The sequence below is a fragment of the Drosophila arizonae genome, chromosome 5, assembly GCF_054131065.1.
Source record: "Drosophila arizonae isolate 15081-1271.41 chromosome 5, UAZ_ARI_1.0, whole genome shotgun sequence".
Classification (NCBI taxonomy): domain Eukaryota; kingdom Metazoa; phylum Arthropoda; class Insecta; order Diptera; family Drosophilidae; genus Drosophila; species Drosophila arizonae.
Genome location: NC_142925.1, coordinates 14,127,152 through 15,144,121, shown reverse-complemented (window position 1 = coordinate 15,144,121; position 1,016,970 = coordinate 14,127,152). Strand labels below are relative to the sequence as shown.

The 1,016,970-nt window shown below is 38.1% G+C and overlaps 149 protein-coding genes, 12 long non-coding RNA genes and 1 pseudogene across 390 annotated transcripts; 74 read left to right on the top strand and 88 right to left on the bottom strand.

The window, feature by feature from the left end:
• Positions 1 to 1,675: 1,675 nt before the first annotated feature.
• On the top strand, positions 1,676 to 8,425 carry Galphas (G protein alpha s subunit). 2 transcript variants are annotated; one of them, XM_018012291.2, is made up of 9 exons: positions 1,676 to 1,772; positions 3,835 to 4,336; positions 5,947 to 6,043; positions 6,222 to 6,342; positions 7,032 to 7,160; positions 7,233 to 7,412; positions 7,475 to 7,599; positions 7,885 to 7,958; positions 8,024 to 8,425. In XM_018012291.2, the coding sequence occupies exons 2-9, from the start codon at positions 4,061 to 4,063 to the stop codon at positions 8,168 to 8,170; spliced, it is 1,149 nt and encodes a 382-aa protein (XP_017867780.1). In that variant the 5' UTR covers positions 1,676 to 1,772; positions 3,835 to 4,060; the 3' UTR covers positions 8,171 to 8,425. The 2 variants fall into 2 exon arrangements, with proteins under 2 accessions (XP_017867780.1, XP_017867779.1); XM_018012290.2 differs by lacking the exon at positions 1,676 to 1,772 and adding an exon at positions 1,773 to 1,914.
• A 760-nt stretch (positions 8,426 to 9,185) lies between these two features.
• Positions 9,186 to 17,656, bottom strand: alpha-Catr (alpha-catenin related). Of its 2 annotated transcripts, none has more exons than XM_089471577.1 (7): positions 17,139 to 17,630; positions 16,377 to 16,557; positions 14,777 to 16,260; positions 14,403 to 14,708; positions 13,536 to 13,742; positions 10,173 to 13,065; positions 9,186 to 9,968 (listed from the first exon to the last, which is right to left on the bottom strand). In XM_089471577.1, the coding sequence occupies exons 1-6, from the start codon at positions 17,172 to 17,174 to the stop codon at positions 12,940 to 12,942; spliced, it is 2,340 nt and encodes a 779-aa protein (XP_089327703.1). In that variant the 5' UTR covers positions 17,175 to 17,630; the 3' UTR covers positions 9,186 to 9,968; positions 10,173 to 12,939. The 2 variants fall into 2 exon arrangements, with proteins under 2 accessions (XP_089327703.1, XP_017867773.1); XM_018012284.2 differs by lacking the exon at positions 9,186 to 9,968 and adding an exon at positions 13,163 to 13,256 and having other exon boundaries at positions 12,925 to 13,065; positions 17,139 to 17,656.
• A 147-nt stretch (positions 17,657 to 17,803) lies between these two features.
• LOC108616843 (heme A synthase COX15) lies at positions 17,804 to 19,800 on the bottom strand. Its single transcript, XM_018012289.2, has 4 exons — positions 19,573 to 19,800; positions 18,987 to 19,101; positions 18,799 to 18,931; positions 17,804 to 18,736 (listed from the first exon to the last, which is right to left on the bottom strand). The coding sequence occupies exons 1-4, from the start codon at positions 19,663 to 19,665 to the stop codon at positions 17,884 to 17,886; spliced, it is 1,194 nt and encodes a 397-aa protein (XP_017867778.1). The 5' UTR covers positions 19,666 to 19,800; the 3' UTR covers positions 17,804 to 17,883.
• Positions 19,801 to 19,878: 78 nt separating this feature from the next.
• thoc5 (THO complex subunit 5) lies at positions 19,879 to 24,181 on the top strand. Its single transcript, XM_018012285.2, has 7 exons — positions 19,879 to 20,209; positions 20,270 to 21,055; positions 21,126 to 21,241; positions 21,300 to 21,387; positions 21,536 to 22,072; positions 22,133 to 23,929; positions 23,991 to 24,181. Exons 1-6 carry the CDS (start codon positions 20,129 to 20,131, stop codon positions 22,373 to 22,375), a joined length of 1,851 nt encoding a protein of 616 aa, XP_017867774.1. The 5' UTR covers positions 19,879 to 20,128; the 3' UTR covers positions 22,376 to 23,929; positions 23,991 to 24,181.
• On the bottom strand, positions 22,409 to 23,307 carry LOC108616846 (uncharacterized protein C6orf136 homolog). Its single transcript, XM_018012294.2, has one exon. The coding sequence runs from the start codon at positions 23,305 to 23,307 to the stop codon at positions 22,483 to 22,485; it is 825 nt and encodes a 274-aa protein (XP_017867783.1). The 3' UTR covers positions 22,409 to 22,482.
• Positions 24,040 to 25,772, top strand: Stoml2 (stomatin like 2). The gene is made up of 7 exons (XM_018012292.2): positions 24,040 to 24,181; positions 24,237 to 24,335; positions 24,402 to 24,609; positions 24,678 to 24,877; positions 24,937 to 25,081; positions 25,159 to 25,274; positions 25,473 to 25,772. Exons 1-7 carry the CDS (start codon positions 24,140 to 24,142, stop codon positions 25,743 to 25,745), a joined length of 1,083 nt encoding a protein of 360 aa, XP_017867781.1. The 5' UTR covers positions 24,040 to 24,139; the 3' UTR covers positions 25,746 to 25,772.
• Positions 25,773 to 25,846: 74 nt separating this feature from the next.
• On the bottom strand, positions 25,847 to 27,814 carry LOC108614951 (uncharacterized). The gene is made up of 4 exons (XM_018009171.2): positions 27,574 to 27,814; positions 26,674 to 26,867; positions 26,539 to 26,618; positions 25,847 to 26,477 (listed from the first exon to the last, which is right to left on the bottom strand). Exons 1-4 carry the CDS (start codon positions 27,613 to 27,615, stop codon positions 26,176 to 26,178), a joined length of 618 nt encoding a protein of 205 aa, XP_017864660.1. The 5' UTR covers positions 27,616 to 27,814; the 3' UTR covers positions 25,847 to 26,175.
• A 134-nt stretch (positions 27,815 to 27,948) lies between these two features.
• Positions 27,949 to 29,828, bottom strand: Fmo-1 (Flavin-containing monooxygenase 1). Its single transcript, XM_018012286.2, has 5 exons — positions 29,465 to 29,828; positions 29,173 to 29,359; positions 28,914 to 29,085; positions 28,314 to 28,849; positions 27,949 to 28,250 (listed from the first exon to the last, which is right to left on the bottom strand). Exons 1-5 carry the CDS (start codon positions 29,647 to 29,649, stop codon positions 28,083 to 28,085), a joined length of 1,248 nt encoding a protein of 415 aa, XP_017867775.1. The 5' UTR covers positions 29,650 to 29,828; the 3' UTR covers positions 27,949 to 28,082.
• Positions 29,829 to 30,534: 706 nt separating this feature from the next.
• On the bottom strand, positions 30,535 to 32,265 carry or (AP-3 complex subunit sigma-2 or). Its single transcript, XM_018012295.2, has 4 exons — positions 32,104 to 32,265; positions 31,781 to 31,872; positions 30,888 to 31,308; positions 30,535 to 30,825 (listed from the first exon to the last, which is right to left on the bottom strand). The coding sequence occupies exons 1-3, from the start codon at positions 32,170 to 32,172 to the stop codon at positions 30,894 to 30,896; spliced, it is 576 nt and encodes a 191-aa protein (XP_017867784.1). The 5' UTR covers positions 32,173 to 32,265; the 3' UTR covers positions 30,535 to 30,825; positions 30,888 to 30,893.
• A 593-nt stretch (positions 32,266 to 32,858) lies between these two features.
• On the bottom strand, positions 32,859 to 35,758 carry Alas (5-aminolevulinate synthase). Its single transcript, XM_018013178.2, has 2 exons — positions 34,393 to 35,758; positions 32,859 to 33,311 (listed from the first exon to the last, which is right to left on the bottom strand). Exons 1-2 carry the CDS (start codon positions 35,630 to 35,632, stop codon positions 32,935 to 32,937), a joined length of 1,617 nt encoding a protein of 538 aa, XP_017868667.1. The 5' UTR covers positions 35,633 to 35,758; the 3' UTR covers positions 32,859 to 32,934.
• Positions 35,759 to 36,862: 1,104 nt separating this feature from the next.
• LOC108617503 (uncharacterized) lies at positions 36,863 to 42,556 on the bottom strand. Of its 9 annotated transcripts, none has more exons than XM_089471610.1 (6): positions 41,985 to 42,068; positions 39,942 to 40,031; positions 39,762 to 39,875; positions 38,986 to 39,613; positions 38,391 to 38,874; positions 36,863 to 38,191 (listed from the first exon to the last, which is right to left on the bottom strand). In XM_089471610.1, the coding sequence occupies exons 2-6, from the start codon at positions 39,979 to 39,981 to the stop codon at positions 37,115 to 37,117; spliced, it is 2,343 nt and encodes a 780-aa protein (XP_089327736.1). In that variant the 5' UTR covers positions 39,982 to 40,031; positions 41,985 to 42,068; the 3' UTR covers positions 36,863 to 37,114. The 9 variants fall into 9 exon arrangements, with proteins under 9 accessions (XP_089327736.1, XP_089327730.1, XP_089327731.1 ...); XM_089471604.1 differs by lacking the exon at positions 36,863 to 38,191 and adding an exon at positions 40,359 to 40,475 and having other exon boundaries at positions 38,238 to 38,874; positions 41,985 to 42,051; XM_089471605.1 differs by lacking the exons at positions 36,863 to 38,191; positions 41,985 to 42,068 and adding exons at positions 40,359 to 40,475; positions 41,856 to 41,872 and having other exon boundaries at positions 38,238 to 38,874.
• Positions 42,557 to 43,126: 570 nt separating this feature from the next.
• Positions 43,127 to 49,848, bottom strand: IntS1 (integrator complex subunit 1). The gene is made up of 3 exons (XM_018011037.2): positions 48,407 to 49,848; positions 47,245 to 48,224; positions 43,127 to 47,180 (listed from the first exon to the last, which is right to left on the bottom strand). Exons 1-3 carry the CDS (start codon positions 49,746 to 49,748, stop codon positions 43,296 to 43,298), a joined length of 6,207 nt encoding a protein of 2,068 aa, XP_017866526.1. The 5' UTR covers positions 49,749 to 49,848; the 3' UTR covers positions 43,127 to 43,295.
• Positions 49,849 to 50,320: 472 nt separating this feature from the next.
• Positions 50,321 to 57,239, top strand: Gprk1 (G protein-coupled receptor kinase 1). 2 transcript variants are annotated; one of them, XM_089471578.1, is made up of 16 exons: positions 50,321 to 50,702; positions 52,795 to 52,982; positions 53,642 to 53,718; positions 53,789 to 53,862; positions 53,927 to 54,028; positions 54,087 to 54,161; positions 54,482 to 54,543; positions 54,901 to 54,952; positions 55,023 to 55,214; positions 55,281 to 55,436; positions 55,500 to 55,826; positions 55,882 to 55,982; positions 56,045 to 56,263; positions 56,351 to 56,557; positions 56,628 to 56,790; positions 56,857 to 57,239. In XM_089471578.1, the coding sequence occupies exons 3-16, from the start codon at positions 53,655 to 53,657 to the stop codon at positions 57,037 to 57,039; spliced, it is 1,977 nt and encodes a 658-aa protein (XP_089327704.1). In that variant the 5' UTR covers positions 50,321 to 50,702; positions 52,795 to 52,982; positions 53,642 to 53,654; the 3' UTR covers positions 57,040 to 57,239. The 2 variants fall into 2 exon arrangements, with proteins under 2 accessions (XP_089327704.1, XP_017866530.1); XM_018011041.2 differs by lacking the exon at positions 52,795 to 52,982.
• Positions 57,240 to 57,609: 370 nt separating this feature from the next.
• mr (anaphase promoting complex subunit morula) lies at positions 57,610 to 60,581 on the bottom strand. Its single transcript, XM_018011040.2, has 8 exons — positions 60,421 to 60,581; positions 59,874 to 60,363; positions 59,563 to 59,801; positions 59,295 to 59,475; positions 58,518 to 59,219; positions 58,188 to 58,451; positions 57,891 to 58,132; positions 57,610 to 57,831 (listed from the first exon to the last, which is right to left on the bottom strand). The coding sequence occupies exons 1-8, from the start codon at positions 60,481 to 60,483 to the stop codon at positions 57,631 to 57,633; spliced, it is 2,382 nt and encodes a 793-aa protein (XP_017866529.1). The 5' UTR covers positions 60,484 to 60,581; the 3' UTR covers positions 57,610 to 57,630.
• Positions 60,569 to 62,060, top strand: LOC149268558 (uncharacterized). The gene is made up of 2 exons (XR_016270570.1): positions 60,569 to 60,943; positions 61,212 to 62,060. It is a non-coding gene; the product is annotated as an uncharacterized LOC149268558 (long non-coding RNA).
• Positions 61,184 to 63,303, bottom strand: Ak2 (Adenylate kinase 2). The gene is made up of 4 exons (XM_018011049.2): positions 63,037 to 63,303; positions 61,761 to 61,997; positions 61,532 to 61,699; positions 61,184 to 61,469 (listed from the first exon to the last, which is right to left on the bottom strand). Exons 1-4 carry the CDS (start codon positions 63,136 to 63,138, stop codon positions 61,254 to 61,256), a joined length of 723 nt encoding a protein of 240 aa, XP_017866538.1. The 5' UTR covers positions 63,139 to 63,303; the 3' UTR covers positions 61,184 to 61,253.
• An 837-nt stretch (positions 63,304 to 64,140) lies between these two features.
• Positions 64,141 to 65,706, bottom strand: PPP1R15 (Protein phosphatase 1 regulatory subunit 15). Its single transcript, XM_018011048.2, has 2 exons — positions 64,592 to 65,706; positions 64,141 to 64,532 (listed from the first exon to the last, which is right to left on the bottom strand). The coding sequence occupies exons 1-2, from the start codon at positions 65,204 to 65,206 to the stop codon at positions 64,323 to 64,325; spliced, it is 825 nt and encodes a 274-aa protein (XP_017866537.1). The 5' UTR covers positions 65,207 to 65,706; the 3' UTR covers positions 64,141 to 64,322.
• Positions 65,707 to 66,278: 572 nt separating this feature from the next.
• On the top strand, positions 66,279 to 68,558 carry Chi (LIM domain-binding protein 2 Chi). The gene is made up of 2 exons (XM_018011042.2): positions 66,279 to 66,427; positions 66,674 to 68,558. The coding sequence occupies exon 2, from the start codon at positions 66,710 to 66,712 to the stop codon at positions 68,447 to 68,449; it is 1,740 nt and encodes a 579-aa protein (XP_017866531.1). The 5' UTR covers positions 66,279 to 66,427; positions 66,674 to 66,709; the 3' UTR covers positions 68,450 to 68,558.
• Positions 68,559 to 70,192: 1,634 nt separating this feature from the next.
• On the top strand, positions 70,193 to 73,440 carry yki (Transcriptional coactivator yki). 2 transcript variants are annotated; one of them, XM_018011043.2, is made up of 5 exons: positions 70,195 to 71,199; positions 72,000 to 72,091; positions 72,608 to 72,763; positions 73,135 to 73,187; positions 73,247 to 73,440. In XM_018011043.2, exons 1-5 carry the CDS (start codon positions 70,478 to 70,480, stop codon positions 73,349 to 73,351), a joined length of 1,128 nt encoding a protein of 375 aa, XP_017866532.1. In that variant the 5' UTR covers positions 70,195 to 70,477; the 3' UTR covers positions 73,352 to 73,440. The 2 variants fall into 2 exon arrangements, with proteins under 2 accessions (XP_017866533.1, XP_017866532.1); XM_018011044.2 differs by lacking the exon at positions 72,608 to 72,763 and having other exon boundaries at positions 70,193 to 71,199.
• Positions 73,441 to 74,113: 673 nt separating this feature from the next.
• LOC108616083 (uncharacterized) lies at positions 74,114 to 75,462 on the bottom strand. The gene has a single exon (XM_018011045.2). It carries the CDS (start codon positions 75,302 to 75,304, stop codon positions 74,222 to 74,224), a length of 1,083 nt encoding a protein of 360 aa, XP_017866534.1. The 5' UTR covers positions 75,305 to 75,462; the 3' UTR covers positions 74,114 to 74,221.
• Positions 75,463 to 76,186: 724 nt separating this feature from the next.
• Rap2l (Ras-associated protein 2-like) lies at positions 76,187 to 79,382 on the bottom strand. The gene is made up of 4 exons (XM_018011051.2): positions 78,949 to 79,382; positions 76,905 to 77,042; positions 76,680 to 76,797; positions 76,187 to 76,502 (listed from the first exon to the last, which is right to left on the bottom strand). The coding sequence occupies exons 1-4, from the start codon at positions 79,081 to 79,083 to the stop codon at positions 76,345 to 76,347; spliced, it is 549 nt and encodes a 182-aa protein (XP_017866540.1). The 5' UTR covers positions 79,084 to 79,382; the 3' UTR covers positions 76,187 to 76,344.
• A 1,032-nt stretch (positions 79,383 to 80,414) lies between these two features.
• Positions 80,415 to 81,385, bottom strand: RpL39 (ribosomal protein L39). Its single transcript, XM_018011053.2, has 3 exons — positions 81,241 to 81,385; positions 81,043 to 81,146; positions 80,415 to 80,536 (listed from the first exon to the last, which is right to left on the bottom strand). The coding sequence occupies exons 1-3, from the start codon at positions 81,241 to 81,243 to the stop codon at positions 80,488 to 80,490; spliced, it is 156 nt and encodes a 51-aa protein (XP_017866542.1). The 5' UTR covers positions 81,244 to 81,385; the 3' UTR covers positions 80,415 to 80,487.
• Positions 81,386 to 81,771: 386 nt separating this feature from the next.
• On the top strand, positions 81,772 to 83,198 carry RpL12 (ribosomal protein L12). Its single transcript, XM_018011052.2, has 5 exons — positions 81,772 to 81,848; positions 81,913 to 81,971; positions 82,051 to 82,124; positions 82,175 to 82,355; positions 82,908 to 83,198. Exons 2-5 carry the CDS (start codon positions 81,935 to 81,937, stop codon positions 83,111 to 83,113), a joined length of 498 nt encoding a protein of 165 aa, XP_017866541.1. The 5' UTR covers positions 81,772 to 81,848; positions 81,913 to 81,934; the 3' UTR covers positions 83,114 to 83,198.
• On the bottom strand, positions 82,940 to 83,745 carry LOC149268557 (uncharacterized). Its single transcript, XR_016270571.1, has 2 exons — positions 83,560 to 83,745; positions 82,940 to 83,496 (listed from the first exon to the last, which is right to left on the bottom strand). It is a non-coding gene; the product is annotated as an uncharacterized LOC149268557 (long non-coding RNA).
• A 352-nt stretch (positions 83,746 to 84,097) lies between these two features.
• On the top strand, positions 84,098 to 91,634 carry sxc (O-linked N-acetylglucosamine (GlcNAc) transferase sxc). The gene is made up of 10 exons (XM_018011038.2): positions 84,098 to 84,261; positions 84,336 to 84,578; positions 85,669 to 85,879; positions 85,949 to 86,132; positions 86,191 to 86,259; positions 86,324 to 86,520; positions 88,762 to 88,957; positions 89,017 to 90,748; positions 90,819 to 90,999; positions 91,126 to 91,634. The coding sequence occupies exons 2-10, from the start codon at positions 84,449 to 84,451 to the stop codon at positions 91,382 to 91,384; spliced, it is 3,159 nt and encodes a 1,052-aa protein (XP_017866527.1). The 5' UTR covers positions 84,098 to 84,261; positions 84,336 to 84,448; the 3' UTR covers positions 91,385 to 91,634.
• Positions 91,635 to 91,733: 99 nt separating this feature from the next.
• Positions 91,734 to 93,679, bottom strand: Not11 (CCR4-NOT transcription complex subunit 11). Its single transcript, XM_018011050.2, has 5 exons — positions 93,522 to 93,679; positions 92,410 to 92,805; positions 92,206 to 92,345; positions 91,979 to 92,144; positions 91,734 to 91,909 (listed from the first exon to the last, which is right to left on the bottom strand). Exons 2-5 carry the CDS (start codon positions 92,653 to 92,655, stop codon positions 91,775 to 91,777), a joined length of 687 nt encoding a protein of 228 aa, XP_017866539.1. The 5' UTR covers positions 92,656 to 92,805; positions 93,522 to 93,679; the 3' UTR covers positions 91,734 to 91,774.
• A 1,690-nt stretch (positions 93,680 to 95,369) lies between these two features.
• Positions 95,370 to 96,759, top strand: EbpIII (Ejaculatory bulb protein III). The gene is made up of 2 exons (XM_018011436.2): positions 95,370 to 95,532; positions 96,308 to 96,759. Exon 2 carries the CDS (start codon positions 96,309 to 96,311, stop codon positions 96,687 to 96,689), a length of 381 nt encoding a protein of 126 aa, XP_017866925.1. The 5' UTR covers positions 95,370 to 95,532; position 96,308; the 3' UTR covers positions 96,690 to 96,759.
• Positions 96,337 to 99,673, bottom strand: Xxylt (Xyloside xylosyltransferase). Its single transcript, XM_018011429.2, has 2 exons — positions 99,534 to 99,673; positions 96,337 to 99,454 (listed from the first exon to the last, which is right to left on the bottom strand). Exon 2 carries the CDS (start codon positions 99,432 to 99,434, stop codon positions 98,037 to 98,039), a length of 1,398 nt encoding a protein of 465 aa, XP_017866918.1. The 5' UTR covers positions 99,435 to 99,454; positions 99,534 to 99,673; the 3' UTR covers positions 96,337 to 98,036.
• Obsc (Obscurin) lies at positions 99,664 to 125,491 on the bottom strand. 6 transcript variants are annotated; one of them, XM_089471574.1, is made up of 38 exons: positions 125,335 to 125,491; positions 125,061 to 125,194; positions 123,640 to 123,758; positions 123,418 to 123,561; positions 123,187 to 123,354; positions 122,953 to 123,118; positions 117,762 to 117,854; positions 115,425 to 117,627; positions 113,703 to 114,023; positions 113,486 to 113,642; positions 113,310 to 113,395; positions 113,099 to 113,234; positions 112,279 to 112,463; positions 111,619 to 112,179; positions 110,689 to 111,549; positions 110,522 to 110,627; positions 110,271 to 110,452; positions 109,352 to 109,426; positions 108,499 to 108,665; positions 108,328 to 108,442; positions 108,021 to 108,260; positions 107,537 to 107,905; positions 107,216 to 107,472; positions 106,946 to 107,157; positions 106,737 to 106,876; positions 106,472 to 106,664; positions 105,417 to 106,409; positions 105,044 to 105,345; positions 104,796 to 104,977; positions 104,558 to 104,727; positions 104,356 to 104,496; positions 104,115 to 104,300; positions 103,239 to 104,058; positions 102,483 to 103,177; positions 102,290 to 102,422; positions 100,570 to 102,221; positions 100,403 to 100,508; positions 99,664 to 100,339 (listed from the first exon to the last, which is right to left on the bottom strand). In XM_089471574.1, exons 2-38 carry the CDS (start codon positions 125,067 to 125,069, stop codon positions 100,199 to 100,201), a joined length of 12,786 nt encoding a protein of 4,261 aa, XP_089327700.1. In that variant the 5' UTR covers positions 125,070 to 125,194; positions 125,335 to 125,491; the 3' UTR covers positions 99,664 to 100,198. The 6 variants fall into 6 exon arrangements, with proteins under 6 accessions (XP_089327700.1, XP_017866912.2, XP_017866913.2 ...); XM_018011423.2 differs by lacking the exons at positions 125,061 to 125,194; positions 125,335 to 125,491 and having other exon boundaries at positions 116,292 to 117,627; XM_018011424.2 differs by lacking the exons at positions 109,352 to 109,426; positions 125,061 to 125,194; positions 125,335 to 125,491 and having other exon boundaries at positions 116,292 to 117,627.
• Positions 125,492 to 126,119: 628 nt separating this feature from the next.
• LOC108616318 (oxysterol-binding protein-related protein 2) lies at positions 126,120 to 130,214 on the bottom strand. Of its 7 annotated transcripts, none has more exons than XR_016270564.1 (10): positions 130,033 to 130,214; positions 129,089 to 129,241; positions 128,936 to 129,039; positions 128,654 to 128,874; positions 128,277 to 128,535; positions 127,355 to 127,552; positions 127,081 to 127,288; positions 126,903 to 127,028; positions 126,376 to 126,529; positions 126,120 to 126,305 (listed from the first exon to the last, which is right to left on the bottom strand). XR_016270564.1 is itself a non-coding variant. In XM_089471583.1 (10 exons), exons 2-10 carry the CDS (start codon positions 129,089 to 129,091, stop codon positions 126,203 to 126,205), a joined length of 1,440 nt encoding a protein of 479 aa, XP_089327709.1. In that variant the 5' UTR covers positions 129,092 to 129,241; positions 130,033 to 130,213; the 3' UTR covers positions 126,120 to 126,202. The 7 variants fall into 7 exon arrangements, 6 of the variants coding, with proteins under 6 accessions (XP_089327709.1, XP_089327711.1, XP_089327710.1 ...); XM_089471583.1 differs by having other exon boundaries at positions 126,376 to 126,593; positions 130,033 to 130,213; XM_089471585.1 differs by having other exon boundaries at positions 126,376 to 126,593; positions 128,936 to 129,016; positions 130,033 to 130,213.
• A 302-nt stretch (positions 130,215 to 130,516) lies between these two features.
• Phm (Peptidylglycine-alpha-hydroxylating monooxygenase) lies at positions 130,517 to 133,575 on the bottom strand. Its single transcript, XM_018011433.2, has 8 exons — positions 133,214 to 133,575; positions 132,114 to 132,171; positions 131,953 to 132,040; positions 131,824 to 131,896; positions 131,550 to 131,682; positions 131,441 to 131,489; positions 131,036 to 131,374; positions 130,517 to 130,906 (listed from the first exon to the last, which is right to left on the bottom strand). The coding sequence occupies exons 1-8, from the start codon at positions 133,388 to 133,390 to the stop codon at positions 130,738 to 130,740; spliced, it is 1,086 nt and encodes a 361-aa protein (XP_017866922.1). The 5' UTR covers positions 133,391 to 133,575; the 3' UTR covers positions 130,517 to 130,737.
• Positions 133,576 to 133,973: 398 nt separating this feature from the next.
• MAN1 (LEM domain-containing inner nuclear membrane protein MAN1) lies at positions 133,974 to 136,745 on the top strand. Of its 3 annotated transcripts, XM_089471579.1 has the most exons (3): positions 134,004 to 134,090; positions 134,204 to 134,254; positions 134,737 to 136,745. In XM_089471579.1, exon 3 carries the CDS (start codon positions 134,743 to 134,745, stop codon positions 136,660 to 136,662), a length of 1,920 nt encoding a protein of 639 aa, XP_089327705.1. In that variant the 5' UTR covers positions 134,004 to 134,090; positions 134,204 to 134,254; positions 134,737 to 134,742; the 3' UTR covers positions 136,663 to 136,745. The 3 variants fall into 3 exon arrangements, with proteins under 3 accessions (XP_017866917.1, XP_089327705.1, XP_089327706.1); XM_018011428.2 differs by lacking the exon at positions 134,204 to 134,254 and having other exon boundaries at positions 133,974 to 134,090; XM_089471580.1 differs by lacking the exons at positions 134,004 to 134,090; positions 134,204 to 134,254 and adding an exon at positions 134,639 to 134,657.
• Positions 136,746 to 137,328: 583 nt separating this feature from the next.
• LOC108616320 (uncharacterized) lies at positions 137,329 to 139,952 on the bottom strand. The gene is made up of 6 exons (XM_018011435.2): positions 139,647 to 139,952; positions 139,337 to 139,502; positions 138,814 to 139,130; positions 138,565 to 138,753; positions 138,362 to 138,493; positions 137,329 to 138,286 (listed from the first exon to the last, which is right to left on the bottom strand). The coding sequence occupies exons 1-6, from the start codon at positions 139,827 to 139,829 to the stop codon at positions 138,254 to 138,256; spliced, it is 1,020 nt and encodes a 339-aa protein (XP_017866924.1). The 5' UTR covers positions 139,830 to 139,952; the 3' UTR covers positions 137,329 to 138,253.
• A 925-nt stretch (positions 139,953 to 140,877) lies between these two features.
• Sox14 (Sox box protein 14) lies at positions 140,878 to 147,617 on the bottom strand. Of its 14 annotated transcripts, none has more exons than XM_089471591.1 (3): positions 147,329 to 147,617; positions 145,329 to 145,530; positions 140,878 to 142,403 (listed from the first exon to the last, which is right to left on the bottom strand). In XM_089471591.1, exons 2-3 carry the CDS (start codon positions 145,431 to 145,433, stop codon positions 141,075 to 141,077), a joined length of 1,434 nt encoding a protein of 477 aa, XP_089327717.1. In that variant the 5' UTR covers positions 145,434 to 145,530; positions 147,329 to 147,617; the 3' UTR covers positions 140,878 to 141,074. The 14 variants fall into 14 exon arrangements, with proteins under 14 accessions (XP_089327717.1, XP_089327716.1, XP_089327718.1 ...); XM_089471590.1 differs by having other exon boundaries at positions 147,353 to 147,617; XM_089471592.1 differs by having other exon boundaries at positions 147,415 to 147,617.
• Positions 147,618 to 149,615: 1,998 nt separating this feature from the next.
• On the bottom strand, positions 149,616 to 150,798 carry LOC108617622 (uncharacterized). The gene is made up of 2 exons (XM_018013464.2): positions 150,253 to 150,798; positions 149,616 to 150,190 (listed from the first exon to the last, which is right to left on the bottom strand). Exons 1-2 carry the CDS (start codon positions 150,649 to 150,651, stop codon positions 149,792 to 149,794), a joined length of 798 nt encoding a protein of 265 aa, XP_017868953.1. The 5' UTR covers positions 150,652 to 150,798; the 3' UTR covers positions 149,616 to 149,791.
• Positions 150,799 to 151,182: 384 nt separating this feature from the next.
• Positions 151,183 to 152,939, top strand: LOC108617479 (uncharacterized). 2 transcript variants are annotated; one of them, XM_089471611.1, is made up of 2 exons: positions 151,183 to 151,310; positions 151,548 to 152,939. In XM_089471611.1, the coding sequence occupies exon 2, from the start codon at positions 151,609 to 151,611 to the stop codon at positions 152,776 to 152,778; it is 1,170 nt and encodes a 389-aa protein (XP_089327737.1). In that variant the 5' UTR covers positions 151,183 to 151,310; positions 151,548 to 151,608; the 3' UTR covers positions 152,779 to 152,939. The 2 variants fall into 2 exon arrangements, with proteins under 2 accessions (XP_089327737.1, XP_017868777.1); XM_018013288.2 differs by having other exon boundaries at positions 151,208 to 151,466.
• Positions 152,940 to 153,493: 554 nt separating this feature from the next.
• HSPC300 (hematopoietic stem/progenitor cell protein 300) lies at positions 153,494 to 155,420 on the bottom strand. Of its 5 annotated transcripts, XR_016270568.1 has the most exons (3): positions 154,922 to 155,154; positions 154,695 to 154,841; positions 153,494 to 153,676 (listed from the first exon to the last, which is right to left on the bottom strand). XR_016270568.1 is itself a non-coding variant. In XM_018013134.2 (2 exons), the coding sequence occupies exons 1-2, from the start codon at positions 155,279 to 155,281 to the stop codon at positions 153,567 to 153,569; spliced, it is 231 nt and encodes a 76-aa protein (XP_017868623.1). In that variant the 5' UTR covers positions 155,282 to 155,420; the 3' UTR covers positions 153,494 to 153,566. The 5 variants fall into 5 exon arrangements, 1 of the variants encoding a protein (XP_017868623.1); XR_016270566.1 differs by lacking the exons at positions 154,695 to 154,841; positions 154,922 to 155,154 and adding an exon at positions 154,169 to 154,688; XR_016270567.1 differs by lacking the exons at positions 154,695 to 154,841; positions 154,922 to 155,154 and adding an exon at positions 153,844 to 154,162.
• A 377-nt stretch (positions 155,421 to 155,797) lies between these two features.
• On the top strand, positions 155,798 to 158,401 carry LOC108617350 (beta-1,4-glucuronyltransferase 1). 2 transcript variants are annotated; one of them, XM_018013133.2, is made up of 4 exons: positions 155,798 to 156,110; positions 156,809 to 157,818; positions 157,907 to 158,060; positions 158,183 to 158,401. In XM_018013133.2, the coding sequence occupies exons 1-4, from the start codon at positions 156,108 to 156,110 to the stop codon at positions 158,378 to 158,380; spliced, it is 1,365 nt and encodes a 454-aa protein (XP_017868622.1). In that variant the 5' UTR covers positions 155,798 to 156,107; the 3' UTR covers positions 158,381 to 158,401. The 2 variants fall into 2 exon arrangements, with proteins under 2 accessions (XP_017868622.1, XP_089327727.1); XM_089471601.1 differs by lacking the exon at positions 155,798 to 156,110 and adding an exon at positions 156,530 to 156,739.
• A 374-nt stretch (positions 158,402 to 158,775) lies between these two features.
• Positions 158,776 to 165,792, top strand: Gpat4 (Glycerol-3-phosphate acyltransferase 4). 4 transcript variants are annotated; one of them, XM_089471581.1, is made up of 8 exons: positions 158,892 to 159,033; positions 160,404 to 160,484; positions 160,914 to 161,123; positions 161,300 to 161,542; positions 162,305 to 162,541; positions 163,936 to 164,172; positions 165,092 to 165,348; positions 165,411 to 165,792. In XM_089471581.1, exons 4-8 carry the CDS (start codon positions 161,417 to 161,419, stop codon positions 165,706 to 165,708), a joined length of 1,155 nt encoding a protein of 384 aa, XP_089327707.1. In that variant the 5' UTR covers positions 158,892 to 159,033; positions 160,404 to 160,484; positions 160,914 to 161,123; positions 161,300 to 161,416; the 3' UTR covers positions 165,709 to 165,792. The 4 variants fall into 4 exon arrangements, with proteins under 4 accessions (XP_017868620.1, XP_017868618.1, XP_017868617.1 ...); XM_018013131.2 differs by lacking the exon at positions 160,404 to 160,484 and having other exon boundaries at positions 158,776 to 159,033; XM_018013129.2 differs by lacking the exons at positions 160,404 to 160,484; positions 163,936 to 164,172 and having other exon boundaries at positions 158,776 to 159,033.
• On the bottom strand, positions 165,575 to 168,472 carry LOC108614950 (fatty acyl-CoA hydrolase precursor, medium chain). The gene is made up of 2 exons (XM_018009169.2): positions 167,647 to 168,472; positions 165,575 to 167,436 (listed from the first exon to the last, which is right to left on the bottom strand). The coding sequence occupies exons 1-2, from the start codon at positions 168,047 to 168,049 to the stop codon at positions 166,004 to 166,006; spliced, it is 1,836 nt and encodes a 611-aa protein (XP_017864658.2). The 5' UTR covers positions 168,050 to 168,472; the 3' UTR covers positions 165,575 to 166,003.
• Positions 168,473 to 168,612: 140 nt separating this feature from the next.
• On the bottom strand, positions 168,613 to 181,855 carry Nipped-A (Transcription-associated protein Nipped-A). Its single transcript, XM_089471576.1, has 21 exons — positions 181,528 to 181,855; positions 181,005 to 181,190; positions 180,750 to 180,947; positions 180,521 to 180,687; positions 180,375 to 180,465; positions 180,176 to 180,314; positions 179,740 to 180,112; positions 179,590 to 179,674; positions 179,368 to 179,508; positions 179,102 to 179,305; positions 178,411 to 179,028; positions 176,964 to 178,353; positions 176,603 to 176,898; positions 174,947 to 176,533; positions 174,599 to 174,882; positions 174,386 to 174,538; positions 171,538 to 174,328; positions 170,936 to 171,472; positions 170,751 to 170,879; positions 169,465 to 170,676; positions 168,613 to 169,356 (listed from the first exon to the last, which is right to left on the bottom strand). The coding sequence occupies exons 1-21, from the start codon at positions 181,762 to 181,764 to the stop codon at positions 168,784 to 168,786; spliced, it is 11,391 nt and encodes a 3,796-aa protein (XP_089327702.1). The 5' UTR covers positions 181,765 to 181,855; the 3' UTR covers positions 168,613 to 168,783.
• A 420-nt stretch (positions 181,856 to 182,275) lies between these two features.
• Positions 182,276 to 191,467, top strand: enok (histone acetyltransferase enoki mushroom). Of its 3 annotated transcripts, none has more exons than XM_089470092.1 (7): positions 182,276 to 182,423; positions 183,576 to 184,456; positions 184,535 to 184,618; positions 184,697 to 185,688; positions 186,136 to 186,355; positions 186,524 to 190,085; positions 190,148 to 191,467. In XM_089470092.1, exons 2-7 carry the CDS (start codon positions 183,597 to 183,599, stop codon positions 191,357 to 191,359), a joined length of 6,930 nt encoding a protein of 2,309 aa, XP_089326218.1. In that variant the 5' UTR covers positions 182,276 to 182,423; positions 183,576 to 183,596; the 3' UTR covers positions 191,360 to 191,467. The 3 variants fall into 3 exon arrangements, with proteins under 3 accessions (XP_089326218.1, XP_089326220.1, XP_089326217.1); XM_089470094.1 differs by lacking the exon at positions 182,276 to 182,423 and adding an exon at positions 182,438 to 182,597; XM_089470091.1 differs by lacking the exon at positions 182,276 to 182,423 and adding an exon at positions 182,644 to 182,660 and having other exon boundaries at positions 190,151 to 191,467.
• A 320-nt stretch (positions 191,468 to 191,787) lies between these two features.
• Positions 191,788 to 195,017, top strand: Rsph4a (Radial spoke head protein 4a). The gene is made up of 4 exons (XM_018013441.2): positions 191,788 to 192,110; positions 192,179 to 192,371; positions 192,427 to 193,345; positions 194,211 to 195,017. The coding sequence occupies exons 1-4, from the start codon at positions 191,788 to 191,790 to the stop codon at positions 194,918 to 194,920; spliced, it is 2,145 nt and encodes a 714-aa protein (XP_017868930.2). The 3' UTR covers positions 194,921 to 195,017.
• Positions 195,018 to 195,392: 375 nt separating this feature from the next.
• On the bottom strand, positions 195,393 to 196,336 carry LOC108615076 (ejaculatory bulb-specific protein 3). The gene is made up of 2 exons (XM_018009311.2): positions 196,055 to 196,336; positions 195,393 to 195,624 (listed from the first exon to the last, which is right to left on the bottom strand). Exons 1-2 carry the CDS (start codon positions 196,245 to 196,247, stop codon positions 195,482 to 195,484), a joined length of 336 nt encoding a protein of 111 aa, XP_017864800.1. The 5' UTR covers positions 196,248 to 196,336; the 3' UTR covers positions 195,393 to 195,481.
• Positions 196,337 to 196,548: 212 nt separating this feature from the next.
• On the bottom strand, positions 196,549 to 201,042 carry LOC108614949 (uncharacterized). Of its 2 annotated transcripts, none has more exons than XM_089470124.1 (4): positions 200,938 to 201,042; positions 198,673 to 198,734; positions 198,415 to 198,617; positions 196,549 to 198,224 (listed from the first exon to the last, which is right to left on the bottom strand). In XM_089470124.1, the coding sequence occupies exons 3-4, from the start codon at positions 198,606 to 198,608 to the stop codon at positions 196,646 to 196,648; spliced, it is 1,773 nt and encodes a 590-aa protein (XP_089326250.1). In that variant the 5' UTR covers positions 198,609 to 198,617; positions 198,673 to 198,734; positions 200,938 to 201,042; the 3' UTR covers positions 196,549 to 196,645. The 2 variants fall into 2 exon arrangements, with proteins under 2 accessions (XP_089326250.1, XP_089326249.1); XM_089470123.1 differs by lacking the exon at positions 200,938 to 201,042 and adding an exon at positions 199,374 to 199,472.
• A 3,424-nt stretch (positions 201,043 to 204,466) lies between these two features.
• Positions 204,467 to 205,588, bottom strand: Mlp60A (Muscle LIM protein at 60A). Of its 2 annotated transcripts, XM_018011919.2 has the most exons (4): positions 205,437 to 205,586; positions 205,189 to 205,316; positions 204,964 to 205,123; positions 204,467 to 204,678 (listed from the first exon to the last, which is right to left on the bottom strand). In XM_018011919.2, the coding sequence occupies exons 2-4, from the start codon at positions 205,301 to 205,303 to the stop codon at positions 204,675 to 204,677; spliced, it is 279 nt and encodes a 92-aa protein (XP_017867408.1). In that variant the 5' UTR covers positions 205,304 to 205,316; positions 205,437 to 205,586; the 3' UTR covers positions 204,467 to 204,674. The 2 variants fall into 2 exon arrangements, with proteins under 2 accessions (XP_017867408.1, XP_089326251.1); XM_089470125.1 differs by lacking the exon at positions 204,467 to 204,678 and having other exon boundaries at positions 204,960 to 205,123; positions 205,437 to 205,588.
• Positions 205,589 to 207,767: 2,179 nt separating this feature from the next.
• Positions 207,768 to 215,193, bottom strand: LOC108614948 (helicase ARIP4). The gene is made up of 8 exons (XM_089470095.1): positions 214,763 to 215,193; positions 210,912 to 213,565; positions 210,253 to 210,851; positions 209,988 to 210,186; positions 209,366 to 209,924; positions 209,161 to 209,281; positions 208,850 to 209,086; positions 207,768 to 208,791 (listed from the first exon to the last, which is right to left on the bottom strand). The coding sequence occupies exons 2-8, from the start codon at positions 213,542 to 213,544 to the stop codon at positions 207,959 to 207,961; spliced, it is 5,181 nt and encodes a 1,726-aa protein (XP_089326221.1). The 5' UTR covers positions 213,545 to 213,565; positions 214,763 to 215,193; the 3' UTR covers positions 207,768 to 207,958.
• Positions 215,194 to 216,360: 1,167 nt separating this feature from the next.
• Positions 216,361 to 216,903, bottom strand: RpL38 (ribosomal protein L38). Its single transcript, XM_018011924.2, has 2 exons — positions 216,745 to 216,903; positions 216,361 to 216,684 (listed from the first exon to the last, which is right to left on the bottom strand). The coding sequence occupies exon 2, from the start codon at positions 216,682 to 216,684 to the stop codon at positions 216,472 to 216,474; it is 213 nt and encodes a 70-aa protein (XP_017867413.1). The 5' UTR covers positions 216,745 to 216,903; the 3' UTR covers positions 216,361 to 216,471.
• Positions 216,857 to 217,740, top strand: LOC149268556 (uncharacterized). Its single transcript, XR_016270281.1, has 2 exons — positions 216,857 to 217,076; positions 217,198 to 217,740. It is a non-coding gene; the product is annotated as an uncharacterized LOC149268556 (long non-coding RNA).
• On the bottom strand, positions 217,470 to 222,357 carry tsr (Cofilin/actin-depolymerizing factor homolog tsr). Its single transcript, XM_018011918.2, has 4 exons — positions 222,190 to 222,357; positions 218,372 to 218,562; positions 217,836 to 217,941; positions 217,470 to 217,777 (listed from the first exon to the last, which is right to left on the bottom strand). The coding sequence occupies exons 1-4, from the start codon at positions 222,190 to 222,192 to the stop codon at positions 217,631 to 217,633; spliced, it is 447 nt and encodes a 148-aa protein (XP_017867407.1). The 5' UTR covers positions 222,193 to 222,357; the 3' UTR covers positions 217,470 to 217,630.
• A 412-nt stretch (positions 222,358 to 222,769) lies between these two features.
• On the top strand, positions 222,770 to 228,474 carry p120ctn (adherens junction protein p120). 5 transcript variants are annotated; one of them, XM_018011914.2, is made up of 4 exons: positions 222,770 to 223,298; positions 224,942 to 225,787; positions 225,889 to 226,445; positions 226,530 to 228,474. In XM_018011914.2, exons 2-4 carry the CDS (start codon positions 224,961 to 224,963, stop codon positions 227,468 to 227,470), a joined length of 2,325 nt encoding a protein of 774 aa, XP_017867403.1. In that variant the 5' UTR covers positions 222,770 to 223,298; positions 224,942 to 224,960; the 3' UTR covers positions 227,471 to 228,474. The 5 variants fall into 5 exon arrangements, with proteins under 5 accessions (XP_017867403.1, XP_089326240.1, XP_089326238.1 ...); XM_089470114.1 differs by lacking the exon at positions 222,770 to 223,298 and adding an exon at positions 223,413 to 223,598; XM_089470112.1 differs by lacking the exon at positions 222,770 to 223,298 and adding an exon at positions 223,608 to 223,846.
• Positions 228,475 to 229,114: 640 nt separating this feature from the next.
• Positions 229,115 to 236,148, top strand: gek (serine/threonine-protein kinase gek). 3 transcript variants are annotated; one of them, XM_018011913.2, is made up of 11 exons: positions 229,115 to 229,274; positions 230,387 to 230,611; positions 230,775 to 231,046; positions 231,110 to 234,010; positions 234,077 to 234,353; positions 234,418 to 234,846; positions 234,914 to 235,120; positions 235,184 to 235,369; positions 235,452 to 235,545; positions 235,657 to 235,853; positions 235,993 to 236,148. In XM_018011913.2, exons 1-11 carry the CDS (start codon positions 229,241 to 229,243, stop codon positions 236,091 to 236,093), a joined length of 4,923 nt encoding a protein of 1,640 aa, XP_017867402.1. In that variant the 5' UTR covers positions 229,115 to 229,240; the 3' UTR covers positions 236,094 to 236,148. The 3 variants fall into 3 exon arrangements, with proteins under 3 accessions (XP_017867402.1, XP_089326223.1, XP_089326222.1); XM_089470097.1 differs by lacking the exon at positions 229,115 to 229,274 and adding an exon at positions 230,015 to 230,156; XM_089470096.1 differs by lacking the exon at positions 229,115 to 229,274 and adding an exon at positions 230,024 to 230,164.
• Positions 229,204 to 230,011, bottom strand: LOC149268555 (uncharacterized). The gene is made up of 2 exons (XR_016270282.1): positions 229,896 to 230,011; positions 229,204 to 229,321 (listed from the first exon to the last, which is right to left on the bottom strand). It is a non-coding gene; the product is annotated as an uncharacterized LOC149268555 (long non-coding RNA).
• A 63-nt stretch (positions 236,149 to 236,211) lies between the features above and the next one.
• On the bottom strand, positions 236,212 to 239,977 carry LOC108617564 (MOXD1 homolog 1). 2 transcript variants are annotated; one of them, XM_018013383.2, is made up of 8 exons: positions 239,409 to 239,977; positions 238,333 to 238,488; positions 237,982 to 238,271; positions 237,627 to 237,922; positions 237,407 to 237,570; positions 236,831 to 237,350; positions 236,603 to 236,769; positions 236,212 to 236,545 (listed from the first exon to the last, which is right to left on the bottom strand). In XM_018013383.2, exons 1-8 carry the CDS (start codon positions 239,721 to 239,723, stop codon positions 236,348 to 236,350), a joined length of 2,106 nt encoding a protein of 701 aa, XP_017868872.1. In that variant the 5' UTR covers positions 239,724 to 239,977; the 3' UTR covers positions 236,212 to 236,347. The 2 variants fall into 2 exon arrangements, with proteins under 2 accessions (XP_017868872.1, XP_089326242.1); XM_089470116.1 differs by lacking the exon at positions 239,409 to 239,977 and adding an exon at positions 238,556 to 238,678.
• A 538-nt stretch (positions 239,978 to 240,515) lies between these two features.
• On the bottom strand, positions 240,516 to 251,762 carry LOC108617368 (uncharacterized). 7 transcript variants are annotated; one of them, XM_089470105.1, is made up of 8 exons: positions 251,364 to 251,762; positions 250,551 to 250,891; positions 244,227 to 245,237; positions 243,839 to 244,169; positions 241,599 to 241,730; positions 241,346 to 241,533; positions 241,097 to 241,283; positions 240,516 to 241,030 (listed from the first exon to the last, which is right to left on the bottom strand). In XM_089470105.1, exons 2-8 carry the CDS (start codon positions 250,832 to 250,834, stop codon positions 240,830 to 240,832), a joined length of 2,334 nt encoding a protein of 777 aa, XP_089326231.1. In that variant the 5' UTR covers positions 250,835 to 250,891; positions 251,364 to 251,762; the 3' UTR covers positions 240,516 to 240,829. The 7 variants fall into 7 exon arrangements, with proteins under 7 accessions (XP_089326231.1, XP_089326233.1, XP_089326234.1 ...); XM_089470107.1 differs by having other exon boundaries at positions 250,551 to 251,146; positions 251,558 to 251,762; XM_089470108.1 differs by having other exon boundaries at positions 251,558 to 251,762.
• Positions 241,901 to 243,719, top strand: LOC108617369 (protein O-glucosyltransferase 2-like). Its single transcript, XM_018013155.2, has 3 exons — positions 241,901 to 242,132; positions 242,225 to 243,140; positions 243,206 to 243,719. Exons 1-3 carry the CDS (start codon positions 241,954 to 241,956, stop codon positions 243,614 to 243,616), a joined length of 1,506 nt encoding a protein of 501 aa, XP_017868644.1. The 5' UTR covers positions 241,901 to 241,953; the 3' UTR covers positions 243,617 to 243,719.
• A 2,059-nt stretch (positions 251,763 to 253,821) lies between the features above and the next one.
• On the bottom strand, positions 253,822 to 263,350 carry snama (something that sticks like glue). 2 transcript variants are annotated; one of them, XM_018009986.2, is made up of 11 exons: positions 263,190 to 263,350; positions 262,187 to 262,362; positions 261,895 to 262,129; positions 261,550 to 261,726; positions 261,264 to 261,409; positions 260,979 to 261,131; positions 260,609 to 260,886; positions 260,119 to 260,474; positions 258,981 to 259,127; positions 258,501 to 258,791; positions 253,822 to 255,932 (listed from the first exon to the last, which is right to left on the bottom strand). In XM_018009986.2, the coding sequence occupies exons 2-11, from the start codon at positions 262,350 to 262,352 to the stop codon at positions 253,967 to 253,969; spliced, it is 3,915 nt and encodes a 1,304-aa protein (XP_017865475.1). In that variant the 5' UTR covers positions 262,353 to 262,362; positions 263,190 to 263,350; the 3' UTR covers positions 253,822 to 253,966. The 2 variants fall into 2 exon arrangements, with proteins under 2 accessions (XP_017865475.1, XP_089326224.1); XM_089470098.1 differs by lacking the exon at positions 263,190 to 263,350 and adding an exon at positions 262,861 to 263,062.
• Positions 263,351 to 263,883: 533 nt separating this feature from the next.
• Atf6 (bZIP_ATF6 domain-containing protein ATf6) lies at positions 263,884 to 267,718 on the bottom strand. The gene is made up of 3 exons (XM_018010003.2): positions 267,543 to 267,718; positions 265,459 to 266,705; positions 263,884 to 265,396 (listed from the first exon to the last, which is right to left on the bottom strand). The coding sequence occupies exons 1-3, from the start codon at positions 267,565 to 267,567 to the stop codon at positions 264,011 to 264,013; spliced, it is 2,658 nt and encodes an 885-aa protein (XP_017865492.1). The 5' UTR covers positions 267,568 to 267,718; the 3' UTR covers positions 263,884 to 264,010.
• A 531-nt stretch (positions 267,719 to 268,249) lies between these two features.
• conu (Rho GTPase-activating protein conundrum) lies at positions 268,250 to 274,212 on the bottom strand. Of its 7 annotated transcripts, none has more exons than XM_089470120.1 (10): positions 274,093 to 274,212; positions 273,573 to 273,932; positions 271,072 to 271,324; positions 270,931 to 270,998; positions 270,504 to 270,674; positions 270,350 to 270,438; positions 270,017 to 270,289; positions 269,364 to 269,955; positions 268,776 to 269,294; positions 268,250 to 268,710 (listed from the first exon to the last, which is right to left on the bottom strand). In XM_089470120.1, the coding sequence occupies exons 3-10, from the start codon at positions 271,193 to 271,195 to the stop codon at positions 268,555 to 268,557; spliced, it is 1,992 nt and encodes a 663-aa protein (XP_089326246.1). In that variant the 5' UTR covers positions 271,196 to 271,324; positions 273,573 to 273,932; positions 274,093 to 274,212; the 3' UTR covers positions 268,250 to 268,554. The 7 variants fall into 7 exon arrangements, with proteins under 7 accessions (XP_089326246.1, XP_089326243.1, XP_089326244.1 ...); XM_089470117.1 differs by having other exon boundaries at positions 273,573 to 273,791; positions 273,980 to 274,196; XM_089470118.1 differs by having other exon boundaries at positions 274,023 to 274,196.
• Positions 272,363 to 288,593, top strand: Wnt5 (Wnt oncogene analog 5). Of its 7 annotated transcripts, XM_089470100.1 has the most exons (11): positions 275,299 to 275,448; positions 275,537 to 275,629; positions 278,141 to 278,572; positions 284,425 to 286,006; positions 286,065 to 286,149; positions 286,215 to 286,395; positions 286,715 to 287,180; positions 287,248 to 287,427; positions 287,716 to 287,818; positions 288,038 to 288,205; positions 288,287 to 288,593. In XM_089470100.1, the coding sequence occupies exons 3-11, from the start codon at positions 278,457 to 278,459 to the stop codon at positions 288,472 to 288,474; spliced, it is 3,069 nt and encodes a 1,022-aa protein (XP_089326226.1). In that variant the 5' UTR covers positions 275,299 to 275,448; positions 275,537 to 275,629; positions 278,141 to 278,456; the 3' UTR covers positions 288,475 to 288,593. The 7 variants fall into 7 exon arrangements, with proteins under 7 accessions (XP_089326229.1, XP_017865489.1, XP_089326226.1 ...); XM_089470103.1 differs by lacking the exons at positions 275,299 to 275,448; positions 275,537 to 275,629 and adding an exon at positions 272,363 to 272,490; XM_018010000.2 differs by lacking the exon at positions 275,537 to 275,629 and having other exon boundaries at positions 275,288 to 275,448.
• On the top strand, positions 278,875 to 282,804 carry LOC108615518 (putative salivary secreted peptide). Its single transcript, XM_018010046.2, has 3 exons — positions 278,875 to 279,034; positions 280,230 to 280,683; positions 282,577 to 282,804. Exons 2-3 carry the CDS (start codon positions 280,501 to 280,503, stop codon positions 282,751 to 282,753), a joined length of 360 nt encoding a protein of 119 aa, XP_017865535.1. The 5' UTR covers positions 278,875 to 279,034; positions 280,230 to 280,500; the 3' UTR covers positions 282,754 to 282,804.
• LOC108615511 (uncharacterized) lies at positions 282,771 to 283,412 on the bottom strand. Its single transcript, XM_018010037.2, has one exon. The coding sequence runs from the start codon at positions 283,365 to 283,367 to the stop codon at positions 282,996 to 282,998; it is 372 nt and encodes a 123-aa protein (XP_017865526.2). The 5' UTR covers positions 283,368 to 283,412; the 3' UTR covers positions 282,771 to 282,995.
• Positions 288,594 to 288,695: 102 nt separating the features above from the next.
• Positions 288,696 to 293,131, bottom strand: LOC108615501 (uncharacterized). The gene is made up of 6 exons (XM_018010024.2): positions 292,760 to 293,131; positions 291,762 to 291,900; positions 291,167 to 291,701; positions 290,028 to 290,920; positions 289,590 to 289,807; positions 288,696 to 289,506 (listed from the first exon to the last, which is right to left on the bottom strand). Exons 1-6 carry the CDS (start codon positions 292,933 to 292,935, stop codon positions 289,230 to 289,232), a joined length of 2,238 nt encoding a protein of 745 aa, XP_017865513.2. The 5' UTR covers positions 292,936 to 293,131; the 3' UTR covers positions 288,696 to 289,229.
• A 644-nt stretch (positions 293,132 to 293,775) lies between these two features.
• LOC108615494 (uncharacterized) lies at positions 293,776 to 296,821 on the bottom strand. Of its 2 annotated transcripts, none has more exons than XM_018010006.2 (4): positions 296,493 to 296,821; positions 296,044 to 296,271; positions 294,235 to 295,965; positions 293,776 to 294,171 (listed from the first exon to the last, which is right to left on the bottom strand). In XM_018010006.2, exons 1-4 carry the CDS (start codon positions 296,546 to 296,548, stop codon positions 293,892 to 293,894), a joined length of 2,295 nt encoding a protein of 764 aa, XP_017865495.2. In that variant the 5' UTR covers positions 296,549 to 296,821; the 3' UTR covers positions 293,776 to 293,891. The 2 variants fall into 2 exon arrangements, with proteins under 2 accessions (XP_017865495.2, XP_017865496.2); XM_018010007.2 differs by having other exon boundaries at positions 293,777 to 294,168; positions 296,493 to 296,819.
• A 446-nt stretch (positions 296,822 to 297,267) lies between these two features.
• Positions 297,268 to 299,561, bottom strand: LOC108614947 (uncharacterized). The gene is made up of 2 exons (XM_089470055.1): positions 297,562 to 299,561; positions 297,268 to 297,488 (listed from the first exon to the last, which is right to left on the bottom strand). Exons 1-2 carry the CDS (start codon positions 299,496 to 299,498, stop codon positions 297,275 to 297,277), a joined length of 2,151 nt encoding a protein of 716 aa, XP_089326181.1. The 5' UTR covers positions 299,499 to 299,561; the 3' UTR covers positions 297,268 to 297,274.
• Positions 299,562 to 300,196: 635 nt separating this feature from the next.
• On the top strand, positions 300,197 to 302,893 carry LOC108615503 (uncharacterized). 3 transcript variants are annotated; one of them, XM_089472112.1, is made up of 4 exons: positions 300,197 to 300,405; positions 300,703 to 302,078; positions 302,330 to 302,473; positions 302,551 to 302,893. In XM_089472112.1, the coding sequence occupies exon 2, from the start codon at positions 300,710 to 300,712 to the stop codon at positions 301,559 to 301,561; it is 852 nt and encodes a 283-aa protein (XP_089328238.1). In that variant the 5' UTR covers positions 300,197 to 300,405; positions 300,703 to 300,709; the 3' UTR covers positions 301,562 to 302,078; positions 302,330 to 302,473; positions 302,551 to 302,893. The 3 variants fall into 3 exon arrangements, with proteins under 3 accessions (XP_089328238.1, XP_017865515.1, XP_089328237.1); XM_018010026.2 differs by having other exon boundaries at positions 300,703 to 302,027; positions 302,330 to 302,893; XM_089472111.1 differs by having other exon boundaries at positions 302,330 to 302,893.
• A 1,624-nt stretch (positions 302,894 to 304,517) lies between these two features.
• On the top strand, positions 304,518 to 308,506 carry TpnC41C (Troponin C at 41C). Of its 3 annotated transcripts, XM_089472114.1 has the most exons (5): positions 306,449 to 306,602; positions 306,723 to 306,837; positions 307,759 to 307,786; positions 307,858 to 308,253; positions 308,316 to 308,506. In XM_089472114.1, the coding sequence occupies exons 2-5, from the start codon at positions 306,832 to 306,834 to the stop codon at positions 308,348 to 308,350; spliced, it is 465 nt and encodes a 154-aa protein (XP_089328240.1). In that variant the 5' UTR covers positions 306,449 to 306,602; positions 306,723 to 306,831; the 3' UTR covers positions 308,351 to 308,506. The 3 variants fall into 3 exon arrangements, with proteins under 3 accessions (XP_017865527.1, XP_089328240.1, XP_017865528.1); XM_018010038.2 differs by lacking the exons at positions 306,449 to 306,602; positions 306,723 to 306,837 and adding an exon at positions 304,518 to 304,697; XM_018010039.2 differs by having other exon boundaries at positions 306,515 to 306,837.
• A 2,450-nt stretch (positions 308,507 to 310,956) lies between these two features.
• Positions 310,957 to 315,797, top strand: TpnC4 (Troponin C TpnC4). The gene is made up of 6 exons (XM_018010041.2): positions 310,957 to 311,105; positions 311,169 to 311,211; positions 311,585 to 311,618; positions 311,701 to 312,099; positions 312,173 to 312,193; positions 315,621 to 315,797. The coding sequence occupies exons 2-6, from the start codon at positions 311,209 to 311,211 to the stop codon at positions 315,623 to 315,625; spliced, it is 462 nt and encodes a 153-aa protein (XP_017865530.1). The 5' UTR covers positions 310,957 to 311,105; positions 311,169 to 311,208; the 3' UTR covers positions 315,626 to 315,797.
• A 2,471-nt stretch (positions 315,798 to 318,268) lies between these two features.
• Positions 318,269 to 319,293, top strand: LOC108615519 (uncharacterized). The gene is made up of 2 exons (XM_018010047.2): positions 318,269 to 318,389; positions 318,460 to 319,293. Exons 1-2 carry the CDS (start codon positions 318,290 to 318,292, stop codon positions 318,651 to 318,653), a joined length of 294 nt encoding a protein of 97 aa, XP_017865536.1. The 5' UTR covers positions 318,269 to 318,289; the 3' UTR covers positions 318,654 to 319,293.
• An 828-nt stretch (positions 319,294 to 320,121) lies between these two features.
• Positions 320,122 to 355,730, top strand: stw (laccase). 3 transcript variants are annotated; one of them, XM_018010005.2, is made up of 8 exons: positions 320,145 to 320,734; positions 346,310 to 346,787; positions 348,656 to 349,416; positions 349,481 to 349,665; positions 350,820 to 351,015; positions 351,081 to 351,293; positions 351,362 to 351,592; positions 351,666 to 353,012. In XM_018010005.2, the coding sequence occupies exons 1-8, from the start codon at positions 320,623 to 320,625 to the stop codon at positions 351,812 to 351,814; spliced, it is 2,325 nt and encodes a 774-aa protein (XP_017865494.1). In that variant the 5' UTR covers positions 320,145 to 320,622; the 3' UTR covers positions 351,815 to 353,012. The 3 variants fall into 3 exon arrangements, with proteins under 3 accessions (XP_089328233.1, XP_089328234.1, XP_017865494.1); XM_089472107.1 differs by lacking the exons at positions 350,820 to 351,015; positions 351,081 to 351,293; positions 351,362 to 351,592; positions 351,666 to 353,012 and adding exons at positions 353,499 to 353,694; positions 354,802 to 355,730 and having other exon boundaries at positions 320,122 to 320,734; XM_089472108.1 differs by lacking the exons at positions 350,820 to 351,015; positions 351,081 to 351,293; positions 351,362 to 351,592; positions 351,666 to 353,012 and adding exons at positions 353,499 to 353,694; positions 353,884 to 354,623 and having other exon boundaries at positions 320,122 to 320,734.
• LOC149268554 (uncharacterized) lies at positions 355,355 to 356,030 on the bottom strand. Its single transcript, XR_016270630.1, has 3 exons — positions 355,889 to 356,030; positions 355,616 to 355,760; positions 355,355 to 355,448 (listed from the first exon to the last, which is right to left on the bottom strand). It is a non-coding gene; the product is annotated as an uncharacterized LOC149268554 (long non-coding RNA).
• Positions 355,901 to 357,030, top strand: LOC108615502 (INO80 complex subunit B). Its single transcript, XM_018010025.2, has 2 exons — positions 355,901 to 356,054; positions 356,110 to 357,030. Exons 1-2 carry the CDS (start codon positions 356,039 to 356,041, stop codon positions 357,006 to 357,008), a joined length of 915 nt encoding a protein of 304 aa, XP_017865514.1. The 5' UTR covers positions 355,901 to 356,038; the 3' UTR covers positions 357,009 to 357,030.
• Positions 357,009 to 357,496, bottom strand: IFT20 (intraflagellar transport 20). The gene has a single exon (XM_018010042.2). It carries the CDS (start codon positions 357,494 to 357,496, stop codon positions 357,035 to 357,037), a length of 462 nt encoding a protein of 153 aa, XP_017865531.2. The 3' UTR covers positions 357,009 to 357,034.
• A 75-nt stretch (positions 357,497 to 357,571) lies between these two features.
• LOC108614946 (BTB/POZ domain-containing adapter for CUL3-mediated RhoA degradation protein 3) lies at positions 357,572 to 359,233 on the bottom strand. The gene is made up of 2 exons (XM_018009165.2): positions 358,734 to 359,233; positions 357,572 to 358,672 (listed from the first exon to the last, which is right to left on the bottom strand). Exons 1-2 carry the CDS (start codon positions 358,900 to 358,902, stop codon positions 357,948 to 357,950), a joined length of 894 nt encoding a protein of 297 aa, XP_017864654.2. The 5' UTR covers positions 358,903 to 359,233; the 3' UTR covers positions 357,572 to 357,947.
• Positions 359,234 to 359,787: 554 nt separating this feature from the next.
• On the bottom strand, positions 359,788 to 363,503 carry LOC108615495 (putative protein phosphatase CG10417). 2 transcript variants are annotated; one of them, XM_089472110.1, is made up of 5 exons: positions 363,356 to 363,503; positions 362,540 to 362,853; positions 361,347 to 362,474; positions 360,723 to 361,253; positions 359,788 to 360,650 (listed from the first exon to the last, which is right to left on the bottom strand). In XM_089472110.1, the coding sequence occupies exons 2-5, from the start codon at positions 362,648 to 362,650 to the stop codon at positions 360,186 to 360,188; spliced, it is 2,235 nt and encodes a 744-aa protein (XP_089328236.1). In that variant the 5' UTR covers positions 362,651 to 362,853; positions 363,356 to 363,503; the 3' UTR covers positions 359,788 to 360,185. The 2 variants fall into 2 exon arrangements, with proteins under 2 accessions (XP_089328236.1, XP_017865497.1); XM_018010008.2 differs by lacking the exon at positions 363,356 to 363,503 and adding an exon at positions 363,108 to 363,262.
• A 2,209-nt stretch (positions 363,504 to 365,712) lies between these two features.
• Positions 365,713 to 377,627, top strand: RYa (RYamide). 2 transcript variants are annotated; one of them, XM_018010034.2, is made up of 4 exons: positions 365,713 to 365,850; positions 376,667 to 376,838; positions 376,906 to 377,242; positions 377,299 to 377,627. In XM_018010034.2, the coding sequence occupies exons 2-4, from the start codon at positions 376,688 to 376,690 to the stop codon at positions 377,378 to 377,380; spliced, it is 570 nt and encodes a 189-aa protein (XP_017865523.1). In that variant the 5' UTR covers positions 365,713 to 365,850; positions 376,667 to 376,687; the 3' UTR covers positions 377,381 to 377,627. The 2 variants fall into 2 exon arrangements, with proteins under 2 accessions (XP_017865523.1, XP_089326501.1); XM_089470375.1 differs by having other exon boundaries at positions 365,719 to 365,911.
• Positions 373,404 to 374,432, bottom strand: LOC108614945 (uncharacterized). Its single transcript, XM_089470373.1, has one exon. It carries the CDS (start codon positions 374,274 to 374,276, stop codon positions 373,458 to 373,460), a length of 819 nt encoding a protein of 272 aa, XP_089326499.1. The 5' UTR covers positions 374,277 to 374,432; the 3' UTR covers positions 373,404 to 373,457.
• Positions 377,628 to 378,273: 646 nt separating the features above from the next.
• Positions 378,274 to 384,418, bottom strand: LOC108615500 (uncharacterized). Its single transcript, XM_018010022.2, has 3 exons — positions 384,329 to 384,418; positions 379,194 to 380,395; positions 378,274 to 379,125 (listed from the first exon to the last, which is right to left on the bottom strand). Exons 2-3 carry the CDS (start codon positions 380,391 to 380,393, stop codon positions 378,973 to 378,975), a joined length of 1,353 nt encoding a protein of 450 aa, XP_017865511.1. The 5' UTR covers positions 380,394 to 380,395; positions 384,329 to 384,418; the 3' UTR covers positions 378,274 to 378,972.
• LOC108615486 (presequence protease, mitochondrial) lies at positions 380,618 to 384,454 on the bottom strand. Of its 2 annotated transcripts, none has more exons than XM_089470350.1 (3): positions 384,329 to 384,454; positions 383,383 to 383,998; positions 380,618 to 383,322 (listed from the first exon to the last, which is right to left on the bottom strand). In XM_089470350.1, exons 2-3 carry the CDS (start codon positions 383,958 to 383,960, stop codon positions 380,796 to 380,798), a joined length of 3,105 nt encoding a protein of 1,034 aa, XP_089326476.1. In that variant the 5' UTR covers positions 383,961 to 383,998; positions 384,329 to 384,454; the 3' UTR covers positions 380,618 to 380,795. The 2 variants fall into 2 exon arrangements, with proteins under 2 accessions (XP_089326476.1, XP_017865485.1); XM_018009996.2 differs by having other exon boundaries at positions 383,383 to 384,214; positions 384,329 to 384,405.
• Positions 384,455 to 384,551: 97 nt separating this feature from the next.
• Positions 384,552 to 387,768, bottom strand: LOC108615487 (presequence protease, mitochondrial-like). Its single transcript, XM_018009998.2, has 2 exons — positions 387,203 to 387,768; positions 384,552 to 387,138 (listed from the first exon to the last, which is right to left on the bottom strand). Exons 1-2 carry the CDS (start codon positions 387,766 to 387,768, stop codon positions 384,627 to 384,629), a joined length of 3,078 nt encoding a protein of 1,025 aa, XP_017865487.1. The 3' UTR covers positions 384,552 to 384,626.
• A 279-nt stretch (positions 387,769 to 388,047) lies between these two features.
• Positions 388,048 to 388,511, top strand: LOC149268553 (uncharacterized). The gene is made up of 2 exons (XR_016270323.1): positions 388,048 to 388,187; positions 388,249 to 388,511. It is a non-coding gene; the product is annotated as an uncharacterized LOC149268553 (long non-coding RNA).
• LOC108615516 (uncharacterized) lies at positions 388,464 to 390,138 on the bottom strand. Its single transcript, XM_018010045.2, has 4 exons — positions 389,271 to 390,138; positions 388,960 to 389,204; positions 388,783 to 388,893; positions 388,464 to 388,714 (listed from the first exon to the last, which is right to left on the bottom strand). Exons 1-4 carry the CDS (start codon positions 389,391 to 389,393, stop codon positions 388,567 to 388,569), a joined length of 627 nt encoding a protein of 208 aa, XP_017865534.1. The 5' UTR covers positions 389,394 to 390,138; the 3' UTR covers positions 388,464 to 388,566.
• Positions 390,139 to 390,280: 142 nt separating this feature from the next.
• d4 (double PHD fingers d4) lies at positions 390,281 to 393,323 on the bottom strand. The gene is made up of 3 exons (XM_018010012.2): positions 392,651 to 393,323; positions 391,563 to 391,829; positions 390,281 to 391,498 (listed from the first exon to the last, which is right to left on the bottom strand). The coding sequence occupies exons 1-3, from the start codon at positions 393,075 to 393,077 to the stop codon at positions 390,708 to 390,710; spliced, it is 1,485 nt and encodes a 494-aa protein (XP_017865501.1). The 5' UTR covers positions 393,078 to 393,323; the 3' UTR covers positions 390,281 to 390,707.
• Positions 393,324 to 393,358: 35 nt separating this feature from the next.
• Positions 393,359 to 394,635, top strand: kune (claudin). Its single transcript, XM_018010028.2, has one exon. The coding sequence runs from the start codon at positions 393,521 to 393,523 to the stop codon at positions 394,322 to 394,324; it is 804 nt and encodes a 267-aa protein (XP_017865517.1). The 5' UTR covers positions 393,359 to 393,520; the 3' UTR covers positions 394,325 to 394,635.
• Positions 394,636 to 395,994, bottom strand: Josd (Josephin domain containing). Its single transcript, XM_089470374.1, has 3 exons — positions 395,831 to 395,994; positions 395,520 to 395,776; positions 394,636 to 395,453 (listed from the first exon to the last, which is right to left on the bottom strand). The coding sequence occupies exons 2-3, from the start codon at positions 395,762 to 395,764 to the stop codon at positions 395,129 to 395,131; spliced, it is 570 nt and encodes a 189-aa protein (XP_089326500.1). The 5' UTR covers positions 395,765 to 395,776; positions 395,831 to 395,994; the 3' UTR covers positions 394,636 to 395,128.
• A 123-nt stretch (positions 395,995 to 396,117) lies between these two features.
• Positions 396,118 to 397,495, top strand: RNASEK (Ribonuclease kappa). 2 transcript variants are annotated; one of them, XR_016270322.1, is made up of 4 exons: positions 396,118 to 396,334; positions 396,435 to 396,554; positions 396,793 to 397,147; positions 397,212 to 397,495. XR_016270322.1 is itself a non-coding variant. In XM_018010049.2 (3 exons), the coding sequence occupies exons 1-3, from the start codon at positions 396,266 to 396,268 to the stop codon at positions 396,889 to 396,891; spliced, it is 288 nt and encodes a 95-aa protein (XP_017865538.1). In that variant the 5' UTR covers positions 396,118 to 396,265; the 3' UTR covers positions 396,892 to 397,495. The 2 variants fall into 2 exon arrangements, 1 of the variants encoding a protein (XP_017865538.1); XM_018010049.2 differs by having other exon boundaries at positions 396,793 to 397,495.
• On the bottom strand, positions 397,109 to 451,015 carry LOC108615484 (guanine nucleotide exchange factor DBS). 9 transcript variants are annotated; one of them, XM_089470344.1, is made up of 18 exons: positions 450,472 to 451,015; positions 442,422 to 442,965; positions 442,270 to 442,360; positions 441,977 to 442,210; positions 441,758 to 441,907; positions 441,585 to 441,697; positions 438,793 to 439,015; positions 438,412 to 438,720; positions 438,126 to 438,335; positions 431,589 to 431,759; positions 407,207 to 407,323; positions 403,982 to 404,077; positions 402,070 to 402,255; positions 401,678 to 401,995; positions 401,412 to 401,609; positions 400,876 to 401,349; positions 398,864 to 398,990; positions 397,109 to 398,739 (listed from the first exon to the last, which is right to left on the bottom strand). In XM_089470344.1, the coding sequence occupies exons 1-18, from the start codon at positions 450,689 to 450,691 to the stop codon at positions 398,636 to 398,638; spliced, it is 3,885 nt and encodes a 1,294-aa protein (XP_089326470.1). In that variant the 5' UTR covers positions 450,692 to 451,015; the 3' UTR covers positions 397,109 to 398,635. The 9 variants fall into 9 exon arrangements, 8 of the variants coding, with proteins under 8 accessions (XP_089326470.1, XP_017865478.1, XP_089326474.1 ...); XM_018009989.2 differs by having other exon boundaries at positions 438,793 to 438,913; XM_089470348.1 differs by lacking the exon at positions 450,472 to 451,015 and adding an exon at positions 448,621 to 448,926.
• Ir41a (Ionotropic receptor 41a) lies at positions 419,521 to 422,872 on the top strand. 2 transcript variants are annotated; one of them, XM_089470361.1, is made up of 8 exons: positions 419,521 to 419,560; positions 419,864 to 420,099; positions 420,186 to 420,345; positions 420,452 to 420,699; positions 420,753 to 420,888; positions 420,943 to 421,562; positions 421,632 to 421,740; positions 421,801 to 422,871. In XM_089470361.1, the coding sequence occupies exons 1-8, from the start codon at positions 419,524 to 419,526 to the stop codon at positions 422,187 to 422,189; spliced, it is 1,935 nt and encodes a 644-aa protein (XP_089326487.1). In that variant the 5' UTR covers positions 419,521 to 419,523; the 3' UTR covers positions 422,190 to 422,871. The 2 variants fall into 2 exon arrangements, with proteins under 2 accessions (XP_089326487.1, XP_017864523.2); XM_018009034.2 differs by having other exon boundaries at positions 419,528 to 420,099; positions 421,801 to 422,872.
• On the top strand, positions 423,893 to 424,408 carry LOC108615521 (kunitz-type serine protease inhibitor homolog delta-dendrotoxin-like). Its single transcript, XM_018010050.2, has 2 exons — positions 423,893 to 424,028; positions 424,094 to 424,408. Exons 1-2 carry the CDS (start codon positions 423,962 to 423,964, stop codon positions 424,282 to 424,284), a joined length of 258 nt encoding a protein of 85 aa, XP_017865539.1. The 5' UTR covers positions 423,893 to 423,961; the 3' UTR covers positions 424,285 to 424,408.
• A 634-nt stretch (positions 451,016 to 451,649) lies between the features above and the next one.
• LOC108615507 (deubiquitinase DESI2) lies at positions 451,650 to 453,845 on the top strand. Of its 2 annotated transcripts, none has more exons than XM_018010033.2 (5): positions 451,650 to 451,950; positions 452,272 to 452,457; positions 452,522 to 452,830; positions 452,891 to 452,979; positions 453,048 to 453,845. In XM_018010033.2, the coding sequence occupies exons 2-5, from the start codon at positions 452,326 to 452,328 to the stop codon at positions 453,127 to 453,129; spliced, it is 612 nt and encodes a 203-aa protein (XP_017865522.1). In that variant the 5' UTR covers positions 451,650 to 451,950; positions 452,272 to 452,325; the 3' UTR covers positions 453,130 to 453,845. The 2 variants fall into 2 exon arrangements, with proteins under 2 accessions (XP_017865522.1, XP_017865521.1); XM_018010032.2 differs by having other exon boundaries at positions 451,655 to 451,950; positions 452,293 to 452,457.
• dgo (ankyrin repeat domain containing protein 6 diego) lies at positions 453,809 to 458,256 on the bottom strand. 10 transcript variants are annotated; one of them, XM_089470352.1, is made up of 6 exons: positions 458,122 to 458,233; positions 457,956 to 458,042; positions 457,717 to 457,880; positions 457,258 to 457,315; positions 456,801 to 457,187; positions 453,809 to 456,738 (listed from the first exon to the last, which is right to left on the bottom strand). In XM_089470352.1, the coding sequence occupies exons 4-6, from the start codon at positions 457,303 to 457,305 to the stop codon at positions 454,216 to 454,218; spliced, it is 2,958 nt and encodes a 985-aa protein (XP_089326478.1). In that variant the 5' UTR covers positions 457,306 to 457,315; positions 457,717 to 457,880; positions 457,956 to 458,042; positions 458,122 to 458,233; the 3' UTR covers positions 453,809 to 454,215. The 10 variants fall into 10 exon arrangements, with proteins under 10 accessions (XP_089326478.1, XP_089326477.1, XP_089326486.1 ...); XM_089470351.1 differs by lacking the exon at positions 458,122 to 458,233 and having other exon boundaries at positions 457,956 to 458,085; XM_089470360.1 differs by lacking the exons at positions 457,717 to 457,880; positions 457,956 to 458,042 and having other exon boundaries at positions 458,122 to 458,256.
• Positions 458,257 to 459,970: 1,714 nt separating this feature from the next.
• Positions 459,971 to 460,941, top strand: Prosbeta5 (Proteasome beta5 subunit). The gene is made up of 2 exons (XM_018010027.2): positions 459,971 to 460,117; positions 460,172 to 460,941. Exons 1-2 carry the CDS (start codon positions 459,971 to 459,973, stop codon positions 460,862 to 460,864), a joined length of 840 nt encoding a protein of 279 aa, XP_017865516.1. The 3' UTR covers positions 460,865 to 460,941.
• Positions 460,376 to 461,859, bottom strand: Lsm10 (U7 small nuclear RNA associated Lsm10). The gene is made up of 2 exons (XM_089470376.1): positions 461,771 to 461,859; positions 460,376 to 461,435 (listed from the first exon to the last, which is right to left on the bottom strand). The coding sequence occupies exon 2, from the start codon at positions 461,399 to 461,401 to the stop codon at positions 460,979 to 460,981; it is 423 nt and encodes a 140-aa protein (XP_089326502.1). The 5' UTR covers positions 461,402 to 461,435; positions 461,771 to 461,859; the 3' UTR covers positions 460,376 to 460,978.
• A 141-nt stretch (positions 461,860 to 462,000) lies between these two features.
• On the bottom strand, positions 462,001 to 462,926 carry LOC108615506 (pre-mRNA-splicing factor Syf2). Its single transcript, XM_018010029.2, has one exon. The coding sequence runs from the start codon at positions 462,786 to 462,788 to the stop codon at positions 462,108 to 462,110; it is 681 nt and encodes a 226-aa protein (XP_017865518.1). The 5' UTR covers positions 462,789 to 462,926; the 3' UTR covers positions 462,001 to 462,107.
• Positions 462,927 to 462,930: 4 nt separating this feature from the next.
• Positions 462,931 to 467,039, top strand: LOC108615490 (periodic tryptophan protein 2 homolog). The gene is made up of 10 exons (XM_018010002.2): positions 462,931 to 463,087; positions 463,142 to 463,254; positions 463,316 to 464,602; positions 464,670 to 465,009; positions 465,082 to 465,227; positions 465,285 to 465,432; positions 465,494 to 465,728; positions 465,793 to 465,954; positions 466,480 to 466,696; positions 466,755 to 467,039. Exons 1-10 carry the CDS (start codon positions 463,070 to 463,072, stop codon positions 466,972 to 466,974), a joined length of 2,886 nt encoding a protein of 961 aa, XP_017865491.1. The 5' UTR covers positions 462,931 to 463,069; the 3' UTR covers positions 466,975 to 467,039.
• A 91-nt stretch (positions 467,040 to 467,130) lies between these two features.
• Positions 467,131 to 479,479, bottom strand: alka (glycine receptor subunit alpha alkaliphile). Of its 12 annotated transcripts, none has more exons than XM_018010014.2 (11): positions 478,520 to 479,479; positions 476,549 to 476,700; positions 474,669 to 474,751; positions 472,763 to 472,862; positions 472,532 to 472,686; positions 472,124 to 472,213; positions 469,576 to 469,731; positions 469,127 to 469,497; positions 468,922 to 469,050; positions 468,740 to 468,844; positions 467,131 to 468,611 (listed from the first exon to the last, which is right to left on the bottom strand). In XM_018010014.2, the coding sequence occupies exons 2-11, from the start codon at positions 476,608 to 476,610 to the stop codon at positions 468,411 to 468,413; spliced, it is 1,452 nt and encodes a 483-aa protein (XP_017865503.1). In that variant the 5' UTR covers positions 476,611 to 476,700; positions 478,520 to 479,479; the 3' UTR covers positions 467,131 to 468,410. The 12 variants fall into 12 exon arrangements, 11 of the variants coding, with proteins under 11 accessions (XP_017865503.1, XP_089326492.1, XP_017865507.1 ...); XM_089470366.1 differs by lacking the exon at positions 478,520 to 479,479 and adding an exon at positions 478,022 to 478,458; XM_018010018.2 differs by lacking the exon at positions 472,124 to 472,213 and having other exon boundaries at positions 468,934 to 469,050; positions 478,520 to 479,467.
• Positions 476,191 to 476,798, top strand: LOC149268552 (uncharacterized). The gene is made up of 2 exons (XR_016270324.1): positions 476,191 to 476,315; positions 476,391 to 476,798. It is a non-coding gene; the product is annotated as an uncharacterized LOC149268552 (long non-coding RNA).
• A 560-nt stretch (positions 479,480 to 480,039) lies between the features above and the next one.
• LTV1 (LTV1 ribosome biogenesis factor) lies at positions 480,040 to 481,832 on the bottom strand. Its single transcript, XM_018013304.2, has 2 exons — positions 481,689 to 481,832; positions 480,040 to 481,632 (listed from the first exon to the last, which is right to left on the bottom strand). Exons 1-2 carry the CDS (start codon positions 481,689 to 481,691, stop codon positions 480,166 to 480,168), a joined length of 1,470 nt encoding a protein of 489 aa, XP_017868793.1. The 5' UTR covers positions 481,692 to 481,832; the 3' UTR covers positions 480,040 to 480,165.
• A 16-nt stretch (positions 481,833 to 481,848) lies between these two features.
• Rbpn-5 (Rab GTPase-binding effector protein rabaptin-5) lies at positions 481,849 to 484,919 on the top strand. Its single transcript, XM_018012871.2, has 7 exons — positions 481,849 to 482,001; positions 482,065 to 482,314; positions 482,374 to 482,903; positions 482,964 to 483,793; positions 483,859 to 483,994; positions 484,051 to 484,167; positions 484,261 to 484,919. The coding sequence occupies exons 2-7, from the start codon at positions 482,266 to 482,268 to the stop codon at positions 484,534 to 484,536; spliced, it is 1,938 nt and encodes a 645-aa protein (XP_017868360.1). The 5' UTR covers positions 481,849 to 482,001; positions 482,065 to 482,265; the 3' UTR covers positions 484,537 to 484,919.
• A 99-nt stretch (positions 484,920 to 485,018) lies between these two features.
• Treh (Trehalase) lies at positions 485,019 to 500,180 on the bottom strand. 4 transcript variants are annotated; one of them, XR_016270320.1, is made up of 7 exons: positions 489,479 to 490,056; positions 488,222 to 488,405; positions 487,275 to 488,153; positions 486,808 to 487,206; positions 485,957 to 486,733; positions 485,626 to 485,709; positions 485,019 to 485,535 (listed from the first exon to the last, which is right to left on the bottom strand). XR_016270320.1 is itself a non-coding variant. In XM_018012874.2 (7 exons), the coding sequence occupies exons 1-6, from the start codon at positions 499,857 to 499,859 to the stop codon at positions 485,627 to 485,629; spliced, it is 1,701 nt and encodes a 566-aa protein (XP_017868363.1). In that variant the 5' UTR covers positions 499,860 to 500,180; the 3' UTR covers positions 485,019 to 485,535; position 485,626. The 4 variants fall into 4 exon arrangements, 2 of the variants coding, with proteins under 2 accessions (XP_017868363.1, XP_017868362.1); XR_016270319.1 differs by having other exon boundaries at positions 485,626 to 485,699; positions 486,592 to 486,733; XM_018012874.2 differs by lacking the exon at positions 489,479 to 490,056 and adding an exon at positions 499,846 to 500,180 and having other exon boundaries at positions 486,592 to 486,733.
• Positions 500,181 to 506,166: 5,986 nt separating this feature from the next.
• LOC108616882 (C3 and PZP-like alpha-2-macroglobulin domain-containing protein 8) lies at positions 506,167 to 509,100 on the top strand. The gene is made up of 3 exons (XM_018012392.2): positions 506,167 to 506,327; positions 507,864 to 508,265; positions 508,341 to 509,100. The coding sequence occupies exons 1-3, from the start codon at positions 506,318 to 506,320 to the stop codon at positions 508,817 to 508,819; spliced, it is 891 nt and encodes a 296-aa protein (XP_017867881.1). The 5' UTR covers positions 506,167 to 506,317; the 3' UTR covers positions 508,820 to 509,100.
• On the bottom strand, positions 508,481 to 516,631 carry LOC149268551 (uncharacterized). Its single transcript, XR_016270417.1, has 2 exons — positions 516,543 to 516,631; positions 508,481 to 516,455 (listed from the first exon to the last, which is right to left on the bottom strand). It is a non-coding gene; the product is annotated as an uncharacterized LOC149268551 (long non-coding RNA).
• On the top strand, positions 509,917 to 511,344 carry Cht9 (Chitinase 9). Its single transcript, XM_018012390.2, has 4 exons — positions 509,917 to 510,051; positions 510,121 to 510,562; positions 510,623 to 510,831; positions 510,888 to 511,344. The coding sequence occupies exons 1-4, from the start codon at positions 509,991 to 509,993 to the stop codon at positions 511,280 to 511,282; spliced, it is 1,107 nt and encodes a 368-aa protein (XP_017867879.1). The 5' UTR covers positions 509,917 to 509,990; the 3' UTR covers positions 511,283 to 511,344.
• Positions 512,617 to 514,366, top strand: LOC108616883 (chitinase-3-like protein 1). The gene is made up of 5 exons (XM_018012393.2): positions 512,617 to 512,771; positions 512,831 to 513,007; positions 513,065 to 513,335; positions 513,395 to 513,603; positions 513,653 to 514,366. The coding sequence occupies exons 1-5, from the start codon at positions 512,708 to 512,710 to the stop codon at positions 514,330 to 514,332; spliced, it is 1,401 nt and encodes a 466-aa protein (XP_017867882.2). The 5' UTR covers positions 512,617 to 512,707; the 3' UTR covers positions 514,333 to 514,366.
• Positions 514,749 to 516,628, top strand: LOC108614944 (chitinase-3-like protein 1). Its single transcript, XM_089470905.1, has 5 exons — positions 514,749 to 514,862; positions 514,918 to 515,094; positions 515,151 to 515,421; positions 515,485 to 515,693; positions 515,744 to 516,628. Exons 1-5 carry the CDS (start codon positions 514,799 to 514,801, stop codon positions 516,490 to 516,492), a joined length of 1,470 nt encoding a protein of 489 aa, XP_089327031.1. The 5' UTR covers positions 514,749 to 514,798; the 3' UTR covers positions 516,493 to 516,628.
• A 264-nt stretch (positions 516,632 to 516,895) lies between the features above and the next one.
• On the top strand, positions 516,896 to 523,430 carry ana3 (rotatin homolog anastral spindle 3). The gene is made up of 4 exons (XM_018012388.2): positions 516,896 to 517,031; positions 517,088 to 517,569; positions 517,630 to 520,652; positions 520,716 to 523,430. Exons 2-4 carry the CDS (start codon positions 517,101 to 517,103, stop codon positions 523,248 to 523,250), a joined length of 6,027 nt encoding a protein of 2,008 aa, XP_017867877.1. The 5' UTR covers positions 516,896 to 517,031; positions 517,088 to 517,100; the 3' UTR covers positions 523,251 to 523,430.
• A 941-nt stretch (positions 523,431 to 524,371) lies between these two features.
• On the top strand, positions 524,372 to 526,226 carry LOC108616880 (uncharacterized). The gene is made up of 3 exons (XM_018012391.2): positions 524,372 to 524,776; positions 525,034 to 525,306; positions 525,367 to 526,226. Exons 1-3 carry the CDS (start codon positions 524,646 to 524,648, stop codon positions 526,058 to 526,060), a joined length of 1,098 nt encoding a protein of 365 aa, XP_017867880.1. The 5' UTR covers positions 524,372 to 524,645; the 3' UTR covers positions 526,061 to 526,226.
• A 2,301-nt stretch (positions 526,227 to 528,527) lies between these two features.
• LOC108614943 (uncharacterized) lies at positions 528,528 to 557,529 on the top strand. Of its 5 annotated transcripts, XM_089470901.1 has the most exons (8): positions 544,921 to 546,384; positions 550,262 to 550,635; positions 550,739 to 551,142; positions 551,291 to 551,419; positions 551,645 to 552,030; positions 552,617 to 553,388; positions 555,232 to 556,008; positions 556,321 to 557,529. In XM_089470901.1, exons 1-8 carry the CDS (start codon positions 545,928 to 545,930, stop codon positions 556,937 to 556,939), a joined length of 3,918 nt encoding a protein of 1,305 aa, XP_089327027.1. In that variant the 5' UTR covers positions 544,921 to 545,927; the 3' UTR covers positions 556,940 to 557,529. The 5 variants fall into 5 exon arrangements, with proteins under 5 accessions (XP_089327025.1, XP_089327026.1, XP_089327027.1 ...); XM_089470899.1 differs by lacking the exons at positions 544,921 to 546,384; positions 551,645 to 552,030; positions 552,617 to 553,388 and adding exons at positions 528,528 to 529,066; positions 537,363 to 538,166 and having other exon boundaries at positions 553,525 to 556,008; XM_089470900.1 differs by lacking the exons at positions 544,921 to 546,384; positions 551,645 to 552,030; positions 552,617 to 553,388 and adding exons at positions 535,841 to 536,630; positions 537,363 to 538,166 and having other exon boundaries at positions 553,525 to 556,008.
• A 148-nt stretch (positions 557,530 to 557,677) lies between these two features.
• On the bottom strand, positions 557,678 to 561,493 carry Mov10 (Mov10 RISC complex RNA helicase). The gene is made up of 5 exons (XM_018012389.2): positions 561,235 to 561,493; positions 561,026 to 561,174; positions 560,137 to 560,936; positions 558,600 to 560,069; positions 557,678 to 558,545 (listed from the first exon to the last, which is right to left on the bottom strand). Exons 1-5 carry the CDS (start codon positions 561,268 to 561,270, stop codon positions 558,292 to 558,294), a joined length of 2,709 nt encoding a protein of 902 aa, XP_017867878.1. The 5' UTR covers positions 561,271 to 561,493; the 3' UTR covers positions 557,678 to 558,291.
• Positions 561,494 to 561,709: 216 nt separating this feature from the next.
• On the top strand, positions 561,710 to 563,704 carry abo (de-etiolated protein 1 abo). 2 transcript variants are annotated; one of them, XM_089470904.1, is made up of 4 exons: positions 561,710 to 562,054; positions 562,108 to 562,572; positions 562,630 to 562,817; positions 562,885 to 563,704. In XM_089470904.1, the coding sequence occupies exons 1-4, from the start codon at positions 561,799 to 561,801 to the stop codon at positions 563,581 to 563,583; spliced, it is 1,608 nt and encodes a 535-aa protein (XP_089327030.1). In that variant the 5' UTR covers positions 561,710 to 561,798; the 3' UTR covers positions 563,584 to 563,704. The 2 variants fall into 2 exon arrangements, with proteins under 2 accessions (XP_089327030.1, XP_017868866.1); XM_018013377.2 differs by having other exon boundaries at positions 561,715 to 562,054; positions 562,108 to 562,817.
• A 17-nt stretch (positions 563,705 to 563,721) lies between these two features.
• LOC108617528 (general transcription factor 3C polypeptide 3) lies at positions 563,722 to 566,726 on the top strand. Its single transcript, XM_018013343.2, has 2 exons — positions 563,722 to 565,695; positions 565,754 to 566,726. The coding sequence occupies exons 1-2, from the start codon at positions 563,857 to 563,859 to the stop codon at positions 566,630 to 566,632; spliced, it is 2,718 nt and encodes a 905-aa protein (XP_017868832.1). The 5' UTR covers positions 563,722 to 563,856; the 3' UTR covers positions 566,633 to 566,726.
• A 162-nt stretch (positions 566,727 to 566,888) lies between these two features.
• On the top strand, positions 566,889 to 571,058 carry Vps50 (vacuolar protein sorting 50). The gene is made up of 10 exons (XM_018013230.2): positions 566,889 to 567,048; positions 567,102 to 567,329; positions 567,386 to 567,703; positions 567,762 to 568,628; positions 568,688 to 569,025; positions 569,089 to 569,254; positions 569,310 to 569,420; positions 569,480 to 569,803; positions 569,867 to 569,979; positions 570,037 to 571,058. The coding sequence occupies exons 1-10, from the start codon at positions 566,983 to 566,985 to the stop codon at positions 570,407 to 570,409; spliced, it is 2,904 nt and encodes a 967-aa protein (XP_017868719.1). The 5' UTR covers positions 566,889 to 566,982; the 3' UTR covers positions 570,410 to 571,058.
• A 55-nt stretch (positions 571,059 to 571,113) lies between these two features.
• On the top strand, positions 571,114 to 573,397 carry Ir54a (Ionotropic receptor 54a). Its single transcript, XM_018009160.2, has one exon. The coding sequence runs from the start codon at positions 571,481 to 571,483 to the stop codon at positions 573,320 to 573,322; it is 1,842 nt and encodes a 613-aa protein (XP_017864649.2). The 5' UTR covers positions 571,114 to 571,480; the 3' UTR covers positions 573,323 to 573,397.
• Lsp2 (Larval serum protein 2) lies at positions 573,339 to 575,628 on the bottom strand. The gene has a single exon (XM_018012825.2). The coding sequence runs from the start codon at positions 575,609 to 575,611 to the stop codon at positions 573,497 to 573,499; it is 2,115 nt and encodes a 704-aa protein (XP_017868314.1). The 5' UTR covers positions 575,612 to 575,628; the 3' UTR covers positions 573,339 to 573,496.
• Positions 575,629 to 576,314: 686 nt separating this feature from the next.
• Ir60b (Ionotropic receptor 60b) lies at positions 576,315 to 581,028 on the bottom strand. 2 transcript variants are annotated; one of them, XM_089470903.1, is made up of 2 exons: positions 579,874 to 581,028; positions 576,315 to 577,964 (listed from the first exon to the last, which is right to left on the bottom strand). In XM_089470903.1, exon 2 carries the CDS (start codon positions 577,873 to 577,875, stop codon positions 576,448 to 576,450), a length of 1,428 nt encoding a protein of 475 aa, XP_089327029.1. In that variant the 5' UTR covers positions 577,876 to 577,964; positions 579,874 to 581,028; the 3' UTR covers positions 576,315 to 576,447. The 2 variants fall into 2 exon arrangements, with proteins under 2 accessions (XP_089327029.1, XP_089327028.1); XM_089470902.1 differs by lacking the exon at positions 579,874 to 581,028 and adding an exon at positions 578,546 to 578,683.
• Letm1 (Leucine zipper and EF-hand containing transmembrane protein 1) lies at positions 579,400 to 584,987 on the top strand. The gene is made up of 5 exons (XM_018012768.2): positions 579,400 to 579,540; positions 581,170 to 582,398; positions 582,464 to 583,522; positions 583,578 to 583,865; positions 583,936 to 584,987. Exons 1-5 carry the CDS (start codon positions 579,465 to 579,467, stop codon positions 584,296 to 584,298), a joined length of 3,015 nt encoding a protein of 1,004 aa, XP_017868257.1. The 5' UTR covers positions 579,400 to 579,464; the 3' UTR covers positions 584,299 to 584,987.
• Positions 584,988 to 589,252: 4,265 nt separating this feature from the next.
• Positions 589,253 to 590,485, bottom strand: LOC108617101 (uncharacterized). The gene has a single exon (XM_018012770.2). It carries the CDS (start codon positions 590,255 to 590,257, stop codon positions 589,586 to 589,588), a length of 672 nt encoding a protein of 223 aa, XP_017868259.1. The 5' UTR covers positions 590,258 to 590,485; the 3' UTR covers positions 589,253 to 589,585.
• Positions 590,486 to 590,948: 463 nt separating this feature from the next.
• On the bottom strand, positions 590,949 to 601,138 carry LOC108617100 (dihydropyrimidinase CRMP-like). Of its 2 annotated transcripts, none has more exons than XM_089470062.1 (11): positions 601,009 to 601,138; positions 594,046 to 594,187; positions 593,843 to 593,983; positions 593,733 to 593,782; positions 593,396 to 593,670; positions 593,173 to 593,319; positions 592,439 to 592,677; positions 591,905 to 592,140; positions 591,569 to 591,669; positions 591,160 to 591,511; positions 590,949 to 591,092 (listed from the first exon to the last, which is right to left on the bottom strand). In XM_089470062.1, exons 2-11 carry the CDS (start codon positions 594,177 to 594,179, stop codon positions 591,013 to 591,015), a joined length of 1,755 nt encoding a protein of 584 aa, XP_089326188.1. In that variant the 5' UTR covers positions 594,180 to 594,187; positions 601,009 to 601,138; the 3' UTR covers positions 590,949 to 591,012. The 2 variants fall into 2 exon arrangements, with proteins under 2 accessions (XP_089326188.1, XP_089326187.1); XM_089470061.1 differs by lacking the exon at positions 601,009 to 601,138 and adding an exon at positions 596,021 to 596,143.
• A 4,899-nt stretch (positions 601,139 to 606,037) lies between these two features.
• Prosalpha4T2 (Proteasome alpha4 subunit, Testis-specific 2) lies at positions 606,038 to 607,304 on the top strand. The gene is made up of 3 exons (XM_018009335.2): positions 606,038 to 606,348; positions 606,426 to 606,655; positions 606,744 to 607,304. The coding sequence occupies exons 1-3, from the start codon at positions 606,250 to 606,252 to the stop codon at positions 607,174 to 607,176; spliced, it is 762 nt and encodes a 253-aa protein (XP_017864824.1). The 5' UTR covers positions 606,038 to 606,249; the 3' UTR covers positions 607,177 to 607,304.
• Positions 607,305 to 608,638: 1,334 nt separating this feature from the next.
• LOC108615066 (T-complex protein 1 subunit zeta pseudogene) lies at positions 608,639 to 610,548 on the bottom strand (annotated as a pseudogene).
• Positions 610,549 to 615,942: 5,394 nt separating this feature from the next.
• LOC108617648 (uncharacterized) lies at positions 615,943 to 618,429 on the bottom strand. The gene is made up of 2 exons (XM_018013493.2): positions 617,413 to 618,429; positions 615,943 to 617,354 (listed from the first exon to the last, which is right to left on the bottom strand). Exons 1-2 carry the CDS (start codon positions 618,215 to 618,217, stop codon positions 616,012 to 616,014), a joined length of 2,148 nt encoding a protein of 715 aa, XP_017868982.1. The 5' UTR covers positions 618,218 to 618,429; the 3' UTR covers positions 615,943 to 616,011.
• Positions 618,430 to 620,433: 2,004 nt separating this feature from the next.
• On the bottom strand, positions 620,434 to 696,465 carry LOC108617333 (5-hydroxytryptamine receptor 1A). Its single transcript, XM_018013106.2, has 10 exons — positions 695,723 to 696,465; positions 659,365 to 659,380; positions 634,875 to 635,103; positions 634,674 to 634,799; positions 633,647 to 633,763; positions 629,051 to 629,123; positions 628,472 to 628,935; positions 627,491 to 627,622; positions 626,691 to 626,816; positions 620,434 to 624,040 (listed from the first exon to the last, which is right to left on the bottom strand). Exons 3-10 carry the CDS (start codon positions 635,094 to 635,096, stop codon positions 623,246 to 623,248), a joined length of 2,055 nt encoding a protein of 684 aa, XP_017868595.1. The 5' UTR covers positions 635,097 to 635,103; positions 659,365 to 659,380; positions 695,723 to 696,465; the 3' UTR covers positions 620,434 to 623,245.
• Positions 649,786 to 650,491, bottom strand: LOC108617339 (dynein light chain roadblock-type 2). Its single transcript, XM_018013113.2, has 2 exons — positions 650,322 to 650,491; positions 649,786 to 650,258 (listed from the first exon to the last, which is right to left on the bottom strand). Exons 1-2 carry the CDS (start codon positions 650,366 to 650,368, stop codon positions 649,955 to 649,957), a joined length of 351 nt encoding a protein of 116 aa, XP_017868602.1. The 5' UTR covers positions 650,369 to 650,491; the 3' UTR covers positions 649,786 to 649,954.
• LOC108617337 (uncharacterized) lies at positions 651,177 to 652,090 on the bottom strand. Its single transcript, XM_018013110.2, has one exon. The coding sequence runs from the start codon at positions 651,956 to 651,958 to the stop codon at positions 651,245 to 651,247; it is 714 nt and encodes a 237-aa protein (XP_017868599.1). The 5' UTR covers positions 651,959 to 652,090; the 3' UTR covers positions 651,177 to 651,244.
• LOC108617336 (uncharacterized) lies at positions 652,754 to 654,312 on the bottom strand. The gene has a single exon (XM_018013109.2). It carries the CDS (start codon positions 654,141 to 654,143, stop codon positions 652,938 to 652,940), a length of 1,206 nt encoding a protein of 401 aa, XP_017868598.1. The 5' UTR covers positions 654,144 to 654,312; the 3' UTR covers positions 652,754 to 652,937.
• On the top strand, positions 667,432 to 668,176 carry LOC108617338 (small ribosomal subunit protein uS11A-like). Of its 2 annotated transcripts, none has more exons than XM_018013112.2 (2): positions 667,432 to 667,540; positions 667,607 to 668,176. In XM_018013112.2, exon 2 carries the CDS (start codon positions 667,625 to 667,627, stop codon positions 668,078 to 668,080), a length of 456 nt encoding a protein of 151 aa, XP_017868601.1. In that variant the 5' UTR covers positions 667,432 to 667,540; positions 667,607 to 667,624; the 3' UTR covers positions 668,081 to 668,176. The 2 variants fall into 2 exon arrangements, with proteins under 2 accessions (XP_017868601.1, XP_089327083.1); XM_089470957.1 differs by having other exon boundaries at positions 667,503 to 667,540; positions 667,591 to 668,176.
• Positions 671,239 to 673,835, bottom strand: LOC108617335 (uncharacterized). Its single transcript, XM_018013108.2, has 2 exons — positions 672,744 to 673,835; positions 671,239 to 672,650 (listed from the first exon to the last, which is right to left on the bottom strand). The coding sequence occupies exons 1-2, from the start codon at positions 673,549 to 673,551 to the stop codon at positions 671,476 to 671,478; spliced, it is 1,983 nt and encodes a 660-aa protein (XP_017868597.1). The 5' UTR covers positions 673,552 to 673,835; the 3' UTR covers positions 671,239 to 671,475.
• Positions 674,260 to 676,793, bottom strand: LOC108617334 (uncharacterized). Its single transcript, XM_018013107.2, has 2 exons — positions 675,784 to 676,793; positions 674,260 to 675,721 (listed from the first exon to the last, which is right to left on the bottom strand). Exons 1-2 carry the CDS (start codon positions 676,610 to 676,612, stop codon positions 674,508 to 674,510), a joined length of 2,043 nt encoding a protein of 680 aa, XP_017868596.1. The 5' UTR covers positions 676,613 to 676,793; the 3' UTR covers positions 674,260 to 674,507.
• A 3,060-nt stretch (positions 696,466 to 699,525) lies between the features above and the next one.
• Positions 699,526 to 701,503, top strand: LOC108615097 (luciferin 4-monooxygenase). Its single transcript, XM_018009337.2, has 4 exons — positions 699,526 to 699,712; positions 699,773 to 700,170; positions 700,239 to 700,355; positions 700,449 to 701,503. Exons 1-4 carry the CDS (start codon positions 699,563 to 699,565, stop codon positions 701,386 to 701,388), a joined length of 1,605 nt encoding a protein of 534 aa, XP_017864826.1. The 5' UTR covers positions 699,526 to 699,562; the 3' UTR covers positions 701,389 to 701,503.
• Positions 701,504 to 714,686: 13,183 nt separating this feature from the next.
• LOC108615070 (putative isocitrate dehydrogenase [NAD] subunit alpha, mitochondrial) lies at positions 714,687 to 716,290 on the top strand. The gene has a single exon (XM_018009305.2). The coding sequence runs from the start codon at positions 714,964 to 714,966 to the stop codon at positions 716,167 to 716,169; it is 1,206 nt and encodes a 401-aa protein (XP_017864794.1). The 5' UTR covers positions 714,687 to 714,963; the 3' UTR covers positions 716,170 to 716,290.
• A 17,191-nt stretch (positions 716,291 to 733,481) lies between these two features.
• Pgam5-2 (Phosphoglycerate mutase 5-2) lies at positions 733,482 to 734,609 on the top strand. Its single transcript, XM_018013450.2, has one exon. The coding sequence runs from the start codon at positions 733,568 to 733,570 to the stop codon at positions 734,441 to 734,443; it is 876 nt and encodes a 291-aa protein (XP_017868939.1). The 5' UTR covers positions 733,482 to 733,567; the 3' UTR covers positions 734,444 to 734,609.
• Positions 734,610 to 736,476: 1,867 nt separating this feature from the next.
• On the bottom strand, positions 736,477 to 739,091 carry LOC149268550 (pickpocket protein 28-like). The gene is made up of 7 exons (XM_089471063.1): positions 738,796 to 739,091; positions 738,462 to 738,725; positions 737,760 to 738,273; positions 737,553 to 737,692; positions 737,266 to 737,396; positions 736,961 to 737,201; positions 736,477 to 736,889 (listed from the first exon to the last, which is right to left on the bottom strand). The coding sequence occupies exons 1-7, from the start codon at positions 739,065 to 739,067 to the stop codon at positions 736,637 to 736,639; spliced, it is 1,815 nt and encodes a 604-aa protein (XP_089327189.1). The 5' UTR covers positions 739,068 to 739,091; the 3' UTR covers positions 736,477 to 736,636.
• Positions 739,092 to 739,967: 876 nt separating this feature from the next.
• Positions 739,968 to 743,352, bottom strand: LOC108614940 (pickpocket protein 28). Its single transcript, XM_089470923.1, has 7 exons — positions 742,805 to 743,352; positions 742,477 to 742,740; positions 741,807 to 742,320; positions 741,602 to 741,741; positions 741,244 to 741,374; positions 740,939 to 741,179; positions 739,968 to 740,304 (listed from the first exon to the last, which is right to left on the bottom strand). The coding sequence occupies exons 1-7, from the start codon at positions 743,068 to 743,070 to the stop codon at positions 740,046 to 740,048; spliced, it is 1,815 nt and encodes a 604-aa protein (XP_089327049.1). The 5' UTR covers positions 743,071 to 743,352; the 3' UTR covers positions 739,968 to 740,045.
• Positions 743,353 to 745,137: 1,785 nt separating this feature from the next.
• prom (prominin) lies at positions 745,138 to 764,719 on the top strand. Of its 5 annotated transcripts, XM_018013184.2 has the most exons (20): positions 745,138 to 745,723; positions 749,959 to 750,026; positions 750,087 to 750,305; positions 753,228 to 753,283; positions 753,390 to 753,622; positions 753,702 to 753,889; positions 754,173 to 754,268; positions 754,948 to 755,159; positions 755,332 to 755,488; positions 756,615 to 757,140; positions 759,161 to 759,452; positions 760,544 to 760,797; positions 761,447 to 761,875; positions 761,956 to 762,201; positions 762,289 to 762,432; positions 762,529 to 762,687; positions 762,745 to 762,930; positions 763,944 to 764,030; positions 764,106 to 764,171; positions 764,414 to 764,719. In XM_018013184.2, exons 2-20 carry the CDS (start codon positions 750,017 to 750,019, stop codon positions 764,517 to 764,519), a joined length of 3,666 nt encoding a protein of 1,221 aa, XP_017868673.1. In that variant the 5' UTR covers positions 745,138 to 745,723; positions 749,959 to 750,016; the 3' UTR covers positions 764,520 to 764,719. The 5 variants fall into 5 exon arrangements, with proteins under 5 accessions (XP_017868673.1, XP_017868671.1, XP_089325609.1 ...); XM_018013182.2 differs by having other exon boundaries at positions 749,959 to 750,305; XM_089469483.1 differs by having other exon boundaries at positions 749,959 to 750,305; positions 764,298 to 764,719.
• Positions 751,222 to 752,517, top strand: LOC108617393 (UBX domain-containing protein 2B). Its single transcript, XM_018013186.2, has one exon. It carries the CDS (start codon positions 751,381 to 751,383, stop codon positions 752,476 to 752,478), a length of 1,098 nt encoding a protein of 365 aa, XP_017868675.1. The 5' UTR covers positions 751,222 to 751,380; the 3' UTR covers positions 752,479 to 752,517.
• An 864-nt stretch (positions 764,720 to 765,583) lies between the features above and the next one.
• Positions 765,584 to 766,267, top strand: LOC108615111 (uncharacterized). Its single transcript, XM_018009353.2, has 2 exons — positions 765,584 to 765,787; positions 765,880 to 766,267. The coding sequence occupies exons 1-2, from the start codon at positions 765,782 to 765,784 to the stop codon at positions 766,189 to 766,191; spliced, it is 318 nt and encodes a 105-aa protein (XP_017864842.1). The 5' UTR covers positions 765,584 to 765,781; the 3' UTR covers positions 766,192 to 766,267.
• A 759-nt stretch (positions 766,268 to 767,026) lies between these two features.
• Positions 767,027 to 769,646, bottom strand: PIG-Z (phosphatidylinositol glycan anchor biosynthesis class Z). The gene is made up of 2 exons (XM_018013308.2): positions 769,351 to 769,646; positions 767,027 to 769,291 (listed from the first exon to the last, which is right to left on the bottom strand). Exons 1-2 carry the CDS (start codon positions 769,517 to 769,519, stop codon positions 767,346 to 767,348), a joined length of 2,115 nt encoding a protein of 704 aa, XP_017868797.1. The 5' UTR covers positions 769,520 to 769,646; the 3' UTR covers positions 767,027 to 767,345.
• A 4,979-nt stretch (positions 769,647 to 774,625) lies between these two features.
• Positions 774,626 to 775,921, bottom strand: LOC108614939 (uncharacterized). Its single transcript, XM_089469745.1, is given in 3 exon segments — positions 774,626 to 775,304; positions 775,348 to 775,403; positions 775,529 to 775,921. Coding segments are annotated over 3 exon segments (897 nt in total). The 5' UTR covers positions 775,864 to 775,921; the 3' UTR covers positions 774,626 to 774,798.
• Positions 775,922 to 776,038: 117 nt separating this feature from the next.
• LOC108616970 (beta-glucuronidase-like) lies at positions 776,039 to 778,834 on the bottom strand. Its single transcript, XM_018012545.2, has 6 exons — positions 778,694 to 778,834; positions 777,385 to 778,626; positions 777,012 to 777,328; positions 776,689 to 776,953; positions 776,482 to 776,620; positions 776,039 to 776,421 (listed from the first exon to the last, which is right to left on the bottom strand). The coding sequence occupies exons 2-6, from the start codon at positions 778,567 to 778,569 to the stop codon at positions 776,255 to 776,257; spliced, it is 2,073 nt and encodes a 690-aa protein (XP_017868034.1). The 5' UTR covers positions 778,570 to 778,626; positions 778,694 to 778,834; the 3' UTR covers positions 776,039 to 776,254.
• Positions 778,835 to 778,918: 84 nt separating this feature from the next.
• LOC108616971 (beta-glucuronidase) lies at positions 778,919 to 784,807 on the bottom strand. 7 transcript variants are annotated; one of them, XM_089469725.1, is made up of 9 exons: positions 784,501 to 784,807; positions 781,224 to 781,630; positions 780,851 to 781,163; positions 780,195 to 780,756; positions 779,983 to 780,126; positions 779,841 to 779,925; positions 779,605 to 779,781; positions 779,408 to 779,546; positions 778,919 to 779,345 (listed from the first exon to the last, which is right to left on the bottom strand). In XM_089469725.1, exons 1-9 carry the CDS (start codon positions 784,502 to 784,504, stop codon positions 779,149 to 779,151), a joined length of 2,028 nt encoding a protein of 675 aa, XP_089325851.1. In that variant the 5' UTR covers positions 784,505 to 784,807; the 3' UTR covers positions 778,919 to 779,148. The 7 variants fall into 7 exon arrangements, with proteins under 7 accessions (XP_089325851.1, XP_089325850.1, XP_089325852.1 ...); XM_089469724.1 differs by lacking the exon at positions 784,501 to 784,807 and adding an exon at positions 782,918 to 783,073; XM_089469726.1 differs by lacking the exon at positions 784,501 to 784,807 and adding an exon at positions 782,918 to 783,073 and having other exon boundaries at positions 780,195 to 780,732.
• Positions 784,808 to 785,180: 373 nt separating this feature from the next.
• botv (exostosin like glycosyltransferase 3) lies at positions 785,181 to 789,912 on the top strand. The gene is made up of 3 exons (XM_018012544.2): positions 785,181 to 785,746; positions 785,801 to 785,926; positions 785,980 to 789,912. Exons 1-3 carry the CDS (start codon positions 785,519 to 785,521, stop codon positions 788,548 to 788,550), a joined length of 2,925 nt encoding a protein of 974 aa, XP_017868033.1. The 5' UTR covers positions 785,181 to 785,518; the 3' UTR covers positions 788,551 to 789,912.
• Positions 788,922 to 792,713, bottom strand: LOC108616972 (ankyrin repeat domain-containing protein 13D). 6 transcript variants are annotated; one of them, XR_016270225.1, is made up of 8 exons: positions 792,382 to 792,710; positions 792,070 to 792,202; positions 791,693 to 792,007; positions 791,298 to 791,629; positions 791,086 to 791,181; positions 790,281 to 791,029; positions 789,499 to 789,867; positions 788,922 to 789,375 (listed from the first exon to the last, which is right to left on the bottom strand). XR_016270225.1 is itself a non-coding variant. In XM_018012550.2 (7 exons), exons 1-7 carry the CDS (start codon positions 792,478 to 792,480, stop codon positions 789,654 to 789,656), a joined length of 1,938 nt encoding a protein of 645 aa, XP_017868039.1. In that variant the 5' UTR covers positions 792,481 to 792,710; the 3' UTR covers positions 789,457 to 789,653. The 6 variants fall into 6 exon arrangements, 5 of the variants coding, with proteins under 5 accessions (XP_017868039.1, XP_017868042.1, XP_089325856.1 ...); XM_018012550.2 differs by lacking the exon at positions 788,922 to 789,375 and having other exon boundaries at positions 789,457 to 789,867; XM_018012553.2 differs by lacking the exon at positions 788,922 to 789,375 and having other exon boundaries at positions 789,457 to 789,867; positions 791,313 to 791,629; positions 792,382 to 792,709.
• A 191-nt stretch (positions 792,714 to 792,904) lies between these two features.
• On the top strand, positions 792,905 to 796,666 carry LOC108617498 (lysophosphatidylserine lipase ABHD12). 16 transcript variants are annotated; one of them, XM_089469731.1, is made up of 6 exons: positions 792,905 to 793,060; positions 793,217 to 793,334; positions 793,943 to 793,979; positions 794,459 to 794,796; positions 795,300 to 795,418; positions 795,483 to 796,666. In XM_089469731.1, the coding sequence occupies exons 4-6, from the start codon at positions 794,711 to 794,713 to the stop codon at positions 796,523 to 796,525; spliced, it is 1,248 nt and encodes a 415-aa protein (XP_089325857.1). In that variant the 5' UTR covers positions 792,905 to 793,060; positions 793,217 to 793,334; positions 793,943 to 793,979; positions 794,459 to 794,710; the 3' UTR covers positions 796,526 to 796,666. The 16 variants fall into 16 exon arrangements, with proteins under 16 accessions (XP_089325857.1, XP_089325859.1, XP_017868799.1 ...); XM_089469735.1 differs by having other exon boundaries at positions 792,932 to 793,082; XM_089469733.1 differs by lacking the exon at positions 793,943 to 793,979.
• Positions 796,667 to 797,150: 484 nt separating this feature from the next.
• ena (ENAH actin regulator enabled) lies at positions 797,151 to 818,658 on the top strand. 9 transcript variants are annotated; one of them, XM_089469723.1, is made up of 10 exons: positions 797,152 to 797,766; positions 807,865 to 808,068; positions 814,386 to 814,707; positions 814,810 to 815,042; positions 815,350 to 815,695; positions 815,950 to 816,666; positions 816,728 to 816,886; positions 816,959 to 817,177; positions 817,243 to 817,363; positions 817,427 to 818,658. In XM_089469723.1, exons 2-10 carry the CDS (start codon positions 808,064 to 808,066, stop codon positions 817,453 to 817,455), a joined length of 2,151 nt encoding a protein of 716 aa, XP_089325849.1. In that variant the 5' UTR covers positions 797,152 to 797,766; positions 807,865 to 808,063; the 3' UTR covers positions 817,456 to 818,658. The 9 variants fall into 9 exon arrangements, with proteins under 9 accessions (XP_089325848.1, XP_089325849.1, XP_089325846.1 ...); XM_089469722.1 differs by lacking the exon at positions 807,865 to 808,068 and having other exon boundaries at positions 797,151 to 797,766; XM_089469720.1 differs by lacking the exons at positions 797,152 to 797,766; positions 807,865 to 808,068 and adding an exon at positions 811,044 to 811,790 and having other exon boundaries at positions 815,362 to 815,695.
• Positions 797,267 to 801,135, bottom strand: LOC149268549 (uncharacterized). 3 transcript variants are annotated; one of them, XR_016270227.1, is made up of 4 exons: positions 800,998 to 801,105; positions 800,022 to 800,220; positions 799,566 to 799,966; positions 797,267 to 799,476 (listed from the first exon to the last, which is right to left on the bottom strand). It is a non-coding gene; the product is annotated as an uncharacterized LOC149268549 (long non-coding RNA). The 3 variants fall into 3 exon arrangements; XR_016270228.1 differs by having other exon boundaries at positions 799,566 to 799,955; positions 800,022 to 801,135; XR_016270226.1 differs by having other exon boundaries at positions 800,022 to 801,133.
• LOC149268548 (uncharacterized) lies at positions 811,780 to 814,460 on the bottom strand. Its single transcript, XR_016270229.1, has 3 exons — positions 814,327 to 814,460; positions 812,351 to 813,013; positions 811,780 to 812,277 (listed from the first exon to the last, which is right to left on the bottom strand). It is a non-coding gene; the product is annotated as an uncharacterized LOC149268548 (long non-coding RNA).
• A 1,485-nt stretch (positions 818,659 to 820,143) lies between the features above and the next one.
• On the top strand, positions 820,144 to 839,667 carry LOC108616967 (uncharacterized). Of its 29 annotated transcripts, XR_016270223.1 has the most exons (17): positions 829,513 to 829,717; positions 829,952 to 830,508; positions 830,576 to 830,698; positions 831,925 to 832,026; positions 832,090 to 832,269; positions 832,345 to 832,554; positions 833,187 to 833,395; positions 833,470 to 833,887; positions 834,011 to 834,037; positions 834,296 to 834,502; positions 834,613 to 835,060; positions 836,477 to 836,636; positions 836,947 to 837,054; positions 837,467 to 837,622; positions 837,845 to 837,857; positions 838,630 to 838,873; positions 839,289 to 839,667. XR_016270223.1 is itself a non-coding variant. In XM_089469708.1 (16 exons), the coding sequence occupies exons 3-16, from the start codon at positions 830,077 to 830,079 to the stop codon at positions 839,332 to 839,334; spliced, it is 2,826 nt and encodes a 941-aa protein (XP_089325834.1). In that variant the 5' UTR covers positions 820,144 to 820,261; positions 821,457 to 821,836; positions 830,027 to 830,076; the 3' UTR covers positions 839,335 to 839,667. The 29 variants fall into 29 exon arrangements, 27 of the variants coding, with proteins under 27 accessions (XP_089325834.1, XP_089325835.1, XP_017868015.1 ...); XM_089469708.1 differs by lacking the exons at positions 829,513 to 829,717; positions 837,845 to 837,857; positions 838,630 to 838,873 and adding exons at positions 820,144 to 820,261; positions 821,457 to 821,836 and having other exon boundaries at positions 830,027 to 830,508; XM_089469709.1 differs by lacking the exons at positions 829,513 to 829,717; positions 837,845 to 837,857; positions 838,630 to 838,873 and adding exons at positions 820,144 to 820,261; positions 821,457 to 821,885 and having other exon boundaries at positions 830,027 to 830,508.
• A 321-nt stretch (positions 839,668 to 839,988) lies between these two features.
• hppy (MAP4K3-like protein hppy) lies at positions 839,989 to 894,042 on the top strand. Of its 17 annotated transcripts, none has more exons than XM_089469703.1 (14): positions 839,989 to 840,107; positions 841,401 to 841,712; positions 875,491 to 875,911; positions 880,962 to 881,060; positions 881,155 to 881,450; positions 883,204 to 883,291; positions 883,394 to 883,457; positions 887,208 to 887,246; positions 889,717 to 891,115; positions 891,187 to 891,313; positions 891,379 to 892,170; positions 892,238 to 892,459; positions 892,553 to 892,679; positions 892,750 to 894,042. In XM_089469703.1, exons 2-14 carry the CDS (start codon positions 841,587 to 841,589, stop codon positions 892,847 to 892,849), a joined length of 3,900 nt encoding a protein of 1,299 aa, XP_089325829.1. In that variant the 5' UTR covers positions 839,989 to 840,107; positions 841,401 to 841,586; the 3' UTR covers positions 892,850 to 894,042. The 17 variants fall into 17 exon arrangements, with proteins under 17 accessions (XP_089325829.1, XP_089325821.1, XP_089325819.1 ...); XM_089469695.1 differs by having other exon boundaries at positions 840,054 to 840,207; XM_089469693.1 differs by having other exon boundaries at positions 840,064 to 840,207; positions 841,227 to 841,712.
• Positions 894,043 to 894,110: 68 nt separating this feature from the next.
• Positions 894,111 to 895,352, top strand: LOC108616614 (ribosomal RNA-processing protein 8). Its single transcript, XM_018011950.2, has one exon. It carries the CDS (start codon positions 894,237 to 894,239, stop codon positions 895,314 to 895,316), a length of 1,080 nt encoding a protein of 359 aa, XP_017867439.1. The 5' UTR covers positions 894,111 to 894,236; the 3' UTR covers positions 895,317 to 895,352.
• A 169-nt stretch (positions 895,353 to 895,521) lies between these two features.
• Positions 895,522 to 912,475, top strand: cora (erythrocyte membrane protein band 4.1 like coracle). 10 transcript variants are annotated; one of them, XM_089469682.1, is made up of 17 exons: positions 895,522 to 895,654; positions 895,980 to 896,236; positions 903,517 to 903,568; positions 903,922 to 904,112; positions 904,186 to 904,631; positions 904,698 to 904,850; positions 904,915 to 905,273; positions 905,334 to 905,455; positions 906,168 to 906,194; positions 906,677 to 906,830; positions 906,892 to 906,938; positions 907,292 to 910,270; positions 910,533 to 910,754; positions 910,924 to 911,025; positions 911,158 to 911,319; positions 911,672 to 911,782; positions 911,857 to 912,475. In XM_089469682.1, the coding sequence occupies exons 4-17, from the start codon at positions 903,969 to 903,971 to the stop codon at positions 911,920 to 911,922; spliced, it is 5,094 nt and encodes a 1,697-aa protein (XP_089325808.1). In that variant the 5' UTR covers positions 895,522 to 895,654; positions 895,980 to 896,236; positions 903,517 to 903,568; positions 903,922 to 903,968; the 3' UTR covers positions 911,923 to 912,475. The 10 variants fall into 10 exon arrangements, with proteins under 10 accessions (XP_089325808.1, XP_017867423.1, XP_017867430.1 ...); XM_018011934.2 differs by lacking the exon at positions 906,168 to 906,194 and adding an exon at positions 905,735 to 905,860; XM_089469680.1 differs by lacking the exon at positions 906,168 to 906,194 and adding an exon at positions 905,735 to 905,860 and having other exon boundaries at positions 895,635 to 895,745.
• An 8,334-nt stretch (positions 912,476 to 920,809) lies between these two features.
• On the top strand, positions 920,810 to 923,989 carry wbl (endoplasmic reticulum protein 29-like protein wbl). The gene is made up of 2 exons (XM_018013471.2): positions 920,810 to 921,024; positions 922,600 to 923,989. The coding sequence occupies exon 2, from the start codon at positions 923,096 to 923,098 to the stop codon at positions 923,873 to 923,875; it is 780 nt and encodes a 259-aa protein (XP_017868960.1). The 5' UTR covers positions 920,810 to 921,024; positions 922,600 to 923,095; the 3' UTR covers positions 923,876 to 923,989.
• Positions 923,990 to 930,910: 6,921 nt separating this feature from the next.
• On the top strand, positions 930,911 to 932,848 carry tbrd-2 (testis-specifically expressed bromodomain containing protein-2). 2 transcript variants are annotated; one of them, XM_089470708.1, is made up of 2 exons: positions 930,911 to 931,074; positions 931,271 to 932,848. In XM_089470708.1, exons 1-2 carry the CDS (start codon positions 931,072 to 931,074, stop codon positions 932,795 to 932,797), a joined length of 1,530 nt encoding a protein of 509 aa, XP_089326834.1. In that variant the 5' UTR covers positions 930,911 to 931,071; the 3' UTR covers positions 932,798 to 932,848. The 2 variants fall into 2 exon arrangements, with proteins under 2 accessions (XP_089326834.1, XP_017864858.1); XM_018009369.2 differs by having other exon boundaries at positions 930,918 to 931,074; positions 931,232 to 932,848.
• Positions 932,849 to 940,895: 8,047 nt separating this feature from the next.
• On the top strand, positions 940,896 to 945,373 carry LOC149268547 (uncharacterized). Its single transcript, XR_016270668.1, has 2 exons — positions 940,896 to 942,657; positions 944,040 to 945,373. It is a non-coding gene; the product is annotated as an uncharacterized LOC149268547 (long non-coding RNA).
• On the bottom strand, positions 944,874 to 946,939 carry LOC149268546 (uncharacterized). The gene is made up of 2 exons (XR_016270667.1): positions 945,231 to 946,939; positions 944,874 to 945,176 (listed from the first exon to the last, which is right to left on the bottom strand). It is a non-coding gene; the product is annotated as an uncharacterized LOC149268546 (long non-coding RNA).
• A 6,282-nt stretch (positions 946,940 to 953,221) lies between these two features.
• On the bottom strand, positions 953,222 to 960,068 carry LOC108616669 (uncharacterized). Its single transcript, XM_018012051.2, has 4 exons — positions 959,663 to 960,068; positions 958,848 to 959,600; positions 958,299 to 958,783; positions 953,222 to 958,222 (listed from the first exon to the last, which is right to left on the bottom strand). Exons 1-4 carry the CDS (start codon positions 959,861 to 959,863, stop codon positions 957,784 to 957,786), a joined length of 1,878 nt encoding a protein of 625 aa, XP_017867540.1. The 5' UTR covers positions 959,864 to 960,068; the 3' UTR covers positions 953,222 to 957,783.
• On the top strand, positions 953,510 to 956,035 carry rib (BTB/POZ domain-containing protein ribbon). Its single transcript, XM_018012050.2, has one exon. It carries the CDS (start codon positions 953,510 to 953,512, stop codon positions 955,751 to 955,753), a length of 2,244 nt encoding a protein of 747 aa, XP_017867539.2. The 3' UTR covers positions 955,754 to 956,035.
• Positions 960,069 to 960,163: 95 nt separating the features above from the next.
• Positions 960,164 to 961,173, top strand: Xrcc2 (X-ray repair cross complementing 2). Its single transcript, XM_018009154.2, has 2 exons — positions 960,164 to 960,986; positions 961,042 to 961,173. Exon 1 carries the CDS (start codon positions 960,206 to 960,208, stop codon positions 960,923 to 960,925), a length of 720 nt encoding a protein of 239 aa, XP_017864643.1. The 5' UTR covers positions 960,164 to 960,205; the 3' UTR covers positions 960,926 to 960,986; positions 961,042 to 961,173.
• Fkbp12 (peptidyl-prolyl cis-trans isomerase Fkbp12) lies at positions 961,052 to 962,079 on the top strand. Its single transcript, XM_018012057.2, has 3 exons — positions 961,052 to 961,209; positions 961,405 to 961,475; positions 961,550 to 962,079. The coding sequence occupies exons 1-3, from the start codon at positions 961,173 to 961,175 to the stop codon at positions 961,766 to 961,768; spliced, it is 327 nt and encodes a 108-aa protein (XP_017867546.1). The 5' UTR covers positions 961,052 to 961,172; the 3' UTR covers positions 961,769 to 962,079.
• mip40 (Myb-interacting protein 40) lies at positions 962,041 to 963,055 on the bottom strand. Its single transcript, XM_018012056.2, has one exon. It carries the CDS (start codon positions 962,898 to 962,900, stop codon positions 962,088 to 962,090), a length of 813 nt encoding a protein of 270 aa, XP_017867545.1. The 5' UTR covers positions 962,901 to 963,055; the 3' UTR covers positions 962,041 to 962,087.
• A 393-nt stretch (positions 963,056 to 963,448) lies between these two features.
• gcl (germ cell-less) lies at positions 963,449 to 968,538 on the top strand. 2 transcript variants are annotated; one of them, XM_018012052.2, is made up of 4 exons: positions 963,449 to 963,705; positions 965,993 to 966,168; positions 966,234 to 967,181; positions 967,241 to 968,538. In XM_018012052.2, exons 2-4 carry the CDS (start codon positions 966,029 to 966,031, stop codon positions 967,893 to 967,895), a joined length of 1,743 nt encoding a protein of 580 aa, XP_017867541.1. In that variant the 5' UTR covers positions 963,449 to 963,705; positions 965,993 to 966,028; the 3' UTR covers positions 967,896 to 968,538. The 2 variants fall into 2 exon arrangements, with proteins under 2 accessions (XP_017867541.1, XP_089328321.1); XM_089472195.1 differs by lacking the exon at positions 963,449 to 963,705 and adding an exon at positions 964,448 to 965,022.
• stmA (Protein EFR3 homolog stmA) lies at positions 968,524 to 973,581 on the bottom strand. Of its 3 annotated transcripts, none has more exons than XM_089472192.1 (9): positions 972,986 to 973,581; positions 971,983 to 972,187; positions 971,774 to 971,927; positions 971,455 to 971,700; positions 971,213 to 971,254; positions 970,773 to 970,903; positions 969,845 to 970,708; positions 969,154 to 969,778; positions 968,524 to 969,094 (listed from the first exon to the last, which is right to left on the bottom strand). In XM_089472192.1, the coding sequence occupies exons 1-9, from the start codon at positions 973,068 to 973,070 to the stop codon at positions 968,942 to 968,944; spliced, it is 2,505 nt and encodes an 834-aa protein (XP_089328318.1). In that variant the 5' UTR covers positions 973,071 to 973,581; the 3' UTR covers positions 968,524 to 968,941. The 3 variants fall into 3 exon arrangements, with proteins under 3 accessions (XP_089328318.1, XP_089328320.1, XP_089328319.1); XM_089472194.1 differs by lacking the exon at positions 972,986 to 973,581 and adding an exon at positions 972,659 to 972,854; XM_089472193.1 differs by lacking the exon at positions 971,213 to 971,254.
• A 2,053-nt stretch (positions 973,582 to 975,634) lies between these two features.
• Positions 975,635 to 1,014,188, top strand: blo (bloated). 4 transcript variants are annotated; one of them, XM_089469690.1, is made up of 9 exons: positions 975,635 to 976,431; positions 992,910 to 993,023; positions 1,005,435 to 1,007,451; positions 1,007,532 to 1,008,114; positions 1,012,238 to 1,012,417; positions 1,012,478 to 1,012,644; positions 1,012,740 to 1,013,168; positions 1,013,239 to 1,013,542; positions 1,013,649 to 1,014,188. In XM_089469690.1, the coding sequence occupies exons 2-9, from the start codon at positions 992,918 to 992,920 to the stop codon at positions 1,013,856 to 1,013,858; spliced, it is 3,996 nt and encodes a 1,331-aa protein (XP_089325816.1). In that variant the 5' UTR covers positions 975,635 to 976,431; positions 992,910 to 992,917; the 3' UTR covers positions 1,013,859 to 1,014,188. The 4 variants fall into 4 exon arrangements, with proteins under 4 accessions (XP_089325816.1, XP_017867537.1, XP_089325815.1 ...); XM_018012048.2 differs by having other exon boundaries at positions 992,743 to 993,023; XM_089469689.1 differs by lacking the exon at positions 975,635 to 976,431 and adding an exon at positions 991,820 to 992,435 and having other exon boundaries at positions 992,743 to 993,023.
• The last annotated feature ends 2,782 nt before the right edge of the window (positions 1,014,189 to 1,016,970 follow it).

Sequence of the window (1,016,970 nt, the reverse complement as noted above, 5' to 3'; positions counted from 1 at the left end):
GCCTGTCTATATATTATATAGATATATACAAAATTATCTAATTAACTTTTTCAGGAAAGAATTCTAAATTTATATTTCATGACTGATACAAGATACACTCGTGTTCCCAAGCTGTGATTAAATCTTCAATTAGTTTTATAAACCAGTTTAAGATTGTATGAAATTTAAATGGGGAAAAGGTCTAAGCATACATATTCAAAATACTATATTCAATCAATATTAATTCTGAAATATTGACAAGTTAGCTTAATGACAAAGGCATATCCCACAAAGTTAAGTACATATGGTATATTTACATAAATAGATACAGTTGTATACTGTGTGCAAAGTTTTGTAGCTAACATATTTTATATAACTGTCTAAAAAGTATCCGGGTCGCAATCTGGGCTAGTGTATTCATATTTTTGTTGTTTTTAGCTAAAAGGTCAGTGCCTGTGCTACATAAAAACAGTTTATCATATATACATATATAATTCCTGTATGCATATAAAAAAAAAAGAATATATATAATAACAACAATAATAAACAGGAATATTTACACACATAAATATATGTATAAGTATATCATATATAAATATTTATACACATATATTGTATATTGTGTAATCATAAATATTGAGATTCGCCAAAAATATAGAAATAGAATTTGCACTGTTCATAGAAAAGTAAATTTAATTTGAAACAATTCAATTTGAAACAAATTTCAATTTTCTGCTGTTTTATGAAATCGTTAACACGAATTATAATATTTATTTTATTTTTGAAATAATTTTGAAAATTGAACTTGTTTTATTTATTACAATTATTGAGAGATTATAGAAAAATTAAATTCCATATAAATAATTTTTACTTGTAATATCTGAAAGCATTTAGAGTTTTGAAATAGAATATAACGGTCCGAATATTCGATATTAAGGTTTCTTATTCTCCTTTTTACAGTAAACCATAATTGTTAATGTACTTTAATTATATTAAATGGATGATCATTATCCAATATTTATAATATAACAAAGAAGTAGACATTAAAAATGACTCAGATTTTGCCTAAGTTTCGCAAGATATAGACAACAACTTGTGGAAAGCGATCCAAGTACGGATTAATAATCTGAGAACGGTTAAAAAAATTAAATTTCAGTGCAGTAAACGCGCCATGTTGATACTTAAGATGTAAATTTTATTGATAAATAATAATTTTAATTAAATCAAATATTTTTCTTAGAAATCGCTATACTTTTGTTCATTTAATTTAATTTTTCCATTTTTACATAAGAAGCAAGTAAATTTATTATTAAGCAATGTGGTAGAGGAAGGCGTAATAATCGATACAAATGCGATAGGCATATCGAAAACACGCTATGTGGTTAACAAAAAATAAAGCAAATGCATTTTTAAAAGCGCAGGTGATATATAAAGTAATTTGGGCAATAACGCTTCGATTTTGAATTTTTTTGTACTATGCTTTCCAGGGTATCTTCCTTTTTAATTTTTTATATTTTCTACATGGGCTAAAACATTGCAATTTTAATATACCTATTTTACCAGTTAAAATAACTTATATTTATTTGCTTATGTCAAATTACGATCAATTAATTTAATTAGCTATTCTATTTAAACTCTATATAATAAATAATTATTATAAATTTGGTTCACATGTGAAGCACGTTTTTTTTTTGTGTATTCTTGGCATCTCTAGAAAACGATAAGTTCATAGTGTAAAAACTATCGATTGTAGTACATCTCTAGGTTGATACATAAAATAAAAATACATAAAAGTGAGTTTTTTAGTTATTGAAGAAAAGTTAAAAATCTGATTAGTTCAATAATGTGGCAAGTCAAGGCAATTATTGAGATCAGCTGTCCACTTAATGTATATGATTAATAACTAATGGAATTTTACACATATGTGTAATCAAGGTAGATTTATATACTTGACATTGCCTCTAAAAATTGATGAAGTTCATATACCAAATGAAAATTTTTGATTTTTATGATATCAAAAAATATACAATAAACAAAATAAATGCAATTTTTTGCTTAATCGAATATTGAAAATCTTGTGTATTCATAGATACATAATTATATATAGTTTCTTGTGCTGAAAAATACGTATAACACGTCTGACCTTTCAATCCTTAAAAAGTTAAAACCACCAAAAAGAAAAAAAATAATAAAACAAAAAAAAAAGAAAACCTTAACTGATTAAATAAATTTGAATAAAACGTTGCATGATTGACTTCAATGTAGACATTTCTACAACACACCAATATATATACATACAAATACATTCGTACAAATATGTATATATGTAGATATATATATTATATATATATTTATATACATATATATGCGCGACACATATGTAAAGATGAGTATACATATGCGAATACATATTTATGAAATTTATTTATGTATTCATGCACGCATATCTATAATTTTAATAGATATATGTGCGAATATCTATATACATATCAGTTTAATATTCTGTTAACATTTTCATTATTTTACCTAATATATAAGAATATAAATTTTATACACATACATTTGTATGTGTGAAAACTACATAACTCCTTTTAAGATACATATACGTATACAAATGTGTATATATATCAAATTATTTCATATATATGAAGTGTATGTATATAATAAATATATGTATGCAAATATGTATATACATATATGTTGTGAATGCGCAAAACAAACCCACTCTTCACCTGTTACACGGCACTGGAACAACTTGTGCTTTAGCATCGTTTAGATAACTTAACATTTATATAGATACAGATACATTTGTATCTACGTGCATATGTAAATATGTCTAAAAAAAAAAACAGTATTATAATATAAAATGTCATGAGCGTTACCCATGCGAAAAACCAATCAAATATATATTTTTAAATGAATATCTTTAGTCCCTACAAAAATGAGTTATTTGCCAAATTAATTGTTAGCTTCTATTTAAATGCAAACAGCTAACAAATAAATACTTTAGATATTTCTCAATTTACTAACAGACTTCAAATGAATTATTTCAAATACTTTGTTTAGGTAACTCCCATAAAACTCTGGTTTGAATGTAAGTTGAGTAAATATCGGAATGTAGAATTGCAGATTATAAATTAAATCCATCGGCCATTGAGAAGTATTCTTGAGGTTACACACAAGTACACACGTGGTTGGCGCAGGGTATCTGCTAGTCGGTCACTCGCTACTATACCATATATACTTTTTGAATTTATCTTAATAAATAGCAAAGAAATGAGAAGCTACGAAAGGAGAGTCGATTTTTTCTCTACGCTTAAATTTTTTATATTTTAGATACCTGAGACAAGTATTTAAGTGCACTAATTTTATTGGTTCTGCACGTAAAAACAAATAATGAGAATAATTATGAATAATTATTAGTAGTAAGATGTTGTTGACCCGATAAAAAAAAAAGACAACTTTTGCTTTGATACAATTAAACATATATCAGATAGTGTTCGAATTAATCACTTGATTTTATATTCAAATACATAAAAAAGGTCAATTTATCTTTAGGTTGATCTAAAATTAAAATTTTTAATTGTTTGCTTCTCATTAACACATTTATCGCATTAAGTTATATTTTACAATATTTTATAATTTCTTAGTGAACGAATTTATTAAAAAAAAAATACATTGAGAAATTTGTAGTTGTCAATGTCAAGTTTAAGTAGATTATTAATGGATATATCATAAGAAATTAATTTATATTTTAAGACTGATGATAATATAATAGTACTATTACTAAAAATTTTATTAAAACAGGAAAAAGTAACATTTTTAATTTTTTTATTTTTTTATTTATAAATATAGATTAATCATAAGCAATCGCAAAGTGAGGACAGCTGAACGCAAGTCGTCGGAGCCGCACATTTGAATAGCATAAACAGAGAGAGAGAGAGAGCGAGAAAATAAATTACGTAAATAATACGAAGACTCTGTTATACTGGAGCAAAACGGAGAAAGTACTAGGGGTGCAGAGTCCCCCGACGCCAACCAAGAAAATCGAGCGACGTGTTGGTGGACTCCGTGGACTGCTATGGGTTGCTTTGGCTCTCCAACTTCAAAACAGTCTGATGTCAACTCGGAGGATTCGAAAAGTCAAAAGCGAAGAAGCGATGCCATATCCAGGCAATTGCAGAAAGATAAACAGCTTTATAGGGCAACGCACAGGTTGCTCTTGCTGGGAGCGGGTGAGTCCGGTAAATCAACTATAGTCAAACAAATGCGGATATTGCACGTCGATGGATTTTCTGAACAAGAGAAAAAACAGAAAATTGATGATATTAAAAAAAATATTCGTGATGCTATATTGGTAAGTCTATTTTTTTTATTTTTTTTTTACAAATTTTCACTTTTTTATTTATTTAAGTTCTTATAACTGGATTTATTAAAAAAAGCTTTTATTCGATCTGGTTAGTTGTAAGTTGATGAGATTGGATGAGATGCGATAATAAGAAAAAGTAAATAATGAATAATTTAACAATGGGCAAGGAGCGATCCATTATTAAGGAAAGAATTGAAGATCTGGAACATATTTATATAGAAGAAGCTTGAAATTATTTTTTTTTTTTTTATACATATATTTCTGCCTCGTATTTTAAAAAAAAAAAAATCAATATCTAAAGTTGGGCGCTTGACTTTCTCTTAATAACTGGAAATTATCTTTTGGTATTTGGGTAATCAATATGCAAACCAATAAGCTATCAAAACTTAGGTTTTGGGTATAAATGAATGCCTTATTTGTTTTATGTTTTGAAATATTTCATTCGAATTTTTTTATTTTGTCTTTTGAAGCCCCACTTAACTCCTAACCAGAGGCTTTCAATGGATTACTATATACATACATAAATCGAGTTGCTGAGCAGACAAATCTAAAAATATTAAACTGCAAGTGTGCATAGGAGCGTGTTATCCTGATAAGAATGTTTATAACTAATAATTTTTTACAATTTTCTAATGAAAGAAATTTTTGTATAATATGTAAGTATTTTTTTATGATTTATCTTTAAAGTAGCTGTGAGAGAATTATTATTGTTTAGTTTTTGTTCTATCCATTTAAAGGGGACTATACTTATGAATATCTATCAAAATTTGTAATATATAATATATCTGTAAATCAGCAAATATAAAATAAGGGTAAGAAATTAAGGTACATATTGAAAGCATTTAAATGCAACTTAATTCTATATTATAGGTATCCGTATTATCTGTGTAGAAATTGAAAATTTAGTACTAAGCTGTTCGAGAAGCTCTAATATTTTCTCAATTTAACTAAGAAATATCTAAGTATGCTATTAATCTATTTTTCTATGAAGCTCTTAAATATTTTGACCAGTCAAATATATGTAATCCGTCCGTCTACCTGAATGTTTGACCTCGCTGATCCTGCGATTGGCTGTGAAACTCAGCAAATAATAATATCGTAGCTTTTCTAATTAGATCTTGGATGTTAAATATATTTGAAAAGGGGTTATATGGAAGATCATGCTGTCTAAAGTATTTAGTATGCCTCCTTCTGGTGATGGTGTCGGAGTTATATGTTGTTGATTGAATTATCAAATGTTGTATGCGGATATTGCTGTTAACTAATTGATATCTTTGATAAACAATACATTGACCACTCAACGTTTTCTATATATATAACCTAAATTGGACTTTTGCTAATGTTTAATGTATCAGGTACAAGGAATTCTCTTCTTCTATCTAAAGTTTCTATTTTCTTGAGTAGAGCTCTTTAACTTGTTTACAGTTTCTTTTTGTTGTAGGTAAAAATATGTTTCAATTAACACTTACTTTTCTTATAATTCCGAAATTTAAAAATTAATAATATATTTTAAGTGTAAAATTACCAGATCGAAATAAAAACTTTGAAAAACCTATATTATATGTAATTCCTAATAATGAACAATCTATTATTTACAGACTATTACTGGAGCCATGAGCACACTAAATCCACCTGTAGCTTTAGAAAAGAAAGAAAATGAACCCAGGGTGGAATATATTCAGGATTATGCCTCTAGTAAGTTAACAACTACCACAAAATGAACATAAATAATAATAATGATAATAATTTGAGACTATAGCCTTAATTTCGGTTTGTTTTTACTCAGGATTCAGCTGTCTCAGCTGTTAAAATTATATGAATTGATTAAATACTTTAGTACTTTATTTTATTACAATAATAATCTCAATTCCAGGTCCTGACTTCAACTATCCTCCAGAATTTTATGAACATACAGAAGAACTATGGAAAGACAAAGGGGTCCTTCAAACCTATGAGAGGTCAAATGAATATCAATTAATTGACTGCGCAAAATAGTAAGTAAAAGTCGATCTGGTGGTACAGCTTAAGAGATATTATTTAACTGTGTAATTATTACTATTTCTGTTTTAATTGATGTGATATGCACCGAAACTGTTTTTTGAATAACTTTAACTTAAATATATTACTCTTTTATTTAGCACAATAAGTTAATGCCAAATTAATGTGGATTATGCGGTAAATGGATCGTAGACAATATTTAGTTTTTGTGAACGCCTTTTTGCAAAGAGTGAGCTAGAAATAACTCTGCTGTAATTGGGTATAACCGCTTGTGCAATACTCGCTAATTATCTGAAACGCAAATCCGCAGCAATAATATAGTCTTGAAGATTAACAATGCATAATGCTTTTAGTTTTTAAGCGAGTCTAAAAATGAGTTGAATTAAAAAAAGAGAAATCAGAGCTGTGAGAATAGTTTCTTGTAAATCCGAAAATATCTTAAGGGAATTCACGGAATCCTCCATTTCTTGGCTGATCGATACTAGATCATGATATAAGCATGTCCCTTACACTGACTATTATATTTGTACTCGTATTTTCAAATGAGATATCTGTAAGATTAGATTTAACCATGAAGAAATGCCAACTGTAATATATATTTTATTATAATGATTAATTAATTATAATTGTTGCTATTACAATATGTATTCATTTGTTTTTCTCTCATTTCTTTATTGCTATTTAGCTTTTTGGACCGAGTTAGCACAATTAAAAATCCAAATTATACCCCCAATGAGCAGGATATTCTTCGGTGCCGTGTTTTGACTTCTGGAATATTTGAAACAAGATTTCAGGTGGACAAAGTTAATTTTCAGTGAGTTGCAATTGAATAAGCACTTTAATGTATTAATTACTATAACTTTGCAAATTCCCTGCCTTCAAATAGTATGTTCGATGTGGGAGGACAGCGCGACGAGCGTCGGAAGTGGATTCAATGTTTCAATGATGTAACTGCTATAATCTTTGTAACGGCATGCTCAAGTTATAACATGGTTTTGCGTGAGGATCCCACTCAAAATCGGCTTCGTGAATCCTTAGACTTATTTAAGAGTATTTGGAATAACAGGTATTAGATGGAATTATTTCTAGACAAATTGCATTGCTTTAATCAATGTTCCTTTTTCATAGATGGCTACGCACAATTTCTATTATACTTTTTCTAAATAAGCAAGATTTGTTAGCAGAGAAAATTAAGGCTGGAAAAAGTAAATTGTCGGAATATTTTTCCGAGTTTAACAAATATCAAACGCCAAGTAAGTAGATAAATAAATTTAATTAGAATATTAAAAATAAAGGAATAAAAATTAAAACTAAAGGCCATGTCGTTATAAATAACTGAAAAATGAATTTCATAATTTTATTTACTTTTTTTTTTTAATATGATAATGAGCAGAAATCAAATTGGAAACGCTTTGATCTATCCCCCCATGTTACCCCCTATATAGGCAAATATCTGTCAATCAAAGTCAATCAATTTAAATTGAATTTGTATTTGTTTTGCCATTGAAGCTAACTATATCGCAATTTCTATAAATTAGGTGACGCAATAATGGAATCTAACGATGACCCAGAAGTAATAAGAGCAAAATATTTTATACGTGACGAGTTTCTGGTAAGTCACCCAAAATAGACTAAAAATAATGATAAATGATTAATTATTTTCAAATAATTTTGCAGCGTATATCGACAGCAAGTGGAGACGGTAAACACTATTGTTACCCACATTTTACATGCGCCGTTGACACAGAAAACATAAAGCGAGTTTTTAATGATTGTAGGGACATAATTCAAAGGATGCACCTTCGTCAATATGAATTGTTATAGGTTATCCCTATCGCCGTAATTCAACAAATAAAGTGAAGAATATATTATTGAATTACTGTTTTAAATATAATTATCAAATGTAATTTGTATTTAAATAGTCCCTTGAAACAAAAAAAACCAACAACAAAAAAACTAAAAAAAAAAAAAAAAAAAAAAAAAAAAACAAAACAAAAATAAAAGCGCTGCATTTAGATCTGGTATGACCTTTCACAAAACTCAACATTAAAGAAGAATAAATAAACATGTTATTAACAATTACAATTGTTTTTATTGATATTGCTGTATATAGTATTTAAAAATACTTTCGATTTCCCAGTTGCTGTTGAGTATATATATCGTATCGTATCTTTTTTCCCCTGACACAAAGCGCATTTGCGTTAATTATAGATGAGTATACAAGTCTAGTCAAAAGTCAACTATACAAGTGGATTGAGTATGCCGAAGCTGACGGAGGCCTTATCGATCTCATCAAAGTTTCTTTTGGTTTTACTCTTCCAGGCATTCTTGTTGTAAGCCAAATCCTTTCTAGCTAAAGCTGGCCGATTTGCTCGATGATCGTTGTTGTTGTTGGCTGCCAATTCCCATAGATCGCTCTGTGTATTGATGTCGCGCTGATACTTCAATGCCTGCTGAGCAATATCCTTAAAGACAAAAAGCACTCTGAAAAAAAAAAAAACAAGCAGAACGATTAAATTAAAATCAGATGGGTTAACGAATGAGGAATATATTAATTATTATTATTGCCAACAGGACTGATTAAGGAGTATGGGATAGTCCCAAGCCGTAATCATGGGTAAGAAGTGTTAATAAATGGATCAATTTTTTTTTAGCTAGATTGGCTTATTACTAATTTTAATTCTTATTCCATTTTGATTTGTTTGTTAAAAATGTCAATCTTAATTTAATTTGGTAATTAAATATTACTTACCTTAGCACTAGTTTTCCGTCAACGTTTTCCAAGAAAGCTTTTGAAACCAAAGGAAATTGTAAATATTTTATGCTCTGTTCATATATATTTTTTTTTCTTATAAATATATTTTAATAAATGAATATTTTTTTGTATGTTCTCTGCATCTTACACTTCTTGCCAAAAATTTGTTTAATAAAAAGTTTATTAGATAAACAAAAGATAAAATAAAAGATATATTTTAATATATAAACAAATCAGGAAATGAGCGAGTGAACGTGAGAGTTGACATTTAAATAAATAAGGAATAATAATAAAAATAATGGAATACGATTTGGAATGACAATGAAAGGCAGAATACAGAAAATGAAAGATTGAAGATACAAGAGATCGTGAAGGTAAGAAAGAGAATGAGACTGAGAATGAATACTGAACATTTGTGTTTCTTGACAAATTTTCATTCCGGTTTCATATTTCGTATTCCCTAATAGTATAGGAATGTGTCAAAAGTAGTCCTTAACAACAATCAGTATAAACAGTTATATGTACATATGTATTTCACATAAATTGCTTTATTACCTTAGATAATTTATACATTGATAGTGTATTGGGAGAGAGTTGTTAATTGACTTTACATTTTGAAAAGTGATATTGGGTCATGATATTCTGGTTAATAATATAGGGATTTCTTGATCAAATGTCCCCCACCAATACTGTCTAGATCGCGCTTCGCCTGACGATTCGATGGATTCTTTTCGGAATAAGCTTTCTTTTGGCCCAGTGGCAGGACAGTTAATTTCGGAAACAGGTTAAATATATTATCAGGTATGATATCTCTGCTGGATTGAAGAATGTAGTAGCTGCCATAATTTAACTGTACAGTTGAAGCATCTAAATAAAATGAAAAATAAACGAAATAAAACATGCATGATATTTAGCAATTATTTTACAATAAGAAACAAATATGAAAGTTAATTTTCATAATTAAATAAAATTAATATCATATATAATTATAAATAAGGTGTATACATTAGACTTATATAACTTATGTTTGTTTATGCTAACTAAAGATGAATATTTATATTTAGTTATTACTTGTAATTTAACTTAAATAGGAGAGAATCGAATGATTGCTTAAATGGACTTTATGTACATGTTCATATGTTTTGAGAATATATACACATTTATATATTTTAGTTTTCTTTTATATATGCGAAGGAAAAAATGCGTTAAACAAAAAAGGGAGAATTCAAGAACAAAAATATTCTAACAATGTTTGATATACTTAATTTGGTATTACGAACTAAATAAGTTAGCATAACTAATGTCATCCACTTCTGAGAGAAAATCAATACCAAAGTTGAGAAAGGGTAGAATTATATTATATATTATTGTAGCTTTTCACTTAACGCTTTTCGCATATGAAAAAAAAAAAAAACAAACAAAAAAACGCAGACCCCATATAATGTCATCTTAAAGAAGAAAACATAAATTTAAGATAATAAAAGGCAACGTAATTGGAGAAAATAATCACAATAACTTCTCGTATTGTCTGCTGGTATTATCGCAGGGCTCTAACACAATCGGTTCAATGGAAGCTGAAAATAATAATAGTGAAAGAAAATCTTGTTAAAATGGCGAGAGAGCTGAGAAGAGGATTTAGTAATCCTTTTGACAACATGGTACACAACATCATTTCCAGTAAGTCCAGTATCTCAACAACCGCCAAAGCTAGAAAATAATCAAATATTTATTTATATTTAATTATGTATGTAGAATTAAGAGTATACAAGTTTTATAATTGGGAAAAAATAACTGACAGCAAGACTTGGTAGCCAATAATATAAACATTATTAGCATGAATACTTTACTGTATTGAATAACTTTGAATTTTGAATATAAGTTTTATTTTTATTTATACTTATTTATTTTTATTATTATATATATTTAAAAAAAAAATACTTTAATTCAACTTATTCAACTTGAAAGCTTGACCAACGCACAATGAAATCTAAGGAAAGACTGTTCTCTTCACATCGACACCAGCTCATTTTATACCAAATCGCGGAAGGATGGAAAAATAGGGTGTTGATAACAAAGAGGGAACATACAGCTGAAAAGCATAATCTTTATAATTAAGTTAGTTGAATTTAGATACCCTGTAAACTTTGTCTTGACAAGGTCTTATGAAACCTATCAAGAATTTGACAAAATTATAAAAATATTTATAAATAAATGAATGCTTAAATGCATCGTAAGTTATTTATATTTATCATATTATATACATACGTAGAACTTATTATATCTTATATAAATATATTTTATATTTATATTATTAAAATATTAGATATGTATAAGATGTACCTGTGCTATAAGTACTTAAAGAAGTGTTGATATAGTTTTATATTTACTTTATATATATGTTTTATCCATTTTTTACATCATTTACATATACGTTTGTATATATACTACATTAGTGAGTAATGATTCTAGGAATTAGGGTAGGGAACTTAGGGTATTTCCTGTTTCAACTTGAGTGGTGCTGAAAACTATTCTGTGGCCTTTCTGCGTCATTTCCACCATATTTCCCATAATTTGTGGTAAACAGTTCAACAAACAGAGCTTAAGTAAGAAGTTGGCAAACATACATTTGTATGTGCATTTGATTGAAAATAATCTTGTGCAGACATTTGAAACATATGTTCGCTTTTTTTTTTGTTTTTTTTGTTTTTGTTTTTTATACATTATCAAAGGAGCTAAAGAAAATCGACAAAGTGACAAAAACATGTTACATAATATAGGCTTTGTTATTAAATATTATTAAATGAAATTATATGGTATATATGTACATATCTATATATAAATGTCGCATAAAATATATAAAATATGAGTAATACATCAATCTAGGAGTTTGTCACATATTCTCTTCCAGACTAAGCTATAGCACAGCCCAGGCGATACTACTTTTTATTTATTATAGACATGTATTACCATTCACTATATATTATTATACACAATTGTAATTTACATTTACTACGATATTTATTGCTACTACATACTCCTTTTTATTACTATTTAGTACAATAACTGAAATGTCTACTACTTTTTTCTACTATTTAGTACTACATACTACTATCTACTACTTTATACTATAATTTACTACTATATATAAAACTACAATAAGTGAACCCAAGCAATTAAGCTATTGCATCCGATTATGAATATCATACTACATATGGGGTTCACAGAAGGTAGCAAAGCCAATGGACGAAGTCTGCTGGCTTTCCATCGACTTCATAAGCCTTTCCAGTTATATTTCAAAATTTCATTTGAGAGCAGCATTTGCAGTCGTTTATCACCTGAGATGGAGATGATGAGCTTAATGAAAAAAAAAAAAAAAACACGCCAATAGCCAATACGCAGTACAATTTGTTTTTATTTCACGTTTTTTTTTTTAAATACATTTCTAATAGCTGGCATACAAATACCAAATCGATTTCAAATTTGAAATTTCAAAAAAGCACATCAACTTATCTTTATTCGATCACTTAAAAGCACGTACATTAATTGTGAATATATAATTGATGGTTGATTGTGTGTATGTCTGTGTGTGTGTTAGTTAGTTAGTTTCTCGCATTAGTAAAATATATAAATATGTATCTTACAGAGTACAAATATGTTACAACATACACTTTGACAGTCGCCTGCCGAAATACAGAGTTTGAATTAGTTAACAAATGTATAGACCTAAGTAATAATGAGAGTGATAAATTCTTTTCGCTATTAGCCATGATCAAAACAATAAGAATGATACACGCGTCCGCCTGGCGTCCCCCTTGGCTCTTCGAGCCATTCCATAATGTCACATGCTCCCCTCGCTGCTGCTGGTTGTTCCTTTCGAGTCGCACATTCCGCCCGAGACGTTGTCATCGCCGCGCACAGAGCCCGACGTGAGTCCTCCCGTAATACCAGTTAAATTTAATTTGTACTGCAAATGGAAATATTATTAATGAGTGAGTTCATTTCTATCAATTTGAAGAAATATAAATTTAGCAATATCTCAGTAGGAAACCAACACCATTTACCCAGTTAAATATTGGAACCGTCAGGTTGGTTCTAGGATCTAAATTAGTTGAACTAAGCCAAAGACATGTCCAGCTGTCCTTTGAGACCCGTAGCCTAAAATATATCTGTTCGTTTAGTAGTGCACTAAACCAGTCTAGCCTACGAATTTGCGATGCTACTACTCTAGTCATACTCTACTAGTCATACTATTCTCTATTTATTTTGTGTGGAACAAGTGAAATTTTGTTTGCCTCTCGGGCAAGTGAATTAAGTGAAGAGTACAATTGTGATCTTACGGACGGACAAACTAGCGTATTTTGCACAAGACAAAACTATCTTTTACTTTGTGAACCGACTCTATATATGGTGATTTGGTAATCGAATCGTACTTACCTTATTTGCGCACTCAAAACATTTCGAGACAACTTTGTTTATCACATTCATAAGATTTTTGGTTTCCCTTATGACGTGATCAACTTTCACAAATGTCGCAGCTTTGCCGACTGTGTGATCTTTCACAGTAAATTGTAGAGCTTGCACACAAGTCGGCACTCTATCTAAAATACTTAGAAGATCCTTCTTGTTATCACTTGCAGGTACCTGAAAATATATACATGTAATTTATACATGTGTTGGATGTATTAAAAATATCATTCGATTAAATAGCTCTTTAATTAATTTTCTTCTAACTTCTTATGAACTCGGCTAGTTTTAGGGTTTAGTAGTGGCTCAGTCTTATTTTGAACCAACAGCTTTTTAACAGCCTTTAACTTGTAGAAGGTCATATTATATCTACATATAGACCATGTTCTCAGTTCAGTGCTCCCTGTTCTGCGTTTGCAGCTCAGTGTTCTCAGCTCTCTGTTCCTAGCTCACGATTTACAGCAGCCTGTTCTTAGCTTTCTGTTCCCTCCTCTCTGCTCTGTGTTCCCACTACTTCCTGTACTCAGTACTTTCTACTCTCGTTTCTCAAGTTGCCCGCTTCCCGTTGTTTCCTGCTCCCTGTTGCCCTGTTTTCTCTTTATGTTCTACGTCCCGTTTTGTGCTTCACGTTGTCTGCCCCATCCTCTTTGTTACTCGTTCCCTCTCCAGATCCCACTCTCACTGCTTTCTGTGCTCTCAACTGCTACATTTTATTCCCTAGTCTTTCTAGCTTCCTGCCTATGCAGCTATGGAGTAGATTGGAACTCTATAAGAATAACAATAAATGTTCGGCATGCCGATGATTTCAACAATTTCTGTCATTCCAAGCTCACACACCTGATATGAAAAATGACGTAAAACTTTATAAAGTCGATTGGCTTCTTCAGCAAAGTATTCAGCTTGTGTAAATAAATCCTGTGTCGTTCTTAGAGAACCGCTGCCCTTGGTAAATTGATACATCAGAAAAGCCATAGCTGACATATTTTTAGCTCGTTTCAAAATATCATTATCATCCGATAGATCGTCCGTCCACTTAGTTGCATCGCCGTTGTTTTTACCCTCCAGCCCGGCGTACTCGACCATTTCTCTCTCATCCGTGGGCGCGGCATAAGGCTTCGATGATTTCATTGTTGTCTCACATTTCTGATAGAGCAATAACAAATCAATTTAAAAATCGTGAACATTTCTAAATTGGTTTAATTTATGCTCACCTCCATTTGGGTATCTATGTCCGCCTTGGTTGTGTCCACCGATGCGAGAATCTTCTTGGCAATCAGTGAGATCTCGTTGATTAGCCATTTCCACATTTCCAAAAACGATTCGAAATTTTCATTCGCTGCACTGCTGTTCGCGTACTTCCACAGAATCTTGGCGGCAATAAATACCTGTGGCCCGTAGATTCTCAGGTTGATTGCCAAGCACTTGGCATGCACCTGCAGGCCTTCCGTCGGTGCGATGTGCTGCAACAATTTGCAAATGTCGAAAATGTGATCGCAGCAGTCGTGAAATTTCGCCGAGCATTGATTCAGGTTCTCCAGATCGTGTGCCATGGCCAAGGCATAAAACGATTTCACAATCTTCTTGCAAACGTTCAGCGACTCGTTGAAGTCGGCGATCTGACTGGACACAGATATAACAAGCTGCTTGCACAACTCCTGCAGACTGCCGAGCATGCCCAGCTCCGGATCCCTGCTCTGGATCGGTGCGCCCACCCCTCGATTATCGTGCTGATCCTTTATCAATAGATTCAAATACATTTCAAACTCGACCTTGCAGTTCTCACAGTAGATGAGTATGCTCTTCCGATGCTCATGACTTATATAAGGCGAGTCAGTAAAGTCATGCGCCTTCTCGAACAGCTTGTCAAACGCCACGGACAGCTCATCCCGCAGGTCCAGACTCTCGTAGGTTAGGTGTTTCTTAAAATTTGTATTCTTTATCATATGACTGCCCACAGTCGGAGCTAAGTTCTTTTCGCTCTTCCAGTCCTCATCATCGAACAGAGAATACAACGCATCAGGATTGTTGTTGCCCTCCTTGTTGCTGTTGCAGTCGTACTGAATCGACTGCAGCTTGAACTTCTTAATGAGGTTTATAATGCGCTTAATTGTCGTATAGATGCTCTCGTTCTCATAGTTCGAATTGCAGCGCGCATTGCGAAAGGCCATGTGCTTTGCCGAGTCGAAAATACTATCCTTTATGACGAAATGTATCAAGTCCATGGCCCGTCGAATTTGACAAAAGACGGTGTCACGATTCTCTTTAACTATCACGCAATCGCTGTGTATCAAACTATTCTTTGACGATGTCAGTAGAATTGATATAGACTTCTCCAGAATTTGGCGTGCCGAGAACATCTGAGCACGTCTGCGCTCCTCCTTAAAAGAGTTACGATGATGTCCCGTCAAGTAAGCCAGTTCGATCATCTCGGTACCAAAAATAGAAAACGCACGCACAAACTCCGTAAAATTCATAACAGACTCTAACTTTTCTAAGCTCTCCGATGCTCGCTTCTTTGCTGTGAGCAACTTCTTGACCACAACAATATCGACGAGCAGTAAAATTCGCGTTATAGACGATAGTAGAGATCTGGCTGCCAATATAATGGCACCATAATCCTTCAAGGGCTCGATATGATGACGAACCTCCATGCCACTCAAAGGCGAAAGCTCACAAAGCTGTTCAATCGATTTTCCTAAAATGAAGAATACAATTTAAGTGAGTCATATACATATTACTTATAGAGTGTATATTAAAGTTGAACATCTTAAAGTATTATATATAATATAATATTTTTATAGAAATCCTTACCTGCATCTCTCGCCTCTCTGGCCGCCTCATACATATCCACTTTGATATCCGTATTTTCCTCTGCAATTATTTCACCAATCGTTATAAATCTCTCCACAGATATACTCAAGGAGTGTCCAATATTTCCAAAAGTTGACATGATGTGCTCGTTGTCAATATCACGTAGTCGAAAGCGCTGATTCTGTAAGTAATAAACAAATGAAATAATATTAGATATAAGAGAGAATAGATATTACTATGCTAGAGATAAAGCCAGACAGAGGCAGTGGCATAACTATGTAAGAGCTCAAACTGCTTTACTCACATCATTTATCATTGCTCAGTGGGAGAGGGAGTAAGACAATATGAAGTTGTGGTAGGACCTGTAGCTTTTTTCTATGGGCCTCAAAGTCAAAAAGGCAATAAACAAATGTGTCTCAAATATTGACGAAAAATGTACAGTCGAGCTAGAATCTATTACACATTTACTTTACCCTCAGTCAATCAATCAATCATCGAACCTTAGCTATAAAAACGATTATATATGAGGTAGGCTATGTCTGGTAAAACACTTAGTTTAAATTGCAAAAGTCTGCGATTGTCTACTTGATATGTACGAGAGTATATATGTATACCATTCGAGTACCATCTAAATTGCGTCTGTATGCTTATTGATATTCAATTAACTACGTCTATATAGAGAGAGGTATATAGATTATAGACTAATCAAATAGCTATTCCATCACATGCAATTTTTATCCAATATCACTTATATCAACTTACGTTCACATCAAGCGCAGCTGGAGGTAGGCCATACATTTTTATAGTGCTAAATTCCGTTTAAGCTGCTTCGTATTTGTGTTTTGGGCTTCGCACATTTATATTTAATGTGTATAAAATTATTGATTTTTCGTAAACAGCCTCTGTGCCTAGACAATATATTTTTGAGTGTTGTCTCTTTAAAATAGTTTATCTATTATTATTAAGCGTCAAGTTTTCTTTAATTATCTATGTACATTTTGTATTAATGTTTTAAATAACGAAAAAAAAAACAACAGTCAACTTCAATTACTAACTCTGATGGTCACAAAACACTTGCGCACCTCTTTACATATATGTATATAGGTATATAAATATACATATATATCAATTTCGTATTGGGATTTGCGCACGAATTTCCTCTGCGCAGTTAACAAAAGTGTTAACAGCAAAGAACAGTTACTTTCACAGGTAACATTACAAAATAACTGTTTAATTTAAATACTTTAATTTTAGGTTAAGTTTTTAAATTGTTTAAATTTTGCATATTTTGTATAGGATTATACAAATATTTGAAGGTTCCTTTCTTATACAGTTAAATTTCATAAATAAATATATGTCGGAATGAGATTATGAAAAACTAATTATACAGGGAATTGTATAATAGCTCTTGCATTAAAAAAAAATAATTTTTTACATTTCTTTATAAAATACATATATTTATTTACAAGTTACAATGTAATCATCAATATCAAACAAATACTATTATTTACTTAGGTATGTACTTCAAAAGCCGAAGTTCATGTGAAAGCCACACGGCAGTGCTTAGGAGTATCAATGAACCAGATTGATGAGCTGTTGCCAAAGGCACAGGTACATAATTTAACAAGGTAGTTACACCTAAGGTAGCTTGGGTCCAGGCCATAACAGCGACCGCATTGATAGCCCACTTTGCACGCTTGGGCAGTTTCTGTCCTCTCATTGTCAGCCACAAGGCTGTGATCAATGATACAGTTGTGATGCCTAAGATGCGATGGTTAAATTGAACCGTTGTTGGGTTTTCTGTAACATTTCTGAGTATTGGCTTAAATTGCAGAATGTCATCGGGTATCCAGTCATCACCCATTTTCGGAAATGAGTTGTAAACCAATCCAGCATCCAGTCCAGCCACAAATGCACCAGAGATTGCCGTCAGGAACACCATGCCTTTCGTTAAGTGCGACAGCATTTTTATTTTAGGTATACGCTTTGCTGCCGACGTCAATGATTCCGCTGGTATCAATTTCGACATCGCGTTCGATAAGAATAACGAATATAGCACAAATGCTGCAGCTAAATGGGAGGCTAGTCGATATTGAGAAACTCGAGGCACATCATTTGGATTATCAAATCTGTTCTCCAATCCGGACTTAACCATATACCATCCCATCAATCCTTGCAGGCCAATTAATGTTCCCAATACCAGAACCATTTTCTTTGTTTTTGCGCAAAAGTAGCCCTTCTTCCAGAAGTATGCGGCAGGCAGTATGAAAAATGCTCCAATTGCACGACCCCACATTCTGTGTATATATTCCATTATATAAATAAATTTAAACTCGTCCACAGTCATTTTGGCATTCTTTCTGAAAAAAAAACATTAGTATTTAATAAAAAATTAACTTGCTAATTTATTATGTTTACTCACAGCTTAAATTCTGGATACTGTTGATATTTCTCAAACTCTTTAATCCATTCATCTCGATTTCGTGGCATATGCTCGCCAATCAAGTTCCAAGATACCATTGAAAGGCCAGACTCAGTCAGCCTTGTCACGCCACCTTTATGAAAAAATGTTAATTATATTTTATGTTTATTATAATACTTTCCACTTACCCAGTCCAACAGCAACGAAGACCATGCCACTGCATCCTAGAAACCATTTGCCGACTGTTTTATTTGGACTTGACTTAACTATTGGGTTCACTGGCGGAGCTGGCGTCGGTATATGCTAAAATAAATGAGAAAATCGAATTAGTAAGCTGATGATCGTAAAAATAATATTAATATTACATAATAGAGTCCAAAATAATTGTAAAAGTAAATAGGAAATCCAAACAACAAACAGCATTAGCTGCAATTATTAAATATAATATAGAATTAGTAGATATACAAGAATTACTTTATATTTGTCGGAACCGCTTTAATTTAAAGTCAACGTTTTAATATGCCTTTCTGTTTTTTTTATTATTTACTTTAGTAAAAAGCCGGGTAGATAGCAAGAAAAATATAGATTCGTTTCGTTTCGCAAGTTGTTCAACAACTTAATTCTTTTGAGGTAATAAATATTTTGGGATCTATATGTGCAGAATATATATTCTGATGTTTCTTAATATTATTCTTTTTTCTTTAGTCAATAAATAAAATTATGAGGGAATTAAAAAACTCATTACGACTTACGTTGGCTTGACTTGCTACTTACTTTGATCTGGGTTTCCGCGACTGTTTGCTGCAATCGGCGAGATGGAAGCATAAGCCTAAAAGCATTAGACCTTTGATACATCGACCGAAGCATTATTGAAAGGAATAATTCTATATTTCACAGAAGGAGGCTTATATATTTATGTTAAAGTCCTTTCATATAATAGGTAGAGATGTGCATAATAACAGCAACTAATGTATCGACTAAACAAAATAATCATTTTGATAACTTTTGTGGCCTGTTTCCACTGCGGATGTATTAACGATATGATAAAACAAAATAAATATTTTCATATTAGTTAGGTATGTTAGTTCTTAAAACTTATTTAAATATAAAGAAAAACAAAATAACTTTTCAATTACAAAACACGACGCCGAATGGCGACTGTTTAAATTCATCGTTTTATATCGATACTAGAACTACCGCACGTGTGACTATATATCGAAAAGGGAATCTTGCATCTCTATAGTCGGCTAGACGCTGCCTCTAATATCCACATTCGTGCTTATAAAAGTATTTTAAGCGGCATTAATTTACTAAATCGTTTGCCGGCAATATGAACATGGAGGATTTATTAAGCACACAATTTGTGAAGTTAAAAGAAGCTATGGATGATCTTTTTGAATTGAAAAGCGCTGTGGGTACACAAAATGAAATTAAGATCAACTGAATACCTAAAATATTTGATTTTTTATAGGGACATGTTTTGGAATTGAAGCAATCATCAGGTGTACTAATGTTTGTAGCCCTGAAGCACGCAAACCGGAAAGTCAAGCGGAATATTAAATCTGGGCGAGATGAATTACATTTACAAAAATCTAAAGTGGATCTGAGCAGATTGCAGTTGCAAAATCTGCTGTATGAAGTTAGCCATTTAAAGAAGGAAATCGTGCGGTGTCAGAAATTCAAGAGTCGCGATACCTACTTGGAATTGTTGTCAGATAAAGAATATGCCTCAAAGTTTGCCGATGAGGGCAGTGATAAGACAAATATGTCCGATCACCAAACGCATTTGTATCGTTTGGAATGCGAATTGCGATTGCGTAAAGAATTGGATAATCAGTATAGCGCCTTACTTACCTCAAAACAGGAGCTATTGCAGGATAATTTGAAGCAGACACAAAAATATCTCTCATTCGCTCCAGCCCTACGCACGCTCCTCGAATCAACCAAGCCCTTGCACGATGCACTGCAGCTGTCCCTCGATGTCGAATGGAAATTAAGCTCAATATTCAAGTATTTGCCACGAGCTCTGTACATATTGTTTATCAATTTACAAGCCCTCCAGCGTACCAGAAAAGAGTTCGCATCGAAAGTGGTTGGTTTCGAGAGTGATCAGCAAATGCAGGAGTTGCTTTTAGAAACAGAAAATACATTGAAGGAACGTCGGCATTTCACCGAGAAAAGTAATTCATGTGAAGCTGTGCCTGATAATACCTTGGATCGTGTCTTGAAATGTCATCCTCTTCATATACATCTAGTTGTAAGTTGAGCTAAACCGTCTATAAGGATATTCAGCATTGCTGAACCATTTTAACTTATTTTTACTTCAGATTGACAGTCCTGATAAGTCTTCTGAGCTGGTATTAATTGTGAGATATTGGGAATTGCTTAAATGTGTAACCGTTCGGGCACAACTAAACAGCACAAACAACTCCAATTTTCAAGGGTTCGTAATAATCCTGTTAGTACTTTATTCAATGTAATTTAAGTTTAATTTTCCTCAGAGATGCCAATTTGGTTGAGGACCTGCTCGGTCATTTATATCCGGATGATACAGGAGATCATATTCCTATTCCAGGCATAGAATATGAGGTGAGACAAAAAATGAGAAACTAATTATTGGCAATTTAGCTTTTACATGGCATCTGAATCTTCGAAATGCAGCAGTAAAAAGACTTTTAAAAAAATAATCTATTGTATTATTTAACATCCAATAACTTGCTCTAATTTATATTTACAGCTGCAAAACTTAAATTTAACCGCGGAGCAGTGCCTGGAATATTTGGTTGAAAATGGATTCGGAAAACCATATTGTTGGCTGCAAAGCATGTGCTCGATAGCAACAGTCAACAAGAAGCAACATTTCAAGCATGAATTCAATTTGCATAAGTGGATTCGCAAAGTTTTTACGCGGATCTTGAAACGTTGGCGATCGTGGCTACGGCTAACTCAGCAAATTCGTGGTTTGACCTATAAAGATGTCGATCTGTCTGCCTCAAAGGAGAATATTTATCCAGATGGCTTATCGTGCAGCCTGGTGCAGTGGACTGCAATCTCCAGTGAGGAGTTTAACATCCAAAACGCTGGATTAATTTACAATTTGACGCCATCGAATGGAATTACGTACACTTCCTATAGGGCTGTAATTGTACGTGGATCTGCCAAAATGGAGTGCTTCATTCGAATCCCCAGCAATTATCCCCTAGATATTCCACTTTGGATCCTAAGTGTACACTGGAATGGACGACACACCTCAATGAACAATGCGGCTATAAAAGTGAGTTTCAAATTATATATGTTGTTGACTGATGCTGAAATATTTCAACTCGTTTCACAGATGATGGAATTTTGGACGAACTCCTTGCAGCCGTCACAACTGAAGAAGGGCAATCGACTGCTATACTCCCAACTGTTTCGTACCATATATAGTTTCGATATATTCCTTGAAACGGAAGGTGCCATGCAGACAGTTCGGGAATACAACAAAGAGAAACCATATATTAGTACATTTACGAAACGAATTCGTTTGCGTCCATATAAGTACATAATGAAGGGCTCTACATTTACATTTAAGCAATAAATAAATATAAGTTTTTAACAACGCCAATATGAATATTTAAACCAAAAAAAATTTATTTGTTTAAGTAATTGCTGACCCACATTTGATGTGGCCCCAACTATTTTAGTTTAATTTCGTAATGGATACAATAAATATTCATGAGGATGAAAGTTGATCTTTTGTGATACTGTCGCCGTCGCCGTAGCCGCTACGGACCCAGTTGGCAACGCTGAGCCGGAACTGTTGTCAACGATTTCGCGACTCTCATCTGGCATTATTTTGTCAACGATATGCTTGCCAATTAAGCCGTCTTCGCCTAGAAAGCATACTGAATATCCATCGTACCACGCCTCCTGATCTTTAAGGACCTCTTGCAGCTGCCACACTTTGTACTTCCAAAATTGAAACATTACTTTTAAGCCCGATATGCCTCTCACTCGCCATCTGATCCGAACCGTACAATCGTCCGGGTGTTTCGTTATTTTAAGGATCTCAAATTTAACATACGCATACTTCAGATGACCAACGGTTCGTAGAATAGCTATTTGCTTAACATAGTGGTACAGACCTACCGTATATTTGCCAGTTATGTTATTTTGAAATATTAGATTTGGGCTATAAATGGAGTAATCCAGGGGTTCGACGAACAGCTTTGGCAACGTACTCTTCAGCACGTTGTAGGCGCGATCTAAGTCCTCGGCGCTTTTATTGGACTTGTTATCCAAAGCCGGGTTATTCTTTGGTTTGGTCTCACGATTTCCATCAGAAGCCGTTTGTGTAATATTGCATTTTTGAATTAAAGGATTTGTGCATTTCACTTGTGTTACGTATAGCCGCCGCAGAATGGACGTCCATGACCGCTGCCTGTGACACCATCCATTTAGACTAATAATCCGGGCTCCACGCATCATTATGATTGAGTTCTGCACAAACAGCGACCGTAGTGATTGCATTACATATGTTTCAGGATACAATTTAGAATAGAACCTTCTTAAAAACTACGTTCTTATTTTAATGACAGGTCGAATAGATCAGTTCTCAACAATTCCGCGTATTTTCTATAAATGACAATTTATATAATATAATCAATATTAAATATTAGCTAAGGTTAGAAAACGAAATTGCTTATGATAAGTACCATAATGATAGAACTGGAATATCTATAATCTATCGATAGGTAGCACACATGATATTGTTGAAGAATATCGATAGCCCTGTGATGGAATGTAAGTTGAACAACATCGGTCACGGGAAATTCCGATAATAAAAGCTCAACAAATTATCAACAATCAATGTGTTGACAACATATGGAATTTGTAGAACATGTAACTGATATAATCAGAATAGACGGTGTAGGTTTTTAAAGCAATAGAGAAAATGAATATTTAAGTAATTTGTAACCTGAGATTTGCATTGAATTTTGAAAAAGTTACTTATTACTCAATTACACACTGATCTCCTATTTTTTCAATATTGTATTCTTGAGGCTGCACATTATTAAAATAATTGTGTATTATCTCAAATAATGCAATATATTTTCTGCAGATCCTTAAAATTGTGGACAATTAAAACTAAGTAAATATTTAAGTACATATAAATATTTACTTACCATAATCATATCATATATTATGAATAGCATCAATATCGATTCGATTGTGACAGTGAAAACGAGGCATTATGTATTGAAAAGCCGGCCAGTGTTCTTATTGAATCACCCTGTGCTTAGGAACATGATGTTAAGTAAATTATATTATTTGTCTAGTACCAAGGTCTGGATATTTGAAAATGTCTAGGTTACTATTTTCAGCGCGTAGATTAATGCCGCAAGTAAGTATAATAACAATCCAAAGATTATGTAAGTAATGATATAATGGTATTTTAGAAAGAACTTTTAATTGCCGGCACGAGCATCGTTAAGCAATTGAGAGGAAAAGCCTCCACGCCAATGAACACAATTGTGATGTTTGTCCCACAGCAAGAGGTAAGCGAAATATTAATTTGTTATATTAAACAATCGAAACTTTTACTATGACAATATTTAATAAAGGCTTGGGTAGTGGAACGTATGGGAAGGTTTCATAGAATTTTAGATCCCGGTCTCAATATACTTGTTCCCGTCGCCGATAAAATCAAATATGTGCAAAGCTTAAAGGAAATCGCGATAGATGTACCCAAACAAAGCGCCATTACATCCGATAATGTCACACTCAGCATTGATGGCGTGCTTTACTTACGCATTATTGATCCGTATAGAGGTATACCTTACTAACTATTACACAATTCATTAGAAAAGTTAAGCACATCAAGTTTGTTCTTTTTCTAGCTTCCTATGGTGTAGAGGATCCCGAATTCGCTATAACTCAACTAGCGCAGACGACAATGAGATCTGAGCTTGGTAAAATGTCATTGGATAAAGTGTTCCGCGAGAGAGAATCCCTGAATGTTAGCATTGTCGATTCCATAAATAAAGCCAGCGAAGCTTGGGGCATTGCCTGTTTACGTTACGAAATCCGAGATATTAGGGTAACTATTTAGTATTTAAATTAAGTTCAAACACATCTGATATTCTTGAAATCGATTAGTTACCAACTAGAGTCCATGAAGCGATGCAAATGCAAGTCGAAGCTGAAAGAAGAAAAAGAGCTGCTATTCTGGAGTCGGAGGGTGTTCGAGAAGCCGAAATCAATATTGCTGAAGGCAAACGAAAATCAAGAATATTAGCGTCAGGTGTGTACAACAGTATATCTATTCAGGCACTGCTTAAGCTTAATTTATGCAAATGTATAAATAAATTATAATTTCAGAGGCTGAACGGCAAGAGCACATTAACAAGGCCAGCGGAGAGGCTGCTGCCATCATTGCAGTCGCCGATGCACGAGCTCGTAGTCTACAAGCTATATCAAAATCTTTAGCACATACGGTAAGAGCAAAATTCAACAAGATGAGACCTATTTAAGAAAGAAAATATGAATGTGCCTATTACCCAATTCAATTCCGGTTCGGTGCATAAATCCAAAAACAAAGTACAAAAATATGCCTAGACAAAAACAAATACTTGGTTAGATGATTTATGTAGGTTAATTCAATATCTTTCATATACTCTTATCTTGTATTATAGGACGGTAGAAATGCAGCATCTTTAACATTGGCCGAACAATACATTGTCGCATTTGAGAAGTTAGCAAAGTCGAACAATACGATGATATTGCCATCAAATCCAGGAGATGTAACTGGACTTGTTGCGCAAGCTCTGGCTGTGTACAATGCTGTCTCTAAACAGGGCTTTGCTTTGCCTCCACAAAGCAATGAACAACAACAACATCTTAAGAAAAATGTAGAATACAATCAACTGAGTGAAGAAAAGAATGCTGTAAAAATTAATATTGAATAAAATCAAATTTTAGTAACAAATCACAAATCGTTTGTGATTATTTGGTTACACTTGTTTATTATAATAAAATATACATATATTTAGAATCAATTTCCAATGAGTTAGCAGCTTCAGAATATTTTGTTTTTATAAAGTTATAAATTTGTTTTTTTTTTCTGAATTTATTCTAATAAAATTGCTGAAGTTTACAAAAATTATAAAAAACCTGTAGCTTCAAAAAAAAAAAAGAATATAATTTTAGATATGTATAATTGAAATTAATTTGTTCGCAAAGCTTTTTTAATAATTAAGTACAAATCACATATGGAATCTATAAACAGGTACTTCCAATTAAAATAAATTTGTTACATTTATTTTGATGTATTGTTTTAAATTTATATCTGCTCAAGTTATTAAATTTGAATATTAAGAAAAATCTAAACAATTACAATTATAAATCCGTGCGTAGATATTTAAGTTTTCTGACATTTTTAGTAGCCGATGGATGACAGCATTGCTCGAGTGAATTCACCTTGGGAATGTTAGTTACTTGATAGACCTCTTTGATGGGTGCTTCAATAGCATTTTCCAAATCTGTTTGGGATATTGCATTCTTCGGATCGGCCATTTGCTTGAAAAAGAATAGATCAATGGCAAAGAGAATTGCGCAGAGAAACGTCACAGCTCCCAGGGAGTAGCCAAAGTCTAAAATATTATCTTGTAACTCCTCAATAATACCAAATATTAGTAGCCCTAAATAAATATCATATTTAGACAAATGCAATTCGAAAGCTAAAGCAATATTAATATATACCTTGTATGATAAAAAATAATACTCCAAAACTTAGTAAAATTATCTCAGTAATGTGATAATTCCTAGTTTTCTCTTTGAATCTGTATGAGAATTGTAAAATATGAATTTTATATATTTAGGTATTTTTATTCTTACCTCGATAGCAATAAGATTGACGATATAAATACATAGCCTATATAGGCGAGATCACCAAAATCATCGGCTTCTTTTGTCAAAGAAATCGTATTCAAAAGCATCCATTCCCTTAGGTTCTTCTTATTGCTCGTTACCAAACGCTCCGAATAGCGGTCGGATAACTTTTTGAGAATTGTTGCGGACACAGTGACCACCTAAAGGTGAGGTAATTTTTAAAAAAAATTTAATATTTAATATTAAAAAATATTAATTAAAATATTTTATAAAAAATAAATAAATAAAATATATTTTAATATAATAATATAATATACTAACACTATTTAAACACTATTTAAAAGAAAAATAGACAGCTTTGACAAATCCACTGACCAAAGAACACATAGATGAGACATGTAGAACAAACTTTTTCACCACCGAAAAAATGTGCATTAGGGACTACTCACCTTCGTAGTTGCTCGGCTCCGTCTCTTACGGCTCGAGCAGTGAAAATACAAGACTACAAAGTCAGTTCGTTGCGAGCGCTGAAACGAAATGGTCCCATTCTTATATGAAGCGATGCTATGCGCTATTTGTCCTACTCTCTCTCTCTCACTCTATCTCTCTCTTTGGTCTCTCAAATCACCGAACTCAGCAGCGCACAAAAATTGAATGTTGTTCGCGGCGATCCCAGCTCTTTCCTCTTGAGTGAAGGGTATACCGAAATCATAAAAGCATTTGTCTTTGGTCAGTGACAAATCTCAATTGCGTATATGGGTGTGGTAGCAGTACAGTATTTTGCAAGTATTTTTCAAGGTTACTGAGCGCATTATTAAAATTTATAATTACTATGTATAATCTATATATAGAATCTATATATTTATAAAACTTCATTGAATATAAGTTTTAGTTATATATACTCACAATTTGAAGAACTTTAAGAAATATGCAAGCAGCAAACTTCATTTTGATTTAACACAGACAGAAAAACTCTGCTTAAGATTCTCTTCTCAGCTAAACAATGGGAATTACATTGTTCTTGACTGCTCGCTAATTAAGAATTTGCACGAGTAGAAAAAATAATATGAATTTTTGTGAGAGTTCCGCCAAAAAGAATTAGAATTTGCTAAATTTGTATTTATTCTATACAAAAATTATAAACCCTATATAAAGATAAAATTTAGAATATTTTAGTTCGATTTAGTATGAGAGGGGAAGGAGGATTAAAACACATAGTTTTCTATAGATTTAATTTTTTGTTTAGTTTTTTTCTGACACATTTTTGTAATCCATTGATGATTTAGTTATACATGTTTTATTTTATTTATTTATGTTTTTTTGACACAATTTTTATTCATTTATTGCTTAAAATTATGATTATTTTCTTCATATATTTATGTTTATTTTTATAGAACAAAATATATGATTGCTTATCAGTTAACTTTAACGAACGTTTCAGAGTCAATTATCTTGAAAATGTCCTCTCGAAAGTGCAGCAAGTTCTCATTGAATAAATTGCTGCTCTCACAATGTAATTTTGCCATAACTGGTTTAATGTTCTCAATCTGCGCTGCATTCGCCAATTCTGTGAAATATTGCATCTGAAATGAAATAAAGACATTTTTATTACTGTGTGGATTAGATTAGTTAATCTCAAGACTCACCTGATTATTGCCTAGCATATGTGCCTGTCGCTTTTTAAAGCCCTGGGCCAATAGACTTTTCACCTTGTTCACTGTTTCCTCGGTCATTTCCTTTGCTGACGGCAATTGATTTTTGCCATAGAAGTAGCTGTAGACAAAGCGTGCCTGCAGATCCATCATCTGCGCGGCGCACACATAGAATGGCAAACCAATCAGCGCCATTGAGGGATTTCGTATATTGATGCACTGCTTATAGAGCATTTGCACCCAATTGTCCTCGACATAGATGCCTGCATTAATGCTGAGAAACGGAAAGGAATACTTATAGCCGGTGCAGTAGAAAATCGTATCGAATTCCTTGTAGGATCCATCCACAAAATATGCGCCATTCTCGTTCAACTCCCTGACATCCGGTTTAGTCGTGACATTTTCAAGGAATATCGAATTCGAAATACCCTCCAAATGGTGGCTAAGAGTAACTTCCTTTGCCGCCTTCGATATGATATTCGATAAGTCCAAGGCACTTGGTCCGCCGCCAATCACCAAAACGCGCTTGCCTGTAGGAATCGTTAGAAACTAAAAGTAAATTTGATAATATAATATCTTCAATCTTAAAAGTACCTTGGAAAACGTCGCTTTTTCGATAATCATGGCTGTGCATGTATTCGCCTTTAAACAGATTCGCATTCGGGATTTGTATATAATTCGGAGTATGATAATGCCCATTTGCTATGATTATTTTATCAAAATAATAATATTTCATAACATTTGTCAAGAGATTCTTGACAAGGACCTTTAAAAAGGTAAATTAAAACAGATTAGATTGTATTCTTTTATAGTATTTTTCTGTCTAGTGATTTATATTCTATATGCTACTTACTTGCCATTTATCCTTCTTCTTCAAGACCCGCAATACATAGGATTGGAAAATTATATATTTTCTCAACTCGAAATGATCAGCATAACGATTCAAGAACAAGCAAATGTCTTGAGATGATATATAGGAATCTATGTTCGCGCCGATCTCAAAATCCGGAAATCCCATCACCTCCTTGGGTAAATTAGTGCTAAATATATGGAAATATAGTATATTTAATTACACTTTTACAATTTAAGGATATAGTTATACTATATGGATATATTCCAATATTAATATATAGTCGATTACATACCGCAAATTCTCATACATACTGCTGTGCACGTCGATGCCATTGATTGTTCCAGTATTCTCGTTATAAATCCATGTGCCACCGATTTGATTTGAAAGTTCAAAAACTGTCGGAATTTGATTATTCTCAAGTGCACGCCGAGCACAGCAAAGTCCAGCGGTGCCAGCCCCAATTATGCACAAACTCATTATTCCAGACTTCGGATCGATGTTGCTCAATGCAAGCGCTTTAATTGAATATTACGATTATTTCCGTTGCCCTATTAATTTATGTATGCATGCGAGCAGATGAGCAAGTAATCTACACCGCAATCTCAAGCTTGATTATACCCGTTTAGGCTTGCTAGAGTGAGTATATTAGTTTTTTGCAACGTTCATCAGGGTAGATAGCTGAAATTCGGGATGCCAGCTCGAGTGTATACGCTCATTGAAGCCGCGGCATCTATTTAATCTTCAATATATTCCCTATAATATTCTGCCCATACTAAAAATAAACTCTTATTGTGTCTTATTGTGTAGCTCGGGTATTAAGCAGTCGGTGGCACCTGTTTCGACTGCTTTTCTTTGTCTGTATTGAGAATGTTCTCGTTTTCAACATCAATAACAAATCGCCATTGTGCGTGCATATATAGCAGCTACATATATGTAACAATCAGAAATTTTAAGTATCTCCAAGAGCTGAATACCGGAACGGCACTTATTTGCCTTAATATATTTAATATATATATATATATTTCAATGGTATATTTATCAGCAAAATATTTTCCGTTGAAATGCAATGATCGACTTGCAGATACTCTGCTCTTAAGAGTTTATAAATATTAAATAATTCAATTGCATTTTGATTATAGTTGGCCAAACCCAATCATCAATCAGCTATTGAATATGTATGAATTTTTTAATTCATGTGAATGTCCATATGTTTAAGCCGAATATTCCCTATATTTGCAAATGCCAAAAAGCCAAAGATCTACAAAAGTGATTCGTAGTGGCGTAACAAGTCAGATGGAAATTAATAAAAAATATTATACTTACTTCCTTATATTTAAATAATTGATAAATTGATTTAAACAATTGATAGGAAAAGTACAATAATATCATGTTTTAATAACAATTCTGAAAATAATCTTTCATATTTTCCAATTTTCTCACATAGTCAAGTGAGATCAGGGAGTGTCTAGACATTAGTGGGGAGTAGAGCTTACATACAATATTTCATAAACATTTGTTCAACTATAATAATTGCTAAACTTGTATAATAGTAGTTATTTCTTTCTTTATTATATGGACAATATATATTAAATTCAGATTTAATCTATTAGTACTTAAATCACTAATTTAATAATAACATTTGTAGCGGCACACCTGTAAGAAGATCAGAATTTAATTAAGCATATCAAATAAAAAAGTAAAGTTCATAAACTTACCTCGAATCAAAATTTCAAATCTTTTATGGCTTGTGGAAGGTCTGGCAGTTTAATGTCCTTGATTTGCTGTGGAATGTTCATGCTTTTGACAACACTAACCGCACGCGCTGGCGCCGCTGAGATTCCTGATTCCTGTTTGATCAACTTATTTTGATCTTCAATCCGCGTGATTATGTCATTCATATTTGTTTGCAGCACCATTCCGCCCATAACGAGCTCCGACAGAATATGATGAACGGCATCAGCGTGAAATATCAAATCCAATTCGCACACATTTTCAAAACACTTATCCAGAGTTTCGACAAACACCTGTATCAGATCCAATATACCCAGCTCACTCTCTGAGGAATCAACACAGAAGACAAAGTAGAGTGTGGCATAGTGTCGGTATATCAGCTTGTAATCGGAGCCGCCAATTAAGCTAAGGGATTATAATTTTTAATTAATCTATAGGAATTCTTTAGTTAATTAGATTTATACATCTGCCGCAATAGTTTTGCTGGGGGTATTAATTGGAGGTCAAAACTATCAAAAAAAAATTTCGTCGCTGCAGATAAGGCTTTTTTTTTATATTTATATTATCAAACAAATTTGATGTATTATATTTTTCATATGATAACAATATGAGGATTAAAACATTAAATACTATAAATGGCTTTTCGCCAATTGATCGAGTTTGGACTTTCCTACAGTTTTACTTCAATTTTTATTTTAATAGTGAATACCTTTGTTGCTAATTGATCAATTTACATCAAATGCATTGATCATACTTGTTTGGGTTAGTTTAACTTTATGTGATTGCTGAAATGACTAGCTGTATGTTCAACACATATATTCAGAAGATTTATGTTAACCTAGAATTTTACTTATATTCTATATTATTGTAATTTTACCTGCCGCCTTCCAGAAAATTGCAAACGTTATCATCGCGCTTTGAGACTAGCTGAAACGTCTCTTTAATGATTTGTTGTTGCAGACTTTCATCCTAGTTAAAATAGAATCAGTTAATTTGTGTACTTTATAGTATAGTATAGTATATGTTTTAGCACAGATATATACCAAATATAAATATATACCAACAAATATTTACATTTTAAAACAAATTCAAAACAAACTTGTATGTACTTCACCCACTCTTATTTTTGCTACGTATTGTTTTCACTTTTTGTTAACATACGAAAGTAATGTACATCTACTCGAAACGCTTAATACTTACAAAATATTGATAGAACTTTGATAGACGAGGTTTCCCATGATTGTTAAATACAAGTATAGCTTTTATCATTTTTAATTGTGAAAAAATCACAAATTAGAGATTCGCAAAATCTTATTGTAACATATGTTAGTATTGATGTTTATTATTAGCGATGACACTAAAACTATCGAGCCGGTAAAGAATCGATAAGCTGAAAGATTTTAACCAAGCCATTTCCACTGTGCAGCATTTCGTTTTTGCTTTCGAGGCCAACTACAGATTTCTCTGCAGTTACTAATTGCTGTAGTATGGCAAGTTTATGGTAAGAGAAGTCACATAAATTATTACTTTTGGGCTAAAAATTTAATAACTTAAGGCTGGCGTTCATTTCGTTTGAGTTTGACTCACGCAAGTATTTGTTTGCATAGCCTAAACACAATATAAGAAACTAAACGCAAAATAATAATTAAACACCGCCCTACTCCAATATCCGTGAGACACGCAAGTGTCAATGCGACGTCTTGGCTCTTAAAGCAGTAAAGGGATAACAAAATTTTGTCTATTGCCTAATTGCCTAATATCAGGCGATGATGACCAAACTAATGTCATAAACAAATTAATTTAAAATTTTGTTTATTAAACAAATTTGAGAACTCCATTGTTTAACCCAATAAAATAATTTGTATGTTTTTTTTTAATCAAGCAATATTTTTACTCTTGTATTTCACTTTAAAACACCAATTATAGTTTTGTTAACATTTAAAAGCAACATCAAATATAATACCGTAACCATTATTTATTGTTAATAATGCACAAAAAGCCAGAAAAAGGGTAAAACAGCTTAAAATGATTTTAAGCTGCGACCGATAATTCTAAGCGCGGGCAGTTGGGAATGCCGCACTCAAGATCTGGACAGTTCTCGTGATGGAAGCAGCTGTCGCTACTGCAAAACATGCATCCGTTGGGCGTTAGCGGCACATTTGTAGAGAGCTTGAGCGTATCCCACACCTTCTTCAAGTCCAAAACTAGAGCGTTCATCATTTCGAAAGTATGGAAGGGTGTTGGAGCCAAACGAAGTTTTTCCTCACCGCGAGCAACTGTTGGATAATTTATTGATTGCATATAGTGTCCGTACTGGTCCATAAGCATATTTGAGATTTGACTGCATATAAGGGGATCTCCAATTTTTATTGGAATAATGTGGCTTGGCGTATCTTCAACAGGAAAACCTGAAATAAAATTAAATATATATTAAAATAAAGTTATTGGAGTTATTCAAAAAAATTAATAGCAGAATATTTATAATATACTTTTAAAATGCATTAGCATTAAACATTTTAAAAGCTAACGTAACAGTTGCATATAACTGCAGTAAATTAGTCTGTTCTTTGCCTGTTACATAGATAAGAACATTCTAGTCGCTGAAACTATAAATATATTTAAAGAAATTGAAATTCTACTATCAGGTGCTGTAATTGATTACATAATACATTTTTACAGGCCACTAGCCAATTTGGTAAATATAGTCTATGTGATTTGCCACGATCTTAGTTGGCAAAGGAAAAGTACTTATATCAAATGTCAACAATGCTCATCAATAATATTCATTATATGTGCAGTTTTACTAGTTAATTTGCTTATTTTTTTGGTCAGATTGGAAAGGAAAAAAAAATATGTATATGCATATTTAAAATTAGGAAAGATATTTAAGTTTCGGAATGCTCACATATGAAAGGAAATGGGCAATAAATTTCTAAAAATGTTCGTGTTGCGAATTTAAATTCTTTGCGATATGCATGACATGAATATATACGAGTATTTATTTTAAATTACATGACGCTTTTTGTAATATTATCTATCAAAATTTTGTTTATATAAATAACAGATAATTTTACTAAAAATATATATATGTATATATTAGCGTCGTCATCGTTGTCAACATTTTTCTTATCAAGCAACATTCTTGTGGTGTAAGCATTATCTGCCTGTTGTAATACTAATATTGAGTATAAACAGTAAAAACGCACATGGCTAAATTTACTCAAGTCATGCTACATGTTCAATATTTTCATATATTGAGCAAATTATAAAACAATATATGTTATTAGTTATGTGTCATATTTTAGTCTCAGAACAACTAAACTGCTCGAATTAAAAGCATATTAAAATGCCATTCCGAACTAATATTTTCAAAAACAGACAGCTAACATGACTCAGCTCGTTGAGCCGAATTTATTTACTTTAGTCGTATGCTAATGCAAATGCTAATGAATGCTGATAGAATATACAATTTTCAAAATGCAAATTTACCTTCTCGTTTGAGCAGATTCTTCAAGTACGAAACATTTCGTTGATGGATACTTCGCAGTTGTCGACCTTCCTCCGAGGCCAGTATGGTCACAGCTTCAAGTGCGCCACAGAGAACAGTTGGCGGCAATGACGTAGTGAATATGAAGCCAGCAGCATAAGATCGCACCATGTCAACCAGGGCACCAGTGCTGGCTATGTAGCCACCAATGTTGCCATATGCCTTGCCTAGGGTACCCGAAATAATGTCCATTTTAGAGAGCACGCCGTCACGTTCCCCGACCCCAGCGCCATGGTCGCCGTATAGTCCAACCGCATGGACTTCGTCAATGAAGGTAATGGCTCCGTATTCATGCGCAACATCGAGCAGTTCTTCTAATGGGCATATTGCACCGGTCATGGAATGCACAGTCTCGAATGCAACTATTTTCGGTGTCGCCTTGTCCACTTGTTGCAGCAGTTGGCGTAAGTGATTGACGTCGTTATGTCGAAAGATGTGCTTGGGTACGCCACTATTTCTTATGCCCATAATCATAGAAGCATGATTACCAGAGTCCGAGAATATGTGGCAATTCGGCAGTAATTTCGCAAGCGTAAATAAGGTTGAGTCGTTGGCCACAAAGCAAGAGGTAAAGAGCAGCGCCGCCTCCTTTTGATGGAGATCAGCAAGCTTCCTTTCAAGTCGCTCGTGATGCAATGAGTTTCCTGATATGTTACGTGTTCCTCCAGCACCAGATCCGTGCCTTTCCAATGCCTCCTTGACAGCATGTTTCACCTGGGGATGCGCCGACATACCCAGGTAGTCATTGGAGCACCAAACCGTAATGGGTTTCTCAGACTGCGAGGAGTAATCGAGAGCATGGGGAAAAAGGCCATCACCAGCTAAGCGATTCACTCGTTTAAAAACACGATATGAATGATCTCTTTTCTTTTTTAATATTTGCTCGTTGAAAAACTTTTCGTACTGGAAAGTTGAATTTTCTGCAGCTGTGCCAATTTCGTTTCCACGGCCACGTCTTACATCATTTATTGCCGAGCTAGCACCAACCGAATAGCTTTTCGAAGAGTATGACCTTGCGGACTTCACAGAATTTGGAATTGGTGTTAAAAGAGAAAGTTGTTTTTGGGTTGTCTTATTGGATTTGCTGATAACTGGACAGAACACTCCATACGATTGGTACAATATCTCGGCATAATTGCGTAGATAATTTGCACTGAAACGATTCAGGAACGGGCACTGCATAGTTGAGCGAGCGTTTTATTAAATGAACGTTATTGGACTTCGGCGCAAGTTCAAATTATGCAAGAAAACCGAAAGTTGCAAAATATAAATGAGAAAACTAGCGATGACCAAATCAGGCGATATATCGATTGCATCTGACCATATGTGCTCAGATATATCGATTGCTCCCACAATTATTCGTAATATGAATTTTTCTGAATTGGACTCCTCTTAACTTTGCTACTTAATATACTATATTATTTTGTTTTTGATTTTGTATTTTATTATATATCACATCATATTCATAACTTACTTATTCAATTGGTGCCTTAACAAATATTGTTTAATCATTGAGGAAATTGGATTCATATTGTCAACCGAGCAGTAGCTGAGATACTTTAGGCTTTAACGGCTCTATAATTTTACTTTAAAAACAACTTACTTACTGTGGCACTTTTAATTCTAGTCCTGGAGACTTTGTATAAAATACCTTTAATTATAAAATAAATAAATTGTTCTGCCTCAATAAGATTTCAAAACCAATTTTATTTTTTGGATAAAAAATAACTTCTTTACAATACAAGAAATGCAAATTCTAAAAATAAACAATATTCAATTTACAATTTTTAAATTTGTATTTTTTAAATATTAACCAAAATGATCAGCTTTTATCCTTAAACAAAAATTTCTGTATTATAATGATTGCACTTGCATTAAGGATTTTGATTCAATATTATTACATTGAAAGTTTGTTTTTATTTTTGTTTTTAACAATATAATCAATTTTTTTGTGCCTAATTTCTCACTTTTTGTGAAATTCAATATTTAATAAGGTGTACTTCAATTTACTTTTGGAGTAGTGAAGAGCTTAAGCTTTTCCGAAGCTTGACGAAAGTACCGATTTATTTTATTATACATTTATCTTCTTTTTGTTGTGATGCAATATTATTTTAATTTTGATGTGTTGAGTATGTTTTCTATGAAAAATAATATTGATTTTCAATTATGTACTATATCAATTAAATTTGATGATGACATGTGATAAATCATATAGATCTTTTACTGATGAAAAATAAAAGACATTAAATGAAGTAAATGTTTCACATGGATTTTTGTTTAGGGTTTCGGAGGCGTATGTTTCCGAATTTTGCGAAATAGTCAACAACTTGTATGGCTAAGCCTCATATACAGATATGCGTGAATTCTATATTAATCTATATATTTCTTATACTCATGTGTTTGGAAAATGTGTTTGAATGTAGAAAAATAATTAAAAAAATTTTCGTGAAAAAAAAAAAAAACAACTTTTGCGTTACACGCTTTACAGTATTTTAGGTTGATAGCTCGGTAATCCGATTCCTGTACATTGTATTAATGAAATTCGTCTAACTTCACTTAGTCTGAATGCCCTAATAATGAGAAACCAAACCTTGTAAGTACTTAACTTTTAAGAGTATTATTCAATTTTTGTTGTATTTTGGACAAACAATAAATTCGAGCATTTTAACCAACATAGGCGAATGGGGGATATGGGGGAGGATAGAAGTTTTGGAATGATCCAGAGTTTTGAATGGGAATCGTAGCTGTTACCAGTTTCGAGACTGCTGTGGGAACAACAGAGGTGGAAAATAAGGTAGTGTAAGCAGTTCTTGCACCAAATGTTAGCTTAAGAACTTTGCTACTCGTGGCTGTGATGAGCGTTTCATAAATAGAAGTAGACGTGATTAATTGAGGCTGTGGAATTCCCAATAGAGGATTATAGAAGGGATTTATGGAATATGGAAATTGTGACATAGGTGGCACTGGCAAGGAAATTGTAGAGACTTCAGTGACAAATTCAGTTTTTTTCACCTCCCCAACAGACTTCGACAACGTTCTTAGAATACTTTCAGTACCCCTTACGAGAGGTATAACATACGATTCCCAAACTGTATCAATCTTAATGATTGGACGTGTGGTAGTTATAACACTATTAGGTTGGCCTAATATTTCTGGTTTGATTTCTGATTTACTAAGCAATTCGGAGTCAACAGGATTTATCGCATTTGTAACATTTGAGATACCATTCGCATTCGGCTTAGCCTCAAACTGGCCAGAGTTGCTCTCATCGCCGAATTCAAGATCCAAGTTAATTTCGGAGCCTGCCTCATCCAAAATGCCCTCGAAGTCTTTAAAGTTTTTGGCAGGAACAAAATTATCGCGGAACGGCGAAATCGTCTGAGTTACAGTTACAAAGCTTGTATAATCGTAAGTTTGCACTAAAGTTATATGCGAAGTCTCGTTCAGCTTATCATTAATGATTGGCAAAATTTGAGTCTTCAGTTTGGTTTGGGTGAATGAAAACGATTCCGTTATTGTCTCAAGTTCCGGTGTTTCAAGGCTATCTGTATAATGAATAGGCTTCAAGGTGGTAACAATTCCATCCATTGATGGCTTAACCGTCTGAGTTGTAGACTCCAAAATGTTTTCAGTTAAAGGTCCATCGTGTTCCGAATACTCCTCAATATGATCAGTTTTAAGTGTTTTCTCAAATGTCGAGGTTACAGTGACAAATCGTGTTTTTTTCACAAGCCCAGCCTGTAGAAAAAAAAGGTAAACAAAATTCTTAATTAATTGGGTATACAAATATAACAAAAAAGTATATAAAGATAAATTAATTAAGGTTTATAAAAAAATTCTTTAAAATATTAGAGAATATTTTCATTCGCCTTACTGACATAGATTTATATATAAATAATATTTATTAAATACATATTAATAGAAAGCGTATACTTTCCTGAAAAACGTATGGACTTTTGATGGTGGCAATTTCATAGTAGGTATCTTCAAAATTGCTCGGAGTTGAGATTTCGACATTTAAAGTTTGCACGAAATTATTGGGCTTTATCACATCGTTGTCGGGCACAATTGTGTTTTGTGAGCCAACAGCATCCAAATCTCTGTTGAGGTCAATGGTCTTTTGAATTTGCGGGTTGTTCTCAACTGGTTCCACGAGCGGATCAATTTCTTTGAGAGCCTCTGTTTGTAGTTCACTTCTGGCCATATTCGGAGAGCTTTTTCTGATATTCACTTTTGGCTTTGGAGATGATTTATATTGCCAACGGCCTGGACGACGATTCAGCTTCAATGTACTCGGACTGAAATTTGTTACGTTATTATCTTCAGAAATCAGATTCGTTTTGGTTCTATATGAGCGACGAGAACTTGTCTCCACCTGGGACGGCGTGACCTGAATTATAGACGACTGCGTCGATTTATTCCGCCTGAAAAGAATAAATGAAATAAATAATATAAAATGTAATGAAGATCCTATGATAATATAACTATACATAATACATATATGATATATTCATATATGATATATATAATTTTACCTCTTGCCCTTGTTCCTGGATAATTTTCTTTTTTCTCCTGAAACCCGACTATTTTTACGAGTACTCTTGGTAGGCACATGGTTAGATTCGACGGGCGTCTTGTAATTTGGCAGAGATGGCGTCACAGTCTTCAGTACTCGAGCTGAAGTTGTCGAAGTGTGGCGAGGTTTGCTTCTTCGTTCAGTGCTCGAAATTGGCTGATAAATTTGTGAAGTTTTGCCCAACGTTTTGGCAGTTATGATTGCCGTTTCCTTTGATGGGGTATTTGAGCTTCGACTTAGACTATCCTTTTTCCTTTGCAGCAAGCCCGTTGAGCTGCCATAATTATTGCGCTTGGAATGATCGGCACGTGTATTCAAATTAACCAAGCGAAATGTTTCTTCGGCGAACTCCTCCGGCTGCCGCGAAAGCAAAGCATACTCTGAGAAATCAACTGACTTGATTGGCGTATTGAGCAAACTTATGTGACTGCTTATAGCAATCGTAGAATTCGCTGTCGGTTGTTCATTTAGACTTGAGCTCAATAGCGGAGTTGGACTTATGCCATTTTTACTGTCTTTAGTTTCCGGCACATGCGGCTTGGTGTCAATAATATCCACAGGCTTCGCAGGTTTCTGAGGTGTCAAATCTGAAATGGAATTGAATGGGAAATATATGAAATATATGAAATCTTCTTGCTTCTTCTGATCTATTTATATATATGGATTGGTATTTAGACCCATTTCCTATTCAACTTTCAGTTATTTATTGGGAACTTAGATTCCAGACAAACTTACCGAGTAGAGGAGAGCTTTGCGGCGAGAAGACCATAACAGTATTGCCAATAGTTGTTGTAAAATCCAAGAAGCCATAAACAGTTTGTGTTAATTTTGGAACATCAGAACAGGCAGCTGTAACGGAAATTAATTTCATTATAAATATTAATTCTGTAAACAAATATGAAACAAATTACTTACCATAGTTCGCAAGCAAAATAAGAAATAAAAGATACGTCATTTTGATGCATTTATTCCGCTGGGACGCGGCTCATTGGTTAATGATCGTATCTAAAAAAAAGACGTCAATTAAAATCTTTACCTTGAAGCTTTTAATTTTAAATATATCTATTAAATATATAAATATTTTAGAATTTTCTAAAATCTGTATACCCTTTTAAGAAACCATATACCAATTGCTTAAGAATGCCTTAAATATATATGTGTGTGGCGAATATATAATAAATTATATCAACTGGAATTTAATTTAAAACAGACATTTCTGTATTCTGTAAAGAGGCATCAGACAAAAATAAAAAGACTTAAAGGAAACTCTTGTTTCCCGTGATCAACAAACTTTGCCTTTACAAGCTCATGTATATATATTCTGTTACATACGGGTGATAGGATCTATTACTGCATCCATGCACCAACATTTCCATTAAGAAGACCGCAAATCCTGATCAGAAAAAGTTTATTTCCTGATTTCCTCTTGCCTAGGGCCTTCTCGGTCCACTGTAATTTGATAATATAGTTTTTCCTGTTATTACTTACGATGACATTAATGATGCTACATTCTATTATGTGGATCCCTAAAAGATATTTCCCTATAGCATATTTTTGATGGTCAGATCATAGTAGAAGATAGAATGGAAAGAATTTGGGGTGTGGAAATTGAAAACTAACAAACTTATACGACAAGCGTAAGACCATGCACACGTTCTTAGTCCACTTTTTATAATCTTTTAAGTAGCAGTTATTTTTAATAACAAAGAAATATACGTTTTTCCTAAGGCTAGAAATAAAATGGCAACCTTCACAAAACCTGATTTTAAGCCAAACAATGCGGGTGGTACTTAAGGCATGGCTAGTTGCAAACCGTATTCCACAATTGTAAAGCTGGCGTCATATAATTGTTGAGGCAAACCTCTGGCACGCCTCATTATAACTCACTTTAAGACTGTTCGGCCAAACGAGTAACAAAAACTTGAAATTCGAAATTAACAGAGACCTCACACGCACAGTTTGCCACTATTTGCTACCGATATCTCTTGCCATTATCTTATTATCGATAAAATCGATCATTTCTAATGTTTTTTTTAGACATAGCTTCGCAAACCCAAAAGCTAAACACATAACATTTTATATGCAAATTCCAGAAATTCCTTGAAGCCTCCGAATTTTTGTAGCTTTTCATATTTCCCACAAAAACTTTATAAAACTTAATTGACAATAATATAACATACACAATAAACTCTTCGGTTTTGGTGCTAGCACAGATTTGGACGTTACATTATCGTATTAAATGTTTTGAAATAAACAAAATACCGATTCAAACAATTTTTAGTACAGGGTATCTATTCATCAGACACAGTTTATCACATTTTCAACACACACAAAATTTCATTTAATTTTTTTAATTAACACGGAAACAATTATAGAAAACGTCAACGACTTTACTTTCATATTTCAGATTATTTAATTATAATTAATATTATAAATTAATTTACACTTGCTCTAAGCTAGAAAGCAAAACCGTTTGCAACATAATATTACCTAAGTGGCAAAATACATAAGTGAATGTATATATACTATATATGCGCGCACACATTACAGAGAATAACAAACGTACGTGTGTATGCGTGTGTGTGCATGGGTGGATCGATGTGTGTGTGTGTGTGTGCATGGTTCAATTGGTGGTAAGCAACGTACATATGTATGTATTTATGTATCTATGTGTGAATGCAGGTAAATAAACCAAAATGAATTAAAATTATGCACATAAAACACTTGTTTTCATTGAATAGTTAGATTATAAACGAATAAATCTGGTTTAGAGTTGATAATTTAGTAAAAGTAATTCACACTTTGTAAATGACCATGAATGAAAGTTACCTCTCTTCTTACTTTCAACTCAATTAGATTTCTTTTTTTTCTAAATTTATAATATGTATTTAAATAATATTACACTGAAAACACCAATAAAATTTAGAAGAAACCAATAAAAACTGAATATTTGCTTACTAAAGGTAATGTACACAGGTGGCAGCTCCTAAGACACAGAAGAATGCAATGATCGAGTTACATATGAATGTTTGGACATTAGGGTGACTCAAGATTTGAACTAAAATTATTTATATAATAAATTATATATTACATTTCAGAATTGGTTAGCTTAAACAATTTATTTTATTTTTATTTAAATATTTATTTTGTTTTATAATTATATATATTTATATGTTAAAATAAATATTTTACTTGTTAAAAAATGAATGCATGAGTACCCGTATTTTGTTAGTTTTTAGCAAACAAATCAAATCGTTTGTTTTGGTTTGATAATATTGTGCTTTATATAAGTTTTGTATAACAGACGGACAAAGAGACAGCGAGACTGGCAAACAAACACTGAAATGTAAAAATGTTTCTGCCCCAAATTTGTATGCATATCTTTTATGAATATTTTTAAGAATTGTTTATTTTTTTTATTTTGTATTTTGCATTTGGTCAATAACCTTGACTTCGAATCAGCCTACGCAAAACGCAGGTCAATAAAACTTGATGAAATTTACTGAACGAAGATAAATCAATATTATTCCCAAGGTTTGAGATGTGCAAATTTTGCATATGATCATCGTACATAAAGAGAGAGAGACAACTTAAGTAAAATAAGATATAATCGTATAACAGTAAATAAAAGAATAAAATGTTCCCTCCATTAATCCCTTATTCAAATTAGAGAAAATATCAATTTTGCTATCGAGATATCGTGGCACGCCGATATTTTCGATAGCATTTGCATGCGTTTTGCAATCCGATTCGCTTTTTGCGTTACGAAATAACGATATCGTAGTGCGCCGATATTTTCGATAGCATTTGCTTGTTGCGTCCCAAAATAACGCTATGCTCTTTTGCGTATGAATCGATAAATACTAATACGAGTTGCAAAAAAAGAATATGGAGTGAAGTTTTGAGAGTCCACCCTAGTTTATATTGCTTGACTCACCTGTGGAAATTAGAAATGAGGACTTTTCCGACTTTTCTACTGACGTACATTACTCTGAAACAGTCTTTAATACGGTATGTTAGATTAAGTTCCTCTATTTCGCCGTTTTGTCCACCCCCGTATCCATTATTAAATGATCAGAAAAAAAAATCACGCATTCATGTTGCTTGTCTTAAACAATTTACATATATTTTAAAGCGTAAACTCTAATACTTAAAGTCTAAACATTATTTTTTTAACATTCTCAGTATGATAATTTCCATATACATGAATTATATAAGGATCTATTAACATATTTCCATATAAGTAATATGTTAAAGAAATTAAAAACATTAATATCCAAGCTGAATTACTAATGTTTGCATAACTTTACGTATTTGATTGTTTGTATTAAGGCAAGATTTGATGCCAAGCGAAAATGCCACACATAAGATTTCAACCGCGTGTTCTTGCAACAATATGCATATTTCAAGCAGGTTGTCAATCGCGGTGGCTGTTACGGACGAATTCTCATCTCTTAAACATTGAATATAGGCGTTCAAAGTACACTGATTGATATCGGAGTTTCCTGGGTTGTGCTTCAAATGTCTTATCAATATAATAAAGGCAATAGATCGTATCTGAGCGCTGGGCGAAAATATTAGCTCCAAGAGACGCTCAAACAACTCATTGATAAACACAAATCGCTTCGAAGTCAGACATTCCATTTCCTGCAGAGGCCCTAGTATCACTTCTTCAATATTAGATTGCTTAATGATTTTGATTAGGTCCAAAATATGTGGAGAAACATCAGTGAAATTCGTCTTGCTGTAGGACCCAAGAGTCATGGCTGAAAATGAGCTTCTGCAGACATCCTGGGCGTTACTGGTGCCCTCAAAGGAATCAATTTCATTGGCAAAATTTTTATTAGTAGCTGGTTTTGTTTCAGAATGTCCATCTAGTTCATATTCCACCTTCACTTCCTCGTCATCCAATTCTATGCACGTATTCGTTTTGTGCTGGAGTAGAGCAACAGCTTGCACAAGAGCCTGCAGCTTTCCGATAGACGTGTATCTGGCTGCCAATTCTGTCAAAATTCCGACATATTGCTCAATAAATTGCAATGCAGTTGAAGGATTAACATTGATATATGATTGTAATATTTGCACAAATTTCACAAGCATTTGGCATGCCTCCTTTACTGAGCTGTGATGCTTAAAGAATATGAAATAGCACGAGAGGGTTCTTTGAATCTCATTTTTATAGGCATCTTCGAAAATCATTGGCTGCAGCAGTTCCAGAGTTCTTAATATCTGCACGAAACGATGGAAATGATATTCCTCGCGCAATGCTTTCATGCTATTCTGTCCTCTACCTTGCATAACGGAAGATAATACGCCCAAATGGCGAAGGAACAGAAGAGGATGCGATGCAGCCAACTTTCGCAGCAGCAATTCGGTATCAGCTGATAATGTTTCAAAGTCCTTCTTGGCTACCAAACTTCCCAAGCACGTTATCAAATTATTTGCTATTTTGTCAGCTTGACAGCCCTTTAAGCTCTGCAGTTTATTGTTTTGCACATCTGCGCTGCAGTTCTTAATAAACTTGATACGTGGATACATAATGTAAAGCTGTTGCAGGATTTTGTTTTTCAATATATCCGTAATTTGACTCTTCTCCACGTACTCTATTACTTTCACCATTAGATTTTTGTTTTTCTCAGTCAGCTTAAACAAAAGATTCATTCGCGAGCACAATTTAAAGTCATAGTTTCCATTTGTGTCATTCTTAATCTCTGAGATGCCTTCGTATAAAATAAAGTGTACGAAGGCCTCTAGCTCGGAAGGCTCCAACTTAAAGAATGAATTTGGTAGCACATTTTTCGACATATACTTATCTCTGCCTTTCCACAGATTTGGATTTGTAGTCAGAGCTTCAAAATAGTTTAGCACGGTACTGAAATCGTAGTCAAGCTTATAATCCTTAAATAGGCACTTCGCAATTCTTTCGATGGTACTCCAATTGGTTTGATGATTGATAAGCGATAAAAGGAAAAATCTAAACTCCCTACAGGAATTGGAAAATAGAAAACTTTCCTTTAACAGTTTTGTGCATACTATTTCAGGATCTGCCTCGGCAAGCCAATCTATGAATAATCCATTATTGAAAATATTATAATTGACTTTGTCGCTAATAGTTTTATCATTGCTAAGATTTTCAAAGTCTTCAATCATTTCTCGGACTATTTTCTTTGTCGCTTGGAGAGAACTTTGCGATTTACGTTTTATAAAGTATAATTGATACGAACTCTTCAGCATGAATAATAAGCTTTCTAAGAATAGTTCTGTTTTGAAAACCTGTTTCGAAGCTGAGCCTATCTGATTTGACATTCGAATGGTTTGTTTTAGTTTCTTTTCAATAACGAGATAATTATCATTGGGCAACTTACAGCTGAAATATGCTCTTAGCAAAGTCGAGGCACCACGGCTTGTGTTAATATTGATTGTGTCGGCACGTGTATAGTCCAACAATGACGCATTGACAACCTCGCATATTGAGGTTAAGAATTCTGCATTATTTGACATTGGAGAAACTACAAGATCCAATAAATTATGAATTAAATTGCGATAGTTGTTTGTTGTAACCATATGCTGATTCGGACTCTTAAGTAGAATTTGTACGGTCTCCTTTTCGGAATCCCGGTTACTGACGTTTTGAACAGAGTCTGGATCGAATTTGGTTAGATGAAAGACTTCCTGAGTGTACGCATTAATTTTTGGTAAATCGGGAACTGTTTGAGAATGTGAATGTAAATCCAGTGCCTGTACAGTATAATGCCCATTTTTAGCTCCTCGGGCTTGTTGGATTTCAATTAGCTGTGCCAAATATGCTTTGTTAAGTATAGCGTTTTTAACCAAATCAAACTGCTCCAATACCGCAGTATCGAGCATTGCCAATAGCTTGGACATTGAGTTTACAGGTGTGCCGAAATTTTGAACGAACAACACTATTTGATCCGGTGTTAGATCATTCAAAGCTGCTTCAATCAGACGATCGACTGATGATCGAATCATCTTGAGTTTCAGCCAATCCGGTAACAGTTGAATTTGTTCTTGAGGCATTGTTGGCAGGAAAGCTACCGGCGCTGGTCGACCCGGAGGAAACCAATAATCGAGAATTGGTATAGACTCGGGCATATTGCTGCTCGAATATGTTAGGAGAATAATGAATGCATGAATTATGTTTATATGGAGCGGCAATTGCACACCGTCTTCAAACTGAACCATCAATAAATCTGGATATTCTGTCCATTCGTAGGGCTCATGGAACTCTCTCAATTTGATAATGTAATTGTTGAACATTACGAACAAGCACTTCAATGTCTGAATTCGGTTCTCATCCGGGTTAAGATTGTAGTCCTCTTGCGAAATTATTATATGTTGAAACATGGTATTGCGCTCCACAATTAATTGTGCCATATCTATAACATGATCCAGCATTTCGTTAACAGGATCATTAAGTGTATGCTTCGTTATAAATTGAATATACGCCATAATAAGCTCTGGGCAATTTTCGACTTGGCATGCTGCTCGCAGTTGGGGAATAATGTACATTTTGGCCTCCAAGAAATGTGGAATTTGTTGAATTGATTTCAATAGCCATTCGTTTTCATATTTACCAGAGTTTTTGAATATGATTTTCAAACCAGATAAAGCCGCAACTCTAGACTGTTTTACTGTTGAGGACAAGCGCCTAAATATATAATCTAACACTTCACAAACAACGTGATTGTCGTAGGTGGAGTCCATTATTAGATTTCTAATAAAGTCAACCAGCTCCTTATCGCGGCTGTTCTCTTCGTTAATGCTGTGCGCATTGAAGAGCAAAAACTCACAAAGACACTGAACAGGCAGATGGCTGAAGTCGCCTTCGCTGTTCTGTACCAAGTCCGATAGCCAAGGCATTGATTGAGTTGTGCCTTGCCTTTGTATGATATCTAGAAGCAAGTCGGGCTTTCGACAACGACAAAACAAATGCCCTAATTTGTACGTTTGGTTAAGAAACTTAAGTTGCTCTAAAACTAAATTTGGTACTTTTCTTGGCGTTCCCATTGGATCCATTAGCATTAGCTGGGTAATCAAAATTGCGTTTTCTTCTGTGATTACAGCATGTGGAGAAGTTTGCGCCGCCAAATACGTTTCGAATTGAAGAATATGATCCCTTTCAACAGTAATTATCTGAAAGCAAATGACCGAAAACTTGTAGAAAATTTGAATTCATTAATAATTTCACATTGCTTACCTGCAATTCATCCTTGTTCGAAACAAAACTGTTAAATTGATTGGTTATACATATTTCTATTAGGAGTTTCATCGTGGGGTAGTGATCCCAGCAAAATGCTCCAAATGTTGACGGATTGTGGGCAGAAATCATTAATAATATTAGCCAGGCTTTCCAATAAAACGCAATGATCGCCAGCTTTGGGGGCTCGTAGTCCTCCGGCAACTGAATATTTTCCGGATGATGATATTCCGACATGCTAAACAGGAAGTCAATGATGTCGAATTTATTCGCTTGAACTGCTGGGAAATCGGTGGCTTTCATTCCGGAGACCCGCTTTATCACCAGCAGCAAAATGTCAAATGTGTTTGCTATGGAGAATGGAATATCCTTTGTTATGCCTATCAATATAATTCTTAGCAAAGTCTCTTCATGAATGGGAGTTTCCGATATTATTCTCAATATGGCTCCCCTCTCCGGCTCCGATGGCCACTGGTCACAGCGCGAATACTGCTCCGGATTGTCAAGTAAGAGCAACTTATGCAACGCCTGGTGATATTCTGCAGCCTGGATTTTATAAAGATTTGGCACGGTCTCGTACATCCAGGAAACTGAATCCAATTGTATTTGTGACATCTGATTGTAGAGTCGAATTAGCGCTTGATTATTTTTCACATCACGATTCGTTTTCAACGATAAGCTTCCTTCGCGCGCCTGTGGCGTGGCCGACAGAAACATGCAAAGGCAAACAATGTCCACCACAGAGTGAAATATCCTCTCCTTGAAATCAAATTGCTCAATTTGTTGAGTCAACTCCTCTCGTTCACTTAAAAAGGTTTTACAAAACTTCACAAGATTCACATCGAAGCGTAGCATTCGCACAAGTTCCCGTAGAAAAACGCGCAAAGTCCTCAAACAATCATCGCGTTGCAGTAGAAATTCCTGATATATTTCAGCTAGCGTAACTGCCGACTGATCTGGTGATGTCTGAAACATCGTCGCTGTGAAGGGATTTTAAGTTAATAATTAATTTATTAATGTAGAAACAAAATTAAAAAAAAAAAAAATCTTTAAAATTGGTTTGAATTATATCATATAATAAATTAATTAATATTTAATTAAAATCATTTAATGAAATATATCATCTAGGTAGATTTTTAACATTATTTCAATATATACTTACCAAGCATTCCCATGTTATTTGGATTTCTTGTATTTGAGAGTTCATTCTGCACGACAAGCTTCATGATTGTGCTCAAGATATCTGGCTGCAGGTGTATCATTTCCTTGAGACATGACATATAATGATTGATAAGTGGTTTGGTTTTTAGTCGCATTTTGACCAACACTTGGAGCACTTCGTTGTCCTGGGTGTTTTTGCCTTTGATATTGAAACATATATATGATAATAGTTGCTGGGCGAATTTGACCAGCTTTCCATTATGTATCCACAATTCCAGACGAGAAATGCTGAGACAGCGCACTTCTCCTATGCCCGAAGTGGTGCAAAGAAATTTCAGAAAGTTCCTTGTATAATTATCCTGTTGCTGGCGCTTATTTAGCTGATCTCGAATCGCATCGCTCACTAATTTCTGCACAAGACTGTCTGCAAATCTGGACTTAACGGAGCAAATGGCATCGGCTGCTTGATCTGCCTCCAAATATGGACTAGCGTCCAGACTCTGAGTTGAATTGTCACCCGAATCATCGTCTACAGTGAAGTTGTCTCGATGCGATTGCCCACTTGCTACAGTCGTGTTCACGTCCCAGCGCAGCAAACTCAAGTGTGGAGTTCGCGTTTTGAAGGCGGCACAAATATTTTTAACCAGCGGCGCGCAGTAATCGTTGTCTGCCCAAAATCGCTCATTGACAGCATCATCCACGTACGTACGCAGCAATACTTCTGGCCACTGGGATATATCGGAAAATCCTCTTGTAAGTAGGTTTGTAAAGAGGACGTGAAGGTTAATATTATAGCGCATTTTAACATTAGTCTCACGACGCAGAAAGGACAGAAGTGCATAGGCAATGACATCGTTATTGAAGAACTGAGGATGCACTTTGGCCAGGTAGAACAAGGTCAAGTACGCTACGTTGTCCACTTTGGATCTGGATGCATCTCTCGATGTCGCGTGCCTGATGATTCCACAAATAAGGCGTACCACGAGCTCATTGTCATTTTGCTCAATTGCTGCATATATGGTTTCTATGACATTAGACAAATCACAGTCTTCGGCGATTTGTTCCCATATTTCGTAGTGTGGAATTCCTGTTGTGGTGGCCAGGTCGGGGCATCCGTCTTTAAGGCTAACTCGAAATCTCTTACTAGGATGACTTCCGAGACTCGTTGAAGCTTCTCTCTTTCTATCAGTCGAGCTGCCGCTGGAGCCCGGCATTCCTTTTATTGGTAAAATTTTTCCTTTAGAATCATCGCGGCCACTTTTGGTACCGAGAGCAAAGAGTTCGGCACCCAGCAATACTTTCTTTTGGCCTCTATTCGGGGCATTTGTTTTATTTCGATCCATAATTAATGCTCTTATTTATACTTGTGCCGCAACGAAATTCACTCTTTGCGAGAATAAAAACATTGCTCGACTAACTCTTTTGAGAACATGAACTAGTTCTTGAACGTCTAGTTGAATTCTCAACTTTGTTTGTCTAAGGTATTTATTAGTTACATTAACAATAAAATATAAATAATTCCCACATAGTTAAAGTTTAAATAAAATAAAAAATTGGCATATTAGTAAGAATATTAGTTACTAATATTAGAGAATATTAATTAAAATAATTAAAAATTCTGCACATTTTTTATAGCTATATCTACCTTTTTAAAAAAAAAGCAAAAGTTGTATTATACAATCAAGAGAAGTCATATATCGAGTTAACAATCGAATAAAATTTGTCTACCCAAATTATGTTTTTTATTCCAAGCTGGATACAATATTTAACAATTAAACTTAAAACATTTTCAAAAAAATATACATATAACTTGAAGTTAAGTATGATGTGATAATAATGCTGTTGAATTTAATTTATTGCATGATTGTAACGATACAATTATTTTTACAAAGTATTCGCAGAAAGTAACGAATATGCTAAAATACCTTTACAGTATACGCATGAGTAAACGGCATTTGCAAAGTCGTGTTCAAAACAAGATATATATTATTAAGCTCGGGCAGCTAAATTTAATTTAATTTGCTTACAATCATTTGCGAAATAACAATAAAATATTAAGTGATATATATATCATTGGTGCTTACACGATTGAAAAACTCGTATTTGTGCCATAAAATTCATCAATTCACTAAACCAAACGTGTTAAAAACGTAAACACAACACATATTGTACAAAACTACCGAAATGGCAGATTTAGAGGCTGTTTTAGCTGATGTCAGCTATTTAATGGCAATGGAAAAATCAAAATGCACGCCAGCAGCACGAGCCAGTAAAAAGTTGATTCTACCAGATCCCAGGTATCCACTTTAATGTATTTATTCAAATAGGGATACATATATATGTCAATAAGTGTAGAAGTGTGTGTATGCGTGTGTGTGATAAAATGTGTTAATGTGTGTAAATATATACATACCCATTAGGGTAAACATAATTAGAAATATTATTGGACTACTAGATGGTTAGCAAATTAAAATTAATACTAAATCAATCAGCATATACACCTTCAAAAAGAAGTACACACATATACATATAAATATATATACATACATACATAAATATGTATATGTTCATATATGTAAATATATATATATTTATATATGTATGTAGGTATACACACATGAGTATACATAAAAGGGCTATTTTGTTTACATATGTTTATGTGTAAATGTGTACATTTGTATGTTTTCAATTTGTATATACACATTTGAAATGATTTGATTTTTTGAAAAGAATTCAATCAATAGTCTGGCCACGAAATATAATTGTATAAGTAGACATATATAGCAGTAGAAAAAACACAAAACAAAACAAATGTGAATACATATAGGAAAGAAAAGAAAAAACATTCTATATATAGATATTATTCAACTTATATACATACATGTACTGGAATTTTTATTTTAATTAATTTAATTAAACAACAACAAATCCTATAGAGACTCTGATGTCCTGGCAGGTGTCCTGGCCTGGCCTGGTCCAATCTGAATACAGCCCACTGTCAATCGTCTGATCTGATATATTGCTTTGATTAATATAATTTACTATTCTCAATTTTATTAACTTCTGGTTTCTTTCAATTCCATTCATAATGGGTTTACTGAACTTTTGTGTATATCTACATATATATTATATGAAAAAAAAAAAACTTTTTATTACAGACTACTTTAATTTGCGATTTTTACTGCTTACGCCGATGTTATATTGTATATAGATTCTAAAGGTTCGATTGAAGCTCCATGGGGATCTTATTAACACGCTCAATAATAAACACAAAACTCATTTAATTGCCATAACAATTAAAAGGAAATCATTTACTAATGATAATTGATAATCATCTGCTAATGCTAATTAAAGGCAAATGTTTGACTTACGATATTGATAATCATCTTATAATGTCTATAAACCCCTTCGGTTGGCACCCCTTTAATTTAGTTTTCCCTTTATGAAGTGAACTATTTTACTGGAAACTTTTGCCAATGATTCATGTTCAGAATGGTCAGCTTATCTATTCAGTAATACCTATACGCATTAAGTGTAATCTACAGAGCGACTATTATAAATAATTTAACAGCAAATGATTAAAGTCCGAGCTGCGAAACATATGAATGTATAAATTTAGATAAATAAACAGTTGAATGATAACGGCAGAAAGTTGGGATATAACACAAAGCGCTTGATTGAGCCAGTAATTACGAAAGCTTCTACTATAAGTGAATGCAGAAGCAAAGCCATTCAATTTAAAAATAGACTTTTTTACAACCAATGTGGAATGTCAACCCAATGTGGAAGTCTTGAATGCGTTTAATAGGTCACTCACACTCACATTTGATTGAATGTGTGTTTATTAATAAAATTGGGATTCAGAGAACTATATAAGTATTACGCAAAAACCCAGTGAATAAAATTAATAAATTATATGAATTATCCGATGACTAGCTTAAGCTAATCAATATTAGTACAAATATAAGCAATACGAAAACTACAAGCTATACAAGTTTAGAAATGAGATTGAGTGAAATGAGTGAGTCTATATGTAGAGCTAGAGTGAATATCAAACAAATTTTAAGTCAAGCGCTTCTATGAATTACGAGGAAGAAGTTAACAGTAGCTTAACATTTTTTATTTATGTTAAATCCAAAGCCATCCTCTATAAACAACAGAGCAGGCGAAGTTAACAGTCGCATAGCATTATTTATTTATGTTAACTGTTAATGCTTGTTTGAATGTTATGCCTTTAGCAAATGCCAGCTTTCCCGCTAATAATAAGTAAATAGATAAATTCCCTTGAATAGATTAGAAAAGTAGTTGATTTGTAGTTAATCTATCATGTTTCCATTTTGTTTCTATATTTAAATATGATTTTCCCCACTTTTTGATATTTTTTTTTAGTTTTCGCAAAGTTATACAGACAGGATATTATTACACGAGTGCATGCGAAAATCACTGCATTTTGTATCGATAAACGCTTTCATTTACTTTTCCAAAAAGTCTACAATTATTCCTAAATGAGGAGCTCGACGGCTGGAAGCTGGGATGCGGATCTGTTATCAAACTGATCTATATGAACAGATGTAGATGTAATTAATTGGTTTTTTCATTTCATATCCATACACTATTCTGTATTTTAGTATTATTGATATAAACTATGATAATTTAAGTTAAGTTATAAAGGCCTTCGTAAATGATATTTGTTGAGATTTGCATTCCGTTTGAAAGTCAAGTATTAGTCCAGTATGCGGGTTAACTAGTAATAGCAATAGCGTCAGCAACATTTTTTTGCCTATGCACTATAACAATACAGTTAAGATAATGATATTATTGGGTAGAAAACAACCGATTTGAATTCTATAAAAAAAACTACATTTATAAACATTTTATATTGCTAGAGTGAATTACACCAAACCGAAGGGAACATATAAAAGTTATCTTTGAAAACTAACCGTGCGAGGCTAAAAACACGATTCATTAGAAATTTATTAGTTTGTGAAAATATAAGAATACAATAAATTCATTATAAATGTTGTAGGGAAATGGAAGAATTCCTTCCTTTGTACAGAGAAAACTGAAGACCTAAATTAAAATACACAGAGATTGTACATAAACTATATATTATATTCCCACTATTACTCATTAAGTGTATTCATTGGAGTGTATCCTCCGAATATCAAACATATCCCCTATAACTTCTATATTTCTACATAGCGCTGTATTTAAACTGTATAAATCTTCTTTACAGCGTTAGAAGCGTTATGTACAAATACCTTGAAAAGGAAAATCAACTCAACTTTCACAGCATTTTTAATCAGATTATAGGTACTTATAATAATCTTAAGAGATCACAATCTGGCCGATAATAATTAATTATTATTGTAATTTATCCTAGGATACTTGTTGTTTAAGGATTTCTGTGAGAATGATTCTGAAGAACCAATTCAACAGTTGAAGTTCTATGAGCAGGTATTACTATTAAAGAACTGCCAATATATGCAATTTTTATTTATTGATATACTTTTCTTTAAAGATTAAAAATTTTGAGAAAACAGAATGTTTCGACGAGCGAAAAAAGCTGGCCAGAGAAATTTATGATAATTTTATAATGGAAGAAATGCTGGCACATACTTATGTAAGTATTCCAGGCATGATGAAATCTGAAGTTATATGTTCTCTTATATTATGAATAGGAATACTCCAAAGATGCCGTTGCAAATGTCCAAAAGTATATCTTAAAAAATGAAGTTCCTGTGAATTTATTTGAAGTAAGTATACGCTTAGCGTTCGGGGTATATTATAATCATTTTGATCATTCCATAGAAAACATAATAAAAACTATTTACAATTCCCTTCAATGGAATTTTTTGAATGACTCCTATTAATTTAGACATATTCGACTGAAACATAGAAACCATATCTCAACTTATTTTGGTTGCTATTATGTAGGCTGTTCAGAATTTCTTTGAATTAAATTTAACCAATGTATGATTTTTATTTTATTTCCTGTTTGATTTATTCGTATTCCTAGAAATTGAACATTACATTTTTCGAATTTTAAATAATCAGTAATTATTGTTCATTGCAGCCTTACATGGAAGAAATCTTTGGTCAGCTTAAAGGCAAACCATTCAAAAAATTTCTGGAAAGGTATGCCTTGTTATAAATTATTTAAAATATAATAAAACAATTGTATAACTATTATTCATTAACTTCATAGCAACAAAAGCCCTCAAGTTAAGCAAGTTCATTTCACACACAGAACATCGCAACTTTTTTATTTATTATTACTTAATATAATATGAAAGCCTAAATTTAAAATAGAAAACTCAATTTGTATAATCGTGTAGTCCAAATTACATAAATTTAATACTTTTGTAAATTAAAAGAAGATCAGAAGAGAAACTCCGAGTTATGCACTTGGACTTGGACTTACATCACTCCTTAAATTAATGTTTATAATATACCAAATTTGCATTACTTAATACCATTTTGATATTTATACAGTGACAAATTTACAAGGTTTTGCCAATGGAAGAACCTGGAGCTAAATATACAAGTAAGTAAACATACTATATAACATAAATTGGAAGCATAATAAAAGCAAATGCATAATTATACATTTTCAGTTGTCAATGAATGACTTTAGCGTACATAGAATAATTGGTCGTGGTGGCTTTGGCGAGGTCTATGGCTGTCGAAAAGCCGATACTGGCAAAATGTACGCAATGAAATGTTTAGACAAGAAGCGTATTAAAATGAAACAAGGCGAAATGTTGGCATTGAACGAGCGCAATATGCTACAAGCAGTTAGTACAGGAGTAAGTTACCATAATATAATATATAATTGCTGTTGCACTAATATCCATTTCATTTGCTTAATATAGATTGATTGCCCTTTCATTGTATGCATGACATATGCATTTCACACCCCGGATAAGTTATGTTTTATATTAGATTTAATGAATGGCGGCGACTTGCATTACCACCTATCACAGCATGGAGTATTCAGCGAAGATGAAATGAAATTCTATGCAGCCGAGGTAATTGCAAAATCAATATGACAAATATGACAAATGCATTGCTAATTATATTCCTTTCATTAGGTTATTTTGGGCTTGGAGCATATGCATAAGCGCTGCATTGTGTACCGCGATTTGAAGCCTGCTAATATTTTGCTGGACGAAAATGGTCACATTCGAATATCGGATTTAGGTTTAGCATGCGATTATTCCAAAAAGAAGCCCCACGCTTCGGTGGGCACCCACGGATATATGTCACCAGAAGTATTATCGAAAGGAACATCCTACGACTCATGCGCAGACTGGTTTAGCTTTGGTTGCATGCTATACAAGCTGCTAAAGGGACATTCGCCATTTCGGCAACATAAAACAAAAGATAAGCATGAGATCGATAGAATGACATTAACCATGGTAAGAAATGTTAGTTAACACAATTTCCATTTACTAAATTGTTTTCATTCCACAGAATGTTGAGCTTCCGGACTCATTTTCAGCAGAATTAAGGAATTTGTTGGATTTGCTTCTTCAGAGAGAAGTGCCAAAGCGTCTCGGCTGCATGGGGAATGGGTAAAATTGAAAGGTCAACTAAAATGTTTTAATATTAATACTTTTTCCCTTTTCCTTTTCAGCGCTGATGAAGTAAAAATGCATAGTTTCTTTTCTGGCATTGACTGGCATCAGGTTTACATCCAAAAATACACTCCACCATTGGTACCGCCTCGAGGTGAGGTGAATGCGGCGGATGCCTTTGATATTGGCTCGTTTGACGAAGAAGATACGAAAGGTATTAAGTTAAATGACAATGATCAGGATCTCTATAAGCATTTCTCATTAACTATATCCGAGAGGTGAGCATTTGTCAATAGAAAGTCTACTATACAAAAGCATTCCAATTTAATACATATTCTTTGCATTCATAAACTTTGTTTCATTAGGTGGCAACAGGAGGTAGCTGAGACTGTATTCGAAACAATAAACACGGAAACTGACAAAATTGAGCAGAAGAAGAAGTCTAAACAAAAACAACATTTCGATGCAGATGAAAAAGAATCAGATTGCATATTGCATGGCTACATTAAAAAATTAGGCGGATCATTTGCATCATTATGGCAAACTAAATATGCCAAGCTATATCCAAATCGGTATGGTACTATAATCATATTTTATTTCAGTTAATCGAATGTAAATATATTTACCTCTTATTTAAATCAGCTTGGAATTGTATTCCGAGAGTGGTAATAACAAGCCAGAACTTATTTTCTTGGACCAAGTGGAAGATGTTTCATCTGACTTTGTTCACTATAAAAATGAACAATGTATTCAAATTCGTGTCAATGACGGCAGCCGAGATGGCAGAATTATTTTGACAAATTCGGTAATTATATATTTAGCTTAAGAAATGCTAACGAATATCTATATAATAAAAACATCTTTTCTATAGGATGAAATTGGATTGAAGGAATGGGCGTTGTCATTAAGATCTGCCCACAAAATGTCGCAAGATCTTTTAGGATCGATGGCTAAAAAAGCTGGAAAAATCTATGGTAGTGAACGGGACGCAAACAAATCAATGTACATTTTGGGCGGGAACTGTTCTACAAAATCGTCAAATGGATCTAATTAAATACTAGCTCTAATGAAAATTATTTAAAAAGAAAGAAAATAATATAAAACAAAAACATATAATAGGTTTCCAGCTTTGAAACTCATAAAACAAATGCTAACAGAAATCCTAATAAAACACATCTTGTAAAATCACATTATAATATTATGCGTACTGATGAATTTGTAGAAACTGTGTAATAAATGCATAGAAATACTTCATTTCTGTTGTCTTATTTGTTCATAAGTCTCTTAACTGTAATGACCTATATGTAAATTGTAGTAATATTGTTTTTATTAAAACCCTGGATGTTTTAAATGCACACAATCTATAATTATTTTTTATTTAAAAGTCCCCAATTTATATTTAGCTACCTAGCAGCATACGAGCCGATTGTATTTGAAATTTGATTGACAATCCCGTATATGCTTATAAAATCTCAGTTCTTGATTATAGAATATCTTTTTTTAACTTTCAATGTCTGTTCTCTGCTGAGCCTTGCTGTGATTAGTCTATTATTTATCCCCACTTTTTTCTACTCTTTCAAACTAGAAACAGATACGCTAACATAAATAAAGTTTATGCATAATATAAACCGTAAATAAATATCGTTTATTTAGCCAACTGATAAACTCCACCAGAAAACAAAAGTTTGTGTTCGCGCACTTTCCTTTGCAGAAAGTGTTTGAGCTCATCTTGAGTGAATTCAACTCCTCCGCTGTGCGAAGCAAACAGTTTCAGCATTTGATGAATACGATCGATTGGCATACAATCTAAATTTGTAAGCATGCCAACAATATAAGACCAGAAAACCTGGAAGAACATTTTATTAACTCAATGAATTTTCTTTACTTCAGTCAAATTTCGCTTACTTGAAGTTCCTCTTCCCTTTGATCACTGGCCGAAGCCATGGCTGATTCCAAGTCTTCCTCGTCCGCATCTGTAATGTTGACATCATCGAATTGTGTTTTCTCAGTTTCTTTCTCCAAAAGGCCAAAAACTCCCGGTTCTATTTCAGCGATCAGGCCATGATTTTGCCAAAAACTAATGCGTCGTCTAAGCGCTGATGGGGGCACCTTTATAAGGCTGCTTAGTTCTTCCAAACTCCACTCATCTATAAATAAATAAGTTATTAGTAAAAATTTCAAGTGCTATGGGAAAACTCTTACTTTTATTCTGAAAATGGTAAATAATAACAGCCTGTGTTGGTGGCACAGTCATCTCCAACACTCTATCACCGATTTCGATCACAATATTGACTCTTCCAGTCACCGTGCGCCAATTGAGCGTGCGATTTCCCTTATAAGACTCATATGCTTTTGTGAACTTCTTAAATTCATTCTCAAGTTCAACAGGCAACTGCAAGCTCTCCTTATTGAATGACGGCCAAAACTGAGCCGATATAATAAGCGACGATATATCAAACAATGGACCTAGATAATCAGTATATAAAGAATTGTATTTAATTATCATTAAATTTAATAAATTTAGTTACTTACTCTCATCAGAATTCTCATCGCCATGAATATGCGCATTGATGCGCTTTGAATCAGTCACATCTTTCAGCATTACTTCACAACTATGTAGAAGTGACTCACCAAATCTGATTTTCAGCAATTCTAGATTTCGAATTTCCTTTTCGGAATTAAAATCAAGCTGTGATAGTAAACGATCCGCCATCAAATTGCGATATTCAACCATAAATAGTTCTTTACTTCCATAAATATCGACTACCATGGATATAATATCTGCAGAGCGAATCACTTTCGAGTTGTTTAACTCTAAGACATTGGGATCGATTCCAAATGGATCCGGCTCCCAATTCTCCCAATTGCTATATTCATTATTTCCAGCATCTTTGCCATATTTTATGAATTCCCCTTTAGCTAATTCTTCAGAGAGGTCCGTTGGCCCTTCTTCAGTTAAGCCAGTGACAACTCGTCTAACCGTATCGTTGCGTTTTCGTAAATATTCTTTTATAGGAGCTGTGACTATTTCTAATATCACTCCAGTGTTATCTAGATGGCGTATGGCTTTTATTGCTGCAACGTAGCCAGTCAATATATCCATAGTATTGACACCAGGATGCAAAATTCTTGCCTCTAAAGAGCTTCTCAACGATTCAGTTAGGTAGACTCGCATATCGATTTTCTCCATACAAATCTTTAAATCATCTATGGCCGGCGAAGAATCCGGATAATCTGAAAGTTATTGAAATTAATTAGTTAAATATTTATATCCAAGAAAAGAGACAATAATATTATTAAATAAATTACCTATAATTATACTAAAGAACTGACTGATCACATTTTGTGCAAATGTTTCATACATAAAATATGTGAGTTTTACTTTAAACGATTGAACCGATTGGGGAATATTCTCTTGAGATATATCATCTTTCGACTTCCATTCAGTGAATATGCTAGTTAACCATGTCATAACAACGTCGTTGATCCACTAAAAGAAAATATAAGGTTTTTATATAAATTAACAGAACTAGAGGTCAGTGTAGTACATATTTGATGATTATGATTTTCTGTTTACCGTTTCAAGTTGCTTAAGATGACTTCTATCGAATATTCCAACGCATGTGTCGTTAATATGTTCCTTGATTTTCAACTTGATCAACGCTGTCAAAGCGCTGCCAGCCAATCGATCAATCAAGCCCATCTTCAACAGCTTCACATTTGTCGCAGTCACCATTTCAGTTAGCTTCTGGCAGCAGCATTGGTCAAGATCGAAATTGCAGCCAGCACACGGTAAATCAGTAAATACCTCCGAATCTGAAAAAGAGATTTAACAGGACTATATATAATAATATACAAAGTACGTCCTACATATAACAAATGACATACCAAGTGCATTCACCGATAAAGTTAAATCCTTCGTAAATAGACGAAAATGAACGCTGTAAAAATCGCCCACAAAATTATTAAACGATGGCGGCAGCTGCGCCAACAATGCATTATGCAGCGTCTTTTGGGTGTTTTCCAAACTTGACGCAGACAGGGGCTTCTTATTCAGATAGAGCAGCCGAGGTTTTATTAGCTCAAGGCATTCATAGCTATTATATAGCTCATCAATCGCATAAATAAATGTGAAGAATAAAGCATTTGGATCCGAAAACGCTGCTGTATTCACAGGTATATCCAATTTGACTTTGGGTGTTTCGTTTTCGGTAGGCGTAAAGTGTTTCCAAAATTTGGGGACAAGTATATTCCGAATGGTAGATTCAATTTCCAAACTTAAAATAGATGTTAATGTTGTAATAGTTCCCAAGCTCTCGAGATGCCGGTAAACATTCTCAAAAACTTCATCTTCTACTGTCTCTAAAGGAGAAGTAATCTGCAAATTTAAACATGATTTAATCAATGAACAATGTAAATAAACAATATCGCTTACCTCTCCACTCAGAATTGGGAATATTTTTAATACATCCAACCACAAAGCATTTAAATCACACATTTTTGTTTGGCTTAAACAAATCGGTTTGAAATAGATATGATTGTTGTCAATTTATCAATCGAATCATCCGATATCGATATTTGTATGTACAATGAGCTAGTTTCCACTAATATGCATTTACTTCAACTTATAATAAAAATTAATTATATGACTGGGAAGGCCCTAATATATCGATAACAAACAAACGAGAAGAAACTAACTGCGATTTCAGTGAGATTTTTTATATAAGGCGCAAAATCCAATTTCCCTCCTGAAGATAACAAAATAGCAAAACCTTTTTGCGTTTAAGGAAACCATCGGATCCTTCTTCGATAGGCCGTATCCGTATTCGAAATACGTTTATAAATTTCTGATTAACATTACCTTCCATTACTTTTATATCGATCTATTGAATTATTGCGCTAAAAGATATCAGATGATACGCGAATTTTTAGTGCTACGGTAAAGGAAGCATACATATGTAAATATTGATTTATATATTTATTATGTGTGTATACGTATATTTCAAAAGTTTATTGAAGGTCAAAGTCCAAAGACCAATTCATTTATCTAAAAATGAACTTTCGTCACATTCATGTTATCAGCCATGGAACTGATATAACCATACTGTTATGTTTTTAACCTGTATTTATTTTTGTAAAAAGTATACAAACTGTACAGTGCCACAAATAATATAATATACTTTCTTAACAAAGGACTATTGAATTTAACTATTGTTTTATTTTCAGAATGAAGCAACAAACAGTGGTTAATCTCGTCATATAAAGCCGTTATAATTGAACTTTTTTGGAAATATTTCGTTGGAATATCGAGTCAATTGTTGAAAAGACATCACTGGCTTTTTTGGCAGCATCGACCTTGAAATGCAATCCTCTCAATCCATAGTAGTCAACCAATGGCTTGGTTTGTTTATGATACGCCTCCAATCGCTTTTTCAGTGCTTCGGCATTATCGTCGCTACGCTTCATTAGCGGCTCTCCAGTAATCTATTGTGAAGAAAACATAATTATATTTAACTAGCCGAATATTGAAATTCAGATTAACTTACATCATCCTTCATCGGAACTTTAGGAGGAGCAAATTCTTCGTGATATGATCTTCCACTTGCTTGATGAATCAATCGTCCAGTTATTCTCCTTACCAATAGATTGTCATCTATAGCAAACTCAATTACGGCATCCAAGCTTGTCTTTCTTTTGTCCAGCAACGAATCAAGCTAGAAAAAAATAGATTACATTTTAATAATATGTCAATATGTAATAGTATAAGAATCTTACCTTTTGAGCTTGAACAACAGTCCTTGGGAATCCGTCCAGAAGAAAACCATTCTTACATTCTGGCTTATCCAAGTTGGAGTCTATCATATCCACTACCAGATCATCTGATACCAGTTTTCCCTCATCCATAACTTTTTTCAGCTCGGCGCCAAGTTTCGAACCTGATGCGATCTCTGCGCGCAGCATGTCGCCAGTTGATAGATGGCAGACACAAAACTTCTCTTTTAACAAAGGTGCCTAAAAAAATAAAATTAAGTACATTATATTTTGTATACCAATAAAACGATTCCAATTTACAAATTATGCATTTTATAAAAAGTTAAGCATATGCTTTATGTGACTTAAACTGCCAAAGATTCTTTGAGCCACGTCAGTGAGCATTATAAGACTTTAAAAGTAATCTTTATAAATTTGGTATCAATATTTTCGGAATGCAAAAAAGATAAACCATTCCTTTCTGTCTAAGCAAACAGCTTACAAATAAAATAATTATTTATAATTGCAAGCATTAAAAAGGCAACTATCATGAATTCTGAGGAATATAGAGGAAAAGCCAATAAAACCCATAAATGTTCGAGTCCATTAAATAAGTAAATGTTACCTTCTTCATCCGCTATCATCATCTGTTATATATCAGAAACTAAATATTTTAAATTGCCTAATGGAAAATAATTTCATAGGACATAATTTGCGACATAATAAATTTGATGTCGCAACAGTTGGAATGCGATAAGACCGTTATATTATTAATTCGTAAGGCCGTCTATGAAATATTTATATCTTTATAAATTGAGATATTCAGATTAGATATATTGAATGAAAAGTTAAGCAAAAAAGCATTAATTAATTAATTAAAAATTCAATTTTAATATAATTTAATGAAATAGAAAGTTGAACATAAAAAACTATTCTAGTGATTAGGTGCCCTCTATAGACCCAAAAAAGAAATAAGCATGCAGCCTTATCACAGAAACCTACATAAAGACATACACACACACGCATCTGTATTTGTTGCAAAGCATTCCCTGACAAACGTATAGACCTGCCGGCCAACTACACATACATACATGCACTAAATTAATATGTGTATGTAAAGTTAATAAGGTCGAAGCTGCTTTCTTCTATACAACCTGTTGCATACACACACACACGCACATGTTAAATATATTTAATTTAGTGAACACATACAAAGTGTGCACAGTTGGTATTCGAGCGCTAATGTCTGGGTACATAAATTACATAACAATATACATATGTATATGTGTCGACAACCCACCTGTGTCCCTTTTCCAGAGCCTGGTGGGCCCAAGAGAATAGCATTCACACCAGCAGTACTAGGCTCGTAGCGCTCCACAGGAATCGATACATTGGGTGCCATTGTGTTATTATTAGACTTTTATTTTTTCGAATCAACCTTCTTTCATTAAGATTTTATTTCTTAATAACAACCGCGGCAAAGTTCAAGGGTAAAAGTAAGGACCAGAATGAACTAGATAATGAACTGAGAACTGAACCAATCCACGGATGGAACAAGACTGAACTAAGCACGTTTTGTTGAATCGATTTTCGATAGGCACATATAATAAATTTCATTGATATTGTGTTTCCACATGCATTTACTTTTTCACATTTTATTTCTCACGCGATGTCATTTTTTACTATGATTGGGATTATATAAAATATTATTATCTTGAAAATAATTTATAAAATTATAATTTTAATTTTAACAGGTCATATCTCTAATATAATCTTCGGACTTTAGCTGCAAAACAGCAAATTATTTATTTTTATATTTTGTTTTTTTGCCATGTAACCAGTAAGCTTACCGGTAAATGATAAATATCTGCTCAAGACTGCTCAAACAGGCAGGCAATAAAATAGTAAGACAACAGTGGACAATACTTGGCTCTTATCCACTGTTAAATCTAGAGACATTTGCAATGAGTCATCTGTCTTGTCTTTGTAAAAGGTCTCAACATATAGATATTATTTAAATCGTTCTATAGAGAAAGTACAGCTAAAGGGGAACTGGATACTGCATTATAATGAATAATTGTATTATTTTCTTTATAATATCATATCATATACATATGTATATCTGTGTTCTGCACTGAACACAGATTGGGTCATATGATTATTGCTATTGCATTTTATTTATATGATAACGATTTGAAGTACAAGTGGTGGCAATAAAAGCTATACAAAGCAAAATTCCTTTTATGTTTTTATTTAAAAATTATAGATTCTTGAAACACCACCCCCTCTACATTCTATTTTCAAATATTAGTCTACGACTTTGGAGTGTGTACAAAAATAATACTTTAACATTCTATTTATGTAAAAGTACAACAAAAATCTCTTAAGGCAGAAACATTTCCAGTTAATCTTCACAAGTTTAATATAAAAACAAAATATTTTCTTTTTTAACAATTGCAACAACGAAGGTAATTTACAATTTTTAAAATTCATGCAGGGTCATTTTGACTTATCTACATAGATTTCTTTAATGAACAGAAGATTATATACAGGAATTAAGAATTTATTATTATAACGAATCTATCACTATTTTATAACTAAAAACCGATCTTTATAAATTTTATCCCGATGGTTTGAGGTTAGAATAATATTTAGAGTTGGGGCGATGCGATTTATTCTCTGCTGAAATCTTTCACGATCGAGAGCGATCTGTTGCCAACCACCTTTCCGAGCCGCCCGATAAGCGTAATCCCAAGTGTGCATAACATGAACCTTTGGTTTTAAATCAAAGCGTACCTGAAATTATAAAAATTCTTACTTGTATTTCCAAGTTAGATTAATTATTTCAAACATACCCGCTTCCGATGTTCTTGACTATTATCGATTTCAGACATTTTATCCGTTCCATTACAATCTGTGCAACCAATTGCAATCGAATCAATACTTTTGTTATCATCCTCGAAGCATATAAAACTGTCATCACTACATTCGGACAAACTTCTTTGTCGTTGAAACTTCGAATCACTCGCCTCTGATGTTTGGTGACAGCTACTTAGTTGTTGTTTATCCGAGGGATTTGTGTAGTTTTGATAAGAATTCATATTGTAGTCCGAAAAATTATATTCATTCTCAGATTGCGGTTGCATATCAATAAAAAAGTAACAAAATGACGGGGCACTACTAGAATTAAATTCAATCTGCGTCATAGTAGAGTTTTTGGGTGGTGATGTTGTGCAGTGCTGCAGCGCTCTGTTAACAGCATCTGCCATCAACTGGAAAGAAAACATTGCTGCGGCGAGTGGCTGTGGCGGTAAGTCATCTAACAATATATTCGCATTCCTTTCTTCAGAATTGTTGAGTAATCCCTTATCAGATTCTGAAGTAGTTTTCGTACGTCGCGGCGATGCGAAGCAATATTGTTTATGAATTGGGGAGCTCATGGCTACAATCATTTGCAATATATGCAGCATAAAATCAATTGCAATTTATATGTTTGATTATTGATCTCAAATTCACAGATTCTGATTCATCAACATCCAAGCGTATTTGTTTACAAAAATCCATCTTCATTATTTCAGTTTGAAATTTTGAGCACAATCTCAATTTTATATTATCCATGTAAATAGTTATTTATTTAGTGCTTGAATATGTCCAGCAGTTGATTTTCAACACATTTTGTGTTTGTCCTATTGAAGGTATGTACGTATGTACATATGTATGTATATAAGAACCATGAAATTGCTCGGAACGATTGCGAAATATTGAATGCTGAATTTATACGCTCATATTTAGACCATCAGATTGGGTATATTTCCTTGTCGTAGAATTTGTAGTAATATTTTGTAGTATTGGCAATAAACTCCAAAATTTATGACGAGAATGTAAATCACACGTTTTTAATAAAATATGTTCCATACTATTCAACTTGTAAAAATGAATATGATTGATTGTCTCTATGATTGTAGAATTCAGAGTTAATTTCAAAAATATCGATAACATTTGACTATTTTCCACTGGCCGTGTTATTCACTTGAGGCATATGCTAGCTATGAGGGCACATTATTGTTTTGTGTGTTAAATGTCTATATACACATATTTTATATCGCAAATCGTATGTAAATAAAGTCTTACATATATACATAAATAATTTACATTAAATAAAATGCAAATATTTACTATCATTGATTTATATATATATAAATACACTGCGCACAATAGATATTTATATTTCAAAGAAAAAAAATGCTGCACTGAATGCAGTATTGATGAATTATATTTTTATAATTTTGTCATTATTCTGAATATTTAAATTTATTTATTTGTTTGTTTTATTTTTATTTTTTTTATCGAACCAAATTAACTGTTTCGGCGGATTACGGAAATATACATCTATGAGTGCATGGATAATTAACACTCAATATTTGATAATCTCAATAATTATATACTTATACAACTGTTTCATTATATTTCATTATAAATATATATATTTATAGTGCAAAAAATTGCATATTCTAGAATGGTTGTGTGTTCTTTGATTGAAAATGTGACGTTACTCTGACGTAATTTACATACGCATTTTTATTTCGATATATGCTTATCAACTCGATAACATTTCTATCTAATTGAACGATTATTCCCTTTGGAAAGTAGATACATAATTGAAAGTTTAATATATATTTCTTTTTATTTAGGTAAGTCACAAGTGTTTATTTGAAAGTGTTCATTTAATGTTGTTATTGATTCTTAACTTGAAAGCTATTTTTCTAATCAATACAATGTTTGTCCGACACAATATTAAGAAATATCTTTTCAACACAGTTTATTGTTTCCAAATAAAAAAGTTGTTTTTACTAACTACAAAATGCTATTGAAAAATAAACTTTTGTTATTAAGTGATATGATTGTGATTAATGTGAACGAAAATTAATTGTTTTCAGACCTAAGCGAATGTTATTAAAACTACTGAAGTAGGAATGAATCGTAGAGGTTTAAATACTGGAAATACGATGACTTCTCAATCAAATATTGACGAAGGAAGCTGGAAAGGGGTAACAGAAGGCTCAGCAATGTTGCCTTCATCAAATTCTTCATCTATAAATCCGGACGCCAGCAATCAGAGTGGATTTCCACAAGGCGGGCTACCATATTCGGCTAGTGGCAATCCATACCCACAAGCTGGTCAATCCTCACCTGCTGGCAATCAGTCTTTAGTATTTCAAAATACTAATCAACCCGGATCGAATACTCCTCAATACACTTCATCGCCAGCTCCGTCAGGCTCATCGACTCCAGGACCTGTGGGTGTTGCATCGCAAAATATACAGGGAAATTATTCACAATCCTCAACTGCTGGCAACTTCAATGGACCAGTTGGCGGACCATTTGGGTCGCCGTCTTCCGGCTTGGGTCAATTTAGCCGACCAGCAAGCTCAGGCACACCATTTAACAGCGCACAGGCTGGTCATTTCTCCTCGCCGACAGTTTTTGGCGTCGGAAGCCAATTCAATCCCATGCCACCAGCATCACCATTTGGCCATGGTGGAAACCATCCAATGATGGGTGGACCTCAGCAAATGGATAGAATCGATCAAGGCTTTAGGAGACACAACTCATACTTCAGTCACACAGAGCATCGAGTGTTTGAGCTAAACAAACGCCTGCAACAGCGCAATGAAGACAGCGACAACTGCTGGTGGGATTCGTTCACAACCGAATTCTTCGAGGATGACGCCAGATTAACAATATTATTCTGTTTGGAGGATGGACCAAAAAGATATACAATTGGCCGGACACTGGTGCCACGCTTTTTTCGAAGCATCTTTGAGGGCGGCGTCTCTGACCTGTATTTCCAGCTGAAGCATGCTAAGGAATCTTTTCACAACACATCCATAACATTGGATTGCGATCAGTGCACCATAATAACACAGCATGGCAAGCCATTTTTCACAAAAGTGTGTGCGGATGCAAGACTTATACTAGAATTTATGTACGATGACTACATGAGAATCAAATCATGGCACATGACCATCAAAGGGCATCGAGAACTCATTCCACGATCCGTAATTGGCACTTCGCTTCCGCCAGACCCGATGCTGTTGGATCAAATAACCAAGAATATCACTCGGGCTGGCATAACAAACTCAACCTTGAACTACCTTCGCTTGTGTGTTATATTGGAGCCAATGCAGGAGCTAATGTCGCGCCACAAGGCGTATGCTCTGAGTCCGCGCGATTGCTTAAAGACGACTTTATTTCAAAAATGGCAGCGCATGGTCGCGCCGCCCGGCAAAAAGGACCCCCAAAGACCGCCGAATAAGCGTCGCAAAAGAAAAGGATCCAATTCGGGAGGTGCCAACAACACGAGCACACCGCCCGTAGCGAATCAAAAGAGATCGCCATCGGGACCCAGCTTTTCCCTGTCCTCGCAAGATGTGATGGTTGTTGGCGAGCCAACATTAATGGGTGGCGAATTCGGAGAGGAGGACGAAAGGCTCATTACCCGTTTGGAAAATACCCAATACGATGGCACAAATGCCGTCGAGCACGATAATCACACTGGCTTTGGCCATGCCGATTCGCCAATATCTGGCTCAAATCCATGGAGTATGGAACGGGGAGGCAATATTCCAGCTAGTCCTGGCAACCCTTCTGGACCTCAAAACAATGCAAATATAGCGGATATAGATAAAAAGAGCCCCATTGTATCGCAATAGAATAAAATGAATAGTCCGAAATTATAATTTAATTTTATATGTGGTGAAATGTATTTTCATACTTGCATGTAATATATACTTTTTAATAAAGTTTCTAGCTTTTAGGAAATTTCTTATAGAGTTATTCGTTTCATAAGTTTAATTCGTATTTCCTTATAATTTTTTTTAACCTCTACAAACAAAACAGATCAAAGGCTTAATTATCTGGATAATCTTTTAGATCAATTGAAAATATTTTCAAAGCTAGTCAAGAATTCAACATTCCAATCCTCGACGAGTATACTACATATCTTATTCATTCATTAAATTATAAGAATTGTGACTATTATATGAATATAATAAGAATATTGAAGTTAAAGCAGATCTAGATCTAAAATCAATAAATTAGAAGTTGGTATAACACAAGTCAAATCAGGAAGAATCTAATAGAATTTCAGCAATTATTAGCTAATAGCTTGAAGAATTAATAATCATAAATCTTTCAAGTCGGGAATGACCATATAGGGAATTCTTGAAGATCTTTAATGCATATTTATCTTATAATTGTATGCGCATGTGCGTGTATTTGTGTGTATAGTACTTGCATGTGAAATACCACTGAAATTAGTAAAATATTCAAGTAAAACTAAGCTAAAAAGAATTAATTAATCAATTTAAATATAATTTTGTTTTTTGTAAGGAGGGGTCAGAGGGTAAAGGTTTCAGTACGAGCTGAATTTCCCATAGCTCAAAAACTACTACTACAGACAGAGGAAGCTTATAAATACATACATAGGCTTATACGTATGTACGTGTCTGTATGTATTCATTCTTGATATCGTATGCAGCTTTTCATTTATATGACGATGCCTCATTCCATTTCCTTAACATCGATAAGTGCCGATATTTCCACTTAGTATCTAACCAGAGAAATTTATAGCGTGTGTATATTGGAGAGCGTGTAAGATATCGATATGAGTAAGTTAGAATAATAGAAAGCCTAGCGCAGTGCAAGGTAAATCCTAATTGGAAATCTATATTTCTAGCATTGACACATGTTAAATATTTAAATTTATAAGAATACTTTTTTAAATAGTTAATAAAAGCACCCAAATTTATTACCATTTAAAAGGTACCAAGCCTTCAAGGTGATCTGAAAAAATTAGTTGCAGTAAGAAATTGGGATAAAATATAAAATCCAAATTATTTATTTTACCATTTGCAGTATGTTCGTAATAAAATCATTGAAATTATTTCCTAGGCAAACAGTATAGACTGTGTGCTTGTCTTATTAGAAAATGTCAAAATGGCGATTTATTTTGAATCAGCCCAATTAGGAGCGTTTTTATTCCATTCTTATCAGTCCGTCTAAATTGTGTATTTGCATTACTATAATTGATAAATATACATTTCAATTACCTTTTAGAGCTTTTTAAAAATAATACAAAATATTATTACACATAAGCAAAATTATAAATCATAAATAACAATCTGTTTCCACCACCGGCAATCAAATACTTGTAGATGCCACCAGTTGCTTCTCATAGACGATTACAAAAATATGACCAGATGAGAATACAAATAAATTGGTGGGACGATTATTGAACAACTAGTTATTTCTTCTATTTATTTTATATTATTATTATAACATATAAGAAAATATCTTTACTTTAAATACTGAGAAATTTCATTTAATTAGGATGCCACAAATATCGGCTAAAAATATCGATATTTCTCTAAAGACAAACTGTTGAATGATACCCTTTATATAATTTGCTGTGTTATGTTGGCAGTTCTGTCGTGTATGGTATAATATACAAGTATATGTGTATATAAATATTGTTTAAGTCTTATAGTAACACGGAATTTCACTATTTAATAGACATAAGTTTACATATACAAAAAAAAAAAATTGTTTGTGTACAAAAATATGATGAAGTGATCTAAGTGTTTGTTTGGAAACTAATTTACAAATGAAATTGATGACATTGTGTGGCTGGGGTTTTTTTTTATAACTGTATTGTGTACATAAACAAATATTTCGGAACAATGTCTTTAAGTAATAAAAGCAATATTAGCGAAAAGGAAATCGACGATGAGGATATGCTATCACCGACGAAAATATCAACGAATCTTGTTGTACGAGTAAATCAAGATTCTGATGATAATTTGCAAGCATTATTTGATAGTGTATTGAATCCAGGAGATGCGAAGCTTCCATTGCAATTACCATTTCGTATGCGCAAGCTACCCAATTCATTTTTCAATCCTCCGGCACCGCTCCACTCGCGAGCCAACAGTGCCGATTCCACATACGATGGCTCCCAAACCAATATCAACAAGACTGCCCAGCCAGAAATGCAGCCATCTCTCACACAGCAGAACCAGCCATCACACAGCCGTCTGGCAATACATCATATTCGTGCTCGCAGCAGTCCGGCGTCCCTGCAGCAGAACTACAATGTGCGCACCCGCAACGAGCCGAGCGCTAACAACGCCAACACTAACCAAGGGCCAGCATATCCCGAAACTAGCGTCGACTTCGTCAGCGCTAGTACGGCCAACAATATCGATTTAGATGTCATCAATACGTGCATGGGACCAGTACCAGGACCGGACGCTGCTGCCTTAGCTGCCACACAGACAACCATTCATAAAAAGCAAAGATCATACGATGTCGTCAGCCCAATTCAATTACAAAGTCAATTAGGTGCCTTACCGCCTGGCTGGGAGCAGGCCAAAACTAACGATGGACAAATTTACTATTTAAAGTAAGTATTTTGAATTGGATAATTAGTTAAAAATAACTATATTGCCTAATTCTTAAAGTATTTAACTGACTCATAACATCAATAATTATTGTGCCAAATCAACAAAAAAAAAAAAAAAGTAATAAAAAAAAAACATAATATTTGTTTAGTTAACTATCTTTGGCTTTAAACAGATTAGTCGACAGGATTCACATATTTTATATTTTTATTTTCTTATATATATACATAGTTATTTATATATATACATGTATACATATATTATTTCGTCTATCCCTTGTTTGAATGGCTTCAGGCCAATGCATGCAACAGGTAAAAGCAAGCAAACTCGCGTCGCAATACAGAAAATTTTTTTCAATTTATCATATATTTATAATATATACATATAAGTGAAGGAATCTGCAGTAATTAATGAACATTTATTTTTTAAACTAATTTTTTATTTAAAAATTCTTTAATTCAGAGGAAAAATCAACATTAACATAAATTAAAATAATTTATAGAAGGAAAATATTTTAATATGTCCCTAAAGAAAATTGATCAAAAATATTTATTAAAATTTCTTTTTTCATATTTTATATATAATATATAAAATGGGAATATATAATCCAAGATGAAGTCCTTATTGCATGTTTAATGTATAAATTATGAAATCAATAAACTAGCACAAAATATTAGCTTTTGCAACTCAACAAAATGTAGACTGGCGAGTAGTACGTGTCTAAACATACATATATTGAGCATTTAATTTGGCTTGAACAAAGCCCGAGTTTTCTAACCTTGTTTTTATTTTCGATTTGCAGCCACACCTCAAAAACAACGCAATGGGAGGATCCACGAATTCAGTTTCGCCAACAGCAGCAACGAGCTTTAGCTGAACGGATAAAGCCAAATGGTATGTTCATAAATATATGTATATCTATTGAAATATCTATACATTTGAATATTATAAAATATATATTTTTAACTAAAAATTACTCAGTTATTTTAAGTCTAAGAATAAAAATTATAAAGTTATCAATTATCAATTTGAAGCTTTTGTTAACAGCCATTCAAAATCGGTATTGTGCCGAATTTGTTCACATTCTGAAATAAGAAATTCTGAAGCTGGATAACTGATAGTTTCTATTGGAGCTTGGTTTCAAATGGGTTGAACAAAGGCCAATTATGATAATGAATATGAAAATGAATGAATATGAATGTTTCTGCCTAGCTGCAAACGAATAAATTGTTTCGCTCCCGGAATGCCAATGATGTTTGCATTATTACATTAAAGTCTTTTACACTTACATTCAGCAGTTCCTTCGACAGCATATATGTATATAGATGCATTATATATAGATGTTTATATATGCATAATAACGTACCAATCCTATATTAAATATCTCCAACTTGATGCCTTTCAATGCAGATGTTATACAAACGACAAAGCCAACTAGCTCATCGACTATAGCTACTCATCTTGGTCCATTACCCGATGGTTGGGAACAAGCTGTTACCGAGTCTGGAGATATTTATTTTATAAACCATATTGATCGAACGACTTCATGGAATGATCCTAGAATACGTAAGTATCAAATGCTTTGAAAGAAAGACAAAAAATCCAAGAAGAAACCCGATTTGGAATTTAATATATTCGAGCATTTTTTACAAGCGACAGACAGAGAAAAATCTGTGTGATTCTAACAGAAAAATAAATCGAAATCAAAGTAGATTTAATCAAAGTGGGCTAGAATTGAAAATTTATCAACTACTACTTCAAAAAACCAGTTTGAATAAATTTGTTTTAAGCCGACCTATAAAACCCAATGAGGGATTCGCTCAGTGCATAGTTTAACTAAATCTAAATTTCCCTATTATATATTCTTAAAAAAAAAATCACAGCTATTAGTTATTTAATTTAACTACATACTTTGCTTATCTCTAATCTTTTTCTAGAATCTGGACTTAACGTGCTAGACTGTCCCGATAATTTAGTATCGTCTCTTCAGGTAATATCATAATATCACATCTCAATTCAATAATAATAATTACAAAATTTGCATTTCAGATCGGCGATAATATATGCAGCAATATTTTCAATGATACCCAAGCTATCATTAATACACCGTCTTCCCATAAACCAGATGATTTGGAATGGTATAAAATAAATTAATAAAAGTTTTTGTGCAAATAATTTTATTAGATTTTACAAGTTTTATATTTTGTATTAATATAAAATAAATATTTTTGCATATATTAAAATGAATTGTGTTCATTATTTTAATACAATGGTTTTTGTTGGGCTGAAAATTGAATCAGAATTGAATGTTGCTTAATGTACGATGAAGCATTGCGTCTTTCTTCCTTTAGTGATGGAGACTACAGCTATCCCAAGCCCAGCCACATACAACCTCAGTTCGTTAGTGGGAAACACAATTGCTAAAAGTTGGTTAAAAATGTGCTTTGTTTCTTCTCCCAAGATTTCTTATATGTAACTCCGCTACTCAGTCAGGCTTATTTAATTTGCTGCCTGCTTTGTTTCAGGGATGGACTTGAGATCTGCATATTAAATGAGCAAAACAAGCCGCATTCACACATGCATCGCTGACATCCTTGAACACAGCCAAGATAGTGAAGCCATCAGAAAATGAAACGAGGTTCACATTTTGATCCAAGAAGCACTTTCATTGGGTGAAAGAGAAATTTCCATTTAATGACCAAGAATTCCATTGCTTAGAAGCCAGCGCAGCAAAAAACTCTTCCATACTCATCCATGTCGTAATTCCCCTAATGTCGAAGGGAGTAAAGAATTATTCCACGATTCCCCTAATCTATTGTCGTCATACAAATTATATATGTATATACCTTATGAAGATATTTAAGGCCAAAGAAAACAAGTTTATTTGATAAACATAGGCTCTAAAACATGAAAATATGAAAGATCAAAATTATATATTTTGTAAGCCAAATGTAAGACATTTATAATTTCAGTGAATTATTTTATTTTGTGTATAACATTAGTTTTTTTTTATTTTGAGAACAATTATTTTGGAGGACTTTCAACATAAACAGTTGCATTATCTACACCTAGAAATTGGGTTATACTTATTGCGGATAGCATTTTCATCTGGCCCTGATAGAGAACATCGGCGATTATTTTCTCAGCGTAGATCGCTTGTGTGTGATCCATGGAGCGCAGCTTGTGGGCTACTACTTTGCCAAAATTCGTAAAATAATCATCCAATTGATTATCGGCATTCTTAAGAGCTAACGAAAAGAGACGATCGAAATCGATGTTGGAAATGTCGGCCCTGCATTTCCCAGGTGGCGTTGTCTCCGGATTATCATTTGAGACCTGTGAGGATGCGGACGAAGTGCGTTTCCGATTATTCTTGATGAATCGCGCACGTTTATCGCGATTGGATTCGATAATGTGGACTGTGGAGTTAATCTTATCGTTCAGCGAGCTATTGTTGTTGGTGTTGATGGAATTATTAAATGATTTTCTGCTCTCGGATATATTACTATTGTCGGTCGGCAATATAACCTCCACTTCCTTGATTGTTGTCTGATTGTTGGAAGAGTTTACAGGTTGGATGCTGAAATTTGGATCAACTTCTGTTTCCTCGAATAAATTGGCACAGAAATCGTTGGCGCTATTGCTGTTGCTCGGTGATAATTTATTATCGCTTTTCATTTGTTTGGGCAAGCTCTCAGCATCCGAATATTCTTCGAGAGGTTCCGGCTGTGCTACAGTTATATCTGTATTTTGCTGCTGTAAGGGTAGGTTGTCTTCACGCTTGATTTTTTTCTCGGGAATCTCCTCGTCCTTCAGAAACATAAGAGATTCAAAGTATCTCCGCTTGGGGCAATACGGCTCATACTTTTCACCTTTCTTCTTAACTTCATTGTACTTTCGCAGCTGGTGACGAAATGCACATCGAAGATTGTTTATTTTCTGTTTAGTTCTTTCAACGTTGTATAGCTCTCCATGTTTAGTAGCTACAGCAATTAATCTTAAATATGCTTCTTGTCGTTTGTTTCGGTTTCTAAAATCAACTGAATCGGCTTTCCACAAGCACGGATTGCTCTTGTACTCTTCTATGAAATCGTCAATAAAATCCATTTTTGTTTATCAAGCGGACAACGATTATTAATTGACAAAAAACTTCACGTATGACATAAATAAAGAACTGAATATATATATAAATGTAAACAGCAAAATATCTTATAATTGGAGTCAGTATGTACAAAAAATAAGTATTGCATTGCGCAGAATAAAATATCGAATGAAATAGCGTCGATTGTGGGACGTGGAAATGGAACAGATTTACAAAGAAGCAAAATTATGTGGACTCATTTTAATCGATATTCAAAATATATTAAACAATAATATATTTTTTTTCAATTAACTTTGAGTATATAAAAAAACAATTTTAATGCTTGTACTTTGTTAAGCAATAGCATCGATAGGAATTTAATAGTAGGCGAAGAAAATTTGAGAAAATTTGTTTCAATAAACAAAGTAAAAGAAAGAAATTAAAATCATTTGAGAAATTTATTGACGTTAATCTATGTCATATTCAAAATATATGTATGTAAAATGTAAATATTAATCACCAATACAAAAATTAGCTTGCAGTATTTATTATTGGTTTAAAATGAATTATTTTATGATTCTACTGTTAAGGCTAAGCCACAGCCTATTGTGTGGTGTGACTTTTAATTATAAACCCACTATTAAATTTAAGTCTGTTTAATATTACTGGGTCAAAATAAGCACATGTGGTACTAACAATTACACTGCTCCATCAGATTGGTATATAATATGAAAAATTAGCCTTAACTCTTCACGATTCCCACAATTCTATTAAACTCTGAGATATGTTAGAATACGCGTTATTTAATATGATATAGATATTATACATCCATCGCTAATTATGTCGAAAGCATAATTAATTTTATTAATACACAACAATCACGTCCCAATACAAAAACAATGCACAAATTAAAGGCAACCGTCGTTGTCTCAGTTTTTATTTATTTTTTCATGGTGTTCCTTTTAAATATCTCGGACATTAAACTTATTACTTGGTCAGTATATTTTTTACATACATATTTGTGATTTTATTTTTAACTATATTAATCTTACATATTTACAAATTTCTATAAAAGCGTACAACAACAGTATTTCTTTTTTTGTCGTTTCTCTTGTGTTAAATTCATCTCTCGAACAATAGTTGCGAACACTTCATTGACATTTATTCGATCCTTTGCTGATGCTTCGATAAAAGGACATTCCCAGAGATGTGCCAGGGCATTACCTGAAAATTATTCGTTATTAGTTCAAGTAATACACAGATTTATAATATATCATCTTAAAGCGAGTTGTATTTTATATTTCTAAAAACCTCGTTCTACGTCTTCTTCTTACTCAACCGACTTATCAAATATACGAATTTATACTAATTTTTCCCAGTTTATATTAAAATGATATTTACCTTCAGCGGTTGATACTTCTCTTTGACAATCCAAATCAAATTTATTTGCTACAAGTAATATCGGTGCTGGTTGGCTTCCTTTAACTCGAGTAATCACATTTTTCATACTTGAAATATCCTGGTGAAGAAAAGTAAAAGTTTTAGTTGCTTTTGACATTGGCAGCATTATATTTACGATGTTTAAGAATATGTCAAATTAAAATTATTTTGCGCATTTTCACTTACCTGAAATGTTTGATGGTTTGTCAGCGAATACATCACAATAAAGCCATGCCCGTTTTTTATGTAGAGATCTCTCATAGAAGCAAATTGTTCAGTTCCGGCTGTATCCAATATTTCCAAAACACACGGAGAACTGTCAACCTGTTAATAAATATACAAAATTAGTGTTGGTATTTCGAATTATTTTATGTCATCTAATGAATTCTGATTGATAAACTTAAATATTTGTTTATAGACTCAGTGGTCTATCACAACTGATAGGATGAGTCTCAAGGCAAGATGACGAAGTCTGCAGATAATAGAGTCAAGAGTGTTCAATAACTTCAGATATGCTTCTTATTTTATGTGTGTTCAAACCTTGTCATTGCTGATTAGAAATAATCAACTAATAGATGACCTCGAACTAACTGAACAGACATACATATATCCAGAAATATTATTATATAATTTCTCTGGCGCATCCGACTAACTGATACTCTGAACTCTGCGTCCCAGACTACTTGACACAAATAAAAACCCCCGCACACTCGAAAGAACGTAAATCCTTAATCCCGCGATTGCTTTCGCTTCCGTCTCATTATGCAAAATTCCTCATTAAATTTCATCTCAATTTTAGACGTTATCCAACAAAACAAATATTCATAATCTCTGCATACATTGCAGATTTTGTGCCTTTAGTCATAATACTTTTCAATATGTTAAGATAGTGGGATAAGATAAAAAAAAAATATTGTATGATAAGCTGGCATAAAAATAAATTTTAAGTCTATTTGTTGAGATTTTGCTTCCACACAGATGAGCATGGCTCAGCTCAGTTTAAAAAGCTTTAAAGTAATGCCTATGCTACATACATATAAATATATATATAACAACGTGTCCTTCTAAACTTCGGTGATTTAGGGTTAATAAACTCCGAACAAAGCCAAAGTCCATTGAGCTTTCTAGACAACTGTGTTCGTAAGCATTATATCAGACAGATTCAGTTAAATGACTTTCATATCAACATTTTCCATCAATTTTAAGTTTGTTTAATAGAAAAAACTTCTTAAGTGTGCTTAAGTAATCAGTGAGTCAGGACAAACTTATGGTTAGTTATATACATAAATAAACACATATGTTGATATCACATGCATAAAATGTAATTCACTAAACCCAACAAAAAATCACCAGTCGAAAGTGTTTGACTAGGAGATACCCTGCGCAGAGCACACAAATATTATTTTATGTGGAATATATATTCAATATTTAATATTCTAACAATCCTCATTCTGCCTGTTTCATAAATTTTCATAAACTATTGTACCTTTTATACCCTTTTTAAGTAGTACTGGGTATACAAAAATATATTGTGTATTTGGCTAAATAATTCTTGGAAAAGAATCCACAATTAACGCTGAGTTTATACACAAATATGATTTCATTTTTATTTTACATTTTAAAATAATAATTGAATTAGATCTATAAGCAAGATCTCTACAACTTCAATAGGTTCCTTCTTCCTGTTACAGTCAATGTCAAATTAAACAATAAAACTACCCATTATACTGTTTATGTAAACGGCTTTTTAAATTACTGAACTCGTTTACTTTACAGACTGTTTATATACAGTTGCACTTAGAAAAAAATTTTGTATCGTTCTTTATGTCTTTACTATTAATGAGTCATAAAACATGGAAGCTACAGACAAACGGTAAATACATAATTTACTTAGCGGAATACTGAATTAAACTATAATTAATGGTAAAGACCAATAATTTTACAATAATGCATAAAACAGTTCATACTAATTCAATTTATAAGTATTTTTATTTGCTCATGTATATATTTATACACACATACGCACGCATGCACATACATACATACGTCTGTGTGTACATATATATATTGATATGTACATATATGTATATATATATATATCAATATATACATATGCATATAGCATAGATGTGTATTTTTACATATGCTCATGCACAAGTATCTATATAGACATTTATACATACGAAAGCATATAAATTGTGCTGACAGAAAATACATATGTATGACAAACCTCTATTTCCTTTCGATAAAAGTCCTCGATGGTGGGATCATACTTTTCAATAAAACACCCCGAGACAAATTGAACAGTTAGGGCCGATTTACCAACGCCTCCGGAACCAAGCACAACCACTTTAAATTCCCGCATGTTTAATGCACTTGTTTATGATATACACCGATTTATGTTCCAAAATTAAAATTATATTATAAAACGTTCACAAAGATGTATGATTCATGTGGTTCGACATTGTGCGAAATGTAATGCGTTGATCAAACATACACTAAACGTTTTAATTTTACATGCATTAACAATCTTTTTTTATCATTTATTATATTCTTGACTGAAAAGCATAGTTTTCGTGAATATTATTAACTTCGGCCATTGGCATTCGGAGAAAACGAACAATACTCAGACTAGAGATGTGCAATATTTGATGAATCTGAGACGTGTCACTTCTTAGTACTTTTTAAAATATTTAACCAGTTACTCAGTTACTCAGTTACTAAAGATACTTTTTTGTAAGACACACATTTGACTTTACTCATTATTAGTATATTGTCTTTATAAATAATGAATGAATACGAATGGAATTAGGGGTAAACTATTAAAGCTATACTAGCAAAATGTCTACTCTATGACTGTGATTTAGCCGTTAATAGTAAAGCCGGATGCATTATTATCTATCGTAAATATCGAACTATTGGATGTCAAAGTTCGATAACATTGTTTTCCACTTTCTGAGTTGCAATATGATGCAGACACAGCATTAAGATGCATTTATGCATCGGAACGATGAAACAAGTACTAGGATTTAGCAGTTTGTGCTATTTTTTTTTATCTCATCCAGATTTAAACAAAACTTATTAGGCAAACAAACAAAACTTATTATGAAGTTATTAGGCATAATTATATTTGTAAATTTTTTTATTTATTATGAATGCAATTTTTTCTAAATATTTTAATTTTTCCATAACGATAAAAATGTTTTCTTGTCGATCTAGATTTACGACCAAATTTTCCTTTAAACTTCATAAGTCTTTGTAGCTTCTGCAGTTCTCAAGTTCAAAATAAGCTGTAAAATAAATATTCCAATGTTCCACAGCACGGATTTTGGTACCCAGAACTAAAATGAGCATTACATACATTAAATACTGTTTAATGTCAATTCGGCATTTATTTTAAATCGTTTATTTCCATGCAAATATATCCTAGTTTCTGCACCCAGTATTGATGCTTCCCATAGTATTTATAAAACTAATCTCCAATAATTGCTGTTGCTGTATCCAATACACGCATTTCTCCGCATCTTCAGTTTAAGTACCCGCAGTCGCGGAGCACCTGTGACAAGCTTTCGACAATACTATAGGGGTGTATTATTATCGTGCGATTTTAGCATACTTTAAATACATTTATTTAAATTCAGCACTTCAGAAAAAAACTTTTTAAAAGACCATATCCCGAAATAAATATATAATAAATTTAGTTTGTATTTCAAAAATTAATTTATTTGATACAAACTACAAAACTGCAAAACACGGCATTTGCACAAGTTTACAGCTTCAACTTAGTACGCCTCCAGTGACGACGCTTGGCATTGTACCTGAAAATAAAGGGAAAAGTTTCGTTAATATTGATAACCAAAGTAAATAAGTTGTCGCTGCTCAAGCAACTAAAGTCGCGTTTATATAAATATTGAAAACTACAAGTATTCTAGATATTTAATCAAACTTGATTTAAAGAACCAAAAGTCTTTCGTAAGGCTTTTTTTTTCACCAATGTTTGTTTTGACGAAATAATATATACATATATATTTGTACGTCTATACACTGTATGCCGGTATCAATCTCTTTTCATAGGGTGGGAGAGTTTCTGTGGATACATTCTGACCTTGCACTCACAAGTATGTTTATTTGGCAGAATTAGAATTCTAATACGAAGGCTTGAAACAACTTGCACACAGCTGATTTACAATTTACTCTGCTTATCACAGCGCCAATATTCTTGTTTTTACATAGTTACAACGTTATTACATTAATATATCTATACTGTTTAACCTATTGGAAAACTACACCGATTTGAACTTATAGATAGACGTCCAAGACTTACCGAATGGTATTTCCAGTACGTAAGCGAACCCATTGTGGTACAGAGCGGTTCTGCTTCAGTTTTTTAGCAAGCTTTTGCTTGATGCGGAACGATTTATGTGCGGCCTATTAAAGAGATTGTTTTCATTTAGTAAGCAATATTTAAATTTGATAAGTTATTATATGATTGCACTTATTGATGAAGATTTTGTTTACGCACCATTTTAACCTCCGTCGACGACGGCTACACCGGAAAGAAGGTTTAGATTAGGGATGTAAGACAATTCAAAGCAATATATATCGATTGGCAAAATAGAGAAACCCGATGTATATCGATTAGGCTTGTTTTCATTTCACAGTACCATCTTTAGAAGAACGGAACAATAAGAGAAACATACATTAATCCATTTACTTTTAATAATGTAGTTGAAGATTTATTTTCAGGCTTTACAACAATAAATGAATCATTATCTTACTTCAGTGCGTTGTAAAGAAGCATTAAATAATAAATCACGTTTAAGGTAATTTTATTGATTATTATTTAATATATTATTTTCAAACACCTAGTATCATATCATATGCTTTACTGACTTATGATCAGTTGTTAGTTGAATGATGGAAATTGCTCTCTTAAAATATATATAACATGAGTTTCGAAAAAAGTTGGTTATAAAATTATTATTATTATCATGATAACCCAACGTACAATTATGTGTTCTATTCCTTTGTTACCAAATTACTCATTCGATAGTTGATATAACCGGAAACTAAGTATCCCATCACTATGGCACTATCGGACTCTTTCCCTTTACGGCGCTTTTGGTGACGGTACGTTAAAAATTATCATGAATAAAAATCGGGCAATATTTTGATAATCCTCTACTCTTAACAGCTGAAACCATTCATACATAAAGATGCCTCCTAAGTTTGATCCCACGGAAGTCAAGTTGGGTACGTTATGCTCCATATAAATATAAATTAAATCATTCATCCGAGTATATTGTTTATATGATAATTTGTATTGTTCTAGTGTACCTTCGTTGTGTTGGTGGCGAAGTTGGTGCTACCTCATCGTTGGCTCCCAAAATCGGTCCTCTGGGATTGGTGAGTACACAATATATTTAGTGTGTTTTCTAAGCTAATGTTTGTTATAGTCTCCTAAAAAAGTAGGTGACGATATTGCAAAGGCCACTTCTGACTGGAAGGGACTCAAGATCACGGTATGCCTTACCATTCAAAATAGGCAGGCTACGATATCAGTGGTTCCATCCGCAGCCTCATTGATCATCAAGGCATTGAAGGAACCTCCACGTGACAGAAAGAAGCAGAAGAACAGTAAGTTTTTGATGTTTTTGTTTTGAAGTAGGCATTTTTTTTATTTATTTTTTATTGTGTAACGCATAAAGGAACATAAAGTGCAGAGAAATATACCAATTACATAGGTATCTTTAATAAGAAACAATTCTGATTAGAGCATTCAACATGTTAGTCTTATCAGACCGGTTAAATAATGTATGTGATTCGAGTGGAGTAACAATTATAAAACTTTAGTGAGAAAAGGTGAAACAAATGATTGGTTAACGATTTCGTAAAGCTAAATACTGTTTTAATGAAAAGCTAGATATTTAAAAGCCGAGCTAAAAATGCCGGTCAGTTATGCCTGATATGAAAAAAGTATCATCGAATAAACCAATTTATGGTATTAATGTGAACAAAGTGTAGATGGTTAATGAATTAAGAAATTTGAGCCTAAATTCACTTCTCTAACACAAGCTCCGATATAATTTTAATGCATATGCTAAATTGTGCTATTTTTTATTTTTATAGAGATTGTGAGAATGCTCACCAGATATTTTACTCTACTAGTAATTTGATTTTCTCTTGCAGTTAAGCACAGTGGAAACATTTCTTTCGATGATATTTTGGCGATCGCACGCACTATGCGACCAAGGTCAATGGCTCGTGAACTGAAAGGCACCTGCAAGGAAGTTCTTGGCACAGCCCAAAGTGTTGGATGCACTGTTGATGGAAAACATCCCCATGATGTTATTGACGAAATTAACAATGGTACCATGGAAGTCCCAGCGGAATAAATATGTATTCCATTGAAAATAATAAATAAAACTAATGTTTTACCATCAGCAAGATAAAACGTTAAAAATAAATTTTTACAAAATATTTAGTTTTACTTGGATATGTAGATAAATTTCGTGGATATCACATTTCTGAGATTATACAATAATTTATAATTATAAATATATTGATTATTTGCATATAGAGGTCAATTCTGAGTTGAGCCGGTTGCATACAAAATGTAGCCAACAGTCGAGTCGTACATTATTTCGGGGTTTGCTGACATTCGAATGTGAATGTGAGTGTGGATGGGACTATATCTTATATGCCAAACCCCAAGTACTCTGCTTAAAGGCAATGACATGGCCCAAGGGAGCATAATTTTGTGAATAATGAGCCTATGCTGTAAACATATTCATTGTAAATAGGAAAGGGTTATGATTTCAATTAACATTGATAGCAGTACCTTTTGGGATACAACCGTATGAAACACAGCTGGCATACACAATCAGAAGATATTGCTACAGCAGAAAATAATATTGCTAAGGAACAAAAGCTTAAGTACAAAAAATAATAATAATAACTAGTATATTTTAATAATACAATTAAATAGTTTTAATTGTAGCACATAATCAAATATTTTAATAAGCCGTATTCATATAGAAAATGAGAATAAATTCATTCAATTAAATATAAAAATTAATGTATCGAATGTGAATGCAAAAGTGGATGCAGATGTAAAGCTACATTATAAAAAGTAATTTATAACAAAAGTAATATTTGGTATATAATTATTTATATATTTATATTGCTTACATTAGAATTATTATTATTATTATTATTTTGTTTTTTTTTTTTTTTTGCGAATTATTTTCCTTTTTAATATTTGCTTTTACAAATATTAGCTTCAAGTATCAATTTGAAAAATACTAATTATTGAATCAAACTAAAGTGGAAACGACTCGTTATAAAAACTCGTGACTTAAAAAATTTATTGTAGTCACGATTAGTACTTGGCTCTTGAAATTATAAATAGGGGAAAAAAACATTTGTGCAAATATCGATCATCTCTATTAAATAACCCATACTTAACAAATGTATGGTTGACTTTTGTAGCAGCTGGTGGCTCGAAAATTTGTTGTGTTACAGACTTATAGCCAATTGAGAGGTGTTTATTGATATAAAATAGATGTGTATAAATTATTATCCAGTACTCACAGTGATTTTTTGTTGTTTCTTTAGATCGAGTATTTGCAGTGACATTTGATATTTACTGTGGTTTTACTATTGATTTTAAACAAAATTGAAACTAAAATACATATATACTCACATATATGAGGAACCATCCGTAAATAATGAACTCTCAAGGACAGGGACAAACGCAGCAGCATACTTCAACACATTCCCTACTGCAGCAGCAAAATCATTTACCTAACAACAATGTAGTTGGAAAATCTATTGAACACCAATCTCTATCTACTGTCGGTAAGAATAATTGCAAATGTTTTAACTTTACCAAAAATCATGTCAGGTAACTATAATGTACCTGCATGCATCCATCTCATACGTATTTAAGCAGACATTTAAATATGTAATGGAAAATTTTAGAGATGTGTATATGTACATATGTACACAGAATGTGTGCGATGTGTAGGTGTATTAGTGTGTGAAATAGGTATGCTTTGTAAACGTGATAAACTTTGTATAAGTCTTTAACTGTCAAATTGATATAGGGCATGTCGGTTTTTGTATAGAAAGCAATCGTTTTATAATATATACATATATCTATATAATCATTCAATTTTGATTCATATATACACATTTTATGTATCAAAAAGCTACCATGATATTGATGCTTTTGTTTTTACAATAACTTTAAAGAAATTATATCCATTGATTTTTATATAAGCTTTACATTTGATAAATTGCCTTTAACAGTTTTATGCAAATATATTTTTTGGCAAATCATCAAAGACTTCTCAACTGTGAAAACGTCCATTAGAATGCATAACTAACGGAGAAGTCTAACAGTAAATGCTACAAACGCTGAATGTATAAGCGTGCGTATATAGGAAATTTTATTAAACAGGATATTATAACTTAGAGACGATGAAGAAATAGTGCAGCACAGTAAGCTCACATTATCTATTTTATAAAGGCATTCATGAAAATAATAGAAGAAGCTTATGCATCCGCAAAGAAACTAATGAAACCATTGTGAGATCTAAGTGAAAAACTGTATACAAAATTATTGAAATTATTAAGAATTTTAAGTGTAATCGAATTTTATATAACCTGTTAGCAACTGGATAAACAACAGTAACGCATTTGAAGCATAAAATGTAGAATAAACTTCAAGTGTGTTGATATCTATATCTGTTTTTGTATAAACTCAGAAAGCTTGAAGCAGAAGCTTTTGCAGAATGTTTTGCAGAATGGGTTAAAGGTGTACTTAGTCTGATAAAATAGTTTTATTAATTAGTCATTAGTCAACTTGTGGGCATTTAATCAATATATGCATTCTAATCTATTGCAATACTTTTAATACTGATGATGATGATGATTTTTATTTAAGGTTTATTGGAGTTGGCGCATCGGGAGTACCAAGCTGTCGATTATGAAAACGCAGAAAGGCATTGCATGCAGCTATGGCGACAAGATAGCACTAACACTGGCGTCTTGTTGTTGCTGTCTTCAATTCATTTCCAGTGCCGAAGGCTTGATAAATCCGCGCAGTTCTCCACATTGGCTATAAAGCAAAATCCAGTGCTGGCCGAGGCGTACAGGTGAGCCACAATTCGATAATACAATTGTTTTGTAATATTGTTTTACTTAAATTCCAATTATAATTGCAGTAATTTGGGAAATGTTTACAAAGAACGAGGACAGCTGCAAGAAGCGTTAGACAATTATCGCCGAGCTGTACGCTTAAAGCCCGACTTTATAGATGGATATATAAACTTGGCTGCTGCGCTGGTGGCTGCGCGGGATATGGAGTCAGCCGTTCAGGCCTATATAACAGCCTTGCAATACAATCCCGTAATTTCATTTGCCATTTATTCACAACTATAAATAATTATAAACAATATTCATGTAGGATTTATACTGCGTGCGCAGCGACTTGGGAAATCTATTGAAAGCTCTTGGTCGATTGGAGGAAGCTAAGGTATTATTTGCTTTATATTTAGCCCAATATCCAAATTTTAATTATTTGTTTGACATCATCACAGGCCTGCTATTTGAAAGCGATAGAAACATGTCCAGGTTTCGCTGTGGCATGGAGCAACTTGGGCTGCGTTTTCAATGCCCAAGGCGAGATTTGGCTGGCCATTCACCATTTCGAGAAAGCTGTCACCCTTGATCCAAACTTCTTAGACGCGTATATTAATTTAGGAAATGTACTAAAAGAGGCCAGAATTTTTGACAGGTTAGTAAATTGGTTATTAATTTACTTTCTGACAATATTTTCAGATAAGTAAGAAATTCGCGCTGAAGTTATTAACTAACATGTTGGCGTTGTGCATTTCTGTATTTAATGCATTTATAACATTTAAAGAAAAAATTCCTACATTAATCAATGTTTTCTAATCTTTTTAATAAGGTTCGATTGCAATGGTTCGATTGCAAATGTTTTATTACATATGTTTCATTTTCCTAATTTTCGAAGATAGTTTGGTTTAATTACAACAGAATAATATTAATCTTTTCCTATATTGATTTTTCCTTGATCGTTTTATGCAGTACTAGAAAAAGGAATTCAAATGTTTAATATGTAGGCTAAATAGATCGATAAATATTGTTCGAGCGATCGCTTTTATGCGTGCTGTGCAAAATATTATTCCCTTATTGCCTATTTGTGTGTGTGGCTGTTGATAGCTATGTACGAGGGCAGTACGAATGATTTCCAACTATGACGTCAATATGCAATAGGGTGCTATGATAGATACAGAAAGTGACTCAATGAAGCAAGTGAATATAATTGTTTAAAAGCGTGTTGCTGCAATTAAATATATTACTGAGGTACAGGGGCAACCTTGTGGTAAGTGCATAACATTTTATGGCTAGGGATTTAACATTGAGAATTGTCCAGGACGCATAGCCTAGCCTAGCCTAGCCTAGATCTTTACTGCCAAATCGAACATACTAAATCTTTCATATAGCATACATTAATGATTGACGTCACTAAGGTTTCATGTCACGCCCATTGGGCGTGTGCCAAATTGCAAGAAAAATGAAATAAATTTCAATCAACTAAAGCACATTTGATTTTGGCTACGCTATAATATTAATTGATGGGGCGGCCCTCGTATATTTTCTTGGCATTCTATAAATAACTATATACATACTCAAAGCAAATATGGAGTTTTTTTTTGTTTATAGAATTCTGATTCATTCCGTACTTGAGCAGAAAACTGTTTACGCTTACATCAATTATTTGAATATTTCGACTTGGAAAATATATCTGCATTACTTAAGAGTATAAATGTGTAATAAGTTCCTATCGGCCAGCAAAATTTTCGAAACTTTTCCTATATATTCAAAAATAAAGCGTATGCATTTGAGTAGTAGACACGAAGATGCCCTGTAGTCAGGCTCTCGTATTTTATATGAAAAACTAAGGATGCTTAGGCATTTCAATCTATATAGTTTAAAATAGAAACAGATCAATAAATCTATATAGCTTAAAATAGAAATAGATCAATATAGTTATGTAAGTGTTAGCTCTTGGCAAACAACAATTTTAAACTAAACTGAAATTGTTTAATGCAAATTAAATAGTTTAAATAATAAAAAAAATGTTAAAATTCTTCTTGACATGACCTAAAATCAGTTTATGTCACGCACAATCTGTTTTTTATAAATAAAATGTCATTTGGCCATGAAGTCGCGACTACTTGATCGTGCCCACGCATGTCTTTCCATGCAGGGTATAAAAAATAGATTCAAGAACATTTCTCGCATATACAAATTTCATTATCAAACGTTCTCTGCGGTTGTTTCGCATGTCATATGCTTTTTAAAATTTATATACATAAAGTTTTGCATTGCGAAAATGTGTTTGTATTTAATATACTAAATAACATTTGCATTTTGGTGTAAGACCTTTCAATTAGTAATTCATTGTCAAGTTCATATAAAAATTTGAAAATGAATATAAATGCAAATGCAAAAATATTGCTGCTGCTGCTGCTGGTATAAACATGGACTGCCAATGCATAATTATTTATACAATTGTTCGCATTAGAGTAGATAATCAATACGATTTAAGGGAGTATATCACGCCTATAAGTAATAAAAACTATTTGAAACGTTACATAAATATTGTGCGACTCTGTTGGAAACGGTAAATATATTTATATTTATAATATATATATATGCTTTGGAAGATTAGACAGACCTGGCAGAATATAAAACGGATTTACGGTTTATTTATGGATTATCTACGTTGTATTGTGATAAGATTGCCTATTGTCTATACAATTGATATTAATTAATTCATTTCCGAATATCCAATTATCTCAACTCCACTAATTGTTAGCTAAGATCATTTGAAATTGGAATAATCAGGACCTTGGGTCATTTATTGACATCCCTAGGCAATTTTATAAACCAATGGATTTGCATTTCAATATTTCAATACATTTATTTGATTTTGATCTTACTTCAGGGCTGTGGCAGCATATTTGCGTGCGCTGAATCTATCGCCCAACAATGCAGTCGTGCATGGAAATCTGGCGTGTGTTTACTATGAACAAGGCCTCATTGATCTGGCGATTGACACATATAGGCGAGCTATTGAGCTACAGCCGAACTTCCCCGATGCATACTGTAATCTGGCAAATGCACTTAAGGAGAAAGGACAGGTGAATATTTATATTTGACAATTTAAATATACAGTTAAATAATCAATTATTATTTGTAGGTCAAAGATGCCGAAGAATGTTATAATACTGCTCTCAGACTATGCTCAAATCATGCAGATTCGTTGAACAATTTGGCAAACATCAAGCGAGAACAAGGATTTATAGAGGAAGCGACACGGCTTTACTTAAAGGCCCTCGAAGTTTTCCCGGACTTTGCCGCTGCGCACTCGAATCTGGCGTCTGTCTTGCAGCAGCAGGGCAAACTGAAAGAAGCTCTAATGCATTATAAGGAAGCAATAAGAATTCAGCCGACATTCGCTGATGCTTATTCCAATATGGGAAATACGTTAAAGGAGCTGCAGGACGTTAGCGGAGCACTGCAATGCTATACACGTGCTATACAGATTAATCCAGCATTTGCCGATGCCCACAGCAATTTGGCAAGCATCCATAAAGACTCGGGCAATATTCCCGAAGCAATTCAATCTTACCGCACAGCTCTGAAGCTAAAACCGGATTTTCCCGATGCCTATTGCAACCTGGCTCACTGCTTGCAGATCGTGTGCGATTGGACGGACTACGATGTACGAATGAAAAAATTGGTCAGCATCGTGGCCGAGCAGCTCGAGAAGAACCGTTTGCCGTCTGTGCACCCGCATCACTCGATGCTGTATCCGTTAACACACGAGTTTCGCAAGGCCATTGCGGCGCGGCATGCCAATTTATGTTTGGAAAAAGTCCATGTATTGCACAAGCAGCCATATAACTTTTCAAGGGAGCTGCCAAAAGACGGCAGGTTACGCATTGGCTATTTGAGCTCTGATTTCGGAAATCATCCTACCTCACATTTAATGCAGTCTATACCCGGCTTGCACGACCGTTCCAAAGTGGAGATCTTCTGCTATGCCCTCAGTCCGGATGACGGCACAACATTTCGTAATAAGATCGGACGCGAATCTGAACACTTTGTGGATCTTTCTCTCATTCCATGCAACGGTAAAGCAGCTGATCAGATTTACAATGATGGCATTCACATTTTGGTCAATATGAATGGCTACACAAAGGGAGCAAGAAACGAGATATTTGCCCTTCGACCTGCACCGATTCAAGTGATGTGGTTGGGCTATCCAGGCACGAGCGGAGCAAGCTTCATGGATTATATTATAACTGATGCAGTTACTAGTCCCATGGAATTGGCCCATCAGTACAGTGAAAAGCTGTCCTACATGCCTTACACATATTTCATTGGCGATCATAAGCAAATGTTTCCGCATTTAAAGGAGCGCCTCATCGTCTGCGACAAGCAGCAATCAAACAGCGTGATGGACAACGTTGCCGTCATAAATGCGACAGACTTATCGCCGCTAGTTGAGAATACAGCTGTGAAAGAGATTAAGGAAGTGGTCAATGCACATAAGCCGGTAGAAATCACGTTGAAAGTCGCGGAGTTGCCAAGCACCACACAGTTGGTTTCCATGATTGCCACTGGCCAGGTGCAAACGTCTCTCAATGGAGTTGTTGTGCAAAACGGACTGGCCACCACACAGACAAATAATAAGGCAGCGACTGGAGAGGAGGTGCCCCAAAATATTGTTATTACCACTCGTCGTCAATATATGCTGCCCGATGACGCTATAGTCTACTGCAACTTTAACCAACTCTACAAGATCGATCCACAAACTCTACAGTCTTGGGTAATCATTCTGAAAAATGTGCCTAAATCTGTTTTGTGGCTGCTGCGCTTTCCGGCAGTTGGCGAGCAAAATATCAAAAAGTCCGTCAGCGACTTGGGTAAGTAAATAAATTGTAAAACTATATAGAGAGGATTGGATTGTAACGAATTTTCTTCTTTGACTTCTAGGTATTTCGTCTGATAGAGTAATTTTCTCAAACGTAGCTGCCAAGGAAGAGCACGTACGTCGTGGTCAATTGGCTGATATATGCCTAGATACCCCACTATGCAATGGTCACACAACATCCATGGATGTCTTATGGACAGGAACTCCAGTCGTCACATTACCCGGAGAAACGTTAGCTTCCAGGTAAATAGTTAGCTTAAATGTCATCTATCTTAATTCTCCTTTGATATAAACTCAATCACGTTTTAACAATAAGACTTTATTATCAAGATAAAGCACTAACTAAACTCTATATTTCTTAAATTACAGGGTTGCAGCATCACAATTGGCGACACTTGGATGTCCCGAGTTAATAGCACAGAGCAGAGAGGAATACCAGGACATCGCCATTCGGTTGGGCACAGAGCGAGAATACTTAAAGGCTTTAAGAGCTAAAGTATGGAAGGCACGCGTCGATAGTCCACTGTTTGATTGTTCGCAATACGCCAAAGGCTTAGAAAATCTGTTTTTACGAATGTGGGAAAGATTTCATCGAAATGAGGAACCTGATCACATTTCCTTAGAATAAAGTTTTTAAGGTTTAGAAAGTTTTGCCGTGACCGGACTAGTGAAGCGATATTGTGTGCTATTTAGTTTGATTTTCTTTGACATATTTATGCATGTTTTCAATTTACATTATAATATTTCTGTATAAGAAGACAGTAGAATATACCTACTTGTAAATTTACTTATTTTTGATTGGATTGAACATGCTTTGACCTATTATATTAAGACGTTACCTTGTTTAAGTAATGAAAATAAAGTCGCTTGACATTGAACTCCGAAATTTATTAATTGATTGAAACAAAGACGCCATCGATTTATAACCAACCGTGTATTCCGTATTCACCCTTTGAATATGGATGTAAACAAAGCTGTTCATTTTTAAAAGTTTGTTTTATTATTTACAGCTTTAAAATCATTGTTTCGCTAAGGAATTTGCGGTTTGAATGGTATCTCCGGTTTCCAAATGTTTTATTAGGCGATACAAAGCTGCAGCTTCTTTAATTTTACTAAACCCAACGCAAAACGCTTCAATTTCAATAAACAGCACCTGAAACATATAATGTATTATTATAATGTAATTAGTTTTTTGTTCAGTTCTCTTTTTAGTTTTATTCACCTTAACATTTATAATCTTGTTTCTAATCAGGGATTGTAGAAAAACACAAACTAATCGAACCAAGCGCGACTGCATGTACTTGTCCTTAACGGTCTCGCAAGCAGAAATACAATTGCTAATGTATAAGTGAATGAATTCAGTCGGCAGCGGACAAGAAGTTGTTAATCTATAAAAAAAAGATGACTTTAATTACAATATTCAAAATAAAATATATTCAATTTATATACCTGTTAACCACCTCCATTGAATGCAGAGTTATGTCCATATTGACCAAAATATTGAAATATTCTGTTATGTCGGTAGTTAACATAAGTTTCAGTAGAATTTCAATCGAAATGAGTGGATTGTTTTCAACAAGCTGAGGTAGCTATATTAATATAGAAGATTACAATTTAATAAACAATATTTCAAGGAACATAAAATATACGAACTTTAGCCGGTGTCAGTCCATATTGATGTGCAATATTTCTGTTTTGCTTTTGCAGATCATCAAATAGAATTTGCTGATCTTGCAAACTGAGAGGCTGGATGAATGCTTGCTCTATAAGGAGTTTCGTGTTGGGCGTAACATAATTTGATTTATCATATAACACAGTCAGATTTTGATTGCTTAGTTGGTTAATCCATATCAATTCGTCTTCAAAGTCCATCAATGGCGGGGCAATCGATAAGAACATGTTTGCATTGAGAAGTTCTACTTATAACCAACAAAGTAATATTATCATACATATAAATAATTTCTAGTTTGCTAATCACAATTAAGCTTTAGATGATCACAAGATCATCGACAGTTTACACAGAGCAGAGTTTCAATTGCCAATGTCGTTCTGAAATTATAAAACAAAACCGAAAATTTTTAGAATATTCAATTAAAATAAAAAGAAGCAAGAATTCCCCAAGTTATAAGCAACAGGTGTAACAAGCGTTACCTGTATAAAATGCATTGCCCTTCATTTGGCCTCTGCAGCAGCTGTGTTAGGTGCAGCATTGCAGTTGAATGAAATGCTCAACCCAACTCTTAACATAAGCGTGTTAAATTTCGCAGCATACCAATAAATTGGAGCATTTTGAGCCATTATAACAATAATTATATTACAAGCAAAGTATACTGGTATGAGGAACAAGTGCAATTTTCAATCGGTTTACACATGTGATATAAAAAATTTAATTAAAATGAGGACACTACATTTTTGTGGCAGGTACATAATCCATAGATTGTAGCTATTTGGTGTTATTCGCGTTTAGCATAAATCTACGACTACGAGTCTGAAACCAAAAAACTGCTGCAGACATGGTGAACGCAGAGCTCATCCGCACCATGGAATTGATCCCTAGACCAAAAAGGTTTGCCCTACGCGGGTTTCCAGTGCTTTAATTGCAGATACCCCAGCATTTACATACGTGTATATGTCGTTCTGATACATTCATAATGCATGTTTATTAATGTTTAATGTTTACAAAATAAAATGGAAATGACTTCGTCCGCCAGCAATCACTAAGAGCCAAATAAATATTGTATATCTTATCCAAAGTAAATAGTTACCATAATTGATGATTAATTGTTCAGATGTGTAAATTTGAATATTATGTGTACATTAAAAGCTGTTGTGATTTATTTTTGTGAGAATATATTTCAATTGAGTATTTACGATATATTTCTGTATGCGATATAAGTAACGAGTACACGTGTGTAGCTCATGTTGTTTCCACTTGCAAAAGTCGCAGTGAACGAAGAAGCATAAATGTGGAAAATATAGTTTTTTCAATTATTATCGATGTTAAGAAATGCATATTATAGCGCTTTGCGGCAGCTTTCACGATAATAAAGCTGGTGCTCGGAGTAAGTAATGATTGATAAAATTTGCTGGTATTCTTAAGAAACGTATTCTAATAGGTTGTGTAACTGATTTACACTGTTTTTACATTTCATATCTCAAATTGCTAAGTCCGGTTCTCCTCTTAGTTTGATTTGATATATACATTTATATATCTCGTTTCGGACATTATTTAATAGTTATGATCTATTAATGTAAGATTTAAACGAATATTCTTTAATGAATATTAAAAATGTGGTGATTAGAATTTAAAAGTGAAAAATTAATTTTAAAACCTCATTTTAGAGGTTAGCAAACTGGATAATTGAATTTCAATGAATAGCATCAATTAGACCACGCTCATTGCCGGCAAATCAATTATATTTTAAAGATAATATATTGTCTTAATACCAATAATATTCCAATAGCATTGTTATTAAGTGTGGCGTTATTAGAATGAAAAAGTTTGATAGTTCTTAAAAATCAGTCAGGTTTGTCATTTGGGTGTTTATGTATTTTCACTATTGTAGGGTGTGTACCTAGTAGTGCACTGCCGTCTAGAGGAGCTTACTTGCATAAATTGATATTAAGTCAACATATTTTCAAGCGCTGGGGATTTCACGAATTAAAGTGCATAAATAATTAATAATTTGTATTGTTATTTGTACGATAAGTAATTCGATTTGTAATTTATTTACCGTGGAAAAAAATATTTGAAGAAATAATTATCAAGTTTTCTAACACAAGTTTGCAATTCTCTGAAATGCATACGCCATAATGAATAGTGTGTTTACATTGCCGAACATATCACGTAAGATCTATGTAGTCGGGCATGCTTGACTAAGAAATACCTTGAAGTGAAGGCTATAATAAACATGAATTACCCACGTCATTTCATATTGATTTCTAGTTATTTTAGCTTAAGTTAGGGGGACAATTTTATTCCTTTAATTCAATAGTTTATAAGATATTGACATATATTATGTGCAACTATGTATTTCTTTTTTATTTTGGTATAGTTTTAAAGAAAGGATTTAATATATTGAGAAGTAACCTAAGGCGTTCTTCCTGACACACACAAACTAGAGAGAGCTAGCTGGATCTAAGTACGTATGAATATACCTTATAAGATGTTCGCTACGATCTGTTACATACTTAAGCACATATTAATGATACCCCTTGTAAACAATTGCAGTAGGTTCAGAAAATATAATGAATAGGTTTGGCCTAATTGTTGTATTATTATAATTTTTTTGTAGCTTTATTGTTTTATTGTTTTAAAATGTATGAATATATGCACAAATCAAATAAGTCATATCGCCATGTAATGATACCGATGCATCTTAATTTGTGAATTTGTAAATTTGTAATTTAAATAAATGTGATAGATTACAAATACAAAGATAATAATGCATTTCCACTAATCACAATTTGACATTCAAGCGAGACGGCCTTACGCTTTAAAGTCTAAAACATCAAAGTTCATACAAAATGCTTACAAATATATATAAGTATATGTATGTTTGTATGTATCTATAGATATATATTCATAGCTATATATACTATAAATATTTGTTAATATCGACAGACGTATCTGACTGTCTCAGCCATTGCTCAAGTATAAAAGCTAACTTCGTCGGAATCGTCGCCAGTTTGTTAAAGATATTTCGCTACTTCACAACTAGTTGCTCTCGAGTCTGTTCAATTTGTTTGTCGCTGTTGTTATTGTTGTTACTTAAGGTTAATATTACTACCAAAAAAAAAAAAAAAAAAAAAAAAAAAAAAAAAAAAAAAAAAGTAAACCGGCCAAACAAAAGGCTATATTTGAATTTCAATTAGATCGTTTTTCGATTGTGTTGTTTTTATTGTTGTTATTCGAATTTTCGTTGTGCAATGCTTGACTTAGTTTCAATATCAACTTTACTTAGTATACAAATTATGCATATATGCATATATATGTGTGTAGATATATATCCATAACTTGTATGCGTTAACTACTTGAGTAAATGTATTAATATACATATGTATATAAATATATGCTACCCATATATCTATATATGTATGTATACATATTTCTTTATGAGTATGTCTGCTCGGCAAGTTAAAGTAATTAAGTAAGCCGTTAATGAGGCTTAGCCTTGTTAGTAACTAACATAAAAAGTCAACAGAGCACTTATAGACACTCATTAAACTCTGAGCTAGTCACTCGTGTTAAATGAAAGAGCTCATTATTCTTAAATAACGTGTTTCAAGATAGAAAGAAATTAAGCAAAACTAAACATTTGACATTTTAAATTTATTGTTACTTTTTTCATAATTTATTTATAAATAGTTAAAATGAATAAAAAATAGTATTTGTAAATTTTAGAAAAGATTTAAAGGAAGTAAGGATAATATATAACTGACTATAAAAAAAATTGAAATAAAATAAAATAATATATTTATTATTTGCATTTTATTTCAATTTTACTTTTAAGATTTAATTTTAAATACATTTTCCTTACTTTATTTACAGCATGAAGTCGTTCATTTTGTTCCTTGCTCTGGCGATCGCCTGCGTTGCAGCTGACGAAAAATACACGACAAAATACGATAATATCGATGTGGATGAAATCTTGAGATCGGATCGTTTGTTCACAAACTACTTCAAGTGCCTGGTCGATACGGGCAAGTGCACGCCCGACGCCCGCGAGCTGAAGAAATCCCTGCCTGACGCTTTGCTCACCGAGTGCAGCAAATGCAGTGAGAAGCAAAAGCAGAACACCGACAAGGTCATACGCTACGTGATCGATAAGAAGCCAGAGGAATGGAAGGTGCTGCAGGCTAAATATGATCCAGATGAGGTCTACATTAAGCGTTATAGGGCACAGGCACAAAAGGCAGGAATACCTATCTAAATTCTAGTGATATTTGGGCTTTTAAGAATGATCTATACACAAAATAAATGTTTATTTTTGTAAAAAGCTATCGATTGGGAGTCTGGATATTTTCTTTTGTTAAAAACAAAACGTTAAGCTTAGTCCATTCTGTTACAACTTATAGGATAAATGGTATGATATAAGTGCGTCAAGTATGCATTAAAAGTATATTGCTCATGAATATTTTGGTTTTTTTATTCCATTCGGAAAATGGATATGTATAATATGTGTATATGTAATGTGGACTATTCTGTTTTTGATTTTATTTCTTTGGTAAACATTGGAAAATATGATCATAACATTCAATACAGAACCCTTAAAGCTAAGAGAACTCAATTTTCCAACGGTAATCTATGAATCATTGCTTAGCCTTCCTAAAAGGCGAAGCCATTTACGCAACCGTTTTATTACACAGAAAACTCATTTAAAATGATTATTGGCAATCGTAAATGTATATATACTACAATTATATATGCTATGGAGTTAACATATTCCAGATCTAATGAATGAGTCAAGTTGACGTGATTCGCGTTGCCTGTCAGTCAACGCGCTTTTTAGTTTTATATAAATTCCACGAACACGGAAACTACAAATGTATAGACGTGATTGATATAATAATAGATCATTCCTCTTATACATAAATATACGAAATCTATAACTGAATTCCTGGTTTTTTGATTTTAGTGAGAAAATAGTAAATATAGAAACTAAATGTGGATTCAATACAAATATTTTAAAATTAAATATTTTATTTGCAAATCTTTAGCAGCGAAGCTCTGTAAGTTTTCAAACCACCCTCGCATATGCAATCATAATATAATTATACGTCATAAAATAAATCAAAACTTTTGTAGTTTTTTCGAAAGTACTAGAGTCGAGCTTAAAATGTCACTTCTTGAAATAGTTTAAAATAGATAATGCATCATAGATATTAGAATAAAACAAAGTTTAGATATATTGCAGCTTAAAAAGTAAGTCCCCTTTTTGACAGCACAGCTATTAAGATTTGCTTATCACTCACATACTCGCTTTATAACATCAAAAGAAACGTCATTTAGATTTGAAGATTGTAGTAAACAATTTAACTTTATTCATAAGATTTGTATTTATGCTATATCTACAATTTATATTGTTTTATGTTTAAGTCTAAATGTTAATAAGACGATCGCAGGGATCAATGGAGAGTGGGTATAAGAGAGTAGCTCAGACGAGAGAGAGAGAGGCTTTTCCTAGCTATCTCCAAATATATCACCCAAAATACATTAAAGCGCGATTTCGCATGCCTCTCTCTCTCAGTTCCTAAATACGTTATTGTACACGTTCGCATTACTCTGGAATTCGCGTATTGCAATTGCCGTGGTACATTTTGATGTTGCCATCACAGCGGAAATACGCATCGAATATGTTACTGTAGCCGTGATCCTTCCACCAGGTGCAGAGCTGTCGGTTCCAGACACAGTCCAGCCGATAGATTAAAGTCGGGTACTCATAGCCTAGGAGTGTAAAAAAGTCTTGGTCCCCGAGGTGACCCTTGAAGGAATACTTTGTCACTAGACGATTGATTTCATACTGCGTGAGTATTTCGATATACGTACTGGAATCTCGGATTCGGTTTAGGAGTATAAGCACTACGCCGGAATTAAGGCCCGGGTAACCATGACGTTCCTGGCTACGACTAGTTAACAATTTATTATTCTTATTCTTAATATTATTATTATTATTTTTATTTTTGCCTATTTGTATCGGTTGATATGGATTTCCGAAATTCGATTCGGGAAACTGCGTACGATACCGGTACAGTATATGCCTATAAACTGGCGTTAGTTCGGGCGCCAGACCAAATAGTTGATTCGGCAAAAACCGATCAAATTCTGCGAAAAGCAAACGAATATCTGACCGAAAGACAATATCACAATCGAAGAGAATAGCACGACTGAGGCTCGCGTCGGCGATGCGATGCAGGCCGAGCGACATAAAAAAAAGCGAATCACTATAATACGAATTGGGCGCTGAGCTAAAGTACGGCGACAATTTGTCAGTTATATCTTGAATTATATTCGAACAGATTTGTATATTATACATGGAGTAGATCAAAACTCGCTTGAAGCGTCGCACCTTGCGCTGCAGTATCTCCAGCACAGCCACCTCGCTCTCCTTATCCGTGATCACATGTAAATGCAGCTGAGCATTGGTATGCTTGAACAGACTATGTATGAACAGATCGAATTTCATATGCAATCTATAGTTCTCTCTGGTATAGATTACGAATATATTGTAGTTCGATGTGATGGGCTTCAGAATCGAACTGTGGTTCAGTTGAGCTGCCGAATAGTTTAATATATATTGCATTGGCTTCAAGTGCTGCTGATTCGATGTATTTGGTTCTTGGTTACTATTCGCAAAGGCTGTTTGCAGTTTGCTAATGTTTGTCACTTGGCCAAATCGATTCGACAGAAATACGGAGAAGACCTTATTCCGAAACTCATCCGAGTAGGCGAAAATGATTAGCAGGCAAATAAGAAAAAGCGTCAACGACAGCGTCAGCTTTTTTTGCCATTTACAGCGCAGCAAAGGCCACTTCATTGGATGGACTGCGACGCGACGATTTATAATTAATTTAACGCTCTCATGCTCCTCCAGCAATTGAGATTTGCATTTGATATTGAAGTTCGCTGGATATGTTTCGTTTTTCCGGCTGATGTTGAATAACGGGAACTTTGCCATTTCAAGCAGCTGCGTTGTACCTGATTGAGGAATTAGTTTTAGTTGAAGCAGTTAATCTAATATCTATATCATGCATTATCTATGCATTATTTAGTTCACCTTTTCAAGATATTGTCATTTGTATATATGTAGATGATATATTTATGTAGTTATATTCTATTGTATGTACATATATTAAATATATGCTAAAAAACACTGAATGGAAACCTTAAAAATAATACACAGCACATATTTATACAAAAGTATTTTTATTATAATTTAATTTTATAAATGAATAAGTTGTATTTTGCTAAAAATCAATAACAATTAGGACAAAATGGCTAGAGATGTCAAGAAAATCTCAACTGAACGATAAATCGATATTTCCGCTGCGATTTTTGCCTGCTTGCCGCGAAATTAGAAAATATAAACAGCTTAAGAACGCTTATCCAATTGGAATAACGTATTGCCACAGTAACATTCCAATCAGATAAACTTTCTGAAGAAAAACCACATGTTAGAGTGAGAGAGCTGTATTATGAGGTTGTTAACAGTTAAATTAACAAGAAATAAAAAATATACCAAACTTTTACATATTTCTTTCATTAAAGTATTTGATTTTGCGAAAAGCTTTAATTTATTGACAACAACATTTATGATTATAATCTCATTTTAAATTCGTTTTCTTTTCTTTTCTTTTTTTTTTTTTTGTTTTGTTTATTTATGTGCTGAAATATAGAAATATTCGTAGTTAATTTTTTTTGGTGTTATTTTTTTCAGTTTATCTAAAACGTTGTGAGCAATTCCTCTTGAATGCTGTTCGACCGAAGTAGTTGAGATGGTGTGGGTGCGCCTTCAACCGCATAGAAGGCTTTGGAGGTTGAAGCAGCTTTGTTCTTATATTCATGGTATTCATCGGAAATGGTCTGTGAAAAGTAATATTTAAAAACAATCAATAGAAATCCATATCGGTAATATTCAAAACTTACCTTCAGTCGACAGCCTAAGAATACGGCGCGCTCACGCTTTCTAACCATATAATCGGAAGACATCAGCCATCTGTGCTCCAGACAGTCATCTGTGTATGGTCGTTTCCTGTAATTAAAATAGGTAATGTATTAATTGAATTGTGAATTCTAGAAAGATATTCTCTTACGTGGGATGTCGCTTAAAGAGTTGCATAATGAATCTAGTTGCTTCCGGAGTAACTTCCTTGAAGAGATTCTCAAAACGATAGCGCACGAAGGAAATGTTTTGTTGAGTCTCGTAGTCGTCGGCGCCACGGAATGGACTAGTGCCGGATAGAAGCATGTAGACTAGTACGCCCATCGACCAAATGTCGCTCTGGGGGAAGACTGGTTCGTCGTTGATCATTTCTGGTGGCTGGAAGTCCAGCATGCCAGTCGGCGCTATCTTCATGCCCAACTTGTTCACCTTCTTTGCTGAGCCAAAGTCCACGAGCTTCACTTGAATTGATCTAACTGAGGCCATGACAACATTGTCGGGTTGTATGTTTAGGTGGCAATATCCGCGCCAGTGCAAGTATTGCAGGGCATCCAGGAGCTGAGTGATAACGCATGCCACCATTTGCTCGGAGTACTCATGGCGGCTCGAGAAATAGGTCAACACGTCGGCGCCCTGAAGTTTTTCCATCACAAATATTGCGATCGGGACATTCATTGGCTTGTAGGCGCCAAACAGGGCGGGTATGCGCTCGTGCCTTAGGGTCTTGAAGTTATCAAATTCAGCGACCACTGCCTCCTCATTCTCGTCGGTGACTTCAAAGATCTTTGCCACAATAACTGTATCTGTGGATTTCTGGATTCCCTTCACAATTGTGCTGAACTCTCCGCGTGCAATCTCCGAAATGAAGCTGTACTTATCACTGACGGACACATCGGTCACCCAGTTGGGTGGCTCGCGCTCGCAATGGTAGTCCATGTGCACGCGCTCCTCCTCGAGCACCACCTCTTGACCCTTCTCCGTCAGCATTTGCAAGTGCTTCATGGCCTTCGTAATGTGGACCTTGGGTGCATCCGTGCCAGCAGTTGTTGCATTCACGGGAATTCCCATGTCACTCCAGCCGATGCGATTCTTCGACGCAAGTCGAATTTGATAATTCGTGTTGGGCTGCAGTTCGTGCAACAGATAAAATTCGTGATCAATGTTATCGGCCACAGTGGTCCAGGCATCAGAGTTTTGCGTTTTGTATTGCAGACTATAGCACATGACGGGCGAGTGTCCATCGTCGCGTGGCTGCTTCCATCTCAGCAGAATTTCTGTGGCACTCGTTGCCGAAACCTCAGGCGAGTCGGGTGCATCGGGCAGCGTTGCAATTACTATGCGACATCTGGCCACAGTCTGGCCAACCTTATTCCTGGCGACAGCCTTATAGATGCCAACATCGAAGTGACTGGCTGGCTCGAAGCGCAGTATCGAACGGCCATCCTCATCGAAAGTGATCTTGATACGTTTGCTCTCAGTGATGACCATATCGTTCTTGAACCACTGCACGCACGGCTTCGGATCGCCCACCGCAAAGCAGTGAATATGCGCTGGCCGATTTTCTGTAATCGCAATTGTTTGTGGCTTCTCTCGGAAGAAGGGTGGATAGCCCTCGCGCTGAGTCTCGATCAACGCATCTGCCTCGGTATACTCATTCAAACGAGGTCCCAGCTCAGTTCGCAGGCGTCGAATGGAGTACGAATCATTAGCGGAATACATGCTAATACGGCTCCTGGTGCGCTCATCATCGATTTCCTCATCCATTATATCAGTGAAGCGACGTCTTTCGCGGATCACGGGCAGCTGAAAATAATATTGAATGGGTTATTCGTGATTTCTTTACTTTGCTAATACTTACTACTAATACTTACCGACCAATCAACCGAATCGTTAATAGCAAATGATGGAGAACGCCTGTGGGCGACCTTCATGTACTCGCGTAGCCTCACTGGGAAGCTGACATCTCTTAGCTGCAGTAAATAGGTATCGGGTCCATATTGATAGCTGTAAGAAAAACCATAAATTATTAATATAATTATTGACTTTACTTGTAATTGTACTTACTGGCTCTCAGATGAGATGAGACCCAGCTCATAGTCGGGATGCAAGAATTTGGAGACAACTTCCTTAGTTCTGGTTCTTGGTTCGATGAAGGGCTCGGGCGTATTTTCAGGTGTGTACGAGTGTCCAGGAGGATACACCATTTTCGAGGGATGCTGGAAGCAGCCACTGAGGCGACGACGACGGAAGTAGTTCTTGCAGGAGGCATTTGCATACCAATCCCTGAAGTGATCATAATAGTGCCTCAAGCGATCCGTACCAATTTGATAATCTTCATCGGATGCTTTTCTATCGAGCATAAAGAACCACGGATGCTTCAATGCGGTCTTAATATCCATACGCTCCTCGGGGCTGTACAGCAGCAGTCGGCTTATAAAGTCGCGACCATCCTCAGAGATATGGGTCCAAATGGAATCGGAAAAGTCCCAGCGACCCTCACGAATTTTGGTCAAGGTTTCTCTATCGTCGGCGCCCATGAAGGGATTTCTGCCACCGAGCAGAATATATGTGATCAAGCCAACTGTCCACATGTCGTGGGAGAAGCTGACGCCTTCCTTGTTAACGACTTCCGGAGAGACAAACTCTGGCATTCCATAATCCAGTGTGGATAAATTGTGCTTATTTATTTTGCGCGAAAGACCAAAGTCAGATACCTTGATGAAATCGCTGCCTACGACAGAAATCAGCAGGTCTTTGATCTGAAAAGAAAGATACATATTTAATATAAATCCCTATATAATTAAGTTACATAATATTTACCGTTAAGCCCATATGGCCTACGCCCAAATCGTGCATATGCTCCAAGCCATACAAAGTCTGGCGTATATAATTGGCAATGTCTCGCTCGGTGTAGTAGTTCCTCGTAAGCAAATTGTCCCTGACAAGTTCGCCTCCGGCTGCCAGCTCGAGTATGAGCGTTACGCCGCGATCATTCTCATACGCATCGTAGGGGCGTATCAGGTTCCTGTGATTGAACATGTTCATCATATCCAGTTCATTCAACATGAAGGGCCGCAGTTCTGGTCGTCCGTGCATGATCTTTGCCGCATAATTGTCGCCAGTGGCGCGCTCCACCGCGTGATATGTGATGCCCTGAGTGCCGCGACCTAACTCATCGCCAATATCGTATTTGTCCTCATATCGCAATTGCTTCGAGCGTACATATGGATGCCTGCCATAGGTCTTGTAGATATATTGATCCTCATTTTCCTCAATATGCACAGTGACTGAGGTGCTAATGGATCCGGCAATATTTCGTGCGCTCACCGAGTAGAGACCTCCATCCTTTATTATGGAGTCGTGTATGGCAAGAATGTAGACATCGGGATCATATGAGTGAATCTTAATGCGTGATGTTTCAGTTATAAGCTTCCAATCCTTATACCAATGTACTTCCGGTAGCGGAATTCCAGTTATCCTGGCCTCAATGCGTCCATTCTTGCGCGACATGATGAACGTTTCATTGGGACGCTTCGTGAATCGTGGATATTCGGCGATTTCCAGACGAACTCGTTGCCTAGCCTTGCCATGCTCATTGGTCGCCACTGCTTCATACCATCCAACATCGCGATCTAACATGCTGTGGGAGAAGGGATTACTTATTTATGTACCATCGGTAATATCTAAGCAACTTACTTATTTATAAATAGCGTAGCCTGTCCATTACGTGTGTAGCTGTAATCGAATCTTCCGCCGGGTTCAATTAGACTATCGTTAAAGTAGTAGGTCATCTTTGGTTTCGGATAACCATAAACGAACCACATAAGCTCTGTGTTGTGTCCCTTGACGCCATACGAGACCTCATTCTCACGCAGTAAAAATCTAGATATATCAATAAATTATAGTATATTCATAAGTTTGCTCTAAAGTCACTTACTGAGGAGCCTGAGCCAAACCATCGTGAGGTGGACGTTCAATATCAAAGTCCTTTGGAAAATAGGGTGAAGTATCCGGTCTAAAGTCAGTGCCAGGTGGCAGATAAGTGTAAGTCTTCTTAGGCTCCGGTATAAGATTTTGCCTAAAAGAAATAAATCAAATTGTATTAAATAATCGAGGCTAGTAAAAACTTCTATAGTTACCTAAATGTCTGAGTGTATGGACTTGGATCGCTGACGCCAAATTTGTTCTCTACGCGAATTCTGAACTTGTAATCTCTAAGTGGGTCCAAGTTTCTAATATCATAGCTGCAGCCTCGAATACCAGTTCTCAAGGTATGCCAGTCGCCATCTGGTAAGTCTAGTCTTTCCACCTAAAAATATAGAAAACATACATAATTAAAATTTGGTTTCTAAGTAAATAATAAAATTATAAACATACCTGATATGTAACTGGATATCTCGGCGTCAATGGCACCGACGGTTTCCAGGACAAAAGCAGACGTCTATCGGTCATACGGGATATAATAGGACCTTCGGGCAACGGTGGTGGAGCACCGGTTTTCTTGTATTGCTTGAAGTCGCTATACTGCTCGCCCAATGGACGTTGATGAGAGTCAATAACTATTTGAAGAATAAACAGGAATTTTAGAAGGGGGAAAGCACCAAAATAACTACAGTTAGACTTACCATCATAAAATAACTCGGCATGACAGATATCATCTCCATAGGGATTGTAGATGCGACAGGAATAGCGTCCCACATCAAATTCGTTGACATTTTTGATGGATAAGCGCAGAAGACCATTCGATTCCTTTTCAATATCAATTCTATCAGATGGGAATAGTCTTTGATCGTTCTTGAACCATTCCACCTCCGGCTCTGGATAGCCTGTTGCACAAGCCGTAAACTTCGCCGACATGCCATCGTAGACATCGCAATCGCCAATTTTCTTGAGAAATACTGGGGGCTCGGAACGCATATGCTTTTTGCTAAAAGAAAAACATTTTATAATAATTAAAATTGATTGGAGATTTGATATATGTATAACGAATATAATTACACTTCATTAACGACTTCCAGACGACCCTGTGTAATGTCTTTGCCCTCCCTATTCGAGGCAATACACTTGTATTCGCCCTTATCAGAGGCTTGACAATCATTCACAATCAGCATATGATGATCGCCATCATTTTTGATCGAGTATTTGCTTGACTCCTCTATGGGCTTATTATCGAAGAACCACGTGAGCTCTGGATATGGAACGCCAGAGACCGTAACTGGAATCTTGGCATTGTTTCCAAAAGCTTGCTGCTGATCCGATATCTTTTGCGTGAATATTGGCGCCTTGTAGACTTTCCTGACGTTCGCATTGCACTGAGACGAGTCCTCGCCCAAGGGATTGGCCAGCAGGCAGCTGTAGGTGCCGGAGTCGGAGGTTTCCACGGGGCTTATGGTTAGACCCGCGTGCTTTCCATCACAGGTCATCAGCAAACGTTCGCTGGGTGCCAGTGGAACGCCATCCTTGGACCACATGATCTCAGGCATCGGGTTGGCAATGAATGGCGCAGATAGCACCAGTTCTTTGCCTTCATCTGCATTGACATCGCGTAGTCCAGAGACGAATTGGGGCGCTTCCTCTGCAACAGTTTCATCAATTTTCGGTGCTACATAGAGCTTAGCCTTCGAGGCAGTTGAGCCCTCCGAATTTTGTGCTACAATTTCGTACAATCCCGAGTCCGTTGGCAGAGTCTTGTCTATAATAAGGCTGAAAGTGTTGTCCGGATTTTCCAGAATGGCAACATGCTTATTATCGGGCAAGATCTCATGACCATTATGGAACCACTGGAGTTTCGGCTTTGGAAAACCTAGAACCTTAATGTCCATCTTCACTGGGAATCCTTCAACACTCGAGGCATCTTGCAGCTCGGCAACAAATGTGGGCTTCGCTTCTCTAGGGATTACTTCAACTTTCACGGCATTTTCTGCCTCGCCCTCCTTGTTGACAATAACACACTTGTAAATACCAGCGTCTTCAGGCTCCACTGTATCAACACTGTAGTCGAAAATATAAATAATTAATAAGACTATTTGAATAGATAAATTATCTTCGCTTACATCAAGCCAATTTGTCCGTTGGGATTGTTGATGAAATCAATATTTGAGCTAGGCCGCAGGAGTAGACCATCCTTGTACCACTTGATTTCGGGAGCAGGAAAACCTGTCACTTCAGCGCTCAATTTCAGGGGTTGTCCAACAGTGACTGATTGATTCTCGAAAGGCTTTAGGAACTTGGGCTGCATTTCTTTGGCTGTAAGATTTAAATATTGAATTTGTTTAATTTAGAAATATGCAATAGCTATCATAGTAGGTTAATACTTACGCTTTACTGCGACAGCACATAAGGCTACCTTCTGTCCATGCGGATTGGAAATAACCAATTTGTAGGCACCTGAGTCATTCGGTTCACAGTTGTTGATTTCCAATTTGACTAAGCCCTCGGGCGTGGTCGTCATTTTAACTCTATAAAGCAAGGCCGGAGTATTCGTTGATGATATATTAAGTTTAAAAGCTTTCAAATGCGCCAAGTACCTTGGATTTGGTGTGATTTCGTCGCTATCCTTGAGCCATTGGATTGTGGGCAAAGGACTGCCATCCACAGCACATTCCAGGACGAGAGGCTCACCCTGTTGCGCATCCAATGCACTGTTCAGTTTTTTGGTAAAGCTCGGAGCCAGCGCTTGCATAGTCAATTCAAATGGAACTTTAGTCTCACCAATTTCGTTTTTGGCCACGCAGGTGTACTATAAAGACATTGATTTCGTTTCAAAGGGATTCGTTTTGCAAGGAAGTTAATCATACCGTTCCAGCGACATTTTCCTTGAATTTGGGTATTTCGAGTATGCCCTCGACCTGATCTGTTGTAGGGTTTGAGGATTTGACCAGATAGACCTTCTGCTGTGTTTGCTTATCGACAGCTTCAAGATCAATTGGCTTGCCATCCTTGAGCCATTGTAGAGCCGGTGCTGGTACGCCGTGTACGACAACCTTTGTGGTGACCGGGTGGAAGTCGTGAATGGCCTGGGCCTCTGGGGGCACTATAAAGGCGGGCTTTTCAACTGCAATGGGTTTATAATTAGTGATAATATTGTTTTTAAATAGTTTAAGAACATATAGCTTTACCTAGCACATTCAAATTGAACTCTGCATCAGCTCTGCCTTCTGAATTGATAGCAGCTATGGCGTATTTGCCATCATCTTTTGGCGTCACCGATTGGAACACGATTCTGTACTTATCGGCATCAACATCGGCGATAACCTCACAGCTCTCATTGTTGCACAGGTTCTCATTGCCCCGGGTCCAGGACACCTTTGGCTTCGGATTGGCGAGCACGATAGCCTCAAAGCACACCGACTGTCCGGGCAGGCATTTGTGATTCACCAAACCGGTAATTTCAGGCTTGGATAGCACATCGATATAGCCGCTTGTGGCCATCTCGCCATACTTGTTCTTTGCCTTGAGCTCGTAGCGGCCAGAGTCTTTGATGTCGGCTGGGGAAATAAAGAGATAGTTGAGCTCGAATGGGAGATGAAGGCTTATAACTACTAAATATTCTATCATCAATATTTAGATAATTTCTTTCAATGGGCTTATATCAATTCTTACCATCCTTGATGTTTAGGGTGCACGTATATTGTATCAAGCCGTTCTCCAATTCTTTTGTTTCAGTCTTCAATATATTCTTCTTGTCTCCACTAACTGGTACGCCATCCTTCAGCAAAATGATCTCCGGCAATGGATCGGCCGTGAATACGACAACCTCATTAACGGTTTCTCCCTTCTTCAATTTGATATCGCGCAAGCCGCTGGCTGCGATCAATATAGGTTTTCTATACTCAGCAACACCTAGGGAAATAGACAATTAACAAATTATATTAGAAACAAATTTGTCTATTTAAAATCTTAGTCTTACCTGAGAGCGAGAGTACTCCCTTATGGCTCTTCTCACCGACTTTATTCTTTATAACAACCTTGTATTCGCCGGCATCCGCTAGCTCCAGGGACTTAACTTCTAGCTTATAATGTTCCTAACGTATATAATATTATTAGTATTTGAGAAATATAAACGTTTCCTTAAACCAACCCCATCATTTGATATAGCGAAATGTTTGTCAGCTGCGATGGGTTTGTCATCGTGATACCAAATCGCCTCGGGCTTCGGTATGCCCTTAGCAATAACTTCATATTTGAGGGGAACACTTTCGAAGCTGTGTATTTGGAAGACATCGATGTGTACGATCTCAGGCACAGCTAGAAAATTGAAATTCAACTAATTAATATATCGTATTTTATATTCATAGTGCATACACCGGCGAGTTAATACTCTTACTTGTTAATTGCTGTAAAGAATTTATATATACAAAAGAATTTATAATCGATCGATTTCAAAGTCGATTTTCATATCACATACATCAAATGTGTTAGGAGCTAAGTCGTGCCGCCGTTGGTTAAGATATAGTTCTTCTCAAAGTAGATCAGATCACTTTTATATCTATGTATTACATATTATGTGAGATGCAATTTTGGTTAAGATATCTTGCAAGAAAGTCTTCATAAGCATACACATAGACATTCACTTAAGACTAGATTCTATCAATACCCAATGTTTTTGATTCATGCGTTTTGCAATGGGCTTCACCTTCGGATTGAGGAAGCACATTTGCTACACATATATATATTTATTTATATATATATACACAAAACTATACATCGTGAATTTTCGGTCATGTTCATACCATCTCAGTCTTGGATCCTTCATTTCTATACAGATTCTATATACATGTCGTTTAAATATTATGACAATATCATTCACTTTGCTTACCAACTAGCTAAATTTGTACAGCATTATTAAAGAGAAGCATTTATGTAGAGCATGTCATTCATTTTATGTATATTAGTTAGTAGAATTTAGAATTTAGAAATTTTGTTTGTTTTACCCCCTTCCTCAGCTTGCTCTGTTGTAGCGAGCATTGTTTTTGTCACGGTTTCTTCCACGGATAAACAGTCTTTGGCTAAATTTATTAAAAATGTTTAAATTTAATATAGTTTCTTAAATATACTGATAGTTTAAAGTTGTGCAGAATATAAAAAAAACTTTACCCGATAATAAATTAATCTGTCAAATAAAAAAGAAAATTACAGAGAATAATCTCTTTTCCTTAAGATCTCAACAATTAATCTGTAGACAATTTCATAACAGATAACATAACAAAAAAATTATATTAATATAAAGATCGAAAAAATTGTATCATAAAGATCGAAGACTGGCTCTCAGGGGAAAGTATACTGGCTCTAAGAGGAAAGTAAACTTGCTCCAATGAAAGTAGAATAACAAAAGCCTCGAGCTTAAAGCGAAGCAAATTGTGTATGAGATCATTATGTATATGAGTCTTCTTATACAACCTAGGCTTATTTTGGGAAATGGAATCCGATTTATGTATCACTAAACACTACAAGATTAAAAATAATGAAAATGCGATCAAAGGACTATGTGCACATGAGAAACTATTTAAAGGATATTTGGAATTTAGCTAAAAGGTTCTAGAAAATGTCTACGTTCTATAAGCGATTTAAGTCTGTGATTTGTAGATTATTAAAAGTATAATTTGAAAGCAGAAATTTCCCAAACTTTTAATTCAAATTTAAACTGAAATTTAATATTATAAAAACCAGTTGAAATTTAAATTCGAAGTTCAATTAACTTCCTGCCAGATAAACTCGATTGCCATCAGCTAAAAAACATTCACAAATCTCTTAAGAATTAAAATAAATCATATCGAATATGTGAAAAATTGCTCAGTACTCTGCTTACACTTTTCAATACCAACTTAACATTCTTAGCAAAAATATACTTACTCAAAACTTGAACTTTGCAACTTGAGGTTGTTTCGCCGATGAAATTGGCTGCCTTCACCTCGTACGTGCCCGCATCTTCAACTTTGGCAAGATTCAAGGTTAAATAGTAATTTTCGATGCGTTGCGTATCTCTGGTGATCTTAATTCTTGCATCCTCATGAATTTCGTGTCCATTCTTGAACCTGAAATTAGTCAAATATCAAATTAAAGTAAGCATTCTATTAATAAAGATCAACAAATAAAATAACTACCATTTGATAGTGGCATCCGGATTGCTATAGATCTCAACTTCTAGAGTTAACGAGTTGCCTTCCTTGACCTCAACATCCTTGAGAGCTCTTCTTATTTTGGGTTTGCCTGAAATTCAAGAGGAAATGATATCTATATTGATATTCATATATATCCCATATAAACTCACAGTTGACCGTCACCGAGCAGTTGTCCTCGATCTGGCCGTAGTCGTTCATGATCTTGCAGCAGTAATTTCCCTGCATGTTGACAGCGACCTCCTTCATGACCAGCTTATGAACATTTCCTTCCGTTGTCTTAAGGAATTCATTTCGCTTCTCATCGATTTCGATGCCATCAATGAACCACTTGATGCTGGGCACTGGATAGGCATCGATGCCCACGGCTAGCTCTACATTCGTTTCACCTTCCTTGACGGTGATGTTCTGCAATTTCTTGGTCAGCTCTGGGGTGCACTTCATCAGCAGCTGAGTTTCGCTCGTGGCCGATCCGTGCTCATTGACCGCCTTGGCCGTATATTTGCCAGCATCCACGCGAGTGGCACCAGTGATTTTCAGGGTATACGTATTGCCGTCCGACTCGACCTTGTATTTTTTCTCGCTGGTCTTGATCTCAGTTTGATCGTGATACCAAATCAGCTTTGGCTCCGGGAATGCATCAACGCGCACGGACATCTGTACGGTTTCCTTTTCGCCGTGAATATATTCCTCCTCAAGGTGTTTCACAATAATTGGCTTCGACTTCACGGTACAATTCCAATACTCGGACGTCTGGCTCAGATCGTTTGTGGCTCTGATCGAATAGTTGCCAGCCTGCGATAGCTTTATATCCGAAATCTCCACAGTAATCTTGATGGAGCCTTTGCCAACGGACTTTGTTGTAATCTTCACATTACTTTCACCCGATATATCCTTGCCATTGTTGGTGACATTTATATCCGGCTGCGGGAATCCCTCAACTTCGATCTCCATGCGCACTGTTTCGCCAGCTGTACAAACAATATTCTCGATTTTCTTTACTTTTGGTGGAGCTGAAGGAAGAAAATATACGTATAAAATTTATAAAAAGTTAAATTATTATATTCATATAAATCTCTTACCCTTAACAGTCAAATTAATGGAGCTTGTATCCTGTCCAAGCTCATTCACCGCTTCGATGGTATATTCGCCAGCATCTTCAGTGTTTATGCTCTTTATAACCAGAGACATACTCTCCTCGTCTTCAAACATGAACTTGTGTCTGTCGTCGACTTGGACGACTTCACCTTCATGCTTCCAAAGTACAGCTGGCTTGGGGAAGCCCTTGCACTGCAGCTCCAGTATGGCCGTGGCGCCAATGCTGGTGTTCGCCTCGCGATGCTCAATAACCAAGGTTGGTTTCTCCGGTTCCCTGTTCAGGGTCTGAATAGCGCCCTGAACGGACAGCTCGGCGCTGCACGAGATATTTCCCGTTGATGTCTGGGCCACACACGTGTATAAGCCAGCATCTTCGGGCTTGACGTGCTGGAATACCAAAGCTAGCGAATCCTCATCCTCGCCAAAGAGCACTTTGAAGCGTTCTTCGGGATCGAAAGGTTCTCCGTTTCGCTTCCAGGAAAATATCGACTTTTCTCCACTCTGCAAAATCTGACCACTCAGAGCACCAAAGGGATTCTTAAAGTCTGAAAAAGAAACGTAAATAATGAAGTATGAAATGTTATTAAAATTAAATCGAATAGTAAATTGATTTATCTAGTTATGGTGGAGTGTTATTTACGTACCCACAGTAGTTGCTTTTGCCTCGCAGCTGGCTTCGCCAAACTTGTTAACTGCTTTGCAGCTATAGACTCCAGCATCTTCCGGCTGCACTTCGGCAATGACTAACTCATAGAAGCCCAGGTAATCCTTTTCACGTATGATTTGAATTCTGTCATCCGTTTCAAGAATTTCCTTATCGTTCTTATAGCTAAAAAATTGAAAATAAAATTTATGAAATATAAATATAAAATGCAATATGTAAGATATAAAAAAAAATAAAAATAAAAATAAAATATAAAAATCAAATATGTTTGCAAAACTTTGATTAAACATTTTTAATAAAGAAATATGCAGAGCATATATCTAATGCAAGTGCCAGGACTCTCATTGCCTTCTACTTTTCTACGTTTACTAAAAATGCATTGTTTTTATAGCTTAAGGAACTTTATCTTAAAATTGCCACATTCCAATTCTGTGCAGAATCTACATACAAAATTTGGCAGCTTTCTCTTATACTCACCTAGTTTTGCATAAAGAAGGCCAAGTCAGAAGGTTGATCTTAATAGATCTCAATCAAATATGATTAATTATACAAAGGAACTATGGCTCAAACTCAACTAAACATTAAATTTATTTGCTCAAAATTCAAAATTATACTGGAATATTTTAGAAAGTCGCTCACTTTTGATTCTACATTACAGTGATTCGACATAAGATCATATTTTTATAAGAAAATGTTAAGACCCTATTTTATAAGGGAAAACAGCGTAAATTATTAACATCATATAAGTAACGAGAACACAATAGGTTATACAGATTTAAAAACTATATGGTTGTACTTACAACTTAACTCTGGGCTTTGGATCGCCCAAGATTTTGACCATAAACCGAAACAGAGTATTCTCAATCATTTCAGTATCCTTCAAACTAACTAAGAATGCGGGCGCAATATTGGTCTTCGTTTCGTCATGACCACCAACTGTACCAATTATTAAAAAATATATGCTCAATTAAAATAAAAATGAATAAAAATTAAATAGTTTATAAAACTTACCTTGTCCCACAGCCAGCTGAGCGGTAACAGTTGTTGTTTCGGCTGCAGTCTGCGCGCGAACAGTATATGTTCCAGCGTCATTCTCACTAAAAATTTAAGATTTCATTTTATTATCTAAAGAAGTAACACATTCATGATACGTAGTAGGTCAAGGCCACAGATCAACGATAAATCACCTGCAATTTTTAATATCCAAACGATATGAATTCATTGGAGCGCTTGTTTGTACAATGCGATCCGCTAGACGATCATCCAAGGCCTTGTTATCCTTGAGCCACGTAACAGAGCCTGGCTGCTCGTTGAACTGGATCTCAAAATGCGCAGTCTCACCACCTGTAATAAAAGTGAAGATTTTATAAACAATTTTATAAAATTTAAATTTAGTTAACTTACTCTCGACGTGGACGCTCTTCAGCATTTTGTTTATGACGGGCTTCTCAATCGAGCGCGGTGGCAAATCGTCCGAACGTTTATACGTTGAGCTTTGCAAGTAGGACGCACGGCTTTCGGCTCGACTCTCGGCACGGCTCTCGGCGCGGCTTTCGGCACGACTCTCCGCACGACTCTCGGCACGACTAGCTGACAATAGGTGTGAGTGTCCTTCAGTTCTATCTAAAGTTGTTCGCTCACGTCTAGAGCTAATGCCATAGTGCTTGTTCTCTACAGTACTATCGTAGGAGGTGCCCCTATCATAGTCCTTGTACCTACTCGTTTCTTTATGTGCCAGAGGTTAATTGAATGTAAAATAATAAAAATATGCATGTAATACAAATTATAGAATGCGACAATTTAGTTCGGAGAAAACAGATATAGATATATGATATTCAGGAAACTGGATAAGCAAGGATATATATGGATATTATAACGACTACTACAGAGGGCTGCCAGTTGTCAATATCTTATATATTTCTCTGCATCACATGCTAATCAAATATAGATCGGTAAGATATATAAAAACAATTTGTATTTATTTCCATATATCTAAAGCTCTTCTTCACTTATAGGAATTGCTAAAACGCTTTGAACTCCAGTGAATCAGCTACATAAATTTCAGATAAAATTATTATTTCAACAATTAATTTTTTTAATCGAAATTTTGAATAATATAATTAAAATTGGCAGCCCTCTCATATTACTGCAATTAACTTTGGGCTATAAAAAACAAAACAATTTATGTGGATGTTAAAAGAGGCAGGGAAACTAGGAAAAACAATTTGCGGGTGGATAGCTGTTCACCTACCCTTCAACCAGTCGATCTGGTTTTATAGATTGATTGTAGATCTACTCGATTGACCTACAGCTCTTTTCAAATTTTTGTCTAATATCACAATATTTTTAACGATAGATGAAGGATCATTTCGAAATATGTTGGTTAAGTCCGTTTGGAATAAAACAAATTATGCAAAGAGAGGGAATAAAGAATGGTAATGGGACATTCTATACTTTTCCGAAGGTACTTGACCTATGAAAGTTTAAAGTTCAAATCAGCTCAGATTTTTTGAAACATCCTAAAGTTAATGAGCATAATATGTGTTTCATTCCGGTTTTGTACTATTTATGAAAATTGGGTGTAAGAAACAGCTCAGGTTAACTGGTTTCTCAAGGAAACCCTGTTTATACATTTTAAAATATTGCTATTCCACCTAAATAATCCATGATAAATAGATAATTCAATATTACAAATTGATCTATACCATATTAAAAGGGGGAAAAAAAACAGCATCAAAAGCATCATCAAAGACTGGATAAGGAATATTTGGTAGCAGATTATCTACTTTTTCGTGCTTAAATTCAATATAAAATAAATATTTAATGATATACATGTATATATTTTTTATGCCAGAAGGTAGGAAACATTCAACACAAACTCGGTTAATGTTCGTATATATGTATGTTTGCTAAAACGTAAACAAAATATTATAATACTTTTTCGGATGTTTAGAACACAAGGCATCTATTACATATCAACACATATTTCGTATTTGAATCAATCATAGACTGGACTCGTCAGAATCTAGACTTTGGCTTACATCAATTCGTTTTTGAGAACCTTCAATATCGTATCACACACATTTATCGATTACTTTTTCCCGTTATTGGTCAATTGAAACTTACTCTCGATGCGCCGTTTGGTTGCCAGTGAGTAACTGGAATAGTTATCATCCATACTGCAAACACTTCTGCCGCGTGCCTCGAGGTCAACACTTGAGTCTCTGAAATCGTCAGCAATAGATTCAGTATAGTCCCCTTCAATTTCGCAAATATTTACAGGCTCTTCAACAATTTCAAAAATGGGTCGTTTCTTTCGAATAGGCGGATTAAAAATATGTACAAAGTCGCGAGCTTTTGCCTTTTTAACCGTATCTTGGGCGTAATTGGTTGAATCGGCTGATTTTAAGACCGCTGTCTTAATATTTCGTATCTTTTGCTTAGCATTGCGCAGCGATGTGTCTGAGGTTGATACGTCATAGATACCCTCCAGAAAATTCTGTGATTTCTGTTCTAAACTCTCGTTGTGCACGAGCACGCGTTTAATGGGCGGCGGAGGTCGCGGTGGCGGTGATGGTGGGCGAGCTTTAATAATTAGTATTTCTACGGTGGTTTCATACGATATAAGCGGAAGCGGTTGAAAGAAGCCAGGCATTCGAACAAAATGAGGTGGTAAGGGTGGTGGGGGTGGACCTTGTGCAGAACGTTCGCCCCCATTCCTGAAAGCAATATCGGCAAGTCGATTATTCCATTGCGTTAATGAAGCTGAATCGGTTATATTAGTAATGCTCTGATGTTCGTCTCGTTGTTTAGAGGTTTGCTGAACGCTATCGCTATCGTACATCGATTCATTGTAGCCGGGTATGTTTGCCAACTCGATTTTGTTCTTGTTATGGGTGTCATGTGAATGGCTTAAAGTTTCTATTGGATTGCTTATTGGAATTTGTACAGTTATTTCTGTATAAGAGGAGTTGATATCTTCTGTGTTCTTACCCTCGGTTAGAGTTTCTTGTTGATGAGATTTCTCTATCTCACTAATAACATCTCTAGTTTCAATCTTTTGAGATTTCTCTATCTCTCTAATCTCGTCTCTAGTTTCAAGCTTTTGAGATCTCTCTATCTCTCTAATCTCTTCTCTAGTTTCAAGCTTTTGAGATTTCTTTATCTCTCTGATATCGTCTCTAGTTTCAAGCTTTTGAGATTTCTCTATTTCACTAGTTTCTTTAATTTTAATTGGATGTTGTTCTACAACTTTATCAGGCTTGTTTGATTCTATGCTAGAGTCAAGCTTTTGCTCTACTAATGTCTGGGCAACATTCTCCTGAACTTCTACTTTAGACTTTTCTTTTTCTTCTTTCCTATTTTCAGGAGAATCTTTAGACTCAATCGCCGATCTTTTAAATGCGCTAGACTCAAGCAGCACTGCAGGCGCCACAGACTCTTGTTTATCTAGAGTGGATGTTGTTAGTTTAACTTCGCTCTTATTGGATTCGGTTTTCGAATAGCTTTGGCTGGCCACCTTTTGCTCAGTTCGAATCTCTTTTGCTGTACTTATTTCGATATTTTGCTGTACGATATTTTGCTGTATGATATTTTGCTGTGCACTATTTTGTATATTCTGCTGGGCCTTGAATAGCTCGTAAGCTTCCTGTTCGATTTTCTTCAGCTGCTGCTCCTCGAAGAGCAGGCGTTCCTTGGTTTCCTTGCTCAAGAAGTAGTTTTCGGCCACGTCCGAGGGACGTATATCTAAATTGGGCTGATACGCCTCGACCTTGTGGGGCAGACGAAGTATTAGTTCATTCTCGCTGGCAATATTTGCCGAATCTACTTTCAGATCGTCTGCAGCGTGCTCTTGCAGAGTCACGACGTGATTGATATAGGACTGGATTTCATTATACCAAACCCGATGACCCTCCTCGTTGTGGGGCTTAATGAACAGATGCAAATTGTTCGATTCGTCTGGAGATTTGCTTGAGAGAAATAAGCGCTTCTCTTCAATTTGATCCTCAATATTGCACAGCGGAAGCTTAATGATATTTTGCAAAATAAATATCGATTTCTTATCAGAGATTTTGCGAACTTTTGTTATTAAAATTCTAGACTTGAACAGGAAGCAATATCGTTCATGGGTTTTACCATCCTTCTCTGTAACCAAGCAAGGCTCATGCAGCAACAACCTGCCCAACTTCTGTATGTTACCTCTATAGCCCTCAATACTCGATATATATATATTATCATAGGCTCTACTTGGCACGCTAAGCATTAGTTCTAAAGCTCTCTCCAAGTCCCTAACATTATCTTTGAAGCATTGAGATAGTTTAATTAGGTCCTGTGGATTAAACATTAAACCAGTTAATTAATTTCAAATACAAAAAATTATATTAATTTCTCTGTTACAAATTAGGCGTGCATCCATATTAATTTTAGTAAAACAAACACAAACAATTAATATACATGCCAAACCTTAAACAGAAGCTTATAGTCGTTGATTCTCTGAAGTGGAAGCTTCAAGTGCTCGGATAGCGATTTGTCGTCGCCCAGCTTTGCCGAAAGTTCCTGAAATAGATATGCACAAAATTGTGAAATTTCAATATTTTTCTTTTATAGAGGTTTTATAAAAATTTAAAAATATTTCTCTATTCTTATATTAAATGAACAATAGAGTCCAACAAATATAACTTTTAAAATATTACAAAGCCGCAATTTAAGAAAAGTTAAAAAGAAAGTGTTTCTTTCCTAAACAATAAGTTTCTTAACAAATTTATACTTATACAAATAATTAATACTTTAATGATAAATATAAATCGAATTTGCAAATAATGAATTATAATTATATTATATTTAATTAGTTATTATTATTCTTAAGTAATACCTAATATTCCATACTTTATATTTGTGATATATTTTCAACTTTTTCCCCTCACAAATACTCTTAAATAACAAATATATATTGTATATATATATATGGGCAAAATAACCATATATATTGTATATTTCCTAAAGCATTTTCAAATACTGAGCATTCCATATTTTTTATGTTCTTTTTTCCTGCAAAATTACATTATCAAAGCTAGGAAGACATTCAATATATTTCTCAAGCAAAATCAAAAAATTTTAATATAAAACAGCACAATTTAATATATGTATAAAAATATAAATAAAATATATATATTTAAAAAAATTTAAATACCCCTTAAAAATCCTAAAATTGTCAATAAAATCCCATCAATAATATCGAATTTAAACTTTTAGAATTGATGGCAAAGAAGAAGCAGAAAAAAGCCCAGCAATGACATCAAATGCAAAGCAAGCGGCGTGCGTGCAACTGTATGTGTTTTGCTTGTGCGTGTGTATTTGTCTGTGCATGTATATATATATACATATGTGTGTGTATTGGTAAGCTTGATGGTTTCCAACAGCTGCGCTATATGCACAGTAAATACCCTGCTAAACAGCCTGCACCGACTTGAGCAATTATCTTTCTTTCCAATTGCTTAAAATTTGCAAATTAATTTGACAGTAAATATGTGTATAAAATATGAATAATGTCCTAATATTTATAATAATACCATATTACATAATTTCATTAAAATATTTTGAAAGAATTTCACTCATTTCGTGTGGTGTTTTCATGGTCGCACAGACGACACGCTGGGAATACGCTTTGCTCTTGAATATAACCGTAGCTGCCACTTGTTGTTGGCTGAGACACGCCAAGTTGTAGTTGTGTGTGTTGGCCGATATAACGGGCAATGACTTACTTTCTATCCTCGATTCAATTGGAATATGGTGTATTTGTATAGTATCCAGTATTTATTTACGAATGTCCTTGTGTAAAATGGTTCAGATTGATCTGGGTAGACGAGATGATGAATATCTCTAAATAAAAATCACTTGTTGCAAATTCGACATACACACATAGCAGATGTATGCAACTGGGTCATGTATGTAATTGCTTATGAATATGCACACAGACATACATGCATTCATAGGTACATAGATGTATGTATATCCATCTTTGATTATTCCTCCACAAGTACAATTCCTAACTTTGAAAGCTAAATTCGTTCATCAATATAAATTTAGCACTACGCATCTATTCCCACACATTCGCACACACACACGCACGCACAGGGAGATCTATATAGATATCTGCAAGTTTATATATGTATACACATATGCATATATATCTATATTAATTTTAATGAATCTTGCATAACAGTATTAACTTATAGAAAAAACACATCGATTACGTTGTAATATTTATAATTTTTATTTTACAAATATATTTATTTTTTTGTATGAAAATCTTGAGCAAATAATTTTTAGGTACCAAGGAAAGTAATATCCACGTGTAAAGATCACGAAACGATGGCAAACACAACTCAAAATACACTGAAGTGTGCAAAAGCTTTAATAAAGAGAAACGTCTGGATTTAAAAATAAACTAATAGATCTACATACATATGTACACGCACACATGCATATACATAGTGTATGTGACTGACTGTATGTATGTATGTATACATAATATTCTGAAAAGCATTGAACATTGTGTGTGTCTGTCTATTTGACCAAATAAAAATCAAATGTATATATAGATATCTATGACTTACATACATACATATTGCAAATACTGCAACCTATGTAGTTTATAAATGTAAGCATAGGAAAAATATAAATCTATATAAACATATAGACAAATTATACATATGTATATAATTCATTTGAGAAACTTTTGAGAAACCCACACACTCCGTCGAACGGACGTGAGCAAAATGTTTTCTAATTACTATTTATACAATTTTCTGCTAACTTTTTAGACATTTTTGTTTATTAAATTTTCATCGAAAAAAAGCTCCTAGTGAACGCAATAAAGTCTCTTCTATACTCTGTTTTAAATTCTTCGACATTTCAAATGCGTCTATAAACAAATTTGTTTGTGCAAAAATTTAACTTAGAATAATTGAAATTATATGACATATAACAAGGTAAAAAAAATTAATTTTATAAAAAAAAAAAAAATAAAAAATATTAAACAAAGGGTGTTGCAAAGATTGAAGAACATTACACATACATACATACATATATGTATATAGCTTGGAACTCCTTTTACAGGCAGAAAGGTATTCTGATTAGAGGAGACCGAGCGAAATATAGCAAGTCAGAGAGCGCTCAACCAAAGAGATGAAAGACAAAGCGAGAGAACATTCAGTGAGAGAATAGGCAGCCAGAGAATAAGCAGCTAGAGAATAAGCAGCCAGAGAATAAGCAGCCAGAGAATAAGCAGCCAGAGAATAAGCAGCCAGAGAATAAGCAGCCAGAGAATAAGCAGCCAGAGAATAAGCAGCCAGAGAATAAGCAGCCAGAGAATAAGCAGCCAGAGAATAAGCAGCCAGAGAATAAGCAGCCAGAGAATAAGCAGCTAGAGAATAAGCAGCTAGAGAATAAGCAGCCAGAGAATAAGCAGCCAGAGAATAAGCAGCCAGAGAATAAGCAGCCAGAGAATAAGCAGCCAGAGAATAAGCAGTCAGAGATTAAGCAGTCAGAGATTAAGCAGCCAGAGATTAAGCAGCCAGAGAATAAGCAGCCAGAGAATAAGCAGCCAGAGAATAAGCAGCCAGAGAATAAGCAGCCAGAGAATAAGCAGCCAGAGAATAAGCAGCCAGAGAATAAGCAGCCAGAGAATAAGCAGCCAGAGAATAAGCAGCCAGAGAATAAGCAGCCAGAGAATAAGCAGCTAGAGAATAAGCAGCCAGAGAATAAGCAGCCAGAGAATAAGCAGCCAGAGAATAAGCAGCCAGAGAATAAGCAGCCAGGCACTAGGAGATCAGACAGCCAGAGATCAGAGAATCACAGATGAAAAAGGCAGAGAAGGAACATTCTGAAGGTGAACAGTTAGCGAGAGAACAGTCAGTCAGAGAGAGCAACAATTATTTCTCTTTAAAACGAATAATCATAATGAATATAAATAATAAAGTTATTTAACACAACTATTATAATCCTGCCTAAAATATACTTAATACGATTATTAAATACTATTATTCACTTATAATATAGACAATAGATCATTATCATTATTCAGCAGTAAATTTATTAATCAATTCCTTAAGTTATATAATAGAACAATTACAAGTTTGCCTAATACTTATGCTTATTATTGTTCTTAACTACTTAAAATATTATCCGCACATCCAGAAGAAGAAGAGGAGGAGCACTGCACTGCACGACTGATCAGGTGGGAGTCAAAAAACCAACTGAAGCTGCCTTCAAACGGCTTGCCCTTATATAGGGCAACGATACACCCACACAACATCGAGCCCAACAGTCGAGCCTTTGTCTGACTTCGGCTCATACACGATCATTGGGCAGCAATTCTGTGTAGTTTTTGTAGATTTTTCCTTCTACTATTTATGATAATTTGTATACAACAACAAAATACTGTTGCACATACATAGTTAATGTGTTTAACTGCTCTGCTTCTTGCTTTTGTTCTTTCCTTAATATAGTCATATTTTATTGATAAACTTAAATTTCAGATATACGATCTGATGTTAGAGAGTCAAACAAACATATATAGTTATATCGGAATAGTTCTATTTATATATATAATAATTATGTTAAATATATAATATATATGTAACATATTTTTACCCAAAATACTCATTTAGAATGTATTCAACAGAACAAATTTGTTTTTTGGAACAAATTTTAATTGATAACTCAAGTATATTAATTCTCTTTCAATATATTAAAAATAAATTATTGTTCAACTTGCCTTGACAACAGTAAGCGTAGCTTTATAATAATCATATTGCTTTGACTAATAAGCTAATTTCAAGACAATAATATACAATATAATATAATTTATACTAATGTATTCAGTTCGATTTAATGTATTCTAATATATTCCACACTTCTTATTACCTCACACGAATATATACTCACTTTCACTTTCAATTCATAAATAAGCTAATCAAAACATTTATCACTCAACTGCGTATCATCGGGTATATACTCTTCTTCCTTCGCCCTCTGAAGCGAGCATAACGAAAAAGCCAAAAGGCCATACTGAACATAGTCAATAAATTGCAACCTAATATTCATTCATAAACTGCCAGAGCAACATAAGTTCACAATCAAACAAATCTGAGCAGTGTATTGTTTATATGTATATGTATAAAAACAGGTGCAACTGATAAAAGCTTGAGCTTTCTCAATGTTGTAGGTAGTGCGCACATCCCACTCGATTCGCGGTGCGAACATATGTTTTACCAATTAGACGAAAACAACAAGAGCAGCAAGTTTGACCTTCCGATCGAACATTAATCAACGCAACTTACATCAAACTTGGGGAAAAACAAACAAGTTGCAAGAGGTTGCATCATGGTTGGAAAACATTCTTTAAAATAGAAAACACTCGTGCGAAAATGTTCGTACCGATCGCAGAGACAAGTTGTAAACGAGGGCTGCCACACAAGTCTTTAACAATTTTTCATCATATTCATATGAAAATGTAAGATATGACAATTAAAAATAATTTCACTACAATATAAATATACTCATATTGTAGTATTTAATGTACATACTCTTAATGTAATATTGTAAGATAATAATGTTAAATAACACGTAAGTATGTTGCTTTTTATCTTACCCGGAAAAAATTTTGGGTTTCTACATTGGTCGCTAGGAACTCTTGTGCGAGTAACTCGTTACGGCAATATTTCACATGTTTGTCAAAATCTCTTTCCAGTCTTAAGAATGTTTTAGCTATCATATTGGGCTGATTTCTATAGCATTCAAGGCCCTCCTTTAAAACCCTAAAATGAATGTTAATTTTAAGTAATACAAATTTTATAATACACAGATATAGACTCTTGATACTTACATGTGAAATTCGGCAATTTGTATAACATTAGAGAAGATAATGTCTTTGTTGTCGCGAATCGATCGTGGCGTAGTCGGCTTATCAATAGCCTTTATATACTTATCAATTACATATTGTAAGTCTCTTGAAAACTCCTCCTCCGTTTCCAAGAGTTCCCCAATAATGGTCCTGGAACATTTAATATTTATTATACTTTAAACAACTTTTTCATTATAATTGTAATATGATTACCTCTTCTTGAAATCAATGTCTGCTTCCGTGGTTTTGCCATTTTCGTTTTTACTTGAACTAAACGACGATGAATTAACTTCTAATATTTCCATCGGGACCAAGCCTTCCCGCGCATTTAATCCATCAGTGACTCTTATGAAGCATCTAATATATATGAGATAAAATAGTAAATTAGACATATTTTTTTCCTAATATAAATTATTTTAATAGCTTCATACGTACTTTGTCTCGTTGAGGCTTTTTATCGTATTTACGAGTTCAACCAAATCTCCTTGCGAAACGCTTACGGCATCCGGTGTTTGAGCCTGATAACTTTGATTTACAAAAACTAAATCAAAGGTCTAGAGGAGTAGAATATGTGATTATTAATATAATTGAAGCTATTTTCATTCAATAACGGTCCTTTCTCTTTTATTTTTTATTTTATCTTTTCAATAAGTTACGGTAAACAACATTTCTTAGTTCATAAAAAATTAAAGGCGTAAATGCAACTTGTTCTTCTGTCTAACAAAACTTTAAATCAATATGTTCCAGTCGCAGACATTTTGTGTTTTTTATTTGCCTGAGCAACGATTTACATTTTACGTTTCCTTTTTTCATGTTCTCATAAATTTACCGTTAACCGCTCTCTGCTCGATTTCAAATTCATAGTTGGATTTGTCTGAATGCACTTAATAACATTATTTCACTTATTAATATTATAGCACTTTTTCTATTTGTTAATTTGTTTCATTCATTGTCTTCTATATATTTATATATTTGCTAAAGATCCGGCGAACGACTCAATCGACCGCATTCCAAAAAACATTTTATAAAGAATGGCGACTGAAGGCAGGCGCCTTCATTTTGTATGCTTAACTCAAATGCAATAGCTCTCTTTTCATAAAGAGAAAAAAGGACAGCAACGCAACTGTTGATCTGTTTAGAAGAGAGCAGCGGCACACGCAGAGAGCGGAACTCTTCATAATGACGTTGAGAGCGTAAATAAGTTTACACATGATTAACTAATTATTATGAAGGAAGCGAAGCTAAAACAAGAACATAATAATACAGCTGCAACGAATTTAATAGAGAGCCACACAGACATGAGCGCTCTCAAACCGAAATGTAAACGAAAATAGAATAACAATACAACGGCTTCAGCCGACCGTTGAGCTGCACACAAAAGAAGAGAGCAAAGGAGAGCGCACACAAATAAGCATGCAATTGCAAACTCTTTGGCTTTGCCACTGCTGTGGGAACATAGTTATCCTCAGCAACTGCTATAACTGAACTAATGGACTTTTAGAAAATTGTCCTCTTGTAGAGTATACTAGCTGTAAAGTTCGTCTTCCTGTCATAAAATTAGCTTTACTAGTTAAGGCACAAAAGGGATGACGAATAAGTTTTTGCCATTTGTACATATGTATGTATGTGTGTACTATATATATAAATAAATACAAAAGTATTTGCGTACATGCATATGTATGTCGCAATCTTCTGGCAATGACAAACGTGTATACGCTATGTCTGTGAACATGTGAATTTATTGACATACATACACATGCATGTAAAATACACATACATAAACACGTATGTATGTATGTGTGTATATACATATATGTACATACATATGTATATAAATGGCATATGTCAATACTTACTTCATTCATAATCGCTGCATAAAATGAAGGAACGGGTTGACGTTTAATATTATTTCTATGCTAATTAATCAGGCACATATTAGCGTTCTCAGTGCACATAGAACTTTCGTACTTTCACGTATTCCTTTAAGGTTCTGAAAATAAATATTGCGCAACATTGCGTTTTCGTTACACTTACACTAACACTTAATACACATAATAATACAAATTATTTGAATGCATTAAAGCATTTAAATATCCGGGTCACAAGATTTTAATATAAATTTATTTTTACCGTCGCCCAACGCTTTAACGATCTTATTAAGTGCCATCAATCGTCAACGACTTCTAAGCGACTGAACAACTAATGCTGATCGATATTAGCCGATCAAACAAATGGTTTTTTCTTTTCTTTTATTTTGTCTTTGCTAAAGACGAATCTCAAGTTATAAATAATGCACATGCACTATGCATTTATTTATATATATGTAGGTATTGCATACATTTTCATTCAATTACTTCATACATACATACGCTTTCACATGTATGTTCGTATGCTAAAGCATGCATACAAATGTACACACATATACTGAGCACCCATTTAGACAGCTAACTACTGAACTGTATAGGCGTGAATATGTGCATATGTGTGAATATTGACATCTCTGCATACATGCATGTATGCTTGAACATGTACCTACACCAACACATAAGCATATACGTACATATACATTTACGAACACTGTATGCATGCGTATAAACTCAAACAGATATGCCCAAATAGACGTGCACATACACACGTGCATATGTATGTATGTGTAGTTTTGCATTATGCATTTATCGCCGACTGACAGTTTGCTAAGTAGGAGGAAATCAACGATCTGTTTATTAAAATAAGCTATGAAATGGCATAAAGCTGTCTCGGCACCTGCCAGGTGTGTATCGTGAATTAGCAGCTGTATATCCTGAGTACTATAATTCTGACAATTTTATTTTTCATTTTCCGTTTTTATACATGGATATGAATTTAGTAAACAAATTCAACGAATTTGTAGCATAATAAATGCACTCCGTATAACATTGATTCTACTAAATAACTCACATTAACTTTATTTTGTACGATACATAATAACGGCTACTATAGGTACTATATACATTTGCCTTTAAAAAATTGCATTAACATTCTTGTAGTTGCGATCCCAATAGTTGCCATTATAAATCCAAGCTTCACTCTTTGTGTACGGGTTGTAAGCCTTTTTGAACCATCTGAGAAATGTATGTATGCCCATTAAAATAAAATTACACTTGTATATCACAAATATACAAAATAGTTTACCTTGGCCCAAGCTCATCCGAGTTTTTTTCTTGTTTTCTATAGTCCCTCTGCTGTTTTTCCAAACGTGCTTTCTCCCTTGAGGCTCCATCTAAATCGCCCTGCTCCAAACATAATATATCCGGCCGTAGTCGTGCGTCGGTGGGGCAAAGGGTATCTGGTGGTTTCATATTAGACTCCATTACATTCAATTGCAGAGCGAAGTTAGTGAAATGATAATACTAAAAAAATGCATGGAATATGAAGTAGTTTTTAACGAGGATTAGTATATTACAATTGCTGAGGCTCAGGTGCTGCTTTACAAAATGATTGGAATATTAATTATGAGGTAAATATATAGAATTAGGTTTTCAAGAAACTGAAATTTAGAGGAAACTTTACATAAAATTACAGTACATAATTTGAATTTTCTCTTATCCTTACATATCATACATAAAATTTCTTCGAATATTTAATAAAATATACAAAATTTTATAATTACAGCAAGCATTAGAATTAGAATTGAATAGGCTAAAAAAAAGTCTGGTTACCTCGCTGCTATTGGCAGGTCTTGGCTTACACCTCCATAGTAGTATAGAATTGGGCAAATTCAGACTAATATCCGAATCACTTCTGGGCAGCCCATCGTTGGTTTCATTAGGTGTGAACTCCTTGTCCTATAAATCAATAAATTTCATCCAATTTCTCACTTTACCAATTGGTTCTTACCTCCTGTAGAGATAAACTGCGAAAGGAATCCAATTTAAAACTATTTAATTTGGAAAACATTTTGCCTTGAGCAGCATTATGCGTGGAATTACAATGTTTCTCTTCCTCAATTTTCTTCTCCTGCTGCATGTGCTCCTCATAATCTTCCATCGAGCAGCACTTCAAGAACTTTGTCCACTTGCCATAAAGGAATAGAAGTTTTTGCTGACTGTAATGAAAATGTTTGTATAGAATTTTCTTTGAAATAATATTAATTCAATGTTTATTTATTTACTTTTCATCCTTGACAAAGCCTTCTACCCTGTAAAGATCTTTGTCTGAGAGACCTGATGATTTGAAGGTTAATGTTGCCACATGTCCAGTGGCATGGTTTGTGATTTCTATGGTTCCATATTGCTCAATCCAAAGTTTTCCGACAATAATATTGTGCACACAACAATTGACATTACTCCATGTATAGGTTTCATTCCATCTATGAAAAATGTTTATGCAAATATTATAAATATAATCGAAAGTATTTAACTTGTTAAGAAATTCGGAAAAAATGTTTAAGCTGTTTGATTGATGATTATTGATTACTACAAACATTTTGAATTTCCTAAATAATTATTGAATTTTTACAAATTGGCGTGAATACAAAATTGTTTCTGTCTAAATTAGTTTTATAGTAAATTAGATCAATTCAAGGTTACTAAAAACTTTTAAATATATGTGTAATTAATATTCGGAAGAAATAGAAAATCTATTTTATATATATTTAAAGCAGGCTTAAAACTTTTAAGGTTTGTCTGGATCGATAATGGTATATCATTTAGATCACCAAATGCTGTGCGATGTTTGTTTATATCCAGCGGTGCAGACGATTTCCAATTTATCATGAATTTCAATTAAAGAAATAAACCATGCAGAGATGCCAAAGTGATTTGCCACTTAGCTTTAATTAGTTCATTGCTTCTTATGCTCTGGTCCCGTTCAGTTGAGACACTCCCAATGGAACATCTAAATCACTTCTGTTCATAGATTATTTGACAGCGTTATCCCACGGGTAACTTGAAGCATTTTTTTCTTTTTATATTGATTTTGACTCTGACGTAGATATTATTCAACTTAGGGCAAGTCTTACACATCTATCTGTATTATTCTAACTTTTTAGCAGATTTACATTTAAGGTTTAATAGAAAACTCTGTATACTCACTTAGGAAACTCGACAGTAACAACTCCAGTTGGACGTATCTCAACGTTTTTTCCACTGAATTTAATTTTCGGATTTATCGAGCCGTAAAAATTAAAATCGTTGGATTCTGCATGAAATGCAGATATCGGTGGATGGTGCGAGACCTGCTCGCAGACAATGCGATAATTCTCTCGTTGCAGCTCATAGGTTTCGCCAAGGATCGGATTGAACGGCTTGCCCAGTCGGTCCAAGTTGGAAGCCAAGGCCGATACGGCAAATGCTGATGATTGAAGAAGAAGTTTTTTATTATTTTTACGTAATTAACATAATAAAGATTTGCGTAGTGTTTCTGATTCATAATTCTAATAAAATTTATTTTATTTCTGATTTTCACTCACCTGCCACATATTTCATGCGATCCACTGGATTATCTTGGTGGGCAGCATAGGTCAAGACATTGGCATACTCCATATATTCACAGATTCGTTGTAGGAAGCTTAACGGTTCATTCAACTCAACTGGCATGGTAATCTTGCTTAGGTCCTTTCCAATACAATTTTTGAGGACCGACCAAACACTTATCTTTTTTCTGGATAACATTGGGGCTGGAAGTTCGCGACTTATAAAATAGGCTTGTATTATTGGATCGTTCACATACTTAGTTTTATCTATTTACTTACCGGGCAATATATTCATTATCCGCACTTTCTGCCATCTTGCTTAATATAGACACTTTCTGTAGGGACTCAAAAATAAGGCAGCTAAAAGATATGTAGAAATAGATCTGATCAACATTATTAACTGTATAAGTTAATCAAATACTAATCACTAACCATCGATTATATATAGGTGGGAAAACGCATGCAATAAAAACACGCAGCTAAATCTGTAGAGTGTTTCTGTGATCTCAAGTTGTTCTTCCTTTGAGATTATCCAAGTTAAAAAGGCAGGAAGAATGCTTATAACAATGCTTATGTGTTTTATAGCTTTATAGAAAACAAAAATGTAAATGCGGCAAATTTTTAGCTGTTGCTCTCCACTAATATTCGGTCTCACATAAATTATACATATAAGAAAAATCAGGAAATAATCGTACTGGCTTTAACTTTCATGGAATATAGTGAGGACATCACTTTAGAGTGCAGATAGATAGATAGATGTAACATATATCCAGCCATTTTAAACGGCGATGTTTACAGAAAGCCCGCTATAAAATCTAAGCAGGTATTAAAGTTTTAAGCAACTTTTTGGTCAAATAGAAGCGATACAATAAATATAATATTATAATCTTTGATACATTTAAAGCCTGATTTCAGATAACATTTTAAAATAGGAAAGCCTTAACCACTGAAAGGACTCTTAAAGGCCATAATCTAACAAGAATATATTGAGAAAACCTATTAGCCAATTTTAATTTATAATAAATATTTTTTAGCCAAAACAAATATACATATACAGAAAGCACAGAAATATATAAAGCGACATACAAAAATAAAAAGGACGTCAGTATGAGTTCGTTTACTCGACAAATCAATATTTCGTCGCTTTGTTGTTGAATGCTAGGCACAGCATGAAAAATATAATAAAAATATGGAAATATGGAATAATAAACAAAAGCTTTATGTAAATATGCATGAAGCTGTTTTTATTGTTTTATGAAACAAATTTATTTAAATTTCGTTACACAATATAAATTATGGGTTGTACAGAAAATGGTATAAACTTTTTTTTTATTGGTAAAACGTAAATCCAATATTTAAATTCGAAAAATACATACATAAATATTAAAAAACAATTTTCACTTTTATGTTTCTTGTCTGATTAGATTAAACGAAAATTTAAAACTTTGTAAACATTTTCGCTACTGCAAAGGTAGCTGTTATGATTTTTTTTTTATGGGAGCCACTTAATTAAATCGACTCGCGGTGCAAAAGCTGACTTTGCGCAGTTCTAGGCGATAAATTGAAGTAGCTTAGAGATGCTTCAAATTTATCGAACAATACAAATCTTTACCAGTTTGATTTCTAGTAAATATTGGAGAGCACAGTGGTTAAAAATAATATATAAATAAATATATAAAATATTATATAAAAAGAAAAATTAATATATAAATTAATTTAAGAAAAAAGAATATGCTCAATGCATATTTTGAAAAATAATAATAAAAACAAAATAAAATAAATATAGTCGTATTTCATTCATTCAGAAATGGCATTACCTACCTTCTTAAAAAAATCCTCACACCCATTAAAAATCATGAATCATCATATAGGTACACGTGTATATTTTATGTCGTACATTCAATATTGTTATAATGCTAAAATTAAATATAAGTTGATTTAGTGTTTAACAATATGACGTTCAACATCTAAATGTACAAAACATAAATCGACAGATAACATTAAAACTAATCCAGAAAATTAAATGTACACTTTGTAGTTTATGATATACTGGATAGAGATAGAGAGCGAGTGCTATTAATTTACAAGATGCTGGCATCTTTATCAGGAATGTTATGTAGTCCGGTATCTGGATTGGCCCAGTAGTAATAAGGGGGACCTTGGCTAAAGCAATATTTCATATCGAGAGGTTCGCCATGGTCAACGTAGTACATAAGGTAAAAATTGCACATTTCGTCTTCATTTGTCGGGCTGTAAATAAAACAGAACAGAGAATATACACATTAATTAGGCATAAGCAAGTATTTTAATTAATTCTATTTTAGGCTGCAACGGCACTACATAAAATATATGATATATAGTCTATATGAGTAATCTTACCCAATTTCTGTATTACGGTGCCGTGTGCTTTTCATAGTACATCGGGCGGCGACAAAGTCACCCGTTACGATTGGCGAACTATCCTCGACATTATAAAACATTTGCGGTGTCAACGGATCCCTCTTTCCAAGCAGCGTCCACTCCTGAACGCCCCGTGCATTTGACCGAACCCTATATCCAGCAACAACCTTACCCAAACCATGGGTATGCGTGCGATATGCGAAGGGATGAATTGTTTTATTCTCTGTTATCTCACAGGCGGCCTCCATGTGCTCCGTCTTCATGGGAGGAATAACGCCGTCGGTACCTAACAGCAAGGTACCAGCCAATTTCGTGAGACTGTAAATGAAATGAATTCAAATAAAATAAATCTCAGCTCATTTGATAAGAACACAATACACTTACGGCTTTTCCGTATACTGTAGAAAGATGCCCGAATCATCAGTGGAACCATCTAAATGAAATATTAAACATTTAATATAAACAAATTTAATGTACATATTTATTTTCTTACCTTTGAATTGATCAACGTGAGCGTAATGCACCTGCAGGACCAAATATTTTGTTTGCGAATTCTTTCCCACTTTAAATCCGACACCGGGCGGTAGATCCAGTCTGGGCGCATCTCTTGCCCAGGCATATAATATCTAATAAAAGAATAATATAATAATTACTAATAATAAATGTGATATTGATGGATTGGAAAAAAAAATCTCAGTCGAATCTAAAAAGTTCAATAAAGATGTGTAATAAATTGATGTAATTTCTTTTGTGAGCAATTGTCTTACTTGCGAGTGTGACTGAGGTCCACAGGGACTTCCAGTTTCTTCCTCAGTTGACTTTGACATTTCTCCACAGTTCCTGTTAGAATAAAGTTTTAGAGATTTTGTTGACTTTTGTTGATTAACAAAACTTACCAAGTAAGTCTTGTGCTTCCCGGTTCTCCGCATCCATAAAGCAGCATATGATGTGCCGTGTTCATAGTTGCGTTTGGCTTGTAACCAACTTTAATAAAAATACAAATGATTTTTATAAAAAAACCCCGTGGAACTGCATAACATTTATCATTGTAACGTACCAATATAGTATGACGTTGTTGGGTCGACTTTGATAGGGGTGCATAAATACAGATCCGGCTATATAATAAAAATTTCATTATAATTGTTAAATAATTATATATGTGATCAATATTTATTTATTTGTATAAGTTGTTAGCGCGTATGAGCAACAAACTTGTTCTCTAAAGTCAATTGTCTTTTTTTTTCTTACATTAACTTTTAATAAAGTTTCTCAAGTCATTCAAACCTTCTTGTTTCTACTAATTCATTTATACACCCTGTATATGCTATACAATGAATCAAAATTGAATTCATACTAATACATACATAAATAAATATAATAAAATTGATTGCAACCTGTTAATACAGGTAAAAACATCTGTAATTTGCAAAAAAATATATATATATATTTCCTGATATTGCTGTTGATGATTAATGCAAAGTCTAAGTAGATTCTATAATCTAATAGTGTATTTTTTAGTAAAAAGTAGGGATGAGCACTACTTAACTTTGCTACTGTTAAATCTGTGCAACTAAAAAATCTAGAGATTGGAACTCAGCTAGAATAAATCAATTTTTATCAAAATTGGAGACTTGTTGGAACGCAGGCAGTTTTGTGTACTACAGACACCTGATGATGTAGGCCTTGGATAACATGAAATATATTGTGCAAGGAAACGGACGACTACAAAATACATACATACACATATGACTAAATTGTATTTTAAACAATTTTTAATTAAGGGTTTCAATATATATATAAAATGTCTCCAAATTGAGTCCTGTTTTAATATAAAATGATTTTTCGCATATTGAAGTCGTAATAAACTGTTGAATGCCATTTCAACAGTGCCAATATGTTATCTGCACTGATAAGGGAATATGCCAACAAACAAGCTAGGGGATTTCCATCCATATGGTAACGTTTTGCGTCAATTCAAACCAAATAAATTGCATTTTAAATTTATTTTCAAAAATCGATTTTCTTTTATGCTCGGACAGACAAAAGCCTTATCTATTACACATACATACACAAAATATACGCGCGCAGCATTGATAATAATTGTTTTGATTGCAACAACATGAACATATTTACAACATAAAATGTTTTGCTGCTTACAGTTTTTGGAGAAACCGATGGCATGAGGAATGGAAATGAGCCAGTGAGGCTCTCGGTTTTATCTTGGCCATAATTCCTTGCATCTTCTGAATACGTGTGCAATTGACGATCCACCAGCGCAACGGCTGTTATGATATTCCACAGAAGTATGTAGGAAACACATTTGTATTGTGTCATTTCAACATGAATATTTATTTACGTTGCGGAGAGATTCAAGTTCTTGAGCAAATGACTGCTTGCTCTCATTTACTGAGACATATGTTTTTCAAAATTATTTGGTCGTTTTTCGCAGTATACAATGTTCTCTACTAGAGATGAGATGCCACGTACTTTTTGCGCATTCTTATAGCGATGATCCGCTTTCGATTAGGATGCTGCTCAATAAAAGCTATCGATATCCAATAATTATGTTGTCCTAGGCATATGCACTAAGAAGATTACAAAATATAATATAGATTATTAAAAGAATAGCGGTAAAATAGTTTAACTTAAAAATCCGAAAAATTACTGATATAATTTGCTGCTCATACTTATTAAAACTAGAAGCGAAAACTAATGCCCTAATTGTATATTTCAACATACATGGAAATCATTAAATTACACAATAATATTAAAACAGCCAGATTACAGAAATTTTAGGTAATAAAATGATTGGTGTCTTTTATATTAATTTGCTTTAATGCTGGCATTTCGTAAACTTACGATGTTTGAATTAAACTTTTATGATGCGATATACCGATATACCAATGTGTTTATACATATAAAGATATACATCGATATTTTATTAAAAATCGATGCATATTGAGCATCCCTAACATAGTTTCGGAATTTATTGTATTGTTTTAATAGTTAATATCTCAACTTTGCCGATCATTGAGTAAGTTTTACAGATTATTAAATATTAAAGTATTGTAATTTTAAAACAAGTCATTCTAATGATTAACACGAAACTCCTAATAAACATGAACGTGCGCATTAATTGTTGATTAGTCAATTAACACTTGATTGAAAATATAGTCAATAAGATTTTGATGGCGTTTGGTAAGTTAAAATCCGCGATATTCATTCATTAGCCGCAATCTAAACATTAGTAAACAAGCACAGCAGAGGTATACCTTGTCTTTGCCTTTGGAAATACACAAAATCGAAATGCTTGACACATTTTATAAGATCGGAAGGATCTCCATACAGAACAAAATTTGTTATTTTGTAATATGGCATAAAATTTAGAAAGATGTTTCCCTAAACATTTAATGTGAAATATCAACTCTTTATAATACAAAACGAAATTCTCCAATTTACATAAATATGATTATGAGTTCTGGAAATGTTTGTTTATTTTAGTGCAGAGAGTTATAATTAGAATTTATAGATGGAATAGAATTTCTTAATGTTTCAAGACTAACAAATACCCTGGGGGTTATGATATTCAGAAATCCAACTGGTATTTTCCATGTTGGATGTATTTGTAATTTAATCTTAACGCTAATACTAAAATAAACATTATTTATTTATTTTTTCAGCACAAAATGGACGAAAACTTGAATTCCTTGACCGACATTGAAATACAAAGGAAATTACAACAATTTGGATATGCGAATACTCCAGTGACTGAGACAACAAGGCCCATACTTATCAAAAAACTAATGAAACACATTAAAAAGGAGAAACTCCAAAGAGTTAAAGTCAATAATTATGTACTCTACTACAATGATAAACAAAATACACATCCAGCAATTCCAATACAGGAAAATCCGAACATAATTGACAAGGAGCATGAGAACAATAAGATTAATACACGTCTGAGCTCTTCGCTAACGCACCGAAATGATGCGAATGAGAGCATGGGAAAAAGTTCGAGACTATCTATGTATGCGCCACCTCCGCTCATAACGTCTCATTATGAAAATGAAAATGAGCCGCATTCCTTGAGCATTCATAGCCGTAAACCCATATATCCAGCCGAGAAGCCAGCCCCATATTATAAAATATATGATAAATCAAATAATTGCGATGGAGGTGTTGTTAACAGACTCCTTAGCTTTCGCGATGCCTCGATTAAGAAGAAGATTATGTTTAAGGATGGATACTCGACGCATTCATCGAAGACATTGATGGGAAATGGGATCATACAGAAACTGCTGTCGTTTGATCTGCGATCGTTTCTTAAAAAACCAGATGCTAGCCAATATATAATACCGCCTGTACTTATTGGGTCGCTATTCATATTCTTGGCATTGATTTCTGTTCTATATACGGCAAAGAAATTCGACCTTAGCCCCATCACACAAACGGATATCAAATATACCATATGTAATATGAACGACATAGATCTCCGTGGATCAGCTCAAAAAGTGAAATGCATTAGCGAAGATCAGTTCAACAAGGCATTGTATATATGTAAAGAACTCTTTGGGTATCTGAATGAAAGAGCACGACTTCACCATTGCATAAGCGAGGATCACTCTGCGACGCTTGAAATGAATGACTTCAAGAAGGCATTGAGCCGGAACACTGAGATACAAAATGGTAATCTACACAATAAACTCTTAGCTACGCAGTACCTAATTGCGCAGAATCCGCAGTGGATGATAAAGACGATTGTATCCACCTATAACTCAACAGAACCCACAATATCGTTTGAGCTTATCGAACCAAATTTACCACTCAAGTGCCTTATTTTAAAGAAAATGACACGATTTTTCACGGTTATTGGATTGGTAATTCTCACAATTGCTGGATTTTTCCTGATTTATTTCCTGTCCTCCCTTTATCGCATGAAACAAAAAGAAAGTCTACAATTAACGGAACAGTTTAAGAAGGATATCATCAATGAGCTGATGTATCATAGTACACATTCGGAAAATTCGGAGATCATAATCAATCAATTGCAGGACAAATTGCTGCCACCTCACAATCGATCAAAAGTGATGAGTGCTTGGAACAAGGCGCTGCAGCAGCTGGAAGCAAACGATACCCGTGTTCTCTTTGGGATGATAGTACGAAATGGAGAACAACTACGCACAATTACATTGAATAAAAACATTGGCAACAAGGACTTCAGCACATCAAAGAAATGGCAAAGCTCCGCATTTGATAATTCGAATAAAATCGTCAACCCGCCCACATCTTGCCTGAAAATTCGCCACATGTTCGACGCGTCCGAAATAAAGGAACCAAACTTGAAGCAATTGATAGTCGAATCCATATTTGAAAAAGTCGGACCCAATTGCAACATATGCGATATCCAGCTGGACACTCAGTCCTGCTGCGTGTACATTCGTTGCGCTAGCGAGGCTGACGCTGGCATTGTGCACAATGAGATCAATGGATGGTGGTTTGATAAGCGTCTGATATCTATTAAGTTTCTACGACTTGAGCGCTATCTGAGTCGCTTTCCAAAATCTCTGTCCAACTCTTTATATTTAAAATCTTCTAATGTTAACTAACGTTGTATTGTAAAAATTCACTAGAAGTTTAGGATATTCAAACAAAAAATATATACATATTAATTTTTGATTTACCAAAATAATTATGAAACTAACAAGGTTTTTCTTTGGAGTGGATTTAAATCAATTTTAAATTTGATTAAAGGTTATGCTTGCGGATAGATCCGAGGAAGACTAAGCTCAAGCAAAGAATTATTGTACCTGCAGATGCACACTTACTCTTTTACAAATGAGCGCTGTGATTTCGTCTGCTGCTGAGCTCAAAAGCAGAATTTCCCTAGCTCAAAGACACCAATACTTGAAGAAATGTTGAGAACTATGGAGAACGCTATAGTTACTCCAACACTCCATTTAGCTCCATGGAAAATGTCATAGGATGTGAATCGACTGCTTTCCAGAAGAAAATCTGATATTTTTTTACACTTAGCTTACATTTACAGGAATTATAAACATGTCTGGATAAAGTTGATATATAATTTGAAATATTATCTATTTACTTTGGATAACGTGATTTCTGTTAAACACACGCTCTATAAAACACTTGAATAAACAGATTTTTAACAATTTTGAATGTAATTTGAAAAGATTTTTATTTCAAATAAATATAAACAAAGAAAACAATTGCATGACAGAATTCAATAACAAATTTATACGTAACCTAAGAAGTTTAAAACTTATACATTTAATATTTATTATTATTACGTCAATGACATTTGGTTACACAAACATTAAGTACTAAGATGGGCATTCATAAAACTAAATGGCTGTCGGAGTTCAACTTAAAGCATTCAGATTGATCGTTGACTACGGATTTTTAACGTATTTACAAAATTTACAATAAACAAAACAGCCCGGCGCTGCTCATATGCATACACTAAATGTTTTATACAATTTGTATTTCAAGTATTTTTTTTTTTTTTTTTGGTGTCCTGCATTATAACTAACTTATTATAGATGGTACGTAGCAAGTCTCCTGGAACTGATAAATACATAATTCGTTTATCCTCTGTTCCTCCTGTTCCTACACCACTTATTAAAATGCTAACACTTCATCTTCAGCCAACTGTTTGCCTTTAACAGTCTCGCAGGACTCTGCTCATTTTCAGTTATTCAAAATATCCTTTGTGCAAACGGTGACCGAAGGACGCACAGCCAACTACAGCTGATCTTGAATCATAAATTTAATGTTGACTAGCGCCAATACAAAGTTAATTTTGTAGCGGCAAGCTAAGAACTTAAATTGACAATTTGGTATATTATTTGAAATTCTCTTCATCTGGCAAGAAATTATGAGAAGTTGCTGTTACAGATGTTTCTTCATCGCATCCATTGCTTATCGTTCTTATAGTTCATTTGACTTTAAATGAACTGTTTTATGTTAAATGCTGTTAGAATCCTCTGCTGCTGTTAACTTGGTCATATCTGAAACTGTAGCGCCAACTACACATGTTGCTGCAGTTAGCTAAAGCTGTTCCAACTGTTGCTTTTGTTGCTGTTGTCCTAGTTGCTGATAATGCTGCTCCTGCTGCTGTTGCTGCTCGTGCTGCTGCTGCTGCTGAAGTTGTTACGTTTATTGATTCGTTGGCTGATGTTACACTTGATCTATTAAATCATTTTGTTTGTTCTGTTTGTATGAAAATAACATAAATAAAAATATATATAATAATTGTATGTATTATACAAATGATTTTGAGTTTACCTTTTCATTGAATTTGCTCAATTGATCGTCGACAACTGTCATTTTTTGCTTGAATTGCAACCAATTGTTGCTCAATGTGGCGACATGAGAAGTTATATTTTGAAAACGATCCAAAAGGTCTTCCAACTTTGTCTATAAAAAAATAAATAAGTAAACAATAATTGTATTGAAGAACATTATAAACATTATTATATTATACATACTTTATATTCCATTATCTCGCCTTGCAGTATGTTAATTGTTTGGCTTAACGTGTTATTAACAGAAACAATTTGGTTATTCACATTGTTCAATGTATTTTCCATAGTTTCTTTAAATTGGCTAATATCCTTTGTATAATTTGCCGATGAAGAAGAATTCGCTTGAACAGTGGACAATTGACTTATATTGCCCTAAAAATAAGAATAATGTATGATAAAAGAAAATGATTAAAAATAAATACTTTAAGCTACCTTCAAAATATCCGTTTCGAGTTTAAGGCTTTTCTGATCATCGACGTAATTATTGAGGTGTTTCTTTACCACTTCCATATCGGTAACAACGGCCTCCAATTTGGCTCCAAAGTCAGCAACAATCTTTTGATCCTGGCCATAGTTCCGTTGTGCGTTTACGGTTGCTTGGAGGCTGCTTAAATTGGCTCCCAGTAATTCCACGCTTTGAGTCAGATCATTCAATTGATATATAATTAAAGACTGATTTTTTATAAGAAACGACGTAGTCTCATGCCACTGCTGAAGTGTATCCGGAAATACTTTGCTTACGGCCGAAACTATTTAAAATTAAACATAAAATAAATTTAATAATATAATTATAAGAATATGTAAATACAGTTGATCAAAAAATTATAGTACAAGGACTGAAATATCCCTCTTTGCTAAATTTTAAATTCATTGAATTCCAAGCCATATGTGCGTAAAATTTTTTAATCAACTGTAAAAACATGAAATAGTAATAAAAACTTGCAGTGTTTCTTACCTTCTTCAAATTTTTGCTGATAATCGGAGATTTGCTGGCGCAAATCGAAGTATACCCAATACAATATAGACACAAAAAAGACTGTTGCAATGCAGAAAAGCGCGGGACCACACTTGCGGATATAAATTCGCTTCTTGTTATTTCGTCGAATGCTCGCAACACTCATCTAAATCAAAACAAAGGCGCATGACATATGAGCATACACACATGCATACATACATGTGAATTTACATTCAAATAGTTAGCCATAAAAATACAGTTAGATAAGGTTTAATAACTAAGATAATCAGTAATATATTAAGTGTATTACCCATGCGAAATCATCAAGGTCATCGGTTGAGACTGAAAGCAATTTATCCTGTGAATTTATTGTACGGTGGGAGCCTCTTTTTGTCAAGGAGTGCGCAACCAGAGCATCAAGTTCTTTCCTTTTCTTCATTTTCTTTCCTCCACCGGAACGTAGAGGAACTTCAATAAAATGATTGCAGTCCATACTACAATATTTATGTGCAATTACTCTATGGTGTAATTGCTTAAATTAATTTTAACAATTCTGTTTACAAGTTCTATTTGTAAGAACAATCGATTTTCTGCTAAACATGTTCAATGTTTTGATTAATCGATATTTTGAGAACACGATACATCGGACACTGTTGTAGTAGTTTTCGTTGTAGCACGATAGGTGCTAAATATGCGATGATTTATAATAAATTGCCGTTAACGCGGCTTTTGTTGTCTGATGTGATTTTTCCTGTGCTACTCAATATATGTAAATTAATACGTTTATATGCTAATTATGATGATAAGGAAACTATATTCATTTACAAATTCTATTTATTATAACACAATATATATTATTTTATGCATAAATTGTTTTAACCATATTTCACTAGATTATTAAATACTTTTCCTTACGATCCTTTTTAAAACCTAAGAAAAAGAAAATGGCATGCACCACCACTCCCAAAGAAAATATTTTGCCGTTTCCAAATCAGGAATTACTCCAGATATATGGGCATCTCAGATCACGCAATCCTTAGAGATTTGGGGTCAGCCCACAAACTCGTATGGGTAATGTACAGGGATAAAAAGGCAGGCTGGAAGGAAGGAGTGACCTGAGTGACCTCTCTAACAGACAGGCTTAATTTAGGCCCAACAGTCTTGGCGATTCATAAAGGTTGAAGTTACTACCTTACTTTCTAAGACTCCTTACTCCATCGTCGAAATGCTCCTGGCGATGATATTCTCAGAGATGACCTAACTCAATATTTGCTGACGCACAATTGTTGATCTACCGAACACCTCACGTCGTGTTGCTAACCACCTCAAATCACGAGTTGAGGCGTCAACGTTCACTGCTTATGGAAGTCCACTAGAAACGGCAGACAATAACTCACCCGATCTATATGCTACACATTTAATGACACAATTGAATATCCGCTACGAGTGTATAAAAACCCCTTGACAGACGATGGGCGGTTGATTGAACTCTGAAAGCGTGTACATAATGAAAAATAATAATATTGGACAATCAAAAGATGTATCGTTTAATGCAATGCATTTTATTGTTCGTTTAAATGTACGTTCATATTCTTATATATAATATATATATATATTTATATATAAATGTGTATATAATATCTATTTATATGTGTATATATTTTGGTGTATATTTATAAACGTAAAAACATATTATTAAAAATTACACAAAGCTTAAATATTTCTCACATTCTATAGCTCACATTTTGTATACGCTTGAAAACTCATATCTGTTAGTATTAAATTCTAGATGACTACCAGTTGGTTGAGGTGGTAGATCCTCAAAAGTATAAGCCAGTAGAGCTCCATCGTTATCATGTACTGAGTAGTTGAGATCATTATTTGCTCCAATCAAATTACCGCTGTAGTCCTGGTTAGAATATGTACATGGATTTGTAATACCTTCAGATTCCACCAGACTGTTGTCTATACTGCTACTACAAAAGCCAATGTGTGGCGAATGTGTAGATGTTAGGATGCTACAATCGCTGTCTTCGGTCGTCGATGGAATTGGGTTGAATTCTTCATTTTGGAATGTATTCGCTCCATAGGTAACTGGACTATTATGAATTTCAATGTTCATTGTAACTGTTTGTGGCCGCAATGCGTAGAATGGCTGATGGGGTATACTTTCGGATCCACAGTCTTCGGCAAAACACTCCTGCGTATCTGGCACATAGGGGGGTAAGTGATGGCTAGCCGAATGCAAATTTGCATCGTTCACAATATTTTCTTCAGAATCAAATACGGGCTCTCCAATATTCTGACAATCACCAAAATTTGGCTGGACGTGTTGGCTAACGCCCTGACTAATACACGATAAGTTCGTTTCTAGAATTGCGTCTTCAGTTTTTTGCGGATTATCAAAGAATTGAAGAAATGTCAAATTCTCTTGCGTGATAAGGGCATTATTGTTATCCGATACATTTTCCAGTTTAACTATACTATCGCCCGAATGAATACCGGAATCGATTCGATTATTTGTTTGTACAAATTCGGCTGACTGGAGATTTACATAATCCTTTTCCGGTGGGAGTACAACTTCAAAAGTACGGGAGGGGGTCTTTATATCATTATTACATTTTACATTATCACCTGAATCATTTTTTAGACGTTTTGACAACGCACTAGATTGACAAGTAGAGGTAGATCTTTTGTTTTTCCGACCGGCAGTACATGTTCCATTTATTGCAACAGGTGTCGTCATATTCTGTGAATCCTGCTTAACATCGATATCTATATCCTGATTTTGCTTTAAAACGACTGACGATCTTGATTGTTTTTTTTGTGGCCTATATTTATAATTTGGATATTCTATCATATGAAGTTTTCGCAGCTTTTCTGCTTCGATAATATATGGCTGTTTATCGTCCTTGGATAAAAGCTGCCATCGTCTGCCTAGTTCCTTAGAAATTTCAGCATTATGCAAGTCTGGCGTTTTTTCGCATATTTTCCGTCGTTCCATTTGACTCCAGACCATGAATGCATTCATTGGCCTTTTTATATGGCCAGGAGAATGTTTTTTTGTCTAAAAGATAAGAATTATATTTTTAATTTCAATTGGTAAATAAATTAATTTAATATTTAATATAAATGTATATTTATTATAGATAATGATTTAAAAATAACTTAGACTCAAGGTATTTTTTTTCTATTTTAGATTAATTAGATGTTATAACTACTATTTTCAGTTGAAGTCAAATTATTTTAATAAAAACATATATATATATATGTATATATACCCACAATTTATATTCATAAAAAAAAAATAAAAAAAACTTAACTACCATTAAAAGAGAAAAAACACAAACGTGTTTATCAAAGATGTTTCCCTTTCCCACTATAAACAAAAAAGTAAATAAATAAATATAATTCGTGCTTTTTAATTAATTTTGTAAATTGTAAATTGATTTGCCGCCATGTGGCAATCGTTAAGTGGGAAACATGGCTTTTGGCGAAATAAAATCGGAGCAATTGCTGCTGCTGGTTTTTATTGACTCAACGAGAGAGAGTTTATTGCTATTATTATTAGAAGCTTACGACATATTGATACCCTGTACCCAATGCTTATCTACAAATCTATAGATAAGACCGTCATTGTCCGATAATGTTAATCTATTGCCGATATTTCACCAGACATATTGGCAGTACACAGTATCCCGACTTGTGTTTTGGAAGAATGCATTATTATTCACATAAACATCGCAGTTTAGTTCTGGTTTAATTTAAAAAATTTTCTTGATTTCTTGAATACCACACTTATGAAACAATAATTTTCGAATTCTTGATAATTCACTTCTCACGACGTTTGCAAAGAAAATGTATATGATACATCTTTCATATATTATATATGTACATATATGAATCTTCAATATATATATATTGATCTAAGCAAACAATTTAACGGCAATTTTTAAAATATTTATTATTTACTTTAATAATGATTATATTTAATATCCAGTCTTTAAAAATAATAATTAATTATAAAAATAATGAATAATTAAAAAAAAAAACATCTTTAATTAGAATCTACAAGAATAAAAATGTATTAATTAAATTGAGACTACAATTTTTTTTATATATGATACAAATGTAGAATGTGTGGGAACTTAGCCGATAATTATTTAATGCTTTATAAATGAACACATTAAAAAAAATAATAATAAACTAAATTATGGAGCAAATATTAAAACAAAATTCTTTTAATAATTACAATTAATTATATTTATTAATGTTTGCCTTAATGAAATGGAAAAATAACAAATTTATAATTGGTAATACCATAACAACTTTTCAAAATCTTAAAATCTAAAATTATTTCCTAATGAAATCAAAGATTAAGCCAAAATCGCAAAATTGCGAAATTGACAAAACGAAAACCACTTTAAGAAAATTAATAACGGAACAGACGTCATTTAAGCATAATGTGTATGACTATATACAAAATGCACAGACTACATATATTATGTATAGATTGTGTATATCTGTATATATTCTAGTCCACTAAGCGCAATGTCGCACTGCTCGAGTGAACAACCTTTTTATTAGAGTCCAAAAAAAACACACTAGTAATAGCGTTAACTACGACCTTGAAGCAGTTCGTGAACCCCAAGTTCAACCAACCAATATAGCCAGCGGCAATGACGCCGACGCCGACGCCGACGCAACAACAACAACATCAGCAACAAGAGCAGCAGCAGAACCATCCGCAGCATTGTTGTGTTAGCTCAAACGAATGGGATATGAAGCAAATGGAGAGGTGGACGCAGACGTTTTGCTACAGCGGCCATTGACATTACTTTTGCACTTGCTAAAATGTGACTCTAAATTATTGATTTACATTCTTGATGTCTTATATGAATCTAACCAAAACACAAACATGAACGCCAGAAGCCAGACAGTTGATATACTATAATTTAATGGATGCACGCACAGATATACACATGTACGTATGCACGTACATACACTCAAACAAATATATAAAACTACTCTTATACGCTTAATGGGAATGCATGACTTGTGTTTACATAGAAATACATACATATGTACATATCTTTAATTTAAATATTAACACCTTTGCTCGTAAGACACATGCTGCGCATTTTATAATTTTTTTTCTTTTTAAATAATATAACGAAATTACTATCTAAAAATGAACGAAAAATATATGTAAACAAATCTATATATAAAATATTTATATACATACATATATACATATAAACACCTATTTTTCGCACATACATACATACATATGTATACTCTTATCAGTTAAACGTTTCATTGACCTCTTCTATCGGATTGGCATCCGTTCTGCACCTACGAAATTAACAAAGTTTCTTACACATACATATATGCATATATATGTAAATAGAAATAAAGTTCAGACACTCTTAAAGCTAGACAAAAAATTCGGTTCATAAGAACCAGACATTTTAAATGCGCTTAATGTACACATAGTGCATGACGCATTCAGAATTACGAAGTTAGCGGGAAATATATGTACATACATATGTATGCGTGTATTTTAAAGCTATTTCGACAGATAGAAATGCACTAAAATTGCCACTTCAGATAAATGATTAAAAGTATATGAAGAATTTCATATGAAGCAGAAACTATTCTTGGGTATAAATACACTAAAAATGCCATTTAAACTGTCGAATGGTTATATGTATTTATATGTATGTATGTATGCATATACATATGTAAGTGAACGAAGCCAGCTTACAAATAAATTACATTTTAGTTGAAATGTTGACTGTATATGATTAAATATAAGTAGAAGAACGCCATCTTTGGCAGAATCGCTAGACTAAATGTTATCTCAATAAAAATGATTTTCATGCAAGGTATAAAAATGCAATTTTTGTTTAATTTTAAATTGCTTATTCTGATTGAACATGCATACATACATAAGTATGTACGTATGTATTCCTATTGTGATTTTACTTACTTGAGTTGCATCTGAATACGGAGTACTTGAGTTAGCTGGAACAAGTGCAGATCCAAAAACCGTTGGAGATCTTTTAGTTTTAATATGATTTTCATAGTTTTCCATTTTAGTTGTTTATGTGTGGCCAAAGGCTGGCACGCCTTTATTTTTAATTTTTTAAATAATTTATATTCCGTCGTTAGTTTATGAATCGTTTGTGGCACTGTTGGAACGATAAATAAAAAAAATTAATTGGAGTTAGTTTTGTGACTGTGCGTGATCTAGATCAGTTATATTATTAATAGATGCCTGGATCTGGGATCTGGGATCTGGACTAGACAGTTATTTGCATTTCATTACATAAAAATAATGAAATATCTACGTATTTATATTTGCATGAATGTATATGTATGTTTGAATATACATAGGTGTATGTATGAACATTCATTTCCTTTTCAACATTACTGCATGCATTCATATGTATATGTATATGGATATTACATACAAATGTACAAATCTATATGTATATAAATGCACATACATAAATGAGAATGCAAGTAGAAGAACAAGTATGGAACGATTTGTTTATATGTACTTATATATAAATGCGCACATACATACATATATATATACTTTATATATTAATTTAATTCCGTTTTTATGCACTTGCATATATGTATATACATATGTGCATACATATATACATATATGTATATATACATATATGTATATATATGTATATATATTCTATGTGTATATATATTTACATTTTACATATACATATACATATGTACATACACTTATGTGCGTATATATGTACATATGTATGCACAAGTTTATTCATTTTTTCTCTTGATCGCTCAAATGCAAGTTGCGGATATATTTTTGATCGTCCTTATGTACACTTGTATATGTTCATATTGTATATGTATGCAGTTGCCACTTGTACATACTGCGTATGCATGTATGCATTTTGACTCAAGGTGAAACTGGTTCCTTATTTTCTGTTCGCAATGTTCAAAGACTCACGTTCGAGTTTTGTCTGTGGCAATGAGTTTATTTTATTTACATGTACACTCACACACACACACATACACACACACTCACTCACTGACGCACACACATGCAGGCATGCACACATGTGTATATGCATGTACATATGTGCGTTAATACATGTTTAAAAATTTGTATACTCTTATGGAAACATATTTAAAAATCACAGATGCACGAACATACACATAAGTATGTATGTATTTATATTTATGTACACACATAGTCATATATATTTGTGGATTTACTTGCTCAAATCTGTTATATTTTATTATAATAATATTATATGTATGTATGTATGCATATACATTTGTTGTTGCATATGTTTATAAGCAATGACGTTTTTGAATCGCGTATCAAGAATCAAGAAAATATACAAATACAAACGCATGATAACTACGCTTTTCTTTTAATCCATGTACATTGGCATATAAAACAGTGCGTAGATTAAACACAGACAAATCACAATGAACATGCAGGTAAATTATAATTTAAGAATGCTGAGATTTAATCACTTTATACTTTACATACAGCCAATGAATGTATTATTTATACGCAAAAGTATATACGTGCATATATCTGCATTAAGATTAACACTTGTTGCTAAATTAGGGACATTAAAATGTTGTGGCTTTTAATTTGTTTTGTTTAGTTTTGATTTTATATTTGGTTTTAGTTTGGATTTGTATATCATCTGCGTATTAACGTTATCGAGGCTACGACGGAGCAGAACACATATTGCGACCGACTGCTCCGCGGCAAAGTCGGAGCATTCTGGCTCAATTGAATCTTAGCGCCAAGTGCCAGTGCAAGAAGCACAATCACAAAGCAGCGAACTCGACGAACACGAACCGATTGAGATACGAGTTGAATGTGACGAGAAACTACATTCATACGTACGTTCATACATTCATACGAACGTCTGTTATACATAAGCACGTAAATAAATACATACATAGATGCATACATACACACAAATACACTACGCAAATTACTTTAGGTTGTTGTTTTTTTTAACGCTCTTTAGATATACACACACGACGCTGTATTCACATACATATGTACACACGTTTATTTATTTATATTTGATTCGTCAGAATTGTTTTTTTTTTGTCTCTGTCTTTTTATATGTAAGTTCATACATATCTTTATGTTTTTCGTATAAAAATACACATACACATATGTATGTATACTCAAATGTACATGTATTATTGTATAGTCCCTAAGCTTATTCGTTTATGATTTGTATTAAGCGCTGAGGTCGTCGTCGATCGCTTACAGCTGTTCAAATGAACTGCTTTGCAAAGTTGATGTCTTGAGTTCCTGCAGTATTTCCCATATATAAATACATGCATGTATATGTACATACATTTATATTTATATATTATGTTTATACTTATAATTATTTATATATGTACTGTATATGTATATATTTTTAAATATATACATACACACATCCATCAGTTATACTGCTTTGCAAACTTATATTCATGCATACATATATCTGTTTGTATACATATATAAATAAAATCACGCACACATATAAGCAATACAGTGTATTGTGCATTCGCTCGCTTGCATATTGTTGACGGAGAGGCGAGAGACCACAACTGAGAGGATTGTGCTGCTCAACTAAAGTGAACAGTAGCGCAGTGCGGTTAATTATTGGCCCATAAACGACAGTTTTATTTCTTTGATACATATAAAAAATTTCACATTTAACATGTTTACCTTACAATATATGCTTATTTATTTACAATTAAATGTATAGGCGCGTATTTAATTACAATTATACTGATATACCTCATCTAAAATCTCAGTGACAATTAAAATGCGGCCCTGGTACTTTATGATATCAACAGTTTTAGTAATTGTTGCAGCTGGCTTTGCCAATGTGTGCGTGAGCACCAGAGCTCAAAAGAATGCCCATATGGTGTGAGTCTTTATAAATACATATTCACATATGTATATCAATGTGTGCTTATATACAAACATTTGGTTCGAATGAATCAGCTGTTCAATGCGTATTAATCATATGGTTATATGACATGCCCTCGACAGTGTGTGTATCTACATGGTTGTGTATGTACGTATGCATGTATTCAATCATGAAGGCAGTAATGGGGAAATAATATATGTATAAACACATCCAATCTGATAAAATTGTAAATGCATTTGAATGTCTTTGACTCAAAACATCTTATGTTATAAAACTAAAGACTTTTAGAAACTTAATTCTATAATGAGGATATTGCGCACAATAAATTTTATACAAGTCATTTATATACATACATACATATGCATATTCGTAAGTTTATATATTTATGTATGTATGTGAATGTTCCTTGATCATTTTTGTTTATCAATACTTATGTTAAAATGTTGAGAAAATAATAAATAAGTTGAGTGTAAACAATAAATTCCCGTCAACTTGAATACTTTTGTATACATTTATAAATATGTCTGCATATACAAATTTTAATTTATACAAAGTATGTCGGCATATATGTAGGTACATATATAACAATATTGAAGTCAAAATGCATGTATAAGTGCATAATCATTAGGCAATTAGGAAAAATGTACCGAACGCAGCACCAATACATTTTATTTATTTATTTTTTCATTTGCATATTTCATATCATTACCATAACATCGAAAGGAATCGATTTTTTCGACCTGAACGATCATTAAAGCTAGAGACATCAGAATTGTTTTATCTCTCCTTAATTTGAAAAGAAAACAATATTATATATTCTAAACTCATTTTGTGCTGGTAGTGCTTAAAACCGTATTTACATTTGCCTTACAGCTTACGCGGGACTCTGCTACCAGCATGACGGCATTCAATGCTCTTCCGCAAAAGAAACACGGTCAACTTTGCGGAAGCGTCTCCAACGTGTACGGAATAGTGTTTTTAATACGAGTACAGATAAAATGCTGACGTTTGCTCACTTAAATTGCTTAGCAGTACCATCAGAACTACCTTTTGCATTTGCGCTGTAGCATCTAACCTAGAAGTCCGCTTACATTCCGGATAACTAGTTGATCCCTTACCTATTACAATCTCTCACAAGCCAGTCCCTCCTAAGCTTATACATAGTTCCAATTAGAATTTATGTGAAAAGTACGTTTGTTTTTATAGATCATAATTTGAAAAATTATAATTTAAGATTTCTCTAGCACAAAAGTAAATTTTTACCAATCTAGACTGTAAAACAATAAAAGACATATTATTTATATACATTATTAAACCGATTTAACACACAAAGTTTACAGATATTTTTATTAATTCTAATATTAAATACAAAATATTGGCAAACAGAAATTTAAAAGTCTAAAACTAAATACAATATAGTGGAAAAATAAATTTGACTGTTATCAAAAAAAATCATACATAACGTTAACGAAAGCAATAATAACAGGAGACGAATTCAATTCATATTTGTATATTTTTTATCATCTTCTTCGCCAACTTCTAGCATAATTTGCATGATTTTACGTTTAAGCTTTTTCCGTGAAATCATTGAGTTTAGATTACGAAATTCATTGGCTATCAATTCGCCAAATGCATCCCACTGATCACGAACACCTGGCCTCGGAACTTCCATGCAATTTTGCTTTTCTACATGCGTGGAAATTGATGAAAAGCTTTTGCAATGTTTTGATGTAGAATTTTGTTGTACTTCGCACGGTTCAAGTTCTTTTACAACTCGATTATTTGACTGCTCGACACTTAAATTTGGTAATTCTTTATTTTCCTCTATCGGGCTTTCCGCAGGTTCCTGTTCGGTATTTTCATTATAGGATAACTTAATGCTATTTACAGATTTCTGGAAAATGAAAAGGGTAAACAACTATTATTTATTTGATTATTGATATCAATAAGAAATACCTTGCTTTGTGGTTGATAGCCCGGTCGGGGCTCAATGATAGGTCGCAGAAACATTAAGGTTTCAAAATGCTCCCAACGACATGTTTTTGTTGATGCATTTTTCGCACCACCCATTTTTTCCAAACGTCTTTCATATTTCTTTAATTCTGAATTGAATTGATTTCGCAGATTATGCACTTTTTTACCATAATCAATTTTTGAAATTTCCAGTGTTTTACATATCCGATCTATTGCTTTATTTCGACAATCCTTGTTTTTGTACAATTCCGAATAATGGTTCCATAAACAATCTGATGCACGATACAGCTCAATTAGTTTATAAATCTTTTCTCTTGTCCATATTGTTGGCTTGCGACGCTGACGTCCTTTCTGTTTCACAGTTGTAGAGCTGAGTGCCATGTCATTTCTGTATTACAGACATTCCTCTAGCTAAGAATTGGATAAAATTATTCCAAGTAAACTTTTATTTATTGTTACAGTAACATATTTGTTATTGGAGGCACACATTTTATTAGCTGTTTCCACTACGCACATCCATATCTGAATCTACTATGCATATATATCGATAAGTGTTTTCAAGGGCGAATGTATTTTACACATTAAGATTCTGATATTTCATACATAATGTTATTTGTTAATAGCAATTAAATTTGAAAGTCACATTTAGATATTTGCATTAACACTATTTACATTTATTTATATGAATAAGAAATAATCGATGACATACTTGAAATGCGTATCGAAGTGAAATTTATTAATTTTGCTCATATATCAATAACAAATAATATTTTCAAATTAAAATGTATTTAAATGTAAGTAAACCGAAAAATGAACACGTCAGATTTTAATTTTCCGTTAGCGAACAAATTTATGTCGTTCCTCGAAAATGTGGATAGTGTAAACGGCTAGTGAAGATATAGCTAGTGTAGATACTCCATAAACTAAAATCTTACATACTGTAACGAGTAATCGATATATTTTTATCGCACTCCGTTTATTGTCGACAGGATATAATTAAAATATATGAAAGAAGTTTTTATATTATTTACTATTTATGTGTACGTATCGTCTAGTGCATGTGTAAATCTAAAATCAAAATAGTACGATAATGCATTTTCCGTTCTAAAACAATGGAGATTTGTTTATAATCAGAATGGCCGACGCCCACGCCCACGCCCATCGAATATTTTAATGTTCAAAAAATTGTACCTCTGGTAAATTTAAGTGCCTTTAATTGCAACACTGCGTATAAAAACTAAAAGCAATTATATATTTGTAAAAAAATTTACTTGCAGATATAAAAATAAATCCAGTTTTGACTAAGAAAAAAAAAAAAAATATAATAACGAAAGCGTAATGTCACAAATAATTCCAAACACACCCACGCCTCAAATGCTGACGACATCAACAATAGCCCCAGTCGAATCAGCAAAACCTCAACTCACTTTTCCATCTCTAGTTGATGGCGCTCACGGAAATAATCTTCTGGCCCCGGCCCCAGATGTAATACTTAGAGCCTCAACCATATTTGGAGAGTTCAAACATGACTCTCCCATGGATCTCGATAATGTACATAAATCGGTGGAGACTGAGCACAATATGCTTTCGGACGGCCTAGAATATGGTAGCGATTCTAAAATTCGAATAATGCCAACAGTAAAGCTGCTTGCTACTCCCCATGCAGCGGATCCCAAACGAAAATTCGTATGCCCCTATGATAATTGTACGAAAAGTTATGGAAAAAGCTCCCACCTTCGCTCCCATCTGACATGGCACACAGGCATCAAACCATTCGTCTGCACCGAGCCCAAGTGCGGGAAGGGATTCACACGCTCAGACGAGCTGAATCGGCATTTGCGCACCCATACGGGTGAAAAGCCGTTCAAATGCATACATTGTAGTAAAAAGTTTTCACGCAGCGATCATCTGACCAAACACTTGGCCACCCACGACAGACAGCTGAAAAGTAACAATCCGAAACGTTCATTGCCTAATACAACCAAGGTGAAGGGTGCGAAAAAGAATACCTCTGATGCCGATTCGGGCTATCATTTTATGGCAGTAATCAATGGAGGGGGCGAGTCGAACCCAAATCAAAATCAAAACCATCAGCCGCAGCCAGCGCCAGCAGCTGGCTATGACCATGCCCCATTCAGAATTAAATTGGAACGACCCGAGCATAGTGACAAATATCAAATCATAGCCCCATTACCTGATAACCAATTGACGGCTGGCCTCAGTGACAAGCCGGATGTCAAGTATGAGCCTGCCGAGGATATTGCACGCACACTATCGCAATTGCCGCCACAGGACGGTGCCAGTACCTATGGGATGCCTCATTTTGTGCAGGATCGTCCATTTCGCTGCCGGCAATGTGAGAAGCGCTTCAAGCGTCAAGACGACTTGAATCGTCACAATCGCACGCATACGGGCGAGAAGCCCTATGCATGCACTCAATGTTGTCGACGATTCGTACGCAGCGATCACCTGAAAAAACATCAACAGACCCATTTAAAATCGCGATAGCTTCTTAGATAATAATTATATGTATACATATATATATGTTTTAAGAGCCAGTGGCATCATCCGAATAACTGTTAGTTGAATCAGGCACATGTTTGGGGGTAAAAACAGCAACAGCAACAACAACAACAAAACACAATACAATAAAAATTTGCAAAAAATAATATTGATTTTATTATATTCAGAGCTGAGATTCATTATATTAACAGAAAAAATGGTTGTATATTACAATACCCATGTTTTGGCAATATATCCTAAAATATTTTATCCAATTGGATTGTTATAAGGAAGTTCCTGAAGACCTTAGAAAGCGCTAGTATTTTGGATCATCCGAATTCTCTGGCATTCAGTCTACTGTTTAGCCAATAAGATGCCTCAGATTTTAAATATTTATTAGAATCCACTCTCTTTGCATCAATTTATGATTTTCGTCCACTTCGCAGAAGCATATGGGAAAACATAAAAAAAAAGAGTATTTCAGTAGGTAATGACCAACTAGGAGATACCGTAACGATATCTCGCGGTTGAGTCGAATGTTTTTGCCGACTTTTTTTTTTGCAGATAGGTGACATACTTCAGCAGTTGACTCTAATGCTTTTAAAAAATCCTATTAGAACTATCGCTTTAAGGATTTTACTCGTCCAAACTTAACATCTATTCTTTAACGAGCTTAAATCATTCCGCCAAAACAACATATACCAAATGAAGTGCAGGAATATTATTTGAAACTGCATATTTTAATACATTTTATATATATTGAAAATCACAACGTATTTTATTTATTAAAACTATTACGTTAATGTTTCGCCTTGGGTTACACAAGCCTCCAAATAGTCGATGCGGCGTTCCAGAACTGTCAGTTTTTCATTGAGCACAGCAAGACGCGATCGACAGGACATATCTGAAAATATAAAAGAAAGAGTAATATGTTTAGTATATATCAAGAAAATATAATATGGAAATATATTTATTATTTGCTTAAAAATATTATGAAAGTCATTGATTTTTCCAATTCAGAAAAATCAATCATATGAAGGCCATTTAGACCTTTAGAACTGTGACAAATACATTTTTTTTTCAATTTGCCACCTTGCCAAAGAGTTATATATTCAAGTGTATCACTTCTATTTATAACAGTCAGCAGTGTTCCACCTGCAAGATATGCTGATTATTCTAGGCCTTTAGCACTCCAAAACAAGTTTTTAGTTTTTTTTTTTTTTTTTCCATCGAAATTCGATACGCCCCTATTTGTCGGAGCTAACTAACCTTAAGTATCTACGTATTACATTTCAAGTTTCTAGCTTCCCATACTATATTTGTATTTATTTCAGATTTGCTATGCCCACAGTGGATGGAAAGTTGGCGACATCTTTATAATGGGTCTGTAACTTACCAACTTCTCTAAGTATTGTGTTTTCCGTCTTGCCACACCCACTAAAAATATGTTGACATTTTTATTTACTGCAAACATTAAGTTAGGAGCTTCACTAGGGTGGCATTGTCATGCCCCAATGTGGGTGTAAACAAATAATCAGGTGAGGGTACAGTTCGCGTACGGACGAACAAATATTGCACTAGACTACTATAGATTTTTAACGAGCGTGAAAGAGCGACAAAACCTTTTTAGGAAACATTGGATACGGTTGAACCTTTTTATTTTTTGTAAATTTTCTTCGTTTGCTGCCATAGTGAAATGGGATGAAAATATATAGTTTATGCACTGACCAATGGTCAGTGGTTTATGGCAAATCATTAGAGGTACTTTATGGTATTAATTTTGGCTATCGACGCACGTATACATTCCAAAGCTCAATTTTCTAGCACTTCAAATAACATCGGAAAATACTTCTTTCCAATTTTCCGCACCCCTCGTGGGCGTAACAATAAAATTTTAAAGCTTATCAGACGAGGGTACATACGAGTATATATTCCAAAGCTCAACTCTCTCTCTCCCCTTGCGAACAGCAAGACGTGTATTACAGGAAGTCAATATGATCACTTCACTTCTTGAAATACTCCATTCAAAACGCAAATTTAAGAGAAAATTAAAACATGAATTTCACCGACTAAAGGTACAGCAAAACGAAGTAGGAATAAGAGGAATTTTAGACTTTCAGTATTTGACTTAGCGAAAGCTATCGTTTACTTGGTTAATTCATTTATTTCATTATGAAAATCCGTCCGCTTTCAGATTTTTAAAATACACACAAAATACAAAACTAAATAATTACTGAATGTATGTTAAGGATTTTGTATAAAAGTATACTTTGAATATAAAAACTCAAGGCATCATAATATTTATTTAACAGATTGTATTCGTATATGTACTAATTAAATCAAAACCATTGGTCATTATTAAATTGATGATGGCATGTAACTTCTTACCAAATGAATTTAGAAAATCTGTGATGCGTTTTATGCTGGCTGTTATAACTTCAATGTATTCTCGGTTTGCCCAATCTTGATGAATTTGCTTTTGAACTGTTTCTCTATGAGCACCGCTCATTTTAAGGTTTTATCTTAAAATCGTATATGTTTTGTTTACACCTTAATTGGGGATGCTCGATATACACAGAATTTCAATTAGTTATCGATGTTATTATATATCGTTCTGATTCGATAACTGTCAAATTACACTACCGGAAAGCACTGTATTCATTATGTGGACCACAATTTTTTTTTTTTTTTTCAAACAGAAAAGCAAATTCTATCCTTCATATTTCATTTTAAATTATGTAAGAATTTTGCTCAACTCATAATGCAGCCAACAGTAATCAGTAAATAAAAATATATCAAGCATTTAAGATGTATATAATTAAATTATTTTTAGGAATTCATATAAAATAAATTAATTAACTATATATTTATTTTATATTAATTATTTATATGAATATATTCTATCAAGTTATTATAATAAATATTATATTGCGAAGCTGTCAGCTTGGAGAACAGTTTCATTTGCTTAATATATTCCGATCATTCCTTCTAAATGTATTCAATTGCTGCGCCTTTTATCGGCTATCGGTGTTCTTACATGTATCGTTAAACAAATGCATGGAGCTAAAATATAATGTATTTTTTTAAAATACATAACCTAACAACATATTGATAAATAGATATATTACTGCTGAATAAAATTGTATATCTATGTAAATGTATAACCAGTTACCCAAATGTATGTATGTGTGGCTACTTTTTTGGTATTTGTTCGTGAATATGATTTGGTCACACATAAGTTGGTCCTTTGAGCAGTTGTGTACTCAAACAAAGTGAAATATGTATGTAAATGTTTGTACATTTAATTGGCCCCACTTATAGAAAAGTGCAGAATAATGGTAATTAATAGAGTATATAATTACGATATTTAAGCTCCTGCTAAAATATAAAGTGTGAATGTGCTTCTGGTCTAACGTATTTCTGTTAAGGATAAATCAAAATTGTTTGTATACATTACTCCTTTTATACATACATATATACATATGTATTTACAAACAAAGTGTTTATTATGATGGAGCAATGCAATGCTGTAATCATTTCAACATTTCTCAGTTAAGATATACAGTCATACATATGTATGTATATCTATAGGCACTAACCTGCTATAAGCCTACATGCACAATTGCTGAATGGACAAATGCAATTGTAAGCTATATTAGTGAAAATCAATGTAATGTAATAAAATGCTTAAACTGGGAATATTATAATAAAATTCTAAACTAAAAACAATGCTTCCCTCTAATTCATGTATCCACCTTTAGAGACTTTTAGATCTTTTTATTCTACAAGCCGATAAATTCGATAGGTCATCGACAAAACTTTTGATTCTCGACTGATTGAAATTGAAATTAAAATACTGTTCCTTGAGAAACCTGAAATAATTTGTAGACATTATTTAATGCTCCAAGAAGAAATTGAATTTGCTATTGTCGGCTATATTAAGTTGTTGATATTTTGACGTAGTTATGTATGTTTGATAATTAATATCAAAGTTAAATAAGTGATTTTTAATAAACTTTAACTTTTCTAATTTTAGTTTCGTTTACCTCATGGAAGCTTAATAAAGATAATAATTGTCCTGCTGTTCGTAAACATACTATTGTTAGTAAAAGTGTATCCACCCTACAAATCTGTCACTAATGGGAGTAGCAGACACCCAACAAATACTGATGGCGGAAAGACTAAAGCTACCGTTCCCTTGAACTGCCCATATCATTCCGACGTTGGACCACAAATGACAATGTCCACTACGAATTTGGAACATTTCATATCTGAAAGTAATAAAACGAAGTTAACTTTCGCAAATATTGATATCAGCTACGGACGCTGGGATAACCAACACAAGTACAAGATCAAGGATTTTGCCGTTGTAGGCGAACAGTATACAGAATCTTCAAAAATTAGTCTAATATGCCTAGCTACGCAAAGTTCGGTAGAACGGCTATACTCTTTGCCACAAGTTGCCGCGAATTGGATCGGTCCCATGTCTGTGGCATTATTCTCTGCCGGAAATGAGGAATATATAGTATTAAAATACTTTGTCACGTATATGCGGCTTTGCTTTCCTAATGTTAAAGCAAATGCGACATTTCATATTTTGTTTCCTCAGGAATATGAAAACCTTCCGGGACATTTAACAGAACCATTGAATATCCAAAAAAAATTCAACTGTCGAAACCCTGAGAAGACGCTAAAATTCTTATTAAAATTAAGAACTGCGAAAACCTTAGAATGGAGAAAAAGAAATGTATATCCTCAGAACCACATGAGAAATTTAGCCCGCAAGGGATGCCAATCGAAATATGTGTTTTTAACCGACATTGATATAATACCTAGTGTTAATAGTGTTGTACAGCTTAACCATTTTTTTAAAACTGTCGATTGCGAGAAGAATTGCGCCTATGTTATTCCCACTTTTGAAATTGATGTTCGAGCATCGTTTCCACAATCAAAGGAAAGCCTGCTAGCTCTAACGAAAAAGGGATTAGCGAGACCTTTCCACGAAAAGGTGTTTATTTACAATCAATATGCAACCAATTTTTCAAAGTGCGTATATTTTTTCAATGAAATTAAATGAACTAAAGTGCATTATGTTAGTTGTGCCTATCGATTTTTATCGATTTCTTCTTTTCAGATGGTTAACATTAAAGGGAAATGAGACTTCAGTTAGCATAAGCCACATAGTAACAAACTTTGAGTTCTTATATGAACCGTTTTATATAGCATTAGATACTGTTCCCATCCATGATGAAAGATTTACTGGTTATGGATTTACTAGGAATTCTCAAGTAAGTATAAGTTTTGAATGGCGCATAGAAATAAGTTTCAGACTTTTGCTTTAGCAAAAGATGCCAATTTCCGCCTTCCCTTTAGATATTATTATATATGTGTATTAATATATTATTTTTAGGTCTACGAAATGTACGTGGCTGGATACAAATTCTATGTTCTATCGCCCGTTTTTACCTGCCATTGGGGCTTACAAAGAAAACAAGCGAGGCCTGCATGGAGAGAGCAACAGAATAACGCCAATCGAAAAAAGTTTGACAGCTTTAAAAGTGAAATATTTGCACGATATAAAAACGATCCACATATTAAAGTAAAATAAAAGTGTTCAATTTTAACCTAATCGTAAGGTAATTTACATCTACTAACTATTTTCGCAAAGAAGTCATCGGTTCTTAGTTTGTCTGATTGTAATCGGGTTTCTTTACAAAGATTTAACCAAGTGGTTAAAAAGTCTTGCTCGCTATCTGCATTTATCTATCGATAATTTTGCTTGGAATTTCAACGTTTGCTACTGAAGTTAATTGATAAATTCACTTTTAGTGGGTAAATAAAAAAAAAAAACTTGCAAATTGAACATAAGTGTTTTATATATGTATAAATATATATATATTTGTTTTGGTGAGATTTTATTGTTTATTTTGTTTAAAAATGCAGGCTTTCCAAGCAGCTTGTTGATTTGTCACAGCTATTTTTCGATATTCAGTACTTGTGAAAAGTAACGAATAGACACATATCGCTCATCGCTAATGTTCGCTTTGGTTAGACAGTTTAATTTATTTTGCCGACTATTCATGACTTAGTTGATATAAATAAATAAGGAACTAAAATCGAAGTAGAATGTTATACGGAATATTAAGTCTGTGCTGGATTCCGTTAGCGGGATTTGTTTCATTCTTGATCATTTTATCTGCTATCAACAAATCTATTGGAGTGCGAAGGGCATACGTGAAACTCCTTCTAAGGATATTTGAGGTAATTTTACTTAAGAATTATGTGTAAATATAATAATATGTGTACATTTATATGTATTTATAAATAAAGTGTTATGTATAAATAGAATGTAAAACTTGATTGTTGCTCAAAAACGCAATTTATTAAATCATAGTGGATTATAAATAAGTTCATCAATATAGCTTGCTTCAATAATAGTACTTATGTGTTTGAATAACAGTATTAGAAGCATTTGAATGTACGTTTGAATGACTTAAAGCTCAGTTAGCCTCTATAAGTAAATATGTACACAGTATCACTATAATAACGGAATGTTTAGCAATCAACTTTCTATGAGATTGTATTTGATTTCGTCAAAATACAAACAGTGATTCAAAAAAGTTTTTGTGCACCAGTAAATTTGGTCCCTTCAGGACGATCGATAAATGAGAATGAAAGAAGCATAAATCTAAAATAAATAAATATAATTTTTGTATGAAATTACATTATTTTACTGCTTTTTACTTTGTCTAGACAATTATTAAATTTATAGCAAACATGAAATTTCACTATCAATGTATATTCGTGCGGACTGCTGTCTGATAGTGTTAACATTTTTTATACGCCCACGAAAGGTGGGCAAATCGCGATATATTCTATAATATATATTAGATTATAAACAAATTCTACAAATCCATCAACAAATTATATAATTTGCTCTTTGGGGTCAAAGTTTCAATATCCTCCATAGACTCGTTAAGTAATTTTGAAACAGACCAATGTGATCATCGCAGCTGTTTTTGAACCGCAATCGAATATTACGCAATTTGCTAGTGCAAAACGGTTACGTTACTTTTATGGCTCTTACTATTTTTTATTACTAAGATAGTATAATTATATATTTACTCCCAGTCGATAAGTATAAGCCACTTTTTATTGGAAAAATTTTATCTTGAAATATATATTTTTTAGGTGCTACTATGTCTATAAGAGTCAACAATTGTGAATAAAACAACTATGCCGGGTTTTTCATAGAGTACTTAAATTAAAATAAATTGGCTTTTATTTCTATATTAAAAAATAAAACATAAGAAATGCTGTGTTAAGTCAATTGCACATTTATCGGGCTTCAGTTCTAATAGGCTTTAATATCGGTTTGCCGATATGCAAATGCAAGATTAAAGTGAGACAATACTAAGGCATAAAAATGCGAGGGTATAGCAGGCATAGATTCAATTCAATTTCAATTTCCTTAATAATAATAATAGAGGCTCAGAAATGTTCTTATATAGATTTCCTCTAAGGCTTTAAGGCTTTTTGAATGACAGGCAAGATGCAAGTATATTTATGTAGCTTTAAACTTGAGATTTACTGTCTTTTAATGGAAAGAAATGATAAACGCTTCCTTCCAGATGACATGAAAATCTGAATATCTGAAGTATCAGCAGAAAAGAATAATATAATCATTCAGACGGGTAGACCATCAAAATCCGGTAAGTATACCGGCTTGATTATGTTAATGATGAATGAACATGTAGAGATCTCTTTGGGGGTGCTCAAATCAAAAACTCTTTCAAGGTTTTAGAACTATTCACAAAATTGAGATCAGAAATCATCGCCTCTAGAAATTTCAGAATCAGCTGGTTCAAAGTACTTCGATTTCCCAATATTCTCCTCTGGTAGTTTTTGGTATGCATGAGATTGGGGAGTAGGTCAAAAATGCATGAGATCAGAGTTGCATGCTTCTCACATAACTTTAGTTGTACTGGGCTACCTCCTAGTCAAGGATATCCCCATCTCTTTAATAAATTTTGTATAAATTATTTCTGACTTAAAATTTATAACAGACACCGATACGTTTAAAAGATTTAAGAAGTATTCTATTTCGTTTGTTAACAATTTTCAAATTCTTTCGATTATAGTACGGCCGTAACAGCATAGAATCGGCGTCAAATGAAAATCTGAAGAACCCCAATGAAAAGACGGCTGAAGATCAGAACTCACAGGTGGAGCTAGTGAATGGATTAGACGCAAAAGAATCAACAACTGGAGCAGTGCTTATCAACCGGGATGCTGTTTTGCTACCCCAGCCTCAAGAGCTAAATCATGATAAGCCCAATTCAATAAAAAAGGTAAATATATACAATGCTTTTCTATAATCGTACACATTCATTCCAGATAATGGCTATTCAAGTAGGGAATGTTGTTTTTTTTTTCAGATAAGATTGCTTTAAAAATAGAAGATTGCTTTAAAATTAAAGATAGAATGCCTTACAACTTATAACAAATATTTACATTTTATTTTTAGGAGGAAATAAACTTCGATTTTGAAAATTGCTTAGATTATGTGAAAGCTGGAGTCGAAGCGATTATCGAAGATGATGTTACCTCAAGGTTTCAGGCTGAAGAGCTTAAGAACTGGAATATGCTGACGCGAACAAATCGACATTATGAATTTATATCATGGAAAATAACATTGATATGGGTGGTTGGATTTGCAGTGCGATATAGTATATTGATGCCACTGCGCGTATTCGTTTGCTTTGTCGGAGTAAGTATTCATTCGATGATAACATTCTTAATAACAGAGATAGAATTCATTCAGTTAATACCTTATCTGTTGCCCATATTAGAACAAGATATTGTCATTTATACATATGACACTCTCAGAATTTTAGGGGCTGAAATTTAATAAATTGATTCCCACGCTCTTAATGATAATAAAGTCAATATATTATCTATAATGGTAATTATCTAAAGTGGGCGCGTATCAAATGATATTATATTTTCTATAGCCTTACAGCCGCAGCCAATATTATGGACGCTAAATTCTACTCTACAAGAGATAGAGAAAATTAAATAGATTATTACAACTGAAATACATAGAAAAAATTAGGCGTAAACTATGTCTTGTCCGAATATGAACTGAGCCATATAGACTCGAGTTGAGTTTTCCCTTGGAATGTCGCGCAAGCACACAGCCTCCTGAGGTAGTTTTTTTAATTTAACAATTATACATATATTGGTTAGGCTAAGCTGTTGGTTGTTTGATCTGTATTATATGTATAATTATTTTTCGCATTTAATTTGTGAAATATTTTCTTTTTTTTTATTTATATTAGAGTTCTTACAATTTTTCATCTAACGTTTTAATCAGAAATTGAATAGAACCTTTAAAAATTATTATCAATAAATGAGAAAAAGCTAAGGAAAGGGCATGCCAAGACTGTAGCGAATTTAGGAGAGTTCTCGCCCTGGTTGTCATGTTTATATTTATTTCTTTGATTATTAATATTTAACTTTGGTTCAACAGGTTGTATTTGCAGTTATTTCAAATGCATTTGTGGCCCTAGTACCCTATCGATTTTTGCGGCGCCCCTTAGCGGATTTATGTTTTAAAATAACCTTCCGTCTCATATCAAGCTCTTTGTCAGCAGTTATAACATTTCACAATAAGCAATATAAGCCCACATCTACTGGGTTTTGCGTAGCCAATCATACCACGCCCTTTGACGTCGCAATACTCTCTACAGATTGTACATTTTCCTTGGTGAGATAGAAGATTTTTTACCTTTCAACTGCATTTCAGTTTTATTTCAATGCACTTTTGTTTATTTTGTTTCTCATGGTTATGATTTGCTGATGCTCATTCTCGAAAGCGTCAAAATAAATTTCATACTCGGGCTCCATTATAAATGAAAATCATCCTGAGTTAAAAAACTTCGTGCACCAAATTTATAATTTAATGATTTTTTTTTTGAAAATAGCACCTCATTTATATTTTCATGATTTCATGATTGGAAATAGCTTTTGCTTATGTTAATGAGATCCATATACATATGGCTTGTTATATGTTTAATGTTTCGTTTTCCGTTTTTATCTGTTTATATGTTTTTGCTTTTTGTTATTGTCCAACAACAATGCAAGTTCAGTTAAGTTCAAATATAAAATGGGCTTAGTTTAATTGCAAATAAATTGCAATTGGGTAAGTGAGCACAGATGAAAAGGTAAAGTACACGGTTGACAATTGGATCCGAGTTGATGTCATATACTTTTGCAGAAGTTACTAAAGCTAGAACTTAATTTGTTTAGAGGATTCTTTGCTATTCATCTTATATTTGGCTTTGCAGTTCCTTAAGTTCAAAATCAATCATAAACAGAAATGATATAATTCAGGGACTATCCACTTATGTTTGGAAAATAAAACATGGAGTTTTTAATAAATATATTAATATAACAAGGAATATTATTTTCTAAGAAATATTTTAGCTATTCCTAAAATTGGACAGCGAATGCCCAGGCCTAGAAAGGAGAAATAAATATATTTGCTTGAACAATCAGACAGACAGTTGTTTGAGCTTTACTTTATAACCTATTCCTAACGCTCTAATATAATAATTTCTTCAAATATAATATTTGTGTAGTGTGCATTTGTGATTTGTGCAATGATTACTAAAAAAGTTGACTAAACATGTATTGCTTTGCATAATGCCGCTACTAACGACCGTTTCCAGAATTAATTTTACTAATAAAGCATAATTATGACCATCGTCGTAACGTCGCCCGAGTATAATTTGTTGATCTAGTGAGACGTTCGATACCATTTCTATGCCTCTGATATGGAAGTTAGATTTATATTGTTGCTTAGGTTGAATCTAGTGAGATTTTTTCAATACTGATCTGATTTCGTTGGATAGGAAAGCTAACTATCGTAATATAATATCGTTTACAAACCGATACTTTCGCTAATTGAAGTATGTATGTTATATATGCATACATACTTTGGTGATTAATTACAAATGTAAAATATTTCGTAGGCATATATTAAAGTGATGCGATTTGCATTATTTTAATTGACAAGCCATTTAAATTAAACTTAAAATAATAAGCACAATTTAATATAAGATCTAAATTACACACGCCTTTTGTTCTATGCAATCTCAGGTAGTGTGGTTGACAGCATGCACAGCAGCTGTGGGAAATCTTAAGGATGGCGAAAGAAAACGCGCTATTGTGAATAAGGTGCTGGGGCAGTGCTTTGGCCTCCTGTCCAGTGCCATTTCAGCAGTTATAACTTATCATAATGAGGATAATCGACCGTCATCGACAGGTATTTGTGTGGCGAATCATACAAGCCCCATAGACGTACTCGTACTGATGTGTGACACAACCTATTCTCTGGTAAGAAATCAAACGAATTTCGAGGAATTTGCACTCCAAATAATATTTGAAACTTGACAGTATTTGTATGTATTATTTGGCTAGGACACTACGATTCATTTAGCACTTGGCAAAAAGTTGTGAAAAATGATTCATAGTCTATATATTGTATATATTACAACATTAATTTGACAAATATTCAACATTTTATTTTTAGTTTCCATTTTTTAATTTTCCATGCGTTGATTGAAAATGTAAATACATTCAGTTTTGCATAAATTATTAAAAAATGCGAGAGAAGGCATTTAGATTTGTGATGATGCTAGATGAATTCAGGTTTTATAATAATCATGCGAATTATTTGCTTTGAGCTTTTATATACTCTCTCTACACAAGATACAACAAAAATGTTACATGTAGAGGTATCTCTTAATCGGACCGTGCCGACTAATGCAATCTAGCTTGTTTACATGGTTTTCTTGTGATCTATGCGTTAAAATTTCGATTGCTTGGGATTCTCACTCGTTTGCTTGGAGTAAATATTATTTACCAAGATTTTCGCATGATTTCATAGTCAAGCAGAAAAATCAATATACAATAGAAGCATCAGTTCTTGTTGCTATTATTATATTATTATTATTGTTTTAAGGAAAGTAATTCCATTTTTCCAGATACCTTGACCCAAAATTCAGGTAATACCAATTCAAGTTTTATCGGAATACTATGTTATATCACGCCTTCTTGTTATGTCGAAAATGCATTTGTAATTCATTTCAATCAATCATTGTTTATATGAATCATCATTGAAATCCAACCCCTAGACGAAATTGGATAGTCATACTGTTAATACATACGCATACATTAAATTACTTAAATGTTTTATATGAAGAGAACAAAAAAAAAAAGAGAAAAGAATATTGTGTATAATTCTCATTTATAGATTGGTCAACGACATGGTGGATTCCTTGGCGTCTTGCAAAGAGCGCTGGCAAGAGCATCTCCTCACATTTGGTTTGAAAGAGGCGAAGCTAAGGATCGTCACTTGGTTGCCGAAAGACTAAAACAGCATGTGTCAGATCCTAGCAATCCGCCAATTCTGATATTCCCGGAAGGTACTTGCATCAACAATACGTCCGTTATGCAGTTTAAGAAGGGTAGTTTCGAAGTGGGCGGCGTTATATATCCCGTTGCCATAAAGTAAGCATTGTTTACACATTCTATCAGTCAACATAATAATATCAAATTCGCCTTCGTTTCAGATACGATCCCAGATTTGGCGATGCATTTTGGAACAGCTCCAAATACTCAATGATGCAATATCTTTACATGATGATGACGTCGTGGGCAATTGTGTGCGACGTTTGGTACTTGCCGCCCATGTATAGGCAGGAAGGCGAGTCGGCGATAGATTTTGCCAATCGTGTCAAAGGTGTTATAGCCAAACAAGGCGGTTTGGTTGATTTGGTATGGGATGGCCAGCTGAAACGGATGAAACCGAAGAAGGAATGGAGAGAAATACAACAAATTGAATTTGCAAATCGATTAAAATCGGATTGACGTTTCAGTTAAACACTTATTATGTTATTATTTGTAATTTACAATGGAGAAAATGTAAAAATAAATGACTTTTACCAAAACAAACGCAAGATGAAACTGAAAAGCAACAGAACAGAATACTTCCCCAATATCAAAGACTAGAGTAATAAGAATAATATATTTCAAAAGAAAATATCAATTAAATATGCCTGTAAATTGTGAACAGAAAACTCAATTATTCGTAATAATGGTTTTTATTAATTTCTCTCATGGTCTGTCAATGGTGTAGATCTATTTATAATCCTTGTAAATATTATTAAAAATATGTTAATATAGGTATTTGTACATATATATCAAGGCATATAAGGCATGATAGACATATAGCTAAGTGATTTATGTAAGGGATTAAGTTAGTTGTTCCTCCGTTTGTAGAATTACAGCATTCTGTTGCAAAATTGACAATTTTCGGATACAAATTTTTCCAAAACTGTACGCGACGATTGTCCGAGAGATAACCAGTATTGAAACTTTCATCAACTATCAAGTATGAATATCTGGGCGGCTCCATTGCGCTCCATTTCACATAAACATTGGCCTTTGTAGGATTCGATGCTTTCGCAAAATTCGCCCACAATGTCATAACAATGTCTGCCATTTTCTTATCAGTGGGCTTCCACTCCACAACATTGCCCACATAGGGAATACCCCAAACGAATATCTGGTCGAAATACTTCGGCACTCCAATCCAATTCGGTAGATCAGAGCTTAGAGTTTTGGATCGAAACTTAAATATATAGCTATAAACAGTCTGATGCTTACTGACGATGTCTATAAACGTTTCCAATGGAGTTAAATATGCTTTTTCAGTATGAGAATTGATTATATTTGTATTAATTTTCATTTCTTCCTCGCTGTTTTCATCGGAATACATAAAATTAATAGCATCAGAAACGATGGGGAAGTTCGTACACCATTCGTTATTTCCGGTTACTTTATAGATATCATTTACTGCAATGTCGGAAAAGAAGCTTTTGATATCCTCCGTAGTCAGCTCAGTAGAAATATACTCATCTAAAAGTGTAAGAACTTCCTCCATATCAGTAATGCCAACAATCAGTGGCACTTTGTGATAAGTTCCACTCTTGAATAGATTTTCCGGCTGGTTTTCGATAAATGGATATGACGTATTACTTAGTCCATAATCGACAATGGGGCCCCACTGAATAGACGGCAGATTCTCGGTTATTATTTTTGCATCGATTCTCTTTAAACATTGAATTAATAGCGACGTTGGTCTTCGAGCGCATCCGAAAATATTTGATATCCTATCCAAATCATTGTTGAATTCATGGGGAAATCGAACAGGGACGAGGGGATTTCCAGACATTATAATTGCTTTATGAAACGCGCCCTTCGACCACTCCCCCGACGTCATATGCAAAGCCGCACTAATTGCACCAGCATCGTGGCCCATTAATGTGATCCGATTCTCGTCACCACCGAAATAATTGATATTTTTCTTAACCCAATATAGTGCAGCCGACTGGTCCATCAATCCGAAATTTCCTTGAGCTTCGCCGTCTTCCGTCGAAAAGAAGCCAAATATATTTAATCGATACGAAAATGTTACAACAATAACTTTCTGCTTAAAAACCAATTGAAATGGCTCAATGTCAATTGGGCTGCCCGTTGTAAAGTTCCCGGAATGAATCCAAACAATTACAGCATATCCATCGACTTCAGGTAGTCCTAAAAATAGATGCAAAAACATTATAAATACATTATGGAGAAAGAGTGCTGTAGAAGATCGTTATTATATACCGATATCAACTCTGTTACAATTTGAAAAAATTTAAAAATTGGTCAATAAATGTTCAAAGATCTCTACCATCGGTAAATATATTTATCAAAAAATCATAAAATATTCAATATTTTATTTTAAATAGTTCAAAGACTCACCGTCAGGTACATAAACATTCAAATGCAAACAGTTCTCATCGTATTTTTTTGCACCACTCTCATTAGGCATATCTCCCGAAAGAACATCCAATACTTTATCGAGCTGGGCATTAGTTGGGGCGCGCGCTTTTTGCCAACAGCTGGGCGCGAAGGAGGTTGCATTGAAAACGCCTTTCCATGGCGGCAATTCAATGTCGGGCGGAGAGAATCTTGCAGCATGTGCATACCGAATTCCCAAGTATGCTTTAATATTTTGAGTTCGATACATTTTCAGATATGTCCCAGATATAATACCATTTCCAGGTATATGTATATAGGGTGCATCGATGCTATTTACACACGTGTAGAACAAATTATATGTGACGTAGAAATAAACACAAATTAACAAATTCTTCGACCACATCGTGACTTGTAGTATTTTTGCACATGCTTAGAGGGTTTAAGGTACAATACTCAGGAGTTTCTAAGATTCTTTTTTTTTGGTCAATAAAATTGTCAAGGAACGAAAAACAAGCTAATAAACCCTGTTGCTAAGCCTTCGTATCCATGGCAACAATCCGTTTTTTTTTTCATTCATTCTTTTGGATGAATAAAATCATTGCTAAGCCTTCGTTGTCATGGCAGCAATCAGGGCTTTAATATCCCAAATTACAACGCTTTCGTTGCTAGGTCATAAATTGAGCCAATTCTATACCCTAACATAAAGTGAAAGTTCTGAATAGCTTGACTCTTCTAGTGGGTTATTAGAGCATTCGCTTACATACTAATTGAAATTTCAGTTATTCAACAGTTTGTTTACAATGCAAATTGCTTCATTGTTAAATGAATGGGTTATCATTGCTTTAAATATATATAATTATTACTAATACAACTATCCTTTTTTATACATTCATATATATATTTTTGTATATTTTATTTACAATTATTATTTTACAGTTAATTAAAGTAAAGTTGCAGATTTGACGCTTTTTAGGTTCGTACATAAATTCCAACAATTTTTATATTTTAAATCTTAAATCCTAATAAAATTGATTAAAAAGATTTTAAATTATATATATTTTACGTTAGAAGTGGATATCTATATATTAAAATATTAATAGTAATAATAGTTATATATTTAATATTTGAATATTTCATTTACAGCCAAGGATGCCAAGCAGGATCCATGCGACATAAGTTGTCCGTATTCGTGGCGGATTGTATGAGTGCCGAAATTTTCTTCTTTTCAATATTGTCGAAATAGGATATCTTATTCAATCGCAATAAAATAACATCCACAGCTGAATTAACAACCCGAATAGTGTGCTCCATTGTATTATTATCAACCGAAGGCTCCTGCGATGCATCTAACAATTTACTCTGCCTAAATCCTTTCTTCTGCAAAGTGATTATCTCATCTCTGAGTATAGTTTGTAGAATAGAACTCAGTTTGTAGTTCGGCTGAATAAAGCAACGAGCTGTGGCTACAATTGCCGCGGACAATAGTCCAGAAATTCCAATACTTGTTATGAACTCGCCAATGTTTGGTGTCAGCCTGAATGGCACTGGTCGATGCTGATTAAACTGTTCCTTATCATCATTGATATCGAACTTAAAGTATGATATATTCATAAGTCCAGAGTCCTGATGAAGGTACATCATATCTGGATTGAGACGTGTCAAGTTTAGAGCGTGCTCACACAGATATGATAGCGCCAACTGAAGTGTTAACTGAAAATACAATAATAATTTAAATGAATCAAGTTTTTACGATTTTCCTAATAGGTAATCTAAAAAGTTTATTAAGTTTTGTCTTAATTCTACGACGAAGCAACTTACCATTTTTCTAAACTGCCAATAATCCGTGGCCGCAGCAAAGGTATTTAATGCCCATTGCCTTAGCAAAGTCTTTGGTACCATGGTGCACTGAACTTCGGTGAATATTTCTCTTAAAATTGTATGCGAAATGGGAGTTCCTTGGGCTTGCACTTCAGAGAGGCGTTCATAATACCTAACTATTGGCATGTCGTAGTCAATTTTGGCGTTATTACAACACTTCTTAAATATCTTGAGCAGTGAGACACTATTCGGATTATCTTCAGCAAGTCGCATTTGTGGTGAAATTGGCACAACTCGCGGCACAGTTATATTTAAGAATCGTCGACTGGTCTCCTTTTGCTTTTCCAAATAATAGTTTAGCATTCGCTTCAGCTGCAATACGCGTTCCTCACGGCGAGCATCGCCTAGTCCTGAGTCGAGTACTACGAGGTAAGGATATATTTTACCATTTGTACCTCTTATATATAGCCTGCGAGCTGCAGTGTTATTTTTCTGCACTATTTCCACGCGTGGCATGAACCGAGCAATGCGCACATAATAATGTGACGATGACGGAATTAACAGCTCTCCGGGCAGTTCTACTTCGGCAGTTTTCTGACTAAAGTTCGATAGGAATCGGCATTTGTCCTCTATTAAAAAGGACGTCGGTAGCTTTTTCACTTTTGTTTCTAATACTTTTATCCATGTTTTCAGTTTGGAAATCAAATTATGTAACTTCATTGCTCCGGGCTTCGAAAAGTCGAAATCATTTGTAAATTGTTCTTTCATTTTTTGGAAGACAGGATCTTGAAACGTTACTTGTGCCCGTCGTGCCAACGACTCCGATGCAGCCGAGTGCGATATGGAAGAGGCGACAGATCCTGGAACATTTTCTATTCCAATACCGAAAGTTGATCCAAGCTTCTTGACAAAGTGTAGCGTGTGCGGGGTTATGGTAGCATTCACCACTGTGCTGCGATTCTCAAATGCTATGGCATAACATTTAATTAGGCCCTGCCGCAACTGACGCAAAACTTCCTCTGTCCAGCTCTCTCTAAACCAAACCATTTGATCGACAATTCCTTCCAGGGAACTCAAAATTGTGGGGTGAACTTCCCGCTGCAGTTGCATTACTTTTGAACATCTCCACATAGGTGGTGTAGCCTTGATAGGATTAACTGATGGAACTCCCGTTTGATTTCTTCCGCCAACTGATCCCATATTCTCCATAGTCTATGGAAATTAATTTAAATCAGTTTATAGTCCATTTAATAAACCATTTAATAAACCTAATCTCTAGTACTTACTGAAGATGTTAATTTGCCAGCGAACACCGCCTGTTCAGCTGATTTATGCTTTTCCCTCTGCTCAATCTTTAGGGTAAGGTACAGAGTTCGAATCGGGAAATAGACTGCCTGAGGATATAGTCTCCCAATCTATAAAGAAAGCCCATTAAACACAATCCTTTTCATTATATTGTAGCTTAACTTACCTGGCTTAACAGATTCAATATTACGTCGCCCTCGAATTGCTCCAAGCAGCATAGCAGTTGAGGTATCCAAGGTAGCCAATACGATGGCGGAATTCCAGACACGTATTTCTCAAAGGTGCTTATTAGAGTGTCGCTTGAGCTATCGTATGACAAGAACCATAAGACCTTTGCAATATACTTTCTGGTTTTGCTTTCATTCTGATTGCGACAAGCATGCAGAAAGCAGATTAACGCGTTAACACCATGGGAGATTTGTTTATCCTTCAGGTAAATCTGCTCCATATAGTCGCCCCACATAGCCCACGCCTTAGTGAGACCATCGTGAAGCTGAACTGCTGCACTGAACGCTTTGCCAGCTTCCTCAGTGCGTCCAATTTGCGTTAAGAGCAAGCCTTTCAGTGCATAAAATTCAGCATTCATCTCGCCCGTGAAATACTTTAGATTTGTTAATTCAATCACTTCAAGCGCTTCATTTATCTCATTGCGTCCCGATGTTGAGGGCATTTGTAAATAACATTTTACTTGCTGGCGTATTTTCTGCAAGAATATATGAAAATATTATATTAATTGCTTTTGTATTAGTTTAAATTGTATTCTATTACCTGGAAGCAATCCACTATTGGCACGGCGGGTATTGTGTATATTCTAGATAATGTCTCCTGGCACACTCCAGTCAGATTATGTTTCCTCGCTATTTTGCCGAAGGAAATAATAGCTTGTGCTGACGCATGCACTCCCAGCATTGTGCTGCCTTGATCCGACTGTTGTTCCAGGTGCTGCGTTATTATTTGATAGTGATGTTGTCTCCAGGTGAAAATGTCGCTCCAATGTGATAGATCATCCGATATAATGGGTAATCTATTGCGCCATGTTTTCACAATGGCTTTCATATCGTGCAGCGAGGAATTTCTGGACTGCGTTAAGCCCTGATGAATTTGGCTTGCTTCGTGCAATTCCATAATTTGCTGTGAGGCCTGCAGATATGGCAGGTGAATGTGAGATACAATTTTCGGCAAGCGCCGCCATTCTCTGATACATAAGCTGGAGGCAATCTCCACATAGCGCTCCACACTAGCCGCCTGTCTATCCTCTTGATACAGGATTGACAAATATCCTTTGTACAAGTTCAATTTAAATCCATATTGCTTGGAATAACACTGCTCCGTTTTGGACAGTGCATTCTTCATCAGATTCCAGTCGGGTACGCGCCAAGAGCTTTCCAGAATCAAGAACATATTTTTCTCTCTATTCGTCTGAGCATAGTCCAATAAAATGTCCCACTGATTTAGTTCTTTCGCACAGCGCATCCAATGTTCCTCCCATAGCAACAATTCGCTGTTAACATCAATATTTATCTGGCCGCTGTTCAAGTCCTGTTTAAACTTTGTCATGGCTAGGTCGTAGGCACCCTGGGCTTCTTCAAAGAAGCCCATTTGCTCATATGATATGGCAATATTTGTTTCGGGATAATGCCCGTACTTCAGCCAAAGGCCAGCCCAAAGATCTTCCTCGTGCATCGCTGAGTACATTTTGGAAAGGGAATCGTAGATGTTATTCAAATTTTGTATATCCGATTCTGGCTGAGTTACATCCGGATTGCTCAAATCATTGCGCGTAGAGTATTCCATGGCCAAATCTTCTAGCACTAAGATGGCTCTGTGCCACAGATTATGCGATTTACCCAAATATGTTAAGAGATTTGGAGGAATATAAATCGAGGGTGTGCAATGAGTGAGGCTCTCCACAAATGTATTCAGCGTACTGGGACTGCAATCCTTCTGATTTACGTTCGTGCCAGATGACAGGAACGGTATTAATTCCTTCGATATATTAATTCTCTGGTCATCAGTGAATATACCCCAAATACTAGGGAAAATTGAGAGCCACACGCTCTCGGCTAGCTGTGTGTCCATGTGACACAATTGTGATGTTGCTACAAGCATTTGCTCTGTGCGTATATTTCGATTCGCCTCTAGGAATTCCGCTTGCTTGTAGATCAACTCAACCAACGTGTCTCTGCGCGTAGAAAGTATTTGCTGACAGTCCTCTTTGCGAACGGACGTGAATTCAAGTTTTAGATCAATATCGAAAACGTCGTCTTTGTCATTAACACTCTGGACATTCTCAAATGATTCTGGTTGTGAGGACAGAAACGAAACAAATGTATGCTCTTGAGAATCGTTAGAGTTTGTTGGAATCACAGAAGATATACACGGGATTTTAAAGGCCTCATTCGAGCACTGGATCTGTGTCATGGTATTAGCTGTCAAAATAAGCAGTTCGATGCATTGCTTTATCCAATAATGTGATCCGATAGTGTCCCATGCCTGTGAGCAGATTATATACAAGAGCCTGTCGTGAAGTCTGCGGCGCATTGACGAATCGAGAATTTCGAAAAACTTCGCCCGCACATGAGGATTCTGAAACCGTAGACCATTCAGAAAGGCGCCCTCCAATTTGCTTGTTAGTTCCGTTTGTTTCAATACTTCGTCACGGTATATGTAATTGATGATTTCCAAAAACTGAACATTCAGCTCAACCTCATCGGCAAATTTCTTTTCGACGTATTGCATTAGTTTTACTAGCAGTGCCGACTTCTCTCGTATGGATGGAACATGAGCGGAGATATTTGTTTCCTTACACTTCACCCAATCGTCGAGCATTTTGATGATGCATTTTACAATCTTAACTTCCGAGCTTTTTTCGATTAGACTCACTAAAATAGTGCCTATAAATAGTTTTCGTATTTCCACGCTCATTATAACAACTCTGTTCTTAATCAATTCCAAAGATAAGACCAACAGCTCGAGAGCCAGAGAATTGGAATCAGTCGGTTGGGTGCTGGTCGTATTCGTTGTATTAATATTAATGTGATCCTTTGTAAGACGATTTAAAACTCGAATGAACTGAACCAATATGCGGTCTATATAACTTGGATTGTTGGTGGTGCAAGCCTTTAAAATCATTAGGGTTCCGAATAAAGATGAGGCGTTCGGCTGAGGAGTCTTCTCATAGAACGTTAGGTTGTCTGTTATCATTTTGCTAATGGCACTGTACAATACATCAAAATCGTTATGCTTGTGCTGTGCATCCGGCGGAAATGTTGCCATCAGTCGTGTTAAAAATATGTGCATTAAGCGCACAATTCTTGTATTCTGGTGTATAATACACAATGAAAGACCACGTTGAACCGGTCGTATTATTGTCACCAATTGGTCCGAGCTTAATATTGTAGTTAGGAACGTTAGGAAGTCGATTGCAGTGCATATATTATTTAAGTTGTGATGAGGCGTCTCAATTGTGGCCAGAACTTTATCCAGCCAATTGATTTTTATGTCGAAGGGCTGAGGCCAAATTTCGGGACGCATGGCCAATTTTAAAAGCATGATGCACCTGTAAAGGAAATACATTTTTATTATCAAGCTAAAAAATGTTATCAATCTAACTTACCTTCTTGACAAGTTATCTCCCGAGGAAATAATTCCGGGCTGTACATCATTGACTTGACATGCTAAACGAATAAGGAAATTAAGAACTGTATCGCAGAACGACTTATCAATCGATCGAAGAACGTCTTCAGACTTTGTATGAGTGCCCACGCCTATAATAAAATTAATTGTTAATTAAACATTCATTGGTCAGATGCCGTCAAAATACTTTCCTTGTGGAATAGCCTGTCCCGAAGACTCTGTGATTTTTTTCCTATTTTCAGTTGGTTCACTTCCCACTCGCTTGCTGTGGTGGCTGTCTCTTAAATCCTCTTCAGATTCTTCAGCTTTTACATCTCTTTCATCTTGTTTGATGCGATGCAACTCCCATTTTATGATAACTTCTGCCAAGTCCACAGCCAATTTTTTATGCTCGATAGAAGCGTTTGGCGGAAATCCTAAGCGCTGCATATAATTTATGAGATGCTGCACCAATTGATGTCTTACGGGGAAGTAAACCTAGAATTAAAGTTAATATTTAATCAAAATTTACGCAATTGTATTAAATTCTGTGGGTAAATACTTTGTAGTGACGAATAATTAACTGCAGGATGTGGAAGAGCTGTTGTATTGCGTGGCCTTCCTCGACAATAATCTTTTTAGTCCAGTGAGTCAACATCGTGTTTCCGTCTTCCATGCGCAGCGGCATTGCTGGAGTTAGCACGTCCAGAGCCTGCTTCACAATGGGTCTGGCTTCTAGCGCGTGTCCCTTTAGCAAAGAGTGGAAAACTTGCAGTACGATTTTCTTATGAATGGCAAGTCTTGCAATTATATGGGCAAGCAGTAAGTGACCATGATAACGTGCCGTAGGATCCACACAATTCTTGCTGAGTAGGCATGGCCAGGCAAAGGTCATTAGGCGTCTAAGCTTGTTGCCTTGTCTCTTATTGTTAGCATCGCCATCGTGTATGTGCTGCGAGGCACGTTCGACGAGCAGGCACGCGAGTTGCAATAGGGCAATTCTTACTGCATCGTCATACTGCTTGTCGGGGTCAAATACTTTATTGATAAACACTGAAACAATGTTTTTCTCATCCTCTTGATACGGCGTGGGCGGAGCTCCAATTAACTTATTTCCTTCACCTTTGTCAAAACTCACGGTGAAGCAAGGTATTAAAATTGCTGTAATTATTTTTGCTTTTAGAACTTCTGTGAAGGTATTGTTATTGAAGTTTTCAACGAAATGAAAGAATGCATTTCTTTTCCAGTTGACAGTAAAGCTTTGTGCGACTGTGTTTTGCAAAAAGTCCCGCAGAAAATAGACATCCGGTATGAAGTGTAAGCATAAAGCACGCAAAAGTTGAAACAGCAAATCAATATCATTTGTGTTATTCGAGAAATATAGCAAGAGTATTTTTCCAACCAAATGCCACAAATCGCAAGCGACATTTTCCAAGCATGTCGAGTACAAATGATTTCGCCACATGTTCTTCAGAGCGTCAACAATATCGGGTCTTGTTGGAATCCATTGATCATCCTGTTCCATCAGAGTAAATATGATAAGCACAGCCTGATGTTGCACATTATATTTCTGGGTATTATTCATAGCCGTATTCCAACTTAAATAATCCAAAAGGACAACATATTTCGAGTTCTTAATGATTGTTCGAAATGCTTGGCCATTTTTATGTTTTAATAAGAATATAAAGAACCGATTCCACTGCGGGTCTTTCATAATCGAATCCATCATGAAAAGATCAACTGTTTCCGATGGAAAACGTTGCAAAAACATGATCAGAGCTTCGCGATATGGACTTGATGCCTCGATCATCAGATTCTTTTCAGTTTGTAAAACCAATTGGCATAACTTTTCGATATACTTCGATGATGCAGTAATGTGGTAAAACATCTCAATGAGTGTCACAATTTTCTGTTCGTATTCTCCGCCTTTCGATGTTGCAAAGAAGTTCACTGATTCGTTTGTGCACTTATATTGGCCCACAAATATTTCAATAATCTTTGCACAATGCTGCAATATTTGCTCACTAAGTTTCTCATTAAACATTTGCGGAAAGAGTTGGGTAAAATATGATAATCGTTTTATGGCTGGAATAGACAAGTTCCTGTGGTCGCCAAGTTTTAATAGCAGAGGTCGCATTGCAGCTTGTACCTGTAAATTGAAATAATATATGCATACATATTAGTATTTTCCTACTTTACATTACATAATATTACTTACTTTCTCTCTGTCGAGAGTAGTACCAGATATAAATGTTTTCATGCAATTATAGGCGGTTTCTTGCAGCTCGGGCTTATCATTCTCCATTACTTTAAAAATGATGTTTATTATTTTTTCCTTACAGCCAATATCATTAATATAATGACAAGCTGCTAAAGCTCGCAACGCGCTTATTCGTAATGGTATGAGGTTTGTAACATTTTTATAGCAATCCAATTTAGCTAGAGTCGCATCTTCCGCTTCACTTAGTGTAAGTAATTCGTGGAAGAATAATTTGTGGTATGTGTTTGTCAAATCTAAAAAAAAAAGAGATACATGTAATTAGTAATACGAAAATGCTTTTTTATAAGACGCCACCTACCGATGGTGAAGAGGCGTGGCTCCAAAGTGGTACAGAATGTGTTACCATCCATCAATCCGATTTGTGCATTGGCAGGTTGATGCCTCAAGAAGTGTTTTTTAGGTGGTATTATATCAGCTAGGACTTCCTTGTGCGGGTCCATGACCTCGGAGACAGTCTTTTTCTGTATTGCACCGATGTGCTTCAATAACAGCATGGATTCCTCTCTAACAATGGAGTTGGGGCTTGTTATGTGACGCACAAGCTCATGGATCACGTCGTATGTGGCCTTCGCCTGCAAATCCTCCAATTCGTCATTTCGTGAATTTATACTTATGGGTGACAAGCATATCTCCAACATTGTTTTCATATAGTTTTTAGTTATGTCAAGGGCGCCATTTGACACATCTCCCTCCAGATCCATCAGTACAAACATAAACGCTTTTAGGAAATTGAACAAATGCTGGTACAGAGCGCGTAGAGACATATGCTTGCAGAGGAACTGTATAGCCTGGCAGCCGCCAACCTTGGCATACCAGGGGCGATCGTAGCACAAGGCGGTCATTCTCTCTGCCAAGTATTGCATTAGGGGCAGCTTGCAAGCTCTGTCTTTATTTCCCATTATATTTGCAGCAGTGTCCAGTATTATTCCCATGCAAGCTATGCCGGGTTTGCACAATTCCTTTTCTTCGTGCCCCATGCAAGCGGCCAGCGCATCGATTAACACCATGGGATCTATGCCGTTCGACATGAAATTCTTTTGTGGGAATGGTCCCGCCTGTTGAGCAATCGCCACCATGGTATAGTGCCTGACAACGGCTGCCATAACAGGACACACTGAGTCCCGCAAGTCTTTCGTGGCTGAGGCAACCAACATGCCAATAAGAGCTGTTAGATGAGTTCCACGCACGCTCGACGTTTCTATTTTGTTGTGGAATATGGGCCAATTCATAATGTTGCTTTCCACAAAGTCATTGTGTGTGAATAACTTTAGCAGTGTATGTTTTTCATCGTCTAGACTAATAAAGGCAGCTAGAAAACATCGGATTACTTCCCAACTTTGACGTCTATAAAATTGATCGGTGGTGTTTGAGCTCAATGCTTTGAAGGCCGACTCAATGGCATGCTCAACGGGAAACTCAATTGGTTTCTCATATTCTTGGAAGTATGTAATTATTGAGATCTTCGGCTTTTGGCTATGATCGTAATGCAATGTTTGTGGCTCTACCATCATTTTCCGGTTGCCTCCACCAAATTTACCAAGCACACGAAAAGCAACAAGCGCAGCATTGTCTTGGTTTCTTAGCGTTTTCCATAGAGCTTGCATCAAAGCTGCCCTTACTGGTTGTATATGGTCGTACAAAAAGTCTGGTTGCAAATTGTCGACGCACAGCTCCAAAGTCCTTAACCCCTGGAAATAAATTGGATTTCACTAATAGCTTTATATAATTTAATTATTTAGCTTTACCTGATTTATGAGAGTAGGTGAACCGTTCAAGGCTGAAACCAATGGATCCATGAGCATGGGGAGATATGGCAGCAATGATGAGAGACGCACAGGTACAGTCAAACAGAGTTCAACGAAAAGATCCCGCATGTGTTGTTTGTGGAATCCGCTTTGTAAGCGATTCAATCCTTCTAGTAAATTGGGTAATAGCGGCAGGAATTCTTGATAGAGCAGATCATGACTGCCACCACCAATTGATCTGAACAAAGCCCGTAGCAGTAGAAAATAGTTGTAGGGCTCATCTGAAATTAACGCCAACTCCATTGAACGTATAACAATTTTGTGCAGATGTGGCCGCAGCATTTGTTCATTTTCCACAGGAAACAGGCTAACGCTGCCAAAGACGAGCTTAAACAAGCGGAGATATAAGTTTGATCGCTCGACATTTGAGCCCATTTCCTCCATTTTATCCAGAAGGTACTCAACCAACACAGTAGCAAAGAGCGGTGAAGTGGTTGGATTCGCTAAAAATGAGTTCGCTATAACTTGTAGAGCCTGATTTTTATAGATACGCTCCACCAAAAAATCAATTGTGGTTGCAAATATTTCCTGGAAGTTCTGCGAGTGCATCATGAGAAACTGAAAGGAATTTCAATTGAAAAATGCGTAATAAGCAAATAGTAATATCCATCGATTTCTATAAAATATTTACAATGCCACTGAAATGCTCTAGAACTTCCTTTTCCTCTTTGCTCCGTGAAATCAGCCCAGATGCTCGTTGTTGATTAGGATTTACATTAATGGTATATATATCTAAAGCTTCCATTGCAAAATGCACCAAGTCAATGTAGGTGCACAATATCTCAGGACTGAACAACTTTTCCTGCATTTGCATGTTGGATTCGGAGACATGAGTCTATAATAAAAAAAATAAGATTATTAGTTGAACTTCATAAAAATCTATTTAAATAATCATACCTTTGAATTGAAAAATCCCCAAGTAATTGTTTTAACGCCCCCAACGAGTGTTTTCACCAAACTTCGAAATTCAGCTACATTCACAGAACAAATCAATTGTGAGCCAGTCGTTGCTTTCGACTGATCGCTGACCAGCTGATCCTTAAATGTGAAATAGGGAAAGGAATATGAATAACATAAGATCAAAATATAATACAAATATACTCATCGAGAGTCACTTACATCTTTAATCTCTGCTAAAGGAAGAACGGGTAAGTTAAAGGAACCAATAGGGTTCGCAGCTCCACCTGCTGGAGGTTGGCCCTTGCTGATTATACAAAAAGAATTTGCATGAATATCACAAGCAAATACTAAATAAATATAAAGACATACCACTTTTGAATTATTAGAGGTAGCTGAATTTGAGCGATAGTTTCAAACTTCTTCACGAATACTTTCAACAGCGTCCCTAGAACATTTCTGGAACGCACTGGTTCCACTTCACTGTGGTGCCGCAAGCAATCGACTAGATTCAGCAGAAGCTTACATGACATAGTCTGTATGCCAATAGCAAGTGTCTCATCGTGTATATTTCGAGCAAACAAATTTACTGCCTTGATTAGGACATCTAAGCTTAAGCTTTGACGGACATGATGTGCCAGATCAGCCAATGTAGAATACGCTAATGGGCGAATGGAATCCAATGTGACGCCTTTGCCGATTAGTAAATCTTCATCAAACAGCTTTTCAATTGATGGTATGAATTCTAAAAGAACAAAACAGCTGTCAAAATAGGGTCTGTGTTGAGGAAGAAGCAAAACAGACTTACTTTGTCTTAAATCCGTTGCAAATATATGACGCGCAGCAATTAATAGTTCTTTGCGTAAATGAGCTGCTTCCTTGGGACAATTTTCCATCAAATTCAACATGCCATTTGAAACAGACAATGAGTTTGCAACGACAATATCCTGAAATATAATGTTTATATAAAAATAAATGTAACAGCACCGTTAATAAGATAAACTCACTTGATATATTCGCACAATATAAGCCAAAAATGAAAGTGTTTTTACTTGTGCTCCCATGAAGTCAACGAAAACTTCTTTCTGTGTTGAATTTCTAGAGAAATATAAGTATTATTAATTTGCATAATTTGTATTTTATTGAAACTTACCTTTGAAGTGCAGTTGGCTGCAAATTTATAGTTGTAAGTATTAAAGGAATGAATTCAGCGACCTCCTGATGGACCGCATTTTTATATATTTGATACATCAATACTACGATAATTGGCAGCTCTTGCAGAACTTTTAAGGATAATATACCGCGAGGTAGAAGATTATACTGAAAGATAAACAAATTAATAAAGCAAATTCTCAGATTGGTTATATAAAAGCAGTATATACAATCATTTGCTGTGAATTGTGCTCCATTGACTTCTCTACATGTATCGTTTTAACTGAATATGTCTCTGGCAAAAGCATTTCCAAGTCCAGGTCTTTTAAATCGCTTATCCAAATGTCATTTGATGTTTCAAATATTGCTGTTAGATTATTTGGAAGATTTGTATAAATTTCCTTAACAAATCCTAAAAAGAGTTGAATCTATAAAAAAAAACATAATTAAGTAAGGAAGTATTCAGTTTAAGCAAAAGCTCATACCTCAGGATTGAAAGATGGACGGAAATGTTTGTGCAGCTCAATTATTATACGAAGACTGATTAACACATTCTCTTCATTGTCAGTTTTTAATAATTTCAGCATCATTGTTATAATTGACTTAACATGCTGCCTCAGATTCTCTGTTATGGGCAGTCGATGTATCATCTCAAGTATAAGTTTACGAATCTGTAAAGTATAGAAAATATTGTATTAATAAAAGATATTGAATATTATGATGAAATGATATCTTCTTCCTTCGCAACAGGTTTAAGGGGACGACCAAGACACTCACGATTACTAATTAATATTGTGGGCATTCAATTTTAAATGAAACTTGACACATATACCACTGTTACACTCATTTCCCCTCTAGATCTTTCGGATTAAAGAATCCTGCCATTACAGTAAATTACAACACAATACAAATGTTTGTACATAAATATGTATACCCCCATACACACACACAGGCATACATGCACACTTATGAAAATGTGCTGTATTCCAAAGCGAGGAAAATACTTACGTGCTGAATAGTGTTTTCTTGAATAAATTGAGGCTCCCCCTCTTGTAATATACGCATAAATATCTTAAGTGCATTTTCCAAAAATGAGGGATAGCTCGGAGATTGCATTATCATTTCGAAATGCTCGCTCAACTCCTGAGTGGCTTTCAGCTTGATGTCCTCGCTTGCCGACGGATCATTTAATATGCTAAGGTAATTCCGGAAATTGTTAACCGGATTATTTTCCCCGTGTGCCATTTTAAGTGACCATTAATATTATTTTGCAACAAACGAAGTGACTTTACCGGTGTAAACAAGCGAAATGTGTGAATTTTATGCACAGGGCGACTCGAGTAAAGCTCAAGATAGCGTCACCATAAAACGCCTAGGTACAGAGCTGCTGAGTGTTTCGATTACGATAATTTTCTTACATACACTGATGTATCGCACTGAAGCATTTAATTGGAATTAAATAAAAGAAAATGCAATTTATTTAAACCAACTCAGTTTATTCATTAAAAGCAGAACAATTTGCATTTTTTTATATAAGTGAAATCCTCTTTAAAAGTAATAAAATACCTCATAATATTATCGAAGATGCTGAGATTGTTGATTTCTCTTCTCAGAGACATAAATAAATTAAGAAAATAATTAATATTAATTAGGTTTTTATATAATTTGATAGTATATGTACTAATTAAATGATATGAATTAACTAGTAAATATATTCAATTATGCCTATCAAGGTTAATAAATGTTAAGTGTTCCATTCAGCTGTTTCAATCACGTATGTTGCTTGTTTGTAGTTTTGACATAATTTTCGTCGAATTAATAGTGCACTCTTGCAAAACCGATAATTAGTAGCAAATAAAATTCTTTTGTGAACTAATAAATTATACATCGAGAATAAATAACTTGTAAGTGGCATGGCAAAGCAAGTAAAATAATGCCTCTAGTGTATTTGGAAATCTATGGTGCTATAAACATTGTTAAAACATGATAATCGCGTGTGTTTCAGTATTTTTAATTAAAACTTGAGACCTATTGGAACTCACATACTTATGTATTTACATACATATATATATCTTTGAGTATGTACATACAAACACGTAGAGATCGTTGAAACTGTTTAAAGAAATACAACAAATATGAATGTAATGATTCATTTTAGTTAAAGAAAATAAATAAGTGAAAAACAGTTTGGAATTTAATTGCATGTGTCATTGCCATAAGCACGAGAGCTGTCTAAATATTATTAAGCAAGAAAATGCCGTGCGCTAAGTTTGTAGCTGGTTACTATAAAAAAAAACCACCAAGCAAACCGCATACAATAAGTGTAAAGCTAAATTTTAACATTCTGCAGTGTCGTATGGACAAGAAATTATAAAATTTGAGAAAAAACGCTTGTTTTTGTCTAACACATATACTTTAGTATAATATTGTATTCGGTATAAGGCATATGCTGCTTTTACCTTCACATATAAATAATTATAGCCTGTTTTCGCATTCAATAAGTCTTTGGTGTCTCGCAATTTATGCTCGGCTTTAGATTTATGTATCTGTTATTGTTGAGTTCGTACTTTGTTTATACAGAGCCACCTGTGTTGATATATGAACATATTTAAACACGTCAATTACCGGCAAAATGAAAAATATTATTAACAATGAATTAGGTTAAATTAAAATCGACAATAATAATAACCTAATACGAATTATTCAGAGATTATAAGAAATGAAGACGGACAATGTTTTTCATTTTGCAAAAAATAAAATATATATATAAGTATGTATATACAATAAACTCGTCATTGGATATCGTTGGGTGACATGAATGACGTTAGGTGTACTGTAAAATATAAGGTTATATATAAATGTATTTCTAATGAGCTGATTCGATCAGGGCCAGTCCATAGGTATGATCCCTCTGATTTATTTTAATATATATATAATCTGTAATAAATGAGCTTTAAATATTTCACTTATACCTTAATGACCTATTTACATCTATGCACCTGCAAATTTCATCTATTTACACGCTTAGAAATGTTATCTTTTATTTAAATTCTCAGGTAAAGAAAAACATAAGCAAAATGAGGGAATCCGCACATGAAATCAGTATGGATACCTGGAAGCAGTGGATACTTGACGCAATATCCAAAATTCGGTCTCAAAAGCAAAGACCGAGCGTTCAGAGAATATGTCAGGCTATTGGTACACATCACAAGTTCCATGAAGATATTGTGGCTGAAAAGTTGGAGAAAGCCGTTGAGTCTGGCTCCGTTATTAAAGTATACAATAAAGGATTACATTCATATAAAGCGCCGATGGCGAAAAGGCGAATAAAAGTCGATAAGACAACAAATCTTTACAAAGTGGTAGCAAAAGCTGTAAATGATTTGGGAGAATGCGAAGGATCGACAATCAAAAATATAGAAAACTATATTCAAAAATTTAATTGCATTGATCTTTCGCCCAATGTTGATTTCAAAGCTGTAATTAAAGCATCCATAAAGAAAGCCGTCGACACTGGCTTCCTAATACAGGAGGGAAAGTTATACAAGAAGGGTAAATCGCTAACAACGCCCCGCAAATCTGCACCAGAAACTGAAATACTTATCAAAGGCGAAGAAACCTGTACACATTGCTCCGGAAATTCACAGAAAAATCTTAATGGCATTCCAGAACCGCTAAGTTCCTGCAAACAATGTGGAATATCATTGCACACGACATGTGCAAACATTGCCGGCAAATGCAAATCACAATCCTATGTGCTGCTCTATATGCTTGTGACTAAAGGATCTTTATGGAAATGTCAGAAATGTGCTGATTGCGTTGTCTGTAAAATGCGCAATCGCGGCCCGTGTCTTTTGCAGTGTTTTGCGTGCAAAAACCATTTCCATCTAACGTGCCTCGATACGATACCAGACAAAAAACCCAAGCATCCATATCGGTAAGTTAACAGATAACAAATATATTATATATTAATATAATATATATAAATTCAATAAATGGACTATTTTCATTTCAGATGCAAATCGTGCCTAAACGTTGATCACCCAAAATCGTTGAAAAGGGAAGCAACAAACATAAAACTGGAGCATGATAATGAGAGGTAAGCCCAAGAACTATGGCAGTTTAGAGTCTAAACTATATCTATAACATAATACTAAATTTTGTTTCTCTTTTGCAGAAATGTATCGTATTCGAATGTCTCTCAAAAACCACATTCCAACTGCAAGCGGCAGATGATTAAGAGAGAAGAGCGACTAGAAAATCCATCAACGTCCCAAGAATGTGTAAACAATGTTGCCGGCCACAAGCAAAGAAAGAAAAATAGTATTGCGGTTAATAATTATGAGGCTCAGATGAAACAGAAAAAGATATATCGAGATACGATCATTAATCAAATCAGTCGAAAGCGTACATATTCGGACTTATCATCTACGACTACTTCAAGCGAAAGCGACGATGATGAGGATGATGACGATGACAAGAATGCTGCGTGCGATGACCAAGATGAGAGCACGTCGTCCGATTCATGCACTTCCTCCAGCTCTGAATCAGACTCAAGCGATAGCTCGAGTGATAGCTCTGAGTGCGATGATGACAATGATGAGGAGGACTATGATACGGACAAGAGTACATTCAAAGAGAATATATTTGAAAACGAGAAGAACATTGATTTCCGATCATCGTCCAATGACGCAAATAGTTTAGTTGACGCATCTTCGGAAAATTGGGGATTTGCTGCCGTTGCTAAGAATCCAGTCGATGACAAATATATCAAGAATTTTAAAACCATGAGCTATTCAAACCAGCCTGTTGCTAATCAAGCAATCGATGCAAATAAACCTAACAAATACGTATCGGATAAGTCTGATAATGTTGTGAACGGTACTTTACCAATCAAGCGAAGCAATGGAAATGTGGAAAAAAAGAGAACAGTTATCTTAAAATCTATGCCACTGGAATCCACCAAGTTATACATGAAAAATGATGATGATATTCCTTATCTTACCAAAGAAACTGTTTTAAAATGTCGCATGATTGAGGACCAACAACAATTTCCAGAATCACGGAAGAAGCCAGTCGAATCAAGTATAAGCAATAATACGGATTTCAATTGTATAGGAAATCCTGCGGATGAAAATGTGGACACAGTTGGCCCTACTAAATTGTTTGGTATGTTGACAATTAATATACTATCGTATATGTAATTATAATTATATGAATGCTTCATTTGAACGTTAAGATAGTGCCAATAATCCCAATTTTATAGTTTGCTTTATTGACGTCGATAGACAAGTTCTATTAGTTGTCTATTTACAAACATAATTTTTTAAAATCTAACTAAAATTTTATAATTTAACAAAGAAATGAAATTAAGTTTACGTACCTAAAGAAAAAATTTTAATTAAGGGTTTGCCAATGCCTCAGACTACAATTTTGTTTCATAAAAATACCTTTTACAAGCAAGGCAAAGTAATTAGATCTTCGTAACTATACAGCTTCTATTTATATTAATTAAGTTTGGCTAAACGCCAAACATAAAAAGTACCTATTTAAATAGCTGAAAAAAAAAAAAAAGAAAATATGTACTCAATTAAATAATAAATTTTTTACTTATAGAAAATCAACATCTACCACCTGGCGTGAATCAATTTGATGTTAACATATATCAAGAAGTGTTGCAAAAAGCTGTTCTTAAAGTTTCTGCAAACCATTCCGAAATGCCTCTTGAGAAAAGTAATTCTTTGATTCACTGTGGACAAAGTCCCAAATCAATTGAAATTGGAAAATGGAATATTGAAACATGGTACTCAAGTCCATTTCCACAGGAGTATGCTAGGTAAATTCCTAAATTATCATTATTTTGCATTTATTCCAAACTAAAATATCAAGTTGGCAAATCTTTATGTGGAATAATTTTGAGAAATAGTTAAAAGATTAGCTAAGACACATTTTTATGAAATATATTATATCAATATATTGATAATTATGCCTTCTTTCATTTTAGGCTGGCAAAACTCTACCTGTGTGAATTCTGCCTAAAGTATACAAAGAGTCGATCAGTATTGGATAGACATCAAAATAAGTGTATTTGGAAGCAACCGCCTGGAACTGAAATCTTCCGTCAAGGCGATATATCTGTTTTTGAAGTGGATGGAAATGTTAACAAAATTTACTGTCAAAATTTATGCCTGCTGGCAAAGTTCTTTTTGGATCACAAAACCCTTTACTATGATGTGGAGCCCTTTCTATTTTACATCTTGACTAAGAATGATCAGGTTGGCTGTCATCTGGTTGGATATTTTTCAAAGGAGAAACACTGCTCGCAAAAGTACAATGTATCATGTATTCTGACATTGCCTCAATATCAAAGGCAAGGATATGGGCGATTTTTGATTGACTTTAGCTATTTGCTTAGCCGGGAGGAAGGACAGCTGGGTACTCCAGAGAAACCACTCTCTGATCTTGGACGTCTTTCGTACTTTTCATACTGGAAATCGGTTGTACTGGAATACTTGTATAAGTACCGAAATAATCGGACAATAACATTTAAAGATATAGCAATAAAAACGGGCTTAGCTATTTCTGATATTGCTTTGGCATTTGAGTTGCTAAACTTCATTAAACTAAGAAAAAATGACGGAGACATAAGATACCAAATCAATGTGAAAATAGATTGGAAAAAGGTCTTACTACATCATAAAAAGAGAGCTCAGAGCAAAACACGAATATTTATTGAAGCCGATTGTCTCAGATGGAGTCCGCTAATGTCGGTTTCAAAATCACCAAATTTTAATATAAAACCAATATCTAACAGGGAATATTTGAGCCATCAATATATGGAAACTTCAGATGATGATTTTTGTAAAAGCAAACCAGAGGAAACTACAAAGCCTCCAGCAAATTCAACGACTGAATCGTATAAGGAAAAAGATTTAAACAGAACATTTAAGCCGACCAGTGAAAGTACAGATAAGATAAGTCACATTAAAAAGGACTCACACTCGGAAACTACACAATTACCACAAACTGAAGCAAAAAGATGTAAACGTGCCTTTGAAGATATAACAGAAAACTCCGATTCTTCTGACAGCAAGTATTCTAAGAAGTCATCAGAGTCGTCCGAATTCAATATGTTGACTAAGCGAGCGTTGCGTCTTGCTAAGCGAAAGGACAGTATTCCTCATACCAACAAAAGGAAACATTTTGAGCGAGATAATAATGTTGATCATGTGGAACATAATGTTCCAAGTCAAACCGATCAACAGAATACTAAGGAAACTTTAGATAAAAGTTCCGTCTTACAACGAGCTACTGTCCAGGATGTTAATGTTACGAAGCCTGTTAATATTGTGCCTAAGTTGCGAGGTAAAAAATCAAATGGAAAACGCGATGAAGAAAGTAAAACTGGGAGTCAAAATTGTAATAAAATTCCATCGAATGAGAGCGAAAACGCCGAGGTGAAGAAAATCATTCAGGATAAGCAGGAAACCGAGCCAGAGCCCCAAACAGTTGAAAAAGAAAAGACCCCAAATGATTACTGCGCGGAACAGGTCTACGATGCCGTCGCAAAGAAAACGAAGAAGGCATTATTTTCCGAAACCACTCCGTTTGAAATAAAGCCTACTGAGAATACACCTCCCGAATGCAAAGTTGAGCCAAAGCCAACTGAAACTGAAATGGTAATTGAAAGCGTATCAAACATCGAGTCGAAAATCCAAATCCCAGTTAAGGAAAACATCGAGCCTCAGAAAGAGTCCAGCTTAGTGACTCCTGTGGAAATGGAAATTGAAGAAAAAGTTCCCACTAATCCCAAGGCTGCTCCTGAAAGCGCTAAAGTTGCACCAGTAGTGGAGTGTACTGAAACGGCCCCTATTGTGAATGAAGAAAAATTGGAAAAATTAGAAAAGTTGGAGCCAATCAAAGATCCAATAGTTAAGAGCTCAGAGGAAAAACCCATAAAACCTGATGAGGCTCCTATTCCTACAGAAAAAGTGACTGCCGCAGCGCCCACTCCAGTAGCCGCTCCAGTTTCTACTACCCCAAAGCCCTTGGAAACAGTTGTCACAAAAAACTTGGATACTAAGGAGACTAAAGTGGAGAGTAAGCCCTGTGTTATTCCTGAGCAAGTGGAAACGAAGATTCCCGAAGCTCCTCCCATTGCTGTTAAATGCACTCGGCAATTAAATACTGAAGCTGACAAGGTAAATACAACAAACGAAAAGCTGATCCCATTGAAGACAGAAGTGCCCCTAGTGCAAGAGGTGGATACAAAGCAGAAAATAAATAATAAAAAGGCGGCTTTGGAAACCTCGGTAGCGAGGACCGAGAATACCAATACCAATGCGTTGTGTAAAAAACCAGATGCTCCAAATACCGGTAAAATGAATGTTCCAGATAAGGACACAAATAAACCGACCCAATTACTGCAAGTCAAAGAAGAGGAAAAGCCCAATGTGCGCGTCCCGTCGTCCTCATTGCCAATACGGGACAAACATCAACTGAAAAACAACGAACATCCCCAGCTGCAAAACTCTTTAACTTCTCAGTTCCCAATCAATCAAATGCCCAACTACCATCACACTTCGCAGTACTGGCAATGGGACTATTACAGCTATAATCTGTGTAATTCAGCCACCCAGAAAGGTCAAAAACAATTCCACAAAGACCTGGCAACAACAATGGCCTACACGCACAACTTCACACAGAACTTGTACCAGTCGGCGAACTTGGCAATGCAAGCCCATCACCAGATGCACCACCCAAAGGATAAGCAGAAGGTGGATCGAAAAATAAGCGGCAAAAAGGAGGAGTTGGCGAAGGCAGCAGCCAACATTAGCACTGGCAACACGGCAAGAGACGACGGCCATGCACTCAACTGCAATGATTACAATGTCAACCAGGCCAACATTTATGACCAGAAGTGCTCCAACCAACAAAAACAATTTAAAGCAACGGATCATAACCAGCAAATCAAGGCCATAGACAATGCTCAAAACCCTATAGCCAGACACGCGAATGCAAACCAAGCGGAGTCGGGAATTCTGCTATCAAGTTCTTTGAGCCGCGAGCCTTCTGCCGCGCCCACAAAACAGAAATCGGAGCACAGTAGTAACATAGCTCTAGGCGCTACACGAGACGATAAAATTAAAGTAACTCAACCGATTCTGCAATCGGTCAATAACCATTCAAATTTGCAAGTTAGCGGTCAATCTGATGTTAATACCAATATGCCGTACAACTCAGAGTCGGCCTCGAACAATGCACCCATACAGCAGCACTATGATTGTGGGATTAATGTGCAAATAAATATGGATTCGCCAGCAAGTATTGGCAGTGCCGTCAATCATGGATCGGAAAACACAAATGGACTCATGCACAGACAGTTCTCCGACTGTTCCATGCAAAATCAGTCGGCCACGACGCCCATGCACATGTCCATCCAGAACTCACATATCCAGCAGCAGAACAACATCAATATGAATTTAACACCAGAAGGCTCGCCCAATTTGAACATCATCGGCAATGCACAGCACCAGCACCAAAATAGAAAACTAGCAGTACAACAGGTAACATTAATTAACTATGAATTTTTAAGTTACGAACTAATAACAAATCTTGCCTCCTTTAGCAGACGGATATTGTTGCGAGTTCCCCGAGTGCATCACACCGAGAGCCGACACCCAAGCAAATTCGGAATAGTAATTCATCAAATAATTCTCAGCAACGGGACTCTAAGGTTCCGACAGCCGGAACTACGCAAAATACTCACCATCAACACTCTCAGAGTACTGTTTCAAATATATCGAAGGCACAGCAACAAGATGGCATAGGCAGCTTGCAGTTTGCGCAATCGGGAGGACAGCACGGACATCAGCAGAATATGCAGCCCTTGGACTACATACCTATTCCGCAGATTAGTCAAAACTTTTCAACGAATCCATCAAACTATGACATAGTCGGTATGCCGGCTGTCATTCAACAACGGATGTCCCTTAATAGCTCAGTTCATTCTCTATCGAACTCTCATCAACGCATTGAGCAACCTTCGTCAGCATGTGCTGTAAATAATTTTTATTTGCAAAATAATATGCCATCCAATGAAATCGTATCGAACGCATCTCGTATACCAGTGTCAACTACCTTAGGGCCCCCATCTTCCATAGCTAATAATGATCAGTCCATATCATCGAACAGTGGGGGAACGACACCAGCTGTAGTCGGTCATTTATGTAGTCTTTCGAAACTCCAACAGCTTACTAATTGCCTTGAATCTCAGCCATGTAATACGTCCCCGGGAGCACAATCGAATTTAGCACCATCGCCGCACCATCCAATTCCACCCAATTCTATGACACCACCACCGCATTTGATAATGCAGAACAGGAACGTTTCGACGCCTCCAAATATGCTACAGACACAAGTAACTCCCCTCCAATATCATAAATATTATGCAAGCAACATGAACATCACGCCGAGCACATCAACGCAGAACACTAACAGGAACACTCGAAACACACCATCTGCCCCCATTCAGCATACCTCGGCGGCAATTAGCGGCAGTTCAAACAATCGCACGGCGAATGTCCACATCAGTCCCAATCTGATGTCACACTATGGCGCCATCAACAGCTATCGAATGTCGCCGCAGCAGAGTCCTCCTGCTACGGCGTACAGTTCGGGCGGCGAATATCCCAATTCTCAGATTCCAATGCAAATGGGCGTAATGAACATGCAATCTCAGTACCAGGACGCGTGCGTGTTACAGCGAGCTACGCAGCCCAATCCGATGTATCCAACGTACTCGCCATACTTGTCGTTGAACAGCTCAATACGCAGATAAAAGAAATCGTCATCTTACACAAAGTATTATACAAATATAATATTTTCCTGTATTACTTGTGTTGTGAATAAATATAATTTCTGCGAATTCAAATATAAAACTAATAAATATCTATTTATTTATGACTTTGTAACTCATCATAAACTGTTGTGTGTTGTTTTTCTTCTGAATTGTAAGATATTTGGGAGTGAAATGAAGTAAGTTTGCATTGCCATTGCTGCTGAGAGTAGTCCCAAGAAATAAGCCCTATGTAAGCATAGCAGGATCAAATAAAATTTGCAATTTATGAGTTGTTACATAAGGGTATATATATTTTCATTAGTCTTTTTTTTAAGAATTAACTGTACATAGTGGGCTTTCTATTGAAAGTCACTTAGATATACAATATAATAAACCCATAACGACCTGTAAAATAAGTTTATATTATAATGGATGATTTAGCATCTCTACAAAATTTTACAACTGACTCGACTTCATCGGTGCAATCAGATGCACCGCCGAAGACAATATCGAAGAAGGAAAAGGAACTTATAGCCAATAGAGACGTTGTAGATCACGATGAATCGCCGAAATGCTCGAATATAATCACATCTACCAGTACTTCTTCCTCGACTACAATTTCAATTGGCGCCTTCAACTCAGACACCCAATTTCAAAGAGCATCTGGCCATGAGCCGCCACACATTGGCTACGAGCTGAGCGTGGCCAAGTCGATCTTACAGCAATACAGCACATTGAGCGGAGATAACCTGTAAGTGAGAAAAATGATTAACTCTTTTGGGTAAACAATAAAGCCAAGATTATCTGTAAATTTGTTAGATTCGATCATTTAAGTGACATAGTTAAGCGCGTCGTTGACGAACGACCTCCGAATGTTATTGATTTCTTTGAAGAGTTTAGTCGAAATGTACGCGAGCAGAAATTCCATGTGCCGGAACGCTTTCCCCCCAACGCCGTCTTTGCCGACTGTCGCATGTTCCGTCCCGCAAAGCGCATATTGCACTCGATAAAGGCAAGTTTGCTTCAAATAGGTCTATGTCAAGAAATTACCCAATTTAGTCATTTAGCTACCACATAATGCCGAAGGTTCTGACCTCGGCGGAGATGAGGACTTTGGCGAAGAGGCATACACATACGCCGATGGGGACCTTCAAATAGATCTTGATGATAGTATGCGTTTGTTCGTGTCCTTCAATGAACGTGTCGAGCAGCTGCAGTTCTTTTGGAACCAGTGCGGCTTTACAATCAGCAAAGATGATATTTTCCAATTGGCAGGCTCTATTAACCGACTGCAGACCCATCCGTCCATAATGCAATGTCGATTTTGGGGCTGTATTAATGGCTTGAAGGCGTCTTACTACATTGTGGAAGCTTCTCTTACTCGAGAGGAGATCAGCTCACGCCTGACAATGATGGAGGAAGAAATGCGCGAAAAGCAACTGCCTTTCAAGATGAGAAAGAATCAAGAGCCGAATCCTTTGCCCTCACACATAGGTCCCGAGCTAACTCCAGGAGTTTATGGATGGGAGAATTTTTCGCCCGAGGATTTGGAAAAGATGACACCAAAGGCTCCGCCAGTGCCCTTGGCAGAGGAAATTGAGTTCTACGATATACCACCGGAATTAGTGGGACTGGGCTGCAATCGATACTCATACTTTGTCGTCAACAACCTCTATGATGATTGGATTGAATTACCCATAGTGACGCCTAGGCAAATTGTTGTTTCTCGCCAAATCAAGAAGTTCTTCACTGGTGACTTGGAGTCTGATATTGTATCGTATCCATGCTTTCCCGGCAAGGAAAAGCATTATTTACGTGCCATAATTGCTCGTATTACGGCTAGCACTCATATCGCACCGCAAGGTTATTATAGGCGTATGACTAAGAAGGAAAAAGATCTATTTGATGGCGTCAACTTTGACGACGAGGAGGAGGAGCTAGAAGAGGAAGACAATTACAATGAAGGCGAAGAGGATACAATTCAAGGTAACCCATTCGCATTGATCACATCTCCTACTCCAAGGCACTTGTTTTCATATAAATTTAGCCAATTCTGTTGGGTAACGTAACTGGTAGACTAATACAACAGACAACAATAACATGTAAACTAATATTTCTTATAAGTATTTCCTCTAAGTATTTCCTCTAAGTTTTTCTTCTAAGTGTTTTCTGTTCAGTATTTTCTCAAAGAATGTCTTCTACATATATGATTCGTTTAAAAAATTCTCCCAAGTATTTCCTCCAAGTCATTAATATTTAGCTGAACGATCACACACTTCACTTTACTGCACTACACAACTGACCCCACACTGGACAACTGGCCTGAGAGACTGACGAAATGCCGCAGCTGCTGCCCTTTATATAGGGCACCTTTCACTCACACACTAACACACGCTCAAATGTAGAGCCCGACGTCAAGTAGGGATCGTTGCAGTCGAGCTTTAATTGACCAATGGGAGCACCCTCTGCAGCTGCAAGCATTCTCTTTTTCGATTTACTCACAAATACGAAGTGAGGACTGCTGCATACACATAGACAACTCGAATGCTCTTCGGTAGTTGTTCTTCGTCCCTTGCTGGCAGACAGAGAGACAGACTGAGTGACATGCAGACTGAGAGAGAGACAGACACACAGGCAGACATACGAACAGACATATAGGCAAACATATACGCATAGTCAAATCGTAGTACCTCATCTCTCTGCTCAAGAATATATTATTGATGAGGCTATATGTTGATATGCTAAATGCATTATGTACATTAATATTTGTAATTATTAAATGGCATAGACAGCAAATCTACAATTTTTACTGTCCATCTCATTTCACAATTAACACTCTCTCTCTCTTCAGATAACGATGTAATGCTCTTGAAAAACGAACGATTTGAAATAGAGCCCCTGGCAACTCTAGCAACTCCTGTTGCCTGGGTTCATTGTAGACCAAATATTTTAAATCAAGGTCGTATTGTTTGGTACGACGAGGAGAAAGCCCGCAAGGAGCGAGAGAAAGCTCTGGCGATGTATTTGAAGATGCGGCTTATGGAGGAAATGGATGAAGAGGTTGAAGAAGAGGAGGCTGATGGTGAAGAGGAGGGCGAAGAAGAGGAAATGATAGAGGGCTTTAATCAACCAGAGACTGGCCCAGACATTTTGACATCATGTGCCAGCGATATGAGTCCGGACTGTGTTATCCCATGGCTGGTGCGTTTCACGAGCCGATATACTAATCAAAAGGAGCGCGTTTTGGTTATGCAATCGAATATATGGCCTGGCGCATTCACTTTTATTTTCGAAAAGACATGCGAATCCATTTACTTGGGATGGGGACATAAGTTTTGCAGGCGCAACATACCATTTAAGCACTTGCCCATTGTTCAAGAAGAATTTCCGCATTCAGTTGAAGATTTCATTGAGACTACTGATCCCTCGGTTGAGGACGAAATTGCCTACAACGAATGGCTGTTGAGTAAGCAGAAGAGACAAGTCGATATCGGAGAAAGCCTGCATGAGTACGATGGCGAGGATATCGACGACTACGACAACGATGACAATGATGCTTAAGACACTTGAAATAACATGGGTTACTTGTAGCACTTAGTCTTCCAATGTTCACAGAAATTAATGCAAATGGGTCTTAAATAAAGAGTTATCAACTTAATGGAGAGTTCGACTTAGAAGACACACTCAGACACAAACACATGAAGGCGAAATGACTAACAGAAAACTAGCTACCGGCTGACTGTGGGCTTCAGTCCCACTTGTATGTGATGGCTTTACCAACTAATGTAAGATTCTGTTCCTGCTGCTTGAGTTCTGTATTGCTATCGTCTTTTGCTCTTTCCCTTCCCTCTACTGTATGCAGGAGTCGAAAGAGACCTAATTCTTCTAAAAATCAGCTTTCTGTGCCGTACTCCATATAACTGGAACTATATTGCTGTCCACGTACGGTAGAGTTGCCCAAAGCCCTTAGACTTTAGAAGTAGTTGGCATTTTATTTGTTAGTTATACAGCGTATAAATTGCATATATATAAATATCTACTTAAACCAAACTTGCAATTTTATTCGACTTTTGTGTATATTGAGCGTTTCTTTTGATTAACAATTAAATACACGCATTAAGCTTAAGCTGTCTGGTATTTCTTGATTAGCATGGCCCAGACGTCCGGGTAGCGAGCTTGCAGAAATGATGTCAGCTTTTGTGCGCTCTGTGCCTGCTGGGGCGAGCAGTTGCGGCATTTTCTTGTTATGACTTCTGGTAGAGCAGCTAGAAAAGAGTTTTTGATGTGGAATAAATATAAATTAAATTATAGTTATAGTAAAGTAATATAAAGAGTAGTAAAAAGTAAAAGAAATATTCAATGAGGAGAGTTGTGGATTTCCGATTAGGAATTTTGATATCTACATATACATGTATGAAGGGTCAAGGTGAGAGGTTGCTTTCTTTTTTCAATGTTTGAATAGGTACATAGGGGAGACAGTGCAAAATATAGGAAATATATTTGCACATTATTAAAGCTTTAAGAATCTTAATGTCTTGCATGAAATACTCGAAAAATGATAAGTGAGGATGATAAGTTATAAAAGAGCGGACAAACGGACATAGCCAAATTGAGTCAGCTCGTTGTCTTGCTTTGACTTTTTGCTATCTGCCTGTAAAAAAAAACACATATATACCAATTGTAATAACAATATACCTTTAAGTTGTTTTCCTAACTGGTCGCACGGGCTTTTCTCAAGAATACACATGATTTGACGACTGACCACAGCTTGATTGTTTAAGAGTCTATTGATGTTCTTCTCGTCAGCATCGACTTGAGCGGGAATCAGCATCATAAATAAGAAGATTAAAACTAAAATAGATTTCTCTGATATTTTTCTAAAGAACATAACTTCTTTTGTTATTAATATGATAGTGCTAGTGCTAGTGTATTGGATGCTGATGTTTTGTGCGTTCTATTTTGTGTATTTGATATAATTTAGCGCATGCGTTTCAAAGTTCATTTCAGGGTTGTAGTAAAAATGACTAAATTAAGTGGATGTATCAAACTGGATGAGCTTGATAGAAAACTATACATTTTTCTGGAATTGACTAAATATCAATTAAGATTATCATTCATGCTTAAGCTACTCCGCAGAAGTATTGCTGCATAAGAAAATAGCTTTTCATTTTCGCCTAAGATTCTATAACTCAAAGAAAGCAAAACATTTTTATTGAATATGTAATAAATAATAAATAAATATTGGTATAAATACAATTTTGATTTTTAGAGATTTACATATACAAATTACTTTTGATTAAGCTTTGTGAAATAAACCTCAATCGGCAGTTGCGGCAAGTCAGTTGTGTGCGCGAAATCCGTTTTGGTAGCGTTGGCATCGAGGGGCGATATCTTCTTGAATCTGGGAACAATTCTTTTCACTTTTCTAACATTCGTATTGGATATAGTCATAATAGCTGATTCTGAAGCAACAGTTGTAGCTTTGCTTGAAGCTGGGGAGGTGCTCAAAATAACGCTGCTGGCAGTTGTGGAGGTCGGTTTCGCTTTGCGAGATTTGCCAACATCGCTGGTAACATTTTGGGGTTTTACTTCCAGTTCAGGCTTTACCACTTTATCAGGTATGCTGCTTGTGGGCGTGGTATTATAGGAATTTCCATGAAATTTGCGACGCCTTAAGTTAACGAAATTAGTTTTGCCCCGCCTACTTTTGAGCTGCGTCGCCTCTGTCGTGGTAGTTAAATTAACAACTGAGTAGTTCTTTATAAAAGTTGGCAAAGTTTTATTCTTATGAATTTGTGTTAAATTTAGCTTTGCCGCTGCTAATTTTTTGCCATATTTACTCTCGTTGCCTTCATTTTTCTTGAACAAGCTCGAAGATCTTTTCAATTTCGCTTCATCGAGATTTGACAGAGTTTTGGCAGTCGACTGAACTTTGCGGCAATTATCGCAGGAGCTAGTATAGTTTTTGACTAACTTCAAGATTTTTCTTGGCGATAAGTTGGGCAGTGTCGAATTCCAGTTCTTAAAATTTGATGTTGTATTGGATAAAGTCAAAGGTTCAGTTGGACTAAATGTCGCCAATTGAGTGGATTCTGTGTAGAAATCAAGTTTATTTCGAGTCGCAAAAGTTGATTGTGGTACTTCAGCTGTTGTTGTTGTTGTCGCCTTGGTTGTTGCTGTTGTTGTTGATGCTGTTGTTGTAATCAGAGCTCTTGTGGATGTAATGGGTTCGATATTGAAAAGATCCAAATCAAAGAGAGTATTCAGAGTTTCGTTATTTGAGGTCGTTTTGTCTTCTTCTTCTTCTTCTTTCTGGGACTCAAATTGACTCAGGTTTTCCTTTTTGGTTTTAGCTGTCGAATTATGTTCCGGGACATATGGAAGTATGACATCGTCGAGTGTAAAATAGGTATGGGTCACATACGGTTGATAGGGCTGATCTATTTTCGACATGCTGTTGGAGAGAGTATCCTCAACAGCCTGCGAAGGCTGTGCAACATTTATGATCTGGCTCTCGTCGGCAGCAGCAGCAATTGATTTTTGATTTTTCTTGCAAATTGTTAGATTATTATAATCGGGGCCCAATTTGTAATCAGGTTGAGTTTGGTAGTTAGGCTGTATATTGTATGCGGGCTGAATATTGTATTCAGGTTGAATTTTGTATTCAGGCTGAATTTTATAGTCCGAGCTCAATTTGTATTCCGGTTGTTTTTTAAACTCAGGATAGTGGATAGATGGATGATAGTTCTGATCGCTGCTAACCGTTGTCATTGTCATAGCTGTTGAAGAAATCTTCGCGGCAGTCAAATACGAGCGCAGAAATTGCGGTGACAATGGACCATCATAAGTATTTTTATAAGCATTTCTGAAAGAGAAGTCCAATAGAAAATTTTGTAAATAATTGAAAAGTAAACTTAACTTTAAAAAATCAATTAGAGAAAAAAATAGAAAGAGAGGTGAGAGATTAAAGCTTTGCATTTCATCCATCATCATCTAGTTTACTGAATTGATTTATATATAATAAAAAAAATGAATTAATCATATTGAACAAATACCTCAAGTGACTTCCATGAGTTGGAACAATTTCCCGTGGGGAATTTCGATATCCATGCGCATAAAATATATTTCCCATACGTGGTTTTCTTGGTGTTAGTGTTGGATTTCTGTTCGCATACCAATACAGTTTTCTATATGCATTTAAATAGTTTTTTCCCAATTGACTATAAAGAAAATAAGGCTGTCCATCCATGGCCCATAGCTGTAAGAAATTTGTTAAAATAATTCCGTACAATATTTATATTAATTATACGTACTCCTGGACTATGTCGAATATTGTCGCTGTAAGCCTTTGTAATCAGAAATATACTTATTGTTCCTGGAATGAAAATTATAAAAAATTAAAATATATATACTACAATATCAACACACAAAATTCATGGCTATATTTATTTTTTATTTTATTTTAATATTAAAAAAAGATTAGGATTGAAGCTTGATAAAATAGAAAATATTCAACATTTATTCAATAATTACTCACAGACATATTCACTCACGCATACATATTAGCATGCACATATGTACACATCGCTTCACTTTCACATTTACGCATACATACAAATATTGCCAAACTCCCACACACACAGATGTAAAAGTAAAGCTACAGCTAACCATGAAACGTTTTGCTTTCTTCAATCACTTTCTCATGAAGTTATTAAATTATATATAAATAAATAAAAAATATATATACATCACATTTTTTGTTACTTTTTAAATATACCGAATTATAATATTTTCATATTAAATATACAATTTAATCATTCCAATTAATTTTATTCCTTTTTTAGCATCATACAGGGTCATATATGATCATACATATAGAAATAGCGAAATTGGATGTCAGGGTGTAATGACACATAAATCTAAATAAGTTTCATTCACCACACATGTTTTAAACACACACATAATCCAATTTGATATTTTAGAACCATATTCAATAATAATATATCAAATTTACCAATACAAATCTGAACAAAGTTGAATATCTGAATATGCTTGGAAAACATGTTGAACAGATTCAGCTGCAACTACAGCTACTCACTGTTAAAGATTAAAGACTAACGGACGACTGACTTGATGCATTTGTAGCTAACGTGAATACCCTATATAGTTTCAGTTTCAAATTGAAGGGTAGATGGTATATAACAGTTAAGTTGTTTACCTGTTTGGGAATACACAAAATATCATGTTAATTTTGTTTAGATTATTTTATATATTTTATATTATATTTAATATTTTTATTTTTGCTAATTTTATAATTTTTATTATTTTAACCATTCCATACATACCATTTTGCCTTCTACTTATTTTATTATTATCATTATTATTATTATTATAATTAAATTTTTTTTAATATATATTATTTACATATCATAAATTTCTTCAGTGATGATTTCACGATTAATCATAATTTTGCTCATACACACTCTAAGAGAGTGAGTTAAAGAGTTTTTAAGCAATAGAGGGTATCTATGCCTTTATCACTCTCAAACAGAATGGGTTACTGTTCGTTGCTACGAGATCATATGTTGTAGACGCCTTGAAGCATAGCATTACATGCATGGTTAAATTTCCAATAGATATTTTCTATCTCACCTAATACCACAAACTTCTCCTTTTCTTTGTGCAAATAATGCAAGTTTGATGCATGCAATAAAAAACCATTTGAGAAGTAATGTCTAAAAAGGTATTTAATTTCATTTTTATTTGTTGACTTTCATTTAATTTAAATCTTGTCATAATTAATAGTAGTAATAAATTAATAATTATAAATATTAATGTACATAATGCATTTAGCATATCAACATATAGCCTTATCAAGAATATATTCTTGAGCAGAGAGATGAGGTACTACGATTTGACTATGCGTATATGTTTGCCTATATGTCTGTTCGTATGTCTGTCTGTGTGTCTGTCTCTCTCTCAGTCTGCATGTCACTCAGTCTGTCTCTCTGTCTGCCAGCAAGGGACGAAGAACAACTACCGAAGAGCATTCGAGTTGTCTATGTGTATGCAGCAGTCTTCACTTCGTATTTATGAGTAAATCGTAGAAGAGAATGCTTACAGCAGCAGAGGGTGCTCTCATTGGTCAATTAAAGCTCGACTGCAACGATCCCTACTTGACGTCGGGCTCTACGTTTGAGCGTGTGTTAGTGAGTGAGTGAAAGGTGCCCTATATAAAGGGCAGCAGCTGCAGCATTTCCTCAGTCGCTCAGGCCTGGTGGGGGTCAATTGTACAGTGCAGTGAAGTGAAGTAATGTGACTTGGAGGAAATACTTGGAGGAATACTTAGAGGAAATACTTAGAAGACATTCATACAGGACCACACTTACAAAAAACTCGTAGAGCGAATACATAGAAGAAATTCATAGAGAAAATACTTGGAACAAACTCTCAGGGAAAATACTTAGAAGAAATTCTTAGATGAAATCGCAAAGGAAAAACTTAGAAGAAATACTTCGTCTGCTATGCCTCCTTCTAACGGTTACATTCATTTGATAAAGTCATTATACCATACTTACAATAGGTTCAGAGTATACAACGCTATACCAAAGAAGAACTAGGATTAATGGAACTTTCTGCTGGCATTAAAATTACTTTCTCCATTAGAATCACGATATTAATTTTCCACTGAAAGAAAATAGAAAAATCGAATGATACTAGTCCGATTACAAAAGGAAAATTAATTATTTATATTATCATTCTTTTACTAAAGACACATTGAATAATTTCATTTAGATGCAAAATTACTAATTCGTTAATCAATAGCTTAAGTAGCTCGGGCTCTTTGCATTGATAGCTTGGCCAGTTGACGTCAGATTTATACATATCGTTAATTACAATTTTGTCGAGATTCTCACAAGAATTTTCCATTTTAAATTTATCAATTGTATAAAACTGAGCATTTTGTATTCTGGGCTGACTTGAATGCCGGACGAGTAAAGCCGCCAGAATTTTTGATAATTTCAACGAGCAGCCCATTTGCGTAATATCTTCCTGGGCAAATTCGCAATATTCTCGTATTATGTCAACAGTCAAATCCATGATTAGACGCGTGTAAAAATTTAAATAATCTGTTTTTAAAATGAAATAAAAAAAAATTATTTAAAATACATTGAGTTACCACTTGCACTCACCCGTGGATAAAATAAACTCAAATAGATCATTGCTCAACATTTTGATTGCACCTAAAATGCAGCTCAGATGCGACTTTAGAATTTCGCAAACGCATACCTGGTCTAAGTTTTTGGTCTTGAAGATTATTTTCTGAAGGAGAAAAAGTTGTGAAGTTGTTTACTTTACTTTTAATACATCACATGACATGATGAGTATACCAACTAAGTACTTTTTATTCCTCTTTTTTAATTTATCTAGGTGATGTCTATAAATAAAATAAAGTGTTCATCCTGCTTCTACGGAGAATACGTTAAGTATTCTTTTTTTTAATAATATTAATGTTTTAGTTTATGAAATGCAATTTTGATTAGGCGTACGATAGTTTTCAGTTGTTTGATAGATCCTTTAATGATGCTATGCATTTCATAATAAGGGACTGCAAACCTACTTACATCTATAAGAATTGCCATAATTCTTGCTGCAAATACACTTTTCAACGGCCAATCCTCGCCCTTCATTTTCAGCATATTTGATTGGCTTCTCTCTACAAAGTCTTCATTAAATAATTCATTCAAAAATGTCGTATAATATGTGAAGTCCTCTAACGCAGCTTCCTGTGTGTCACAAATGGCCTTCCAAATTGCATTAAATTCCTTCAAAAAGGATTTTTTAGGAGGTAACTCAAGATCTTCATTAGGTTTAGCAACGACGTTTTCATCTTTTAATTGTAAATCAGCTTGAAGCATAGGCAAATTAGTTTTTGTTTCACATCTCTTGAGCTGATCAAATAAATTCTGCTTTATATATGGGCTACAGAACTCAATTAGCTGTGCTACAGCGCGACGAACATCATTGACTGGAAGACCTAATGCTTTCCTGCCTTTGGATAAGATAAATAAGTTACCTTTTGAATCAAAACAACAAAGATTTGATCCAGTCTGAAAATTGGGCAAAGTTTTACTATAGAAGGCTCTAAACATAGGTCTATTTTGTGTACGGCAAAGTTCCTGCTTTGTCGTCGAACTTTTTAGAGTTGACTGACTCGTCAGTTTTCCTAATGTTTTTGTAGAAAATAAAAGTTCCTTATGTCCAGTGAAATTTAGTAATCTAAAATAGAATTAAAAACTCTTGTACACTTTTTCTATACGAATAGAGAGAAATTCAGTATATATACTAGGCCAGGGTTTTTGCCAGCGGCATTTTATTATATTATTAAAGATTTGTTCACATACCTTTTTAGATATAGTCGTTCTTCCCTCATTTGATTCAGAAGTCTTTCCTGCATTTTGTTCACTTTCGAATATTCCTTGAGATATCCTTTCGCCTTCAGCCGCTCCTTTTGCAGCTCAAACAATGAAACTAAATATGTTGTACGATCTATAAGTAATTTCTCCCGCACTTTCAAAAGTTTGAGTAAATTTTCGATATGCGATTTTATTAAATTGTTAAATATCTTCTTCTTATTATATATAGGAAATTAAATAAGTCAATATATATGATTAAAATACATTAAATTAACCATTAAAAGACTTACCCTTCTCTTTGTTTTCGTATGCCTGACTAATTTATTATTCAAAATGTTTTGTTTAAGAGTCTTTTCCTCCGAACTCGCAGTACCAACTTGATCATTGCCTATATAAAGGTTTTATTTTTTTAACATTTAATCTTGAGCATTTAACATTTAATCTTCTTACTATAATTATCTGTCTGTATAGATTTATTAGAATATCCTTTAAATAGATTTATGCATTCACATTCCTTATTAGCTCTTGTTCTTTGACCATTGAAAGCCTTTGAATTCATAACCGCTACTTTGATTTTATTATGTACAGCCGTTATAAAGTTATAGGGATACCTTGAGACTGTTTGTCGGCGTTGAAAACCAAGCCATGTAATACCCGCTCTGCCATCGCAGGTCTTTTCAGATGACATAATTATAGATCAGAGAGATATGTATGTTCAGACAATCTTAAATTAATTGTGTATTTTAAGTCATTTAGTTTATTTAATAACTGACGACTTGAAATGTAATAATCCAAACTGTAATTAGACTAATTAGTAATGTGGTAATGATTTATTAAAAATATAATATTTAAATTAATTATATAATTACCTGTCTAGTCTTAAAAACTCTTAAAATTGAGTGAGTGAATCTTTGGATACAAATTCTTTTTGGCTGATAATCCCCATTCTCAGAACTCATCAAATGTTTCGTGTCAGATGTGTAATTGTTATATGTATGGATGTATGAATTATTTTAATTGGGCAACGATCAAAAATGTTTAAGTATGTATTTTTTGTGTTTTTATATTAAATAACTAGTTTGTATATATTTCATGGCATTCTATGTATGTATTGAAGTAGAAAAACAACTTAATAAACTTGCCTAAACTGTTAGCTTGATGATTGAAGCCTAACGGCAGCTTCTGATTAAAACTGATTAAAACTGATTAAAATTAATGTTAAATAAATTTAGAATTAAATTCAAAGAACTGTTTACTTAATCTAATCAAACTCAACAAATCCATTTCAAATCTTATTTTCGAAACGCATGACTCATGACCAATTGCTATATCAATCAGTCAATGTTTATAAGTAGTATTTCCTATGTATACCTATTCTCGTCCAACATAAACAGCCAACAGCTGAGTCGATATTCGCCATGTGCGTGTCTACTCGTCTGGCAACCGAGTTTGTTTTACATCATCTCAAAATATTCCATTGAAATCGATATCAAGTCTATATAATTTAAAGATCTGCTTTACTGTCATTAAATTCTGACAATAACTGAATTATGGGCTATCAAATAATCTAGTTTAGTTCAGTGAACTCTTTCATTTTTCTTTTTTTTAAATAGATCACACCTGAGCACAGGAGTAAAATGAAAATTCTTGGAAATTTTTCAACAAAAATAAATACAAAAAATATTATACATATTATTCTAAAATTGTTTTTTCTTTTTTATTTGATTTATTTAATTTACAGTCAGTAATGAAAATGAATACAAAAATATTTGATTTTCATAAGATTCACATATATCAGGATAATTATAACACATAGGGTCCAAGATATGAACTATAATTGCACGACTCTCGTCGAAACAATTGAGTTAATCAAATCATAGTTAGCAGGAACCATTAACTTAACTGGAAAAAAGAAAATCAAATTGTTGGTTAGATAGAAAAGGTATAAAAATAAAAATACTATATATATACAAGCATTTCTAAAAATATATATTAAATATATCATATATATTTCTATATATATAATATATATAAATATTATTTCTTAAACATACCATATATAGATCTATACATACATCTATATATACAGATATGTATGTATAGCATATATGTATGTATATGCTCATATTATAATTCAATTCTTAGTGGGCTCAAGATTAATCCTTTATAGCTTTTCCAGATACTCACTCTCTATTTAAATGAGCACCCGTGTCCGTGGACAAGCAGCCAGCACCGCCGCCGAATCCATAGCCCTTGGGACCATACTTGCGTCCGTGGCAATTTTTGCAGAACAGTGTCTTTTCGTGCTCGGTGCAGTTTGTCGAGTCCAAGGCCTTATTGCACATACCTATTCGAGGAACATCACATTTTGGTATATTGTTCAGGAAGAAATTCGTTTACGGTTCTACTTACTGCACTTGAAGCAAGTCTTATGGAATTTGTAGCCACCAGCAACGCGCTCTTCAGCGGCGTAAACCGATTTGCCACAGGCTGGGCATTTGGGTGTCTCTACCGGAACGAATGGCATTGTGTTATACTAGCTACAAAAGATTATGAAATTCAATATTATAAGAGATTCTCAAAAATTTTCAGTACTAAACTTAAATATTCTACTACATATATCTTAGATTTTTTTCTCGCTTTCAACAGCTTTAACATACCGACTATGGTAGACTTGTAAAGAAGTTCCTGTATGTCAAAGACGCTGCCGACTAAACTGGAAAGATTCTGTAGTCTGGTAGTCTATATTTGTGGATGCACACGGCACAACAAAAAATACATTTTGCGTTAGACATACGGCAATAAAGCGATAAATATATAATTTTTTTTGTTTTTGCACCCCTCCCGGGGTTACGTCGGGTACGTAACCAGTATGAAAATAAATCTATTACAAATATACCTGCTTTGCAATAACAATAAAAAGAAATTAATAAATGGTGTTTAATTTATAATTAATTAACTATTACTAATTATATATCTAATTCGAATAGGGTTTTTTAATTACATTTCTCTAGTATATTTACAAGCTATGCAACTGCATATATAAGAAGTAGACGTTGCAGTTGACAACAAATGTCCGACTACCGCATACTCTGCTTGAAGTCATTCCATTTGAAATCTGAGTTCCATTTTCGTGTGGATGACTAAGACTAGTATTAGGGTAGAGTAAGGTAAAACTTTAGTCATTAGTGGACTACCTGCAATATTATAAAAATAGATGTGATCTTTGTATGTGTGCGTCCTTGTGTGTGTGTGTACTTTATGTTTCAAGTTTTTAACTTTAAGTGCGTGGGCCATAAACAAACAGACGAGACGCAGACGCGTGCTGCAAGCGGAGGGCGCATTGCACAAAACCAATATAACTATATATGCATATACATATATACATACATATATATGTATATATATATATATATATCGTGTAGCTATGAGAGGCGCGTATAAAAATATACCACATATTCAATCATAAGTACATATGTCTGTCTGTATATATGTATGTAGAAACAGAAAGAATATGTTTGTGTATGGAAAAGTGTATGCTTTATAAATATAAATAAATCTTGCATACAAACATTCGTAAATTCACCAAATTGTATCAGTATATAGAGGGTACGTACATATGTATTGCTTGGGTGTACATGTATCCATAGAATTGAATTGAAATTCAATTTTTTATTTATTTTTTCATTATTCCTTCCCACTTCCCAAGGGTATACGAAATATATATTTTTTTTAAATCAATTTTGTAATGCAATGAAATAGAAGCCCAAAAATATATTTTTGGGTTTCAGGCAGCACGCGATGCGTCGATTGGGCCAACTAAAGTATACCTTAGAAATCTGCAATATTTACAATAATGCAAATTTGTATACATACTCTGTAACTATCAGAAAGTAGCATCTGCTAGCCTATAAAATGTATGGACAAGTAATTTGGCTCATAGACAGGACGCCAAGACAGATAATTCAAGCCATTTCTGTTTTTGTCTGTTTTATTCTGTTTATTATTGGCCAATTACAAAAGTTGTTCAAATATGTATGCATAATTATATAAATTATGTATGTTTATCTTGCTTAGGATGTTTGATCTTTAGCCACGCCAGATATACCGACACATATGTATTTATTTGATCCATGTTGTAGGCAAGGCTAAAATGTAATCCAAATATGAGAAATATTGATTAGCAATTTATATCTAAATAGGATAATCCGTAAACTGAAATATTTATGATTAGGTACATACTTTTTAAGAATTAGCATCAAAACATTAAACACCAAAATTTTACAGATGTCATGGAACAAACAAAGGTTTTCATAATTTAAAGGAATTTCTGATGTATCCCAAGTTGTTTCCTGTTTATTCATATATATAATATATATATTGTACAGGGATATATATCTTTATAAATAATTTCATTTAAGTCCATTCTACCTGTTCTTCTGTAAAATTACTTGTATGCTATTAAAATGTACCATGTTAAAAATAATTTGATGAGTATAAAAGATAAATTTGCCAAAACCCCATCCCACAATTTCTTAAAATAGCACAATTTAGAGTGTAGTTTAGTAAGGGGGTGCACGACTAGAAAATACCGTGAGTACCGTTGTCATTTAATGGCTGTATGTTTCCAGAACTATATAAATTTGCTTTTTCTCAATCTTCTGTGGAATGGGTAAGAGAAATGACCTCGCGTCAATGTAAATTTTGAGCAGAATAGCTTTACACACAGAAAAAGATTTTGTAGTAATTAATGTGAGCGCAATATTTCAGAAATTCCATTAAATGTTATATACAATTTGTTTAGCGCTAATTTGCAGTAGACCTGTATTCTCTGAAGATAATCTGAATCATATATAAAATTGTGTCAACAAATTATTATAAATAATTTTACTTTAATAAAATATATCATAATACCCGTAGGAAAATTCCACAAATCTGACACACCCTCCACAATAATACGGAAGATTACGACATTAATACACTTTCAGTAGTTAAGTAATAGACTTTATTTACATATTATATATTTACTAAGTTTATATTGTGGGTATACATTTTATCTGTGTGGAATGACAATCTTATTTGGTATTTACTGCTACATTTTAAGAGATTTTTCTAACCTAATAAATAAATAAGTCAAAAGTTATTTAGTGAAATCATCATCAGTATAACTAGATTATTTTGTTTATTGCGAAGTCCATTCATTGATTGAATACGTGCTTCCCATATATTGTTGTTGACGAATTGATTCATTGTTTGATTGATGATTTGCAACTGAGTTCCAGGGTTGTCTGGGAAAGGCATTTGAGTTAATGTACGATCCGGAACTACCGGAACTATAACCAGGCGTTGCATGGAAATTGGAATGATAGGGTGAAAAATTAAAATGGCCATAGGGTGCATAATTGTTTATATGATAGTTGGCTGCTGTTGGTGTGCTCTTATTGTCATAGTAATTATAATATTGGGGAGGGAACGAATGCTGAACGTTTTTACTTGAGAAATATGAGTTTTCTGGCAAATTAGTGTTGGAAGTCATTGTTTGTGGTTGTGATGCATTCGATGGAATATTTAGTGAACTATTATATGTGTCTACAATCGGTAACTGTCCTTCATGCTTGTACGGTTGCTGCGGCGGTTGTTGTTGCTGCGGCTGCTGTTGTTGCTGCACCTGTTGCTGATGTTGTTGATGCTGCTGCTGCTGTTGTTGTTGTTGTTGTTGCTGCTGCTGTTGCTGTTGCTGCTGTTGTTGTTGTTGCTGTTGCTGCTGTTGTTGTTGTTGTTGCTGTTGTTGTTTTTGATAGTTCAAATCTTCAGGCATTTGATGCAGACTCGACGGGATGCTACTTAAACTTTCAACTTGACTATTATTTTGCAATGCGTGAGTTTTAGTTTGCTGTAGATCCTCAAGAATGCCAGTTCTTGCAAATGCTGGATCAGGCGGCGGTTGAGTTGGTAAACCTTCCTTAGTACTGGTTTCATTTGTCTTAGGCACAGCTGATTTATCCGTCGATTTATCTGAAATATATAATATATTTTAATTGTTTAATTTAAATATACTACTGAAGTATCTTACCCTGTTCTGGGGATTTAGGTTTCGGATTATCCGTATCGCAGTCCGATGTAATATCAATTACGTCTTCTTTGCTATTTTTCTCATCATCTGGTTTCTTGGCTGTTGTTCTAATTGCTATTATTTTACCGCTATCTAATTGCATATATATTCCTTTCGCCGATTTTAATACCATAACTCTTTGACCAGCTTTGAGTATTATATTCGATTTTTCTGATGAATTCGTAGGTATGACAACATCTGAAAAGATATATATTGGTGAACGATTTTATCAAAATTATGTCTGTGTATAATTGAATATCTGATTTGCGTACCAAGTGGTAATGTCATTTCTTGAGCTGTCATTCCCTGTCTTTGCCAAACTTCAGCAGGAATCCAGCGCGTTGACCGTCCACCAGTTGTAGTAGTAGTTTTTTTGGTCTGCAGAGGCTTAATCTACAGTAAAAAATTATAAAATAAATAAAACCATTAATTAATTTAGTTATAGAGTAATGCCTGTTTATCAGTTAATCTTCTTACCGAAGCCACTGGTCGCGTTACAACGGTGCCATCAGAATTAATAACTTTATATTGCATTTTCCCAGTTGAATAAGTAAATTTCTGATTATTTACAGAGGCTTTCTTTTCTAGTTCATAACTTCGGTGTGCCTGTCGTTTCTCGGCTTGCGACAGCTTTCTATCCTTTTGATCAACTAGTAAACTTTCGTGCAGGAAAGGATCTTTTGTTATGTAGTTTGAATGTAGCTCAACAATTTTATTGATGATTGGATCCATGTGGGTTGTTTTTGGAATAGATTGTTCCTCTTTTGTTTTCTCTGGCATATCGACCTTATCGATTCCATTATCTTGTGTGGATTCTGTAGCCTTTTGAGCATCACTTTCGACGGGATCGCTGTCATCATCGTCATCGTGACATAAATTAGTTATATCTTTCATAGACAAGTGCGCCTCTGGATTGCATTCATCAACTATTCTGTCTGACATTCCTTGTTTCTTAATCTGTCTATCATATATTTTCTTTTCTAGACATTTATCCATTACGATTCTGTACACATAGCATGGCTTAGTCTGACCGTACCTATTTTTAAATAAATAAACAATTAATATAAAATAAACAATTCAGGATCGTACTTGAACTTACCTATAAATTCTATATACTGCTTGAGTATCATGGCAAGGATTCCAACTGGCATCAAATATTATAACTCTATTAGCTCCAGTTAAATTGATGCCCAAGGAACCCGCTCTTGTAGATATTAGGAAAAGTTTTATATTACAATTCGCATTAAATTCATTAACGAGTCTTTCTCTTTCTTGTGATGAAGTCGAACCATCCAATCCTATTAATATCAAAATAATAACAATTTAATTATGTTTCATTGAAAAAGTTACAATATAATACTTACGAAAATATGAACTGTTTCTCATCCAAAAGCTGTTAGTGCCTGGTACGTAACTGGATTTTAGGAACCCTTCAATTAGATTCAATGTCAACAGACTTTGACTGAACAACAATATGCGATCGCCCTTATATATGCTCTCTTTCATAATGCAAAAAAATATTTCCATTTTGGGTGAACTCGATATTTGGCCAGATATGTAGTTTTTCATGATGTCCACAGCCCAAGAACATGAAAATTCATCATTTCTTTTAGTCTTCAGCGTCTTTTTAGCAGCATCGTTTACAACGTTGCCATAGATCGGTTTACCTGAATTGTTCAATTCATTAGATTTCGAATCCTCAGCACTTTGCTGTTGATTAATTGCAGCTGTGGGTATATTTCGCTCGACTGTTTTGATTTCATTCGTATCAAGATCTACGATTTCGGAGGAGCCAGTTATAGTTTCATATTCTTTTGCCATGCTCGAATCCGTTTGTTTTATAACTTCTACATAGCTCGGCTTCGAAGGTATTGTAGCATCCAGCCAATAATTGCCTTTCGCTTCGGCGTTATAAGTACCATAATTGAGTTGATCCTCTTTATCCGCGCAATATTGCCCACAACTAAAAGTGAAACTAACAATTATAAATTATAAATTTAAAAATTGATTGTATATAATTTACCTTCTATTAGCATAATTCTTATTGATTTCCGTGCTTGGAGGCACATAGGTTCCATTTTTAGGTTGTGGAGTTAAAATTGGTTCAGTTTTTTCGGGGACACAAACGTTTGCATCAATGACTGTACTCGTGGTGCTTTTAGAAGATTCTTCATCGATTTCTAAGTCTAAATCAGTCTCACATTTCTTTAGATAGTTATATAAAACATCGGGATGGTTCCAGATCTTGCAACAGACTGCAAATGCTTTTAATGGATTTGGAAATGCCTTTTTTCGAACCACATCGGTCATGAAGGTATCATAAAGCTTCCGTTGAAACGGTGTCATTCGCACGAGAATAACATATTCCAGTTTTTGCGGAAGAGTGCATTGCAGCACAGTGTGTGAACGTCGCTGAACAAATCCCAGTAGAAGAGAGTGCAGAACGTGCGCTCTGTATCGCATTAGCTTGATATCATCCGGTGTAGAGTCCACACACTGACCATTTTGTATAGGTCTCTCGAACATGTTGCAGAACTCGGTTCGGGTGCCCAAATAGTTCGGGCGAACAAAGTCCACCATGCACCAATATTCCAATAAATTGTTCTGCAAGGGATAACCGGTGAGGACGATGCGTCGACGCGTTCGTATTTGCTTTAAGGCAAGTGAGATACCGGCATGAGAGTTCTTAATTCGATGCCCTTCGTCACAGATGACCAGATCTGGTCCCGGTTTTACCAGTGCTTCAAATGCCATATTCATAAGATCTTTACTTGAATCATGAATATCATTCATCTGCGAGTTTTTGCCTTTTTTCTTACGTGTACTAACTAGTTTCAGTGCCAGCAATCGGAATAGTTCATATCCAATCAAGAGCACGCCACCCCTGTGCACCCAATTCAAGATGACCTTGGCTCGAGCCGTCAGATTCTTCTGTTGATCGTTCAAAACGAAGATATCAAAGTTTCGGGGACGAACATTCAAATCGTTAGACTGACGAGGAATCCACATATTGAACTCACTTAACCAATTTTGTAGTGTATTAATTGGCATAACGCATAAAACCGTCTTGGCGGACGTGTGCCTTAAGAATATATCACAGAAGGAAACTACTTGTAGAGTTTTACCAAGTCCCATGGAATGCGCCAGTATACATCCAAATCCGCTTGACTTCTTGAATCTACGTATAGACTCAATTATATTGTCATATAAAAATCGTACGCCGCCAATCTGATGAGGTTTGATTACTTTCGCTATCTGAGGAGCCAAGTACAGTGTCTCCTCCCCTTCAGGATGTGCAATATTTACAACAACACGGCCGTATTCGTCCGGAATATTATACAGATCTTTGACGTGCATCCCACTGTTTGTGGCATCGTCACTTTCGTTATAATCTTCCTCGTCCTCCGACAGTAATATACAATCATCATCTGAACTGTCGTCAATGGTAACGACCTCATTCGAGGGTTCGGGCTCGGTGCTGGTGTCCTTGTCTAAGACATCCTCAATACTGCAACTTAAACTACTATTTGTATCATCACATGTGACTGATGCCAACTCATCTTCGGGTAGAATACTATCATTATTAACAAAAAAGTTTGGTTCGGAGCTCTCGCATTTCACTTCATTCGATTCTTCCAAATTCAGAATGCGAAAGAAGTTTTTGTGTACGACTTGTTTCCTTATCTCACGCATCGATTTCTGCTGGTCGGCAACTCGAGCCAGACGCTCTGACTCCTCCCTCTGTGCCGCCAGTGTTGTTGTGTCCAAATTGTTTTCATTCATCACATCTCTGATATTTCTTCTGAGATTATTCTTCTTCTCTTCGGCAGCCGTCAGCATGCCCTTCTTATTCGCTGTGCTGTCATCTTTTGTTACCGAATTCTTTCGTTTCTGTCCATGGGCATGAGGTTGGACCTGGGCTTGGGGCTGGACATGAACCTCAGCCGGCGTCTGCACTTGTGCCTGTGCTTGAGCCTGAGCCTGAGCCTGAGCCTGAGCCTGAGCCTGAGCCTGAGCCTGTGCCTGAGCCTGTGCATGAGCCTGTGCCTGTGCATGTGCCTGTGCCTGCGCCTGGGCCTGGACATGCGCTTGGAGCTGGGCATGAGCATGGGCCTGGACTTGCGCCTGGAGCTGGGCCTGGGCCTGAACCTGTGCATGGGCGTGTGCCTGGAGCTGGGCATGGGCCTGAACCTGTGCCTGGAGCTGCGCCTGGGCCTGAGCTTGAGCTTGAGCTTGAGCCTGAGCTTGAGCTTGGGCCTGGAGGTGGGCGTGAGCTTGGAGCTGGGCGTGGGCCTGGAGCTGCGCATGAGCCTGAGCCTGAGCCTGTTCCTGGGCCTGAGCATGTGCTTGGGCGTGTGCATGGGGTGGCGAGGCAACTGAATTTTCTGGCAAAGCTTTTGTTGTTGATCCAGCCATACAATCGGTGTTAATGTTAGTATTGAATACTGTTTGCATTATCTTACATTCACTAATTCTATCGTTTGCATCTATAGATGCATTAGGAGCTTGGTTTTGGGTTACATCTGAATTATTCCCCAACATCATTGGTGATTCATAATTCATAACATTTGAACTCAGTTCCGACGATTTCATTAACCTTTCATGTGCTAAATAAGCTGGATTCGGAACCAGTGACTGGTGATTATCTTCCTCCATATTTATTCTGATTTGTTTGATCTAGATAAAGAAAATAAATTAAATCAGTTTCATTATAAAATATGTTGAGCTCCGTCTTAAATATTATTAAATTATATTATAATTAATAAGTAATCGGTTGATCTCTTACATTTTTCTGAGAACAGCTTCAGTTACTGAAACTACTGATCCAACCCTCCAAACTCTATTTATAAATATTGCAAAAATGTTAATTTGTCATCGAGCTATTATCGTGTTTAAACTGAAACTATTATCTATAAAGCGATAAGAATTTCACGTGTCTTAACGTTTGCCTTTATTGCCCTCTGTTGTTTGTTAATGCCTAATACTCCAGATGAAAATTTCCAATCTACGTGATCCAATATTCATGAGTGGATCGCGCTAACTAATATATATACTTATAAAACGGATTAGGATTAGAATCTTCCATTAGTAATATTATTGCTTTGATCAGATCCTCGAATTCTTATCTTACTTAAATGAGTCTTATCTATCATTTCAGGTATTGTTTCCAAATAAAAAAATAAAATAAAAAAAATTGTCCTGACTAGCTGATGAAACGGCCCAGTGCACTCATTTATCTCTAATATGATCTGAATTGGGATATTTCATGTAAAACCGCAGCTTAAATACGTAAAATGTGTTCAATAAAATAATCATATTCAATTTTAATTGAATATTTGATTTGTAATTCTTAGTTATTAAGACTTATCAGTTATAGCCGAAGATTACTTCTCAAACTTTCTACTTCTCGAAAATTCAAGCTCCCAGAAGAGCCATTAGAAGATATGTAATTCTACTATGATTTAAAAAAAAAAAAAAAAAAAAAAAAAAAAAAACACGAGTGAAAAATAATTAAATAAACATTTTTACTTGCATTTTCTGTCTTGTCACATATTATTTAATTGCCATTGTTAATTAAAAGTATTTTCCTTTGTACTATATAAAAACATTGGATTTCAATGGGCAATAGGCAGCAATGGCAATTGATAAGTTTTTCGAATTTGAGTGGGCGGCAGTGGGCGTGGTTAAAATTTGACCACAATCTATCGCGGATACACAAAAGATATTATATATTGGGTCTGTTGGGAATTTACTTGATTAATTTGGTCATTATTTATAGCGACTTTTGTTGCATTTTGAAGACGTATTATTTTTTTGTTTTGCCTGCAAAGGATGCATGTGTATGTGTATGTAAATATATATGTGATTACTTACACTTATTCCGTTTATTTATAGAATAGTCCCGTAGGTTACTTTTAGATATACATCAACATGTTTCTGGCATTTTTCACACATATGTATGCTCAAAATAATTGATTAATTATTTTCATTCATATTTATAATTAATATACACGTATATATTTCCTTTTATATCTATATATATATATACAAAATATATTTATAGCCGGCAATACAAATTAAAATTCAACTTTCAGTCTACACCTGCATAGTGTGTAGAAATAATCCACATAATTTTTGATACGATTTCCTCTTTCGTTGTATTGTTGCTATGCACATATAATGAAAAATGTCTGCGATGAATCACTGTTAAATTACAATTATCTGATTACTATTTGTTATTCTTTAAGTAATTCTGTTTTTTCACTTTAGAAATATGTATATCCACAGTATTTTAATAATTACATATACATATGTACATACAAACAATGAGTTGAAAAATATCGAGTTATCGCATATCAGTATTTTACTAGAGAAGAGATTTTCCATTCTCACTATGTGTGTTAATTTTGGTTAAGTTCGATAGGATTTCCATCTGTGCTTCAATTCGTTAGCGTGTTGAAAAGAAATAAATAAAAAAACAGCAAAACTATCGATATATTCTTACTCCTTTAACGCAACTTCAAGAAAATCAATTGCCTCGAAAATAAATCGAGGTCGATTATTATATTACAAGTGATTCACCTTAAACATTGCGATTTAACATATATCATATTATTATTATTTCAAATCATTCTTTGCCTTACCAGCGAGCTAAAACTTATTTAGCTAACGATAGATTTTTAAAAAATATACTTAATATGCAATGTCTTCAGCAAAAAATATAATACAAATTTCGAAATTCGTTAAGAAATTAATAAAACGAAAGTAATGCAGAACGCTTATAATATAACTAAAAAGCTATCTATTATTTGCCAGATCAATGCAGAGCCAGGAGGATCTGTTCTATCAGAATGTTATTATACCCACTCGATTGAGATACGCAAAGAGATAGTTCCTATTATTGTCATATTGTAAGCTGTGCAAGCTAATTGTTGATTCCAGAGATTTCATTATTGAGGATAAATTCAAGAGTAACTATTATGTTGCAATATATTGAAGCAGCACAAAATGGTAGCATAATTTGAACTCGGGCGATGGAATAATCCGTCAACTTTTCATATTTTACGCCTGCACATTGGTTCATGTTGCCGATTCAGGTCTCTTGATCTATCGGAACGCCGACATTGAAACTAACCGGCAGTAAACCGCCTATTGTGATTCAGCACTCAGCAGTTACCGTTAAGTCAGAAATCTTAATAAAAACAGATGCTGACTTCCTATACTAGTAAAAATTCAGTATTAATGACAGCTACACAATTAATATGTTCTGTTTCCACTCGTTTTTGCTTCTCTATTGAAACTAATCAAGACATTAAAGGGCTCGCCCTTTTGTCAAGACGAAATCAAAATTTAACTCAACTAATTCCTTATCTGTCATTAACTACAGTTCAGTGAAAAACGTAGTTTACTTTAATCAAATAACACATAATTTGCACACCACACACTAACACTCCAATTGATAACAAAAACTCTTCTTTTACACCACAATTGTATCCATGTGTTTTATTCCATAAAGAACATGTTTAAAGGTAGGGGGCCAATGCAATCATGTACACCAATACAACTTTTCAGATTGAGATGGTCTACTTGACTTCCTTGACTTGCAGGCCTGGTGGCAGGGATTGCTTGATTTTGTCTGCCTTCTCTTTGTCTTGCACCACAAGTGTGTAGAGGAAACGGGAGCAGCGAATCTTGAATTTGGTATTCGTGGGGTTCTTCTTTATTTTGACGGCACGAGCATCAGTGCGGCGTGCTTTGTTCAAAAAATCTTTAACCTCCTTGATTTCGCGCGGCATCTAGAAGAAACGGAGTCGCTGTTATTTATATTATCACAATTTATGCTTACTTTTACTTACATTGAACTTTTTATTAAAAAATTCAAAATTTAAACATGTATTTAACAAGCCAGTAGTAAAAAGGAAAGGGATATTCTCTTGTCACTTCCGGTTGTCAAACGTAGAAGCACCCAGAGTTGTATTGAACGACAACATTTTTATAAGTCAAGATATCGTCAATATATGCAACTTTATATATTAATATTATGAATTTTTATACATATTGTATATAATAGAAAAACATTTTATTTTTACAACAATAATTTCATTTTGTATTAAATATTTGTGTAGTTTTTCATATTCAAAATACATTAATAAATTGATTAGATATTATGATTTGCGAATAAGTGCAGGTTGCTATATTTGTACTACTAACAATCGTTTATTTTTATCGAGCAATAGGAATTAATATGAAGCTGTCTTTGTCTTTGAAAAGAAAATACTGAAATAAACAAAATAACTCTTTGATTCCAGGTTTATTTAGCTATAAAGCCCGTTCTAAAGCTTGACCATGATACATCGGAAATTGTGGAATACAGTTTTATTTTGATGAACATATCAACGATAAACAATCAACTGCGATCACCAAGACTTCCAGTTGGATCATTTTGGGCTTTCTTAAATAGACAGATATTTTATGTAGATAATCAATTGAATAAAGTGGAAATTATATTTTGTCTTCAATAAATCCAATTAAATATTGTTTTTTTTTTTTTTTTTTTTATTATTATTAAAGAATACAGACATTTTAAATTATCATTTTCATTTTCTTTATTTATACTGAAAATACAAATTATGTAGAAAATTCTCATACAAATTGGCGATCTTGACCGGATACAATATAATCACTGATTCATGCACGTGTTTCAATTCAAATGCATTGCACAGAGCTATTTATCCTTGCAGTCTATTGGCGATCAGTAGCACGAAGCTTCTCCTCAACAGCTTCACGAGATGCTTCTGACAAATCAGTAGCTTGTATATACTTCTGGACTCCCACCAAAGACTTCTTTAATGCATCAAAGGAGCTAGAGTACAACATCTTCTTCTTAACCTGAAGTATAAAAATGATTTAGTAGCCAGTTCTTATAGTCAAGCAAGAAAAAAAATACCTTAGCAGTATCGGGACACCATGACATAAGGAACAATTTTTGTTTCTTTGAGCTCTCGGACGTGCCTTGGCATTGGTGCATGTATTCAAAATCAAAGAGGCCATATCTGCAATAAACAACCAATTTCAGAGAATATAGTTTCAGTAGATTTATGATAAGTTATATTTATTATTCTGAAACAGGTCAACAATAAATTTTGGAAATCAGCGCCATAATGCGTTGGATTAGTTTATTCTAACGTATAGCACAAACCTTGCTAGATAAGTTTTATAGACTATTAAATTCCTATTAAACATTAATTTCTAAAAAGTAAACTTTTTAAAAAATTTCTTTAAGTATAAAAGTAATGTAGCATGCATACAAATAAAACAAAAATTAAATACTGTTTAAGTTAAATAACAAATTAAATGTTCTTGTATTAACTAGATTAACTGCTATTTTTATACCTTTATCTCAAAGATAAAGTTTTATTAAGGCATTTCAAAGTGTTGAAGTATTCGGGGTCAAGAATGAGTCATTTTGCACATAGAACTTACCGGCATTCTCCAGGACCGCATTTCTGGATATCTTCTAGAAACTGATCGTATTCGCTATTCCGATCACCAACAGTTTCCACATCAATTTGTTTTTCATCACGAATATAGAAAATTACATAGCGATGTTTTTTATCCTTCTTTATTTCCTCGTATGTTGTTTTGCATACATCCGATACAGTTACTCCAGAAGCCTGTCAATAATAAGAATTTCAGAAGTCTACAATGAGAGCGTGCTAAAGAGAAGTTCGTACACTTGAGAAATTGCATTAGAAGCAATCATTTTATTGAACTATATTCTTTTCTTTTGGAGAGCTACATAAAAATATTATATTTACATATTCTATTCCCATATATTAATAAAATAACAAAAATTTAACGAACTTTCGGAAATTGTGCAATTGCAGTCTGATCATAAATGATGAACAACAATTCACGGAAATTATTATATGGCTCATAAAATGAAGATGTTATCGACCTTGCTTTACAATTTTTCTTGACCTTGTATGGGCATAGAAAGCTTTTATACGTCCATTACACTGATTCATTCGCAATAAAAACAAACAAGCAAACATAAATAGATGAAATTAATCACAAACGATAACTTATTACTACTTTTGATAAGATTTCTATATATATATATATATATATATATATATATATATATATACAAACAAAAGTGTTCTAGTTCTAAGAGTGGCAGACTAGACGATACCCTTAACACAGATTCCAGTAGTATATCTGTCTTTCCTCTATACAAACATCTATACATACATATATTCAACAAAAATAATTTGAAAAAAAAAAAAAAATTCGAAGACAGCAGCAATACATATATATAATCCGCTTGCTTCCCACTGTACGCAGCTGTTGTGCTTTATCCATTATTAGCCCCACACTATGAACGGTTTTATGTGACTGTATTCATGTGTATATATTTTTACACATATATGTGTGTATATATATGTATATAACACCAACATATGTATGTGGCAGACGAAATATACTTTTATGATTTTTCGAATTTTTACATTGATTACAAATTAGTTCTGTCTATGCTATGATAAAAGCGATCAACGTGGAGCTTATATATATATATATACATATATATGATATGTAGTTGTACATACATACATATATAAACAGACAGGTCTAAATGGAGACAATAGTCAACGCACACCAACAATTTTAAATACTTTATATGGGGTCGAAAGAGCTTTCTTCTGTCTGCTACAGGGTATAGCACATGTATTGAGAAAAATTTGATGTATGCTTTACGTTGGCTAATTTGCCGGTAATTAAACAGGAAATGACTAAACTAAACTGATTTTAAAATTTTCACGTACATTAATAAATAATGGAAAAAATTTTCTGTAAGCACATGCAGTAACTGTTCAAAAATTTTATTCCAAGCCGGCATAATCATAAAAAAAAAAAAAAAAAACCATACATACACACATGTATAAAAATACCGAAAATAATTTGTATATGTATACGTTCATTTCTGTTATAAATATGAAAATATATGTATTGGTAGACAAATATATATCCACATACAAAATTGTCAAATACATATACATATATCTATATATTTTTTTCGATATCTATATATATACATTTTCACATACGTATATAATCGCAAATTGTGAAGTTTCGAATTAATATTCCATATATTACTCAGCCTATTCTGACTAATGTCTACCTACAGTGGTTCCAACGCCAAATCGGACAAGACTATTTATTTATTTCAATAAGTATTTTCTTTAGCAGTAAGTTAACTTTTTACCGTTTTCACATTTTTTCTCAAATCTATTATGTATTAGCCCCCTAAAACAAAAAAAAAATTTTTTAATTTCAAATGGCAACATTTTTTTTATTTTAAAAAACTAACAACAAGTCCGATTTTGAGCTTCAACGCCAAATCGGACAAAAGAAAACTGCAAGAAAAATATCCGTTATTTGGCGGAGATTTTCGTTTTTGTTTTGCTTATTGCGTTTCGTTATGTTCTCAAGCTCATAGGCGTACAGTAACACAAATTATTTTTGCGAAATGGCTCCACGTGGGAAGCAAACTGGTGTTGAGGCACGCCAAATAATATTAAAACTGCATTTTGATGGCAAAACTGTTAGAGAAATAGCAGAGCTGGTCGGAAGAAGCAAATCTACCGTCCATGATATCATAAAAAGGTTTCGGGAAGATGGAAGATTGATTAACAAAAGCCAGGAGGGAAAAAGAAAGCGATTAAACTCAAGGGAGGAGCGGTCGATTATAAGGGAAATTAAGGTTGATCCCTTTAAAACCGCAAAGGAACTAAGGATGTCATTAAAAACAAACTTTGGAAAGGATGTGTGTGATAACACAGTGCGCAATACTTTGCATCGGTATGATTTGCATGGCCGAGTTGCCCAAAAAAAGCCTTATATTAGCCCTAAGAACAAAGCGTTTAGGGTAAAATTCGCGAAAGAGTACTTGCTAAAAACGGATGACTTTTGGAATCATGTTAGTTGGTTGTATATCATATTAAATACCTTTCTTTTTTTGCTAATTATCTTATTTAAAGGTGTTGTTTACTGATGAAAGTAAATTTAATTTGCATGGGTCCGATGGTAAGGTGTATGTGTGGCGTAAACCAAATACTGAGTTTGAGCCCAAGAACACAATAGGCACTGTTAAGCATGGAGGAGGTTCAGTCATGGTTTGGGGCTGTATGTCGAGTGCGGGAGTTGGCCATTTGCACTTTATCGATGGCATACTCGATAAATTTGGCTACCTTGATATTTTGAAAAAAAATGTTAAGCAGAGTGCGGAGAAATTGGGGATACTTGAAGACTTTGCTTTCTATCAAGACAACGACCCCAAGCACACTTCAATGCTAGCTAGGCTCTGGCTAATCCATAATTGTCCCAAATTGATCCAAACGCCTGCCCAGAGCCCGGATATAAACGTAATAGAAAATCTGTGGGAAATTTTGGCGAGGAAAGTTTACCAAAACCGGTATAACAATCTGGACCAATTGAAAATGGGATTACTTGCAGCTTGGGACTCCATAGAGCCAGAGATCTGCAAAAAGTTGGTCAAATCAGTTCCCAATCGCTTGCAGGCTGTTGTCGCAAACAAAGGTTTTGCAACAAAATATTAAATATTAAGTTTTTCTCTTATTTTTTATTAAAGTTTTCTTTTGTCCGATTTGGCGTTGAAGCTCAAAATCGGACTTGTTGTTAGTTTTTTAAAATAAAAAAAATGTTGCCATTTGAAATTAAAAATTTTTTTTTTTGTTTTAGGGGGCTAATACATAATAGAGTTGAGAAAAAATGTGAAAACGGTAAAAATTTAACTTACTGCTAAAGAAAATACTTATTGAAATAAATAAATAGTCTTGTCCGATTTGGCGTTGGAGCCACTGTACGTATATATACGTATGTATATATACATGTGTATGTATATCAATGTATCCATTAATATACATATGTATATGTACATACATACAGTCTTTTGCAAGTATACATATTTGGTATGAATATATACATATGTATATCAATACATATGAATGGATTTCAGTATGTATATTTTTAAATGATTATTGTGTGCTTATGCTTAATAAAGCAACCTTTTTTTGAATTATAAAAATTTCTACGTCATCTCAAAAAAAAAAAGAAAATATTTTTAGTGTATACTGAAATTGCGAATACACACAATCACACACATATGAATCATCGTACTTTCAGAAAGATATGCACATGTGTAGATCAACGTACATACACACTTTTAAAGTTATATTAAATCCAAAATTATATTATTATTAACTGTAAAATTCCCTTACCATTTTTCTGCTATATGCGAGTTGCTTTACCAAATTTATAAACCAATTGCAATTTGTATATGTTTCAGTTTAAACAGAAATGCTTTTTAGCCTTCCGACCGCAAAGAAAAACCGGACTAATCAATTTGGGTGGTGGTTCCAATGCATCGATTTACGCATGAGTTGCGAGTCAAACAAAAGTTGGGTGGGACTTCTGCCGCTAGTTGAAATGATGGAAATGGAACAATAAAATAAACTATCGAAATGTTGCCGGCATTAAAACTATCGTAAAGAGAGATTATTTCAACTATTGTTAATTGTAATATTCAAGAATAACTTTTATTATTTCAGAGTCCAAATTTATAGACAAAATTATTACTTTAAGTGATGATTATTATTTGACTTTGGGTACGTCATGACCAATACCAGAAAAAAAGATTAATAGATGTTTTTGCACGCCTATCCTATCGTATGCGTTCGGAAGATCCAATTATTAAAAGGTATCTAATTATTAAAATATATATGTTACTATAATATTATATTCTGATTTTATGGACTGTATTGCACAACAGGAAAATTAAGCATTATTGACAATATTTTATTAAGCAAATAACTGCACTAAAAATGTGAATCTGCACTAATTGCTGAAGCATCGAATTATTATTGGTTATAATTTTGAATTGACTGAAGCATCGACTAAGTAGAAAACTTTGCGCTTGAATTATAATTGCCTTCGTGTTTTCTCAATATTCCCGAATATACATGTATAAGTCCCTGTTTTCACGGAGTCCATATTTTTTATTTCGTGCTATGGATTTAATTGATTTAAAATTTTAATAATGGAAATAATTTTTGCATTACTTGAACTATATTATGGCACGAGTTCAGTTCGCATCAACTAGTTAACATGTTCCAAGTCCAAGTAGTCCCAAAGCGGCGTTCCATTTTTTTCCAAAAGAACTGGTAAAATCGCGTACTATGAAAATACGCGAACAACTTCAATTTGAATAAGAAAGCAGACAAAAGAATAATATTGGTAAAGTACTGTGCAAGTTGTATTAAAGTCGGAAAAAGCCTCGCATACTTTCCAATTAATATGAATGTTATCATATCTTTCTTGTATTTCTAAGGTGAGTAAAAAATACAAAATTTCAAGCTTAAATTATAAGAATGTTTACCTCATATATCAATGGGATGATACACACACATATATTTGTGTGTGTGTGTGTATGAATGGTCACATACACACGTATTCAATCAATGTTTAGAAACAATTTACAATGTTGTCATGAAAAATTGTTGTTAATGGATTAAAGCTCCAAAGTTTGCAATAGAAATTGTATTGAATTAAATTCATTATACATATAAGTATAGATATATGTGCATTAGTGTCAAAGTGGAAGTGAATCTGCGAAAAATCGATATTTTTAGTATGTACATATAAATATTTGTTCATATGCAGCTACAAAAACCGCTTTGTTAAAGTCGGTATTAGTGACTTGAAATTAATATATTCGTGACAAATATTATATAAAATTATTACTGTTAACGAACTTTCGATTGTTTACTGTGTGCATTAACTTCAGAAAATGTATATGTATATACAATGTAGTACATATTTACACACAATCTTATCTTAAAGGGGCGTGGCTTTCTTGAATTATGTGTGCCTCAAACTGTTCGTAAAACTAAATATACATTCATACTTAACGGTAAGTTAAGGTTAATTAAAAAAAAAACATGTACAAGCCGAACTGTCTTAGGAGAAAAAAAGTTTACCTTATTAAATACATATATACGTACGTACATACATATGTATATGCTTACATCTAAATCTTTGGTTTTTTTTTTTTTTTAATACAAAACAAAACGGCTTGAATGCATTGAATGTTCGCTTAAATATGCAGATGTTTATTAATGTATTTATGTATGTTTCTACAAAAATACCAACATGTATGTAATTATATACATACCTACTGACTAACCTACTGTATACGTATTTACACATACTTACATATACACATACTTCCATATAAAATTCACAGTATTATACGACTTCGCCTGAGTCAGACATTATCTTGCCAGATAAGTTTAAAGGTTTATCTTTGAGCTTAGTATGAGGACGTAGTATGTATAACTGGCAATAATTCTTTCAATCTGCGCACCTTAAGTAGAGGCGGCTACTAAGTTACTCTTATATACATAAATCCGTGTGTGTTACAAATAATTGGAAGAAAGTTGAACATTTGCATTAAAGGCATTTTTATCTCAATTAACTAATTGTATGTATTATTAGCACACAAAGTTAATAGAAAACTACTAAATAATTATTATAAGCTGTAATGTAAAATTTATATTATATTTAATAAATAGCATATATATAAGTTAATTATTTCTTATTAGATTTAAAGTAGATAAAAATATACGTATATATATGTATGTGTATGAGTAGCTGAGGAAGCTTTGTTAGTTCTGTTTAATTGGATATGTGAATGAAAATGGAATCTGATCAGAATAATTTCTTGTATAAATTTAGGCTCAAATAACCGATATTTGTTTATTTATAAAATATTTTGTAGTCTTCTTATTTTACTGAAAAAAACAATCAAATATTCAATTATATTCTTCAAATAATATTTTAAATTTACTATTATTTAGTCACCTTCAGTTTGCATAATTACGTATTGATCCAATTATAAAATTATTTAAGTTAAACATCCTGTTTATCAAATTTCTTATTTTCTGATTTTCTTCTTGTTTCTTTGTTTTACAGATTTTATACAAGCTTCAAAATGAATCCCCAGCCGAATTCAAATTTGGAGCAGTCCTTGGTGACGGAGGCGGGCCATATACAAGCCCAATATTCAGCTTTTCAAAACTTTGAGCAATACACCGCTGCCGGATATACAAATGCACCGTTATATATTTCAAAGCCAACTGGCATGGGGACTCTGACCCGTATTAATCCCCATTGCTCTACAATTGGATCTCAAAGTAAAATAGAAGCAGCTTCGCAAGAAGTGACCATTCCCGGTATGGAACCCCATACCTTAGTACCGACGGTTAGGTATATACAAGCACCACAGTTTGATGAAGGAGCTGATTTTGGTTTACCTGGCCTACCGCCATGTGGGCTAGAGCCTCATTATACAGACGAACCAGCTATACCATACGGTTATACTGCAGATTCCAATTATGGATTGCCGGGCGTGAGTGCAAATATGAAGCAATTCGCCTCACGTCCCTTCGACAATAACCTAAATGGATCTGAATCAGCTATTGATTCCCAATGCAGATCTTTTGAAGGTCAAGGCGATTTCAAATTAGTACCATTTGCGACGAGCTCCCTAAACACTGTGCCGCCCAGAGTCGGCGACAAGGAGGACTTCATTGGCGGTTCGGACAGTGATCTATGTTCCACAATGAGGTGGCGTGACCCAAACCTCTCCGAAGTTATAAGCTTTCTCAGTAATCCTAATAATGCTATAAAAGCAAATGCTGCCGCATATCTGCAGCATTTATGCTACATGGATGATCCGAACAAGCAGCGGACAAGAACATTGGGGGGAATACCGCCACTAATCCGATTATTATCATATGATGCTCCGGAAATTCATAAGTGAGTGCTTAAAATCATAGCCCTTATGATAAAATGAAGCATACTTAACAAATCATGATTATAAAACTAATACATTTTTCCATTTGTTTCACTTTTCATAGAAATGCTTGTGGTGCATTGCGCAATCTGTCGTATGGCAGGCAAAACGATGAGAATAAACGGGCAATTAAGAATGCCGGCGGAATCGAAGCTTTGGTGCATCTACTTTGCCGGTCTCAAGAAACTGAGGTCAAAGAATTGGTAACTGGAGTCTTATGGAATATGTCCTCATGCGAAGACATTAAACGGTCAATTATTGATGAGGCGCTGGCTGCTATAGTATGTAATGTAATAAAACCCCATTCGGGATGGGATCCTATCTGTTGCGGCGAGACATGTTTCTCCACTGTATTCCGCAATGCTTCTGGAGTTTTGAGAAATGTCAGCTCAGCTGGCGAACATGCGCGAGAATGCCTTCGTAACTGCGAGAACTTGGTCGAGTCTCTACTTTACGTCGTTCGATCATCCATTGAAAAGAATAATATTGGAAATAAAACAGTTGAGAATTGCGTTTGCATTCTGCGCAATCTATCGTATCGATGCCAAGAAGTTGAGGATCCCAACTATGATAAGCATCCATTTATTATACAGGAAAGGACTGTTCCATCCTCATCGAAAGGTAAGCAATGTAATATTTAGTTGATATATAAACACCATATTTTTTATAAATATGTATAATTGTATTGTTATATATTATTTTTAGGTGAGAATTTGGGCTGCTTTGGCACAAGTAAAAAGAAGAAGGATTTGGCACTGAATGAGTCGCAGCAAGACTATATATTTTCAACGGAATATGCAAAGAATACCCGAACAAACAATAAAACCAACAAGGGATATGAACAGCTCTGGCAACCGGAAGTGGTGCAATACTATCTCTCATTGCTGCAAAGCTGCTCCAATCCCGAAACGCTTGAAGCCGCTGCCGGTGCAATTCAAAATTTGTCAGCTTGCTACTGGCAGCCGAGCATTGATATTCGCGCAACGGTGCGCAAAGAGAAAGGCCTTCCGATACTGGTCGAACTGTTGCGAATGGAGGTCGATCGTGTCGTTTGTGCCGTTGCCACAGCACTGCGCAATCTTGCTATTGACCAACGAAACAAAGAATTGATTGGAAAGTACGCCATGCGCGATTTAGTCCAAAAACTACCATCTGGGAACGCTCAACATGACCAAAATACGTCAGACGACACCATCACAGCAGTATTGGCCACCATCAATGAAGTCATCAAGAAGAATCCAGAGTTTGCGCGTTCGCTCTTGGACGCCGGTGGTGTAGATAGGCTAATGAATATAACAAGACGCAAGGAACAATATACCACGTGCGTCATCAAGTTTGCCAGTCAGGTTTTGTACACCATGTGGCAGCACCATGAGCTGCGTGAAGTATATAAAAAGAATGGATGGAAGGAACAGGATTTCGTTAATAAACACTTTGCAGCACATAGCACCCCGCCAAGCTCACCAAATAATGCTAACAATACTCTAAATAGACCAATGGCATCTCAGGGACGAACGCGTTACGAGGATCGAACAATCCAACGTGCCCCGAACTCATCTTATCGAAATAAAGATGCACCACCTGGAGCTGTCATGTCCAACAACGATTCCGCATTGTTGTCCGAAATGGTTCGAAAACAATTATAAAGTGTATATTTGTTTGAATTTTTTTTTGTTTATTTTACTAGTTATATATACACACTATATAACTCTTAAAATAACTAAGAGGTGAAAAATGAATTGTTTTACTGGGGCTTTATACTTTTCTCTAAGGTGGTAAAGTGAGAACGAAAGCAAAATCTGTTTTGTTAAAATTTGTCTTTTTTAAATTTCTTTTTCTTTTTTTTTTTTTGTTTGGTAAAACTAAAATTAATATACATATCAATGCAAAGTAAAAGAACTAAACAAATATGTGGGAAAAGAATTTAATGAAATTTAAGGATTAAAGATCCAATCATTTTCTTCAATGAAATGGGATTACAAATTTTATATATAAAGGGAGTTTTTGCAATGGGTGGCTAGGGTTACACTACGAAAGAGAGACAAATTCTTAAGTATATTGGGGCTTCCCAGATATTCTTTTCATTTAGTCGGCAACCAAATAAATGTAAATTTCCATAACTTTCATAATTAAATTTCTCCCGATTCCCTTAATGAAATGTAAGAACTGCTATAGCCCACATATGTAAATTCCTCAAATCTCATAACGATTGGATTGTTCGAGATTGTTTGCTTTATAATAAGATAACAGCAATGAAGCTATTCCACTTTTGATTTGATCACCATTGATTCTAAGGCCTTATATTATATCTGAAACATAAATGGGTTGCTTTAAAGTGTGTCTATATTATTTTTTAAGTTTAACGATTATATATATAGAAATACATATATATTATAATTTAATTTAATTTTAATCATAACTTTTCGAATATATCGATGGAAAACTTTCTGGACGCCCTTAGATTAAATATAAGACCCCAAAGAGCAAATTTTATGTTTCCTAAGTTATTGTATTTAAATTGCATTGTTTCTTTTATTTCTTATACTTACTAAGATTAGTATCGAATAAAATAATTATAAGGGGTGTAATTCATTTCACACCGACTGTATGCATTTGACTACATAATAAAAAAAATTAGATTATTCGTGTAGATTTATGTATGTATATATTGTTACACAATTAAAAGCAACAAATTACACTGGGTAGGGCTTATAACCAGAGGCCGTAACGGTCCGTGAGTATTGCATACAAATATTAACTTATACAATTATTTATTGATTTTTACTCTATACATATATATACTAAACAGCAATAATTAATTTGGACTTTTGTTGTAAAAATGAATTATATTCAATTTCTGATTTCCATTATAAACATTTCCAAAAACGAATTATTAAAAACAATTTTATATCAATAATAATTAATGAAAACTTTGCTTCTTTCTGAAGACTAGCTAATATCATTGGGTAAATATTGTATTATATTTTGTTGATCTAGCTTAATGTGGAAAGCATATTTCCATGACAGATGTTAAAGCAAGGCCTATACGCTGAGTGGTAAATCAATTACGAATAATGATAATATTTAACTGATGTTTTAATACTGAAGTTGCTGGTTTTAAATTTCTATCCTTTCAATATTAACAATTCCGCCTATGAATACAAATTATTATCGGTAGATATCAAATCGATAGTAACAATGGGAAATTCAGTCAGCAGAAACATGTTTTTATATGAAATTTTTGTTGTCCTAATTAAAAATATCGAATATATATTTGTTATCGAAAATACTTTTCCAACAGTACTGAAATCGAATATATAATAATAGTGAACTCCATCCCTGGCAGTATAAGTCGGCTTTTACATTGTTTTTCAACTGCCTTGTGGATATGAATTCTCCAAATAAACATTTATAAAATGGAATATGAATCCTCCTTACCTGAGCTTGGTGGTAAATTAATTTAAAGTTAATTAGCAGTTGAATCTCATCTATATGTGCTGCAATAAAACCATATGTATATCTACGTGAACGTAAATTCATATCCAGTGTACTTGCAGACATTTATATATGCATATACCTATTCGTGTGTGCCTCTGTGTGTGTGTGCTTACATATTTATGCATTTGTATATATTGAGTAAGATGAAGAAACATACATATATGCATATATATATGTACATATGTGTATAAATAAACAAATACAAATGTGTGCAAATTCTACGTCACATACTTGTGTATGTATGTATGTATTTACAAAAAATCATACCCAGTGAACATGCATACATAAATATATGCTTATTAGACTGTTCGTGCTGACATAAATACGCACATACACACATTTATACATTTATACAATGAAAACTTTGAGTATTTCCTAGATCTCAATCCTTGTATAGAATATTTGTGATAATTTATAAATAAGTTTGTAAAATTCCATTATAATGTGTATTAGTTTGTGATTCATGCAAGATTTAAAAATGGAAGTACTACAAATGATGAGGTCCCCACCGCAGATGTAATATTCAGAGAGACCCCCGTCATTGACATCGCAATATTAAAACCTTTCTTTTACCTTATCAGCTACCCTCCCGCTGTGTGTTTCCCTCAATTATCATACGGGACGTGTTGCGAATTCGATCAGATGAAACTTTTTATAGCCGTTGCCGAAGTGAATTGAGTATATTGTGGCTGTGGAATGTGTTGCCGTGCCTGCGCCTGTTTACCTGAGTTAGAGATAATATTATATGTTCCTGTGTGTGCCCCCGTTTGATAATGTGTTAAGATTGTGTGGAAGACGCCCGCTTGGGCGTGGCGAATCGGCCAGAAATGTTGGGTATATCAGTTCAGTTCATACATAGTATATATTGTCTTCTTGTTTGGGGATGTTGATCTTCATTAATCCTTTGGTCATCATTGAGTACCAAATTTACAGTAGATATATAAAAATATATAATATATAAATAATAATTTACGATAAATACATCAGATTCAGTGATGAACAAACTTTTATAATATATTAATATATTTAAATATTCTAATACGTTTTAAATTGAATTTTTTCAGATCTTCTCACCTTAAGCTGCAATAAGAGGCTCGAACTTTTGGAGTCATTTTTAAGTCAACCCGATGGTGACAAGAAATTAAACCATAGCCTTAATTTAGAAGATAATTTTAAGGGACACCAATTTTCTCTGGATGCTTTATTGGACACATTCATATTACTCTATGATGAATGCAGTAATTCATCTCTACGGAGAGAAAAAAGTGTATCGGATTTTCTTAAACTTGGTAAGCAAGCAAGTAAAGTAAAGTCTATATGGTCTATGTAGGTATAAATAAATAAAACCACCCATTTATAGTCAATTTGTTAGGTCAATTTGTGATTTGTGTAATTAATAATTATAATTTCTTTGATTACTATACTATATTTTTATTTTCTTTACAATTTCAGCTAAGCCTTTTGTTCATATTGTCAGGAAGCTACGGCTGACGCGTGATGATTTTGAAATTTTAAAAATAATTGGCCGTGGCGCATTTGGTGAAGTGTGTGTTGTTCGCATGCTATCATCGGAAAATATATTTGCCATGAAAATATTAAACAAATGGGAAATGCTAAAGCGTGCGGAAACTGCATGTTTTCGCGAAGAGAGAGATGTGCTAGTCCTCGGAGATCGTCAATGGATAACAAATTTGCATTATGCGTTTCAGGATAATATAAATTTGGTATGCCATTTATTTAAAGTTTTAATTGAGTTAATTTATTTACATATTGATTTCTTATTTTAGTACCTGGTCATGGACTATTACTGCGGTGGCGATTTATTAACGCTGCTGAGCAAGTTCGAGGATAAACTTCCAGAGGATATGGCAAAATTTTATATTACAGAAATGATTTTGGCAATAAATAGCATTCATCAACTGAAGTATGTTCACAGAGATATTAAACCGGACAATGTTTTGTTGGACAAACGTGGGCATGTGCGTCTGGCTGACTTTGGTTCGTGCTTGCGTTTGGATAAGGATGGCACAGTGCAATCAAATGTGGCTGTTGGAACACCCGACTATATATCGCCCGAGATCTTGAGGGCTATGGAGGATGGAAAGGGTCGTTATGGAACCGAATGTGATTGGTGGTCACTTGGTGTATGCATGTACGAAATGTTATATGGAGAAACACCATTTTATGCAGAGAGTTTGGTGGAAACCTATGGAAAGATTATGAACCATCAGAATTGCTTTAATTTACCCGCTCAAGATACTTCACACAGTAAGTTATCTGAAGCATCTAAGGACCTACTACGCAGACTAATTTGTATTCCTGAAACGCGGCTGGGCCAGAAGGGGCTACGTGATTTTATGGAACATGCATGGTTTGAGGGGATCGATTGGGAGAATATAAGAAATGGTCAAGCGCCTTATATACCGGAAGTGTCGAGTCCAACAGATACATCGAATTTTGACGTTGACGACAATGATGTGCGATTAATTGATTCTATTCCGCCTTCGTCTAACCCGGCCTTTTCTGGATTTCATTTGCCATTTATTGGATTCACATTTTCTCAAAATAATTGTAGAACGGACCTGAAAACAGACGACTTGTTTCCTGATAGCAAACCGCAAACATCTGTTTTCGACGAGAGTCTTGGAAACTCAGTTTCGAGCAATAAGCAATCAAAAGATGCAGAAAAATCAAACGAATCACTCAATAAACAAATTAAAACATTAACCGAACAATTAGTCACGTGTAAGCACGAGAAAAACGAACTGTCCGCAAAATATAACGAAATACTTGAAAGACTACAAGTTCAAGAAGCTGAACTAAAGGAAACAATAGCTCAGCGTAATGTCGCAATGATGGAATACTCAGAAGTTACCGAAAAACTCACAGAACTTCGAAACCAAAAACAAAAACTCTCAAGACAAGTTAGAGATAAGGAAGAAGAGCTCGATGCGGCAATCCAAAAGAACGATAGCCTGAGAAACGAACTGCGTAAATCGGATAAAACTCGTAGAGAACTGGAACTGCATATTGAGGATGCTGTAAACGAGGCGTCCAAGGAGAAAAAAATAAGAGAACATGCCGAAGAATGCTGTCGAAAGCTACAAAATGATTACCGCAAATCGGTACCGAATGTCGACTCTACTTCGCCCTCGGGAATGGCGGCATACGAATTGGAACGCGTCGAACTTCAATATGCGGAAAAACTAAATCATCAACAGGCACGGAATAACTTTGAATTGGATGCCCTAAAGGAACAAATCAGCGAATTGGAAGCGGCCAACGCAATGCTCTCTAAAGAACTGCAGCAGGCGCATGAAAAGATCAAATCTACTCCCGATTATATAGCCGACTCAGCAGAAGCGATATTGGAGTTGCAGAAGCGATTCGATTTAGAGAAATCCACATGGTACGAGGAGAAGCAACGTTTGAACACTGAAGTCAGTACGAAATGCAAAAATCTACGAGACTTGCAGGCCGATGAAATTCAAATATTGAAGGAGCTCCAGGTGAAGCGCGAAGCAATAAATCATTGGGAACTGCAAATGGCCGAAATAATACAATGGGTATCAGATGAAAGGGATGCTCGAAGCTATTTGCAGGCGCTGGCAACAAAGATGACTGAAGAAATCGAATATCTCAAGCATGTGGGAACCTTGAACAATAATGCCGTTGATCATAAGAATTGGCGAAACAGACGTTCCCAAAAACTAGATAAAATGGAATTGCTAAATTTGCAAAGTGCTCTGCAACGCGAAATTCAGGCGAAGGCATCCATCGCCGAAGAGCTTAGTCAAACTAGAGCCGAACTCATTTCTACCCAAAAGGAAGCTGTCGATTATAAGAAGCGATGTGAGTCTATCTTATATGACTTGAAGAAGAAAGAGGTCGAACTGAGAGACTTGCAGAAAATGGAACTTGGCTATTCGGAATCCTTTTTGAATAAGGCATCGCATCATAATAATGCCTTCTTCAAGGATATGTCTATGAACACTGAAGTTGTGGAGTCTGAGGAATCCTATGCTAACGATGCAAGGGATAGTATTTCATCGGCCTCTAATTTGTTTCAGGCTGCGAATCCTGGCATGCTTTTCAACTATGAGTCGAAGTATTCACTCAAGCCAGGGAAGGACAACTTAAGTGTGAAAAATGCTGCTATGAATGACGACATTCGATCAGAGCACAGCCTCAACTATGAGGAATCAAAGAAGAAGATGAGCAATACGTCAATTCATCAGTTTCTCGTGCGAACTTTTAGCAGTCCTACCAAATGTAATCACTGTACTTCTTTAATGGTCGGCTTGACACGGCAAGGTGTTGTTTGTGAAATTTGCGGATTTGCATGCCACACTGTCTGCTGTCAAAGAGTGCCGACCATGTGTCCCGTGCCCATGGATCAAACCAAGAGACCATTGGGCATAGATCCAACTAGGGGAATTGGAACAGCTTATGAAGGCTATGTGAAGGTGCCCAAATCGGGAGTCATAAAACGGGGCTGGATTCGTCAATTTGTGGTTGTCTGTGACTTCAAATTGTTTCTGTATGATATATCTACCGATCGATGTGCATTACCTAGTGTAAGTGTGTCCCAAGTGTTGGATATGCGGGATCCCGAATTCTCTGTTGGCAGCGTACGAGAGAGTGATGTCATTCATGCTGCTAAAAAAGATGTTCCATGTATTTTTAAGGTAAGTTTGTATACAATTCTCTTTACCTTCAATTACAATGAATCTCCCCTTTATCTTCCCTTTTAGATAAAAACTTCTCTCATTGAAGGAGGAATCTCATTAAGCACTTTGATGCTGGCTGATAATGAATCTGAAAAGACCAAATGGGTGATTGCATTGGGCGAACTTCATCGAATTTTAAAACGAAATAATCTACCAAATACGGCCATTTATAAAGTTAACGAAATATTGGATAATACCCTGTCGATTATACGAAACGCTCTGTGTTCTGTTATAACTTATGCGAATCAAATTTTACTAGGAACTGAAGATGGATTGTTCTACATCAACTTGGATCAATATGGTAACGATTGAATAAATATTAAACTATATATTGTGTGAATTATAAAAACAATTTATTCTTTCAGAAATTGCACGAATTGGCGAAACAAAGAAAATTCTGCAGTTATGGTACATTGAGGAAGAGCAGATAATTGTTATTCTTTGCGGAAAACAGCGACATTTGAGGCTTTTACCTATAAGGGCTTTGGAGGCAAGCGACGTCGAATGGATAAAGGTCGTGGAGTCTAAGAACTGTATTTCTGCTTGCACCGGAATTATACGACGCTATCCAAGTATTGTGTACTCGTTTATCATTGCGTTAAAGCGACCCAATAACCACACCCAAATCATTGTATATGAAATCAATCGCACGCGTACAAGACACCAAAAGACTTGCGAGTTCACGATCGGATATCTAGCTCAACATCTACAGATATTGTCAGACATGCGTCTAGTTGTCGCACATCAAAGTGGATTTACAGCGTATTTCCTGAGAGGCGAGGCAACAGCAATGTGTGAGTACATTCTTTGTTTACTAATATATTTTTTATTTGTTGATAATATTTTGAATTTCTTTCTTAGCCCTGGTTCATCCAGAAAATCAACTCTGCGCATTCTTGAATTATTCTGGTGTTGATGCAGTTAGAGTAATTGAAATATTGTCCCCAACCGGTGGAACCTTTGGGGAATATCTATTAGTATTTCAGACTCTTGCAATCTATGTGGACTTGCAAGGACGCAAATCACGCGATAGGGAAATAATGTATCCAGCTTTTCCCACTTATATAAGTAAGTATTTTCAGTACAACATTATGGAACTATATAACTAAATTCTTTACTTCTTATTTTCAGCATATTCCGATGGTCATCTGTTAGTATTTTCAGAAACTCATTTGGATATATTCAATACACAAACATCTGAGTGGGTTCAATCCATTGGTATAAAGCAATCGCTTCCCCTAAACAATATAGGAAACGTTGTTTTAACATCAATAAATGATACACCTCTGATTGTGTACTTAGCTAATATTCATACAAGTAAGTGCTATAAATAATAAATCACATAATAAAAAGATGAAGGATTTAATTTTTAAATTAATATAAAATTTTTTTTTTCCAGAGGGACTTTTGCAGTATAATGATGGTGACCAGAAGGGAGTCAGCAATATTAAACGTAGATTTTCTATAAGAGAAATAAATAAAACCGTTAAAAGGTAGTGCCAAGAATTTACACAACTTTTGCAATGTAAAATTGTAAAGCACTCAAATTATTTTGTGTATAATATATTTATTAACATTTAAATTAAATTACATTTAAATTTCAGTGATCGAAGATCAAAGATGATATCTGGGCCAACGAATTTCAACCATATTTCCCATATGGGGCCTGGTGATGGTATTCAAAATCAGCGATTATTGGACTTGCCAACAACGCTAGAGACAGCTGAGCACGCAAGTAAACAAATCATAAGTTCGTTAAATTCCGTGAACCAAATAAGGAAATGTAACTATCTGGATCAAGGTAAGTGCTAACAAAAAATGTACTATATTTCATGTGATATATTATTTTAAATTTTTAGAGAAATCTAAAAATGTGTTGTTTGTATTTATATTATATTCTATTTTATACCGACTAATCAAAATCTGTTTGATCGTTTTAGCTGATGGTAACTCAGAAGATTTTGGTAATGACAATTTGCCATCTAGGACTCCCAGCCCATTAGGAACGTTAATTTTTGATGACCTAAATAATATCGATTAAATTGTAATCTCCATATTAATTTAACCTAATGCCGAATAAACTCGAACAAATCAAATTTGTATTGCTAATGCATATTATTTTATAAAACTGCATGCAAAAATTTCAGCAAAACAACACGTTTTCTTACATCAACTTTATTTAAATATAAATAGTTATACAAATATGTTTATAAGCAACTATGTCTTTGGGTTAAAAACTAAAATTAATGATGGGTCATTCCATCAGTCCGTTCTTTTGTATCCCCGGATAGCAATCTAATGTCCTGATCTGATCGGCATTTCGTATGGCTGCCTTAGACAAATCCCGACGAGCAACAAACTTAGGAAAAAATGTGCAAGTAATCTCGAGCTACTTGAACTGATTTGAATGCTATCAATAAATAGGTTGTAGGTGCAGCTACTGGGCGGCTTTACAAATGTGGTAAAGTTGGGGTAGCGTATGATCTCGGAGGGCTGCAAAGGATAAATAATTTGTATATTCTGTTTTTGGTAAAATAAAATTGAACTTACAATTGACATGGACTCATTGGAAACACGACAAAAAGTCATATGTTTGCCGGTTATCATGGCATGTTCCACGCGTTTGGTAAATAAAGGTTCCGACCAAGGCAATTGATTTAAATGTGAAAGGAAAGTGCGATCATGAAACTCCACAGGATCCGATATAAGCAGTTTATCTAAAAAAGTCAACAGTAATGTTAGGCATATTCATATCAATATCTCTATAAATATTCATACTTAGTAGGGATCCTTCCACGACCATGTCTTCAGCGGTCATATCGGTGTGGTTTGTCTTCGATTTGCTATATACCGTGTTGGGCATGTAATCTAGTAAATTTCCGTTGTACAGAAATAGGTTTTCAACATCTGTCATATTCAATGAATAGAACTGATTGACACCAAACATCTCAAAGAATTCACGCACTGGCGTCATGCTATAACAGCCGGCTAGCTCGATTTTCGGGTAATACGTGATGAAGGATAAACACATTTCCTGTTTGGTTGAATAGCCACCGAATGTGGTTCGTTTGCGATGCAGAGTGTCATAGGCACAGTCTGTAATAATATAATCTCCAGGCAAAACGACTGTCTCGTTGGCCAACTGATGAAATTGCTGATACTTATAATCATAGTTATCATCCTCAATGATGCGTGGCAATTCCTTGCCGCCTCGAATATGGCGCAGACTCATTTTGCGACCAGCGCGATGCGTGTGTAGAGTGCCAGAAATGATTTTAATGCCATCTTCGGGAAACAACTGAAATGATTGACTTTAAAATAAGCAGAAAACATTTTAAGTAGCTTTTTACTTACAACATTGGAGCACGAAGGTCCACAGATGCCAACATTGCGGTACAACTTTTGACCAGGCGGAATAATTTGGGTATCGGAAATAGAAACTCCACTAATAATAATGCCCCCATCGTTAGGGCGTATCTCGGGCGTATAATGAATACGAAATCCAGAATGATCAATGGCTGTAAGTATTCATGATATAATTTAAATTCTTAATTTAGTTGAAGCTCTCATTTACCGCGCAAAGCTTTTTGGTTATCATAATGAATTTCTAGCATATAATACTTGACGCCCGATGAGCCACCAATAGGTATACCAACATGCTCTGGTAAAAATTGTCCTGACGAGCCAATGGACCAAACAGCAACTGGTGTCGAGCATGAATCCCAGTCGCGTGGCGTCAATGAGTTGCTGTTGCATACGGTTCCCGTACTTCTGACCCAAACATCCCATGAGGCGGCATTTGAGCCGGGATAAGATTTCGTTGAGCATTCGAACAGAGTCATGTGATGCACAATTGTTTCGTCGCTTTTCCTATAATTTTACAATTGGCAATTTAGAGATTTGATTTCATATTCGAATTAGGTACTTACGAAATATGTGTTAATAGTGGCTCATAGCCAATAATATGATGCTTTTGTTTCAGCATTGGAGCGCTGACAATCTTACACCAATACAAAGTATCCATCGATGGCTCCAATGTAACATTATTTACAACAATATCCCATTGATGAGTGACCTGCTTGGCTGTCATACTTTGCTTCCTGAAGACGGGATTCAGTAAATGCATAGGCTTCGCACCACGATTCTTACCATGCCCATCTAGATTTCCATGTATCGGATCCTCATTGCCAAACGACCACAAAACTTTTACCGTGTCGTGCTATAAAGAAGAGTTTTATTAGTTTATTTCTTTGAAGATCTAAATGAGTTCATTTACATACGCTTAATGGAATATCGTATGGATCACACGTTTCAACCAAACGCTTGAATTCAACAATGGTGTGAGTTTCATTTTGTCTGCCATCAATAACGTGATAGTTTTGAGTATCATCTTGTATGGGTGCTCCGTGCGGATGTTCGAGTGAACCATGACAATCCTATCAAAACAAAGAACCGTGCGTTAATATATGTAAATATGTTAAGATATAGATCAGCTAAAAATACTTTGTTTGAAAAATTATATCTAGGCATAGGCAGAAAAATCTTTAAAAGTGTTTGGGATCGTTTATTGTTTATGTTATCCTCGTCAGCTGTTTGTCCATTTGAAGACCTTTCAGATAATTGCTTCAGCAAATGGCTAATGTGAATGGCAGATGTTGATAAAGACCAGCTGTCTAGGCAGCGCAGGATATACATAAATAGAAATATACATATTTACACATTTCATTGGAAACACGCCGTAATCAAGAGCTGTAAGAGTTGATTTGCACGACCTTGACCTTGGTATATTTTTGCGTAAGTCTTCCTTTGATTTGTAGTCTGTTTATTTATATTTGAATATTAATGTGGGCTTTAACAATGGAATTTTAATGCTTATTTGATTATCTCTTTTTTTGCTTTATCTGAAACCATAAAATGTATTGTTGGCTCTTTTAATTGCAATTTTAGATGTATGTATTATAATTTATACACATAGCACTTGAATAATGATATGATAATTAATTATTGATCACATATTGAAATAACATAAGGTGTCATTTGCGACATTTCTTAGCTAAGGGCCACTAAATTAGACACCCTGTATATAATTTATTTCCGATGTTTTGTTACATACATTCCCTCACGCACACAGGCACATGCAGCGTCACATGCATACATGCATACATATGTACCTACACTCGAGGGCTGTTCTTTTGCTGCTTCTGCCCTTAAATACCATTTATATATGTACATACACATACACTTTAATGAATCACAAATTAGTCACACACTCTTCCATACTTACTATGATTCTCTTGTAAATATTTTAATTGTTTTTATACTCCATACAACTCTCTAATGCACTCTCAATACTCACCAATGCATTTGCTTTTCCTGTGTGATCGTCTACCCATAACAAAACCATATCAGCACTGGACATGCGAGCGTCTTTTTTGGAAAAGCCAAGGCCAATGAAGCCGCGAGTATTGACCGTGGCTTTGAAGTAAATATCCTTTTCTTTTACTTGCCACTCCAGCCAATATAATCCATTGTTGTCCATCATCTCTAGCCTTTGCCAGTTCTGATGCCGCACCGATTTATGTGCAATTGCATCGCTATGATGCGCACAGTTTACATTTTGCCATATATAAACGACAAATATACACAGTTTTGTGAATATTTGTAGCAACATTTGGAACTTCTCTTTGTTTTCCTTTTTTATATATTATTTTTAAATCAACGACACTTAAAAACTACGCGCCTTTTGTTCTGCTCGGTTGCACGCCTTTTCCGTTTTAATTCGGCTTCAATACTACGTTTATGCACACGCTTCAGGGGAAAGATCATTTCACAAGCCGGCAGATGTTCTGAAGGAGCTAAACACACCACCTTTTGCGCACACACAGGTATACACAAGCGCTCAGAAATACATACAAGAATGCACACACACATAGATACATACGCATACATATTTACGTATGCGTCGTCCTCAAACATGATCAAAGCAAAAATATCGATGTTTTATTAATTACAAAACATTTAAACGATATACAAAGGATTGTTAATATCGATAAATTGCAAGTAAATGATCATTGTCGATGCATTCAATTTATTCTATATATTAGAGGCACGAATTATCTTAAGATTTACATTTGATATTGTATTTGTCATTAGCATAGAATTATTTGCATTTCAATTCATTTAACATGAATAATTTGTCTACACACATATTTTTTGGTATGCATAAGCTCAGTAGTCATAAGAAAGCTTCAAATTTCGCGGGCAACGTAAGTAATTAAAAATTTTCTTTCCATTACGTCATTTCCATTAAAATATCGATTATCTGTAACGGCTTACCGAAAACTTACCTTTATCTTATTTCTTAATCAACCATAAGATCTTTCCCAATATCAAGCATTAATATTGTGTGTCTGCTGTTTGACAGTTTCCCCACTTTCTAAACAAATCACTTCATTTATATAAATAAGATACAAACAGATTAACAGTGATTATATTTACAATTTGTATGGGATGATTGCAGCGTTTTAAGAATAATACTTATAACGTCACTGAACAATTTTAAAATAATTATCTAGTTTTATGTCGCTACAATATGAAATTAATAAAAATAAGTTATTATTTTTAAGGGTAACAAGTTAAAATTAGAGAATTCTTTCATTTAAAATTGGCTATAACGCATGATTTGCTATTATATGGACGAACAATCATAACCTAACAGAAATTCTTGTCTCTCAGTAGAAAACGTTTCACGTTACATTTAGAATAATTAAAGAAACTCTAAGACGCAGTCACTGGGCCTAGGGTAATAGTCTGTGGCTGGGGCATCCTCGGACGTATCATCATAGTGGCCTTCTTTAAAGTATAATCCCAGCCCCGCCAGCGGAACCATACAATACCCTGTCGAGCGGTTAAATCTTGTGGATCATGCAGATATAGTCCATTCAAGCCGCGTCCGCAGGACTTCCACCACCAACCGCCCTGAAAAACCAAAGTAATAATAGTGAATAAGCTTTTGTAAAATTTGGAGTTCACATTTGTATTTACCTTCAGCATGCTTGCACAGTTGAGCGAGCTTCTATCATTGTCTTTATTGTACGTGGAAAACGGGCTATTGTTCGATCCATACCATGGATCATTTAATGAATCGCCAGCATTTCCTTCGTATCCATCAATTTCTAGCTTGTAATAGTCCGCTTCAGAGTGTATTTTAAAGTGTGAATACTGAGCATATCTAAAAATAATTGCAGTCAGTAAGTAATTTTAATTTAAAATTAAGAAAATAAATCAACTTACCTCTTGTTACCTTCAAAATCTTCCAGTTCTACGCGCAGTGCGTAGTCTTCATTATTCGTTAGCATATAAATATTTTCGTTGCCTAGCCAAAATTCCTTATTAGGTTCGCCAAATCCATTTTTATAATCCGCCCAATCACGATTGAAGTTTTCTCGTGGTTCTCCGAAATCATCGCGACGCTGAATGACCTATGATTCGAGAAATTTAATTAATTATTCCATTATTAGAAAAATCAATAACAAGAATTATTTACCGTCCATCCACCATCCGCAATTCCCTGTTCACAGTACACCTTTAAGAACCAATATGTTGTGCCACGAATTTGTAGATAAAATACTCCAGATTGTTTCATGCCAGCATTTAAGATATCTACACAAGAGAATCCCTGGAAATATGCAATTATATAAACAATATAATTAGTTAAAGTTACGATTCAAACGTACGTTTTAAAAGTGATTTTTTTTTTCAAATTTGTGTTTGGCGCGCATGGCCAAAATTTCTAATGTACATAATTCCCATCTGCTTTGCAGTATTTTTTCACGATCGATATTTATAGCATTAAAAAGTTCGGTCACTCTTAAACGATTTGTTTGGGTAGAAAAGTGCAAATGTTTATATTAACCGCAATAATATGCTCAGTAATATTTATTTTGAGATTCTCCGCATGCGAAGAACAAATTGTGGATGTCAGAAAAACACTTGTGTGGGGCCCGGGACTTAAGCCGGACGATATCGTGTTGCCGGCCAGATATTTTTTCATTCACGCCGTCGATACAAACGGGAAAAAGTAAATAACAAAAAAAAAAAAAAAAAAAAAAAAAAAAAAAAAAAAAAAAAGTCAAAGCCCTTAAAGTATTAAACTGTTTCCCTGTATTGCAGATTCGAATCACGTACATATCTGAAATTCCATGTTCATATCAATGGAAACTCACCGCACGGCAAATGCCGATACAATTTGAACCAGATTGATCGCGCAGATGGATCGACAATTGTGCGCTACACGATTGCCGATTGGTGCGACAATCTCGAGATTAATGTGCTATATAATAATTCCCATGTGGCACAGTCGCCCTATTTGATGCGGAACAAAGTCTATTCGGAGCGCTGCTATTGTCCGCAGGAGCTGAATCTCTGGCTGCTAAATAACGATTGTGCCGCTTTCACAGAGGACAAACAAATCTCCTGGGATTTGCATTCGTTTAAGCGCGTGAATTTTAGCGCCATTCGAACTAATTTATTGAAACGATATAATGCGCCCGAGAGTATATCTCTGTGCCACTATGTGGTGAAGAATCAGCAAATTTGGCGAACTTGCTATGGCAAATACACGGGCTTCAAGATGTTTATGGATGCTACGTTATCTGCTTTAGCTCGAGTTGTTCTTCTGCCCGATATGGAGTTTTATCTAAATCTTGGCGATTGGCCGCTATCTAAGAAGGGAGGTCAACAGCGAACTTCAGGGCCGTATCCAATTTTTTCATGGTGCGGCAGTGACGACACATACGACATAACATTGCCAACATATGATATTACGGAATCGACTATTGAGAATATGGGTCGAGTTATGTTGGATATGCTCTCTGTTCAGAAAGATGAATATTTATGGGAAGACAAAGAGGAAAAGGCCTTCTTTCGTGGCAGAGATTCGCGACGAGAGCGATTGGATTTGATTGACTTGGCTAGAAAGTACCCGGATGCAATCAATGCCTCCATAACAAATTTCTTCTTTTTCCGTAATGAGGAACATAAATACGGTCCCAAAGTACCGCACATATCATTTATGGACTTCTTTAAGGTAACGTACTATTACCTTTTCATAATTTTCTATGCTAATATCTTTATGTCTAATTTTCTTTCCAGTATAAATATCAGTTAAACATTGACGGCGCTGTTGCGGCCTATCGTCTGCCTTATTTGCTAGCAGGCGGCTCTTTGGTCTTCAAACAGGACTCACATTATTACGAGCATTTTTATAGCAAGCTGGTGCCATATAAGCATTTCGTGCCCATCAAGCGTGATCTGAGCGACGTAATTGAGAAGATCGAATGGGCCCGAGCAAATGATTTACGTGTTAAGGAAATCGTAACGAATGCACGCGCATTTGTCGAAGAGAATCTCTTGCCGCAACATATTTACTGCTATCACATAGTATTATTTAAGGAGTGGAGCACTCGCCTGGTGTCACCTATCGAGGTGCTGCAGGGCATGGAGAAAGTCAACTCCACCTACACTTGCTCGTGCAAAGAGAAGATGCCCAGGGACGAGCTTTAGACAGTGTGAAATCATTCCGATGTTTTTACTTACATCAATCATATCTCAAATTGTATTTAACTTAACCTAATCATAGCATAAATATTAAACAAATTTTAACACATTTGAATACGTCTTGAGTTCGTTCTACTTACTATTCCTTACTGATTCCTTTCTATTGATAGGGACGATCTGTTCTAAATTTGGTTTCTTCTACTATATATTAAAAGTTATATTCCTTACCTTGACATCCTTTAGAGTATAGATATCACTGGCCAGGGTATTGTTGACGACAGCAGGTTTGTTCTTTACACTGGGAAAGATAATGCCGCCTTTACGAAATACCGATTTCGTAGGTGTCGAGCTCCATGCAGTAGTTGTGGCCGATGTGGTTGAAGTTCCATTAGACGTGCTGTTAATAGTGTTGCTCGATGAGGTCGAATGACCCGTTGACGTGCTCACAGTGGAATATAGAGCTGTTGTACTGCTGTTATATGCCGTGGACTGGGCTGTGGGTGTGGGCGTTGTGGCTGGCTCATTCAAGTCAGTCAAACTTTCATCAATCACAGAAAACCTACATGGAAAAGATAAGTTGAAGAGAAATTCTTTGATATAATAAAAATGTTCCTACCTGTTCGGATCGTACTCGACCAATCGATCAATGGTTGGATCAACTAGCAGCTCCGTTGGAACTGGCCTTTGTGCTAGTATTTGTACATCATCCTCTTGCTTCTTTAGTCGCTTCTCAACCATGTCCAAGTTATTAATTATTAAATTCGTTTTGGTTTTCAGATCCTGATGGATTTCGCCAATTGCACGTTCCTGCCGCTGCGTCTGCGTTAGCAGCGCATCCGACTTGGGCAGTAGATGATCCACCGAAGACTTTGTACCCACCACAACGTCCCAGACTTCGTCCATTTTCTCAGATACCGATACCATTGGCCGCATCTGTTTAACTAGAGCATCGATCTTACTGGATTTGATGGCTGGAAAAGCAGTTGTGGTGACATTGAATCCATTCAGCTGTTCATGATGATCCACGACAGCATCATGAATGTCGTTCATCATGCGCAGCATGCGACCTATATTCTCCGACTCGATATTGATGTGAAATTGCAGCTTCTTGTCAATGTTATCCGTGGAGTCGCGCAGCTGGTTGACTTCGCTTGAGACATGCGTCATTACCTCGGCAGTCATTGCCTTTGTGATCTCAACGATGTTCATGGTAATTGGCTTCTTCTCGCTTGCCTCCGCATTGAATTCGTCCACTTGCAGGAAGTTGTTATCGATTTGCGTCTTCAAGACCTCCAGTTTCAGATCAATATCGCTGACTTTCTGATCCAATTTGACCAGCCTACTATCGATTTGGTAGGTGGCTGAAATTTTCGGATTCGGCTTATTCAGTTCACTCTCTGCAGTCACCTCGGGCATAATGTAAACGACATTCGACAGCTTGGAATCCAGGCTACTTAGTTTCGACAGCGCCTCTTCTGTCTTTTCCACATTATTTGTGACACGATTTTCTAGTAGTTCTATGTGCCCCATTAAATCCTCAACGGATCTGCCCAGATTATCGATGCGCTTCAATTTCCCTTCGAGCGTTGTTATAATTATTTCAAATATACTCAACAATTGTTGTTCTCTGCAAAGGAACGAAAATATATGTTTTTTATATGAGTGGAATGAAGTATTGGAATTTATGCTAATTACTCTTAATTAATACTTTTTCACTCTTATATTAAATATATATATATTATCTTATATACACACTTTTTATATATTTATTTACATAATTTTCGCATATCCTAATAATTTTAACACTTGGATTTCGGACTTTATTGTCTTTTATATACACAATCAAATCGCGTATACAATTAACATAATTTTATATGTAAACACGTCTGTCGTACATAATCATGTCACACCATATCATATATCATATTTAATAGGAAGAGATAACTAAAAGAGGAAATGAAAAGGTAAAAATTTATATATATATATGTTTCTCTATTTATTTATGCCCATAAATAATAAGCACAAATACATGGAAACAGCAGAAAAATGTATAATCCGATATAAGGAAAGGGAAGAAAAAAGATTGAGAGAAGATAAATCATGCCAAGTAAAACAAAAAGAAAGGTGGCTCGATGTAGTTCAAAGTTTCCATAAGCATTTGATTGCTTTATACAGGGTATCTCACAGCTACTCTATCTCTGTCTCTCTCTTTGTCTATATGTCTCTAACGCTGAATGATTGACATATTTCAAACTCAATTGCTAATCGATAAGTTAACAAATATTATCTTCTTCGACGTCGTGCATCTTGCAACAAGTTGAGGCCTGAAACCATCTTTGATTATGGCTTCCCCCATTCAATTCAACATATTTGTTGTCAAAAGCATTTGGTTTTACGCTTTCTATGAGAAATGAATAAGTTAATTGATCAGCGGTAACATCTAAGATTAACAAGCCTTATCTTCGTATCTAATTAACTTATAACTCAACAATGCAGAAGAAAGTAAGTGCATTGTAATACATTGTAATGTTGTAAGTGAGAGCAAGGTTGTGACTCGAAATAGATCGAAATATCTATATCCATATATATATTTTATTATTTGCTATAGAAGCGAGCGAATCGAATGACTTCACATCAAAACCTAGACAGTTGGGTCATTAAGCACAATAAAATATTTTATTATACTTTGTCAGCTTCTTAATCTATTTCTTCTGCTTCTTTTATAGCATATACAAGAAAGCTCTTTCAGTACATAGAGCTCTATATAAACCTTTTGTATACTATAGTCACACTCTTTGATGCCGTTTCGCTTGACAGCCTTTGCCCTTGAACTGTGAGAAATAGTTTCTTGGGTACATAAATCAAATCGGGTAAGGGTAAGCCTAGTCTTGAGGGAATATATGACCTAGGAAATAGCGGATTTCCCGCTACAAGTTGCCAACCAAAACCTTTAACTCGATTATTTTTGGTCAATAAACCAAGTTGGATCTACGATTTATTATTAATTAAAAATTTGTTGAAGCAACACAAAGTTGCAGTAATTTTTAAGCAGACCTCGCATATATTAATTTCCTTTTTCATTGTCTAAATTAATTTTTGGTCATGCGGCTACAACCGGCATTTGGCTTGTTACCAAAATAAAAACCTTTCTTCTTGGCATCCGAACAAGATACAAATTTTATTAATCTAATTATACAAAATATATATTTTTATAAATGTTATTAACATTGACTGCTTGACCTTAGGGGGGAAATAGTTGAAATGAAAACCATAAAAAATGATTATCTCATTGATGAATTAACTTAAAGCCAATAATAAATCAAATTTTAAATGAGCTTAATGCAGCTCACAATTTTCTTTGCATAATCATTAAACATATAGATTTTTATTTGTATCCGCCTTGGATAATGGGAAAATATTTTTATTCCATATTGTTAATGGCAATACTAAGCAGGTACGAACGTTGCAATCGGTCGTTAACAACTGCAGCATACTCATTCACCGCCCCAAACGATGGCAGACCGATTTAATATATAAATGTATTATATAATGCAAATCAATAGAGCATGTTAACAGTAATTTAGACTTTAACTTCAAGAGCGGCGAAATGGCTTGCATTCAGACATTCTACAAAACCAATATACCCATTTATAATGCGGACTGAAATTGCAATAAACCAATATTCTTATTGCCCTTTCGTGAATGAGTATAATAATTTGTAATATAATTTTAGACTACTAAAAGGGGCAATTTACTCTTGTTCTTCTATCCCAATTTTGCATAAGAATAGATCAAAGTATAATAAAAAAAAAAAACTAGATTTATGTCAATAGTAATAGCTCTGGCTGCGGCTGCGGCTGCTACTACGGCTGCTGCTGCTACTACGGCTGCTGCTGTGCCATGAACAGAAAAATTTAATAATTTGCATCACATTCACTTTGGCCAGCAAACAGTCATAAACAGCGCAGTTTGGCTTTATTTGCCCATTTCCCACACTCTCGCGCATAGCCGAGACCGGTTTTCCAGCAGTCAGCAGTCTGTACGCAATCCAATCAACAGCCGCACTTATAGAGCAGTTCATGCACAAATCATTTTATACCCTGTACCCAATTAAGGGATACTAAACACCATTGTACGAGCTAAACAAAAGACTTGGGCAAATGCTTTGAGCTTTGCGAAAGAAATACGTAAAGGAAATGCAAAAATAGTTTAGTAATTTGACCCATTTTATATACAAAACTAATTTAATGTAATTACATTATTATATGTCTGTAAGCCGGGTTCTTTTCTTCATTTGTAATTATATCTAGAAGTTTCTGGTTTTTTCAAATAATAAGAATAAATTCCATACAATTACGGTTATTGTGAGGCGAATTCTCGCATTGCTCATATAAATAAAATGTATTCAAAAGAATTTCTATATTTAGAAGGGATTGACGTAAGCATACATCAAAATTGATACGATCTAAACACAGGTATTTAAGAGAGGCTGACATTTCTAAAGAAAGGCTCACATTTCTTAAGAAAGGATCACATTTCTGAAATATTTCTATTTCATTTCGTCATTTTCTCAACAACATTATTGTAACATCTAAAAATTATTAATTAAAGCATAAATGAACATATTTTCGACTATAAATGAAGTCTATAGCATGTAATCGCTCTCTCGCAATTACAAACCAATTTTTGTTCAAGCATATCTAGAAATTTCCATTATGCAATCTCTTTTATATGGTTTAGTTAACATGGATAGATACGTGGCTATTTTTTTCTATCCTACATTAGTTAATAGTTGTTGTTTTTTTTTTTTCTTTTCGTTCAGTACACACCCTTGTTTTTGCCAAAACTTAATTGCAAATTCCATAAAGATCACAAAGTTATTTCGAAAGAGATTGAACAACAGCGCATTTTTTTCTATACTAAGAAAATGCGAGAAGAAAAAGCTGCTCTCACAGCTGCTCTACACACAATTCGCAATTGGCTAAATGGCTAAATGGCCTAAATGCTTTTGTGGACACATGAATTGAAGGAATGAGCGTTAAACGCATGTGACAGCACCACCAGCAGCAGCACCAGCAGCAGCAGCAGCTCTACATTTGGTTTTTATACTCGTTCACGAAAGGGAAGTGAGTATATTGCGTTTTTGCAATGTCCGTTGGTCAACCCATATAAAACCAGCCAATAGAATATGACGTATATATGCACGCCCATTGGGGTGTATCTTTTACAATCTTAGAGCTAGAAACCCAAAATTGAACAATTAAAGTAGTTCTGAAAATGTATCTGGCAATTTTTGGACCGTGAATGAGTATGCTGCAGTTGGTAACGCCTGACTGCAACGTTCTTACTTGTTTATACCATATAGTTGCCTATATGTATATGTAAATGTATTTAAGAGTTGACATGCATGTTGAATTCTGTTTCTCAAACATAAAATAAAACTTGTATATAAATATATATTTTACGTATAGTTTAAAATAATAGATTTAATTAACATATTGTTTTATATAATCAAATCAAATTAGCATCCGAATTTATCATCAATTTGTCTATCTAAGTTATTGACCTACCCGCAGTTAGCTTAGATTTAATTATGCGAATGACAAATAAAATAAATAACTTGGAAAATATGTAAATAGCCAACAGTAGTTTTAAAGACTTTAGTTTATATATCATTTGTTTATAAATATTTGTTGCTTAATCATAAATATGTTACAAATGGCATGAACTAAATAAAATCAACTTAAATTTAAATTTAAAATATAATTACAAATAATTTGAAATTATAGATATATCAACTATTTCCAAATCATTAAATATGTAAATAAACTGAATCATAATTTTTTTTTTATAATTGGCATCAAAATGAAAATAAAATTAAAATTAATTTTAGTTATTTCTTAATTATACTTTTTTATATCGCAATTAAATAAAAAGTTCAAAAACTTTAATACCTTTTCAGTTAACTTTTAATTATAATTTTTTTAAATGATATTAAAAAAATTGAGTTATTATTTTGTCAATTAATTATCATAATATGTATACATTTAAAATTTATTGTAATTGCTTATATTATATTAAAAATATTTTAGTAATATAAAATCAAATAAAACATATATTTTCATTATTTGCTTATTTTTTTTTTTTTAAATATACATATATATAAATTATTAAAAAATTAAAATATTTCAATCCAAAGTCAAAATTGATATTGGCTAATTGAATGACCAGCATCATATCATTTTTTTTTTCACATAAACATTTTGACCTTTGTTTTAGCTTTTAGCCCACGGCGGAGCGCAGCTCTACTTGAAGTGGTCGGAGTTTCGGTCTAACATAAGACAATTACACAATCGACAATTAAGTCGACCCATTATTGTGTCTATTGAATAAGTTGTTTAGTAGCTCAACTGAATTTGATTTAAACAAATAATTGTTAACTCTCCTAGCTACAATTGCTTTCAGTTTTTCAGTTTTTTCTCTTTATTGAATATTTGGTTCGATATATTTCTTTTGGTTGCCATGTAATATCCATATATACATAAGTCTATGCGAGCTATATGTAAGTATGTGTGTGTGTATCACATGTATTCAGCATATCATTGTATTTTATTTTCTTTTTCCATTCATAGTACAGTGGTGTGTGTCTATGATGGCTACAGTCCGCTCGTGCTCGTGCCCGTGTCTATGGCTGTGTGTGCAAAAAACCAGTTTGTTGCTGCAATCTTTTGTTTTGACCATTTGATTTCACACACTAAAGCGCGCGATACATAAGTACATAAGTTTATTCACACTCACATCAAATGCTTTCAAGTTTTGTAAAAAAATATTTACAATAAATACATTTACATCAACGTCTGTGTGTTTGTGTGTGTGAGGCTGAGTATAATATATATTATACAAAATTATAAAAAATAATATAAGAAAAAAGATACCTTACCTCGTTCGCAAGTTTCCATTACGCGTTGAGTTTAATGTTTTTGCAGCAAGCTTAAAGCTTGCAGCGTTAGACGCGCTGTTTATTTGGCTGGCGCTGGTGCGGGGCAGCGCCAGACGCAAATTCAGATTCCCATTGCCCGGAGCAGTGCGCGTCGTCCCGCTGGCGATGTTGCTCGCTGCCAATGCGCTGCATGGGAGCCTCTGGCTGGTCAATACGATATTCGCGATCAGCAGAATAACAGTAAAAGACAGCCCGCCCCTGAATTGTCTATGCAAGGGTAACATTACGGCGAACCACGAACCACGAACCACTCAAACCACTTTTATATTACTTGCAATGAGCTTAAATTTCAATATAAATATATGATATATATGTATTATTTTTTGTTGGTTTTTTGTTTTTGTTTTTTGTTTATTTAATAACTCAACTATGAGAATAAGCGAAGCAAAAGTTACGAATATTTGGTTCAAAGCAAACTGCTTGTACAAGTAGATCTTTGCCAATAAATATTATCTCTTTTATTTTTTTTTTCTCTGCAAATTTTTGTTTTTTGGTGTAGACAAAAAGCGAGCTTTTCGCTAATACAGCACGAACAACTTTGATTATTAATTAAAAGGAGGAAAAAAAAAAATAAAACAATTTACTTTCATAAAATTTGATCTGCACCAGTTGCTATGTAAGACATATAGGTTTACTTGTATTCACACACACGCACGCAAACACATATAACTATATAGATATTTGAATAATTGTTATTTATTGCCTTTATTTATGATATTCAATAGACACACAAAACAATATATTTGATTGTACCATGGATGTACATATGACTTCACATGCACATTCTCCCTCTATCTCCGTCTCTCTCTCTCTCTCTCTCTCTCTCTCTGTCTCGTTCTCTGTCTCCTTCTCCTTCTCACGCTTGTTATTAAAAATCTTGTTTCTGTTGCGTATTTTTTTATTATTATAATTTTAGCAGCGAGCTGCGAGATTTGATCTTGATATACATAGTATTCAAATGACGGTCAACAGTAATTGTTGAGTAGCAAAATTGTGAATGGTATAACTCTGGTATTTAATATTTCACAACCGCACATATCCGTAGGTGAAACTTTTCTGTACCCGCCGAGACGTGCTTAGATCTCGATTTGTCTGAGCTGAAATGCAGCTCACCGAAAGTTCGGCCCTAATTAACGGAACAGCAATACGCAGCCGCAGCCGCAGCAGCAGCAGCAGCAGAAGCGGGCAGCTTTACAACACAACGGCTAACTCACCATGCAGCACACACCACGCCACACACCACACACCACACAACACAGAGCGCTAATGTGTAACTCACCACGGCACAGAGAGCAAAAGTGGAACTCGTTTACTGTGCCCCAACGAAAGTGAGAGTGGTTTTTACATACGTACATATATAGTATATGCTATATATGTATGTCTTATGCATTTTATATATGCTTATTTTAAATGCCCAGCCTAGGCTATAAATATATCAACTATTAATTATGATCAAATATATATAAACTTACAGCCGCTTCTGCATTTGCTTATTCAAGTTGGTTTTCGCATTTGTAAGGCTAATCACACTCGCACACACACACTGATGTATGCTTGCGCGTGTGTGTGTGTCGGTGTTGTCTCTGTTTTGATTTCAATTGTATTATTTTTAATTCAGGCAAAACTAGTTTTGCAATTTGTTTACGAATCTTGCTTACGGCTTAAAGCTACAAAATAAAACGCTTCTCTCTCTCTCTCTCTCTCTCTCTCTCTCTCTCAGACTTAGAGTCTGGCTTTTGAATGCATGTAAAAATGTATTATGAATGCACATTTTGTAATTTTACATTTGGTACTTTTCAAATTTTCGGGATTATAATTTGAAATATTTATTTACATATATAGTACACAAGTCGCATTAGCTTTTTTGCATATTTCAGTTTCGCTGCATACTTATTTTTGAAATCTTCAATATGCAGCTCCCACTGATCTATGTACTCTGACTGCAATCCGTAAAGTATGCAATGGGGTTTAAGGTTGAATTTTCAGCTCATAATCCACAAACAACTAAGCGTTTACATAACATAGCGATTATGTACATTGCTTGCAATAAAAAAAAGCGTATATACAAAATATATACCTAGAGAGATTTTTATAAAAATTTTCAATTTCAACTTAATTTGTTGACAAAGAGAAGCACTTTTATAAGGCATGATCTAAAAATTTGATAAATGTCTGGCCCAAGCAGTGACGTTTATTTATTAATATGGAGCACAAAAACAATTAACAACGCTCTAATTGGTCAAATTCCATATTGGCAATATCACACATTATTAGTTAATAATCAATATATATATATATATTTTTTTGTTATGCCAAAAGTGAAATCGCAAAAACAAAAGTTTTATTTTAATTATAAGCCAAAACAACCAAAATTTAGCGAACTTATAGATCAAAGAACTTTTAAATAATAAGTAAACAAATATTTAATTAACTGATAATAGTCATAAACGCAGCACAAAACTACAATTCATATTAACTAATTAATTACTTAAATTAAAATTAGCTAAAGATGTTTGAAGAAGACAATAAGCATTGATTAACATCATAAAAATGACATGGAATTTTAAGCTAATATGATTGGTATACCCTGGACTCATTGGAATAGGGTATATGGGTTTAAGAACCAGTTATAACCAAATGATCGTAGGATTAATTGTCTGAAGTTCATTTGGTAGTTATAAATTTTTCATTACTAATATTTGGGAACAGACATAAGGCAGCGTCCAATAAGTCATCTGTCTGTGCGTAAAGTTCAGGGTGTCTCCAAGTCGCACACTTAATACTAGCGCGCTCTTACTGGTTTATTATTCATACAGTTTATCTAACAACTTCTTGGGTTTTTATGGTCGCGTAAATCAACTTAACTGACGGCCACCTTTTTTTTTTTTCCTGCATTCAATAACTGCAGAAAAAATTGTTTAAATTAAACAGATTAATATTGTTATTAGTAAATAATTCCATTTCGTAGAGATTAAGGTGTTTCATCTATTTAATAAGCTCCATTGCTCCATTGCAACGAACTCAAAATAAGAGCTATTTAATTTGGAGAATATTTATCACATGAGAGTTGTTATTTCATTTCTTCCTTTAATTTCCACGATTCACATCTGGATTTGATCTTTAAATTTCCAAAATCGATAATGCCTCAGCATAATTTCTGAAATACAACTAAAAGAAACCTGAATCCCAGGAAAAATAAATCATAATTCCATTACAATAATATTTATGTACATAAGATAGATTTTATTTTTATTTTATTATAAAATATTGTATAATTTTAAATATATATATTATATATAATTTTTTCCCTCGTATTTTGTTTGTTTTGACTTATTGGGGGTTCCATTTTCAAAAACTTACTTTCTGGATTTTTTCTTCTTCTTTAAGATTTTACTCTTTTTTTTGCTTTTTACATCTTTCTGTTTTTCACTTCTTACCGATTCGGATGACGAGCATTTCTTTAGGCTTTTCAGTTTCTTGACTTTCTTATCCTTTCGTTTCTTGTATTCAGCATGATCTGCTTTGGGTGGAGTAACATCTCCTTTGATTAGGCTATCGTATTTAGAAGCCTTATTACTACTCGAAATGTTTTCATCGAATTTTCGAAAGGGGTTGTCCGGTCGACAGGGTCTAGAAATCAGGGTCGTAACTGCGGAAACTAATCGTGTTTCTCCCAATTTAGGACTTTTACGAGAGCTGCGATCCGAATCGTATTTCCTTTGCCGATCATTTCGTTCACTTCGATCATTTCGTTCACTTCGATCACTTCGATCATTTCGATCATTTCGATCACTTCGATCACTTCGATCATTTCGTTCACTTCGATCACTTCGATCATTTCGCTCACTTCGATCATTTCGGTCACTTCGACTATCTTTTTCCGACGGCTTGTCCTTCAATTGGGATCTATGCTTGTGAGAGTCCTTGTAATGGGAATCCTTGTGTGTAGTATTTACATGTGATTCACGATCATTCGACCGATCCCGATTTCTATGCTCGTCAAATCTACGCTCTGATGTAGTTCGCTCTCTGGAGTCCTTTTCTCTTTTCCTAGAGCTATAGCTTGTCGAACTATATTTATGTCGATCATCACTCGAATTCTTCACCGGACTCTCTCGACGACTGGTCCTCGATCGTTCCGACGAACAATGTCGTTCACTGACAACTTTGTTTCCTAAACGTTCCTTTACTGATTTATTAGTCGACTTGGGGGAATGCGAGCGATCTCTCTGATTACTTTTAACGGATACCGAGGGTTCCTTACTGCTATGCTTAGAGTCTATAAGAACTTTAAACTCGACTGGCCTAATAGCGTTAATAGCCTTGGCAAAAATTGCATTCTCTGCCTTGCGAATGACATCGGATGTTATTTCTGAATGTTCTTGCATCTTGCTGGAGCCATTCTTTTTAGAGGAATCTGCTGGGTTGCTGCCCAAATTATTATCGTCCATTTCCCATTTTGATACTTGGATATCATTAGGTTCACTCACTATATTCGATAGACTTTCTCTATTTAAATCCGGATCCGTAACCTCCATGCTCAAATCAGTTTCCTTTTTATTTATCTCATGCGGATCATTACAATCGGATAGCTTTTGAGTATGATTATTTGAATAGTTTTCAATGCTCTCGTCGCACACATCCATTGCGCTTGGATTGATCTCAGAGGCTTTCTCTGGTATCGGTTCTATGCTCCCTGAGCGACTCTTCTTGCTCTTATCCTTCTTGTCGCGCTTCTCCTTCTTGTTTTTCTTCCGCTCTGACTTATCTTTCTTCTTCTTTTTTCGATCTTTCAGCTGAAGATTAAGTTTAAGACTGTTCTCTTTTCCCATATCGCTCTTCGACTCCAAATGCTCCAGCAACTTGACAGTATCCCTACCGTTCTCTGGACTCAGCATTCGGCTACTTGAGCGTTTCTCAGATCTCTTTATGCTTTGCTCTCTGCGATCGGGAGTTTTCGGGGACCCTTCGTACGTCTCGGCACCCTCAGTTCTAGCTATCTTCGGAGCCTTTGACTTGGTCGGTGGCGTTAAACTTCTGGAACAGTTCTCAACTGCTTTAATATCTACACTCCTACTATAATGCCTCTGCCTCTTCAATGAAGTATTATGCTCATTAAGATTTCTATCGACATCTTGTTCTTCTTTCTTATTATTTATGTTTATTTCATTATCATTTAAACTCTCTATTTGTAAGGATTCAAAGCCAGGAGGCGGCGGCTCAACTGTATCTAGTTTTATTGGATACTGCTTAGGCAATGACTTTTCCCGGGTCCGGGGCCTATAACTGGACTTGGGTGAAGGCGAACGCCGATGCACATACCTAAAAAATAAATAAAATCAATTTAAATAAAATTTTAAAATAATCAACAAAATATAATTACAAATATATTTAGAGTATTCCATTTTATTTGTTTTTATACAAATACTGAGAAAAATGGAAAATTGAAATAATTTGCCTTATAAACTCCTCCTTTGCTATAAGAAATACTAGGTTTACCTTGTATGCCGTTAATTTTTAATACGAAAATGCTGTAAAAATAAAACTTAGTGTTTTTAACCATAATGGACAACTATTATTTAAGATATGAAAAATCAACAAGTAGATTAACTGAACCTGAAAATTACAAACCATTATGCAGTAGCTGGAGTAGTTGGATTGGTCTATTAGCTCCTAGCATATGCTGATAATAATATAAGAGTTTAATTAATTAAAAATTATTTTATCCCAAAAAGAACATCTGGCTGGTGTCGCTTTAAATGATTAATTATTATAAATTAAAGTTATGATGAAAAACTGAATATAGATGGAGAAGGGTGGGAGAGATTTTCGGTAACACCGTAATCATATTCAATATGAAAAAAAACTGCAACGCTGTAAAAGGTCAAGAATATAAGTCTGAATGATTTGAATTTTTAACATAAAAGCGAGAAATTTGGTTAGTGTAGCAGAAATAGGGTAAAAATAATATTTTTAAATAAAAATTAGAGATTACACAAATAATCATAATTAAATGCTGATCAATTGGAAAAAAGTAAAGAGACCCAATAAACATATGTAGTAGTTGAATTCAACCGTGTGAAAACGCTCTTTAGATATAATCAATACTTGACGATAGTTTGAAGCTTTTTATATTATTCAAATGGAATGTCTTATTCAAGAGAAACGCGTAGTATCCACTAATACCTGTATGTATATTCGATCAGAACTTATATATATTTTGGTATTTGTATAAAATTTAATTATTTAATATCTTCTGTGATATATATACTATTTCTCAATTCAATTTTATTAATTTAAGAAAGTATACTTGTAAAGTAACGAAATAATAAGATTATATTCAATGATAATATAATAGGTTTCTAAACAGCTTGAGCAGTTAAAGGAAATCGTCAGTACTTACTTCATAAATTAAAACAAACAAAAAAATGTCAAGAGCAACAAACTTATAAAAATTCATAATATTATGGGCTTTGGAATATACCAGCAAAAATAAGTAATTAAATTAAATGTGGAACCAGAATTCAGTAGAGTATTTAGTTAAACAGGTTCTAAGTGCCCATTGAATCCAGCAATAAAGTCTGATTCGCACTGGGGCAGACAGGCTAATAATATCGAAATCATAATCAATTTAATAATGACATATATTGTGTGTAACATATATTATTAGGGCTTGCTGGCTGTTCCACATTTGTACAGTAAAAGAACTATTTGACTCTATTCAAATAATAATTTTAAAAATTAAATAAACAAATTTTTTGCAAAATAAAATTGAATTTAAAATAAAAAACAATTTTTAAAAATTTGTTTTCTTTTTAAATAAAATAAAATAAATAATAATAATAATTGAAATTGAAATGAAGAATTGCCAATTAATTAATTAGATATATCAATTATAATTAAGATACTTTATGTCAATCTCAGAATTTATTAGTGCTGCATGTTTATCTCTAGCAAATGCTCAGATCGACACAATTAGGGACAAAACATATGCAGGAGGTGGATCAAGTATAGAGAGCGTCTTTCTGGCCCCAAGAATCCCAACTACATGAGCTAAAAGCTATTATATCGAGCCACTGCCTGCTTGAAAACGATCAGGCAGAATTGGTAGGGAAAGCTTTAGTTTAGTATTCATCATCATCAAGATCATTAATAATATCGTTATATTTAAGTAAAGTATATGTGTTCTTAATTATTCAACAATCCTGGGCATCGCTAACACAGATCGAAATAACTGTAATTGTGGAATCTGAATAAATAACAATGAAACAAAGAGTCTACACATGCACATATTAAAAATAAAAATTACTTGCGCAATAAATGAAGCAAAATTATTTCTAAAAAAAAAAAAAAAAAAAAAAAAAAAAAAAAAAAGAATCTACAGCAACAGCGCATTGATTAGAGATTTTTGTGGCCTTGAAACGCTTTTAGATTTCATTCGTTTCGTTTAAATAAACAGACAGACATTCAGACAGTCGGACAGTTCTTATTTAAATGAGTTAAAAATAACTATTTTATTTGTTAATAAAATTGTCTATATTACTGGATAAACTCGAATTGAAAAATCAACCAAGTTAAATTCAATTGAATAATCAACATTATACAAATTTTACCATTTAACAGATAAAAAAAGGTCGTTGTCAACACATCAGTAATTAGATTACGAAGTAGTTAAGTAACAGTTATTGTTTTATTTTAGAAAATAACGAACCGTATATTAATAAGCGTATTTTTCATCTGGCTTAAGATGAGCACGAATCGAATCAGCTAATTGGCTAATATCAATCAGTTAATATGATTTTTAAAACCATATTCTCATTTCGAAATGGCAGTATCAGTATTTTATAAATATGTATAAATTATAGAAGAACCCTTAATTTAATAAATAACCTCTTCTTCTTGTCGCTTGGCGAATTCGATCCGTTGCTCGAATGACGTCCCACACGACTCTGTCGTCTCTCATAGCTGTATTCGCGCTTTCTCTCCCGCGAACGTGCTCGCTTCTCATTGCTGATCATCTCCCGCGACGAGCCTCGATCATACACCGGTGATTTGAAGCGATGTCGCAGTCTGCCTGGCGATCGAGATCGGTGATGGCCTGGACTGCGGCGACGATCTACTTTCAGCTTTTCTTTTTCCTTCATTATTCGGTTAAAAGCTTCCAGTGGATCATCAATAAGTCTGCAAAATATATATGTACATATTATTTATAAGGCAATTGGTGGGTAAATTATAATTTATCACTATATGGAATATGAAAGAATGATATATGAGGAGAGGAGGCAATATGGGTTCAAGTCTCCCATTACAGAGAAGTGAATAACTTATGATTAATAGATAATTTAAAATGTTAGGAAACATTTAACTTACCCAGTGCCAACTTTAGCCGCGACTCCTTGATAAATAGAGGCCAAATTAGATGACTGAAATGTTTGCGACGGATTGATATTGATATTGCCAGGTGGAATATATGATGGATTCATAGGATGCACAGGCTGGCTTTGATAATGTGGAAAGCTGTAAAAAAATAGAAGTTCGCAATATTATTCAAAAATATTAATTTTTTTTTTTTTTATTAAAAAAAAAAAACTTTTAAAAATAAATTTTCATAAATTATGAATATTATACAATATTAATAAATTACTAATATTTATAATTCAATTTAATAATATACATCACAATGTTGTACTTTTAATGAGTTTTTATATTTGAGCTTTTAGTTTAAAAATTATGATAATTGATCATTCTAATCGCCTTTAAATTTTATGATATGAAATAGGAGTTTTAGATTTTAGGTTAAGGACAAGTTTTGATGACACATGGTTTATTAATTAAATCAATCAGCACATATTCATTAATTCTGTTAAACGACTCATATAAAACTATACTTTAAAATAATTTGTACTATTTAAGTTTTTAATTATCCGATAATATTTACATAATTCATCAATTATCTTAAACATATATCTATATTATCTAATGAAATAAGACATTTTTAAAAAATTTTCTCTATGATTTAATGTTTGTTGTTAAGTTTTCTGCTGTCTCAACAGTTATTTTTATTATAGACATGTTTTCTTCACTTTGTTTATTAAATATAAAAAAGATACACAATGAAATGCGCTTGCTGCTTGCAAGTCTTCCTTTTAATAAGAGAATCATTCGTCATTGTCACCTTAACAACTGCAGGTTGCATGTTGCAAATTGCATGTCGTGGATACTAGAGCTCGCTATGAATCAAACAAGTTATGAAGTTATATCGATAATGCTTACAACAGCTTTGAGATATTAATCACCTGAAGGAAAAAGTAAATCTTTAAAGAGTTAATATACAAGCAGACAGACAGTTGGACGGTCGACCCTTAATGTAATTTATAATTTATAGATAATTTATGAGGTCAGCTTCTATGATATATGAATAGTGGCATATATATGATAGTTAATGCCATCCATCATACAGCTAAAGCTTTGGTATTTAGTGAAAGGCAGAAATGATTAGTTAACTTACCTCATTGGTGGCCTATGTTGCATATTATTATAGCCATTGTTGTATGGAGGCATGTGTATGATTGTGGGGCATCGGGGCATTTGTTGAATGTACGGTGGCTTATAATGCCCCATGCGATGACCTTGATCGGCATTGACTACAGGCTTATCCCTTTGATCATTGATGTTCATGTTCGCATATTTATGATGAGTCCCAATCGGAGTTGGCAACAGACTTCGTTCATTTTGAGGCTTGACGTTATCATTTTTAGCATATGGAACTTGTTTCATTTCAATATCCGATTTATATTCATAGTTGCCGTCCCTCCGCTGAATTGCATTGTTGCTAGCTGGTATTTGCTGATACGAAGGTTGCACCTAAAAAGATAAAGAACATAAGTAAGTAAGTAAATGTTTAACACTTTATATATACAAGGTTTACATATGGTATTAGAAATAGTTAGATTTCTTAATTGACTGTCTATAAGACCATATAGATATAATTTGCTCACCTGCTCTTTATTGTTATCAGCACTGACGAAATTAGTATCAATTTCCTTGTGTGGCATTTTTATTGTTATATTATCCTCATAGTCCGAGTCTGATTTATCTTTCTCTTTCTTAGTTGCTTCCGTAATTGAGACAGCAGCTTTGTCAGCACTGGCTTCTTCTGTATTATTAGCTGGAGGCACATTGCTTTGTTCCACTTGCTCCGCGTGATTATTCGAGTCCTCGGGTTCCCGAGTAACACTTTCTTTTTTCTCAGTAGTCGTACTACTCGGTTTAGTAACTGAAAATTAGTATTAAAGATATATTAAGTATACATTAATGATTTGAGAAATTTTTAAATTTAATATATTTTATAATCATTCCATATCCTACCAGGTTTAAATGCTTTGTTTCCAGTTTCGTTTTTATAAACATTGACAGAATTCCTCAAGAAACGGTTTGGAATCAATGATCCTGGAGAACAGTTCTTTTCCTTACAGTCTGGACATTCGCTATCCTCCGATTCTAGCAGTGAGTTTCGAACGCCTGAAATTATACAGCAAATTAAAAGAATATTTATTTAGGTTTGTTTTCCAAATAAAAGGATATATAGAATTTTAAAATGTAATTTATTAAACAATATAATGCCTTAGAATATTGTCATTATTTTATACTTACAATCATCGCAAAAGGAACTGCCACAACATGGTATCATTACGGCATCAACAAAAATATTCCGGCAAATGCCACAAATTAAATCTTCCGGAATCTCTTGTTCTTTCTCATTAGATGCTACAAAATTAGATGTTTCTGGTTCTGTTGTTCTGTAAATAAAAAAAAGAACAAAGTTTTAATAATTAAAAAATAAATATAAAATCTAGTTTTCTAATGGGTGATGTAAACAGTATCATTTTATAATTTAAAATTAATAACAGCTCATTCTGTAACTTTGAATATTACTTACATCTCTGGTTTGCCTCTAAATGATCGGGGAATTCCTGTATTTCTCTTGACTTCAAATTGCTCTTTTCCAGATGCAAAGGAACAGTTTTTAATCCAGTGTCCACCCCTTTTACATTTATTGCATCTATAGGAAGCAGGAACTTCCCCAATTTGAGACTGTCCCTTAATTCTGTGATACCTATATAAATAAATACAAATTTAATTAAAATACAGTATCTTACACAGACTTTAAATGCTGAGCGAAATGAAATTTCGAAAAGGAAAGCACTACTTTCAATGCTTAATTGCTAAAGTAATAATTAAGAAAATAATACTTTGATATTTATTCTTTCCCTAAAATACTCACGTTTTCGGATCATAATCTGCTGTGCTCTGCATCATCATAGCTTGTATTTTCTCTTCTTCACTTCCTTGCATTTTAAATAGATCCATATTAAGGCTTTCTGGCTTGCTTGAGGACACATTGGGGATAGCATTGTCAGGTGGTGGATCCCAGCCTTTTTTAACGGGATGCGCTATCGGTATTCGCGCAACAATTAGCGTAGTATTTTTTGGTATTAAAAAATTGTCATCCTTATATTCTATAAAAACAAAATATTAATATCCGAATATACAATCCAGTGTTAATTTAGATTTACCTTCTTTAGTTTGGGCATTGGTAATTTGCAAATCAAAATCTATGATTTTACCAAGTCGTTTCTGCAGTATAATTTCCCGTTTCAAATCAGCAACCGAAATGTGAAGTCCATCAAATGTTATTGTATCAAAGTTAAGGGTACTTTTAAATTTATAATGTACCGACATTTTTTTAATTCTAAAAGAAAATATATATGAAAATATTATGATATTGTTTAAGCATTTCAACTAAAAGTTTACCAAAATTTATATATTACAAGTCATTACCGCCGGTACTTAATACAATCGAATCGATTTAGCTATATGTCTCTATCCAATCCCTATGAAAATTTTAAATATGTACTCTATAATCTAATAATCATTTACTTTGGGAGCAGTATTATCATATTTCCTTTAACAAACTTTAACTTCAGGGGGCGTATTACCATAAATAAAAAAAAAACATATCTTTGGATCGTGTCATATTTATAAGAACTGGCAAATATACTGATGACTAGTACACATTTGTGACGACTAAAATATTGGATCTATAGACATACACAAGAATTCTAGACTCTATCATGGTACCGATGTGCGCGCCAGAATGGGAAAATGGTAAAACAAAATGGCACAGTTATGCAAACCATATAAACACGGCATTGAGTATCCTTTGAAGAAATATCCTCCATAATCTTACCTATGCCGTGAACAATTTAGATTTGATTTAATTGATGTTGAAATAACAAAATATAGAAATGCCAACTTTTACGTATATCGCACATTAAATATTATATGAGCACAACTTAGCATTTATGTATATGTTTGCAATAATGAAATCCGCCAAAAAAAAACATACGTATTGACGGCGGCGTGCATTCAATAATTATTTTGGTACACTTTTAAGTAATACACGCACACACACACATTCATATGTACGTGAGTACATGTGTGTATGTGTCCCAGCATGGATGTTAGGTGTGCAGAAATTGCACACATGCGGTATTAATAAATTATTTTCACACTTACATTTATTCACTCACAAGTCAATAGCATTCAACAATAAGCTTTTTAATTTCTTTTAAATTAAGTGATAAGATAAAATTAAATTATCATTTTGATTTTGTCACAACAAACCGAACTAGTTAGTTAAAATGGAACGAGTTTGTTTTCACAGTGTTGATTCGTCTTATGTTTCCACTAACTGCGTTTAGTGTCTGACTTATCGATAGGCAACAAAATTTATTTGACATATTTAAATTACTTATCAAAATGGAAATAGCTGTATATACTTTTTGTATTTCGTAACATATGTATATATACATATATTTTTTTTTTTTATTATAATTTTTTTATTTTAATAATTTAGTTTATCATATAATTTTTTTGACCATTGTTACTATTTCTTATTATAAAGTATTCGATAAATGTTTTAATTGAAAAAATTCCTTGGCAATAAAGAATAAAAAATTAATTGTAAATTGACAAAAAATTATTGCATATGTTGGGGACCTATTTTCGGATATCGATAACTTTCTTTGTATTTCTATTCGTACGAAGAGAATACTTGCGAGAATTAAAATGAACTATATAAAATTTATCGATAAATTTAGCATGAAAAACGTTGGCTATGGAGAAACGATATATTTATATAAGGAATATACTTACATGTTTAAAAAAATTACTTTAGATATCCGACCGCCTTATTTAATAAGTAAAATGATTTACTAGTAGTCGCTAGACTTTTTCAGATTTATTTATTTAACTTGCACACATATAAAATTACATTAAACATTTGAAATATGAAATATAAACCAAGACTCAATCCCGGATATATATATTTAAATGGATTAGTCATTCAAACGTGAGTCAAAGTCAACTGTGAGTACCTTACTATTATTATTAACCATGCTTTTGTTGAGCTCCACTAATCGTGGCTTTTCCTGTGAGGCAGCTGCAGCTGCTTGGTTCTTGGGTCCAACCATGAAGTATGTTCGAACCCGCGGCTTCTCGTGTTTTATCGACCTGTCGAGAAACTTGCTGCTGCCCAGCGTCCTGTTGTTGCTGTTGGCATTCATGGAGGTGGGCTTTGCTTTAATTTGCCACTTCGTTATATTCGGCCGAAGACTGGCCGGTATCATGTGAGACTTAAGCTCCACTTCCTTTGTATTAAATATCTCACAGTCGACTTGCATCATCATAATGTCGCCATTCGGCGACGGTTCACCAGTTGGTAACAACAACGACATTTTGGGGCGAGAACTCTTGTTGTATGTGGAAGGCGATAGAAGTATGTGATCTGTATTCAATGAAAGAACATAAAATGTATCCTCTTGTCGTTTGATTGCCTTGAATAGATGAATCGGTTCGCTTGTGTTAAGAGTGTTTTTGCTGCTTAAATCAATTTTCCGTTGCTTTTGTTCAATATCCGGTATCGTTTCCTTAAAGCCCAAAAAGCTTTTACGTTTGCCAAGTGTCGCAGTCTCTCTTGCCATATCGGGTAATTCCAAATAGTCTGTCGAAAACTTAAAGCCATGTGCGTTATCCCGGTCAATGTTATATTTTGAATTCATGCCCAATTTGTGATATCCACTCGTATTAATCAGTTTTTCCAAATTTAATGCCAACCGCGAGTACTCCGACTGGTTGACACTAGAGTTAGCACAAGAACCATTACATTTAGCTGAGGAAGGGTAGGTCAAGGGTGGCGGATCATTTGCTCTATTAAACCGAGACGGCTGTGTGGCATTCCAATGGTCGTTTTTCGTAACATTGGGGCCACGACTAATCGGCCGTAGAAAGTGTAATGGTGGAGGAGCTATTGCCTCAGCTGGACGATTGCTTTGGTTCAGCTTTTCGTTGTACTCCTCTTCCGTATCGACCCAAAGCAGACGACGGCCTATCGGAACGGGCTCGTTCACAACATTCGAGTCGCTCGTGACGGCGGCTGTATTTTCTGCCTCCAGATTCTGTTTGCTTAGATATGATTGAAAGTTTCCGGCATTCAATGTGACCATGAAAGCCATCGCAAACAGCACGGCGATATTTTTCTTAACCGTCGCAGCATTCATATGCTGTTTAAAGCTTTTGGTAGTTGGCCTCGGAGCGATCTTAACGTGTTGATCAGTTCGCGCATTGGAGTTCAACGAATGCAATACAAATTCACATACACTACCTTTGCGGCACTTGCATGTTTTGGCTAAAGCAACAAGCTGGTTGCGTAACGACAAGTTTTCCTGTAAGAAAAGATATTGGTTAAGTTCTGTAAGTAATATACAGAGAGAGGGAGAGAGCTTACCCCCTTAAGTGTACTATTTTCCTTCTCCAGATTATGCAAACGCGTTTCCAATGAGACGACATACTCCTTCTTCTTCTTGCGCGACATTGACGCCGATTGCCGATTTTTAATCATTCGCTGCTGTTTCTTGAACATCTTCTCGTCTATTGTGTTTCTGAAATGGAAATTCGATGATTCCGACTCCATGGAGATTTCCCGTTTTAAATTGGAGTGTGGAAGTTGACTCTGATTCTTGACAATGTTGGACGGGCTCTGTGTGAGAGTTGGACATGTGGAGGCGTCAACATTTTGATGGCCTTTTATTTTAGGATTTCCTGTCTTCATTACGATCTTTGGAATATGTGTTTTGACACTGCCATTGATCTTTGCGCCCTTAGAGCCATTCAAGTTAATCTTATCCATGAGCGCCTTGTAGTCATTTGTGGAGAGGAATATGGTTTTGGTTTTTCCGACGTTCTCCGTTGCTGCCTCAGCTATAATCTTTTCTCGAGTCGGCTTCTGAGACTTGGCAGGGAGGCTCGCATTCACATTGACAGGAATGAGCCCTGTGACGATTGGTGCACTTTTCACCTCCAAAGTGGTTTGCAAAACCACCGCCGAGTTGTTGACGGACTTGCCAATAATCTCCTGATTATTGACAACTGATGCTGCAAATTGTGGCTTTTGCAAACTCTTTTGAATACTGTCTTCATTTCGATTGGTAAAGCTTTGCGCAAATGGTACTGGAAACTGCGACACATTAAATGAGGCAGGCGCCATATGACTTTGTTCTTGTTGCCTGTTCTGCCACGCATCGGAGGTGTCGCTGTGGACGCCACTTGTTGAACTGCCACTAAAGCTGCCACAGCTGTCCGTTGGCGAAGGAGTATCGCGATCTTGAATGTGCTCCAACAGATTGCCGCTCGTTAATTTCTCAATTTCTGCATTATCTTCACAGATATTGATCAAATTGCTGGAAGCATCTATTGAGGATCCCAACGATGTTCGGTCGACATTCCAACTCTGTGTTGTTGTTGTCGATAGGTTGTCGAAGTTAAGCTCCAAATCATTATGGCTATCTGTTGTCGACTGAAACAAATCGGAGAACAGATTATCGTTGTTCAGTGAAGTGCCACGATCTTGCGGCAGGAAGGTATTAAGGTCCAAAGAAGAATCCAGGTGCGAGACAGTTGAGCTTATAATATCGTCAAAATCATGATGATTTATGTCATAGCCACTTGGAGATGACATAAAGGACGACAGTTCGTCTAAAATAAAATAATTGTATTAAATGAATTAGAAAAATCCATAAATACATAAAAATGTTTATAAATGGTTTATTTTGAATTTTTAATGAAAATTATATAGAGCCAAGTCTTAACACATACTTATATGTATGTATGTATTTCTACGTGAACTTAATTTGTGTACTTAGGGTATACATACTTATACCCACAAAACAGTAATGTAGTCTTATTTAACTACGCCCACTGGCTCATGGCAAATCAAGAAAATCGATATTTGTGTGCCAATAATTTTGCCGGGTTTTTTCATGCTCTAATTGGATTTATAAAAATATTTCAAATTGCTATTCAGCTTCCCATAGAACGCAAATTAGATGTGTGTCGATATTTTTGTTTATCAATCAAAATGCAATTCCTGCACATATACATATGTATAAATATGTAGGTAACTGTAATTAATGTATATTCATGTATATGCATGCATGTGCATTTGTAGGCGTGTATTTCATGATACGTAGTAGTATTTGTCATCACGTTTACACACGTTGCGATCGGATTCGACCAAGGTTTTACAATGTTATCACCTTTTTAATGTTATCTTTAATTCCACGTTATCAATAAAAGTAAACTCAATGAACTGACACACAAAACAAAAAAAAAAAAAAACTTTTAAAGCAAGCGGCATATTAATGTAAAACAATACCATTATTTAATGCACATTTGGTCCATTTATTTAATGCATTGATTCATGTCTCCCACGCTAGCCTGCTTAAATACGATTTTGTATTTATTACAGGTGAATGGTGTCAGTGTGTAGCATTTCATTGAACGCTGTTTTATCAAACACTGACGAAAACTTACCATAAAAACTGTCGTCCACGTCCATTTCATTTACAATTGTTTAGAATTGTTATTAATAAAACTTTCTGTTTTTATACATTCTCATATTAAACCGAAAACCGTATTCCTTATGGAATATTCAAGCAATTTGTTGACGAAAGCAAAATGGGATTGCTGATGACACTATAGCTGTAAAAATATCATATAGAAATAATCGATGCTATCGATGGCTGCGTTTACCGATACCAATTCATCAGGAGTTGCGTTCATTTCCATTTGATGCGTCGTTTAACGATAGTCAGACATTTTCATATATTAATCGATTTCAGATGGCTAAATCATATAAAAATAAAACCTATTAAGAAATGCATAATTATTTAATTATTTTATGGACTGCTACTAAAAGTCCAATTCTGGTAGCATTGATTTTTTTTTTTTGTTTTTTTTTTTTGTTTTACAATTTTCTTTGCTATATCACTAAAAAATTCTACTCACTTGGCTTTCAGAATTCTAATCTATTGTTATTTTCAGATGATCCAATAAAAAGAATGACAGGCGCATAAAAAAAGGATTCGGAGTTCCCCTTCCTCAGAAAATGATGGATACGTACATAATTCAACACAATATTTGTCAAATATATACATTTTTTATTGATTTTAATAAAATCAAATTAAATGTTTTTTTATTGCTTCCCAACCCTTTTAACAGTTTTAGAAAAAATAATACAATTTTCATAACAACATAACCATAATTATTTGAACATAATTAATGAATTATTTTCGTGACACGTTATATTAAGGATAGAAGATTAATTAATTCTGAGTCAAACTTAAAAAAATAATTTTTAGTATTCAATTCATAGATACTGAACATTTTCATAGTATTCAAAATAAACTTGACCTTTCTGAAGAAATTTGTGTAAAAGAACTAATGTAAGCAATGTAATACAGACTTACAGTAGTATATTCAATATTAATTATAAAAAAAAGAAACTTGAAATAGACGTAGCACGCGTTGACCTTTCCGCTTCAGCTTAGACCACGAAACGATGCACATGACTTGGATTAAAGGATGGGCGGTGACCCTCGCTATTACTATTCCTAGAAATATCAATTTCAGTAGTAGGACCAGGCGTCGCTCTCGCATGGACTAAAGGAGTTTTAATTGCCCGTCGATGACCACGTTTACCCTAAGATAAAAGAATTTTCATTATTAAATGATAGCCGAAAATTGTAGCTTATATAGCTCGCTTACCTGACGAACTTTTTGGTTACGTGACTCCGCAATGAGATTATCAGAAACCTGAAACAAGCTCTCGCCCCGTGTAATCAGAACGTTCGTTAAGCGACAGCACAATGCAGCCATTTTCACTTGTTCTGCAATGCAATTCTTATCGATCGGATGTATATAGCGTGGCGGAAAAAATGATGGAGCAATTATCGTGGATACATTATGTAAATTCATCTTATTGAAATCTTTCAAATCGATAATTATGTTGAGAAAGCGTAAAATGGAACGCAGAGTGTTGCGGTTTTCGTGTGGAAGCATCTGGCATAAAATAGATAATGCACGTATTTGGTCCGCTGGGGGTAATGTGTGACATTGATAGAAAAGTTGTATAAGTTCGCTTGTCAGCAATGGCTGGGGCAGTTCGCGTAACCAACGCTTAAGCAATGCACTAAGTTCATGTACGCTTGCATTGCTAAGCAATTGTGAAAATTTTTCTGGCTTTTGATAAAAACTTGATTCTAATTCGTTGTAAATTAATTCAGTCTGCAAATATATAAAAACATTAATTAGTATTAAATAAAACCGATATTAGAATTACTTTTTGTCAGTCACCTTATGTTTTTGTCCAGCCACACGCAAAATACCCTCCTCTCGTGCCCCTCGCTTAATTAGCTCTTCCAGTAGACCCTCGAGAAATCGAGGTACTAATGTTGAGTCCATGCCAGATATTTGCTGGTCACGCCGTATAAGTGCGTTTAATGAAACTCCAAACAGGCTGCCCTCCTCCTTGCGACGTCTTTTGAATGGTTTTCGCTTGTCTAGCGAAACCTGATTGCGATCAAAGACTGTGGCTAGCTCTAGCCAAAATATTGGCTGTAAACGTTTCAGCTCCGTTTCACTTATTGTACTGATGTCGGAGGTGTGTTCTTGTAAGACGACATTATTGCTGTCTACGGTGTCAATGCCATCCTGACTAGAATTTTCTCGGCACATATTTTCAAAGCTGATGCCCTCTCTTGCTGACGGAGAGCTGCTGTGTAACTTTTGCTGAGTAGAATCCAGGTTTATTTTGTTTAGTATCTTCTCAGGTGACGACAATGCCGATGACATTGGCGCTGTACTTGGAAGAAACTCGTCGCTGGAATCACCAGATGAAGTATTGTTTTCACTCTGTGAATCCGGTATATTTTGTCCACAAACTCGTCTAAATTGTGTAAAATAATTCAATTATATATGAGAGCTTCGGCAACTCAATTAATACATACCCAATAGAACAAGATGGATCAGAACCAGAACGATTACGTGGTATGTGCAGCGTGCCAATACGCGAAAATCCAAGCAACTCTATACCTTCTGATGTATACATGGGTATATCGCAGCGCACTTGCGAGCCGCGAAACAAATCCGTGGACGTGGCGCTCTTTAGCGGAGCACTTGGAGTTCGGCGTATTTTCTGCTTTAAATGCTTGTTTACCGAAGGAAATGCGTTGGCATTATAATTTGCTGTACTGTGGTCCGAAATGCTTACAAAACTTGGACTACAAAATGTGAAATAATGAAATAAACTGAAATTCACTTGAAGAGGTATCAGAACTTACATTGAGGCATTGCCCCAAACTTCGTCACCGTGTACGGAATCTAATGAATCTGGTGTGGCACTTCGGGATCTAGTTCCCGTACTGGACTCCTGTGAATACAATCGATATTTATAATTAATTCCATTTTTGTTTAATTAATTAGTTCAATATTTACGTCAAAATCGCGAAAGACGTCACGTATGTCAGGTTTACGTTTTGATCGGTTTTTACTGCGTCCTCTGACAGTATGATTGAGCGCTCGCACGCGCTGCTTGATCGCCTCGGCATGAGGTCTTGATAGTGTGGCTAACACGGGCTCAAGATCTGTGGAACGCAGCTCAATGCCCTGGGAATAAATAGGAATTTTATAAGTAACATAATACGATTGCTGGCAGTCAACAAATTTAAAATAAACTTTTGCATTTAAAACAAAAGAAGATACTCTAGTAACAATATATTTACAAATACTACTCTTGGCTTTTCACTAACAATAATAATTTCATAAATATACAAATTGACGGGCAAACTTTATTCCCTAATATCTAAATTAAACAAGGCTGTGTTTGTTTAATTTTTAATTTTTGTTAGTATTCTTTGCTTACCTGTTCAAAGGGTCGTGTCAATTCTGGATATCCAGCTGAAATTAACCACTCTGCTTCCATTTCTCCATCTAAATAAGATATAGTATATCGGTAATATTTATATTAATATAGGTAGAATTACAAAATCGGATGTTTGCTTACCTTCGTAATGTATTTCCGGTTCGTTGCATGCTAAATTTGTGTGCAACAGATATTCATTGAGAAATTCCGTATAATCTTGATCGCATGTGTTGTCCATAGAGTTATTGTTATGATTGTTGTTCATCTTGATGGTTTATATATTTTGAAAATATGGCATACTGTTTAATTAATCACAAAGCAAGGAAAGAGCGGATCTCCGCATTACAAACTATATATATACATAAATATATATATAATTTAGCTTGCTATATCACTGCAAATATATAGAAAATATATGAGACATATAAAAACAGTCAGATAAGAAAAGAATAAAAGAATTCCCTTTCTTGCGCATACATTCTATATATCCGTTATTGATAAAAGTTTTCTGTATTTCTGAAGAGTAAAATATATTTTCTTGTTTGTTAATAAATCAAGAAATCTTATTCTTAATTCATGATTCATGATCTCTTAATAAGAAATAAATTGATCATTTTGAAAATGAGCACATACAAATTTACAAGTTATATTTAACTATATATTTCTATATAAAATTTATAATATTTAGTTTATTTTTAGAGTCATAAAATGTATAGTTTAATGCTCCAAACATTTGTCTTAAGGAGATAATAAAAACGTTTTTATTTTATTTTTTATTACTGAACCGGATAGGATTTTGCCTATATAGATACTTTCTAGATAAACATTGAGAACAGCCTTAACTGCGTAATACACATTTTACAATGTTGTTGAGGTCTGCTTTACTCTCTTATCTTATTCTTATTATATGTACAAATATATGTATGTATATAAGTTAGTTTTAAACTATATCTTTTGAAGTGTAACTTGAAGAACTGTTTATTTTGCTCTCGAGGCGTTGTCATTTAGATTTGTTTATGTATTTTGTAAGGACCATCTAGCTAGCGACCATATGATATGGTGATCGATATGAGAGACTATATTAAACTAAGCAAGGAGACACTATATGTATATATGTATGTTTACAAAGTCGTACACTCAGAATCGTAGTAGCTCAATAAATGTGAATATATGGCGTCTATAGAAAAAACAAGCACAGCAGCTGCATAAAGTGCGCAGTAGAATACATTGAAGAGAACTACGAGAATGCTATAAACACTGGGTAGGGTACCCTACCTTGCAGACACTCCCGACTGTGAGCAGTCTTACCTGTGGCAGTATATTGTATGCTTGGCAGTGCAGGTGTGAGAATGCTAATAAGAGAACTACGAATATGTCTCCGATTTTAAACGAAAAAATTCTTATTGAGATATCTAGTAATCTAGCGCGACTTATTTTCCAAACACAGTCAGACGTTATAATAACCGTGGCTTATTCCAAAGCAAGACTAATCGAATTTATAATTCTCCGCCAACTTGTAGCTGATCGAGACAATTATCGAGTGTAATTGTTAAGTCGTAGGTAGGTAGGGTATGTGCTACGCATTTATAGTGCGGATTTGGGTTTCGATCATTTATGCAAATACCAAAGTCTATATGTGGGAAGCAATTGTTGTTGGCACCACTAGAATACAGCGAGGCATAAATAAGTTTCATCCATTCTAAGCTGGCTAAGACGCATTTCTTGATGACGGAAAGCTTTTTTGATTGACGTTCTTTGTCAAATCGGCGATTTATTCAATTGGCATTTGAATGGGTTTATTTTGAAACGTCTTATTGGAACATGCATTTCTTATTGGCTTCTTTTCTTATTAAGAAATGCACGCAGAGTTCAGCGGAAAATATAAGAGTCACCGAACATCTTGATCTTTGTTGCAAATCAAATTTATCCTGATGTCACCGAAAAACAAAGATTACGGAAGACCTGAAAGCTAAAAAGATTTAACAAAGAGTGACACACATTCATGCAGACATACGAACACATGTATACAAATACGTATGTACATATGCATAACCAATTTTATCGTGTTCATATTTGTTCGATTTGACTTTTAACATATTTATCTAGACATACATAGCAACAAATGTACCATAAATTATGTTCATGTACTTAGGCACCCATACATACATATATACATACGACTAAGGAGTTGCTTTAAAAAGTTATCTCTACATGTATCAGCACACATACGTACATATGTATATATGCATAACAATACGCATTCATTTAAGTGTGTTAAGCGATAAATTTGTTTGCTCAATGGGTTAAAAAATGTATATGTATATATAGATACATACATACATATTCATGTTTTTTTAAGCTTGGTATTATGTATTATTAATATATACACATACAGGTATTGAAATGCGGACATAGGTATAAAGATACAAATGTATGTAATGTTTTATTTATTTATATATGTATATACATAAAAACGGCCATATTCACATAGTTCATGTGTATGTGTATGTCTATTCACATACACAGCACACACATATACATATTTACGCAGTGGAGAGAGTGAAATGTTTGTATATATTTACCTACATATTTAAGTATGAGTAATTAAATGCATAACTTTAAATATATATGTATATACTTACAGACAAAACGCCCAAATGTTTATAAAACAGCACTGAACAAATTTTAAAAATAGCAGGTTCAGCTATGGAGTTGCATACATGTACACATTTAAATACATACACACATTTATATATGTATGTTTATGCAAAAAAGGGAAATCATCACATTCGTTTAATTATATGTATTAGTTTTCTTTCACTTCCTATGTACGGAACTTGTTGCACTTGTTTTTTTCCCTTCTAGCAATAACAATTTCATATGCACAAATACAAATGTATTTTTAATTAGATATTTTGAGTGTACAAATTGAAGTAATTTTTAGGTAGGTAAATATTTTTGTGTTTGAGAATATATATGTGTATGGGTGTGTGTACATGCATCTGTAAATAGTTGTATGTGTGTAATAAATATTATAACTGTTACGTACGTATGAATGTAAACAAGTATGTTATTAGAATCCGTATTCATACAACATATCAAACCGAAAATTGAAAATGAACTGATATACTTAAGAACGAACAACTTCAACTTCACACATACACGTCTCTTGCTCTCTATATATAAAAATTAATGATTGTATATGAATAGTAAGTGAGTGTATGCATACGAAGTATGCAAGTGTATATGTGTATGTGTATTTGTGTTGACAAGATCAGGTTTGAGTTGAAGCGTGAGCAACAGGCTTGCATGCATGTAAGCACGATTTGATACCGACAAAATTGTCCAAATCACTTTAGTATACGAAGTTGCGATGGCGCATCGAGTTATCGGTTTTTGTCAATAGAAATTTTTAATAAAATAAACATTTATATTTATTAAGTTAAATATATATCTCATCAAATTAATTTTGTTGTTCAATAGGAAACATAATAAGTTCATTACAATTTGTTTTTAATATATAAATTAATTCTTTATGACTTCACTGAGAAGTTATCGGAAGTCTAACACATGTATTATATGGTTACCTGAGTGATGCAAGAATATATAAATTTAAAAAAAAAAAACTCTTTTATAATTTATATATGATATTTATATGTTTATAACTATGTACAACGTACTATATACCCCGTATTATATTATTTATCCTTTATATTAAAATAAAATATTTTATATATACTATTAATATTTTTATTTACAAAGATAGACTCTGAAAGAATAATTTACTCCAAGGAGTTCAAGGCACGTGTCCATAAGAGTGAAATAAAACATAAAAATAATAAACAACAAATCGTAATCAGTGAGGTATAAACCGATTAAAAATTGGTAATTAAAATTACAGTTATATGAGGGACAAGAATGTAATTTTTTATATGGAAGTCCTTATTACAATTTATCGCACGACAAACTATCGTTTTAAACTTTTCGAGTTATGCGTAAAATGTCTGTTTCTTACATTTTGTTATCGAACTATGAGAATGGAATGAAAAATCGAATGATGATGATTCTGCGATCAGCGAAAAATATGAAAAATATTCAATTTTAGATCTGTTGTGCTGACCGATGTTGGAATAATTTTAAATTAGTGGAATTTAAATGTAACTAAATATTAAAAATATCTCAATATTTTTTCGACTAGGGTATTATAAGGTGATTTTAGACTTCTAATTATTTGCACCATAGCAACATGATGCGCAACTCACATTTAATATGAGAAGTAAAAGTATCGTATACAAAATGTATCTCAACTTTTAACCAGGGCAACATTTGGTGTTGCCAGTTAGTCGCATACTCTAGTTATCGCTCAAACATATCGGGCAATCGATATGCATGTTATTATTCAGTTATTTACAACTCACCACGAAAGACTTCAATGGCAAACAAGTTCTGCAGTTATTTACAATTTTCCGTTCATAGTAAAACTCAGCGCGCTTCTTTATTTCTTTTGGACGCGTATCTGTACGTTTCGTGAGTTTTACATACATATTAGCGCAACATAAGTGATGAATTTGTGTCACTTAAATTAAATACATTCATGCATTTATAGATGCGTGTGCATACATATAAGTTTGTGCGTAATTAATTGATACTATTGTGCCACCAGTGTCGTATGCAACTATACATATAAACAAATCGTAAGGTACATAAATACATGCATACATAGAGATGTCACATAAACAAAATATATGTATGTTGGTGCATATAAACAAAGTGGGCATACAAATAAATTGAATGAGTGTAAAATGCTAAGTGAGCTCGATTTTTTTGAGTATTCGGATACACACATGAATACATACATATGCATGTATAAACAAAGCCAATTTTATGCTACGAAAGGTACATGCGTATGTGTGGTATGTATGTATGTATATGTATACTGAAACATACATTTGTATGTTTACCACTTTCTCAGACAGCTCAAGAACGGTTTTATATACATGAATGCATACACACATATACATTTACATTTACTCATGCGTATGCGTGTATACATGAGCAAGCACGCATCTTTTCCTACCGTAAACAAGTCGCACTGTTAGTTAATATACACACACACACAGATACAGGCACGTACACAAGTGTATTTGAGTGTGTGTAATTTCTTCAGATATCTGGAGCAGCGCCATCGGAGAGTGTTTAGCACTCAAACATACTTAAAATATAAGAGTAGTATATACAGTTGTATGTCAGGCATGTGTGTCAAGCAAATCATACAGCAGCAGCAGCAGCAGTTGATGCTTGCAGCGACCAATTACAAATTATGGTAACAAAACGTATACATACAGACAGACAGACGGGCAGACATACAGTTAGATATATGTACATGCGTACAATTTGTTACCACAATGAATGTATGCATGCGTTTTTATATGCATGTGTGTGTGTGTGTGTTGGGATGTATGTGTGTGTGTGTGTGTTGGGATGTATGTGTGTGTGTGCTCGTCTGTTTTTTAAAGAAGGGTGTGTGTTTCCATTGCATTTAATTATGAAAATAACCGTGACCACATCGATCTGAAAATGAAAGGATTTTATCGTAAAAATTTACATACAAATAGCTAAGTTCATACCTACATACATTCAGGGCAGTTTGACCAGATTTATGGTAATATATACCAAAAAATATATACATACATATGTATTTGTGGAAAATTGATTAGATGCATGCACATATACGCATGTCTCTGTATTGTTAAAGTCTCTTTGTGTGTGTGTGTCTGTGTATAATAGCCACCGGGATTTAATACACGCATACATACGTACACTGTACATGCATACATATATCATATATAATTGGGCTCCTACCTATCCACCTCTGTGGCGGCAAAAGTAGAAAGGAGAAGGCAATTTACTCTATGTATGTATGTATGTATTTACCGGTACTAATTGAAAATTAGTGTTACAAAAGGAATCTTTTTGATTTTGTGCGAATGTGCGTCACAGGTAGACGGAAGCATCTGTGCGGTCTTTGGGCATAAAGTATCTCTCTACCTGTCTGTGTGTACCTATACATATGCCTATATGCATTAATCTAAGGCACAATGAAGCGCCATGCATTAGCTTATTTGAAATTATCGCTAGTCGATTTCCTTTTCGAAATGGTAATCGATTTGTTTTTAAATTCAAATTGTTTTTTATTTTTTTTTTTTTATTTGGTAATTATTTTTTTAAATATACATATAATTTTTATATTATTATTTTTTTTTTTTTAAATTAATTTCATTTAGTATTAATTTTATTTATTTTTTTATTGGTTATATTATTAGTCTAAATACTTTTTATAAATATTTGAATTTTGTATTACATTTTTAATGTTAAACTTCTGATTTGGCTAAATTAAAATGAAATTGAATTACATCTGCCCCAGTCAATCCACATTCTTTCTTATAAAATGCGCTCTACAATTTAAGCCCACTACCAATTTAAACGCTCGACAGTCAGTAACAGTATATTTAGAGTTTTCAATCAACAAAGCCTACGACATAAGTTAAGTCGTTCAACTCTAAGATAGCTGCAATTTTAAACGTAGAATCCGAGTTAAATACATCAGTTTATATCTCTGCATACCTAAACGACAATGTGACGAGACTAATTCATATCTGACCTACAATTCATGTAAATAGACAGACTAAGACTTGTACATTTCTTATACATTTAGTTTTTACTTAGAGCAGACAGAATAGATTAGAAAGCTCATTCTTACTATAGATTAAGTTGGTCTGATTACAGAGATTTGTAGCCGTCGCTTTCTCTTAACCTGCATTAGCCATTGACGTTCACGGCTATTTGGTAATACGATGCATAAATAAGGAAAGCGATAGCTATGATTTTCCTCTTGTTGCTTATCGATATTGCTGCGGAAAATTTATCGATGAAAATGAATAACTAATGCTACAGCGAGCTCAGCTTGTTGCGCAATCGAGATTCAACTCTTTCTCCAATAAGGATGCAGTGAGGAAGGCGAATGGCAACAAAAGCTTGCGCAGTGGAAAGAACTAGAGAGAACTAGAACGAAAGCTTTATTTTAATGATATATCATTTTTGAAAATTGAATAAAAATATTACAAATGATATTCATTTAATATTTATAAATATAAAAAAAAAAAAAACTAAAATTAAAAACTAAAACCTAATATTGTTTTTCTCTTTTCAGATGCCTTCGATTGTAAGTGGCGCGAACTGAAAGAGAGAGAGCATGCATTAATGGAAAAGGAGAGATGCGATTATTGTCCAATCATTAGGAACGAAGCAATGCTAAATCGTTTTAAAGCAATAATAAAAGAAATCTGAAAATGTTTAAAACCAATCAAATCAATGATCCATTACTGACATCTATAATACAAGAATTCGCCATATAATTTCAATAACATTGAATAACGGATCAGTGGATAACCAAGAAGAAGACGAAGACGAACTGTCAATATTTGTTGTAATTCAATTATCAGTAAATTTGATTGCAACACAAAAAGATGTCAGTCATAGAGAGGAAACAGTTTCTTCTGTGGGCAATTATCATGACTTTTGTGCTGCTGTCTGTAACAGGTCTGGATGCCGTCTCTGGCTTGCAAGGCGCTCCAACATGGATGTAAGTATTCAACAATATATCTGTATATGAAATATATAAAATATGTACATACATCACACATACATACATACATATGTGTATATGCAGCTGAATATTGCAGTCATCAAACGGTGTATTGTCTATTCAAATCAATGAAACAGGCTGTACTCTAACTAAATTTTCATAAGGAGTTAGGATAATTAATTAATAAGGCTGCAGCGAATAGAATGTTGTGTGTTGTGTCTTAAAGTAGTTAATTATAAATATTTATACGATCAATTTAAATATCATATCATATATAACAAGCATATTCCAATACATATCGTATAGCACCTTTGCTTAAACACGCATTCTTGTATGGAACTTGCGCAGTTTATCAAATTGCAATTCTAATAAGCATTTACTAATATAATTTCCGTATGTCACAAGCCGTATCAAATTAGACTACACTATTCTCGTAATCCTATTGGCATCATACATCGAGTAAATAATTCTCGTTAAAAATAGTTTGAATACTTTATTCAAGAGATGTTTATATTTATATTTTATAGTGTCTCGTTATCTCTCTGACGATTTGTTGTTTTATAAATTTGCACAATTTGTTGTTTATTAACCAAATAATGAATAGTGGCTTTCGTAGTATTTTTTTTTGTGCAAAGTCTGACCAAAGTTTATTGTGCGAATTCGAATTTTATTATCTCTATGTCTAGCACTTGACTTAAAAAATGAATTTTCTCTTCCCTTGAGACGGCAACGCAATTTATAGGATTTCCTATTTAAATGTTGTGGAATATTAGAATTTAGTGTAAATATTTACATATATATATATAAAAATGGATGATTTATTTATACGAGGTGTGCTAAACAAATATCGTGATTTTTTTTTCCAAATATAGAATTTATTAATGTGATGAACCAAGAGCAGTTCCCAACAGATATTCATGCATGCATGCAAAACATGCATAGTTATATATACATACATATAATATATACATAGTTACATATACAATAATATTTAAAAGAAATTCCAAGCTCTTTCCCTGGTATCATATGTTTAATTCTTATTCCATACATTCAATATATTTTTGTAATATTTTTAAAATTTGTCACAGACTAAAAAAAATCCCCCATATATATGCAAAACAGCTCGATTATTTCAATCTGTGCGCTGTTTGCAACGACAAATTTCGACTTAGATTAAACCAGAGCTGTATGAATTGAGAGCCTACAAAAGGGAGAGAGATACAGAGAGAGGGAGAGAGGATGGGAGGCATGTCTATATTGTTTGGCTGTAGCTACATATGCTACCAATCTATATACTTTATAGAGGGTCAGTAATCTGTAGATTAAATACGCACTTTCTTCAAGTGTACTTTGAGGATAGTTAAGCATTCCATTCAAGCATAGAAATTGCAATGGACTTCCTGAGCTCTCAAGGGCACTCCATTTCCGGCATGCCATAGACCGATTTACTAGCATATTTTATTGTATTTTTTTTCTTCTATTATATTCCGGATCGCTGACGCACTCGTCGTATTGATAAGCATTTTAAGTATAACTGCCTCAATCTTTGACTCACCATGTTGAGTATATTTAATATATATGTATATGCATATAATCTATGAGGCTGTAGCTATTTTCGAGTGCCATCATTTGGGGAAAAAAACTCTCGTTTCAGAGCCATGAATTAGTTGAGAATATATACTTATCGAGAGCGGTTGTACCAACAGACTGAGCATATAACAAAAATCGAAAGCTCTATTTATATAATATATATGCACCTACTACAACAACAACAACTAGCAAAGCTGATAACATTCGAATCAACTGGAAGCTTAACTAATTAAATTTAGTTAACAGCGAGCAACGAGCATCACTTTCAATTCGATCCCAGAGATCACTTATCAAATTATATATATATATAGAACCGAGAGAACCTTGAACTGGAAATGTTTGTCAGTGTTGTTGTTCCGTGTTTCCTCTTGGTGTTATATTGCGTGGCACCTGTGCTCTCCGTATCCAGCACATGGGGCAATATTTCCAATTCGGCGCAATTGTTGCATGCCGAAAACGTCGTCTACACCTCGTCGCCAGGAAAATATGTCGAGCACGAAATCAAATATCCGACAAATGTGAGCAGTGCTATCTAAATATCTGTGATAAATTATCTCAAGAATTCACTAGTGTTAATTAAACTCGAGTCGCATGCCGTTCACTCATTCATTCATTTTCCCGCCCAATCAGACATGGATTTCTCTCAGTGTATAAACACATGCCACTTTTTGCGAATTCGAACATATGTTGATAACCCCGATCTCAATTTGCAATTCGGCCAACAGTTTGACAAGTTTGCTATATGTCCTGGCAAATTGAAATATTTAATTAGAAATGAGTTTGAAATAAATGTAAAAATAGACTAAATATATATAGCAATATATAAATAAATATATATTATATATTCGCATTTCCGGTTTAGTTCAGTTTTTTCAATATAGAAAGAGAACTGTAAATCGGAAGAGAGCTCGCTGCTTACAATAATTAAATTTCAATAGTGCTTGACTTTAGACCGAAAGTTCTTGTAAATAAATAAAATTATATTTTAATACGATTGATGTAAAATTTAAGGTATTTAAAAATATATGATAAAAATTAATAAATTGATAAAAGTAAATAGCTAGGTCAACTGCGGATATATCCTACAATGAAAAGATAGAATAGATATGCGTATGCAAAGGCTTGTATATATAATGTAAAATTCCTATAATTTCCTGATGATTTTTCAAACATTTTGGATTTTGGAAACTTCTCTAATTTAAAATGCTGAAGAGCGTGCACCATAAAAGTCGTTAATAAAGAAATCTGCCATAGTAAGTCTTATAAGCGCAGCTTTTACGCAGCGGCTGCGCTTGTAAAGTGCGCAGTAAACGAAGCACGTGCTTATGTGTGCGTGTGAGTGTGCAAGTATGTGTGCGAAGAAGCGTCGAATGGGTGGACTATTAGAGCAGAGTACTGTAGTGATAGGGATATATATATACTTCAAAGTTTAAATTGGATATAGATTTTGTATGCGGATTCAAATATACAGTTATATATAGGTATCTTCTAAGTACTTAACTTTAAAAAGTGCGTTTTATATTCACTTGAAACTAAAATCTTAAATATGAAAATGTTGCAAGAGATGACGTGTTCCGCATTTTCTAAAAGGTGTGTCCCCAATGGGTTTGTTTCGTGACACTTTAAAACGCTATCCTCCACAGTTGGATAATCGAATAGATATTCATTAGCTTGCGTCCCACATATAGGCAACAAATCTGAAGCTGCCAATTAAATGTGTTAATTGCATTAATGATGATAGAAAATCAAGGGAAATTTCTTCAAATCTCGCCCACACACTTCAATTTGTCGTTGTTATTTCATATATCGGGAGTGTTAATGGAACTGTAAAGTTATCTATTTAATTAATTCCTACCATTCATACATCTAACTCAAATCATTTATTCATTCAGCTTATATCAATCTAATTGTATTTAACATAAACAAATATTCATAAAATTTATGAATCGTAAAAAAAAAAAACCAATTAATAAAATATGAAATCATTGCCAAAAAATATAAATCGCAAACTAATCAAGGAAATAGTTCAAAGCCATGAAAATGTGAGAAGTTAAATGGCAAATAAATATCTAATAAATAGAAAATAAATGAGAAATTAAAAATTTTATAATACATGTAAAATTATTATTCAAAATTCAATTTCATTGTAAAAGAAATTAAAAACTTTTTACTGTAAATATAAAATGTACAAATTAATGTACAACAAAAAAAAGCCACAAGTTAACTATTTTCAATATCCTTACATTTCAAATGGCTATACATCCATCCATTGTACATATTCAGAAACTAATCTTATGCACGCACGTAAATCCTGTAAATAAATCGCTTGTAAAAAGAAAGTACGCTTAAATGAAATGAATGATGAATCAAAAAGGAAAACAATAAATATTTCGGTTTCCCACACAATTTAGGGAATTGGTAATGGGCGCATCATAACGGGAATACGAGCGTTCGACCAGGTGACAAACAACACGGGAGGCCATGCTACGATTTATTCTGGAGGCCCTGGTTTTAACTTTGTGAACATCAAACTACAATCGCAGTATAATTATGGCTTAATATTTCGTGTTGAAATTTATGGCAAATAAATAACAAATCAACAACATTTATATAATAAAATATATGAAGTGTATTAAGAATTATTTGTAAAAATATTATTGGACTTTATAGTAATACTCACATAGTTTTCAATAGGTGTTAAAAAACTTGATATATTTCATATAAATTCACTAATCGAGCGCAATGCATTGACAAGTTATAAATTTAATGGATTGATTAATTCACACAAATAAATACTAGATACATTAGGTGGCATTATTTTAAGCGATTCTTATGCACCCCAAATTTCCACCTGAGACTTGATGGCGCCACCGCGGGCCGAGGTGAATTTGATTGTGACTGATTGGGAGCCCACACCGCCGGACGTGATTTCAGCTGTGGCGCCTCGCATCCGTTTCAGATTTGTAATGGCTATGTACTGGATGGTTTTTGGCGCAGTCGGGTCCTGTGTGAGCGTGTATGTCTTTGTTGTGGTCCCGAGCAGAGTCTTGCTTCTGTAGACGACCTCGCGGGCGATCAGCTGGCTGGCTGCTACCTTAGCACCCCAGACATAGTCGAATCCTTCGCTGCTGGTGCCGCCCAGTGCATGGGTCGTGCAGACGCAGGCGGCTGCGACAAGTATGAATGCAAGACTGATCTTCATTGTATTTGGCTTTAAAGTACGAATTGAACTGATGCTCCGTCTGGTGCTGTCTCTCACTTTTATACAGCGACTTTCGAACGAGAAATCGCTGCAAACACGTGGCCTAGTTTGATAATTAAACTTTGACAGCACCTTCGAAGGTAATGGCATCATCAGCTGCATTGGCATGCCTATCCATAGATAACAGACCGCATAGATTACATGATTCCCCAAGATGTTGAAACAGCTGTAACTGTTCTTCGGGCTGATGTCTCAACCATACACAAAATAACTTGAAAAACCCGTTTATTAAAAACGAAAACTATGTTTCTGAAGGGAAAATTAATTTGTTTTCGTTCCATATTAAGCAAACACCAGCAATGCTAGATTACAAAGTCAAAAAAACAAAATCATACATATATGATATTCATTGATATTGATCTATAGATATCTCTTTGAATGTACGAATTTGCCTTGTCCAAATTTGACTTTTAAAATTAGTGAGTTTGAAAAACCGTTAACTGAAAATAGTTTCCGAAAACAAAAGAGTTTTTCTCAATAAAAATTAGATAATCAATGTCGATGCTATTATACAATATATATGAATGTCTTGTGATTATGGTATATCTTATCAAAATATTTAAGACTTACTACTTTTGAATACAAGATTTAATTCTTATGCACATTTTTGATTTAAGTAAAATATGAATAGAAAATATGAAAAGAATTGGTTGTAAATATACTATATAACATGAAGTGGTAGTGAAACCTAAGGAATTATTTCATCCTTTGGTTTAACCTCTCTGCAAAGAAGGTGATAAGTGAAATATTTGCTGCAAAGGACCTCTACTTCTTGAAGCACAAACTTCTAATTTAAGCCTGTTAAGTCTTCATAGTCTACATATACAATAGAATCCTCTTATCAAGAGAAATATCCTAAAATGTGGAAGGTTTTGGTGAAAGGTCTCTTAAGAATAGAAAGGCTACTAGCTGCGGTACAGGGAGTATAACATCGTATTAGTAGTTTCTCATCAATTATAAACATCAACATTAAGGAACTTCTTTTTCCATGTTGCAGCTGTCTGGGATTACGGTCGCCATTCATTGAGTTCGGCCCGCATGAAGAGGTGCTCGCAAATACGAGCATCCCACTAAATATCACCAAAGATGAACAGGCGTACATGCACCAGGAGGGCTTGCGCAAGCTGGGCACGTTCATAAAGCCGGTGGATCTGCGCGATTCGGTGACTGGCTATGTGAAGGCCGATCTGACCAAAAGACTGGACACGCCCAGCGCTCAGGCTCGGCGCGTGCATCCGATACAGGAGGAGATGGACCAAAAGCAGATCATTCTGCTCGACGAGGACACCGATGAGAATGGTCTGCCGGCCAGTCTAACGGACGAGGATCGCAAGTTCATTGTGCCCATGGCACTGAAAAATGGCTCGCCAGAGCGTTGGACTGCCCCGAACCGAGCGTCCGTGGCTGCCAGCACAATGCCGACGCGTTCTGCTCTGGCTATGGCCACGCGACGTCGCAGCACGACAGCTCAAACGAGCACAACAACGACACCCGATCCGACATCAAATATTGATGATCTGAAGAAACACATACTCTTCCTGCACAACATGACGAAGAGTGACACCAACTTTGAGTCCAAGTTTGTGAAGTTCCCAAGCCTACAGAAGGAGAAGGCAAAGCAGTCAACGGGATCGTCCGCGAGTGCCAAGCGGCCCCAGCGACCGATACTCCAGTATGCCGCTCCCATAGCTCCGCCCACACGCAAAGTACCTCAGGGAGCACACACACCGGGGCAGAAGCCATTCGGTGGTTACTATCACAACGAGGATGAGGCAAACAGTTTCTTCCATACGATTGGCGGTGATGGTGGCACCATGGATCGCAGCAAGGAACGTGGCAGTTTCGATACTGTGCCCCAGGTGCATCTGCTCAGTGAGGAGCAGACGACTACAGCGAAAAGCATACCCATAACAACCACGCCCACTCCGGTGGACACAACATCGAAGCGAACTACCAAGCGTCCCGTCTGCTTGCGTAATCCCGACTCTCCCAAGTGTGTGCGTCAACGCCAGCGCGAGGAGCAGCAGCGACAGCGTGAGCGCGACGAATGGTTTCGCGGCCAAGCCGAGTTTATGCGGCCCCACTATGAGCCGGTCGTACAAACGTTAAATAATACCAAGCGCTTCGCTGTATCCATTGAAATACCCGATTCATTTAAAATCCATCCCGGCTCGCCTCAAACAGACGATGCGTCGGAGCTGCAGATTCTGTCGCGTGTCGCACGCTCACAGCACAAACGGCGCTACGCCAGTGGCACTCAAGCAGATCAGGCTCCAATCTCAATTGAGAAGCCCTCACCTGCTGGCAATTTCTTTGCCCATGACATCATAATGACTTCTGCGGGAGTCACCAACGATCGCGAGTTTATGCTCGCCAATATGCATCAGTTCGGCATGATGGTGCCGAAGGAGCAAGACAATGATACCACACCAGCCCCCCCGGCTTATTCAGAAACTATAGACTTAAATCCTGACAACTGTTACACAGTTGACGGCCTTACATATGGCCAGAAGAAGCTCTGCGCCTTGCACACGAGCGTTATGCCGGCGATCAGTCGGGGAGCGCGTGCAGCCATACAGGTAAGTCAATTAGAGAGCCACGTTGCAAATATATTTAAATATTTCTTCATATTCCCAGGAGTGCCAATTTCAATTTAAAAATCGACGTTGGAATTGCAGCACCACAGAAGATGTTTCGGTGTTTGGACCCATGACTGGCTTAGGTGAAATACAGTGTATATAAATAGATATATAGGTATATAAATAGAATATTATAATTGCATTTCAGGATCACCAGAAATGGCCTTCATCCACGCGCTGGCTGCAGCGACTGTGACCAGTTTTATAGCTCGCGCCTGTCGCGATGGCCAGTTGACTTCGTGCGGTTGTTCGCGAGGCTCGCGACCCAAACAGCTGCACGACGACTGGACCTGGGGTGGCTGCGGCGACAATCTCGAGTATGCATACAAGTGAGTGTGAATTTCATTGCATAGCCTATATAATTATAAACATGTCGATAGGATTATAGTCATAAAAGTTAAAAGTGGCTATTATAACCTAGTTAGTTTTTATGCAAGAGGCAGAAGTAGATATTCAGACATCATGAGATATATATATATATTCCTGATTTGGATAGTTATGAGAGTCAAGCTAGCCATGCCCGTCTGTTCTTAAGGCAGTCTTTCGTCCAGTACAAATCTTAAAAACTTAATATGCATAAAAATTGATAGGAATACATACAGAAAACATAAAGTAATCATGAAATATTTCCTCTTCTTATATCGTTAGATTTGCAACAGATTTTATTGATGTACGTGAGAAGGAAACGCGTCGCGGCACTCGCGGTGCTGGCAACCCCGAGCGTCGTGGCACGCACCAGTCGCAACAAAAGCGCAAGCAAATTGAAACGAATGGTACAAAGGATGCTGGGAAGTCCGATTTTAATGTGACAGATCCAAAGACGACCAACAAAACTGCGGCAGGCAGTAATTCAACGACATCCGTTCTGTATGAGGCGCAGCCCAAAGCCAACAACAAAATGAAAGATCAGCCGGTGGATAAAACACCAACAACACGTCCACCATCGTCGTCGTCATCGCTTGCACCGCCCAAACAAGAATACGAAGCCGCAGACGCTGATGGAGGTGGGGCAGAGTCGCGCATTAACCCTGATGATTTATTGGAGCTTCAGGAACGAATTACAAAAGAAATTCTGAATTCCAAATTGAAGGAAACAGAAATGCTTGAATTACAGGTAAGAAATGGGCTTGCTACACAAATTGTTATTGCTATTAATAATGAATATACTTAATTAAAAACAGGAAAAAATTAATCGGGAAATTCTAAACTCGAAACTTTTCCTCGGAGAGGCGAACAGCAAGAGGCGTAAACGCAAGCGCAAAAACCAACGGGCTGTTCGTGCAGATGCGCCCATGCTGCCCAACATTAACAATAAGGCTCGAAGTCTAATGAATTTACACAACAATGAAGCTGGCCGCAGGGTAAGTGTAGCATGTAGTTAGGCGGAATATATTATTATGAATGGGTCTGGGCTGAGGCTAAGAGTAGAATGTATTGAAAAGTCATGAAACGGGTTTAGAAAAAGTTATATAGTTACTGTTCTGTATTTAAATGCAGATCAGATCAGTTTAGGTCAGATGTGGGCATCAAGCAGTTGAGATTGGTCAATAAGGAATTTTTTTGAGTATATAATACATTTCCCATTTATAAATCATGTTTAATATCATACAATACTAATATATATTTTCTTCCATCTTTCATTGAATTAGGCGGTGATTAAAAAAACACGCATTACTTGCAAATGCCACGGAGTCTCCGGGTCTTGCAGTTTGATTACGTGTTGGCAGCAGTTATCTTCCATAAGAGAAATTGGTAAGTTCAATATAAACGTAATAATATAAAAAACGGCTTTTATGATTAAAATTGAGTAAAGGAAAGCGAAGGCAAAAAATATATTTAGCCCAACTTATTTATTAAAAACCAAACGCTGAATCGATTTAGCAATGCCAATATTTCGCCTCGCTTTAGTTATTTTACTAAATTTGGTAATACTCTTATAGTAATTTATTTTATGTTATAAACTTATTTTAGGTGATTATTTGCGTGAGAAATATGAAGAGGCTACAGAAGTGAAGCTGAATAAACGCGGACGTCTTCAGGTTAAAAACAGCGAATTTAAGGTTCCCACTGCACATGATTTAATTTATTTAGATGAGAGCCCCGACTGGTGCCGAACAAATCGTCTCTTGCAATGGTCAGGTAGGCAATCGATTATCATTTACAATTATATTATAGTATATTCAAATCTAATGGATTATTTTATTTTCCCTTTTTGTTTAGGCACGCACGGTCGCGTCTGTAATAAGTCGTCATCGGGTCTGGATGGTTGTGGTATACTCTGCTGTGGCCGAGGGTACAACACCAAAAATATTATTGTTCGTGAGCGCTGCAACTGCAAATTCCACTGGTGCTGCCAGGTTAAATGCGATGTATGTACAAAAGTACTCGAGGAGCACACTTGTAAATAGGTTTTACTATAGGCAGCACAGAAAATGTCCATATGATCACGATTCACATAAACATAAATTTAAACATATTTATATATATATCGATTTAGAATATTATTTATTAAATTATATAAGTAACATGTCTGTTGCCTAATGGATTTTTTTCTTAGCCACTCAATTTATAATCAAGAAGGTTATACCATAAGGTTCGATTAGCGTATATATGTTGTACTGTATACACGAAAAAACTATAGATTAAACAAATTAGCAAGGTAAACAATTCGAAATTTTTATGATTACGAAAAAAAAAAAAAAAAAAAAAAAAAAAAAAAAAAAACATATTAAATTGGAAAAATTTCAGGAACTGATTTTATTTTGAAATGATGCTGTATCCTTAATTGTGGCTTATTTTTGGATCTCTGTATATGTACATATGTATGTAGCTTAACATTTGAGATTATATTTTTATTATATACATACATATAATTTCGAAGCATTTTTAGCCAGTGTATTTCTATCAATATAGAATTGTCGCAATGGTATGTATATAGAACTGTGCTGAGCGAGAGGAGTTGAGCATGTGAAAGGCTAGAATCTTTCGTATTAGATATCATTTCGTTTAGATCAGGCAAATGTTAAGCAGAGCGTCTTTTAGATAATTTGTAGACAAAGACAAATTGTTTTCATATATTATATATCCCGGTAAGGTAGATTTTATTATTTGCAAGGTATACTTGTCTAGCATATAGATATTGTCACAAGAGCTTTCGGGCCCATCATAATTCAATGGGAAGCGAGGGCAATGGATCACTGGAAATGCGCTTCGTTCGCGGCGAAATCTGCGCATATCTCACACTCTCTCTATGAAGCAGGGCTGAGCGACTCTCGTAATTGTTGAATACTTGTGGTGGGGGCTGGGCGGGTGCATCGACTTGCGGTATTTTATCAAATGTTATATATGTCGGAATAACTTCGTAAACATTTTGATTTATATAGCTGTCGCTGCTGGCGACGCTCTCCATTGAGTTGCGCCGCGGTAAAAATGAGCAGAGCCTGTGTAAGTAGATACAATACATATTGGCAAGCAAACAACGACTTTAGGATACCCTGTACTGAAACAGTAACACATTTCTTACCTATGTTGGCTGCATTGTGCCATAGACTTTTCCTTATAATGGAATTTCTGAGCTGCTTTTGAGCGGGGTAAGACGATTATTTCGTCCGAGTCATGCTTGGGCTTGACGATGCGTTTGCTGCCCTTTACCCAACCTGGTTTCTTCTTCAATACCAAATACATGGACATAATGCCAATTAACATGAAAACAACGACGCCGAGCACCATTAAAGAAATACCCTGGAATAAATCGAAAAGATTGTTTAGTAATGAAAAAGTAGTAGAGATTTAAGCTATAGTGGATATATGATATATAAATATTTAAGTTCTGCTTAATTCATTACAAAACCATAGATAATACTATACTGAATATTTTCCTCCATTTTCTAATTATCCTGTTATTTAAAAATATCAATAAGGGATAAAGGTAAATATAAAACATCATTTCTGATTCACTCACCTTGGCCAGCATCCTTTTCGGCGACCAGGAATTATAGTATGTATTCAGATTGCTTCCAACCTTAACGGATTTGCAGCTGAAAGGCGAGACGGTGTTGTGGCCATCCACGACCAGGCAGAAGGTGTACGCCGCATTTGGTGCGAGGTTTGTGACAATCGTTTGCAGTGGAATGGTGAAATAGCAGCCGAGACCGAACTCATCGGGCAGCAACTCCATCATGTAGTATTCCTTCGTTGTCTTCGAGAACCAAAAGGCGCCAACAGAGCTCTGACTGTCGCTCTGCTCCACGGTAATTTTCACAGTGACTCCGCCAAAGTATGTGGGAATGAAGTCTATTTGCGGCCATTTGACATTATTCGTGCTAGCCGAACACTTCATGGGCACGAGCTCGCTGGGACTAATAGTTGAGGCTGTTGAGATTGATGGCAGAAAGTTGTACTCGGTTGTTGTGCTTGGAGTAGGAGTAGTCCTCAAAGTCGTCGACTTCGAATTCGCCTCTGTCATTGTCCTAGTGCTCATTGTAGTCGTCGTCCTGGTAGTTTTAGTAGAAGTAGTTGTCCACAATAAAGTTGTTGTTGTTGTTGGTCTTGTGGTCGTCGTTGTTGTAATCATTGGCGGAGGTGCGGTATTACCGGAATCATCTTTACATATACGTTCATCGAATACCGTATAGTTTACAAACTTCTCTGGCGAGGCACAAATTATATCATATTTGTAGTTTTGATGCACAAAGATCTCGTCCATTTCCTGCTTCAGTTGGCAATCGCAGTGCCAGTTATTGTTGTTAGCGTAAATTTTCAAATTAGCCGAAATCTTTTGTATACCGAATATTGTTTTTGATATTGTAATAAGTTTATTGTGTGATATGTCCAGTAATTGCAAGTATTTCATGCCTGCATAGGGAAGAAAATGAGTTTATTAATGAAATAAAGACTTGTTCAAAAGGCATTGCGAATTTTTTTTTTTTTGTGTCATGATAATCAATTTAGAGCACTGCAAAAGGAGAACACTATAAATTTTTTTTTGTTTTCCAATTTATGAATCAGTTAAAAAGCGTAATTTATTAATCCTCGAATAGAAAATTCGTAATACCATTAAAAATACCTCAAGGCATATAGAAAACAAAGTTTGATTTTTACCTTGAAAGACATAGCTGGGCAAATACAGGATATTCGAGTGGGACAGAATGAGTCGCTCGACCATGGTTAGTTTCTTGAACGTGTCTTCAAGTAGTTTATCGGCAAAGTTGTTGTGGCTGAATTCGGCATGGACGAGGGCACCTAGATTGTGTCCAATGCCTGTTACATTGTGTATACAATCGATGCCAACTTCCAGCCTAAGGTACTCAATTTGGAATACCACATTGTCCAAGAAATCGGGATATATACTTTCCAGATTCCCATTATGTTGAATGATGGTAATTTCCTTCAGGTCTGACGAGATGTTGGTAAAAACTTCCTTATTCAATTGCTCAAGTTGCAGTTCCTCAAGCATGATATGATAGAATATGCCACCACCGAAGGCTCCGCTCTGAATGTATTTTATATTTGAGATGCCCAAATATATCATTTTGATCTTGTTGGTGTATGTGGACAAGAATCCGACTGGCAATAAATCATTAACAAACTCATAGTCGTACAGATACAGCTCGTCAATGATATCACACGAAAGGTTCTAGAAAACAATTTGATTCGTTTTATATCATGAAAGAGGTGATTAATGGGCTCCACTTACGTTATTCGATTTCGCTAAAGCCTCCGATATATCATTCGCAATCTCCTCCTGTCGCCCGCTAGAGCAAATAAGTCTGCACTGAACTTGGATGCACCTTGGCGGCAAATAGTCTAAGATTTCCGCATGATCCAGAAAAACGCTGAAAGAAATATATACTAGATATTATATTAAATGGATTATGCTACTATAAAGTAAGAACCTACATACATTACATACATACATTAGATCTTTTCAGAAGCATAATAAAAGGATCAAATTATTAAATAATAAAAAATAAAGTTAAATGATTAGATATCAAAGTTTGAATTTCTTTTAAGCATTTTAGTATTATATTGCATTCCGATTATGCCTTGCTCTATAAAAAATCCATCAATAGTTAATTACGCCGTTTCAACGAGTTTCACTTCCCATGATAAACGTTGCAAAAAATCCATATAAAAAGTGCTTCCAATTTTGCGCATTTTTCGAACAGCATAAACAAAATACAATAAAATGTTATCAAAATAAATCTAGTTATATGTGCACGATGCGTGCCACATCATAAAATCATTTATCATTTTATCACATTTGAAGATTAGGGCACATGAGAGAGAGAGAGAGAGAGTCCTAGACTAACAAATACCCTGTTATAGGAATACATTATTATAAAAAAAAAATATTGTAAGTCATTTCTAGATTTTCGTTTTTGATTTTGATTATATCTTTTCTGCTCTTCTAAAGTGTAATGCTGCTTTATTCATACAAATTTGAAAAGTATTCAGGTATACGTATTTGTAATTCTCATTCAACTAGATCTATCTATAGTAAATCCTGCAATGCTGAGGAATCGGATTAAGACACAACTAAATAAATAGAAAGTTTTCAATCAAATGTTATTTATGATTAATGTTCACATATTAGCATTAATTATATCCGCTATATAGGGTATATTGCTGCAGTGCATAAAATCAATCAATAATTCTGGTTATATAGATGATTATTATATTTTTATACGGTACCTGATATTTTGTAAAACTTCCTTGTACTTGTTGATTGTGTGATGTATATATAAATTACCATTTTTCGATTGCGGCTGCTGAATATAGTGAATTTCCTGGGCAAGTGTCGAGAAGTTAGCCCAGACATGGAATAGGTAGAATATGATCAAGGTTTTCGATTGACAGAGCCCCAGCATAACAGATAACTTGATAGATCGAGCTGAGATTGTTTCCTGTAGTATTTAGCCAAATATAGGGGCTATATGGCGACTCGAATAGAAAGGTATACGTTTTATTTGTATAGTGTTTCATGAGCAAGCTATTCGAACTAGTTTTAGTCGCGAGCGCCAATGGTTAACTGAATACCAAATACTCGATAATACCAGCGCTAATGCCATAACATCATTCCTATCACATATTTAAGTAGTTCGTGTACTCGACGAGGCGATATCAGCTACAGGTGTATTGATTTTCTGATCCATTAATATGACAGCCGAATTGATAGCAAAATCACCCGTCTGGGTTTTACTGAGAAAACAAAACAGGAAAATCTAAACTAACATGGATACATAATGTACTCCATGAAGCTACCGAATTTGTTGTAGGTATTGTTCAGGTGTTTGGGTGATTCAATACATAGACATGGTGAGAGTTGCTTCAGTTTTTTATTAACAAACTAAAGTTGTTGATATATATGTGTATAGAATTAGTATAGAATTAATTATTATTTTACATTTTATATAAATATAAAAAAAATTATTGATGATTTACATAATTTCTATTTAAATCTTTAAGATTGGAAAACGTTGGCACAGCAAATACATTTGAAACTAGATGTTTAGGAATAGAAACCTAGTTAACAAAAAGTTGGTAAAATTCCAGATAGTTCTTGGCTCAACAAATATATAGATATTTAGATAGAATAGAAAATATATATTTTATACATATGTATATTTTCATATTTGAAATTTATTTTTATTTATATTTAAAAAATATTTTAATGCATAAATTTTATTTATTTATTATATTTATTCATATTGATTTACATATATTTAAATATGTATATTTTCTCTATATATAAACATACTTTCATAATAGGTATGTATATGCATATACATATATATTTTTGAAATCCCTGCTAACTGTACCGCATTCAAATTTGTTTTGCAAACTTTTCACACGATAAGGGTTGCAGATCCATGGTTAGGGAATTTTTAGAATTGCGCTTGGGCAATGGTGGTGGCGTGTTGGGTCTGTCGACACCCTCACTAAGTTTGCGGCTTTCATTGAATTTCATCGGCATCTCATATTCCATGGCCTGTGCATTACTAATGCTAGTGAAGCATTCATCAAAACATGTGGAGGACGAGCTCACGCTGGCCGAGTTGGGCACCTTAATGTCGCTTGGCACGGTGAATATATCAGATGTCCTGCTTGAGTGAAATAATATATATTATTATCAACATATTTCTTAGGCATGAATGTAGCAAACTTACTTTTCAGCGCCAGCACGAAATGAGCACTTGTCCTTTTTGAACGAGTTTTTCATATATTTCGATTCGGTTATAGTTGAGACGAAACAAGTTTTATCCGATTCCTTGATGACGACAACATTCTTGGAGCCCTCCAGTAGATTGGGAAAGGACTTGATGCCCAGATATGCAAATATAGCTCCGAAAACAATCGACATGAAAAATATTAGGCAAAGCATTCCAATCGTGAACTGTTTATCGGTCTCGACCTCAATGACGTCATTCATTTCATTGTGAACAAGGGGCAGCGGGATATGCAGGGGCTGGCAGAAGAGCGGAGATACGACCACCTGGTTCTCCGCCATCATGCAAAAGGTGTAGGTGTGATTCTGCAGCAGCGGATCGGTAACCAAATAGGGATCTTCGTAGAGCATACAATTATAGTCCCTTGACGATGGTGTGGAATCGAAATATGTTTCGGTGTCTTCGTGTTCGGTAAACCAGATAATATTAAGTCTAGAGGCTACATCATATCCATCTATCGAGGCGCGCACAGTGTAATTTTCTAATATTTCCAAATCTAGATCATAGGTGGGTGGTTCAAAAACAAAGTGTTCAAATGCCGAAAATTCTGAGTGTTTTGGACTATCATTAGTTACATATCGCTTCTGACGATCTCCAATCGAGTCCTCGCTCCCTGTTATAGCGATAGGCTTCGAGCAGCTGAATTGAAGTATCGCACCGTAAGGAATTGTTGGTTTTGCCTCATTATTATTATTATCGTTTGATGCTTTGCCATCATAATCTGTTGGGGTCTGATCTATTGGATCGGTAACTTTGTCAGTGTCATCGTCTGATGTATCACAGCCCAGTTCTTTGGTAGTGAGCTCATCAAAGTTTTTGCCATACAGTTTCAATGGCATGCGACAGTATGGAGCACTTATAAAATAACTTTTCCTTTTGTTATAGAACTCGATCATAGACCGTAGCTGACAAGTGCAGTTCCAGTTATTCGGCTCGACATCGAATAGTCGTAGATTTTTACCCAGACCCAGCGAATCCGCATTGAAATGCGTCAACAAATTGTGCTTCAGGTCGACTAAAATCAGCTTTTGTGCAATGTGCTCAAAGGCCGAATCTTCGATTGCCGTTATCTGACAGTATTTCAGATATAGATAGGTAACATTCGGAGTGGCGATGAAAATGTTCTTGGTCACTGGTCCACTGAAGTTGTTGTAGCTCAAGTCCAGGTGCAGCAATTTGCCCAAATAGATATTCTCGAAAATATTCGAGCCGCTCTTGAAATTGATGCCGCAATTCATTCTCAAGTGGGTCAACGTCAGCTGAACGGGCTGCAGCAGAGCCAACTGAATGTTGGGCACTTTGAAGTCGATTTCAAACTTCTTCAACGAGTAGAGGCCCAACAGGGCTCCATTGCTCACATCATTCAGCTTCAGGTCCAGCCAAATCATGTGCAGCACCTTCGAAAACATTGGCGAATTGAATGCTCCGTTCTTGATCTTTGTCAATTCACTTTTGATCAGCGCTATACGCAGCACTGTCGCATTCACATCAATCCAATTGTCGTCTATATAGTTCTGACTTTGATTCGTTACGATCAGCGAGGTAATCACTTCACACTCGCTCACACTCATGACGGCAGCTGCATCGGCATAAAGATCTACATTTTGCGAGCACTCGATGCGACAGGTGTCCTCATAGCAGCCTCCACCCTCTGGCCCACCTGTAATGAGTCTGTAAGTAGCAATTGGTATCAAAATATATATATATTTAATACAATTTTTAATTTATATAATTAATATATCATTTCACCCAAGGAGTTCAGCTGATGAGTCTAGCTCATTGTTGTCTTCTATAAAATGACCCAAGGCAGCTTCCATGTTGTGGACATCTTCAGCCGGACTGCATTCGCTTTTTAGCCGAAATACAATATATATAATTAACGCTATTACTAATAGCCCAATGCATAGAGTCAATAAAAGTCGCGATAATATTTTCGTGCTTAGATGTTCAACATTTTTGCGCTTTGATTTTTTGGAGCTGAAAGTAAAATTTGAGGAAATTATGAAAATGAGAATGTATAAAACTGTATATCTGGATGATTTATAATATTTATAATTCATAATTAATTCTTTTAACTGTCATAAGTAAGTTTTATTCATTCAACTGCTACGCACATTAATTTACAAGAATTAATTACATTCTTCTAAATTAAATTAGATAGATCAAGATATATTTATAACTAATTTTTAAAGATTTACCGCAATGCATCGCAATCTGTGCTGCTATTTTGATTCTCCATAGAATTTGGTTCCATCTGCGTTTTATTTTAATTTAATTTTATTTTTTGGCAAAGCAGCTAAAGAGCTTTAACGCGGCTGTCAAGCCAAACCCAAACTGATTAATACAATATTGACAACACAGCATTTGCATTTGCCTTTTGGCTTATCGTTCACATAAACTAACTATAATGGTATATATGCATATGTATGGGTTGATAATGATAATACTTATTCATATGACCAATCAATAATATTATTGTTTTGATAACAACAAATATTATATATAAGTATGTTTATACTATATCAGCATAAATGATTTGTGACTGATTAACTAATTATTCTATGCATAGTAGATGTAAAGATGATTCTAATGTGGGTTTTTTAGCCCAGCGATTAGTTCTGGAAACTTGAAAAGTCAGAGTTCAAGTGGTATTATGATTATAATAGGATGTTCTCAGTAGATATCAAATCATTTCTCATATTTATGGTATTTAGGATATATATCTTTCATATATTATAGACTATTAATATAATAATACTAATACTAATAAATATTACATGAATATGCGCAGCTAGTATTTGGCAGTTTAGTAGAAACATATATAAATACATCTGGATAAAACTTTTTATTTTATTTTATTCATATAATTACAAATTACAAATAAATAAATACATTTCATTTAATAATAATAATAATAATAATAATAATAATAATAATAATAATAATAAATTGAAATTAAGAAATACGGTTAAATCTTCGTTTAGTAAAGTTCTTCATACACCTCAAAGGATTCATAGGTATATGTATTAGGAACTGTGGATATTTTGTTTTTATGCACGGATGGAGGTATGGATGGCGCACGTTCTATGGGTGGTACATTGTACTTATTCGAGCCTCCTCGATAGAGCTGGGCTTCTTCTAAGTGTCGGTAGTATGATGCATATTCGTGAATGCTGCTATTCGGATTGGCAGAGCTATTCAAATGAAAGAGAAATGATATATTAAATAATGTAGCATACTTTGTGGGGCATCTTTTGCCTAACTTACCGTATGGCATCGTAAGCCTCCTTTTCGTATTCTCTTGGCAGCAGAAGCATTGTATTTGACTGTGATGTCGGGCGCAGCAGCCGTTTGCTGCCCCAAAGCCAGCTCGGGCGCATCCTGAGAATGGCGTACACAGCGAGTACACCGAGAGCTACACTCAGTAGCATTCCAAAGATTGCTGAGATTATTATCGAAACACTGTTTCTCTCGAACCACAATCGCTGCCAGAGACAAGGCCTTGTGCGATGCGAACGGCAATTAAATGGAGAAGTCGTATTTATGTCTATAATCAGACAAAATACGTATGAAGTTCCGCAATTTAAGTCATTAATCTGTAGCATTTTCCTATTGAATTCATCAACTGAATTGCCATTATCAATCTCACGTTTATCCATGGCATTTGAAAAGTACACAATGCTCCAGACATCCGCCTTGAATTGAGACAATATCACATTAACCGTACTCTCGGAATCATCCACAATGGTCATCTTTGCATTGTAGGCAATGGTTGTGCTGCCGAGATTTTCCTTCTGGGCATTCACACAAACGATATCGTCATAGAGCAGAGAATTTTCATCGTTCTCTGATTCAGTTGTCACTGGTATATCCCATGGAGTGGTCAAGTCAGATGATGTCTTCTGAGTCGTCTCAGTGATCCATGTGCTTGGTTCAGTTGTCGGTGGTGCTATTGTGGTTGGTGCTATTGTGGTTGCTTCAGTTGTAGTTGTTGTAGAACTAGTTGTTCTGACCGGAACTTGCTGCTTAGCTGAAGATTGCGTAGTTGTTGGCGTTGTTGTCCTGGGCGGAGCTTGTTGCTTAGTTGAAGATTGTGTGGTTCTTGACATTGTTGTTGATACTATTGTAGTTTCGTATGTCGATTGTATATCTTCAGTGGTGTCATATGAAGCACCTAGACTATTAGCATCACTAATCAATTCCCGTGTTTTTCTTACAGACTCGACGCAAGGCTTTATGTTTAAGAGCTCAAACACATCCACATTGGCATAGCTACAATCCCAATTATTAGCTGCAAGATTAAGCTTTATACTACCATCTCTTGCAGCTAACATAAACTGAACACTCAGCTCTGTTAGTTTGTTGCCACTCAAGTCCAGATATCGAAGCTCGTTACTCAGATCAAAGTGAATACTTCTCAATCGACAATTCGCCAAGTTAAGATGCTCTAGAGCTGGCATATGCTCAAAAGCCTTCATTTCCACAATTTCTCCGATATTATTTCCGCTAAGATCTAAAACTTTTAAGTGTTCATAAATTGTTTGACCAAAGAAATATGTAGGTTCATATATTTTTCTCGTATAGGGCAGGCTTATCTTTACGGATCGTAGACTGTGCGCCACTGGCAATAGAAGTCCGTTACAGCTCAAAGATTTTCTCTTATTAATCAGTGTAAAGTTGGAGAGATGTAAGAGACCTCGAAGTGTTTCATTCGTTAGTTTCTTCAGCTTGGTATTAATTAATTCCAGATTTTGTAGCTTGTGCAAACTTTGCTGATCAAAGGTGCCGTCAACTATGTGCCTCAGTCGACAATTGCTTAACACTAGGCTCTGCAATGTATATTCGCCGCGAAAGCTATTTCTCTTAATAACGCCATTTGGGAAGTTATAGTTCTCAAGGCGCAGTGTTATATGATCCCGGCAATCCATTTTATTCCTGGCATGGCTGAAAATTAGTTGAACTAAATTTTGATTGTAGATTGGCACAAAGTTTCCATGAGACGTTGCCCTTGACAAGGTTCTTGCACTGTCCTCATCAGGATCATATGAGAAATCTATATTGCAGATTATTAAAAGAATAACAAAGGCAATTGCAGCTGGCTGCATTATGTACTTTAGCCACTGGGCTTTCCGTGGTTGATAGAGATGTTCGCGTTGCTTTCCAGCTTCATCGTTTTTCAGATCAAATGATTTGGACTTAAACATTGTACTGAATATTAAATCCGATGCCGATTGCCGTCAACCTTTCAAGTTGTCCACATGACACTAAACAAGATTCCCAATTGAATGGTTAATTTATCAAATTAGTCAAGCCTATTATCAGTGTTGAGGCTTATTACGCATTATAATTATTATTATTCAAATCAGATTGATTAGATAACAGAATTTCCGTAGAGAATTTGTATAGATATGTATTATAATACAGTATATTGATATGAAGTCAAGCACAGCATAATTATTGGTAATCAATACAATTAGCTTTAATTAGCCTTTATTAATTCAATACATAATAATCGCATTATATATATTCATATAAAAATATGCAACTATTCATTGACCTATTGACTTCACAACATAATTTAAAAACAATTTTAAATAAATACACTTCTTTTAGATTTGAACAAGTAGTCAAATTTAAACAAACGGAAATTGAAGTCGATCGCAGACCTATTCGATAATTCAATATAATATTATACAAAGAATAATCGATAATTTAATACTAACATTTACGTGAAACGACATTTTTACGATAATTTTATGCCCATTGAAAGGCGCTAGTTCATATACTAATTCTATTGTTTTTTTTAAGGCTGCAGAGCTTGCAAAACTGTAACATTTTAATTTTCTATGGCGATGATTTAGTATATATCGATTATAAAGCATTGGTATTTGCAGCAAGAAACCATCCCCATTGTTTTCTTTGTTCTCTCATCTCTACTTTCGTCTACATTATTGCTAGAAATAGTCATAAAAACAAACAATTTGAGAAGCCGAACATATCGAATAACAAAGCAATTTATTTTAATTGAAACCGTATAGTACGCTGAAAACTACGTTCTGAAGAATCTAGGCCCAACCGTCATATGTTCGGCTAACACACAAAGACTCGAAGGTATGTATTTAGTTGCAATTGTAGATATGTACATATGTATACATATGTCGAAATCGCAGACTATTTAAGATACACAATAAAATATACAAATAGGGTGTGAGCTTAAAAAGATATAATTAATTTCAAAGTTAAAAAAATGTTGTCATTTAAAGTAAATTACATTTTCTTATGAACTATATGTCTATAAAGGTAGCCGACTGAGCCGGCTCCTTACGGCACCAATTATCAATTATTGAAACCTTACATTTCAAGATAAAATTAAATTATTTATCAATTTTTCTTATCCATATATTTCAGAGTAAAAATGCCTACAAATCAATGGCTACACGGCTATTTCTCAAAACTAAATCCACTGGCCGAGAAGATAGCGTTTGATATGAGCGAAGTGATTTCTGCCTATGATCACGTTTGGCTAACCCTAACTCCAGCTGAGCAAGAAAATATTTTGAATGATACCATTATAAAACCGGAAATAACTATAAGATATTATAATAACTCGTTAAGCTCGAGTACACAATCGAGTACCCAATCTCGTAAAGACTCGGATCCTCGTTCGAACAAGAATAAGGCGACAAAAGGCCAGAAGAATTTAATATATGGATTCGATAGATTGAATTTATGTACATTTATTCAACAAAACGTCGGCCTAAAGATTCTCCATGACGAAAACATTGGCGACTATCGGGATGAGCATTCATTTCCATTTAGTTACAAAACGAAATCCCAAATGAATCTAAACGAACTTGGAATATGCAAAATAGTTTCAATAGCAAGTACACCGAAAAGGATACCACCGTTTCAAGCAAAAACTATTCAAGAAGCTAAAGCTCAGCCAGAGCTTAAAACAGAGCCGGAACCAGAACCAGAAGCAGAACGAGAAAGCGTTTATCAGAACCAAATAAAATCGCCATCAGGTAGGGAGGAAGAGGAGTCTAGGAATAGGAATATAAATAAGTGTACGGAGCCGATTAATTTGATTGCCGTTGAGAAGTTAAATTTACTATCGAATTTCGGATCTAAGAACACTTTGTTAAGCGTATCAACTGATTCAAACGATTCCGAAAATGACACCAAAGACCAGCACTCCGAAAACAGTAAACTATTGCCAGAAAAAGTGCAAATGCCTAAAGGATTTGATTTCCTAAGTAACTGGTAGCCTATTCGAATTTTTGCATTAACAGTAACTATACATATATCCTTACCTTTACCAAAAAGAAAAAAAAAAAACAATTCAGTCTGAATTTATCATTAGATATTATCACATAACGTTTTTATAAAAGAAGCCATGTTTGGCATAATCTTATTAATAAATAAACACACACTGCTTTATAAAAAAATATTTATACATAATAAATATATAACATCAACTTAAGAATACACATTTTTTCATAAACTCTTCTAGCAGATCTTTAAATACGAATTTTATACCTAAATGAAAGGTATTATACCTATATGCATAATGTATAGTATTTTTTGTTGAAGTATTTTATTTCGCTCCCGCTGAAAAGCTGAAAGCTTTGTAACTTCAAAAAGTTTACACAATATTTTGAGCTTAAAACAATACAGCCACACTGACAATAACCAAAAAACCAAAAAATTGTTTTAATTTGATTTAAGTAAATGTAAGAACATAAATCTTACAGGAAGCGTATAAAATAAAGACGCTAGACCAAGTAAATTACCCTAAACATATCATACAATGTCATCATGCTAAATAATGTTTTTGATTAAATCATTTAAAAATAATAAAAGATTCTATAAATTTTGTTTGTTGCCCGCGAAATTTAAAATGAACTTATAGCTTTTGAAATCACATCAATTATAAATATATTCACAATTTAATATGAAAATGTCCATCTGCGTTTGACAATGTTTTTATTATTGAATACAAAATCTAATTTGTTTTTCTTGCCGTCTGTTTCAGATCATTGAATAAATAGACAAATAGACAAAATATTCATTGCTAATTGAATTAGCTAGATGAGAGCGTACAATTATAGAATTTGGCAATGTTTCGCTATGAGGCCCACATTGCTACGAAAACCGCTAGATTATTGCCCCACAGCACGTGAGTGGAAACGTGTTCTACCGAAACAGAATGATTGCAATTGTATTTATTTTTAAACTACAACTAAAAATACATAGCAAACGCCGCCAAATGCTATAGCGCCGAACTATTCCAACCCCTTATATGCGAGATTATAATTGTTTTATGATGTTTGTCAAAGCGAATGTACACTCATATGTAATAGGCTGTTCTAACAGATTAATGAAACTATACTTTTATTTATTTTTGTGTAAAATATAATATACTAACAATTTATTTTATAAGACAAATTGATAATATTTTATTTATTATTCATACAATTTTTTACTATTTTCTATTTTTTTTAAATTTATATTTATATATTATTTTACTTTATCCTATTAATATATAATTAATATACTAATTAAAATTAAAATTAAACTTTTAATTTATCAATTATTACAGATTATTATATATTATTATATGTTTATATAGCTATGTCTATTTAGTTCTAGTACAATAGCGGTACTACCAGATTCGAATTGTTGCCTTATAGTCGCTTGTGGCTGAAATTCAAACGGTTCGCATATTCATAAAATGGACAGAGCTGGGTCACTTTTGCCAGAGAGAAAAACTACAATTTAAATAGAATTAGTCTAGTGGCTTGCTCTTGACCACAAAGTACTGAGAGGTGTATCTGTGTGTACATCCACTAATTAAATGGATTTATAGTTGTTTATCTTCAATGAGTTCATATATATATATTCATATACATATATCTACATTTGTATATATAGTATGTATGACAGCAAGTGTAGCATCAGCTTTGCTCAGATCAATCATTCCCCAAGCATTTAGCATATTTAAAGAGCATTTAATTTTTAATTTATATTTTCACACATTTACGCATTTGTTAATTTTAGTTTTTTGCTGTTATTTTTTTTCTTTTTTTAAATAAATTGTAAAACATTTTCGCGCCCTTTTAACCGGCTCATTCATGAGATTTACGAGGGTAGATTAGTTTTATGTTGTACAGCATAGGCTGTCTGTTGATTAATTGTCGTAATTAATGGTTGAGATTTGTAACTTGTAGTATTGATGTATGTATGTATATGTGCATCTTAAGTGTAAGTATATCTAAGGAAAATAAAAGAATGAATGGGCTGATTCTTGTTGCCCATAGCTTAATTGATTTCGAATTATTTTGGGCTTACACGTATACCTAGAGGATTAGTCTATGATCGACTTATTCCAATAGATAATAATGCAATAATATTTATAACTTCAATACTTTGGAGGAATGGAAGAACACATCAAATTATGATAAGGGGATGCCGTCAGCTTTTGGATAATTACGTTTTATCTTGAGGAATTGGGATCAGATAAAAGTCAACATTTGTATTTCATGTAAATGAAAATCTTTCTTATGCAAAAATGACTGGATAACTAAAAGTATAATAGCCTAACGTGTCTACCTGTTTAAATATTTTTTTTTTTATATATTTATTGACTTGAAACATTTAATGGTACTTAAATATATTCTAAAGTTTACTTTAAAGTAAAATAATAGATATATATTTATTTAAAAAAAAAATATTTTTTTGTCAGCACTAAAATTTGGTATTTGAAGTTTAGGAACTTGTAATTCAGGCATTCTTACTTGGGATTTACACAGCTTTCAAACTCCTCATACAGTTTATATAAATCTCAAGCACTTTTAACCGCCTTCAGCCTATGTAGGGTATCTGTTCGCCTGAGACACTCGACTATACCTCGCACTTACTTGTTTTGCGGTGCAGTCGCTTACGATCATTTCTTTGCCGTGACGATTTATAGTGGTTTTTCATCGTCGACGTCACAGAAAAACGCTTTCACGCCATTTTGCGCGCAGCGAAATCAATTCGGTTCTACTTACTTATGAATACATGTGCATACGTATGTGGGAGTGTGCGTGTGTGTGTGTGTGTGCATGTACACATGTACATATCCATAAATATCCATACACATATACAGATGTCAGAGATACGCGAATGTGAATGTTGACGTGCATGTGTCGCTACGTGTGAGTCCGATTTATGAATGTTTCCGTTCGTGTGCCTCCATCATCGGTTTGACTTGGTCCAGTTAGTTCAGTTCTGTCATTTAGATCAAACACCAAAAGTTTCCGCGTTCCGAATTAATATTTTTCGCCAAGATAACATCAATCCTACCATTTTCGGACCGAGCATAAAAATAAATCCACTTAAAAATGGGTAACACAACGATGGTTAGTAAATGTTAAAGCAATTTATTCTAATGAGAATATAATAAAAATTAAAGGTGATTTTTGAAAAAAGTATTGCTTCTTGAATGGACAAAAACTACATATTAATAAAATATATTACTCCACAAATATTTCCAAGTTGTCCATACTTTATTCATTACACTGAAATAAATCATTGTATACCGGTTTAGTTCTCTCCAAAGATGTTTTAGTTCTCGTATTGTAATCGACAATCAAAAATGCATCTTATGAAGGTCTCATGATTTTCTAAGTTCGCATAAAATGCACTTTCTATTAGTAATGGATCAGTTCTATAATAGTTTATTAAAGTATTTCTAATAAATAATTGTTTCATAATAGAATGTTTACGTGGAATATACGTGCAGTATATTTAGTTAGTATTTTTCAAGTTCAAGTCGAAGATTTAGTTTTTTTTTTTTTTTAACTAATAAAAATAGTAATCAAACATTGCGTATCGTATATCGTAAACTGAATCAGATTCATGGAAAACGTGTAACGAATGTGGGGTCTGTCGTATAAATAAGTCTGAGACTTAGGGTTTTTGGGCCATATCTATGCATAGGCTTGGCTAATATCAATGAATTAATGGTAACAATTGATCAAATGGTGGAATGAATTTCATGAAAAATGTATTGAAAGTGAAGCATTCGCTGTGACGAGCTGATTAAGGTATATTATCTTGTCTAATTGACTTTGATTGAATTGCCAAATCGTTATCGTACATATAATCATATAAACAATTATTATAACAGATATAGCTTTATATATTATATATAGCTTTATCTATACATAAAAAAATATATATTGATATAAGATATACAATATTTCGAAAGGAAAGTATGAATCTTTGTTAATATTAAGATGCGGAAATTGCCATAACCCAACAGCTTTGACCTCACTTCGATATTTAGTGAAACTGATACAGACATTAGGCAGTTATACGATAAGTATGAGATCATATATGTATGCTCAGCTGCTGAGTTTATGCAATTTCTGCATTTTGACATAGATTCATGCATTCCCTTCAGCACTTATCACCTGTATTATATACAGGGTATGTGCAAGTTAAGCGCAGTTGAGTACCATACTCTTTTTTTTTTTTAATTTTTATGGCTTAATAGTATTGTAGTGTCTTTTATATGATATTTATATTTTTTTTTTTGTAAGCGGCGCAACTAACAATAAAATGATATTTATACTAAATCCCATAATGAAAACGAGCATATTAGTTTTCAACTATTTGCAACTTTTCTTTGTCAAGGCGGAAATAATGTAAACAAATGTAAAGACGATAGCCATAACAATAAAATATATAGATTAACTCTGATTCACTGCAATTGAATTTTGTCTTCCCTCGAATGTGGCGCCTGGGCATACCCGTCAGCATATTAAGTACTTATTTATGATAAACCTACATACATGCAGCCACAAAATGCATCAAAATACATTTTTCTTTTAGTTATAAATAAATGGTAGGACAGAGACAGAGCCAGCGACAGAGCAAGTGAGATAGATAGCGAGTGAGGGAGAGGGAGGGCATAGAGACAAGCACCTTCAATGCGAAATTCCTGAAATGCGACAAGCAGCAGCAGCAACAGCAGAACAGCCCGACAGACAAATATGCAAAGTTTTTGATTCAACTCATATAGCATGTTGTTGTGTTCGTGTTTCTATTCATTCAGGTAAATCGACTAGAACTTGTGCCTGTTGCCCCCTTCGCCGCTCCATCCTCTCACCTGGCCATCTCTTGATCTGCTGCCACCTTTGCGAGAATGACTTTTCGCGTTTGCGCTTTGGCCAAAATTATTCCTTCACTTACATCCAAGCAGAAACAGCAGGAGGTTTTGTTGTCTGAGGCAGTGACAGTTTAGCTGCAGCGACTTCAAGGCACGTGTTGGCTTTCCTCAATCTACATTTTGATTGTCTCTTGTCTCGCTGGCAGTGGCTGTTATACAGGAGCATCTAGCAGAGCCTTCTCTAATTATTCTTACATTGTTGATCCTTCAGTTGATCTTCTCTCTGTGTGTGTGTGTGCGCGCGTCTGTGAATTTAATTTGGCCAGAAAAGCTATTATCACTGGAGATCGCTTACATCGAATAACTATAAATCAGACATCATGTGTGTAAGTTGACAAATTAATAATCGTGTGTGTCTTCGAATATAAAAACTGGAGTTCCTCAAAATGAAGATGAGGAAAAAGACTGAGGCTGTTTATAAATTCGTTTCTGATTGGTTTACTGTGCGAATATACAAAGTTCCAGTCGCAGCCGAAAAATATTCGTATAACTATTACTAAATTCAATATATAAATATTTACCAACAAATTTCAAGACGTCAGATGTGTTTCGAAAACAATTTTGATATGCACAAATCAAATATCATATCGAGTAAATATTGGTCATATTGGTTGTTTTTTTCATTTGATCGTCATAGGAATTTTACATTTTTATAGCTTAGCTGCGATGTTTTCTAATATTTTTTGTTGGTGCAATATTTGTTTCAAACATATAAAACGAAATGTATCATATGATATAAAGAAAGGGCTGCCTAAATAGGAATGGAAAAAACAATAAAATTTGATCACATCCTTAAAATAGGATTAACGTTAATGCTCTTAAGTTTTTTGACTTAAAGATAGTAAATTATTAAGCTACACTCCTATAAAGAAAAAATAAATTTGTTTAATCATTTTTTCTAGAGATAAAAAACTTTAAATATTTATCTATTGTTTGTAAAAAACCAAAAACTTAAAAGTTAGGATCTTTGAAAAATGTTCAAGCCATTTGTAAGATATCTCCTAGTCGGACACTCACATTTTGGCTACAGCTAAATTGCATATTTATTTATTTGAAGTGCAATCTGGTCTTTATACAATAAGCTTTTTATATAACAGTTGTGATAAATGAAACGCCAGATTGTATTCAATGAGCTGATCTATAATTAGATTCATGCATAAAACAAGAGCAAATCCGATTAAACAAAATTAGATTAAGAAAATATGATCAAATTGTCTTGACTGTATTTTTCTTCCATTTCATTGCAGGACGAACTAACAAAGGAGCAAATTGCACGTAAGGCGATTCATTGTGAATCTCATTATAAATGAATTAATACAATTTTCTTCTTTCCTTTCACTTTTCAGTGCTGCGCAATGCCTTCAATGCATTTGATCCCGAGAAGAATGGATACATCAATACGGCGATGGTGGGCACCATCCTGAGCATGTTGGGCCACCAGCTGGACGATGCCACGTTAGCCGAGATCATTGCCGAGGTGGACGAGGATGGCTCGGGTCAGATTGAGTTCGAGGAATTCACGACCTTGGCAGCCCGTTTCCTCGTTGAGGAAGATGCCGAGGCAATGATGGCCGAGCTGAAGGAGGCCTTCCGGTTGTACGACAAGGAGGGCAACGGCTACATCACCACCGGAGTTCTGCGTGAAATTCTGCGCGAATTGGATGACAAGCTGACAAACGATGACCTGGACATGATGATTGAGGAAATTGATTCTGATGGCTCCGGCACTGTTGACTTCGATGGTGAGCGACTGAGAGGGATTATAATTTAAATTTATATGTATATTAATATTTCATCTTTATAGAATTCATGGAAGTTATGACAGGCGGCGATGATTAGGGTGAAGATGATGAACTGCTCACGGAGTTAAATAAATTTATATATTTACAATTAGTTGTATCGGCTACAGTTTGAAATCTGTCAAAATTCTAATAAAACATAAATTGATATTTAAAATTCATGTAAAAAATAAAAATTAAATCAAGTTGAAACATATTTAATATTTAATAAATAAAAAAAAAAAAAAAATAGAATAGTGAAAAAAGCGGAAATAAGAATCTAGAAATATTATAGTCTAAGTCTTGATAGGCCTACACAATTTAGTATTATTTGTATAACAACGTCGAATTAGTTTCACTTTTGGTCGAATTTCATTCTTCATCTCATTTTATACTCTTAGCAATAAAAATGTAAATTTGTAATACTCTATGTAACATAATATGCGTTTCAGTCAAGCCAACAATAGCTGATAGATAAAAAACACTCAAATCATCAGAAAACTAATTAAAAGTTCGACAGTCAAAATCAGTCGAGTCAATTCAATCTTGTTATCTCATGCCGTTCATTGGCCAAGTCTTGATCTCTTTATCATTAAAGCTGTAATCTATTGTTTATCTATTCAGCAGATAGATATCTATTCACATCTAAAGTTTCTAATTACAGTAAAGAACTCAATCTGAGTTTGTGTAAATATAAAATTGAGAAGAGAGGAATTTGATATCTATATACCCTATAAACTGAAAAAGCAGCAGGAATGATCGAGTTGTTGAATATAATATTAGATATTCTTTAGTTACGCTGGTTAGCTAGCATTTTTACCTAATAATTATTTTAAACTCATTATCAATTTTTCAAAGATGTCTTTAACTAGTATTAATTGCCCATAACATGGGCATTGCCACAGCTTCATATTATACAGGGTATATAGAACTATTGCCTTCTAAATCATATTGTCTACCTTGTAGTTTATTTCAATGTATATCTATTTATAGGAAGTATATTTATATGCCCAAGTGAAAGAAAAAACGATCCATCACAGGTGACTGCATGATCAACTTTGATTATAATGAAATAATTTGATGGCAATATCAATGGCTGTCAATCATGTGAATACAACAGATAATTCAATAGCATATATTGATTAAGCTCTGAATCAAAATGTGATAAGAATAATCAATACAGAATATATCTCTTATGATGACACCACTCTAGGCGGATTTCCTACATGTTAGGCATTATTATGTGTTTCTCTTACAATTAATCATACCTTAGAAAAAGTATGAGTGTTTGCATGTGTGTGTTTGTGTGTATATGTGTATATTGGTACATATTTATATGTGAATGGTTCTATATGGGTAAGTATATGAAGCTTATAATTTAAAATGACGAAGCCTGTATGTATAATATTAATTGTAGTCTTAGACTTATGAAGCAGTATCCTGTAAGTATAAATAAATTTTTTGTAAGCAAAGACCTATTCATATCTGTAAGTTTAATTGCCATGCAATTTCTTTCTTTCAGAAAATATTAGCTACACACGTAGAAGGCATTTAGTTAGAAAAAGCCAATTTGAGTTGAATTAAATTCAATATTTCATATGACATAATCAACAAAATAAAAAAAATTCAGTATTTGATAGACAAAATCGATATGTTACTGAAGAGTTTATTAGGATGAGTGATGCCGAATTTTATACTACTTCGATTGGATCATTCAGGTTAGTTCACGGTATAAATTTTGAATGTATCTTATATTTATGTGCATCTCGCGCCCAGTAGATGCCGGGTAAGTAATGAAAGTATCATTTATTATTATTTAAATCAACCACATAATTCAAACAGCCAATTTAAGATAAGGGAAAGATAAAGGTAACAATAAAAATGATTTCAGCAATTATTATTATGTGAAAAGTGATTATGGTAAGCTAACTACTCTTATTCAAAGCTGTGAAGTATACTTCTAATAAATGGAAAAAATATTCTGTTTTTGAAAATATGATCATCCATTGACAATCAATTATAAATGAGGCCGTGAGTGATATCACGTCAGGCGCTTGTTGTTGAGAGCTTGATTTTTCTGAACCAAAAAGGCGGATCTATTTTCCTTTCTTTCTGTCTGTTCTCACTCTTTCTGTGCTTTATTGACACTCTCAATCTCACTCAATATTTTTTGCACTCATTCAGTCTTTTTATTTGTTTCTCCGTTTCTCTCTTTCGCTTTCTTTGTCTAATTGACTGTCTCCCTTTCCGTTCTCTCTTCTACTCTGTCTGTGTTTCTCGTTCTCACTCTAGTTGTTTCCTTCTGGTCCTGAATGCCTTCTTCTCCCTGTCTGTTTCCATCAATTTCGGCTTCTCTCTCATATCCTTTCTCTCTTTTTTCCAGCTCTTTGTATCTCTCTGCATGCTCTTCTCTCTAGAAAAATGTCACTCACAGTTCAAGAAATCCTTTTCCAATGTATTCGTAAGCTCTCTAAATCTCGCTCTCAATATATCTCATATTGATAACTATGGCAATCGTTGAGCGCCGCCGAGCGTCGATCCGTCGGGTCCGTCACACGGCTGCAGGTGCATTGTGTGCGTGAGGCATGCGTGCTGCAGGTTCTGCATGTCGTATTCTGTGGGTCGCATGCAATACCTTTGCTCGGCATCGATTGGTGCTGACGACGACAATTTGGCATTTGTTTCACAAGTTGCAGCACGATTCGTCGCTGATATCCCGCCCCGTGTTGACATTTGTCGCGCCCGTTTATATACGGCGCACGGACACAGATCTGTTTAGACGCTGGCGCTAACTCGATCCGATCGAGAGTAAATTGGTAAACTTACAAACTCAATTTCACTCGTGAATATTTCGAATTTAAACAATCTTTATCTTATAGATATATATATTTTTTTTTTGTTATAAAAAATCAATAAAAAATGGTGAGTTATGCAATTGAAATACGAATCTAGAAATGAAGGCGCATCAAGTGTTCCGCAAATAAATCAATTAAATGAAGTGTTTGGCCTTGATTGTGATTGAAAATTGTTGAGCACAGGCAGAGGACATTTGTAGGGCACCCGTGTGCCCGCACCTGTGTCGATTTCTATCCACACCTTTATGCACTTTCATTTCTGCATGCAGTACTAGCCAGAGACATTCCTACCTAACTAAAGTGCGATTGCATTTTACGATTTATTAACATTAATTAGAGCTACAGCAAATCCTATTTAAAGAACATGCGAATTGACATTTGTGTGCCTAATTAAGCATGTGAGCATTTAGATTTATCTTCTAATTAATTTTCATTCACAGGCCGAGGGGGAGTACGACAAAGATCAATTGAGAAGTAGGTAGAAAGACGGAAAGAGTGAGACAGAGATGACAGAGAATGGAAATTCTATAACATTTTTTGGTATCTCTCTTGGTAGTTCTGCGCAATGCCTTCAAAGCTTTCGATCTCGAAGGCACCGGATTTATCGATCATAGCGATGTCTCAGCTATTCTCGAAATTCTCGGCCAAAAACTCGAACCACCAGCTGTGAAAGCTCTGATCAAGGAGGTGGACAAGGGCACCACGGGCAAACTGAATTTCAGCCAGTTTTGCAAGCTAGCGGCTCGCTTCATCGAGGTCGAGGAGGACGTCGGCGCCCTGCAAGCCGAGTTGAAAGAGGCATTCCGTGTATACGATAAAGAGGGCAAAGGCTATCTGACGGTCGCCACCTTGCGTGGCATTCTCCACGAGCTCGACGACAAAATCTCCAGCCAGGACTTGGACTCGATCATCGAAGAGATTGATGCTGATGGATCGGGAACTGTTGATTTTGATGGTAAGCAAACTGAACTGAAATAAAACTATACATATATTTATTTACAAATTAAATTCAATTTCATTCGTTACAGAGTTCATGCAGGTGATGACAGGTAAATGAATATTATATTTATTAATTTAAAGTGTTTTTGCATGTTTCCTGTTTACCTGAACAAATGAAAATACCTTTTTATTTGATACGCTTACCTAAGGTAGCGGATAATTTATGTCTAAGCGTATTTGTGGCTATAAATTTGAGATATACATATATGTATGTGTAGACCTGCTCATATTTAGGGCATTAGACAGAGTCCACCTGCACGTGAATATGTGTTTGGGGCTAGTTTTGAATAATTAAATTTCAAATTTTTAATTTTGTGAGGCATTCATAACACATCAAGCTAGATATACGATATTAATTTCAACATGTATTGAAGGAATTAATCGATGAATACGAAAATGAGAGGCATTAAAGGTTTAGTTTCAGGGAAAAATAAAAATGTATTTTCATACAGACAGGAAATTCTAAAAGGGAATTTATGAGTATCAATCAATATCTCGAATTTAATCAATATGTATCTTAAAATTCAGAAAAACTTATCTCAAAGATTTTTAAGATACAATTCTCAGAAGATTAATTTTAAAACTGTATCTCAAAGATGTATATCAAATATGAAACTTAAAGATATATCTCACAGATGTATCTCAAAGGTGTATCTCACAAATGTATCTCAGAAATGAACCTCAGAAATATATCTCAGAGATATATCTCAAAAATGTATCTCAGAAATGTATCTCAAAGATGTATTTTAGAGATGTATCTCAAAGATGTATTTTAGAGATGTATCTCAAAGATGTATCTCACAGATGTATCTCAAAAATGTATTTCAAAGATGTATTTTAGAGATGTATCTCAAAGATGTATCTCAAAGATATATCTCAAAGATATATCTCACAGATGTATCTAAAAAATGTATCTCAGAAATGTATCTCAAAGATGTATCTCATAGATGCGTCTTTAAGATGTATCTTAAAGATATATCTCACAGATGTATCTCAAAAATGTATCTCAGAAATGTATCTCGAAAATGTATCACAAAGATTATTTTAGAGATGTATCTCAGAGATGTATATCAAAGATGTATCTCAGAAATGTATCTCAAAGATGTATCTCAAAGATGTATCTCAAAGATATATCTGAAAAATATATCTCACAGATGTATCTAAAAGATGTATTTTAAAGATGTATCTCAGAAATATATCTCAGAAATGTATCTCATAGATGTATTTTAAAGATGTATCTCAAAGATGTATCTCAAAGGTGTATCTCAGAAATGTATCTCAAAGACGTATCTCATAGATATATCTGAAAGATATATCTCAAAGATATATCTCACAGAAGTATCTCAAAGATGTATCTTAAATATGTATCTCAAAGGTGTATTTCAGAAATGTATCTGAAAAATGTATCTCAAAGATGTATCTCAGAAATGTATCTCAGAGATATATCTCAATGATATATCTCAAAGATGTATCTCAAAGATGTATCTTAAACATGTATCTCAAAGGTGTATTTCAGAAATGTATCTGAAAAATGTATCTCAAAGATGTATCTCAGAAATGTATCTCAGAGATATATCTCAAAGATATATCTCAAAGATGTATCTCAAAGATGTATCTCAAAGATGTATCTCAAAGATGTATCTCAAAGATATATCTCAGAAATATATCTCAGAAATGTATCTCAGCAATGTATCTCAGAGGTGTATCTCAGAAATGAATCTCAAAGATGTATCTCAAAGATATATCTCAGAAATGTATCTCAGAAATGTATCTCAGAAATGTATCTCAGAAATATATCTCAGAAATGTATCCCAAAGATGTATCTCAAAGATATATATAAAAGATGTATCTCTAAAATGTATCTCAGAAATGTATCTCAGAGATATATCTCAAAGATATATCTCAAAGATATATCTCAAAGATGTATCTCAAAGATGTATCTCAGAAATGTATCTCAGAAATGTATCTCAGAAATGTAACTCAGAAATATATCTCAGAAATGTATCTCAAAGATGTATCTCAAAAATGTATCTCAAAGATGTATCTCAGAAATGTATCTCAAAGATGTATCTCAGAAATGTATCTCAGAAATATATCTCAGAAATGTATCCCAAAGATGTATCTCAAAGATATATATCAAAGATGTATCTCTAAAATGTATCTCAGAAATGTATCTCAGAAATGTATCTCAGAGATATATCTCAAAGATGTATCTCAAAGATGTATCTCAAAGATATATCTCAAAGATGTATCTCAAAGATGTATCTCAGAAATGTATCTCAGAAATATATCTCAGAAATGTATCTCAGAAATATATCTCAGAAATGTATCTCAAAGATGTATCTTAAAAACGTATCTCAAAGATGTATCTCAGAAATGTATCTCAGAAATGTATCTCAGAAATTTATCTCAGAGATATATCTCAAAGATATATCTCAAAGGTGTATCTCAGAAATATATCTCAGAAATGTAGCTCAGAAATGTATCTCAGAGATGTATCTCAGAAATGAATCTCAAAAATGTATCTCAAAGATGTATCTCAAAGATATATCTCAAAGATATATCTCACAGATGTATCTAAAAAATGTATCTCAGAAATGTATCTCAAAGATGTATCTCATATATGTATCTCAGAAATGTATCTCATAGATGTACCTTAAAAACGTATCTCAAAGATGTATCTCAGAAATGTATCTCAGAAATGTATCTCAGAAATAGATCTCAGAAATGTATCTCAAAGGTGTATTTCAGAAATGTATCTGAAAAATGTATCTCAAAGATGTATCTCAGAAATTTATCTCAGAGATATATCTCAAAGATATATCTCAAAGATGTATCTCAGAAATGTATCTCAGAAATGTATCTCAGAAATATATCTCAGAAATATATCTCAGAAATGTATCTCAGAAATGTATCTCAGAGATGTATCTCAGAAATGAATCTCAAAGATGTATCTCAAAGATGTATCTCAAAGATATATCTCACAGATGTATCTAAAAAATGTATCTCAGAAATGTATCTCAATGATGTATCTCATAGACGTGTCTTTAAGATGTATCTTAAAGATATATCTCACAGATGTATCTCAAAAATGTATCTCAGAAATGTATCTCAGAAATGTATCTCGAAAATGTATCACAAAGATTATTTTAGAGATGTATCTCAAAGATGTATCTCAGAAATGTATCTCAGAAATATATCTCAGAAATGTATCTCAGAAATGTATCTCAGAGATGTATCTCAGAAATGTATCTCAAAGACGTATCTCAAAGATATATCTCAAAGATGTATCTCAGAAATGTGTCTCAGAAATATATCTCTGAGATGTATCTCAGAAATGTATCTCCAAGATGTATCTCATATATGTATCTCATATATGTATCTTAAAGATGTATCTCAGAACTATATCTTAAATATGTATCTCAGATGTTTATAAACAGCTTTCCTCCATTAATAAATTACTTTCTTTAATTTTAGGTTAAACTGTTGGATTATCAAATACTTAAGACTAACTTTAATCCTTGGCTTACAACATGAAACGGATGAATTGGACTTTGCCTGACAATGTAATTTCTAATTGAATCTTTTGATCCAGAGTTCAATATAAAAAAATTGATGCTTTGTTTAACAGAAAGAAATATAAATGAAAAAAGATATATGTGTATTATTGATATGGCTAAAATATATTTTGTATAAACATTCCAGCATGTCTGACTGGGAGTTAATCGAAGTTAAAGATATCTTAATGGGTTTCCATAATTTCTTGGCATTATCTACACAACAATTTTGATTTTATAGTTTTACTTTTATTTAAATGATTTATTTTTATTTTTTAAATATTACTTGTCATTCCCATTCAAATTTTCTGGTTCTACTTTCTAATATGACTTCCCTGTGTTTACCCTGACCACCAAGTAAATCAAGTTTTTATGATTGAGCTGATGATGAAATAGTGAAGCATTAAGAGGACTTTCTCAAATTACTATAAAAAAAGCTATTAAATATTTAAACATTTTTTCTGCGAAATTAAGTGTAAAGTCTCTTGATTGATAAGCGATACAGATTTTCCGCATGCTTAAAGATTTTTGCTTGGATTTTCCACAGTAAATGAACACTTATTAATTATTGAAATTACAAATGAAGTTAAAGTTAAAGCTGATTGCTTGAATCATTAACCTTTTGTTTAATTAGACATAACTGCAAGCCATGAAATTTGATAATTGAACGAACATATTTTGTGTACAGTTACTGGAGGCGTGGCATTTGTTAGTGTCGAGTGACTGAGTATTAAGCAGTTGCCTCTGGCCTGCCTTAAATAACTTTGTATGAATCACAGAAATTGATATTTTCCAAGTTATATCAAAAAACCTAACCATTAAGAGTTTTGCTTTATCTCTTTTTCCTTCGATCCCTCTCAGTCTCCATTTGATCTTTGCTGGCTACTGTTGATTTCTGATGAAGAAATCAAAAGTATTTACTCATATATATATACATGTATTATATGTATATCCGGATTAACCGGAAGGTAGCAGTTCTTTTCTGGCGACAATTAACGCGACTCTCGCGACGACAAAAAGCACTTCCACATTTTGCAATTCCAATTCCAATACCAATTGACAACAATCCAAACCAAGCCAAGCAAAGGCAAAGCAATTTAAAATCGATTTAGATCTGTTTTGTATTGGGGTTTGGTCGATTTGGCGAGATCTGTTGTTCGTTTAGGTTGCCAACTCTGGCTTTAGTTATTAAGTTGTTTTTCTCTTTTGGCGTCCTTGACTAGCTTAGCTTAACTAGTTAATTATAGCGCTAATAGACAATGAGCTAGTGTTACGCATGCTTATCCAATGAATTGAATAAATGAACAATTTACTCAGTCAACAGCTTAGTTCAAGAAATATAAATATATACTCTTCAGTGGAGTTAATTGATCTGTTTTGTATCTGCAATCAAATTCAAGTTATATTAAGTAGTTTTGAACTAAATTCTAGCTAAAAGTTATTCCCGTTAGCCTATTCTTATAGCTACTTCGGTATTAGGTTAAGAGCACAAATTCATAATTTGCATGCGAATCGGACTTAGAAGACTTCGTTAATGTTGCTAATTTAGTCAATGCTTTTTTTTTTGTGGTTTAAGCAATTGTGCCTGCAGTAAGAGCAAATTTAAATAGCATTGAGCTCTGCACCAAAATCGTGATTCACAGTTTTAGTTCGATTTTTATTTTTATTTTTTTTTTTACTTTTTCGCAACCTATGAAATGAACAAAGCCAATAAAGTCTTTTGTTTTTCTCAGGCCACATTTGGGCGGAGGTGTTTGGCCGCATAAACAAAAAAGAAACAAAACAGCAACAAATTCTCTTATTTATTCCAGTTTCTACTTTACGCAGATACAAATCTTTTATTTGGCAAGCATAATGAAACCGAAAGTGAAGGTATTTTAATTGTGGGCAGGTTTTTCACTCTGTTCGTAGCTCTGTGCATATACATATATAGGGAGACATAGACTATATAACACTCCTAATAGTACCTAAGACAGCATATTAACGCATATTGAATGAAATGCAAAAGGTTTTTATAATTATTTATGAGAAAAGCAATAAAACACATTTAACAGCCAAGTGAAGGTATGCAAAATAAACGAAGCCAAAAAATTCAATATGAATGCCTTATATTATACATTCTTAATTAATACGACTTTGTCTACCAACAATACAAATGGGTTTGGCTTTGTCCCTTTTACTGCCCGACTGTGTAAAGGTTTTTCTGCTGTTGCCATGTAGATACTTATCTCAGGTGGTTTTGCTTTTATATTACGGATTGGCTTGCAATTTTATTCTTAATGGAAAAACTAAAAACTAAAAATTTCATTAGATTTAATATTTTATTTATTTTTATAATTTTCTTTATTCAAGATTTTTTTTTTTTTAATAATTTACAATTGATGTAATAGAAAAATGTTTATTTATTTTATATGAATTTTAAAATAATATATACTTATTATTTGATATATTTATGCCAGCTATTGGCATGCCTATGAATGAGCCCCCGTTTGTATATTTGTTTATATTTAAGCCAGCTGTGAGTAGGTGCATATAGCCAGAGTCCAGATAAATAGAGAAAGCTTCTGGCAAGTATAGCATTATTCGAGAATGAGACTCGGAGCAGGAAACAGCTGCGTGCTCTGGAAAGTGGCTTTGCTGTTGACGCTCTGTGGAGTTGCAGCAGCTCATATGGAGGGTCTTCTGGGCGGTAAGTCAATTGATAAAGACTAATCCGAGCTAAGCTAATATTTTTCTTTTTCTTTTTGTATCTTGAGCAGTTTGCTCAAGCACCACTGTGCCGGTGGAGTGTTTGCCGGGCTGCCAGTTGATCTGTACAAGTATTCTCATTATACGAAGGTGCATCGCATTAGAATGTAGGCGTGGCTGTGTGTGTCCGCCGGGCTGGGTGCGCAAGGGCTCAATTGAGGGCGTCTGCATTAAGCGCAGTGCCTGCAGGCGCTGGGTCTTATGAAGATGCCCTGCCCTCTAGCAGCTAAACAATATATTGTAGCAACTGAAAATGAGCTGAATAAGTTTCACCAGGCAGCCTTAAGTCGTTCCGGCATTGACCTTGTCCAACCTTGGCCACTCTACCGTTTCAAGCGAGCATCGCAAACAACACCTAGACGTTACCTGTTCCCCCGGCTGAATGCACTCCAAAGACCACATTTCACATTTGACTGACAACAGATTGGCTGGGGTGAACTACCGATTAAGTGGCTGGGATGAAGCTGCAAATCTTCAAGTGTGAACAGACAATATATACTCTCTGTCTAGCTCTATGTATGTACGTACATATGTTATTATGTAAGGCCTTCATCAAATATCGTTATTTGATTATTATCTTTACCAATTTGTCGGAAAACTAATATGTATTACATATTCAGTTGAATTTTTAACAGTTATGTATCGTATATATGTAGTTTTATATAAAATAAATTTAATGACATAAAAATATATTTAATTATATAAATGCATCAAATTACATGAATTCATATAACTACATTTCTACGTACATACTTACACAGCACGCGCACGCACACGCACGCACACACACACACACGTATACAGAGACAACTAACCAACACTTGAAACACTTGAAAAAATACACACTAACTTGCCAAAAGGCACGAAAGTCTCGAAGGGTTACTTGAATTTTTGAGAATCGAGGAGGAGGGCATCACCAAAAATGCATTGTCATTCAATGTGTACAAGGAGCATAAATACGTTCCTAGTCACACACATACATACATAAGGGCAACAGGCTAGCAATAAATCATTACATATTTACATACATACAAATATAAGTGCATATATACAGCTGTATATGTGTAAATAGAATATGTAAAAATTATAACTTTCAATTAAGCAAATGCTAGGTATTAAATAATATCATACATACATATATACTTACATGTGTACATACATTTACATACATACATCTACATGCATACCTACCCATACATATCGGAAAACAACGGAAACTTAGTCTTACGATCATTGTCACAGCTTATCTCTGCGCATATCGTTTACGATATTCGAGCAGCTAATTCATTTGAAAATCTTACGTGCGTTGCATTTATTTATTTATTTTTTTCGCACGCATCACATTCAGCAACAAACAAAAGTTCACGAGTTCCGAATCGAAAATTAAAAAGAAAAAAAAGTAACAGCAATTAAAAATTGATTGAATGCAATAAAGTAATCCCATGGAGCGATGAATATTTAACGCGACTTAACATATTCCTGTTAAAATATGTACATATAAGTAGTACGTATTGTTAATGCTTTGCATTTCTCTTAGCTCTCAGCTCTCTTGGCTGAGAGAAAGAGCTTCGAGAGCTTTTCGAGCTTCGTGAGCTTCAAGTTGAGCTTAAGCTGCCCGCCCGGGGGCTTTGGCTATTGTTGTTGTTGTTGTTGTTGTCGAGTAACTGTAGCTGCAGCGACTTCTTGCGCTCTTGAAGCCATCGCGTGATTCACTTTTAGCCATTCCCCGACTGTTCGCAAGCTCGACCGCAACAGCAGCTTGCAGCGGCTTGTTTCTGCGCTCGAAAGATTTTATATAGTCACACGGGTCCGCCTAGTGCTTCAGTTTGGTGCTTAGACGCGGTGCGCGTGCCTCGAAACGCTGTACAGCAATTGGAATTTCGTCTCGATTTGTGAAATTGCGTTAAGTGGCCACAGCTAGAGCTAGATCAAGACCGCTTGCCAAACCAAAAGAAAATTCGTCGAGCCCTTTGTGGCAATATCCTGTTGTTATTTTTGGCTAACAACAACAACAACAACAACAGAAAACTAGTCGAAATTTTATGCAAAAGGCGACTTTGATGTTTCCCCAGTGCACTGTGAAATATTGAAAAAGAAAAAGAAAAAAAAAAGTAAAAAGTAAAAGAAAAGAAAAGTAATTAATTGATATATTGAAAAAAAAAAAAAGTTGCAAAATGGGATTAAAACACTTGCTTGGACTTGTAGCTGTTATAGCAATAATTTCGGATTTACCAGAGTCTCGAGCTGTGCGCATCGGCGCTCCACAGCCCAAGCAACGCATTAAGGGTAAGTCCCTAATAAAAAAATATGAAATTTAATAAATAAACTTGAGGAATTCAACTGGATTAAAATAGTAAAACAGTTTCTTAAAGACTTTTCCATACTCAACATTTTCTTGGAATTTCTATAAATTTAGTTTTTAAAATGAAATATCTAATTATGCTGTGTGCAAAGCAAGGTGTGAGTGAGAAAGATAGACTGATTTTTAATTAACATTAATAAACATGGCCTTGTGCATGATGTGAGGAGCACTTTCATTTTTTTCTTTGAGGAAAACAAACGTGGCGTATACTTAATATGCAAACGGATGTGTGCATAGCATGCACCTACGTCTGCGGTCATAAAAATAGTAGTGCGAATAAAACTTGTTGACAAACTGAATATCAATATCTTAAATAAAAAAATATTAATATTATTTGATATATATATTAGATTTATTCTGTTATTATTTTTGTCTAACATTTAGTGCAGAGTCGCACTACTTTTGTGACCACAGCTGTATGTACAGTATGGTTATGTACTTATCTACCATCTATATACAACATGTATGCATATGCACTTATCCAACGAGCATAACAAGTTATTAAAACTAATACACGCACTCTGTGAAACTCTCAAAGTCTCTTCAAGTCTCTCAGAGTCTCACAGAGTCTCTCGAAGTCACCGAAACTCTCTGAAAACATCTCTTGAGCACTCAAAGTGTCAATAACACGATTTATATAGTATTGCACGTATTGTTATATTAAGCCGTCACTTTCCATTTATCATTTGAATGGCATCGAAATCGCTCGAAATTCAAATATCTTTCCAATGGCAAAGTTCAGTTCAGAAAACGGGGGAAACATGAAAGAAAAGTGAGCGAAATCAAAACGTAGCAACAAGAAAGAGATGCCTGCAAAGAAGTGGGAAAAACATTAATTACAAAGCAAAAAAATGGAAAAAAAATCGTTAAAAGAAAGTCTCAATGATTAAATTTTTATTACTCTAAATACTATTTATCTGTGTGTGTGACTTATAATTCTATTGGAATTATTAAATTCTATGAAATATCTAAATATAGTTAACAATGAAAATTTTAATATTTTTTATAATTTTTCTCTTTATTTTATTTTAATATAAATTAAGTTGATTGGAAGTTAAAAATCCTATGTAGAAGCTAAAAATTGTTTACAATGAAAATTTGTTATTTACAAAAGTATATATATACATTTTGTTTAACTTGTATTAACTTCCTATATCAATTAAATATTTATATTATTTTTAATAAGTTTCTTCTTCAATTTCTAAACTTGAATTTCATTTTTTAAGCAGAGCTTAATATTTATAATAAACTAATATAACTAATACAAATTAAATCAAGGCAGTCTGATCTCAACTTAATCTAAAATTAAGTTGTCTCACAGCATCAGAGTACCGAACTACTCTATTAATGCACTGCACATCCGTATTCATTTTATTTTAAACGGTTTATATGTACTATGGATTTGTATCTCTCGATATTTAAACTTGACATTCGTGTGTCGCCAAGAGGGAGAGGAGGAAAGAGGCTGAGATAGAAAGAGTGAGTGAGTGTGTATGAGAGAGAGAGAGAGAGCGAACTGGCTGCATTGTGCCAGCAGATAAATGCAACTGTCAGTGTCCGTACGCTTGCCAGTCAACTGTGGGTTCAAACTACTTATAAACTTGCACATATATACATACATACATTGTATATAATATAGAAATATATGTGATTGTCATGCTGGTAGTGATATTAGTGTGTGTGTGTGTATGTGTTTTAAAGTAAACAAATCTCTGCACAAATGCATAATTGTAAGTGACACGAATCCTCTGAACATGAAAATCTCGTCAAGATAGCGACATTTTCGTAGTTATTGACTAACCAATTAGTTCCGCCTTGTGCGAATTATACACTATTTAAAAATATATAATGAAAACAAAAAATATATATAAACATAAGTTTTATAAGTTTTTAATTATATACGAAAATAATAGATTTGTTATGAATTTTTGGGCTTGTATATTAAAAAAAAATAATAATAATAAATAAATAATAATAAGTATGCTAAAATAACATTTTTATGTTAATTTTATTAATATAATATATTTATAATACATAATTCTTCAAACCTCTAAACAAAAAATTGTATAGATCTTTAATAAACATTAATAATATGCTTTGTATACATTTACACATATATATATCAATATTAATTTGTAATCCTATATACCTAATATTCTCTTGTAACATTTATCCAATACTAATATTCACAGTTCTTCAAACATACTTTTAAGATCAAAATAATACCTCAACTACTCATATTTTAATAGCTGCAATTAGCAAACTTCAATTTGGTTATCCAAGTACAGCTATGTCGATCACACATACATACACACATTTTATATGCCCATATATATCGGAGTACAGTCAATTCTGAATGGACCCAGTTATGAGGCAATTCCACATCCGCTGAGTGGTATGCAAATAAATTACCATTCACGGATCAGGTGTATTATGAGTTTTCATAACATTGTTTTTGCATTTTGGTTTGAATAATTTGAAATTTGAAATTACATAAATGTGTAAAAGCCAAGCGAGATTGGCAAATGTACTTCAAATAGTTATGAGCGGATTACTTTCACATAAATTTCAATAACTATAGAGAGATGTCAGATGGGGCACGTAGCATACAAATAAGCCAGATATTGGTATATGTATATGTGTATCTCTGATATATCTGTATTGAGAGGAATTTGCTGATTGGAATATAATCGAAAATAAAAAATTGACAAATTCGAATGGAATTCATGCATAAAAAGTGTAGGTAGACATGCCTGTGTGTGTGTGTGTGTGCGTGTGTGTGTACATCTCTTACATCGATTATGTAGTATGTGTATGCAGGCATAACGGTGCTGTAGGTAACTGTGGCTGGGACTACAGCCATGGCTGCAGTTGCCTGCATTCAGTTGCCTGCCACACCCCTCAAATATCCAACTCAAGTCGAAAGCCGACAACTCAGTGGAGCACGTTTGTCAAAATTGGCTTTGATGCCAGCGCGAGCACAAATACAAGCACAAACACAACGAAAAACATAAACCCAAACAAAAACCCAACCAGATATCGAACGCGCAATATGGGTGTAATTATTATAAAATCAAAATCGAACTAAAATCTCGCCGCTCCGGCAATTTACTCTAATTTCCTGTATGGCAATACACACACACTCACACACACACACACACACATAAATACAGGGGCACATATATGTACAAAATATTTTATAGCTAGATAAACACACACACACATATATATATATAGCTTTAGAGTTATGCATCCGCTAATGTCTTTGGGACAACAATGCAAAGTAGGAAGTGTGTGAGTGTGAGAGCTAAAGAAGGTCCACAAAAAAAAAAAGAGTAAAAAAAGTCCGTGTGACACAAATATTTTTTAATTACTTGGGAACGTAAAGAAAGGTAATGGCAGAGAAAGAGAGAGAGGAAGAAAAAGAGGTACAGATTATATTTATGAATACGAAAGTGCAAGACTGAGTGATTGAAAAATTTCTTTCACAATTTGAGTGCATACCAAAAAGGGCAGCAGTTAAAATTCCAGCTCATATTGCTGCAAAAAGTAATTATTGAAATATATAAAAATAAAAAATTTGAAAAACTTTTAATATTATTATTATTAATATTATATAATGTATTATTGTTGAGATGGGAGTTCAATCCCAGCGTTGTGGTATTATTTTAGTAGATGTGTTAATGAGTTATTGCTGGCTAATTAAGCTGTTGGAAAGTTTGAAATTTCTATAAGATTTTCTAGTTGGAGTAAGCAATTTTAATATTTGTGAAGTAATTGATTGCTTGAAACTTCTTCAAAGGGGCTTAAGTAAATTTTACTAATTTCTTGGAAAAACCTGCTGCAAAAAGTTAATTTTGATTACATTTTTAAAATGAAGAAAATGTGGGAAAATTAGTTAAAAGATCATTTCACTTTTTCGAGAAATTGAAAAATGTGGGAAAATTACTTCAAAAGACATTTTCCTCTTTGAAAAACACAAAAGGTGTACTTGTATGTGAGAAAGGCTAAATGCATTATATTATAAAAAAAAAAAAACTCAATATGATTTATTCAGTTGAGGCTGGAGGCATGAACAATACGAATATAATATAACAATATTAAGATTAACATATATTCTTATTAGTTTAGATGTTGATATGGAGTTACTATAGTGTATTAGTTTCATACTATACATAACATATATAAATATATCAAATATATAAATAATTCATAAATTCACACAACTGCTAAGTGACCAAGTGAATGATTGATTGATTGATTGACGACAGTACTTAGCAATTTGTCTAAAGCAACGTTATAAAGAGGCAATCGAGAAAATTTCTCCCGCTTCTGTGCAAAACATGTGGAAAAAGAAAATTTTTAACATGACTGCACAAAATTTTCCTTTGAAAGGCTTTTCACCTATCAAAATAAGTCAAAGGAAACGAATTTGACTGAAAGGCTCAAACTCAAATTGCAGCGAATTGTTAAAAGGCTTCAGACGTGTTTAGCACTCGACACTTGAGGCAAATTGAAGGCAATTGGAAAATGGCAAAAAAGTAATAAATAAAGAAAATAATATTCATAACGGAAATATTCCCATATCTACAGACAAATCTCCCCTCTCTATAGTGGTGCCACGCTGCGTATGCGCAATGTGTGGGAGAGCCCTTTAAGCCTTTCGCCGCTGCTGCGGCTGCTGCTGCTTGGCCAATACAGATTAGCTTCAGTTTAGCGCAATGGATTTAGCGCCATTGTTATGCTCATTTGCTTATGCGCATATAGTACCAACATATGATATGCACATACGTAGGTACACATGCCGAAAAACAACAGAGAGGGGCGAAAAAAAGTAAAAACAAATTCAAATTCCAATAGCAAACCCGTTGAACCCGTTGCAAACTGAATCTGTATCTGGGCGCTGAGACTGAGATACATTTGTTGTTGTTGTTGCTGTTGTTGTATTTACTTTAAGCGCGGAGCTAGCTAGCAAATGTCACGTTCGGATTTTGTTGTTGTTGTTGTTGTTGGGTTTTTGGCAGCGATTGCGACACAATGCATATCTCTATATACGTATGTGAGAGTGTGTGAGTGTTTATGTATTTGTATATGTGAGTACATCCATACTTAAATACTCTATTGACTGGATGCTGTCATTGCCAAGAATAATTGATTAAAAACTCTTTGACTTAATTTTATTTGATATTAAAGCAGGCGTCACACTGAAGGCGCAGGATGATGGCAAACGGGTTTCACTTGATAATCCAGCTGACAAAATTCCTTAACTGGGATTTTGTTCACACACACACACACGCACACACACATACATGCAGAATATATAAATATTATATGATATGCATATACTAAGTAAACAGCAAACACGAAATTAAATTAACAAAATCTGCAAACGTTTTTGGCCGCGTTGACATAACTGGGTCAAAAACACGCGAATTTGCCAACTCCTTTGCTGCACGCCTATCAACAATTATAATGCGAAATGTCTCCACGCATACATATGGCCATCTGATCTACATATATACATATCTATCTATGTGAAGTACCGTTCAAGATATATTTGAAGTTTTGTATGGCAATTTAATTAGCATTGCTAACCATTTGCGAATTTTGCGCTTTTTTCGCAAAAATCAATCGCAATCTCTGCGCGCGCTCCCCTGCCATGGAGCAATACCCTTGTGCCTCAAGTCTGGCTAATAAATTGCGTTGAGCTAACCCAGCGCTCGTTGCGAAACAGCTGCCCATAAAAGCGCCAAACAGCAACAGCAGCAGCAGCAGAAAAAACCGCAACAACCTTGAGAGCTGTCCAAGCAATGATAAACTGCCACCGTTTATGACAATTCATTACATTTATTCATTTGGGCTATTTGATGACGCCAACAGCGCGACACGGGAAGGGCGCCAGCCATTTGCTCCAATTGCAACAAGTTGCAGCGAGCGTGTGCTCACTGCACTGTGCTCTCAACAATTTACCTTGTTTGGTATTGAGTTCAATTCTTATTGATTCGCGTAGGAAATTTATGAGCGCCCTTGTACTAATTGGTACTTTACTTAGCAACATGTTGCAGTGAACATGTTCTGTCTTCTTTACAACATTTACCTAGCTGAGCCTGCTAGGCTCGGTACTTTAGTACTTTATAGGGACATTTTGTATTAGCGAGTTGCCGTGTGAGACAAATGTCCCTAGCAGCTCGTGCTTTTGAAATAACTGCTGACAAGGAAATTTGGCTATCAATAACCACTTTCCATTGCAACAAGTTGCATGCATAAATGTACCTTAGCTAAGTGTTTGAGGGAAATTGAGTCGAAAGGAAATTGATCAGTAATTTCCAATGCAGCACGTTGCATCGATATGTTCTTTTTCAACAGTATTTTTTTACTTTAGTATTTATTAGAATTGGTATTTTAGTTCGTTTATCAGTAACTTACTAAATTTATTTCAAATTGCTTTAAATACCATTTGAGGATTTAGTCCTTTTCAACTAATTGTTTGAGGCTAGGGCTAAATCAGCCAATTTATGCAAATGTTAACCTAAATATTAACTTAAATTGTAAAGTTTTTCCAATTCTATGCCACAGACAATATTCAACATTCGTGCAAATATTTGTAAAAAAATATTTGCAGAAATGAGTTTAAATTCAAATTAGTTATAACATGTACCGTGTCAGCGTGTTGATTTACCTTGCTTAATTTTAGTGCATGCAGGCATGTGCACCTTGTGTGTACAAAACAGCGCGATGCTTCAGACCAAATTTGGCCAATATAATCTGTACCTGTGCCTATACCCTGTACCTGTACCTAAGTGGGCATAAAAAGTATATGTTCATTTAAGTGACAGCTGCATGTGTCAAGCTGCACTTAATTCTTGACTACATAAATAATTTGGGTCAAATATAATGCAGCAGCGGGCAGCGAGCAAATCAAAATAGCCCGCAAAACACGACACGAAACTAGTTAACGTGTAGCCAAAGTTGTCTATATGTATATAAACCTGTACATAAATGTTGCTGATTGTTGTTGCTGTTGTTGCGAGTAGAGTTGTCCACACTCCAACTCACACACACACACACACACACACACCTAGACACTAGACTCGTAAGTATGTAAGCAAAATGGAACAGTAAACTTGTTGGAGCAAAGAGCTGCAACAACAACAGCAGCAACAACAACAACCAAATAATGTTTGTGTTAACCAAAACTTTGTTGCAAATAAAGTCAACCGCAAGCCGCTAAGCCACAGCTAGAGCAACAGCTAGAGCAACAGCAACAGCTTCAACTTCAGCTTCAGCTTTAGTTTGAAGTTTTCGATTCAGATTTGAGCAAATTCAACAATTGCGGCTACAGTGTGGCAAATTCTTGTTAGCCAAGCTGAAATATATATAATTTATGCAAATTAATAATTAAAATGAAAAAAAAAAACACGAAAAATAAATTTTTATGGCTATGCTCTGCATGATTTTTAAATATTTATTATAAAAACAAAATAATTATATGAAAAATATATATGTCAATATTTAATGGTTCAAAAACTCATGATTATCTGGAACAGAAATTATAAAAAACACGTTTCTAATAAATAAATTTCATTTATTAGAATTCGGCAAAAATATAAACAAATTAAATCAGCCAACGAATAATAATGAAATTTCATTTGTTAGAATTTGCAAAACATATAAATATGCTAAACCAAGTAGCGAATAAATGTATTTTTATTTTGCTTGAAAAAATAATAATAAATATAACTTAGAATATATGAAAATATTGTAATATTTATTAAAAATATTATTAGGAATTTATAAATATAAAAATACAAAAAAAAAAAAAAAAAAAAATAATAATAATAATAAAAATTTTAAATAAAACCTAAATTTATTAAATATGGAACATTGAAAAATATTGTCTGATATGAACCCATTAAATATTCATTTGATCAAGCTTTGAGTTTTTTATACAGTAATAAATATACATATTTATTTGGGTATTGCAAAAAAAATATATATATTATAATAAGAATAATAAAGAGCAAATATATAATTTAATTATAAGATGTTAGTTAATTAAATATATCGGGTATATATGATTATTATTCATATGTATAGAAACAAAAATCTAAAATGTATATATATTATACATAGGAAACTTTCTCAGTGTCTTTGCTTGCTCTTTCCCTCTCTCCTTCTCTCTTTCTCTCTCTCTCTCTCTCTCTCTCTCTCTAGCTCTCTCAAGCTCTCTGTCCTCTATCTGTCTCTCTTGGAACAATGCAACTCGCTTTGAGCGTGGCTAAAAGCAGCTCCATTATCTAAGCACTTAAGGAGGCCACACAAAAGAACCACAACACGCATTTGATTTGATTTTCTTTTTGGTTTTACTTTTTCACAATCGCTGCAAGTTAAATGAGCTCGCATTACGTTACTTCAAATGTGTGTAGATAGTATGTGTTGGAAATTCCCTTGTTAGTCTGGCCTGAATGCTGAATAAAAAGTCTCTTCTATCAGCTCAGACTTTTGCAATAAAATCGGCTCATTCAGCTAAAAGACTTTCACTTAAACAAAATTCAATTTTATGATGAACGAGAGACATTGTTGGATTAGGCAAAATAAGGGAAACTAAAAGGGGTATTATATGAAGATGTTGTGAAAAAAATAAACAAAAAGGATTACAAAAATTAAGCTCAGCTTAAAAAATATATATATATTAATAAATATATATATAAATATCTATTTTATATGGAAAGTTTTAAAAGTTATTTTGTTTGATTTATCACAAACTAAATTATATAACCCAAATTGTGGTATAATTTTAATTAAAATTCTTTCAATGACTATTTAGCATAAATAATAAATAAATCAATTTCCAGATACTATTTTAATGCAAAGAAACAAAAGACTTGTTTAAGCAAAAAACTTGAATGAATAAAGAATTTACGTATTTCATTTAATTAGCTGTTGATTTTTCTTCGATTAGTCTTCAATAAATTCATTTAAAAGCAAATATTTCAAAACTTTATCAGTTTTCTGCAGCACTAATGTATGGCCTGCAATAGCTGGTCGAGGTTGACGCCTACGACCCACTGCAGAGCGACAACAACAACAACTAAAGCAACAACAACAACAACAGCGTGACCAGGAAGTTGCTGCCATTTGGCGAATGTGGAATTTGGCTATTGTGCTGAGATACAAATAAAAACCTATGACAGCCAAAAATACCCTTACAATGGCCAACTTACAATAAGACCAAGAGATAGTTGATCGTCGGGTTGTCGATTTTGAAAGTTAACTCTTGGCCACGTTTACTCTGTCGGCCTGTCCAACATGAACATGAACATTCGGTATAATACTTTGGTTTCTTTTCTGAGCTGAATAGTTTACTGAGATATAAAAGGATATTGTCTTTGACCAAAGGGCAGAGTTTCTTGTTAAACCAGTTGATATCATCTATGTAATAGATACGAATTTACATCCTACAGCATTATGCATGGAAAACATGAAAAATGAATTATATCATCTTTATAAGAAATTACTTAAAATTCTATATTATAATTATTATTCATTCCCTGAGCTAAACTCAATTTGTTTACCTTTCAAGAAGTTCTTTAGAGTATTTGCATAGATATATATAAGTGTATATATATATGTATATACACACAGCACTCAGCTGCATTCACATTACAGACAATGGCATTACAAATGTTTCTCACAATTTATATACATTTTTCTTTATAAAGTCACATGACTTACAACAAATAAAAACAGGGTCACGAAAAATTCAAATTTGAAAATGAATTCATGTCTGGGTCTGTGACAATTGCGCAGTTTAACCAATTAAAAAAAAAAAATAAAGAATGTTAACACATCAACGGCAAATTGTGGGAGACAAAACTTAAAAGAAGCATAGACTATGTATTTCCGCTCTCCGATTGACACTTATTATGCAGCCAAAAAGGGGAAGTCCAAATTATGAATGAATAAAGAATTACAATAAATTTGGCTAAAAGTTTTTATTGGATGATAAATACAAAAATTGTAAAAAAAAAAAAATTAAGATTATATATATTATATGAGTTCAATGTTGGGTGTAGCTGATGTTCAGATCAAAAATAGTCATATTATTGGAGTATAATTTATCAATTATACAAATATATCAGTATCATATATTTCAAACAGTAGTATTTAATCTAGTTAAATTTTTTAAACAAATTGTAATTTATTATTTATTTTGTTGATTTAATACACTTATATATAATATAAATAATTTTTAGAATTTTTCGATTGTCTATTAGAAATTGTAATAAAATTTTTTGAAATTAGTTTTAAATCTTGCCTGTGGTCTAACCAGATTTTTGTGATTCACTGTGGCTAAAAAAAAGGCTAAGCCGAATGCTGAAACAGAGTTCCTAATGAAGGTGCTACGTATAAGATTTAATTTAAAATTTATTTATTATATTGCTAATTGCTGAAGCTAATTTATGCGCTGTTCTAAGATCGCTAACTTTTATATTTTTTCTCTCTTCTTCTTGCGAAAACTCAACAAATTTTGAAAGGTCAGCTTATGCATAATTTTTTGTTGTTTATTTTATTTTTTTATTTCGGCAAATTGCTGAACATAAAAATTACGGGAGTGCCCGACATTTCATACATCATGTGCACACACATACATACATTGATATAGATGTTTGTATATATATATTTATGAATTTATAATTAAAGCAGCGTGCATAATCAAGTAACGCGAAAGCGCATTGAAAATATTGAAAAGAGACAAGAAGACAAGAGAAATATCCACAGCGATAACCTTGAAAGGCAATCTAATTTAGATATTAATATTAATATTGCACATATGTTGGCTCACATGCCTACACATACACACACATTCACACACATATGTATATTCAAGCACAACATGCAATAATTAATTTGAAATATTTGCAAGATCTTAAATACATACTTGATTTACAGTCTGCATAAACACACTCACACACACACACGCACACAGTCTTGTTATTTACTGTCAAAAATTGGTCTCTAATAAGTGTAACGATCGAGCTGATCAACATTCCATTGGAATGCAAATCGGACACCCATGCTGGCAAGAGGGATCGATCATAGAATACCCTGTAGCAATCGATCGATTCTTTACTTATTTAACTCCTCTATTAGTTGGCGATATTTGTGTATTAGCCTAGTGTGAAGAATATGGCATGACAAACATCGTTAAACACCTATCGTATATCATGATCCAATTTTATATAGCGTTTAAGTGATAGCATTAATCTAGTATCAGTAATTAGTAGAGTTTGTATTTCAAATATTCTATGTATATGATATATATGGAGTATATCGGATATCGTATATCGTATATATTATCATATTTCGTATATTGAATTTCTTATATCGTATTATTCTATATTCTCTTTCTTAAACTCTCTCTCTCTCTCTCTTCACAATAGCATATCCCCCTTGTTGACCAGCTTTTGTTTACAGGATATTTGCAGTGAATTATTTTACTAAGTAACTGTTAAATGCAAAATTTGGTCACCGATCGGGTTTTCGACTACTTATTTTTAATTCGATTGCATTCACGCACATGCATGTATAGAGATATCGAGATTTTGTACATATTGAGACAGGTGGGCACGCATCTCAGGTCTTGTTTGTGGGTTTTTCAAATACTTTTTCGTAATATTTCTTCACTTGTTGAGAGTTAAAAAAAATACAGCCATAATGACATTTTTCTTCTTCTTGAAGCGCTTAGCAACAAATTCAAAACAAAAGATCTAAATCTTCTGTTGTTCAACGGCTGAATTGTGTGGAATATGCTCTCAGGGTCTGATCTGAATTTGATTGAGATTGTCAGGCCGCTTGAAGATCTGGAGCAAATGATATTGTCGTTGCAAGTCGAGTTCTTTATTTTTTATTACGTTGTATTCTTTTTTATTTATTTATTTTTTTTTTTTAGGCCATGAATCAAGCAATGTCGACATTTCACGACTGATTTAATAAAACTTTGTGAATGAGGGAGAGAAAGAGTGAGAGAGGGGAAAAAATAATGAGAGAAAGCGAGAGTAAAGATGGATACAGGTATACAGAGAGGGATAAAGAGTGAAGCACAGAGAGGGAGGGTGAGAGAGAGAGAGAGAGAGAGGCAGGCAGAGAGATAATTGCTTGCAAGATATAATCTCAACCCCTCTCAGGTTTCCTCTAAATAATTATATTGTCAAACACGATAAAATCAACATCTCTTTTACTCCTGATCAATAATCGACAGATCCATATATTATACTTTAATGGCATCGCATTTTGTTGCCTTGGACAAGGCTATTAAACGACACAGTTAATTAATCTAAATTGGTATTTACTTCTAATTAATTTCTGTCAAGCGCAACTGAATTCCAGAATCTCGAAAGATACACTTCCATTGTAAGGCATCATAGACATTTCTCTGAAACCGGTCCAAGAGCGCGCTCTATAGGCCTAGTGAATGGGAAATAATGCGTCTAGACATCTACTAGCTTCAGCTAAATGCAACGAGTTCACACTCACCACACATACAATGTGTGTGTATGAGTGTGTGTGTGTGTGTGTGTGGGTTTGTTTGTGTCTAAGAAAGATTCGAGCTTGGGCAATCAGGCTGCGCGTGCGAACCTGTTGCGAATCGCAGGCTGCAATTAAAATAGCAACAGAAACCGCAGCGAACGAAAGTGCTTCTGGCGCTGCTGGTGGCAACTGGGCCAGCAGCAGCTGCCAGCTAGCTAGCCAAGTTACCAAGTTACCAGCTAGCCAATAAGTCGAGTTGCCAGATCGTCAGTTTGTCAGGTAGACTAGAGGTTGCCAGCCGGTAAGCGATGCTATTGCTATTGCCGTTATTAGCGAGACTCACACACACACACACACACACACACACACACACACACGCACACACACACACACACACTCACATGTGTGTTAACCTAAATTGATTTGTGTGTGAATGCTGCAACTACTAGGTAAGGCAGCCAGAGCCACATATAACCAGGCCAATTGGAGCATTCACTAAACTGGATCAATTCACCAATTCGCGAGCCGCAATAAATACAGGTACTTCCTGTTGGTGCTCTCGATCGCCGAATTAGCTTTTGATGTATTCATGTTTATTTCTCTTAATTTTCTTCTCTCTATCTCTGCGCATTGCAAAACATCAGCGACGACAAGTATGAGTTTTGTGTTTTAAGTTTTTCTCTCGCAAATCAAGTGTCAATTAAAAGATATATCTAGTAGACGATCGTAGAGCCGCACGTCCACACATTTGAGCCGTTTTTCTCTGAGCTTGTGGTCAGAACGGTAAGTACGTGCGAGTACGCCATGGCATTTGGGTCAAAATATTGGTCTTGGTTTTCAACTCGTTTGCGCAAAACTATTTCAATGGATTTCGCAAGCGCGCTTAACGACGATTGCCGTGTGTTAAATCGCGACAAATTTGCCATTTTCCGCAGCGACGGGGCCAAAGCGCACAATGCATCCATTCATTATGTCGGCAATATGAATTATGAATTATGAATTATGATTAGCATTGCTTGAACTCAAGTTTCACGCTATAAATTATAATATCAAGTATACGCACAGATGTACAAATAAATATTTAATTTCGTCAGAAAACAGAAAAAATATAATAGCACCATCAAGATAGTTTCACATAGATAAAAAAATATGCGAAATATCCGAAGTTTCTTCTTTATATATAAATATAGTTCCTATACGAAAAGAGTAATACAGATCTTAGCTTTGATAGAAATATATGTATATATTTTTTTTACTTTAGCTAAAAATTAAAATATAAAATAGAACCACTTACATTTTCTTATGGCATTTCAATGATTGCTCATTAAATTACTTGTTAGATAAGTATATGAATTCTAAGGCATTAATTAGTCGCACTCATAATTAACAATGTAATATGTATGAAAATTAGATTTGTTTTGATTCTGGTTTAGAATAAACCGCCAATCGTTAGCAGCTCAATGCCATATCATTCTGAGAGATTGCATTCCTACAAACCTGAACATAAATTGAGTACCTCTTAATTGAACATGGCACTAAGATAGTTATTAGCGAGGCAGGCAGCCAGGCAGCCAGGCCAGTTGTTGTACGAGTTTTAATTGTAACGGCTTTCGGGGTGCAATAAACGATCCAAATCAACCAATATGGCTAAGCATTTTCATTGATTGGCGACACGTAATGCAAATGACGAAAACACTTGCCAAATATGCGACTCTGATTGGTTTTGGAATTGGATTTGTAGTGAATTGAATTGCTTTTGACGACCCCCCTTTATCCTTTAGCGAAATTTCACTTTCGGTAAAACTACTTGCAATGCTGCACTAATAATATATATTTTTAAATTACTGCAAATTACAAGAGTTTCCACGCATTCGGCGCTTGTGTATGCAATTTTCCCATCAAATAATTACAGCAAAGCAGGCGAAGCAAAATTAAAAATAACAAAAAATTGTCTGGCTTTTCATCTGTGCTGTGGGCAAAAAAAAAAAAAAAAAAAATAATAATAATAAAGAAGAAAATAATTATACAATAGAAAAAGAAAAAAAAAATAACAAAACAAAGTTCAATAGTTTCCGTAAGACTTTGTAAATTGGGAAACATCACGCTCGTTGTTCATGGAAATTTCGTAGAGTTTTCCAGGGCCAAGATAATTTGAGGCTTAAATCAAAATTTAATTGTATTAATTTATTCAGAAATGAGCTATAATTAAAATGTTAATAAAAGCGCAATATTTACATTATTATTTAAATTTATATTTTGAGATATTTTCGATTTGTAATTAAAAAATAACATAAAAGCTAGGTTAATGTAACTACGTGTAGTATTTACATTAGTATTTTGGTCTTTCTGTGATTTGTAATAAAAACAATAAAGTGCCATAAATGCCAGTTTAATGTGACTAGAAAAATCAACCAGATAGAGTGTGAGAGAGATAGAGATAGAGTAAGAGAGCGACAGATTGGAGTGAAAGGTAAATGTACCTACATTTAAGTCGAGTTTAGGATTGTGTTTTTGAGGAGCTGGGGGATCATTTAGCAAAAATGTAAAAAGAAATCACACACTTTCTTGACCAAATCTTATAATTTTGAAGACCAAAAGACACAAAAGATCGTTCATTTCCCTTTCACTTCATGTTCCCTTTCATGTTATACATTCATATTTATTATTATTATTTTTTTTTGTTTACGTTGGTAAGTGTTTGTACCCTACAATTTGAATTTGAAGTCGGCATATGGAGTCTGGTAAGGTTGATGTTTGATGTTTCTGTGTACGCAGCCCAGTCATATAAATAGGAACATGTACAGACAGTTAACACACGCCAGGCCAATTAAATGCAGAAATAAAAGCCTAATTCGGCCAAGAGTGGAAAAAGCATCGAAGAATTGTGAAATCTGTTTGGCAGGCTCAGCGCGATGCGATGCGATGTGATGGCAAGGCAAGAGTAGCAACTGTAACAGCAGCGGCCACAGCAAACAATCCAAGCAACAAAATCAACATGAAAATGAAATTAAATGCTGATAAAAAAAAAGCCAAACGCAATGAGACCGTAACAATTTTCCCCTTCATCCAACCTACCGTTGCTTCAGTCGCTGCCGCCGTTGCCGCCACCGCAAGCTGTTGCTGTGCTGCGGCTGCGGCTGCGGCTGCTGTTGCCGCTCTTCTGCTTCTATCTCTGTCTTCTTCGCTGTCTTCGCGCCTTCGATTCTGAGTGGCGAGCACAGGAAGTCAAACAGAAGACGAGAATGTAAGCTTGAGAAGTTGAGTGTGACCAGAGCTGTGTGCGCTCGTGCGGCACAAAATACACTAAGCAAAGTGTAACTATTCAATTGAAGCGTTTAATTTGAATTTAACCCCAACCCCAATAAAAAAAAAGTTAACAAATTAAAGAGAAAGATGCAAGTGGAAGAACCGTGAATGTCGTAAATTCAAACACGTTTACTTGTAATGTCAATGCAAGCTATTTTGGCTATGGATGATTAAAGTGTGGTTTTTTTTTGTTGTTTTTGACATTTTCACGTAGCTGTAATTAACAGCAACATCTAGTTTGCTAGTTTGTTGCATGCTACGAACATTGACTGTTGCATGGCCGTTGAATGTTGTATGGCAGCATTTTCAGTTTACTCCGCGTCCCGCTCTCACTCTTTCATTCTATCTCTCTTTCTCATTCGCTCTCTTCGGGACTAATTGCCATGCGTTGGTATCGCCATTGTGTTTAATTTATTACATTTTCTTTTTTAGTATTTTTCTTTTTAATATTTTTTTGGCGCAATTTTGTGCACGTGAATGGAACACCGGCCACCGGCACGGTACACTGCAATTGCCAATCGCATATGATACAGCAAGGCAACAGCAACAACAGTAACTTAAAACAATGAGTTGCAATTTGTGTGCATGCCTGTGTGTGTGTGTGTGTTTATGTGTGCCTTCACGATGCGGAAGACAAATGGCCATATTCCAGAAGGTATTTGGTCACCAAGTGAAAGGTATATATGTATGTATTTATATAAACACCTATACTCACACAAACTTACAGCTTGTTAGTTTTGGCAAACTGTGGCAAATTGATTGTCTACCTGGTGGTTAACGCCAAAAGACATCTTCATTAATGATATGTGGTTACGGCCCTGAACTTGAACGCATCAACAACACATTGTTAACGAACGGCAGCGCGCAGATGATTAACAAACTGAACAGGCCTACGCGGCCATCAACAAAGCCAAGATATTTACATACACAGCATTCATTATACACTCGTATATGATTTGACAAGTTCGATGCACGCGACGCGCTAGCAACAGAGTGCAAGAGGGACAGAGCGAGAGAGCGAATGAGAGTGAGGGGGAGAGAGAGAGAGCTGGTAAGCTGAGCTCAACAATTCGCGCCAATTAATGGGCCGAAGTAATTCCCGCTCATCGTTAAGTCAAGCGACAGCCGTGACCACTCGAAACACTGTTAGACGCATAACTGTAATCTGGTTGCGAGAAAATCCCATTCATAGTGAAACAAGCAAATGAATCAATGAATGAAATCTCTGTCTCGTCGACGTAGGCATATTTATATATGTATGTATGTGTGTGTGTGAATATGTGTGTGTGCATGTATATATGTATTCAAATTGATCGTACGTCATCATAGTTAATAAGCAACTAATTTATGGGGCCTGCCGCTTCTAATAGAGCACACACTGTGTCCCATATATACATTCACAGACATACATATACATACATATATATACATATACACATAGTCAACACTATATTACTCATGCGCATTTACATTATGATTCGTAAGCTTATGTTAAAGCTAAATGCTGCAAGTTTATACAAAAAAGTTTGTTGCTTAAGTCTTTCATTTCTATGCCCATACAAAAGTCTATTTCGAACAGTTACGTCTGTAAGTCTATTATTCTCAAGTCGAGACTTTTACATTTATCTGCTCAACCTTTTCCTTTAACAAAGTGTTTCACCTGTCGAAATTTAACATTGATTGTTGTAAAATCGTTTCGTAAACCCAATTATAAAAGGCATTTGTGCATTTTTAGTAAATTTAAAGTATTTGTAATAGATGACAAAATATTAAGGTAATCTTGCAATCGGAATTCAAATATTTAAATTAAAGTTTTTGTTTTTAGAATCTTATTATTGAATTGGATAAGGAGTAAAATGAGAAAGTGGACAGAAAATAAGTTTATGTATATGTATGTATATTTTGAATTAATGGCAGTTAAAATAATAATTGAACATTGAAGGCAAGTTTGTCTACTTAGAGTATTAAATATATAAAATTTATGGTCCCTGGCGGGAAACCAGTTTTATGTTAAGCTTACTAAAATATTAGATATAAATACAATATATAGCTAGTAGACCCTTGGCTGCATAGGATTTCCTTTATAGCCAATGCTAAAAGCCTCTAGATAATCTACATCAAGATAATGTAATAAAAAATGCTTTTCAAGTCACTTAAAGTTCTGAATGGCAGCTCGGGCTTATTTTTTGTTCATTCAATCGGTTCAATGACAATAAAGAAAGAAAATGACTTTACCTATTGAAATATCATGATTTTTAATTGCATAATAACACTTATACAGCTCACCTGTGTGTGTGTGTGTTTGAATGAAATGAAAGAATTGCAGCTTGAAATGCACATTTTTCCTTACTCTGCATGTCACCCTGGCGATGTTGGAATCTACATTCAGGCATTCAGTGTCATAAGCCTACACATTCCTAAAAAAAACTTTGTCTAGCCACACCCATTTTGACTCGGTTTGAGCCATGTGAGTGAGTGTGCGTGGCAACGAGGTCAATTCATTTCGAATCTACTTCAAATATTTTGGCCAAACAAAATCCTCCAGTTGATGATGAAAAGCACAAAAATCTGCTCTGCTTGCTTGTCTGTCAAACGAAACGGACGGAAGGTCGTGGCTTTCAATTACCCTACTTATTCATTTATAAAAGCAAAAAGCGCACAAATCAGACATCAGACATCAGCCACAATGAGAGGCGACGCAATGCGGCGTTGCCTGCCCTTCTAATCGCAATGGCAAGCGCGCAGTTTTCAATTCAGTTTATTTGCATGAGTTGGAGCCGAATGAGAGGTAGTTTCCTGATTACGACTCTATTTTGTAATAACTGTTCCACAAACTGGTTAAAGCGCCCGAATCCATTCAAATTATGGTGGGTTAGCTGGATCTATGGGTTTTGTGGAAATGTAACTAGCAGAGGAAATGGCGCTTGCGGGGAGTCCATAATGTGGTATATCTATAGAGATTGGAGTTGATCTAGTTTTGCCTGTTCTGCTCTGAATTGGAGTTGATCTAGCTTCATTAGTCAATCCATCTCTATTTCTTTCTCTCTCTCTCTCTGTCTCTCTTTATATGGTTTAGCATAATATAGTTTGGTTAATATATATAGGATATAGGGTCTGTTCAATTCCAGCACATACTTCAATTTGATACTGCCTAAATATGATAAAAATACATTCCTCAAATAAATATAGAACAATTTATGACACAAAGAGAATCAGCAGATCTCGGCCTACATAGAAGTATGCGCAATACCACAGTACCCACAGCTATGTCAAAAATTTAGGTTTATAGTTAAAGTAATTAAGATAATTATTATAATTATAATAAAGTCAAAAATAAAACAAAAGTAAAAATTGTAACAAAATTTCATAATTGGTCTCTGACATCAGTGGAAAGTTAAGTAGCCGTAATTCCAAATTGAACAATGACACAACACTTACCATAACAAAGGCAACATCAGCAACATCAGCGACAGCGACAGCGGCGACATAGTCAAACCACATCAAAGAAATGTATAAAGAAATAAAATCGCACATGTTTCATAACCACGACTAGTAGTAGCTAGAGAGTCGTAAAGGTTTTGTAAGTTCAGTCCACCAACCTGAACAGACAATCGACTTCAAGTACAGCCAGAGTCTCTCCCTCTCTCTCGCCCACGATCACGAGCCTTGCTCAGGCCTAACAATGGTCAAGCCGCGAAATTCTACAAACATTTTTTGGACTACATTAAATTGACATTATCTGGGCCCATTAGACCCCCACAGTCCGGCTGGCGTGCAGCCAAATGCACATTAGAATTAGGCGGCCAGTAAAAGTGAATGGGTCCAATTGGAATTTGCAATAGAATTAAGGAACATTTAGTCGGGCTTTATCGTGAGCCTTGGCACACGCTTATTGGCAACGTGACCGAACAACATTTGTAGAAACTCGAGCATTCGGCAAATGGTATGAGGTGGGCGTGTTTGGTTTTTAAGGGCGTTACAAATGAATCATGCAGCCATAAAATTTTGAAGTGCTACAAGGTTTTTCGACGGAGGCGAAGTGAAAGTTCGCCTAGGCTGTAAAAAAAGGGGCGACAGGGCGCCAAAACATCGCGTGACCTTGCTGTCAAAGAGACAATAATACTAACAGTAAAAGTAATGATAATAATAATAATAATAGTAATTGTAATAGCTCCAGTTGAAACAACAACAACAAAACGAAGCGAAAAACCAGTTAATAAGCAGCAACATCGACTAGGGGCCATTGCGCAATACCCTAGCATTACGAGCACACACAATTAAATTACAACCGCAGCCTGCCCAGCCGCCAATTGGCTGGAACGCGAGCGCATTTCACATGGCAACCAAGTCAAGTCGCGCCAAGTGACCATAACCTCAACAACTTGGAGCATATTTTTGGCGCAATTTGCGAAAGTCAAATCTGATTCGCATTACATTTTAATAACGAGATTTGCCATCTGCGCGCTCCTGATCTATCAAACAAACTAAGCCTAATGAATACTTAACCCCTGGACGAGATAATTTCAAATAGTGAAGAAAACAAGAGTAACAAAACAGAAACAAAGTGGGATTGACTATCAGATTAACTTTCACTTTGGCAGTTTACAAATCTATTAAGATTTATGGGCGTACCAAAAGCTTGTATGTGTGTATGTATGTATGTAGGTATATTGAGGTCCGGCTCGAATAACGCCTTTTGTATTGTACGCCTGCCTGCCGCAGTTCCGTTCACAAAAAATCACAAAAATGAAAAGTATTTAAAAGTAAGGCACTGAGCCATTGGAGCAGCTCAGCCAGGGGCGGGCCAGCGCATTGAGATACGCTCTGCCAACATTCTCCATTGCTGCATATGAAAATGAAAATTAAATGTGAGTTTTAACTCAATGCAAAAGTCAAAAGGTAATGAGACAACGCTTAGCAAAATAAATTATTGTTTTTATCTAATCACATTAGAGCTCAAAAAGCTTATTAAAAATTGCTGTATATATATTTTAAAACGAGTATATTTGCTTTAAATCTTCAATTATTTTAATTCGTATTTTTGTTGATTTTTTTTTATAATTGCTCTGTCCACACTTGAAATACTAAATGCAATTTTTGTGTCACTCACAACTACACTCAATTTGCTTGCATGTCTCTTTTAAGCAGATCCCGTTAGATTTGTACACGCTCTCTCTTGTCTTTTGTCAACGAAATTGCAAGTTTCTCTTGCATATACAAATTTACACACACACATGGTTAAGCAGTCTTGTGCATACACGCACTAATACATTCGTATAAGTATGTATGTATATTCTAAGGCTAATTTTGAGTCTAAGAAAAGGAGTCAATCTGGAATCTGGCTGCTCTTTTGCGATTTCCCATAAGTTGCCTTCCAGTTTCAAAGCACTTCCATAGTTGTTGGCTAGCATAGATTTTGCTGTCATTTTGTGTAATTGCACGAAGTCGGTGTTGAGCTAATTAATTTATTGCTCCATTGCCTGAGCGCACACGCTGTTTTAGTGTCGCTAATTATCCAACAGTTGAGTTTTCGGTCTCATTGTGAAAGTGAAGCAAAATCAGTTCCAGCCGCAATGGCGCGAGTGACTAAATCTGATTGCCAACGCGTGCACTCGCGCAAGCTTACTCATGTATGTATGTATGCATACATGTGTAAACAGACACACACACACAGGCAAACGCTGTCAGCTTGTTTCTATAGCCGTTTCTGCACGGCGCTGCGCTATTTTGTTGCCCACCTGATGACAACTAGCAGCTCTAAAGCAGCCAGCTGCAATAGCAAAACGTTAATCAATTTCAGGCAGTTTGCCAGTATAATACAAATGCATAAATAGAGTTTGTTAATGCCACCAACAACAATATGGCGACGAGCGGTCACTTGGCTGTGCTTTTGATCATTATGCCCTTACACACATACCCACACATGCATACATATATGCTTATAAACATATGCTTGCATGTTTGTTTGTAGTTGATTTTTTTTGTTTTGTTTTTCATTTCGCTTTTTTGCAAATGCTTTTGCACCACTCTCCCAGCTGCAAAGTGAAATGTTACAGAAGCAAACATATTAACATATTTATGGACTTACTAACCTCAGCAAATACTCGTAAATTTAAAGTTGTGGTCTCGTGGAGAGCTAGTCGAAAAATGAAATACAGTTAGCTGGCTGGAAAATGCATATAACTGTTATACAGCTCTGTGTTTTTGCCACGGGCCAGAGCCTACAAGAAGACAGGTGAAGTGTATTAATGACGTGTAATTAAATACTGAAAAAAAAAAGAAAAGGAAAAGTTATCAGTAAAGTGTGAAACATTTTACTTATTAATTACATTTAACCATAGAGCTGTGAACTCTTGTATAACAGTTCGATTTTCAAGCAGCCCCATTGATTAAATTTGTATTTATGTAGTCTAATTTTGAGATGATGATTATGTTGGTATAACTAGAAGCTTTAACTGTAGTCTATAAAACCTACAATGCCACCTACAAGGTATCACCTTACCAATCGCCCACGTTCAGATTGATTTCTCTTTTTTTATGCCCAGCTGAGATTAAGAAATATACAAGAACCAATACTACTGTGATATAAACTTTTAGCCGTTCTATACGTATATATGTATATCGGTATATCTGTGTGTCTTTAACTAGCGTGATAGAGCAGCTGTTAAAGGTAATTTTCATGGTGGTAATTTACATAATCATAAAATGAACGATTACCTGGGTGTTGCCAACAACAATCGTAGCTCTATTCAAGGTTGCCTAGCGACGCTGCAACAGATTCGAAACCAAATCCGAATTCCACACAATACAAAAGAATCCAATTCGATTGACCCATAACAGGAAAAAAAACCACACAGCCTTCGGTATATCAAAGAAAAACTGTAATACTTACACCTGCAGCCATTATAGCCACATATAATCGAGTAGCAGCATAAGGTAAAGCTTTTTTGCTTTTTGCTCAGTTCAGTTAAAAGTAAATTACAAATAAGAGATCAGCAACTCGACATGAATTAATTATTCGAGCAATATCTGTATATATCTACATATGTGTGTAAAGGCTAATGAATAATCATAATCCGGGTTCGAGTCACGGGGCAAAGTATGAATGAATGTTGTATTACTATAGAGTTTAGCCGAGGGCTTTAAAAGGTATCCAATAAAATAAAGGTTGATTGCTCAGTATATAAAATTAATAATAGATTGTAATGATAATGGCAATGACAATGATCATGAAAAAAAAAGTTAAAATTATTATTATTAATTTATATATATATATATATATATATCTTATATTATTAATATTTTTATTTGTAATATAATATTTCAAAGAGGATTTATTTATATTGGTATTATTTTCACTTTAATCATGATCATTAGCATTGATAATAATAATAGTAACCCAATAAATAAAAATTTATAATAATAAATAACAATAGGTTGTTAGTAAAAATAATTGCCATTAATAATATTGTTAAATAGATCAACAATAGTTAAAAATAGTTTTAATAATAGCAATAACAATAAATACTATTAATAGATGCAAAAAAAAAAAAAGTATAGCTGCACAGTTTTTAGATGTGTGTAAATATCGTATATGTTTGCCGACTTTATGTAGGCCATACAATAATTGTTTACACACACCCACGTTGGCTGGTTACATATAGACATTTTGCCACATTTGGCCAATGCCAAGCGACTGGGGCTTCGAGTTCTTGCCACAAGTGGTTTTCGGGGCCGGAAAAGTCATTAAGAGCATAAAGTTTGGAAGGCGAGGTGACCTTGCATTTATAAAAATTTCACACCATTTCGGCACCAAAGTTCTATGCTAATGCTAATTCACAGCTCTGGCGAATTTTGTTATTGTTTTTTTCAATACAAATTTAGCAATAATTTTGCTTCCATTCTCTCTAGATATCCAATTGGGAATTTAAAAATATCAGTCCAATTATTGCGGTTTCTTTTATAAGACCGAAACAAATGTCGCCAGGCCATAAAAGTCGAAGATATTTTGTATGAGAAAATTGAATGTAGATTGAAAATTCCATAATGCAGAAAGACCATTTTCTAGCCAAGCACACTTCTAACTGCATATGACTTCATAAATATATATACTATAGAGTCTATTTATACAATCACGAAAAGAACAATAAACTCATGTCTCCAAATGGCCAGGGACAATCAGAAATCAGCGAGTTGACAACTGCAAATGGCCAGCAAATGGTCAACTTCAACAAAAATCGTGGGACAAATTGAAAGCAATTTATCTCTTTAAATGGATCAATGCCTCTAAATTGTAGCTTTTGTTTAACTAAATAGATAAATACATACACACGCACACACATACTTATAATACATTTATTTCTAATGCTCGCTGTGAGTGAGTAAGGCACATGCCGAGATTTCAGATCCTAACTTAGGATATTATAATGCTTATTGACCTTGTATACCATATTATTGCTATCAATTGTTATGATTATGTATACAGACTGTGCTCATAGTTCGTTTCCATGTTCGTTCGTGGTGTGAAAAGAGTATATTGGCTTTTATAGAAATTCTAGACAGTTATTTTCAATAGACCTAGCTGCTCTTGAGCCATCAACGAGCATCGCGCAGTCAGTGGCGCCCCACTGCATTGAACTTCCTATTGATTTCTTGGGAAAGTATGAAATTGTCTGGGAAGCATATGGGAATTCTATGAGTGATTACTCTCTAGCAATTGATTTACGACTGAAAATGCAGTTCACGTACAAAGTTATTCGCATTCGCATTCGTATTTGCATTCTGAATAAAGTTCGTGACCTCAATCATTTGTTTCACTTGAAGTGTAAATTGCATTTATACGATATTGAATGTGTCTCTACGAGAGTGTTGATATTTATGGGTGTGTGCAGCTCTATTTTGTTTTTGAGAACTGCAACAAAAGCCTATGGAATTGGAAGTTTTCAGGCATACAAAGTCGAGCTGCATACGAATTTCTCCTCTTTGGCAAGAAACTTAGCAATAAACTTGGCTAATTGCACACGCAATGGCAAACGTGTGTGAAATAAGTTGATAGAGACATAGATATACTATACTTATATATATATATATCTTCACAAATTACCGGTTCATATATATAGATTGGTTGCGTTTGAAGTTGCGCATGCGTAAGATCGTATATCGTAGCTATGCGATATGATATATTAGTCGTAAAGCAAATGCCAATAAAAATTAATATCTTAAGCGATTTTAGCTTTAGCTTTTTTTTTTTGTTTCTAGCCAAAAAGCAAATACTAGAGTTTTGCACTTAATTAGTTACTGCAAACGGCGCATTGCGTCATCGTTGGAGCTGATTGAACTCTGGCGATTGCATAAACCGACAGACACACACACACACACACACACAGATACATACATACATATAGCTGATACAGATACAGTTAGAGATACAGCAACTGTAGCCAATTTGCACTTAATTTAAAACTTAGCTGGGCACGATTTTTTATGAAGTACAGCGGCCACGTCAATTTTTTTGTTGTTTTTGCTGTTTTTGTTTTAATTAATTGAAAAACTCCAAGTTCACAATTGAACAAAAAAAAATATTTATTAACAAATTTACTTGCTGCTATTGTTGTTATTGTTAGCTGGTTTTCACTTCATTTATTTCGTTTCTTTGTTTGCAGACAAACAACCGGATCAAACATCGGCGGGCTCCTACTGGCAGCAGCACGTGGTCACGCCCAGCAGCTCGACGCCCTTCGACTCGCCCTTCTTCTCGGCGACGCATGGCCTTGTGCAGACGCACCCCTCGCTGGCCGGCGGCATACCCGCCTCCCGTCCGGTGCCCCTCAGCAGCAATACGCTGGGCAGCGGCGTACCCGCCAGCAATCCGGCTCTGACGGCTGGCAGCGGCTATCTCAACTCGCGCGGCAGTTTGCCCACCTCGGCGCGCTATCCGCCCAAGATTTCGGGCACTGTCGTCGAACCCAATCCCAAGTCGCCATTCCGTCATCTGGATTTCTCCACCAGCGCCACAGCCGAGCTGCGTCGCAATCCCGCCCTGTCCGCACCCGATGAGTGTGCGCGTGCGTGTCGCGAGGGCGAACCACCAAGGATTTGCTACTACCACTTCACGCTGGAGTACTACACGGTGCTGGGAGCGTAAGTCCTTACATAAGCAAAGTATTGAACGCTAAACCCGTAATGTGAGATCTGTCTGAGATACATACATATAACTAAATTTGAAAGTCTGACGATCACCTGACGGACCATAAACCAGAAATCCAATCAAGGCTCCACACAAAAAAAAAAAAAAAGAGAGAGAGAAGTAAAAAGCCATAACAGCCAATGTCCGTAGGAGTAGGTGTCTCTCCACCTATACATATATGCGATCCCAATAAAAAATTAAGTTAGACCTCTGCAAAGCCAGCGAATAACAATCCATGGAAGTTCAGGTTAAGGCAACATACACACACACACACACACAACACACAATTAAAATGCATATTTCTATACAAATTCAGCTCGAATTAAAGCACCAGGAAAAAAGCGACTTCATAATATAAGGCAAAAAAAAATCTGGGGAAAAAAACCTCTAAGCTGTCACTGCACTGCATCGGAGCGCGTGATAGGTGCATAGACATAGACATAGAAATAGACATACATAATACTTAATTCCCACGCCATAAGCTGTTGGCTGTTGCCTGTTGGCTGCATTGCCATAATATTGTAGACAAAGAGCCGAACACAGCGGCGCTGACACGCTGAACGATATGCAGGGAGTGCAATGTGTAAACAAACAACAACAGCAGCAGCAGCAGCAGAGACAACTGCGACAGTAGCTCCGGTTACGGATCTCAGCAGTTGCCCTAGTGCCTCGGCTTGAAAACCACAATCCGTAGTGCCAGCCTAGAGCAAACACAGTTGTCAGCAGTTCGACAACCCCGCCAGCCTCTCTTTGCATTTCGCAAAAACTAAGCAAGAGCTGAGTAGGATATGCATGACTAGCAAATGCCCTGAAAAGGACTTAATTTTCATGTTTGGCATAGGTATACATGAAGAAAATGCATGACTACGAGTCCTTAAGAGATTTATAGAAATATATATCTGTTCGTAGGTCTGTCTGCATATCTATCTATATATCTGTCTCTCTCTCTCCCTCTCTCTCTCTCTCTCTCTCATTCTCTCCCTCTCATTCTCTCCCTCTCCCTCCCTCTTTTTCTCACTCTCTCTCTCCCTCTCTCGCTCTCTCGCGCTCTCTCTCACTCTCTCTCTCCCTCCCTCTCTCTCTCTCAATCTATCTCCCTCCCTCTCTGTCTGTCCCTGTCTGTCTCTCTGTCTACCTAACAAGAGCAAGGGACGAACAAAAACTACCGAAGATCATTCGAGTTGTCTGTCGTATTTATATTTGAGTAAAACGAAGTTAGAATGCTTATAGCCCATTGGTCAGTTAAAGCTGACGTCGGGCTCTACATTTGAGGGCGTCTTAGTGTGTGGGTGGAAGCTGTCCTATATAAAGGGCAGCAGATGCAGCATTTCTTCAGTCGCCCAGGCCTGGTGGGGGTCAATTGTACACTGCAATAAAGTGAAGTGTGTGATCATTCAGCTAAGTATTAATGACTTGGAGGAAATACTTAGAAGAAATTCATAGAGGAAAGACTTAGAGGAAGTACTTAGAAGAAATTTACAGAGGAAAGACTTAGGAGAAATTCATAAAGGAAATACTTAGAAGAAATACTTAGAAGAAATTCATAAAGAAAATACTTAGAAGAAATTCATAGAGGAAATACTTAGAAGAAATTCATAGAGCAAAAACTTTGAAGAAATTTGTAGAGGAAATACTTCGAAGAAATACTTAGAGGAAAACACTTAGAAGAAATACTTTCTGAAAATACGTAGAAGAAATACTTAGAGGAGAGACTTAGAGAAATTTGTTGGGGAAATATTGCCACTACTCGTTTCAAATAGAATTTTAAAATACATATTAATTTATAAATATTATTTAAACGCTAATCATGTATTACTTACAGTGCCTGCCAGGTGTGCACGCCGAATGCAACGAATACCGTTTGGAGTCACTGTCAGTGCGTTTTGGCCGATGGCGTTGAGCGCGGCATTTTGACGGCGAATCGAATGATACCCGGTCCCAGTATACAGGTGTGTGAGAACGATAAGGTCGTCATCGACGTGGAGAACCACATGGAGGGCATGGAGGTGACCATTCACTGGCATGGAATCTGGCAGCGTGGCTCGCAGTACTACGACGGCGTGCCCTTCGTCACCCAGTGCCCCATTCAGCAGGGCAACACGTTCCGTTATCAGTGGACAGGTAATGCGGGCACCCACTTCTGGCACGCCCACACCGGCCTGCAGAAACTGGATGGTCTCTACGGCAGCGTCATAGTGCGACAGCCGCCGTCGCGTGATCCCAACTCGCATCTGTATGACTTCGACTTGACCACACACATCATGCTCATCAGCGACTGGCTGCACGAGGATGCCGCTGAGCGTTATCCGGGACGCCTGGCTGTCAACACCGGCCAGGATCCCGAGTCCATGTTGATCAACGGCAAGGGACAGTTCCGTGATCCGAATACGGGCTTCATGACTAATACGCCTCTTGAGATATTCACGATTACGCCCGGTCGCCGCTATCGGTTCCGCATGATCAACGCCTTCGCCTCGGTGTGCCCGGCTCAGGTGACCATCGAGGGCCACAATATGCAGGTGATTGCCACGGACGGCGAGCCAGTGCATCCGGTCAATGTCAACACGATCATCTCCTTCTCAGGTGAGTCCTGCTCAAGCAGGTGTTTACTTTGATGAACTACATACATGTACATCATTCTATATAGGCGAACGTTACGATTTCATCATCACTGCCGATCAGCCTGTGGGCGCCTATTGGATACAGCTGCGCGGTCTTGGTGAGTGTGGCATACGACGAGCCCAGCAACTGGGCATCCTGCGCTATGCCCGAGGCCCCTACCAGCCTGCCTCGCCGCCACCCACCTACGATGTGGGCATTCCACAGGGTGTGGTAAGTTCCAAAAGCCTCTCAAGTCAATGCATTTTTCGATTTTACACAGAGACAACAAATGAGCAGAGCTACGTAACTCGCAACGTCTTTGCAGGTTTCATGCCTTGAGTCTGAGTTTTAGTTGTGAGAATAGAAGTTTTAAATGATTATATTTAAATGTAGACAGAAGGAGGCGTAGCAGACTGGTTAGGAATCAATAAAAACTTAAGTCCATCTAGTCAAGTTCCGTTAGTTCATATGCCATTTCAAATCGATCTCATTAACTACAGAGCCTAGAGATGGAAAATATTCAAGTAATACATTGTCTACTGTATAAAGTATAACTTTAAAATTTTCTTCTATAAACCTCATATTATATCATAAAAAAAAAAGAATATCAATATATTATTATACAATATTTTACCTAGGTATTTTAGCATAGATATGAAAACCTAAAAGCTAGTTACTATTCAATATAGAGATTTCATTTATATAGGAACAAATTATGATAGCTCTAATTTTTTTTTTCATTAAAACTAAATAGAAGAAGAAATTAGTTGTGTTTCTTAAGAATTTCTATAAAAATGTAACAGGAGTCTCATTTGCATTCTTTTTATATGAAATAATCCTAAATATCCTAATTGGAAATGAATTTCTTTAATTTTTAAATTGGCCATTAAAATTAGTAGTATTTTAGAGCAGTTTAAACATTACAAAATACAAATAGAGTTTTTCTTCTTCTGAATTTGGTGCCATAAATCGTAAATGTGAATAGAGCCCACTTGTCTGAGCTAAATCACATATATATAGCATACGATCTATCAATGTAAGTACAATGTATTATATGAAGTATAATACTAACAATTTTATAGCAATTGTAAATAGTAAATAGTAAATAATTGTAAATATCTGAAATGTGCCCAAAATGCAGCTGAGACACATGATTTGCATAGTTTAATCAATTTCTCTATATCTCTTTCAAAATCCTTTGTGCAACAACTCCCCCACACTATGTAAAATACCACCACTCATGCAAACTCGAATGTGGTTCTCCTGCACCTGTATATATATATATATTAAACTGAACACCAATCAATAAATCCTTTGCAAATCCGACGACTGACATTGAACTATAAAAAAAAAAAAAACAAAAACAATGACAATCAAAACAAAAGGTCATGAACCCCCTGGACGCGCAATGTAATCGTCAACGCAACGACGCTATCTGCGTGAGTCAATTGAAAAACGCACTCGAAATCGACCGCGGAATCTTGGCTGAGAAACCGGACGTAAAGATTTTCCTGCCTTTCCGTTTCTTTGTCTATCGCGCCGAGGATCTCTTCCAGCCGAACACCTACAACAGATTCTTGGGTGAGTCAAGGAATAATTTAATCTTTTATATCTTTTACTGACTCTGGCTCCCACTCTCTTTTCAGTGGCTCCCACGGGTGATCATGTTATTTCGCTGATCGACGAGATCTCCTATCTCTCAGCGCCCGCTCCGCTGACCTCGCAGTATGATGAAATTAATCCGGAACAGTTCTGCAATGGCGACAACCGTCCCGCCGACTGCGGACCCAACTGCATGTGCACCCACAAGATCGATATACCACTGAATGCCATTGTCGAGGTGGTGCTTGTGGATGAGGGTTAGCTTTTGGGATTATCCAGAGAATCAATATATAAATTGTTGTTCATTATTCTTATCCGATTGCAGTACAACAACCCAATCTGTCCCATCCATTCCATTTGCATGGCTATGGCTTCAGTGTCATTGGCATTGGCCGTTCGCCCGACTCCACGGTCAAGAAGATCAACTTGAAGCACGCACTGGATCTGGACAGACGTGGACTGCTGCACAGGCAGTACAATTTGCCACCCACCAAGGATACCATTGCAGTGCCCAACAATGGCTACGTAGTGCTGCGCTTCAGAGCCGATAATCCCGGTATTACCAGCATAGATTTCCAATATATCTTTAACAGAGATTAACTTTTATCTTTAATTTGCTTTCATTTTAGGTTTCTGGCTCTTCCATTGTCACTTCCTGTTCCATATTGTTATCGGCATGAATCTGATACTGCAGGTTGGCACCAATGCCGATCTGCCACCTGTGCCACCTGGCTTCCCCACGTGTGGCGACCACACTCCACCCATACCCATTAATTAAGCCTAGGCCTTAGTTCTGTTGGCGCTAACTAGAGAAATCCGCACAAACAACAAACAAACAAACAAAAAACTTAAACTAAAACAACAAGAAACTGAAAGCGAAGAAGACCCAACTACACTGAACGAAACAGTTTGTACAAAGTTCTTTCTTTTTTTATTGAAAAGAGACAGCACAACGATTATGTATGTATGTATGTATTTGTTGTAATATATATAGCCCCGACACCTGGATAACATTGATATATGTTATGCATGTACATATATGTATCACCTGTATCACCTGTATGATATTACCTGACTTCCGCAACAGCTTGCCGCCGGGTGCACCCAGCCCCTAAAAGAACCAACGAGAAAAATTGCATCAAGCAACAGATTGCCCCCTGACCTTGCCCCATGCCCAAATCACACACACACACACACACACACTTATGTAGTACACACAGATGTACTGCAGCAAGACGGTGCACTGAGATTGAATGTAAAAAATCAAATGAAGTTTGGAGCAGCCATAAAAATATTCACAGCAAAGCAATTTCAGCAAAATTTTAAGCCTAATTCCGGATTAGATCCGCTACTGTAGTGTGTGTATGTGCTCTTTATATATATGCGTATGTATGTATGTACTCAATTCATGTATGTATATTTAAACTTATGTATATAGGACCAATAAATCACACGCTGGTGCCTACAAAGCATTTTGCGCAAAGCTCCAAAATTTGAACTGCGATTTCAGTTGAATTTGGACTTTGTGTAAATTGCAAAATACATGTAAAAACAACAACAACAAAAACAACTATAAATAATAACTTTTAATGTACATAAAATGTTTGTAAAGAAGAAAACGAAAAAAAAAATCGAATCTATATATATATATTATGCTTAAACTATCTACTTATGTAATGCCTAGGGTCTATTTAATGAAAATATACTCTGATTGGCTTGTCACAGTCATATTTAATAGCTGCAAATTCTGTTCAATCAATCTGCATTTGTAATTGATAACTGTTAAAGTAAATCTTGTAAATTTCCCTATTCTATGTATTTGTATAAACTGGCAAATCTAGAGAGATGTTTTTTTTTTTAATTTTGTAAAGCTTGAATGTTACGATACACGGGGAACAAAACGCCCAATTAACTGCCGTTAAATTTATATTTATTGTTTAAATCAATTTTAATAAAATATGAAAAATTTAAAATAATCACACAATGTCATTTGACAATACAAGTATTATTATCTTGTACTCTTTATATATAAATAAAGATCTTGTACCCAGTGGAAATTGATAAATGAAGGAACAATTGAAGGCGTGGTTCCACTTGTCTGTCCACTGAAATATCTGTATGTTACTGTATAACTGTCTGTATAACTGTCATATATATACACCATAACACTTGATATATAAACAATTTTATTGTATATACACAAAATTTGTAATGTTTCCAACTGGGTACAGGGTATTCGCTAGTCGTGGCGTTGCGACTAGAGCACTTTTAATATATACATATAAAGTTTTGAATTGTATAATATATAAAATTTCTAAATTTCTATTTATATTATATCATTCATATTGAAATTTCTTTCAGCTAGAACGGAGCACAGCTACTGCAGTATGCACAGCATGAAGAAATTGTTAGAAAAATGTTGATCTAATCCGACTTCTTCAATAAATTAAATTTATTCCCAGATCTTAAACCCGCTGGATGCGATCTGTGATCGTAAGCGCGTCGATGCGATTTGCGTTTCGAACTTGAAGAATGCGAAAAAAGTCGATAAGAGCGTTTTGGTTGAGCGACCCGACGTGAAAATCTTTTTACCTTTCAGATTTTATGTGTACGATCCGAAAACGTTATTCATACCAAATACGTACAATCGATTTCTGGGTACGTACTCACTGGCCCGATGGGCTCCTCAGCGTGTCTCTCTTAACCTGAACCCATACAGCTTTGCTTTTCGACTAACATTGACTTACATATACTACCTTCTCATATATGTTTACGCTCGTGTACTTAAACCTTAACAAATGCTTCCAAATGGGTCGAACAACCTGATCGCTATCAACACACACACAGTTGTGCCTAGCGGTGACCATCTAACCTCTTTGGTCGACGAAATCTCCTACATATCACCACCGTCGCCGCCTCTGTCCCAACTCGAAGATATACCGCCCGAGTACTTCTGCAACGGCGACAATCGGCCGCCCAACTGTGGACCCAACTGCGAGTGCACGCACATGGTGGACATACCGCTGGGCGCCATTGTGGAGGTCGTCCTGGTGGATGAGGTGCAGCAGGCGAACATAAGTCATCCATTCCATTTGCATGGCACGGCATTCTATGTGGTTGGCCTGGGTCGCTCGCCGGATAAGTCGATCAAGAAGATCAACTTGAAGCATGCCCTGGAGCTGGATCGCATGGGCATGCTGGAACGCGACTTCTCCAAGCCGCCGCTCAAGGACACCATCGCTGTGCCGAACAACGGCTACGTGGTGATGCGATTTCGGGCCGACAATCCTGGCTATTGGCTATTCCATTGTCATTTCCTATTCCACATCGTCATCGGCATGAATTTGGTCTTTCACATCGGCACACAAGCCGACCTGCCGCCAGTGCCGCCGCGATTTCCCCGTTGCGGTGATCACGTACCGCCCGTTACCTGGTACTAGCTAACCCAGCCGACAGACAACAGTTAGTGGTTCGCCAACTGCAGCCACAGCGGATACTTTTGAATTTATTTATTAACCACTCGCTTTAACTTAACTTGTAGACTAAATACGTTATAAAACGATTATTAATGTGGGGTGATAACCATACTAGATCTATGCTTGAGTTTATTATATGTTTATATCTATATGTTATAGCCTAAGAGAGTAAATGTTGTGTAATGCTCGATGTGACAAACTGTTTGTAGACCACAGCTCGCATCGTTTAGCTAGCTAGCAGCTCAGCCTCATAGTCAAATGCACTAACCCTTCTCGTTCTACAATATAGTCGCCTCGGATGCGGATCATTTGATATCGCTGATCGACGAGGTGTCGTACGTGTCGCCACCTTCGCCCATGCTGTCGCAGTACCAGGACATTCCCGAGGACTACTACTGCAATGGAGACAATAGACCCGCCAATTGTGGGGAGAATTGTCAGTGCACTCATAAGATTGATATACCACTGAATGCGATTGTCGAGGTGGTGCTGGTGGATGAGGTGCAACAGATCAACATCAGTCATCCGTTCCATTTGCATGGCACTTCGTTTTACGTACTTGGCATGGGCCGATCGCCGGATTCGCAAATCAAACGAATGAATCTGAAGCACGCCCTAGACCTGGATCAGCGCGGCATGCTTGAGCGACAGTATATAAAGCCGGCTCTCAAGGATACAGTGGCTGTTCCCAATAACGGCTATACGGTTCTGCGATTTCGAGCTGACAATCCCGGGTTCTGGCTGTTCCATTGTCACTTTCAATATCACATCGTAATTGGCATGAATTTGGTCTTTCAAATTGGGACTCCAAAGGACTTACCGCCAGTGCCTCCGAACTTTCCTCGTTGCGGTAACCATATACCACCCATAACTCCCAGCACTTCATGGTAGCCAGACTTTGTATACTCTCATAAGTAGCAACTAAGTGCATTAGACCTTTAAGTATTGTTATTTATCATTATAGATATTAACAAAATTCTACCTTTGTGCTTAAATGCGCTTCAATCCGTTAACATTAAATAATAAAATTGTAATTAAATTTAAATTTAAATTTATTTACAAATAATATGGCAATATGAGAATGATTTATGTAAAAGACTTACTGGGAGGATGGCACAGACATAAGCCAGAATAGCTTGTAACTGTTATATGCATTTGAACGGCGCGGTATTTTCAATATCCATATCCCGAACTACTATCGAAAGCAGTATTCATCGATACGCTTCAGAAATTTAGTGAAATGAGAGACTGTTCAACATGCAAAATATTTGTATTTTATTTTCTTATTATTATAATATTATAAAATAAATATTAAAATACTAAATAAACTGAAAAAGAAAAAAATTTCTGTTGATACTTTTAGTATAGACACTGACCAGAGTGGTTAGTGAGATAGAAAAGCAGCAACTTTTATTAACAGGGTGGCAGCACTATCAAAGTGTGACCGCGTTGTCACTATAAACAAAAACACGCAAATTAGCTTGTAAATAAAATCGTTTTATAATAAATAAATAAAAAGTGTAACTATGGGAAAATTAGAAGGTGTGTAATTCAAGTATAAAACTACTCAATATATTAACAATTTCCACTATTTAAGATCGTCGCTCGAAGCGTAGCAAACGACAAAAACCAGCTAGGTTTGCGTCGCCTACCGAGTCCCCATCATCGCCGACTCCGGCCAACTCCGTTTCCGAGCCAGCTGAGGCGGTAACACCTCAGACAGTCGCACCAACAACTGCCAAGCCTACAGTGTCAACTCCTTCGGCAAACAATAGCAAGACTAATGAAGTGGGCCAACGTTCGCGACCTGCAACCAGCACGAAATCATTGCCCGGAAACGCTACGCCTCCAACCAGTTCCACAAAGAAGCCGAGGAAACGTCGCAACAGTGATACGTCTAGTGATGAAGAGCGTTGGCTGAATGCCATCGAAACTGGCAAACTGGAAGACGTCGATGACGAGTTGAAAAAGATAAAGGATCCCAAGCTGATGACGGCGCGTCAGCGTGCCATGTATGAACGGACGCAGGACACCGAGCCGGCACTAGCGGGTTTTGTTGAAGAGCTCATTGCCTTGCCAAGTGGATATAGGGAGAAGGAGAAGCCACAGACGGCCGAAGAGATACAAAAGGCAGCGCTAAAGTCACAGAAACGCAAGCAACAGGCTGACGAGCGTCGTGAGAAGGACAAACAGAAGACGATGGAGCGTCTGCTGAAGAAACAGGAAAATGGCAAACAGCGCTCAGCAGCACGCAAACTGCAAAACCAAAAGCAGACAACGCCATTGCTCACCTACATGAATACCATAGATGGAGCCTACATCATAGTGCCACCAGGCCAGGAGTTTCCAATTCAAGCCCAGACCGCAATTAAGCCGCCGCCAGCTAAACTTTGCGGCGTCTCAGGCTGTGGCAAACGCAAAGTCTACAATTGCTCCAAGACGAATACTCCGCTGTGTAGTTTAGCCTGTTATAAGAAGAATTTAGCTGTTGCCTAATTATAGTATTATTAAGAAGGTATATTTTATTGATTCATCAAGAAGTTGTTTATAATTTCCTGCTGCTCCGACTCTATGCGCTGCAAGTACTGATACTCGCTCTTCAGGCGCTCCAGCTCGACAGTTTGCTCCAGGATCTGGCTTTGGTACACCTGCTGCTCGGTCTGCCGCTGCTTGGCCATTGTCTTCAGCTGATTTTGTGTGCCAATGGCGCGCAGTTTCTCGCTCTCCACAACTTTTGAGAAGTTGTACGCAATTTTATAGAATTCTTCGCAGAGTTTCTTGAAATCCTGTAAGTTTCTCGAGTACTCCAAGCACTCCTGCCGCAGCTCGATCGTCTCATTGGCAATTGCCGGATCTTGCACTCGCAGTCTATAGATTTCATCTATATAAAGTCCAGCCTTGTTCAGTTCCTCCATATTTGAAACTACTTTTATTGACAATTCAACTACCTTACTGTGTTTTGCTATTCGAAACGAGGTTGCCATGGCTACGACTGCAACCCTCTTTGAGAGCAGTCAAAGGCTCATTCATTGTTCAAGGCATAAGTAGAAGTAAACTAGTTTTCAGTACAGATTAAATATATTTGTATATATATTTGATTCTACGATTACAAACATCAACTATAGGAGCTAATACTTTGCGCTCTTGGCTTGGGTTCGGGTTTGGATTAAACTGTTATCGGCGAGAGAGAGAGATGAGCGGATGGGAAATATGTAGAATATAATTGCGATTAATCTCACGATGTTCACAGTGTTTGTTTTGTTTAGTATATATAAGAAATTATGAATTACATTGGTTGCAGTTGTTTCGTTCGGTAAGTTTATATATCGCAGCAGCGATGCCTGCGCTGAGAGGTCAGGAAGAGGCGAACCAACAATGGCTGCAAGCACCGCAATTTTGCCATCAAATCTGTGGGAACTCCAACTTATACGTAAGTCAAGTGGGATTGTTGCGCTTGTTGGAGCGCAAGCGGGCCAAGCCTGTACGCTCCTCCTCCTCGTCGCTAGTATACTGATGCATGCTGGTGCCACTGACGCCTCCCGCACGCACCGAAGATGTCGCCTGCAGCAATTCCTGATCCGGCGCATTGCGATTCTCATAGAGCAGCACCTGCAGTGTCTCCTCGTAGATGCGCGCCTCCGGAAACTCGACTTTCGTATGCTTTCGATCTGTTGTATAGACTATGGAGGTACAGCAGACCTCCGCTACTTTCTTGCCATGACCATAGAAGGACCAGCAACAGATCTCACTTGGACCGATGACGTCCTTAATAAAAAGTATTCGTTCGTTGAAGCGCAACGATAGCTTGTCGAATAGTTCAATATTCTTGAGCAAATTATCATCCGATGTGCTTGTGTACGAGTATTTGTTGTTCTGCCGCTGTACCACTAGAATGACCGCCGGTTTCGACGACGAACTGATCAATAGCTGTTCCTCCTTTTGCGACGTTATCAGGGGTATGCGACAGATGGGCTTCGGCTCTTGGTGCGTATACAGTGCACGCTCGCATGACATCGCCAGCTCCGTGATGCAGTAGTATTTTGCTTCGGCGAGCAGCTCCGCAATCTCTTTGTTTGTCTCTGGCAGCGGTACACTGCCATCTCGCAAAAAGTTTAATATTATGCCAAAATGATTTCCACACCGATCAATTAGAATCCAACCTGAAATTGTATTTGAAAATTTAGGAAAATTCACTGCGTGGGAGTCTCCATAGGGACAAACCTTCCGAATCTGTTAGCACCTCCATGCGCCCACTAAACATGGCGCTTAGCATGGTATCATTGTGTTTTGTTAGCGTGCCAATTGTCGTATAGTACAAACGTCCACCCACATTGAGCTTAACGTATTGAGATGCGTGTCCCTTTAGCAAGACTTTCTGATCACCGGACATGGCTTCGGGCTCCTTGGCATGAAGTACAAGCTGGTTGCTGGCTGCCTGATTCAAGTGCACTTTGTCATTAAATGCACGGCCCAGATCATCAATTTCAATGCTGCTGCTCCCACTGGTGCTTGTGCTGCCGCTGCCACTGCCACTGTTGTTGCTGCTGCTGTTGCTGTTGCTGTTGCTGCTGTTGGTGTTTGTTGCAGCAGCCCCAGTCACTGCCCCGATGCTTCCGTTTACTGCGTCCACGCCCTTTTGTTTGGAGCCTCTGCAAACGCTTTCTTTTGCGTTGCTTACGCTCGCCGTGAGCGCCAATGGATCAATTTTGGCGAATATTTCACTCTCTTAATGGGAATATTAAATGATTACTAACAGAACTCTTGACACACTCAATACACATATACATATGAATATATACATATATACCAAATCTGAATGAACTGATGTAAATATACAAAAATGTACTAATTTAGAACATAGCGCGTTTACTTGTAAAAAATACTAAAATTATAGTGTCATACCTGTTTATTAAACTTCTTCACGGCTAGAAAAGTATACAGATTGGTTGATTATATGTAATATATAATATATTAACCACTACTCTTATGAGAGCACTTCAATTCTAGTTTTGATAGTCGCTTTCGGGTATAAAACTTACAGCACGCAGTAAATGAAGCTGTGGACTGTTGGTTGAATGCGGTATTTTATTTGGCACTAAATTAACTAACTATCAGCAGCTGTTATCCACGCCTAAAATACTAAAGGCGAAATTGATTTAAGTCCTTGTGATTAATTTCTTAAATACTTTAATAAGAAATCAAATATACCCCTCAAATTTCTAGAGCCAACATACACTGATAGAAATATTCTTAATGTTTCGTTTATAGGCAGGAGTTATCATTCTTACTGGCTTTAATTTTTTATTAACTCGTCACATTATACATTATTATTATATTTTTCTTTTTTGGTTGCGTGCATCGAAAAATAATAATTAAAAGTTTTGTATTTGTACGTACGTATGTATGCATATGAATATATAATGAGTGTGAGCTTGATGATTTAGTTGTGGTTGAAAGTTTATGGTAAATTACTGACAATATTAGAAAAGAACAAAATAAAAAGAATATATATAGGAATAGTTAAAATTATGTGTACAAATTAATATTGTTTGTGTATACACTTGCAGTAAATAATTTGGAAATTTTTACTCAGCTCTAAGAGCTCTCTTTGAAATAATGACCAAAACGCAGATGCACCAGCAGCCAACTCTATTGTGGCCTCAATTATAGAATTTATGTGGATGATACGACAACAGGAGCAGTCTCTGTGTCTGAGTTTACGTTTACGTTTGTGTTCGAGTTCAGTTCGGCTGCCTCCTTCTGCTCTTTAGCGGATGCGGATGGTTCTGGGCAGCTGCTAATGGCATCGGTGGAAATCTTTGCAGTCTCATCCGTTGACTTTAGGTCATCCTCAATCTTCAAGCGTTTCGATTTGCTGCTGTTCTCACACTCATTGGCGTCATCATCGACGCTGGCATCTGGCGAAGCGCTGCGCTTTAGGGCACTCTGTTCCGCAGCGCCATCGACGTCCTGCTTTTTTAGCTGAGCTGCCTCAAGGATGGCGCTCTCTGTTTCAGCTGGATTGAGTGAGGTCTTCAGTTCTTGTAGCTTCTGCTTGAATTTTACAATGACTGCGGTCATATTGTCGCAGCCAGTTCCATCGCCCATCGTGTTTGGTGCCAAGCAGTTGTCAAAAAGCTAATCGATAGATTGAAAAGTAAATTGTTTTAGTTAGATGGCTTAGAGAAGCTTCATCAATTTGATGCTCACCTCTTCACAAATTTGCGATAATTTCTTGGAGCTGTCTTTCAGACGCATACGCACAAAGTCAACCACTTCCTCGCTGGACATATAGTTCCAGATGCCATCGCAGGCCAGAACCATGAATTCATCCTCTGGAGTAATGATTAATTTCTTCACATCCGGCAACGCGGATATCATCTGTGCTTCAGCAGGCAGTTCCAGGTTCGTCTTGTAAGCATGATCACCCAGAGCTCGGGATAGATTTAGCCCCCCATTGACGCGGCCATCGAGAGTAACACGACCGCCGGCCTTGATAATACGAGCAGATTCCTCGTCATCCTCCGGCTTATGATCCAGACTCATATCAATGGCCTTGCCATTGCGACAGATAACACAACGCGAATCGCCAGCATTGGCCACATACAGATCGCGACCATGCAACAAGCCAACAACGGCAGTGCAACCGCTATCTTTACCTGGTTCCTCAATCATGTTGGCACAGAAATCATTGTTCGCCATTTGATCTTCATCTTCCTCATCATCGCTCACGTTTTCATCCTGTAAATGCGAAGGAAATGTTTAATAAATAAAAACTTTGATAACCTCTTTAAATATTATCATTAAAGGTATATAGTTGGCTTCACATTTTACCTCGTCATCGTCGTCGTCGTCTTCGTCGTCATCATCGTCGTCATCATCATCGTTGACGTCGTTATCATCCTCCATATCGTCATCCGATGAACTTTCGGCCACAGCAGCAAGTTCTTGTGCCTTAGTTACAGCATTCTCGTCATAGTCGGCATCATCATCCGTGGATTCTTCTTCTTGAGAAGCATTGACTTTCTTCAGCACTTTCTCCGATTCCTTGCTGGTAGACGAGATGTCAGCGCGCTCTGGCTTGGCTTCTACTGCTGGTTTATCTACGCTGCCGTTAGACTTTGCCTGTGCGATGTCACTGGAAGCGGACACAATAGCATCCTCCGATGCGCCTGCTTCTTTATTGTCATCTACAACCGCAGCTTTGGCCTCTGAAGAAGTGACACTGCCATTTTGCTCAATAGGTGCAACGACCGGGCTGCTGGTCGGCGGAATTTTGCTAGCAACGGGTTCGTCCTTAGTTGTGATCGAGGAATTGGTGGTTTTGCTAGCACTTGAACTGCTGCTGCTCACTGTCGACTCATCTTCCGGGTCAACTTTGCCCACTCTTGAGCTACTTGGACCAGCTCCGTCGACTTCGTTGAATGCAGCTACAGCTGCTGCTGAAGTTGAGGAACCTGGGGGCTTTGCTGTTGGATCCATAACAGCCTTATTAACCGCTTCGGCGGCAACAGCTGCAGCACGACGGCCACGCAGGCTCGATGACAATGTGACGGTTGCATTCTCCTCCTTCAGCAACAAAAGGTCATGTGTTTGCGGTAGGCCCTTGTATTTTCCAAGAACCTCAGTTAATGGCAAATTGCTCTCCTCATGCAGTTCAGCCAGGTCTTCAACGTCATCCTCCTCATCAAAGCCCTCACCATCCTCATCCACAACATTGTGCTCGCCAGCTAAGATTTTCAATGTATTTACCACTGTTGGTTCAAGCAAAGTCTTATCAAAGCCCAGAAATGCATCTTTTAGCGCTTGTTCCAGCTGGCCGCTCTTATAGCTGGCTAGGCTCTGAAGGAACTTTGGAAGTTGATCGGCACAATATTGGGCCACCTCGGCACCGCCATGACCATCGTAGACGGCAAAGAACGATGTGTCCGTATCAAAATTCAATATTGAGTTATGTGCATCCTAGGATTGGAAATATAAATTGGAGTGTGGACAGCACACATAGCAGAGACGGTTCATTCACTCACCTCTTGGCTGTTGCGCCAGCCTTGCATCGAACTGGCACCCACGACGAGCATCTCATTGAATTCGTCTGTGGACGCCTTATCCGTCTTTGGATGCGATAGGTAAGCACCCATTTTTCACTTCACAAAATAAGTCCAGTGCTTAAAGAATATCCAATGGAGCTGCACGTAGCGCCAGCCGAGTGCCTGCCTACAGTTTCCGTTGACGAGTTGCGGAAAAATCGATGCTTGGCCAACGCACGCGCGCAGTGTGTACTTTTTTTCGCGCCACCGGCAAAAATAAAGCCGGAGTCAAAGGTTGCTTGAAATTGTTTATTCTGTGAGAATAACAAATTGTTTAAAAGATAGTTAGATATTGTCGTTATTGTTTGTTTTTCCTGCTCGCACAATCGAGTTTGTCTGCGAATGTTTCAAGAAATTTTAAGTTCTACACATTCTCTTTGGCGTCTCTGTAAATTTTATCGTGTGTATCCAATGCCGCATTGTTCGTTTAATAATTTGCCAAAATATCAAAGAAACTCATTTGTTATGCTCAAGAATAGTTAGAAAATGGCGTGTTTTACCAACTTACTCTTATTTGCTATTAGTAATTTACAAAAATTATTCTTTTCGCAATATTTTCGTCTATCCGCAAAAAAAAAAAATCTACACAGTTCACCGTGTGATGAAAAGATGCCATCAAGTTAAAGATGGGATATTTATTTACTATCGGCCTACATCGTTGTTAAGCATTTTGAGAATCTGGCAACGCTAAAAACTCAAACTGCAGTGTTTCCATTGGTTAATTTGATTCTCCATTTGCCACAGCCCAATACTTACTGATAGTGTTAAAAATATGAATATTTAAATTAAAACTTTATTGTCCTTTATTTTATTATATTTCAGAAATATTTTTTTTTTTTAAATATGCAAAATTAATATCAAAAGATGTGTAGAATATGTGGGTTTTTTGAGTTGACAAGAATATATTTGACTGAAAACTCAAATAAATAAAATATTTAATCCGATTGTAAATAAAAAATAAAAATGCTGTTGGAAAAAAAAAATTAAAATCAAGTAAATAAATAAATTAATAATAATAATAATAATAAAAATACAATATAATAATTTAATTATAAATATTACATTATATATATATATTATATATAAATGCCAAATCATTGAATACATAATAGTATTCAATCCAATCTTCGTATCTATACCTTCGTTCCCAGAAGGTTAGATAAGTACGACCGAGTGGGAGTGAATTGGAATCTAATGGGGTAATCAATCTGGAAATGTAAAGGGCAGGAATTAATATTTTTGTATGAGCTCCGAATATTTTAGTCATTATTGCAAATATTATTAGTTCGCTCGCTCTCCCTCTCTCTCTCTCTCTCTTGGATATGTTTCGAATTTTCATTAATTATTTGTAATATTAAAATGTTATGATACTGAAAGTTTAACCTATATTTTATGTCCCATACACATACATTGTTGAATTGGTTAAGCTTATTATCTGTTATTTAATATTTTACCTTTACCTTTTCCTCATCTCTTGGGAGCTCCGTAAAGTATGCTATATTTTAGCTTTAAATTGTTGAGTCAGCGCTCGTCATAATAAATAATGTTTGCTATTATACAGTCTTGATATATAAGTTATTAAGTCACATTATTAACTCACCTATAGGGGGGCCTCGGTGAAGCAGGGGCCAAATCGCATTTTAGCTGCATGTTATTTGTAATTAATACATATATCATATATCTCAAGTTAGTTTTGGTCAGGTATAAATAGTAATTATTTTATTGAATTTGAAGAGAGTTGTTATTAATTTATAGTCAAATATGTGATTTATATTTTATATATATATTTTATATGCAAAACAATCATAATAATAATATCTATAATAATAAAGAGTTTAATATTGAACTGAAATTTGTATAAAATTTTATTTTTTTTATTTTAAATTCATTTATTGCAGCTTATTGTCTGAGACTATTTAGCGCATTATTGACTTAAACCTTAACTTAGATTATGGGCTAGAAGCCAGTATTTACATATTTACAATTTTGTATAAAATTTACTTTGGCATCTATACCCTTTAATAATTTAAAATTAAAATTGTTTAACATGAATTTATAATGAAATTTCAATCAGGATAGATTACAAAAATTATGCACTGATATAAATAACTTGACTAATTGAAATGCCACAAAATGAGCTAATGAAAACTCGCTGTAAATACGCACTCATACAAGCATACACACATACACACAGGCATACACGTGCACATGTGTGCAAGTTCGGCGTCAAGTTTTAAAAGGTTCTCCTTTGCCGGATGCTGGAAATATGAATAGCCGAGCCACGCTTGCTTTTTATAACTTTTTAATTGTTTCGATAATTTTGTTTGCCAATGAATTGGCATTGTCTGTCCGCAGGAAATCTCTCAAGTGACCCCACGTTGATGTTTGAGAAAGAAATGTTTGCTTTACGCTAAATTAATTCTCCATATGTGCTGCGATTAGTCACAGCAAACGATTTCGATATGTATGTATATGGAATATACATTAACGAGTCGACAATGGATTTTTGTTGTTTTTATCTAATTGGCACTTGATAGTGTCAGCTACAAACTATGAATGTGACATTGCTACCCAATTTTTCGGAACTTTTAGAGAGTAAACAGATTAATAGTTGATTAGATAATTGCTACAGTTAATGGTTTAGCAAATGTCAGTAATCATTTCAAAATTCCATTGAAAACGACAAAAACAGGGACTTTATTCCACTCAGCTGACAACTCTGGCGATCTGCAGCTTAACGACACTTCGGAGCAGTGCATTAAACATGAGCGGCTTTCGGCTAAGTCGACGAGCGAGCAACATGTTGCTGTGTGTATTATGTAAGCCACTGGCCCAAGACCCAAGGCCCAAGGCAGAATTTGCGAACGCAACAAAAACACAGCAAAAGTCACTTGCTTGTCGAGCACTATCGGCCAGCGAGGGTGTTGCGCAGTTCATTTACACATGCACACACACACACTCATGCACGCAGGAAGACACTTTTATGTTTACCGTTATCTGCATACCAATACCAACAGCGAGCACTACCCACTGTATTGTTGGCACGCTTCGCTGCGACGCGTCACCCATTCCGTTAGGTATAAAAGCCAAGGCGACCAAAGGACCTGCGCTCATTCACATCGGTTGAGTTGTGTTGAAACGTTCGTATCACTTGCCAAGCAAAGCTCGGCGATTCAGAGCTACCTGTGGCAGCGGCAGCAGGAAGCGTAAGCGCAGTGCGGTGCAGTTTGAATTTACAATTTTTAGCAAAAGTGAGTTTCATTTCGAATTCAATCTCGGTTCCTCGCTAAGCCTTATCGCTCGTCAGTTCATGTAAGCAATCGTGATCCATTTTAAATTCTTAACTATGACTTTATTTGTACTGTGTGGTTAGATCGTTAAATTGTAGATGAAAGATACTGAATTTTATTTACAAAAAAAAATGCGTGTCAATATACACATATTTAAACATAAATAAGCCTTTCAAATGAAAGAATGAGAGCATGTGTATTAGCCAAATTATACACATACTTATAAATTTGTATCGTATTAAAGACTTTGTCGATGTAGAACTAAAAATCACTTAGTTCTAGAGTCAGTTGCCAAACTGTAGATGTAATCCTTATAGACTTTAAAAGGAAAAGTGCACATCCGATATCTGAAAAGTGATATCAAGCGGATTTACTTCAATTGAATTTTGATTAAGACATAGTATTTATAACACTATTTTATGATCATATATACGTAACCATTTGCTATACCACTATTTTACCATATTTCGCATATTGAATAGAATTCAGTTAAATAGAATATAGATTTTTCTAAAAATCCGCGAGATATGTAAGCACAATAGATATATAATTTACTTGCGAGGAAATTGAAGCTAAATTCAGCTTTTCTACTGCCATCCGAATAAAACGTCTATAAATGAAATTCTTTATAGATGCATACTCTTGATACTTTTAGGTACCTTATATTTATTATTCATTTATATTATAGACCTACCGGATACAGGAATTTTAATAATTCTTCACCAATTTATCGCTTCAGATTTATAGAATTGTTACGCGGACAGTTAAACAGTTAACCAGTTTTATATTTTCTTATTATTGTTTAAAAATAAATAATTAATTTGATTAAGAGTGAAACAGAAATTTAGTAATAATATAAACTTGCAATTAAAGTTTTGTCATATTTACTTAGCTACTGATTTTCTGTAATTTTAATCTTTAGTTTATGAACTATAGTTACAGATCGCAAACATATGAAATTGTTAATTTCTGTTTAATAGATCCCTAATTGTTTAGCATACAATTTCAATTCAAATTTCCATTTTTGCTCCTTTTATACATAGATGTTTTTGTCGGAACTATAGAAAGATATTCTTCAAATTCCCTCGAATATATCACTCTACCCTGTGCACTCCTTGATAAATATGTATTTATATATATTTCCAATTGAAAATTTACTGAAATGAGCAAGACGCAAATTTTGTAATTTTCGCTTAATGAACAGACAAATATTATTCAATGCAAATTACCAAATTGTATTATTTATAAACTGCTAAATATGCATTTTTTTTTTGTCAGTTTCGTGAGAAGAGAAAGGCGTACATACAAACACACAGAAATTTAGTTGAAGTAATGAAATTACTTATTGTATTGAATATTCTAGCTGGGCTCTTCAGAAAAGTTTTCCTTGAGACCCAGGTAACAATGAGTTCTGCCCCGAAGGCCTAATGAATATATATTAAGCACAACAAAAAGTGGCTCAAATGCCTGTTGCCTAAATGAGTCGAGGATGAGTCGAAGAAGAGTCGAAGAGTCAATGAGTCAGCTTCATACATAATAAATATTAAATATGCACAAATGTTTTTGGCTGCATTTTGTTTGCCTTTCAGTGAGGCTAAGCAGAAAAGTTTACCGTTGCCCCGGACGTAGCCTGAGGTCGCAGCATCTTTCAATCCAACAATCTGTCAATCAATATTCATAAATTGTTAGCCAGTAGCTGCGGGCAGGTTGTTTATAGAGCTAGTTTTCACAGTGCACAGTGCCAACTTTTGCGCAACTCGTCGCCACCCCGCCCACCATCTCGCCCATCGCCCAGCTGCAGGCAGCACGCGACAGCTCCTGCCGATAATAGTCTCTTTTCTTGCAATTTTCCTGAACTGAAATGAAGTAAGCAAGGGCTACAGCCGAGGACCATCTCGAGGTGTTAGCTTACCAAATGCAAATTTTCTGCATAACACTTTCTATACCCTGCGGCCTGGAGTCGAATGACAATCGACCTTTTTGCTGCAGTTGCCATTGAGAGCATATCTATTCCAATATATATTATCATTGTGTAATTTAAATTGCTTTGTGTTTGATTTCAGTTATCATTTAATTAGAAGTTACTAATTGAATATAAATTATAAATCACTTCTAGGCATAATTTAGAAGAAATCGAAGAAACTCTCGCTGAATATTATATATGTTTTATATACATATATTATCACCTATGACAATGCTCAGTCTGTGTGAATCTAAACAGGGTATTAAATTGTTGCCCACGCGCAACTAAATCACCTTTTGATTAAATCCTGTACTACGATATCCTGTGCATATTTATTATTTATGGTTTCATATTTGTGCATAAATCGTGAGAGATAGGCGCACAATGAAAATTCGTTAGTTCCATTTACTCGAAATTGAATTGAAATGCAATTGCTTATCGGATAAATGCAGCTCGAACACACACACACACACACACGCACACACCTACGCAAATGCAAATTGTTTGCTATTTTGCATTTAACAATGAAACAATAATAGTGACTGACTGGCATTATGATAGTGCGTAGCACATTCATTGCCAAAGGCAAATCCATTTAAAAAATGTCGCGGCAAGCCCAAAATCCCATCAAGCTAAACACACAGAGGTAAAGCAAGAGGAAGTGAGAGAGAGAGGGGGTGGGGGTACCTACTGCCTCTTCTATTTACTTAAGGACATATTTATTTTTATACAAAAAAAAACTGGGGAAAGGGTTTCATATTTGTTTTACTAGAATTTCCAATCGCTATCTGCTTGCTTCTGCTTACCTAAGGCCTCTCACCTGTCTCTCCTCCTCCTTTCTCTCTACCACCTTCTCTAGCTTTACCTCTGCCTGTTCACATATCTGTTTACATATCCACATTAGAAATTGCATCAGCTATCTGTCTGCTGTCCACAAACATGCCTGGTTAAATACATTTAATGATGCCGCGCCCTAAATCTAGCTGCCGTGTGGCCGCCCACTTTTTAGCCTGGCTGAAAGCAGCTGTCAAAAAATGTTGTTAACTTAAATGTTAAATGTGTGGCACGTCAACGTCAGCGACCAGCGCTGAGGCTGTGTGCTTCAAATCTTAATTGAACTCTCAGTTATGAATTACGAATGTGAAAGAAGTGCCAAAGATCAAATGCTCTTACGCCCAGATGTATATTTGAAACTAGATTAGAGCATGTACTAAGACTTATATATTATATGCCTGCTTTAGAGAAAGTTTTAAATATATAAATATAGTAATTTTGGTTTTTTAGTAAAGCACATATGCTTGCTTATACCTTAAGCAATATTTTCAGAGGTTAGATACCCTGACTCTTATATTTTACATTAATTATATTTATTTATAAATATCTGCATTTCGAGAATATAAAAAAAAAAAAAAAAATACATATAGTATATATATATAGTATATATAATGGAAAACAAAAATAATACATCTTAGGAGTATTTATAAGAAGAAACTCTATAATAATATATTAAATACTCGCAACAGATATTCTCTAAAAATCTAGTTTCACTCTTCTATGCTTCTAAAGAAGAATAAACGTCTCAATTACATATCTTCATGGTGCTATTAGTCTGAGAAAATTTGTAGTATTCAGTATTTGTTCTCAATCCCCAATAATATCAAGTATACGTCTAGGTCTAGAAGTGTACAAATATTTGCCTGCACTGAAATAAAAACTTGATATTTTAATACATTGTGAATTCATTTGATATTTTAAAACATTCTCAAAGATTACACATACAATAATATCATAGCTCACTTATACAAGCCAAAAACTTGATATTTTATATGAAAGTCTTGAGCAAAGTTATAGCTATCTAAATACTTTATATACAAATACCACAAGCATAGCTTTAAAATATATTTCATGCTATTAAAGATAACATACAATAATTATGAAACAAGCATCATGCCCTCTGCTAAAACACCAAAAAGTAAGAGAAGCCAATTGAGTGGAAGGGGACTTCCCCCTCTCTGGAAGTTGTAGCGCTCACCATCATTATCTGTAATCGAGCTTCATTTCGTGTGGGTGGCTCGCTGAATCAGCCACTCGACTAGCTGGCGGTGGTTATTTTAAAATTCTATCAAAATAATGTTCATCTTTTGTCTAAGTCTTTTAAAGAAAAACCCGCCAAGTTCAGTCAGCGATGGTTAATTAACTTAATGCCACAATTGCTGCCAAAGGAACAACCAATTTTCAGTCAGCCAAGGACTGCTTGGCTCCTGCTCGGGCCGCTTGGCCATCTGCTTTCTTGCTGACGCACAAATCAGGCAGAGAAAAAGCCAAAAAGAAAAAAAAAAAGCCAAAAAGAAAAATAAAAAATTCAAATCAAATTTCGTACGTGTCCGTTTTTTGGGGTTGCTTCGTTTTTGCCTTGATTTTTCGTTGTTAAACGATTGGCCAGGCTATCAAATCAAATGCTGCCTACCTTTGGCTACCTTTCGCCACATGAAGATGTGTGGGCGTGTCTGTAATAACAGTATTTACGATACACGAAACCATAAATGCTGATTTAAGAAACATTCGCAGCAACTTGATCAGATATATATGTACATATATGTATATAGAGAGATATATGTATGTATATGTATGTTTGATTGTGGGCAATTAAATGCCATCGCACCTGTACGTGTTGGCCATACCGTAGCCGTGCCAGACAAACGCGTCAAACTATCCTGACGTGACTAATGACCGACGCGAGGCACCCTAGAAAATTGATAAAAATGTGATATACATTTACATTTATTTATGAAAATCAGGAAGCCACAAACAGATCTCACTCAATTACTGTGTGCGTAGCATTTATGGAATTGGGAAATTCACAGACTATTCTGTCTGCCTCGCCTCTGTGGCGTTATCAATGGCAGGTGCCTCTTATCGGCAGCTGCGTAACGATAGCGGCATTTACGCATTTACAGCTAAGTGGGGCAACCAGTTAACACGCCTCCAATTGTCAATTTGGGCTTGGGAATCGCGAACAGCTCGAGGCTGTGACGTCCAGTCCGAGTCGAAGAGATTTGCCGGCAATGTTTTCTGTTCACCTCAGCTTCAATTACCAAAATTACGATATTACCAAATTTTCACTAATTGCAATTTAGGGCGAGTTAATACGGTGTTTGTCACCTGGCGACGTCTATTAAAATTTATTTGTTTGTCTTGCTTCAAACTCAATGAAGCACATGTATGCGTGCACACGCACACACACACGCACATACACACACACAGTGTCACTGCTTCATTGTCTATGTCGCCATTGTTTAACGGTATCCCAATCCACACAATTTGGCGCGCTACGCCTTCCCTTCCCCTCCCTTTCCATCTCGTTCGCCTCTTCGTTCTTTTTGGAGACATTGTTTCAGAGAATGTTGAAATTTATTTCGTCAATTGAAATTTCGTATGGCCAGCGAGTGGGAGTTTTACTTAATGATTATGGATTGGAGTAATGGTCATTGAACTGCTGTTATATATTTATTGTATACTATATATTTATAACTTTGACAAAACTTGAGGAGTTAAACCAGGCCTTGGCCAATCTTATCTAATTTTTTAGGTCTCTTGACTTCAATCGACTCGCCTTTTATTAACGCTTAGGAATATATGCATATATATTAAAATGAGAGAAGAGAAGGGATTGATTAGTGGAGATATTGACCACTTGAGTTGTGTAGGTTTTTGACTTTCAGAAGAGACAAACTAATAATTACTAATAATAATCATTGAGGCAAATTGCCTCAGTTATTGTTTTTGTAGAACAAAAAAGCGACTGTCACGTCTCCTGCTGCCTGTTTCATATTCATAGTTAACACTCAGCAGATTTTATTGTGATTTAATCGCTCCCAAAATAATGATAATAATAATGGACTTTATTTGCTATTGAAAAGTCCCTAGACATGGAAGATAATTATGGGATTGTTATATAGGCATTTGCTTACTTATTTACTTACATAGTCTATTTGGAACCCAATTATTATTATCTAGCAATCATTAACTAAATTTACGTAAAGAGTTAACCTTTAATATTTTTTTCTAAAAGGCGATCTAGGCTTTGCTACTGCCTGCGACTTATAAATGGCAAAGGACAGAGGATATAGAATGTATATATAATAATATATATCTGTTGGTATATATCAGTAAATATATATCTGTCAGTCAGATAAATTTGATTGCATGGCAGAACTACTATAATGGGAAATTGTTTGATAAAAGTTGAAGGTTTTATGCTATATAAATATTGATATTGGTATATGATATATTCTTTACATTGATTCTAGTAGTTGCAACAATTAATATGTGATCAATATATTTCTTTGAAAATAATATAAAAATTGTTAATCATTTTATTTGAAATGAACATGCAGAAAAAGTGTAAAAAATTATTATGATTAAAGTCAAGTGATTTTTATCTTAAATACTAAATATTTAGAATTTTAGTAAGTATCCTCCCCTAAAATAAGAAAAAAAAATCAATTTTAATTTTTAGTTTTTAATTTAATATAAAAATTTCCAAATATGGGTCAACTGATAATATCTGTAATTATGAACTCCCAGGACAAAGCAGTGAACCAGAATTTGCTGACAAACAGCGAAAACTGACGTAAAAATCTACTTTGGAAGGAATTCCCCAAGATACCCAAGGATATGAGCGTAATTATGGCTCATTAGCGGTGGAAATGCAGTTATCCATTTAATGCATATGTAGATATACATAGATATACCGTATATATAATTGAGAAAAAACTGTGAACAACTGTTGAGCTTCAGCTCCGACTTTGCGCTGCCTTTGTAACCGCATACACTGAACTTTGGTTTGGACTGGCTGCAAATTAGAGGGCGAGCAGCGAGACTAGTTAGTAACATACTAAAAATGGGACGACAAGCAGCTAGGGTGGGGCCCTAGAAACTTGTCCCAAAAGTGCGCAAATTTCAGGGACGCAGAGGACGCAGCGGCTACTCCTTTGTCACCAAAGCTTTTGGCTGAGGTCAGGGCACGCCCCAACGAGACCAACTCGCAAAACATGTTGGCGTGAAGCGAGAAACAGAAAACAAAATATAAGGAAAATAGTATATATATTCCCCCGAAGCGTGCCAGACTAAAAAGAGAGACAGACAGAGAGAGAAAGAGAGAGAGAGGGAGAACGGGTTGGCATTTTGATCTAAACTGGACACTCGCAATTGCCTGTAATTAATTTGTTTGTTTGAGCCAACCCACAGGAAGAAAAATGATAAGTACACGTGCAATAGGCCAAGCTCTAAGCGGACAACTGTAAATTTGTTAAGCCAAAAGCTAAGCCTAAGCTCACATGACCAAAAAAAAAATCCATTGCGGAATATGACGTCAAATTGGCAACATTTTCTGCCTTGAAAAAATAAACAACTTTATGATATAATAATATATCATATGTGTTGCGGCTTTCCAGCTTCTATATATGGAAGAGCAACAACTACTCTGCTAGCCACCTAAAGCCTGACTAATCCTTTAAAGAACTGAATAAAACAACAACAGTTTTCAATGCGCTTACAATATATTTAGATAATCAGGTCTTTTAGATAATCAGGTCTGTTCGTATTACAACCAGGCAGAGCCGGGAGTTGGGTTGTGGTGGGCATTGCCATGCAGCCAGGGTGTCAGGCCAATGGTCTCCAGATTGGGCACATGATTCGTGCCGGCAGTGATGGGCGAGAGTGCGGCATCCTTGATGATCGTCAGGTGATGGGCTGCGCCGGCATTGCCGTTACGTGTGAACTGTCCGAACTTGGCTGCTTCGTATTCGGTCTTCTGGATCTCGGCGGCGGCAGCATGAGCGGAGCGCTGCAGCGCCGAGGCAGCCTCAGCCTCGCGAGCGGCGGCGATGCGCTGCTGATAGGCAACGGCTGCCTTGGAGGCGGCCAGACGCTGCTGGGCCAGCACCACAGCCGAGGCAGCAGAGGCCGCCTCCGAGCGCTGAATGGCCGCAGCTGCCTCCGACTTCTGGGTCAGGAGTGCGGCATGGGTCTCCTTCTCCATGGCAATGCGCTGCTGATTCAGCACGTTCTCCTTGGCCGCCTGCATCTGCTGCTGGGCAATCAGCACATTGGCCGACGCCTGCTTGGCAGCCGCAATGGCATTGGCCACTTCACTGGGCGACGGGGCAGTCTTCAGCGGAGCATGTCCAGCACTCCAGGCGGCACTGCTGCCCGCCAGATGGCCAGCCCAGCCGCCAGTGTTCCAGGCGCTGCCGAATTGTCCGCCACTCGTGGCTGCCCAGGGAATGGATACATCGCCAATGCTACGCTTCGGCAGCGCCTTCTCCTCGGACGCACTGCATCCGACTGCAACTGCCAGAGCCAGCAGGAGAAGAGGCAACATTCTTGCTCCTTGTGAGTTTTGATTGATTGTGAATTGCATTTTGCTATAGATTCGAATGCTGCTCCCTGTCGCCTACTGAATTCCTCTGCTGAGGGATTTACTATTTATAGCAGCAACTGTTGCTGCTGCTTCTGCTGCTGTTGCTGCTGGGCTAATCACTCACGTAGGCGTTGGCATCGCCAATTTGGGCTCTATCGCTGTGGTAACTGATTTTATAACTGCCTCAATTTCATGAAGACCAGAAGGAAATGAAAGGCTGCTCCCAATTATCAAAAGCTTAGCTAACGCGATGGATCATTGCGGCTTTCATCATCGACTTCATTGGCTATCGTAACCCAATTTCTGTTTTATTTAAACGGGATTTGAGGCTGACGATGTTGTTGTGCCTAAATAAGAGGCAGATATAAGTACAAGTCTCTAGACAAACTGAATCAGACTCAATTGCATATCGGAAATATATATATTTAATACATTATTATAACTTATCTTTATTGAATATCTCCCTTTACTCATATGACAAATAGAAAATCCTTGGGCTTTAGCATACATAAAGATTTACATAATGTCATTAAAAGGCATTTAAAGCTAGAACTGAAGTTTATTCTGTAAAGGCGTATGTAGATTGAGAGTCCGCTTAGAATTGAGTTTTACTGCAGCTCTTCTGGGCATTCTCTGCTCTTTCATTATCTTCAATAGCAAACTCAGATTAAGTGAAACGATTGAATGAAAGCAGCTCTACTCCAACTTAAGTGTATTTCCAGTAGTTCATTCTCAACTAATATAGTCTTACTCTATTTTCAATTATTGCCTTTGCAGCATGAGTGAGACAGGAGCTCCTCTCAAAGCCTTGCTCTCATTCTTAACTTATATATATATAGGTCTATATTTATTTAATTATTATTATTATTTTATTTTATGAACTACATTTGCAAAATGAACGTAAAAGCAGCTACATTTCAGTACTCAAACAATCTTATCAAATTTTATTTTTATTTAACGTGTTTGCAGAATTAGTAAAAAAGCAGCTCTGCTCATAAATACTTCAGAGTATTTTCCTAACATTCACTCTTTCATATTAATCTCAATTATTGCACTGGTAGAATGAATAATAACAGCTTTACTTCAGCTTCATCTTCAATTTAACAGCAGCTCTAATTCGACTACAGGGTATTTTGTAGTCTGCACTACTCACCCACCGCATTCTCATTCACTTTCAATTATTGCACTTGACTGAAGGCATTATGTATGTCCAGTGTTCTTCGCTGTGTTCATATGGACAGGCATAAATCTATATAAGTAGGTGCGTGGGTGCCGCAGTCTTTTGTGCCTTTATTAATGTTATGAAAAAATAAAATTTAATTATAGCGCAAGAGCCACGCAGCACAATATACGTGTCCAAAGGTATTACACCTGAAAAACACAGAGCAGACAGAGGCGTCACTCGATACAAATGATGCAGCTCATCTCAGCTCAGTTCAGCTTCAGCTCTCAGCCCTTAGCCCTCAGCCCTCAGCTCAGCTGCCAAACATTTCAGGCTGGCCAACGGCAGCGATTGTAATTACCATTAATGCACGTCGTCAGGCTCTCTCCTGGACAAACTCGAATTTTACTTTTACTCGTATTAATGAATACAAATTGAATAAGACAAGCTGATGCCGCAGATGCCGGCTTACAGGTGTTGCAGCGGTGCGACAGAGACGGGGCATATAACTATATTAAGTTGCTTTATGTTAACTAATTTTAAGTGCAAAAGCAATGGATGGACTATTGGAGGAAGGGCAGTAGGGTAGACTGAGGGGTAAAAGGCAAAATATATTGTTTAATGTAATTGATATACGTATACTTAATTATTTATTCATTTATTGGGCTTAATATAAAATTAAAGCTCACTTAAAATTGAGCAAATTATATAAATAACACAGTAAATATGTAAATATTAAAATAATAAATTTCAAATAAAATATGAATTTAATATTGAATTAATATTGTTGAATATGAATCAACAATAGTTTTTATATAACTTTCACAAAACTTTTCTTTCTAAATTTATTTGAAATATATAAATGAAAAGTACTCAATTATGATTGAAATATGATTAAATTATTAAAATAATAATTAAATGAAAAAAAAAAAATGTATTTTAATTAAAAAAAAAAGGACACCTTCACTAAGATTTTTAGCTAATAAAAGGTCAATACAGAAAAATCTTTCTCACACTAATTATTCATATACTGTGTCCATAGCTCCGCTCAGCTCATCTCATCCTCAAGAAATATGGTTTTTGTTACTCCGATATATTGTTGAGATAACCCGAAGAAGCATATCACCTTAGTTATTATGCATTTAATGGCCACACCCACACACACACGCCCACACACACGCCCAATCATTCGCCCCCAAGATGCTGATTTGAATTTATTTCATTTCAGAGCGCAAATCTGCTTGCCAGCATGTCCTCCCCGTCGATGGCATTCCAGAGCAAGTCACGAAAATCTTTTATAGGCATTTTATTGCTCACCTTTGTGGCCTTCCTGGCGCAAGGTGTTTGGGCAGCTGACCCGGATGCGGCGTATGTCGACACTGAGCTGCACAAGGACAACGGTTAGCTATCAGCCGGATTGGCTTTGTTAAATTGGAGTTGCAATTTGTCTTTCGCATTTTTTCGCAGAGTTCCCCAGTTTGGCCAAGCGTCCGTCGTTCTTTGTGGGCAGTCGCTATGGGCGCTCCAGTGGCAATGGCGCCGTCAGCAATGGCATGGGCACCTCGAAGACGCGACGCCTAATCATCGTGCCGCGCAACGATCGATTCTTTCTGGGCTCGCGCTACGGCAAACGCAGCGATGAATACCTCTCGCCCTACGAACAGAACAGCCTGGGTCTGGGCCTGGCCAAGGCCGAACGGGAGCCCAACGAAGCCAGCAATGAGAAGCCCAGCAGCAGAGCTCGAACCATGTCCTGCGTCTACACGGGCATCAGCAACTTCTATCGCTGCAGCAATGCCAATTCGTAAGTTCTCAAGAATCGAATATCTGCATTTGCTACATATGGCTTATCCTTGGCAGTGAGGAGCTCAACCTGGGACTGAACATGGGACTGGACAACAATAGTATAGGCTCGGAGGATGCCAGCAACAATGTGAAGTAAGACATGGCATGGCATGACGCATTCATTGGCAGACGATTCTCTGGCTAGTTAAATATCCTTGTTATCCATTAGCTTCTCAGCTACACCCACACACCCACACACCCACACACACATACACACACACAAACACATTCTTTAATCTTGTTAAATGGTATTAAAATTTTTAACGGGGCTGGAAAAGTTTTAATACCCAACAATAACTGTGTAAATAAGTAAGCATACAATAAAATATGAAAGTGCATAAATACATCTGTATCAAATAACATAATAGGTTTACTGAATATATACATATATACATATATCTATATATGTATACATAATTATATATATTAACAAATTGTACTTTAATGCTTAATACAGTACAGTTCCATTCACTGGGTATAAAGGATCCTTTAGCTTCGCATATGAATAACCCATACATACTTACATATGATGTGATGATGTGATGCATATGAATAACTTCCATTATGCATGTATTACTCTCTTTCGCTCCTAACTAATAATGTAACGTTCAATAAAGGCAAACAGATATATACATAAATAGATGTTTAACTCTTTGCTGATCTTTGATGATCTGCCGAGATATTTTAAGTTCGTTTGCAATTCATCAGACATTCCTTCTGCAGTTCATCTCAGAAGACAGTTGGAGAGAGGTCGAGGAGGTCAATAATAATTCTACTCTATAAGAAGTGAGCGTCAATATGATAAAGATAAAGATTAAGAGCAATATCTTTGGAACTGTTCATTAAATATAATCAGCTTGACTCTGCTCAGCTTTTAGAGACTCTATAAGCTGAAGTCATTTTTATATGTATATATCAGACTATATTATATTGGAGATTATGTTTGTTATAATCTGCTCTTTTATAATATTTCAAAAAAGTTTCTCCACCTAAGTTTCAATTGTTTTATTATATTTCATCCAAAAACCTTTACTCTTTAAACGCCATATAGATGTAGGTCAATATAAACAGTAACTATATTAATGCTTACACATTCTTCCCTTGGGCCATTCAAGCTTCTCAATTCATTTAAATTCTTAAATGTTTTTGTTTCATCGGAAAAATCTCGGCCATAGCAAAGCAATTTCCATTGCTGCTAATGCATTTCTGCGGGCTGACATATTTCTCTTATGTACATACATATATACAACGGGCAGGGGCACAGGCACAGGCACAGGTGATGTATATGTTTGTATGCGGCACGTTTGTCGGCGTAAGTAGTACAAGAAATTTAATTATCATAGCCAGGCCCGCACCGATACAAGTAATGAGCGCGAAAAGGCGGAGCACTTACACCTGAAATGCCTTCTTGGGCGAGCGACGAATGCAGAAATGCTAGAAATTAAGTCGGCGCAAAGCAAAAGTTTGCCTTAGCTGGCATTGATTTTAATTGTTGGCAACGGATAGCGGTAAACGCCGGAGTACTCCATCTCCACATGAGCTACAGAGGGAGAGTGGGAGAGATATGGAGATATATATATGTTAAGCTAGCGGCAAAGTGCTTGCTAATTGTATTAAGTGGCATTGGCAACAATGTCATCTGGTAGCTTCCTTAGCTGCCTCTATCTCCCTCTCTGTCTGCCGCCCGCATCACAACTTTTCGGCAATCAGAACGTGACAGCGTGGCGATAGCTTCTCATCAAACAACTTCTCATAGCGCACCGTCAGCCCCAATTGCTGCACTGCAGCCAGCTCCTGCAGGTAGCACAGACGGTCGTACAGTAGGACATTCTCGCAGAGCACCTGAGTGAAAGAGGGAATACATTGAGTCAATTGATGGCCTGGTTGATGACAAGTAATGAGCAAAGTACCTGGATGCTGGCCTGCAGGCAGGTCAAAGCCTCCGCCAGACGGGCGCCACGCCCATGGCCATAGACCTGGCTAATTGCATCAAAGCGGCGCGCGTGCTCGGGTCGCCAGTCCAGGCCCAGCCCCGTTTGCCGTGAGTGCAGCTGATATTTCTGCTGAATGCTGGCGAATGTCTGCAGATCTTGGCAGTCAGTCTGTGGCCTCTCTTGCCTCCTGACTCTGGTCGTTTCATCCTCATCGCAGAGCGCTGCAGCGACAGCACGCTGAAACATTTGGCTGCCATGCGCCACATGAGTCCGGGCGTCACTTTGCCAGCGGGACTTGGTCTGCTGGCAGGCCAAGCGCAGGAAGGGTCGATGGAAGCAGCGAGCTGGACCGGCAACAGCTGACATGGCTTCCCTCAGAGCTTTGCTCAGCGGAAAGTTGACGAAGGAGGCACCATCCTCACTCAACGCGAGCTTGTGGTAGCAGCAGGGCATAATGTGAAGGCAGCGCACCTGAGGCATTCGCAGGAACAGGAGCATTGCACTGATGCTCAAGTCGGCGCAGGCATGGAGGCCAACGATTGCAGTGGGCGCCCGCTCCAGCCCCAGCGCAGCTGCATGCTCCTGAATGCGAGCACAGCAGCTGGCGTCGGCTGTGATGAGGAGCTGCTCGTAGCTAATCGAATTGGAATTCGTAGTTCTCTCTCGCGCTGTTTGTACCCTTTGCTCCTCGGCTTCCAGGCCGAGTATCAGATAATTGTCACTCAACTGGAGCAGCGCCTCGCTCAGGTAGCCCAGCCCAGACCCCAGGTCGATGATGCCCCTTGTGTCTAGACAGTGCTCATGTATGTGTGAGGCCAACTTATCAATTTCATGCGATTTCTTGATTGACATTTTGCAATTGTTTTTCTTGGATCTTCTGGGCGATTCGCCTGCAGCTGGGGCAGCTGCTTGAGTGGGCGTCAAATTTGCAATCTCTTGGCGAAAGCGTAGCACCTCCTCGGGGCAGTCCTCCAACGCCTCGTGCACAAATGGAAATCTGTTAAGCTGCTCATTTGATAATTCCAGGAAATAGTCCTTCATATAGGCAGGCATCTCATCGAGTGACTTGAGGCAGGATGTGTTCGCTTCGCGATATATCCACGCATAACGATGCAAAAAGTCCACAGCAGCTCCAAAATATGCGGCATCAGTGGAGAAGCCCCTCGGCAAAGACATGGCTGAGGAAGAGAAGCAAATCCAATTGGATTGTAATGGAAAGTGAATCATAAGTCTTGTATTCTAATTGGACAGGAGTTCGACTTGTATTTAAATGCCTGCTGATTCAATTGAATTCTAAATCTTAAAATTCCTCAACCTTAGTAAATACTAAACCCACGTATTATTTATTAACAATATATATTTATATATTTATAAATCAGGTCTCAATAAACAGAAAGCCATTTAACAAAGACAACTTGCTTTAATTATCGTTAACATACAGAATCAACTGCTTTCGCTGGGGAAAACAAAAACTTACACAAAAGAAACAAAGTATATAAAATAGAAATAGAACAACTGTAGCTTATGGTTATCTATATGTATATACAGTCAGATTTATGGATTTGCAATGCGCCTCATTTAGGATATGATCTTCCATTTCAGTTTAGTTTCCTCTTCTAAGTTTTCGTTTGCAGGTCCTAAAATACATTTGCCAACGTGTTTGGGCTCCTCCTTGAAGTACTTGTCGATAACGGATCGCAGTTCGTCAAGTGTTACGGACAGCACGCGGGATCGATACTTCACAAACATCTCCTGCGACACGCCGTAGAGGAAGAAGTCGATGCCGATGTTTCCAGGCGCTGTGGGTGAGTCCAGCTGCTGCAGTACTCCTAGCTTTGCCTCGAAAAGCGTTTGCTGATCGAGCTTATTGCTCTCCGCCAGCAGCCAATCGTAGGTCTTATCAAAGGCGTCCAGTGTCTTCGTGGAGTGCGGATCCCGATAACTGAAGAATGCAAATATGCCATCGGAGCCTATTTTCGCACCAGCGCCGTAAGCTCCATTCTGCTCCCGCACCACGGGCAGCAGATACTTGGCCGAGACGAGCTTGGCCAGCACGCGCAGCACCGGATGATCTTCATGCAAGTATGGCACTGCGAAGAATGACTTGGCGCAGTAGTTGACAGGAATATTCATGACGTAGTGCTGAAAACTCGGCTCCAACAGTTTCAGTTCATTCTTCTTATTCATATCCTTGAGCGTGGGCAGCTTCTGCAGGAAGTTCTGGTAGTGTTCCAGGGCGGTTGGTTGAAAGGCCTCCGAGGTATTGATGGCCACTCGCATGTTGCTCTTGCTGAACACCTTCGCTCCAATAGCCTTCAATCTGTCACGGATCTCCTCTGTGCTGTGTTGCTCCACATACTTCTTCATGAAGTCGATGTGATCAACGCCGGACAACAGGGATTTCAGTTTGGCAGCATCGCTGACCAGCGCAGCGGCACTTAACATGGCATACAAGTGACCGGAGCTGGCGATTCCAACTGATATATTAGAAATGTAGTTTTCAATCAGCATCTTCAGGCGATCCGTGTCGTCTAGCTTGTAGTTGAGGAGCAGCTCTTCGCACAGCGCAAACATATCCTTCACATTCTTATCCAGCGCGTGCGTCGTCATCATCAGGCCCATCTGATACGACTTGGCATCCTTTACACTCTCAACGAAGTTCAGCTTAAAGTCAATGCCAGCGGTTTTCGAAAGAACGAGCTTGTCGAAGTCACGGAAATTGTGGTTGCTGGTGCCCATATCGTCAATGACGTTACTGAATAGTGGGATAAGCATAAGTTCATCTCGACTCAGGCCCGTGATATTAAACAGGCACTTAAGGTAGGAAATCTCATTGGTGGGCACTTTGCACAGTTGCGTGGGAACATCAACAATTGTTTTCGTCTCTATCGTTGGTAACTTGGGCGGTTCCTTAACATCGTTCAGCGTTAGGCACGGCAAGACATCAGTGCACTCCTTGGCCTTTTGAGAGGCCTCCAGTTTAAGGCCATTCGTATATATTTCTTTGCGCTTTTTGGAGTCGAGTGCACTCACTTTCTGTTTCAGCATCTCGGCCTCAGCCTGCTTGAAGTTCTCCTCATACATTTCGTCCGGTGACATTGTTAGCGTAAGCTTATGAGTATTATTTGCGAAGTACTTCTCCATTTTCTGCTGGAGATACTTTTTATTCTCTTTAAGGCAGCAGCGTAACTGGGCTATCATCTCCGACACCCGTAGGCTGCTCACAATATCACCATCATGATTCCACAGAGACGTCGAGTTAAACAACAGGGCATTTCCAAAGTGGGGGCTCTGATGCTTCAGGGATAATTCCAAGTTGTGCAGAATGCTCTCAATGTGCTGAGCTTCAAAGCCTTCTTCGATGGTTTTGTGCACAGTTTGATCAAAAAGTTCGTTGAATCGTTTAAAGTCTTCGACCCTTAGGTCTTGCAGACCCACAACGAAGTATGTATCCCTACAATCCGAGGAAAAGCCCGTACTTTGATTGTAGCCTCCGGAGAAATTTGGCTCTATTAAGCTCTTATAGAAAGCCGAGTTGGGTCCACGAATCAATAAGTCGGATAAGACATTCAATTCAAAGCTCTCCTGTATATCGGTCGAATCACACATCAGCAGCGCAATAGCTATCTGGTTCTGCCTATCGAAGGTGGCGCCCAAGCTGTCCAGTCGACTGGGAATGTGTACGTTGCGTGGCTGTGACCACGGCCTTTGATTTGGTATTCGGCTATAGGAATTATCTATGCGCGAATGCTCGGACAGATATTCACTATCGACAAATGCCAGTGTTTTCAACAAGTCAAATGATCCATAGCAGAACATGCGCGCATTGCTTGGGTGATAGTATTTCTGATGGAATTTAACCAAATCCGTGTGCGTCAATTTGGGAATCTCCAGTGGATTGCCGCCAGACACATAGCCATACGTGTGATCTGGCAGCATATTGTTAAGCAGATTTTGTATGAACACCTGCGAATTCTCCGAAAAGGCTCCCTTCATTTCATTGTAGACAACGCCTTTGATAACTAGTTCAGAGTCGCGATTGTTCAATTCCTTGTGCTCCAGACGCCATCCTTCTTGCAAAAAGTCCAAGTAAGCTAAATTTGGCCTATAATATCGTAAAAAACGGTCAATTAAAATTAGCAAATTTATTTTAGGTACAACTCACCTAAATACAGCATCCAAGTAAATCTTTTGTAGATTCCTAAAGTCCACCTCGTTCATGGTTGAGAATGGATATAACGTGTAGTCCGGTCCAGTCATGGCATTCATGAACGTAGCAACCGAACGATTTAACATTTTAAAGAATGGATCACGAACTGGAAAATTTTTGGATCCACATAACGCGAGATGCTCCAATATGTGCGGCAGCCCCGTCGAATCGAACGGAGTGGTACGGAAATTAATGGAAAATACATTATTCGTATCATTCCGATCGATATACCAAAGCTCCGTCCCCGTTCCCAAATGCCGCAGCGTACACGAGACCAGCTCAAAGTCGGGTATATACTCGATGCGTTCGCACTGGAAGCCGTGGTACACCTGGCCTTCGCTATATTTGTATTTGCGATCCCCCATAATATGGGGCAGATCGCCGTCTAGCGCTAGTTTTGATTCCGCACTGGGGCCTCTCTTGCCCTCGTTGAGTGTGACTTGAGTTGACTTGAAGCATCGTCGAACCGTCTGCCCAGGCAGCACTTGGAGTGGGCGCGGCAACGCCTTCAACCATTGCAGACGTGTGAGCATATTTTATTTCGTTTGTTTGTGTGTTCGTTTGTGCGAGTCTATAAATGATAAGTACACAATACAAGTTGCAGATGTTATCCAGATCAACACAACACAAGCGACATTAGTTAAATAAAAACCAACATAAAACACGACACGAGTTTCAGTTACATCAGCCGGCATTCATTGCGTTTTACGTGTATGCATATAAATAGGTGTGCCTGTATATTTGTATGTGTGTGGCTGTATTCGCTTAATTTATATTGTGTGCCTTTCTGTATACGATAAATTTACTTATTTTGACATACAATCTGATTAAAATTCCAAACACTAAATCTATTTTATGTTTTATACTTTCAGCTTGCACTCAGAAAGATAATGCAACTTACCAATTTTATGAAATACAATCTTTTAAACTTCAGTCATCTGCACACTACATATGAGATTTCAGCAGTCAATATTCTTGAGGTCTATCGATATATTTGCAAAAGGCAAATTGATCTTAGTATTTTCAGGTATTTTAATTGAGACTAAAATACTAAATAAGTTCATTTAAACGATTATTAGAGTAAACTATCGAATTTGAACTGTTTAAATTTAGGAAAAATTACATTTAACGGCTAACCAAAGAATATTTTATTTACATCTACATTTAATACACATGTTCAGAATTACACAATGGTTACTTCATGCGTTCTGCAATTTGAAAGCTAATCTTTCGCTTTTCGGGCCTAAAATACATTTACCAACATGACGCGGCTCTTTTTTAAAGTACTTATCAACTACCGAGCGCACCTCATCTGCAGTTACACTTAGAACGCGAGAACGATACTTGCAATACTCCTCATGCGAGACTCTTAAAATAAAGTAATCCATACCAACTTCACCAGGCGCTGTTGGCCAATCGAGCAATTGCAGCACTCCCAGTTTGGCTTCGAATAACATCTGGTAATCCAGCTTATCGCTCATGGCTGCCAGCCACTCATACGTTTTGTCAAATACATCCAAAGTCCTCGTAGAGTGCGGATCACGATAGCTGTAGAAGTGGAAGAGTCCATCATAACCAATTCTCGCGCCCGTACCATAAGCTCCATTCTGCTCCCGCACCACAGGCAACAGATACTTGGCCGAGATGAGTTTGGCCAGCACACGCAGCACCGGATGATCTTCATGCAAATATGGCACTGCGAAGAATGATTTGGCGCAATAGTTAACAGGAAAATTCACAGCATAATGGTGAAAGCTCGGCTTGAACAATTTCAGTTGACTCCTTTTATTCATATTCTTGAGATTTGGTAGTTTTTTCAGAAAAGTTCGATAATGCTCCAGAGCGGTTGGTTGAAAAGCCTCCGAGGTATTGATGGCCACACGCATGTTGCTCTTGCTGAACACTTTTGCTCCAATGGCCTTTAATCTGTCACGGATCTCCTCCGTACTATTCTGTTGAGTGTACCTTTTCATAAAGTCGATGTGATCAATGCCCAGTAAATGGGACTTCAGCTTGCCAGCATCACTGACCAGTGCAGCGGAGCACAGCATGGCATATGTGTGCCCAGAAACAGCAATGCCTACGGATAGCTTGGATATATAGTTTTCAATGAGCATCTTCAGGCGATCCGTATCGTCTAGCTCGAAGTCAAGAAGCAGCTCCTCGCATAGAGCAAACATGTCCTTCACATTCTTATCCAAGGCGTAGGTCGTCATCAGCAAGCCAATTTTATAGGACTTGCCATCCTTAACATCTTCCACAACTTTCAGCTTGAAGTCAAAGTTAGCCGTTTTCGATAGAATCATTTTGTCGAATTCCCGAAAGTCGTGCTTCCTGGTGCCCATATTCTTGAACACACTGCAGAAGAGAGGCACGAGCATGGCATCGTCGTGACTCAAGGCCGTGATATTGAAAAGGCAGTTCAGGTAGGTGATATCATTGGTTGGCACTTTGCACAGTTGGGTGGGCACGCTCTCAATGCGTTGCTCCGTCAGTTGGGGATGTCCCATTGGTTCCTCAACGTCGTCCAGCGAAAGGCAGGGCAATACGTTCGTATTTTCCTTAGCTTTTTGAGCCGCTTCCAATTCAAGGCCATTCTGATATATTTTGCTCAATTTCTCTGGGCTGAGTTCATTGATTTTTTGTTGTATCAACTTCTTTTCGGCTTTCCGGAAGTTCTCACTATACGATTCATCCGGCGACATGGTCAACGTGAGCTTGTGCGAATTGGCGAGGAAATATTGTTCAACTTTTTGCTGTAAATAGTTTTTGTTATCCCTTAGTCTGGCACGCAGTCGGCCCATCATTTCCGATATTCTCAGATTGGCAAAGACATCACCGCCATGATTCCACAATGCCATCGAGTTGAATAGGATATTGTTACCATCGTCTGCCCTCCGATGCCTGACATTCAGCTCCAGATTATGCAGAACACTCTCCACATGCTTGGGATCGAATCCTTCAATAATTGTTTTATGGATCGTCTGCTGGAACAGCTCGTGGAATCTGTCAAAGTCTGCAATGCGTATATCCTGCAGGCCCACAGCAAAGTACGTATCTCGGCTGGTGAAGTAGTAGCCCGTATGCCTATTGAAGCCCCCGGAGAAGTTGGGATCAACCAGGCCCTTGTAGAAGGCTGAGTTTGGGCCACGAATCAGTAGCTCCGTCAGCACATTCAGCTCGAACACCTCTTGCACGGCGGTCCTATCGCACATCAACAGCGCGCAGCCTATTTGACTTTGCTTCTCCTTGGAAACGCCCATGTTAACCAGACGACATGGCAAGTGGACGTTACGGGGGAAGGACCAACGCGAATGGAGCGGTATATAACTGTAGGACGTGTCGATGGAATCATAGTCGCATAGATATTCCTCATTGAGGACTTCCAGAGTTTCCATTAGGTCGAAGGAGCCGTAACAAAAAATACGCCCATTGCTCGGATGATAATATTTCTGATGGTATTGAACCAATTTGGAGTGCGTTAAATTGGGTATTTCCAGTGGATCTCCGCCAGCTGTGTACTTGTAGGCGAGTTCTGGCAACAAGTTGCTCATGAGACCTTTTCTGAACAATCGGCTATTCTCTGAAAATATGCCAATCATTTCGTTGTAGACGATGCCTTTGATGATAATCTCCGATTGTCGATCATGCACATGACTGTGCTCGAGTCGCCAGCCCTCCTGGAGGAAGTCCAAGTAAAGCAGATTTGGCCTGGAGGGAGAGGAGAGAGATGCTTTAGGGACTCCTTACATATACAAAGCTTCATAGGACTCACCTGAACACAGAGTCCAAATAAATACGCTGAATATTTCTGAAGTCCGTCTCATTTCTGGAGGAGAAGATGTACACGGTTTGGTCTGGCGCAGTCAGTGCATTCATATTGGTGGCGACAGATCGATTCAGCATTTTGAAGAATGGATCGCGAACTGAATACTTCGCGGAGCCATTCAAGGCCAGGTGCTCCAGGACATGCGCCGCGCCCGTTGAGTCCTCGGGTGGAGTCCGAAAATTGATCGAGAATACATTATTTGTATCGTTGCGATCTATGTACCACAGCTCCAGGCCCGACTCCTTGTGCCGCAGCGTGTGGGACGTCAGCTCGAAGTCGGGGATATACTCGACTCGCTCACACTGGAATCCATGATAGAACTGGCCTTCCTTGTACTTATAGTCACGCTCAGTGACAACTTGTGGACTTTCTCTATGGGATGAAGCCTCGGCACAGTATCCCCGCACAATATCCTCAACTAAAAAGGACAAATTTCTGGCCACAGGCGTCTCATGCAGAGCTCGACGCAGTGATCGGGGTACTCCATTCAAGTATTTAACTGATCTACGCATTGCTCTCAATAAAATATCTACCTACTGAATTCTTATGCACTATGTGTATATATTTATATATTTACTTAAACCGGAAATTAACAATTAATGAAAAATTTGTATTAATCTGTTCGAAAGGGTTCTATAAATTCTGATTCATACATTTTATAGGCTACAAGCTGAGAACAAAATGAATTTCTAAATCTATAAGTCTGGAAATTGTAGTTTCTTTTTATTTGATTTTCTAGTCTCTTAGTTCTCACCAGCTCTGATAAATATATGTCAGAAATCGGAATAAAAATTCTAAATTTGGATCGTTTTCTCCGATCTTATAACGTAATTTCGTATTGGAATTGAGGAATATGCAGTGATGGCCGAGTGCATTGTCAGAAAGTTCAAGAAATGCGGCGATTGCATCTATGATAATCTGAAAAGACCAAGCAAGTTCTTTGAGTTTTCATGCTTCCTTTGTTTTTATTTATTTATTTTTTTTATTTTCAGTTTTGGTTGGGCTTTGCTTAGCTATAATTGTGTGTTTGATAGTGAAAAGAGTTTGATTACACTGATGGCACAGATATTAGGCGCACTCAGAAGATGTAATAAACAAATAATTTTGTTACAGACTTTGGGTGGGAAGATTCGAATTTTACACCAAAAAATCTCTTCTCATTGAAAGCTCCACAATATTTCCAATATTGTAATGTAATAAAATAAGAATTTTCGCTGTCATATTTATGAATAAAAGATATATTTATTTATAATAATTTTTTAATTTCTTTATAAAAATACATATTTAATTTATTCAAGATTTAAAGTGTTTCAAATTATGTGCATTACTTGAGAAAACCAATCAAGTAGCTTCAGATTACAATCATAGATCTCACAACTGTTCGACTTTGTGCTTGCCTTCTCGGCCAAAGTGAAGTCATATGCCTCGGGAGCAGCTGCATTCAGGGAGGTGGAGGGCCTGTTGTTATATATAAATTATAGTTATTTTATAAAATATTTATAAGGCATTCATTTATTAAAACTTACGCGAAGAGCACGTGCAACAGCTCCTGCACCACGCTAAAGTCCTTTGAGAACTGAATTGTGTTCGCCTCACAAATAGCTTGCAGCATACACTCGTGGCCATTATAGCCATAACTGGAATTGATATGAAAATATACACATACATATATACATATACATGTATACTTATAAATTACTCACTTATCCAACATGTGCTCAATGTATGCATAAATCTGCCAACGCAAATGGCTTGGCTGCTTTTGCAACAGTCGCAACTGATTCAAATTAGTATTTATGGGAACACTCTGGTGTTTGTATTCCGGCAAATAGGGATTTTGCCTGTATACGGTGGCATTGTAGGGCAGAAAAAACTCGGTTTTAAGTACATGACCAATCACCAAGGATTCATAGGACAAATCTGCGGGAATGCCTATGCCCGCAATAAACTACAAAACAAAACATGGAGAAGCTCAATCACATTTGGTTTAAGTAAATTATAATTTGAATTCTACCAGATGTCTTGTGGGCGATTGACGTGGAAAGATGAGAAACCGTTTGGTGCGCCCACCCAACCGAGCAGCCAATACCAAGCTGGACAGAGCCAGCAGCGAGATGTACCACACGATGCAACGCATTGCGACGGACTAAGTGCACCTAGCGGCAATTTGGCAACTGCAACCACCTGAGTTGCATCTTGGCAATTAGTAGTCCTCTGCTAGAACTCTAATTAGAACTATTAGTTAGAGCATTCACCAAATTGTTGAGCTACATTGAAATTAGTCTTTAATTCACACTTGGGTGTTGTGAAAGGCTTTCACATCAACAAACCCGAGGCATTGACCATTGCGCGAAATTTCCACCTGTTTTCTATGGGCAAAATAATTTTATTTTCAAGCTAACAGAAATTTGATTTGAAGTTAAATAAAAATAAAAAAGAATGAAAACAATAAATATAAAATTGAATTAAAATTTGTTAGCTCTATTTATCTTTTATAAAAACTAAAAAACTATTTATTACCGTTACAAAATTAATTACAAATTATATTTAATTACGTTTTAAAATTTTTTATAAAACAAAATTAATTTCGTTCGAATTGGAGTGTTTGTTGATGAGATATAATTCTGTAAACTTAAATAAAAGCAAACCTATTCAAATACCTTTTGTCAATAATAAAATAAAAATACTATCAGAATCTTAAAACAATTTGATAATAATTAAACCGAGCATGGTGTGATTTAATTTTAAATAGTAATAATATCAAAATAAGAATTTGTATCTTAACCGATAAACAATTTTTTTATTTGGAATTATCAAATCAAATGCTAAGCTTTAAAATAGACTATAGTTTCGAAAAAATCTCGCGCATGTTTTGTTTCTTGAACATAGACAGAAGTCCTATTAACAAACCATATAATATTATACAATAATATATATATATGTAATCTAGATTATACAGGGTATCAATAGTCTGTTCAACGTAATTTATCATATTATCGGCATTGAGAAACGAGACCCAGTGAATTATGCAAAAAGGCATGCAGTATTTATTGGTATTATGTTAATTATAATTTCATAGATTACTCTCATAAGATTTACATAAAAACTTTGTAAATAAATGATACGACAAGGATTGGATTCGCTTAATAATGACCTTATATAATGAACATTGTAAATTCATTTAGCGCGGAAGTCTGGGAATACTTAGAATACTTGGGGCGTTCCGTTTAAGCGTAGTTACGAATACAAAATCATTAAATTATATAGGTACATAAGCTTAGAGACTTACTAAGGAATACTTAAATGACAATTTAAATTAGGCATACGTAATTTCGAAAGCTGCATGTAAGTGAAAACATAAAAAATACATTTACAATGATACCGATCGACCCACAAATCCACCGAACGACCGACCGACGCCTTTGTTCTCTCTTCAATTGTTTATTGTATTTTACTTGTGCTTGTGGAACTCCTCCATACAGAGCTTGCAGCTCCAAGAGCCCTCGGGTGGAGTTACCAAAGGCGGCGACAGACAATACATATGGTAGCCGCGATCACAGTCGTCGCAGAAAAGCAGCTGATCGTCATTGTCGGAGGTGCCACAGATCGAGCAATATTTACATTCAATGCACTGCCAGCGGTAGCGCTTCACCGATATTATCATGTTGGGCGTGAACTGCAGACACGATGGATGACCAGAACGACCACAGTCGGAGCAAGACACTAGCTCTTCGGGCATATTGGTTTTCTTGTTTTCTCGCTGATCGCCCAAACAAAAGTCACAGTAGGGCGAAGGCTGTGCCACCTCACGCTCCGTTCGTAGCTTGGGCTTTTTGGGACTAGCCAATGGATTAGCTGGTGGCGCGTTTACCGTTGCGTATATAGCTGGAGTAGCAGTAGTCGTTGTCGACATGCTAGCCATGCTAGCCATGGTGGCCAAAGGGATTGAGTCGTTTGAGGCGCCACCATCATTGAGAGAAGACTTTTCGTACGATGTGGGTAGCGTGGGCGTCATCACCAAAGCCGACTGTGAGGTCTCATCGATAATGGGAATTGGTGATGCTGAGTTAGAGTGGTTTGTGTATAGTCCAGTGGCAGCTGCTGCCGCCGCTGTGCTGGCTGCGTGTGCCACGGCCGCGGCAGCCGCTGCAGCTGCAGCCGAAGTATTTGCATTATTGCCAGCACCGCCACGCCTCCTTCGATCCGGTGTATCGCCTTCAGCTGCATTCCGACGACGATTACCTGCAAGAGAGTGAAGGCTCTAATTAGCACTTGGCCACACAATTGGGCCACAAGTGTTTCTTACCGCCACCTTTGCGTCCCCGCTTCGGTGTGCCATCCACATTTGCATTCGTACGGCGGGGTCGTGAGCCACGCTTGCGCTTTCCTCTACTGCTGTACGACTCATCAAAGTCATTGTCAGAGTCAAAGTCGTCTTCATAGTCATCGGCGTGATGGTAATGCGATGAGTCCATGTCCTCATGGAACCAATCTTTCTCCGCATTTGCATGAGAGTCCTTGCTATCATTGTCCCCTGAAGCGCCCATAGAATTGCCATCTGTGGCCACAATGGCTGCAACAAAGTAGAATACGAATAAATATGTGTAAACATACATATGCATGCATGTTCTATGTATGTATGTATGTTTGTGTTTGCCAATCATACATACATACATACATACAATGGCAATATATATAAATCAGCCCCCAATACGCATTGTAAATATGCTTGCAGCTTTTTCTTATGGGGTGGCTACGCGCTGTGTACACACATACAACAATACACACACACACTTACATGAATACATTTATATTTATATGTATATATGTATGTGTGTATGCACGTATAGAATGTGCAGCTTCATAAAGCCTCACACATGTTTAGCAGTTCTAATTGAACAGTGGGCCAATTTGAATGATATGCAGTTGAAAATTATTTATTGACATTGGAATAATTGATATTTTATGGTTAACAATTTTAATAAATTAATTAATAAGTTAATAAATAATTGTAAAACCATATCACAATAATATTCATCAATATAATGATCAAAAATAATAAATTTATATTGTTTCGAATATTTCAAAAATGTTTATTTAATTGCCAATTAATTTTAAGTCTTAATTATTTAGCAAATAATCGAAACATCACTTTTTATGCATTTCTTAAATTTGTTATTATTTGGCAGCTTTAGGACTTTGGCAACTATAGGACACCACCATGCAGAGCTGGTAGTGCGGGTGGTGGGTAAGGATGTGACTGAACACAAATGCAAAAACAATTGTAAGAGATTTATTGATTTTACTACGAGTTTTGTTGGGTGCATGTGCGTGAGTGTGTGTGCAAGCATGGGTGTGTATGATATCTTTAAGTGTATCTCTTGTATATCCTACCTGCACTCTCCGTCTGATGATGATCACGTGCATTGACCGTTCCAGGACCAGACGGCGGCACGTGATGGTGCTGATGCTGGTGCTGGTGGGTCAGATGGTGCTCGCGGTACTGGTAGGCGCGGTAGCTATGGTGTGGATTAAGTAAATATTGGCGCTTAGGTTTGCGCCATCGTGCCGAGGGATACGTGTAGATTTGGCCATGTCGAAAGCCGGGCATCCGCTGCTTTCGCTTCATAAAAAGAGCGCAATGCGTCTGTGCGACGCCAGTCTGGGGATCGAGGAACGGCATTCGCAGCCGCCGCTCGATGCACAGCCGCGTGTTGAAGTTCTCGCTGTTCTCGAGTATCTCCTTGTATGCGGTATCATTTAAAAAGTTTTGAATCTTTTCAAAGTTTCCAATGTTTACTACCGCGATTTCGGAAGCCATATTGTTACCGTCGGCGTTCGTGTAAATGCAACGCGACGCACCCGTTATAAACAATATTGTATTTAGTTACTGCGGATTAAACAAACGAAGAGCGCGCTCAAACAGTGAGGGGTTATGATTTTCGGCAATCCACGCTGATTTAAACACCAGAAAGACACATTTTTTCCTCGTTTGCTTTCGCAAACAAGTTTTTATGCCACAAAACAAGAGACTCTGCAGGGTTGCCGCGTACATATGCAGTTTGTGCCAGCGATGTGGCAACGCTGCCAATTGAGTAAATTTGAACTGAAAACCTGGTCACACTGGTCGGGGCGTGTTTTGTGTGTTACTGACTCAATAATTTTTTGTATTAGTTTGCTCTCTGTTATTTATTGCCTAGTTACGTTTGTTTGTTTTTGTTTGCTGCAATTTTACATTAAAGTAAATCAAGCAATAGCCAGGCAATGGGTGCTTCCAACCGCAGCACTCGAGTCGCCCTAGGCATATCCACAGTCTCATTTCTACTTTTTGTTATTGCCTTTGCTACGCCCTATTGGCTGGTGACCGATGGGCGTCTGGAAAATCCACGCTTCACGAACCTGGGCCTGTGGGAGGTGTGCTTCAACCACTTCCAGGACATACATCGATTCTACGACACCGACTTTACTGGCTGCATGTGGGTCTTCGAGGAGGAATACTATATAATACACGATTTCCTACTGCCTGGATTCTATATCGCTGTTCAGCTCTTCGCCACGCTCTGCTTTGTGATGTGCCTGCTGGCCCTGCCCTTGACGTTGTCGTTCCTGCGCACATCTCGCGACGACGATCGCTACGTGGTGTTGCTGCTGACCATCGGCACCTGCCAGGTATTGGCATCCATATTCGGTTTCATTGCTGTGGTTATATTTGGAGCCAAGGGCGATTCGCGAGATTGGATGCCTGGCTGGCAACACAACGATATGGGCTGGTCCTTTGCCCTGGCCGTAGTTGGAGGCGTCATGCTGTTGCCCGCAGGCATACTCTATCTAGTGGAAGCACGCCGCGAGCGCTACAAGCGCCTCAACGAGATCAGCAACCGGGAAATAAGCGAATACGGCGATGACTACTATCAGAGTCAGGCAGCAGCTGCAATCTCGGCCGCCCCACCTTCGGCGCCCGCGCAGCCTTCATATTTTGCTCCAGAGCCCAGTCGTCCGCGTCGCCCACAGCCAGGAGCACGTCTGCCCACAGCACCAGCCCAAGGCAGCATCCAAACGGACATCTAAGTGCACAAGAATTGTAACCACAAATACGTCCATAAATGAGGTCTACTTCGAATCTCCGAACGAATAGTATATAACATATCCGTCCAATCGTAAAAGCAAATCTCTAAGCACCATTTGCGCCTTCATTGTCTTTAGTCTAAGTCTAATTTGCCTCGAATATATAGTATAATCTATGTATACAATTTTGAATCATTCCATAGTTTACACAAAACTTTTTATAAATGTTTTATTATATTATTTTCCTATAATGCAGCGATTGTATTTATATATTTTAATAATAAAATGCTTTTACACTCAAGAACAAAAGAAAATTCATTGTTAAATAAATTATTCATGCCTTTATTTTGTGCATATTGAATATTATCCGTTTAACTGTGCCTTAATCAAGAAGTCACTCAACGAACCCCTTAATAGTTTACATTGTTTATCAATTGAATATATACAAATATTGATAACAATCAATAACTAATATAAATGTATTTGTATATAAAATCATTGAGCTTAAGCTAAGATCAATCAAACAATTATATTCCTCGAAAACTCTACCTTAATCAACAATATTCCAACTTCAATGATTTATCTTCCAATTGATAAAAAAGAAGTGGATCACTTTAAAGTATATTCATTCCTCTGATAAATCAATATTTATCAAAAGCAAGTTGTACCTTTCTCATTATTTATAATTAAATTGTGAAAGAAGTTATTCATTGTTTTACTTTTAACACTGTAAATTTTTGATTGAGCTTTGATAATCCTTTCAGCATAGGCCATATACTGACTAGAGTACACAGATCGTTGTTCTGGTCAAACAACGGCCTTTCTATAGGACGGTTTGATCCAGCGCTGATCGGTATTCTCGCCACTTTGCTGTTCGAGTACCAGAAACAGTTCCCGCTGATGTAGTTCATCGGAAAGCTGTTCCCTCAAGAACTGTAACATATCCGCCTCATTACCCAGCAGTTCCGGCTGTCGGAGTTTCGAGTCCAAATTGTAGTAGGAATCCCCGATGCGACGTACAGCTATCCAATGTCGTCTACGCAATGGCAAAGTAATTACTCCGAACTTATAATCAGATGGAATGTTCAAGATAAAGCCAATAATTGAGTCAAGGTCTATAATGGAAGGGTCCCTAAGTGGAATTACAAATGTAGTAGTTACTAGAGTTAACGCAGCTTCACTAGACATTAATATTTACTTTCGTTTATCAAACCAAATGGCTTCACAGTTCCGTTTTTGCAACGCAGTCATAATAACATTAATATCATAGTTTCCCAGGCCAAGAACAGAGCGATGTGGATTAATCCATACATTTGGACTCAAATTATTGCAGATATCATCCAGTTCCCCTTTAGTATAGGATTGATCGCCTTGAAAGAGATTGTTTAGTGCATGTAAGGCACATAACTGCCTCATTTGTTTTTCGTGATAAACTGATGGCATAGGTAATTTTTACTGTAATTTTGAGTTTTAGTTATTTACAGTTTATGTTTCTGGACAATATTTTACTTTGTTGACAATCTGTTTACTTGTTTATGTGTGAGTGTGTGTGTGTGTATTGTTTTGTATGTTGTACACGTTACGACCTAAGAAACAAATTATAATAATAGGAGAAAATCGAGAAATGCTCAACTTGGATAAACTCCGTTTTACTAAATTGATATCTATCAATTAGTTATATATTCAACATTATTTATAAATATATAATAATAGGTGCATACCAGTATTTATTAAGTTTACATACAGTATTTTTAGTATATCAAAATGCCGTAAAATGTATTACTAATGTTTCCAGTTGGTCACACTAAACTCACCACAAACTGTCACATGATTTTCACCTGACATTTGCTAGCTTCTGCGAAAAAAGTCTATCGACGCGAATTCCAATTTAAAAGGAACTTATTTACATCACCCCGTCGAGCAGCGTTTAACGAAGCTAGCAAAATGAAAATTTGTGGTCCGAAATGCTCCCTATGCGGATTGATTATCTCCGTTTGGGGCATTGTGCAGTTGGTAAGTGGGTGTGCTGGTGAATTTGGTTTGTTTTGTGGGGGTCATACGGAAGAGTCACAAGACCAAAATATTCACATAATAATCGGTTTTATTTTTGTAGGTGCTCATGGGTCTGTTCTTCTACATACACAGTGTGGCACTAATTGAGGATTTGCCACTAGCTGAGGAGTACAAAACTTTAGATGAATTCTATACGGCAGCGAATGCTGCATACAATCAGGTTGGTGTTTCAATGTCGAGTCATACATGTATATATGTTTGTGTGTAAATATTAGGTACATACATGTTCTTACAACCCCTTGAGAGTTGTGAGGACTTCAGAATGCGGAAAAGAAAAAACTATTGCTCCTTTCATACGATATGCGTATATGCACTTTGTGTGTAGATATGCAAATATATACATACATATGTACGTACTCTATGGCATTGTGACTAAATAAATTTTCTCTTTTTTATAGAATGCCTACAACTGCTGGATTGCGGCGTGCATTTACGTCTTGACTCTGCTGCTCTCTGCGCAACAATTTTACATGAACAGCAGAGTAACTGCCAACTAAAATCTGTGCTTCAACTTCAAAATCAATGTTGCTTGGCTTGAGTGCGAGGCAACAATCCATTAAAGAAAAGAAACATCAAGAACAACAACAAAATGTAACTTGTGTGCGATCGGCGTCGCTGCTGATCGCATCTAATCACAATTAGTATTGAAATGTTTTCATGTTGAAGAAATTTGTTTATTTACTGTATAATATCCCCAAAGTTTTTGTTGCTAAAGTTTAAATTGAATTGAATATGATAATATTTAAGTAAAATGTATGTATAAATATGTACGTAATACAATTGTTTTGTTCATAATAATCACACATTCCTTTCTTAGTTCTACTCTCTCTGTATCGGTCCAAACGTGTAAAGCAAGTGCAACAATTGTGTATCATCTAGCTCCGCCGTTAGTTAAAACAATCTCAGAGTCAATCTGTATCCATACTGTACTTCAGCTAAATCAATTGTAAAAAAAAAAAAAATGTATTCCCAACCTGATGCCTGTATTAAACAAAGTTATCATCGTTAGCTTTGCGGTATTATTGGGGTATCATCCACTATATTCGTTCAAATTGTTTAATATCTACGAAATAAATATATATATATATTGAACAAAATTAATATGTTGCGTATTTATGTTTTAGGAGTGTTGCTAAATTTTAGCCTTTTCATTGTGAAACAAAAACCGGAAATAAAATTGGATCAAATTTAACTCTTTTTTATTTAATTTTTAAATATTTTTTTTTTTTAATTTAAATTTTTTAGAGTTTACCAGAATAGTTAGAGATAATCGGATATATATATATAAATAAATACAATACAAATAAAATGTATTTATACGTTTGTTAAAGCTAGAAAATGTAGGCCAAATTTCCTTTTAAAACTTTTTTTTATATAAATTATATATTTTATTATTATTGTTTCCTTGTCTTCTCAATCTTCTTCCCTTTACCAATCGACTTGGTCCAAAAGAACTCTGGTTAGATTATTCTTTAGAATTTAGGCTTCTCGACGGTTTATAACATTTAAGAGGTAAGATTTAGTCATATCAATACCAAAAATAAAAAAAGATATAGAAGTTTTTGCCGTTTTTCGGTTATTTAATAATATTTATTTATGTATATATATTAAACATACTTAGGCGTATTTCATAAACGTATATTTATATAAATATATTATTTTTTATTTGAATGCCATATTTTAAAATATTGATAAAGTTTCAAGAAATATTCGACAAGTTGTCCTTAACAATCATTGTAACAGTCCTCAAAATACTATAAAGCGCACGCACGTACATCGATACATCAAAGCGACGAAAATGGACTAGAAACTAGCTAGTTACATACATACATAAGCCATAGAGTCTTAATATAACTATATATATAAATATTTGCATGTTTTTTCCATTTAAATTTAAATTAACAACAAGAAATACCCTATAAACTAATATATATTTAATTTATTTTGTTGTTTATCCACAATTTACACTTTTGTCAAAGCGAGGGTATTTAGATACGAAATGGAAGATTATTTAGATTCAGAATGGAGATTTTTAGAGGTTTTCCCTTTGGATTTTTCGATTGGATTCCGAGAGTGTAAGCATATCAAAAGAGTGTATAAAGTGTGACTTTGAGAAGAAGAAGCTCAAATACTGATATCTATTTTAAAAGGCGATAGATTTAGTTTTGAAAACTTGACGTCAAGCAGCTCGACTTCATTTGATTTTCAGTTGGAGATAAGTAAGTTCCAGTGTTGAGTAATTTATTTTTGAATTATTCGCTCCTGATTGCAGCTCGATGATCTTGACGATTTTCGATTGATCGATTCCAGATATGCGCCCGGGGTCCAACCTTCTGCATTGGTATCTGTTTAGAAATTACATTTTAATTATTAATAAAACATCAATATCGACATATATAGCTATGTATATGTGTATGTTTAGTGAAAACATGCAGTTTATAAAACATGCGCCATTTAAGGATCAATTACCTAAGACGCGCACGTACCACCAGCCGGCACAGCCCACTTTTAATAGCTCGATAGCTTCGCCTTCTCGCATCGAAACTTCCGAGTGACCCATAGCCGTATAGTCAGCCAGGGCAATGAATTTACTGCCCTGTATCGAAATTGATACAATATACATATATTATTTGTTGTGTGTTGTTGTCCGGTTAGTATTTGCATTCAGTATAGTATAGAAACAGTATGTAAACAGTTAAGGCAGGCATTTGGAGTGAATCTTATAGCTGTGTGTGTTAATATAGTACTTAAGCTTTAAGCGGTTGTTAATTTATTATTTAACTATTTGCAATTAACCTTCAAAGAACGAATTTAATTTTTTTAAATTGTTAAATATATGCATATATTTAAATTAAATTATTATTATTTTTTTAAATTTATTTATATATATTATATAAAAATGTATATATACTAATAAAAATTAATACAAAAAAAAAAATATATATATATATATAATTTAATCAATAAAAATAAATATTTTTAAAATTATATAAAAAATATATACATATACATGTATGTATATATTTTGTATTTTAAATAATAATTGTACAACAACAAAACACAGCTAATCTCTATAAAGCCTACTCCAACGAGCGTGGTCTATGAAATGAAAAGGTGAGTCTTATGGGCAGGTGAGTCTCTTAGCGGTACAGCTCCTATTCATATAAATTTTATGAATGAGCCAAGTCAGTCTGAATTAACAAAACCTCTGAGCTTTAATTCAATCAATATTTCCATATATTCAAAAGAGTTCCACATTTTCCTCAGGATATACCCTAGCTATATATTTGTTGATTATTGTTGAAAATATTAACTACAGACTTTCAGCTCTGCAATTGCTTGGGAGTCCTCTGTGAACTACATTTTACTACCCAGTATACAATATATATGTACGAAGATAATAATGAAACTAAATACATTGAACTTATGTAACCATCTAGAATCAACGACTAAGCCTACGCATTTCATGATTTCATTTGCAGCAGTCGACAACATCTTTGGAAGAAATGAGAGCTTGGCATGCGATTATGACTTTTATGATGGACAACAATAAATCGACCTGACACTGTTACAGCATGTGGATAATGAATTAGTCACGGAACACAGCTGCTCTTATAGATAACTGACGATTACAAGCATCATTCGAACATTAGGCATGGGCGTGCATCATACTACTTAAGGGGGGAACGGCGCATACCTAGCAGCTACGGCTACAATACGTATACTTGGTGGGCGGTTGCGGATGGACCATGGAGCACACCTCAGTGGTCAACGGAAACATAAAATTTGGAGTTGGATTTGGTGTTCCGCGCAAAGGACGTGGAGGACGCAGCTCCATCGGTATTATAGGACGCCCAATGCGTCAGCAGATCCAGAAAGCCCTGTCGTATGTTGGCCGATTGATTTATATATGAATGTATATATGTACATGAAACATATTTTATATTTTGGTAAATTTACATTTTTTGTTTTGTTTTTGTCATGTAAGTAAAAAGATAAACCCAAAATTATCCAATAAGACTATAAAATTATTATTAGACATATTATGGATACGCAAAATTAAATTAAAATTATAAAATTAATAAGATGATTTATAAGAATTTTAATCGGTGCACCGAAATTTACAACTTATAATTATAAATATTTCACCAGAATAATAGAATTTATAATATTTAAATGCCTTCGAGAGATTTCTTTTTATTTTTGCATATTTTCTAAAATGTATTTACTATTAATTAATCAATTTGTTATTTGTTATGTTTGTCGAGTTTTAATGAATAGTTTTGGTTAGTTAATACATATCAAAAACACAGACAGACAGAGTTGAATTTGAAACAGATTTGAAAGTACAGCAAAGGAAAGTAGGATACTGCATTGAAAAGTCCTATTAGCTTGAAACTTTTGAGATTTGTAATTCTTGAACTTATTAACCGATAGGTCCGCTGGACACCTGATTTCTATAGCGCTAAAGTTCTAATTACCGGTGTGCTGTTGTCCTCGTTCACCGAGATCTCGTCCTCGCTGTTCGAATAGTCCGAGCTCCAGCCACAGCCCTCGGGATGATCCCTGTCGGCCATGCCGCCGCCGCCGCTCGAGTTGCCGCAGGCAGCGGCCGCCGGGCCGTTCTCCTCGCTGCTGCAGTTGGAGTTGCGATTGGAGGACTCGGAGGATGCATCGCAGCTGATCGTTCGACCCGGTGTGCCCAGTATAATATTGGGCGTGTCCCACGACGTGGTTTGCTTGAGCCCGCGATGATTTAGGCCATACTGTTTGATCTTCTCGCCCTTCAGTTCCTCGAGCTGGTTGAGCAGCACCCGCTTAATCTCTGCCACCCACTTGTTCTTGACCTCCAGCGAAGGCGCCTGCAGCGTGTGCACCTCCTGACGACCCTGCAGCCAGACCTCGAAGCGCTTCGCATCGCCCCGCACGGACTCCGTCAGACCAATTTGTGACATCTGCATCAGAGATGATTAGTGAATGGGTATATATACACATACAGGGTATTGATTGCACCCACCTTGACGTGATGCTTGAACTGGTAGGTACTCTTGTTGTGACCCGCTTTGGAGGTTTGCTTGCAGAAGAGCAGCGACTTCTGGTACAGAAAGATGTGCCGCTGCTGTGGCTTGATGCGCAGCCGGATGTCCTTCTTCGACTCGGTCCACACCTGAAACGAGTCCTGCAGCAGCAGCTCGCCCTGCTGCGCCAGATCGGTCTGCGAATCGGAATATATGGAGATTAGCTTGGATTGTCAATGTTATTGAAGAGGCAGGATTTGCTTACTGGGAATCCAGTGATAGCCACTTGGTGCATGGAATCGTTGACGCACTTCAGCACAATCAGCATGCAGTCGAGCGCCTTCTGCAGCTCCTTGGTGCAGCTGCCGCTGTCGCTGAAGCGCAGCAGATCCTTCAGCAGCAGCTGGTACTTGGTGATGCGCTGCACGGGCTTCAGCAGGTACGCGGCCAGCGGCAGCTTGTGGCCCAATCTCTTCTGGCACTCCTGCAGGAATAGGTGGGTATCAACGAGCGTCTCACGCAGACGGTCCGAGCGCGGAATGTTCTGGCAATAGAACGAGTACAGCCGATAGAAGGTGTCACGCTGGAAGGACAGTAAGATATAGACATACATATGAGAGTCAGGGAATCATAGCTATAATCTCTTTAATCCCTTACCCTTTGCACAAAACACAGCGCCACCAGCTCTGTGGTCGAAATGCAGTTCTCCAGGTCCTTCAGAAAGATCTCGTTGTGAAATGTGTAGAGCTCATGCAGATTGCCAAAAAGTATTTCTTCTTTGCCCTGCAGACTGGCCGGAACCAGATGCATTAGCTCGTCCGATTGCATTTGGTCAAAGTAGCCCTGCAAGAGAACAACAACAACAACAACAAATGGAGTTAGATATGGCATTATAAATGGATTAGAACAATTGTTATCTCAACTTGGCTTTACATTATCACAAAATGCATTAATTTTGCTGCTTATGAATTGGCCAAATTTCTGCTCCACATATTGCTCCACACTGGCGTAGCCCTGTGCCACAACGAAATCCTTCAGGAGCTGCTTATACTTGGACGCCTTGAACTTGGTGCTCCGCAGCTCGGGCAGCTCCTTGGCATCGCTGACGCTTTCCTCGAAGAACTGCCGACAAAAGTTGAGTATTTCATGGTATGAACTGTTCCAATCAGTCGTTGACTTGGTCAATGCGGTTTCTGTGCGTCTTGGACTGGAGCTTGGCCCATCATCATTGGATTTGAATTTACTCTGCCAGCTGGAACGGCAAGAGCTGCACAATTGGACATCCACGGCGGGCACCTGCTTGGGACCCTTCAGAGACTTGGGCGTGGAGAGCACCTTGGTGTTGTTCAGCGAGCCGAGGGAGCTCTGAGCCCGCGCCAACGAGGACGAGACGGACATTAGGCTCTTGGGCTCGCTGTCCTCAAGATAGGCCAGTATATCCATGTAGTTCTTGCGCTGCAAGTAGTCCTTGAACTCGGTGTCGTTCTCTATTTCCGAGTAGCTGTTCGACTCCAGATAGTCCTTGACCAGTCGATACTCCAGCGACTCGTCGCAGCTGGACAGCTCGATGAGCTCCTTGAATATGGTGCGACGCTGATCCTTTAGGCGCTGCAGACTATTATAGGCGGTGATCGGGCAGGTCGCCGACTCCTGCAGGTATCTGTCTCCCAGCTGCAGCTCTCGCTCACTCACACAGCATTCGCGCTCCTCGCACTCCTTCAGCGTGTTGATGATCTTGATCGTTGACTTGCCATTCAGTATATTGTGGGTGGCAAAGTTGCAGAGGCTCGTGCCGAATATGTAATTGCCGCCTAGGTCCGGGCTGAAGGACTCGAAGCGTGGCCGAAAGTCGGCAGGACGATAGCTCAGTCCGCCGCAGGACGCCTGCGAGTCGAAGAGCGAGCCTTGAAACGACAGCGGCGACTCGCGTGGCTCATCGGACCCAGCCAAGGGCAAGTGGAAGCGCTTGATCAGAGAATCGCCAAACTTCAGATTGAATCGTCCGACTATATTGCATGCCGTATTCTGCACCCGTCGCAGCCGGAATGAGCTCTGGCCGGCCGGCGTCTTTGGTTTTGAGGCTTTTCTCAGATCGTAGCCCCCGTAGCGCATATCTCTGGCTGTTTCTACGGACTGGATGTCGTGGATATCGTGGACTCTTAGGTTTGCTGTACCGTCGTGCACAAGAGTCAATCGCTAAATGATTTTTAGTAGCTTGGCTGGCCGAGAATCGGTAACAAATTATTTATGGAATCTTCTTAGTTCGATGGCATCACACACACACACACACACACACACATAGAGAGAGAGCCTAATGGTTTTAATGCACTAATTACAAGCAGGGGCATTCAGGCGCATCAGCTCTGAGCTCTGAGCACCCAAGCCAAGAACCCATTCAACTCAGCAGATACTCGAATTTGTCTCAGTTCGCTGGCCACTGGGCAGTTTCCAAGACTCGGATTTCATGCTGCATGAGTTTAGAGCAGGCCTATACCGTTGGCCAAACTCTCTCGATCTCGATCTATCTCTATATCTATATTTATATCTATATAGTGCAATTCATATTTACCTTTAGAATCGAGCTCATCTCATTCACATAGATGCGCTCCGTCTCCAGCAGCTCAGTGAGCACGTGACCTCGTTTCAGTTTCCTCGCCTCAGCATCCTGTAAAATGAGATGAGAGAAATATGCAAGATCTTAGTTAAATGCATTTCTACCTTAATTATAATCTATGGTTTCTCTACCTCATTATTAGTATTAATCAACATAATTGAACTGTCTTTTGGAATCGTGATTTGATTTTAAAAAAAGTATATAATATAGTATAATATTTTAGTGTTTAGTTTCTGAGTCCATTTAAAATTACTATAAATAAAACATTGAACAACTATGACACTTATAGCGTTCAGTTTGAGGTAAAAACTTGTGTGCTACGAAGTCTTTCGAATAGTTGAATTGTTTTCGCCAAATTATCTATGAGTATCTAAAGTTTTTGAAGAGTTTCAAAATGGCTGTAATTTTACTACATATTTTTTTTTTGGGTTTTTAATTTTAATGTTTTAGTTTGTGATCCTGCTTAAAATTTTGTGTTTTGCTTGAAGAACATAAACATACTTGGATGACATTTTTGACACATATTTTATCGAAGGCTATTTGATCTATAATAATTTATAGAACAATTTTAATTTTTTTTGTCTCATATATAAAGGCTAATATGTATAAAATTGTAAATAAAATACATAAACAATTTTTGAAATTTGTAAACATGAGAAATAAGACGGCAAAATATATAGCAAATAATTTATAACAATTAATAATATTATTATTAAATGATGCAATGATTTAATAGTTAATATCTTTTTTTTAAATTTAAAATAAAGAATTACATTTAAAAAAATTATGTAAATTACCTTTCTATATTTCTTTATGTAATTAAAAAAAAAAAATGAAAGCAATCAATAAATAATAAAATTGTATTTTTTATTTTATTTCTTATTTATTGTACTTTAATTCATGTAAATAATAAAATTGTAATAATAATTAAAAAAAAAAAATTGTAAGTAAAAATTAATAATATATTATTTAATTAACTATAATATATGTTATATACTAGCTGGCCCGGCAAACGTTGCATTGCCCTCTATATTATTTCTAGGTAAAAAATTGTTGAAAGCTATGTTGTTCAGGCTGGGATACACTGATAAATTTATTAATCGGATTTTCATTCAAGCACCTTGTTGTAAACGACATTCTTCGTTTTTTGGTCGGGTGCAAGAACAAATAATGCGGATCGTTTGCCAACACGTGAGCATGCCACGTACAATTGACCATGAGAAAAACACGCATTTTCTAGATTGAGGCCACAAATAGTCAAAGATTGGCCCTGTGACTTGTTGATCGTCATGGCGAAGGCAAGACGAAGCGGGAATTGAATTCGTTTAAATTCAAAGGGCATATCTGTTGAGCTCATCGGAATCCTAGGAATAAGAACTTCCTCATCTTTAAATTTTCCTTTGAGTATCAACGCGTGAATCACATTGCTCATCAGTTTTCTTATCACCAAACGCGTTCCATTGCACAGTTTTGGTTGGTTTAAATTTCTAAGCATGCAAATCATGGAGAATTGCTCTTTTCATAGCTGTGTTCATTTCTTGACGCCGGTCAAGTTGTTCTTCCATATTGCCCATGAAGTATATTTGCAAGAATTTTTGCTGTGCATCTTCAATAGGTTGCAATGATCCAATGCGATGGCAAATCTGGCCTTGAATCTTTAAATTCAAAGCCATAGTTATAGTTATATTTACAAACACTATTTACAGAAATCTAACAAACTACATTATTCAAAATTTTTTTTTGGCAGTCATAGAAAATAAAATTTTTAACGTAAATTACCTTAAATATCCGTCTCCAATATTTTCCGCCCCAAATTATGTCATTTGGAAACAGGCATTGTATTTTTGAGTGTTCGCTAGAAAATGTCGTGATTCTAGTGTTTCGCCATAAAGCAGGGAACGCAATGGCTATGGTGACCGCTAATGGCAATGTCACTTTACCACTAAGGCAGCACAAACCGGGCGTTTCACCAGCAAACTTCAATGCGCCACAATGCTAGCAAACAACGTCCATTGGACCAATGCAAACTAAACGATTCAAGCTGTAATCAATGGTGCAATCATATCGAAACGCTGCTCGATTCAAATCAATCCTTGAACCATTTCTTATTGCCATTTCACGGGCTGCCTCTCTTTGAGAAGCACGAATTAAGGCCCTTCTTCCCTGGGTACTAACGCGGAGCCTTTCTCGGGCGATTTCTCGCTCTTCGTCAGATAATTGACTCGCGCTATTCCGTTGCCTAATTGCATTATGGGTCCGCCGGGAAAGATTAGATCTTCTAGGACGCGGCATTTTTATTAATAGTAATACTGCCCTCGCACAAAACCATATAAAACAATCGAGAAATATAAATATAAATAATTTACACAAATTTATGTTTGAGACAAACAAATACCTGAACTTTCGAGATATTTAGCTTTTGTAAAAGTCCAAAAATACAATTTTTAATAATTAACTTTTTTTTTTTAATTTCGAATTTTGAATTTTGAATTTTTTATTTATTTTTGATTGTTAGGTTTTAATCTTTTGATTTTTTTTTTAATTTTTGCAGATTTTTGATTTGAAATATTTATAAAGTTTAAAAGTCCGAAAATATAAAAAGCCAAAAATACACTTTTTTTAATAATTACCTTTTTTTTTTTTAATTTCGAATTTTTAATTTTTTATTTATTTTTTGAACAGTCAGGTTTTAATCTTTTGATTTTTTGCAGATTTTTGATTTGAAATATTTTTCCTTATGATTTGAAAATTTTTTTTTTTTTTTTTTTTTTTTTTTTTTTTTTTTTTACTTGAATAGTCAGGTCTGCTCGAGGTCAGGAGACCGTAGACTGACTGACTACATTTGTTTATTTACTTCTACACTATTGTCAAAACTGTCACTGTTACCAAGCCTACTGGGTATAAAAAAAATTTGAACATTTGGGGAAAAAACCGCGTTTTTCAAGTATTCGGCAAATTTTTTCAGTATTTTTAAGACCCTATACTAAACTCGTTGCGGAGACAAATCCAACAAATCAAAAACCATGAAAATTGGTTCAGCCCAAATCAAGTTATAAGCAGTCTTCACTTTTACACAACTTTCTTTTATATATATAGATTATATAAATAAAATGTAATAATTAATAACTTAATGAATTAATTATATTTCATATATTTTACATAATTGAGTAGTTGACTCACCTGTTGATTTTGCAGGTGTTCGCCATTGTCGGGACTCGAGCCGGTGTCGCCATTTAACGAAACGCCCGAGTCAATGACACCGTCCATGGATCTGGGTCGTAACTCATGTATACCAGTCTGCAAGAAACAGAGGCAGATATAAATAAGGGATTTAAATAGTATTTATAATAATCTCTATCTTATCTATGAGTTCAGTTCAGTTCAGTTCAGGTAATGCTGATTGAGGTGAATGCGCAAATCTGACACGATTTATGGTCAGCTTCTGAACTTAGCCCTCAACACGCTACTAAAGGGAACAAAACGCGAAGACAACAGACAACACAAACAAATGAAATAAGACACCAAAAGCACGAAAATTAAAACAGAGACCGGCTAATAGGAGACACAACGGTTGGCATAGATCTGTTGGCCGGCAGCGATTTGGACAAATCTTCTTCAGGTTTCGACAGTTTGCCCAGAGCTGAGACTTTTCTAACTAGACGACGTTTATTTAAATGTGAAAAACGGTTCTTTTTCTGTTTCTGTTGTGGCCAACTTGGCTGGCTTTCTGTTACCACTTTCGCTGCGCTGCGCTGTGTTGGGCTCAGGCTCTGACCACTCGACGTTGGGTCAACTCGCAGCAAAAACAGCAAAAACAGTAACAAAAACAATAACAAGAGCTCAACTTAGCCAACTTAACGTGCGCAACTCTAGTCTGATTACCCAGTTAAAGGTGGACGACGTGGCTGGTTCTAAGCTGTGGGAGGTTTTTAATTACTTTGGCTGCTTTAACCCCAGAGTAGCGCTTCACCCGGCGTCTATTAGATAATTGCTGCCTTGCCTAGCCTTGGCGCTTTCTAACTTTGCCCAATTGGCCAAGTTAGCCATGGCGCACAGTCTGTTTCTGCTTTTAATTGCAGAGTGCGCAAACTGCTCGACTCGACTGTCAGAATTAACTCAGTTCTTTCATTGTTCATAACAAGGTCTAATGATCTTCACTTTTCAGTTGGCTAACTTTTTTCATCTGGTGCTTCTTCTTCTTGTATTTATTTTCATTCATTTTCATTTCAATTTGATTTACTTTCTAAGCACTGCAGGAAAATTGAAAGATTAGCAGAGAAGGTGTGAGTAATGAACGAAATTGTTTATATTCAATTTAGGTTAGGCGTGAAAAAAGGGTTAAATCTCTATTTGTATTGCTAATAAAGTTATGAAATGAGTTTGAGAGAAAAGAGATAAAAGTTACACTGTTAAGTGTATAGTCTATATCTTTTATACTTGTTCTATTTCTCTCGATCATAAAAAAGAAAATTAGTTTAAGGGAAGAATGATATATTTAATATAAAAATATATATCAGAAGAGTTTGAGAGAAAACTGAAATGTTTCTACTGCATAATGTATGCAAGAATATATATATTTCAAATATCAAGTCGGTAACCCAAATAGTTTACGAGATCTGTGAGCTCAAAAACTCATAGAATTTCAGTTTAACCCAACTTTTTATGATGATCCGAAATATTTATACTGGCTAATGTCATGCCTTCTTCTAACTGTAAATAGTATAGACCTTGTATATTCCAAAAAATCTATATATTTCTAACTAGCTTATTCTCATTGAAACATTTCCATTTACAACGGCTATAAAAATCATAGCTAATATATAAGCCAAAGTTAATTTGACAATAATGATGATGAGCTCTAATAAATAGTGCGTAGGATCATAAAAAGTGAGAGCAAGCATAATTAATTAACGATGTGTTCATAGAAAATTCAAGAAAAAAGAAAAAAAAAGAAGCGAGAAAAAATGCGACTCTGTTTGAAAAGTCAACGCGCATGCGTGACGCGTGGCGAGCCACTCGAGAGACGCTGTGGGGTTCGAGCCATGGACAATGCGAAAACTGAAGTGACAAAACTCCATATGTATCACCTTTTTTTTTGGGAAACAAGTGAAGGTCGCTAAGTTGGGGCATTGAGTTTAGCCGGGCGTTCAACTAGTTCAGCTCAGCTCTCGGTTCCAGCTGACACCAATTGGAGCGCGGTCCAAAACGAGGCCAAAAAGCGCAGAAGCAGAGAAATTCAGCGTCAGCTTCAGCTTGGGTTTAAACCGTGCACCGTTAGATCATAAAGATTGGAATGGAATTCGTTGGATTGATGAACAAGTCAAATTTGATATTCTCTTACAACAAATGCTGTGATGACTACTTAGCCATGGCTAATAGCTAAGTAGCACGCCGTAAAAGCCATTTAAAGATTCTTGAATTCTCTTAGCCAAAACGCACAGCAAATCCATATAAGTTTCTATGTGTTCAAGATGGTTCGATACAATAGGGAAAGTGAAAGGTATTAACGGTAAATGCACGCGGGCACGCACTGACGCGAGAGTGAGAGTCAATAAGAGAGTGCGATATGTGGTAGAAGGCTTACGTATTTGGCCATAAGAGCAGCTAAGCTCCATGGGATGGAGGGGAGGGTAAGAGCTGGCGCAAATTGTCGCTTAAAGTTGGAGTGAATGAATGGACGGGCAGACGGGCAGACGGACAGACGGACAGACGGGCAGACGGACAGACGGACAGACAGTGCTTGGCAATTATTTAAGTTTAACTAGTTAAACAGTTATGCGACAGACACACAAACACACACACACACACACATGTATATATATAATATGCCAATAGACTAATGTTAATGAAGACCCAAGTTGACTTGTATATGTATGTATATGTTGATATGCTTATAGATATATGTAAAAACGTCTAGTGTCTTCGTAATTTGTTATGAAACCGCGAAATGAAAACCACAACGAACCAAATCAAATGCTGAAGTGTTTGCTGATGTTGTTGTAGTTGTTGTTGTTGTTGTAGTTCGCTAAATATTTTTTTTGTTTTTTTGCTTTTGTATTTATTAATGAATCGTTGCTTCCTGCCACACGCCACGAATATTACACGCCACCTTCACCTTTGATGGGTCTCTCTGTCTCTCTCTCTCTCTCACTCCATCTCTCTATGAGACTTTCAGTTAGGTAATATTCACATACCATACATATTCACACCTATTCTTGTGCAGGTAGCCCATACATCTGTATAAATATACACCCATATATTCACATATATCTAGTTGCTCTTGCCGTTTTGTGTCATTGGAGCATGCCACGCCAAGGGGGGTCTCCCATGGCTCCCCATTTCCGCATCTTTGGTACGACTGGCACATTGATGGGATGTGCATCTTTAATAGAGGTTTTCTCTATAACATATATAAAAGTATTACGGTATAACTAGCGTAGAATATGTATATATTCTCAAGAGATTTACAATAGTTTGAGTTATTTACAGTTTCAATTTCAATCAGCAGCTCATTCGAACTCCATAGATATACTTTCTCCTCTCAATCAAACTTTTGTTTTATATAACAATATATATATATGTATATATGAGTTTGATATACAAACTTGAATGGGGCATAATTTAATATATCATTTCATATATTTGATATTTAAATATTGCCAAGTTTTTTGAATGCAAAACGAAGCGAATATGATATCAGATAAAAATAGTTTTAACTGTTAACAAATGGCAGCAGATAGGAAAAAAGAAAACCTATAAATAAATCCCCAGACTAAAAAGCCATTAAAAATTGCAGTAAAAAAATTAAGCAAAAATTCAAACAATATTTGTGACTCGATGGTTAAATGGAATATTTAAAAATTCAAATAAAACTACAGAAATAGTAGTAGTAATAGTAGAAGCTGTAGTCAATCTATAACCATATCTTATATTTAATATTATATTGTTCATTTTCTATCATTTATATTATATTATTTATTTTCTATATCAAAAGCAAGCAAAACTAATATCATGTAAATCAAATAAATTTGATTTTATTATTAAGTTTATTATTACAACATTTCCCAATTGTATCAGCTTTTTCACGTAGCGAATCGATTTGAGGGATTTTAAATACTTTGTCTGCTTTGCGGCTAGGCGAGTTTGAAAAGCCTCAAATTAGGTTTGCATTAAAATCGTATTAACTACGCATTTTAATGAGGATTATATTTATTTTTATTTCGGATTCGGATATACAAATTTTGTGACATTTCCGCTGATAACGCAAGGAAGAGATGCTGCAATAGCAGAACTGATCGACTAGGAGTTACCCTAGATATGGCCGTGCTAGCAACTAATTACTATTTCTTGGCTGATCAATCCGATTTCAATAGGTTTAATACTGACAAATGGGAAAGCTTGGTTAATCTTAAATTAATAAAATTCAATATAATATTTTGTTAACGCTAATAATGTTCTGTTTTTTTTTTTATTTTTTTTATTTATGTATGGGTTATAGAGAATTCTCAGTTTTTATTTAATTTTTTCTATTATTTTCTATTTTTCACTTATTCAATTTATTTATTAAATTTTTATATATTTTCTATTTTTTACTTCTTTTATTTTATTTTATTTAATTTATTCATTTAATTTTTTAAATATATTCCAATATTCTATATGTATTTTATTTATTAATTTTTTAATGATTTGAATTTTTTATATGTATTTTATTTATTGATTTTTTTTTTAATGATTTTACAATTATTTTATTTTTTAATTTTTGTATACTATTATATTTTATTTTTGTAATGCTATTTATTTATATTCTCATTTGATTATAATTTTTATATCTTCAGAATAATTATTATTCTTATTCTTTTTCGTCTACTTGCTTTTCTTATTATTTTCATTATTATTCTTATTATTTCATTTATATTATTATTTCATATGTTGATTTAATTTTTATTTAATTTAATTTTTTCTTTTTTAAGTTTTTTAACTATATTTTAAACTGGAAAATAGGTCAACATGCCTGTGATTAATTTGCCTAATTAAATGCTAACTCTTTGGCTCAATAGTCCAAAGGGTCAGCTCATCCAGTGGGAGCATTTCGCAAGCAGCTGCTAAACGCTCAGTTAGCAGCCAAGTGGGAGTTGGCAAATGTTGACCCAAGTGTGGGGACAGATAGACGGACTGCAGCTGCAGCTGCAGCTGTCAAGTCGTGCAATGGATAATCGCACGGCAGGTGAGCTAATAAACATGTTCGCATGTTTAGCCTAGGAAATGGCCGTCAATGCAATCCGTGGATATGCTGAGGCGTAGGAGCGGAAGCAGCGAGTCGAGGTACAAGTATTTCGTGGCTTCCGCCTAATTAGAGGCGTATAATTATTGGGTCTGGAATGGCGCGGGAATTCCTACCTTTCGCAGCAGCTTATTGTTATTGTTACGTGGCAGCAGCTCGCCGCGTCGGCCCGGAATGTGATCCAATTTGGACGCGCTGAAGTCGCCGGCGTAATAGGAGCAATCGTCGTCGTCGCAGCTGGATATGCTGCAGCAGCAGCCAGCGCCAGCGTTGGCGCTGACCTCGGCTTCAATATCGTAGCATGCATTGTTCCAGAAGACGCCGCCGATGGCATTGCAGCAGTCGCTGGCCAAACAGCTCGGCTGCTGGCCGGAGCAGGAGCAGCAATCCTGCTCGGACTCGCACAAGGAGCTGGTGTCCCGACTGGAGCCGCCGCAGCCGGAGGATGAGGTGGAGGCGCACGAAGATGGGGGCAGAGCCAGACAGGCTGCCGAAGAGCCCATCCGTGGAACTCTGTCGACCTGGTGGTCATCCTTATCCCCTTCCCCGTTGCCGTTGCTGCACACAAAGATCTTGACGCTGTTGTTGTTGTTGTGCTTGGAAATGGGTCGAGCAGCAGCAGGAGGCGGCAGCATCAGCGAGTCCGTCTCCATGTAGTCGTCGCAGGGATCTATGATGGACTCCTGCACCCAGCTGTCATCGATGCTAATGGTGGTGGTCGAAGTCTTTGGCTGCTCGGCTTCCCGATGCTTCAGGCTGTTCAGCTTGCGCTCCTTCTCGATGTTGCACTGCTTCACCTGCACCGCAGCCGCCGTGAGCAGCTCATTCGTGGTCGCCTTGGTCAGGTTCTTCTTGGCAAAGTTCTGCACATCGTTGGGATCCACATGGGCTTTGGGCTGAGCCGTGCCAGAGGTGCGCTCGTATTGCTTGTGCTTCTCGGGCAGCTGCATCTCTGGCACCTGGACACAGCTGACGCACTTCTCGCTGCGCTGCAGATTCGTTTGCTTCGCGTGCTGCTCCTTGGCGTCGTTGGAGGAGGAGACGCCCGAGTCTGAGCAGCTCTCCAGCGAGAAGCGTTTAGCGCGCTCCACCTGCTTCATCTTCGGACTCTGCTGCTGCAGCTTGTAGCTCGTGCTGCACTCGGCAGCAGCAGCAGCACCGGCTTCTCCTCCTCCTCCTCCTCTGGAGCCATCGCTGGCCAGCTGATTGACGATGTGCAGCGGCTGGCGCTTCTTGCGGATGTGCACCCGCTCCAGCTTGACTCTGGGCTGCTGCTGGGCGGAGGAGCTGGCTGTGGGCGCTGCTGGACTGCGGCTATCCCCGGCCTTCTGGAACATCCAGCGGGGCGCGGCGCTGTGATTGTAGGCCATATCCTGCTGGAAGAGCTGTTTCACGCGACGCTGCAGCTGCGCATTCGCCTCGCTGTTGGGCGATGGTTCGGCGGATCGCTGCAGCAGCGGCTTTGGGATGCGCGATCTCAATTGGCCACGATTGCCGCTTCCGGCTGCTGTGGGCATGGCTGATGGGGCCAGGCGGCGCACGGGCTCCGGCTGGCGCAGGCAGGCTGTGCAGTCGGCTTCCTCAGCCTGGCACTCCCTGCGCTCGATGCGCGCTATGCGATCTGCCCGGGATCTGATGCCGGCAGCGGCGCCGGCACGTGCCAAGTCCCGCCGTATGTCACGATAATTCCAGCTCTGCGACTTCTCGCAGTCCGGCGTCACGGTGCTGGTCTCGGTGACGTCCGAGCTGGAGTCGGAGCACGAGCAGCCGGAGCGGGAGCAGCAGCAGTCATCCAGATCATCCGAGCGCCTCTGCTGTTCGGGCTGCTTGGCCAGCAGCAGCCAGGACTCTACCGTGGGCGGCGGCAGTGCCTGCACAGGCATGGATTTCCTTGCTGCGCTCACCTGCGAGACGCTGTGCATCTGCGGCGGCTGCCGACGATAGCCGACAAAGCGCGCCGGATTGTTCAGGTGTGCGGGCGGGGGCGGCGGCTCGTTCGACTTGTGCATCATGGCCTGCTTGCACTGGTGCACATAGTTCACCTTGAGCAGCTCCATGGGTAGCAGTTCGCTGCTCGACATCCGCGAGTCGATGGTGCTGTCCAGGCAGGTGGATTCACCACTGCTCGACGGCTTGCGGTGCGAAGCCTGCGGCACTTTGCCAATGGGCATTTTCCAGGCACGCTTATCGAAAGTTTCACTTTTTTTTTGTTTATCTCGATCTGGTCAAGATGCAACACGTGTATCTTTTTACACAAATAAACAAAATTGCAACAGATTCATAATTCACATTTCACAAGTCATTTCACAAACACAAACACAAACACAGTCACAGTCACAGAGCCGCCCAGCTTTTGAGCTATTCCAATGCAAATGCTGATGGGCTCCAATTGCGGTGGTCAGTCTTTGTTGCAGCTTTATTGATCATTGGCAATAAAGAAACGCGGCCAATCATATGGCGCTTGCCTTTCGGCACTCGACACAGCTCTTCATAGTTATGCAAATTCACTGAATCTCTTTGCTGCTAAAACAAAAAAGCCCGACTCGATTCGACTGCGATGCGCGACATTGTTACTTTCACGAAAGATCGGCTCAAACTGATGCGTGCTCGGCTCGATCGACGTCGGGCAAGGCAGCTTGGCGTCAGCTCGGCTCGATGCAACATGTTGTGTGCGACTGTAAACGAAGCTAGACCAAGGGCAAGCTCAGCTTCGTATACATGTTGTATGAAGTTGTAAGCTAGCAACAAAAAGCTAAGCTTCGCTGCGTATGCAAGCTTCTACTTTGAATACAACATGCTGCGGGAAGTTGTAAGCTAGCAACAAAAAAGTTTCTGCTTCAAATACAACATGTTGTGTGAGCAAGCAATGTTCCTCCAGCTGCGTATGCAATTGGCTTGATGTGCTCAGCCTCTGTCAACAAGAAATATCTCCCACAGACTGTATGATCTGGTTGCATTTACAAACACACACAGCCGCACAAACACACGCGCACACAACTCGGGCAATGACCACAATTGGATGTTAGAACAAGAAATCTATTTATACATTTGTATCGGCAGCCTACGTATGCTTGTCGCATTTGTAGCTGTAAAAATATGTACATCTGTATGTTTGTGTGAATGTATTGCGAATTGCCAAACTGTCTTCGAATAACGGCAACAAAAAGAAAGAAAACACAAAAATTGGCCTTTGCTAGCAAGCTTGCATGCATTTGGCTGTGTGTATGTGAGCATGGATGTATGCATGCATGTATGTGTGCCTGTATTAGTGTTTGTGCATGCGTGAGCAGCGTATTTCCATGTGCTAACGAAGCGCACTGAGGAAAGGATCTAATAAACCGATTGATTATTCGGCATTGCATAACGGAGCTTATTAATGTATTTTGTCGGAATAAACATTTCAATATATTCATACATTTGTAGTACATGGCTTTAAGCGATAGCTAGTGATATGATGGCTAACAGGCTCAACCAATGAACAGCTTAATTCGTATGTTCGTGCTTATCCGTTTATGGCCCAGAGCATGCAATGGTTTGGCATGAAGTTGTTGTTGTTGTTGTTGTTGTGGGTTTTGCTATTTTGGGGCGTCACCGGCATTGGCAGCGATCGCCGCTTGTGCAATTACGTGAAACGGAAGACAAGCGCCCACAAAAGGATTACGCATGAGTCGGAGCGGAGCGATCCAAAATATTACAGCTACTATTATGGCCCAAACAGTCAACCATGTCCAAACTGGGCGGGGGGTTCAATGAAAAGTGAAACGCGGCTGGTGGAATCGGTGCAGCAAGAAATCTTTCATTTGACTTTTCATTCATTAAATTAAACAAAACGAAAAAGGAAAGAAAAGAAAAACGGAGAAAAGGCAGAAAACCGAAAAACAGTCAGCGAAATGATCTCATAACAAATAAGTATTGTATACGAAGCAAATGTAATTCCATTAAACTGAATCTGTGCAGCTCTCGGCTCACAGCTCACAGCTCTTGGCTCAGAGCTCACAGCTCACAGCTCACAGCTCGCATCGTAAGATTAATTTATGATTTCATCGCCGGCGCTGCGGGCAATCATGGCCCAAAAGCAGCCGCGTTTCGGCCAGCTCGTCGCAGTGCCGTTGACATTTAAGCCCAACGAAAGGAAAGCCTAAGAAACCGACGCCGGGTCGAAAGTGAAAAAACTTAATGCGCCATGCCCTGCTCTAACCAGGTACTTAATCTACAAATGTGCCATGACGATCGCATTTATGCCTGCTAAGAGTACGCTCACAGATCTAGGCCTAAAACAATTTATAATTTGATATGTATCACGAAGGAAAACTTGAAACTAGATTAATTGAATTGAAGAACACAATGTTATAATAAATCTTAATTAAAAAGCTAAGGAAAATGACTTTTTCTTTGCTATCCAATTTATAATAAACTCAAGCTTAGTTTAGAAACTCGAAATTAGATAGTAAGGAAAAACTTTTCTATTTAATGAATTTAAATTATATATGTTTACTTTTTCATTGATTTCATTTTTCACAATGATCAAGCCAGACTGGATGCTTTGGAAATGGAAGTTCACAATCGATTATATAGGGAAGTATATTTATATAAGAATACATATTTTATAAGAGCAAAGCCTAATACTTCTCCTCTAGACTTATCTAAATAATACAGAAATACTAAATACATTTCTATTATTTCGCCCTTATATAAATATTCCCTAATTAGCAATTATTTAAAGTCAGAAAATATAGTAATACCCTAACAAATTCTTGACAATTCACTAAAATATTATTATTATTTGTATTATTGTTGACAGTTGGCTTGATTAAACCTTTCGCAAGGCTGGCTAAAATCACTTTGCCTCGACTACTGCCTTGATCGGCCAGCGAAACGAGCTGCGTTCGATTACTGGAGTTGACATTGGTAATACCTAATTGGGCACTGAGCCATGGGGACGAACGTTCTTTTGTTAATTATTGTTAATAAGATTGTTTCGATAACGATAATTGTAGCTGCATCTGCTGCTGCTTCAATGAGCAAAACACTCTTGGCCATATATGGAAAGCGAGGCAGCTGTAGTCAAATATTATGATTACTATATGAATAAAATATTATGATTACTATATTACTTCATTCCCAGCTAGTCTGTCATCGCATGGCTATGTAGGTATTTGTGTCTGTTCTGAGTTTAATTTATACATTTTTAGCTCAGCTTGGCTGTGCCTCTTGATTGCCCTCAATGCAGACTTGAATGGAGAAAGAGCCCACATCAACTTAAACCGACATTATGATGGCTGAGTGTCCAAAATTGTGTCAGCTTCTGTTTGACCAAAATCGCTTTATTGTTGTCACTAGGCAAAAGCTAATGAAACCCGAAATACGTCAGACAAACCCCAACCCAAACCCAAACCTGCTGCGCGACAATAGAAAAGCAATTCCCGCACAATAGACATTTGCGAAACTCACAAACAAGAGCAACACACACTTTTATGAGTTGACGTATTTTTTATGCGAACGCCTCTTTTGTTTTCTGCTTTTTTTTCTTCATTTTTTATAGATATCAACAAATTCGACAAATGCTACAAATTAAAGATAACGAAAAAGAAGATGGCACATATTTTACTCTACTAATACAAAAGTTTTATGGATTGGAAAATACTGCAGAAATGTGAACTCATTTCCGAGATTGTGTATAAGTTTTCATGGTTAGGGAAAACACAGCTGAAATCGTAATCATATATTTTACACCACTAAAACAAAAGCTTTATAGATTTTTTCCTAATTAAGGAAAACTCAGTCGAAGAGGCAGGAAATTCCCTTACTCCAGAAGGTTTTCAGAAGAAAACACACGCTTCACAATGCAACAAAAAGAGCAGGCACATGCAAGAGGTATACGGAAAACCCCATTTGAGACCTTTCTTACGGAAATCATAAAAGGGGAAGTACTAAAGGCCATGACAGCAGACCTCCTAGAAAGCAAATCATTCAAATGAGAGCTACGGGAGAAATATCCGAAAATATCCGTAGTTAAATTTTTGTTCCTTATAAATAGGCTCTGGTCAAGGTTATGCTTGCAAGTACCTCCATAAGAGCTGGATAAAGAAGCTGAATCAGCTTCGATTCTATTCAATTACTTAATGTAAATGATTATATCAAAGAATTCAATTCAAGATTGAAATCGCATTTGATTGCATGCCTCACGCTCCAGTACGAGCTGGGAATTCACGGTAGGGCGGGCGGTGCTGGTAGGGGAGTTAGCCTTAGAAAGTGGAAGAGAGCGAACGAATTGACCCTGGCAGTGCACTGTGTTTTCCCTTCGATAATAGACACTTTCTGGCTGACATGGCTGTTTAGACGTGTTCGTATTTATACCTCGGTATTACCGCATTTAATTTCTCGTTTAAAATCAATTAAAATTTCTTTCTTTTCAACAACTTTCGACTCTTTGTCTTCGTGTCTGTAACTCGGACTGTGACTGTTTCTCTTACTGTACGCATTTTGTTTTTGTTTTTGTTTTTTTTTTTTTATTAATTTCCGCATTGTCTGCACAAAACGCTACAATTTCGCTGCAAACAAAAACTCCGAAATCTTCCGAAATTATCAAGATCTGTCTGTAATTATGTACGTATTTTGTATTTATCTTGAGTTCCAAACAAAAAATACAAATTGTTGGAATACTTTTATTGATTCTAAAGGGTAATTGCTTTAAGTAGTTTGTAAATAAAGGGTAATTGCTTTAAGTAGTTTGTAAATACACTTTAATAGCTCAGCAAATGTAATTATTTGGCTTTGGGCTATGAGTGAACATAGTTTTTTTTTTTAAATAACTTTTTGCAAAGTTTCCATGTTTAAAGGCTATAAATAAATTCTTTGTTTAAGCTTTTCTTAGTTATTTAAAAGTTAAATTGGTGCAATTGTAAGCATTTTTCAATTACTTTCTCACGAAAGTGTGACAAATAAAAAAGAATATATATATATATTTAATCTCGAATGCTTCATCTGAAATGCTCTTGTTATTTTCCTATATTTTTCCTATAAATTCTCTTTATTACACAATCAATTTTGTGTCCTGTCTTAGTAAACCGTTTGGGGCTAAATTGGAAAATTGCTTAATTTGTGCAGGAAAAATAAACAGAATTGAATACAAATTTTGTATGCCAATAATAATCCAATTGACAATTGGCAATTCGTTGGCCAAAACAAGGCAATTCTAGCCAGTTAAGTCAGAGCCATGGACAGTGCCTGGTCGTTGATTTTAAACCTTATCAGTAAATATATATACATATGAAATATATCTAATATAGAAAGTATATATAAAATATTTGAAGAAAATATATAAAATTGATAATATATAAAATATTTAAAATATTTTTTATAGTTGAATCTACATATACATATATAGTTCTCATATTAACAATTATTTCGATTTAGTTAATATATATGGAATATTTAAAGAAAAATATATCATATTGAAATGCATAAAATATTTAAAATATAAATAAAAAATAAAATCTTTATGTATCTAGTTAAATCTATATATAGTTCTCATATTAACAATTATATCTATTTAGTTAGGGATTATTTGCAGAACAGCACTATTTGTGTGTTCTGGCATAAGAACTACGAATTTCAGCTAGCTGGAGACTACTCCAGTATCGTAGGCATCAATATGGATACATTGGAGAAAAGTTTTGAGCAGAATGTGATCGATGCAGAGGCGAGGAGACAACAGCTCAAGCAGCTCGGACTGCACTACGACGATCTAGTGCTGAAGCTAACGTTGTCCATAGAGAGCTCACACTGCGAGGTGAGAGTTGAGCCATTCATTTCATATTTCTAGATATATTTTTGTATATATATTATACGTATTCTTTATTTTTCTACATTTCACAGACTTTTCTGATTTTTGGCGAATTTATGAGTCGCTTTGTGTCCGCCTTCGCACAGGCCTCCATGTACTCCATTTGGCGCTCGATGCGCAACAAATTCGTATTTGCTCATGTGGCACAGGAGCTGGATGAGGAGGCTTGCTGCAGCAGCTACTTTTTTCAGGGTTATAAATTTAATTAAATTTATAATATATATAACATTATTATCATATATTTTCTTTAATACATTAAATATGCAAAGCTCAGCCAAATATCCTATACATTTTTCAGATCAGCCCAACATACTTTTCGTCCTGCGCAGCTATGCGAATGCAACAGACTTTGAGCTGAAGACGAATAAATATGTGGGGCCCAGAGCAGAGCAGCCGCAGCAGCTCATCTTGGTAGATCGCTATGATGCACGACTGCAGCTGTTTCGGCACAATGTTCCTCTGTTTCCGGATAAGCTCAGAGATTTGCGGGGCCGTGAGGTGATCATCGCCTGCTTTGACTACAGACCCTACACAGTCATCAAATATGTGAGTTGGCGATTTTGGAGAATGTAGATTTAACTGAATTGGGGATCATTTAGACCAGTCCGAGCAATGCGCGTGATGTGGGCGTTGCAATGAACTCGAATTTATCCCATGTCCACATCGATGGCACTGAGACCCAAGTCGTGCTCAGCTTTTGTGCCCAATTCAATTGTACGGTGCAGATTGATACATGTAAGTAGATGGGGAATAAATAGATCTATCCGGGATAATGCTCCCCTCTCATAGCCGATGCCAATGACTGGGGCAACATCTATCCGAACATGTCGGGCGACGGCGCCTTGGGCATGATTCTCGGGCACAAGGCGGACATTTGCATTGGCGCCATGTACACGTGGTACGATGACTACACCTATCTGGACCTCTCCATGTACCTGGTGCGCTCGGGCATTACGTGCCTGGTGCCGGCGCCCAAGCGCCTGGCCAGCTGGTACCTGCCCCTGGAGCCGTTCCAGGCCACCCTCTGGGCGGCGGTGCTGCTCTGCCTGAGCATCGAGACGTTCGGCCTGGTGCTGGCCCACAGAAGTGAGCTGGAGCTGTACGCGGGCGCCACGCCCAGCCGCGGCTGGTGGCTGAGCACGAAGTTTGGCCTCGTGACGACCTTCAAGCTGTTTCTCTCGCAGTCGGGCAACAGCCACGCCCGCTCCGTAACGGTGCGGGTGCTGCTCTTCGCCTGCTTCCTGAACGACATCATCATCACGAGCATCTATGGCGGCGGCTTGGCCAGCATCCTGACCATACCCAGTCTGGACGAGGCGGCGGACACGATGCAGCGCATGCTCGCCCAGCGGCTGCAGTGGGCGGGCAACTCAGAGGCGTGGGTCTCCTCGCTTCGCGGCTCGGATGATGTGAGTAGACGGGTTTCCTATCCTATCTGACCTATTCCCAGTTGTTCTTCCACACAAACCCCATTCTAGCCCCTGATCAACGAGCTGCTGGGCAACTTTCGCGTCTACAGCGATGATCAATTGATGGAGCTGGCGCAGAGCCAGCGCATGGGATTCACCTTGGAGCGCTTGCCCTTTGGTAGCTAAACGAGAATTTCCCCCCATACGCCTCCTCTCCTGTATTTTCCCCTATTCCTAGGCCACTTTGCCATCGGCGACTATCTGACGGAGCAGTCCATTGAGCACATGGTGATCATGCAGGAGGATCTCTACTATCAGTATACGGTAGCCTTTGTGCCACGGCTCTGGCCGCTGCTGGAGCGCTTCAATGCCCTGGTCTATCGCTGGCACTCGTCCGGCTTCGACAAGTACTGGGAGGATCGCGTCGTGGCCGATAACCTAAATGTCAAGATCCAGCAACAGGTCGAGAGCACCGTGCTCTCCAGTGGCCAAGACGACATCGACATTGAGCCCGTCATGCTGGGCATGTCCAATTTCGCGGGCATCTTGCTCGTCTGGGTACTGGGCATCGGCCTGGCCTTGATGGCATTCTCTGTCGAGATGCTCACACTCAAGTACAAGACGTAAACCCGATCTGGAGAATGGTATTGCGTGGTCAGCTATTGCCAAATCTGTTTGCGCAACATTTTGCAATCGAAAGATTTCACTTTATGTAGCGCAGCACAGATGCGAAAGATACTAGCATCATATATCATCGGGCTGATCTCTTTAATGTTTTCTTCACTTTAGTTTCACTGAGCCAAGGGCCAACGCGCAACGATCTCCAGCGAGATGTCGCCGAGCAAACGACAGGCGGAAGTGGCGTGAAAGTTCTCAGACTCGCTGCGAATTATGCTCTTAGGAAAAACAAAACTCAAATATATATATTACCTTTTTACCTCAGCGAGGTTTAATGGCATAGCCCATGTACGTGATATCAAATAAATAAAAAACTAATAAAAGTGCTCTAGTCGGGAGTATGTGACTAGGGGAATACACAAACAGCTGGACTAGGGCTCGCGGTATACAGAAATTGTAGATAATCTCTTTGTAGATTATCTCTTTATAAGAAATATAGTACTATAAAGTAACTTCAGTTCTAGAGCTCAGTATAAATATATTGAGAAAAATTGTATAACAACTATACTTTAAGGGAAAGTATCTATCTATCTATCTATCTATCTATCTATCTATCTATATATCAATCTATCTATCTACATATCAATCTATCTATCTATATATCTATCAATCTCTGTCTGCAATATATTTATCGATAATAAAATGATGGAAAAACATATTATTTATGGTATACAATTAATAATATAAAGGCTCATTCTACATAGATTACAAGATCGCATCGTTCATACAGATATAAAGACATAGTTAGATCGAGTCAGATTGTTCTTTTGTCTTATATTTAATCTGGCTGCCAGCCAAAGAAACATCGGGAAAGCAGGTAAACATGAACAAGATATGGTTTAGAGATATCTTCATTATAATGAGCTCTAATTAATAGTTAAACATTAAAAACATCTTTAAAGTCAGAGGCATTACCTATTACTATAAATATTACTATATCATACCTAGAAACTATATCATTATACCCCAAGTTTAGGGTATCCATAAGAAAACAGAGTAGATACAAATTATTAGCTGCGTATCTCACAGATACGATTTAGTTACTTCGCGCCAGTGCAATGAACTGTTAGTCTGCTAGCCGAACCCAAAACCAGAGACAGAGCCAGAGCCAGAGACAGATCCAGATCCAGAGCTAGAGCTAGATTGGCCGCTCCTTGAGTGTGAAATTTTGTGAGTGCCTGTGGCCGAGGCCTTGGACATGGCCAAACATGATCAACACAATGAGTGTGAGTACACTTCATGTAAATTCTCGGCCGCCAGGGGGCGAGGCCGAAAAGTTAATTGACTGCGCGTTCGGCTTTCGGCAGTCTGGGCTGACGTGATCTTTGATTGACATGCAAAACGTGTTGCATGCGTTTTAGTTTCTGGGGTTTTCTTTTAGAAATTGCTATCGAAAATGTTTGTTAAAATATATGGATTTGCGTTCGTATCTGAACTCGGCTCGTAGTGAAAGTGAATTTAGCGAATGGCCACAGCAAAGCACTTTGCACATCTGTTTTGCCCAAGATTTGATCTTGACTCAGCCATAATTGAAAGATCTTTGAGCAATTACTGATAGAACGCGAATTGGACTAGACTTTGATCCATTGGGCACTTTCCCAAATGACATTGCCGCTGACTGTTCGCATGGCTATAAAACGCCTTTGGTTCTAGCCCACTTCAATCAGTCTAGCGAATTCAGTTATTTGGCCAAGAGGTGAGAGAATTCAAACACTTGCGGAATGTCCTATTTCTTGCTGCTGCTGTTGACTGCACTTGTTACCGCCGACTGGCCCGACGGTGGATTGGGTGAGTCAGTCCAAGATTGCTCCAAGCAGATCCTAGAGCATTCCCCACACTCTCTTCCCTTGCAGACGACTGCAAACAGCCGCCAGAGTACGGCAGCTGCCACTCCCACGTCCGCATGTGGTACTACAATCCCAACACCAGAAGCTGCAAACCCTTCGACTATTCGTCCTGCGGCGGCAACTCGAATCGCTTCTTCACCAAGACCGAGTGCTTCGCCCACTGTGCACCGCAGCGCGCAGCTCGATTTAATCACTGATCGAATTTAAACGACGAAGCAGAGGCAATGCCCGAGGCGCAAGCGATTTCCAGGCGACTAAAACTAAGTTTTTGGGTTAATGCATATTCAGATGTGTGTATTAAATATACATGCATATTATTAATATGTGTCTACACGTATTTATCTACATGTATTGACAGAGTTCATTAGGCTTCAAGTTTGTCTTACGCGACTGTAACATACTCTGTACTTAGCTAGAGATTTTTTCAATTATTAATTTATTAATGATTTTTTAGTTTATTTTTCACTATTATTAGACATTTATAGTAATTATTTATTTGCTTGACTTTATTCTGCATTTTTTGAATTATTTATTAATTAATTCTGTATTCAATTATTTATAGCATTTCTTTATTTGTGTATTATATATATTTTTTTTTTAATATTTTAAATATCTTTTTTTTTCTATGATAATTTAATTATATATTTATTGTAAATTAATATATTTATATTTATATATTTTTTTAATAATTATATTTATATTTATATTTTTTTTTAAATAATTATTTACAATTATTTTATATTTACTATAAATGATTAATTTTTGTATATATTTTTTTAAATATTTAATAGTTAATATTTGTTGTTATTAATTTTTTGTATTTTTTTTTAATATTTAATTCATATTTACTACTTATTTATATTTAATTTTTTATTTTATTTATTTATTTATTTTTATTTTTTGTTAAATAAAATAACAAGTGAATTTTGAAGAAAAATTCTTAGTTTGATTGAAACATTACACTATGGGCAAAAATACCGATAGTGAGGCATTAACTGCAACTTTAAAGATAGAGCCTTGAAATTTTGCACATACGTTGCTAATATTAATACAAAATTTCGGTTTTTTTTTTTTAAGTTTGAGCCACGCCCTCCCCTTGTCCCCATACATGTGATTAATTTACCGATGAATATCGAAACGATTGCAAGCAATTTCATAAATATTATATATTTTAAGTTAATAAACACTATAAATAAATTCAAAAATAAGTAAATAAATAATTTACTACATATATATTCGCGATTCGCAAATCTGAAAGCAAAACATAGGATATGATATTATTCGTAGGATTCATTTTCTAATTGTCACATAATACCTGTTAATTAGTTTCTAATAGTCAGCAGTTATAGGTACTACTGCAATGGATGATTACTTATTTTCTGCTTCCCACACATTCTCATTGCTCATAGCTTTTTGTAACAGATAAGTTTTTTCGGTTTCTTTTGATTTTTTTGATGAAATCAAAGCAGCATGTACCAAAAGGGGTGTTGCGTTTTTGCTCTCTTCGGCAAGCTCAGAAGCTAATTTCCTCCTTAATCGGGATCCCGCTTCATTATAGTTTAAGCTCTTCCGACCTCCCATATTATTATTGTTGTCATGACGGTGTATTTTAAACTTAGCACTAGAAGCTAGCCAAAGAGAATGTTTTTGTTTAAATCGATTCATATTTCGATTACATTTTTTCAAATTATATTTCATATACGACGTCAAATTATGGACTTTCTCTTTAATAATGTCAAGTTGCACTTCAGATATATATTCGCTGTTTAAATTTTCCAAAATGTAGTTTCTGACAGCGCTTTCTTGCCTATTGTTGCTGCTCCAAACTTCTAGCAACATTGAATTGCTAATCTCGTATGTATCTGCAACATACGATATTTCGCCAAATGGAGCAAAAAGGAGCAAAAACCCTTTATAGCATTTGATTAAGGAATGTTTACTGAATACCTTGCTACTTAAACATTGAACAACAAACTCTAACATTATAAGTTATCTTCCACGAAACACACAAATATTTTTAAGGTTACGGCCGAAAATACAACTAGCAACACATTGGACGATTACACAATAAATCACAAGTAGCACAAAATCTTTTAATACATTCTGTTAAGCATACCTTTAAGAAGATTTTCCATAGTTAAATTGGTTTGTAAATTTTAATTGCAATAGTTTTTTTACGTCGACAGCTGAGAATAATTTGGCGCACTTTTTGCCATTCACCATGCAACCCTGAATCAGCTGACTTTGACGAAGCTTAAAACATTAGGGGAAGTCCCCAAAATTTTATAAAAATTGTTTTTATGTCTATTGGAATATCCTTAATGAGATAAAAAAAAAAAATTGCGGATTCGAGATAAAAAAAAAATTAGGTTTATGCCGCACTATCGGTATTTTTGCCCATAGTGCATTAGTTGATTAGTTGATGCACCTGCCATTTCTATAAACATATAGTCTCAAATGCAGCATACTCCTTTTATAATCATTAACTATTTGTACAGGGTATCAAAGGTAAATAAAATGCTGAGAAAATGTGGCAAGCGCGTTGACTGGGCTACTGTGGGCCCGCGGCTTGGTTACAAGTTCAGTGCGCTGTATGCAAATGTCTTGCCCCCTCTCTCTATCACTCTCTCTGTCTCTCTCCCTCTCTGTTGCTGCTTTTTCTCCCACAATAATTAGTTTATAACATAGTTGTGGCCATAGGCAGGCGAAAAGTGCAACAGCCATGGTGTGGGACAGCTGGTGAAAAGACCCTCGGATTGCAAACATATTTGGCAGCCCGCAGATGCGTGCCACAGAGTGCAGCTGCTTGCCGTTGGCTGCCTCCTGCCCCCTGCCCCCTGCCTAATGCCCTCAGCCTGCCACGGGCTGCTTGCGGCACTTACTTAACCTTACGTGCGTTGCTTTGATAATGCCACAGCCATAATGAAAACAACAGCAAAACAACAAACAAAACAAAAAATATATTTCACTTTGCACAACGCGACGCGACACGATGCGGCGACACATTCAATTGGCAGCGCGTTGTCTCATAATTTTTTAATAACTCACATGCTTGCATGAAATATAAAGATATAAATACGTGTATATGTACATACACATGTATATTTATGTGTATGTCTGTCTGTGTTTAGACGCATAAACAAATGTGAAAGTGAAAGAGCGCATAGCTTATGCACGGGCCTAATAAAATGACGATTAATTATTTAATTATGGAAAAAGCTTCGATTGCAACAAGCGCAGCACCTGGACAAGGCATACACCAAGCTGTTGGTGGGAAAGAGAGGGGGCATAGACAGTGCTCAGCTAGCCGCTCGGCCCCATCATTCTCCCATTTTGGGCAGAGCTGAGGCAGACGTTCATTGTTCGACATGACGCATTATTGCATTCGATTTAAGCTGATCAAAAAAAAGTGTGTGTGTGAGAGAGAGAGAGAGAGAGAGAGATAGGTAGAGAGAGAAACAATTAGAAATTGTCTGCACACTTTCGATTGTGTTGTTGCTTAATGGACACCTGTGCAGGAGAAATCGCAGCAGCTAAATCAAAGATGCAAAAACTAAAAGCCAAGCCAAGCTCTAACTCTACACATAGTATATATGTATGTATATACTACTCAGTCTGATATATACCCATTAGCTTAGCCCACATGTTTAGTTGCAGTCCATTTGGGTCTTGCCTCCCCACTCCCATTCACAGTACAATAAGAACGGGTCGCTGGGGCAATGCATATTTTCTATCTGTGCAAAAAACATGCAGCAGATCAAACGAAATTCAAATGAATAAAAACCGAGAGACAATAGACCCAGAGACAACACTGCGACAGCCAACGGACATCAATCATGCGGACAGCGAGTAAAGATCGCGGTTGCCACAGGCTGCTGTCTGTCTGTCCGCCCGTCCGCCCGTCCGCCCGTTCGACTGTCTGTTGGCTGTCGAAAAACGCAAAAAAAAAAAACAAGAAAACAGAAAATTGCATTTTGCAGGCAGCAAAAACTTTGAGTGCTTCACATTCAAATTGACACCAATTCGAGCCACGCACCTAAGAAACGTTGCTGCTGCTGCTTCTTCTTCTTCTTCTCTTTACTATGTAGACGCCCGCATATGGAAATTTTCATAAATTACATAATGAAAGCCCTAATATTGTATTTAAAGGTGCGTATTGTACGCACGTATTTTATAATTAACCAACAAGCGATAGTTGGCCAATGCCGAGGCAAGGCGGGTCGCTTGACCCATAAATAAACTTGACCCAACTTGAATTTAGCTTAGAATTGTTTAAAGTTGAACTATGTTCACATGATGTTATATTGTAGATCAAAGCTGAATAGTTGAATAAATATGTTGCCAACAATTGGGCTGGGCTGCCACAATGTCAAAATAATTATATAATAAAAAGCATTTATACGCACAATTTGTCATAAATATAATATATGTATATGTATGAAGTATATATGTAATAAAAGTATTGTTTGGCTAGCAATACTGCATGTGTATGCATAAATTTTGTTTAAATTCTACTCAACAGTTTCTTTAGCAATTAATAATAATTTTAATATTTCTATTAATTCTATATTTCACTTATATTTGAAAACTGTTCGCATATTAAATTATTCTCTAATTTTTCACAATTTAAACTGGAGTTTTTTCAAAACGCATTCCTAAGGTGCAGTACAAGCTAGGAACAGTATAAATGTATATGCATATAACAGTATATAACAGCACTAAAAGTCTACATGCATATTAACAGTCTGAGCTTTAACAGTGTTAGTTTTAACAGTCTGTGCAATGAATGCATCATGTTGTACATAACATATTTATGTATATTTACATTCCATTTTATCTGTATAGTGTTTTATATGTAGTTTATTAGTCTTTATATAGATTATATGTATTCTTATATTTTTATTTATTTTTTTACTTCTATTTAATTGTATTAAACTATATGTATTTATTTCTGATTAATTATGTCATTCTTTTGCCGTCTCGTTCTCAGTCAATAATTATTATAAGCCTAAGATCGCATAGAGACTGCAGGGCAACATAATCAATGTCCATTCCACTCGTTGGCTCGCCTTCTTCAGAGTGCCAAGTGAAAAGTGCTCTGAGGAAATTAGATGCAACGGGAATTTGCACAGTTAGCTGTAATTTGAGCGAGAAAAGCGCTTTGCACTTATGAAAATTGCTTTATCTTTGCTTTTATTCAATTGCGGAATTGCAAATTTCTTTGCTGCATTATTATTATCTATTTTTTTTTTTTTTTTTTTTGCTGCCCAGCGGAAATGTTTAATATGCAATTCTTAGCTTCTGACTTGCTCAAGATATTATCTATCTATAGCTCTAGAGCCCTGGCTTGTTAGCGCTAGCTGACCATATTGAATGCAATCGTTGCTGCAGTTGCAGTCAATTCGAGATGGGATTGCAGCACTTAGAAGATCAATCTAAATTGAGATTGTATTGATATTGGAAGTATATATACATAAACGAGTTAAATATGATAGGCAGATATATGTAAATGAACTATTTTACAGATTATACTATAATAAATAATTATTAAATAAACGCTTTCATAGGCTTAAATATTTCATTTATAAGCCGATATGATGTATATTAATTCTACTTATTCAAATGTTTGTGATCTATTCCTATTGATCCTCCTTTACATGATCTACAAAATATGCAAATTATACATAACCAAAGTTTGCTGTTATCCATAAATACCCCATGGCACACCCCTAATTTCAATGTGGCACAGGAAAAGCTAACAATTGATCATATTAGAGATTTATACGAAAGACCCATTATTCATATGCTAATTCTACTATTTATTCGAAAGAAAAGTTCATCCAACATTGTTGTCGCACTCTTTGGCCCGCACTCAAAGGGGAAACTCTCGGCTAATGGATTAATGTAAATGTTTCTGGTACCCCCACAGGTCGTTAAGGCAGTTAGACAGTAAATGGTAAACGACACTGAGCGCCCGACTCAATTATGCCTCGACTGCACTAATTTGTCTCGGAAGGTAATTATGAAATTTCGGAAGGCCGACGGTCAACAATTTGTGGCTCATACGCAGCTGGCCCAGAGTCGTCGAGTCGTATGGCCCATTCATGCCATATATACCTATGTATATAGTATATAGTTAGCTCGCCTCCAGCTGTGGGTCGGCGTGGTAATCTACGATTTGCGCGGCCAGCAAAAGTGAAACTTGCGGTTGGCATTTGTCTTATCAAAGCGTCTATGACTCCAACTCCAGCTCCAACTCCGCTTCCCTCTCCGACTCTGCCGCTGGCTTTGTTTCGCCTTAGGCCTTTGTTGGGTCGCTGCAACAATTGGAGCCGAGTCCCGGGCCTGAATCTCTTTATACAGCTAGAGATAATCATGAAAAAACAAGAGCATCGTGTGAATTTCGCACAATGAACTTGAAATTTGTACTACAAATCTAAAGCCACAAGTAAGAGTGGATGCAAGTGGGGCATGCCAGACTTGAGGATGCCCTTTGATTAAGATTGAGTCGAACTTGCTTATAAAATACGAGTATAATTCATAAGAATTTTACAACTAGATCTAGGCAAATTCAAGTCCAAGTCTATGTCTTTACTTATCTATCTATCTCATTCCAGCATACCCTTTACTTTTATATTTTAATAGGTATTCCCCAAGCAAAGAAAACGCGCTCGCCTTTGTTTAATTAAGAATGCAAAAATACGCAACGCATATTTAGTGGTTCAGTGGTTAATAAACCGCTGCTTTGGCTCGTCATTTTCAATTATTTTCACATTTCTCATTTGCCACTGCCAGATCTTAACTGATTAGGCTTAGGCCGGCTGCATGCATTCGGAATCGAGTTGAGTCATTGACTCGCAGCATTGTTCATAGAAATCAATTAATCGAGTCTAGGTGCATTTTTTGTTTGTCATGCAGTGCGTGATTGATTGACTGACGCATTGAACTATTAGAGAAGAAAGCTGCTTTAATGTATAGCTTAAATGGGAAAGAATGCGATCCTTTTAAAGAAGACATTCTTGAAGTGGGAAAATTAATAATTGTGAAAGTATTTTTATTTTATTATTCTTGTTTTTTATTTTTATTATTTTTTTTTAATTTAAAAATTTTTAGAATATTTATTTATTTAGTTTATTTTGCATTAAAAAAAGATGAATAAATAGTATTCAATTTTAATTGGTATTTTTATATATTATTCATTTCATATATGTATATTACTTTATATTATTTTCTACTAATTTTTACTGCTAATATGAATGGAATGTTTTAATTTTCCTAAATGTGCCTATTTAATTCTTAAAAAAAAATACTTCTCTCAAATAATTATTTAATTGCAGAACATCACGTCAAAATATAATAAATTTTAAACACAATTTTGAGGTCTTTTAAAAAAGCAAATAATATCGAAGAGATTTGTATTTTGCAATTTCAATCAGTTTTATACACAAATAATAAAAATTACTAAAGATACCTTAAGCAATAACTGTTCATATAAACTCACCTTATTTTGTTTACGTCGCAACAGGTGAGGCGCCCCACCTGGCGGCTGCAGCGGCACGGCCGGCTCCGGCGTCACCTGTTGCACAGGACGCGGCGGCTTCAGCGCCAGCTTCTTGAGGCTCGCAATGCGCTTGTCGCACATCAAGGACACGTCATCGATGCGCTGCAGAACCTGCAAATATATAGAGTGCAAATGAATTTATATTAATCTGGTGATTCATTTCCAAAACTGTTAAAACTAAACGGAATTCTAAAGTCTAGATTTCTCTCCGAGTTCTTACAAAATGTAGTCCCATTTGGAAAGTCGCGCGATCTACATAGAAGTCCAATAGAAGTCTGCGCTGACAATTGTATTGAACTGAACTAAAATATGGAACTTTAAGTCGACTATTGTCATTCACTCCATGACTATGATCAGAAACTGTTCCATTCATAACGAGCCACAGAGTTTTCTAGGCTTCTTCATCTGCTATTCTTGCAATGAAAAAAGACTTTACTCTCAATTTTTGACATCGTCTTGGTATTGTTCGTCTGCATTATAAAGAGTCTAGTTCTTAGAACGACATCAGCAAAGAGAAAGTGTTAAGTAGCCAAGAAAATGGGCGTGCGGTCTCAATTCAAAATGCGGTTAGATAATAGAAAAGGCAGAAGCAGAGCAAGCTAGATGGTGCAGGAAATTTATAGTAGTTACAGTTGTTTATAGATATGTTCCGAATTACTTTTTTCCAGTTAAATTATATTGGTTTTAAATACATATTTGCATATTTAACTCAAGATAAGAGGAGATCAAATGTTTGTCGGAACTGGCTCAGTTTTGGATAGAATGAGAAGGAACATTCAAAGGGGCAGAGAAAATCGGTAATTGAAAATCTTCAAAGTATTCTAAAGTATCGAGTATTACTCATCATCATTATAATATAATCTATACAACTTAAAGTAAATCATGTACATAGTCTAGTAATACAGTAGTAATATACACAGCTATATAACTAGTTTAAATATACATTTATACTCCCCCTACTTGGTAGAGAGATATTCCCATTTCCATTTACATTTCATTTGATTATCATCTAAGCACACGCTTATCGCACACTTCTTGCTCTCTGCTCCATCCACGAAATGCATTTGCCCAACGCTTATGGCATAATAAATATAGCCCAACAACAATGTGTTTTATAATGCTGGAGAATTTTTAGTGGTATTCTCACGTGATTTCTCCCTGGTAAAATGAAATGAAAGAGCACGAAAGTAAAGCGAAGTTCGCTCAGCTCAGCTCAGCTCAGCTGAGGGAGACATTGCAACAGGTGTTGCAGCTCGGCTCGGGCATCGAACAATTGAATTTGTGCCACGCCAAAGGTGCAACAATTCCTCACACTTGAAGTCTAATGCTCGCTCACGTAGTGAAAGCGAGTATATAGGGTACATTTTGATTTTTGTATAAAGTATGAAATATAAACCTAAATAAAATATAATATAATAAAATACAATAAAATATAAAGTAATGAAATAAAATATAATATACATAAATTGAATTCTGTTTTTATAAAGTTTCCTAATAGGTAGTAAAACTTTATCCAGTCAATAATTCATTCAAATAAAAAATGAAGTACGACTTGAATTTCTGAGTTGCCTGATAAAGATTATGGGAATTATTAACATTATTTCTTAAAGAAAATTTAAAGATTTGTTAAGGATCAGCTATACAATAGAAATCGGGAATAACTGAAATTCTTAGATTTCATGAAAAAGTCTATAAATATTTATAGATAAACAAAGTCAGAGTCAGCATAGAAATTTCGTATATTTAAGTCTAAGGTTAAGCGAATCAGCTTATATAAGCGAATAACTGCAACAGGCACACGCTTATCAATCGATTGGCAATTGGCTGTTGCATAATTGAATTGCACCTGGAGGACAACGGGCATTTGGCGATGTCATGACCTTTTGACATTTTACATAATGGTCGACGACAACGGTTCAATTGCCGCTTTCACTTTTGCTTCCGACGCATCTCAGTTGGAGCTGGAGTTGGGAGTGCACATTGTTGTTGTTGTTGTGGTCTTATTGTCAACCACTGCATTGGCGCATCTTCAACATGCAGCTTGGGTTTCCATTTTTCCAGTTATGCTGCCTTCTGCGAAAGTCCATTCAAGCCGCACACTTGATCAAATGATACAATGCAGCTGCTGTTGCTGCTGCTGCTGCTGCGGCAACTGTTGCTGCAACTATTGCTGATGCTGCTGCTGCTGCTGCTGTCTATGCGCTAACAACACCAAAAATATTTTGTAATGTACCAAAATGTTATTTATGTGGCCTGTGCTTGCATAAATTGTGGCTGGACATGAAGATTTTCAGGCATGACGATTTTCAGGGTTGTCGCGTCCAAATCTGTTGTTCATTTTATCAAATTTATTGTAGTTAAGACAATTTTAGTAACAAACGAATTTGAATTAAAAATTATTAAGCAATTTGCTTTTAAATAATATAAAATATTAGACATATATAAAAATTTATATATGCATGTGATAAATCTTTAAAAATTAAACTAAACTAAAAAAAAATTTTTTAAATATAGCTAATATATTTTAAAATATTAAAATATTGATATATAATATATTAAATTGTAAATATATTCAAAACGTATATAACTCAACCCACCTCACTAATAAAAGAATTTAAATTTAAAGCTTTTGCAAGAATTTGAGTACAAAAAAAAAAAATATTAGCTAAACATATTGCTCAAATTTTATATAAATTTAATATATAAAAAATAAAAATAAAAATCAAATATGTATATATATATATATATATATATATATATATATATATATATATTTTTTTTTTTTTTTTTTTTTTTGCTTAAAATAATTTGAGTAATATTTTGATTTAGTCCTACTTTATGCTCTTTGACAACTCTATAAAAATTCAAATGTTTTTTCTATTTTTGTTGCCTGCTCACACGACCAGTTCTTCCATTGGCCACCATTGACCTTTGCAGGAGTCGGCGCCCACGCTCTTGGCGTCAGTGAACGAACTCCATTAGCGCCTTGATGCACGAATATGTGAGCTGAGGCGAAGTCAAATTGAAAATTTCGATGATGGCCCACAGCAGCTGTCAACTTAATTAAGCATTTGCGATTAGTTTTTGAAGCTGCATGGGTTCGCTTGATTGCCGTAGCGCATCACATAATCAAAATATACATTCAAATATACAATTAGCTATATTAAGCGAATAATATGAGAGACATAGTAAGCGGTAGTTGACTCTTTGAGCTGCCTCAAGTTCAAGCACTGGACTCACCGCCCATCGAATTGTCTTAGTCAAAGGTTAGAGAACAATAAGGGTAAACATTTTATATAAAGTGAAGTAAAGTTATTGTGTTAAAAATCTTTTATACTATAGAACAATGTAATGCGTGAGGCGGAACAATTTGCATAACTAAAGTTTGACTAAAAACGAAAACTTTCCATTGCTACGACTTCCAGTTCAACCCTGAGCATTTGATCAATGCTGCCGATAGGGAGAGTGGAAGAGACGACATCATTAACAGGAATGTCGAGAACATTCTTATTGGAAATTCTCATGTATGAGTACAACTATAACTAATAGCTGTGCTTATCTCTTAAACATATCTATCGCTAACCTGCAGCGAGCAAAAGGTTGCAGCTGATAATAATGTTTAATGAGCTTAGGGGTCGGCTTAAAATGTTAAACAGGGGCGCATATGCTAACATGCGTGCAGTAGCATTACACTGTTAAAGAAATCAAAATACTATTTAAGTATTAGTATGTATGTGTGTATGTAAGCATTAGAAATGTAAAATCATACATTGTAACCCCACTCGATGTTAACGCCCAGTGATGGCTTCAACAAGCACACATACATACATATATATAAACTGAAGTCTTGAATTCTACTGGCTGTGGAGCCAGCACTGACTGACAATTATTTTGGCCAGGGAAAACAACTTTTAAATTCTTAAGCTTAGATTTTAATTAAAATCAAAGTTCGCATATAACTGTTTAACTGCCGTTGACTTTAAATGATATTATGCAAGTTGACAAAGTATAAAAATTCTTTAACATTTCCTTTAATTGAAGTACTTAGCAGTGCTCTGTAAATGTAAAATTATGTAAATAAATTTGCAGCCGAGGCCATTAATGTCTGTTTACGATGGAGTGATAATTCGAGTCTTTTAACAGTGCACTGCAGTGATGTTTGTCCAACAACAGATCATGCTGATAATTTGCCCACACTTATACTAACATGAACTTATACCCGTTCGACATATCAATCTATAAAAGAGATTCGCAATTGCTGTGATGCAACTGAAATTCTTCAGTTAGCACATCGCTCATGATTTAATAGTTAACGTTTATAGATAGTTAAGATAGCTTTTTTGTCGGTATGATGGCCAGCTAGCATGCAATCCACAAGGATATCCAGTTGGCCAACTGGTCAAACGTGACTCCAGCGAGACTGGAATGAAAGCGGTCCAGCGCAGAACTCTGAACTGTGCCAAAGTCATTAAACACAGACACAGCCACAAATGCGCAAAACGTAAATGCTTTAAGAATATTCCCGCAGCATTGGCCAAAACGGGTCTTGCTTGACCCATTTCGTGCGCTTGTACCGCGACATCTTTTCGCAGATTGCTTTAAATGAATAAATGCCTAACCAAAAATAAAAACTGGACTCCAGCAAAATGGGTCACTATGTTACTGTGGGTCGGGACTCCGGAGCGCATGCCAAGGCATCAATTATAATTCTGATTTGATATTTCCTTGGCGCAGCTAGCGTATAAGATGTGTCTTATACTCAAATCTGTTACAGTCAGTATAAGATTGACTTTACATGTGCATGTGCATGCATACTGCTGTTAATAGACTCGGACTCATGCATGCATACTTGATTAACATATTCTGTTATGTTATGATTCTGACGATCGAACATGTTTGAGGCTAAAGTTTATGTTGCATCGCTAGCTTGTATGGTGGAACATGTCTGAGAGATTAAGCTAGAATACAAAATGTATTAAATGATTAAAGTTAATATATCTTGAGGCTAATTGAGAGTAACTGAAAGAGTTAACTTTCCAGCTGTCATAAATCTCCTAACTTATAAAGTTTAAGTTCAAATCTTGCATTTAGAACATTCTATATATATTTATATATCATAGTAAAAAAGTAGTACCAAAAAGAATTGACATTAAGTTTATCACTAATGTTTTTTTTTTTTTCAACCTTACGATTACTACTATTTTACAAGATGGAGCAACCGGAAAACAAATATTAAATTAAATATACGTTTTGCTTAAAGCAAAATTGAAATTAAGTAAATTTAAGCCCCTATTACTAAACTGCTTCCTTCATTAGAAAAAGATTGCAAAGTCTAAGTTCTGAAATACTTTAAATTTATGAAATCAGTCAAAGTTCTCTTAGAGATGCCGCAACGCCTACTTGGAAAATGTTTATGCTTTACTTTGTCTGCGTCCACAATTGCCCTCGGCTACGACTCGCCTTGGCTGGGGACAGAAAACCGGTTGATTGATACCATTTGTGGCATTAAATGCACATTATGTTTGTTGCAACATCGAAGAATGCCCCATTCCAATTGCAAGCGCTGTTATCTAACTGTACTCGCTCACACAGACACCAACTGCAGAAGCAACTGCTAACAGCTGAACATAGCAGAACCAGTCTCCGTCTCTGGAATTATATCACAATCACAATCACAAATGTGAACAGCGATAGAGAGAGACAGAGAGAGGGAGAGGGAGAACGCTGTATATGGGCGTTACACGTTGCTCTGCTAATATATATCAAATTATTAAGTCAACGTAAGAGATGTGATTTATATGGCAAATCTATTACAGCATGATCGGTTAACATTCGAAAGAAAACAAATTTATATAAAAAAAACTTTAAATATTGTGACACATTTGATGGGTGTTAACAAGGTATTAATGAATATATAAATATATAAATGAATATGCAAACATATAAAAGTTGGTTAATGCGGAAATTTTGCTTTTGTTTATTAAGTGATTTAGTAGACTTGCTAAACAATTTTGATTATAGCCAGTTAGATAAAAAAAAAACCTTTAAATTAATCTCAATGCTTCTCTTAATATATAAAAATTCGATTCAATTGTAAGAAAAATAATAATATTAATAATAATAATAATAATAATAACAGAAAATATTTGAATATAAATAAAATATTAACGTTGCGAATTTAATCCTTTTACAATTTTTGGCAATAATTTTGTATACATATATTAATAATAAAATATTAAAATTATGGAAATTTATGAAAGAATTTTATCTATTTGATAGTTTTCTTGTATATCGAAATAATTTTTAAAATAAATAATAGTATATACATATTATTATTTAAAATACATAGTTTATGTTAAATAATTTTTACAAAATTAATTAATATTTTTAAATATTTCATTTGACTAATATTCATATCTAATAAACCTATCTTATCTATATTTTGTCACATAATTTAAAAGCAATTATAATTCTCACCTGAGATACGAGTGCTTTGGTCTCCGGTGTCGTGCTATCCAGAAAGATTTTCTTGAATTCACTTGGACTAGATAATTTGAAATCTGAAGCGGATGCTATGAAGGCCTGTATTTCGTGCAGGCTCTGCTCGGCTAGATCGGCCGACACGGAGCACTTCTCGATGCGCTGCGAGGCCAGGAGCTCCACGCCATTGGCACACCATTGATTAGCCTGTAAGAGAGCGCGAGAGAGCGAGAGAGAGAGATTATTAAATATGCACATAGTGTAATAAACTCAGTCTGCTCACCTTTTCAACTCTCTCCATTAGTTCGCTGTTCTTGGCCAGAATCTCAAGCCGTTTGGTCAGCCGCATGTTGATGATGTCGCAGACGCGCTGCAGCTCATCGCACTTGGGCTGGACAATCTCCCAGGGGTAGACGCCGCGTGAGCCAATCAGCTGTTGTCCCGCTTGTATCGCCTCCTCGGCCCGCTCGACATCCGCCTTGATTAGTTTGCAGAAGTCTTCCGTCTCCTGCACGAGCGTTGCAACGCGCTCCACGCTCTCGCCAATCTCCGTCATGTCCGCCACAGTCTTGAGGTGGCCATCAAAGATGCTCTGCCATGGAGGATCGGGAATTAGTTAAGAGAATGCATTAGAGAGGCTTTCTTTGCCCTTAGCCCAACTCACCTGCAGCTCTCGGAAGTCCTGCTCGAACATGCGCAGCAGCAGGCATTGCTCCAGCCGGTTACGATGGGTGCGCCAGAACTCGTCGAAGCGACGCTCAGTTTCCTCCAGTTGGATCAGCAGTCTACGATAATCGCGACAATCATCATAATGTTGGGGTTGTTTAAACTTATATTGTTGGTGATAAATAATTTGCTGACGATGTATTGGCTGCCCTGCACTGGATCTGCACATCGATATTTTTGTTTTTTGATTTTTTGATTTAATTCATTTTTTTATGCACATTTTTATTTTCATTTGAGTCAAAAGTATTTGAAATGGAAAATTGAGCGCGCAACAGGGGAGAAGACAAAAGACAAAAGACGGCAACAACTTAATGAGTGTGATGAGCGAGATTCCAATGAAAGAGATTGCAACGTGTCTTATGTTTGTTATTAAAGTTTTTTTCTGTTAAATTTATCATCATTTTTATTTTATTTTATTTTTTTTTTTTTTTGCGTGTGCATAGTGAAAGAAATTGTGAATTGTGAAGTTCGAGTGGACCAATGTGAGATCAAATTGAGTGAATTCGTTTAAAAGTGTGTGCGTGTGTGTGTGTGTGTGTGTGTTATCTGTGACAGTCATTAACATTATTGGCTCAAAGGTTTCCCTTTATGAAACACTAACGGACATCGACGTTTAAATGAGAAACATTTAGACATGCATAAATATTGAATTTTTGGCACAAAATTCTTGCTAACATTAAGCGAAACTTTGGGCTGACATTTATTTTTATTTTCATGCAAAACTATATTTGAAATGAGAAATTTGTAACAACAGCACTTAACAGCTTTTAATTTCAAGTATACCCCATTATTGTAAGTCTTATGGTTAAATAAATATCTGCTCTAACACCAAAATCAATTATTCGAATTGCAAGATAAGGAGAGAAGTATATCAAGAGAACTATCTAGGGTTCATTTGTTCAATTATAACTGTAGTAATAATATAAATAATATTTTAATATTTATATAAATATTTTAAAATTATTTATAGTAATAGTATCGCCTAGCCTCTAAAGTAATAATAACAATTATATATATGTCGTACTATTTTTATATAAATATATGATAATTATTTTTGGGATAAAGTCAACAACAAATAGAACTTAGATTTAAGAGAGATCTGATATATCGAAATTGATGTAGAGATTAGGCTATTCAAACCATTCACCTTTAAACTTAGTGAAGTACAACCTTTTTATATCCTTTTTATTATAATTCCCCTCCACCCCTAAATCCACCCCCTCATCCGTAAATTTGTAAAGGGTGTATTTCAAATTCTAGACACTTGTGCTGTGGCAGATGCATGCATTTCAATGTTATAATCAAGATCTGAAAGTTTAATAAATATAGCTCCTTCGAGTGTCATATCAGTCAGCTTCTGTCATGCAGTCTTATTGCATTTAGCTTCTGCCATGAATTCGCTAGAAACCTAAATTAAGAGCATTTATATTTCTGCGAATCATATGATTATATTTTCTATTTTGTGAGCAAAGAGGATAAATTTTTCCACAAGCTTCATATTACTCAGTTTTTGGCATTGATGTACCTTACACCAAGTTTTGTAGCATTCAGCTTTTGTCATGAAGCTGCCTTAACTCAAGTTTCAAGTTTTGTTTTTATCACATTCACTAGAAGAGTTGAACACAGTTTCTTAATTATTCATAAGGCTATGCCTTTTATTTTGCGAGCAAATTCTGATTAATATTTCCATAAGTTTCATAGATGTACTATCATCATCGAGTGTTATATCAGTCAGCTTCTGTCTGCCGTCTCCGAGCTTTTAGCATCTGCCATAAATTCGCTAGAAGATCAAAACTAATAGCATTTATATTTCTGTGATCCACGAATATGTTTTCTATTTCATGAACAATGAATTCATATTATTCAGTCTTTGGCATTGAGTCTTGTAGCATTCAGCTTTTGTCATGTAGCTGCCCTAACTCAAGTTTCAAGTTTTGTTTTTGTCACATTCACTAGAAGAGTTGACCCATAGTTTCAGAGGCTTTCATGGGGCTAAGCTTTTCTTTAAACAAGCTTTTCGTTAAACAATTCAAAAAATTCAATTCATGCCCAATTTTCATAAAAGTCTTAAGGTCTCTAAAGTTGTTCTAGATGTTCTAGAGTATAATCAATAAAAGTTCTAATCTATACCCTGGATATATTATTTTAATTATTATATATATTGTAAGCGCAAGACTTCCAACTAAAAAACTATCTCTATAATATTTAAAAAATATTAAATAATCTATGTAATTATTTTTAAATATATGTTAACTAATTAATAAACTACAACCCTTTTAAATAAAAACTAATTTTGGCATTAAATAAATGTGATCTGCTAAGCAACATTTGTGGAGTATTATGAATGACAGAATGAATATGATACATAAATATATAAATATACATATATAGATATTAATATATATATACATACATATTTATATATATGTCCACAAGAGAGAAATGAAATCAATGTATAAACTGTCTTCAAAAATATTGTTCTTAAAATAAATGTTAATACAAAAACCAGTGCAGAGCTATAAAAACCAAATAGAATAGATATCAAAGTTAGTAAAAACTTGAAGACGTTACAACTTTAGTTAAGTCAAAGTTAAAGTTAAATATATAGAGAAACGCGAAATTGAGAATTAGGGACAGAGTTAAATAAGAAGTTCGAGCAATATTACTCCAGAGTTTACTCTATGTAGCAGCGCAATTCAAGAACACCAACTCTACAAACTCTATAAATACCTCTCAATGGCGCTGACATTGCCAGTGCGCTCCGAGAACTCCTTGAGCTCCTCGTTCGATTTGATTTTATCCAGCAGCGTTTCGCCATGCTTGGCAGCAGCCAGGATTTCATCCTGAAAGAGAATTTCATATTAGTTCTGCTGAGTACAGAAGGAAATTGGTGGTAAGGCAACCTTTAGACGCGCATAGTCGATGCCCTGATCCTCCAATAGCTTTTTGGTTGCCTCCACGGAGTTGGGAAACTCTGTGTCATGTATGGCTTGTATAAAGACATCCAATTCGGCGGAGACTTGATGCGTCAGGCTTGAGAACTTTTCCAGTGACTGGAATACACAAGAGAAAATGTTTAATAAATAATATGATAGGGCTTAGTTCACTTCCTGAATACTCACAATCCTCTGCTGTATCCACTCGTGATGTGAATATATTAGAGTGCCACCCATATCGGGTGTCAATTGACTTGGGTCCACAAACTCATGCAGATCGCTCAGGGTCGAGCACACAATTAGCCGAAAGCGATATTCGTCTTTGGATGAAAATTTGGAGCTCACCTCCGAGATGGCCTTCTGAAAGAGTCCCGACGGACGCAGCACATAGACCACATGTATAATACCGGGAAAATAGATCTGAAAATTTATGCATTCATTAATAATTAAGCCATAATAATGAACTATAGTTCTCTTACCGATATGCGCTGCAAGGCTGTCTTGACTGAGGTCCAGCGATCCTTGCGTCGATCAATAATCAAATGGAAGCCCAGATCAGCATCCTGTAGGCTGAAAGAGTAAAAGTAAAACGTAAATATCTTGAGTTCTTTTAGAGTTCTGATCTACTCACGATGGCACTGAGCTGAGGTACAAAATGAGCTTCTGATAGTCGGCTTCCTCGATCGAATTGAAATTGTTGTTGTCCGGAAAGATGATCAGCGGACAGCCCTCCTGGGAGCGACCGCCGGTGATCACTGCGTGCTGCGGATGCAGCAGATCCGCCACATCGGCTATGTTGAGCACACCCTCGCCACTCATGGCCGCCGCCGCTTGAGCCGGACTGATGTGCTCCAGTAGCGAGTTGATCTGCTCGGCGGGCTTATGCGCACCGATCGCCTCAGCGGCATAGGCCACGCCCTGTGAATTGACTGAGCTCGTCGAGTTGCTGCTGATCGTCGACGTGGTGTGCTGCAGCAGTCCTGAGCTGCGATTCGTGTGCGCCGGCGAGTTGCTGAGCGACTGGAATATCGCCGTCTGTATGGATGCCCCACTGCTCACCGATATCTGGGACTCGATCATGTGCTGGCTGATCAGCTGCTGTTGCCGCTGCTGCGTTTGCGATGCGCTCATCACAATCGCCTGGGACTCGGCCAGTGCACTCTCCACATCATTATCTATTAGGAATAGAAATATCAAAGAATTTATATTATTGGATGCATTAGAAATCACATTGCATGATTATATGCTCTATTATATATCATTATAAATTATGAAATCGCTTTAAAGGCAACGGCTACCAGAGATAAATCGACGTCAGTTAGACTGACTCGGCAGATTGACAGCATCTAAATTAATTATCATCATTCTCCTAGGCCAACGAATATTACACTGGCCAACAAAATCTACATAAGCAAGACTGAACGATTCGCAGACTTTATTAACATCTCCAGGTTTTCCATTTGCTCACTCAAAATCGATCAAATTCTTCGATATATTCTGAGCATTAATAAATATTTTATAAAAGCTACGCAAATAGAAATTTTTCGGTATTTGGCTCAATAATCGAGAGTTTTTATTTATAATTTATAAGTCTGAATACTCCAACAGGAATTTTAAATTTTTTTAGAATAATTTTTAATTTAAAAACAAAGTAAATGTAGCCTAAAAATAAGTCTGGCAAGAGTTTCAAGAGATTGGCGCTAACTAGAAAAAACTCGGAAAATAAGTTTTATTGGAATTTAGGGCAGGAGGAAGACGATTTGCTATCAGCTCAGCTGTTGCAGTTCATCAGCAATATACATATATATTTTATGGTAACAACCACGCCTTCTTTCGCCCTTTATACACAAATTACCTACAACATTATAACCGGAATCCCAATTTTCAATAGGTATATAATGTAATCAGGCTTAGCCGCAAAGCAGATTCTCTTGTCTGTAATCTTTCCCAATCAATAAGTTCTAAACAAACAACAATTTTCATTCATTCATTCAAAATTACAACAACAATTGTTTACATATTGTGCATTGCATATGCAATACTATATATTATAGTAAGTGTTGGCATATGCGTGTGTGAATGTGTATGTGTTTATCATATCTATATGTATGTCTATATATATAGAGAGAGAGAGTTTGTGGATGTAGCATTTCTTTTTTAGCTTTGACCCATTTTCAGCTGATCGCAACACTTGCCTCTCCTCGAATCTCACATTTTTAGCTCTTTCTTCCGCATATTTTAATGTTTGCTTTTCCTCACTTATAATTATTATTATTTTTGGTTTTTTTGAGCGCGTGCTTTGATAAATATCGTGCGTTTATCGCTTGGTATTCCTGATAATGAGCTTATAACCAGGTGAAAATTAATTATTATATTTCTATTTATTTTTATTAAAATTCTGTTTTGTTTTTATCGAAAGTAATTAGAAGGCGTAGCGTGGCTAGGCATGTATTACTATCTGTTCCAGCAAATTCTAGAGAGCATATGTTAGGATTATATATATTTATATTTCTTATAGTTGAAGGCCAACCGATTTAGACCTAAGTAATTCATATTATTCAGTGAGCAAATTTCACTTTTCTGCACTTCAACTAAAATCGCAATTAAAAATGCATTTCACAGTAAAAACTATGCTGTTCTGGGACAAAGCGCTATTAAATGCCATGAAAACTGTATACCAATGGGACAAAAAAGATATAATTTATTCAAGAATGCATTTTACGACGACCTTGCATGTGAACATGCATCGTATCACAGCTTGACTGTGCGTGTGTGTATATATTATGACGTATATACATATACATATGCATATTACATATATATGGAGAGTTAGGCCCAGTGTAGTAGCTCCTACTTTACTAAGGTATTCTTATAACACCTTTTAATCAATGGGGGAGCAAAAAAAAAATTAAATCTTAGCAAAGTACATAAAATGTGTGAATGTTAATAAAGAAGTTTATTTGACAATAAAATTATTTAAAGTCTGGCCAAATTCCAGTTTTGAGGCAGGCCTAGACTTTCAATTAAGTAACTCCAGCTTCAAAGCTCACTTTGATGCGGTAGTGCCTAATCTACGCCCCCAACGTTTGGCCCTTGAGAGAGTTCAAAGCCCTGGTTGAATTTACCGATTTTACCGTTTTGACTACGGGAGCTACAGTTTGTTTACAAGGAAGATATACGAGAGTGACCTGACAAGTTCTTAAAACATATTATAAAATTATATTTTTATATTTAAAAAAAAAAAATAATAATATTATTTTCTTTTAATTAAAATATGAATATAATTTTTATAATAGATGCTACAAAATTTTTATATTAAATTTAATTAGCAATTAGAATACTAGCCATCCCAAATTCTTTTCATTTAGTTACAGTTTTTATTTTGTTATCCAATTAATAATTAATAAATGTATAGTAAATATTAGTTTTTTCTTTTATAATAATATTCACTTTTGCTTGCAAGTTTCAATCTTTCTTTATCTTTACGTTAAATTTGTTAACTTTTCTGACTACCCTCGTAGTACTTCAGCATGTTTGCGCGCCTTCTGGAGCGTTGCAACATAAGCTTGAATATCACAGTTTGCAGCAGATGTACACATGTCTCTGTAGTATGCTCAATTTCAAGTCCCAGTCCAACCAATATACTCCTTTCACCACCACATGAGGGAGTATAAAGAGGCATGTGAGCTGGACCATATAAAGTCTGGTTTATAATCTCACTCGAATTTGATAGTTCATTTTTACTTTAATTAAAAAGCATTTCAGCTAATAAAGAACGAGCCGAGATGTGATTCACAATAGTTACGCATCCGCTTCATATACACACCATAATCTGCTAAGGTTTGCAGGTTGCCCATTGTGGTAGTAGTGGTAGTTGTGGACCGTAGATAATTACGCATACGTGCGCACACTGATTAGGGCACTCCACATGTTGTTCTTTCTGATTTTTTGCCAATTGGCAATTGCACAACACAGCTGAGTATATAGAAATGACGAATAAATGTCGGCTTTAAGCCCCAAGCACATATGTATGTATGTTTAGCACGGCAAGGCGAGGCAAGGGGCACTGCGAGACTCACACAATCGTCTCGCGATTCCACAATGAAAAGAAAATAGAATTATAGTAACTGAAACGTAGCGTATGCTATATGATATGGTATTGCCACTGCGCTATTCAATGAGACTCTGTGGTAGAGGAAGCAGCAGCACTCTGTTGGCCTCGTCATCATCGTCAGCTGCTGCCCAAGCGGAGCGACAGAGAGCGAGAGCTGGAGAGGAGAGAGAGCTTGCGTAAGAGAAATATAAACACACTCACGCAAGATGAGTGCAGAGAAAAGCCGCAGGTGATTGCTCCGATACCCAGAATTTATACATTTCTAAAGAGCATCGATGCGCTGCTTGCCGGTCTTTTCTCTCATATGCTTTCTTCTGCACTCCAATCCGATCCGAACTCAGCTGCATTTCGAGTGCTGGCTGCGGCACATCGTTTGGCATCGTCAAACATCTAATTGGAGCAGCGCGAAAACGAGCCAGCTCATTGTAGCACTCAACAACATCACACATACACACAGACACACACACACATGCGCAAACAGATAAAGCTATATGAAAAGTTCTATGCGTGTTTCGCTCGTCTCTAAAGCGTACAACATCTGCCTTCAATGCCATAGCTGATAAGACCGTAATGTAATACACAGAGTACTTAGTTCCGCCGCGCTATTGAAATGCTGGGTGTACTTCCCAATTATAATATATATCAATAATAATAATAATAACAATATATTCTGATATTATTATAAACAGTTGGTAGAAGCTATTATATCATCATAAGAATTTCAGCTGCAGCTGCTTGCCATATTCATTTCTAGTTTCTGATAAAACACAGAGCACTAAGTTGGGCAGCATTATTGGAGAACTGGGTGTACTTCCCGATTATGATATATAAAAATGATAATTTATTATAATATTATTACAGACATAGGGTATACACTGTTATATCAATTTCATTTAGATTTGCTTGCCATTTTCTCTTCTATTTTCTTTAATAAAAGTACTCTTTCCTTATAACACCCATAGACATACTACCTCAGATGCTTTGGTGAAAAACTTTCGCATGCATGTTTAAGCAATGATTTCAAATTAATATTTTCGGGTCGTTTCACTTAGCTGAACTTTTACTTTTACCGCGACTTGATTCATCAATATATTCAACTCGAATTAGCAAAACTTTTTGTCTTTGACGATTTTTCCGTGCAATTTTCGCTGATTTTATTTTTGGCATTTGAAGAAAAAAAACATTGCTATATACATACATAAATATCTATGCATGTATATACGTTTACGTGAAAACGGAGACGCAATTAGATTTAAAGTTGTATATATTTATTTATAAACGAAAATAAAAAAAAACACAGGAGCCTTGTACATGATTCCATATGAGAAGAAAATGCTGTATGAAATTTGTATATTATTATTTAGAATTTATAATAATAAAATAAGTTTAGATGACTAGCATGAATTTGTATTACCCATTTAATTTACTTATTTTTGAGGGATCAAATACTTTGTATGAAAGCTTTTTTGGCATGATTAACTAGGTCAATTCTGCTGGACAAAATATGATTATTATGATATTTAGATTATGAAACACAAAAATTGAGTTTTGGCAACAATAACTGTTTTTTTTTTTTTTTTTTTAGAAGAATGAAGAAGAAAAATTTAAGAGCTTTCAGCTTTCATAGCCTGCTTTTAGTATATATGTATATAATTCGTTATACTACACAAATACTACTCGTAATACCTATAAATATCAATCAAAATGTATTTACTAAAGTCTAAAAGGCTAAGAATTATGAAGTCTTTGATAGTAAATAATATATGAACTCACAGAAGTGAATAATATAAAACATCTTAGTCATAAATGTATATCATATTTATATGTATATATATGTATATATAGACTAGCTGTTTACTTGAGTTTGTTTAACAAATTATCTATAAGGGTTTTAATACTAGGGTATACCCTCACTACATTAAACTCTATAAGTTAGAGCTTAATCTTTAGACTTGATGTTGTCTATCATATAGTATGTGCACACGTATTTTGATAGGCATTCACATTTAAAGATCAGCGACTTGACCTATCTAAAAAAAATACTATATGACTAGTGCTTGTATAATAACAGTTTAAATACAGATTTAAAACACTCGCTACTCATATACTATACTATAATATACATGATGTATACAAAAAGCTAATTATAAAGCTGTATATTGAGAAATTGTTAATTGAGTATTGATCAAATGACAATAAAAATATTCGTGACAAATATATGAGTATAAACGTCATCAAATATTTTGCAATATCTATACATATATATAAGTAATTATATATATGAGTAATTTGCAATTGCCCGATCCATTATGACAGTGTCTGCATTGGGCATTGATCCCCAATAGGTGATAGGTAAAGCGAATACTACGTGCTCAAGACAAAAACCATTATAAATGATGAGTAAACCTTTTGGGTTCGATGTAAATAACAATGAAAGGTAACCATTTTGCTGTAAACTTATCAAATATTCAACTTTTGTTATCTGCCTTTTCGACTGTCTCTTGATAATTAGCATATCTGTTTGGCAATGAGGGCGGTTAGGAAGTTACAATGCCCCTATATACTACTTGATACTTTATCTGGCAATAGTACTTACATATGTGCACATAATATTATGCATGATTTCTATTGAAAGGTCGTTTGTGCACTTTGATCAAATTTAAGTGGTCTATATAAACTCATGAATAGCTATAAACTAAATTGGTAGAATATTTACGCATAATATCCATTGTACGCAGAACCAATCACCGATTCACAAAACTGTCTGCTGGATACATATACACATAAGATAAATGTATGTATGTATGTACGTAAATATTTATACATAAATTCACATATGATGCTGATATGTATATCTAATTATATATTATGCATTTGCGAGATTAGGTAACACACGCGCAACACAAATCATCTGAAAACTGACGCTTACACACGTATCTCGGCGGATAAAAAACATTATTTGTATATTTCAACTATGCACCGGGTATATATTTTACACGAAAGAAGAAGAGCTGAACTAATATAAATAACATAACAGAAAAATTTGCATTAACATCAGCTGAGCTGTTATTTAACAGCGAGCAGTAAATGTTTGATCCGCTAACTAATGGAAAACAAATCAAAGACCATTATTATTTTTTAATGTAATCGAATACTTGAAATCTTTACTTTTTATATAAAAAGCTCTTTCATTTAAAGGATGTTTTTAGTAAAAACATCGAGTTGTGTTCAAATTTTAACAGCAATTAACTAGTTCCACTGTCAATTTGTATGTACATTATTATCGATAACAAGATCAGTAGCAGAACAGAAAACAGCTGTCGCATGCAGAACTCAAAATTCATAATTCAAAAATAACGATTCAAAATAACATTAATTTTTGTATGTTAAACAAATTGCATAACTTAAAATAAATCAACGAAATCCTAATTTGATGATTATACCTTCTGATAAAAATTAACATTTAGTTTTTTAGCATTGATATATTCGAAAAGTACGCCATAGTTTGAAAAAGGAAAAATACTAGCAAACAAAAGTAAATACAAACCTAACATTTAGAATATATTTAATATAGTACTATAAATGGTACGCCAGATCAATGTGTATATAATCAAAGTAATTTCTTTGAGTATTTAACCTATTCATTTTGTTAAGTCTTTTCTTACAAAACACAACTAAGAATCAAGGTCACATTAATGCGTGGGCTTTAAATAAAGCAACAGGCAAAAACAGTAGAAAAGAACAAGAAAAGCAAATGAGAATCGTCAGAACTAGAGATTAGCAATAAGCGTCGTCTACCCTAAATTAGAATTGAAACCCACTTGCAACGGGTGCACCAAATGCAAACGAGGGTAACACTTGGAAGCATTTAAGCACATAGTTAGGTAGCTGTACAATGTACATACATACAAACACTTAACACGTATGTATGTAGGTATGTACGTGTGCATTTCATAAGAGCGGCCATTTAAGTGCAGCTAAATGAGAAGAATATGCAATATGCCGACGACGCGACGTAGAACCAATCAGTCTCTGCAAACAAAAAGGTATTCAATTTCTTGGCACAGCTAACATATAATGAACATACATGTATGTGGCGTATGGGCGTGCCCAAGATATGTTTACAACTGTAATATTTTCTTAATACATCCTCCAGAATTATGTTTTCACTATCTATTGCGAAGTATTAGATTTAAAATATTTACAAATACATTCCAAATATCTTCTCAATTTACAATATTTCTCCAATTGATATTAAAAATTTCACCTTCAAGGTGATACAAATCTCCCTCCTACTTGACCATAAAAAGTCGTTATCAATTCAACTCAAAGCATTCACACAAACAAATCAAGTTTATCCGGAATCGCTGTTTGGGCCGTGACATTAAAGGCGCACGAAATGCTACTGCGGCGATTAATACGGAAAATCAATAAATATGTATGGGGTCGATGGGCGGAGTAAGGGCGGTAGACGCAGCCTTGAGTTGGCACGAATAAATAATGATGATTCGAACTAGAACTAAATTTCGCCCAGCTCAGTCTAGGGAAAACCTTTCGGAATACCTACCCGACAGCTCTGAGACGTCTAGGCAGCTGGATCTGCTCTTGGTGCGCTGCAGCAGGCGCTGCAGTGGGGGCTGCCTTTGCGGGCTGCTGCTAGACGGTCCATTGTTGATATCTGAGCCGCTGCCCCACTCCGTGTCGATGGCCTTGGATGCACTGCGTTTGAAATGCTCCAGAAAATGATCGATTTGCTTCTCTATGGAACTGGACGGCGAATTTTCCATTTTCACTCTTACATTGTTGGCCGCACGAAAGGTTCACAATTTATCTTTAAAGTGTTTAATTGATGCACTTTAACAAAAATTATTTCAATATCTTTATACACATATACATATGTATGTATTTATAGTAATTTATTAATTATAATTTTTATATACTACATTAATGTTGTTGTTATCTATTTTTTTATATTTTTCTTTTCTTTTTTATCTCTACACTAATATTTGCTGCACTTTTTTTTTTTTTTTTTTTTTTGAAGGTCCTCTTGGATGACTCAACCTTAACCGTTCTTCCGCATCGCTCAACCAAGACTGAGAGTCACGGAATAGGCCACCGCCAGATATTGAGCAAGGATGTGTGTGTGTGTGTGCTCAAACACTCAGTCCATAGATAGTGAATGAGAGACCCAACGACGATTGGGAGAGCCGGCAATATTTGTTACTTTTTCTATCCTCTCATTGACGCCAAAAGCTTCTGCACTAAGCACGTGTTGTTTGTTTGAATCAAATCAAATCTTTGACATGCGCAGAAATGCGAAACAGTTACAGGTTAATGCGTATCACTAAATATATATACATAGTTGTCTATATGTCTTCTGACTGACAACAGCTGTTCGTCTGCCTTATAATAATGTTTGTTTATTTTAGATTCCAAAGGAGTGTAGTTCCTCGATTTTTATCCACTGAAGGATCGTCCTTAGCCAACAGAACCTTAATTTTATTATATATATACAAATATTAAAAATTCTACTTGGTTTTAATTTGTAAATGAAGAATTAAATTTAAATTGTATTTGATTACTTGGTAAATGTTATAATAATAAATTAAACTAAATTTATTTATTTAGTTTCACAAAATAACGATGTCTGTGTATGTGACTTATTCAAAATAGAACATTTTTAATATTATAACTCATTTTATAATAATGTCAACAATTAAACTTTAACATATCAAATCATAAATTTTAACATTTATGAAAAAGCTAAAAATAACTGATTTTGACATGAAAATAAGCTCGATATTTGTTCAAATTATGCAATCGATTGCATGAGTCCAGTGGTTCGATAAAAGTAGTTCAGTGAACGGTACTAAACTGGGCCGACACAACTCTACACAATCAATCCATAAACAACAAAAATTTTGTGTATGAACTTAAGCCAGGCACAGAAGTAAATAAAAACAATAAATGCAAAGTTCTTAACATTGGTCAATTACAAATTTGTAACTTCCACTGGATTATGGGATATTAGCGTCCTGTACTTCGTGTAAGTTGTTTGGTATGACACATTTGTAACACAAAAAGATGAATGTGTGTATGTGTGTGTGTGTGTGGGTGTGAGTATGTGTATGCATGAGAATGGAACTGATTCAGTATATATATCATGTATACATATGTATGTATGCAATTGAACATATGTGCATAGAAAAGTGTACTTTTGTGCATATATATGTAAATATAAACAATCGTAATTAAATACAAATGTGTGTATCAGTGCAAATGCATTTGAGTTCCAGTCAAAACTGCAATACTAAGCCACATTGATTCACTCAGATACTTTGTCACAATTTATTGACTCATTTCGTAGATCTTTATTTCTTGATTGTAGTGTAGAAAGCAAAACCAACAACGCATTTAATCAATGTTCTCCAACGGGCTGCCGTGCAACCTGTCGTTTCCGAGCTGCCTAAGTGTACCAAAAGATGGTAATGAGGAGCTCTTGCCATCCAATATGGGCACAAGAGAACCTGTTATTCTTAACGTATATGACATGGTAAGTGGATTTATGATTGCTAAATATGGTTAATTAATTTGATTAATTTTGTTTGTGTTCGCAGTACTGGATTAATGAATATACCACATCAATTGGTCTTGGCGTATTTCATTCCGGCGTAGAAGCATTTGGCACTGAGTTTGCATACGGAGGCCATCCGTTTCCTTTTACTGGTGTCTTCGAAATCACACCGCGTGACCACGACGAATTGGGCGAACAATTCCAGTTCCGACAGAGCATTCAAATTGGCTGTACCGACTTTACATACGAGGAAGTGCGTCGACTTGTTGAGGAATTGGGCAATCAATTTCGCGGAGATCGTTATCATCTTATGAACAATAATTGTAATCACTTTTCGGGCAACTTGACACAGGTTTGGCACACAGTCGTGACTTTAATCGAATCGAATACCCATTGTAATTTGTTTCCTCAGATACTTTGCGGCCAAGAGATACCCAGCTGGGTGAACCGTCTAGCACATTTCAGCTCCTGTGTGCCATTTTTACAAAGATGCCTACCAAAGTGAGTATCTTAAAATTCGATTAGATTAGACTTAAATAAATGTAATTTGGGCTTTTCGTCTATTTCAGAGAGTGGCTTACGCCGAATGCCTTGCAGCAAAGCATAACAACAATCCAAGAGCGCGAAGACTCGGACAATAGTCCCCTTTGAGACATTACCTGATCTAAAATATATTCATAAAACTTACAAAGTCCCAAGCGAGCATAACAACTCATCCCTGCTGTCGGAAGACCAACAATATTGTTAAGTTAAATTGAGAAGAGCCGGGTTATCGACACTCATTTCATTAAAGCCAAGAAAGAAAGAAAAAATGAAAGCAAAAACATTTTCAAATAGAATGCAAAATCATAAATAATGTTAATAGTTTTATATTAGGCTACATGGAAAGCGAATAAATTATTGGCTAACTTGTAACATGTAATTCGACTATTCAGAATTAAGATATTATTAAGTGGCCGATAAGTGTACGTTATCAGAAGGCAGCAGCAGCCGTGCCCATACACACAGCCCACAGCTGCAACATCATTTATAGAATTTTGAATTAATGATCAAACATCGAGAAACCATTTTTAAGAAATTGCTAAACAAACAAAACAAAAAAAAAAAAAACATAATTAACAAGCAAAGCCAGCAAATTATATGTAGTTAAATGATATCAAAGTTGTCATCATTAGTTAATTTGTATACATATTTTATTATTTGAAAATTGATTTTTATGATTACAATGTCGAAAGCCGCATGTCTATCAAAACACCAAAACGATCTGTTATCAATAAATATGTACTTGACATTCTGATATTTACACATACATTAATACTATTATATTAAAAATTTTTTAAAGAAAATATATTTTAATTCAATAATAACTCTAATACGTAGTTATTCATAGTTGATACGCCTAAGTGAAGATACAAAAAGAAAACCTACGAAATAAGTACATGCATACACACATACATGCACATATACATATATTTTCAGACAACAAATAGTGCCAAAAACAAATGCTGCGAATTCTAAACAAAAATATTATTACTGTTAAACGTTGCCGCGTCCAGAATTTGCTCTGCCAAACATCTGGCTGAGTGCAACAAACTAACAGGATAACATAAATATATAAATACATACATCTAAATAATAATTATGATAAATACATTGTGACAACTATTTACAAAATGGTAGCTACAAAATCTGCACAATTATATTATTTACATTAATTATTAACTTGCTCCATGTGTTTCAAACCAAGCTGGAAACGTTATTGTATAAGCCCACAGATGCGATTTCATCCACATCGATATCGACATCGCTGCTTAGGGCATTGTGCGGGAGTTGACTTCGAAAGATCATAGCCTGGGATCGTATTGAGTTGACGCCTGGTGCCAGATTCCCGTGGGGATATTGCAGCTGATTGGTGTCAGCCAGAGCTGGTGCTCGGCTAATGTAATCCCCGTGCAAGGGTTCATGATCATGTGGCTGCAGATGGAGGGATTGGGATTGGCATTGGGCACTGGGTGAGCGGAACTCTTGCGGTCCCGCATAGCCAACTGGCAGCCTGACGCTGCCCAAATCTCCAGAGTAAACGTTTTGTGCTCTTTGCAGATTTCTTGATCGATTGGGAAGATCATGAAAGTAAGCATCTTTGGGTATGTGCCTCTCAGCTGCACCGTATGGCGCATATTGGGGTTTTCTCGCGTGCGCCGCATACAGAGACGAAGCATTCGGCAAGGGCAATTGACCAGCGTTTTCAGGATTAGATATGCTATGGAGATTATTGCTCAACTGAGGCGCCACCATTTGTGAGTGCGGCAAGTCGTAGCTCAAGCCAACATCATTGTCGTACTGCATGTTGGAATCAATCCTGCCCTGCAGCTGGGCCACCATGTCCTTCACTTGGCCTGTATTCGATTTCTTTAGGTATTTTATTTCGCTGTTCCTAATCTCAACCTTACCAGCAGCTTCATTGGAGTTTTGTCTCATATGTACGCCGCCAGCTGCGTGGTGTGGGATGTTTGCTTGGGCAATACTCAAGCCATTGGAGTTATAGAGATTTGCATTGACAGAGTAGTTGTCCTCCAAGCAAAGCGCTTGCCTCTTCATGAGATTCGATATGGATTTTTGCATGGATCTTGGGTGGGACGGTTGCGCATGAAACACGGCATCTGTGCTGCACGACGCCGATGGCGATGGAGATGGTGTGCTTTGAACTTGCTCCTTGTACAACAACTTATCGCCGCAGACTCTATCTCTATCATTCTGATTGAAGGTTACGTCGTCCTTGTTGTGATCCGCAAAGGTGGCATCTTTCCGAAGTGCTTTGATCACTGTGTTCAACATATTTTCACCGCGACCAATGCAATGGTAATACCTCTGGGCGTCCGGCGGAGTCGTTTCGAACTCCCAACTGTTTGAGTTCTGAGACGGGTTTGACGTTTCGCTTGAGTTGGGATAGCGTCTTTGTACATTTGTATACTCATCGTAGCTGGGACTATTAGCGTTCTCCTTATTGTCCAGCAGGTGGCAGGGATTCTCTGGAGTGTACATGGATGGATTACTTTGCTCTGGCGACAGGGAGCAGAGCTGCCGTTTATTCTCCTGCTCGTTGTCTCGCTCCATGATGAGAGTGGTCTTCTCTAGCAAATCTCCAAGTCGCTCCGATACCTTAAGAAAGTCCTGCTTCAGTTCATTCAATTTCGTTTGCTTCAGCTCCTCCTCAGCTGTCGATAGAGCAGCTGCACTCATCACATCATTTCGGTTCTCTGTTACTCCCATACTCGAATTCGATTGGGTATCCTCATTTGAGTCGCTCTCAGCCTGCGCCTCCTGCGACTGCGAATGGTATACGATGTCGACAACCGTTTGATTTTCGTTCTCCAGAATGTCAACGCTTTTCGAGTTCGACATTTTGCCGCTCTCGAAATTACTCTCAAGCAAGTCCAAGCTGCGACATCGAGACAATGTGCGTTCGACCCTTTGAGTTTTGGTTTGATTGTCGTAGGTGGAGCGAAATGGCTCTCCGCGGCGCAGGTATTCATTGAGATAAAGACGCTTGCTCTCACAGCGAATGCGATCCTCGATCATTGTTCGAGTCAGCTGCTCGATTTGATCGTTCGTCTTGATTGCCAACGCTTGAACCTTGTGGCCCAGCCGCTCCTTTGTTTTGTGCACATACTTCTTCAAGCTCTTCCGATTACAGTTCAGTTTATTCTCAATATGCCGGAAGAAGGGACCACAATAGCATGTGTTGCCCACGCTGACTGGGCCCTTGTGTATGTTCCCGGCGAGGTCAAGGAAATACTGTTCGCCTTGCTTTAGCGGCTCTTTGGGTAAGGTTTCCAGTTTGGGCGATGGAAATGAGCGTGGATCAGGAAAATAGTGACAGCCATAGGGCGACCAATTGATTGCCTTATCCACACTATCTTTGTCCTTGTCCTGAGCAGGCGCCGACTTGTCATGATCTTTTGGCTTCTCTCGACGATTACGTATACGCTTTGGAGTGCTTAGAATCTCATTGATTTCCCGATAATTCTTTCTGATCGCAATACTTTGAGGCGTATCGCCCTGAGCATTTTTCACATTCAAACGAGCGTCTGCCTCCAGCAGAATCCGCGTTAGCTTTCGCCGACCCATGGCGCAGGTGATGTGCAGTGCAGTGTCCCCGTTCAGGTTCGTCTTATTGGGATCACACAAGGCCGAAAGGAGAATCCGAGTGACGCCTGCATGGCCATAGCGACAGGCTGTATGCAGAGCAGTATCGCCGTACTATAGAAAAGGGTGAAAGCCATTTAATAAATAATTCATTTAATAAGGATAATAGGACGCACCTTGTTCTGCACATCGGGATCTGCTCCAGCCATCAGTAGTTCTCTAGAGCTCTGATTGTGACCCTTTTGAGCAGCCAAGTGAAGCGCCGTCAGGCCCTCATTGTTAATCATGCTCAGCGTGCTGTTGTGCAGAGCTTCGATCGTGTTTGCTACCCTCGTCTTCAGCCGGCTCTTCTGTTCCTTGTGCTGCGTCTTGGTGGTCGGCGGGGCACAGAGCAATTTGACGCAACGGCTGAGTCCTCGACTGGCCGCCTCGTGCAATGGCGTGTTGCCCTGACTCGATTCCCTGGCCAGGCGATCCGCATTGCTCGACAGCAGGATTTGCACTCGTCTGTCATCGCCTGCCGCAACGGCTTCGTGCAATGCCGTCCAGTTTCTGGAGTCATGCTAAAATATGTAATTTAAACAACAATACACATTTATATCAAGCACCGATACGATTTCTTTTCGAACTTACCCCGGAAATGGCATTCGGCAATGCTTCCTGCTTCAAATTGTGATCCATGCTGCATTGTCTGAAGACAAACCCAAATATAAAAAGACGTTTCAATTGTCAAAAGTCAATTAACCAAGTTTTATTACAAGTTCGCGTATATCTGAACATACGTACATATGTATGTATGTAGTGCGTAGTAGAAACTCATTACGCTGTTCGTGTACTGAATTACATACAAACGCTCATGCACGCACGTACCCACTCATACACACACACAGCATGCCATCGTACGCACAAATTTACATACATATTTCAAGCTTTTCTCAACAATTTCTCTAATAAGATCACTTTTATTTGGTATTTATATATGATTAAATTACATTTCTTTTTAATTATTGTCACATATGCACATATAAACGTACAACAATATTTTGCTAATTGAGGTTGACCGCTTTGGAGCGAATTAACACACATTCTTACAATTTACAGCTTTATTCGATGTTTGATTTTGATCCGTTAAAATTTACACGTTACTTCCGGAGCTTATATTCTTTTATTTAATTGAAAATGACAAACTTTAATTAACAATTGGCAAAAAGAAACATTTTGTGCACGCCCAGAGTTAATTTGGCTTTAAGCCAGGCCTAAAGGAAAATAGAAGAGAAAATTGAGGCGAATTACAAAATTGGCAACAGGTTTTGTATATGGTTGCCACCTACCAGTTAAAATAATCGAGAGATCATCAGTATTTTATGTTATCGAAATCAGTTATAATGAGACATTACAAATATTTGTAAGCTTTATCACTGACCAAAGAACACATAGATGAGACATGTAGAACAAACTTTTTCACCACCGAAAAAATGTGCATTAGGGACTACTCACCTTCGTAGTTGCTCGGCTCCGTCTCTTACGGCTCGAGCAGTGAAAATACAAGACTACAAAGTCAGTTCGTTGCGAGCGCTGAAACGAAATGGTCCCATTCTTATATGAAGCAATGCTATGCGCTATTTGTCCTACTCTCTCTCTCTCACTCTATCTCTCTCTTTGGTCTCTCAAATCACTGAACTCAGCAGCGCACAAAAATTGAATGTTGTTCGCGGCGATCCCAGCTCTTTCCTCTTGAGTGAAGGGTATACCGAAATCATAAAAGCATTTGTCACGCTCATGCAAACAAAATGTAAGCGTTTCGATGGTTATTCGTGGCAAGGGTATGAAAGCGTTGATACGCATAAAGAATATGATTTCGCGTCGGGCAAGTACACATTTTTAACCGAAAAAATTATCGTAACTTTATTAAATGCTTTGCAATATATGAAATACACATGTCATATTATACTCAAGCTTTACTCATTATTGTCAAAAATTTCTAATTAAGTCATAATGGCCCATTTGATAGTCACCCTACGATTCAAATCATAAAAAATTTACAAACTACTAAATCCAGAGACAATTAGCTTGCCATCCCATACAAGCATACACATACACAAATGTATGTACATATGCATGTGCTCACTTCACAAGGCAGACAAATTTTGGGCTGATAATAGACGAAAATACTGAGAAAGAATTGAGTTTCGCGACGCACGCACACAAAAGCACATACACGTAGTAAGGATGTGAATGTGTGCATGCTCGTCGCGAAAATGTATTCTTTCTGTGCAGAACAGGCTGTGCAAATTATAAAGCCCAAAATTTACCGTTGGTCTGCCTTGTGAAGTGAGCACATGCATATGTACATACATTTGTGTATGTGTATGCTTGTATGGGATGGCAAGCTAATTGTCTCTGGATTTAGTAGTTTGTAAATTTTTTATGATTTGAATCGTAGGGTGACTATCAAATGGGCCATTATGACTTAATTAGAAATTTTTGACAATAATGAGTAAAGCTTGAGTATAATATGACATGTGTATTTCATATATTGCAAAGCATTTAATAAAGTTACGATAATTTTTTCGGTTAAAAATGTGTACTTGCCCGACGCGAAATCATATTCTTTATGCGTATCAACGCTTTCATACCCTTGCCACGAATAACCATCGAAACGCTTACATTTTGTTTGCATGAGCGTGACAAATGCTTTTATGATTTCGGTATACCCTTCACTCAAGAGGAAAGAGCTGGGATCGCCGCGAACAACATTCAATTTTTGTGCGCTGCTGAGTTCAGTGATTTGAGAGACTAAAGAGAGAGATAGAGTGAGAGAGAGAGAGTAGGACAAATAGCGCATAGCATTGCTTCATATAAGAATGGGACCATTTCGTTTCAGCGCTCGCAACGAACTGACTTTGTAGTCTTGTATTTTCACTGCTCGAGCCGTAAGAGACGGAGCCGAGCAACTACGAAGGTGAGTAGTCCCTAATGCACATTTTTTCGGTGGTGAAAAAGTTTGTTCTACATGTCTCATCTATGTGTTCTTTGGTCAGTGGCTTTATTTTATTACTTAATTCCCAAGCTACTGTGGGCTTTAAAGGCTGTGTATTAAGTTTCACAAATTACTATGCCACTAAACTTATATTTAAAAACAAATTAAGTAACGACAAATTTTAATAAAGAACTTTGGAGCGCGCGCTGTTAATAACATATTGACTAATGTTAAAGGTTTCAGGGTGCCCATAATTCTGCTTGTTCCAGTGCTGGGTAATTTTTGTCAATTTTGTGTCATCTCATCACAAAATAAGTTTTAATTTCTGCGTCGGCAAAGTAAAGCGAGGATATTGTTAAAAATAAAATGGCACTAGCAGAAATTTGCAAAATTTCGAATGCTTCATATATGAAGCCAACTGCCTGGTCTTCGAGTGAAGTGGAGGACGAGCTGAATGCATACACCAGCAACATTGCAAATCCATACACATTGGCGGCTCCTCCATTCGAGAATGTAAGACGAAAAAATATAATAAACTATTGTTATTAACGAGTATTTATCATTCAGCCGCTTGAGAATTTGAATAAAATCCAAGCAAATGGTGATAAAACCGGCATTAAGATCAACTTTGATCACGGCACTACAACTCTGGGATTCAAGTACCAAGGCGGCGTCATTTTGGCCGTTGATTCGCGTGCTACTGGTGGCCAATATATTGGATCACAGTCGATGAAAAAGATTGTTGAAATAAACCAATTTTTGCTCGGCACATTGGCCGGCGGTGCTGCCGACTGCGTGTACTGGGATCGCGTGCTATCCAAGGAATGCCGCCTGCACGAGCTGCGCAACAAAGAACGCATTTCAGTGGCTGCCGCCAGTAAGATCATGGCTAACATTGCTCACGAGTACAAGGGCATGGGCCTCAGCATGGGCATGATGTTGGCTGGCTATGATAAGCGCGGACCTGGTCTTTACTATGTGGACTCCGAAGGATCACGCACTCCCGGCAATGTCTTTTCAGTTGGCAGCGGCTCCATTTATGCATTTGGTGTTCTCGATTCGGGCTATCATTGGGATTTGGAAGATGCTGCCGCACAGGAGCTGGGCCGCCGTGCCATCTACCATGCAACGTTCCGTGATGCGTATTCGGGCGGTATCATCCGTGTATACCACATGACCAAAAATGGCTGGATTAAAATTTCAGAAACAGATTGCATGGAGTTGCATTACAAGTACAAGGAAGAGAAGGAGTCCAAGTAATATTTTATATCTACTATTTGCACAGCAATTAAATAAATGTGAGAAGGGAATAAAAATAAAAATACTAAACTAAAATATTTGTTAAACATATATTAATTACAATCTAAATTAATGTTATGTTTCTTGCGGCTTATCAGCAACTTTTTGGGTCTTAATAATCTGTAGAGTTTCCTTGTGTCGCTCCTCTGCTCGCTTCTGCTTGAAGGTGCGCTTGGTCTTTGTTTTGTTTCTGTTAGCCGGCTTGCGCTGCAGCTGGGAGAGCTCATGCTTGATGTCCAGATCCGCGGGCACATGCAGCAGCCGAATCATTCGATTGCGTATCAAAAAGTTATCGAATGCATGGCATTTACCGTTGCGATCAATGAAAACTGCATCGGTTAGCTCGCATGTCATGTGGCCGTCGGCAATGCTGATGATCCCCGCCACGGATGTCTCATTTCGTAGATCTATAAGTACAGCACGTCCTTGCAGTATTACAGGCAAGCAATTCAATGTATTTGATATCAAATATTTTTCACGTCCGCTAAAATTGTTCATGGTGTCTGTAGCCTGGATAACACACCATATTACACTGTGAGAAAATGGAGAGAAATGTTAATGTACCAATAATGACGACTATTGGGGCTAGTACAAAATGTAAACAAAGCTTAAGCGAAATGGTATTAATAAATACTGAGGATCTAGTATTTAAGTATAATTGTTGGCATTCGTTGGCAGTATCTCAGTATTTATTTTGAACATGACATCACAAAAGGATCGTGATCTGTTTAGATTATTTGATAAATTACAAATGACGCTGATTAAGATTATCATGTTATGTGAATTTTATAGAACATCAAAGCTGAATAATTAATACAAAATATACTTATGTCACGACATATTCTCATCCTTATCATAATAAATTACAAGATTATAAGCAACTCCAAGGAGAGAGAGCACAGAGAGAGGGACACACACAGAAGAGGAGCACAGCAGCACACGGTCAACCACCAGCAGCTCAGGAACGACTGAAGAAATGCTTCAGCACCTCGCTTCTATATAGGGCACAACAGCTCAACCGTTGAGCATTCACAGCTTTTCTCTCTCGGAGTACAAAGAGTGTTTCCAAAGAAGCTAAAATTAACAAGGCTCAACGATTGTTGCATGGACAAGTACATATCTATATATATTGTATTAGGTACAAACAAACTTAGAGACTATGTTTTACACTTAAATTGTCTTATTTGCTATATAAAAATGAGGTTTAGATAGCCGTGCCGCGTTCCAGATTTTGTTTGATTTCTGCCGTATGCTCGCCGTAGAAGCGATCCAACTTCTTGTTGAATTTTGAATTGCGTTCGTTAATGAAGTCCACATCGGCGTCATCGTTATAAATGCGGCGTCTGGAATATTTCTTTCTGCGATCGATCTGTTGCTCCAGGTCTTTAACCATATTATTGATAGCACTAGGAGTGTCCTTGGTTTGCAAATGGATCGTCGTGTGAGGGCCACCATAAAATGCGTCGCCCAGCTCAGCCTTCTGTTTCTCATATTTGGCCATATCGCGAGGGGGCATATTCTTAACCAAACGATTGTATTGCCGCGCTGTTTGCGCCTCATATGTGGAGAAACCCAGGTCGGGATTATCTTTACGTATTTTCTTTTTCTCTATGCGCTCCGCATCGATGGCGGATACTTGCAGCAGCTGCAGACGCTCGTAATCCTTGCCAGCAGCCTTTGCATCGGCGCGTGCTTTCTCATCAGCGAGCAGCCATTCTGCTTGTCGTTTGCGTGCTTCCCAGTTGCTTGGCAGTTTTTTGCGTGCGTCTTCTGCGACGACTTCTTGGTGGTTTTGTGTGCGCGCCTCTTGGCGCTGTTTGTGCAGTTCGAGTAAGCGTGCCTTGCGTTCGGCTAACTTATCCGACGCACTTTTTGTTTTTTCCATTGTTTATTTACAACAAATTTATATATATTTGCCAAATTCACGCAACTATATCTTCTTTGTTTTGGATGAAATTCACAGAATAAACTGACAAGGGATGGCAGCTCTGTATTTATCAGCTGATATACTGAAATACCCAATAAATACTAGATATATCGATATTGTTTGTATATCGATTCTTTGGTATTTTAGCGTCCACCGGTTAACACGTGCAGTGCGTTTTGTTTATAGTTACCGCTAAAAGCATAATTTCAATTCGTTGATCTATAAATTAACTGTGCGATATGAAGTTTTCTTACAAAGTGAGTAATTCACCTTCTAAAAAATATATGTTGCTCAGGTTTATATATTTGTAGTTCTCGAATTTGTTGGGCACGATTTATCGCAATGGAAACTTGGTCTTCACGCCTGATGGCAATTCAGTTATCAGTCCTGTGGGCAACCGGATAACGGTATACGATCTCAAGAAGTATGTTCCTTAACTTACGCTTATTATAGGTACACATTAATATATGTCTTACTTAATTCAGCAACAAGTCGCGCACTTTGTCCTTGGAGTCCTATTACAACTACACAAACATTGCCCTATCTCCAGATGGCAGCCTGTTGATCGCTGTCAATGAGCAGGGCAATGCGCAGCTGATAAGCATGCTCTCCTGCACGGTCATACATCGGCATAAATTCCAAACGGGCGTGCAGTGCATCACCTTCAGTCCCGATGGCAAATACTTCGCAGTCGCACGAGAGAATCTTGTGTTAATCTTTTGCTCTCCGGGTGAAATAACTGGCGAATACAATCCCTTCGTACTGAAGCGTAGTTTCATTGGGGGCTACGACGATATCACGTGGCTAGATTGGTCATCAGACTCCAAGCTTCTAGCAATTGGCTGTCGTGATAGCTCCACTAAAATATGCGGCATCAATCACATGCTTAACTTTCGAACGTATAATCTAAGCGGACATACGGATGCCATTGTATCGTGCTTTTTCGAATTGAACAGCCTGCACTTGAATACTGTCAGCCGGAATGGACAACTCTGCCTGTGGGAATGTAGCCTGGAGCCATCGGACTTAACTGAAGTCGATAAAGCTAAGGCGGAACCTGCGCCGCCATCTGCAAAGCGAAAAACTCCAAATGCTTTTAAGGGATCAGACAGTGAATCCGAAGATGATATTGAAGGCAATATGGAAAAGAAAGTATCAAGGATGGCATTGAATGAAGAAACCGATGACCTGGACCAGAACGAAGTGAAAGACGAAGGCGTACAAAAGACCCATCCGTTCTATTACAAAAAGCTCGGTCGGCACTATTTAGCCAACGAGCCGCGCAAGGAGAAACGCGATGCGATGCTAACGGCGGCCAACTACAATCGGCATACAAAGGTGTTGGTGGTCGCCTTTAGCACTGGCGCCTTCTACTTGTATGAGCTACCCGACGTCAATATGATTCACTCGCTGAGCATCTCCGACTACCCCATATCGACGGCCCTCTTCAATAACACTGGCGATTGGGTTGCGCTGGCCTCACGCGAAATCGGCCAACTGCTGGTGTGGGAGTGGCAGAGTGAGCAGTACATCATGAAGCAGCAGGGCCACAGCAGCGAAATGACCTGCATAGCCTACTCGCCAGATGGCCAATACATTGCCACAGGCGGCGAGGACTCCAAGGTAAAGCTGTGGAACACCCAAAGCAGTTTCTGCTTCGTGACCTTCAGCGAGCACACGAGTGGCGTGACCGGGGTACAGTTTAGCCGTAATAAGAAGTTCCTGGTTAGCAGCTCACTGGACGGCACAGTGCGTGCTTTCGATATAATAAGGTCTGCTCGGATTTTATGGAATTCTCATCAACTTTAACTAATGTAATTTTATTTCCCATTTGTATAGATACCGTAACTTCAGGACATTCACATCGCCAACTCCTGCTCAGTTCGCCTGCGTTGCAATTGACTTCTCGGGGGAGTTGGTTGTTGCTGGTGGTCAGGATGTCTTCGAGATATTCTTGTGGTCCATCAAGACGGGCAAACTTCTGGAAGTCATTAGCGGTCACGAGGGCCCAGTGACATCTGTGGCCTTCTCGCCTGTGGCCACTTCTTCGACACTCATCTCTGGATCTTGGGATAAGACTGTGAAGGTTTGGAATTGCCTGGAGAGCAATAGCGAGCACGAAACAATTGATGCTATCTCTGATGTCACATGTGTAGCATTCTCTCCCAGCGGAGAAGAGGTGAATGGATTTGACATAAAATCTATTTCCGTCAAAGTTTCAACGTTTTATGCTTTAATGTTTCTTATCCAGATCGCCGTCGCAACGCTTGTTGGCAACATACTAATCTTTGACGTGAAATCAGCGACACAAGTGAACACAATTGAGGGCCGCAATGATTTGGGTGGCGGTCGATTGCAGACGGATATAGTAACTGCTAAGAAAAATGCCAAGTCGAAGTGGGTAAAGATATCTTAATGGTGTATCAATTGATTTTATCGAATTCTCTTTTCCAGCTATTTCTCAACAATAGAGTATTCAGCGGATGGAGAATGCATTCTGGCTGCTGGCAAATCCGCCAATATCTGCATATACCATGTGCGTGAGGCGTTGTTACTGAAGAAATTTGAAATAACACAAAATCACAGTTTGGATGGCTTAAATGTGAGTAAGGATAAATCATATAAATAGAACTTCATATGAATTCCTATATTGAATTTCGCAGGAGTTCATTAGCCGCAAGCATCTGAGTGAGTTTGGCAATATGGCTTTGGTAGAGCAACGTGAGGAGGGCGAAGGCGGCAATGTGGCAATTCGTTTGCCGGGCGTGCGTAAGGGCGATATGTCCTCCAGGCGTTTTATGCCTGAGGTGCGTGTCTTCTGCGTTCGCTTCTCACCCACGGGACAGGCATTTGCCGCTGCAGGCACCGAAGGACTTTGCATATATGCCCTAGACAAGGGTGAGCAGACGGCTAACTAGAGTTATTATTTTAATTTGTTTAAATAATTTGTTATATTTCATAGGCGTGGTATTCGATCCGTTTGATTTGACGCTGGAAGTGACACCTAAGGCAGTACACGAGGCGCTTAAGAGCGAGGAGTTCACCAAGGCGCTCGTCATGTCCTTGAAACTGAACGAGCCCAATTTAGTGACCTTAGTGCTGGAACGCGTGCCATACAGGGATAGTAAGTGCTCGTAAATTACCTGAATACTATGCAAAAATGCACAAAATTTACCTCTGTACACAGTTCGGCCTTGCCAAGGGAGTTAGGCTCTGCAACATTTGTTGTTTCTTTAGTTTTTTTTACCTTTTATACTTCTTTTTTAAATTTCTATAATCGATAGCCATTTTAGCATTTTTCGCATGTCTAAAAATAAATGCAAGTTGGATTTACCCCTTATATTCAAGGAGCTTACCTAACTCCATTCGGATCGAATGTGCAAATTTCTTGTTCTTTTTTGCTGTTAATAAACAGTTTCAAGGTTCCTTCTGCTTTAATATGACCGGTTAGCGTTTGACAGGCGGAACTATTTGTATAGCCAGATTGTTAATAAACCCCTCGGCCACTGACATAGGTCCCACAAATTGAAACATGCTTACAGAATAAAAAAGAAAAAGCAACAACAAGAAAATATGTAAATTGATTGCCATTGGCCTACAGCACGTGGCTGCATATATTGAAACGAAACGATGTCTTCATTCCTTACAGTTGAGCTACTTTGCGCGGATCTATCGCCCGACATCGCCCAACGTTTGCTGCAACATCTGGCGCGACTCCTGCAGTCCTCGCCCCACATCGAGTTCTATTTACAGTGGAGCTGTTGCCTGCTGAATGCCCACGGCAATCGTGACGGCGTCTTCCAGCACACGGCTCTGCTCGGCCTACACGAAAGCATTTCGCGTAAATATGAAATGCTCAACAAAATGTAAGTCGTTAGCCTAAGGGGTTTTAGCTTGTTGACTAACTTATGAATGCAATTGCAGATGTGATTACAACAAGTACACGATACGAGTGCTCCTGGACAGAGCGGAGCAATTGGAAGCAGAGAAAGGAGCAGACGCGACCATGGATGAGGATAGTGATAATGAATTGATGTTGATCAAGAGTAAAGCGGACATAGCCGAGGAATGCGACTTTAGCGATGAAGAAGAAGAGGAAGAAGAAGAAGCAGAGGAAGACAGTGAGGAGTCTGACGGAGTGTAGAATAGTTAATCTTGTTGTTATATAGATCGTACGAATACGCATATTAAATTGTAATTTTAATGAAATCTTGTCTTTATTTTGTGTTCAAATTGGCTTTATTTATTTACTTGCTTTACATGCATATTTGAATACTCTTTATTTTAGATATGTTTCAAGCATTGAGGTTAGATTTAAGAGAGCATAATAAACAGTTTCGATTCTCTGTATATATATGTATATAAAAAAACAAACCTCTGCGAAAAAAAAAACTTAACCAATGGAAATTTATGTACACAAATATCATATTTGGATCTACGATAAATAAGTATCTCTGTGAAGATGAATTATTAATAATATTTTTTATATTTACAGTAATTTTTTGATATACAAAATATATGATTTCCTTTTAATTCGTTAACCTTATGAAATATATTTAACATAGATATACGTATTCCTAGCTTTTATTGAGTGTGCGCTATTTTAGCTACAGTTAGATATATATATATATATATATATATATATATATATATATATATATATAAATGAATATATATATTTGTATAAAGCCACAGCTCAAAAGTTTGCGCTAAATTATTTACTCATCTTATAAGTGTGTAAAAATTCCTAAATAGCATTTTTACTACTTTATTTACATTACGAGTTGTGTGTGTATGAAATATATGTTTCGTGATCCTTAAAGGTTTATCTCAATCAATTTTATTATCTCGTCAAAGCACCAATTCATTTTCTGGCTGATTTTCCTTAAGCGTACAAAATATATATCTCTAATTATTATCTATAGTTAGTAAACGAAAGTCAATCCCAGGCTAATTAATATCAATCAAATAAAATATATATATGTATATATAGAGTTTCGGTCTATAAAAAGTTATGTTCTAGGCATAAAGCGAGCTATATGTAAGCCGATGCGGATTTGTTACTTTAATTTGTTTCAACTGTTGCTTGCTTAGTTTGTTATTATTTTTTATGAATTACAAAATAGTTCTCAATAGGATATTTGATAAGTTGATTTGCCAGTTAGCTAGCGCAATATAACTACAAAGCAAAGTAGTTATTGGTTAAATATTCTAACAGAAGTTTAAATAATAACAAAATAAATATATATACATATGTATGTATGTATATATAGATAGAGAGAAAGAGAGAGAGAGAGTGTGTGTATATGCTGATGAGCAACTGTCATTCGAGTATTCGAGTATGGAAAGTACTTCGTAGCTTCGTATATACCATATCATGTCTGAGGTGATATGCTCAAGTCATTGATATATTCCAATATTTAAATATGCCATGTGTGTTTATCTCTAGATAAAGATCTAGTTAGCCACTCTAGCACATGGATATCGTAGTGTAAGTCCGCGTTCTGCTTCAGTTTAATTGAGTTCAGTTTCGATTTTTTAACGGAGTCCAGAAAAGTGTATTCTGGAACTCCCCAAATCCTAGGAGGACTTCATCAGTAAGATGGGCCAATACAGCAGGACAAAGACGAAGAACAGTATGGGGAATACGGCGCGCGAGACCTTATCAATCTCACGCCACATTATCTTCTCGACGCCCGTATCCGTGTCCGTCCAGGCGACGGACAAAAGGCTTTGGCGACGCGCCGGCTTCGGTGGACCGCCATTGCCCTGCAGCGAGGTCTATATAGATAATTGTTACGGATTACTACGATTCGCATTCGCATATAATTATATAATGGACTTCGATTTGATTATCGATATTAATGTGGCCAAAGGAGCGTGGCATGTGTGCCAAGGCCTCAACTCACCTGGCCCGGCGTCGTCGGCGTTTGTGTGGCCTTTCGTGACCGTACGGCGCCACCCTCCCAGCTCGCCACCGTTGCGCATTGACCCTTTTCCATATTGCTAATGCGCTGTGCCGACACAAAGACATGGAACGATAAAAGAAATGTTTTGTACTTATTAAGGCAGAGCCCAGGGCGGCGCTTACCATGGGCAATACCTTTGGTATGCGATTCACCTGGTACTGATACTGCACGTCCAGCACTTTGACGACCACGAACTCAGCCAGGGCGGCAAACACAGAGACCATGCACCCGGCCATCCACAGATCCAGCGCCTGTCGCATGCAAAGCAAAATGGAAGCCATATTAGTTGGCGTCTTGCGCTGGAGGACGAAGGAGCCAGTTAATTGCCTTTACATACGCAACGGGTGGTATATCGGCTCGCAGCCCCGTAAACATTGTCACCAGCGTCAGCATGCAGGTGACCAGCAGTGTGACGCGACCCGGAATGGCATCCAGACCCAGCCAGAAGCTGAACCAGGACAACATCACGACCAGCGAGGAGGGCGCAAACGTCTGGATCAGATGATGGCCAATCTGACGCTCGAAGCGAAAGTAGACGGTGAGCCGAGAGAAGTTGCCCACCTTCTCGGGCATGTAGCCATCGCTCTCCTCCAGCTCCAGGGGCTGGCCCAGATTGTACTGCAGCAGCTTCAGTTCCGGATTGAGCGTTACGCCCGAATCCGACCAGCGTAACTTTACCTTTTGGTTATTAGACGAAACTTGAAATGAATGAATAGCAAACGAACGAGATGAATCATTCACTCCGATTGATGGACTCCATTGCTCTGTTCACTTACAACTTTCAATGTAAATGGGACACACTTGTATGTCCATGGGATACAGCTGGAACTCCATCTGGCAGGCAATGATGGCGTGCATCCGGGCCGCATAGCGCACCGTCTTGTTCTTGTAGAGCGTCACCGATGTGAACTTGTGCGTCAGGGTAGCTATTTCTACAATGAGAAGACATCGAAAAGACGTTGCAGAGTTGCGGAACAAAGTGGTTTCGATTAGAACTAGATAGAATTGGCAAAGGCACTCGTTTGGCTGATATACATGTACATGTATGTAGTATTGTGGCTACAGAGATGAGTTTACACGCAATATGCTGGGTGGGCGAGTGCATCTTGAAGTAGGATCTATGTTAACTACGTAAGCGAATGACTCGAATGCATATTTCGATAGCTCGAATTGGCGCTGCTGCATGTGAACGCGATTAAATATGTTGTACAGAAGGAGAGAGAGAGAGAGAGAGAGAGAGAGGAGTCCTGGTACTCCTGCCAGTTTTATATGGGGCGGTTCTTGCAATGAGGCTTAATAAGTGCAGCCAACTATAACATATTGAATGAACTGAAAAGTAAATTAAATTTGAAGTAAATTTTCTAGATTTGTATAGAATTAGTTAATCCCAATACTCTCGACTTCTAGGGTAAATTCTTGCAAAGAACTTATAGAACTTGAGCGGAAGATCCCCAATTAATGCTGTTCTCTTTTATTGTAATGTTTGTTTTACCTAAGAAAATTTAGTGGAGTTCCTTGAATTTCAATAAATCTCATAAAGACTTTAATACGACATAACATAAAATATTTTAAAAATAAAAAAGAATTAAGCAATAGGAAAAAGTTTATATATATGTATATATATATATATATATATCATTCAAATATCAATTAGACAATATATAATATATTTTTATGAATAAATATATCTATATATTTTTTATATTTTGTTAATATTTGTATATATTAATGTATTGTATCATTAATTTTACATACGCTAATATATTCCCATAAGTCTAATAGTTTCATGTCTCAAGTCCTTTTTCGATTCAATTTTTTGCTTTCATTGATAATGTTTGCCATGGCTTATTTTTAGTTTTCCATGTTTACTGTACAGTGTACACAACAAAAGTGTGTCCCATCCTTGCTAAACAAAACCAAAGCTGTAAATCGATATTTTTACTTTTCGAGAAAATAGATTGGGACATTAACAATGCTTGACTTTTATAGCTAATAAAATTATACGAGTTCAATTTTTTAGACTTTGTGACCAAATTCGATATCTATAAAGGTATTTGTATAAGGCAATTAGACAAAGTTCATAGAGTTCATAGAGACTGGGATTCGAAGGCTTCTAAATGAGAAGGGCTGCTCAGGCAAGGGCTAACTATCGAAAACTCTTATATAGACTCTGTTATATATTCTAAAACATTATCCTTTAAGTCACATATCCAGTTTGCTAAGGTCAACAGGGTTTCTGTTTTCAATTTCGCCGTGAAGCCTTGTTTAGATCTTATCACACTCTTCTACAACTGCAAAATTTCTGTATTTTAATATGGGGGGTCTACATTCTTTTTCGAGCCAAACACTAGCAACTAATTGGCCATGGCATTGAGAGCGCTTTGGTCAGTCCGTTAGCTATTTCCGAAATGCTTTTTTTTTACGGGTTTTCTGCTTGATTTTTCAGTTGCACGCAATGCCAGATAAGTGGACTAAAAGCTGACTCTCTATTGTTAAGCATGCATTTTGTTGTTAGTTCTTAGTTGGCTGCATTAAATTAAATAAATAAATCATTTTATCGACCTGCCGCAAAGAAACTGGATCGTATAAATTAATTTTCATTTATCTTTATGGGAAAAATCAAATTAAATAATAAGTTTGATGTGAGTATGAGACGATAATGAATGTTATATTGATGTGTGTATAATAAAATATATAGAATTTATTTTTACTAAGAGATATGAAAATGTCAGTACAAACTTGCAGTAGAGTGAATACTTTAAAATTTACTCCCATATAAATTATTATTATATTAATATTTAATAGTATTTCTCTTGGTTTGCAAAACAGCTGTTAAATTGTCATTTGTTCACATTGAAAATAGCCTAATTAATTTTCTTATGTATTTTTAACTCATCTTCTTGAGCCCTGACTCTGTTTTGCCCACAGTCAAATGAGGGATGTTACTAATTATTATGAATTGACTTTGGGTTTGGAATTTGAGGTAATAAGTTATTTATTATAAAGGGCTGTCCTGTCAGTTGATATGAGTAAAAAAGGATGCCATGATATCATATAATTTTCTCTCATCAATCGGAAAAAGACATTTAAAAACTTAACTAGTTGAACCTAAGCTAAATCAAGATTACAGATTTAAGATTTAAGACCTCTTAAAAACTGCAAGAGTATTAAATATTCGGCATGCCGAAATTCGTTAGATTTCTGGTTGAACTTCGAGTTATGCATGAGTTGATTGAATGAAGGTTTTGTGTTTTTGAGTACGACTTGATCACAATGGCCAACACGAAAACAGAAAACACATTCTAGAGTTGATTGTTAGTATACTTAAAGCTTTGTCTAGATGAAAGTTTTTAGATTCTTTTTCATCCTTATGGCGTAGTAGAGAAGTCGACGAAATATGTGGACTTCCAAATCCTAGTCGTATGCGTTGTTGTTATTAGTTGAAAAGTTTTTTTTTCGATTTTTTTTCGTTTTTTGTTTTTTTTTTTTGTAATGTTAAAAACAATGGAAATTAAAAGTATAAAAAACACAATATTATTATACACAAATTAGGTAAATACATATAGACTAACTCTAGGCTTCAGTGCGATCAAGAGAGACTTATCAGTGCTAGAGAACTTTGTGAATTGTAAATTGTGAATTCGGGTGTCAACAAATCTCACATCAAAAACACTTTACTTAGGGGCAGTAACTCTAGGGAGGAACATGCTTATATATATCATCTTGACTTACCGGCAATTTTTGAATTGAGAAAATATGGATCTGGCTGCCAGAGGTTGTCGAAGAATTCTGGAAGCAAGGTCACATAATCGTCGCCCTCCTCGAATATGTCATCGGAGATTTCTAGTCGCGATTCCATCCATCGCTGATGAATGAACATGTCAACTCTAAAAATGGATATATAATGTCTGGCTGCATTATATGATCATCATTTCGATGGAGGCAATGGAGAACATCACTTACCTAAAGTCCATATCCTCTACGTTAATTGAGTTAATATCTACAACAAATATGCTAAAGTCTACTATCACTGGGGAACCCTTCTTCGAGGGCGGACGCATTTCTGCAATTAAAAAGATCACGCAGTTAATCAGAAAAGAATAACATAATGTAATCATATGCAGCCCTGGCCCAATCATCACTCTCATAGTCTTTATATAGTCTGTTATTTATCGTATATGAACACGTAAGAATTTCGGGCAATCGGCCCCACTTCAAGTTCAGGGACAGCGTGTGAGTTGAAGGTTTATTACACAACTGTGAAAATCGATAGAGGCTCAGGCGTGAGAAGTTAGACGCCAGACGTTAAGGTTTAACTTAATTTAGTGGGCATTTTGTCCTTTCAAATGAGCTAGAACGCTTTAAGTTTAATCGCAGTAAAGTTTTAATTTATGCATGCTAGATATCTCATATGAATATATTTAAGTATCTCACTTAAGGGAGTAACATATCATGCTAAGTATAAAATAACGCTGTTTAATGAGACTATAAAATATTTTATATTTTCTTTATGTTAAGTTTAACGATATTAAATGGAACATATCACTATTATAATTACTTTATTTTTTAATTTTTTATTATTTTTTTTTATGTTTTATACTTATTGCTAAAATTTATTTATGCAACAAAATAAAAATATTTTGATTATTAATTTTGTAATGCAAGAGCAGACTTTTTTAAAGTCTTTAAAGCGTTTAAAATTATCTTTGATCTAGAGCACTGTGTGACGTCTTTTCGTACAAATTCTCTCTGGTCATGGTTACTTTTCGAAATACCTACAAAATATAGACCCATTGCTCTAGCTGCTTTTCCTGCGGAAATTACAATGTTGTTGCAACCTCTCTTTTCAAATCAAAGATTAAAGTAAGAACCGACCTCATAAATGTCAAAGTAGGGGCAATAGTGAAGGAGTTTATCAAATAGGAGTCTGATATGCCGCCGAAAAATAAATTATTAACCAATTAATCTTTCGATATATAAGCTTTGTATACCTATATTTTTTACTCCTGCTATATATGCATATTTAAATATATATAGTATGTAACTGTATAACGGTACAAATATATAAAGGCATGCAAAATTTAAACTCATCTCCTTTTCTTCATTTTCTGCTTCGCTTCTCTCTCGTTTAATCGATCGCTATAATTTCCGTTTTTTTTCTCTGTTTACTGTTGACGTCAGGGCGCGACATACATTGCTACACATACATACATACATACATTACATATATGTACATAAGTAGTAATTACAGAAGTTAAGCGAATATGCACCCGGCTGAAGACAAAAACGGGGCTATACGGGCTATACGAAAAGGCCCTGAAATTGGCTGTGTCACGATAAATGCCACACGCAACGCTTTTAGCACTGGCAAAAGGTGAAGAGAAAGAGAAATGAATCACAAAATATTTGTACCGTGCTCTGCGAGCCGAAGATTTAATATGCTAACAAATATAATTAATATAAAATTTATATTTATTTAGTGAAGATATAAAATAAATATATTATTTGAGCAATATGTTTTACATTTCGATATTTTTATTTATGCATTTAATGTATGTATGAGATTTAATATTTTTTTAAACTTATTTTAATATATTATAATCATTATTATTGTTTTTAAATTATTACATTTTTTATAACATTTGTATTATTATAAGTATGTGAAACATTTGAAATAAAAGCGCAGTAAAAGCAGCGAAATTAAGTAAGATTTTTATGTCTCAAAACAAAAACAAAAAATAAACAAAAAAGTAATAATAATAATAATGAGAAAATAACAAAAACAAAAAATCACAAACCGTGCTCAACCGTTTAAAATCGCTTTAAATGACTTTATTTACAGGGTATAAAAAATATATTGCCAACTTACCCTTGACATAATTAGGCGGAAGAACCACTCGCGGCTTCGTTGTATAGTTGTAGTTCACGTGGGCGTCCGTGGCCTCACTAATCCTGAAAAGTGGCCAAAAATACAAATCGGATTTGAAATGGCAACAACTCAAAGAATATAAATGCATATGCAACAATATATGCAACTATATACACAACTATATATATACATATGCTAGGGTTTTGGCCCTCATGGAGCGCTTTGGGTACTACTATTATAAACTTTGTCAATTTAAGTCCAAACTGGAAATTAACTTGCATACATTCGTGTCTGGGCCTGTCTGGCTGTAAATACAGGTGCTGTTCAGTTTACTGCGATTTCACCTGACAACCCCTAGCTAAACTTTAAGTTGACTATTATTCGTGCTGCAGCCCCATTTGTAGTGATTCAATTGACCTTGGTGTGTGTCTGTGAGTGTGTGTTGTGTTTCCCTTTCCTTTTTCATTATTTTTCATTTTGTCAAATGGCTTGCCAATACTCGGAAATACCGTGCAAAGGTTATATTCAATAAAAAAAAATAGCATATATTATATGCAATTTCCTCCTCAAAGTTGACACAAGCCTAAAATATTTCAGTTAATGCTTTGCAATGCTTTGCGCAAGATCAACATTTGATAGCAATTAAAAATCAAATGAATTTCTGCTAAGTATTTCTGCACGACTGACTCCCACCAGACCTGCAGCTGCCCTTTATATAGGGCACCTTTCACTCACACACTCAGACGCGCTCAAAGGTAGAGCCCGACGCCAGGTAGAGATCGTTGCAGTCGAGTCAATGGTAACTCTCTCTAAGCTGGCCTCGTTTTACTCAATTATAAATACGAAGTGAAGACTGCTGCATACACATAGACAACTCGAATGATCTTCGGTAGTTTTTCATCGTCCCTTGCTCTTGTTAGGCAGAGAGACAGTCAGGGAATCAGACAGAGAGACAGCTATACAGAAATGCATACGAACGATAAACAGGGAATCAAACACAAATTGTTCAATCGGGTTACCTCATTACGCTGCTCAATATGCTTAATAATTTATTTACATTAATATTTATAATTATAGATGGCATAGTCTCTTTTGTTTTATAGTTCTCTTATGGACTAGGACTTCTGCACAGTTTGCTTTATTTATTTATACTACTTATTATTTATGATGCTTATTATATATTGAATACTTACTAATATTTAAGATTAATTTATATCAATAACATATATATATTATATAGTGTATATTTTAAATAGTTATTATTGTGCAATTTGCTTGCTTAGCAGTCTACCCAAGCTGTTTTAAGTAAAAAATAATAACAAATTGACAACAATTGCATTTCAAATTTGGCAGAATCATGTGCATGGTGGAAATACACACCTATATAATTATTATAATTATCTTTCTGTAAATCTTCTACTATAAATATATATGTGATAAGTCTGTCGAGTGCAATTTTTCAATTAAGTCCATAAAATATATTTAAGATTAGACATATTTACATATGATATACTACTCAAATATTTTGTCTAAGCGTTAAAAGCCTACTTGAATAATTTATGACAATTTAAATATTGTAGAATATATTTGTTATGTTTCAATCCAAATGCTGGCTAATATAACACATATATCAGCCTATATGTATAAGTAAGTTAAAGCTTAGTTTTTCATTTACAAGTCTGATTATTTATTTAACTAAATTGCTGATATTATACTCTACAGGAAAATTCTATCATATTGAAGCTTTTACAAATTTAATTGATTTTAAAATTCAAGAATGAATCAATCAATTATGTCTAAGAAAAACAGTTTACTATGCGTATGCAATATATAATAATCAGGATAATATAATAAATTCCTGTATTGAAATTGGAACTCACCACATCAATATGAAAGTCAATCCAAGCGATATGAATGCCTTTGTGTTGTATTTGCCCAGCATGATGTTGACGACGAAACAGAAAATTAAACCAAACCTCAAATCATCTCACTTTACATCGACGTGGGAATTTCATAATTCGCTTTATGAAATCTGCAACACGATAGCGTAATCGAAATCGAAATTGAAGTTGAATTCGAATTTAATTCTCAATGCATTCAAATTAAAAGATAAAAGTGAAATGTCGTTAAGCTCCGAGTTGACCTCAAAGGATACGAGCGAGCACTAGCTTGATTGATTACTAAATATACAATTGGGATATATATTATCACGATTTTATCGCGTTATTGGCTAATTATGTTGCCGCCCAGTTGGACTCATGGATCGACTTCGACTGCGACTGCGATACCAACTCAACTAGCGCTCAAATATCGAATAAATAAACCGTTGTCCGACTCGGCCGACGCTATAGTGGCGTGCTCTACGGCATATGTCATATGTAAATCTATGGCTAGATGCGAGTGTGCATGTGTGTGCGTGTGTGTGTGTGTGTGTCACTTATCTCATGATTTCTGCTGTCGGATATGCACATATGTTCATAGATTGTGCGCGATTATCGGGCCATCTGTGTGGGAGGCAGGCGCATGTGGTTCTAGTAAAATGATAGCCACGGAGCGCGATGCCTAAGCTTGCCAGGCAGCCGGTCAAGGCAAATACATGCACACTAGCACACACATATAGAGACAGAGAGACAAATATGTACATACACACACACACACAAGCATATACATATATAACGGCAAGTGCGGCACACTTCGCGCCTTAAGTCCATGTGAGACAATTGAATCGCGTGCCGATTCCACTTAAGCGCGCGCGCTTTAAATATTATCGTTACAATTTGGTCAGCATACGCAAAGTAAGCTACTTAAGTATATGCACATATCTGTGACTTATATAATGGAACTATAGATCATTCAATATAAGATAGAAAAAGCTCGATCGGCATACTATATCTGTGATTGCACAAGGGCAAATATTGCAATGTCTCATCCAATCTTAAATCATGTTTCCTATGCATATCGAATATTTGTTTTTCTTTGGCAAGATTATGATTTTCCTGATAATTTCAATTTATATACATATGTAATACAAGAGGAACCGGTAGCGACATTGACATTGCCATTGCGAGTGACAGTGGAAATGATAGTTCTCGCCATTGAAATTAAAAATTCCGCAAGATGAAGTATATCCGGCTAGCCCCACATACACACACAGCTAGGCGTTTATTACACACTTAAAGATTTAGATCTGAAGCAAACACATATGTACATATTTATGTATTTATTCGCATATAGTTATGTATGATATATGTATATTGCAATATCTTTTTGTATTTTACAGTTTTTAATTATTTGAGTATGGAATATTTTGCATTTTCGCACAAAGCTATAAAAGCATATCATAAAATATTTACGTATGTACGTGCGTTAGTAGGCGACTAATTGAGTCTGGAAATCCATTTATTTTAATTATGCATGTTAAAAGCGGCTACGTTTATTCTCTTAAATTAATATAAATTTATTTTAAACGAATGCAAGTTGAAAGGGATTTTAACAAATTTAATTGTTGTTCTTTCGGCTGTTCACACTAAAGACAAGCTTTGGCCATATGTTTGCATAATTAAAACTCTCATCGCTAATTTGTAACGGTTTTTCACATGTTTACAATTGGCGCGGAACTGGTTCGTGTTAGATTGTATTTGTATGCATTTGTAGGCATGTATTATTAATAACTTTATATTTCTTTCATAACTAACACCGATAGTTTAAGTTGTTATCGATTTGACTCATTAGAACATTCATTATGCGATTCGAAAAGTAACCGAATCGAAAATGCACTTAGCCCATTTTGAGGCAATGACACGAACACTTTTTGTCTGCTGGACAATTGAATGAAATAATATGGGCATTACCGCGTTGCTGGCCGACGCGCGTTCGAATCCTTTCGGCTTCGCTCAGGAACTGAACGGAACTAAAAATGCGCGAATTTCTTTGCTGCTTTCTTGCCACTTTAATATACCGCGCTCCCAACAAAATGGCAGCAAACGCGACGCCAGCGCTGGCGCTGACGCCGACGCTAGCCGCCAGCTAGGGACATTGGCAGTGGCTGAAGCAGGAGAAGGGGCTGCGGCTGCGGCTGCGGCAGCGGCAGCGGCACGACAACTGTGACGGTTTCCATTTACAAGGAGCTGTGAGTATCGTGCTGGGTAAGCGTGCGAGCTCGAGCTTGGTTCCAAATTGGTGTTAGGTTCCGTTAGGCGCCATGGAAATGTGGCCATGTGGATTTTTAATCATTTGCAATAGTACGTGGTTTGTTTTGGTATTTAGTAGAACACAGGGTCGGTAATTAGGCTACGATTTGCTTGGCTCAGCGCATAAGTACATACAAACATAACCATTGTGCTTTTGGCAAATACTAATGATGATGTATTAATACGAAACTCTAACTGAATTATGAATGTATGCTAATATTTTTCTAAAAGATATAAATGTATACTTGACACCCCATTTGAAGGTCATAATTATGTCGAAACTGAAAGCGTCTCACATTTCAGTTCCGGCTGGAAAAACACATACTATAGGCCATATGTACGAAGGCATAAATATGATTTACCTAAACTAAATATGTCTACACCCTTCCATCAAGCAACTAACTATAATCGCAATAAACAACTGACGTCGGGGCTTTCCAATAAAACCTAGGCAATTTGACTTGAAATTTCCACAAAATAACCAAACACTAAACAGGTGGGACGGGGAAAAGGAATACAAACAGACGAGCACATGCATAGGGTATCTATTTAGACAAACATATGTATATATAGACATACATACATACACCCATTCATATGTAGTCCGATATTGTTGGGCCTTTCCAACAGCAACACCCACTTCGAAAAGTAGAGCTAACTTTTATTAGCTGGAAATCGCGCCTACTTTCACTCATATCTCAGGGGAAATTCTAAACTGTGTTTTTAGAACTTAAATGCGTTGTAATGAGTGGCCAGAAGTACTGTAAATGTATGTATATTCTATATAGTATATTAAATACAACTGAAAATGTCCCCTGGTATGTCCTGACTTTTTGTTTGCACTACCTGAAGAAGTGTGAATTAACAATGAAACGTCAATTTCAATATAATATATGTATATAAGTTAATATATAGGAATTTGAGCAAATCGGCCTATCTGCTGCAAGTTGGTCATAGCATATAGGCATATGTATGTATGTATATACACATATGCATATATAAATACATAAGCCCATAGGCGTCACTGTTGGGGTTTGAGGTAATTGTTGCGTGGCTCGTGGTTGTCTTTTTATGGCTACGCTAGTATTTCCACACGAACATATATGTAGGGTATTTTATAATAGAGCATATTAGTTTTGATATAATGCTTAGCCAGTTATTTTTCTTTTTTGATTTCCAAATGTGTATTAAATATTTTTATGTACATCCATACATAATGGGATATTTATAAATCATGATTGTAAATTACAACTAGCATTTCCAGTATTAACAAATATTCTTACTAAAAACTATTTAATGAAGGCAGCCTAAACAATTGTCGAGCCCTGCTGGTTCGTGCGCTGGTTGATTTTCACATGTGTCTGCCGTTTCTTCTCCTCCTTGAAGGCCTCGGCGTTGGCCTTCTTCTCGATGCGGCGTTCGCTGCGGTAATCCTTAAGCAAACGTTTGCGTTCGCGCTTCTCCTCGGGAGTCTCGTCCTTGGGGCGTATGGAGAGGACGCTGAGTGTGGATAGCACCGATTTGGCACACAGAGATTTCGGACCAGCATTATCTGCTGAATCATCGGCCAAATTGGCCAACGCCTTAGCTGTGAGCTGGGCATCGGTGCCGCCACGCAGCACGTTTGCTGGAAGACCTGTTTTGGGATCGATCTTAATGGGTGCCGCACGTCGATTGGCGCGAGGCTCATCGATTAGTTTTGGATGGTTATAAATATTAGAATATGTGGAGAGTATGGATTCACAGTCCCATTTCTTCTCTTTGCCGTCTTCGACTTCGTAATCGACCAGCTCGTCGGTTGGATCATGTTCGCCGTCAACAACATTTTCGTATTTCTTAATGCGCTCGCGATCCCATTCTTTGTCATATTTCAAGTCTTCGTTTTTCTTCTTGAATTCCTGGAAACATTGCATTACAACGGGATGCTTCTGATGCCATTGACCCTCAATGTCTTCTAAAGCGAGATCTCCGAGCTCAGGATCGTCGTAGCTTGCATAGAACTGCTCGAAACGATCGTCGAGCAGTGAGAGTTGCTCGTTTCTACGAATTACACTCGACGACATTGAGTATTCTGTGAAGCGCGACTTGGTTTCCTCATCATCAAAACGACTTTTGCGCATCAGTGGACCAAGGCGGTCCATCATCTCGTCTGCGTTCTCATCTTCATTTAAATTATCTGAATCAAAGTCCATATCATTCTCCTCGTCCTCGTCTTCCCAATCTTCGTCGTCTCCCTCTTCGTCTTCATCACCGCTGCCCATCGCTTTCATTACGAAATCGTCTTCCAACTCTTCAGTGTCTTCGAAATCGCTGTCGAGTGCTGCAACAACATCAGGATCCCAATCTGGTCGCGGACCGGGCTGAGGAGCTGCTTTGTTTAACATGCCTTCAGACTCCTCAAATTCACTAGCAAATACGGAGCTGGGCAGCAGGAGTTTGGTCTGCGCTTTAGCATCCTCAGCATTCGTCTTCTTTGCTTGATTGGGATTCTCCATATACTCCCAAACCACATCATTTTCTCGCTTCTTCAGATGCTGCAGGTAATCGTAGTCGTCATCAAAGTGAATACCAAACTTTTTCAGCTCCTCTCGCCGTTTCTCTGGATCCACGGTTGCTTCATCCTGTGGCTTTGATTGCGACTGCCTTGCACTCGCCTCCAAAAGCACACGCTGTGGAGCAGTTTCATCGGTCACCAAGGGATCGTGCTGACTGCGATGCACCAAGTGAAATGTGACAGCCTTTTTCCGGTCAATATATGGCTTTTTCCCTTTCACCTACAAATTAAATGGACTTAAGGGATGTTGACATGGTTATAGAGTTCAAAATTTACCATTTTTAGGCTGCAAGATTTGGTGTTTCTTCAAAATAAAATTGAGAACTTTCGTAGTTACTGCGTTCCAAAACACATGTGCATTAGAGGTGAGACAGTACGACGGGCCAATCGATAGGGACTCATATCGATTTCCTCATCGATATTTCCATAGAGTATTTGCGCTGAGAGTTTACTATGTCGTTACATTTAAAGCAAAATTAATATTATTATTGAATCTTATAAATAAATTTTAAGTAAATCTACAAAATAACCTTTAAATGGGTAAAAGTATAATCAAATATCGTTAAGCCATATTCCACCACTTAGAATTGTAGGTCACAATTATGATATTTTTTATATAGATGATTAATAAGAATGTATTTTTATTATGAAGTATAAATAATCGGAGATTATATGCCAGCATAATTACTGCCAGCCTCTGCTGCTCATCGTGTCTTGTACACTAATCGGCAGTCGCGAGTGTTTCATGGGCGAGTTCTATTTGTGCGGCGCATCTCTAATTCTGATGGCTTGCATCCCTGTGGTAAACTAAACATAATTGTTGATATTATTGTCTTAGCTCATTTTCTGTAAAATGGAGGAGAATGAGAGTACGGTGGAGGCCCAGAATAACGTTGCAAACGGTAAGCGAATGACTCATAATCAATGCTGAACTCAGTTAAAGTTAACATCGTCATTTCAGGAGATGATGACGCGACATACCAGCATAAGTTGGAACTGCTCCAGGCCGAGATGCGTAAAATGCAAAACGAGTTTAATACGCAGCGTGCAAAAATGAAGGAGCTGTACATGCAAAAGGAGGCCGAGCGGAAGCAGCTTCAAGACGAATTGAATGAGTTGAAGACGCACGTCATGGTAGCAGATCTAAAATGCGAGAACGAAATGCAGTTGAAGGATATAAAGGCGCAAGAGGAGATATCGTCACTACAACAGCTGGTGCAGGACACGATCGAAGAATCGGCCATATACAAAGCAGAATTGGAGCGCATCAAAGTAGAACAGCTGCGGCTACAGCAACAACAACTTCAGCAGATGCAGCAAATAGCTACAGCTGAGCCATCCGGCGGACTAGCACCTCATGTTCTTAACCAGGTGAAGAAAACACTCGGATCTGTGCGAAAACTAGGCAGCGAGTCCTTGAACAACAGCTTTCAGCAGGAGAGCGCCGACAGCAACGCGCGTGGAACAAGCAAGTCAAATGCCAACCAATATGTGAGTACTTTTAGACCTATTTGTAGCTCCACTAGCATCTATATATGTATGTTTAAACAGGCCCCCGAAGATGCCGAAATGATGCACTCCATAATTGAGCAACTGCAAGCAGAAATGAAAGCGCTAAAGGAAAAGTTGCGGGAAGCAGACGAACAGCTACAGGCTAAAGCAAGCACCTCACAGCGTACAGAGGAAACAACAGAATCCGTTCTAGATGGAGCAGCTGCCATGCACAAGTCCACATCAACAGATTTGGTAGAAGACAGTACAGCTTGTAGTAGCTGTAATACGACAGAACAGCGTGCCAATGATTTGGCAGAGCAGTTGAAGCAACAGCAAAAGCAAATGGATATACTACAAAAGCAGATTACTGAAGCGCGGGAACAGTTGAGCAAGGAAGCGGCGCTACGCACTGACTTGGAGAATCAGTGGCAGACGAAGCGGGAGGCACACAAGACCGAAGTACAAAACCTTCGCGAGCAAGTGAAGAACAACGAGCAACAACTGTTGGATATGCAACAAAAGTTTCTCGAGACCAAGGAGGAGGTGATGCGAAATCTGCAGCGAGTGTCTGATGATCGTGAAAGGGTTAACCAGCATCTAGAGACACTGCAGGCTGACAATGACTTTCTGTCCGGTCGATTTCTGGCGACATCCGAGGAAATTGAGAACCAATACATTAATCTCCCAAACACTGTGGTCGAGCTACAGGAGTTAATTCTACGACAGCAGAACGAACTGATACAGGCCCGAGTTAGCAGCGAATATGAGAAACAGAAGTGCGTCAGTTCGCTGGATGAGATTCATTTATTGCGCGCCCAGCTCGAAGAGAGCAACAATGAAATGCGTGCCTATAAGCGTAAAGTGCAATCAAGCATTAAGACACTACAGTAAGTCGAAGATATATAATTATGCCAATCATATATTAATTCATTATATATTATTATATCCGTAGAGATCGCATCACGGAAAAGCTGATCGCGGAGCAGTCGCACGAGTCATCAAAGGCACTTTTGGAACGTAAAGAGGCTGAGCTGAACAAGCAGCTGTCCGAGTGCCGCGTTGAGATTATAGAACTACAGGAAGCAAATGTAAGTAGTTGACGCATTAAATCAATCAGTCAATTTAACGTATGATTCATTTTCAGGAGAAACTGGCAAAAACTAATGTAGACTATAAGGCGAAGATAAAGACGCTTCAGGAGGAGCTGTCCACAATGGAAACGGTGCAAAAAGATTTTGTCAAACTGTCACAAAAACTGCAGGTAAGTTGAAATCCAATTAAGTAAAAATAGAAATATTTATTTTTTATTTTCCATTATACTTGTAAACTTAAACCTATTTGTTGTTTTCTGTAGATGACCTTGGAGGAGCTGCGGCATGCTGACACCGAGGTGCGCTGGCAGGACGACGACGATGTCAACAATTGTCCCACATGCAACGCCTGCTTCACGGTGATGGTGCGCAAAATCCATTGTCGCCACTGTGGACACATCTACTGCGATAAATGTCTAACGAAAACGGTGCCATCGGGACCACGGAAACGTATTGCCCGCGTCTGTGATATTTGTCACACTTTGCTCACGCCAAACACCGCTCCCTACTTTAGTCACGAGCCGCAGCAGACGAATTAGTTAATTTACACTATTCTAACGCGCTGGCAAATATTTATTGTTATTTTCTCTATGTATGTACTGTGTACGATAATTCCACTCCTTCTTTTTTGTTATATCTGTATCTGTTATCTGTGGATAGTTTGTGTCCTTGTCAAATCAAACAGAGTCATATCCAAAGGCAAAAGTGCGCTAAGATTTCAAATTACATATGCTTTATATATATACATGTATGTATGTATATATGTATGTATATATAAATGTGCATGTAACTCAGTCCTCTAGTTTAATGTCGTCTTATTATGTCGTGTTAGCTATTTTATAGATAAGTTTCCAATTATTGAATTTTGAATGCAAGCAAAGCAACAATATAAAAATAAAATAAAAAACCTATGTACACTTGACACTTGTGCTGACGCTCAGAGTTACTTGAACCAAGTTCGCCTGTAGAAGTGGGAAAATATTATTAACATTTGTTTATGGACAGAAAAACAGAAAAACAGTTGTGTTCATGCAACAAATATTTGTATTATTATTTTAATTTTTTTTTTTATTTAACTATAAATCAGAGGAAACAATTTGGTAATTTTTGTTAACAACTAACAACATCAAAAATATATCAAATTGTGTCTTTTCTTCACGAGGGTTGCGAGGATATTTCTATATATATATATATATTTGTAGTCAACGAATGCCATGCATTAACATTGATTTGTGTCCATTATTGTCTTCAATTGGTTGCTTAAGCTTAATATTAAAGGTAACTCAACAAGTGGGGCATGCCCGTTATTATAGAATTCTGTATGTACAACTCACATCACATCTCTAACAAATATGTCAATTGTATATTGTTTATATCTAATACTGCAATCTGCGCACACAAGCTGAAAACGCTTTTTGTCTAATTGGAAACACATACATACGCTCACACACACACACACACACTCACACACATGCACACTAAAATGCTGGGAAGGAGGGAATCACATTTTCATAGGGCAATCAAAGTTGTTTCTGAATCTGCAATGAGAAGCAAAATTTAAATGTAATTAGCAATTGCCTTCTCACTCTATAATATTAAATAGAGCTCTCTCCGTTATTAAGACTCACCTCACCAGATGAGATGACCGGCAAAGGCACCTATTAACGCCACAGCTGTTACGCCTAATAAGCTGAGGAATCGACTGCTGGGACCTGTGGAAAGTGTGACGAAAATAGTATAATTAATAAATAATAAATTATAATAACAACAAATAAATCTAACGGTAGCTAAATCGCAAAGCCATATACTTGTATCATGCTGTACTATGGCTACGTAAATGTGAAGATCTTTTATGGGAACTATGTTAGTGGTGCGCTTACGTTAAGCAAATTGTGCAGGTATTAGAACATACATATATATAGTTAAGAATAAGAGACAAATGAATTTTGAGACACTTACGTAAAAAGTTTTGGCGTTAAACGACAGAACGACAGATATATAGATGCGAGTCGAGGCGAGACGAGACGAGGGCGAAGGCAAAGTTGAAGACAAATGAAAAGCGATATATAATATATATTTAGGTAGAAATAGTGAGACAGAGAGATAGAGATAGAGTGTGTGTGTGTATGTGTGTGTGTGTGTGGAGCAGATGTGTGTAATCTCTCATGTTGTTCTGGCTGGATCTGATCATCAATTCATAATTCTCTCTGGGCGGAGAATGTGCTTTGTGCTCGTTGCAGACGTTGATTGTTCCGATACAGACATTAGTTATAGACACACAGAAAGAGAGTGACAGTGAGTGAGCGAGAGAGAGAGAGAGAGACAGAGCTTAGCCTATTGATGGACAATGGTCGATGATACTCGAGTCTCTCTGAATAACAGATATTAATTATATATGTGAATTATCAACTATTTGAGCATCTCTGAGAGCTTCAATCTAAAACTAAAAGTATGCCTGCAACAGTTGTAACAACTGAGACGAGGACAATGTCGATGCTTGGTTCATGGTTTCAAATAATGTTTAACGTTTAGCAATTGCCCGTAGCAATCGCTCGGGGCGTGGTCAGAGTTGTTGCTCTAGTTCGCGTTTTCACCTGCAGCGCCCGTGTTGCTCAGCGAAATCTCGTGCCCGTATTTCGCCAGCCACTCGATGATGACGCCATTGGTCCAGCCAAAGCCCTTCTGTACGCCGTATTCACCACCGCCGCCATGTCCGCCAAACTTTTCCGCATCGTACTGAATGAGAAAGAAAAAATTCCGGTATTATCAGAGAGCTATATATTGTATTACATAGACTACTCGAACGCTACCTTTTCGAACATGGCACGCGAATCGCGATATGCCGCAAAATTGGATTTCACCCAGCGATGACCCCACCTCTTCGACAGCTGCTTGGCGTCGGGAGTGCCCAAATTGTCCAGACCCTCGATGATAATATACTGCAGAGGCGCCCACACATTGGGGAAGTCCCACTGCTCGCCAGTCTGATAGAGCGTGTTTGGTATGCCGCCTGGGAATGTGTCCAGTTTGTTCTTTTCAATATAGTTCAGCACCGATGCGGATATCTTGTCGGTGTCGGAAATATTGTAAGCCTTGACCCACAAGGGGGCTAGATTGGAGGTCACGAAGTAGTCGCGCGGCTTCTCGTTGATCAAATCATAGTCCAGCCAGCAGCCGGCCTCCTCGTTCCACAGGACAGCCTGAATAGCCTGCCGAATACATGAGAGAGTAAGATATAGATAGATATATATATTTTGCTAGATTTTGATCTACTTACCTCCTTGATTTTCTGCGCCTTGGTCTCATACTCTGTCATCTTTTCTACGTTGCCCGCCTTGGCATGGAATTCTGCAATAATTTTGGCGTTCCAGTAGAGAATTGAATTTAGATCGACTGGAACAATGGAGCGGGTCTTCGTAACTGAGAGATTTCCAACATTTGTGCCCTTATCGTTGATGTACCAGCGAGAGCTGAAGTCCATGCCCGATTCAGCAGCCGACTTCAACTCACTATAGTGATTTTCCTTATCCTCGTCGGTGTTGAAGGTAGCAGCTGTCTCTATGTCCTCACTGTAGGATTCGGGACGGGGTCCCTTCGACGAGTCCCTGTACACAGCTAGATTATAACCTTTGGCCTGTACGCTGTGATTGTTGATGAAGTATTCGAACTCGTGCTCCAGCACATCCAGTGCATTGATCGCAAAGCGATCGTCCTTGGTGAAGTCCACATAGGACTTGACCATGCCCGCCAGTAGCGGCGGCTGGGAGCGACCCCAGTAGTAGACGCGACCACCGTTCGGTATGAATCCAATGCGCTGTACAATCGACATGAAGTTCTCGATCATGCCACGGGCCGTATCCCTCATCTCGCTGTACAACAGGCCTCGAATGATCCAGTAAGAGTCCCAGTAGTAGAACTCGATAAAGCGGCCGCCGGGCACAATGACCGGATTGGGCACGGGTATAATGGAGTAATATTCCGGGTTCTTGTGCACATCGTCCTTCATCTTACGCCCGAGCTCCTTCCAGATATTGTTTAGATCGACGCCCCATTGCTTCAGATCCGGATCGTTCACAAGATCCAGAAACGCTGGATGCTCGACCCAATCTGTAGGTGTCCACACCTCTAGCTCGGTGCCCTTTGCTCCAAAATTATCCTACAAGTTCCGAAAAGATTGGATCAATGAAAATTTACGCTACTATTGAATTGACGTCTCTTTCGTACATCAACAAATTTCCGTATCTGATCGTTGCTGGGTGTATTATTCGCGGAAGCCATAAATGCCTCAAATAACTCCATTGTCTTCTCAGGCGAAGCCTTCAGTTTCATGTCTACAAAGGTCTTCGAGTCGGGAAACAGCTTCGCCATCTGTACCGTATGCAACAGAGGTCCATAGCAATATATTTGGCTGAAATCAAAATATGGGAAAAATTTATATATATCGTATTATTATTTTCTTTTAATTTTATTTTTTTTTTACTAATATGTGTTGACTTCAGTAATTCTATATTTAAAGCCTAACATAATCATAATTCAGCATTTATATATTATAAATTTTAAAACGTTATTCATTATATATTTGCATATTTATAATATTTTGTTTTAGGTAATTTTTTTTTTATTGACTGATTGAAAATAAATTCTTTGTTTTTATTAAAAGTATGAAATCATAAATCGAAATAATCTGATTAACATCTTTTAGGGAAGTATATCTTATATAAAATACTCTTTTCACGTTATTTAATTTATACATCTTCATATATAATGAAGAAACTTACATTCAAATAAAATCCTTAAAAAAGCTAACCAGATTATTTTTATATACAAATTTATAAACTTCTCCGTGAAAACAGAAAACTAAACATATACTAAATTTGAATAAACTGCTTCTCGTACTCTTGCACTTGCACTTAAGCAAAATTGATCAAGAGCTGAACCGTAAATGAATCTTAAAGAAAGAGAAAAAAAAGACATTAAGCTAACGACTTTAGTAGACCTACGGTCTGACATCATAAATTAGTGTAAATAACTTTTTCTTTCGCCCTCTTAATGAGGCAATTAGACTTTCAGCATGAACAAGTTCAGTGCAACACCTGTGCGATAGGATCTGATATGGAATTCAATACACTGGCACGATTCTGAAATAGTCCGTCACGTTTATTGATCGCGATTATATTCCATTTTTCTTTACTTTTTTTCAAATGTACGTATATTATAAAAGTCGAATGCGAGATTTTAAGTGGTTTCAGTTTGATAATTCTGAACCGGTTCGTTGTTACAGAGAGTATAATCCAGTTGATATGGGTGTATGAAACAGGTCATATACTAAGCAAGTATATAGACACACTTATACAGATAAAAAAAAATCACGTAAAAGAATAATAAAACTAATAATTTAGATAATGAAAGTTGTTTTTTGTTTTCGTATCTTACGGACAGTATGTAAAGTGAGCGAAAGTTTTACGAACTCTCGTAACTTACCAGGAGGAAAAATCAAATGTTTCAACTTGTTTTTCAATTTCATTATTCGCACTTTCAGCGATAAATTCGAGCAGATGCTTTGCTCGCACCTGCGGCACAGCCGCCAGGCAACAGCAAAGGATTATTGGATAGATCAGGTTTACTTTGATCATTTTATTTATAAAAATAATTTATATTATTTTATATTATTTTGAATTCTTTTAAGGAACTTTGATATTTTTATTATTAATTTCCCTTTGTCTTTTGTTAAGCGTTTCACTAACACATTCGCAACTCTGAGGAACACTTATATAAATATATATATATACTGAATTTATCACATTGACTGCGCTATAAAAACTACTTTTAGTACGTGGCCACAATGTAGAATTGTAATAAGTCTAATTATGATTATTTTTGTATTTATTTGAAGCGTAATTCCCTAATCCAATTGTTGTAAGTCTCAACTCAACGCGATATCCCGATCGAACAGTCGCGCGCTCCGCTGAGCTTTTCGCACTTTTCGCACTTTTCAACGACCCAGACACAGCCTGCGCCCTGCCAGTGCAAGAATACTTCTAACTGTTTCGGGCCGTTTTCGTTTTATAAAATAAATTACCGAATGACGACGGCGTCGCTGTCGACGTCGAAACGTCAGCGAGATCGGGGCACACGACAAGCAACACGAGCTTAAGCACGAGCTGGAGCACGAGCATATCGATGCGATGAGGGTGGGCGTTGGGCGGCCGTTCTATTTATAAATCAACTGAGTTGCGATTATAGCTCAGCCAAAGCTGAATGTACGGTATTTCAATTTAACCGTTAGCTGCTATCGTTGTTGTAGCGCATTGCTGTTGTAGCTAGCGCACTTAGTTCTTTCTTTTTTATTTCGTTCATTTAATCGTGAGTCTGCGACACTCACACAACCAAACAGACCGAATCGTGTATGTATGCGAATGTGTGTGTGTGCCTTATTAAGAGCACCCGCATTATAAGGATTTTAATATTGGGGCTTACACGATGCATAATGATATATTCTAAATAATGCTGATCAACCTTCAACTGCTGTGAAAAATAAGCCAATGAACTTGTCTGCTGTCACATTCCCATAAACGTTCCACAAAATATGGGCGTATTATCAACTGATAAATGCATCTGGTATATGCGCATATACTCTATTTACACAATCGAAGCCCTTCAAAACAAATAACAATACATATTTATTATATTGTTACGACTCTATAATGGAATAGTACAAATGGTTCGATATTTGTTTATTTCGATTTTCGCATCAAAACAATAATGAACGTAAAGCTCACATTGAACTAGTTCAGTGGCTTCCATTTGTAACCCTATTCAAGTTAGTCAGTGGACGCCATTTTATTTTTCAGTTTTGACTTGGAAAAACCGTTAACCGGTTGGAAAATTGAAGACAAGCTCAGATTATGAACAGCTTAAAGCAAACGAAGAACCGGAATTTGGTTCTATTTAAAGTCAAATGTCGTATTATTCTTGAGTAATTCGTATGCCCTGTAAAGCAAATTTGAAATAACCTAAAAAACGTTATTTAGATATATCCAGGTTATAATCTAGTTGCAACCAGTTAAAGCTTAAAAATGCTCATAATTTATTAACTTTAATGTTATTGTTTTTGTTTATCTGTAATGTTATTGTTTTCCTATATAGTATGGAAAGAAAATACTTTATGAGCCGCTGTCCATCAAAATAAATATTTAGTGCCTGAGTGCACTCAGTCTTACAAAAACTCTATTATGATATTAGATAACACGATTATCTATAAAAATAAAAATAAGCTATAAACTGCTTGTGCCTATAATATGAAAATGCAAAAATATAATAATTCTAGTTATAGAATTTTAGCAATTTAGAGATAAGTATTTCAGCTCATAATCCCAAGTAAAATGTAATAATTTATAATGCCTCTTGACGCATGCATTCTAATACCCCTATAAAACTCAGATTTCAAAAATGTAAACCCCTGAGCTTTTCTATTTCACATTTGAGTTAAAACGAAATTGACTTTTATGTATTTACATATTTTTGTAACTACGTTGAGGTTTTTATTATCTATTTTGAATGTAACTGTAAACCGCACAGTATATATAAGCCAACACATCCATATGCAGGCCTTTACGATATGGGCACATGCATGATAAGCACTACAAAAAGAGAACAACAATTTTGGGGATCGAGACTTAATATGTAAATGAAAATCAAATCAGTAGAGCACAAATCCAAATAATTAACCCTATTCCATGTACTGATAGACGGATTCAAGACAACTGGAAAATTCCGAATATATATCAAGTAGAAGTTCAGGGCATATTGGACATTTTTAAAGCAAGTAACAAGAACCCAAGATATATACTTGATCAGTAGCAACAGAGATGTTGATCTACCATACGAGATAAATCAATTTTCTGGTATAGATTGAGCTCATCAATCGGTATATATAAATATATATATGTATACTCTTCAAGTTTACTGACCAAATATTGGATATTCAAGATTATCATGTTCCGGGTATCTGTTAGTCGAGCACTAACAGACTCAAGTAGTCTTACGGTTTTTCCATTACTATTTACATATGTATATTTGGAAATGTGAAAATGTGGCTTACATCAGGTCTATTTATTTATAGCTCAAACTATTAAATGGGGGAATTACGTATAGAGCTATTTCGTTTATAAATAAACCTGAGATTAAATAGCCCAGTAAATGAAACGAAAACTACATCCAAAAATTACGACGCAAAGAGTTACGGATGTACATACATATCATTGAGTAGACGGGCACGGCTATAACAAGTCTTAATTGAACTGATTTGCTGCACACGTACTAATCTGTCCGTCTGTCCGTTTGTCCGTCTGTACGTCTGCCTGTCTCTCCGGCTATTTGCCTGTCCGTCCGACATCATAACAAAAAGAACGACAGCGAGAGAGAATCTACATTTGCATGCTGTATGTGTACAAATTTCGGGATCTGATCATTGACCGGGAAATTCTCTGTGAATTGTCGCATGTCGCATGTCGCATGTCACACTTTCAGTGATTTATCACATTTAGTTAATATTCACTTGACCAGAGTTTATAGTATATTGTATATATGGTTAGAGCTGTGTGTATATAATTTGCAAATGATGTATTGTTCGGTTAAGTCTAAGTACGTCGTACTTTTTTCTTTCAGTCTCAAGCAATTATAGTATGAGAAGTAACCTCTCGCTCTCTTTCTCTGTCTCACTCACTATGTCTGTCTCACTCTCAGTCTCTCACTCTCTGTGTATCTATTGTGGCATTCGGAAACAAAAGATACTTTATTTCACATTACAAATTGGCATATCAAAACAGTTGTGCAATTATTTGCAGCTATTGGAGAGATACAGAAAGGGAGACAAATATACAGAGAGGGAGCGAGATAGACTGCTATATCATTGTCTGTAGCAATTGGCAGCAATGGTTTTAATTAAAGTTTAATGCATTCAATGCATTCACAATCGAACAAATCGTGAACTCTGATTCGATATCTAGTTCACGCTTTGACTTTTACTATATGCATATATATCTCATTATGACTCAGATATCTAGTTTTAATTATCACAATTATGCTATGGAGTTCAGACAACAGGAAGAGTACTTACAGAATACTTATATATTATATATATGACTACTATAAAAAACACCCAAAAACACAAAATAAAAAAGAACTAAGGTCGTTCCATTGTTTCGACTGAACAAATATTTAAACGAGTGTAATGGACTTTTCAACAAACATGGATGACAAATAGACGCCAGTTGGAACGTGTTTGGCATTACCAAATAGTTATCATAAATATCATACAGATAGATACATGAATAATACTTCCGATACCGCTGAAATCAGTCAATATATACACGATCTAGCTATTCCGGTTCGAGTTCTGGTTAATTCAGATTGATTATTGATTCACTCATTGAATAAAATATAGTTAAAACACTCAATCCGCTCATAGCAATCGAGATCTAAACATGTTTGAGCTTAGAACTGAAGTGAACTTTTATATAGTATATATGCCACAAAGTTTCTATAGAAACTGTTTATTAACCATATATTATAATGGAAACCCCACTACAAAAATTTCAATCAGCTGTTATAGAATTCATATTACTTTAATGTCTCTCTAAATTTATTATACAATCAAATACTTTTTGACATGCCGGGCTTATATAGCCCATAAATCTTTTAGGTCTATATATATATGTATATATAAATATATAAAACTTAATAGGACTGGATATCCTTATCTAAGGAGGGAGAGACAAAACCAATATACCCTTTTCCGCATTTGAACGAGTATACAGAATATGCATTCTAATTTCAATCGGATACAGACTAATTAGCTATTTCAAATAAATAAAAGAAAATAACGAAATACTTTTTGTGTTAATGTGAGCCGTATATTTATTAGAGTATCTGTTATTTGTTTATTATTATTGTGATTTTAATTTTCTTTTTTTGCTTGGCATTTCGTTCCAGCAATTGACAGTGCTAAATGAATTTCTGAATGGCTTAGCAGCTATGACGTCTTTATACGCTTGACCAATAGTTCAACTGGCTTAAACTGAAAACGAAAATAATAAAAACAAAAATCTGACAGAAGATCGAGTAAAAAGAAGATGAAGCAGTAAGAAACCCGTTTGAAAAAATTGGTCCAAGCAGCACGTTTTAATTAATTGCGAAACATGCGACATGCGAAATGCTTGTGGCTTAAAAGACTTCGGTTCAAGGACAACATTTGAATAGTGAAGCCAATTGGATATAGACGAGATAGACAAGATCTGCAATGGAGTCAGGTAAGTGCGGAATGTGTGAAATGAAAAGCTAAGAAGCAACCATTCACCTTTTGCTGCCAATCCAAGGACATTCTAGCAAAACAAAGAGACACTCAAGATTCTAATGTGAGATTAGATATGACTTATATAGAGTGTATATAGAGTATTTATAGTGATTGCAAACTATCCACACGTGTTGCTTGCACTTTCAAGTGATTCTTCTTGAGCTGTTTGCATCGAAAATATTATTCAGTTTTCTTCCTATATGGGTGCGTATAACCTGGGGTAGGTGAATTAACTGGTTTTCAAACTTGAATCGCGATCTGAACTCGGGTTAAGGCTAAAAGTATTTTTGTTTTGTTTTTGAATTTGTGTTTTATAAAGTCAAATTCAAATTTCAAGCGATCTTTTTAATTGCCTTGAGCCCTGAATATAAACTCCTTCTTCTCATATTGGCGAGAATCTTAAATCATACGAGATAAGAACGATATGCCCATTCATCCAAAATTCTGCACTTGACACTGAATTCAATCGGAGTACAGCGAGAGTGGAATCTCAAGAGGTTGTGGCATTGGAAGGAACTCGACTTAATCCCTTTTACCTCAGTCCATCCCTGATAAGATGTTGAGCAAGCAGAGCGACGTCAATCACAATCGACTTGAATATCTATCTACACTGTCCAGCAAGACACAATGGAATGACGAATATAATACTTAACATAAATTAAATACTAATATATATTTTTTAAAAAATATATAAAAAAAATAAAAAATAAAAAAATACAAAATATATAAATATAAAAATAAAAAAAAGATATATATGAATAAAATATATGTAAGTGTTAACTAAATAGCCAAGCTTAAATATGGAAAAAAAAAGATTATATAAAATATTTAAATTTGGGTATCATATGAGCATTCCACTTGAAAAATATTTGTAAAGTGCTTAAATTTAACTCGAATTAAATACTTTAAGTAAAACTTTGACACCCTGTATATACATAGTCATATAGTTGTTGCCACAAATAACAGTAAACAGTATAATAAAAAAAAAACATAATCAAAAACAATGCTTGGAGAATTAGAATTTAATTGTGTTGATTATTTTCTGTGGAGTTTGTTCGTTCTTTACATTAATTGCAGTTATTAAATTTTTTATATTTCCATTAATTCAATGCGATTTTATAGATTGGTGAGGTTTTATTTTCGTTTTTTTCGCTTGCACAATTGGTATTGTTTAAACAATTTGCACAAATGTGTTTCGACGTTAGAAGAGAATTTTTTTTTAAAGATTATTTTCAGATTTTTTTAGTTGCTGATAAGAGAGACAGAGAGAGATAGAGAGAGAGGGAAGAGGTTAAGTTAGGCGATATTGGCAGAGATCTTTTAAAAAGTTTAGAGAACTGCCAAGATTCGCCAAGCTCAAATTTGGATCACAGATCTTATCATTTTAATATTTAATATATAAATATATTTATATATATATTTATAGCCCTTTCACTGATCTTTAGCGGCAATTGGCAACAATCAAAATAATAACATATTTCAATAGCCAATTATTTATGGCTTAGCTTATAGGCAAAAATATAGCTGACTATAAATTAGACCAAAATGGGTATAAAGATTAGTTAGCTGAATCAAGTGCGAATATAAATATACATATAGAGACACATATGTATATAGAGCTGTGCTGATAACAAAGTTGACTTCAAGGTCTTGTGATTTACATAGGCAGTTTCGCCCCGGATGCTCTGTACACGAGTTTTATCACTTTGGAATCGAGTGCTTGTATCTGATACATTAGTTGATAAGATAATTATGATTTCTTTATAGCTAACACTAACCTGTATTTATTGCCAAGCCTTCGAGCTGCCCTCGCCAAGCAGAAATTGTATCTCAAATGCGCCCATTGACGCAATTTCTTAGCCAAAAGCATTTTTGCTTGTGCCGAGCGACCGGGACTGAGAATCTGTATTCAATCTCAGCTGTTTGCGCCTGATAACAGCATTCAGTGTTGTCTGATGGCTGATAAGGCGCAGTTCGAGTGCTACGAGTGGAAATAAATTATACCTAATATACTTTGCATACATTGTCGGCATTTAACATTTCTATTTGGCTGTCATCAGGCGTCTGTCAATGATTATTAAATTTATTGTTGTTCTGTATTAATTTATTGTTGAAAAAATCGCAGTAGTATTTACAAATAATATAGAATAAATTTAGCTGGCGATTAATATTTTCCACACAATTTACTCACAATTTACAATTCCAGCAAATTAGCGCTAATTCAGTTTACAGCTATTAAAATATAAAAGATCTCAAAGCTGCAAAATTTTGTACAAATTGTTTGCGCAAACAGTCGAATTTGCGCAAGCAACTCGTGCGCACGTCGCATGGCAGCTCCGCCTCAACATCGGCCAATCGCAGCGCGCCTCAGAGCCCCCATTGGGAGTTCTTGGGTATTGTTTCATTTCTTTTATTTTATTTTATTTTATTTTTTGTTTAGATCAGATCGTGTCTACCGTTTGATTGAACACCTGCTGGGCACATTAATCGTATTTTGAGTGTACTTAGATTTATCTACTTCCACGTATTCATACATTTGCATAAGTGTTTAATTAAGTGTTGGCTTGCATGCCGATCAGCATAAATGTAAATTCAATTGAACTCATATGTAAATGAGCGTAAATTGAATTTATTTATACAGAAATTATTATAGTATTAATTTGCTGATTTGCTGTGGACTGGAATCATATTATGTCATATTTTATAACATTTAAGTGTGGGCTGTTTAATGTGGGCAATTTTTTTTTGTTTGTATATATATTTTAAGCGCTGAATAATGTGGGCAATTGTTTAAATACATTTCTAATTTCACTAAAAAAAAAAAAAAAAAACTAAAGCTTACATCATGCATAGCAGCAAGCTATTGTTCGCCTCCATTTTTTTTGTTAACAGATTAGAGCACCAGCCTAAGAGTATGCAGTAGTGTTTGATTGGCTGGATATGTTAAAAATCATCTCTGTTAATTTCCTACCGAAACGCACCTGACACGCGCCATAGCAACTAGCCGGTCATATAATATTTAAACAGCACGGATAAGTTTCATAGCAACCGGCTTTTGCTGGCTTATTACACGTCGAATTGCATGCACCGCCCGAGTGTATGCAACAGTTTTTGATCTGCTGAGCCGTGCTTAAAGCTGCGACTGCAGTTCGAAAGAACTATGGGAAATTAACTTGATAAGTCTTAAAAAAAGTTCAATTATTCTTGAGTTGCGAGATCACCATTTCATAGAGTACATAAATTATAATAATCAAATTGATAAAAGCTAATATGTTAACAGTAGCGATAGCCATTATCGATATAGTGACAGACTGGCTAGACACCGGAGCAGACTAGCGAGAAGATTGCTTCCTGCGAGACCACTAAGGCGATTAAAACGCTTGGGTTTTGCCAAAAATATGAGATAAGTCGTTTAGGGATACTTGTAAATATATATTTGTAAGTCCTCCTGAATACATCAGAAGGTTAGGTGTTATATAAAAATTCTAATTGTGTTGTTAAGGTACTAAACTTGCATTGTACAGATTCAGCGCTTAAAATATATATACAAAAAAAAAAAAAAAAAAAAAAAAAAAAAAAGCCATTATCGATAGCCGTTATCAACAGCACTGCCATTGATATCATTAGACTTTTTTAATTGGGTACCGCACGCCTCCTAAAAACGCCGTGCATTCTAATTGGTAAGCAAAGAAATTTTCTGCTCGAATGTAGTAATACTACTGCGATTAGCACTAATAGTAGAAGTAGTGGTATTAATATAGACAAAAGTAGTAGCAATAGTAGTAGAACTAGTAACAATGGTAGTGAAAGAGTAATATAACTAGTTATAATGGTAGTAGAAGTAGTAGTAAAACTAGTAAATATGGTAGTAGAAATAGTAGTCGAACAAGTAAAAATAGTAGTACGAATAGTGCAGAAGTAGTATAATAGTAGTTGTAGTAGTATAAAATTGAAATGGCAAGTTAAAGGAATATGCGATCAAGTCAAGTAATCTCTAAACTGAATTTAATCAATGTGCCTATTATGAATATCCTCGCTGTCTGAATAACATCGAAATGTAAGAGAATCAAATGTGATAAATTCTTATTTCATGCAGGAATTCTGAGAAAATGCCACCTTGTGCGCTTAACGAATTCTCATTGATTCCGATTCACATCGACCAAAATAATTAGCTTAATTACAGCCAATCGAGAGTCTGGCCAGCTGTGGCCCAACCTTGCTATAAAGCACACCTGTCCAACTGGTTCCGCTGCAAGTGCATTGCCAAACAGTGAACTGATTATAGAAGTGCTTAAAAAAGATACGAATTGGCTCATCGCATAGTTGGCTAAATAAAAGGTTCATTGGCATGATTTCATTCTATTTCAAGAGAACTTGAACTATTTTTTTTTTCGTTTCATTTCTGCTGAGTTTAATCTGCTTAAATTTTAATATCCACAGTTCAATGCATTTAGTCCATATCTATCTTAACACCGCTCTCTCTCTCTTTCTCTCTCTTTCTTTCTCTGTTAAAGATAAAAACGACAATTTGTTTCTTGTTATCAATTATCAATATTATTTTCTACACTTATATGGGGCAATTGTAAATTGTTGTTCCAAAGGTGACAAAAGCAAAAAGCAATTACAAGGTTGCCATCAAGAACCTTACTTTAATACATACATACATACATACATATGTACATACCTATGCACACATACACATATGCTTTCGGCTCGGCAACACGTGCTTAACTTCTCAATAAGTTACGATTGCATTGCAACTAAATTTTTAGTTGCTATTTAAATTGAATTTGGTCACGTCTGAGAATGTGATGCGTTTCAAATATTAACGTCGCGACGTTTCTCAAATGCATTTTTACTTTTTCGTTTTCGAGCACAATTCAAATTTTCGCTTTGCGCACATGCAGTTCCCATTAAGCAGTTGTTTAACCGTTAGCAAATTTTTTCTCATAATAAAACAGAAAATCACGTAGAAGAAACACGTTTCGGTTACTCTTGAAATAGTAAATAGATCTAAATAGATAATTTGGCTAGCTGCATCGATCGCGTGACGCTTGTGGATCTACTAGGTACGACAATAAGGAATGAGCTAAACAGAGATAGCAACAACAACAAACGGATAGCTTGCTCTGGCGCGAACAGAGTGCGACAGAGACAGATGTATATTTGGCAACAACACAGAATGGCAAGACCAAAAGAAAACAAAATTGTGTATTTATATCTCACTTAAACACACACAGACGCACACACGCACACTGGCAAATTCATATCTACGTACATATGCTTATAAATATTATCAATTTGGTACCACGCATAGTTTCGGGCAAAGCTTTAAGTGGCAATGGCGGAAAGTGAGAGCACATTCTAACTAACTATAGTTTGCAAATAAGCGCCAAGTGCTTTCTATTCGTTCGAAGCAACTAATTATGCAACTTGCAAATATATGCACATAGACGCAAATTGAAGTGGAAATACGCACGAATTCGCAACTTACCCGTTGGCATTCATTTTGCGCTCCAGCTGGCTGAGGTCCTCGTGAAATGAAACTCTGAAATTTTGTTGGCACTTTGTGGAGAGGGCAGTGCCACGCGACGTACTCTAGACCAGAATCTTTTGTATGAATATTGATTTTTTGCTTCTTGTTTATCGCGCTAGCTGTCGCCAAAGCTTCTATGCTGCGAACTGAGTATTTGCGATTTTCGTTTATATATTTCGTATTTTTATCACACAACACTTGTTGTTTGTTTTATCATTGAACCAATTTTGTTTTACACAATTTTTAGCTTTGCGAACAGAGCGCGTGCGACCGGCTCTCGAAGAGCTGCAAAACTGAGTGTAATGCCGATCGCCATGTAAATAAATAGTTTTGCACGAGAGCTGCACACATGTACGAAAATACATACAAACTTACCCACATACACGCCAGAAAATACATACATATGTATGTAAGATTTAGCGCGTTTGGGGTAGAGCCAGCTGCTACCGAAAGAGACCCGAGAGCAAGAGAGAGGAAGTTGAGAGCGACGAGAGCCAATGGCTGCTATGATAAAATGAGTGCCTCAGATAAAGCCATAAACGTTGCTTTCGACTTGGCCATACCGTTACTTTTGTACCACACTTGCTTTTGCATGCATAAGTGAAGTTGGAATTAAAGTGCTAGCATATAAATCGTTCCCATTTGTGCTCAGCAATTCTGCAAAAGAAAGGGATATTTGCGTATGCCCATAAAATAAATCACTTCTGTTACCTATAATACAAGTCGAATATACCCCGTGCGAAAAACAAGTGCACAGTCCATTGTGTGTGTTAACAAAACTGAGAGCAGAGAAGCTCTTGGCCTGTCGCTTTGCACGTAGTCAGCCGGTAGCGGCGACTCTTGATACGCCCTCTGCCCAAGCTATCCCTCCCCCACAGAGAGGACGCTGCTGACGCTGATGCAATTCGCAGCAGTGTTTGAAATTTGGTATTCTGACGACAAAAGCGGACCCTATTTATCCAAACAGAATGTTTAGCTTTATGACAATTCTGTTCTCACACCCTCTCACAGAATGCGTAGTTTACACAATGATAGACATGTGTATATATACATACACACACGTGTGTATATATGTACATATGTGTACTGTTGGTAGATATTCAGTTTGGCTCAATTTCAAGGTGCCCTTGCCTTGGTTGGATCTGTACACACGGCCCCCGATAGCGAACCGGTTCCGAAGCAATGAGTGAAATTGCGAACTGTATAATAAACAAGCACGTTTTTGAGTCCATTCAGTTTGGATTTGTGAAGAAAATATTGACCTTCGAACTTGACCTTTGGATACAAGCCTTTGAATAGTTATTACCGTAATAAAAATGCTAATCAATCAGGCTGTTTAGTAGCTAAGAAGTTAAGCAAAAATCTCTACATTCTAATTGAGTTGAAACTTTTCTGCTCTTAGCAACTCACATCATGCGAGGAATATCAGACTGCTATTTGTGGAGGCTCGTCTCTTCAGAGACGTATACATATATGTACGTAAATGTATATGTGTGAAGGTCTGCTTTTATGTATATCATTATGATATGGTTAGATATAAACAAATTAAAAGAAGTAAAAGAGCTCTAGTCGAGACTGTTCGACTATGAGATCCCCTGATCGCTTTAAAATGTTTACTTCAAACTTGAATTATTAAAATAGATTATAATAAATATCTCAGAATATAACAGATAACATAACACATTTTTAATGGTTGCCAAATGCTAATAATTTTAGACATTATATGTTTATCTATGATATGACAGCTAGTACTAAGAATAGTCTATATAATTATTATTATTTTTCAAATTCGATTATAATAACTTATATCCAAGATCTATAATTTTATATACCCACGAGTAAATATACTATATACCGCTGCCAGCCAATATGCTCTTAAATATTTAGTAAACAGAGTACAACAATTATTTCTCCATCATTGCGTTGTATTTCCCCTACCAAGAAGTTTTATTAAGTTCATAGAGAAGGCAATATAGAGTAATAAATTTTAATCGAGTAATTCTCCACAAGTGCAGAAAGTTGAGAAAATCTGCACAAATGAACTGCAAAGTCTTTATTGCTCAGTGAGTTCTCTCTCAGCCCAGATAGAGTATACATATATGCATATAGTGACTATAGTTAAAATTAGTTGGGGTTGTTTCGAATTGGGGTTATTGTTGCGTCAGTCCAAAGAACTGAATTAACTTAAATTGAATGCGGTCATCCACTTGGCGTTGGTTCATTTCATATTTCACATTTCGGATTTCGGATTTCAGATTAAGGGAACTATGCGAATCCATGCCGGAAATGAGTAGTCTAAATTAATTTAGTTAGAACAAAAGACGCTCCCACTAAGTTCAATTAGTCAGTAAGTGAGCACGATATACGACTGAGTTCATGAAAATAATAATATAGCACTACACAAAATTTAAACCAAGTAAAAAGTACAAATGCTGAAAAAATCACAATTTGTTGTTTAGAATAAGCTACATAGAAGAGAAGTGAGAATATTTATATTAGTTCAATATTTTTTGCCAATCATAGAAATAGTAGTGCTCGAAGTAAGAAGTTAAAATAAAAGTAAAAAGAATATTAAATAGTAAATTAAAAAAAAAAAAAGTTTTTAATTATGCTATATATATACATTTATCTTCCTCGAATTATTCGTAATTAAATGAAAATTTTGTTTTCGAATTATGGCATTGCAAAACTTAACTGAATTCCACGTAAGATGCTAAAGATTGTATAAAGTTTTGTATTTCATAAAGGCTTAAGTAAGCAACAAATTGAACAGAAGTCGCTAACTATTTAGTATAGTAAACACCATGAAAACAAAAACGATGGAAAGTGCAATAAAATGCAATTAACTTGTTTACAAATGGGTCAGCAATTTAATTGGCTAAACAAGTATGTTTACTCGAGTTTATTCGTATAAATGCAGTTGACATTAGAGGAGTCTCTTGATTGCAACACACATAAATATGCATATTTGCGTACTATATGGGGCTCTTATGTACATTCCCTAATAGCCATTATTAAGATAGAGCCATTCATCACGTCTCTCCTAGTGCATTCGAGCAATTTGATATTACATTCATAAAGCCAGACTAGAACAAGTAAGGATGCCCAAGACGGAAGTGCACGACTAGCAGATACCATGCACTTTATTATTCCAATGGTTCTATAATTATTTCTTTGTACATATGTACATATCAATAAATACAGGCACACACACATACACACACTGCGAGTCAATCTTCCTTCTACTTTCGAATGATTGCAGCGTATATAGAGGCTCAGTTAAAGTATATTATATTATATTATATTATATCATAAACATGTGCTTCACTGGCCAATATCAAGCTTCTTTACTCCAGTGTACTTGGGTAATGATTTATTTAATCTAGACCTTATTCAAAATAGACATTTGATTATATCGCTGCACTGATACCAAAATGATCCATTCACTTTCACTAATTTCACTAATACGGCCAATTTTATAATATTTTGATCATTTAATTTTTCGCAATAGTCAGCGAAACGAATCAGAACTAACGACAGAAACAGAAGATAAAGCACAATGTTGTAGCTATAACGGTGCATTTAAATGCTAGACTAGAAAATACGGTATGTATTCGATAAAACGAATAATATGTTTGGAAAACAACTGATTACCAAGTAATGCGAAATGTCGCAATTAATAAAATAAATATAGCGAGTTTATTTATAATATTTCTATTTAACTCAAAAGAATTATAGAACAAAGCAATATATACATACAAACATACTCGTACATGCACGCTTGCATTCTTCCATACAACTTGATAAACAAAATTATATTTCATTCGAAATATTATGAACTTATTCTTAGGAACCAAGTTCCAGCACAAGTTCGCATTCATAATTCTGCCTAAAATTATGCTTTGTTCTTTACGTTGAAGAGTAAAAATGTAAACAAATAAAGTATTCTATGAAAAAGTGAATTCCAGACAAAGTTTTTTCTCTATTCCAGATCAAGTTCAATTTTCATATAAATTATACCATACTTTGTAAGTATTAATTCCATTACAACTAAAAATATGTTTAGTGCTCTGATGGGCATATAAAAAGAATCAGTTTTAAAGTCCAGCATTAACGATATGAAATTCAGTGCAATTGGCTCAAGTTTCATGAATTTAGGGTTCACTGTAGATTAACTGTTTTATATTATACAGAAATAAAACTTGAGAGACGATGTTACTTACGCTTGCTTATGCATTCTATTTGTAGGTATATAACAAAGGGAGTGAAATAAGTTTTAATACCCAACACAAAATGCAAGCGAGGTATGATAAGTCTGTGAGAGATTATGTGAAGCCGACAAAAAATGATATAAAGATTTCAAATGCCACAGAGTATATAAGATCAGTATAGCCATTTCAGAATTACAGACTTGATAGTTAATTTCCTCGAAGATCGCTTCCCTTTTATCTACTCCAATCGAATGATAATTTAAAGCAGAATAACAAAATGTTAGGGCATTTTCTAGTCAGATATTTCCGATTAACGTACACTTGATATTGTAGATGTGGAAAAACTGCTTTGCTAAAATAACTCAAATAAACGTAGAGTTAGTTTAAAGCGATGAAACTTTATATCATTTATTGTGATGTGAGCTGCTATAGTAGTATATACATATGTACATATATTCAGCCAATTCTTCAAATGGCCACCGATCTCAGCTGGCACACCCTGTATTATTGGATACTGAACACTATAGTATGAGCTCATTTTGTGGGTGAGATCTCTTTGGGCTATGACACAATACAAAAAATATAAAAACTAACTGCCCAAGTATTACGAGTGCACATATGTCTGCATCGCTATGTATACATATATATTCAGACACAGATCACCATAACAGAACTATGCGAGCATGTGAGTCAGCTGAGTCGAGACTTAAACCGCCTTTGCAGTAGTATTCCATGATGATATTTGGGCATCATAATGTTAGCATACCCAAAAAAAAACCTGTAGATAGATATTACGTGCTTGAAATTAGAGTATAGAATATTTTGATAAATAAAAATGGATAAACAAGAATAAGATAATAATTTTTTAAATGCTTACCCAAAAGGGTAAATAAATAAATAAATAAAATAAAATAAATAAATGCATGAAAAAGATTTTCAAATTTTTAAAATTAAAAATTTTTTTTTTTTTTTATATTAATTTTTGAAAATATTTTAAATTCGTATTTTATGTGAAGTTCTGTCAGAATATTTTTCCCATAATCTAAAAATATATATTGTCCATGAATAAGAATATTAATAAATTAATGATATATATTTTATTGAAAATGAATAAATTATTGAAGTAGCTAATGACATTAATATTGTATTATAAGTTTAGCTCGATTGCGTGCCACATCGGTGACGTATCTCCCTCAGCCCAGTGTTTGGCATGACAAATACAATAAAAGCGACATGTGACGACATATTAATTTAATTTGCATAGCTTGAGTAGCGAAAGCTTCGAATTAGCGGGAGCTTTTCAAAAACTTTGACTTGTAAACATGTTTGCTTCAATATAAATATTTGAATATTGAGAAAAAAAAACGTATAGAAGTATCTAGAATTTTCATTACAAATATACCTATATTATTTACACCTTGTGACTGAAAATATTGTTAATACTCTAGCTGAAGGTATAGTCATTTGTCTATAGATCTGTTTCTAAGCCACAATTTTGTGTTTCAAGCGCTGCTAATTGACCAAGCTATAAATATATTAATGTGCATAAATATGTATAAATCTAAAAGTGACTTACTAATTATTTTAGCACAGCTATAAAATGTTTTTAAAATTACTATTATTGCCTAACTACATTGTAATTGTGACTTACTATTTCTGCTGATTTTCAGATACTAGTAAAGTAACAAAAAATATTAAAAGTAACAGCTTTTAGACGAAACTTGGGCTGTGCTCTAAAAAATACTAGTTAAATACTAGAAAAAGTATTTCAAGCAAATGAGCGTTGATTTGGTCACCCTATGACAAAATTGATTATTCTTGTGCGTTGCCCCGAAAATGGTTAAAGCATTTGATTTACTGCTTTTGGCATAGCGAACGGAACCGCAAACTTATGCATGCGAATTGGGAGAGGCTTGAAATGTATGTATGTAACGGGGTACAGTCTGACCAGCATTCAATAGACAACGATCCCCCATCCTCGCGCAGCCCGATCCAACAAGACATTGACTGGCACTGTTACTGTACTTTAGCCAAACAGAAGAGCTTGCGTGACATCTCTCTGAGCTTTTTGTCATGGCTCTCTGGCTCTCACTCTCTCTGCCTATCTCTTCGTGCGTCTTGTTAAGCAGGTGTTTACCTCGCATGTGAAATCGTTCGCCAAGTCAGTTTGAATTAGAATCTCAATCAGCGCACAACGTCGAATCAAATAAGAAGCAACCATGCCAATTGGTGAGTCGTGAGCTGTTCTAATTGGACTGAAGTCAATGGATAATTGAATAAGCATAATATATTGACCTCAAAATAAATACAGTGGATTTACTGTTTATTATGCCGGCTGTGACAGCTCGCACGCTATATCTTTCTTCGCTCTCTCTTTCTGTGTGACATCCGTATTTGTGGCTATTTTGGCCTATGTCCAATAAAACCAAGAAGAGAAATGTCGAAAAGTGTTGTGCTGTTAAAAAATTCTTAATATTCATCAGCGTTTTCTGTAGTTTTGTTTTCTGTTTTATGGGGCATTGCCCTAAATCAAAGTTAAGAAAAGTGGTAAAGCTCGATAAGACTGCATTTGCAGGATCATTTGTAAGGTCTAACAATCGAATAGATAATATGTTTTCGAAAGGTGTAAAAGAACTTGTGAATTCGTAGCCCAATTCCAGTTGAGATAACCGAATTTGAGTAGCTTTGCAAATTATTTGGACTGAGTTGGCAAATTAAATAAATTACCTTCTTATCGCCTCCTTGAACCCTGGCAATAATCAATATTGAGCAACAAAAATTGTCTATAGCTTGACCTCGCGGTGCAGGCAAATGATGTCATTCGTTGTGATGTGAAATTTCGCACAAACAAACATTCTACATGCCACAAACATATATAAATCAGATGCACAAACACAATTGTATATAAATACATACATATGTTTTTATTTTTACACATAGTTATTTTTGAATGCCAACAGCTTTTTAAACGTTGTCAGAGTTAAATAGTTGGATGGAGAGAACGTTCCTCAAACAAACATCTAATTGGTGTCTGCGAGCAGTTAGCTCTGCCTCAGAACCACTCTGAGCGGGCGGGCGGGCTTCACTGTAGCAGAGCTAAGCTCTCTCAGTGATTCATAGCTGAGGTCTAGAGAATGCTGCGAAAAACCGGCAACACTCAAAATGACATCATGCGAATCAAATGCGTTGTTTCTTTTCTCATCCAAATAACAACGGAATCAACAGACAGCGCGAGTAGACGACTAGCAAATACTCTAAAAAACAAAAAATATTAAAAATTTTTCATTATATGTATTTATTTTCTTTTCAAATGCTCTCGCATTGCAATGAACTCAAGTAAACGACTCGCAGATACCCTAGCCAAATATTAAATATTGATAAATTTAATAATAGCCTAAAATAATTCGCATGTTATATATATTTTTTAATTTATTGTCGTAAAAAAAAAAAACAAATGAGAGATATTTGCAAATACCCTAGCGAATAATATATCCAAATATAACCAAATACATTTTTACCTTCTTTTTTTTTTAACTAATAAGAAGCTCTAATATTGTTTACCTTTTTTGTTGATATTTATTTTTTCCCAATTTTTTCGCATACCCTGTAAAATTATTTCATTTACCAGCTGTCTTTTTATGTTCCCAATTAAAAATCATGACTGATTTTGGAATTTTTCCATTTAATATATTGTACATATACATACATATATGATTGTATTTATTTTTAGTGATTTCTAAATATATTTCTTGTTTTCCTTTGCAGAAGTGAACACACCCGATAAATTGGAATACCAATTCTTTCCGGCCAGCGGCGGCATCTTTACGTTCAAGGTGCGTTCGCCCAAGGATGCCCATCTGGCGCTCACCTCTGGTCCTCAGGTTACACCGCCCATTTACGAGATCTTCCTGGGCGGCTGGGAGAACAGCAAGTCGGTCATACGCAAAGATGGCCAAAAGCCCGAGGTGGCCGAGGTGCCCACACCCGGCATCCTGGATGCTGGCGAATTCCGTGGCTTCTGGGTGCGTTGGTATGACAACGTGATCACCGTCGGACACGAGGGCGATGCGGCGGCATTCTTGTCCTACGATGCCGGCTCCCTGTTCCCCGTCAACTATGTTGGCATTTGCACCGGCTGGGGTGCCAGCGGCACCTGGCTGATAGACGGTAAGCGCACTCAGCACTCAGCACTCGGCAGTTAGTGGAATCCCACTCAATTTCGATTCATTTGCAATTTCACAGAGGTCGCACCCTCGGCACCCGTTCTGGGATTCACGGAACCCACAGGCAGCGGTCCTGGCTGCTGGGTGGCCGCCGCCAATGGCGAGGTGCCACCGAATGCGCTGCAAGGCGGCTTCGATAGCAACGAGCAGCTGTATATTGCGCGCGCCCGCCACGAGGGCGATCTCATTCCCGGCAAGCTGCATCCATCCCACGGCGTCACCTACGTCGCCTGGGGCGGCGGCGAGCACGGCCACAGCGAGTACGAGGTGCTCTGCGCCGCCGGCGGCAATTGGCTGCCCGTCGAGGCCGGTAACATTCCACCCAATGCCTTCCCCGCCGGCGAGACGGCCGAGGGCGAGCCCCTCTTCATCGGACGCGCCACCCACGACGGCACCGTCACCGTGGGCAAGGTGCAGCCATCGCACGGCTGCTGCTACATACCCTATGGCGGCGAGGAGCTGGCCTACAAGGAGTTCGAGATCTACGTCTCCAACTAGATCGGCTTTCGCCACAGAGGCCACCGTATCTCGAATAGTCGCACATCCTGGTAGATGCCTTGAGACGCACGCACTGAAATCCGCTAATGCAACAACAACAATCGATATTCCAACGCCTGGCAGCTGAATATACTTGGTTCTATATTTATTTCTTGTCAAATGAATTTCTGTATTGTTAATGAATCTCGAAATCGAATAGCGGTTGCTTTTATCTATTGTTTTTTATTGTAACTTTTGCAAAATTAACCTGAATTGTTAATAAACCTTAAGTTTAAGAGAAAGTGAGACTTGATTTATTTTTTAGCTGTCTAGCCAAGTCCTTAGATAATCAGAGTGAACTTTGGGCCGTTATCAACTAAATGAGAGGTTGATCTTTTACAGAATCAATAAATGAATATATATAAAATAAATACAGTTTTTTGTAGTATTGTATATCGTAATATATAGCATTTACTATAAAACGGAAAAATGAAATGAAATGAAGAAAAATTCATATGAGAGCAGCTAAAACTAATTCGATATACCTCTGAAAAATTATAGCTCTAGCTGCTATAGGTCTTTAGACTGCGGCGTTCATTTATATAAACAGACAGACGAACGATTTATGTCGTCTCTTTGATCAAGAATATAAATAATGGAAAAAACGTAGCATTATAGGTTCTGCTACGCTTTCTCCCCATAGGGGGATTACTTTTGTACTTAAAGCACTGATATCGTTCTCTAGTTCTTGGTAATTACCTACTTTTTATCCTAGATAAGCTGCACTCATGTAAGTGGGAGAGTAATGAATTCTTAATAAACCAAGTGAAGTGTCATATGTATTATTTTTTAAATGACTAACTACTAAATACCCTGCAGGAACTTCAAAACCTCTTCTAGTTGACTTTTAATTTGAATTTAAGAAATCTCTGAGTATTAAACTTAATAATACTATATATAAATCTCCATGGCAACCGACGATTAATGTAATGTTTTGTTTATTGATTTGTTTGAAGTGGATCGATCGACTAGAGCTTAAGGAATATCAAGTAAATTGCACTTACTGCGGCAACTTGAGCTCAAGTGGACGCATAAATATGTCACCTTGCCTCGGAGCTGGTGATAAGGGGAGCGTATAAAAGTGACAGTCGCAGCAGCTATCAAAAGTTAGTTCAAGTCTGAGGCAGTCCAAATGAACAAGTTAATAGCTCTGCTGGTCGTTCTTGGCCTGAGTGCTCTCGTTTCGGGCGAGCGTAAGTGAAAAGTGGGCGTGGCGCAGGTCGAGCTAATCAGTCATGATCCCATATCCGTCTCTATTGAAGGCATTGTCAACTGCTACTGGGGCACCTGGGCGAACTATCGGAGTGGCAATGGCAAGTTCGATGTATCGAACATCGATGCCAACCTGTGCACCCACCTGAGCTATTCGTTCTTTGGCATCAATGACAATGGCGAGATTCAGTCGCTGGATACCTGGCTGGACTATGACTTGGGCTTCATCAGCCAGGCCATTGGCCTGAAGAGCCAGAATCATAATCTCAAAGTATTGGCCGTGGTGGGTGGCTGGAACGAGGGATCCGTTAAGTATTCGGCCATGGCCGGCGACTGGAACAGGCGCCAAAACTTCATCAACTCGGCGCTGAACTTACTGCGCAACAACGGCTTCGATGGCTTGGATCTGGACTGGGAGTACCCCAATCAGCGTGGCGGCCAGTGGGAGGATCGCTCCAATTTTGTGACTCTACTGCGCGAGCTGAGGGAGGCGTAGGTATTCATAAGCTCATACTTCAGCTCCGATCTAATCTGCCCATTGTGCCCTCCCAGATTTGCACCTTATGGCTATGAGCTGAGCATTGCCGTGGGCGCCGGCGAGTCGATAGCCAGCAGCTCCTATGAAATAGCCAATATTGCCCAGCAGGTGAACTTCATTAATGTTATGACGTACGACTTTGCCATGGCTTCCGATGGCCAGACTGGCTTCAATGCGCCCCAGTGGGCCATCGAGAACTCGATTAACTATTGGCTCAACAATGGTAAAGCATTTACTGAGCAATTATTTCTTCCGGCTAACTTAATGGATATCTTTTAGGGGCGCCCGCTGATAAGCTTGTGCTTGGCATTGGCACATATGGACGCAGCTTCCAGCTAACTGACGCCTCTCAGAACTGGCCCGGAGCACCATGTCGGGGCGTGGGCGGTGCCGGCCCCTTTACCGGCGACGGCGGCTACCTGGGCTACAACGAAATCTGCGTGAACAATTGGCAGACGGTCTTCGACTACAATAATGCAGCGCCCTATGCCTTCTCCGGCGATCAGTGGGTCAGCTTCGACAATGTGCTCAGTGTTCAGTGGAAGATGGACTTTGCCCTCTCCAAGAATCTAGCCGGCGCCATGGTCTGGTCCCTGGAGACCGACGACTTCCGTGGCCTCTGCGGCGAGTCATTCCCTCTGCTGAAGACCATCAACCGAAAGTTGCGTTGGTAATGCAATAAGAATGGAAAATTGCAAAATGTGAATGAAATAAATGATGAAAAATAAAATCTTAATTTTTAGTTTACCAATTTAATGATCATACTCAAAGTATAACTGAAACAAGCTCGGGCATTGAGAATCCAATTTTAAGCCAGGAAATACTATAATTAAATTTTAAAAAATATTTAAAAACATATATTCATATTTTAATATAAGTCCTAGTTTCATTTTGTATATAAATAAATTAATTTTTGTGGCAAGTTGATGTCGATTACGTCTCTCACATCCTCTGTCTCTCTCTATCTCTTTCTCTCTTACTCTCCCTCTCTTTCTTTCACTCACTCAATCACATTCTCCCTACTTCTCACACTATTGCTGTCTCTCTCTCACTTCATTATAATCTAATATCCTTTGAGCTTTCTCTCTCTCCCTTTTTTATTTATTATTTATTCGTTTCTGTCTCTACTTCTCTCTAGTTCTTCTGTCTCTCCCTTTCTCTCTTAACAATAAGAAAAAGATTTTTGAGTTATCTTAAAATCTCCATCTAATATTTATAATATATATTATATAATCCTTCTGTGCATATTTGCTAAATTTTGATTATATTTTTAACTAATGCAATTTCATATCATTTGATGCACTTGAATAGTAAAAGTATATCTTTTATTTCCTTGATAAAACTTTGGCTTGATCGAATATCAATAGATATGAGATAGGCGTTATTGCTTATTAATAAACTTTAGCTTATATAGGCAGTAATAGTACGTATCAAAGGTATATTCCACTTAATTGAAACTAAACCGAACGATAATGTAGATATACATAGTAGGTGATATTGTATATCTGGAAATGGGCTTATTGTCAATCGAGTGATAAACTCACTATTTATATAGTGATGAGTAGAGTGGTGTCTCAGCTTTCATAGGAAAGATATCGTTATAAGATTGACCCACATCATAGCATTCTTCGAAGGCGAATACCTATTTTATGACAACATTGAAATACCCTCTCGAAAGCGTTCATTCAGCCCATAGGTATATAAATAATCATACTAGCTATTAGATATTTTAATCAGAGTTTTTAAATATTTCTGCCGGCAATAAATAATTTCCAGGGGGGTCAAAAAATCGCTGCATCACGAATATATTTTTGTTTTAATAAAGTGGAATGAAGTACTTAGCCGATTTTACTCTCTGCTTAATCTCAAGTAGTACTATGTAGCTTGGCACTTGCCATGAGTCAAAATTTAATTTATGCGCATTTGTAATCGAGATTATAAAATTAATGCAATATATTAGGACATTGTTTTTCATGAAGAGAACTTTTATCTACACAAGGCATGCGTGATTATTCAATGCGTAGTAAAATTGATAAAGGAACTGATAAGTAAAACGACTATAAAAGATACCACGGAATAAGCCGACTCACAGAGAAAACATGAATACGCTTGCGTGCTTAGTATTATTTGTTCTTTGCCTCGGCCGGATGGCCTCCTGTGACAGTAAGTGCGAATTCTTGTTCGTTGTCAGCTCATACATATCATCTGGCTGTATCTTGCAGAGATCCTCAACTGTTACTGGGGCACCTGGGCCAACTATCGACCGGGAGATGGCAAGTTCGAGCCGTCGAACATCGATCCATTCCTGTGCACCCACATTAGCTACACGTTCTTTGGCATCAGCGACTCGGGCGAATTCAAGTCCCTGGACACTTGGCTCGATATGGACGATGGCCTAGGTAAGTATCTGTCCGGTATCATAATAAATTGTTCTAAAAGCCATTAATCATGAGCAGGCTTTATAAGCAAGACAATCGCACTGAAGCAACGGAACCCCAAACTCAAAGTATTGGCAGTTGTGGGTGGATGGAACGAAGGATCCACCAAGTACTCGGCCATGGCAGCAGATCCAACCAAGCGAGCGACCTTTATATCCTCCACATTGGCATTCATCCGGCAACATGGCTTTGATGGACTCGACTTGGACTGGGAATATCCTGGACAGCGCGGAGGAAGTTCAGCAGATCGGGCGAACTTCGTAACGCTTCTACGGGAAATTAAAGAAGCGTAAGTGGAAATGTGAATCAACAATACATATACTAGATATGTTATATATCCCGGTGCAGATTCGCTCCTCACGGCCTCGAGCTGGGCATCGCTGTGGGAGCCTCTGAGGCGTCTGCCGCCATTTCCTACGATATTCCGGCAATTTCTGAGCATCTAACATTCATTAATGTTATGACCTACGACTTCCACATGGCAATGGATGGCTACTTGGGATTCAATGCTCCATATCCAGAGGTGGAGAAGTCCATCGATTACTGGCTGAGCCAAGGTCAGTAATGCAGTCCAAATAATTTCATTTACTTATGCCGATCTTTTAGGTGCGCCGGCCGAGAAGCTAATCCTTGGCATTGGTTTCTATGGCCACAGCTATCAGATGGCGGACAGCTCGCAAAATCAGCCGGGAGCACCTTGTAGGGGACCCGGAGAAGCCGGACCTTTTACCCGTGAAAAAGGTTTCATGGGTTACCACGAAATATGCCAAATGAACTGGCAATCTGTGTTTGACGGAGAGAGCAAGTCGCCTTATGCATTCAGTGGGGATCAGTGGATTGGCTACGACAACGTGCAGAGTATCGAACTCAAGATGCAATTGGTGCAGTCACGAAATTTGGGTGGCGCCATGACCTGGTCCATCGAGACCGACGACTTCAGTGGGCTGTGCGGGGAGACTTATCCGCTGTTGAAGGCAATGAACAGGGGACTGGGAGTGGATGTGGGCAACGGAGGAGGCAGTGGTGGCGGTGGCGGTGGTGTAACTGCTGCACCTACACCTAAACCGACTCCTGAAGGCGGCGGCGGCAACGGCAATGGCGGCGGTGGAGGTGGATCCAGTGAGGGTTGCACAGGAGATGGCTACTTCTGGCAGATTGGAGACTGCAATCGCTTCTATCAGTGCGTGAATGGAGCTCGCTATGACTTCAATTGCGGAGAGGGTCTATATTTTAACCTTGACACACTCAGCTGTGGTTGGCCCGCAGATGTCGATTGCCCCTATTAAGACTCTAAATAAATAAAGCAAAAGGCGTAAACTATTTTATTATTATTTTTATATAGAGCCCACATTGTCTACATAACAAAAACCCCAGCAAGAAGTAGGAATGATCTAGGAAATCCCTGGAGCTATACAGCTTAAATCTAGTATAGAACTTTTCAATACATACATAATAAACAATACAAATACACGCATACAACAGGGCATACAAATAGAAATGACTGTTTTCTATCTGTCAATCGGTTAGCCAGGTATTCCCAACTGGAGCACCTTCACTTGTTTGCTGAAGACTATATGAGAGATAAAAAATATGTTATTTGGAATTTATTATTAATGCTATCTTAATGGAAGATGAAAGATTTTATCGGTACAGATTATATGATTAGTCCATGAATGGGTAAGATAATAATGGACCAGATAAGTCAAGAGACTATAAAAGAAGCCGCCGAGTTTGCTAAATGCCACAGAGAACATGAATACGCTTGCGTGCTTAGTATTATCTGTTATTTGCCTCGGCCGTATAGCCTCCAGTGACAGTAAGTGCGAATTCCTTTTCGTTGTTAATACATATCATCTGCCTGTATATTGCAGAGATCCTCAACTGTTACTGGGGCACCTGGGCGAACTATCGCCCTGGAGATGGCAAGTTCGAGCCGTCGAACATCGATCCATTCCTGTGCACCCACATTAGCTACACGTTCTTTGGCATCAGCGACTCGGGCGAATTCAAGTCCCTGGACCCATGGCTCGATCTAGACAGTGGCCTAGGTAAGTCCTGACGGCGGATAAAATCATCGGTAACATAAAAATGACTTATGTTATAGGTTTTATAAGCAAGACAATCGCACTGAAGCAGCGGAATCCCAAACTCAAAGTATTGGCAGTTGTGGGTGGATGGAACGAAGGATCCACCAAGTACTCGGCCATGGCAGCAGATCCAGCCAAGCGAGCGACCTTTATATCCTCCACATTGGCATTCATCCGGCAACATGGCTTTGATGGACTCGACTTGGATTGGGAATATCCTGGACTGCGCGGAGGAAGTTCAGCAGATCGGGCGAACTTCGTAACCCTTCTACGGGAAATTAAAGAAGCGTAAGTGGAAATGTGAATCAACAATACATATGTATACTAGATATGTTATATATCCCGGTGCAGATTCGCTCCTCACGGCCTCGAGCTGGACATCGCTGTGGGAGCCTCTGAGGCGTCTGCCGCCATTTCCTACGATATTCCGGCAATTTCTGAGCATCTAACATTCATTAATGTTATGACCTACGACTTCCACATGGCAATGGATGGCTATTTGGGATTCAATGCTCCATATCCAGAGGTGGAGAAGTCCATCGATTACTGGCTGAGTCAAGGTCAGTTATGCAGTCCAAATAATCTCATTTACTTATTCCCATCTGTTTAGGTGCGCCGGCCGAGAAGCTAATCCTTGGTATTGCATTCTATGGCCACAGCTATCAGATGACGGACAGCTCGCAAAATCAGCCGGGAGCACCTTGCAGGGGACCCGGAGAGGCCGGACCTTACACTCGAGAACGAGGTTTCATGGGCTACCACGAAATATGCCAAATGAACTGGCAAACTGTGTTTGACGGAGAGAGCAAGACGCCTTATGCATTCAGTGGGGATCAGTGGATTGGCTACGACAACGTGCAGAGCATCGAGCTCAAGATGCAATTGGTGCAGTCACGAAATTTGGGCGGCGCCATGACCTGGTCCATCGAGACCGACGACTTCCGTGGGCTGTGCGGGGAGACTTATCCGCTGTTGAAGGCAATGAACAGGGGACTGGGAGTGGATGTGGGCAACGGTGGAGGTAGTGGTGGCGGTGGTGTAACTGCTGCACCTACACCTAAGCCGACTACGACTCCGACTCCAACTCTAGCTCCGATTGGAACTCCAACCCCGAACGCTACTGCGCGTCCAACTCCAACACCAATTCTAACTCCAACTGCAACTCCAACTACAACTCCGCCTCCGGAAGCGACTGAGAATTGTGCAAGAGATGGTTTCTTTATGCAAGAAGGTGACTGCAATCGATTCTTCAGGTGTGTGAATGGAATTCGCTACAACTTTACTTGCCCGTCAGGTTTATACTTCGATATTAAGACGAATGCCTGTAATTGGCCTTCATTAGTCAAATGTCCATATTAATTGGCAAAGAGAAAAAAAAAAAAAAAACATAAATTGAAAAATTGGTTTACATGTGTGTAAATCTCATGCCTTTGATTTATTTGATTTTATTATCCTACTAAACACTGTTTTAGGAAATGTTATTTACAGGACATGTTAGCAATTTAAAATTGAGTCAAAGCTTAACAGCAATTTTAACAGATGCGTATAATATATTTATATATATAATAATTACTAAACTGTTAGAACTAGTCATTAATCCGAAATGATTTTGAAGCAGTGGTATATAATTTAATACGCGGCAACATTTAAATAACATAACAGAGCACTAACTGAAAACATAACGGCCTCAACAGAATATTGTCTTAACATTAATACTAATTTGGGATTTTTAACAGCACTGTAAAGTAACACGACTGTTATACTTAAAAAGGCAGCGGCGTCAAAAATTATTGTCGGCTTCTTTGAACGCGCGTAAGCTGACGTCCCTTTTGAAAATCTATTTGTAAAAGTGAACAATTGTCAAATTTTGTAAAATAAATACCAGGACATAAGGACAAGTAAGTGTTGACAGCAATTATAGGCATGTGAACAACGAGATTTGCTCAAATTACAGATGCAACATCAGAATGTCAACATCATCGATATCCTCCAAATTGACCCTCTCGCTGGGCGAGCAGCAGCTGGCTAAATTGACTAATGAGTCGGCAGAAATACGAATGCGTGCATTGGAACAGATTGAAACGCGTTTCATACGTTGTCTGCAGCACGACGAAGCAATTAACTTTAAGCCCGTGCTGCTGCTTAAGCAACTAATACGCTGGTTTGGCCACACACCGCTAGCTGCTCCAGATCGCGTGCTAGCCCTAATGCTCGAGTTGTTGCGATCGGATTACTGCGAGACTGTGGTCAACAAGATTCCTTGCCAGCGCCTGGAAGCCGAGCTGAATAAGATACGAAAGATACTCAAAAATGTGGAGTCAAAACGTGCTATGGAACTGCTGGACAATATACAGAGCCTGGTGCCTTACCTCTACAAGGAGTTTAATATTTCTCCCATTAACAGTAACCCTAATGGGAATAGCAACAATAGTTCGGGTATGTTGTCTTATAAAAGATAATGATGTTAGGTATATGATATGCGGTTCGTTTCAACAGGCGAATCCCGTGAGAGCGTCGGTGACATGGAGTTGTTTGCCTTGGACAACTTTAATATTGGCCCAGAAGACTTTGAAACGGCCTGGTCGTGCGCTAGCCCAGATGATGTGGCCACAATGAAGACCCTTAACGACACTTTGACGATTGGCAACGACGTGCAGCTGCAGGAGAATTTGACCAGCATTCAAATCAAATTATGCGATTATCCAGCCGAACAACTATTTCAGGATCCGTATATATTCCTTCAATTGCTGCACGTCCAGCAGTTGCAGGCGGACGTAACGTTGTTGCACGCCAACCGGGCGCTGTTGACCTTCATCAAGCTGCTGCAGCATCGTCTGCGCGTGCGCAAGGAATCGAATGACACTGGCTTTAGTGCCATGACCCACGCCACGTTGCCTCAGCAATTGCGCGTTTCGAGCGTATTGAGCTTGCTGCTGAATGGCTGCTTGGAGCTGCTTGGACCACCGCTGCTGGAGCATTGCGCTCACAATTGGCATCTGATCGAGCTGAGTTTTGAGACAATCAGAACCTATGATCAGCTGGGTGCAGCGATACCAGAAAGTATTGTGCAGCGACTGGGACTGATTGTACCCAAGCTGATACGCTACTGCATCAGCTTCGATGTGAGCCACGCCAGCGAGATACCGAGCTTGGTGAAAAAGCTGATGATCCCCCGGCTGGAGTCGGTGATTTTCAATGGACTGCTCTTGGATGTTCTGGCATTGAGCTTGAAGACCAGTGAGGGCATTGCCAAGACGACCGCCCGGTCATTGCTGCAGCCACTAATTCTGGACATTTCATACCTGTCCTGCTTGCCCGAGCGCATGAAGGCGTTGTGCGACATCTGTGGCATAGTTGCCCCCGAGACGGCGGCCGAAGAGCAGAATATGGTGCGCATCAAACAGGCCCTCGGCATGGGCCTGGCCCAGTTGGTCGATGAGAAAAAACTGACGGCCATAGAGTTGCTGCAGAATCAGAGCCAAATATGCCTGGTGCTGCTGATTCTGGGCAGCGATTCCCTGATGACGGCACTAATCAAGGCGATTGTGAAATGTACCAGCTTCTACATAGCCAAGCCCGAGCTGCGGAAGGAGGCAGAGTCGCTGCTGTATACCCTGTTCGATTTGTCCAACGAAGAGTTGCGCAACTCGGCCTTGCGCCAGCTGAAGCAGCCCGTTGTCGATCACTTTCACGCCTTCATGAACGGCACCAACTACATGGCCGGCTGCAACAACCTTGAGCTGGCCCGAAACCATATTCTCGGCCTGCCCATGAGCTCGCAGCTGTTGCGCAGGCTGTTCGTGCTGGGCTGGCGGCCCGAGCCGTCGGTCCAGGTGCAGCAATGGGTTGTCGACTACATGATAATGATGGTGGGGCTGGCCAAGCTGGTGCCCTCCAAGGACTTTATTAAGATATTTAAGATTGTGATGCCCGTCATTCCGCTTATCGTGTGTCGCGCCATCGACCAGCCGCAGCTGCAGCACATGCTCTGGGAGCTATTCGATCCGGATAACGAGTTTTTGGAGCCGCCGCAGTCGTTGCGCGGCAATGTCTGTTACCTGTATCATCCGGATGCAAAGTATCGCAAGGACGCCATAGGTCGGATTGGCTACGTGCTGGTCTGGCAGGATCATCAGCACAAGTACCGCCCGGCCATGGACAAGCTGTGCCTCGAGCTGATTGGCCACGACATCTGTCTCATTAAGCCGCCGGTCAACTACTACAGCATCTTCAGCGAACGCTCGCAGTTGCCCTTTCAGCGCAGTATGGGGACATTGTTGCGTCTGCTGGAGACTCAAGATCTGAAGCCGAGCATTCGCAAGTCCACACTGATTCAGCTGAACGTGCTGATGCACAGCTGGGAGGCTGTACACTATTTCACCACCTGCGACAGCGCCTTTGTGCTCTGCCTGAGGGCGCTCCACGATCCGCTTGTGCGCGAGACAGCCGGGGGCAATGACGAGGTTGAGACACTGCTGCCGGCAGTTAGCATCATACTGCGAGTGATCTTCCGCAGCGAGCGATTCCGGCAGGAGTTCAAGCACAACGCCGAGATGATCGTCTGTCTGCTGCGCTGCCTCTTCCTGATGCCGCACGAGATGCAGCTGCGGGCCGACGTGAGCATATGCATCTTTACGCTGCTCTTCCATGAGCACGTGAGGCCAAGAGAGAATTGCCTCAAACTGGACGTGGATCTCTCGGCCATGGTGGTGCCGGTTACCTACGAAGTGGACCACATCGCACCGCTGACAGACGCCACCGAGGGACTGGAGCTGCAGAAGTCCCTCTACGAGAAGCACTTTGAGAGCAATGCGGCCATCGAGTCTCAGCACTGGCGCCTCTATGTGGCGAACAGGGTCTGCGGCTCGCCGAAGAGCCTGTCGCTGTCTGTCGTCGGTGCAATGGACATCAGGGATGCGCTGAAGCTGAAGCCAGCCGACGTGGCTCTCGTGCAAGCTACGCTCGTGCACGTCCAGCTGGAGAAGCAACTCATCGCTGCCAAGAACTGCAGCAGCCACGAGACTCTGCAGCAGCTGGTCGCCAGCGTGCAGCTGTTCCTAGTGCTGCTGCGCGACGAGGTGGAGCCGGCCCAGTGCACTGCCCTGTGGAAGCTGATGCACCGTTATGTGCGGCTCACTCCCGGCAACAATGCCGATCTGCTGCTGTACATTTCGCTCTTGGAGCTATGCCTGAACTGTTTGCGTCACCGACTGCCCGAGGTGGTGAACGGCCTCAAGAATGCCCTCGAAACCGATCCGCATCATAGTTTCCGGGAGATCCTGCGCGATGACACTGTCTCATTGAATCTGTTGAGCCTGGTCACGGAGTGCCTGGTGCAGCTATTGAGGTACCAGAACATCCAGCTCACCGTCACCTGGCCCAGCCAACTCTTCGATGAGCTGAGCACACGGGCGCGCTCCCTCTTCGAGCAGCGCAAGCTGCAGCATGTGCGCTGCGTCTTGGCCGTGCTGCGAGAGCTCAGCGAACAGCCGCTGCAGTTGGACAGCTCCAAGATAGAGGTGAGCAGAGATTTCCCCATGAGTTGGGTATATATTCTATTCCAAATGCATCTCTCATTGCAGGCCTACTATCAGCACTATGTGCAGCTGTCGAGCAACCTGCGCACCTCCACGCAAACCGGCGCCCAGTGGCAGCGCGACTGTCTGTTCATCGTGTGCCGGATGCACGTCATGGGCAAGAAACTGGGCTCGCCGTGCTCCAAGGTGCAGGGCGAAAACAAGGTGCTGCGCTATCTGCTGGGCCTGTGCGGCCACTCGGACACGGAGGTGCGCTCGCTCGCCTGGGTGGCAATGGCCAACTGGATCCAAAATGCCGGCAGCAACATGACCAAAGTTTTGCTCGATTTCCACGACTTTCTGCCGGGTGGAATGGCTGCGTGCTGCCTCAGCACGATGCTCGATGATCACGAGGCGTTGCTGGTGCGCGAGCTGGCGGGACGCGTGTTCGAAATGCTGATACGCAATATTGGAGCAGCAGCATGCAACGAGCTGTTCAACTATCACTCGTACCTGAAGCACGCCCACGCAGCGATTATGTGGATGCAGCTGCCGCCAGAGAAGCAGCAAGAATCCGGACTGAACTCGTCGTTCGATCTGATTAGCTGCTACGTCAGCATCTGTGCTAGATTGATCCAGCTGGAGCCCGGCTGGTCTGCCGTCCTCTGCAACCATGCCTTCTTCAATGCACTGGGCGACGTCCTGAAGATGCCCACGCCCGCCCAGCCCCTGCTCAGCGCCTACATGGAGCTGTGCGCTGGCCACATCTGCAAGCTGTACGCGATGTGCTACCAGCGGAACTTTGATTGTCTGCAGCGCGGCATCTGCCGCGATCCGGTCTTACTGAAGAGCTTCATCTCCCTGATTAACACCGTGCTCGATCCGCAGATGGTGAATGAGAAGCACATCGAAGAAATTCTGAAGCTCCTGATGGTGTTCTGCAAGGATGCGAATGCCTATGGCTTTCTCTGCGAAAAGTTCAGGGAACATCCCGAGCTGTTGTTCGACCTGCTGCTGTATGGCCTGAATGCGATCTATCTGGATACCGATATCCAGAAGTACACGTTGTCGGCGATCTCGCTGCTGCTGATAAAGGCACAAGATGCGCCCGAGGAGCTCAACTTGCTGCTCGTGTTCGAGGCGTATGTGGAGGACACGCGCACCGATGGCGACGACAAGAGGAAGGAGAAGCCCAACGACAGCGATGACAAGGAGAACAGTGCAAATGATTTGAACAAGCAATTGAAGACGATGAGCTTGAAGCACACGTCCAAGAAGAAGAGCCTCGGAGGCAAAGGTGGCAAATCGGCGGCAAAGGCGAAGGAGGCGACAAATGCCGCCGTTTTGCTCTATCACGGCCTGGACCAGCTGTTCGAGCACCTCTTTCCGTCGAAGACATACAGCTTTCTGGTAGCTCCCAAGCCGCTGCATGTTCAGGTGTGCGAGGTGCTTGGCAATTTGCTAAAGCAATCCGTTTGGGCCGTGGACGCTGCGCGCCAGTTCAAGCTGCTGGAGCGCGTGCTGCATCTGCTGGAGGCGTTCCTCGATGACAGCAACATTGGCAATGCCACCGTCTATGTGCGGCGCGTCGGTGCCCACAAGTCGCGCGACATCATCAACAATCTACTGGTGCTTCTCAACCTGCTGATGCACTGGCAAAACTCGCCGCATACCATCATTACGGAACCCGTGACGGCCGCCCGCATCGTCCGCATGATCGTTCGCTTGTGGCCGTGGCTGTCGCATTCGGCCGTGCTGAAGCACATGACAGTGCGCCTGACCACGCTGCTCACCGAGCACTCGTTCGAGATGTGCAAACAGACGTCGCAGGTGCTGTCGGGCCAATCGCACTCGCTGCTCCAGCTGATGGTGCGCGTGGCGGACCATGAGTCGACCAAGAAGGAGGGGCCCAGTGCCAGCGCCAAGCCGGAGTTGGCCAAATGCGGCTCAGACTCAATCATCGAGGCCTCACTGCGCGTCATGATCAACTGCTGCTCGTGCGCCGAGGGGCGTCTGAGTCTGGGCAAGATGCGTGTGCTGGACATGTTCGATACGATCATGCCGGCTACTGGCAGCAATCCGATCAAGGTCAAGCCGGAAGCCCTAGTCAACTGGATTGCGTTTTGGGAGGTGTTCTCCCGGTACGAGCTCGGCTACAAGGTCTGCCACCTCCAGGGCCTGCTCCATCTGGTGCGGCGCTCGCCCCCGCTGAGCATTCTGCGCCTGCGCTGCCTCCGCATCGTGCGCAACATGTGCTTCAGCAACCACAATCGCATGCTGCTGGTCAACATGACGGGCTTCACGGACTTTCTGCGCGACATTGTCTCGCAGCCGGTGCAGGACGGCGGCGGTGGCGGCGACACCAGCATCGACTCCTACGTGGAGCACCATCTGGTGGTCCTCTGCCTGTGGAAGCTGTTCGGCTTCAGTGCCAAGTGTCGCGCCATGCTGCGCGGCACCAAACTATTCAAGCAATTGACCATACTCTCGGATCATCTGGCCTCTCTCCAAGCGGACCGCCCGGAGCAATTCGAGGCGGTGCCCTTCGCTGTCGAACTGAAGGATCTGCTGGGCAAGCTCTTTGATTCGCTGCAGGCATAACTAACCAAACATAACTCTACTTAAACCAAACATTTGCATTTGCATGTTATGAATTTGCACTTAGTTTTTCAACAACTTTTAACTTTCACTTGACCAATTTCCATTTATATTATTGCTTAATTGCCAACCGAACTGAATATGCAAATAAATATATGAATTACAATACTCGTTCAATACTAACCAATGTAAAGTCTAATTTCTATATGTTACAGTACTAATTTAGTTAAATACTCTATATATAAGTGCTATGAATTATGTGATGATAAAATTTATTTTGATATATTATTATTATTGTTTTTGTTTATTTCAGTTTAATGTCTTATTTTTATAAATCATTAATTATTTGTATGCAGGCAAAGCATTTTTTGACTGTTATTTTTTTTTTTTTTTTATTTAATACAATATTATACATTTGTAAGTCTTTATATGGAGTTGAATGCGTCAATATTTAGTAGGAAAATAAGTTTAATTTGCAGACTAAGTTCAACTGGTTACATATTCGCAAAAGCCGTTAAAATTTGCATTCCAAATAAAGAAACACTTAACTTTGTTGAATGAAAACTTTTCATTGAATAGTTTCAATTTGGGATTTCACTGTACAAGAAAAATGACAAATCCAATTTTCATATACTTCTCATAGAACAGAACAGAAACAGCTCACCTGATGATCCGGACTGTTGAACTGGGCCTATCTCGAAATCCTTCTTCTGGTCCTCTTCTAGCATCCCAAGGGAAAGCTAATGGCTAATGCCTCCTTTGGTTTCTTTCGGTTTAACAGTTTGGAATTATAAGAACCGGACTTCTTTCAGCTTTTCAAAAGTTAGGCGCTTTTTATTGATAATCTGGATACGTAAAAGTTGTATGCAGCAGTCGTTTCAGTCTACTGAACGAGCATATGGAAGCGACATTCGCTTTTATACCCTCGACTAGAATGTCATCCCGAGCAACATGTAAGCAACTGTAGAGAGTAAATAGAGAGAGAATTCGGTTTAATGACGAGTCACAACGAGTCCCATCTGGTATACTTAGTATAAATGATCGCACACCTTTGTGTAATTTATGCTTAACAAGTTATGAATATACAGAGAAACATACATATATATTCTTTTTCACTTACATATACCCCTACCCTCAATTATTATTCTCTATAATAATTTATATTTTATGGAATCGCTTGTAATAGCTAGCCTATATAAATAGATGTATTGGGTGTCTACCAGTCAAGCCCAGCCAGCTTGATTACTGAGCATTTCCTAGTATATCCACTGCACATACTGCCATCATAATTCAAGCTCTAATAGAATGTGACTTAATAAATTTACAATAAAAATAATAATAATATATATAATAATAGAAGTTCAGTTCATAATAAAAAAAGCTCCCATCTAAAATCAAATGTCATTTGTTTCGGTATCCGACATTGAGAAACAGGCCATGGTGGAGCTCGAACAAAATGCTCTCGACTATTACAGAAGTGGGGCGGGGAAAGAGTTAACGCTTGGCTATAATCGCGAGGCCTTTAAACGGTTCGTATTTAATTATCTTTTAAATTTCACTTTTGAATGAAATCATTATTTATTGAATTTATTAAATTAATGAAGATATTTTTATAAATTTGTATTATTAAGTTCCGCAATTTTTGGTCGCTTTACTCAGCTGCCAAGAAGAAATTCTAATTGAGAGCTCTCATAATTCTTTTTATTTATTTCCAAACAAAAAGTCTCAGACTCTTTAAGATTTTTGACTTCCTTGATATTGTCTCTTAAACCAATACTACAAATAGGTTGCGTCTGCGTCCCCGTTGTCTACGCAATGTTGCACAATTGGAGACAAGTTGCTCCATTTGGGGGGAGCACTTCAAGTGGCCACTGGGCATTGCGCCCGTTGCCATGCAAAGGATGGCTCATCCGGACGGCGAGAAGGGCACAGCGCGAGCTGCAGGAAGCGCTGGATGCCCGTTCATTCTGAGCACACTCTCAAACACCCCGTTGGAGGAGGTGGCTGCCGCGGCGCCCGAGACCTGCAAATGGTTTCAGCTCTACATCTACAAAGATCGGTGAGTTAGGGTGGACACTGTCTGAGAGATATAAATGTGGATATGCTTGGCTATATATAGGGCGCTCACCGAGAGTCTGGTGCGTCGCGCGGAGAGAGCTGACTTCAAGGCTCTCGTCCTGACTGTGGATGCTCCGATCTTTGCCCAGCGTCGAGCAGATGTGCGCAACAAGTTCTGTCTGCCAGCCCACCTGAGTCTGGGCAACTTTCAGGGCGCGCAGTCCAATGTGGCCTCATCCACAGGCGACTCGGGCCTGAGCGAGAATGTGGCCAGCCAGTTTGACTCCACGGTGACCTGGCAGGACATCAAGTGGCTGAAGCAGCTCACACAACTGCCGATTGTCCTCAAGGGCATCCTAACGGCCGAGGATGCCGAGCTGGCGCGTGAGTTCGGCTGTGCGGGCATCATTGTCTCCAATCATGGCGGACGCCAACTGGACTCGACCCCAGCCACAATCGAGGCACTGCCCGAGGTTGTCCGAGCCGTCGGCACTGATCTAATCGTCATGTTGGATGGCGGCATTAGGGAGGGCAACGACATATTCAAGGCTCTGGCTCTGGGCGCCCATATGGTGTTCATAGGTCGCCCTGCCATCTGGGCCCTGGCCTGCGATGGCCAACGTGGCGTGGAGCATCTCTTGACTCTGCTCAGGAATGACTTTGACATCACAATGGCCCTAACAGGCTGTCCCACTCTAGCCGATATACAGTCCTCAATGGTGGTGCCAGAGTCCACTTACTGGCCATTTAAATAAATATTCTATTAACACTTTATATGTGGTCCATAAAATATATATAATATATATCTATATGTATATTTGATTCAAGTTATACTGTTTTTCTTATATTTTTATATTTTTAATTATCATTTAATTAAATTCTAATATAAGCAAACGAAAATAAAGATTTTTTTTATTTTTATTTTTTTTAAATATATATTTATATTTTTTAAATATTATATTATATTATTAATTATAATTTAATTCAAATTGAAAATGTTAACAGAAAAATAAATGTATTAAATATAATATTGCTTTATTAATAATCAATAATAAATGCAAACATTTTACTCCCAGAGAACTGAACAGTGGCGGCAAATAAAGTAGGCATACCTCAAAATCTTCTGTAGAAGTGTTTGAATCGTAACGCTCAAACCTGAGCAAAGGCATTTGAGACTGTGTTAGAAGAGGAACAGCTGCCTAGGAGGCGCTCATACGTAAATTGGCTCTCTATGGCATTACAGTGATTGACCAATTGGAGCTGGTTAAGCATCAATCGAATAATATGGAGAACCAATGCGCCTTTCATTTCTCTGCATTAACAGTTATACACCTATACAGATGTCAGGTAAAAGTCTTTTGGAGTTCATGCATGACTCTATAGTGTCTACCCTACAGCACATTGGTTCATTCTTTTTTCGGATAATAATAAATAAATAAATAAATATGTAATTATATATAATATATTCTGAACAAATCCAAAGTTTATAATAATATTTTACTTTAGAGTATTTACAATAAATTCACTTTTAAACTCTGAAAGGCATTAAAGATATCATTTATGTTCTTTATTTCTGAATGAATTATTAATACATTCAACATTTTATATGTTCTCTAATTTTTATTGGATTCAAATTTCATGCTATATTTTTCTAAATTTTAAACATTTGTTTTGTTTGCATTGCAGCAACAATTAATTATAATTAATGTCCGCTCGCCGTGTGGGTGTGCCGATTCAGTCTGATCTTTGTCTAGATTTTTTATTTCAATATTTGCCACGTGTCGGCGTTTAATTAAGCTTGCTGCTGTTGCACTTAAGCCACGCCCATTTCCTGTTCTATTGTAATTTATGTAAGTTTCTTAGTGGTTCTACATCAATTTCTGCAGCGGAAACATTTCTGCTTTTTGATGGCTGCGACAAATGCGAAGCATCACATATATTTGGGCACACGCGTCAGGTGTCAGAGCGACGCGACGTTAATTGTGGCAACAACAAGTGGCCAAAGGCCCCCAAACAAAGTCAAAATAAGAAACAAAGCAATAACAACAACAACAAGAACAACAAGAACAACTGCCATGCGAATGGCGTTAAGTTTTCACACAGCTGTGCAACAAATGAAACCTGTCAAACATTTACATGCATCACTCAACATCATTTACACCCACAGTCACACACACACACACACACACACACACACATACATATACAGACGCCCGCGATTCTCCAAAATCTTTACAGCAGAGATTCCAAATTTTGTGAACTAAAGCGAAGAAGCAAAACAAGTTAACTGAGTCAAGCAGCTAAAATGGGGGAAAAAAAATAATAATAAAAGCTGGTGTTGCCAAAAATCATAAAAAACGTTTCTGTATAAACTTTTTTTTTTTGGAAAAAAAAACGTGCGAAAAGCGCAGCGCTAGCAATGGCACAGTGGTCTGAAACGTATGTAATCTGGTCCTATACTGTACATACTCTTCTTGAGAGTAATATAGATTTATGATTACTTATGGAATGGAAATAAGTCTGAAGTATATAAGTATATATCTTATACATACACAAATATAACTGAATATTACTATAGATCTATCCAGCTGCTTACTTGCTACGAGCTATACACTAGGCTCGTGTCCTAATCCTAAGCTTCGATTTATTCTTATAAGAAAATAAAAAATTAATTATAAATAATAAATTATATATAATCAAAACACTGAAGAAATAAACTTAAGCAGCTAGGTTTTGGGATAGTAAATGCATACATACATATATACGAATTTATATATCTACTATACGCACATTTAATATATGTATTTGTATACAAATGCTTAAATTAACTTTCTTAGAAGCAATCCATCGCTCTGATAGCTCCTTAGTTCCTAGGGCATTTAATCTTCGGCAAGATGCAGTAAGGCGCACTTATGTTATCTTCCCTATATGTATATATGTACATATGTATATGCATATATTAATATTATATCTTTTAGTTATATATATATATATTACCAAAAAACAACAACAACAGTTTAATGGCTGCCCAGTTACTAAGGGTCACAGTCTAAATTTCATAACTGGTTGCGTCGGCAGCGCAAACGCGTCGCGCAGTCAACGTCAAGATTGACTCCGACGCCGATGCCGACGTCAACGCCGACGCACAGGTTGGAGCGGCTCATGCGCTCGCTCGCTCTCTCGCTCATTGCGGGGCTTCGTCTCTGGCTACCTCTCCATTCGATACGCGTCTGTTGCGAGCGCCAGTCGCAGTCGTCGCGAGTGTTGAACAGCGGCCCAGCAAAACGGAAACCTGATTTCAAAATAATCAAAGAAAACACCAAATTTATGAAATATAATTTAATGCAAATTAATTAAGGGCTGCATATCGAATGCTCGAATCAGCAAACAAAAGTAGAAAAAAAAAACAAAGTAATGAAAAAATTTAAAGAAAAAAATTAAATTAAAAATTCCTTAACTTTTGCTGCTGCAGCAATTTTTACAAGACGTCAACGCTAAGTGGCGCCATCTACAGTCTCGTTCTGCTGCAAAACAAGGAAAGTGGTTGCCATAGGTGTGTGCGGGAGTGCGTGTGTGTGCGTGCGTGTGTGTTTTTAGTGCTGTGTTATTAAGTGCACTACTCCATCAATTCAGCTGATTACAACGCTTGGGAATAGCTAAAGTAATTACAAATCTATATACACAACATATGCATATATGTATATGTATATATGTAAATATATGAATCCATCAGATAAAGGAATACTTCATTAGACTTCAAGGTAAGCCGCTAATGTAATTTATAGCCTGATCAGTTAATCAAAGCCCTATAAAATTTTAATCTGCTGCGATAAGCGCGCAATTATAAAGCGATCTCAATTTTATGCAGAAATTGCCAATAGCAGCCGATAAGGCAACAATTTAGGTAAATAATAGCCAAAAATAAGGAAGGTTGAAAATACATAAATAAACATTTCAAATTGTGCTAAGCACCTATTGACAAACTGGCTTAAAACTTGAGCTCATTAGCAAATAAATTTAACAGCTAAAATAGATATATATATATATAAATATATATGTATATACATATGTTCCATATTAACTATAAGACAAACATAGTTAGTCATAGTGTACATATATTAATGAGTAGAAGATCTATATAGGTATACACTAGAATATGTGAACTAAAGGTGCGCTTGAGTAAACAATGAATGGGAGCTGAGCAAAAATACATGATAAATTATAATAAAATATGTATAAATTTAATACGAAATTATATTGAATTAATTTTTATTATATATAATATATTATATTAAAATGTAATATATTATATAATATATTATTTGTATATTAAAATTAACATTTACACATATCATTCTTTATGCATATCATATCTTGGGGTTTCTCTATCTATATATGTATGTATATAAGCCCTTATATATAGAAGACATCACAGTTTTAGTCTAAGATCAGCTTCCTTAGCTCAAGCGCAAATTAAAAAATAATAATAGCATTTATCAATACAAATATTTACAAAATATGCCAGTTTATCGTAGATTCGATACCGCAGATATCTGTGCCAGACTTTTGAAATACTCAGGTCTCAGCTCGCGTCTGCTTACAGCGCAGAGCTTCGCCTCTAGCATATAGATAAGCGTGCAGAAAACAAAAGTATCTGCAGCACTTTGATTTTCCCATTTTTATCACAAACTGCGCAAATTAGATAAGATATGGCTATGCATACATTCATAGGTATATATGTTTATATACATATATGTGTGTATATCTATCTGCTTGTTTGCTCCACTTTTGGTAGAGCCGATAAAATAGTTGTTTCCAGTTGGTTTGATTTGTTCATTCACATGCAAAAGCGCAATCAATGTGGACATAGCTCTCGGCTTGGCTCGCTCCTAGCCATATTATATGCATGTGGTTTGGTCAGATGGAGTACTCTATAAGGCTACACACATGTACATGTATGTTGCCACGGCTTGGTCTTTCATTTTCTTTCCATGACAACCTCGCCGGGCATAACAAGTCCAGCCAAATGTTGTTTGCCAAATGACAACAACAACACCAACACATGGACAACAGCAACAGCAACAACAACAGCCGGCTGCGATGGGCAACTCCCCAAAGGACGTCCAGCTGGGTGGTGTGCGGCGGTTGCCAGGGCGCGGCCCTCAATGCCTGGCGTCATGTTACCAATTTAACCAACTGCTCGCGACTTGTTCCTAGAACTTTCGCTGCCTCCTTCGTGTTTAATCGATAGCCTGGAAAATGTGTGTTTTCTGCTTGTTTCATTGGGCTTTTCCAGCTGGCTAATTGCAGATCACGGATAAGTAAGCAACTTATTTGACTCAGAGAGAGACAGAGAGAGAATAAGAGAGAGAGACGCTGAGTAGATGCGGGTGGCCTGTGATTTGTGGCTGTTTTTTGCTTGACTCTGTGTTTGAGTTTATGTTAATTAGCTCGACGTCTAGCTGCGACGCAATTGAAAACAAATGTAACAAGGTCTTGTAAAAGTGCCTAACGTGTATATACGTATATTACTAAATATATACATATGTATATATGGCTATATAAATAAATCACATGTATTTAGGTTTACGTGAATTGTGTGCTTAAGTGCAGCTCGAGATGGGCATGGGAAAAATTTGTGTAAGCTTTATTTAACAGATTTACAAAATATATATCTATTGCCAATGCTACGCAACACTTCATTAATTCATATCCAAATTACAGGGTATACATTGTTACTCATACTAGAAATATTTAAAGCTAGATCAATTTTGCACCATCTTCGATTTCTAGTTGTTAGACAAGAGTCTTGAATACATTTCACAAGCTTGATGATTGCAGAAAGTGCCTTTCAAAAACGAACAACAACAACAACAAAATATTCCAAATCATATTCCATTTGGTAACGCAAATATTGCTGTAGTCCGTCATTCCGATGTAGTATTCCATGCATATTTGCAACGCTCCAAAAAATCCAATAAATGGCAATCACAGCAGAAGGCAGCGAAATGCTTTGCATGCCCACAACACCATGCACATATGTTGCCATCAGCCATCAGCATATTTGCATACACACATACGTACACATGTATATACATAGCTGAGTATATTTGAAGCATTTACAACTAGGTACGAAACGGGCTAGGCACATTCAAGTGCAATTAACATCAAATCTCAAGCATCTTTGCTGTTTAACATCTGAAGTTGAGTTTTTTGTTGTGTCTACTCTATTGACAAGTCTTCAAAGTCTTTAAATCGTAGTCGTAGTCGTAGTCGTAGTCAGACTCCGATATCTATGTAATGGTTAGTGTAACAACTCGTAACACGCGACACTGAAAACGCCTCAGAAAATGCTTTTCATTTTTTTCACTCCCGCTAAATTTGTGTTTAACCTTCACGAGCGTGACGACTTTCGAGCAGAGACTCAGACTCAGCGACTCAGTCTCCGTCGCAGTCTCAGTCACAGTTTGTACAGCCAGATTCTGAGCGGCAACAACACGAAGCCAGCTCGAGTGCCTGCTAAATGACATCAGCATTTGGTGGCGAGAACAAAAGCACGCTCCAATATCTTGTGGATGGACGCGGCGCGGGTATAGCACATAGCACACAGAGCACAGAGAGAAAAAAGTATCTTATAGTTTGCATATCGCACAGTCGACAGGTGCCCAAGATTTCTATGTCAGTGAAAGCCGCAAAAAAACAAAACAGAAAAAAAGCTAAACAAAAAATCGCTCAAGGTGGCTTCATCATCTGTTTCCACTTCTTATGGTTTTTTGTTTCTTACTGTTCATTCATAATTTATATTAATTATTAATTATAAACAAGAGCCACATCGCCAGCTGTGACTTCGCCTCAGATGCTTTGCGGTTAGTCGCAATGCGAGTCGGCGCATGTGCAGCTAATTGATCGGTGACTAAACGTGCGACCGAGTGGAAATGCCTCAAGTTACCTGCCAAAGCCGATAATATACTATAATCTAGTATTAGATTATAGTATACCTGCAATTAGGCGGGCAATTAAGCGAAGCTTTTCCTCAACCGAGCTGACAAATGACAGATTGTTTGATTGTTGTTCCCGTTGATTGGCCAGAAAACAATTTTAATTGCTCCTTAACTGATCCCAATGAAACCCGAATGAATATATAAAAAAAACAAAATACATTTATTTATTTGGATAGCAGCCCGCTCAACTTGAGTACAATGTGAAAAGGATAAAAAACTGATTAAGTAATTGTTTTTCTTAGTTTTAGAGAAGTTTATATACAATACAAATTTCAGTTATTTTAAATTTTAAATTTATTGCTCACAAAATATTGGCATTATTCATTAATGATTAAGAAATAAATATAAAATGAATAATACTAAATAAAAGAAAACAGTATATAATATATAAAAAGGTTTTTTTTTAATAAAAATAAATATATGAACTATCATTATTTTTAGCTTGATTTCCTTTTAACAAAATTAAATTATATTTTGATTAAATTTTTTTATTATGAGTAGTTAGCCGTATGATTTATCATTTTTATAATTACGTTAAGATTAACCGTTTGTATTTATTTATAGCTGGTTAGAGATTTAATGATTAATTCCATGCACAGTTTTTTGTATTGTAAAGTTCATTGAATTTTTGTTATTTTTTTATATGTGAAATTTAAAAAAAAAAAATCTTTTGAAATAAAAAAAAATAAAAAATTTATGTGTATAAAAATAATAGTGCGACTGAACGTTAAACGGTTAAAAAATAAATTATAGATAAACGCAGTGTTTTTCATTCGTTTAGATTTTGATGATGGTCAGAGACTGCCATATATACAGAAAAAATTTAATATATATATTATTTTTTTCATTAATTTAAATACACTATTTTCTTGTCTTTATCTTTGGTTTTAGAGTAATTTAAATTCCTTTTTATATTCTTTTTAAGTATTTATGAGCGAGTACTTCAAATTCCATACACTCAAACGTCAAATGTTTACCTTGTAAATTTTCAATAAAATTCGATTTCTTTTCTTTTTTGAACACTTTAAAATGTCAACAAATTGATTTAGTTACGCAATTGCTTATCTACTCCATAAAGTCTGATAAAACTACTAAAAACGTAGCTCACTTTGAAGATAGCTGCTTATCGCAATTGCGACTCGGGCTACATATGAGTGCAACATGTGGCAAGCCTTATAGCAGTGTGCTCCCTCCCTACTCCAACCATCAGTCACTGGTAAACTGACACCAGAGACGACAAGCCCACGTGACCTTCAGACATGTGTCCATGTCGAGTGTGAGCACAATGTATGTTTGTCGAGTTGTTGTTGTTGTTTCTTTTTTTTTTAGTTCTCATTATCGTGCTCGTTCTGGTTCTCGTTCTCGTTCTCGTTCTCGTTCTCGTTCTGGTTCTGGTTCTCTCTTTTAGGTTAACTGTGCCAAGCTGAAAGTGATGCCCGAAGTTCGCTCGAAGGTGAAACCTGGCCAGTTGGAACGCACCTGCTGCACTTTGAAGACAAACAGAGAGCCGTCCGAGCCGAGACAGACGCTTGCCATGTTTAGAGCTTGACTTATTTTTGCTTGGCTCAGCGCTTGGCCAATGATCTCCCCACAGCGCTCCAGTTACTTCATGTGACATTGAAAGATCTTTGCAGGCCTCTCTACTAATTGCTTGCCATGAATTGAGCTATAAGCCACAAACTAAGGCTTATTTCTTGGCCAGACTTATCGGCGTTCATTCAAAAATATCGAGCAAGGCGCGTGCTCAAATAGTCGCAGCTCAGCTTTAAGCTTGTTGTGTGTGTGTGTGGGTTTTAAAAAAATAAAAATTAACAATTATTTAATACTGAATTATATGAAAAGAGTCTCAGATTCCTATTAAATTTCATGCACGTCAACGTCTTGGCATTTGCTGAGTGGGCGGCATTAAAAATGCCATTAAAGACATTAGCTAAATATGGAAAGCGCTCAATGAATCAACGGCTGATATCTTTGTGTGTAAATTTTATTTTATGTATACATTTTGAGCCTGAAAATTGAATTTGTTATTAAGTGAAATACTCAAAAATATTTCATTAAAATTTCGGTTTTATTTCCAGCCTCTCAATGCAATTTTATATTGCAAAATCTTTCTGTATTGACATGAATATTTTTTTTCTTTTTAAATAACAAGACTATATATGAATATACGAATCAATCAATCAATTATTTCTTTAAAATTGTTTAAAGTAAATTTTTAAGCATAATACATAAATCTCGTTAGTAAAAAAGAGCTTAATTTATTATAAAAGAACAACTAAAAACTACATAAATATTTCTGTTTTCTATTACTTATCCTCTATTAAATTTATATATTGATTCTTCCATTGAATCAGCCATTATAATGTTTTACAAATATTTCCCAGCAGCTCAGGGACATTATCTAAGCAAACTACTCAGCTATGCATATATGCATAGAACTCTTATTTATATAGTAATATCATTTGAACTCTGCGCCTTTCAAGTGGTTTTCTAACTCTTATACATGCTCAAAGCCGAAGCAGTCTTACCTCTCAGCTCAGCTCTCTCAGTTAGTCATTTAGCGCATTCGATTGGTATTCTAGACACTTACATCTCCCATACAGAGCTGCCCCCTATGCCCGATATGGCATATCAAATACGGTATACATATACGTATGAGTGAGTGCTCCATTCATATGCATAATAAAATCAAGACACTTGCGCATATTGCCGCTAAATGAAACGAGATATTTTTTTATGATTGCGGCGCAAAAAAAAAAAAAAAAAAAAAAAAGATTAACAGAGAAGAAAAAACCTTTCAACTCAAGTTATGCATATTGAGTATTAGGTATTAGGCATATAAATATTTGGTTTTACCTAGCCAAGTGTTATTGGCATAAATTAAGATACAGATGTAGCAGCTGTTCCCCGGCTGAACGAGTTCGACAACAAAACATGACAGTCAAACAAAATCGAATATAGATTCTCAGAAAATTATCATAGAATTATAGAAGCAAACGTTTAACTTGAGCGAGGCTGAGAGATGCTTTAAGGCAAGGCAGCAAATTGAAATATATATGAAGCAAACATAATAATAAAATGAAACAATAAACTTGAAACACATTTCTAATAAATTCAAAATTAAATTGATCAGAAATGAAAGCTCTTAAGGCAATTTTGAGAGTTGAGGAAAAAATGGTATAAAAATGAATATACATATAACAATATGAAATATATTATTTAATAATATTAATATTTAAATTTTTAGAATTAATTAAATAAATAAAATAAATTAAATTGTCATATTCTTAAATATTTATGTATATTTTTTATTAAAGTGTTACAGTATTATTAATAATTTGTTTATTATTTAATTAATATTTATTTATGAATATTTTATTATTCATTTAACTAAGTATTAATAATAAAATTAATATTTAGCATTGATAGACAACATTTTTATGAACTATTTGACAGAAAGCGACTGCATTTGAGTTATTTAAATATATAAAATATTTCTGTGATATACAAACATACCTTCTTTTCTCTAAGTGTACGCCTACAATTGCACTGTTTGCCATGCATTAATCCATTTCATTTCAAATATACGAATGGAGAGCAATACGTAGCTGTAGATTCAGTTGTTGCTTCGCATAGATATTGACAAGCATATTGTTCGATATATTTATAATTATTTGATCTGACAATGTGGGTTAATAGTTAATAGGTGTCTTGGGAGATAAGCTCGGCATAATTAGCCGCTGCGATTAACGCAACTTGTTTGCCCTGAACTCCATTATGTTGGAGTCAAGAATGAACATTAAGGCAAATTGGCCAAAAAGCACGATCATTAAAATAGACAAATATGGCATAATTAGAAAAGAAGCGTTAATTGATATTTGCGCACGCAAGATGACCATAACCAATAACAACAACAGCAACAACAACAACAACAACCAATTGGCAAACAAACCAAAGATGATTTTTGTATTTTACAGTCGCTGACAATGTTGAAAGCTTGTCGAACGTTAAGATCAACAAAGAGCCAACAAAAGCAATAATAATAATCATAATAGTACTGATGATGATGATGATAATGGTGTGGCAGATACATTTTCAATTGCCCAGACAGCGCGCTCACTGATGGAACTTAATGTTCACTTTCATTTGCAATTAAAGAGCGAGCGCGAATGCGAATGCGAATGCGAATTCTCAGCTTCGAGCTCAGTCGCTGTTCGAATTTCAAGCGTGTCGGCCATAAGATACAACTGATCTACTTACAGATATTTATACGTACATATATATTAATATATTACGACGCAAATCAAGCGAACGAACATTAACGGTAATTAATTGGCAATTGTCTAGTGTGCGCTCTCTCTCTCTCTCTCTCTCTCTCTCTCTGACTTCTCTCGAGCATTGCGTGAGCCAAGCCCAAAAACAAGCGAAACCAAAAAGAAACCCCTCCATCAAATCGCCATCTAACTTTAGACGATTTCATCATATGCTGTTTTTGTGTTTGTTTTGCGTATTCATTAGATAGGTGTTGTTGTTGTTGTTGTTGTTTCAGTTATTGTTACTGCGCTGTGCTAGCTGCTATTTTTCTCTCTCCCTCTCTCTCACACACTTTTTTGCAAATTAGCTAATATGCGCTTAGCCTCATTGGTGACTGGAATGTACGTCATCGGCATTTAGTTTGCTGTCTATAAGAGACGTAATCTACCTCCATTTCTAAGTAATACTTGAAGATACAAAAGTATCTGCTAGTGACTCGCTTGTAAAAACAAAAGTATATATATATCACTCTCTCTCTCTCACCCATCTTAAATACACAAATTGCAAGTTTCATTATGTTAAACAAACTTTTAATCTACCCGTATATCTAAGTAACACTAACTAACACTTGCAGATACAAAAGTATCTGTTAATTAATAGATTGTATCTTTAGTTCACTCTCTCTCCCTTTCGCTCTCTCTTTCGCACACACCTTAAATACTTGCACATTGCAATCTAAATACAAAAATTTCTCTACGGAATGTGTTTATAAATAAAGATCTCACGCTCTGACCTTTTGCAGATAGACGACAACGAATAAAGCGAAGGAGCGACGCCGACGCTCGCGTCTCGACACCCACAGCCATCGCAGCTCAGACTTAAATTATATGCCACGCTGCAGCTAACAATTTCCATATGAATTTGGCTATAATGTGAACAACAACAACAGCAACAACAATAACAACACGAATTTCAAATGTGAACCAAACTCCAAATTATTTCGGCTCACAAGTTTCGCGTGCCACAAAAAAAGAATTGTGAAAACCAAAGAAAAAACAACAAAAATTATTTTCAACATTAGGCAAAAATTATTGCCAAAGTTATTTTGTTTTTGTTTTTGAAAGTGCAGTGAAAACGAAATATGATTAATTAGCAAATGAGGCAAAAATCATTCACTTGATGAATATTGCTCCAAAAGCCGTTGCATGTGAGCGAAAGATATTCGCCTCGCGTTTTTAAACGCTCGCGACGCGACACAAAACGCGCGCGTTTTCCATCTATACTTTCGCGGAAGTGAGCTTACCTTGCCTTGCCAAGCTATAGAAACCAGATAAAAAGAAAACAACGAAAATTGCATAAATTTTCCTTTAAGCAGCAAGTTCAGTGCATAAATTAAATTTTGGGTAAAAATTCACATTGTGAAAAAAAAAAAAAAAAAAAAAATTGGAAAAATTTGGCAAAATGGAATTGGAAATGGCAGCAGCGGAGCCATCGCGCCCGCTGGAGGCAATATTTATTGCCACGCCTCCCTGCACACCGCTGCCCTCCTCGCTGACGCGCACGACAACGCCGCGCGAGCTGCCCAGCATGTATCACTTTGATTTTGGTAAGAAAACCCGTCAATATTATTATTAGTATGGGAACTGTTCAAGAGACATGTTCAAGCAGTTAGCATAGGCTCATAGGTAGTGAGGGTATCTGAAGTGCTGTTACTCTGATTGAGTGGGCACTCAAGTGCATTGCTCATGAATTTATGCATAAATAACTAAAAATACAAATTGCTTTAACAAAACTTCCGCGCAGGCGCATGCACGCAGCGCAGTAGGAAGTGCTTAGAAATAAATATTAAAAAATAAATAAATATATATACAGAAAATTATATATAAATAATATACACTATATAAATAGTTGAAAAAATATATAAAAATTATATATAATTTGGTGTGTTTTGAAGTGGGCTCGGTATTTTTTTTTTTTTTAATATTATTTTTTTGCCTTGCCTTCATTAAAATGACAAACAAAGGAAGCCGCACGAACTCTGACAAAAATCTATAAAAAAGCAAATTGTTTAAAATTCCAAATGAATTCTAAGGCACTTAAAAGGCAATTAAACTCGACATTCTTAATCACCAAAGGAAATGGAAATGGGAAATGGAAAATGAAAATCAATATCTCAATTTAAATGACAAAAGATGAAATGATAAACGTGCAGAGAATAGAATAGAAGCTAACGGAAAATTTATATCATAATGAAAATGTTGAAAATAGTTTTCTATATATTCTTTTAATTTTGAAAAGTTTGTTAAGGGATTTTTCTGAATTTCTTGCTTTGAATATTCACAAAATATTTAGTTAGTTTTTAAAAATAATTTTCTACACTATAAAGGTGTTTTTTTTTTTCATTTAGGGAATTTAATCTTAGCAGTTTTAATTGAAAAAAATAAAATTAAATAAAAATATTAATTAAATAAAAAATAATATTGCATAAATATTGAATATTTTAATAAAATATATTAGTGAATATTTAAAAAAAATATATATTTTGTTTTTAAATAATCTATCAAATTTAAACAATGAAAATTAGCAAAATTTATTTGACAGTTACTAGACTAATGTTTTAGTTTGAAAACTATTGACTTATTTATTTTTTAATCATTTTACAAATATCTTATAAAAATAAAAACAGAAAATAGTTTCACAAATTATATCAACCACTTTTTGATTAAATCCTGCAGCGCTTTAAGCATTTGAATCAAGTCTCTCTTTAGATATCTCCACTCTTCTTTCCCCTTCAACTAGACTGGCATGTGGCTAAGTCTCTTACTAGCTCCAGACTTAGCTCGTTTCTCTTTACATTCATTTTACAACGTTTTACGCATTCCCGGCCCAATGCTCACAATCAATTGTTAAAGTTTTGAACAAACTTAATAACATTTGTTGCGCCGCTCAACTTTCTATGAATTTTGCACATCGCATGACATCAGACGCGAATGCGAATTATTTTGTTTGTTTAGTCGAAGAAGAAGAAGAGGAAGAAGAAAAAATGGAAATGCAAACGCAACACCAAACGTGGGAGGCATTTAAAAAATACAAAAAACAAAGCGCAATAAAAAAACGCAGGAAAAAATAAGAAGAAGAAGCCAAGTAAACGACAACAACAATTGGACAAGAACGATAACATTTCTAACTATGTCAATTTCCATTTAAAGCCGCCAAAATTGACATAAATTCATTTTAATTAAATTAAATATAAAAGTCTGCCAAAAAAAGGCAGCTAAATACCGAGGCAATTTAACACAGTTTCATTTGAGAATCTACTGAATGTAAACTCTTCTCGACGTAGAAGGTGCTTAAAGAGAATTTTAAATTGTTTTAATTTAAGACAGTACGAAAAAATTAATTAATCAAGAAAGAAAGACAAGTGAGAGACGAGAGAGCTCAGGGTAGATAAAGGGAGTAAATGCAAAATAAAGTAGATTTATAAATATTTGTAATCCAATTAGATAGTATAGGAATATATTATAAATATTACAAATATTTATTATTTATTTTAATTAGTTTTTGATTTATTACGTTTTACCTATCTATAACTTGAAAGTCTATTTATTAAGACTTTTTTTTTTAAATGTATATAATAAATATAAAATCAAGTTGCTTTTACACAGCTGATGCGAAATTTGATAAGACAGTAAAAATTAGTCTACATGTTTAGCCAATGTTAGTCGATTTGTATCAAATGGCAAATAATATTTAAAATTGACACAGCTAAATATAATAAATAAATACACATGTATCAATAACTTAAATAGCTCTTGAAATATTGAATGCGTATGCCTATATGTATCTAGTGCTCGGGTAGCGCCTGACAGAATTCGAGCGTTGATTAGATTTTCAAGTCGAGTCACGTCTGTGAATTTCGTGCTCGTTTTAACTAATGTTCGACAAATGCGTCAATATCGAACTGAACTGAGCTCGACTCGAATGCGAGCTCGCTCAGTGTCACATATTTGATTTGTAGGCGGCTTGAAATGGCCTTTCTTCATATTTGGCTTAAATGTGCGCTGCATTTGGAGCCCTTAACTTGTCACAGTCGCTGGGCGTGACCCACTTAGCAGCCCACTTTGGCCCAGTTTAACCCACTTTGGCCCACTCGAGCTCGCTCTGCGCCAATTTCCTTGACATTGAACTACATTTAGCAGCATTCGGAGCCCACACGACAAATTCCAGTTTCATTTCGCACATATAGAATGAATTCCAAAGTCAAATACAACCAGTTTCCATATGTTTTTTTTTTTTTTTTTTTGCAACGTAATTTATTTGACAGCCAATGCAAACAACAACAACAACATTTATTGCCATTTCATAATAACAAAAAGAAAACAAAAAGCAAACAATCAAATTCGATTTTGTTATTGGCAAATTGTATGCGCATTGTTAGTTTGCACCTCTGCGAAAACCAGTTTATTGCCAACATTTCTCGTTAGGCTTTAATCCGTAGATATACTACAGTTGTCTATATTAATAAAGCTTTAACTTAATTTATTAAATTTAAAAGTTTTTAATTAAATATGTAAGTTTTCTTCGTTGCATGTTTAACATAGTTAGATATTTCTAACAGTTAGCGAGCTGTAAGCTTGCGGCGAGCTTTCTGTTAAGCGCTGCGCAGTGTTGCCGTGCTGCATACAGCTACTACTTTTTGCTACAGATTGCAGCTGTTAAATGAAAGAAAGAGTTTTGAAATTTTAATTTAATGAATTATTTTCTATTATTTCTTAAGCTTAAAAATATACAACAAAAATATGTAAAATTTCTTTGAAACGAATAGAATAGGAGAAAATTTATTTGGGAAATTAATAATTGATTTGTTAGACAACAAACATCTGGACTTTACTGTGCTTTGCTTAGTGCGCCAAATTTGCTGTAAGCATGTGTTGAGTCGAAAAGACATATACATATATATTTTTTAAAGGATCAATTCGGCTTATATTTGACGCCGTAATAGTATGTAGAACTCAACATCTGTCTGTCTCTCTGTCTGCCTAAATATTTCTTATTGAAAGAGCGGGTCTCTAAAGGAGGTTCCATGAAAGAGGAGACTACAGTGCTAAAGAGCCGTTGTTAAAGTGTGTGAGCAGAAGTATTCTCTACAATAACGTAACCTTGAATGAGTTATCACTCAATGTTTACCGGCTCTGTTTGAGAGGGATCACTCGTATATAAAAGCAGGCCTTCTGCAGAGCCTCTTCAGTTCGGAGCCCTATTTCCTGTTGATCACTTGGGCAGAGCGCAGCTCTAGTAAATATACGGATATTTTATTAAGCAATATTAAGTACATTGCTTATTAGTGTTAGTGGATTATGGATACCTTGCGGTCGAGCACTACTAATAAAGACTCACTGTTACTTGCCTTCTTTATCTCTGTAACTGAGCCTATAAAATGACTTATATAATGTTATTTTACTATTCTTGTAATACTACTTTACTACAATAAAAATACAATTATTATAATTTTAACTATTTTTTAATTTATTTGTATATATTATTGAAAGCTGTAACCAAGCTGAGACCATTTCTTTTTCGATTTTGCCTAGCTCTTAAGCTCAGCTTGACTCACATTCAATCACACAGCAGTTGCTAATCGCTTTCGCCCTTTCCCAGAATAAAACGAAACCAATCAATAATTACCTACCTCAATTAAAGGTACGCACCGACTGCACACAATTCCAATGCAAAACTGAACTGAACTGCCCATATATATTTACATAGATACCTATATATATCTATGTCTATATATGTATAATCAAGAGTGCATATGATACAAAACTCTTTCACACTTTCTAAAAAGCAATCAGCGGTCGGCAACAATGATAAACATAGGAACAACAAAGACAACAACAAATAGATCAACATCAATTTGTATTAACAACAAACAATAACAACAACAACAACAACAACAGCAAGAGGCAACAACAAACTCAAAATTACTGAACTGAAAACAGAACAGAAAATTGTGCAATCTGCAAAAAAAAAAATGCGTTCAGAAAAGCGAAAAAAACAAAAGTCAAGAAAAAAAAACAACGCACAAGCAATAGCAACAACAACAACAAACTTTGTTACAAGGGGAGCGCCAATGAACTGAAATGATTTCATTACAAATGTGGAGCGATGCAGCGGGAAGGTGAGAGGAGGGAGAAGAGCGTGGAGCACGGAGCGTAGAGGCATTGGAGACGGGGGTCGGTGCAGAGTGGTTGCAGTGCAGATGGAAAAGTTGCGTTCGATGACGGGAAGAAATAGAACTTAATTAGTAGAAAATGCGCCCAAAAGTTCAAGTATAGGTGTGAGAAAGAGAGAGAGAGAGAGAGAGAGAGAGAGAGAGAGAAAGAGGGATGGAGAGTGCTTGAAAAGGGAAACTAATAGAAAGAGAGAAGAGTAGAAGAGAAAATGTATAAAGGGTATAAGGAGAGAAAGACAGAGAGAGAGAGAGAGAGAGAGTGCGAGACAGAGAAAGAGAGACAGAAAAAAAGTTAGTGATCTAGATATCAAGAAAGAGAAAGAGACAGCTATAATAGAGTGTAGAAAAAAGACAGCTCCAACTTTTACAAAAAGCAAAAGAGACTTTGAATGAAATGTAGAAGAAGCTCCATAGTGGAAAAACTATATAGAAGCAGAAAGAGAAAGCATGAAAAGAATAGAAATGAGCCAGAGAGATGGGAACAGACAAAGGCAAATAGAGATGGAAAAAGAAAAAGTTGATAAATCTATGATATATATATTGGAGTGGGAGAGAGATAGAGAAAAAGATCGAAACGAAGGGAGAGAAATAGAGGCGGACATATAGAAAGAGATATAGAGAATGGAGAAAAATTAATAATAATAATAAATAATAATAATAATATTAAGATTGACGCATAAATATTTCGATTAGCTTTCCTGGCTAGTCAATAGAATTTGATCTGCTTTGAAAGTTGTTATCAAAGAAATCCCTTTTATTGTTCTGTGAAAACTCTACATTTTAGGCAAGTGTATTTGGTGCATATGAAACATGCCAATGTTTGTTGGCCCATACGAATTGAGTTCACTCTGTCCGGCCTGCCCCCAAAATGCCAGCCAAGCAAACCAAGTGCACTATTTATAAGCATGCGCCCTTTCCTGCCTGAACATCTCTGAGAGCCGCCGAGTAGAAGACGAAGATTTGGCATTTATTTTTGTCATGCCCAAGGCGTGACAATTAGAAAAGATTATGGAGTTTTATGGCCAAGTCTAGGGCGCGTGGGCGGCCGCAAATGGCGCCGACGACCCGCAGACAACAACTGCCATAGGATAGAAATGTCGTTGTTGGTTCAATAGTTCTCGACAAACATACATACATATATACTCTATAGTATAGTATATATAGAAAGGAACAATGGCGTGCCTCAAGTTCATTAGGCGGCTGAATTTCCTTTGGCACGTGCAATAATCGAAGATAACATGTTGCATAAGAGTCGCTGCCTCCGCTGACGTCATCGGGCCAACTGTCAACTGTCAACGGGAGCTGGAAGCTACGGCGGATGCTGCGGCATATTGTGATTTATTACGGTTAGCATCAAGTTGACTTCAGCGTCGAGCAAATGGGATCGCGCCATCTGATATAGCAGAGACACAGACAGTGAAAGAGATACAACTACAGAGATACAGATACACATACGCAGTTCAAGATACATATACATCTATATATGTATGTCTATACAGACAAACAGCAACCGAGCAGAGACACTCAAAAGTGCATTCGCATTTCAATTAAAAACAGAAGCAACCCAAAAAAGAAAAAAGAAAAATCGAAAGGAAACTATAAAAGAAGAATGATAGCTGAGCTTTGGAAGAAAACGAAGTCGAGATACCCTATATAACAATTGTGCTTAGACATGGGAGCTAAAAAGAGCAGAGTTGATTCATATATGTTGGCTTAAGATTTATAAATTATCTAATATTATATAAATTATTCTTATATAAATAAAAGCCGAAAGGAAAGTAAATCCTCGTAAGACTGCAGCAACCAAAAAATGTTCCGGATAAAATAAAATATTTTATTTCTAGGTACTTTAAAAAAATTATAAAGCAATACACTTTTATATCTTTAATCAAAATAATTCAATCTTAATCTCATAGTATATTTTCTTATTGTCAATGTATAAACAATATAAATAATACAATAATACAATTTATATAAAATAAATCATGTCTTTATCTAATATTAAATCAAACATTTTTAGAGAATTTTTACTTTTTGTGAACATAACTACAATTTCCAGCTACAAATAAAAGCTGAAATTATTTTAAACACATTTTAAAGTTATTTTAAATCAAATCTGAAGAGATTTTCTAGTTTTGTAATTCAATTTAATTTGTCATAAAATTTGTATATGATTTACAAATTCATATAAAAATTTTATGGCAAATTAAATTGAATTACAAAACTATGAAATCTTAGCAGAGTGCAGATATGCCCCACTTTAAAAATAAACCCAGGAGCAATTCAATGTGTCTCCAACTCCATTGCCAGCTGTTTATTTATGTGTGTCGCCTGCAACACGAAATGTTGCTGAGATCGGCAAATGCTGTGAATTGTGTGCGATGCGACAATTGCAACTGCAGCTACTGCGGCTACCTTTTGGGGCGCACTTATGCAACTGTACATTGGCCATAATAGGGCATAATTATATATATATATGTGTGGAGCCGACGCCCGAAATCTGTTGCGATTGTTGATCAATGGAAAGCGCCAAGACAGGAAGCGCGACTGATTGACTGATGACAAAAGGAAGTTGCAGAGTGCAGAGATATCAATTTGCCAATTGGCAAGCGTAAAGACAACAAATGCTAGCAAATATATGGAGCTAAGTGAAAGATATCCGCAAGCAGGCAAAGTTCAGCAACATTTGTGCGGCGCCTTTAAATAAATCAGTTGCAAAGACTGGCTGAGGTGGGGATTAGGGATTTACAAAGAATAGCCGCCTTTGTTGGCTGTCGAGTTGTCGTTGTTGTTGTTGTTGTTGCAGTTGCTGCAACACCCACATGCAAGAGCAAACGCTGGCAGCTGGAGTGCAGCTATTTTTAATTAAATGCAAAATATGCGCCCGCAACATGCTGCCAGCCAAAGCTGCTGCTGCTGCCCGCTAGCAACATGCTGCGAGCTTAAATGTTGCCGATGTCGTCGCATTGCCTCAAATGTTGCCCGCGCTCAGTTGGACACAAAACGCCGGCGCGTCAAGTTGAGCGAAGGGCGCGCGCGCGATTCCCTTGCATGATGTGGCATTTAAAAATAAAAATATAACGAAATAAGAATAAGAGAAAATAAAATAGAAAGAAGCAGCAACAAAAATACAAAATGAGCAAGAAAATGTGGCACAAAATATTCAAATCAAAGTCGCAGAAGCAGCAGCAATTGAGTAAAATCAATAAGCGTCACAGTCGCGGCATCTACGAGGAGTATCAGCAATTAAACGAGCTGCTCAATGGTGAAAAATCGCAGGCCGGGCGCTTTTCCAGTGAAAATGAAAATGAAAACGATAACGAAAATGGCAAAGCCAACGGCAACAGCAGCGGCAGCGGCAACATCAATGTGTTCGAGCAGCAGCCGCTGCAAAGTTCTTTCAACTCGCTGGCGCTTAGTGAGGCGCAACAGCAGCAGCAACAGTCGCAGCAGCAGCAGCAACAGCAACAACAATCGCAACAGCTGTCAACATTTTCGCGCGTACGCAACACCTTCTCACTGCGACGCAACAGCAGCAGCAACAACAACAACAGCAGCAGCAACAAGAAGCAAACGCCCAATGCCAAGTCAAGTGAGTCGGCCACGCCCACGCTTACGCCCACAGCTGCGGGCGCTGGCCAGCTGCAGCATGTTTTGATTATAGTCAATCAGATCGATGTCGCTGCAGCAGCAACAGTTGCCCCAACAGCACCAACAACAACTAATACCGCTACTAATTTGCATGCCAACCAAACAACAACAACAACAACAAGTAAATGTCTAGCAATTGATCAACTATTGTTTGTAGCTGTTAATTGTTTAAACGATATAAATGATGCACTGAGCGATTGTCAATTTGTTAATGGGAAAGTGGCACAGAGTAGAGAATATCGTAGAGGCATCAAAGTTGAGAAAGGCTGATGGAATGTGGAATGTTGCATCGAGACTATATGTGATATATATGTGTATACTTTCATCTATTCTAAATTTTATAAGAGATATATTATATAGGAAGTATAAAAAACTATGTGCATTACCAGATATCAAAATTTCAATTATTTTGCAGTCTAATATTCTTAACATAAACTAACAAACTTTGCACTTAACTTAAGTAACTCACATGTATATCTAACAATATTTCTATTCATGTTGCATTTATCTTAAGTAACTCTTAGTATTGCTTCAATTTGACCATAATTGTTCAGATTTATGGTTTAATCTCATTGACGGTTCTGTGTCCCATTTTGCTATGGACCTTTCGATGAATTTTTCCAACAGTCTTATCAGCAAGAATACAACAAATGATGTCATGTATATTTACTTTTCGTAAATTGACAAGCAAATCGAAGAGGCAGCCATTACTCGCAGGAATACTTTCAGTAAAGCTTCTAGGCATAATATATAAAAATATATGCATATACATAAATAAATGTAAATATACACATATGTCATTAGACATTTTAGACATATTTAGTATTTACATACTTACATATATGTACTTCCTAACTGTACTTTCCAGTTCTTATGCTACTTTCAAACTGTCACAAGTTGAAAGTTCAGCCCATATAAGCACCAAGAATATGTGTCGCAGAACCAACTCGTTGGCCAAGGTCCCAGCTATATAAACATATCGTCATACATGGGCTATGCATGAAAATGTTGCCTCACTCTAAATTAATGGAGGCGCGTCCGAATTAAATGTCTTATAAGCTTGCCCAATGCTAAGCAATAACAATTGCTGCAAGCTCTCAGATCTCCGATCTCAGGCAGCTTTAGCTGGCATAGATTATATTTGTTGGGAAATACTAGATCTTGGGAAATATAATGGAAATATAAGATCTTATATTATGATAGTCTATACCATAAACTGGGAATATATAAACAATTATTGTTATCTTATCATACTTTCTATTTTGATCTAGAACTGCTCAGTTCTACCGATCTTTCCGCTTTACTTTCTTTTAACTTTTACTTAGACACGTACAATATATTTCCAATTATCTATACCTTAGATTTGATCTAGTAAACTTACGAACTCTTGACCTTTGAGCATTTCTACAGATGTTTCTTCTTCTTCGTTTGCTTTTGCCATCTTCACAAATCAAAAATCTGCTTAGACCTCAGAGACTTGAGACTTGGGCGCCCTGCTGCTGATCAGTCAGTTGTTCCTCTTTTTGGCGCTGCATTTTATTTATAAAACTCAAGTGGAACTAGTTGAAAGATATGCATAGAGTATATAATCTTATAATGGCCAGAGTAGCCCTGCAGCCAGTACATGCTGTCTGCATTTGGCAAAGGCGAGTTTGCTAAGCATCATTAACATATGTTTGTATTGTGGTGCTGCGCGAGTGGTGCTGTCATGTGCAACGAATGCCCCACGCCCACACCCACACTCACACTCACACTCACACTGACAGTCAGTGTGGAGCGGCAGCAGTCCATCCATTGAGGCAGTCACTCACCCACTTCTCATCGGATTACGTATTGATTTGAATTGGAATGAATGCGAACGAGTCGAGCTTCGAGTTCCCTCAGCTCTCAACTTGTTGCAGAAATTAATGCGTGTCGTTGATATATGTTATCGTTGGGCCTGTGCGCATTATAATTGGATTCTCTCGGAATAATTATTGTTGTATTGGCACCCAGTGCGGCTCCTATGTCATTATTTCCAGTGAAAGACAAAAGAGCGAATTCCTATTACATCGAAATTCTCAACGGCTCACGCAATGTTTACCTGGCGCCGACTGGCACAGGTGCCACAACTTTATAATTGTCTATATGGGAGTCATGTTCGTTTTTTTTTTTTGTTTTTTTTTTTTTTTTTTTTATAAATATCCTATTAGAGAAGAGTTTAAGTCTAAGTCTTATTTGTATTATTTTCATAATATCGTTTGTTTAGTATTTATAGGACTGAGTAGTAGTATTTATGGGTCAGATAGCTATGCTATGCTATGATAGCATCAACAAGATCTGAGCTCTGAATGCTTGGAACTGCACTTGCTGCTTACCAACTGCAATCTCTTTTCTGAGCTGTCCATCTTCTGGGACTGGAGTCCATTTTTTATGTGCTCCCATAGAGCACGGTCCTCATAGCTCTTGTTTCCTGGATAGAAATATTGGTAGAAGTATTCATATGAGTATTAGTATTTCTAATCAGATTCATTCATCCGTAGAATCTCCAATGTTTCGTGTTAGGCCCTCAATAGAAAATAGTATTATAATTAGTATTAACTTTCATCCTAACTAATATAAATTCAATTGTTAAAAAAGACATAAATCAAATTAAAGCGCATCCCCCTAAATTCAGCTCTATGAACAAATAAAACCAGAGATTCTCTCATTGTTATTTTGGGTTCAAATTCAGTAAATCAAGAAGTCAAGTGGGCTGAAACGCTCGCCAGAGCCCCTGTGAGCGCAGTTCGTATCTTCAAGATACAGATATAATAATGTCGCCCACCAAAATCGCGACGAACTCAACAGTTTGGCTCAAACGAGCTGCCAAAGTTGGACATTACAACATTTCATGCGGCAGATAAATAAGAATTTATGGGCCAATCGCACAGTCAGAGGCAGCCAAATGTGGACACAATCCAAATAATAACAATAAATTATTACTGAAATGTTTTTGTCTATTTTTTTATTTTTTGTTATTTTGTTATATATAGTTATTTGGTTTGTTTAGTTGTTGTCTATTGTCTTGCCAGTCTGAGAATTTACAAGTTAACTAAATGTTGTTGCTACTGCAACTGTGACAAATGATGCCGGAAAAGCAATTTGTTTACGAAAAGCAAAGCAACGGCCATTCCATGGAAATGCGACTGGCATGTGATATGAAAATATTTGCCATGCAGCAAGTGCAACTGCAAAGTTTTAGGGTTTCTGGCCCAAGTCTAAGCCGTGCCACTTGGCCAAAGGCCAACAGTCTGCAGACGGACTTGGCCTTTTACTCGGCTCTGCCTTTTGATTTTCACTTCACTTTCTTTTCGCGCCTTCAAGTTGACTTTAACATTTGCTGAAAGTTCCCCAATGAAATTGACAATGATTTAGGAATGGAACTAGACTGCAGAGCAATATATCCAATCTATCTTGATATATGCATAAGATAACTTTCTTATTATTCTCATAAATATCGTTCTACTCAACCAAAAAACACTCTTCAGATAAATGTATTCCACTCAGCTCCCACACAACATGCATTGCCTTTAAAATCAATTTGACTTGAGTGGAAATCTGATTTGAACGAAGAAGGCGAGCTCAGTTAAGTTTTAGATTTGTTACTTTTGCCGAGAATTGTAAAATTTAGTTTTTAGGTTTCAAGCCATACAGAATCTACTACAGTCTCTACAGACATTGCAAAAGTTTCCCAACAACAACATCAATCGAAGCCTCACAATCCAATAATAATTCAAATCCATTTTTTTAATTTCCAATCCATTGTAATCAACTACGAACAACAACAACAACAACAGCCACAATGGATTCCGATGGCAATTTGGATGATGAGCCAGTGGGTCCCAAGCCGGGTCCACTCACCACAGGCTTCTCCGAGATCATACAGGAGCAGGAGGTAGTCTGTAGCGGCCAGCTACTAGCCTGTCCCAACTGCAGTCGCACCTTCAATACGAATGCACTGCGCAAACACGTCGTCGTCTGCGAGAAGATGCTGAAGAAGCGCAAGGTCTTCGACTCGTCGCGTCAGCGCCGTGAGGGCACATCCCTGTCCACCTATGTGCTGCCCAAGAATTTCGGGCTGCCCAATGCAGAGAAGGCGCCGGGCGTACACACACCGCCCTCAGCCAGCCGCGAGGCGTCCACCGTGTCGAGCAGCGGAGTGCCGCATGAGGTAAGCAACCGAAAGACGGTGCTCCATATTCCATATTCCATATTCCATATTCCACTATTTGTTCTATACTCTTTGTTCTACATTCCATATTCTATATTTGCAGGCCTCGCCACTATCGATACGCCGTAAAAGCAAGACGGATATGACGCGCGCTTCCTTGCGCAAGGGAGCCGGCGCCACTACAGCTACCGTTGGTGTTGCTGCTGCCGGTCCTGCTAATGCCGAGCCTCAGGCAACATCAGCGGCATCTGCAACCGCTCCGCCAACATTGAGCCGTGATCGTACACGTGCCTCAGACCGTTCCATAACCAGGCGCATCAAGGACACCGCCACGGAGCACTGTCCGCACTGTGAGCGCAACTTTAATATCAAGGCTTTCGATCGTCATGTGGAGTGGTGCAAGGAGAAGGCCATTCAGGCGAACATCAAATCCAACAATACCGCGGAGACAAACAAGGCCAAGGAGCGCATGGAGGCGCGCAAGAAGTATCGTCCACCCAATCTCAAGTAAGAGAACTTTTCTACCTCACCTTTGTAACATTATATAATTTTTGACATCTCAGTGGCTTTGCTTTACCTTTCATGTTATTCCTATTACATATTAATCAATTGTATTGTTTCAAATCTTTCAAATTTTTCCCTTTGCTCTCCCCAGAACCAAGCGCTCTATCAATCGGGACAAGTACTCGGGTGCCCAGGAGGAGCACTTCGAGCCAGAGCCAGTTGCTACGAAGCAGAATTTAATGACACTCTCCACCATGACGTCGTCCGTACAAAGTGATAAGTGAGTATTATTTATTCTTAGTGTAAATCATTTGATTCGTAGACTAGCTAAACCAATCTGATTGGCCCATCTGGCGTTGCTATGGTTGTCGTTGATTCTGCAGTAATGTTGTGCCCAGTAGACACCGTCGCGTAGTATTTGCTCACAAAGTATTCGTAGGACATGATCTTCTTCGATATCATCCATTCATCCATTGACCCCACTCCACACCCAACAACAACTTAGCTCACAAAGAAATGCACCGCAGCAGCGTCCAGGAACGCCACAAGGATTCGATGCACCCAAGGGGAAAGCATCGATGGGCCAGAGCAAAGCGGCAGCACGCATGCTCACCGAGGAATCGTCGAGCGTTGTCTACCACGAGCATGGAAGACGCAAACTGCAGTACGATGCTTGCCAGGAGATCGATGAGGCCGTGGAGCGCCTGCGTCATCCATCCTACGAGCAGCTGGCCCAGTTGGATTGCGTAGAGGCGGCGCACCTGCAGCCAGCCCGATCCCATCGTCGACCCTCGCCCCATCGTTCGAAGTTCGACTCTACCGAGTGCATGGCCGGGCAACCCCAAGTCACGATGACTTTCGAGGAGCTCAACGGGTTGATCAAATGCAAAGGTAGGCTCGGTAACAGTTGCAGACCCAGCCTAACTGGAACAGTGGAATCGGCATCAAGTTATCTATTTTTCTTTTTGTGTAATGCTCCACTTACCACTCCGTCCGTCCCAGAGCCATAAGGTTCATAGGGTTCTGCAGGCCCCATGGCGTGCCTAAACTTAATTAACTTCAAATGATTTCATAATTAGTTTCCTAAGTTGCGGAACAATTTGATGGTTCTTAATTAATGCGCAGCGTATTTAAGCACTTAGACGATCAGCCAAGCATAGAGCAGCATTAGTTGCACTCCATAGGAACCCAGAGAGTTGGAAATAGTTCAAAGAGTGGAGAATAGAATATAATTGATGACTAGCAATAGTATAACTGTAGCAGAAATGGATAATACTGAGGGAGAGATTTAACTAGGGTTTTGCAAAGCAAAAATAAGTTCAATCCAGATATTGAAGGATAGGAAAAGAGAAAATTCATTTGGTTGGGAGACTTAGGGAGATTTACCAGAAAGTCCGATACATACATCCACTTAGATATCTGTCTTATGAATCCCAAACTTTTAATACGCACGCTGCACCACCACCACCACACGCAGGTGCCACAAACATTTGCAACATTCAAATGGATATTGAGGAGCAGGTGGCGCCCAAGGTGCGCACATCCACATCGCTGGTGCGTCAGGCGCGTCGCCGCATACGCACCCAGGAGAACCCCAATATTCCTCTGCGCCAGCTGGAGCCACCGACCGAATTCATGGATCAACATCATCATCAACGTCAGCGCTCGTCGCACTCCCCAGCCTCGTTCCGTCGCATTTCCAACGATCGCTACTCGGGCTCCGAGAGCGAGGATGCTTTGCCGCATGCTGAAATACAGATTAAGATGGAGACGAGCACCATCCAAAGCCTGAGTCGTCCGCGGAAGCGCATTCAGCTGCCGGTCATCATAAATAGCTCGGAGCCAATGCGCGCTCTGCCTCTGCCTCTGCCTCTGCCACCGGCCAAGCAGAAGCTAGAGGCGAAGGCCGACAATTTTCTGCCGGCGATTGATATGAAGGGCGAGGTGCAGACGGAGATGAAGTCTGATGAGGAAGCTGAACAGGATTACGATGAGGAGGACATAGAAGTTGGCAAGCTGCTTAGCAAGGCCAAGCTACTCGAAGGCCAATACGATGACGATATCGATGACTCTGTCTACGGCGAGGTGGAGCCGCCCGCGGCGCCAGCCAGCGTCAAGAAGCGCGCGACACCAAGCAATGTTAGCCGCCGTCTGGTAGTGCTGGAGCAGGACGAGGAAGGCACCATGTACATCAAGGCACCGCGCTCCCCAACCAATAGCAAGAAATCGGCCAAAGCGCCCATCAAGAGGTTTGTTCCTTAATGCCCCTCCCCACAGACGACAGCCAGGCGACGCACAGACCGGGCGGGCTAATCAGATCTCTAGGATCATAACCGTTTAATTGTTCCGATTGCTCTATTCTATAATTCTTTTTCTTCTAAACAGCGGCCTCAATCCGTCGACTAGCGACAAGTACGATCCGTTTTTGTCCGCCAAGCGCCAGCTGGAGGAGCTCTGCTCGCCCAGTACCCCACCCGACAACGAGCCACTGGTCCACACAACAGCCACACCAGCACCCACACCGACAGCCACACCCACAGCCATCATGTCCACCTCGCTGACTAGCTCGCTGGGCAAAGCGACGACGCCATCCACGACGGCACCGAAGGGCACGCCCACATCCAACTTTCGACGCACTTCGTCCCTGCGCGGACCTCGTCGCACACCATTGCTGCCCAGCCGTCCGCTCTTTGCCACCAACTATCGGCCCACCATCCAGCGCGGCCTCTCCGACGAGGGTCCCATCTCGAGCAACTTCCTCAAGCCGGAGGAGTACGACGAGATGCCCGTGCGTGCTGCGTGCGGCAATGATTTCCACAGTCCGCGCGTTGTGCGCCGCGATACGAGCAACTCGAATCGCAAGCAGCAAATGAAACTGCCTCTTAGTGGCGACACTGAACCGGACAGCACTTCTACGTCCAAGCAGCAGCAGCAGCAGCAGGCGCCGCCGGCACGTAACGTGGCCAAGACGGACTCCTTAGCCGTGTTCCTCAAGTACGAGCACGAGCTGGAGCAGCTGAATGCGAAGGCTGCGGAGGTGGCTGCCAATAGCAAAGAGCTGAGCAGCAAGGAGCTCAAAGACAAGAGCAACAATCTGAGCAAGCAGAACTCGGCCAAGAGTCTAAATGCCAACTCAAGCAGCGGGCAGCTGCCGCCGCTAACGACGCCCATTTGTCCGCCAGTGGCCAAGGAGAACAACGAGAACGTGGCACATAACTTTGCCACGCCGCTGCGCCTGGACCCCATCGTCAAGCCGCCACAGAATCTGATCAACAACAGCAACAGCAACAACAACAACAGCAACAGCAATGGTGGTGGCAATGCGGTACCGTCGCCCATCAAGCTGGAGAGCATCTTTGGCAGCAATCGAATAGCCGATTACATAGATCCCAAGCTGATCAATCCTTGCGATAATCTGCTGGTGCAGCAGTCATCCACTGGTTCCTCCGATGCCAGCTCCACGCCACAGCAGCTATCGCAGAGTCGCAGCAGCTCGCAGTCAACCATAACGATGGGGCAGGAGCAGCGCCGTCATTCCGGCGAGGCGCGTAATCTGCTAAAGCGTAAGATGCGCCTCGGACGCAATCAGTTTCTGTACGATGCTTCGCCAGAGGAGGCGTACATCTCGTCCGGCAGCTGCGCTGATGATGAGGCCAATCGCTCATCGCTGGAGTTTGACGAGCAATGCTGGCAGCAGCAGCAGAAGCAGCTGCTCTCCAATCCACTGAAGGCAATGCCGCTGACGCTGCCCAATATGCCAGTGCTGCCCACATTTGATGACTTCGACTTTGAGGAATTTCTGTCATCATTCGAGAACGAGAATGATGACGAGCAATTTCCGCTGTTCCGCGACTGTCGCGAGTTCCTGCTGAATCGCACGACGAGCCGACACCGCTCGTTCCAGAAAGCGACTTCAACGCCACAGCCACAACCACAGCCACAGCCACAACCACAATCCCGTACACAGACACAACCACCGACGCCGACAGCCACACAAAGACCAGCGACGACCTCTGGCATTGGGTCTCAGTTTATAACGCCACCTAAGACCCACTACTATACTTCCAGCACTAAAGAGCCTCATGCCCACAGGTCCAATTCGAATACATCAATTGGCAACGAATCATTCAAGTCTCCACAGGCCAGCACTGGCTCCTACAAGACACCAAATGGCAGCGGTTCCTACAAGACATCGCCGACTACCGCCTTCAAGTCGCCGTTGTCCAGCAGCGATGAGAAGCTCGACCGCCAGCTGTCGAATGTCTCCGCCACCAGTAGCAGCAGCAACTGCTACGTGGAGAAGACGCAGAAGTCTGTGGACGAATCGAAGAAACGAGAAATCTTTATTAGCATTGAAACAGAGGCCAATGCCCAGGGGCGTTCGCCCATATCACCGGACTCTCTGCGTCACATGGTTGGCAATGCACAGACGCCCATTGATGTGTTGCATATTGAGAACGGCAACGAGCCGGAGCATGCCAAGTTTAGTAAGATCAGCGACAACGAGGATCAGATCGATGATGAGACTAGTCGCGCTCATTATCCGAATCGGCTGAGCCCAGCTGTGACCTCGCCATTGCCCAATGTCGAGGCAAACAATGCGAAGAATGTGATAGAGAAAATGCGTAACGATTTCAAGCAGCTGGGCGAGGAGGCAAGCGCCTCGGTGCGCCGCGATATCTTGCAGCGTCAGGAGCAAGCGCAGCAAAAGCAGCAGATGCCAACACAGCAGGAAGTAAAGGGAATGACGCCATCGCCATCAGGAGATTCAGATGAATTAAGTAGCCTCGATGGATATCCAATGTCCTCATCGCAATCCTCACGTCGTGGCGGTAGCTCCAAGCTTAGCACCGACTCAGCTTATGGCAGGTTAGTCAAAATGGCTTGATGTATTGATATATGTATGTATATAGTAAGTGGGATAAGCACATTGATATAAGTTAAAAATTTTAAATTGTATTAAACCTTGTCCGTCCGATTAACTATATATCGGGACGTTAATTTTAACAGCAAATTTGTAAAGTTAACATTGCTGAACAGATAACATAGTTTACTTACGATAGGAACGACTTATATCGATAAATGACTCGCATGCAAATTTAAAGTCACTTTGATAAACGATATTTTTTTAACTCGTTACTTAACTGATTTTTGTATTACTTTTTATTGGCAATCCTACAGCAGCAACTCTCCATACTGTCTGTCCCGTCAACGCTCCACTGAGCTGCAGTCGAACATGAGCACACCGCGTACACCGAGCCAATTGCGTCCACACACGGCCAGTGGAGCCATCGCAATGTCCACCAAGCAGCCCAGCAACATGATGGATGCCTCAACACAGGCACAAAGCAACTATGGCACATTGAAGGCGCGCCAGCGCATGTTTGCACCGAATGGTCTCGGCATTTGTAACGATTCTGGCAATGGCAACATGGAATATTCCAGCAGCAGCTCAGAGCAGCTGATGCAACAGCAACAGGAGCAACACCAACAGCATCACAAGCAAAACACAAATTACAACTACATACAGCAGCCGCAGCAGCAGCAGCAGCAATCTCTGCCTCAGGTAGCCAACAATAACAGCAGTAACTATGAGCTAAACGCATTGAACTTAAAGAACAACAATTGTAATAGTGTAGGTGTTGGTTTAACACCTACAACATCTCAGCACTCGCTGCAAAGCAACAATTCGAATGTTTCTGTGAAAATGTCCAAGTTCTGCCACGAATGTGGCGCCAAATTTGTGCTAGAGCACGCCAAGTTCTGCATGGATTGCGGCGTTCGACGCGTCGTGCTCTAAGTTCAGCAAAAAAAAATAATAATAATAATTATACATACATACAGACAAACAAATACACACACACATGTACACACACACAGAGATACACAAATTTATACAAAGCGCTGCTGAGGTGGGAGGGCTAACCTGGGTTAGTCAAGTTGAAGCGGTTAGTGGGAAACGTAGTGGAGGTTCTTATACCAAATGTAGTTATTACATGCAAGAAATTTTTGAGAGATAATCGATATACATATATATCTATATGCTTACTTAAATATATATTTTAATAATAATAAAAATAAAAACAAAAAAAAAAAGCCAAACTTAAAAAACCATCAAACATGCAATATTAATTATAAAATGATTAACAGGCAACATGGCATTTGTTTTCCAATATTTCTTAATTTTATAATAATTGGAAGTGTTATTTTCTTGTCATTTATTAAAGAAATATAACAAAAACACTTTTAACCAAGTTGTTGATTAACAAAGACTGAACGAATTTAAACGAAAGTAAAAGCATCGAAAGCACACGAAATAAAAAGTCGAAAGCGAAACGAAATCAATTACTAGAATATATATATATTATTAAAAAAAAAAAAAAAAAAAAACATTTTCGAAATCTAACGCAAACACACAACATTGTATTTGTATTTTGTAAACAGTTTACTAATTTTATAGTCACTGCTTAAATATAATCGTATATACTTATATAAACACTATATTATTTAACTCGACTTAAAAAAAAAGAGTTAAAAATAAATGATTTTGCTTCACACATGTATTTCAAATTGGTTTATAATTGTTTTTGAGAATGTTTGGTAAAATTATAAAGGTATTTTCAAATTACAGAAAATTCATTCTTGGCATTCACTAAAACAAAATATTCAATTCATGGATGTCATCCCAATGGGATTATTAAAGTTGTTATAAAATTCATGTTTTTTATAAGTACATTTTCTTTCTTCACAGAAGTGAGAGAACTCTCGACAGGCGTCCGAAATATAAATTGTGCTCCAAGGATCCATTTACATGACAGCACATATATATATATTATGTTAATAAACACTTAAATTTCTATGATTTATGCACGCATTAAAAAAAATTAAAAATCTACGTTGAGCTGATCCAGCAACTTTAATCTTGACATAAGTAAATATATACTGAAAAAAAAAAAAATACAAATATAAAAAGGCAACGCAACAACAACAAATATTGAATTGTTCCAGTTCAACAAAATGGCTTGCCAATTTGATTTTAGAAAATGGGTTTGAAATTCACGTTGGTCTTAATACTTCTTAAAGAGACGTCGAATGAATTCTCTACTTGAAAAAGAGTCAAAGAGAGATGTAAATTAGTAACTCATTCTGAACTTACTGCAACTGCAGCAGCTTTTGTTTAGTGAATTCTGAGGCTGCAGCGCAGGCTAGTAAGAAGTTGGAATGAACCGTAATCTTCTCGGGGCTAAGTAGCGTTAGATTAGCCATGGCGCTGTTTAAATTTCCTATAGATATTGAGTTGGGACTATTACTTGACTGAATGGATGTACTCGAGCTGCTGCTTTCAGTAAGCGATTCAGTGGCAAACGAATCGCCACTGTTCCTGCTCTTTCTCTTGCTTCTGTCATCTGTGGAAGAGTCAATTTTATTATATTTGTAATACGTGTAGTTTAATAGCTTACCTGTTCCATTTCCATTTCCATTTTCATTTGCTTTTGCGCCGTGCGGGCTCTTGGGAAAAGCTACGGGAATATCTTGTGGCATTTTTGCATACCAAAAATTATCTTCCTCATCTGATTCACATTGATCATCAACAACATCGTCGTCTTCGACTAGATCTTTGAGGAACCGTGGACGCTGCTCTCCATTCCTCTTCTTGAAAATGTAGTTGCCATGCAACTTGCACTGGTGGATGACGTAATTGATGTCGCGATGATGGCGCAGCGTCACCGGATTGCCAATAAGTATCATCAGGGACTTGGCGCGCGAGAGCAGCACATTCACACGACGTGGATTACGCATGAAGCCGATGTTCGCAAACGAACGCACAAGCGTGGCAATTATAATGGGCTTCTCGCGTCCCTGATAGTTCTCCACGCTACCCACCTCCACATCGTAGTAGCCCTGGTCGCGTAGTAGCTCGTTGAGGAGCTTACACTGTGCCGCATACGGTGCCACGATGCCAATATCCGTCTGCTGTATACAAACACCGCCGCCTAGGCCGAAGCTAAGCAAACGCTGGACATACCAGCAGACCACCTGTGCCTCCAGCATATTCAGCGAACTAGTGGAGCGATCCTCGCGTCTGGTCACGCCATGTGTAGCTTGGAATAAAATCGGGAAATTGGAATTGGACAGCATTCGCCAATTAGCCGCTAAATTGACCTGTGAGGGCGGCGCCTGTGCTATGAGCTCATTATTGTAGTAGAGCTTATTAAACAGTCCGACAATGGCCGGATGGGATCTATAGTTTTGACGCAATCGTGTCTGCAATGTGTGATCATAATTCCCATTACCGTCCACGGCGTACATTTCGCAACGGAGCAGACGCTCCATCAGCGAATGGCGTAGGCCCAGATTTGCAGCACGATTATTCTTAATAACGGCGCCCAGCTGCTTGTGATCGCCCGAAAGAATCACATGACATTCCTCCTGCTGCTTAATGCCCACAATACCAACGAGAGCCTCGGGCTCTGTTGAAGCGCCAGCCTCATCGATGAAGACGTGAGTAAAGAAATTAAATTTACCAACATTATCTGTTACCAGACGGCCCACAGTGCACAATGTGGCGACAATTATGCCATATTTGCGCAGCTTGTTCACACGCAAGTGCTCGTACTCATGCTTGGCACAATTGGAATGGCTTAGGAGCAGCGGCTCCACCGAATTTAGTCCCTTGGCGTAGACAGAGCGCGAGAACAGACGTATTAGCTGATGTTTCAGCTCGACGTCCTCGGTGACCAAACGCGACTCTTTAGCGCGCTTCATCAAGTGCGCCTGCAAACGTTCATTGCTAGCGAAATACTTGCATATTCTCACGGCAATTGTGTCACAGGCTGAGTTCGAACCAGCGGTAACAAGAATACGGCTTCGCGGCTGTCGAAGTCGCAACTGTAGAATGGCCTCGACAATGGTTGTTGTTTTGCCGGTGCCTGTAAAAGCAAAATGCAGAGATTGAGATAGAGGGAGAGATAGACGGAGAAGCTGTATCGCATATACCTGGAGGTCCAAATACAATGTAGGGCCCTTCTTTGCTGGGGCCATTAACAATCTGATGTACTGCCTGCAGCTGCTCCATGTTGGAGGCAATGGTATCGTTGAAGAGAATTATATTAGATGATAGATTCACTCGGGGCATCACGACCGGCAACGGCTTAGTCGGAAATAAATAGCGACGTAGGCAAGGACTCTCCTGCAGCAACTGCATCGCACGATACATAAAACGAAATGCTGTGCGGCGAGAGCGCAGAATTACAAAGTAAGGTTCCGTGAGAGATAAGTCCCCGTTAAGAGTGCCTCGTTTGAATTTCAGTTGAATCGAAGTGCGTGTCACTTGCTCAACATTGGCCACGAAACGGCGCTTTGGATTCTTTGATGGCAACGATTCGTGCTTATGCGGTAGCAGTGAAAGTATGTCATTTTTGGACGGAGGAGCTTCCTCCAAGCTAGCCTTGGGTATTAGCACTGCCTCGTCCACATTTGGAACAACCACGTCCTCTATATTGATATCTGCTTTACTACAAACCACAAAGCTATAGCATAGTTTACCGATTTTTCTCAAGTAGACTTTGGGCTGCATGAGCTGGGCATAAAGCTGCATGTTAGAGATATCCTCTATGTTAAGCAGTGTGCTCAGCACTGAGCAAACATTCTCCGAGTCTAGCTGCTGCGTCTGCAAATAAGAGCTAAAAGTTTTGTTGTCTACTGCGAGGCTTTCGTCGTTGAAGTCAGCGCTAATGGCCTTCAGCATGTTCTGACTAGGTTCATAATATGGCAGCTTGCACATAATGCCAATAAATCTACAAATCAAAAGGGAATATTTTCAATTTGAAATCATCTATATACATATGTACATATATATATACTATATATGAAAATAAAAACGCACTTTTGGGCTTGTTTTTGTTCCTCATCGTCTGAGCTCAAAATGTCGTCCTCATCGTCGCTAAACTTCTTTCGCATGCGTCCGTTTCTCTGAATCTGCTCCATTTGCCAATTTTTTACCAGGTTGGCTATTTGTGTTAATTTGAAATTCATCTGCAAAATAATCCAGAAATAAAAAATATTGTAGATGGCTTCGTTAAATACTTTAATTACCGTGTCCAATTCTTCTTTCAAGTTGCTCACGCTCATTCTGCAACTGAATATTATATATAGAAACACAAAGACAATACAAAAGAACAAATTTCACACGAAATATACAAAAAGTCAATTTCAACCGAAGACGCCACAAGTACCGTTACCGGCGCCATATGGAACTAGATCTGACACTGCTCAGCTTCGATCATTGCATAGCAATGCAGTAATTTTAAATTGTTTGCAACACTGTGCTTTAACGCTAATAAAGTTACGGCACTAATCAACGGTTACAGCAACTCAACCTCGACGCACTTTATAAAAAATACCTTTTTCATAATAAAAGTAAAAAAAAAACAACAAAAAAATACAACAAAAGAAAAAGTTTATTGTCACTTAATAGACTTACATTTGAAAATGCGAACCAAAGTTGAGGGCGCGCTCCGATATATGTGAGTGAAGTTGGCAGCAAATTTATTGGCACGTTAACTAACACCACCAATCGTGTTTCTATGCGACCATGTTAATATATCGATATCGATAAAACTATTATTATTTTCGTTTTTGTTTGCAATATTATTTATTATGATTTTGGAAAAACTGGCTATTGACCAGCGTATGCAAACGCAAAATCTTGTACATATGCTTCAAAATAGAGAATCGGGCTACACACGTAACAAATTAAGTCAAGCGCCCCAGCTATCGTACGAGCGCCAGTTTTACAAAGCAATTACGCCCTGCCTGACAGTTGGAATCGTCATACCTCCTGTTTACCTGCGCAAGTTTACTCCGGACGGTAGCAAATTGCTGGGTTTCTCCCATGATCAGCGTTCATTTATTGGTATGCTAAAGATATTTAATTATTTGCGAATTACAAACGAATATTCTTTGCAGTATATGCATACAAGGGCATCGGCGCGGCCGGCGTAAATCAGTTGTTCAGTGAAGCTGGCGTGGGCAGTAGCGAAACGTTTACCGGACCACACAGCCAGCATTTGAGAAACACAGTATTTGAGAAGCTGTTCAAAACGAAATACGTACTACGCCTTTGTCAAGGCGAATCGGCCCGTTTCTATCTGCATCGAGAGTTTAGTGTTTTCCTCGAAGACAGTCGCTATGTCCTGCTGGCCGGAATGTACGTGCTCCAGGGCTACAATTTGGCAGTCTCTGAATACGAGCGCTATCCGGACGTCTTTGACAAGGTCGATCCCTTCTCCTATATATTCTATGTTGTGGACCTGCAGAAGGGCGTTGTTACCGACGAAGTGCTTCTGCATCAAGAGTCAATTTGCTTATCCCACAATCACGGCATCTCGGTGCATGGACATACTATAGCAATCTTATCGCGTCTACGACAATGTATTTATATTTATGAATTGGTTAACGGTCGACTGATTAAACAAGAGCACGAAATAGGTCCAAGGCCGCTCCACTGCTGTTTTCAGGATGCGTCGTCAACGTTCATGGTGATGCTGGATGTGAACACCTTGCTGCCAATTACACACATTAAGCAGCGAGTACTGAGCTTTCTCTACCGTCAGATCGAGCCAAATAGTCCTCAAGCCAATCAAGAGTATCAGGAGTTTTACAAAAATTTTGAATTCGTGAGAAAGAAAGAAACACTTTTAGATACATTTGTTCTTAACTTTCTTTTTTTTTTTATAATTTCAGATAGAAAATATGATTATTGAAAAAATGCAGCTGGTGGACAACGATCTGCTGTTGCTGCGCTACGAGGAACGGCCGAAAGACAGCGAAGTCTCTATGCTATTGACGGGCGAGCCACAGCCTCCGCGACGTCTCTATGTCTTTTATAGCATGACCAGCGAGGATGTGTTAGGAGTATACCAAGATGATTCTATAGACTTGCTGCAAATAGTTGTGCAATTCCATGATAAGCTATGTAATGTGCGATCTCTACAAACGGGCGATGCACCGTCGTCCCCATCCTCGCACTTCTTCATGCAACAGAATTGGAAAAATAACAGCAAGTCACTGTCTTTCATGCGTCAGGCGGCGCTTCGTTATAATCCGACTGTGCCCGTCAGCACACAGAGTTTCTCAACATCTCCGTATCTCAATCACAATGTGTTTAACTATGATAATCTACTCATCTCTCCTCTTGAACGTCCCAAAGCCTGTTCCACAGAGCCAATCGTGTTCCGGGATCGTGCTACCAATTTGATCAAGTTTCGTTTCAACACGAAGGCGCAAAGGCCACCCAGTCAATTCACTCCACGCGAGCTATGCGCCTTCATCTGTCATCCATTCGAGCCGTTGGTTATTAGTATACAGAAATGCATGCATGTTTATTCCTATAAATTACATATTTACAACCACGAAACAATTGTTCAACAATTTTACAATTAAATGTAAAACTGAACTAAAATTCAAGGTAACATATAAAGTGATGTTATATAGTTTAATGCTCGGTTTTGTATATACACGTTAAATAATTTGTACTATTAAAGATTTGTTTTTAAAACACGAATTTTTGAATTGCTTGAAATAATTTTACTGCTGTTAATAACATTTTAACTGAGGAGTTGCCAATATCGATAGATTTTCCGTTGAAATTTATCGATGCTTTGAGCATTTCTAGCAAGAACATATGTTTTCTGTTTACTGGCAAAACACAGAAAAATGAGCGAGAATCAAAAAGCCGATAAGGAGAGAAAAATTAATGCAAATGAGGTCTTAATAGAGGAAATTGATAGTAATGATGTGCCAGAAAACGAGCTGGCACAGTTTGAGGTGACGGAACCATTGCGCGTCGTTGAAATAATTGACTTGGATGACGAGGACTCTATGCCGCCGTCCAATGAAGCCCTAAAAGCAGCTGATGAAGAAGGCGCCTTAATTAGACGCTATGTGCAGGGCGTGCAGTGCCTTGAATTTCCTGACTTCTGTACCAAGCTTGAGCCTGGCGATGAAGAGGATGACAGCGAGGCAGCACACTTGGCGTCCAAACAGAAGCATGAGAGTTATGAGCAAATACAAGAGGAGCCCAGTACAAGTGCTGCCGCTGCGGCAACCGCTTCTAAGCAATCAGCACCGCCGAAGACGCAGTCCAAGGGTTCGTTTGGTCGCGCTGCAGCTGGTGGCAGCTTGGGACGCCGCAGCCAATTGAGCGCCGCCTTGATGGGCCTAATGGGCGAGGCGAATCTCTCGTTTGCATACGGTCGTTTCGATGTAGCCGAACGAATTTGTATGGAAATCATACGTCAGAATCCGCTGGCCAGCGAGCCCTTCTACACGCTAGCCGAGATTTACGAGAATCGCGATGAGGTCAAGTTCTTGCACTTCTCCACAATAGCAGCGCATCTGAATCCGCAAGATCGCGATATGTGGATACGTATCTCGGATTTGCTGGTGCAGCAGGGCCACTTGACACGTGCCCGCATCTGCTACACGAAGGCCATCAGGGTGTTGCCCAAGGAGTATCTGCTGCGACAGCGCAAAGCGCAGCTGCTAGAGCGCATGGGGGAGACAAACGCAGCCATGTTTACGTATCTGAAGATGCTGCCGCTGATGCCGTCCAGCGAGTGGAGCTTGTGCCTCTCCACCGGCAAGAATGTGGCATGCTATTTCCACGAGCTGAAGAAACACAGCCTCGCTCTGGAGGCCATGGAGGGCACGTATGGTGTGTGCGGCGACCGCTTCACAAACGAGGATCTCAACATCTACCTCGAGCTGCTCATACTCAATAAGCAGTATATCAAGGTGTTGCGCTGTCTGCGAGAGCGCACCAAGCTAGAGCTGGAGACGGAACAGGAGAGCCTGGAGCTTATCTACTTTTGCCAAATACCCGACGACTATGTGCCCGAGCTGCGCGCCAAGCTCTGCGTCAGCCTTATCCACATGCACGCGCACCATCTGCTCGGCTACATTGTGCAGAATGTACAGGAGTATATAACGCCCACGGTGGATCGCGTGGAGTTGTACATGGACATCACCGAGGCTTTGATGCAGGAGCATAAGTATGCTGAGGCCATCGCCCTGATGCGACCCATCACAGACTCCGATTCCTTCGATTGTCCTGCCTTTGTTTGGCTGCGCCATGCCGAGTGCTTGCGTCAGCTGAATCGCACACAGGAGGCCATCCAGAGCTACGAGCGGGTTGTCCAGCTGGCTCCATACTGCTATGAGGCCAAATTTACGCTGTCGGCGTTGCTCAAGCAGCAAGGCCGACCCGAGGAGGCAGTCAAGGCTCTGGAGCAGTCAGGCGAGCAAGAGGGGCAGCCACTGCATGCGCGTCTACTGTACGAGCGCTGCATCATGCTGCAGCAGATCAATCGCATCGATGAGTTCCTCGACGTGGGCTATGTGCTGCTCAGCCGACACTCGATAAAGCTCAAGAACCGCGAGGAGATGATGGCCGCCTCGAATGGTGGCGGCGCCTATAACACCGAGGGCCTCAAGGCCATCTTACAAATGCGCAGCCTGGCTGATGTCTCGGGAGGTGCCGATTCCGAGCAGCAGGTATGTATATTTTGAGTATATATCTATGAAACTTATTTGGCTATATAATGATCTTCAGGAATTACACAAGAAATCCGCACCGGCCAATGCAGAGGGCTCCGATCTGACTATCAAGAACGAATACGAGTTGTTCTTGGAGCTGGTGCGCACGGCGCATGCGCATGGCATGCACAGCATCGTGGAGCGCATCTGCTTCGCCATGGTGACGACCAGACGCTTCACCTACTACCACTATGAGATTGAGCGCATCATGATATTGGGCTGTTACTTCAATCATGACTGCGCCATTGCCTTCTCCTATCTGCGCGAGCTGATTGCCAAGCACCCGGACATGATAAACTTGTGGAACATGCTGTCGCTGATGGTGCAGCAAGGCGACGAGGTGCGCTACTTTCGGTACGCTCGACGGCTGCTGGAGCGCCATCCCAAGGCAACGCAGCCCATGCGGCTCTTCCTGGGCCACTATCATCTCAATTGCAGCTCGTACAAGTATGCGCTGAATGCCTATGTGCCCATATTACGGGAGCAGCCTCATCCGCTGGTCGCTCTCTCTATAGCTGCTGTCTTCAATCAGCTAGGGCTACAGAAGAAGGTTCTGCGCAAGTCGGCAGCTGTCGCCCAGGCGGTGGCCTTTGCCCTGCGCTATGCGGAATTGCGAGCGGGCTGCAGTGTCAAGGGCAGCGATGTTCCCGCTACGTGTGCTGCCCAGCAGGAGATCTACTACAATATTGGACGCATCTATCATCAGGCAAACATTCTGCATTTGGCGATTGATTATTATGAGCGGGCCTTGGCCGCGCAGCATCCGCTGATAAAGCAGCACGAGTCGGTGCTGGGACTGCAGCATGAGGTGGCGTTCAATTTGCATCTCATCTATCGCAGCAGCGGCAACAAGTGGAAGGCGCGGCAGTGTCTAATGCGTTATTGTGTTGTTTAATTAATTAAGTTTTAGTTAGTAAAAATGATACTCTTTAAGTTTTAGTTTTAATTTTTAATTTTTTTAATATCGTAATAAATATGATACTCTTTAAGTTTTAGATTTAATTTTTTAATTTCGTAATAAAAATGATACCCTAACTTAAGTAATTCAAATTTGTAATTCTGTTAATATTAGCTATGTTAACATATTGCTGTTTAACAGCGTACTTGCCTTACAGCCAACATCATTCGTGAAAGTATCGATACTAGAGTCATCGATAATGGAGCAATCGATGCATCCATTGTTTGGGAGTGGGAGAGAGGCGAAGCTTGTTTCGCGTAATTTTTTGTAGTTTTCATGGCTGCAAAATGCAGAACTCCAAGGCCAAAATGGACGAATTTAAGACCAGGTTCATGGACCTGCTGCACAAACAGGTAGGCGCAACAAGCTGTCCATCTAACGGCCATAACAAACCTCTTCTTCGCAGACGAATCGACAAATGAAAATTCCAGCTATGGGCTTTTCCGATTATTTCATACAGACTGTCACAACGGATGCTTTGTCCACCACAACAAAAACAACAGGCGCAGCAGCTACAGAAAACTCAGAAGAAGAAGTTACAGATGGAGTACAAAAATCGGATCAAGAAATTCTAGAGAGCATCGAAGAGTGCTACTACAGCGCCGACAGCAATCCAGAGCTTTACGAACTTAAGGTAAGCATTAGCATAATTCTGAATTCATTAAGTTCTAATTGTGAGTCATTTTATAGAAAGTGCTTGCCGCTGGCATTGACAACCAGCTCATTGAGTCGACCATTGCACAGCTGCGCACTCAGCAAAAGGTGCTGACCAAACAGGTGTTGCAAAACATATTGGAACAGCGCAATGCGTGCAGCAGCGAGTTTCAGGCCATCAACGAGACCCAAAAGAAGCTGGAGGAGTCGCTGTGGACATGCCAGAAAGCGCGCTCCTACTTGAACTACGCACGCACAAATCTAACAACGACCAGCTTGGAGATCTTGGCCAGCTATCGTAAGCGCGAGGTGCTCAAAGAAGTGCTGGACACGCTGATGGCCATTAAGAAGTTGGTAAGTGGATTTATAATGGTTGCTTGATTGACTCATTTAACAATATATAACCTGGCAGCGTACGACGGATGAGGAGCTTCAAAAGCTGTTGGCAGACCACAACTATTCCGCCGCCATTGAACTGTTGCTGCAGTGTCAAAGCTCTGCGGCTGGCTTCATGCAATACAATTGCGTGCAGTCGCTGCACAAGAAGCTGCAGGAGACTATGCTCTTGATGGAGTATCAGCTGGACACTGTACTCAACGAAATGGTGCTGAATTTCGACATACGCAAATATGCCAAGTTGCAGGAGGCATACAAGCTGGCCAACAAATCGCTGATTGCCATGGACCAGCTGCACATCAACTACATCTCGGCGGTGCACAGCACGGTAAACGCTGTGGTGCGTGGCTACAGCGAGCCCAATGCGGAGGAGCAGCCGAAGCTGCTGTATGAGCAATTGTGCGAACAGCTTAGTGCGGACAAGCTTATACCCTGTTTGATTAGTTTGTGCAAGACCTTTTGGACCATTCTGGCCTCCTACTACCAGGTGGTTATGTGGCACAACAACTACAAGCTATACACACAACAGGAGGAGAGCGATGGCGAATCACCTGATCTTTATATCCAACAGAAGTTGAAGAAGGGCCAGTCACGTATCTGGAACGATATACTTAATAAAGTTTGCCTGTTCCTGCAAAGCGCTAAGCTGACGACGCTCAAGTATGACCAATTCATACAGGTGTTGTCCATCGTGCAGCGCCTGAAGAAGGTGGGCGTCGAATTTTGCAGCGAGCAGTCCGAGAAGCTGATTACAACGATGCAGCAGCAGAGCGAGGAGTTCTTCAGGCGCTATCACATTTGTTGCGTTGAGGAGATCTGCTTGTTTCTGGACAACGAGTCCTGGACGCCCTTAGATTCATTTTCGCACATACTGCAACTGCCGGTAACTTGAATCTTAATGCTAAAATTTGTCAACTATTAATATTGTTTTATATTGTGCAGGAATTCCGCTCTGTGCGGCATGCGCTGCGTCGTCATAAATCGCCAACAACTGCGCTGCTGGCCTCGAGCAACAACTCGCCCATAAGCAACAACAACTGCGACGAGCTGGTTTCTGTGCACTCTCAGGACGGTGGCGGCAGCTCAATCTATGGTTCCTATGGCTACTTTTTGCGCTTCTCGGAGAAGAGTTCGCCCTTCGATGGCGGTCTGGACGCTGCCATGCTGGAGGAGGACATACTGTCAGGCATTGTGGACGAGGCGTCCTGCTACTTTAGCGAGGAAAGTGACGACGAACAAAAGAGTCTGCAGAGCAAAGAGTTTGCCGAGGATGCCAACAAGTAAGCACCCGGAGAATGGTTTCCGTTTAGGGTAATTTAAATTAAATTCTTTGCCCTTGCCAGTCAGCTGCTTGTGAATAATACCGCTTTGAATGTGCTGCGCTGCATTGGACGCTACTTGCAGATGTGCAAGCTGCTGCACTGCATCTCGCCCAAGATAGTGGCGAGCATGCTGGAGCTGCTCGACTTTTATGCCTATGCAGTGCATGAGATCTTTGGCAAGGATGCTGTAAGTATAGATTTGCCAGCAGAGATCACATTTTTAATCGATTTCAAAATCTCAGCTGGTGGCCACAGATAATCTCTATACGCCGCGTCTGGAGCAGCGTCTGCGTGCCGTGGAATCCAATGTGCTTACACAGATTAAAGTTTGGCCCCTGAACTTCTCCTCCCTGGTGAGAAATGAATACTACTCACAATAGTTAACTATAATAATAATTGAATTCAATTGCAGATCAACAACGAACTGGCTAATCCGGACACGCTGTACGGTTTACCACAGCGCATCGTGGCTATCGAGGCTGGGCGCAGCATGTTTCAACAGTTTCATGTACTGCAGCATTACTTGAATCATTTATTGCCAGCCGGCGATCGACCAGCACTGATCAACTATCTCGAATATTCGGAATTTATTGCTGATCTGGCCAAACCAGTTTACACTTGCGTCGCATCGCGCGTCATCGATCTGTCGGCCATTCTCGCGCAAATGGCCAAGGTCAAGTGGGATGTGAATCATGTGACGCATCAGCACAGCAGCTACAGTGACGTCTTGAATCGCGTAAGTGCTAAAGCATAGCAACAGCAATCTCAGTGGAAGTAAATCTTGCATTCTCTATCATAGAATATACAGAGCTTTGCCATGTGCCTGGAGGAGATCTCCAAGGAGGTGAGCATACCCAGCAAACATGTTTGGAATGCAATGGCCCACGTGGCCACCCATTTGCTAGTGGAGGGGTAAGTTGACTACAATATTTTCCAATTTTGATTCTACTCATCCAAGGTCTTTCGTAGGTTCTCAAATGTTAAGAAATGCTCTGCTGGCGGCCGAGCCCTTATGCAATTGGATTTCGCCAATTTTATGTCGTTCCTTGAACTAATCTCGAATCAGAAATATCCGGAGCATCGCGCTTATGTGGATGTCTTCATCAAGTCTTATTATTTCTCGCCAGAGCAGTTCGAGCAGTGGATCGAACAGCAGCGACTGGGCGATGAGTATTCAGCTAAGCAATTGACAAATCTGATACAATGCGTTTGTGTCAGCGATAAGCGCACACGACAGAGGCTGCTGCAGCTGCTGGAGGGCGTGGCGACTAGTGTTACGCCCACCACGACGCCGCACAAGAATAACTATAACGCCGGCTCGAATCTGAGCAATGTTATTTAAACAAATATTTATTTATATCTCTTTCATTTAGATTGTTTATTGTATTTATTTGCTGTTATTTATAATTGTAATCAGTCGCTAACTATGTGGTCGAACCTTTGTTAGTAGTTGAATTTTCACGAACTCTATATATTTATATATATTTAAATATTACATTCCGTTAGTGCAAATTGATTAACACTTATCTGTAAGCTGATTGTATTTTAGTCACTTAAGCGATCTCCATGATGTACTTCGTTTTGTATTTCGAATCTGTGCAAAACTTGAAATCTCCTTGTTCAATCTCTATTCAAGTGCAATACGCTCTCTCTTTATATATTTAGGCAATGCACAAATTTATTAATGCTATTATTTTGCAATTTGGTTTACCATTCTCACATGACTTAAGTACCTAGAGAAAGTATATACATATACACATTCATACACAGATATCTCGAGCTAGAATTAAGGCATACGCAAAATCAATTTATACATATATTTATTTTAATACCCAATATTAATTATTTGCGAAACGGACAAATAATTGAATGCGATTACAACCAAAATTCGACCGATTTGTGGTTTACTAACAGAAAAGCGAAACATTCAAATGGATTTGTAACTAAAAACAACTAATAAAGAGTACATATTTTGAGATATGAGTATTAAATGAATGTAGTTTTAATAAACTTAGATATTTAAATGGTATAGAAAATGAAGGAAATTACATTACAGTTTTGTAGTAAATGTATTTTTTAAGCATATATAAATATATCATATAGTTAAGTATTTCGATTTCAGTTTTTATATTAAAGAAAATTAAATTATATAATTATAGATTAGATTAATATAAAGTATGATTAAATTTAAGTATTTATATCAAGTCTAGGCCTATTCGGTTAAATTATTATATCAGCAATAAGATTTCCTCTAGTCATTATTTATAAGAAAATGCAAGCCTACCATTTACGACCTATACAATATGAACAACGAATGCTCCTCCAGTCAAGCTCTACGTGAATTCCGAAGGCGTAACTATTTCGGCAGGTAACTCCCCTTGGCCAATGACTCAGCAAACTTGTCTCCCTGGCTATGGAGGCTATAAATATGCCAATAAGTCATCGGCTAGCTAACATATCAGTCTCAGACATGTCCAGGATACACTCGTACATAGTATTACTCGTATGCATAACATCGGGCTGCGCAGCTGAAGAGCTCATCCGGCAGCTACTCTTGGAGTCGAGGTCTTCATTGCTGCTGATACGCTACGACTACTGCCCAGAGAGTTGGCTGCAGGAGCTGCTTGTGGCGCCTCAGGTGCCTATCGTGATGCAGTCGATGCACGATGCCACGCCTCCTAGCAAGGACTTCTCGAGGCTGATGCAGCTAATCTGTTTGCCCAGCGAGGATTATGAGCCGCTGCCGGCTTTACTTGGGAATCTGCGTGGACCAAAGAGCATCTTTTATATAGCTCCCTCTGCTTCAACAGGCAACAGCTCTGCCAAGCGGGTGCTCAACTCGCTCCTCAGGGAATGCTATAGGCAGAAAATACTGAATGTGGTTGCCCTGCTGGCCGAGAGTGCAGATCGAGTCTACTATCGCTATCGTCCGTATCCGCGCTTTGAGCTGGAGCAGCGCTCGATGGAGCAGCGCCCCTTCTTTGCCAGCCCCCTGAAGAACATGCATGGCCAGCCGCTGATCGTGGTGCCCGACCAGAAGCATCCGCGCACCATCGTCTACACGGACTGGCGCACGGGCCAGCAAGTGCTGGCCGGGTCGGTGGGTCGCTTTGTGCGCACCTTGGCCTGGAAGCTGAATGCCACCATTCAGTTCCCCATAGAGATCAAGCCGGGCGTGGTTATGCATTTCAATGAGCTGGAGTCGCTGATCGAGCAGTTCCAAGTGGATGTGGCGGCGACGGTGGTGCAGCTCATACGGCCCGAGCAGCTGCCCCTAAGCAGCTTCCCCTTCGAGCTGAGCCACATCTGCTTGATGATTCCGCGGGCACAGCAGCTGCCCATCAAGGACATCTACCTCATCCTGGCCAGTGGCCAGCACCTACTCATCGGACTGGCCATTGTCTACAGCTTTGGGCTTCTGCTCAGCCTGCACTGGTGGCTGACTGGCCAAGCTGCCAGCTTGGTCGACTTCCTGCTGAACGATGTGGCGCTGCGTGGCCTGCTCGGCCAGTCCTTTGGCCATTCCCCGCGCAGCAGCCCCTATGCCAGCTGGATCTACCTGATGCTGGCTGTGCTGGGACTCAACCTGAGCTCGATACACGAGGCAGCGCTCGGCACGCTGCTCACTCATCCGCCCAAATACTTTCAGCCCCGCAGCTTTGCTGATATCCAACGCGCTCAGCTGCCGCTGGTCATCGATGCGGGCAGCGCGGAGGGGGACTACGGGCTGGGCACCACGAAGCTGCGTGTGCTGGCCATGAACAGCAGCGACTACAACAGCCACAGGGACAAGATGAACATGAGCCACGTCTACTTTGCCTCGCGGCTCAAGTGGACGCTGCTGAGCGAGCAGCAAAAGTATTTTCCCCGCGAGGTTTTCCTCTACTCCCTGAACGCCTGCGTCAGGACACTCACCTACATGGTCTTCCAGTTGCCCCCAAACACCTGGTTTCTGGAGCCGCTGACCCGGCTGATTATGGATGTGCGCGACTTTGGCATCTTCCAGCACTGGGTCGATATGCACTTCTATGATATGGCCGCCGCGGGCTTGCTCTCCTTCAGTGATCCCATTCAGCGGGAGCCGCCGCGTCTCAAGCAGGCGTTGCGCTTGGAGGATCTGCAATGGATTTGGGTGGCCTACGGAGCACTTTTGCTGCTCGCGACAGTCGTGTTGGCTCTGGAGATTCTCGTAAGGAAAGTGCAGCAAATGCTGTGGTTGGGTAGCTCCCATGGGGGAACCTTTAATTCCCATTAAAATCCATCACGCTGTATTCGCTTAAGTTCGTTTATTGCTTATTGATTGTCGGTAAGTAAGATAACATTATTAAGTCGGATTGAACATGATCTATGGTGGCTAGTGTGAGTGAAGCAAGAGCTGGGAGTTTCAATTGGAGTTTAGTGTTAAATCAGAGTCTGAGTTCGTTGTGCCTTAGGCCACATTGGTGTGCTCGTCACGATGGAAGATCTTCACGTCGAAGAACTTGAAGTTGTCCACCATGAAGTAGTAGTCGTGCTTGATGGGCCGGTTGAAGGGGAAGCCGAAGGGCAGAGCGTCCACATAGCGGGAGCCATGGCCAATGCCGCAGCTGACAATGGGGTCGTAGCCGGTGTATTGGGCCACAGCGGGCTCATGGTAGGGATAGACCATGTAGAAGAACTGATAGACCTGGCCGCCCTTCTTGCCCTTGGGCAACATCATGCGATTGGGCACGCCGCAGTGGGACTCGGCTTGATCCAGCTTGAATTTGTAGTCACTGTTGGTGGCATCCATCAGCTTCTGGTAGAGCTCGAAGTAGGTGGTGCGATCGTTCACCCAGAAACTGAAGTCGCCGCTGGCGCGCTTGATGTGATTGACGCCCGCATCCAGTTGCACCTTGAAGTGCTCCAGCTCGAAGAAGTTCTGATAGTTGTGCTCCAATGGGATGACATTGCCGTACTCGTCGTACTTGGGTCCAATGAATACCTTGACAACGGCAGCCTGGGCCTTGTCCGAGCTGACATCCAGGGTGAACTCGAAGGGCTTGTGGTTGAGACGGTGCTGGCGGGCCTTGATCACAAAGCCGCTGCCATTGTAGTAGGAGTTGCGGCCAACGTTGTGGTGGGCATCGCCCATGGGTATGGCGGAGTGCTCAACGTTCACGGCATTGCTAATGTCGGCATCGAAGTACTCGAAGTAGGTGGTCAGGCTCTCGGGCATGTGCACATCATCGATCTTGACACCCTCGAAGCCATAGTCGACCTTGGTGTACTCGGGGAAGGTATCCATCAGATGCCAGTAGTGGCTGAGCAGGTTCTTGTACACCTCGTAGAAGAGAGGGTCGCGCATGGATGTGTCGTAGTGCATGAAGGTGCCGGGGTAGGTCTCGTGGTACTGGTTGTACGGATGTCCCTCGTTCACGATGTAGCGGAACCACTTGTCCAGGCTGCCGTAGAACTGCTTGTCGATGCTGTCAGCGTTGCCCTGCAGAATGTTGCCGAGCATGTTGACAATCTCGACGTCGTATTTGTCGTTCTTGTGAATCCAGTCCATGATGCGCTGAGAGTACAGCTCCACATTCTTCACATACTCGAGATTCTCGGGCGTGTAGAAGCTGTAGTAGTTGGGACGGCTGGGATACGGAACGCCGTTGTAGTCGCGCAGGCCGCTGTAGAAGCCGGAGTGGACGGGCTCGTACATGTTGAAGGTGGGCACCTCGCCCATGTCGTTGGACAGACGCTCCAGGTAGTAGCGGGCCAACAGCTGCCAGTGCACATAGAGGTAGAGTTCGCCACGACGGTCCTTGTTGAGGACATGCACATCGTCGCCCTTCGTCCAGTAGGGGTAGTCCAAGTTGAAGTAGTAGTAGAAGCTGTTGAAGCCAATGTCCTCCAGGAAGTAGGCCAGACTGTGCTCGTCGTTCATGTTGCCGTAGACGTTCGTGTAGTTGGACTTGAGCACCACGTTGTAGACATTGTTCAGCTGCTTGACGTGATGGAAGCCGTGCATCTTGTAGTGCTCGGCCATCTCCAGGGTCTCGCTGTCAAAGAAGCTCCAGGGATGGATCTCGTAATGGGCCGGGAAGACAATGCCTTGCATATCGTCGCGGAACAGGCTGGCGATGGTGAAGGCATAGACAAAGAGCTGTTTGTTCACATGCTGGCGGGCCCAGAAGACGACGTGCTGGAAGGTCTCCCAGTTCTTGGCGTAGTAGAAGAGACGCACCAGACCAACGGCATACTCCTCATGCAAATCGTACATAACGGTCCACATCTGGTCATCGCCGAACGGGTGTTGCTGCCAGAGCTCGAAGAAGTGTTGCATCTTCTCGGGATGGTGATAGTCGCTGACATGCTCCCAGGGCTTGTATTCGTAGAAGCTGCTATCGTACCGCCTGACGAAGACATCATCCTGATAGATATGCTCCAGCATCTCAAAGACGAACATCTGCTTCATCAGGAAATCCTTGTCGGCCACCTTGGACTCCACATGCTTGCCCTGGCCGCCGAGAGCCAAGAGCGTTAGCGTCAAAACAATAACCGCCGTGATCGACTTCATCGTAATCATACCAATGCACTGCCACTGCAGCCTCCATTTATACCTGAGCGGCGGCTCGCAGTCGGATGGGGGGGCCAACGTCCGAGTGCTGATATTGCCTTGACATTATCAGAGATCCGTTCAACCTCATTGCTATATGCTGCACCGTGCATTGAGATAAGCCCCAATTGCACCTGGTTCTGCACTGATTGACTGCTTGACAGCGATCTCGGGCGAGCTCAGTCTGGGAGGCTCGACTGATCAGTTGTGTAAGTAATGCCAGCTAATTACAGCGCCTGGTAGCCCGATTACATCGCCGGGCTAACTCGCTTTTCTTTTCATTTGCTTTTCTTTTACGACATCACCTGAGGGTCAGCCAGCGGTCGGGCCAGGCTGATGCTTTGTTGCTTATCAATGCGCCGTAGCCGTTGCCGTTGCCGTTGCCATCGGGACTAGCTAATTCTAAAAATATGCACCTACTGCGGCGCACATTTTTTGAAACTGCAAAACAATAATCATATCAGTAGACAACAAAGAATTATGGAACTGCAAGAGCAGCGGATGCGCGTCTTAGCATTAGGGGCTATACACCCATTAAATCTAGCTCCGAAATATGGTTTATGCGTCGGGCAGATTCGAGATATGAAAGTGTGTGAAATTGTGATATGAATACAAATCTAGTAAGGGAAGAAATGCAATGACATGTGTTGTAGTTACAGAACTTGTTAATCTCTTAGATAATCATCTTGCATCTTTATTGTTTGGATATATAATTGTAGCAAATACATTGACATTAGCTTTTCTTCTAGCAAAGATCTTAGTCTCTAATATTTTTATTCACTCAAAGAATGCCTTCTCCGTTCAACTCAACCCGCTCTCCAACGTCCTATAGAGTATACTAGAACCTCGCCCGCAAATGCCAGCACACAAATATTGACACTGACAATATAGATCAGCCAATAGTAGTAGAGGTCCTCCCAGCGCAAATGCATGCTGCTCGAGGTATCCTTGTAGGGCAGTTGCTTGGTCTTGCCAATCGCAAGCAGATCGTAGAAGGATTGGGTGCGCCAGTGGGTGTACAGGCCGCTGTCTTGGGTGTTTAGAATATATCGATTGATGGCCCCTTTATAGATGGAGTTGGAGTGCAAGCGCAGAGCAAAGTGCACAAGCGGAATTAAAACCAGTTCCTTGGAGAGGCGAAAGGCGGCCTGCTCTTGCCGGATGAACTTCATTTTGATGTGGGGCCAGAGCGTTTGGGTAATGGGATAGGCATAGGAGGTGTTCGGCTTGCTGCGGCTCGTCTGATACACCGATGTGCTTACCATCTCGTATAGATCCGAGTTGGCGTTATATCCACGTTGGCCGAGAACAAAGGTAAGTGCTCCCTTGTCGGGCTCTGATATCATGAGCTTGAGTCCCGCTCTACGCATATCCTGATAACTGAGTATCGGCGGATCGAAGGGTGGATGCACCAGGAGCGTCTCCAGATTTGTTATGTAAATGTTGTAGCATACAAAGCTGCCCATCAGTAGCACGGCCAGTGTCCACCTGAGACGCAGGCTGGAGGATCGCGGCATCGAAAACGTTTGGGAGAGCATGGCCCTCAGCACGGGATCAAAGATGACCCACAAACACATGAGGCTGGGCGCCATGCCCAGCTCGAAGCGGCGAATATTGTGAATGACCAGGGCGTAAATGGACATTAGAATGAAGATGCACAAATTGAGGAGCTTTGCCCCGCCGCCAACGACGAGCAGGGCGCGACTTATCTGGGATTCGACGGGCAGCATTATCTGCCACTTTGACAGTTCCACTATATGGGAGTGATTTCGATGGCTTGGCGTAAAGCCAAGATTCGTTATGAACATCGGTATATCCACTCTTCCAGCGCGCATCAGGTCGTTCAGAAAACTTATGTTTACTATTTCATTCTCTTCAGGCGCATGATCCCAATAAACATGAAGAGTTGCATTCAAAGTCTTGACAAAGCTTTCAACAAACGGCGCCAGATAGCCAGTTAGTTGATAGGATCCATTTCCATCCTTGTATATAACGCTGCGTGGGAATATGTTGTCCGATACAGTGGTAATGGGATAGCCACCCATATCCTTCAGTTGAGGCTCGAAGTATCGTTCGATCTGATCAACCTTTCGCATAACTAGTGTAAATTCAGGAAATGATCTGTAACTATATATTTCTTCCAGACTCCAATTGCCTATCGCCAGTACATTAAGCATCTTGTTCTCTAAACACTTCCTAAACAAAGATTCCATATCCACTTCATTTGTAATCATAAATATGGTCCGAGTATTTCGAATGGATTCCAGATTTTGATAGAGCGCATTCAAAATGACTTCGTTTTCAGTTTCCAAGCAAACCAACGCTAGAAATTGTATATTAAAATGAGTTTGAAGCTGATATTTTTTATTGACATTAAGATAAATAACCGGCGTAACAGCATTATCTTTAACTTCAATCGAACAATCCGTGGATTTTTCGCGCAATAAAAGAACAGTCTCAAAGGCAACCTCGACTTTTAATTGGTCGAATACTTTGCTGGGCAGTTGAATTTGTGCCCTGGCTAAGCAGGCGAAAATAGCCAAATAAATTAAAACTTTATTCCCCATTTTAATGACCTATGCGAACGTTAACGTAGAGTTCAACTGGTTAAAATCGCCCCCCATTAGTCCTTTTATTAGAAATCCGAACAGAAATTGCTACAGCGGGCAGCCTAATTAAATCTAATTGCAGATTTATATCACAGCAATTAATAAATGCGAGTTTTTACTTCAAATTTCCATTAGGTAAACAAACACGCCTAACGGTCGGAGAATGTTTTTATATCAGTCATTCAAACTTTAAGTAAGGAATCAATCAGTAGCAGAAAGTAAAAAATAAATTGTCAATGTGCAGAAGTAGAAGAAGAATGTGATATATATTTACAATTATTAATAAAAATAGCACCTGTTGTTCTACTGTCTGTTTCCATTATTTAAAAAGTCCGCCTCACCATACGATTACTTTTCGATAAATCAACAATGATGCTATCGCAAGAATGAGATTTGCGCAACCAATAAAAAAATTCAGCGACGTGGGTATTGCTGCACTGCGTAGATGTGGTCACACTTGTGCAACCAAAGCAAAGTAAAATAAAAAAGCGTGGAAGTAAGACTAACCGAACCGCCTGCGATTTATAAACATATTCATAAGAATACGAGCGACGACATTACAAAAACAAAATATATAAAAAAAAATATTAAAATATAGGGCAAGTGGAAAGTCTCAACAAAAAGCGTGAATTGGAGTTAAATGGTAATTGCCGAACATTATGATAAAACAGGGTGTCGGCAATGTGAAATTGGCACAGAATAATAACTTATACTTTGTTGCTGTAGTTGTGTAATATTTAGAATCGTGCGAATGGCAGAAGACAGCAACAAACACTATGAAACATCGCCTGATATCGCAAATCTGCGTGAATATGTGTGAGAATGGGTGTGTGTGACTGTGCGTATATCGCGTATGTGTGAGAGAAATTTAAATTGCGCTGTTCGAATAAAAAAAAAGAGCGAGTGAGCGTTGACAGTTACATTTATTTATTTTATGTTTGACATTAATATAGCGTGCATTTAATTTTCGGCATGATTATTTATAAATCTTATTGTACTCTTTTCCTTATACTTTTAGGCGTAAAGTGAGAAACCAACGTATTTCTCATGCGCAACTAAACAACATTAACAAATACAAAGATACATACAGAGTAGACAGTGATTCGGAAATTCAAAATTACATACATACATTGAAGAAACTTTGGAATTGGACTGGCAGCCGATAGCCCCAAACAGCGCCCCCCACCCAGCAATAACAACATTAGGCCAACAACATGAATGTGCTACTGCTGCCCAAAGGATCCACGCAACTAAAGTCGCATTATGCGATGCATAACTTCTACAAGCGCTGTAAGTTTGTCTGCTAACCACGCAATGGAATGAAAATCGTATAAAACTTTCCATTGATTTTACCCCATATATTTGCGGTGTGAGCTTGTATGTGTGTGTGTGTGCTTGAGTTTAGGTATCGCAGCCTGTGTCTGTGTGCGTGTGTATGTTTTTTGTGCGCTCGCCTTTTGTCGTTGTTTTTGTTATGACTGCATATTCGTGCACAGCTGATTCCATGTTTGCGTGCACAACAAAATTTCCCTGTTGCGCTTGTTTTGGTATTTTTGTATAAGCTGTAGGGCAATTTTCTGGATAACCTATATATGTATGATTTGAAACACTTTTCGCACTTACAGGTAGTTAATTGCCTTTGTCAACAAGTTAGTTAATGACAAAGGTGTGCAATATATATGTATCTGCAGTGCATATATAATATATTTTGATATAGTTGCCGGTGTATGGGTCATCTGCTGTTTTTTATACGTGCCGTTATCGTGTTTTATATAATTCAGCATTTATTATTATTCTTTTTCCACTGAGACGCGTCACTTGACGCGCTTATCGTCTGCTCAAAAAGTGAGATTGACCAAAAAAGTAAACATCTAAACCGGCTGGCTAATATAACTATAGGCAGATAAGGTTTAAAGAAGAATTAAGGCAAAGTACGTTTGCTTTTAGTGAGCGGAATATTTATGCAAGCTTTACCTATACTAAATAAACGATAATTTTTCATTGCTTGCAAAAGAATTTCACGTAGGCTATTTGCTCATCTCTCAATTTATACACAACATTCACAATATACACAAGTGTAAGTGTGTGCGTGTGTGTGTTTAACAAGCAAAAGGGACAAGTGCCAAGCGCTCAGGTGTACAGACAGACAAAATGACGCCAGCGATTGCTGCTGACGCACAAAAGCGACACCCTGTATGTTGTAGTTGAAAGAGAGTACAGTTAACTCACACACACACACATACACATGTACATGGATCAGTTGCACCCACACAATTTGCTCGGCCATTGGCCGAAGGTTGAATGCATTTCGCTATTGTGCTCTATCGCCTTTCTTTTCTTTCTTTTCTTTCTTCTACACACACACGCAGCATGTTTATTTTTCCTTGAATTCGCATCTGATGCATTGTTCTGAGAACTTGCCAAATTGTAAGAAAAATCAGAAATACAAAATTGAAAGTGCATCAGATTGTTTTTTCTAAGAAATCTTATGGTACTTTCGTTAAGTTTAGTTTTCAACTTATATAAATTTTTTTTTGCGTATATTCGACCGCAACAGGTGTTAATTTAGTTGATTTTATTTTTCGCTCTCCCTTGCTCTCCGTGTCTCTCTTTTGTTCTGTTTGACTTGTGAGCTTATCTGGGCTTATAATCAAGTGGAACTAACTTTTCGATTAACGCTTGACAAGTTTTAATGGCCGAAGCCATAAAAAGGCTTAACCCAATTTGTTTTTATTTGTTGCCTATTCAATTGAGCATCTATTTGAAATAATTTCTCTCGCTATTACCTTGACAGAGCAAATGATGTGTGTATAAATACGACTATCGGTTGCTTTACTAAAATTCTCTTATTTATATAATGTATTTATAGGCAAGAATTTGCTGTACTAAAACTTGGCCAACTTCTCTCAATACTTATAGATCTCAGAACGAGCCACAATGCCTATTGTACAACGAGAAAAGTCCAGCACAAAGCGGAAGACTCAGTTTCACAGTCATGGAACGTCCGGCAAAGGAGAACGTTTACTGGCTACTCACTGAAAACCGGCCCGCGTTATTACCAATCAGATCAGTTCTGTAGCTATGGCCTGCGGCATATTCACATCGGTAGGCCGCTGTTTGAGTCGAGCTCAAAGATCGATGCCACTGTGAAGAAGCTGAAGAATCAGCAGAAGGAGAAGGTCGAGGAGATCATGAAGGAGGTGGCCAATGGACAGGCGATTAAGGGAACTGGTTCGGCTACCCCGGTGACCTCCACGATACTCGACGGCACCGCTGTAGACCCGAGCGCAACAGCTAAGGCTAGCGCCTCTGGCACAAAGACGGCTAGCGAACTAACAGAGGCCCCATCCAAGGCAGTGGCCAAGCCAAAGAAGCCGCTCACACAGCGTATTTGGGATGAACTGGTACACTATTATCATGGCTTTCGGTTATTATTCATTGATACCGCCATTAGCTCGAAGTTGGTGTGGAAGGTACTCAATGGCAAGACGCTGACGCGACGCGAAAACAAGCAGCTGCAGCGCACAACATCGGATCTGTTCCGATTGATCCCATTCTCGGTGTTTATTGTGGTGCCGTTTATGGAGCTGCTCTTGCCGGTATTTATAAAATTCTTTCCGGGCATGCTGCCGTCCACATTTCAAACGGCCAAGGATCGCCAGGAGCGACTAAGGCAGTCACTGACCGTCCGTCTGGAGGTAGCAAAATTCCTGCAAAAAACTCTCGGTCAAATGCCTGTCCAGCACAAGGAGCACAGCAGCGAGGAAGCCAAACAGTTCGAGACATTCTTCCGAAAGATCCGGAATCCCACAGAGCAAGTGAGCAACGATGAGATAATCAAGTTTGCCAAGCGTTTCGATGACGAAATCACATTGGATTCGCTCAGTCGAGAGCAGCTATCAGCGCTCTGCCGTGTACTGGAGCTGAACACGATTGGCACAACGACCTTGCTGCGTTTTCAGCTGCGTCTCAAGCTTCGCTCTCTGGCCACCGATGATCGGGTAATAGCGCGCGAAGGCGTCGACTCGCTCGATCTCTTCGAATTGCAGCAGGCGTGCAAGTCACGTGGCATGCGCGCCTACGGCCTAACAGCGGAGCGCCTGCGATTCCAACTCAAGGAATGGATTGACTTATCACTAAATGAACAGGTAAGGGCATCAGTATAGCCTTCATGTATTTCTTATTATATTAACCATGCGTGAGTTGCTTCCAGGTACCACCTATACTTTTGTTATTGTCACGTGCAATGCTCATCTCTGATGACAGCATCACGACTGATAAGCTGAAGGAGACAATGCGTGTACTGCCGGATGCTGTAGCCGCTCACACACGCCATGCGATTGGCGAGCGTGAGGGCAAGGTCGATAACAAGACCAAGATTGAGATCATCAAGGAGGAGGAGCGTAAGATTCGTGAAGAGCGCGAGGAGGAGCACGAAGAGACGCTGCGCACCGCCGGCACGGATGAAGCTCCAGCGCCGTTTATATTCACTGAGGATACTAATCAGAAGTTGCATTTGGATAAGAAATCCGAGGCATCAGATGAGAAGACCATTTCGCCGACAGATGTGCAATTGCTATCAGATGCACTGAAGACGCTTTCCTCTGATAAACAGCTTGTTGTGGAGAAGGAGACGATCAAGGAGCTTAAGGAGGAGCTGCGCGACTATCAGGAGGATGTGGAGGAATTGCGAGAGGTGCGCCAGGTGGTCAAGGAACCGGTGCGCGAGAGTCGAGCTGCCAAGCTACTCTATAATCGTGTCAACAAGATGATCTCGCAGCTGGACACTGTGCTTCAAGACTTGGAGCATCGCCAGCAACAGATTAAGCAAGTCGATACCCCTGACAGCGCGCCCACATCTGGTGCCAGTCCCAGCCAATCGGTGCACATTGACGAACTGGTGGCTACAATCCGACGCATGAAGGAGGCCTCTGACGAGGAGCGATTCAAAGTCGTTGAGGATTTGCTAATCAAACTGGATGCTGACAAGGATGGTGCTGTCTCAGTTAACGAGATCACCAAGGTGGTGCAAAGCATCGACAGTGCGGCCACCAAAATTGACAAACAACAGCTGGAGGAATTCACTGAGCTACTCACAAAGCAAGCACAGAAGCGACGCAACGAGGAAATTGTCCACATTGACGATCTCATGATGAATATCAAGAAGCTAAAGGAGACCAGCGATGAGGCCCGCATCAAGCACATCGAGAGTGTCCTAGATAAGTTTGACGCTGACAAAGATGGTGTCGTTACTGTCAACGATATACGAAAGGTATGTAACGTGCCTTGGTTCAGTTAGTCCAAATTAACATTGAATGCACTTGCAGGTGTTGGAGTCCATTGGTCGCGATAATATCAAACTTAGCGATAAGGCTATAGAGGAGCTCATTGCTCTGCTGGACAAGGAGCAGATACTGGAGGCAGAGCAAAAGATTGAGAAGGCAATTGCGAAGAGCATGAAGGAAGCGGAAAAACTTAAATTGGAGGTGGAGAAAACGGATAAGGATATGGCCAAACTGGTCGACGGTATACACGATTCGGCGAAGGAGATACGCGACATAGCCACCGAACTGGGAGCAATGGAGCAGGAGAGGCCCACTCCCCCAAAGCCAGAAGTAAATGAGGTGTAGCTTAAAATTTAAGCGAAGATCGTCCTAATGCTTGAGTTGTTTCTTTTATTCACAGCCCGACATGAAAGACCCCGCTAAAGTATTGAAAGATAATGCGAAGGAGCTGGGTGATTTGCTAGTAAAGTCCCCAAAGAACAACAACAAAAAAGGGGGAAAGGACACACCACCAACACCGAGCAAAGGCAACAGCTCCGGCAGCAATAGAAACAACTGCAAGAAGGCCACCGATAGCGAAATGTCGATACCCAAGATAGCGATGCGCGAGGCGGCCGAAATTCAAATCGAAAAGCTATTGCCCCAAAAGGATATCGATCTGCCACCAACGATACCCACACAAACACCGACCCAGTCCAAGGTGGCTACCTCACCGAAAGCGGCGGCGAATGGCACTTCCGGCACCCCCAAGAAATTGATCTGACCGGCTGAGCCGAAGGCGAAAGCAATACATGAAGAATACCCAGAGCATTCACCTAGGGCAAAATGAGATCAGAAAGTCAACCCTTTGTCCAAATTGATTCGAGTTGCATTCAATATTAATAATATTAAAACAGGAAATGCATAGAATAGTAATTCAATAGAAAATCTGTATTTAGTTAGATCCCAGGCAAGAGCTCCTTTGGAAGGCTGTATTAAGTATGTGTAAAAGTTGCCCAAATTATAAACTATTGCTTAAAATATACATATATACAGAATTTGGGTATGTTAAACGAATACAATGGCAGAACTACCTTAAAACTATTTACTTTCATTTTCTACCGCCTTAGTTATATACTACTTTCATGTGCTGGTCCATCAAATACTTGACTCTATGATAATGTTAGCGATTGTGATCATTAAGTGAAATCTTAATTTACATATTATTTCTAATATAAAACCTAACGTAGCAACAACAACCACAATGTCAAACGATTTGAATTCAGTGGAATTTCAACATAAAATATAAAGTGTTATCACAAAAATCAATTAAATGCAAAAGCGAAGCGAAAAGCACGTGATACTTTTCTGTAACAACAATAAATACTATATGCTTAACTGAATTAGATAAACAATGTGTAAAAGTGTTAATTTGCAATAAGAAATAAACAAATAACAAGTTACACACACACACACACGTAATGGAGATTTAATTTAAGGAAAAAGTTCTCTCAAGTGTGTGAATTATAGAATATGATGGGAAAATCAAAGGTTCTAGATGAGGTTTATGTAAAACTACTTTATTTGATAATTATAAAAATAAAGGAATGATTTTACAGTCTGATGATATATACAAGTATTTTATAAGCCCATTTGGTTCATATTTGCTTGATTTTGAATAAGACAATGATTCAATGAGGCTTTTGAAGAAGTTTTTTGCTGAATATATCTGGTATATTTGTTAAAATTATCTATGTTAAAATGGTATGGAATGGATTTGGAACAAATTTTGTATGTAATAGCAGATATGCTTACACATATTAATAAGAAATTTGTTAAATGTTAAGTAAGCAGAAATATTTTTTGTACAATCTAATCAAATGTTCTTTTGGCGGAAGTTTACTGCGATGAATATATAGATATAATGCTATATAATCAGAGGTGTCTTTAAAGTGATAGAAAGAGTGAGTATATAGGCTCTGCTCTTGATGCTAATAAGGTATATAGACAGAGTATGCAGTTTGTGGGGTTAGAGCTTTTGAGTGAATAGTTCAGACTGCCTCAACACATAAACAATAAGAGCTAATGTCTAGGTCTAATATCTCTGTCTATTTGTGTACAGTTCATATATAAATCATACATTCAACGAAGTTATTATAAAGCTGACAAAACTAATCTGTTGAGAAAGATAAATAGAAATAAATTTAATTTAATGAATTAGTTATTAAAAAAAAGAGCAGCTGCCAACCATGTTTTATATTTATATACTTTTTTAAATATATTCGTATAAGTAATGCTTGAGCTGCTAGTAAACCAATGCTCTTCAAATTCACTTGCTATTCAGCTGCATTAGGAAAAATGTTATACTCTTATGAGCCACTGTTATTTCTGACTTGAACTCATAATTACAAACTATTGTAAATGCTTCGAATTCCTACATCCGAATTCTTTATTAGCTCTAAATACATTTGCAGTATGTGCGCAAAGTTCTCTTTATTTGAGTAATCTCAATGCTTCACTCGAGCTGGCTGTAATTCCCTAGTGCCAACCGCAAAACCAAATTTCGCCATGGATGTGGGAGGATGGGGGCGATGATGGAGACGATGCAACCGAATAAGTTTTGAGCAATTGCCAAAAAAATAAGAATGAAAAAAAAAAAAAAAAAAATCCAAATAGAAAGAATGAAAAATATGAAGAAAACAAAACAATAACAACATCCATATGCTGGGCAATAAAACTAATAAATATTACCGCAAAATGTGCAAGGAGTCCATAACTTTCCAGCTAAACCACTGACCCATAAATTCTCTTATAATTTTACTCGAGCAAATGCGCTCTGCCATTGGCATGGAATTTAGTTGGATACTTGGGGCTAGAAATGGGGCAGCATCAATGCAAAAATTATGATTTACTCTTTCAATTTCACTGCGATTACACTTTGACCCTTTGGCAATTTCCAGGGGAACCCATATTTAATGAACTGCACAATATTTGTTGATTTGCAACGTTTTTCTGTTTGATTATCGAACAAAGGGAGTAATTGGATTCAGGTGTGCTTGTGCTGCAAAAGTAAGAACTGTTATACCTGGCATTCAAATATTTATATATTACAGGTTATAGCGATTGCTCTACTCGACTATCATTGTGACCATTGCGGTCACAGACTATTTTAAGAGGTACCACATTAACTATTATACTCACTGTTATATAAAATGTTCTACTTGACTATTTTAAGAGGTGCCACATTAACTATTATACTCACTGTTATATAAAATGCTCTACTTGACTATCAGAGTAACTGTCCCATTCACCATTATGCTCACTGTTCTATAAAGTGTTCTAATTGACTATTTTAGCAACTGTCCTATCAACCATTATACTCACTCTTATATAAAGTGTTCTACTACACTATTTTAAGAGGTACCACATTAACTATTATACACACTGGTATATAAAATGCTCTACTTGACTATCAGAGTAACTGTCCCATTAACCATTATGCTCACTGTTCTATAAAGTGTTCTAATTGACTATTTTAGTAACTGTCCTATCAAGCATTATACTCACTGTTATATAAAATGTTCTACTTGACTATTTTAAGAGGTGCCACATTAACTATTATACTCTCTATCAGAGTGACTGTCCCATTAACCATTAAACTAACTGTTATATAAAATGTTTTACTTGACTATTGTAGCAGCTGTCATATTAACTATTATATTCACTGTTATATAACATGTTCTACTTGTTCTACTTGTTATATACAATTTTTTTCTTGACTTTTATAACTGTCCTATTAACCATTATACTTACTGTTATATACCCTTTTTTTACTCGACAATTATAACTGTCCCATTAACCATTATTTAAACTGTCCCATTATAACAGCTGCCGCATTAACTATTACACTGACTGTTATACACAATTTACTAATTTCTTTCATTAATTCCAATTTACTTGTCATATTTGACTGTTATACTGACTGCTCAACCCTCACACTCAGTTGCCATACAATAATTTACTTTGCTGTCAGCTTATCCGCTTATGTGTATGCCCGAATGGTCCCCGGAGATGTGAAGGCATTTCACTAAAGTTTCAATCATTTACAAATCCCAGACCGAGAGCCGCCGTGGACAGACAGCGCGAAGAGTTTTGCCAACTGAGTAAACATTGGATGGCCAAGTTTGGTCGTCGATGATATCGAATACAAATAAAACTCAAACGATGCAACAAACAAGACCAAAGCGAAATGTGTTTAAAGGTAAATAGAAGCTTGAAAAATGTGAAACAAGCCAAATAATAATAAACTTCAGCTCCATCGGGAGCTGCGGCGGGCCAAGTGAGAATTGTTGTTTGCAATCAAGCAGTACTCAACAATAACAGCCATCGGGAGGGGGCGGGACGAGGCGAGTTGAGGCGAGCTGAGGCGCTTCAGCAGTAGTTCGAGCAACTGTCTGTGTCTGCCTGTGCAGCAGAGGAATGCGCAACGGAGCTGGAGCTGGTGTTGGGCCAAAGTTTGTCCAGCTAAAAGTGCTTGAAATGCAACAATGGCATTCGAAAAGCTGCCTTCAATTGGCGAGAATCCGGGCAAGGCGAATTCAAAGTGGTTCCTCATCAAATAAAGTTAATAAAGTGGACTGACCGAAGCCACTCCATATGCCATTCCAACTCTAACTTTAACTCTCTCTCTCTCTCTCTCTCTCTCTCTCTGTCTCTCTATCTTTCTCACTCTGCTACTTACTCAATTAAATAAAACCGAATCGCTGTAGGAAATGTCATGAAACAATTAAAAACTTGTGCCCTTCCATGAGTCAATCAGCGTGCAACGCAATAAGTAGCTCTAGTTGAACAACTTTGCACTTGCTGCACTTGCAACACTTTAAATGCCCCACGAGACACCGCCGCCGCACGCACATAAAGAAACACGCAGACAGTACGAGAGCGGTGCTGGTAGTGGTAGTAGTGTAATGCATTTTATAGTGGCGCTCAAATCAAGAAAAATTGTCATTGCAAATTCAAAGTGATTGAAGCTAAAGCGAAAACTAAAGTTGTTAAAGCTAAGCCAAAGCGTTGAATGCTTTCTAGAAACTTGAATTAGCTGTGAAATAAAAGAAAATTTTTGTGTATTTTTCTTTATTAATTAAAAAAAATATATTTATATAGAATCTTCTATTATTCCTGAAGGTTAAATTTGCTGTGAAACAGAAGACAATTTTTATATACTTTTATATTAATTTTTGTTAAAATATTTATATAGATTCTCCTATTATTCTAGAAAGTTGAATTTGCTGTGAAACTAATTTATAGATAATTTTTATTTTATTTTATTTTTATTTTTTTATATATATAATTTATAATTTGTTTTATATATAATTATATATATTTTTATATATAATTTTAAAATTTTTTTTTTTTTTTTAATATTTATATAGATTTTCTTATTATTCTATTCAAGCTCATTTTCTAGATTTTTGATAAAATTGAAGCCAAGCTCCAATTTAACTAATCTTTTTGGTCGTATAAGACTCTGAGAACATATATATATATATATTTATCTAAATATTCGTCAATATAATGTTTTGCCAATGAAGGTGAATTCATCAGGATAATCCCTTCATGCTATAGGATCGGCATAAAACATAGGCTCATAGATGAATAGGTGTTGTTCTACTAGGCTTGGGAGTTACGCATGGATATTTCCCCTATTTCACATTCTTTTACCAAAATCAAACTCAATATTTTCAATAGGTTAAACACTAGTGTTAGTATATTTAATGGGATGCACTGACATTTACCAAAGATTTCATCTCATCTCATTCCAACACATGCGAAGAGCTAGGCAAATCATTTCGCTACACTTGCATCAATTTGGGCTGTTATGATGTATGGTATGTATAAGGAGAGTAGAAAAGACACGAAAAGAGAATACAAAATAAAAAGAGAGGAAATAAAAATCAAAAGTACATCTAAGTTCGACTGGCTGTGCCATGGAAACGAAATGCCAGCTGGGGGTGATCGCTAGTCCCTATTCTATTTTGCTTAGCATGAGTGGGCGGAATCAGTTTCTTCTTCTATTTGGCTGTGACATTGACTTGATGGAACCAGCCATATCGCCAGCTGGTTGCCTCCGGATAGTTGTACTTGACATCCGGCGTATGGCCGTAGCGCGTCTCCAAGTAGGACGAGCGATTGCCAGACCTGAGCAGCTGCAGTTCGTCAGCGGGCACAGATTTCATGGGCGTACGGAACTGGCCATAGAAGCGCGCCTCCTGCTTGGACAGATCATAGTCGAAGATCTTCGAGGACGACGGCCGATAAATGCGATTATTGTGCCACTGCGCCGCTCGGGGCAATGCGCCAGCAATAATCCGCATTCTGGACGATATGTTATCCTGATGCCTGAAGATCTTCGCCTTGCGACTGCCCACGGCTGTTGCATTGCTGCCATCCGATTTGCCTGCCAGCTTGGAGCTGGCCGAGTTCAGGCAAGGCTTAACCTGGATTCTTGGAGCAGCCTGCACCGAGGCTGCGCTAAGCTTGTGTGCGCTGCGCGTTGTTGTTGTTGTTGTCGTTCTGGTGGTTGCTGTTGTCAGCTTCTTCTCTCCATTGGCCACTTTTGCTGCAGTTGCTCTTGTTGTTGTGGCTCTTGGCTTCATGTTCGTGGACTGATTTGCGCCGCTGCTAACATTTTGTTTTGCACTTTGAAATTTTGTGGTAACTTGTTTATTTTGACAGCGAAACATTGTATTTACGTGGATTTATAAGTGGAATGCTAATAGCAGCTAATAGCAGCACCCTATAATAATCTCTACTGAGGCATGGGCTGCTTAGTTGCAGGCTTGAGAATTCAATTTAGAATAGGAAATGATTTGATGGGACAATTTTACTTTGAATTTCTGTTCAATTTAGGTCAAATAGGAAAAAAAGATATATATCTTGTCTGATATATGTATATACATACTACTACTACTAGCACTAGAATACGAGTAAGAGTAAGAGGGCAGAGAGTACTCAAATACTACTAAAATACTAGAGTAGCTTGAAGAACTAACCTCTGATCACTGGACTAAATGAAAGTATTATGGCTGTAAATTAAAATATATATGTATGCATTTCAATATAAAATAAAGTATTTTTGCTGCATTCCAATGCTAATTAAAGTCTAGTTGATTAAAATTGTAGTCCAGCTGCATAATATCAAAAACCCTCTTTAAGTTCATATATATTTATAAAATATATATGTATATATTATTTATATTATGTTTATTCCATTAAATGTTTACATTATTGCTTCTTTTTTTCCACATGAATATTATAAATAATTTATGTTAATTTAAAAACCAGCATTTTTTTTTTGCGAATAACATTTACCAGTAAATTTTTTTTTTTTTAGTGTTTTTTTGTTTATATTAAATACATTTCAAAGACAAAAACTTAACATATATTTATTTATTTTTTTTATATCTGTACCTATTTTGCTGAACAGCTTCAATGGCAATTACCAAAAGCCAGATGATTTTCCGCCGGGTGGATTGTGCACTTTAATGGACGAGCGCACGCCGGATTTGTCCAGTTCCTCTGCAATGCATAATAAAAAGGGGGAGAATAAATTCGAAATATTCTTAAAATTTAATTTAGAATATACCGCTTAGTGAAAAGGATGTTTCCTGCATATCCCGCTTGCCATCCACGCGTCCAACTCCACTCGAAGCGACGCTGGGTGTGGGATTGCCAGAGAACATGGACGAAGGAGGTTCGATTTCAGCCACGTGAACGTCCAGTTCGGCCAGCTTTTTAGTTACGCTGCCATTTAGTGGCACCTGCTCCCCCTCCCCCTCCTGCTCCAGCTTGCCCTCAATACTGTCGTAAACAAAAGCCGGTCGCAACGGCGTGGGTATGAAACGTCCAAAGCCCTCAGCAACCCGAACCTCTCCATTCTCTGCGCAAATGCGTCCGCGCACCAGCACATACTCAGGCACGCCATGCACAGTCATGCCCTATGGGAGAGGGAGAATTTTAATATAGTATATATAGACATATATATGTGACTTTACCTCAAAGATATTGAAATCGCACGCATGATGATGGGTATCCTTGGAGATGGTGCGGGTTGCTTGCGGATCCCAAATAACAATATCAGCATCTGAGCCATTGGCTAGAAATCAAATGAATAGTAATAAATATTAATATATATATTTAATATTATTATATTACATTTAATTAATATTAATATGTAATAGTAAAACAATTATAACGATTAACTTAGGTAAATTAATATGTTTATTATATTAAGTAAACAATAAATTTTTTTTATTATTATTATTATCATTTCTTTTTTTTTTTACATTATTATTTTATATTATATTAAATATTTAACTCTACATACTTACCGATTCGTCCCTTTTTTGGATATATATTAAATATTTTGGCTGCATTTGTGCTGGTTATGGCAACGAATTTGCACGGATCCATTAGGCCGGAATGCACGCCACGCTCCCAGACTAGAGACATGCGATCCTCAACGCCATTGACGCCATTCGGTATTTTGGTAAAGTCGCCCAGGCCCAGCTCCTTTTGCTTCTTGTTAAACGTGCAATTGTCGCTGCCCGTCGTCTGCAGATCATTGCTGCGAAATAGAGAAAGTAAAACCAAATTCATTCATTTTAATTTATTTTATAAAATCAATTTTATACTTGCAATGAAATGACAGCGATATATATTATCAATATGAATAAAATATGAAAATATATACTCACTACGGCAAATCATCTTTGACAATGACAAAGGATTTGCTGACTCTGTTGGCGTCATCATCTGAGTTGTTGCATGATATGTGGATGTGATATATGTCAATATGTTTGATTAAATGTCACTTTAAATGCATGATTTATTGGCTAAGAAACGTATTGGCTCTGACAACTCACCTGGCTAGCAGCTTCATCAGAAACTCGGGCGTGGTCTTGTCGGGCCGCAGGGGCGGACTCAGCACATGAGCAGCCGCATGACCAAAGTGCTGGCAGCGATAGTGGGTGCCATCTGTGCCGAGAGCCGCCGCCAAGGTCTCGCCGTAGATGTACTTCCCACGATAGCGCTGACGAGCGCGTGCTACCTCAATGCCCGCCGATTTGCTCATGACGTGCACCACATACAGTGGACAATCGACCTGCAGAAGAATTTTTATAAATATAATTGAAATATAAAATAGTATAGATAAAAATATAAAATAATCAAAACGGTATCTGCTATGAATATTTTTGAAATTATATTACAAAATAAATAAAATAAATACATATATTAAAATTTAAGAGTCATGTATGTAAATATTTAATTGACGCTAATCTTGAAAGGATAACATAACTCACTTCTAACAGCATGCTCAAATGTATGTTAATTAACATTACTCATCACAAAACACGATGTTAATTTAACATTATTTAAGCTTATGGTTATTGCTTGTTTGCTTAAGGTGATTCCAATAAGAATCCAAGCTTTCACGAGAGTCAGTAAACTGACAGAAAGATAGATAAGTAACTGGTATAAATTATAGCCTAAGTTGTTATTAATGACAGTTAGCTAATTGTTATTATATATATATTATATATGTTAGTTACATTTGTAGTATATATGCATGCATATATCTAATTAAAGCTTAACCCACCTGATGAGCCAAAATGCAAGCGCGATGCACGGCCTCAGCCTCCACCTCCTCCTGTCGCGACAACTCGTGACCCTCGGGTCCAGTAATGCCCTCGGCTAGCAGTCGCTTGGCATTCTTGGCAATAATATCGCCATTTTCAGCATGAACCTGAAACAGCAAACGTATAAAATTTAGAAAAAAAAAGAAAACAATCTGAAATATAAAGACTTTAATGTAAACCCACCATAGCAACAGCATTCAAGCCTCGTATGCGCTCAAACACATCCAATAGTTCCGAGTCATTCAGCTGATAGAGGCCCTTATAGGCCATAAAGGTCTTGAATGAATTGATGCCCAGCTCCTTGCAGAGGATGCCAATCTCGTCAGACACCGATTTCGACCACCAAGTAATGCCCACATGGAGTGCGTAATCACAGCAGACCTTGGGATCTGCCCAGCTGCGCCATTTGTCATAGGCCTCGATCATGGACTCGTTTTTGTTTGGCAACACGAAATCAACTAGGGAATGGGATTTGTTAAAATCACAAATACTCAGATAGATGTGTATAATGAATACCTACTTATCATGGTTGTGCCGCCAGCCACAGCTGCTTTGGTGCCGTGATAAAAGCTAAAATGAATAATCGTGATATACCGTTTGATCACTATTTATAGCACTCCAATCACTTACTCATCCACTGCCACCGCATTGCCAAAAGGCAGCTGCATGTGCGTATGCGGATCTATGCCACCTGGTATAATTAGCTTGCCGCTGGCATCGATTGTGCGCACGCCACCTGGCACCGTTATATCCGCAGCGGGTCCTACGAATCTGACAAGATTTGAATGTTAGCTTATGCACATAGGGATATCATATGTACTTAGCATATTTACTTGATAATGCCATCCTCTATATAAACATCAGCTTTGAATGTCTTGTCGTGGTTCACAATTTGGCCATTTTTGATATAGACACGATTCTGGGCGCTTTGCAGGTGTATGGGCACTTTTTTAACTGGCGTCAACATGTCAATACCTGAAACAATAATTTAAAAAAATATATAAATATTATTTTAATAAGATGAAACATTTTTGCATCTTTTTTATTTATTTTTAAGTGAATATTTAATATGGAAGAATTGTATTTGTATAAGACTAATTTATTTCCAGTGCAAATAATTGATAATATGTAAGTTTTCTCTTATGTCTTTGACCACATAAGAACAATAGAACAAGAAATTTCTCTTTCGCAAGAACTGCATAAGATATTATATTATATTTAGTTTTATTTTGAAACTATTTTTTTATTTTTCGAATTTATATACCTTAGTTTTTGATAGCTCTATAAAATTTATTTACATATACCCAACATTTGTCAGATAATTTCTAATCAATTGACAGGTTATCTTGACTATGTCAATATTTATTTATGATTACTTAAAACAATTAATACATAAACTAACCAAGACAGTCTCACTCTCTTTGGGTAAATCTATATATGTATGTATTTATACGAGATTGGCCCTAAGAGCAGCTTCTGCTGTAATTACTAATGCATATAAATATCAAACAGAACCGTAAGCAAAGCAAAGAAATACATAAAGTAAACAAGTGCCTATTATTTCATTTATTTTAATTTGCTTGTTTTTCTTGTTATTGCTTAATCAAGCTTTTCCTTGACATCAAGAAAAAAGAAATGAAAAATCTTATCAAATGATTACGAAATTGATAAGTATAAATAATATTATGTTTCTGTTTATTGCACTGGCTAACATGCGTTCACTTAACTTTTCAAAATCGAACTGTTGTTTGTTTGTTGATAAGCTACATATCTAGACATATGTATATGTATGTGTATATTCAAGGGTTTACCATCTTTGATAAATGGCTGATAGCAGAGGTTTGCTCTTGTCAGTGCTAAAGCATGTTTAGTTAAATATATACTTGAAATGCATCAATTTGAAGTCTTATCAATTGAGATAGTCGTATCTATTTAAAGAGCGACCTTTTCCGAGTTACAGCAGACATAATGCCGACATGCAATGCATTTTTGTTTTTTTTTATGCCTCACTGCCCCAGATGTGAAGTGACGCAAGGAAATGTTAAATATAGATCACACTTGGCGAAATGTCGTAGAAAATACGTAAAAAAAAACTTTTTTAAATAAAAAAAAAAAAAATTAAAAAAAAATATATTTTTAAAATTTATAAATACGTATTAAAAACAAGAGAATTTTAAACAAAATTAACTCAAGCCTAATTTCTTTATGTATAGACAGTTCTTATATATGGAACTGTATATACATAAATGTTTTCATATATGGCATATTTGTTATGCTAAAAGTTTCATATGTTTTCAATGGGCATGCAATAACAACAATCTAGTTTTCTTATAGGTACCAAAATAGCCGATTCAGCAATTATCTACGTAGCGGCCACATGTGAATAATATTAAACACAAACACAGACACACTCACGCATACAAACGACAATACATATTCACAGATCCAAATATGTATTCGCTTCTGGCTTGAAAAAAAAAAATAAAATAAAGCAAGTGCGAAAAACATTATTCTCTGACCTACAACCAAATAGTTGATGTGCGATGTAATCGCATTAGCAGAGATTAGTTTATTTCGAGCACACTTGATTTGTATTAATAATTGTCTTCAAACCATACACAATTTCAGAATTTTTCAAAAAAATTAACCTGTGCTAAGGTTCAGCAATAAATTGCAATTTTAAATGGCTTTTTCTATATATTATAATTTTAGTATACAGATTTGTTTCTCCATATGACACGCCCGTATATAAAACAAATAAATTCGAATTTGTTTTTCGTTAAGTTGCAGTAAGTTCGTATAATTTACCGTTAAGCTTTGAATAATTTTGGAAGTTTAATTGCCGACAAATCTGGCAGTCAACGCACAACGCAACCGCTTTCGCCAAAAAACTCTGATAAGACTGAAGAAAAATTGGTGCTAGCAACAGGTGCTGTTAAACTCAAGTGAACTGTTAACCAAACTGTTATGTTAACAGTGGCACAAGTATCGATAGCCTATCGAGATCAATTGCTGTGTGAATGGGCGCAAATATTTGAAATTTATGTCAGCGTAAAAAATGTTTATGTATGTAACTGCTTAAAACTAAATAAAAATTAATCGTATGAAATAAAACAAAAATAAAGAAAATTTAAATAATATAGTAAATAACTTTATATTATTTATGTTTTATAAATTCATTTAATTAACATGTTATACATTTAAGCTTTAGAGTTTGGCTTTAGTTACATTTTCTTGGCAGCGATCCGAGTTTCTGAAGTGCTGTGCGCGGGTCTAAGAGCGGCTTTCATTTTTCCTGTCGCTAAGCAAACATTTATGTAAGCATTTCCATTGAATGCATTTCATATAAGCTCTGGTCTTAATTTTCTACAACTTGTAAGTCTTCCGCATTTCTAGTTACGTGTTAAAGTTCAGTTTGTAGCTAAAAGAAAATTTCTTTAGAAAATATCAGCTCGAAGTCCTTATCATCAGGACTAAGTCTTTAGAGATATGTAAATGGTTTAGTCTTAAGTCTTGTCAATAGAAATTTATTTAATCTTTCTCAGGGGCTCAAGGATTACTGCTGTAAGTTCTGTTACAAGTATGTATCATCAGTTAATTTATTGTTTTTGGCATAAACTCTTTCCCTCTCTCTCTCTTTCACTTTCAGTCAACTTGGTTATTTCGTGCACTAAATTAAGCCCTATAGCCAAAGGGGGATTTATGTTTTTATTCAATTTTTGGTGGCTGGTGAGAAAATATAAAGTGGATTATACAGAGATAACAGGCAGGCCACAGTCATGTACATGCTGCATACAAATTCTTCCTTTTTTCGTATTTTTCCTTTTCCAGTTTTTTTGTGTTCCTCTGTTTGGGTGCAGGAAGTGCAGAGCATCGAGCCAGGCACCGCAGCTGGCCATAAAAATTGTGCAGAGATATGTCGCTAGCCGTGAAATGTTTATATGCATGTGGGTCGCGTGTCCTTCTACAGTTGCAATCGAACCGAACTGAATGAAAAAACGGCGACTACATACATATATATGTAATGCTCGATATTGGCAGCTAGCGAAATCCAAAAGCCGATCTGTGCCACTTTTCTTGTGGCATTGCGGCATTGACTTGTTGGCTAATACCTTAAAGAGTGCTACCACTTAATGCCTGAGACAAGCTCTCTCACTCTCTCATACTACCTCTCTCTTTCTATCTATCTCTGCTGGCAGCTTCTCAAGTGGCTGCTTCCTATTGCTATGCTGTGCTCGTCATGGCCAGAAATCCTTTTAGCTTATTTAGCCGTTTAGTTAAACGCAATTTGGACGTTTTGCTTTTTGGACGCTTTTGTTGCCATTGCTACCACCTGCTGTAGGTGGAGCGGGATGGGGCGTTTGGGTTTAGCTGCATAAATTAAACGATAAGTTGATTCTGTTCTTTTTCATTGCTTTTGCGTATTCGTTCGGAATTTATGCTTGAATCGAACTTTAGTTAAGCATTCCAATGACAGCCATGATAAAGTGTTCACTTCTCACGATTGTCTGCAAATATTAGCTCTGTACCGCTCTCTCTCTCTCTCTCTTCCCCCCTCTCTCATTCTGATTTAAGAGCGTAATGAAAGTACAATAGTTGAACTCCCAGAGATTTGCCCAAGTTGCTTTTGTCTAGAGTTCAAATAACTTGCAGGTGAGTGTAAGAATATTTAATTAAATATAAATATATAAATTTTGTATTACAATTTCTTAGTTCGATTAGCAAGGCTGCATTAAATATTAAATATGGTCAGAAGTAATTAAAATACAATAATTCTCGCTTGTCAAACGCAGTCATTTCATCGTCGACTGTGCGCAATTGGTATGGACAGATTATGTCTGAATGCCTTAGCACAAACAACTAAAAATAAATTTAATTATAGATTGGAAAATGATTTGCTCAAAACAAACAAGAGAATAAGTTGAAACTTATGAAATGATGACTACAATGAAATAAGTAGATGCAATTAGCAAATCATATGTATAATATAATTTTTTAAATATTTTCTTCAGTTAATATGATATATGATAATGATATATGATATATAACGATATAAAAAGATTGTTTGATAGCCAAAGAAAATATTAACAAATTTCTCAATATTTCTTAAGAGACGCAACAGGATCTGCATGAACCCACTTGATGGAAGGGGTGAAAATATTATATAAATTATATGGATAAAAATATATTAATATAAAATGAATGTTAAGCCACACATTCCCATATTAATTATTATTATTTTTGATTTCAATGAAATATTTCCTATGCTTACGGCATCTCTAACTATAGTTCACTAACTCATACTCTATATATATATATATGTATATATTTCTAGCGAAATCTTCTCGGTTTATTTCCCTTTGTTTTCTGCCCAGATTCAATTTGACAGCAGCAGCAGCTCGGGCGACAGCTGCTCGCACAATTTACTTGACGTGTCTTGACCATTAGTGCGAGAGTTCTTTTCTTTCTTTGCTCTTGATTGAGTTGGCTTCACTTCGATTCTCTGTTTCAATTCCATTTCCATTTTCATTTTCTTTCCTTTATCCATTATCTGGTAACATTTTTATCTATCAATAGTTTTGAAGCGGCGCGCAGCTATTGCCATTAATTTGTGCGACATTTGTTCGCCATTTTAGCTTTTAGTTGCTATCTCAGCCGGGCTAAGGACAACTGCAACTCCAACTCCAACTCCAACTCCAACTGAACTCAACTGCCTGACTGATTGCAGTCTGCACTTTACGGCAATTGGTGGCACTTTGCGCCAGCCAAGTTGAAAAGCTGCGAGTTTTATTCTAAAACTTGCTGTTAAGTGTCGACCGGCGCCACAATGCATCTGAATTGCGAAGTGCAACTGCGAATAGGTAGCTAATAAGTGAGATTTAAGCTAAGATTCCTGTTTAAATGTTCCTTATAATCAGGTCTTTAAGTAAACAATTTAGTGAGCAGTTACTTAACATGGATTTAATAGAGTTGCTAAGATTTACTTAACTCAATTTGAATAGAGAACTTCATTATAAGTATATATAATTTATTAAAACAGTTAACATGTCTTTAACATAGCGAATTAGCAGTTCCATAACATTAGTTCATATTTAATAGTTGGCTTATGTAAAGCCTTAAACCTTAACATTTATATATATATATAAATATTATGAAAATGTTAACAGACCTTTAACATAGTCATAACATAACATACATTCACTTAACTTTAAACTCCTTCAACTAAGCTCTATCAATTCCATATACAAACACCCAAATAACCCCTTAAAATATTTACCCATTCATAACTTTCAAGTACAGTAAAAAGTCGCTAAAGCTTTCGCGTTCAATTCATGGCTATGGCAGCAGCAAGCGGATACTCCATCTAGATAGATAGATATGGAGCGAAATGTAATTAGTGTCTGGCCAAGACTTTGACAAGCAGAAGTAACCCGCAATAGTTGGTCTAATTGGATTGAGCATTAGTATTAGTTAAATCGAATTTGAGCACACGTATTGATTAGGAAACGGACACATTGCAGCTAACTTTGATAGTTTCTGTCAAACTTGGCCGCACACACACGCACGCACGCACACACACGCACTCACACACACACACATACAAAGGTGTATAGCTGAAGGTGCTGTGTCAACGGGTGGGCAGATGGATAACATGATTGACCTCTGAACAGTTGTTGCTGTTCCTGGGGCACGTAATAAGCTGCGTGTCTGCACAGCTGCTGCTACATCTGCTCCTGCTGCTCCTGCTCCGCCTGCTGTTGATGTGGGCCGGCCACTCACGTTCGCGGTCGTCAAGTCGGCTCTTTTATAAACACACACACACTTACACACAGACAAACGACTTAATAACTGAAAAGAAGGGGAATGGGAGTGTAGGAGTTGGGGGCGTGGAGGCGTGGAGGCGTGGCCAGTGGATGCCAGTTCGTTGACACTAAATGCCACTTTAGGGGCGCCAGGCCGACGGAACGGATACGAGCATCTGAATACAGACCAAAGTCAACAATGCTGCGCGTTGCTACGTTTATTAAAAGGGCTCAGGTGAACGTCTGAACGCCATTTGCAACGGCAGGCAGGTGAGGCTGAAATCACAGTGCGCGCTGCCAACCAGTGACCGCCTTCCACCTGGCTCTGTTTACTTAAGCGAAGCACACGCATCCACACAGCTGCATACACACACACACACACACACACACACATGTGCATTTAAAGATTGCCAAGCTTGTGTCTGCTGCTGCTGCTTGAGCACTTTTCCACTCCTCGCTCCTATCCATGCCCATGTCCACCTCCATGACCATGTTCATGTCCATGTTCATGTTCGGGTTCCTTCCCTATGGCTATGTGCTACGGTTTTGGCGTTTAAAGGTCGTTTGCATTTTGACCTCATCAGCTACTTTGCGAGACATTCGCAACATCAGTTAAGAATTGTTTGCAGTCAGTCATCCTAATTAACATGAAATGCTAAGCATTCACTTCAACGCGTGGAAAACGAGTGGAAGAAGGAACACACACACACAGTGAAAAGCTGTGCTCTTTGAAGTATGAATCCAGATATTGATGGTGATGCTTTAGTTGAAATGTAGATAAGGCTGCCTTTCGAATCGACGTATTTGCAATCATCTAAACGGGTGAATATTTTATGAAAACTTAATATAATTTGGGCCTTAAGTTGTTCGCTATAAGCTTCTCTAAGTTTCTGCTCTAAGAATTTCCTCTAAAAATTTCTTCTCTGAATTTTTTCTAAGTATTTCTACTAAGTATTTCCTCCAAGTATTTTCTCTTCTTCCTTTAATGCTTACCTGAACGATCACACACTTCACTCCATTCCACTGCACGACTAACCCCCACCAGGCCTGGGCGACTGAAGAAATGCTGCAGCTGCTGCTCTTTATATAGATCAACTCTCACTCTCACACTAAGACGCGCTCGAATGTTGAGCGTGGCGTCAGGTCGTTGCAGTCGAGGTTAAATGACCAATGGGAACTCTCTCTGCTGTTGCAAGCATTCTAGTTCATTTTACTCAAATATAAATACGAAGTGAAGACTGCTGCATACATAGACAGCTCGAATGATCTTCGGTAGCTCTTCATCGTCACTCGGTGTCGTTAGGCAGGCGGGCAGAGAGACAGGCGGAGGCGCAGGCTGAGAGATAGAGAGGGAGAGACAGAGACAGACGAACGAACGACATTCGTAAATGAGCGTCACACGACGAATAGTTCAACAGAAAGTAAAAACGAAAAGAAACCGAAGGCTTCTATTCAAGGTGAGAGCGAGAGAGCGAGAGAGCGAGAGAGCGAGAGAGCATGATCTCTTCAGTTGATTTCACGAACAGAGCGTAAAGAATAAAGCGCTCAACTGCTATGACCAGCTGAGCTTAATAAAAATTAAATTAAATTAAAATTCAACAGATTAGTAATAATTAATAAAAAATTTAAAAATAAAATAAAATAATTAATAATAATTACAAAATATAATTTTTAATAAATGTTTAACGCTCAGTGCAGAAAATTCGAAATAAATATTTTAATGCTTTTAGCCTACATTGCTTTACATTAATTAGCATTAAACCTAAATCTGAAAGCAGCCTGCGTTGACTCGCTTTCAAAACTTGTCTATGAATTAAGTCTCAACATGCATTAGCAGCCAAGTCAAAATTGAAGAAGATTCCCAAGTATAGCAACAGCTGCTTAGTTTTCCGCTGCGAAAAAGTTGGTATTGTTAAGCTCGGAATTAGTGAAGGCTCTTAATTAATAATCAAATAATGTTCGACATGTGATGTGATAAAACACGCGACATGCCCTGCAGGGGGAACCAGGAACTGGGACTGGGAAGCAGGAATCGGATAGCAGGCAACTGGGTAACTGGGTAACTGTGTGGCAAAACGAATGGCAAATGCTTAACTAGCACTTACCATTTACAGCTCTGCCATTGCTGATCATTAATTTGGAGACGACGAGGGCGAGAGCATCGAAACAATACTCCAAATCGTGTTTATCCACTGTAGCGCCTTTAACTTTTATTGGCCTTTAGATGCGCCAAGCGCAAGCACCATCCAGGGGCTGTTCGACTGCTGGCTGCTGGCTGTTGGGTTGCTGGGTGGGTGAGATGTGCGATGCGAGATGTGGTAAAATGTAAGAAAAACAACAATCAACACCATTTGCCGCTACAAATTAAGCTTCGAGCAAACAAATCGCGCTGAGTTCTCTCTAAGACTTTCGCATTTCAGCTCTGTTCGTTCGTGTTGCTTTATGTGGGAGTGTCTTGTCTGCTGCCCCACCCACTTGGTGGTTGGGTGGGTGGCTCGGCTGCCTGCTTGCTTGCCCTGTGGCGAATTCGTGTTTCTAAGAAAATATTTTCGACAGCATTCGATGTGTACTACGTGTATTTATAGCGCATGGTGCTTAATCAAATGCCGTTGGCTTGGATACGCTGCGTATACTTAATTTCAGGTTTATTTCACTGGCCCAGAGCCTGAATTCGTTTCCCGTTGGAAGCTGAGAGCTGCAGCTAATTAAGCAATGACTGAAAAATGTTTATTTAAATTGTTTAGTGTGGGCTCCATTAAGTGATTAACATTTCATTTAAGTGAGTGCGGCAGTTAGCTTAATTTATTATTGGTTAATGGGCCAGCATGTGAAGGGCTATTAATGTTTTTTTGCTTGGCTATAGTAATAAAAAAAAAAAAAAAAAAAAAAAACATTTAATGACACTTATCTGATTTCTGCTTGAAGTGGAAAAATTGCGAATCAATTTAATAGTTTGCAATAATATCATTGTGTATGATAGAGTCGATTGGCTTGTTTAGTATTTCCTGAGAGAGTTCTCAAGTGTCGTAAAAATTACAATGTAAATTAGTTGCTGAAATACTCAAATCTGAATTGCTGATTTGGTGAATTTAGACTGGCCCTGAGCGGGCGAAACAAACTCTGACTTTTATATAAACTTTTAAGCCTTTTTTCATCTGAGAGCAATAGAATAGTATTCGTCTGTGCTTTAAGTTAAGATATAAACTTTCGTCATCATTTTATATAAATATACCGTTTAGTAGCTTTATTTATTCTTTTTTTATTTAAAAAAATCTAAACTTTCGTCATTAGGTCTATAATATAATATAACGAAATTCTACAAACTATTTAATATTATATATATAAATATTGAATATTATATAATATAAATGATTTATTTATTTATTTTTATTTTATTTTATTTTATTTGATTATTATTATTATTATTATTATTATTATTTTTTTTTATAAGATCTAAACGTAAAGTGCAAAACTTCTCAAGAGTTTAATTTTAACATTAACATTAAAATACACTCATAATAGCATTAACTGAGTGTATTAAAAATGTTCAGAAATGGGTTGATATTTATATAAAAAAATTGTATATGTTTTTTTTTTTCAACATATTTTTTTTATTGAATATAGATTTGTAGCTTGTGTCGGACTCAGGATTCATTAGCAAACTCACTACCTTTTTTTGCCTAAGACTAAGCTGGCTAAAAAATTAAGCTAGTTAAGCTTACACTATGTTTCATACGTACTTTGATTTCAATGACACAGTTTTGTCACCAATTTTTAATTACTGAACGTGCTGTGTACAATTTTGTAATTAGAACAGTGAAGTGAGAGTGTGAGCTCATTAGACTTAAAGTAACAGCCTGACAAAGCTCGTTATTTGAGTGTATGAAAAACCCTTTGAAATAAAGACTATTCAGACTTCTCTTCAAATGTCACCACATCTTGATTTCCTACCGAGTTTTCTCTCATTGGTCCAATGAGATATTTCGCTTTTGCTCTCTCCATCTGCCTTGTTAAGCTACTCCTTCAAGCAAGTCTTTTGAAATGTTGAAAGTATATATGTACATATATTCTTTAAATTTAAATTCTATATATAGTAGAGCTCAGGGCAATGCGAACCACGTATAAAAACTGAATTTGATAATAACTGTCATCTGCTTATCATATCAATATCTTCGGCTTTTATGAAACATTTTTTTTTAGCACCTGCGGCTGGCTAATGAAAACGATAATCGCAATTCAATTAAAATTTGAAAAATTTGATTTTTATGATGATTTGATTATTTTATTAAACAATTATTCGTGAAGAGCCATCGAAAACGATTTATTGACAATTATTGTTAAATTGAATTTCTCTCTTCTTTTTTGCCATTTATTATAATTCGTTTAGTGAAACGTGCGCTATCGACACGCCCGCAGGTGTATTCAAACTACGTGAAAATAGTTTAAAATAATTCTATATAGCTATCTCGATGTTGTTGTAATTCTATTAATTTGGCAAATTTATTTATATGGCATTTCGGATTTGTCAACGTGTTTGGGGATTGTCTGTGGCTCTGGCTGTGGCTCTCTCTGGCTGTGGCTGCGTGGAGTGGCATCGGCACGTGTTTAATCCTACTAAGTATGCCGTCAAAAATGGTGCACACTGTAGCCAGCCCAGGTCGGAGAGGACAGACGCCGCCAGTTGTCATAAAATGTTAAATACAAATTTATGGCAGACAATGCGCCTCTGGCATACTAAGCGCTCGCATCGGGCAGGAGTCGGGAGAGAGCTGGGCGAGACGCGGGAGGCGGGAGGCGTGAGGCGTGAGGCGAGTGGTGGAGAGCCGCACCTAAACGCATTAGCAAAATGAAGCTGTTTCGATAGACATTACAACAATGCTAGAGATTCGCTCCATTGTTATTATTTTGTTTCTGTCCCACATTTGCTGCCATCAAATGTTTCGCCATGCGCTGAGCTGACAAATTTCGGGCAGCAGCTGCTTTTGGCCCCATTCAAATGGGGCTTATAAATGGGTGCTTATAATTCTTGTTAACCTGATTACATTGCAGGTGCTTTAATGGCACTATACCCAACTAGATTTTTGCAGCTTGAGCACACACACACACAGGTGTTCACCAAGCTAATTTTAAATTGAATTGTTGTGAATGCAAAAATTGAAGTTTAGCTTTACCTTTAAACTAAAGAAACTTTGCTGTTTTTTTTTTTTCGCAAAAATAGGCCTATAATAATAGTAGTGTTAAAAGTAGTAGTAGGAGTAGTAGTCGTAGAAGTGGTAAAGGTAATAATTGTTGTAGTATGCAGTAGTAATAATAGTAGTAGTAGTGATAGTGGACGCAATAGTAGTAATAATAATAGTAGTAGTGGAAATAGTAGTAATATTATTAGTAGTAGTAGTAATAGGAGTAGTAGTAGTAATAGTAGTAGTAGTAGTAATAGTAGAATGAGTAGTAGTAATAACAATAATAGTAGTAGTAGTAGTAGTAGCATTAGTAGCAATAACAATAATAGTAGTAGTAGTAGTAGTAGCATTAGTAGTAATAACAATTATAGTAGTAGTAGTAGTAGCATTAGTAGTAATAACAATAATAGTAGTAGTAGTAGTAGTAGCATTAGTAGTAATAACAATAATAGTAGTAGTAGTAGTAGTAGCATTAGTAGTAATAACAATAATAGTAGTAATCATAATAATAGTAGTATATGTAGTAGTAGCACTAGTAGCAATAACAATAATAGTAGTAGTAGTAGTAGTAGCATAAGTAGTAATAACAATAATAGTAGTAGTAGTAGCATTAGTAGTAATAACAATAATAGTAGTAATCATAATAATAGTAGTATATGTAGTAGTAGCACTAGTAGCAATAACAATAATAGTAGTAGTAGTAGTAGTAGCATAAGTAGTAATAACAATAATAGTAGTAGTAGTAGCATTAGTAGTAATAACAATAATATTAGTAGTAGTAGTAGTAGCATTAGTAGTAACAACAATAATAGTAGTAGTATTAGTAGTATTTGTAGTGGTATATTCCTCAACTGACACGTATTCCTAGTTTTCATTACTTTAGCTAAATTAAATTAATAATAATAACTGAGTAAACAGAAATGATTTGATTTACCCAACAACAAAAAAGTGAAAAACATTTCGCTTCACACATTAGATAATACAATTTGTTCCCAATGAAATTTTAGCAACAACACAAACACATATATACAGATATACATATATACCTACTACTATGCCTGGCTATGATGGAGCTGTGACAATATACTCGCCCGATGGGCATCTGCTGCAAGTGGAGTACGCTCAAGAGGCGGTGCGCAAGGGCTCCACAGTGGCAAGTCGCAAATTAATAGAAATATATTTATAAATATTTGGCATAGCTCATTTGAGTGCCTTGGCTCCACTGTGCAGGTGGGCTTGCGCACCAAGGACTCGATTGTGCTGGGCGTGGAGAGGAAGGCGGTGGATGCGCTGCAAGTGGAGCGAACGGCGCGTAAAATTCGCAAACTGGACGATCATCTGGTAGTGACATTCGCCGGCCTGACAGCCGATGCGCGCATCCTGCTGAACCGCGCGCAGAGCGAGGCGCAGAGCCATCGCCTCAACTTTGAGCGACCCGCCACGGTGGAGTACATAACACGGTGGGTGACGAGGGAGATGGAGAGAGATGGAGCGAGAGTTAGTTACAGTTCGACTGGCTGTCTGGTTTTTTTTCTTTTTTTTTTTTAGATATATCGCCAAATTGAAGCAGAACTATACACAAAGCAATGGCAGGCGTCCGTTTGGCGTCTCCTGTTTGATAGGCGGCTTTGATGCGGACGGCAAGCCGCGTTTGTTCCAGACCGAACCCTCTGGCATCTACTACGAGTGGTCGGCCAATACCACCGGCCGGCTGGGCAAGACGATGCGCGACTATTTGGAGGTGAATGCGCCGGCGATGAGCAGCTCGCCCGACGATGCCGCCGCCATCAAGCATGTGGTGCGCGCCCTGCACACCGCCACGGCGCTGAATGCCAGCTTCTATGAGGTGGCGGTGCTCAAGCATCAGCAGCCCCTGCACATGGTCAGCCCCACAGTGGTGGCTCATTTGGTGCAGGTCATCAAGCAGGAGGCGGCCGACGAGGAGGCCAGACTGAAGAAGACTTTGAACACCAAAAAGTAAACTTTCTATATACTAGATATATATATTTCTTTGGTATCTTGTTAAATTCACGTTAGCCCGCGGCAGGCATTTGTTAACCTTTCGGCCCAATCAAAACTTGATGAATTTTTCCTTTTTTTGCAATTTAATTTTTGTTTTGTTTTTTATTTGTGGGTGGGGCAAAAGTAATCAGCACGAAAAATGTGTAAACTGAGCAAATCACTTAATTTGCCTCAAGGGCATCTTTAAGCACTTCAGCGTCCACAGGACTACGCACACAAAGGCTGGACAGGATGCCTGAATGAGTGTGCGTGTGTGCGAACAGCAAATGCTAAAAAGAAAGAGAAAAAAAAGCGAGTTAAGAACTTTTAAGTGAAAATGGAAATTGAATTTGCGCCAAAAATTGCATACTTGCACAACAGAACTCACACACACACACACACATATCGATTTTGTTGCCTTTGGAGATATTTTTTGTGAGTCGGCTCGTAAATAGAGAGAGAGAGAGAGAGAGAGAGAGAGAGTTCATGCAGCTGCCATTTGGCAGGTGTTTGCGTGTTTTCCAAGTTATGGGGCAAGTGTTTTCAATCAAATGTGCGCCTTGGGTAATGCCTCGACCTCAGCTCCCAGCCTCTGGTCTGCCGTATAAAATACTCTCATAGACAAACATTGAGACGTGTGTGAATCTGGAATTGTGCAAAAAAATAAAGAAGAAGAAGTAAAGGCGAATCTGTGAACTGTGATTTTGTTTTGAAATTGTTTGTAGAAGTCTTTCAGCTTGAGTTATGTTGGGCATATTATCTATATGTCTTTAGACCAAGCAGCTTCATCATAAATTTTCACACACTTTTTACTTCAGCTTTAGGATTTAATGGCGCATGTTTATGGAATGGATTTTTGTTTGATTAAATAGATTATTAGTAGTAAGCCATAAAATAAAGCAAAGTAAAATATTTTGTTAAATATTTAAAAATTCGTAATAAAATAAAGGTGTTCTTCCCATACTTACCTTTCAATACAAATCAAGAATTTAATATAAATTTATTAAGAATTTACTATCTCAGCTGAACAACTTGACTAAACTCTGTCCAAAATTTAATTCATATCAAATACTTTATATTTTTGTTAAAAGGAATAAATTATTTGAAATTAACGGAAATAAAGCATAACAAATAATAATAATAATAATAAAAAAAATAAATAAATAAATAAATATCATAAATTTACTTCACTTCTTAAACAGCTTTACTTTTATTTAAAATTATTTTCCCACTGAAAACATTCATTAAAAAATCTAAAAATATATTTTAAATTTAAGTAAAAAAAATAAAAAATATAAGAAAACTTTCTGGTTTAAGCTTCTCAATATTTATTATACACAATTTTTTTTTTTTTTTTGTTTTTTTTTTGCCACAGTTCTTGATAGCCCTAAATAATAAAATGCTCTTAAAAAATAAATAATTAAATTAAATACTTGCAAGAATTTAATTTCAATTAACGCCTCTCAGCCTTTATTACTCCCATCAAAAGTATATATGTATATAAAATGTAGTGGCAGCCCTCGCTAACCCTTGAAGCTGGTCATGCCCGCCTGCATGATCTCATCGGTGAGCAGGAGGTTGCAGGCGATAATGGAGCAGGAGTTGAGCATCTGCTTCTTCACGCAGTAGTTGTCGTAGATCTGCCTCTCCTGCGGCACCATGGGCTCGCCCGTCTCCAGATCAAGTCCGATCGGCTGCTCCGAGTCCCTGGCCGCCGTCGTCAGCTTCACAATGGTGTCCTGCACATCGAAGCCGCTGTTGATGGCCAGCGTCTTGGGTATGACCAGCAGAGCGTCGGCAAACAGCTGCACGCCCAGCTGAGCCTTGCCCTTGACCTCGGCCTTCGATTTGGTCAGCGCATTGTAGGCGAGCAGCTCGAATGCGCCGCCGCCGGGCAGCACACAGGCGTCCACAATGGCATTCTGTATGGCATGCAGGCCGTCTCTTATGGCATCCTTGATGGTCTCGCTCTGGTGGCGCGAAGGCGCTCGTATCAGTATGGTGACCGAAGTGGGATTGCGACATTGCTTCACAAACGTATATTTGGTGTCGCCCAGCTGCTTTTCGTATACGAGGCCCGCGTAGCCGAGATGCTCCTCGCTGAGCTCCTCCAGGGAGTGGAGAGCTTCGCCGCCACAGGCACGCATCAGGCGCTCCATGTTGCGGCGCTTGGCGCGGCGCAGGGCCAGAATGCCGGCCTCGGCGAATGCCTCCAGCGAGGGTATGTCGATGCCTTTCTGATTGATGACCACGAAGCCGTTCTTATTGTCGCTGCAGAGCTTCGTCTTCAGTGCGATAATCTTGGCCACGCGCTGGTCGATGAAGCGATGCTCCTCGTTGACGCACTTCTCCCGCTCCTCGGCCGACTTGTAGCAGAAGGACGAATCCACGGAGGTCTTCTCCAGCTCCAGCGACACGTTGCATGTGAGTATGTAGGCCTGCTCCAGGCGAGTGGGCATATTGACGTGACGGCCGCCGTGGTCCAGCACTAGGCCGTCCACCAGCTGGGTGTCCATCGTCGTGTACTGCTTGATGTCCATTAGCTCGATCATGTTGAGATCCAGCAGAGTCTGGCCATCGCCGCGAATGCTCAGCACGGCCTTCACGCAGATGTCGGCCAGCAGGTCGGCCAGATTCCTGTCCACTTTGGTCCTCAGGCTGGTCTGGGCCAGGGCCAGCAGCGGGTCGCGCTCGACCTCGATGGGTATGCAGAGGGACTGCAGCAGGAGTTGTGCCCGCTCCTTGGCCAGCATGATGCCAGCGGTGAGCAGACGCGGATGCAGTCCGTCCGCAATCAGCATCTCCGCCTGCTTCAGCACCTCACCAATCAGCAGCACAGTCGACGTGGTGCCATCCCCAGTGGCCGCATCCTGCGCGGTGCTCGCACGAGCGATCATCGATGCCGTCGGATGGCAAAAGTGCATCTCGTGCAGCAGCACATTCCCATCCTTGGTGATCTTGATGTCGCCAGCCGGCGAGACGAGCATCTTGGTGGTGCCCTTCGGCCCCAGGTTGCTGGCCATCAGTCGCTGCAGGCCCGTGGCAGCCGTGATGTTAATGCCCAAAGCTTGGGCGGCGCGAGCGAATTGCGCCTTTGGATTCAATAGAGTGATGCTTGCCATCGTTAAAGATTATTTATTCAGCAAAATTTGATTTTTGTATTATATTTTCTTTTAAGTTTCTCAATGAGAAATGAGACTAAACTTGTGTGTCCAAACGAACTGTCAGAATACGTTGAAAATTCTGTTTGATGTGGCTTGGCAGCCCTGAGAAGGTACTACAAAAAATGCCTTGCTTTCACTTTTATCGATGTTTGCTTATCGATTAATGGAAACCGATTAGTTAGCAACTTTGATTAAATAAATGAATTTATATTATTTGTCAGCTCTAGTCAAAATTGTTAGGGTAAATATTTCAACTGAAAGTCTATTAAAATATTAATGCAGCAAATGCTAGCAAAATGTTAATAATTTCAGTTTAATAAATCGATGCTAAAAGCTCGCAGATATGTTACTCTTCATCGTTTCCCGATGTCTGCAAAGCTGTCTCTTTTACTCACACTCTGATAAAACACTCAAAGATTGCTTCGTCTCTTTAATGAGCTCGTTCGCGATCGACTGCTTTGACTCGCTCTGATTGTTCCCCTTCCCAATCTTTGTTTGAGTGAAACGAAGTAAAAAGCCTTTGTGGCACAAAGTTTGTGCATGTGTTGGTATGTATGCGAGAGATGTGTTCACTCACGATTGAGTGATTTTTAACAGTGGTGTTCGCTAAACACATCAAAAGCGTCGGTGAATTGAGTGTGTGCATGTGTAGGTGAATCTGAATATCGCTTGCATTGACTGTTTGAGTTATTTTGCTTAGCTTTAAGTCTCAATATGCCAACGTCAATCGTATTTATGGGTTTTCAAAATATAAAATATTTAATAGTCTAACAAGTATATAAAATAAATCATTGCTTGAGGCGGCAAATTGTCAATTGCACCAAGAACAATTTCATATTTCGCTCTGACAATGTTGTAACTCTGAAAGAATTTAATCAATAAAACTATAATTAAAATAAAAATGAAAAGGAAAACAGATACATATACAGCAAATAATCTTAGTGAAGGCAATAAGAAAAATTCTCATTTTATAAATTTTCCATTTATTTCCACGCACTCTCTTCGTTTGGGTTTCAATGTATGTATGTGTGTGTGTGTGTGAATGTATGTATGTGTTCAGCTGTCGTGTAGGACGGATTGTCCAATCAAAATCCACTTGCTGTAAAGCGGCTAAGCTGTTAATAGGAATTACTTTTCGCTGTGGCTGCGACTGCGGCTTCGACGGCGACTGCGGCTGCGGCTGTTCGCTCTGTCTGTGGTTCTCTGTGCTGTGCTGCTGCTCCAGTCGAACCAATAAGTCATGTCTTTATTATTATTTACAGCCTCCCTTCGCACTCAACGGGCTCGAGTGAGTGAGTGTCGAGTGCTGTGTGTGTGTGTGTGCCGAGGCGCTACTTTTTATGCTTCTTCTGGAGCTTTTCTTGATTTTACCCGCTGTGCTCAGTGCCCAGCCCAGCACTCACACTTATCACACTTAATTTCATTAAGTAATTTTTCATAGGGCAACTTTTATTGAGTTTTTAAACTGGCAGAGCGCATAATGCTGGGCAAGTGAGAAACGAAAAGTGGAAAGGAAGAAATAAGAGAGAGGGAGAAAAGAGAGGGAGCGAGAGAGAGAGAGTATGGGCGAGGGAGGGAGGAAGGCAAGCATTTTGTTGAATATTACAATTGAGCTGTGCTTGGCTTTTATAACGTATACGCCATGTGTTCTTTCTTCGGCATTGTCTGCCTCTGCCTCTGCCTCCGACTCGACTGCTCGCTTTTGTCCTTGCAGCAGCTCTTCCGTTAGCATTTACTCATTTTACGCCTTTTGTTTACGGCCACTTGTTGCATCTCCCCATTGTCTTTGGTTTGTTTGCCTTGTTGTTCTTTCTTTTAATTGCCGTCTCGTTGTCATTGCGCTCGCTTGCTTTCAATTTTAAATCACTTTCCTTTTCAACTTTTCTGCTAACTCGAATTGAATTAAGTTGAACAAAAAACTTAATTATAAATCGCTTTAGGTATTCATTTATTTATTTGATTTTTTGCTAATGCATTTTGTGGTCTGTTTGTATTTTCATTTAATTTGAAATATTTATGCAATTATTTCCCGTTCGGCTTTTTGCTGAAATTCTATTCAATGGCTGACATAGTTCATGAAACACCAAACTCTAGATCGCAGCTCTTTTGTTTTGTGTTCCACTAAAAAAATTGATATGTTGTGATAAAATTTCGTAAAGGTTTTTTTTTTTTTTGTTTTTCATTATTATTATTTTTTTTTTTTTTCAACAAATCCTCTTGCGTAAACAGCACGGTTCAATGTGATTTTCATACCCTGTGATTGGCTGCGAATGGATAGTGAATATGTTGATGTCTCATATGATTTGAAGAATATGTTGATTAATACGACATTTTTAAAAATTATATAATTATTATATTTTTATTTTATATTTATAAAGATTTCGATATATTCTTTTTTTAGATTTTTAATATATATATTTAAATAGTCATTATGAATTAATTTATATTTGAACACTAAAAAGCTGTTTGTCATCGATAAATTTTTTCAGGTGGCAAAATATAGTTATCGAAAATTCTATCACTTGAAACTTATTGAATTGTATAGCTATAGGGCATCTGCTAGTCGACTATTCTCGAATATTATGTGTTATTTACCAATTGAAATGGCATCCGAAAGGTTCGGGAAAAAATGAAAATGTTTTCTGCGCATTGCATTGCTGCTCCATTTTGATCTTTTGTTCGTGTTGTTTTGTTGTTTATGAAGAAAAACGTATTTTAGAATTGAATTTTGAGCCAAATACGAGGCAATCCGCTGCGTGCATCCAGCAGCCGGCGCTTGGGGCTATTGTTTGCTGCAATTTGAAGGGGAGCACAAACGAAGAAAAACAAAAAATGTGATGGAGCAACTGGCGGCATCTGGACGTGATGTTGGCATTCCAAAATTTGAGATTACTAATTGAATTTGTGGCCATGGGCCATCTATAGATGGCTAAGAAGCTTACACTTTATTTATTATTTATTTAACAATTTACTATACAATTATATTTTATTTTATCTACGCCTTACTGCTGTCAGGCTTATGAGTTACTAAAGTTTCGTATGAATTAGATTACATGGCCATAGGCAAAACTATGTTGATTGATATAGGGTTGATAGCATTCAGAAAGTGAAATTATTATTTGTCATTATAATTCTCACGTGATCAATAGTTCTACGAATGCCGAACCAGTCACGGTTCAATTGCTAATTCGTATTGTGTTAACGCAACGTAAAGTAAATATAACGCAATGTAACGTAAGATAGCATAACGTAATATAAATTATCGTAACGTAACGTAACGTAAAAAGAAAAGCAATGTAACGCGATCTTGACTTGACATAAAAGAGCACAATATAACGTAATGTATAATAACGTAATGTATATAACGTAATGTATATAAAATACTCATAGTTAAAATTAAGTAACGTATTAATATAATATGTAATGCATCGGAATTTTACGTAACGCCCAAACAGTAAAGTAACAATATAACGTAATGTAAAAATATTACGTAATATAAAGGTACGTAAACTATAAGGTAATTTTGAGTTACGTAAAACTATAACGTAATATTGAGTTACGTAAAACTATAACGTAATATTGAGTTACGTAAAACTATAACGTAATAGATTTACGTAAAACTATAACGTAATAGATTTACGTAAAAATATAACGTAATATTATTATGTTACGTAAAACTACAACGTTATATAGAGATTCGTAACTATTACTATTACTATTACGTAAAATAAAGTTACGTAAAACTATTACTCAATATAGAGTAACGTTAAAATTTTACGTTATATAGAGTTACGTATTGATATGACGTAACATAAATATTACGTCAATAATGTAGTATTACGTAATATTGTATTTTTAGGTAATATCATATTATTACGTATTAATATGCTACGTAATAGCTTACGAAATATTATAACGTTGAGTGATTTTATAATATTACAAAATCATATAAATTAACGTAATAATAGAATAATTACGTAATAATAAAATGTTACGTAATAATATAACGTAACGTGAAATAATATAGTGAGACGTTAAGTAATATAGCGTAACGTAACGTAAGAAAATCTAAATAAACTTGCCGCAAACTTTGTATTTATCTAAGTTCTCCGTGTTTAAAGTAAACCTTGACCCAAGATTCGGACTTAGTTTATATCAAATGCGTAAACAGTCAAATTATTTCTACTCAAACCTTTTTTGTCATCTGTATACATAATAAAACCCATTTTTAACACTTGATCATTTATTCGATTAAACTTCTAGACTAATTCAAAGTCTGAGCTGGCCCTTTTCTGCGGGTCAAAGTACCGCTAAGCAGCATCAGTTTGCCTTATCTCAACAAACCCTTTTCGCACTCTTATCACTTGATAAATTTTGTCTCTTTACATAAAATAGAAATGGACTGAGTAATACTTATTAGAAAGCTCAACAGGAGAATGCCCGACTCTTGGTGCATAATTAGCCCGCGCTTCCTGCGACAGCCCCAGGACTTTGTTGGCCAGGACGAAGGACGACGACGGTTGGCTCATCTTTTGGGCAATTTATTGGCATGTGCCGTGCCTGGAATAGAGCCGGTCAAACAGGCACAGCTGGGCTGACCAATCAGCGATTGGTGGCAACCGCTGCAAATGAGTTAAGTTCAGTTTGGCGGCTGGCAAACTTTTCATAACTTTTTCGCTAAGACGATGCGGGCCGTTGCGTTAATTGGAGCTGCGGGATCTGCTAAGCGCCGCAGCGCCACAGAATACAAAGTTGAACGGCGGCTGATTAAACCGTCGGGAGAGCCGGCCGAAGAAGAAGTGCGCTGTGTAATTATCTTGATGAGATTCGCTTGGCCAGTGGAGGTGGCAAGGTGACCCGCGCCCTCACCCTCACCCTGGAGATGCTGCTGCGGTGGGTTCATCAACCGCTTGCGTCGGGCTAAATTAAGTTATGCGTGCAGTGGAACGAAGCGCTTGACATGTCCTCCACTAATAGGCTAAATGAAAACAAAAATGCCAGGCGCCGAGTCAAGTCAAGGCGCTCGCAAATTGACGACAAAGTAACCTAATAACTTTTAACCCGCACAATAATTGGAATTTATGAGACATTTTCAGCAAGCAGCGCTTCAAAGAGGCCATTGGCCCGTGCCCCAGCGAATCACTCACTCGGCCCGGCCCGTGTTAAGCAGAGCGCATAAAGCACCAATACAAGGGTTATGGTCATCGCCACCTCGAGTCCCTTTCGACCCAGGCGGCGACCAAATGGCAAAGTAAAGTGTTGGAAAAGCAAAAAAAACAGAGGAGGAATAAATAGAGAGAGAGGAAAAGTTTGCGCCAAGTTTAAGTGCTTTTAAAAAACCATTAACGTCATTTCCTGTGCTGTCTGTGCTGCGGCGACCTGAACGGCCATGGCTGACTGGCAGATACACTGGGATGAGCTGGCACATGACTTTTGCTAGAGCAGCATCCATAGCTGCCTCTATCGAATTTCTCTCTAACTTATTCTCAATGCGCACTCATACTCTAGTAATCTAGAACCCATATACCCCTCCCTCTCTATTGAGTGCTCACTGACTGCAAGAAAAAGGACGTGCCGAAGCCTTTAGGTAGGTGGATTCCGTCTTTACTTTACGCTCACATTGAGACAGAGCGCGACAGAGCTGCGACGCTTCAATCGCATTGCTCAAGTTTCGCTGGCCAAAACGGTTTCAGGCTTTGTTGAGCAGCGCATTTCTGGTTAATCAAGCTGATGGCGGGAATATTTGTCGCTTTGGTTTTGGTCTGAGGCGGCGAGGTCCAGCAGCGCGTTAGATCTGGCCGTTTGGCATTGCTACGTCTCATGGTGAAGAGGCTGCGATCCCGGCCAGCCGCAGCCCTCTGGGAATGCGGGGGTGCTGGCTGGATTGCTGTATCGGAATTTGATAATGCAGTCTTGAAGCTAGTCGACTGCTGATCCTCGCCTGGCTGCGGCACGGGCCTGGCACTTGTGGGAGCGCACTTCAATTCCTGAGAAGGATTCTGGTTGCTGGGGCAGCGGGCAGCTGGCAGCGGCGACTCCTCGCAGCTGTAGGCGGGCAGCTCAATGGACTCTTGGCTGGCGATGGCGGGCATGCCCCGGTGCTGCATCAGCTTCATTGGACACTCCTGGACGCACTGCTCGAAGGGTCGCTCCTCAGCCGCCATTTTGGTGATCTTCAGGCAGTTGTCGAACATGTCGCGACGCACCTTCTCCTGCTCGATCTTGCATCTCTCGCGATGCTCGTACTTGCGGTAGGCGAGCTGCGCCTTGGAGACGTAGCCCGGCCAGCAGTAGTCGCGAATCTTTCGGCGGTGCACCACTTGACCCTGGGGCACCATGTCCAGCTGGATGTCGCGTCTGTAGCGCTCCGCTGCCTTGGCTATCGGGTACAGGGGTCGGCCCTGTGCCTTCGACTCCTCCATGGCCTTGGCAGCGGCCGCAAAATAGTTGAAGTCATCTTCCAAATGGGGATCCTCGGCGCAGGCCGAGGTGCGCATTAGCTCCTCCTCACGCTGCGCCAGGAACTCATCGCGCTGGCCAAGGAGTATCTTGCGCAGCTCAGCCGCCTCCTCATTCTGCTTCCTCTTCACGGAAGCCGCAAACTTCGCATTGGCGTTCTCGTTCTTAAGCCGCGACGCCAGCTCAAAGCGTCTAATCTCCGCCAGGCGCTGCGCCTTGTCCCCGCGATGCAGCAGATATTCCTGCTCGTATTGCCGTCGCTCCTTGGACAGATTTTCGATATGAAGTTTGCGCTTCAGCTCGTCCGTCTCCTCTGCCTCCTTGTACGACTGCTCTGCCCTCTCGCGCTGCTGCTCCTGCTGCTGCTGCTTGGCCCGCTGCACCAGGCAGTGCTGTTGGGCGGCTGCCGCCAGGTGGCGCATGCGCTGCTCTCGATTTTCCTGCATCTGATTGTTGTAGCGCGAGTCCAGGTAGCGATGGGCCGTCTTGTCCACGCAAATGATTCGATCGTTGACAGAATCAGCCATGGCCTCAACTGTGGAGGGCAGCGCTCGAAAGGATTAAAGGAAACTTTGGTGTTGATCTCTACTTACATCTGGCCTTCGCTGCTTTCTCCTTAAGCGACTCCTGATAGGCATTGCGGCAGAACTCGCGCTTCTTCTCGGCCAGCTCCTTCCGCTTCTGCCGCTCCTTCTCCTGTATGCACTTGTATTGCTCGCGCTCCACAATCGAATCGAACATATTCTGCTCCCTCTCAGCCTCCTTGAGCTGGCGCTTCGCCTCTATGGCCTCCAGGTAGCGGCAGCGCGCCTCCTTCGCCTTGGCCAGCTGCTGTGCCGTGTCCTGCTCCTCGCTGGCGCAGCCAAAGGGTATCAGGGTCTGTGGGCATTGCTGTTCGTCCAGCAGCTCTTGGCGTCGCGCCTTCTCGGCGATCTCAGCATTCAGCTCGTCGTGGTATTTGCGCTGATATATGGTTTCGGATTCGATGAGAGCCGCGTGCAGACCACGCGGACCTGGCTTCAGCATGGTCAGCAGCTGATTGGCTCGCATAATGCGCTGCTTGCGCCTCTTTTCCAGCAGCTCCTGCGTCTGTCGGTTCTTCGTCGCCTCGGCCAGGATCTTGTCCCTGGCCGCCAGCAACTCCTCGTCGTTCTTGCCGGTTAAATCGGGCATGTTGGTGAAGCGCCGCAGCAGCACGGCGTGGCCATTCTGGAGGTACTGGGCGTACCGCTGCTCCTCCGCGAGGGCCTCCAGCTGCTCCTTGCTGTCCCTCTGAACGGATCTGCCGACGATGCCATCGTAGCGCTCGGCCGACAAAACCACGGGCCGAAAGCCGGTGTAAGTCCTCTTGAGCTTCTTGCTCACCGGCTCTGCCGCGCAAGCCTTGTTCAGTCTCATAGTGGTCCGCGTCTCTTCTGGAACCGCAACCAATTTGCAATTTTTGCGAAACAACAAATTAAAACAATTGTGTAATCGTGTAACTGTGTATGTGTTAGATGTTTTTGTTTTTTGTTAGTTTTTTCTTATTTTGTTTTTTGTTTTTGTTTTTTTTTTTTTTTGTGTCATGTTTATGAATGTTAACTTGGGATAGGGCTACATATTTCTCATTATCATTCTCCTCTAACTATCTTAAATATCCAATGAATCTAAGAGGTCTAACAGATGTTATATATATTATATATCAGATCACATAGATATCAGATCATATAGTAGAACTTATAGATTTGGTAGCTCTTAGAGATCTTATAGATTGTAGAAATATTATAGATCTTACATATCCTTATAGATTATAGAAATATTATGGATCTTATATATCCTATACATATATAAGACCTTATTGATCTCAGATATCTAAAAAACCCTACAGATCTTACAGATCTTAGAGAGCTATATATTCTATAGATCTTAGAGGTCTTATAGATTCTATAGATAATAGAGATCCTTGAAAAGATCACATAGATCATAAAGATTTATAGTTCTGAAATGGTTACAGATAGGAATTCTGTTGCAAGTTTACACGCCCCTAAAGTACCTATCGTAAGCCTTATACGTCACACAAAGCTCATGATCATCAAGTTAATGAAGCTAAATAAAGTTAATGTTAATTTGAAAATATATTTAATTGCAACTCAAAAAGTTGGGATTAGGGATGAAAATCAAGTTTTACCTTTGGTTTTCTGTTTGAAATATCTTTGCTCTGGTTAGGTCAGGCCCCTCTCGAATTGGATAAACCTCAATTAGTGTTTTTGCCTGCTTAATCAAATTAGGCAAAGCCTTGGCAACGATGCCGAGGCGCAGAGCGTCCAGTTCGAGTCCAAATGCTGTGAAATCCAATTCCCAGCTGGCGGAAAATTATACAAAAAAGAAAATTCAAATGAATGCGAAAGAAAAACACAGACGGCCAGAGTAAAGTAAAGTTGACTTTCATGCGAAAAGTTTTTTGTTAGAATCGCTGGGCGTGAATTTCTGCGCTCCGCGTGAGGGGCAGTGGCTGCTGGGGCGTGCCATGGAGGGCATGGTGTTTCAGTTGTGGGCGTGATCCTATGCCAAACACCGGCGATTATTGTTACAAAATGCAGCGGGCCGTGTAATTTTTTTTGGGCACGCCGGAGCACGCAGTGGGACTCAAAAAATGGAAATTCAAACTCGCTCTGGCATCCGCATTCGCATTCAGATTCAGATTTGGATTGGGATTGAGATTCAAATAGCCCAAAAGAAGCCGCGAACTTTGCAATGGCCAACGGGGAGTTATATGGCGAAAGGGGCGGGAGGGGCGCGGCAGGCGGCGGTCGTCCTCGTCTGTTGCCTTCTGGAAATTGTTTTGTGAAAATTAGTTTTGAAACTTTTCGCGTTTGGGTTTGAGTTGGGGTTTTTCTTGTATATTTTTTCCGTATGCAAAATGAAAATCTTAGCGCAGCATGCGAAATTAATTTGCATTTGGGCGTGCGTCAACGTTATCATTTTATTTCCTTTTGTTTTTTTTTTTTTCGTTTTTTATTTGTCAGTCGCGTCGAGCCAATAAAAATCAAATTTAAATAATTTTTAATTTATTTAGCTTTACTTTTACGGTTCCTTTTGCACTCATTCAGGAAAGTTAAATGAGTATATTGGTTTTGTGCAATATCCATTTTGCTGTACGTCCGACTGTCTGGCTGTCCGCAGGAATGCAAAGCATTTCGACGCTGTTGAAGCTAGAGAATATAGACTCGTCGATACCCTGCATAAAGCGTTGGGTTCTTGAATGCTTATTATGCAGTCGATAACACCTGATTCGCACGGGTTTCTGTTTTTTTTTTGCGTGTCAGTTTGTGTTTCCCATTGGGATTTTCTTTTGCTCATTTTGCCTGTTGGCCCTTAAACGATTTCGTTGTAATTGCTTTTAAATGATTTGGGGCAGCGCGGAATGTTTGGCAGTGGGAAAAACTTTTTCATTTTGGCATTTTTGATGTGATAATATCCATGCACATTTTGACCTTAAAAATTGGAAAAAAAAAACTTGATACATATATATATATATATATATATATATATATATATATATATATATATTTGCAAAATGTAAATTCGTATCAAATATGTACCAATGAAATTGTATTTTAATTTGCCCAATAATAAATATAGATTCTTTTAGTTTTATTTATTTAAACTTTATTGCATTCCATTTAAATCCATTTCACAATTCACATTATGGCAAATAGTTTTTGTTTTGTGTTTCTTATTTTTATTTTTTTGTTAATAGATTTATCTCGTTATTACATGCATTTTGTTTGTGTATTTTTCAAATATTTTGTTGGCTAAACTAAAATTGTCTTAGATTTGCATTTAACTATTGTTGTTTTTAGCTACACAACGGATGAGTTCATACGGCATCATCAACTCGCTTAAATTCATGACAATCACAAAGTTAGGATTTGATTTGGGTTTTCATTGATTGTTGTCTGAAGAGAAGACGAGATCTATACTCTGGAGTCTTTTAATGAAAATGATTTTATAGGAGGGGAAATTTGAATCGGAATAGTTTATACTCGTGTTATTTTAAAGGGAAGTCTACCATCTCTAGTAAGAAAAGTTTACAATTATTTTCTTAAATTTCTTTATACAACTTACTTGCATATTTATACAATAGATTCGCTTCATCTGGACAGTATTAAATACAATTGCTTACATAGCTACAATTTGAGTTGACGAACAAACCAAATGGAGGTGTTAAGTGAGCTTGCATTGCAAATATATCTACCAATGCTATATATATATATATATTTCTTCCTTTTTATTTAATTATTTATTTAGACAATACGCACACATATACATATATATGACACATTTATATAATTTACTTTCCGATTTATCTTAGCCAAAATGTATCACAAACATACATCAAATGAACACTTATTATGCTGAAACTTGTAGCATTAATTGCTTTTGCTTTTTTTTTTTTTATATTTCGAGTTGGATCTTAAAAACTTAAATAGTTTGTAATATATTTTCCGATTGGCTTAATTTAATTTTTATCTATATTTTCGTATTCACTTATAGCTAAAGTTTTTGGAAACAAGTCTAATTGCAAAGAACATTTTTTGAATTTATATTTTGGTATATAAAAATAGGAAGAAGTATGTCGAAATTATCAGAAAACATGAAAAACATTATAAATAATAATCAACAAAAAGTATGTCAATAAAATGTACCAAATATTCGAAAAACAAAGAATATACAACAACACCACAAAAAATACCAAAAAATACCAAAAAAATACCAAAAATTTACTGAAGTATGCCAAAAATAAAATTTACTTTTAATACGAGAAAATTTCGAGAATATACTACATATATACGATGAATAATATATATATGAAGTCTATGAAAAAATCAATTTTACCGAAAACAAGAGAAACATACAAGAATATACCGAAAATACAAAAAAAAATACTAAAAATACCAAAAAATACTGAAAATATGCGGAAGTATGCCAAAAATTAAAATTTATCAATAATACAGGAAACATGCAAGAATATACCACAAATATACTAAAAATATATTGAAGTATGTCAAGAAATAAACTGTACCGAGAATAAGATAAACATACAAGAATATACAAAAAATACCAAAAAACACCAAAAATACTGAAAATATGCGGAAGTATGTCAACAATTAAAATTACCAATAATAAAAGAAACTCGCAAGGATATGCCACAGATATACTAAAAAGATATTGAAGTCTGTCAAAAAAATCAATGTTACCGAAAACATGAGAAACATTCAAGATATACCATAAATACCAAATATACCAAAAAAAAAATACTAACAATATCAACAAATACTAAAAATATGCGGAAGTATGTCAAAAATTAAAATTTACCAATAATACAAGAAACTCGCAAGAATATACCACAGATATACTAAAAAGATATTGAAGTCTGTCAAAAAAATCAATGTTACCGAAAACATGAGAAACATTCAAGATATACCATAAATACCAAATATACCAAAAAAAAAATACTAACAATATCAACAAATACTAAAAATATGCGGAAGTATGTCAAAAATTAAAATTTACCAATAATACAAGAAACTCGCAAGAATATACCACAGATATACTAAAAAGATATTGAAGTCTGTCAAAAAAATCAATGTTACCGAAAACATGAGAAACATACAAGATATACCAAAGATACCAAAAAATACTGAAAATACCAAAAAATACTAAAAATATGCGGATGTATGCCGAAAATTAAAATTGACCAATAAAAATAATAATAATGCAAGAAACATGGAATAATTACCACCAATGTACTAAAAATATATTGAAGTATGTGAAGAAATAAATTTGACCGAAAATAAGAGAAACATACAAGATTATACAAAAATACCAAAAGCACCAAAAATACCAAAAATACAAAAAATACTAAAATATACGAAAGTATGCTAAAAATCCATTTTAATGTGTGGCCCATAGGCCAAGCCAGCTTCAGCCTTGCCAGAAATGTGAACTCAGTATTGTTAACTAATTTGTTGATTTAGAGGGAGAGAAAGAGATAGAGAGAGAGAGAGCTACAACTTTTCAAGTTTGACTTAAAGCTAGAAGACATGCACAATATTTAGACACACAGACGCACACACATACACACCGACATTTATATAGATATACATATAACTACTTCACGGTTAGACCCAGCAGACGAATCATAATCCTAATCCTAGAGCTCTATTTGCGAAACTCGGCCATTGACTCGCCGCCCAGAGCCATCGAGGGCGGTGGGCTGTGACAGGCGACGCGGACGCGACTGAGGCGCAGGCTGCCCGTGTGATGGGCGCCGTGCGGCGTGTGGAGCAGGGCGCGGGATTGCCCCTGCTGATGCAGTGGATGGTGTGCGCACTTGGCCTGCCGCGCCAGCTGGCTGTTGGCGAGGATGACGTCCTCTGCGTACTAAATGTCCGGAATGCTGCGCCCTGCTGCCAGCTTGGCGGCCACGGTGGAGACGGATGCGGAGCCGGCCTCGTCTGGGGCAGTGCCGAGCGCCAGTTTGCTCTTGGCGCAGTTGGCATCGTGGAATAGATGCTCGCAGAGCTTCGGCTCGGATGTGGAGAACTTGCTCAGCTCGGCGGCGGTGGCTTCCTGTGCGGCCGTGCTGCCGGACATATTCAAATGCAGATCGCTGTGTTTGGTGAACGAGGTGGTCTGATGCTGTTGCGGCTGATGCACCTGATGCACATGCCCGTGCACGCCCACGCCCACGCCCACGCCGCCGTGCTGATGGTAGGGGAAGTGCGGGAAACTCTTCTGCATGGCATGCAAATTGCCCGAGCTGACGGTCCGCTCCAGAATCTCGCCCCAGTACTTCTCCGAGAGACCCTCAATGTCCGGCCGCACTGTGGCATAGCCATCGCCGGCCAGCTGATGGGCGTGGCCGCCGCCGCCCAAAGTGCCGCGAATGTACTGCGAGGCGCTGCGACTCAAGCTGTTGGCCCTGGAGCGTGCGCAAATGCCCAGAACAGAGCCGCCAATGGCGCTGCCAATGCCACCGCCGGCGCCAGAGCCGGCCGCGCCACCACTGCCCCCACCACCCGCACCACTGCCACCACCACCTGCACCACCATTGTTGGCCGGTGGCCGTGAGGCGGGCGGCTCGGGCGGCATTGGCAGCGTTGTGATTTCAAAGTCGTTGGCATTGATGTGACAACAGGCTGATTTGTGTTCGGGCGTATCCTCTTTGGGGAAGCACTGAAAGAGAGAGAGAGAGTGCGTGTGAAAGCATCATAAATAATAAATATTTCATTTTTAAAATGTCAAGGCTTCGAATAACATGAGTTGTTTAGTATCTCTTGCCACTTTGTCTTCTATATCCGTTAATCTATTATTTTATTTATTAATGGATTTATTGAAAATGATTTCTTTTTAGTTTGTATTTGTAAAAAAAGCTTCTTAAAATATTATGTTTTTATTTTTTCTTTTTTTCCAATCACGAGTGTATGACAGGACAGAGGAGCTTCTTGTTGGCAGGATTAGTGGAGGAGGTATTTCTTAATTTCGCAAGATACTACTTAGTGTGAGGCAAATATAGCTGTTGCTGAACGTGATGCCGGGTGTTGCAGATAGAGAGAGAGAGAGAGAGAGAGAGAGAGAGAGAGAGAGAGAGAGAGAGAGAGAGAGAGAGAGAGAGAGAGAGAGAGAGAGAGAGAGAGAGAGAGAGAGAGAGAGAGAGAGAAGGAATGAGATGGCATGATGCCTTAGAGTGATACAGAAGAAGCTGCTAAACATTGCAAGTCGATTGATTTTTTGAAGTACAGCAACAATACAGAGAACTCTTTATAGATTGTATATATACATATGTACATATATAGCTCTACGGATACGGTAGGTGGGTGTCCTTACTTAGGACGACACACAAAAAATAAATATTTATGCATTATTACTCTGCTGCCTGACTTATGTAAGTACCTAAAAGTTTTTCCAATTGAGGTGAGCCATAACTTACAAAGGCTAAAACTTTGGTCATATACGAGCGTATGAAATATTGCATAAGTAAGTCAGAATGTTGCAGTCGGGTGCTACTGACTGCAGAATGCTCCTTTACAGGTCAAACGTTGCTAGTGGACAGGTCGGCTAAGTCTTGAGTATATACGGATATGTTGCTAATTTTAGATCTGTAGATTCAGTAGCATTTTGTACGGACATTAAAATGGACATTGCCCAAAAACAAAGCACGTATTTCACGTTCGAGAATGAGCATAGAAAGTATTAATTGGCCGCATAAATTATTTCTTCTTTATAACATATCTAAGTAGCTTCATTTATATTCCCTTTATTATTCCCCAATGGACAATCTAGAGAATCTTTAGCTGCGTTTCCTAGACTTCATACCTTCATTTACCTTCCATATACAAAGCAGAACGAAGAAAACATAATATATAATAATATAAAATAATATATGATAATTTATGAATGCATTCCTCAATGCATAACCTCAAGAAATACATTTAAGATATTTAGAACAGTTTCATGACATGAACCGGTAAATAGTTACGCCACTCTGAAATCTGCTGCACTGACAGCGTTTGCATATTCCTAAGTTTTTTTGAGCAGTAATTAACAGTACCATTATATAAGAACTCTCAAAAATTGCTCACATAAGTTTAACTATCTGCACATTTCCCATTCTCTTCGATTCACATTAAACATATATTCAGCACGCACCCATCTCTGGCTATAAATAGTGCTCATAAATTGCGTTGGGAGTGACCTCAGTCAGTGTTTGAGTTTTTCGGAAGTAAATCATGCAACTTGACTGCGCTTTACCAAAAACGAATTTGCCTGCCCTTATTTTGTGCCGTTCGCATTCTATCAATAAAAGCGAGTGAGGTAGTGAGAAGAGGGCGTGGCATGGGGCATGGGGCATGTAAACGCTGCTTACGGTTTGCTCTTTCATAATTCAAAATCACTTTTCACTGTTTGCGATTACAGTTGTTGCTTGTCTGTATGTTTGTCTGCTTGTTTGTCTGTTTGTTTGTTTGTTTACTTGGACGCCGGAGCGAGTATCCTGTACGTATATATGTATGTATGTATGCATGTTTGTATGCTAGCTAGCACCTTTTGGATTTATGACCCTTGGTCCTTGGTGCTTGCGTAATTCGGCTTTGGCTTTGGCATGCTGACAACACAGCTACATACATCAAATCCCTCGATATATGCGCAGCTTTTGTGTTTGACTTAACAAGTTCAAAGCAGCTCCACTAGCTGCATTTAATATGTTGCTCCAAAGTGGAAAACCTATGTCAGAAGCTTCTGCTTAATGCTGGGGGTCAGTAAGCACCTAAACAGGGCAACTAAAGCTGCACTAAATATTAGTAAGCTGAGTGCAGTCGATCAGAAGTAAGAGCAAAGATTTTAGCAAAATGTAAAATAAAGCAAGTAAGATGCAGTTGGGCTTTACTGACTGCAGAATGCTCATTCATGACATAAAACCTGCCAGATCCATTCATTGATTTGCCACGCTATTAATAAGCATGTATAGACAATTTCTTCCCATAACTAATATACTCTTTCACTTTCATTATATAAACATAACTGTAATAAATAGTAATTTTTTTGTTGCTGAAAATTTAAGACTTCCCTTAAAAAAAAAAAAAATCCCTAAGCTGCTTCAAGTTTAATCAATGGTATTAATTTTTTTATTTTTTCCTCTGTCTGTTTTTTATGCTGCAAGCCAGGGCAAAAAAAAAAAAAAAAAAAGCTGGAAACAATGCTCAAAAGTCGAAACCTCACAAAGGCACAGTGAACTCTGTCCGTGTCTGTGTGTGTGTGTGAGTCCGAGAAGCTTAACAATGCACGTAATACTATAGTCCGTAAGGGAATGGGAAAAAAGAAAACTTACTTTGTTTGGCATCAATTGTCGGCTGAGGCGACGAAAATCGGAATTCAGCAGCCAGTACATGAAGGGATTCCACAGGCTGTTGCTCAGCGATGTCCAGGTGACGACAAAGTCCAGAAACGGTGGCAGCTGCAAGAAAGCACAGTGAAGAGTCAGCGGGAGTCGCACAACCACGAGATAAACACAGAGCAAATAATAACAAGCAAGAGTAGTCGAGTCGAGACTGCTCGAATAGGAGATGCCCTGGAACCTGCAACTCCAGGCTTGCATACATACGCACGTTAGCGATAATCTATAAGCTATAAAATATTTGCATTCACTAAATAAATCTTCACATTAAATATGAAATCTTCAGCTCAAACAGTATTTAAATTACGCTTAAAAAACAAAGTAAAACTATCGATTATTTTCGATATAATAGAAATGGGATGAGTTATCGAAAAACTATTATAAACTCTTATTACGTAAGATATACAGGAGCATTTGTGTTAATTTTAAAGTCTCTACCATTTATAGTTCACAAGATCTCTGCCTTCATACGGATGGAAATGGCTATAACGACTCAACTTCTCGCCCTGATCATGAGCATATATGCCTTACAGAGGCTGCCACGTCTCCTTCAGTCTCTTACACATATTTTCAAAATACCCTTAAGCCCTGAATTCCCATTTTCAATATTAATATGTATTGTGTTGGCGGTGGGGCTGATTGTGTCGTAGCGTAAGCACTTAAGTACATTACGTATGCGACCCGTGGGCTGCGTTTGCATGCTCATGTAGGTATGCATGTGTGCATGTACTTGCCTTGGAGCCGGTGCAGGCGGTGACAATCTCCTGTATGGTCCACGGCGTGACCATAACAATGAAGCCCAGCGAAATGGCTGCCATCGAACGGGACGTGTTGCCGCTCGAGTTCTTCTCCTGTATCGGCACAATCTGCAACGAATGGCCATCGTTTAGCAATCTAATTACAGGCGCTGCACAACATGTAAACTAGTCGCTGAGGTAGACCACATTGTGGGTTTTTAGGGGGCTTGTGGCATATGCAGCCGGTGGAAATTTATATTTCGTGTAATTATTAAATTGGTTAAAAGTGAGTTGTATAAAATAATTCAATTTAGTTGCGTTTTAAGTGTTAATCAAGCTGGTTTATTATGATCAAATTATAGACATTATGTGAAAAGAGAAAACTTAAAATTAAATTTAAAAAATAGATTTATAAAATATTTATTATGTATGTAATAAGCAAATAACATTTTTTGTATTAGTTTATACATATTCAATCAAATAATTATTATTGGCTTTTATTTGATATTTTTATGCTTAACAATTATTTTTGTAAAATATTTAAATTAAAAAAAAATCATTTTTATATTAAAAAAAAAATAAATAAATAAATAAAAATTAGAAATACTTTTAATTCATATCTATTATTTTATTAAAAATTTTGATTGGCCTTAAATATTTAAAAAATTAAAAACAAAGAGTAATTCAAAGTACGAAACAAAAATATAAATTTAAATTAAAAATTTTGATGCATCCAAAAATTAAAAAAAATTACGAATATTTAAAAATAAACATAATAGGTTTGTAAAAAAGAGAAAAACAAACCATAATATATAAAGGTTAAAATAGAAATTTTATTATCAATTTTCACAACTCGAATAATTATGTGATTGAAAAGAATTTATTTGTAAAGCTATATTTCAGTGTGTGTGGCTAAGAGTAAATTGAAATTCCATTGTACTTAACTGGAGGTCAACTGGTCAAATGGAATGGACTCACCTTTTTGGTAATCTTGTTTGTCATGCTTGGCATTCCGACCAGGCCCATGCTCATGGCCATGCTTAAATGGTTCATAACCGGCGCTCGATGATGATGTGGATGATGCGAGTGTCCATGGCTGCCATGCCCAAATAAGTGGGCGGACTGCTGATGCTGATGCTGCTGATGCTGCTGATGCTGTTGGTGTTGCTGATGTTGATGCTGATGCTGGTGCTGGTGCTGGTGCTGATGCTGATGCAGTTGCTGCTGGGGCGGATGGTGCGGATGCGGATGATGTGCGGCTGCAGTGAGCGGCATTGTGGGGTCGTTTAGCCGAAAGCGACTCATATGGAAGCTGGAGCCGTAGCAGTACATCAACACCATCGTGGTGGGGAAGTACAGGGCGCATGTGGACAGAATGCGGTACGAGGGCTTGCTGTAGAACGGCTCGCAGGCCATCAGACCCGTGTTGTTGAAATAGTAGCCTATATGCATAAATATATGTAAATATATAAAGAGAGAGAGAGAGAGGGAGAGGGTGAGAAACGTCAAATGAGCAGCTGCATTCGATGGCCAGCTGGAAATGGATGGAGCACTCACCTTTGGGCAGCACCAGAAACCCAAACACCGTCAGGCTGATAATCCACGTTAAGCTCAGTATGGCCACACAGCCCTGTGAAATAAACACATACATAAACAGACATGCATGAGATATACATATACATATACATATATTTAACAGTTGTTGCTGTGGCTAGAGCTAGGTTTAATTTGCTATTCGCAATGGCATCCCACCGTGACCCAACCACTATGTTGGCATTAGACTTTGCCACATACTCACAGTCGACTATCTCCCTCACTCGCACTCCCACTCCCACTCCCACTCCCACTCTCTTTCTCACTCCTTCCAGCTGTTTGTGTGATTTATGGCCAGCGTGGCACAATGTGCTCTGATTTGAAGTCATCCCACTGCGCTGCATTGCAGCTGCACGTTCTGCCCTAATCCTAATTACCCATCAAAAGTCAATCTTCTATATGCTCTAAGCCGGGCAGCTCAAATCCATTTGGGCATTTGATGGAGTGAAACGTTAACTTTATCGACAAATATTATTTTTTTTTTTTTTTTTTTTTTTTTTTTTTGGCACTGACTAATCTTATTAGTGAGAGGCAATTCTTTAATTTTGGATATTATATGTAGTATTAAATAAAATAAATTGAATTTTTCTTTGCACATCGTATATACTCCTATTAGTTTTCTTTAAAATTGATTTTATTTTAATTCAGTATATTATTTATAATTTTATTTTATTTATTTGCTCAATATTTTTGATTTATTATTAATAGATTTATTGTCAATATATTTCGTTATTTATAGCTTTATTTATTTAATTTTAGTATAATACTTATGATTTTGTTTTATTTTATTATTAATATTTTATTTATTTTCTGTCAATATATTTCATTATTTACAAGTTTATTTATTTAATTTCAGTATATTACATATAATTTTATTTTACATTTTTTGCTCAATATTTTTATAGATTTATAGGTTTATTTATTTAATTTCAGTATATTACTTATACTTTTATTTTATATTGTTTGCTCAATATTTTTTTATTTATTATTAATAGTTTTATTTATTTTATTGATTTTTTGTCAGTATATTTAAATATATATAAATTTATTTATTTAATTTCAGTATATTACTTATATTTTTTTTTTCAATATATTTTATTATCAATAGTTTTATATACTTTATTTATTTTCTGCAAATATATTTTATTATTTAAAGGTTTATTAATTTTTTTTTTCAATATATTTTATACGTCAAATTAGTTTCGCATTCATCATTTGGTTAATATGGAAATAATAAATTCCGCTCTGAGCTGCATATTTATTTATTTTTTTCGCATAAATTTGCATATTTTTTTACCGAATGATTGCAGTTGCTGCATTGGCCGATTGCTAACAATTGAAAGTTACAAGTAAAAATAATAGTGTAAATTAAATAAACAATAAAAGAAGTTGCAAATAAAGCAAGAGCAAAGTTGAACAATTGCCTGACTCTCCGTCCGACTGTCTGATTGTTGCAAGTGACTTCAAGTGCTGTGAAATGTGCCCATTTCAGTTGCCAGTTCAGCTGTCAGTTTGTCAGTCTGTCAGCCAGTTAGTCAGTTATGATAGAGTCGGCAAATGTTTCTCGTTTTGTGGTTGGGCTCTGCCCAATGTTTTCAACGTAATCAAAAGTTTTTAATTCCATTTGCAGTTGCCCTTTCATATTTTATTTTCGAGAAATATATTATTTGTTGAAAGTATGCCCATCTCTTTCTCACTCGCTCTCTCTTTCTCATTCTGTAGTTATGTTCGTTTGATGTTGCTTGCTAAAGGCAGTGTTTCAAGGCGAAAATTCCTTTGGCATAAAATACTTTTTAAGGTCATTAGCAAACATGGCTCTGTTTGTATAGCAGATAGTTTTAGTTCACGCAGATCCATTTTGGGCACTACTTCCAAGGTTAATAACCTGCGTACTTATTATGAAATAATTTTTAATGAAGTGAATAGAGGTAGGAGAATATGCTAAGTGAAGCATAGAGGGGAAAGGGTTAAGGTATGTTAATGGTATATATGTATCACATAAATCTATATAAATTTTATCTGGGCAGTTTATGGAAAATAATCAACAGCTTATAAATGAATCTAGAGCTAGAAAATTTAGCATTTATAATAGAGAATTATACATATAAAGAGATCCCTTCCTAATTCTTCCATTTTCAACTATGCACAGTCAATTATTTCAATATAATATGAATTGGGTCAGTCGCTTTTCAAATAATAAAAGAGAATCTGAAGAAGAAGAAAAAATGATTTAATAATATTTTGTTGAAGAGAAAACTTTTCAGTTATCATAAATTAAGGAACATAAATTTCGCGCTGCAATTTATGGGCAGTGCCAATAAAAACCGAGACTAAAGCTCAAAAACTTGCAGCTAACCAGAGCGAGAGAGAGGGAGAGAGGCAGATAGATATATAGAATGAGAAGCAGCATGAGTGAGTTGTGGAGCCAACAAATTGCGTAGCTGGAGTGTCAGTCGCTTCGGCTTCGGCTTGGGCTTCAGCTTGGGTTTGGGCTGGCAGCGTCAGCTTCCATTTATTAATTTTCGACATTGCACACTTTATTACAAAAAGTGGGCGTGGCTGTGCGCCAATTTCAGCCAACATGCAGCCAAGTATTGCATCGAGCACAGAAAGTAACAAAAAAATAAAAATAAAGGAAAGCAAAGGCAAAATACAGAAGGCAAAGGGCAGAAGGCGAAAGGCTGAAACGAAATTTTATGCAAATATTTTCAACTAATATTTTTTTGTTTTTGCCCTGTTTTTACCATTAACTTTTACATTTTAAAATTCGCATGTGCATAAAAATTTGGCAGCGTGCATTCCCTCGCTTTTTCTGGCATTTCCACCAGAATTTCCACACTTTAAACGGAACTTGAATTTAATACAAATATTAACTTGGCCGCTCAATAATTAAGTTAATATTTTTTTACTAATTTTTTTTTAAAAAAGACTTTGTATAAATAGCAGCAATGTGAGAGGGAGAGAGAGAGCCTTACTTAAGGCAAAGTTTTCGCTTGTTGCTGTCAAAGCGCACATTTCCAATAAGAATTCCAAGTTGATAAATCGAATAAGAAAAAGTTTTTGACTAGCGTTGCCACCTTGCAGCAAAATGCAACGGCTGCTGCAGCGAAAGCTCACGTAAGCGCAAAGCGGATTACGATTGACAGTTGGACATAAGTTGTATAAGAAAAGTACAAGACTTTTGGAAGAGTTATGGTCAGCTGTATAAGAAAAATATGAGGGACTTGTGGAATAGTTATTGCCAAGCTGCCAAGAACCTGTGGCTCAACCTAATAAAAATGTCTGTCAACAGAACTGTAGTAGAAGATGGGCAACGTAATTTATTATAATATATGTATGTATGTATGTATAAATTAAATACGGTTTTTATCTTGAAGCTCATCTCGTAATCACTTGTTTCACCTGTTAGCCTCTCATTTAGGCTTATCTAGGGATTGTTAAATATTTGTTGAGCTTAAATTTCAAACGCTTCATGGTCGTTATGTTAATACACATTTGCATACTTAAACACAAATCATAAAAGCACCGTTGCCCGGGTCAACCGGACGGACTTTTCGTCCGTTTTGTAAATGATACGCGACGCGACGTTTCGCTGTCCAAGCCCAAAAATTATTTCTTTTCGCTTCCGCAGATACATTTCTCTCCCTTTTTATTTTATTTTTTGTTCTTCTCTTTTTCTTATGCTCTTGCGTAAATGTTTGCTGTTGGCTCATAAATTATGATGTGCGAGTGTGTGTGTGTGTGAGTGTGTGTGCGAGCACGAGAGAGGACTGGGTCTGGGCTGAGAGAGCGCGTGAGAGGACGAGCGCGAGTCTAACGGACAGCCGCTGCTCGTTTGCTATCCCTTTCTCCCTTCCTCCTGCGGTTTCCTTAGCTGGCACCGCTTCATTTGCCTGCCCTCGTGCCTTGGCCATTGGCCCCCGCCCGCTCTCCCAAGGGCTCAGGTCTCTGCTGTGGTCTGCGTATTTAGTCAAAGTCAAACAAAAACGGAAGGACGAAAAAAAAAAAAAAAAAGAAAAGACAACCCGAAAAGAGGAGGCAAAAATACAAAAAAAAGCTGGCATTTTTTATGCTTATTTTATACACTTTTCGACTGTTTATGCTGTGTTTTATTTCTGCTTGCTTTGCTTTTTCATTCTTCATCTGTTGGCGCTTTGTTTTAATGACTGCCAAAGAGCTTAAAGCTCATTATCCCTATTTATCTCTGCGTAATTGGCTCATAGATGATTTTGTTGTTGCTGTCGTTATTGCTGTTGTTGTTGCTGCTGCTGTTGTAGCTGTTGTTGTAGTTGTTATTGTTGTTGTCTGCCTGGTCCACATTATTGGTGCGTGATGCTGTCGCTCCTTCCCCATACGCTTTGTTTATTGCCGTTGTCCTTTGTGATAAATTCTTATCTTAACTTTTGCCACCCAGCTTATCGCAGCTGACAACGTGCCTTATCTGCCTTGCCGCGCATTAGCGCGCCTTACACTTTCCTCTGCGCCCAGCGTCGAAATTATGCAACAGAATCGCTTCGCTGTTCGTTCAGTTCTCCCCATTTGCCCCACCCTTCCACTTACCTTCTTGCTGGAGTGCTGATAATAACGGCGCGGATGCAGCGCACACATGTATCTGTCCACGGCCATGCAGACGAGTATAACGGCGCTTTGCTGCGATAAGGCGCCACGCAGCAGTGCCTGGCGAGCGTGAAAGGAAACGAGAGAGACAGAATGAGAGAGTTAGAGTGGGAGAGGTACACATATGGTATGCATATTTAATATTTTATTTTAAAGAAATATTAATATTTTGTCTTGCTTGCCGAACAATATGTTTCAAGACTTTTCAGTAAACGAAATCTATATTTAAATTTGATATTGACTTTTTGTTTGGCTAAGAGTGGATTTTGATTGACGCATTTCACAACCAGATTCTGTAAGACTCAAGGCAACTGTCTTTTGATAGCTTGAGTAATAAACCGTTAACTTCAGCCTTAAAGCTTGTATTCAAGATGAAGGAAATTATGTTGCGACCCAATAAGAATGATATAAAATGAAATTGATTTAAGACAAAATAGGTTAAAGATATTATTTTCAATTTGATATTTATATTGCAGCTAATATAATATTATATATCAAATAGTTGCTTCAGTTCAGCTGGAACTAGTTTGAGGCAACTCGACTTAATATGTGGTTTATTCTGATTGGAATATCAAAGGACCAATTTTTAAGGTATTAGCTAAGGATTTCACGTTGACTCCGATAAGACAATTAAGTATTGGCCAATTGTATTATTTGCCAATTTATCAATATCAATTAAACCAAGTTAACCAGGTACTTAGCCGCCATGCAATTAATTTGTTTTTAAACATAAGCCCTCGAAACCATTGACACCGTTAGCTGCTCATGGCAACTAAGCCAGGCGAATAATGTACGTTAATGCATGTGGCTTAAATGCAAAGCCCGGCTCATTGTCCGGCTTATGAACACAATAATGCATTAGTTGCACATCAGCTGCCCCGGCCCGAACAAGGGAACACAATCGTATTACATGTTTATAATTGGGCCATGATAACATAAGTTAATTGCCGCCACTACTACCTCAACTCACCTGTATCTGGCAGAAGATCTCGCCATAGGGCCAACAATGAAACAAAGCGGGCATCAGACCAAACGGCGTAATTAGCAGCCCAATTGTCAGGTCATTCAGGGCCAGCGATGTGAGCAGATAACGTGGCTAAAAGCAACACAGACACAGAGACCGTTAACCGCTATTGCAACGCAACGCTTGCTTAGACGCCAACCCACTCACCTGTTGATGTATGTAGGCAGCATAGCGCCGATTGTTAATGACAAAGATGACCAGGCAATTGGCCCCAATCACGCCCAGAGTCAGCACCAGTATCAGCACAGCCTCAATCGTCTCCGCGATGCCAATGTGCACGATGAAATTGTGGCCGGAGTAACGCGGATGCGAGCAGCTCGAGTTCTTCACAGCCGGCGCCACCAGCAATGAGCCAGTCTTCAGGTCCATTGCAAAGCTGAAGGTAGAAGAAATTGAAATTTATTTATATTATATATAAATATTTTGTCAAATTTACTTATAAAATATATCATAAAATTATGAAATATATTAAATCATATGTATAAATATTTTGTAATATTTATTTGTATACTTTTATTTGTTATACTAATAATTAGAAATAAATAATATAATACAAATTTCCATATAAATAAAATAAATAAATAATAAAACTTGTACTATTTTTTTTTTAATTTCACTCACTTTTTTTTTATTTTATTTTAAAATAAATAAAAAAATAAAAATTATTATAATATTTTTTTAATCATATTTGTTTATTTACTAGATATTTTATTATTTTTATTTTTGAACCCATTTTTATTGTTTATTTACTGATTGTTGCATATTGATTTATGAGCAACAATTTTTTATTCATCATAAATAACAATTTATATAATGAATGATCTAATGAGTAATCAATACTAAAGTATTGCCAAGATGAAAGAAAATCAAGGAAATGTAAATTTGAATTTCAACATGCGAATTAGCCTTAGGCATTTGCTTTGATCATATTGATTCAAATTGGCAGCGAGAATAACAAAAACCTTTAGAACTAAGCTAAAAGCTCTGATATATCAATAGGCCAACAACTGAATATAAATCATTTTCATAGACATTTTATGAATTTCTAATAAAAATTCTTAAAATTAACACATATAATTTTATTCACTCAAAAATAAAATAAAACTAAATAAATGAATAAAAAAATAAATAAATAAAAAAATAATAATAATAAATGGAAAAGCTCAACGCTCATTTCAAAAATTAATTCTTTAAAATTCTCAAAAATATTTTAAGAGTACCAAAACAAGAGAGAGAAAGAGAGAGAGAGAGCTCAGTTTGCTGAGTTAGCTCTGATTGTCCATTTGGCTTTTGTTGGCGCTGGGCGTTTTGGTCGTTAGCACTGCATTTGCGGTTGCTGCGCTGTGTGCTGCTGTGTCGTTTCCGGTGCTTCCGTTTCCCCATGTGCAAATATGCAAAATGGCGACAATTTGTTACGCCATAATCAAGTCAAAACATGCGAAAGCGACGCCGCGCTGACAATTTATCAGCTGAGCTGAGATGCTGGACCACAGCGACTCGCATCAAAATGATACGAAATGCAAACAGAAAGACAGAGAGTGAGAGAGAGAGAAAGTGAGAGAAAGAGAGAGGGAAAGAGCAGTTGCCAATATGGCGACATTTCCGCCTCAGTCCAAAAACAACGCGCTGACATAATGAAACTTTACAGGATAATTGGATGATTCCGCGTGACTTTTTTTGTCGTCTGTTTTTCAGTTTTCATCAGTCTCTGTGTGGCTCGTCTGGTTTTTCAGTGCGTTCTCTTCGCTCGTGATAAATCAAAAGCACGTTGATGCCTTTGTCAGCTCCGCTCGTCTCCCGGCGACTGACATTGAGAAATGCTTGAGAATGAAGCTGCATAACCGAACATGAACACTTATTTGCATTAAAGACTTTTTCTCTCACTGCGGCAGGCGAATGGCGATATTCTCTACGTCTCACACGTACACACGGACTTTTATTAGATTCGGCCATGCTTACAATGTCATATACCCGGGCTCTGCGCTCCGTGATTTATCGTCTCGTCTCGCCGATACTGTATTTATGCTAAGTCCACAAATCACCCCATGAAATATAACCGAAAACTGCAAAAGCATTAAGTCCAATAGTCTCTAGTGTATTAGAATTACTACAGCAATTTTGCATGGTGGCCGTTAGGCATGTTATTAGTTCGTTCCGGCCAGATTGAATGATATTCAAATGAGACAAGCTTAAGTACGAAGGCTAAGCTTACGGAAATGATATGTAAACCAGAAGAAATCTATACTTAATTGTAGTTTTGTTTAATGTTGAGTAGAATACCATAAAAATTAATGTCTAATAATTTGATATGTAAATACATATACATATATATATATAATAAAGAATATATGTAGATTTTAATTTATAGTAATATTTTTTAATATTAATACTTTTTCCAATTCTTATTTTATTTGAATATTACTTCCTATATTCTGTAATATTCATTTTAATTAAAGCTTTTTATTATTATTATCTAATTTTAATAATATTTTCTTATATTCACTTAAAAAAAAAATTATTAATAAAATTATTCTTTTAGTACTATTATCTAATTTTAAAAATATTTTGTATTCTTAATTTAATTTACAATTTGTAATTATTTATTTTTATTATTATTTATTTTTAAAAATTATTTTTAAGTTTTGACATTAGTTTCCAAGCTGAATATTTATTTATAATTTTAATATAACTGTATGATTTTATAAATAAATATATATATTTTTTATTGAATATTAAACCAAATATTATTAATAACAAGGTTATTTTTTTTTTTTATTAAATTTCCTCTTAAATTATAATGAAAAATTTCACTTTAATCAAATTCTTTGTCTTTTTAAATTTCGAAAATGTGATATTTTGCCTTTACAAAGACATTTCGGTGGGCCACAAATATGCATTTGCATGATTCAATTCAGAGTAATAGCAGTTGGTAGCTGGCAGCAATTGAAGCTGATAGCCATTGAATGCAGCACTAATACAGTGAGAAAGAGGAGAGTGAAAGAGAGAGTGAGAGAATGAAAATGAAAATGCGAATGAAAAAGGGATAGATGGATAGATAGAGACAATGGGTGGATTGGCCACACAATGTGCTTGCCAAAAACCCAATTCAATTTCCAAGTAATGAAAAGAGGAAATTCGCTTAATTCCACGTATTGTTAAGTTGGACGCAATCGGAGCAGTAACGGCCAACCAGGCACTGTGTAAGCGTAACCGAAACAGAACCCGTTACAGATCCAGCAGCAGCAACAACAACAACAGCAGCAGCAACTGCAAACGGAGTCAGTGCAGCAATGGCAAGTGCCACAGATTCCAGTGTCAAATGCGAAACCGCGTAATTGTTTTAAAATGCGAATAAGCGAAAATGGCAATAAAGTCGTTTGGCTAAAAGCAGCGCAAAGCGCACTTTGCAATTTAAATAAACGAACAACGAAACGAAATATACGAGCTTGATACACTCTGACAATCTGACACGTCTGGCAGTCTGACAGTCCGACAGTCTGCCAGTCTGGCTGTGCAGTCATCATCAATATTCTAGTATATCGGGGACAAGAAAATAACGAGCCGAACATACCCGAACATTGCCAAAGACAAGCGACGAATAAATAATTTAGTTGCCGGATTAGAGAGCCACAATCCGCTTTTGAATTTACACTCAAGTTACTTCCATTAGTGGCATTTGGTGAACGTACAAAACTATTGCATATCATTAGGCGCTGCCTCTGCCGCTGCCCTTGCCACTGCCTCTGCTGGCGTCGCTGCCTGCAGTTGTCAAGCAGCGCACGTTGCTTGCATAATCCACGCCCCAAACTTATAACACCAACTTGGCAAAGGAATTGGCCCAGCCTGACAGTGAAACAAACGAACCAGAATGTGGAACGGGCGACGACCACGACACGGTCCGTGTCTGTGTTATTGTGTCCACAAAATGGCAAAAAAAAAAAAAAAAAAAAACAGCGAGGAGGAAGAAAAGCCATGCAACTTGATTAAACTGCCAAAATTGAATGTATAGGCGACTATGATTATGCTCTTTAAATGTCAATGTAAATTTAAAGTGTAAATAAATAGAAAAGTAATAACTAAATAAGTATAAAACAGAGTTGAAGAAAACAAAGTTTTCAGTAGACTGACTCGATGTCTGTAAATGTGTGTCTCTCACTCACACGTTTGGGGGAAAAAAAGACTGAGAGAGCAGCCACTGTTAAAACACACCGACTATCACTCAATCGTGGAGAGCAACCGATTGCAGCACTGTTAAGCAACTCTCTCGCTCAGTCGTGTGCTTGCATCGTTTCTTTAACGAGCTCTTTCGCGATCGGCTCGCAATCGTTTTTGTTGTTGTTTTGATACCGAACGTTTACTTGAGTGAAAAGAAGCAAAAAGACATTTGTGCATGTATTAGTACAATAGCTTACGTTAATCGAGTGTGTCCATGTGTGTGTAATGTGCATTGCCTGTTTGAGTTGTTTGCCAACTTAGTGACTCTCAATGTGAGAACGTCAGTCGTGTCGCTCAATAAACGATGTTCCTTAAAAGAGCTCACACGAAAAGTTCAACTCAAGGTGCTCAACAGAACAAAAAGAAATGAAAAAAATCAGTGTCTCTTGCTCATAGCAAGAGTCAGAGAATGAGTGATTTTTTCGGTGAGCAGTAGAAGTTTATATTATTCTACATTTTAAGTTAAAAAATGTTTAAACGATAAATTAAAATCCATGTCTCAATCCGCTTAGTTAATTAATTATAATTATTATTAATTTTATATTATTTTTAGCTCTGCAAAATTATTTGAACTTATTTTATTTTTAAATTTAAGTCCCTTAATCATTCAAATTGTAACAATTTCATCTAGAAAAGCAAATTACATTTCATTTCCTTATAAATTTCCTGCCCAGCTAAAAAGCAGTGTATAAATCTAACTGAGACCCAAAAATATATGTTGGCCAATGTATTATATGCATACAAAGGCTTACAGCCCATTAAGTCTATTGCAAATGCTGGCCATATATAATTCGTAGGCAGAGAAGTTGATTTGATATTGTAGAGGATATATGTACATGGGAGCTTTGAGCGTCAAGCTGCCTAATACAATAGAATAGAACAAGATGAGAATTTCGGAATCGAGAGTAGAGAGAAGTGGAAGGCAAAGGGTTATCAATTCCGTATTCACTGTGCGTTTTGTCTACGCAACGAATGCGAATCCGCTTCTATGAATATTTCGCTCTGTGCGTGCAAGTGTGTGTGTGGGTGTGTGAGAGGGTGAAGCTGAGGGGGTGTGAGTGTGTAGGGTAGCTCTATGCGTGCGTGTTAATGCACGAAACGGTAAAGTCCGACCATTTATTCAAGCTATATTCGGGCACAGGCTGCTCGATGCATTTCATGCGCACTTACACACACACATACAGACGTGCACACACACGTGCAAACGCACTCACAGACACATACATGAAAAGTTAAAACTGGTGGCGCTCTGTGGCTTTGTTCCTAAGCCTGTGTTGACAGTCCATGCGAATATGTGTGTGTGTGTGTGTGTGTGCGTGTGTGCGTGCGTGCCTTTGTGTGTGTGCATGGTGTGTGCGCATTTCAAATGCAAATTTGCTGCGCACGGATTTCAGCTGCTATGTTTTGATACCCTGTGAGAATGCAGAAAGAGGGTATAATGGACTGCATGTAACAGACAGCAGAGGGCAAACCGAATACTCCAATTGAACAGGCAACAGAAATGAGTAGTCTTCCAATTGGATATTCCACTTTTCACATATTCTCTTATCGCTTTGCTGCACATCTTCCGGTCGATCATACCCTAGAGCTAGGCCCTGCAGTTAGCCCTGTTTGTTGCTCTTAGTGCTGGTGCACAATTTTGGCAGCATTTGCCAGCTCCGGCTTATTTATAAGATTTGCTTTGAAGCATCACACTTTCCACATGGGTCAGAGCTTATTCCGCTTGACAAAATACCTCAGCTGCAACCGTTGACTGATTGCACGTTCGTTGCCAGCCCATTGCAGCTCGAGCGAGCCAAGTGATTTAGGCCACATTGTGGCTGTCTTTTTTGTTGCGCTGACACTGTATGCCAATGTCAATGGAGCCGTGTTTGATCGACTTACAACTTGTTTTCCATTCAGCTGGGCAAGTAAAAAGATAGAGGGAGAGAGAGAGAGAGAGTGAGACAGACGCTCACATTAATCAGTTGAAGGCTTGTCAAATGGTTTTGCAGTTGGCCAAGTCGCCTGTTCGCTGAAATTTCATTAGTCACTGAGGTGGGGGAGTCAAGGCTCAAGCAGTCTCTGTCAGCTGCAGATGCGCTAATTTATGTACATTCGCCGAGTCAGCTGAAAAGTTAAAGTTCATTTGCTACAACGTGGCGTATACGTGTTAATTTGTGCAATAAATTATGAAATGAATTTGTTTTCGAGCAAACACATAAACATACACACATCTCTAGCAAGATCTCCCAGATGTCTTTCGAGTGTCAACATTTGATTATTACATCATATTTCTGCCATGCAAACAGTCGCAGCTCCTTCCAACTTCCTTCTCTGCTGCCGCTGCTGCCGCTGCTGCTGCTGCTGCTGGCTCAACTTTATTTGCTTTTGAATGCCATTAAGTGTATCAACAGCTGTTGCCTGTTTGGCATATATATTTGGCATGCTATATATGCTGATTGGTTTTGACAAGAGCTTGAGTATTATGAATTAATGTGCAAGTTTTTCCGGCTTGACGAATGGGTTGAGGAGATATAAAAAATAGGTGAAAATGGAAATGCATTTGCAGTAAATCTTGACACTTTATAAAACAAGTATATATACGAGTCGCCAAACAAACAGCAAGACAGAGCTTGCATAAACCATTATACTCTTTTGCTTTTTCTGATTAAAAACTGATTCTGATTATAAAAACATTCGAAAATCTGTAGTAAATATTTTAGCAAAATTTCTTCTTAAATGACAAATTTTATTTAAGATTTAAAAAAACTCGACATATCTTAAGCAACTGCCGAATTATAATTATTACAAAAATATCATCACTTGGTCAGCAGCTCCAATTTACCGTTAATTATATATATTATATCCAAACACAAAGCTAAAATCCATTCAGATCTGAGACTTGACTTGCAATTTATCAGGATTTTCAGCTCTGGGGCAATAAAGTTGGCATAGCTAATAAATTGAGCTTTAAGGACAACAGAGCAACAGCATTTCCATGGAAATGCCTTGCAGCTGCATGCAAAGTAATTGAAATTATTTTGTGTAATGTGAAAATGGGCAAAGTTATTAGCTCGAATGTTTGCGCAAAATGCGAGGCAATATGAAAATGTTTTGTGATTAACGCTAATTAATTCAAACGAAGATGCTTGCAGTGCAAATTTCAGTCAGCATATAAAGTTTCAGCTCGGCCAACTGTTGCCGTAGTGAGTGAGCGAGTGAGTGAGTGAGTGAGTGCAGCAGCCGTTATGCAATCTAATGAGGCATTTGTACAAACATTACGCATACGACGGGTTGGCCAAAGTTTTGCGCTGATTTGCATGCACATGTGCACACCCAGGCAGAGTGAGATAGATGCAAAGACACAGGGAGGGAGAGAGAGAGAGAGAGACAGACTCAATTACAGCGCTTCGTTTTCATGTTGGGAAAAGCTAGCGCATTTAACTTTTTTAATAAGCAATTTGGCTCTGGGTCGCGGGGCATTGAATAAAATCAAATTATGCGCCATTAAGTCGAAATAAGGGAATTACGTGCGTCAAATCACGAACAGCATCATTCAAAGCGGAAGCGTGCATAAATCAGTTCTCATATAAATGATTGATTTTATATTATTATTGAATTCAAATAAAGCACATAACTGTATTTGGACTGGCATCCGTCGACGCCGCCGCCACAGTTGATGACTTGATGATGGCTCTGTCGGCCTCGAATTCGTATGCTATGCAAAGCGAATTCACAATCGAAGCTGGCAGCCAAGAGAACTTGCCAAGAAATACCCTGTATTGTATAATATATACTGTGCTCTATCAGGATAGCTCACCCTTATTATTATTTTATATTATATTATATTATATTATATTATATTATGTTATATTATATTATATTATATTACATTATATTATATAATATTATATTATATTATATTATTATTTTAATTTTGATTTTAATTTTAATTTTAATTTTAAATTTAGTTTTAATTTTAGTTTTTTTTTTAATTTTTATTTTTATTTTTATTGGTATTATTATTAATTTTTGTTATTATTCTTATTATTTATAATTAGTATTATATATTTTGAAATATTCACATGTATATATAAAATATTTCACGTTTATTGATGCTGTCTCTCTCACTTTCTCTCTCTGCTCACCATGGCGTATACTTAATTTGCCTATTTAGTTCTCGTAATTTATCCTCCGCATGTTCTGCTGACTCTTAAGCCTATGTGAGCCTCTTGAAAAACCTTCGCCTTTTTACAGGGCATTTAAAAGCGCAACCGAATCACCCACCAGAATCGCCCGCAGAGCCGGATAAAGTTTTAACCAAAAACGGCGCAAACGGAATATAATAAATACGTGCAATGCATTCCTAATTCTGATGTGCTGCCAATGCTTTTAGCATGCCGCAAATAAAGTAAAAAAAAAGGAGATCTAAAAAAGAACTGAACCGGCAATTAAAGAGGCGAAAGCGCCGCACATATTTGAGCCAGAGGCTTGAGGCCGAGTCGAGACTCCATTTTGTTGTATTTTGTATTTGGCATGCGTTGTCACGTACACGCAAAAGAGGGAACGAGATGGAGAATGAAGGGCGTAAATGTTTTAAAAGTTGCATCAAAGTTGTTATGAAGTATTTGCTGAAGCCACAAGAAGAAAGGAGCAGCACCATCACAACACATACGCACACATACACACACACACACATACAGATACATGCGGAAAAAGTCAGAAAGTCATTTTATAAATTGCAGCGTTTGCAGAAAGTCTGAAGAAATTAGCTGCAACATGTTCGAGCTTAAGCTAAATTTAACTCCTAGTTATATACTAAATCTATATGTATGGCAGTGTGTGTGAGTGTTCGTGGAAATCGACAATGGCATGAAATGCTGCTTGCAAGCAAAATGTTAATGCAAAATGTTAGCTGAAAACTTGATTTTAAGCTTACGTATATAAATACTTAACAAACTTTGGCTAGGCTTAAATATTGTATATTTATATAATAGCTAAATTAGGCTATTTTAATCTCAAAAAAATATTTCTTAGGCTAGCCATTTATTTTTATTGTTATTATTATATATATTATATTTATTAATATATTATTATTATGATTTCTATTGAAAAATTTATTGTTTTTAAATTAAGTTTCAGAAAAAATAGAAAATAAAATTAGCTTCTTTAAATTTTGTTATTATTATTTATTTATTTTTATTATTTATTTATTTATATTTATTTATTTATAATTATTATTCTTTTTTTTTTTTTTTTTTTTTTTTTTGCATAGCTAAAGAGTATTAAAATATGAATTTAAATATTTTCAAATGAAAAGTCGAATCATATGTTGTTTTAAAACAAGAATATGTTTCGGTTTTTTATTGTTTAAAATTGAATTAATATTTTACACCAATATAAAATAAATAATATTTAAAAATTTGTAGCATTAATTTTACTTTTTTAAATTTTTTTTCTCAATTATTTAAAATGTTTGTTGCTTATTATTTTTTATGATACTTTTCAGTCTTAGTATATCTATGTCTTTACGAATGAGTTCCACAGTCAGTGTGTCTGTGTATGTGCGACAGGGCGTGCCACCGCCCACCGCTGGTACATTGACGTCGCATTGTAAAATTCGTCTGTCGCTTTGGCTTGGGGCCAACTGCTGTTAGTTTTGGGATACAAAACAAGCAGAGGTAGGCATGCATGTGTATGCGTGTGTGTCTGTGTGTGTGTTTACCTTTCTGGGATAGACTGAGTTGCGGGCAGGTAGTTGCCGTAGTTCCTCCGTGTCTCTCTCTCTCTCTCTCTCTCTCTCTCTCTCTCTCTCTCTGTGTGTGTGTGTGTGTGTGACCTGCACAGCTCATTTGGACGATACGTAGTTGATGTTTTCGTTTAGCCACTGCATGTAATTATGGCCGGAGCCTTCGGCACTTTTGCCATTATTAAGAACTGTTCTTTTCGGTCTTTGTCGAATGCCAGACAAGGCAGAACAACTGCCGTGCGGATTATGGCAGGCAAGAAAATACACATGTTAGCCCCAAAGAGAAATGTTAATTAACTGATTAACTTTGCATAACTCAGATTGAATGGAAATTTAGCAAACTGCCAGGAAAATCGACGAAGTGAATTAATTTTATTTGCAATTTGCGAAATTCAATTAATCAAATGCAATTAAAATGCATTCTCAGGCAATATTGACTCGACACACATGCAAATAGTTGACTCTCACTCTTAATGATGTGTGGCTGTGTGTGTGTGGGTGTGTGTGTGTATGTGTGTGTTAGTATGTGAGCTACTCTAGTCGCATCATCGCATCGAGCATCAAGTCGTTTATTAAATGGTAATTGCATTCAAGTCAAATCAAACGAGTGCCGCAACACTCGAAGGCGTCGATGCTGAAGGCGGCTAGTGTAATTGAGATTTAATTGGAATGTAATTAAAATTAATAATGCCTTAATATAAAGTGTAAATTGCTGCAGCTGTTGTTCCTCAATGCCGCAATGCTGACGTCAATAGTTAAAACAATGATCGCTGCCATTCGCTGTGTAATGCACAACAATGTGTGTGTGTGAGACTGTGTGTTTGTGTGTGTGTGTGTGCATGTGAGTTTAAATCGTTTAATTAATGTCGTTTTTTTCTTTTGTTGAATTAAGCTTATGCGAAAGCGAAATGGAAAAGTCCTTCAGGCAGTGCATTACACATGAATATTGTCGATGAAAGAAGTTCAATACGAATAAACTCAGTAATAATTAATAATGAAGTACACACTCTGAGAAAGGAATTTATGTGGCATCTGTAAAAATCGGATTTATATTGAGCTGACTTTAAATTAAGTTCATAAATATACTACGTTTCTTTTGATATTATATTTTTGCCAGATTTATTTAAATGTATGTGGGAGCTAGCTTAAGATCTGAGAGTGGATGCATACCCTAACATTTCAAGTCATGAGCGACTAATTAATAAGTGAGTCATTAGCTATATTCACATTCATATTTCATAAACTAATCAAAATAAAATCTTCATCTATTTGGCATTTTCTTTTGTTTTTCTCAAATTTGAGGCAATCGCAAATTGAACTTTTCGTAATTTGCAAATAAAAATGTTTCATAAATACTTTGCCATTTGTTATGCCCGACGTCAACTTAATCAGCGCGTACTTTGGTCGGAGCAACTAATTAGGGCAACACATGCTGAACGGCCCACAGCTCGCATGATGAATGCCCCGCAAATGTGGCAAAGGGAAGACCATTAGTCACATGAGTGAGCTGACTGGGTGAATGGGGGAACGGGTGAAAGGGGGAACGGGTGAATGGGACAACCCGACAGCACAATGGCACAGGACACGGGAGGCGGTCAGCTGGTGGGCAGCGGATGCTGCTGAATGGCCATCGTGTTGCCATTTTGCAGTTGACTTCAGTTGTATAAATAAACAGGATGACAAATTCAATTAGTCATGAGAGCATCCTTTGATAAATAATTAAAGGGCAAGCGATTTTTCTTGATTTTTTTTGTTTTGAGTTGTCTAAATGGAAGAGAAAACAATTTGGTATAGTAATATAAATTTACTATATAAATTACTTGCAATATTTAATAACGAAAATATATGAAAGCAACTAAGAACGTTGCAACTGCAGAATACTCAGTCATGAACCAAAATGACATACCCCAATGGGCGTAGAAATATCCACTTTAATTTATCATATGACTCATTTATTCGGATAGACGGACGGACAGCAAGACAGACATTGCACAAAACCAATATACTCGTTTCATTTTCGTGAATGAATATGCATAAAATAAATTGAAAATCTAAAGACTGTGTGAATTATGCAGGCAAATATGTTTGATTCATATAGAATTATGCTTGATGTCTGCAGCATTTAGGCTGCCCGGCTCAATTGAATTGTCAACGTCTGCGAAAATAGCCGAAAACCGTGTAAATCTCCATTGAGGCATTCACACAATTTCACGTTCCATCAACGTCAGACGGCAAATTCACGGATTCCAATTGAGCCGCAGGCGCTGCTGTGGCTCGCAGTCAACAGTGAACGTCAGCAGCGTCGGAATCCGATGTCAAGTTTGATGATTTCCAATCGACGCCGTCGTGGTCATTCAAGGCGTCGTCGGCACAGTGGGACAAAAGCTATTCGCACGCGAGCACATTAAGGACACATTTCGTATGGCAGTCGTCAGATTGAATATGATTGATGGCTCTTGAATATTCATGAAAAGTCAACATCAGGCAATGTTTTTTATATGTGTATATGTATACATATATAAATACATATATCTGTATATATACCTTTATATTGGAATCGTATAAATTAAATGTCAACATATGTGACAGTGCATTTGCGCACTTAATCACGTTGTTACCGCTTCAAAAGTCAGTCGTAGCCGAGCATTATTTTTATCCGTCTGCCAGGCCAATGATAAATGAGAGCTCTCTGCAGTGGGGGGGATGAGAGTCCAGAGAGCAGCAGCTCACTCGCCCTTTGCTGCCGAATTCCTGCCGACTTTTAATCCATATGCGCAATATTAATTAAGCATGCAAGGTTTTTTTTTTTTTTTAATTACAGCATTTTACACAGTCGTTTTGTGCCCGGTGAAAATAAAGCAAAAATAATTTTGGTTAAATAAAAAAAAAATGCAAATCGCCAGCATTTGGTGTTATCGACTGAGCAATATGGAGCCCGTTGATATGGAGAGATGTGGGAAAGGTGGAGATCTATTATAGTTTTGTTATATAATAAGCAGACGAAGGCGTGGCAGATCCCATAGAGTATATATATTCTTACAAGCTGTGTAGATCTAGCTCTGACCGTCTATCCGTCAATGAACGGGTTCAATCTCAGACATGATAAGAAGCATAGACTCGAAATATTTGTTGTAGGTCCTTGTAAAGCATGCGCAGATCGAGCTTGTTTTAAAAAATCGATTACTATTTCGGATTGATTGTTATCAATTAAGAACCCTTATAAAAAATGAGTTAAAAAATGATATCTTCAGAGATTCTTAAGAGAGTCATAACTTGAATATATGTATGTAGAATTTCTGTGTATTTTATACAATTTTGATTGCTCATAATAGCTTTAGATAAGTCACCTCTAAAATGATTTGCTATAGCAGCCAATAAACTCTCTTTCATTCTCCGTACAGGGTATGTGCAAATATTTTTGGGTAATTTGACTATGGACCATCATTATATTGACTCTAGGCTTACATTTATTTATTCACATTCAAATATGTATATATATATGTTTATGTGGCGGCACATAATGTCAGGGGATTAAATTTATTAAAAAAAAAATTTTTTAAATGTTATTTGCTGCGCGCAGCTGAATTTTATTTTGTCTCACTCGCTCTAGCTACCTGCCGTCGACTAATGCAATGGTCAAACAAGGCTACAAAACATATGTGAACAATACAGATAAACAACAACAAAAGCAGTAGCAACAACAACAACAGTAATAAAAGCAACAGCCAAATGCAATTTGAAAGCCGGCAGATAAATGACGGCAAACAAAAGCAACATGTTAAATAAATATGCATAAATTAATGCAAAACAAAAGCCAATATGGCTACACAAACACTCGGGGTGTGCGTGAGTGTGAGAGTGTGCGTATGTGTGAATTAGCCCACTTGACGCAGGCGGCACGCGCCATTTTGTGGCATGAACAGCTTCCTGCAATAAATGAATAATGCCAATGGAACATAAACTGAAAGCTACAAATAAAATAACAAATAAACAAAGGGGTTTTTCCTTAGGGTTGTGCGACTAATGAATACCCTGTGGATGAGGCAAATATTTAGTTAAGATAAGTGTAGCTAATTAAGGCAGTTTACATTGACTTGAGATTTATAAATATTCCGTGAATCAATCTGACTTAATTACTATTAACATCTCTGATAAAAATTTAATAATATAATTGGCAATATTTTCTGATATTTAATGAAATATATAAAGCTCATTATTTAAATTAATTTGTAGGTTTTATATTATATTTTCTTTGCAGTCTAAAGTCAGAGAATTTCAATATATCCATAAATAGAAACAGTTGACTCTGAGATCTATATTCACTTACAACTCTCAGCATACCCCCTTGGAAAACATTTCACAGGGTATACAGCGTATTTGAATAACCAGCAGAACAGGAAAATGTGGAACAATAATCAGGCAATAAACATGTGCATTTAATTGCGAATAATCCATAATGAAAGCAAGAAATTTAGATGCCATGCTCTGATTCAACTTTCGATCTCTTCTATCTGTTCCAAGTGTTAAGTAAGCGCAAAGACTACAGACTGGTTTTTAATGAAGCCCCACGCTCCATACAAAACCAAACTGACTAAACCAGCTGCACGATTAATGAATCTGTCGATTGAGTTGTGATTCGTGTGGCTCAGTCAAACTCAACCACACACGAGTGCGTGGAAGACATATGTGTGTGTGTGGGCTGATGTAGGTATGACCATTATGCCTGTGCATAATTGACGGTTTGATGCATTGCCAAGGCACGTTCTATTGGCCTGGTAAATCGTTTGTCATGTTACAATCGGCGTATGCGTGATCGACGTATACGTAATATGCGCCTATCCATGCGAAACGATTTTTGTTAACACAGAGACGATTTGGATTTAATAAAATGCGGATGGGTCTATATAGTGCTCATGACAATCTGTTTTCGACAATGGCAAAGCGTACTTTCTGATAAAGTTTACACACACATACACACACACAGTGTTCAGCGAGTAATCGTAAGTCTTGTAAATCGTTCATCATGTTACAATCGACGTATGATGCATGATCGACGTATTCAGTCGACGTATACGTAATAAGCTCTTATTGAAATGAGAAGATTTTTGTAAATGCAGCGCTGATTTGGATTTAATAAAATGCGGATGTCTCTGTATAGTGTTCATCTGTTTTTGACAATGGCAATGTGTAATTTTGTTCTGTTAAAGTTAACACACACACACACACACATATATATATACACACACATATACTCAGAGTGTTCATTTTCTTCAATATTGTTTCAGCGTTTACGTGCTTTCAGTTTCTGTATAACCACAACAATAAACTCGGGATTGAGCGACATATGAACCTCGTGCGTTTCGGAACGTATACGCAAAAAGGTAACATCGTTAGCCGGATCCAAATCTCTGACCACGTTGCGTGCCATTTTGGCCAACGGATGCAGCTGGGCCGCATAGACAAAGGTGCGCCTCTGGCTGACCGTGGACCGCAACGGCTTGCCCGTTGCATCCATTATGATTATTTCACGTGCGCCCCGCTTCTCAAAATGCTGCACAAATGAGTCGCCCTCGTAGACCGCAGTACTGAAAATGCCCACAACAAATTGCACATTGATGAGCCAAATCCGATGTGATATAAGAACTTACAATATTGAGCCACGTTGCTTTACACTCTGACGTCGCTTGTCTGCCATTCTTTGTATTTTTTGGTTTTCCTATAACAGATTTTCGTTTCGTAACTTTTGTTGAGTTTGAACTGAGCGAAACTCTCAATAGAATTGTGTATGAACTTTGATTATTGTGGGAGAAGGTTTTTATCAAAGGCAAGGCTACTTGATTTTTTTCTTAAATATATTTATTATTTTTATTTAATTTATTTTTATTATTTTATTTTAATAATAAATGAGGAAAATGTTAATAAAATTATAATTAAATATTCAATCAAATCATAAAAATTTAACCAAACAAACTCAACTCCTCAAGTGCTTTAACATAGCTTATAACTGTTAACCATTTCTGCATGTCTGCAAAAGAGTGTCTTTCACTCACACCTTGAGACTAAACTCAGAGAGCAACCGATTGCAGCACTGTTAAAAGGCACGCTCACTCAATCGTGTCATCGCTTCGTATCTTTAACGAGCTCCTTGGCGATCGGCTCACAATCGTTTATGTTGTTTCGCTCTCTTTGTCACCCGACCGTTCGGTTGAGTGGAAAAAAGCTTATTGTGCACGTATTGATATGTATACCAGGCTTCGTCAATAACGTACGAGAACTGAGTGCATGTGTGTGTGTAATGTGAAGACCGTTTGCATTGCCTGTTTGAGTTGTTTCTCAACTTAGTGACTTTCAATGTGAGAACGTCAGTCGTTTCGCTCACTGAACGATGTTTGTAAAATGAGCGCCACGAAGACAGCATAAGCCTCATAATTGAGCAGAACATTGCTTCGGCCCTAAAGCGAACCCCCTCCCAAATGTGTTTGAGCTTAAAGAAACTTCACATCTAGCATTACGATATGAATTTATTTGCACACATGAAAAATCACTTAGATACTAAATAACATTTCTATTTCTAGAGTGGAATGCGTCCACGCAGATAATCCATGACGGCAGCGGTGCCCTGAGCTAGGATTTGATGGCGCGGCTGGCGGAAGGGGTTGCCGGAGAGCTTGAGATCAGTTATGTTGGTCAGATTGCCCAGCACCGGCGGCACCATCTGTATATCATTGTTGCTCAGATTCAACGAGCTGAGATAGCGCAGAGCGCCCAGGCCATTCTCTGAGGCGTCCAACTCCTTGATCTGATTGTCATTGGCGGTAAGCGTCTCGAGCGCGTCCAGCTCGTAAATGCAGGGCGGCAAGTGATCCAGGCGATTGTGCGAAATGTTCAACTCGCGCAGCGACTGCAGCCCAGCGAACTCCATGGGCAAGTCTCGCAGCATGTTGCACGAGAGATTTATGGCGAGCAGGCGCGAGAACTGCGATATGAATGTGGGTATGTAGCACAGCTGATTCTTGGCCAGTCCCAGATCGGTGAGCAGATCGCTCATTTGCTTCAGCTCGGCTGGCACATCGCTCAGCAGATTGTCCTCCAGGTTCACCACGTTCACCAGCTCCTCGCAGGCCGTCTGCACGATCTCTTCCGGCAGCTCCTTCAGCTGCGCCTTGCACATGTTGAGGACACGCGTATTGCGCATCATGTACTTGTCCGGAAGATGTTTGTCCTCAGCAGAAATCGGCTTTTTGCCGCCCTGCTGTCGGGGACTGTTCAAGCCATCGCCCACCATATTTTAATTAGAGTTAAGGTTCAATTGCAGCCAATACAAAAAATAGAAAATCAATTTTTACAAAAATTAAAATGTATCGAAGCTAGGCAAACGACTTTAAATGAAAGACTAAACAAATTTCTTTTTCCAGCTAGAGAAATGTGGAAATGCGAAAATTTAGTCGATGCTAACGTGATTATTAAAAAAATTCTAGAGCTATGCAGAGTTTTTTTTGTTCTTGTATGGGATTCAATAGGTTTTCAATAGGCATTATATATTAATAATTGTTACATTCTTGAATTTAGTTGGTTAAAGGCTAAAAAAATATATATATATTTTTTTAACAAATAGACAATAAAATTATGAATGCGATTGAAGTTGAAGATGTAATAAAAAAAATAATAATAATAACATATTAATAATATTAATGATAAAAAAATTAATAGTAAAATAATAAAAATAACACTAATAAAAATAAAAAATAATAATAAAGAAAATAATAAGAAATTAAAAACAAATGTATATATAATTAATATATTTAAGTTTGATCTGTAAAAAAGTCTAATCGAATTTGGGTCTCGATATAAATTTCATTCCATTCTCTGAGAAATCATGAGTGTACAGAAATAAAGTCTATACTAATATGGCATTTTCTTAAGAGCTGAAAATATATATGTATGCATATGAAATCGCATTCAGACAGCTTAGCTAGATCAAATCGAATGCATCGAACTATTCAAAGGTTTGATGAAAACTTGGAAAATACCCCTCAAACTAGTTCAAACTGAATAGAAATAAGGACAACAAAAATCTATATATAATCTCTATACATATAATTTTATATTTGGCATAAAATAAAGTCATATTGATAAGACAACACAATAGAGTCGGGGTTTGGGATCTGAGGCCCAGGCCGTAGCTCTATTATAGAATTTACTACTATTCCTATTATATTTTTGTTTGTTTGTTCGTTTCTCTGCTGTGCATGACGATTCGTAGTTCAGAGAACGCCGCAATCTTTGATGACAACCAGCTCATGCTTCTTGGCCAGATGCGCGGTGGCATCGTGTATACGTTCCAGCAGCTGCAAACCCTTGCGAACCTTGCCGAAGGCGACCCGCTTGCCATTGAGAATGGAGAGCGGCTTGAAGCTGATGGTGAAGTTGAGCTCGGTGCGCGCATTGCCGCGCACATAGCGGCTGGGGAAGGAGAGAATGCCCGCATCGACGCCATGGTTGAGCACCTCGAAGTCGTGCTCGATGTTGCTCATGTCGATGCTGCGCTCGGGATCGAGAGCAATGTGACCCTCTAGCCAGATGGGCGCGAAGGTGCGTGTGAAGCAGATGCTGCGTGAGCTCTGATGCGTGCAGACACGCATGAATTCGAGCACGACCTGGGGACACGCCTCCGTGAAGAGCTGTATGGCCAGGCGACCCATGATCCGGGTGCCAATCACCTCCAAGTCCATATAGATCTGTGGACGCAGCAGCTTGCAGAGCACACCCACATCACAGATGTTCATCAGATCCTCGTACCGATGGAGCACATGCATCGGCACCTCGTAGCTAAACGCTTGCGCTACCTTCGGCTTGGAGCGGCGCGACTTGCCCAGGTGCGGATCGAAGAGCTTGCCGCCCTGGTGAAGCACCTGATTCTTCTCCACCTGGTTGCGCTCCTTCTCCCGGGCCAGGCTCGTGTTGCGCCAACGGCCGGTGGCCAGCCGATCCGGTGACTTGGTAAAGGTGCGCAGCGTATTGTTGCTCTTCCGATAGAGAGCGGTGAGCATCTCCATGTAGGACAGCTCCATGCAGTTGCCCTCCCTCAGCTTGATCTTCGGCGGCGGCAGACAACTGTTCACCTTGCCCTTGATGTTCGCCAGGCGATCGCGATGCTGTCGATACATCTCTCGCTGCTCGTTCATGAGCAGATGGGAGCGAGACTTGATACGATTCGCCTTGGACTTGGGCACCGGCGATGGTAGCAAACGCTGATGGTATTTGTGGTTCTGCTTCGGTGTGATTTTGACATTAAACGTGTGGCTGTGCATCTTGGAGGTAGTGTCCTCCACCTGGGGGCTGCTGTAGACGGGGTTCGTGAGGGTATATGGGCCGCGTTTTACTGCCGCCACATAGGGTGCCACCTTCTGGGCGGGGGCCAAAGGCTGCTGCTTGGTTCGCAGTTCATTGGTCACATCTTTGATAAACATATTTGGCACGTATTAACGTATCTCTATCCAAAACGCAAATATATATATATACTGAAATTTTTCTCCGGGTAACTCGTATGTGGAATTCGAATAGACTAGACTATGGAAAAGACTAAAATACTGAGCAAATGCCAAACATATCTAAACATCTCCCGGACTGCTGAGATCAATACAAACTTTGACAGGACCTCGAATCAATTACCTATATTTCAAATCGAATAACGGATACAGAAATGACTGCTGCCAAACTGCAAATTGAACGCAATCATGCGGCTAAACTTGGCTGTCCGATAAAATGAAGCAAAACAGAGAGAAAAACAAAGTATATATACATATGTATATGTATGTATGTATGTATGTATGTATGTATATAAAATCCTTTTCATTGTAGCCCGCCGGAGCGATGATGCGTGTCAGACACAACCTGAGCACAAATGAACCCATTGCCATGTCAATGAATTGATTCAGCGCTGATAATAAAAGAGCAGTAAATACCAAACAAAACCAAAAAAGAACCAAAGTTAAAAGAAATATAAATGCGTTAGCCATGATTGACTAAGAGATGCGCTGGAAAGATGCCCAAATGTTTATACAAACTAAAAACTTTAGAATATTTTATTTCAAGAACTGAGGAGCTGCTTTAGCTAATTAAAAATAAATAAATCAATAAGCATATGCCCTACCTCTCATCGCCAACTCATTGTTTACAGGGTATGCAAAGCAGAATATGTAATCAGACCCCCAAATGGACAACTACAACTGCAACTGTAATCTGGCATAGCTGCCAGGCGAATCCGTAGCTGTAGGTTAATCATAGCCGATGCGGTTGGACGCGTGGCATATTTGATTGGAAAATCAAGTTGAATCGATTGATGGGAATACATTTATGTAGCTTTAAAACAATGACCGCAAAGGAATAATATATGAACTGGCAGAAAATCAAATAAATCATATAAATTTGTTGCCTGACCAAACAAGAGTAATACCAATTTCAATAACTACATATTAGCAATTAGCCAAGTTAGTACTAACACTCAGCTGCTAGAACACCTAACAAAATTTGCTATTTAATTATTTGTCAAATATATTGTAATAATTGAATATCTTTGAATCTGATTTCCGTCCCAAATGATATCATATGCACTTGCAAACTAATTCAAATATTTGAATTATGGCTTTAAAATAATGCCAATACAATAAAATATCTCAAACCATTTCTATATTATTGCTCACCTATAAAATAATTAATAAATCAATCAAATATTTCATTGACTGACTTTCATAATTTGTTATTTGATCAGCTTAGCTATATACATATTTGCTAATTAACTCGAATAACATAAATTGTGTTCATTTATTAATAAACAAAAAATATGTTGACGCTTTAATTAATTACTTGAAAATGTTGCTAAATTAACATTTGCGGTTCACCAAATAATGTTTGCGCATAATTACAGATTTAATTAAAATTTGCATTTCATTAAACACGTGTGTGTGAGTATGTGTGTGTGTGTGTTTTATTTTCTCTAAAAATTTGCACTTGAATGCAAATTTTGAATTTAAGCTTATGTTTTATTGCATACCCTAGACTAAATAGGGAATGGCCAAATGGGGTGTATTGATTGATCGATTGAAGAAACTTTAATTTTATTTAATATGTATTGAAAGAAAATTAAAAATAATGGATTTTTCATAACAATATGTAATGTATTCGATAATTATTTTTTCTTGAAAAATTAAATACAAAAAAAAAAAAAAAAAAAAAAAAAAAAAAAAAAAATTAAAAAGAAATAAACTAAAATACTATAAAATAAAATTGAGTAAGTTATTATCAATATTATTTTTATTTATTATTATTATTATTATTTTTTTTAATAAATACGCTCTATTATCTATCAATTTTAATTTTATTTTTTTATTTTTTTTTTTTTCAATATATACGCTCTACTTATATTTCAGGTAATCATTTAAATTTTATCCTATTACTCTAATGATATTAGTCCGTATTAATTAGTCTAACTGTGCAAATTGTAAAACCATATTACTTAAAAGTAAATACAAATATTATTGCAGTAATTTTATTATTTAATTTTTTTTTCTTTGTTAATAGCTGTCTGCTTGCATAAAATGTTTAGCAGAAGGTGTTTGTATTATTTAATATTTTTTATTTATTTAATTTTTTATTTGTGCTTGTTGATTAATGCCCATTTCTGGCATAATTAATAGCATTAAATGATATCAAAAGCATCTGGCGTCCGCTAGGGCAATAAAATCTCAATCGATTTGCATTAATTGAATGTTAATACGGTTACGATTTTGCGGTAACAATCAAATGATTAATGGCCTGATGTTTCATTTTATATATTTTTTGTATTTTACTTATATTTTTATATTGACTGAGCGCGTGTGTGTGGCAGCAATTGAATAATAATGAGCTGGAGGTCAATCGCAACAAGGATGGACTAGAGATTGGCGATGCTGCAGCATTACGAATACGAATAAGATCAAGGACAGCGATTGAAGTGGCTGAAGTGTGATATTAGGGCACAGTAATCACACACGCTATCAATGATGACACTGACAAGGTCAATAATAGCGCGGCTATCGCAAATATGTGCGGCTCTAGACAGCGAGCCACTCAAGCGCCATTGTTCTCAAGTGACACACACACACACACACACACATATAGCTGCAACACCCACAACACTCGGCACTCGGCACTTAGCACTCAGCACTCACTTGATTTCGCCTGCATGTCGAGCATGGCTTGTGGAACTGCTTAAGTATTGTATTTTTACTTATGCTTGTCATCCTCGTGCGCTCTATTTGCATGCCACAAGCTCATGTTGCAAATGTGTCAAGCAGCAGCAGCCAGATGCTAACCGTTGAGCGACTGACTCTAACTCGCAAATGCAATCAGCCCGAGTTCAACTGTTGACAATTTAATCAAATATACATAGACATTGAGACGAGTATATGTCTGCCATGTCTAGTTTTCGCACAGTTCCATTTATTTCATCCACAAATTCCAAAGTGAAATTTGCTGAGTTCGAATTTGACTTACGAAATATTCGGCGTAACTTCATTGTGAATTGCATTAGCTGGAACGGATCTAACAAGTTGTAATATAGACGAGTTCAATGTATGACTTGGGCTTTTCTTAAAATCAAGTTCGCACTTGCGCCTCCCTATGTGATTCTCATTGTATAAAATGCCACATTAACCATTAAATGATGGTATATTTTGCATACTTTCATTGTGAATGGCATTAGCTTTTTGAAACTGTGAACCATACGAGACTTTTGCTCAATTTTGTGTTTACTTTAAGTTCAACTCACATTCATGTCTCTCTATGTGATTCTCATAGTATAAAGTTATCAATTCATATGATACATATAACTAATACATATTTAATAATATAAATAATATTTATTAAATAATATAATATAAAATTAATATTATTTTTAAAAGGCGCTTTTAGATATTATTTATAAGCTGTTAATGATTTTTACTCAGGTATAAATTCAATTTACAATTAAATCTAAAAAATTAAAAATATATTCATTTTTATGGAATGCATGTAGAAAAGAATACAAATATTTGTTATTCTCATAATCATAAACATACAAATGAACTAAAATTTTATTTAAAAATAATAATAAAATAATAAATAATAAAAAAAAAAAATAATTAAATACAATATAATTTAAAATAAATAATAAAAAATGATTAATATTCATAAATATAACAAAAATAATAAAATTATATTTTAAAACTATTTTATAGTTGATATTTGCTAAAAATAAATATAATAATATTATAATATAATATTACTTTGTTAATATAATATACAAATTAAAATATTAATAGTTCACATTTGATAAATTTACTTCGTATTCTGATTGACAGAACTGGCAAATATTTGCTGATTTTGATATTTTTATATTTGGCAGCTACCAAATGGCCAAATGGCCGCCTGATGACATTTGGCAGCACTTTTAAAAAGTTTATTGCACTGCCATTACGATATTTTATGACATATTATAAGAAACATTTCAGCGATTTTGCTGTTAGACACCCACAAGCATGACTCCAATGTGCCACAAATATTTTTATTTGTTTGGTTTTGTTTTTGCATTTATTTTTTTTGCATTTCTGTTTTTTGTTTTTTTCGGTTTATTGCACTTAAAGCTTTCACTGTCTTCAATTTTTCTTCTGTTGTCTGAGCATTCGTTTTATTTGGCATAATTTGGTATTTGGCATGAATGTATGTATATGTGTTGCCATAAAGCCATATGCTGCTGGGCGAGCCAAATCGAATGCGTTTGACCTTGCTGCTGACTCGTATATGTGGCCAAAGCCCACACAGAGGCAGACAGTTTGATGGTTTCATGATGTTTTCATATTTTTGAGAGTGTTTTTTATGGCGACTACCAAAATGGAAACAAAAGCCAACAGGCAAAAGTTAAGAGCATAATGGAGCATAAATGCTTTGACTGTATAAATGTGATTTTATGCTGTGCGCCTTGACGCGTTCTCACCCCCCGCCACCTGCTCATACACAAATACATATATATGTATGTATATGTACTTCTATAAATGCGCCTTTTTATGTCCATGTATTATATCAGCAAGGGCTCTTTATGGTCATATTTCATGCGTGGATTTCAAGCTGAGTTGTGGCTGCGTCTTCAGAGCATCAGGCAAATGGCATAATTTGGTATTTCAGGTGAGGATTTAGCGCTAAGGACGACTGAGAGTTGCCCTAAGGCTCTCGGCTGGTTCTTTAAAGCAACTCCAAGTGTGTCTGATTAATTTCAATTAGTTAATCAACTAACGAGCTGGAGCTCGGGCTCCGCTCTCGATTGATGAACGAATTGCTGGGCCATAAAGAGATCGGTTAATTAATGGCGTTAATGTCCTGACAGCGGCGTTATCGAGCGGCTGCTAATTAACCAAATTGACAAATCAAGCTCCCAAAAAGGACTTGGCCCTCGGCACATAATATCACTTAACGGCCTGCTTAATTAACAGCCAAGTCAAGGTGTTAACGGCCTGGCTTGGCTTTTAAGCCACCAAAAAATATTTAATCCAATTTCGCAGGGCGGCACACAGCAAGGACAATCAGAAGAGCTGTGGCACTCACTAACTACCACACACACACACGCACACGCACACTAAACGCCATTTCAAAGGCTTGAAATGCAGGTGGGCCGCTTACCTTTTATGCCGGAGCACTGAAACGAGAACAAAAAAAGAAAAACCAAAAGGTTAAATATAGCAGGCCAAAGATGAGTGAGAGAGAGACAGAGGGAGAGATAGAGAGATAAAATCTTAAGTATGCATGTAATCCCGAAACAATTTTATTAGCCGAGCGCGCCTTAGATGGCTTAGACGGCAAAACGGAAGCCAATTAGGCTAATGCTCTTGTCGGCACAGCGGAGCCGAAAATGCGCCGCCTACGACGAAGGCGGCTTCAAGTGTTTACTCATAGAGGCTCCACAGCTCGTCTGTCTGCCGTGCCCTTCGAGCAGATTGTATTTTAATAGAAACACATTTGGGCGTAACAAAAATCGTTTGTAAATATGCTCTCCCGCTTTTCCAGCAAAGTGAAAAACACAGCCGTAGGACATTGGCTTTGCGGTCCCCGTGCCACAGCACAACTGACAGCATTTGTCACATTGAAATGAATCCGAGAGACTTTTTCCCAGTTGTTTGTTAATGTTGAATAGCTGAGACTGAGTGATACCACTTTGGCTCACTTTGACTTTTTATTTACAATAATCGGTGGTCAAAGTTGAAAGTTGGAAGATCTCGTAAGAACTAAACAGGCCGCTCAGTTCACCTTTCCTTTATATATATGTGAATTGAGTGGCAAGTCCAATGCTGTTCTAAGTTCTGGGATTGATTTACATATGAATAGACATCTCAGCCGGATGAACAGACAGACAGAGAGGGAGAGAGAGAGAGATAAAGAGAGAGAGAGAGAGAAAGTGAGGGAGAGGGAAAGAGAGAGGGAGAGGGAGAGAGAGCCATTTTGGATAGGTTTACATTAACTGGGGACTCAACTAATCTTATATCTGAGCAGATTTTGTGAGATATATAAAATAATATTTTTTTTATATACAATCAATTATGAAATATATTTTTGCTGTTCAATTTTCGACAACAAACTTTATTTTTTATCTAATATGATTAATTGATTTTTGATTTTTAAAGAAAAGTCCTCAATGCCATCTCATTCGCTCTCAGCAACATGCCAGATCACGTTCAGCAAGAGCTACTACACTTGGTTCCCCATATCTCTCTCTCTCTCTCTTTATTTCTCTCTCTCTCTCTCTCTGTCTCTCTCTCTCTCTCTCTCTCCGTCGTGAAGTGTCAAGTCGAGCGCACTAAAAAGTGCGCTGCTTACTTGAGTAAAACGTCCGTACTTTAATAATGAGACGTTCTCTTATCATATCATGTATCATATCATATTTTATTAACAGAAAATATTTTTAATAGATCAAAATCCTGCTACATATCAACAACTGATATATCATTCACATTCATTTGATTACAAGTTTACCCACTTTGGCAGAAGATCTTCTTTACTTTACTTTACTTCCACTCATCTGAAATCCGCCTAATCATAAATCTCAGCCATGTACATACATCTTCATTCATAAAGCTGTATATAGCAAATTCTTCAAAAATTGCTCAGCAGCAAGGCTGAGCTAAAAACAATTTGCAAAGTGAGTGAAAGAAAGTTTGGCTGCACAGCCTAAGCCAGAATGCAGAACTCGCAAAATGTAAACAAGAACGAGCTAAATTGCTGGTTCAAGCCAGGAGAGCGGCACGTGCAGGCATGTTATTCTAGGCGAAAGCCAGTGCAGATGCATACACCTAAAAAACTTACAAACACACAGAAACACACACATATATATAGCTAAGCACTCGCGTTTTGCGAGGAGCACCCGCTGTGCCGAGTTTGGAAGCAATTTATCAAAACATTGCATAACAATAGAGCTGGAATATGCCAAGCCATAGAGAATATTCAAAACTACTCTAACTTTATGCTCCTGCGATCTGAACACGTGTTAACAACATAAATGCATAGCAGTAAGCCTCAGACCCCGTTCGACAAGGACGAACCATGTGTTCGGCATGTACCGGGGCCCTCACTGCGAGACGTATATATATATGTATACATATATATGCATATGGGAGGTTGTCCCTTGCAGCTGCAGTTGTTCAAATATATTTGATTCAATAATTTTATTACCATTGTTTTTAGACAAAGAGCGTGAGAGAGAGTCGAAGGAAAAGAGAGAGAGAGAGAGAGAGAGAGAGAGAGAGACAGAGCGGAAAGACATTGAGACTGCTAAGTAAATTGAAACATCAATTGCAGCAATTTGAATTTAACACTTGTAAAACGTAGAATGATTGGGATAAATCAATTTCATTTAAAGAAATCCTGTCTATTAAAATACATTACATTTCTTAAAAATATGAACTTAAAAAAAAAATACAATTAGCGTCAAATTAGTAGATACAATCCTTTAATTAATAAATCTAGTTTTATACTAATTTATAATAAGAATAATTCTTTAATTAATTAATTTAGTTTTATATTAATTTATAATAAGAACAAAATTTTATTTTATTAAATTAGCAAAATATTATTTTGTAATTAAACCCAAATTTAATTTATTTTGTTAACAAATGCAAATAAACAAATTTCTGAAGAAAAATGTAGTATATAATCTTAAGTTGTTTTTTTTTTATATTAATTTTAAAAAAATCTAGTAAATAGAATTCTTTAAATTTTATATGAATAAAGTATAAAATACAATTTTTAATTTATATATTAAAATTTCGTAAAGAATTTTTTTTTAGAATAATCATTAGCTTTATTTATACAATATAATTTGATATTTTTAATTTATTAATTAACTAAAAATGAAGGTTTAAAAACTAAACTTTTCAAAAGATTTTCAACATCAAATTATAATTAATTCCTTCAATTTATGGTTTGCATAAAATGAAAACTTCACATTATAAAAAAAAAAAAAAAACAACAAAAATAAATTAAAATTATCAACTATCAACAACTTTGTTCAGCATAAAGTTAAAGTCTCGGCCAGTTAGGTTTTTTTTTTTTAATTGGCCCACGGCATGCAGAAGTGAATTTTTAGTTGAGCTGTGAAGCATGTGGCAAAGAATATTTCATACAGCGATGGCAAAGGCAGCTAGAATCATAAATTAAAATCAAAAGGCGATGGGGATGGGCAATAAAACTGCGAAAACTTTTGCTGAATGGCGCCTCTAAAAGGCAAAGTCAGGGAGCATTAAATGGTTCCATTGGGCATATATACAATATGCACACAGAGAGAGAGAGAGAGAGAGAGAGAGAGAGAGAGAGAGAGAGAGAGAGAGGGAGAGGGAGAGATAGAAAGGGAGAGAGCGAAGTATTCGTGTACTCATGTGAAAAGTCAAACATACACACACACACACGCGCACACAGACATAGACAAATGGAGGTGGCCACAAAAGCAGCTGTAAAATAGTTTTTCATATCCGCTGGCAACTTGCATTGTGAGGCGGCCTTGTCTGTAGTTCAATGTGTGTGTGTGTGTGTGTGTATGTTTGTCACCTGAACTGTTGTTGTTGTTGTTGTTGTTGTTGCTGGCAGGCTGTTATCCTGTGGCCCTGTCGGCCATATGATTGCGCATTCATAATATTTCCTAGCCCCGTTCCCCCCTCCATCTCTTTGCTTTGCGCATGCAGCTCGAATACAAAGCTCATTTTTCTCATTTGGCTTGCGGAAATTTGCACTGCATAGTGCCGCTCTCTATGCCATTGACAACACACACACACACACACACACACACGCACGCATACAGTGGCTTCACAAAGTATCTGTCACAAAATAAACTTTGATTTATTTATACACACTTTGCACTCTGCTTTTCGGCCCCGGGGCAAAGACTCTCAAGTCATGGTAAATATTTTGTTGCCGTTTTCCAGAGGCCAAGCAGCTGCCCTTAGAGTCTCTGTGCGCGTGTGTGTGTGTGAGTGTGTCTGTGTGTGAGTGTATTTGCATGTTTATATACTTCCTATTGCCTTGCTTCAACTTTTGCACTTGTGAGCTCACTCCGCCAGGTTGAAAATGCACAATTTCACAATTTGCAGACAATTTCCATTTCGTAGACAATTAGAAACTAGTTAATTAAATTTTTATAAAGAGCGTTGCATATGCAGCATTTGCAGCTGTTTATTAAATCCAAAGCCATTTAGCAGTTTAGTCAAATATTTATTTGAAAACGATTTTATCAGGCATTTTAAACAAATTTCACCAAGGGCCAGCAAATCGTTTCAATTGCCCAGGCAAAAAATAAAATCAATGGCAAATTTTGATAGAGCAAAAGCAATGCAAAAATTCTCATTGAAACAGCAAATGTTTTTAAGCCCTAAGCTCATTGAAACTGGATAAATAGACTTTGGTTGTTCGTCTGTGTCAATTCGAATGTTTGAGTTGAGCACTTGCAATAAATATTAATAAATAATAGTAAACAAATAATGTTTGAGTGGCGTTAGGGGGAAAAACAAAATGAATAACTGATAAAAATAAAGATAAAGATAATATTGTACCCAAAGTTGGCAGAGATTAACTATGTATTTGCATAAGAATTAATTTGCAAACATTTTGTTATTCGATGTAATAAAGGCAGAACTGCCTATGCTTAGCTATAAGCAATTATAATAATACTATAAATATATAGATATTTTTTTTACTCTTCTTACTCAATAAATATTTATGCAAAGTTCACTTCTGTCTCTCTTAAATATTTAATACATTTGCAATTTATTTATCTGTCTATAACATTCTAAATTTACTATAATTTTCTTTACTAAACCAGCTCGAATCATCGCTCGCTGCTTAAGCTTAAGCTGTGGCCTTTAAGTTTCTGGCTTTTCCGTGTATTTTGCTCCTACCTGATGCCCAAACACGCATTCAGTGCATAAATATTTATAGACGATTTTGCTTTCAATCTGTGCACATCAAAGATCAAATATTCAATGTTAGCACAAATAAATACAAACTCTCATTGTGAAGCCGACAACTCGCTCGAGTAGTCGAGTACTTACAGCTGTCAATTCACATGCACTCAGCCAAGCACTCAGTCAGAGACGAGAGACGAGAGACGAGACTCGAGAGTCGAGAGGCAGCGCTCAGGTGAGTGAAGGTGGCAGCTGGAGGAGGGGCAGAGTCTTTCCTCAATAGTTTGGCTGTAAAAGCAACAATATCTTCTACTATTTTCAGCTATTTCTTTTTCTTCTCGTTTTTTTTCTTTTTTTTTCTTTTGGTGGGTTTGTCAGTTTGCTGATATATTTACCGTGACAGACAGCCGCTTGATGGCAGCGTAACACCAGCCCAGAGTGGGACAATGTCTGCTGGCAGCTGCTTGTCGCGTGTTGCAACAGCTTTAACGGGGATTTATGCAGATTACAATGGCAACAAGTTGGACAAACTTGCAGAATGTGTGCCGCATGTTGGCTGCCTCTAATGGCTGCGCATCTGCACAAACATTCCAGCCCCACAGGGGTAACCACTTTTACATAAACAAATTGCCACGAAGCTGGGCAGCTTACTGCACGCTCTAAGTGGCAAACTGTGTAACGATTTCGGGGCGAATGCTTAAATAAAATGTATAAAAATATTTGATTTGATGGTGGCTAAGCTGGCAAAGACTCGAAGCCCTCAGTTGACCAGCGACCAACTATTCCTGCTCCAGCTCCTGCTTCTCCTGCTGTTGCTGTTCACATTTGATTGCTCTTCACTTGAACCGGATTGCCCTTTGAGCTGGCACTCAAAAGCTGCTTGCTATGTCAACTGAGCTCAACCTCCAACTGACTCTGACATGCCATGGAAGAGCAACAATTTTTGTTGTATTTAAATGCTTCAACAACAGCAGCTGCTGCTGTTGCTGCTGCTGTTGTTGTTGTTGTTGTATACTCATATGCATAGCAAACATATTTGAAGGGTTTTTGTGTGCTGCCATTTCACATAATCTTGGATAGTTGCGTGTGTGGCCCGGAATAGCTTTAGCCAGCAGCCGGAAAGTATACGTAAGAGTACGTGTAAAATGGATGCGAGGGGGCGTCGCACTGCTTATGGCACGATGAATATGAAGTTCTTAGGGGAGGGGCGAGAGCAGAGCACAGCATGTGGCACGACTGCAGCTGAATTTGTTTGCTTATTATGCTATAATTCGCATGTAGTACGTATGCGCCCCTGGATGCACGTCTAACACCAACAGCGCATAAACAAACCCATTAATGCGATTCTACGCGCGGTTTTATGCCCCCTTGAGCAGCACGTTGCATCGAAATGGGGCACGTAGAAATACTTTCACGCTTATAATAAAGTGCGCTTCCAGTTGACTTTTGAATAATAAATGCCTGAACAATCGATGGGCGTACCAGCATCCGCGCCCGCAAACTTGACCTTGGCTAGAGAGAAAGAGAGTCTGACAGAGAGAGAGAGAAGCTATTAGGAGAGTGTGGGCTCAAAATATGTGTGCTTAACTGCCTTATAAGAGGAGGCTTATTTATTTGCGAGCATCAGAGTAATATATTTTCCAAGGCCTAATGAGGGAGGACTCTAAATAGAAATAGAATTGGAATCGGAAGAAATTTTATTTAGATTTACATAATTTAATGAATTAAATATTTATTTTAATAAATTTTTTTAAACAGAAATAATGAACAGCTCACAATTAATGTATTGTAAATAAATAATATATTGTAAATAAATTATAAAGCCACAATGCCTATTCTCACTGCCTCAATTGAACATTATAAATAAATCAAAATCAAAGAAATAAATAAATGAAAATGTGTTAAGCTCACTTCGCACATTTTGAAAATATTTTAATAGCTTTTTGAAGAATATGCATAAATTCTCAATAAAACTTTTCATATCTATCGAGCAGTAAAGCAGTTTAAATAAAATATTACGTATACGTAATGGAGTCAGCGGCAATAACAAACAGAAATAAATCTGCTCTTTGATTTAAATTTCTCAATTGCAACATATTTAATAAAATAAAAAATTATTAAAAAAAAAAAATATGAAAATATTAAGATGAATACATGAAACATTTTGGTATTTCACAAATTTAAAATTTAAAATATACATTTTTTGTTGCAAAAATGCTATTAAATAAAAAAAAAAAAAACATTAGCGTAAAGAATAGTTTGCATATTTTTGTATGTTGATAAAATTTTTATTCTTTATTTTAATTAATTTTGATCAACTATCAATTTTCGTTAATATAATACTTTATTTATTTTTTGTTTAAATTTAATCAATTCGTTTTGATTTCATCTTTATATTGTTGTTTATTTAGAATATAATACTAATAAAAATAATAATAAAATCATTATATTAAATTATAAAGATTCCATAGATGGTAAAATAAATAAAATAATATTTAAAAAAATAAATAAAAATAAAAACAATAACAAATATTGCTCATAATTTTTGTAACTTATTTAACAATTTTTTATTCTGCAAATTACGATTATTTCTTTATGATTATAAAACTAGTAATCTAATATTTTTCATTATAAAAGAATGTTTGTGAGCCAACCTCTTTTTCGAAAACAAAACTTTGTAGTCAAGTGTTGACTTTTGAGCTAGCGTCTTCTTTACTCTCAAAACGCATCAATTTCGATTAGGGCACACAGCTAATGTGCTTCTCTTGTTATAGTTGGTGCGCATTGCTTGCATATGCAAATTTATGCGCTTGTTTACATTTTGTCAGGCAGGCAGCAGCACAATAAATTGCAGTTGCTAATGTTTCTGGTTGGGTTGGCTTGTCAATTGATCCATAAATGCCGCACAAACTGCAAGACGATTAAATGAAATTGTCTGCCGTGTGGCAGCCAAATGTAATAACAGCACAGCACTAAAGAGTGGAGCAGAGTGGAGCAGAGTGGAGGAGAGTGGAGCAGAGTGGAGCAGAAGTAGGAGCAGTGGCATCTGCGAGGCGCCGGCAAAGTTTTGTGAGAAATCGAACAACGCCCACAATTCAATTGAATGCCAGCTCAGCTTACTTGAAGTCAACGATTCGTCGTCCTTGTGCCTTGATTGACTTGCAATGGCAAAGGGCAAATGGCAATGGCAATGGCAATGGCAAATGGCAAATGGAAGGAGCGTAAGCATCTACAGATAAGCACGAACAACAACTACACAGTTAATATGACATCTTACAGCAAAGAGCTATTAAAGAGTAAGGCAGCCATCGTAGTTGGCATTGCAATATTTGCCTCATAGATTTCATTTTCCCCGTCCGCTTTCGGATTTCACAGTCGATGCTTGACTATTGATAAGTGAAGAGCTGATTTGAGTGAGGCACAAATTATATTTGCAATAAATGTAAATTGAGTTGAAATCAAGTTTGAATTTCCCTTAGATTAACCTCGCTTGCAGCATGGCGCCACGCAAGGCTAAGCAACCGAAGGAGGAGGTGCAGGTGTCGCTCGGACCGCAGGTGCGCGATGGCGAGAATGTTTTTGGCATTGCTCACATCTATGCCAGCTTCAATGACACCTTCGTGCACGTAACGGACCTGTCCGGCCGCGAAACTATCGCACGTGTCACCGGCGGCATGAAGGTCAAGGCGGATCGTGACGAGTCATCGCCATATGCGGCCATGCTGGCCGCCCAGGATGTGGCCGAGCGCTGCAAGGCTTTGGGCATCACGGCGCTGCACATCAAGCTGCGTGCCACAGGCGGCAACAAAACCAAGACACCCGGACCCGGCGCCCAGTCTGCGCTGCGTGCCCTGGCCCGCTCGTCAATGAAAATCGGCCGCATCGAGGATGTGACGCCCATTCCATCGGACTCCACACGCCGCAAGGGCGGCCGTCGTGGTCGCCGTCTCTAATGTGGCTCCATATGAATGGCTGTGCATTCCGTTTGCCTCTTTTTTGTTGAAAACTGAATTAATGACTGCATATTAAATGCCATTTTTAATATCCCACGGCCTGCTGTGATTGAGTTATGCAAGGGATGGAGAAAGGGGCAGGGAATGGAGTGGGTTGCCTTGCGGCTTTGGGATTCTGATGAGCCTGGGTTTATTCTCTAATTTTATTTGAGTTTAATTGGAACTCAAAATTAACCACGAGATTATTGAGCAAGTCTTAATATTAATCGGAAATTATTTATTCTATTGTGTTGGTGCTGTATAATGAAGTCAAGGATTCTAGATTAAGACAACATTAAAGCATTTAAACTAGGCATCTCACACAATTTCTACAAATTTTAATTATTTACTAATTTATTTATATATTAATTTTTTTTATTTATTTATTTCCTTATTTATTTTCTTATTTATGTATATATTTTTTTTATTTTTTTATTTATTTACTTTTTATCATTATTTTTTTAAATTTATTTATTCAATCATTTATTTATTTCCTCATTTATTAATTATTTAATTTTTTATTATTCGTTTTTTATTTCTTTATTCAGTTATTCAATCATTTTTTTTATTTATATGTTTATTAATTTATTAATTTTTATTATTCTTTTTTATTGATTAATTAATTAACTAATTTTTTTTTATTATATATAATATTATTTATTTCCACATTTATTTAATTTTTTATTATTATTTTGTATTTATTTTTTCTAATATATTTATTTATGTATTTATTTATTCAACCATCCATTCATTTATTTTATCTTTTCTTTTTTTATAAAACTCTAACAACAAGAAACTTTAAAATCTCTTAAAGACTAAAACTTCAGTTATCTTTTATTTTGTTAATTTAAATTACAAATTTATTTTTAATTTTAAATGACTTAAATTGATTTCAGCTAACAAAATCAAGTCCGCGATTATTCCAGCAGTTAAGTATTTATGAAATGCCATAAATAACTAATGAGGAATTAGGCAATGTAATAATTTCTACACATAGATCCACCCATTCGTCCGGCAAATATTCCTTTAAATTTATTTGCGGGTCGCGCTCAACTCTTGCACGCAGTTTACAAAGCATTCGCATTACTTTTTATGGCCTGTTTCAGCAAACGCGTACGAAAATAAATTCGCACATATTTTTTCGGAGCGCTTTGTGACTGCTCCCTGCGCACTCCCAGGCCGAGCATATTCTTTAGTACTTGCAGATAAATAAAATTGTGTAGCGACTGCGGGCTAAGGCAGTCGTGAAATACAACAATCCACTCGATATGCGTGTGTGCAAGTGTGTGCAAGTGTGTGTGTGTTTATATTTTTGTAAGGCATTTTAATGCTTGCCATTCGACGCGGCGAGGGTTTTTCAGTAACGGAAACTGTCGGACCTGATGGTCCTGTACTTTTTGCATGTCGTTGGCGCTGTTCTCGCCGCGACCGCCACCTGTCGCCGTGGGCGTGGTAACTGATATTTCAGGACAGCCAGCGTTATTGCCCTGCCGTCACACTGGGCGTATGTGTAGCACACACACACACATACAGAGAGAGTCTGGCTGTATGGGTTGTTTTTTTGCGCTGGTGTTGGCGCAGCTGCTGCCGCAAGTTTTTGCACAAAGTAAATTAAATTTGGTGCTGTGAGTTTAGCTTAAATGAAAACTTTCCGTTCTGCCAGCGCATCTCAAGTTCTGTCTGCCCTCTGCCCCGCCCCCTCCGCTAGTCGACTTCTGCTTCGCGCCAACGCCCCGCCCACCCTTGTGAGGCTGTCTTAGTTTAGTGGATCTTAATTAAAACGCGACTCGACGCAAAACAACTTGAGGCAATGTTTTTGAGCGTCCCCTTGATGCTTAATTAAAATACTTATACGACATGTTGTACGCCGCCATGAGATGTGTGTCAACAGCTGCTAATGCCACACCTGACGCATTCGTGCACCTGTATAGCACGATGTCAGCCAAGTGCTCTCCCTCCCTGCCTCACTCACTATCTGCTGCTGCTGTTTGTATTTGTCTGGCCGATTTCTTGACATGCCCCAGCCCCAGCCTCAGCTTCAGCCCCAGCTCCAGCCTCCCCCTCGTTTGACGGCTCCGTAAAGTGCGCAATCCATGCTAATTTGCAATTCCCACAAAATGACACGAGCATCCAGCCAGAGCAGTCGCCATCGCAATTGCCGTCAACGTCAGCAGTCAAAACGGCAGCAAACACTTGAATCTTTCCTTCCTGCCGTATTTCACTTACGGCTTTGTTTCTTTCACGTCGCTGGAGTACACGCGATTGGAGCCAGCTTTCTGTTGACACAGAAGGCGCACATTTGTATGAGCTGGGGCCTGCATCAAAATTACGAAACGTTGCCAAGTGAAATGAAATAAAACAAAATACATATAAAAATGCAGGCGAACAGAGCTGAATTTGAGATAAACTTAAGTCGAGATATAGTCTTGGAAATACTTTGTTAAAGTGTTTCCAGATTTGACTAAGATTGTATTATAGGAAAATAGCTTTAGGCATATCTAGAAATCGTGTACATAGATCTTGCCTTTATTGACTTTCGTCTTTAGCATGTGAAAAGTCCCGAAGAACATAGCTCTATTTAAAATTGAGCTAAGCAGACAGATAGAATTTATACACTTCCATAGAGTCTTAGAGATACTCTATGGAAGTATATAAGTCTTAGAGATACTCTATGGAAGTATATAAATTCTAAATAGATATATATAAATTCAGATAGAATGTATACACCTCCATAGAGTCTTAGAGATACTCTATGGAAGTATATAAATTCTATCTGACTTCCTTAGCTCTATTTCTTAGAGATACTTAGTTCAAGAGTTTCATGAATTGTCTATTATAGGAAAATGGGCCATTTCCCAGTTCGAACTATATCTTGAGCTATCTATTCATATAGATCTTGCCTTTATACGACTATCGCCTTGATCAATTAAAAGTCCAGGCGATCAAAGCTCAATTTGAGATAAGGCTAAGAAAGTCACATATAGAGAGATATAAGTCTTAGAGGTATTTTGCTTAAGAGTCAATTGCCCATTATCGAAAAATGGATGTCTTCACAGTTTTAACCACATCTAGATCTTATGTAGATCTGTCCCTTATATGACTATTGAGAGACTCTTAAAATTCTAGCAGAGTAGAAGCTTTATTAATATATTATTCATGTGAGAATGTTTCACGAAGTGCTTCAGAGTGCCACGCACTCTCGAAGCTCGTGCATAACTTGTGAATGGACAGAAATTTTCCCGCTGCTGACATGGTTAAGTGTGTCAGCCCAGTTGACAGAACGAGAACGGGCTCGTTCCTGGCTCTATATGGAAACATAAAAGTAAGTTTCATGACAGAAAATCGACATCGATTTCCTAGCGCCAAGAGTACGATGTTTTGTGGATTATCCTAGTATCTACTGAGTTTGAGCATGAACTAGTGGTTGGACTGCAAATGCTTTCGTCCCCCTTCTTTGGCGATTTCAGAGTTTCTGACTGATCCTTCGATCTGGACATATTGATCGGGGAGTTGCTGTTGGGCTCCAATTGCATTAGATTGAGTGCGGAATTGAGGTGAGCTGGCAGAGTATCATCAGCCAGGCAGAGATTACTGCCATGATCGAAGGAGTCAACGCTCTCGAGGACAGGCAGGCCGCGATGCTGGATCAGCTTCATGGGCGTCTCCTTGTCGCACTTCTTGTACGGCTTCTCTTCGGCGGCCATCTTCATGATTTGGGCGGACTTCTCGAGCATCTCTCGGCGCTCGTGCTGCTGCTCTTCGAGGCACTTGTTGCGGTGCTCGTAGTTCTTGAACGCCAGCTCGGCCTTCGAGTAGTAGCCGGGCCAGCAATAGTCGCGTATTTTCTTACGGGCCACCATCCGGGTATCGGGCAATTCGATTTGATTCTCGCGTCGATAGGTCTCCACTGCCCGGGCTATGGGCAGCAGGGGTCGACCCGACTTCTTTGCGGCCTTCATCGAGTCGAGCGCATCGCTGAAGAACTGCACGTCATCGGGCAGATAGGAATCGGCCTGGCAGGAGGAGAAACGCACTTGCTCCTGCTGGCGCCGTGCCAGGAACTCGTCCTGCTGGCCGGACAGCATGCGTCGCAGTTTGACGCTATCCTCGCGTTTCTTGGCCTTCTGGCACCACTGGAAGCGCTGATTTACCTGGCTATTCTTGAGTCGCTCGGCCACCTGGAAGCGACGAATCTCCGCCGCCTGCTTGCGGCGCAGCTCCTGCTGCTGCTGCTGCTCCAGCTCGTAGGCGCGGCGCTCCTTGGCCAGCTCCTGCAGCCTGCACTCGCGACGTGCTTGCTCCACCAGCATATCCTCCTCAAAGCGGTCCACCACCTGCTGCTCCAGCTCCTCGGCCTGGCGCCTCTGCGCCTGCTGTTGGCGGCACAGCTGAATCGCGAGCTGCTCCTTCCTCTGGATCCGCTCGGCCATCTGCTGCTTGATGCCCTTGGCTGAGTCCATGTTCAGATGACGCTTCTTCACGGTGTCCACACAAACTGTTCGATCGTCGATTTCCTCGCTGATGTTCCTGTCTGTGGTTGATGAGGTTTCACATTTAATTTGGATGCAATATTAATCACTGTCTCTATCTTTTTCTCTCTCTATCTGTCTCACTCTCAACTTACATTTTTCGGCCTCCGCCTTTTCCTTTATGCCATCTCGATAGGCACGCACACGGAACTCGCGAGTTTTCTGGGCGCGTTCCCTGGCCGCCTTCTTCTCCTGCTCGTGCAGGCACTGGTACTGCGCCCGCTCCACAATGGCATCGAAGGTCTCTTGCTCCTTCTCGTCCAGCTTGCGCAGTCGCCTCTCCTCAGCCTCCTTTGCTATCTCTTTGCCGTACTCGACCGCCTTTGCCTTTCTCTCCAACTTCTCCTCCTCTACACCGAGCACGCTGTACGGAATGCAGATCTCCGGGCACAGCTTCTCATCGTGCTCCTGCTGCTGCTTCGCCTCTTCGGCAATTCGACGATTGAGGGCCTCGTTGAAGTCACGCTGAAAGATCACTTCGCTCTGCAGGCGAGCACTGTTCAGTGCCATTTGGCCCGGCTTCATGTTCTCCAGTATGCGATTGGCCCTATAGATGCGCTCCTTGCGCATCTGCTCGTCCTCCAGCTTCACCTGTCTGTCGAGAATGGCGGCATCCTTTTCCTCCTGGTCCAGCTTGGCCTGCTTCTCCTCGTCCAAGGACATGTGACCCATATTCTGGAATCGCCGGCATAGAGCTTCATTGCCTTCCTTGAGATATTTCATGTACCGCTGCTCCTCCTCTTCAGCTGCCACAAAATCCCGCTTCTTCTCCATGGTTGCCCTGCCTATGATCTCGCTCAGCCGCTTGGCCGTCAGCACAGTTGGTATCACCTTCCGGTTGTCTAGGTACCTCGTGTGTCCGGGCGACGCTAAGCACGCCTTATTGAACCTCCTTTTAGACATCGTTGCAGACTGCCCTAATCTATCGTATCTCTATCTCTTCTAATCTATTCCTACCTAGTTTAACTGCCGAATCTACCGCGAAGTGTTGACGTTGTCGTGTAGCCCAAGTAGTTGCCCCGGAGTGTACGAGTGTGCGTATTGTGTTGCGTGTGTCTGTTAGTGTCTGTTTTTTGTTTGTTAGATTGTGTGTGTTTAATGTATAGACAGCCCCGTAGGCTAGTGTAGTAGCTCATGTTTGAAGCCAGGCACACTTGGTTAAATATGAAAGGGGAAATACTTTTTTTTATTTTTTTTTATTTAAGGAATATTAAGTATGAGGAATATTTTTATACCACTCACAAAGCTGTAAATTGTTGATTTTTTAAAATTTAAATTAAAATTTTACAATTAATTTTTTCCTTTTTATCTTTAGTAGAAAATCTTGCATTTCTGCATCCAATTTTCGTCAATCTAACCATGATCGAACTTGAGGCATGAGAAATGAGCTTATTAGATTTTCTGCTATTCAAACTGCTTCTTTTTTGCCCAAGCTCAATCAAGCCACATTTAATACCTCGCATATTTTGCTGCACTTAAATAAAAGGTCCTTGAATTTATCTTCTATCTACGTTTATTTCATTCACTTAAATGCATTGATGCATACATATACATATACATAGATATGCATATGCACATATGTATATATACATTTATATATATACATACTCATACATATCTACGTATCCATATATATATATATACACATATACATATACATACATACACATACATATAAATATATAAATATACAAAGCTATTGGGAATTGCGTTTATCAATTGGGAATTGTGATATATGTATGTATGTATAGGTCAAGCTATACAAGCATAATCATGATCATGATCATAATCATGATGGGTTGACTACAGTTAAACCTCGTATGTGTCTCAATCGTGGAAATCGTATTATTGTCCGTGAGTTAACGCCAAACTCTCTTGCGCAGTGGAGCCTTCCGCTTGGCGTCTTTGCAGTCCGGCTCGGACGGAGGCTTATGCTCGGAGGCGTGGCGCGATAAAGTCTTTTGATCAGCCGATTGCACTGAGGGCACTCTCTCCACACATACGACCGGAGGATTGTTGAAGTTCTTGGGTCTGGTTTGAGCCTCCTTCTCGTCGCACGTCGTCATCACCTCAATATTGGGTGGACAGGGGCCACCCTGGGTCACGGGCTCCTCCTCGCACATGAAATTGCTGGGGGAGTCAAAGGAGTCCATACTTTGGATTGCCGGCATTCCGCGATACTGGAAGCACTTCTGGGGGCACTCCATTTCGCATTTCTGGTAGGGTCGCTCCTTGGACGCCAGCTTCGTAATTGTAATGCAATTGTCGAGGATCTTTTGGCGCTCCTGGTCCAGCTCCTGGCGACATTGCTCGCGTGCCTCGTAGTTTTTGTAGGCGAGTTCCGCCTTGGAGAAGTATCCGGGCCAGCAATAGTCACGTAACTTGCTCCGACCCACCATGCGGCCCTCGGGCACATGATCGATCTGGTTTTGACGGCGATAAGTTTCAGCCACCTTGGCCATCGGATACATGATCTTTCCCTCCTCGTAAGCCTCCACAACGGCCTTGGCCGCATCGTCGAAGAACATCACGTCGTCCTTGATGTACGGGTCCGCCTGGCACGACGAAACACGCATTCTCTCCGCCAAGCGACGCGCCAGGAACTCGTCGCGCTGGCCAAAGAGCACCTTCCGCAGGTTGGCCGTTGCCTGATCTCGCTTCCGTTTCTCGCTGGCGTAGAATCGTCTGTTCGTCTCCATATTCTTGAAGCGCTCAGCCACCTCGAAGCGATGGATCTGCGCCTCGCGCTGTCGTCGTGCCTCGGCCTGTAGGCGTTCGTCCCGCTCGTAGGCGCGACGCTGCCGGGCGAGCTCGTCTTTCTCGCACTGGCGCCGTCCCTCGTCCATCTCGACTTCGGCTTGGTAGCGATCCTCCAATTCCGTCTGGTATTCCGCCTCTCTGCGCTCGTTCTCCCTTATCATTTCGCCGAGCTCTTCGGCAACTCTTGCCCGCTCCTTTATCTTCGCCGCTATCGCTTTCTTATACTCCACGTTGTAGCGCTTGTCCAGATTGCGGCGCCTCGTCACATCAACGCAAATGACCCGATCGTTGATCTGTTCCCGAATGCGCTCGTCTGGGGGAGAGGGTGGTATTTAAAGAAGCTAATCAGGAGCCAGTTGAGAGCTATTTGCTTACATTCTCGGATCTTGGCTTTCTCTTTCAGCGCGTCTCGATAGGCACGACGGCAGAACTCGCGCTTCTTCGCCTTCCGCTTGGCCTGTTCCTTCTTCTCTTTCTCGTGCAGGCATTGGTACTGCGCACGCTCGATCAGCGTGTCGCATAGCTCCTGCTCCTCTTGGGCCAATTTCCTTTCACGCCTCTCTTCCAGATCCTTGAGGAATTCCTCCCGCACTCGAGTCGCCCGTGCGACCTCCTCAGCTTTCACCTCCTCCTCCGTGATGGTGCTGAAGGGAATTAAGGTCTCCGGGCAGATCGCATCCTGTCTGGCTATTTCTCGCCTGGCATCCTCGGCGATCTCCCGGTTGAGCGCCTCATTGTACTGCCGCTCATGGACCACCTGACTCTCGACTACGGCGTGGTGCAATGCCCGCTGGCCCGACTTCAGGTCTTCCAAAATCCGGTTGGCTCTTATAATGCGCTTCTTGCGGTTCAGATCGTCCTCCATTTTCACTTGCTTCGCCCTGATCTCGCCCTCCCTCAGCTCCTGGTCCAGTTTCGCTTGCTTTTCCTCATCCAGCGACTGGGCCCCAACGTTTGTAAAATGCTTACAGAGCCAATCGCTGCCCTCCTGCAGGTACTTCATATAGCGCTCATCCTCCTCCTTCTGTGCCGCAGCTGCATGCTTTTTATCCATGCGGGACCTGCCCATAATGGCCTCAAAGCGTTTCGCCGTAACCACTACGGGATATATCTTGCGTTTCCCCGGCACTTCCCGGCGACTGTCTAAGAACCTAACATGGCCCGGCGGCGCCAAACAAGCCTTGTCCATCGTGGGAATGGGCATTGTGAACTATTTTTTGGATTGAATACCACGAACCAGCGTGCAAGTGGTGAGTGTGAATTTCCTTTGGATTATTAGTATTGTGTATTGTATGTATTTTTATCGAGTATCTGACACGATCGAGATGCTGTCTGGAGCATTTTTTAAGAGAATGATAGTGGAGTAGTAGCCTACCTGCTAAGACAGTTTATAGGGTACTACATATCACACACAAATATATATATTATAATAAAAAAAAATAAATAAAATAAAAAATAAATTAAATTAATAAATAAACAATAATATTGTTACATACATATATAAATATTTTTATAACATATATGGGTAGCATAACAAAAGAGTGTTATCGCCTTAGTAAATTATTAATTAAAAAATAAAACTTTTTCAGTATTTATACTTTTAATTATGTTCAGATTTTTGTGGTATTTGAGATTACTTTTAAATTCTGTTAATTAAAATATTCTTTCTTGTGGGTAACTGTAGGATTCTAAAGAGTTTCTGCTTGCTCCAGTAGAAACTAAAGGAGTAGCAAAAGGCCCTTCTCAAGGAAATTAGTTATGATTAGCTTCATTGGGATTCTATCTATATGCATAAATTCGCTCGCTTCAACTGCCGCTCCATTCAGCATCGAACTAATGAACATCGGCTTTTGTTTTCGGGTTCATTTATGCGGCCGTAGCCCGCAGGGGGTGAGACCAACCCCTAAATCGCTTTGCTGTTCAACAGCTTAAATTGTCTGTTTCGGGCTTCAGGTTGCTTTTGTTATTTAATATGTTTTTCAACACATTCTTGCTTTCCACTGTGAATAGGCTAAAACTGAAAATTAGTTGAAGCTTTAACAATTTGCAATATCCTCTTAGCACATTTGGAAAGTTTTGTGCTACTCTAATTAGGCTATCATTTAGGAGCCCAAAACATAATAGCTAAGCCCCAAAATGGTTGTCATAACAATGCCCTGTAGTTGGTTAATTACAGGGATCATTATAGATTTTAATATATGCGAAAGCTGAATATATGAAATGTTTATACATTTTCTTTCTTTGTCGAAAATATCCGAATATAAAATTTTGATTGAGAAATATTTGATTTAATGAATTAATTTTAAATGATTTTTTATACGATTTTTTGAGAATTTTTTCTGTTTATGGACTATCAAAAATATATTATAGTGTATTATAATATTAAAAAAATATATATATTTTATATTTAATATATGTGGATATTTAAAAGTTTTTATATTTATTATATAATTTGCTATGAGCATTTAGCATTAATAACTATAAAATAAATAATAAAGTCCGCATGTTATTATTAATTGTTATTTAAATTTTTTTTTAAATATTATTTTAATGGCATTAATAGCTATAAAATAAATAATAAAGTCTGCATGTTATTATTAATTATTATTTAAATTTAAATATGATTTAATTCATTGTATAGGAAATTACAAATAAAAAAAAAAAGAAAATAAAAAAAAAAACATCCTTTAACATTAAAATCTTCAAAAAATTAGAAAGAGCATCCATATATTTAATTTTTATATTTAAATTTTATATTTAATTTTAATTTTTATATAATTCTGTTAAGAATCTAAAGGTTTCTCATTTCAAATTCATATTATCTTTTCAAAAAATCAAAATTGACAGACACTAGGTTAATATGCATAGCTGCCATGCTATCATTAAGACATACCAGCTTTTAAATAATTAAAATCAACTATAAATATAAAGCTGTTGGCAGAGCTTAAATCTATTTGCCTAGAAACTTAAATATTCTTTAATGGGCTCTGCGAACTTTTTAATGGAAACTTGCAAAATTCGATGCGCTCTTTTGGCAGTTTAGCTAAGTATAATAGTAAATATGCATATGTGTGTGTGGGCGTGTGGGTGTGTGTGTGTCTGTCTGTCACTTTGACAGACAGTGTTTTGTTGGCTAAATGGGATTAAAGTTGCTTAGCTTCTTCAACTCGCACCAAGTACACAATCTGCTGGTATACAAACATGTGCGTGAGTGTGCGTATTTCTGGTTGTGTATGTGTGCATGTATTTATGCACACTTCAGTTTTGGCAACGCTCGCCACGAAGTGTAAGCCAAAAAGTTAAAAAGGGTTATCACCACGATAACGCAGCATCCAGCCATCAGCTGTGTCTGTGTGTGTGTCTGTGTGAGTGTGGGTGTGTGCATGTTGGCCTGGTTAAGATTTCACCCTTCAATGCACAGTTGGATGGGTGTTTTCTTGTTTTCTTCTCTGCTCTTTTCCTTCTTTTTTTTTTTTTTTTTTTTTTTTTTTTGTAGACTGCTTCTGACGTTTATTATATTGCATTATACATATTTGTATTTATGCGCCTTGTGGCGGCTTTTTTTTATATATATTTGTTGGGGCTTTAAATACGTTATACATGTATATATAATGTGTGTTTCGGGCAAAAAAAAAAAGTATATATATATGTGTATATATATATAAAAAAAATAAAATAAAAAGAAATCCTTTTGGTGTGTGCTAATTTGAAATGCGGTCGCATGTCGCCCGGTTCTCTGTCCCTGTGGCTTGTATGGCGTTGACAAGCTGTGCGTGTGTATGAGTGTGTATGGGTGTGTACGTGTATGTGGCAGAATTTTGCGGATTTATTTTAATGCGTTTATATTTGGTTCAATATGGCATAGCATTGAGGACACATGTAACTGTATGTGTGCTGCCATTGAGGCTGTCTCATCCACTCTCTCTCTCTCTATCTGTCTCCTTCACACGCCCAATTTATGAATTATTTATCAATATGAACAAAAAACAGCAGCTGAAAAAAAGTTGACAATAACAAACAGCAAATGCAGACGGCCAAGTTTGCCATTGACTTTGACAGCTGTTTAAACTTTTGCCCTCTGCTGAGCCCACATAAGTAGGCAATGGAATTCGCTTGGAGCGCAGCGAGAGAGGCGATTGTATTGTAGATTACCAAGCAAGCCCCCAGAGGTAAAAGTCAATTTCGAATATTACCAAATTACTGATGTAGAATTTCTGTTTGATCGTTATTCTGCATTTATTTGTAATTTCGGCCCGAGCAATTTTCAATGTGAGCGAAAAAAATGGCAATTGAATGGGAACAGGAAATTAAATTGTTTACACCGCTCGCACATAAGAGCATGAATTTGGCATAACTAAGCTGGCGCTCATCAGCATAATCGACTTATGTGTATATTTGCATTTCTTAAATTGAAAATAAGTGCCGCAAAGCCTCAGCTGCACGCTTCATGCTTTATGCTCATATTTAAATGGCCTCCACACACGTGTAGCATAAAAAACCTTAAAAAAATAAAGACGAGTGTGAATGAAATCAGAGTGGGTATATGAGGTCAATAGAGCGAGAGCAGAGTCAAATAATTGATAATATATTGCAATAGAATATAAATAATTTTAAAAATACTTTTCATTAACTCTAACAAATTTAATAAAATAATAAAAATTAAATTTAATAAAATAATTAAAATTCTATAAATTATTTCTTATTTTTCTAGGGTATTTCTCAGTCTTGTTTACACTCTTCTCTCCACTCCGGAACAAAAACTACAATATTCTGTGTTCAGCAGGCGACACTCGGCAAAAGACAGCGGGAGGCATTAAGCACTTGCCAAAACTGTGTGCGTGTGTGTATGTGTGTGAACGGAAACGGAAATCAGATCAGAGACCGTATAGCATGTGGATGACAGGGACATCAGCAGGGGCGTGGCAGTGGGCGGTGGGCGGTGGCGGGTGCTAGCAGAAGGTGGCATGAAATCGTAAACAACCGCAGGACACATTAACGGAAAGCGCGTAAAAAGGGCAGCGTAAAAGCTCGACGAACAAATGCGAAAGAAAACAATGCGAGAAATGAAGATAAATGTGCAAAAATTGCGCAACCGCCCCGTTAGCCCGAAATCAACTGCTTTGGTGCCAGCAGGCCTCGAGTGTAGTTAAAAGCAGAAGCGCGTTCACTGCCGGCTATTGAACACACATATCGACAAAAGCGAGTCCTTTAAGGACATTTTCATAAGCCGCTCGCTATGCAAATGCTCACAGCTCAATCGAGTCAAGAGCTCGGCTCTAACTTGAAGGCAAAAATAAACAATTCGAGCGAAAATAAATCAAATTTCAACGGCAGGCGAACACGGCCGGAAGCCGACTTGACGCAGCAAACTTTCGATTCTTGGGCGCGTTATTTTCTGATGCGAGAAGAAAGGCAGCGGATGCACAGTTGCATCACGCTGGAAGCCAGCAGGACTGCCATCGTGTTTATCAAGAATTTTCAGACTAATGGAATTTACGTATAGAAAGAGAAGGAAAAGAAATCCAATTGCATCGAATATTGCAGCAAATCAGCGATAAAACGATATAAATTTCATTCATGTATGAATTTCAATATTCGCTTAAATTTTATTTAAAATATTTCAGCGGATCAGCGAGCAGATTTAACAAAAATCGCTCTAATTTTAATAGGTTTAATAGCTATCTGTATGTTTATAAGCAATTTCATAAATTGATGTGGCTGCAAAACGAGAAAAAAAACGAACCCGAATGAATGAAGAAAGCATAAAGAAAATAGGGGCAAAAATGTAAAGAGAAATCTCTTAAGTATAATCCGCTTTACGTCTGTCAAGCTCACAGAAAAAGGTTACGAACGATAATATTCCAAAGTTAAACTAAAGCAGACATTGCTTGAAAACAACATACAGAAACAACAACAACAACAACAACAGCAACAGCCGAAACAAACAAAAATCCAAGACATTGCCCAAGACGGAGAAGGCAACGGGCGAAAACTGAGGCATTGGCCACAACGTGTGGTCTGGAAAATCTTGAGCAAATTTGCGGTTTTTCTTCTCTCCTCTTTTTTCTTTGCTTTTTATTGAGCTGCTGCATCGACGAAAGTCCCAAAAGCCTTTACGGGCGACAGCCAGAAAGATAGACTGAGAGGGAGGGGGAGAGTGAGAGAGAGTGTGTGCGAAGGGACACAGGCAGAGTGTGGGAGGGTGGGAAAGTTGGCGAGAAACGTTGCGTGCTTAAAAGGATTTTTTATACGATTTTTATTTAATTTTATGCGTTTTATGTGCCCGATCGGCTGACCGCCCGCATTACAGGCGATTTTTTTTCTTTCGCCATAGCCAGCCAACAGCAGCAAAAACAACAACAAAAGACAGAAGCCAATGTCTGAATGGCTTAAATTCGTCTGGAAATTGAGGCAATTTAATATGAATGCATATTCAGACGTATAACTTGATTATATTCCTGGGTCGCTGAATCCGATATTGGAAAATTAAAAAGAGATTATTAGCCTATAGAAACTCTGATATATGTAGATGTTGGCACACATATAGATTTCAGTCAATTGATAAAAATATAAAACATAAATTGTTCGTAGATTATCAGAAAATAAGCAAATTGTGAACATTAAATTAGAGCAGTAATCTGAGCTGAGAGAGTAGCTGGGAAGAGTAGCTAAAGTGCATCTCTATATGCCCAGCCTGTGATAAAATCATCTCGAATGCTCTAAGAGAGGAAGCAGTTCAGACTTGTCCCGCACTGATCGAGCACAAGAAGTAAACGATGAGCATCACTCAAGAGTTAAAGAGTTCGGTATGAGTTCGAGCTCGAGTTCGACTGATAGTGGGTGACTCGAGCTATATAAAGGCAAGCCTGATGCAGTATGTGTTCAGTCGGCTGTCAGAGTTCTGGATGGATCGACGTGTAGTGGGGGTGATCCTCGTCGTGTGTATGGTAAGTAATTAAGCAGTTTATAATATTATTAAGTTAATTCTGTTTATAATATTGTACTATTGTACTAACTATTGTATTAGTACTATAATTAATTTTAAGGAATTACTTTAGTAATAATTTTGTTGTTGAAGATAATGATCATTATTTACAGCTTATGGTTATTAACTATTATATTATATTAATGATTATTAGAGAGATAGTGAGGGTAGAGAGGGAGAGAGAGAGAGTGAGAGGGAGAGTGAGAGAGTGAGAGTGAGAGAGAGAGAGAGAGAGAGAAAGAGAGAGAGAGAGAGAGAGTGAAAGAGAGAGAGAGAAAAAATGAAAGAGAGAGAGAGATTTAGAAGTTAATAAAGATTAAGCTTACTCTTGAGCCCTGCAGTCAGCTCCGTGAACAACGCTTCATCCTAAGAGCAGCAGCAGTATTATAATTGCTGCAGATTACAAATTTATTAAGAGCCAGAGTATTTTCTTTACTAAGGAAACATGGGCTGTGCGTTCTCTTAGTGTGAGTAAGAAACCAGAATGTAGAAAAGAAGTAGGAACTTACATTTGGAAAAGAAGTTATGCTATTAACAGCGGAAAATGCTGTTAATAACATAATCAGGCAATATGAGCAAGGAGCGCTTAGCTAGTTAATTAAATCTGACATTAGCATAACGATTGAGCTCTATAATGCACATATTTTAAGCATTGTCTTTAAACACATGTACGTCAAATATTTATTTCATTTTAATTTATTATAATTATGTTATTTGATATAAAATTCTCATGATTTATTTGAAATTCAATTTTTTTATTTATTTATTTCTTTTTTTTTTTTTTTTCAATATATATAATCTAAATTAATTGCGTAACTTTATGTTCATCTTATAAAAGATAAAGAAAAACTCTCATGCTCTTGGCAACCTTTAGAAATCTGTCATACAATTCCTTATCAATGTAATTTACAGTGTTATTGCCCCACTGAAGAGAAATATCAATTTTGTTTATCGTATCAATACAGCTGTTAGCTGCTTGCCCTATGCATTGCCAATGTGCTCCTGCTGCCCCCCATCAGAAGGCGATGGAAATTTTCGGCTGGCTTTCTGGGCGCCGCGGCGTTGTCTCCAAGAGATGTTTGTGACTTGTGCCTTGCTTCTTGGCAACGCCAAAAATTCACAATCAACAAAAATGTCCCAAAAACTTGGGCCACTGTCAGACGAAGGCGAAGTATCATCGATTATTTAGTTAGCTTGAAAAGCACTTATGACACAAAACAGTAAACAAAATATATGAAAGACAGCCTTCTGACCCCAAACCTCATGTTGTGTTGTTTGTTGCTGTGCCTTTCGCAGCCTTTGCATATTTTTTGAGTGCTGCAATAAAAGTCCGAATTGATTCTGTTTGACAGGGAAAGAGACAGAGAAACAGAGACAACAGAGAGTTCAATGCACGTTTTATGAATTGAAAATTGAAAATTTTAAATATTCATATATATAAAAAAAAAATAAATAAATAAAAAAAAAAACACACACACACACACATACACAGCAATAAATATTGGTTTTATTCGCTTTAAATTCAGCTTTACCTTTTACTAATATTTCATTTCATTCCATTAAATATTTTATCGGTTTAACCAGAATGTTAACTTATTCGTATATAATTTTTTATTTTAATTTTTTTTTAATTAAAGAAATTTTTTTTTTCATATATTATATATCAAAGTGTTGCATATTAAATACACACATTTTTCTACATTTTTTTCAGTGCATTTTATTGCCAATTTTTTTTCGTATGAACGCACAGCTTCAATCAATAAATCATTTCCTCTTGCGGTAATTAAATCTTTCATTTCCAATCAACAGCTGTGTAATATGAGTAAAAAGTAAATTTACGAAAAATGCAAGACTGCCTAATACCCTATATTAGAAATAAACATTGATTTAGAAATTACTTTAATTTCATAGAGTATTAGGCCAATCCGAATGCTCAAAGCGGGAGTGCTCGACTACGCAGATACCTTGATATCTGTCTGCTTTAAAGGGCCCAGACCACACCCTCGCTCTGCCTTTTATTCTCTGCCATTGCCATCCATGGACTCACTGCATAAAACTCTTCACTCCGAAAATTCTCATATATGTATGTTCATATGAAATTCAAAATTTTCATCAGTTTTATTATTCAGTTTGCCATAAAACTCTCGTACTTCTGTCGAGTAATCATAACAAGTACAAAGAGAAAAGCACTGAATTGACAAAAGGCTAAAGGCAACAAGGCTCAAATTGGCGCATCGCACGTAAGGCTTTCGCCTTGACAAGGGGAAAACTCCCTGTCCCATGTCAACAAATAAAACTTAAAGTATTTGTAAGCAAAAGTTAAGACAAATAATGATGGCAACAAGCATCAAGCATGCATATGGAATATATTTCCCATTTTCCTTTTCTTTTCTTTGCTCTCTTTGCGCTTCTTGGCACTACTTGCCATTGAGACTTGAACGTTCCGGCTGTTCCGTCAATGCTGGCTCTAGAAAATCCATTTGGCCCGTCCAGCTCTGGGGAATAGTCGCTAAGGCGACTTATGCGTTCGAGTCGCTAGGAAATAAATTATTCGAGGGTCCCGTCAGTGCTCCAAGCAGCCGGAAGGAGAGCGCTACACAAATTATGATAAGCACTTAAGTATAATAGGCCATGTAGCAATCAATGCGAGTCCCAAATCCCAGCTGGAAGAGCGCAAATGAAAGTCCATAGAAAGGTCCTTTGCTGGTGATACTCCTGCTATTGCTGCTGCTACTGCTACTCCTGCTGGTCTTGGTTCTGTGCCAAGTGCATGGTCAGCGTGTCTGGCTGCCTGCTCCTTTCTACATACATACATACACACATATATTGAGTATATAGTATTGCCATTTCTTTCCAACTCGGACAACCAACAAATTCACTTAGATGCCTGTCGACAACTTCGTTTGCCAATTTTTTGTTGCATTCGAATGGAAAATGCACAAATAAAAGAGCAGCGCAAATAATGTAAGCAGTGTGCCAAATAGTTGCTCATAGTTGTAGGGGAAATCACAGCTTACACACACACTCTCCCTCTCTCACACACTCTCTCGCTCTGTATGGTCGAGTGCAAATGATAGAAATGCAAATGGCGGCATTTGCTGCAGGCCAAAAAGATTTGCAAACTGCAAATAACAAACAGCCAAGCCGGAAAATCGCCTTGAAATGTGTCTGAGGCACATTCAGCGCCTGCCAACATGACTTATGATTCCAAAAAATTAGTTTTGTCTGCCCACACACACACACGCACACACACACAGGGACAGGAAAGGCAATGCCAAAATATTTTCTTATGCATGTGCTTAAATATTTAACATTTGCCTGAATATGTACGCAATAAACAGTTCTATTGCAAATGCAATAAATATGTAGGGTATCAACGACTATGAAATACCCTGTTAGAGTAGAACTTATAGGGCTTATATACTACAACTGTTTAATATTAAATATTACTATAAATATTAAATACATTTTATTTTTTAAATAATTTGTAAGGTTTTTAATAAATTTTTTTTTATAAATATTTAAAAATTAAATAAACTAAAGTGCAAATTGAAAAAAAATAAAAATGGCAACTTACAGAAATTATATGCATTATAAAAAGTGGAGTAACAATTACTTAATTTGTTATTTTATTTTTTATTAATTATAATTATTAATGGAGAAAAAATATTTAAAATATAAAATGTATGTCTTCAGCATGTTTTAAAAGCTGCAAGGAAATTAAAAAAATAAGTAATATTTTATTTTTTAATAATATTAATGAAATATATACATATGTATATATTTATAAAATAAATTAATTTTAATATTAATTATAAAAATAAAAATGTAAGATAAATATTGAAAACTGCAAAAATCCATATACATACATATATTTAATATATATAAATTGATGTAATCTAATAAGGGTTTTACCTCAAGCAGCTCAACTATATGATATATTTTCAAAAGCTTATATTTTCTATGAATATTTCATTGAAACGAAACTTAACATTTGCCTTTGACCAGGCATTTTTTCCCTACACTTTTTGCAACTTAACTAAATGTTTACTGAGCAAACAAGCGCTGTCAGTGGGTGACCTCCATTTGCAGAGTCCTTGGGGTGGCCGGATCAACACATGTCAGCCGAAAAGCCCCAACGGACCGGAAACCCGAAAAAAAATTACAACTTTAACTGCAGCCAATGGACGGAAAGTTAGCCGAAGCGCAAAAGCGACAGAAACTAAAAAAAGGAAAAGAAGGAGGAGGGGGAGAGGGAGCAGAGAGCAGGACGAGGAGCGACAGGAGGATAAACTATGCATAAAAGTGGAACTAACTCTGGTCAACGCAGGAACTGCTTGTGCTTGCGCTTGCTCTGGCTAAGTGGGCGGGGCCAGGGAGTACTTAAACATTTGTCTGCCCAATTTAACTAGTGCGCTAAGCAAATAAAGTGTCAGCCGAAGAGTTTGACGCTCGGCTGGGCTAGCGGTCTCCCAAATGTCCACTGTAATGGAGCACTAAATCTATATGCTGACACAGATCCAGATAGTGATAGTGATAGAGATAGGGAGAGGGAGAGGGAGAGGGAGAGAAGAGGGAGGGAGATAGAGATCTATGAATGGCAGGCAAGCAAACAAGATGCAACCGAGCCAGGCGTTTATTATTGTTTGTAACTGGGCGTGGAGCCATCGAGCGGGGCAGAGAGCAACACGGATGGGCATCATCAACAGCGCATCATCAGGCAGTCGACCGCCAGGCGGAAGTCAAAACAATGGAATGGCCACCCAGCGGAAGCTACACACAAAAGGGGACAAAAGACACTGGGCAAGCAGGGACAGGGATGGGTAGAAAGAGAGAGAGAGAGAGGGGGGTAGGAGAAAAGCGGCAAAAGGCGGAAAGCGTGACATTCCGTTCAGGGAATAAACGAGGGTCGAGCTATTTTGAATGATGGATAATTGTGTGAAGCCCTGGGGGAGCTTGCGTTACGCAAAAATTTTAAGTGCGGCCAAATAGTTGGCATTGGGTCGAACTTTGTTCGGCTTGGGCCAGCGATTTGCGTGGCTCCACTTGTTCTTCTGCTCTTCTGTTTTTCTGGTCCAATGGGCTGCAAAGCACATCCGCCCAAGTGCGAGCGTTAATTGCCCCAGAGATATCAAACGGCCAGTTGCAGAGAACTTGCGACCTAACTTATTGGTGGATATAATGCTGATGCGAGCGCCCAAGAGACGAGATGACATTAGCATTGCCAAAAGTTCGGCAATACGCTGCGTATACGCAATTCGCATAGCGTATACGACGCGTATGCGCATGCACACTGTACAAACTAATTAAAATGCGAGTAAATGTGGAAAAAAAATATTTAAAAAAATAAAATTAAATAAAATTAAAGATCAACCCACGAGCAAGCGGTGAAAACGAGAAAAGGTGAATAAATGTGGCGTCAAATTGAATGACCAGCAGCTGACAGAGGTCGCAGGCGGGCAAAGAGTTTGGGCAATGCGAATGCGAAATGGAATTACAGATGACAAAAAAAAAGAAGCAGAAAACGAACTGAAACTGAACAAAAATGAGAAAAAAAGTGGCTGAAGCTGAATTCATTTCAAAAATGCAAGATGCCGTGAAGACGCTGATGAAATGAAGTAGATTTCAGCCGGAATTATAAACAGCTGTAAGAAAAGGTATCACGGAGATGAGATGAGAAAAAGACGACGACAACGACGACGAAGAAGAAGAATATAAATGCCAACGCAGGCAAATGTCCACTTGCCGGAACAAGGGTGGACAGGCGGACTAGCGGACAGGTGGGGGGGCGGTACCTGAACAAAGGTAACAGCGCGCTGTCGCCCCACTCAATTTTTGGGCCAAATGAATGAAGAGGTGTCTGACGTACACAACCGGGGCCGAAAATTCAAATGAACAAAATTACATCAAGTGTTGGAGTTGCGAAAAAATGACAAAAAAAGAACAAGAGCATCCTCAACCATTCAGTCAAAGGCCCTACTGATTCGAGTTGTCCTCGTCCAGACAGCGTAAAGCCGTGCAGCCAAAGGAAATGAAGTTGCTCGTCCTAATTGAAATGCCTGCAGGGCCTTCGCTGTGTGCGGCGCCTGTAAGCAAACCATTCTTTGATGAATATATATACGTATATATGTATAATACATATATATATATATATAGAGCTTGCCCTACTGCATACAGCTTTAATTACAGAGCGTGAGAGAACAAGCAATGACAACTTTTAGAATGCAGCAGAGCAAAATGAAAACCACAAATAATGCTTCAGGCTAACCACAAAAAAAAGGGAAATCCCAGTAAAACGAACCAATTTAAAACCAATAAATATTGTCCTTTTCTAGTCAGCAGCTAAGGAGCTGGAGTAACTGGGAGCAAGAGGCGAGAGGTATGAGGTGAGATTAGAAAAACCAAATATACATATAAATACCAATTAAGTTTCAATTAAATATAATTGCTAGTCTGAATAAAGAAGGGCTTTGCTTACAATTTGCTTCAGCTTTGTTTGTTTATTTTATATGCAGCTCCGTTTGAGTTTTTGGGTCTGAGCGAAAAGGCAATGGGACTAATATTCCCTCTCTGAAATTGTATTTATTGACTTATTGCATATTTTAGGAATATAGAAAATACTTTAAGCTAAACTTAAATAGCTATTTATTTATTTATTATTTATTCATTTACTTAATTGTTACAGAGAATTTATTCCAAATAACAATTTACTTTAAAGCCAGAGCAACAAAGGTCTTCAAGGCTTATTTTTAATAAATAAAAATATGCTGAAATTAGATATTGAATTTTTATTTTCTAATCAACTTATAAATTTAACTATCAAATAATGTCCTAAAATTTTTAAAATGAATAGAACAAATGAAAATTAAAATAAATTTAAAATGTTTGTATTATTGTCATACAGAAAAAAAATAATAATAAGAAACCCGAATTGCAATTATATCTAAATTGATAAAGTACGTAGAGCTCAGCCAGTGTCCAATAAAGGCTAGCGAATCAAGAGCGATACTATTTTGAATTAAACTATTAATGCAGGTGCTCACGTTATAAATAGAATATAGAAAATAATATATTTAAACAGATTTGCCATTTATTCATAGTGATATTTTAGAGTTATGTTACATAATAATTATTAAAATAAACTGTAAGGTTTAGTTTTATATAGTAGTTTATAGTTATAGTTTAAAAAAATAAATATATTTAGAAAAATTCATACATATTTAAACCTCGCATAATACGAATGATCTTATTCGCATACAATACAAATCTTTTAATTTTCTTTTCAATTTTTAATACAACTTAAGAGATTCTCCTCCCTCCGTGCCAAAATTTCGTGGTCATTATTTGTTTTATTGTTTCTCGCATCGAACTTTGGCCTGAGCACAATTGTGTGATACAATTAATTTTGGTTTTTCAAGAGTCATGCATTTAATATTGATGAATTATTGTTTAGTGTCCCTGGGGAGAGGCCAATAAAACACATTGGAGATATATGTAGTGCCGCAGAGCGCAAAAAGAGCAAAAGAAGCGATGCGAATCGAATGTGAGGATGACCAAAATAAAATAAATGCTTCGTTAGAACCTTTTGTGTGTTGTGGGTGTGTAGTGTGTGTGTGTGTGTTGTGTGCTGGCGGGGCATAATTTAATATGGATGGCAGAAATCCAAAACACTTGAATGAATGCTTTGTCGTGATTTTATATTACACACAAAACCAAATAACTAACCACTGGCAATAACAAAGTCAGCGAACACAGACGAATTTAATGAGAGGCCCTGAAGGAGTGAGAACGAAACATATATATGGCCGTATCATGTGTATGCATGTGTGTGCGTGCAAATTATTGTCCTGGCTCACACATATGGAGTTGTGCTCGACTCTGTGTGCGTGTGAGACGAGTGTTGATTTACATTTTTGATTTATTTTATTTATTTAAGCTGGTGACTGGTTGCTGTTGGTGGTGCGAATGGTGCTGGTGGTGCGGGAGGTGCTGGTGGTGCGGGTGGTGGTGCTGGTGTCATCGTCTAGGCAGCAGCAGCAGCAGCAATCCCCGCCGCTAACCAGACCAGAAAATTATTGCTACCCATAACTTTCATGCCTTCATTTGTATTTCTTCTTGATTTTTTGGTCATTTTTCTTTGTTTCTTTTTTTTTTTCTTTTTTTTTTTTTTTTTATATGTTGTCTCGCTAAAAGCCTCTCGGCTATTGTTGTGAATTTATCGCAGCTTTATTTCTCTCTGTAAGCGTTTTATGCCATTTCGTTTTGGTTTGCATTTTCGTTTTCGTTTTCGTTTTGGTTTTTAGTTGAGGTATTTATCACAGCGCCGCTGCTGCCTCTTGACTAAGATTTAGTATTGCGCATACGCACAGTCAGCCCGTGTTAAGCTCGCTGGCATTAGAGAACGTGAATTGCCACAAATACGTTGAGCAGCCGAATTCATAAAAATCTAAATACCAAATTATAACAATGATTTATGATGATGTTTTCCATTACAATTATTATTATGAATTTTGCTTGAATATTCATATTATGGAATTTATTCTTCACATGTGACATGGGAATATTTGTGTAAATGAATCATTTAATTTATTTCCATTTTTTAAAACTGTAATTTAATGCAAGATATTTAACAATTTCTTGTTTTTTTTTTTTTTTTTTTTTTTTTTTTTTTTTTATATCCTTTTATATTATATTTCAAGATTGGGTATTTTGTATATAAAAACTTGTATATAAATTCAGAGTAAAACTAAAAAAAAAAAATATCTGTATATTCAATGTTAATTTCACTTTTAAATATTGCTTTTATTCTCTCTCTAGATAAACATAGAAAAAATAATTATATTAAAATATATTTATTTATATATGACATATTTTATATTTATTTTTATTTATTTGGAAAAAAAAGATCTTGTAGTTATATACTCTTCTGTTCTGTTCCAATAATCGGCTATATTCAATTAATTTATATTTATAAATTATACACATTTATATTTATATATTCCCCCAGAGAAACCCTTGAGCTGTCCACTACTTAGGAACATGGCTATTAAGCATTTTAATGGCTTAACCATGAGCTCGGCCTTAGCTGTCCCCTGCTCATAATTATCACTTAAGCCCGCATTTATCAAGTGTCGGCGGGCTGGCGACACATTATTGTATCATTGACCTCACCAAGCTGCCATGATTTTTGCCATATTTATGAAGCAATGCAGCTGCTTTAGCAGTTCCATAAATTGCCATCGCACAGACCTGAGACCGGGCTAAGCCGGGCGGAGTGTGGGCTGAGAAATTATATTCTTATGGCCCGCAAGTAACTGCAAAATGTATTAAAGTTGAAATTGTGTTAACGGCAAGTTTATTAATTATTTCGTTTCGCCTCAGGATACGAGCCGCATACAACACGAGAAAGAGAGAGAGAGAGAGAGAGAGAGGGAGCTGACTATACTCGTATAGGAGTGAGTGAGCAGGCAAGTGTCTGAGTTTTGCTCACGACAACAAATCGCAGCTAAAAACATACACTGCGGATGTTTTAGTCTAATTTATTGTTGTTGTGTGTGAGAGGGAGAGAGAGAGAGAGAGAGAGCAGACAGCTTTATGAACATTGCAGTAGCTGTGGGTGTGTGTGTGTGTATGTGTGTGTTTATGTTCGAGCTTATGCAGCTGTTTTAGTCAGTCGGTTGAGCACTAATAGATCCTTCTGCAGCATAGAGAGCATGCTTAAACTCAGCTCCTAATGAGTCGGGAAGTCAGCAGAAACACTAAAGGAATGCCCCAGGCGATTTACTTCGGGAAGTGCACCCCCAGAGCGCTTTTGTTATATCATATAGAAGTCAAGAGTCAAGAGACGCTTATGAACGAACAAGTTCACACTGGAAATGAATTGACTCGTGCATATGGACTACATACATTTGATGCTTTATTGGTAATTAGATGAATCCATAAATTATGACAATAATATAGGTCTCTCTCTCTCTCTCTCTCTCTCTCTCTCTCTCTCTCTCTGTTTCTCTCTCTCTGTCTGTCTTTCTGCAGAGCAGGCAATTTAATTTAATTGGCCTTTTCTTATACACCTATTCATAGAATTGTGTGAATGTGTGAAGGCGGCCCCAAAAGGCATTTGTTATGTTCTTTGAAGTGCCGCACATGGCGGAAATTGTGTGCCGAACTAGAAATGCCAATTAGTCAATGCAATCGAACCCATATAGACACTGCCATTGAGCGTGTATTTGACTGTGTAATTAACCACAGTAGTGTTACTAGTAGAACCTTCTCTCTCTCTCTCTCTCTCTCTCTCTCTCTCTCTCGCATTAGGGGGCAACTCTGTACTCTGAGCTCTGCGGTTGCTGTGTAATTGCACTGCCTTTGTTTCGCATACTTAAATATTTAATGACTCAATGCATATGTAGCGGACTTTAAGTTTCACTATCATTCCCTTTGTGGTGTAGTTCGTAAACGTTTTATGGCGGCGCACTTTCAACTCTTTGAAACGCATAAACTTTTACTCACTCACATCTTAAGGACTTCATAATGAGTAAGATAAGACTATAAAAGCCTCTTGAGTTGCCTCAGCCTCAGCACTTGATAGTTATCGGCTAAAGGCCCATTTAGTAATTATATACTATATATAGTACGTGTTGGATTTCGGATGTAGTGCATATCAGTTTCAGTGCTGGACATTAAATTTCCAATGGCAAAATGTCCTTTGGTAGTGCGACCACACCCAGGGCTGTGGAGGCTTGGGCAGGGCTGGACAGGCTGGCGCTTCCAAAATATTTGTTGTCGGCATATTTCAACCGAATGCCAGGCAGCCAGCATAAAATATCTGCTTATGTCCGTCCATGCGCCCACACACACACACACACAGTATATTCACTTAATTATAGATGCGACACGCAAGCCATTCACCCCATTCACTGGACCATTTCAATTGCTGAAAAGGCGTGCCTGAGTGCGTCAAGTATGCGCCCACTGGTGCCCCATCAGGCAGCATGTTTATGCGTGGCCCTAGATCTGCAGCTGGAGCTGGAGCGGAAACTAGAGCTGGAGCTGGAACTGATGCCTGGACAAGGAGGCCTGGGCCCAGGTTCATTTGGGGCCATTACTTTGCACACAAGCCAGCAATAAACTAACAATTAGGCCGAATATAACAAGCAAAACACGCGACACACGCACAGAGCACAGACAGGAGGCAGAGGAGACACCCGAGGCACAGGAGGCACAGAGCACATTCAGCACACGCGGCACATGCAAATGTCTAAGAGCTTGCCAAACATCTTTAAGTTTTCCAGCAAATTTCTGGCATTGCTCGCCTCAAGCTTTTTAGTCAAATGATTTTTAATTAATCAATGCTCTTGAAGTGCTTCCACATGCGTTTGAACGCATGTGAAAGACTTTTTAATTTGATGCGGTACAAAGAGCTCACAATTTGTTCACCTTTTTCACCTTTTGATATGCTAAACGCATGATTTTCTCCTGCAATTTGAATCCCTTTCATGTTGTTAGAGAAAAAACATTTTGTTTGTATTTCATTTTCAACAGTATTAAAAATACACGATTGATGTCAATAAATTGTCTTAGTTTATTTTTATCATTATTTAACAAATGAGTATTTTGCTCTTTTGTTGAGCATTAAACACGAACTTGATATTTTTGTAAAGAAGTAAAAAATATTTTAGTAAAATTCCTTTGGAAAAGAAAATAAAACGGGCTTTTTGTTGATGGTATTTCAGATAATAGGTAGAGTTTATAAAATATTCATCTTTAAGATAGATTTATTTATTTAAATATTTGCGCATTCTTAAAATGAAAATGATTTGTAAATAAAATAAATAAATATATTTTAAATATTTATAATAAATATTTCTCAAAAAAAAAAAATATATATATATATTAATAATAATATAAACTAATAAAAAAATTAAAAAATATACTAATAAAAATTAATTTTTATTTACATAATTAATAATATATTAAACGACTTGGCAAAATAAATTTATTATTTACAATATATAGTATTTAAACAAATCACAATTTTCGTTAATAGAAATAAAAATATATTTTTATGTGCACATAAAACTTATAAACTAAATATATATAAAATACCTTGAAAACAATTAAATTCAATAATAATAGACATAATATTTAATACAATACTTAATAGACATAAAATAATCAAATTTGTAAATAATGTAATGTAATCTATAAACTAAATAAAGAGGTATAGCTAAATACATACAATATTTAGCTTACATATTTACATATTTACATAGGTATATAATATAAAAAATATATTATAATATAAATATCATATATGGATATAAATTGGCCACCAAACAAATATTAACTATTTATGAATGGGCTAGTTAATCTAGCTATAAATATTATATTATTCAACTATATATTGAATTGAATGGAATTGAATTTTTGCATAATAGTTTTTGTTTTGTATCTAAAATATATTTATGGGCCTAATATTACTGTTTTATTTACATGCTGCATATTACTGTTTGGGTAGATGCACCCATCTTTTTAACAATACATTGACACTTATTCTAAAATTTCAATATATGCAATATATTATAATAAACAAAAAAAAAAAAAACAAAAAAAAAAACAAAACAAAAAAAAAATTAAAAAAAAAATAAAATAAAATAAAATAAACAACTAAACCACAAATTGGAAGTAAGAAACTAACAAAATTTTAAAATAAAACCAACCACAAAAATCTATTGGCATGTTTAGGCCCAGGGTGAAATGATTCGAAATTCTAGGTTCGAATAACAAAGGAAAAACAAATGGAAATTCAGGCTAATTGTACTCCATTGATTTGGGACTTTATGAATTTCTCTTCAAGTCGAAGCAGGCAATTAAAAATATGAAAAATGTCAAAAGAAAAAAGGAAACAGAGACCCAGCTGCATTCCAAACGTGACCACAACATTTCTTCACTTTATGTTTGCTGCAATAACTCAGAATTTTGCGGTTGAGCCGTGGGCACGAACCGCACAAAAACAGCAATCAAAGCTTAGACAAAGACAAAGCAGGCAAAATGACAAAAAAAAATGAAAATAAAATAAAATAGAAGGGGTAATAGTAATAGCAACCTGTACAAACACGCTGACAAAACTTGTTAACCGCAGTAAGAACAAAGTTGAAATTGCAGCGCGTAGGAGCAACAGTAGTAGCAGTAGCAGCAGGAGCAACAGTAGTAGCAGGAGTAGCAGGAGTAGCAGGAGTAGCAAATATATAATTCATAAAGAGCGTAAAACGAATGTGGAGAATCGCTTGGAAAATTGTTGTGTTACCCATGGCATAAAGCACTTGCACTTACCATTCACATCACACACTCAGCCGTCCTCTCTGTCCGCGTGTGTGTGTGTCCGCGACTGCAATCCGTTAGAGAGTGAGAGAGATAGACAGAAGGATGGGCGATAAAAAAGAACAATTCACAGCAGTTCAGTTATGTTGCGGCAAGTTCACTTCCGCTTCCGCGACGCGCACGATACCGTTACGTTGCGTTAACTAAATTCTGTTGTCAAAAAGTGGAAAATGTTGCAAATATTCTGACAGCAGTTGCAACTAAGAGTCCAACTGCTTAGCTGTCTGAGAGCGGACCGAGCCGGGCCGGGCCGTGCTGGGCCGTGCCACAACCAAAAGTTTGGAGTTTGGAGTTTGGAGTTGCGGCAACGTGTTACGGCAACTGCCGCAGATTCCGGCCGAGTTGCGAGTTGTAAGAGCGCACTTAACTTTCACGGCTAACTTTATGGCACACTTAAACAACACTGCGAGTGCAAACTTTTCGATCGCTGCAATTCTTATTATTTACTCAGCAGGCCACAACTTGAAAGGACGATAGTATTTCTTACTGTTTATTTCGTATTTTGTATTTCGTATTTTCGTATTTTGCAGCATGCCAAAGTAAAGCTGATGGCTAATGCATAATTCAAATGCTATGACACGTCGTGGCTGCTGTATGTCTCAAAGTGACTCTGCTGCGCTTGTCCGGAATTTATCTGCTGCCGTTGCTGCAACCGCTCCGTCTTAGGAATCACCGCAAACTGTTTGGCCGTGCCCAAGTCCCGGGATCAGGACCAGTTCTTCTGCCCGGATGCCGCATCTCGTGCCGCCAAAGAAGCAAAAACATCGCACGACTTTATGAATGGCGCGATGTTTCTTGCCAACGCTGGGCACAGAGTGGAATCGGAACAGGTTTGACGCATGCGCCGTAGCCGTATGCAAGATTTATGACAGTTCCGGAGGTCGCACGAAGCGCAACGAGCAGCGGAACACGTGGCGCCACCAACAAGTGTGATAAGCGTGAAAACACGCGCTGATAACGCCCGCACGCAAATTTGGCTTCTTGTCTAAGGTCAGGGACGCCGACGCCAGCATTTAGTCAGTGCGCATTGTGGTGTGCGATATTTGCTAAATGGCACTGTAGATGTGAGCCAACACGGGGTATTCCTGCTGACGCTGATGCTTAATATATTGTAGTAGAAATGTGATATGTATATAGTTTATAATCTATTAATCCATTGTAGAAATGTGATATGTACATATATAGTTTATAATCAGCTTAATGGCGTTGATAGTTAGACTAATTCTAATTAATAAACTATGAATTTTTTATTTTTATTTTTTTAATATAGATAATTCTTATAATATGTAGAGTAATCCAATAATTAATAGACTATGATTATTTTATTTTTATTTGTTTAATATATATAATTCTTATAATTTGTAGAGTAATCCAATAATTAATAGACTATGATTATTTAATTTTTATTTTTTTAATATATGTAATTCTTATAATAGGTAGAGTAATTCAATAATGAAAATATATTTATTTTAAAATATTATTTATTTTAGAATGGGAAAATATGTGTGCTATAATTTAGATATACGATATAATAGAGCACACAGAAACTCTGAAAATAAAAATATTTATAAATATATATAAAAAAAAACACAACATTTATATATAAAAAAAATCTATTCCAAAACGGTTTTTATTTAAGAAGTGGCAGTCAAAATGTACTTTAAATTAAATTAATAAATTAATAATCTGAATCTGAATGACGCAGCTACAATTTAAATACGAAGACCAAGCCATATCTTAAACCAATTATTATTTCACTGCAATTTCCCTTGCCATTGATTTTATTTTGTCACCCATGCATTACCCACTCCTCGGACTTTTCCTGTATTTCTTTCTCAGTCAGAGCTATTATTTTACCAGCTTGTTTGCTCAATTAGACTGAGGGAGAGTACGTTATAAATAATTAAAATGTTTGCGAGTAGGTAGAGCTTTAATTATTTCATTAATCTTCCGAAATGTATGTGTGGTTATTAGAGCGACGCCAACTGTGAGCTGATGAGGGTTAAGCAGCTCGACCGCAAAACAGTTGTATTCTAGAGACAACAGTAAAAGCAACTACAACAACAACAACAACAGAGGCATCAGCAGCAGCAGCAGCAGCAGCGTTAAATTGCAAAAGCAAACAGCTCAAAATCACGCACTGCCAACCCATCACAGCATCAATTTGCTGCGTGAGACATGGGCAGACATTTCTGGTTGGGGCTTGTGTGAAGTGTGCGGGTGTGCGGGTGTGTGTGTGTGCTTGCGTGTTGGTGTTTATAATTATAATGCGCTTTATCAACTGTCAATATGGTACGACTTTTGCTGCGCACGACAAAGCAAATTATCGAATAGCCAGCAGCTGCCAAGCGAAACTGAAACCAAGACCGAAACCAATACCAGAAACCACCGAGAGTCCATTAATTCCATTAGAACCAACTGCAGTCTGCATAGCATGGGGTCCTTAAAGTCGTGTCCTTTAAAATCTACTCCTAATTTGCATTCTCCCATTTCTTGGCCAATTACAGAACTCGCCTTGTCATACTCTCTCTCTCTCTCTCTTTCTCTCTCTCTTTGGCTTCATTTTAGCAAAAGTATTTTCCATTTTTTGCTGCTTCTTCTTGTCTATTTTTTATGTTGCTAAAATTGCCTTTGTTGTTGCTGGGCGTAATTTGATGTTAATGTATGCATGCAGTTCTGCTGCTCTCCTCCAATTGCGTCTGGCTCGTGGGGAGGCGTGCATAAATTACTGGGGCGAACACAGCTCAGTACAGTTATAACAATAAAACGCAAAGCTGCCAACAAACTGAGCTACTTTTGTTTAGCTCTGTTCATTAAAAAGCTGTTGCCAAAATATAGCTTTAAGCTCTGTTTAAATATCAAACACGGATTTGTTTGGACTATAGTTTATATTTACTCTATAATTGGTATATAGGAATTTGCATTTAAGCAGAGTTTTGGCTTCACATATATAATTATTGATTAGATAAATGCTTCATGGAGTCATTTAAATATTATCAATATATATTATATTGGATTCAAATGAACATTCACAAAGTACACTGGCCAACAAATATTCGACAACAAATTCTCGCAGTGTTAGTGTTATGATTAGGTAAATAAAATTATCAATGTCAGCACATAATATCTTACTGATAAATAATATTGGCTTAGAGTCTTGGGCAAAGAAACTAAAACATTTTACATAATTTTTTAAACATTTTTTAAGACCATTTAAAAAATAAAAAAAATAAATAAATAAAAAAGAATTTAAATTTAAAATCATAATTAATTTAAAATGAACTAAATATATGTATTCTTTTGTATCAACTTTAATAATAATAATAATGTAATTAAGATTAAAAATATAAAATATACAATCGTAAACTAGCCGGTTTTATTTATTTATTGATTTATTTTTTTTTTTACATTTTTGTTGTTGTTAAGAATTTAGTTGTTAAACGGTAGTCAGTCCCTAGCTAATCAATGCGAACCCAAATAGCGTTAGCGGACGCACTATATATTGGCCTAGAAGATTATCTAAATTAGAATAAAAAAAAAAAAAGATAAAAAGCGAATGGAAACAAACAAAATCAGCTGATATTAAAAACAAAATATTTAAATTCCAAGGAAAGAAAAATTGCATTGGCTAATCTCTTTAATATGCTTGAGCTGATCAGCTTAGCAGCTAAAAAATAAAAGTCACAATGAGCTATATGATATGAGTTGATATGATATGAGACGGATCGAGCATATATAAAGGCAGTAGCTGTAGGAGAATTCCAATCACCAATTTGCTTCAAGGCAGACGCGATGGCAACCAAAGCAATATTCCCAACGTTCTACGATGCGGAGACCAAGATCTGGAGTGGCTTCAAAAAGCGTCCGTACTACGATCCCGACTGCTCAGCGGGTGAAGTGTTCTTCTGTGCCCTCAGGAACTATCCCAACCTAGTGATTCAGGTAAATGGCAGACTTCGTCTATTCGATTGGAGCTCAGCTGAAGCTCGCTGATCTTTATAGATCAACGATGTGGACGGCTCCACGGTGACCAGTGGACAAATACGCCAATGGGGCATTCGGCTGGCGCTGTACCTGCAGCGAGAGCAGCTGACGCAGGAGGATGTCGTCGGCATCATTGCCCACTCCAGCAAATACATCGATCCACTTATCTTGGCCTGCTTACTGCAAGCGACACCGTTCCACGCCGTGAATGCCACACGCGATGCCGAGACAGTGACCCATCTCTTTGCCGTGACCAGGCCAAAGATCATGTTCTGCGATGCCGCCGACTACGAGCGCATCAAGCAAGTCACCAAGGCGTTTGCGCCAAAAATTATCACACTTACGGGTCGAGTGCCCGGTGTGCCCCACATTGAGGATCTGCTGCTGCAGCCCGTGCCCGGGGAGGCAACCTACCAGTGAGTCTGCCCATCCTCTTGCCCATTAAAGTAATCCTACATCGGATTCTCTGTTCTCTATTCTCTAGACCCGCTACCTTGAAGAAGGATGGCAATCAGACGGCCATCATTTTGTGCTCGTCGGGCACCGCTGGCTTGCCCAAGGCTGTGGCCATTTCCCATTATCACATACTCCAGATATCACCGTAAGCCAAACCAGATCCGAGTGCTCTATCAATCAGTTCTAATTATATTAATCTTCCCTCTCTCTCTCTCTGTCTCTCTCTCTCACGCAACAGCTTCTGCAACAGCTCAGACATCATATTGACCCACGCGACTGTCGACTGGGCGACGGGCTTCATTTCCATTGCCATTAGCCTGCTTTATGGCGCATCCCGTGTACTATTCGAGGGGGCCTACAATGCTGAGCGGTTCGTGCAGCTCATCCAGAAGTATAAGGTCACCACGCTGGCCATGGCGCCCTGGCAGGCCTATGAGCTATTCACCCACCCGCTGGCCACAGAGGAGTCCTTGGCCACCATCAAGATGTCCTTCATCACTGGCGGCTGGGTGGCGCTGCCCGTGCTGCAGCGGGCGCAGAGGCTCACAAGGGGCTGCGTTATGTTCTCCTACGGCACCACGGAGACAGGCGCCATAACGGTGAATATTGATCACACACTCGACAATTCAGTGGGTCGCGTCTGTCCGGGCCTGCGCATCAAGATTGTCGACGAGGAGGGCAACAGCCTGGGCCACAACCAGGTCGGCGAAATACTGATCGACATTGGCTCCAAGTGGGGCGGCTATGTGTCCAATCCCGAGGAGACGGCCACCACCCTGAGGGATGGCTGGTTCCATCTCGGCGACATGGGCTACTTCGACAAGGACAACAACCTCTACATTGTCGATCGCAAGAAGGATCTGCTCAAGTACAAGTCGAAGCACTACTGGCCCACGGAACTGGAACAGATCATCGCCGAGCTGCCCGATGTGCAGCATGTGTGCGTGGTCGGAGTCCGTGATCCCAAAAACGGCGACTCCGCCGGCGCACTGGTCATCAAAAAGCCAGGCTCTACGCTCACCCAGCAGCAGATCATTGAGCATGTGGCGAAGCGCGTCGTCGTTGACTACAAGCAGCTCAATTCCGGCGTACAGTTCGTGGATAGTTTGCCAAAGAATGACAATGGAAAGGTGCTGCGCAGCCTGGCCCGGGACCAGTTCGAGGCGCTCATGAAGTAACGGACTTTATGGATTCGCTTAATATAAAATAATAGATAAGATAAGAAATGTATATGTTTATATATGTATTATTAAACAAAAATAAATATGTTTTTATAGTTAATTGTCAAACAAATGAATTGAGTTTATTAATAAATCTTTTTTAATATAAACAAATTAATTCTTAATGTTTTCAATACGAATGCACATATAAGTAATATAAGAATCTGTTTTTAATCAATCATAGTTAACTTCAACAAATATTCAAATTTAATTAAGCTGATTTCATTAGTTGCGTTCGATATTGCTAGTTCACGGTAGACGCTGTGACCTAGTAATAAAATGTAATTATATTATCAATGGGAGCTTACATAATAATTCAATTATGATATCGCGTTCACCTGGAGAGCGGATGCACCTGTCCACTCAGTTCATAACAATGATATCAAGAAACAGCGATCAAAGGTCGCACGCGTTGATATTTTAATGATTATATTATATATTTAGAATTTGCGATAAACTTGGAGATAAACTTAATATATAGATTACGACCCTCCGCGTAAGCGCCATGGATACAAAGTAAATATATACAGGTCGACTAACCCTATGGCCATCAAAATTATAGAATATATATTTTTAGTAAACTTGAAGAGTTCCCGCACTTTGCCGCAATTTGTTATAAAATTCTTAATAATTAATTGAAACAATTCCAAATGATAAGATAAACAAAAGTTTATATAATTGATTGTAATTTTTTAGCTCCTGAAATATGAGAATGACTCGTAATTTGTAATCTATAGCAGAAAAAAAGTAAACATGTATTGCTTGATTAATGCGATGAGTATATTTAAATAAAATTATTTATATGTAATGATCATATTAAAGAAGATATAATCTAATTTAATTAAATAAAGTGAGAAGCTTTGATAAAAGTGATAAAAATATTTTTTTTAATATAGAAATTATTAAGTGCTTTCATAGAAAATATTTCAATTAAATTAAAAATAATAAATTTATAAATATGTATAAAATAAATTAACAATAAGAAATTTAAGGCAGATAAAATATAAATATAAACAATAAATTATTTCCGAGCTAAAAATATAATTTAGATTTATAGAAAAAATTAAAATTTTTCTGAAGGAATCCAATTTAGAATTTTAATAAATTCTACAACTTAAATATTATAAAATGAAATATATTATTGTAAATTTAAATATGAGCAATAAAATGTTTACTAAATATATTTTATATGTTTATATAACTTCAAAACTTTCCAATAGAATAAAAATTATAATTAATTCAAATATAAACAACAAAATGTTTTTTACTTAAGTAAAAGACAATCGGGTGGCAACTCAGTCGAAAGACGTTTTCCATATTTGATCTGTCGAAGAAGTAGAATTTATAGCCGAAAAGCGTGTGAAAATAAATAAAATAAACACGAGAAAAGTAAGCGAAAGACGGCCATCAATCAATCAAATGCCACATGGAGCGATTCAAAAATCTTGAGCACGTTGAGCAGACAGCTCAGATCTGGTTCTAGCTCTGGCCCAGACTCTGGCCAGATACTCGAATGGAAGTCACCTGAGCGCTGATTGCAAAATGTCAAATCGTGGCAGGGGCTAGGCGAGGGGTGGATGTAACGGGGGAGACAAGCCGAAAGGCGACTCAAATGGCACGTGCACATTCAAAATGCCAATCAAAGTCAGAGGGCCTGGTAACCTTTGGAGTTGATGGCTTGACAGGAGCATTGTTAAAGCTGATAATTCGTGTTCCCTCTCTCTCTCTCTCTGTGTATTTGCGTGTGTGTGTTTGTGTGTGTGCGGAGCATCAATTGCAGGCGCCTAAAACTATGCAGCAAATTGCAACGCCAACCCAAGGCACTTCAACAATTCCAAACTGGGGCGGAGAAGTGGAGGAAGGCGAAAGGCGTTAACATTTTTCGAGCTGAAGGATGTTCGGCGTGTGGGCGTGGGCGTGGTAAGTGGCAAAGTCAGCCAGCCATCCAGCCTGCCGGGATGTGCTTATGTTTATGCGCGTTTATTTACGGCTTGAAATTTGAATAATTTACGATGCCGTTGGCTGCGAAAAATGCAGTCCACAGCAGACAATGTATAAGAGTGTGTGTGTGTATGTGTGTGTGTGTATGGCTAGAAGAAAAACAGCGAAGGGGACATCGTTCCGTTGGTATAGCTACAGCTACAGTTACAGCAGCTGAAGCCATGAGAACATGGCACAGGACATGGAACATTGAATCTGTTTTTCGAAGCCACAGCAATTGGTGCCGGCCATTGTAGTTGCGTGGGCGTGCAGGGCTGGCTTAGAGCGGGGGTGTGGTCGATGGCAAGGGAAAGGCGCGCGCGCGCTTGAATGAAGCGTAAAAACAACAACAACAACAAGCAGCAGCTACAACAACAACAACAACTACAGAGACAGAGAGTTACAACTGCTGCGAACAGATTGTGGCCAACAACAGCAAGCGGCGGAAATGGCAAATGGCAACGAAACATAAACGGAAACACAAAATGCCGCCATGAAACGGAAGTTAAATTATTGCAATTGTGTTGGCAGCGCTTTTCATAACTGTAAAGTGCTGCGCCCCGTGCCACGTGGTCCTCAATTATTGTTGTTTACAATTAAAACAGCTGCAACGTCTGCTGTCACACACTCAATCGTAAGCAGCGCCATCTATTGATCGGTAGCGCAGCTACTCAATGAAGTGAATGCGGAATTTGAATTGAACTCTTTTGCTATTGATATTGTGGATGTTTTGATTAATAAATAATTGATATTAATATTTTATATATGCCAATATCGAATATCCCCTAGCTGAGTCATAAATGAAGAGTGAATCGTCAACAGTTAGTTAACTACTTTTCCATTAAAAGCAGTCAGCAGACAGCAGATAGAAAAACAAAGCCATTTCACTTATGCCAGACAACATTTAATCATCCATCAACTTGCTTCGTGGTCCTCCATCACATATCTTCCACATATCTAATTATCCCCGCGGCTCTTCCCGAAACACAAGAAGAAAAAAAAAACATTTAGCGACGCACATAAAGAAATGTTTACATGCAATTACCGTTTTAGTGTCGCGCTGTCAACTCGAATAGCATTTGGAATTGTTTATTACTCGCCCAGGGCCCAGAGAAGAGAAACAGAGAGAGAGAGAGAGAGAGAGCAGTGAGTCTGTCGGTCGCATTCTTAATTACAGTGCCTGCAATTTATCATCGGCAAGCAATTTCCACAGGAAGCTAGAGAGCTAAAAATGCTGCCGGCTGCTTATGCTCCACGTGTTTACAGTCAGCGACTGCCGTGTGCTCGGGGCCAGACATTAAACAGAACCCGAATGAGTTAAGGCGAACTGCAGATACGAAACTACGCCACTAAAGCAACTACTAAGTGCTTGCTAATTGAATACTTCTATGTGTGTGTGTGTATGTGTGTGTGTGTGCTAACATTCTCTAATTACAATTTTCATAAATAGCCAACTGGCCATTAGAATTAAAAAGTTTGTCAGGTCGGACGAGCAGAAAACTGCAAATTATTTAATGAAAACTTGCGAACGGTAAAAGAAAATTTCACAAATAATAAACATCAATTTGCAACATATGTGAGGTTAATTATGTTAAGTTTAACTTGTAAATAACTTTTAATTTTTGTAAATATCTTAATGGCATAAGTCTCATGTGATATACTTTGCTATGGGAACTTTTTCGGGAAGACAAGTTTGATAGATTTTAATTCAATATGGGCCTAGGCATATCAAAGTTACAGTAGAATCCGGCTATAACGACTCCGCTTATAGCGTCTGTACGGTTATTGCGATGAAAATTCTGGTCCCCAGACAAACTTATAGCGTCTTATGGTATTAAGGACGGTCCCTTCAGCGTCGCTATAACCGGGCTCTACTGTATTCTTATTTCACACCAAAAGTCCGTTTCAATATTGAGCTTGGATTCAAAAGAGTTATACAAATCATTTCAGTTCATAAAATTGTCTAAGTAATAAAGTATTTAAGCTGAAATGTATTCCCTCTTCCCTTCTTCTCACTCTTTCGATACTTAAAAATATTATTTATGGGAAATACAATATTTCACATATATAGGCCATATAGTCCAACCTCAAAGCAGATTAACAAATATTTTGCAACAACAATTACATAATTTAGCAGGCATTAAAGTGCTTGGCCTAGAACTAAAGGCCGTTCTAATATGTTAGTAATTAGCCGGCATTAAATTGAGTTGGCCATAAAAGTTGCAATTCACACGACTATCGCATCGCAGTCGTATATTTATATAGCCGCATGCGCTGGCGAAATCGGACAGATTTATGGCAGTGGCATTAAGCGTCAGGGGCAGCAGCAGCAGCAGCAGCTGCAAGTGCAGCCATTTCCGTTTCCTTCTGGTTGCACTTGGCATTGTGATGGGGGGACGGCGGAATTTGGGGGCGGGGCTCTTAATTAAGAGCTCCATTTGGGTTGCACGTGGCTGGCTTTGGCTATGGCAATGGCAGGAGCAATAAAAACACATGTGTGGACAGTGTTACCTATTTGCAAGTATTGTGCGCGGGAGGGTAAGGGGCGTGACAGGGGCTGTTGCTGTTACCCATCCAATTTTTAGTGCCATTTAAGCCATTTGCACATTTTCGTTTATGGCCTTTGCCATTTCGCTGCTGTCTTCCTGTCAACACATCCTGTTGCTGTTGCTGCTGCTGCCTCGAGACTCGAGCAGTTGATGCTCTTTTGTTAGCTCCAAATTGGAATGTCATAAAAGTGTGTTTGCTTATTTAAAAAATCGTAAAAGAGAGAATTGCACAGAAAATGAGAGCTTGACTCATGACAGCAACGAAATTTCAAGGCACAGCAGGTCAACAGTTGTTTGCTATTGTTGTTGTTGTTGTTGTTGCTGCTGCTGCTGCTGTGCTTCTGCTGAGCATTGTCTTGCCATTTACGACTCTTTCCATCTTTTGGCACCCTTTCGCATTGCTGCTCTCTGTGTGTGTGTATGTGTATCTGTCTGTGTGTGTGTGTTGGCGCTGACTTCCGCTTCCGCTTGCATGCCTCGCATTGTTTCCTTTCGATTGTAGTTTTTTATTACCCTGACGCACATGTGTCTTCAATTTTGTTGCGTGATTCACATTTTGCCCTTTGACTTGTAATGGATTTTTATTAAAAACTAGTTAACCCCATTGCCAGATACAGCAAAGCTCCGTTGGCCCAAGCACAACGAATGTAACGTAGTCTAGCGTAACAAGCGATAGAAAAAAAAGAGAAATATTTGCTTAGAGCTGCCAGCCATAGCACACAGCAGTCGACTGTACTGGAAATTTATTACACTTGGCTAGAAACGAAGTCCGCCTACGCAAAGGCTTCAGCTACAAATTTCTTGATGCTATTTACCATTAATTGAACTGTGAAATCACTGGACTGGTCTGGGCTGGGATCGATCAAATAAAAGACCAAAAACAAACTACAGTTATTGAATGCTTAGGCTCAATAAATAAATGTTTCGAGCAGACTCAGTTTAGTACGATTTATGTATTTTCATTATCTATTGCAGCATATTTCTAATTTGAATTAAAGAAAAATAATTTTACATAAAAATGTGTTAAAATACTAATAGTAAAATTTACTTACAGTATTATTTTTTTGTTTCAACACATACCTTTGATTTATCATCATAATAAAAGTAAATTAAAAAATCTTCAATTTTATCAATTTAAGTATAGAATTTTCCAGTTTTAAATATCCTCAACATTTCAATGCTCACTAACCTTTCACATAGATGAATTAAATTTGCTTTCTGTTCCTTCTTTCGATTGTCTTATTCCAACGGCACGTAGCAGTGTATCAATTGATGGAGGTTGCCCAATGTAATAAGGGCCAGGCTTCCTTTTCATCATTTAGTTCAATGAATACACTTTTTGATGTGCCGTATTTTTTGTTTGTTTTGGCAGGCGACCTTTTGACCCTTTATTGGTTCTTCACTTTTTTCTGTTTGAAATGAGCATTTACCTCTGTTAGCTGAAAGTTTGTTTGTTTCCTGTCAATGCAAACGCAACGAACTGCGAATATGAAGCGTAAATTGAGTTTCTTATGGGCATCGTGGGGCGTCGCTTTAAGCTGAACGTGAACACCTTTAATAACGGTATTACTGTAATGAATTTACGCTACATTCACGCTCATTAACCCATTACTCTGTCGTTGAATCGCAACAGATTTGACCTTGACTCGGGCGCTTAGGCGCTGGAAATTAAAGCGGCAATTGATGCTGCGAGTCGTCGAGCGTTGAAGGTAATTTGATTTAATCACTGGCGCGTAGGCAGCGGCAACGAGTGACGGGCAATGAATTATTCATTTGATTTAGTCAAAGGACGGCACCGTGGCTCTCTGGCTACAGACAGCCTAAAGGCATCCACTCTGAATGCTGCTGTCAGTTTTATTAATACGAAAGCGGTTTAAAGTCAATTGTACGGCCTGACTACCAAATGAGTCAATAAGCGTTGAGCATAAATTAAAATAACAAATCGTTTCAATGCCTATGAAAACAATTCATTAAATATGCTACATTTATTAATATAATTTATTTATTATTGTTTTCATCGACCAATCATTAATCAGAGCTTTGCTCCGCTAACTCCTTATCCTTACACCGCAAAACATATTTTCTTATCGGATGATATAAATACAACGTCGGTATAGGAGATATAACAAATTGTCAGCGTTTATTTATAAATATCCTCTTATCAGACTTTGATTTCGCATTCTTCTCAATCTCATATTATCTGTCAAAAACAACTTACCAATTAAATTTTGTTTATAACTATATTGTATAATTTCATAATTTTTTAATTCTTTCGCCATTTTGCATTTTCAGTCTGCTCATTTCTAATGGCGCTCTTCTCCTTCACCCACATCATAATAGCACTGTGCGAACGGCCCAACTAGTTATCTCGCTCTTACTCAGCAGCACTCAGTACTAAGTTCAGCCACAACTATCTTTGTCTCTCTCTTTCTTGCTGAGCTTAAGCGGAGGCAAGCCACCATTGAGAAGCGTGTAGCTACAACGCAAACTCACTCAGCTTGCAACTCACAATAAGCACTCAGCTTCTCACTAATACTTATGCAACACGAGGAGCCAATCAGGACAAAGATGACTAGAATTAGGCAATTGTAAGCACCAATGACAGCAGATTAACTCTGAAAACAGACATTTGTCTGTGTCACAAAATAATAAATAAAATATATGTAATTATAAGTGTTTTTTTTTTTTCAGTGCACAAATAATCTTTATAAATTATGAGAGGGATCCCCTAATTGTAAGCTCTCAAAGCATATTTTTTATTTACAGACAGAGCGAACCAGGCAAAGTGGAGTGAAGTCACTCGTCCATTTGAGAGGAGGACAGTGCAATTGGAGTAAAAATGCAAACGAAACGAAAATGAAATATAGTTGGTGCGAAATCAATTTGCGTGAACTACGGCACTCACAACGGCCCCAGGCACACTCATTTGTTTGAGTGTGAGTGAAAGGGATCGAGGCTTCAACCCAATTTCGTATGTGTGTGTGTGGGTAATGCCCCAATATGCATGCTGTGGGCCGACAGAGAGGACATTTAACACTCAGCATTTTGCTGCGATTCCCACAACACGTCCTTAAAGAACTTAATTAACTTTTTGTATTTGTTGTTGTTGTTGTTCCTCGTTGGTCCACTGCAACGCGTTGGCCACGAGCGCACGTTGCCAGAGTCGTAAAAAATATGCGACCATATTTAACTGTCGCATTGTGTCGACCTTTTGCGCTTCGACACACACATAAACAAACCGCATGCCGACTTTTGCAAAATACTCTCAATATTGTGACTGGAATACAATTACGGTCATGCCTCGCCCGTATGGGCGGACAACGCCGGGCGAGCGAGCGAATCGTGAGGTCGAGCCCGGCAACCGCGACAGCATTTAAATTAACCATTTAGAGTCATATTTTTTGTTGTTTAACGAGTACTCTGGCTCTCTCCACAGCTGTGTACAGCTATTTCGGCCATATTTATATTGGTAATATAATTAAATATATATACCAAATTTAGAATGAAACCTAAAACAGTTCTTTGTTGAATCAAATGAAATTAAAATTACTTTGACCTCAATGAAATGTAATTCATAGTTAAATGGGAAATAAATTAAATCCTGAAAATATGTGGGTTTGATAAATGGCAATAAATATATATCAAAAAATACATATAAATACGCATATACAAAATAAAATATATACTTAACTGTAATCTAATGTGAGTATAATTACTGTACAAAATTAAATAAGAATAATTAGCAAATTGAATTGAAACTAAATCCACAGAAATTCCTGGAATCAATATAAGCAAATATCCAGATATTCAAATATTTAACTTGAGCTAAACTTCAACGAAAGCAAAATTCAATTAGCTATCGAATTAGAAGAATATGTGGATTGAGGCAAGCCACAAACTCAAATTAAATTATATTTGTATTATTTGAATTAGACAAGTTTGCATTGACTGGGAAGTAAATTTGCTGGGAAGTAAATAGAAAAGAATAACGAAATGCGGCTTATGCAAACAAATATTCATGTAAGCCTTTTATACCTTGAATATCAATTCAAATGAAAAATAATGCACTGACTCAATTAATCCCTAGGTGGATATCAATATTTAAACTGGGCTCAAATGTGTATAAATATGTAAATATAAATAAATGTATACACATACATATATACAGCTATTACGTGTGCCTAGCCCGTATATAGTAGATGTGCTTCCATTTCTATCCAATACAAATTTTTATATATTTCGGAATGAAAAATAAATAGACGAAAGCAAACGTAAACAAATATCGGTAAACATTTTGCCATGCAGTGCAAATCGCATGTAATTAATCATTCAGTTGCGGTCCTTAACACAAAATAAAAATGATATCACAAACCAAACTGAGTGCGACCATTTGCATCCTTTGTTTCCTATTATTGTTTTTATTTTTAGTACCCGGCTTAGGGCTGTACAAATTGCTATAAATAACAAAATATTGGTCAGCAGGGAGAGAGAGAAAGAGAGAGAGAGAGAGAGAGAGTCGTATTGGACTTTGTTTTATACTCTGTAAGCACAGAGCGAATAATAAGTGTTTGTAAATAAATGCGTAAAGGAGAAATCTAAAATATTTCAGATTTTTCTGTATAGATATGTACGGGATAAATAAGATATGTAAATATAAATGTAATATGTAAAAAATAAAATATGTAAAGGAACTATACATAGCCGAAAGTTATGAGAAAGAGTTTCGAGAAATATATAAACAAAAAAATTGGTAAAAAAATAAATACAAAAAAATATAGTTTACACTATAAAAATGCAATACATAAACTGAATTTAAGCATTATATAAATATGTAAATTTTTATTAATATATATTACAATTACAGGGTATTTACCTATGGAGCAGCGGGGATTGTCACACTTTCTGATTGTTATTTTCATGTCACAAGCGCCATTTGAGTGCCAGCTGAGGGTGAAGCGTGGTTTTTAGACAAGTATTCGCCACGGCTGCGCCTAGGCGGACCAACTGCAGCGTTTCACACGCTCCGACATGGAAATGACGTGAATGCTCAATGCGGAAGGGAAAAATAAACGGCAAAGGCAACAATTCGAACAACATTCCATCAGCTGAAGCTGCAGCTGCTGCTGCTGCCATAGAAATGCAAATTCAGGGGCTGTCGGAAGGGGGCGCGTCCTGTTTGCATTTATGTGGAGGGCCAAACGGATCTTCTTCTTTCTTAGCGAAGTCGATAACTCGACAGGCCAGGCTCCAATCGAAGTCTCTCGACCTGCACCAGCAGCCATAGCAGCGGCAGCCAAGCGTAAACCAGCCAAAGGTAAAGAAAGCAACGAGGGTCAAATAAAAAAGCAGAAGAAACTGGAATAACAGGAAAAGGAAATGGAAAAATATGCAAATATTGAACGAGACAATCAAATATGCAACAGTAATTTTTTGTATCAACTGATGGAGAGCATCATCGAAGGCCAGCTACATATAAATATATGTATATGCATATATATATTCCGACATTATATTACTGCCCCAGAGATTGGCAAAGGGTTCGCTGTGCTCCCCAGACTCGACTCTATACAAACAAATCAGCTGGCAGCTGCTTAAAGTTTACTTTAGAAACTTTTCGATGCCCTGTGAAAGGTTAACAAATTTCATCAAATAGGAATAAATATTAAATAAATTATATGGGTTAATTATATATATTATATTTGTAGTTTAGTTTTTTTTTAGTATATTTTTAGTTTATCGTACACAGAATCTTAAAATATATGCATATTCAACATATATAACAGAAGCAAGCAAATAGTATTACATGTGCCAATAATATATCAATAATATAATAACAGGGTAATCCCCACCTAATGAAATTCTCCTTAAAGTACTCTCTTGTATATTGTGAAGTCACATAGAAAAGCTGTAAGTATCTACATAAAGTTGTTAATTGTTAGCAATTAATGCATAGACCTTGAGCTAACTTCAAATGCAGACTTATTCTATCTTCTATATTCAGATTTATGCTTGAATGCTGCTATTCCTCCTGCTCTTGCTTCTATTGAATGCCATTTAGTTCAGCAGGCTCATAGTAGTGCATCGCTATGCTATGTGGAAATGTTCTGAGCGCTCTATGATATAAACAGTTTTCACGTGGCTACACAATTTATGAAAAACCTAAGCTTATTTTCCATGCTGCTAAGTAGAAAGATATGTGGTATATAGGCAAATATTAAAGTGTAATTAAAAATTCATGCTATTAAAAACACAAAGATATAAAAACCTAATTGTGCCCAAGAGAGGATCCGAGCCTTTGCCTGCCTTGACCGTTTTTTCCTTTACCCGTAAATTTAAATAAATAATAAAAGTAGTTAGGAGAGGGTTAGAATATATACGCGACTAATTAAAAGTGAAACAAGAGAAAATTAGGAAAAGAGAATGAGCAAAACAAAGCGAAGTTTGACACGCAGAGATTAAAAGTGGTGAAAGGCAGAGAAGGCAAAGAGTAAAAAACACAATTATTGTATACTTATCTACCTTGTTCTCTCCATCTCTTCTATTCCCATGTCTTCTATTTCCTTTATTCACCCAACTGTCTCTAGTTTCACTTTTATATAAGTGCTTACGTAATATATTCAGCTCACATCAAATTATGAGAATCGCATAGCAGGGCAACTACGATACCGTTATGTAGCAGCTTTTTTCCAACGCTCTACCTCTTGCTGATAAACGTATTATTATTATTATTGATTACAGCAAAGATGACAACTATTTATTTATCTCTGCTGGACAAAAGGGAAAACAAATTGATTTATGGTGCGACACCGTTACATAACCACGCATCGTCAACATTGTTTGCGACATTTGTTCTAAAGTTCAACTCCCGTTTTCTTTGAAATTTTGGCACACTTTTACTTGGCGACTTTGTCGGTTAAATGTACTTTGTTAGGTTAACGAGTCCGTGCAGCAGCAGCCAACGCTGAAAACTTACTGCGATAGAGGCGAAGCAGATCATAAAAAAGAATATGGGCAGTAAACCGTGAAGCGAAGGGTCAGAGACATTCACAAAACAACTTGCAGCAAGTCAATCTGAGTGTTTTTCGGGGAAACATCTATTGATAAGTGTGCGTAGAGAGAGCTGGACACAAATTGTAGACAAGCGACAGTCAGCTGGCTAAGTGCAATTTAAGGATAGTTAAGGATACTTGGAAGAGGAGAAACAGCTGGGAAAATAAATGCATTAGAATTGTAATTAGAGAATGACAGAGTTATCACGATTGAAGGAAACTATCTATTAAAGTTATTAAAACTTAGCTATGCAAATACTCAGTATTATTTTATCATTAAATTGAGTAGTAATCATGCCCTCTTCCAAAAAGTTTGGAGGTACATATTGAACTGATTCTAAACTAAATACAATCTCATTTAAAGTAAAATATTAAAATAATGACGCGTTTCATAACACTGTTCGCAGTGCCATTCACGTGATTATGAGCACTTAATATGAGAGCACATCAAATAAACATAAACTTAAGTGCCACACCCAGCTGGTTTACACCTGTGCGCACAGGTACACTGGCCCAATACTGAGGTGCCATAGAGCACCGAGCGAGGACCACTAACTTATTTATGGGCCCTGTGGCTGCTCATAATGGTCATCAGTGCTAATGACTTGGTCACTTACTTTGTGTTGTTGTTTGAAAAATCACTGGAAGGTTAAGCATGCCGGCCACGCCCACAGCTATTTGTCTTGTACAGTCGAGGGCATAAAACTGTTGACATGTCATTTGTCATATTCACACGCCTCGCCAGAAGCATTTGCGACTCAACTCGACGCCGGCTTCATTTGCATTTTACGTGGGCTGTGCCAAGCCATGACATATTGAATTGTCGGAATTTGCACTTAAAAAAAAAAAAAGAAGACATAGATATTCGGAATTAATATGTAATTGAAGTGAATTTAAAGCAAAAATTTAAGATAATATAGCACATGGTATTGCAGGCAAAGCTTATAAATCTTATGCTGGGTTTATATCAAAATGTGCTTATATGATCTGCCTGACCAAGCAAGAGTGATACTGCTTTGGTTAATTATATGTGAAATGTTATTAATATGTTGATTACTCTTAAAAAATGTATATTGATAAACTTAAATCTGAGTACACTATTTCGAATCTCATAGAGATATCGAAAAGCAATAAGAGGCAGATAATAGTAGTAGTAGTAGTAGTAGTAACACTAGCTAGAAGTAGTAACAGTGGTTGTAGTAGCCAAAGTAGTATTTGTAGTAGTAAAATCAGTATAAGTAGTAGTCAAAGTAGTATTAGTAGTACATAAAGTAGTATTAGTAGTAGTAAAAGTAGTATTAGTAGTAGTAAAAGCAGTATTAGTAGTAGTAAAAGTAGTATTAGTAGTAGTAACAGTAGTTAGTAGTACTAAAGTAGTTAGTAGTAGTTAAAGTAGTATGAGTAGCAGTAAAAGTAGTATTATTAGTAGTAAAAGTAGTATTAGTAGTAGTAACAGTAGTTAGTAGTACTAAAGTAGTATTAGTAGTAGTAACAGTAGTTAGTAGTAGTTAAAGTAGTATTAGTAGTAGTATACAATTTATTTCTTTTTCTTTTTTTTTAATTATTTATATACAAATACGTATTGATATTTATTTATTATTTCTGTTGAGGGAGCTTTATTTATATTTTAATGGAAACTTTAAATACATTTATTTCTATATTTTTGACAAGAGTTTCAGCCATCTATTTTGCTTCCAAAAATACCTAGAATCCAAATGATTTATTTGTGAAATATTTACAATAATTGAAATGAATATACATATGTATAAAATAAATATATATGTATATCCATATAATGCAGCTGATATTATTATGGAAGGAGTCATGCACATCACTTTTGGATACAGATCATGATCATCATGAAAATGTTGTGAGGTTACAGCCCTGAAAAGCATTGTAATATGATTTTCAGATATTTATTGGCTGTCATTTGAGAAATTAAACAAAATTTTAAAATGTGTTCTATACGATGCTTTCGTCAGGTTAGCCGAACTTCGAAACAATTGCTGCGGTTCTGCAGTAATAAGGGCTGCAAGGAGTCGAAGAAGTGTGCTGAGCTGAAGGCAGCTGGCACGTGCAAGGACTCCATCAAGAAGGACGAGAAGTGCAAAAAGGATGATCTAGAAAAGAAGGAGAAGGACAAGGAGGGATGCAAGGACGATGGCAAGGGCGGCGGCAAGGAGCGAAAGAAGGTGACGCTGCTGGAAGGCGACGGCGTGGGCAGTGAGCTGATCTCGGCTCTGAAGCAGGTGTTCAAGGTTACGGACGTGCCAGTGGACTGGGATATCGTTGACTGTTACATGGAGAATGGCAAACTGAATCCGCAGCTGTTGGAGTCCCTGAGACGCAACAAGGTGGGCATCAAGGGGCCCATCGACACCAGAGACCTAAAGCATCTGTGGAAGGCGTTCGGTCTGTATGCCTATGTGACCCTCTGCCGGAACCTGGAGGGTCACAAGTCGCGCTACGGCGCGCTGGACTGTGTCGTCATACGCGATGTGATGGAGGGAGAGTACTCGGGCATCGAGCACAGCGTTGTTCCAGGAATCTTGCAGTCCATCAAGGTGAGCACATCCGCCGGCTCCGATCGCATCGCCCGTTACGTATTTCAGTATGCGCTGAAGCACAAACGCAAGAAGATCACGGTGGCACACAAGGCGAACATTATGAAGCTGACGGATGGCAACTTTCTCAGCTCGATGCGCACCGAGGCCCACAAGCACCTGGAGAAGGTGAAGTTCGAGGAGCGCTATATGGATACCACCTGCCTCAACCTGGTCATGCAGCCCGACCAGAACGATGTGCTCGTCTCGTCCAGCATGTACGGCGATGTCCTTGTCGTGATGGCCTCCAGCATTATGGGCGGCAAGGCGCTCTGCCCCAGCTTCTATGTGAGCAAGAATGGCCTGCTCTACGACACTCTGCTGAAGCCCACCCGCGACATCGCTGGCATGAATCTGATCAATCCCACGGGCATGCTGCTCTCCGCCACGCTGATGCTAAGGCACCTCAAACTGGACTCATATGCGGACACCATTCGCTGTGCGGTCGAGCGGGTCTACAAGGAGACAGACATACGCACCACAGAGCTGGGCGGCAGCTCCAAGTGCTCGGAGGTCACTGATGCGGTCTGCAAGTTTATTTCGGAGGGGAAAAAGTAGAGTTCTTTTCTAACTGTTCGGTAACTTGTATATCGCATGATGGTAATAGGCCATTAGATGAAAGTTGTGTATTTTTGAAATTAATTAAAGGTCAACAGTCAAAATTTCATAGCGAAGCAAATTTTTGTTTAATATGAGCTGTTTTCTAATAGATTAGCTGATATATCAGAGTGAAAGGTAATTAACAAGAGAGAGAGAGAGAGGGACAGAGAGAGTGAATGACTGAAGTAAAGATAATCCTACTAAGGGCTTGAGGCTGGAGGCTGAGGCTCCAGTGTGAAGATGAAGCTGGAACTGAGGCTGAGGCTGAGGCTGAGGTAGAGGTTGAAGTTGAGGCTCGAGGCTGAGGCTGAGGCTGAGATGATGTTCAGGCTGAGACTGAAGCTGGAACTGGGACTGAGGCTGAGGCTGAAGTTAAGGCTGAGCCTGAGTTTTGAGGCTTGAGGCTGAGGCTGCGACTGATGGTGAGGCTGACCTATGAGGCTCGAGGCTGAGGCTGGGACTGACAATGAGGCTGAGGTTAGGACTGAAGCTGAGGCTCGAGGCTGCAGCTGAAGTTCGAGGCTGCAGCTGAGGTTCGAGGCTACAGCTGAGTTTCGAGGCTGCAGCTGAAGTTCGAGGCCGAAGCGGAGGCTCAAGGCTGAGGCTGAGGTTGAGGCTGAGGCTGAAACTGATATGAGTATAATATTCTTAAATATTTTAGTACATATTATATTATATTAATAGATGATTCCCAGAATCAAAAACCCAAATCATCTTGTATTAAAAATTAAATTTTGTAACATAATTTATTCCACTCTTTTATTCTTTATTGTATTTGAAAAGTAAACTAAAATACAAAATAAAAATTGCATGAACAATTTTACTCATTATTTACATTTTTATATTTATTGTAAAATTGTATTCCGTTCAAATTAACTGCAATATTAAGAAGTTCTAATGAGCACAGTTTGGGAAACAAGAGTTGAGTCTTTGTTTAAGGCGTTTGCCGAGCAAAATGTTTACGTAGCTTGACTACTATTTTTATGAACAGTTGGTGAAAAGTTTTGGTAGCCACGTGTGCGGCATAACGGTAACTGGCTTCTAGTTAAATGTGAAAACAAGCCAAATTAGATTCACTCCACAGGTAGTTTCTGCTGATAGCCGAGCTGAACAAAAGTGGAAAGTTTTCTTTTGGCCAAACAGAAAAGTTGCAAATTTAACTTTTTGCCGGCGGAACAATTTTCAGCTTTGGCTGTGTGTGTGTTTGTGTTCGTGTCATCAAAAGTTGTTTTCAGTTTGTTCGAAAATTGCATAAACGAAAATTGTTTTAAGCTGTTTCAAGTTTATTTTGATTATTTTTCTCAAACAACAAATAAAATGTAGTATTTATAAATATATGAATAGATGACGTTGTTGGCTTAAAGTTTTCACTGTAAACAACAGTTAAAGTGCCTCGACTCGTGTTGTTCCCTGTTCATAATTTGCTATTAATAATATGATTAGGGATAGACGCGAGCGTGCCATGGAAAAGGGTCCTGTCTGCTGCTGCTGCTGCTGCTGCTGCTGCCTCGTGGGTCGCTGGGTCACGTACTGGCCAAGTGCTGACAAACTAAGCCAAGTTGCTCGATTTGCGTCCAAGACGCAAAGATGCCAAGAAGCCGACAGGGAGAGACAGAGACAAAGAGAGAGAGAGAGAGAGTACAGACAGGCGACAAGAGACAAGACAAGGCATAGCTCGGCATGGCATGGCAGTAGTTCGTAGCATAAAAACTTGTTAAAATTTAATAATTTATGGCCCTGGCTGGGTCCACAGAGCCGAGCCAGTAATAAACGTCAGTTTTTGTGGGCTTCCCAGCAGCAGCAGCAGCATAAAATTGGCCAAGTTTGTCAGCCGGCAACCCGACTGACAGCAGTTGCAGATATGGACCTGAACGTAAAATACCACCACGAGCCGTAAGAATTCCTCTTCTTCTTCTTCCACCTTCTATAGCACCACTGACTGACGGTATCCTAGCAGCCAGGCCAACCAATTTGGCTGTCTGCACAAATTTACAACAAACATTGATTGTTTGTTGTTGCTTTTCGTACTTGTCTCCTGTCTCTTGTTTATGCAGTTAACTAATATGTAGTTGTAATTAAATTTCGTTTATTACTTGCTCTCTTCCAACTGGCCTAGCCCAATATTTACCTGTCTGTTACCTTCGGCATTTCATGCAAATTGACCCAACTGAGCTCACTTCAAGTTCTCAGACTACCGCTACGTGCGCTCCATTCTGATGCTATTGTTAATTGTAACGGTAAAAGTTGTGAACGAAGTACGAGAACAGAGGTCGATAAGCTCATTAAATGCCAGCTGAGTGTCCTTGCCTGTGTCGAAAACAGTGAAAACTGCAGTTAAAGCCAGCTATTGTGTTGCACTGAAAGCCTTTCCGATGCCAGTGTTGGAAAACTTCAAAACAATGTTGCGAATTGCAGTTAGAGTTAAAATAAATGCCTATATGGCTTAGGTTTAACTTATATATCATAGATACATATATTTTATGGTTTAAGTTTTTGAAATCAGGAATAAATTTGAAAAACTTGTTACTTTTTAAGCTATTTAGCTTCCACAAAGAATATTTGGAAAATTAATAAGCCCATCATTCATCATTATTTTACCATATTCTCATTATAGTCCACCCTCTGCAAATATACGTAATATCCGAAAACGACATAATATCCTTATGCATTTTAAATAGACAGAGAGCTTAAAGCAAAGCAGGCTAAACCAGAGACCGACGTTAATTTACTAGCATTTGGTAATTTTCATTTTTAGATCAGCTCCAAATTGTAAATTCTGAGCGAATCCCTGTGGCAGACTTAAAGGATGTTAAACGTAATTTGCATCTAGCTAGTACTACGACCATCATACGCATATTTTAATTTCTCTAAGCCTAATCTTTATGAAGTTTTGCATAATTTATGCGTGGGGCAGTTGGGCGAGGCTGGGTTGCTGATGGTGGCTACACCTTTTGCTGCTGGAGCTCTCGTATAAAGGGCATATAATGAATTAAAAAAAGAAACTCGGGATAAGGATTTAATGGCAACTGCTTAAGCCGCACGTAGCTCTTCTTTTGTCGCTCACTACAGGTGGCACGGAGCATGAGCAACATGAGCAGCAGCAGCAGCAAGAGCAGCAACAACAATAAGAATAATAATAATAAATAATTAAAATACAACACGAGCATTCCATTGTCATGCTCAGCAGTGAAATGCTCCTGCGGCAACTACAGTGTGTCCCATTGCAAATGAACTCACGGGTTAATTATGGGCCATTGAGGGCACTTGTGTCGCTTACCAAATTAAAATGCGAGCAACTCACACACACACACTAGCACACACAAACACACTCGCACACACACACACTCGCACACCTACAACCTGCCGTGTTGCTAGCATAATTACAATATTGAGCTACTTAACAAGCAAACGGCTCTCCGATGCGGGCATCAATTATTGAAGTTTCCATTGTCAACATTGTGCCGGCGCTTTAATTTTACTTGACATTCGCTTGAGTCGCTACATAAACAGGCGAAGATCCTGTAAAACTCCCACAGACCTCTGGCTCTGACATGTGTAAAGTGGCACTTGATTAGCCTTAAGTGACTCACAATTTAGTCAACTCGAGTTGAGCACATACGAGATGCAAAAATGCCAGCTAGGTGAGTGTTTCGAGTGAGTTGTTTAGTCAGTCAAATATATAAAGTTTGCTTATTTTATAATGCAAATTTATTCGTAACTTAAATATGACTTTTCTTTATTGACCCATATTTTAAACCAGTTAAATATTATGTTTTATTTAAGAATTGTAAGTTGAGCCAGAAACCAAAAATTTAACGAATAAATCTCAAGATCATTGCCCTCCCAAGGTCACTGGCCTCCAAAGGTCATTAACCTCCCAAGGTCATCAATTCCTTTTTCATCGAGAAATCAATCAAATTGATTTCGTTTCTTCAGCTTTATTTGAATAATATTAGACCTAGAGACTTCATATTTATTTATACATGCATTTATGCCTTTTGATGAATGTGTGTGTATGTGTGCATAAAAATGTGCAGAATTATTCAAATATCAGCTTTGAGGGTTCAGGGTATCTCCTAGTCAGGCAGTCTCGACTGGAGCCTTCTTACTTTTATATTTATTTCAAATTTCGTTATTTTAATTTACTAATAAATTTGAATACAATTATACTTAAATATCCTCATCTTAAAACTTTTTACAAATAATTGAAAGTTTTAGAAAAATCAAGTGAGAAAGATATAGTCGAGAAAGATATATGCTCGACAACGAGATCCCCTGAACCCCTCGATCTATTGGTATTTCAAAAATTAAAATTAAATTTTTTTCAGATAAACTCGATATCCGCACTGCATATACGGACATTTGAGAGAAAAAAATGAAGTCTCTAACTCTTATATCTATTGAGATCGACGCGCTCATACATTCGGACAGACGGACGGGACTAAATCAACTCAGCTCGTCGCCCTGATCAAGAATATATATACTTTATTGCGTCTGCCACGCCTCCTTCTGCCCGTTACATACATTTCAACAAACTCATTATAGCCTGATTTCCCATTTTGAATGGGTTAACGGTATAACAAGTCATATCTTAGCTGTTGTCTGATTTTGTTGAAGTCTAACTAACACATAAATAATATATATTGCAAAAAACATAATTATTTATTTTAAATTACACTGTACTACCACAATTTCATGCATAACATAAAATTGATTTTATTTAATGCCTTATTTCAATTTTAAACCAAATAAATATTTAAAGTATTCAATCATCAAATGAGCTGCCATGACCGCACCAAATATCAAGCTGAATAAATAATAAGCAAAATGCGGATAATGCAATGTGCGGATAGTCCAGTAATTGTCAGTTAACAAGAGCTGACCGCCAAGGGAGCCACTTATTAGTTATGAAAATTTGTTTCTGGCCGTCAGTTGGCAAGCATTGAGCAATCTACTCCAACCTCTGGCTTATGAAAGGGAAATTTCTCTAGTTTTTTACTATGCAAATTGCTAATTGTAGTCATCAACGGTGCGCCGTGTTTCTTCCTAATGAGAAATGCAAAACACTCGCAATTTATAAAAAATAGAAAAACGAAAAAAGAAAATGTTCAATGCCAAAAGGAATAAAGTGAGCAGCAGAGTAAAAATTACGCGCTGACTCAAGGCTCGCACTCGTTACAGCTACTCTATACAGATATATACAGATAGATATATACATATATAAAGACTATGTATATACTGTATAGAAACTTAAGTGCCCAGAAATGCGTGCGCACTGAGGCGTACAAATTGTTTGGGGACCAGCGTAAAGATGGAGAGCGAAAGGAACGCCAAGTGCTTCCATCTCCAAATGGAAAAAACCCTGGACAGGGCATGGCACGGAGGGGCGGGCACAGGCACAGGACCAGGCACAAGCAGAGGCGATGCTATGGATTTAAACAAAAGTTCCCAGACGTATTTTTTATTTTCATTTGCACTACATGCCGCATTATGCAAAGAGCGCACAGTGAATATAAAGGTCCCAAAAATGAGCACTGCATGGGGGCAAGGGGGCGTGGCAGCGGCGCACTGAATGCAACGGATGCTATTGCAAGTGCTAAAAAGTTGGTGTGAAGTATTTGCATGAGAATGCAGAATATGCAGAAAAAGGTGCCAAAGCAAACTAAAAGTAATATAATAATATAAAGATAAAGAACAACAAATTTTCCACTCTTTGCTACCTGACACAGCCGAATTTCCATAAGCACCTCCTAAGTAGATGCTATTAAGCAGCTACTATATTGAAAAAGTAAAACTGCATTCAATTTAAAGAGCTCGCACTTTATTCAGAATATGAATAGTAACCAAGCGAATTGCATTCAATTTATTTTAACTATTAAATTTGAATTTTTTTAATTAACACAAAAATACTTGTCAATTATAAAAAATTAAATAAAATAAAAATAAAAAATAAATATAAAAAGAAAATATAGTAAATAAAAAAAAAAAATACTATATTATTTATATAATAATAAATATTAATTTAAATTTATTTATTTTTTAATGTACACTTAATAAAAAATTTTTTGTAATAATTAAAAATAGTTTGTATATTTTATTTAGGTTTTTTTTATCTATAAATAAATTTTTTAACTACTTTTAATTTTTAATATATATTAAATTAGAATAGAAACAAAAATATATTTTAATTAAAATGTCATTTAGTTACATAGATTAAATATTGATTTGTTCCCCTTTTACACTACATACATTTATATTTATTTTCATCTATTTAGGATTCTAACAATTGCCAAAAATATATTTTTACGTATTTCCGACAAAAATCCTTCCACAAAATGTTGCCCCTCCGTTGCATACATTGTCGCAGCGACAACTGAAACTTTCAGCCGAACCTCGGACAGTTGCAGCGCTTTGTATAACAGTTTGGGGCAATCGTATAACAATCAGCGCAACGCTTTGGGAAATGAAACGCCACTTACTGAGAGCATAATGAAAGCAAAAGACTCTGTCTGTTCGTTCGCTGGCACAAAGAATGAGATGAAGAAGGTTTACATAAATTTACACAATTTGAGGAAAGTTCATTTGCATATTTTATGCATTTGCGAACGTGGAACGAACATGGCCAAACGAGCCGGAGAACAGAGAACAGAGAACAGAGCAGACCTGCTGCAATTAAGGCTATCAACTTCTACATACATTGAATTTTGAATGGAGCTAGGCAAATGTTTAATAATGTGACATATGGAAATCATAATAGGCGCTCGCCTGCAGCAGGCCACAGGACAGAGGACGTAGAACGACGCCTATATGATGGTTAATGGCGTGGAAATGGGCATGCCATTGGGTAGAGAGAAATAAAAGTTATTTTATGGCCAACTAATACGTAATAATTAAATATAATTGGAAATACAGAGGCGTAGAGGTGATTAAGAGAGCAGCGAATGAAGAGTGAGAGGAAGAGAATAGAAAAGAGTCATGTAAACTACTGAAAAAAATACACACAGGTTTGATGTGAACAAATGGGATTAGGCATTTTCCATGTATTTATCAACTAATATGACATTACTGCATAATTAAATAGGATTAAAATATATGGGAATATAGGAATATTGGAATCTCATTAATGAAATGGGATAAATGAAATGCTTATTAAAGGTTCTGCAGAGATATGTTTAAGACCCTTTTTGTATTACTCTTCTATATATATTAGCATAAATAGGACATCTACATTAAATAAATAATATATAATTGCACATTTGTATGTGCTTAGAGTCATATGATGCACAAGCTAAAATCACGTGCTACTTAGTTAAAATAGTTAGTAACCCAAAAAAAAGGAGCATAAGAGATATGTAAAAAGTCGCACGGAAATTGAACTTCCGATGCAAAAGTAGTAAAGTGCACTGGAAGAGGCGGACAGGGAGCAGTGATACGGACGGAAGCCATCCGAAAGTCCAAGTATCAGAAAACAGGCTGCAAACTAAACTCAACTAACCCAATCTGAACTCAGCTGAACTGAACTGAACTGAGCTGAGCTGAGTTGAGTTGAGTTGGGCATGGGAACTGCAACAGAAACAGAAATGAAAATAAAGTGCAAAGTGTCACACACACACACAGAGACACACCCATACACACACACACACAATGTTGCAGTTTAAAAGAGAGAAAACGGAGGTGTTGGAGGAGCAGGGCAACTGTGGGCTGATAATGCTGATGGCTCCTAAACTGCTTGGAGGCCGTTGCATGCAGAGAACCCTTGCGCTCTGCTAGCTGCAGCTGATGACGACGCAGACGGCTGGGCAGCTGGCCAGAGGAGAGAGCGAGAGGAAACAACGAATAGCCATGAATGAATGAATGGCGAATTGTGGCCACGATGGCGAAACCAACACCACAGCCCACACCACGCCAAGCCACACCATGCCATGCCACACCAGGCCAGGGCAGCGTGATTACAACAACAATTAGTGGCACACAGAGCCCAAAAGCGAAGCCAAGCAAAACGAGCAAAAGAAGCTGCCGCCAGCCACAGCCGACGCTGGATAACCAAAATAATGTGACAAGGCTAAATGCCGTAGCTGACATTGCACAGCTCCCAAATCCAAGCAACTGCCAAGCCAACAGCGTCAACCAGACAAAGGAGCCAAGGAGGTAGTCCTCTTAGTTGCCCAGCTCCTCCTCCTTCTGCTCTACCTCCCACTACTACTGCTTCTGCTCCTACTGCTCCTTCTTCTACTGCCTCTCCTCCCTCTGCCCCTTCTCCTACTGCTCCGCCTTCTGCTCCCATTCAAGAGTCGAAAATGTTGCAGTTCAGCTAAACTTCTTTCGCTTGTAATTACTTTAAAACCTAATTGTGTTGCCCTTTCAGTAATCTTTAAGAAAAGCAGAAGCAGAATCACAATCACAGTTAATTGCTGACAGAGATATTTGCTCAGTCTGGTATTCAATCTCTCGTGAAAGGAATATCATATAAATATTATACAATATACAAAGGAAATATTTGCAATATTATTTTAAAGAACTTGAACTTGGAACTCAAGAACTAAATGGTATCGATAGATCATCTGTCAGATTATAACTATCGAAAATAATATAATTCATATTCAGCTCTATTATAGATATAAGCAGAGGCTGAACATGACTGATATTATCGTGTATTCAAATTCATGTTCTCACTCTTCAATTCCCTCTTAGCTCCATTTATAACATAAACAATTTTATAGACTCTCGCAAATCAAAATTCCTGTTTGGCTAACATGGCATGGCCGACTGATTTCTGTAGCTGCAGCTCCTGGCTGCAATCAACGTACTTCAATCGATTATAAAATGGCCATAAAAACCACACACAGACATGCTGGCAGCCATAACTGTAACTGTAAATGTAACTGTAACTTTTGCAATTCGACTGCATGGTATATATATGTATATGTATACGTTGTTGCTTAACTGCCCGTACTTATAAATGTAGCTACGAGTTCATGGAATTTTGCTCTTTTTCGGCTTTGGCTGGCCAGAAACTGAATACGCTCAGTGGGCTCAATTTGTGCAATTTAGGGATTTTTTTGACTTGGGCAATAAATGCCAAAATAATTTTTGTACACATTTTGAAATTATTTATTTTCTAAAATTATTATTTATTAAAAAAAAAATTATTATAATTTTAAAACTAAAATCAATTTTAAAAATATGCCCTAATTAATTCATACAACTTTTAATTTGTATGTTAATAAAATAACAAATATAAATTTATAGAAATATTTTTTGGCCAATTAAAAACTTTTTAATTTATATGTCTACAAAATAAAAATGTAGAAAAATTGTTTTGTCGTATGTCTAAAAAAAAATTTTCAAATTTGTATATCCATGATATATTATAATGTTTTTTATATGTATTGTATATCCATGATATATTATATTTTTATTAAATGTAAATGTAATACACTTAAATATTAATTATATAATTATAATAAAATTTAAAAATTTGTATATGCATAAAATACCAAGAATGATGGCATCATGAGAGTCTTCAAATATATATATTCCAAAGTCAAACATACCTTATATCATTGATGAATAACATGATAAATCACTTCAAATCCAATTCAACTCGAATGCAACAATTAATCAAAATGGAGCTAATGAGCTATTTTAGTACATTTGAAGGCCTTCGAAAATTTCAGCAATTCACACGATTAGCATCCGATAAGTATAGTCAATATATGCTCATATAATGCAATACAATGAAACGCCCAACCCCTCAGTGGGTCGACCCTGAACGTGTATATGCTTAATTTCTGGTGCCCTTTTGTTATTTTTGATTTAGCCGCCGCAATATTTGAATTATGATTGTAAAACATGCAAAATTTATTGCATTTACAGTTACCGAATTGTTGCAACATGGACCGCACACACACACACACACACAGATACACACATACCATGGCGTTTGGTTTGCAGTCCAATATGAAGTGGTGGGAGGTGGGGCAGCATAATGCATTTTCAATTAATATTTGCTGCATTTAAAGTTTGCGCGCTGCAACTTTGATTGCAGCCGGCAAATGTAATTGCAGCAAATGATAATTTGTTTAACTTGGCTGGCTTTCAAAATAATTGCCGTCGTGCGGGCAGTGTACAAAGCGAGTGCATTTTAATTGAAACTTTTGCCAGAAACCAAAACTCGACGCGATGCAACTCGATTCGACTCGACTCGATTCGACTGTCGTTGCGATGCGACTGAAGTGCAATTAGTTAGCAAGCATAATGCAATTAGAATTTGCTCAAAATTTCATTATTGTCTTAGCACAATTCGTATTAAATAAATATTTTTTTTGGTTTATTTTTTTGCAGACAAAAGAATTGTCCAAAATACAAGAAGAAGAAGCCTGAAATAACAATTCAAATAAAAACAATAATAAAATATAATATGGCAATGCGCAAAGCTGGGTGCCTGGCAAAAGGCAAACAGGAATGAATTATTTATGGAGAACACATGCAGAATAAGTCAACAGACGCTGCTGTGGCCAATGGCCGGCAATATGACTATCTCTCTCTCTCTCTCTCTCTCTCTCTCACTCTCTCACTCTAGTACTACTGTACTAGCTCTATCTTTCTCGCTCCTGCAGTCTGCTCCACATTTATGCACATAAATTGTAACGGCTTTTTGGCTCTACCTTATGCAGATTTGTTTAACTTCAAAAGAAATAACAAACTGAACAGCTTTGGATGCAGTTATTGCTGCTGCTACTACTCCTCCTCCTGCTGCTGCTGCTACTACTCCTCTTCCTGCTGCTTCTACTCCTGCTGCTGCTGCTACTGTTACTTCTCCTCCTGCTCCTTCTACTCCTGCTGCTGCTGCTACTACTCCTCGTCCTGCTACTTCTACTCCTGCTGCTGCTGCTGTTCCAAGTTTTTCTCTAGCATTAATCCACTAAACCGTAAACAAACGAGGCTAGTCAACAAAGGGCCAACATGTCGTATGAGCTATTAAGTGTGCCATGTGTGCCATATGAGTGCCAATGCACTATGGGGAATTTTGACGTTTTTCGGGTATTTAGTCATTTTTGCGAAGTATGAAAATTTATAATTTTTTTATGTTAACATCTTAATAAAACTCCAAACTTTAAGGTACTGTACCCAAAATGTTGAATAACAGTCCACTGTTAAGCCTAACAGCTGTTAAAGTCAGCTGTTATCTTCGAAAAGCATTTGCCTTCAGCTTACAATTTGTGGTAGCCGATTTTCAAATCATCGTTATTCAATGACCAGACATTATTTTTGAGAAATTTAAAAAGGATATGAATTTTTAGGGCTTCTACTACGCGTTGGCTTAAAAACCAATTGATGTTTGAACTTATTTTAATCATTTATTGTATAATTAGCAAATGTTGTCAAATTTCATTTCTTGTAAATAAAATTAAACTTTGCAAAGACATATAAAACAGCCACAAGGGCGCATCAGTATAATTCCAATTGCATGTTATAGAGTAATCAATTGGGATCTTAGTGCCTTTGTCTCAATGTGCACTTTTGCGCACAACCGGCGCAAATCAATTTTTAGCAGGTGACTATGAGCTGACCTGTGTGATATTTGGCTCAATGAAAAAGGCAACTATAACCAAGAAATAGTAATTTAGATTTTTTTTTAAGGCGAAACTAAATAAGACTAATATTGATTCAACTTATTAATGATATTAAAAAAGCAAAAGCCGCTTTTTTGCCAAAATATAAATGCCAAATGGAAGAAATGCAGCAGGAACAAAAACTAGCTGAGAACTATGAATGACTGCCTATGATAGCAAATGTTTATAAAATAATTGTTCATTTGAGGCAAATTATGGAAAATACTGTTCATCCTGTAGGCATTTTTGGCAAGGCAGCTTTTAATTTGCACAACCAGGTCTATAAATCAGACTAATTTCATCACGCATAGAAGGATAGCAGAATCCATAATTTCGCTGATGGTTGATAGAGCAATGGATACATCTGATCAGATTATTTCTTCAGCAAATCTTTAGAAACGAGTTTGAAAGTATATAGGTTGCTGTCTAATGAAGTTGTACGTCTTGTATTATGTAAAGTTGAAGGCACAATAAAATCAGTTGAAGAACCCGAATTTTTTTCAGCGGATCAATATTTCTGGCTGATCTGGAACTCGAAACTGAAGAAAACTAATTTCGATTTTATGAAAGTTCGACTGTTTTCAATTAAAATTATTATTTTAAAATATAAACAAGCAAAATTCTTTAAAAAAAAAATTTTTTTAATACAAAATTTTAATTAATTTTTTTTGGGTGGGCGGTGACACGCCCATTTTTCTAAAATATATTTCTGATGGTATACATATTAATAATACAAAAACCGGATCAAAAAATCTGGCTTAGTTTTCAAGTTTTTAATTAATACCCAATAATTTGGATTTTTCCCCATAGTGCAATGTATGTATATGTGCATGTGTGTGCGTGTGTGTGTATCGCCTCGTTGTATATTTTAAACTGCCCGTCCGTTCGAGCAGCATGCTCTGCATATTTTTTGCAGCTGCAAGCAGTTTCTATTTCTAATTGTGTCGCCTTCTGATATATGCTGCCAGCCATTTATTATACCTAGCCAGATAGATTTCTGCTCTGCTTCAGGTTCTTACCCAAATTCCGGATTCACTCCAAAAATGTCCTGCATGAAATACGGCTATTGATCCACTTGTCAAACACACGGAACATGTTTTAAGCCTGACCTGAGACAGCTTATCAACTCGTTAGCCTAAAAACTAAGGCAACAAGAGTCATGAATCAACTGGGTAAGAATAGTTTCATGCGAGACGATAGAGGCTTGAAAATACCCTGTAAATGAAACAAAGTTTATATGGGTAAACATTAATGAATAGATAATGAATATATGATTTGAACATATTTCAATCAATACAGATTGACCAATCGAGACTGAATTTATAGCATAATCAACAACAGCTTTAGTCAGCAATTATTTAAAGTTCCTGCCATTTAATAATTTTTGAGCAAACACAAATAATTAAGAACTTTAACTCAAATTTGTGCTTAGCTGTTAAAACGGAATGTGAACTCGCTCGGAGTTGCCATGGCGATTCGACGCACACTGAAAGCCTATGCCAGCAGCAAGATGGAAAAAGAACATATGTATAGAGCACATACATACATACATATATATCTAACATAGCAATCAGTATGAAAGAAGACTCAGAAGTAATTCAATTCGAGGTGCAATTGCCGAAATCACTCAGACAAGGCAAAGCCAAATGATTTTATATATCATATACAATTATATTTAAAATAAATTCAGAAAAAATAATATATAGAATTTACTACAGCTTTTGCAATCAGTTAACATTCTAGAATTTTATTTTCAAACCTCAGAAATCTTAAATATTTGTTCTAATCACTTATGTTCTTCCATTTAAATGCAACTTTTATTTTATTTAAATTTTTTTTATTTACATTCATTTAAAATTGTCATAATATTTCATTTCCGAGTAAATACGCTACACTCTAATAAATGTAGAGTCTTTTCGAATTATTACTACATTTCAAAATATTAATCTTAGTTTTTTTCATATTTGTTTTCCTCCCGTTTTGACTCCATATAATATTTAAATGGAAAGCGTGCAAGCCTCTACGTGTTCCAATTTTATTTCCATTATTTCCTTTTTTCCGTGTTGCTGAAAGAGCTTAGCCGCAGCGAAAAATTTATATCTGACCACAAATGCATTTTTGGCATTGTTGAAAAAAAAAATAAAAAAATAAAAAGAAAACAATTTTATCCCTTTTTCGATTTCCTGTTTTTTTTTTTTTTTTTTCATTTTCATTTATATAATCTCGCTTGCTCTGACTGAAGAGCATGCAAATGTTGAGCAGCAAGTTGTAGTTTACGTTTTCAATTTCATCAACTTAAACTAAAACGAAAAAGCTATTAACTCGAAATGCAACTCTGAGTGTCCGACTGGATGGATAAGCAGAATGCCAGCCTGAGCAGGAGGCGGGGAGGAGGGAAGGGGAGGAGCAGATGGACTGGGCTGTGGCTGGCCGGTTGAGGGTTTCAGGGGTGGGGCATGGCACCATTTCCCTCTTGAATTTGCGCAAATTTACACGAATTTGATTATTATTATGATGGCAATTTGCAAAAATGTCATCTCTCAAGCGGCAAATAAAAAGACGAGCAGCACAAAAAGCGAGAAAGAGTAGGAAAAATGAAAACATAGTCGGACAAACGGAAATTTCTCATTGCGCAAAGTGGCACAGGAGCTGCTGGCTCCACAAACAGGGTGCCGCCATTGGAGGCGAGTCGAGGCGCAGTCAGATACCGTGTGGGTCAATGGGTGTGCACCCTGTGCCAGCATTCAGTCCTTGGCATCAATTGTGCCAGCCTAACCGGAGGAGGAATTTATAGTCCTTAACAAGCTGTGCGTCTTCTTGGCATTCGCTTATCGTGGCCGCCCATAATTATGATGCACTTTGCGGCAACTGGCGGGGTTGACGGGGCAGCTGCTATTGCTGCTGCTGCTGCGTCCTTCTTCCGGCAGCAGGATGTTCAATTTTCGCTTGCCTCTTATTTCGCTTTGCCATTTTGATTTCCTTATTTGCCTTGTCGCGTTTTGCATTCATTTGCCTTTGCACTTTATCTGCCAGCGTTGCATTACTTTAAGTAGCAACAAGCCACGCCCCGACTGCGCCACCCCCAACTCTTTCCACTTGACTCGTGCCGCTCCAGCTGCGGCTCGCTGAAATTATCTGCTGGCAGAATCAAAAGTTTTTGCTCTTTTATGCTACGGCTCGTGCCCATTCGGGGCCAAGTGGCCATGCTCGTGCTCGTGGTCGTGGTGGGCGTGTTAGAATTGTGTCAAGGACACCATCGCCCCAAGCTCTTTTGGCGGCAAATTCGAGAAATTATTGCGGAAAAGGAAAACAGCACCACAAACATTGTTTAACTTTCATTGCCTTTTCCCTTAGCCACACACACAGGCAGACACACACACACACACCCACACAGGCACACAAATTGCCAATGAAACGCAGCTCTCAGCGCTTTAACTCTTCGGGCAGCCTTGTCGACCGCAGGACATAAGCAAATGCGGCATTTGTCAAGCCAAACAATGCAAATACATAAGTAATTTATGATAATGTGCGCATAGACTTAATTCAATGAATTGTTGTTGTTGTTGTCAGATAAATCAGCATTGAAGACCTAATTGCGTGTGAACTATGTGGAAAGAGTATAGATATTAGCTAGTTATTTAAATGCTTCCATAAATGCTAAACTTTAGTTTAGTTCGTTGCGCTGCAGCAATGGCAAATGCAATTTGCGATTCAACTAAGATTTCTATGCCTAGGCCGCAGCTTAACGAGTTCTCAACTTGAATTACAACTTTAAATTGACTTGCCTGACTCACACACACACACACACAGGCGCACACCTTGCCATTCAGTGTGCATCTTATAAGATTTATGTTTCTGGGTCACACAAAAGGCGAACAATGTGAGATCTGTTTTATGGCTACCTCAAGTGGCTTACTTTAACAACCCGACGAAAAGTGAACGGAGAAAGTAGCTGTCGAGTGAAGGTGAATGTGGCTTTGGCTGTGGCTCCGATTGCTGCAAGTGTGAATGCGGCTTTTGGCCGTGAATGAAAGCAGCTTACAAAGGTGCATATAAGCTGGAAAAGCTGGAGGAGCTGGCGATGGGACATGCAGCCATTGATGAGAGTTTCATGCGCATCTATGAGCCCGTCTTTGGCTGCACCATTTTTGCAATTCAATCCCGTTCAGTCGCTGTCAAATCTTTCATTCAATTTAATTTTCATGCCGCAACCAGATTCGAGCCGGGGGGACACGATGTCAAAGTTCCTGGAACTTCATTAGGAGCTAAGCTGACAGCCAACTGAGCGCAAAATAACCCGAATCCCTTCACGGCCAGCCACTTGTGGATATGTCTGTATCTCGAGTACAGTTACCGGCCCTCTGCTGCTGCTGGGCGGCGAAATTAAATGAACCAGAAACTTGGTAAAAGTATTTTAACCAGCGCAAATCCTGATGATAGGCCTCTTGACTTTTTATGCCCTGTGGCGGTACATTGACTAAATTTAGACTGCTGATTTACTCTCTCTCCTTCGCTCTCTCTCTCTCTCTCTCTCTCTCTCTCTATCTATCTTTTGTTTGGGCAAAGAGTAGTTAAGAAAGACAGATAGATTTAATGGTATGTAATAAAGACTTCAATTTATAATTAACTTGAAAACATCTTCCAAAAATTATTTTGAAATAATATAAAATATTTATGAGATATGCAAAAATTAAATAAAAGTCAGAAACTCTATATAAAAATCATAAATTACCTAAGACTTATAATCAAAGCATTTACAAATATTTTTTAAATTTTAAAAATATCAATTTTAAATTGTATTTATTTTAATTTAATTACTTGAAAATTGCATTAATAATTTTAGCAAATTTATATGCTCAAAGTAGAGCATTCGTCAGTCGCGCTCACTCCGCACAAGGTTTCGTTGGCGCTACCTTTTGAGAACTTATTCAGATTCGCATTGCTGATTGTGCTAGGCTCAAAGTTTGCCGCTCCAAAGTTGTTCATAAGTATTTGGCCAGGGGTAAAATAACTTTGCCATCTCGTTGGCAAGGCAAACCCAAGTCTCTCGGCAACAATTTCACACAGCCCACTTTCCTTCCAATGCTAATCAACTGTGGGCACGTGGGCTGGCTGTCAGCACAGCCGCATCTGCATAAAGTTGAGAATTATGCAAGAAATGCCAAGGTCCTCAAGAATTTTTAGATGGCATCGATGCAATTATTCTGCAATCGATTGACAACTACAGAGATGCAGATGGGGAAATCAAATATCCAAGTTGAAATGTGAGAAATAAATAAATAAAATAGTTCAAATAAATATTTAGTGGTTAATGGTGCAACCCAGTTAATTGTTATCGATAGTTTGTATATCAAAATGGAATTCATAATCAATTTACATTTAATAATTTTATAATATATATTAATATCAAAATATAATATATATATTAAATATATATTATAATCAAAACTATTTCATGATCGATAACTTGATCAACTCACATATTCATAGTTATCGATATAAGTTTTGATGTTCTCGTTTGTAATTAAAGCAATTAAAGCAGTCCAAGTATTTAAATATATATATATATTAATCACATTAACATAATGTGTATAAATATTAGATAATTTACTATAAATATATGGCATATACCTTCCTGGTCCCATACTCATCGTATCGTATCAACGCCTACATTGAATCATTGTGAACAGCCTAGTTGTCTGCCCCAAACAAAATTGAGCATTACGTCCCGATAGACTTAAATGTCAATCTGGATTTTGAGGAATTGTGTTTTTCAGGCCATGAAATTTCAGAACATTTGGCGCTCCCTGGGCGCAGTCGGCGGCGGCTCCTTGGCCACTTACGTTGGCCTCAAGCTGATCGAGCGCAACCAGACGCACGAGGCCTACCACGAGAAACAGGAGATGGTGGGCAGGGGTGGCTGGTGTCACGACTGGGATCAGCGCCAGCTCGTGCAGCAGAAGCTCTCGAGCGAGTCGGGCATTGAGCACGAACAGGAGCCGGAGGCGGTTGCCCTGCGACACATTGTGCTGGTGCGGCATGGCGAGTATAAGGCCTCACCGGATGGCGGACACCTGACGGAACTGGGGCGACTGCAGGCGCATCGCACGGGCCAGCGACTGCACGAGATGGGCGTGACGTGGGATCATGTGGTCGCGTCGACCATGTCGCGCGCCCAGGAGACGGCCATGATCATACTGAAGCAGATTAACTTCGATCCGCTCAAGATGAAGCGCTGCGAGCTGCTGCCCGAGGGCACGCCCTGCCCAGCCGATCCGCCCCAGAATCGCAGCGTTGAAAGCGTGGAGCGGGCTTTTCGCCGTGATGGGCCACGCATCGAGGCGGCCTTTCGCCGCTACTTCTTTCGCGCCTCACCAGAGCAGAAGCAGGACTCCTACCTGCTGGTCATTGGCCATGCGAATGTCATACGCTACTTGGTCTGTCGCGCCCTGCAGTTCTCGCCAGAGGCCTGGACACGCTTCACTCTGCACCATGGCTCCATCACCTGGCTGACCGTCTGGCCCACGGGCTATGTCACGCTCCGCTGTCTAGGCGACACGGGCTTTATGTCCATCAACGAGCTGACACACCGCAGACCAAAGGAGCAAGCTAAGTAGGGCAGAGCAGCGATTCCTGCAGTTGCTAGTTTTTACATTTAAAACTTCTATATGTAACAAATTATGTACGCCCCATCAAATTGTTAAAGTATTGTGTAAGTGTGTCTAATAAATAGCTGCAGCTAATTTTTTTTAAATTAAAAATTATTGTGGCGATCCGGCATCACTCTTGTTTTCCTAATCGATATATTCGATAATAATCACTCAATTTACCATCAATAGATAATGAGAATTGTCATCCTCATCTTTCAGCCTTTGAGGATCATTATAAGGACCGCCAACTTAGCCTTTTACCGGCCAGATCTGGCCTTTTTCAACTGCCATTTGCAAGGAAAAATGGAATCTAGCTGCTGGCGGGAAATTTGGCATTTTTTACTTGAATATTATTGGCAAAAACAATTCGTAGACTGCCGAGGAGATTTGGAGATTTTATTAAGCTGGATAATCGTGTGTCAATTTTCGAATAAAAATATAATTCCCATTTTCAATGGGCTCAGGGTATAAAAACTGAAATGGCTATATTTCTGGCTATTCCTGAATTTGATCTAGCTTTTTCTAGCAAGTTTGAAAGGTTAATTTAGCCTTTTCTTGCTCGGAAAAGTTGGCAGCACTGATCATTATATACGTACATACTATGTATGCACTACATAGATCGTAATTAAGTAAATGTTATATATTATGAGTTTAAACAAAATAAATGGAAATATAATTGGGTTTTAATTTAATAACCATCACCATAACTTGTGACCTCATCTCGATAATATTATTGGAAGTATAATATCTGACAAATATGATGATTGTATTCAAATTTATATATTATTTTCCTATATAACATTATACTTTAAAGTATTTATAGAGATTTTTATTTCACGTCCCTTCCAAACTCGATTTAAACTGACTGAAAGCTGAGCTGCGGCTCTTGCACTTGTCACACAGATTGATGCAATGATTAAATGTGAATAATATTATTTTATTTTATTTTCTCTCATATGCTTCATAGGCTGAGAGTTTATAATATTTCGCATGCTTTGGGCAACACTTGAGTGTTTAATTTACACACAAATGCGCACACTTAACTACAAGTGTGTATGTGTGTGTGCGTGTGTGTGTGGGTGAATGCGGCTTCATTTGTAGCCGGACTTTTTGGCCTCTGCATGCTGACCATCCGGAACGTGACTTTTATGTTCATTTTGTGTTGGGCGCATATCGGATGGATGCAGCTGCTGGCAAATGGCAAAAGCGGAAGAGCGGAAAACCCCTCTATAACTTTGACCAAAATCACTTTTGGGCAATGCCTGCGGCTGCTTGTCCTCCCTAGCCCCGCGCTGTGGCCGTTGCCACAATTCCGCACTCTTTCGGCTTTGTCCCTGCTCATTAGCGGGACTTTAATTTTGGAGCCCTGGTACTCTGGTTGTTGGGGTTTTCTCTCTGGTCGGCAACTCGGTTACGGTTTCTGGGTTTGCTCTTTGTTTATGTTTTCAGAGCCGCTGTCGTCATCATTTCATTAAATTTGCATCGCAACAATGTGAATTTCATTTGCTTAGCCACAAACTCGCATTATTTCTGTTCAAAGCCTGTCAACTATTTGCTATTTCCACATTGTTGCAGGAATTTAATAAAATGTAAAAAATAACTAAAAATAAGCAAACACTGAATTCTGAATTCCCCCCTCCCCCCACATACTCGACTCACTTCACTTCCACCTCAGTTCACTTCCCCCACGAGGCAGGACGGAGCAATCTCTGTCCGCCCACAACTAGTTTTCCCAGCCAACTACATAGTAGAAACATATCGATTTTCAGCTGTGAGATATCTTATATGTGTATGGATAAGCGCTGCAATAATAGCAAGAGCATGCTCAAAGGGATTTCTCCAAGCAAATATTCGCTGATTCAAGTGAAACATATAAGAAAAAAATAATAATAAAAATAATATGAATATAATAAAAAAAAAAATAGAATAAGGAATATTATTAGAAACAATTTTGAAAATTTTTTTAAATAAATTTATTTATTGTTTTAGTGAAAGGCGATATATAAAATAAAATAAAAAATTAAAAATTGATATACGTATTGCAAAAAATTCATTCCTGAGTTGATAAAATTTGTTAAGATTCAATTTGGGTAATGGGAAACAAACACGCAGTTATTCTCATCCCCATTCTTATACTCATCCCCATCATAATCCTCATCATCATGGATCAATGGGTACTTCAACCTGTTCCTTCAACATGGCTTTGCGTTTGCGCCGCTCCCTAAAATTGCTGCAGATGCGCACCGCGAAGAAGTAGACGAGCTCGATGAAGCTCAGCCCAGAAATGCCCATAAACAAGCCAAAGATACCGCCACAATTGGATATCAGCGTGGTAGCGCCAAAGAGAACGGTTCGCTTTATAGCCGTGAACTGATGCTCCTTGAAGTAGACGGATAAACGAGAAAATTTCCCACTGCAGAAGTTTATATACTGTATTTATCTACATACACATTTCCAAATTTATCTTGTACAGCAGTTACTTACTCGTTGTTCTCGTAGCTATCGCGCATAGCGATAATCGATTTTTCTGTATTGAACAGAGCTCGCGATATCTCAAAGTTATATTCCAAAGAGGTGCATGCGGGCATGCAGTTGCACATGACCTTGGTATTGGGATCGACGCTCTGATGTACGGTCTGATTCTGCAATAGGGCATAGAGTTCGTCCTGTGCCTTAGTGTAGCAGTCAATCTTATCAAGTCCGCATACTGGCACATCCAAGGGCTCTGCAAGGAGAAGATACTGACTTAGAGCTGATGATGTAGCCATGCTCGATGTACGATCACGCACTGGGCATCCAAAACTTGACACAGCCACACTTTGTCATTGTAAAGTTGGCCAGGCACTCGGTCTGGCAATTGCTCTGCGAATAGCTGCGGAAAAACCGGAGATGGCGTTCATCATCGAAGAAGCACTGACGCCTGTTGACCGTTATGATCATAGAGTAAATAAACATATTAATATACATTTTATTAATATGAATATATGAATGCTAGTAAATCGCAAATGCCTCAAATATGCAGATGTCTATGGTATGTACATATGTATGTATGTGTATATGTCTCTGATGTGCTCACTTTTCAACCGAAATTTCGTGTATATTTCTCGTAGAAACGATATAGCTCGGTAACACGCTCACAAGCACTTCTTGGGTATGGGGTACCAGAATATAATTGTTCGATGTGACCGGCACACTCTCTGGAGAGTTGAGAAAAACCTATACAAATAATTTAATTCTAAACGAAAACCAAAGAAAATAAAACAACCCGGCAACTATTACACACCTTATAACCCTGCTTAGAGCTACGGCAATCGTAGTCGTAATTGCGCTCCAGGCCCAACATGAAGGCAAAGAATCCCTTACTTGCCGACGCAGAAACCATACGCTGTGGATACGAATTCTGGCCCTGATCCACATAGCCCGTCGACAGCGTCCAGTTGCCCCGAACTTCATTTAGTCTGGGCAATTTTTTGTCAAAGTAGTTCTGAAAGTCAACTACGTCCGGATCCACATAGCTGATGAAACGCTCATCGCGATAAATATCCTTGGGTCGCAGACCGTTGAACTGATAGCAAATACCCTCGTCCGTGGCCACAAAGTCAAAGAGCTCGTAGCAAAAGTAGAACCGGCCATTCCAGCGACAAAACAGACCCGTATCATTCTTCGAGATGCTCAAATCCACCAACGTCTCCGTCACATTTTCTGTTTGCTGGCTATGCAGCTTTGACAGAATCGGCGCAAACCTCTTAGCAACATCCGAGTCACAAATGTGCATGGTGGCTGCCATACGCTCCAAACTATAAATAGACAAATTTGATTTTCAATGGACAAGCTTAAGAACTGAAACTATGATTGCCGAACAGCAACCATTATATATAATTTTTATGATCCACATGACTCTGCTTTGAGACTAGTTTATCTGCTGCTTATCTCTTGTTTGTTATTACCATAAACATGATTAATCTATACTTTTTCAATACTCAACTCTTCTTCTGCTACACTTGAATTTTGATTACCCTCCTTAAACTCCTGCCAGATCTTTTGTGAGATGTTCGCATAATCGAAGACCTCGCGCTCCATTTTAATTTCCGGGCATATGGTAATTGTGGGGAACGGAATCTTGTGCACTGGCACCAGCGTCTCGTCGAAGCCCAGGATGACCGGCGAGTCCTGCCATTTGAGGTAGGTGGCCCAAATGAGCGAGGCCGCAAAATACATCGAGGTACAGGTCAACACCAGCCAGTATAATCTGAGGAAACACAGAGACAGACGCACTTTCAGGGGGAAACTGGACAACGCTTGAGAATGCACGCACACACTTCTCGTATATGGGGCGATGCAGCTCGAATATGTAGCGTATGCCATGGATGGTGGTGCTCTTCGAGTACTCCAGCAGCATTCCCTTGCAGGCGGACAGACGACTGCCGTATCTGATCCGGGATTTGATGATCACAGCACTGGGCACATCACTTAACGCCGCCGAGTTGATGCTGCCGCCCTCAAAGTCAAAGGTCGGCACGGTCAACAGTAGCGGCCCCGGCATCAGGCAGCTGGGCTTCTCCTCTCGCACCTCCTTTGCTGCGCTGGCCATATTCCAAATGCGGGTCTAGCACGGCGTTGCATCAACTAAGCTGTGCGGAGTTGCGAGCTACAGTTTTATAGCCAGAAAAAAATGGGTGCGTCCACGAGCCAACCTTCTAAAATTCCCGAAGGATGTCACAATTGGTGAACGGGGACATTTCCGAGTTTAACATATTCAAGTACTTACAAAATGAAGTATGGTTGACATTTGTATGCCATACCCAATTTGCATATTTTAAGGACATCTGTTCCACCTTTAAACTTTAGCATATAGCAAACTGAGTTAAGAAAGGTGATTGACATTTTATACCCTGAACTAATTGAAAATTTTGTGAAAAGTGTGTAACAGGCAGAAGGAATCATCGCAGACCCCACGAAGTATATATATTCTTGATTAGGGCAACGAGCTGAGTCGATATAGCCCTGTCCGTCTGTCCGTCCAATCTCAGAAGATATAATAGCTAGAGAGCTGAAATTTGGCATGCATACTCGGGTATACCATAGGCAGTACAAGTTTATTTTATTTTTCCGATAAGTCATCCGATAACTTTTTATCGAGGACAATCAAAAATCGACTTTGTTTTTTTCAGCCATTCGGCCGTCTATCTATCCGTCCGTCTATCCTTCCATCCATCCGTCCACAAGAAGACTTTATAGAAGAAGCTACTACTCGTATTGACCTCATCCTCGTATTCAGTGAAATTCATGCCCTTTAAGCGCATAGCAAGATGGAAAAATTGGAGTTGGAGCTTCACAATGTCATAGTTAAGCGACTGCAAGCCCCTTCCTGATATTACCAAAGAAGATTCAATAGTTATTTTTATAGTGAATGAATACTATGGAGTCGATAGTCGACTGCAACATTCTAATTTGTTTTATTTCTTGTGCTCAGTTATAGGATTCTGATTAGTAAAATAATGTATCATATATGAAACATGAAGAACAATAACAAATAGACACAGAGATATCCACATCATCATCCTCATCATCATGGATCAATGGGAACTTCATCCTGTTCCTTCGGGAATATTATCGCCTTGCGTTTGCGCCGCTGACTGCAGCTACCGCAAATGCGCATCGAGAAGAAGTATACGAGCTCAATGAAGCTGAGGCTGGAGATGCCCATAAACAAGCCAAAGATACCGCCACAATTGGATATCAACGTAGAGACGCCATAGAGAACGGTTCGCTTTATAGCCGTGAACTGATGCTCCTTGAAGTAGACGGTCAGGCGCGAGCCAATCGCACTGCAGCAATATACAATAGTAAATATGAATATTTCTGATTGGAGTAGCAATATATAATGGTAAATATGAATACTTCTGATTGGGGCTGTTGAAAATATATCAAAATATCAATATATCGGTATTTTTTGTTAATAATATAAAAATATATATTATATATCAGAATATGTTTTTGGCCAAACTTTGAATATTTTTTGTGATATTTTGTATATCCTGAACCAATTGAATATGGAAAATATGGAATTTGCGTAATAAGTGAACCAAGCGCGAATGTACACAAATTAAATAGGGTGAAAACGTAGTATTCAGACTTAAAAAATGGAACAGCCACATGTAATCAAATATGGCGTCGTATATAAAAACAAGCACTGTGTTGCTTTTGAGTACCGCATTTGTATAATTTAAATAAAAAAAGTTTATTCTTATTTTCTTTTTTTTTTTTTTGGCACGGATTATAAATTTATTGTAGGAAAAAGTAAAAAGAAAAACAATTATCGAAAAATTTTGATATATCGATATTTTTAAAGTTGCATATCAAAAATCATATTGATATTTTTTCAAAACCTAAAATATCATCGATATGATATTTTAAAAATATTCGATAGCCCTATTACTGCTCTATGGCGTAGTTACTTACTCACTGTGCTCGTAGACTTCACGAAAAGCTACTAATGTTTTTTCCAGATTATAGAAGGCACGGGATATCTCAAAGTTATATTCCAAGGAGGTGCATGCGGGCATGCAGTTGCACATGACCTTGGTATTGGGATCGACACTCTGATGTACGGTCTGATTCTGCAATAGGGCATAGAGTTCGTCCTGTGCCTTAGTGTAGCAGTCAATCTTCTCAAGTCCGCATACTGGCACATCCAAGGGCTCTGCAAGGAGAAGACACTGACTTAAAACTGATGATGTAGCCATGCTCGATGTGCGATCACGCACTGGGCATCCAAAACTTGACACAGCCACACTTTGTCATTGTAAAGTTGGCCAGGCACTCGGTCTGGCAATTGCTCTGCGAATAGCTGCGGAAAAACCGGAGATGGCGTTCATCATCGAAGAAGCACTGACGCCTGTTGAAATTTATAAATATGGCAAACAAAGAGAACATACAAGATATAAATGTTATTGCTAAAGAATTATGTCTAGTGTTTACATATTATGAATGTGTAAAAAAAGAATAAGAGAGCTTTAAAGAAACAGTCTTGGCTCTTTCTGCAATACTTCTAATATGTATGTGTATATTTATGTATAATACATATGTGCATGCGTGCATGTAAGGTGTCTCTGATATTCTCACTTTTCAGCTGTAATTTCATGTAAATTATTCGTGGACACGACATAGCTGGGCAACACGCTAACCATGACTTCATGGCCATGGGGCACCAGAATATAATTGTTCGATGTGACCGGCACACTCTCTGGAGAGTTGAGAAATACCTGGAAAGACAAATTAACAATAAACGAATGCGAGCGAACACAACACCAACAACATAGCAACGCACCTTATAGCCCTGCTTAAAGCTACGGCAATCGTAGTCGTAATTGTGCTCTAGTCCCTGTAAGAAGGCAAAGAACCCTTTCGCAACCGATGAGGCCACAGTGCGCTGGGGATACGAGTTCTGGCCCTGATCCACATAGCCCGTCGACAGCGACCAGTTGCCCCGAATTTCATTTAGTCTGGGCAATTTTGTGTCAAAGTAGTTCTGAAAGTCAACTACGTCCGGATCCACATAGCTGAGGAAACGCTCATCGCGATAAATATCCTTGGGTCGCAAACCGTTGAACTGATAGCAAATGCCCTCGTCCGTGGCCACAAAGTCAAAGAGCTTGTCGCAAAAGTAGAACCGGCCATTCCAGCGACAAAACGGACCCGTCTCATTCTTCGAGATGCTCAAATCCACCAACGTCTCCGTCACAATTTTCGTTTGCTGGCTATGCAGCTTTGACAGAATCGGCGCAAACCTCTTAGCAACATCCGAGTCACAAATGTGCATGGTGGCTGCCATACGCTCCAAACTATAAATAGATAGACAAGAAACCAATATCAGTCGCCACTTTGTCGACAAGATTAAGTACTGAAACTATGATTGCCGAATAGAAATCATTATATATAAATTTGTAGAACCACATGAGTATACAATTCCGATTCTGCTTTGAGACTCAATACTCAACTCTTCTTTATCTACACTGGAAAATTGGTTACCCTCCTTGAACTCCTGCCAGATCTTTTGTGAGATGTTCGCATAATCGAAGACCTCGCGCTCCATTTTAATTTCCGGGCATATGGTAATTGTGGGGAACGGTATCTTGTGCACTGGCACCAGCGTCTCGTCGAAGCCCAGGATGACCGGCGAGTCCTGCCATTTGAGGTAGGTGGCCCAAATGAGCGAGGCCGCAAAATACATCGAAGTACAGGTCAACACTAGCCAGTATAATCTGAGGAAACACAGACGCACTTTCAGGGGGAAACTGGACAACGCTTGAGGATGCACGCACACACTTCTCGTATATGGGGCGATGCAGCTCGAATATGTAGCGTATGCCATGGATGGTGGTGCTCTTCGAGTACTCCAGCAGCATTCCCTTGCAGGCGGACAGACGACTGCCGTATCTGATCCGGGATTTGATAATCACATCACTGGGCACATCACTTAACGCCGCCGAAGTGATGCTGGCACGTTGATAGTCGAAGTTCGGCAAGGCCAACAGCTCTGGCCCCGGCAGCAGGCAGCTGGGCTTCTCCTCTTGTCCCTCTATTGTGGCCATATCGCGTCCATCCACGTCGTTGCCTCAACTGAGCTGCGCGGCATTGCGAGCTGCGCTTTTATAGCCAGCACACAAATGGGTGCGTCTACACGGCTACATTCCCGTAGGATGTCACACTTGCTGCTCGGGGACGCAGCTGGGTTGTGCATATACTTAGCCTAATTGCGGGCAAGAATATGTCGGAAAATTAAGTACAGTTTACATTTTTATGTAATACCAAATTTGTACAATTTTTAAAGAGCAAAATAGCAAGGAAAGAATTTTGAACTAGAAAAGGTTTCTTTGCTTACTCAACGAAATAATAATCTGTCTCTCCGTGTTTTGTAGACGCAATGAAAGTGGAGAATTGACTTAACTCATCCTAATCGAGCTACTTATTTCTGTGTTATAGCTACTACTCTCCATATGCTGCTCCTCTTCACAATTGGAGCTTAGTTTATAACTGTGCGAATGGCGAAGGCAAGTGAAAGGCATTCAGTCTGAAGAGCAAACTCAAGAGGAAGGTGCAAATATTAATCTGCGCCTGAAACCAAGCCAGATTGTTAATTAATTAGTATCCTGCTGCAGTTGCCTATAGGTCTGCACACAATCAATACAATGGAAATACAATACAGTGGAAATTGGAAGCAAGCGAAGCTCCACGAGCTGTCTCAATGCTGAAATATATCAAAGCAAGTTTTACGTGTGGGCCATTGGAAGCTGCAGCCGTAAGTGCAATTGCAGCTGCAGATGTTGTCAAGTTTCAGTTTGATAGAATTTCAAAATTTAAGTTGAAATGTGGAGGGCTTGTGAAGTTTTGTGGCTGGCTCGGGGCTGCCGTGCAAATGCGAGCACACAAAATGCATAAATCAAAGGAAAATTGAATTTTAGCCATTGAAAGGCATTGCCTACGCCGAGCCACAGCATGGCTGGTGAGGCGAGCCTCGCCACACGCTGTGAGCAGCCTGTGACAATATGTTAGAAACGGCACAGAGTTACCCCAGCCATGCTGTTGCCCTGCACTCCCCACACGTCCCACACAGTCTCCACAGCCCCTCGCCGAGATTGTCAGTGGAATGCGTGGCAAAAACTTTGTCTGGCTTGGCGTTGATGCCACTTTAAAAACAAAATTCTCGAGTGCTTTATGCAAAGACCCAGCAGACGTGAGCACTTCATAAATGCGACTGAAAAAAACCATCGATTTTTTTTTCATCAACTTCTTAAACCATTTTGCGAGCTCAAAGTCAAGCAATGAAACTCTGATTAAAGACTAACTAATTTGCAAAAAAGTCTAACTTAGTTCGCAGCTCTAACCAAATTACTATTATTTACAGAGCTATTATATTTCACTTTAGCTGGGTTGCTTACAGAGTATATAATATATTTTTAAATATTAAATATTCAATTATTTTTTTTTTATGAAATTTTAACAATTATTTAAATATAAAAAATTTTTTGTTATTGTTTAATTTATTATCATATTATATTTAATAAATATATTAGGCTTTTAAATGGTTAACATATTTGTATATTTAAATAGTATAAAATGAGAATCAACAAAATTAAATCTAGCTGTACGACGACCTCTTGTTGGGCCTGTTATCAATATCGATCTGCAGACTTGTTTGATATCTGTCTTTGAGAAGGAGAGAACTATTTATATTACTAAAAACTCTCTATAATATGGCAGATACGGTACAAAGAAAAAGTTAGATTAAATTATTTGACATACTTACCGATTCCATGAAATCCATTATTAATCGATTCCAAAAATCGATTATACATTTGTAGATCTTGAATATTTTTAGACATACACCTCAACTGCAGTGCTAAAGACCTTCACACTCTCTATAACAGATCTCTATATGGACAAATACCATCCTCATCTCTCAAACTGCCCGCCAGTAGCTCAGATTCTACACGTGCTGATTGGGTGAGGCGAAATGAAATGTAAGAATGGAATTCACCACTGTTTATGGACAATCATACCACACGCTTTAGCCGGGTTTTGTCTGCTGCCTGTTGCCACAAAATAAACTAAAGAGAATTTCTAAGTTTTCTTTGGCGATTATTTGGGCTTCGGGCCATTTGCAGTTCAGTCTTGTGAGGGCGCTTGAAACTGTAAAACGTGTCGAGCTTTGTGCCAGTCAATATAGAAATATATATATAGTTATATATAAGCCATATACCATATGCACTCATATACAGTCCCAGGATACTGAAATATTTGCAATTAAATCGTTTTAAAAAATATATATACAGTGACGATGCATATTGCTTGCATCTAAAACAAATCACAATATCAAAAATCAATAAAAAATAAATAAATATCTGAACAGCAACAAAATATGCAATTCTGTGAATAGCCAAACACGGAGCAAATATTCTGCATATGCCAGCAAAAATATGTTTACTTCTGTAATCGATGCAGTTATTTTATTTACGATGTGTTCGCACCAATTTATAAAGTAAACGCGCAAACGAATGAAACACCAATAAATTGCTGGAATTTGCATTTTAATGAGTTTTTGCTAAACATAAAAAAAGAGATGGAATTCTGAAGGCTTAACAGCCAACCTAAATATACATATAGTGAAAGAGGCAGACACGAAGTGTGTGAGTGTGAGAGAGAGAGAGAGGCTACGAAATCAATCAAGTACAGCACGCAAACGAGGTAAGTTGATTTAGCATATAATTTATTAATTAGTAAGTCTATGCGCATTGGCAAGAACTGGAGCGTGCAGCAAATCAAAATCGTTGACTCCGTTTTGCACACACACACATTCGCTCTCAACATTCCTTCGACACCCATTCACACACACTCATTGACACGTTGATACGCCTCGTTGAACGGGCAAACGCAGCAAAAATATGTGCAGATAATAGACAAAGCCACAATCAAATAAAGTCATTAATAAAGTTAAAAGCTTTTATATATATTTATATACATAATACGGCATTGTTGTAGGTGTAGATATGAAAAGGAGCCAGAATGCACAGTTGCGCGAATAACTGTTCAGATTTCGCAGATAATTGTAGATAATTATTTAGATAAGTCAGTTTTGGGTATTATTATTATTATTTATTTTATTATTATTCTTTTTTTATTTTTATACCCTGAACCCATTGAAAATGGGAAATCAGGGTATAATGGTTTTGTGAAAAAGTATGTAACGGGCAGAAGGAGGCGTGGCAGACCCCACAAAGTATATATATTCTTGATCAGGGTGACGAGCTGAGTCGATATAGCCCTGTCCGTCTGTCCGTCCGTCCGTCCGTCCGTCCGTATGAGTGCGTCGATCTCAGAAGTTATAAGAGCTAGAGAGCTGAAATTTGGCATGCATACTCGTGTGTACCATACGCAGTACGAGTTTGCTTTATTTTTTCGATAAATTGTCCGATAACTTTTTTATCGAGAATAATCGAAAAATTGATTTTGTTTTTTTAGCCTAACTTGAACATTTTTAGACCTGGAGTCTTCAAATTTGTGTTGTATATAAAGTTAATCGATACAAAGATTTTGTAATTTACAGATTTTGGATACCACGCCCCCTTCTCCCCAAATTTGTAAAAAACGCATTTCAAGTACTAGAGACTTGTGCTTTGGAATGTACACACATATTTACCATATGATTACACTCTGAAAGTTTCATTAAGATCATATGTTTACAAAAGAAATTATTCGACAAATAAATTCTCATAATATTGCCCACACTGCAGCGCAGCCCAAGCGCAGTCGCTGCTTACTGCGCAGTTAGCAGAGCGCAGGCTTATGCGTGCGTGTGGATGCATCTGTATGTATGTGTGCATAAAAGAAGTGCAGAATGATTAGAATATCAGATTAGAGGGTTCAGGGTATCTCCTAGTCGAGCAGTCTCGACTAGAGCTTTCTTACTTGTTTATTTTTTTTTTAATTTGTACATAAATATATTAGCTTTCTAAATATGCAATATATTGTATCAAGTATACGCAAAGTGGACCAACAAATTTTTATATTTTTATATATTTATATCAAATATTCTATATATGCCAAAGACTGTTTAGGATTAAAAAAAAAATAAAATAAAATAAATAAATATATAAATGAATGACCAAATTAAGAAAAGGCATTTATGCAATATTCTGTCATCATTCTTTCATCAGAGTTAGAGAGATATTTCCTATTTTCGCATAACTAAAAAGTGATTATGTCTCAGCTCTAATAAACTGCCACCGATTCATAACATTTTCATGTCGAATTCATACATTTGTGCCTAATTCCATCATACTTATGTAATTGCAATTTAGTAAATTCAACCAAAGTAATTCTAAATTCAAACAATATTGCCCATTATTTTCCATTTAAATTATGATATTATAATTAATGCACACATTAGCTTCACTTTGACATAGACAGCATAGCTATTTATTTGACTTGGCCACACAAACATATCGCTTATACATATGTTCATTTCAATGGAGTTAAGCAATTAGCAGAGCCTAAGCCAAAGCGCATGTGGAGTTAGTTTCGCTTCGTGCTAACCTCAGGCATGAACTTTGTCACCTCATGCCATCACAGCCAGTACTTATCATAAAACGGCTTTAACTAATATGCTAACAACAAACGCAATAACAGCAAACAACACTAACAACAATGGCAACGACAACGACAACGACTACAACTACAACTACAACGACTACATGTCCACCTTTCAGCGCATTGCATATCGAGTTGCCTTCAGAAGAGCTTGGCAAGCAATTCGAGCGCCTTGACTTGTGTCCATTGAGCTCACATAATCGCACAGACGCAGGCAGAGCAAGAGAAAGAGAGGCAGTGTGAAAGAAAGAGTGAGAGAGAGAGAGAGAGAGAGAGAGAGAGTGTGAGATAGAAAAGGTAGAGTAAGCGTGTTCAGCCTCTAGTACCCATGCCCTGCCTTGGGGTATCGCATTTTAATGACCCACTTTCGAGCTCAAGACTATTTAAGTTTCGCTCGTATTGGTTTGCTCTAATTCCGAGCAGTGCAAATCCCAGTGGAGAGCAATTAGTATGGCCATTGGCCAGCACAACTGCAGCATATATTGTCAAGGAAATTGCAAAAGAGTTGCCGAACGGTCATTGGGGGGCTTCGGGGTTGCCGCACTCACTGCAACAACAGCAGCAGCAGCAGCAGCAGACAACAGCAACAAACAATACGTGAATAAAGTACAATAGATATACAATATATGTATGTATGTACTTATGTTGCAGACAGTGAAAGTCAGCAGATGTTGACAGCAATTGAAAGACCACAAGACAGCAAAACTAAAGAGAGGCACACAAATAAATGAAAAATGAAATTAATAGAATTAACGAGTGCAACAAATTCGATTCAAGGCGCCACAAATTCAGGGACAATACTTGGCGTCGTGCCGAATTTGGGGCAGCACCTTGGAACGCAGTGCGAATGCCGAACAACAACAACAGCAACAAAAACAATAGTTGAAATGTTAAATGAAATGCGAACTTGGTCAAGGCAGGCAATTGTGCGAATTGAGTCAGTTCAATGTAAGACTTAAGAGTGTTAAAGTGTTTTCGACTTAAGGATGGCATAAAATAAATTAAAGTGAGAGTAAAAACATCTTTTATTGAAATCTGCAAAACGAAAGCAACTTTAAATAAAAGAGCTTTAAATGAATAAATAAAACTAAATTGATCAATGTTTAAACGAAGTCCATAATGTAAGAACAGCTCCCAGATCTGTATCTATATCTGTATCTGTATCTGTATATGTATCTGTATCTGTATCTGTATCTGTATCTGTATCTGTATCTGTATCTGTATCTGTATCTGTGTCTGTATCTGTATCTGTATCTGTATCTGTATCTGTATCTATATCTGTATCTGTATCTGTATCTGTATCTGTATCTGATCTGTATCTGTATCTGTATCTGTATCTGTATCTGTATCTGTATCTGTATCTGTATCTGTATCTGTATCTGTATCTGTATCTGTATCTGTATCTGTATCTGTATCTGTATCTGTATCTGTATCTGTATCTGTATCTGTATCTGTATCTGTATCTGTATCTGTATCTGTATCTGTATCTGTATCTGTATCTGTATCTGTATCTGTATCTGTATCTGTATCTGTATCTGTATCTGTATCTGTATCTGTATCTGTATCTGTATCTGTATCTGTATCTGTATCTGTATCTGTATCTGTATCTGTATCTGTATCTGTATCTGTATCTGTATCTGTATCTGTATCTGTATCTGTATCTGTATCTGTATCTGTATCTGTATCTGTATCTGTATCTGTATCTGTATCTGTATCTGTATCTGTATCTGTATCTGTATCTGTATCTGTATCTGTATCTGTATCTGTATCTGTATCTGTATCTGTATCTGTATCTGTATCTGTATCTGCATGTGTATCTAGCATTTTCTCTCTTTTCTAACAGCTATTTACATCTATATCTTCTTTCATATATACTTCATGTTTTTTTCTATATTTATCCTAAGGCAGTCCTTATCAAATCTCATACACAATATTTCGCCTACGCAGGAATTCTTCCTCTTGCTGTTCAGTTTATTAAATAGCACAAGGAACTTTAGTTGTAAATTAATTTCAGGGAAAAAATATGTGAAAATATCCTATGAGCGTTATAATTATTAATTTATATTCCTGTGTGTGTCATATAAGCCGTGTGAGTTACTTGCGTCTGGTTTGGGGCATAAATATGAATACATAATTGGAACACAAAATTCCTAAAATATTTTACAACATACTCCAACCACTAACTCAACTCTGTCTCTCTCTCTCTCTCTCTCTCTGTCTCTCTCCCTCTCTCTTTCGCACTCCCTTTCTCTGCATGTGTATGCTTGTGTCTATGAATGTTGTCCATTCTTGTTGGGCTACCAGGCATTCATTGTTCTCCTCCTTCATTTCAGAGGCAAACACTCATAGGGAGCTGCGGTCACCCACGGAGGCAAGGCGAGGCGGCCAAAGATGGAGCTAGGTATACGTAATCTAACACTGCCACCGCCAGCCGCAACAACAATTATGCTCTCGTCAACAGCAACAACAGCGCTGGCCGCCGCAATGTCCAGTGGCCCAGCGACAACAATTTCGCCAACAACAATTGACGCAACAGCAACGACAGCAACAGCAACCACAACAACAACATCCACATTTTTTACATACAGCATACCAGGCATGGACATTGCGCCGGGACCATTTATATTCACCTACGTTAGTGAATTTTTATCGCTTATCACGCCCGAAGAATTGCCGCTCGGTAGGTTTGTGGGGCGACTCTGGGTAAAGGTTCAGGGTTTTATTGTGTGTGTGTGTATGTGTATATATATGTGTGTGTTGGTATCTAGTGCTATCTGACTGCCAAGCAATTATTTGGACTATGCTTGCCTACTCAAATCATTTATACCAAAAATATATATGAAATGTAAAGTAATTAATAAAAAATTTATTGGACTATGAATAATGAAACCGTATAAAGCGATGTATTTGTATGTAAGATAAGAAAAATAAAAATTGATATCATATAGTTCTATTAGAAATTAAATATCAGCAATGAATCACATAAACAAATATTGCGATACTTACATAAAATGAATCATTATAAGAAAAGTATTAGAAAAATCTCCTAAAGCAAACGTAATACCTGATTAGAAAATTAAAGTAAATTACATGACCTTAAAAAGTCAATAACTTCTCGAAGAACTAATTTCCAAAAATTTAAGTTAAGTTAAAGAATAAGTCAAATCAGTAAACAGATGCAACATGGAACTTGGAATAAAATCAGCTAAACTCGAGGCATCATATCATCTCAGTGCTATTTCTATGACCGTAACTGTAAATACATATTCTTCTCCTATTATATATAAGGATATTACAGAAAAATACCCAACGCCACTTTATTCAACTTCATTCGCTTCCCTATTGTGAATGATTTTCATGGTCACTGCCCGGCAGCTCTTCGCATTGTGAATGCTGTGCGCTGTACGACATTGGATTAAATTATGACACTAAATTCAGCTGGCGTATATTTTATGGCTCTTAGTCGTACAAACATTACGCCGTGTACTACACGATTTTTGTCTGCAGTCCGTGGGTCGTAGGTCGCGATGGTCTGGCTGAATTCCTTATCAAATATGCTAGTCACCGCGCCGACTCGACCACAATAGAAATTTCGAAGCGTTGAAGAATTGTAGCAAAGTCAGCTTGGAGAAAGCTGGTTAGAAAAGCAAAAAAAAAAAAAAAAAAAAAGCACACAATATGAATTAATGACAAATTATTTATCAACAAAATTGATCAACGTATTGAAGGAGAAGCCCCTAGCTGGCTAGCCGCAGATGTCCGATGAGCAAAAGCTGGCAAGCTTTATGAGAAAACACAATGTACAGGAGGCGGTAGCACGTCAGTATCTGACAGCCAACAACTGGGCGCTGGACGAGGCGAGCGTCAAGTATGAGGACGACAAGGCCAAGCAGCGCAGCAACCAAACAATACCCCCCGTCCATGAGTTCCACTCACTGCAGAGTATGCTGAGCCATCAGATACGCCCAGCGGATGAGCCTGAGGCGTACTTTGGCGGCGCCTCCGATAGCTCCATGCCGCCGCCGAGTGGCAAAACGCAGTCGAAGCGCGTGATCATCGATGACTCGACGCCGGCGCTGACCACAGCGGACAGCGATCGCAGTCTGCGTGCCTGGGGCCATGGCGTGCGCTTGGGCAGCGCTCATCCGATCATTCCGCCGCCGACACGCGACTCAAATTCCGGCGTCGACACGGACTCCGACTCGGAGCTGGAGGAGCGCGAGCGAACTATTGTGGTATTGCATTTGTGGTCCGAGGGTTTCTCGCTAGACAATGGCTCGCTGCGACCGTACGAGGTGCCTGAGAACGAGCGCTTCCTGCGCGCCATCATGCGCGGCGACTTCCCGGACGAGATGCAGGAGCTCGGCCAGCGCATTGAGCTGAGTGTGAGGGATCGCACCAACGAATCGTATCGCGAATTGTCGCGCAAACAGTTCATGGGCTTCGGTCGACCGCTGTCCAGTCCGACGCCACCTATCGAGCTAGGCGCACGGCCAAGCCAACTACTATCGGCAGAGGAGCGCCAGCAGCGGCACGAAGATGACGCCCAGCAGACGGTACAGCTAAACGGACAGACTGCCACGACCACAATACAGTTTCGTCTGGCCAATGGCAGCCGCGTCGCCGCACGTTTCAACACCTCCCACCATGTGGGGGATCTCTACAGCTACCTGCGCACGGCGCGACCCCAATACGCCGCCGACAGCTTCCTGCTCATGACTGTGTTCCCACGGCATGAGCTGCACGAGACCGATCCGCGCACCCTGGCCGAGGCGAATCTGATTAATGTGCTGATCATTCAGCATATGAACGAGGAGTCCGAATACGTTGAACCATCATCTGAATCAAATTAACTAAGTGATTACGCCATAATAAATAGCTTTAAAAATATATCTATATTATTGAAATGATTTTTATTCAATATTTTTCTTTCTTTTGCATAAGAAATGCAGAAGGATATGACAAGTTATCATAATTGTGTTACTGATTATATATTTTTTCTTTTAAAAACAAATGTTGCCATAGTTAAAAATGTTCGTCTCTTTTAAAAAATTAATAATAACTATTTTTTAAATTTGTTTCTTAATTATATTAGCGTAAGTTATTATTTTTTTATTATTATTATTATTTATTATAATTGTGTAACATTGCTAAAAAATTTTAATATTTTTTTTATTTATTTATTTTATTTTTTATATTAAATATAGTACTGTAAGAAGTTTATTTACTATAATTTATCATTAATTTTTTTTATTATCATTATTTTTTTTTTTTTATTTATATTATTTATGTATTATTTTTTCTTTTTTTTATTAAGTTTTTAAACAGTAAAATATATATAAGCAAAATGAAGTCCGAAATAAACTAATTGCTGTTAAAATTTATGCATAAAATATTATATTTATTATTATTAATATTAATATATTAATTTTAATTATAAATAAAATTGAATGTGTATATAAATATCATTTAATGGTTATAAAGTAATTTCTGCATTATTCATGTCAACAATCAAACTAATAGAAAAAAAGAACAACTTTAATAAATAATAATTTCACTATTTAAATAATTATTAAAATACATTTTTTTTTTTTTTTTGCAGATTCCATACGCGATGTGCTCCACAAAAATGTCAGCTTTGTCGACTTTACCATGAATGTAAGTAAAGCTTATTATATTTCATATATGTACATATATTCAGCTCTCACTCACTCTCTACTTTCTTATGTGCAATAATTAATCATATTTTTTTTGTGCGCTCCAGGCAATTAAAATCGAGTCCGGTTTCATAGCGTTGATGAGTATTTTCGCAATATTGGCACTGGTGCCATTGATAGCCACCTGTGCATGGTGCTGCAGTCGTCGCAGCACCCAGGATGAGGTCGATCTCATACAGAACGCATCGGTGCACATACGCGACGAGTCGCTGGAGGAGAATCTGCGCTGTCGCAAGAGCGCCGGCCTGGTCACCCTCTGGATAGTGTTCATACTGCTCACGTAGGTGTCCCAGCCAAATGGGAAAGTTTCGTTCAGTCTAGCTGAAGAGTTCTCAACTCAATTTAATGGCACTTTGCAGGCTGAGCGACTTTAGCATATTTTATGCGAACAGTCGCCTTGCGGCGCGCATCGAGATGACGCCCGAGATGGTCAAGTCTGCTGTGCACGATGTGGAGGTCTTTCTAAAGGATACCCATCTACAAATCAAACACAAACTGGATAATGGCTTTCATGTTTCCGTTGAGAAAGTCGTCAAAGATCTGGAAGGTCAGTGGGTGTGCCCACAACACACACACACACACACACACACACACACACACACACACACAAAACTGCAAACAAAAAACTTTTTCCCTTGCCAACTTTATGGGCAACCACGTCGCGCACATTTTATAGTTTTCGATTCATGTATTATGCTAAAAACTTTATGCATTGCATTGTGAGTTATTGCAGTGACTGTTCCTACTCCTCCTCCTGCTCATGCTCCTGCTCCTGCTGCTACTCGTATGTGAACTCAATTTACAGTCTGTTTTCTTTTCTTTTGCCATAGACGTGGATGTTCTCCTTGGCGAGCCAATTCAAGCGGAAATATCTGCACACACTGGCCTCGAACTGGCATATGATTCATTGACGACACTTAGCCTGGGTGAGTTGTCTATTGGTTAAGTGCTCCACAGCCATTGTGTGCCTCAATGCGTCCAACTCGGACTTGACCCAAATCCGCTTGTACTACATACTTTTAGTTTTTTTGATTTTTTTTTATTGTATACGGAAGTACAAACTTATCGCAATAATAGAGCAAAGTGTTGTAAATCGTCTTAGGTATTGGAGCAGAAATAATCAAAGAGAAGTTGATGGAAAGGCAGAATTGATGCTTCATCTTTATAGCAGCAGTCAGAGTTAGCTTATCTCTCCCTAGGAATATAAACTTCAAGCTATTCCCCATACCAACTCCCAGCTACAGCGCTTTAATCTTCAGAGTCTTGACAAAGCTAGAATGTATATTGAAGTGGGAGGAGTGAAACAATTGTTTGCGGCCAATTTCATTAGGCGGAAGCTATCGGCAAATAAACGAGCACGAGTGGATGCCGCGTGCTGCCGCAATGTGACGCTCAGGCAGGTTTAGAACGGTTCAGGCAGGCTGGCAGGCTAGGAGGCTGACAGGCCTCATCCGCATCCTTAAGTTGACAGAAGCACAAATGTCACGAAGGACAACTGCATTCTGTGCGCACACAATGTGTAATTTAGTCGCAGTCAGCACCGTCCGCTCGGCCCCAAAATAAATATGCTACAATAATATTTTCATGGGATATATTCGGTTGCAGCCAACGCGGAGCTCATCTATCGCGTGCTCATGCTGCAGGAGACGGTTGGACGGGCGTTGAAGCTGTCGCAGGAGGCCGCCGCCCGCATGGAGGAGCTGCAAATCCAGCTATCCGTGCTGCAGCGCCAATGCACGTACCGGGACCGTCCGCTCTGCGACACATTGCGTATACGCAGCTTCGAGGAGAACGGCGTCGTGGACGCCCTAAAGACGGTGTGTGCTTTGAGTCAGCTTGATTGTCGCTTCATTCCCATTTAATTTGTGCATCATTTTTTCCCTTTCCATTTCATGTGCTAACTGCAAATGCAACTGCAACTGCAACTGCAACTGCAACCGTGGACTAATTCGCGGCCATCTAAAATTTCGCCTCGTTGCAATTTGTCAGCTGCAAGAGGACCAGAGCATCTTTCGCATGCGCTACTTGGGCGAAATTGAATTTGGTGCCACTGTCAAGAATCTAACATCGGAAGTTGGCGTCTCACGTTCCATTTTCAGCAATTTCCCGCAACAAGTCAAACACGACACGGCATACGAGCGCAACTGTAAGTCCAATCAAAACTCATGACAAATCAAATGATTCTCTTCTTGCTTCTTTTTCAAGGCATAAATATAGCCGAGTTTTGCTAGAAATGTAACTCGAGGAGAGCCAAAGTGTGTGTGCGTGTGTGTGTGTGTGTGTGCTAGCACTAGTTTGAGAGATATAAAGCTGGTTTACGTTTTCATATGAAATTTTGATTTTTTATTGGTTTTTCTATTCAATTTTATTTTTAGAAAGTTTTCAATAGAAAACTTTAAGCAAGTCTGGATGAACAAGCAAGAGTGATACTTAAATATATTAGGATAGTTATTTCAGTTAACTTAACTTGCCGTTGGATCATAAATTATTTTATTGACACAAGCTTAAGTAAATCAACTAAATTCGTAAAGTGTTTCTATTTAAATATTTCTTCATTTAACTATTTATCTTGATGAAAAAGAAAAGAAAGAAATATTTTCATTTAAGATATAAAGTTTCCATTTATTTTATTGTGGAATTAAATTTTATAAACAAAAATAAATAAACAAATAAAATAAAACAAATAAAAATATTTACAAATATTTAAAAATTTTATTGGCAATGAAAAATAAATAGGAAAAATGAATTTTTATAAAAATTAAAAATAAAACTGCAAAATAAATATTCAAAGCGACACACAAAATTTCTAGCTAAACAAAGAAAAATAAATAGCAAACATAAATTTCATATATGAAATATACGAAAATTGAGCTTGAGGTAAAGCAAAATATCGAAGGCAAGATATAAAATCATTTTAGCTCAACATACGAGTACACTTAAGATAATGGAGACGTTGAGGACTTTGAGTTATTTCATTGTCACTTCAGCCTTGATTACATTTATTTCTACAAGTTGCATAAACCTTTTCGAACACAAACTCGATTATGAGTTCAATTTAAATGTACAACTCAATCAGTAGCGCACGACAAGGGCCCAGGGCCAACACGTTGTGTGTGCGTTAGTGTGGGTGTGGCATGTGCTATTTGCACGTAACACACACAGCGTGTGGGACAGCTAGCCAGCATGCATGTTGGTCCAAGTTTAACACCATATTAATTACTGTCACCTGGGCTACGCAATACACTAATTGAATTGCCAAACTTGTTTCGCAGATACGCTGGAGCAGTTGGCCAGCATACGGCACAGGACGACGGCGAATGCTCAGATGCTGACGTCGACAATCAATGCACTGCTGGAGCGACTGCAGCGCACGTGGCCAGCTCTGGAGCCGGGCTACAATGAGCTGAAGGCATGGGCGAACACCTATTGGAGCATTGGCTGGATCGCTGCATTGGTCATCGTCTGGGTGATGCTCTTCATGCTGATGTCCTACTGCTGCTTCCTGTGCGAGTCGAATGTCAAGTCGGGCGTGGTCTTTCTCATTGCTGTTCTGATCATATGCATCGCCAGCATTTGCCTCACCTTCTACGGCGTCTTCTCGCTGGCCGTTGGCGGCAACACAGAGGTCTTCCTGTGCCGCTCTCTCAACAGCAAGAACTACGAGATGCTGGGTAAGCTATTCGATAAGCCCGGCTATGTCTATGCTGAGGAACCCCAAACGGGCATCATCGGCGAACTGCTACGTCCAGCTGGCGTCAATCGATCTGTGGTTAATGTCAGTCTGGGCACAGCGCTCAGGTGAGTGGATTCTCTTCCTTTATCTCTCTCTATCTTAACCATGTCCACTAATATGTGTGCGCTTAGACCTCCCCAGATAAGCCCCTCAGATATTGTACGTCCACAAGCAACTTAAGTAACGAATTCTCTTATCCAATTACTTTGATACTGTACGTGCCTGTAATTTTGATAGCCCACCAATCCATGCAGAAGATATACTTACTTCCCTTGACCCGCCAAACAGATGAGTATTTAGGTAGCTGTCAATATGCCAACTGCTCTTGCCCACAATTCCTTATAAAAATGAACAACTGAGATATAATTATATAATGACAGCACATAAACTTTATTACTTTAATGAATACTTTCATATGTACACAGAATTTCTTATAGTCAAAATATGAAATCTCTAGACAAAAACCTGAAAAATTCTTAAAAATGTCGATCTCAAATTATAAATGCAAAACAACATATTCATCATTTATTAGTTTGATTTATTTATTTTTATTTTTATTTCAATTTTTTGTTTTAGTATTTATTTTTTATGTTTATACCCTAAACTCATTGCAAATGGGAAATCAAGGTATAATGGTTTTGTTGAAATGTAAGTAACATACAGAAGGAGGCGTGGCAGACTCCATATATATTCTTGATAAGAGCGACGAGCTGAGTCGACTTAGCCCTCTCCGTCTGTTTGAACGAATTGTAGCATTCAGCTTTTGTCATGCAGCTGCCCTAGCTCAAGTTTCAAGTTTTGTTTTTGTCACGGTTTCTGAGGCATTCATGGGGCTATATTATTTTTCTAAACGAGCAATTTATGATCAATATTATTACAATTTTTATTTATGCACCTTCCATCGAGTCTCGTAGCATTCAGCCTTTGTCATGCAGCTGCCTTAACTATGAGAAGAATTATTAATATATCAGTTCCTCGTAGGGTTCAGGGGATTTCGTAGTCGAGCAGTCTCGACTAGAGCTTTCTTATTATTTTATTTTTTTTTTTTATTTTATAAGAGATTTTATTTACTTCACTTAGAAATTTTCGCAAAAATTCTAAATGTTAAATATTTAATTCCCAATATAAACTAAGATTCAGTAGATCAATTTAATTATTTTTTATTATTCTATTCAACTACTCTGATATCTGTTATATATATGTTATATATATATAGCAATTGACAAGTTAGTTGATATCCAAATTGACACAATTGACGGTTCAATTCCGAGAAACCAACCCATGTAAATTCCCCGCCCCAATGGGCGTCTCTATTGATTGTCGCAAAGCCGCTTGTTAGCCACACTTGACTATCGAGAGCTTATGCAAAGTTTCTTGAGAGCACTATCAGAAGTTTGCACTTGGCGAACTACTGCTACTATGTATGTGTGCCGCAAGTAGACCTGACCTGCCATCAAATTTTGCGTCACTGTTGAGCACTCTTATTATTCACAACCGCAGAGCACTGAGTCCAAAGACTACATAGAATTTAGATGCCCCTATATATGGACAACCGGCCGCAAAGTTTTGAAAGCCCAATGAAATTTTGCTAGCCACCGCATGGCACTTAATTTTACGCAGCATACGAGAGCACAAACACGTATACACACACACACACACAGACAGACACATAGTCACAAACGCCCACAGCCCTTGTAGCCACAAAATTTAAGCCCAATTCCAATTATCTGCACAGATACAAATACGCACACATGCGCCCCGTTGCAGAATATGCATGACCGCATGGGCCATGCCCATTCACAGCTACGCCCGCTTGCACCACCCACCCTTGAATGCAACTGCCAGCTAGCTGTGCTGTGTGTGCGAGCGTATCTGGTTTTTTGGCCCCATAAGTAGAACCCGAAACTCAACGCATATTGAAGCTGGCAAGCAAACATAAAGAAAACTAAAAATTTTGTGACATTTCTTTGCAACGAACCAACTTATAACTCTCTCTGCAACTACACTCACTCACACTCACACACACACTTAAACTCACACTCACTGAAATGACCGACTGGCAACACGCGGCGTATACGCAATCAGGGGCTGCGAACAAAATCAAGCATCGTACAATGTCTTTCAATTGGATGCGTTCGTTAATACCACAAAAATAGCCGATTTAAAACAATTCCCAAAAGTCTCAACAGCCATCGATGCCATTACCGTATCGGAGCGCACGCTGCTCTCGTTAACCCAGTCGATTCAGCACATATTGGAGAATATGCTGCAAACATCCGCGTTCAATTTAACCACATACCGCAACAGCGTGGGCGCACCCACACCCGAAAAGGATTTGGCCACATTCATTGATCAAATGCAGCGTGTCGCCCTTCAGGTGAGCGAACACAACAACAACAGCAACAACAGCAACAAATCGATTTCCATTTAAGTCCTTTAGCACATGTCCATTTATACAAAGAGCTGCACATTTATATACCATATAAATATATATTTATAGTAAAAGGAATTTTTTGTGCGCATAAAATAAATTTAGATTTAATGGGTTGGGAGCGTATATTAAGCATTTAAATTTATTTTACTTAAAACATAATCAAATATAATAAAAAAAATAATAATAATAAATAAAATTAATATACAAATTTAATATTAAAAAAATAATATTAAAAAATAAAAATAAATAAATAAAATATAAAAAAAAAAAAACAATGAATAATGATCCATAAAAAAAAATTTATTAATTAGTGAAAAATATATTAAAATAACAAAAAATAAATAAAGACTAAACATAAATGTAATAACAAATTATACCAAATTAATTTAAGTTTACAAAATCATACAAACAAAACTTTTAAAAATAATATTAATACCAAAATAATAATTAAATAATTCCTGTTATAATAATATAATAATTAAAATTTAATCAATAAGACTAATAAATTATTTATACATCATCTAAAATAAATTCTTGAAAATTATTATTTGTCAAAAGAAATGGTAGTACTTAATATAAAAATTATACTATATATACTAATTGAGAATTCAGATATAATTTTTATATTATGCCAATCAATAATTTAATAATAATAATTAAAGCGAAAATAAATTTGAAATTATAATAATAGCAAAAATTTAAATATAATTTGTCAAACCATATTCTTATTAATAATAATATAATATTAATATAATATAATAATTAGAAATATACTGCTATAAATCGTTGCTAAAATGTTAAGCAGCCATCTTATTTATTATATTTTTTATTAATATTATATAATATTTTATTATTTTTTTTATTTTATATTAATCATACGAATCAATAGCTGATTCGTCCACTCGTCCAAACGTTTTCCCAACTCAATAAATCACTCATTAAATATCCGACTCCTCGGTCAAGCCAACCGCCTGGCAAGACTCAACGTAATCTTCCAGCAGTCTCTAATCCTTTGGCAATCCTTCGCATTTCAGATTCAGGACGTGGCCACATCGTCTCGCATGACGACGCTGGGCAGTCGCTCGAAACGTTTGCAGGCAGCCATACTGCAGCCGCTGGAGAATCTGCAGAACGAGATACTCTACCATCTGACAGCGCTGGAGCTGCAAAGGGATCCCTGGGCCAAGCAGGTCAATCAGACGCTCAATCACTTGAAAAGCATTCAGGGCTATTTGGAGAACAAGGCCGGCGAGATCTGTCACAATTTGACGCGCGTCTACACTGAGCGGTAAGTGGAAGTGCGATGCGAGCCAACATGCAACATGCCGCATGCAACATGGCCACAAACGCACACACACACACACGCATGCACACACTTGCAAGAAATTATCGGGTTAATTGCACTGAAATCTGAGTGATTTTCAATGGGGCCAACCTCAACTGGCACGCCTTGCCCTACGCCTCTGGCTGAACAAGTCCCAACTTGTATGTATGTGTGTGTGTGAGTGTGCGTGTGTGTTTGTTTTATTGTTGTGTTGCTCTTTTCACAAGAGGCAAGCCAACAAACGAGCAAACAATCTCAACTCAGCTCCAGTGCTCCAGTGTGGTACATAGTTTTTGTTCCGTTTTATCAGATAATTGAAAGTCGTAATCGTTTGATTAAGTTTGCCAAGTGTCATGATTGCATTTCCCTTTTCGTGTGTGTGTGTGTGTGGCATCAGCAGCAGCAGTAGCAATCTCTGCTTGTACGGTCCACAGTTAGGGTAAATACATGTCTCGGCTGGAGCCGAATGAATGACCAAACCAAGTCAAGAGTGCACAGATGCTTGAGTGTATGTGTGTGTGTGTGTGAAGAATACCCTGAGAGCTGTTTGAAATTATTGTAATGAAATGATATACTTCTGCCTTGCACATACATCATCTCTATGCCCGACCAGCCTCAAGACCTATTTGACCAGCAGTCGAGCCACCATGGAGTCACAGCTGGGCGATACGACCACCAAGTGCCGCCCCTTCTACGATACGTTCGATGCGAGTCGCATCTTTCTGTGCCGCAATCTGGTGGACTTTGTCAATGGGCTGTCGTTCTTCATCTTCCTGACGCTGCTGCTCTGGGCGATTGGCACGCCCGTGGGTCTCAATCTGATCACGATAGAGACGCGGCTGAATGCCATGCAGCGGGCTCAGGCACGCAGCAAGGGCAAGCGACGGCAGCGTAGCGACAGAAGCGATCGGAGCGATGAGCGGGATCGGGATCGGCGCAGTGAGAGTCGTGGCCGGCCGAAGCAGCGCACGACCAGCTCGGCAAAGCGGGATCAGCAGCGGGAACGCAGCACCAGCAGCACAGCAAGAGCCAGACCGCAACTGTGAGTGAATGGAAGGGAGAGGGCGAGAGTGGGATAGCTATAGCAACACTGTATATAATTCTAATAACTCCTCGCGACAGACGACGCACTGCCACCGAGGAGACACTGGACATAGCCGATGAGGAATCAACTCCAACTCCAACAAGACCATCCCAACAGCAGCAGCAGCATCCGCAGCATCAGCAGCAACGGCGGCAGGAGTCGGAGCAGCGTGAGCTGGAGCGTGGCCGTGAGCGAGAGCGTGACCAGCGCAGTCGTGAGCGTGAGCTGAGCCGTGCACGTGAAATGGCCACCATCAATACGCCAGTGCGCAATCGCCAGCAACTGTGAGTGAGACCCAAGCACAGACGCATCTGCATGCACAAACACATCCTCATCGGCTTTCACTCATCTCGCATTTCATGTCTGAGCAGGCGTCGCGGCGGCACCTTGCCCGATGATGACAATTGGGGCTCATCCAGTGCGCCCAGTAGAGCCAACTCCAATGAGCGTGAGAGCAGTCAGTCTAGAAAGATCATCAACCTTTGGCAGTCCCGTAATAAGGTCAAGCCGCCGCTGTAAGTCCCCCGCCCCTCTTTGCCCAGCCCAATCTACTCCACCCAAAGCTGACCCCGACTCTCTGTTGTTATTATTATTCTTACGGCTGCTGGCAGCCAGCGCCACAGCACTGAGGAGCTTGACTTTGAGGACGATCAGCGCGACAGTGGCTGGCGCACCAAGAACAGCGCCAGTCCCGAGCAGCGCCCACAGCCCGCTGAGACCCGTAGGCAGCAGTCGGATAGCCGTACCCAATTGCGTATTAAGCCCAAATTGTAAGTGCTAAAATCCACGTGCAGGCGACTCATGCGACTCATTTCTCGTTTCTCAAGACGTAGTAACAATGTGGATAGATCGGGTAGCGAACCGTTTCGTCGTCCGGTCACGCCCGTACTGAGCGTCAATCCGGATATACCCGCTGCCGTGCCCATGCCCCGCACGCCCATGCGCTTGCGTAACAAAGTCTCCCTGACAGCCCGAGCCGTGCAGGACATTATGAACAAGCGGAGTCAGCGTCTGTGAGTTGCCCCAAAGCTCCCCCTTTAAAAATAAAAGCTGCCTCTATGCCGGCTCAATGAACATTTCACATTTCAATTACAAATTATTAGCAATTATTTTTCAATTGATACTGATTCGAGAGCCAATTAGCTGACCCAATCTGATCTGTCTTTGCATTTTTAAATAAACCTACAAAATTTCACTAATCCCCGCCCCACAATTTCTTATCAGCCAAAACATTTCAAGCGCCCTCATCCGTTAAATATAACTGCTTTGCCAAAGCTTGCACTGCTTTGAATTAACAGACTGTTAGCTGTTGGTATACACAGGTTATGTTAACTGACAGACATGTTAACAGAGCATGCCACACGTTAAACAGTGTATGAGTGAATGAATAAACGAATTTATATTTTATACACAAATTATATTAAAAAACAAAACAAAAATTAAAATTAGTTTATTTTTGTTCACAAAATTACAAAATTATAGCTTAAATTAACCTAGTCAATTATATATATTTTTTCTTTAGCCAAAAACTACCTAAAGCAAGCGGCAGCCGACTGTAAAGTAATAAATTTTTATAGATATAATTTTTAGCTCCGTACTGGTTTGCTTACATGGCTTCCTGATTCTAACTCTAAAACTATAGAGAATGGCTTTTCTTTCATTTTCTATCATACCCCTAATGATTAAAGCTATATAGAACGTATATCCTTATAGGAGAAGTATATATTGATATATATTTCCAGTTTTAAAAGCGACAAGAGAAATCTAGATAGACAGTAAGAGACGAATCGAAGCAACACTTGGACAAATATGGGACTAATATACTAGTTTGAGAAGAAGTATAACAATTAACGAAATTATATATACAGATTATAAGACATTATTTGCCAAGTGATCAGGGATCCAAAACTGTTAAGGCTGTTAAGCTTTACAGCATTGCAAGCTTTATAACTAATTAAATACCAACTCCTATGAAGAAGTCTCAGTAAAGGCAAAATCTCAATTATTTCTCCGCTTCTCTTCACAGCACTCGCGCTGGTACCGATGAGTTCGACATGGACGAGAGCGATACATATGGTACTGGTGCGCACATGGACGCTGACGCTATGGCGGCGTAAGACTACAGCAATACCACCATCCTGCAGATAATAACACTAACTAATAACAATTTTTAAATTTCCATTTGCAGCGCACGTCGCACTCCGCCACGCGGTGCGCCGCCTCCGCCACCCCCTCCTGCGGCCGGCTTGAACAGGTTCTACCAACGTTATTAACTATTTTATTTCGATGTGTTTTTTGGTTTATTTTGTTTTTCTTTCATTTGATTTTTGACAAGAGAAAGTAACAATCGAAACACACACAAATTCTTATGTGTTCACAGCGACAAAGTCTATATATTCTGAACTTACTTTTTTTCTCGTACTGCCAACCGATAACTAATCATAAACAAAAACAAAACACGATGGTACGATCGACATGATACCCTGTAATATGCAGATTTAGCAGTAACGAGCGCAGCGTGCGCTGGCACGAAGAGGAGGAGGACTTTGTCTTCGAGGATGCCGACTCACCGAACCCAAACACGAGCCGTAAAATCCACTAAATTCACGCATACTCTATATAGTGTGCCTCTCCGTCGTCTTAGTCAGCCTCTAGCTATATATTTATTTTGTATTCGATTAATCAATTTGTAAGTTCAACGTAGTCTAGTTTCAAATTGCTAGCATCAACGATTCAATATTTATTATAAGCATTTACGATTGCCTTCAATCACAAATAAAGTTATAGAACAATATAAACAAAGCAATGGTCTATTTATATATGGATTACTTCTAAGGAAATTCGATGAAAAACCGGAGGAAATGTAAAGCTGAAATAAGAGAAAGCTAACTTTATATCAGAGAGGTCTTTTTAGCGGGCTTTTGTCATATAGATGGAATAATAGTAAATAATATATAATAATTAATATATAGTATTCAAGCTACTCTTAGAGTAAGCAATTCAACTATCGACTATTATCGATAACGACAAAATGTCGTATAGAGATTTAAGCTTTGATCGTCTGTCACGCCTTCTTCTGCCTTTTACCACTATCACTTCTATGGTTAATGCTTGTATGTACATTTCCATAAAACAATTATACTTAGAATTTTCATTTAAAATAAAATAAAACTTCAAGTCCACAAATTTCGCAAACAACTAAAAAGCATTAAAGCTTACCTGAATAAATATATAAATATATATTTTTAAAAATATATCTAATTATTCAATTAGCTGCACATTTGGATAGCCTAAGTAAGTATATCTCAGCTCTAGAACTATAAAGAACTTCTCAGTCAATCACCTCTTATTCGACACTTACCTCAATGGACCAACAATTTGATAAACCTGCTCAGTTCTTGCAAGCTGTTTATAGACTTTTGCTTTTCTGCCAATTCTTTTCTTTTTCACTTTGTCATTTACTTTTATGCTGTCAAACAAACGCAGATATTATTTAATTCCCAGTTTGAGTTGTCGCCAAAAATGAGAAAAAGCTGGCAAAACATGAAATGGAAAATATTAATCCATTTGACACGCCGCGTCAAACATTTGGCTATCGTAGGTCCGAATTCCGTACAAGGCGCGGCATCCGCGTTCATTGAACGTAATCAATAAAATAATATATTATAAACAATAATAATGAAATAGAGTACTGCCGAAATTCTCATTGCGTGTTCATTGTGTTCTAATTCTGCCTAAGCCCCAAACTTGTTTCGGGCCAAAGGCGGCGCAGTCGATCGCTGGGCTATAAAACAGTTCGGCCAATTGGCCAACAGCATCAGTCGCTGACAACTCAGGCAACCAAACAACCCAATCAACAACAATATGAAAGTAAGTGTAGCTATCTGCATCTCTCTCTCTCTGTCTCCCCCTCTCTCTCTCTCACTCTTCACCCACTAATTCTCTCACTTCTTTTCTTGCAGTTCCTCATCTGCTTGGCTCTCTGCTTCGCCGTCGCTCAGGCTGGCTACCTGGCATCACCTGTGGCCACTTATGCCGCCACCTATGCTGCGGCGCCCAGCTATGCGGCCACCTATGCCGCTGCTGCTCCAGTGACCACCTACTCGGTGCCCGCTGCCTACTCCACCTATGCTGCTCCCGCCTACGCTCCGTCCGTCTACAGCGCTGCCACGTACTCAGCTCCCGTTGCCACCTATGCCGCACCCGCCTACACCGCCCCCGTTGCTACCTATGCTGCGCCCGCTGTCTTCAGCCCCTTCCTGAAGAAGAAGTAAACTAACTGTGTCGACAACCATATCCCAAATATTTGCTTTAATGATCCACTGAATAAACTTTTGAGAAAACTCAAAATATACTCCTGTTTTTATTAAGAGAAGAGAATTTTTAACACTTTGTTCTCAGGTTTCTTTAGGCAATCGTGGTCCAAGAAATATCCTTAGGTATCCTCTAAAACAAACTTGTTAAGCTATAATAGACTATACAAATATGCCTAAAAATCTGATACACAATAATTTTAATGAATTTCATATGAAGCAAATATGATCTGCCCAAACTATACGAGCAGCATATGAAGTCTACGGCTCTTATTAGTCGCAGGATCAAGTCTTATATATATACAATCAGGCTGAAGATAGCAAGGGCTGACATCTTTTCTGCTTGGACTTGACCACGCCTTCATTTGCATATAATCAATTATCACCAAGTCAATATACCCTATATGGGGTATTCTTCAAACTCATAAAATAAATTTCGAATCAATTTGTATATAATTTTCATTTTATATATTTATTTTTTAATATAACTTTATTTTTTTTTTTTATTTTTTTATTATATATTTTTTTTTCTTACTATATTTGATAGAATGTTCACGCCTTCTTTTGCATGTGACATAAATTTTTACCAAGCCATTTCTTAATTAAAAATAATATTTTCAATAAAAAAAAATTGTATATATATATATATATTTTTTTTCAATTAAATTTTAATTTATATTTAAGCTTAACAATTAGAATGCACATTTAACAGAATAAAAATTTTTTTTAATACTCAACGCAACTAATTTAATCTTTATCAAAAAAATTAAAATGAAAATTTAATAAAAATATAATATATATTACAAATTTTATATGAGATCGACAAAGGTTTTATTTTTAATAGTTTTCAAGTAATAATTTAGAATTTCGTCTTAGTTGTAGTTTGTGTTTGCAAGCAGGAATGTTATGCGTATAGAATGTCTTTGTATTTGGTTAATTTTATCTTTTTAGCTTTTGCATGTGTATGTGTGAAAAATTGTTATAAAAATGATGCCTTTCGTGACTAGAGTTACAAATAGTTGATGCCAACAAGAATTTAGTTGAATGCTTAGCTTATGCTTTGGTTTAAGACACTCATGCGACAGTTATGGCATGGCCACGCCCCCTGCCCACAATTACGCCGTGGACTCGGGTAGAGGCGTCGTGTTCACATCGATTGTGTGCGTGAGTGCCCGCGTCTGCTTGCGCCGCACATCGATCTCGTAGAGCGCCAGTCCAAACTGATGCACAAACGAGCTGAACTGACGGCTGAGGTAGGCGAAGCTTAGCGTGGGAGGCTGCTCCACGTCGCAGGTGCCGCGCAGATCATCGTGCGACCAATGTGGCGCATCCACATCGCAGGGATGTCGGCCCCGCAGACGGGGAAACGCCTCCGTGGACAGATGCGGATAGAGTACGGAGAGCAGCTCGAAATGCAGATAGCTGCTGGCATTGGAGCGCTGCAGCGCCTCGTGCAGTTCGTCGCTGAGCGGCGCCGGTATGGCCAGGTACATCTTGTAGCGCAGTCGCGTGGCGCCGTTGCGCTTCAGTTCGCAGTTGCCCGCAATGAGCTTCACCTTGTCCAGAAGGCTCTTCATTGGCAGGCCGCCGTATTCATACAGATAGAAGTCGCGCGGGCGTCGATAGCGTTGATGTGTCTGTGGATTGAAGTGCAGCTCCCTGGAGCTTGGAACATTGACCAGATGCAGCGGCAGGCTGTACGTGTGCGAGGTAAGCAGATGGACATGGGTGGCCATCGGCTTTGTGGCCACCACATGCGCCATGCGCTGGGCCAGCGGAAAGATGCCCGCCTGATGTATGAATCCAAAGAAGACCGTGAACACCACATTGCACACATACCAAATGCGCAGCAGATGCGGCGCCGAGGCTCGGCTACAGAGGACATTATCGTAGAGCCAGCGCAGCATCGGATGCTGCGTCTGGAACGGATATGTGGCACTGAATCCGGTGATGAGCTTCGGCGCATGCAGCAGCAGCAGTGGAAATGTCAGCGGCAGCAAAAAGCGCGGCTCCTGATGATTGATGAGCGAGAGGAAGAAGAGCGGCACAAATATCGCACCCGACATCAGCGACACAATGCTCTGGAAGCGCGGCAGAAGCTGATACTCGGCACAGAAAAAGCGCAGCAGCAGCTGGGCAAAGGCCACCAGAGCAGTGAGTCCGAGTATATTGAAGAGCATCGGCACATTGACCAGCAAATGGACATAGCACGGATGCACGCCGTGCGTGGCCGTGTGCGACGGGTCCAGGTTGTACTTGATGAAGTTCCACGGCGTGAATACGAAATTGTCGATGCCCACCTGCAGCATGTGCAGCTCGCCCACGGTCAGGTGCTTATAGTAGAGCGAGTCGCAGAAGATGAACAGCAGCAGAGCCGGCAGGGCGCACAGGCAGAAGAGTCCAATGCGCAGATTAAAGTCCCGAAAGCTGACGCTGCGCGTTCCCATGCCGCGCAGCAGCCAGAAGAAGACCATCGGCGCTCCGAAGAGCAGGAAAGTGGGACGATTGAAGACGCCAGCCACACAGATGCTGGACATAGCGAACAGATGCTGCAGATTGTGTGCGGGTAGCGAGTTCTTCAACTTCCAGATCTTGACACGCTCACTGATCGACGCTGCCTTGTCGTACTTCTCCTCGAGGTACTCCTTCTTGTAGACGATGGTGTTTGTCTTTAACATGCACTCGGCCACCAGACAGAGCAGCCAGGAGCACATGGCCAGCTCAAGAGTGTTGGAAAAAGTGCGTGTGCCGAACACCAGCAGCACCCAACTGCTGCCCAGCGCCAGCAACCGGATCTCATGACGCAGCCCGTAGAGTCGGCAAATGCGATACAAACACCAATCGTTGCTATACGAGATGAGCGTGTAGATGAGGCGGGGAAATACCAAAAACGCATAGCTATTAATCAGCTCCACCTGCCACCAGTCACGCACGTACAATGCCAAGAACTCGTAGAAGCTCCACGGCACACGCATCAGCATCCAGGGCAACGTGATGCTACGCACCGGCATTGAGTTATTGAACTCCCAGGTGCGCGTGTGCTCCAAACGGAAGTGATCACCTATGCGAATGAATTTTGTGGTATGACTAGCCTTCCATTTTCTATGCAATTCCGCTTACCCGTCATCACCTCGACACTCTGGAAAAACTCATCTGGATGTATATAGCCCAACTGGGGCACAAACACCAGGACTAAACGCAGCAGCGCAAAGAAGAAATAAGTACCTAGGTGGCCGGCAGTGGGGTTGCGCTTCTCCCACAATTGCGAAAAGTGGCGGCTAATTCGCATTGTTTCGGTGAATTTAATTAAATAAAATTAATTTTAACTTTAGTTTGTTTACAAACTACTACATAATTTCGAAAATCCGGCAGCACTGAGTGACAAGTATAGAGATGACAGCGAAACCGATACATAGGATGTACTCATAATGGCAATGCTATTTAACAGAATTTAAAACCATTCCCACTGTTAAAAAAGCACTTCTTCCTGGCACTGTTAAAAGGCACAAGAGACTGTTCACACAATGGGCCCTTCAAAGAGCATTTCTTCTACTTTTAAAATTAGTTAACAATTTCCGTTAGCAGTTTTATATGTTACTGTTGTGCTCTGCTATGCTATTTGAATTGTGGCGCGCAGTCGATCCATACTTTTGCTATAGCTCAAAAATAAATTTAATTTAACTTTAATTTAATGGTTCTTAAAAGAGGAAACTAGAAAACTAAATTGATCTATTTTAATGTACGCGCACACAAATTGTGACGTCACACAGTTGAGCCAGCAGACCACCTTGTTGTGCCTAAACCTGGATGCAACACAAGCATCAATGCAGCTGACAGCTGCAGGTAGCCGGCTTAGAGTCGAGATTTTATGGGTAGAGATTAGTATCGGAGTTTGTATTTTAGAGAATTTTTAAAATTTCAAAATTTTCATTTACTGCTTGGCATTGCTGTCGTCCTGTTCGTTTTTGCACTGAGGTCACGCTTCATTGATTCTGAAATTGTGTTCAATCGATTATCGTTAATCTTATTTAAATTGTGTTGAATAATATTCAATTAACAGAAAGGGTCAAAGGCTTAAACTGGTGCAATCGAATAGGCAAACAGCAATTTCTAGCAGGTTAGCCAACTCAGATCTCTAAATCTTTAGGTCACAGACATTTAGATAATTCAACGACAACTCCCACCTTATGGCAGGATTCTGGGCACCTGTGCATTCGTTCAGCTTGATTACATTTGGAAACCACATCCCATTGTCTGCATCACTAATCCGCTGTCTGTCCCTATGTCAGTCCCTGTCTCATTATCTCCCTCTCTCTCTCGCGCTCTTTTTGAAACCTTTGATTTATGATCTTTGTGTTTGCTTTCCTAATTGATTTCGAACAGGTCAGCAGCAGCATCAGCGCAGCTACCTGCGTGCAAGAAATGCCTCACTCAGCTCTCAGATCGAGCATTATGAGTTCTGAGCGTTCGCTCGCCTAGCTCAATTCCTGTTCTCCTATTCGTTTGCTACAGTTCTTAACTCTTTTCGTGTTCACAAATATCCAGATTTGTTGTTTATTTTAATTAGATGCAGAAGTCAGTGTAGGCATGTTGAGAGTGACGGACTAGCAGTTACCCTGTGAGGTATAGTAAACATATTTGAATATGCCAGGGTATAGTTTGATGTAATTGAATTGAAAATAAGATAAGATAAGATATGAATACGAAAATAATATTTATTTATAAGTATACGGTAATTATCAATATTACTATTATTATTTTATTTTTGATTAATATGAATAACTCATTTTTTACATTTTTTTTTCTCATTATATTCTATTTGTATTGAATTTACAAAAGATTTTAAAATTTGTGTATTCGCTAAGAAACCAATATACCCCACTTTCTACGCGATCCATGAGCTCAGAATATAATGAAATGAACAAAGGCTTTGTGAGAGAAAATCAATTGAATGTAATTTAATACACACTCCACGCATGCAGCGTCTATTAGGGTCTTCTTCTTGGCAAGTGTGTGAATGAGTGTGTGTGTGTGTGTGTGTGTGCGCTCTAACGAGTTATATTTGACTTGAGAGCTTGCTGCTGCTGAGTTCTGTATGCCTGCTCGAAAACATGAAATTATCGTGACAATCAACAGGGCTGTTCCATGAAGCGGAACGACCTACTCGAAGACAGCGTGATATTGAAAGAGAGAGGGAGTGAGAGATAGAGAGAGAGACAGAGGGAGCATAAGTGAGCGAGCAAGATCGTCCCTAAATGCTCCTAATGATGATCGCAAATTGGCTGTCAATTTAACAGGCCCACAGCCGCACTTGACAGTTGCTGACAAACACATTTGAGCTGCGCTAAGATTCTTGAAATTCTCTAAACATTCTATGCCAGAAAAACTCTCTGTCTCTCTCTCTACGTCGACTGCTGTTCACCTGGTAATCTAACGTCATTTGGCGTGAAAAATTCTCACGCTCATTTTCGTGTGAGTTTTGTATCTTGTAACTGCAGCTGGGCCTAGGTTTAACATTGTCTAAGGTAACAAACGTTACACACACACACGCACAGACATTCTTAATAGTCCGTTACATTCCGCCCATTTCCGTTAAACATGGCCAGCAAACACGTCGAGGATCTGCTCAAGAATCTTCAGCGTGGGAATTTCACAGTACAATTTCATCTGTTCGCCTGTTCAGAATTTCGAGATATTTTCGAAAAATTCTCACAGAAACCAAAAAGTTCTCATGGTTCCCATGGCTGGGAACCAATCTGTTAAGATCCTTACCTGCTGCACCTCTGAGAGAAAACACATTTCTACTTTTTTATTTCTTTCATTGATCTTTGAATTGTTTTTTCTTTTTTTCACACGCCCATCATAATTAGGAAGAAAACAGAAGATGTTGAAAGTGCCGGACTAAGAGATACCATGCAATCGTAATTGAGATGGGGTTGATGCTGATAAATATAATGGAAGAGATGAGCGTCAATGAAAATGATGATAATGTAATATTCAGAGAATGAAGGTAATGATGTTGATGATGTTATAATAATGCTCATAATGATGATTTTCAAATAGTATTCATAATGATGACAACATGCTGATAATAGTGATGATGATCAGCACAGCTTATCATGCATATTCAAGAATGTATTTATTTAAATGTACTTAATTATTATATTAGTATTATATATTCAGCCTTTTTAGAAGTCATAGATCAAAACATTCTCAACTCTTTTCCTTTGATTAGCGAAGATGGATTAACTCTTCAAAATCTCAAGAAACTATGTCTTCCTCATAAGGATTTCTCATTCTGCCTGTTGCACATTATCATGAACTCAACTAGTCTACCCTATTGCTTACACTCACTGGAGTCGGGGTATAAGAAGAAATTTTACCTGTGATCGCTTGCTCCTACCTAGCCCTCTTAGCATTCCAAGCCATTGTTTATACGGCTTCAACTTTTTTTTATTGACTATTCGGATGAAGACAGTTTCATCCCTTCTTTGCCTGGGTTTTGTGGCTTCTTGAGATTTTTCTTGAACGAGCAACTGGCAAAGCTGTTCGCCTGATACCACCGAAGACGTTGCACAGTAGATTGCATCTTGTAAGAAATCCAAAAAGGTGGTTGCTTGTGGCCAGGTAGGCCAGCCAGGTGTTGATTGCGAATGAACCCTTAGCTGCTGCTGGAATTGCTGTTGCCCTGGTAACCACCAAGACATTTTTGTTTACACAATGTCCTCGAAGGAGGGTTGAAATCGCCTTTAACTTTCTTAAAAGAAACGAACTCCTCGCAATAAACAGATGGTGGTAGTTTTTAATCTATCAGGTAAATCAGTACCTGCATGAGGTAAATATCCTTGCTTGGCAGCAACGTGCTGGAAATTCTGTTCGCCTGTTGATATATTTAATTAGATTATTGATGCTCATTCAAACATTTCTGATTACATTTGCATATAAACGATCAAAATTGGTATTGTCTTAGCGAGATGTGAACGGTGCTGTTTACCTGTTCCCAAAAATCACTCAGGTTTGCTATGTTTACAGCTCGTTTCCCACGCTACAAACGCCTGATTCATGAAGGAAGGTAATCTCACGGAACTTCTTTGAAGACTTAGCTCAAATATCATTGCATTGATACCTTCTGCTCACCTAGTAGATAATTGCTACCTGTGGAAAACAACCCTAATTTCAGTTGGAATTCAGGTGATAAACATAAATATTGATTTTATATTAATTAGAAAAACTAGCTTACGAGCTGGTGAAACAAGATCAAGATCTTTATAGATAGAAATCACACGCGCGTGCATATTATGAATAAAAGCATATATACAGTTATTATATAGATAAACATGAACACCATGAAGAATGAAGCTTAATGTGGACTAAGTCTACTGGGAATTATCTCTAATCGTAGATGGCAAGAAACCACCTGATTCATTAGAGCGAAATTCATTTTAGCCCGCTGCAGCTGAAACACTTTCAGGTGTGCCCTAATTGTATATTTGATAGACTATATATTTGTACATACTATATGTATATGTATGTTTATCTGCTGTTGGTTTATGCTCTGGCTTACATTTATGAATTCTCAGTATTTAGCGACAATGGCGCCTCAGATAATCGCGGTTATTATAGGGATTTACAATTTGTCTCTGCTGGGTGGTGCATATAAAAATAGATTAGGGCGGACCAATAAAAATTATGGATTTATAATTAGTATTATAATTTCATGCACACACATGAGGCTGCAATCAGTGTTGCCAGTTTAACCTAGATCGGGCTAGTGAAGGTGGTCTAGCCTATTGATAATAAGTCTGCTGCAGTAGGCTTATCCCTTAAGATAACTATAGAGCAGAAGAAACTGCCGCAGCTGATGTACATAAGCTAACTATGCGTGTTTGTATGCCTACATATATATGTATATATCTGCTCGTATGTCTCTCGGTAAATCTGTCGCTCTATTTGTTTCCCTCTCTAAGCAAGGAACGAAGGGGAACTACGCACATTAAGCTCTCTATATGTATGCAGTATTCATTCGGTATACGAAGCCAAAGCGCTTGACGAAGCAGAGAGTGTTCCCATTGGTCGACTGCAACGCCCTCTACCTGGCGTCAGGCTCAACATTTGAGCGCGACCTAGGCTTTGAGTGAAAGTTGCCCTATATAAAGGGCAGCAGCTGCAGCATTTCTTCAGTCACCCAGACCGGGTGGGGGTCAGTCGTGCAGTTCAGTAAACTGAAGTGAAGTGTGTGATCGATTAGCTAAGCATTAAAGACTTGGAGGACACTTTTAGAGGAAATTCGCTGATTCGTTCTGAAAAATGGATAGAGGAAATTCGCAGAGGAAATACTTAGAATAAATCCTTAGAAGAAATTCTTATAGGAAATAAAACAGTCTAATAGAAAAGCTAATTGTAGGACATTAGCTCAAATAATATAGCATTTCTTTGCTTTCTCAATGAGATATTACTTTATTATTGTGCATAGCAAAATTGTTGAACAGAACAGTGTTATATATGTGTACATATATACAAATTATATGTTAGGATATGTCTCAAGCCACCTTCACATATTGCATATGCTTAATTCTTGAACTTCATCTCGATGCAACCAAGTTTACTATTCAAGCCGATGAAGGGATTCTTGATGGTCTCGTTATTGAAGTCGTTTTCCTTCAAGCTGATGACCATGTGATTGCTGCAGCCGGTAGTGCAGGTCACTGAGGCACAGGCCAATTGATTAAAAATGCAATCATCGATGAGACGCACAGCCGTGCTCACTGCAGATACTGTGTTATAGATCGAGGTAAAGGCACACTCCCAGGCCTGGTTGATGCGTATGTCCGCTGCACACTTTGCCTGCTGCATGTACGTGTTGAAGCTCTTCTGATTGCTTATGGTATACGTGTTGACTGTAGAGATCTGGAGTTAAAAGTGATTATTAAATTGGATGTCAAATGCTAATAAGGAACAAAAACACAACAAAAACGTCTCTGTCCGATCGCTTACGAGCCGACGCAAAAGTGTGAGTGAAAGGGAATTATTTACAGCATTTGCGAAATGTTCAACAGTTATTTGTGAGCTATGCTCTTAATACATATACAAACTGGTGTATGCATGTGTATAACATGCGAATACTATGTAAGTTAGAGCGAGATGATGCCTGGTCAGCTGTATTTGCGTCAGTGCTGTCATTTTTCTAGCGCTTAAAAAGCTAGATTTCACGCTTGCCGCTGCATTCAATTCTTTCCGCATTCAAATTAAAAAAAAAAACAATGCCAGATTTGACGAGAAAAAAAGCGGAAATATCAACACTAATTTGCTGGTTATTGAGGGAATGGTTCCGCTGTAGTTTTGCACGCATTGCTTGTGCCACGAGTCGATTAACTCGATTGGATCTAGACGCGCTTTCACCTCCTCCAGCTTGAGCTCCATCTGATCGCCCTGGATGCTGATTGCGCGCAGTCCGCTGGCGAAGATGGATCGAACTGTGTCCAATTCATTCTCAATCTGAGCCAGTCTAGCATCATTTTGTCTCTGGTTCTGAATTATATAGTCCTCCAGGTAAATTGTCAAATTCTCCGCAGATATCGCGCCAAAAGGCGCAAGGCAGACCAATAAGGCGAGGAATAGAACTGAGTTTTGCATCTTGTCAGCAGTGTAACTTAATACTGAATGTAGATTGGGGAGCTCTCTGCTTTTCTTATATATATGTACGTACATTTATGGAAATCGCACTGCTCTTTATCAGGGATGTCGTTGAGTGCTTCCCCCGCCAGCAGCCGCAATCAGCATTTAGCATTTCTCAAAATTCCCTAGCAAATTATCAGTATCAGTATTTATTTAATTTTACGTTTTGTTTATAAATACAAGTATATGGTATACTTTCGTGAAAGAACTTTAAAACAATAAAAAATAAGCATGTACATAAAGTGGTATATGGGCAATATAATTATTTGCATTTTGGCTTTAATTAATTTAACTAATTGTATGGACTGTAAATAGAGGAGACAAGCCTTTTGCACATGAACAGCATTATTTATAATCCAAAGTCAATAATGTAATTAAAGAGGTCTGTCGGCAAGCTGGCATTATTTAGCTTAGAAGCGAGCATGTGATACCTCTGTCGCAGCAGATACGCTGAATATTTCGGCTGCCGGTTACGGGTGAAAACGCCCTTCTTATTGCCACCGACCCGCGTATAGGCTATCAACAGAAAGAGAGAATGATTATTCTATATTTATTGAATATTTGAATCGAACCTACTCTGCTCAGTTTTAAAGTCCGCAAAATTCCAGACAAATTCGCCAATGAACCATTTGAGCTTGCGCAGTTTGTCGAACGCCTGGAAATGCTTTGATAGCATCGTCGTCTGATATTCCTCCGACCAAATAAACGTGGGCAGCTGTTAAAAAATGATTGGAGAATTAGCAAGTAATATTCGTCTATGCTATTCTAGCTCTGTATTCTCACTGTATGATATCCCTCGAGGGTATCAGCGCCATATTCGAACACAATGACCGGCTTTTGGTGCAGTTGCCGCCAGCTCAAGGCCTCTTCAAACATTGGATTTATAATCATGTCCGTGCGACCGGGATTGTGATACCAGGAATTGTAGCGATTGAAGCCAATGATATCCAAAAATGCAGACATCATGCACTTGATCGGCTTGTCAACATTCGAAGCAGCCGTTAGGGGGCGTCCCTGCGCAATGCTTCGTGTATAATTCGCCAATTTTCTGCCGAAAGAGAATAGTTTATACTATTGGCATATGGAATAATTGCTGATTGACTCACCCGAAATAATCCTTGGCTTCTGGCTTCTGTGTGCGCGGCTCGTTGGCTATTGACCAGGCTATCACGGACGCATGATTGCGATCGCGATGTATCAGCTGCTCCAAGTAGGACATGTGGTTCTGCAACAGCTCTGGCTGGAACAAATCCGTATTCACACTGGCGCACTCATCGATGATCATGATGCCGTGCTCATCGGCAAACTCCATCGATTCCTCCGAGTAGGGATAGTGGGAGGTGCGATAGGCATTAGCTCCCACCCACTTAAGCAGGCTAAAGTCGCGGGTAAGCAAGGCATTGTCCAAGCCTTTGCCGCGTATCTGAAAGGGAATTATTATTGAAGATCATGGATACAAGTGCCTTCAAGCCAACTTACATCGGAATCTTCGTGCTTGCCAAAGCCGCGCAAATAGATCGGCTGGCCATTGATGTATATGCTGTTATTGTCCCAGTTGAGACTGCGAATGCCAACGGGTAGCTGATAGCTGTCCAGCAACAGATCATTCTCAGCCATCAACTGGAATTCCAGCGTATACATATAGCCGGGCTCCGGATGCATTAGATAGGGCCACCAAGGCTTCACATTAGGTATTAACAAAGTGCCATTGTGATAATTCCGATTTAGTTGATGTGTCACCACATTGCGATCTCTATCCAGCAGTTTGACGTTGATGTACTTGGACACATCCTGTTCCTGCTCATTGCCAATCCACAAGCGATAGTCGATGCGACCCATTTGCTTGTTCACCTGCGTCTTAAGCTCAATGTCCTTGATGTATTTCGCCGGCGTGGTATAAAGTTGAACGGAACGATGTATCCCGGCGTAGTTGAAAAAGTCAAATGTGAAGGTTTGAACAGCGACGGAACCATTGTCACTAGACTCATTAATCACTGCACCCTGGGGAATAGTGGAATTGCTTAGCCGATTGTCAACCATGATTGTGATTCGATTCTCCTGGCCATATTTGACCAATCTTCCGATCTCCACTTCAAAGGGCAAATGGCCAAAGCTGTGCTTAACAGCCCTCTGACCATTGATCCAAGCGATGCATGCGTAGTGGATGCTGCCGAAACGTATCCAGGTGCGTGTGCCACTCATATTCCAACTGCTGGGCACAAAGAAGTGTCGTTCATACCAAACTGTGCCCACATGGTCGCGTAGTTCCTGATCCACGGTCAGATCATTATACGATGCTGGCACAGGTACTTTGATTATTTCACGACCTGTGGAGCGGAGACTACGACCAAACCACTTTTCACGTATGCCCTGGAGAGGATCACTGGCATTGCCACGGACCAGTTCCCAAACACCGTCCAGAGAGTTTACCTCCCGCGTCTCGGATGCGCGAGGATACAACAGGCCCACAGTGGGCTTTGGCAGCTGGACATCGTCATAGCAATAAATCTGCTCAAAGCTGCACTTGTGCGCAAATCCATGGGTTGTACTTAGTTCATCTTCAACATTGTGAGACAATATTGTATCCAAAATGCACACACATATTAAAGTTATGGCGAAACATATTATTGTTCGCATTTTAATACTGTTTCTTGTCACTCGCATTCCTGAGCAAAACGCCCTTTTTGCTGCGATATCAAACTTTCCAATAGCTGACAATGCCTAAAAAGAAAACGATAACAACAAATTTAAAAGCAAAGAATGTAGAAACAAAACAAAAAGAAAATACCTTCAATGATTCACATTTCAATATATTTCGTCGATTTTAAATGCGGCTGGTTGTGTCTGCTATATCGATTATAAACGATGATTTACAACTTTACATTTCGTTAATTTTATACGCTGTATCGATAACAAACGAAAGTAATCGATATGACTGATTTAATGTAAACAAAAATCAGCTGTTCTAGAGCTTCAAATTTGAAGTATTCGTAAATAAAAGCAATTGAACCAATTAATCTGAGGCAAAATCAAAAACTCTTTATTACAAAAACAGAAATAAGACTTATGCTACTGAAATGTGCTTAAGTTCAGTTCCAGCATAACAATTATTACAAAAACAGTATAAATAGCTAAAATACTTGGTTTTCGCATGGACTTAGATGTAGACGTGAATGTATATAAAATATTGTACTGTCTTGTTGTCTTGTCAGCTTAAGTGTCTTACAGTCGTCGATGATGTACTCATAAATCTGCGGAATCATGCTTCACATTGGACCCGCCCACATCAGCAATGTAGGTGAACAAATCATTTGGCACATTACACTGATCCACCTCACGCCCCAGAGCAAAGTATCGCTGGCGCAGCAGGTGAGCGGCCGCCTTTGGCTGCCGTGCGCGCGTAAAGACGCCTTTCTTATTGCCACCGACCCGCGTGTAAGCTGGAAAGAAAATTCGCACATTTAATATGGTAATCTATGACTCTTCGAACTTTGATACTAACTTTGCGCCGTCTTAAAGTCGGCAAAGTTCCACACGAACTCGCCAATAAACCATTTTTGACGCCGCAAAGCATCAAAGGCTTTGAAGTGCCGTGAAAATACTTCAGTTTGGAATTCCTCGGACCAAACAAAGGCCGGTTGCTGTAAGGAAATAAATTGAGTCTATAAATTCCACAAATGAATCTCTTCTCTATATTACCAGATGGAGACCTTCCAGCGTGTCGGCTCCATATTCCGACATAAGAACCGGCTTGTCATACTTCTTATTCCATCCGGTTGCTTCACTTATCACACGCTGTGTGACCATATCCAAGCGACCCGTGTTGCTGTACCACGCGTTGTAGCGATTAAAGCTAATTATGTCTAAATGGCGGCCCTGCTTATGACAATGGCATTAAGCGGATGTAATTCAATCAGTATGCGTAGCCTGCTTACCGCTTTGTCGTCATTCGAGGGCACTGCAATGGCAGCCGTTATGGGTCTCGTACTATCCAAGGAGCGTGTGTAGTTGGCCACAAATCTATCGAAGATGCAGAGGCTACAGATGTATAGATCAAATAAATGCTCATTCACTCACTGAAAATATGTGTCGGCATTCACTTGACCTGTGCGCGGCTCATTGGCAATGGACCACATCACGACGCTGGGATGATTGCGATCGCGATGCACCAGCTGCTCCAGCGAGGACTTATGCCGGTCCAGCAGGACTTGATTGAAGTTCCTGTAGAAGAAGAAGTCCATATAATTAATAATCATTATGTATTCCAGACTAATTCTCATATCATTTACTCTGTATCGACGCTGGGGCATTCGTCGATAATCATGATGCCATGCTGATCGGCGAACTGCATGGACTCCTCCGAGTAAGGATAATGTGAGGTGCGATAGGCATTGGCGCCAATCCACTTAAGCAGATTGAAGTCACGCGCCATCAACGCATTATCCAGACCCCTGCCACGCACATCCGCATCCTCGTGCCGCCCAAAACCACGGAAATAGATCGGCTTGCCATTGATCAGAAACGTCGTATTCGTCCAGCTTAGCGTACGGATGCCCACTTTCAGACGATAGACATCCAACAGCTGCTCCTTGGCTGCATACAGTCGAATCTCCAGCTCGTATAGATAGCCTGGATCCGAATGCATAAGATATGGCCACCAGGGCTTCACATTATCCACTTGCAACGAGCCCACCAGCTTGCTGTCCGACGTCACATTGGCAACTTGCACGCCCTCTCGATTGTAGATCTGCAGCCGTGCGAGGAGCGTATTCTCCGCCTCGTTGGCCGCTGTACCATTCACTGTGATGCTGTAATCCACGGTGCCCACTGGAATGACAGGGATTTTGTTATCTATATAAAGATATATTCTAGAATATATATCACAATTTGATAGGAGCCATCAAAGAGATAAACCTAATTAATTCTAACACTATTTTATTCTTACCGCTATTATTCTGTGACAGATTCGTTTTGACCTCCACCTCCTCAATGAACGTTTTAGGCGTCGTATACAGATGCACGGATCGATGGATGCCCGCGTAATTGAAGAAATCAAATGTATAGCTCTGTATGATAGTGACGCCTTCGTCGTTGGCCACCTCCGAGATTTTGCCCTGCGGCACCGTCGTCTGGATCAATGCATTGTCGCACATAACGGTAATGCGATTCTCTGCGCCATACTTGAGCAAGTGCGTGACCTCCGTCTCGAAGGGCAAGTGCCCCATCTCATGCTTAACAGCCGAGCGTCCATTGATCCACTAAAGAAATATAGATATACATATACATATATAGTATTATTATATAGAGTATTGACCTACCACATAGGCCTCGTAGTGCACACTGCCGAAGCGCAGCCAAACCCGTTGATCCTGTCCCCAGGAGCGTGGCACAAAAAATTTGCGATCATACCAAACGGTGCCCACATGATCGCGCAGCGTCTGCTCCGTGGTGATGTCGTTGTACGAGGCCGGCACTGGCATGGGAATGGTGGGCATGCTCTTGCTCAGGTCATCCTTGAACCAGCCGTCGCGTATGCCCTGTGTCGGATTCGTCTCGTCCGAGCGCACAAAGTTCCAGATGCCATCGAGCGTACGCACTTCCCGCGTCTCCGACTCACGTGGATAAAGCATGCCTCGCGATGTTTCGATTTCCTTGTTTAGTATGATGAGTGCTAAAGTGAATTTCAGAATATAGCAGACGAGAAAAAGTGAGGACAGTGAAAAAGCTGAAAGTAAAGAGGCAGACCAATAAAACGATTAATCATTACAAAATAGTGCAACAACAGCAAATAGAAGATAAGCAGTCTATGTATGTCATCGACTTTTATTCTCATTATTGATAAGATATATCCGAATCGACCAAATTTTCCACATACATAATTATATGTGGAATATATGTGAAACCAACTTGGTAGCGAGTTTCTGTCAATGCCAATGTCAACTTAATTCAAATAAATGCAATAAAAGAAACTATTTAGCTTTGTTTTATTCTTCATTTCTTATTCTGTGAAATATACTCACATTTGCATTTGTTATGTTGAAAATCAGAGTGCGAAACGTAACGGAAATGAAATGGAATCCAATATTAATTGTCAAGTCTTATGATAATGTAGCTGAATGCATTGAATGTGCGTGTCCATGTCGCGTATGCTTAACAAAAGCCAAACAAAATGTTGCAAACAATGCAAATTCTAAAGAGCGCATCAAAGCTAAGCCGTTCTAAGCTCTTTACAACATTTCAACAGGTGCAGACAGAGAACAGCTGTTAGGCTCTCTCACTCTTTCACGTACACACACACACACTCACTCACTCATGCACCCGCTCGCATTCACGCTCTTGCACACATTTCGTTTTTTGCTTTTTTTTTCTTTTTTAATAACTGCACAAAAAGAATGTGGCGCATTTGGTTAAAGACATTTCGAAGCACGTGCAGCATAAGAACAACATTAAATTAGCTCAAAACAAACATTTAAATATTCTCTTCAAGCCCATAATAGTACAACTGTTATATGCTGATGATGTGATATACGCGAGCTTTGTTGTTGCTGCCCTCTCGCTCGCTCGCCCGCCAAAAGCACACTGAGGCTCACTGCTCACGCTCACGACGGCAGCGGCGTGCACTCCTTTTATTTTTATCTTCTCCAATATGCTTATCGGCTGGCAGACAAAAAAGCACAAAACTATTAGAGCAAAAAGCTGCGCTGGAAAGCGCGCACCAATTTGACAGTTAATTATTTGAAAATATGGCGCCGATATGGGAGTGCAAAGTGTGGCACTATTTAACGGATAATTTTAAATTGAGAAAAGCTAATTATTTACTTTCCTTTTTCTAACTCATTAATTTTAAATTGACTTCTGTATTATATATAAAAGATAATTTTAAATTGGCAAAAGTTAATTATTTATTATTGGTTATTTTATCTTTTTCTCATTAATTTGAGATTGACTTGTGTGTATATTATATACTCTAGTTTTATATTTTAGAGCATTCACTTATCCACTGCACACTTACACATTTTTTCAGCTCTTCGAGCTTCTTAAAGCTGCAACTTCTGCCAACTAACTGCAACTCCAGCGGCCTTTGCAGCTCCTTTTTAAAGACAGTCGTCGCTGGAGTAAATGCTTAAAATGCCAAACATGGACAGCAAATTTGCATACGTTCTAAAATGCGTGCCACAAGCAGCAGACATTTGCATGCCAACTTTTTTCTTTTGAGGGCTCTAAGTTAATTAAAACAACAACAGCAACAACAACAACAACAACAACAATCTTACCCCAGATTTCAAATTTCCGACACTTTAGGTTTATCGTCAAATGCATTGTTCTACTGAACTGCAGCGTATGATTGGTCAATGCGAACTGAATTTAAATAAGTTGTGCGCCCAGTAGATGGTGGATGATGGTCAGCTGTTTGATTGACTCATTGAGTCATTGACTGACTGGCTACGGGATCACAAATGTCCGTAGCCATAGCCGTAGCCGCAGCCGTAGTCGTTGTAACCGCACCCGACGTGAGCCAGTTTCTTGCGGCTTCTATAATGAGTTAGTCACACAAATCCGCCGAAACGCTCAACGGATGTCATTAAGCAAGGTAATTGTGGGACGCAGTGCAGCTACATAAAGGTCGCCCTCAGCGTTCCCGCTTTACCGGTGCTGACTAGGTTTAGGCGCATGGACGGGAAGCTCACGCACGACAACCACACACACACACAGAGAGAGAGAGACATACATGCACACGCACACAGCCTGCTGAGCCGCTGTCGGAGCGACAGTTCTTAATGCATTGAATGTGCCCCTAATAAGGCCCCACACACACACAGACATGAGCATACACATGCACACACAGACGATAAGCTGTTCGCTCCAAATCCCAAAGTGTGTTCATCGTGTGGGGGGAGGTCAACAACAAAGAAATCTAAAATAACAATCGAAACATATACAACAACAACAACAACAATACAAATAATAAAAAAACAAGTCTGAACTGCTTTGGACAGCAAATTAAAGGAACTACCAGGAATAAGCAGGCTTTCATTTCATTCCGTTTAAATGAACTTGTTCACTGCAAAGTCGTTTACTTGAATTTGATTTGTCATTTGAAGATGCACCTGATTTATTATTCTTAATTTTGTATTCATTGTATAGAGTAATTAAATAAAAAAAAACGTAAAGAATCAAGAAGAAATCAAGTTTAATACTGGAACTATAAAGCAATAATAAATATACGTAATTACAATTTTACGCAGTCATTAATCACGAATAAAACTTCTGCACGAGCCTTTCACATAATTTGCAAAACATTTATTCACAATTATATAACGTCATTGTTCTAAAAGAAAATGAAATTCATAAATATGCAAATATGTAAATATAACTTAAAACGTATTAAAAAAAAATATCTATGTGTATATATGTATATTGAAATACCTTGATTATAGATTAGTAAATTAAATACGGATTATATGTATGTGAGTTTTTATTTGTTTATTTGTTAAATATTTATTGAAAGCAAAATAAGACGAAAATAAACAATTGAAACAGGTCTAGCTAACGACGTTTGAATATAAAATATTAATATTTGCCATGATACTTTACCCATTTTCACTTTTATTGCTCGGGTGCTTTCTAAAACTTTTGAATTCGTCAAGTTGTGTGCAATGTAATTTTTCAAGTTCCGTTACAAGTTTAATTAAGTTATGGATAATTTCATTATTGGTCTAATTAAGTGTGATCGCAACGCATTTAATTAGTTTAACACTTTAACACTTTGCCACACAGATCAACTGCCGGTCAAATGCGAAAGAAACTACGCGCAAATAAACAAACAGCCACTCACGCACATACACTCACACACACCCACTCACACGTGCATACGCATAGGCAGCAAGTTAAAGACTGCGATTACAAGCTGGGCTAACGTACGCAGTTGAGCTGGGAAACCATCGCTGCAACCATCGATATAATCGATTATTTTTTCCATCGATGGTTTCCTCAACTCTAGTACGCAGACCTATTGATTTAAAAGCTTGGATTTGACTTGCGATGATGTATGTGCATGTCCATGTATTGGTGTGTATGTATTGGTGTACGGTTCAACTATGTATAATACTTGTTGCATTACACGGCCATAGCTTACAATAGGAATTCTAATTGCTAAATATCCATACTCCTAATTCCTTATTTTCACATATTTTTATAAACCCATGTTTTAAAATTTGTAACTAGATTTTATTTTATTTAAATGCACCTAACATAAAATAGAATTAAACAACAAATTTTACCGGCTCATATTTTTTAAAAATAAACATGGCTGTTTTCTAAAACAATAATAATGAAATGTAAACAAAGTCAGCTGTGTTGCAGCAGCGGTTTTATGGTCTGACAACTCAATACTATGAATATATTGACGCAGCATGAGTAAACAAACAAAATCAGCTGTACGGGTCATTTAGTGGTTTCTCGGTCTGGCAGCTCAAATAATATATCGCAAGCTTAAAATTATCGATGACGTCGATATATTTATTCAGTACTTTTAAGAAATCATGTATTGTTGTTCAATGTGTGGTAAAAGTAGAAAAACTTAATAATTGTAGACTTGAAGCAAGGCTGCAACATGTCCCTCGCCTTTGACGTGGACAATACAAGTGGCAGCACTGCTTATCAAAGCTTAACACAGGACTCAAGTGATAAAATCAAATCCACAACAGCGCCAGCATCCGTGCATCTGAGATACAACATGAGTACGGCGTGGATGCGACAATGCCGCTCATATAAGCTAACGATACTAATACTGCTACTCCTAATACTGCTACCCCTGCTGGCGCACCGCAAATTGCTAAATGTGAGTAGAAATTATATAATATTAAATGCAAATAACTAATCATTGTCTGGCCAGGCCGAGTTGGATGCGCCCCCAACAGATGTGCATCGCTCCCGACCTCTGCTGGATGCCTATGAGGACTTCAGTGCGATGCGAGCCAGTGATCTAAAGATGCGCATAGAAGAAATGCTGAGAATTAAGGTGAGTGCAAAGCGGCCATAGAGAAGTGAATAAATATTTTCAATTCATTTCAGAGCACCGTCTCTGTGGAGCTACGTGAGTTGGAATCTCGTCGTCAAAAGCTGCAGTCGGACATCAGTCAGTACAATCAAAAGCTTGAGGAACTCAAGCAGGAGCTGTTGCGCGAACAAACAGAACTCGAGCGGCTAAAGATCTCTGTGGAGCAGGCACAAGTGGCACAGCGGGAAGCCGTACAGCGCAACACTCCGGAATTGGCGCTTCCTCGCACTTTGACTCCCAATTCGCTGCCTCGCAGAATGAATGGCATTAGCGATGGAGTTGCAGCTGCCTGCGAGATGCACAATTGCTTCGATCACTCACGTTGTAGTCTCACGTCCGGCTTCCCCGTCTATCTATACGATCCGGACGTCTACAACGTACAGCGCTCGGGCTACGATATCGATGGATTCCTAAAGACGACCATAAAACAAACTTTGGGCTACAATGCGCACATTGTGCGAGATCCCAAACAGGCTTGCATCTACCTTGTGCTTGTGGGAGAGGCTCTCCTCGAGGAGGATTTGCTGCGCAACAATCGATACGCCGCCCAGGAGGAGGTGGCACAACACCCTCACATTCTGTCCAATTCGATGGCTGCCAACAGCTCGCCCATAGATTTGGGAAAGCTGTATCAGTTGCCCTATTGGGGCGGCGACGGAAGGAATCATGTTCTGTTGAATCTGGCGCGTCGCGATTTGAATTCTGCTAGGACTAATCCGCTGCTGCAGCAAAACACGATGCGTGCGATTATAGTGCAGAGCACGTTTGAACGAGATCAATTTCGGCCCAATTACGATTTGATTGTGCCCCCCATTCTGGGTCCGCCGGGTGGCGATGTTTGGCAGGAGTGCGCCAGCATGGTGCCGGCACGTCGCAAATACTTGCTCACCTTCCAGGGTGAGCTGCGACCCTCACAGGCGGCTCTTCAGCCCCTAGACGACTTCATCATGGAGCACCTGAAGGACATGTCGCGTTCTTCGACGCAGGATCAGTTTTTGCTGCAATTCCAATGTGTGCCCGCCACAGAGCAGCAGGAGGCGGGCTCCTTGGGCGACTGGACTCTCTGTGGCTCCGACAGCTCTCGCAAGCAACTGCTCAAGGACTCAACCTACGTGCTCATACTGCCACCATTGGGCCAACGGGTCAGCTCGACGCTGATGTTGGCACGTCTCTATGAAGCGCTGCGTTCGGGCGCTGTGCCCGTAATCCTTGGCGCTGATGAATTGCGTCTGCCATACGCCGAGACCATTGACTGGCGTCGCACTGCCCTGCTGCTGCCGAAAGCTCGGATTACGGAGCTCCATTTCCTGCTCCGCGCCGTGCAGGACTCAGATTTGCTGCTGTTGCGTCGCCAAGGACGTCTCATCTGGGAGCGATATCTTAGCTCGGTGCAGGCCACAGTGGACACGGTCATAGCCAGCATGCGTGATCGACTGGGTATACCGCCACGTCCGGTGCCACCTGTTGTCGCTCAGAGCGTTTTCAACAGCACGTTTATTCCCCTGAAATCGGAGCCACCTGTTGGAATGGATACGGAGCCAGAGGAGTCGTTGGGACCGATTGAGCCGCCCTATCCAAGCCCATCGTTTCGTCGCAACTATACAATACTCCGCATACAATCGAAGGAGGCATGGAACGATTGGATGGATCCATTTTTCCTTTACCCCCAATTACCCTTCGATCCGGCCTTGCCGTCGGAGGCAAAGTTCATAGGCTCCCACACGGGCTTTCGGCCCATTGGCAAGGGCATTGGTGGCGCTGGCAAGGAGTTCAGTGAAGCGCTCGGTGGCAACTATCCGCGCGAGCAATTCACCATTGTCATACTCACGTACGAGCGGGAACAGGTGCTAATGGAGTCACTGGGTCGCCTCTACGGTCTGCCCTATCTACATAAAGTCGTTGTCGTTTGGAACTCACCCAAGCCGCCGTTGGACGATCTGCGTTGGCCCGACATTGGTGTGCCCGTGTCTGTGGTGCGTGCGCCACGCAATTCGCTCAATAATCGCTTTCTGCCCTTCGATGTTATCGAGACGGAGGCGGTGCTATCAGTGGATGACGATGCTCACTTGCGGCACGATGAGATTCTCTTCGGCTTTCGTGTCTGGCGCGAGCATCGCGATCGGGTGGTCGGCTTCCCGGGTCGCTATCATGCCTGGGACCTGAGCAGCAACAACCTGTGGCACTACAACTCCAACTACAGCTGCGAGCTGAGCATGGTGCTCACTGGCGCTGCGTTCATACACAAGTATTACATGTTCCTGTACACGTATCAGCTGCCGCAGGCCATACGCGACAAGGTGGACGAGTACATGAACTGTGAGGATATCGCTATGAATTTTCTTGTCTCCCATTTGACGCGACGACCGCCTGTTAAAGTGACCTCACGCTGGACATTCCGCTGTCCCGGCTGCGCAGCGTCCCTGAGCGAGGATGACACCCACTTTCAGGAGCGCCACAAATGCATCAACTTCTTTAGCCAGGTCTTTGGCTATACGCCGCTGCTGAACACCCAATATCGGGCCGACTCAATACTATTTAAGACGCGTATTCCGCATGACAAGCAGAAATGCTTCAAGTATATATAGACGCCGCATATCATTATCATTGAACGGACGTACTTATACAGACTCTTTTTTCTTCTTCTTAGACCGTAAGCATATAGTTGTGGCCATAATAGTAGTTGGCCAGCTGGTGAGATTATCGAGAAGTGGTTTATGTAAATACGTTTATATAGCTGCCATAATAACGGAATTTCAATTCGATTTTCGAATTCGAAAGCGAACAGAAGTTGTCCAAAGAGTTTTCGAAGACTTCTTAACTACCTTAAGTTCATGTGACTTTGTATATAGCCTTGTATTAGAATTAATTGTTTAATTGTAGTCGTTTCATTTGAATAACAGTAATATAATTTTTTATAAATGTCCGGAGAGAAATCCCAAAAACCAAAAAAAAAAAATTCGTTTTATTTGGAGTAAATGCACCCATAATTTATATAGATTTTACTTTTCATATATGTATATAATATATATATATAAATATATATATTTGGATTTTCACAAAAAATGTTCAGTTGATAATGCTGATTAGTAAATTAATAGAATAGTTTGAATGTGTATAAATAAAAGAGAATGCTCGAAAAGTTTTCCTGCTCTGGCAACCGAAGTTTGACAAATGTTCTAATTAAACCTTCTCTGTTCTTAATATAAATATATGTATATGTATAGTTAGCAAGAGCTATTACATAAATTTAATATGTATATTATGTGATATATGTATACATATATATATATAAATCTACATGTTTATATATATGTATATGTATATAATGGAGATGTCGCGCGAGTTTCCGAGTTGAGACCTTTGATGAGGGAAATTCTAATTGTTTTTCCGCTTTGGGTTTTCTTCCGTTTCTTTTTGTGTTCAGTTTAGTTCAATATCACATTATAAATAAAAAAAAGTAAAAATAAAAAAATAAAAAAAAAAACAACAAATTAAATTTGCAACTTTACAACATAGGCATAATTTTTACATACTAGAATTACATATATAGATAAACTATTTCCAATTTTGGTATCGACAAAAATGACTTTCCCTCTCATTTGATTGACGCCAGGCTTGTGACTGCTGATTGATTGATTGATTGATTGGTTGGTTTTGGTTAGATTTGGTTAACTAATTGGTTCAATGGCTAGTTCTCCTGCAGGCTGAGCTTGAGCGCCTGCTCGATCATCTCCTGCTCGCGCTGTCGCTCCAGCTCGTACTTCTGCTGCTCCTGCTGGGAGAGGCGCATGGCCATGGCCAGGTCGGAGTCCATGTAGCGAAAGCCTCCATCGTCATCATCCTCAGAGACGGGCGAGCCGCTCGCATTGCCCTGCGCACCCATCAGTGACTCGTGCAGCACGCTGTGAATAATATAAACAGAGGACACACACACACACACACACACACACACACGCGCGCGCACACACACACACACACAAAAGCTTGGGTAAGATGATAGCTAGCAATACGTTGAGGGTGATGCAAGGTGTGGGGATCTATTTGAAGATCTTCTTCATATAGCTAAGATCGTTTTTGAACTGCGCCCCCGCCGAGGCAGAGCGACTGCGCTGCTGCGGCTCAAAGGCGGGCGCGGGCGGTGCCAGGTGCGAACTGTGCCCAGGTGAGGGGGAATGGCGACCGTAAATGTGGTGACTGGGTGCGAGCAAATTGCGCTTATTTGAACAGAAGCGGGCATTACTAGCATTACACGTAACGCTCGTTAAAATCTGAGAATGTCCAGAGATCGAAAGAGTTTGGATTGAGGATTACTTACCGCTGCAGCTGCTCGTCGTCCTCGGGCAGCAGTTCGGTGCCCACGGCATTTTGGCCGCGCAGCACCTCCCAGATGTCCACTTTGTCGGTATCGCTATCCAGGCCACAGGCGCCGCCAGCGCCGCTTGTCTCCGCCAGGCTCTGTTCGATGGCATATTGCAGCATGTCATCCTCGTCCAGGGGGATTTGACGGCGGGCATCGGCGCCACGATTCACATAACTGCTGGGTATATCGAAGCAACGATCATCCACCAGGCAGGTGGTGCGATCGTCCTCCTGCAGCGTGGCCACGTGCTCCACCGGCGTGGTCATGGCGAACACATTGCCAAACGTGATGCAGGCGTTGAGGACATGGAAGAGCGGTATCTCCACCTTGACCGGAAAGCCGGAAGGCAGTTGCATCGTTATAAAGTCTTTCAATTTGGACACATGCGGACTGGCCATTGTGGACATGAGATCCAGTATGGGAAGCACTTGTTCCTGGAGACGGATGGGATGCTCTTCGGCCAGCCAGAGATTGGCCTTGAAGCGTTGCACCTTTGTGCTTAGGTTTTTTGGTCTGCCAATGTCGCGACCCTGCAAATCCACATCGGCACTGAAGTACTCCTCGGGCGTGATCTGTTGCAAATGGGGCGTGCTCGTGCCCGAGCAGCAGGCGGAGCTGCCATTGCTCTCAGCCTGAGCTGGAACAGTGGGCGACGCACGATCACCGTTCACACTGGGCGCAATCAAAGGAGCTGACTCCGATGTCTGTGGGAAGGAATGCTAATTGAGTATCTAATTGTCTTTATAGTGTTTGGGCTTACGCGATCTTTGATTGAAGCAGGCACATCCGCAGGAGGCACGTAATCCTCGTCAGCAATGCCCAATAGACTGTGAAGCGGCGTCCGAGCCGTTTTGTTCTGTATAAATGGAGAACAAATTCAATTCCAATTAATATGTATATTATTCCCGTCACATTCCATGCGGAACTCAGAGCATCTCTTGGTCGGGCCACTCCAGACTAGAGCACACTTACATCTTTGATTGTTACCTTGATTTGCTCTTCGCTGAGGTGATCCATGCGCGTCTTGGTGACAAACTCCACATTGCTGGCGCCATACACTTTGCAATTGTAGCCATTGATGACCTCCGACTTTTCGCTGCGCCAGCCCCAGATGCCAGACTTGTTGCGCTCGAAGCTGATCTTCTCCATTTCGATGTTGTTGGTGATGACGGGCGCAGCCAGGCGAGCACGAACGGTGCCAATTGGTGGCGGAATGGCCACAATGTCACCAATATCGCTGCTCATCTGCTCCACCATCACCTCGTGGGTGTCATGATCGATCTCGATCATTGTAGCCGTCTCCTCTACAAAGTCCCAGGAGTATTAGGTATACTATAATATAATATTGCTATGTCTTTAGCACTCACTGCCGCCTTTGAATATGTAGGATCGATTGCCGCGCTGCCAGGTGTTGTTGTCGAAGCCCAACAAGGTTGTGTCGATGCGCACGTTGGCGCCGCGCTTGTACACCTTGTAGGTGTCGCTGGGACAGAGGCGTGACATCAGCGGCACCCACGACGTGAACTCCCACTTCATTTCAATGTAGAAGTCGGGCGCATCCAGCAGATGCTGTAACAGCTTCGGCACATGCGTCACGCGCTGCACATGACGCTGCAAGTCGCGTACCTCGATAATCGCCGTTAAGATCTCCTCGTCGCCCGTGCAAACGGCCTCCTGGACAACTGATTGAAGTGAGCGTTAGAGAGAAAATTGATTTGCTGATACAAATCTTAACGGTACTCACTTGACCAGCCTGCATGCTCGTAGGTTGCATTGCATTTGGCAGCTAAAAGGCACTTAACACATTGCAGATTCGCCAGACGAACGGCCAACATCAATGGTGTGCGGCCCCGCGGATCGATTTTTTCCTTATCAATCTGAAAGTTGAGTTATTAACATTGCTATTGTCATTGCTGTTGTTTTTGTTTTTGGAATAGAATCACTAATTCAATTAGCAGTACACACAAACACACACACACGGTCACCCACACCATCGCACACCCACCTGTCCCTGCTCCCATTCCCTAGCCAATCAATCACCCAACCGATGACAAACCTGTTCGGTGAGCAACTGCTGTTGCAGCTCCTCAACGTTCCCATTCCAGATCTGCCAGTGCAGTGGATATTCTAACTTAATTTCTTCCAAACTCTTCATTCTCTCTCTCGCTCGCTCTCTTTCTCTCTGGTTGCGGCACTGCCGTTGCGTTCAACTAAATTTCTAACTAGAATTGTATCGGAATAAGTTCGGTCAAACGGTGTACGAACTGAGTCGCTAATTGTCGTTCATTTAGTTCTTAATTGCACTTTCACTGTTTATTTACGGTAGCCAAAAACTTAACATTTGCCATTTGCTATTTGCAGTGCTGTCTTTAACAGTACTGGCATTACTAATCGAATGGGCGAAATTAATCGAAACCCGAACAGGGTGGGACAACTGTAGCTATAAACAGACTGTGTCAACTTGATTTATTTTAGCGCTAAGTAAACAAAAAATATAATACAAGTCTGCAGAGCTAAATACTATATGTTGCAAGTTTAAAATAATGTTATTGAAAAAGATTTGGTAGCATCTGTTAAAGATACATTATCAGCTGTTCTAAAAGCCGGGTGCACACACTGGCAGCCGCTGTTCTTAATAAAAAGAAAAACTAATCCAATATTCTTAATTACCAAAAATATTTAAACTGTGAAATGCACAAGTGAAGCCACAGAGTCTCCAATTAACGAGTTACTTGGTAAATTTATCCCAAATTACAAGTTAGTGTAATAAAGAATGGTTTTTACTCCTGTTAATTAGTGACATAAATTATATAAATTAGATTTGAATCATAAGCACATTGTTCATGAATAAATCAATGCTAACATAAAAACTAATCTCTTGCAACTTCCAGCTCGGACCCAACAAAAAACTATGCCTTAGACGAGAAATATATGTATGTAAATATTTTGATTGAAACTGATTTTTATACTTTCTACATTCGCCACGTTAACTGCCTAAGAAAGACGCCGGTAAGTGACAAGCATCAAGAGATCAACTCAATTAGTGTTAATTGAAGCGTTAAGCGACAAGTGCATACAATATTTACCATTCAAATTCAATTCAAGTTCAGAAAGAATGCAAACAAAAAAAAAAGACGGCAGAGCAAATGTTAACAGTTGCCGCACGCGATCAGCTGGCCGGCGGGAGAGAGAGAGAGAGTGTGTGTGTGTGAGAGTGGGAGAGGGTGTGGAAGAGATCGCGTTCTGGCTCACGCTCAGTTAAAGCTTTTTCATTTGTTTTGCTTTTTTGGTGTGCCCGCCCAGTCAGTCGCATAAAATCAAACGCGCAGGCCGCTACGGTTCTTTTTTTCTGCTACACCGCAAATTGTTTGTGCATATGTAGTTACAATTATTAGTAAGCTAGTTAAGCAATAATATTAAAACGGTTCATTATTATGTTAACGTTGAAATTGCTTGCTTGCGTTTTCCAGTCTCTCCACTCTCTACATTCTCCACTCTGCACTTTTCATTCTCCAGTAAACGTTTGCTGATGCCCGTGTTTGTTTGTTGATTTAAAAAAAATGTCTAACTTAATGTTTTGTATCTCTTTCTTCCTCTTGACGTTCGACTATTTGCAGTTATGCTCTTTGCGCGTAGGCGGCATTTCTTCAAGAGGTGAATTCTAGTGATTTCTTTAACTAACGCGTAATTAACCATTTAATATTTTAGTCGCTTCTTTAAGGCTGCATAAATCACAATTCATTTATGTTTATAAATCTGTTTATACATACATACATATGTACTTATTCACATGTTTTATGAGTAATCTGTTGCTGATTATGGCAAGTCGGTCGGTCGGTCGACGAGCACTCGATTCGTTATCTACATATGTGTCATTATTTATCGATATACGATATATCACATAATAGCTAATGTAGTTAATACCGCCATCCGCCTTATCAGCAGCAGGGTACAAAGTTTGTTCACAGCTCATTTGTCTGTTGTTGTTAGTTTAAGTGTTTGCTGTTTTGGGCTTGGGCAATTTCACAGTTGAATGCTTAGATTTTTGGCCTTTGCATGCTTTAATCTACACTATATTTGTATAAGCTAATAATCAAGTAACTTTGTTTATTCTCTTCCCTACGTTCGGCTAGACGCTTAGTACGTTCATAAAAAAAACCAAAAGAAAAACAAAAAACCGAAACAATATCCGTGAATCTCACTCGAAACAAAAAAAGAAAATCTATTTTGCACAGAAAACAAAAACCAAGCCCATTAATATTAATAACGCTCTCGCTAAAAATTAACCACAGGCTCGAACGCTAAAAAACGATATACATATAATATCGTTGATCACAAACAATTTAAATTAGCTGTAATCGAAGGGACAATCGATAAACGTCACAATGTACGAGCTTCATAGTTGTTTAAATTTAGTTTTTTATGCAACGATCATTCCCGGAACGATTCTCATTAGTTGGCTGACTGGGCTGTAAGTATTTATGCTCGATCGAAGAAAAAACAAAAACCAATAATTAATTCAAGTTAATGTTAATTTCTAATGAAATTTGTATGAAATTTGCCTGCTTTCTGACTGATACTAAAATATATACTTCTTATTATTATTATAATTATCATTTGATTTGATTTTTCACGTTGTTTTCAACATAAATTTTGCATCGTGGCATAAATATTTAGCATATTGTCGATGGGAATATTCCATATTCCCTTGGCTCTGCTCCACCTCAGCTGGGCTTCGAAAGAAAAAAAAAATAAAAGAACGAAAATAATAAGTTGACAAGCAACAAATGCTCAGCTGGCTCAAATTTACATTTTCTACATTTGTACATATACATGTGTATTTAATTAAATTTCAATTTTGTATGTAGTATTTGCTTTTGTAGATTTTTATGTTTTTTAGTATCCTTTGTAATGTCTCCGTTTAGTTAGTTAATTAATAATAACAACAACAACCATCATGCAATCCATTCTCAGAGTCGGTCTACCCTGCCTGGTGATAGCTTTGCTGGTGTTCTTCCTCTTCTTTGTGCTGCTGCCGTTGGCTTTCCGGACATCGGTGACGCTGCAGCGTGGCATTCTGTTCCTCACATTTAGTAAGTGGCGAGCTCTTTAAACAGCAGAGGTTGATCCTAACATGTTCGTCTGCTTCCTTTGTAGTCACCTATCCGAAGGGCCTTGACCTGAGCAAACCGCACAGCATTGGACTTTTTGCCACACGGAATTTCTACATCACTGTCAAGGATCACGATGAGGACGAGGATGGTGTGCGCATTGGCGTCTGGCATGTGCTGCCCAGGTATGCTGTGCATCGATTCCGCCGAGAGCTCCGCGTGGAAGCTGACGTGGAGACGGCTTTTTCCAATAGCCAGCAATTTATGCCCACTCACCAGAGTCCCGACAGCCATGAGCTGGAACGTCTAGCGCCAGAGCTGCGTGCCGAATTTCCTGTAATTGTGCCGGAAAACGAGCAGCTCTTCTACGAGCGGCTGCTGCGAGTGCCTGGCGGCACTGTGGTTCTCTATTTGCATGGCAATACGGCCACGAGGGGCAGTGGCCATCGTTCCGAGGTGTACAAGCTGTTGCGGCATCTGAATTATCACGTTTTCTCGTTTGACTATCGGGGCTATGCTGACTCGGATCCAGTGCCTCCGTCAGAGGATGGCGTGGTGCGGGATGCTCTGATGGTCTTTGAGTACATTGCCAATTTGACGTCGAATCCGATCTTCATCTGGGGCCACTCCTTGGGCACGGGCGTGGCGACGCACATGTGTGCCAAACTGGCCCACATGAAGGAGCGTGGACCACGCGGCGTTATACTTGAGAGTCCGTTCACCAACATTCGTGATGAGATTCGTTTGCATCCGTTCTCCCGGCCGTTCCGACATTTGCCTTGGTTCGACTATATGATCTCGCAGCCCATGTATGACAACCGACTGCGCTTCGAGTCGGACAAGCATGTTGGCGAGTTTCCTCAGCCAATTATGATAATGCACGCCGAGGACGATGTTGTGGTGCCCTTCCGTTTGGGCTACCAACTCTATAGAACTGCCCTGGATACGCGCAGGCGCTCCTGGGGGCCAGTGGAATTCCATCGGTTTGACCGGACACATGGATACGGGCACAAGTATTTGTGCCGGGCTCCAGAGCTGCCTGGTCTGGTGGAACAATTTATAGAGAGCTATCGCAATACAATCTACTAGACAAAATGTGCCGCGGAAGAAGTCTTAATTTATTTATTAACAATTAACGGAGTATTTTAATTTAATTTTATACCGCCGCAATGTTACAAAATTTATCGCACGGTGCATACAAATTAAAATAGTCATTTCTAGGATACACAAGCAATGGACTTTTATTTATTAACTTGGCGCGCTTGACATTAGTGTGTCCACTAGATTTTCGTTTATGTCAGACAAGCTATCGATTGTAACTTGAATTTAGATCAAATTTATGATTTCAGTTGGCTGCGATTGGCTTCAGTGTGTGCACTCTTTTTTTTCTGCAATTTATCGAAATCTATCAGATACTAGCAATAACAGAAAAATCAAATTGTCGACGGGAGTGAACTGTTCAATAACATTATTCTGTTATTTGGATTCAGACAACAGCTGTTAAAGACTAATGTTTATTTTAATCTAATAAAATCTTGACATTTATGTGACTTTTCACATCGTTTAAAATAAAGTACATGATCACTTTAAGTTTTTAAAAACTCACATTTTAATTATTGTACAGTGATAACAGCATCGGCAACTCACTGTTAAGGCTTTAGAAAATGTTAATAACATTGTAGCTGTCGGGCTAACTGCTAAACCAGGGCTGCCCTGGTACATTACTTTTACATCAGATCAAATATGGCGCTGGTGTGTTGTTGTCGCTGTCGCAATTTGGCCAAAATTAATTCGCATTAGACGCGTCGAACGAAACAAAAAAAATTAAAAAAAATAAAATCGTTGTCGCAGGAAGGCGAACAAAAGCAATATCCATCTGTGCAAAACACATGTAAAGTTTCTTTGAAAGCTGCAACGAAAAAACGGAGTTGCAGTTGAAAACGAAGTAGCCGAAAAAAAATTGTGTCTACTCCTTGAAAAGGAGTTTAGTTGTTCGCTCTTCGTTCATGTTTGTGCGTGTGTGTGTGTTTGTTTGTGTGAGTGCTGTTCAAGTAAAGTGCTGCCGAAAACTAAATAAATTGAATTAAAATAGCGGCTTCCTTTCTGTCTTCACAAAAATAGTGAGAAAGAAAACGCTGAAGAAACCTGGAAAAGTATAAAATACAAACAGTTTTATCGGCGATTCGGCCGCCGCCGCTCGATTTGAGTGTGTGTGTGTTTGTGTGCGTCATTGCCGCTTGCTGCAGCAGCAGAAGGAAAAGGGAGTAGCTGCCAGGCAGCAGACACCAACACCAACGCATTTTCACTCTGGTGTTAAGGAAAATGTTGTGGTAAGTTTCTTTTTGTTTTTGTTATTCCTTTCTTTTTCGTTGCTTTGCATTTATTTATAATTGCGTCTGCAGAGATTTTGAGGCGAATCTCCGACTCCGAGTTGGCCCAGTCGGCAGCAGTTGCATTTTCTGCGCATGTTTTTGCCCACGACTTCCGCTTTTTGCTCCCTTTTTAATGCGACGGCTGCTGTGGCAGCGGCGTCGCTAGCTGCTGCTGCTGCTGCTGCTTTATTTCTGCTCCCCTTTTAGCCTCTTCTTCTTTTACACAACACGCCCTTTTTCGCATGCCTCTCTGTATATGTGTGCATGTGTGTGAATTGGCGAATAATTATGTTTTATTCTTTGCTTGAATGATTAAAATTCGTGTACAAATTTCGCATTTGCATTTTTGTCTTCCTTTTATCTACCTTTAACAGCTGTCACTTCTGTAGATTCTAAACCAGTTTTTGCATTCATTTAACATAATTGTGTGAGTGTGAGTGTTAGTGAGTGTGTTTGTGTGTGCCAGCTGTGTCCTGTGCTCGCTTTAATTGTTTTTAATGCATTTCCCCTCGGCTGCTCCAGCTTCTTGACCAGCTCGTTCTCTTCCTCTTCTTTGGTTTTGCTCATTTTGGATGCTTGTTTTTGTGTGTTGCTGGGCGCAGGCTCTCATTCTCTGTCTCTCTCTCTCTCTCTCTCACTTGCTCTCTCTCCAACTCCTTTTGAATGTTGCCAAACAAACAAAATCCAGCGTTGCCAATTTAAGAGCATGTGTGTGAGAGAGGGAGAGAAAAAGGCGAGAGAGAGAGAGAGAGCGACTGATAAAGAGAGCGAAGCGACGCGGGTGGGGCTATTGATATTTCCACTTCTCTTTCATCTTTATCTTGTTTGTTTGAACTTTAATTTATGCCAGCCAAAGTTGGCTTTGGTTTCTTCTCTTTGCAACTATTTAAATGTCAATGCACCGCGGAGGCCCGATCCCGGTCGCCCCTCTCGCTCCTTTGCCACCCACGAAATGACAGCGCCAAGTTGCATCACTGAACTCGCCACATGACTCACTTTTTTTTATTTTTTATTTTTTTTTCTGTTCGTTCCCTGCCAAATGAAGCGGGCCAAAGACCCGCAGCTAACTCACACATACATATTGCTGGACTACAAAGAAAAAAAAAAAAACCCAAAGCTATAGGTAAAACCAGTTCCCAAACAAAAACAATCTATATCAAAGTACAAATTTTGCTATTAAAGTTTGCAGAGTTGAATTTATTTTGCATTTCAATAGCCCTTGTTTTTGTAACTGTTAATGCCAGTGTTGCATCGCTGCTGTTGCTACTCCTCTACTGAGTTTATTATGGTGCTTGGTGCTCCATGGCTTGCTGTTGCTGTGATTGCCAGTGTTGCATAGCAGCTGCCGCGACTACATATTTTGATATTCTCCCATTTATTAATAATTCAATTTCAAAAGAAATTCAAGTTAAACAATATTAGCTTAGTTTTTGTACCAAGTCGAGGCAGCAGCTGCAATTGGGGTCGCGCCACCGATAGATAAGATAAGAAGTAAAACTGAAATATTTATGTACATATGTATGTGTGTGTATCATACAAATTTCTTGTTTTTATCAGCCATGCGTCCCCCTTCGGTATCTTTGCTCCCTATTTGCTTGCGTAGTTGTTGTGTTTACGTTAAGTTTGCCGCTTGTTCTTCTTCTTTGGATATTTTAACGATGACTAAAACTTTTGGAGAAAGGAAAAAAAACACACAAAATTCAAGAAATTGCTACAAAAATTTCCAAGTATTCAACTATATTCACATTGTGGCTCACCTCCGTCTCTTGTTTATGTTTTGTTTATGCGTTCGCATCGTCGACGTCAACGTCGACGACGACGGCGACTGCACTGAATCATAAACTTGCTTCGGGCTTTGCAGTGACTAAACTTTAGTGCGTGTCATAGCAGCCAGCCTGCGCTACAGATTGCATTGAACTCGGCCTGCGTCGCGCAAATCTAATTAACATTTCCGCTTTGCTGGTTAGTGCGACCCCTCCTGCCCCTCCTCATCCTACACAGCATCCAATAAAACTACATTCCATTTGGTTTTGTGTGCATCCGTGCTCGTTGACAATGCGGGTAAACCCACAAAAATATATATCGTAGCCTGCTTTTGGTTTATCTGTCTGGGAAATGATGCTGGGTGGTCAGTTGCATCTGGATGCCTGTCGAATGACTTTATTGGAAAAGAACAAAAATAAAACAATTGCATTGCTATTTTATTTACTTACAATATATGTATATGGAATATATATGTATGAATGTTTCATCAATTTTATGGTGTGCCAAACGCCAGCTGCATAATTCATAGGCCTTCGTAAGTCTTGGGCCTGTCTTCATCGCCTTCGCCTTTGCTCATCGGATGCATGGCACGTGTTTTGATTTTCATTATGGCTCACAACCATATAATCGCTTTGAGCTAAATAATTTCTATATGATTTTATTTATTATTTGGTTTCTGTTCATTTACTTTGTTTAATTGAGCAAAGTAAGGAAATGACTCCTCCTCTCGCTTGTATTTCAAACGGTTTTGATATCAGCTATCGGCATGGAATGTTTTTTAGTTACACATACATACAAATGTATATATAGTTGTATATTCCCGTTTAAAAGTTGAGAATTTCTATGACGAACAAAAGAATAGCTCCGCGGCCATATCAAGCGCAAATTGTGTGGCCTAAAGTATTGAGGAAAAGCTGTTTGCCTTATTTAGTGCGCATTAACCGCAGAGGAGGAGAGAAGCAAGGCAGCGCAGATTATGCACTGTGCACATGAATACCGATGAGTCTAGAGAGTCTGACTGCACAGATATATGCATATATATATATATAAGTGTAATATATTCGTATGCGTGATAAACATGTACCGCTCATATGGCATAAATTGTAGATACAAATACAAAATATGAACGAACTGAACTGCACAGATAAGCAGAACGGAGAATGAAATTCGCTTAAGTGGCAGCTTTTCAGGCGTTTCGTTCCATTGTCTTGGCTATGCATTGGAGGCCAGCGCAGTGGCTCAAGTACGGGCAGACACACAGACGCAAATATAATATATATACACTATATATATACATATATATATATATCAAGAAAATCATCATTCACAATCCTAAACACTGCAAACTGTATGCCGTGAAATTTGAGTTCAAATTTGCAGTACACTTAGCGAAATTCTAGAGTAGCAATTAAAATTCTTAAATACCGGGATTTCTAAATAATTGTGTAAATATTTAGCGATTATATGTAAGTAGAGTAAAGTCTGTTTTAAGGGATAACTCTTTGTAGAATTTCTTAATATTATTCGATATAAAGATATTTGTTTAATTTTTTAGTTACGTTCTACAGATCTTTGACTATGATTTATATGTATACTCTGCATGTTTTATGTTATATTTATATCTTTTTGCCCCACAATCTTTTGTTCTCAATGAGTTGCACTTAAAGGCCAGCCACAATTTTTTACGGCCTAAAAATTTTACCACAACAAACAACAGACTTTAACATAGTAGAGAGAACTTGAATTTAGATTCCATGTGTTGCCCCGCCCGCTGGTTCCTTTTCAGTAACTTTTCGGTCTGACGCTTGGTAAAGCACAGTTACACACAGATATTCACAGATATATATATACATAGGTGTATGCGTATATACGCTTAAAAAGCATTAGGATGTGTCTTTGCTGAACCTGGCAGCAAATTCATTTTAATGAAATCCAAATATGTTTTTAGTTAGCGGCTAATTTAAAAATTTCTATAAGAGATCTAGAATGTCCAGCATATGTAATTAATTAATAAATTATTTATAAATACATTATTTATTCATTCAAAAATAAACATGATCAGATAATTGTATAAGTGATTAGCTAAAATATATAAATATAAAAAATATAAAAATTATATGAGCAGCCTTTGCTATCGAACTTATTCTTAGTTTGAGCATCACATATAGTCGATGATATATAACTCTGGAAGTAGATAGTATTCCACGCTTTAACTTAGTATCAGTATTTATTTCAGCAAAAATATATAAAAAATATAATAAAAATAAAAGATAAATGTATATATTGCTAATTTAACTAAAAATGAAAATGATAATAAAAAAAATAATAATGATAAATTTAAAATATCATGCACTTTTTAGATTGCATTTCGTACTTCCTCCCGTTCATTTGTCCGGGAAGTGCCGCATGTGCTGATTAAATAGAAATCTGTGGAGTGGGCAGAAATTATAATAAAATTGACCGAGGCTGATATGAAGTCAATAGCTTGCATGATTCACATAGCCCATTCCCCTTTGGTGGGTCCCTTAGTCTCCATTTAAAGTTCTTCGGTTCGCACTGCGCCACAAAGAGGAATTGCAAGCACTTGAAGTGCTTCCGCTCGCTGTAGTTGGAGCTGGGGCTGGGGCCGGGATTGGGGCTGGGGCTGCAGTCTGAATTTTCACAGCCATCCAACGGGTTTCGTTTTGTTTTTACTCGCTAAAAGCTGACGTTGAAGTTTTCATCTTGTTTTGATTGCATACAAATACTAGGCTGCAATTTAGCCCCTGACACACACACACACATGCATGCACACACACACACCCATACAGAAGCACAACTAAGTTGTCGACTCTTTGGGGAAACGTTGGCTAAGTGCCGGGACTTTCGGGAGCGATTTCCTCCCCAATACTTGAGACGAACATAAATAAATTGCTTGCAAGTTACCTGCACTTTTCTTTTTCTGCAGAAGGATGATACCCTGTAATATGACAAGTGTGCATGAGGCATTTTAATAATACCAATTTCGAATCATGCGAGTCATGACATATCAATATTTGACTCACAACATACTGATTACTTTTTGTTTGTATCAATTTTTAAACATTTCCGTTTTGCTTGGAATGTCGCACTCGCGTCCCGATTATAATTGCGTGTCATAGCAGCCAGCTTGCACATGAATGCTTTGCATTTCTGTCTGGACTGCTAAATCTTCTGCTTTACCTGCCAGTGTGACCTTACTGCTGTTCTAATTAATTCAGTGGCTTAATATAACTTGGGTAATTTATATGAAATGGTTGAGTAATATTATATTGATATTGATATATTATATATATGAGGCAGCTCACTGATATGTTTTTGAATGATTTCTTCTTTTACACGAAGTGGCTAAACCTTGACCTTTATGCAGCTATAAATCGGGCATAGTATAGAGCGTAGTATTCAATGATATTTCACTCTATATTTTCCAATTTTGCAATCAAATCTTTTAAACTTTTGCATAGCTAACTCTAAACCAGCTTTAAATAGACAATCTGGGTCGCTTCTACCGTAAGTTATTTCGTGCTAAATTGATGTTTATCGCTGCTGTCCACTTCTCTGTTTTCCCAGCAGCCGTCTATCCCTGAACGAGCTGATTTTGTTATGATTGAGATAGTTTTATGTCCGCTTCTTAGTTCAACTCCATGGACAAGCTGAGAGGCGATAGCTAGGTTACGGGAAGTTGTTGTTGTTGTTGCTGTTGCCCCATTGTGTCGTGTGTGTAATGTAATAATAGATCTCTTAGGTCTATTGTTGCGCCCTAATTCGTTTTATTTGTTATTGAAATATTTGTTTGTATCTGCATTCGTGAGTGAAGATTGTGTGTAATTGAGTATCGCATGTCTGGTGTGTGTGTGTGTGTGTGAAAAGTATTATTCAATAATTATCGAAGAGTTTCGGCTCGAGTTGCCCCGCTTCATTTAATTGACGCGCTGTCTGTCCGCCAGTGAAGCAAAACACCAACTGCAACATGTTGTACATGTTGTTTAATAATAAATTTGTACACACCCCACACTCACACTCACACACACATATGCACACTCAGACATACATTACTCATAGTCTGGCCAAAGATCGGGCACGAAATGGAGCGTGCCAGAGAAAATTCATATGCGTGGTTGGCTGATTCCCCGATTCTCTTTAAGGGTCAATTTCGGCTACAGTCGAAAACAGAAACAAAAGCAAGCAAAGTTCAAGCTGAGAGTGAAGATGTGATTACAAATTAATTGCTTGTGGATGCAAAACATTGTTTATATTGCCAGCTGAGAAGCCGCAGTCATGGTAAAAAGCAAAAATCTCGTAACGCTTGGCTGACGATGTCAATATTTTGATATGCCTGGGAGTTTTTGCTTTTAAAAGAGTTTCTGAATGATTTAGCTTAGGATTTTAGGTAATTTAAGAAGAAGAGCTGGACAGATCAAATAAGAACAAGGCAGAAAAGAGCTAAAATATATGTGGGTCATTTACCTAGAAAAATAGGACAGATCGAAGATATAAAGAACTCAAATAATTGATTTGATTAATTGATTTTGTAAAGACTCTGAATGATTCAGCTGATATTCAGGACGAATGGAAATTAAAATGAACAGAAATACATTTAAAAGTAATTGCAAATTATACGTATTTCCAATATTTTGCTTCAAAAGAGGTCAAATGGCTGAGAGCTGCAGAAACCCGATAAATTCTTGTTGACTAACTGAACAAGTATATTAACATCTGCAGTTTTTTTTTCTCTTACAGAGCTCATGCGATTTTTAATCACGCTGAGCTATTTAAGAGGGGACAGAACTCTTCCGGAAAAGGTTAAATTGCCAACACGGGCTCAATTAGCGGTCTTGTAGCAGGCAGCTATGGCACTTCAATGCAAATGCCGCAGCAAAGTTAAAAGTTGAAGCCCTGACGGCGACTTTGAAGTTGCGACCCAAATTCAGTCGCAATTCAAATTAAAGCACAATTTTTTTTTTTGGCCAACTCCAATTCAAGAGAGAGAGAGAGAGAACCTAAGATATTGAGGGACAGACTGACGCAGAGACAAAGTCAAAGACAAAAGGGTCCGCATGCGCTGGCTCGAATATGAAAAAAACCCGTTTTGGAATCTAGCCGACCATGGCAACTGCGACACAGTCGCCAGTCTCGCCTTGGCCAAAACGAGTGCTAAAAAGATAAATGGATGGCGGCGACAAACAAGTAAAACAAAAAAAAAAAAGTTAAGCGGGATTTGTTTAGAGGCGATTCGCCGTCTGCTCGAAGGCAGGGATTATGCTCTCCAGTCAGTGACGTTGATTCAATGTTTGTTTTGAACCTGCTGAATTACAAATCCAACCAAGTCACGCGAACAACCACAACAGAACGAAAATGGGGCGGAAATTTCCATGTGCAATATGCGACCAAACAATTTGTTTTTGATTTGTGTGTGTGTGTATTTTTTTTCTGTATGCAAACATTTTGTTGTCCTTTGCGAAAGCGTAAAACTGGAACTGAAGTTGAGAAATATGGGGTTAAAGCTCTGACATCATTCTTGAATAAACGCCACGTAGGAGTCATGAAAATTCCTGGAAATGTGCCCTTTCGCATGAATGACAAGAACGTGTCGAACACCCGGCAGACGATGAGTGTTTTATAACCGATTAGATGTGAGTGTCTAACCAGTCAGAGATGATCCACTTGAGTTCCTAGCTAGAGCTTATAGTCTTATACTAAGCTAGCTGTGAATTTTGTATAGCTGATTGGAGAGTAATGATGAGCAGTTAAGAGTACGAATGTAGCGATGTATGTCATAGGTATAATCAGCTAGGGATGAGTGTCTTATATCCTCTTATACATATTCTTAGATCTTATACTCGGCTAGCTGTGAAACTTGTATACCTGATTGGAGGGTAGAGAGTAGAGTGTAGTAGGGTAGAGCTGAGTGCCTTATCCTCTTATATGCTCAGTAGAGCATGTCTTATACTAATTTATAGCTTATTAGAGTAGTAAAGCAAAGGCGAGCAGTTTAGAGAAGTAGTGTAGAGCTGAATGTCTTATACCCAACTAGAGCTGACAGTAATACTTAAAGCTGTAGAAGTCTAATACTTGATTAGGGAGTATGTATGAGTAATTGAGAATAGTAGAGATGAGTTCTTTATATATATTTGCTGTGTGACTTTAAAGACTTATCCTCATTGCATATCAGTGTCTAATACTAGGTTAGTGAGTAGAGATGATTTCTGACTTTAGACTTATAGAGTAGAGATTATGTTGTTATCCACTTATATTCTCAGCTAGAGTTATAGTCTTATACTCAAATGGCAATGAATGTCTTATAACTCATTAAAGAATAAAGTAGTTAGGAATAGTAGAGTAGAGATGAATCTCCCATAATCGATTGGAGATGAGTGCTAGAGCGTAGAGAAGACCGTTTTGTACTTACTAATGCTCCATTAGAGATGTGATTATCCATTTAAAAATAGGTTTCCTATACCCAGCTACACATAAAAGTCGTATGCCCGTCTCGAAAGCAATGCAGGGTATTTCGAAATTGTTGACCCCTGCGGTGTATATTCATTGCCTTCAGGTTAAATGCGAAAACAGTCCGTAAGTCCGTCCGTCTGTCTGTCTGTTTGTCATCCACCCAAAAAGGAAGTGCAAAGTGTGAAGTAACTTAACAGCGGAGTGGGAGTAAGTGACAATGGCCGGTTTGCAGGGATGTTTGTGAAACCCTCTTGAGTGCACATTTCACGAAATTGAACTTTTTAATTGGCCACCAGGCGAAGGGAGGATATCAGGAAGCAGCACATGTGCCCGAGCCTGTCTCACTTAACGAGTCCTTCAATGGCTTTGTGCGAATTGTTGTTTCGCCAACACAAAGAATTTTTCATTTGTGAAAATTAGTAATGGAATAATGACACTTTTTGAATCGTATTTCCTATCCCGTATTTCTCTACCAAATTTCATAGCAAAGCCAAATGATTAATGCAACCTTGATAAGAAATAAATAATATTAAATAAAAATTAATAAAAATGTAATAGTACAATAATAAAAAAAAAAAATAGTTTAAAAATAAAATAATAATTAATAAATAGTAAAAATTTAAAAATCCTAAACATTTCAAAGAATTAAATAGTTCTAAACAAATAATAATATTTAATTACACTATAATAGAAAATAAAAAAATAATAATTAATATATCATAAAAATTAATAATAATAATAATAAAAAGCAATTTATTTATAATAATTAAAAATAAAAAGTAATTTAAAAATATTAAATTCATTAATATAAACATAACTATATATCAAATAATATTCTTCATGTAATATAAATATTCACAAGAATATATAATAAAAAATAAATTATAATTTTTATAAGGTTTCACTTGTTCTGTCTATAACGAAAAGTTTAATTTAGCTGATTATTTGTGTGAGTCGCACAGTAAAATGTTTTTGAGCGTACTTCATTAAGCCAACATCTTCATCAAAAGCCCCGAACATCACTTCAAGTAATGCGTAAATATGCTCTACTTTCGCGTCGGCTATAAAAAAAGGGAGAATGTTTGCCTGTTGTCCGCACAGCTTAACTGAAACGATGAAAGTTCATCAAGTGTCTCCAGTGTAGTTACTTTCGCGGATGTGGTCACAGCGTTGATTATGCTGAATGAATTCTACGCCCATAAACAAAACGCACGGCGTACTTACCAAAGGGCAGACTTTTGGCCAAAATGTATGACGCAAGTGATGCTCTACCAGGCTTCGTGGACAATTAGAGAGGAGGGGGCGACGTGTGCCGTGAGGTGGCCCAAAAGTGGGTCAAAAATCTTTCTAAGCAGCGTGACACAAATTTCGCTTAGTTCTTAGTTCTAGTTCTACATTTATTATGTAAATGGGCTTAGCTTTCCGTCGGCGACTTCATATCACAAAAGATATTGGAAGGGGCCAAAAGAAAGAAAAAGTAAATAGGCCATGAAAGAGAAGCTTCATTGTCTTTTATCAATGACAGTATTTAGTACGAGGTTTTGATATAGGTATATGATTAAAAAATATCTATAAATATGTGCATATGTGTGTATAGAGTTTGCGGTTTCTGTTTTTTTTTTTACACCTTGATTTTGCATTGATTCTGATTATCATTTATGCATTCAGCAGCTGTTTTCACTTGATTGGCTTGGCTTTCGATTCAAGGTCTGCTTTCATTGATTTATCAACAGCTAAATATAGTTGATTAATGTACGTCAACTTCCTCTATGAGTGGTAATTCTAACCGAAACTTTTCTGTTCTGTTCTGCTCCTCAATTACAGATCTCATTATTATAATTAACAAGCCAGCTGATTGGAGACGGCGCAGCACCTGGGCGGCGGATACCAGGAGAAATTCAGCGGAAACATCTCTCTCTCTCTCACTCTCTTTATCACTCTTCCTCTCTACATACTTCAAAATATCACACAAAACGTTTTGCGCCCTTAAGCGACAGCAACAACAACAACAAACCAAAACGAAATGACGTAAGTTACAAGTCTAACTTCTGATAAAAATAACATAAATAAATATATATATATATATTGCATAATGAATATATTCCGAAACATGTTACATTGTCGTTGTAATCAAGAGCTGAGTCTAGACTTTTTTCTCTCGATTTTTGATTTGATTGAAGGACATTTCAATTATGACGCTTGACTCTGGCTCTTATTCAAATTGCTTTCGGTTAACTCAATTGCCAATCAATGAGATGCTGCTCAATTGATGTCTGCAGTCGGTCTCTTAATTTCACCTGTATAAGATGTCACGTGCCAGCCAAAAAAAGAAAAATAAGCCCATTTATAGGTCATCAGCAGAATTTGGGTGTAGCCCAGCCCAGCTTGTTTAATGCCCATAATTTGTTTGACGTTTTACTTCAGGCGGGGAGTGGCCCATCCGCTCGCTTCCTGACACGACGTCCCCAAAGTTTGCTTAGTCAGGGCTTTTGTCGAGCTGACTGACGGACTGACTGACAGAGTGACGGACTGACTGCCCGGCTAACTGATTCATAAGCACAAAACGCAGTCAGTTTTTCGGTGCTAATTTTCTGGGTGTGTCATCATATATATATATATATATAGAGTAATATATATAACACGTCGTTGCCCCATTGTCTCTGAGGGAATTCGCTTTAAAACTGGCCAACCGACTGCTTTGGCCCAGCTCGGTTTTAGCCCAGTTTGGCTTGCGCAGCTCAATGGGTAACATTTGTCCGGCAACTGCAGCAGACGCGCCGCACTTGGAGCAGCTGTTGCACTTGAATTTCCAGCTAATGAGGTATATGCCCCAAAGTAGGCTATACTCGAGCTTTCTCTCGCTCTCGCTCTCTCTCGCCCTCTCTTGGACTCACTCGCTGCACAAACATTTTTTGGTTCTGCTTTAATAGTTTTTAATTGATTTGAAGTGCGCTCTAGGAACTTCAACTCTAATTGAAATGCATTAAACCAATATTTTGAGTAATGTTAAAAGGTGAAGAGCTTCGAATGCTGACGCGCATTGCTGAATCATATGTCTATGTGAACCTTATCGAAATCAATATTTGATAACATGTGTGTGTGTGTGTGTGTGTTTGAGCAGCTTAAATGATTTCATATGGCTGTCTGTGAGTGATCGAGGCAAAATATGGCCAAAAAATTGCCAAATCATTTAAGCAACGGCATGATCTATAGAGCGTTGTTCTTACAAAGCCATTAAAGCCGCACAATAATCGCAGCTCGAATCAGACAGCATTAAAGGCCAGACGCGCGCTTTATAACGAGCTGTAACAGCAACAATATTCTCAATAGACAAATGCCATGTTAATTGGAAATGTACGCTTAAGAATTGTTGTAGTAAAAAAAAAAAAAAAAAAATAGGAAAAAAAAGAATTCAAACTGATTCAGTCAGCTCTACAGCACTCAGCTCAGCTCAGTTCAGCTAAACAGACTTAGACTTACGTTTCTGTAGTTGTATGAATTTTTCATGGCATGCCACAAGCACTATGTATTGCTCCTATAAGAGAGAGTGAGAGAGATAGAGAATAAAACACACTTAATAGACGCAGCGCCGGGGGGAAATATAAATTATTGAGCTCGTTTCTTAAGTAATTATCGCAGCACAGCAGCGCCGAGCGAGACAGGCGGACGGACGGACGGATCGAGTGAGCGACTGACAGAATAGACAATTGAGGCACATGAACTGTGTCTGTCTGTGTGTCTGTGTCTGTGAAGGGCTCGGCTGTCTACAGCTAAGCTGAGCCGAGTCTAAGCTCTGTTTTTAATTGCAACGTCAAGTGGGAAACCGAATAATTCTGTTCGGCTCTGCTCTGCTCTGTTCCGTTCCGTTTGGGGCCAGAGACTAAACGCTGTGGGGCTCTTGACTCTCGCGACTCGGGTCTTCTTCGTAGCACACATCTCATTATTTTATTGCCTTGAAGTGTAATTATTTAGCTTTTAGCCCAATTCGATGCCGCAGACACTCAGCGGCGAGTAAAGCCGCCTCGATCAGCGATCGGCGGCTCACTTAGGCTGGCTCTCGCTCTCTTTGCACTCTTGATAACCATTGCAAGTGGTGAGGGGTTTGTTTGGGGGGCTCATGTGAGTGTGAGTGGCAGTAGGAGATGTGATTGATAGGGCATATATATAGAAATATATATACAAATATTTTATTTTATTTTATATTTTTATTATTTTATATTTTTAAATATATATTTTTATCCAAAACCTACTGTGATATTTTTTTGTTTTTATACATTTTTATTTGCGCAAAAAATTTTTAAAATTTTTGTTTGCTTATAAATTATAGTAATATTAATATAAAATAATCAAATAAATATATATAAGAGTATATATTCTTGAATTGAATCAACAGTCAACTTGATCGATTTCAAATCATATAAAATCAATTAATAATTGATCATTTTAAATATTTTTTTAGTTTTATCAATCTATACAAATCAGTTAAAATTCTATACATTTTATATAAAATCAATAAAATTTTGATAAATTTTTTTATATTTTTTATAGTTATATCAAACTACAAAAATCAATTAAAATATTGTACATTTTATATAAAATCATTTAAAATAATAGTTAAAATTTCATATATATTTTTTATTTTTTCAATTCCATTTTGTTGAAAATATAAAAAACATTTTCTTTAATTTAGTTATCAGCTATAAATATTTATAGTTAACAATGAATAGTTAAATATATATATTTGCATTTTAGGGTATCTGCTAGTCGTGCACTTCCAACTTTGCACTTCTGTTTGCTGTTACTTCATTGTCTTTGACACACACCGCTCGAGTCAAGCCAAGCCGAGTCGAGGCGAGTCTCGAGGCCTGTGAGTGGCTCACAAGACTCCACGCGCTCTGCCTCTACATCTCTCTTGATCTTAGTCTCTCCCTCTCTCTCACTCTCTCTTGCTCTCTCACTCTCTTTGGGTCTGTGGAACCAAGTCTCGAGCGAGACTTGTTTGGCGCGTTCAGTCTGACTTGAGGTTCGATTTCGATCAGCCGCAAGTAGCAGTCGCCGCAGCTGCAGCTACGAGAGTGTTTTTTGCTTCGAGCAAAGCGAACCTAGACAAACATAAATTCCATTTACTTATTTAGTGCTGTGATCGTGTGACCGAACACTTGTGTGTGGGATCGCTGTTTAGAGTGTGTGTGCGTCTGTGTGTGTTGTATCACAGTGCGCGCGCGTGTGTGTGTGGCCGCCTCTGCAAATGTTTACTGTTAGCTAATGGCCATGAAGAAACTCTATGCCAAAACCTCGTTCAGCAGCAACAAGAAGTCCAATGGCAGCGTTGTCGCCTCTGGTCCCATTCTGGCCTATCATCAGCCCGCCAATGCGATGCTCGCCATGTGCGAGTTCCAGGCAAATCAGGAACTGCAGCAGCACCACCATCAGCAGTCCGACTCTCAGCTGCTGATGATCAAGCGCTCCCAGAGTCTGTGCAGCAAGGCAGCGCCCAAGGGCCGCTCGCTGCCGGCTGCTGTGGGCGAATACTACAGCATTGAGGAGCTGCAGGAATTGGATTTGCTGGACTATCGCCATCCCATGTACCACCATTACCAACATCATCAACAGCAGCAGCGCAGTGCCACCGCCTATCATGAGCATGAGCAGCTGGTGCTGCAGCTGCCCTTGGCGCATGCCACGCCCACGAGCACTGCCATCTATGAGGCGCCCACCTGGACACAATCGCTACTCAATGACCAGTCCTTGTACGTAACATCCAAGGGCGTAGGTAGCCGACATGTCGATGCTTCATTATCAACAACAAACACATCCACAACAACAACAACCACCACATCCACATCATCATCTCCATCAACATTATCATCATCATGCACAACAGCCACCAGCTCTGTCTCGACTCTAGTCTCCAGTCCAGCCTCTACCTCATCCATTCTGCCTCTGTCCACATCCAGCGCTATATTTTCCACTCTGCGCAAATGCGTACCTCTGCCCCAGTCACAGCCACAGTCACAGCCACAGCCGCAATCCCAGTCACAGTCACAGTCACAGCCGCCGTCCCAGCTTCCGTTCTCTTCCAACTCTGGTCCCGGTTCCACTTCCACTTGTTCCACTGTTCCGCCTAGACTCACCAGCTCCCTGTCCTTCTCAATTAGAGCGCCAGCCACGACAGCAGCAACGGCAGCATCAGCTACGAGTCACCATCTCTATAGCAATATACATCATTTTTTTCTACTGCAACAACAACATAGACATAAAACACAACAACAACAACAACATCTACAACAACAACAACAGCAACACATACAACGCATCCCTCAACGTCGTCATAACTCGGTCAAAGATAAACCAAGTTTAACGTATGTTTCTTGTTTCCCTGTTTTTTCCCAGTTTTTACCCAGTTTTTCCTTTACCATTCAGTTTTATTTCACTCAGAGGCAAAGTCCTGGAGCTAAAGATCACAGATCTCAGATTAACCAAGGTTTTCCTTTATGATAAACATTTCCACTCCAAAGAAATGTCGTCTTCAACAGAGATCTCCAGTAGATCAGAGATCTTGAAGTATAATTCCTGCTGTTCCCAAGTTCTCTCAATTCAGAAACTTTCAGGAAATAATTGACCTATTTGTCTGGTTACCCCACCCCAATGTTTCCTTTATTATAAACATTTATTCCACTCCACTCTCGATCTGCAACGTCCTTGAGCTAAAGGTCACAGATCTTGAAGCGTGATTGAATTCAAATTTCTGCATAAAAAAAACCTTCAGGAAATTGACCTACGGCAGGCAGGGTCACACATTGTTTTTCTTGTTTTTTTCTCCATATCCCTTTTCAGCACGTTTCGAGGCGAGGCGAGGCGGGATTACCTTTGCCCTATATCGAATTGGAATTGGAATCCCCGCCAGGCTGCAGGGTTTTCCCATGTCAATGTGCGCCCGTCAAGCTGCGGCCAATTTAACGCCAATTAGAAACTGAAAAAAAAAAAAAAAAAAGAAAATTGAGTGCTTTGTGTGTTCGTGTTGGAAATGTGCGCATTCAACTTAACGCACGAATTCATCCACAACACGAGCGAAATGAAAACACACAACACAAATTTCACCTGCATTCGGTGTAATGAAGTCTTTGTGTATACAAGCGACCCATATGGAATGATGGAATGCAATTTGCATTGCAACTCATTAGCTGACCACATGCTCAAACGTGACTGAGGGAGGGGGTGGGAGTGCGAGTGGGGGCGTGGGGGAGAGAGGGAGCAGTAGAGTGAGACTTATGCCCGATTAATTTAAGTAGAGTATGATTAATCCTCATAGTGGTCCACGTCGTCGTCCACGTCGTCGTCGTCGTCTCCTTGGTACTTAACAAATTACACGTATCTCACATAGATAAACTTCACTTTCGTTCCACGAAACACATTACATTGTCAGAGCCTGGTCAGGTTATATAAGTCGGGGCACAGCTGTGTCTGCGCTATGGACTAGCTGCCGTTGCCGTTGCCCGCTGCCCGCTACCCGTGTCCCGCTCTCCTTGCCTCTCCTTGTCGGTCTCCATTTAAGTGCAAAACTAGTCAAGTTTTGAGCCAGATCGAGCCGAGAATTCAGCGCTTTGTCTGTCTGGCCAACAGAAAGCAAAAAAGGCAAACAAACCGCGAGCACAACTCGTTTTGCTGCTGCTGTTGTTGTTGGCTTTGCCTTTGGCTTTGGCTCTAGCTTTAGCTTTAGCTGTCATTAAGTCTTGGCCAGTAGCACACAGGCCAAGTTCTTGTCAGCAGCGTCATTGCAGGCATGTTTCACGATTTTTCTATTGCAGTCGGTGTCTGCTTTTCCGGTGCCCTTTAATTGTCAACGCTGGCATCATAAAAAATATGCTAAAGGTTGCATAAAAGATCATTAGAATTATTTAATCGGCGACGGCGACGGCGACGATGACAACTGCATGACAGGTGTGCGCTTTTTTTTTCTTTATTCTCAGTCGGCTGCACGATATATTCTACGCAATGCGTTTCCTGTCCAGTTCCCAGCTGCGAGAGATCACTGCACTCGAGGCAATCGTGTGAAACAGTGTGTGAAAGCCGAGATCGAGACCGAGACCGAGACGGAGATGGAGTGGGAGACGGCGACGGCGACGGAGATTGAGAATAGGAAAACATAGCTGTGGTTGGGGGGAAATCAAGTCGAGTCAAGTCAAGTCAAGTCAAGTCGAGTTGCTCTTTGTACGAAAAAGCGCATCTAATGCTTTTCTGATGAATCATTAAAGTCAGCTCAGAGTCTTTATAGGTTTTGCCTACCAGTTGAAATTGTTGTAATCGCTTGCTGATCCATTTCAAATTCATCTAATCCCTTGCAGTGAGCAAAGCATTATTGGCGCACGCGCCTCGGTGATGGTGTACGATGACAACCAGAAGAAGTGGGTGCCATCGGGCAGCTCCTCGGGCCTGAGCAAGGTGCAGATCTATCATCATCAGCAGAACAACACATTCCGTGTGGTGGGACGCAAGTTGCAGGACCATGAGGTGGTCATCAACTGTTCCATATTGAAGGGTCTCAAATACAATCAGGCTACGGCCACGTTCCATCAATGGCGCGACTCCAAATTTGTGTACGGTCTCAACTTTTCCAGCCAGAGCGATGCGGAGAATTTCGCGCGTGCCATGATGCATGCCCTAGAGGTAAGTGCTGGATGACTACAAAATATACGCTATAGACTATGATTAACTCTCTCTCTCTCTCTCTCTCTCTTTGTCTTCTCTTCTCCTCCACTCCGTGTTCAGGTTCTGAGCGGTCGCGTGATCAACAATCCTGCCGGCCAGCCCACAAATGGCAATGGCTATGAGGAAGATATGGGCTATCGTACAATGACCAGCGAGGATGCGGCCATATTGCGGCAAAATAATGGCATTGGCGGCCACATAACGCCCTCGGCCCAGACGCCCACCTCGCAGACAAATCAAAATAACATACCACAGAGTCCACCAACGCCGCAGGGACATCATCGCACTAGCAGGTGGGTCACGCAGCTTCATTTGACGCATCATCAGTGCAGTTAGTCGACATATGAATTTTGATTTTGTTCATTTCTCTTCTCTCTTTCACACACACACAAACACACACACATATATATATCTTCTCTAACTGTAACATGCACATCGTTCTGTTTGTTGTCGTCGTACTCGATGCTTGACACTTGATATTCGTTATACGATATTTAATCTCTAATACACACACACACACATATATATACACACACGCACACTCACACATTCTCATCGATCTTACGTCGTATCACATCACAAATTGCTCAAAAACTAAAGGAATTCCCTCAGCGCACCACCGGCACCACAGCCGCAGCAACAGCAACAACAACAGCAGCAGCAGCAACAACAACAACAGCAATTGGGAGCACAGCCGGGCTCACACTACGGACCCACTGGAAACGGGCCAACGTCCAATGGCCTGCCACAGCAGCAGGGTAATCCACAAATGCAAATACCACCGGCACCTGGTCAGACACAGCAACAACAACAGCAGCAGCAACAACAACAACAACAGCAGCATCAGCCATACCAACAGCAGCAGCCCGTCTACACAACTGCGCAGCAGCAACAGCAGCAGCAGCAGCAGCAACAGATGGTCCAAGCGGGCTATGCGCCCCCACAGGTAGGTCTGACTGACTCCTGGAGCCAGTGTCTGTTGTTCCTCCACTTATGGCGCTACGTTTACCTACCTATTTCTGTTTCATTTCATTCCAAACATTCGTACGTCCGCAATTGGCTTGAAATGCTCCCAAAAAAATATATATTAATATATATGTATATATAAAACGAACCCAAACCACCAACACAACAATTACCACCACCACCACCACCACCACAACCACCATCGCCACCACCGCTACAACCATCACCCGCCAGCAGTACCAGCAGCCCCACTATGTGCTCTCAAACTCTAATCCCAATCTCAATCTACATCAATACCCGACACAGCCACAGCCGCCGATGCCCATGCCGCCGGTGCATCAGAATGGAGGCGGACCCATTTACGGGGCTGCCACACAGCCGGCCCACATACCCAGCTCGGCCAGCTCCAACAGCGTTGTCTACTCCAGTCAACAGCAGCTGATGGCGCCACAGCCACCGCAGGCGCCTGGCATGCCCGCGTCCGGCTATGTGCAGCTGAATGGCCAGCAGGCGCAGCAGCAGCAGCAGCCGGAGAATCCGTATGGACAAGTGCCGCTGGCACCGCCCATGATGCAGCAGCAGCAGCAGCCGGGCGGTGGTGTGCCCATGCCGCCGCCACTGAATCGCATGAGCAGCACGGGAACAGGAGGAGCAGTGGCTGCGCCGGCGCCACCACCACCGCCACCCACATTCGGTGGTGCACCGCCAGCGCCGCCACAAATGTTTAATGGAGCCCCAGCGCCGCCACAGCCACCCGCACCGCCAGCACCACCGGCTATGGGTGGACCGCCAGGCGCACCTGGTGGACCAGGTGGTCCTGGCGCACCACCACCGCCGCCGCCGCCTCCAGGCTTGGGTGCCGGCGGTGCAGGCAAGAAAGATGATCCGCAGGCTGATCTAATGGGCTCGCTGGCCTCCCAGCTGCAGCAGTTCAAGCTCAAGAAGAACAAGGTAAGAGATCCTAGTGGAAGCTAAGGCAGCTCATCTAATTGACCAACTCTCTTTATTGTAGTCCACCACATCGGCTCCTGAGAACAGCGGCAGCAGCACCTCCAGCGCCGGCAGCGGCAATTATGGCACCATTGGGCGTAGCTCCAATGGCATGGCCTCCATGATGGACGAGATGGCCAAGACGCTGGCCAGGCGTCGCGCGCAGGCCGAGAAGAAGGAGGTGAGTGAAATTTGAAATACATGTATAACAGTTGAAGTATTTCAATTGATATTGACGCATCTCTCCATGCAGCCTGACCCTGAACCGGAAGTTAAGCAACGGCCGTGGGAAAAGTCAAATACGCTGCCCCACAAGCTGAGCAGTGGCGGCGGCAGCAGCAGCAGCTCCACATCAACCACATCCAATGCCCAATGTGGCGCCAATGGCAACAATACATCGAACAGTGGCGGCGAATCGCCCCGTCCCATGCGCAAACGTTTCGGCAGTGCCAGCGAGGAGACCATACTCAAGGTGAGTTCGAATTCGTTTACTTTGTTGAGAAACTTAAGATCTAATCCGATTCCCGCTTTGCATAGCAGGTCAATGGCGATGGTCTGTCGCTGGCACTGTCCAACAGCGATCTGGACACCCTGAAAGCTGAGATAGTGCGCGAGATGCGACTGGAGATACAGAAAGTGAAAAACGAAATCATAGATGGTAAGCTCCCTCAATTCTCTGCCATGATTGCATTGATGAACCATCTGCTCTCCTCGCTTGCAGCTATCAAATCGGAGTTCAATCGTAGATAGATCAATAATATCGACTTAGCCTCGAAGCAGCCTCTTATAATACTGTCTACTGCCTACATCATCAAGGGTATATCATGAAAACGATTAACAGCAGCAACTAGAAGAAGAAGAAGATACACAGTCCTGCAAGTGAGCTCGCCCCATGCACATGGGGGGCGGCAGGGCGTGTCTCTGAACACGAATCACGAACTGAGTTATATATTGCATGTAAACAGAAATCGCGTCAAATATTTAAATGTGTAATTTTTAAATATTTTAATTGTATTTAATTCAAATATTCTAATAGCGCCCAACGTAATGGGCATATATACAAGCATATACATATATACAAATTTATATATATATCTACATAGATATATAGACAACTATATATATACACATATGTATAACTATATATATCTCTATATATATATATATACGTACACGTATGCATATACAAGTATGCAATTATGATGTATCAGCTTTTTACAAAAAGGAAGTTTAGTCAAAAAAAAAAAACAAGTAATTTTAATTCTAATTGATTTTTAAGTTACGCAAACTGTAAACAAATTTTGTGCGATGCAACAAATTGTAGTGTGTAAATTTACAAACTGTACAATATTTTTACATAAGGATAAACAATTTCAAAATGTGAACAACAGCAACAAAAACAACAAGAAAATGCAATGTATACTTTTGCTCTGTGTTTAACCTTTCGTCTCCCCCTTTTGAAACCCTTTCCCAACTGGCCTCTGAGCACTTATTTCAAATGCATTTCGTTTTCGCTTTTCTAAAATACCAAAAACAAAAACAAAAAATCAAAATCTCGTAAATATTAACATATAAACATAAGCCAAAAATAAACCCACAAAGGAGAAAAAATACAAAAAAAAAGAAAAGAAAAGAAAAGAAAACAATTTTAACAAGCATCTATCTATTCTACATATACGTATACCAATACAGACACTAACACACACACATACACATGCATACATGTTAAAATACACGCATTGTAAGCAGTATAGTATTAAAGAATGAAAGAAAATGAAGAAAGACGAATGCAGATTTAGGAGAGTCACAATTCCATGGATGCGCTCCATAAGGTAATCAAATTAATCAGTCGTTGCATTTGAGAGCTCTACACAACATTTCCCCAGTCGACAAACTGACAAGAAAACAAAAACAAAAAACATTTTCCTAAGTAACGATCTCATTAAAACAAAACACAAGCAAATTTGTGTGTAAATCAAACTTAAAAATCAGAAATTTACTCAAAACAAATACAACAAGCAAAAAGTCTTCAAAAACATTTCAAAGCGGAATTGAGTGTGGGTGTTCAGCATTAGCGTTATATACATACATAAACAAATACTTACAATAAATACAACTAGATAAAACACAGATATTGATAATCTATCTATCTATTAAAACGCCCCACTCTCCACTTACCAGAGAGTGGGCGCAAGTATTACCTAAACGTGCATAAATACCAATACCAATACCAATTAGCAAGTAACATGGATACACACCTGCTCCTCTCCTCCAACTCCATTATATAGTAGAGACCCGAATTGTTTTCCTAGTTGATTGAATTCTGAACATATTTCAACTTCCATATACAATTAAGACTAAATAGTGAAATTTATACAACAACTTGACGAGAAGAAAGAAAAGAAATAACATACGAAATATGAAATCGTTTGGAGATGATGAATTTAGTTCTTAAGGCATATAAATATATATATGTATAACGAAGTGAAATTGTTTATTAAGTGAAACATTTATTTATACAACAATGCGGAGGGACATTAATTTTAAATAATAATAATTTTTGATATTGATTGTGCAAGGTCGATTTAGAGATATTTAATCCTAGTTCTATATGTATTGTATATGGGGCGGTGTATATGAAAATGTTATGATTTTTTGTATTTTTATATATGATCTTTGCATTGGCTAAAAAACTGCAACAAAAACAACAAACAAACAAAAAAAAAAAAAAAAAGGAACTATTTTAAAGAAGAACCAACAAGATGATTATAAAGTTAATCAGGCTTGTGCAGTGGGAAGCGCGTAATTTTTATGTATTAAATTAAATATATATATACATATATATATTATACACTTATATATACAAGAAATATTCAATATACAAGCATATAACAAAACAAGCCTCGGAGAGTCGAAAGCAGCGGCATCAGTGGCAACGGCAGCAGCAAAGAAATAAATTCTGGACTTGAGATCAAAATAAAAATCAGCAACGGATTCATTTAGACATCTAAGTGGCATAAGTTATAAGCAGATATCGTATCGGAAGCGAAATGGAATAGAATGCATAATAAGCAAAAATTAAAAGAACGTCAAGTGAAATAAACAAGCGTTTGTATGTATAAAAACACCTTGTTTTATTTTAAATTGGGCCCCAGATAAAGTAAAACAAATATCTGAATGTATTTTTTGAATTTCTGTTAACAACTGGCACTTTTATAGCAGTCAGCTTGTGTGCGTTACTGAAAGCTTATCAGAATCTTGTTAGAGCTGCGCATGCGGTGTGGCAACGACTATGAATTAAATGTCAGAATTTCTGTTTATTCAAAATACATTTATTACTAAGCTATTTATAATCATAAAAACCACAGGAAAACAAATAATATTCTATTTAACATTTAAATTACACTGCCTATACGGAAACTAGTTCGCAAACATGTATGAACTGAGCTGCGTTCGTGCTCGTACCGAACTGGTTCGATGTGGGACTCGTCATCGTTATCGAACTTTTTGACTTGCAAACAGTTAGTCTTATTGGACAGCTGAGCGCGAACGGGTGGTACGAACGCACAAAATTTCTTTTGTATATACTTTAAACCACAAACTGAAATCGAGAAAACTTCAAGTGAAAAATTCGAATTAATCAACGCATCATATAGATTTAGTGCTGCATAAGTGACAATCCTCTCTCTTTCTCTAACTCTCCCTCTCTAATTGGAACTAATCACAACTGTGCTGTGTTGCGTGTGTGTATATGTGTGTGCGTGCGTGTGTTTATGCTTGGGGCTACAGTAAAACAGCGGCAAATCTTGTTGTTGGTTGCACCTATTAGAGAATCACCCACAAAATACGATGCAAAAAGGAAAGAGCAAGAACTGCCAGTAACAACAACAATAACAACAACAACAACAGCAACAAGAACCCGTATGTTTAGCCTGCCATTGTATGTGTGTGTGTGTGTGTATATAGCTTGTGGTTGAATTTTGGCAGCTAGCGACAAAATATGTAGAAAATAAATATATTGTACATATGTATATATTTGATAGCTATGCAAAAATTAAATACAATTTGTACATATTCTGTCTGTAAATACCGAAATGCGGTAAACAATAATGTGAGCAACAATACAATAGTGTGTGTGCGTGTGCTTAAATGCTGGCATGTATTTATTTTGGTGTGTGTGCGTGCGTATAGACAATCAGTTGTCAATGAAGCTGTGCAGTTAGCCGCTGCCGGCGCTTCGCTGTTGTTTATGTTGCTCTGCTCTAACAGCGGCTCAAAGCTTGCGTGCATGTGTTTTTGTGTGCGTGTGTATTGGTATGCCCTGGCTGCGCTGCCAATAGTCAACGTTTCAATCATAAGGGCAACCTAATTTGTATTTTGTTTGTCGAACTTATCAGCGCGACATTGAAAAGTTGAACAATATGTTAAAAGCTAGAGTTGGGCGCGTGCTTTATATTCTTATAAGACTTTATTGCTCTGATTCGAATTTGCGTTATCAATATCTTTTATTTGTATACAAATTTAAATGTAGGTTTCCTTATCAAGTTCAACACAATTATACACATATGTATATTATATGTTAAACGTATTATGAATGATTTATATATTATTACATTTTTTTTGCCGACCGCAAATCGAATTCCCTTGAACAGTTCTATGATTCGTGCTGAAATCACGCGCCCATCTCTAACTTCTAACTGAGTCTAGCTTAAATTCAAATTCAAGCTAAACAATATGTGTATTTCTTTCAGTTAATTTTACGACTTTTGTAAAATTCATCACACGTCGAAGTCGACTAATGAAACAGCAACGAAACAGAAACAATAATAATACAATCGACATAAATTGTCAACAATAGAAAGAAACAATCAACTCCAACTGAATCTCATGAAACAGCAAAACCTAAAACAAAATATAATAATAATAAAAATACATACTAAACGGCTTTATTTTTAAATGTTTGGAAAATAAGCGACTGTGTTTTAGTTAATTGGAAAGTAGTTAGAAAATTTGTTGTGTGTTTTGTAATTTGTTATCAAGTGTATAAAAAGCAATTAAAAGCAAAAGAAAAAAAAAATTGATTTTTTTTTTAAACGATCTAAAAGTGCGCTAAAACATTTGTGACTCAAGTGTGAGTAGACGAAAGATTTAACTTTCGCCAATTTGCTTTAAATATATATGTATGTATATAAAATTATAAATGTATATGTACATATGTATTCCATATGTTGCTTAAGCATTGCCCCCAGTTACTTTCATAACCGCCTTCTCCTGCCACCCACTCCTACATTTGTTTTTATTTATATTTTGCTAAACGCCCACATACACATACATAAGTGTGGCAAACACTCAGCTGCACTACACACACACACACACACACACACACACACACACACACACTTATTCCTGCTTGACTGCCACTAACCAATGCCCCCAAAACCGCGTCTAACCAATGCAATCAAAACTTTCGTTCCACTTGCATTTATACAAATGTTGTTGTTGTTTCTTCTTCCAATATAAAATCCTGCAAAATAAAATCGAAATATGTTAAACTGCGCATTTACGGAAACTAACTCACAACGCAAATTCCTGCATACAACACTACAACAAAAACAACAAACGGATATTTATGGTGAGTACATATGTGAGGCGACTCGCAACCCCCATAGATGTAATGTACTTATCCCATTTACAGTTAACTGGGCACGGCATTTTGGGTGTGTGTGTGTGCGCTCGAGAGCTTATTTTCTATTTATGTTTTTATTTACGTTGTTTTTGATGCCAACTTCAAAGAACTGTTACAGGATAACAGGCGAGTCGACCCGAAAGTTGTTTAGCTTTTTGGCTAGAGCTCTGCGTGCGTTATCGCATTAGACGCGTGACGTTACCCTACCCTTGAGACAACAGTTGCCACGCCTCGCATTTAGTTAACAGCTAAGCATTTGCAACCCCACTTTTCACTGGAAAATCATCACACTCCCTCTCTCTTTGCCTCTCTCTCTCTCTCTCCCCCACTCTCTCGCTCTGTTCGTGAGGCAAAAAGTGTGTCACGGCATTTGCTTTAAGAGTCTGTCCCCCGCTTCACCCCCCATCTCCATTCGCCTGCACATTGACAACCCCCCGCGAGCCATGCTGGGCTTTGTCTTCTCAGCTGAAAATATTGAAATATTGTTATAAGTACTATATGTATTTCTTAATAAATCAATTCGCCCTTTCGCGTTGCCCTGACAACGCGGTCAAAACATTTAACACAAAGTTCAAATACCTTTCTTGCATCTAATATTAAGCTATTCGATTTGAGAGGGAGAGACAGAGAGGGAGAGAGACACTAGCACCAGCTGTTTGGCAAATATTTTCGGCTGATGTCAGCTTGGGGCTTGGCGCTTGCTGCTTGCTGCTTGGCGCGAGGTCTCGCTTTTTGGGTGCCAGCCTTGTGTGTCGCCAGAGCCAAAAATCAATATTAAAAAACTGAAATCGAAGTCGAACAAAAACAAAAGATGTTGTTGAATGCTAAATACGTGGGCAATAAGCATATATATCTATATAATTATATATTATATATGTAAATAATTATGGACACATACAAACATATACAGGTGTCATCGAAGCAGCTGCAAAACATAGACGAAATGAATCGATTCCTTTCCCTTGTAGAATTAAAGTATGCCCAGTTGTGATATGGCTTACGAATATACATATATAAAAAATGTGGTGATCGCACACAGAAATAGTAGTGGCCATAGAAATAGTAGTCATAGAAATAATATATCTATATAATATAATAATATATCCAGAAATAGTAGTAGCTCTAGAAATAATAAAGGAAATAGAAATAGAAATATGAACAGTAGGTCTCGTAGAAATAGTAGCAGTTGCAAAAATAGTAGTGGTCGTTAAAATAGTAGTAGTAAATACCTATAGAAATAGGAGTAGCACGAATAGTGGTCATAGAAATAGCATTAGCTCTTGACATAGTAGTAGCCCTAGGGAAAATAGAAGTAGCTCTATAAATAATAGAGGCTGTATAAATAGTAGTGAACATTCAAAGAGTAGTAGTGGGCATAGAAATAATAAGCGCTCTAAAAATAGTAGTAGCTGTAAAAATAGTAGTGGTGATTATAGTAATAGTAGTAGTAACACAAAGAGTGACCATTGAAATAGTAGTAGCCATAGAAATAGTAGTGAACATACAAAGAGTAGTAAAGAAAGGCCATGGAAATAATAGTAACTCTAAAAATAGTAGTAGCCATAGAAATAGTAGCGAACATACAAAGAGTAGCAATAAAAGGCCATGGAAATAATAGTAACTCTAAAAATAGTAGTAGCCATAGAAATAGTAGCGAACATACAAAGAGTAGCAATGAAAGGCCATAGAAATAGTAGTAGCTTTAGAAATAGTAGTAGCCCTAGAAATAGTAGTAGTCCTAGAAATAATAGTAGTCCTAGAAATAATAGTAGCTCTAAAAATAGTAGTAGTCATAGAAATAGTAGTGCTGGCAATTAGAAGTTAAAAGTTAAGTTAAGTTTTAACTTAAAACTCATCATACTATTTGATAATTTGAGTATGAAAATTTACTGTAATATAAAAAATTTACTGTAATATTAAAATTAACAAATGAAAATTGATTGGAATCGCAAAAAGAGATCAATTTTACAGCATAGAGCAGCTCGGCAAAGATTTTCAGTTAAGAATTACAATTTGCCCGAGCCCTGCAAAATATTCCCACTCGTTGCCTGTGGCGTTGTCAACTTGCCTGACAGACAGCCCATCCTGAGTGCTTATTGTCCTAGCTGGGCAATCGATAAGCTGAGGCGACGGCAGCAAAAACCAGCTGCGAAAGCTGTGTGAACTTTGCAGCTGAACTTTGCTCGCAACGCGAACGAGCAGCAGCAGCAGCAGCAGCAGCAGCTGGGGCGGCTCAACTTGAACTTTGCTTACACAACAATTGTTGTCAGACACGAAAATAACATAAGGCGACTGGGTCATTCATTGGGTGATTCAAATAGAGAGAGAGAGAGAAAACAAGTAAAGACGCACTTTCATAATCAGTTGTAGTCATTCCACCAATTACAGCCGCTTTGCGGCAACAGTGCGTATGCGTAATGCAAGAGTCATTAGCGCGTAATGCGCATACGCCGTGTGGGACAAGCAATAGATTCGCCATTTCCGCTGTTGAATAATGATGATGACGAGACGAGATGACCAAAAATTGAAGATTTCATGCGCCATTGACAATGAGCTCAGCGAGAGAGAGAGAGAGAGGGAGAGAGCATAAGTCTGTACTAAAGGTCAGCTTGATTTGTTTATAAATATAGCTCGCATGCGGCTAATTATTGCTGGTTTTAAAGTTGAATTGAACAGCAATTGAAATGAGTATTTATGACTTTGCCGCAGCTGCCAATCAACTTTAATAACTGCATTAAATGAAATGCGAATTGCGCTGATAAGCAGTGCTCGTATATAGAAACCTCTTTTTGGCATTGAATCACAACTCAAGCTAGACAAAGGTCTCTCTCTCTCTCTCTCTGTCTGTGTCTTTGTCTATGTGAGATTTCGCATTCTTTGCACCTAGACAACACCCATTTGTTTACGATGACGTCCTCCCAATTGACAACAAATATTCAACGCTTGTTAAAATGACATCAGCACGTGTGTTTCAACTACACTACATATACATTGTATATATATACATATATAAATTTGTATACCAATATTTGGTGGTTCCATTCACTGGGGGCGCCAACTTTCACTGTGATATAGCCACAGAGATAAGATAAGCGCTGTTTAGTGAATGAATCAGGCTTCGCTCTTGTAGATTTCGTCTTTGATTGTCACGTTAATGTCTAATCAATTAATATAAATTGCCAATACCTTAAGCACTTTTCTCAGGGGTGGCCTTGGCTATCTGTCTGTCTGTCTGCCTGGCTTTGCGGTTAGCTATATCGTCTTACTGAATCTCTATATTTAGTGCCAGGCCAACGAATACAGCTAATAAGCTGTACAGTGGCTGGAAGGGCTCCTCAGTAATTAATTTGCTGCAGCTCGCATGGTCTTAACGGAGGGCCAGATCTGTCAGCTCGGCTTGTTCTCGTTATTTAATTACTGCGTCATATTCAGATGGCGTAATGCATGAGCACATGGAACTCCATGGCAGCCCCGGCAGGCCATTAACAGTGCTGCTTATGACCCGCCTAACGGTTTGTGCGGGCAATTAAAAACGGGAAACACGAACCATGGAGCTCGTGTCTCTTGCCAACCTGTTGCAGATCGACGGCCCATTGCAAATGTTCACATATCATTTCATTTAATTATAGTTTCAAGAGACTTGATCTACTATATTCTAGATGGGAAATTTGCTAAAATTTACTTTAAAAAAATATTATGATTAATGCATTATCTGCGTATCAGCTAATTAAATTCAAATTTTAGGAAATTTATTATATTATATTTTATATAATAAATCATATTATTCAAATTAAGTTAATTTTTTTCCCATTTCTATTTAAAGCTTTCTTCGGGTTATCTAAGAGTTATCGGGTTATCTACATAAATTAGACATTTAAAAAAATTTTTTAAATTATAATATATAGGAAATTATATATAAATTATATAAATATAGTATAGTATAGTATAGTATATAATATATATAATATACTATATATAATATATTAATATATATAATATATTATATATAATATTAGAAAGGAAAAATGATTTGATTTTAATTTTAAAATATTTATTTTATTTAATTTAAATTATTCATTCTTATTTATCTTGATCTTAAACATTAAATTCACTGAAATTAAATTTCTGAACATTTCATAATTATTTATTGAAAATACATTTATGTATTTTACATTTTCAACTGTATGAAACATTTTCAACTGATTAAGGTATGTGGCCTAAGGCTTTTTGTTTTGTTTTTGAATTTAGCAAAATTGTTGATCTTAATGAGCATCGATTCATTCTCATTCATTCATACGTTTTACCTGCAATTATCCAACTGTTTTTCAAAACCTAATGTGATTCAAGATATCCATGAATCTTCTCTCTTAAACTCTTAGTGAGACTTTTAATTCAATTAAAATACATCAATTAAAGAAAGAGATTTTTAATTAAATAAAAATACATAAATAAATACATAAACAAGAAAAGATTTTTAATTAAATTAAAATACAATTGAAATAAAAAAGTATAAATTAAAATTTATCAAATTTTTAATTTTTAATAGTTGAATTCATATTTCTATTATAATTTAAAATTTCTGAACAAAAATTGAATATTATTAAAGTCATAATTAACATTCATTCAGTGTCTATTTGAAATCCTTTTGTTAATGTACAATTTAATAGTCTTAGAATTCAACAAATATAATATTCATTAAAGAACTCTTTTCTTTCCTTTTCCTTGCATAAAATGTAATTATTATGCCATTCTCTCTATCTCAAGCCAAATGCATATCTAGCCACATTTCTCTGCTTAAACGTTCACATTTGTTGGCTGTATATACATATGTATGTATATATAAATGTGTACTTATGTACTATACATATATATATATTTATATGTTGCTAATGAATTGGGAAAAAATCTGGTGGCATCGCATCGCCGGCGTTTCCTTAACAAACAATGAAGAACATTTGTTCATTGTTAACACTTGTAAATTCTGTTGGCAGCAGTCTAGGCACAGTGGATAAACATATAATAAATTGTTAATTTTTAATAAAAAAATTGTAAGTTTGTAAATCATACTTCTTAAACAATAAACGGAATAGTTGTTTATTATTATTTTATTAAAAAAAAATAAATAAATTCGGTATTTGTATTGTCAATGTTTGGTACCACTGTGCAGCAGCGAAAGATGCGTTCGGTATTTTCATCATTCAGCTGTTTGGCGTTGCTTTTGTATTTTGCTTTCTGTTTTACTTGTTTTGCTATTGTTCTATGCTTAAAAATATCCACGAATACTTGTTGCTCTCGTAAGAGCTCTTGGTCCGCGCCCCCCTCCCGCCCACCTGCCCGCCTGCCCACAGTGGGGTCAATAGACGAGCCGTTAAGTCAAAGTCAACGGCGCATTTAAAGCAGCCAAGTAGCATTTAAATGCAAGTGTGCATATATGTGTGCACAGAGGTGTATATAGATAGCACATATGTATGTATGTATGTATGTATGTACGTATTCATGTATGTGAATGAATTGTATCTCTGTTTTTTTTTTCATTCGGAAGCAATTCGCAAATGACATGAAACAGATTCCAGGAGTGAGATACAAATATATACATATATGTATATATGAATATATATGTGTATATATGTATATATCTCTGCTTGTCGAATTGTGGCCATTGGGTCGATTCGTTCGTTTGCCAAGAAATTTAACAACTAGCAATTGTTTAAACATTAACTGCATCGAGTGCCAAATAAGCGCTCAAGTGGAGGCGACACGTGTCTAGGTCTTTAGTTGTTGTTGCGCTTCCAATTGGAATTTGCATCTCCCAACTAAGAATTTCTTATTTGATTCTATGTTTCAGCTTGAATAGAAAGTGCCTTAAAGGGCTGGCAATTGGGCATTTTTGCTTTTACTTTTGCTTTGGCTTTGCTACCAAACAGAAGTCTTACGTCATTTCTTTTTGTGTTTTTGTTGCGTCTCTGTTGAATGAGAATTTATGTATGTATTTATTTATTTACATACAATAGGCGCAGGCTACTGCGACTGACTCTTTAAGAGCATTATAATTTTGCTATGAATTTCGTTGCGCAGCAGTCAAAATAATAATTGGGTTCAAGCACTTTACCAAGAATTTTTGGGCTGGCCAAATAATATAAGTGAGAGCTATAGAAATGTGCAATAAAATAAAAACTTTGTGAGTTATGGTTTTGATTGTAGTTTTATTTGGAAAATATCCCATTAGCCAAATATGCGCAGCGGCTTTGCGCTTCTTTCAGCCTGACTGTAGCAGCCACTTATATATCTTTTATGTATTCTCTGCACTTCACATGAAACTCCATCTAAATGTTGACTGAAGTTGCTAAAGACTTCTCTCATACTTTAACTGTTCAATTGCTGAGCTGCTAGCTCAATCAGCTCAGACAATTCAGAAAATTTACATTGCGTACTAAAAGCCGAGCCTCTATTTATAAAATGTTTTTAAAATGATTTACACATGTTCAGCAGGCGTAAGACAATGCTCAAGTAAATGCCAATATCTACTATATAATTTCAATTCAAAATGTTATCGATAACTTAAGCAGTTGCTGTACCATCGAGTCCCGATAATACGAAATGGCAAAAATATCTTTTTTTTCGATTTACACAGAAATCGAAATATCGAGATCTAACGAGATTTATGGAAAACAAATTTTTTCAAGGGCATAGAATTTTTTTCGATTTAGCAGAGTATAAATTATGGATACCTTTATTCAATTTTTATTACATGTTTCTTATTAGTGCATTCAGCATTCGGCATTTTGTTGTTTGCTTTGGTTTATTGCTCTTCAATATTGTGTGTGTTTTTTTTTTTTTTTTTTTTTTTTTTTTAATTTCGTTTCTTTTGTGTTTTTGGCATGTTCTTTGAGCACGTCGCGACCTCAAAAAGTTATGACGTCAATAGTTGCCTGCCTGCCTGCTCCAGTGTCTCTACAACTCGCTCTCCTTCTCTCTTATCTCTCTGTTCCTTTCTCTCTCTCTCTCTCTCTCGCTCTCTCTCTCCCTCTCTCGAGCTCTATGCGTCGGCGCATTAACGGCTTTGCCACCTTAATCGACGCTGTGTGAGATACACACGTTTGAGGGGCCCGCGAATTGTGTTCAGTTTCATTTCTGTTCGGTTTTAGAACAAAACGATTTTCATTTGAGTTTTTCTCCTTATTTGACGCACCTTTTCCGTTATTAATTTTTCGCCAAATATAATATTAATTATATAAAAAATCAATGTAAAATAGTTTTATTTAGTTTCAAGCGAGTTCATTTTGTTGTTTGTTTGTGCAATATTGAAATAGTTTTTGGGTTTTCGCTGTGAGTGGAAAGCTTTTTCATATTTTTTCTAATGAACAAAATGTTCAAAGTTCTATAAATAGACATGGCTATACACAGAGATCGCAGCAAAGCAGATCCCCGAGCCAGTGGCGCTTGTTGTTGCAATACACACACACACACACACATACGCACACACACTTAGATACATCTAAATATACTGTTATATATGGGCCAACTGTTTCGAATTACTAACTAATCCAATTCGAATTTCAGACTTTGTTGCCATTATGATGCTGCTGTCTGATCGCTGGACCTGCACCATGCTCTGCTAAACAATGGATCTAGCAGATCAAATCGATGACTATATCTGTTCGTTCGAGGGACTTGGTGACTTAACAATGGACTCCTTAGCCATCTTCATATTCTTGTGGGCCGTCTTGGCCCTATTCTCCGTTTGGCTGTGCAAGCTGCTCTACCACAAGTATCTGAATAAGGGCGCCAATGCCGCCGCCTCTACCGGCAGTGCCGGCAACAGTCGCCAGAGCAGCGTGGCTCCTGGTGCAGCTGGCAAGCCAGAGAAGCGACTGTCTGAGCCACGCGATCTGCTGGCCACCAAGAGCAAAGTGGAGGACCTATCGAAGCCACTAACCGGCGCGGCCGGGGGCGCTGCTGGCGGTGGTGCAGCGGGCCGCGGACGTTCCACAGCCTCGCCCATGGGCGGCGCAGCGGCCGGAGCGCGTCGTCGAGTGGTGCGCCAGAGCTCTACGGGACCAGAGAACCGTAAGAAACGATATGTGCCGCCGCCCTCCAATGTGGTGGGACCAGAAACGGTAAGTGAAGTAGTGCTGATTCCCCTGACCTTCGAGATCAGCTCAATTGAAATTGATCTCTTTGCAGAGCTCCGTCACATGGACCAGCCAGGTGTTTCGCTGGCTTTACAGCGATCTAGTTATAGTCAACGAACTGCTCATGTCCTGGGTGATAGCACTCAACGACACCTTGCGCAAATCCGTCGAGGAGGTGAGTGCATGACCTCACCAGCACCGGCTTGTGACGTCACTAGAATTGCTTTGCTCCCACCTAGCTCTCCCCAAGTTCTCGCCATGCGACGGCGTCCATTGAACCCAGTTCTGGTTACGTGGCCTCGACTTTCAACTTGGCTTTTTACTTGGTTTAGCTCAGGCGCTCAGCCAGTCAGGCGTAGCCGGCGTAGAAACGCGTTTTGAGCACAGCTAGCGATGCTTGTTTCTTTTTTATTTTTTTATTTATTATTTGTATTTTATTTTATTTTACCTTTATTGTTTTCTTTATCAACGTCGCTCCCCGAACGTAGGCCAAGGTCAGCAATTTTATTTGTGAGCTGTGCGTTAGTCATTCACTCGCAGCTTTATGACTTTTTCTGGCTCTGTTGTGTTTTCGCATGGCGATCACATCCATATGAACTAATTCTTTATAATCGCCGCTTACGTAATGTCGCCAAAACCAGAAACAGTCGGCGACGGCAAAGTCGTCCAACAGGTTTTCTAGCACAGAGGCTGGCTAGCCGCAAAGGCTGCCGCAAGGCTGCATCCTTCAGGCCTGAGATTGAGCGTAATCAAAGGGACAAATATCGATATAGAATGATTGTAATCTATGCCAGATTTCAGTATTACATTCACATCCTCTTCGATGTTATCGATGGCACAAATATTTATATTTGTCTTCTAATTTATGACCTTACTTTTAGACTGTGAAATTGTATGATTCAATTGATCGCGCTATTAGATATTGATGACACGCTCAACAAACCGATAAATATTGATAAGCATTATCGATTCTAAGACAATATTACAATCTTTATTGCTTGATTATATATTTCGGAATTTATTTCTGTTAGCTCACTTAGTTTTCAGTTGATGTTATTGACGATATCGATATACGTCTCAAATCCCGTATTGATGGGTCACTACTTAAATTGTCATATTTAATCATGAGATATCGTTATCGATCCGAATTGATCGATTATAGACATTTTTAATATTTTTATGCAAATATTTTGCTAGATATGGACACGATTAAATATATTATCGATTTAAAATCGATAGTTTATAGTATATAAATAATGCAATAGATGACATTAAAGTCCATATATACATATAGATAATGAATGCATAAATATGGATAAGTACTCTCACCACTTATTAGCTGTTATCGATAACTAATTGAGCACATCGATAAATACCAACTGAAATTCTCTCCATTTGCAGCATGGTGTAGCAGTTGAGGTGGTGCGCGTACTGCCCGATAGTCCAGCACCGGCTCTTAATAATATATTTTGCAATTGCGAGGAGCAGAATCCCGCTGAAATGGTAAGTGGAGTGCTGAAATAAATGATCCATCTATGCTAATTGGGACTTAACCGCTGCTTACAGCTCATCACCTTCGACTGCGATGCGATGCCGGTGCTGCAGGTGAAGACTTTTAGGCAGAAGTCGGGCAAGGTGGAGACCTCGCATTACAAGGTCACCGTGTCCCGGTTCCGTGCACGCATGTCCATACCCATCAACTACAATACGCTTAAGGGTGAGATGCGTGTGGATGGCTATCCGGACGTAAGTACATAGATACATATATGAAATGATACAATAAATGTTGAGAACTAACACAATATATATATCTATATACAGGTGCGCATTACCATGAACAGTGTGGGCGCCATCAAGCCCATGGATCAGGATGAGCAGCAGCTGCAGACAGTCATCAGCGATATATTGACGACGGCGCTGCGCGACACCGTCTATCCGGTTGACTTCTCCATCTACTCGACCTGTCCCCGCGCCGAAGTGGAGCCCCTCGAGTTGCCCGTAATCTATCCCGTGCACTATGATTCGCTGGCGGTGAGAGCGTGTGGAGAGCAGTGAGAAGCGTCTGTTCTGTGTTGCGTGTTCTTTTCGTATTCTCGTAACTCTTCCCGTTGACATCTGCCCCATTTTCAACTAGTATACACACACACACTCACAAGTGTACAGTACAGCGATGTCTCTCACTCAAGCACCACACAGACAATGAAAGACAACACTTCTCATTGTTCTAGCGCCGTAACACCAAAGGACATACAATCTTGTATCTATCATTCAGCGTTCTGTTGAAATGAATGAAATTCGCCTTTTCTGTCTCTAATTCGCCATTTGACATATTCCACTCGATGTTTTGACCATTGCCTTGGGCTCTAGTTAAACTGTTCTCTCTCTCTCTCTCTTTCTTTTGCGCTCTCTCTTTTCAGGGCAATCAATACTTTCAATATTATTACAATTACTAAATCTCTATATATATATATGAATATATGTATAAATCACCCCCTTGAGTTCCCCCTCGATTAAAGGCGAATTTCATAAGCTTCAGCTATTCTCAAAGTTCTCTCTTTCTATCTCTATCTCTCTCTCTCTCTATTTCTACTTCTTTGAGTCAATTCAATTCTGTTAATTCATTCATTGTCACTCGCTCACTTGCATGCTCGGCCCACACACAGCACAACATGGAGCATCTGGGCTCTGGCCTGCTGCGCGACGGCCAGCACATGGTATCGGGTCGTCGCCTGCTGGTGAAGATCGTCAAGGGCGAGGGACTGAAGGATGCGCACGAGCCCTATGTGGTCATCGAGATGGACGAGCCGGCGCAGAAGAACCAGACGGGCACTCAGCGAGGCAGCAAACCCTACTGGGATGAGCATTTCCTATTGTGAGTAGAGATTCTCCTGATCTTTAACTGTACTTCTTGCCTTACTGACTCTTCTTCTTCTTCTTCTTCTGCAGCGAACTCTCCCCACAATCGGCTGAAATACTGTTTGAGGTCTATGATCATCCGGTGATTGCATCGGATCCGCCCAAGTTCCTTGGCCTCGGCCTGGTCGGCATCGACGAGCTGGCCGTGGGGCCCGCCTCCACGCAGGTGCTGCAGCTGCAGCCACGCCCCTACGAGACACAGCCCGTGACGGGCGCCATCACCGTTGACTTTGTGTTCATCGAGGGCGCCGAAATACCAGCCCACGCCCGACCCAATCGCCTGAAGGAAGCCCTGCGCCTCAGCACGCCCGCCATCAATGAGCACATTCGCAACGGAGCCGACCTGGCCGACGCTGCGGTCCGTGCCCTGCAGGATGGCACCCTCTCCGGCTCCACCGGCAATGGCCAGCCCAGCAAGAGCACCCTTATCATACACAGCGTGCAGCGGGTGAGTTGCCAGCGTTCCGCCATTCCCTGTCAGATCTCCTCTTTCTTATTCTCTTTTTCCTCATTTATTTATAATTTATATTTTGATTTTCTTTCATATTTCTTTTCATTTCATTTCCCGCAGAACTCGACCAATCCACATGCATTTAAGGTAACCTATGCGCCAGTTTCCAGCTCGATTTTTCCATTTTCTTTTTCCACTTACGTATATATTTGAGTTGAATTTCCATTACACTTAATTATGTGCTAATCAGCTATCCAGATGCATACATACATATCCATTCATACAACATGTGTAGCGTCCAACGTTGAGCTAATCAGAAAAAAAATACAAATTTCGTTTCTCGTTCTGTTTATTGATCGTTTTGCCTAACCCCGCGCTTATCTAACCACCAATCGCTCCGGCCAGGTCGAGCTGAACAAAGATGGCCAGATCGAGGTCACCGAGAGTGCCTCGCCCACGGAGCTCGATCAGGTCGTCGCCCAGGCCTTCGAGCGTGCTGCCAACGAGGCTGCGGCCAACGCGAGCTCGATCGATCTGGTGGACAGCCCGGGCAGCGAATCACCCAATACAACAGGTAACACAGTTAACAGCAACGAGGAGACCACAGCCGAGGTGAGTAGCACGCAAGAGTTCCGAGTTTCACATTTGCACAGAGCATGGCATGCGCACCTGTAGTTGAGTTCGGGAGTTTAGCGATTCTAGCGAATCCTTTCCATTCGCAGTTTGGCCAGCCAAATGCCGCCTCCTCGCCCAATGGGAGTGGCTATCACAACAACTACAGCCTGAATGGCACCAACAATCTGAATGGCAGCGGCAGCGGCTACAACTCGAACAGTTTGACCCGCAATGGCGGCTCTTCGCCATTCCCAAGCCAGCAGCAGCAGCACCAGCAGCAGCAGCAGCAACAGCACTCGGGCTTGGATCTGGGCGATCGTGGTCGGAGCAAAAAACGTAATTTCTTTGGCACCCTCAAGAAGCGTCTCAGTCGTTCTAAAACCCGCACCCTATCGGCCGATCAGCCCAATAACAACAATCATAATTCACAATCAGCCAATAATACAGCAACAACAACAACAGGACTCACTCGAACAGCCACTGGAACCCTCAATGGTGATTCTTCCCGTTCATTATCTGTCGATCGTGCCACTCTGTCTAAAAGCAATTCACTTGGTAATTACCCCAAAGTCCATTTCACACCATTCATTACAATCACAAGCACACATTCACACACACACACACACACACACGCACACTCACATTCAGACAACATTAATGAACATTCACATTAGATCGTATCTAACTTTTGCACTAAACGCATGTGTTTATCAAGCGGAAAAATATTTGTACAAAAATATTCAAGTGGAACATAATTTGAAAACTTTACAACAAATTCCATAGAGCATGCACATTATTTAAAAATATTTAAAATTCATTTAGGCTGAGCTGCGGTAAAATTGATTAATAATAATTAAAACCAAACCAAAAAAAATATATTAAAAAAAAAAATTATAATAATTAAATGGAAACACAACAAATTATTAAAAATATAATATCAATAATTTTTGTTAATTTTTTTCTTAACGAAAAAATGCAAAGCTTAAATTTTAAGCTTCAATTATTAAATAAATATAAATTGTAGTACATTGAATAAAAAAAATAAAAAAAATAAATAAAAATAAAAATAAAACAAATAAAAAAAATAAATAAAAAAAAAAATATAAATAAAAATATGAATATGAATACAAAATAATAATATAATATAATAAATAATATATTTTATATTTCAATACAAAAAAATAATATGATCAAGCTATAGAATTATTAATAATACATGAATTATAATTTGTATATATAATATGCAACGAGTATAGCCAAAGAAAATTTTAGTATAGCTTTCTCATAAAAAATGTATTTATGTATATAAATATATATACATATATGTAAAAAATATATATATATATATATATTATATATATATATATATATATTATTTATTTTTTATGATAAATTAATTTTTTTTATTAATATGCTCAAAAATTCAAGACTCTACCTAGCATCTATATATTTGTGTATCATATCATATATCATACACATGTATGTCTCATTCGTTCTTGTGTTATGTCCTTAACTATACTTTTACCGTTCTTTATTCTACTTCTCTCCCCCCCAACGCTAACCAAAACCAAAAACTGTTTTCCCGCACGTAAACTTGAAAATCTGTATGTACCTCTTGTTTAATACTTTCTATGTATCTAATATGTGTCTTACACACACACACACACACCTACACACAAACACAAACACACCTGTTGAACTGAACACAAAAACGGAATTTTATTATTATAAATTATTTTCCTTATGCAATTTTTTTTTTGTTCATTTGGTTAAAATTATGTTCTTCTTTTATATTTATTTATTTTCATATATATTTTGGTGTATTCGGGTGTTTGGTGTGTGTGGATCTTATTATATAAATATCTTATATAACTGCAACAATAACAACAACAACACAACAACAACTACCAAATATATATCATCATCAACAACAACAAATGCAACAACAACAACAACAACTTGCAATTGAAGGACCCCGCATGGGCATTGGTAACTCCATCACCGACCACTCACGACGCTCTTCAATTTCAGAATCCTCAGCCATCTCCGGGTTCTCCTCGGCTAGCAACAAGACCTACGTACACGAGGCGTCCACCTTGGTCCTGGAAACTGTGGAGAATGGCGTTAAACGGTTAGCATGAATACGAATTTTATTTAGATTAGTTTTCGATTAGAGTCAAGAATCTATATAGATGACTAAAGGAAAAGCGATAGATGTCTGATAAGAGTAATCTATTAAGTCAATCCTATCAAGCAATTCTCGTAGATCAAGTTTATGCTTAAGCTTATCGATACTCGATATAATCGATAAAAATCGATGTGATAATCTGGTCATGAAGAGCTAAGAGCTTTGTACATAATATATTATCAGTCGGATACTATCGACTGAAATTCATTTGATATATTTAATGATTTACTAATGATTTGATATCTGCTTCCAGACATTTCATCGTCCCACTGGCCATTGCACAGAGGCCTCGTTGGCGTCGCAAGGGCACCAAGCTGCACATCTATAACGATCACACCTTCATAGCCAAACATCTGAGCGGGTAAGTCGCACAGAGAGATAGAGGAAGAGTGAGTGAGAGACGGGAGGAGCGTGAGAGATGAGACTGGAAGAAATAAGCAAAAAATGTGAAAGATGATTGAGAGAAAAATGAGAGAGATAGAGGACTGCAAGAGAGAGTCTAAACCTAAGAGGAGATTATGATAGAAGCCTGTGTGATAAATGAGAGAGCGAAGAGTGGAGCAGAGGAGTTACAGAAGTCTCTCTACTTCTGTTGAAGGAGGAAAATATAAGAGAAGAAGCAAGCAGAGTGTAAGGGGAATGAGAGAGAGAGAGTAAGAGAGAGAGTGTGTGAGAAATCAAAGAGACAGATAATAATAGAGACATCAAAGAGTGATTCCATCTGTACTCTCTGTCCCTAATCTAACATCTTGTTAACATCTTCCAATCCACAGTGGTGGCTTGCAGTGCTCGATCTGCATGAAGTCCATACCCAGGCGGCCGGGCAAGCAGGGCTACGAGTGCCGCGACTGCCAGTTGATATGTCACAAGCAATGTCACGTCCGTGCTCCACAGGCGTGTCCCAATCCTACGGTGCTCTCCATGGAACTGTAAGTTGTCCATTTCAATTGCCGATCGCTTACATATATAATACACTTCAGTTGAATATATCCATATATAATTATATCGTTTATATACGGTGGTTGGCTTTAGTAATTGAAGTACTAATTTATTGTTTTTCGTTCTTTATTTCTCTCTTCTTTTAAACACACCCACACACACACACACACACGAACAAACGTTACCCTGCCCTTGCCCAATTGACAATTTAGAACCTCATATCCGGTACTCACAGAGCGAGATTTGACTCTATAGTTAACATAACTTACACTTAAATATCCAATATGAATACTTAACATTGAATAATATTTTATTTCTATCTCTATTTTCTATTGTAATGTCCGCTTAAATGCTCCTGAATATTTACAACATTTTATTTGCAATTATTACAAATTTGAGTTTCTTTTACTTTTTTTTTTTTTTTTTTTTTAATATATATTTTTTAAGATTTGACGTCAAAATTATACAATTTTCTGTTATCTTATAATTAATTTGAAATTAAAGTTATTTTCTATTTTAGCGGAGGGCTTTAGTCTGAATTTGGTCATATTTTTATTATACAGCTGCTTTAACATACATAAGTACTGTTAAGTATATTACGCATCCTCTTTACGCGTGTCCTTTACTCTAATGTTGTCTCTTTTTTTCTATATATTAAGCAATACACACACATACACACACACGAACATCCGTATTTACTCCATTTGCAATCCACACAGCTTTCATTACATGCATTGATCTACTCACATACACACATAAACACACAGAGCATGCTTACACACACACACACGCACAGGCAGACAAGCATGTACAAGCTCTCACACAGCCATAAAACTAGTAGTTGCATACATTCATCTGTTAACTTATCTATACATCTATAAACACTCACACACACAGAAACATAAAGCACTATAATACCCGAATTCATTTTTGTTGTTACACAGTCTTCTAACATAATTTCACACATTTTTCTATTTCACTCAAAACATGGACACAGGATGCCGATTGATCAGTAAAGTTTTAAGCGCACAAATATATAAAAATAAATGTTTTATTATAATGAAGAAGAAAAGAGCAGCAACAGAATTAAGTAATTTATAATAAAATATACATTTTGACGTCAAGATCAGTTTATGTTCAACATTCACGCGATATATACATATGTATAGAGAGCAGGGAGAATATTTTTTTAGGCCAATTGTTCAGATCTTCCGTTATCGTTCACTAATTTTGGACAATGGGTAAGAATTGCAGCTGCACGCATGCTAATCTTCCAGTTAACAGTTAACAATTTACAATAAATAACAGCCTTTTCAAATAACAGCCAAAACAAAAACAAACTTTACTTCCTTTTTATCGATAAAATGAAAATTCGAATGATTTAGCATCGCTTGAAAAAAGATTTTTGTATGTTAATGAGAATGTTTTATTTTCAAATGGATTATTTGAATGTTATTTGAAATTTTCTTATTTTATTTTTTTTGAATAATTTTAATTTTGTTACTGTTATAATTAAATTTTTGATTTAGCTGCCGCCTGTAGTTCGTTGTGTTATAGTATTTTTAAGAATTCCCTCTGTTGTTAGTCAATTTGTTATTAATAATCATTTTTCTATTTATCTATGTATCTAATCTATTTTTAATTCTCTTTTCACAGAACGAAACTAAATCTAACTGCTGCGGATCGTAGCAGGAAATTATAAGGAAACCTACAATAAAACAAATTCGAATCGAAATAATATATATAATTAAAAATAGTATGCAATTTATACATATTGAGCGAAAGAGAAGTCGTCTAAAAATATTGAAACCATAAAATCAGAAAGAAACAAACTACAAACAATTTATAAACCTATAATCTATATATACTTAATTATGTTATTTATTTTATATTCGAGTGCAATAATTTGGGTTTATTTTTAAACTGTTTTCCTAACTTTACTGCAAATTATTACAAAGAACTTGGATATTTTGTATTTTTACCATCACGAATAATAATTGTGCAAATCTGAATAAATTTTTGAATAAAAATTGAATGGCAAAAAGCGAAATTCGAATCATAATTATTGGTCACACTTAACGGGCAATTCAGATGGCAACGCTAAAGCTGAACAGCTGCTTGGGCAACAATCGAATATATGTTAACCCAACAGCCACATCGATTGTTACTAACACTACCAGTTGAGCACAACAGCGGCTTGTGTTAACATCTGTAATGACAATAGTGACAATAAGAAAGAAGAAACTCTTGCAAGCTGCAAAAAGGTTTACATGCCCAGCTTTTAAGTAATATTGTAATTTGATTATATTTAAGAATATAAAAGAAACAAAAAGTAGTTTCATGGAAAACATATCTTATTAGCAACACTGTTCGTTCGGCAACATGTGGCCAAACATTGCTCGTCATCTTGGCAACATTTTCTCAACATGCTATTTAACAGCTCCTTTTGAGCACGTGAAACCTGGTTAAAAAAATGTAGGTGCGCGCATTGTATTTGTATTTGTTCTTGCGCTGCACTCGTCGGTCGGTCGGTCGCGTATGTTATTTGTGTTCTGAACGAGTGTGTGCGTTTGTAGTGCGTAAAAATTATTCATTAAATTGGAATAAATATACAACAAAAAAAAAAGTTAATCGAGTAAGCACGTGTGGATTTCAGTGCATTGATCGCATTGTGCCAATGCCAGCTTATTAGCTGGCATCAACAACAGCAGCAACAACAAATATCGCGTGCGTACCGTGTTAGTGGCCAACAGAACGTCAGACACGCCTCGCGACTGCGACTGCGACGCGACATGGAATCAAAATCATACGGCCGAAAAGCAGCAGCAGCAGCAGCAGCACAAAAAGCTGAAGAGAAGAAGAGAAGCAAGCCGCAGTAGACTTTGCTGTCGCCGTTGCCTTGTTTTTGTGTTGTTGTCGCGTTGTCTGTTTGCGCGTTGTCTGTATGTGTGCGTGTGTCGGTCTATGATTGCGTATATATGCATGTGAGTGCGTGTGTGTGCCTGCCAACGCCGCCGTGTCTGTCGCGTGTGTTAGTGCGATATATATTTCCAATTGGCATCTGTTTATATTTTTATATTAGCATATATAAAATATATAAATGTTTAAATTAATAAGGCGACACACACACAAAAGTGGCCAACAGATAACAAATGTTAAAAACAAATAAAATTTCAAAAAATATTAAGCGAACAATTTTTGGTCGTTTTCGCCGCTGTCGCAGTCGTCGCAGCTGCCGCCGCTGCTACTGCCACTTGTTTTTCCACTTTTGCGACCGCGACGCCGTTGTCGACGCCTCTGCCGTGGCCGCGGCCGCCGCCGCTCTCGCTTTCTCTCTCACAGTGCAACGCCAACGCTAACGCCGTCGCGTTTATCATTATTTTGACTATCATTGTTGTTGTTGTTGATGCGGTTACTGTTGTTGTTGTTGCTGTTTTGTTGCTGTGTGCGCTTTAATTTCGCTTCGATTCTGTTCTATTCCGTTTTATGATTATTTCTGCGTGCAAAGAGATGACCAATATTTTGTTATGCATGTGTGTGTGCGTGTGTGTTAGTGTGTTAAAAGCTAATTCTCAATATTAATTGAAATTCCAGTTCTATAAATACGGCAATTGTTAACCGTTACGCAACTTTGCATATAAGCACACATATATTTTACTTCGAGAAGTTTTCCAAATCACCCCCTCCCCTACGCACCACAACGAAAATGCAACAAATTCTGAAATTTTACGATATTTGAAATTGATCCACTACTTACCACAACAACAGCAGCAGCAACAACAACAACAATATTAACAGTAAAGGCAGCGCCACTTGCAAAAAGCACAACATAAAATACTGAAAGAGAGAGATAGAGACAGTGGGACATAGAGGGAGATAGACAAAGACAAAGACAGGCAGACAGACAGATAGGCAGGCAGCGAGCGCTGCTGCCTAGTGAATTCCGCTCTCGTCATGGCCGCTGCTCACAGTCACCACAATGCCAATTTGCTCAGCTCGGACATATCCCGGCGCAATCCGCAGGACGAGTACGATCTCATACAGAAAATTGGCTCTGGCACCTATGGCGATGTTTATAAGGTAAGTTCTTTTCTACTTTGCTCATTTTATGCTGCGGGCTGCCAATTTGCCAGTTGCGGCACACATCCACAACCACACCCACACACTTACACGCACACACTTAGCGCCACTTTGCTTTAAAGAATGAATTCCTCTTTATTTCTATTTCTCTCTCTCACTCAAACACGCACAAAGCCATTGCCAGAAGAACCAAATGAAAGCATGCTTGCAATTCCAAATACATATGTATATGAATAACATATTAGTATCTATGTGTGTGTGTGTGTGTGTTGAACTCCACTTCGACTTTTGTTTTGCTTCGCATTCCTTCTGTATTCGCTGCTGCTGCTGTTCCGTCTGCATGAGTGCACGTGCAGCAGCCGCTTTTGGTATTCTACACTCTCCACTCCACGCCCGTCCCTCTCCCACTTGCAGTCATGCTCATTTGTACATCTGTTCATCGCATATCTAACCCTTTGCTCTCTCCACACAGTGTGAGGCAAAATATGTGCAATATTTTCTGGCTCTTATTTTAAATTGTTTTTTTTATGCTCTTCTTTTTTTCTTATTTTGTTTATTTTGGTATTCGTCGATATCGACATGGTGCATGGTAAATGCTCGGCTGTCAGTGCGAGGCTGTCCTTGCACTTTCAATAGGAAAGGTCGCAGGGGACAAGCACTCACACGCGCACACACATGCATGCAGAGAGTGAGTGAGGGTGTGGCCATAATGCATTTCTGGTATAAGCCGCGCGTAATCCTCGCCAAGCGCAGCATATTCAAAATTGAAATTAGAATTTTGTTGAATTGCTTCGCTCTCTCTCTCTCTCTCTCTCTCTGTCTGGCATTCTCGCTCCCACTCTTTCGCTTCGAACAGTTAAAGTTGAAGCCACGCGCGCGCATTGATTATGCGGATTAATTTCCATATTGAATATATGTATGGTATGTATGTATGTATGTGTGGATTTTTATGTAAATACATACATATGTATGTGTCAGAGTGTTTATTTATATACATATATATTTACTCATCTGCCCTGGTGTACTGTGTGTGCATTGAAATGCCTGTGCGTTTGTGTGTGGATTGCATTTTGTGTGTGGATTGCATTTGCCTCTGCTCCGTTTTGCATGCGTCATGCGCCAAAGCTAACGGCGCATGCTTCCAGTGCTTCCACTGCTCGTCGCCATTTTCCACTCTTGACACATTTATTTATTTCCACATGCGGAATTTGTTGTACTCATGCTGGAATTTATGATGCCACACACATACTCACAAATCTGCCCCCCCTCTCTAGCTCTGTTTCGCTCTGTCTGTGTTTCTTTAACTCGGTCTTCACACACTGTTTACAAGCAGATGTTCGCTTGGCGCTGAAAACGTATGTTTTCTGTTTTGAACTTTTATTGTTTATGCAAAGTTTGAATGCACAACACATAAACAACGATGATCTAATGCAAAACAATTGTTTTTATTCTGAAAAGAATATTTAATAAAGCCCTCAAGCGATTCTCGCACTCTATTCTCGCACTTTATTTATGGCCTCGTGGATTCCGCTTCTAGTGAAAATTCTTATCAATAATAAATTCAATTGAAATGGAAATGCTCATGTTTCATAATTTCTATGCAGCCATTAGGCCGAAATTAATGCTATGACAACCAGCAAAATGTTGGCCAGCAAACAAACAATAAGCAGGCGTGTTGAGGCTGTTGGCCAAGCGGCAGCTTTTCATTATCGCAGCCAAGTGGGGAAAAGCGAATAAACAAAACAAAGTCTACTTTAAGGCGTGAATACTCGATAGCAAAACGGAAACCGAAGTTGCTGCAGGAAAACAAGAATAAGAAAGAGAACAAGCTCAGGCGAAGGCAGTGGCAGAGGCAGAGGCCGAGGCAGCGGCTGAGGCAGCGGCAGAAGTGTAAGCAGAAGTGCCTACTACAGTTATGTAATGAAATATGGCACACACACACACACACACAGACATTTATACACCCACACATACACATAGATGATTGCCTTAGTCAGGCACTTGACTTCGCACATTGTTGCCATTGTTTTTCTTGGTTTTCTTGCTGTTGTTGTTTTTCCGCTACACATTTTTACAATCAGCGTCGTCATTGTTGAGCTTCTTCTTGTTATTGTTGTTACTGTATAAGGATTTGCTGAATTGTGCTATGCTTTTATGTGGTAAACAAATGGGGTGTATTAAAGCATTTTTTGTGTCGATGCTTAGCCAAGTTTATGCAATTTCTAGAAAATATTTTAGTTAATATTAGAGATTAAAATGAATTTTATATTAAGGTCAACTCAAAAATTTAACTTTGCCAGCTGGCGTAATATAAATAAGAGCATTTCTTGAATAGCTTCTTAATGCTATTTAAATATATGTATATGTACATGGTAAAACCTGAATATTATATTTCCACCAAACGCCTAGCATACAGGGTATATGCTAGTATATCATATCCCAGCTAGTGCAACTAGTTTTGGTTTCGCACACACAACACGCATGAAAACATGAAAAAAATTGGCGCAAACCACTCAGCGCCAGAGAGTGGCTGGGGGGGAGAGTGTAACTGAGTGTTTGGCGGGGCCGGGATGAGGCGTAAATTACTAGAGAAAGGAGTCAAATGGTAGAGGGAATTGAAAACGAAGAAGAGTGGAGAGTGAAGAGTGCGAAGTGACGTAGTCTGCGGGTAGAGAGGGAGCAAGACTCCAAGCAGGAATGCCAGATGCGAAGGCGAGTCACGTAACAATATAGAAATGTATATGTACGTGTGTGTATGAGAGAGAAAAAGAAAGAGAGAGAGAGAGAGAGTGATACCCGCAGATGTATAAAAATGCATTTGTTTTGATGCAAACACATTTCCACTGCTGTCTCGCTCTCTCTCTCTCTCTCTCTCTCTCTCTCTCTCTCTCTCCCTCCCTCCCTCTCTGCTTCTTCGCTGAAATTTGGACTCATTTGCAACAAACAACTTGATCAACTCATAATAATGAGCAAAGAAATTGGGGTGGAGGGGGCTCAGTAGGCAAACTGAGTATCTGAATCACGATTACGAACACCAAAGGAAAGCAAACAGCTGAGAAAACGTTTTACCCTCCCCATGCCCCTCTCTAGACCAAGGGCTGCTTTATGCAAATGGCAGCATAACGTGTTTCCAGTTCAGCAATTGAACTAGGCAAGAAGCTAGATTTAAATATTTAATGAAAAATCCTCAGAATCCCGTTAACCCCTGCGCAGCGCAGGCTGGTAACGGAGCCACCCCTCTCGGTTGGGGCTATGAACATGAACAACAATAACAAACAGGCGTAACAATCAGCGCAACAATGGAGGGACATGGGGCAAGCCCAACCCGAGTGACCCAATTCTGAGTCGCAATAATTTGCACGTTTTCTTTGTTAAAGGGTTGAACGGGACTTCAGCTGCTTCTGCCGCTGCTTCTGCCCCTGTTCCGTTTGTTGAGCTCGAGAGCAATTAAAGCCACAGACTGCAACAGCAACAGACTTCGCAGACTGCTGCTGCTGAAGGTGTGCGTGCAATCGTTTACATTTTCATTTCAAACTCTGTTTGGGTCCAACTAATTTACTCGCCAAATCAACTTAAATAAACGAAATTTAAATAAAATGCCCTGCATGTCCCCACTCCCTCTGCTCCTTTGCTACTATGTCCCTTTTTTTTTGTTGTTGTCGGTTCACAAATCTCAAATCCCAGTTGTGTAAATATTAGACTGGCCTGCCTGGTGCCTGTTGGCAAATCCTGTGTCTTGTGGGCTAGTCCCTTATCTGCTGCTAGTCTTTGTCTATCTCTCTCTCTCTCTCTCTCTCTTTCTGTTTCTCTTTCCTCTCTTTGTTTGCCTCCCTTAGTGCATATCAGAAATATTATACAGCTTGTGTCAAGCCCTTCGCCGACATCAGCGACTGTCCCCAAAGTCAAATAAAAACGGTAATCTAAGCTCTTTTTTATACCCTAATAAAAATTAGTAAACAGGATATATTAATTCTCTGCAAATGTTTGTGACTAACAGAAGGATATTAGCACTGATAGCAGCTTCAAGAGTCGTGCCTATATATTGTATAGATAATAGTTTTCATCAGTAAGATTTTATCATCTGAACTATCAGCTTTTATAGACTTGGACTAGCTTTAGTTTATTCCTTCTCCTTTTCAGATTATCCTCAAATTGAAAACTCGATTATATCACGGTTTTCAGGGTATCTGCTAGTCAATCACTGTCCACTAATCCAGGCTCACATGTGTTTTTGTCCACTTTTCCTGTTTAAGGTTGTTTAGCAAACAACTTGAGAGAGGAGTAGCCAGTGCAGGAGGCGGCAGGCAGCTGGAGCCAAACACATCCTTTGTATGCCATTTGCCTGTCGGCAACTGTCCGTTTCAAGTGGGCGTGGTCCGGCGAATTCTCTAGTTTTTGTATTTTATTTTTTATTTTGATCAGTTTAAGCGTATTTGATTTACTAAACCGAGAGATTCAGCTCGTATAACCTAATGCCTGACAGGCCTTAGTCTTTTTGTTGTTGTTGTTATTGTTGTTGTCCTGCAGCTCTTAGGTTTCTCTCAATTTCGTCTTTGACCCATCGCATTCATCATTATCGTCTTCCCTTCTAGCTGGCTAAATAAGCGCCTGCCATGGCAGCTGCCGATGCTGTCCTTTGATTTTCCCAGTCCAGCCCATGCCAATTGCCTCAGTTTCTGTTTCTGTTTCTGTTTCCATTTCCGCTTGGCAAGGCGAAGGTTATTCGAATTGGGCATAAAAATTGGATATGTGCCAGTGCCAGTGCCAGTGCCGCAGCCACGCCTCCCTTGACGCTGAGTTGGGCTTGACTTGGGCTGTGTCCCTATGTTAGGCAAAAAATGAAATAAAAGAAAGAAAAGACAACCGGCGCAAAGGAAGTGTTTACAGTTGTTCGGCTCTTCAAATGTTTTGCTCTTAAGTTTGTTATTTGGCCAATTTGGCCATGTCATTTGCCGCGCAGTGTCTGGAATTTCCCTTACATATGACGTTGCCAAAAACTTTGCCCTTTGCATAAGCAGCCAAAAGCCTTTTGGGTATACTCAAACCTAGCCCCATACCCCCTAGCCGCCCGTTCCGCCCCTCTCCCTCTTTTCCCGCTTTCCCACATCGTTGCGTCCGCCGTTATTACGCAGTTTGGCAAAAGTTTGCCGCGGATTACGATGTCTGCGTCTTGCGTCTCTTTGGCCAAAGAATTTGCCTTATTAAAATCGTCAAAAACTTGAAAGGCTAAAAGGCGCATATTTTGTATATGATGTGGCGAGGGCGTGGCACAAAAAAAAAGCAAACGCTGCGCATGCGCAAAAAGGTCGGATCGGACTTAAGGTTCAGCGAACTACGAAATAATTGCCTTAATGGCAGTGGGAGTGACGAAGAGGGGGAGAGGGGGAGGTGGAGTAGTGTAAGCGTCTCATTTGTGCCTTGCATTTCAATATTCCAGCTGCGGAAGTGCAGGCCGGAAGAGTGGGTGGCGGGTGAGCGGGTGAGCGGGCGACCAGTGCACAAAAGTCAAATTGACCGCGAGCTGCTGCCTCGGGGCGAGTTGATTAAAAACTTGTAAAATATGCAAGTAAAATGAGCTGTTTTATATAGCGGCTGCTGCACGTCTCTGCCCCTGTCTCTCACACTCTCTGTCTCCGGCTCTCTCTTTCCGCTGCGAGGATATCAACGGGAGCAAAAAGTTTTGCGTTTTGTTTGTTGCCTGCCATAATTTCATTAGTCGTCGAGTTGAGCGAGCTCAAACAAACTTTTTAGCGAGCTGCAAACAAATTCGCATTAAAATATGTAATTCCAATTCCCAAAGCGAGATGGTAGGTATTAAGCGTGAGCAGGGATCGGGTTTAACTGAGTTTGAGTTGAGTATTAGGTGTTGTTTTGCCGTGTGTAAGCGGAAAAACTTTGGCTAGTAAATTCATTCGCAGCAGCTGCGGCTAATTACGTTACAAACTATGGTAAAAAATGTTGAGCAGGAGCAGCAGCCGGAGCAGAAGCAGGAGCAGCATTATCCACATTAATCTCAACAATTCAACAACTCAACTCAAGTTGTCAGCCCGAACATAATGATTGGGTTAAGCAAAGCAAAGCCCACAGGGCTGCTTTGCCATTAGCTCGAAATACTTGTGAAAATAGTGATTAACCCCATGAAGCGATTCCCGCATAAATTACAAACATTTCGAGAGAGATGCGTAGACAAAGCGTCAAAAGTACTAAGCCGACTTTAATTGAAGCAGACTTGACGAAAATTATGAAAACCAGACGAAGTGCGACGGTGGCAATGGGGTGACGGGGGACGGGCGACGCAGGCGTCTCTAAAGTGACTAAATTAATGGAAAAGCTGTTGCTGGAGCCGAGTTCAAGGAATTTACAAGCAGCATGAACCAAGAGATAGACAAAGTGAGAAACAGAGAGTGAGACAGAGAGAGAGGGGGAGTAAGAGACAATTAAAGGAATTTTTTAAGTTCAATTTTTAATATGATTTTCAGTTTGCCTGAATGTCAATATAATTCAAACTGAGTTTGAATTTATTTATAATATTTAAAATTAATTTTGTATTTATTTATAATTTATTTTTTATACATTCATATAATATAATATAATAATAATAATTTTATTTTCATTAATTTAAAAGAAAATTTAAATTTAATAATATTTTGTATTTTAGTTATTTTTGATTCACTTTACAATTATTTATAATTTTAAAATTTGTTTCAAATTTCTTTTGATTTAATATATAATTTAATTTTCATGAATTTACCACAAATTTATATACGTATAAATTTTTTGATAAATTAATTGGATAATATAATTCATTTTATACCTATTTGGAATATATATATTTTACCTCTTAATTATTTATAATATTTATAACTTACATTTTATTGAATTATCATTTTTTAAACAACTAAAAAATTAAAAAAAAAAATATTTTGTTATAGCTTATTGTTTTACAGTCTCTAGCGCATTTAGATGTAAACTTTAAAAGTCTAGACTAAACTATTGCATAAAAATATAAATGTTTTCCATAGAAAGTGAGGGAGATGAATACTGAATGATGAACAACATTAAAAGAGAGCAAAGAAAACTGAAGGAAAACTTGCAAAACTAAGAAGCTGTGCAAAATGTGATAAAACGAAGTAAGAACAGCAACAACAACAAGAGCAGTGGCAACAACAACATTGAGCAACATCTGAGCTGAATAAAAAGAGCAAAAAGCAAACGCCTCGAGACGAAAGTCAAATAAAAAGTCTTTTGCGCGCGGCCCCTGCTAATAATTAATGTGTCTTTGTCTCCTTCACTCACGCATCTACAAATATGTGCATGTAAATAGTAATGCGAGTGCGAATGTGTGTGTGTGTGAGTGTGTATAACTTGTGTTCCGCCTTTGTCCAAGTTCAATGTTTGCAGGGAAATGCGCTTCATTAGAGTTGAGTAGTTGCGTAGTCGAGTTGACTCGACTTGACTTGATGAACAGCCAACTCTCTCTCTCTCTCTCTCTCTCTCTATTTCTCTTTCTGTCTCTCTCTCTTAACTCTATAGTTTTTGTCAGTTTTCTTTGGGTGTTTGACCTTGAGCCGCCAAGACAAATTTGTGAACAGCACAGACCACGGAATGAATGATGAGCAAGCCCAACTGATGATGCTGATAATGATCATCATGATGAGGTAGAGTAAAGCCCTGCACCTTGATTTATGTTGCTCCACACAAAAAGTTAATCAAGTTTGCACGCGTAAGTTTTCTCTCTCTTTCTCTCTCTCTCTCTCTCTCTCTCTCTCTCTCTCTCTCTCTCTGCAGAAAAGTTAGGAGCTTTTCCCAGGCTTTACTTGGCATTTGCATTTGCCGTTGCCGTTGCCGTTGCATTTGCTAACTGTGTCAATATTTTACATGCAACGCCCACAAGCTGCCACTCTCTCCCTCTCTCTCTTCATCCGTTGGCATTTGCTGTTGGCCCAAACCGCTGACCAATATTTCACAAACAATGCCAAAAGGCGGATGCACCAGCAGCAGCAGCGGCAGCCACAGGAGTCAGTTCTGAATTTTCATAAAACTGCTGCCGGCTGTGCGGCCTCTCGCTCGCTCCCTCCCTACCCATTCCCTGGCTCCTTTGTGGGCGTGTGTGTGTGTGTGTGTGTGTGCGGGTGTTTGGCTACTCCCCAGACGCAGATCCTTCAATTATGCAATTTTCTATTTGTGCACAAAATTGAAACTGAAGTTGAGCCAAGGCGCAGTGGGCGTGTCTACTACCTGGCGTGCCAGGCTCGACCTATTTGTGTAAAAGTCTATTGTGGAGGTCCTATCCCTGCGCACCCTACGCTCCCTCTTTGGCTCTCTCTATCCACATTTTTGATTAGGTTTTTGTTATCAGGGTACGCCTATTCAGCCTCCCCTCCTCTCTCTCCCTCTCTGTCTCTGCAATTGGATCGCAGACAAAGGCAACGTTCTCATTTTTGTGACTATTGTTGCATAACACCAAATGTTCAGCTGCGTCTATATATATATATATAATAATATTCGTATATCTGTGCCAATCTCTTGCTCCTCTTTGATTGCCACTTGTGTCACAATTCGGTTTCTCTTATCGCTTGTTATCAATCGAACCAAGAGCCACTCAAAACAGGGAATAACATCAAATAATTGCCTTCGCTTCAAGTATTTCGCCTTCTGCCTCAACTGGCGGCAGCCAAGAAAGAAAATCATCAATCTCAAAAATTCGAATCGATCAATATATGCAAATTTACATCGCTATAAATATATATACATATATATAAAAGCATGTGTGTGTGTGTGTGTAGAGAAATAACCATTGGTAACATTTCACAAAGCTTTTTGGCCCATTTCAATTTGACGAGTGCTGAAATAAAATTTAAAAGTAATAATAATAATTGGAAAAATAAACGCCCAATTGATGTCGGAATATGAATTTTACCATATTATTAATTTCAAGTGCCACACACATACACACACACTCACACAGTCACTCACACACACACAAAATGTTCAAGAGCTCAATTTGGCCCACTTCAAGTTCTTCTCCGCTCGGCTAGATGCCATTTTCTTGGAATTGAAAATGGTGAAAAACAGATTGCAAAATGCTGTGCAAATTGTGCTAAGTAGTTGCCACTTTTCCATGTACTTACAGTAATACAGTTATATATATAAGTATATGCACATCTATATATGTAAATTATACAGTCTAAGTAATTCATGGCGGGGGTGGGCAGTAATCAAATTGAATTTGTGATATGTTTTTTACTTTTTATTTTATTTTATTTTATTTCTGCTGTTGGTGCTTTCAATGCTCGCACGTTGTCTAAATGGTCACGTTTCAATTTGGAAAGCCAGCCAAATTCCAGCTGGAATAGCAAAAGCTGTTGCTGTCATTGTTGCACACAAAGCGGCCCGAGGTGTGACAAAGGACAGAGAGAGACAGAGCGAGACAGCATGAGCGAAATATTGAATGCGGAATAGAATAGAGAAATTAGATGGGAAATCATTGAATTGTGTCAACGAGGAGATTTCTTGTTTATAGATATGATTTAGCCGAGTATTAATTAAAATATATATTATAATAAATATGTATGCACACATATGTAAATAAACATCAGCAGACAAAGAAAACAAAATTAAGGAAATAAATAAATTAGATAATTATTGTGTGAGAGAGAGACGTGAACATTGAAATTGAAAAACAGAAACTTTGTTTAATTTAATGCGCAGCGCGCTATAGACTTTATCAGCGCTTGATACAAGAGAACAAGCTCACAATTCTATGCATATTAGGCACACACACATAAGCATAAGTATATTCATACACACATATGTACATGCAGTCTTTGCTGCTCGCTCCTTCTCAGAGCGCCATCAACACGTAACTATTACTGTAAATATGCCGCATATTCCTTTTGGCTCGTTTTCTTTGCGCTCTGCTGTTCAGCTGCCTGCTTATCCTTTCTTCTCGCACTATCCCTTTCGCGCCTGCTGTTCCACTCATCATTGTGCATGTACACAAACATGCTTACACAAATTCACAAATGTATGTATGCATACACATACTTAACTATTTTTAGCTTGAGCAGACAATGCGATGGGTTCATTTTATTCATTTCTGTTCATTTTATTCGCAAACTTCATATTCATTTGTCATGAGTAAAGTTGGAGCAGTTGACACCTTCCTTGAACCAAGGCAATTCTCCCTATCATTTCTGTCACACTTACATAAATGGCTATTGTTGCTGTTGCTATCCACTAGTGATAAATTATAGCTAAATTCTATAGAACTACATAGGTTTATTTACGCTGCTAACCTTGAGTGTTATCTTACCTTTTAAATGCTTCAACTTTGTTGGTGTTTGATAAAGAAAAAGTGCACGAAGAGTTTGCTATCGCTTCAAGACTTGAAGAGCGAGAGGGAAGGCAGAAGAATGAAAGAGTAACGGGTTAACACGTGCTAATTCATTGCACTCGCTTCATTCATTGATAGGCCATCTCACTCGCACGCTCACTCAAATTCTAGTCTTGTCACATGCACAGACTCACGCACACACATTGCCACATGAACCACGGAAATTAGCATACGCCTTTGACAAAACCGTTCGGCGAGAGGCAGATGACGCACAGTGGGCTAAAAACCGAGACAATATATTAAATTAGAAAAAATTTGTTGATTTATATGAAATGCAATATTATTATTTTTATTTTTATATATTCAATGAATTAATTTTCATATTAATATTTTTAAAATAAAATATTATTACCATAGATATATTTAATAAATTAATTTATACAATATTAATATAATATTATTATTATAAATAATGTATATGAATTAATTTATATACTATTAATAATATTATTATATAAATTTTGTTTCTTGTTCCAAGAAGCTTAAATATTTGCATATAAATTATTTTTTGATTCCCACTGTGTAACAAGCGAATTGCGTTTGCCATTTATGCAAAGTTCTGGGCGTGGCTTCCACGCCCTTGATAGACATGTTTGGGTTTGATAGAGGTATGCACACACACTCGAGCCAATTCAAACACACGCACACACATACATACATACATATACATATATGTATATACGCACAGGCACACTCTGTCAAAGAGAACATGATTTGAATGTGGATATTTATTGCATTTTAAGTTCAAGCAGGCGGCTTAATGAGGAGCTTTGTTTCATTGTTGTTGCTTTTGTTGTTGTTGTTCTCGGTGAAACAAAAACATTGTTTAAACTTAAATAGCTACGTTACTGTTGCTGCTGCTGCTGCTGCTGTTGTTGCGGTTGCAATTGCAGCTTGCATCTGCAATGACATCATTGCAGCCATTGGCATTGGCATTTGGCCTGTTTGCTAATTGATCCGAGCTGCTGAAATGTTTGACCCCAAACACTGACTCCGGCTTTGCCCTCAGCTCGGGCTCCTACTCTGGGTCTGGCTCTGTCTCCGATAGCTACATTTGATCTCTGACATTCTGTCGAATGTAGTTCGTTCGTTTAGCAGCTTAAGTTGCCAGAAGCCAGCCAGCATTGCCGGGCTAAAAGCCCATTCACTGCAACTTTGTCACGTGGCCAGATGCCCACGCTCACGTCCACATCCACATCCACGCCCACTCCTATGCCCACGCCCCTCTTGCATTCAAAACAAACAAAATGGTGCAAGCGTGCGCTGGTCATACGACTTGTTGTCAATCAATGGACATGTTGTGTTTGCCATCAGGTCGGGGTCGTCGCTCAAAACAAAGGACAACCAAATGGAAAACATTTATTGCCTAGGTGCTCGGCTGGGCTCTCTGCCCAGGGTGAGCTCACCTCACAAATCTGCTTTAAGACCAACTGAATAAAAACAGAAATTAAGCGCAAAAATCCTCGAGCTTTGCATGCGTTCAAGGCTCCGACTAGAATAGAAACTTGGCCATTTGCTGTTTTTCCATGAGCTGGTTAAGCGTGATAAATTTGGGTCTTAAATGTGGGGGTTTTTTTTATTACCCTTCACGTTAAGGGTATTTGTCAGACGTTTTAAGGAAGTTTTATCCTTTGCGTGGTAGATATATGATTCAATTTCTTAGTAGAGAGTAGATTAACGGTATGATGGTAATGTATGCTGGCTAAGGGCGATTGCTTGATTAATTTTAGTAGCCAGACGAATTTAAAAGTTAACTAAAATCAAATTAAGGTAGTTTATAAAATCTCGAAAAATATTTTCCCATTTCCCCAACAATTGGAATCAAATGATTCGTAAACGTAAATGCAAATCCTGTATACAAATCTGTATACACACACATACATATATATTTGTGTACACATGTCAAAAACAAAATCGAACTGTCTGTAATGCAAACTAGAAAAAAGTAATTGCAATGAGGCTAAGTTGGGTCACAGGCCACTTAAATGCGTTCAGAGGGGAGCCAAACATTATGAACTACTGGGAGTAAAAACTTTGCACAGCTCTCGAAACTTTTCTGGCGTAGTTACTGAGAGAGAGAGCGAGAGCGAGAGAGCGAATGGATGAGACACAGTGCGTTTATTCCCAATTCCAGTTTCGAATCCAGGCAACGGGTTCAATTTGGTTAAGTGTGTGTGCTAGCCAAGTTGATAGTTTCTAGCTTCCGGGCAGTTACTGGCTGATATATTTACTCTCTCTTTCTCTCTCTCTCTCTCTCTCTCTCTCTCTTCAGCATTCTCTTTCTCTCTCTATATATATGAAAAAAAAAAGCATAGAGCATGTCAAGGGATTAGTTTTTGCTAATTGAATTGTGCGTTGCACAAGCCGCCAGAGCAGGTGAAGGAGATGTTGTGTGAGAGAGAGAGAGAGAGACAGCTAGACATTATAATGTGGCTCACACACATACACGCCCGAGTAAATTGAAACATTCGTCTGGCTTAGAGTGAAGAAGGCTTAAGTCACCTAGGCAACATTTTCTTTATGGGCCAATGGCTGCGTCCTGCCTGGCTGTGTGGGTTTGCATTTTGGCTTTACATTTTGTATAAAATCTGGACAACGTTTCGGTATTAAATACATGTGTACATATGTGAGCGGCTGCGTGTGTGTGTATGTGTGTGATTGTGTCCTTAAACATAATCGCTTATTTACGAGCTGTGTGCGGGGCGGAAGCTGTTGCCAGTCTGGTTTGGTCTGGCTTGGCCTGGCTTGGTCTTTGAGCTGGTAATTAATAAAACATGAATTCAATTAGTTTAAAAGGCTCTCACGCTGATCGAAATGTTTGGAGGAGCCCCCAGGTTTGAGACTCGCCATTTTTCACATGCCCAATACCCCCCTCCCCGGCTGCCTAGACTCCGCTTCCTGTTTCGGTTAGCATTCCGGAAATTGCCAGCGAGCGCAACGTTGACAAATTGCTTAAATTTTGTTGGAGCAAGGGGCGAGGGGTGGCAAGGGGCAAGGGGCGAGTGGCTATTGGGTGTTGCACTCATTAGAGTAGGTGGCTGTCCAGCGTCCAGCTCGCCTTGTAATTTTCTTTGTTCTGGCTGGTGGCAAACAAAGTTTGTCCCTCTGCATGGCTCACTGCATTTTCCTTTCCTTACCTTTCCTTTCCTTTTTTTTTTGTATTCCTTTGTTCTGTCAAATTAATTTCTTTTCAATTTCATATCCGTTTTGTTGACGCCTTGCCTTTGTCTTTGTGCGAAAATCAACATTTTCGCTTTACCTCTCCCTCTCTTTCGCAATTTTCCATGTGCATTTCCTTTTTGCCAACATAATTTAGTGAAATTCGTGTTGCACAAAGTTGTTAACTTGTTTCTCAAATGCTTCACACATTTAATAAGCTTGTTTTTCGCAGCTGTCTGAGTGAGTGAGTGTGCGTGTGTGTGTGTGTGTGTGTGAGTGTGTATGTGTTAGCCTCGTTTTGTTTAATGAAGTTGCTGTTGGTAACTGAAGCATACATTAAAGCGCAGTTGATTGCATTTCCCAATTTGATGAAAAAGTTCGTCCTCACGCTGTCTACAGCTCTCCCTCTCCCTCTCTTCACCCTATTACTGCTGTCTCTCTCACTCTCTCTCTCTGGTGCTCTCTATAAAGTTGGTCCGGCATTCTCGCAGCTCGCAATGAATTTTAAATTAAGTTTAATTAAATTTGGCTTTGCTTGGGCTCCTTTTAATAGGCCGCCTAATCGGCTGAGTCCCAACCTTTGACCTTAATTTGGAAATCAGCCAACAACTTTTGCCGATAGTCAATATGATTGGACTTTTGGGCAGTGGGCGGGGCCGATGGGCAGCTCACATTCAAATTTGCCGCAAGTTGAAGGCGCCGTAAATCAGACCAAAGGCAAACAGCATAAGCAGATTTGTGGCGCCTTATCAGGGGCGCTGCATAATTTATGGTCGAGCGGTACATGACGATGTTAAAGGTGAATGCACCCACACACACACACACACACACACACCCGCACACACAGACGCATGCGACACAGTGAAAGAGAGAGAGAGAGAGAGGCGGAGAGCAAAAAGAGGGCGATGGCAAATCTAAAATCAATAAAAGCTGAAACTGTTGTGGTCGCTACTGGCCGTCATTTGCCGTCTATGGCAGCCCTAATCACCCGCTGCTATGAAATTAATAAAGGGAACCGCTGCCCAGACAAGAAAATAGCACAGGAAACAACTCTAACGTTCGTTCGTTCGGTCAGGAAAGCAGGAAAGCAATTTTGCACGCAAGCTCAGCAGTAAATGCCAATAACAATAGCGAAATATGTTTCAACATAACAGAAACGGCCTCTGGGAGTTGCTAGTTGGACAGAGAGAGATACAGAGAGAGATAGAGAGAGAGAGACATAGAGTGGAAGGTAAAGCTTTCTAATAAGTGCGCGTCGTTCCTTCGAGTAGATAGTTGGCCTGGTACACTAGGCCAGGTGAGTGGGAGCAGGAGACAGGTGGCAGCTGGGCTGGGCAGGTAGCTACTAGCTAGGTAGCGCTCACCTACGGTAAATTATTATTTAGGGTTCTAGGGCTTAGCTGCGAGCGAGCATAAAAAACTGATTGCGCCAAGTACACAATGCTCCATTATATAAGTAGTATGTTCATATTGCATTGGATACACAGATGGGACTGAGAGCTTTTAATACCCTGTAAGCAGTCGACTTAAGGGCTTTCAAAAGACATTGTGGCGCCTTGTAGTATACATTATAATTAGTGGAATGAAGAAACGAACAAGTGTTTTTGTCTTTTAAGTGCATAGCATATCAACTAGTCAGGTGAAAGACTCTAGTTAATACTCTGTAATCAGATAAGTCCGTCCATTAATCAAGTATTGAGACTGCGTATGGAATACTCTGTAATCAATTAAGTGAATAAATAAAAGAAACTTCTCAGTCCTTTCAGTAAATTGCCTTTTATACCCTGTAATCGGCAAGCTCGTCTATATTGAGACTCCTTATTCGAAACCCTGTTATCATTTGACTGTAGCAGTTAATACCCTGTAGTTAATATCCTGTAATCAGTTTACTAAATAAATTAATAGTTTGCAGTCTGAATTTACTAAGAGTTAAGATATGATACCCTGTAATAAGATAGCTGTAAGTTAACAGAGTAATAAGACAGCACCAAGTGCTGAGAGAACCTACGTTACCCTGTAATCGGTTGATAAAGTCAGGTATGCAGGAAATCAGATTTTGGATTTAATCTCCTGTAATCTGTGAGTCTTTCCAGGCATCCATCATTGATTTCGATTTGCCTCATTAGGTATGCTCTTTTAATGCTGGGACTGAATTAACTTAAGAGGATATTAAGATTAGTCTTCTTCTTGTTTGTCTGCATAACTCTCTGTCTATATATGTATTGTAATCTCTATATCTAAGCGCAGTTCTTTGCCACACCCTTGTTAGCTGCCAAACTTTGGTAACTATTCACTATAGGAATGCTCTCTTTTGCTCTTCAGTAAACACACACATTCTCCCTCTCTCTCTCTCTCTCTCTCTTGCCGTATGTTTCACTGAGTTTTTTGTCATATTTAAATGGTATTTTTGCGTAGTTTTCCGCTGAACGAACAAATTCTATATGGGTTTTTGTTTGTCGAGCCTGTTTTTTTTTCTCTCTCTGAGCGTCAGTTGCACCAATTTCCCCATTGTTTACGAACTCTATGTACATCATACAGAGAGAGCAGAAGAGAGATAGAGACAGAGAGGCAGCCCATAGTCTGTCAGTGGGACAGACACTTACACGCACGCACACACAGCCGCAGATAAAAAGTTATTCAAAAGGGATCTCTAACCACAGGCGGCAGCCTGGCAGCCGAGCAGGCAGCAGGCACAGCTTGGCTGCCCCATTGTGTTGCATATTCTCGTTAAATGGGGAATTTTCGTCAGTTTTTTGTGGCTTGGGCTATACATATTGAAATTGTGGCTAGTTGCTGATGGTGTTGTTGTTGTTGTTGTTGTTGTTGATGTTGATGTTGCTGCTGTCGTTGTCGTCGTGGTCGTCGCTCCCCGATAAGACAATTTAAAGTTTTTAAGTGGTTTAAGTGGCGATTGACCCACAGCTTCGCCAGCAGCTTGAGCCACCCTAGAATAGCGAGGGTCTCGTTACTCTCGATTAGGATAATGTGCAGTGGCAGACCTCACAAAATGTGGTAGCCCAAAAGGGTTTAGTCTCGATTAGATTAGTGAGCATTGAGCAGCGGTGTGTGAGTTGATTACGATTCCAATGGCAAATCGGGGGAACTCCATGCCAATCGATTGGAGCCAACATATGGTTGAAAAATGCCAGAAATTCATTGAAACAGCACAAACACACAAAGAATTCCGAGGCATTCAGATTTGCCTTTCCAACAGAGCCGTCACCCCTCCACACACACCCCCTCTACGTCTCTTGCCGACGCAGTTGAAGCGTGCCAAAAATAAAACACGGCCAATGTAAACAAACAGTTGGTTGCCTCTTTGCCAGCCTCTGTGGATGCCTCTTGCAGCGCCAAATGGAATCTGTTTATACTGTCGGAGTAGGGGAAGGAGTGGAGTGGAGTGGAGTGGAGTGGAGTAGACTGGACAGGGCAGTCAGAAAGATGCTGAAGGTCTGCATTGGTTTTGATGATTTAAGTACACACAACTATTCGCTAGGCCGCAAATGAAATTTCAGCATTTCGTAATGCAAGAAAATCTCTCAAAAGCCAGCAAATAAAACAGAAGCTGATAAGCAACAGTAGTAAAGTTAATTATTCCAGTAAGCAATACGAAAAGCAGAAAATACGACTAGATATATATGTATATATATATATATTATTATATTATATTCTTATTCAGCCTATGCATTATAAACGTTTGTTATTTTTATCAGACTCTCTTGTCATTCTTCGTGTTTTTGAAATAAATAAATCATTTGGCTTGGATGTTTGTTTGCTACAACTCAATGTATATGTGAGCTGCTCCATCTATCTATCATCAAGGTGCCTCAGCCTCAGTCCCTCAGCCTCAAACCCTCAGCCCAGTCTAACTGAGTGGCGAAATTTCTTATCAGCTTCCAAAATCTATTATTTGATATTAGTGCATGGATTATTTTCACAGTGATTTCTTACTCTAAATTATATATTATACATACAAATATACATATTATGTCTCTCTATTTATAATAGTAAACATCTCGCTTAATTCGATTTCCTTTTGGCTAAGCCCAAATTGGCTTTAGAGCCACGCTTAATTATGCAATTGAAAGGCTGTTTCAAACCGAATGGCGATTCGATCGTTTCAGATTAAATGAAATTGAGCCCTAAACAATTTAAAATCGCTTGTCACAAGGCCAAATGGGTGTTTTTCGCGGGGGGCGGTGCGGTGCGGTGCGGTGCGGTTTCGGGTCGGGCGAGGTTGGTCGAGCAGCGTAATTAAATTGCAATTGCAATTTCCCTGGCGGCGACGGCGTCGGCAAAGTCAGCAGGAAATAACAGCAGCAACAGCAACGGCAACGGCAACGGGCAATGACAATGTCGCCGGCGGAGTTTTTTTCGGCTAACGTTGACAGAAACAGAAACCTAGAAAACTAGACGAGAGAGAGAGAGAGAGAGAGGGACAATGGCCCAGACAGAACGACAGACTGCTGGGGGACAAGTTCATGCCACTGGGGATGGCAGCAGCAACTGCGGCCCTGGCAAAAATCGTGCGAAAAAGCGAAAAGCCAAAAAAGCTGAGCCCGACGGCAAAAGCAAAAGGCAAATGCAACAGCGACAGCAATTGTAGCAACAGCAACAACAACAACAGCAACAATTGCAGCAGTAGCAGCAGCAGCAACTGCAATACGAGAACAGCGTGAAAGCTCATACTCCAAACAGTGAAACGCCATAAAAAAGCAACAACAAATATGCAAAAGTGGAAAAAAATAAACAAAATGTTGCAGAAATCTTTTGCTGATGCAAATAAAAAATCTCAGACATTGTTGAAGGCGGAGCCAAGAGATGAGCCCTGTAACTGAGCCGGGTCTTTGACGTAAAAGCTGAACAGAGAAAACCAAAAAAAAAAAACGAAGGGTTTTCAGAAAATGCACAAAGAGAGTTTGCCTTAATTTTTTAATAAGCCTAAGAGTTCGTTTATTGCCTCTTCCATAGAATTGTGAGCCTTAGCTACAGCAAAATTGATAGAGAAATTTCTAGTGTTAAATCAAGCAATATAAAAACTAATATAAGCCATGTTCGAATTATGCAAACCGTTATTTCTATGAAAATTTTCAAAAGTTATTTTAATATAAAAAACGAAATGAATGCAATTTCTAGCATATTTACACGTTATTTTAAAAATAAAAAAATGTATATTTATGGCTTTATTATTCAGAAAATATTTCTATGAGTTTTTTCAAATATTTACAGGTTATTTGAATAGTAAGAAAATATATAAAAAATATATTAATGCTTTTATAATTCAGGAAATATTGCTCTGATATATTCAAATAACTTTACAAGCAATAACAAATAAATAAAAAGAAAAGTATTTAAGTCAGAGCGTAAAACAATTTCGTATTAGGCACATTTAAAGCCTGGCCTGGCCTGGCCTGGCCAAATTGGCGTCTGCCAACATTAGCCAACTCGCACTTGAACTGAAAAGCCCTTAGCGTAGACTAATTTCCCTTGTTCGCTTCACACAGTCGACGATTCATGGCGCTGCATACGCTCTGCATGTGTGTGGCACGCACGCGGCTTATCGCTTCCTCATTCTCTATGCATCAATGTGTGGCATGAAGAGAAGAAGCTGCAAAAATAATTAGACTATGGGCTCAATGGCACCGATAACACTGTATAACAAAGTTGAACTTTTTCATAAGCCACAATCTGAAAATGAATAAAATATGAATGTGACTTGGCAATAAATTTTAGTTAGAATTTGATTCAAATCAAGTTTCTTAAAGATTTTTAATTGTTATTAAATAAATTTAAAGCATGTTCGTATGTGCAGAATCGAAGAGCTAATCCTTGTTGCACAGTGTAAACATTAATGAGCGACGACGCGTCGTGGATGATGCTGATAATGATTAGATGAAATGATGTAAATTGTTTATATGTTGATCTGGTTACAGTTAGCGCTTTGCAGGCCGTAAACAAAGTGAAAAAAATCGCAGCCATAAATTAGAAATGGTTTTCCTTATGGCTCGAGCCCTCTAAGATAAGCGTGTTCTAAGCTAACATAAACACAATTCACAATTCAAATGGGCTGCCATTTTTTTGTTTTTTTTTTTTTTTTTTTTTTTTTTTGCTGAGCTATATTTATCGTAGCTAATTGCATAGCCATTTGAGATTTCGCTGCTTCTGAGTCATCAGCTCTTTGTGGCATCCGCTCTGGCGTAAAGTGTGAAAAGCTTTACGGAAAAACTCACATAAATTTGATCCAAGCTTCACACCCCTTCAGCTGCTATGCAGCTGGGAGACTGAAATCTTTCGCTTTAAATATTGGGCGTTCGTGCGAAAATCCTCGTAAAAAGTGCACAAAAAGCAAAAGGCAAATGTGTGTGAGTAGCAGAAGAGAATATCTGTCTGTCTGTACTACTGTGTGTGTGTGCGCGTCCGCATTCGTGTCCGTGTCCGGGTCCTTGGTGGAATGGCTCGTAGCTACTTCAATATTTACGTAATAAAAAATTCAATTTAGCGAAAGTTTAAACGCACGCCAAAAACATCGATGCGAATGTCGATTGAGGTCTGATGAGGAAAAAAAAAGAGGAAAAGGATAAAAGTGAACCGTCCCAAGTCAAGTCCTTCGTTTGCTATATATCAGCAGCTGCCGTCAGTTTCATCTTGGCCCAATAAATTCGATTTGCAAGTGCAACGCAAATATCAAATATCCCAAAGGCTGACAGGGACCTAACCCATTTGCTGTTGCCCCTGCTGCTGCTACTGCTACTACAGCTGCAGTGCCTCTCTCTGCGCTTCTCAACGATTATCGCTAGTTAGTTTTCGTTGCGACGTTGTTCAATTTTCAGCTTGAAATGTTAAAAGTAAACTACGCAAAAATTTGAAACTGATTACGCTTCAGGCAAACACACAGTGAGTGAGAGCAAGGGAGTGAGAGAGAGAGAGAGGGAGAGAGAGAGGGAGTTGATGTTATCTATGTGTATATGTACGTCACGTCCTGGCTGCCACTTTGACTGAGATTTTTGCTCCTTGTGTGTTGTCGAAAATATTCAAGCTGAATACCCACATCTGCTGCTCACTCTTCTTCTTCTTCTTCCTTTTCTTCATCTTCTTGTTCATCTTCTCCCACTTGCTGTCTGACCAAATAGCAATAGCAACAAGCCAGCCTCTGTCCATGCTCAATTTTCCTTTGATTGGCCTGCGCACTACACGGCGTATGCGTAATGCAATATACACTCATATATTGATAAGCCATTATATGATTATATGATTATGACAATGGCTGACAGTTGAGCTGCTCGCTGATTATACGACACGTACAAATTGACCAAAGCCAATTTATTGAAACCCCATCCGCACAGTATATATATTCTATAAAAACGAGACACTCAGTATATATATATCTCTGTGTGTGTGTGTGTGTCTGTGTGTGTGTGTGGATGAGGATGCCAACTAGGCCTGGGCCATTTGCAACTACTTACGTGCTGTGGATTGGCTGCCTCTGCTGGACTGTCCGTTGGCTCGAATTGCCGCTTGAGCTGTAAATAAATTAAATTTCCGTCGTGCTGTAAACAGAGACGCATATCGATGCTTGGGGCCAGGTGGCGAACGCTTCGCTGAAGGTTGCTGCCGCTGCTCTCGATGTCGTCGAACAAAGGCAGGGGGCGAGCGGGCAGGGTAAGCTACTGGATGGCATGAATATTTCATAAAGCTATAGTCCGTAGTACATTTCTCCACCTTTGGATGATTTTCGCTGCACTTTGCTTTATTAGCGGCAAATTTATGGCGCATTTTGTGTGTTGCCCGCGTGGCCAGTGCATGGCAAGCAACACCAGTAGCCACGCCCACCGACAACAGCAGCTGCAGCAAATTGCTTATCAATTTATGCAAGTGATAGGGCACAGGGCGTGTCGTGGCGTGGGGTGGGGTTGGTTGTTTGCTCATGGTGATAAATTTTCGCCACATTCTGTGTTGCCAGCTGTTAAACAAGGCGAAACATTTTGCCTTTTTTTGAAAACTGAAAGCACTGCAAAGGGGATAAATGGGGTAGCTGCATTTTGTTAGAGTGTAAGACAGCTGCAGAAGAGAGAGTGCTCGCAATATACATTTATAAAATATATATATTTATATTGTTATATATTTCATCAGAAACAACTTTCAATTCGATCATCCATCTGTAAGCAGCCAGAGAGCACGCGCAGCTTAAGTTACACATTGAGTCTCAACTACTTGAGTTACTTGAGCTTATCTCATTCAGTTTGAGAGCCATGAGCACTTGATTCGATATAGAGATCTCTTGAAGTTGCTCTTATTGTACCGTAAACAGAGCTATTTCCATTTTCATGAAATTAATGAAACACTATATGCACTATATAAATCTTTAAAGTCTTTAAAGACTCAACAAAGTTGTTAAATTATTTTTAAAATATTCGTAATAAATGATTAACTTTACTGTATTTATAAATAGTTTAACGTAAAAAGTTTAAAACTGACTCGTATTAAACTTCCAATTAGAAGGATTTGTATATGTTTTTCTTCGTGCTCAGCGTATCACCTAGTTAGGTTCTTCCAACTAAAAGCAATACTCCATATTTTCTAATGTTATTTTACAGTCTCCCCTAGTCGAGTGCTCCAAAATAACAAGATTCTCACTTGTTTTTTATTGGCAACAGCGTATCCATTAGTCAATAACATCCAATTAGAATTAGAGTATCGCCTAGTCGAGCATATCCTACAAGAATCTTCAGCAGAATTAGCACACATTTTGTCTCCCATGTTTTTTTCCTGTGTTCAGGGTATCGACTAGTCGATCACACCCCAGTAGTAACGCTTCGTGCATGCCTTGCTTTTTGTGTGAGCTCACATGGCGCAGTGCATCAACTGCACTGACCCAATTCCCGACTGGCCCAGGATAGTTTTGTGTGTGTGTGTGTGTGCGTGCGGCTATTTTCGTAACAGGCCCGTTGACCAACAGAACAGCCTGTGGCAGCAGCAGCAGCAGCATATTTAGACGGCTGTTGTTGTTGTTGGCGGCATTCCGCGGCTATTTTCGTTAGCCTCTGGCTAGCTATGTTAGCCAGTTTGTATGGGGGAAGAAGAGCTGCGAATGCCTTGGCCAGATCAGGGCACTTACTCTCGCTCACTTTCTCTCCACTCTAATTGGTCAGCCTGCAAGACGCTCTATTAGCGTGATTTTTCAGCACAGCCCAAATGGGCCAAACAAAGCCATTTACAAATGCCAAAACAGAAATCATTATAATTTCAGCATCAAAACAAACATCAGCAGCAGAAGCAGCAGCCGCAGGAGGTGGCTATCGACAAAGAAAGAGAGAGAGAGAGAGAGGAGGGAGAGAGGATGATGTAAAGCCCACATATTTACTTTGGGTCTCCTGGGCAATAACAAGAGCCCAGGCACATGACAAGTATTTTCATTAGGCTCGCCTCATCTTGCGGGTGTATAAGGGTGTGAGTGTGTATGTGTGTGTGTGCTGGCTGGAGGCACTAAACTGTGCCACCACACACTCACACACCTGCCAAGGTGTTGCTATTGTTGTTGTTTATCGTATGCGATTGTTGTTGCTAGTGTGTCGGGTCATGTACAAATTTGTGGCTAAGTCCCCAGCGATGGCTGCTAGTTTAATATGCATGAAAAGAGCATGATTTAATTTACATTATTATCCAGCGGGAATACTGTCTCAGGCACCTTGCAGCTGTGTCTAGCCCAAGTCCTTACAAATTAGGCAAAACAACTAAATTGGGCAATCGCCACAATAAAAAAAGTTCACAAAGTTTCTCATTTGAGAGATGAATAACTGAGATAGATAGAGAGATACTTTTACAGTTTTATATGTATATAAGTATATATATAGCTGAAGCTAAGTTTATCTAAATCTTGTGGGAGTTGGTTTATCAGCATTTACATAAAGTGCTCAATCAACAGATTTATAATTACATATTTAGTGAAAGTGGCTCAAGTGGAATAAATGTTTATATGCGAGAGAGATTGCAGTGGGTTGAATGAGGCAGATATTCATTTTCATTTCATACGGGTTGTCGTATAAGTTTTCGCTCATCACATAAACTTTATTCTTGTTCAGGACATTCATATGGGTTTATGCAGCCATGTCCATATATTCTTCAATAAAATAAATAGTTAAAAATATTAATAAATAATATAAAATATAAGAAATTAAATTATTAGTTAGGAAAAAATAAAAATATATGAATATTTGCATTTATTATAAATACTCATTATATATCACAGAGGCAGTAGTCTTCTCTCTCTCTCTGTCTCCTCTCTCTCTCTCTCTCTCTCTCTCTCTCTCTCTCTAGTCGCCTTTCTCTGTTTCTATCTGTCTGTCTGGTCGCCTCTCTTTCTCGCCCTCTCTCGTCTCTCACATTTCCTCGCCTATCTCTCTCCCTCTCTCTTACCCACACTAATATAATTAATTATTTCCGCTAATCTGTCAATTTCTATTTGTTCCCTTAAAAATAAGTTTTTATTATTCAGCTCAACTAAATGATATTTTATTTGTGATTGTTGTGTAGCAAAACTTAAGTATATTAATTATCTGAACTTAATAATTATGCCAATAAAAATGGTTAAGCTCTCCTAGCTAGAATTTCAATAGTGTTGCTTCTATTTACATAATTTTACTCCGTAGCTTCACAAATTTGCTTAACTTAATAAGTTCAGTGAACGACGCTGAAACCAGTTTCATTAGCCATATTTATGCTAGTTTTAGTATTGGCATAAACAAACCACAAAAATTATGGTACTCTGCAAAATTTAATTGTTGGAACGTCTGAAAAGTTTCCACAAAATCGAAATGGAAAATTCGGAAATAAATCCGCTGAAACAGCTGGTCGTAAAAGCAGCCGCAATTGGCTGTCTAGAATCAAGAAGAAGAAGACGAATATAATTTCCGAATACAGTAAAAAAAAAACAAAAAAAAAAAAACAAAAAAAACGTAAAAGCTGAATAAAAACAAAACAGTTTTTGTGCGATGTAATTTCAACTACTTCGTAAAATGCCAGCAGAATGTCCTCAATGTCCTCGCTGTGGGGGAGCCACGCAGCTTGACAAACTTTAATTCATGCACATTAATTCGCCAGCTTAAAAAAAAGAAGAAGAAGAAGAAGCAGAAAGAAATGGAAGCAAAACTGTGGCACTCGAAATTCTTTTCAACTGTCGCACTTGGCGACACCTTCTAGCGATTGTTGTTGTTGTTGTTGCTGTTGTTGTTGTTGTTGCTGTTGTTGTTGTGGGCGTTGCTAAACGTTTGTCTCAACTTTTGCCATGTGGCAGGCAGCAGCACTTGGCCAAGCTAAATTAGTTTAGCAGCATGCACGAAATGTGCGAAAACTTTCAACCTGTGACTGACTTAATGAGGGTGACCCCTCCGCCCCTCCGCCCTCCACCCCTGCGCCCGTCGTCGACAACGACGAAGGGTTACACCTTTGTGCCCATCGCACACACACACACAGCATATAGGGAACTTATGCATATACATATGCAGCGAGTTGAAAGGTGACTGTACACCTGCAACACTCGAGCGGTTGACACACTTTGTTAACAAGACACTTTAGCCGAACCCAGAGCCCCAACCGCAGCCCCAAGCGCCCATCTCTCAGTCACACTAAGTAGTTGCCTAAATGAAATTGGAGTTTTCGTATGGGCCAAGCTCCTCTACAAACTCTATCAGTTTTATTGGCGCATTGTACATCCTACGCACATTTTATTTCATATTTTGTGCTGCTGCTGCCCAGAACTCTTCGTCAGGTGCTTGGGTCAAGCTGTCAAGGTGTTGCCTGAATGGGGTGAAGGCTGCGTGTAGCTACTGCCTTTGCTTCAGCCCTTGCCTTTACCGTTCGCCATTTGCCATTCGCCATTCGCCGTTGTGGTCGTTGTCAATGCATAATGTTGTAAAGTAGCTCATGCATAAACCAGTTCGTTAAAAATTTAGCTGCTCCCTTTCAAAGAGGCGCTGCCACAGCCAGAGACAGAGAAAGAGCCAGAAAGAGAGAGTGAGAGAGAGTGAGAGGAGAGAGGGGGAGCTGTTGGCAATGGCAGCTCGGCTGATAAACTTTTACACTGATAACTAACGGCAGGTGCAAGTGGGCGTAAAAAGGCAAAAACTCATATTTATACACACGCTCACATACACGCAGCTACTGCTAGCTGTACGTGATTTGCGTGTGTTATGATCCAGCAACAGATAGATGAGCTCTTTGAGTGCCACAGCTAAAAAAAAAAAAAAAAAGAAAAGGTAAAAAAAAAAACAGAACCAAACTGGGCCTCGCCTGGCCACTTGCTTCCCTCTCAGCTTTGGCCTGAAAAGTTTGCTTTTTTTTTTTGTATTTGCATTTACCCTAATGCCAATGGCTCCGGCAGGGCGAGTGGACACTCGAGACTCAGGTTGTTCAGGCCTTGTGCGGCGAACTCATTTAAATGTAAATGATTTTGTATTTTCAATTAGCATTTCATCTACACATAGAGCTAGACAGAGTGGGAGAGAGAGAGAGAGTAGCAGCGGATTGAGAGACGTCTCGAAATTGCTTGACCTTTCAACACGCCCACACACTGAGCCTCCGCTGAGCCCCGCAGCTTTTAGTTTATTTTATTGAAATTGATGAGCAAAATGCGCGTGTATTAAAATTAAAGCGAAAAAAAAAAAGAATTTCCTACCTAATGAACGCTGCTGGAGTGGCAGAGAGAAACGCCCCAAGGCGTCAGAGAAAGAGAGGGAGAGAGAGAGTGAGTGAGAGAGAGTGGCTGTGTGAAATAAAACACCATGAAAATGAAAATGAAAATGAAAAGCAAATAAGTGCTGAGCTGAGCTGAGCTGAAAGGCATGAAAAACGCTTGAGGTGGTCAGTTAAGAGTGGCTGCTGCTGCTCAGTGGGTCAGCGGCCCAGCAGCTCTGAAGAACACCTGCAGAACTGTGTCACAAATATCCAGCAAGCATGTAAGCCAGCTAAATGGACAGATTAACAGATCTCCATGAAGCCTTTGACGACAATTAGCCGCAGCCTGCTGCAGTCGGGTAGCCATGGCAGCTGGCCACGAGAGCATCCTTCAGCTAATCGCTGTGGAAATCCCGTTTGAATGGGGCATGCCGAATGCCACGAGGAATCATCAAATGCCATTGAGTTAAATCTAGCTATGGCAACATTCTTGCGGCATGCAGGATTTCGCTTGATGCGGAATTTCATGGCGAACTCCAATTCTGCTGTGGGGTGTAAACGACTGTCGCATGCTCTGTAGACAGCAGTTGCATTGCTCACTCGCGTGTTAATAATCATGATAATGACCTCGCTAGGGTTCAAAGGACTCTCCAGCATGGCGAGTGTATTGGCTTCTGACTTGCCTCGCTCTCTTCTGCTTCTTCTTCTTCTTCTTTTTTTTTGTGGTATTTTTTATTTAGTTGTTGCCGTGGTTAGCATGCAGAACTCCACTGGAGACTCGGTCGTCGTTGCTTTGTTTCAAGCGAAACTTCTTTGTTGTCTGTGCCCCAGCCAAGCTGCTCTGCCACTGCGCCGCCTCCTCCTCTGCCCTGCTCTGCTCTGGCGCCTTCTTTCTCGCTTCCGGCAAAGCTTTTAGTTTACTTCCTTCCGCGCTGCGCCATATTTAACTCGTTTTATCTCGCGTCGCGTCCAAGTGCGCGCTCGCTCATTATGATTGCTGACAGACAACTGCGGTGGGGGTGGCTATAACTGTATGTGCCTTGTATGTTGCTATCTCTTTTACACTCATACATATATTCTGCTACTGTGGGTATCTGATTATTAAGTGCCAGGCGATAAAAATTTGGTTTTAATCGTTGAGCGGGGGGAATTAAATGAATATATATAGTCACACACACACACACACACAAACGCACACACACACATGTGCATATTCACACTTTGTTTATGTGCAATTAACGGTATAATAGCTATAATTATTTGCATTGTTATCTGCATTTTACCTTCGTTAGTTAAAGCCAAATCAAATTTATGCCGCATCGACTGCAGATAAAAATAATGCAAATTTATATTTGACAAGTTGGAAATTTGCATTTAGCATTTAATTAGAGATATGCGGGTGCAGAGCTTAAGGGTTCACGAAAAGGGTCATAATAATGACCCAAAAAATCAACTCACACCCGCCAAACTCTCACTCTCTCTTGCTGTCTCTCTCTTTTACTCTTGCTATCTGTCTCTTTCGTATTTCATTCCATTTACGACACTTTCGTACACGAATAAACAATTTAAAAAGCTGACATAATGCCAGCATTAAAAGACAAAACCGACAGCGAAAAATGGCAAACATTTGTGGTAAAAAGCACGCGTTAAAAGCAACAACAACAACAACAGTACAGAGAAGAACAAGAAGCAGCAGCAGCAGTACGGCCAAAATAAATGAATGAATGAGAAAAATGCCATAAATTTGGTTTTGCTTCAGCTTTAAAAAAAAAATCCGTAAAAAAAAAAAGAAAATCACAATTTTTGTCAATTGCTTGAGAGATTCATTTGAATATATGCGCGTGTATATTCGAAATTGTTGCGGTAGGTTTGCCACTGCCACGCCCACACGCCTCCCCTCCAATATATATGGTCGACAAGAGCTGGCCATTTGTTGGCAAGCAGAATTTATCGATTTGGCTGCTGCTGCTGCTGTTCGCATTGATTGATTATCCATATTTTTTGTGCTTTGTTTTCTTTTTTTTTTTCTGCTGCTTTGACAAATTTGATAAATTTTTGCCCCGCTCTCGGTGCCAAGTCATGTCGAGTGCTCAATAAAAACAGCAGCCAAGATGTCGTCTCATTCTCTTTCGTATTTGAGGCTCATCTTGGCAATGACCCAGACCCCATCCAATTGGTTGGCTTGGCTGACACTTGAGTGCGACCCACAGCACGCAGCACGCAGCGCCCCTGCTCGTGTTCGATCGGCTCGATAAAGTTGAATGAATGAAAATTGTTGTGTTCAATTTATCGCTTAGTTTTTCTCATTTGCCACGAGCGAAAAGTTTGAAGCAGGAAGCGAGGTGGAGCAAGGCGAGTGGAGTCAAGTGGCATTCGAATAGCTGCAAATATCCATTTAATGACTTTGACTATTTGAAACGTGTGATACGAGTAGGTTTCAGCTGCTGCTGCTGCCCCAGCTCCTGCTGCTGCCAGCTCCTGCTGCTGCCCCAGCTCCTGCTGCTGCTCTAACTGCTGCCCCAGCTGCTGCTGCTTCTCCTGCTCCTTCTCGCTTCACATATCAAATTATCCTGGCCATTGCATTTGAATGTCATGGCTAATTGAATTAGCTTCTCCACTGTCAGCGCAATTTAAATGAATTGAAAATTCTGCTGAATTATGCTGTTCCCATGGATAAAATATTACATTTATTATATGCGGTTTATATATGACATATTTTCATATTTTAGTTCATATGCATATCATGATCTCAAATAAAATTTAAATAAATATGTACATACATATACATACATACATATATATATAGCTGTATATATATTTGTCAAATGTCAAATGTTTTTTATGGCTGCTGCATTTGCTGCCTGCGCGTTTGGGTTAATGCAAATGTGCTTTTAATGCAATTATTTAAAGCATTTAGCCAACGGCCCAAAAAAGAAGAAACACGTGAGCAACAGCAGCAACAACAAAAATAATAATAACAAAGGCAATTAAACAGTGTGATTAATGCACGAAAATCCATTATGAAGCCGTAAAATGGGCATAGCCGACTGCAGGATACTTGTTTATAGCTGACAAGCTTGGGAATAATATATTATAAATATTTTATATATAAAATATTTATTTGAATTATAATTGGAAGAGAAAAAGAAAAAATAAATTAAATAATTATAAAATTTATTAATTAATAATTATTATTTTAATATATTTCATATGAGAAAATTACATAATTTATAGGCATTTATTTATGTAGAGATGAGAGACCTTTGGGAGGTTTAATGCTGTGATAGAATGGTTTGTGGTCTGAGTGCTTTGATAAACCCTTTTTCCAATGGGTTCAAGCATAAATAATATATGCAAATATTCTCCATTTCGCACATATACATACACATAGTCTATAGTACTCTTTCATTCCACATTTCAAGGCTCAGGCAGGCAGATGAATTTTGTGTGAAGCCAATATACTCTGCTGACAGTTTGTGATAGAGCTAAAAATATATTGAAAGCTGGTTGCCAACGCAACATCAGTCAAGGGGCCGAGCGGCAAACCTTTTTGTTTTTGGGGTCAACCACGAAATATATACACATATATGTACATCATATATGAATGGATATATACATATATACACAATATTGTTTACATATCGATGTATGTGGGCTGTTTGGCTTTACTGGGCGTATGGTTGATATTCTTGTTGTTGTTGTTGTTGTTGTTGTTGCTGCTACTGTGGCTGTTGTTGCTTATTCATGCATATGCATGTGTCGGAAATTGTAACGATTATACGCCGGACACACACAGGAAACGGCGTAAATCCCCCCTTTAACACATTTAACCAATTCAGTCATAGACTATCGCTATCTCTCTCTCTTTCGCTCGCTCTCTCCTTTAAGCCATCGAACATTATTAGCGTTTATTGGAGCTCTGCTCATCAGATGCCGTGGCGTGGCGTGACAAAGCGTGTCGCAACATTTTAATGTTGTTTCGCTGTCATTTGCTCTTGAATGAAATTTAAAATACGCCAGCCTCTCGAGTCGGCTCTCTGTACTACAGCGGGCCTTGTCGTTGATTCTTATAATGCACTTTTAATTAAAGCAAATAGGAAGAAGATAGATTGCAGACATAAATCAGTTGATGGCGCAGCGCAGCGAAATTGAAGCCAAACAAAGTCATTAAAAGTTTTGCCGTGACTTTTGCAGTTGCGTCTAGAAAACTTCGCCAGCAGAACTGATGCAGTCAGTCGAGTGAGTGATAGGAAAAGACAGAGACAGTGATAGTGAAATACATATCTCTATATATATATATGTATTAGAAAGAGGCAGGGAAACCAAGAGTGAGAGAGCGAGAGAGGTAGCTCCTTGTATTTGCATCTGAAGGTAACTCCGCCCACCTCCGTTTGTTGAGCTGAGAAAGCAGCTCATTATAAATTTGTTGATGCTGCATATCTCGAGCTCTATGGCTATGGCCGTGGCTGTGGCTCCTTCTGGCTTCACTGCCTGGCAGGATGTGCTGCAGCACATCGTTTCCTGCCAGCTGCTGCTGCCTTGGCCGTATCTCTAGCTTTTTATGCAACAGCAGCATCAGCAGAAGCGAAAGCCATCTCTCTGGCATTTCATTCTCGTCGTCGTCGTCTTTGGTTTTAGCTATGATGCGGATTTACGAGCACCAGGAACTTGTCTAAAAATCACGCATAATTTATTTACCATAAACAAGATGAAGAAACAAGCAAAGTCAAATGTGAGGGTGGCCGCAACGGGGCTGTCCTTGGCACACCCAAAGGAACTACGACGACGACGGATGGACGGATGGACGAACGGACAGACGGTTCGTTGGTTGGTTGAAGCTCGTTAATGTTGCGAAAAGTTGTTGCCTGTCATCGTTTCACTTTGCCACATGTGCCGCTGCAATATACGCAAAGATTGGCTGGCTCGCATTGCTGTTCAAAATATGATGATGATGATGATGCTGTTGTTGCTGCTGCGGCTGCCACAGAATATGCAACATTGAAATACAACATACAAAATGCAAGCGTTGTGAAAAATTGAAAGAACGAAACAGAAACAGCCAGCAGAAGGAGGGGGAGGAGGAGGAGATGAAGCTGGGGTGCTGTTGGTAAACGAGCTGAAACTAAAAAGCGAGCACAGCCATAAAAATCGTTTTATCTTCATTAGAGGCTGGCTGGATAAAAAATAAAACAGCCAACAGCCAGCAACACTCACACACACTCAGAGAGCTAAAAGGATTGCCGTGTGGATAACTAAAGCCTGATCATCGAATAATATACCTTGCTGAAAGCTCATACGGATCACTATTAAGAAAATTGGGTCACACACACCCAGTGAGAGAGTGAGAGAAAGAGAGAGAGAGAGGGAGAGTGGGTACGAACAGCTTAGGCAACTCCGCAAGCCACCAACCCACTCAGACAACAAGCTAAACAACATGAAGCATGAAGTCTCTGCATGCATTGAATAATAAATGCAATGAAAATAAAAATAAAAACTCACTGAAGAACACTGAGCTCGAGCTCGAGCCAGCAGCCATCGGGCGGACGAGCGGGCGAGCGAGAGAATATAAAAATAAAAGAGAGATAAAAAGAAAAATAAAACGAGAAAATAAAGATAAAACGCTTGATGCTGGGATAAATGGCAGATGCATGTAGACACGAACAGGAACTGCAGCACCTCAAGGATAAACAGTTGAGCCACCAAGTAGATACATGCAGGTGCTGCTGCCGCCGTTGCTGCTGCTGCTGTGGGTGGGCAAACAAGTTAAGGGGCTGCAGCTAGCCCCAAAGCAAACGAAGCACAGCTCGGCTCTTAAGTGATATGCAATAGCAGTTAGAGCAGACCTGAGTAGACCAGAGTAAGGCATGAATCCACATGGCATGGTATCCATCTACAGCTATAGATAGATAGATAGACGACTAGGCCAGTCGTCCCATCAATGTAAACACATGGCAGTTAGCCTTCGCTTGCCCGTTTGCCGTTTGCCGTTTACGATTCATTGAGGGAGGGCAAAGGTTAAACCCATTTAAGCGACAATTGAGCGCAATTAAGGCGAGCGAAAACACTGAAATCATTTTAGATGTTAACTGCCATAAAAGCGGCTGAATGCAGCCGACTAAAGCTATGATCATTAAGCTGTAATCATGAGGATATCATATAGATATTGAGAGAAATTTCAACAATTCGAAATCATAGAGAGGTCATTGAAATCGTGCTGCTAATTACGTTTGTGAAAAATGAAAGCATTTTCTGTTATAGTGCGGAAAATTGAAAGCATTTTCTATTATATTTTGCAAGCTGTGAACAAAAAGCAAATGAAAATTCTTATAAAAGAAAAACTGTTTTAGATATCAATTTGTTTCTGGTTTTGCATTGAAGCTGCATTCATGCTATTAGAAGAAACTATATGAATGGCTGAATATGAATATGAATAGCAGAGAATAGGATTCCATGCGTCTGTCTTGGCTGTCTTTAAGCTTAAGGTCAAATATGGCTTCACTTTGTTTAGCATTTACGATTATGATGATTATAGTAAAAGAATCTCAAATTTAATTTCCTGTTTCTCTTAAATATACTTTCTTGCTGCTTCATCAATATTGTTTGCTATGTCAATAATTTTTATATAAATTCTTCTTATCAATATCTCTATCAATGCTTATCTTTAAACCCAACACAATGCGTTCAAGGTTCAACTTTTTACTGTTGCTTCGAATGCCGGCTGACTGCACAACAAAATTAGCTGTATATATTAACAGCTTAGCCAGTATTTCGGTAATTGTTTTTAATTATTGCCACACGTTCGACAGCTGTCAGATGATTCATGATCAAATGACAAATCATATTGAATAGAACAACACTTGTATATTAGCGATAGCTGAAATATGATTATCGCATATAATATCACACGTATTCCTCTGGCTTTTGTTTATCACTAGCCTGACTTTCGTAATTATTAATTAATTGAAAAGATGTCTACTTGAATTTATGAAATTAAAAATCGATTTTTCTGCCCACTTAAATCAGAAAAGCAATTAAATTTCAATGAAACTCGGTGCGGAAAGTATTTTAATATACTTGATAGACTTGCAAACCTTTGGTAAAATACAGAAATGCATATAGGATATGTATGTATATATTATATATGCTACACACATTGTTTTATGTGGCTGCAATTTCAATGTGTGAGCGCAAATGAAAGAAAAAGGAGAGGGGGAGAGGGACAAAGAGTGAAAAAAAAACAGAAAAAATTTATTGAAAATATTTGCATGAATGAAGTTGTACAATGGGCACATCCCACACACAAACACACACACACACACACACACGCACGGCAGGTGTGTGCAAATATGCAGATGCGCAGCCAAAGGTAGAGTATTGAAAATCGGGCATTGGCGGGCGGAACGAAAGTCGAGCAACTTAACGAGCCGCTGCACACAGATTGCTTCAGTGTTTCCTTGTGCATTTGCGAATGCACATTTTGATTAATGCTGCATCTTTTTCTATCTCTATCTCTCTCTCACTCACTCTCTTGCTTTGGCATTTTTATGTTTGCAGGCGAAACGCATACAGAGCAATGAGCTGGCCGCCATCAAAGTTATTAAGCTGGAGCCCTCCGACGACATACAGATCATCCAGCAGGAGATCTTCATGATGCGCGACTGCCGGCACCCGAACATCATTGCCTACTACGGCTCCTATCTGCGGCGCGACAAATTGTGGATTTGCATGGAGTACTGCGGCGGTGGCAGCCTCCAGGATATCTATCAGGTGACCGGGCCGCTGACAGAGCTGCAAATTGCGTACATGTGCCGCGAGACGCTGAAGGGCCTGGAGTATCTGCATCAGAAGGGCAAAATGCATCGTGACATCAAAGGCGCCAACATTTTGCTAACCGAGAATGGCGACGTGAAGCTAGCCGACTTTGGTGTCTCCGCGCAGATAACAGCCACAATTAACAAGCGAAAGAGTTTCATAGGTGAGTGTGAAGACAAATAAAACAATATTGATATGTAATAGTGTAAAGCCAATCATATAATAATATAATATATAACACTAATATTCTATATATTCAGAAATATCCCCAAGAGTTTTGTATATACAGCTTTTAGTTGTTAGCCCACGCTGCGTATGCTTAATAAAGATAACTTTCTACAGTCCATTCAGTAATAATATCATTCAACATAATCTGTAAATTTCTTCGTTTTTAATTGGTGCATCGCACACGCTGCGTATGCGTAATATAATTGCATCGCTATCGCACTCGACTCAATCATAAAGCTAACAGCTTGACTAATGTTTGCCTACGCATAAATAAATGCAATAATAATCATATAATGCTTATCGAATTTCCAATTTGTGTGCAAATATTCAGTTAGCGCACGCTGCGTATGAGTGATGTCGTTATTTGGTTTGCATTCAAATTGAAGCACTTAACACATATAAATATATGCAATACTTGTTGCCCAGCATAACGGAATTGAATAATTTAGTTCGGAGAACTTTATCAATTCATAATTTGTTTGTAAATATTCAAGTTTTATTTAGCTACGCTGCGTATGCGTGATATTGAGATTTTAGCCAGCAGCTGCAATTGGCCCAAGGCGTTTTAGCAGCGCTTTATTTATTTATGAACTTAAATAGAAATGTGCACAGGACACAATTTCAGCTCAGACCCAGCACCTTGTTGTTGTTGTTGTTGTTGTCGGTTGTCTGTTATCTGTTGTTGTCTGCGTTGCAAATATTGGGCTGCTAACAAATGCGCAAACTGTTGCAACAGCTGCGCTCGCTGTGTGGCACACGATTTATGCAAATGGAATAGAGGCGATTTTTATGACTATGTGCAGATGTACAAATGTATGCGAATAATATCTTGGCATTATTTCCACAACAACAAATACGAGCGATGGAGCGAACGAAAGCAAACGGACAGACTGACAAAGCAGAGGGACAGAGAGAGAAAGAGTGAGACATGCTGCATCGATTTAGCTTAAGTGTTTATCATTGTGTAGAAATGCAGAAACAGCAGACATGTTAGCTCACACAGAGAGAGAGAGAGAGAGAGAGAGAGAGAGAGAGTGAGAAGCATGCTAAGAAAGGGACTCTTTGACAGGATTCTGACAGTAACCGCAATTGCTTTTCACGCTTTTAAACACTTGCACAACAACAGCCCCAAAACAAACAAACAGACAAACAAATAAGCATGAAAAAAGAATAGGAAATAGGAAGGAGCAAAGCGAGAAAAGTATAAGAAGAAATAAAATTTTGCTGAATGATAGACTAGCAAATGCTACGTATTATTTGAAAGTCCAACAGAAAAATAGCAATTAAATACTTACAGGATATTAGAGAGAGAGAGAGAGAGAGAGAGAGAGAGAGAGTGCCAAAAAAGCGTGTGAAATAAACAATGGAAAATGAAATAAATTGCCAAGAAAATAAAGAACTCAACTGAGCTGAAGTAATAAGAATAATAATGTGCGTGGCTTAGAACAATAATAATCACTTGAGTAAAAAAGTGCCAAACGCACAGCTGAGCGAGACAAATAGCAACTGATTTAGAGAACGAAAAGAATGAGAGAGAGAGAGAGAGAGAGCGAGTGTGAGATTGAGAGAGCGAATGAGTGAGTGCATAATTTAAAGGCATGTGAAAGAATTCAATTTAAAACGAAAATATCAAGTGCAGACATGGCCCAAGCAAACATAAGCGAGGACAACCAACAACTCGAGGCCAGCCAGGCAGACGGACAGGTGGACAGAGGTAGTTAGGCTGGCGCTGGACAGTTACCGTTTCAGGCATTGTTAGCTGCCCGCTGGGCAGTGCAGTGCGGTGTGGTGTGGCTTCAGCTCCCATTGAGTTTTCATTTTGTTGCCAAACTCAGTGGGAAAAAAAAGAATGTAATTTCTTAAAAATGTCCCTTTTGGGGCTTCTGGACTTGGTCTTTTGCTGAACTGGCAAGGGTCTGGTCTTGCATGAGTGCCACTCTGCCTCTCTCCCTCTCTCTCTCTTTCTCTCTGTCTGTCCCTCTCCCCGTTTCACTCACTCATATCTGCACTAATAGATTCTTTTTGCTGCGCTGCCTTAAGCAGCTTTCGGCTCAAGGCAAACGAGACGAGCAAGGCTTCGCTTTAAGACTTGAGCAACGGGTTGTATACGTAATTTATATGTAAATATTTACTTATCAGGCAAGCGTGCAGCCGAGATGAAAGTCTGTAAGCCTTGTCAATCTTATTATAATTCCAAATTTAGAAAATTCTTCTCTTACACACACACACACACGCACACACTCGCGCATATTTACCCATTGCGCAAGCCTGAGACTGAGCTCAAATCAAGCGAACCGTTTCGCTATTGGTAAACTATGTAACCGAAATGGATGAGTAGAGGCTTTTGTTTTGGTCAGCTTTAATCTGTGACGTAAATCGGTTGAGTGCTCGCTGGGCTGAACAGTTAATTAAGTTCTTGAATTCTCGGCGAGTGCACTTGATAAAAGGAAACTTTGCTGACTTCTGACCGTTTGAAGCGAAGGCTAAGAGGGGCGCGTTAATTAAATTATGACAGCTGCCCCGTCGACAAGCGCGTGCCTCCTGCCAGCCACGCCCCATTCGTATTTGCTTGAAACAGTCAATAAAGCGTAGAGCGCAGCGGGAAGCGGAGTGGAGTTGACATTTGAGCTGTGACTGCAATAAAAAGCAAAGACGCAGGCGAAGACGAAGACGAAGACGAAAAAGGTTTTATGTCAGCAGGGATTTATGCAGAGAGCCTGGGCATATCCTGGCCTTGCACAAGGTTGGGTTAGTGCTTAATGCGTTCGCTGATGTCGTAAAAAAATCTCAACGTTTGCGCATAAATTTCAAGATTTGACAGCATTTGAGCTCGTTTCATCCAAACGATTTGCTGCTAATTGTAAGCCCGTAATGTGATTTATGTTGTCTATAAAATCTACTGCAAAAGTCATTAATAATATTGAGTAATGCCTGTAGATGGACACTAATCGTTTTTATTCGCTCCCTGTGCGCATTAACGATTCCGTTTAACCAGAGAAAAGAGAGAGAGAGAGTAGAGAAAAAGAAACAATCTCTCACATGTCAATAGCTGTGGCAGCGACCCAATGAGTGTCAGGATGCTGCAAATGACAAACAGACAGAGAGACAGACAGACAGACAACGACGGGCAAAGGGCATATGTAAGCGAGATGCAGACGATTGTCTCCTGAGTGTCTGCCTCTGTCTGTGTGTGTGTGTGTGTGTTTGTAGTTGTGTCTGCAGTTGGCAAACAATGTTGACTGTCGCTCAGTTTTATCATTTCGAGAGCTCCTTCAATACACGACATTGTTGCTGTGACAAATGTGTTGATAAACACACACACACACACATACATGCATACACAGAGATGAATCTGGTGTCTGTGTCAGCTCCGCTCTGTCTATCATAGTGTCTGCATATGAAACCGCAAACAGAACAAATAAAACAGACACACAGACACATCCACACACACACACACACACACACACACACACAAACACCAGCTCTATTACAGACGCTGTAACGGCTGCTGCAGGACAACGGCGACTGCTGCCAGCTAATGTCTTATCATTTAATAAAAATAATCAAAAAGCGTGCTTATGCCTCTGTTTAGTGTCACTTAAAAGTCAGCTGCAACCAACGGCACTCAGCGCCATCAACGGCATCATCAACGGCATTGTCAGGCTCGTTGTCACCTACTCTCTGCTGTGGCAACAGCTGAGCTGGCGACAGCCGTGTCTACATGCAATAAAGCCAAATGTGATTCTCGACTCGGCTCAAATCTCACACACCCACACACACACTCACTTACTCTCTGCCTCGTGCATTGGTGTACGAGTCTCGAGAGCTGAAACTATTTGCCCTTTGCCTGTGCTTGATGGAGAGTAACGAACTCCTTATTTTCAGTGTGACCCTCTCTTTGTTGTAGACCTGCATATTTCACGGCAGCCAATGTGCTTGCTAGCTGTCTCTCTCTCACATTATTATTATCACAATAGCATTCAATTTTAATCTCTCTCTATCTCTCTCAGTATCACTCAGTTCTTCTCTACATTCTCTACATTTCTCTAACTGCTTTTCTGAATATCTTTTGCTTTTCCTCTGTCGCTCCCTCGCTTTATCTCGCCTTATTCCTCTCTATATCAAACTTTTACTCTCCGTCGCGCACTCCTTCTATGTCAATCACTAATTCTGCCTTTTCTCTCTGCCTCTTGGTCTTTATAATTCTAGTTTTCTCTCTCATTCTCATTCTTGCGCTCATTATACACTTTCTGCATATATTCTTCTGTCTTCTTCAGTTCCTCTTAATCTCTTTATATTTCTTAACTGTTTCTCATTGTCTCTCCAGACAGAGAGTGAGGCACTGTCCGATATCTAATACCTGTCCAATACCAAATATCTGTCACTCTCAACTCACTCTGTATATCCTCGTTCTCGTTCTTTCCTTATCTGTATCCTTGTCTGTCTCTGTCTATCTCTCTGTTACGCCTTCTCTCTCTAGCTCTTCCTCTGTTTTTTATATCTTATAAATCTTTCTCTCTCTCTCTCTACTGGCCATCTCTCTCTATTTTCGTTAGAGAGTATCTATTAATTGTGCAACGCTCGCAGCAGACATTCAATTAACAGAATTGCTGTCACTTTTGTGTCCTCATCGCTCACATTTTAATTAAATTGTGCGCCAACTGTGGCCACTGTTGTCACATGTAGTGAGAGCATTTAATTCTGAAGGCGGAATTGTGGAATGTGGCATGCCCCAATCTCAATTAAGGCATTTTGTCATTCTTTTTTTACCTCTGCTGGTGTTTGATTGAATAATGTTTTTTATGCAGCAGAATGCATAAGAATAAAAAACAAAAATATGTAAATTATTTAATGCTAGCTTAAAGGTATATATTAGTTAGGGTATCTGCCGGTCAGGCATACCCGAATGCAGCTAACATTAAGCTAACTCATATTGTTTGCTATGCCGTAACTCATCCACATTTGTTCTTCTTCTTCTTCTGCAGGCACGCCCTACTGGATGGCGCCCGAGGTGGCCGCCGTGGAGCGAAAGGGCGGCTACAATCAACTCTGTGATATTTGGGCCTGCGGCATTACGGCAATTGGTGAGCAGCATTCCTCATTGACAGTGGCAAATTGATTGCACTTGATTCAATGTTTCTCTCTCGCTCTCTCTCCCTCTCTCTCTCACACGATTAGAACTGGCTGAACTGCAGCCGCCGATGTTCGACTTGCATCCGATGCGCGCCCTGTTCTTGATGTCGAAGAGCGGCTTTAAGCCGCCGTCATTGAGCAACAAAGAGAAGTGGAGCCCAACGTTTCACAGCTTCATCAAGACCGCACTGACAAAGAATCCAAAGAAGCGACCAACCGCCGAGCGGCTGCTCCAGCATCCCTTTGTACAGAGCGAGATGTCGCTGCGAGTGCCCAAGGAGCTGCTCCAAAAATACCAGAGTCCCAATACGCCATACTACTATCTCGACGGCGACGAGGAGGTAAACACTGCCCCATGCCCCACGCCCCAACGAGAACGGACCGTGCCCCCGAATGCCTTTTGCCACCTTATTTCATTTTTTGCTCCTTTTCTTACGTAATTTATTTGCGCTTTTAGCGCTGCTTCGCTGCCTGGCTGCCTGGCTGCCTCTTGCCTGCCCCAGTTATATTTACTTAGTTCGCCACAATGGCAGCAAGTCCTGAAGATTTAGTGGCCCATTAGACACCTTGAATCCTAATTTAAGGGCTCGACTACCCGAGGCAGTGGCCCTAATCATTTTCGCTACGCCACAAAATCAATACGCGCTGAGTGCGCAGAGTGCAAGCGAAGAAGTTTTTAAATAGGCCAGGTTAAGTAGGAGTAAGTCCTGCACGCGGCTCCAAACTTCTTGGAAGTGCTGCGATACAGTCCTGATCTGACAGTCGACGAAGCTGCTAAAACTAAACAATTACGACATGAAATCTAAGCTAAGCAACTAAGTTTCATACCTTAAAAGTAAAGTTTGGCTAAGGAACTCGAACTCAATATATCGTATATATATTATAAATCTATATATATTATCAACATAGCTAGAGCACTTAGAAAAGAAAGTTAATTTATGTAGTGAAGTTAACTCGATTAAGATAACCCCTGAACTATTTGAATAACTTGCCCAGCTGAAATATACCCTAACTTTGATCAATTTTGAATCTGAATTAATATTGAAACTTAAACTCTGTTTGATTCAAAAGCTAATATGCTATCTAAACAACACAGCTGCTATATACCCCAACTTCTATTCAATTTTAGTGTCTTTATTCGTTTCCATTCAAACTTGAAACTCAAATTCAGATCAATTTTCATATTCCTCTTTAGCTTCATTCCTTTCGAATAAGCTGTAAGTTCAACCTAGCCTATTTTTCATTCCATTCAAACCTAAACTCCAAGATATAATCATAATTTTGTTCAGCTTCTCTCTAAGCCCCATTCCCAACTTCAGTATACCCTAACTTTAACTGATTTGCCTACAGAAATAAAATACATATTTATATTTATTATTAGTTTATACTAATTTTCACATTTTAGTCGAGCTGTTGCGGTTAATTCGATTGAGTTACCTGGTAGCTGGCTTAAATAAAATTTAAAATTTAAATGAATTTTTATAATCTTGAAGACATTTGGCTTATGCCTTAATGTCCTCGTCGTCCGAGTTCGTCTAGAAGTCCATAAAGCCGTGTCTAACAAATGCAAATTTAATGAAGGACCAATTTAAAAAGTCATTTGTGTGTGTGTGTGTGTTTCTGTGTGTGTGTGAGAGGATGGATGTGCCTGTAGGCGGCATGTCAATTCATAAATCTTCAATTTGTTTGGCTGTTTTGCGAAAACTTTGCGCTGTCAGTCACTGTCCGAGGCGACGGCGCTTGCTTAGCTCTTCGCAGTCAACTTGCATTATATACATATATATCGTAATATATACATATATATATATATGCAAATTTTACTTAGTGCCAAGTTTTGTTATGGCCAGGCGTAACGCATGTCTCAGCTCGGCTGGCAGTTTAGCTCTTTCCCCAACAGGAGGGGGACAGGGGCGGACGAATATGATTTTGATTTATGAGATTTTATCGTAAGCTGAAAACTTTGTCACCAGCGACTGTCCAAGCGTCCCACAGTCCCAGCGTCTGTCATTAAAACTAACTTTGACTTACGCCACATTCTCCACCTGCTCTAACACTCAATCTCTCTCTCTCTCTCTCTCTCTCACTCCCTTGCAGACGGTGGCCGGCGTACCGCAACGGATTCCCAGCAAAATGACGTCGCGTGCCAATGGGGTTCCGGCACAGAACCACACGCTCAAAACAGGCAAGTTAAGAGGCGGGATCTGAAAAATGGGGGAAAAGAAAAAAAAAACAGAAAACGAGGAAATTAAATATATTATTAAAATTTGCAATTTGCATTTCGCAGGCATGACGACAAACTCGACGTGGTATGAGCGTTCTTCTAGTCCCGAAACGTTGCCCAGCGACATGTAAGTTGGCCCAACTACATTTTTTTTTATATACATTCATATATATCTATATGAATCGCATACAATATCGAAATCGCGTTGCCTGAAAACTTTGCTACAGCCTCTTTTTTTTTGTTTTCATTTGACATCTCTTATATACCAAGATTCGCATTTGCTGGCTTCTCTTTTGTTAATTGCTTCAGTTTGGATCTCATCTATAATTCACACACACACACTCAAACACACAGACACACATCTATACACTTATACAGATATTTCCCTTTATATTTGAATTGCCCTCTCTCTGTTTCTCTCTCGCTCTCTCTTTATCTATCTACCTCTGTTTTTTGCACACCTCATTATGCAAAAATATCGAAATTATTGCCAAGTCTTATCAAAAGCTGTAATGCATTTCTTATATCAGCGAATGTTGGAGTACTTTTGAAATAACACTGGACAACAAAGTTTTATAAAAAGTGGCGAACTGAGAGCCCAAAATATTTTAGGCAAATTTTTGTATTATTATTTGTATTATTTATTATTTTTGGAATGTGATAGGAGGATAGGAGCCCATCATTAAGGTCTTGAATATGTAATAAAAATAAATAAATATATTTGCCAGCAAAGATCTGACTCACAAATAACTGTTCTCCGTTTTATTTCCTACACTCTGTTCACGAGATCAACCGAAAATATCATATTCAATCGCGCTCTCTCTCTCTCTCTCTCTCTCTGTCTCGCTCTGAGCAAGCGCCTTCGGCTCTGTCCGTTTTGGTATTCGTTTGAGAGCCTTGGGTTGATCTATTCGTGTGACGCTCTTTTCACGAACGTCGTTTAGGCAGCGATACGATCGATGCTCGTATAAAGAGACTCAGCAAGTCAGCTAATAATGCAGAGAGTCCTCACACTCACGCACTCAATTCACGAACACAGCCCTCGTGGACATACCAATAAATAAACAAGAGACCTTTTGCTATATAAGCCTCAACGAAACGTTCGTTAAAGCTCAGAGCTGAAAGAACTGTCCGATCGAACGCACTTGTTGAAGAACCGATGCAATCGACACACAAGGGACAGACATCCAGAGACGATCAACAGTTATTTGCGAACTATGCTATTGGAATATCAAATACAGCTCTTCAGAAACCTGTAGCCTAAGTATTCACTGAATACCATTGTTCTGTAAAGATTAAGGATTTAATATTATTATAATTATGTATAATATTATAATTATAATAATAATGTGGCAGCCGAAAAAGAGTTATAATATTGCACTTTGAAGAAAAAAAAAATCATAGGATTACTAATAATTCAATAAATAAAAATAAGAATAATAATAATAATAATAAAAATAATAATAATGATAATAATAATAATAATTATTATTATTATTATTATTATTATTATTATTATTATTATTATTATTATAATTTTAATAATAATAATAATAATAGTTTAGCTTTGTCATTTGTAGCTGAGATGCTTAAGAAATTATATCAGCTTACTCAAAATATCATTAAAATTCATATTATATTATATTATAAAAGTATTATATTAATTTAGAAACCCTTTTCGTCTGCCACATTTTGTTAACTTAATTATGCATATGACTATCATTAGACTTGAACCCTTCATCTCGACTGATGCATTTTACATATGCGCTCAGCGTAATCGCATCAGATTAAGCAGCTATGCAATTAAAGCGCTCTAGACGAGCTCGTCTAAAATGTCATTGTGGTGCCATTATTTAATTCGCACGTACTCGAGCCCTGTCTCAGTCACACACACACTCTCACACTCTCTCTCTCTCTCTCTCGGTCTCTTTCTATACTTTCTTATAGTCAAAGCGGCGAGCGACCAAGATGCAGCGGCACTTTTATCATGAACATGTCCTTAAGGTTAGATTGGCTTCTGTGGCTGCAGCTGCTGCTGCTGCTGTAATCATATTTATGCTTGCCACACTTTGTGGCATTGCTGTTGCTGTTGCGCCTGCTTCTGCTTCGTTTTCTTCTTGTTCAACTACTTCTGTGCGCATAATGTCATTTAGCTGGCACCAGACGCCGCTTGGCCTTGACTTGGCTGTGCGCTTGCCTGCCTCTGCCTGGCTGCCTGCAGCTTGCCACAACTGCTTGCAACATTTTGGCGGCACGATTTCTGGCCAAGCACGCGCCTCATGCAATTTGCTACTGCCACACACTCACACACACAGAGACACTCCCAATTTGTTGTGCCTGTGGAGCTCTGCTTCGCTCACATTTCTAGTTGAAAGTTTTTCGCACTCGCGCTTTGTTAACTCTACGTGCGCTGGCAGCTCTGCTTCATGAAAAATAATTACTATTACCTGAGCGAACAGAGTTGAGCTGCCTGTGATGGATGCGTGCTGCCCAGAGCAGCAAACGTGCGTGTGCCTGTGTGTGTGTGTGCTCAAAAGTATGCTACATAAATATAATAAGCAGCAGCAGCAGTGCGAGTTAGGGACAAGACTTCAAACGAAGTCAGCTTCACGTCGGCCAAGCCTTAATGGTCGATATATATGCCTCACGGCGCGACTAATGTCTCTCATCTTGCTCGCCTCACGCACACGAGAGAAGAAATCAATAAGAAATTAATATACATTACACATACGTCCCGTGGCAGTCCGCCAGGTGGCGCTGCTGTCATTTGTCATCTGCGAAATGATTACATTGACGACTCACCTGTTGTTGTTGTTGCTGTTGCTGTTGTTGCTGTTGTTGAGGTGGGCCTCGAGATGTCATCTATGCAGATAGAGCTCGTACACCTCGACCTTTGATGGAACCCTTCGATATTTGCTCGGCGCCTTTTTATTGATGGCCATAAAAAGCGACAGCGTCAACTTTTATGTACTGAGAACGCCAAGTGTATTGGCTGTGTGCCACGCCCCACGGCCCACGGCCCACGGCCCACGCAATGGCTCGAATGGCGCCCAAAAAGTTTTTCAGCCCGCCTTTTGCGACACATTTCCAAATTTTGTTTTTCTTTTTGTTGACTTTTCATGTTGTCGCACTGAAAGCAAGCCAAGAGCAAACAACAAAGGCTCAAAAAATGAGAAAAAATTTACAAAAAAAAAAAAAAAAAAACGACAGCAACAAGAACAATAAACATCATTAAAGCTGAAAGCGAGCCAAAAATATTAGCCCATATTTCGTTCCTCCCTTTTTGTCCTGCTCTCCTTTGTTTTGTGCCTTTGCTGCTTTTTAATAAGGCAATTTTTAATTTTTTGTATTTTGTATTTTGTATTTTGCTGGGGTAATCCTTGATTGAAGTGCTGGAAAATGTCTTATTAAAACAAATTATGGCTCTTTGAAAATTGGCTAATGCGTTTAATTGGCCGTAACAGCATTTGCCTGCCCTGAATTTACCGGCCTTACAGCTTTACAGTTACAACAGCATCTGACATTTCAGACAGTTACATAAGCTAAAACATTTAAAACATCGAAAAACTAAAAACAAGAAACTAAAAATGCAAATTTATTCACAAATTGTTTCGAGTTTTGCTGTTTCTCGTTTCGTTGTTCCGTTGTTTCGTTGTTTTTTTCTGCCATTCTACGCAAGAGTCGAATTTCATTTAATTTTTATTAAAACTGTTTTACAACTGTTGCTTAACTCTTTTTAATAATTTGTTTTTTGTCTATTTTTTGCGTTTATTTTGATTTTTTGGTTTTTTTTTTCCCACTGGAAACTTAACAACGATTTTTCTTTGATTTTACATTTTCTTTTTTCGTATATTTCTTTTGTGTTTGATTTTTGTAGGAGCCTCTTACAATATATTGATGAGGAACTAAAGTTAAGGTAACTACACCAATAATTTCTTTTGCGAAATGATTTACAAAAAACCAAAAAAAAAAGTAAACTATAAAATAAAACTTAGTTTTAGTTGGGTAAATTAGCTAAGAACACACTGCAACACACTTAACAAACACAAACCCCAACAAAACCCTCAAAGTAACACACTTACCTATATACCACAATATATATATACCATATACTAAATACATATATAGTAGACTTAAAGATATACAGCTCCACTAACGGCTAAAGTTTCGTACACTTACACATAGATACACTGAGTCTCTTGAGAGTTCATTTACGCTCTACACTGCTCCCCCCTACCACTCTCCCCCTCTCCCTCTATAAGTCATTATCAACTCTGGCTGAGTTCTTTTTCCATGCATTTGCCTCACCTGTTTTTGTTCAACTTTCATTTTGTTCTATTAATTTACTGTTTGTTTTCTTTACAACTTTCTACAGTCTTCAGCGTCGTCTCTCCCTCTCCCTCTCTCTCTCTCTGTCTCTCTCGTCTCCCTATTGTTCCTACTTCGCCTTTGTCCTGGGCTTTGTCTGTCTGCTAAAAGTTCTTCGCTGCGTATACGTAATATACTGCCTTGCCTTGCCTCGCCTTGCTCTATGCATCGCAATATATTACGCATACGCAACGTATTCGACTGTCGATATGGGCTGACAAATCTTAACTAATTCATGGCGATATGCGATCGTAGAGCAGCATAACTAACCAGTTCGACTTGTCGAAAGGTCACACAGAGCCATGGACCCTTTTTTTCACCCTTTTTTTTTTAGGGGAATTTTTAGTGTTTATTTATGTGATGCGTGCGCAAATGTTTGTCCGCACATTGCTTTTATAGTTATTACTATGGTTATTACTGTGATGGCCGTTGCCTACTTACCAATGCCAATGAGGCCTTGTATATTTTGATTGCACAATATTACGAAATTCAATTTCTATTTGCCAAGAGAACGAAAGACGAAAGACGAAAGAAAGCAGAAAAAGCAAATAGACATTTGTAAACGTGTAATTATGTTTGGCCAGCTATACTCTTGCTCCCTTGCACTCCCACTCCCACTATCTCTATCTCTATCTCGCTCTGAAAGCTTGTTAAAATATGCGCACAAGCGTAAATTTGCCATTTTGGTAAATAAGCAATGTAGAGTATATAAACAACAAGCCAGCAGGAACACACACTCTGTCCACAGCAAACTAATTGAAGAATTGATGAATTGAGCTGTTGAACATGTTTACAGTCGGAGCCTTTAACGGCAGCAAATTGGACAGGAAGAGCGTTTGGCCAAAAACTAATTTCAAATTGAACAGAGCTCAATTTTTACACAGAGAGAGAACGTGAGGGGGGGAGGGGAGGGGAGGGGAGTGTGTGTGTTTTCCTGCAACAGCAGCAGCAGCTGAGATTTTTCACTTTTCTCTTGTTTCTTTCTTTTTTTTTTTTTTGCTTCTCTCTGTTTGTTTTCTGTTTTGCTTTTCTTTGGCTGCATTTGCTGCTTGCATACGAAATTCAGTTTATTTGGAAAATTTGCTGGATATTTTATTTTTGTTAAGAATTCAAGAATTAATTTTCTGCCATTTGCTGCATGCATGTGTGGGTGTGTGTGTCGAAGGGTGTATATATGTGTGTGTGTGTGTCTGCTATGGTCCACTCTACTCTATATAGGTATGTGTGTGTGTCTACTCTCTATCACTCACTCCCTCCTACTCCCTCTCTCTCTCTCTCTCTCTCTCCCCCCCCTTATCTCCCCAGCTCATCTTGTTTTGTATTTTTCGATATATTTTTCTATTTTCTGTGCATTCATGTGCAAGGCAATTTTCTATATGTATGTGTGTGTGCGTATTTGTTTTTGTAAACAGTTTTACAGCTCATGCATAATTTATGGCCATTGCATTAATTTATTTAGTTACTTAGAGGCAAGAGGGGCGTGGTCGGGGGTCAGCTCATCAATTATAGTTGCAAGCAGCCCAAGTCCTATTTATGTCCTTCATTTTCGCGTTGCCAATGCATGTTTTGCACACTAACAACCACAGCAACAACAACAACTAGAATAGGAGGCAATACTAATACACACCCACACACACACACGCAGCATTAACTTGTCTGGGTTTGGGGCATGATGTAACAAGACTAACTCAACCACACACAACCACTACGCCCACCCACTCGTCCAGTTTAGAGCTGCACGCACAGAAACACCACAGATACAACCCAGCCCCCACCCCCAGCCACCCCACACGTACACAAATGGAGCAGCCCCTCCGTGCTTAGCTTGGAGCGGGTCTGGCCAACAAGTGAATGATGTTGTGCGTGTTATCAACAAAGAAGCTCAAACACTTTGGCTTTCTTTTTCTTTCTCTTCCAACGCGTCTCTCTCTCTCTTCCTATCTCTCTTTCTCTCTATCCATCTGTCTCGCTCGCTCGCTGTGTATTTCACTCGCTGGTCGCTGGGTCGCTGCTCTTAGAGCAACTTTGCCATTGAACGACACCAAAGATTCGGCACTCAGTGCCGAGTATAGCTGCAGCGCTGGAGGCGGCGGCGGCGTAAGCGGAGGCGGCGGGGGCATTGCATCAACAAATGGGGGCTGCTGCGTTGCAGGCGGAGGCGGACTCGGTGGCAGCGGCGGCGGCGGCGGTGGCGGTGGCAGCGGCAGCATCATCAGCAGCAGCGTTGGTGGTGGCCTCAGCGGTGTCGGCGGCGGCGGCGTCAGCAACAACTGTGGAGGGCATCATTACCACCACCATCATCATCATCAGCATCATCATCATCAGACCAGTGCAACTGGCAACGGCACCACCACCACTCAGCACAACCACCACAACCACATCCAGAACCAGAACCAGAACCACAACCACAACCACCATCAGCACCTAAACCAGCTATCAAACAACGCACTGACCACCACGTCCAACAGCACCAGCAGCGTCAACTGCAACGCCAATCAGAATCAGAATCCGAATCAGAATCCCAATCAGAATTCAAATTTCAATTCAAATTTGAATGCCTTGAGCATGTCCGCCTCGCTGGCCTCCATGCCAGGACTGAGCGCCTATCTGGGCATGTCCAACTTGCGCACCACCAGCATTGGCGACGACGACGATGGCGACATCAATCTGGACGTTGACATTGCCATGAATAATGCATCGGCTACTTCTGCTGCTGCGGCTGCTGCTGCTGCTGCTGCTGCTGGTGGCTATGCCTCTGGTCCAGCATCTGTGGCTGCATCTGCATCTGCATCGTCATCGACATCAGCAACGGGCGCTGGCTGCTCCGCCTCCGCTGCGCACTATTTGCGGCACAGCAGCAACTATCGCTCGGCGGCGGCGGCAGTTTCATCTGCCGCTCAGGCATTGCATGGCCTTGACCATGGCTTGCTCTCATCATCATCGCTCGCAAACAGCAGCACCACAACAGCAGCAACGTCATCCGCATCCTTTTATAATCGCTTCCTACTCCTCGATAATTCCAGCGGCGATGCAGTCGGCGGCGGCGGCGGCAGCAGCGGCAACGGCGGCATCATCAAAGGCAGCAATGGCCTGGATATGAGGCATGAGACAGCTGCCACGCCTCCGGCTAGCGCACACTCTGTCGGCGATGGCTTCTCGCATTCCAACAGCGCCTCGACCAGCTCAGCAGCGGCAGCAGCAGCAGCGGCGGCGGCGGCAGCAGCAGCAGCAGCACAAGCTTCGACTGCATCCACTGCTGCTGCTGCGGCTGCGCCTGGCCTCACATCCGACAGGGTAGCGCATCTCTATGAGAATCTGTTGCGCAGCAGCAGCTCGGACGTGCTAGAGCTTGCCCAAGCGGACGCGGCCAGCGGCGAGAACAGCAACAACTGTGATTACCGAAGCGAGAGCAACCAGGTGAGTGGCTGCTGCACGAGTGGCGCAGGCAAATTCAATTTTAATCCTCCTCCGCATCTATCTACATGCAGAATGGCATTGAGGATTCACCAAGACGTCACAGCTCCATGGATCAGCTAATCGGTCTGCTCAACGATTTGGGCAAAACGTCGCGCACGCGCAGCCTCAGCGATGGCGGCACCCAGGACGATGATGAAGGTAGCTATTGACTATATACATATCAATATCCCTAACTAAACACCTACCCCCCTCCCCCCCCACAGTTGAAAAGGAAGCGCAACCGGATCTGTTGAACAATACGCCACCTGTGCCGCCCAAGCGCTCGCATCGACGTCGCCACACGCCGCCGCGGCCCATTTCGAACGGGCTGCCACCGACGCCCAAGGTGCACATGGGCGCCTGCTTCTCCAAAATCTTCAACGGTTGTCCGCTGCGCGTGCACTGCACCGCCTCGTGGATACATCCGGAGACACGGGATCAGCATCTGCTGATTGGGGCCGAGGAGGGCATCTATAACCTCAATATGAACGAGCTGCACGATGCGGCCATCGATCAGCTGTTTCCGCGTCGCACCACCTGGCTGTATGTGATCAAGGATGTGCTGATGAGCCTGTCCGGCAAATCGTGCCAGCTCTACCGGCACGATCTGGTCGCCCTGCACTCGAAGCAGACGGTGCGCTTCTCGCTGCACATGAACAAGATACCCGAGCGGCTGGTTCCACGTAAATTTGCGCTAACCACCAAAGTGCCGGACACGAAGGGCTGCACCCAGTGCTGCGTCACACGCAATCCCTACAACGGCTACAAGTATCTGTGCGGCGCCACGCCGAGCGGCATCTTCCTGATGCAGTGGTACGATCCGCTGAACAAATTCATGCTGCTCAAGCAGTGCGAGTGGCCGGCCACCAGCATACTGGGCCAGGGCAGCGTCCAGAACGGGCATACGCCCATCTTCGAGATGATCATCACGCCGGAGCTGGAATACCCCATTGTGTGCACGGGCGTGCGCAAGGCGCTCAACGGCTGCCTCAAGCTGGATCTGATCAACATGAACAGTGGAAGTTGGCCTGAAATTTTCATTTGCATCCGAATTGGACTAATATTTTGCTCTCTGTACTGCAGGCGCTAGCTGGTTCCATGCGGAGGACTTGGAGTATGATGCGATGGCCACGATGGTACCACGCCGCGATCTGTTGAAGGTGGTGCGCGTGCACCAAGTGGAGAAGGACGCCATTCTCGTCTGCTATGGCAATGTGATGCAGGTGGTCACGCTCCAGGGCAATCCCAAGCAGCACAAGAAGATGGTTGCTCAGCTCAACTTTGACTTTAACGTGGACAGTATTGGTGGGTCGGACTCCCTCTCTCTCCTTCTCTCTCTTGTACTAATTGCTGTCTACTCTCTCTCTCTCTCTCCCTCTCTCTCTCTCTCTTCTGTAGTTTGTCTACCGGACAGTGTATTAGCATTCCACAAGCACGGCATGCAGGGCAAGTCTCTGCGCAACGGCGAGGTGACGCAGGAGATTAAGGACATGAGTCGCACCTATCGGCTGCTGGGCAGCGATAAGTAAGTGACTAAGCAGAGTAGATATAGATATATGATGTATATATGTATGTGTAACACTTCCTTTTCACAGGGTCGTCGCATTGGAGAGTCAACTCGTGCGCACCGGGTCGCTGGGCAGCGAGGAGGGGCACGATCTGTACATCTTGGCCGGTCACGAGGCCAGTTACTAGGCGGGCGCTACTTGATCTAGATGTTATAAATATATATGCATATACACATCTATATATACATATATATACTATCTATATATATGTATGTATATGTATATCCAGATACACACACGCACTCAATAAATTTGAAATTCAAGCGCGCAGCCGTCGTCACAGTCGGCGTCAACTACTAAATGTAATTGAATTACTCGTAGGCCGTAAGCTACATTTAATTCGATTCGAGCATTACATTAGTGAATTACAAAACAGAAAAGAAAATGAGAAGAAAATTTAAAAACAAACAAACATAGAGCGCATTTGATTCTAAAATGAGATTCGTAGTCTCCCCCTCCTTTTGCCCACACGATTTTTCCATTCTTTGCCAAATCCACTTTAGCAATGTAATTAAATGTATTTAACAAGTTAAGCTGCACAGTCGTCTACCCGATTCCGTTGTAATTATATTTTTGTAATACATATAGAAGAAGAAGAAACACACATACACAGAAATGCTTTAAATTATATGCCTAACGTTTTTTTAATTATGCATAAATAATTAATGTTAAATAAGACACAGATTTAGAAGGAGAGAGAAGCAGTAAATAAGGAAAGAGAACGAGATTTGTGTAAGGCTCACAAAGCAAATAAATTAGTCCGAGAAAAAGATTGAAAGTGGAGCTGAAGAGCGAAAGTCAAAGCAGAGGCGAAACGCATAAATTATATTCGTAATTAAACATTATTAGTAACTAACGAAAACTTCATAGGTTTTAGCAATTGTAAATCGCAAATGTTTTTGTAGTTTGGTAACTGATGAATGGACAGGAACTGCATTGAAACAAAAAAATAATGTTGGAAGCAAAAAACAACAAAAAAGTTCAATAATTTGTGAAAGTATTGATTGAAAGAGTGTGAGAGAGCGAAAAATGGTTTGTTGGGAAACAAAGTAGATTAAGCATTTTCTAAAAATAACAAATAATTCTATTTAAAACACGATTGCATTGTAAAGACGTTCGGAAACTGTCATAATTACGATTTTAGCCTAAGAGAACAATTTTCCCAGCAGCACATTTGTCTTCAGTTGTAAAAAAAAAATATTATATATATGTTTTAAGTTAATTAGTTGTACGTGAATAGCGAGAAACCCAAAATTATAAATTAATACAAAAAACTTGTTGAACTTTAGTTTAGTGCAAAAATAAAAGTATTTAAAGCAAGAGATTTGAATTTGAACGAAATGCGCACGCTTAGTCGGCAATAAGTTGGCAGCACAATTGCTAGGTGCTGCCAGATTGGTTTAATTGCATATTATGACATTTTCAGCTAAGTCGTAGACGGTTACACTGTCAACAACACAATTTAATTTCACGTGTTGCCCGAGTTTGTTTTGATTTAAGACCGAAAAAGTTTAATGAAAATGGCATTCGAGGTGCCGCCATGGGACAAAAGTGTCGAAGTTATCAAATTCAAGCCCGTGCAGGTAGCGAGCAATGGAGCTACTGCCAAAGCGAAAGCCAAAAAACTTAAGAAGAAAAAACCAAAGGTGAAGAAGCACGCCGACGAATCGAATTCCACAAACGCAACTGCAACGGGCTACAGATTGGGCAAGGGACCGCTCGCGCCGCCACCGGAATCATCGGATGACGAAGCAGACGATGGACTGCGTGCCATGCACAAGATAAGAATGGGACGCATTGAAAAACAGCGGCCAATCACTCAAACTGCCAAGGATAACAAAAAGAAGCAGCTGAAATTGAAGCCCGCTATGATTGGAGCCGCCGTCGAGGCCATGGAAACCTCCGCATCCGTCGTAGGTGCTGCTGCCACACCTGCTACGTTGGCCAACAAATTACAATCTGAGTTGCTTGGTGGACGTTTTCGCTATATTAACGAACAGCTTTACACAATGAACAGCCAGAAGGCCGAGAAGCTTTTCAAAAACGACGACGAAGCCTTCGAAGCTTATCATGCTGGCTATCGCCAACAGGTGGAGAAATGGCCCACAAACCCCTTGGCGCGCATCATCAAGATCATCAAAAGATTGTCGAAGACCCTGATCATTGGGGACTTTGGCTGCGGAGACGGTAAGCTGGCTCAGTCAGTGCCCAACAAGGTGTACTCCATGGATTTGGTGTCCACGCGTGAGGACATCATTGCCTGCAACATAACGAATACTCCGTTGGAAGACCGATCCCTGGACGTGGCTGTCTACTGCCTCTCGCTGATGGGCACCAACCTGAATGATTATCTGCTGGAGGCGAATCGAGTACTGAAGCTGCATGGCATCGTCCATATAGCTGAGATTCAATCCCGTTTCGAAGATGTGCGGGAATTTGTGCGCTTTATGGGAAGCTGTGGATTTGACTTGGTGAAAAAGGACGTGGCTGTAAATTACTTTTATTTCTTTCAATTTCGTAAGATGCGACATGTGGACAAGCAGGTGAAGCTGAAGCCCTTCTCTCTAAAGCCGTGCCTCTATCGTAAACGTTAAAATAGATTGTACATTAAATAAATGTAGTTAAAAAAATCACACATCAAATTCTTTGATCGTTAAGCAGTTGAGCAGTAAAGAGTTGCCACCCAGGCGGAACAAAGTAATGCGCGCTTTACCACTCCTCACTCAAGTCATAAGACTGACAGAAGCTGGATGCTCGTGAACTCATTCTGTAGCTGTGACGTTGCACGTTCTGGTGCTCTCTCTCGCTCTTCGATTGACTCAATCCAATGGGGCAGTGGTTGTTCCGTCGACTCTGCCGCTTAAATACAAAATAAATATATCTCAGTACCAGTTTGCTCTTCGTGCGTAGCATTTCGAATATTTTTACCACGGTACGTTAACTGAAAATACCCCGTCGCAGGCCAATAGGAAAACAATAAAAAAAAATATACACACATATATGTATATATATGAGAAAAATAGGCAAGAGAATTTGCCAGCAAAAAGAAAATCAAAGCATCTGTGTGCCAGTTGCAGAAAATTCGCGCGCAAATTTGTGTTGTTATAAATAAAACCACAAAAGTTTTGTTTCGTTATTCTTTTACGATTTTATGCAGTTTTCACACGCCCACGCCTAGTTTTACACCCCGCGCTGTCATTGCGCTCACTCTCAATTTTACTATTCTCTATTACTCACTCAACGTCAATTTTCAACAGGTATTCAACGACGACGACAACAACAGCAACAACAACAACAGCAGTAACAAATTGTCTTTTTTCGTGTTCGATAGAAAAAAGTGGCCAAGAATTTGTTTATGTGTATTGTTGCGTGTGCAAGTGTGTGTGATTGTAAATTATTATTTGCAAAGCGATTTGTGGTGTGAAAAGTGAAAACAAGTGGGAAAAGCGCCGCAAAGTATTCAACGCTTCCAGTGGATTGGATTATCAACTGAATATCAAGGCAGAGCTAACTCGTAAGTAACGGCAACTTCAACTACAATTTAATTAGGTTCTTCCATTCTCCTCAATCTCGAGCTACTCCACAGCCAACGGCATCGCGCCATTACCCGTTGTTTGGGTCGTCTTTTTTCAGTTTTTTGGGCTGTGGTCAGAGTTTTTGGTTGCCTGCTCCGTCTTCGAATTATTTTATGCTTTTGACATACACACACACACAGACTTACACACACAGCGAGAACAGTATGACTTCATAGCACACACACAGATACGCACGTACACTTATACGAGCACGCACATTAAAGCTAAACGCTCTCTCAGCGCTTGCCACTCTCTCTCACTCTTTGTAGAGTGCTTGTCAAAGAGAGTGAGTGAGTGAGAGCGAGAACGTTGACGTTGTCGCTTTTTGGCCAAGCTTTAGCTGTATCTTTTTGTACGTTTTCTTTGATTTTCTTTTGTGCTGCCTTTGAAACTTTACGAGTTTATGTTGTTGTTGCCGCTGCTATTGCTGTTGCTGTTGCTGTTTCACTCTTTTGTCAGATTTTGTGTTTTTCTCAGTTGTTTCGCATTTTGTTTTCTTTTTTTGAGCAGGGGCTGAAAGTTGAGAAATTCTTATTGGCAACCGGAATGGCGCGTAGTCAAGGAGACACATTCAAAACATTCAACACATGCCGCATCAGACACAAATACAGTAAAGGCACTCTACCATGAACTATTCGCATTAAAATATATGTTAGGGCAGAGTATAATCAAATATATTGTTAGCCATATGTGGGAAGAGGAAAATTTTTATTTTAATAGATTTGCATAATTTGCTGATTTTGCTATGTAAATATTTTGTAAATACTTAATATAGGGTTAGTTCTTTTGTTGAACGTGCACTGTACGTAATTGTGTGCGTGCTGTGTGTTGTATCCATGCAACCTTCCCCCGTTAAACTCATTACGATTGAAATTATGAAATGCGACACAGTCAAGTATTTACGCTCTGGATAATTGTACATACATATACATATTTATTTAAGTAGTAGTAGAGAAATATTAACGCGCAGCTAGTGTAAGATTGGCGACAACAACAACTGCGACGACGCCGACGTCGACGTCACTGGCACCAAAATAAACCAAAGGCAGCAGCAGTAGCGGCAGCGGCAGCCGCAGCTGCTGCCTTGGAAATTGATCGAGTTGAGCAGGTTATTTCCTTATCAACTGCTCGCTGCTCTGCTCTCTGCTTTTTTTTCACCCTATTGGCATTTCGGTTGTGATATCAAGGCTAAGCGCGCAGAAGGAAGTCTGCGAAGCTTTCTGGCCATTGTACTATGTACATATGTTAGGCTAGTGATAAGGCTGGCATTACTCACGCACATAGCTGAACTGATAAGGTTCCGCGCAAATAGTCGAGGGTAACTGTAAGTTATGAATGGGGCAGGTGACTCTTCAGGCGAGGCTCCCATGCGTCATCCAAAAGCCAAACGGATTTTCACAATCCGTGGAAAATCTGATAGAAAGCAGACGCGGACGTGGCTTGACTTGGCTTAGCTTGAGCGAGCTTGGCTTGGCTCGACTTGGCTTGGATTGGATCTGGAACAGAGCGTTTGACCCAAATAGCCTAACGAGCGACACAGCAATGCATTTCCAAGAGTCTCTCTTTCTCTCTTCAAAGAGTGGCAGACAGATAGCGCAAGAAGTTGCATTAGAAACCGGTTATTGCTTGGCCAAGAAATTGGCCACACAACAGACAAACAAATAAACGAAACGAGCAAAGCAAATGCTAATAACTGTACAACGGACCAAACTGTGCGAGCCGACCGAGAAAAAAATACATATAACAAAAATTATAATAAACTGTGGCGAGCCACAGCCAAACGACTTAGCCACATGCAAGCACACGGCCTAAACATGAAAAACAGTGTGAAAAACCTGAATTCAAGCAGAGAGCCAGAGCATAGCCAGAGTCTGAGGCAAGTTTAGCTCAACGCCCCCGCCCCCCCGCAAAACAGAGAGGCAGAACAAGGTGTGTCGCTGCATTAGAAGAGAGAGAGAGTAAGAGCGAGCAATTTGTAATCGGCTCTCTTAGCCAAAGTCGAGCTCGTAACATAAACTGGAAATTTGGGCCACAGCAGAACACACGCTGCCAGATCGTTTAAAGTTTTCATTTCACACTCAATTTTCTAGGGGGCACTCAGCCTGGCATTTCAAATCGTTTGATTAGGCGAGCTTCCTCTGGATTTGAAAGACATTTCGGAGCTATTTTCGAGTTATTAACGGCCTCAATACAGAACTCGACTGATTTGTTAGCTTCCTCTTGAGACTCTAGAGACTCGCCTCTATTTGATCGACCTATTGACGCCCTCTACTCAAAGCAATCTGTCGGCCTGCTGCAACAGATGGAAAACAGAGCTCCAGTGGCTCTACTCTATGGAGATCTCTTGATTTGCGACAATGATCCCCGAGCTTCCGCTTCTGACTTGTAAAGATTTGTGTCTATTTTCGAGTTGTTAACGCCCTCTGCGCGGGGCAACAGATAGAAAACAGCTTTTACACACACATACACACACAGAGGGAGAAGCACTCACACACACACACACATTCACACTCACACATTTTCGCATTGAATTTTCTATTTATATTTGTTGTCACATCGATTTTTATTGTTGTCGAGGGGGGGCGCTATGATTTATGTGGATAAAGAGCCAGCTGTGTATTTTGGTTTGTTTACTAGTTCAGTGGAGCCACCCCAGTTGGCATCTATTTGTGGGTGGGTCTTGAGTTCGACAACACTCCCGAGTTCGTTGCCCACCGAGAGAGGGAGAGAGAGAGAGAGTCTACCGGCTCGAAGGCGTTGAATACTTTAAATAGCGAATTGCTGAGGCGTTGCTGTGGGAGTACCGTGCTATGGAAATATATGCACACAAAAATACATATATATGCATATACATATATATATATATATTCTCAATATATGCCTATATACTATATGAGAGCATTTTGTAGTCTGTAATTCGTCAAGCGCCATTGAGCAAAGCCAAGTAGCGAAGCCATTGTAGCCGTCGAGTGCTCAATTCGTTTCTTCTTCTTCTTCTTTTTTTTTTTTTTTTGCGCTGGTCAACAAGTGCAAACTATTTATGTAGTAATTCACTGAGGCGATTAGAGCAATTCAAACTGGAATTGCAACTGGAGCGGATCTGGCTTATCGTAGCAAAAAACTTTATATATAAATATATTTTTATAAGTAAACAAAAATTTGCAGCTTGTGATAGCGGCAACTGCAAGGCAAACAAAATGCGTGAGAATACCCCTAATGCCAGCCATGCAACAATATTATCGATTGACCCATTTAAGCACATACCACCAAAGGCAAACAAACAAAAAACTTTGACTTCCTTTCTTCTTACACTCCTTCTTTCACATGCACGCCCAAAAAATAGAATATACAAAATGTTATTCTCATCAGATTGTGCGACCTGATATATAGTTCATAAATATCTTGCCCAATATATATACCTTTATGTATTCGACTATGGCATATCATCATCCATTTCACCAAATGGGAAAAGCATTTCTTGCGGAAGTCTGCCTGGCTATAAACGGATGTGAGCAGCCCGCCCGCAACTCTTTCGCTATGGAAAACAACAATTTTGTTGTATACAATTTATGGGCAACGCTTCGTTGATTTGCTGCTTCGTTTGCAAGCAAGCGCACAGGTGAACAGTCATTCAGAATGAATGAACTGCCTCTCACCATTGTTAACTGAACTTTAATAACAGTTGCAAATATATGCACTTACGCACACACCTTTCAAACTGACGTCACGCCAGCAGCAGCAGCAGCAGCAGCAGCAGCAGACCAACTCCAGCACAGATGACCTAATGGCATGACGGAATATACAAAACATACACAGAAATTTATATGATACATATTTGTATATTCATATATACGTATATCGGCTCTGAGGTTGAGGTTCAGGTTCATATTCATCGTGTTTTGTAGTGCTGTGTTCGAGTAAATTGAATTTGATTTAAGTTGTATTAAATTAAACTTAATTACGGCCTACCCTTAACTCAATTGGATTGACCGCCAGTGCACAGGCCGAGTGAATCTTTAGCAAACATGACAGTGATTATACACACACTCACACACACACACACACACACATACACTCAAACTTCTTTCAATTCATAGCTCTCAACTCAAGACATCAACAGCTCTTGAATATTCCTCATGCCCATAAGTTCACAGTAGAGTTGGCCTGAGTATTCAAATACTTTGCCCAAATATTTGCATACTTGAAATCAGAAAAACTCTAAATGCTTAATAAATGTTTTTTTTTTTTACATTAATGGCTTTTGTAATTTAGGCAAGGTAAAGTAAAGTTGAAGTATAAATTTACATTGAAGTTCAAGCATTTATTGAGCTCAATTCGAAGTTTACCAGTTTGCCATTCACATACTCTTTTAAGACAAAATTCAGACAGTCTTTAATGCTTTTTGAATATTAAATAAATTGAAATGTCATTAGAAAATAAATTGAATTTAGTAAAGAAATGTTTTGATTAATTGACTAAATTTATTAAATTTCTTAAACTCACTCAGCGTGTCAAGAATTTTTATTCTCAAAAATATTATTGAACGAACATAAACTTGTACAAAATTTGATATAAACTTTATATTCAATAATTATTAAATTAATTAAAATTAAATTAAATAATTAGTAAATTAATATTGTTAAAATATTTAATGGAAAATGATTTAAAAAATTCAATGAGTATTTGGCATATAATATTTGCTCTTTTAATTTTGAATATTAATAACAATATTAACTCACCCGAAGTTTCTTAATGCAATAATGCAAAATTTTAAGCATTTGGATACATTCAACACAATTTCTAAATTAAAAGGAATTTTCGTATTCAAAAAAGGATAGAGAACTAAAAATACGCTTTTTCTATTCAAAACTTTGCTTCAGCTTGACCGCAGTTCTACTCAATTTCAATAGAATATTTCGAGTTTGAGCTTTTCTCAGACTGTTCACAAATACAATGTGTATATATGTATATGTATATATGTATGTCTGCAGTCAAGTCGGTTTACCGGTCACGTCTTTGTTTGTCTTTGCATAAGCTTAAGCATGGAGATACATTCCTGCTCACGCCCCAAGCCCAAGTGGTGTACAGTGAGGCAACATTGCCATGATTAGAAGCACACCCAGATGTCAGTTTATATAGGCATATATACACAATCATATACATAGATACATATATAGTTGATGTGTGTATTTCAGCTACTTGATGAATTTCACCTCGACCTCCTTCAATTGAAGCATTCATTCTTCAGTTTTGTTGTTGATTCTTCTTTCTTTTTTTGGGTGTCGGCATCTTGCAAAATATTGCGCATGCTGTTTACTGTTGTTGTTGTTGTTGCTGTTGCTTGTTTGATTGTTGCTGCAATAGAACAAACAATTTCAATAATTTGCTCTGATGATGATGTCATCGTTAATGTGAGACAAAAATAAAACATATCGCCGGCCATTCTAGAGCAGAGCAGACTAAATATATATGTACTATATACATATATATGTATATGTATATGTATATGTGTTTGTAGTAAACAGAGATTCGCTGCAATTGCAAGCGCACTGCACGTTAATCAGCTATCTATACCTCTCCTTCTCTCTCTCTCTCTCTCTCTTTCCCTCTCTCTGTGTGTGTGTGATTCATGCGTCAATCAATGAAGTGTGGCAGCAAACACGAAACATTTCACTGTCAAATTGCCTAGAATGCGATGCACGAACTGTAATTAGATCACGATTAAGTGTACTTAACAATTATCCCGCCGACTTAATGGATAGATGATGTCAACTGGGCGGCTAAGCAGATTGCCCCAAAATAATAATGCTACTCTAGCTGTTTGCAATTAATGGATGAAAATAAACACACACACACACACACAAACTCGCACACACTTACGCATGATATTTGAATAAAAATGAAATGTCTGCCTTCTGGTTTTTGGATTCTCAACAATTTGAAACAGTTTCGATGGCACGATGACGCCATCAGCTGCCCCCAAAAACTGTGACGCGCTGTTCTGCTGTTGCTTGACTTTTTGGTTTTATTTGAGAGGATTTCGAATCTAGTTTTTGCAGCTTCAGTTGCTTCGTTTGCCGCATGCCTGCCGATCGTACCAAAAACTGGTTCAGCCTGTCCGGCGATCGCTGCCAATGATTCCCCTCTGCCCGCCTCACATATAACTGCCGATCATAGATAGAGACATTGAAGAGTGCAAGAAATTTCAAATCAATTAAACATTCAATTGATCAATTGCTCCGCCAACTATATTGCACTCGCTCCCATCGAACGTCTGCTCTTACTCTCTGTCTGTCTCTCTTGCTCTGCCTGCGCTGGGGTGTGGTGCTATTTGTTAGCTTTGCAACCACTAGCCACAGCTAGCCTCATACAATAATAATAATACATACAAAAATAATAATAATATGAATACTAATATACTAGGTATATATATTATTATTTAATTATTTATACATAATACGCTTGAGTTAGAGGCAGTGAATGTGCCTGCGGTTAGAATGTTATTATACAGAACAGCTAATTGTTAGTCAATATTTAGCAGTAAGAAAACTTTCTGCATTGTGAAATCATAGCAGCATAAAAAGATTAATAATATGAAAGCAAAATGTAAAAAGTTTGTCAAATATTATTATTCTATTATTCAATGAATAAAATAATATAAATCATTTATGTCATATATATGTTTGCATAGAAAACCAATATACCCATTTTCGCAGTAGATGCATAAGTATTTGGAAAACTCAATTCGAATCATCTGAGGTCTTGTCATTCCCATCATTCCCTTTGGCTAATCACATGAGGACTGGCTTTACCCCGACCCCTACGTCTTCGCCTTCCAATCAGCTGCCAACTGAAACTTTTTTCTGATATGAGAATTCATTTGACAAGTTGCAGCGAAAGTTCTGCAAACTTTCTTTGAGCCAAAGGAGTTGGCCAAAAGAGGCGGGCGGGCGGGTCTAATATGTGCCGTCTAATTAAAGCCGGCCAGGTTTTTCAAATAAATTCCAACTGGCATAGACACACAAACACACATGCACACATGCTCAATATGCTGTTTCTGCTTCTTTTTACGGCTGTGTGTGCTGGTCAGCATCTAGTTTTATGGCTCTTGGCTGGGACTTTGCTGAGGTTGTGCTGTGGCTTTCGCCAGCTAAACTTTAATTTCAGTTTGAATTTACCGCGTCCACAGCATTTAATGGTACACTTTTATTATTCACAGCTCGCCAGGCAACAACTGCGGTCAGCTGCAAGTGGAACAAGGCACAGTTCACGTAAGTATGACTACGAGTATGACTACGAGTATGAGTGTGAGTGTGAGTGTGATTAAGAATGCGAATAATCCGTATGAATAATGTCATCGCATGACATCATGGTCCAGCCAGCGACAGCCCTTAGGGGTGGCTCGAAGGGGCTGCTTGCAGTTATTCGCACACTCCAAGTAATTTTATAGCCCTGTCCCAGTTCGCTGGCGCCAGCCAATCGCTCAGACACACAGAGAATGGAGACCGGAGACCGACCACACGCATTCGCTCGCTTGCAGTGAGCACATCCGGTCGCATAGCCTTCCCTGCTTCCACCAGTTGTTGACTCTACTTATATCTTTCTCTCTTATTAATATTTGCAGCTTCAATTTTCTAATCGATTGCAACACGGCAAACTGAGTGCGTAGCAATGCCAGCGGAAACTAAAGCATCCGCGCCAGCGGAACCGGAAACGCCGACCAAGAGCAAAGGGAAGAGCTCATTGACCTTCTCAAAGGCCGCATTGGCACGCGTCACACTGCTCGATGGCTCCATACTGGACGTAACGATTGATGTGAGCAAATAAATTAGCCAATCTCTAGCCAAATCCAATAACTTGATCCCTTCTTATATATTCCCCTGTGCAGCGCAAAGCCAAAGGCCGCGACCTGGTCAACTCCATTTGCGCCGGTCTAAACATCATTGAGAAGGACTACTTTGGCCTGACCTATGAGACGCCCACCGATCCGCGTGTTTGGCTGGATTTGGAGAAGCCAGTCGCGAAATTCTTTCGTACGGATCCCTGGCCACTGGCATTCGCCGTCAAGTTCTATCCACCGGAGCCGTCGCAGCTCCAGGAGGACATCACGCGCTACCATCTGTGCCTGCAAGTGCGCAATGACATCCTGGAGGGCCGTCTGCCCTGCACCTTTGTCACGCACGCCCTGCTCGGCTCGTACCTGGTGCAGTCCGAGATGGGCGACTATGATCCCAAGGAAATGCCAACCCGTGCCTATCTGAAGGACTTCAAAATCGCACCCAATCAGACAGCAGAGCTCGAGGACAAGGTCATGGATCTGCACAAGACCCACAAGTGAGTTTGGCCAGCTATCAAGACCCATATCCATATCTAATCTGTATTTTTTGTTTCCCCACTCAGAGGTCAATCGCCCGCTGAGGCTGAGCTCCACTACTTGGAGAATGCCAAGAAGCTGGCTATGTACGGCGTGGACTTGCATCCTGCCAAGGACTCCGAGGGTGTGGACATTATGCTGGGTGTGTGTGCGTCCGGTTTGTTGGTTTATCGCGATAAGTGAGTAGACTTGAAGCATTTCCATATTCATTTGACCTCAGACTAAAGCTTCATATTCCAACAGGCTGCGCATAAACCGTTTCGCTTGGCCAAAGATCTTGAAGATCTCGTACAAGCGTCACCATTTCTACATCAAGATACGACCGGGCGAATTCGAGCAATACGAATCCACCATCGGTTTTAAGCTTGCTAACCATCGTGCCGCCAAGAAGCTGTGGAAGTCCTGTGTGGAGCATCACACCTTCTTCCGCCTGATGACGCCAGAGCCCAACACACGGTCCACTCTATTCCCACGCTTTGGCTCCAAGTACCGCTTCTCGGGTCGCACCCACTACGAGAGCAAGGCCACGCCTGTCGACCGTACGGCGCCCAAGTTCGATCGGGCACTATCCGGCGCACGGCTCTCATCTCGTAGCATGGATGGTGAGTGCTAAAAATGGAAATCTTTATAAGTGCATCCCAATTGACGATTTTGACTTGCAGCCTTGGCTATGGCTGAGAAGGAGAAGGTGGCCCGCAAGAGCAACACCTTGGACCATCGTGGAGATCGCAGCCAGGACACGGATCCGCTGAGCCGCAGTCCCATCAAGAACAAGAAGGACAAGGTAACTAGAAGACTTGGCCGCTGAGTCTGACTCGAGATGCAGATGCTCAATGATTAATGGCAGTTGTTAACCAGATACTTAATTACTTTATTTTTTCTCGGTTTGTTACTAACTCTCACTCACAAACCAAACCAAATACATGCACACACACACACACACACACACACACGAATGCCGTGTGCCCGTGCTCGTTAACCTGCTGCTCGTTGCATTCGATTTGATTCGATTCTAACAACATTGTTAACCCCAATCACATACTATATGAATATGCGTAATCAGTTAATACGCGAATCGAGCACCGGTACAGCCTCAGCCTCCTCGCAGAGCTCACTCGAGGGAGACTATGAGACCAACATCGCTGCCGAAGCGGCGTCCGCTCTCGGCGATTTTCCGTCTCTCGCTCAGGTTACTGTTTTTTTTTGTAAACACTCTATGCTAAAAATATTCGTATCAAGAATTCGATTCTCTTTCCCAATACCTTAAACAATTTTATTTACTCTGGCTTGATATCTGCTTATTTTTTAATCGTTGTGAGCTTATTCCTAGACAAAAAAAAAAAAATAAAAAATTGTGTATATTCCATTCCGATCAGCGCATATGAGATGAACTTTATATACTTTTTATCATTACATATAATTGTTTTTACTAATTTTTGTTAACCGGCAACTTTTTTATTTTGATTACATAATTGACTTTAACTTAACCCTGGTAGCCCATGAACGAGGACTTGCTATTTATGGTAAATTTATGTACAAACCAAACGATCTCATATCTCTCTACTCTATGGATTGTAAATGTTTTGTCTAAATCACATTTGCATACAACTCTATACTATCCTCATTTATACCTCTATTTCAATTTATTTTTATATTTATGCAATTTATGTTTTATATTTTCTGTTTAGTTTGATTTGAACTCTCATTTGCGCTACATAACTGTAAATATAGCAACCATATTGTCTAATACGCATCTAAACAAACAATCATTGGCATATCAAAAACAAAAAGAGAAGTGAATGAAATAATTTCACTAAAAATTGATTTCTCTTTGTACAGCTTTAAAACTGTAATCCTTGGCGCTTGAACAATACATTTGATCCATATTCTGTCATTTCTGTTGCATGTACTCGTACGCTTCTTCAATAAAACTTCCTTGTCTTTATTGTCCTTTGCCAAAACTCTAAGAAATCAGTTATTAAAGATCCTTTTACTAAATTCACAGGACGAAGAGAAGGAGGCAAAGCTGCGCGAGAAGAAGCTGAGAGAGAAGGAGGAGAAGGAGCGCAAAGAGCGCGAGAAACGCGAACAAAAGGAAAGGGAGAAGGCCGAGAAGGCGGCTAAGGCAGCTGCCGCCGCTGCTGCAGCTGGCATTAACGGTAAAGTATCTATATATACACCCCTTCTCTATATTGTTTAACTAATCGATTTCTTGCACAGGTGACGATCCTAATGAATCAAAGAAGTCCGATACATCTGGCAGACGTGTAAGTATCATAATTTATTAAGTTTACCTTAAGACCTTAAGACATGTATTTTAAGATATACTAAGGATTTGGTTTTAAGCTAATATAAAACCCTGCGTAAGAACTCTTCGCACCATTTGTATATATACAACCAATTAAGTCCCATCCATTGTCCAACCACACACACACCTTAAGTTCAGCTCCTAAGTATTGATAGTTTGTATTTGAGTACATTAGTTAATCCAAATTTCTTATGATTTCCATCTGATTTTGTAATTTTCATTTCTTTTTGTATTCCCCCTCCTCCGATTCGTTTCGTTTTATGTTTCAACTTTTGATTTGTCGGCGCTGCTTGAAATGGGTGAAATGAACAGGGTATTGGTATATTCTCGTCGGGTCGCAAGAGCAAGAGCGGTTCACCGTCCAAGGATGGCAAGGATAAGTCCGGCAAGGACAAGGATAAGGAAGTGGGTCGCCTCGGTTTGGTCGTTACCTCGGGTCTGGTCGAGCAGGAACAAGGCGATGCCAATAAGGATGCAGACAAGAAACGTGGCTCCACCACACCCGGCGTTACCCGGCCGTACGAGTACGCTGTCGATGCCGAGGGCAATGCCAGTAGCCCAACGCGTAAGTCCTATACGCCTGGCGGCTTCCGCTACGACCAGGACCCGAATAGCAGCAAGCAGCTAGGTCCCGATGGTCAGGAACAGCTGTCGCCGACGTCGCAGCAGAAGAAGATCGGTCTGGCCTTCAACTATGCGCCAGGCAATGAGAGTGCTCTGAAGGAGACTGCCGAAAAGATCAAGTCGGGTCAACTGTCCCCACGCACGCAAGACAAGCTGAATCGGGGACAGCTCTCGCCCAAGTCCAGAGCGAAATTGCTGCAAGACGGCAGCCTCTCGCCCACCACTCGGGCCAAGCTGCAAGGCAGCGCTGTGGATGCCGCTGCAGTGCCGCTGAGCGATGGCCAGAAGCGCTCCTACTCACCCACCAAGGGTCAGCAGGGCCAGCAAGGCTATGCATCGGGTGCTCCCGGCAGCTATAAGCCGATCATTGATCCCACTGCCGAGTTCCTCGAATCACAGCGCTATAATAAGGAGCCCGGATATGTGGGCGTGGCAGCTGGTGCTAAGCCTGGCTCGCCCAAGAAAGCTGCAACTGGAGCTGCAGCTGGAGCTGGGCCAGGATCCCGCGGTAGTTCTGGTCCTGGTGCAGTGGCTGCAGCTGCTGCGGCTAAGCCCAAGAAGAAGCGCGTTAAGATTATGGTTATTACCTCCAAATTCGATCCGAATACCAAGCGCATCGATGCCGAAAATGGCACAATTGAGCACTCGACGGGCATCCTTGACCCAGCCACGGGTCGCATTGATACTAAGTACGGCGTAATTGATCCCCAGAATGGAACTCTGGAGGCTCTGAATACACAGACAGGCAAAAAGGAGTTGTTCAAGGGCGATGTGGATCCAAAGACGGGCAATTTGCATTTGATTAGCGGTGTCTCAGATCCAAAGACAGGACGCATCGATAACTCCTTGGGCCAGATTGTTTGCATAACGCCACAGGATAATCCTGTCGTTGAGCTGACAGTCATCACGAGCCGCATTGATCCCGCAACGGGCAAGATCGATACCGTTAATGGGGAGGTCGAGCGCTCGCTGGGTGTCTTGAACTTGAGCACTGGCTTGCTGGATACGAAATACGGTGAGATTGACACACGCAAGGGTGAGCTCAAGGCCTACGATCCCAAACATGGCAAAATTGTGGTCACCAAGAATGTCAAGGTTGATCCTGGCACTGGCCAAATCACCATCTTGGGCGTCATTGATCCGAAAACGAACAAGATTGATCCTAACCAGGGTCGCATCATTGAGGTCGGCCAGCAAATTGATCCAATTGTTGAGGTTACTTCTCTGGCTGGCAAGTTCGATTCCAAGAAGAACATTATCGATCCCAAGACAGCTCAAGTGGAGACATCTGGCGGACAGTTCGATCCCAAGGCGGGCAAAATCGACACCAAGTATGGCCAAATCGATCTGGTTAAGCACACAATCACCTTTACCGATCCCAAGTCGGGCAAATCGGTGACAAGGGACATTAAGATCGAGCCAAGCACCGGACAGATCGTGCTGAAGAACCAAGTCAACCCCAAGAACAACAAACCCGACAAGGATTATGCCCGCATCATTTCACTACGCATTGTCCAACAGCGCGTGGATCCGGTTACAAAGGCGCCCATCACAGAGGTCAGCGCCGCCAAGGACAAGGACATTGTCGTTGATCCCAAATCGAACCAGATCTGGGTGCCGACCGGAGCCAATGATCCCAGCACTAAGGAACTGCAATATATTTCCAGCAGTGTGGATCCCAAGACGGGCTACGTCATCACCATCTACGGCTACCTCGATCCCAAGACCCATGAGATCAAGAAACAGACCAAACTCGACCCCAACACCATCAAAATCGAGCCGACGTCCGGCAAGATCTACACCGCCACAGGTGAAACGGATAAGGCAACCGGTGAACCGCTTTACGCTGCCACTCAGGTGGATCCGGAGTCCGGTGAGGTCTATACCAAGCTGGCTCGCGTTGATCCCAAGACTGGCAAAATTGTTATTGTACGCATTTTGCTGATGACCAAGACAGACGAGCGTGGCCGGCCCGAGGAAGTCGATCCAGAGAATTGTGAAATCGATCCGGTTTCCGGTCGTGTTCTTAAGTTCTTCAACAAAACCGTTTATGTTTATAATATGATTGATCCGATAACTGGTGAAACTGTGCAGGTCGATCCCAATGATCCACGCTTCGCGGGCGCTCGCACCACTGTGACCCACACGATGACGCTGACTGGTGAGATAGATCCGGTGACGGGACGCATTAAGAGCGAGTACGGCGACATTGATCCCAATACGGGCGACATAGATCCGGCTACGGCTGTCACCGATCCCGTTACCGGCAAGCTGATACTCAACTACTCCCAGATCAATCCCGCACACTTCGGCAAACAGGCCCAGGTGCAGACCACCACAGAGACGGTGCCGATCACACGCCAGCAGTTCTTCGACGGGGTCAAGCACATTGGCAAGAGCGCGCTGCGTCGCGACTCCGAGGCCAGCTCCGACGACGACATGACCCAGCAGTACGGCACAGATAATGTCCAGGACATTGTGCTGAGCTCACCGAACCAAGCGGGCGCCGGCGGCAAGCTGGGCAAGCCAGTGAGCACGCCCACGGTGGTAAAGACGACAACGAAACAGGTGCTGACCAAGAACGACGACGGTGTCACCCACAACGTGGAGGAGGAGGTGCGCAATCTGGGCACCGGCGAGGTGACCTACTCGACGCAGGAACACAAGGTTAGCTCCCGTTAGTTGTGCATCTGTTGTGACTGTTTCACAAGCTCTCGCGCTTACATCTTCCACTACTTAGTGAAGACGCTTTCACAATGCCTCAATTAATTTGAGTATTTCTCTCTTATTTCGTTTATTTTGATTTGTTTTCTTACTTACCTCTGCCTCTTTGCTAATTGCTTTCGCTGTTCGTGTTGCTCTTGATGTAACCGTTGTTGAATACGCACTAACCACACCAACAATCACCACACCACCAACACCCACCTAGGCTGATGCAACACCTACCGATCTGAGTGGCGCCTACGTCACGGCCACCGCAGTCACCACCCGCACAGCAACCACGCACGAGGACCTGGGCAAGAACGCCAAGACGGAACAGCTCGAGGAGAAGACCGTAGCCACCACCCGCACCCTAGACCCCAACAATCAGCAGCAGCGCGTCGTCACCCAGGAGGTGAAGACGACGGCAACGGTAACGAGTGGCGATCAGGTAAGAGAATCGATTCCAATCGGCTCGCATGGCTGCACCTCTCGATACGCATGATTTGTGATGTCTGTTATTTGTTTTGTTTTACTTCCTTTTTTTTTGGGATTGGATTCGATTTCCATATCGATATCCAATTCGATATCCAATTCGATTTGTTGTTGTAAATCACTAGTACCAGAGACGCGACAGTGTGTCATCGACCAGCTCTGGCGACTCCGGCACACCCATCGATGGGCCATACGATGGCTCCAGCGTGGTGCGCACTGACACTCAGGTTTGTACTAGCCTAGTTAGTAGAGTATGTAACTTGGTATCTAGTTGACTCCGTGTTTGTACCACTAATGTGCCTTTCCGTTCCACGGCAATGCAATCTAATAATCTCCAACTTTTGCTAACAACCCCATAGAAATCTCCGCTATATACAAGCTCTGCAACCGGATCCACTGGCCCGCACGTCGAAAGCACCCGAGTGGTGCTCGGCGAGGATTCGCCCGGCTATTCAGGACATGGCGAGATCATCTCCACGCAAACCGTGAGCAGTAAAACCCGCACCGTCGAAACGATTACCGTAAGTAAACCGCAAGAAAGTCCATTCGCACATTCTGACCCAGCGTGAGTAAGTAGAGACGGAGGTAGGAATACTTTACATTTGAACAATTTCCACCAAAACCAATTCCAAATTTCCTGTATTCGTATGCGCCTCCACTGTACATTTACATACATTCGTCTCTTGTGTCAAACTGGTGATACGGTGTGCATTATATATTATATATATAGACATATATTTATCATATTTTATCAAGTGAAGAAACGTATTCAATTCCTGATCTATATAGATAGGCAAGGATAAAGATTAAAGACAGCCGCTTACCAAATTATTCAGTATTCTATAACTAATCTGATATCTCTTTTGCCCACAGTACAAAACCGAACGCGATGGCATTGTTGAGACCCGCGTGGAGCAGAAGATAACCATTCAATCCGATGGCGACCCAATCGATCATGACAAAGCCTTGGCTGAGGCAATACAAGTAAGTTCAAACTTAAATAACTAAATATAAACTCAGAATTTTAATATCTCTATCCCATCATTCTCTTTTCGCAGGAGGCGACGGCCATGAATCCAGACATGACAGTCGAGAAGATTGAAATTCAACAGCAAACGCAGTAGATTTTATAATTACTTTTAAACAATTACGATGTAAAACCCGCACAGCTTCACATACACACACATATATACCCACGCACACCACCACCAACAACAACAACAACCACATAAACAATCAAAATATCAAAATACACACAGCACATCCAGTACACCTTTTATACAACCTACCTACACACATACATATACAACTAAGTTTATAGAAACGGAATTCAATATTTTCTATATATACTATAGAGCAAGACGGAGAGCTATCCATAACAATTCAAGCTCATATTGTATGTTTATAATTTTTTTTAATTACATAAAGAAAAACTGTTGTTTATAACTACCTTTTATTATTATGTATGTCTAACAGAATGAAATGCATCAAAGCATCATTAAAGTATATTGAATGTGCAAACGCAAAAAAAAAAAAAAAAACAAAAAAAGGACAAAGAAAACGTTAAAAGAGAAAATGATATATATACATAAATCTTTATATATATAAATGTAAACATTATATTTGTAAACCACAATTGCATTCAAATAAAATGAGAACCTAAATGTACACACTAAATGGAAAGCGAGCTTTTCACTTCAAAGCAATAGACTATTTGAATATTCATTGAATGCACGCGCAGCCGGCGATAGGCATCAGTAATGCATTGGACTGGAAACAAACGCCAAATAGTTGGCGAAAAACCCAAGCACCCCCTCCCCGTCACACCTGAGCCAAGGGCAAAAACTACGCCACATCATCGCAATTAACAAATGCAGTAAAAACTAATGGGAGAGTGCTCCAAGTGGGCATTAGCTGGCTAGGATATACCCTGTACCCTGAAATTGGGCTTGTAGAGGAACGCCTCATAAATAAGTCTGGAATCTATGCTCAAAAAACTGAATCAATCAAACCAAGTCGAGCTCACATTAAGTAATTAATTCTCCAATTATTTGAATTAAACTAGCTATACAATTACAAGTCTCCATCTCAAAGGAGTCTAGAATTCCAGATCAATAAGTTTCTAGGACATTGATTAATCCAATTTCAGAATATACCTTATGCATATGAGCACACCTCCTGCCGCCCTTTTATACCCTGTTTACCCATTTTCAATTTACAACTTCGCGGCAAAACGAAAACAAATGAACCCATTTGGCTCTACCGCTGCGGCTCTACCCCTGCCCCTTCTCTAGCCACGAGCAGGACACGTTGAGCGATAAGGACATTGCATTAACATGAAATCCAATTCGCAACTTCTGATGCCGACCCAGCGACAACGAGGCAAATTATTGTAATGCAATATTTATGCAGTTCATGGCAGCAGAAAGGCCACAACGTTCGCGGGGGGCAGAGGCGGTTGGCGAGACTTGCTAATAATATTACGTTCCATGGCAGGAATTTCAATTGGACTTGGTATACCTTAAGCCCAATGAATGCGGCTAAGCGGGATATCAACTTGGTTCAGGCTGAATGCGAAAAACTGGAAATGCGAAACTTATCCAGGCAGGACTTTACCTGTTGGAAGATGAGGACAGCTACTTGGTAGTAATGCAGTAGTAGAATGAGTTTAGATAATTAATTAAATAAATATAGCACATAAAATATACTCAAATCTTATATGAACTCTAATTTCAGGGTATCTCTTAGTCGTACCCTTCCAGCTCGACCCGTTTTCTTTTACTTTCTGCGTTTTCCTGTTCTATGCAATTTTTAAATTGTGGCCACAACATGCAAAAAAATGTCAGCAAACGATTAAATGCAATGGGCTCCGGGTTGGGGTTTGTTAGAGGGGGATAGCATAAAAAAGCCGTAATTAAAGTGGAGCATACAAGGTGACTGACTAATGCATTGATTCATAGTTTAGATATACAGCGTTCCATGGCCGATAAAACTTCAAATGCGAGGCGTTGAAATTCTGCACCCTTGCCTGCGGTCAATGCATCACTCAAAGAGGTGGAGCACCGTCCCGTCGCCGCGCCCCACTCGCCCAGCTGTCAGGTGGGTTGGTCGATTGGTGGTGCAGCTGAGCCTGCCAAGAATTGCAATGCCAGTGACCACACACACACGGACACATATACACGCCCACCCTCAACTATTGTCCGGTCATGTGTCCACGTAGTGCACAAGACCACGGACACGATAGCCGCTGCCAGAGCGCTGAGTGCTTTCTGCTCATGAATTTTTAAATGCGCGTGGAAATATCCTCTTGCGAATATTTCCTCTTTTATTTTTATACCCTGAACCCATTGAAAATGGGAAATCAGGGTATAATGGTTTTGTTGAAATGTATGTAACAGGCAGAAGGAGGCGTGGCAGACCCCACAAAGTATATATATTCTTGATCAGGGCGACGAGCTGAGTCGATTTGGCCCTGTCCGTCTGTCTGTCTGTCCGTCTGTCCGTCTGTCCGTCTGTCCGTCCGTCCGTCTGTCCGTCTGTCCGTCTGTCCGTATGTTTGAACGCGTCGATTTCCGAAGATATAAGAGCTAGAGACTTGAATTTTTTTTTAAAATGACCGTATATACAGCGCGGACGTCGAGTTTGCTTTTAAAATTAGATAAATCATCCCGTTATGTTCTTATCGAGTAAAAACATTCAAGTTCAAATCAGATGCCACTATAGCTAATTGTGAATGATTTTTCTTTTTTTTTTAAATTTCTCAAATATTCAATATAATATGTAGATCATATGCTGAAAGTTTCATTAAATTCCGTTCAGTCAAAAGTTAATAAAAAATAATCAAATATTTGGCAATTAACAAACGCACGTGCAGCAGCTACAACAAAAACATTCGTTGAATCACATCAGCTGTTAGTTTCGTTTAGTTTTGGTAGATGGCGCAGCAACAGTGAATCTATTTGAGTTTTGCCAGCGCCACCAGCAGGAGTGGGGTGGCCTAGTGTGTTAGCTGCGTGACGCTCGATCGAGAAGTCCGCGGTTCGAATCCCGATCGATGCAACTGATGTTAATTTTTTTTAATTGTTTCAAAATATTTTTATATTTTCATAAATGAGTTTTCTATTTAATTTATATTTTTAAATACACCGAAATTGAAATTTTAACTATACCTTATGTGCATTTTTAATAGTTTGGTTATTCTAGCAGATTCTTAGAATCACATCAGCAGTTAGTTTCGTTTAGTTTTGGTAGATGGCGCTGCAGCAGTGAATCTATTTGAGTTTTGCCAGCGCCACTAGCAGGAGTGTGGTGGCCTAGTGTGTTAGCTGCATGACGCTCGATCGAGAAGTCGCGGTTCGAATCCCGATCGGTGCAACTGATGTTAACTTTTTTAATTGTTTCAAAATATTTTTATATTTTATTAAATGAGTTTGGTATTTTATTTATATTTTTAAATACATCGAAATTGAAATTTCAGCCATACTAAATGGGCATTTTTATTTGTTGGGTTCAGGGTAGTATCTAGTCGAGCACTCTCGACTAGAGTTTTCTTACTTGTTTGTTATTGTTTTCCAAACTCCTGCATATTGCATGTCGCTGAGGTCAGGCAACAAAATTTCTAAAAGCCACCAAAGTTCGGCCCGACTATTGCATCAAATTTTCAAACTATTTCGCATGTGCGCTATTAGCTCCACCCACACCCCACCCACAACGTTTAATTCCTATGGACAAAGTTCCTTGAGAACTTATAAAGAACTCATATATATTCTGTTGGATCAGACAGCCTTATCAATGCTTGACGTCAGGCAACCAGAAGAGAGATAATGATATATATAAATCTAAGAGATAATAACATTCGCATGACAATACTATATATGTATATACATATATATAGCAGAGTCCTACAGTTCCCTCCTCTCTTTCCCATGTCAAACAAAATCAGTGCAAAATAAAATCACAACCAAATCGTTGGCCCCACAATTTTCGACTCGGACACTGTCGCGACATTGCCAATTAGATTTGATGGCAATTTGCGCTAAAATGTTATAAAACAAAAGCCCAAGTGAGGGGGGCGTTGGCGGGGGGCGTGCATTGGCAAAGCGAAAAAGAATGTTAAGCGGCAAATCGCCACCCCTCCCCATCACTTTTGCAACATGTCACGCTTGAAAACATGGGCAGTTAGAGAGGGAGCGGGAGAGAGAGAGATAGGGCGAGGGAAAGAGGCAGAGAGCAGTTGCGCGCTCTGTGGAGGCGTGACAGGACGTACGCTTATTTCAGTTTCATGAAACAGCAATTTGCATGTCTGTCTGTGCGCGCTTTTCCTTTTTTTTTTTAAGTTTTGTTTTAGTGGCTATTCGTCCGCCCACGGGACTAAGTAATTGCCACATGCACCACATGCTGCCCGCATCCAGCAACAAGTGGAGCCAAGCAATTGGCAAGCATTTGCATGCCAACAATAGTGCAACAGCAGCAACAGCAGCAGCAGCAGCGAATGAGAGAGCGAGTGGGTGAGTGGGTGGTTGGGTGGTTGGTTGAGTGGGTGAGTGGATGAGTAAAGGCTCCACGCTCTTTGGCCTGCTTTCAATTGTTTGTAAACAAATGCGCTCCACCAACGTTGGCCGTCGCATTGGAAATTCGCGCTCTCGCTTGGAGCAACGCATGCGCCAAAAGAAAAGCGCCAAAAACTGTTATACGCCGCTTATTTCCCCTGCTGTTTGACTGAGTCCAAGGGATAATCCAACGCCTCATGATCGGATGAAAGGAATTGAGGTATAATGGTGCGTAAATATCTCTCTATTTTCTTAGTTTTATATATATATTTTTTTTAAATATTTTAAATATACTATAAATGTATATAAATATATTTATAGAACTTAAAAAGTAGCAGAAAATTTTTTTACCATAGAAAATTTTTACTATATATTTTTTTTAATTTATTATATATACTAAATGTATATAAATATATTTATAGAACTTTAAAAGTAGCAGAACATTTTTTAAACATAGAAAATTTTTGCTATAATTTTTTTTTATTTATTATATATACTAAAATGTATAAATGTATATATACATATATAAATTATGCACAAGAAATATTTATTTTTTGTTAAGAACATTTTAAAAAGAATTTCCAATTTCAATTAAATAATTTTTAAACACACAATATAGAGAAATATACAAAAAGGTAAGCAGACTACATTTAAAAACAAATGTTTTATTTATGTTTATAATATTTTTAAACCATATGCCTAAGCCCACACTGGAATTTCATACAATTTTATGAGCATAACTTTAATTCCAAAAAATGTATAAATAAAATATTTTCAAAGTTCTTTTCCTGGTCCCCTGTAAAATAAATATCTAGACATATTATTAGTTATTTTCTTGTACTTGTTTAGTACCCCAATAGAAAGGCCATATATTAGACGCTCGGAGGACTTTAATTAGACGCTTCACAGTAATGACTGTCTGTCCTGGGTTGATTTGACTGTAGTTTAGTTAAGAGTTCACTCAAACCTCTCGCTGCCCGTTGAGGAACATTTTTGGCTAATTACTCGACCATATTTTAATGGACGTTAGTGCGGGCCAAGTGAGCTCATATGGGCCAAGTGAAATGGAATGAAATTGTTGGTCAATCGCTTAAGAAAATTATCATTAGAGGCAACGGCTGGCGGCACATTTGATTGACAGTGAAAGTGGCCTAAGGAGGACGCCTGTGTGTGTGTGTGTGTGTGTGTGTGTGTGTGTGACATATGAAGAACATTTGATTTGAGCTGAAGTCGAGGCAAACGTCTCCTCAACAAATATTGAAACAGGCGTAATTAACTGCCTAACTGGCACATAATTAGCCACGACATTCATTAGTCTTGGCACCCGCTCAGCTCTAGCTGGCTTTTCCATTTCGAATGTCCATTTCGCTTCAAAGTCAGCCCGAGGACAACTCCATGCTCCCTCTCTCTCTTTCTCTCTCTCTCTCGCTCATGTATGCAACGCACGCATTTCGCATAAAAGAAATCAACTGAATTTTGCAATCAAATTGCGGCCTAACAAAACTGACCGTAGCAAATCGAATCGAAAGTCCATTTCCATTTCGGTTTATAGCTGGCATCCAAAAATATTGAAAACAAATTTGCGCTAAACACTTCCAATTGCCAAAGATGATATTCGTTCATATAAAAATGGCAATAAATGCAAATGAAAAGCCATAAACACATGAAAACAAATCCACACACACACACACACACAAGCACACACACGCACACCGGCCTTTCGATGACCTCTGCCAGCAGCTCACCTCTCACCTCCTCTCCCTCCCCCCGCAGTAAGCAATGCTCTAGCTATTGTTAAAAGTCAATTTTCAACGCCCATGGCCGATAAAGGGTGGAAATCGAGGCAGTTTTTCCGAATCGAAACGCATTTTCAATAAATTCCAATTATGTTTGATACCAAATTTGAATTCGGCCATGCGAATTACTGGGCCACAGATGGAGGCTTAGCCATATGGTCAGACCTCAGACGCCAGGAGTCAGGAGTCAGGTGAAGACTTTCATGGCCCATTTATGGAATTATGCCACACAATATATAAAACTTTGATGACCTTTAAAAACGCACAAGTGCTAGTGGACTTTGAATTTCTCACAAAAAAATAAATCTAGGCAGAAAGTGCACAACTATAACATACCCTGTTAAGTTTTTATGTTGCTGCTATCTTGAAACGAGATTTATGCCGAATAGGCATTGCTTTTTATAAGCATCTAAAGACAAATGGAGAAACTTGTTCGATAAGGGAGAAACCCTAAGTAAATATGCAAGTCTTATTAATGTATTAAGTAAGGTTATATATATATTTTATATTATATTATATTATTATTATATTATTATTATCTTACATTATTACATATATAAAGTGATCTTGATGCATCGATCTATTTCATAGATGTCGATAAAGCTTATCGAGGCCATATTAAAATATACAAAAGTCAATCTATATTTTTTGTATATAATGCTCAACAAAGTTTAATAACGAAACCTTTTCATGGAAATGGAAAACCATTAAGAGCAAAAAATGATCAAAATTGAATTGAATGAAGTTGGATATCGAAATTGAAAGATTTTATGGAATTGACAAGTCATATGCATTCTATAGCAAGTCCTATATGTCCTCAAGCCTAGTATACGTACTCTACCTGATTTATTATGAATGTTTCATCTTCTGACCTTAATTTACAAGAGAGGTTTCCTATAGACGATCTTACTTATCCCTAGTAATATAATATAATATGTATAGATGTATAGATATATCAGATCTTAGTAAGACCAGCATACCCTCTTTACCAACTTTACAATAGATTCCAAGCTGAGCCATGGAAAGCTTTATGACAAATTCAATGCGTGCATTGGGTACGATCTATATATGTCTCGCATATATCGCATATAAGAAACTTTTAGTTGCATGACTTTGGCATACAGTAAGCATGAAATATTCATAGTCGGACTGGACTAAACGGAACCCTACAGGAGCCGGAGTCCCGTGCAGTGTCTCCCCCACATAATTAGGTTGACGCTGCCAAAAAAAAAACGAAAAGCAGGTGAAGGAAATGGAGCAAGTGGAGGGCAGCAACTGCTCCCAGGCAATTGCCGTGACGCAGTCGAAACGATTAGTTTTGTATTGGCCAATATACATATACTTACATACATACACACATACATGTATAGACAATAGAGAAAATGTCATGTGGTAATCGTTAGATTTGTCGCTAAGATTGCGTTCACTGCGCTCCGAATTTGCGCTCTTATCAAGCAAATGTCGTTTGGTCTAGTCCCGGCCATAAGATAGGACATCGCATACCCCCAGCGAGCGCATTCCGTTTATTTCCATTTCGCATAATAAAGGTCATTGTGTTACGAGTATTATTACCAGTTCACCCCCCCCCCCCCTCCCTCCTCCGCCCTCTCCAGTACAGTACAAAAAGGTTATGGTCGAACAATTTATATTATTAATGCTTCACATGTGAGCACACACACACACACACACAAACACACACACACACAGAGTAAACAATGTAAATGCTGAAAATGCTTTTAGTTTAACAAATAGTCGAGCAAAAATAGTTTTGCATTCAAAGCCAGTTGAATTGTATCGAACTTTACTCAATGGCAAATATGCATTTATATTTCAAGAGGTTCTATGAAACTAATTGCTAAAGAAACTTTAGATGTGATATAGGCGAGGGTGATAAAGGGCGTAAATTGCTTTTGAGTAAGACTGAAGGCATTTGGATTCAAATATGAGGTTCCAATTTGGACTATATTTTGATGGCTTCACCTAATAAAACTTTTTAGGCAGTTTCTAGTTTAAATTTCGCAATCGTACAATTAGAGCTGTATCTACAGATCGCCTAAAATAGATTTGGCGTATAGAGATAATAGCCATATTTATCATAATTTAAGAGCTGGGATTTATAAATACTACAATTACCATGATATAATCCATAGATCCATAATTATGATGTTGATTGAATGATATTATATCATATTATATGATATGATATGATATGGTATGATATGATATGATATGATATGATATGATATGATATGATATGATATGATATGATATGATATGATATGATATGATATGATATGATATATGATATAATATGTGTATGAAATCAATATAGCATCATATGATATGATATGTGTAGTAATTCATAAGGATATGCTACAATATGATATGATATGATATATGGTATGACAAGATCAGACATGACAGATCAAAAAAGTATTAAATATTAATGGGAAGTGAAAGTTTTATAGATTTAAGTATTAATAATATTTTATTAACCGAACTACTAAGAAATTGCGTAAAGACCTATTAGATAGAATAATTTCATTCATTCATTATTTCATAATTTCATATTGTTTTTGTTTTTAGTAAATCCTAATTCTGTTTTGATGAACGTTCATTTATTTCGAAATTGACAGATCATTTGTCACCCGAAATGACCTAAGCACAGTTAAGTAGGCGCGCAGCTGTTAAATCTGACTCGAGCTTTGCATTTTATAGAGCAGAAAAAAGATATCTAAATATAAACAGTTATTTTTGAGGCCGATGGCTCGTTAGGTAAGAGCTGCAAGCCAAACTGCGTCTATATCATTTAAATGTCACAAGGATTTTGAGCTGTGGCGCTTTAGCAATTAGCCCGAAGGATAACAATGACGTATTGCAGGTGAGACGATGTGTGTGTGTGTGTGTGTGTGTGTGCTGGTGTGTGAGGGGGAGTGTTAAAAATAGTTAAAGGCTCGTCACGGCTGTCCAGCGAGTGGCAAAGGACATCTAGTTAGCCATGAAGCTTAACACAAATTATGCGTTTTAGCGCACTACGAAGTCCTTGCCCTTTTCCCCATCCCGCTCCCTGTCCCACCTTGGGGTGTACTTAACAAATTGCCTGGCCAGCGATTGCATAATGTATGAAGAGCAAACCGACTGTGTACACAGGCAACTGCCGAGTCCTTGTTGCCCTTTTTTCTCTGTCTATCTGCCCATTTTTTTTGGGGGGCTTTTTGCTAGTCCAAATCAAATAGTGGCCGAGGCTCGACCAGGGCCAATATGGCTAATACTAATGGGCCGCGGCGCTGAACAATGCCAATGGCAATTCGAGTCGAGCCTTTGTCGGCTGACGGACAATTGACGGCATATGCACGCATGGTCGGCTACAGATTTCGATCCGGATCCCCATCAGGCCCCACAGACGTATGCCTCACTCTCTCTCTCTCTCCCTCTCTCTCTCTCTTTTCGTGATATTGCGCATATTAGCTTTGCACTTGAGCCACCCAACGGGCACGCCCACCCATCAAAAGATAATTTAATAGCCCCCCACACATCCACTCACACACACACAGACACACACACATATCGATCGTGTGTAGCTCGAAATGTTTTTCCGAATTGCGTGTCCGACTGGTCAATTTTCCGAGCTGCCGCAAATGAACAAACGAAACCGCAAATGAGAAACCAAACCAAACTGTTCTAGCCATTTGGCTTCGTTAGGGCTGGGCAGGGGGGCGGAGGGGGGCGTGCCCGTGGCATGTGTGTACCGCGCACATGAATTATTAATTGACAATTGCCGAAAATGTCCATTATCAGGTGGAAGAAGTAACGCAAAAGTAGGCGGAGAATTGGTTGGTAAAGGGCAAGGGAGAACAGAGGGGGAGGGGGTTGTAAGGGCCACGAGGAACGAGGTCAGTCTCTGCGCTGTATTAGGAAAATTTCAATTTCGTTCTAATGAAAATTGTGTGTGGCAAATGCTAGTTTCCCGTGCCCCCTCCACACTGCTCACCCCTCACCCCTCACAGAGAGACAATCCTCATAATGGGGTTAGTTGCTTACTTTTTCTTTTTTTGGTTTTTGGTCACTTTTTCTGCCCCTCGCCTCGCCTCGCTCGACAGAGTTTTTTTTTTTTTTTTTTTTTTTGTCTCTGTGCAGGTGTTTCCATTTCGGCCAATTGCAAATTACAACTTCCGTTAGCCCCTGTCCTGCGACTGTCACACACACACATGTGCAGCTCTAATGACATTCAGCAATGACAGCATTGAAATTACGCACCACAAAATTCATGTGTGTGTGTGCGTGCGTGTGTGTGGAATCGCTCGATTGGCCAACTGCTCTGCCTGATGGCTAATCAGTTAGGGCCAACTGAAGCAGAACTGAAATCATTTTGCCAAATGGCTTTTCCAATCTGGCCGGATCGGTTAAATAAACCACGTATATGATTTATTATGCATTTACATTATTTGTTTTGTAGCTGGCATTACATAAGATCGACTAGAGAACAAGCCAACAACAACAAGCTGAGCACACAGACAGAACCCAGAGAGAACCGTAAAGCAGAAGCCAAAGGCAAGCATTAGCCGGTTTTGTACGACGAAAGAGAACTCGGCTAGAGCTCAGCGGCTTGGCTTACACTGACGTGTTCAAAAGTCGTTCAACTCGATCGCCAGAGAGAAGCAGAGGAAAGGAGAGAGAGAGAGAGAGGAAGAGCGAGAGAAGCAAACAACTGTCGGGCAGGTGAGAGAGCTGGCCGCGTGGCTATAGCAACCAAAACACTTCTGTTGACTTCAGCGAAAAGTCGCGAGCTGTGAGCTCTCGCTCTTAGCTTTGTTCTTCTGCCATTGTCAACAGTCGCTAAACAGCAACAACCAGAGTCGGGTCAAGGTTTTAACTGTGCAAAACACAGAAACCGAAACAGAAACAGTAAAAGAAGAAATAAAAGAAGTAAAAGAAAAATAAAACTAAACGAAATGCTGAAACTTCTGCTGACGATGCTGCTGGCAGCTTTGCTGACCCGCCGCACTTTGGCCATTGCGTGCAGTGGCTGCGTGGACTTGGATGAGATCAACTTTGACAAGACCATTGTGCGCTTTCCCTATGCGCTGGTCAAATTCGATATTGCCTTTCCCTATGGGGAGAAGCATGAGGCGTTCGCGGAGTTTTCGAAGGCGGCGCATAAGGTGACGGCTGAGCTGCTGGTGGCCACCGTGGGCATCAAGGACTACGGCGAGCAGGAGAACAAGGCGCTGGGCGAACGTTTCAAGCTGAATGAAAAACAATTTCCAGGCATTTTCCTGTTCAAGGGCAACGTCGATGAGTTTGTCAAATTTCCAGCCCATCTGGATGTTACGCTCGACAATCTGAAGACCTTTGTGAGCAGCAATACGCCGCTCTACATTGGCTGCGATGGCTGCCTGAAGGAGTTCAACGAGGCCCTCAAGAACTATGCCAACCGGCCGCATGACGAGCAGCTGGCATTGATCAAGGAGCTGCAGGCGAAGGCACAGAACTTGAGCAACAAGTTCAATGAGCAGCAGAACGCCAAGGTGTATCTGGTCTATATGCAAAAAATCAATGAGCTTGGCTACAGCTTTGTCGAGGAGGAGACAAAACGATTGCAACGCCTCAAGGCCGGCAAGGTGACGGCTGCTAAAAAGTTGGAGCTGCAGCACCGGCTCAACATTCTGGACGCCTTCCGTGTGCACAAACTAACCAAAGCAGCGCCAGAGAAGGCCAAGGCAGAGCTGTAAACCTCACAACTAGACAATTATCTTCCTAGAGAAAGTACCAAAATTCATACTTCTTAAACATAAAATAGGCACCCAATTGTGTACATTAAAACCTAACTGTTACCAAAAACCAAAGTATTTGTTTTGTTTAACTGTTTGCCATAGCAACGAGGGTCAGGCGCTGTCTGCTTATAGCTGGACAGCAACGAATATATTATTTAGTAAAATCCTATTTAGATTTTTCGCCATACATTTTAATAAATTCATTTTCTTCTTGCATCCTAAGAGTATGCTCTTATTTGTATAATTTCAAATGCGCTTAAAAGTATGCAACAGCTGTTTAAAAGCGATGGGGAAATTCCCATAACAAAATTTCCCTTATGCAGCAGAGAGAGCAGCCAATAGGCTGGGAATAAAAGAGAGCAAGAGAGAGAAAGAAGGCGAGTAAGCTCGTAATTGTGCAAAGTGCACATTAAAATACATTAATTAAACTTAATTAATGCATTATGAATGTAAAGCTTAACAAGCCTTTTATAATTGTTATTACAAAAAAATTGGTTCAATTGAGCGACATTTGCAGGCTGCAGATATATGTATGTTTACATGCGTGTATGTATGCATGTTGCATGATAAAGACTGTGGATACGCATGTGTGTGTGTGTTTGTGTGCTTGCGAGCTTCATCGGGCCGCGCTCTTCGCACTCATGCGACGATCGCAACAATGGCGAAGCAGAGGCTAAAGCAAAAGCGCATTATGGCCGCGTTCGCTTGCAGTTTTTTCCCTCACTTGGAGCAGCGCGACCTCAGCTGTATGTGTGTGTGTGTGAGTGAGTGTGCTTGTGTGTCTGTTTGTATGTTTGCGTTGTTATCGCTCATTTTCACTTTAATATGAGTTTTTGTTGCTTTTGCTGTTGCTGTTGTTTTCTTTTGGAGTTTGCTCTTTTGTGCACGCTGCGCTGCTGGGCAGCCATATTTATTTGTTGTTGCTTTTTTTGTGTGCTGTTGGGGCCCGCAGCAGCAGCCACAGCAAACGCTGCAGTAAAATTGTATTTTTGTTGCCGCTGTTGTTGTTGTTGTTGTTATTGCTGTTCCGTTCGTATGCGAAAGTCAATGAACTTTTTCGGTGTTGTCTATGCATTTCAGATGTTGTTATTGCTTTTGTTGTTGTTTTGCGATAAGTGCTACGCCGGTGTTGGTATTGGTGCATTTGAGCATGAACAAAAAACAAAAAAAAAAAAAAAGCGGAAAAAATAACAAAACGAAATAAATTACAAATTTCCGAGCTACACAAATGCAACATGCAACGGGTTAATAATCAGCGAGAGTTTTCGTACAGCTTTCTATTTGCTTTTAGTTTTTCACAGATTTTTCGCGCTTATCGCCCAATTGATCCGACAATAATTTAACAGATCCGCAAGAAAACTGCCCGCGGCTTTGCCAATTGTTAATTCTTATCTGAAGCAGGCGACCTTTGACCCGCAGCTCACTCAATTTACAGCCAGCTAAAAAAAGGAATGGGAATGAGGAAAACTCAATTGGCGCACAAATTCTGCTGGTTTGCAATTAAATGCTGCGAAAAACACACAAACAAAAAACCAACAAGAAAAAAAAACAAAAACAAAAAACAAAAACTAATAGGGAAAATCATAATAGGGCAAACAATTTTCACACACTAAACGCAACCGCAAGGAGCAAGAGGAGCATCTCTCATGCCACACCTACAAAGGATATCATGCAAATGTTTGCATTTCCACGCAAGTGCACTACCCCAAAGACAAACGATCCGTCAGTCAATCAGCCAGTCAATCGGATGATCAATCGAACCCTTTTCGACAAAGGGCACTGGAAAATTGAAAGCGGATCGCCCACGCCGCCAGTCGAGCGCATGAAAATGAAAACCCTTTTTGGCTCATTATCATGTGCATAATCTTGGCTGCAATTGCATTAGACGTAACCTGAGTGCCCAATATGTGGCGTCGCCTTTTTTGGCCAAAGCCAAGTCATCCATCCCACCATCCATAAGGTTGCGCGTTGCGTGTCGCCATCTTCCTCACATATCTGAGGGAAAAGAGCCAATATTCAGGTAATATAAGGTGGACTACCTGCTGTGAGATTTACGTTTATGCATTTCATTTTCATTGTTCGTTCGCTCTTTTCCTCTTTCTATATATTTTTTGGCTATAAAACAGGTTCGGGCCATAAATTTATCTCGCGCTGCAGATCGAGAACTCTTCTATGCAGCCCGCCTACTAGTTGACAATCAGAATATAAAATTTATACATATGCATGTGTGTGTGTGTGTGTGTGTGTATGTGTATATATATTTGTATCAAATCCTCTTTTGGCGCAGCACTAATCGAAGGGTTCGACGCGTCGTCGAGGTCAGGTCAAAGCAAATGCATTAACTGTGTAATCCCAGATATGAAATCTGAGCGAGGCGACGTCGCTTGACTTTAGAAAAACACATTTTCACGACTCGCCCCGACGCTCTGATGATCGTTTTTTATGATTTTCTTGTTGTTTTTGTTTCAGTTTCTCCTCTCGTCTTCTCTTTTTTTGCGTCTGTTGCAGCCTCTGGGCTTGGGGATCGCGCTGGGCACAGGTAGCCGCAACACATTTTGAAGCGCTTTGCGCATTAAAAAACCAACTTTTTTTTTTGGTTCGTTTAAATGCGTTTTTCTTCGTTTTGGTTTATTTTTTTTATTTTTTTTGAAAAATGTTTCATTTTGAGGTTTTTGCTTTCCTCGAACCTTCTTCTGATTGCATTGCCGCGCCTCGGACTCGGCCTCGGACTCTGAGTCGCAGTTGCTGTCATGGCTTAATTGCCTGACGCAAAACTTGATCGCGCGCTGCGGGCGGGGCCAAGGCGGGAGCTGGAGAGGGTCAGAGCAGAAAAACTTCTTGGTCGATTGGCGTTTTGGGCCAGCCGGAGCTGTGGTCCACATCGTCACCGGCCATTGCACCGCGCATGCAGATAGTTTTGATGATGGAGCTGCAGAGTCAATGACTTGCGTGGCATTTTCTTCGACGCTTTGTTGTTGTTGTTGTTGTTTTTTTAGCGCCCTGGCCAGCTACACTTCAAAGAGTTCACAGAGAGTTTTCGGGAAAATGCAAAACGTGCAAGGCGATTGGAAACCCAAGCCAACCAGCATCTTTTCATATTCATATCTCTCTGTGTGTTGACAGGACGCCTTCGAGGTGAAAGCAAACTCAGGGCGCAGAGCATCTGACAGGGGTCGAACATCTATAGGAACATCTCGAATTGAAGGTCCAGTTGCTGGCCCTCATCGACTCATAATTAATGTCAAATAATTGGCAGAAATTTGTTTGCTATTTAATTGTGAGAGTTTCGGCAGCAAACGCAGCGAAACGCTGCGCCGCGTGTCGTTCTGCTGCCGTTGCGCTGTTTTCACATTTTCCTCAATTACAATTTTCACAATTTCTCAATCAATTTTCTTTTGATTGGCCGAGATGCGGGCGCCCCATTTCGGCTACATTTGTTTAAGCTGCGCATTGTTGCTGTAGCTGTAGCTGTTTCTGTATCTAAATTGCAATTGCAACATTTATCGCTCAGGCGGGTCATTGAACCACCAGACGCGCCCATGAATCGAAAATGCAGCGAGGGTCGTGTTCGACTTGCATTTTTCTAGCTTTTCCGAATACAGCTACGGCTATGATTCTGACTTCTAATCTGACACTGACTCTTACTCTAACTCCTACTCTGACTCCTTTTCTGACTCCTACTCTGACTCCTACTCTGACTCCTACTCTGACTCCCACTCTGACTCCCACTCTAACTTCTACTCTGACTCCTTCTCTGACTCCTACTCTCACTCCTTCTCTGACTCCTACTCTGACTCTGACTCCTTCTCTGACTCCTACTCTGACTCCTTTGCTGACTCCTACTCTCACTCCTTCTCTGACTCCTACTCTGATTCCTTCTCTGACTCCTACTCTCACTCCTTCTCTGACTCCTACTCTGACTCCTACTCTGACTCCTTCTCTGACTCCTACTCTGACTCTTACACTGACTACTAATCTAACTCCCTCTCCAACTCCAGCTCTTCTGCTAGCCCTGGCGTAGCTCAGTCTGGCCGGCTCAGTCTAGCGAAAGGATCCCAGGATTGTCAGGCGAGTGCAACCTGCATCTTTGGCTGTCATGCTGTGCCCCGTTGATCGCTATCAAAATGCAACTGCTGCAATTGCGCAGGATTCGCGGCGTTCCCACAGTTAACACAACGCTGCATTGTCTACGCATTTGATTTTTGTTTTCTCTTATTCTTATTCCCTTTTTTATATCAAAATCAAAGATCGAAGCCAAACCCAAAAGTCACATGCGAACAACGACGGCTGCCATGGCCAACAACAACAACAACAACCTGCCAGGAATCGCTTAAGGTTAACACATCGCAAACAATGGCCGCGCAAATGGACTAGCCACAGACAGACAGACAGCCAGACAGACAGAGGGGGGAAATCGGCGAGCGGGGCAACTGGCTCGCGGACTTGCAACGAGGGTAGCTGCAAACCAGTTTCGAGTACAGCCTGTACCTGTCGCACCTTAACAGTTGCCTGTTGCTGCTGCGGCTGCTGCTGCTGCTGCTGCTGCTGCTGCGGCTGTTGCGTGCCCTGCCTAATTGTGGAGGCAGAGCTAAACACAGATGCCAGTTGATGATCCCTCCCTCCCCTCACTACCGCCACTCCATCTCCTATCGAGATGCTGAGTCAGCGACCAAGTGGCAATTCTCTCAAGTTGCAAGATCGCGCAATGGAAATGGAAAAGTATGGGACAGCAAATGCGACTGTGCAGGTGCCGATCACAAACGCAAACACAAATTGAGTGAGGGCATGCACAACTAGCAATTACCCTGTGCACAGATTGTGCGAATAAACACAAAGAGGATAAATGAAAAGAAGAAGGAATGCTAGAGCAGATATACAAGCATATGATATCAGTAAAACAAATATATATATTTTATCCTCTATTAAAATGAAATGATCTTAAAAATATGTATTTCAATATATTTCAATATATCTCCCAGATCATCAATAATCTGAATAGAATAGTTGTATAAATATATTACTCTTCTTTTTACCGTGTTCAAGAATTAAAAACAAATAATAATTTGAAAAATATAATTATAATTTTTGGCAATTTTATGTTTCATATTAGTCAATTTTATTTAATATATTTAATATTTAAAATGTATATATTTTTCAATAATAATATATGTGCTTACCAAGTATTTTATTTTAGTAAAATATGAATTTTTAATTTTTATATTAGTCCATTTTTTATTAAAATAAAATTAATGTATTTTTAATATTCATGTAAAATGTCTACTTAAAATTTTATTTTAATAAAATATAAGTTTTCAATTTTTAAGATTAGTCAATTTTATTGATTTAATTGTAAAATGTATATATTTTTAATATTAATATAAATATTTTCTTAAAATTTTTAAATATTAAATTTAGTCAATTTTATTTAAAATTATTAAATGTATTTTCAATATTATAATATATTTTCTTAATGCTTTATTTTCATTAAATATTAATTTTTAAATTTTTATATCAGTCAATTTTGTGTAATTTTATAAAATATATGCATTTTTAATAAAATGTAGAGAATTCGCATTGAACAGTATTGCATGCATAAATTTAATTTACCCTTTTCCACTATTCATACAGGGTATCTGTAAGAGTCACATACTTACTCAACTAACTCGGCCTAAGAACAACAGAAAGGCACAAAGTCAACAAAAAAGAATAACAGTGGCCAAAAAAGAACGCAAAAGAAAACACATGCAGTCACACGCACAGGCAGATAGAGAGAGAGAGAGAGAGAGGGAGAGGGGCAGACAAAGGACGCAGCGGCCAGTGCACATTCTCATTTTCAACTATAAAATTTATTCGCATTAATCGCCGTCAGAGATAAAATTAAGGAAAGAAAAGACTTGGACAGGATCAGAGTAGGGGTAGGGGTCAGGGTCAGGGTCAGTGCCAGGGCGAGACGAAGCCAGAGACGAGGACGAGACGAGGCACTTCTAGCCAGGGGTCGGCATGATAAGGCAACATTGACACCTTTAGCTACGAAACTACCTGCCGCTGCAGCTACGTTGCTGGCATTTCTGATTGCGTTCGAGACTGTCTAATTGTGAAAAAAAAATAAAAAAAATAGAAAATAGAAAAAAAAACGCAGACGCTGTCCCAGCAGAGCAGAAAATTTGGCAGGACTGTACACTTGTCATCGAATGGGCGAATATATATAGATAGATACATATACACTCACATATATATGCATATATTTTAGACTATTTTAGCCAAGGGGTGGCGGGCAGGGTCGGGCGGGGGCGTGCCAACCGCTGGCTAAGTGGAGTGAAGCGAATGCGTGTGTAATTAAGTGTCGCAAAAAGACGCAGCAAGAAAATATGTGCTGGGCGCTAACATGTGAAGGTAATCAGAGAGTCGAATGAAGGCCCAAGTGTGTGTGTGTGTGTGTGTGTGTAAATAGGAAAAGCATGTTGTGTGTGTTTTGGGCGCCATGGTCGACTAATAGAATGGATGCGCCATAATGTCCCGTGCCAAGGCTGAGGGTGATAAAAATGTTTCATGTAAATTGCAAAAAACAGTTTTTATGTCCCATTGCCGAGTGGCAGGAGGCGGGCAGCAGGAGGCGGGGCAGTCAGCCAGGCAGCCAGTCATCCAGGCAGTCAGGCAGGCGGGCAGGCGGGCGACTGCGTGTGAAGTGGTGCAAAATATTAGACAAGGGCGGTTGGAGCTCACTGGAGGATGAGGATGTGGATGTGGATGAGGATGAGGATGCGGACGTAGCTCAGGCGGAGCATCTGTGGGTGGCTCTGGCCGCTTTGAAGTGTCGCAGCCCATTGTGGCTCGTAGTTTGCGTTCTATTTATAGAGTGCGTTTCCTTCAGGGTTTTTCAATTTTTGGCCAGGCGAATATTAAATGCGCGCACATTACACAACACTGGCGGGCAGCGGCGGAGCCAGCACCACCAGCACAAGCCGAAACAGGCTCGCAACACTACTCAGCAAGTTTGCCATTGCTGTCAAAAATGATTTGTACATATCTCGAGCTAGTTGAAGGTTTTTTCAAATGGATAGAAGTCAATCGGGCGTTGAGACTGTTGGGAGCTTTATCATCATAGTCTTCTCTGTCTCCACAAGGATCCGTTATCCTAGCACCGAAAACGCATCATGGTAAGTACTAAAAAAATTTTTCAGCATATTTGCAATAATTTTCACCAAAAACAAAAAGTGAAAACACAGAAAAAAAAAAAAACCAAAAAAAAACAAAAATAATAATAATATTTGAATAATTGAATTATAAAATTTGTTTAATATTCATTCACAAAAGTCGCTTCTGATCAAACTGAAAATACCAAATCGCGTTCAGCCAGATGTGATCCCGTTGGTTGGTTCGGTGGGCGTCTACACCAACAAGATGCACTACATGAGGAAGCATCTGCTGGACGAGCTGCCCTCCAAGCCGTTCGCCCTGGACTTCATGCTGCCCGTTGACTCGGAGGCCCTGCAGGTGCCCACCTACTACACGATTATACAGTGCCCCATGGACGTGAGCACGATTGTGAAGCGTCTACAGAATCTCTATTATCAGAGTGTCGATGATCTGATTGCGGACTTTAAGCTGATGTTACGAAATTGCTATACATTCAATCGACCCGGCGATATCGTCTATCGCAATGGCCAGAAGCTGGAGCGATTCTTTCTGCGAGTCCTGAAGGATATGCCCGAAGGCCTTGAGGTCTCCTGCAACCGAGATCCGCGCGCTCCCTGCAGCCCGCGCAACAACCAGAAGACCACAGCGTTCATCGAGCGCAAATGCCGCGAGCAGCTGAAGAAGCTGCAGGCATCCAACACCGAACACTCGGATGCCGATCTTCGTGACTTATTCAAGGAGAAGCTGGGCGGGGTGTCGAAGAAGCTGAGCAAGCACCAGTTCAAGACACACGAGGACTTCCACTTGGAGCTGGACCTCATGCTGCTGCAGTCGCGAAATCGGGCAAAGGGAGTATATGAAGGCATATACCAGGAGTCCCTGGACAACATCACGTACCACACGCAGCAGAAGGAGCTCAGCCAGCTCTTCTATCTGCTGCAGAAGAACGACGATGACAAGCGACTGGAGCGAAAGCAACAGACCATGAAATGGGAGGACAGTCTGGTGGATTGTCTGGATGCCACGGTGGAGCGACTTAAGGGCAAGCTGGATGCTTGCCGCGTGGAAGAGGAGGAGGAGGAGGAGGAGTACGCAAGGATCAAGAAAATGGTGGCAGCCGAGCGCGAGAAGAAGCGCGCCAAGAGCAAAACCTCCCACTCGACCGCTGTCAAGGACAACGAGAAGCAACATGCTTACGTCAGCGAAGCCGAACGTCGCACCATCCAGCAACAGTTCTTGATGCTGCCGCTGAGCACAAAGATGGAAATAATGCACGTCATTGCCCAGAGGGAGGATATATCGCCCGAGAACACGGACCTGCAATGGTTCGATATCAAGAACTTTAACGCCGTCACCCTAAACCTGATGAAGAAGGCCATGCACCCGCACACCAAGCTCAATTTGCGGAACATGAAGCCCGCCGAGAAGGAGAATCTGCAGCGCTGCCTCGAGAACCGGCTGCAGAGCATCAACCAGGTGCTGAATGGCAATCGACGCAAGTACACACATCGTCTGCGCGTCCGCTCCACCGCCCCGGCCAGGAAGCGGGCACGCTTCTCCACCAAGAAGGGCGCCAGCGGCTCCAACTCGCAGCAGCAGCAGGAACTGGAAACAGGTGCTGGCAAGTCAAACGATAGCAGCACCGAAAGCGACTCCAGCAGCGACACCGACACGAGCAGCAACACCGAGTCAAGCAGCGAGCCCTCGACCACCCGTTCCCCGATTACCCCATCCTTGCCCTAAACGAGACATTTGCATTCTGATTGAAATAAATTTGTGAAGATTCGACGTGCAGAGCTATTGACACATCTATTTTCCTTTTCCTTTTCCTTGCCTAGTTTTGTTTTTTTGCGACTGGGGGAATCTCTGTAAAGCGCATCCTCGCATCTCTGCATCTCTGCATCTCGGCTGTCTATACAGCGATCACGTAGTCGAGCGAATTTTCACGAAAAATTATGCAAATGCCGAGCAGTTTCTCACGATGCGCCTAGGTCTAGCTCTACCTGACACCCAGGCGAGTTGAGACTCGGAAATTGGAGCGACAAAGATGATCAAGGTTTTCCGAGTCCACAGAGTGCACAAATTTGCATAAACAGCAGAGATTTTTCACTTTGGCGAAAAGGAAAAAGGGTTGCCAATGCTCCTACAAAAAAAAAAAAAAGATCCTAATTTGCATATGCGAAATGCTAAACGCAAAACGAAACGAAAGTGAAATTAGGAAAATCGTTGAAAACTCATAAGAGAAGGAAAAACCAGACGACAGACGGCAGACGACGAACGACAGAAGACAGGCCGAAGACAATCAACGAACGGCAGGGGTTAATTATGCGCACAGTGGACGGCGCTAGCGCCCGTACCGGAGCTCACAGCATGCTGGCACGCTCGCACGCTCGGCGCAGCCCATTGCCGGCCGGGGGGTTGAACAGGGACAACAACAGCGCTCATTTGCATAAGATCGTAAATGGAATTGGGAAATAGCAATGTCTCTCGACTATTTGGCCAGGCAAAATTATGTAAATTATGCGTGCAAAAACATTGAGAAAACTTTCTCACGCTCTCAACTCCTTGGCTCGGCAGCCTTTGCTCACTTTTTCAGGTATTTCACTATATAGGTGTGTGTGTGTGTATAAGGCTTCTTCTGTTTGGGTTGCATCGCAACGGGCAACAAATCAATTTTGATCGATATTCATTTAGCTCTCGATTGATTTACTTAATTTACATAATTTCCTTGCCCGATCGTAAGAACGAGGCGAATAATATGCAAATTCTTTTGGGTAAGCAAAGGCACCTCTGGCGTACCTTTGTTACCGGATTCGCTTGAGCTTATGGCAGGCAAATATCTTTTATCTAATTTCCATTAGAACTTTGTCTTCTTCTCTTTGCTCCGCTACTCCTTTGGTTTGATTATTTTTACACAGATTTAGCTGCGATTTTCGCCATTTTCTGTTGAAAATCTGCAACTTTTTGGACTTCAACTTGGCCCGTAGAGCTCCTCCCATCGCTCTGTTCCAACCACCCGTTGGCGTGCCACTCTGCTACAACCACCAAAGCGAAAACTTGCAAAATCGCCAATTGCATTTGCCAAAACTCCGATCGAACCTTCATCATGGCCATAAAATTGCAAGCATCAGCCAATGCGCAGCTCTGATGCTCTGACAGGGGGCAAAACCAGGAGCCGGAGAAATGGGTATAGCAAAACTAGGAACAGGAACAGGAAATATAAATTGACTGAGGTGAGAGCAACCACCGTTATGGGCACTAGATATGCACAGCCCTAACCACCCGGGCGAATTGAAAGTATGAACTTTGATGCATGTTGTTGTTGTCGTTGTTGTTGGCTTCCTTTTGGGCAAAACCATAAAAAAATCCGCAAAACGAGGGTTGTGTCTCGTAAAGTACTTATCGAAAACACCCCAAACACACTCGCCCGTCACACCCTGCCTCAGCCCTGCCTCGCACTCGGCAAAGACATTATTACGCATACATAGTAAATGTGGAGTACGTTGCGTGTGGCATGTACGCACACACACACACGCACGCACACATTCATGCACGTTTCTCTGTATCTAGTAATTTTGCAGCAGCATGCAAATTTTTTTGTTTTCCTATTTTCCCTCTACCCCTACTCCGCTCGTGTTCGCTTGTCCGAGGGGTTGAAGCGTAAAAGCAAAAGCAAAACCAAAAGCAAAAGCAAAGACGAAGCCAAAGCTTAGCTGCAACAGAGGCCGCAAAAGTCGTGGCTGTTGTGCCACGCCACGCCACGCCACGCCACGCCACGCCACCCCCCAGTTTGCATTCCGCGCCTTTTTTTTTGTACACGCTGACAATCTGCAAAGTGAGCATATTGGCTTTCTGCAGTGCCTGACTGTTCGTTCGAATGTTGACGTTTAGCGAGAAGCTTGCTACGTTTTATAAAGTTTATAGATCTTTTGAATACGCCCACTAGATTATAACAAAAGAAATATTACTATGTATATATATTTGTATATCGTCGGTCTCTATAGAAGCTAGCTAGCTAATTGTATTTATATAGCAATATTAACTTAATGAGCTCTTAGAGCTACATTAAACGAGGCTTGGAAAACTATAAATTTTACAGTGATAAAAGTAGGACAACATAAGCTGCTCTATAAACTGATTTCAAATATGTGTGGGCGTGGCAAATCATGTCTAGAGCTAAAGTGACTAGACTTAGCAACTGTTCTCTCTGTTGAACGACCTTTACAGCTAAGTCTTTATATAATCTTATATTTGAAGCTGGTAAATAAAAAAAATAAAAATAAAAATATTGTCTTTGCTTTAGTTTTCAAGCAAAAGTCATCAAAATTTAAACACATTTAACTAAAAGAGTTGACATAGATCCTATCAACTATAAATTGAGCTGTTTTTTTATGCAAACGAGTATCATGCAGTCGGTTTAGCACAACTGCCACATTTTTACTAGTTTTTTCCTCATATTGATGTTTATAGAGAGAACCACACACACATATGCAGCACATGTATGTTTACATGTTTTTTACCAAGGAGTTGCAAGTTTTTACGTTTATATTGCTTATCAAATAGATTCCTTATCGCCAGCGCGACTTTAGTCAAATATATGAATATGGAATATGAGCACAAATATTTGTTGAGGGCAGATTAGATATCCTTTCAACTCCGCCAGAAACAAGCTGATTCATAAATTATGGTAAAGGACAGGCAATATGCAACACAGGAAACCCTTTAAAATAGATAAACAACAAAAGTCTAAAGATGAGCTGGCCGAATAATGAAATAAACAAATCGTGTATATTAAGCAAAAAGCTTTAAAGCAACATATGCAACATGCAACATTCAAAATGCTCTAAAAGTCCAATGAGGAGCGAAAATTCTGTAAAAGAAAGTTTCGTTATAGACAGCAATAAAAGTTGACTTTACATAACAAGCAACATATGCAACATATGAAACATATGCAACATGCAACAAAACAAAGTTTCATGAAAAACTACAGTAATGGTATTTCTATCTGGCATCAAATACAACCTCTTCCAACAATATGCAACGTGCAACGTGCAACATGCAACATGCAACATATAAAAACTCTATGCACAGCTACAACAGACAAATAAAACAGATCCGTCATATATCGCCTATTGATATATTCTTTATAAACTCAAATAAACCCGAGTTATATAATATCCAAACCTCACTTAAATTTCACAGAGAACAAACATGCAATGTTATTTCCATCATATGTTTGTGTTTTATATATATCGAGTCTCATATTTGGCATAAATTAGACGCCATCGTTGGCGACCCGTATGCACCAGAGGACATCTCATCAAATAAGGGCCAGAGATAGTGTGAGCGCAGTGGACGGGGGGCGCAGGGACGAGGGATAGGTTACGGTTTGGGTATTTTTTACGCGACAGCGGCACCACCATAAACAACAAAACAACAACAACACCAACAACAACAGAAACTGAATAGAAATGAAATAAAAACGCGCACTCGTCGTGCTTCACACGCGCAAGGATCTCGAAAAGGATCCAATTACAATAGATAGCCTGGCAGTTTTTTTTTTTGTTCCTATTTTATTTTTTTGACTTGAAATATGTTTGAATTGTCGCATTTCTGCGTGCTATTCTCTGCCATGCCCAAGGAGATTGATTGTCTATTGTCTTTTGTCTCGGCTTGGCTTGCCTTGGCTTGGCTTGTACGTGTGTCAGACGTTCGCTATTGTCCTTGCGACTCGGACTCGACGCGATGTCCTTTCACTTTCGTTCTCGGGCTTCCTTTATTTGCCGGATCGCCGTATGCTGGACGTGTGTCAGTCAGCAGATCTCCGACGATCATTGTTGTGACTTGTTGACCTTTGTGGTTGAATTAGACACAGTCAATAAGGCATATTGTGAGTACATTCTGGCAGACTGGCAATTATGCAATCGCCTCCTAATTTGAATGCCCCTCACACATTAGAGTTTTGTCTGTCTTTTATTTTATTTATTTTTTTTTTTTGGTCGGTATGCACACCAGCACAAAACTTCAGTTTATGTTGACGTAGGGCCGCCATTGCGCCACATGAGGCATAAACGCGCTGCAGCTACGCACACACACACGCACACACAGACAAGTATACATACATACAGACATGCATGCTATTTTGTCGAATACAAGTTAATGAACTCAAGAGTGGAGCTAAAAAAGAAACTAATAGAATTCTTAAAAAATATATTTGTAATTAATTGCCATTAAAAATAGGGCCCAATAAAACCTAATTAAGTTAAGCTGATCTAGTCCGAAAGCCATAAACAAGTTCGAATGAACACGTCAAATTGAACTAGCATTCTCGACTCTTCAATTATTTGCATTTTTACCAATTGCCTTTTCCGTATGCGCAGCTCCAACGCCGCCATCTTTGCGTTCGCTGATCAAGTAAAAAAATAAATAAATAAAACGCAGCACTGCGCCCACGTCCCATGCTGGCGCATTCACGCTCTTGCTCTCGCTCGCACTCGCTTTTGCGCTTGCCTCTCCTCACACAACATTGGCATTTTCTTTTACTTTTACACAATTTGTTTTCGTTCTTCGTTTTGTTGACATTTCCAAAAATGTATTATCTTTGTTGCTTTTGCTGCTGCTGCTGCCGCTGCTTATGCTGCGCTGTTGTTGTTGTTGTTCGCTTGATTGGCGTTCGCGTCTGTTTTCGTGGTCTTCGTCTCCGTCTTCGCCTATGCTTGTACGCATTTATTTGTGTACGCGTGTGTGTGTATGTGTGTGCGTTTCGTATATTTATGCTGCTTGAGCTGTGCACATTGCACTCAAATCGCCGTTTTTGCTGCCGCTGCCTCTGCCGCAGTCGCTGCCACGACTGCAGTCAATTGCGTGGTTAATGCTAATTATTTGTTATTCTACAGTCGCAGCGCTGCTGCTGCTTCTGCCGCTGCTGTTGTTGTTGTGGTTCTTGTTGTTGCTGTTGCCGCATTTCCAAACTGTAGAAACATAGACAAACAAAATTTGGAAGACACGCACAGGAGACCCGAACGTGCAATTGCTAGCGATTTCCGGCTGCACCAACGACTCTGCAGCGACTGTACCACAACTACACACACACACACAGAAACATGTGCATACACATGTATGCAATATACAATACTTCTTCTTTACGATCATAAATGCAAAATAAATAGCCGCCTTACCTTAATGACAGACTTGCGTATGTGCTCATTCCACTATAAAAACAATCCCAGCAACCGTTATACGAAATATTCCAATCGCAGCTACTCCAAGTGTTCTATTCAATACACACAAACGACTAAATCAAAGGGAGTACAGCAAACAAGTGCGAAACAAGATCCGTTGCTTTTGGCAAAGCATTGCTGAAGAGAGGAGAGAGACAAATGCGATAGAGCGAATTTGTTTGTTCACTCAGAGAGAGGGAGATGAGACAATAAAGCTTTTTCTGTTGCTGCATTTGCATTTGCTTTACATTTGTCGAGGCAAATAAATTTGGTGTGCTCTGTTACTGAAAGAGCAAAAGAGACAGAAAACGAAACTTTAGTCGATTTTTGCGTTTGCTATGTTAGTGCACTAGCAATTGCAATGGAATTTAATGTCAATTGCAAATGAAATTTATCAAATGTCAAAGGGATACACATTTATTAATGTGCGTGTGTGTGTGTGTGTGTGGCATTTGGATTGTAATTAATGAGCCGCAATATTTATTCAATAGCAGAGACATTCCGTCTCTTATGCCACTCCAAGATTCGGGTCTGGCTTAATAGCCGCTGCCACTCAACAAAAATGAAAAAAAAAAAAAGAAAAGATCGTCCCAGCCAAATCAACAGAATATATTGTTATTGTTGCATTTGCTTTTGCTATTACTATTGTTGTTGTTGTTGTTGTGTTTACTGCTTCTACTGTGCATACAGAGTTCCTTAAACAATGCTCGACAATTTTTCGGCCACTTGTCAAAATAATTTGCGCCTGTTGAAAAGAAGAAGAAGAAGAAGAAGAAGAAGCTGAAGAAGAACTTGGCCAACAGAATCTTCACGTACCTTGGCCAAACATTTGAGCTGCCGTATCTGTTGTTGGCTCTTACCTGCCGTGCAATTGTTGACTTAGTTGTTTGGCCGTTTTCAGACGTTTGAAAAATGTGTGAAAATTTCTTAAGCAAACTGCATTGCATTAGTTAGGGGGAGCCAGCGATAAAGAAACAGGTAAAAGCATCCATCTATCCACGGATGTATTCTAGAAGCTTGCCAAAGGTGTATATTAATGCGATTAACATTGTGGCTGCATTCACTTGTTGCAACAGCCAAATCTACAACAACAAAATTATCACCTGTGCGCCGTCTAATCGAACAATAAAATGCTAGGGGAATCAATAGTTCAATAACCCAACAGAGATTCAACAATAGAAAACACCAGGAGAATGACGAGAAATTATGGCACACAGACGCACACGCACACGCATACACACACAGAGCGTATAAAGGATATAAACAGGGAAAGATCGCTGAGCAGGCAAAAACCAAAACGAATGCACAAATTGATTGTTGCTTCTGTTGCAGGGGCGGCGGAGTCTTATTATTATATTTGGTTTTCTGTATGCGTGCAGGACACGAGCAACAGGATACACACACAGCACACACACGCACACGCACATATGCGGGACCCTGGGAAAAGTTAACTTTTTGATTTGAAGAAAAAGTCACACGATGCGGATAGAAACATGTTGCAAGTCAGTCGAAGAGTTGGAGTAGGGGGGGAGGACAGCAGCTGTAATGCAGCAGGTTGCATGGCTTGGGAAAGCGGATAAAGCGACCTTAACAATTGGCTATAAAGCAATTATTGACAGTTGGCCAATTGTTGTGGAGCTCTTCATAGACTGATCTCTATGAGCTTGTCACTCTTATAAATTCTATCAGCCAAGACATGAACCGCACTGTTAGCAAAAGCACGCAAAAAGCTATTTTCGCATAAAACTCTGTTAAGAGATCTGCCAAAATATTTGCACATGAAAATGATAGAAAAATTAAATTAATGAGTTGAGATTTTAAATAGATTATGCATTCTAATATTAATTATGGCGAAACTAATGCATCAACAATTTAGAATATAATAACAAACTATTCATATTTATTAGAGATAATTAAATAGTATATGTATCTGTGTAGACTTATATTAATGAAACAAAAACAACAAGCTCTCGGCTACCACATAAAACTATCCCACGAACTAGACTTATGCGCTAGCCCGTTCCAGCTTGCTCTCCAGAAAGCTTTGCTCAAGCTAAGAACACGTGGTTCTTCTTCTGGCTCTTCGCTCAATTTACCTAATCAACACACACGCGAAATAGCAGTAAATAGTAAATAAATAGAACGACGCCGCCAGGCAGCGACAAGTTTTTTTCTAGCTGGCGTCAGCTTTGAGTAAGTTTTTGCGCGAAAATGGCGACTTATCTGTGCCAAAAATAAGCAAAAGCGAGCGAAAATACATATGTATGTATGTATGCACAGAAATATATACATATGTACATATGCTTACTATGCATATAGCGTGTGCGAACATAGTGGCAGCTTTCGGCTCCCAGTTAAGCTGATTGGTCGGTTCGCAAATTCGCGAGTGCGAGAGCCGAATCGCAATTTTGCATTTGAAAGCTTCGGCTAGGTTCGGCTGGTGTCGGCTGCTATCGGCTGTGCCGCCGAGTGAAAGATAGAGAGCTGTTATTTTTGCATACCCTATGCTGTGAAAGAGTGAATGGGTAGAGTGAAGGCCACAAGATGTTGCAATCATTTGCGGTAAATTGCTAATAAAACATAATTGAAATTTAAGCTCATTAAAGGTATTCATTTAAATAATGAAATTAATGCGAAATAGTTGTATGTGGAAGTGGGAAATATTGCTCAGATGCATGCGTTTAGTTCGAACAGGGTATAGCATAGTCAGCGACTATTAGCGAGAGCAGACTTGTTATTGTTATTGGCTTGTTTTTTGCGTTTTTTTTGCCGGCATTTTGCTCTTGAATTTTGTTTTCGCGTATTTCAAGTTCAAGTTTAGGGACGGCACTGCGTCGCGTTTTCTGCTCGTGTTTTGTTATTTTTGCTTTATTTCTCTTCATTTTTTTTTAGCTTTTTAACGTGCTTTCTGTCTATTATAGTAGCACATAATATGCCCCGCCCGGCTATTGCTGTTGACGTAACTTGTTGCGTCTGTTGTTGTTCTTGTTGTAGGTGGTAGAAATTGCGCAGAAAATTGCGATTAGCTGGCAGAAAAAGCGGAAACAACGCCTTGAACTACATTCCCACATTTGTAACGCAATAAATGTCAATCAATTACTTATTTACATCTGTATTCTAGCATTGAAGTAGATCTTCCGTATTTACATACACACACTTACAATAGTATTTTTTTGCTTGGCCCTGGCACAGCTAGAAGCGACGAAAACAACAAAATTAATGAAATTTGTTTTCGTTGTAAACAACAGAATTGCTGTTACACACATACACACACACAGTTTTTTTTTTTTTGCCAGCAACAACAATTTTTTTATTTTTCGCTGTAAACAAAAATTGTGTAATAATTAAGTGACCCTGAAAAGTTCTACAGATAAAGCAGCGACCAAATGTCGGTTCTTGTTTTTCCATTTTTGTTGTTTTCATTTTTGTTTTTTTGTTATTTGCAAAATGCTTTTTTGGTTTCGTAGAATTCTGAGAGCGTCAATCTAAATGTTCTCTCCCTCTCTCTCTCTGCCTCTTCCTCTCTATCTCTCTCCCTCTCCCTCTCCCTCTCTCTCTTTCCCGCTCTGAAAAAGGGCTGCTTGATAATTTTATGCTGTCCGCGAGCTTTTGCTGTCCCCCCACCTCCTCCCGGTCATGCTCCCAGCATAAATAACTAGTTGTTGTAATGTAAAAATTTCGGTTGATTTTTGTTTTGCTCAGTTCCATGAGTCAGTTGCTTGTATATAGTCGGGCCAGTATATAGCACGGCATACGTGTATATAGAACTATGTATTTGGGGAGCTTTTACCGCCTCTCTGTGTCGCTGTGCTCAGCATTCAGTTTTTTGAGCAACGGCATCCAGAAACAGAAACAAATTTAGTCGGCCGGCAGGCAGGCAGACAAACAATCCGACCCATTACAGTGCCCAGAGCCCCTAGACCCCCAGACCCTTGGTAACTTTATGTCTACTCAAGGTCAGCTTTAACCGTCGACCGATCTGTCCGAGCCATAAACAAGCCAAGAAAAACTAAAACTAAAACTCAATTCTTGTAAGCAGCTCGTCGTAACCTCAACTCGGCACAGAATTTTCGTTTTATTCTTCATAATGGCGCCAACGTCGCGAGCTCGTGCGCGAAAACATCAGCGAATTCGCAGTGTATTAGCCAAGTCCAAATAGTTTACCAATGCCGAACAATGTGCAAAATGAGTGTGAGACAGCGTGACACGTGGCTAAATCACAAAAAGTTTGCCAAAATTCAGCTACAAAGTGCAAGTGCAAAGGCAACGAGAAACGCAGCATAAATACATGTATACATGCATGCCTATACATACATACATATGTCTACATACATATACAATCAACTGTAAAGCAACAGCGACTGGAAATACCCTGCAAAGAAGGTAAGTTCAGCGCCTGGACGCAAAAATTTCGTATTGGAAAATGAAGTTCTGCTCTAGCTGAAGCAACACATAACTATGCATGTATGTATATATGTAGGCGCAACCACGCCCCCATCCCCTTTCTTCTGCTGCTTCTGCTTCTGCTTCCCTCCCGCTCTTTCTGTCAAGCCCTATAAATTCCCATTGTGCTGGACTTGAAAATAATTTCGTTCACATTCAAATTGCTAAAAATAAAATGCTTGGGAAATGTGCGTGTGTGTGTGTGTGCGTGTGTGTGCGTGTGTGTCTAGTTTAGACTACATTTTGGTAAAAACATGGAAAACGCACCCCATGCGCCGTTCATGCCGCTTGCTGTACTTCACTCGCTCAATGTGCCTCGTTTTCCACATGTGCAGCAAAACGGCGAAGGCAACTGCAACTGCAACTGCAACACTCGAGTGGCGTTGGCGGCACAAATGGCATTGCCAATGGAAGGGGCAAATACATACATACATGCATATATACATATAACTAGCTGATATATGAATAAACATACAGACATACATACATACGTGTAAGCAAACGCCGGCGTGGGCCCTATTTTTAGAAAGCGCATATGTGTGCCTGTGTGTGTGCGCGCATGTGAATGCAGGCGAAATTAACGCGCAAACCAACAAAATGGCGCCCAGTGCAAAGTCAAAGTTGCTCGCGCAGTCGCAGTCGCAGTCGCCATCGACGTCGCTGTCGTCATTAACGCAGCAATGCAACAATGCCTCGGTCCATCACATACAACGGCCATGCGCAGTGTGTGCGCCGTACACTAAGCGAAAAGTTGGGAGTGAAGCTTAGACTGAAGTGAGAAATAAAATTCAATTGGAGTACAATTGTTATCACTTTTTCAATTTTGTTAATTAAATTATTTAATATTATTTTAAGATTGAATCTAGAATTTTAATAAGCTTAAAAGAGCAAGCCTAAAAAAAAAAATTTTTTTATATAATCTAAATAATAAAAAATAAAAAATAAAATAAACGCAGTAAAATAGTAAAATACTGAAATACGTCTGGAATATATATACAAGTTACAAATTGCACTGTTTTATTTATTTTTTGCTAACAATTAAATTGTTAAATTGTTTTATTGCTTTTTTAATACGAAAAGTTAAATAAATGATTTAAAAAATAAAATAAAATTTATAAGTATTTATTTATATTAATTTATATTACAATTTACAAGTATAATTAAAATTCGATATTTACTTTATATTACATTTAGAAAAAAATATTGTATTAAAACTAGAACTTTATGACATATTTTTTATTTTTAATTTTTTTATATTTATATATAATTTGATTATTTTTTGTTTACTTTTACTTTTTTACTTTTCTTATTCTTATTTTTAGCACATCAATGAGGAGTTTATATACCTAGATATATTAGTAACACTATAGAACTAATCTGACATATATTTTTATATCAATATTTTCTCTGCCTTTCGTAACTCTTTTCTAGAAATCTCTTCTAAAGCTGCATACAAAGTTCTCGAAGTCTTTCCGTTTCTGCTTGGGGTGCACTCCATTCGTTTCTCTCTGTTTTTCCAAGTGCATTTGTATTTGTAACTGTGTTATGGTGTTTTTTTTTTTCTGCCTGCGCTTCAAATATTTATGGCTGCCTCTGCTCATAAAGCCTCCCCCACCCCCACTCGCTCTCTCTCTCTCTCTTTCTATCTCTGTCTCTCTTTTTCTTTGCTTGCTTTCGCCTAATTTTTCGTACGTTTTTTATACAACTGCCGAGAAATGTTGCCTTTTGCTATCTCCGCGTGTATCTCTATCTATGTGTGCATGTGCGTGTGTGTGCGTGTGTGTGCATGTATCTGCGTGCGCGCTGCAAAAGTGCAATGACCCATGCGTAGCGCGAATGATCGCTGCCCTCCTCTGGCCATGCCCGCTTCCCTCTCCCCCGCCCATTCCACCGGCTCTGCCCTCGACGCCAACACGACGTCGTCTGTGCGGCGGCACAGCTCCGGTTCTATGCCTACGTGCTGCTTTCCATACTCTCTCACACACGCACAAGCGCACACACACACACACACACTCACATTAGAAGTTGCAGCAAAATGACGCGCGCGATAAATTTTCAACGTTTTCAATTCCTCTGCTTTTCGTGATGTTGTCCCACTCACACACACACACACACAGACACTCGCACTCACACAAATAAACTCACACACTTATATATTTGGTTTTACAGTTTTGTTGCACTTTTTATTAATTTTGTTTAGTTGCAGCAGTTTTAATTATTTCCAATTTTTTTCGTTTTTGTTTTTATACACACATATACACTAACACAATTAACAAACACACAAGCCATTCGGGCCTGTTCATATTTACAACATAAAACTAACAAATTCGCTGATATTTCGTATATTTGTGTCCAGCTTTTGCTCTTCCGTCAGTCGCTGTTTAGGATCCACATTGCTTGTCCCAGCCAAAACGTAAATAAAGGGGCGAGGGCAGCAGTGAGAGGAGAGTTTAGCAGCTCTGCAAAGTTAGAAATATATAAGAGATCAATTAGCAAATTTATGATTTACTCACCAAGAATTACAGGAAATCCTCGATTAGACTCCAATGAACAAGATTGAACATGTTCGTACCGCTTTATCTCACCGTAAACAAATATGGAAATTGATCGAATTTTCCATGCCCCATTTTCATAACTTTTTAATTTTGGCTTTTGGTTTTGTTAAAAAAAAAAAAAAATTATTTTTTTTTTAGTTTTATCATATTTCTACATTTTAACTTTTGCCATGGTTTTTGTATTATGAACTAAATGTATAGATGTATGTATATATGTAGCCCAAATACGAATTTTCCTGAATGACGTAAGAATCAAGGCAGACTACTCTAGTTGAATATGGGCTCTGCCACGCCTCCTTCTGCCTTTTAGATATATTTTAACAGAATTATTTTGTTCAGAGTTCCTATTTTTGATTGGGTTCAGGAGAAGTAGAAACAGATGAGATAAATTAAATCACATTAATTAATGAGCTTCGCTAAATGGATATTACCCTTAGTCTAAGACATTTAAGCATATAAGATATGAGGATACTGGCTGAAATAATATAGGCAGCCACACCCCTTTTTATATAGACAATAACAAGCAGGAAGCACTTTATGCAGATGCATATAATCATATATAAAAATATTCCACTTAATATATAACTAATAATATATTGAAACAGACAAGATATACCGTACACTATATATGTATGTAAGTAATAACAAGCATATAAACATATACAATATTTGGCAAGATATACTTCATTTTACATAAACTAAAACAAGCAGGAATACCCCACTTTACACATACATATGTATATATACCCCATAATTAAACCGAATACCCCACTTTATATATGTATAAATAATAAAATACAATCATACCCCACTTACGTACATATATCAAATAATATATTATCATAGCTGATCTCATAGTTGCCCTTTCAACTCTGCCGTCTCCATGCATCTTGCCGCTTGGTTTTGGCATTTCCACTTCCCCATTTTCATTTCCATTTCCATTCCCCGTTCCATTAGCAGTGCATTGCGAAAGAGTTTGTCGAGTGCCTGCAAATGCACAATTTATGGCCAGAGCGGAACGACTGAAGGACCAAAACGTTAACCTGTGCACGGCAGGACGACCATTGTCCATTGTCCATGGTCCATGCTGCATTGTCCATTGTCCATGGTCCATTGTCGATTGTCGATTGTCGGCTTCTGTTTCGGCATATCTAGGAGCTGCGAGTAAACAGAGTCGTGTTTAGAGTGTGTTTAGAGCTGAGCGCGCGCTAATTGCTAATTGCATGAGACTTAAGGGAAATTTCTCAACATCAAAGATAGATAGTCGGCACTTGAGCTGGCAGCCCGCCAGGTAGCCAGCCAGCCAAAGGGTTAGCACAGCTGAGAGTTTTCCATTTTCCAGTTTCCCTTTTCATTTCGCATTTTGCATTTTGCATATGCCTGTGACAAATGCCTCGCTGCAGACATTGATTGAGCTCTCACGTCAGTCCCGCTCGATAATGATAATGAGGACGAAGCCGGAGAAGAAGAAGAAGAAGATGATGATGAACTGATGCTGCTCGTCTGCCTGGCCGTTCGCTGTTTTCTGAGAAATCGGCTAACCAGAAACTTTGCTCAATGGTAATGAGATGCCAAATGTAGAGGGAAGGGTTATATGGAAGGGTCATAAACTGGGCAAACTCTTTTTCCCTAGAACAGTTTTCGCACTTTTTCGCAAAACTCGGCGTTCAATAAACATAAAAAAAAAAAAAAAAATCAGAAACCCTTTCAGTTCGCAGCTATCATAAATTTTCCATTTTCCTCGAACATGTGTTGTGTGTTGTGGCTGGACAGAGCCGGAGTCGACAACGGAGCCAAAGCTGATTAAAACTTATCGCAAAAATATTTGCTATTCGCCCAACAATTTGCTTAGTCGCCCCGAGATTTGGCGTCTTTTGTTGCATTGTTGTTCGCGTGGGCAGAGGTTGAAGACATCGTCAAGGTCAATTGAATTGAATTGCAATCGGTGTGGGCTACCTGCCCATTGACTCGGGGTCTGCGGTTGGATTATGTGCGGATCACCATAGAGCTAATCCCACATAATGAATATAATGACTATATCTGTGCATAGTCAGTCCGAGCGATTAGCACACAGCAAGCGAAAATAGAGTCAAGAAGTCAGCAGAGTCAATAGAGGATAATCCGCCTTACGGGTTTCTCCCACTCCATGTGGCTGTCTGCAAATCTCTTTCGACAGTTTCCGGACTCTCTGAATCGCCAACTCTTATCTTTATGTTAGTAACGAAAATGCAACTGCAACAACTGCAACTGCAACTGCAACGAAAAACTTTCTCTGCAACTGCGCCGAAATTGAGGAAAAATACTGCTGATAAGATTAGAGAGAGCCCAACGGGCACACACACGCAGACAGACGGACGGACAGACGGACGAACGAGCCCGGAGACATTATGCCATAGATTAAGTGTGTTGCAAGTCGGCACAGTTCAGTTCGCTGCAGCTTTTACAATTACTTAGTTGATACGCTGACTGAAGAGTATTTAGAAGCTTATGTATAATTTAGGAAAATGTTATCATTTATTTATTATATTAAAAAAATAAAAATAAATTTTAAAAATTGAAATATTCAAAAACATTTGTATTAAAAATTCATTTTTTTTTTCCTAAAAAAGCATAAATGCTTAAAATTCACTATAAATAATTTATAACATATTATTATATATTTTAATATTAAATTAAATATTATATATTTAATTTTATATCAATTAAATATGATATAAAAAAGCTACAAATATTCGCATCATTTATATAGTCTGAAATTAATTTTAGAGTAGAGTATTTCATATTCGCCTTATAGTTTTTTTATTCACTTCAGCTTTTCATATTTATTTGGTTTTTTTTATCAGCAGTTCGTCGAGTTGAATGCACTTGCGAACTAGTTTAGTTTGGATTCAGATTTGGCTACATAAAAAATAGAAAAATATACATGTATGTATGTGCATACGTGTATGTATGTATATAGTCTATAGCATATAGAAATCTGTATTTAACAAGCAAAGGGTCTGCCAAAAACGTCAGTCGAAATCGTGTAGTGAATGCGGTTGACCTTAATTTCCCGGCCATGATTAATGAATCAGCCGAGTATAAAAAAAAAATAAAGCAAAACAAACAACAAAAAGCAGCGACCACAAAAACAGCGCCAGGAGGAGGAGTAGCAGGAGGATGAGCAGTTGGAGAAATTAATGATGCACAATGTGCAACGAGCCAATTGCCAACTAGCGGCAGGTACAGCATTCTAGCATTAACAACAAAAGGCAGCTCCAATAATGAGCATAATTATGTAATTAAACCGAGCCGAGTGCAAGAAATGCCGCAAAAAGACTCCAACTACTGTTGCCATATGCCAGCCACGTGTGTGCGAGCGAGAGCACAACAGTTGCACATGCGCGACTGTTGCGGATGCTGAATAAATGTGTGTGTGTTTGTGTGTGCGTATGCAATGTGCATGTGTGTGTGTGTGAGCGTATCAGCGAATCGCAGCGCGCTATAGCTGCTGCAATTCCATTGCACACACACACGCACACATACATGCATATGTGCACTTTTTTAATTAAATTCAGCAGCAGCTTCTCTTTAGTCTAGTTACAGCTGACAATTGTGACGTCACATGTACTGTTAACCGTTACAAGGCCAACTAATTTGCATGTGAATGTAAAAAATAAAAGAATATTAAAGAATCAACCAAATCATATGCAAATTTCCAGCTACCCTTGCTATGCAACAGCAACAACAACAACAACAAAAAGTGCATCAATTGCATCGCATTCAAAGGGCTATTGATTGCTGAAGGTCGGCTGCCAGGTCTTAAGGTTTCTAAACTCAATTTGCATAACTTGAGCGAAATGCCAAATAAATTGTCCTATTTCAATTTTGAAATGTCCGTTGCTGATTCCTCTGCTTCTTCTCCTTGTTCTTGATTTTCTTCCTCTACCTACTAAACGTTTTATGCGCTTAGCAGATTGGCATTTTATGGCTTGCATAATTAGTCGAAATTCAAAAAATTAACTGAAGCTAAGGCAAAAGACAAGAAATATAATAAAAAAGGGTTTCTCATTCGTTGAGCAGTAAGGCTAACCAGTTTATGCTGCCAGCGCACAAACACACACACACACACACACAGGCACACACACATGCGTACAACCTGCAGCCAGTTGGACAACTTTGGCCAGTTTAACAAAAAACGAAAAAAAAAAATAACGAAAAAAATGCAGCCGCCACACTTTTTATTTTTACACATACGCCAAAAAGAGCACAAACACAAACACACGCATACGCATTGAAGCCTCAGCACACACACACACACACATGCACAGGGACAGGTTACTCTCTTGGGTGCCAATAGCAGCAGCAGCAGCAGCAGAAGCAGCCGCCATATGCAAGCCTCACCCACACATACACACACACGCACACATGCACACACATAGCCAGCCAGCCACGCGGCGAGCGCAGCGCAAAAACGCACACAACGGCTGCAGACTGCAACGTCGACAGCGACGCGTCGCTGCGTCGACTGCGCTGTCATACAAGTGAGCGAGACAGCAAGAGGGTTGTGACGAGCCGTAGCACAGTTTTGTGGCTTTTCCTTGGCGAGTGTTATATGTGTGCAGGGGAAGTGCGTGCGTGTGTGAGAGGCATATTTCTGCTGTGCTCTATGTGTGTGTCTCTCTATGTGTGTGTGTTTGAAAATGTGCGCGCTGTCTCGCTCGGGAAATTTTGTTTTCAATGACTTGCTGCATACGAGCGCCGTGGCAGTTTTATTCAAGTTTGAGCGCTCGAATCTGCAACAACGTGCCACGCAAAATTCAACAAAATTAAAAAAAAAAAACAACAACAAAAACGCAAAATTCGTACGTGTCGCAGTTCTTTGGGCACTCCAAACAAAATCTAAAAAAATCAACAAAATATTTTTAAATTAAAATTTAAAAATAGCAAAAATTGGATAAACTGCAAACAGCATTTTTGGGATTTGTTATTCAGTGGCTCTGTGTGCGTGTGTGACTCGCTAAAAAAAAAAAAAAAAAAAAAATAAATAAATAAATATACACAATTTATTGCAATTATTAATTAACGAACTTCAAACGAAAATCTGGCAAAAATTCACAAAATTTTCTTATTGAATGTGACGAATAATAAAACAAGGCAAAAGGAACTCAAATTGCATGGAAAGGCAAAAACAAAAACTTGTTCAATAATTCATTAAAAAGTGACATTTTGCAATTGAACCTCGCTTCAATTGCCAATTGCAACCATTTTTGTGGTAAGATTTTAGTATATAAACAAATAATAGATTAGTTTTTCTTTAAATATGTTTGCTTCCTTTTTTGTTTTTAACGTAAACATCTTGACTTTACGCATAATTTCGCAATTAAAAGTTTTTTATTTTGGGTACGTGTAAAAAATACAAAAATACCAAAGGGCCGTCAAATTAAAAATAAAGCAACAAAAATAAACTGGAAAATCCGAAAACCGGTTTCCAAGTGCATTTCGTTTCAATGACGTTTGCTTATCAAAATTTCAAACAAAATGGCGCCCGCTGTTAAAGCGCTGTTGTTGAAAGCTCGCCAAAAAGCTGCGCCGATCGGCAGCGTCGTATAAGACTTTTGCCGTATAAGACAGCGAGGCGTTAATGCGTTGAGCATTAACGAACATATTTCTGCCCAACTCTGCTACCTGCATAGCATTCATCTCTGTCTACCTCTCTCTCTCTCTCACACACTCTCATGGCAATGGTTAGGGATCACTTGGCAGGTTGCTCGATTCTTACCGCATTATCCGCTTTGGCTCGATGGCACAATGGGATCTCAGACAAAAGGCAACGTCTTGCGCATTTTCCGCACAGACAATGCCGGTTGATTGTTTTCCCATTGTCTGGCTGTCGACATTTTAATGTTTTGTTCCATCTATTTTCTTTTTGGCATTATCCTGGCCAATTTTTTATACATATCAAACTGCGTCACATTTGCGATCGCCTGCAAGTGGAGCCAAGGCAGTCGAGTTTGAGTTGAGTTTTTCTTTTCCGCTTACCTGTTGTTCCACGAAACTCCTCCAACGGTTCGTTTCGCCTATTGGCAACACATGGCCAATACGCACGCATGTCCAACATATGCCGCACACACACACACACACACGCACACACTGGTCATCCTCGAGCGTCCAACATATGGCAAACACTTGAGAGCCTTGGCCCATGCCAAAAAACCAAAGAAGCAAAACCCAAATTTTAACGAGTTTCAAATTGAAATACGAGCAACCACTTCGCGGCTGCAGTGCCCCTAGAAGAACAGCCAAACACACACGCACGCACACACACACACACTCACACTCACTAACGCACACCCTCGCTACTTTGCTCTAAGTAAAACAGGAAAAGAATATTCATATACATATAAACGGAATACAAAACTGAAATGAATGAAAACTCCGTAAAGCAAATTATTGCAAGTTTTTTTTCATTTACGTTTTTTGTTTTCATATGCGTGTGTGTGTGCGCGTGTGTGTGACGCTTTCCACTTTCCAGTCAAAAACAAAAAATATGTAAAGTAAAACGCGCGAAAAGCAGCCGGAAAAATACGCGCACACGTTTTTCGTTTTTTCCGAGGGATGTTTGCATATTTTTCCCCCATTTTTATTTTTTTTTTCGCTGTTATCCGCGTATTTTTTGTCACCCTCCCACTCCGGCCACCCGGCTTCCTCCGCCCACCCCTGGCCATCCTTCTTAATATTCTCTTCCCATCGTTTCCATTGGCAAAGGCGCTTTCACTTTTTTATGGCGCATAAAACTTGGCAGGGTGGCGTTTGGGCATAAATTTAAAAAAAAAAGAACAAAAAATTTATATATATATAAAAAAAGCGAAGATTTTCCGCCAAAAAAAGCCCAACTTTTGCAATGAAATGGCTGAGGAAATTCGTAAGGTGGAGCGCGAACGTTGGCAGGTGGGCGTAATCAGCCCCAAATACACATATTTTTGCACACCTGCCTGCGAGGCAGCGGTAGAGGCTGCCGAGGCTGCCAGGTAGATCAGCTAGCGGCACCATGAGTTCCAACATGTATGCCATATCCATTGCTATTGCCATTGCCATTGCCATTTCCAGTGGCAATTTGTCAATTGGATTGTTTTGTGGTGAATTAGAGGTATTCTATATCCCTATGGGAATATTTATATATGCATATTTGTATGTTACTCCCTCTGCATTGACCATATGAAGGAATATGAAATCATTCATTATCATAGTAGTCTATGCATATCCTAGTTTAAAGGACTCCCATATTCCATTGACATATCCAAATATCTGCATTCTGATTCACATTAATATCCCTATATATATGTATATGTATCCTTAGCGCTACTCATTGACATCCGCATTGACATCCGCATTGACATCCGCATCCGCATTGACATCCGCATCCGCATTGACATCCGCATCCTCATCCGCATTGACATCCGCATCCGCATTCCCTACCGCATTCATATCTCTATCCGCAAATGAATATAACTACATTCTATATATATTCTGCTATCTATATGCATATTTTCATATATTTTCATATTTCCTCTTTATGAATGATAGCATATCCATATCATAGCCATACCAATCTCAATTCTATTCGCAATTTGGAGCAACATTCAGTTAGCTCCTTAGATTCTGACTGCTCTGTACTCCCACTCCCATGTACGGCTCCTGTCCAATGCTTCCCACATTCCCAATTCCATTTCTATTGCCAATTTTGTATTTTTGTTCATATTTAGATTATAGTAACCCATGCGAAATTCACTTCAGGTTTTTGGCATTTCCAAAAATCATTGCAAATTATTATTGGGAAGTTCTTGACTTTAGACCCGATACGTTAGCATTCAACTAATTGCTTTCTCTTTCTCTCTTTCTCCCTCTCTCTCTCTCTATCTATCACTCGCTTACTCGATTTCTGTTTGGCATTTGATCCGATGCCAACAGACCACTGGTGACTCGTAAGCCTTAAGCTGGCGCTCAAGGTGAGGAAGCATCTTGCCTCGTACTCCCCCACACTGCTGAGCGCCGCGTTCACCAGCCTGAACAGCGCCTACCACAGCAGCAGTGACACCGCTCCGGACGAGGAGCCGGAACCGCTAAGCCCAGCGCATCGTCATCAACGGCATCGCCGACACAGTCACGGTCACAGTCACGGTCACGGTCACAATCACAGTCACAGCCACGGTCACAGTCACAGTCACAGTCACAGGGAGAACCACAGCCAGAGCGAGATGGGTGGGCCGACGCCCGTGGCCAGCAGCGAGGGTCAAACGTACTGTTTGCGCTGGAACAATCATCAGACGAATCTGGTCCAGATCCTGCACGCCCTGCACGAGGTGGGCAGCTATGTGGACTGCACCCTGGTCGTGGACGATGAACAATTCAAGGCGCATCGCGTTGTCCTTGCCGCCAATTCGCCCTACTTTCAGGCCATACTGCAGGATGTGCCGCAGGATCAGTGCAGCATCATATTGCCCGGCGTCAAGGGCTTCGAGATCGCCGCCCTGCTGCAGTACATGTACACTGGCGAGACGACGGTGACCAAGAGCCAGGAGCCAGAGATTCTGCGCACCGCCAAGGAGCTGCAGGTGAAGGGCCTCTACGACAACCTGATGAAGTTCAATCACAAGGCGACGAGTGTCTCCGATGAGCGCGCACAGTTCCAGAGCGGCACAGGCGCACCACTTGGCCAGTCGCACCACCACCACCAGCTCCCACACCAGCAGCAGCAGCCACAGCACCAGCACCACCACCACCACATCCAGCAGCCGCAGCACTCGGCGCCCACCTCCAGCTCCTCCGGCGCATCGGGTAAGCCCCTCAATGGCTCGGGCTCTGCAGCCGGTGGCGCCGATAGCAACTATGGCCAGCACCAGGCGCACCACAGCCAGCTGAACTCCTCCTCCGTGATCTCAACGTCCACACACATATCGCCCAGTGGCGCCATCTCGAGCAGCTGCTCGCCGCCGCCGCCGCCCTTTGGCGGCTATCAGGCGCCCTACACGAGCTACTCGGCCTCCGGCGGTGCCATCAATCCCATCATTGCCGCTGGCGAGGCACCGCTGACGCCCACGCACACCACCCCGCATCCTGCTGCCGGCGAGGCTGGCCAATGGCCCCTCTCGCCCTCGGCCGCTGCAGCGGCGATGCTGAATTCGGTGTACGAGTCCGCTGCCGACATGAATCCTCTCAAGCGCAAGAAGCTGTCGGCCATCTCGAGCATGCTGCTCAATACGACACGGGACACGCCCATATTGCGCAATGTGCTGGCCCAGGCCAATCCGGCCGACTCCTCCCAGCCGAACCCGCTGCTGCTGCCCGGCGTCAAGCAGTCCGCCGAGAAGACCACGCCCACGCATCACCACGGCTCGAGCGCCTCGGGCGGCGGTGGTGGCAGCCACAGCTTCAATGGCTCCGACTATGGAGGCGACAAGGAGCCGCTGTCCCCGCACACGGACCGCAGCTTCGACGAGGAGTCCGGCAGCGGCCAGACGGGCAAGAAGCCCGAATGGAAGCGCTACAAGCAGTACACCCGGGCGGACATGATGTGCGCCATCCAGTGCGTGCGCGAGGGCATGAGCGCCCTCCAGGCGAGCCGCAAGTTCGGCCTGCCCAGCCGCACGCTCTACGACAAGGTGCGCAAGCTGAACATCACCACGGGCCGTGGCACCCATCGCACGCCCAAGCGCAGTCCGCCCGGCGTCGAGTCCTCGGCCGCCTTTCCCTACTCGGCGGCAGCTGCGGCGGCCGCCGCCGCCCACAACTATGGCCAGACGGAGCTGGAGCGCGAGCCGAAGGAGCTACCACATGGTCACGGCCATGGCCACGGGCATGGCCAGTCCGGCGGGCACTCGCATCACGGCATGCCGCCCACAATTCCCCACTCGGCGGCTGCGCTGCTCGACCACGCCTTCCTGCAGCAGGCGCTGGAGAACCGTGGCGGCGACATAGCCGGCCGAGAGGCACTGCACGCCATGGCACTGGCCGCCGCCGCCCATGCGGCCGCCAATCGCATGTCCAGCAGTCCGCCCGGCTCCAACGGGCATGCGGCGCGCTCGCCCAGCCACTACGCCGAGGAGGAGAAGCACGAGGAGCAGCGCCTGATCAAGCGCGAGGCCATTGAGGAGGAGCGCGACGCTGACGACGAGGACGATCACGACCAGGTGGAGGATCTCTCGCTGGCACGCAAAGAGCGACCCGAATCGCCCTACTCCCCGGGACAGGCGCGCGCCGCCTCGCCCATGGAGGGCGCCAGCGTCATCATGCACTCCAATTCGGCGTCGCTCTCGACAAACGGCAAGGAGGCGGCAGAGATGGAGGAGGAGCGCGAGCGTGAGCGTGAGCAGCACCTGGAGGAGTCCAGAGAAGCAGCCTCACCAACATCCCCATCGATGAGCAACCTGCCCCTGGGCCTGGGCCTGGGCCTCAAGCGTGAGCTGCTGGGCAGCGACGAGGCGCAGGCGCGCACCGACTGATTGATGCTAACGATGGCCTGGCAGTATGCAGCCGATAGCCACGATTCCATATACTAGGCCACACACCTACACACACACACACACACACACACACACACACACGCACACTTAGACTCTTCTTCTTTCGGGTTTCGACGTTCAACGTGCTAAACTTCAAACTTATTTTTGTTGTGTTCTCAATCTTCATCGACTCGCCGCCTCGGCGTCGATCTAGCGGTAGTGAAGCTTTAAACATCATTAAAAAAAAAAGAAAACATTTCCCAGCAAAAAAAAAAAAAAGAATTCACCCACCCACCCAATTATTGCACCTTTAGAATGAGAGCAAAAGAAAAGGAACAAAAAAATGGGAAAATGAAAAACACGAATTAGAAAAAAAAAAAATATTAAATTGTTGTCTGCATCACTTTGTGCCTAAAAGAAATAGAATTATGCAAATAAATATATAGCATACCTATAGGGAGATATAGAGATATAGATTAGGCTTAGGCTAGACTTAGGAAGCACCCACACAGACACACACACACACACATTGCTTATGTCAACAAAAAGAAACTGTACACTTGCATAAGACTGAAAGTTAGTGGGCGTGGCAGAGCAGAAGAGGCTCAAAGTATATATAAATAGGGAAAAAAGAAACGAAACGAACGCATTTGAGAATGAATCCAGATGAGTTTTAACAAAAACATAAATTAAAACAAAAAACAAAAAACAAGAAACGAGTTAGCAATACTTTGTACAACTATCTTAAAATGCCAGTGATTTGTTTTAAAAATTATTTAGCTTATATATTATATATATATATAGTTATGTATGCTAAAAATGGATAGATTTTGAAACTTATAACCGAACTACCTCGAAAATAGCTCAACAACAACGTAAAAAATTAGTCTAATAATTTTTTAGATTTTGTTTAGATTTTTTTTTTTTTATTTGAGTTCCAAAAGAAGTTTCCTGGGTTGAATTTTATAAGACTGACACCGACTCACACCCACACACACACACACATACATGCATACATACGAACATACAACCGTTTATACAAATTAAAAACGTACAAAAATTTAAATTAATTAACCCTAATTCAATTGTAATTCATAATAATTTTTAGTTGTTAATGAAAAAAATGAAAAACAAAAACAAAATGATGCAAAAATCAAACAAACATGCGCTGGGGGCAATGCAATAGGCTCTATGTAAGTATAAACATAAATAAATATGCATGTAAGTGGGGGAATACCGTAGACGTATACCCGTATATGCATATAGTTCTATTTAGTGTTAATTCATTTGTTATACAATTCCTAGGCTAAGCGAGCGACTCTTAAGTTTAACAACAACAACCACAACAATAACAACAATCCCTGTGTACATAAAAAAATAATTAAAGAAACATTTTCAAAGTATTTTGACGTTATTAAAAAATTTAGTGTTAATTATGAATAAAAGTTCTTAAATAATTGTAATAAAAAACAAAACAACAAAAAATCAAATCTAAATTGTAAAAACAAAAAACACATTTTCGGCATATAAAGAGCAAACAAAATAAAAATGACTGAAAATATATATAAACAAATATATATATATACATAAATGATAAATAAATAATTATTGCGTTTTCTTTTATACATACATATATAATTCATATGAGATCGTTTTTAACAATGGTCAACTCGTATATTTATTACAACATTTACAATTGGCATATAAAAATAGAAATATCTATTGAACTATATATATGTATATATATTTATTTATATAGGTGTAATTGTGTACTAAATCTATTGAGGAGACACGATCAGACTTGTGCCATTGCAGCCATTCAAATGAAACTAGTGAAAGAGCTAAGAGCTGTACATTTGACATAGACTGAGTCGAGCATGGTCGACCACATATACATAGATACAGGGTATACAAATCAAATGAGAACTAATGCACATGAAGGAAACTGTAAACCAGTTCGACAACCAGGCGAAGCTGCTCCACACATATATACAAAGATTTAGGCTCAATCAAAGCCATATAGACATGGTCTACAGACAGCCCACGCAGTTGGGTGGATTGCGATTATCGAACTCGCAGATGCCGATGGCGAAGCGGAAGGGTTTGTGATGCGGCAAATGCATGGGCCGGTTGGATATCCAAGGCATGTGCGGTATGTTCAGCACACGCACCGTATAGCGCGGCAGCTGGACAGGCTCCTTGGCCACCGGATTATTGATGGACAGCTCGTGCTCGATATGTATGAGAGGTGGCTCATCGTTGGGACTATGACGTTCATGCTCGCAGTGGGCCAACAGCTTGGCCTCGCTCAAAAACTCCAGGCGGCAGTAGTTGCAATAGTAATTGATGCCCTTGCTGTGCAGCACCTGATGGCGATCCAATTGATGCTGAAACTCGAACTCATCGTGACACTTGTGGCAGATGTAGACGCCACGATTCTGGCGATGCAAATGGTAGTCAAGGAAGACCCTAAAAGATAACAAATAATGAATATAATCAATATCATATATATGGAGTATATATGTATGTATATGCTTTCGCTCACTTGCTGGTAAAGACGTCACCACATTTGTGGCAATAGAACCAGCTCATCTTCCAGTGTTGCATGTAGTCGTGCTTCATGAGATCCACCAGCGTATCCGTTTGATAGCAACAGTTGGGCACAAAGCACGAGAACGCCTTCAGCTGCACCTGGGTCTTGAGCAGATCCAGCAAATAGAGATCATACTCCTTATCCGTGGTTATCTGAGACTCCTCCAGCACATAGTCATCATAGAGCATGGAGAGATTTAAAGCGCTATTGCTATTGCTGCGACTGTGATTGACTATCCAATCGCCAGTGAAATTCATGCGCCTTGTGTACATCGTGTCCGCCACCGAGGTGGCATCATCGTCATTCTCCTGCTGATCCTCCTCAGCCTCCTCTTCATCCTCATCGTCATCATAGTCGTCATACCAGGCTACGGAGCAGGCACGCGAGCGTGAACGGGTCGAGCGCGCTTTGGTAGCAGATTCTTGCATGAGCAAAGCCTGTGGGGGTAAGGGAAGTATTATGAATCTCTATGCAAAGTCCATGGCGATGACTACTACTTGCCTCCTGCTTTGCACTGCATATCGTATGATGCAGCTCCCATTCGTATTTTGTGCCAAACTCCGCCTCGCACAGGCTGCAGCGGTGCCTGCACTGATGCGTGAGGCGCTGGTGCTGCCGCAGTGCCACGATGCCGGCAAATTCCTTGTCGCAGTTCTTGCATTGAAAGGTGCGCGAATGGCGGGGCGTCTGCTGTCGCAATTGTTCCCCATTGTCAGCATCTGCCACGTCCACATCGTCCTCAGCGTCATCATCCTTGCCCGCCTCGTTGAGCACTCTGCACTTGGGTCGACGCTGTGTCTGCTGACGCCAACAGCGACGCACGTGCACCGTGTAGTGATCCTTGCGAAAGTAGGCGCGCTCACAGTGCTGGCAAACCAGTCGAGTGCGCCACTTCCAGCCGTCCAGGGCGTTGCCGCTGTTGTTGTTGCGCAGACCACCCGATTCGGTGGCCGTGGGCGATTCGGGTGGCTGGGCCGAGTAGGCCTGCAGCACCAAACAGGACGAGCTGGAGGTGGATGTAGACGAAGCCGTTCTCACTGTGCCAATATCCTCCTCCTGTGGCAGTGGCACTCCAGTTGTGGACACCTCGGCATCCGCTATCGGTAGGCTGCACTCCCGCCGCTCCGCCTGCATGCTTGAGCCCGCTATGCGCTGCAGGCGCTGCATCAACGTCCGCGTTACCTCCGAGTGCATGTTCAGCTTGCAGACGCACTCCACGCATATAGCGCGCAGTGTAGTCTTGATTATATCCGCCTGGAATATTGCAAAATTATTGAATTTGTCATTTACTTCAGCTGTTAACTGGGCCCACTTACCGACAGCTTCCAGTCGCGGCTGAGACGCCGCCGCATTACACCGTTATCCCGCAGATCGAGCAGAGCGGAGGACGACGATTTGCTGCTGCCGCAAATGGTGCACGCGTCGATCTCTCCGTCCGAGCTATCCACTTGCTTAGCATTTTTCAGCTTATTGATAATGTTGCTGCTGCTCGACTCGGGCTCCGGAGCATCCTGCATGTTGCAGTTGGCACTTTGCAGTTCAAAATTTAGAGAGTTTTACAGCTACGCGGGGCAAGTGGAATTGTCGACTAGTCCACACATGTTTTGCCAGGCACTTTGATTTATTTTACACTCAAATGTTTCTTTTTTTGGCTTTAAAAATATTTTGTAATTTCAGCCAGAGCTGCAACCATATTTTATTTTTTATTTCTTACTCAATTGTCTTATCGGCGTTGACTTTTCAAATTTCCCAACACTGCACACGAATTATATACGATAGTTGCATAACAGCCCTGTTCAATGCGCAGGGTAATGCAAGTGTAAACAATCTTAATAAATACAATTTAAATGCGCTTCTAAATGGATATTTCTTCGGCGGCTAATGTTTATTTACGTCAGTTGGGCGAGGCTCGTCCACGCATTACCGAATTGAACACGAACATATTTACGAAAGGCGGACCCGCACCCAAATCACTTGTCGAAATATCTGGCAAAAGGAAAAGCGGGAAAACTTTTCTACTAATGCAAATTATTGCAAATTGTCTAATAAATTGTGATGTTATCCTAATTAATATTAGCCATAAGATTGACTATCAAGTGTTTGGAAAACTTGTGCAGGACGCTGTGAAAAATGCGAATCCGAATGCAACAGGCGTCCAATTGCAGGAGATTTGTGAAAAGTGCTTAGATTCATTGGAAATTATAAATTGCTTTTCATCTCAAAATGTTCGCATGGCCTTAAAAGCTTTGGACAATCATATATTGTTTGATAATGAAAGAATTAGTCTCGTTGCAATTGATGGATTGTGTGAATTTTATTGGCTTGATTTGCCACAAAATGTGCGAATTCGTAAATACAAATACTATATGAATATTTTGGAGGAAATCAACAAGATTTGCAAGAGATTTTACGTTTGTTGCATTTACACAGTGGACAGCAGTTTCTTAAAAAACTCTTATGCTCCATGCAAAGCGATAAATATAGATCACAAATTACAATTGAAGTGCCTAGCAAATGGCAAGCGAATACTGAATGACGAAGAAATTGTTATAGATGAAAGTGGAATTAAGTTTAAGTAGAAATATAAAATAAAGTAAAATACAAATTTGAAAAACAAACTCTGGCGCCTTTTTATTTTTAGTGAGTATGAATATCAATAACGATATAAATTATCGATAAGATTCTGGAATTGTAGTTGGTGCTTGTCAAGCTAATCGACATTTTTTATATTTGGTGCCATCTTTGGTTTTTCTGTTCGACGCGACGAGCAAAACGTGCTACTTTTTTCCAGCAGGCCGATTTTAAATATAAAAAAAAAACGTAAAAATGGGCGTACAAGTTGTTCCAATTTCCCCCGGCGATGGTAAGTAAAAGAGGAGTACTTTTTAATATTAGTTATTATTATGGCATTAACCTTACATTTGCGGCATTTTGTTAGAGAAGTATTTTTCCGTTCGCTATACACATACACATTTCTATACACTATATGCATACATACATATACATATGTATCTCACACACTCTCTCACTCTCTCCCTCTCACGCCTTCGTATTGCAGGTAGCACCTTCCCAAAGAACGGCCAGAAAGTTTCAGTGCATTACACTGGCACATTGGATGATGGCACCAAGGTATGGATATAGTGATAATTAATTGAAATATATTTGGTGTGGATAATTTTATTTTCTATATTTACAAATTACAGTTCGATTCATCTCGGGACCGCAACAAGCCTTTCAAGTTCACCATTGGCAAGGGTGAGGTTATTCGCGGCTGGGATGAGGGCGTTGCTCAGCTGAGCGTTGGCCAGCGGGCCAAGTTGATCTGCTCACCTGACTACGCCTATGGCAGCCGTGGCCATCCAGGTGTCATTCCTCCCAATTCTACCTTGACTTTCGACGTTGAATTGCTCAAGGTCGAATAAGTGTTCGAATGCAGCAAACAGCCGAAGACCCTGCCTGTGTGTGTGTGTGTTTTTGCATGTGTAAGCACTGTTATACACACATACACACTTGCACTCGTACACATCTTCAACAACAACAAGAACCTGGCGCGCGCTCCGGCAGTGGCAACAGAACCAAACAAGAACAATCCAACAGCATTTTAATTATATCGAAAACGAAAAAGAAGTGAATGAAAGATTAAATTAGACTTAATTACCAAGCACACACAGATCATTGAAAAAGGCAAACGCAATTACAAATAAAGATTTATTCAAGTGAAATTATATTAAAATTGCATTTTCATTCTCGCTTGCACACAGCATCCATTATCTGGTCAATTATTTCGTAGCGTTCTCGTTCATATTTCTGCGCATGCTTCAGCCAGTGACTGCGCACCCGCTTCCAATGGCCGATATTCTCGGCCAGCAGCTCCTCTTTGCTGGCGCCCTTCAGCTTCTCGTCCTGGGGGTTGGGCAGTCGGGGTGGAATGGGCGACATCTCGGTTTTGCGCGCCTGTGGCATTTGCTTTAAAACTTTCAATTCGCCGCTCAGCAATTTGCTGAGCACCTCCTCGGCATCGTCCTCACGCTTAACTATGGGCACTGTGCCGTCTGTGTTGTAGACCGCCACGTTGGGATTGCGTGGCTGGTTGGCCATCCAGGCGCGGCAAATGGGATAGAGCGGTGTTTTCTCTTTGTACTTGGACAGATCGAGGCTGCGTTCGAAGAGGCGCATTACATAGCTTTCACTGTGTGATTTTTGGGCTGCATTGTTCCCGCTTTTTTTGTAAAGCGACCGTTTGGCTTTGGATCTTCCTGACCCAGTTGCATTAGCAGATGTTGTTGGTGCTTCAGCTTCGGCTTCTGCTGCGGAATCACTCTTCACTTCGGCTTGCTGTTTTGCATTGGATTGAGCACGTTGTAGTTGCTTTTGCAGTTGCAGCTTCTTGGAGGGGCGTCCTCGTATGGGCAGTTCGGATTCCATGTCGTCGTCGATTTGCAGCAACGGGAGTGGTGCTTCGGACTCGTCCTTTGCAGCTTCTTTGCGGGATTCACGCGAGCGCAGTGTGCCCTCTATAGCTGTGGCGCGTGGTTTCTTTGGAGTCACTTTCATAATGTTGATGTTGATATTAATTTCTTTTTTCAATTCTTTAAATCTAATTTTCAAATGTAAACGCAGTGAATGGCAAAACTGCTAGTGATGGACGCCATTGGCGATAACACATTAATCGAAAGTATTAACGATTTTGAATTTAACAGCTTAGCATTGCAAAATTTAAAACAAATTTAATTTTTAAATAAACTGAAATTCGATGGGCAAGTTTAAATGCTCATTATAATAGCTCCAAATTTTTTCTAATAATTCCTTAAAAGCCCTAAACAAATTAACTATTATAGACCATCAGAAACCAACTGAGTTTTAAGATAGGTAGCAGATTATCGCTGTTCAAAGGTTTTAGGTTTATGTTAATGTTTTAGCGGGCGGCCAATTGAAGTAATCAACAACTTGTTTGCTTAAAATAATTAAGAAATACAAATTGAGCATCGCAAAATTGTAAGAGCTAGCCTGAATTGCGAGCAGCTGTTTAATGTTGTGCTGTTAACAATAACAGAACTGTAAATAATAACAGTTCGACCACAGTTTTGTTATTGTTGTTTATTTCTCATCTAGCGAAACGCGAATGATTGAGAGTCGCTTGAGATTCATGAAAGGGAACGGTTGGTGCGCGGAGGAGTGCACAAAGCTGTTGTGTTAACAAAAGAAAATTGAAAGTTAAATAGAAATATTAAAATATTTATATCATAAACAAATGATTTAAAGACTGTATGAACTATTGTGGTGGTAAATGTACATAAAGTGAAGTGATAATCTAGTTACATAAATTAAAACAAAGCAAAACTGTAACTCCACATTTACAGTAAGTGCAGTATTGCATTCCCTTTTCGCATTTTTATCAGCTCACCAGTTATTTGTGTATGCATGTATGATTGTTTTTGTGTGTGTTTTCAGTTGCATTTTGCCTCTATCGCTGTTGTTTTGTTTGGTGCGCGAGAGAGAGAGAGTGACCAAACTCGCTCTCACCACCACGCACTCACTAACACAAACAACATATTACTGCGTCGTTGCTTTCGTATTCTGCAATTCTCCCCCACATGTTCCCAAAATTTACTTTTCTTAGCTATTTATAGTGGCGATTTACTGTTACATTGGTAATAACAGCATCGCCACAGATAACATGTGTGTATGAACGCAGTATGAAGAGTGAAAGAGAGAGTGAGTGGGAGAGATCGCATTGATTGGCAGAGGGATGAGAGCGTGATATATTTCCTACTCGCATCTATTTCGAAAAGTCTTAAAGACTGTATATGTTTGTGTATGTATATAATATATGCATATGTATATTTATAAACACTCATGTATATGGCTATATAAACCATCGTGCTATCAGTGCCGCACGACAGTAAATTTTAGGTAGACTGCACGCCCGCCACAGCCCCAATCAGATTCGTCTGGCCGATCCATAGCCGAACAGCTGGGCATATCGGGCAAGTTCGCTGAACCTCTACACTCTACATACACATACATATATATTTGTATGTATAACATAAAAAACGAAACTATTTATCAAACCATATACAGCGTGTGTATGTAAATAAATATGTGCTCATATTTATTTGTTTACCCAAAATACATAAAAATTAGTTTCATAGACAATTTGCTGTTGTCTGTCTAATGTTGAGGATGGCGCAGCCGTCTAAACGTTTTGATTCTGCTTTGAAGAGTGCTGCTAAGCAGCGCGAGTTCGAATCCCGTTCCGGTCCGCCCGATCTTGTTGGCTTCTTTGACGATAACTCACGTTATTTGGCCGTAACTCATCGGGCAACATTAATTTTTTTTTTAAGTCTGCAAGAGTATTTATTCTTCGTTTTTATTTGGTATATATTTTTCGCTGAGTTGCATATAATCCATTGAATGGAACGAATGCAGCCAGCTCTATCTCTGATATCATAGTGTTTTAAATAACAACAGCGCTAGCGTCCTCTCTCTTTGCTTGTCTCTCATTCACATTTGCTCTCTCCTTGCATCTCTAAGTCGCTTCCACGCTGTTGCGCTCTGTGTGTTTAGTGACGTAATTTTCAGGCGTTGCAATCGAATTTCTTGTTTTGGTCTTATAAGAAAAGTGTGCTCAAACTGGTTTTGAGAGCTTTAACTGCGTCGCACCAAAACAAACTTGGTAGCTAGATGTGTGCAAGTGTGTGTGCTTATTTATAGAAGTATGTGTGTGGTGCATGACAACAAATACTCGCGACTCGCGAGCATTTGACTGGCATATGGATGGATGAGTGCGTAATTTCCGATATGGAGTATACAAGCCCATAGAAACATGTTGTAAATAAAGCGAAAAAATCAAAGCTCTTTTTTTTTTTATAAGCATTATTATGGCAACGGCCTTGACACGCTTACAACATCCAGCAGCAAACATGTTAATAGGCTAAACAGCAGAAGGGAGAATAAAACATAAACAAATGCGTTTGCATGTGAATTTGTATGTATTTAAAGAGTTCGACTCTATAGAAGATAATATTCTATTAATAAACGGGCCACCTTCTTGAAGGCAGGCTACACATGGGTGACATCATCTGCTGGTCGTCAAAGACGAGGAGAGAGCGAGGTGATAGATTAAATACACAAACTGCACTCAAAAAGTTTAAGAAATTTCATACCTAATCAATGGGTCACCCACTACTTTTGACCTATTAAAGGGATCCGCAGTGGGCGGACCCGAAAACTGGGTCAACTTTGTGTACATAAACAATAAAGGCGTACGCAACCTGTTTAAATAACCCAAAAACATCTATGTTTAAATGTAACTTGAAATAAAGATGAGAGCGTGCTTTATGCATACATATGTATATTTCAATACTATCGAAATACGTACGCCATTCTAATCAGTATTATATTATATTTTTTACTGTAGGTAGTGGAGTTAGCTTAGAAGACAAGAAAAGACTCTACAGATAGAGCGATAGTCTGATTTCGTGGTTCCTTAAGAAGTTAAAATTTAAAATTGGTTAAAAAAAAAAAAACAATATTTAAGTTTTAGTTTTGTTTTTAAAATTTATTTTTATTTTGTAACTCTTTGGACTAAGATGGTAATCGGAACTGAGCGCTTCACAAATATCTGATATTTGCCATCATTTTAGGCGTGAGTACTCCAATTTGGAGCCAGATTCAGAAACATGGGTCAGATCGTCGGATCCATGCAGAGCAATGTGGTGGAGGTGTTGAGTGGACGGCGTAAGCGAAGGCGTAGCACAGAATCGACGGTATCGCAGCAGGATCGCGAACGCGCCGAGCAGGAGGCCAAATCGCCAAAAAAGTGAGTGGGAAAATGATGATCGATCTTAACTGTTTACTAAAACACAAAATCGTTTTGATTTGCAGAAAAAAACTATTGACAACCACACAGTATATATACAAGGCGCTGTTCAAGGAGCAGAAGAACTCGGATGTGGCCGTGATGGCACTGGACAAAGTCTGGCATCTGCACAAGGTCTATCTTAGCCAGAGCCCGTACTTCTATAGCATGTTCAATGGATCGTGGAAGGAGGCGCAGCAGAATTTTGTGAATATTAAAATACTCGACGATCGGATCAATGTGGATAGTCTGGATGCTGTGTTTGGCTCAATGTACTCGGATGAAATTGCGATTGAGCCCAAAGATGTGATACCCGTGCTGGCAACTGCGACACTCTTCCACTTGGACGGCATCATTGACAAGTGCGCCGAGGTGATGGTGGATAGCATTGATGCAGAGACTGCGGTGCAATACTACGAGGCGGCCTGCCAGTACGGCGTGCTGAGCGTCAAGAAGTCCACGTTCCAGTGGTTCCAGATCAACTTACTTAGCATTTACAATAAGCATCCCAATCAGTTGCGGCACATCTCCATTGAGTTGATGACTCTGCTCACGGCTAGCCACGATTTGTATGTGATGCAAACGGAATTCTCGCTATATACGCTGCTGCGCACCTGGATGTTCCTGCAGCTGCATCCCAACTACGATCCCGATGATCCGGTGCAACGGGCCGAAGCGCAACGGACCCAGGAGAGGCTGGTGAATGCGGGCGTTGAGACGCATACGCCCAGCGTGGATGTGGTGCAGTGGGCATACTTCGCCGGCCGCATGGAGGAGCGTTCGTTTCTGGCCACGCCCGAGGGCCAGCCATATGTGCCCGTCTTCCAGAAGCTGCGCACCCAGTACCTGACCAATCACTACATGGACTTGAAGATCATATTCAACGACAATATCATTCCCAAGGAATGGCTCTACAAGCACATACACAGCCACTGGGATGCGCTGCTGCGCATCGATCACGGCCAAGAGGATGCGTAAGTGTTTAACTGGAAATTTCATGAATCAGAGTTAATATTGATTCCTATTTAAGCAGAAGTCCGCAGCAGCTGGACAAGGAGGAGTTCTATGAGAATTGCATGCGCTGCGGCCGTTTGCTAATGGAGCCCGGCTATCAAAAGTGGCGCTGGACGGGCTTTAACTATGGACTGGATCTCATACTCATCATGGACTCGCGGAGCCTGCTCATCCGACGCCACCATCGGCACGAGCACGAGCGGGTGCTCAGCTTGCAGACGATACGAAAGTTTATGATTCGCACTGTGGTGACATCAATCAATGCACAGCGCCAGGCGGTGTTTACCCAAACGTCTGAGATCACCACGCTGAGCCTGGAGAAGAACGAGGAGGTGTCGCTGATGGTGCTTGACCCCAAGCTGGTGCACCCGCTGCTTATCTCCATCAACATGCTGGTCGTGATGCCACCCAATCAGAGCTTCAAGGAGGTTGTGCCCCACAGCGAGGAGACGACGCTCTCGACCACTACGATACCCATTTCGGAGATTGGCGCCAGTTCTGAGCGCCCTCTGACTCCAGCCAGTGCTGATGATTCGGCTGTCTGTGTGAGCGGCGACTCGACGCCATCGTCGCCGTCGCTCGGACTGCGACCAGCTGGACGCTTTAGCTGGCCCCGCAGCAGTGCCGCCTTGACCAGCGATGGCGAGGCGCTCTGTCGCGACGTGGCGTGCTGAGCGCGTTGCACTAGCCCCACAAACCACGCCTCCACAAACCACCTAAGCATGCATCGTATTACGTCCCCTTTTAAGCACATACCACCTCGTTCTGTTCAAGGACTCGCCACTCGAGTCTCGTTTAATCTACATATACACACACATACATAGTTGTACATTCGTTCTCCGTTGGCTACAACTAGCGTCCGCTGTATATATACTTATAGCTATATATAGTTCAACCTTCTACTAACTGTACGCCATACAATTGTACATTTCCTCTAGAGCGCGTCGTGCCCCAATGCGTCCGTCTCTAAGTATATATATATATATATATTTTTGTAAAATCGTTTACATATTACATCCTAGCAATTAATGCATTACTATTTTGTATCCAGAACCAGTTAAGTTTATATCAGCACAATATTTTGTGCGCTCGGCACAAAGGTGTTTCAAAACCAATATATATATATATATGAGATATATATATATAGTATTTACGATTCTAAAAGTTAAGCTAACAATGCGGCTATCGAACTCAATGCGTATTCGAATCACAATTGCAAACGTCATTTAAACTAATTAACGTCTTACTTAAGTCCAATGCATTTTAATTAACCCCCACTAAATTATTATTAAATATGTGAACTTTTTAAAGCAACAATCAGTTTTTCTATTATTATCAAACATGCCTGGCGATATGCAAAGCAAGGGAATTACAGCAATCTGATCGATTGATCGATCAATCTTTTTTTTTTTTTTTTTTTTTGGGGTTTTTTTTGTTATATATATTATATATTTATTTGTAACAAATACTATTAGCGTATTGTAATAACAGAACTTTAATTTAAAATTGACCCGGTCAAACAATAACTATCTAGATCCCTGCCCGTGTAATATACATACAAACAAACAATTTCGCTATTATGTGCTATAAATACCATACCATACCATACTCCGTATCCATGTTCCATGTTCCATGACCAGGTTACATCAAATATTCTCTATACATATACATATATATATTAATGTATATATATATATATATATTTTATATAATTTTCGTTTTAGTAGTAGAAGAGCTCTGGGAATTTCGTCTCATAGACGGGCTTCTCATTGGTTGTCTGCAATTGAGCTGTTTTGCTATCGCTTTGCGTTATCTGGCGCTCCACGGCCAGCGAGTTGAAGAGCTCGTTTAGGCGATTTTGAATCAGATCGTGCTGGAATTATAAAGAGCACGATATTAGAGAAAATATTTAGTGGGCGCCGGAGAATTTACCTTCGGCTCGGTGCGTCGTATCAATTCGTCGAATTCGCCTTCACGGAAGGTGCGCACAATCTGCATTTGTCGCTCGCGTTGCTCTCGCTTCGCCGCCTCCGTGGGCTCGGCTAAGGCGCGCTTCATCGCATCAAAGTTGTATTCGGGCGATAGGGCTTTCTTGCAGACTCCTGGCGAGCTATTGACGCTATCCACATCGCCGTTGTAGAGCGTTAAGTCGGCAGAGCTATTCCGCTGCGTCATGTGGTTGCTAACCGATTCCACCCAGGAGTGACGATGTCCCGGGTTATCCGTCTGGTTGAGTGTGTACGGCGCACCAGTATTGAGACGCTGTGCATCCATGCCAGCATTCTGCAAGCATTCGCCCAGGGCTAATTTATCAATGGAGAGGTGAGGCAGCGCCAAGTTCAGGTTCTTGGTGACCACCTTCTTGGGCTCCAACAGCGGCGGCAGATAGTAGATGGCCTCCTCGCGTCGCGCCTCAATAATCTTTTGTGCATACTCCAGCAAATTGTTGATGCCGCTGACGCGCGAGATGAGCACCAGCAGCGCAATGGCAATCGAGTGCAAATTGCAACGATGCACTGCGCCCAAAGTCTCCACAGTGGAAGCCACTTGTTGAATTCTAAATGAGAGAGAGAGAGAGATTTATTAGAATTGCAATCGAAATTGGAAGCGGACTCGCCCTTACCCCAATATGAACAGCAGGAACTCCTGCACTGTTTCGCTGCACGACATCTCCACAATGAGGAGCGCAGCTGTATTATAGCTGGAGGTCAGGGCATCCACGCGATCCGATAGCGCCATGCTGTCGATCAGCGCCTGCATAATATTCGCGCCGTATTTGTGCGTGAATATGATGTCGGAGCGTGAGGGCGGCTCCTGGGATAGGGCAGGATACGGCTTGACGCTTACGGTGCTCAGCACCTTCTCGTTTTGATGGCGATCGAGCAGCGCCTGGAAGATCTGCATCACAATTATGCGCGTTGGATCATGTGGAGCGCGCGCCATTCGCAGCAGCGGCTGCAGGAACGAGGCGGGAAAGGCCTTCTCGAAGGATACTGTGCTATACTGGTTGCCCACTTTCAGCAGGGACTTGAGCAATATATTCTGCAGCATTTGATCGCTTTTGCTCTTCTTGGACAGATCGGGCACCGTGTTCATGATGAACAGCATGATCTCGATCTTCTGGTAGTCCGGATGATGGTTGGCAAACTCGCCCAGCGCATTGATCAGCGCCTCCTGGTACTGCGATTCCTCTGGTGTTATTTCGGTGGTTGTGCTAACGCTCGTACGCAAGTGGGTCAACAGATTATTAATAATATCGAGGGCAGAGGGTCCCACGCTCTCGCCCGCCGCAATGGCAATAATCTTCGATAGCACCACCGCCAGGGAGGTGCGTGTCTTGGGCGATGACTTGAAATTGTTATCCAAGTGCTGCATCAAGGTCTCCACCACGGTGTACGAATATTGTGGTTGTATAGAAATCATAACAATGCGGAATGTGTGTATGGCAAAGGTGTTGGGCACCCACAGCTCATGTCGATCCAAGTGTCTGCATGATGACGTAATGAACTAGGATTAATAATTGATAATATGGCATATGTTTGTTTGCTTACGTCAACAGCGGCTTTAGCACGCTACGTATGTGTCCAAAGGAGGCGCGTCCGACCAGCTCGCGCAGCACTTCTTCCGCCAGCACAGGGGGCGTCACATTGGTGGCATCCTCAACAGGTGTCAGGTCGCCCGACTAGACGAATAAGAGAAGTTATTGGTAAGCAGATCTTGGACCACTATGAAGCGGGGGGTAGGGTAAGTGCGGACATTGGGATTTATGCTAAACACATAAAGTATATCTATATATTATATACAGTGAAAACTCTACGAACTAAACGTTGCCTTGTCTGAACTTTAGAGACTGTTCGTCTATCTCTTAGCAGACGAAGTTTCCATACTTTAGTTGAGGCAACTTTCGTTATATACATTTACAAGGTTTAGGGATAGAGACATACACTTATGGAGAGTTTGATTAGTTATACTTGAAAGCAATTCAAATTACCGCCAGTAAATTTTTCTTCACAAACATAACGTTCACACAGAACTATTGTTGTGTTTCAGTTATGTGTGATTGTTGTGTGTTTAGTGTTGGATTAGTTTCGTTGGCATAATGACAGAATATATACGAAAACAACGAAAAACAACAGAAATTAGTTGTGAGGCTCGAGATTTGCCAATTTCATAAATATGTACGTATGCATTCAATAATATTGATTGAACTTCGTTTGGGTTGAGGGAACACACCTGCATATTGAACAGCAGCGAGGGCACAATCTTCTCCATGTGCTGGGCCTCCCAGATATTCTCGACCAGATCGTCCGACACGGTTTTGCGTATAACACCCTGTAATCCTTTGATGCCAGCCAGACGGAGGCTGTCGCGCAAATCGTGGCTGTCGCTGTGACACATGGAAGAAAACTTTGAGATAAAGAAGTCGTAGCGTCGATGATACGAGGGCGTGTCCTCGTTTATATTAGCAAACTTAACAAACTGAAAGAAAGATTCAGAATTAGTATATAACAATCAAGCTCTCATTAATGGAATTTTATGGAGCATTTCCTACCGAATTAGTTGCCATTATTTTTAAATTCGGATTCGAGTCCTCGAGCAGCTTTTGCACCATGCGCAAAAACGATTCCACAAACAAATTGAGCGTGGTTTGAGCATGACAGGCCTGCAGCAGCAGATCCATTGCCTCCATGGCGATCTCGGCTAGTCTAGAAGAAAATGTATCATATAAGTAAATGTTATTTATAATTTATATAATCTTACTTGTAGCGTTTGCGATTGATGTCTTTGGTGGCCTTCTGATACAAATACTCGCCGATGCGATCCAGTTTGTCCGGCGAGCTGAGGGAGTAGAAGGTCAGCTTCTCCATGTTGGACTTGACGAGACCATCCTCTGGATTGACGGGGAAGATGTTGTCAACCAGACGCTTGTAGCGCGGCCGCAGCGCCGAGCAGCAGCCGCAACAACCTAGAAGAGCGCAAGGAAAGGCGCATTGCTTAGATGGATTAGGCAGGCAGACGTGTATGCAGCGATAGGTAAACATGCGATGCAGGCGACGCAGTGTCTCTGTTGTGTCTTCGGCAATGGACGAATGGTGACTAATAGACAATCAACCCTGAAAGGCGAACCTTGCTGCTGTTCGCTACCAGGTGGACTGGGTGCGGTGGCCATTTAGACCAAGTCGTTTATCTTATCACCCATAATCGTTGCCATTTTTACAAAGAGAATCGACACGAGTCGCGTGCTAAGAGCGAATGTTGCTGTTATTGTTGTATTGCTCTGCGTGTGTGTGTTTTTATGTTGTGTTCTCTTTTCCTGCACATCTTCGGCAAAAATCCTTGGATTTCGTCATCGATCGCTGGCGTCATTCAATCATTCATTTATTTGTCTCGAGGTCAAATACCGCTACTGTTATTTCTATTCTGACCAATCACTTACCAGGCATGTTCGCTCAACAGTCGTTTATTTTATGTTTTTATCGCGGCGTTAGATAATAAACGCGGCGATAAAAGTATTTCGCTGTTGTAAATTTGTGTGCTCGAATATTTGTTTTTCTCTTTGACTACTTTTACGATGAGTTGCCACAGTGTTTCATATCCAGCGATCTGGCAGCACACTTCTATACTTGAAGTTGTCTGCGCTGTTAACAGTGCTGCTCCTCAGCAAAACAATATTTGATTGCAGTTGGGCGCGAGAGTTGTGTTTTTGTTTTGTGTGGCTAATAATAATGTGCGTTATCAAATATGAATAAAATATTATACTTACAACTCGGATCGGTGCATTTCTGTACAAAGCTATCGAAAAATTCCGGTAGTTCTGGTGGTTCAAAGCAGCAGCGTATTAATGCCATTATTACCTTCTGTTTTTTTTTTTCTCAATGAAGAAAAGAGTGCGTGCGTGTGTTAATACATGAGTATGTGTTGGTGTGTTCCTTAGTTAAAATCAGCTGTTGACATGTAACGGGAAGAAAGCTTTCGTTTTCACTCTCCTTCAAGCTTTTCTTGCTATTTAAGGTACGCATGTATGTTTGTATATTTAATATGTATGTATATAGATATATTTTATGCACGTGGGCTATTATTAAATGCTTGGCTTTGTAAGAAGATGACCCTCTGGCATTTACATAAGGCAGCAAGTGGGAGCACAACACTTAACACTAACATTAATCATATCAACAGAAAGAACAATCTAATGTTATTAATCAATTTATATTTCAATCATTGTTGCTTTTCGCGTAACACGCATCACAATGTTATTATATTTAGAATATTTTGTAATTAATTGCTTTTTACTTTATCGCGAACTTGATTCATAACGCGCTTTGTACTTTACAGTCGAGAACAAAAATAGGTACTGAACACAAAAAGTTTTGTACTGAACATAATTTGTGCAAAAAAAGCTGCGCTTTGGCATTTAACAGGCTTCCCCCAACGAAAGCTTTCCTAACGCTGCAATTAATATGGGAAAAGCTCAAGGGATTTGCTTGAGAAAATAAAATCCCATTCACAACTGTTGCGGAACAGTTGTGGTTAAGCTGTGTGTATGTGTGGGAAAGAAATTAAACCGTTAGACACTCGACCAGGAATGCTGAGAATGCCTGAGTGAGTGCGAGGGAGAGAGTCCACTTGGCACTGTCAGCCTGGCCGTTGTTGAAGTGTAAGAGATATGGCGAATGCTTCACACGACACATTCGTGCGTTGACAACTTTATTAAAGTTAAATGGGCTCCTTGCAAAGAGTGTGTGCGTGTGTGAGGGACAGAGGTAGAAGAAGATAAGGCAGAGAGCGTGAAGGAGGGGATTTCGTATGGAGTGGACGTGGGACGACAACAGATTGGTGCTTTATAGTTTCTTGACCGGTTGACGACGATGACAATCGATGATTTATTTGTATATTTTGCGTATTTCTTCATATTTTTGATTAATTATTGAGATATTCAAATATTCAAGTGTGTGTGGAAATATTTGCGTGAATTATTTTATTCCGAATGTTGTTGTTGTTGTGCTTGTTGTGCGCTCAGCTACCTGCTCAACTGGCTGCCTACATGATTTGCTTTGTTTATGACACTTGCCAGAATAGTTTCAGTTGCCTCGGGGATTAGCGCTCTTTCATAACTAACTTATCTACAAGACGAATTAATTAGTAAAGCGATCAGCGATGAGTTCTGATGCTACGCAAATACACTCAAAGAAATTATGAAACTTTAGGTATATAAAGAAAAATAGCTGAATTTTGCATTAAAGCTCCAAGTTGAATGTTCTAAATTGCTATTATTTCAATATTAGTCTATAGTGAAGAATTATATACTGAAAATATTTAGGGAACTTTAAAATATTCTAAGTACTCAAATAGCAATTGAATACGCTTAATATGTTATCAAGTGATTTAACTATATTTTATATACAAAATTTTTTATAAAATTAAATTTAGCCCATTTCTTTATCTGAATTAAAGATAGATACATAATCGAAGTTTTTTATTTACATTTTAGAATATGTGTTAATTCGTATTCCAATTTATTTATAAAAAATCTTTCTCGTTTCATTATTTGTTAATACGTTTTCTCATTAATTATATTTGCTATTTATTTATTTATTTATTTATTTTTTTTTGTCGCTGAGTATAGCTATATTAATAATCATAATCCCAATTTAAATATGTAAATGATTATTAATTATTTTAACTAAATTCAGCCGAGAGCTTAATTATATTCGAAATTCACGATTTGAACTTAAAGTTATTTTGGGAATTGTTAAAAGATTTATATTTCATTTCTAAATTCAAGAATGAAGGTATAAGAATTATAATGAAATAGATTTAATATAATTAGTTTGCGTTTAATTGAATTTAATTGTAGTTTTTATTAGGTTTTACGAAAGGGCCATTTCGCTAAGTGCAGCGATTATAGCTAGCCAATATCGTGATTAATGAGCTGAGGTGTGGTGCTGGTCAATGCTGTCTGTCCGGGAGAGGTTACTGTTTGTTTGTCTTACGCAGCATCCGCAGCAGTAGAAACGGCAGCAGCTGCTGGTGTTGATCGTGTCTGTCAGGCTTTGCTGCACAGAATTTCCATATTATTTCTAAGATACAAACCTAACGAAGATACTAAAACTGAAGCTGGAACTAAGTAAAGAATGTTTTTGGGCGAGCTGGTTTCACTTGTTTACATCGCCAACATCAACAGCCCAGCCAGCCAGTCAGCCAGCCACAAGTTGCCTTCATTTAAATCAAGCCGAAGAGAGCAAGAGACACAGAGAGCAAGATCAAGTAATGCAGAGAGAGGGAGAGTGAGAGAGCGTAAAAGAAATGCCGGCTACCTGTTGCTCTGTGCTGCTTACCCCAGCTCGGCTCATTAAGCTCCAAGACGCTGAGCTTTGACGCTCACGACGCAAAGTTTTGAGCTTGTAATGCGGATCGTGCGAGTTTTTAGCTTTAGTCGACTTTCAGACGTGACGGCGTTCACCTGGCTGAACCCAATCTCGCTCGTTCGCTCGCTCTCTTTCGGTTTAACGTGTGTGTGTGCGTGTGTGTGTGAGCGCGCGCGTTTAAGATGCGCGATTTGTTATACAAAATTGACAACGATTAATATATACATATATGTAGATATATATATACATACGAACTGGTCAGCACAGCTGGTAACCCTAACTCGCTTGCATTTGCATTGCAATTAGGAAATCAATATTGCATCTCTCTCGCACTCTCTCGAATATTTGCGATCAATCGCCAACGACCATCGGCACGTCCATTCAACTGCACTCAACCCACACACATAGAAAAAGATGAAAAAATAAAATAAAATTAGAAAAAAATTAGAAAAAAAAAACAAACGACTTTGTGCGCAGTGCAAAAAGCAAAATCGTGATAAATTTTCGCTGAAATTGTGCAAACGATTTTTTGGTAAAGAAAAAAAAAACAAACATTTAACAACGACTGCATGTGTATGAGTGTGTGTGTGTGTGTCTGTATGTGCAGGTGTCTCTCATCTGTGTGTGTGTGACTAATTAAGAATTTGATGTGCATTTGCAAAGCGATTTCAAAAGAAGATCGAACTACACTCGCCTCAACAAGTGTAACAATTTGTTTATTCATCATCAGCAACAACAAACAACAGCAACTCAAATAACAACAACCAACGACAATAACAACAACAGCAACAACAACTAGTGTAATTAGAACTGCGCAAAACGCTTTTAGCCGCAATTTGATGAGGTGAGTCGCTTCGCTGCAATAGAATTGTAAATACAATTGTCACAAATACTATTTAACGTGGGCTTTCCAAGGCATCCAAATGAACTACAGTAGAGCTACGCTAAACTCGACTTGCAAACAATAAAATTTCTGACTCTGTAACGCTTGTACTTTTTTGTAACCAATTGAAATTATTAAAACAAATCTAATCGTAGCTATACTAAATAATTAAAAATTAAAAATAAAAACAAGAAGGAAATAACGTTAAAAAAACGAGAGATTTTTATTTCTTTTTCTGAATTATTCTGATCGCTGTTTCGTGCAATTTCTTATCTTAAATCTCGATTTTTTATGACACTAAAATATTCTTAAAGTTTGTTCCAATTACACAGATACCAGCTCTGTGTGTGTGTGAGCGAGTGTGCGTGTGTGGGTGGGTGGATGTAGCTACACTTGTCGAAAAGGCCAAGCAAAGTCTGATTGAAAATATTTCTGCTCTGAGCCTGACTAGAATTCCAATAAGCATTCCAATAAGAATGAGTGCTGCTTATTGCAGGAGTTTAAATTCTTGATATGTATTTTAAGATAATATGCAGGAAATTTGATTAGCATACAGTTGCTTCGAGGAGGCATTCCAATATGACAGCCCTAACGTGTTTAACTAAAAACCAAAAAAAAAAGAACAAAAAATTCATATAAATGCAAAAAAAAAGAATGAATTAAGTTTGTAAAATTTGATTGATTGTTGATTTTAATCAGCTGGTCGCTTAAAAAATTATTAATTCAATTTGAAAAATGCATAATTTGAGCTCGTATAAATTAAAATTATTTTAAAACACTTACGTTAAATAAAATAATTAATATTATTTTAAAACACTTTCATTATAAAACATATACATTTTAAAAAATTTATAAAATTATTTAAATTAAATTTTAATTAAATAATATAAATTTTGCAATTTGAAGTTGAAGTTTATTTTATAATTTTTTGTTTACATTATTATTTTATGTATCAATTTTTTTTTTATTTTTTTCTGTTTTATTTTTAAAATTATAATTCGATAAATTACTTATTTTTTTTTTTTTTTTTTTTTTTTTTTTTTTTTTTTTTTTTTTTTTTTTTTTTTTTTTTTTTTTTTTTTTAATAATGTCAAACGTTGAGACCATAAGAATGTCTAATGCCTATTTAGAATTTATTATAAATTTCTATGATTGCTGATATCAATTAAAATTTGTCTTCAATTCTAACTTTAAGGAAATTCGAATTTTCATATATATATACTGTTTTCGCTCAGTGCATTCGCAGCCAACGCATTGTTATGAGTGGTAGACACACGTTTCTGACTCATTTGGCAATTGTTGAAATAAAAACAGCTAGCTGATTAATAGTTCTAAACACATTTGCCCTAAATGGAGCACAAATAAATTGAACTGTTACCCTTTTGGCTAGCACTTTTTATACCCTGAACCCATTTTCAATGGGAAATCAGGGTATAATGGTTTTGTTGAAATGTATGTAACAGGCAGAAGGAGGCGTGGCAGACCCCACAAAGTATATATATTTTTGATCAGGGCGACGAGCTGAGTTGATTTGGCCCTGTCCGTCTGTCTGTCCGTCTGTCCGTCTGTCCGTCCGTCCGTCTGTCCGTCTGTCCGTCTGTCCGTCTGTCCGTATGTATGAACGCGTCGATTTCAGAAGATATAAGAGCTAGAGACTTCAAATTTTTTTTAAAATGTCCGTAATTACAGCGCGCATATCAAGTTTATCATTAAAAATCGATAGCTCATCCCGATCTTTTTTTATCGATAAAAAACCTTTTCGAAAACCAGTTATAAAATTATATCTTCTACACCTTTATTGCTAGAGTCTCCAAATTTTTAATGTATGCTTACATGCAATTTATACAATTTCGGTTTTTGTTAAAATTTACCCCCACCCTTAAATTCACCCCCTCACCCTCACTTTTGTAAAAAGCGCATTTCAAATATTAGAGACTTGTGCTTTGGCAATTACATGCATATCCATGTTATAATCGTAATCTAAAAGTTTCATGAAGATCGTACGTCCACAAAAGTTATTAAGCCATTAAGTTCTCATAGTAAGCGCTCACTGCAGCCCATGCGTGTTTATGCGTGGGTGCTTGTGTTGTGTATGTGTGTGTGCATGTGTATGTGTATGTATGTGAGTTTGTGTCTGTATGCGTGTATGTATGCCTGTGTGTGTGTGTGTGTGCGTGTTTCTTGTGTAAGCTGAAAGACGCGAAAAATTATTGAAATATCTATTGCTCCAAGGGTTCAGGGGATCTCGTAGTCGAGCAGTCTCGACTAGAGCTTTCTTACTTGTTGCTCTTGGCTTAAAGTAATTCATAGCTCAAAGAGCCAAGACTTTCTTTCGATTTCAACACAAAAACTATTGGCAATTTAACATTTGTAAGTTCATAAATATGCGACCTCTCTAAGCTGTCGACTTGAAGCTGTTTGTTGTCTGTGTGTGTGTGTGTGTGTGTGTGTTGCGGCGATTGCTTTGAATTTCAGATGCAAATTAATAACCAATTATAATGTGAATAAAAAATCTTAGTTATCATTATGATGTTTCTCGTGTTTGCCCGAATGATCATTCCGATGATAATTCCAGACGAGAGCTGGAAACTCTCGTCTCACGTCGCACACGAAACGGAAATAGAATTCTGAAGGCCTTACAATGCAATCTATAAATTTATAATGTGAATTTCGATATTTCTTTACAGCTGTAAACTTTTTTGAAGTGAAAGTTTCAACGACTAAGTCTTTCTAAGGGCATGGGCGTGTTTTGATGCTCGCTCAACGAGTGAAAATAGTTGATGTGTCCATTAGGTCGTGCTGTATGGTCTTTTATAGAAGTCCTAACAGAACTTGAGACTTAATGGAGGCAGTCCAAACAGGAAATAGATGATATGCCCTTTTTAAGAGCATCGTCGTGTTTTGATGCTCGTTCACTGAGGGAGAAGAGTTGATTGGGTTTGAGTTGAGTTGAATCTGTTGGACCGCCAGTGCGCGCTAGTGGGTTACCATAAGGTCTTTAATAAAATTCCCATTAGAACTTGATTCTTATTTTAGCTAGAAACAGGAAACATGATATAGATTTTAAATATTTAACTTAAATAGCTACGCATGGCAAATCAATTCAAATTGCGATCATTTTAAAACTTCGAATACTAAAATTTTATAGGCCGTTCTGCCAGTTTCTAAACCTTACGAGTTCGCAAAACTTCGCATTCGGGGCTTACAAATATTCAATTATTGACTTTTTTATAAATTGATCAAGTATTATGCAGTCAGATTCGCCCAACCACAAAGTTCTTAAATGTTTCTTTCATTCATATTCATTTCCACCTTAAAAAATTAGTCTATGCTGCCATTATCGGTTCGCATTTCAGTTCTAAGAGTTCCACATCAAATTAGCATTGCAAATGTGATTAAAAATCAGAATTAAAAAAAAAAAAAACTTTACTTTAAATATCACATAAATTTGCGATTTTAAATTCGATTGGGAATATTTGATTTGTTTATGTATTTTTGCCAAAAGCGCAAAAATTTTGTGTAAAAAAAGGGGAATATACATATGTAATTTGTTAAATATAAATGTGCATATACATATAAAACTCTATCTAAACGATCTAGAACTCTTTGGGAGATTTCTCCATTTTAGATTTACAGCCCTAACGATTTATATTTATTTGCTCTACGAGAAAGTTGACGTAAACGAGAAATTGTAAATTTGTGCAAAGAAACTTATTATATTTCTTATGATTCGAAATGGATGGAAAACAGAAGCCAACGAAACTCCAAATGTTGTGCAAGAACGTGAACTGGTTCCTCGATCTGCCAGCTGTGCAGAATACCAAAGTCGTAATTGTTGTGCTCTTGGATTTGTTGACGCTATCGAACCTATGTCCAGCTTACTCCAATTATGTAGCTCGCCCGTTTATACTATGGAAATATTAAGCAAGGATGAAGACTATATAAGAGTGTATATATGTATATATATAAATATATACTTACATATGCATAAACATTTTATAGCTGCGTTCTGTATGTGGGCGCATTTTGAACTTGTTTCCAAACGATCTTCACCTTCAGTTCAATGCCAATGCCAATGACGTCATGCTGCGGACTGCATGTAAGTAGCGCATGTGTGTGTGTGTATGTGTGTGTAGGTGTCTTCGAACTGGCTAAAATCCTCTTCTCTTTTAACTCCGCAGCTCCGTTCGTATCTTTTGGCCTGTTTGCTTCAAATGCTTTGCCAAAAAATAAAAAAAAATTAAATCGACGCACAAAATTTTGTATTTTTTTTTTCGTTTTTTTTCGTGCTCATTAAAACTTTCGAAAGTTGCGCAGCAAAGCGTCTTTTGTGTCTGGAAATAAACGTCAATTTAAAAAGGAACCTGTGCAACAGCGAAACACACACACACTCACTCACACACACACGCACAACAAATTGAAAATTCTCGAAAAAACAGCTTTTTGTTTTTTGTGTTGATGTTGCCAAAAATGGTGTAGAGCCTTGCCTTGTACGCAGTCCTACGGCTGGTTTCGTTTTTTCTCTCTGTTTTGGAAGCTGGGTTGCATGTTTTTTTTTTTTTTTTTCTGGCTGCCGTTTTTGGTGTGCATGCGTCAAGGATGATTTGTTTTAATGCAAAAGGCAGCACCAGCAGCAGCAGCGACTTCAAAATTTCATTTGTGATTTTTTCTCTGATATTTTGTTATTTTTATTATTTTTATTTTGTTTGCTTCCTGCCCCGTGCCTTTTTGACTCACTGTACGTAAATTGTGTGTCGGCCATTTAGCACCTACGAAATGTGTGTGTGTGTGTTTTTTTTTTCGTCTTCAACAAATGTGCCGCAGGGTGATTAACACTGTTCGAGCTAAATACACTTGAAAAGTCTTAGCCATGCAATTGTATAGCTCTTTGAGAGCTGCGACTGTAAAGCAGAAACAAATATAAACAAATTGGCAATGCTGACTGGCTTTTAGTGTCTTGTATATAGGCTGCTAATGAATGCGCCTTCCCCACTGACTGACTGACTGAGCGAGTGAGTGAGTGACCTTACCTAATACCAGTCGAACGCCACGCGGCGCATCGGGTCAACAAAAGCGGGCAACATTCACTTTCGCATGGTGCACCTTTAATTGCCCACGGGGCACAAAACATCAAACACAAGACCAAAAATCAAAATCAAAGAGAGGGACTGAACGGAAAGTGTGTGGACGAGGGGATACCCTGGAATTGTATGATAATGAAAATGAAATGGTAAATGTAAGTAGTATGACTAGACAGATAGGCTAGGCTTAATAGACATATTCTATAGGTAGTACCATAGTCCGGCTGTTTCTAATCATTTACGAACGTTAAAAGACTTCAATATTTTCAATTCAAAACATTCCCCTCTACTTTTCGAAATGTAAAAGCATGTAATTAAACTGCAAGATAATGTATTTAGCAGAGCCATAATTCTATTAAAAACAAATGTAGAATATTAGTTTATATATATTTTTAATATTTGAAAATGATCTAAATTGTTTCTTTTGTTCTTAAGCTGTATTTACATGTAACTCATTTGACAAATGCAGAGAACTTTCGTATACTCAGTGTTGCTAAAAACCGTCTTCAGAAATGTGACAAATTAACTATTTTTAGATGACAAGTATGAGTTTAATTTGTTTGATTTAGGCCATTTATGTATTTAACTGATATTGATTAAAGTTCAATTTGTTGGGACTCCATTTAGCGCATTTAGCTCTAAAATGCTGATTGTGTCTAAAAGGCTATTTATGCTGTTTAGTCTAGTGCTATATACATATTTCTTTTTATATTCTATCATAAAAGTTTATTGAATCTTTTTATAAATTTAATTATAATTAATTCATTAATAAACTCGTATCTAAATGCACATAAAACTCAGCCTAAAAGTCTATATAGGCCAAGTTTTGTCAGCATCTGCCTGTTATGCACAAAAGTAGTTTCGACCGCAGTATACCTGCTTAGCCCACATGCACTGACTGCAGGGTAACAAAAAAAAAAAAAAAAAAAAAAAAAAAAAAAATCGAACAAGCGCACAATATCTTCCAAATGGCGTAATCGCAATGTTGTCTGTATGTCTCTGTCTCTTTCTCTCTCTCTGTCTCTGTGTGATTTGTGATTGCTGAGGCGGCCTGAAAGGCAGCGTTAAGACTAGCTGTTGATTTAATGGGGTCGACTGCTATTTAACAAATTGTTTAACCTGGTCGCGTTTTCATTTGTAATGGACAAATGGGCTGGCATTGAGCCACGTTGAGCACGCTGAGCGGAAGTTGATCGGTCAATTGTGAACGGTAAATAGCATTTGACACTTCACAAAGCATGTGCGGAAGTTAAACACACACACACATACACATACAATACTTGTAAAAAAGATCCAATTAGTGGCTGGGCAAATTATAATCATAACTGAAGCACTTAACAGCTTAACTTTTTATTTTTCTTCTCTTTCTTCTCTCAATTGACCTCCTCCCGCATTGTCGCTGGCCCAAGAGTGGCTCAGGTGTATCAGGTGTCAAGTGTCGCCAGTGGCATTGGCAGGTGGCAGGCGGGGGCAAACGTTGATTTGCTGCAATACGACGCCCTGGGAACGCCACTTAACCGATTTCAGTTTTTTGGACAAAGCACTGATATACCCTGTGGGATGGGGGTAGAGAGGAAGAGTCTGTTAGTGTGAAGTAGTGGGAAGAGCGTAGAGGTATATAGAGAAAGAGCAGGCGCAGTCAATTATAGATTTCCAGAGTTAATCAGGGCTAATGTGCACTGAAAAAAAGAATGATATGTGTAAGTAAGTGTAAGTCTTCATCTGGAAATTCTTGTTGTATTGAAGTACTGAAGTACCCAGTGGAGGTGGGTAGGAGAGGGAAAAAGAGAGAGAGAGTGGGTGTAAAAACATCACATTTTGGGGATGGAGTACAGTATAGTATATACTGAGATCTTTGAAAATTTAAGTAGAGGCAAACGAAAGTTACTCTTAGCTGAATGATTTTTCCTGGAATGTTGGGCTCTTTCTCTGGTCTTTCTTATTTCGTTATTATTAGACAACTCTGACAATAAGTGTAAAGTCATTCGGAAATTAAATCTACCACACATTTGCTTCTCTCTTATGAAGATTTCTTTAGTTCCGCCTTGATATACTCTGCATAGCAGCTGTAGAGAGTGAGCCGAACAGTGATTAATTAAAGTACTCTCGATCAGCTGCATTAACAGCATTTTCTAAAAGTTAAGCAACACTTTTATTCCTAAAGATCTGCCTGAAGGCCTTTCTTGCTCTGGCTTTAAGTTGTTATTTAGACTTAATAAAAGAATAAATAAATAAAATTTTTAAAAATTTTTCGCTGCTAGAGTGGTTCATTTAGCATTTCTGAAAAAGAGCCAGAAAGCTAAAGAGAAATTTTAGTTTCTTAAGATCTTCAACTCCTTTAGTTAGCTTGTTCAGACTTTGCATTGATTTGCCCTGCAAAAAACTTCAAAGAGAGTCCTTAACAGGCAGCCGCTAGAGAGGTTCGTTTGAGAACCTCTCAAAAGAAGCCTAAATCCCAATGAAAATTTATATACCATATAGTTTCTGCCACTTTGATTGGCTCTTTGCAATCAGATAAGCAAAGAGGGTATTTCTGCCACACAGTCTCTTAATTGGCACACAATTCGATGGCGTCAAGCTCTATGTGTGGCTGAATGGATCGAGCCAAAAATGAATATTTGGGGCGTGCATGATGATGCTGGCCGAAAATGCTTTCAATGAAGTCATTAAATTGATGTATTGACTGCCAGTCGACTGGCCGCTGGGCCTGCTTAGCTTTCATCTCTGTCTCGCTCGAGCCAATTATGAAGTTCCAAGAACTGCGTCTGGCTGCGACTTCCATAACGAAATTCCAGCAAATTTCTCTTTGTCTAGTCGGACTTATTTTTTTTTTTATTATTATATATTATTCTTTTTCTTTTGGATAATAATAGTTGAGCGATGTGATGTCATCTGGTTTTGACTGTGGGTGACATTTGATGACGGCGAATCGCACAAATAGAGATTCATGCATACAAATGAGAGTGGGGAAACTGGAGCGATTACGGTCACGCATTGTGCCGCCTGTTTCCCAGTTCATTTGCCGCTAACGATAATGGGCCCCTTATCAATTGGCAAAAAATGTGAAAGAAAGAAAGATTTGTAACGCATTTCATAATACAGCCGTTGCTGCTGCTGTTGCTGCTGCTGCTGCTGCTGCAATGGGGCCAAATTATTTTTGGACTGACTGCCATTATGCGCATTACCCAATTTATATATATATATGTATATATATCGAGCAATAAATATAATGTCGAAATTGAGTCACCCAAACGATGGTTACCCTCACCCCTGATGCCCCTCCCCTTCGGCCGACTGCTTTGTATGCCGCCCAGTCGTTGCGGTCAACAACATTTGACGAGATCTGCCGAAACAGTATGGCATATCAATGAACTCGTCTTTCGATCAGCTGCAGACGCGTCTGCTCTCAATATTTTGTTTACGATATTGAAATTTCGAAATTTTCGTGAAGCGACTTTGCATTTTCATCAATCAAAAAAAAGTATATATATTTCATGAGACATTCACGTACCTTTAGTATATATTCGATATGTGGCCAACTGTTTAGCATATTAATGAAGTCCGCTCGGCTCGCAATCAGCTCAAGTTGCGGCTGCTTATGATACCAAATTGCGTTATTGAAATTGATGTCGAATTCCAACTGACTTTGCATTTCTATCAATCAAAAGTTGTATAACGAAATAGTCACGTATAATATATATGAATATATAATAAAAATTACAAAAAACAGAGTATTTTTAATTTTTCCCCTTCAAAATGAAAATGTTGATTGCATAAAGGAAGAGATCGGCAAAAGTCAGATGTGTTTTAGTTGCTTATGGAGAGATGCACTAAAAATCGGGCATTTTTAGAATAAATAGAGCTGTATGTATGTACTTGGAGAAGAATTTATATTAATAGTGAATAAGGAAAGAAGGGATAAAAAGTAAATACGTTATATTTTACAGAGTAATATTGATTAGAATTGCAAGCTTTTTTATTTTAATGGGAATTTCCATAGCATTGCTGGACAGATCAGAGATATTTAATTGTTAGACTTAAGAATCAAGTAAAAATTTATAAAGAATCCTAAGAACATATTATTTTATATATAATAATAAAATACATATTTTCTTTAATTTTTAATTTATTTTATTATTATTATTATTATTGTTTCATTCATGCTGAGCTGCCTGGCATATGAATGAACTTGGAACTCGGTCAACTCGGACTTCAAAAAATTTACGATATTTGGACAGCATTTTTATCAATCAAATATTACATTATTAAAGTATTCACGTACTTATAAATTAAAATATATATGCACATATATACATTCTATATATACAAATTGGTATGCCGCACACACAGATGAACTCATCCCTCAATTATTGAAATTTGAAATTTTATTAAAATACTTCCATCAATCAAAAAGTATATTACGCGATGCTCGCATGCCAATATATTTATATATGCATACACATATCGTTCGACTTTTGCATTTCTATCAATCAAGTGAAATTAAATCAAATCACATCGCATCTCCCATAGCTGGCAGCTAATAATTAGCCTCCAGATTTCAGCAGAAATTTGCATAAATTATGCTCCAACCGCTGCTGCCGCTAGCCCAATGGCTTTAATTACCCCGGCAGCGACATTTGGTATAGATAATAGGGGGAAAAAAAGTAAAACAGAAAAAGTGAAACTGCGTTGTGGCTTATGCAAGACGGAAGATGCTCGGTCGCACAGTTCGCATGCAACATTCGATTATGAGTTGCTGTGCCAGAGACCCAAAGAAGAGGCAAAATATTGCATGTCTAGCGCCCTTTTTCCCACTGTGGAGCTGTTGCATGGCAGCAGCGTGGCAGCCAGGCAGACAGCATGCAACATGCAGCACGCCTGGGTGCCAATTGCCGATTCGCCGTTTTTCGTCGCTGACCTTTGCCACCGTCAACGTTGCCGGAAATGTTCGACTGAAGCTGGAAAGATGCAACCGAAAAAATATACAAAAAAAAAAAAAAAAAAAAAGAAAACAAAAAAAGAAACTGACACCAAGGAGCTATCAAAATTTCGTGCAGCCTCTCAGCGAGAATTGTTGGGTGGAAAACGAAATGAAACGAAAACGAAACGAAAAGAAAATGCTTTGGCAACAATCGACGCTCATAACTAGAAATTGAATCAAAAGACTTAGGCAACGAACTTGGCTCGCAGCCAGCAAACTAATCGAAAGACTTAGGCAACGAACGCGGCTCATTTGCTATTTACTCGGTAATTGCGCACAATTCTCGCTGCTCGATTCATTTAATTGATAAATTCGAAAACAGTTTGAAAACTCACTGAACGAACAATCAAGGGCCAAACGCAGCAGTCAGCCTTATGACGCTCATTTTGTACGCTGATGATCGATCGCTATTTGGCAAATGTGTGCGAGTGTGTGTGTGAGTCTATGTGTTTCTTGTTCGATACGGTACCTAATTGATTTCTGCACAGGTTAAAAGTCAGCCAGCAAACTGTGACACGTGAGAAATGGCACAGCAGCAGTCAAGCGCATATACTCTATAGGGTATTATCACTAAGTTATTAATTATGTATAGCCATAAGAGATATGATCTTAATGGGTATTCAATTTGTAGGGAAATCAGTTTAATTGCTGTTTTTGTCATGCTGATTCCATTCAGCAGTAATCAAGTATTTATTTAAGCTAAGCGGTATACGCAAACGAGGATGGTTTAATAAGTTTCGTATATGTATATAAATATATTGGTATAGCGTTTGGTGTAAAGAAAAATAATCAAATTTTTGTTAGAAATTATGTATGTATTTATTTTATAATTATTGTTATATGTATATTTTTTTCTTGTTGCGATTTTTAGATACCCTAAAACTGAAGAACTCTGAATATATTTATGCTTTAAGTCTATCAATATACCAACATTTTATACGTAGTATTTGCATAAATGTGAAATACGTGCTGCTCTAGATCAATATCATCATAAGCAAAGACAAACTAGCGAATGAACAGAGAGAAGCTATAGATCGATATAGATATATGCAACGTTGATGCCATTGCTGATATTGCTAAATCAAGAATATTTATATTCTATGAACCACGCCACGCCCCTTTCTATTTTTAATATGCCCCAAATTGACACTTTCAAAGAATTTATGCCATCAAAATGTATAGTAAATATTATAATATATATATACATATATAGAATAACTATTAATTTGAATACTTTTTCACTCCAACTTTTACGATTTCCGCTAGGGTATTCAAGCTTCAGCAGCTCTCTGAGTCGATACTTCTTTTTCATCATCAAATATTGTTTTTGCCCATCTAGCTATTGATACTCTCTGGGTTAATTATTGTATTATAAATTCGAAAAGTGAAATTTGTGTAGTCCAAATTTGTGTGCCCGCTGGGAGCAGTTGAGAGTTAAGAGCCACATTAATCACTGGCAGTTTGCCATTAAATAAGAAATTGATTTACATTTCTCATCAAAAACGCCGAATAGCCGATACACTCCGGCACACACACACACACACAGATACAGACACTTGTTTATTAAATGCAAAGCTGATACGAATATATAGACAAGCCAAAGAAATTGCCACAAAGGCGCCCAGCGAGGAAAAGAAAAGAAGAAGAAGAAGAAAAAAAGTTGCAATGTAATGCCACAGAGATTAACCTTCTAACATACATAATAAAGTGAAATATGTAGTCATAAATACAAGCGTTTCCTAGACGGACTTTTGAGCTACAGTTTAGTGAGCTAACAAAGCGTGAAAATGACAGCGTGCTCGAGCACAATGTGAACAAGGGAGCTCCGCAGCAAGGGGGCGTGGCGGGGCAAAGTGGGGCACGACGATGCTGAGATTGACGGCCGGCCATCAACGGGGCAGCCAAACAAAACGATGACGAACAATATGCGAACGGATATGAGACGAACTTAGTGAAGTTGGCATTGGCCAGCGAGCTAACTCTGTGTGTGTGTGTGTGTGTGTTTGTGTGTGGGTGCTTGGTTAGCATTAGAAAAGTATAGTAAATGTATTCGGTTCAGCTCAGCTATGCAATATGGCTCTCCAAATGGCAAGTAGCAATTACTAATTTCTTTTGTGTGCAGCGCATGCAACAAGGGAATTTAGTTGTAAAAATCGAAAATGCAACAAAAAAAGGGGGAAAAGGGAAAAAGAAAATAAATAAAAAATAGAGACAGAGACTTCTGCTGCTGCTGCTGCTGCTCTTTCTTCTTCTTCTTCTACCTCTGCTTCAGCTCGGCTGTCGCCGACAAGCAGCTCAGCACACAGCGTTCGTCTTTGTGTCTGGAAATGCCTCTGTCTGGCTGTCTGAGGTATTGAGCTCGATGCGGCATCCACTCACAGATGCCTGAGCATAGATATCGAAATGCAATTAAGTATTTGCCAAGTCGGCAAATGGACGTTGCTGCAGCCGTCGCAGCAGCAGCGACGTCGCTGCGAGCGCCACCAACAAAGCAAAAGGCGGCACGCATGGAAAAATGCAGTCGGAAGGCAGGCAGAGAGAGAGAGAGAGGTTCCAGCTGCAGAGCAACAGAGCTCCAGAGAGCTCTCTTGGTCTTTGCATAACTTTGACGTCGGCCTGGACGACGTTCGACGTTCTGCTGCTGTTCGCCTTGGGGCTTGGCCATACTTACAAATTGGACTACACCTTCATTTTCACTTCGGCTTCGACATGGCTTTTAGACAGACTCAATTTCTGTTAGCCGTTTGTTTGCCCATCGCCCATTGCCCATTGCCTGTTGCCTGTTGCCTGTTGCCCGTTGCCTGTAGCTCAAGCTCAAGTTGAGCCTGATCCCCCATTCCAAAGGTCAGCGGCTGGCGCTGAGAGAACACACGCAAAGTGGGCGAACGCGTTGTTTGCCTTTGCCTCAGACTTGGATCCGGAGTTCGTCTCGGATTCTTCGGCCGCACTTTTGGTTTCACTTGACACGCTCGCCGGCCCAGCGGGGGCAGCAGCGCCTGGGCCGTGCCTAGGCCATCATTACTGCTTACTGATTGTCTTTCTCTGCCTCATTCGCCGTGTCAAAGTTCAAGTTCAGAGTCATTACAGCGCCCCAAACCACATCCACTTCCACTTCCACTTCTATCTCAACTCCAACTCCAACTGCCTGCTGAATGTTTGTTTCTGAGTATAATTTGAAATAATTTGTGTGAAATTAGCTACACACTACGCAATTGCAAAAATTTGAGTCAAATTGCATTCAGCAAAGTTGTTTAATTGAATCCCCCATGAATATACATACATATATATATATATATACTATCTATTCATATTTATATATTTACTCGCTGCGAGGACGTCGCACAGGTTAGCTCCTACGCTTCGAAGCGCTACAAATTTTATGTTTATTACACCTTAATAATGCGTGTTTACAAACAAATCACGTTCATGGCGCAATCAACGCGCAGCAATCGGCATCGGCATCGGCATTGTAGCATCGTAGCATCGACATCGGCATCTGGGCCCCGACCTGCTGCTAGTGGGTTCTACTTCTGCACACAGTCGTCGGTGTCCAGGCTGACTAGTCAGCTTCCCATCAACGTCAGTCGCTGCGCCGTTGCGTCGCTGCGGCCAGCGCTGTGCGGCGCAGCGCAGCGCACGCATCGCCACTCAAATTATATGGTAAAGCATTTTTATTGGCAGCTTCAAGCGTTTTGCGTACACTCAGCGAAACGAAATTGTTTGTGACTTGACTCAAATTCAAATTTAATTCAGCTGTAAATCTTGTAATTGATTTAAATGCCTCTAAAATTAGCGCCAAGTAAAGTGCTTAAGTTGTAAGACATTGTTTTTATTTTTAACTCTTTAATTTCAATTACTATAATTCGTGTATTTTCAGACTTTTACCTAATTAAAATCATTATTTTATAATACATTTTTTATAATCAAAATTATTATTTTTTTTTATAGAATAAATGTATTTATATTATTCATTTCGTAATTATAATATAAACTATTTATTCACCTCACTTATTTAAAATATTTTGTTTCTGAAATAACATGCTTTAGTTCTTAAATAAAAATTTTTTTTTAAAATTGTTAATTAAAAAAATAAATAAAATTAGTTGCTTAATAAAAAATTAAATTACATTAAAATTAAGTTACATATTTCACACATTATTTTAGTTTTTAATTCATAGCTATAAAAGTTAAGAAAATAAAAATTATTTATTTATTTAGAACTAATTTATTAATTTTACAATATTTATTTATTTAACTTTTTGAAAAAAACAATTTTTTTTTTCATTAGTTTTATTTACTTATTTAACAATTAATATATTTATTGAAAAAATATATTTAGCTTAAAATAAAATTATTTAATCAATTTGTTCTTATGTATTTACCTAAAAAAAGTATTTATTTTACAATAAGTTTTATATTTTGTAATAAAAAAAAAATTAGTTACCTACTTACAAAAAAAAAAAAAAAAATAAATAAATAAAAAAGAAAAAAAAATTAAAATCAGTTAAATGTTTTAATAAAGAAAACTAAAAAAAAAAAAAAATAAAATAATAATATTATATTTTTAGCATGAATTTAGTTTAGTTTGACTGAATTTGTAGTTTATTTAATATATCTTCTATTCTCTTAACCTTTTAAATGAATATTTTGTATTGCTAAATCCAACTTAATGTCTATTCAGTTTATTTGAGCATATTTAAAAAATTAAATGGATAGTTAGTTTCTCTCAGTGTACGCACAGCAATGCAACTGCCTGGGCAGCCAGACGTTCTAGTCATGATCATACGCCGTCGCCATTGATGTCTAGTCGCTCGATTGACTTTAGCCTGTGGTGTGTTCTCTCTCTCTCTGTGTATGTGTGCGTGTGTGTGCTTGTTAGAGTGGAAAGCTGTCCTGTCTGTAAGTAAGCCAGTAAGTGAATGAGCGAGCACTGGCCAGTCGCTACAATTGTAGGTCTGGGTCTGGGTCTAAGCGCTCTCCGAGTGCGGCTTTTGGGGCTATGATTGCGACGCGGCCTCTGACCAGGTGCCATAATGGGCATGCATTTTCTACCCATTACATCGCGCTGCTGCGCGTTGGCGTTTTGGGTGGGTGCGTGTCTGTGATGGCAGCCAGTGGTGCCCTGGACTGGACTGGACTGGCACACACAGAGAAACTAAGTGGATGCTCATTGGCTGCGCCTGCTTAGCAGTGAGCGGGGCCAGTTGCAATCAAAGTCCTCGGGGCGAATGCATTGTTTAAATAGAGTTTGCTCGACTCGTATTCAAATATGAATATTATCGCGTTTGCTTAATCGCAATCAACATATATTCTTGTTGCTGTTGTTGTTGCTGTTGTTGTTATATTTAGCTGGAGGACACACCCAAATTGTTGGGCAGTCGGTCTGGCTACCCGACATCCGCTTTTGTATTGATATTCGCTCCACTCACTCAAACTCCATTCCGTTCAGTGACAATGACAAAGGCGAGCTTCGAATTATATATGCCATATATCGTGTGCAGACAGACCCAAACACCCTCATGATGTACATATTCTTGTGATTGTTGTTGTTGTTGATTTTGTTTTGTGGGTTTTATGTTTGTGTGTGTGTGTGTGTGTGCCTCGGCTAACGAGCATAACGCAAAACAAACTTGATTCGCTTTGGCCACTTCGTGTCGCACGCCCCCACGCCCCGGTTGGGGGCGGTTAGGGTAACGCGGATTCGTCTACAGAGTCATTGGCTTTTTATTAATTGGCAATTATTCTTTTCACTGTCAGGTTTAGGTTGCTTTTTTTTTTCTGTTTCTCTTATTTTATATTATTTTTGTTTTTTTGTACTTGTTTTCGTTTCTAATTTCTTGGCGGTTTATTGCGTCGTGTGTTGCCGGCATACAAAATCTCTTGTTAACCAAAAATAGATTGAGGTAAACTTTTTGTTGCCACTTTTTCGTCTATCGAAACTAAAGCTTTGATTTAATTTTAATAACACTTTCGCTGGCCACTAGGCCACATGTGAGTTGGCCATTAATAAAGCAAGTAAAAAGTTGATTTAACCAACAACCAAACCCAACAAAACAATACTAAACGAGCTCGCGTCTAACCAGGCTTTCAAAACCAAACAAAAACAACTCAACAAGTAATACGAACTAAAACCAGAAAGCGAATTGCATTAAGAACTTCATGTTGAGATATGTTTTTTTTTCTTCTTCTATTTTTTATTTTGATTTGCAGTCAAGATTTTAAAGAAGGTTTCCAAATCGAAACTCATACAGAAAAAAAATAAAATGCCTGGAACGCCAGCTTAAAACTTTTCTCCCAGCCAAGTGAAAAATTGAAAGCGAATAAAAAGCGACAACAAAAATATAAATCAAACTGATACAAGAAAGTACTTGCAATAGGAGTCAAAATGCCGCCTCAACCTCAGCATCAACAAGGACCAACAACAACAACAGCAACAGCAAATGGTGGACCACGTGTCAGCTTCAATCGGGATGTTCATGTGAAGCGCATAGGTCAGTGTGTTGTGTTAAGGCAAATAACCTCAAAATAACCACAACACACACAAACACCTACTCACACACTCACACACACACACATATATGCTTTACTAAAAAAAAGCAGTCATTAGTCTAATGATAAATTGGTTGAAACTCATTGTTAACAAAAGTAGAGCATTGGGCTAAGCATTGCGGCACATCAATCACAAAAGATCCGACAAATTCGTATACAAATTTATTTTTTATAATTCTATATTTATTGTAACAAAGAAGAGTTTTTTGCTTTAATTATATTTCTGTAGTCTATATTGGACTACAAAATATGGACTAGAGAAGCTATTTCATTTCCATATATAAAACTCGTATTAATATTAATTAATAAAAAATAAAATAATTAATTTTGTTCATTAATAAATATATAAATATAATAAAAAAAAATATAATATTTTTTTCATTATTTAAATAAAAAAATAAATTGATTAATTATCTTCTTTAATTCTTAAAAATAATAAAATGATTCAAAGATAAAAATCAACAAATTTGTTAATATTAAAAATTAGAAAATAAAGATAATACAATTTTTAATTATTAAGTACATATGATGCAATACAGATAATAAATTTATTCATGATCAAATATAATAAAATAAAAACAATAAATTATTGAATTATAAAATATAAAATTTATTTATGATGAAATATATAATAAATTATTATTAAAAATAATACAATAGGTCATAAAATAAAAGCAATTTTATTATATTAATATATTTTACTTTATTATATTTAATAAATGAAAATCTTGGTAGGATTCCATCGCACAAAAATGAAATGAAAAAAAATTTTTATGTGTTTATTGTAGCTCAGAGTAAACTTCATAACTGCTAAAGGCAGAGCTTAGCTTATTTTCAAGCTAACTACAGTTAAGTTTAGTATTCTCTTTCTCCTTTCTCAGCTGCTAGCAACGTTTTTTTTTGTACACTAAAAGCAAATTTGTTTTCTGCTGTTTACCTACTTTTTACCTGTTTTGCCATGTCAATAATTGCATTTCTCCGCACGGCTTTGTTTTCAATGTGCTCGATGTTTGCCGCGAGCTAAAATGATCATAATATTCAGATATACACTCACACACATATATGCATATATGTGTATTTACAATGGCATCGTGACATACACGCTAATTTTGGTCAATCAATGCCGCTAACAACCCACGCTCTCCTCCGCACATCGACAATCGGAATGGCTACATAATTCAACTAACTAATTAACTGGGCAGTCGCAGTCAGCAGTTGGCAGTTGGCTGCGAGGCTGCTTGGGATTCTAAGATGGTCAGAGAGACATGGCAAGCGAATCACCTTCGTGCTGGTTCAAAATGGTTAAGCGACTTTAGCTCGGCTTCAGCTTCAGCTTGGGCTTCAGCTCTGGCTGGCAAAACTGGCATTTGCACATCCATCAATTGCATAATTCTTTGAACTATTTTGACGAGTTTCACTCACTCACTATTGAGCATTGATTGCATGCAAAGCATCATATATAGAATACACATATATATATAAATAGTTGTTGTTGTTTATATGTTTATAGGGGAGCTGGAAGCAAAGCAGTGGGCGAATAAGCCAGAACGAATGCCAAAAGCAATGCTCGTAACAATGCCGCCTCAACAATAAAATGTAGTTTACCTTGAGAGCTCGCTCGCAAGTCAGGCACAAATAACTATTTTAAATAAGTAGATATATAAATACAAACATATATATATAATTTAATTTTTTTTTATAAGGCATTACAAGTTCCCAGCAGAGAGACACTCTCTAGAGCTGCTGCTGCGGCTGCTGCGTCTGGCTGTTAAAACCAAAAGTATCACTTTGCACATCACTCTTTGGGTCTCTGGGCACTGGCAAATGGGTGGCTGAGCCTGAAAAGAAAAATATATATGAGAGTAAGGGAGCTTTTGCATGCCTGACTAGCTAATACCCTGAATTCTGCCAGGAGCGAAGGCTCAGCACTAAGAGCCCCAGAATGTGAAAAGGTTTAGAAAAACCAGGCGAATGCTTGATTTTTTTATTTATAAGAATATTTTGTATAATATATCTTGTATAATTTATTTGTTTATTGTTTTATTTGCAATCTATTTTAACTATATGTAGCCGAATGGCTTGAGCTGCTCCATATGTAAATATATATTTACATTCTTATCTGTCCCTCTCTATTTGGCAACACCGGATGTACAAGAATATATATTTCAAATACAGAGCCATAGAAGTTGTTTGGTAATAGCACGACACACATAGCTACTCATGCTATAATAATATATACCTACATATATACAGCAATATATGGTATCATCCATGCCTTCTTCTGCCTACTTGCAAAAAACAAGCTCTAAGCTCCCATTTTCAATGGGCTCAGGGTATAAAAAGTAACGAAAAAAACTCATCAGTGGCACTCGCATTAAATATATATATATGTATATGTATGTATATACGAATGTATGTGTAAATGTTCTGGCTGGCACGATTGTCGACTCTCGACTGTCGACTGTGGCTGCAGAAACTGTCTGTTTGTCTCCAGAGTCGACTACATTATTATTGTTATGATTATGTCTGGCAGCAGTCACAGCAACAACAACAATAACAGCAACAACAACAACAGCAATCGTCCCGTCCAGTTGGGGCTGCATTTATAATTGCTGGGGCAATGCGATTTATACCAAAGCTGGAATGGAATTTATGGCCTCTGTCTGAAATGAAGAAATTAAAAATTGATTATGACAAAAGCGGCATAAATGTAAATTATTTAGCTGCATTTAATAGATGCGCCCAGTCGTTGGCTGTGCTGGGCTGAGCTGGGCTGGCTGTCTGGCCACGTTCGTTGCTTAAGTCTTTTGTTTTTGGCTTTTGAGTTGACTTGAATTTCCTTCTGCAGCTCACACAAATATGGTCTAAACTCAATTTGCAATTAAGCCAAAGTCTTGCTAATGTTTTGCAATCAACTTTAATGTTGGCCTTGGCAACTATCTGGCTATCTGGCTACAAGTGGCATTAAAAGTTGTGCTCTTCTTTAGCTCAAATTGAGCTGAAATCTTGGCAAGATCTTTGCGTTTAACTTGTTTTTGTCTGTCATTAGATTGATGTGTTATTTTAATTAGATTTATTTGCCAAAATGATGTCTTAAAGTCTCATCTAAAAACGGCCAAGGCGCCATTTAACGACACAGACAGACGGAGTAAGTGAGAGAGAGAGAGGGGGGAAGTGGCAGAGGGACGACTACACGTAGTTAAGCATAATGTTTTAAATGACTTTGTTGTTCACATGCAAATTGAGGCAATTATGTGAGAAAATATAGATAAAATGATGATTTAATTTTAGTTGAAAACCATGTGTGTGTGTGTGTGTGTGTGTGTGTGTGTGCCTGTAGTAAAAATTAGCTGCCTTTGGGGTTAAAGTCACATTTCATTTCGCGTTGTTGGGGCTAATTTTTTTTAAGGCAAGTTTTGTTCTCGGCTTGAGCCTCACTTGATGAACAGCGAGTCAAGTGTCTAAACGAACTTATGAATGCGAATTTATGAGTGTGTGAGTGCTATGAATGTGATTGTGATGTCAGTGGATTTTAGCTCGTGGGCAACCTTGCGTAGCGACAAATTTGGCAGCAACGAGTCAACGAGTCAAGCTGCTGCCAGCTGTTGTTCCAGGTGTGTATGTAAGGCAGGTTGTTGCAATTATTATTATTGTTGTTGCTGTTGATTGTTGTGCTTATACTCGCTCTTGAAGAAGCAAAGAGGGGTATATTGGTGGCAATTATTGACAAATGTACAAATTGGGGATTTTGTGTTTACTTTTGCTTAATTTTATAAACTGGCCTTTGATCTTTGGCCTTAGTCCATTGAGGGCGTGGTAAATGGGCAATTGTTCTATCTCGTTGTGGTAGCCTTAGGCTGGGAATTTCAATTATACTGCTGGCCATAACGTCATACCATAAAAATATATCTTTTTTATAGCACAGCCCATGCGGGCGCATGCCAATCAGATTACAGCTTCTGTTGTTTCTGACTTGCCCAAATTTGGTAAATTAACCGACTGATCTACAGATTGACCCATTTAAAATCGACTCTTTGAGCTGTTGCAAATGAGAGCATATTTATATTTAAATACCAGTTTCTAGATAATATTTGTTGAATTAATTTTGCTCTGTTGAAGAGTGTGAAGAGAGATAGAGATCAACAGCTGCTGCTATAGCCAATAGCTGCCATAATACACATCGTTCAATCCCGTTGCGAATGACATAATCTTCGACCAGCTGGTCAGAGCAGAGAGCGAGAGAGAGAGAGAGAGAGAGAGAGAGAGAGAGAGAGAGAGCGAGAGAGGGTGAGCAGAGCGCAGTACCTGAAATTGCTGGCCATAATGCGGCTCCTTAATTGATTCAATTATGGCACTGATCTTGCAACAAGTTGTCGCAATTGGGCAGCCGCAGCATAGATCATGACGTAAGATTTGCAATTTGCAATTTGCACTCGTAATTAAATGAGCTACTGTCTGCCACTATATATTATCGTGCATGCATACATACGTATTTTTTAATGAGCTCGCATATATTTTAATTAATTAAATTTAATTGTTAAATGAGAAAGAAAATAAAAGAGCAAGCAAAATAAAAGTTAATTTAATACACAGGTATGCATCATTATGAAATTGTTGCCCCGTTTCCTACTCGTGCAATTTCCATGCCGTTTGCTGGCTGTGATTTGTAATTTATTTGACCAGTTTTGAATTTGATTAGCTCGGCTCGGCTCAGTGTCAATAACTGGAGTATGATAGACTCGACTTGGGGCCAACTAGAGAGTCTGATAGACTTGACTAAATCTGACAGCTGGTGGGAGTGAGGAAAATAAATCGTTTTGCGTAGAATGAAATAGTGCTGAATGGTTCCCTAATATACTTGAGTAGCAATAATTTACAGGGTATTGCCGTAATTTTGTTTATTTGGTTGCGTGTGGCACAGAAAATAGAATAACAGAATAATATTTTCTGATATGGTTAAGCAGGTGTAAGAGATAGTAAAAGTTTGGAGCAGTTACATCAACATATGAGCTCACTGTGATAGAAATATAATTAATCAAGAGAATTTGAAAGAAATATACCAATTTTAAATATAAAAGCTAAGTTTTCATTTAAAGAATAAAAGTATAAATATAAAAAAAAATATATATAAATAAATAAAAATAAAAATAAATAAATATTTTTATTTATTTATAATAATAAATTTAAAAAGTAATAATATTAATTATAAATAAAATAAAATAAAATAAATAAATTCATTTACATAAAACTAAAAGTATATATAGATGAAACATATAAATAAAAATATATATGTTTAGATATACACAACAATAAATGACACTTATTTCCATAGAATAAAAATGTTGTTAACAAAATAATATGTATATCATTAAATAAAATTATGTTGTTTTAAATAATAATAATATAAAATTAATAGATGTTTTTATAGCATGATGATTATGTAAACAATATAAGGTTTTTTTTGTCCCATTTACTTATTTTGAGTATCTACATATTATAGAGTAAATATACAAATCTTAAAGCAAATTAATGAGCATTCAAAATGCAGACAAAAGCTTAATTTATGAGCAAGTATATATATCTTTATATATAAATATATATTTATTATTGATAAAAAAAAACATATAACATATATTAATCATTGAGCAAAACTATTAAAAATCTGTTTAGGTAAAAGCAAACCATTTCGTTCGATTCCACCCCTAGACCTAGTATAAATTCATCAACTCAATGACCGCTGCATTATAATTCCAGGGTATTGACTAGCTGTTTATTTGCTAACATTTCTCTAATTGTTGATGACTTTGTTTTGTGTTACGCCTACTACGCAATTTTCGCATGGAATTGCTTTTGCGCAGATTTTCGTCAAACCTGATTTTATGTGCCTGTTAAACTCAACAACATGCGGGTGGCAAAGGGGTCCACTTAGAGGCTGATCTTTGAGGCTGGCAGGCTGGCTGGCAGCGCACGCCGTTGCCACCATTAAAATGCCATTTAGGTTTATTTAATTCATAATTTGCATATGTTGTTGTATGTTGTTTTATAGTGCCAACAACAGCAACAGCAAAAACAACAACAACTGTCACAGCGAGCAAAAGAAACTTAATTAATAAGTCGCATTTTGGTTGTGAACTGCCCACCATTTCGCACTATTTTGCCTTTGTGACATTGGCGTAGGCAGCCTCTCTCTCTCTCTCTCTCTCTCTCTCTCTGAGTGTCTCTCTCTCTCTCTCTCTTTCGCCATCTCCAGTTGTTAGCCAAGTCTTGAGTGAGCTGCGGCTCAGTCAGGTTCTTTGCCCGGTTGGCATTGGGTGTTATTGTCGTTGTCGCGTTATTAAATTGTGAATCGAGTGAAGTGTTCCGAGTGCCGTGAGTTATAAATTGCTGCGAATTGGGTAAATGGAGTTGTCGCTCATTGATCATCAGCTCAATCGAAACGAACGCCAAATGCCAGCCAACATCAATCAGTCGATCAATCGAACACATCAACTCCAAAACTCGAAAATTCTTCAACATTTTGCATTTGCCAAGATTGCGTCATTTGTTTATCGAAATGTGTTATTGAAAAAGAGTCTCGGATTATTTGATTTGGTTGTATATTTTGTTTTCGGCACTCGAGCTGCCTGTCTCCCGCTGTATGTGTGTGTGTTTGTGTGTGTTTGTTTGCTCTCACTTAATGTAGCTGTTGACAGCTGCTGTGCTAAAACAAGTTTGTCGCTTAAGTCTTTTGTGCGCAAATGAGACGCGTCCATTCTTGAACGAAAGTTTCTATTTGTATTTGTTTTGAAAGTCATGGCAACAAGCGATTTCAAAGAAGAAGAAGAAGACCAACGACAACAGCCACAACTCTCAAAGATATTTTAATTGGGCTCGGCGAAGGGCTGCTGCTTTAGTCGGGCTTTTGAGTGCAGGCTCATGTCAAAATAGGCTAGCTTATTTGCATACTTGTCACATTGGAGAGCCTGGAGAGGCCTAAGCCTGCCTGGGCCTGCCTGACTGCCTTCAAGGACGTCCATGCGGCACAGCTCTTTTGATGTGATTAGGAGATCGAGCTGCCGCTGCCGCTGCTGCTGCTGCTGCTGCTGGCTTGCCTTCTAGCCCTCTTTCCCACATCGAGTCTGGCACAACGATAAGCGCACAAGGGCATTCAATTATTTCAATTCTGGATTGAGTGCGCGCGGCCGTTTAGCATTGGAATTGCTGAGGTGCATGCGCGGTGGACCCGCCTAGATAAACTCAAAGCTGGCCCGGCCCGTCGCGGCCTAGGCCCGACCCAATCGAAATCGAAAGTGCGCAGGTTAATTGAAATGCCCCAAAGGCGCGCTGAACGGCCCTGAGCGCCAAGATCTTTGGCCGTTGCTCGCTTTCAGCATGCCTTTCGTATCCCTAGTCCTATGGAGGGGCCGCTTCATTAGCGCACGCCGAGCACTTGAACTTAGAGACCGGTAGGCAGGCAGTGCCCTAAAAGCCTGTTATCTGGCTCAATGACAGGTTGTGGGCGCGCTTTGATATGAATCATTTGTTGGCCTAAACGTCGTTACATTAATGCCATTAAGTATGGCTCTTAATGAGCCAAGCACATGCCATCATCGTATCGCTAGCTCAACCGAGTGAAAGTCAGCCTCATGAAATATGAGCGACAACGAAATAACGACTGGCTGCTATTAGCTATATGAACTGGGACTTGGTCAGTATGCTGAGATTTCTGGCTATCACGAAAACTAAATTATGTGCAACAACAACAACAACAGCAGCAGCAGCGAATGCAACTAACAAACGTAGCAGAAAATTGTTAGAGTGTTGGACTAGGAGATACCCTGAAATGGGGAATAGTTAAGGTTGGACTAGAAGATAATTGGGAGCTTGTAAGAGTTGGGATTGGGCTAGGGCTAGTATGAGTTAAGGCTGGAATGGAAGATACCTTGAAATTAGAAAGAGTGAAGAAGAAGACATCCTGAAATTAGTAAGAGTGAAGAAGTGAATAAGAAGAGATCTTGAAACTAGTAAGACGGACTATTGCACTGGAAGATATTGTTTATAGAGAAGAAGTTTATAGTCTGTGTATTCATTTAGAGATTTTAAACAGCAATTTTTAAGTTCTTAAAATTCTGCTTTATTAACAAATTTCAAATATTGGTATATATTAATTATAAATAGATTTATAAATAAATAAATATATATACAGTGAGTAACACTCATATTTGTTTATAAATAGATACAAATCAAAGCCTCCCCCTCTTGTAGCTGTTAAAATCAATGAGTTCAAATAAACAGCTGAAAAAGGCTAGATCAAGTCAGCTGTTAATGCTATCCAAGCATATGCCTCAGCTCCTGCAGCCTGTTCCATATATTTCCGCTCAAACATTATACCCCATTGGCGAATTTAAAAATGTTTGAGGGTATTCAAAACGAAACGAAACGAAACGAAACGAAAATAAAACCGGAACAGGCGCTGAGGCAGGTTTTGGCTGTGTGAACTGCTTGCAATAGGCCGGAAAATTGGATCAGATTTCTTATCGCAATGCGTCAAAGTTTTGTTGTTTTCCATTTTCTTATTTCTTATTTTTATTTTTATTTTTATATATAAAATCCTGCAGGCGGGTAGAACTCATTCGGCATGGGCACACACAAATCATAGAGCCCAACGGGCCTCTGGTTCGCGTTCATTAAGTGGATCGATGATTAAATTAATGAATGGCTTTCAGCAGCTCTTTGCGCCAGGTGTTGTTGCTATTGCTGTTGTTGTTGCTGTTGTTGTTGCTGCAGAGCTTTCGCAATCAATCATAGCTGCACTCCAGCTCAGCTCTCTGGGGGTAGTGCGACGGCGTTGTCGAGCGTTTACTGTTACTTGACATTGACTTGAGCTTCAGTTTCACTCGCTATCCAACTGTCGCTTAGTCGCAATTTATGTTTTCCTGTTGCCCAAAAGCCCAGCCACAAAACGCGGCCACAGCAACACCTCAAGCTAAACAGGCTACAAAAAAAAAACGCAACTGCATTCAATTCAACAGCAACAACCGCAAAGTGATGAACATGCGAGCGGCTCCTTGAGTAAACCTCAAGTTCGCATGTCGAGCCATCGCACAATATAAATGTACAGTGAAATCAGCCATGAGCGAACAGCAGAGCTTGCACTACATTTAATTTATATTATATATTATAATTATCATATATATAAATAAATATCCAAAATCATCAACTTCTGTTGAATCTTCTTACATCTATATCTTTGCTGCTTCAACTTCAGTCATCAGCATCAATGTCTTTTCGCTTAAGTGAGTCCTCACTGTACTTCTACACTTGTATGGTATGCGCTGCATAGTTACATTTTACCTTGACACATATCATGGAATCGCAATTTTTCGTTTCGTTCATCTTTTTGTTTTTGGCCAAGTCTTGGCAGGTTGCTCTGCCCCTCCCGCTGTTTCTCTTGCTCGCCTTGCCTAGTTTTACACAATTGAGAAAACTTCTCCCGCTTGAGTGGTGGCTGTTTTAATGGCTTGTGAAGTCGCTTTGACACCTGCCACGCCCAGCTTGTCAATGTTCATTGTGTATCGTAATCAGTTAGCCGCAGGCATTCGCCCGGCCAATGTGACAGGCTGTGAAAATGCAATCAGCTGTGCGAAGCTTACAGGTGAACGATAATCCCAATGGCGAGCAAGGGATTATATAGGTTTACCTAGCAATAAGCTTATCGCGAAATACACACATACATATATATGTATATATGTAAGTTTAAGCTCAAATTGAGGGAACAAAGCTGAATTTGAGAATCAAGTTATGAATGCTGTGAGTGTGTTGGTTATTTTGTGGGTAGGAGAAAAATCCTCCTGTAATGCTTAGCAACAGTTCAAGTGAAATTAATTGTTAATTAATTGTTGCCTATTATTTTAATAGTTTAGTTAGTATAAACAAAGCTAGCCCATTGCCAAGCTGCTTAAAAACAAATGACTTAGACAACGAACTGACAGAAGCTGTTTGCTGACTTTGTCTATAAATGATTTAAATCATGTTTGGTATAATCAAAAATTGAGAAAAATGAAGCAAGCCAACAGCATTTAGTAACTAATTAGACTCGCACAAGCTTAAGATATAATCTAGGTTAATATGTCTTTTGAATAATCTAGTTATCTTATGTCGCCTCTTCTCCATATACAAGATACTCGATCTTATTTTAGACGATAATGTCTCGGTAACCAGATTTGGAAGAGGAGACCGGAGGAGTAATACAGTCGAGGCGAGATAATTTGAAATGGCAAGGGGATCAGTTTTTTTTTACATAGAAATTTAAATACATTATCGAGAACGATTTTTTTTTTCAATTTGTCGCGATTGTCGATTTAGCAGGGTACAAAAAATTATCGAGACTCGAGATTTACTAGAAAATAATGATGATCCTTATTCTTTGCTGAATCTTGATTTTGTTGCCAAAGAATTTGTATGAAAAATGTACATGGAATATATAAAAAAGTTTCCACATACATATATATTTATATGTTTAAAATTTTTTAATATTTTCAACAAATATTTATCGAAAAGAAAAGTCAATTACAAATCTAGTAAAGCAATTACAATGCATGCATACTTTATTACACTTAGTCGGAGCAAGGTCAAACTAATTGCTAGGCTAGTAAAACAAATGACTTAGGCAACGAACTGGCAGCATTAACTGATATACTATATAGTATATACACATACGCGTATATCTGTGTATGTGTGTGTGTTTGTAAAGATGTTCATGTTCTATCGCTTAACAAGTGCTGATTGTCAAGATGTTGTGATTGCTCCCGTTCAGCTGGGCCCAAGCTGATGATGAGCTGATGAGCCGTAGAAAAGCCAGAATGAACAGAGACAACAAAAGCACAAACTAAAAACAAAAACAAAAACAACAAATGTGAATGGAAAAGAAACAAAAAGCTAAAAAAGCTATCAAAGAACACGCACGTTTTCTGCCTTTGAGCTCTCTGCTGCTTTGGGTTGCTCTGCTTGGTGGCTGGTGACTGCTGGCTGATGGTTTGCTGGTCCGCAATCTTGTTTTTGGTCATGATGATCGCTATGTTGGCTGCTGTTGAAGATGGAGCGGCACGTTTTTTGTTTTCGGGGTATTAAATAATAATGATTATGAACAACAAGTGAGGAAGTGGCTGAAGAATCTTTATGATCTCTTCGAATAGAAGCGACCGAATGGTAGCGCCTCGTTCAGCTCCACTAAGATGCCTCAATGGCCATTAGCGCTTACAGCGCCCGATTACAGACTACACGTACCACAAGTGTGGGCAAAGGGAACGAGAGACCAATGGAGAGGCGAGAGACGTGGGCTAATGCCGCTCTAGCTGGCCATTGTTAGTGGCTGCGATTCAGGCTGCCTTATTTAGCAGCAGTGGCAGCAGTGGCAGCAGCAGCGGCAGCTGTTGCCAATTCACACTTTGAGACTGGCCCAACAGCTGCGGCCAGTTGGTAAATTCGTATTACATCATCAGCCAGCACAGCCGACCTCTCGTCTAATGTGCTAATTGTCATTACATGAATGCCGACGAGCGCATTCGCGAGATCCATCCCAGAGTGCGATGACTAGAAACTGATGCTGTTCCTGCCTTGCCTCACATTTGGCTCTTAAAACTCGGAGTCAACTGGTTTGGGCTAGTGGCTTAAGTGTAATAGGGTTAGACTTATATGTCTGAGCTTAGATTTATGCCTAAGTTGTTTACTATCACTAAAGTTCTTAGAAGATAAATGGCTAGCTCAGTTTGCTCTATTCTTATTGCCTAATCAAAAGTCCACAGCTTTTATATTGCATTCTAAATCTAAATCTCTGACTCAGAGCTAGTTCTTATTGGATTTTTGCAAGTGCATATATGTTTACTATGGAGAGAGTCCATATCAGTCTTTCTCTTTTTCTATTGCATTCTATACATATATCTTTGTTTTACTTTATCTAAGTAAAATTACTCCCTTTCTTTCTGCTTTTTTCACCTCTTTCATATCGAATTATAATTTATGTCGAAGCTCTGTGTCTCTATTCCACTCTCTCTCTTTCTATATATTAATTCTGATATGGAGATTTCATTCAATCTCAGAATGAACTTGCTCTATTCTGATTTTATTTTTCTCTCTCTGTTCCTCCCTATCTTAGGAAGTCTTTCTCTCAATCGTTCTGATCGTTATCTCCTCCTCAATCTGTGTCCTCTCTTTCTCTCTAACTATATCACTCTGAATTATTTCTTATCTCTCCTTCCTTTTCTCCCTCTCACTCCCTCTTAACCATTTAGCTCCACTTAAGCTCACCTCTTAACTGTTTATCAAATGACATACCATATCTTATTATCCTTTCTCTTTATTTTCATGCTCCACAGCCAAGCGTCCCAACGAACCGTCAGAGTACGACTACGAGACAACAGATCTAGCGCCGATTGGCTTGCAGGGCTACCATCAGCTGCCGCCGGACATCGATCCGGAGGACATACGCAAGGAGGCGGCTCTAGTCATCGCCCAGGCCGGTCAGCATCAGAGCAAGGCGGCCAACGGGGATAATATACCCACGTTTCGTGTGAAGCAGAAGCCGCGCCCGAGCTCCAGCAGCGACGCGCAGCGCTTCCATTCGCTGCCCACGCGTCGCAAAAAGGGCAAGCCTGTGGCACGCAGCGTGAGCGACGCCTCAGCGGCCAAGAAGCCAGCGAAACGTCCCTCGATCTTTGGCCTGTTCAGTCGCAAGAGCGACACGAATGTCAGCCAGTTGGAGCGAGATCCACGCTTCGAGGACGGACCGCCAGGACGTCGTTTAGTGCGCAGCAAAAGTGATGTGGGCAGCACTCCAAAGGAATCCCGCAACAGCAAAGTGAACAACAACAACAACGGCAAGAAGAACGAGCCAGCGAGTGCAGCAGCCAAGCAGCAGCTGAGTCCGATCATCGAGCAGACGCAGCGGGAGGATTTCTTTGAGCAGGACTATTTCCGGGAACGTGAGCGACGCAAATCGGACGCTGTTACTGTGCGCGAGAAGCATGAGAGCGGCCAGGGCCTGAGTGAGCTGCTCTCGCGCAGTCGTTCCAAAGCGGAGGTGGACGGATCTCTGTTGAAAAGGCAATCGATAAGCGGTGCATCGGCCACAGCAACAGGAGCATCGATATCCGCGGGCATTCGGGATCGCATCGAGACCCTAAAGGCCAAGTCTAGCGAAAATATGCACAGCTCACAGCAGCCGGCGGAGCGATTGCCCCTGACCAGGGGCCGCACCGTCAATGGCCTGGTGAAGCGACTGTCTATGGAGCGTTTCTCACCACAGCCGGTCATTAGTCAGCCGGCCTTCTCCTACATACGGCCCAACGAGGGCATCACCTACGCCCAGCTTGATCTGAGCGATGAGCCACAGCAGCAGCAACCACAGCGTGTTTCTGGCCGAGATTCGCGTACACCTCAGCGCGAATTCCCACCGCCAAGGCCACCCAGAGCTAATGAGAGACCATTGCGAAGCTACTCGCCCATACAGAATGGAGGCGTGGGAGCAGGAGGAGCAGGAGGAGCAGGAACTCCTTCCAGATTGACCAGCTCCCACTCGCCCTCGCCCTGGCAACAGCTCAGTCCACGCAATCTCAGTGATGAGGACGAAGGCCTTGGCTTTGAGACACGCAAATTGTATTACGAGGAAGATTTACCCAAGCAGGAGCGCAGAGCGGAGCCACCCATTGTGCCCGTGATTAGGAGCGTCAGTCCGGCGCCCTATCTGGATGAGTTGGGCTATCGGCGAGCGCAGCTGGAGAATCGCATATTGACGCGTCGCTTCGGTGAGGGGGCTACGCTGGAACGGCAGCACAACTACAAGCAGGAGCGCGAAAGATTCCTCGACTATCCCAGTCCAGAGAGGGAGCGGGAAAGGGAGAGGGAAAGGGAACGGGAAAGGGAGAGGGAAAGGGAAAGAGAAATGGAACGAGAACTGGCTGTCGATGAGCGTTATCATCGACCGGTTCAGCTGGAGTTGGAAAATAGCACCACACTGCCGAAGGTGGAGAAGACCTCGCGCTATCGCCACACCAAATACTATGACGATGGCAACGGTGGCATCAAGGAGACCTACGTGCGGGAGACCCAAAGGGATGGGCAGGTACGTGAGTCGCGGCACAGGGAGAGACTCGGCTCGTCGCCGCGCGAGCTCGAGGAGCAGGAGCCGAAGAGCCTAGACTCGCAGCTGACGGTGGGCACGGATCAATACAGATCCTCGCCAGAGCTGCGTAACACCGAGCGCGGACGGCTGCAGGACTATTGGCAGAGCAGCCTCAAGCGGGACAAGCTGCAGCAGCGCAGCTTCGACAAGGGCGATTCGGGCATTGAGAACGATTTTCGCAAGGAATCCTTCAATGGTGATTTGACCACAAGGTAAGTTGATTTTTGGATGAACTGGAGATGTAACTGTAACTGATTTTCCTCTGCTTTCATTTTGTTTGCCTTCTGCTTAGATGGCGCAAGCGCACGGCCCTTGATGATATGAGGGCTTGCGAGTCCTTTTTGCGCAAGGAGCGTCGGGAGAGCGCTCAGCAGCTGCAGGAGCTGCAGCGACTGCGACGCGAGCACAGCTATGTCTACAGGGAGCGCTCCATAGACGATGGCTCCCACTTTGATCCGCATCTGGACAAGTATACCGTATCCACGAGCACCTTGCGCCGCCGAGAGCAGCAGCAAACGCAGCAGCAGAAGCAGCGCGAGGACTCCAGCACGCTCAAGCGCAACAAGAAGCTGGGCGGCTTTGAGAAGGTGAAGCAGCTATTCATTGGCAGCGGCAGCGGCGGCCGCGGCGGCAGCAACGGTGGCAGCGGTCGCAGTAGCGGCAGCAATGTCTCCAGCGGCAAGAAAGACACACAGTCACGTCTGACCAATGGCAGCAGCAGCACGCTGAGCCGCCGTGACAAAGATAAGGAGCGGTCCAGGCTAGAGCGGGAGCGGGAGAAGGAGCGCTATATGGTACGGGAAGAGGAGATGCGTTCGCGCTATCGCGAGCATCATCATCAGACATCAACCGAGGAGACCTCACGCGAACCAAAGGTAAGCCCCACTCTTAATGGCCAAATGATGGCGCTTGCTCCAGAGTTCACTGAACTGAACCGCTGCACGAATGGGTCAGATTTGAGCATGGCTTAACGCGCACAAGTTGCTTATTTATTTATTTATTTATTTTCTGTTTTTTTTTTTTTTTTTTGGTCATGGGTTTGGCTATTATTAATTTCGAATTAATCAAGTCTGGCGGCGGCTGAGTCGCCCCCAACTCTGTGGTACGTGCGAATTTTCTGCTGTTTGTTTGCCATTTCGATTAGACATGAGAGAGGGTGCTTGAAATTGAGAGAGTATGCGGAGAGGGTGCTTGAAATACATTGTGAAAAGTGAAAAGCAAACAGCTGTAGATGATCTTTGAGCTGCCCTTGGGGAAATTGAGAACAATTGATAGGGCTTCTGTGTTCGTATTACGAGGAGCAAATAGAGATTGAATTAGCCTTAAAGTCTATGAGTTTTTACAGCTAAGTTTTGGTTTATCTTTGTCGTCCTTGTTGCAGATTGTTAAGGCTCCCTGGATCAGATGAAGATTGAGAAGGAGTCAACTTAGAAGGGTAACGGTTCATAGTTTTTTTTTAATTAGTCTAATGAATTTTGTCAGATTAATGCAGATTGTTAAGGCTTTCTAGAGCTAAAGCTTTGCCTTAATCAGAGTGCTAGAGTTCTACTTTGATAGATAGACAGATTGTAGATTATTAAGATTATATGAGAACGTCACAGACAGCTAAAAAAAAAAATGTGTCTGCTTAAATTGTAGCTAAATACATAAATGTATTTTGGATAGCTAAAAATATGTCTCGATCATAAATTATCACTGCAAGTATTTTGACTGCAACTAAAATTTTAACCAGATAAAATAGCAAAATATCATAGCTAAGATTTTTTTTTTATTCCAATATCAACATCAATTATAATTAGATACTAGACATTATAGCTAAGATCATTCCGCCATTAGAGTATCTAAGGTTCGCATTGGCCTTGTTAACTATTCTATTCTATCTATATATTTGTTAAACATTTTTTTGCTAAGGCGCCTACTTCCTGCTCACAGTTGCTGTCCAGGTGGGCGTCTGTGCGCAGCCGAAAATGGTGCAGTGTTTCGAGTAGACGTCATGTCAGCTGGGGGCCACTTAAGAATAGAGAGAGAGAGAGAGAGAGAGAGGTAGAGTGTGTGTGCTAAAGAGCGAAAGAGAGCGCGCCGCCAGTTTTGAGGGGCACATCAAATTGAGTCTAAATCAAGACGTCGCTTGCCATAAAGAATGCCTGAAATTGTGTTTAACAACAACAGCAACAACAACAACAATAATAATAATAATGGCTGGCCAAATAGAGTTGGAGAATTCGGAAAGCTGACGAGGCGTCGCTTAGCATTTAAAGCTAGAACAAAAGCGCGAGACCCACGCAGCAGCTGTCTCGGCTCTGTTGTCGCTCAAGAGAGCTGACAGCAAGACGACGGCCAACGGGGCGTATGAGAAATTGATTAAAGCTGCGCACAGATGCCACATTGCAAAACGGCGTTTGGGCTGGCACTGGCATTGGAGCTGGGGCGGGGACTAGAGCTGGAGCTGGAGCTGGAGCTGAGGCTACTGGCAAATGGTTGCAACAGTTGCTGCTGCTGCTGCTGCTGCTGCTGCTGCTGCTTAGCTTAGCTAATTTGCAATGCTTGAGCGGATTTGTGGGCCTTGCAGACCTTGCCAAGAGGATGTAGCTTGGTGTGGCCCAAAGCTACGCGCTGCGTTCTAGCGGATGTTGCAACGGACACGCATCACCACACAATTCGCTCAGTGGAGAAACAAATTAGCGAAATTCTTTGTGCGAATTTCGGCTCGTTAAGAAATTGTGCAAATCCTGCAGCCCAAAGCGGGGGCGTTCAGAGCAACTCAATACAAAGGCCCAAAGGTGTGGCAAGGGCTTACCTCTTGCTCTCTCTCCCACCCTCTCTGTCTGTGTGTGTCAAAAAGTGTTTGCGTGCCGCAGCGGGCGAAACTTTCGAGTGGTAAACGATTTGGACAATATGCGGCTATTATTCATGCTCATGCCCGATGGCCATAAAAATCGCGGCCCAATAAACGTTTTAAACAAGAAATACACATAAAGTGCCTTGGCATTCATTTTCGAAGATTCTACATGACCAAAAGAAAATACATAAAATAAAAATAAAAATAAAAAGAAACAGATATATAAATACAACAAAAAATTAAATACAAATAAAATAAAGCCAATAATGTTCTTCGCTAATTTATGGCTGCGACTGCGGCGGCCATAAACTAAATTAAGGCGGCATTTGAATATTTGATATTTATTTCCTCTTATTTTTGGTGGGTGCGTAAGCGTCGTCATAGCGCATTGCTGGCTCTGCTGGCTCTGCGATTTGGCTTACCTTTCAGCCAGTCACTTTCCAATGCAAAGTTTGGCCTCTTACAGTCACAAATCAAAGCACAAGTCAGCAGGCGCGAGTCGAGTCGATAGGCTGCACACGATTGAGAGTTACCCTGAACCCCAGTCAAGTCAAGCCTATTCAGATTTTAGTTTGTATCTCTAGAATTGAAGAAGAAGCAAACTGTGCAGATTTCAGTGACGTAGACAATATATAAATGTATATATTTGGATTGTATATCACATATAAATATTTAATATTCTACTAAATATTTGCTAAATCGGAGAAGAATAATGTACGAGGAAGTCGGAGCTATATTTTGCATAATGGAATTTAATTCAATTTAAATGTAAAGCATATCAAAGAATATTGCGAAAAACTGCTAAATTTGAGGAATGTCTCTTAGAGCATGTGGGAGATATGTTAAATAAAATAGAATCCCCCAGAAATTATTCACATTTTGAAATCATTCTAAAGAGATTCGAGGCGCTGTAGAAGGAACTTCGTATATGATTTCAGGGCTCCACAGATGGAAAGTAAATGGAATGAAGTATAGGCAGACAGACAGACAGACAGATGATCAGGCAGATAGATAAACAGACAAAGAGGCAAATAGACAGAATGGCTGAATGGGCGGGCGGATAAGCAGATTTGTGAACGAGCAGACAAACAAGAAGGCGGACGGATAGACAGCTAGATGGACACTGGGGCAGACAAACGGATAAAGAAGCCAACAGACAGATAGCCATATAGAAGACCGGAGGGACGCATGAAGAGATAGATGCGTAGACGGAGAGATGGACATATGGATATACGAATGAACAGACCAGAGGGACGAACAAATGGAGCCACGGGTAGAAGAATGAATAGACAGATTGAGGGATGAGTGGATATATGGATAAACGGGACAGGCAAACAAGCGGAGAGACAAGACGTCAGACGGGAGAGCTGAGAGATGGGTGGATAAACGGATGGGATGGAATGGATGGCTGGATGGACGGGCGCACAGATAGATATGGATATATATAGATATAGATGGACGGATGAGCACTGAAAACGATGATCGGACAAACAGTCAGACGCACGAACAGAGAAAAATATGCAGATAGACAGATAAACAGCTAGATGAACGCCTTGCTGACAAACAGGTGGTAGGCATAAGGACTCACAGGAGAACTAAAGGACAGACGAATGAACATAACTAGATCAAGTCAATTGCCTGTTGACTCTGATTAGAATTACTCCCTTCTCCTTCTGTGTGCCTCTCACATGCAGGTCAACAAACTCGGCATACCCCACAGTTGTCAGTTTCCAATTGGGCTTAAGGTATACAAATTAAATAAACATAAATACCCTGCCACATGCAGCGCAGGCATGCAACGTGCTCTACTCTCTTGCCATAGACCATAGCGCTAGCTGCCTAAACTGAATAGTATGTACATATATATATACTTAGTATCAACCACAACTGGGCCAAAGTCTCAAAACAAGTTTGTTTGCAACGTGAGCTCGCATTGCCGCCGTTGTTGTTGTTGTTGTTGTTGCGCCCCCACAAGCCACAGTCGTAGGCAAAGCCACACTCAGTCAGTCATTAGGCATGGCAAGGCAAGGCTCTCAGGCAAAAGGCCACCTGCTCCACATGGCGTGGCAACCTGTTGCGAACCTCTGACCCCGTTTAGCGCTAGAGTTGAGAATTCCTGTCATACCAAATACTGATATGCCAATTTGTCTATTGTGCAGACTATGGACATCTCTATGCGCCGTCGCCTCTCCACACCGAAAGCTAGTCCACTGCTGCTGAAGAAGCCGCCCAAGCAGAAGCCCACGCTGACCAGCTCCACATCGACGCCCGTCAAGACGGAGAAGACCAGCTGGTTCAAGTCGCTGGATCGTCGTGCCAAAAGCAATCCCAAGGAGCAGGCAAGTGTGAAGGGAAACTTCCTCTCATTGCAGTCTCTAATTTTTGCTTGTGGCCTGCAGCTCAATGTTTCAGTGAATGGACACAGCGAGGTCAGCTCCAGCAGTTTGAAGCGCAGCAAGCGAAATGCCAACGCCGCCCCAGCGCCAGCCAAGAATTTGCGTTTCTTTGGCGACACCGACCTGGACTCGAATCCGCCAACCATCTCCAAGGCCAGCGGCATGCCAAGGTAAGCATTTGGATGAACTTTGAATCCCTTTACGAATTTCCTTTATAATTTCCCTTTACGAATTCCCTTTATTAATTCCCTTCATCCATTCACAGACGACGGCCACAGCTGTCGAAGCACTCGCAGAGCGCTTACCACTTGGATCGCAGTCCGCCGCCGCCGTCGCGCGACTACCGCCAGAGTCTGTCGACGACGGCAGCGACGACGTCGCTGACCCCGGGCGGAGCACGGCAGCGCGCCAGCTCGATGCAGCACTTGGAGCATGGCAGCGATGAGGTGGACTTCCGCAAGCGACGTCACTATTCGCGCTCCCGCGAACTGCACGACATCTCCGAGAGCGGCTCCGAGCCGGAGCCAGTGGAGCGACACAAGCGCGGCGCCGCACAGCGCGCCATGTCGCTGGAGCGATCGACGGAGCTGCCGAAGCGCTACGAGGACAGGCCGCTGCTCGGACCGCCGAAGCCGGCGCGCAGTGCCGAGCGGCGCGGGCTGACGCCGAGTGCAGTCGATGGCGGCTATGGGAAGTAAGTGTTGTTGTCGTTATAACCAGATTCCGCTGAGTAATCTTCACTCAACACATATTTCATTGAGCAGGGAACGCTATCCGGCGGAGAGTTCCGGCACCGAGGGCGAGTCGAGCCTGCACAGCCAGCGCAGCGTGGTCTATTTGCATGCCACCACAGTGGGCGACATACCACAGCCATATAATCTGCGCCGTCGCTCGATGTCGCGCGACGATCTGCGCAAAGGAGGCGGCGCGGGAGGAGCTGGCGGCAAGCCGCCGCTGCAGCCCATGACGCGCACTGTGTCGCGCTCCGTCTCCATGCTGGCGCCCTGGAAGCCCAAGCACATCAGCGAGGGCTACGAGATCAACTATTCGCAGGAGCAGAACAAGCGCGTAAGTTGAGCCTCCGACTAGGCAAAACGGGTATATTAGTTTGAGGCGAGCTGCTGCTAGAATCTTATCTAGATTTTCCATTGAATTCCGAACTCTTCTCCCTTAGATCTCCACGCTGCCACGGAAGCCGCCGCCCCACAATGGAGCCACCAGCGCTAGCACGCTGAGCCGGCTGGGCCGCAAGCAGGAGTCTTCGGCGTCGGCCTCGTCGTCGTCTGCCCATCGACGCCTCAATGGCTACTCCGTGGACGAGCGTCCGGCGCCCACGCGTTCGCTGCTGTCGGCATCGAATTTGCGCACCGCCAAGACAAAGTGAGGGGCGTGCTGGCATAGTAATAGTAGTAATAGTAACCAGACCAGGCCAGGTGCTGTAGCCGCCTCCGCTGCTGTTAATATTTAACTACACCTAGTTTGCTAATCGTAATCCGAATCGAAACATATTTCTAATCAAACGCAAAGCCCGTTAAGGCTGCAGAGCAACGGAAACGGAAGCTCAGGCCGAGCGGCATTTAGTTCACTAAGGACTCTTAACCCTTGTTGCAATTCTCGTCATATTGTAAATGTGAAGTGTACGTATATACATACTTATATAATATATATTTTATATATATTTTAATAAAATCACTTAACTTAGCTAAGACAATAACCCGACTTTATTTATTGCTGAACAGTGACACTAAAACTTTAGCCGAGACATACTACAGCCAACGAGGCCCTCTTTCGATAATTAAACGCGAACTGCAGCCGAGACCTCAACCCAATCAGTATTCGAATTAATTAAGTATTTCCGTAAAGAATTTTTCTAAATCCAATGACGATCACACACCAGGCCTGGGTGACTGAAGAAATGCTGCATATGCTGCCCATTATATAGGGCGACTCTCACCCAGAGGCGACTCTTATTAGGTCGCACTCAAATGTTAAGCCCGACGTCAGGTAGAGGTCGTTGCAGTCGAACTTTAACTGACCAATGGGAGCACGCTCTGCTGCTGCAAGCTCTCTAGCTTCGTTTTACTCATATATGTACCAACTGAATACTCCCACACACATATACACAACTCAAATGATATTCCGAAGCTCCTCTCCCTCTCTTGCTTTCGTTGGCAGACAAACTTTTCTTGCCCTCCAGACTTTCGACATCAGCTGCTAATAAAATCAACAATGGACAAATCTACTCAAATTATAGCTGATACTTACACACTATGGTTTACTTCGAATTACTTCAACAGTGACTAAAGTAACTCACCACTCTTCCGCTGACAAAAGTATTCAACATCGAAAATCTACAGCAACAATAGCCAAGAATCCCACCCCTCTTTCGACGATTGCTGACGAAAATTCAACAACGAAATTCTACTGAAGCTGTAGCCGGGACAAAAACCTCTTCGAACTTGTAGTTGCTTCAATTACTCCCTACCAGTTTTTGACAATAACATCAACAGGCCAATTCCACTCAAACTGTAGCCGAGACACGCACCCTCAGGAGTGGATTAGCTATGGAGCGCCTTCCTTCCCCGCAGTCGCTGTGAGCTGCTGTTCGGCGAGTCAACAAATAAATGATTTCTTTACGCAACTAATAAATTATTCGCAGCTTCTGGTTTGCGCTTTTCCTCTTTCTCTCTCTCTCTTTCTCCGTCTCACTTGCTCTTAGGTTTTAGCTTCTGTCAACAGGCTACTTCCACTTCCCGCCCCACAGCGCATTTCCGCTGTATCCTTCAACATGCTGCTTCAACTTCGGCTGCTGCTGCTGTTGCTGCTGCTGCTACTGCATTTTCAAGGATAATTGCGAAAAATACAGCTGCAGAAGTTTTTCTTTAAAACGCTTCGACTCCATACAGTTAGCCAAGCTGAGGAAGTAGCTGCGCTGCTGTGGCCGTGGTATTTCAAAGTTCAGCAATAAATTTATAGCCCAGCTTTTGGGCCACTCTTCGCTCCCTTCGCGCCAACATTTGCAATCAGCGAGTGAAGCTAGCCGAAATATGCAAGAAACTTAAAAAATAAACAGACACAAAACAACTATACCTGCAAATACCCTGTAAAGTATTGGGGTAATCTTAGTAAATAATTTTCAAGTTTTATTCTTGAATAAATATATTTTTATTATATTAGAGTGTAATAAATATTAAAATATAATTAAAGTAAGCTTCGCAGAAATATTTGTTGGCAAAAGTTATTTAATGAATACTATAAAACATAATTCAAATAATATTAAACATTATATATAATATAATATAAAAATTAAATAAGTTTGGCAAAGCTATGCAAATTTGAAAAAAAAAAAATGTTAAAATAAAGTAAAGCAATTCTTAAGAAATAAAAATATATAAAATATTATAATGTTAAGATTCAAAGAATCTGTTGCCTCTAAGTAAAATTTTTACTGTTTCATTATTTTATATATAAAATATTATAAATGATAAATTATTTATAAAGCTCAATCTATATTCACTCCATTCCAATCTGTTGCTTGAGCATACCCCTTTACACGAATTTACCTAGGGCATTTTCGAGCAGAAAGAGTCTATCAAATCAACAAGAAGTAATGAAAAAAGTGTTAGAATAGTTGCTCCAAGAGTGCGTTTAATTTATTCAACTCTCGATGGACTTTGTTCCACTCCAGGATTATGGATAAAAATTGGCGTTAATTTGCGCCACATTCATTCAATTAACAACGAAAGTTGAAGTTAGCCACGCCCAGTGACCCAATGCGTGTGTGTGTGTGTGTGTTTGTGTGAGGGACAGCGTAACACGCACAGCGTAATTCTTTTCCATTTTTATTACACCTGGAAGACAATCAGTCAGCGCGATGAAGTGCAGTTATTAATTAATCGCAGGTGCGCGACCCCTGCGCGAATATTCAATTATCCTAAGTAATTGAATGCACTCCACGCCGAGTGCATCTGACAAGTGATTAACTGACGGACATAACAGACAGATATAACAGACACACATACCGTTATATATGTATGTATATAGTAGTATATATATGTATGTATGTAGATTGATTTCTTTCAAGGCGCATTCACTCTAATCGAACGTGAATTACTTTTGCCATTGGAATTTCCCATTGCAGTCGCAAATTGAATTCTCAAATATTCCATTTATGTTTTCCAGCCATGAACAGTTAAATCCAGGTGTGGCGCATAATTAACATGGCGCAGCAAACTGTATTTACCTGTGTGCATGTTACCTGTGCATTTATCTATATATTATAATATAGTCAATTATGACATTAGCAGCCATTTCGTTTGCTTGAAGAAAAAGTGGAAGACTTTTTGGTAGATTTTTATCAGAATTTTCATGATTATTATAATTATTTTTCATAAGTATTCATTAAATAAACAGAATTTTCATTTTCTTTAGAATTATATTCATTAATTTTCATTATATCATATTCATATTTGCGTAGAATTATCGCTATCGTTATT

Coding starts and splice junctions, on each gene's coding strand:
- Galphas (XM_018012291.2), top strand. CDS start 4,061: ATGGGTTGCTTTGGCTCTCCAACTTCAAAACAGTCTGATGTCAACTCG. Junction 6,044..6,221: donor TATTCAGGATTATGCCTCTA/GTAAGTTAACAA, acceptor TCTCAATTCCAG/GTCCTGACTTCAACTATCCT. Junction 7,413..7,474: donor AAGAGTATTTGGAATAACAG/GTATTAGATGGA, acceptor CCTTTTTCATAG/ATGGCTACGCACAATTTCTA.
- alpha-Catr (XM_089471577.1), bottom strand. CDS start 17,174: ATGTATGGCCTACCTCCAGCTGCGCTTGATGTGAAC. Junction 16,558..17,138: donor CAGCTGCGCTTGATGTGAAC/GTAAGTTGATAT, acceptor TATTACTTACAG/AATCAGCGCTTTCGACTACG. Junction 13,066..13,535: donor GTTTTGAGTGCGCAAATAAG/GTAAGTACGATT, acceptor TTCCATTTGCAG/TACAAATTAAATTTAACTGG.
- LOC108616843 (XM_018012289.2), bottom strand. CDS start 19,665: ATGCTTCGGTCGATGTATCAAAGGTCTAATGCTTTTAGGCTTATGCTT. Junction 18,932..18,986: donor CTTCGTTGCTGTTGGACTGG/GTAAGTGGAAAG, acceptor TTTTTCATAAAG/GTGGCGTGACAAGGCTGACT. Junction 18,737..18,798: donor CAGTATCCAGAATTTAAGCT/GTGAGTAAACAT, acceptor TTTTTTTTTCAG/AAAGAATGCCAAAATGACTG.
- thoc5 (XM_018012285.2), top strand. CDS start 20,129: ATGAACATGGAGGATTTATTAAGCACACAATTTGTGAAGTTAAAAGAA. Junction 21,388..21,535: donor TTCCAGGCATAGAATATGAG/GTGAGACAAAAA, acceptor TTATATTTACAG/CTGCAAAACTTAAATTTAAC. Junction 22,073..22,132: donor TGAACAATGCGGCTATAAAA/GTGAGTTTCAAA, acceptor CTCGTTTCACAG/ATGATGGAATTTTGGACGAA.
- LOC108616846 (XM_018012294.2), bottom strand. CDS start 23,307: ATGCAATCACTACGGTCGCTGTTTGTGCAGAACTCAATCATAATGATG.
- Stoml2 (XM_018012292.2), top strand. CDS start 24,140: ATGTCTAGGTTACTATTTTCAGCGCGTAGATTAATGCCGCAA. Junction 24,336..24,401: donor TGTTTGTCCCACAGCAAGAG/GTAAGCGAAATA, acceptor TATTTAATAAAG/GCTTGGGTAGTGGAACGTAT. Junction 25,275..25,472: donor CAAAATCTTTAGCACATACG/GTAAGAGCAAAA, acceptor CTTGTATTATAG/GACGGTAGAAATGCAGCATC.
- LOC108614951 (XM_018009171.2), bottom strand. CDS start 27,615: ATGAAGTTTGCTGCTTGCATATTTCTTAAAGTTCTTCAAATT. Junction 26,619..26,673: donor TCAATCTTATTGCTATCGAG/GTAAGAATAAAA, acceptor ATTCTCATACAG/ATTCAAAGAGAAAACTAGGA. Junction 26,478..26,538: donor ATTATTTTTTATCATACAAG/GTATATATTAAT, acceptor ATATTTATTTAG/GGCTACTAATATTTGGTATT.
- Fmo-1 (XM_018012286.2), bottom strand. CDS start 29,649: ATGAGTTTGTGCATAATTGGGGCTGGCACCGCTGGACTTTGCTGTGCT. Junction 29,360..29,464: donor AGTATGTATGAGAATTTGCG/GTATGTAATCGA, acceptor CCATATATTTAG/CACTAATTTACCCAAGGAGG. Junction 28,251..28,313: donor ATATGCTAGGCAATAATCAG/GTGAGTCTTGAG, acceptor ATTTCATTTCAG/ATGCAATATTTCACAGAATT.
- or (XM_018012295.2), bottom strand. CDS start 32,172: ATGATAAAAGCTATACTTGTATTTAACAATCATGGGAAACCTCGTCTA. Junction 31,873..32,103: donor CAAAGTTCTATCAATATTTT/GTAAGTATTAAG, acceptor TATTTTAACTAG/GATGAAAGTCTGCAACAACA. Junction 31,309..31,780: donor AATTTTCTGGAAGGCGGCAG/GTAAAATTACAA, acceptor ATAATCCCTTAG/CTTAATTGGCGGCTCCGATT.
- Alas (XM_018013178.2), bottom strand. CDS start 35,632: ATGCAGTGCCCGTTCCTGAATCGTTTCAGTGCAAATTATCTACGCAAT. Junction 33,312..34,392: donor GAATCTGCTCAAACGAGAAG/GTAAATTTGCAT, acceptor ATTTTATTTCAG/GTTTTCCTGTTGAAGATACG.
- LOC108617503 (XM_089471610.1), bottom strand. CDS start 39,981: ATGACGTATCTTTTATTTCTTATTTTGCTTGCGAACTATG. Junction 39,876..39,941: donor TATTTTGCTTGCGAACTATG/GTAAGTAATTTG, acceptor TTTCCGTTACAG/CTGCCTGTTCTGATGTTCCA. Junction 38,192..38,390: donor TCAAAAGTCCATACGTTTTT/CAGGAAAGTATA, acceptor CTTTTTTTTCTA/CAGGCTGGGCTTGTGAAAAA.
- IntS1 (XM_018011037.2), bottom strand. CDS start 49,748: ATGGATCGAAATAAAACAAATGCCCCGAATAGAGGCCAAAAGAAAGTA. Junction 48,225..48,406: donor AAATAACATGGGAATGCTTG/GTAAGTATATAT, acceptor ATCCCTTCACAG/CGACGATGTTTCAGACATCA. Junction 47,181..47,244: donor CGAACAAGGATGAATTGCAG/GTAAGCAATGTG, acceptor ATTTGCTTTCAG/ATAATTACTGTTGAAAGGGA.
- Gprk1 (XM_018011041.2), top strand. CDS start 50,590: ATGGCAGATTTAGAGGCTGTTTTAGCTGATGTCAGCTATTTAATGGCA. Junction 54,953..55,022: donor ACCTGGAGCTAAATATACAA/GTAAGTAAACAT, acceptor ATACATTTTCAG/TTGTCAATGAATGACTTTAG. Junction 56,791..56,856: donor GAATTATTTTGACAAATTCG/GTAATTATATAT, acceptor TCTTTTCTATAG/GATGAAATTGGATTGAAGGA.
- mr (XM_018011040.2), bottom strand. CDS start 60,483: ATGTGTGATTTAAATGCTTTGTGGTTGGATGTATTAAAAATATTCCCA. Junction 59,476..59,562: donor ATCTTAAGCAACTTGAAACG/GTAAACAGAAAA, acceptor ATTTTCTTTTAG/TGGATCAACGACGTTGTTAT. Junction 59,220..59,294: donor GTTCTTTAGTATAATTATAG/GTAATTTATTTA, acceptor AATAACTTTCAG/ATTATCCGGATTCTTCGCCG.
- Ak2 (XM_018011049.2), bottom strand. CDS start 63,138: ATGGCACCCAATGTATCGATTCCTGTGGAGCGCTACGAGCCTAGTACT. Junction 61,998..63,036: donor GCTCTGGAAAAGGGACACAG/GTGGGTTGTCGA, acceptor TTATTTTTTTAG/GCACCTTTGTTAAAAGAGAA. Junction 61,470..61,531: donor AAGTTCCGATGAAGGATGAT/GTAAGTTAATCT, acceptor TCTTCACAATAG/ATTACTGGAGAGCCGCTAAT.
- PPP1R15 (XM_018011048.2), bottom strand. CDS start 65,206: ATGCTGCATATATTGCAAATGATTGTAGCCATGAGCTCCCCAATTCAT. Junction 64,533..64,591: donor GTCAAGAACATCGGAAGCGG/GTATGTTTGAAA, acceptor TTATAATTTCAG/GTACGCTTTGATTTAAAACC.
- Chi (XM_018011042.2), top strand. CDS start 66,710: ATGAATCGTAGAGGTTTAAATACTGGAAATACGATGACTTCTCAATCA.
- yki (XM_018011043.2), top strand. CDS start 70,478: ATGTCTTTAAGTAATAAAAGCAATATTAGCGAAAAGGAAATCGACGAT. Junction 71,200..71,999: donor GGACAAATTTACTATTTAAA/GTAAGTATTTTG, acceptor TTCGATTTGCAG/CCACACCTCAAAAACAACGC. Junction 73,188..73,246: donor ATTTAGTATCGTCTCTTCAG/GTAATATCATAA, acceptor TTTGCATTTCAG/ATCGGCGATAATATATGCAG.
- LOC108616083 (XM_018011045.2), bottom strand. CDS start 75,304: ATGGATTTTATTGACGATTTCATAGAAGAGTACAAGAGCAATCCGTGC.
- Rap2l (XM_018011051.2), bottom strand. CDS start 79,083: ATGCGGGAATTTAAAGTGGTTGTGCTTGGTTCCGGAGGCGTTGGTAAA. Junction 77,043..78,948: donor TTTATCGAAAGGAAATAGAG/GTTTGTCATACA, acceptor ATTTATTAACAG/GTTGACAGTTCTCCGTGTGT. Junction 76,798..76,904: donor CAAACCATCAAACATTTCAG/GTAAGTGAAAAT, acceptor TTTCTTCACCAG/GATATTTCAAGTATGAAAAA.
- RpL39 (XM_018011053.2), bottom strand. Junction 80,537..81,042: donor CGTACTGGAAATACCATTCG/GTAAGTCTTGGA, acceptor CTTTATTTTCAG/GTACAATGCCAAGCGTCGTC.
- RpL12 (XM_018011052.2), top strand. CDS start 81,935: ATGCCTCCTAAGTTTGATCCCACGGAAGTCAAGTTGG. Junction 82,125..82,174: donor AAATCGGTCCTCTGGGATTG/GTGAGTACACAA, acceptor TGTTTGTTATAG/TCTCCTAAAAAAGTAGGTGA. Junction 82,356..82,907: donor CAGAAAGAAGCAGAAGAACA/GTAAGTTTTTGA, acceptor TTTCTCTTGCAG/TTAAGCACAGTGGAAACATT.
- sxc (XM_018011038.2), top strand. CDS start 84,449: ATGAACTCTCAAGGACAGGGACAAACGCAGCAGCATACTTCAACACAT. Junction 85,880..85,948: donor GTGCTGGCCGAGGCGTACAG/GTGAGCCACAAT, acceptor TTATAATTGCAG/TAATTTGGGAAATGTTTACA. Junction 90,749..90,818: donor AAAGTCCGTCAGCGACTTGG/GTAAGTAAATAA, acceptor TTTGACTTCTAG/GTATTTCGTCTGATAGAGTA.
- Not11 (XM_018011050.2), bottom strand. CDS start 92,655: ATGTTCTTATCGATTGCCCCGCCATTGATGGACTTTGAAGACGAATTG. Junction 92,346..92,409: donor ATGGACTGACACCGGCTAAA/GTTCGTATATTT, acceptor ATATTAATATAG/CTACCTCAGCTTGTTGAAAA. Junction 92,145..92,205: donor TCAATGGAGGTGGTTAACAG/GTATATAAATTG, acceptor TTTTTTTTATAG/ATTAACAACTTCTTGTCCGC.
- EbpIII (XM_018011436.2), top strand. CDS start 96,309: ATGAAGTCGTTCATTTTGTTCCTTGCTCTGGCGATCGCCTGCGTTGCA.
- Xxylt (XM_018011429.2), bottom strand. CDS start 99,434: ATGGCAAAGTTCCCGTTATTCAACATCAGCCGGAAAAACGAAACATAT.
- Obsc (XM_089471574.1), bottom strand. Junction 114,024..115,424: donor AACCAAACGGCGCATCGAGA/GTAAGTTTCAAT, acceptor TGGCACATAAAG/AAACGAGTAGGTACAAGGAC. Junction 108,261..108,327: donor GGGAGTACTCTCGCTCTCAG/GTAAGACTAAGA, acceptor CTATTTCCCTAG/GTGTTGCTGAGTATAGAAAA.
- LOC108616318 (XM_089471583.1), bottom strand. Junction 127,553..128,276: donor GTTACTGTCGAGTTTCCTAA/GTGAGTATACAG, acceptor CATTTTTCATAG/ATGGAATGAAACCTATACAT. Junction 126,306..126,375: donor TCGGATGAGCTTGGGCCAAG/GTAAACTATTTT, acceptor TACATTTCTCAG/ATGGTTCAAAAAGGCTTACA.
- Phm (XM_018011433.2), bottom strand. CDS start 133,390: ATGACACAATACAAATGTGTTTCCTACATACTTCTGTGGAATATCATA. Junction 131,897..131,952: donor GGAAGCACAAGACTTACTTG/GTAAGTTTTGTT, acceptor TTATTCTAACAG/GAACTGTGGAGAAATGTCAA. Junction 131,683..131,823: donor GACCTCAGTCACACTCGCAA/GTAAGACAATTG, acceptor TTCTTTTATTAG/ATATTATATGCCTGGGCAAG.
- MAN1 (XM_018011428.2), top strand. CDS start 134,743: ATGGACGAAAACTTGAATTCCTTGACCGACATTGAAATACAAAGGAAA.
- LOC108616320 (XM_018011435.2), bottom strand. CDS start 139,829: ATGGACTGCAATCATTTTATTGAAGTTCCTCTACGTTCCGGTGGAGGA. Junction 139,131..139,336: donor TCAGCAAAAATTTGAAGAAG/GTAAGAAACACT, acceptor AATTTTAAATAG/TTTCGGCCGTAAGCAAAGTA. Junction 138,754..138,813: donor TCGAAACGGATATTTTGAAG/GTAGCTTAAAGT, acceptor TCTTATTTTTAG/GGCAATATAAGTCAATTGTC.
- Sox14 (XM_089471591.1), bottom strand. CDS start 145,433: ATGGAAAACTATGAAAATCATATTAAAACTAAAAGATCTCCAACGGTT. Junction 142,404..145,328: donor CGTATTCAGATGCAACTCAA/GTAAGTAAAATC, acceptor CTTATCTTTTAG/ACAAAAAAACATTCTCCTGG.
- LOC108617622 (XM_018013464.2), bottom strand. CDS start 150,651: ATGGCACTCAGCTCTACAACTGTGAAACAGAAAGGACGTCAGCGTCGC. Junction 150,191..150,252: donor GCTATCAACCACAAAGCAAG/GTATTTCTTATT, acceptor TTCATTTTCCAG/AAATCTGTAAATAGCATTAA.
- LOC108617479 (XM_089471611.1), top strand. CDS start 151,609: ATGTCACAAATAATTCCAAACACACCCACGCCTCAAATGCTGACGACA.
- HSPC300 (XM_018013134.2), bottom strand. CDS start 155,281: ATGAGCGGTGCTCATAGAGAAACAGTTCAAAAGCAAATTCATCAAGAT. Junction 153,677..155,160: donor AGATTTTCTAAATTCATTTG/GTAAGAAGTTAC, acceptor TTATATTTTCAG/ATATGTCCTGTCGATCGCGT.
- LOC108617350 (XM_018013133.2), top strand. Junction 157,819..157,906: donor TATGCAACCAATTTTTCAAA/GTGCGTATATTT, acceptor TCTTCTTTTCAG/ATGGTTAACATTAAAGGGAA. Junction 158,061..158,182: donor GATTTACTAGGAATTCTCAA/GTAAGTATAAGT, acceptor TATTATTTTTAG/GTCTACGAAATGTACGTGGC.
- Gpat4 (XM_018013131.2), top strand. CDS start 158,899: ATGTTATACGGAATATTAAGTCTGTGCTGGATTCCGTTAGCGGGATTT. Junction 161,543..162,304: donor TATTCGTTTGCTTTGTCGGA/GTAAGTATTCAT, acceptor TTGGTTCAACAG/GTTGTATTTGCAGTTATTTC. Junction 165,349..165,410: donor ATATATCCCGTTGCCATAAA/GTAAGCATTGTT, acceptor CCTTCGTTTCAG/ATACGATCCCAGATTTGGCG.
- LOC108614950 (XM_018009169.2), bottom strand. CDS start 168,049: ATGTGGTCGAAGAATTTGTTAATTTGTGTTTATTTCTACGTCACATAT. Junction 167,437..167,646: donor GAATGTTTATGTACCTGACG/GTGAGTCTTTGA, acceptor ATCTATTTTTAG/GACTACCTGAAGTCGATGGA.
- Nipped-A (XM_089471576.1), bottom strand. CDS start 181,764: ATGGCACACGGGGAAAATAATCCGGTTAACAATTTCCGGAATTACCTT. Junction 176,899..176,963: donor GCCACGCCTCTTCACCATCG/GTAGGTGGCGTC, acceptor TTTTTTTTTTAG/ATTTGACAAACACATACCAC. Junction 169,357..169,464: donor ATTGGCAGTTTAGAAAAATG/GTAAGTTGCTTC, acceptor TTGTATTTTCAG/TTAACACTTCAGTTGGCGCT.
- enok (XM_089470091.1), top strand. Junction 184,619..184,696: donor CTGGAGCATGATAATGAGAG/GTAAGCCCAAGA, acceptor TCTCTTTTGCAG/AAATGTATCGTATTCGAATG. Junction 185,689..186,135: donor TGGCCCTACTAAATTGTTTG/GTATGTTGACAA, acceptor TTTTACTTATAG/AAAATCAACATCTACCACCT.
- Rsph4a (XM_018013441.2), top strand. CDS start 191,788: ATGGATGATTTAGCATCTCTACAAAATTTTACAACTGACTCGACTTCA. Junction 192,372..192,426: donor GCATATTGCACTCGATAAAG/GCAAGTTTGCTT, acceptor TTAGTCATTTAG/CTACCACATAATGCCGAAGG. Junction 193,346..194,210: donor CGAAGAGGATACAATTCAAG/GTAACCCATTCG, acceptor CTCTCTCTTCAG/ATAACGATGTAATGCTCTTG.
- LOC108615076 (XM_018009311.2), bottom strand. CDS start 196,247: ATGTTCTTTAGAAAAATATCAGAGAAATCTATTTTAGTTTTAATCTTC. Junction 195,625..196,054: donor GTTAGGAAAACAACTTAAAG/GTATATTGTTAT, acceptor ACTCTTTTCTAG/CTGCTCTACCAGAAGTCATA.
- LOC108614949 (XM_089470123.1), bottom strand. CDS start 199,422: ATGTTTTCCAAGCATATTCAGATATTCAACTTTGTTCAGATTTGTATT. Junction 198,735..199,373: donor CTTTGTTCAGATTTGTATTG/GTAAATTTGATA, acceptor TTTTCATTCCAG/GAACAATAAGTATATTTCTG. Junction 198,225..198,414: donor ACTCATGGAAGTCACTTGAG/GTATTTGTTCAA, acceptor CTTCTCTTTCAG/AAATGCTTATAAAAATACTT.
- Mlp60A (XM_089470125.1), bottom strand. CDS start 205,303: ATGCCATTCGTTCCGGTAGAGACACCCAAATGCCCAGCCTGTGGCAAA. Junction 205,124..205,188: donor TAAGACTTGCTTCAAGTGCA/GTAAGTAGAACC, acceptor TTCCTCGAATAG/GTATGTGCAATAAGGCCTTG.
- LOC108614948 (XM_089470095.1), bottom strand. CDS start 213,544: ATGGAGGAAGATAATCACCAGTCACTGGTTCCGAATCCAGCTTATTTA. Junction 210,187..210,252: donor GAGAAACAGTTCATATTTTC/GTAAGTATTATA, acceptor TGATATTAATAG/GATTGGATGGTTCGACTTCA. Junction 209,925..209,987: donor GCAGTATATAGAATTTATAG/GTAAGTTCAAGT, acceptor ATTTAAAAATAG/GTACGGTCAGACTAAGCCAT.
- RpL38 (XM_018011924.2), bottom strand. CDS start 216,684: ATGCCGCGCGAAATCAAGGAGGTTAAAGATTTTTTGAACAAAGCACGC.
- tsr (XM_018011918.2), bottom strand. Junction 217,942..218,371: donor TGCGGTCCTGGAGAATGCCG/GTAAGTTCTATG, acceptor TGTTTATTGCAG/ATATGGCCTCTTTGATTTTG. Junction 217,778..217,835: donor GGTGTCCCGATACTGCTAAG/GTATTTTTTTTC, acceptor TTTATACTTCAG/GTTAAGAAGAAGATGTTGTA.
- p120ctn (XM_018011914.2), top strand. CDS start 224,961: ATGAATCCCCAGCCGAATTCAAATTTGGAGCAGTCCTTGGTGACGGAG. Junction 225,788..225,888: donor GATGCTCCGGAAATTCATAA/GTGAGTGCTTAA, acceptor CACTTTTCATAG/AAATGCTTGTGGTGCATTGC. Junction 226,446..226,529: donor TGTTCCATCCTCATCGAAAG/GTAAGCAATGTA, acceptor TATTATTTTTAG/GTGAGAATTTGGGCTGCTTT.
- gek (XM_089470096.1), top strand. CDS start 230,068: ATGTTCCTGTGTGTGCCCCCGTTTGATAATGTGTTAAGATTGTGTGGA. Junction 230,612..230,774: donor ATCGGATTTTCTTAAACTTG/GTAAGCAAGCAA, acceptor TTACAATTTCAG/CTAAGCCTTTTGTTCATATT. Junction 235,121..235,183: donor AGCTTTTCCCACTTATATAA/GTAAGTATTTTC, acceptor TCTTATTTTCAG/CATATTCCGATGGTCATCTG.
- LOC108617564 (XM_018013383.2), bottom strand. CDS start 239,723: ATGTTGCTACAAATATTCACAAAACTGTGTATATTTGTCGTTTATATA. Junction 238,272..238,332: donor CATACGATATTCCATTAAGC/GTATGTAAATGA, acceptor TCTTCTTTATAG/CACGACACGGTAAAAGTTTT. Junction 237,351..237,406: donor GACCTTCGTGCTCCAATGTT/GTAAGTAAAAAG, acceptor CAATCATTTCAG/TTGTTTCCCGAAGATGGCAT.
- LOC108617369 (XM_018013155.2), top strand. CDS start 241,954: ATGTTTATATTAACCGCAATAATATGCTCAGTAATATTTATTTTGAGA. Junction 242,133..242,224: donor GTCGATACAAACGGGAAAAA/GTAAATAACAAA, acceptor CCTGTATTGCAG/ATTCGAATCACGTACATATC. Junction 243,141..243,205: donor CATTTATGGACTTCTTTAAG/GTAACGTACTAT, acceptor TTTTCTTTCCAG/TATAAATATCAGTTAAACAT.
- LOC108617368 (XM_018013154.2), bottom strand. CDS start 250,834: ATGTTACCCTTGCATAGACAATTCAGGGGCGGGCTGTCTTTTACTGTT. Junction 245,238..250,550: donor AATGGAAACTTGCGAACGAG/GTAAGGTATCTT, acceptor GTTCCTTTGCAG/AGAACAACAATTGTTGAGTA. Junction 241,284..241,345: donor GATTTTGAAGGTAACAAGAG/GTAAGTTGATTT, acceptor AATTATTTTTAG/ATATGCTCAGTATTCACACT.
- snama (XM_018009986.2), bottom strand. CDS start 262,352: ATGTCGGTACATTATAAATTTAAAAGTACCCTTAACTTTGATACAATA. Junction 262,130..262,186: donor CAATGCCCAAACTAAAGAAG/GTAAATCTAAAT, acceptor TTGTTTTTATAG/AATATAAGGATGACAATTTT. Junction 261,132..261,263: donor CAGTTCCTTTTGCGATGATT/GTAAGTATAAAA, acceptor GTATAATTTCAG/GCGTTCGAAACTCACTGCTA.
- Atf6 (XM_018010003.2), bottom strand. CDS start 267,567: ATGGACGTGGACGACAGTTTTTATG. Junction 266,706..267,542: donor CGTGGACGACAGTTTTTATG/GTAAGTTTTCGT, acceptor ATTTTATTTTAG/ACGAACTGTCGTCCTTTATG. Junction 265,397..265,458: donor AAAATAGTACACTTAAGGGG/GTAAGCTCTCTC, acceptor CTTTTCTTACAG/GAAAACTTGTCGTTACGCAA.
- conu (XM_089470120.1), bottom strand. CDS start 271,195: ATGAACAACAATCATAACAATAACTCTATGGACAACACATGCGATCAA. Junction 269,956..270,016: donor GATCCATCTTGTTCTATTGG/GTATGTATTAAT, acceptor TACACAATTTAG/ACGAGTTTGTGGACAAAATA. Junction 268,711..268,775: donor GTAACCAAAAAGTTCGTCAG/GTAAGCGAGCTA, acceptor CTTTTATCTTAG/GGTAAACGTGGTCATCGACG.
- Wnt5 (XM_089470103.1), top strand. CDS start 278,457: ATGTCAGTCATAGAGAGGAAACAGTTTCTTCTGTGGGCAATTATCATG. Junction 278,573..284,424: donor CAAGGCGCTCCAACATGGAT/GTAAGTATTCAA, acceptor TCCATGTTGCAG/CTGTCTGGGATTACGGTCGC. Junction 287,819..288,037: donor ATCTTCCATAAGAGAAATTG/GTAAGTTCAATA, acceptor AACTTATTTTAG/GTGATTATTTGCGTGAGAAA.
- LOC108615518 (XM_018010046.2), top strand. CDS start 280,501: ATGTTTGTCAGTGTTGTTGTTCCGTGTTTCCTCTTGGTGTTATATTGC. Junction 280,684..282,576: donor AAATCAAATATCCGACAAAT/GTGAGCAGTGCT, acceptor CACACAATTTAG/GGAATTGGTAATGGGCGCAT.
- LOC108615511 (XM_018010037.2), bottom strand. CDS start 283,367: ATGAAGATCAGTCTTGCATTCATACTTGTCGCAGCCGCCTGCGTCTGC.
- LOC108615501 (XM_018010024.2), bottom strand. CDS start 292,935: ATGCTGGGGCTCTGTCAATCGAAAACCTTGATCATATTCTACCTATTC. Junction 290,921..291,166: donor GCCCAGCTATGTCTTTCAAG/GTAAAAATCAAA, acceptor TTCCCTATGCAG/GCATGAAATACTTGCAATTA. Junction 289,808..290,027: donor CGAAAAGGATGCTGGCCAAG/GTGAGTGAATCA, acceptor GATTTATTCCAG/GGTATTTCTTTAATGGTGCT.
- LOC108615494 (XM_018010006.2), bottom strand. CDS start 296,548: ATGGAACCAAATTCTATGGAGAATCAAAATAGCAGCACAGATTGCGAT. Junction 295,966..296,043: donor TCATCAGCTGAACTCCTTGG/GTGAAATGATAT, acceptor TGCTACTTACAG/ACTCATTACAGGTGGGCCAG. Junction 294,172..294,234: donor TTTCGTGCTGGCGCTGAAAA/GTAAGTTTGCTA, acceptor ATTTCACTCAAG/CAGGACATCTGATATATTCA.
- LOC108614947 (XM_089470055.1), bottom strand. CDS start 299,498: ATGTTTAAGTCCAAATCATTTGATCTGAAAAACGATGAAGCTGGAAAG. Junction 297,489..297,561: donor GAGGCTTACGATGCCATACG/GTAAGTTAGGCA, acceptor TCATTTGAATAG/CTCTGCCAATCCGAATAGCA.
- LOC108615503 (XM_018010026.2), top strand. CDS start 300,710: ATGCCTACAAATCAATGGCTACACGGCTATTTCTCAAAACTAAATCCA.
- TpnC41C (XM_018010038.2), top strand. Junction 307,787..307,857: donor AACAAAGGAGCAAATTGCAC/GTAAGGCGATTC, acceptor TTCACTTTTCAG/TGCTGCGCAATGCCTTCAAT. Junction 308,254..308,315: donor CGGCACTGTTGACTTCGATG/GTGAGCGACTGA, acceptor TCATCTTTATAG/AATTCATGGAAGTTATGACA.
- TpnC4 (XM_018010041.2), top strand. Junction 311,619..311,700: donor CGACAAAGATCAATTGAGAA/GTAGGTAGAAAG, acceptor CTCTCTTGGTAG/TTCTGCGCAATGCCTTCAAA. Junction 312,100..312,172: donor GGGAACTGTTGATTTTGATG/GTAAGCAAACTG, acceptor CATTCGTTACAG/AGTTCATGCAGGTGATGACA.
- LOC108615519 (XM_018010047.2), top strand. CDS start 318,290: ATGAGACTCGGAGCAGGAAACAGCTGCGTGCTCTGGAAAGTGGCTTTG. Junction 318,390..318,459: donor TATGGAGGGTCTTCTGGGCG/GTAAGTCAATTG, acceptor TATCTTGAGCAG/TTTGCTCAAGCACCACTGTG.
- stw (XM_089472107.1), top strand. CDS start 320,623: ATGGGATTAAAACACTTGCTTGGACTTGTAGCTGTTATAGCAATAATT. Junction 346,788..348,655: donor TACTACACGGTGCTGGGAGC/GTAAGTCCTTAC, acceptor TATTACTTACAG/TGCCTGCCAGGTGTGCACGC. Junction 349,417..349,480: donor CACGATCATCTCCTTCTCAG/GTGAGTCCTGCT, acceptor CATTCTATATAG/GCGAACGTTACGATTTCATC.
- IFT20 (XM_018010042.2), bottom strand. CDS start 357,496: ATGGCAACCTCGTTTCGAATAGCAAAACACAGTAAGGTAGTTGAATTG.
- LOC108614946 (XM_018009165.2), bottom strand. CDS start 358,902: ATGTCCGGTGATCAGAAAGTCTTGCTAAAGGGACACGCATCTCAATAC. Junction 358,673..358,733: donor GGTGCTAACAGATTCGGAAG/GTTTGTCCCTAT, acceptor ATACAATTTCAG/GTTGGATTCTAATTGATCGG.
- LOC108615495 (XM_089472110.1), bottom strand. CDS start 362,650: ATGGGTGCTTACCTATCGCATCCAAAGACGGATAAGGCGTCCACAGAC. Junction 362,475..362,539: donor GCTGGCGCAACAGCCAAGAG/GTGAGTGAATGA, acceptor TTCCAATCCTAG/GATGCACATAACTCAATATT. Junction 360,651..360,722: donor TATCGCAAATTTGTGAAGAG/GTGAGCATCAAA, acceptor TCTATCGATTAG/CTTTTTGACAACTGCTTGGC.
- LOC108614945 (XM_089470373.1), bottom strand. CDS start 374,276: ATGCAATTCACAATCAATCAAAACTCACAAGGAGCAAGAATGTTGCCT.
- RYa (XM_018010034.2), top strand. CDS start 376,688: ATGTCCTCCCCGTCGATGGCATTCCAGAGCAAGTCACGAAAATCTTTT. Junction 376,839..376,905: donor TGAGCTGCACAAGGACAACG/GTTAGCTATCAG, acceptor ATTTTTTCGCAG/AGTTCCCCAGTTTGGCCAAG. Junction 377,243..377,298: donor CGCTGCAGCAATGCCAATTC/GTAAGTTCTCAA, acceptor TATCCTTGGCAG/TGAGGAGCTCAACCTGGGAC.
- LOC108615500 (XM_018010022.2), bottom strand. CDS start 380,393: ATGTCTTTGCCGAGGGGCTTCTCCACTGATGCCGCATATTTTGGAGCT. Junction 379,126..379,193: donor GCCTGCAGGCCAGCATCCAG/GTACTTTGCTCA, acceptor TCTTTCACTCAG/GTGCTCTGCGAGAATGTCCT.
- LOC108615486 (XM_089470350.1), bottom strand. CDS start 383,960: ATGCTCACACGTCTGCAATGGTTGAAGGCGTTGCCGCGCCCACTCCAA. Junction 383,323..383,382: donor TACTTGGATGCTGTATTTAG/GTGAGTTGTACC, acceptor ACGATATTATAG/GCCAAATTTAGCTTACTTGG.
- LOC108615487 (XM_018009998.2), bottom strand. CDS start 387,768: ATGCGTAGATCAGTTAAATACTTGAATGGAGTACCCCGATCACTGCGT. Junction 387,139..387,202: donor TATTTGGACTCTGTGTTCAG/GTGAGTCCTATG, acceptor CTCTCCCTCCAG/GCCAAATCTGCTTTACTTGG.
- LOC108615516 (XM_018010045.2), bottom strand. CDS start 389,393: ATGCGTTGCATCGTGTGGTACATCTCGCTGCTGGCTCTGTCCAGCTTG. Junction 389,205..389,270: donor AATCGCCCACAAGACATCTG/GTAGAATTCAAA, acceptor TTTGTTTTGTAG/TTTATTGCGGGCATAGGCAT. Junction 388,894..388,959: donor ATTGAGCACATGTTGGATAA/GTGAGTAATTTA, acceptor TATCAATTCCAG/TTATGGCTATAATGGCCACG.
- d4 (XM_018010012.2), bottom strand. CDS start 393,077: ATGGCTTCCGAAATCGCGGTAGTAAACATTGGAAACTTTGAAAAGATT. Junction 391,830..392,650: donor TCATCAGACGGAGAGTGCAG/GTAGGATATACA, acceptor ACTTTGTTGCAG/CCATTGTGGCCACAGATGGC. Junction 391,499..391,562: donor GCGGGGACGCAAAGGTGGCG/GTAAGAAACACT, acceptor ACTCTCTTGCAG/GTAATCGTCGTCGGAATGCA.
- kune (XM_018010028.2), top strand. CDS start 393,521: ATGGGTGCTTCCAACCGCAGCACTCGAGTCGCCCTAGGCATATCCACA.
- Josd (XM_089470374.1), bottom strand. CDS start 395,764: ATGCCATCAGTTTATCACGAAAAACAAATGAGGCAGTTATGTGCCTTA. Junction 395,454..395,519: donor ATTTGGTTTGATAAACGAAA/GTAAATATTAAT, acceptor AATTCCACTTAG/GGACCCTTCCATTATAGACC.
- RNASEK (XM_018010049.2), top strand. CDS start 396,266: ATGAAAATTTGTGGTCCGAAATGCTCCCTATGCGGATTGATTATCTCC. Junction 396,335..396,434: donor TTTGGGGCATTGTGCAGTTG/GTAAGTGGGTGT, acceptor TTATTTTTGTAG/GTGCTCATGGGTCTGTTCTT. Junction 396,555..396,792: donor CGAATGCTGCATACAATCAG/GTTGGTGTTTCA, acceptor TCTTTTTTATAG/AATGCCTACAACTGCTGGAT.
- Ir41a (XM_018009034.2), top strand. CDS start 419,809: ATGTATCTAGTTAAATCTATATATAGTTCTCATATTAACAATTATATC. Junction 420,889..420,942: donor TACGGTGCAGATTGATACAT/GTAAGTAGATGG, acceptor CCCCTCTCATAG/CCGATGCCAATGACTGGGGC. Junction 421,563..421,631: donor CGCTTCGCGGCTCGGATGAT/GTGAGTAGACGG, acceptor ACCCCATTCTAG/CCCCTGATCAACGAGCTGCT.
- LOC108615521 (XM_018010050.2), top strand. CDS start 423,962: ATGTCCTATTTCTTGCTGCTGCTGTTGACTGCACTTGTTACCGCCGAC. Junction 424,029..424,093: donor CTGGCCCGACGGTGGATTGG/GTGAGTCAGTCC, acceptor CTTCCCTTGCAG/ACGACTGCAAACAGCCGCCA.
- LOC108615484 (XM_089470344.1), bottom strand. CDS start 450,691: ATGGAAAATTCGCCGTCCAGTTCCATAGAGAAGCAAATCGATCATTTT. Junction 441,908..441,976: donor AGTGGATACAGCAGAGGATT/GTGAGTATTCAG, acceptor TGTGTATTCCAG/TCACTGGAAAAGTTCTCAAG. Junction 407,324..431,588: donor TGCGACGTAAACAAAATAAG/GTGAGTTTATAT, acceptor TGTTTCTTGCAG/ACTGGTATACATGAGTTACG.
- LOC108615507 (XM_018010033.2), top strand. CDS start 452,326: ATGTTCTCCAACGGGCTGCCGTGCAACCTGTCGTTTCCGAGCTGCCTA. Junction 452,458..452,521: donor TTCTTAACGTATATGACATG/GTAAGTGGATTT, acceptor TTGTGTTCGCAG/TACTGGATTAATGAATATAC. Junction 452,831..452,890: donor TTTCGGGCAACTTGACACAG/GTTTGGCACACA, acceptor TTGTTTCCTCAG/ATACTTTGCGGCCAAGAGAT.
- dgo (XM_089470360.1), bottom strand. CDS start 457,305: ATGGATCACAATTTGAAGCAGGAAGCATTGCCGAATGCCATTTCCGGG. Junction 457,188..457,257: donor TGCCGAATGCCATTTCCGGG/GTAAGTTCGAAA, acceptor TACATATTTTAG/CATGACTCCAGAAACTGGAC. Junction 456,739..456,800: donor ATCCCGATGTGCAGAACAAG/GTGCGTCCTATT, acceptor CCTTTTCTATAG/TACGGCGATACTGCTCTGCA.
- Prosbeta5 (XM_018010027.2), top strand. CDS start 459,971: ATGGCACTAGCAGAAATTTGCAAAATTTCGAATGCTTCATATATGAAG. Junction 460,118..460,171: donor CGGCTCCTCCATTCGAGAAT/GTAAGACGAAAA, acceptor TTTATCATTCAG/CCGCTTGAGAATTTGAATAA.
- Lsm10 (XM_089470376.1), bottom strand. CDS start 461,401: ATGAACAATTTTAGCGGACGTGAAAAATATTTGATATCAAATACATTG.
- LOC108615506 (XM_018010029.2), bottom strand. CDS start 462,788: ATGGAAAAAACAAAAAGTGCGTCGGATAAGTTAGCCGAACGCAAGGCA.
- LOC108615490 (XM_018010002.2), top strand. Junction 465,433..465,493: donor ACAGTTTGGATGGCTTAAAT/GTGAGTAAGGAT, acceptor TGAATTTCGCAG/GAGTTCATTAGCCGCAAGCA. Junction 465,955..466,479: donor ACGCGTGCCATACAGGGATA/GTAAGTGCTCGT, acceptor CATTCCTTACAG/TTGAGCTACTTTGCGCGGAT.
- alka (XM_089470363.1), bottom strand. CDS start 475,213: ATGCTATTTTTTTTTATTGAATATAACCTTTGCACGGTATTTCCGAGT. Junction 472,863..474,668: donor TCCGCCTAATTATGTCAAGG/GTAAGTTGGCAA, acceptor TTTTAATTGCAG/AAATGCGTCCGCCCTCGAAG. Junction 469,051..469,126: donor CACCCGTTGCGTATGTAAAG/GCAATTAACTGG, acceptor TGCATGCGACAG/GCGCTGGATCTGTGGATGGC.
- Rbpn-5 (XM_018012871.2), top strand. CDS start 482,266: ATGGAGGAGAATGAGAGTACGGTGGAGGCCCAGAATAACGTTGCAAAC. Junction 483,794..483,858: donor TCAAGCATTAAGACACTACA/GTAAGTCGAAGA, acceptor TTATATCCGTAG/AGATCGCATCACGGAAAAGC. Junction 483,995..484,050: donor TAGAACTACAGGAAGCAAAT/GTAAGTAGTTGA, acceptor ATTCATTTTCAG/GAGAAACTGGCAAAAACTAA.
- Treh (XM_018012873.2), bottom strand. CDS start 489,630: ATGATCAAAGTAAACCTGATCTATCCAATAATCCTTTGCTGTTGCCTG. Junction 488,406..489,478: donor ACATTTGATTTTTCCTCCTG/GTAAGTTACGAG, acceptor TTTTGATTTCAG/CCAAATATATTGCTATGGAC. Junction 488,154..488,221: donor AGATACGGAAATTTGTTGAT/GTACGAAAGAGA, acceptor CGGAACTTGTAG/GATAATTTTGGAGCAAAGGG.
- LOC108616882 (XM_018012392.2), top strand. Junction 508,266..508,340: donor CGGCACCTGGCTGATAGACG/GTAAGCGCACTC, acceptor GCAATTTCACAG/AGGTCGCACCCTCGGCACCC.
- Cht9 (XM_018012390.2), top strand. CDS start 509,991: ATGAACAAGTTAATAGCTCTGCTGGTCGTTCTTGGCCTGAGTGCTCTC. Junction 510,052..510,120: donor TGCTCTCGTTTCGGGCGAGC/GTAAGTGAAAAG, acceptor TCTCTATTGAAG/GCATTGTCAACTGCTACTGG. Junction 510,832..510,887: donor TAACTATTGGCTCAACAATG/GTAAAGCATTTA, acceptor GATATCTTTTAG/GGGCGCCCGCTGATAAGCTT.
- LOC108616883 (XM_018012393.2), top strand. CDS start 512,708: ATGAATACGCTTGCGTGCTTAGTATTATTTGTTCTTTGCCTCGGCCGG. Junction 513,008..513,064: donor CGATATGGACGATGGCCTAG/GTAAGTATCTGT, acceptor AATCATGAGCAG/GCTTTATAAGCAAGACAATC. Junction 513,604..513,652: donor CGATTACTGGCTGAGCCAAG/GTCAGTAATGCA, acceptor CCGATCTTTTAG/GTGCGCCGGCCGAGAAGCTA.
- LOC108614944 (XM_089470905.1), top strand. CDS start 514,799: ATGAATACGCTTGCGTGCTTAGTATTATCTGTTATTTGCCTCGGCCGT. Junction 515,095..515,150: donor CGATCTAGACAGTGGCCTAG/GTAAGTCCTGAC, acceptor CTTATGTTATAG/GTTTTATAAGCAAGACAATC. Junction 515,422..515,484: donor CTACGGGAAATTAAAGAAGC/GTAAGTGGAAAT, acceptor ATCCCGGTGCAG/ATTCGCTCCTCACGGCCTCG.
- ana3 (XM_018012388.2), top strand. CDS start 517,101: ATGTCAACATCATCGATATCCTCCAAATTGACCCTCTCGCTGGGCGAG. Junction 517,570..517,629: donor GAATAGCAACAATAGTTCGG/GTATGTTGTCTT, acceptor TCGTTTCAACAG/GCGAATCCCGTGAGAGCGTC. Junction 520,653..520,715: donor TGGACAGCTCCAAGATAGAG/GTGAGCAGAGAT, acceptor CTCTCATTGCAG/GCCTACTATCAGCACTATGT.
- LOC108616880 (XM_018012391.2), top strand. CDS start 524,646: ATGTCATTTGTTTCGGTATCCGACATTGAGAAACAGGCCATGGTGGAG. Junction 524,777..525,033: donor AATCGCGAGGCCTTTAAACG/GTTCGTATTTAA, acceptor TACTACAAATAG/GTTGCGTCTGCGTCCCCGTT. Junction 525,307..525,366: donor CTCTACATCTACAAAGATCG/GTGAGTTAGGGT, acceptor GGCTATATATAG/GGCGCTCACCGAGAGTCTGG.
- LOC108614943 (XM_089470897.1), top strand. CDS start 545,928: ATGAGCAAGAAAATGTGGCACAAAATATTCAAATCAAAGTCGCAGAAG. Junction 551,143..551,290: donor TATCGTCCACCCAATCTCAA/GTAAGAGAACTT, acceptor TGCTCTCCCCAG/AACCAAGCGCTCTATCAATC. Junction 556,009..556,320: donor ACCGACTCAGCTTATGGCAG/GTTAGTCAAAAT, acceptor GCAATCCTACAG/CAGCAACTCTCCATACTGTC.
- Mov10 (XM_018012389.2), bottom strand. CDS start 561,270: ATGAGCGTGAGCAACTTGAAAGAAGAATTGGACACG. Junction 560,937..561,025: donor GAACAAAAACAAGCCCAAAA/GTGCGTTTTTAT, acceptor TTTGATTTGTAG/ATTTATTGGCATTATGTGCA. Junction 558,546..558,599: donor TGGAAATGGAAATGGAACAG/GTAAGCTATTAA, acceptor ACTCTTCCACAG/ATGACAGAAGCAAGAGAAAG.
- abo (XM_018013377.2), top strand. CDS start 561,799: ATGATTTTGGAAAAACTGGCTATTGACCAGCGTATGCAAACGCAAAAT. Junction 562,055..562,107: donor TGATCAGCGTTCATTTATTG/GTATGCTAAAGA, acceptor TATTCTTTGCAG/TATATGCATACAAGGGCATC. Junction 562,818..562,884: donor TTTACAAAAATTTTGAATTC/GTGAGAAAGAAA, acceptor TTATAATTTCAG/ATAGAAAATATGATTATTGA.
- LOC108617528 (XM_018013343.2), top strand. CDS start 563,857: ATGAGCGAGAATCAAAAAGCCGATAAGGAGAGAAAAATTAATGCAAAT. Junction 565,696..565,753: donor GTGCCGATTCCGAGCAGCAG/GTATGTATATTT, acceptor AATGATCTTCAG/GAATTACACAAGAAATCCGC.
- Vps50 (XM_018013230.2), top strand. CDS start 566,983: ATGCAGAACTCCAAGGCCAAAATGGACGAATTTAAGACCAGGTTCATG. Junction 567,049..567,101: donor TGGACCTGCTGCACAAACAG/GTAGGCGCAACA, acceptor TCTTCTTCGCAG/ACGAATCGACAAATGAAAAT. Junction 569,980..570,036: donor ACCCATTTGCTAGTGGAGGG/GTAAGTTGACTA, acceptor GGTCTTTCGTAG/GTTCTCAAATGTTAAGAAAT.
- Ir54a (XM_018009160.2), top strand. CDS start 571,481: ATGGAGGCTATAAATATGCCAATAAGTCATCGGCTAGCTAACATATCA.
- Lsp2 (XM_018012825.2), bottom strand. CDS start 575,611: ATGATTACGATGAAGTCGATCACGGCGGTTATTGTTTTGACGCTAACG.
- Ir60b (XM_089470902.1), bottom strand. CDS start 578,570: ATGGAAACAGACAGTAGAACAACAG. Junction 577,965..578,545: donor AACAGACAGTAGAACAACAG/GTGCTATTTTTA, acceptor TACAATTTCTAG/CGTTGGTTTGCTTGGAAACT.
- Letm1 (XM_018012768.2), top strand. CDS start 579,465: ATGAATGTGCTACTGCTGCCCAAAGGATCCACGCAACTAAAGTCGCAT. Junction 579,541..581,169: donor GCATAACTTCTACAAGCGCT/GTAAGTTTGTCT, acceptor CAATACTTATAG/ATCTCAGAACGAGCCACAAT. Junction 583,523..583,577: donor CTGTCAACGATATACGAAAG/GTATGTAACGTG, acceptor ATGCACTTGCAG/GTGTTGGAGTCCATTGGTCG.
- LOC108617101 (XM_018012770.2), bottom strand. CDS start 590,257: ATGTTTCGCTGTCAAAATAAACAAGTTACCACAAAATTTCAAAGTGCA.
- LOC108617100 (XM_089470062.1), bottom strand. CDS start 594,179: ATGTTGACGCCAGTTAAAAAAGTGCCCATACACCTGCAAAGCGCCCAG. Junction 593,320..593,395: donor GCTTGAATGCTGTTGCTATG/GTGGGTTTACAT, acceptor TTGCTGTTTCAG/GTTCATGCTGAAAATGGCGA. Junction 592,678..593,172: donor CTTGCATTTTGGCTCATCAG/GTGGGTTAAGCT, acceptor ATTCTTCTGCAG/GTCGATTGTCCACTGTATGT.
- Prosalpha4T2 (XM_018009335.2), top strand. CDS start 606,250: ATGCCTGGCTATGATGGAGCTGTGACAATATACTCGCCCGATGGGCAT. Junction 606,349..606,425: donor TGCGCAAGGGCTCCACAGTG/GCAAGTCGCAAA, acceptor TCCACTGTGCAG/GTGGGCTTGCGCACCAAGGA. Junction 606,656..606,743: donor ACGGTGGAGTACATAACACG/GTGGGTGACGAG, acceptor TTTTTTTTTTAG/ATATATCGCCAAATTGAAGC.
- LOC108617648 (XM_018013493.2), bottom strand. CDS start 618,217: ATGAGACTGAACAAGGCTTGCGCGGCAGAGCCGGTGAGCAAGAAGCTC. Junction 617,355..617,412: donor GAAAGCAGCGAAGGCCAGAT/GTAAGTAGAGAT, acceptor TGCCCTCCACAG/TTGAGGCCATGGCTGATTCT.
- LOC108617333 (XM_018013106.2), bottom strand. CDS start 635,096: ATGGACCTGAAGACTGGCTCATTGCTGGTGGCGCCGGCTGTGAAGAAC. Junction 628,936..629,050: donor GTTTCTGGTGCTGCCCAAAG/GTGAGTGCTCCA, acceptor TTATGCATATAG/GCTACTATTTCAACAACACG. Junction 624,041..626,690: donor GACAATTGATGCCAAACAAA/GTAAGTTTTCTT, acceptor TCTCTCTTTCAG/TGCTTCCCCAAAGAGGATAC.
- LOC108617339 (XM_018013113.2), bottom strand. CDS start 650,368: ATGGCAGACAAGCGACGTCAGAGTGTAAAGCAACGTGGCTCAATATT. Junction 650,259..650,321: donor AAGCAACGTGGCTCAATATT/GTAAGTTCTTAT, acceptor GGGCATTTTCAG/TACTGCGGTCTACGAGGGCG.
- LOC108617337 (XM_018013110.2), bottom strand. CDS start 651,958: ATGGTGGGCGATGGCTTGAACAGTCCCCGACAGCAGGGCGGCAAAAAG.
- LOC108617336 (XM_018013109.2), bottom strand. CDS start 654,143: ATGTTTATCAAAGATGTGACCAATGAACTGCGAACCAAGCAGCAGCCT.
- LOC108617338 (XM_018013112.2), top strand. CDS start 667,625: ATGGCGCCACGCAAGGCTAAGCAACCGAAGGAGGAGGTGCAGGTGTCG.
- LOC108617335 (XM_018013108.2), bottom strand. CDS start 673,551: ATGTCTAAAAGGAGGTTCAATAAGGCGTGCTTAGCGTCGCCCGGACAC. Junction 672,651..672,743: donor AAAGGCGGAGGCCGAAAAAT/GTAAGTTGAGAG, acceptor CATCAACCACAG/ACAGGAACATCAGCGAGGAA.
- LOC108617334 (XM_018013107.2), bottom strand. CDS start 676,612: ATGCCCATTCCCACGATGGACAAGGCTTGTTTGGCGCCGCCGGGCCAT. Junction 675,722..675,783: donor GAAAGCCAAGATCCGAGAAT/GTAAGCAAATAG, acceptor CCTCTCCCCCAG/ACGAGCGCATTCGGGAACAG.
- LOC108615097 (XM_018009337.2), top strand. CDS start 699,563: ATGGCAACCAAAGCAATATTCCCAACGTTCTACGATGCGGAGACCAAG. Junction 699,713..699,772: donor ATCCCAACCTAGTGATTCAG/GTAAATGGCAGA, acceptor TGATCTTTATAG/ATCAACGATGTGGACGGCTC. Junction 700,171..700,238: donor CCCGGGGAGGCAACCTACCA/GTGAGTCTGCCC, acceptor TCTATTCTCTAG/ACCCGCTACCTTGAAGAAGG.
- LOC108615070 (XM_018009305.2), top strand. CDS start 714,964: ATGTGTTCTATACGATGCTTTCGTCAGGTTAGCCGAACTTCGAAACAA.
- Pgam5-2 (XM_018013450.2), top strand. CDS start 733,568: ATGTCAATCTGGATTTTGAGGAATTGTGTTTTTCAGGCCATGAAATTT.
- LOC149268550 (XM_089471063.1), bottom strand. CDS start 739,067: ATGGCCAGCGCAGCAAAGGAGGTGCGAGAGGAGAAGCCCAGCTGCCTG. Junction 738,726..738,795: donor CATCGCCCCATATACGAGAA/GTGTGTGCGTGC, acceptor GTGTTTCCTCAG/ATTATACTGGCTGGTGTTGA. Junction 737,202..737,265: donor TGTCAAGTTTTGGATGCCCA/GTGCGTGATCGT, acceptor TTCTCCTTGCAG/AGCCCTTGGATGTGCCAGTA.
- LOC108614940 (XM_089470923.1), bottom strand. CDS start 743,070: ATGGCCACAATAGAGGGACAAGAGGAGAAGCCCAGCTGCCTGCTGCCG. Junction 742,741..742,804: donor CATCGCCCCATATACGAGAA/GTGTGTGCGTGC, acceptor GTGTTTCCTCAG/ATTATACTGGCTAGTGTTGA. Junction 741,180..741,243: donor TGTCAAGTTTTGGATGCCCA/GTGCGTGATCGC, acceptor TTCTCCTTGCAG/AGCCCTTGGATGTGCCAGTA.
- prom (XM_018013182.2), top strand. CDS start 750,017: ATGGAGCTAGGTATACGTAATCTAACACTGCCACCGCCAGCCGCAACA. Junction 755,160..755,331: donor TCGTGGACGCCCTAAAGACG/GTGTGTGCTTTG, acceptor GCAATTTGTCAG/CTGCAAGAGGACCAGAGCAT. Junction 760,798..761,446: donor ACGCGCGTCTACACTGAGCG/GTAAGTGGAAGT, acceptor ATGCCCGACCAG/CCTCAAGACCTATTTGACCA.
- LOC108617393 (XM_018013186.2), top strand. CDS start 751,381: ATGTCCGATGAGCAAAAGCTGGCAAGCTTTATGAGAAAACACAATGTA.
- PIG-Z (XM_018013308.2), bottom strand. CDS start 769,519: ATGCGAATTAGCCGCCACTTTTCGCAATTGTGGGAGAAGCGCAACCCC. Junction 769,292..769,350: donor GAGTGTCGAGGTGATGACGG/GTAAGCGGAATT, acceptor TCATTCGCATAG/GTGATCACTTCCGTTTGGAG.
- LOC108616970 (XM_018012545.2), bottom strand. CDS start 778,569: ATGCGAGTGACAAGAAACAGTATTAAAATGCGAACAATAATATGTTTC. Junction 776,954..777,011: donor GAAGCCAAGGATTATTTCGG/GTGAGTCAATCA, acceptor CTCTTTCGGCAG/AAAATTGGCGAATTATACAC. Junction 776,621..776,688: donor CCCTCGAGGGATATCATACA/GTGAGAATACAG, acceptor ATTTTTTAACAG/CTGCCCACGTTTATTTGGTC.
- LOC108616971 (XM_089469725.1), bottom strand. Junction 781,164..781,223: donor TGCACTACGAGGCCTATGTG/GTAGGTCAATAC, acceptor ATATTTCTTTAG/TGGATCAATGGACGCTCGGC. Junction 779,926..779,982: donor AATGCCGACACATATTTTCA/GTGAGTGAATGA, acceptor CATCTTCGATAG/ATTTGTGGCCAACTACACAC.
- botv (XM_018012544.2), top strand. CDS start 785,519: ATGTCCCTCGCCTTTGACGTGGACAATACAAGTGGCAGCACTGCTTAT. Junction 785,747..785,800: donor CGCACCGCAAATTGCTAAAT/GTGAGTAGAAAT, acceptor TTGTCTGGCCAG/GCCGAGTTGGATGCGCCCCC. Junction 785,927..785,979: donor AAGAAATGCTGAGAATTAAG/GTGAGTGCAAAG, acceptor AATTCATTTCAG/AGCACCGTCTCTGTGGAGCT.
- LOC108616972 (XM_018012550.2), bottom strand. CDS start 792,480: ATGAAGAGTTTGGAAGAAATTAAGTTAGAATATCCACTGCACTGGCAG. Junction 791,182..791,297: donor TCAAGGTAACAATCAAAGAT/GTAAGTGTGCTC, acceptor CCATTTATACAG/AACAAAACGGCTCGGACGCC. Junction 789,868..790,280: donor GACGACGAGCAGCTGCAGCG/GTAAGTAATCCT, acceptor TATTATTCACAG/CGTGCTGCACGAGTCACTGA.
- LOC108617498 (XM_089469733.1), top strand. CDS start 794,711: ATGTACGAGCTTCATAGTTGTTTAAATTTAGTTTTTTATGCAACGATC. Junction 794,797..795,299: donor ATTAGTTGGCTGACTGGGCT/GTAAGTATTTAT, acceptor ATCCATTCTCAG/AGTCGGTCTACCCTGCCTGG. Junction 795,419..795,482: donor CATTCTGTTCCTCACATTTA/GTAAGTGGCGAG, acceptor CTTCCTTTGTAG/TCACCTATCCGAAGGGCCTT.
- ena (XM_018012537.2), top strand. CDS start 811,306: ATGGCCATGAAGAAACTCTATGCCAAAACCTCGTTCAGCAGCAACAAG. Junction 815,043..815,349: donor GGACATCATCGCACTAGCAG/GTGGGTCACGCA, acceptor CAAAAACTAAAG/GAATTCCCTCAGCGCACCAC. Junction 817,364..817,426: donor GAAAAACGAAATCATAGATG/GTAAGCTCCCTC, acceptor CCTCGCTTGCAG/CTATCAAATCGGAGTTCAAT.
- LOC108616967 (XM_089469706.1), top strand. CDS start 830,014: ATGGATCTAGCAGATCAAATCGATGACTATATCTGTTCGTTCGAGGGA. Junction 830,699..831,924: donor TGCGCAAATCCGTCGAGGAG/GTGAGTGCATGA, acceptor CTCCATTTGCAG/CATGGTGTAGCAGTTGAGGT. Junction 833,888..834,010: donor TCATACACAGCGTGCAGCGG/GTGAGTTGCCAG, acceptor CATTTCCCGCAG/AACTCGACCAATCCACATGC.
- hppy (XM_089469705.1), top strand. CDS start 841,587: ATGGCCGCTGCTCACAGTCACCACAATGCCAATTTGCTCAGCTCGGAC. Junction 841,713..875,490: donor CCTATGGCGATGTTTATAAG/GTAAGTTCTTTT, acceptor TTATGTTTGCAG/GCGAAACGCATACAGAGCAA. Junction 892,460..892,552: donor CTTTAACGTGGACAGTATTG/GTGGGTCGGACT, acceptor TCTCTTCTGTAG/TTTGTCTACCGGACAGTGTA.
- LOC108616614 (XM_018011950.2), top strand. CDS start 894,237: ATGAAAATGGCATTCGAGGTGCCGCCATGGGACAAAAGTGTCGAAGTT.
- cora (XM_018011934.2), top strand. CDS start 903,969: ATGCCAGCGGAAACTAAAGCATCCGCGCCAGCGGAACCGGAAACGCCG. Junction 904,113..904,185: donor TACTGGACGTAACGATTGAT/GTGAGCAAATAA, acceptor TCCCCTGTGCAG/CGCAAAGCCAAAGGCCGCGA. Junction 910,271..910,532: donor ACTCGACGCAGGAACACAAG/GTTAGCTCCCGT, acceptor ACACCCACCTAG/GCTGATGCAACACCTACCGA.
- wbl (XM_018013471.2), top strand. CDS start 923,096: ATGCTGAAACTTCTGCTGACGATGCTGCTGGCAGCTTTGCTGACCCGC.
- rib (XM_018012050.2), top strand. CDS start 953,510: ATGGGTGGGCCGACGCCCGTGGCCAGCAGCGAGGGTCAAACGTACTGT.
- LOC108616669 (XM_018012051.2), bottom strand. CDS start 959,863: ATGCAGGATGCTCCGGAGCCCGAGTCGAGCAGCAGCAACATTATCAAT. Junction 958,784..958,847: donor TATGCAGTGCAAAGCAGGAG/GCAAGTAGTAGT, acceptor TTACCCCCACAG/GCTTTGCTCATGCAAGAATC. Junction 958,223..958,298: donor GGTGACGTCTTTACCAGCAA/GTGAGCGAAAGC, acceptor GTTATCTTTTAG/GGTCTTCCTTGACTACCATT.
- Xrcc2 (XM_018009154.2), top strand. CDS start 960,206: ATGGATATTTCTTCGGCGGCTAATGTTTATTTACGTCAGTTGGGCGAG.
- Fkbp12 (XM_018012057.2), top strand. CDS start 961,173: ATGGGCGTACAAGTTGTTCCAATTTCCCCCGGCGATG. Junction 961,210..961,404: donor TCCAATTTCCCCCGGCGATG/GTAAGTAAAAGA, acceptor TTCGTATTGCAG/GTAGCACCTTCCCAAAGAAC. Junction 961,476..961,549: donor CATTGGATGATGGCACCAAG/GTATGGATATAG, acceptor TACAAATTACAG/TTCGATTCATCTCGGGACCG.
- mip40 (XM_018012056.2), bottom strand. CDS start 962,900: ATGAAAGTGACTCCAAAGAAACCACGCGCCACAGCTATAGAGGGCACA.
- gcl (XM_018012052.2), top strand. CDS start 966,029: ATGGGTCAGATCGTCGGATCCATGCAGAGCAATGTGGTGGAGGTGTTG. Junction 966,169..966,233: donor GAGGCCAAATCGCCAAAAAA/GTGAGTGGGAAA, acceptor TTTGATTTGCAG/AAAAAAACTATTGACAACCA. Junction 967,182..967,240: donor GATCACGGCCAAGAGGATGC/GTAAGTGTTTAA, acceptor CTATTTAAGCAG/AAGTCCGCAGCAGCTGGACA.
- stmA (XM_089472192.1), bottom strand. CDS start 973,070: ATGGCATTAATACGCTGCTGCTTTGAACCACCAGAACTACCGGAATTT. Junction 972,188..972,985: donor GAAATGCACCGATCCGAGTT/GTAAGTATAATA, acceptor GCGCTCTTCTAG/GTTGTTGCGGCTGCTGCTCG. Junction 971,928..971,982: donor ATCAATCGCAAACGCTACAA/GTAAGATTATAT, acceptor ATTTTCTTCTAG/ACTAGCCGAGATCGCCATGG.
- blo (XM_089469690.1), top strand. CDS start 992,918: ATGCCGCCTCAACCTCAGCATCAACAAGGACCAACAACAACAACAGCA. Junction 1,012,418..1,012,477: donor AAAGCAATCCCAAGGAGCAG/GCAAGTGTGAAG, acceptor TGTGGCCTGCAG/CTCAATGTTTCAGTGAATGG. Junction 1,013,543..1,013,648: donor CGCAGGAGCAGAACAAGCGC/GTAAGTTGAGCC, acceptor CTTCTCCCTTAG/ATCTCCACGCTGCCACGGAA.